The 1131158-nt window shown below is 24.6% G+C and overlaps 117 protein-coding genes, 6 long non-coding RNA genes and 3 other non-coding genes across 217 annotated transcripts in view; 60 read left to right on the top strand and 66 right to left on the bottom strand.

Moving 5' to 3' along the window:
- Positions 1 to 613: 613 nt before the first annotated feature.
- On the bottom strand, positions 614 to 3701 carry LOC122852541 (cytochrome P450 18a1). Its single transcript, XM_044152412.1, has 5 exons — positions 2994 to 3701; positions 2733 to 2854; positions 2193 to 2622; positions 1815 to 2079; positions 614 to 1230 (listed from the first exon to the last, which is right to left on the bottom strand). The coding sequence occupies exons 1-5, from the start codon at positions 3355 to 3357 to the stop codon at positions 813 to 815; spliced, it is 1599 nt and encodes a 532-aa protein (XP_044008347.1). The 5' UTR covers positions 3358 to 3701; the 3' UTR covers positions 614 to 812.
- A 25222-nt stretch (positions 3702 to 28923) lies between these two features.
- LOC122852540 (putative zinc metalloproteinase YIL108W) lies at positions 28924 to 32520 on the top strand. Of its 2 annotated transcripts, none has more exons than XM_044152411.1 (3): positions 28924 to 29170; positions 29975 to 31407; positions 31482 to 32520. In XM_044152411.1, exons 1-3 carry the CDS (start codon positions 29168 to 29170, stop codon positions 31693 to 31695), a joined length of 1650 nt encoding a protein of 549 aa, XP_044008346.1. In that variant the 5' UTR covers positions 28924 to 29167; the 3' UTR covers positions 31696 to 32520. The 2 variants fall into 2 exon arrangements, with proteins under 2 accessions (XP_044008346.1, XP_044008345.1); XM_044152410.1 differs by lacking the exon at positions 28924 to 29170 and adding an exon at positions 29548 to 29910.
- Positions 32521 to 32678: 158 nt separating this feature from the next.
- LOC122852538 lies at positions 32679 to 33852 on the top strand. 2 transcript variants are annotated; one of them, XM_044152406.1, is made up of 5 exons: positions 32679 to 32913; positions 33044 to 33099; positions 33162 to 33286; positions 33356 to 33506; positions 33571 to 33852. In XM_044152406.1, exons 1-5 carry the CDS (start codon positions 32763 to 32765, stop codon positions 33754 to 33756), a joined length of 669 nt encoding a protein of 222 aa, XP_044008341.1. In that variant the 5' UTR covers positions 32679 to 32762; the 3' UTR covers positions 33757 to 33852. The 2 variants fall into 2 exon arrangements, with proteins under 2 accessions (XP_044008341.1, XP_044008343.1); XM_044152408.1 differs by having other exon boundaries at positions 33552 to 33727.
- LOC122852539 (transmembrane protein 17B-like) lies at positions 33740 to 34841 on the bottom strand. The gene is made up of 4 exons (XM_044152409.1): positions 34584 to 34841; positions 34383 to 34486; positions 34176 to 34289; positions 33740 to 34110 (listed from the first exon to the last, which is right to left on the bottom strand). The coding sequence occupies exons 1-4, from the start codon at positions 34672 to 34674 to the stop codon at positions 33859 to 33861; spliced, it is 561 nt and encodes a 186-aa protein (XP_044008344.1). The 5' UTR covers positions 34675 to 34841; the 3' UTR covers positions 33740 to 33858.
- Positions 34842 to 36406: 1565 nt separating this feature from the next.
- On the top strand, positions 36407 to 39788 carry LOC122852537 (protein mini spindles-like). The gene is made up of 3 exons (XM_044152405.1): positions 36407 to 36555; positions 36681 to 36740; positions 36820 to 39788. Exons 2-3 carry the CDS (start codon positions 36687 to 36689, stop codon positions 38593 to 38595), a joined length of 1830 nt encoding a protein of 609 aa, XP_044008340.1. The 5' UTR covers positions 36407 to 36555; positions 36681 to 36686; the 3' UTR covers positions 38596 to 39788.
- A 160-nt stretch (positions 39789 to 39948) lies between these two features.
- Positions 39949 to 42564, top strand: LOC122852536 (mitochondrial potassium channel ATP-binding subunit). The gene is made up of 5 exons (XM_044152404.1): positions 39949 to 40085; positions 40189 to 40498; positions 40576 to 40752; positions 40836 to 42287; positions 42373 to 42564. The coding sequence occupies exons 1-5, from the start codon at positions 40024 to 40026 to the stop codon at positions 42460 to 42462; spliced, it is 2091 nt and encodes a 696-aa protein (XP_044008339.1). The 5' UTR covers positions 39949 to 40023; the 3' UTR covers positions 42463 to 42564.
- A 275-nt stretch (positions 42565 to 42839) lies between these two features.
- Positions 42840 to 44553, top strand: LOC122851009. The gene is made up of 4 exons (XM_044150055.1): positions 42840 to 43029; positions 43117 to 43219; positions 43313 to 43782; positions 43864 to 44553. Exons 1-4 carry the CDS (start codon positions 42919 to 42921, stop codon positions 44551 to 44553), a joined length of 1374 nt encoding a protein of 457 aa, XP_044005990.1. The 5' UTR covers positions 42840 to 42918.
- A 1096-nt stretch (positions 44554 to 45649) lies between these two features.
- LOC122852533 (prohormone-2-like) lies at positions 45650 to 51559 on the bottom strand. Its single transcript, XM_044152401.1, has 9 exons — positions 51387 to 51559; positions 50558 to 50675; positions 50376 to 50480; positions 50155 to 50293; positions 49794 to 50057; positions 48015 to 48119; positions 47810 to 47895; positions 47414 to 47661; positions 45650 to 47323 (listed from the first exon to the last, which is right to left on the bottom strand). Exons 2-9 carry the CDS (start codon positions 50673 to 50675, stop codon positions 47213 to 47215), a joined length of 1176 nt encoding a protein of 391 aa, XP_044008336.1. The 5' UTR covers positions 51387 to 51559; the 3' UTR covers positions 45650 to 47212.
- Positions 51560 to 53447: 1888 nt separating this feature from the next.
- Positions 53448 to 55778, bottom strand: LOC122852534 (coiled-coil domain-containing protein 97). Of its 2 annotated transcripts, none has more exons than XM_044152402.1 (4): positions 55667 to 55778; positions 54681 to 55584; positions 54431 to 54599; positions 53448 to 54343 (listed from the first exon to the last, which is right to left on the bottom strand). In XM_044152402.1, the coding sequence occupies exons 2-4, from the start codon at positions 55541 to 55543 to the stop codon at positions 54320 to 54322; spliced, it is 1056 nt and encodes a 351-aa protein (XP_044008337.1). In that variant the 5' UTR covers positions 55544 to 55584; positions 55667 to 55778; the 3' UTR covers positions 53448 to 54319. The 2 variants fall into 2 exon arrangements, with proteins under 2 accessions (XP_044008337.1, XP_044008338.1); XM_044152403.1 differs by having other exon boundaries at positions 54681 to 55533; positions 55667 to 55745.
- Positions 55610 to 61293, top strand: LOC122852531 (ATP-binding cassette sub-family C member 10). Of its 2 annotated transcripts, XM_044152397.1 has the most exons (4): positions 55610 to 56114; positions 56194 to 56334; positions 56391 to 60919; positions 61098 to 61215. In XM_044152397.1, the coding sequence occupies exons 2-4, from the start codon at positions 56200 to 56202 to the stop codon at positions 61213 to 61215; spliced, it is 4782 nt and encodes a 1593-aa protein (XP_044008332.1). In that variant the 5' UTR covers positions 55610 to 56114; positions 56194 to 56199. The 2 variants fall into 2 exon arrangements, with proteins under 2 accessions (XP_044008332.1, XP_044008333.1); XM_044152398.1 differs by lacking the exon at positions 55610 to 56114 and having other exon boundaries at positions 56227 to 56305; positions 61098 to 61293.
- Positions 61294 to 61303: 10 nt separating this feature from the next.
- On the top strand, positions 61304 to 65017 carry LOC122852532 (calcium permeable stress-gated cation channel 1). The gene is made up of 7 exons (XM_044152400.1): positions 61304 to 61907; positions 62072 to 62174; positions 62259 to 62485; positions 62571 to 63765; positions 63853 to 64128; positions 64471 to 64704; positions 64775 to 65017. The coding sequence occupies exons 1-7, from the start codon at positions 61858 to 61860 to the stop codon at positions 64958 to 64960; spliced, it is 2271 nt and encodes a 756-aa protein (XP_044008335.1). The 5' UTR covers positions 61304 to 61857; the 3' UTR covers positions 64961 to 65017.
- A 422-nt stretch (positions 65018 to 65439) lies between these two features.
- LOC122851008 (histone-lysine N-methyltransferase NSD2) lies at positions 65440 to 70385 on the bottom strand. Its single transcript, XM_044150054.1, is given in 6 exon segments — positions 65440 to 65888; positions 66354 to 66622; positions 66703 to 69678; positions 69785 to 70186; positions 70233 to 70275; positions 70317 to 70385. Coding segments are annotated over 6 exon segments (3942 nt in total). The 3' UTR covers positions 65440 to 65705.
- Positions 70386 to 71165: 780 nt separating this feature from the next.
- On the top strand, positions 71166 to 78997 carry LOC122852530 (mediator of RNA polymerase II transcription subunit 1). The gene is given in 5 exon segments (XM_044152396.1): positions 71166 to 71529; positions 71617 to 71762; positions 71842 to 71984; positions 71986 to 72195; positions 72197 to 78997. Coding segments are annotated over 5 exon segments (6255 nt in total). The 5' UTR covers positions 71166 to 71498; the 3' UTR covers positions 77922 to 78997.
- Positions 78998 to 84422: 5425 nt separating this feature from the next.
- Positions 84423 to 92726, bottom strand: LOC122852528 (probable serine/threonine-protein kinase DDB_G0282963). The gene is made up of 6 exons (XM_044152395.1): positions 92676 to 92726; positions 92337 to 92533; positions 92087 to 92263; positions 85291 to 92018; positions 84957 to 85082; positions 84423 to 84856 (listed from the first exon to the last, which is right to left on the bottom strand). Exons 1-6 carry the CDS (start codon positions 92693 to 92695, stop codon positions 84788 to 84790), a joined length of 7317 nt encoding a protein of 2438 aa, XP_044008330.1. The 5' UTR covers positions 92696 to 92726; the 3' UTR covers positions 84423 to 84787.
- A 742-nt stretch (positions 92727 to 93468) lies between these two features.
- LOC122851007 (suppressor protein SRP40-like) lies at positions 93469 to 94467 on the bottom strand. Its single transcript, XM_044150053.1, has 2 exons — positions 94383 to 94467; positions 93469 to 94292 (listed from the first exon to the last, which is right to left on the bottom strand). The coding sequence occupies exons 1-2, from the start codon at positions 94465 to 94467 to the stop codon at positions 93469 to 93471; spliced, it is 909 nt and encodes a 302-aa protein (XP_044005988.1).
- Positions 94468 to 95926: 1459 nt separating this feature from the next.
- LOC122852527 lies at positions 95927 to 99859 on the top strand. Its single transcript, XR_006373829.1, has 5 exons — positions 95927 to 96039; positions 96126 to 96235; positions 97088 to 97297; positions 99267 to 99425; positions 99516 to 99859. It is a non-coding gene; the product is annotated as an uncharacterized LOC122852527 (long non-coding RNA).
- A 28371-nt stretch (positions 99860 to 128230) lies between these two features.
- LOC122852526 (7SK snRNA methylphosphate capping enzyme-like) lies at positions 128231 to 133094 on the top strand. The gene is made up of 4 exons (XM_044152394.1): positions 128231 to 128300; positions 129023 to 130618; positions 131017 to 131235; positions 131322 to 133094. Exons 2-4 carry the CDS (start codon positions 129029 to 129031, stop codon positions 132090 to 132092), a joined length of 2580 nt encoding a protein of 859 aa, XP_044008329.1. The 5' UTR covers positions 128231 to 128300; positions 129023 to 129028; the 3' UTR covers positions 132093 to 133094.
- A 4937-nt stretch (positions 133095 to 138031) lies between these two features.
- Positions 138032 to 167317, bottom strand: LOC122852524 (echinoderm microtubule-associated protein-like CG42247). 3 transcript variants are annotated; one of them, XM_044152389.1, is made up of 17 exons: positions 167071 to 167317; positions 166388 to 166516; positions 165203 to 166306; positions 153138 to 153918; positions 152861 to 153038; positions 143063 to 143308; positions 142859 to 142975; positions 141156 to 141402; positions 140605 to 141065; positions 140425 to 140520; positions 140213 to 140350; positions 139863 to 140123; positions 139393 to 139650; positions 139142 to 139304; positions 138873 to 139055; positions 138699 to 138794; positions 138032 to 138605 (listed from the first exon to the last, which is right to left on the bottom strand). In XM_044152389.1, the coding sequence occupies exons 4-17, from the start codon at positions 153863 to 153865 to the stop codon at positions 138337 to 138339; spliced, it is 3441 nt and encodes a 1146-aa protein (XP_044008324.1). In that variant the 5' UTR covers positions 153866 to 153918; positions 165203 to 166306; positions 166388 to 166516; positions 167071 to 167317; the 3' UTR covers positions 138032 to 138336. The 3 variants fall into 3 exon arrangements, with proteins under 3 accessions (XP_044008324.1, XP_044008325.1, XP_044008326.1); XM_044152390.1 differs by having other exon boundaries at positions 153138 to 153813; XM_044152391.1 differs by lacking the exons at positions 165203 to 166306; positions 166388 to 166516; positions 167071 to 167317 and adding an exon at positions 154868 to 155029 and having other exon boundaries at positions 153138 to 153813.
- On the bottom strand, positions 161234 to 164317 carry LOC122851006 (28S rRNA (cytosine-C(5))-methyltransferase). Its single transcript, XM_044150052.1, has 7 exons — positions 164225 to 164317; positions 164044 to 164053; positions 163505 to 163729; positions 162729 to 162985; positions 162527 to 162642; positions 162282 to 162454; positions 161234 to 162201 (listed from the first exon to the last, which is right to left on the bottom strand). Exons 3-7 carry the CDS (start codon positions 163662 to 163664, stop codon positions 161234 to 161236), a joined length of 1674 nt encoding a protein of 557 aa, XP_044005987.1. The 5' UTR covers positions 163665 to 163729; positions 164044 to 164053; positions 164225 to 164317.
- A 260-nt stretch (positions 167318 to 167577) lies between the features above and the next one.
- On the bottom strand, positions 167578 to 169842 carry LOC122852525 (mitochondrial 2-oxoglutarate/malate carrier protein-like). Of its 2 annotated transcripts, none has more exons than XM_044152393.1 (7): positions 169737 to 169803; positions 169316 to 169552; positions 168990 to 169205; positions 168776 to 168906; positions 168526 to 168696; positions 168344 to 168443; positions 167578 to 168279 (listed from the first exon to the last, which is right to left on the bottom strand). In XM_044152393.1, exons 2-7 carry the CDS (start codon positions 169381 to 169383, stop codon positions 168078 to 168080), a joined length of 888 nt encoding a protein of 295 aa, XP_044008328.1. In that variant the 5' UTR covers positions 169384 to 169552; positions 169737 to 169803; the 3' UTR covers positions 167578 to 168077. The 2 variants fall into 2 exon arrangements, with proteins under 2 accessions (XP_044008328.1, XP_044008327.1); XM_044152392.1 differs by having other exon boundaries at positions 167587 to 168279; positions 169792 to 169842.
- Positions 169843 to 170874: 1032 nt separating this feature from the next.
- Positions 170875 to 172973, bottom strand: LOC122852523 (ATP-dependent RNA helicase abstrakt). The gene is made up of 2 exons (XM_044152388.1): positions 172892 to 172973; positions 170875 to 172798 (listed from the first exon to the last, which is right to left on the bottom strand). Exon 2 carries the CDS (start codon positions 172756 to 172758, stop codon positions 170875 to 170877), a length of 1884 nt encoding a protein of 627 aa, XP_044008323.1. The 5' UTR covers positions 172759 to 172798; positions 172892 to 172973.
- Positions 172974 to 173251: 278 nt separating this feature from the next.
- On the top strand, positions 173252 to 240679 carry LOC122852522 (pre-rRNA 2'-O-ribose RNA methyltransferase FTSJ3). Of its 2 annotated transcripts, XM_044152385.1 has the most exons (7): positions 173252 to 173461; positions 173563 to 174026; positions 174105 to 176145; positions 190152 to 190222; positions 215863 to 215930; positions 229544 to 229621; positions 240576 to 240679. In XM_044152385.1, exons 1-5 carry the CDS (start codon positions 173395 to 173397, stop codon positions 215869 to 215871), a joined length of 2652 nt encoding a protein of 883 aa, XP_044008320.1. In that variant the 5' UTR covers positions 173252 to 173394; the 3' UTR covers positions 215872 to 215930; positions 229544 to 229621; positions 240576 to 240679. The 2 variants fall into 2 exon arrangements, with proteins under 2 accessions (XP_044008320.1, XP_044008321.1); XM_044152386.1 differs by lacking the exon at positions 240576 to 240679 and having other exon boundaries at positions 229544 to 229622.
- On the top strand, positions 208237 to 208309 carry Trnav-cac. The gene has a single exon. It is a non-coding gene; the product is annotated as a tRNA-Val (tRNA).
- A 32380-nt stretch (positions 240680 to 273059) lies between the features above and the next one.
- Positions 273060 to 371715, bottom strand: LOC122852472 (ecdysone-induced protein 75B-like). 4 transcript variants are annotated; one of them, XM_044152305.1, is made up of 5 exons: positions 370570 to 371715; positions 287824 to 287912; positions 281167 to 281311; positions 277667 to 277908; positions 273060 to 277133 (listed from the first exon to the last, which is right to left on the bottom strand). In XM_044152305.1, the coding sequence occupies exons 1-5, from the start codon at positions 370874 to 370876 to the stop codon at positions 274893 to 274895; spliced, it is 3024 nt and encodes a 1007-aa protein (XP_044008240.1). In that variant the 5' UTR covers positions 370877 to 371715; the 3' UTR covers positions 273060 to 274892. The 4 variants fall into 4 exon arrangements, with proteins under 4 accessions (XP_044008240.1, XP_044008241.1, XP_044008239.1 ...); XM_044152306.1 differs by lacking the exon at positions 370570 to 371715 and adding an exon at positions 323422 to 324001; XM_044152304.1 differs by lacking the exon at positions 370570 to 371715 and adding an exon at positions 288324 to 288760.
- Positions 371716 to 391566: 19851 nt separating this feature from the next.
- On the top strand, positions 391567 to 398038 carry LOC122852489 (coiled-coil domain-containing protein 89-like). Of its 3 annotated transcripts, none has more exons than XM_044152334.1 (8): positions 391567 to 391794; positions 396058 to 396234; positions 396298 to 396492; positions 396552 to 396736; positions 396813 to 396933; positions 397007 to 397543; positions 397604 to 397771; positions 397831 to 398036. In XM_044152334.1, the coding sequence occupies exons 2-8, from the start codon at positions 396205 to 396207 to the stop codon at positions 397975 to 397977; spliced, it is 1383 nt and encodes a 460-aa protein (XP_044008269.1). In that variant the 5' UTR covers positions 391567 to 391794; positions 396058 to 396204; the 3' UTR covers positions 397978 to 398036. The 3 variants fall into 3 exon arrangements, with proteins under 3 accessions (XP_044008269.1, XP_044008270.1, XP_044008268.1); XM_044152335.1 differs by lacking the exon at positions 391567 to 391794 and adding an exon at positions 393521 to 393623; XM_044152333.1 differs by lacking the exon at positions 391567 to 391794 and adding an exon at positions 395787 to 395961 and having other exon boundaries at positions 397831 to 398038.
- An 84-nt stretch (positions 398039 to 398122) lies between these two features.
- On the top strand, positions 398123 to 399392 carry LOC122851005 (mitochondrial 2-oxoglutarate/malate carrier protein-like). The gene is made up of 5 exons (XM_044150051.1): positions 398123 to 398283; positions 398351 to 398563; positions 398635 to 398771; positions 398861 to 399031; positions 399097 to 399392. Exons 1-5 carry the CDS (start codon positions 398186 to 398188, stop codon positions 399390 to 399392), a joined length of 915 nt encoding a protein of 304 aa, XP_044005986.1. The 5' UTR covers positions 398123 to 398185.
- A 4504-nt stretch (positions 399393 to 403896) lies between these two features.
- On the top strand, positions 403897 to 407043 carry LOC122852490 (brahma-associated protein of 60 kDa). Of its 3 annotated transcripts, XM_044152337.1 has the most exons (7): positions 403897 to 403944; positions 404106 to 404259; positions 404666 to 404790; positions 404878 to 405053; positions 405383 to 405728; positions 405810 to 406007; positions 406089 to 407043. In XM_044152337.1, the coding sequence occupies exons 3-7, from the start codon at positions 404680 to 404682 to the stop codon at positions 406752 to 406754; spliced, it is 1497 nt and encodes a 498-aa protein (XP_044008272.1). In that variant the 5' UTR covers positions 403897 to 403944; positions 404106 to 404259; positions 404666 to 404679; the 3' UTR covers positions 406755 to 407043. The 3 variants fall into 3 exon arrangements, with proteins under 3 accessions (XP_044008272.1, XP_044008274.1, XP_044008273.1); XM_044152339.1 differs by lacking the exon at positions 403897 to 403944 and having other exon boundaries at positions 404111 to 404259; positions 405398 to 405728; XM_044152338.1 differs by lacking the exon at positions 403897 to 403944 and having other exon boundaries at positions 404122 to 404559.
- On the bottom strand, positions 406943 to 423167 carry LOC122852515 (dnaJ homolog subfamily C member 16-like). Its single transcript, XM_044152383.1, has 7 exons — positions 422826 to 423167; positions 422297 to 422430; positions 421382 to 421958; positions 417960 to 418007; positions 411250 to 411508; positions 411106 to 411172; positions 406943 to 411030 (listed from the first exon to the last, which is right to left on the bottom strand). Exons 1-7 carry the CDS (start codon positions 422941 to 422943, stop codon positions 408904 to 408906), a joined length of 3330 nt encoding a protein of 1109 aa, XP_044008318.1. The 5' UTR covers positions 422944 to 423167; the 3' UTR covers positions 406943 to 408903.
- On the top strand, positions 412437 to 413169 carry LOC122852513 (MICOS complex subunit Mic10-like). The gene is made up of 3 exons (XM_044152381.1): positions 412437 to 412588; positions 412672 to 412719; positions 412963 to 413169. Exons 1-3 carry the CDS (start codon positions 412513 to 412515, stop codon positions 413106 to 413108), a joined length of 270 nt encoding a protein of 89 aa, XP_044008316.1. The 5' UTR covers positions 412437 to 412512; the 3' UTR covers positions 413109 to 413169.
- LOC122852482 (esterase E4-like) lies at positions 413386 to 416053 on the top strand. The gene is made up of 6 exons (XM_044152321.1): positions 413386 to 413797; positions 413887 to 414163; positions 414223 to 414408; positions 414483 to 414762; positions 414854 to 415335; positions 415423 to 416053. The coding sequence occupies exons 1-6, from the start codon at positions 413537 to 413539 to the stop codon at positions 415929 to 415931; spliced, it is 1995 nt and encodes a 664-aa protein (XP_044008256.1). The 5' UTR covers positions 413386 to 413536; the 3' UTR covers positions 415932 to 416053.
- LOC122852507 (MRG/MORF4L-binding protein) lies at positions 416217 to 417670 on the top strand. Of its 2 annotated transcripts, none has more exons than XM_044152372.1 (4): positions 416217 to 416397; positions 416548 to 416669; positions 416765 to 417143; positions 417236 to 417670. In XM_044152372.1, the coding sequence occupies exons 1-4, from the start codon at positions 416283 to 416285 to the stop codon at positions 417394 to 417396; spliced, it is 777 nt and encodes a 258-aa protein (XP_044008307.1). In that variant the 5' UTR covers positions 416217 to 416282; the 3' UTR covers positions 417397 to 417670. The 2 variants fall into 2 exon arrangements, with proteins under 2 accessions (XP_044008307.1, XP_044008308.1); XM_044152373.1 differs by having other exon boundaries at positions 416777 to 417143; positions 417236 to 417619.
- Positions 418046 to 418417, bottom strand: LOC122852514 (40S ribosomal protein S28). The gene has a single exon (XM_044152382.1). The coding sequence runs from the start codon at positions 418297 to 418299 to the stop codon at positions 418102 to 418104; it is 198 nt and encodes a 65-aa protein (XP_044008317.1). The 5' UTR covers positions 418300 to 418417; the 3' UTR covers positions 418046 to 418101.
- Positions 423168 to 423467: 300 nt separating the features above from the next.
- On the top strand, positions 423468 to 434466 carry LOC122851004. The gene is made up of 16 exons (XM_044150050.1): positions 423468 to 423676; positions 423765 to 424111; positions 424188 to 424245; positions 424296 to 424621; positions 424693 to 424806; positions 424881 to 425099; positions 425165 to 425417; positions 425486 to 425633; positions 425704 to 425986; positions 426058 to 426280; positions 426359 to 426571; positions 426649 to 426771; positions 426833 to 427057; positions 433810 to 433967; positions 434072 to 434251; positions 434353 to 434466. The coding sequence occupies exons 1-16, from the start codon at positions 423613 to 423615 to the stop codon at positions 434464 to 434466; spliced, it is 3048 nt and encodes a 1015-aa protein (XP_044005985.1). The 5' UTR covers positions 423468 to 423612.
- Positions 427430 to 428569, bottom strand: LOC122852511 (iron-sulfur cluster assembly scaffold protein IscU). The gene is made up of 4 exons (XM_044152378.1): positions 428372 to 428569; positions 428010 to 428234; positions 427854 to 427932; positions 427430 to 427769 (listed from the first exon to the last, which is right to left on the bottom strand). The coding sequence occupies exons 1-4, from the start codon at positions 428459 to 428461 to the stop codon at positions 427657 to 427659; spliced, it is 507 nt and encodes a 168-aa protein (XP_044008313.1). The 5' UTR covers positions 428462 to 428569; the 3' UTR covers positions 427430 to 427656.
- A 132-nt stretch (positions 434467 to 434598) lies between the features above and the next one.
- On the bottom strand, positions 434599 to 438663 carry LOC122852471 (fanconi-associated nuclease 1-like). 2 transcript variants are annotated; one of them, XM_044152301.1, is made up of 2 exons: positions 438228 to 438663; positions 434599 to 438156 (listed from the first exon to the last, which is right to left on the bottom strand). In XM_044152301.1, the coding sequence occupies exons 1-2, from the start codon at positions 438381 to 438383 to the stop codon at positions 434950 to 434952; spliced, it is 3363 nt and encodes a 1120-aa protein (XP_044008236.1). In that variant the 5' UTR covers positions 438384 to 438663; the 3' UTR covers positions 434599 to 434949. The 2 variants fall into 2 exon arrangements, with proteins under 2 accessions (XP_044008236.1, XP_044008238.1); XM_044152303.1 differs by having other exon boundaries at positions 434810 to 438174; positions 438228 to 438327.
- Positions 438656 to 439946, bottom strand: LOC122852498 (homocysteine S-methyltransferase 1-like). The gene has a single exon (XM_044152363.1). It carries the CDS (start codon positions 439858 to 439860, stop codon positions 438874 to 438876), a length of 987 nt encoding a protein of 328 aa, XP_044008298.1. The 5' UTR covers positions 439861 to 439946; the 3' UTR covers positions 438656 to 438873.
- Positions 439947 to 440258: 312 nt separating this feature from the next.
- LOC122852487 (leucine repeat adapter protein 25-like) lies at positions 440259 to 447785 on the top strand. 3 transcript variants are annotated; one of them, XR_006373823.1, is made up of 4 exons: positions 440259 to 440722; positions 440892 to 441011; positions 441801 to 441967; positions 445858 to 445967. XR_006373823.1 is itself a non-coding variant. In XM_044152332.1 (3 exons), exons 2-3 carry the CDS (start codon positions 445877 to 445879, stop codon positions 447203 to 447205), a joined length of 507 nt encoding a protein of 168 aa, XP_044008267.1. In that variant the 5' UTR covers positions 441634 to 441967; positions 445858 to 445876; the 3' UTR covers positions 447206 to 447784. The 3 variants fall into 3 exon arrangements, 2 of the variants coding, with proteins under 2 accessions (XP_044008267.1, XP_044008266.1); XM_044152332.1 differs by lacking the exons at positions 440259 to 440722; positions 440892 to 441011 and adding an exon at positions 446927 to 447784 and having other exon boundaries at positions 441634 to 441967; positions 445858 to 446104; XM_044152331.1 differs by lacking the exons at positions 440259 to 440722; positions 440892 to 441011; positions 441801 to 441967 and adding exons at positions 442181 to 445027; positions 446927 to 447785 and having other exon boundaries at positions 445858 to 446104.
- A 64-nt stretch (positions 447786 to 447849) lies between these two features.
- LOC122852483 (nucleolar protein 9) lies at positions 447850 to 449956 on the top strand. Its single transcript, XM_044152322.1, has one exon. It carries the CDS (start codon positions 448025 to 448027, stop codon positions 449858 to 449860), a length of 1836 nt encoding a protein of 611 aa, XP_044008257.1. The 5' UTR covers positions 447850 to 448024; the 3' UTR covers positions 449861 to 449956.
- An 845-nt stretch (positions 449957 to 450801) lies between these two features.
- On the bottom strand, positions 450802 to 479536 carry LOC122852477 (protein CBFA2T1). 2 transcript variants are annotated; one of them, XM_044152313.1, is made up of 8 exons: positions 479431 to 479536; positions 463149 to 463516; positions 457896 to 458320; positions 457245 to 457391; positions 453504 to 453748; positions 451824 to 452461; positions 451448 to 451731; positions 450802 to 451367 (listed from the first exon to the last, which is right to left on the bottom strand). In XM_044152313.1, the coding sequence occupies exons 2-8, from the start codon at positions 463474 to 463476 to the stop codon at positions 451131 to 451133; spliced, it is 2304 nt and encodes a 767-aa protein (XP_044008248.1). In that variant the 5' UTR covers positions 463477 to 463516; positions 479431 to 479536; the 3' UTR covers positions 450802 to 451130. The 2 variants fall into 2 exon arrangements, with proteins under 2 accessions (XP_044008248.1, XP_044008249.1); XM_044152314.1 differs by having other exon boundaries at positions 451017 to 451367; positions 451448 to 451728.
- Positions 473634 to 475521, bottom strand: LOC122852510 (kxDL motif-containing protein CG10681). Of its 2 annotated transcripts, none has more exons than XM_044152376.1 (4): positions 475030 to 475521; positions 474739 to 474938; positions 474501 to 474635; positions 473634 to 473845 (listed from the first exon to the last, which is right to left on the bottom strand). In XM_044152376.1, exons 1-4 carry the CDS (start codon positions 475197 to 475199, stop codon positions 473721 to 473723), a joined length of 630 nt encoding a protein of 209 aa, XP_044008311.1. In that variant the 5' UTR covers positions 475200 to 475521; the 3' UTR covers positions 473634 to 473720. The 2 variants fall into 2 exon arrangements, with proteins under 2 accessions (XP_044008311.1, XP_044008312.1); XM_044152377.1 differs by having other exon boundaries at positions 473736 to 473929.
- On the top strand, positions 475677 to 478509 carry LOC122852491 (putative ATPase N2B). Its single transcript, XM_044152340.1, has 7 exons — positions 475677 to 475941; positions 476152 to 476520; positions 476588 to 476773; positions 476847 to 477257; positions 477346 to 477486; positions 477569 to 477688; positions 477769 to 478509. Exons 2-7 carry the CDS (start codon positions 476155 to 476157, stop codon positions 477889 to 477891), a joined length of 1347 nt encoding a protein of 448 aa, XP_044008275.1. The 5' UTR covers positions 475677 to 475941; positions 476152 to 476154; the 3' UTR covers positions 477892 to 478509.
- Positions 478455 to 479676, top strand: LOC122852502 (deoxyribose-phosphate aldolase). Its single transcript, XM_044152367.1, has 4 exons — positions 478455 to 478705; positions 478779 to 478914; positions 478977 to 479353; positions 479441 to 479676. Exons 1-4 carry the CDS (start codon positions 478484 to 478486, stop codon positions 479612 to 479614), a joined length of 909 nt encoding a protein of 302 aa, XP_044008302.1. The 5' UTR covers positions 478455 to 478483; the 3' UTR covers positions 479615 to 479676.
- Positions 479677 to 480039: 363 nt separating this feature from the next.
- LOC122852506 (40S ribosomal protein S4) lies at positions 480040 to 482093 on the top strand. Its single transcript, XM_044152370.1, has 5 exons — positions 480040 to 480130; positions 480613 to 480871; positions 481167 to 481264; positions 481342 to 481643; positions 481893 to 482093. Exons 1-5 carry the CDS (start codon positions 480128 to 480130, stop codon positions 482014 to 482016), a joined length of 786 nt encoding a protein of 261 aa, XP_044008305.1. The 5' UTR covers positions 480040 to 480127; the 3' UTR covers positions 482017 to 482093.
- Positions 480929 to 481067, top strand: LOC122853597. Its single transcript, XR_006373934.1, has one exon. It is a non-coding gene; the product is annotated as a small nucleolar RNA SNORA16B/SNORA16A family (small nucleolar RNA).
- A 1642-nt stretch (positions 482094 to 483735) lies between the features above and the next one.
- LOC122852516 (probable tubulin polyglutamylase TTLL2) lies at positions 483736 to 486712 on the bottom strand. Its single transcript, XM_044152384.1, has 7 exons — positions 486579 to 486712; positions 485572 to 485804; positions 485364 to 485496; positions 485009 to 485285; positions 484745 to 484947; positions 484096 to 484673; positions 483736 to 484017 (listed from the first exon to the last, which is right to left on the bottom strand). The coding sequence occupies exons 1-7, from the start codon at positions 486666 to 486668 to the stop codon at positions 483897 to 483899; spliced, it is 1635 nt and encodes a 544-aa protein (XP_044008319.1). The 5' UTR covers positions 486669 to 486712; the 3' UTR covers positions 483736 to 483896.
- A 2567-nt stretch (positions 486713 to 489279) lies between these two features.
- On the bottom strand, positions 489280 to 513676 carry LOC122852465 (PDZ and LIM domain protein Zasp). 23 transcript variants are annotated; one of them, XM_044152282.1, is made up of 16 exons: positions 512910 to 513652; positions 503788 to 503939; positions 503543 to 503714; positions 503061 to 503200; positions 502811 to 502911; positions 501746 to 502004; positions 500412 to 500597; positions 500162 to 500288; positions 498901 to 499995; positions 498673 to 498726; positions 498144 to 498291; positions 497747 to 497782; positions 492444 to 492582; positions 491057 to 491364; positions 490807 to 490922; positions 489280 to 490731 (listed from the first exon to the last, which is right to left on the bottom strand). In XM_044152282.1, exons 1-16 carry the CDS (start codon positions 513021 to 513023, stop codon positions 490654 to 490656), a joined length of 3225 nt encoding a protein of 1074 aa, XP_044008217.1. In that variant the 5' UTR covers positions 513024 to 513652; the 3' UTR covers positions 489280 to 490653. The 23 variants fall into 23 exon arrangements, with proteins under 23 accessions (XP_044008217.1, XP_044008205.1, XP_044008209.1 ...); XM_044152270.1 differs by lacking the exon at positions 497747 to 497782 and having other exon boundaries at positions 492444 to 496365; positions 499834 to 499995; positions 512910 to 513666; XM_044152274.1 differs by lacking the exons at positions 497747 to 497782; positions 501746 to 502004 and adding an exon at positions 502339 to 502501 and having other exon boundaries at positions 492444 to 496365; positions 499834 to 499995; positions 512910 to 513664.
- Positions 513677 to 516624: 2948 nt separating this feature from the next.
- LOC122852480 (probable serine/threonine-protein kinase DDB_G0286465) lies at positions 516625 to 524627 on the bottom strand. The gene is made up of 11 exons (XM_044152319.1): positions 524358 to 524627; positions 523669 to 523784; positions 523425 to 523576; positions 522891 to 522957; positions 522548 to 522804; positions 521688 to 522472; positions 521121 to 521453; positions 520898 to 520956; positions 517488 to 517654; positions 517238 to 517400; positions 516625 to 516747 (listed from the first exon to the last, which is right to left on the bottom strand). The coding sequence occupies exons 2-11, from the start codon at positions 523768 to 523770 to the stop codon at positions 516730 to 516732; spliced, it is 2103 nt and encodes a 700-aa protein (XP_044008254.1). The 5' UTR covers positions 523771 to 523784; positions 524358 to 524627; the 3' UTR covers positions 516625 to 516729.
- Positions 524628 to 524946: 319 nt separating this feature from the next.
- Positions 524947 to 526014, bottom strand: LOC122852504 (radial spoke head protein 9 homolog). Its single transcript, XM_044152368.1, has 4 exons — positions 525755 to 526014; positions 525527 to 525692; positions 525161 to 525449; positions 524947 to 525107 (listed from the first exon to the last, which is right to left on the bottom strand). Exons 1-4 carry the CDS (start codon positions 525979 to 525981, stop codon positions 524947 to 524949), a joined length of 843 nt encoding a protein of 280 aa, XP_044008303.1. The 5' UTR covers positions 525982 to 526014.
- A 15535-nt stretch (positions 526015 to 541549) lies between these two features.
- On the top strand, positions 541550 to 542484 carry LOC122852509 (ankyrin repeat domain-containing protein 49-like). The gene is made up of 3 exons (XM_044152375.1): positions 541550 to 541798; positions 541870 to 542030; positions 542092 to 542484. The coding sequence occupies exons 1-3, from the start codon at positions 541654 to 541656 to the stop codon at positions 542425 to 542427; spliced, it is 642 nt and encodes a 213-aa protein (XP_044008310.1). The 5' UTR covers positions 541550 to 541653; the 3' UTR covers positions 542428 to 542484.
- LOC122852462 (lysosomal-trafficking regulator) lies at positions 542423 to 556837 on the bottom strand. 2 transcript variants are annotated; one of them, XM_044152266.1, is made up of 8 exons: positions 556378 to 556837; positions 555989 to 556298; positions 555055 to 555140; positions 551426 to 554142; positions 551271 to 551336; positions 550616 to 550770; positions 550051 to 550489; positions 542423 to 549978 (listed from the first exon to the last, which is right to left on the bottom strand). In XM_044152266.1, exons 1-8 carry the CDS (start codon positions 556398 to 556400, stop codon positions 543137 to 543139), a joined length of 10638 nt encoding a protein of 3545 aa, XP_044008201.1. In that variant the 5' UTR covers positions 556401 to 556837; the 3' UTR covers positions 542423 to 543136. The 2 variants fall into 2 exon arrangements, with proteins under 2 accessions (XP_044008201.1, XP_044008202.1); XM_044152267.1 differs by having other exon boundaries at positions 556699 to 556715.
- Positions 556838 to 558668: 1831 nt separating this feature from the next.
- On the top strand, positions 558669 to 561220 carry LOC122852478 (exocyst complex component 3). The gene has a single exon (XM_044152316.1). It carries the CDS (start codon positions 558868 to 558870, stop codon positions 561115 to 561117), a length of 2250 nt encoding a protein of 749 aa, XP_044008251.1. The 5' UTR covers positions 558669 to 558867; the 3' UTR covers positions 561118 to 561220.
- Positions 561221 to 561506: 286 nt separating this feature from the next.
- Positions 561507 to 632288, top strand: LOC122852501 (probable enoyl-CoA hydratase). Of its 2 annotated transcripts, XR_006373824.1 has the most exons (9): positions 561507 to 561628; positions 561706 to 561956; positions 562023 to 562317; positions 562386 to 562683; positions 574744 to 574832; positions 585741 to 585797; positions 609759 to 609807; positions 630835 to 630907; positions 632180 to 632288. XR_006373824.1 is itself a non-coding variant. In XM_044152366.1 (5 exons), the coding sequence occupies exons 1-4, from the start codon at positions 561511 to 561513 to the stop codon at positions 562661 to 562663; spliced, it is 942 nt and encodes a 313-aa protein (XP_044008301.1). In that variant the 5' UTR covers positions 561507 to 561510; the 3' UTR covers positions 562664 to 562683; positions 574744 to 579695. The 2 variants fall into 2 exon arrangements, 1 of the variants encoding a protein (XP_044008301.1); XM_044152366.1 differs by lacking the exons at positions 585741 to 585797; positions 609759 to 609807; positions 630835 to 630907; positions 632180 to 632288 and having other exon boundaries at positions 574744 to 579695.
- Positions 578064 to 625645, bottom strand: LOC122852484 (terminal nucleotidyltransferase 5C). Of its 4 annotated transcripts, none has more exons than XM_044152325.1 (2): positions 625223 to 625645; positions 578064 to 581592 (listed from the first exon to the last, which is right to left on the bottom strand). In XM_044152325.1, the coding sequence occupies exons 1-2, from the start codon at positions 625391 to 625393 to the stop codon at positions 580039 to 580041; spliced, it is 1725 nt and encodes a 574-aa protein (XP_044008260.1). In that variant the 5' UTR covers positions 625394 to 625645; the 3' UTR covers positions 578064 to 580038. The 4 variants fall into 4 exon arrangements, with proteins under 4 accessions (XP_044008260.1, XP_044008261.1, XP_044008262.1 ...); XM_044152326.1 differs by lacking the exon at positions 625223 to 625645 and adding an exon at positions 600831 to 601637; XM_044152327.1 differs by lacking the exon at positions 625223 to 625645 and adding an exon at positions 582762 to 585407.
- LOC122852493 (2-oxoisovalerate dehydrogenase subunit beta, mitochondrial) lies at positions 630001 to 634271 on the bottom strand. The gene is made up of 8 exons (XM_044152342.1): positions 633971 to 634271; positions 633811 to 633888; positions 633407 to 633609; positions 633129 to 633284; positions 632505 to 632676; positions 632173 to 632318; positions 631115 to 631201; positions 630001 to 630516 (listed from the first exon to the last, which is right to left on the bottom strand). The coding sequence occupies exons 1-8, from the start codon at positions 634128 to 634130 to the stop codon at positions 630376 to 630378; spliced, it is 1143 nt and encodes a 380-aa protein (XP_044008277.1). The 5' UTR covers positions 634131 to 634271; the 3' UTR covers positions 630001 to 630375.
- A 340-nt stretch (positions 634272 to 634611) lies between these two features.
- LOC122851003 (centrosomal protein cep290-like) lies at positions 634612 to 641577 on the top strand. The gene is made up of 11 exons (XM_044150048.1): positions 634612 to 635011; positions 635118 to 635193; positions 635271 to 635401; positions 635481 to 635616; positions 635701 to 635837; positions 635918 to 636483; positions 636550 to 636691; positions 636770 to 637025; positions 637095 to 637260; positions 637336 to 638794; positions 638875 to 641577. The coding sequence occupies exons 1-11, from the start codon at positions 634832 to 634834 to the stop codon at positions 641575 to 641577; spliced, it is 5952 nt and encodes a 1983-aa protein (XP_044005983.1). The 5' UTR covers positions 634612 to 634831.
- Positions 641578 to 644836: 3259 nt separating this feature from the next.
- LOC122852512 (eclosion hormone) lies at positions 644837 to 646135 on the bottom strand. Its single transcript, XM_044152379.1, has 3 exons — positions 645734 to 646135; positions 645391 to 645486; positions 644837 to 645258 (listed from the first exon to the last, which is right to left on the bottom strand). Exons 1-3 carry the CDS (start codon positions 645744 to 645746, stop codon positions 645095 to 645097), a joined length of 273 nt encoding a protein of 90 aa, XP_044008314.1. The 5' UTR covers positions 645747 to 646135; the 3' UTR covers positions 644837 to 645094.
- A 1212-nt stretch (positions 646136 to 647347) lies between these two features.
- LOC122852470 (peroxidase) lies at positions 647348 to 656641 on the bottom strand. 2 transcript variants are annotated; one of them, XM_044152299.1, is made up of 15 exons: positions 656578 to 656641; positions 655412 to 655597; positions 653960 to 654039; positions 653572 to 653857; positions 653034 to 653230; positions 652685 to 652937; positions 651968 to 652113; positions 651279 to 651520; positions 651076 to 651208; positions 650872 to 650999; positions 650569 to 650771; positions 650310 to 650479; positions 650102 to 650210; positions 649926 to 650019; positions 647348 to 648917 (listed from the first exon to the last, which is right to left on the bottom strand). In XM_044152299.1, exons 1-15 carry the CDS (start codon positions 656586 to 656588, stop codon positions 647385 to 647387), a joined length of 3771 nt encoding a protein of 1256 aa, XP_044008234.1. In that variant the 5' UTR covers positions 656589 to 656641; the 3' UTR covers positions 647348 to 647384. The 2 variants fall into 2 exon arrangements, with proteins under 2 accessions (XP_044008234.1, XP_044008235.1); XM_044152300.1 differs by lacking the exon at positions 647348 to 648917 and adding an exon at positions 649087 to 649770.
- A 19937-nt stretch (positions 656642 to 676578) lies between these two features.
- LOC122852476 (proline-, glutamic acid- and leucine-rich protein 1-like) lies at positions 676579 to 679273 on the top strand. The gene is made up of 5 exons (XM_044152312.1): positions 676579 to 676719; positions 676805 to 677550; positions 677621 to 678065; positions 678143 to 678340; positions 678412 to 679273. The coding sequence occupies exons 1-5, from the start codon at positions 676606 to 676608 to the stop codon at positions 679225 to 679227; spliced, it is 2319 nt and encodes a 772-aa protein (XP_044008247.1). The 5' UTR covers positions 676579 to 676605; the 3' UTR covers positions 679228 to 679273.
- A 149-nt stretch (positions 679274 to 679422) lies between these two features.
- On the bottom strand, positions 679423 to 679494 carry Trnam-cau. Its single transcript has one exon. It is a non-coding gene; the product is annotated as a tRNA-Met (tRNA).
- A 155-nt stretch (positions 679495 to 679649) lies between these two features.
- On the bottom strand, positions 679650 to 681948 carry LOC122852485 (venom carboxylesterase-6-like). Its single transcript, XM_044152329.1, has 7 exons — positions 681646 to 681948; positions 681275 to 681575; positions 681003 to 681200; positions 680744 to 680922; positions 680187 to 680682; positions 679950 to 680070; positions 679650 to 679866 (listed from the first exon to the last, which is right to left on the bottom strand). The coding sequence occupies exons 1-7, from the start codon at positions 681844 to 681846 to the stop codon at positions 679689 to 679691; spliced, it is 1674 nt and encodes a 557-aa protein (XP_044008264.1). The 5' UTR covers positions 681847 to 681948; the 3' UTR covers positions 679650 to 679688.
- Positions 681949 to 682421: 473 nt separating this feature from the next.
- On the bottom strand, positions 682422 to 687377 carry LOC122852467 (probable ATP-dependent RNA helicase spindle-E). Its single transcript, XM_044152295.1, has 4 exons — positions 687237 to 687377; positions 686738 to 686941; positions 686385 to 686676; positions 682422 to 686299 (listed from the first exon to the last, which is right to left on the bottom strand). The coding sequence occupies exons 2-4, from the start codon at positions 686930 to 686932 to the stop codon at positions 682458 to 682460; spliced, it is 4329 nt and encodes a 1442-aa protein (XP_044008230.1). The 5' UTR covers positions 686933 to 686941; positions 687237 to 687377; the 3' UTR covers positions 682422 to 682457.
- A 1100-nt stretch (positions 687378 to 688477) lies between these two features.
- On the top strand, positions 688478 to 690283 carry LOC122851002 (alpha-amylase 2-like). Its single transcript, XM_044150047.1, has 4 exons — positions 688478 to 688669; positions 688789 to 689222; positions 689300 to 690155; positions 690246 to 690283. Exons 1-4 carry the CDS (start codon positions 688478 to 688480, stop codon positions 690264 to 690266), a joined length of 1503 nt encoding a protein of 500 aa, XP_044005982.1. The 3' UTR covers positions 690267 to 690283.
- A 7-nt stretch (positions 690284 to 690290) lies between these two features.
- LOC122852496 (acyl-CoA Delta-9 desaturase-like) lies at positions 690291 to 692002 on the bottom strand. Of its 2 annotated transcripts, none has more exons than XM_044152347.1 (5): positions 691668 to 692002; positions 691454 to 691584; positions 691164 to 691369; positions 690892 to 691077; positions 690291 to 690801 (listed from the first exon to the last, which is right to left on the bottom strand). In XM_044152347.1, the coding sequence occupies exons 1-5, from the start codon at positions 691852 to 691854 to the stop codon at positions 690486 to 690488; spliced, it is 1026 nt and encodes a 341-aa protein (XP_044008282.1). In that variant the 5' UTR covers positions 691855 to 692002; the 3' UTR covers positions 690291 to 690485. The 2 variants fall into 2 exon arrangements, with proteins under 2 accessions (XP_044008282.1, XP_044008283.1); XM_044152348.1 differs by having other exon boundaries at positions 690427 to 690801; positions 691454 to 691532; positions 691668 to 691715.
- Positions 692003 to 701697: 9695 nt separating this feature from the next.
- LOC122852473 (RNA-binding protein fusilli) lies at positions 701698 to 723492 on the top strand. 3 transcript variants are annotated; one of them, XM_044152309.1, is made up of 12 exons: positions 701707 to 703143; positions 707417 to 707605; positions 708813 to 709041; positions 712658 to 712747; positions 713662 to 713716; positions 713799 to 713909; positions 714415 to 714685; positions 714962 to 715177; positions 715280 to 715507; positions 715716 to 715914; positions 720845 to 721033; positions 721210 to 723492. In XM_044152309.1, the coding sequence occupies exons 1-12, from the start codon at positions 703000 to 703002 to the stop codon at positions 721326 to 721328; spliced, it is 2040 nt and encodes a 679-aa protein (XP_044008244.1). In that variant the 5' UTR covers positions 701707 to 702999; the 3' UTR covers positions 721329 to 723492. The 3 variants fall into 3 exon arrangements, with proteins under 3 accessions (XP_044008243.1, XP_044008244.1, XP_044008245.1); XM_044152310.1 differs by having other exon boundaries at positions 701719 to 703143; positions 721213 to 723492; XM_044152308.1 differs by lacking the exons at positions 720845 to 721033; positions 721210 to 723492 and having other exon boundaries at positions 701698 to 703143; positions 715716 to 718849.
- A 3406-nt stretch (positions 723493 to 726898) lies between these two features.
- LOC122852464 (protein bark beetle) lies at positions 726899 to 745598 on the bottom strand. 2 transcript variants are annotated; one of them, XM_044152268.1, is made up of 5 exons: positions 744725 to 745598; positions 729770 to 736830; positions 729641 to 729667; positions 728765 to 729497; positions 726899 to 728392 (listed from the first exon to the last, which is right to left on the bottom strand). In XM_044152268.1, the coding sequence occupies exons 1-5, from the start codon at positions 745085 to 745087 to the stop codon at positions 727613 to 727615; spliced, it is 8964 nt and encodes a 2987-aa protein (XP_044008203.1). In that variant the 5' UTR covers positions 745088 to 745598; the 3' UTR covers positions 726899 to 727612. The 2 variants fall into 2 exon arrangements, with proteins under 2 accessions (XP_044008203.1, XP_044008204.1); XM_044152269.1 differs by lacking the exon at positions 729641 to 729667 and having other exon boundaries at positions 744725 to 745167.
- A 2491-nt stretch (positions 745599 to 748089) lies between these two features.
- LOC122852517 lies at positions 748090 to 748670 on the bottom strand. The gene is made up of 2 exons (XR_006373825.1): positions 748431 to 748670; positions 748090 to 748206 (listed from the first exon to the last, which is right to left on the bottom strand). It is a non-coding gene; the product is annotated as an uncharacterized LOC122852517 (long non-coding RNA).
- Positions 748671 to 755520: 6850 nt separating this feature from the next.
- Positions 755521 to 759511, top strand: LOC122852494 (spermine synthase). 4 transcript variants are annotated; one of them, XM_044152344.1, is made up of 8 exons: positions 755521 to 755603; positions 756261 to 756548; positions 757587 to 757698; positions 758215 to 758337; positions 758414 to 758568; positions 758632 to 758721; positions 758778 to 758969; positions 759036 to 759511. In XM_044152344.1, the coding sequence occupies exons 2-8, from the start codon at positions 756267 to 756269 to the stop codon at positions 759180 to 759182; spliced, it is 1101 nt and encodes a 366-aa protein (XP_044008279.1). In that variant the 5' UTR covers positions 755521 to 755603; positions 756261 to 756266; the 3' UTR covers positions 759183 to 759511. The 4 variants fall into 4 exon arrangements, with proteins under 4 accessions (XP_044008279.1, XP_044008281.1, XP_044008278.1 ...); XM_044152346.1 differs by lacking the exon at positions 757587 to 757698 and adding an exon at positions 756842 to 756953; XM_044152343.1 differs by having other exon boundaries at positions 755556 to 755680.
- A 98-nt stretch (positions 759512 to 759609) lies between these two features.
- LOC122852500 (homeobox protein 3-like) lies at positions 759610 to 761835 on the bottom strand. Its single transcript, XM_044152365.1, has 2 exons — positions 761426 to 761835; positions 759610 to 761356 (listed from the first exon to the last, which is right to left on the bottom strand). The coding sequence occupies exons 1-2, from the start codon at positions 761525 to 761527 to the stop codon at positions 760478 to 760480; spliced, it is 981 nt and encodes a 326-aa protein (XP_044008300.1). The 5' UTR covers positions 761528 to 761835; the 3' UTR covers positions 759610 to 760477.
- A 2133-nt stretch (positions 761836 to 763968) lies between these two features.
- Positions 763969 to 765536, bottom strand: LOC122851001 (lactosylceramide 1,3-N-acetyl-beta-D-glucosaminyltransferase-like). The gene is made up of 5 exons (XM_044150046.1): positions 765362 to 765536; positions 765027 to 765289; positions 764594 to 764865; positions 764318 to 764478; positions 763969 to 764003 (listed from the first exon to the last, which is right to left on the bottom strand). Exons 1-5 carry the CDS (start codon positions 765468 to 765470, stop codon positions 763969 to 763971), a joined length of 840 nt encoding a protein of 279 aa, XP_044005981.1. The 5' UTR covers positions 765471 to 765536.
- On the bottom strand, positions 765362 to 767351 carry LOC122852499 (lactosylceramide 4-alpha-galactosyltransferase-like). The gene is made up of 4 exons (XM_044152364.1): positions 767045 to 767351; positions 766566 to 766980; positions 766282 to 766495; positions 765362 to 766220 (listed from the first exon to the last, which is right to left on the bottom strand). Exons 1-4 carry the CDS (start codon positions 767193 to 767195, stop codon positions 765948 to 765950), a joined length of 1053 nt encoding a protein of 350 aa, XP_044008299.1. The 5' UTR covers positions 767196 to 767351; the 3' UTR covers positions 765362 to 765947.
- Positions 767352 to 767604: 253 nt separating this feature from the next.
- On the bottom strand, positions 767605 to 768908 carry LOC122852505 (putative leucine-rich repeat-containing protein DDB_G0290503). Its single transcript, XM_044152369.1, has 6 exons — positions 768616 to 768908; positions 768471 to 768555; positions 768199 to 768400; positions 768039 to 768121; positions 767861 to 767961; positions 767605 to 767794 (listed from the first exon to the last, which is right to left on the bottom strand). The coding sequence occupies exons 1-6, from the start codon at positions 768807 to 768809 to the stop codon at positions 767626 to 767628; spliced, it is 834 nt and encodes a 277-aa protein (XP_044008304.1). The 5' UTR covers positions 768810 to 768908; the 3' UTR covers positions 767605 to 767625.
- Positions 768909 to 781827: 12919 nt separating this feature from the next.
- Positions 781828 to 784195, top strand: LOC122852486. The gene is made up of 2 exons (XM_044152330.1): positions 781828 to 781915; positions 781998 to 784195. The coding sequence occupies exon 2, from the start codon at positions 782208 to 782210 to the stop codon at positions 783840 to 783842; it is 1635 nt and encodes a 544-aa protein (XP_044008265.1). The 5' UTR covers positions 781828 to 781915; positions 781998 to 782207; the 3' UTR covers positions 783843 to 784195.
- LOC122852468 (5-oxoprolinase) lies at positions 783960 to 789160 on the bottom strand. 3 transcript variants are annotated; one of them, XM_044152296.1, is made up of 8 exons: positions 789064 to 789160; positions 788173 to 788341; positions 787687 to 788111; positions 787451 to 787613; positions 787293 to 787378; positions 787021 to 787222; positions 786569 to 786958; positions 783960 to 786482 (listed from the first exon to the last, which is right to left on the bottom strand). In XM_044152296.1, exons 2-8 carry the CDS (start codon positions 788335 to 788337, stop codon positions 784041 to 784043), a joined length of 3873 nt encoding a protein of 1290 aa, XP_044008231.1. In that variant the 5' UTR covers positions 788338 to 788341; positions 789064 to 789160; the 3' UTR covers positions 783960 to 784040. The 3 variants fall into 3 exon arrangements, with proteins under 3 accessions (XP_044008231.1, XP_044008232.1, XP_044008233.1); XM_044152297.1 differs by lacking the exon at positions 789064 to 789160 and adding an exon at positions 788426 to 788821; XM_044152298.1 differs by lacking the exon at positions 789064 to 789160 and having other exon boundaries at positions 788173 to 788866.
- Positions 789161 to 789263: 103 nt separating this feature from the next.
- Positions 789264 to 790008, bottom strand: LOC122851000. The gene is made up of 4 exons (XM_044150045.1): positions 789988 to 790008; positions 789750 to 789900; positions 789561 to 789676; positions 789264 to 789469 (listed from the first exon to the last, which is right to left on the bottom strand). The coding sequence occupies exons 1-4, from the start codon at positions 790006 to 790008 to the stop codon at positions 789338 to 789340; spliced, it is 420 nt and encodes a 139-aa protein (XP_044005980.1). The 3' UTR covers positions 789264 to 789337.
- A 1017-nt stretch (positions 790009 to 791025) lies between these two features.
- LOC122852492 (tetratricopeptide repeat protein 17-like) lies at positions 791026 to 794258 on the top strand. The gene is made up of 5 exons (XM_044152341.1): positions 791026 to 791508; positions 791907 to 792234; positions 792308 to 792568; positions 792644 to 792796; positions 792863 to 794258. Exons 1-5 carry the CDS (start codon positions 791231 to 791233, stop codon positions 793019 to 793021), a joined length of 1179 nt encoding a protein of 392 aa, XP_044008276.1. The 5' UTR covers positions 791026 to 791230; the 3' UTR covers positions 793022 to 794258.
- A 409-nt stretch (positions 794259 to 794667) lies between these two features.
- Positions 794668 to 796227, bottom strand: LOC122852508 (NECAP-like protein CG9132). Its single transcript, XM_044152374.1, has 3 exons — positions 795992 to 796227; positions 795272 to 795668; positions 794668 to 795209 (listed from the first exon to the last, which is right to left on the bottom strand). The coding sequence occupies exons 1-3, from the start codon at positions 796075 to 796077 to the stop codon at positions 794958 to 794960; spliced, it is 735 nt and encodes a 244-aa protein (XP_044008309.1). The 5' UTR covers positions 796078 to 796227; the 3' UTR covers positions 794668 to 794957.
- A 1231-nt stretch (positions 796228 to 797458) lies between these two features.
- LOC122852520 lies at positions 797459 to 798772 on the bottom strand. Its single transcript, XR_006373827.1, has 3 exons — positions 798686 to 798772; positions 798147 to 798273; positions 797459 to 798065 (listed from the first exon to the last, which is right to left on the bottom strand). It is a non-coding gene; the product is annotated as an uncharacterized LOC122852520 (long non-coding RNA).
- A 267-nt stretch (positions 798773 to 799039) lies between these two features.
- LOC122852521 lies at positions 799040 to 800989 on the top strand. Its single transcript, XR_006373828.1, has 3 exons — positions 799040 to 799385; positions 799789 to 799915; positions 800001 to 800989. It is a non-coding gene; the product is annotated as an uncharacterized LOC122852521 (long non-coding RNA).
- Positions 800990 to 801643: 654 nt separating this feature from the next.
- Positions 801644 to 807818, top strand: LOC122852481 (ATP-dependent RNA helicase HAS1). Of its 2 annotated transcripts, XR_006373822.1 has the most exons (9): positions 801644 to 801995; positions 802076 to 802174; positions 802250 to 803143; positions 803220 to 803521; positions 803609 to 803761; positions 803857 to 804024; positions 806793 to 806970; positions 807184 to 807639; positions 807709 to 807818. XR_006373822.1 is itself a non-coding variant. In XM_044152320.1 (8 exons), exons 1-8 carry the CDS (start codon positions 801905 to 801907, stop codon positions 807330 to 807332), a joined length of 2034 nt encoding a protein of 677 aa, XP_044008255.1. In that variant the 5' UTR covers positions 801644 to 801904; the 3' UTR covers positions 807333 to 807818. The 2 variants fall into 2 exon arrangements, 1 of the variants encoding a protein (XP_044008255.1); XM_044152320.1 differs by having other exon boundaries at positions 807184 to 807818.
- A 1018-nt stretch (positions 807819 to 808836) lies between these two features.
- LOC122852518 lies at positions 808837 to 809586 on the top strand. The gene is made up of 3 exons (XR_006373826.1): positions 808837 to 809024; positions 809161 to 809333; positions 809462 to 809586. It is a non-coding gene; the product is annotated as an uncharacterized LOC122852518 (long non-coding RNA).
- Positions 809587 to 810300: 714 nt separating this feature from the next.
- LOC122852497 (protein held out wings-like) lies at positions 810301 to 837954 on the top strand. Of its 12 annotated transcripts, none has more exons than XM_044152351.1 (8): positions 810301 to 811323; positions 822836 to 822969; positions 826584 to 826700; positions 827952 to 828092; positions 828316 to 828418; positions 829096 to 829407; positions 833341 to 833456; positions 836241 to 837954. In XM_044152351.1, exons 1-7 carry the CDS (start codon positions 811197 to 811199, stop codon positions 833421 to 833423), a joined length of 1017 nt encoding a protein of 338 aa, XP_044008286.1. In that variant the 5' UTR covers positions 810301 to 811196; the 3' UTR covers positions 833424 to 833456; positions 836241 to 837954. The 12 variants fall into 12 exon arrangements, with proteins under 12 accessions (XP_044008286.1, XP_044008289.1, XP_044008285.1 ...); XM_044152350.1 differs by having other exon boundaries at positions 810442 to 811323; positions 827952 to 828095; XM_044152358.1 differs by having other exon boundaries at positions 810453 to 811323; positions 828319 to 828418; positions 829111 to 829407.
- A 1575-nt stretch (positions 837955 to 839529) lies between these two features.
- Positions 839530 to 849821, top strand: LOC122852474 (neprilysin-1-like). Its single transcript, XM_044152311.1, has 12 exons — positions 839530 to 840216; positions 840305 to 840515; positions 840592 to 840624; positions 840692 to 840937; positions 841011 to 841219; positions 845229 to 845623; positions 845715 to 845931; positions 846202 to 846384; positions 846441 to 846603; positions 846673 to 846752; positions 846819 to 847055; positions 847130 to 849821. The coding sequence occupies exons 1-12, from the start codon at positions 840115 to 840117 to the stop codon at positions 847400 to 847402; spliced, it is 2349 nt and encodes a 782-aa protein (XP_044008246.1). The 5' UTR covers positions 839530 to 840114; the 3' UTR covers positions 847403 to 849821.
- Positions 849593 to 924006, bottom strand: LOC122852479 (ecdysone receptor-like). 2 transcript variants are annotated; one of them, XM_044152318.1, is made up of 10 exons: positions 923936 to 924006; positions 923359 to 923437; positions 923142 to 923272; positions 922343 to 922506; positions 896994 to 897765; positions 882853 to 884360; positions 856325 to 856692; positions 855993 to 856235; positions 855535 to 855913; positions 849593 to 855436 (listed from the first exon to the last, which is right to left on the bottom strand). In XM_044152318.1, exons 6-10 carry the CDS (start codon positions 883841 to 883843, stop codon positions 855183 to 855185), a joined length of 2235 nt encoding a protein of 744 aa, XP_044008253.1. In that variant the 5' UTR covers positions 883844 to 884360; positions 896994 to 897765; positions 922343 to 922506; positions 923142 to 923272; positions 923359 to 923437; positions 923936 to 924006; the 3' UTR covers positions 849593 to 855182. The 2 variants fall into 2 exon arrangements, with proteins under 2 accessions (XP_044008253.1, XP_044008252.1); XM_044152317.1 differs by lacking the exons at positions 922343 to 922506; positions 923142 to 923272; positions 923359 to 923437; positions 923936 to 924006 and adding an exon at positions 905293 to 906175.
- A 186-nt stretch (positions 924007 to 924192) lies between these two features.
- Positions 924193 to 931791, bottom strand: LOC122852461. 5 transcript variants are annotated; one of them, XM_044152261.1, is made up of 13 exons: positions 931009 to 931789; positions 929818 to 930313; positions 929599 to 929733; positions 929443 to 929469; positions 928894 to 928994; positions 928582 to 928667; positions 927754 to 928141; positions 927162 to 927665; positions 927059 to 927070; positions 926286 to 926960; positions 926074 to 926205; positions 925898 to 925969; positions 924193 to 925784 (listed from the first exon to the last, which is right to left on the bottom strand). In XM_044152261.1, exons 1-13 carry the CDS (start codon positions 931283 to 931285, stop codon positions 924619 to 924621), a joined length of 4071 nt encoding a protein of 1356 aa, XP_044008196.1. In that variant the 5' UTR covers positions 931286 to 931789; the 3' UTR covers positions 924193 to 924618. The 5 variants fall into 5 exon arrangements, with proteins under 5 accessions (XP_044008196.1, XP_044008198.1, XP_044008197.1 ...); XM_044152262.1 differs by having other exon boundaries at positions 924396 to 925784; positions 927763 to 928141; positions 931009 to 931791; XM_044152263.1 differs by lacking the exon at positions 927059 to 927070 and having other exon boundaries at positions 924297 to 925784.
- Positions 931792 to 932343: 552 nt separating this feature from the next.
- Positions 932344 to 933863, top strand: LOC122852460 (60S acidic ribosomal protein P1-like). The gene is made up of 4 exons (XM_044152260.1): positions 932344 to 932576; positions 932735 to 932885; positions 933130 to 933237; positions 933438 to 933863. Exons 1-4 carry the CDS (start codon positions 932505 to 932507, stop codon positions 933449 to 933451), a joined length of 345 nt encoding a protein of 114 aa, XP_044008195.1. The 5' UTR covers positions 932344 to 932504; the 3' UTR covers positions 933452 to 933863.
- LOC122852459 (synaptotagmin-1-like) lies at positions 933696 to 939088 on the bottom strand. 2 transcript variants are annotated; one of them, XM_044152257.1, is made up of 10 exons: positions 939022 to 939053; positions 938648 to 938716; positions 936860 to 936974; positions 936304 to 936457; positions 935935 to 936137; positions 935682 to 935869; positions 935499 to 935606; positions 935303 to 935423; positions 934686 to 935041; positions 933696 to 934604 (listed from the first exon to the last, which is right to left on the bottom strand). In XM_044152257.1, exons 4-10 carry the CDS (start codon positions 936447 to 936449, stop codon positions 934323 to 934325), a joined length of 1404 nt encoding a protein of 467 aa, XP_044008192.1. In that variant the 5' UTR covers positions 936450 to 936457; positions 936860 to 936974; positions 938648 to 938716; positions 939022 to 939053; the 3' UTR covers positions 933696 to 934322. The 2 variants fall into 2 exon arrangements, with proteins under 2 accessions (XP_044008192.1, XP_044008194.1); XM_044152259.1 differs by lacking the exon at positions 938648 to 938716 and having other exon boundaries at positions 939022 to 939088.
- Positions 939089 to 942305: 3217 nt separating this feature from the next.
- LOC122850999 (transmembrane protein 62-like) lies at positions 942306 to 944386 on the top strand. The gene is made up of 6 exons (XM_044150044.1): positions 942306 to 942441; positions 942525 to 942686; positions 942763 to 942927; positions 943002 to 943826; positions 944241 to 944259; positions 944356 to 944386. Exons 1-6 carry the CDS (start codon positions 942306 to 942308, stop codon positions 944384 to 944386), a joined length of 1338 nt encoding a protein of 445 aa, XP_044005979.1.
- Positions 944387 to 944990: 604 nt separating this feature from the next.
- Positions 944991 to 946068, top strand: LOC122850998 (the record flags this gene model as incomplete). Its single annotated transcript, XM_044150043.1, has 3 exons — positions 944991 to 945174; positions 945285 to 945308; positions 945431 to 946068. Coding segments are annotated over exons 1-3 (714 nt in total), but the record flags the coding sequence as incomplete, so codon positions are not given.
- Positions 946069 to 946458: 390 nt separating this feature from the next.
- Positions 946459 to 951307, bottom strand: LOC122850997 (neprilysin-2-like). The gene is made up of 7 exons (XM_044150042.1): positions 951287 to 951307; positions 950795 to 950987; positions 948603 to 948656; positions 947491 to 948528; positions 946848 to 947074; positions 946531 to 946771; positions 946459 to 946472 (listed from the first exon to the last, which is right to left on the bottom strand). The coding sequence occupies exons 1-7, from the start codon at positions 951305 to 951307 to the stop codon at positions 946459 to 946461; spliced, it is 1788 nt and encodes a 595-aa protein (XP_044005977.1).
- A 2598-nt stretch (positions 951308 to 953905) lies between these two features.
- Positions 953906 to 955213, bottom strand: LOC122852458. Its single transcript, XM_044152256.1, has 3 exons — positions 954662 to 955213; positions 954377 to 954599; positions 953906 to 954277 (listed from the first exon to the last, which is right to left on the bottom strand). The coding sequence occupies exons 1-3, from the start codon at positions 954773 to 954775 to the stop codon at positions 954048 to 954050; spliced, it is 567 nt and encodes a 188-aa protein (XP_044008191.1). The 5' UTR covers positions 954776 to 955213; the 3' UTR covers positions 953906 to 954047.
- A 454-nt stretch (positions 955214 to 955667) lies between these two features.
- Positions 955668 to 956485, top strand: LOC122852457. The gene is made up of 3 exons (XM_044152255.1): positions 955668 to 955880; positions 955986 to 956136; positions 956211 to 956485. The coding sequence occupies exons 1-3, from the start codon at positions 955863 to 955865 to the stop codon at positions 956402 to 956404; spliced, it is 363 nt and encodes a 120-aa protein (XP_044008190.1). The 5' UTR covers positions 955668 to 955862; the 3' UTR covers positions 956405 to 956485.
- Positions 956279 to 962251, bottom strand: LOC122852456 (ATPase WRNIP1-like). Its single transcript, XM_044152254.1, has 3 exons — positions 960671 to 962251; positions 960486 to 960590; positions 956279 to 956360 (listed from the first exon to the last, which is right to left on the bottom strand). Exons 1-2 carry the CDS (start codon positions 962175 to 962177, stop codon positions 960502 to 960504), a joined length of 1596 nt encoding a protein of 531 aa, XP_044008189.1. The 5' UTR covers positions 962178 to 962251; the 3' UTR covers positions 956279 to 956360; positions 960486 to 960501.
- On the bottom strand, positions 956543 to 959836 carry LOC122850996 (cytochrome P450 6B1-like). The gene is made up of 4 exons (XM_044150040.1): positions 958307 to 959836; positions 957749 to 957869; positions 957484 to 957613; positions 956543 to 957386 (listed from the first exon to the last, which is right to left on the bottom strand). Exons 1-4 carry the CDS (start codon positions 959827 to 959829, stop codon positions 956677 to 956679), a joined length of 2484 nt encoding a protein of 827 aa, XP_044005975.1. The 5' UTR covers positions 959830 to 959836; the 3' UTR covers positions 956543 to 956676.
- Positions 962252 to 962804: 553 nt separating the features above from the next.
- On the bottom strand, positions 962805 to 964679 carry LOC122850995 (band 7 protein AGAP004871-like). The gene is made up of 9 exons (XM_044150039.1): positions 964574 to 964679; positions 964382 to 964500; positions 964237 to 964309; positions 963939 to 964021; positions 963422 to 963625; positions 963304 to 963359; positions 963157 to 963235; positions 962989 to 963090; positions 962805 to 962906 (listed from the first exon to the last, which is right to left on the bottom strand). The coding sequence occupies exons 1-9, from the start codon at positions 964677 to 964679 to the stop codon at positions 962805 to 962807; spliced, it is 924 nt and encodes a 307-aa protein (XP_044005974.1).
- Positions 964680 to 965340: 661 nt separating this feature from the next.
- Positions 965341 to 967980, bottom strand: LOC122852455 (60S ribosomal protein L15). The gene is made up of 5 exons (XM_044152253.1): positions 967879 to 967980; positions 967395 to 967578; positions 966805 to 966941; positions 966493 to 966603; positions 965341 to 965648 (listed from the first exon to the last, which is right to left on the bottom strand). The coding sequence occupies exons 2-5, from the start codon at positions 967564 to 967566 to the stop codon at positions 965454 to 965456; spliced, it is 615 nt and encodes a 204-aa protein (XP_044008188.1). The 5' UTR covers positions 967567 to 967578; positions 967879 to 967980; the 3' UTR covers positions 965341 to 965453.
- Positions 967981 to 968099: 119 nt separating this feature from the next.
- Positions 968100 to 969310, top strand: LOC122852454 (actin-related protein 2/3 complex subunit 3). Its single transcript, XM_044152252.1, has 4 exons — positions 968100 to 968287; positions 968467 to 968646; positions 968738 to 968933; positions 969022 to 969310. The coding sequence occupies exons 1-4, from the start codon at positions 968282 to 968284 to the stop codon at positions 969174 to 969176; spliced, it is 537 nt and encodes a 178-aa protein (XP_044008187.1). The 5' UTR covers positions 968100 to 968281; the 3' UTR covers positions 969177 to 969310.
- LOC122852453 (anaphase-promoting complex subunit 2) lies at positions 969290 to 971957 on the bottom strand. Its single transcript, XM_044152251.1, has 4 exons — positions 971811 to 971957; positions 971301 to 971745; positions 970996 to 971234; positions 969290 to 970931 (listed from the first exon to the last, which is right to left on the bottom strand). Exons 1-4 carry the CDS (start codon positions 971880 to 971882, stop codon positions 969354 to 969356), a joined length of 2334 nt encoding a protein of 777 aa, XP_044008186.1. The 5' UTR covers positions 971883 to 971957; the 3' UTR covers positions 969290 to 969353.
- Positions 971958 to 972458: 501 nt separating this feature from the next.
- On the top strand, positions 972459 to 986041 carry LOC122852452 (atypical protein kinase C). 2 transcript variants are annotated; one of them, XM_044152249.1, is made up of 10 exons: positions 972459 to 972617; positions 973653 to 973754; positions 974886 to 974970; positions 975518 to 975744; positions 981930 to 981980; positions 982635 to 982720; positions 982819 to 983101; positions 983197 to 984116; positions 984342 to 984457; positions 984558 to 986041. In XM_044152249.1, exons 3-10 carry the CDS (start codon positions 974915 to 974917, stop codon positions 984643 to 984645), a joined length of 1827 nt encoding a protein of 608 aa, XP_044008184.1. In that variant the 5' UTR covers positions 972459 to 972617; positions 973653 to 973754; positions 974886 to 974914; the 3' UTR covers positions 984646 to 986041. The 2 variants fall into 2 exon arrangements, with proteins under 2 accessions (XP_044008184.1, XP_044008183.1); XM_044152248.1 differs by lacking the exons at positions 972459 to 972617; positions 973653 to 973754; positions 974886 to 974970; positions 975518 to 975744 and adding an exon at positions 977186 to 978853.
- Positions 986042 to 986988: 947 nt separating this feature from the next.
- LOC122852449 (magnesium transporter NIPA2) lies at positions 986989 to 988666 on the bottom strand. The gene is made up of 4 exons (XM_044152246.1): positions 988457 to 988666; positions 988260 to 988379; positions 988038 to 988180; positions 986989 to 987949 (listed from the first exon to the last, which is right to left on the bottom strand). The coding sequence occupies exons 1-4, from the start codon at positions 988524 to 988526 to the stop codon at positions 987212 to 987214; spliced, it is 1071 nt and encodes a 356-aa protein (XP_044008181.1). The 5' UTR covers positions 988527 to 988666; the 3' UTR covers positions 986989 to 987211.
- A 563-nt stretch (positions 988667 to 989229) lies between these two features.
- On the top strand, positions 989230 to 993831 carry LOC122852447 (ubiquitin conjugation factor E4 B). Its single transcript, XM_044152244.1, has 3 exons — positions 989230 to 989501; positions 990133 to 993442; positions 993540 to 993831. The coding sequence occupies exons 1-3, from the start codon at positions 989478 to 989480 to the stop codon at positions 993602 to 993604; spliced, it is 3399 nt and encodes a 1132-aa protein (XP_044008179.1). The 5' UTR covers positions 989230 to 989477; the 3' UTR covers positions 993605 to 993831.
- Positions 993832 to 995493: 1662 nt separating this feature from the next.
- Positions 995494 to 999595, top strand: LOC122852448 (ATP-dependent DNA helicase Q5-like). Its single transcript, XM_044152245.1, has 9 exons — positions 995494 to 995926; positions 996036 to 996160; positions 996256 to 996420; positions 996487 to 996663; positions 996736 to 997006; positions 997111 to 997189; positions 997316 to 997348; positions 997433 to 999366; positions 999455 to 999595. Exons 1-9 carry the CDS (start codon positions 995839 to 995841, stop codon positions 999502 to 999504), a joined length of 2922 nt encoding a protein of 973 aa, XP_044008180.1. The 5' UTR covers positions 995494 to 995838; the 3' UTR covers positions 999505 to 999595.
- Positions 999596 to 999634: 39 nt separating this feature from the next.
- On the top strand, positions 999635 to 1001594 carry LOC122852451 (sarcoplasmic calcium-binding protein 1). Its single transcript, XM_044152247.1, has 5 exons — positions 999635 to 1000432; positions 1000576 to 1000742; positions 1000813 to 1000942; positions 1001034 to 1001137; positions 1001230 to 1001594. The coding sequence occupies exons 1-5, from the start codon at positions 1000381 to 1000383 to the stop codon at positions 1001356 to 1001358; spliced, it is 582 nt and encodes a 193-aa protein (XP_044008182.1). The 5' UTR covers positions 999635 to 1000380; the 3' UTR covers positions 1001359 to 1001594.
- Positions 1001595 to 1005805: 4211 nt separating this feature from the next.
- On the top strand, positions 1005806 to 1006502 carry LOC122850994. The gene has a single exon (XM_044150038.1). It carries the CDS (start codon positions 1006005 to 1006007, stop codon positions 1006500 to 1006502), a length of 498 nt encoding a protein of 165 aa, XP_044005973.1. The 5' UTR covers positions 1005806 to 1006004.
- Positions 1006503 to 1012274: 5772 nt separating this feature from the next.
- Positions 1012275 to 1017095, bottom strand: LOC122850993 (NPC intracellular cholesterol transporter 1-like). The gene is made up of 7 exons (XM_044150037.1): positions 1017036 to 1017095; positions 1016282 to 1016920; positions 1015486 to 1015774; positions 1012936 to 1015394; positions 1012676 to 1012864; positions 1012506 to 1012593; positions 1012275 to 1012423 (listed from the first exon to the last, which is right to left on the bottom strand). Exons 1-7 carry the CDS (start codon positions 1017093 to 1017095, stop codon positions 1012275 to 1012277), a joined length of 3873 nt encoding a protein of 1290 aa, XP_044005972.1.
- A 1647-nt stretch (positions 1017096 to 1018742) lies between these two features.
- LOC122852444 (NPC intracellular cholesterol transporter 1) lies at positions 1018743 to 1024974 on the bottom strand. The gene is made up of 8 exons (XM_044152241.1): positions 1024451 to 1024974; positions 1023201 to 1023839; positions 1022736 to 1022928; positions 1022431 to 1022550; positions 1019875 to 1022339; positions 1019616 to 1019804; positions 1019442 to 1019529; positions 1018743 to 1019353 (listed from the first exon to the last, which is right to left on the bottom strand). The coding sequence occupies exons 1-8, from the start codon at positions 1024508 to 1024510 to the stop codon at positions 1019202 to 1019204; spliced, it is 3906 nt and encodes a 1301-aa protein (XP_044008176.1). The 5' UTR covers positions 1024511 to 1024974; the 3' UTR covers positions 1018743 to 1019201.
- A 244-nt stretch (positions 1024975 to 1025218) lies between these two features.
- On the bottom strand, positions 1025219 to 1026921 carry LOC122852445 (nucleoside diphosphate-linked moiety X motif 8). Its single transcript, XM_044152242.1, has 2 exons — positions 1026753 to 1026921; positions 1025219 to 1026509 (listed from the first exon to the last, which is right to left on the bottom strand). The coding sequence occupies exons 1-2, from the start codon at positions 1026810 to 1026812 to the stop codon at positions 1025817 to 1025819; spliced, it is 753 nt and encodes a 250-aa protein (XP_044008177.1). The 5' UTR covers positions 1026813 to 1026921; the 3' UTR covers positions 1025219 to 1025816.
- Positions 1026922 to 1027196: 275 nt separating this feature from the next.
- LOC122852446 (sugar transporter SWEET1-like) lies at positions 1027197 to 1028921 on the top strand. Its single transcript, XM_044152243.1, has 4 exons — positions 1027197 to 1027420; positions 1027914 to 1027991; positions 1028062 to 1028344; positions 1028421 to 1028921. Exons 1-4 carry the CDS (start codon positions 1027344 to 1027346, stop codon positions 1028634 to 1028636), a joined length of 654 nt encoding a protein of 217 aa, XP_044008178.1. The 5' UTR covers positions 1027197 to 1027343; the 3' UTR covers positions 1028637 to 1028921.
- Positions 1028922 to 1029091: 170 nt separating this feature from the next.
- Positions 1029092 to 1042674, top strand: LOC122852443 (vacuolar protein sorting-associated protein 13D). Of its 2 annotated transcripts, XM_044152238.1 has the most exons (5): positions 1029092 to 1029534; positions 1029614 to 1039930; positions 1040073 to 1040099; positions 1040397 to 1040557; positions 1040658 to 1042674. In XM_044152238.1, exons 1-5 carry the CDS (start codon positions 1029438 to 1029440, stop codon positions 1042542 to 1042544), a joined length of 12489 nt encoding a protein of 4162 aa, XP_044008173.1. In that variant the 5' UTR covers positions 1029092 to 1029437; the 3' UTR covers positions 1042545 to 1042674. The 2 variants fall into 2 exon arrangements, with proteins under 2 accessions (XP_044008173.1, XP_044008175.1); XM_044152240.1 differs by lacking the exon at positions 1040073 to 1040099 and having other exon boundaries at positions 1029136 to 1029534.
- A 700-nt stretch (positions 1042675 to 1043374) lies between these two features.
- On the top strand, positions 1043375 to 1046061 carry LOC122852439 (tumor protein p63-regulated gene 1-like protein). 2 transcript variants are annotated; one of them, XM_044152233.1, is made up of 5 exons: positions 1043375 to 1043920; positions 1043991 to 1044192; positions 1044277 to 1044453; positions 1044532 to 1044770; positions 1044853 to 1046061. In XM_044152233.1, exons 1-5 carry the CDS (start codon positions 1043833 to 1043835, stop codon positions 1045035 to 1045037), a joined length of 891 nt encoding a protein of 296 aa, XP_044008168.1. In that variant the 5' UTR covers positions 1043375 to 1043832; the 3' UTR covers positions 1045038 to 1046061. The 2 variants fall into 2 exon arrangements, with proteins under 2 accessions (XP_044008168.1, XP_044008169.1); XM_044152234.1 differs by having other exon boundaries at positions 1043401 to 1043920; positions 1043994 to 1044192; positions 1044853 to 1046056.
- LOC122852440 (ADP-ribosylation factor-like protein 6) lies at positions 1045781 to 1049193 on the top strand. 2 transcript variants are annotated; one of them, XM_044152235.1, is made up of 4 exons: positions 1045781 to 1046127; positions 1046254 to 1046367; positions 1048544 to 1048723; positions 1048806 to 1049193. In XM_044152235.1, exons 1-4 carry the CDS (start codon positions 1046067 to 1046069, stop codon positions 1049018 to 1049020), a joined length of 570 nt encoding a protein of 189 aa, XP_044008170.1. In that variant the 5' UTR covers positions 1045781 to 1046066; the 3' UTR covers positions 1049021 to 1049193. The 2 variants fall into 2 exon arrangements, with proteins under 2 accessions (XP_044008170.1, XP_044008171.1); XM_044152236.1 differs by having other exon boundaries at positions 1046015 to 1046127; positions 1046254 to 1046274.
- On the bottom strand, positions 1046360 to 1048551 carry LOC122852437. Of its 2 annotated transcripts, none has more exons than XM_044152229.1 (4): positions 1048213 to 1048551; positions 1047661 to 1048142; positions 1047236 to 1047580; positions 1046360 to 1047167 (listed from the first exon to the last, which is right to left on the bottom strand). In XM_044152229.1, the coding sequence occupies exons 1-4, from the start codon at positions 1048265 to 1048267 to the stop codon at positions 1046544 to 1046546; spliced, it is 1506 nt and encodes a 501-aa protein (XP_044008164.1). In that variant the 5' UTR covers positions 1048268 to 1048551; the 3' UTR covers positions 1046360 to 1046543. The 2 variants fall into 2 exon arrangements, with proteins under 2 accessions (XP_044008164.1, XP_044008165.1); XM_044152230.1 differs by having other exon boundaries at positions 1047661 to 1048139.
- Positions 1049194 to 1049237: 44 nt separating the features above from the next.
- On the top strand, positions 1049238 to 1051595 carry LOC122852438 (peptidylglycine alpha-hydroxylating monooxygenase). The gene is made up of 3 exons (XM_044152232.1): positions 1049238 to 1049724; positions 1049822 to 1050040; positions 1050114 to 1051595. Exons 1-3 carry the CDS (start codon positions 1049587 to 1049589, stop codon positions 1050786 to 1050788), a joined length of 1032 nt encoding a protein of 343 aa, XP_044008167.1. The 5' UTR covers positions 1049238 to 1049586; the 3' UTR covers positions 1050789 to 1051595.
- Positions 1051596 to 1051615: 20 nt separating this feature from the next.
- Positions 1051616 to 1052664, bottom strand: LOC122852441 (60S acidic ribosomal protein P1-like). The gene is made up of 4 exons (XM_044152237.1): positions 1052584 to 1052664; positions 1052276 to 1052426; positions 1051924 to 1052031; positions 1051616 to 1051726 (listed from the first exon to the last, which is right to left on the bottom strand). The coding sequence occupies exons 1-4, from the start codon at positions 1052653 to 1052655 to the stop codon at positions 1051713 to 1051715; spliced, it is 345 nt and encodes a 114-aa protein (XP_044008172.1). The 5' UTR covers positions 1052656 to 1052664; the 3' UTR covers positions 1051616 to 1051712.
- A 7-nt stretch (positions 1052665 to 1052671) lies between these two features.
- On the top strand, positions 1052672 to 1056197 carry LOC122852442. The gene is made up of 4 exons (XR_006373821.1): positions 1052672 to 1053018; positions 1054525 to 1054644; positions 1055240 to 1055361; positions 1056053 to 1056197. It is a non-coding gene; the product is annotated as an uncharacterized LOC122852442 (long non-coding RNA).
- Positions 1056198 to 1059237: 3040 nt separating this feature from the next.
- LOC122852435 (probable basic-leucine zipper transcription factor L) lies at positions 1059238 to 1066268 on the top strand. Of its 3 annotated transcripts, none has more exons than XM_044152226.1 (3): positions 1059238 to 1059419; positions 1063098 to 1063211; positions 1063938 to 1066268. In XM_044152226.1, exons 2-3 carry the CDS (start codon positions 1063124 to 1063126, stop codon positions 1065731 to 1065733), a joined length of 1884 nt encoding a protein of 627 aa, XP_044008161.1. In that variant the 5' UTR covers positions 1059238 to 1059419; positions 1063098 to 1063123; the 3' UTR covers positions 1065734 to 1066268. The 3 variants fall into 3 exon arrangements, with proteins under 3 accessions (XP_044008161.1, XP_044008163.1, XP_044008162.1); XM_044152228.1 differs by lacking the exon at positions 1059238 to 1059419 and adding an exon at positions 1060734 to 1060755 and having other exon boundaries at positions 1063938 to 1065849; XM_044152227.1 differs by lacking the exon at positions 1059238 to 1059419 and adding an exon at positions 1062804 to 1062985 and having other exon boundaries at positions 1063938 to 1065849.
- Positions 1066269 to 1066338: 70 nt separating this feature from the next.
- Positions 1066339 to 1074131, bottom strand: LOC122852434. Its single transcript, XM_044152225.1, has 4 exons — positions 1073625 to 1074131; positions 1069594 to 1069909; positions 1068645 to 1068860; positions 1066339 to 1068555 (listed from the first exon to the last, which is right to left on the bottom strand). The coding sequence occupies exons 2-4, from the start codon at positions 1069882 to 1069884 to the stop codon at positions 1068208 to 1068210; spliced, it is 855 nt and encodes a 284-aa protein (XP_044008160.1). The 5' UTR covers positions 1069885 to 1069909; positions 1073625 to 1074131; the 3' UTR covers positions 1066339 to 1068207.
- Positions 1074132 to 1074502: 371 nt separating this feature from the next.
- Positions 1074503 to 1076298, bottom strand: LOC122852433 (lisH domain-containing protein C1711.05-like). The gene is made up of 5 exons (XM_044152224.1): positions 1076065 to 1076298; positions 1075515 to 1075952; positions 1075335 to 1075415; positions 1074991 to 1075237; positions 1074503 to 1074860 (listed from the first exon to the last, which is right to left on the bottom strand). Exons 1-4 carry the CDS (start codon positions 1076129 to 1076131, stop codon positions 1075074 to 1075076), a joined length of 750 nt encoding a protein of 249 aa, XP_044008159.1. The 5' UTR covers positions 1076132 to 1076298; the 3' UTR covers positions 1074503 to 1074860; positions 1074991 to 1075073.
- A 2066-nt stretch (positions 1076299 to 1078364) lies between these two features.
- Positions 1078365 to 1083953, bottom strand: LOC122852432 (coiled-coil domain-containing protein 170). Of its 2 annotated transcripts, none has more exons than XM_044152222.1 (11): positions 1083590 to 1083953; positions 1082472 to 1082564; positions 1082233 to 1082364; positions 1081687 to 1082145; positions 1081470 to 1081614; positions 1081033 to 1081406; positions 1080798 to 1080941; positions 1079900 to 1080063; positions 1079661 to 1079769; positions 1078951 to 1079357; positions 1078365 to 1078872 (listed from the first exon to the last, which is right to left on the bottom strand). In XM_044152222.1, exons 1-11 carry the CDS (start codon positions 1083680 to 1083682, stop codon positions 1078725 to 1078727), a joined length of 2268 nt encoding a protein of 755 aa, XP_044008157.1. In that variant the 5' UTR covers positions 1083683 to 1083953; the 3' UTR covers positions 1078365 to 1078724. The 2 variants fall into 2 exon arrangements, with proteins under 2 accessions (XP_044008157.1, XP_044008158.1); XM_044152223.1 differs by having other exon boundaries at positions 1078523 to 1078872; positions 1083842 to 1083946.
- A 402-nt stretch (positions 1083954 to 1084355) lies between these two features.
- Positions 1084356 to 1085134, top strand: LOC122850992 (EF-hand calcium-binding domain-containing protein 1-like; the record flags this gene model as incomplete). The annotated part of the gene is made up of 2 exons (XM_044150036.1): positions 1084356 to 1084546; positions 1084617 to 1085134. Coding segments are annotated over exons 1-2 (645 nt in total), but the record flags the coding sequence as incomplete, so codon positions are not given.
- Positions 1085135 to 1085341: 207 nt separating this feature from the next.
- LOC122852431 (ubiquitin-60S ribosomal protein L40) lies at positions 1085342 to 1086305 on the top strand. Its single transcript, XM_044152221.1, has 3 exons — positions 1085342 to 1085463; positions 1085672 to 1085872; positions 1085981 to 1086305. The coding sequence occupies exons 2-3, from the start codon at positions 1085683 to 1085685 to the stop codon at positions 1086178 to 1086180; spliced, it is 390 nt and encodes a 129-aa protein (XP_044008156.1). The 5' UTR covers positions 1085342 to 1085463; positions 1085672 to 1085682; the 3' UTR covers positions 1086181 to 1086305.
- A 265-nt stretch (positions 1086306 to 1086570) lies between these two features.
- On the bottom strand, positions 1086571 to 1087604 carry LOC122852430. Its single transcript, XM_044152220.1, has 3 exons — positions 1087474 to 1087604; positions 1086902 to 1087048; positions 1086571 to 1086836 (listed from the first exon to the last, which is right to left on the bottom strand). The coding sequence occupies exons 1-3, from the start codon at positions 1087546 to 1087548 to the stop codon at positions 1086696 to 1086698; spliced, it is 363 nt and encodes a 120-aa protein (XP_044008155.1). The 5' UTR covers positions 1087549 to 1087604; the 3' UTR covers positions 1086571 to 1086695.
- Positions 1087605 to 1087662: 58 nt separating this feature from the next.
- Positions 1087663 to 1091177, top strand: LOC122852428 (polyphosphoinositide phosphatase). Of its 2 annotated transcripts, XM_044152217.1 has the most exons (4): positions 1087663 to 1087838; positions 1087935 to 1088103; positions 1088172 to 1088394; positions 1088480 to 1091177. In XM_044152217.1, exons 2-4 carry the CDS (start codon positions 1088020 to 1088022, stop codon positions 1090972 to 1090974), a joined length of 2802 nt encoding a protein of 933 aa, XP_044008152.1. In that variant the 5' UTR covers positions 1087663 to 1087838; positions 1087935 to 1088019; the 3' UTR covers positions 1090975 to 1091177. The 2 variants fall into 2 exon arrangements, with proteins under 2 accessions (XP_044008152.1, XP_044008151.1); XM_044152216.1 differs by lacking the exon at positions 1087663 to 1087838 and having other exon boundaries at positions 1087866 to 1088103; positions 1088480 to 1091162.
- Positions 1091178 to 1091293: 116 nt separating this feature from the next.
- LOC122852429 (probable serine/threonine-protein kinase DDB_G0278845) lies at positions 1091294 to 1105173 on the bottom strand. Its single transcript, XM_044152218.1, has 6 exons — positions 1104000 to 1105173; positions 1098246 to 1098483; positions 1097239 to 1097477; positions 1091777 to 1091958; positions 1091565 to 1091693; positions 1091294 to 1091491 (listed from the first exon to the last, which is right to left on the bottom strand). The coding sequence occupies exons 1-6, from the start codon at positions 1104495 to 1104497 to the stop codon at positions 1091320 to 1091322; spliced, it is 1458 nt and encodes a 485-aa protein (XP_044008153.1). The 5' UTR covers positions 1104498 to 1105173; the 3' UTR covers positions 1091294 to 1091319.
- A 9721-nt stretch (positions 1105174 to 1114894) lies between these two features.
- Positions 1114895 to 1117792, bottom strand: LOC122852427 (protein FAM151B). Its single transcript, XM_044152215.1, has 5 exons — positions 1117621 to 1117792; positions 1115884 to 1116003; positions 1115573 to 1115796; positions 1115336 to 1115493; positions 1114895 to 1115263 (listed from the first exon to the last, which is right to left on the bottom strand). The coding sequence occupies exons 1-5, from the start codon at positions 1117670 to 1117672 to the stop codon at positions 1114900 to 1114902; spliced, it is 918 nt and encodes a 305-aa protein (XP_044008150.1). The 5' UTR covers positions 1117673 to 1117792; the 3' UTR covers positions 1114895 to 1114899.
- A 397-nt stretch (positions 1117793 to 1118189) lies between these two features.
- LOC122852425 (protein croquemort-like) lies at positions 1118190 to 1124181 on the bottom strand. Its single transcript, XM_044152214.1, has 9 exons — positions 1123646 to 1124181; positions 1121999 to 1122304; positions 1121655 to 1121818; positions 1120304 to 1120448; positions 1120009 to 1120218; positions 1119295 to 1119927; positions 1119145 to 1119218; positions 1118852 to 1119065; positions 1118190 to 1118781 (listed from the first exon to the last, which is right to left on the bottom strand). The coding sequence occupies exons 2-9, from the start codon at positions 1122113 to 1122115 to the stop codon at positions 1118662 to 1118664; spliced, it is 1677 nt and encodes a 558-aa protein (XP_044008149.1). The 5' UTR covers positions 1122116 to 1122304; positions 1123646 to 1124181; the 3' UTR covers positions 1118190 to 1118661.
- Positions 1124182 to 1128098: 3917 nt separating this feature from the next.
- LOC122852424 (protein borderless) overlaps positions 1128099 to 1131158 on the bottom strand; it is a 6877-nt gene continuing 3817 nt past the window's right edge. For 3 of the 7 annotated variants that reach the window (XM_044152209.1, XM_044152212.1, XM_044152213.1), the window contains exons 8-13: positions 1130936 to 1131070; positions 1130448 to 1130611; positions 1130244 to 1130339; positions 1129433 to 1129650; positions 1129177 to 1129353; positions 1128099 to 1129091 (exon numbers count right to left, since the gene is read on the bottom strand). In XM_044152209.1, the coding sequence (XP_044008144.1) occupies positions 1128868 to 1129091; positions 1129177 to 1129353; positions 1129433 to 1129650; positions 1130244 to 1130339; positions 1130448 to 1130611; positions 1130936 to 1131070 (1014 nt within the window). In that variant the 3' untranslated portion in view covers positions 1128099 to 1128867. Of the gene's footprint in view, positions 1129092 to 1129176; positions 1129354 to 1129432; positions 1129651 to 1130243; positions 1130340 to 1130447; positions 1130615 to 1130935; positions 1131071 to 1131158 lie in introns of all 7 variants that reach the window. The other 4 variants (XM_044152211.1, XM_044152210.1, XM_044152207.1 and 1 more) reach the window with 2 other exon arrangements.

The following is a 1131158-nucleotide window of genomic DNA, read 5'->3' as shown; positions in this document are numbered from 1 at the left end:
ACAATTGAAAAAAAAAAATAATAATTATAATAGTGAGCATTATGAAAAAAAAAAAAAAAAAATTTCATATTCTGTGGGTTTATCTTTCTCATTATCAGATATGAAAATATTTTATTATGATTTTTCAATTACCTGAATGATAAATTGAGAAAATCACAATGAAAATAAAAAAAATATTATTAAAATCTTATTGATGTCAGTCTTTCTAGTTAATCGTTCGAATTAAAATATTGTACGATAAATTATTCAGCTAAAAAAAAAAAAGAATTAAATTCACTTCAATGCATTTGTCATCTTAAACTAATATTACATTCATCAATGATTTATCATTTAAAAAACGACTGTTTGATAATGAAATTCTTTAAAAAAATTAAAATAAAGTAATGAAATTAATATTGACAGAAAAAAAAATTATTAAAAAAAATGACTAAATGTATATAGTACAAGTAAAACTAATTAATTACCAAACTGCAATAGTTCCTGTTTCATTTTTTTTTTTTTTTTTACCTTACGGAAATAAATAGTATATGGCAATGGCGTTAATCGCGAGCGTGTTACTGTCTAAATTTTGGTTTTTACTTTGTACTATTTTATCTTTTTTTTAAATTCATCAAGTTGTCTTTTTTTGTTGTTTTTTTTTTTTTTTTGAAATATTTTAGACAACACGCTCGATTCATTCACAAAGACTGACTGTATTATTCACTTGACTTGTTGATTAATTAACTATATATAAAATTAAAATGATAAAAATGAAAAATACAACTGTTTGTTTTTTCAAGGGAAAATGTAAAAATAATAGTAGCCATTATAATTTAATGACTACCAATATTTCTGAGTGGACTTGGCAAATCATTTGGGCATAATGTTATATCAAGTTTTCGTTGTAAAAGACATACTTTAAATGAATCTGGTGTTATTGTTATACCTGCATTACCTTTAAGATTTGGTAATTTATCACCATCAGGTAATTTAATATCAAATGTATGCATTATTGAAGAAAAAAATAAAAATAATTCCATTTTAGCAAGTACATCACCAAGACACATTCTTCTACCAACACCAAATGGCATAAAATATTCGGGTCTTGTTACTTTTCCTTCAGCGGATATAAATCGGGCTGGTCTAAAATCATTTGGCTCCGCCCACAATTCTGGATCCATATGAACGGCATGAAGAAGAGGTACAATTTGAGCGCCAGCTGGTATCGTAAAACCATTTAAGCTAACATCACTGAAAAAAATTAATAAAAATTATAAAAATTAATATTTTTTTTATATATTCAAAAATTAAACTATAAACTAATATATAAATAATTTATTCATTTTTTTTTTTTCACGAAATGATACTATAAAATTTAAATTAATAAAAAAAAAATATGTATAAATAAATAACTCAAATTAAATATGTGTCACAAGGTTGAAAGAAGAAAAAAAAAAAAAAAAGAAAAAAAGTCTATTAATAAATATTAATATTGATATATATTAGTTGAGAGATATGCAGTGTTTCCAAACGGATCACCGAGTCGACGACCTCAGAGCTTCGGACAAGGTACCAACCGAAAAAGCGGGACCATTTTGCTTTCACTTTTGCAGACCAAATTGGACGGGATATATACACACTACTAACGCGTTACAGAACTCACGCGACTTGAATAAACGATCGTTTAATTGAAGAAAAAAAAATTAAAAAAAAAGAAAAACTTGTCGATGAATGTACTTGTTTTTTATATATTAAATAATTATATAAATAAATATATATATATTGAAGATGTATATATATATAAAATTATGAAAAATATATATAAGTAAACTTACCGAGTTGTTGCATGAGTTGAACCAAGTGGTACAATACTTGATCTTCTCATAACTTCAAGTATTGTTGATTCAGTTATTGGTAGATATGGTAAATCTTCTAAACTTGGCATTCTTGATCTTCCAACAATTTGATCAAGTTCTTCTTGTACAGCTTTTGCAGCATCTGGATGATGAAGCATCATAACTACACACCATTCCAACGTTGTTTTTACAGTTTCCATGCCAGCCGAAAAAAGATCACCAAGTATTTGTTGCATTTGACGATCTATTAACACAATAAAAAAAAAAAATACAAATATTAATAATCATTCAATAAATGTCGAGTCAATTATAATTTAAATTTTTTTATATTATAAAATAATTGATTGATAAACTTACCATGATTTTTTCCTTGAAATAATTTTGTTTCTCTTCCTTCAGCTTTAGCATTTTTAATTTCAATTAAATATGCATCAACTAAATCACGTACATTATTTTCATCTAATGTTGAACGATGTTTATCAATTGTTTCTTGAAAAAAACATGCCATTTCATCTCTATTTTGTTTTATTTTATTTCTTATTTTTGTCAATCCTGGTAAGTATTTCATAATTGGTATAAAATTAACTAAAACAATACTACCAAATAATCTAAAACCTTCTTCAATAAGTGACATAAAACGTTTAAATTGTTTATCACCATGTGTAAATCTAACACTCATTATTATTGAACATATAACATTACTTATTGACATGCCCAAAGAAAGTGACACATTAGTTGGAGCGCCCCGTTTCAAGGATAAACTACGTATTAGAATATCAACTTCACGCTGAAAAAATTTTTAAAAAATAATTAATTAATTAATTATCTAAATAAAATTTTAAGTATATAATTTAGTTCAAGCAATTGAATTAAGTGAAAAAAAAATTATAAATTTACCATTATTTTAGACTCCATGATTTTTTTTCCGTGACCCATATTTGTCATTCCTAAACTTCTTAATTTTTCATGAAGAAATTTTTTCTGATCTTTCCACAATGCACCCTCAGAATTGACAATTCCTAAAGCAAAAAAAAAAAAAAATGACATTTAATAAATATAAATTTTATTAAACACAAAAATAGATAAATTGTATTTTTTTTTTTTTTTTTTTAAATTATCATGCGTTTAAAATATTTAGAATAGTATAATTAAACTTACCATAACCACCGAGAATATTCATAAATTCAGTATTTGGTCTGCCGGAAAATTCTTCTCGTGTAAATGCATTACGGATAGTTCGATAATCACTTAATACAACAACAAATTGTGTACCAAGTTTAGCACTAAACATTGAGCCATATTTTTTAGCAAGTTTACCAAATTCAATATGTATATCACCTTTGATAAATGGTAGATAGCCAATAATTGGTAAACCCCATGGTCCTGGTGGTAAATTTTTAATTTCTTTATACCACTTAACAATAATAAACACTGTTAAAACCATTACAATTGTCAATATTAAATCACTTCTTGTATTTCTAATGATTTCCCAAATCCACTGTGCGATAAATTTCCAAAACATTTTGGAAAAATTTATTTTTTATTTTATTTTAAAATATAATATTTAAGACAAAAATTTATTGTTTAATTTTTTTTTGTTAATAAATTGTCAATTTATTATTAATGTAAATTTCATTTAATTTATTGTCAAAAATATAAATGTTTTTTTTTTTTAATTTAATATATTAAAAATAAAGAAAAAAATTATTATTAAAATAAGTAGTATATTAATTTAATAATAAAATAATTAAAATTAAAAAAAAAAAAAAAAAAAATTATTATAAGTTTTTCACAATGTTGATGGCAATTTTGCTAAGCGCACCGGATCTGTTCGGTACGTTACCACAAGAAGAATTGAATGTAAACTAACATACACCTTCTTGTCCTTGCTGTCTTATATAGTGACTCATCAGCCCGTGGGGCTGTGTGTGGAGCGGGTGTTCTGACTGTGGTAGTTAGGGTGGGGCGTTATATACGACGACGGCGACGACGACGACGATGATGATGATGACGATGGATGGATGGATGGATGTGCTTGAGGAGCGACACTACACCGGTGGCCCACACTTTTTTTTTCCGCGGGGAACGTATTATCAAATGACACAAGTGTCAAGTTAAACAGTGCTTAATTTTATATAAAAACTAAAACAATTAGGTGGGGGTAAACATTATCACAACAGGGTGATGACAAGATAATTCATCAACAATTGAAGGGTTGTTTTATTTTTTGATAGGCTAGATTAAATTTTTCATTAATTTCTTTTCAATTTTTAACTTGAAAATAATCAACAAAAAAACTGAATAATGTGAGGGGGTCTAATTAACAATTAATTAATACAATAAATAATTTAGAAAATTAAAACTATTTATTGTCAATTTGACAATAAGAAAAGATAGATTAAATAATTTTATTTGTAAAAAATTTTACTATAGAGAGTATTTTTATTTCTATGCAATATGAAATTTATTAAGGGATTTTATGGGGTTTACATCAGACAGTAGTATAAATGATGTCAAGCGAGACATGATTTGTTTTTTATGAAAAAAATTAAAATCAAGCATTAAAATTGTTTTAAAAAAAATTTAATTGAATTATTATTTTTTCTATGATATTTTATTCTTCTAAAATTTCATTTAATTGTTATTAATTAATTATATTTAATGAATTTTCTATAAATAATAATACAAACATTTACTTTTCATTTCTTAAAATTTTTTTTTTCTGTTAATTTTTTTATTAAATATATATATTTAATATTGTCTGCTTCATATAAGTGTCAAGGTTAAAAATTTCAATTACTTGTGATGTTATCTCTGTGCTTTTTGATAATGACATTAATAATTTATTTAGAATATTGATGTATATATTTTTTAAATAAAAATAAAATAAATCAATAATATCTTGCTCTAATTTAAAAACGATTAGATATTTTTTTATTTTTATCAATTTTTTTAAAATATATTTTTTATCAGGATGACATTCAAAAATTGAGACAATTAAAAAATTAATATTAAATAGTATTAAAAAAAAAATATATATATATCTTTGAGGTAGGCCAGTAGTTTTAAACTTGAAAATAAAATTGAAATATAAAATAAGTATATAATATACAAGAAAAAAAAGAGAAATGAAATGAAATGAAATGAAAAAAAAAAAACTAAATAAATAAATAAAAAATGAGATAAGAATATCCGTGATGTAATCATAAAATGGATGATCTGCATTAATCATTCAGTTTATACAGTAGGTTAATGTATGTATTTATTTTTCTTGAAAAAAAAAAAAAAAAAAAAACGAAATGAAAAGTTGACCATGAAAATAGAAAATAGGCAAATGTGAAAATTTCGAAATTTTCATGGACCACAAAATTCAGGTAAATAAAGGTAGAATTAATCCAGATACCTGTAGTTTGTGTCTGTCAACCATGCTGAGAGATAAAGTGTGTGAGAGAGAGAAAGAGAGTGAAAGAAAAAAAAAATAATAAAAAAGAGAGAGTTCAATGAACTCGTACAGTCGTCCCTGCCGACCCAAGGCATACCTGCGTGTGTGTCTTTCTCCCCGTTTCGCACCTGAGTCGCTGGTGCCACTCAATGGGGGGCTGAAACACCGCAGAAGAAATGAAAAAAAAAAAAAGCAGAAAATTTGGTGGGGGAGGTTTTTAAAGTAGAATTATTCATAAAGAAAGGAATATATATTAGTAAAATAAAAATAAAATAAAGAAAAAATTAGTGCGAAAATTGAAATACATATTTTTTTCTTTTTTTCATTAATTTATATTGACTTAATATTATTTTTTTTTTTTGGGTTTGGCAAATTAATGAATTTCCACGAATTTATATGCCCACGCATGACCCATTTCTTTGGATATTTATTTTTAATGATTTCCATATATGGGGGGTGGTAACACGATTTTTTATGCAACAAAATTTTCGTAAATTTCTTTATGTTACATAATTATTTATTTTTTTTTTTATTACTTGTTGTATTTTTCAATTTTTTAAAATAAAAATAAATTACTTTTATTATATATTTGTTTATTTGTTTTATCAAGTTATTTAATTTTAATTTTTCAAGTGTTTTAATAACTTTGTTTATACAGATTGTAGTTGTAATTGATGATAAGATTATTTAAAAATAGTTTAAAAAAATTTGTATTGTAAAAGGAATTTGTTGTATTATTTATGAAAATATTATTGAAATTTTTTAATAACATTAGTAATATAATCTAGAATATTTACTCAATAAAACAATGAGTTTAAATCGATGACAAATCTTGTTTTTATTTGATAACAACTTCCAACAGTCAAGTGATTTAAATCTATACGTGATTCAAATATTACTTGTTGTAATTAGTTTCCGGAAAATTTTTATATATGAATTTAATATTACCTCGATAATTTATTATTAAATAAATAATTCACCAAAAAAAATAATATAATTTAAAAAAAAATAAAACAAATATTTTTGTTGTTATAATATTTCTTCATTTAAAATGTAATTATACTTATCTACTCTGAGGACATTGCTACCTTGTTGTTGTTCTCTCTAATTGTTTTTGTTTTATTTTATTTTTACAATATCTCGTCTACATAAAAATAAACTGTTTTTGTCAGGTCATTCCGGACAGTTTTAAACTTGATAAACGATTAAAAACAAAATTTAATATGTTTTTGATAAAATTTGAAAAATCATGTCATTCTATATAAAACTAATTCAATTTAAATTAATATGGATTAGAAATATATTTAGATAATATTTTTTTATATAACAAAATTAATTTAAAGTATTTTATAAATAGCAAAAAAAAGTTCATTGACTTTATGAAATTAAAAAAAAATTAATTATATATTTTTTTACATTTATAATTCATTGAAAAAATGAAAATTTATTAAACTAATTTTTTTTTCTAATTAAAAATATATATGAAAAATAATAAATACATATGATAACAAACTTTTAAAATCAATAATGATTGAGAAAAATTTATTATTATATTTTATTTTTTGAATGATAAAAAAAAAAGAGATGAAAATCATCTGCGCGTGCGTTTATTGAACTCGGATTCCAATGTTAAAAAAAAATTAAATAAATATACAATAAAATATCTTGCAAGGTTCCTTGACAATGTCAAATTCCAAAATGAGTAAATATTATTCTTAAAATTTCCTGGTCATTATATATTAATCAGCAGACAGTACGTGTGTAAAAATAAATATGAAAAAATATATTTCATTCTAAGAAATCACCGATTTGACCTGTGCTTGATGGTAATTAAAATGTTTAATACAGCCTTGAATAATACACGAGTAACGATGATGATAAGAGGACATGGCACCCATTTAAAATATATACTCTCAAAGTACAATATATAAATCAAATTTAAAACAAAATAACAAATTTATAACACATATTTTTGTCATTACAAATTTATCTTATTGTTTTTTTTTTTTTTTTTATATCAAAATGACTCATTATATTTTTCATTATATTTTAGCATACACACACACATGTTTATTATTTTAAAAAATATTTTTTCATTTTATTTTTTATCACTAGATTATCTGTTTCGAGGAGGAAAATTTTTTTATTCAATCAGTATATGTAAACAACATAGTTTTAAAAATAGAATTTTTTTTTTTTTTTTTTTTTCAACAATTAGAATATAAATGGCTTTAAATTGTGCTATAAATAAATAACAGGTATTGTATTTATAATTTTATATATTTTTAGATTATATTTATAAACTGATAAATCTTTCGATTTTTTTTGAAAATTTATGGAATAAATGCTTCAAATTTGCGCATCCGTTTAATGTCTAATATTATATCTTGCCGAGCTGATAAAATGTAGAGATTCAATTTTGCATATATATATGCTGAGTAATAAAATAATTTGAAGTTACTCTTATACAGTAACACATGTTAATATATTAATTTAAATGTATTAGTGAAAAAAATTTAAAAGGGGCCAAAGAGGATGAGCAAATTGTTTATTTAAAATTGAAGAGATTAATGAGATGATGATGACCCTTATATTATTATTTTCACCGAAATTTTTTTATCTCAAACGCTTGATAATTATTTATTTTTGAAAATTTTAATTTGGAAAAAAAAAAAAAATCATCAATTAGCTTATAAATTTCACATTTACGTAATATAATTTCATTGATAATATAAATATTTAATTTGATGAAAATTAATTTCATCAATAAAACATGTTTAAAAAATTAAATATCAAAAGAAATGAAAACGATTAAGATAAAAATTAAATATATTATTTTTTTTATTTTCATAATTCTATGAATAATAATATATTAAGTTTGAAAAGAAATGATGTGAAAATATTATTCATGAATTAAAGAGATAATGAGAAAGTTATAAAGAAATAATAAAAAAAAAAATACATTTCTCCGATGACGAACTGTATCTTTCGTAATGTTTAATTTATGACAAATATTATGCATGAACTAATTGTTTTATCGATAAGAAATGACCTCGTCATATTTTTTAAGTATTAATTAAATAATGTTAAATTTTATTAATAAATATAGACATTAAATTTTATTAATTATTATATTTTATATATAAGTCATTAAATTTATCCGGTAATTTTTTTTTTTTTTTATCAAGGTTTATTCATGTAAAATTTTACATTTGTAATTGTTAATTGAAAATTAATTAATTAGCTTCATTTTTTTTTTTTGTTGGCTTTATTTAATTAGGTGTTTGATTTCTTTTTTTTGTTTCTTTCTTTTTTCTTAATAATATCTGCAAATTATGATTTTTTTTTTAAATACTGACCAAGACAAATAGTGGGAGTTACGTTTCGGGATTTTATACATGTATATATATTTATCACCATATACAAATCGTGTTAAACATCAAGTCCGTGGGTTACTCGAGCTTTCCAACAGGTTTCGTTTCTAACGGCCAATAACGGTGGCACACTGTTGCCCAGTGGTTTTTGGAACTCCGTTATTTCTTTACCAAGGATTTAACACCGTTCGACATTTGTTAGAAATCGGGTCGTGCCGAAACTGCCCCTCACTCATTTCCTCTTTTTTTTTTTTATTTTGGAATTTTTACAATCCTTTTTTTTCGTACGTTTAGACACTAAGCCCAAAAATAATAAAAGAAAAAAAAAAGAAGAAGAAGAACAAAAAAAAAAAGATTTTTTTATTTTATTTTATTGAGGATGAAAGTTGAGTCGAGACGATCAAATTTCACAATGTTCATAAATCAACAATTGTGTCTTTGTGAATATGTAGACAAAGTAAAAAGTTGTATGCATTACATATTCTATTTGCAAATTCGAAATTTAATAAAATCATTTGACAAATAAATTAACAAAACAAAGAACAAATATTTGCTTTTTTTAATTTTTAAAATTTGAAATATATTGGTTATTTAATAATAATATTAAACAATAGTAATGCAAATAATTATGAGAATGATTTTCTTTTGTGAGATTGGATTATTGAAAAAAAAAATTTTTTTTAATTTAAAAAAAAATATATTTCTTTGGGAAGAGGGACAGATAAAGGAAGAGATGGAGAATGGGTTTGGTTGTACAATGTACAGGCTCTTATTATTTTTTTTTTTTTAATTTTTTTCCCAATGTGGCCCCCTTGGGACGAGCTGGTTCGGTTATACACCCGTTACCATCACTGACCACTGCCAACGGGTCACCGAACTCCTCAGCTTGTTGCAGCCAAAATTTTATTCCTCTCTTTATTGCTAAGTTTTTTTTTTTTTTTCTCAATTCGTTTATTATTATATTTCCCATTTTTTTTTTTCGCTTAAAAATTCAACGTTATTTTACATGTCAAAATAACAATATAATTCTTCAAAAAAATAATAAATAATTTAACAATTGCAAAACAAAAAAAACATCTAGTCAAATTATATACCTGTAAAATTCTGAGAAATAAATTTTAAAATTTCGTAAATCAGAGCATGTATTGACGTAAATAAAAAATTAAACTAAATAAATAAATCAGCAATAATTAAAAAACATAAATAATATGTCAAATTATGTATTAATAACACAGCAATTTTTTAATATTTACAAATAAATAATTTTACAATAATGATTCTTAGAATGCAAATTATATTTATTGCTGAATATATTTTTTAATTTATTTATAAACATTTTATTGACACAATAAACCACAAAATTTATTGATGACTTACCTTGAGGCTGACAATTGTCACACAAATTGAGCACAAAAGTGGTGCATATCCTTTATGATTTTTTTTTTTTCTTTATCAATACAAACTCACTCACAACAAGTACAAAGAAATAAATAAATAAATATATATGGCCAGTCGAACAAGCGATGAGTTCAATGACCGGCAAGCAAAGTCAATGATATATATATATATATATATATATTATAAAGAGAGAGGTCGGCAAAGAGTGCCAGTGTTGGCCTAACTTAAATCCCCTCTTTTAAAAACAAAAAAAAATAAAAAAAATTTCTTCCTCAATCCTCACCCCGAAATGAGTACTCTCTTTCCTCCTTTCTCATCCACAAAATAAAATCAATTTGCAATATCAAGGAAGTGATAAATATCAACATTTATCAATGTACCAATTTACGGTCATTCAACTCAATTTAATAAATAATAATATTATTAATAATAATAATAATTGTAATTAAAATTATAGTATAATTAATTGGGATTAGCAAAAAATATATATATTAATTAATTGATAATAATAATAAAAATTATTTTTATTTGACTAATATATGTACCGCCAAAGACAAGTATATGATTTTTTTTTTATTTTTTTATTTTTTATTATAATGATAAAAACATTAGGACAATTTTTTGTTGTATTATTATTTTGTAGTTACCTACTGTCAATGGTCATTTACGAATAAACAGTTCAATGACCCTTTTGAGCTTTGTCATATTCGCCCGAATATATCACCATTCATCTTATCAATTTACGAATAATAATCAACTCACAAGTGTTTTGAAAAAAAAAAAAAAAAAATTACAATTTTATTTTCGGCTTCTTTTGTAAATTAAAACATCTAGTCAAAAAAATTATTTAATTTTATTATTGTAATTTTTTTATTTTTTTTTTTTTTATCTATTTACTTGAAATTATCATAGAATTTTAGAGACTAAATTTTTATCAAATACACATATAATTATGACGTTATATTTTCAAAGCGATTCTATCACAGGTCAATGACCAGTAAAATAAATAAAAAATGATTCTATGTTTATTTAAAAAATTAATATTTATAAATGAAAAAAAAAAAAAAAAAAAAAAAATGATTTATAAATTTTAGTTAAATGAATAAATAGAAAAAATTAAATTAATATATAAATAGTATATAATGATAAATAATAATATAGAATATTAATGAATGATTGTTTATAATAAAAATTAATACGTGTATATGCGCGAGAGAGGACGGAATTACTTGTGGTTATGTCACTTGAATACAGCACACATATGTGATCATAATAATCTTATTCCTACCTCACTCTTCAGGTGCTCAATTAGGACCGCTTTATAGTCTCGTATAATATAAGTATTGGCACGCGCTTCACGGCCGGTACATATTACCAACATCCATATATATATTCATCTAAAACTATGACACAAACTACGCAGCAATGTCCGCATTTTCAACCGGTTATAACTGATCTTATAATTAATTAATTCATGTCATTTTTACAATTTTTTTTATTTCTATTTTATATTTTTTAAATTCCTTTATGTCAAATTGCTTTTTTTTTAAATTATTTTTCATCAAAAATTCAGTAAGGTTCGTTGATCAATCACTGCGCAATTGTAACGAGATTATATTTATTCGGAAATTTCTATGCAATTGAGAGAGAGAGAGAGAGAGGAATAATTGAATATTAAAAAAAAAAAAAATTAATTTATGATTTAATCAAACATTTACGCATGAATGAATTGCCTTTTTGCCTTGTATTAACTGCGTTGTTATAATATTCCAAGTGCAACATCTTGCATATATATATGCAGAAAAGTTATAAATCCCTCTATATATAATAATTATAAAATCATTTAAATTCGATAATTGAATATTTTACTATATACTTATTGCTTATGAAAATTTAATTATTAATAAATAAATATATATTTATTTATATTTATCATGTTGGGTGATTTAGCACAGGTGTTTATTATTATACTGGCTATGTCACGGCTCGTTTATTGTGTGTACTCTATTTGGGAATGCATCTATTAGGTGGTAATCTCATACCTGTATTTATGTATATGTTGAAAATAAATAAATAAATAAATAAAGTATAATGTAACTCGAGGGAAAGGCAATAAGATATAGTTGACGGTGAAATGGAGACAAATGATATTATATACTTGGGGCCAATGCACCCGTGACAATATTGACAATCGTAATTAAATTTTATAGAAAAATATTTATGTTTTATGATTAGTTTAAAAGTTATTAAAAAATTTTAATTAAAATATTTAATTATATTATTGAAATGTCAGTTTGATTATTTATTTTTTTTTTTTTTTGTATTATCACAAAAATAATTCAGTTCATTGATACTGAAAGGAAAAAATTTTCTGATCAATAAACAAAAATTAAATCATATTCAGACATTGCCACCTTGTTGTGGTTTAATTATTTTTATTAATTTTATTTTTACAATTCAACCTTCAAATAACAAAAATAAAATATTTCCATCAAGCAAGTTCAATATAACTTGATATAATCAATTAAAATTAATTAATTAATTTTAAAAATAAAATTTTTTTTATTATAGACCTTGTTTTTTATAAAACTAAATCAATTTTTAATTCGAAAAATTGTTGATGTCTGTTTAGTTATCATTTTTTTTTTTTTTTTAATATTCTTATCATAAAACTAATTTTAAAAAATTTTATATTTATCGATAACAGTTCATTGACGCTGTCAACGATCTAAAATATAATATATTATATTTAAAAATATATTAAAAATTAAATTATCCATAATTTTTTTATGAAATTTAATTTTTTTTTTTATATAATTATACACACTGTAAGTGTATTATTTATATATTATTTTATATTTTGGCTGTTAATTATCAATTTAATTTTTGAAAAATAAAATAAAGAGGACAAGGGTTAAGAAGGGGAATGATCGAGTAATGTGAGCGGTCAATGCTCGACTGACACCGAGAGCAGTAAAAGTGGTATAAACCACGGTACCCAGAAGAGTCACGGTAAACGTCAGAAATGACGACGACCTGTTTTATTTTTACTATATACAAATAAATGTTTATTTTTTTTTTAATCTTTTTGCAAACGTAGTGTGTAATTAAACATAATTACCTAAAAAAAAAAAAAAAAAAAAAAAAAACTATTAAAAAAAAAGTATTTCGATGTTTTAATTAAAATGTAATTGTTTACTTTCGATTTAAAAAAAAAAAAAAAAACGTATATACATTGCTATTTTAGTAGAAACTAAATATGTCTCATTTATTTTTAAACTGTAAAATATTTATAAGTATAATATTTTTAATTGATAAATGAAATAAATTCAATTAAATCAACAGATAATTTTTAATAATAACTCAAGGATCATTGTATTAAATAAAAAATGAGCATTAAATAATTAATGTAAATTAAAGTACATAATGATTTTATCATAAACGAATTAGTTAACATATATCCTATTCGTTTTATGTTACGTCAACCATCAGCACTGCAGTCATAATGATATTTTTAATTTTTATTTTTTTATCATTTTATTTTTTAATAATACGCAGTTATATGATATTCATTAAAAAAAAAAAATTATATCAAGATCATTGTATGTAAAATTTGTAAATTAATTTTACATAAATAATTTGAATTTAACAATAAAAATTCCCTTAGTAAAAAAAAAAAAAAAAAAAAATAGGAGAATATTTGTTAATAATAAAAAAAAAAACGTAATAATTTGTTTTAAAATTTTTCATTTTTCTATGTTTATTTATGGTATTAATAATTTGTGTAATTATAAGTGAATATAATGATAAAGGTGGGCGTAATTGCGTCACGCATTTGCAGATACGAGATCACTGTCACTTTCAGTTAATATTATAAACACCCATACACAGTATATATATATGTATATTTATAAATACCTATATATATATTTCGTTTTTATTTTTATTCATATACACGGTAGTAAACACGGGTCGTAGCCCTCTTGAAATCCTCCCACTACTTGTTACCTACGTCAAAAGCTCACTCCCTCTTTCACTCATCTAAACCACTCACTAACATCATCAACACTTAATAAAAATCAAAACAACACTTTCAATCTTTAATTTAGATATCAATTGAAATTACATCCCCATTTTTTTAATTTATTAATTAATTATATATTCAATTGATCAAAGAAAAATATATCGAAAATGAGCTTTTATTTTTCTTTTTAAAGATATTTATGTAAAATTGAAAATTGATGGTCAAGGGCAAAACGATTGTTAAAGATAAATAAATAAAAATGATACCGATCATAGTCCAAAAGAAAAAAAATAAGATAATTAAAAGAAAAAATATGCCTACGTGAATATTTGTAACTCAAATATGGATGTTATATTATATGTATATTTCCTTATTTATTTTTGTCAAAATATTTATCCCTTAGTGGAAAATCACGTGTCAATGACAAGAATTTATAAGTGATCGGTACATCATCATAACGACCTTGGGTTATGCGTGTGAAACAAAATACACAAGGTCACGCGTGACTCAGTCAGAGGACGGGAGGAAAGTTTATAATATATTGTAAAAGGGATACACACGCGTACCATCCATGAGACAAGGTCAAAGAACTTTCTGGAGTAAACAACAAATTCATAGCATTAGAGAATATTATAAGGTTCATTGATCAACGCAAGGCCGATTTGGATGAAAAAAAAAGCTTTTTTTTTTTTTTTTTTGAATATGTTTAAAAAAGGACCACCTTTTTATCGCTATTTTTAAAAAAACAAAATTATTTATATAATAATGATAAATTAAAGAAGGAAAAAAAATATATATATTAAAAGGGTATTCACACAGGTAAAATTGATGAAACATGTAAACAACTTTGTCAGGTATGTATTTTTTTAAAAATTATTTTTAAGAGATGATTCAATGGGGAGAGGGGTCAAGGATGTAAAAAAAAATCATCGAAACTTGTAAACAACATGATTATAAATTATCATTATTTATATTATTAAAAATTAATTGTAAATTGTATATAGAGCTTTTTTTTGTTTTGGAAAATATAATCAATGTTTTTAAAAAATTTTATTAATTATTTGATTAAATAATAATTCATTAATTTATTGTTTTAAAAAAAACCCTTGATAATTAATTTATAATAATAAAAATATATGATTTTTTTTTTTTTTGGTAAATTTTATAATCTAATTGTCATTTAATTTATAATGAAAATTTTATTTGTAAAAAACTGTTTTTTCATTTTATTTAATATTGATAATAATGATTTTTAAAAATTATTTTTTTTCCTCAAGACGTAATAATGTGTACGTGACTAAATGATCCTATAAATAACAAATGATAATAAAAAAAAAAAAAAAAAAAGATTAAAAAAAATATCTTGTTTTGACGCGCCGAAGATTCTGGAATTTCGTGCAAAGACCTCGAGAGCGGACAACGACACGACACGCGAACTCTTTCAATTAATCTGACTCGCCATAGAAGCACCTTTTATTTTTCGAAATATAAACCACCTCATTTCCCCACCTCAATAACAATTTTATCATTCTCGCGGTTCTCTTTCAAATTAATATACCCATTCACATAAAGTCAAAGTGTGTATACATAATTATCCTTAAAAAAAATTACGAAAAAAAAATGATCAAAAACATATTTACTCTTAAAAATAAATTGGGCAATTTGTTTATAATTATTTTATTTTTCAATCCTTCAAGGATAATTAGTATTTAAATTATTTAAATGATAATAATGGTATACGTAAATTTATTATTAAATTTTTTGGAAAATTCAATAATATATCTTTAATTTTTTAAATATATTTCATTCAAGTTGTATATGTTTAATAAAAAAATAATGGTTAACCCAATAATTTAGCATTTTTAAATTATAATTTTACAAATAATACTTGAAAATTTAAATCAATTGATTAATGATATGTAATAAGTTAATATGAATATCGTTAAATTATCACATAATCAATTTTTAATAAATTCATATAAGTACACACGGAGAAAAATTTTCACTCAATATTACTATGGTGCCACATTACCATAGAACCATATTATGATTATTAAAAAATTTACTGTCATTTCAACGAAAAAAAACAATTGTAGTCTTGAAAAATTAAAATGTACCATAGCGATTTTGTCATGTTTTTTTAATTCCCCGATGAAAAAATTACAACGCATAAAGAAATTTTTACAAAAACCAAATTTAAAATTTAAAATAATCCAGTCTAAAAATTACATTGCACCATAGCAAAAAATATTTTTTTCTTTTTTTGCTTTGTTTATTTCTAAATTTTACGTTGTTGTTATGGACAGGATTAAAATGATCCTCTGAAAATTTACAATGTACCATAGTAATTTTTCTTATTTCCTGTAGGTGTCACTAACAAATACAAAGCAACATATTTAAAATACAATGGGCCATACAAAATTGATGAAGGACTCAGAAATGTCAACTGCCCCCACTTTTAGTCGACTGCGCAGGCGTGACTTTGCTTATTTTCAAATTGTTAATGTAAAACAAATAATATCTCCAACAGATACGTTGTCGTGGCGCGTGGATAACTCGTAGGATTTGTATCCCGATTATATGGGGTTCAAATCCTAGGCTTTTTACAATATTTTTACGAGCGTTTATAAACATAAATTTGCGTTTGCCATCGCAAACTATGGTACATCGCGAAAGGTCGTACGGCCAATAAGTGGCGTTTTTCAATGAAAATTGCTATGGCCTATCTCAAAATTTAATATGATGCTCTTATGGTTCCAGCTTACTGTAACACAACGCAAAAATTGCTATGGTATTATATTAAAAAAAAATGTAAATTTTTCTCCGTGCATAATACAAAATTCAAAAGAAAATTTAAATTAAAAATATATAATCTGATTTATTCATAATAAAAAAAAAGTATTTTTATAAAATTTTTATATATAAAAAAAATTTGAAATAGGCCTTTTATCTCAGAACCGTTTTAATAAATGTAACTGAAAAATTATTGCACGATATGCTTTTTTGAATAGCTTCCAACTTTCTAAATTTTTCAAACTAAATTTCTCCAAAATACTTGATATTTGCATTTAATTATTTTTTTATTGAATGAAAGTTTTTTTTTTTTTTTTTCATTAAATATATTACGATAATAATAATTTTTTAAATAAACTGTTAAAATTTTATAAGAGTATATATAATTTTTTTTTTTTTTATTCAAGTGTTGCAGCATATTTAACATATGTATTTGGGTTTTCGGGTGGGCCAACCTCGGTTCCATTTTCCATCATTTAATCTTTGTGTGTTAAATGTATTTTTAAAATTTCCAAATAGACCAAAAAATATTTGAATAAATATTTATATACTTTTTGAATTTTATTTGTAAATCAAAAATTTCGTAAATATAATTTTATTCTCTCTTTCTCTTTCTCTCTAACAATAACACTTTTATTTTTTTTAAATATTTAAAAATATAATTCAAGTAAAACAGTTATTTATATATTTTATTTAGAAATTTATTTTGTTTATTTTAGGCCAATTGTTCATGAAATTTCTATTGACATACACGATGTGACATAAAACACGTATTGTATGTATTTTTGGGACTAACCTTGGGCCCGATTTTCTTATGATATACACACGAGACCAGAACCAAAAAAACAATCACCACAATTTACTCCACTTGCGCAATGTCTGGATTTATATAATTTTTATTCTATATATGTGCTTGTGTGTGTGTTCTTTCGTTTTCTTAAGACTTTTTTATTTTCGTTTTTTTTTTTTGGGTTATCTTTTTTTTTTGTGTCTGTCTTCTATACATATACCAACTGTAAATTTTTAAATGAAAAATATTCAAGTCACGTAGTTGTATTAAAATATCGTGCAATAGCTAAAATTAAATTACCCAATATATTCAAGTCACCTTGTATCATAGCTTCCGCGCAAGAATTGAATTTGTGTATGATCATCTTGATTGTTTTTTAAACAATAATAATAATGAAAATTTAATAAAAAAAAAATATACATACACACACACACCCATGTAATATATAAAAAGAGAAATATATGTTGACGACACTGATTATTTGTAAATGCACAGTGTTTTATTTGAAGGACACATATATAGAGAAAGTAAGAGTAAAAGGGTAAAAGTCCAATCGAAAATATTAAGTATCTATATACAAGTTTTTATTATTTATTTTTTCGAAGCCAAGGTCCTTAAGCGGACACCAAGCAACACCGAATTACGGGATAACTGGCGGAATGTTAATGCAGGTCGTGTGTATATATGTATGCATATGTGTCTTTACTCGCAAAACGCCTCCAGCTTTTATCCCATTTTTTTTTATTACACTATTCTTTTTTTTATATCAAATTTATATATTTTTTTTCATTTTATTTCATTCCAATAATAATAATGATATCTTAAATTATTGATATGAATATAGCAACAGATGATGATGATGATATTTTATTATTATAAATAATTGACTTTCATTTTAAATTAAAGAAAAAAAATTTTATGTCAAATAAGCTTTTGGATATAATCAAAATTTTAAATTTTCATAAATTATATTTTTTAAATTAACACGAAATAATGGTGAGTTTTGATTTTTATAAAAATTATATTTATTTATAAATTTAAATAGTTAAATTTATATGTAATTTTATAAATTTAATGTATTTGTTTTTTTTATTTGGTGGGTTTAAATTTGAGGGATACATAACTCGTAATTAATTTAAGTATGAAAAAAATAAGGCAGCATTATTAAGAATAAAAAAAAAAAATATTTAGTCTTGTCAACCAGGTTCAGGATGTCCAATGCGACCATGTCCACCATCAACACGATCAATAAATCATACTTGTCCACCATCATCACCACGTGTTATTTTTATACGTCCACCAATTCAACAAGGACCACGTTGGAAACCATGTTGCATGCAAAAAAATAGCGAACCATGTCCAGCTCATCGACATAAACGTCGTGTATTACATTTCGGTCTCTTTGATATACAATCACAATACTAAAGCACAAAAATAAAAAAGAAAGAAAAAAAGAAATGAATAAAAGAAAGTAAAATAAAGATGAAAATTAAGAAAAAAGCGTGAAAAAAAAATAAGGAAGAATAAAAAAATAGATAAAAGAATAAATATATAGAAGAAAAAGAGAAAAATACTAATGCCCTTTGAAGTCACCCTGTTAAATTCGTAGAATATTTGAAAATAATAGTCGAACCAATATATCATCAATCGCATTTTTCGGGCATTGAACTCTCCGCGTGGGAAAATGAATAAAAATAATAAATAAATTTAAAATCTACATAGACAAAACACAAGTATATTTTTATATAAAAATTTTAAGAGACATGCCAATATAGTATTTATATATATATTTGCATATGTCTATGAAAATAAAAATAAAAAAAATAGTCATACCGGAAGGACCTCGAATAACCGGCTCCTCCATCAACTTGCTAAGCCAGACAGATCTAACAACGAAATATTTTTATTGATTTCATTGACGCGGTTTGTAAATATCCTTAACACACACGTGCCTTTTATATTTTTTTTTTTTATTTTTTTTCAAATCATAGTATTTGACCTCAACACCATATCCTTTCACATTTTGGTCATATACGAATTATTTGAGAATGTACGTCTACGTCTACAAAACTCTTTGAATAATTTATAAATATAATATACAAAAAAAAAAATATATATACATATATATTTTGTTAATTAAAAATCAAAAGATTTCTTTTTTTAATTGTATTGTGATTATATATCATATTCAAAATGACAATTGATAAAATTATAAATATTTTGGAAATTGCACTGAGATTTGCTCTGATATTTAGCCAAAAATATTGTCTTTTATTTATACAATTTTTTTAAAATGAAAAATAAATATAAAATGTTTTAAAAAAATTAATTATTATTGTAAATATTTGTTTAATTAAAATTTCAAGTATAATAATTGATATGGTTTTTATGTAGCTAATTTTTTTGTTATTATTTTTGAAAATTTCACGTTGTAATTTTTACAGTTCAAGGTAATGAGAAATTTTTTTGACACGTGGATACTTTAGACGAAAGATTTATCATGAATATTTGAATGGAACACAGGTCATCGATCTATGGAAACCATGAGAATATATTTTATAACTTTTTAATTTCCGACACTTTCTTTTTGCGCAATTTGGCTCATTTGAAATAATCATAGTAAAAAAATAACAAAATAAAAATCAACATACACACACGTGATACGATAAGAAGAGAGAAAAAAAAAAGGTTCAAATTTTTTCAACTTGGTGGGAAACAATTTTATTTTTTTGTATGACTTTGATAAATTGTTCATCAAGTTTAAAGAAAAATAAGAAACTAAACGGAAGCTATGTGAGATAATGTTTTAAAAATATTAAATTATTAAATTTGATCTTGATGTGCATTTAAAAATGAAACTTGAGTAATTTATCTGGTCAATCTGACTCGTCAAAATTTTTAGCTATGTTTTCTAAAAAAGCTCTGAATTTGTATAGTAACTTAAAGTCTAAAAATGAAATTATTAAGAATAATTTGTTGGTAGAAAAATTTACACATTGTATTTAAAAAAATTCAGAGCTTTTTTATAAAACCATAACTAAAAGTTGAAAGCTTCCCTAAAACTTTGACTAATCTGTTGATCTAGAAAAAAAAATTTAATCTGCGACGTAGAAAATATTTCTCTCTCGGGTCAAAGAACGCAGAATCATTTAATTTTCAAAATGTTTTCGTTTTTTTTTTCCCAGAAACGAAACAATATAAGAAAAAGTAAGAATGATAAAGTAAACGACCATTATAAATACAGACACAGTGAAATTTTTAAACCATTTCCTTTCCTCTTTCAATCTTTCACAATATATATATTTTATATATTCTATAATTTTCAATATTTTACATGTCACCGATATATATTTTATCTCACTTTCTCGCAATATACATTATTTTTTTTCATCTTTATTCAACTTGAAAAATGAGTTCGTTGAACGCTCAAAGGTTAACTTCTATCCGATGCCGAACTACGAAAAACCTTTCCAAGAATTATATCTATTGTACATTTTAAACTGACAAGGATCGATATTTTTTTTTTTCCTCTATTTAACTTAAAAAATAGTAAAATAAGGATATAATAGGAAAAAGATAAACAGGAACCTAGCCTCCATCCATTAAAAAAAAAAAGAAATAAAGAAAAATAACCATTATTGTTGATTTTGTCCTACCCCATTCTGTTGAACGATATTATTATTGTCAAGCTAAATGACATATTGACTTTGAAAATAACAAAATTTATTAAATTATTATAACATTTTTGCTACATATATATATTGAGTATATATTCAATTAAATAAAAATCAATTTGCAAAATAAATTGACATTAAATTTAGTAAAATAATAATTGCTTTTAATAATTTTTAAAAAAATTGAATTGAATATTTTGAGAAACAACCATTGAGCATGAATCTATTGATTTTCATTTGAATTATATTTTTACCCTTGACATTGTCCTTAAATTGATTTTTATATTTTTTATATCAAAAATAAAAGTAAAAGAAAAAAAAATCTATTATTTGAATGACATTGCAGCAGTTGGTTTATTATTTGTTTAATTAAATTGTCAAAATGTCTGTCATATTTTAAACTGTGATATTTGAAGAATTTCGAATTGTATTTGACAGGTGTTTTTAGGGGTGAAAATATTATTATTTCTAGAAATAATATTATGCATTTTTATGATGTAACCTCGAGCAATATTTCAAAGCTTATAGTTTTTCTATGTATATATATATGTTGAAAAACCAACTCTATAAATCTAGTCACGCTCTGAGTTAAAGGGGATGATTTGCTCTGGAACATTGCCATATTATTGTCCAACTCGACAATTTTATAATTCAATAAAATCAGTCAAAAATTATATTTTTTTTTTTTCTACAAATTATTAAATTTATATCTTTATTGACCTTTTTAAATTTTTGTCGACAAAATTTTCTAGAGAATTCTACCAAGAACTGAGAATAAAAAAAAAAAAACGAAAATTTGAATTTATGAATAACAAATTACTTCGCGGAAATTAAAAAATATTTGTATAATTATTTTGATGGTTATTAGATATTAGTTATGTTTCTAAAGTGAATATTTATGTTTTTTTTATTTATTTTTTTTTCGAGTATCAATGAACTCTTGAGAGTAACTTTCACTATAGCAAAAAGATCTCAACAAAATAATTTTATATTTTTTTTATATTGAATTAATTAACAATACAACAATTATCTATTTACAATAATTATTTTATTATTTTAAAAATGACAACTATACTTGTTATCATTGAGGAAATTTTTAGAGGAAAAATTACTTTCAAATATTTAAAAATAAACAATTTCTGGTCAAATTAGCTTGGAGATTATTTTTTCGTTTTCTCTATTTTTTTCAAAGCCGGAAACTATTGAAATATATGTTAAATATTTTTAGTGTATGAAAAGGATTGGAGGACGAAAATCCCGCAGAGTAGGCGTCGAGACGACTGGCGCCTTTCATATCGAATTTCTCGCAATGTGAAACTGTAACTTTGTACCGATGATTGGACATTTTTCAAGTATGCATTTGTACTCTCACATCCTGATCTTTATCGATATTATATTTGCTCTTTTTTTTTCCTTTTTTTCAATACAATCTTTGCATCTATTATTATTTTAATATAAAAACCATTAAAACAAATTTAAAAAAATAAACAAAAAATAATTTCAAATAATGTTATTGACCGATTTTATTTTTTTTCAAGGCTGATCAACATCTTGCAAAATTTTTGTTGATAAAAAAATATTTATCTCAATTTTAAAGCTAATAAATAATAATAATTCATTATTATTATTTTTTTTTTTTCGTCAGTCAGTCGAAATATCTGCCAAAAAAATTTAAAAAAAAATAAAAAAAACTCCAGCATTTTATTTTTTTTCTATAAAGATATCGAGATAAGTTAGTGGGTAATCATGATTTGGACAGTACAAGAGATTTTCATTGACCCGAATAATGTCTGATATGCACAATAATATATCTCGATAAAAAAAAAAAAAATTAATTAATTATTTTTAGTAATTAAAAAAATGTCATATAAATCAAATGTGTAAATAAAAATTGACTTGAATTAAATTAATTATTTTTACGATAATATCACAAGTGTCATAAACAATATTATATCATTGTTTGCAAAAAAAATAAAAAATAAATAAACAAACAAACAAGTCAGTTGGCGATTATATAATTATTTTAATTAAATTTTTAAAGATATAAAAATATGAAAATAAAATATAAATTTTACTTATTTATTTGTTTATTTATTTTCAGAGTTATTTTATGTATTTATATTATGGTTTTTGAAATTTTATTATTGACATTGCGTTATGTCACAAGTGTGTTTTGATAATTTTTTTTTCGCGGAAGTCTACGTATAATTAAACAGGAATTTCTATGATATATGATAAATCAAATATCACCAGGTATCAAATATTGACGTTGTCGATATATACCTGTGATGTTTAATTCCACTTTATTGCGCCATTCCGGTCAAAGTAATGTATTCAAGGCCACGATGTTATTATTCATGCGTCAAGTTTTACTTTCATCCACCATCATAAGCACCAAAATATTTTCCTCATGTTATTATTAGATTTTTTTCACTCTTTTCAATCTTTATTTATTTATATTTATTTATCTAACATAAAATCGAAATTAATTTTCGGGTATAAATATTAAAATCAAAATTATATGTTATTTGATTTAATTAATTTTGTAGCTTGTTAAAATTGAGTATTAATTTTTAAATAATATTTTTAAACTCGAGCTAATTGTTGCTTAAATTAATTATTGTAAAAAAAAAAAAAAACTTTAAGCATCAAGAATATAATATTGATCTTAATCGAAAGAATTAAAAAGTCATTTATGGAAGCATAAAATTATTCTATTATGCATTGTGACAATGAACTAGATAAATTTTATCGTGTCTAGGTTAGTAGTCATTATTTAATTCAATAAAAAAAATTTCATAAAATTATGTATAAATTTAAGGAAAAAAAAAATAGTATATATAAATATTATAAATAATTTTAAAATACCCATTAAGTATACAGCTTGTGTTAAACAATGTCATCAATTGCATATTTTTATTTTAATTTATACACGTTGATGGCATTGATCCACATTAAATCCAAGATCGTAGACAAATATGCATCAAATGTATTAATCACTGACACAATTAAATAAAATAAACTTGTTAATAAATATTATTATTATTTAACCAAAAGATATTTTTAAAAAAAAGAGAAAAAAAAAGATTTTTTTTAAATTAAAATTGTAAATATCTAACGAATTTTAATTTTTGAATATTTATTAGACAGTATAATTAAGCATGAGTTCTAGTTATTTAATTATATTTTACAAATTTATTAAACAAAATATATGTATATATAAATTTTTTTTTTTTCATGATCAAGTTTGTCGAGATACTACCGAGGCTGACACTGGCATTGGCCTACTCTCGCAAACGTGATTCACTTCACTCTCCTGCTTCACAATTTTTTTTTTTTATTAATATTAATTCTCACTATCTGTTGCACACCAACTTCAATCGACTCTCACAACGTGTTTATATTTATTTAATTTTAATCATTCAATTATGTCTCATAAATTTTTTTTTTTTTTTTTTTCTTTAATTTTTTTCTTTATCGTTAGTTTTTTTTTTCCTGAAGCATTTAATGCTCAAGATGAGTCAAATTTAATTTTTCAGATATCTCCAAAATTTAATAACCGCTTTCCTTAGCTTTCACTTTGTAAAAATTTAATATTATTATGACAAAAAAATTACCACCTTTTAAACACATAAATATACTTTTTATTATTATTTCAAAAAAAAAAATCTTTTATTTTGTTAAAAAAAAGATTGTGAATATTTTTATAGATAATAATGATGAAAATGAGTTGAGAAAACTTTGATTAAATGTGAAACACGATTATTAGAAACTTGTTCAAAATATAGTCAAAGCAAATTGTCCTCGTTTTCACACAAAACCACAGTGTATATATTTAATAGTCCAGAAATATGTTTGTATAAAAATATATTTAGACACAAAATTAATTGCAAGATCGATAGTTAAATTAAACTGCAGAAGAAAGCTTCTTCATATTGTCATTTAAATTTTCTTATATTTTTATTTTTAATTTGCAAAGACACAATTCACTTATGTCCTTTCTTAATTTCCTTTCCTCGTTTTTCTGTTATGAAAGTGCTGCAAGTGGAACACAAAATAAACAATTTTTTTATTATTTATTTTATATATATTTAATCATAATCGACCGACTTACTGCAGTAATAAACTAATATATAATTAACAATAATAAAATAAATTTAAATGAGTAAACATTTCACCTTATCAATGATACATTTAATTTTTTTTTCTCTCTATCAAATTTATTTTTTCTACTACTTGTCAATTGATATATACAAAATAAATATGAATAAAAAATTTTGTATTTTTTAATCCCATTAATAATTATTTAAATATTATTTATATTCCAATTTTAATATAGAAATTAAAATGAATTCTTCTTTTGCAAATTTATTTTTCACTCTTTTACAAATGAATGTTAGAAGATAAAAGCGATGAATTAAAAAAAAAAGTTGTAAATAAGTATATCAAGGTAACGAATGTAGACAAAAGTGAAATGCAATGTGGAAAAAGCGAAGAAGAAATAAAAAATAAAAATAGAATAAAAAAAAAAAAAAACAATTTAGAGAGAGAAAAATAAATAGATTGAAGGTATAGAGAAAAAGAGATCAGGAAATTGTGTGTTTATATAGGAATTGCACTTTCCTCACTTGTCTTCTTTTTCACAACATATATGTACGGATAATCAAAAGGTCTATAAATACAAAGAGAGTGAAAATAAGGTTTTAAATTTTCCAAGTAAATTAATTAACCAATATCAATTAATTTATTCTCATTTTTTTTTTCTTTTTTGCCTTGAATAAATAATGAAATTAAAAAAAAAATAAAAAAATATACATAAAAAAAATGAATGATCTAGTTTTTGATGTCTCTTATTCTATGTAAATATTATATATGCATATATTTATACATATATATATGTGTATATAGTGGCAAGCAAATAAAATAAGTAGTTTTTTTTATTTTCTTCCGTGCATCGACCTCACAAATGTAGGCCAATTGTGGGCGCACGCAATCGTCGCAACGATTTTGAAAAAAAAAAAATAAAATAATATATATATATATATATATATATAAATAAATAAATAAATAAAAGAAAAAATAAAATAAAAAATATCCCGTCCCACTTGCAACGAGTACTTTCACGGTCGCTAACCTCGAGATCGTTTCTTCGCAAAGAGTTTAACGTACTACGACCGAGAAAAATCCTCCCATCATCCTGACAACACGTCGTCGTCCATACAAGATGAAATAAATAAATAAATAAAATAATAACTTTATATATACAAATAGATGTATCATCAAAACCATCTGCAACTATCCCTTCAATGAAAAATATTAACCGATATCGCACAATTCAATACATCCCTTTTTTCATTTTCTTTTTCTTATTAAATTGTAGGAATACATTTTCTATTGAATACAAAAAAAAAAAAAAACATACAATGTATATTGAATTGAAAAATTTGTATTAAAAGTTCTTTTATGAAAATTTTATATTAATATTATATTGTCAATATTGTTATGTATTTTTAAAAATTGTTTTGAGCTTTTCCAAATTATTTGCAAAATTTGATTGATAAAAAGTTTTATATATTTATCATAATTAAATAGAAAAATATATATACAAAGTTTAAATATATATGTGTGTCGACCTGTTTAAATATAAATAATAATAAATAAATAATAAAAATATAAATAAATAAATGGTTAATGTATCGAGGACAATCAGTCAGTCAGTTAGTGTGTTATGTCTCGTTATCTTGGATAAGTTTGGCTTCTATAAGTTAGGTAAATTATATTAATGTTAATAAGAAAAAATAAGAAAATGATGCCAATGCAATTTTCAATGTTCGATTTCACTGTTCTCACGATCTAATTTTTTTTTTTTTTTTTTTTTAATAATTTTTTTATTTCTATTAAAAAAATATAAAATAAGAGTCCCCCATAATTTTTATATAATTTCTTTTTTTTTTTTTTATGTGGTTTAAATAATGTAAGATGAAAAAAAAAATTTATTATTCATAATAATTAGTTAATAAATGAAAAATTTTGTATTTTGAATGGTTTATTATATATTACTGCATAAAATAAAAATTTCCCAATGTTAACTTACTTGGGTTTTAACATTACAACAAGATAAAATTGTCATCTTGAAAGTTGGCCTACTATCACTGCAAAATATCGTGATTTCGATTCTTAATTATTTTTTTTTATTTTCATTTACTAATGGTATAATTTATTTGTCAAATGAATTATTATTTATCATTATTTTGATTATTTAAATTTTAAATTTATATTAACGTTTTTTTTTTTAAATTTCTCTTCATCAGTTATTCAATTATAATGGCCCATTATATAAATCCGCGTTAATATTTTAAATATATATATATAAAAAAAATACAAGTTAATAATTATTATCATAATAATAATCAATTTTCTATGTCTCTAGTTTCTGTCAAATTAAGTTATGTGAATTTTTTTTTACAACCACCCTTGTAATTTATTTATTACTCCAAAATAAATTGGTAGTTAATTTTTATTATGAACAAGTTCATAATCGTAATAGAAATAACAAAAAAAGTTAATATTATAAATGTTTAAAAAATTTTTAAAACAAATATATAAATACATTATTATTATAGCCAAGTTGAATCGAAATAAAATATTTCGTACCTAGCTCTGTACCTCCCTCTAAAATGGTAATAAAAAAAGAAAAAAAATTACACAGTAAATTCACGCAACCTATTGACAATTGACCTTGACATCCTTGTAAAAAGAAATAATAAAAAAAAAAAGTTTTAGATTTACAACAACTATAGATAATATATTTATTTTATTTAAAATTTTTAATTTTTTATTTAAAAAAAATTTTAAATAATAAATTAAAGTTATGATTAACATGTTAAAAAAAATTAGTGAAGAATTTAATGATTTGTGTATTTTTTAATATGAAAAATCTAAAAAAATAATTTTAATTATATTAAACGGTCCAACTTGTATTCATCGCCAATGTTGGGTGTTATTGAAGCCGCTGGCAAAAATCCAAATGTCATTAAGGCTAATGCCCATTCAAATATTATTCCCAAACATAATACAAACATTATCTATTATATTACCTCGTCTAATGATCGACATAACGGTGCAAAGCCGAAACAAAAAACATTTGGTAAAGCAAAAAAAAAAATATATATAACAAAAAAAATGATAATAAATAAATAACTCACTGTTAGATTTATATTTATTATATTTTTTTCTATTCAAATAAATTTTTCAAATCTATACCGTTAAAAATTTATACTCCTGACTGTTAAATAATAATTTTAGTTTATCAAAATAATGAAGGAAAAAAATTGCAATGTAAAAATAAAATAATACAAATATTATTTTAAAAAAACTGTTGTTTTTTTTTGTGGATAAAGAATTTGTTTTTTAATCTTGATATTTATCGGGGTAATATCTCGATTTACTGCAGGCAATTTTGCGTTATTTGGTTTATCGATTGAGACTTTGAAAAACGTGATAATAATGTGAATAAGTTTGTAGAAGAGATAAAAAGTAAAAAAGTTCGCTGGCCGATTTGGCATATCGATGAATAAGGACACTTGAAGGTGCAGATAAGTTTTTTTAATATTATGAGGGGTAGTTTTTAACACCCTCATAGTGACTAGGTGCGTCACAAGGTTCCTCATTGCGACCGCATGCGCTTTTCCAACAATTTCATAAAGTACAATGATTTTATTGGAAGCACAGTAACTCCGCATGTTCGAAGCCGGCTGGTGGTGATCAAAACCTTCCATAGTCGTAATTTAATTTGTTTTTTTTTTTTCGTATATCAATCAAAAATACTTGCATCAAAATGGTAAGTCAATATAATTATTATTTTTTCAATTAGACATTTAACACAATTACTAAAATATATTTAAAATTTTTTTTTAAACTATTGACTATATTTTTTTTATCATTTTTCTAAGAATATGTTGCATTTAAAAATAAAAAAGCATAAGGCTGAATTTTAAGTAGTCACAGTTTGTAATGTTCAGACAAAAAAAATAATCAATTATTGGATATTTAAATTATTAAACTAGTTTCGAAGAATAAATTTATTCTACGTGGAAAAGAAAATTAAATATTAATTTATTTACGTTAATTAATAAAGATTGAAATGCTCAAATTTAATTGATATAATGATTATAAAAAATTAAGAAAAATAGGAGTATTTAGACGTGTTTAGTTTTTAGTCTCGACGATAGTTCGAGCCACCTCCCGAACAAATATAATATAGAATATTTCATTTTCTTCAATGGCAAAGGGCAAAGTAGAAAAAGTTTATTTAGTAGTAGTGGAACAATAAATATTCTTGGTTAGACATGAAAAATAAATATTAAAAAATATATTTACAAAGTAATCCCCAAAGTTATAAATTATATGTCAAAATAATAAAGTTAAAAAGTAGAATAAAATAGTGGAGAAAATGTATCTCAACTCTCGAGTGAACAATAAAGTCAAATAAATTATAAATTGACTTCAAGGTCTTCCAAAAATCTCTTGCTATTTTTTTATAAACTAAAAAAAAACATCTCAGGGATAATGAATTTCAAGGTTTATATTTACTATTTTAAAATTAATTTAAAATGCAAAAAAATTAATAATTTAATTTTTATAGGTACTTGCAGATTCAGGATTGAATGACAATCATCGTCGTCATTCAATTTTATCAAATAACAACAACAAAAACAATAATGAAACAATAATAATATCAAATTTAACAGATGGTGAAATAATAAATCACAGTATAGTATTAATACGTGGTAAAGCACCATCTTTATGTTCATATATAAATATACGTGATAAAAAAAATAAACCAACAGAATGGCCAATAATATCTGGTGAATTTCGTATATTAGTTGATTTAATAAAAGGACAAAATAAACTTGAGCTAGAAGCTGGTGGTATTAAACGTCGTTTAACATTAATTCATGAACCACGTATAACACGTCAACGTGTTACACCAGTATATGTTATATGTGCTGGACATGATGGTTATTTTCAAGGACCAAAAAATCAAGATAAATCACCAGAAAGTGCTGCAACAAGAATTGGTATTGGTGCTAGATTATTACAATGTTTAACTGCTGAAAAATTACGTGAATCTGGACATGGTAGAAAAACATTTCAACTTGAACGTGATATTGATGGTCCTGAATGTTTAGTATTACATAGTGTTTTACATGTTGATAAAGCACGTGAAATGAGTCAACGTGAATTATGGGAATTTATTGGACGTGAATTAATGACTGGTCCATTAGCATCACGTGATAGAAAATATATGGCATTTTTATCATGTACAAGATACAAAGGTTCATCAAATCAAAAAACTTATGAATCAACATTATCAAGAACCCAAGGACATGCTGCACTTGGTGGTGGTGGTTTAGCATTATTTGGATCAGCATGTTTACACACATGGCCAACATGTCTTGGTCAAGTTATTGATAAATTTCTTGATACAACAATTATTGATACTGATTATTTAATGGATGATAGTAATTATCGTGGTACACATGGTGGTTGTTTAGCAACAACATTAGGATCAGTATTACATGAACTTGGTCATACATTTGATCTTGGTCATACTAAAGAAGGAATAATGGGACGTGGTTTTGATTATGTTGATAGAGTATTTATTGGTGGTAGTGGTATTGATGCTAATAGAAATCCAATTAAAAGAGATCCACAACATACAACAATATCATTAACACGACCATTAAGTGTTACTGTTACTGTTAAAGCATCATCAAATATTATTGGTAAAAGAGGAAGATTATTATCTGAAACATCAAGATCATTAACTTGTGTTGATAAAAATAGACATAATGAAAGATTATCAGCACCAGCAAGTCCAGAATTAAATAGATCATTTACAAGAAGTTTAACAACCATTGAAAATAATAATAATAATAATAATAATAAAGAATCTGATAGAACATTTTGGGGACCATCTTGTTCAGCAATACTTGCTTATCATCGTTGGTTTAATTGTCGAAATGACAATATACGAATTAGAGATAATCAAGAAATTCAATATGATGGAAAAAGGTAAATTTAATTAGATATTTAATTAATTATTATTGTTCATTTATATAATAATAATAATAATAATAATGATTTAGAAATGTTGTACGTTCACGTTATGGTATACGTGTTATGGAACTTCGTGAATCATCTGGTGGTATGGTTGTTAATTCACGTCAATTTCCTGGTACAAGACCACCATTAGAAGCACTTGTTCCACTTCCACCACAATATTGTCTTGTACCATTGACTATTTTTGCTGAAGATTCAGTAGGAAATATACTTAAACATCCACTTCCAACTGCCTTTTGAAATTAATCAACTTTTATTCATCAATCATTTTAAAGTAAGATATTATTTAATCTATCTCATGATGATGATTGCCTTTGCAAAATATATACACGATTTAAAAAACTATTTTTTTTTTTACAATATATTATACTCGATAAAAAAAAAAAATTTATAAATTCTTTCGCTTTTAAATTGCATTTATGCAGCAAATAATTATTGAAAAAAAAAATTATATAATCAAAAAATAATGATCCAGGAAAATTGATATATTTAGAATATTTTTTTTTTATTTATTTATTTTTCAAAAATATTATATGAATTATTTTTGAAAAAAAAAAATTAGATATATGTACCTGACTTTATTGTCAATAACAGTGAAAAAAACCCCACTGCTTATATTATTATTTAATTAAAAAAAAAAAAAAAAAAACTCAGTGCATCTATTTTTATATAGATAATTATTTATTTAAAAAATTTAATTTTTTTTTTTTATTGTAAGCATGTGTTATTTACTGCACAAATGAAAAAAAAAAAGAAAAAAATACTGGTCAATAATTTAAGAATGCCTAAAACCAAAAAATTATTATTAAAAATAATTAAAATCAAATTAAATAAATGCCGATAAAGTTAAAAATAAATTCTAGCTTTATAAATTATTATTGACGAGTGCTAGTCAATTATTAAAATAAATCATCATATTGACAGCTGATTCAGTATTATTTCACTAAAATTATTTTAATAACATGTAGCATTCCGAATTCTAAATATATTTAAGCTATTATAAAAATATATAAACGACAATACACATGTATCGTAAAAAATAATAAACAATAATAAAATAAAAAAGAAGCTAGTCATTTTAATTTAATAATGAAATTTTTTATCAAGACAGCTAGTGATTTCAAGTGTAAAAAATTACCATGAAATTTATATTTGAAGACAATTGTGAAGACAATTTTATCGTCTTGGAAGTGTTCCAAAATTTTAAGTGTTCCAAAAAAAAAAGCAAACACAATAGCCAACTTCAGCTCATAAAAAGAAAAAAAAAAAACAAAAACCCAATTAAATGTTTAATAATCTTGGGGAAAATGTCAACAGAAGATCATGCCAATATCCAAACATCATTGTATGATGATAACGAATTGTTACCACTTTTAATAACATTTCCTGAAATAACTGATTGTAAAATCAATACTGAACAATTTCTCAATGCATCACGTGCAGCATTAAAAATGATTGGTAAGACATATCGATTAATATAACTTGACAAAAATATTTTAAAAAAAAAAGCTATTCAAACGTTGACATGAAAAATCACGAGATAAAATTTATCTGTACTTCTATTATTATTATTATTTTTTTTTTCTAGACAGATTTGGAAAAGTTTTTACAGCAATAAAATATGATATGCATACTAATATTGAAGTAAGTGATGAGTAAAAAAAAAAAATCTTAACCATAAATTAAAAACAATATTATAATTTCAGAAATTAACATCAAAATTTAAATCTAATGAGGAAAAATATTCAACACTTCAAGATATGATATTAGTAGAAAAAAAAAGTCATAATAAAAATAAATTTGTGATTGAATCAATACTTTGGCTTGCGAGGTTTTTAAAATGAAAAATATTATTTCTTTAAATGAAAAATAATTTTGTTTTTGTTATTTTATCTTTAAGGGAATTACGAATGATTCAATTGATATTTTCAAGAATTGTTGAGGCACATGAAATGGGTGATCCACCAGAAGAATTATTTCCAACAATAAAAGATGCTTACAGGGAATCACTAGAACCATATCATGGTTTTATGGCAACTCAACTCTTCAATGTACTAATTAAAAATTAATTATAAAAAAAGAAATAAATAAAATAGTTTTTTCTTTTTTTAATAGTTATTATCACGAAATGTTCTTCAACGTTCAGAGTTACTTTTACATCTTGCAAATGGTATTGGAGGTAGAGAAGAAACAACACTTATGTTAATGGAAATATATTCTGAAGGAATAAGAAGAATTATATTAAATCTTCATCGTTTTATGAGAACACATAATTTAGGACCAGTATTACACATTCACTAGCAACATCTTGTACTTTAACTTTTAAACGCTTTTTTCACTTTTATAATTATTTACATGAATTTTTTCTACACAATTTTAATAATGAAATTAATTGTATTAATTTTACTGTATCGATTTAAATTTATTGTCAATACCATAAAGCTGAGCCATATAAAATCTTCTTGAATGATGTGTTGCAATATTTTTTAATGCAACTGTACCAGTTATTATTTCAATTGTAACAAGACTTATCATCATTCCAGTTGCCAATCTTTCAAGAAAATATGGTAACATATTACTATCCAAAAATATAAACATTAATAATGGAAATTGTATTAATGTTGATATTAACCAAAAACTTGCTAATTCTGGTATCTAAAAAGAAAGTTTTTTTTATTATAAAATTAAGCATTATTTATTTAACGAATTAATTTTCTTACTTTTTCAGCTAAATTTCCTAAATAGCCAAAATAAAGTCTTATGCATTCTAAAATACTTATTGTCAGGTAGGTTGCAATTATAACAAATTTGTAGACACTAGACAGACTGTAGTACTGTAAAATTATTATTAAAAATTATTTATTTTTAAATAAAAAATAGCCAAGTATTTTATATATATGTATATGTTTTTTTTTTTTAAACAATACCTGTGCATCAATGCCAAGAAGAATGACAGAAAACCAAATTGGAAATAGCCAAACATTAAAATAAAGTGCCATTTGCAGTGGTAGACTAGATTTAATAAGATTACCTGATAAAATTAAGAACAATTAAATTGTAAATTTGGCTCTATTTTATTTTATTTTAATAATAAATTTAATTTTTCATTTAGTTTGTTTAATAATTACCGGTATCCCAAAATTGTTTTTCTCTATCATGATAAACTAAACCTGGAAATATACGATCCGAGGCTGTTATCACTGTTGATTTCCACACCATTATGAATGATTTTTTTTAATTATCAATTCATTTAACGCGAATAATTAAAAACAATTGTTTACATTATTTATATTTTAATTGAAAAATCATTGTTTTAATAAAAACAACAATTTACGTTGACAGATATATTTGTTGTCATCAGTTGTCAATAAAATAACAATAATAATTATATTTTGTAAACATAAACATTCTATAGCATAAACGTGGATCATAAAAATTTACAAGAAGCGCAAACTCGCTGAAAAGTTCATTTACTTTGATTTTCTATAGACAGATGGCGCTGACTGCGATTTTTAGAATTGTCCGTTGGAATTTTTTTTCGAATTCAAAAAATCCGCGCGAATCATACGTTTGTAAATGAAAAAAAAAAAATAAATATTAAATGAAAAAAAATAGCAACAATATTTTTATATTAAAATAAGTATAAAAAATAATTTATGTAAATTATTGTTTATTTAATTAATGAAAGTTTTTTAAAATATTAAAAAAAATGAAAATGCGTTAATAAAAAAAAAATAAAAAAAAAAAATTAAAATTTATTACATTTTTCATTTAATTAATTAATAATCTGAAGCAAGATTAAATTTTATTTTAAAAAAAATGAGTAAATTTGAGTAAAATTTTGTATCATAAATTGCGTCGTCTCGAATTTGTCATAATATTTGTTAATAATCTTTTTTGTTACCGACAGTTATAAATAATTTAAAAAAAATAATTATTGCAAGATGTCCGTAAGGGACGAATAAAAAAAATTATATATAAAATAAATAAAATTGATAAATATAAAAAAAAGAAAAAACTTGACATAAATATCGTGCTAAAAATAAATTTCACAAAATTTTGAACGAAAAACAGTGAAAATTATTGAAAAAAATATTAAAATAATGAAAATAATTTCTTACCTTGAACTTTCGGAGCAAACACCATTATAATTCTTTTGGAGCAATCGCCATTACATGCCAAAATCTCCAATTAGACGCCATTACAATTCAAGTCCAAATTCGCGAAAAATCCAAATGCAAATCCAAGTCTATCAATAAAACTATTCCACATCACTAATAAACAATTAATAATAATGAATCTACTTCACTTTTTATTTATTTATATCACTAAAATTAATGTAAATTTATTAACAATTAAATTAACAATTTTTACTCATTTTTTTTTTTTTTTCAAAACCGACACTATCTTATTTTAACAAATTTAATTACTTAAACTACTTTAATTATTAAAAAAAAAATAAAAACTCATCAAACGATGCGCAAATTTAATATTTTAATTAATATTTATCAAAATAAAATAATATAAAATTGGAGTAAAAAAAAGCTACGACACCGAATACGCACAACCACCGGCCTCCGATTCTCGAACACAACTGGCTTGAGTGGGGCCCCCCCGAGTCATCAAGTGCTATATCGCCGCGCTCTCTCGTTCCCCCAATATTAAAATGGCCGCTTTATATGCTCTATATAACCTAATGAAAAAAAAAATAATAAAATATAAATTTAACATATTACTTTATTATGTATGAAAAAAATATAAACTCCAATAAATCCTAATTAATGTTCCCTAATTATTTTTTATCCTCTACGATTTTTAGTTGCAGTCATGTCAATGCCCTGATTTAAATATAATACCACCGTTATTTGAATAAAAAAAAAAAAAAAACTGATAACAATCATAATCATAATTATATTCATAATCATAATAATTAGTACATATGCCTGTTGCTTTGTGTGTTGTTCTAAATTGTTGAGACAAATGACATATATTAATTATTAAAATTAATCATTGAGTTAATTAATTCTGGTTGAATTTAAATTAATTAATTGTCTTCTTGATCTAGCTAAATATACATTATACACTGAGACAAATTTAAAGGTAATTAACACATGCAATTAAATATTTTCTATTGTTATTAATACTTAACCAATAATATACAATATTAACAATAAAAAAATAATAAAAATAACAATGACAATTTTGTTTTTATTTATAAATTTCAGAATAAAATGGAGATGGAAATTATGGACGTTAAACACATCAAATATTTTTGTCTTTACGAGGTAATTTGTAATATTTATTATATTAATATTTATTTATTTTATTTATTTATTTATTAATGTTTTTTTTTTTAATTTACAGACACATGTTGTTCGTTTTCGTGGATTTATTAATTGCATTAAGCTATTTAATAACATTAATAATGAAGAATCACCAGTTTGGCAAGAATTTATAAATTTAATAAAAAATTTTGTTACTGAAAATCATGAAGCAACCAAGAAAAAAGGCCTAGAAGCTGCTTTGCTCTTTGTAGAAAAAGCATCATGTGCTAAAGAAATTGTCAATGAAGTTGTTCCAGAAGTAATCAAGTGTTTTACAATACCAAATGATGAAATTAAAAATTTATCAATTGAACTTTTATTGTCGTTTATAAAAATTGGACAATATGAAATTGTTGAAAATGAACTTTTAATTGGATCAGAGTCAGATGATCTTCAAATTGTTGCTTGTTGTATCAGTACACTTACAATAGCTCTTCAACAATTTGATACAATAATAATAAACTCAAGTGTCGTGATAGAAAAATTGCCAGAGTTTTTAGAAAATCAAGATGAATCAATTCGTTGGAAAGCTATTGAGTTGACAGTTGAATTGTATCGTTTGTTTGGTTCTGCAGTAATAGACTGTCTGAATATGATGGATAATCATATGATGGTTGAATTGGTTGATGAATTATTAAAATTGGATAATACGGATTATGTTCGTTCATCTCAAAATACAAAATCGAAAAATTCGATAGTACAACATGATAATAATAACAATAATAATGGTGATGATCAAGACTTAATGTATGAAGTTGATGAAGAAGTTGTTGATAAAAATATTCAAAATAATTATGAGAATCATCAGGACATTTTAAACGATGATAATCAAGATAATACAAGTGAAAATAATCAAGATGATACAAGTGAACATAATCAAGATGATACAAGTGAAAATAAACAAGATAATACAAGTGAAAATAAACAAGATAACACAAGTGAAAATAATCAAGATAATAAAGATTCTCAAGTTGACAGTGTTGTCAAGATTCATAATAATATTTCTGATGAAAATAGTCCAGGTACTTCTGTTGAAAATTATAAAGTATCACCTTCTGATAAAAGCTATCAAGAACACACTAAACCTGTTGAAATTGTTGATGTAATTGATCCATATGATTTGATTGATCCAGTCAATATTCTATCGAAGCTACCACCTGATTTTCATATAAAACTGTTAACATATTCATTTCCTATTCAAAAAACTGCCTTGTTATATCTTAAAGATTTAACAGAAAAACATAAAAAATTAGAAAGTGGAGTCTATTTTTATATTATTGGATCTTTAAATAATATAATATCCAATGAAGGTTATAACTACGAACTTATAATTCTTGCTGCAAAATGCGTGATTGGATTGGCAAATGGTTTGAGACAAAGATTTCAAATTCACTCTGCTAATTGCCTTTCGGTTGTTTTTAATAAATTCAGAATGCAAGAACCATGTATTGTTGCTATTTTACGTGAAACAGCTGATGCTATTTATCAATCAATGAATATTGATAGTATTTTGGAAATTGTCGTTATGGCATTGAACAATAATTGGAATGCATCAATAAAAAGTGAAATAGCTGGATTTATTTCAAGATGTTTAACAACAACTCCAGCAACAAGTTTGAATAATAATTTATTGAGAATTTATACTCAATCATTAATAGGTTTATTGGACGATCGTAGAGTTTATGTTAGAAATAGTGGCATTGAAACTTTAGGAAAATTCATGAGTATTGTTGGTGATAAAAAAATCATGCCATTTTTAAGTAACTTACATCAAAAAACAATTGATAATATCATATACTTATCTCAAAGAAACTAATGAGCTATCAAAAATCAAGAAAACTAATCTATTTTTTATTAATATTTTTTATCATTTGTTTATTATTTTTCTTTTACATATGTTAAATTATTAACACAAATAATTTTATCATTTGAATCAGTTAAACAGATGTTATCTGTTGTAAAAAAAACTGAGTAATTTTTTGTTGGATAATTAATTGGAATAAAAATTTCCAAATTGCGTTTCATTATTGTTTAAAAGTATAATATTTGGCACATTTTTATTCATGCATTGATCAAAATATTCAAGTGTGCTATTTAATGATTTATCAAGATTATTATTAATTTCATAAACTGTTGCATTGTAATCATTATAAATTATATTCATAATTTCTTCACACTTGATTGCCTCGAAATCATCGTTATATTTTGGGCCTCGCCAGTTTATCTACAAATTAAAAATTAAACAATTAAATATTTAAATTAGAAAATTGACATAAAAAAAAATACTAACTGAGTCTAAAAATTCAGTAATTTTTATTTTATATTTAACACCACATTTTTCTGCTTCGTCTTTTGATAAATTTAAACAGAAATTTGTATGTCCTTCGTTTTTTCTGCAAGATGCTTTTTTTTTTAATTCCATGATACAATTGTTATTAACTCTATTGTTTATTTCATTCATCAAACAATCTTTATCAAAATCAGTGTCATCAATCTATTGTTAAACAATAATATTAAATGTTTTTATAAATAAAATAATTTATAGTTTAGAAAGTAATTGTTTTATACTTACAAAACGAGATTCAACTTGATTTTTTTCTTTTATAAAAATTAAAGTTATCAAAAATAATAATAAAATAATTTTATTCATTGCTGGATTGAACTTTTAACGATGATGACTTTCACACAAATGAATAAAAAGTGATCAACATTATCTAGAATATATAAATAAAATAGTGTATTTATAAAAATTAATCATAGCTATCATTAGTTGGAAAAATAAAATATTTTTATAACTTGAATAAAAAAAAAAAATAGCCTTGAACGATATAAGGAAATAAATAATTTTTTTATAAACCAAATAATTAATTGTTTATTATTAAATATACAATAATAATAAAATAAAATAATTTTTTTATAAATTAAAAACAACATGTGGATATTTATAAATTTCATTTTTAATATTTTTTTTATGTTTATAATTTTATAATAAACAATTTTCTTTTGAAATTAAGAATTACATTTAATACAAAATTTAAAATAATCTTTAATTAATTAGTGATAATTAGTGATTGAACTTTAATCAATACAATACCAACATTAAAAAGCTAAAAATTTATTATGATTATTTTTTTTTGTGGCTGACAGTTTTTTTAAAACGTTATACATTTTAGGTTACAAAACATGACCTTTTGCAAACAAGTATATAAATAAATATAAATCAATTATTTATTTAATAAAAAAAATGACATTATTAAGGGTATTTGCATCTTCAAGAAATTTATTTAGAAATAATGGCACAACAAGGTAAAACAATAATTTTTTTATTTTTTTATTTTCATTGAAAACAATTGACATTGTTGTTGTTTTTATTTTATGTTTATCAACTAAAAATTATTGTTATTTACAGAGATATACCTTGGCGGCATATTATAAAAAAAAAGGATAATTTATTACAAAAAATAAAACAAGAATTAATAATAAATAAAAATAAATTAATTGAAAATAAACCAATTAAACTAAATAATATATCAATTGGTTTTGGAATAGCAACAAGTTTTTATTTAAAACTTCATTTAAAAAAAGCAAATTGTCAAAGTTTAAATGATCATGATTTAAGTATAATACATGATCATAATAAAAAATTAAATGATTTTCAATGGAGAAAATTAATACAATATATATTGCCAAATATTTGTCACTTGTTAATAGCAATAACTGTAAGTATTCAATTATATTTTTACTTGGAATAATCTTAATTAGTTAATTAATGCAATTTGTTTATTAAATTATTTAGAGTGCATTTATTGTAGCAGTATTAAATATTTGGATACCCCAATGTGTCAGTCACATTGTCAATGTCATAACAAAAGTAAGACAAGATGGAAAAGCAAGTGATGGTGATTTTATGACTAGTATTTTTCAACAACTAGCATTACCAGCATTTAAATTAGCTCGCATGTATGTAATTCAAGTATGTAATCTGATATAATTTTTATTTATTAATTATTTTTCTTTAATTAAAACACATATTCAATTATAATTGTTTCTTTCCAGGCACTCTTTACATTTACTTATGTATACACCCTGTCATGTGTAGGAGAAAGAGTAGCAATGAAATTACGTCAAGATTTATTTAAATCAATATTACATCAAGACATTGAATTTTTTGATAAAAATCGTTCAGGTGAAATAATAAGTCGTTTAACAAGTGACATACAAGAATTTAAAAGTTCATTTAAAACTCTAATATCACAAGGTTTACGTAGTTGTACACAATTAGTTGGTTGTGTTGTATCAATGATAATAATATCACCACAATTAACTGGTCTTATGGTATTATGTATGCCAACTGTTGTTTTTATTGGTAGTATTGTTGGTCGTAGTTTACGTAAATTATCAGCAGAAGCACAAGAACAAATTGGTAAATCAACAGCTGTTTGTGAAGAAGCAATACAAAATATTCGCACAGTACGAGCTTTCGCAGCTGAAAATAATGAAATTGAAAAATATTCAGAAGAAATTGAAAAATCAGCAATGCTTTATGAAAAATTAGGTCTTGGTATTGGATTTTTTCAAGCTGGTACAAATTTATTCTTAAATAGTATACTACTATCAACATTATATTTTGGTGGGCATTTGTTATCAAGTGGACAAGTATCATTTGGTGATCTTATGGCATTTTTAATGGCAACACAAACAATTCAACGTTCATTAACATCAATGTCATTACTTTTTGGTACTTATATTAAAGGTGCTAGTGCTGGTGCAAGAGTATTTGATTATTTAGAAATGAATCCATCACCAATGATGATTTATGGTGAGCCAGTTGTCAATAAATCATTATCAAGTAATATATCATTTGATAATGTTAATTTTAGTTATCCAACAAGACCAGATTATTCTGTTCTTTCAAATTTTAATTTAAATATACCAGCTGGTAAAACTGTTGCAATTGTTGGATCAAGTGGTAATGGTAAATCAACTGTTGCTGCATTATTAGAAAGAATGTATGATGTTACTAGTGGAACAATAAAAATTGATGGTGTTGATATTAAAACAATAAATTCAAGTGATTTAAGAGGTAAACTTATGGGTTATATTGATCAAGAGCCAATTTTATTTTCAACGAGTATTATGGAAAATATTAGATATGGTTGTTTAGATGCTACAGATGAAGAAGTTATTGAAGTTGCTAAAAATGCAAATGCCCATGAATTTATAACAAAATTCCCAGATGGTTATGATACTCTAGTTGGTGAAAGAGGTGCACAATTATCTGGTGGTCAAAAACAACGTGTTGCTATTGCTAGAGCATTATTAAAAAAACCATCTATTTTAATTCTTGATGAAGCAACAAGTGCCTTGGATTATGAGAGTGAAAGAATTGTACAAACAGCACTTGATAATGCAACAAAAGGAAGAACAGTTCTTGTTATTGCTCACAGATTAAGTACCATTAAATCAGCTGATATTATTGTTGTTTTACAACGTGGATCAATTGCTGAAGTGAGTATTATATTATTATATTATTGAATATTATATTATTAATTATAATTTATTGTCTAATTTATTTATTTTTTTGCTTAACCAGATGGGAACACATGATGAACTTATTAAAAAACGTGGTGCATATTTTAATCTAGTTAGTCGAGAAGAAAATGACAAGAAAAACGAACAGTAGGATTTGTGAAAGATGACAAAATTCATTCACAATATAAACAATGTTAAATTGTTGAAATTATTTATTTTAAAAATAAAATAAGTATATAGTAATAAAAATGTTGGGAAGACTTGAAACTTTGTTATTATTATTTTATTAATTATTAATTATATTATTAATAAATTATATTGGTTCTGTCTAAGCCGCACCGTGGCGCTTAGAGCTTTTCAGTACCTGCAGGTAATTTTGGTAAAAACAGGTGAAAAAACAGTCAACGTGCTTTCAAAGTTGTCAGTTGAATGTTGATAGGACAGCTGAACACTGCGTAGGATACATACAGAGGTAATTCAAATTAATTAAGTAGCTTTATAAAAATAAAAAGTGTTTAAGAGTTAAAGTTAAGAGTGTGTTTTAGAATAATATAAAGTGTAGTTTTAGTATTAAACCGAATAGACTTTATCCTTGTTAATTTTTATTATGACTGAGTTTAAAATATTAAGTGATTCAGAGTTGGAAGTAAACTTGAAAAAGACACCTGAAAATGTTACAAATCAAATTTCAAGACATATCTTAAACAAAAAGCATAAGGTAAGTCTAAAAAAAAATTATTATCAACATACTTGTAAATTAAATATTGAATTTTTATTAAACATAAATATTGATTATTCTTTTTAGATCAATTATCAGTATCTTATAATAGATAAACGTTTTAATGATAATTGCCTGGCTGAAATATTCATGTATATTCCAATATATGAAAGACCAAAAATTGCACTAGGTATGATATTTTTTAACACATCAATTATTTAACTAAAAAAATTATTTAGTAATCTACATTATATAATATATTTTTAATTTATTAATTTTTTAGTATGCAAACAATGGTATAGAGCCCTTCATCATACTTGGCGTAAAGTCAAAACAGTTAAATTTTCTCATTGGAAATATCGTAGCTATCAAAATATTTTTGATCGATTCAAAAAAATTAATGGATTAAGTTTTTTAAAATCGCTACTTGATAATTGTGGTCTTTATTTAACAGAATTAGACTTGGTAGGCTATGATAATTCCGACATAGTGCCTTTTGTTAATAAATCTTGTCCAAACGTCGTAAAACTTCGTTTGAGATTTAAATTTATTGAAAATGAGGAATTAAGCAATGCATTTTCACGTATGCCTAAACTAAAAATATTGAAAATGATATTTCAAAATACTCTTGGTATACCTATGACTGTACTCGACTCATTGAAAGACGTTGCAGATACTTTGAGTGAACTTACTCTGGCATATTGGAATGGATCATACAGATCACAATATATACTCCCAGAATCATTCACTGTTGTAAGTTTCATTTAATATATATATATTACATAAATAAAAAATATTATTTTCTTCTTACTTATAAATCAATTTATGTTACAGATAATTTCTCAACTTAAAAATTTACAAAAAATTGAAATTACTGGCATATGTTTAACCAGAAGTTCATTTGAACTTATAAAAAATGCTAAGATAGATCGATTTATCGAAGATTATTCCTCTAATATTTATCTTGCTCAGATCATCGATTTTGAGGATCTAAGGATTCTTTCTTTGTTAGATTACGAAATTACAGATGATGTTTTATACACTTTTGCCAATAGCATGCCACGTTTATATTTAATGAATATAGTATCAACATATGTAACCGATGTTGGTATACAAACAATTACAAGGATGAGATCTTTAAGATATCTCTATCTTCACGGTTCTAACCAGCACATCACCGATTCTTCAATCAAATTACTCAAAAATTTGGAGAAATTACGTTTACCATACAGTAATAAAATTACTAATTCTTCAGTCATAGAAGTACTTAAAAGATCACCTTGGATGATGTGGTTGTCGATTATAAACACAGGTGTAACTCCTAAATTTTTTAAAAAAGCATCGAAAATAACAAAAAAACGTGAAAACTATTTGGTACTATGCGTTAATTTTGATGAAAATATTAGTTCCTCACGAAAATATCAATTACCATACTTGGGAATTCATCACCATGACACAAATATTGAATTAAATATAAATTTTAATGGATGTTGCTCCCAACAACTTGATTTAGCCTATGAATAAAATAATTTATTAATGCCTTTTTTTTATACGTATTATTATTTTTTTTATTTTATAATTGATTATTGAATAAATAAATAATAAAAATAAATAAAATTTGTATTTTTTCAGCTGATAAATATATGGTAAATTTAATATTGAAAATAATCTTGAATTATTAAAGACAGCAAGTTTTGGGACGCAGTCTAGATATGTTTTAGTTTCTAAAAAAATAGAATTACAGTTTGTAAATTAATAAACAAAATTGATTGACGAAAAAAAAAAAAAAAAAAAAACTTAAACATTCAATTATTCATTAATCATTATCTTCTCAAGTATAACATTTATTAATTTTTTTATTGTTTTAGTTTTGAAGTTTAGGAAAATATTTTTTTTTTTTATAATTTCATTTATTGTTTTTATGTTTTTTTTTTTAAGAAAATTAAATTTTCAAACGGTCAATATATTTTTCACCTATTTTCTTTGATCAGTTTTATTTCCATTCACAATAAAATATTATATTTCAATTTTATATTTAAAATAAATAGTTAAAAATTAATTTTTTTTTTCAAGAAAATTATTTAAAAACTTTTATCAATACTTTTTGCAATCAAATAAAATTATGTATACATTTTCTTTTATTTTTTTTTTTTTAAACAGATATTTTATGAATAATTTGATTTTCTCAGTGTAATTTTTCTTTGTCATTACTAACTCATTAGTCATTATCATAATGAAAAATTAAAACATCAAATAATTATCATACATAATACTGTAAATATTTATATATAAATTTAAATTATCCACATTATATAATACATCAACATCAATATTTTTTTTTTTTAAATATAATTACATAATAACACTGATAAAAAAAAAATCTCTTTTTAGCTGATAGTTTTGTTTTTTTTTTTCGTTACGTATACATTATTATTTCCATTCACGAATATTATTTTGTTTAAATAAACAAAAAGCACAAAATTATTGAATTTAAATGTTAAACAAATTGTCCAATAATATTAAATAATTTAATATTTGTTTTTTCAAACTATTAGCAATATATTTCTTTGTTAAAAAAAAAATCATAATGATAATTATAAAATTAATCAAGCACTGTACATATATGGTTTTTTTTTTTTTTTTTTTTTGCGAAACAATAAATATTACGTATAGTTAAAAATCTTACCCGACTTCCATCAGCTGTTTAATTAGCACCTTTTTATTCTTTAATAATAAAATACTATATATATTTTTTTTTTCTTTTTTTTTTCTTTTATATAAATATCTAACGCCAGTAAAATGACTATAACTTATTCATATTAATTTGCCATTATGTTTGTTTTCTGTTGTTTTCTTGTTTTTTACATTTAAAACATTTATTTTAAATATTAAATTAAAATGAAAATAGTGCTGTCTTATGAATAAGTGAGAATACTTGAGCATTGCCAAAAGAAAAATTAAAAAAATTAATACATAAATGACATATTAATACTATATATTTTCTAACAAGAATTTTAATTTTAATTATTTATTGATAAATAAATTATTGTGCAAGAGAAATTTTTATTTTAATCAAGACAATTACTTATGGAAATTTTTTTTTTTTTTCAGTTTATGTAAATTAATGATTTTATTTATTTTATTTATTTAAAGAATTTAAGTATATTGTTGATTTAAAACAGTCTTTGATCACTCCTGAAAATAATTAATTATTTAGCCATGGATTTTAAATTGTCAATTGACAATTTATTTATTTATTTATTTATATTTCCATATGCAAGTCTCATTAAAAAAGGCGCTCAATATTTTTTAATTTAAAAAATAAAACAAGTCTTTTATTAATCGCATTATTTTGTGATTAATTAATTTATAACAAAGCAATTTAATTGACAGCAAAACTCTCTGTAATATGATTTTTATTTAAATCTTTTTTTTATTGTGGAAATCAACTCACTTTTATTGCAAATTGTTGCAAAATTTAAGCAGAGTTTTATTAAAACAGGAAGTAGATACGGTTGTAAAGCTTTATTTTATTTTATTATTATTATTATTTTGTTGATTTGTTTTATCCATTAGCTATTATTTAGAGATTGACAATTATTTACTATCTCGAGATATCATTTATATATATATTTTTTTTTTCTTTCTAACATTTAGGTGATTTTTATCTTTGAAATAAAAAAAAAAAAAAAAAAAACATGACTATTTTCTTTGTTATTTTGAATATAGAAAAAATATTATTTATCAATTATTTATATTACTTTATAATCATTTTTAATAAAAACGTGATATCAATAAATTTAATTAATTTAAATATATTCAAATTAATTATTAATTATAAAAAAAAAAGTTATTATATCAGTCATATTTTTTTTTTTCTTTTTTTTTTTTGCACGATATAGTTTAATATATAGTTATGTATATTTATGAATAAAAAAAATTAAATAATCAATTTCTTTTAAGTAAAATTTAAATTTAAAAAAATTTAAAAATTTAATTACAAGAAATTGTCAATAAAAAAAGAATTTGAATAATTTCGAAATGAGAGATAAAAAAAATAAAAAAAAAAACATTTTATAAATATTTTATATATTTTTCAAGTTATTTTATTCATTCCGAAGACACTTTATGTCCAAATTAGGCAATTTATATATTTCATTTGGATTTTGGTAATTATAATAAATTAATATAACATTCCCTGTGGATAATTACCATATCCCTGTTGTTGTGTATTCATTAATTGTGAATAACCAATGACATCATTTAAATTACGTCCTGAATAATTATCATAGCCCTAAAAGAAAAATTAAAATATTTATTTTTTCCACTTGAACAAATATAGAGTGAAATATAATTGTATTTTGTATTAAAAAATTAAATATACCTGTGAACGTTTACGTGAAATCATAAATCTTTTATCGGGCTGCTGTTGATCATAATTTGAATGTGGATATAAAGAGCCATATTGAGCATTTCCATACTGTGTATTTTCATATGGTGTGTATTGATTATTATATTGTTCATATGAATTAATTGGATGAGTTCTTGGTATTCCAATTTCTGATGGTGTTATATCAGAACCAATACCAAAATGACGAGGTGCATAAACTGGTATATCCACTTGTGCATTACCTAAAATCAATTTATTTACCATATAAATATTAGTTAAATATTCAACTGAGTATTTTAATAACTTAAATTTAAAAATTAACAAAAATAAATATGTATATAAATTAATGTTTGTTATTTAATATTTACAATGAATTTATTAATATTTTACCTCTTGAATCTTCATCTTCAATTACTGGATAACTTCCATCATCTTCAATATTTTCATACTCATCATTTCCCCAGTTTCGCCAGTTTCTATTTAAAATTTAAATCAAATTAAAATCTCTCCAATGTTTTACATATAAATTTATTATGAAGATAATAACTCAATAATTAATTAATTAATTCAATTTTATTTTTTAATTATATTATACCTGTTACGTGGCTGTTGATTTTCCAAGAGAAGAAGCAATGTCAAAAGGTCCTCACGATCAATAAGAGCACGTTTGTATCGTGGCTCTTGATAAACCAATGGCAAACTAAAAAAAAAAAAATATATAAAAACATTAATAAAACATCAATAATTAAAAAAATAATATTCGCAAACTTTTTTACTATATAATACTTAATTAGTATAAATAAATAAATAAATGCAGAAAAAAAAAGGTCAAATAAATTTATTCTTTTATCATCGAAAACTTGATAAAACTCATAATAATTGTCCATTGATCGCAATTCAGTGATAAAAAAAAAAAAAGTTCTACAAAAGCAAAACACATTATTCTCCTTTTTTTTCTATCCCTGAAAATATCAAGTTGACAACAAAATGAAAAAAAAAAAAAAAAATTATCTTGATGATAATATAAAAGGGCAATTTAATAAAAATAAATAAAAAACATTTAACAAGTATTTTCCGTATGATATTTATATATAAATATATAATCATTATTTATTAATTTTATTAATGAAATTTTATTATTCCATATGACAAATAAATGTCAGAGTTAATATAAAAATAATCATTTAATTTTATTATGAAAAAAAAAAAGAAAATGTATATATTCAGTATGTCATAATTTACTATCAGTAATTCCAGGTTAAATTTAATATCGTTATCTTCAGCATAACATCAACTATATTGTTTTGGAAATAATCCAAATATTCTCTCCCTCTTTTACTTGAATATGACCCAGTTTCCCTGGAGCCTCTCCATTCAGCTTTTCTATGCCCACCCACTCAACTCTGCGCTCAACTATCCCTCTACTCCTGTATTTTTGTTTTTTTTTTTTTTTTCTGCTTTTGCGTCACAAATATCGAACGCGAAAATTGCTTCAATCCGCAGTCTACACATACACTTTGATAATGAAAAAAAAAGAAGAAATTATACATCTATGTGTTTAAATTTTATACTGATACAAGTATCCTCCTTCATCTGTATATTCAACAATTTAATATGTACATTGTGTTATATAAATTTACTAAAATATTATCATGCCCTCCAGCTATTATCCAGTATAATCAGATATCCATTGAATTTATATTTTAATTGAATTAAAATATTTTTCAAATTAATAATCCACTTTGATATAAAATAATTGGGCTAATATCATATTAATATATTTATAGGTAAAAAAAATTAAAATTAATTAAATTTTTCTTCTTTTCACTTAGCATTTAAATGAATAAAAAGTGAATTTAATATAAATTATGTCAACTACAATGATCAGTCAGGTGTTGCTAATTGAATTATGTAAATTTAAATTAATTTATCTAGAATAAAATTATCGATGAATATTGTCTTTTTATTTTATTTTTTTCATTTGAAATACTTGGACAATGTGGTATTCAATAAAATAGGTTTTTAAAAAAATAATAAAAACACTGATAATGTCAGTTGACATTGATGATAATTAAAAAAAAAAAATGTACAAGTGTTTTTTATTATTTATTTTGTTTTCCATTAAAATTGTTTGTATTAATCTTTTAATAAAATATCAACAAGAGTTTATTAAAAATAAGAGGGAGAATCAAAACCTTGACCTTTTTTATTTTATATAAAATTTAATTTATCTAATTTAAAGCTCTATCACCCTTTTTATCATGTTATCTATATTTTATATCTTTTTTTTTCTGTATAAAATGTATATTATTAGTTTAGAAATTATTATACTAAGTTTGTAATTTATATTATAATGATTAATTATTTTATTTACCTTCTTTTTGATTGTTGAAGACGAGTGCTTGGTCGCTGGGTACTTGATGTTGATATTTTTTGAGATGGTGATAAAGTTACTGATGGTGATTTTGTTGTTGTTGTTGTTGTTGTTGATTGAGTTGGTGATACTGATGATGGAACACTTGTTTTTTCAGAACGCTTACGACGTTCATCATCGAGGCCAAAATATCTTGGATAGGGTTGTAAATCCCAGACTCTTGGTAATTCATCATTGACCTCGTTCATCATAACTTTGCCATATCTTGTTGAGAAAAAAAAAATTATAATCTTATAATCTTATAATCTTTATATAAAATAAAACTTTTTAAAATTAATTAATATATTTTAATTAAACTTACTCATAGTTTTGTTCACGTTGAGGAATACTTTCACCAAGATGACCCCATGTAATTTGTTGTTTTGGATTTTGATGATTAAATGTTTCACCATCTGCTAGTGCTGCTTTAACATCTTCAAGACCAGATGTTCCAAGTGTTCCTAAATCAATAAAACAAGTCAATGATTATTTTAATATAAATACAAATATATAAACTAATAATTAATTAATAAATTAACCAACGTTTTTCAGCACTTGGTGTTAGATCATCTGTTGCAATTGCTGATGGACTTTCTGGTCTACGATTTTGTTGATTTCCAAACATAAGTAATTCTTGTGCTCTTTTAACTAATAAAAAATTATTTTTTCTTTAAATTATATTTTTTTTTAATTAATTAATTTTTTTTTTTTTAATTATTTATTACCTTTTGGTCGCATGACTTGATCAGCTTTAGTTACATCCTCGAGAAGTCCAATTGCTAGGCCATCAACAACTACCAGAATAATTCCAACGAGGAATACACGTAAACCGATGAAAAACATCTAAAATAAAATAAATATATAATATTTAAAAAATTATCAACAAAAAAATTATCATTAAAAGCGTTAAGTTTTTTTTTTTTATAAATTAAAAAAATTATTTTATTTTGTTAATATATTTAATATAAGTTTGCTTTTTTTTATATGATAATATCATTTGACAGATGGTGTATATAGTTGAGCCTTTAAAGTGGAATGAAAATGAATTTATTAAAATGAAAATATAAAAATAAAAAATAAAAATCAAACACTTGTTGCGGCAGACAAACTCAAAGGCGGTTGGCTAACACACAGCCTACTTCACATCTAAATTTTTATCAATGAATCATTTTTATTTTTTTATTTATATTGATTTACTACAGATTACAGTATGATAAAAGAAAATACCCGATAAATTTATTCTAAGTTTGATAAAGAATTTGTTGAAAAATTAATTTAAACTAAAAAAAAATAAAAAACTAATATTTCGTCTGACTATAATCGAATTTTTCTACTTAAAAATTAAAATTACGAATGAATAAGTATAATTAATTTTTTTTTTTTCATATAAATACAGTATGTTGATGAATAAAATGAAAATTATTTATTTAAATTTGTAGCTTCAGTTATTTTTTTTTTAATTTAAGTAGAACAACTCGATTATAGTCAGACATAATGCAAAGGTTTTTAATTTAGTATTGTATAGCTTTTAGAAATAAATAAAATAAATCTTACCTTAATTAACCACTGATAAACAATGCAAATGTTGTTTTATTTAATTTTATTTTTTTTTTCTTTTCGTTGATTATGAACTTTTGATTAAAAATATCGAGAAGTTGTTTACTGTTTAAGTGGTAACCCCAAAGTGAGCCAACACCTCACTCCAGAACCATGTCCAGGGTAGCAATGGGGATAGAAAATAGTGGGGTTTATTAAGGGGTAGTAAAAGAGGGGTTAAAACGTAAGAGACCAAAAAATACGTAGGCGGTCTCGGTCGATCAACCAACCCTTGTTTTTATTCATCAATTTTTTTTTTCTCTGCTAAAGTTTTCTTAAAAATAATTTTACCTTTTTCAAATTTTATCTTAAAATAGAAAAAAAAAACTATATTTATCTATTTTTTAAAAAATATATAGACATGTACAATAGTAAAGATCTTTTTTTTTCAATTTGGGTCAAATTTCCTGTATAGTATAAAAATAAAGGATTGTTTTTTTTCAATAAAAATCATAAATAAATGAAATAACAAAATACAATATAAACAAAAAAATATACAGTAATAAAAAATAATTTTATTGTATATTGTTTGATAAAAATTGTGTCTTAAAAAATTTCTAAAATATTTTTCTACTATAGTTGATATTAACTAATAAATTAATAATAATTAACAAGTATATATTTTTTTGCTATTTGTTCCACCATCAAATCTCATGATAAATCGACACCCACGTGTCATTTCAACCAGAATTTTCTGGTACCTTACTGTCGCCAGCTAAAACAAAAAAAATAATACAATCTGTCGATATTTTGATTCTAAAAATATATTACAATTTGCATTTCATTATATTTTTTTATTATATTGAATTAATTTATTGTCCATAATCATATAATAAATACAATTATATGATTTATTTATTTATTTATTAAAGTTATCATAAGCCCAACTGGATAGATTTATAATATAATAAAAAAAGCTCCAGGAATATTCATTTATTGATAAAAAAAAATAAATAAATCGTTTGCTTAAAAGACTGCAATAATAATAAATGATGTTAACGAAATGACACGCAATTGCCTAGTGGAAAAGGAGTGGTTGAAAAAAAAAAAAAAAAATCAAGACAGGTAGTAAGCTGAGGGGTTACAGGAAAAGTAAAGTAAAAAAGAAAAAAAAAAAACATCCAGGATCTTCTGATGTTCAGTGATAGGTGGAGGTAAAACAGTGCGTGGGTTTCAAAATAGAAATAAAAGAAAAAGCCTGTTAGGGGAAGCGTATAAAAGAAGGAGAAGTTTATAAACAATGAGGGATGTTTTTAGCAAGAGGGAGAATCTTGAATAGGGTGGTAAAAAGAGGGTTGTCATTGACGTCAGTCATTGCTTGCCGCGTGGCTTGTTGCTGAGCTGAATCAAAAAAATAAAATAAAATATAGTGGTTGTAGAAAAACTTGGAAAATAATATATATATCTTACGTAGATCAAAAAAAAAATATAATGATAATAAGTAGGTAAATAAATGAAAAAAAATATTTCAGAATATTTTCCAATCAACATCCGGAAAAAAATTTATTTCATTTGGAAAAAATATTCTTCTTTTTTTTTATCATGATAAATTAATTTTCTTGTACTTCCTATTCACTGATATAAAAATATAACTCATGTTTTTGGTCATTGTGAAATGTTGATAAAATGTTATCACGTTTTTATTCCCCTTTTTTTATTTTTAGAATAAAATTGAACGGAAAAAAAATCTCTATAAAATTCATATAACTGTTTTACAGTTCTCTGAATAAATAGCTCATATATTTCAATGTAAATTTTAATTATAGAAATATAAACAGTTTATTTTATTATTATAAACAAATAACGTTAAAATAAAAACAAATAAAGTTTATTGAAAATAAATCAAAAATAAATCTAAAAAAAAAAATGAATTTTAATATATTTTTTATGTATAAAAAGAAAAAAATAAAAAATAAAAGGATTCATGAATAAATTGACTAAAATAATATTCAAATATATATTGTGTAAATAATCAAATGATTTTCATATTTATATTATATTTTTTATTCGTTTATTTTGATTCCCCAAGGTTTGTCATGATTTCGTCAAATTTTAATATTATATTTATTTATAATATTCCACACAAATATTGTATGTTTGTCATGAATGTCTTATTTTTTTCATTAGCTAGAAAAATATCCAAGAAATGAGGTAAAGCTCTCCAGGGATTTCGTCGAAATATTCTTAGAATATATAGCAACTAGATCGATTTCAACTGCGTAGTAAAGGCCACCTGTTAATGTAAGCTTTGGTTTCATTCATAAAATACATTTAAAAAAAAAAAAGCCTCTCGTATTTCTTTCCAAAATAATTCTCTTTGACTCATTTTTTACTAATTTCATAAATTAGTAAATTTATTTGAATTAAATCTTTTAAGAAACAAATAAATATTTATCATATTGATTTTACTATGCAATTTTTTTTTTTTTATAATATAAAAATTCTTCAATTTAACAATAATAATAAAATAAAAATTTATCATTTTTCAATTTTATCACAAGCATCAATGTAGAAAAAAAAAAAATTTCTATACAATTTTTTATATTGAATTTTAATACTCCATTTTATTTTAATGGGAACCTTCTTAGTTTATCAAGAAATAATTTTTTTTTTATTGTTGTATTATAATACTAAATAAAGGTATTTTTTAATATTAAAAATTTTCAATAAAAGCATGTATTATTTGCTTTTTAGTCAATTATTTTGAGATTAAAATTCATTATAAAGAGCTTTTTTTCCATAGCTTTGAGGTTTTTATTATTTAAACGATAAAAAGTAATTAACTCATTCATAAATAAGTATTATTTTTTTAATTAAAAATTAATCTGTTTTTTATTTTTTTTATTTGTTTAATTATTATATTTACTTTGAGGATATAATTCATCAGCATTTTAATCCTGGTTCTTCTCTTTTTCCTAGATGAAATAATTAATATTTCTAATTACCATCAATGATAATAAATATTAGTAATAATTAACATCATTTAATTGAAGTTAATTGACCTGTAATGTTTTCATGTATATCTCCAATTCATCATCTGACTCGTTATCATCAATTTTTTGATTTTCCAATTGTGTTGATTCATCTGGAGTTTCTGAATCAAAATATTTTTCCTCTTCATCTTGTTCTCTGATGTCAACATTGTCATACATCTCATTGTCATCAACAGTACTGTAATAAATTAAATAATTATTTTTTATTCTTAAAAATTATATCAAACTCAATATTATAAATTAATTTTAAATATAATACCTATAATCAAAATCTTTATCTTTCCCATCGAGAAAACTTTGATACATATGCGTGATAAATTCTTTTTTTAACATTTGCTGTTCTTCATAATTAATATCAAAACATTGTATGTTTTTTTTACTATTATTATTACTATTTTTATTATGATCTTTTAATTTTTTACCATCACAATTATCCATTTCACCCCATTTTATATTATTTTTTTCTTCATCATCAGATTCATCTGAATCAGAATCAAATTCTTCAAAAACTTCATCCTCATCATCTTGTTGTTTTTTCTTTAAATTTTGAATACCATCACGATCAATTTTTTCCATTAATAAATTAACAAATGTTATATTTTTTGTATCTAAATTATCTCTTGTTTTAATATCATCTTCAGTTAAATATTTACCAATTAAATGATCATATAATAATGGATTTCTTCTCATCATTTCAACTTCACTAAAATAATCTTCTTGTTCAATTAATACTTTTAATGCTTCATATCTACGATTTTTAATATCAATATATCTTGTTTCATTATTAAAATATCTTTTTAATTTTTCAATATAAAATGTTAGCTCATAGTTATTTGTTCCAGTAAAAAAATCTAATAATTTTACATTTAAATATTTGCCAAATTTTGCTAAAAATAATACATGATTTTTGTCTAATAAATCATTTGCTATTTTGTATTTTTCTTCAATTGTTAATTCTGGTTCATCTTTTTTTTGACGTTTAATTATTGCTATTGAATTTGCAACTTGTTCTTCAATTGTTAATTCTGGCTCATCTCTTTTTTGACGTTTAAATATTGCTGATGAATTTGCAACTTTATCCAGAATTTCATTTTTCATTGGTGATTCTGTTTCTTCAAGCATTATTATTAATAATTATTTAATAATTTTTGTTGTTTGTTTATCTAATTTTAGATGATAAAATATTGTAGGTTAGTTTTTTTTTTGTTTACAAAATTCTGTCAATTGCTGTCAATCAATATTTACCTTAATTGTTTATATTCTTTACATAAATATTTATTCAAATAATTAATCAAGTTGCTTAGTTTTCAAAACTATAAATCCTCGTTAATAGTTTTTTAGCTTTTTGTTAATTGACCAGCTGATTGAAATGATAACAGTTTTTTTTAAGTACACAAATAAACACAAATCAAGAATAAAAAAAAAAAAAATGATTAAATATTCGTCACCACTTGTCGGAAGCAGCTGATTTTACACCAGCTCTTAAACTGTCTTAAACCCAACCTCTCTTTGACGTGTAAAAAAAAAAGATAAATAAAAGAAATTATAAAAAAGTACAGTGACAGCTAATCAAATTTCAAATATTATATTTAAATTGATATTTAAATATAAGTAATAACCATGATAAACAAAAGAAATGAAAAGTGAAAAATTATTTTAAACATGTACTAAAGCTAGATGCATCAAAAACACAGTAAGTACAATAAATATATTTCATTTGGTTCCAGCTAAAATTGGCATATTAATCATCTACTTGTATTTGCATTAATTAGAATACAATGGATAAGTGTACATTATTATTAGAACAAAATAAATGGTCATGGAACTGGGAAGATTTTTGTGGTTCCCAAGACAACACTGGATCTCTAAATCCCAATGCAAATGGTCTTTGTTTTCAACAGTTATATCTTCAGGTAAAAAAAATATCATATATTTCCTCAACAAATTAACAATACATGCTTTTTTACAGATGCCAACATTAGCTCTCTTGGCAATAACATCAGCCTATTATTGTGGCAAAAAATTATCATCAAGTCATCATCAAGAAAGATACACTCATTGGGCAATAACCTCGAGATTAATAATAACAATATGCTTGATAATATTACCAATAATTCGTGCATATATAATTTTAGTAAATACAACATTAGTACCAGATTCAAAAAAAAATATATCTTCAATATTAAAATACTCACGTTCTCAATACAATATTTTATTGAAAAATAATTGTACCGAGTATTTTTCAATAAATGATGATAATTATCATTATGATAATCAAGCAACATCAGCAAATCCAATTGATTATATGATAGCAGCAACTGAGGGTCTTGCTTGGGCTGTACATTTTTGTTTTATACTTAGTCTTCAACGAGGATCAAGACTGAGTTTACGTGGTCCTGTTATTATCAGGGCAATTATATTTATGTTAATTGGTACATCAATACTTATATTACGTACTCATATTAAACATCCAAGTACAAATGATGTTATTCCAAATTTATCATTAATATTTAGTATTGCTGTTGTGACATTTATGATATTATATTTTTTAACATTATTACCAAGTGCTGATGATAGAAATAGACAATCAAGAAATTCACGTTATACAGAAATTAATGAAAATACTAGTCTTTTAAATTCACCAGTAACATCATATGTACATTTTATGGAAGAACATGATCCAAATTATCTTGGTACAGCAATGGAAGATTCAACATTTTTATCAAATTTATTATTTCATTGGGTAACACCATTAATGGAAAAAGGTGTTAGAAGTACATTAAAAAATCCTGATGATTTATATGATTTACCAGAACACATAACAACTGGTTATATTAGCTATGAAATTGATAAATTTATTAAAAAAACAACAAGACGACAAATAAATTTATATGTCAATAATGACAACAACAATCAATCATATATTAATAATATTAATAATAATAAAATATCATTATTAAAGCTACTACATAATTGTTTTGGTTGGCAATTTTATGCTGTTGGATTATTAAAATTTATTGCTGATTGTTGTGGTTTTGTTGGACCAATACTTCTTAATAAACTTGTTAGTTTTATTGAAGATAAAGATAAACCAATATCATATGGTTATTTATATGCATTTTTAATGTTTTTATCAACATTAATTGGATCATTTGCAATAACACATTTTAATTTTTGGATGAATATTGTTGGTTTAAAAATACGTAGTACTGTTATAACATTAGTTTATCGTAAAACATTAAATTCATCAAATAATAAATTAAATATTGAATTTACATTTGGTGAAATTGTTAATTTTATGAGTACTGATTGTGATAGAATTGTAAATTCTTGTCCAAGTTTTCATACATTTTGGAGTATACCATTTCAATTAATAGTAACATTATATTTATTATATAAACAAATTGGTATGTCATTTATTGCTGGTATATTATTTACAATAATATTAATACCAATTAATAAATATATAGCTAATAAAATTGGTCAATTAAGTACAAAAATGATGAATTTTAAAGATCAACGTGTACGTTTAATTGGTGAAGTACTACGTGGTTTAACAACAATTAAATTAAATGTTTGGGAAGAACATTTTCTTGATAAAATTATTAAATTACGTAATGGAGAAATTAAATATCTTCAAGGTAGAAAATACTTGGATGCATTGTGTGTTTATTTTTGGGCAACAACACCTGTATTAATATCAATATTAACATTTACAACTTATGTTTTATTTGGTAATCAACTTGATGCACAAACTGTTTTTACAAGTATGGCATTAATGAATATGTTAATTGGTCCATTAAATGCACTACCATGGGTATTAAATGGTTTAACAGAAGCTTGGGTGTCTATTAAAAGAATACAAAGATTATTAAATCTTGATGATCTTGATACATCAACATTTTATACTGATCCACCAGATGGTATTGATGTTATGCTTAAAAATGCTGCATTTACTGTCAATGATAATGCTGATAATTTAGATAATCTTGAAGTATCACCTGATTCAATTATATCAGCACCATCAACATCAGTAACAGCAGCAGCAGCAACAACAACAAAAAAAAATGTATCATTTGAGAGTGATAAAACATTTTTACTTAAAGAACTTAATTTAAATATAAAAAAAGGACAGCTAGTTGGAATAATGGGAAAAATTGGCAGTGGAAAATCATTATTATTAGATGGTTTATTAGCTGAAATAACAAAACTTACTGGCGATGTTGGAATATCAGATTTAGAAAATGGTTTTGGATATGTTAAACAAATACCATGGTTACAACGTGGTACAATACGTGATAATATATTATTTGGTAAAACATATGAATATAATAAATATAAAAATGTTATAAAATGTTGTGCATTAACTGATGATTTATTATCATTACCAAAAAGAGATTTAACTGGTATTGGTGATGCTGGTAATACATTATCTGGTGGACAAAAAACAAGAATATCACTTGCACGTGCTGTTTATGCTGATAAAAAAATATATTTGCTTGATGATATATTTGCAACACTTGATGCAAATGTTGCAAAATATATATTTCAAAATGTTATATTAGGTTTATTAAAAAATAAAACACGTATAATATGTACACATCAAACAAAATATTTAATTCATGCTGATTTAATTGTTGAAATGTCAAATGGTAAAATTATAAAACAAGGTAATCCAACAGATATATTACCTGATTTAGATGATTATTTATTGTCATCAATATCCATTGAAACAAATATGAATTTATTATCAAATAATCAAACATTAAATAATGATAAATTTGAAGATAATGATAATAATGATAACGATACAATGTTGGATGATGAATATATTGAAAAAGGAACAGTTAAATTTGGTGTTTATGGTACATATTTTAATGCAGTTGGTAGATCACTTGTTGTATCAATAATATTATCAATGATATTAATGCAAAGTTCAAAAAATATGACTGATCTTTGGCTATCAATTTGGGTGACACATGTAAATACAACATTTAATAGTTCATCAATATCAAAAGAAGAATATCTTGATATTGATAAAAATACAAATAATTATTATTTAACAATTTATGCTATATTGGCTTTATTAAATACAATATTTACTTTGATTCGTGCATTTTTATTTGCATATGGTGGTATTAATTCAGCAAAAACAATGCATAAAAATTTATTAAAAACAATTATAAATGCAAAATTAAATTTCTTTGATTCACAATCATTGGGAAGAATATTAAATAGATTTTCATCAGATACATATACAGTTGATGATTCATTGCCATTTATATCAAATATATTATTATCACAATTATTTGCTTTAATTGGTACACTAATTATAACATCATATGGATTACCTTGGATATTTTTAATATTTGCTCCACTAGTACCAATATATCATTGGATTCAACATCATTATCGTTTGACATCACGTGAATTAAAGCGTATATCAAGTACATCATTATCACCACTTTATACACATTTTAATGAAACACTACAAGGTTTAAGTTGCATACGGGCATTTAGATCAGTTCCAAGATTTAAACATGACAATGAAATATACCTTGAATTAAATCAAAAAACAATATTTTCATCATTTGCTGCTGGTCAATGGTTAGCACTTAGATTACAATTTATTGGTATTGCATTATTAGCTGGTGTTTGTTTAATGGCTGTATTACAACATCAATTTGACGTTGCTGATCCAGGTTTAATTGGTTTATCAATAACTTATGCATTATCAGTAACAACATTATTATCTGGTGTTGTTAATACATTTACAGAAACAGAACGTGAAATGATATCTGTTGAAAGAATAAAACAATATTTAGAAAATGTACCAGTTGAAAATAATACTGGTGATAATCCACCGTATGCTTGGCCAGGTCAAGGTGTTATTGAATTTAATAATGTTGTATTACGTTATAGAGAACATTATTTACCATCATTAAATTTTGTTACATTTAAAACAAGACCTGCTGAAAAAATTGGTATTGTTGGTAGAACTGGAGCTGGTAAATCATCATTATTTAATACATTATTTAGACTTGTTGAAATTGACAATGGATCAATATTAATTGACAATGTTAATATTAAATCATTAAAATTAAATTCATTAAGATCAAGATTATGTATAATACCACAAAATCCATTTTTATTTTCTGGTAGTATTAGAAATAATATTGATCCACTTGATGAATATCCAGATTATCAAATAAATAAAACAATTGAAAAATGTAAATTAACTGAATTAGTTAATAGACTTGGTGGTCTTGATGGTATTATTGATGAAAATGGTAGTAATTTAAGTGCTGGACAAAAACAATTATTTTGTTTAGTAAGAGCAATATTACATAATGCTAGAATACTATGTATTGATGAAGCAACAGCAAATATTGATTATGAAACTGATCGGGCAATACAAAATACTATTAAATCAGCATTTAGATGTTCAACTGTCATAACAATTGCACATAGGATCAGGACAATAATGCATTGTGATCGGTAAATATCAATCCATTGTTATTTTATTATCTCTACTATCATTTTAAACATATCTTATCAATTATTATACAGATAAAAAAATTAACTAAATAATATTCTCAATAACAATTTATTTAATCAATATTTTTCTTGTCATGTCATTGTTAATAATAAAAAAAAACATTTATTTATTTTACAGAGTATTAGTCATGGGTGATGGAGAAGTTCTTGAATTTGATGAGCCAAATAATCTTTTGGAAAATTCTGATTCACATTTTTATAATTTATCGAGTCAAGAATTTTCTGATCGTGAATAATAATATACTTATAAATAATAATAAAAGATAATAAACAATTATTGTAAATAAATATTTTTAAAAATATATATTTATATCATTTTAGATAAAAAAAATAATAATAATAATAAAAAACAAGTTATTACTCATTCATCATGACAATCAACATTGTAAACTCAATTTATTGTTAAAAAATTTATACTGGTTTTTTTTATAAATAATTAATGACGTATTACCTTTGGCTTTTAATTAAAAAATTTTATTTCAACTAATAAAGTAAATTTTATTTATTATTATAATACGTATTTGTGTGTGTGTAAATAATTCTATACCTATTTATTCTGCGTAGGTGTGTAGAGAGGTGATAAAAATAATAATAAAAAAAAAAGAGTGTGAGAGCAAAAGAGAGAGAGGTTAGACTTGACTAAATTAATAGTACAATAATAAGAGATAAAAAAATTTTTTGGAGTATTTAATCACTGTTGATGTTGTTGTGTCTAGTTGTGTTCCACTAAAATTTTTTACCAATGAAATCATAGTAAACCTAATTAACTAAAAAAAAAAATAAAAGAAACAGTAAGCATACGGAATTACGGATATGTCAAATATTTTATTTGTGAACATGACAATTTTTGAAGTTGAAAAAAAATCTAAATAACAATAATGGATTTTCATAACATTAACAATACAGTTAGCGTATTGTCAATGATGGAGTGAGTAAATTATTAATTAATATTTAATTATACCATTGTATTTATAAGCTAACACATTTTTTTCATTTTCATTGAAACAATTGAAATAATAATAATAGTAATATAGTAAACAATGACGTGTATTATTATAATAATTAATTTTTTATTTTTTTATTAAAACTTAGCAACTTTACATGTCCAACACCATCAAATTTTAATTCAACAATTATACCAGATGTTTTTAATCGTATACCAGCAACATTTCTTATTAATTTAGCTGGTTTTTTTGTAAGTTTTATTAATTATTTATTTATTATTATATATCTATTAATAATATTTATAGCTAATAATTATTATTTTTATTGTCATTAGATACTTGTGATATTATTTATTTTATTGAGAAAAAAAGCTTGGAATTATGGACGACTTGCATTACTACATAAAAATGATAATAGTAGATGGATGGAATTATTTTATGGTGAACATGAAGATGTTGATACAATTGTTGTACCTGCTGGTGAAACATTAACAACAAATGCAAAATTATCTGGTATTGATAATGGTTATTTTACATGGATTAAAACAGCATTTAAAATTACGTAAGTTGATACATAAAAAAACGAAAAAGTAACATACTTACTTATATACTAAATATAAATATTTTTTAATTTAATATATATATAGAGACCGAGAATTATTGAGTAGAGCTGGACCAGATGGACTATTATACATATCATTTCAACGTCATTTAATAATATTAACAACAATGATGTTATTTGTATCATTGTTTATAGGATTACCAATAAATTTAAGTGGTACATTACAAGCTAGTAATTCAGCATTTAGTCATACGACAATGTCAAATCTTGATCCATTATCAGCATGGATGTGGGTACATACAATAATAATATTATCATATTTACCAATTGGTGTATTTTTCATGAGAAAATATATGAAACAAGTACATGAAGTTAGACCAGCTGGTGAAATAGCTGCACGTACATTATTAATAAGTGATATACCAAAAGAATATTGTAATACAAATAGTTTAATGCAATATTTTCTTGAAGCATTTCCAACATTACAAGTTACAGATATAACATTAGCACATGATATACAAAGATTATCAGAACTTGATTCACAACGTGATTGTGCTGAACAAGCACGTTTATATTGTGAAAATTATAATCGTCGTAGAGAATCATTAAAATTATATCCTCATTCATTTGGACAAATAATTGGTTGTTGTTGTAATAATAAAATTGATGCACTTGATTTTTATACACAAGAAGAAATACGTTTAACAGCATTATTTGAAGAAGAAAAAAAAGTATCATTAAGTAAACCACTTGGTGTTGCATTTGTAACATTATCAACATCTGATAATGCTAGAACAATGAGACGTCAATTACGTTCATCAACAAGTAATACATGGGTTGTTGAACAAGCACCATTACCATCAGATATATTATGGGAAAATTTAAGTGTACCAAAACCATGTTGGTATTTTAATGCAGCAATTATTAATTTAGGTTTATTAGTATTTTTATTTTTTGCAACAACACCATCATTTATTGTATCAGTTATACAATCATTAAAAGTATTACCTGATTTTCAAAATTTTCCATTAATATATTCATTTTCAGCAACATTATTACTTGTTAGTGTTGCTGCATTAATGCCAGTATTAGTTGCTAGAAGTGAATCATTAGTAAGACATTGGACAAAAAGTGGTCTTAATCGTGCTGTTATGAAAAAAACATTAATATTTTTATTAGTTATGGTACTTATATTTCCAAGTTTAGGATTAACAACTGCACAAAATTTATTTAACAGTGATTCATCAAGTCGATTAAAATGTGTTTTTCTTGCTGATCAGGTAAACATGATTTATTTTATTTTATTTTACTTTCCTTTTACTTTTTCTAATTAATTGATTTGTTTTTTATTTTTTGTTTAATTTTAGGGTGCATTTTTTGTTAATTATATCATAACATCAGCGCTACTTGGAAGTGCACTAGAATTAGTTAGATTTCCAGAACTTGCATTATATGCAATTAGACTTTGTTTAGCAAGAAGTAGAGCTGAACGTGTACATGTACGAAAAGCAGTTATATGGGATTTTCCATTGGGTGCACATTATGCATGGTTATTACTTGTATTTACAATGACAACAGTATACAGTGTTGCATGTCCTTTAATAACACCATTTGGATTATTATATCTTTTACTAAAACATTTGGTAAGTTTATTTATTTTATAATTATTTATTTAACAATTTAATAAATAATATATTTTTTAAATTTTATTTCTATTTAGTTATTTGTGATTTATATAAAAATAAATTTATTAAATTTTCTTCAAGTATTTTCAACATGAAATTTTTTATCAAATCATCAATTAAATATTTTTAATCTAGTGTCAAAATTAATTAATTAATTCTACTATGATATTTATGATAATATCTTTATTGACTAATTAAAAAAAATAATATTTCTTCAAAAGTATTATTTATTTTATAAAATTAAATATAATATATAAATAAATTTATTTAAATAATATTATGTAATAATTTTTTATTCAGGTTGATCGACATAATTTATGTTTTGCTTATGGACCAAGTGTTGGTGGTGGACAACTTGCTGGTACAGCAACAAAAGCACTTGGTGTTGCTCCAATACTCACACAAGTAGCATTTTTATCATTAGGTCTTGTTAGACGAGGTTTATCACCATTAGCTGGTGTACAATTAATTGGTCTAACAACAAGTATTCTTGGTCTCGTCACGGGTATTATATTACCCCCTTCAAAACCCAAAGTAAGATATAAAAAAAATATCAAGAAAAAAGGGTACAAAGCAGTTTATTTATTTTGTTGTTTTTCTTTAGGAACAAATGCCCAAGAGAGATTTATCAGCTGGTCATTTTGTACCACCAGTATTAAGAAAATCATATCCAACAGTTCCAACTGAAGAAATACAAGGCACATCAAATGACACAACTGAAACAACAACACCAGAAGGAAATTCACAAGGTTCAAATTCATATCAAAATTATACTCTTGATATTTGTTAATGGAATCTCACGAAATTATTAATTAAAATATATTTTTTCATCTAGTGCACAATTGATTGTTCAAAAACACAAATCTTTTTTTTTTTTTTGTTGTTTCATATATTTATTGAATTGTTTTTGCAATATTTTAAATTTATCGAAAAAAAAATTTGCACAATATTTTTATTTGTTATAAAGATATTAAGCTTTACTTTGATTTTAAATAATTTTTTTCTTTTCTTTTTGAACAGAGCGTGTCTTATAAACCAATTAATTAAAATAATAATGATACATGTAAATAAATTATACGATTAAATATTATTATATTAATAATAAAAAATAAAAAAAAAAAAAAAAGAAATTTTTAACAATATATTGAATAAGACTTTCAGACAAACATTAATTTTTTTCTTTTGTTTAATTAATAAATGAAATAATACATGTTTATTAATCAGTATAAAAATTATTATTTCGTGTAATTAATAATTTATTATCCGAAATATTTTTTTGTTTTTCTATTAAGATTATAACTTATAAATTTATTTTTTATTAATACGTAATTTTTTAATTTAATTTTCACATTAAGACAACTCATTTAATACGAAAACACTAAAAGAAATGACTAACAATATAAATTAAAAGCTATTTACATTTTTTAATTTTTTGTTTTTCTATAATTATTATTAACTACTTATTATAGTGTAGATGAAAAAAAAAAAAAAAAGAAAATAGTATTTTAAAGTGATAAAATGAATATTTTTCTGCACTATATTCCACCACCAATGCCAATAATTTCATTCAACTGGTGGGTTGTATAGCCCATTGATTTAATTTTATCATTAACATTAATTAATGAATTATTATCTAATTTATCATCTTTTGCATTATCCAATTTATTATTTTCTTGAGTTACTGAATCATCATCACCTTCTTCACTGCTTATTACAACCTGCAAGACATGTTACTTATTTTTTAATGAATTATTCATATTTCATAAGTATCCAGGACTCACAACACAACAAAAATCATACCATTCAATCAAAAAAAAAATAAAATAAACTATAGCCGTCAATTTAGAAGTATGAAAATGATCAAACAAATGAAGACACAAATTGAAGAATTAACAAAAACAATAATTTTTAATGTAATTAATAATATAATCATATTTTTCAATAAGAAAAAATTATTATTACATAATTTGATATATCTAATTAAATCATAAAAATAAAACATAAAATAAGATAAGAACGATTAGCATTATATCAAGTTAATCATGAAAAATATAGATGATTTAGTTATACATAATAGCAAAATAACAAAAAACATGGGTATTTGAAAAAAAATATATAGGTATATATATGCCATTTCCCATTAACACATTGACGATTGACATAAATTATGTGTCATCGCTTACCTCGATTATCGAGCCTCTAGGTGATAATGGTTCAATTGGACTATCTGAATCAGCAAGTAATGATGCTTTGTCAAAATCATCATCAGATTCTTCAGGTTCTGGATATTCTGGTGACATTTGTTTTCCATAAATAATAACATTATTTAAATTTTGATTATTTTTATTATCAACATTAAAATCTTGATCGTCTTCAAATAGTAGATCTTCATGAATTTTACATAAATATCCACCATTTTCTTTTTGTTCAGTTAAATTTCCCTCTAAATGATCTAAAATATAAATTAAATTAAATTAAATTAAATAAATAAATAGATGAATGAATAAGTAATAATTAAAAATAAATACTCACTTTGACAATATGCAGTACTACAAAATGTACAATGTGATGCAGTTCTATCTGAACATGTAAGACAATGATGCCACGGACAAATAAATTTACTATTATTATCAATAATATTAGCACAATCAGTATGATAACGTTTAAAACAAGATCTTAATTGACATTTTAATAAATTATCTGTATCAATAATACTTTGACCACATTTCCAACATGGATGAATTCTTCGACGACGTTGTTTTTTAACTTTTTCAGCAGTTTCAATTTTAGTTTGTTGTATAACAGTTAATTGTGGTTTTTGTACTTTTAAACCAATATAACCACTACAATTTGATGCACCACATAAACATGGTTTTCTTGTTTCACCATCAGATGCAAGATTATAATTAAATGTTAATTCTTCATTATTTGATATATCACGTAATGCAAATAAACCAATTCTTGTATCACCATTAACTGTCCATTTTTGTGTTTCACAATTTGGTTGACATGAATGATTCATAAATCTGCTTAAATTACCTTTTGGTTCAGCATCAATTAAACGATAATTATCAATTGTTAAAAAATAATAATTTTCATTTCTTAATTCTTTTTTTCTATGTAATCTTCTTTTATATTCAGCTTCATCAATAACTTCACCAACATATTCAATAACAAATTGTCCACTTTTAATATTATCAAGTGTTCTTAAACCCCAACCACGTCCAGCAGTATGAAATGGTTCCATTGCTGGATAAACACGTCTTACAAATGCTTGATTATTACATTTTTCACCAGCTGGACATATATCTGGACTACATTCAATTGATAATATACGATTTAAACAATCAGTATCACTTGAACATGGATTTGACCATTGTGGATTACATTCACAAGCAACAATACTATCAACTTCAACTGGTTTAACATTACCAACTGGTTTATTTATTCTTAATTTAACATATGGTGGTGGTTTTAATCTTTTTGGTATTGTATCATCTTGTGCTGCAATTTTTTCATTTTTTAATTTTTGATAAACATCATTTGCTTCATCAACAGCAATTTTATATGATTCATCAACATTTTTTTTACCAATTGCTGTTACTTTTGCATTTAAATCACCATCTTGATATAAAAAGCAACGTCCACGATGTGCCCAATAATAATTATGTGTACCAAAAAATTCAACACAAAATTCACCATTTGAATGTGTTGCTGTTTCTAAATTTAATGGTATTTCATTTGGATAACATATACGTGATGGCCACCAACGATAATTACCAAGTTTACACCATACAACTTCACCATACAATGGTAATCTACCAGTTTCACAATCTTCACATATAAATGCACCATCTGGTGCATTAATACCAAGACACTCTGGATGAAATGATGTTGGACATGTATCACAACATATTAATGAACCACCACGTGTACATAAGAAACACCATGCTGCATTTAATGGTGGATTTGGTGATATATAATGTTTTGGACATATTATATGTGTACCAGTTAATATTTTTGAACCAGCTGGTAAACATGATGATGCTGCATGATATGCTGATGGACAACGTACACAACGTACAAATCTATCATGTGGTGCACGTGAATGACACTGATAACTTTGTGGATTATCTGATGTACATGTATGACATACATGATATGGACATGCTATTCTACCACCTTGCCAATGACTTTGAGGCCATAATTTAAGACATGATGCATGATAATGTTTTCCACATGTTGACATTGAACATCTTATTCTTTCTTCTTCACGTTCATTACATACAAAACATGCTGGTGCAACACCAGATAAACAATCAATACATTTAAAATTTTCTTCTTCAATTGAATCATATTTTTTTGGTGTTGTTACTGCTACTTCTGTTGATGTTATTGATGATGATGATGACGATGATGATGATGGTGTTGTTGCTTCTACTAGTGCTGTTGTTGTTGATGTTGATGGTGACGGTGATTTGTCAGCTGTTGTTTTATCATCAATTTTATTATTATCATTATCAGCATCATTATTTTCACAATCAGATTCTGATTCACCTGGTTTAACACAATCAAAGGTACGAAATACGCCATGGCCACCAGTTTTTCACAGTTTTTCGGCTTTTGTTCCTTTAAATAAATTCATTGGTTTATTTTTTTTCATTGAATCAGTTGATGATGATGAAGATGATGATACAGATACTTCATCTTTGTCAATTAATTTTTTTTTTTTATTACTATTATTTGTTTTACTAATAATTGATGATGTTGATTTAACTGATTGTTCATCAGCCAATAAATCACAATCAAAATCATTCAATTTTTTAGGCTTATATTTATTTTTAAGATATGTTGCCATACTGTCCCATGTTGTTTTGAGATATGCACGTATATCATCATCTGTTGATTCTGGTGGAAAATTAATTAATTTATGTCGTGTTTCTTCATAATATACTTCAAAATCACCATGTACAATATCTGATTTTTTACGACGTGTTCTTTTTGTTTTACGAATAACTATTGATTCATCTGATGAATCTTTAATACTTGATGGTGGTGTTGGTGGTGTTTCATTCGTTAGATTTATTATATTTTTATCATTATTAACAAAATTATTGTTATTATTTATAACTGTATTATTATCATCATTAAGTTTTTGTTTTTTTTTCATTGGTTCTTCATTTATTGTAGAAGGTGGACGTCCACGTTTTTTAATTTTTGATGCACAAGTTTTTTCAGCAATATCAATTCTATCTTCAATTGACATTAATAACATTTTTTCAGCTTCATCAACAGCAATTTGCCATTTTTTTTGTATTGTTGATTTAACAATAAAACCAGCATATTTTACAAATTTTTTTTTATTTTTTAGTACTTCAACAGCAAGCTTATTAAAATGATCAATACCAGTATATTCCATAATCCAACTTTCACTGACCCATCCATGTCGTCCTTTATCACCAAAATACTGTACATGAATTAATGTGGCTACTTTACGACGTCCAACACCTAAAATAAAAACAAAATGGAAAAACCAAGAGGTTATTTAACATAACTGTCTATTTTAAACCAATGTTTTTTTTTTTTTTTTTGTAATTAAAAAATAAATACTTACTTTTTTCTTTTGTAAAAATATCTGTATTTGGTTCTAGTGTTATAATACAAGGCCAATAAGGATAGTGACTGATATGAGCCCATGTTAATTGTCCAACAGACCATTTAATTGATTTACCAGTAATACTTTTATCATTATTATCAACAACTTCCATTTTTTCTTCTTCAATACAATCATTTGTTGATTTATCATCAACGTCATTAGGACTTTCAGTATTTATCTCTGATACACTGACTGAATTATTATTTTCTATAACATTTTCGTCTTTTTTAATATCAGCATCACTATTAACAACTGCTGTAATTGATTTTATTTTATCATCATTTACAACGCCATTTTCTGTTTTATGATCATGTTCATCTGATTTAGCTATATCACTATTTGAACTTATTTGAATTTTGACTGAAATAATTTTAATATTATATCACTTGTGCACTTTTAATTTTACGTCCATAACGACTTATAACTGGTGTTGTATTTTCTGTTTTAACCTTTCTTTTTTTAATTAATTTTTGTTCGACATTTTCGGTACATTATTATCATCATCAGGTATTGTTGTTGAATTATTGTCAAGAATTGTTGTTGTATCCAATGGTGTCATCGACTCTGTATAAAAACAATTCATTTCATATAATACTTTATTTAATAAACATCATATCCTTAATAATCACACTTAAATTTCAAAAAATATCCAATATGTAATTAATATTTAATTTATAATACAATTCAGGTTAATGTTAATTTTTTTTTTATTGTTTGATGATGATGATGATGATGATGTTCGGTTATCCAAGATTTTTTTTTGACACACAAGCGTGTTGAACTGCTTTTGTTTATAATTTATTTATCTTTCACTATTATTTTTTATATACTGTAATTTATTGATGAATTTATTCACATGATTGATGATGATTATATATTTTAATATTAATATTTATTGGGTAGCAATTAATACACAAAGCTTTGGTCCAAATAGGCAGTCAATAGTCCACAATGGTTGGTGGACAATAGACATGAGCGTTTCCCGCTATTTCATTTTTTTTTTTTTTGTCATAAAGCGACATAACCTGCACTCTCTCTTTCTCTCTCTCTCTCTTTTTTTTTCTCTCTTGTTTTTTGGAGTGTTTTGGAGTTGACAAGAATTAATTTAAATTATTTAATAATTTTATTTATTTATGTTATAATATTAATTAATTAATAATATATATAATTTTAATTATTTTGATTTATTAATAAGCTAAAAAGTAGTAAATAAGTTGGCGACGCTATTGATTCAAAATTGGCGGGGAAAGATGGCCGCTTCTCAGCGACAAAGCTTATTGTAAATGGCACTTAAGGAATTGTTGAAAAGGCGCCTTGAAGGAGAGCAAGAAAAAGAGAGAGATAGAGGAGAGAGAGACAACTAAAATTGCCCTGCATATCGTTTGGATGTTGCAAATGTTTTTCTAACATTTAATATAACAATTATAAAATATCAAAGAATAAAGTGAAAGTTTTATTAAGATTTATCATTATTGAATCAAAAATACGTTTGACAATTTGTGTTCATGATGTGTAAAAGTTAGATGAATTTTAATAGTGTGTTCATGAACAGCAATAAACATGAGAGAAGTCCAGATGTTATTGACATAATGTAGTAAAAAAACATTTATAATTTATTTATCAAATTGTTTAATTGGATAAATAAACATCCGTGATATCCGGAATAGGATACATGGATGTAGCAAATGGCCAGAAACCCCACGGTAAATAAAATATATATTTTTATCAATTATTAACACTAATTAAAAAAATGTATTATTTATAATTTTATTTTTTTTTAATAATTAAAGGTGGACAATTGTCCACTGGAGGAGGTACTGGCTTGGACAAAAATAATGATTGGCAAATGGAGTTGTTGATGGAAAAATTACGCTCCAAGTCATCAGCTTTTAAAAGTCTTGTAGAAACAGCAAAAAATCTTCGAATGGCAATGCTGGTAATTATTAAACAACAATGATAATCTTAATAATATTAATAAAAACCTAAAAATGAATAATTATATTTTTTTAAAATAGGATAAGCGTTTTTCAATTGATAGTGTTGAAAAAGGACAATTACAAAAATGTCTAGACACTGAAATCGCAAGACAACTTAACTCATTACAATCAATGGCGAAGTCATCAACTGGACTTAAATTTATGATGGCATCATCGGAACTATGTTTTTATATCATCAGAGGTACTATTTGAACCATCTGGAATAGTAAAAGATGTTAAAATTCATCATGAAGGAAAAAATGAACAACAAAGCTGTGAAGAACTTGTATCATGTTTATCACGTGGTGATTTTGTTGATTTTACAGCACAACTTGAAGGTCTATCATCGATATATCAGTTAAATGCTGAAAAAAAAATAAAATGTAAAGCATTTTAGGTGGCTGATGGTTGCATTACAAACATTTATTAATGTTCATAAAAGTCCAGTTGGTATATTAGAAAAAAGAAAAGGTGGTCATGCTATGAAATTAACATATTTTGTATCACCATATGATTTAATAAATCAAGATAATCGTAAATGTGATCAATTAAGTTCTGAAGCAGTTATAACACGTAAAATTGGACATTCAGTAACAGTATGTATGGAAGGTTCAACAGCTCATAAATTACCAACATCAAATATAATAACAGTTAATCGTAGTCCAACTGGTAAAAATACACCTTCATATGCATCATTAACTGGTTCAAATTCATCAATGTTACCAGCATGTTTTGTTCTTAAACTTGGTAAAAAAATGCCAATGTGTCTTGAATTAATATATCGTATACAAAAAGTAACTGAACTTGAATGTACAGATGTTACAAAACCACAACCATTATTAAGTTTAATTGTACAACATTCAAGTAATGGACAACTTGATTGTCGTTATAATCGTAGTTTATTTGTAACATTGCCAGATCAACAACATTGTTATTTTATGACAGAAAATAAAAGTATGGAAGGTGTATTAATTGGTAGTATACCATTTACACATCCAGCACATGTACCACAAATACTTGTTTATTTACGTCAACAAGCATTATTTAATACATTATTAACAAGTTGTGTTAGATCAATGTCATGTAATAATATTGAAAATGCAACAATGTTTGAAATAAGTGCATTATCATGGCAACATATGTCTGTTAGTCTTGAGCATCCATTTGAAGAAACAATGGCAACTGTTGAGCTTGATTTAACTGATATATCAGCATTAAAATGTAAATTATATGGTGTATTATTAACAAATACTGAACAAACATCTGATATTATTAGTAAAGTTTTACAAAAGTGCCTTAGTATACCAGTTACAATGAGAGCATTAATTAAAACATGGGAAGGAAAAAATTTAATGCCAATAAGTAATTTTGGAAGTGGTACAAATGGTACAAATGGTGGTAGTGGTGGCGGTGGTGGCAATGGTAATAATAATAATAATAACAATAATAATAATAACAATAATAATAATAATAATAATAATAATGGTAATACAACAAATGGTACAACTAATTATGGTAATAATGAAAGAGATCAAAATGGTCATGATACATCAAATAGTATGACTGATTTTACAAATGGTGATAATAAAATTCAACCAGAAAATGGATTGAATGGTAATGCTATAAACAATAACAATAATAGACTATCAACAGCATTATTACCAACAACATCAATATCATCATCATCAATAACAACAACAAATCAACAGCAGCAGTCTTTTTTAGATGCCGGAACGGAGAATAGTATCGGGTTCCCGTCGTTTTCCGGTCAAGCCGATACATTATTATTATCTTCTTCATTATCATCAACAGCTACAACAGCAACAACACCATCAGCTACACTGAATTCATTTTTTAATCAAGATAAAAATTTACCAAGCAGTAGCACAGTGACAACATCAATAATAACAACAACAACAACAACTCCACCACCAACAACAACAGCAGCAGCAGCAATAACAACAACAATAATATCGTCATCATCACTAACGACGATGACAACAGCAGCAGCAGCAACAACAACAACAACAACAACAACAGCAACAGTTTCTATTGTTGATAGACCAAAAAAAAGAAAAAGAAAAACAGCTGATGGTACATGGCGTAGTCCAAAAAATAAAAATGATGATACTAATGATATATTATTAGAAAGTTCAAGTTCAGATTCTACACCACTTGGTACACCAACAAATAGTAGAGATGCAAATGGTACTAGAACACCAACACCAACATCAATAAATATTATTGGTAATTTAGATATATCAAATATTGATACAAGTGATTTTATATCTGGTGATACAAGAAGTTCAAATGAATATGATATTGATAATGATAATGAAATAATGGAAGTACATGATTTACCAGATGATTACACTGAAATAATAAAACGTGATAAAAAATCACGTAAAAATCGTGATGATAAAAAAAGTCCAAATGTATTTGATGAAAGTAAAAATAATAATTTAATACCACCATCAGTTAGTATAACACCAATAACAAATAGTAATATAACACAAACAACAAATTATAATTCTGTATTAACTGGTATGGGTTTAGAAAGACGTCCGGGTATTGAAATAATACCAATATCATCAACACCACAAACAAATTTACCAAGTTCAATAACAATAACACCAATAACTGGTGCAACAATAAAACCAGTAACATCAGATGAACGTAAAGATAGAAAAAAAACAAATGATGATAAAGGAAGATTAGAAAAAAAACGTAAAAGAAAAAGAGAAGATAGTCCAATGGGTCCACCAGATAAATTACCACCAAAACAACAACAAGATCCATTATCAAAACCCGTATCAGTTAGTATTAAACCAACTGAAACACAAACAAATATAACAACACGTCCATCATCACCAGCAACAACATTGAGAAAATTTAATCCATCACCAACACATACAAGTCCATTGGCACTTGTTGGTAAATCATCAACAACAACAACAATTAAACAATCAATAACAAGTCCAAATACAACAGCAACATCATCATCAACAACATCAACATCAAGTAAATCATTACCAAGTCCAAAACATTCACCAGTATACAATAGTCCAAAACATTCATCAGCAAGTGTTAGTCCAAAGCATGGTACATCATCACCAAAACATGGTGGTTCAACAAGTTCTGGTAAACCAAGTATATCAGCATTAAAATCAGCTGCTAATAATTCACCATCAGCATCATCATCATCGTCGTCGTCATCGTCGTCGTGTAGTAAAACAAGTAGTGAAGTAACTGTATCAAAAACAAAATCATCATCATCATCAAGTAAAGATACAAGTAGCCGTGATAAAGATAAAAAAAATCCATCATCGTCTTCATCGACAACAACAGCAATTACTACTACATCAGCAACAGCAACAACAATCACAACTACAACAACGACAACAACAACTGGCATATTATTTACAAGTGGAAATTCTGGACATCAAAGTCCAAAAACAAAATCATCAAGTAATAAATTAAAACAAATTGAATTATTACCAAGTTGTACTACTGGTGATACAACATCATCATCATTACCAAGTAGTGGTAGTAGTACACCACCATCTGGTAGTACTGATATGTGTAAATCAGCAACAGCACAATTACAAGCAAGAAATCGTAAAGGTTCATTAAGTGCAGTTATTGATAAATTAAAAAATGCCCAACATGTTACTGATGATCCTGGTAATAATGGTGGTAATGGTGGTAATGGTGGTGGTGGTGGTAATGCTGCAAAAACATCACCAACAACAACCACAACGAGTGAAACATGTCAAAAAGAAAAGACATCAAGTACATCAACTAAAACAAGTGGTGATGGTAAAAATAGTGGTAAAAATAGTCCTTCATTAGAATCAAAAAATCCAGCTGAATATATGGTTAAACATAGTTTAGATGGTATGAAAATAACAATTAATAAAACACGTGTTAAAGATTCAAAAACAGGAACAAATACGAAAGCATCAACAAGTAGTAGTAGTAGTAGTAGTACGAGTGGATTAATACCAGTTGATAAAACATCTTCATCATCATCGTCATCATCATCTTCTTCATCATCATCATCCTCGTCGGGAAACGGATCGCCCAAGACTCACACTGGCCTGAAGCCTGGTGTAAATTCTGGACCAGCTTCGAAAAAACCACAATCAACATCATCAATAAAAGTGTTGAGTCAACAGGGCGCATCAACGACATCATCAATGTCAAATAAAATCGGATTATCAGGTCAAAAATTATCATCAACACAAAAATTAACATCAAATATTAATACATCAAATACAAGTGGTATTACAACAAAAAATTCAAGTACAAAAACATCAAGTGGTTCACCAAAAATGTCAAATTCAGGTGCAACTGATTTAAGTAGAAATCGCGATAAACAAAGACAACCAAAATCAATTGATAAAAGTTTATTTGGTACAAAAACAATTGATTCAAGAAAATTAAGTCCATCACCATTACGTGATGATATTGAAAGTGAACGTTCATTTAAACTTTTAACACATTCATCAATGTCAAATATAACAAATTTTTCACCACAATTAGTTGTTGAAGGACTTATTAATAAACAATTAGATACAAATTTTCAAATACCAAAATTATCAGCACGTATTAATGCTGATTCTTCTGATAAAAAATCAACTAATGAAAAAACAACAACAGCATCATCAGTAGCAGCAACGACAACAGCAGCAGCAACAACAATAGCAACAACAACAGCAATAGCATCAACAACAGTAGTATTAACAACAACAACACCTTCACCTACAACAACTCCACCGACACCGCTAGCAATAATAACATCACCTCCACTAGCAGTAACAATTACAACAGCAGTGACAACAACAACAATCACTGCAACAACAACAGCAACAACAACTTTGTCAACAGAACAAAATAAATTAATTGATTCAACAATTAAAATTGAACAATCTAAAAATCAAACTATTCAAAATACAAATTTATCGAGTAATCAAAAATCTATTGACGTTGTTGATGCAAGTTTAGTATCAACAACATCAACAACACCAGATAATTTGTCATTGACTACAATGCCAATTTTAAATTTGAGTAATGCAGCTGATGCTTCAACGAGTCTTCAGTCATCTTCATCTTCCACAACTGTTTCAACAATACCAATAATTTCCGCAAATATTACTACTGCAGCTTCTACTATAACAACAGCGTCTTCATCATCTTCCTTGTTATCATCTATTTCTTCAGATCCAGTTTTAGTATCTGTTGCAACATCTTTAACACCAATATTATCGTCTTCATCGGCAATTTTAACTTCTCATGATACTGATGTGCCCACTAATTTATCAATGCAACCAGACATTGAATCCAAAGATTTAACTGCCAATCAAAGATCCTTATCAACTTCTGCATTTCTTAAAAATGTTTCATCAGTTGATAGTACACATAATAACAATAATAACAATAATAATAACAACAATAATAATGATACTTTAATTAATATTTTATCATCACATGCAAATACAGATACAACAAATGTTGCTGATTTAATTACGTCAAAAATAACTCCAACATTTACATCGTCATCATCATCATCATCATCATCAGCATCATCATCAAGTAATAATCCAAATACAATTGCATTATTATCAGAGAGTTTAAATTTAAGTACAAAACCAGCTGATGCTGCATTAAATAAATACAAAATAACAGATGATAGAAAAATAATTGAAAAAAATCAAAATCCAACAGTAATTCCAAGTGTATCATCAACAACAACAACAATTGATATGCCAGTTAAATCAAAAACACCAGTACCAAATATAATACCAGATGTTGGTGATATGTTGTTAGATTTTTCAACACCAAAAGATGTTAATAAAGTTGCTATTTCAACAATAACAGATAGAGCTATTAGTTTACAAACACCGGTTAGAAGAAATACACCACCACCTTTACCAATAGCACCATTACCAATAACATCACAATTGCCAACATCATCTTTTTCACCCAATCCATCAATCAGTACTATATTAAATACTGTTAAAAGTCCATCAGAATCACCACGATTAATACCATCAGCATCACCGTGTATCACTGATGATGAACTCATGGACGAGGCACTTGTTGGTCTAGGCAAATGAAGATTACTAAATGTCCTGCGTTTTAAATGTTACCCAAAAAAAATAACATTGGTTTCTACGAATTATTGTTATTTTAGTAACCAGTTTATTTTATTTCTATGAAATTTATTTGTAGGTAAATGATCAAGTAAATATTATTTTATTTATTTTTTTTTGTTTACTACACAAGCATGTTAGTGTTACATGTACAAAATTATATAATGGTTTTGTAATTATTAATTTTTATTGGGAACATTTTTACATGTAAAAAATTAAGATCTTTGAAAGAAAAAAAAAATTTTAAAAAACGCAGGCAAAATTAGGAATTTAATTAAAAGTTATATAATACTCGAATTTTTAAAGTTTTTTTTTTAAATACTTTTTATTTTAATTAATTCATGACTCTGTTGATTACACTAAAAAAAAAAATAACATGTAAAAAAGAACAAGAAAATGATTATTAATTTATATATATATTGTTTTTTTTTTCTTTTTTTATTTAACAATTAATATGAGTCAAATTAAAGCTTTTCATCGTGCTTCCTTTGGACAATAATAGATATTTTTATTTACCACAAATTTGTCATGAAAGTAATTGCCTTTATTTTTTTTTCTCTCAATCTTCAATTATTAGAAAAATATTTATAAATCAAAAATATATAAATAAAAAAGACTATATACATGATATTGTTAAAATATCAATTTAAATAATTAGAAAATTAAAACAAAATTCTAGTTCAACAACGCGGGTGTGGAGAAGAGAAATGAAAAACAAATATAGAGCTTGAGCAAGAATTAACATAAATAAAAGAAAGTTCAAATAACAAAGAACAAAATTAAATTAAATTAATTATTAATAATTAAAGTTTGATTTAAAAAAAAATTGTTCAATTGTTACAATTTTTCAAGTAACGACAACAAATTGATTTATAACGAAACAAATATACTTGAATAATTTGTATAGTTAAAATTAAATCAATCAGACAACAATTAATAAATTAAATTGAATAAAAAACTAATAAATGCGAGAACTATATACATGTATATATTCTGTATGCAAATAATCATGTTGTATAATTATCTTTTCTCACAATTGACATATGATTATTTATCTAGAAAAAAAAAACAAAATAAACAAAAAAATTAAACTCGCTAATAAATATATTTCTTTGTTTAAAAAAATAATGTGTGTTTAAATTTCTTTTTTTCTCATTTAAATTCTAAATTTTATTTCAGATTTATTTTGAATAGAAAACTTATTTTAATGTGGTATTTGTAAATACGATAAGTGAGGATCTATTTTCAAAAATATGAAATAACTCTTTGCTCATTCTATGTTCCTGATACTCGAAAATTTTTTTTTTTCTATCAAATTTCGAGAAAAAAGTGGAAAAAATTTTTTCGAGTATCAGGAACATAAAATAAGCAAGGAGGTATTTTCAAAAATATGAAATACCTCTTTGCTCATTCTATGTTCCTGATACTCAAAAATTTTTTTTCCCAAGAATTTTGAAATTTTATAGAAAAAAAAAATTTTCGAGTATCAGGAATATAGAATGAGCAAAGAGGTATTTCATATTTTTGAAAAGACCTCCTCACTAATTCTATGTTCCTGATACTCGAAAATTTTTTTTCTATAAATTTTTTGAAATTTGATAGAAAAAAAAATTTTTGAGTATCAGGAACATAGAATGAGCAAAGAGGTATTCGATATTTTTGAGAAATCAGCGCCACCTATTATTTTTTTTGGGAACTATAATAGGTAAACATTAATATTAGATAGATAGGGGCTGTTTTATCAGTGGTTATAAAAGAAGGTTTTTTGAGTCACACTAAGAAGCGCCATCTAGCGTATTTTCTTGGGACTATATAGTAAAAACATTAAAATATCGGAGATAGAAAAAGGCTGTTTTATCAGGGTTATGGAACAGAAAAAGAGGTATTTTTTGTGCCACACTACGAAGCGCCATCTATTGTTTTTCTTTAGAACTATAAGGGTAACACATTGAAATATCATAGATAGACGAAGGCTGTTTTATCCGGGTTGTAGAACAAGAAAGGAGGTATTTTTTGAGTTAACAAGTTCAGCGCCATCTGGTGTTTTTTTCAAGAACTATAAGAGTAACACATTGAAATATCGTAGATAGGAGAGGGCTGTTTTATCAGGGTTGTAAAACAAGAAAAGAGATATTTTTTGAGTTAACAAGTTCAGCAGCAACTGGAGTAATTATTGAAATATCGTAGATAGAAGAGGGCTGTTTTATCTCTTCTGAACAGAAAAGAGGTTTTGAGCGCCACTCATTGTTTTTCTTTAGAACTATAAGAGTAACACATTGAAATATCGTAGATAGGAGAGGGCTGTTTTATCAGGGTTGTAGAACAAGATAAGAAGTATTTTTTGAATCAACAAGTTCAGCGCCATCTGGTGTTTTTTTCAAGATTTATAGGGGTCACACATTGAAATATCATAGAGAGACGAAGGCTGTTTTATCAGGCTTATAGAACAGGCAAAGTGGTATTTTTTGAGTTAACAAGTTCAGCGCTATGTATTATTTTTCTTAGAAACCGCAGTGTTAGAATATTCCAAAGATATCGAATACCTCTTCGCTCATTCTATGTTCCTGATACTCGAAAAATTTTCCTTCCACAAATTTTTCGAAATTTGATAGAAAAAAAAATTTTTCGAGTATCAGGAACATAGAAAAGCAAAGAGGTATTTTCAAAAATATCAAATACCTCTTTGCTCATTCTATGTTCCTGATACTCGAAAAATTTTTTATTAAATTAATTTTAAAATTTTGTTGAAATTTGATAGAAAAAAAAATTTTGGAGTATCAGGAACATAGAATTAGCTAGGAGGTATTTGAAAAATAAAAACCCTGTAGTTCCTAAGAAAAACAATAGATGGCGCTGAACTTGTCAACTTAAAAAATACCTCTTTTTCTGTTCTACAACCCTGATAAAACAGCCCTTCTCTATCTATGATATTTAAGTGTGTTACCTCTATAGTTCTTGAAAAAAACACGAGACGGCGCTGAACTTGTTAACTCAAATAATACCTCTTTTCATGTTCTACAACCCTGATAAAACAGCCCTCCTCTATCTATGATATTTCAATGTGTTACCCTTATAGTTCTTGAAAAAAACACCAGATGGCGCTGAACTTGTTAACTCAAATAATACTTCTTTTCATGTTCTACAACCCTGATAAAACAGCTCTCTCCTATCTACGATATTTCAATGTGTTACCCTTATAGCTCTTGAAAAAAACACCAGATGGAGCTGAACTTGTTAACTCAAATAATACCTCTTTTCATGTTCTACAACCCTGATAAAACAGCTCTCTCCTATCTACGATATTTCAATGTGTTACCCTTATAGTTCTAAAGAAAAACAATAGATGGCGCTTCGTAGTGTGGCACAAAAAATACCTCTTTTTCTATTCTATAACCCTGATAAAACAGCCTTTTTCTATCTCCGATATTTTAATGTTTTTACTATATAGCTCCAAGAAAATACGCTAGATGGCGCTTCGTAGTGTGACTCAAAAAATACCTCTTCTCGTGTTCTATAATCCTGATAAAACAGCCTTTTTCTATCTATGATATTTTAATGTTTTTACTATATAGTTCCAAGAAAATACGCTAGATGGCGCTCCTTAGTGTGACTCAAAAAATACCTCTTTTCGTGTTCTATAACCCTGATAAAACAGCCCTCTTCTATCTATGATATTCTAATGTTTTTACTATATAGTCCCAAGAAAATACGCTAGATGGCGCTTCGTAGTGTGGCACAAAAAATACCTCTTTTTCTGTTCTATAACCCTGATAAAACAGCCTTTTTCTATCTATGATATTTCAATGTTTTTACTATATAGTCCCAAGAAAATACGATAGATGGCGCTTCGTAGTGTGACTCAAAAAATACCTCTTTTCGTGTTCTATAACCCTGATAAAACAGCCCTCTTCTATCTATGATATTTCAATGTGTTTACCTATTATAGTTCCCAAAAAAAATAATAGATGGCGCTGATTTCTCAAAAATATCGAATACCTCTTTGCTCATTCTATGTTCCTGATACTCAAAAATTTTTTTTTCTATCAAATTTCAAAAAATTTATAGAAAAAAAATTTTCGAGTATCAGGAACATAGAATTAGTGAGGAGGTCTTTTCAAAAATATGAAATACCTCTTTGCTCATTCTATATTCCTGATACTCGAAAATTTTTTTTTTCTATAAAATTTCAAAATTCTGGTGAAAAAAAAATTTTCAAGTATCAGGAACATAGAATGAGCAAAGAGGTATTTTCAAAAATATGAAATACCTCTTTGCTCATTCTATGTTCCTGATACTCAATAATTTTTTTTTATATAAAATTTCAAAATATTTGTGAAAAAAAAAAAATTTGCGAGTATCAGGAACATAGAATGAGCAAAGAGGTAAGTATTTCATATTTTTGAAAATACAATAATGTTTAATGTTCAAAAATAAAATAATGTTTTTTATTAGGATAATAGAATGGGCAAAGAGGTATTTAATGAGCTATGGAAAATAAAAAATGTAATTGATAAAAATTTTAGTAGTGATGAATAAAATGGTTACAATAAAGATATACAAGACTATATGTATACAATCAGTGCGGTTGCTTCTGTACAGTAAAATAATGAACTTTATATTTTCTTGGATTTTATTGATAAATATTTCAAAATTTTTTATATTATTTTTAATCTATAGAATAAATAATAATAATAATCATTTCTTTTTATAATAATATTAATTATATTTCTATATTTAAATCACAGTGATAATAAATTGTCTATCTAACTACTTAAGGTTTTTTCTTTTTCTATTTCAGTATTGATTGATTTACGAAAGCTTAATTAACTGTTTTTAAATAAGAACAATTTAAAATGTTCAAGCTGAAATCACTTATAATTATTTTATTTATATTCTCAAGTTTATTTGCACGACCAATACTATTTGAAAATCGTTGTCGAAGAAGTGATCCACCTGACGGTTATATTTATTGTCGTAAAATATATTTCACTATCGATCCCGAAACCGGAATAACAAATGGATTAATACAACCACAAAAAAAAATAATCGACGCTGTATTTGAAGGTGATTCAATGAGTGTCGGTGAATACTTAAAAATGAATAACTATTCAAATAAAATCAACAACAGCAACGTTTTTATCGGGAAGAATTTTGATTTGCCTGTCAAAATGGATTACAAACAAGCACCAGAAGAAAATTCTACTGCAACAATTACAACTCTCAGCAATAAATCTTTACTTGGTTTATCAAATTGGTGGACAAATGCAATTATTTTATTATTTTCAAAACCCAAAAATTAGCTGCAATTTTAAAAATATAATTTAATTTAAAAATTAGGTTTAAATTATTTATATCTATTTAAAAATGTATATTAATTTTAACCAAATTGCCTATATCAAAATAAAGCAATTAACATAAAGTAATTATAATTTTATTTATAACATCTCATAAATTATAACTAAAATAGAAAATAAGCGTCATCGAATATAATATAAATAAAAATTTCAATGTTATTGACTTAAGCTTAAAAAACAAGAAAAAATACATCTAAATTTTAAATAAACATCAAGGGTAATAAAATGATCAGCAGATAAGAAAAGATTTAAAAAACAAATTTTAAATTATTAAAAAACAATTTTTAAATTATTAAAAAACAAGATGACGTTGAGATAGTATAAAAGAAAAAGCTCAGCAATTGTTTAAATAAATATTTAAACTATGATATAGTTGATCGAATATTTTTCGTACATTATTCATTTGCGTATAATTTAAAAATTTTTTATCTTCTAAGGTCAATAATAATTTTAATAATATATATTTTTAAAAATGACATAGATAACATTAAGTAAATAATATATTAATAAAAATAATATAAAAAAGAGGTCATTAAGATATCAAGTGATATAAAAGAAATAAATAATTTTTTAAAATCGTCATTCTGATAGTTAATACAGTACCAAGTAGATATCAAAAACATTGAATTTTAAGTGATTAAAAGAAACAATAAATCATGTGGAATATTAAAACAATTATTATAATTATTCTTTTATCATCAAGTTCAATTTGTCATCCAATAAATTACGGTCAAATATGTGGAGAAAGTTCTTCGTCAATAGATATTCTTGAGTGTCGAATATTTCATGATGATATTGATCCATCAACAGGCAGACAAAATCGTGGCATTGGACCTGTTTTTCAAATAAATAAAAACGATTTAAATAAAATTGAAAAAACAACAATTAAATATGAAACAATTAAAAAATCAAATAATGATAATGTTTTCATATCACATCCGAGTTGGTGGGCTGATTTTTCACAGGCCATGATTCCATGGTATCCAGTCAAATAAATTCGAAAAAACATTCTTTTTTTATACATTAAACATTGAATGTATTAATAATTATATTAAATTAAATTGTTTGTACAAAGATAATTAATCAGCTGTTAAAAAAATGAAATATAAAATATTATTTGAATTAAAATTCAACGTGTTTATTCATTGTATTTAACATTTTTTATTTATAATAATAATATTAATTTTAATGAATTTTTTAAATTCATTTTATTTTCTAAATATATTGAACAACGTATTTTAAAATACTATATTAACTATTGCCAAGTATTATATTATTAACAATTATTTAAAAAATAATTTTTGTATCGAACATTTTGAGAAAAAAAATTAAATAATTAAAAATGTTTATTGGCAAATTTAAATTTATCTATTAATAATTATTGCAATGATAAATATATGACTTTTTTTAATTAAAAATTTATACTTATAAAATAAAAAATTAATATAATAATTATATACAAAAAAATTATTTAATCTAGACAGCCTTGTAATGAACTGTTGGGGCAGCTGGTAAATCATTCGAAAATTGACTCGTTTCAGGTATCTGTAATTGAAAAATAATTTATAACATCAAATTAAATTTTTCTATTTTATAAAAAGAATCAAAGTAAAATAGATCATCAATTTTTTAAATTAATTTATACCTGGGGAACGTGACCGAGAGTATTGTTTGATGCATAATTAATTCGTTGTGAATAGTTGGTTGATGAATTATTTGAAGATTGTGATAATCCAGGTGGTATGACATTTGGTGGTTTATATCCGGTAACCTGTCATCAATAAAGTATTTAGATAGAATTTATTTAAGCAGAAAATATTCTATTTTTAACGTTGTATTAATTGTTTTTTAATAATTTATTAAATATGTCAAATCAATTTAAAAATCACGAGACAAGCCGGCCACAAAAAAAAACAAACAAAAGCAGAGACGATTTTCAACTTTTAAAATAAATATATATATAATTTTTTTTTACAAACCTTATCATTGATTTCCGGAAATATTGTACTAAGATTAAAATTAGTAAGACTTGTTCCCGATGGATGATGTGCCATAGCAACAGAATTTCCAGATCCAGTAACAATTGGTCCTGATCCAGTTCGTCTATTTGCATTTGTTCCAACAGCACTTGAATGCGAATGATTTTGATAAATTGGATTAGCATGTGATGGCGGTGGTGGAGGTGGTGGTGCTAAAAAAGTAGATGAATGATGATGCAAATGATAATCATCCATTGGTGTTGGTAAACCAGTTATTGAAAAATCTAAATTATTCATTGTCGTATCAATTTTTCTTTTACTACTTTTTTTTGTAACACTTGTATAACTATTACGTTTATCACAATTTTGTTGTTTTCCAACAGCAACAACAGCAGCAGCAGTAGTAGTAGTAGTAGCAGCAGCGACACTACTACTGCTAGTATTATTATAATGTTGATTTTTAGTATTTGTTGAACCACTGACAACAGATGAAGTTGCTCTTGTTGTTGCTGCTGCTGCTGATGAAGATGATGAAGAGGATGATGACGAAGATGATACACTTGATGTTAAAGTATTATTTGTCAATGTTTTTGATGTTGATACAACATTTGGCAATAAAAATGTATTATTTTCAAGATAATCTGTTGGATTATCATGAAGTGGCATCATATAACTACTTGGTGTATTTGATATACCAGATATAAAATTACTTGTTGGATAAATATTTGAATTTGTTGTATATGTATATGATGGATGATTAAAATTTTGATTAATAACTTGTCCATGACTATATCCATTTGGATCATCTGGATTTGATAAATAATTAATTGGTGGCATAACCATATCACTTGTTGTTAAACCACTTGTATATTTATTTTGTGAATAATCTGTTGAAAATTTTATTGCTGCTTGATGTAATTGTTTATCACTATTATTAACATCATGATGATTAATACTTGAATTATTAACTGCAATCAATGCTTCAGCAGTATAATTACTTTTACAATTACGATTTCTCCATGTTGTATCATTTTGATGGTACTTTTGTGTTTGTTGATGATACATTTGATCTGTAAAACCTTTTTGTTCATCTGTATGTTGTTGTTGCTGTTGTTGGTGCTGCTGCTGTTGTTGTTGTTGCTGCTGCTGTTGCTGTTGCTGTTGTTGTTGTTGATGATGTTGTTGATGCTGGTGTTGTTGTTGTTGATGATGATGTTGTTGTTGTTGCTGTTGTTGTTGATGATGATGATGGTGATGATGATGTTGCTGTTGTTGTTGTTGATCATTTGTATTTTTTCTTATATCCATTTGTCTTTTATTATTCGTTCGGGGACTTGTATTACTTTTTCTTTGTTTATTACTTTTTGTTTGTGAAGGGGATGTTTGAATTGCTTGTGGTCCTTGAACTTGATTACTACTATTATGGTGATGTGAATGTTGAGTCTGTTGATGATGTGATTTTTCAGCTTTTTCATGCTCAACTAATTGGCTTACTGATAAAAATGATGTACCTTGACCAGGATGCTGAACACTCTGTGTATTTAACATGGCTTGATAATCTCTATTATTATTATTATTATTATTACTATTAATACTATTATTAGCAGCACTATTACTACTATTACTATTATTACTACCACCACCACTACCACTAGTATTTGTGTCTTTTTCTTTTGTTGTTATTTTTGATATTTCGTTGGAAGATCTTGGTGGCATTTGACCAAATAAGAAACTTTGTTTTTCTGATATATTTGTACCAAGTGCTAAATCACCAACAAGTGTTGGTAATGTTGATGGTACAATATGTTGTTGATGATCAATTGTTTTCATTGTTTGTGTATGATCAGTACTTTGTAATAATGAATTATTTTTTGTTGGTGACCAAGTAAATGGTTGTTGTTGTTCTTCAGTATAAAATGTATCACCAATTCTTCGTGAATCAGTTTGTAATGTTGTTACATTTGAAAATGTATGTGCTGAACTTACTGTTTCATAATTATTATAAAATTGATTTGATGAATTTTGATTATAGCCTGATGTTTGACTAAATATATTATTTTGACAATATTCTAATTCTTTGCCAATTGGTGGAAGTATTAAATCTGACATATTTGTATTATGTTTTATTTCTGGTGTCATCATCCAATTTACTGGTGGTCTTACTGCTTGTTGTATTTGTTGTTTAACAATGGCTTTTGATTTAGTATTTATATTTTGTTGTTGTTGTTGATGTTGCTGCTGATGTTGTTGTTGATGTTGTTGCTGCTGCTGGTGTTGTTGTTGTTGTTGCTGCTGTTGTTGTTGATGCATTAATAAAGATTGATTTGTAATTATTGGTTGATATTTTAATTGTGTATGTTGAGTATCTTTTTCATCAGGATATTTATAATTTTCTCCAGGATATATAATATCAGTTGGACATTTATTTGTTTGTGAATCATTAATATCAAAATTAATTTGATTATCATAACCAGAAATTGAATAATTTGTTTTATCTGTCTTTGTTGCTGGAATAATATGATTTTTTGTTGAATTTGAATGACGTTGTTGCTGTTGTTGCGGTTGTTCTAATGATGCAAATTCAGCTTGTGGATAATTTGAATCAATTGTGTATTTATTTTTATTTTGATTATCATTTGAATATTTAAAATTATTATTTGTTATTGTTGAATTTTGATTTCTACTTGATTTTTGTTGTGTTACATTTTTACTTTTAGTTGTATCATCAAAATTTTGTTTTTCATGTGTTAATTTTGTTTTTGATTTAGTATCAATACTTGTTGATGTTGATGAAGCACTGTTAAAAGATTCAGCTGACATGACAAATGGAATATTATCTTTTTGTAAATGAGTATAATTAAAATTATCACACACTGATTTTGACTCAGTGTCTACAACATGATCTCCACTTGATTCAAATTGACCAATATTATTATTATTTGTAGTTCCAATTGATGAAGAAGTTGTCCATGATGAAATACTAAAATTTGTTGAATTATGACCAATTGATGTTGTGGATTTTGGAAGATTTTCAGTGACATTTGTTTGACCATAATTTGATATTGCAATACATGAAGCTTGACTTTGTTGTTGTTGAATTTGTTGTTGTGTTTGTTGTTGCTGATATCTTGGCAATATTTGACCATGTGATTTTCCAATATTTGATGTATTATCAAATATTTTTTTTTGTTCTCTTGAATAAGTAGATGATGATACATAATTTTGACTATCATTTCTTTTTGTATTATTATTAAATGTATCATTACTATTATTAAAATGATTTGTCGTTATTTTTGTTGTTGGATTTGTTGTTATTTGTGCATCAATTTTTGTTGTTAATTTACCTTTTTGTTGATCACCTGTATTTCTTGAAGATACATAATCACGTTGTAAATTATCATATGTATCAATTGGTGAATTTTGTTTAACTTGACTTGGATAATTTTGTACAATATTTTGATTTGTTAAATCTTTATTTTGTGAATTTTTAATATAATTATTTTGATATGAATTATCTTTAACGTTGTGATTTGATGATTGTACTTCAACACTACGATTACAAGTTGCTGTTGTCGTTGTCGTTGTTGTTGTTGTTGTCGTTGATGTTGTAGTGGATGTTGTTGTTGTTGTTACTGTTGTAGTTGCTGTTAATTGATTTGAATTTGTATCAATTGTTGTTGTATTAGATTTACTCTGACCAATTGTATAATCATGATGATAATTCATTTGACTTTCTTTATTATTAACATACATACCAAGTGAATTGTGATGTAATGAATCATGTGCTCTTTCTTTTTGTTGTTCAACATAAAGACGTTGTGATTCATTTTGAATTGTATAATCTTTTGTTCTTGTTGGATATTTATATTGTAAATTTTGGCTTGTATTTGAATTTATATTTTGTGAATAATCATTGTCAATAATCGTTGTTGATGATTGTTGATTTTTCATTATTGAATTGTCTATTGATTTATTTGTAAATGTTTGATTTAATAATTGATGAGAATCTCTTTGTGTTCCATAAACAGGATAATTACTTTGGCTAACTGTTGATTGTGATGATGAATATGTTATTGGTGAATTAACAGTTGTTATTATTTGTTGATTTTGACTAGAGTTTGTTAAATTTGTATAACTCGGAATAAATTCTGGTAATTGTGGATATCTAATTGAATTATTTGTATTATATTTTTCAATATCATTCATTGATGATGATACAATTGCCATTGTTGATGATACTGACAGTGGTGATGCTGATGTTTGAGTTAATAAATTTGTATCATACATTGAACTTGTAATTGTTGATTTTTCTGAACATTTTATTAATTGTTCATTGTTTATTTTAACTATTGATACTGGTATATTCGATATATTATCCAAAGGATTTTCACTGACTTTTCTTATTTGAGTATCTTGATTATTTGTTGATGTTGTTGATGAAAATGTTGATATTGAATGGGAAATTGGAATATTATTATTCAAAGCTTTAGCTGATGTTGTTGTTGGTGATGTAGTTGTTGTTGTTGTATTTGAAATTGTTGATACAATTGGCTCTGAATATGGTACAATTTTGTACAATCTTTCTTTAATTGTTTCATTATTAATAATTTTAGGTAATACTTTAACTGGTAAAATTTCACTTGATGATTTATTATTAACTGTTTGACATTCATTTATTTTTGATATTTCTTTATCAGAATTACATACTTTATCTTTATTTGTTTTAGCTTTAAAGCTATTTGGTTCAAGTGCACCAATTTGTAGCAACATTGGTGGTGTTTGACTGTGATATTTTAAATCTTCTTTCATATCTTCTTCTAAAACTTCAGTTTTTCCATTCAATGATGATACATAAGGAAATGCCATGAGAAAAGCAACTGTTGGTGATATTGATTCTGGATTATGAGAACTTGATGGTACTCTTAGTGATGCAAATAAATCATTTGATAAATCAGAATGTAATGTATCATTACGATTACCAATTGGTATAAATGTATTAATAGAATTATAAGATAATGTTTTTGGAATAATATCTTTTGTTTTATCATCAATTTTTGTTATTTCTTCAGTAATATTATGTGTTGTGGTTAATATATTTGATGAAGCATGTTGTATTGGTTCAGATGTTGAATAAGATTCACTTTTTAATCTTGTTGTTGTATTTGTATCAAGATTTAATATTATTTTACCACTCTCATTTGTTATTGTATTATCGTCAATTGTATTTGAAACAACTGATGCTGTTGTTGTTGCTGTTGCTGCTGTTGTATTCATTATGTTGTCATATCCTTCATCATTAACACACATTTTTTTTGGCTTTTCAATTGTCATCTCTTCGACAATAACATTATTAACAATACACAATTGAGATGATTCATTTGATGTTGATGGTTTATCATTGATTAATTCTTCCTTTGATTTATTTTCATTACTATCATCAATTTTTGTTTTATTTTCTTCAACTACAATTGGTTCAACTGTAGTTTCATCATTCTTTATATTTTCTTGATTTTTACTTAAATTTTCTATTAATTTATCTGATGAATTTTCTAAATTATTATTTTTACAAATTGGAGACGAAACATTTGTTGTTGTTTTTTCTTTATCATCATCATTATTATCACCAATTTTTTCAACAACTTGTCGAAGATTTTCAATTGAAACACAAGTCTCTGGTAATTTAATTTTTGCTACTTTTTCAATTGGACCGTCATTTTTTTTACAAGCTATTTTACGTTTTTTATTAGTACAATCATCCGTTGTTATTTTTTTATCAATCAATGTATCACATTTGTCAGATGTATCATTAATTTTAGCTTTTTTAGACTTAACTTGTCTCTTGGCTTTATTTTTTCCAGTTATCTTATTATCATTAACATTACTATTATCCACTGATTTATTAATATTATTATTATCTCGATGAATAGCTGGTATTGGAACTTTATATGTCATTGTTGTATTTGTTATGTCTTTTCTTTTTGGTAGTATACATTTTTTTCCACTGATATTATTAGCTTCAACAATTGTTCTAACATTTGATACCCAATCTTGTGAATTAATACCAACATTTGTATGAATATTTGGTAATGTATTTATCGTAACTTTTTGTACAACATCAGTTAAATTTTGATTAGTCATTGGTACAATTGTATTTTGTAATCTATTACCAAGTGGTTGCATGACAATCATTGGATTTGAATGTGTACTACCAATTATTATTGGATTTGTTGATTGATTTTGTGTATTTACTAATATATTTGATGTTAATGGTGTTATCAATGGCATTATTTTACCACCAGATAATATCAATGTTCCAGACATTAAATTACCAATTGATTGACTCTGTGATATGCTTTGTTCAATCACATTATTTTTAATACTATCATCATTATCCTTTTTTTTTCTTTTAATTTTTTTTCTTGTATCTAATTTACATAATTGTTTATCTAATGTTTTATCATTATCTTCAGATATTTCATTTGTTGTTAATGATGCTGAATTACTTTGTATTTCAGATGGATTAATTGTTGTTTCATTATCTTGTGAATCATCATTTTTATTATTATTATTGATTGTACTAGTATTTACATGGTTTTCTTGATCTTCACATGATATATTTACACTTTCTGATGTATCTTTTTTACTTGTTGATTTTTTTGGTGATGATGTTATTGTTGTTTTTTTTTTTACAGCTACTGTTTTATTTTTTCGTTTATCTGTTTTTTTTCCTGAAAATTTAAATAGTAATAATATAATAACATGTGTTATAGAAATGAAATATTAATGATAAATATACCTAAATATTTTTCGTCATCATCAACATTTATTTTGTTTGACCATTTTAAGGGTGATATTTTTTCTAATGCTGGTTCTGATGGTACAGTTATTCCTGCATCTTTTAAAAGTGTTGATAGTAAATCGTTTCTTGAAAATAGTTGTGTTACTAATTTTTTCAAACGAGTTAATTCTTCTTCTAAAAATATTCAAAACAATTTACAATTAAATCGGATAATCGAGTAATTAATTAATTGAAATATAAAACTCACTGTGTGCATCGATAGCATGAGCATGAAAAAGTTCTTCTGTTTGATTTGTCAATTCTTTTATAAATTTTGATGCATGAATTAAAATATCTACTTTGTTTCTTGGACGTCCTTCTTGATGTGGTGGTAATAGATCTGCCAATGTTTTGAAATATGAATTCATACGATTTCTTCTGTCTCGTTCCCATGTTTTGGCATTTCTTTAAAAATATAAATATCAAAATTAATAAACAATTCATTATGATAATTAGAAATTTATAAAAGTACTTAAATATTAGAAAAAAAAAAAAATGAATTTACAATTATGAGGTTAAGTTAATTAGTATTAAAAAAAAAACTTACGTTTTTTCTTTTCGGGGCATAATTTTAATTTATGTCATAGTTTACTTGATGAAATATATTATTATTTCAATGTCACTATTGACAGGAGTGATTTAAAAAAAATATTAAAGCTGTCATTGTTGATTTTTCACTTGACAGTATTATTAATTGATTAAAATTATTTAATTGTCACACTATCAAACATGTCACCTTGATAATACAATTAATAAAATCTAATATTATTACATTATAATTAAATTAATATCAATTACATGGATGATGATATATATTTACATTAATATAAGCTTTATTGTTGGATCATCTGTTTTAGAAGAAACTTTTTTTTTATAAGACTAGAGAAAAAAAAATAAATAAATAAAAAAAACAACAAACTTTTTGACACTGTACACAGTCTCCATCTTGTGTTAAAATTCACAACAACAATCTCTTTTTTTTTTTTTTTTTTTTTTCTCAATTTAATTCAAGGTCAAATATTATTATTATTTTTATAAAAAATGAAATTAATTATGTTACAATTAAGATAATTTAATAGTAAAAAATGGTAATTGTTTATTTAAAAAAATTATTACAAATTATTTAATATATTTAAGCAAAATTATGAAAAAAATTTGCCGCCAGCAGCTAGCATATTTATTAAATAAAAAAAGAATTAGACAAACAATAGATTTTTTTTTTTTTTCTTTTTTAAAAGTAATTGTAATTAATTATATCTAAATTATGTAATTTTAATATTGTTATGCCAATTATGTTTGGTTTTTAATTTTAGCATTGTATGAAAATATAAGATTAAGCTTTAAAAACGTTTATACTCTTTTGAACAAATATAAGTTTGTGAACGAGGATCAAATCCAGCAATAGTATGACTAAATCTTGTTAATTCTTTGTTAATTAAATAAGAATGTCTAGCAATTTCAGCATTGACTAGTCTTATTTCATCAGCTGGTAAATCAGTATCACTTCGTAATTCTGACCATAAAATGCATATTTCATTAAGTGTTTTTCTTTCTTGAAGTGCAACAACTTCATGTAATTTTGCAACATCAATTGCACTCAAAGATAATAATGTTTCCTTTGTATCAGAATGACTTTTTGATTTTATTGAATCTGGAGAAGATTCATTTTCTGATGAAGATGTTGATGGACTTGCAACTTGATATGATTTTTCAGATGCACTTTTTATTGATGATGTTGTTGCTGTTTCAGTTTTGTCTTGTTCAATTGGTACATTTTCAACTTGAGTTGATGATGATTCTGAAGACGAAGATGATGATAATTCTGATTCTGATGAAGATGATGATTCTGAAGATGATTCTGAGGATGATTCTGAAGATGATGATGATGCTATTGGCTTTGTATTTTTTGTTGTTAATTTTTTGGCAACTTGACTCTTTGTAGATGCATTTGAAACAGCTGCTAATTTAACACGTGTATTTTTATTATTTTTCATTGTCAACTTTTTTGTTGATACTCTATTTGGTGGTGAATAATATTTATGACGTGGTATAACACTGGTTTTAAATGTTGGTCTTTGATTTTTATTTTCAGCTTTTTTTTTACGTTCTTTTTCTGCTTTCCACATCAATAATTTTGTCTTTTTGTTGACAACTGTCTCAACATCTAAAACAAAAACAATAATATTTATTGAAACAATTAATAAATTATTTTCATTTATTGATAATAATTAAAATTAATTATAATAATCATCACCTTTAACCTCGATACTGGAAGAATTTTTTTCCTCATGTTCACTTTGTTGTTGTTGTTCTGGTTGATTAATTATTGTAGATGACATTTTAATAGTTATAATAATTTAAACTCAATAATAATTATACTGTTTTAATTTATTGTTAATTACTAAACACTTAAAAATTTTCAATTTAACGTAACCACGTGTATGCTATCTTATTTTTTCTTGTTTGTTCTTGTTTATCTACACATGACCATGCAAGATGTTAGACGACACGTTTTTTTTTTTTTTTTCTCTCTCTTTATTTAACGGACAAATTTAAAAATCTCAGAAATCCCAGTTTTACCAAATATAAAGCTACAAAATTACTACAAATTTTATGGTTATTTATTTTTTAAAATCTAGGATATTTTAATTTTTCCCTTGAAAATTAAAGAAAAATAAATAAAAAATTGTAAAAAATAAACAAACAACACTAAATTCTTTTGCCAAAAGAAAATATTTATATATTTTATATTTTGTTGTAAATAACTTGTTAATAATAGAACAGTAAATTTGTTTGTGTGAATATAAACATTTACTAAATTATTTTTATCTAAAATAAACACACAAAAAAAAAAGATGATAATTTAATGAAAATTTAACAATAATTGCTTGTAACAAAATATTTTAACAAAACATAAATATTACTATTTTTATTAATTTATTGAAATAAAAACAATAATAATTATTTGAATAAATTGATGGGGATTACGAGAGCCATGACTCATCATAGAGCAAAAAAGTGGTCAAGTGCTTTTCAAGGTTTCTTTGAGGAAAAAAAAAAAAAGCGCAGAAGAGTGTGTTGAAGTGTGGATTTTATTAACGATATATGTCAACATGTATCTGGTCGTAATTGTTTTTTAATTATAATTATTAAGAAATTTTAATTTTACTATTTATAAAATTTATGATACTTTATCTATTGTTTATATTACAGATTTTTTCTTGGTGCCAACTGTAAAAAAAGCTGGACAATAATCAAATATAAAATATTGTGCAATCACTAAGATATTTGCTCTAAAAAATTTTACTCACTTGGCTTTGATATTTGTGACTCGACATAAATAAATAAATACCAAACAACTTGAATAAAAAGTTTATGAAAAACACAGCATTTATTTAATATTTTTGAAGAAATAAAAAGAGTATAATAATATGAGATAAATCATGATCTAGGTAACCAAAAAACAATACCAAATAACACAAAAAAAAAAAAAAATGACTACAAATTTTTAGAGGTAAAAATAAATTTGAGAAATAAAAAAACAACATAATAATAATGCAAAACAGAAGAAGATATAAAAATGAATGAAACATGAAAGAGGAGGTACTGAAACATAAAATCAACATGAATGCATTTCACATAACGAATAAATAAAAATCCCATCATGATAAAACTTATTTCGTCAAAATATCACCATCACTATACAAGTTAAAATAAATTTTAAATAACACAAAAAACCATTGAAAATATATGTACACATAATAGCTTGATTATTTTCATGAGTTTAAAGATTATTTACAATAAAATTAGCTACTTTTTGTGTGTTAAATAAAATGTAATACAACTTTAGCATTACAAAAGTTTTTACAACATAAAAATGGTCAAAATAAGACCTTGAAAATACCGACAAGGTTGAGTTTAAATTATCATATACATTTTGTTCATTTTGTCTTTATTATTGATGTGTAAAAAAATTAATTTACTTGTTAAATTTTAGGTCTAAATACAGCCAAGTATTGAATGTTGATCAACAAATAATAATAACATTTGTATGCAAAGAGAATTGTGTTGAGCATCTTCAGCATTGTCATCAGCATCATCATCAGAGTAAGTATCAACATTACCAATTTTATTGAGCCATCATTTTGACCTAGTTCATATTACTTTTGTTTTTTACTCATTCATTGTTATTCATTGTTAATCCACCCATCATATTTCGACCCACAAATTTTTTCTATTTAATCATAAATATATAATTTTTTCATCTAGACAAATTGGAGGACAAATGATCTCATAATTTATTGTTAAATATTCATCACAATATTATTAAAAATTAAAAACAGTAATAATTTATTAATAAACCTTGATTTCCAAGGTTTTATTATAAATTTTCTCTTTGTTTTTTTTTTTTTAAATTAAAATATAAATTATAAAAAATATATCAAGTAAATTAATTCAATGGATTATTATTATTTAAATAATAGTGATGTGTGATAAAAAGAAAAATATCATGCGATTGAGGGATATATTGAATGAACAGTGAGGGTTGTAAAAATATAAAAAAATAGAGAGAGGAATTGAGGGAGCATAAAAACATAGTGATATTGATTATTTACTTCAAGCAAACCACACCCTCATGAAGTTGTGTGTTCGACCCTTTTTTTTTTTACTGGTAAATTCAAAACCAAGATTTTTATTTTTTGGTTTCGTGATACCAAAGAAGTTCAAATTTCATACACTTGAATTATTTTTGTAAAAATAAATATATAACACTTTTTGAGTATAAAAATTGTGGGTGTTTTACTATAACGAAATAAATTTCGATTGGATAGTTTGTGATGCTGCGCAAAACAACCCCTATGGACCAGCCTTTTCATTAGCATTAAAGTCTCTGTAAAATAATCTATATTAATTTTCAATAATGTAAAATATTAATTTAATGTATATTGAATTTTTTAGTATATGAGTAGTGTGGTTCATCAACCTGATTTAAACGACATTGGTGTTTATTTGTAAGCAAGAGACAAGATTCAAAGACGGACAAATATGGTGAGACCGGTCGTGCTCAATCTGTCCCCACTGGAGAATTCTCCAAGTCGACTACTTTGGACACACTTTCAATGACACACCTCTGTTAGTTTTACACAGAAAGACTTGCTTCTCAAATAGGTAAGAAAATATATATAACACAAAAAATCATGAGACTTTAAATGTATTGTATATTCTTTTGAAATTTTTATATTTATTTTACAAGTAAATACACTTTTTTTTAAGTATAATGCTTACAGTTTTATCGATTACTAGAATAATATATTAGATTAAAAAAATGTGATGCAGCTGAAGTTGGATGAAAACAAATAAAAGAAGTTTTTGTATATAAATTTAAATGATCATTGCAGACAAACACGTAACTAAAAATATTCATTTATTTATTTATTATTAATTTATTTAACAATTTAAACTCATTTTATTATTTAGATACTTGTTTGATTATTATTATTGTTGTTTGTATATTTATTATCATATCATTTATCTTTTTTTCAATGATAATAATATATGTAATATTGATGATCTTGATGATTATAAAAAATGCAGCTGTTTATAAAAAAATCATAAACATACAGTTGTTTTTAATATTTAAATAAATAACATATATATATTTCAAGGTTGAAATTTTATAATTATTTATAATAAATATTTATTTTTATTTATGTCAAAATATATATTTATCTAAATGATTATTTATTACAAATATAATTTATTTATATTGATAGATTGAGAATAATATTTAATGAAAATTCCAGAATTTATTACACAGATTAAAAAATAAATAAATAAATAAATTATTAATTATTATATAAGTATATTTATTTATAAATAAAAAAACAACTTGAATTTAATTAACATATTATTTTAAATAAAAAAGTTATTTCTTTTTTTTTTTCTTTCTTTTATTTAAATGAAAAATAGTAATTTGAATTTATCTGAGGATATTATTTGAAGAGATAAATAGATAGTTAAGTTGTTATAAACGATACTTGGCATTTGTAGAGTAATTCATGTTGACATGAAAAAATGACGCCTCTGCTTGTCAAACGTTTCATGTTAAACATTATACATATAATTTTTTTTAAAGCATTTTTTTAGTTAGACATTTGCTGGATAGAAATTATATGCATGTGTAATAACTATTCAGGCATATCGATCGGTGTCTAATGATAGATTATATACAACCCGATTTGTTTCGTTTTTATTTTTTTATACTCTATAGCTAAAATAGCACAGCCTTGATTAAATAGAGAATTTTGAATTTGTACGTTTCCAACAATAAGAAGAATAAATTGAGAGACGGAATAAAAAAGTATATTGAAAAAATAAACATATACATTTATATTGTATATTAAAAAAAAAAAAAAGGATTATCATATGGGCATAATTTAAGCGCATCAATGCCGACGGAAGAGCTTGTTCCCTGATGAATATGGAGGCGTTGGACCTGGTGACCTCACTGGACGCATGCTCGTTGTTCTCATATATATATATACACCTTCTTGTGGGTAGAACTTCCAACAACATTACTTGCTTGTCTTCTATTATGTTGTGATATTTATAGACCGTCTGCAATACTTGAATTTTCTATCTCATTAAATTGTACAATTGTATATCATTACCCACCTATCTAAATATTTCACTAAACTTTTACTTACATAGTGTGTTCTCTTTTTACAATTTATTTTTATAATATTTTAAACTCAATGTTAATAATATTGAGTTTCTTATTAAATAAATGAATAAATAATTTTAGTAGAGTTAATAAGTTAAGTATTTTTATGTCGTTCTATTTAAATTTTTTTTGTGAATAATTACAATGACAATTATTGCCATTTGATTAACCTTTTAGTGCCTTTTAATCCGGATATTTTATACTTGATAATATTGGCATATCATACTGTTAAAAATTCTATTAATTTTTTTTTCCATTCAAATTTTTATTAATATATACATTTTCTTTTTTTAGTTGAATATCATGATAAATTGATTTGTTAAAGATAATTTTTTTTACTATTATTTTTACACCATCAATAATATTTTTACACTGCGTTAAATATTTTATAAATTTTACTAATTTCTGTTACAGCGGCTAAAAGAGAATTACAGGCTTGATCAGAGGTCTCTCAAAAGGTCGTTTTTATGTGAAAAATTTTACTCATGTAGTCGGCTTCAATCTCGTTCCACAAGATTTTCGATATTTTATTTCTATAAAAAATAAATAAAGATTGTACAAAAAATAAAATAAGTAAGGAAAAAAATATATTGATACTGCAAATTAGCATACATTTACAATAATTATAAAAATAATTATTATTTCTATTTATAAATTCTCCAGGTGTTTTTATCATATACAACGACAACAATTATTCAATGATTTATAATATATAACGACGACAATTTAAGAATTCAAAAAATAAAAAAGCAACATATTTTTTATAATATAATTATAAAATTTTTTCATATATTTTATCGAACCTTGAATATAGTTTTATAAAAATCGACGTGATGGTAATTCTTTTGAATGTCCTTATGTCGATGTTGAATATTAAAACTCATCATAGTCATGAATCTACAATTAATCATTTTATTTTTATTTGTACACCAAGGATTTACTTGAAGGCGCCACATTATTATTTTTATTTCTCATAAACGTTTTATAAAATAATTATAATGATTAATAATTACAAGACAAAAATACATATATAATAAATAAAAGAGTTTTAAAAAAGGAAACTATTTAACTAACGTTTTTTTTTTTTTTGAAAAAAAATGACACAGTGAAATATTGATGTTAGTTTTTGATAATAAAATATAAAATGAAACACCTGAAATAATTGTAGTGCTCGACACATTATACTTCGTGGCTCATTTATTCTCAACCAACCAACCGTAAAAATAAATAAAATATATAATTATAATAATCAAATAAAAATGATGATAAAAAAAAAAAAATTATATTTATGATAGAACAACGAATAAAGTATGATAATAAAATTAATCTGGACAATTTAAATCACCATGATTTTAAAATACGAAAAAAAAATAACTTTTTTTTTATTGAATTTCTTATTATTGTAAATAAATTTTTGTTAATTTAATAAAACTAAAATAATAAATTAAATTATGTTTTTCATAAAATTAGATAGTTATTATACAAAAAAAAACAATTAAAAAAAAAAGTAAAATTGATTTTTTTTAAATATACGTAAATAGTAATTTAAAAATAGAAAACCAGTATATTTTTTTAGGGAAGAAATTTATAAAAAATATTGAATGTATGTGTTCATAGACCATGAAACTTGTATATGCTTGATTATATTACATTGAAATAGTATTTGTCATGAGCAAAATGCAGTAGCATGCAATTTTATTTTAAATATTTATAATATATTCTTTGTGTACATATTGAGAGTGTACATGTACACAACAAGTAAATGCACAAATATATATTTATATAAAATTCAAACACGATAATTCGTGACCTTTTCATTCTTCTTTGATTGCAATCGAATTTATAAACACTTATATACACACATACCACATATGGAACAATACAAAATCCAACAAAACTAATTTTGAATTTAAAAAAAAAAAAATCACTGTAACAATTTATATTTAATTGAAAAAATATATATTTTTTTCATTTCAATTATTAATTATTATAAATTAAAATTAATCATTAATACAATTAAAAATAATTATCTAATTTATAATATTTATTTAGAATTTGAAGTAATTATAAAATTCTATTTAAAAGTTAATTTTTATTTTCATCATTTATTAAAAGGTAATATAATGAATTTAATTGTTAAAAGGTATATCTTTTACAATTGAAAAGAGGATTAAAAAAAAGCTTATAAATTATTTATAATTAAAGTAAATATACATAAATAAAAATTGAATAAAAAAATTAATGATACATGTTAATTAAATTAAAGTTATCAATTAAATATAAAAATAATATATAATCAGTAATGAAAAATGTATATAATTATTTAAAATAAAGTATAAAAAAAAAGGGTTTATATTTGATGAGGAATATGAGGAATATTATAGAATATGATCCCATCAAAAAAAAGTTAGATTGAATATATTAAACATATAAATGACAAGGTACATTGAAAATGTTTCACTTGTTGGATGCAAGTGCATGAGTATATTTAATTTTATATTTTTTATATTTATTGAATTGTGTATGTATGTGAGTATTAATATATAAAATAGTACTTATATGTGCTGACCACTTTGTGATCAGTACGTGTTGGTCCATATAATATGACAGGTTTTAACATGGTAAAAATCCTTGCTGGTCATGCGAAAGTTGAGCACGCCACATCAAGCAACAGTTTGAAAGATGAAATATATATAACAAAATATATAAAAACCTTTATAAAAAATATATTGGCATAAGAAAAAATCAAGATTTTATATGCACACAACATCATGGTGTCCATATTAAAAAATATAAATTTATTTATTTTTTTTCATAATGCATTTTAAGCTATAATCCAAAATGGATTTGTCATTTTAATTTTACAACAGTCATATGGATAATATTAATAATAAATATATACATATAATAATAATTTAAATTCAGTATAAATTATGCTATTTGAATTTAAATAGTAAAAAAAATATTAAATTATTAAAATTGTTTGGTCAAGTTCAAGTATAAAAGGTCATTTAATTTATGATATATACGTTAAATTTAATTTTTATTTTGTATATAAATTTATCCAATTACTATTTGTTAGTAAAAAAAATAACAAAGAAATATTAAATTTACTATTCAGTTAATGAGGATCATAAAAACATCAATTTTTGTTTTTTTTTTTTACTTTAATTTTAACTACTTATAGAAGGAAAAAATTATTTCTATAAATAATTTAATTATAAAAATTTAAACACAATATATCATTTTTAAAATTTGCAATCTTTGTGAAATAATTTCAATTGTATTTTATTTTTAAGTTTATTTTTTCCCATTAATTTAATGATATACATAAAATAAAAAATTCACATGCAATGTACATCATGTTGTAAACCGCAAATCGAGCATATTTAACCACAAGATGTACCTGCTATTCAACAGCACTGAAAAATAGATCAAATAACAAACTGATTTTAAATAAAAATAATTATTTTTTATATAAATAATAATAATTTATAGAGATATAAGTAAACTTGATGATGAAAAAATAAAAAAAAAATGAAAATTGAAAATGATATATAAAATAATTAAAAAAATGAAATAGTCAATTAAATATATTATAAAAGTAATTAATATGAATTTATGGACAGCTTCTGATGGGACATTTATTTTATTTTTTTTTTTTTTGCATTGGTTTTCTTGCCAGGGTGAGTTCATTGACTGGATCCAAGTCCGATACGAGCTAAAAGCGAACCAGACCGGTTGGTTTTTCAACTTTCTTGGTTCATCTTTTCCCTTTTTTTTTTTATTTCAAATTTTTTTTTTTATCTTGTATTCGTCTTTCATCCCGCCTCTTTAAGATCTCACCAGCATAAAAAGCCTGATGTCGATTCGTAATCTCTTGAAGCAAAAAGATCTCCAAAATTTAGTCTTTTTTTTTTTTTTTCTTTGTTCATTTTATCGCTCTTATTTTTAGATAGCATCATATTTTCACTCAAAATTCATATTTATCTTATCAAATTCAATATTGTTATCTCAAATTAGTCGAAGAAAAACCTTCAAAAATTCAGACCCTATCATAAATTCTTTTTTTTTTTTTTTAAATATAGTTTTTACAAACATAAAAAAAAATAGAAATAAAAATCCATCATGAGTAAATTTTTTTTATCTAGTTCTAGTTTTAAACGGGAAAAAAAAAAAATATTATCATTGTGTAGAATAATTTATGGTTTTAATCCAAAAAAAAAAAGATAAATATGAGTAAATATTTTTGCATTACATAAAATATTATCTTATCTTAAATGAAGTTTACTGTTGTCCTAAGTAAAAAATCACATTGAAATGTTTATTTAATATTTGTTTCTGTGTGTTTTGTATCTAGAGGCATTTATAATATATACTAACTTCCTAGTTGAGATGAAATTGTGTCATATATTGTTCGCCTATACTTCAATTCAAAGTGCGCTAATTTAACCATGAAAATTAAACTACTTTTCTTATCAATTGTATTAATGATAAGACTTTGATAATGTCAACTAAAATTTATATTTGAGATTCTTGCACGCAATACCATTAAACCATCAACTTTATATATTCACAAATATTTAGACCTTTCGAAGGTTGACTTCAATATACACAAAAGAAAAAATAAAAAAAATTAATGAAAAATATAAAAATGTAAATGCTAAAAATTAAATGTTAAATGTACATTATCAAATATTAAATTAACATTTTTGTTTTATAAATGTTAAACATTTATTTTTACATTTATTTTAATATAGCGCAAAAAATAAATAAATTAAACACTTGCATTTTTAACATATTTTTGATATTTTTAATTCAACCATAAAAAATATATTTAAAAAAGTGAAATTATATTTTTATTATGTCGTACAAAAAAGGTCATTGTTTTTTTAAAAATTTTATATATATTTGTTGTAGCCGTCATTGGCCGTTGATATAAATTGTGGGCAAAAACTAGGTCACACGCGATTTCTTGACAGTCTCCAATTCAACCCCCAACCCTTGTTTTGTGGTCTGGCTTCAACACTGGCGCCCTTATCGTTGCTCAAGCCTTTGACTATCCTATATATATACAACCCTTAACTATAAACATATTTCTTGGTAATTTTTTTTATTCATTTCTTCAAAGCCCTTTCTCTCATTTGGACTTGGACTTTTTTAAATTTACATTTTTTTTCTCTCTCACCACCATCATCCAGTTTATTATTCATTTTTTTATATTTTATTTTTTTTTAGCTTTTGCAAGAAACACGCTATTGCAAAGAAAAAACCCTAATCAAAGCGATAATATACTCATTTTATACATCACTATATATATATCGGATTATAATCTTTTTTATTTTTCATTTAATTTATTTATTTTATCCTTTTTTTTCATTATTATTATATTTATATGGTTTGGAGTTTCTATCATGAAACGCCCATTTTTATTGTGAATTATTGTTTTTATTAATTTATTTCTAATGTGATTAAGATTTTTTCAATAGACAATTTTCTATGGTTTTTATTTCATTTAAAATAAATAGTAATTTGGTTGTTAGAAATATTTTTCTTCTTTTTAATTTACTTGGCTTTTCATTGTTTTTATTTTTTTATATTATACTCATCTTATGACGAATACATCATATATATACTTTTATCGAAATGCATATAGAAATTTCCTACTGAGAATCGAAACATTTATTTTATTTTTTTTACATAAGGTTTTAAATAAAAAAAAAGTAATTGATTTCTACATATGAAAAATGGTCAATTTTATGCTATCAACGTCGATCACCACCCAACTAGACATTTTATTCAAACATATATCTTACTAATACATTATGGAATTTAATGAATGCAGTCTCTTCACATTTATTTTATTTTTTTTTTACATGCATTCAGTGGCTAGCATCATAAGCATCATCCAAAAGATATTATCAAAAAGAAAATAAATGAATAAATAAACAAAATATATAAAAAAAAAAAAAATTAAAATATCCCATAAAAAGTATAGCATTATTTTCACCTATCTATATAACGAATGAAATATAATTTAAATAAAATAAATCCATACGAAATTATTTATTTTTTTTTTTTTGCATTTTAAAATATAAATAAAATTTTATATACGGTTCAAGTTTAAGTTCATGTGTTGGTTGGACAGTTGAGCTATCGTGTTGAGGTCATCTTGAATAATATAAATTTATATGGTTTCTTAAGAATCCTTATCGAAAAAAAAAAAAAAATTAAAAAAAAAAAAGGAAAAAAACGCTTTGGCTAATATTCAACATCAAACATCATTACTAGTATATTATTATTATTTATTGTCAGTAATATAAATTAAATATATTTTATTAAAGAAAAATTTTAACAAAAGATTTCTATAGAAATTTTTAAATCGTTAAGTCAATAAAGTCTTACAGCTTTTATTTTAAATACCGAGTGAATTCAATTTATGTTTTTCATCAATAATTAATAATTATTAATTTTTTTTTTCCCACATGTAGATAGGTATTTTTTTGTATGTTGAAATCAAATAAGGATGATCAATCATCAACTCATCTTTTTTTAAAAAACGCGGTTCTCTTGCTTTCAGCTTTCCTTGCTCGTGTCCACTTCAAACTCAGCTTGATTTACTCGAAACAAGTGTCACGGTAAATTTATATTTAACTGTACAACTGTGAAGTTTTTTTTTTTTTATATATGCAGAAATACTTTATAGGTGTGTTGGTAATTTAATTTTTTTTTTTTAAAGAAAGATATTACACGAAAGAAAATTTATATTAAATTTTTGTAACAATATATTTTATTTCTCGACATATAAAGAAACTTAATTAGAGATATTAATATGTTAAATTTATTTATATTTGTCTTGTATAATTGTCGAATAATTTTGGGAGAAAAAAATGTAAATAAATTGCTATAATATACAAATTTTCGTCATATATCTGAATTATTTGTCTATAAAATATTGTAAAATATATATACAGTTATGTATATTTATAGAAAGTTGAATAAAAAATAGTATTTCCATGACCAATGGCAATTTCATTGAAATAAAAAAATAATATAATACCACATTACAATTTTAACGACTATTCGTGAATTTCTAAAAGATACATATCTTCATTCTTATATATTTTTGGTTAATAAAAAACCAATAAAATTATTTTTTTTAATATTTTTTATTTAATCATTAAGTTCAATAAAATATTAATATTGAATATAATTATTTTTTATTGATTGAAAAAATAAATTTTGTGAACAGGTAAAATTGAATTAATTTAGTCTATTTTTTTCTTTGCTATTGTTCAAGTTTTTTTTATAAAAAAAAATATAATATTTAAGCTTAATCAGTCTTTGATTCGTTGCTGATAATAAAATATTTTCTAGTTTAATTTTCAGTCAACTTTAGCATGTTATTCAGTTGATATTAAAATTTAAAAAAAAATGATATAATATATAATTGTAGCAAGAATGATGAAGGGTAGTTGCTAGGTGAAATAAAAATAAAAAAAAAAATTGCCCTCAAGAGTTTGCCACACCTTGATGAAACGTAAGTTCGTAATTGATTGAACCGCACCCTGAAATAGAGGGTGTTGTTAAGAGTATAGTCTATTTTTTTATTATTATTTATATATACATTATACAAGTTAGATTTTCATCATTCAAAACACGCAAAATCATTTTTCATTTGACTGTTTAAAACCATTGTATATAAAAGTGTAAAATTGCAATGTCAAATGATAAAGAAAATAAAAAATAAATAACAAAAAAAAATTCTAAAATCATTTTAATAAAAAATAAAATATTAAAAAATAAATAACTATCAAGATCTTTTTTTTTTTTTTTTTCATCAATGACCAAATTGTGACCATAAATAAATGGCATGCCCTTGTATGGTTCACATGTGCAAATGGTAATATAATCGAAACGAAAGCCCAAGGCTCATTTTGACTCATAAACCAACAAATATATATATATATTAAATTTTCAAGAAAGTATATAGTATAAAAGTGAGTAATTTTTAAAACTAACGTGTAGAATTAAAATAATTATATTAAAACCAGGTAAAAAAAAAAAACGCATTTACTGTGAAATAAAAATTTATCAATATTATTACTCATAATTAATTATCAAATAAATTATTTATAAAATTTTTTACCAATGATTATTGAGCAAGTAAATTTACTTGTTAAAAAGAAATTAAAATTGAGTATATAATAAAAATACGTATATAGGTTGCAACTTGTCTTTCAAAAAATTTAAGAATAAAACTTGTTGTTTGACCAGCTGCCACAAGTACCCCTCTGCATTTTGTATTTAATTTCGACAAAAACTCATGAATTTTTCTGTTTTATTTCATCAATTTGGTACTTTAATTTGTTATATGTATATCCAGAAAAATATAGATGTCTCATGGGTAATCATCTTGTCTTACATACTGTATATGAACTCAAATACTTTTGTCAGAGAAATTACAATATATTTTCAACTTGGCCAATACAAATATATTTCACACAACTGTATCGACTGGTTTATATTTTTATATTATTATTTATTTTTATTTTACCCACACTGTATTATAAATATATACATATACAAATAATCCCTTTTTATATAATGCCACTTTCTCAGGTGTTACGGATTATCTTTAATATATTTCGTCTAAGGATGAATACTAGGTTTAACTGGTAGAAATTAAAATAAATAACCAAGAAATAATATTTGAAAATAAAATACAACAATTTAGCATTAATTTTAATGAGGCTTCAATATTTTTTATATATACAATTTTTTATGAATAAATTTCATAACAGCTGAATGTAAAATAACATCCTAGATAATATTTATTTAAATAATAAAAATAATATTTTTTTATTTGGTTTATATAAGAATAACTAAACACTGAAGTTTATCAAATATTTATTTTGATTAAAAATTATATTTAGAAATTATTATTTTTGAATAAACTCATTAAGTATATCTTTCGATGTTTTATCAAAATAAAAAAATATAATTTTAAATTAGTTTTTGAATAGAAAAATAAAATATTATTATTATTAAAAAATTAATTAATATATGTAATATAAAAATAAAGTAGTTATATAAAATATATAACAAAATCAAAAAATAGTTTTATTTTCTTGCACGAAATTTGTGCCAAGGTTTCGATTGATTGTGCTATGAGAATTGTGCTAACTTAAAATGGGTTCACAAGTCTTTTTCATGGAGAGAAAATTATTATACTATATGGTCGTTGCTTTATTCTATTTAAAGACGATGAAAAATAGAATAAAAAAAAAATTTGGAATTTGCCACGAGAACGTGTACAAAACCTTGATGTGAAATTTGACTTGGTAACGGATGATGGGTGTAATTAACAAGTGAACATTGTATATCATGATCACAGCTGTTTACACAAACTCTTAAATATATATATAAAATTTAATTTAAAAAGTATAAAATAATTTTTAGAAATTTAATTTTTTCATGGCAATAATATATTATATTTATAAAAAATAAATAAAAATAAAGCGACGACAAATTTTTGCATGAATGAGAACCCTCAAAATTCAAAATTGACAGGAAATATATATAGCCTTTTCTTTTCCCTGTCAGGACACACCATGAAACTTCCGGTTTCTTCATTTTTTTTTTTTTTTGCTGGCTAATGTTGAACCCCCAGAATTAATTCCATGCTCGGTATATAACGATAATATACAACACATTTGCAAGACAGAAGGGCAAGGGATGGGCTGTACTATTGAATAATAAATATGACCATGGTCAATGACCCAATAAAAAACCGGCACTCCATTTCAATGCACTCGCTAAAAATGAATCCAATCACTATCAACAATAAATCGAGTAAATTTATACGAGTTATTTTTTTTCCTTTTAAATTTCTTCAATCACAAATATACAAAACTTGATGATCAAATTATTATAAAACTTGTCATGGAAATTAACTAAAATTTTTCTATTAAATCAATTACATGTAAGAGTAAAAACCTGCCAAAATTAATCAATAATAATAATTAAATAAATAAATAGAAATTGTGGTTTAATTTAATTGCTATTCATTTGATTTTTTATTTATTTTAAATCAAGTCAGTGCTTGATGAATAGTGATTTGGCTAAATAGACTTTGGATGTATACTTTTCACGTCCAACCATTCACGATGATGATCCCCATCATCATCATCATGTTGCCAGGGCTAACGATATCCTCAATTCAAAAAAAAAAAAAATCATTTATATATAGAAAAAATATATTCATCAATATGTTATTACTATTATTGCTGTATTTTTTATTATATATATTTAAAAAATAAAACTTGCCTTATTGAACGTTGCAGAATAAACCGGAAGGGATACAACCAACGTTGTATACATACCACATATATTTTTTTTTATAAATATATATATATGTTGTTACATCTAATCCCTGATCGTGTATACCTGCTATATAAATTTTAACGTACATTTTTATTAATATACGTAAGCCAGACGTGACTCTATTCGACATTTATAGTACTTCCGTTTGAAATACAGTATCTTGATGCTGTGAATATAATTATAAAAAAAAAAATTTATTTTTATATAAATTTTAAAATATATCGATATTATCTGAATTATTATTTTTCAAATTTTTTTTTTTTTTTTTTTCAAGTCAATTATTATGTGTGTATATACTTTTTTTTTAATCTAGATTATTTTGAATATTTTATTAAATGTGTTAAATTATATTTTAAATTTAATTTAAAATAAATTATATACACACCTGATATAAACACTTGTATTTGATTATAGTCGCGACAAATATATACCCTATTTTATATATATGTAAATTATCTTTCACATTTCTAATCATAAAAAATTGTTGTATATTTTTTAATATTTTTTTTTTTTTTTCTCTTTTTTGTGAAAGAGACATGGTCGGCAGTAATTTGAGCAGCTTCTGTTTACTTTAAAAATTTATTTTTTTTTCTTAAACTATTTTATGCTCGTCGAAGAGAAAGAAAGAGAAAAAAAAAAAAAAAAAAAGATAAACTATATACTGCTTCGTCTAAAATTATCCGACCACCGCGATTTTTATATTTTATATTTTATTTTTAGGTATATATATGGCTTGATGTGCAAGGTAAGGCACTACTCGTTATCCTGTTATATAACACATAAATGCTGTTTTAAAAGTGTCGAAATTTCATGGGCCACACGTGGTGCTACTGGTTAAGAAAAAAAAAATTATAGTCGACAGATGTAAGTTGAATTTTCGACAAATAAATTTATTTTATTATAATTTAAATATGTTCAAAGGATAGATATTCATTTGGAGTTAATATTTTAGTATTTATTCACAAAAGCCATCTTGATACATCGAAATTTGAGATTTGAATATTAAAATGACTCAATGATGGTGTGTAGAAAGTGATACACACAAAAAGAGACGAGGCAATCTGTAAATATATATATATATCAATATCAACAGGGAGTGGAATCAAAAATAGTATATGTAATGAAAAATAAAAAAAGTATAACAGGATGATGAGAAAGAGGTGATGGACGCATGATGCCCTTGTTGAGGGAGCGGCTTTAACATCAAATAATCAAACAACAAAACCATCGAGCTACATATCAACTAGCTTATATCGACTCATGTCTCGATACGCTCTGTCTATTGGAAAAAATAAATAAAAAAAAGAAATGAAATTGAATAGGAAGTACTACAACAGTTATTTGAGTAAAAAAAAATAAAATAAAATAATCTCAATGTATATACATTAAAAAATCTGAAATTATCAAATTTTATTTTTTTTATTATTTATTTTTACAATATAAAAATATATATATGAATTTATGTAGCGTCTTGGATGCATTTTGGAGCAAATATATATATGAGGGGTGAGCTGTGGAAAGGTCAAGGGAAAAAATTAAAATAATAAAAAATGGTCATATGAGAAAGAGGGAGATATTTGTGTGGACTCCTGGAGCGAAAACACATGTGTTTTACACGTGTTATATGCCACTCGAATCTTCTATGTAGCCAACCTCAGTAACTGAATTTACAATAAGAAAAAAAAAATTATATAAATAATATTTAAAAAAAAAAAATACATTTATAAGTGAGAGACCCTTTGGTCCTTCCCCTCAATTCAAAACAGTTGGGTATGCCATGTCACCACCGCATGTGCAGACAATGTTCTTTAATTGCAAATTTTAAATCTAAAAAATTTTCAACGGTTAAATTAAGTATATTATTGTATTTTGTTTTAATATTTTTATATAATTTTTTGTTTTTATATTTCGTAAAATATATATTTCTTTTATCTAACAGCTTTTTTTTTTTTTTTTTTGGTAAAACCCTTTTTATTATTATTGTTATTATGAAAAATATTACGTGTTTAATTTTTTTTAATCTCAAAAATGCCTGGAGCAGTAGTTTGATTTTTTTAAAATCTTTTTTTCAACTTTATACAAAATCCTTGCGTGAGTTGTTCACTTGAAGAAACATGAGTTTTAAAACTAAAAATGTGAATCTCGATAAATGAATTTTATTAGTATAGTTTGTGACTGAGATTAAAATCAATTTAAAAATTTTAATTGAGTTAAAAAATAATAATATTTGAATATATAAATTTATATACTGTTTAAATATATTTAAAAAAAATTTAATTTATTTATTTTTCAACAACAAATTATTTTGTTTCGCATCAAAAAATTCATCATCTGATTATTGCAATTTTTTTAATTCATTCTCCATTGTACATACATGTAAATATAATAGTACTTCATAAAATTTAACTCAAAATTGCATGTAATTTGTTAATTATTTATGAACAAAATATTCTCTATAAAAAAAAAAAATTTGACAAGTCAAAAAACAAAAATTACCATAATTTTTATAATAAAATATAAAAATTATTTATCATTAAAATATAATGATAATAATTTAAAGATAAATAATATAAAAATTAATAAATAATGCTTGAGGATAAACATGAAACAGTAAGTCGATGTATAGGGTAGTTGCTTGTGCCAAGTTCACAAAATTGATGCACTACATGAAGTCCATGTAGATTGTACTGCTCGTTACGGGACATTAAATGAAATTGCCAAGGCGTTTAGCCTCGCGGGAATGATATACAAGAAAAAAATAAAATACCACACACATTAATATTACAGCAGATAATGTATCGATACACATACTCTGCATTGCATACCCAAATAAAAATAAATAATAAAAAAAAAAATACATGCGACACATACAATCAAGATAATAATCAAAATGTACTAAATAAAAATAAATAAAATAATAAATACTCGTATATTATTTATATGGTAATTAAAGTAACATCTTTTGTGTTATCTCATTTGATCAAAATAATTTTGATAAATTATATTTAAACTTGAATATCAAAAAATTCATAGAAATTTATTTAATTAACTTTTTAATATATTATTCATTTATTTATTTATAATAATAATAACACATATGGAAAATTAAATTTTTATATTTTAAATTTACTCTTAATAATATTCTTCATAAAATATATACAGTCACATTATTATAAGTATTTAATTTACACACGTGGCATAGATTTGTATTTTAAAAAAATTATTTAAAAATAGCTGAATATATTAATTTTAACACAAGCCATCGGATATTTAAAAATATAAATAAACCTGAACATAAATCCATGTTAAAAAAAAAATAGTAATAATAAATAATTTCAAGATATAAAGGGTGTCAAGTTGAGAAAATTAAAATGATTTTATTTTTATTTTTTTATTCTGGTTTTTATTTTGTTCATTTTGTTGCGGATAATATAATGATGTACTTGATTTTTTTTTATTTTGTATATATATAATATATATATTTATTTAACGTGTACTCTTTGTACTGAATATTCTCACGTGGTGTCTTATATTTTATTTATTTATTTTTTTTATTAAGAAACACACGAGGTGAATCGTGTACATGCTAAAACACCCTCAGGACACTTTCATTTCGTTTCGCCTTTTTTTTTTTTTTTTTTTTTCGCTGTTTGTCATGTTACTTGCTGAGTACATAGTGTATGTAATTTTTTTTTTTTTACTTTGCATGTGTTACAGGGATTCTAGGATGGTGGGGTTGATAGCTGATGGTGTTCAAAGAGTCATGAAGTTCATGAGAGAATTCATGTTTGTCATTTTCACACCCATAGATCATCATCAACTTTAAAAATCATCCTGCACAAGTAACAAACGCTCCATTGAATCAATAAATTATTTTTATTATTCAAAGAAAAAAATGTTTTAAACAAAAAAAAACAAATCGAATCAATAAGCAATTAAATATCGATGTCTAAATTTTTCATTTCTAAATATCAATTGGAAATTAATAATAATATTAATAAACAATATCAATTAATAATTTGCTGTTATAAAATTTATTTATTATTTGTTTTTATAATTTAAAAAAAAAAAGTATACTCAGTAATATATTTGTAAACTATCGAAGTATATAATAAAATGTATATACTCTTGTTAAATGGGCCACCTTCATGAATCGACACGCGATCAAATGTCTGGATAAAAAAATAACACGATCATCATACATACATGTACATGAAAAAATATTTTATATAAATTTGTAATAAAAATGTCGAATATATCGCATGTACACTGTATATATTGCGTGATATTCTTCAATAATCGAATATTTTTTTTTTGGCCAAAGATTGTTGCGAGAAAAAAATTGTTTTAAAAATATATATATCTATATATATTTTATATTTATAAATGGTATATATTTATTAGAGCTCGTGAAAACATGAAAACCAAGGTTAATTAAAGCAACTCGTGTGCGGCCAATCAAAGTGCAATTCGTATTTACCAAAGTATATTATCGCAAGCGTCTACAGGACACATTCAGATCGTTACGCTTTCAAATTACAATTTTTTTTTTTTTATTATCTTTTTCTTTACTTTTTTTATCCACACTTTAATTAGCAATATAAATGATTGTCGAGATATTCTTGATTTTAGATATGCAGCAACAAAACCACTGTCCTCAATTTGTCCATTTTTTTTATTTTTTTTTATTATTTTCATGTCAGATTTAAATTGCAAAAGAATTATATAAAAAAAAGAAAAACTATATTTATAATAAAATTCAATTTACAATAGCTGCTATATTTATTTGATAAATAAAAATACTTGAATAATATTTTTTAGAATTTAATAATGCTATATGGATAAAATTTCAACATTAAGATTTGAATCAGATTTTGTTTATCTATTATGAAGTGTTGGTTTCATTTCGATGTTGACCAAATTTTATTGTGATATATTTCGAAAGAATGTTATGCTCATTTTTTATCATGAAGAAAAAAAATTTTTTAAAATATAATAAACTGATTAAATTGATTAAGATCAAGTAACAATCACAAAATTGTCATCGAAATAATTTAATAATAATAATAAAATTGTACAAGATTATTATAAAGAAAAAAATAAAAATGAAATATTTTTATATATCCCTGGTTATATTTAAATTAAAAAACGCATTAGCATTATTAACCTTTGTTTCAACAAACACTCTATAAATATTTTTACTTTATTTGCAAATAAAAAATTTAAATTATATGCGTTGTTATTTTGTCCTTGTCATGCTATATATAAATATAAACAATTACATTTATTTTTGCATGTTATACCACGTGTACAAAAATTTAATTATAAATTTTACAAATAAATATTTATATTTTGATTTAGCTTTTAATATTACTCAAGGGATCCAACTTGTTTTATTATTTTTTTTTTAAATATATTTTATGCAAAATAACTGGTATTATATATACATTTTTTTTTGATATTATTTGTATAAAAAATAACGTACATTTTGGTGAGTTAAGCAAAGTGCATATGCCTGATGGCAAATCGCATATATAACAAGATAGATGTAGAAAAAAAAAATTTTTGAAATTTGAAAAAAATAATAAAAAATAATAGTGAGAGACGAAATTCTGAACGTTAATGTGTACCTCCTGCTGCAATAAAGATTCCACATCGTTGCTTTTCGTGCATCACGAAGTTGCCGACATAAAATTCGGAGAGTAACGAGGCAGCTGCTGATACAAGGCGGTATATATCGTAGATAAAATGAGAGACTCAAATAAAAATTTAAAAAAGAATCAAGAAATAAATATAATAATAATAAAGACGAAGAAGAAGACGTGTATAAAAAAAAAAAAAAAATGCATGATACAGTAGATACAGCTAGTTTATATTAAAATAAATTTAAAAAAATAAATATATACTCTTTAGTTAGTTGGGATGTTCAATCTTCTTTTTATTTTTTCTCATCGTAACCGCCTACTAAAAACGATTTTTAAAAAATATATATATATAACACTAAAAACGCGACAAATGGCTGACCAAAGTGAATCGACCAATACAAATTTTTTTCAAAAAATAAATTAATTTTCCACCTTGATAATTACAAATTATTGTCGTTAAAAATATTCTTTTATATTATTTATAAATGTACTTAATAAATTATCTATATGCAAGATTGGATAAATTAAATATTTAGTTTGAAATAAATTTTTTATTAACTGGCTCACCTTCGTTAGTTTAAAGATATATACTTGAAAAATAAATTATACTCAGTCATAATGCGTTTGTATAATTTAAAATCACACTCGTTGTGTTTATATATATACACATATATTGCAGCAGAGATAAGATTATAAAAAATAAAATCAAGGTGTGCTACTTGTCGCAACTGTAAATTTCCAACTTGGTCCTACTGTGCATTTCGAAATATTTAAGAAGACATAAATTTTTTTTTTTTTACTGCTCAGATAACCAACACTTGAATACACATATAAAAAAAAAATAAATATTAATAACATCTTATTTTAAATACTTATAAAATATAATATTGAAAAAAAAAAAAATTAAAATAAATCTAAATAAAATTGAAAAAATTGCAAAAATTCTTTCTTATATTTTTGAAGTGAAACTTCTTATTTTTCGAAAGAGATATTTTTTTAAAAAAGTCGTCGACATTAATACATCTGAAATTGCTCAATTATAACCATGTTTTAATTTAGCAATGGTATTGACCAACAAGTGGTTTCGAAGCCAATCGACAATTCGCCCAAGTCGCATCAAAAGGCATCACAAGCAACCCGCAGCGAAACGAATCGTTTGTCGAGCTCATCGAACTCTTTTTCTCGAAGAACGAAGGATCTATTCGTGGCACAACGGGTGGCAAAAAGTTCCTTCAAAATTTTTTTATATAAATTTTTTCTATCTTCAATATTTGTCTTCAATAAATAAAGCTTCACCAATCATTATTTCTACAACAAGTAACATTATAAAATTCTCAGAATTAGTTTGTCTATATAAAAATTCTAATGAGATTCTAGTAAATTAAAAGTGAAAGAGCCATTTGTCTATTATATTAATTAATTCTATCCATGAATTCCCAGTGAATTTCGCACACGAAAACGACACGAGTATAATCATCACAACGGGTTTCATCAAGTGATGCAAATCATCATCTATAGATACACTCTACAATATAATCATATGCATATTCAAGTTTTAGCTGTATGTCTCTGGTTATAGTTGTTTCCCTCCACCATCGCCATAATCATCATCATCATCATCATCATCATAACGTCCCTGAATTTAAAACTTTCAACTTGGCGTTCCCCCCGACATCCGTATCGTACGCGTTACGTTACGCGCCACGAATGTTAATCCTGCTCAAAATTTATTTTTAATTTTTTTATTTTAAATTCAGATACATTCACATGTATCGGAAGATCCGAGAAGAGACAAAATTAAATATTTTATAATAAAAAAAATATATATATTTATAAAAACTGATGCGGTATAAAGAAAGAAAAAAATTGAATAAAATATATAGAAACATGTAATATGGTGCGATGGATATATAATACAACTTCAAGTAATCGAAAAACAACTTTTTCAATAAATAAATTTATCGTCTTCAGATATTGATAAAAAAAAAAAAATTGCATTACAAAAATCAATTTAAAATTGAAAAAAAATATAAGTTGTAAAAGTTGGATAAAAATTTTATACAATATGAGGACAAAATTTTCAAGTTAAAAAATGAATATGGTGCCTTGTGGATTTGATGATATAGCCCTGGTTTAATTATAGACGACCGAGACACACCAGCTATTAACAAGCACAGCGGCAATGACTGCTTTTTTTTTTTCAAATTTTAAATCTTATTCGAGAAAAACTTCCAAGATCATTTTAAAATTAACTCTCAATATAACTCAGCTTTATATTCTCAACTGACTCGTTTTTTTTTTTTATTCATTTTTATCCTGATGGCAATATTACTTTTTTTTTTTTTTTATTTCACCACATGAAGGCTTTATCTCGATTACTTATATTAAATTCAACTTAAATTACGACTCGAAATTATATTGTATTTTAACAAGCAACCCTCATTTCCGGAGATTGATTAATTGATGATGCTTTCATAATTAATTACGATCAATCGATATGGCTTGGATATATTTTTTGATTGAATAAAACATCATGTATATTGTCAAAAAATAATAATAATAATAAAAGCCAATTAATTAATTAAAGAAAATTTATAGAAAAAAATTAATTATAAAATAAAAAAGATAAAAATAATTACAAATTTATTATTATTATAATATTTGTTTTAATTTTATTGGGCAATCAGTTGGTCAATGAAGACACAGTTAATTAATTGACACAAAATAAATACATAACTGACACGAACAATGGTAATAAAACGAAAGAGAAATATAACTATTAACAGCGTGTAACGAAAAGTCGTTAAAATACACTGAAATTATGTGACGAAGCAGCAATATTTTACAAGCACCTTTTGCTCGATATACCATTAATGTATTATTATTATTTTATTTTTTTATTTAACAACATAATATAGCCAAGTGATTTTAGCAGTGTGTCATCATGATGGCTCAATAATTTATCAAATGAAAATACATGAAAAATTATTTTATTTTCGTTATTTTCAGTCAGGGGAAAAATTAAATTAAGAAAAAAATAATAATTCAACAAATATCTCAATGGGAGGGTTTGTTTAAAATAAAAAAAAAAGACTTCCAGACATTGGCAACATGAAGAGTTTGAGAAAGTAAATTTGTTATTTCAGTTGAAGGACAAATCGACGGGAGTAAAATCAAACAGCTCTCCTGCATTTTCAGTTATTCACCTACGCAATGATCACGATTCTTTGAATTTTTTATTTTTTTTTACTTACTGATAAAAAAAAAAAAAAGTACATTTTTTTATATACCATCAGTTTTATTTTTATTCTTGATGCTTTGTACCGCACGTGAATTAATTTTTCGTCACGCGATAATACGATTGAGACTCGTTCTACACGACAATTTAATATATTTTTTTTTCTCTTATGTTTGTATATTTATTCGTTTTTTATATTCACCATGTTTTATATAATTTTTTTTTTTTTTTTACAAGTCGTGTACTTTGGTATTTATCTACTGCAAAATGTGAAACAGATTGACATGACATGTAGTAACTGATAATTTCGTAGAAAAAAAAAAAAAAAAAAATTATGACTCAAAGCGATGAAATATTTACAACAATATTGTCTTGTATAAAATATATTTTTGGCAAGTGTAAAATGACATGAATATTAAGCTTTTTAAATATGACATTTAAAATTAACCAAATGTATAAAATTATTTATTTTTTTTAAATATTAATTGAAATGGCAATAAATTTACTGTATTATAAAAAAATATATTTTTAGTAATTTTGGAGTAACATGTTACTCAAATAAAAAATAAATAAATTAATTTAAAAAAACGTATATATATAAATTGGTGTTATTTTATTTTTTTAAATATCATTTAAAAGATCAGTGTGAAAACTGAGGCGTCAAACATCTTTAAAATTTCGCGTAACACATATAGCACAAGTGAGGCATGTCTGGCGACAATCCAAATTTCATTTGTGCCTCGTGTAACCCCTTTCGAAATGTGCAAAGTATATATTTATATATTTATTTATTATACGATGACTGGTGACTTTGTGTCGTCTTCCGTCCTCACACGTTAAAAACCTCTCCTCTCCTCATCCTCCTCCCAAACGAAATATCTTTATTTTATTTAATTTTTTCTTTATTTTCAACTCAACTTTTTTATTCTCTATTGCCTCCCTCTCCTCCTCCCCCTGCCCACCCAACAATCAACATGACTCATGGAAAAATAAAAAGTCAAAATATCACTTAAATTTTATATTTTTGGAGGAAGTTGCTGAGCAATGCCAAGGCACATTAGTAAATCAGTGACAATATATATAATTATAATAATTTGTATTAAAAATTATACAATTAATTAAATAATAAATTGAAATTAAAAAAAAAAAGTTTTAGTTAATTTTTTTGATTATTATTATTATTAATATAAAATTATAGCATTTCTTTGTGCCTTTATTCATTTTTTTTTTTTTTTTTTTTTGAAGCAGTCATCTGTATATTATTTATCGGGTACCTTCAATCCCCCACTTTTTTTATTAATAAATAAAAAAAAAAAACGACTTCCCCGAATTTGGGTTCTACAAGCGATTCTCGTTGATCATAAAACCCTCCAATTATTTTTCGACAAGGCACACACTATCGTTCGTACATTTTTATTTCTTCTCCTCCTTCTACTTCAATAAAATGTTTTTTTTTAATATATTGATTATACTTGTAATATCCATTTACAGAAGATGAATATAATCCATATATAAATGAGCGTTATAAAATACATAAAATAATTTAATTCATTTTTTTTTTTTTTTTGTTAGCGAGTAGTTTTGTATGTTGAAAAAATTAAAAATATCGATGAAATTATAATAATTATATTATTGATGAAATCGAAACCCTGACGACATCTTTACCTGACAGTATTAGAAAATTCTAACTTAAATCTAATGCTGCCCGGTAAGATGTGAACAGATATTCCGCTCGTTGATTAATTTTCAGCATCCATGTGTGTGTGTTGTTCCAAAGTGCTTCGCGCATTTCATTATTAACCTTTGATTATTTACTTGACCTGTTTATTTTTTTATAAAATTAATATCTATATACCTCACTGAGTTATAATTTTAAAGAACTCAATATAATATCCTGAAAAGAGTATAAAATTTCACAGTAAAGAGAGTTGATGTGTCTAAATTTTTCTCTACATTTTTTTTACCAACAATTTATGAATTGCTTTCGGTTTGGAGTCTAAGTTTATGGAGAAATTATAAAATAAATTAGTGTCTTACAATAGCATAGAAATGTACAAAAGAGTTAGATAAAATATAAACGAAATAATTTAGTTAATGAAATGACAATCTTGATTTTTTGTATGAAGAAAGATTGAGTTTGTTTGTGATTATACATCACATTGAATTTGACAATGTGAATTATAATGATATTAATATTGAATGAACAACGAATAGAGTGGTTTTAATGTACAGTAAAGAGGGATGATGATGATGATGATAATGATGAGAAATGAAAAGAGGGAGAAGATCATCTCAAGCAAGTTTTATGTAATCACCAGTTGACTGTGTGCTGGTATTAATACTGGCAATAAATAAAATGCCGTCATGGGAGACCTCGATCAAAAGGCATTTTTTTTTTTTTTTTTTCTTTTTATATATTCATTTTATATTCCTCTTTCTTCTCACTTTCTTTATATTTTTTATTTAAAAATACTTTTAGTAGATTTTTTTTTTTTATTCATTGTAAAATGTTAGTGTGCGACAAAAATTCTTTTCTACATCATATATATATATATTTATACACTTGTCGAATTTTTAATTTAATTTTTTTTTTTTCTTTTTTTATCTACGAAGACTCTCGAAGATTTTTAAATATTCAAACATCCGAATAATGGCCGCATTTACATGCAGGTGTCGTCATGGGATCAGACTAAAAAACCGAGGCCATTTTACCGATTTTACATCCTTTTTTTGTACGTGTAATTTATTTAAAAAAAAAATTTTATATATTTTAGAAATATTAAAAGTATAATCATCTCTTTACGATAAAATATTATTTTTTATTTTTAAGATAAAGATATTTTTTTAAGGTGGACAAAAAAAATATGATAAAATATTTTAGTGATTAGATAAAATTGAAAAAAAATTATATATATTTTACCTGATTAGAAAATATATTTATTGATTAGATTTGATAAATAAAAAAATTGATATTAATATTATTATAATGATAATAATTTATATATTTTTGATTAGTAAAATTTGATATATGAAGAATAGTTGATCATATTATTGAATTTTGAAGATATTATAATTAATTAAATTTTTAATAGAAAATATGATAAAGAAAATAATAATAATAAATATAATATACAATAAAATATAGTCGAAAAAGATTAAAGATATAAAATAATCAAAAATATAAATTTAAACATTGACTGAATAGCAATGATACAAGATATATTTATAGATGATCAATTGTAAGTTTTCTTAATATTAGTTTAGGAATTTGAAAATATACTTTAAAATGAAATATAATGTAATGAATTTAGAAAATATTAAATAATTTAAAAGATCAATAAAATATTATTGGACTAATTGCTAACAGTTGTATCATATGCAAATGGCCGGAAAATATCCATAATGACATTAATTCACAAAAAATAAAATGGCCGATATGTTGTCTTCAAAAGAATTTTTTAAAAAAAGTTATCTAAAACTCGAAATACTCTAAGCAAAAGATCATGGAAAATTCTTTAGAATTCAACATCATGCTGAATCGGTATAGAAATAATATAAAAAAAAAAAAAATATGGATAAATATTTTCATGGTAATTTAGGGACACAAAGTAAGATTAGATAAAAAAAAATAAAAAAAAAAAAGGACCACGTGGTGTGAGTATTTCGACTTTCTACTCAGGTAAAAAATAATACTAAAAAATACATCCGACCTTGCTCTGACCCTGCAATGTTTTATGACCATTTTATGATAATTTCTCGAAAATTATCCCACAGCTGTGTTCATTCGAATTTACATGATATTTTATGTTTTTTTTTTCTCCAAATACTCTTTTTCACGCATCATTATTTACATTTTTAACAATGAAATATAAAGAAACAATATTTCAATGCTCCAAAAGTTGACCATAAAATCTATTGTGTTTAAAAACAACTAATAATATTGTTGATTATATTTATGCAAATATATCCATCAATAAACCACAAAGTAGTAGCCAACAAAATATTAATTTTCTTGTTAATTTTTTTTTATTTCTCCAGTACTTGCCAGAAACAGTAGGCGGATACCTCTCAATGAGAAGTGTTGGGCGGGAACAGTCGTTATTATCACTACTTTTTTTTTTTCCTTCATTTTCTATCTTGCAAACAGCTTGTGGGGCATCACAAGATACACGTTGGCAAAGTTTTAATATTAAAAAAAAAAATAATTAAATAAAAAATCAAGAAAAAAGGAGCAATCTTCTTTTTTGTTTTTTGCTCAAAAGTAAATTGGCTTTTACTTGCTTGTTGATTGCTTTCCACTCAATTTTATTTCACAAAAAGCCTGATATTAAAATTGCAGTATATAAATAAAATCTAAATTAACACAAATATATATTTAATTTTTTTTTTTTAATAAAAATATAATAAAATAATTTTAATCTTAAATTGACCGCACACAGTAAAAAAAAAAATAAATACTTGCTGACAACTTCAAACCAACCGGAAGTCTCGTGGTTGTTAAACGAGGACAATACTTTACCGCACTTTATTATAATTTATTATTTAAAAAAATTAAAAAACTATTTAATTAAATCGTCAAACTAAAATGTAATATTAATAATTATTATTAAAAAAAAAAAAATATATATTTAAATAAAAATATTTAATGGGGCGTGTCTCAAAATAATGTATGTACGTTTTAAGACAAGTTTTCGACGCTTTCCGAATTATATTTAAGACATGCGGCCTTCTCAACTCGACTCACAAACTGAAAGATTGCTTCAAGCGCAACAGCGCGTGTGTAAGGGCGGTCTACTCCTTCCTCCCTCTTTCCCTCCATTATTATTTTTTTTTTTTTTTACAATCCCGCTCAACTTTCCACGAATTTATCCGGTTCGGGTAGCAACAGGGAGCCCCAAAGCAGATTCCACGTGGAGCATTCAACTTAGCTCAATGTAATACACGCGAGTCATGTAAAAAAAGAGGAAAAATCTGAAGAAACAAGAGAGGAGAGATATAGAGGGGATGTTCAAAGGGCAAGAGGAGAATAAAGATAAAAAAAAAAAATATGGAAGAAAGGGGAGATAAGCTGTAAAGTCCTTGAAATAACGAGTAACATTAGAAACTTTTTTTGGAGAAAAATAAAAAAAAATCAAGTCAAGAAAGAAATGGTGAAATAGAGTAAAAAAAAGTACGTGTAAAATGAACAAAGTAAATATATTTCTGGATCGATGAATTTTAGCGTCATACTTGCGTGACTAATTGAATGAATTAATAATTGAAATGGCACACCAACAAATTGCAATATTATAATTAGTCTTGTTTTTTTTTTATTTACTTACAATAGTATGTCTTCTCAATTAACTGCTTGATGGTGCTTTTTTTTTTCTCTTGGATTTGAAGTTCTTGAAGATGGCTTGGCTTGGTTGATGTTGCAGGTTTCGTAGTTACCGGCGTTCTATTATCTCGTAGCCGATGACCGAGCACGCCGGATGTGAATTTTTTATAACCGAATTTATTTATTATTATATATTAAAATAAATAAATATTAATTTATTTATTATTAAAATTCCATGGACAACGATATAATTATGGTTTTTTTTTATGAAAAAAAAAAAATATATGGAAAATTCGAGAAACTTGAATGCCTAGCCCTCGTTGTATGGTTATAATTAAAAAATTAAAAAAAATATATTTGTCTTGTACCGGCACTACAGACGTCCACGAGCGTAACACTCCGATCCGTTTTTATTTTATTTTTTTAATGATAAACACTTGAAAATTTATTAAAAGACTAGATATATTTGACGAAAAAAAAAAAAACCGAATCAACCGCCATGCGGTCATTAGATTTTCTAACCTCGTGTGCTGCACTCAAGAAAAAAAAAAGAAAAATATGCTCTAAATATACGACGTATGAATTTAATAAAATAATAATAATCACGCAAAAATATTAAACACTAAATTAAAATAATAATATAATTTATAGAAAAACCTGGCACCACCTACGGTGGAGTGCGGGTGGCAAGTGAAAGAATAGATTTAGATTTTAGAAACACCAATGGATCACCGGAAAAATAAAAAAAAAAAACGCCAAAACTATTGCTGAAGGTTGATGGTCGCGGGGGCCGAAGGGAAGCCAACGGTTTGACTAAATTTAAAACGGAGCAAGCGAGTAAAAAAAAAAAAAAACAACCTCACGAATGAAACGAGCGACGCAAACTGAGAGTCAGCCAGTTGACAGTTGTACGAATGGTCTAAACAGGAATTGAGGGGTGATAATGCGCGCGCCGTTGTCGGTTGCCCGTGACCTGACCAACCAGCCAGTGAAAATAAGAAGGGAGAGGAAACTGAAACCACACATATGTATGTACGAATGATGAGGTGGCGGCGGAGTGCGGGTGAGCAAACGGGTCTCTCTATTTTTTTATTTTTTATTCTTTTTTTTTTCATTTTATTTGGTCGTCGGGATGACGAATTCTCTCCCCTCGATATCGTCTTCTTCTTCCGTCGTCATCGTCGTCGTCGTCGTTGTTGCTGCATGCGTGCGCCGATCATCCTTTACCAGTATGTATACATATGTTTTATTAAACATATATGTACATAAGTAATTTGCAATGAGAGGGGCGATAAAACGCTAAAGAATACGCGGGAATAAATAAAACATTAATAAATAGCCAAATTTTGCAACAAAATTATATTTTTAAAAATTATTTTTCAAAAAAATCACACTTGAATTGTTTTGATAGTTTTAATTACGTAAAATTTCGATAAAAAATTCACATGATGATGCAGTTATATTTGAAACAGATACATATTTATGCAAATCAACTGGAAAACATTTTTTTTTTTTTTTTTTTTTACTATCAATTGACCTTATTCGTAACCCCGTGTTTACTCAATTTATTATCAATGCTAAAATATTGTTTAATTTCTTATCAACAAAAATATTTTCGTCAATTTAGTCATTACTTTTTACATATAATAATAATAATAATAATTTTTTTATCATTATAAAATTTCTAATTATAGCAGTGTACTTGATATCACTTTCAAGTTGCATTTAAACTTTGATAAAAAAAAAATTATTAAAAATCAAATTTAACTTTATTATATAATTATTAAAAATGAAATATATACTAAATATTTTATTAGCTTTATAAAAGGGTTTAAAAAAGGTAGAAAAAAAAAAAACAATTATTTTTTTTATATAGTCAATAAAAATTATAAGGAAATAACAGGTTAGAAAATTTTTTTTTTAGATAATATAACAGTGATTGCGTTATGATAAAAATATCTTCGGCTTTCTTTTTCGTATCTCCGGATACGCATTAATCGCTGGCCAGGTTGCAATTAGCTGGGACGTGTCGTTCACGGGGACACGCCTTGCTTATACTGACTCCCGGCGTCGATGCGTCGGGACGAAATTAAAATATGCATATATATAAATAAAAAAAAAAATACATATCATGCATTAAAAAAAAAGGGGATAAAATTACTTTGCGACATAAGCAGCACAACGCCGTTCGTCCTCGTCCTTTCGCTTTTTTTTTTTTTTTATTATTTTATAAAACATATTTATACCCGTTCCTCGATTTACCACCATCAGAAAGCGTCAACTCGTCGCTTTCTCGTTCGTGTGTGCACCACGTTTTAAGTTAACTTCTTTGCACCTGTTCACTATTTATACTAAAAACAGCACGTTTTATATATATCCACCTTTATTGAACATTTTATTTATATTTTTTATAATTCTGTAAATTATTTATTCATTATGTATTTATATTTTTTATTCAAGATAATTTTATATCCAGCTACATTTATTATTTATATAATTAGGCATTATCGGTGATTATTAAAACTATTATATCCATTTTATATATTTATATACTTGGAGTGTATAATTTTTTTAATTTTTAAATAAAATTTATGCTCTATGATCTGTATAAAATATGCGTGTATGATTTTCTAGGCAGAATAATAATTTTTTTTTTGTTCTTAATTTAAAAATATTTCCGTGTAATTGTTGAGAGACTTTTTTAAATTTTACATAACGATTTTGGTTTGAACAAATCATTTTTACCCGGGTAAATTTTATTTAATGCATAAATTATATTGTATATATATGCGATCACATTCATCTCAGCATCCTCTCATAAATCTTACGATGGGTCTTTTCCATCCAGCCAAAAACCAACCGCGTCAAGCGTTAAGTAGACATACATATTTTTGTGACTACGTCATGCCATATAAACCAGTCGAATAATTTGTAGGTGAAGTTCTACAAATAACTGGAGAGAGACTATTAAAATAGAGGCAAAAAAATTACATCAAGAAGAAAAGCCAGATTTTATTTTTACGGATACTTTGTATACGCAATGTGACATTGACCGATCATCTTATTTTCTTTATATATTTTATTTTTAAATTATAAAATTAAAAAAATTTTATTCAACCAACACATTAAAGATTATTATCAATTTACTTAATTTAAAATCCAATTAATTTTTTTCTTCTTTATATATTTTTAAATTTATTTGTAACGAAAAAATCAAATACATAATATCCATTTTTATTACTATTATTATTATCAGATATAAATATGACTTTTAATTTTGATATAAAAATCAATTTTTTATTTTTTTATTGAGGTGACTCATAGTCATCAAATCTTGAACTTGTGGCCACATTGTTGCATAAAAAAATTAAAAGCCAGGAGTGGCATGCAGACAACTTCCTTGTAGTTGCTTTTAACAGGCTTCCATTTAATCAAGCTCACCCTCAACTTAATTTCTCGTATAGCTCATAATGACATATATAAATTTAAAAGTAACATAACCGAGTGTATCTAGATCATCATCATGATGCGCATCACTCGTTTTCTTTATTATAAATATATATACCCACGTTTAGATTTTTTTTCTCCACATGTATATATATAATCCATGTGGTCATCCCCCAACTTCAAACAAACATCAACATCTATATATAATTATATTTACGTGAAAGTATAAAAATGGATATACACATAAATACCTGGTCATTTATTGAGACGTAAACACACCGCGCCCCTTTTTGATAATACTGCTGACATCAATCCAGACAAAAAATATATATATATATTTATTAACTATAAAAAAAAAAAAAAGAATAAAAATTGTTTTAACAACCCTATATTTGATCAAAGCCAATGTACAATGGCCATTCTATTAACGAGCTATTTTGTTATATTTATTTATTACATTTTAGTGACGTAAATAACACACAATATCGATTTATTTATGATCTATTATTAACATAATGTATAAATAATATTTTTTTTTTTATTAATAAAAAATATGTTAATAATAGAAATAAATTTATCTTCCCACATTTTTATGTATATAAATTTCAAGACACTTATTGTCTGTCTGAAAAATCAATGTAAAAACATGCAACCTGATTATCAATTATTATATTTCACACCTTTTATTAGTATACTAAAAAATTGTTTATTTAAAATTTTTTTTTTTTTGTTTAGAAAATATGGGTATTATTATTGTTATTATATTTTTTTTAATTAATGATTTTGCGATTGAAACACTCCTATGTTTGTCGTGTGGACATTTATATCCCGTGGCAGGTTTTTATTATCAATTATTTTCTTTTTTTTTATTATTATGTTTTTGTTTGTATTTAATGTATAAATATATATATGTGTATATGAGTTTGTGAACATTGAGCGTGTCCTCGAGTAAATTTACGGGAACCGGAGGTTCTGTTAATGGACACGATAGGTCATGAATCGAGTTCTCTGACGCGATTGATGACAGTAATACATATATTTCACAGACAAAGTTGTTCAGCTTAAATTTAATATATATTTATAATTTTTATTATACAATTTAATTTTATTTTAAAAAATATATTTTATATATAAATATATACGCATTTGAAATATCATTAATTTATTTTAAATCTCATTACTCTGTTAAATATTTTAATGGTAAATGATTTTTTTCTTTTTTTTTTTTTTATTTCGCTGGTAGTTGCTGCTGTTTAAGATTATTATTTCATGAATAAATTAAAGTAAATGTATGTATGGACAGCTGCGATAAGTGTTACTTGATAGAATAAAAAAAAAATACTGATTTTATTGTTGTTAATTCATTAATAAATTGTGCCAGTTGTCATATATCATCAAGCTGAATTCAATACAAGGTAATTAATATAATAATATATACATATTAAAATGTGATAAATGTTAATTAATAATTGAGCATACAGACCATCCGCTTTCATAGTGCATAAACTAATATGTACGCATGCGCAAACGCGGGAACAATAATTTTTACGTGTTGCGAGAACCCTTCAGTGGTTGGCATACAGTAATTTGATAAAAACAAATTGTCGTATTATGACCCAGTAAATAATTGTCCTATCAATTATTTATTGTATTAATAATATTATTATTATATTATAATAATTTTCTATTATTTATTTTCATTATAATGGCAATTTTATTTTTTTATTTTTCTTAATAATAAATATTATTTTTCACTAAATTCTTTTTTATCAGTTTTCAATTTATTTATATTTTTTTTTTTTTCCTGCAAATAATTAGTTTGATAATTTTTTTTTTCTTATGTCTTGAATAAATTATTGTTGATTTTTTTAAAATTTATTTTGAGTAATTACGTTGTTTTTGTTTGTAAGGTTTTCATGTTGTTGTTGTTGTTATTTTTTTTTTTTACTCAATTCAAGTTGCACGTGTAAACGTTTAAAAACGTTAACTTTGCAGTTAAAATTTTAACACTTTTTTTTTTTCTAAATAATGAGATAGTCATAATTAAAATATAATTTTTTTTAAATTTAAATTTTATTATTGTCAATTTGAAATAATATTAAATGAAATTTTTTTTTTTTGTTTTTAATAATTTTAGGATTCAATGATGTCATCAGCACAAGTTGATCGTCCGACAAAAGTAGGTCATCATCATGTAAATAAAAAAGAATCGGAAAAATCACGTAAAACTTTTACTCAACAATCATCATCACACAATAAAAAACATAATAAACCTGATGAGGGTCGTCATTTTAAATTTGGTCGTAAGCGTACTCAAAGTTTTAGTGGTAATGGTAAATTTTTTGCACCTTATAAAAGACGTAAAAAAGATGGTGTTATAATACCACCAACAAAATTTTTACTTGGTGGTAATATATGTGATCCTCTAAATTTAAACAGTATGCAAGATGAAGAAGTTAATAGAGCAATGAATGCTGTTACACCAAAATCAAGTCCATTACCAACACCAAGACATCGTAAAGAAGTTATTGAAGTTATAATACCACCAAATCTTTGTGATCCATTAAATTTAAATAATCCAATGGCTGATATGGAAGAATATGAAAAACAATTAATATCACCAACTAAAAGAGGCTTAAAAAAACGTCATAGAAAACGTAAACGTGCATCATCTGGATCTGGAAAAGAAGATGTTATTGAACCACAAACAACAGTGCCATCAACAACAGCATCAGCCACAATAACAACATCAACACCAGCAATAATAATAACAACAACAACACCAACAGAAAATGTTGCAGTAGCATCATCATCATCAACAATAACTGCAACAACTGAAACAATAACAACACCAATAATTACATCATCATCATCATCAACAACAGCTGCAGCAGCAGTAGAATCAACAACAACAGTAAATACAAATTTAATTGAACAAAAGACATCTAAAGATACTATTGATATTGATGAAAAGATTTCAGCAAAAGAAGAAAAAATAATAAAACAAGAACAAGACAATAATAATTCAACAACTGATGTTGTACAAATTGTTGATTTACAATTACCAGAAACATCAGTATCATCCAAAGAACAAAAAATTGATAGTCCACAAAAAGATAAAAATAAATTACGTTTAAAAGGACTTGATGATATTAAAGACAAACGTTTAAGAAAAGTTGATATTAAAGATAAAATAGTTAGTCCAGTTATACCACAACCAGGTGCATGGAAACGTTTACCACACAGATCAAATCAAGATAAAAAAAAAAAAGGTACACCACCATTACCAAATTTTCGTAAAAAAGATGAAAGATATCAGTATGGTAATTATGATAAATATTATGGATATAGAAATTTACATCTTGAAATTGATCCAAGATTAACTGTATTTTCACAAAGAAAAGAATTATTTTATGGTAAAGATGTACTTGATATTGGATGTAATATTGGACATATTACATTATCAGTTGCTAGAGATTTGGCTGCACATAGTGTTACTGGTATTGATATTGATCGTAAATTAATTGGTATTGCTAGAGCAAATATTAAACATTATGTTAATTGTGTACGTTCACCAGCTAGTAATCAAGATAATGATGATAATAATAAACGTGAATGTGATACTAGTTTTTTTCCAATGTCGATGCCAATTAATTATGGACCAATTGATGTTCCTGGTTTTACTAAAAATAAAGATCACAAAGGTTTTCCATACAATGTCACATTTGTTCAGGTAATATTATTATTTATTTATTTTTTTAAATTATAATTTTAATACTTTTGTTATCTTATGTTAATTATTATTATTTTTTGCACAATCATTTAACTGATCTTTTTTTAAAAAAAAGACATTAAATTTTATTTGTAAATGAATAATATAATCAGTTGTATTGTCAATATTTAACTTTGTTTTTTCTTCTTGCACGAACAAGTTGATAATTTTTTTTTAATACTAGTACTACTACTAATCAATTGACAACGATAAGAAACTTTTAAAAAAAAATCTAGTGATAGAAAATAATACAACTAATGAATAGAGTCAATAGAGTCTTATTTGCGTTTGCAAGTGTTTTATTTATTTGCTAATTAAATAGTTTAATATTTTCTAATCTTATAATTAATATTTTTCAGGGTAATTATATATTAGAGGATGATTCATTATTGACATCAGAGCAGCCACAATTTGATACAATTTTGTGTCTTTCAATAACAAAATGGTTACATTTAAATTTTGGTGATGCTGGATTGAAACAAGCATTTAAAAGAATGCATGCACAATTACGCCCAGGTGGTGTACTTGTTTTGGAATCTCAACGTTATGATAGCTACAAAAAAAAGAAAAGATTAACAGTAAGTTTATTATATTATTATAATTCTAAAAAAAGAAAAAAATAGATACATACATTATTTAATTGATAATTATTTATTTTTTACAGGAACGAATATACAGGAATTTTCAAAATATTCAATTTTTCCCAGATAAATTTACTCAGTATTTATTGTCATCTGAAGTTGGTTTTACAAAATGTGAAGTTGTATCAATTCCATGTCATCCATCAAAAGGTTTTCAACGTCCAGTTCATTTATTTACTAAAGCTGGTACAAGTCCAGAACGTGCAGTAACATCATTACGTTATATAGCAAGACAAGCTGAAAAAAGAGCATATGAACTTCGTGTATTTGAACGTGATTTATTTCCACATGAAGTTATTAAATTTGGTAATTTATCTAGCCAACGTAGTATTGAATCAGTTGGTCATTATGAACGTTTAGAAAATGTTTATGCACCAAGTACAACACCTTGTTATGATACACCAAGTCATAATAATGATAGTCAATCATTTGAACCAGATAAATCATGTCATGTTTATGCTGATACTAAACAAAATGATACGACAATTAAATTAAATGAAGAGCCAGAAAATTTAAGACTCAAAGAGCTTAGAAAACGTATTACTTGTGAATCACCAATTAGTACAAATGATGATAATACTACAAATGAAGATAATAAAACACAACAAAATCATGAAACAAAAAAAGAACAAAATGAAGATAATAATGATATTCAAGAAGCATCTTCATCATCATTTGTTGAACATGAAAAAACAAATGAAAATCAAGAACAATCTACATCAACTTCAGATGAAATAATATCTAATAATAATTCAGTAAGTACGAGCAAAACATCAGCCACTGATAATACATAACTTAAATTTATTTTAATAATAACAAAAGTAATTTAAAAAACAAACAAACAATAATTAAATAGTAATAATTAACTAGCAAGAATATTTTATTTTATTCTTTATAAATTTTTTTTTCTTGAGGTTTAGAATTTTTTCTTTTTTTTTTGATTTGCTAATAATCAACACAGATAAATTTACAGCTAGTCGAATTTTTATTTTACTTTTGTTTTTTCATATTCTGTATGATAGCAAAAAAATATATTATGAATAAATTAAAAAAAAAAAAAAACAAGGAAAAAGGGAATGTATGATGAAAATTGTGATTGAAATTTTTTGCTTGGAGCTAAATTATTATTAAAATCAATAATAATAAATTTATTATTAGTATTTTTAAATTGATTATATGGTAAAATAAAATATCAAAGAATTTAGATAATAGTTTAAATAATTAATATGGTTTTTTTTTTTTTTTTTTTTTTCTTTTGAAAAATCAATATTATTTTTTTCAAGGTACTTATAAGTGCAAAGTTTTCGAATTACATATGATGAGGGTATAATAATTTTATGGTTTCCAATGAAAAGTGTAAATTGTAAAAAAAAAAAAAATAATTAGAAAGAAAAACATAAACAGAAAAAATTTAAGTTTGTGCCTATATTGTCTTTTTACTGAAGATAAACGAGCTTATGGCTCATTTAAAATAAAATGGTTTAAAGACTGACCTTTTGGCTTTACTAGAAACAAATGCCGAAAAATTAAGATATTAAATTTACAAGACAAAAAGGAAAAAAAAAATAAAAATACCGTCAATTGTATAATTGAATTTGATTTATTTAAAAATTTTTTTTCTTCTTTTTTTCATGCATTAAAAAAAGTGATGATGATAATTGTTATTTATTATTTTATTTATATTTTATATCATCATACGTTAAATTTTTATAGTAACTATTACTTTTGTTAAAATAAACAATATAAAAAATATAATTTCAGATGGAAAAAAAAATTGATAATAGAATGAAAAAAAGGGCATTAGCTTGCATAAATAAAAAAAATAAAAAAACCTTGAAAAAAATATCCGAAATAATTAAAATAATTAAGAGTAATTAAAATATTGATGAAAAAAAATTCTAGATGATAATATGGATACTGTAAATTTATGTATTTTTAAACTCATGAATATATTGTTTCATACTTGTTATTTATTTTTTAACGAATATTCGTAATTTCGTTAGGAGTCGTTAACAGTGCCGAAAATTCATTAAAATAAAAGAAAAAAAAAACAGTAAAAGTATTAAAAATAATACATAATGAACTAAAAACAAAAAAAAAAAATACATTAATTAGTGAGATGATGGTGGCTTATTATTATATTTTATCTAAAATTCAACATTACAATTATCATTGATTACTTTAATTATGAACAATAAAATTAGTTAATAATTAAAACGAAACAAAAAATCTAAATAACAAGTCGATATTTTAAATTTTTCAGTATGAAAGTTAAAAGTAAAACACTAGCCAGAGAAATTGATAATACTCTGTTTAAAAAAAAAAACTTTTCACTCATAGCGTTCCGTTGGTCTTTAAAAGTTTTTTTTAATAAACATAACAGCAATTTAAAATTGATTCAATAACTAAAATAATAATAGAATGAATTTCTCCTTTTTTTTTATTTTTTTTATTTTTCGAAATTATGTATACAGACATATGTATTATTACTATTATTATTATTTCTACTTGAGAAAATATTTTAAAGAAATCGACTCTGAGCGCGATCACTGAATTAAAATGTAATGAAGAAAATAATTTAAAAAAAAAAGATTAGAAATTGATATAAAATAGCAACCAGAAAATGCATACTGTATAAATTGTGGAGAATATTGGAGTGTAATTATTATAATAATAAATAAAAAAATTTAAAATGATTTGTTGTTGATTAAACATTTTTATCAGAAACATAGAATAAACAAAAAGGTATTTAATGCTTCAAAAGGTTTACCTCTTTTTCTTTATATTTCCCCAATAAATTCGATTTTTTCTCTGTATTTTTCACATAAAAAATTCTAATTTGTAACAGAAATATAGAACAAGCAAAAAATTAATTAGATCAATTCATGGTTCACCTCCTGTCCTTCATCTTTTCCTAATATTTTAAAAATAAAATTCATTTCTTTGAAAAAAAAAAACAGAAAACTTAGAAAAAAAATATTTCTTTTTGAAAAAGAATATAGAACTAGCGAAGAGGTATTTGATTTTATTTCTAGTTGACTTCCTGTCCTTTCTGTTTTCCTGATATTTCAAAAATAAATTTTATTTCCTGAAAAACAATATAAAAAAATTAAAAAAAAAAATTTCTATTTGAACAGGAATATAGAAGTAGCAAAGAGGTATTTGATTTTATTTCTAGTTGACCTTCTGTCCTTCCTGTTTTCCTGATATTTTAAAAATAAATTTTATTTCGTAGAAAAAAATAGTATTTGCAAAAATATCGAATACCTCTTTGCTCATTCTATGTTCCTGATACTCGAAAATTTTTTTTTTTAATTATTTTTAAAATTTTTTTGAAATTTGATAGAAAAAAAAAATTTTTGAGTATCAGGAACATAGAATAAGCAAAGAGGTATTTTCAAAAATATCAAATACCTCTTTGCTTATTTTATGTTCCTGATACTCGAAAAAATTTTTTCCACTTTTTTTTCAAAATTTAATAAAAAAAAATTTTTCGAGTATCAGGAACATAGAATGAGCGAAGAGGTATTCGATATTTTTGGAATATTCTAACACTGCAGTTTCTAAAAAAAATAATACATGGCGCTGAACTTGTTAACTCAAAAAATACCTCTTCTTCTGTTCTACAACCCGGATAAAACAGCCCTCTTCTATCTATGATATTTAAGTGTATTACCCCTATAGTTCTTAAAAAAACACCAGATGGCGCTGAACTTGTTAACTCGAAAAATACTTCTTTTTCTGTTCTACAACCCTGATAAAACAGCCCTCGTCTATCTATGATATTTCAATTTGTTACCCTTATAGTTCTTGAAAAAAACACCAGATGGCGCTGAACTTGTTGACTCAAAAAATACCTCTTTTTCTGTTCTACAACCCTGATAAAACAGCCTTTTCCTATCTACGATATTTCAATGTGTTACCTCTATAGTGCTTTAAAAAAACACCAGATGGCGCTGAACTTGTTAACCTAAAAAATACCTCTTTTTCTGTTCTACAACTCGGATAAAACAGCCCTTGTCTATCTATGATATTTAAGTGTGTTACCCTTATAGTTCTTGAAAAAAACACCAGATGGCGCTGAACTTGTTAACTCGAAAAATACCTCTTTTTCTGTTCTACAACCCGGATAAAACAGCCCTCTTCTATCTACGATATTTCAATGTGTTACCCCTATAGTTCTTTAAAAAAACACCAGATGGCGCTGAACTTGTTAACTCAAATAATACCTCTTTTCATGTTTTACAACCTGGATAAAACAGCCCTCGTCTATCTATGATATTTCAATGTGTTACCCTTATAGTTCTAAAGAAAAACAATAGATGGCGCTTCGTAGTGTGACTCAAAAAATACTCCTTTTCCTGTTCTACAACCCGGATAAAACAGCTTTCTTCTATCTTTGATATTTCAATGTGTTACCCTTATAGTTCTTGAAAAAAACACCAGATGGCGCTGAACTTGTTAACTCAAACAATACCTCCTTTCTTGTTCTACAACCCGGATAAAACAGCCCTTTTCTATCTTTAATAATTCAATGTGTTATCTCTATAGTTCTTAAAAAAACACCAGATGGCGCTGAACTTGTTAACTCAAAAAATTCCTCTTTTCCTGTTTTACAACCCTGATAAAACAGCCCTCGTCTATCTACGATATTTCAATGTGTTACCCCTATAGTTATTGAAAAAAACACCAGATGGCGCTGAACTTGTTAACTCAAAAAATACCTCTTTCCATGTTCTACAACCCCAATAAAACAGCTCTCTCCTATCTACGATATTTCAATGTGTTACCCCTATAATTCCTGAAAAAACACCAGATGGCGCTGAACTTGTTAACTCAAATAATACCTCTTTTCATGTTCTACAACCCTGATAAAACAGCCCTCTTCTATCTACGATATTTCAATGTTTTACCATATAGTTCTAAAGAAAAACAATAGATGGCGCTTTATAGTGTGGCACAAAAAATACCTCTTTTTCTGTTCTATAACCCTGATAAAACAGCCTTTTTCTATCTATGATATTTCAATGTTTTTACTATATAGTCCCAAGAAAATACGATAGATGACGCTTCGTAGTGTGACTCAAAAAATACCTCTTTCCGTGTTCTATAACCCTGATGAAACAGCCCTCTTTTATCTATGATATTTCAATGTGTTTACCTATTATAGTTCCCAAAAAAAATAAGAGATGGCGCTGATTTCTCAAAAATATCAAATACCTCTTTGCTCATTCTATGTTCCTGATACTCGAAAAATTTTTTTTCTATCAAATTTCAAAAATTTTTTTTTATATCAAATTTCAAAAAATTTATAGAAAAAAAATTTTTTCGAGTATCAGGAACATAGAATGAGCAAAGAGGTATTTGATATTTTTGAAAATACCTCTTTGCTCATTCTATGTTCCTGATACTCGAAAATTTTTTTTTGAATTATTTTTAAAATTTCTTTGGAATTTGATAGAAAAAAAAATATCTATTTGAACAGGAATATAGAACAGGCAAAGAGGTATTTTTCTATTTCATGATCTTTCCATAATTTCAAATTCTTGAAGAACCATTTTTGAAAAAAGTAAAGATTGGTATTAGGAACATAGGATGAGTAAAGAGGTATTCGACGTTATATTAAGCTTAATTCTAAAATAAATAAACAAAGTAATAAATAACAAGAAATTAGTGTTTGTAAGTTTTTATATTTATTATAAAGCAAAATGTTTATACTGTTACATACTCTTTTAACAGAATATAATCCACGCACAATAATTTTCAAATCTCTAAACAATCTTTTATTGCTTTTAATGTTTCTACTGATTTTAATTATCATATTTCGATATACATGTTATCAATACACTTACGCAAGAAAAAAAAAAAAAAAATGTAATTATTTTTTCCTTAATAAATACATGTCGTCCAGCGACAGTATTTATTTAAATTATTATTTGATTTTTACATTTCATTGTTCTATCAATTTCAAGATGTTCATTGCAATGAAATTTCCAAAAATTTAGACAATTAAATCATGTCTTATAAATGTGGTAAATTAACGACTAAAATTATAATTGTTGAGACAATTTAATTATTAATATAACGATACAATGTGGTGCACGATTTTGTGAATAAAATTTTTAAATAATTTCATTTTTTTTTTTGTTTTTACATTATACTCCAATTAATATATATCTTTGTCAATAGCTTCAATAGGTTTAATGCCAAAATTTATCCGATTATATTAATATTTAAATAATTTTTTTTTTGTTTTTAGCGATAGTGCACAATGTTAAAGATAAATGGAAGTGCAATTTAAACTAATATTTCTTTGATTAAACTGATATATATTAATTTATAATTAAAAACTACTATCAAATGAGGCGCCCGCGCCCCTACACATTATCATTGAATTAATAATTATTTATCTAAATTGTGTTTTACAATAAATTTATAATTATCATTATTTTTACGTTATTAAACGTTACGTAGCATGATTGTTATCGTTGTGATCGAATCGCAGTGTGCGTCATTTGATAATATACGATTATCCATCATTACAAGTTTTTTTCAATTTTTTTTAACATCAATTAACACTGACAATCAACAATTTTTAAATCAATAAAAAATATTAGTTTTATTTTTTGTTTTTTTTTGTTATATATTTCTTATGTTTGTTTAGTCATTAATATTATTTTTTTCTCTTGTTTTTTTTTTTTTTTTTACTATTGTTCCCTGGGAATGACAAAAAAGTCGAAATATTTTTTTTCATTTATTGTAACTATTTGATTGAATTTAAATTAAAATTTTAAAAATATAATCTATACTGATCGGATTACAAATTGAGTCATCAAAATTAAGTTGAAGGCAGTTTTGCTCGACTGGCGTCAATAATTGACTGAACCAGAAGGTTTATTATTGTTTATTTGTTTTTTTTTTTGTTATTATTTAATTCCACGAACGACCGGCGTCAGGAAGTTCTTTAATTGTTTTAATTAGAAAAAAAAGCAATAAATAATAGTTAATATATTTAAAAATAATAAAAATCTATTGTAATTATTCATCGACTAATTCCCAGAGCATAAGTGCTGCATCAGTACCACCAACAGTAACAATATTTTGATCATTATATAGAAAACGTGCACAAGCCAATAATGAACTGTATACTTTTTCTTCAACATATTCAGCTTTTGCACTGGTACAAGGATATCTAAATAGTCTTAAATAACCCTCGGCATCACCACTCACAAGCATGTCATGAGCTGCTGAACGACTAGATGTTGTTAGTACAGTTGTCAATGGATAATAACGATTATTCCACATGCCTATTTTAAAAATAATAATTCATTATCAACTGGCTTATAAAACATTGTTTCTTTCTTTAATTACAAGACGAAATATTGTTTAAAAATATTTACCAGAAACCATGTAACCAACTGTGCAATTGTGAGTATGCCATTTGACATCTTTCATAACTATTGGACTTTTTTCTGATTGCAGTGCTTTAATATCCCCTGTAATAAATAAATAAATATTAGAATTATAATTTTTATATAAAGTTAAAAGTTAAAAAATAAATGTAAAATTCTTACAAAATACAAGATCATAATCTTGAGTAACAGTTTGAAGAAATCTGCTATCTGAACTCCAATCAAGTTGTACAAGTGGCTGTGTACCACGTATTTTATTACTTTTTTTATATGAAAAACCATCTCTTGATACTCGAAAAAGATAAATACTACCATTTTGTGATCCCATTGCAATTATTTCTCCAGCTAAATAAATAAAAATTAAAAAATTTAAATATAATAAATAAAATTAAATAAATTAATACATAAATTATATATTAATAATATATTACTTGGATTATATCCAATACATGAAAGTGAAGAACCACAAACTCTAAGTGTTGCAACAGCTGCTCCAGTATCAGCAGCAAGTACAAGAAGATGTCCTTCTGATGAACCTGCAGCAAGTGCAACTCCAAATGGATGAAATGCAATACAAATACATTCAAATCCAACCTTAATAAACAAAAAAAAAACAATATTATAATTATTATCATGTGTTAATAAAATAAATAAATTTTAATTTAAAAAAATTCAATAAAACCTGTGTTGTCCATAATAATTTATGCCTTCTCCAAAGTGCAATATTTTTATCGTGTCCAGCAGTTGCAAATACTTCATCATCAGGATGTACAGCAAGTCCCCAAAGTTGTCTACCATGACCAAATACAACTTGATTAAATCTACGTTGTAATGAACCCTCAAGTATGTTGTTTCTTGTCGTGCCAACATAAATGTTTCCGTCATTTCTACCTGGTCGTTGAGGATAAATACTGCGCACACCACCTGCCGTTTCAGGTAGCTAAAAGAAACAAAAAAAAACCGATCAATGTATACATTTAGTAGTTACATATACTTATTGAGTTGCTTCACAAAGAAACACACTCAAGGTGCATCAGTTAATTTAATTTATCGATCAATAGATTTTAGCATTAAATACACATATACATGTATATATTTTGATTTTATAAAACTGATACTTTATTTAATATAAATTTATATTTTTTTTGTTACCTTTGTATCTGTAATGCGTTTGTAATTTTGAAGTGAATCCCAAGCAGCAATTTTACGATCTTTTTCACCACCAGATAATAAAGTACCTTCAGAAAGCATTACCAATGAACTTATTCCTTTATTGTGTGCTTCAAATTCCATTCTAACAAAATATGCACCATCAGCATCAACTGAATAAACTGTTATAAAACCATCACTATCTGCTGTTACAACATCACCATCTTGCTCAAATTGTATACTTGTTACATGTGTTCTTGATGGCTTTATAAAAAATAATTAAATTATTATTTTATTTTTATAACATAATGAAAAATATATATTGAATATATATATATTTTTTTTTAATTTACCGGTTTAATAATATCAGTTCTTTCAAAAAATCCATCTTTACGTCGATTCCAAAAGGTCAAATGTCCTCGTCCATGAGTTATCAAAAGATTATCATCAAGTGGATGAAAAGCTGCACCAGTCAAATCTTCTTGGAGTGTCTAATAAATTATAATAATTAAATAGGTACACATATATATGATAATTGATTATTAAATTTAATTTTAATACTCACTGCAACTTTACCAAGAAGATGACCCCATTGCCATTGCCATACAGATAAAATTGCTTCTCTACCAGCATCAACAACCAGCACATAACTTCCACCATTCTTTAGAAAATAAATTTAAAAAAATAGATAAAGATAAAATATATAATTTTATCATTATAATAAAGGATATAAATAAATTCTTACAAGTTGAGAAAATGCAAGTGCTGAAACTCCCATTTGAAATTCAGTCATTCCAAATACATAAAGTGTTAATAATGTTTCTGTTGACCAAATACGAACATGTGGTTGTGCTTTTCTATGTCTACCAGCTTTTTGTCCAGATGCAACTAATTCTCTACTTGGATGTACTTCCATACATGTTATATCCTCAGTATGACCAACATAATGACGTTGTGAATTTTCTTCACGATCAAATAATACAGCAACAGCAGCAACATAATATAATAATTCACCACTTGGTAAAACCCATAAATTTCTTCTTGTATCAGTACCACGATATCCATAAACCCATTCTAATTGTAATTTTTTATCTGGTGGTGAATTATCAACAAGTGGCAAATGTGATGGTGGATAAAATGAACGTCTTAAACCACGTATTGTTACTCTTGCTGGTTCTTCACGTAATACTTCAACTACACTGTAATCTATAACAAAAAATAAATCAACATAATTAATTTCAAATAAAAAAAAAAAACAATATGTCAGGATAAAAATTAAATACTTGATTCAATTACCATTAACTCTAACAACTTCAGAATCAGGTGCATAAAGTGCACGTGGTCTACTTTTACTACGTGCTCTTCTTTGTCTTCCAATATCACCAATAGGATCAGACATTTGTATTGATGGACCACGTGATCTTGATCTTCTTGCTGGTGATGATGTTACCATTGATGCACCCATACCCATTGCAGCACCAGTACCCAAATAAAATGTATCAACATCAGCAAATTCATTTCTCAGCTGAGAAAAACTTCGAACCTATAATTAAAATAATAAATAATTATTAATTTATTATACATTTAAATTAAATTTTATTAAATTAATAATTATTAAATTACATGAAAAATTTAAATTTTATCATTTATAGAAGAGTAAAAAAATGATTTATTTCAAAATTCTCGTGCAAATGGAAATTGGTCAATTTGTAATTCATATTCGGTCGTGACCTGAAAGGTGGATGGATTTTTGACCTTTTTCATCGGCCTTAATTTTTATTTTATATTTTTTTTTTTTATTGGCAAACTATAAATGTAGGTGGGACTTGATAATTTCAAGGGTCTTCTCTGTATCATCAAAACTCTTAAAAACAAATTTAAAAAAAAAATTAAAACTGATGCCGAATTTGCGTGTGGTTTATTTACATAATCCTAAATGTTGATAATAATAGTAAATAAAAATTTCAACATTCAATGGTATATATATTTTTTTTAAATATACACTCATTGATTTTATTTACGTGATGTAACAATCATTATTTTCTTTTCATTATTCCCCTTTCTAAAAAATTTTATAATTTTATTTTTTGATATCTTGATACAATTTAAAATGACTTTTTGATATTTTTTTTTTTTTTTTGTATTTCATTTTTACTCAAATGTATTGATATAAAAAAAAAAATAATAATAATACTTTAATAAATGTATTTTTTTTTTTATATAAAAAACTTTAAAATGAATGATATTTTATATGGATAAAATTATAAACAACAATCACAAGAATTAAATAACATTTTTTGTTATTTAAAAAAAAAATTTTTTCGCCAAGCTACGACCTTATTCCATCTCGACCCCAATCGTCACGCCCAAGTTTTACTTTTAAAATTGCTCTATATACTCTTTGAAACAAAACTCGCACATATTCTAAAGGGCCGACATCACATGCATATTTATGAATAACATTATTCATAAACTGATTTTTATATATATAAGAAAACGATGCCAACTAGTCTATTCACTCTCATTATCATAAATAACTGATAAACTGAAAAAAAAAAAAAACCTCATCAGATAATATTTACCCAAAGAAATAAATATAATTTATATTTTATTGATTTTTGACCTTCAAATAATTTTAAAAAATTTTTCTATTTAATTTCTTAAAATTACCATAAAAATTTAATTATTAAAAATTGATTGAAAAAGCAAAAAATGTTTTATTTTTTTTATTTTTTATATTATATATTGATAGAAATTTTGTAAATTTGTATTTAGGTCATTTGAATGATTTAAAACTGTTTAAAATGTAGAATAATAATTCAAAGACATTGTCTATATCAGTTTAGTGTTTATCGACAAAATATACAACACGATAGTCTGACCAATCATTTACCTTTTCTACTGTGACGTAAAACAATGACTAAATAAAAATTTTATTGTCCTGTTTTATTTAAATAAATGTATATTGAATTAATTTTATTAATTAAACATTAACTGACCTCTTGGCCTGAGACAGTAAACATTCTTTTGGCTCCGTTCATTTTCAAAACCTGACCAAGGTCTTCAAGTACTTCCTCAAATGGTTGTGATGTACGAAGATTTAGCAGTACTCGACACTAAAATTTAAATACAAATTTAAATATAAATATAAATGAAACAATAAATATTAAATATAAAAAAATAATTTTTTTAAGTTAATTAACCTGAACAGTGTGATCTAAATTATTGACAATTCTTATAACACGACCAGATGAAGGTTTTCCACCACCTGGTGGGGGTGCTTCTTCAGTTATTGAAGCTTTTCTGCTAAGACTTGCTACCGCTGCTGGTCTACTTTGCCATCCACCTCCTGCAATACTTCCTCTACTTGCACCAACACCACCACCTCCACCTCCAACACCTCCTGGTGCTGTGTACCAGGTATTATTTTTTTTACCATAGCTCGCCGGCTGAAAAAAAAATAAAATTATTATCATTAAAGCATGTCTGACTATTCTCATGTATTACTACTTAAATTATTTTTATATTTTTTTTAATTTTCAATGATAAATTATTATAATATATATAATCTTTAAAATAAATAAATTGTAAGATGTAAATTTATGACCACCTGAAGCATATCGGCCGGCAGCGATATAACTTCAAAAGAATCACTCATCAACACAACAAAACTATCACTAAAATCGTTCCAGTTAGAACAATTTATAATTGGTCTACTATTTTTTCTACTAGTGTTATTATTTATATTATTATTTATACAATAATCAATCACAGAATCGTTTTCAATTGACTCGGATGTACGCCTCTCCGGGCCAAAGTCCGAACAAAACGAAAAACTTGGCGACTCAATGGTGAACAATTGTAAGGGTCAATGCGCAATGTTAACTCCCTTCTCTTTTTTATTTTATTTTTTTAATCACATTTACAATTATTGCACGCACGCACGTACTGATGCACGCACGCACAATTAAATCTTCTTATTTTTTTTTTTTTCCCAATATTTATATTATTTATTTATTTAAACACCCTTATTATATCATCACATTATCATTAGCAAATTAAACATTTTTATTTTTTAAAAATATTATATTTTTTCATTTTATTTTTTTTTCAATTTATTACGTTATCATTAAATATTTGTAAAATTGATTTGACCTAGAAATAATATGTCACTCACTTTTATTTATTATTTTTTTTGTATTTAATAAAACTTTGATATATTAATTATTTTCGTTGTTAAAATTTTAATATAATCAATAATATTTATAAATTATTGAAAAATAAAAAATCGAAGAATTTATACTAGTTTTTTTTAAAATGTTAATTAATTTGAGAAAAAAAAAAATCATATTTTGTGATGTTTTAAGTTTAAAAGTTGATTGAGAACTGATGGATTTGGTAAGAGCGTAGTAGCACCCTGGTCTGTACTATCAGAAAATTATGAAGGATTCAATCTCCCCACTTTTTAACTATTTGACTATTAACTGGCTAACAAAAACTCCCCTCAAATCACCACTGCAAACCACGCCAAGGCCACGCGCTCGACCCAACAAAGGAGGTTGCCTCAATACACTTAACTGTTGAAGGACCATTTTTGTGGTAAACTATATATTGAAGACGACAAAAAGGGGGTGAAATTGGTAAAACAGTGTAACTGTTAAGAAATCTAGCAAAATAAGGGGTAGAAAAAGGAGAAGGAAGAAAAAAAAATACTCAAGGAGAAAACATTTTTCCCCTTTACTCGCACTTGACACATTAATATTTATTCGTTATAATATATCCGCACGAAATTTATGATAATTTTTTTTGTAATTTATTATCATGGCCTCAATATATTTCCTGGCCCTGGTGTCAATATTCCATTATTATTTTATTTTTCTTTACTCTCTTATTAGTTTTAATTGTTTAACATGATTCTTTCTGTATTTGGTAATTTTTTTCTGTCAATTATTACCATTTATATTGGATAAATGATTGTCGTTTTTTTATTTTTCGTTTTATAGTTGGTAAAAAAAATTGCAGACACACCCTGAAAGTGATGATACAATTTTTTTTAACCATAAATTATTTCAAATCATGCAAAAAACAATTAATTAAATAATCAATTTATATAATTTAAAAGAAAATAAAATTTTATATTTATATAAAATAATGTAAATAATTTAAAAATAATATTTAAATATATTTTAAATAAATCAAAATTTGTTGAAAAATTTTTTATATAAAAAAAAAAAAAAATCAAAAGAAATATATTTTTTAAACACGCACATGAAATTTTATATACCAATTTTATAATTATTTTTAAGAATTGTATTTTTTTCTTTTCTTTTTCAATTTTATTTTTTTTTTTACTTTTTATCGTAAGAGATTATTAAGGTAGTGACCATGAGAAATCGATCGTTATTTTTTTTTTTTTTATTTCCTGAGATTTTCATGTTTGTTCGTGTAAAAAAAAAAAATTTTCCTCAGAATCGACAGACGTATTGTAGAGTTTTTTAGTAATTTAGATTTTTAAATTTTTAACTATTAAAAAGAGGTATATGATAAAGTTTAAAAAATTAATTTGACGATCATTAGCCCTAAACAATGAAAAAAAAAATATATTTAATTTTCAAAATTTTACAAATGTCTAGCTGACCATTCCAATCAGGTATATATGATAATGTAACTATGAATCAACACAGGGTGAAGGTCAACATGACTCCTCCCTCCGATTTTCCACTCCCTGATAAACCCACAATGTTAATTAAACTCTTGATTAAACTACTTTTCAATAGACGAGTCCATTTAAAAAAATAGCAAAATTTAATCAACTCTATTAAATTACAAAAAACAATTTCATCAGTTGAAGAAAATAATAGTAAATAGTTTTACGAATTTTTATCTAGTTAATATCTAAACATAGATTTTTTAATATAAAAATATATTTTGCAATATAAAATTGGTAAATGAAGAAAATGCAAAATTTTTAAGATAAAAAAAATATAAATAATCCTCATAACATGTTCTCCATTAAACAGTTATCGTGCGTGAGGGAAAATAATGAGTTCTGGACACGAGTTAACTCACTTGATAACACAAAAAAACAATGTAAAAAAAAAAAAAATGAAAAGAAAAATCATATACGTGCATAAAAAGTAATTTAGGTCACGATATACTATTTTTTTTTTTTAAATCTCATAATAATTACTCTATAAAAATTACAATATTGTCAAAAAAAAAAACTTTAATGTGCAAAAATAAATATTTAATATTTTTGATTGTTTTAAAATTTGTAAGCTCAAAAAGCTAAGTGCGAATGGACTTGATCCGTTTGTGTATGTTAATTGGGACGAGTCCATTAACTTAAAGTATTGTCCTGAAGACAAGCCAACAATTTAGCAATAAATGTTGAAGATAAAGAAGGAGTCAAGTTGATAATTTACATATTTCATTGGGTGGTGTAAATTGTAAAACTCGATGACGCGCATTAAAGCATGCACCGAGGCCAAGGTCACTTTGCATTTTGCAACAACATATACATTAACAATCATAAATTAAATACACATTTCACCAAGAGTTTGTATACATCCTTTTAAAAATTTAATTTAACAAATTAAACAAGAAATAATAATAACAAAAAAAAAACTTTAATCTATTAATTATACAATCTCAATTGTGACGACAATTTTTTCTGCATTGTTTTTATTTCATTTTATTTTTTCAGTCATTAATTGAGCTTAATTAGTAAATTTTTGTTTATTATTTAAGTTCAATTACGGTATTTAACCCTTGACCTTTTGCCAAAACGCATTTGTCGGTCATGTACCTTAAATTTTCACTAGACTCAGTTGAATTTCCTTCAACACCTTCGTGCTTACTAGCGGCGTCGTTATGTCGAGATAACAATATTTGTCTGACAATGATAATCTGATTTTTTTTTTTTTTTAAATAAGCTTTTGAGCTTTTAAATGATTATTTTATCTTAAATTCTATATACTGCCAAGATATCTTTTTTTATTTTTACAATATTAAACGAACATTATTTTTTAAAAGTCTTTTTATAAATTAAATTTTTTTTATTTTCTAATTTATTTACTAAAAAAATTTGCAAAGACCTATTTGTATGGAAAAAAAAAAAAAAAATTATGATAAGCCGTACGTAATACACGAGCTCGACAAGGAGCTAATTTAAGTCAAATTAATGACTATTTAAATCTGGCTAATTGCATGTTTAGATTTTTTTATAACGAAAAAGAAAACTATATTTATAAAAATAAAACGCAAGGTCTTAAAAAATTGTTTATAATTTTTTGAATATTTTATATTAAATTTTCAAAATGATAACTTCTATTTTATCAACTGCAGGTTGAAAGGTTTTTTTTTTTTTTTTTTTAAATCAATTACATACTGTCAATTAAATTCTACTGTACAAATTAATTAACTAAAAAAATTCTCTTTCAATTTTAAATAATAAAAAAAAAGTATACCATAATTTTTGTATTAAAAAAAAAAAAAAAATATTACATACAACAACACAATTCATTGAAAAGAAAATCAAACAACTTGCTTGTTGATTGTAAATAAAAATGTATATTTTAACGATTAAGTAATAAGTCTTATTCTCGCTGTCACAGCAATGCTGATTTTCTGCAGTTTAAATATTTGCACATTGGAATAACTTATTATGTTGTATATACGACACATTAACCCGGTCACGCCACACCTGTGATTTTCTTAAGATCAAACAATCAAAAAAAAAAAAATAACATTTTAAACAATATATTAAATACATATATTGTACAGTGATTACTCAGAAATTAAATGATCTAAGAAAATGAAAAATTAAATTAATAAAAAATTAATCGAGATAACTATTTAAGCACACATAATATGTAAAATATTTTAAATAATTTAATCAGATATATTATTAATCAAAGTTTAATTAAATTCTACATGTCATTCAAGATTAATTCCAGTTGAAGAAGTCATGATATTAAATGGATAAAGACAAAGTCGTCAGATCCGATAAAATAAAAAATAATGGTTGTATGTTGTTGTTGATTTATTTATTCATTTTTATTTGATAAAGTGCGTGACAAGGATAAATAGGTGTGTTTGACGAACCGTATATATAATAGCGTGATAAATGACACATGAAAAATTTTTTTTCTTTTTTAAATAATTGACTAACGATATGGAAAATCACATATTATATTTTCCAAGTGTTTTATTTGTATATAATTTATATTTTAAACTTTAAAAAAAAGAGGCTAATTACTAAGTACAAAATGATATCTTTGATCACATAAACATAAGTATGTATAAAATTATAAAATAAAAAAATATAAGCTTATTTTTAATAGACTGAGAAAAATATATTGTCATAATGTTTATGATTATTTTGATTTTAGAATATAGCTCAAAATTAAAGCACAAAAATAATAACATTGACTGTAAATTATTCAAATTATTGAGGACAATAGTACGTCGGAAATTTAGATTATTATTTCAAAATAATCAAATTTTTTTAACTAGTAGTTTGTTAAATTAAAAAAAAAAAATAATAATCTGTCGATTTACTGTGTCCTTCTGGGGGTGAATTGTTATTAGTTATTATATGTTTCCGAGGGTTTTAGATTAATATCACCATGTCATTTAAAACTTCAAGAACAATCCAATTAAATTTTCATAATTTTCTTGTTTAAATAATCTGTGATTTTCTAGCACAACACGTGTGTTCCAATTACAATTATTAAAATATTTTAATCAATATAAAAAACATCATATATTTTTTCTTTATACTGTAAAGATTTTATATTCTATTTATTTATTTTTTTCTGTATGTTTATTGTCGATATTAGAATTAATTAACATAATTAGTTTTAAAGAATTTTGTATTTAAAATGATAATAATAATTATTAAATATTAGAAGGTTAATATATTTAAATGAATTTATTTGTTTTTTAATTTTTTTTTCTCATTTGTCGTCGAGACGTAAATTTTCTACGTATTAATAAAGTCTCCGTGACACACGAAAGCATATTAAAAATGTTGTATTTTTACAATTAAATGCAAATACAATATTTAATGCAGTATTGTAAATATATTTTTTTTTATTAATTTTATAATTAATGAATTTAAACGAAACTCTTGTATTAAAAAAATCAAAAGTATTTTGAGTAAATGTATGTTTTTTTTTTGTAATTAATAAGTTTAGCAAAAACTTGTCATTAGGTTTAAAATAAATATATATGAATCAATGTTAACTGGGCCATTGAACTCATTAAAATATTATAAAAACATTAACCAGTTATCAAGAAAGGACCATTGCTTTCTTAACTTTTTTTAAGTCATTAAATTTTCAAGATAAAAAAAACCTCAACCCACTAAAAGATATTCGCCTGATATGCTTAGGAAAAATAATGGGGTATCGTGTTTTATAAAAAAAAATAAAGTCAAGAAAAAAAATATCACATTGAAAATTTCCTATATACTGCTAAATTGAAGTGGCACATGAAAAGGCTACAATTTCCTGTACTTTGATAATATATAAATAAAAATTAAAAAAACAGATTAAAAATAAATGATAAAGAATAGATTTTTCTTGATATAATTTAATTATTAAAAAGATAATTCTATTTTAATTTAGTGAATTTACAAAAAAAACAGAGTGGCTCTATTCCTTTTGCAATTAGCTCAAGATTAAAAAATCTAAAAAAATAATAAATAATTGAAATTAATGTGTAATTATTTTTCTTTTATATGTATCAAGTATTTCCTGTATATTTTCTTTAAAATTCAAATATTAAATAACGAATAGAAAGCCGGAAACAAGGGTTGTCTTGAAAATAAGTAGGGACATCGATGCCAGGTTAACAGTGTCTCATTTATCATTTAAATATCCACTGACAATGCATATTATTGTATCTCAATATACAGCCGCCAATTAGTGTCTGACTCTATCATTTACCCTTTCTACTTTTACATCAAACAATTTATTTAACCCGACATAAACCCTTTGTTTTACCATAATGCAATTAGCACAAGCTACATGATAAATAAAAGATATATACCATCATTGACTTAATAACAAAACATCAAACACCAAATGAAATAAATAATTTAAAAAAAAAAAAAACCTAGATAATGATTTGTATGTTGTATACGTATATATATGTAACAAGTAGTTGTAAATTAAAACATGATGTTGTATATAAATCTCAAGTTTCACTCGAGTTCTTTGACCGTAAATTAAAATTCAAATAAAAATTTTGTAAACAGATACAAATTTATTATGTATAAAGAACAATAATAAGTTGGGGTGATTTTTCATAAAGATATAGTGTATATAGTCATAAAATCAAGAAAATAATTTTAAATTAGAGAAGAATTTATTCATCGAATAAGGGGATAATATAATGGACGATCAACCGATATCAATCATGTTTACTTTGACGGTGATTGATATGCAAAAATATTATATATTTCTTATTTTTAAATAATTTTTACATACTAATGACATTACTTTTCATTAAATATATTAATTATAATTAATAAAAAATGTTATAAAATATAGAGAACTAAAAAAAAAAAAAGGATTAATTTAATTGTAAATTTTATTTTACAATTTTTTTATTAATTATATATTAATATATTGGTGTTTGTGGTAATATGGACTAAGCCATATTGAATTAATTTTATTATTGAATAAGTTTAAGAAAGTTTAGAGTGAGATCGTCCAGCGAGTCAGTGTATTGATCCTCAAAGTGCTGACCGTCGACGAACAATGAGATACAATTTTGCAAAGTGTTTGTGTTTGTCTTGCGCTCTGTGTTATTCACTACAATTAAAGCACCTTCAACAAAACATTTTAAAAACCCCCTTTAACCACCCTTTTAAATGACTCGTTTTTTAACTATCCTTCTCACAATCTTACTCACTTTATACCCTCTTAAATTATCACTACTATTCATGAATATATTTGTGATTCAACTGCGTGCATAATATATTTTTTTTTTTTGTTTTTTCATTTCATTTCTCTTCTTAGCTAAATTATACTCAAAGACATTCATTTTTCAATTCCCATTATTTTTATTCGCTAAAATACATTCATGAGCTAATTTAAAAAATATTTTCTTTTGATGAATATTAACAAGATTTTTTTTGATCATTTATTAATCATATTATATTACCATAACAATATAAAATGAAAAAATAATTATAATATTTTTTAGCTAACGGTTGAATTTATGTTGAAGAAAAAAAAAAAATAATAACAGATTAGAGTTTATCACGTGACTGAAAAATGGAATAAATTTTCTTATATGTAATTGTATTGTTTGCAATTCTACAATATTAATCATAAAATATATAATAAATTTGATATATAAAATAAAATTATTGATGTTAAACTAAGAGGTAGTTAGTTAGATATATTATTATATTTTTTTTTTCAACAGCCATTGTTGCATTAATATAAAAAAATTTATTTTTTTTCGTATATTTAGTGCTAATCAAGTAGTAAGAGTCTGCGCATAGTCAGACAATTTCACCTAGAGTTAAGATACTTGGAAAAAGTGTGGAAGGGTATCGCGTGTCCCCTTCCCCTCTTGTTGGTAAACCACAAAATAACCATTTAAAGCCACGTGCTGCCGGTATATTTGCCATTTAAATTAAATGTATTTAAAAAATTTTTTAAACTTTTTAATAAATAAATGATAAATTTTTGTAAAAAAAAAAAGCAAATAAACTTTTTAAAAATTTATTTTTTAATTTTTTTTTAACCATCATTATTTAAAAAGCTATAAATGAAAATTACTTGATATGAATTATGAGCTGTTTTTGATTTCCTGTATTAACATAATTTTAAATTTAGAGCGATTATCTTGGTCACACCCAAATGGCCAAGATATTAAGCTGCAATGAGGTACAACCCACTGCATGTTTGGCCATGAATCACAATCAATTTAATAACAGCTATATTTTAAATTTAGAGCTTATATTCATCTTGGTCATAAATCGCAATTACAAATGAAAAAAAAAAAAATCAAAATCAGCCCTTTTGTTAATTATTTTAAAAAATTCAATGACTCATATATAAATTTACTATAATATATATATATTTGATAAAGTATATATATAAATTTAAATAATATTGTCTTGAAAAAGCTTTTTAAAATTTTAAGGATAAAAATTGATTTGACAAGGTTACGTGTGTCCTCAATCAACAAAATGATTGTCCAGATATTTTCTTGACCAAACAGAATTGTTGCGTGCAGCTTGTTTAAATTTGATCTAGCCCAGATCAAATTCAAACAAACCAATACTTTGCCATTATCAAAGTGATTTTTTTAGGCCAATTTATTATACGCAGTTTTATTATAATATATATCATATAAATTAATAAGTTATCAACTTGCAAAATTAATTCAAAAATTCAAAATTAATTAAGATATATATTTGTCATTTAAAAAAATATATTCATTTAATAATCAAGTAAAAAATAAACTTGAGCAAATTACCTCATGAATAATAAATAATTAATAAAGCTTAAAAAAAATATAAGAAAAAACATTTAAATTTTTTAACAAGGTGAAGAAAGAATAAGGATTTAATTTCACTGTAATCGTAGATCACAAAGAATATTTACTTAATATTTTTTTATATTTCTTTTTCCTTATTCTTTACTTTACCTTGACAAATTAAATTGCCAAGACGAATAAAAAAAAAAAAAAAGCGACGCCCTCACCTCTATCACCCTCTCATTCATTTAGATTTTGCAAACACGCGCGTGTGTTCCACTTTCTTTATCCGTTATATTTATTTTATATATTTTTTTGATTTGTTTATTTTGTTTAATTAGCTTGGATTTTTCATTGCGTATAAAGAGAATCAATATACATAATTACATACTTACCATTTATTAAAAACAAACAAAGGTATTACATATTTGTTGATTTATTATGTTAAAAATACTGGTAGTTGGCTGTAAAAAAATATAATTTAATATAATTTTTACCTTAAAAGTTTTATAGCTTGACACAACATAAGATGCACCATCTTCCAGTTCATCGAGATTAAGCTTACGATCACCATCCATGGAAAATATATGACGAGCTCCCCGAGGAAGATCCAAACGCAATGATAGACGATCCAAGAGTGCTTCAAGAGAGCCAATATCTCGACCAGGTTTGAATCTAATTAAAAATAAAAATTTTCATATATATAAAAATAATATACATGTATATTTAACAGTTTTTTTATTTTTTTTATCTTAATTAAAAAATAAAACTCACCTAAATTCAACACCCGGAAAATAAGGATCTCCATTTTTATAAAATGTTACACGTCGTGCACGCCAATATCCAAGATTATTGTATCTCGTTGTGGCGTTTGCAATTTGCTCGTGTCGGCTCTTTGGCCTCTGTTCAGTTTGCTCAGGAGGCGGCATGCGGGGACTAGAGGGTCTGCTATGCCTCCAGTAACCGCCCATGCCGCCTCCACCGGTACTCCCACTACTCAATTCCATCGTTCCCATTTCCATTCCAATTTGACTACCACGCGCCGTCTCATTTCCACCCCCACTTGTTAAATTCATTTCAACTACCCTTGCGCCACTACTTCCATTTCCATTTCCACCTACACCACTAATAACACCAACTCCACCAACAACATTATTATTATTATTTATTTTTTCTGAATCCTCTTCCTCTTCTTCTTCATCTTCGTCTTCATTTTCTTCATCGTCATCCTCCGATGCTTCTTCTTCACTGTCATCATCAATTGCGTGACCCTCATTTACATTTGACGTTGTTCCATTCTCTGTTGTACTATTACCACCAACACCAACAACACCACCACCAAGTTGTTTTGTTGTTCCCGCCATTCGAGCTTGTGCTTTCGTGGTATCGTCACGATGTGGCGCCTCTTGCTGATCAACAATTTCTTGACCATTTCCTGACATACCACCACCTGCAGTACCGTTTATATTATTATTATTATTTTGTATTGACACACCATTCATTTTTTTGTACTGGCTTATTTGAGAATTTGCTCTGGATGATGATTGATGATTTGCTGTAATCATTGTTCCTGTAATGTTTTTTTTTTCTTTTCTTTTCTTTTCTTCAAGGTATAAATAAACATTATTGTAGATATTAGATAAAAATTTTTTTTTCAAATAATTTTCAGATGATAGTTATGGCGAGTCAAGACTTGATTTATTTTAACAATAAATAATTGTTTTTTTTTTTAAATCTATACTAGATCATTAGATCATAGATTGAGTGGTATAAAAATTCTAGTAATTATTATCAGCGTGGTGTATATTTTTTTTATTTCTTACCTTGTTGTTAATAAGAAAAAATAAAAACATATAAATTAGATATTCGTGTTTTGAGGTAAAAAAAAAAAATTGAAAAAAAGCTGCGTATGACTTGCAATGCAAATGTGAGTCGCGTGATTGCAGAATAATCTCCTTGGATCGATTGACCATTTGAGAGTGACCAAATAGGGTTGGTTTTGTGTTTCGACCATTTGGCTTTAAGTTTTTCTCAAACATGACGTTGTAACTTTACAACTGCAGTTTTTTTTTTTTTTTTTTTTTTGTTAATACTGCAGTATTAGAAAAAAAACGACCTCGAGAATAAATAGTTAGGACAGACAATCGATTGAAAAAAAAAATATATAATTTTTTTATATTTTATAGCTCAATGCATCATAATTATAAATATTAAAATTCAAGAAAAAAAAAAAAAAGGAGTATATTTTAATTGCATAAATGATTTAATTTTTTTTTTAAATAAAAAGTTATTAAGAAAATTAAGAAGTCAGTCGATGAACCTCGCCCTTCCTTACAATGCACTTAGTGAACTCAGTCCGTTGCCCCCAAGACACGTTGTGAAACACACACTCACACAAGGATACAGGGGTTGAAAAACTTTTTGCCAGGGTCAGTCTTGAGACGCCATAACCCCAACTGATTAAAATTTACAGTAACATTCATAATATTAATTTAAATTAATACCTTTTATTTTTGATTTTATTGAAATCCTTTTTTATTTTGTATCCCCAACAAGTAGAATAAATCAAGATTTAGTCAGACAAGTATTACTTTACACTCTCACTAAGTCACAGTTTCTTATATTCGAAAAAAAATTTTATCACATCTTTGATTTGTTAAATTAAATCATTAGTAAACTCAATTGAAAAAAAATAAAATAAAATAAATAATGATTAAACAATGATAAATTAAAATTCATGCAAAATTTAAATAATTTACTTGTCAATTTTTTTTTTTCTATTTTTTAAATCATTAAATCTCTTTGAAACAACACTCAGTATAATTTTAGATAATTTATCTCAAATTAAAATTAAAAACACTTGCAAAATAATTTTAAAAAAAATCATTTAAAATAATTGAATTAATAATTTTTGCTATTATAAAAAATTAAATTATAATAATTATTAAATTAAAAAAAATTTTGATAATAATTACGAGCTATTTGTTTATTTAAATTATATTTTTAATATGAAAATTATAATCGCGTCTTTCGACTATGGCGTTTGAACGTCGAGTGTTACACTGGCTTCTTGGTGAGTACAATGAGTGCGACTATTTTTTTGCTTTGTTTAACCCTTAGAAGCGCGTCGGCGTCAAAAAAAAATTTTATGTCAGTGAACTTGTTGCTTATTTTTGACTTTACAAAATTCTTCATTTTTTTTTTTTTTTTTTGAACTTGAACATATTTTTACTATATTACATTTGAAGTTATAAACTTCAATTCAACTTTCAACTCTTATTTTACCATAAATTTGTCAAAAGTTGCGAATAAAAATATTATACAATTTTTTTTTTTATTAAAGCTCTCAAGCTTTAGCGTGGATATATTGACGCTGTGATCCAATTGGCTAGAAGCTTTTGTTAAAAGTACAACCCTCTGCATTGTATTGGGCCAACTTCCGGAATGGCCGACAAAAAAGCATCGAAAGCTCAATTGTCTCTAATACAGATTATTAAATTTATTTTCTTTCTTATAAAAAAAAAGTGGCATTTAATACATTTTAAATAACAAAATTTTAAATTTTATTATTTAATTTAATTTTAGTATTTTTATTGAAAACACAAATTAAGAAATAAAATTTTTAATAGTTTATAATTTTATTGTAAATCTATTGTGTATTATTCTGTATTTTCTATTGGAGATACTATTAAAGGTCAAATGACAAAGTAGGTTAAAATTTTTTTTATGATAATATGCAACCCCCATAATGCGAGTTTTTTTTTTTTTCTTTGGATATATTATAAATTTATATTATTATTCTATTATTAATATTATCTCGAGTGAAAAGTTAGGGTAAGATTTTATTTCTTTATACAAAATGATGAGGGGAGATTAAAATCATCATGAGTTTATTCCCTTAGAAATAAATGTAGTCGATTGTTAGACTTATTTCATGTTGACTTTGATGTTAGTAAGATAAGGAAAAAATACCTCTTAGCCATAAAAATAATATATGAATTGATAATAATTTCCTTAAAAATTAATCCAGAAAAATACGTTTAAAAAAAAAAAAAAAAGTAAGCAAATTGGATTGGTAATTTGAAATTGTTATTTTACAATAATTGAAGCTGTTTTATATTTCAAACGATTTTATGATTCTGATTTTGCGAAAGAAAGCGAATTTTTTTTATACTATAATGGCTGACTATTTTTGCTCTTTACTACTTGAAAAATAAGCTTCAAAAAAAAGTAAAAAAAAAATATATTTATGATTAGGTCAAAATTAAATTATATAATTTCACTATACAATAAATAATTCGATATACGTCGTATTTTCAAGTTAATATAAAATTAAATATAAAAAAAAAAAATAAAAATATAAGCTTCGTGTGTCTCTAAAAATACACGGTCGATTTTATCAAACTGATTATTGTGACGCTGAAATATGCAAGTATACGTCAAAAATATTATTCTAATCAATGCTAGCTTTTTTTTTTTTTCTTCTGGGATACCTATATATAATTTTTTTTAATTTCATTTATATTGACTTGTATATATGCTACTCTATGTTTTTAATAAATATATGAAATTTTATTTAGTTTTTATGCGACAAATAATCAACGATTTTTTCAAACTCAATTTTTTTTTTTTTCATTATTGTTATTATTATTATTATTATTATCCGCTTGTTTAATCGTACGTTCAACCTAAAATCTAACGTATAAATAATATGGTAAGTCATACTGACCCTTTCCAGAGTCACGAAGACTCTTCATGCCAACAATTTACACATTCAATGTGAAAAGAGCATTTTCCATGTCCAACTGTGTCCCAGAATTTTTTTTCTCTTATTTTTTTTTTATTTAAGCACGACTAAGAGCTGATATAAGTAACTTGGAATGCAGAATATATTTTTTTTTCTACCAAGCATAATACATGCTTTAAAAAATTTTTGTAAATTAAAAAAAAATTAATTAATTAAACAAAAATTTATCGTTAAATTAATTTTACATTATCAACAGAATATTGTTTTTTTTTTTTTTTAGCTAAGTAATATCATTAATTTAAAAAAATATACATAATAAATGATCTTTTTTATTTTGAACGATTAAAAATAGCCAGATTGAAATGTTAAAAAAAAATAATAAATGCACTTGACGTGTAAAAAATATTGCAAATATATTATTAAACTAAAAAAAAAAAAAAATTAGATTATTTTTTCTTTGATTAATTAATTAAAATTTAACGGAGGTAAATGATAAATAATGACCTTAGTCAAAAAATTTTTACTCTATAAACGCAGTGATGAAATAAAGTGAAAACATAAAAAAGGGCATCAGGTAAAATGATAGACAAGTAGTGGTTCGTTTAATATCAGACAGTGATGCAAACGATTGCGGTATAGTAAGCGTGAGATAACACCTATAATTTCTTGATAAATTTCGTGCTATAAATGTGCTTATCCTAACAGAACTTTCAAGTGGCATAAGAAATTATAGTCAACATTTTTAGTCACGCACCAAATTCTCTAAATAGCTCTCTATCTACAAAAATAATTTAAAAATTATAAAAAATTTAAATTCAATTTATTGATAAGTAAAAAAAAAATCCTTTTTTTATTGTACAAACATAAAATTATGTTGTTTATAAATCTGATAAAAAAAAAATCAAAAAATTATGTTTTCGAAAATGGATCTTTTGTTGGACAATTATGGTCTATCACACAATCTTTAAATTTTTTTTTTTTTCCATCATCATTTTGTATTTTAGTGTTATTTGATTTTAAAATAAATTTATGGGGAGCTTGTTTTTTTTTTTTTTTTTTTTTTTGGGGAGGCTTACAGTCGGCGATGTAATAAAAATTTATTTTTATGTGGATTTTTATTTACATCATGTTGTTTTGACTATATATCCAAATTATTATTATTTTTTTTGTATACTAGGATTATACTGTTACTTGTACTTTTCATAACGCGTGTTAAGTCACCACACATATAGCGTGTCAAGTTGACCGACTCAACGAAAAGGGCATTTTTTGATTTACTGATTTAAAAAATAAAAAAATATATATGTATATTTATTTTTATTCATTATTTTTCTTTAGTATTACCTTTGAAAATAAAAACTACAATGTACAAGCACCGTTAATTGTGTCAGTAGAATAAAATTTTCGTTCATATTTATTAGTAAAATGGTAGGTAATTTGTTGTTGAGAGAACTATTGTTTTTATTAAAATCAATAAATTTGTCCCACAAAAATATAAATTATTGAAATTAATTTTTGTAACTTTTAGAATAATTATTTAATAGTGTAATTGTGTTTCCGGTTTTAGAAATATAAAATCTATTTATTAATCTATTTTGCGATGGTCAAGTGCATGTGACTTAGTCATAAATCTAATGACTTTTGAATTTATTAGAAAATCCTCGGTGGGGATAATAAAAGTGCTATTTTTTTCAAATTTCGCCGGACCAAAATTTAATTTTATTAGGGAATCATATTATAGAAGAGGTAAACTTTATAATTTATATAATAACCTCTTTGCTATTTATATTCTCTTAATTTAAAATGCACGAAAACTCGACGACACAATGACACGACGACACGACCAAAAATTAATTTCATTACGGAAATATATTATAGAAAAGGCAAGCTTTATAATATATAAAACATCTCTTTGCTGCCCTGGTAGAAATATTTCTCCGCCATTACTCCGGCTTTCTTCGGCATTACTCCGTTTTTGGCCCATTTCCGGAGAAATTACTCCGGTATGAGATTGATGTCGGAAAAATTAATCTGCCACTACTTTTATGCCCGAATAATTTCTCCGCCATCAACCTCATGCCGGAGAAATTTCTCCGAAAATAGGCCAAAAACGGAGAAATGCCGGAAAAATGCCAGAGTAATATTTCCACCAGGGTGATTATATTCTCCTAGTAGGAATTCCTTCTACAGTGAAAAATAATTTAATTCCCGTAACATTAGAATTTAATTCTTCACGTGAATGCATTGAATATATTGACGGACTGGATTTCAAATATTATTGGGCTCAATCAAAAAAATCCTGTTGTTTCAAAAAGAATAATCCAAGTATTTTGATCCCAGAGCAGTTTGAATATTATTATATGGTATATTCATATGTAAACGGGGTAAAGGGTAAGCTTATTATTTTATTTTATTTATTACTTTATTATTTTGTTTATTATTTATTATTTCATTTTATTAATTATTTTATTCTATTTATTATTTTATTATTTTTATTATTTTATTTATTAAATTATTATGTATTATATTTTTATTTTAAATTAAGAATTCGCGTAGAGCTATATGCCCGCTCCTACTAACTGCGAAGTTAAACCATGACAAAACAAAATCACTCGTGACCACTTCAGATGTAAAGCATAATCATCAAGCATAAAGCATAAAAAATATAGTAGACGTTATTGAATTAACTGATGACAGTGATGATGAACCAGAATCATTAACTGATCATACTTGCAAAGTTCAAGTAAATATAATTAAATTCGTAACAATTATTCACGAAGTAATTAATAACTTTATAATAAGTATAAGTACAAATTACTTTATAATAATTTTGATTTTATTTACAGATTGTAAACGATAAAATGGATGGTACTCATCATAATGGATATTACGATAAATTGAAAAATGACGTCAATGAATTAACTAAAAAAAATAAAACATTGGAAAAATACAAAAAAGTATGTCAAAAACAAAAAAAAAAAATTGATGAACAAGAAGAAATGATAACAAGTTTACAAGAACAAATGTATTATCGGTAACGCTATTGGCACTCAATACGGGGGAATTTACGGGGACATTTGTACAGGTTACGAGAAAATTTACGGTGAACATAGCCACCGTTGTATGTGTAGGACTGATTACATTGTGTGTGAAACCCGTAAATGTCCCCGTATTTCCCGTAAATTTCCCCGTATGAGTGCCAATAACGATTTCGATGTATTATATGAACCAAAGTATACGTCATTTACATGATACAATGCATCAATTGAAAGGTCATATACGGGTATTTTGCAGAGTACGGCCAAAACTACCCTGGTAGAAATATTTCTTCGGCATTACTCCGTTTTTGGCCCATTACCGGAGAAATTACTCCAGCACGAGAGCGGTGGCGGAAAAATTACTCCGGCATGAGATTAATGCCGGAAAAATTAATCTGCCACTATTTTATGCCGGAATAATTTCTCCGCCATCAACCCCATGCCAGAGTAATTTCTCCGGAAATGGGCCAAAAACGGAGAAATGCCGAAGTAATATTTCCACCAGGGTAACTACAGAAAATGAGCAAAGATCATGCGTAATTAACTACATTGATGAATGTACAATGAAAATTATTTCAACAAATATTATTGAAATTAATCTTTGTAACTTTTAGAATAATTATTTAATAGTGTAATTGTGTTTCCATTTTTAGAAATATGAAATCTATTTATTAATCTATTTTGCGACGGTCAAGTGCATGTGACTTAGTCATAAATCTAATGACTTTTGAATTTATTAGAAGATCCTAGGTGGGGATAATGTAAGGTATCATTTTTAAATAGCTCAGTGATAATAAACTACATGCAATAAGTAAAATTTACTTTTAACATTTTTCATTTCTACAACAGTGCAATTGGATTGCATGATTTTTTAAATTAAATCCAACGAATTATGACAGTTAATGAAATTTTAAATGTTATATATTTTATTTTTATTAATTCATTCAAACTATATGAGTGTCTAGTTGTAATGCAATTTAAATTTTGATATATCTAGTCTAAAAAAAATAAAAAGCCACATACGTAAATTTTTTAACTGAAAATTTTTATTTATAAAAATGATTATTTTGTAAAACAAAAAATTATTATTCAATATCAGATTTAGCTTTCTTTTTTTTCTTATGTTTTTTCTTCGATGTAGAATCTTCATCAACACCTTCTTCAATAATTGTTCCTTCATTAGAATCTTTTTTATTTTTTTTATGCTTTTTTTTCTTTGAAGAAACATTTGATTCTTCAATTTCCATTGAAATTATTTCATTCTCATTATTGATAATTAATTCTTCTTCATTAATTTTATCTTTCTTTTTTTTCTTATGTTTTTTCTTAGATACAATATCCATTTCGTTACTGTTAATATCAATTTCCTGTTCATCAACATTATCACCAGAAGATTTATCAATTTTTTTTTCTTTTTTAATTTTTTTCTTTGATGTAACATCAGCGTTGTCTTCTTCCTTGAGTTTTTCATCAGCAACTTCTTGAGTTATCACTTCATTACATTTGTTTTTATTTTTTTTACGCTTTTTTTTAACTGGTTCATCTGATTCTTCAACTTTGACAGTTAAATTTTTACCATTATCATCAATTTGTACATCATTACTTTGTTCTTCTTTGATGTCAACCTCGTCACAATCATCTTGAGCATTTCTTTTCAAACCCTTGTTTTTATTTCTACCTTCTGGCAATGGTACATCAAAATTACGTTCAAAAACAGCGACAAAAAATCCATTACAATAATCAACTTCAGGTTTAGCATACAAACAATTGTCCTTGCATTTAAATTCATTTGAACTTAAATTAATCCAGCCATCATTTAATAATGTCATAACAGGAACAAGCTTATAAGCATCACCAACATTTGTTAATACTTCATCAACAACCATTTCATTTTCTTCTGGATAAATTGAACAAGTACTATAAACAACTCTTTTAACTTTTGAAAATTTTGTAAGTGCATGACGTAAAAGATGTACTTGAAATGATTGAAGACTTCTTAATCTTCCAGGTGCACACTTTGATTGTTCACCTTCAAAAGTAAATCTTTGCATTCCTAAAATAAACAAATATATATATATTTAATAAATAATCATATTAAATAATTTAAATGACATTTAAAAATTAAAATTATACCTGATCCAGAACAACTGGGATCAACCAAAATATATTCAACATCTGGACATTTATTTTCATTTAAAGTCATTGCATCAACATTCATTGTTTCAACACAATTTGCATGAGTTGTTGATACTTGATTACACAAAATCTCATAACGTCGTTGACATCGTTCAACAGAAAATACTTTTCTAAAAATATATAAGCATTATTATTTTTACATTCTTTTTTAATTATATGACAAAATAAAAAATAATATTTACCCCTTGTTATCAATAATAGCAGCTAAATGAGTAGTTTTCATTCCAGGTGCTGCACACATATCCAAAACATTTGAGCCTGATTCAGGATTAAGCAAATATGCTGGTAGACAACTTGCCTAAAATTATTATTAAATTAAAAATCAAAAATAACAACATAAATCTTATTGAATAATTGATTAATGTAAATCTTCAAATATATTACCTTATCTTGTAAAATAATAGCTCCATTTTTGTATCCAAGATGATCATAAAATGTTGTACCAGATGCAAATACAAGTAACTCTGGAATATGATAATCTTGAGTAAATTTCCATCCATCAAGTGTCGATAAAACATCAAGATATTCATGATAAGTACAGCTACGTGGTATAAATATGTACCCCTCATCTTGGAAATCTTCAATAGCTTCATCAAGTTTTTTTATTAAAGTGTTGATACGTACATAACGAGGCTTTCGTTCTAAATAAAAAAAGAAACAAGAAAAAAATATGGATATCAGGACTTAAAAATGAAAAAAAAAAAACAGTAAACATAATTTTTACAGATTAAATTTATTCATAAACTACAAGTTTATGATGAAGTACGTATTATTTTATAAACATAAAAAATATGTTATACAAATTAAATTGAAAAAAAAAAAAAAGATTTGAAGAATATTATTAATAATGTTTACAAAATAATTGAGTATGAATTTTATACATTTTATGAATAATATCTATTCGGTCTTGGTATGATCAGTTGATAGAGCTGATTTATCAGAATCATCAGTATTATTTTTTTCATTATCTACAGGTTCAAGAAAACCTAGATAAGCATAACCAGCAATAATTAAATTAACAATAACAACTGATGTAAAAACAGATATACAAGTACTTGTAAAATAATCAAATTTATAATCTTTTTTTAATAAATGATCAACTAAAAAAAATGCTAATATTGGCAATGTACACATTGCTGTACTAAACAAAAATAGTGTACCAAGAACTTTAACTTGACTCATTATGATATTATTATTATTAAGCTTTTGATGAATGTTTATTTGTTTTATATTTTGACGAGGAATAACATATGATATTAATCTGTTGACTCTTGTTCTGTTTCTCGAATGAATACGACTATTTTGTTTGATTAAAACCATCAAATTATCCAATAATATTTATTCTTCAGTTTTATCACATCAAAGTTGAAGATACTTTATGCATTCTGTAAAAATAATACAAAATTTTTTTTAATAAAATGTAATAATTAATTACCTGTTGATTTAATTGTTGATTGAGGTTTTTCATGTTGATCAATTGTTTCAAATACTTGACGAATTTTTGTTTCATAATTTAATATTGTATGAAGTGGCTTTGCATCGCCTTTTATTGTTCGTTTACCCCATATTAATTCAGTTATAAGAACACGAGCAAGCCATGGATCAAGGCGTGGTTCATTTATTAATAATTTTGTTTCACGAATTAATTCATTTAAATCTGTTCCATGTTGAAGGGTTGTTGTTGCCAAAGCATAAATACCTTTTAAATTCTGTTTATCATATTTTAATTATTATTATTCAACATCAAAATGATTTTCATTTAAAATATATTATTAATTTATTGTAACATGTATATTAATATTATTATTGTTTAAATTTATTCAATGAACACGTGCTTGTTTTATTTTTTTTTTCTTTTTTTTTTTTAGATCAAAACTTACCGGATGATTTTTTTCGTATATTAATTGTTTAAGACTTGCTCCGTCTTCAGCTACTTTTTTGACAATTGTTGCTGCAGTTTTGTAAAGTCTTGGAACTTTAATTGAATGAACAAAACCCTGGGACATGTTATCTCATATTATTTAAAACAAACAAATTAATTATTATAAATTATCTCAAGCCAAGAATAAATTTTTTAGGTTATGTTGTATATTTTTGATGATTCATTTAGCTTAGTTATCATAAGAGTAATTTTATAAAACGCCATTAGTCGATAATTAAATTCGGAGGGAAAATTCAACTTACCTTAATATTATGAGCTTCCATAAATAAAATAAAATATTTACTTACCCAAAAAATAATATAAATGAATAAAACACTTGCACTGAATCTTCAAATAACACCGTATAAGCTATTTAAAAAGAATAAAATATTGTATTGCACTTTAAGCAGCAAATTTTAATAGTAAAAAAAAAAAAAAACAGAATAAACCATTTGCTCAAGTAATTGTCATCAGCCAGTTCATTAGATATTATTAAAACAAATTATTTAAAATTTCTATCAAGATACAAAAAAGAAAAGTATTTTTATAAATAATTATTTAGTATACTTTTTTTTCATATGGGTAATTAGATTATGTATTATTATTTTTGTTTTTGTTAATATTAAGAATTTTTGATGCAATTGATATTATTAAAATAATATTAACTAGTGCATTTCAAATTAAGAAGTTTAAAAAATAGCAAAATTTGCATGTATATAAGAGCTTGTAATTACTAAAAATATTTTCTCGTATAAAAATAATATGTAATTGAATAAATTTGTATATAACATGTAGCCTAAAAGAGCGAAAGTCAAGGGCAGTTTATATACTTAAAATAATAATGACCTAACGAATGTATGACGAAGTATCATGGAGATTCAAACAAGATCATAAATGCAAATATATCAATACAATTACTAATTAAATAAAATCCTACCTTTTTAGTAGATGTTCATTTTCCCACGATGGTCTTAAAAATGCTCTAATGCCATGTAGTAATTTATGATGATTCTTTTTGATCAGCAATGCCATGTAGTGGTTCATGATGATTCTATCTGATCAGCACAACAGGTTCAATGATCACAGACACATACACTAAACAATAATTACACTTTTCTCTACTTTTTCAAAAACACTTGTCACTATCACTATCACCACTTTTACACCACAGAAGAATTTATGTATAGTTTATGACTTAGTTTAGTTTTCTTTTTTATATCAACTAATTTTTATATTAAATTGTTTTTAATAATTTATTCTTATTTGCTTGATAGTTCACTTTATTATATATTTTTTCAAAATAGTTTATTATTATTATTTGAAAACTATTTATCAATTTGAAAAGAAGATCTCGAGTTGACTGTTGATAGTTTTTTACATTTTTTTGGGTAGAGGCAGGTGGTTCCTGCTACTCGAGACACCAACATGAGCTGATTTGGAGCAACAACCAGTTTACCAAATAATTTTCGTTGAAAATAGATTTAGCTCAACATCAAGTGGTACAAAATGTTTACCAATAGCAACAATAAGTGGTACATTAGAAAAAGCATAAACTATCAATCATCTCAGCACCATGTCATGGTCTTCAAGTGTTGAGATCCATTTAAACCCAATGATTTATAAATCCAGTTGAAGAATTGAAATTCATAATAATTAAAGATTCATTTTTGAATATCAGTCATTGTTGAAGCATAATATCATGTGAATGGTTTTGATGCATTTTGTTGCAGTGGTTCAAGTGTACCAGTTTAACAACCATATCATGATTGTTAAATAATCAAATAGTTTATAAACAATTAATTTAACTTTCGAAGCACTTGATAACAAAAACTAAAGTCAATGTGTCTTGTGACACTTTTAACATTAACATCATTCACTTGGTATTTTTCATGTTATATTTAAGCATAAAAACAGTCTCAGTTGTCCCAAGTGTGTTAAATAGTGCAGTAGCTTTCTTTCCTTCATGATTGAAGCTTTTGTATATTTCATTTCACATAAATTAGCAAAATTAATGTTTTTGCCATGGATGAATTTGATGTAACTGTAACAATAAATTATAAAATTATTATTGGGTAAATTGAAGACTACTTTTATTGTTAAAAAATAATATAAAATAACTCACTGTACTCCAAAATGATTTTTGCTCCAATGACAATTTAATTTAGTCATTTTTTTTTTGGTACCAGTTTCAATATTTATGTTTGATTAATTACATCAACCCACTAGACGTTTTAGCCACACTTTTTGTTATCTGTAAACAATAAAAATATTGAATAAACATTATGTTATAATTTTTTTTCAAACTGGAGTAATTATTGACAACAAAAAAAGAGTGATGTAAGTGATATTATTAAAATTATGGTAAATAAATAAATAAATAATAAATAAACAAATAAATAAATAGTAAATAAACACAAAACAGGTAAATAAATAATAAATAAACAAATTAACAGTAAAAAATTGAGTCTTAAAGTGAATAAATGGATTCTATACACTGACAATGAAAACTGACAAAGGCCTCTAATAAAAGAAAATTAATATTGAAATATTTCACATTTTTTTGATTGTTAATAATAAAAAAACGATTGTTATACAATGAGGATGCTACAACAATGCTATATACAACAAATATTTATAATAATTATTTATGAAAAAATTGATAAATTCATTGTCTTTGTAAAGAATGTCAACATAACCTCAAATAATTTTTTTTATTTGAGCTTAATTATTAAAAAAAATAACGTAATTATGTTTGTTTATGTGTTGAATAATTAAAAACAATAAAAAAAGTTTATGTTTACATACCATTGGTCCATTATTTACGAAATTAAGATTTGCTTTTGTCAGCTCCAACGCTATTGACATATCGATTAATTTTGGACAAAATTCACAAAATTACCCAATAAATTATAGCACATTTTGTTCAGAATAATTTAATTAACCGATTTATTAACAATTTATAATTATTTAACAATTATTTTAGCAAAAATAAGCGTAAAAAGTCACGACACAGGTTTTCTCTCTCACATAGGCGCGGCCATTTTGGATTTGAGACGCCCTCTATTATTTGTCGATAAGTAGAATTTTACTTATATCGACATATTTAATAATTTATAATAATAATAATTCATAATAATAAATAAATAAATTATTAATAATAATAGCTATTCTTAAAAAAAATAAATTAATAATAAAATTAAAAAGAGATTAAATGGCAACAATGCAACTTACTGACAATTATAAATTTCTTGCCAAGTAGATGACGTTCACTTGGAGATGACGTTCACTTCTAATAAAATCAGCCAAATGATATCAATAAAATTATTTTTGATAATTTATTATTAATAAAAAATAATCAAGATATTTAATTACAACAAAATAACTCTTTAGAGTTTTTAATAACTTTAATTCTCGATATTATTGTCTTAGTTTTAATATTTAACATTATTTTTAAATAGATGCTACCGAATTTATTGTTAACAATACAATAATTATTAACAAAAATAATATAGCTAAAGTCGTACCTGACGACCTCGAAATATTTATTTATTCGAATGTTGGAAGAATGTGTCGTTTCAGATAATTAATGTTAAAAAAAAATATATATATACTTATCCAAAATAACATTAGTTATTTTTTAACAAGATTAACATAAATATATTTTTTTTTTTTTTGTTCCTTTGAAAATGCACTATAAACAATTATATTTTATCAAATCAAGTATATCTTTTTTCTCTTTTTCTTGACAAATACTAAATCATAAAAGTAACATATTTCTCTTTTTTTGGACTTTATCTTGATAAAGACAATAATTATGAGTAATATTGCTTGTATGATGATGTCATTTGTTCAAGGAAAATAAAAGTAAGAACAGTGTGTGGTCCTAATCTTGCATAATAAGGAAAGAAACCTTTCCAAAGTGAAAATATTCCTTCATTTTTAATAACTTTTCCCAAAACATCAATAGCACCTTTGTATTCTGGTTTTCCATCAATCATTTTCATATTTTGAATTCTTAAAAAAACAAAAACAATAATTATCTATACAACGAACAAATGATTATTTAATTTAAAATTACCTAGTTTTTGCAATATCAACTGGCATTGAAGCAGCTGTTGTTACTAATCCAGAAATCATTGAGCTAACAAAATGAAGCATAATATTTTCCTGAAAATATCCTGTTGAAAAATTAATAATAAAAAATATTATTTAATAATAAAAAATGATGTAAATATATTGTAATAAATTATGATAATATACCAGTATCAATTAGAGCTTGTTTTGCTTGTGAATATGAAGCTAATTGAGCAGCATTAACAACCATAGCTCTGCCCATTGTTGGTATAGCACCTCGCCACAATGTTAATACTCCTTCTTCTTTGATTATACGAAATAATGCATCAAATACATTTTTATACATTCTTCGTTCAGCTGAAATAATTAATTTTATTTTTAATACATACAAACAATACTTAATTGATTAATTTAATTGTCAAATAATTATAATTACAAATTGGAAGACGTCCATCAGCAGTCATTCTAATCAATGCAACTTCAGCTGGAGTACCAACAAATGCTCCAACTGATCCAGCTGCCATTCCCAAAGCAGCTTTTGTAAAAAAATTTGGTTGTCCATCTTTTCTATATAGTTATTAAGTAATATAAATTATTATTATTTAATTATTGTTTATTATTTAATATTTAATTTATATTATTTAACTAACGATGCAATCTCAAAAAGCCAAGTATAAATTCCTAATCGTGTTGTTGTATATGTTGCTTGTCTCATAAGTCCAGCTGAAAGTCCAGAGTACATTGCTAAAATTCCTTCATTTTTAGCAATTGATGAGACAATTGACATTGTTGATGTTTTGGTACCACTTAATTGCATACGATTTTTAATTAAGTCCAAAGGTTGAACAAAACATGTTGCCATCATTCTGCATAATCAAAAAAAACAATAAATTGTTATTAATAAAAATCTGTATTACTATTAAGTTTTAATATTAAAAATATAAATAATAAAAAAATTAATAAAACTTCAACTTACCCAGATGTTCCACCAATTAAAAATTTAATTGCATTTGGAACTGATAATTCAGGTGTTTTTGTAGTCATAGTGAAGATATTTTTAATTCAACTATTAATTTATGGAATGATGTTGGATTTTTTTTTGATAAATTAATATACACTATTAACAACTTAACTCTTTGGAATGTTGAAAAATGAAATATAAGTCAAGGTGTTGCTTCTAATTTTAATAATTTCAGGAACGTTTTGTCCTTCACTGAAAAAAAAAAATACAACGACTGAATGATGTTGTTGTAACTCAAGATGAAATATGTATTAATTGGTGCTGAATGCTGATGCAATACAATTTTAATTTTAATATGTATAAACATGAACAATAATCGTGGGCTTAAAATTATTTTTATAAATAAATTGGTGTCACGTGATTTTGTTATTCGTACCAACAGATATCATAAACAAAAAATTGAAGTATAATAATAATAAATAAATAAATACCTAAATAAAAATAAATTCTGGTCTTGAAAAAATAATTATTATTGTTATTATAAAATTAAGTCAATAATAATAATAATAATTTTATAATTAATTTATCATAGTGTTAGTAAACAAGATGGCTGACTTACCAGCGGCAAAAAAAAAGACCGTGAACATTATCACCACCAAGTAACTCATTCGCCATCTTTGATTGTGAGAAGCAAAAGTTTTGTCGGTTCGCGTCGCGGCATTTTACCTGATTTTACCTGTATTCAAAACGAGTCAATTGTTAAATTTGTATTAATCGAGTCGAGATAATTTTTCTAAATAGATTGAGTATAAATTTGTCGGTGATTGATCATTATTTTAGCGTAAAAAAGTGAAAATTAAAAATGGCCTGACGACAGAAAAAATTCAACAATTGACGACCATTTTGAGAGGGAAAAACAGTCGAATAATGGTTCGTAAAATAATTATTTTTTACTCTAATTTTTTGTTTTATTGATAATTGAATAAATAATAGCTAATTAATAAATAAAATTTAATGATGAAGAAACAAATTAATTCAGTCATTGAAATTTTATTGATTGTCACAAATGCCGAGTAAATAAATTAATTTTTTTTTTTTTTTTTTACTCCGAGAATTGCAATGGCTATAATTGTCTGAGTAAAAAAATAAATAATATTAATGTTAACATTAAAACAAAGACATTTTTTATTTATCATTATATTAATTATTGTCTTGTTCTTTTGTTTCAGTTGTTGTAAATTTAATCATGTCAAAGAGGTCGTGAAAACATCATCTACATGACTTGGTTGAGGCTGCAAAAGGTAAGATTTTATTTTTGAAAATTTTTCGTTGATTTTCCCAGCAGATGGTTGATCGTTTTCATCGTTGTAATAAATTCGTGATCGGTTTTGTTTAATCAATGATAATTAATCATTAAAAATAAACATTAAATAATGATATATCGTTTCAATGTTAGGTAGATAAATATTATGATAATAAAATTAAATAATCAACAGTTGGTTATAATTTTCAAAATATGAAATTTATTTATAAAGATAAAATTTTATAATTTAAGTAATAATTATAAAAAAAGCTTAATAATCATCAGCATTATTAGCAAGATAATCACGTCGACTTATACTTGAAGCTTCCTTATTTTTATCAGTTTCTAATTTTGGACAATTTGTAATTCTATGACCAAGACCACCACAATAACTACAACCCTTAGAATTCAAGTATTTTTCTTCTGGATATAATTCCAATAAAAATGGTGGTACAACTTGTTTTGATTCAATAAGCAAATGTTTAAGATCAAGTAAAATTGATTCATCATTTGATTTATTAATAAATGTTGTTGCAACACCAGTTTTACCTGATCTACCAGTTCTACCAATTCTATGAACATAATTTTCAATATCTTCTGGCATATCATAATTAATAACATGTTGTACTTCAGCAAAATCTAAACCTTTTGATGCAACATCTGTTGCAACAAGTACATCTTTTTTACCAGCACGAAATGCACCAACAGCATTTGTTCTTTCTTCTTGATCTTTACTTCCATGTATTGCAACAGCTTCAACACCTTTTAATAATAAATATTCATGTATTGCATCAACATCTTTTTTTTTTTCTGAAAATATTAATACTGGTGGTGGTGTTTTTTTTAAACAATCTAATAAATAAACAATTTTAGCTTCTTGTTGTACATATTCAACTTCTTGTATAATATTCATTGATGCTGCACCAGCACGTCCAACATTAATTGTAACTGGTCTAACTAATGCTGTTTGTGCAAAATTTTGTATTTTAGCTGGCATTGTAGCTGAAAATAATAATGTTTGTCTTTGTCCTTCAAAAAATGATAATATTGTTCTAACATCATCAGTAAAACCCATGTCAATCATACGATCAGCTTCATCCATACATAAATAACGACAAACACTTAAATTAACAATTTTAGTATTTAACATATCAATTAATCTACCAGGTGTTGCAACCATAATATGTACACCACGTCTAATAACATCACGTGATTCTGATTTTGGTATACCACCAATAGCAAGACAACAACGTATTTCTGGACAATTATCTTTTCTTAATGAATTTGTATAATGTAAAATAATATCATATATTTGTTTAGCTAATTCACGTGATGGACAAATAATTAAACCATATGGTCCTTCATTTTGTATAAATGGCATTGCTAATTCTTGTTCAAGACAAAACATTATAAGTGGTAATATAAATACAAGTGTTTTACCACTACCAGTAAATGCAATACCAATCATATCACGTCCTGATAATACTGTTGGTATACCTTGTATTTGTATTGGTGTTGGTTTTTTAATACCTTTTTTTTCTAAACCACGTAATATACCACGATGAAATCTCATTAATTTAAATGTTTTTATTGGTGGTGGTACATCATCACCTTCAATTAATATACCTAATTTATGATGTAATTTATCAATATAATCTTTACCTTTTGATAATACTATTTTTGGTACACGCCAACTTGTTTTTATTGGTTCAGTATATTGTATACCTTTAGCTAATTCAGCAACACCCATTAATGCTTTATTTTCTGTAACACTTTCTAATATTTTTTCTTCTTCTTTTAATTGACGTTCAAATGCACTTTCTTTTTTAGCTTCATGTAATTTTTTTAATTCAGTATGTTGATCTAATAATGATATATTTGATTTTCTACCCCATATTTGTTCATCATCATTATCATTAATATCATCACTATCTTTTTCATTTTCACTACCACTCTTGTTGACTGTTGATGGATTATTAAATTTCAATTGACTTATTCTTCCAAGTTTCATTAATTTTTCTTGTTTACGTATTTTAACTGGTATATATGGAACATAACTATCATCTAAATCTGAATTATTTGTGTCATCATCTTCATCATTAATGACTCTTTTTTTAGAATATTTTGAGTTGGAATCTTTATTTTGACGATCCATGATTGTCAACAAATTTTCTGCATTGATTACTGGCTTTAATCTAAAAAAATAACAAAGATAAAATTACAATATTGTTTTTAAAATTAGCATTAATTTACTTATCACTTTGACAAATTAAATAACATTTATTTACCTTGTTTTTGTAATTGTTTATATTTATTTTTTTGTTTGTTGTAAAAATATAAAACGTATGTTAACGTCGACACACAACACACACACGCACATACAATTTACTCGCGCATGCCTAGTTGAGAGAGAAATTTGACTAAAAAATTACTATAAAAGTATAATTTAAATTAACAAACAATTTATACAATAATTAATAAATAAATATAAACAATAAATATAAACAAATAATTAATTAGTCATGTATCATGTAATTTACACGATTAGTGTAAATATTTATCGATAAGTTAGAAATCGTGTCGAAATTTAGGGAAATTTTTTATTTTACGTTTGCGCACACATGAAAATACGCCATTTTAATTTTCATGCTGCTTAATAGCACATGTGTAAAATTTTAAGACTCCAAAAAATAATGTTGGTTATGTGTCGTTGACAAATTAACTAACATTACATTTGTTTCAATAAGTTTTTGTGTTTAATTAATAAAAAAAGTAATAAAACAACAACAAAATGCCGAAAAAAACGAAAACTGGAAAACAGAGGAAAGATAAATTTTATCAATTGGCTAAAGAATCTGGTAAGTAACTTAAAAATATTATAAAAAATTTATTAGGTATAACCTCGTGGTTGATTAATTGCTTATAATTGTTTAATTTTTTTTTTTTTTTTATAATTTAGGTTACAGAGCACGTTCAGCTTTTAAATTAATTCAATTAAATCGTAGATTTGAATTTCTTCAAAAATCACGAGTATGTGTGGATTTGTGTGCAGCACCTGGTGGATGGATGCAGGTTGCAAGACAAAATATGCCTGTATCATCAATTGTTATTGGTGTTGATTTATTTCCAATAAAACCAATTCCTGGATGTATTAGTTTAGTTGAAGATATTACAACAGATAAATGTAGAATTGCAATAACAAAAGAATTACAAACATGGAAAGCAGATGTTGTGTTAAATGATGGTGCACCAAATGTTGGTAAAAATTGGATTCATGATGCTTATCAACAAACTGTATTGTCATTGGCTGCTTTTAAACTTGCAACACAATTTTTACGTCCTGGTGGATGGTTTGTAACTAAAGTATTTAGATCCAAAGATTACCAAGCTTTTCAGTGGGTACTCAAACAACTTTTTAAAAAGGTATGTTGTTGTTGTTGTTTTTTATAAATATATCATTTATCATGATTTTGTTTTATAATTAATATTATTGTTATTTAGGTTCATTCAACAAAACCATCAGCTTCACGTAATGAATCAGCTGAAATATTTGTCATTTGTCAATATTACATTGCTCCTGATAAACTTGATCCAAAATTCTTTGATCCAAAATATGTATTTTCTGAATTAGAAATTGAACCAGCTAGAAAATTAAATATACATCATCCTGAAAAAAATAAAAAAGCCAAGGCTGAAGGTTATCCAGAAAATGATTATACACTTCATCCAATATTAAAAGTATCTGAATTTATTGCATGTGAAGAGCCAATTAAAACATTATCAACAACATCAGAAGTGATATTTGATGATGATAAAATTAAAAATCATGAAAAAACAACAAAAGAAATAATTGAATGTTGTAGAGATATTAAAGTATTGGGTGGTAAAGATTTAAGATTACTTGAAAAATGGCACAAAGCATTGCATACGGAATTTCATGGTAAAAGTGATGTTGCTGAAGATGAAAATGATGATAATATTGAAGATGAAAATAAAGGATTAACTGAAGAAGAAAAAGAAGATAAAGAAAATGCTAAAATTGAAGCTGAAATTGCTGAATTAAAAGCAGCATCAGCTAAAGAAGAAAAACGTAAAAAGAAAAAAGTTATAAAAGAACGTCAAAAATTAAATGAAAGAATAAATTTAAAAATGGTACATAAAGGTGATGAAGGACCAAAACTTGAAGAAGAAGATATTTTTTCAATGAAACAAATTAAAACATATGAACAACTTTCAAGTGTTACTGATCAAAATCCTGATATTGTTGCTCACAGTGATGATGATTCAGATGATGAAAGAAAACCATTACCAAATAAAACAAAATATGAAAAAGAAGATGGTACATATTTAGATAGTTCAGGACGTTATTATAAATCACAAGATGATCCATCTGATAATTCTGAATCTGAAGAAGAATCTGATAGTGATAAATCTGGTTTAGGTTTTAGTGATGATGATGAAGAAAATAAAAATGATAAAAAATCATCTAAAAAAAGAAAAGTAACATTTGATGATGAATCTGAAAATCCTCTTATAACTGATCTTGATGTTAGAGATAAAAAAACTAAAAAAATTCATAAAGCTGAATTATGGTATGAAAAAGATTCATTAAAAGACATAGAAATGGATATTGATGCTGATTATGAGCTTGAAAAAATGGCTCATATATTTAAACAAAAAGGTGGATTAATAATTGGTGATAATGATAAACCAAATGAAGTAGAAAATGCTGAACCTAAACAAACTAAAACTACTAAAAAGAACAAACGTCAATTCAATGATGATGACAGTGATTATGAATCTGATTCAGATTTTGACATGGATGACTTGGAAACATCAAAGAAAAAAAATAAAAAAAATACATCATCAAAAGATAAAGATGGTTTTGAAATTGTATCAAAAGAAGATACAATAAAACAAAGTAAAAAAAAAAGAAAATTAAATGAACAAGATTTAGCACTTGGTTCACTACTTGTTCAAAGTCAAAAATCACGTCGTGATATAACAGATGCTGCATGGAATAGATATGCATTTAATGATGATGCTGGTTTACCATCTTGGTTTATTCAAGATGAAGAAAAACATTTTAGAAAAGAAGCACCAGTATCAAAAGAAGCTGAAGAAGAATATAAAAAAAGAGTTGAAGATTTAAATGCACGTCCAATTAAAAAAGTACTAGAAGCTAAAGGTAGACAAAAACGTCGTGCTATGAAAAAACTTGAAAAAGCAAAGAAAAAAGTTGAATCATTGATGGATAATGTTGATATTAGTGATCGTGAAAAAGCTAAACAAGTTAGAGCTGTTTATAGTAAAGCAACAAAAGAACCTAAAAAAGAATTAACATATGTTGTTGCTAATAAAAGTGGAGCACAAAAAAGAGTTGCAAGACCAGCTGGTGTACAGGGACGCTACAAAGTTGTTGATCCAAGAATGAAAAAAGATTTACGTGCTGCAAAAGCTAAAGAAAAGACAAAGGGTCGTGGTAAAAAAACAAAAGGTGGTAAAGGTGGAAAACCTGGTAAAGGTAGACCAATGCCAAAAGGTAAAAAAGCTAAATAAAATTTTAAAAAATAATTAATTAACAAACTTAATTATTTTTTTTTTTTTAATTCCATCAAATTTCATTTTCATAAAACTACGTTTTATAAATTTATAAATGTAAAATAATATTAATTAAGTTTTTTTATTGTTTAACCAGTAAATAAAATTTTGAAAATTAAAATTACCAAATTTATCTTGTTTTGTTCTAATATTAATATTTATTTACTTTCTATTTTTTTACCTTGAACTTGATTATTATATATATTTAATTGAAACAAATTAAGCTCGTGTATTTTTTTATGATTTGGCAATGTTAATTTAGCATCCGGGTTTAACTGCCAATTTTTTAAACCTACATATTATCAAAAAAATATATAGGTATATTACATTTAAAAAAAAATTTTTTTAACTTAATAAATTTAAAAACTCAATAATAATATGATTATTCAGTTTATGACATGATTATTACCTTGCACTTTGACTCATTTTGTCCAAGTACATATTTCAAGGTTCGAAATTTCAAAGAAGATACAACAAACAACATTATATGTTTATCCAAGAAAAATTTACTTTGTTTCATTTAAACTTTGTTCAATGAAATGAATAAATAAAAAAAAGCAACAAAGAGTTTGCTCATCTTTAAAAGTATTTATTCATATAAATTAAATTTAAAACAATAATAATAATAAATTATTAAATTTATTAAGTTAATCATATTTTCTGATGTCAATTGGTTTTATATGTTTTATATTACGTAGGGGCCGATACACCTATTGGCATGTGGCCTTGATTAAATTTAACCTTGATATTATTTTCAACAAATCCCTCTTATTCGTTTATTACTTGTATAAATGTCTCGGTATTTATGTATATATTCTATATCACATGCATACATACACTAGTTATTGAAACTTGACAGTGGCCTCAGTCAATAATACCTTGAACTCATCATCAACAAGGCTTTATCAATAACCACTGACAATAGTTCATACAAATGATCAATTGTTATTTATTTTTATACTACTAATCATAAATTTTATATTATCAATTATTTAAATTTCAATTATTTCAACAAGTTTTATATATTTATTTAAACAAATTAATTTTACTAGTAGATCGCACAATTTTTTTTCGTCATTCATAAATAATTATTTCTCCATGTTGCATGATTGTTGGTTGGTTGGTTGGTTGATTTTTTTTTTTTTTTTCGTTGAATTAATAATTTACAAGATATCTAATTTTATTCAACTACAATCGATATTGTTTAAAATAACTCAAAGAATATTTACAGTACGTCAGAAATAATAATAAGATATTTTTTTTATAAATATTTTTTATTATTATTTATTTAACATTAAATGAATTGATCATTTTTCATCATGAGAAAATCATTGTTTTTTTTTTGCAGACAGATTATGTTGTTTATTATCATTTAGGTTTTTAAATTAATCGATTAATTATCACTTGGATATTTTTCATTTGGTTGTTGATGTACTTTGTATTTTTATAAATATATTTTTTTAAATTTTCCCTTGGGTATCTACCTATCTTTTCTTGATTATTGTCGGCAATGCCTGATAATTTTACACCCCTTCGGTCTCCTCATCGTCAGACAATATCTGCAACTGCGTAGCATCAGGACGTTGCGGTCGATGTCAAGGCCAAGGTCACCCTCAATCCATTTTATCATCACACTGATGACGGAAAAACTCAACATTTTTCATATTATTATTTTTTTTAATACCGTGATAAAATAATTTAATAATTAAAAATTAAATACATTTACCTACTTTTATGAAAACAAAACATTTAAATTAATTTTCTAAATTTATTGATATTTTATCAATTAAATAAAGTAAATTATTTATTTATTTTATTCATTTATATTTATTTGATATTATTTTAATATTATTATTTTGTTTATGAATATTATTGTTAATTTTTCCACTTGAATTAACATACAATGACACATGATGATGAACTTGATCGTGACATTGAGTATATCACAATGATTCATCAAGATTAATTTAATAAAAAAATAATATAAATTTTTTTTTATTATTAATAAATTTATACATACTTTTTTTTTATTTAAAGAATTTTTATTACGCTGCTTTAAATAGTTTTTCTTATTTGATATAATTATTTTAGTATTTTAGTATAATAAAACTTGATGTTTATTTTTTATTTTATTATTTTGTGGTATATTAATATTTTTTTTAAATTAAAATTTATAGTGCATTATCATGTTATCTTCCTAACACATTACATCGTATTTTTTTATATTTACTTGAGTACTTACGCACGTTGTGTCACTCAAAACTACTCATCATTGACAATGAGAACGAAATAAAAAAATAATATTATAAAGTCAAGGTTGAAAATTAATTGAAAAAAAATATATTAACATTATTAAATAAATAAAAATTAATTAAATGACTTGTTTAGTTGAATTTTTATAGCAAAAAAAAAAAAAAGAGCTATGAAAAACGATAGAAAATAATAAAACAAAAAAAAAAATAAAAATAAAATATTGTTGATGTTTTGGTTTCGAGGTATTTACAATAATTATAAACGATATTATTTTTTTGTAAATAATTTATTATCAGTGACCCCCAAAGAACCTTTAATAAATTATTCCCCCTTTTTTTTTTATTACTAATATAGATTTTTAATTTATTTATAATTATTCTTATGTTTTTTTCTTTTTGTTCAATAACAGTTTAGCAGTTATTGAACAACGTCATTAATAACCTTGATTTTTCATTGTAGATATAAAATCTGAACAACAATATCTGTCTACATGTACTTCCGATATGTGACCAGATATTATTTATTTATTTATTTTATCACATTTTTTAATCCACAGACAAATGAATAAATAAATATAGCTTATCTTTTGATAAACCAAAAAAAAAAAAAAAAAAAACTTTTTTTTATTTAATTTTAAATTAAAAACAAAAAATATTATCCATTTTTTTTGTTCAATGTGTAATTAAGAAATAAAATACGCATGTTTAAATATATTTTAAAAATTTAAAATAAACAATTTTACAGTTTAAATTTTTATTAGAAAATATACTTGTTACTAATAATTAAAATTAATCATGTTAGATGAAATTTGTCAGTTTATAATTAAATCAGAATAATATTGAAAATTAGTGGTTTCAAATTTACCCTCAAGTGCATTACAGTCGACCTTCGACCAGGCCAAGTGCAAATTTTTATACAGCAATATTGAATAATAATACGAGTGCACACTAATATCGTCTCTTTCCTTTATTTTATTTATTGATTTATAAACAAATTTAATTAGTTAACTAATTAATTATCATATTTATCTATTTATTTATTTAATTAATTTTTGTATACCCTTCATCATAAGTAAAGAGCTTTTTTGAATTTTTTTAAATCCATTTTCTCAACTCTCAATTCTTAATTAATTAATTATTATTATTTTCGTATTAAATTTATTTATAAAATATAAAAAATTTATACAAATTACTGAAAATTTTATTTGTGTGATTTTTATTAATTTATAATTGCATCGAATAATAAAATATGCGCGCGTTGTTGGCGCTTGCGTCTCAAAGTTGGACCGAGCCATGGCCAAGGTCTTTCCCGGTCACGGGCAACTTCCCGTACATTCCCCCCCTACTTTAAACTATTGCGCAGGTACTTTTAATTTATCAAAAACAATTTTATTATTTTCATTTAAATTAATTTCTTTTTTTTTCATTTCAATCACAATACATATGTATTAATTAAAATTATATTTTATATATGATCAAAGAAATATTAATTAAATTGAATATTATTTTTATTATTGTTTGTTTTTAATTAAATTAATATAATTATAAATAAAAAAGTATTATTATATTGTTTTTATAGTAAATATAAATTCAAAAAAAAATATATATTTTAAATGGTCAAGTTGATATGGGAATTTATTTATTCTGGTACAAGGGTCACATAAATTGAAGAACAAAGTATACCCCGAGGGAATTTTTGGTGATATAATAGTGAGAAAAAAAAATAGGAAAATTATTCATTTATAAATAGAGGGATATCCCGGAAGATCATAAGGGTTGTTGAAGCCATTTGGGAATTGAAAATGGAGGGTGATGATTAATTCCCAAGGGTAGATAACCGGAAAATTTTTATACCTCCAACTGTTTATACTCTCCGCGTATAAAAGTATTTGAGAGAAATTCTCTACAAGCCATGTGGAAAACTCGGAAAATTTTCCGATAATATACATAACAATTGTCGTTTTATATTATTTTTATTTTTTTTATTTTTGATGATGTTACTTGTCATTAAACTATTTAATAATTAGCACAAGGCTAAAATTTTATTTATTTATTTATAATTTTTTATTGTTTTAAATTTTAACGACAAAAGCATAATATTTATTTTGATTTTATACAAAGTGAGTATATAACTGTCGAAAAGACATACTTGAAAATAAGAGTGCACTTCAGTTTGTACTTGAGTAAATGAATGAGAATGACCTTGCAACATTGTGTGCGTATTTAAAAAGATAATATTTTTTAAAAAATAGTCAACCAAGTTATAACTATAGAGAGAAAATCTATGACGTTCATTTTCACCTTGAGAATATTCAAGTAAATTTTTTTTTCTTTCTTCCGGATTGTTTTTTTTTTTTATTTCTATTTTTTTGTTCTCAAGATATTTTTCTAATCTAATGTTCTATTTATTTTTTTATTTTTTTGTCAATTATTGTCATAATTTAAATGATGATTAATATTAAAAGAAAAAAAAAAAAAACCATCAATAAATCAATGTGTGTTATTGTTAAAAATAAAAATAATTTTTGCCTAGGTCAGTGACGACAAAGTTGGACGTTAAAGAGCCAACTAGATATAGAATTTGTTGTGTGTGTATAGGTTGACATTTTATTTATTTTCTTTTCATAGATTTTTATAAATTCAATTTACGTGTAAATTTAAAAACTTTATTTATTGATGTGATGAATAAATAGAGGAAAAAATATGATACAATGATAAGAGTGACGGAGAAATTTGAGGAGAAATTTAATAAAAGAAAGGGTTGTAAAAAAGCTGGTTTACAATATTATTTTTCTCGCTTAGTTTTTTAAATTTTTGTATGGCTTTATCATTGTTTGCTGATTCAATGCACTTGCAACAGTGCTGTAGAGGAGAGAAACCGAACAAGTTCAAGGCCATTGTAAAAAGCTCCAATATTTTATAGTATACAGTTGAAGAGGTTGTTTCAAAATGAAATATAAACTTTTATATAAATAAATTTATTTAATATTAATACATATAACCTCATGTGTATTAAAATTATTTTCATTAGAAATTCACATTAATTTGACGTATCAATTAAAAAGAAATACTGCGTATAAAAAAATATTTATATCATTGCGAAAATTCATTTGAACAAAAAAGTTTTTTTTTTGTTTTTTTTTTTAATTGATAGTTTTTTATAATAAACAAAACCTTGAGCAATGAAATTTTATTTAATTAAAACATGATGCAGTTTTGACTATACATTTTAACAAATTAAAAACATGCATTTAATTAAATATTTTTTTTTAATTTTTAGAATGATTTTAATGTTGTTAAATTCTTTGAAATATATATTGATAACATCAAAATGAATTACTATATAAACATATGAATCAACGGAATTATATTTTTTATTTTTTTTTGCTGTTGAATGTCAGCCAAATGAATCATTCACTATATGATTATTTGTAATTCTTTGTAATGTCTATAATAATAAAGTAATAAAGTAGTATAAATAATAAAATTAAAAATAAAAAAATAAAAACAATAATGGGTGTCTATTGAGATTATAAACGTCATGAATATAAATACAGCTTTTTTTTTTTTTTTTATAGTTTAAAGCTTTGGTAGACCATCTGTCATAATTTTTTTTTATTCATTGAAACAATCAATGAAATAATAAATAATATATTTCAAAGAATTGATGATGTATCCATAATGGAGTGAACAAATCACATTGATTAATCAAAATAGCTATTTGACCTTTTTACTGACATTATTAATCATTTTTATTTTGGACAAGTATATATTTTCAAACATCCGGAAATGACATTTGAAAAAAAAAATATATATCACGTTTGTTTTTTATTCATTTAAACAAATTATTGTATATTTTATAAAATTAAAAATATCTTTTTTTTTTGTCTCGTCATTCGTTATTATTGATAATTGATAATAATAAAAAATTAATTAATTAATTAATTACAGTAATGATGAAAATATTTTGCACCATTTCATCAGAAATTTTTGACTTTTTTTTGACATTGAAAATTTTTCATATCGTATTTTTAAATTATTAAAAAAATATTGCACAAATTAATGAAAAAAAAAAAAAAAACAACAACAACGAGATTAAAATTTTATCGTATATTTCTTTTATAAATTTAATCTTCTTATTTTATTATTGTATATTAAAATGTTTTTTATTTATTTTTTTTTTTTATTACAATGATGTCGTCAATGGTAAGATTTTCCAAGCTCAAACTTATACTAGAATTTAGTGAGAAAGAGCAAGTATTTGCTTTGATTTTTTTTTTTATTTTTTCTATTTTCCGCGAATGCGTGGGATGTTGCATTCAAGCACACCAACCTTGAACTTCATCTTGCAAACTGACGTCATGAAAATTGTGAACAGATGATGCTACAAAATTTCAGTATTATTTCATCACAAATTTATAATATAAATAATGAATATATGAAAATTGTAAATAACATTTTCTATATACAATAATAATTTAAATTAAAGAAAAAAAACATAAATTTGTTTAAATTATTTCAAGAAAAAATAGTAGAATGAATTTATCATTATTATATAATAACAAAATATTATTTTTCATTTTTTAAAAATAAATTCTGTATACCTCAAAGTAATTTTCATATCATTGATATACACTGTATCAAATATTAACGAGTAATTAACTTGAAAAAAAATTATAAATTAAATTTATAAATTGACTTGGATCTTTGTATATATATTTCCAAGTAAACAATATAATATATGTCTATTCAACTAGACAAACATACAAGTCAGATGGTCGATTTACGTGAACACACTTACCTTGACATTGACGACCTTGTCATTCGTAAATTGCACCTCGTTCCAAAGTCGTTAGATATTATTACAAGAATTACGTGATTCAAGATAAGATATATATTTTATTTCCTGACAAGTTTATATATAAATTTATTTTTCATTCAATCTTGAAAAATCACATGCCAAATTAACTCAACACATTTCAAACGAATGACTTAATAAAACATTTTTTTTTTTTTGTCAAACAAGGTTTATTTTTACATAGAAAAGATATAAAAAAAAAATGTTTCATTCTTTTCTTAACTTAGTTTTTTTTTTAGAAACATTCTAATTCTTCAGATAATTTTTTTTTTTTTTCAAACAACAATACCGGAAATAATTTTAAAAAAATGATGCTACCATGAAGGTCAAATTTTCAAGTTACAAATTTCTACTAGAGAATAGAAAAAAAAAAAAAAAATGTTTACCCCAAGTTTTTTTTTAGGACAAAATTTTCAACAAGATCTTTTGGATTTCTTTTTATTGTTTTGTCTTTTTTTTTTTTTTTATTATTTCGAGGACAACTGTTTTACTGTGGATAGTTTGAGTGACTAAAAAGAATTTTGTCGTAAATCATTGAATGACCAAGATGGTTTTCGACATACAAAACCAAAAATCAAAGCGTTACGAAATTTACTTAATGTCCTTATTGCTTTTGCCCCAAAGCTTTAGTATATAACGGGGTCGTAAATTATACGGTAGCCTTGAAATATTGCTAAACATTTTTATTTCAATGTTTTCTCATTTTTGCTATGATGATATTTTAGTTTTTTTTCATACCTTCATATTTTTAAATTTTTTTCGTAAAGATGCACATAGTCTTTTCAGGTTAAGGATCAATTTTATTGCATAATTTTTTTTTTTTATTCGAAATAACTCAAGGATTCCAAGTCCCAAATTCTATACCGGAAATTATGTAATTTTTAATTTTGTTTATTCATTTAAAATTCATTTTTTATGAGTAACTTCAAATATGATTTTTTTTTTTTTAAATACAGGTTTTAGTATATGATGTTTAATAAATTTATAAAAATAATTAATCTTTTTTACAAATGATCTCATCAGCCACTTATTAATTTTGCCAATTAATTAGAATGTAAAATAATTTTTCTCTATTTATTATCAAGTTTCCAGACATGAAATTATTAGTATAAATTAAAATTAAAATATATATTGAGTGTAATACAAAAAAATATTGTGACTTTCATTGAAAATGTGCAATAAGGAAGTTCAATGTATAATCCTCAAGGTATTTCACTGCCAAAAGTATTGCATAATTTTTCTGTTGACGTTTGCCATAATTTTTAGTTTCACAAAAGTTACATATTCATGAAAATATTAATATCAAAAATAAGAGAGGTTGTATTAAGGTCAAATAAATTAATAATAAATAAATAAACAAATATTAAATAATTTAACAATATAAAAAAAAATTAAAAATAGTATATATTTTTTTAAATTATATAAATCAACAAAATTAAAAAAATTGAAATATAAACAAAATTATATATATATGAAGGTTAAATAAAAGGTTGAACGTTATTCATTGAGTAAATAATCTGTCAAGATGAGAATTATTTCCTGGAGCACCCAGTGTGTGTGTTTACTTTTGATGGGATTTTATATTTTGAAGGTTGCATTTGATCATCATTAATAAACCTTTTTTATATTATAAACATGTGGTTGGTTTTTATTTCTTCTAAATTATCAAATTAATTAACATATTTGAAATATAAATATTAATTTATTTGACACAATTATACTTTACATCTGATATTTTTACAATGTAATTAAATTGAAAATTGGATCTTTTATTTTAATTTAAAAAAATAAAAAATAAATTTAAAATTCAGTTTTATCTTATAAATAAAATAATTTTTATGTTTCTTAATAAATTTAGAGACTCATCATTTCTATTATAAATTAATTAGTTAATTCATCTTTTTGACATTAAAACAAATAAATAAATTTCATTATTCAACTGATTAATTAATACACATGAACTACTTTTGTGTAATATATTTATTGAAGCTGTGTATATATATTACTATTGATATATATGTCGGCACAAAGTGCACAAGTTTTAATGATTAATTATTGCACATACATGTTTAAATGATCAAAGAAAAAAAAAATGGATGAGTGAGTCAGATAAATATATGCGTTGACAATGAGAGGAAACGCCTACATTCTTGTTACAAATGTAAATGAAGTCAAGGGTGTAGATTGATAGAAGTTATGAGTAAAAAAAAAATTATAAAAAATAAAAATAATCGATCTTCAAGGTTAAATGACACTTCTAACAATACAGTTACCTTCATCATTATTAAAATCATTTGTCAGGATAAAAGAGTAAACATTTTTTTAAACTGTCATTTAACAAATCGTTTTTCTTCATGTGATAGAAAAATATTTTTTAGTATTCTAGTCTTGTAATATACAGTAATTATTGTAATCAACAAGTGACCATACATTTTTTTTTCTCTCTATTTTTGTCGGTTATTTTCTCAATGAATCAATAAATTATATTACTATATATATATATTGATGATGATTATTTTATATTTTACTTTTAAAGATTTTAAACTTCTGCACAACAGATGTATATAAACCCACAAACCCATATTGTCATTATTGACCCAAGGGAATTAAAAAAATATCCTTCTCTTTGGGCCACATTTTTTTTTTTTTTTTTTTTGGTAGCTAATGTTTTTTTTTTTTAACAAAAAATCAATTTTTCCGAAAAATATTTTGTCTGTTTTTTAGAACAAGTATAAAAGTTTTTTTTTTTTTTTTTTTTATCATAAAATATGACTAAGCTATTTTCAAAATTAATTGTACGATGGAAAAAAAAAAATATATGTTCCATGACTTGATGAAAAGTTTTTTAAATTAATTTATATATTGTGAGAAAATTTTTTAGAATTTAGAAAATATAAAACATTGAACTTTAGGTACTGTTAATTTTGGAAATTATTATTATTTTTTTAATTTCAAAATTAAGTATTTACAAAGTGAAAAAAGATTTTGAATTTTATAAAAATTATCCCAAGAAAATTTGTCAGGCTCGAACTACTTTAAAAAAAAAGTTTTCATATAAATAAATAAATCTGTTGTTAGTTTGTGATAAATAAAAGTTTCACTTTGATAAAAAAAAAAAAAAATATAAAGCTATTCGCCAAAGATCAAATGGCTCCAATAATATGAAAAGTTCTACGAAATCAGTTGAACAATTTAAATTTCTTTGCGGTAACGAAAAAGTCAAAGTAGAACCCAAGCCAACGGGTGATCAAAAAAAAAAAAAAAACTATATATATGAATTCATCAAGTAGAGGTATAAAAAAAAACTAGTAGTATAAAAAAAAAACAGAAAAAGAATTCCGCAGAAATGCCAAACTATTGTTGGGCCATGAGGTCTTGAGGTTTATCATTTGACCGACAAAAGGAAAGTGGAGGAGTTTTCACCACACCCACAAGTCAATGATGTTAAACAGTAGAACTTATATATATTTTTCTTCAACGAAAGAAAGCCGACCATGTAGGAGGTTGAGAAAATTCAAACATCACTACTACCGACTACCAATTTCACACTCATGTGGTGCCACTCTCTCGCGCCTTCATAGACCAGGCATACAGACAACTTTCTAAAAAAAAAAAAAACACACACACACAAATTTACCCCTGAAAGGGGTTCATGTGTATTGTTCTATTTAGATAAATGTTGAATAATCAATATCAACAGGTAAAATATATATCGTTACAAATTTGTATTTAAATTTTTAGGAAACAGTGAAATTTACGTAAAATAAATGTAATTCAGGGTAAAATTTCAACTTGAAAATAAAAGAAAAAATAAAAACTATATACCTTGAATTTTAAACGCTCCATAAATCTAATTTTGTGTTAATAGAATTCTATTTTGTCTTAAATTCTAAATTTGCACAACTCTTTTATTTAATTTTATTTAATTCTTTGTTTATTATTGTTATTTAAAATGTATACAAATTGATATTTTTGTTCATGCTATTATCTGATTTATTTTATTTTCTCATAATGTCCAAAAATTGTCTTGACAATTGAAACAAATTTTCTTTTAACAATAGAAAATCAGTTACGATAAATGACCATTACAATTTTTTTTTTTTCGTTATTGTTGAAGAACAAGAAATGTAAAAGAAAAAAAAAAAAAAAAATAGAAAGAATTTACAAGGTTATATCATGTTGTTATATTCATGGTCATCAGGAGGTACATTTTTGAAAATAGTCAAAATATAATGTAGAAAGATTTGTACACTGAGCACTAACAAATTTGTGAAGAAAAAAAAAAATAATATATGTAACAATGAAAATAACATTTTTGAAGATAATAGCATAACACGAGTCACATAAGTGTTGTAAATTATTCGGTTGTCGATCATAAAAAACCGTGAATCATGGTGAATGGGAGGGCATCCTAAAGAAATGGAATCTTTTCACTTTCGTTGTGAATATGTGTGTTAAGAGGTCACCAGGCCATTCGGTCTGTGCTACTTTCTCATGTTCTTCCTTTCATTTCAACACATTTCAAAATTCATATGGAATTTATTTATTTAAATGTAAATAATTTTTTTTTTTTTTTTCGGATGGTTTTATTTTGATAACGTATAGTCGTGCTATGATGGAAATTTTTTTTTTTATAAATTAATTAATTATTTAATCAAATTTTATAATATTTTTTTACAAAAATTTAACACATAAAAATAAATAAATAAATAATAATTATTAATTTTTTATTATCAATTGAAATTAACTAATAATTATTTAGAAAAAAAAAATTCAATTTTTCTAATTTATATAAAAGCAATGGGACTGTTACCCCGGAAATTGGCTTTCACTTTTTCTCACTGGTTTACTTTCACCTCGAGACACTTATACACATTTAAAAAAAAAAAAAAAAAAAAAAGAGGTTTCTGGGCCATTTAAGACTATATAGACATAACAAAGATTATATATCTTTTCTCTTTTATTTTTTTTATCTTCTCTTTCTCTCTCTGGATCTTTACTCTATGCATTTTTTTTTTAATTCAATTTTTTGTTTTTTTTTTTATTTTTGCGACCCACGTTATTAATCTTATGGGGGACATACATGTAAAAATAATTTTTTTTTTATTATTTACTTGTATGTAAGAGGCTGCTGCCACCTTTAAACAAGCTTTCTTCGTTTTGTCTTATGAGTTTTTGCGTCTGTCAAATGACTCAAAAAAAAAACATGTTGCAATTGATGCTGCTTTCACTAAAACCTTCATCTCGTGACACACTCATGCTTTCATTTTTAACCTGATAAAATATTATTTACGATGAGTCATAAACAAGAAATAAAATTAAACAAAAAATTATAGAAATTAATATATATATATTAACGTATGTATATCAAAGAGTATTTGTAATTTTTTTAATATAAGACTCAATGGTGTTGAAAATATTTATGTTACAACATAGTTAATGTCATTTGAAAAAAAAAAAAAAATTAAATAACTTTATTGAGACAGTTAAAAATTTATTAATTTGTTCTTGTATTTATTTGTTGGTTTTTAAAATAATATTATTTTGACACAATATATTGTACATGATAAATATAAATCAAAGTGATTTATTATTTTGTTGAAGATGTGTCTGTTATATATACAAATCTTTTGAAGTCTCAGAAATTCTTGTGTTTTTCTGTGTTAATATACAAAGCTGTAAATGACCCCGGACAATATTAAGACCTTGTACTTGTTGGTGTACAAGTGAGACAAACAACAAATTAAAAAAAATATATAAAAATAATATAAATATAGAGACATGCGAGGGACACTATTGGACCTCGTTAAAACGGAAATGCTAACGCCCCCGCGTGTCTGATGGACTCAACAATCTCTTTCTATATATATTTTTTTTAATAATAATTAATTATTGTTTGATTGTTTCGTTCAATGAAACACACGTAATAATATCATTTTTATTGAATATAAAACCTTCACTATATATTTATAAATTAAATTTTTATGTTTTTTTTTTATTGAAAAATAAAATTATTTTTTTTATATTAATTATTATACATTGTTAAATAAAAATAGAGCGTGATAATGAATGACTGATAATTTAGAGAGGTGCGTATGTTCAATGTGTCACGGTCAAAAATACTTGCATATGTATATGAATATGTCTCAAGGTGTAATAAAATTTTGTAGGGCATGTAAAAGAAATAAAAGTAGAACATGACCCGAAAATAAAAACCAATTGATGATACAATATTATTCAGATTATTGCGTGACTATTGTTGCTTGGGTCTAAAGGTCAAAGAAATTTGTTGTCCCACATTTTTACTAGAATAAATATACATTTCTAATAAATAAATATTTATACTCAAAATTTTAATATAATAATTAAAAAAAAAAAATAAATATTTTATTAGAATTTTAATTGATCTTTTTTTTTTTTTTAAATAAAATTTATATTGAGTTATTTGAAAATTAATTTATAAGACAGTTTTAAAGGTATCAAAGTGGGTAATTAGGTCAGAGATAAACCGAGACGATTTTATCCTTGGTTCAATTTCTATATGTGTATTGAAATGTTTGAAAATTTATATTTTATTTCTTCAACTTAAAGCTCAAATTGACATTGAAATAATAAAAAATAATAAATTTACGGGTCAAATTATTTAATGGTAATTAGATCCATGTGTCGATTAATTTTTTTCTTCTTTTATTTTTTTTTTGTTATGTTTTTATTGAGCTAGACAATCTATAATTATTATTTTTTAATGAAGCTTTTATTTTTTTTTACATTTCATATATGTATTAATTTTAAAATAATATATAAATTATTAATTTTTTATTTCAATTATTGTTGCAGATAATGTGAATTTCAAGTGGACAAGCCAACAAGCTGGATCAACTTCAACTCCATCATTGACTGGAATAATGGTAAGCTTAGAAATTTTTTTAAATTTATTTTATTTCAATTTTCAGTTGACCAGTTCGATTACTTTTCTTTCTTGTATTTAAAATATTTATAATATAAATTATATTTTTTAGTTTTCTTATAAAGAAAATATAAAAATTATAATACCCCAGTGAAAACTTTAACTCTCCCGCCTCCATAAAATTGTGACAGTGGATTATTGTGTGATTTAAGATAAACCTATTTTGCGAAAGCAAAGCTGAGTCAATTAGAAATTGTGAATTAGAAACTTGCATACTGGTAAAATGATTGTGGGTGAAATGTCGAGATTAATATGACAATATATAAAAAAATAAACACCTATATATTAATTATATAAAATTAAGGTCAAAGGTCCTGAATAAAATTATTATTTTTTTCTTTTAAGTTGAATATTAATAAAGAAAAAGTTTCTAGATATATTATTACAATCAAAGCAAACTGCATGATGATATTTGCATTAAACCACACAGATGACTTTGAATAGTATATATAATGTGACTTTCACTTTCTCCATGGATCTTGATATATTGTGGCCCAATTCTCGACCCAGAAGATTCATAAACGAGAAAGTCAAATGTTTTCACATTGTATTTCCTCAATAAGTGAAATTTTATTTCTTATAAACTTTCAATTTCTATTTGCAATTTTATTTTTAACTTGATATTATTTTATTTTTTCCAATAATCATGATATTGTTGTCTCAAAAATGATTGTTGACTATTTCAACAATTTGTCTTAATATTTTAACAACTTATTATCGTAAAATAAGTATCTAAATATCCCAGTAAAATTCTTTTACATCTTGAGTAAGTTTAATTCAAGGGCATCGACATAGAGTTGAAAGAAAAAATATATTTAAAAACTTTTAAATTTCTCTTTTTGAAGGTTACGTATATATCTACAAAAAAAAAAAAAAAAAAAGTATATATTTAATTTATTATTTAACAAATTTTTTATAAAATAAATATCGAGTTAAAAAATTTTAAGTATATACTGATTTAAACGAAATGAAATTGAAAGAAAAAAAAAATTTCTAGGGTGACAACAATTTGCGGTGTCCGGTTAGTTGAAATCGATATATATATGTGTGTTTTATAAATTTTTTAATAAAACATTATGGGGAAATAATAAAGTCAGGGTCAACTGACCACGGAATCATACACTGTAGAAATGTGGTATTATATACCCGCACCCATCCTGTATATGCGAGACATAAAGGAAGCATTGGTGCAAGCAACACTAAAAAAAAAAATAAATATATATGTTTACACAAAAAAAATCATAAAATTATAAAAAATACATATATTTATAAAATACAATAATAAAAATAAAATAAATAATAGAAAAGAAAGGTAAATTCCAAATTAAACGGTTTAGGCTTTTTTTAAAAATTAATCAATTACAAAATGATTTTTTTTTTTAATACTAACATCCTGTCTGAGACAATAATTTATTCAATCGACTCTAAATCATTTTTTTTTACTTTGAATAATTATAATTATAATGTCTATATTTATAATTTTTAAACAATTGTTTTTTTTTTCTTTTTATTTCGTTCATAATTATTAGTAAATTAAAATTACTTTCACGTTTATATTTTTGCATTAAAATTAAAGCTTTCTTTTGTTTTTAATTTTACGATGAAAAATAAACATAATAATAGACACTTTATGATTTTTTTTATTGTTTAGAATGATTAAAAAAAAAAAAAATGTCTGTGCTCCATTTACAAATACTAAGATTAGTTTTTTTTTTTTTTTCTTGTTCAACTCATACTTGGATGTTGTATAGAATTTCACCAAGCAACGGCCCAATGATGTCTGTTTTATTTATCAGCTAAAAGAGCCTTGACACCTTAATGTAATAGAAATTTTTTTTTTATTTTTTTTTTATACAAGATCCATATGGATCTCGTATAGAATATTGCACGTGGGTTTTAGTGTTTCACATATCGTCGGGTCGTAAGTCTACAGTTGTTGAGGGATTAGCTTTTAGCTTCACATAATATTTCTATTGTGCGTATATACATCTTACATTTTATTATTTAATATTAAACAATAATAATAATACAATAAAAATCCAAAAGCTTTTAAATTTTCTACCTTACGAATAAACCACAAAATAAAATAGATGCAAAACGTTATAAATTATATTTTAAAAAATTAAAAAACAATGTTTTAAACATTTAAAAAAAAATTTATAACATAAAATTTACCACAAGAGACATTTGTTATAAAGTTATAATTGAAAAATTTTTATGCAATTTAAAATATAATTTACATACAATTAAACCAAGAAAATAAAAATAAATAAAAACAATATGATGATACTGTTTTGTTTGTCAGCGAAGAGTAAGAAAGAAAAAAAAAAAAAATAGGATATAAATATAAAATAATATAATAAATTTTCTAAAATAAAATAAAAAAAAATTTTTATATACTTTTGTTGTCACCTGTTGTATTTATTAACGAAGGCCGTATTACACGTGCGATCAAAAATAACATTACAATTATTATTCGCGTAAAACCAGTTTCCGGAATATTCAAGTTTCTATATAACATATTTATACGTTGCGTAATTTTATGATTGTGTATTTACACATATAAATTTGCGGTGATCCACTGTTCCGTTATTTTCTCACTTTCATATTAATCCTCTGAAAGTTATGCATGTATAGTTTTATAACTACAATTACCATTGTTGATTCTATATAATCTTTAAACAAAAAAAAAAAACAAATATTTTTTCTTACAAATGACCCCGATGTACTTGTTCAACCTTGCACAGCATCAAGGTGTTTAATTACTAATTACAGTAAGCTATAAAAATTAATAACAATGAAAAAAAAGAAGAAAAATTATATACATTTTTTTTTTAAATTAAATGAAAATATTTATATTAAAATTTATTGATCATGACCTTGACTTGAGTTCGTTACAACTTTGTATTAATATAATTGAACGCTTGATTAAATTATAGATTTTTTTTTTAATATTCTTCTTCGTTTTTTAATTTTCATTTTTTTCACGAATGAATTGACACCTTGGATATCATCGATGACCTGACACTGACCACTGAACTGACCCTGTTCCGTTTATTCATTTATCAATATGTGTGTGTTTATTGTCAGTATATAATATAGCTCATGGAAGAATAATAACATTGTCTTTTTAATTCTATGATGTTGTGATTTGACCTTGTTTTATTGATGGTCCTTATATACCTTGTAATCAATAATTATATATATATATTTTTTTGTGACGTTATTCAATATTACTTTACATAGTTTAATACCGTTATCCCTTTCACTCTCAATTAATATACACTTACATCAATTTGTCCTTCGTTAAATTTATAAATTAAATTTTATATATGAACAAGTGTATTTTTATATTTGCAAATCATTAATTAATGCATATAAATAGTATAATATTTATTTTATATTTTTTAATTTTTATATTTATTTATTTCATTTTTGTATTTAAAAATATAAAATAGTTTATATGTATTTTAAATATTATTATTCAATGAATGAACGAGAAAAATATGATTTTTTTTTTTAACTTTTGATTGATTTTTAAGAATGAAAAATGAAATAAAGCTTTTTATTTGTTTGAGCAAGTATATTATATTTTTGATCATATATAATGTATTATTGTGAGACTAGAATAGCTAATTTGACCAATCAGTTTGACAAACAGATGACTCAAGAATATAAAGGTGATCATAATTGTCACAATTTGTATTTAAATGAGATATAGTTTGTCCTTGGTTGTACTTGTCAAGTAATAACATACAATCAAATTGATAACTTGATTCGCATAAGACGATTGAAATGAGAATTTTATTAGTAAAAAAAAAAAAATGATTCATATTTTTGATGATGCTGTGATGATGATGATGACCTTCAAATAATTAATTATCTAATAAAAAATTTAATTCAAAATATTTATTTAAATATCCTATTTTCTTATTTTTAATAAATGATTTATGAAACGGTCGGTATAAATTATATGGGTCTTTTAATAATTTAGATATAAAAATTTTTTAAACACGCATACTTGAGTCACGCAATATGAAGATGCAATTTTTACATGCACAATATGTGTTGAGCTTTTATAATAAAATTAAAATATCAATGAAGTATAATGAAAATGAAAATCGACTTGAAAATATATTTATTTAATAATAATTAAACGTCAAGAAGAAAAAATATTTAGATGTTCGTTTTACTTTTAGCAAGATAATGATTCAAAGAAAAAAAATAATTATCAATTAGCTTTTTTTACTGGGAAATTATCAGAGCTTTTAATTTAATCTATTTTTTTTTTTTTTTTTTTATGAATCAAATTGTCAAGTTTTTAATTTGATTGACACATTTTATAATTATATATGCAGATTGATATTTAATTATAATATTATCATTCAAAATTCGAAAATAAATGGTAGTTATCAATGCACAGTCAGATTTATTTTAAAAAAAAATCTAAAATAGTTTAAATTTTTTATAATAAGAAGGATGATAATTATTACTAAATGTTTTACTTTACAAATGACATCTCAGTGACTCTATAAAAAATTAAATTTTCATGACAGCTTGATTATCATAAATAAATTATAAAAAAATAAAATAATTATGTTTTTCAATATAATAAACGTAATTTTTCCTCCCGGAAATAAAATATCAATATCATTCTGCAAACATCATAAACGTATATACCCACAATTCTCATTTTAATTATTGATAATATATACATTTGTTTTTATTTAAAATATTTTTCATTAAACCACGTCATAGTTTTGAAATTAAACGGATCATATTTTTATAGTATAAAGAGATTTAAAAATAAAATATTTCCAAGAATTATTCTTATTAAATCAACAATAATTTTTTAATTAATTTTTATTATTATGTTGACCTTTTATTACAAATATCAACAATCAATTTAATTTCCTTATTTTATATGATTAATCCTTGGAATTGATATTATTATGTTTTAATATATATATTTTTTTTTATATTGACATATCTTTTTTTTTTTTAAATTTATATTTTCCTTAAACTATATATAGTTCATGGCTTTTGAAGGACATAATTTTCATTTGCGTGTGTTGTCAAGGAGACATGAGAATATATTGATAATAATAATGAGTTTTTTTTTTAAGGTTAAAGATAACAATCGTCATTATGATTAGTTGATTTTCATTACAATAGGTAGCATGCATATTGGTGCTCGATATTTGCCTGTTGATAATTTATAATCGAGGACAAAAAAAATATAAAATATATCAACTTGTATAATTTTTTGTCATAAAATTATTATTATTTTTTATAAGGCCAAGTGATAATAAAATAAAAAATTTAAAAATGCTTTAAATTATTTATTAAATAGTAATTTTTTTAATATTCTTTTTGTCAATATTAATTTGTTAAATTTTTAAAATATATTGATTAATTTTACAATCTAAATAAATGACAATGTTGGTTTTTTTTAAATTAATATTTTATTATCATTTTTAATAGAGTTGTTATTGATGAAGTGTCATTGTTGCAACTTTAATATTAAATATTCAACAATTGTAAATTTTATTAAACTTTTTTTTTCATTTTTATATCTATATACTTGATTTTAATCGTCAACAGATAGTGTCACTGTCACTTTTTTTTTTTTTTTCTTTTTTTTTTTTCATCCTTGAACTTGTAATTACGTAGTCTAGGTTGTTTTCATACAGTTATTTTGTGCCAATGCTCGTTGATAACGGATCGACACACATTGCGCAATTTAACAGAGAATTTTTTTTTATTTTCTTTTTCTTTTTAATCCTGTTTAAACGTAAATACGAGTTAAATAAAATTTAAATTAATCTATAATCAATGAATTATCATTTATTTGAATTAATTAATTTGTATTATTTAAGAAGATTATCAAGACAAAATAATGGATTTGATATAAATTTTGGAGGTTATTAATTAAAGCAATAAAATATTTTAAGCTTCCGGAAATTAGGCAAATTCAAGGCTTTCATAAATTTATTTCTGTCGATTCAAAATATTTGACATTGACATTTTTTTTTTTTTTTGTTTCTTAATTGGTCAGTTATTTTTTGATTTAAAAATAAAATATTTATTGTCCGGATCTTTTTATCTGGAGGACAGCAAGTATTTTTAAAAAGTAAAAAATCAAAAATGAACATTGAGATGAGCTTAATCGGAATTTCGATTAATCTTATTTAGAAAAAAAAAAAAAAAAAAAATATCTATAACCTTCACACAAGTCTTGAATATATATATATTTTTTTTTGTATTCTAAAAATTATTTCATATATATATATTATATATGAAAGTGTCACGCGATATAAATTTTTGTTAACATTTTTTGATTCTTTGAAAAAAAATAAATAATAATAATAATAAAGTCTCAAGGTCATCATAAAAACAAAAAATACAAATATGAAAAAAATTTAACAATAAAAAAAAAAGCTGCGAAATTAAATAACAAAGCTGAATAATTTTAAAAAATTTTTTTCAAAGGTTCATATTGGTTTATTTGGCTATATCATATTTTCAATTTTTTATTACACTTTAGCCAGTCAATGGACACGAAAATAGCTATGTAAAATGTCTTTGAAATTCAATCACTATCATCCACGTTGAGAGAAAAAAAAATTTTTGATGAAAAGCCAAAAGATAATAAAATATTCAAAGCTCGTAATATTCATCCTCTCTTGAGCGAAAAAATTGAAGGGAAAATTTGAATTATTTTCTATTTCATCAAAAAATAATGAAAAAAAAAAATAAATACAATATTTTATATATTATACATCAAATGAAAAATATATTAAAATTATAGTCAAGGCAAAGTAAATTGAATAACATTAAATCTGAAATGAAAAAAAAAAAATGAAAAAAAAGTGATACAAACAGACACGTGTCATCCACTGTAAAATAATATAACTATAGCTACAAGTGGTTAGGATGATAAAAATGTTTGTTGATTGACCTTGACCTGCCATGATACGAGCCATACTAAAATCTCTTTATACCCATTTTCCACACTATAAAACTTGTCTCGTTATTAAAAAATTTAGCGTACAAAAAAAAAAAAAAAAAAAAAAAAAAAGACAATCTCATGGATGAACGACTCTGCAAAGTGAGACCTCAAACACAATCTCAGGGTTTATGTTCCGTATTTTTCTTGACTTTTTTTTTTTTAAAAAAAAGCTTTCTTCTCTTTTTTTTAATCTAAATAGATTAAATACACTGTCTTTCTTTGTAAAATATATATGGTAAAATAAAATAAGATAGAATTAATAAACGTGACAAAAAACACTAAAATGTCAAACTTTTTTTTATCAACTAAAGCAATTTTTCCAACTTGCTTTTCTATATAATAAATATATTTATTTCTTTTCATCTCCGAAAATGCGTAGTCTTTATTTTTTTTTTTTTTTTTGTAACAATAAAACGCACGTACGTAAGTAACCTTCAAACTTTGAAGATCAAATGGAAAAAAAAAAAAACTATATTTATCTCACCGATGAGTTCGAGATGAGAATACAATATTGTGTCTTTGTTTGCATCATTTTTTTTTTTGCTTTAATCAAAATTGCTTTTTTTTTTTATCTAGTGTAATTGTTTTGGTATTTTATCTCGTTATTTTTTGAGCTTGCGCTCTTATATTTAGTAAAAAGAAAAAATAATAATAAAAATAATCGAACTCTTGACTGCGTGACCCTGACCCGTACCATTCCATTTATTTTTTGTCCTTGATAAAACTACTTGAATCTATCTGTCATCCATTTCAATAGCTTCACTTAGTTATCAGTAAAGCACGCATGCAATCGAAGCCAAATTATCATTGCTTTATCTATCTCCTCTTCTTGATACTGCTCGCAGCCTGTCTGACCATACATATGTGGTTTCTACTTGATTAACTCGGTCCTCGATAATTAAATGCGGTGATAAAAAAATAACTGACAAATTAATATCCAAGCTAATAATCTCTTGACAAAACAATTTTTTTTAAATAATAAATTATATTATATTTATTTTAAATTTGACGTAATAATTTTAGTTTGTTTTACCGAGGGGCTATTCATTGCATATTTTTCTTGTTTTTCATTTATTTGTTTAACAACAAACGCAAAGCTGGAAAATTATGAAAATTTGTAAATATATAAAACAAAACTCCCTGAATATTATCCATATTTTAAATTTTCACCCGAAACGTTTGTTGTTAAATAAATAAATACAAAATAGGGCTCTTTTTTTAACAGTAATTTTTTAAATTTAATATAAAATGTTAATCAATTTAATAACTGTTTTTTTGTTATTAAAAAAATTTAACTTTTTATTTATATGTGTGATAAAAAAAGGGTAAACTAAAAACATAAAAAATAATGAAAAAAGTTTTTTTTAATACGAGAGAAAAAAACGAAAAATAAAGAGAATTTTTTCTTTTTTTTTTGCTTTGTTTTATTGATATATATATTTTTTTTTGTGATGATCGGATTAGTGGCTTTTTTTTTTTATGTTGTCGATAAAAAAGTGAGAAAAATTGGTTAAGATTGGATATCAGGGATTGTATAAAAACGCCCACAAATTTCATATATACACATATATCTTGAAAATAAAAATTTTTCGTTTCGTAAAATAACTTATTCTTGTGGATGATTTTGACATGGATAATTTTCCAATAATGGAAATGAATAGATGGAAATTTTATCTCGTAAAAATAATAAATAAAAAAAAATGATGTTTAAATTTTCATAATAATATGTATGAGTTATATTTCAAGGGTGTTGGAATAAAAAAAAAAAAAATTTAAAACGTGATTTTTATTTATTAGAGATTTGTTCCAAGATTTCGTTCTTTTTATTTTTTTCTCAATAAGAATTTTTAATCTGTATATTTTTTAATTCAAAAATAATAGTTTATTTCGTTAAAATAAAAATAAAAAATACATTAAATTAATTCTATCATAATTGAAGACCTAAAACACGTAGTAAACTCTCATGATTATAGTTTATTTTTCTATATTTTTTATTTGAACCTGACCTTCATGAAAATACAAATTGTGAAGCTAAAATAAAATCCAGCATAACCCTTGACCTCTATTTAAAAAAGTAAAACTTTTTATTCACATCTTAAATAATAAAAAGTACAATAAAATTCAAGATTATCATAAAAAATGTAAACGACAAATATTATGTCATAAAATTTATTGATAAATTTATATTTTTATTTCTCAATTGTAGATATTTTATAGATAAAAATATATAAAACGTATAAATTAAAATTAATAAGTAATACATAAAATTTGTTAAGCAAATAAATAATAATATTATTAAGTGATGAGTTGTCTAGTTTACGGGGGCTGCATCGATCCAATATATATATATATATATATATATTTAGTATCGCACGCGGTGCAGCAAACCCACGCACCGACCCCATCGACATTGAAAAGCACTCCTGAGGACACTCTGACCTTTGATGATTTTCATGAGCATAAAATACATTTTCTCACTCACTTCTCCTCTTCTTCTATCTACTATCAACATGTATTATCTCTTTCTACCCTCACTTTAACCTTCCCCATATACACGCGTATATATTATAATGAAAATAAGACTTGTCATTTCCCTGGAGATATCAAAGTTCAAACTATATTATGTCCGTAGTAATAATCAAATTTCCGTTTTTAAAATAAAATATATATCTGGAAAATTTACTTCTTTTTTTTTTTTTATCCAAATATATACGTGATAACAAAATGAATAAATCAAAACATAAATTTGTTTTTATTTTTTTTTAATACATATAATAAAAAATTGTCGTAATTAATTTTATTTATTTTAATAAATTAATTTATATTTTTATCTTTTTTTTTTTAAAAAAAAAAAAATGATATTTTGTAGAATGTCGTTTTGCAAATGACTCAGGGATCAAGTGGAGAAGGTTAACTTTCAATTTCCGGTGAGGAAAAAAAATAAATATAGTTTTGATAAATAAAAAAAAATACATACTTATATGATTAGGATATATCTGTTTAGAAAATAAATTGATATACATGAAGTAGCTTTTTTTTTTAAGATTTGAAGGGTTGAAAAAATAAGATAAGATAGGAAAAAGCATAATTGGTTGTAGGGGGCGTGAGATGAGATATAAATATGGAAAAAAAAAATACATAAGTGATTCATTTGGCTTTTATTCGACGCGACAGAATCGTGAATCAGAATGAATCACTGTGCCATACGGTCAGAATAATAGGATTTTGTTACTTTTAAATTATTAGTCGTCAAAAAAATATTTTTATTAAACATCGAGTTGTTTATAAATTAATACAAACGCGTATATATTTAAATTAAAAAAAAATAAAACTGTCATTTCTAATTTTTAAAATAATATCATTCAAAAATTAATCAGGATTAAAATTTTAAAAACAAAAAAACTTAAAAACCAAATTCTTTAATTTTTAATTTTTCACTTTTTTTTATCAAAATCAATTATTATTTTTTATTATGCAATAATACATTGAATAATATAAACCATAAAATTCATAATACCGTCAAAATTGAAAAATAAAAAATAATCCGAAAAAAAAAAAATTGAAAATAATAAATAATGCTAAGCAAAACCTTGACACAAATTTTTATCAAGGCAAACAGTTTACACATCCAGTAGGGAATAAAGAATGAAAATAAAAGAAAGCGCATAAAAAAATAATAAAAATAAATGAATAAAAAATATAATAAAAAAAAAAAAAAAAAAAAAAAAATCGGGTAATGTCGTTGGTTCATTATTCGCTCCATCGTTGCCCTCGGGATTAATTGACCCTGATAAGCAAAATGCTAAATTAGTCGACAAGGATTCACCATTATTTTTTTTTTTTATTATTTTTTTTATTCATCTCTAGTTTGTACAAAGTTTAATTTTTTATGAACTTGAATTCAAATTAATGAATTGAATAAATAATTAACTTGTTAAAAAATCCAAATGACTGTTGATTGACTTACAATTTTTTTCAAGTAGTTTATATCATCCCCTAGATTTTTTATGTTTTATTCTTTTAATATGATTTTTTTGTTAACTATTCACAATGTCGTTCTCCAGGAAACCTTGAACTTCTTGTCCTTCAGGCACACGTGTATGTGTATGTGTAATGGGATTTGTGAAAAAAAAGTTTTTGATAAACGAGAGTTCAATAAAAATACGAATGCGCATCGAGAATTGATAATATTCTATTTAAAAAAATCAATCGAGTTATTTTACTTGATTTCTTTTTTAAATATTTAATTAAATTTAAAAAAAAAAAAAGTCATTTATCAAAAAAAAAAAAAGCTCCTTCAAGTGCTTGTTATTTTTTTTTTTTTTTCCCAACTAAAATAGAAGCAATAAATGTCCTGACAAATCACCAACAATTTACAACTTACAGCCGGAAATTAAGGATTAAATGACCTGCTATTTATCGTTCATATACCAGTTTAAAAAATAAAAAAGTACAAAATAATAAAAATAACATTCGGGTAGGTGTTTAGCCTTGAACTTTTATTCTTCATCCCCCGACCCTCAATTAACTTAAAAATTCAAATCAAACCTTACATAAAATAAATATTATTTATGATAATTGATATTTAATATTTATAAATTTTTATATGACATTATAATTTTATAAAATAAAAAATAAATAATATATATTATTATTGTTTATTTAAATATAATTTACTTGGATTTTATGAGTCGTTTCTAATATCCATATATATATATTCGCATAAAATATTCATAAACATTAAGTACCATAAAAGCACTAAGTAAAAATGAAAAAAATTTAAAATAAAATGCATAGATGCTTTTAGAATTTTTTTATTCACATCATAAATTTAATAATGTGAATGAGTGCAAGTGTATGAGTTAATTAATTTAATATCACACTTTGGTGTGCTTCTAGTGAAAAGCACTTTTGGCATATGATAAAATGATGATCGATAAAATCAACTGGAACCAAATATAAAAAAATTTTTAGCACTCATAAATAATTAATAAAAAAAAATATATTTTAAAGTTTTAAAATAATTATTCATTAAAGTATATTATTATAAAACTAATTTTATATTAATTTTTTTAAATCATTTTTTTAACTTGAATATAATATAAAACAAGAAAAATTTATATAATTTTCCTTTCAAATTATATAATTTTCAATTGAATTTTTTTTTCTTTAATAAATACTTAACAAATTTTGATTGTATAATTTAAATCATTGTATAAATTAGCAATCTGTTTTAATATAAATAAATTTTTATTTTTAATTTGTATAGAAAGTAGAGGGGTTCTTAAAAAAGGGGTCGCACCTGTTGTGGCACGCTTCAGGTTTTCAAATAAAATATGTAATAATGTAACAAAAGTGCCAATCCATTTTACTGACATTAAAGCAAGTTAGTCCAACAGCTGTCATTATATATATATGTATATTGTAAACATGTATTAATAATAACTCGTTACTCACGTGGCTGAAATATCACGTAAAGCTTTTTTTTTATCCCATTGTGTATTTTAATTTTATTTCAATGATGCAAGCCCGGGTTTTAAGAAGTGAAATTTACATTTAAGCAGATGGAAAAATAATAAATAAATATATTAACGCAATAATATTTGAGGGTCATATAAAATTTTTAACTGAAAAATTTATATATCTTATATTTTTTTTATGAGATAAAGTAATAAGAATTAAAAAAAAAGACAAAAATAAGCAGATGGCATAAATGACATGACGTAGACTCGATTCCACCACCTGCTTGACCCAAAATATTTTTCCCCCATGGTTGTCAAAATTATCCCTGAAGATTTTATTTATCTTTTTATCATAACGGTTTTTAAGAATTATTATTATTCATCTAAACAAAAGCTCACTGAACATAAAAACTTAAAACTTTACCAAATTAATAATTGACGTAATTCAATTGTAAATATTATTGTTGAATTTAAATTTTAAATATTTCATTTAAAATTTAATGAAAATAATAAAAATCTACTTAATGAAAAGTGAATAAAATTGTAAACATGTAAATGATGTTTATCTTTGACAACGAAAAAGATTAAATTTAAAAAAAAATATATATAATTACGTTTAACAGCCCCAAGTGTAATATCACTTGAGTGACCTATATACCTGAGGATAAAAAAAAAAAAATAAATAAACAAATGAATAAATATATATAGGTATATAATAAAAACGACAAAGTTAATATCCAGTCATGTGCCAAGTGGCAATACAACACGGGGTGTCCGTCTGGCGTGACGACCCAGAAAGAAGTCCGTCGTTGTTTCGGTGACCGATTCGCACCTGGCTATCGTCATTGGTCTACAAGACATAATATTTGTATCCATCCATACAGCTTGAACATATATATATATATATATAATTTTATTGCATGTTTGTTGCATTATTTGAACCTTGAATCAAATTGAAGCCAGCCGTAACTGTCTGATGTTCTTGGATTTACTCAGAATTGTCGAACCAGGGCATAACATGAGAAGTGAAGACAGCATACTTTATTTTAAATCTGTAAAATACTTATGCAATGAATTATACAAAAAGGTAACCTGGAGCAGAACAAATGTATATATCTATTCAATACAGAGAATATATATTTTTATTTATACAAAATTTAATGGAGATAGATAAATTGAACAGATGGAAGATACTCATTTGCAACTTTAGATGTGAAAAGTCATTGATCTGTCTCAAACTTGGTTCAATATATTTAAGCAGGTGTCCTCAGTCTCAAGTGGACATTAAAAAATGAAAAAAAAAATACCTAATAATACCAAGAGTCGAGTGATTATTAGCGTGATACTCGAAGCTTCTTGTCTTGTGATATATCAAGTAACTTGATTCACTGTATATATTGGTTCTCATAGAAAGTAAAAGTATTTTTTTTTTTTTTGATAGAAATATATTAACGACCACCCGAAATTGATGATTTGTGCATTCAAGTTGAAGGTAATGTGAAACCATGTGTGTTTAAAATTTATCTATCCCAGCGTCATCATGGGCATCATCATACTGGTACTATGTCGTCCTTAAAAATTTTTTTGTTCCATTTTTTTTTAAACTCTTTTGAAAAAGCTTTGTTGTCTGGAGTAATAAAAGTTGATACGTTTATACAAACACTTTCTCTGTTAGATTGAGAATAAAAAAAAAGAAAAAATTATAAAATAAATTACTAGGAATTATATTATTGTAAAACAAAAAAAAATTTTTTTTTATGTAGTTGATTTAGTTTTGTATTTTAGTGTATAAAACACTTGGTTAAATTTTAAATCAATTTAAAGTTAAAATTAACAATCAATGCCAATTATTGGAAGTGTGCCTCTTCAGAATCACCTTGGACCAAAGTATAAACTGATTGGACATATTGTATACACTCCATTTTATAAATATATATATATTGCATTACAATAAACTCTGTGTGTTGCCTTCAAACATATATACACTTATACACAATAACTTATTTCAATCTATATACACATCTCACTCCACTTTACCAACAAACCATCAACATAAACCTATTTGCGTCATCAACTGACAAAGAACTGTGTATATTTCAATTCAAGGTCAAAATATATTCACATGAAAAAAAAAAAAAAAAAAAAAAAAAGAAATAAAATAATAATAAAATAGTAATAACAAAAAAATTTTAAAATAAATTAAAAAAAATATATATAAAATAAATTGACCTTTATCATTAAAGTGGTCATCATATCGGTTTAATTTTATACATGAGTGTGTATTTTACTGACAGTTAACATAACCTTGGTAAACAATTCCAACAATTATCGATTATAGTCCAAAGCTTTTATAAAAGTGTAAAATATATATCATAAAAAAATAATGGAATGAGAAATTATTTGTGCCTGAATTTTTCCACAAAATAATCAGTATGTACCCTTATGTATTTTTAAAGTTATTTAAAGAAAATCAACAGGTTTTAATGACGCACAATATTTCAAAAGAAAAAAAAAAAAAGGGGTGGTATTTACATGAATATGTTTATAGCAAAAAAAAAAAAAAATTCTATACAAAATTTTAGCCATGAGATTAATTCAATTTTGTTTTTATATTTTGCCAAAATTTACAAATTAATATTGGCATTATTATTTTTATCTTTTGTGTGTGTACTTGCAAGTCAACTTGATAAGAGTTGCTCTGACGTTACAATGACGTAACGTAAAAAAGAAATAAAAATAAAATCACGTGTTTTTATAAATGGAGAGGGTTGAAAATACAAAGAAAAAAAAAAAAAAATTTACAATTGCTGTTGAAAGTCTAGACCCACCCCTAGATTGTGTAGGATTGGTTTTGTCCTAGCTGACATTGACACTGACCCCTTTTTTATAATATTGATTTTATTTTGTTTTTTTCGTTTTTGTATTCTTGCACTCTGACCGTGAAATGACCCTGTGATAAAAATGATTATGAGGTAATAGATATATTTTTTATTCATAGTGTCAATTTTTTTCATCATAAAAATAAATAATTTTTTAATATACAATATCATTGTTAAAAGTATATTTTGGAAAAAAATTTTCGATAGTTATTATTAAATGTGTGTATGTATATGTGAAAAGATAAAATTAGAAGCTTGCAGAAGTAAGGTCATGGTCATAAGACTATTGGGGAAAGTGTGAAAGAGGGAGAAATGTTTTTTTTTTTTTTTTGAGAATAAAGAAGGGATGAAGAGTAATAGAAGGGAGGTTATGTGCAGTTTACAGAAGGTTAAGGTCATTTGTTTGCTGATGAGTTAATATTGAATGCTCAGAGTGCTTACACTCTAGACCGCAAGCTCACATATATAGAGACATAGCGCCTATCTTTGTAGCTTTGAAAATCAAGTGATTTTATGTACATGAATATAGAGCCAAAGTTAATATTGGTATGCATTCATGAACCCATGCAATTTCATTATACAAACTGAACCAAACAAAACCAAACTCAAACAAAATTTATCACAGAAATTTCATCCACCTTAGTCCTTAATTTATTAAATTGTTTTATCAAATTTTTCATGATTAATTTTCGTATACGAGAAACATTTTCTATTGATATTTTTAACAACATATAAATATTTTTAAGGGTTAATATTATACATATATTATTTTGATATTTTAAATTCATATAAATGTCCTTGAAAAAAAGGCCTGCACTTCAAATCAACCGGATATTTATTCTCGACGAATCACATCCGCCCAGTGAATCCCCATAAATTATAATTCGTGTGGTCAGCTTTTGATTTACTTGCTTGAATGTCTGGGTATATTAAAAATAATAATATAAACATCAATGCCATCGTCTCTATTATTATAATTTTATTATGAAAAATTTATTTATTTACATGTGTATGAATATTTGAATACAAAATTTATTCAAAATAAAAAATAATTATTACTGTTGGTATTATCATTAGATAGATGTATATACACGGGTAGATAATTGAAAAAGATTATCAGCAATTTTATAAAAATAAATAACAAAAAAAAAAAGTAGTTTAAATCGGACGTGGTAAATTGCAGTACTTACACGATACTCTTCCATTGTTTTCTCTCTGCAACGTGACTGGAATGTCAATGATTTTATAAATTTACAGAGTAAATATCTATGTTAAAATGTATATATATATTTTTTTTTTTCAACGCTTTAAAATTTAATTAATTCAATGATAAATAATTGTCCGTGACTGACCTTGGCCTTGCATATGTAGACGTCAATGTACGACATATACACAGTGTATAGATATTTTCAGATTATTACTAATGAATTACAAGCTTTTCAATTCATAAAGTAAGTTTTTTTTTTTTCTTCCTTTTTTTAAAAAATTTGTGTATAAATTTAAATTGCCAAAAATGAATGAAAAAAAAAATTTAATTTAATATTTTTCACACTTTAGTTCATACGGTTTTTATAAAAATAAATATAGTAATTTACTGTTGGCGGAAAACATTTTTCATTCACAGTTGAGTAAGTCATTTAATACTGAGTACTGACAAAAATAAATAAAAAAATTAATCATAAATACAACAAAGATAATTGACTAGTTAAATTCCCTAAATTTAATTTTCATATTTTTCTTTTTTTCAATTATTTCGTTATACTTTTTTTTTTGTTAAATAACAAAAATGAAAAAAAAAATGAAATTACTTACCGAATGACTCCAATCATATACGTGCATACAGTGCATAAACTTAATCCAAGGCTATTTGTCAGGAAAATGTTTGTTAAATATGAATGGTTGCCTCGACACAGTTTTTTTCTGAGAAACAAAAGGGTTCCCAATCATATTGGTTACGCGAATTGTTAAACAGCATATATAACGAAATGGAAACAAAACAAAAATAATAAATATATTTGAAAAAAAAAGTGTATGCATTTATACGAGGTCAATTCTTCACGCGACTTAATTCTTTTCAATAATACTGCATACCCGACATACATATTGTACATGTATTTTATGATTTTTCAACATTGTTTTCAATAGTTCCTGGCTTTTTCTTGTACTATGTCAATGAAAGTTTTTATTTTTAGTTTTTATTTTTAACACAAGCTATAACTGAATTTAATGAATATCAATCAAAACAATGCAGAATATGTATTTATACATGCAGAAGTTACTTGCATCACGATTCACTATAAAAAATCATCATTGTTTTTATTATTTTTATAATAAAATTTATCAATTTTTGATGTTATTTTATCTTGTTTTAATTTAAAATATCATTGAGCTTTTGTTTGAACTATGTAGAATTGAACTATGGAATTCATTTTAAGCTATGAAAAACAGGAAGGGTATTTTTTTTTAGACACAAGTTGATTTTATTTTATGTTTATTTTGAAAAAAAATATATTTTAAGTCTATTTCACGTGTGTAATATTGAAATGTTATTTATTTTTAGTTGTCTAGTTGTTGTTTGACATGAAGCTTACCTTCATCACTTGTTTCCGTAGTGTAGTGGTTATCACGTGCGCTTCACACGCGCAAGGTCTCCGGTTCGAACCCGGGCGGAAACAGTTCTTTTTTTAACGATAATACGTAAAAAAACAATATTTTTTTTTTTTATAATTACAAGTAAACTCATATCTATGATTATAAATTTTTTTTATCATCTTGAATGTATTTTTCTTTGATTTTATCTACTTGTTTTAAGTCCATTGTTAAGTAATGGCTTTATAACTCATTAGTTTGACAGTCAATTACAAAATTCACAACACTAAACACTGTACAATACTTAAAGCTTCAAGTTTATATATTAATTTGACTTGTAATTTTAATTTTCATGTCGATGCATTTACTTTACTCAGTAAATACATCAACATTTGTATTAATACATAAATAAAACTTCAAATCGATATATAGTTTTAAAACTACCCTTAATTCTACACATGAAAGCTTATCTTAAATACAGAAATATTTTTAAGACTCTACTATATCTGAGTGTAAAATAAAAAAAAGCTCATCAAATAATGCCTTTGTATATATTATTCATAAAGTTGGATTTAAAATAAATAATCAAATAAATTTACAACTAACAAGTGCAGTAAAAAGAAAAATAAAATACAAAATAAAAAGGCTGATGAACTTATATAAAAAAAAACTCGTCATTGTCGTTGTATTTTTACGTTTGTGAGTGACGTGCAGTCAACTGAGTGCGTTGCCCTAAGTTCATATCACATGTAGGTATGCATATTATATGTATATATATATATATATATAAGAATTGCAGTCAAATAACAAAGGAGGATGCATCACGCAGGGATCAACATATACACAAGCAAAAACACACATATATATGTATCATCTCGAGCGTCGATCTAGCCTTCTTCTTCCAACATGCCATTCATTTTAAAGGACACAATAATGCTACACTATTCAAGATTAAATTATATCAGATTGTTTAATTTTTTTTTTCTTTTATTTTGAGATATAGGTATGTATATGTATTATCTAAAAAATAGATCATTATTTAAAATTATTTTTAAGATGATACTTGAAAAGTTTCGATGAATAAATGATGAAAAAAATATATATATAAATATTTAGTCGGACAAACACTGTAAAAGATTTACCATAAAAATAATTTAGCAAAGAAGATGAGAAACAAAATATATATATGCTTACATATGTATAGGATATTTTTATTGAATGTCTGCAGTCTGGATGCACTGACGGTCGTTCAACTCTCGTGTTTTTGGCCCTCAATATGCGCTCAAGAAAATTAAAAAAAAAAATTATAAAAATAATAAGAAACCATGGACGCATTTTAAAACTGCCATGACTGCCCATTTCGTATACCCTCTAATTCTTTTTTTTTTTTTTTTTTTCAAATTTTTTTTCTCCCTTTCTTTCATTTCCTTTACTTTCTTTGAAACCCCTCTTGCTTTATTTTTTTTTTTTTTAATTTTTGTAAGAGATAGCTCTGACTTTCGTGCATCTTTTAATTCTTGGATAAGGATCATTATCTCTGAAGAATTTTTATATATTTATTTCTTATTATTATTCATAAATATTTGCAAAAAAAAAAAAAAAAAAACTATATCAAGTGAGAAAAATTGAATGAGTTATTTGTTCTTTATCGGTGAAAAATTTTAATCCGACATTTTTGATATATTTATATGACAATATGTTATAAACATCAAAAAAATGTAAAACAATATCACAAGTACATATATTTTGTTTGTTTAAAATAATATAAAATTTTTTAACACAAATTATACATACATTGTGACATAATTGCTGTCATTAATTCCCATTAACATCAAAAATAAAATGTGAAAATTTTCTAAAATATCAAAATATTTAAATAAAATATATTTTTGATGATTTTATTTGTACGCATCTTTGTTGCAATCATGTGGTTAATATATATTTTTAAATTTGGCATAGTTATTTTGTAAAATAGTAATAAATATATTTATTATTTTAAATAATCATGTGACCATGAAGAATAGACCTGGCGCCAATCAATTCTCTACACTTTGGTAGACAAATATGTAAATATAAATTAACAAGTATATATTTAAAAATTATATTAAATAAACAAAAAGTCATATATATGGTGAGTGTGTGGTGAACAGGGATTGACCTTGAAGGGATTTTTGCGTCTACCATCGTACATTAACCTCCATGGTATATATAAACATAAAATTTTTGCAGCACATCAGAGGGCAGTTTTTTTTATTTTTATTTTTGTCTCTTCTCTCAAAGCCCTTTGTCCTCTTCAACCCTTTTTTTTTAAAACTTTATTTTCTTAATTTTTTTTTCTTTCTTATATTTTCAAGTCTGCCTTTTGGCTCGTTTTTTTATTTTTCTTATTTTTCGTTGTGCCAAAAAATTTATAAAAAGTAAATTTTTATCTCGAGTAAATTTGTAGTAAATATTTTAATGTTTATGGAAAAAAAAAAAAAAAAAATACGATTATGGACCCCTTGCCAGGTGGATAATGATAGTTAAAAAAAAATAAAAAAATTGCAATCATAATAAAAAGACAACGATCAAGGGAAACTTGGAAACTTAAAAGTCGTTTAGGATTATTAAATTTTTCTTGGTAATTTTATTTTTTCTTTTTTTAAATTTTTTTTTTATTTATTAGTATACATGCTTTTTTTTTATACATTGAAAATGACCCTGAACCTAAACTAAAAGTGTGTAGGCATATGTATATATAAAAATGTACGTGACAAAATGTACAATACATCATTTATACACCTGGCTATAAATAAAACCGTCATACAATATTTTATAAATTAATAACAATTTTTGCTTTAAAAAATTGACTCTAATAAATATTTAGAAATCACAGTAATGATTTTGAAAAAATAAAACCCCATCACCCACTCGTTACATGAAGTAACCCGTTTTTTTTTTGTGTTTTTAAAAATTAAATTATTATTTAAAAGTATGTAAGTACACCCACTCGCAAAATAATGTATTAGTCGCCCACTATAGCTGTTTTAAAAATAGTTATTTAATATTAATTTCCATATCAACAATCTTGACCACAGATGATTTTCAACATTGCAATTTAGATATACTATACAATCTTCATATGATTTGAACGTTATAAAAAAAAAATCACCACTTGAATATCATCATTCACAAACCGGAAACATAAATATATATTTGAAATAATTATGTTAGTCTTCAAGTACAAAAATCTTCACTGTATGCATACAATATTATATAAATTATTGTTATTTTAAAATATGTTATAACATGATGTATACAATCGTAAAAATATGCATCAAGTTTTTTATAAATAAACTGCCATTTTAGTGATAATATCATGTTCACGTTTTTGAATGCGTATTTATACAAATGGTTCATTTATTCGGTGCGTTGAACCAGCTTGTAACGTATACATATAGTTTGAAGGTTATGAAATAAAGAAAAAAAAATGAATTATTATATAGAAATAATGATGATATATAAAAAGGGAAGTAGTCGGGTAAAAAATAAAAATTAAAACATCAAGTTCAATGGTGTATTGTTGAGAATAAAAATATATAAACAAAGGCGTGAGTGCTGAATGATGATGATGATGAAGGGGTGAAGTGGTGTGACCTCGAAGGGCTGAGTTTACTCGACTATAAAACAACTAGTTTTGTTATATATATTTGTAATTGATTGACCCTGAAATTCGTCAGTCAACTATAAAGTCTACATCATATTTTTAAATCTTTATTACTTGAAGAAAAAAAAAATATTTTCAAATTGAAATAACTTAATTATTTTACATAAGAAATATTAGAGACAAAGCTTTTTAATTTAAAGTTAAAAAATTATAAATTAATTAAGGAGTTTAAAATAACTGCTTGGATTAATTTAAAGTATATATGAATTGTAGAAAAATAAATTTGTAATTTAACTTTTTTTTTAAATAATTAATTAACACGTTGTACAAATTTTATTTGATATTTATTTTCATCACATGTATATCACATGTAAAGCAAACTGATATTTTGCACAAAGAGAAATCTTTCGTTGAGTGTTGAAAAAAAAAAAAAAAATTCAACAAGCAACAACAATATCAGAGAAATCGAGCGTGACTCAATTTATACAGAGTAAAAATAATTCTACGAGAAAAGTTTTGTGAGAGTATATTACAAATATACATCAGAAAGAATTGTCAGTAGGTCAATGTACTTACTACTCATAAATAATCTTCGATTAATATTGTAAAGATGTATTAATTTTATTTAAAAAATTTATTATTAATTATATTCTTTCAAATTATAAACCAAAAATTCAATAAGTTTTTTTTTTTTTTCTTTCTTTGGTTACACATGTTAACGAACGCATGGTTTTCTTTTTGAGGATTAATCAAATTTCTTCGAAAATCATCATTTTAAAATCCATCCATCGATTTTTCATGATTTTCTTTATTTTTTGAATGAAAAAGATAATGTTTCCGGTTGAATCTTCGACCACCCGCTCACACTATGACTCGTCATTTTTAAACATCTTTTTTTTTCCGACTTCATATGGTTAAACTACTATTTTTAAGACACACCCATTAGTTACAAATTAACTTGAAAATTCCCTTGATATTTCATGCCGAAAAAACAAGCTCTCCACGTGACAAAAAAATAAATATATAACACCTCAAATGTCGATTATTTGAAGAAAAGAAAAAATCATTAGAACCAAAGAAAAAGAATTAAATTCTGCAAATAACTGTCCTAATGGTCCATGGTTGAAAGAATTAACCTAGTCACACAGTTCCTTATTCATATAAATTCCCATGAAAAGTATATACGCCTGTTTATATATATTTACTAAATTTTTTATTTTTCTTATTTTTTTTTTTGTCGTCTGGGAAAGTGCTACGTGATATTTCATTGCTTTTATTTTTAAGTAAACCAACTGTTGCCAGTTGTGTGTTACAAAACTGCAAGTATATATCTATAATTTTTCATTTTTTTAAAAGGTTTTATTTAATGCGTTATACTTTCGCACACCAGCCAGTTGTAATAAACAATTTAAAAATTATAGAAAATGAAAAAAACTTTTACTTTTTAAAATAGAGAAAGTAAACAAATTAGTCATTTAATCTAATACAAGTTTACAACTTGACTGCAAATCACATTAAAATGTGTTTTAATTTATTTATTTTTTTTTATTTTAACGATAATTGAACCAATTTATTGACAAAAAAAAATAAATACTTATACATATTTTTATAAGTATATATATTTTAATTTAAAAAAATAACATCAAAAATAAAAATAAATAATTATATATCCAATCGGCACGCGAATATCTGAGGGTCTTTCACCTTTCGTGTTGAAGAGTGACGTCTTAAAATTGCAACAGGTTGTATGACAATGTATATCTATATAATTTTACAAACAACTGGAATATAACATAACGATATTGTACTTTTCCCAATTTACCAAGGAATAACTGATTGACACACTTATTTATACTGTAATCACAGAAAATCATGTAATTCTAAAAACTTTTTATTTCCTGGTTTGAGCAATAATTCGTTTGGCTGATATATTGCATTACTATCTCTACAGAAATTTTTATAAAATTATTACAATCCATCTTTGAAAAAAAGTCAAAATATTTAACTATATATATAATATCATTAACATTTTGTTGCTATCAAAACTTTTTCTATAAGACTAAAAGTATATAAATATAAATTTTTGAATACATTTATAAATGTCCATAAATTTTATGTGTATCTAATTTAATTTCCGGTATGGATTTTATAAGTTGTACATAGATATACAGTGTCAATAACATCTTGGTTAAATTGGAAAGTTACAACTCTTCTTAACTTTGATATAACATAAAACATTAAAATGTGTTAATAAATTTTTAAATGTCCATATATTTTTAAATGCCCATATTAATTATTTGCATATTAATTTTGAACTTGATATGTAAAATTATAGAATAAAAAATAAATATAAATAATGAAAATGAAAAAAAAAATTGACCCAATTAGTTGATGGGTGATGTGGCACCAACTGTAATGGAAAGTAGAGCGAATAAAACTTTCAGTTTCATCAACATCTTTCACTCGTTGTCGTGCGACCTCCATTAAACGCGAACTTTGTTATATACAATTGTAGACATTGTACAATTTTTTTTTTTATATACCTGTTTGCTATTAAACATTTTAGAAATTTACTCTCGTTACGCTGATAAACCAACTTCTTTAATGAATATTATCTACAAATAATTTATGTGCGAATCACAATAAACTGATTGTTATCGATCGTGTCTCTATATATCAATTAATAACTTTAAAAAGTTTTTTAATATATTAAAAATAAGAAAACTTGTATCTCTTTTTTATTATTGTTTTTTTAAATAGCAATTGAGTGAAATTTTTTAAATGATATATATACCTATATATCAATTTGAATCTTTAGAAATTTTATATTTTTTTTAATCTTTGTATTCTGAATTTATGTAACTACTAACTTGTTTTTGAAAGTAATAATAATTGTTTTTTTTTTATTAATATTAAATTCAATTTTAATAATTTTGTAGAAATAATAAAATATAAAATTAGTAAATTGTGGTAAATAAATGTCAAATTGAATCTTAAAAAAAAAAAAACTATTATTATTTGAAAAATTATTATGGCGTAAGTGAAATTTTCTCAGCGTGTCAATGTACTTTAGAAACAATGTAAATATATGATTGTATAAAAAAAAAAAAAAAAAACAACCAGCAATAATGAAGAAATTTAAAAAATAAAAGTCAATCGATGACCCTCTATTATAAAATTTTAAAAAGTAAATAAAAAGTTCATATCAAGTCAAGAAAGAAAGTTCAAATAGTGAAACTATACAAAATATTTATCGTAATTTTTTCAAATAATTATAATCAGCAATTGATCATCAGTATGAAAAATCAATGAATAACATTTTTTTTTAATGACAAGTTATATATTTCATTTCACAAGATAAACTGCATGACAATTATTCAATTTTCAAATTAAAACCCACATTTTTAAACCCCTGTCGTGATTCAATATAATTACAGGTTATTAAAATCATTATTAAAAAAATTAGAGAACATATTTAGTAATATGAAATATTTATTGCAGAATGTTATTTAAATAATCTATATGTAATATATATAATATTTATTTTATTTTATTTGACATTTCACATTATGTGAAAGTGAATTTATTTAATATTTAGTATATCAATTTAATTAGTTTTCATACATTGTCGCATTGAAATACATAATCATGCTCTGATAGATATTGATTCAATTTAATGGGGACACTCTCACTCTTACAAATACTTATTTGTATTACTGATAAAAATATATATTCTTTATAGTAGAAATTTTAAGTCAATTTGTCGTTTATTCAATGTCGGATTCTTAACTTAAATTGACATCGAAAGTCGAGCTCTAATAAAGCTCAAAATGTTACGCTAAAATAGCTCAAAAATAAAAAAAAATTCTACATTATTTTATAGCTTTTGTTGTTTTATTTTTATAAATTTAGTATTATATTAAATATTTACTGTAATATATAAGAGTATTTTTCATTTTATTTATACAATTTTTATTGTAATTATTGTTGCAGATAATATGAAATTCAAAGAGACAATTCAACAAAATCAATCAACTGCAAGCTCATCATCTGCAATAATGGTGAGCCTAGAAATTTTTCTATTTTTTAATTCAAGACATTTGAAATTTCGTTTAGTTAAATGTATAACTAATTAATTTTTTTTTGAACTAAATGTAAATTAAATTGGTTCACGCGTTTTTAAAAATAACCAAGTGATTATATAAAAAAATGATATTATTATTTTAACGATGATAAGCTAATAGACTTAACGACCTTGTTGGTGTCCCAAATTTGATAAGCATTATATAAATTCGCATAATATATTATATTTATATTTTACGTCCTTGAATGTTCTAACACTAATATATAACTTTTTATTTTTTGTATTAAGACATGTCATTATTCATGATAAATTTTAATAATTAAACTTGAAGATTCAAGAAGAAATAATTAATAAAAATTTAAATTTTTTAATATAAAAAAATATATTTGTATATTATTAATTTATTATAAATTATTAATATATTTATATTTATTATTTATTATAAATAATACAAGTAAATACAATAAAAATTGCAACATTTATTGAAATTTATTGAGGACATCAACCCCCAAATAAATGAACTCTCATATTTAAACTGACGTAACAAGTAAGTTTATGTTTTATAAAATACATGTGAGAGATACAGCTACATGTTGTCGATGTCATAGTGCGAGATGATGTAGTATACGTATTGAATTGCGAGGACAATGACACTCGGTGTATACATAATAAACGTCAATGTGTTTGAAGGAAAAAAAAAGGAAAAATTATATATATAAATAAATAAATAAAATGTGAAATGGGAATTTTAGTTGTGAATTGTTGTTGCTATATTGTGAAAGCGTGAGATCACGTGGTGACGATGAACTATTTTGCAAGTCAGAGATATTTCATGAGAGGAAGATTGTATTTTATATATGTACGATTTCATTTTATGCTAATCTATACAGATTATGTTCTATTTTGATCAATTTTATTGATCTATATGGGAAACCTATATATTCAACTTGTTCTAAATGCCAAGGGAAAGTAGCACAGATATACCATTTTTTTTTTTGTTGGTTTTTAAAAATTTCTCAAGCTAAATTACACCAAAAATATATAATTTTTTGTATTATTTATAATTTTAGTTGAAAAAAGAAACAAAACAATATAATGAAAGTATTTTTTTATTATTTAAAATAATTAATAAACACATATGATTATTTGAAAGTATGATTTATTATAATCAGATGAATGTTTTTTTTTTTTTTTCTGTTTCAAATTAAAATGACAAAAATTTATGAGATATTGAAAAAAGATAAAATTTTAATAGCCATTAGTCATTAAGAGTGAAGGTGAAATCAGGGAGATGAGTTTATTTAATATTATTTGAAATTCTGGGACAACTGTTTGAATATAAAAATACGATGAGAAAACTAAAGTATAAAATAACCAGAATATCACCTGAATTGAGATTGTCGACTCTCATTTTATCGTCAACACCTACTTTATTTCGAAAAAAAAAAAAAATATCCATGTCACACACAAGACATCTGTTCAATATAAGAATAAAATTTAAATGTTGAATTTTTTTTTTTAAATAAAAGACAAGCATCACAGAGAAAGTGATGATATTACACTGTTAAACATTCACCATTGTATATATGATATATTATTTGACTTATTGTATTTAATTTTTTTATATATATATTTTTTTAAATTTATTTATTCTTATTACTTTCACTCGATGTAGCCATTCACGTATATAATAATTTGCAGATTAACAACATACAACAGACTCTTCTCTGTTCCAGTTTAAATTTTTAAAATTAAAAAATTTTTTAACGACTTTATTTTTTAGTAAATTACATTTTCATAAGGCATATTATTTCTTGGCAATAATCCAGATAAATAATATTTATTCTAAATAAATTTAAACAAAAAAAAAAAATCCAATTAAAATGAGTAAAAATTTTTTTAAATTGTTGACAGTATTTTTTCGAATTCATTTTATTTTATTTTTGTTTTTATAAACAAAATTGAAAAGGAGATTTCATTTTTGGAAATTTTAGAAAAAAAAGCTCATAAAAGCTGTTGACAAGATTATTTTATTGACCTCTGTTGTTTTTTTTTTTTTCTCGCGGTACTTTTTGGGAGTTTTCATGAGAATTATTTCTAGTCGATCTGTTGCTTTCAAAAGATAAAATAAAATCACAACTTTTATTGTCATTAAATATCCGGTTATCGGTTTTAAAATTTTTTCAAAATAAACAGGACAATTAAATGCACAATTTTATAAGACACTTCAAATGACTTTATTATTATTTTTTTTTGTTTTTAGTTTATCCTATCTTCAGACTGTCTTTATAAATATTTTTTTTATCTTTTTTTTTTCTCATCCTCTTGTTTACCCAATTTTATTACTTTCACTTTCGTTGACGAAAGTCCATTGGTTTTGGGTCGAGAGTATATAATAAATTTAAACTTTATGCTTTTTCTTGTCACAATGATTTTCATTTATTTATTTTTTTACTCACCCTTTTCCATATACACCAAAATACAAATACGTTCTTTATTTTAAATTTGATTTGTCTCATTTTTTTTATTCGTCTATTTGCGAGCCAAAAAAAGTGCGATGAAAAGAAATATATAAGTTTGAGACGAGAAGTTTATTTTGAAGGGCAAACGTGGGTATAAAAATCACGTCAGCATAAGAATTTTATTTTATTACACTGCAAATTTGGCAGTATAACGTAAAGATAAGACAAACGAAAAAAAAAAAAAAAAAAAAAAAAAAAGTCGTTGACCTCGTAAAATAGCAGAAAAATTAAAAATAAATAATTGACATGTGTGGCAGACCTCAATTTAGTTGGTTCTCTGAATTATATTGACGATAACTAAAATCAAACAATATCATTGGGTCTGATTTGATTAACAGAGCCATAAAATGCGATAATTTTCTTATCGTTTCTCATGACTCATTAAGCAATCAATGTAAAAAATATATATTTAAAAATAAAAACGAATATAAATCTTCATTACGCGGAAATTGAAATTCTATATTCTAACGAAATATTTGCAGAAAAAATTTATTTTTAATTTTATTTATAGCCTAGACGTGAAAGTCTGGTTTTTAAAAAGTTTTTTTTTTTTTTTTTTCAACAGTAAGAAGATGTCTTTATAGACATTTCAAAACACACACGAATTATTTAAAAATAATATAAAAAAAGTAGAGCAAAGATGTATTTTATGTCTAGTGTAAATCGGTCCAGTCGCTACTTTTTTTTTTTTTTTTTTGTTATTTGGCTTCTACGCAATTTTTTTTTCACTCTTTTTATTTTCTCAAATATTCAGCGATGCGAAAAAGAAGAATCCTTCAGCCTTGATCCCAATATATATAATTTTTTTTTCGTTTTTTGATATACATCAGAATATCCAGGCCTATCGTTTTTTATATACACAACCATACTTTTTTTTTTATTTTCCCTCATCATTTACTTTACCTAATAAATAATAATTTACTATAAAAAATATCGCAAAAATTAATTTTCTCATTATAATTGTAGCTGACGGAAAAAAAATAATATGATAATTTGATTAGGTATTTTATCAAATGGTTTTCGTTATATTTTATTTTATTTTATATTTTTTTTTTATCAAGAATAATCGACAAATCACACACATACGCATAAAAATAATATAGTCGAATGTTTGCGTGTTTTGGCATTGACGCTCAATATGTAACCGGGTTAATCGACAATTTACATCGTCAATAATTCGATCAGTCATATGCATCATCGAAGCGCATCAATAGAAAAATAAATAAAATTATAAAATGTTTTTTTTTTTTATAAATTAATCTTTGTTAAATATATTAAGTAAAACCTCAAAGATTCCAATAAATAAAAAAAAACATTTTGACTATAAAGCGTGGGTCAAACAAGGCCATGTTATATATTGGTTTTTGTATTTTTTATATTATTTTTTTATTTCACTTCCAACGATTATATATCCTTGAAATTTGTGGTCAAAAGATGTGTTTAACATTATGACCAATCGTCTTGATCCTAGATGCCCAGCAATCACTTAAAAAATAATAATATCCGAATAAAAATCAAGGTGACAATTTTAGCTCAATTTTTATATCAAATTTTAATTTCTTAGATAATCAAAATAATTTATTATACATTGATAATTCAAATAAAATAATATATATACAACAAATAAAATTCTATGATTGATTTTAAATCAAAAATTTATAAATTTAAAAAGTAGCTATATATCAAAGTGACAAGAGGAAAAAGTCTTACGACGATTTAGAGAGACATCGAAAGGTCTTTTATTTTTTCTGGGTCAAGGATATAAATTTAACATTAAACAGTGTCGATTATTTATTATTCACTAAATTTTATTATTATTATTATTATTATCATTTTTATTGCAAAATAACAATATGTATTTAAAATCTTTGACTATTTACACAGTAAATTATTCATATATGAACAATGATTATATATTAAATAAATAAAAATAATTTTATAATAATATTATCGGTTGCATGCGGATGACAAACGTGATTGCTCATTGTTGCTAATGAATGAGGGATAAGGTTAAAATTGAAAGCAAACGATAACGATTTGGTTTATGTAAACTCAACTCTAGTTATATTATATGTGACATAAGGTGTCGAGCATCATCCTCGTCAATATCAAAGCTTATATCGATTCTCTTTGTATTAATAATATTAAGAATACATTATCAAAGATAAAAAAAAATAAATAATAATAATAATTGCAACAATAAAAAAGTCATATGTCACATTAATTTACATTTACTCATCATATTCATTTATAAATTAAATATTCATTAGAAATTAAATCATGATGAATTATTATATAAAATAAATTAAAAAAAAAATATATTAATTTTTTTGCTATACAAAATACAAGATTTTTAAATGAGAAAAAAATAAAATGAGCTATTATATTGAATAATTTGTTATATCATTTGAGGTATAAAAAAGAATAGGATTAAAAAAAAAAAAAAAATGAAAAAATTACAAATGGAATTTCATTAATACAACGAGGAAGTAAAATAGAGAAAAAATTGAATTATAAAAATATATATAATTTAATATATTTAGAGTATATATATGTAGACACAATCAGCGTCAATCGACGATGTGGTTGTCGTACTGACAGATTAAAGTGGAAGCGGAACGACATAATGTCCTTGAATTACGTAATCGATGCCGTCAGGTGGTGGCGAATATTCCAACAAGGTCATATTACCGTGAAATAGCCCATCGCCAATCACACACAACTTTAGTAGATAGCAAGGTCTTCAAATTTATTCTTCAAAAAAAAAAAAAAGAGAATTCTCTTTTTTTTATTCTCTACCTTTCTTGTTTAATTTATTTAATTTTTTTTTTTTTTTTTAACTCTTCATCTTCATTTCTTTCTTATTTCTGTTTTCTCTTTCCTTGAAATAACAAATAATATAAAAACAAAATTTAACCCATTTCGTCATATTTTTTTTTTTTTTTTTTGTATCACTACATAACACAAAATAGAATTTTTTTTTTTTTCATAATTTTTTACCTGTGAAATAGCTTAAATGTGAAAAGAAGAAACAATTTACGTTGGTTTCGTCAAGGTTATACATGTACAGGACACTAGGTCAACAATTCGAAATTTATTTTTTCGTTTTTCGAATTTTATTTATCTTATTTTTTTTTTCATCTTTTGTAATTTGCCGGAAGCGACGATCCTTATGATGATGGCCTCGGTATATCTCATACAAATATATTTTTTTTTTTTTTTTGCAATATTTTAATATGTAATAAAAAATATTTATTATTTTTTTTTTTTTACATATTAAAATGATAATTTGTATAATCGTATTTCATAATATTTATTCAAATGAATATTTTTGGGAAATTTTATGTATTTTATTTTTCCAATAAAAAAAATTTTTTTATATCTATAATATATACAATATTTAGAGTATAGAATATATTTTATTTTTACAAATTTATTTTAAATATTTAGAGGTTATTGTTCTGTTGACCTCAACTCAAGTGGCCACCAAAAAAATAACCTTGAAATTAGTATTATCAAAGCTACGACACGCGCACAGTGATATATATATATTTTTCCTTATCGTCGATTTAGCTTCCGGGTTTGGTTTATTTTTATTTATAATATGTGTCAAAAGTTTAACTCATATTTTCTTATGACTATGTGTTTTTTTAATATTGTCTTATATTTTTCAAACAAAAAAAAATTTATAAAAAATTAAATTTACATTTTACGAAGGGTACAAATTTATAGATATATTTTTTTTTTTTTTTACATTACTAAACACCAGCACGTGTCTATTAATAATATATTGAAATTATTTATTAAACAATATATAAAATAATCAAAAATATTATTAATTTATAAATAAAGATGAATTGAATTTTGTTGGAATTTAAAATATATAAAATACAAAATGCTCGGGGCATTTGTGAGTATTGCAGCTAGTTGCAATGTCAGCTGATGGCCTTGTCCTTGCCCGGAGGAATAATAACCTTGCTGGTAGATCGATGCGACCAGTTGGTGCATCGTTTGTGTATTTTTGCACACTTATACAATAAAATAATAATAATATTAAAACTAAAATGAACATGTATACATTATCACACGTCAAATAATAATCAAAGAAAAAAAAAAAATAGTAATAAATTCATTTATGAAAATCGATAAAATAAAATAACAAATAGCAACAAGTTGTCATCAATAATATTTAAAAAATTATTATTATTTTTTTATCAAATGATAGTTAAATGACGTGTTTGTGGAAGAGAAAAAATTCTTGGTACATATAATCAATTAAAAATTATATAAATAATTATATAATCAATAAATTTATATAATTTTTTTTTTTTTTTTCTTTTATTTAACATAGAGACGTAATTGATACGTTAAATTCAAGGTTAAAATAATATATATTATGATTGTGAAAATATTTACAAATTTATTTATGATGATAATATAAATTTTTTTTTTGCTAATGGATTAGTAATATTTGTGTAGAATTAATTGTGAAATTTAATTTTTTTTAATGTCTGATGATTCGATCAAGTTTAAAACTGTACGGTAACATTACGTCGTTTTATTGTCAATAAAACGTAGGTTTTTTTATAATTATTGAATAGCAATTGCAGGAAAAATTTTGAAATAAATAAAAAACAAAAAAAAACACAATTGTTTTTGTGTTATTTTTGGAAAATTTTAGTCTGTTTTTTCATTAATTAATTTTTAGACGTACGTCAAATAAATCAGCAAATAATAAATACGTAATTTTTTTATTACAAAATAAAACGCAACATTAAAAAAAATAAATAAATAAATAAATAAATTTGAGTCAGTGGAAAATGAAGGTTAAGCTGTTTTTTTTTTTTTAACTTTTCATTTCGACGTAGAAAAATTCAGTAAAGTCGACTGAGGTCAAGTTCAAAGTGTCGATATTACTTATTATTATTGTTATCATTATTTTTTTTTTTTTATTTTATATTATTGTGTATAAAATTATTCGTACATAAGACATCTATATTTATTATTTTTGTGCGTCGTAATTTTAAGCACAAGTGTCACCAATATATATATATCTGTATATAAAAAAATTGAATAAAATTTTGTAAACATGTACATTATGAAAGGACAAGGTCACATGTTCACGGGCAACTAAAAAAAAAACTGTTTCATTAACAAAAAAACATTATTTTAAATAAAAAAATTACCTTTTTTTATTTTTCAGTGATAAAAGTCGTTATGTGATCAGACATTTTTTTTTTGCATAATTTCGCTTAGACTGCCTATAAAATAATAAATTTTTATTGAAAATGATTAATATTTAATATCAACAATGACAATATACTGATCAGCTGTTTTTTTACTTATTTTTTCATTTTTTTTTTTCATAATTATTTAATTTCAAAATATTCATGACTTTGCAAATTTTTTTAAGTTGATAATTTTTTTTATTTTTCTTCGCGACGACGTTTGAATTACACCGTTGAATTATTATCTAATAAATACAAAATTTTACTTGATAATTAACCAAGCTTGTGATACAACAATTTATTTAATTTTTTTTGTTTAAATAATAATATTTAAATGATTTAATTAAATTATTCTATTGATAATATTTAAACGAAATAATCATCAGCTTACTGAACATTGATTACATCACTAATCATCGATTAATTATATCATCAATTCGTAATTGAGAATAAAAATGGAAAAATAAAAAATATAACAAATAAATAAAATGAAAAAAAAAATATTTTTGGGTCAATCTTGAAATAGAAAAAAAAGTAACACGCGCTTATAAATATAAACTTACAAAGAAATTTCAATAAAAACCATCCATTTTTATTTTTAATATACATGTTTTTTTAATTCAAAAATTTACTTACTCTTTTTTAATATTTTGATATTATCAAACGTTCATTGGTTTATCTTGTCATTATATTTTGCGTATGATTTGACTTCCTGTATGACTATTACATAGCCGAGTTTTTTTTTAACAAAAAAAAAATAATGAAAAAAAATTGCTGAAAGTTTTACAAACAAGTAGAATTTCCTTTAACCGTGAGAATTAATGTAATTCTAAATTCAGTTCCGCTTCTCATGTAATACCCTTTCTTTTATTTTAATTTTCAATCGATTCAATTTTTCAAAAAATAAACACAATTTCCTCATTGAATATAATTTTATAAAATTAAAAGGAAATAATTATAATTTTGTTTAAATAGTATTTTTTTTTTTTAAATATTCTTTCTCAATATAATTTAAGATATTGGTAAAGGTCACACAATAATATCAAATTTAATGAATAAATAAAATAATAAAGAGATGTCCTATGCTCAATGGCCAGTGTGTGGCCTTGCGGGATAATTTTAGTTGGATACCAAAGCAGTGGTATACATTTGGAAACCATGAGAGCTTCTTAAACGAGCACGTATACACATTCGATTATATTATTATAAAATGCTTTAGTATATATATATATAAAATATAAATGTTTCTTTTTAATATACAGAAATTTAGTTTTGTCAACGGTTCAGAACCTTGGCCCGCGACGATAACAATTATATTTTTCCATAAATTAACACCTTCAAGGTAAACTATATTAGCATAAAATTTAATAATTTAATTTTTTTTTTTTATTTATCTAGTACGAGAATGATGGCGTGTCTTTGACGTTATTGTAAAACTTGATTATTTAATTGCACGTGCTTTTGATTCGTCTTTGCACAATTCCAGAATTTTTGATAATCACGAGAGTAAAAATATTTTTAAATTTACAAACGTAAATATGTTTTTATATATACTTGTGTATTTGGAGAATATTTATTATTTTTCTCTGTAATTTAAAGGTGACTTGAATAAAATTGGCATGGGTGAAACTTCTTGGATTAATTTATCAAATTCTCATCAATTGGTATGCTTGATAATAGCATAGCAACACATGAGACATTGAGGAAGAGAAGAGAGAAATAAAAATTAAATAAATTATTTTAACCAATGAAAATACTTGATTATTTTCTTGTAATTAAAAAGTATATATTTCATTATTAATTATTAATTAATAAATAAAATTAAAATTTAAAAATTCAACAAAGAAAATTGAAAAATAATAATTTTTATTGATAAATAAATTTTCCAATAATATTTTAAATTGATAAAAATAATATTTATATAATCTAGTTTTATAAAGATTTGATTCTCTATGATATTTATAATTTTTATCTTGTTAGGAAGATAACGCAAATAATTTTAAAGAGGGAAAAATTAAATCACAATTGTAATATTTCATAGCCTATTGAAGCTAGCCTCGGCTTTGTCCGATAACGACTAAGATTATTTTTGAGGACAAGGTCACTTGTGTTTAACACATTTAACATTTTTTTTTTTTATTTTTTTAAATTAATATTTACAATACTGTATACTACTATTATCACGATACAATTTTTTTTTATTCAATTACATTAATTATCAAGTGATATGATTTCTATGACAGTTTATTTTCTTATTTAAAATTATTTTGCTATTTAAATAATTAATTATATAGTTTATTTATTTTTTTCCTAGTTTTTTTTTTACTTATTCATCGTGCTTTTTTTTTTTTTTTTACTTGTTCATCATGCAACTGTTTCGTGTGATTACGCGCGTGTTTCCAAATTTATACTTGATGAGTAAAACTTGAATATCAAGGTTGTCTTTTTATATATACATATATGATTGGCACGTGCTAATATATTTCAAATAAAATCGATTTCCTATGAGTCATAAATTCTTTAAAAAAAAATTATTTAACATTATACTTATTTATTTACTATTTATTTCAAATACTTGAATTATTTTTTAAACTAAAATATTATAAAATAAAAATATATTTATTAGTTTAAAGTATGTAGACTATTAAATTATTTAAAACAATATTTTATTTACATTATAAATATAATGAGTATAATTGTTTTGAATAAGCAATAAAATATAAAAAAAAAAAATATATATGACACATTGAAATGGAATTTTTTTTAAAAATGATTCAGATAGAACTTATCACTTGCTTTATGGGTTGATATATGTCTGGCCATGAGATTTAATTCTTTGAAAAAAAATTAAAAAATAATAAAATAAAATAAAAAAAAAAAATATATTGCAGGATACAACTGTCTTGATAATATTATTTATATAAATTCAAAGAAGAACACACACACATTTATATATACATATATATATATATATAATGAAGCATTTACAATAGTCAAGATCATGAACCCCTGGACTGAAGCAATAGAATATCGTCTGAGACCTCGACCATCAAGGTCGTCCTCTACCCATGAATTTATACATTTCAATTTTAAAAATTCAATCACCATACACACACATGTTGTAGATATACACACTTATCATTAATTCAAGATTCTTTTTTTTAATTCGTTTCATTTACACCACAGCATCATCATGAATCTAAATCAATCGAAATAATTTTCATGATAAATATTAAATCTTATCGATGTTGGTGCTGTTACAAAACACGTGGCTACAATTATCTCAGCAAAAATATAAAAAATATATATATCTATATTCACATGAACATTCTGACAAATGATGAATAACCTTGTGTATATATATTTCCAAAGAACAAGATACCTCTACCAATAAAAAAATACACACGTTTTAGGTACAAAAAAAAAAAAAAAAAAAAATTAGGGATGAGGTAGAAAGTGTGTACATATATAAATATACAAATGAAGATAGAAAAATATATATCTAAAAAAAAATATAGAAATGAAAATAAAAGCATCTTCTGGCACGTGCTGATTTAAATATTTGCCGAGAGTCAAGGACAGTAAATAAATCATTTTTTTTTTTATTTTTGCAAAATTATAAAATAGTCAAAAGAATGATTAAAATATTATAAATAATAATACAAATTAATTTATAATTTAATTTATGCAAAATAGTAAAATTAAATAATGACAAAAGTGTAATTAGATGAAAAGTTTTAATAATTTATTTACATTGTTATTATTATTATTATTATTATTATTCTTTGCCAATTAAATACAGAAAAGATACATAATCAAGTGAAAGAGGTAGTATTTTTTTATTCTTTCATTTGAAGGCTGAGTAAATTTTTGAAAAGTAAGCTTGTGACCATGACCTGAGATATATCCTTGAACCTGAGGGTTAAAAACTTGGTATATATTTATGCTGACTGAGGGGTGAAAAATAAAAGGGTAGAAAAAAATACATAATATTATTACGTAAAAGAAAAATAAACAAATTAAAATATAACATGTACAAAAAATTAAATACGATAAATGTCTTGTACAAGTTTTTTGACAAATTATATTTATTATTTTTGAAAGATTGATTATCCTTTATTAATATTATTTTTTATAAAAACAAGATAATAATAATAATTTCAAGGTTAATATTTCATCAAATATTGTACAAATAATAAAACTTGTTATATATTTTTTAATTTCGTTTATTTAATTTTTATATTTGTCTAACAGTTTTATGATATTTAAAAAATTACTCAACTTGTAATCAAGTTTTTTAAAATTAATAATTTTCAACGTACTTGGCATTATTTTTTTTTTTTTATTTAAAAATCCATTCAAAAAAAAAAAATACAATTTTAACATTTAAATATATACACTTAATTTACATAAATTTAGTTAATAAATAAATATTTAAAAAATTAGGATTTATGAATAAACATACAATTTATATACGACTTAAATTTTATCAAGGTGACAAAATTGAAAAAAATAAAAAGAATAATTCTTATGTAAAATATTTTTTTTTATTTCTCTAGTCATCAAGGTCATGATTAATGAAAGCATTGAATAATGATTAAATAGAAATTAAAAAATAATAATTTAAAACATAAATGCAGACGAAAATTTTTTTTTTTTAAATTAATTTTTTTACTCTGTGTGAGTCACAATTGACTCGAATGTCATTGCAGTTCGTATCACATAACAAATCAAATTTATGTGGATGAGTATTTTTATTATTTTTTTTTTTTTTTTTGAATAACAGGAAATTTGACACATGTCTTATTTATCAAGGCGAGTTGATTTTTTATTATTTTGACACCAATGTCCGGTACGACGTTCATATTACAAAAAAAAAAAAAATTATACATAAATGATAATGAACATCACACCTCAGTTTTCTTTACCTATAAAATTCTATTCAAAAATATTTATTTGTCATGTAAATGTAAAACTGCAGCGCCAGAAAAAAATTAATATAATTTATTAATTAAATTTATCATTAAATACTTTATTTCTTTTTAATATTATTTTATAAATAGTATATTAAACTTCACATTATTTTAAACTACTTTAAATATATGAAATAATTAAATTTATCGTAATATTTAAATAAAAAAAAAAAACAGTATGATAATATTAAAATGAATAAACTATAATATTCTGATTATTTTTTTCAAGGCCAACTACAAAATTATGAATCATAAAATTTAAATTATTTTATGTAATAGTTTGGCACTTGTGGAGGCGTATGTAAAAAACGATAAAACTCAAATTTAACTTTATTTAAAATTTTATATTGATTTTTAATCAAAATTTTAAAACAGAGTAAAATTGATAAATAATAATTATGCTTGCTAATGTAATTATGATAAATTTTTGTATGTAAATTTCAAGTTTATAATTTAGTTTAATTATTTTTAATGATATTTTAATATCGGATAAAACTTGGTATGCATTGAATTCAATGTGTTAGTGTCAATGGCCTATGTTCGATGCATGCATGGAATGAGGAAAATAAAATAAATAAGAATAAATATATTTGCAAATCGGTGATGATGATGGTAATGTGTGTGGGGGCGTATCATGCACTATATGAACGCACACACTGAGGTCGATGTCATTGGCGCCCGAGATCAACTACCTTTTTTTTATATATATTTTTTTTAACTTGATTATTATTTCGTTTATCTTAAATAATTATTATTTTAATGATCTATTTTTTTTTAATATAGAAAGCTCAGTATTATTAAAAATATTGACTCTAATGATATTGTTTATTTTAATTATTCAATTTTATCTTAATTATATTGTTGCAGATTCAATGAGACAAATTCAATGAGACGTCAAGCTGATGAAATTAATCAACCTTAGTTTTATCATCGACTGCAATAATGGTGAGTAATTCTTTTATCTATTTTGATTTTAAAATAATTAAATTTTTTTGTATGAATATTGTTTAAAGTATGTCAAATTTTCAAGTCATTTAAATCTGCTTTTGTGCGAGTGTGGTTATTTAGCTTTTTGTGTTATTAAAAAATTGCGTTATCTATTTTTCAACTGGGCCAAAATTAATTATCAACGTCAACCGAGATTGTAGGTCGACCATGATTCACCCGAGAGAATTTTTAAATATCCCATAATTAAATATAAAAAAATTAAATAAGAAAAATGACAAATTCCACTTTCACTCTGACTTAACTGATATATATTTTAATCGACTATAAATCGTTCGATTATTTATTTATTTTTAATCGTATTTATAATCGTGTTATCTGAGTTTTAAATATAGAAACGCATTAAATGACCTACGATATGTTTTTAATAATAAAAAAAAAACAGGAAAGTCATCTTGTTGAAAAATCATGAAAAAACATGATAACAAAAAAGGAAAAATATATTTTCAGAATTTCAATGAAATGACAACAATCAAAAATAATAAATAACAAAATAAATATTCAACGATTGACAAGATAATAATTAATTTAATTTTTCGTATTTAAATAACAATAATACAATAATACAAAAATAAAAACATTTCTTGTAAATACATAATATCATCATCAAAAATAACTGTTGCGTATAAAAAGAGAAAAATAAAAAGATTAGTTAAAATCTATGCTAAAATCATTTAACATGAGCTTTGTGCAAAGTGCCAGAGAAAAAGAGGTGACTGGCCTCCTATTAGGTCACAATTAATGACGTAGCTTTTTTTATTTTTAATGGGTCAGTTAAACTGCCAACTTATTTCTGTAATAAATATTGATAACTGACCTTCATAAATAACAAAAAAAAAAAATCAATAATTAATAATTAACTCCTGTGTTTATAGACATAGTAATTTTCAACTGATTTTTTTTCATACAAATTATTCCAGCCGTGTAATATTTTCTCCAGTTATAGACTACAAAAAAATTATAATAATCAAGACGGTATAAATAAAATAAATAATAATTAAATTACTGAATATATTAATTATAATTGAGATAGTTTAAATAAAATTAGTCATAATAGTGATAAAATCAAATTATTTAATCGAGATATCTAGATGTCTGATAATCAACTCGGGGAATTTTTAAATGTTTCAATTAGACATTTATAGAGGGGAGAAAATAAAAGGGAAGTTATAAGAAGGACGTATTTGGGGTCAATTTTTGTCTGTATTTCTTAAGTGTGCATATAAACTCAATCAGATTTTGTTTTATTTTGTCTTTTAATATTTTTAATTTAATTTTTTTTTTGGGCAACTAAAGAAGGGTCAAACGAAAATATTTTATGCATGTATATGTTGTATTAGTATGTGCATCAGACACTGTAATATAAAGGGAAGAGTTAAATAAAAAAAAAAAAAAAAAATTAAAATGAGTAAAAAAATTTAAAAGAGGGATAAGAAGGAGGCAACGTGAAAAGAAAACAGGGCGAGATATTCTCTGTGTCCCGAGAGAGGTTCAATGACCGGCTATGTGCGGGTATATAATTCTTTACTTGCTGATTCTTAAGCAAAATGTAACTCTAAGCAAAAGCTTCACGTATATTTTTTTTTTATTTTTATTTTTTATCCAGTTGTATATACGATACCGTACGTGTCTTGTCCTCATATCCCTCTTAATGAAAAAAAAAAAAATATATTCAACTGAAATAATTTTTTTTCCTTTGTATATATACTTATTTACATTCCTCAAAATTTTGAGTATTTTTTTTTAAATTTTTTAACGACATTATATCAAATTTGATATATATACTTTTTTTTGTTTATAAATTTTTGATGTATATATTTTTTTTTAGGATAATAATTATTATTGTAAATATTGAAAATAAATATTCACGTAATGTTTTAATTTTCATCCCGGAAATTGTCGAGTGAATTTTAATTTTATTAAATTGTATAAATAATATGAGTGTATGTATTTATATTAATTTATTTAAAACTAAAATTTCGAAGAAAGCAAAAGGTCAATAACCAACTGATAGATGAATAATCTTTTTAACTAGAACAAATAGTTTCAACGAAATCAAAAAATAATCATTCATTTCTTAAAACTTCTTTTCATTGTATTTTATTATCTGTCTCGCTGACCTATAAATAAAATTTTAAATAGTAAAAAAAAATAGTCCATGCAAGATTAAAAAAAAAAAAAATATACATTGTAAAATATTTTTCTGTTATTTTTGACTCGTTGTGAATATTTATATCGTACCAGATTCAAAATGTTTGACTTTAATTTGTCGAAATTATCTGGCTCATTCCTCCAGTAATTATAGTATAGTTACTTGTTGATTGGAGGAATTTAAGTGATTTTATTTCGTTGCTGGCAAGCTTCCCAAATCACGCAAAAATTTAATAACTGTCATTAAACTGCTTTGCTGATAATTGACACTTGTCAATCGAACAATAAACATAAACTCAAATACCCAAAAAAAAAAAAACCAAAAAGCTTTTTTTAATATTATTATAAATATATATCAGAAAAAAAAATAAACCAACATAATGTCTTCAGTCTGACTCAATGCATTTAAATTGTTTTTTTTTTTTTTAAATTTATTTATTTATTGTAAGAGGGAAATGAACTCTGTGAAAAATAGACTTGTGGAATTCACCGTTATTGATACTTGTGACTCGCGGCTGTTTGCATTTTGTTATATCTATATATAACCTTGAATTAAAAAAAAAATAATTAATTAAAAGCTTATTTAATTTGTAATTTAATCTTACATGTCAAGCTATTTTTTAAATTTATGATTTTCTATGTTTAAATAAAATTACTCTTATATTGTGGTGTAATTTTCAAATGACAATGTTAATTTTTCTTTAGTTTATTAAATTTTATTATCTCGATAAGACAGTTCAAGAACCGTCTGTATAAATGATACTGAAATGTGAAGGTTCCAACAAACGAGAGGGCATTGTTCTTATGTTTATTATATTTTTTTTTCATAAAGATATATACATATATTGTTTGCACATACAGACTTGCATATACACTCTGTTTTCCTATTTAAAAAAACAATTAAATTATATTAAACAACAATACATTAATACGGTTAAATAAATATAAAAATATTTATTATTAAAACAATTTTTGTTGGTTTAAATTTAGAATAAAATTCAATTTGAAAATTAAAAATTTAATTTAAAAATTAATTCATTCGATTGATATATATAAATTTTGTTTGAATTATTTTTCAATGTTTATTTCAAAAGGTTAAAATTGAGGACAAGGTGGTTGAATGAACAATGATTTTACAGAATTTATATATTTACCTTTCGAATGAATTTGGTAAATATATAAATTTTATTTATTTATTCTTCAAATTATTTAATGAATGCAATACACCTGGCTCAAAGCAAGCTGCAATCAAAAAATAATATATATATTTTTTTTCGCGCAACAAGTAATTTATCCTATAATTATTGATACATCAGAAAGAAAAAAAAAAATTACGTGAAAAAGATTTTTTTTAAAATTACAGGTTAACATTATTTCATAATATTTTTAAATAAAAAAATTAAGCTCAATATTTTTTTTTGGAATTTACACTACAAATAAAAAAAAAAAAAAATTTAATAATATATTAACCTTTAAACGCGGATCTCCCTGTTATACATACGTATATATATTATTTTATTTTTCTTATCTCAAAAAAGATTAAATTTGACATTGGAAATGTAAAAAAAAAAAAAAGTTGACTGAACTCAAAATTTGATGACGAACGAGAGAAGAGAAAAAAAAAAAAAAAAATGAAAAATTTAATCAGAATGATATTTTGTAAATATATATTTAATAAATATTTAATTTCAATGAAATGAAGGGTAAAATTTCATTCAGGTCAACAATGATTACTGACGAGTGGTCACTGATATATTTTCCCCTGTTTGATGATAACATTGTGTTATCATAAAAGCCCCATCGGTTTGAAATATAATAATCGACATACAAAGAACTGACGTTGTAACACCACAGGCCATTCACCCATCTTGAACCTTCAGGGTCAATCGTACATTTGTACATACTATATACACATACATAAATGAAAAAAAAAAAAACCACACAAACGTTAACAGAACACTCAGTATTTAATTTAATCTAACACTCAAAACTTGATCAAATAATCTGTGTGTAACTAAATATAAATCAAAATTTATCATCAAACTAATATTAAAAAAAAAAATCTTATAATCAATCAATTATCTCTATCAAAAATAAATAAAAAAGAAAAAAAAATTCAATTAACAAAACAAGATACTCAATAGAACAAAAAAAAAAAAAAAAATAAATAATATTTAGAAACAAAATTAAATACTTGTATAAATAAAGTTAAATTGAAAATTCTAAATGAAAAAATAATATTTATAATTTTATAAAAAAAAAAAAAAAAAACTTAAACGATAACAAATAATTGAAAAAAGAAATATACATATATATATATATATATATATATATTTTAAAATTTACCATAGCAATAGTTCAAGGTTCTTTTTTTGAATTGGAAAAATAAAAAAAAACTAAATATATAAAATAAAACTTTGGATAATTTTATTTAAACTAGTTTTTTATATTGCTAACGGCAATATATATATATTTTTAATAATCTCACCTTCGTCCTAAGTATCTCTGATGATGTCGAGATATATTGAGTGTATATTTATAAATATATACGTACCCTAACGGTTTCATGAGTAATCGGTATATGTTGTGTTATTCGTTGATGCATGACCGGAAAAGAAAAAAAAAAAAAATTAAAAAACAGTAGCTATTGAACTTAACGATCCCTCAGCATCAACTCAATCAGCCATGACTATCATCAAGTTTATCCAAATGTCTGCTTTATTCATTTTGCTACTGTATAAATTTATTATCATTATTATTTTACATAAATAGAATTATATTTAAAATAATCAAACAGACTAAGTATGAATTAATTCATGATATTTATAATTTAATATTCAAATGATGAATAATCATTCATTTATCACATTATATTATCAGCAATGACATTGTCGTATTGAAAAAATAATAATTTTATTAATTTATATTATTCATAATAATATAAATTATTATTGTTATTTGTTGTTGTTGTTGTTATTGATGTTAAATTTATATTAATTTTAATAATATTTTTTTCTTTTAATTTTTGTATTATTACATAAATATTGATTGATAATTGGAAAAATAAAAGGAATAATAATTATTTTATTTAAAGAGGGGATGACCTTGAATCTTGTAATCTCAATTGAAGGTCACTTTCATTGTTATATTAATGTCAAAGAGAATTAAAAATAAAAGAAAAAAGCCAGACATAAAAATGCATTTTATTATATATTATCAATAACTTTTTCTTTTATTTATTGTTATTTTTTATTTATTTGTTTTATATATATACTTTGGATATTATCAGTTTTATTATTTGTTTTTTCATATATACATATTTTGAATACTTTAAAATGATAATTTTTTTTGTATTTTCATAAATAGAAAATATGTTGATTTTAGTATACTAATATTGGATTGTTGATTGATATAGTTTGATAAAGTTACACAACCTTGAAGATTTTTAAACTTGTTATCAATTTATTTATTTTTCATTGTTCTTCATTGAAAATAATATTCATTTTTAAATGTAAAAATAATTTAAAGAAAGCCTATTTTGATATATTAAATTTTTAAATAACCAAGTATATATACAGTCGTTTTTTTTTTTTGTTATTGTCATTCTATTTTTTTTAATATTATTTTATCTTAAAGCTCAATAGATTGACCATGACCTGACAATAATATCTATATTTAAAAAAATTTTTAAAAACAAAAATAAAATAGTTAAAATTTAAAAAAACGATTCATTTTTAGTCATTAAAAAAATGAGAAATAAAAATATCTAATCAATTTGAGAAATAAAAAATATACTGTCAAATAATACTAGCAATAATTTATTGTTAATTATTTATATATTTTTTATTTTATCATTTATTATTGTACATATATTCATGACCTTCCTGGTTTTTTTTAATTATCAGTAGTGTCTTTCAAACTTGACCTGAACGTTTCATTTTGTCGATGGGTCATAAATTGATAAGACGATAATTAGTATTATTTTTTCAAGCAAAATATGCATTGTCAAAGAAAAATATATACTGTTTGTGTATTTTGTCCTTGAGCAATTGACTTCCTTTATACATATTTGTATAATAATTATTATAATTAATAAAAAAACCACTCAACATTAATTATATTTTAGCTTGATCTCAATAATTTATTTATTTTTCTTTCATTGCCATCGACTTGTGTTGGAAAAAAATATTTACAATTAATTTAATTAAGAGTAAACAAATAAATTTATGCATTTTAAAAAAAATAAATTTTATAATCTGTTGATTGTTTATATCATTTGGCTATAAAATTTTAATGAGACATAATTCATATTCAAAATATTAAAAAATAACGAAAAAAAACAACTCAATAAATTAATGAAAATTTAAGTGTCGAAAATATTTTTAGTAGTCTAGGGTCAAAGTTAAGATCATTTATTTTTATATATAAATTCTTTGATATTTTCATTTATTCGCATCACATTTATAATAAAAAAAAAAAACACCAAAAAAAATAATAATTTATATTGTTTATTCACTCACTTATTTATTTATTTATTTACTTTATTTTTGTGATTTTTTTTTTTGCTGTTTTTGCAATATATACATGTTGGATTCGTCATGGTTTAAATATTCGTGTCGAGACAAGACGATAATAGACTGAAAAATGATGCATTTTAAGATACCAAAAGAGAAACGATGAGAAAAATAAAATTATAAAAATGATATAAAAAAAAAAATGCATTTGACATTGTGTTGGGTTATTGTAAATTGATATGTATATATGTAACCTTGCACACCACATGTTGCCGGTGTAAATATACGTACGGATTTCATATATATATATATAATATTATCAGTGTTGTCCGAATGAGTTGAGCCGAAAGTCATCGTTAAGTGACACAAACATCAGTTCGATCATTTTCAATATAACAAAAACAATCCAAGGTGCAAAATAATAAAGTCAAAATAATCATCATACTGTCTCAAGGCCAATTAAAAAATCATTATCAAATTTTCACTGACTGGAAAAGTTTTTTATTATGTTTTTTTATCTAGAAAAATTTCATTTTAATTTCTTATATATATTTTCATAAATGATTTGTGATTCATCTTTTCCTTACTATTATTTTTCTTGAAGAAAAAAAATTATTTCATTAACTTATATTGAAATATTAATCCAAGGATAACTGTCAAGGATAATATACTTACTAAAAAAAAAATTTGTTTATATACTCCACAATCATTCGAATGATTAATTGAATTTGATCATATTTGCACGACCATGGATTATTTCATCTGCTTATTTTTTTTTTTTTTTGTTCAATTGCTTTTTCCACTCGAGTTTTTGTTGAGTAATATATTTTTATACAATGTTATAAAATATTTATTTATCAATATATAACATAAAAAACAAATATTCACCCTTAAAATTATAATTCATAAAAAAAAACAAACATTCAAGTCATAAAATTTGACAAAAAGAAATATTAAAATTGATCCAATTTACAATGATTTGTTGATTTAAATTTTTAAAATATACGAAGGGTAGTTTTTTTTTTTTTTTTCCATTGTATTTTTTTTTTTTTTATTTAAGATATAACAGAACAATAAATGTTTAAGAAAAAAATATTAAAATAATGCTATTTGCCCTTTACAAAATAATACATTAAAAGGGTGAATATTTTGAATGACCACCTACGCGTTCATAGAAGGGCAGATGAAGGTTACATAACTCGTAAATTTATTGCGAGGTATTCTCTGCTGGAAATCGTCGGTATATCTTTGATAAATAAAAGAGAAAAAATAAAATAAAATCAACAAAAGATGCATTTTGTTTCCGGATTAATTTTCCACACAATTAAAACTACTTAAAATGAAATTTATTTTATTTTTATATCTATTATTATAGTGATTATTCTATTTCATAGATAAATATTTTTTTAATATATAAGAAAAAAAAAATAAAGAACTTATCCAAAATAAATTTAGAGATGAGATTGTAGGCTTGTGACCTTGCCACGTGGAGGTTCGTTGGTCTTCACAGTGGGATCGTTGAGGGGTTGACTTAATTTTTTTTTTTTTTTTTTTCGGAAAAACCCTGAGAAAATTATGTTCATCTTAGAGTTCATGGCCATCGGGAAGACTACGCAATACGGAAAGGGAAAACACACTGTTCCCAAGTAATCACCCACACATAAAATAAAAAAAAAACTTTATGTTTATATTTCTCTTTTTTTACTTTATTTATTTATCCAATTTTTTTACTTCAACCTTTTTCGATAAAGAGTGTGGATATTTTTGGTATCTCTGTCTATGACGTGTGTTTGACAATTGAGAAATGACTGGCAGCCTCAATTCAAAATCTCCAGGGGTTTGTTAAGTCACGTAAACATTGTCTTGAGGGCTGAATATTATGATACTTGATAAAAATAGATATAGTGCGTCATTTGATAATATAACTCATCAAATTTTACTTGAACAGGTTTACGAATAGAAATATATATGATATCTTATTATACATATGATAGATATCGTGCGTACATTTGATAGTAATATAAACTTTATTCATTTATTGAAAATATTATAGTCAATATCTATATTTTATTTATTTGATAATTATAATTTATTAACCTATTTGAAATATATTATACAATTTGCATATTTATTAAACATAAGCAATATTAAAATACATTTCTGAATTGCATATTGTAATTAACCATGTTATATCAGTGAATATAATTTCAAGATTAAATTTTACTATATTGTAAATTTTCAGATATTTTAATTTTGTACAGCAACAACGTATTTTACGAATTATATATATATTTTGATATCAATGTAATCTGATTATTAACTTTTAAATTTGAAATTTCTTTATGCATTGAATCAACATAGCATTATATAAATTGCTATACATTTTAATGACTTGTGTTAACATAATAGTAAATATTTGAATCATATCATGATATGCATAGCATTTGATGTATATTTTAAATTATATAAATTACATAAACGATATTTATTGAAACTACAACATCATCAATAATGATTAGTATTATTTATCAAATCATTTTATGAAATATTTGACCTGTATATTATCTGACTTTTGTTGATCATTAGCAACAGGTGTAAATAAAAAAATCTATATTGTTAAATATATTAAAAAAAAAAAAAAAGAAACTAGATTATACATTGTGTATTGGAAGATTGTATTTCGATGTGTCGTGCGATAGTAACGTTGTCGTTATGCAAATTTTGTCCTTCAACAGGATCATATATGTTCACATGACAATGTCCGAAGTTTCGGGTTATAGGACATTGTTATTTTTCTGGTTATGTACACTTAACTACATGTATTATTTATCTTTGTCATGGAAAATAGAAATTACTATATATTCGCACTTACAAATGACCTCGTCGACTTCCCTTTGCCCTTCAATTTTATTCTCTTTTTTTCTCTCTATATATATAATACAATTTTTTTTTTTCTCTTTCATTTTTTATTTTGTCCTTCGGTTTTATCCCTTTCTTTACTTTGTGTTATTCCCTGTGGCTCATCTTGGAATCTATCAACCGAGAATAATCGTTTTACCTCTATTAGTTTAAGTTTTATATCTATTTTGTGATAAAATTTTACTTTAAATTACCAATTAATAATAAAACTATTTGCAAATTTATTATCATTTAAAATATTCAAGGATTTTTTAAATTATTTTTATTAATCAATTGACAATATATATTTGGTTGATATATGGTAATTTTGAGAATCACAATGTCGTCATAAATATGCTTGAGACAACAAAGACCCAACAGGTCTAGTTCTATTTAACACACTAAATAAAACTGGTATTTTGTCCTTCTGTCAACCTTGATTTGCATCTTGTATATTTTTTTTTCTTACTCATCATTTCAAAATTTTATATTTATTAACTATTTTTAATATAATAAAAAATCAATATTTTTATTTTATAATAATTTTAATACTTTAAAAGAAATATATATATATTATTAAATTTATTTAAAAATTAAAAAACATAATTTGCTTATTTCTTGGCTGTATATATTTTTTGAATATAAATTTTTAAAACAGAGTATCTTTCAATGCGTCCAAGAAGACATGTAATTGAGCATGAAGGTCATGAGCAAAACAGTGCTCAGTACAAATGAAGAATAAAAGTGATGAAGATCTTTCATTGAAGAACCAAGTCTCTATATAACCAAGGCCTTTTTTCTTCTTAATATTTTTATAATGTTATTTATTTTTTATTATTATTATTTCTTTTTGAATATCATCAGAGAGGTTGTGCATGTGCTGTGAATTATACTTTTCAATGTCATTACCATTTATACTATGACCATTAGTACTTGACTTGGAAGAAAAAGAGTGTATATGCGGGTTGATATTGCGACCTCGGAACATCGTCTCGTCTATAGTTGATTTTTTAAAAAGTTTGTCTTCGTTGTTCTCGTAAGCCTTGTCTTGTTCATTGTGCCAAACCCATATAATACAAGGGACGCCACGGTCTGCGACCTCGGTTGGACCTTGAACAAGCTCTTAGCCCTCCTCTTTTATTTATTTAATTTTTTTTTTTTTTATTCTTTTCCTCCTCATCCACAAGACATCACACACGTTCTTGGTCTCTCACCATGCGTGCCTCTATATATATATATATATACATATAAAAATATTTAAAAAACAAAAAAAAAAATAATACCAAAGAAACGTGAAAAATAAAAATAATAATTGTACGTGTGTTTGGCAGGAAAGAAGACAGCACAATATCAGAGGGGTGACCACTGTGGAGATCACTGGCCGACGACGACGACCACGATAGAAACCAAATAAAACCAAAAAGATTTTAAAAAATTAGAAATAAATGAAATTAAGAAAAAAAAAAAAAGCTGAGTAAAAAAATAAAAAAAAATACGAGGGCGTCCTGAAGGCTCATTTCAACCTGGTACAAGTCTGAGAATGCTCAGATAATCTCCCCTTATTTCTCCTTTTCATCTGCTCTGTTATGTTTTTTTTTTTTTTTAAATCTTTTTGTTTTTTAAAAATCGTCTGAAACTTAAATGAAAAATTTTTAAACTATTTTTATAATTTAAACCAATCGGCAGAGTATTCACATACTGTCGGGTCAAGATCAAAGTGGGTGGATGTTGATTTTAATCTTTTTTTTTTTTTTCATGTATTATTGAAACAAGAGAAATTTGTGTAGGTGGATGATATAGACAGTTTAAATTGACTCGGTTAATTTTAGCATACTAATAATCTCATTGAAATATTACCTATTTATATGAATATTTTTGTCTGATAATTTTATTTTTTGGAGTACTTTTAATATAGCTAGGATAAATTATCACAATATTAAATTTGAAAAAATGCTAAAAGATTAGAGATGCACACGAGACGAGACGAGACGAGATTTGATCGAGTCTCGTCTCGGTCTCGAAAAATGACCAAAACAACAGTCTCGTCTCGGTATCGTCTCGCCTGAAAAAATCAGAGTCTCGTCTCGGTCTCGTCTCAAGTAAAAAAAATCAGAGTCTCGTCTAGTCTCGGCTGTATAAATATAAAGTGAACAAAAGTAAACTTTTTTTTTTTATTATCAATACAACATTTTTAAATATATACATTCTTGTAATATATGTATATAAAATATTTTTTTTTATTTTTTACTTTTTTATAACGTATGAGTACTTTATATTAGTTTTTTTTTCAATTATTAATTAACAATGAATATTGCATTTATTTTAACTCAAAAAGTATGTATCGATTGTACTGAACAACAAACAAAAAAATATATAAAATGAATATAAATTAATATTAAATAAATTAAGTTTAAATTAAAAAAAAATGCTTATTTATACTTTGATTTAACATATATAATGAAGATGTTCTTTATTTATTTCGCACGTCTAAATCAAAATATAATTTACCATTTTTTTTTTTTTAAATTAAGCTGGATTTCAATTTAATTTTTATTCATTCTATATATTTTTTTGTTTGTTTATGGTTATTATAAAGATGTATAAGAACTTGAAACTAAAAAAGGCACAACAAAAAAAAAAAAAAAAATTAAGAAAACCAAATTTAATATTATTGACGTCACGACGAGACTCTCGCGAGAAGTCTCGGACTAATGCTAGTATCGTCTCGGTCTCGTCTCGCCTGAAAAATTGTCAGTCTCGTCTCGGTCTCGTCTCGAGTTCGCGAGACGAGACGAGAAAGTGCCGAGACTGGTCTCGTCTCGTGTGCATCTCTATAAAAGATGAAAATAAATAAAAAAAACTTTGTTTTATTTTAAATTATTTTTTTGATGGGAATTTGAGGCTTATTAGTGAGTATAATTCGGTAAATTGTGGGTGGGCATTATTAACTCATGAAAATAATTTGAGAGATCATCTTGGAATATTTTTTGTTCTAATTAAGGTAATGAAATTAAATTCAAGATTTTAAAAATACCGAAATTACTATCAACCCAATAAAAACAAAAAAAAGCACAAATAAGAAAACAGAATAGAGGAATATAAATTACATTTGATTAATAATTATGAAGAATTTGATTCAAACATAAATAAAACATTGATAATTAATTAGAGACGAGGCAAATGAAAATCATATTTTGTAGAAATAAAAAAAAAAAAGTAATTGAGATATCAAAGTGAAGAAAAAAAAAAGAAAAAGAATAAAAAATCTCCCAGCAGTAGGCTTGATTATTATGAATGAAAATACGATGAAGCAAGGCCGTTTTCACGAGTCTCATTTATCAATGTTAAAAACCTGGCTGGCACGTTGTCTACATCATCTCACACACACATACATACACAATAAAAATAAAGTCTCTATATCTTATCCTCACCTGACGAATCCCCTCAAGTATCACACACAAACAGAGCAACAACACCACCTCACTCAGATAATCATGACTGTAATAATTTGTATTTAACACATCAAGTATTTAACAATCTAATCCATCAAGCGACTCATGTTTATTAAACATACTTGGAATATTTTTATATAGAATATAGATTTATTGAATTATTGCATCAAGTGTCAGTTTTAGTATCAATGTCAAGGTGTTGAACTCATCTTATACCAGGAAAAAGAACGTATAACTGAAAAAATATATTCAATAATAATTATCAAAGCTTGCGGAAATAATAAAAAAATAAGAACGCCACGAATTCCATCAAATAAAGATAAGATGTCAGTGTAGCAAATAAATTAATGTATGTCTTTTTTTAATGTACTAAAATGACTTCTATGTTCCTGTTAAAATAGCATATTTCTTTCAAGAAAAAAATATAAAATTATTAAATTATTCAGGGAATTATAATTTAGAATAGGTAAGCTCTAAATTATATATAAGACCTCTTTGCTAGTTCTATGTTCCTGTTAAAATAGCATATTTTTTTGAAAAAAAAAAAAAAAAAAAATATTAAATTAATTAGGGAATTATAATATAGAAGAAGTAAGTTATAAAATATATGAAATACCTCTTTGCTAGTTCTATGTTCCTGTTAAAATAGCATATTATTTTCAAAAAAAAAAATAAAAATATTGAATTAATTAGGGAATTATAATATAGAAGAAGTAAGTTATAAATTATATGAGATACCTCCTTGCTAGTTCTATGTTCCTGTTAAAATAGCATATTATTTTCAAAGAAAAAAAATAAAAATATTGAATTAATTAGGGAATTATAATATAGAAGGAGTAAGTTATAAATTATATGAAATACCTCTTTGCTAGTTCTATGTTCCTGTTAAAATAGCATATTTTTTTCAAAAAAAAAAAATGAAAATTTCAAATTAATTAGGGAATTATAATATAGAAGGAGTAAGTTATAAATTATATGAAATACCTCTTTGCTAGTTCTATGTTCCTGTTAAAATAGCATATTTTTTTCAAAAAAAAAAAAATAAAAATTTCAAATTAATTAGGGAATTATAATATAGAATAAGTAAGTTATGAATTATATGAAATACCTCTTTGCTAGTTCTATGTTCCTGTTAAAATAGCATATTTTTTTAAAAAAAAAAAATGAAAATTTTTCAAATTGATTAGGGAATTATAATATAGAAGAAGTAAGTTATGAATTATATGAAATACCTCCTTACTAGTTCTATGTTCCTGTTAAAATAGCATGTTGTTTTCAAAAAAAAAAAAAAAAAATTTCAAATTGATTAGGGAATTATAATATAGAAGAAGTAAGTTATGAATTATATGAAATACCTCCTTGCTAGTTCTATGTTCCTGTTAAAATAGCATATTTTTTTTAAAAAATAAAAATAAAAATTCTGAATTAATTAGGGAATTATAATATAGAAGGAGTAAGTTATAAATTATATAAAATACCTCTTTGCTAGTTCTATGTTCCTGTTAATATAGCATATTTTTTTCAGAAGAAAAAAAATAAAAATATTAAATTAATTAGGGAATTATAATATAGAAGAAGTAAATTATAAAATATATGGAATACCTCTTTGCTAGTTCTATGTTCCTGTTAAAATAGCATATTATTTTCAAAAAAAAAAATAAAAATATTGAATTAATTACTAATTAGGGAATTATAATATAGAAGAAGTAAGTTATAAATTATATGAGATACCTCCTTGCTAGTTCTATGTTCCTGTTAAAATAGCATATTATTTTCAAAAAAAAAAAATAAAAATATTGAATTAATTAGGGAATTATAATATAAAAGAAGTAAATTATAAATTATATGAAATACCTCCTTGCTAGTTCTATGTTCCTGTTAAAATAGCAAATTTTTTTCAAAAAATAAAAATAAAAATTTCAAATTGATTAGGGAATTATAATATAGAAGAAGTAAGTTATGAATTATATGAAATACCTCCTTGCTAGTTCTATGTTCCTGTTAAACTAGCATATTGATTTCAAAAAAAAAAAAATAAAAATATTGAATTAATTAGGGAATTATAATATAGAAGAAGTAAATTGTAAAATATATGGAATACCTCTTTGCTAGTTCTATGTTCCTGTTAAAATAGCATATTATTTTCAAAAAAAAAAATAAAAATATTGAATTAATTAGGGAATTATAATATAGAAGAAGTAAGTTATAAATTATATGAGATACCTCCTTGCTAGTTCTATGTTCCTGTTAAAATAGCATATTATTTTCAAAGAAAAAAAATAAAAATATTGAATTAATTAGGGAATTATAATATAGAAGAAGTAAGTTATGAATTATATGAAATACCTCCTTGCTAGTTCTATGTTCCTGTTAAACTAGCATATTGATTTCAAAAAAAAAAAATAAAAATATTGAATTAATTAGGGAATTATAATAAAGAAGAAGTAAATTGTAAAATATATGGAATACCTCTTTGCTAGTTCTATGTTCCTGTTAAAATAGCATATTTTTTTCAAAAAAAAAAAATGAAAATTTCAAATTAATTAGGGAATTATAATATAGAAGAAGTAAGTTATAAATTATATGAAATACCTCTTTGCTAGTTCTATGTTCCTGTTAAAATAGCATATTTTTTTCAAAAAATAAAAATTTCAAATTAGGGAATTATAATATAGAAGAAGTAAGTTATGAATTATATGAAATACCTCTTTGCTAGTTCTATGTTCCTGTTAAAATAGCATATTTTTTTCAAAAAAAAAAAATAAAAATTTCAAATTGATTAGGGAATTATAATATAGAAGAAGTAAGTTATGAATTATATGAAATACCTCCTTACTAGTTCTATGTTCCTGTTAAAATAGCATGTTTTTTTCAAAAAAAAAAAAAAAAAAATTTCAAATTGATTAGGGAATTATAATATAGAAGAAGTAAGTTATGAATTATATGAAATACCTCCTTGCTAGTTCTATGTTCCTGTTGAAATAGCATATTTTTTTCAAAAAAAAAAAATAAAAATTCTGAATTAATTAGGGAATTATAATATAGAAGGAGTAAATTATAAATTATATAAAATACCTCTTTGCTAGTTCTATGTTCCTGTTAATATAGCATATTTTTTTCAGAAAAAAAAAAATAAAAATATTGAATTAATTAGGGAATTATAATATAGAAGAAGTAAGTTATAAATTATATGAGATACCTCCTTGCTAGTTCTATGTTCCTGTTAAAATAGCATATTGATTTCAAAAAAAAAAAATAAAAATATTGAATTAATTAGGGAATTATAATATAGAAGAAGTAAATTATAAAATATATGGAATACCTCTTTGCTAGTTCTATGTTCCTGTTAAAATAGCATATTTTTTTCAAAAAAAAAAAATAAAAATTTCAAATTAATTAGGGAATTATAATATAGAAGAAGTAAGTTATAAATTATATGAAATACCTCTTTGCTAGTTCTATGTTCCTGTTAAAATAGCATATTTTTTTCAAAAAAAAAAAAAAAAAAAATATTAAATTAATTAGGGAATTATAATATAGAAGAAGTAAGTTATAAAATATATGAAATACCTCTTTGCTAGTTCTATGTTCCTGTTAAAATAGCATATTATTTTCAAAAAAAAAAATAAAAATATTGAATTAATTAGGGAATTATAATATAGAAGAAGTAAGTTATAAATTATATGAGATACCTCCTTGCTAGTTCTATGTTCCTGTTAAAATAGCATATTATTTTCAAAGAAAAAAAATAAAAATATTGAATTAATTAGGGAATTATAATATAGAAGGAGTAAGTTATAAATTATATGAAATACCTCTTTGCTAGTTCTATGTTCCTGTTAAAATAGCATATTTTTTTCAAAAAAAAAAAATGAAAATTTCAAATTAATTAGGGAATTATAATATAGAAGGAGTAAGTTATAAATTATATGAAATACCTCTTTGCTAGTTCTATGTTCCTGTTAAAATAGCATATTTTTTTCAAAAAAAAAAAAATAAAAATTTCAAATTAATTAGGGAATTATAATATAGAAGAAGTAAGTTATGAATTATATGAAATACCTCTTTGCTAGTTCTATGTTCCTGTTAAAATAGCATATTTTTTTCAAAAAAAAAAAATGAAAATTTTTCAAATTGATTAGGGAATTATAATATAGAAGAAGTAAGTTATGAATTATATGAAATACCTCCTTACTAGTTCTATGTTCCTGTTAAAATAGCATGTTGTTTTCAAAAAATTTCAAATTGATTAGGGAATTATAATATAGAAGAAGTAAGTTATGAATTATATGAAATACCTCCTTGCTAGTTCTATGTTCCTGTTAAAATAGCATATTTTTTTCAAAAAATAAAAATAAAAATTCTGAATTAATTAGGGAATTATAATATAGAAGGAGTAAGTTATAAATTATATAAAATACCTCTTTGCTAGTTCTATGTTCCTGTTAATATAGCATATTTTTTTCAGAAGAAAAAAAATAAAAATATTAAATTAATTAGGGAATTATAATATAGAAGAAGTAAATTATAAAATATATGGAATACCTCTTTGCTAGTTCTATGTTCCTGTTAAAATAGCATATTATTTTCAAAAAAAAAAATAAAAATATTGAATTAATTACTAATTAGGGAATTATAATATAGAAGAAGTAAGTTATAAATTATATGAGATACCTCCTTGCTAGTTCTATGTTCCTGTTAAAATAGCATATTATTTTCAAAAAAAAAAAATAAAAATATTGAATTAATTAGGGAATTATAATATAAAAGAAGTAAATTATAAATTATATGAAATACCTCCTTGCTAGGTCTATGTTCCTGTTAAAATAGCAAATTTTTTTCAAAAAATAAAAATAAAAATTTCAAATTGATTAGGGAATTATAATATAGAAGAAGTAAGTTATGAATTATATGAAATACCTCCTTGCTAGTTCTATGTTCCTGTTAAAATAGCATATTTTTTTCAAAAAAAAAAAATAAAAATTAAATAATATAAAATAAATAATATATATATATATTGGGAAGGGAATTATAATATAGAAGAAGTAAATTATGAAATATATGGAATACCTCTTTGCTAGTTCTATGTTCCTGTTAAAATAGTATATTATTTTCAAAAAAAAAAATAAAAATATTGAATTAATTAGGGAATTATAATATAGAAGAAGTAAGTTATAAATTATATGAGATACCTCCTTGCTAGTTCTATGTTCCTGTTAAAATAGCATATTGATTTCAAAAAAAAAAAATAAAAATATTGAATTCATTAGGGAATTATAATATAGAAGGAGTAAGTTATAAATTATATGGAATACCTCTTTGCTAGTTCTATGTTCCTGTTAAAATAGCATATTTTTTTCAAAAAAAATAGAAAATTTCAAATTAATTAGAATTATAATATAGAAGTAAGTTATAAATTATATGAAATACCTCTTTGCTAGTTCTATGTTCCTGTTAAAATAGCATATTTTTTTCAAAAAAAAAAAATAAAAATTTCAAATTGATTAGGGAATTATAATATAGAAGAAGTAAGTTATGAATTATATGAAATACCTCCTTACTAGTTCTATGTTCCTGTTAAAATAGCATATTTTTTTCAAAAAAAAATTTCAAATTGATTAGGGAATTATAATATAGAAGAAGTAAGTTATGAATTATATGAAATACCTCCTTGCTAGTTCTATGTTCCTGTTGAAATAGCATATTTTTTTCAAAAAAAAAAAATAAAAATTCTGAATTAATTAGGGAATTATAATATAGAAGGAGTAAATTATAAATTATATAAAATACCTCTTTGCTAGTTCTATGTTCCTGTTAATATAGCATATTTTTTTCAGAAAAAAAAAAATAAAAATATTGAATTAATTAGGGAATTATAATATAGAAGAAGTAAGTTATAAATTATATGAGATACCTCCTTGCTAGTTCTATGTTCCTGTTAAAATAGCATATTGATTTCAAAAAAAAAAAATAAAAATATTGAATTAATTAGGGAATTATAATATAGAAGAAGTAAATTATAAAATATATGGAATACCTCTTTGCTAGTTCTATGTTCCTGTTAAAATAGCATATTTTTTTCAAAAAAAAAAAATAAAAATTTCAAATTAATTAGGGAATTATAATATAGAAGAAGTAAGTTATAAATTATATGAAATACCTTTTTGCTAGTTCTATGTTCCTGTTAAAATAGCATATTTTTTTCAAAAAAAAAAAATGAAAATTTCAAATTAATTAGGGAATTATAATATAGAAGAAGTAAGTTATAAATTATATGAAATACCTCTTTGCTAGTTCTATGTTCCTGTTAAAATAGCATATTTTTTCAAAAAAAATAAAAATTTCAAATTAATTAGGGAATTATAATATAGAAGAAGTAAGTTATGAATTATATGAAATACCTCTTTGCTAGTTCTATGTTCCTGTTAAAATAGCATATTTTTTTCAAAAAAAAAAAATAAAAATTTCAAATTGATTAGGGAATTATAATATAGAAGAAGTAAGTTATGAATTATATGAAATACCTCCTTGCTAGTTCTATGTTCCTGTTGAAATAGCATATTTTTTTCAAAAAAAAAAAATAAAAATTCTGAATTAATTAGGGAATTATAATATAAAAGGAGGAAATTATAAATTATATAAAATACTTCTTTGCTAGTTTTATGATACTGTTAATATAGCATATTTTTTTCAAAAAATAAAAATATTAAATTAATTAGGGAATTATAATATAGAAGAAGTAAGTTATGAATTATATGGAATACCTCCTTGCTAGTTATATGTTCCTGTTAAAATAGCATATTTTTTTTAAAAAAAAAAAAATAAAAATTCTGAATTAATTAGTCAATTATAATATAGAAGACGTAAGTTATAAAATATATGGAATACCTCTTTGCTAGTTCTATAATCCTGTTAAAATAGCATATTTTTTTCAAAAAAAAAAAATAAAAATATTGAATTAATTAGGGAATTATAATATAGAAGAAGTAAATTATAAATTATATAAAATACCTCCTTGCTAGTTCTATGTTCCTGTTAAAATAGCATATTTTTTTAAAAAAAAAAAAATAAAAATTTCAAATTAATTAGGGAATTATAATATAGAAGAAGTGAGTTATAAATTATATGAGATACCTCCTTGCTAGTTCTATGTTCCTGTTAAAATAGCATATTTTTTTCAAAAAAAAAAATAAAAATTTAGAATTAATTAGGGAATTATAATATAGAAGGAGTAAGTTATAAAATATATAAAATACCTCTTTCCTAGTTATATGTTCCTGTTAAATTACCATATTTTTTTCAGTAAAAAGAAAATAAAAATATTAAATTAATTAGGGAAATTTAATATAGAAGGAGTGAGTTATAAAACATATGAAATACCTATCTTTGCTAGTTCTATGTTCCTGTTAAAATAGGTTATTTTTTCAAAAAAATAAAAATTCTGAATTAATTAGTCAATTATAATATAGAAAAAGTAAATTATAAAATATATGAAATACCTCTTTGCTAGTTCTATGTTCCTGTTAAAATAACATATTGTTTGAAAAAATAAAAATATTGAATTAATTAGGGAATTATAATATAGAAGAGTAAGTTATAAATTATATAAATACCTCTTTGCTAGTTCTATGTTCCTGTTAAAATAGCATATTTTTTTCAAAAAAAAAAAATGAAAATTTCAAATTAATTAGGGAATTATAATATAGAAGAAGTAAGTTATAAATTATATGAAATACCTCTTTGCTAGTTCTATGTTCCTGTTAAAATAGCATATTATTTTCAAAAAAAAAAAAAATACGTATATTGAATTAATTAGGGAATTATAATATAGAGGAAGTAAATTATAAAATATATGAAATACCTCTTTGCTAGTTCTATGTTCCTGTTAAAATAGCATATTTTTTTCAAAAAAAAAAAAATAAAAATATTGAATTAATTAGGGAATTATAATATAGAAGAAGTAAGTTATAAATTATATGAAATACCTCTTTGCTAGTTCTATGTTCCTGTTAAAATAGCATATTTTTTTCAAAAAAAAAAAATGAAAATTTCAAATTGATTAGGGAATTATAATATAGAAGAAGTAAGTTATGAATTATATGAAATACCTCCTTGCTAGTACTATGTTCCTGTTAAAATAGCATATTTTTTTCAAAAAAAAAAAATAAAAATTCTGAATTAATTAGGGAATTATAATATAGAAGGAGTAAGTTATAAATTATATGAAATACCTCTTTGCTAGTTCTATGTTCCTGTTAAAATAGCATATTTTTTTCAAAAAAAAAAAATGAAAATTTCAAATTAATTAGGGAATTATAATATAGAAGAAGTAAGTTATAAATTATATGAAATACCTCTTTGCTAGTTCTATGTTCCTGTTAAAATAGCATATTTTTTTCAAAAAAAAAAAAATAAAAATTTCAAATTAATTAGGGAATTATAATATAGAAGAAGTAAGTTATAAATTATATGAAATACCTCTTTGCTAGTTCTATGTTCCTGTTAAAATAGCATATTTTTTTCAAATAAAAATATTAAATTAATTAGGGAATTATAATATAGAAGAAGTAAGTTATAAAATATATGAAATACCTCTTTGCTAGTTCTATGTTCCTGTTAAAATAGCATATTATTTTCAAAAAAAAAAATAAAAATATTGAATTAATTAGGGAATTATAATATAGAAGAAGTAAGTTATAAATTATATGAGATACCTCCTTGCTAGTTCTATGTTCCTGTTAAAATAGCATATTATTTTCAAAGAAAAAAAATAAAAATATTGAATTAATTAGGGAATTATAATATAGAAGAAGTAAGTTATGAATTATATGAAATACCTCCTTGCTAGTTCTATGTTCCTGTTAAACTAGCATATTGATTTCAAAAAAAAAAAATAAAAATATTGAATTAATTAGGGAATTATAATAAAGAAGAAGTAAATTGTAAAATATATGGAATACCTCTTTGCTAGTTCTATGTTCCTGTTAAAATAGCATATTTTTTTCAAAAAAAAAAAATGAAAATTTCAAATTAATTAGGGAATTATAATATAGAAGAAGTAAGTTATAAATTATATGAAATACCTCTTTGCTAGTTCTATGTTCCTGTTAAAATAGCATATTTTTTTCAAAAAAAAAAAATAAAAATTTCAAATTGATTAGGGAATTATAATATAGAAGAAGTAAGTTATGAATTATATGAAATACCTCCTTACTAGTTCTATGTTCCTGTTAAAATAGCATGTTTTTTTCAAAAAAAAAAAAAAAAAATTTCAAATTGATTAGGGAATTATAATATAGAAGAAGTAAGTTATGAATTATATGAAATACCTCCTTGCTAGTTCTATGTTCCTGTTGAAATAGCATATTTTTTTCAAAAAAAAAAAATTTGAATTAATTAGGAATTATAATATAGAAGGAGTAAATTATAAATTATATAAAATACCCCTTTGCTAGTTCTATGTTCCTGTTAATATAGCATATTTTTTCAGAAAAATAAAAATATTGAATTAATTATTAGGGAATTATAATATAGAAGTAAGTTATAAATTATATGAGATACCTCCTTGCTAGTTCTATGTTCCTGTTAAAATAGCATATTGATTTCAAAAAAAAAATATTAAATTAATTAGGGAATTATAATATAGAAGAAGTAAATTATAAAATATATGGAATACCTCTTTGCTAGTTCTATGTTCCTGTTAAAATAGCATATTTTTTTCAAAAAAAAAAAAATAAAAATATTGAATTAATTAGGGAATTATAATATAGAAGAAGTAAGTTATAAATTATATGAAATACCTCTTTGCTAGTTCTATGTTCCTGTTAAAATAGCATATTTTTTTCAAAAAAAAAAAATGAAAATTTCAAATTAATTAGGGAATTATAATATAGAAGAAGTAAGTTATAAATTATATGAAATACCTCTTTGCTAGTTCTATGTTCCTGTTAAAATAGCATATTTTTTTCAAAAAAATAAAAATTTCAAATTAATTAGGGAATTATAATATAGAAGAAGTAAGTTATGAATTATATGAAATACCTCTTTGCTAGTTCTATGTTCCTGTTAAAATAGCATATTTTTTTCAAAAAAAAAAAATAAAAATTTCAAATTGATTAGGGAATTATAATATAGAAGAAGTAAGTTATGAATTATATGAAATACCTCCTTGCTAGTTCTATGTTCCTGTTGAAATAGCATATTTTTTTCAAAAAAAAAAAATAAAAATTCTGAATTAATTAGGGAATTATAATATAGAAGGAGTAAATTATAAATTATATAAAATACCTCTTTGCTAGTTCTATGTTCCTGTTAATATAGCATATTTTTTTCAAAAAAAAAAAAATAAAAATATTAAATTAATTAGGGAATTATAATATAGAAGGAGTAAGTTATGAATTATATGGAATACCTCCTTGCTAGTTATATGTTCCTGTTAAAATAGCATATTTTTTTTAAAAAAAAAAAAATAAAAATTCTGAATTAATTAGTCAATTATAATATAGAAAAAGTAAATTATAAAATATATGAAATACCTCTTTGCTAGTTCTATGTTCCTGTTGAAATAACATATTGTTTGAAAAAAAAATAAAAATATTGAATCAATTAGGGAATTATAATATAGAAGGAGTAAGTTATAAATTATATAAAACACCTCTTTGCTAGTTCTATGTTCCTGTTAAAATAGCATATTTTTTTCAAAAAAAAAAAATGAAAATTTCAAATTAATTAGGGAATTATAATATAGAAGAAGTAAGTTATAAATTATATGAAATACCTCTTTGCTAGTTCTATGTTCCTGTTAAAATAGCATATTATTTTCAAAAAAAAAAAAATACGTATATTGAATTAATTAGGGAATTATAATATAGAGGAAGTAAATTATAAAATATATGAAATACCTCTTTGCTAGTTCTATGTTCCTGTTAAAATAGCATATTTTTTTCAAAAAAAAAAAATAAAAATATTAAATTAATTAGGGAATTATAATATAGAAGGAGTAAGTTATGAATTATATGGAATACCTCCTTGCTAGTTATATGTTCCTGTTAAAATAGCATATTTTTTTCAAAAAAAAAAAATAAAAATTCTGAATTAATTAGTCAATTATAATATAGAAAAAGTAAATTATAAAATATATGAAATACCTCTTTGCTAGTTCTATGTTCCTGTTGAAATAACATATTGTTTGAAAAAAAAATAAAAATATTGAATCAATTAGGGAATTATAATATAGAAGGAGTAAGTTATAAATTATATAAAACACCTCTTTGCTAGTTCTATGTTCCTGTTAAAATAGCATATTTTTTTCAAAAAAAAAAAATGAAAATTTCAAATTAATTAGGGAATTATAATATAGAAGAAGTAAGTTATAAATTATATGAAATACCTCTTTGCTAGTTCTATGTTCCTGTTAAAATAGCATATTATTTTCAAAAAAAAAAATAAAAATATTGAATTAATTAGGGAATTATAATATAGAGGAAGTAAATTATAAAATATATGAAATACCTCTTTGCTAGTTCTATGTTCCTGTTAAAATAGCATATTTTTTTCAAAAAATAAAAATATTGAATTAATTAGGGAATTATAATATAGAAGAAGTAAGTTATAAATTATATGAAATACCTCTTTGCTAGTTCTATGTTCCTGTTAAAATAGCATATTTTTTTCAAAAAAAAAAAATAAAAATTTAAAATTAATTAGGTTATAATATAGAAGAAGTAAGTTATGAATTATATGAAATACCTCTTTAGTTCTATGTTCCTGTTAAAATAGCATATTTTTTCAAAAAAAAAAATGAAAATTTCAAATTATTAGGGAATTATAATATAGAAGAAGTAAGTTATGAATTATATGAAATACCTCTTGCTAGTTCTATGTTCCTGTTAAAATAGCATATTTTTTCAAAAAAAAATAAAATTAAAATTAATTAGGGAATTATAATATAGAAGAAGTAAGTTATAAATTATATGAAATACCTCTTTGCTAGTTCTATGTTCCTGTTAAAATAGCATATTTTTAAAAAAAAATAAATTAATTAGGGAATTATAATATAGAAGAAGTAAGTTATAAATTATATGAAATACCTCTTTGCTAGTTCTATGTTCCTGTTAAAATAGCATATTTTTTTTTTAAAAAATAAAAATAAAAATTTCAAATTGATTAGGGAATTATAATATAGAAGAAGTAAGTTATAAATTATATGAAATACCTCTTTGCTAGTTCTATGTTGCTGTTAAAATAGCATATTTTTTTCAAAAAAAAAAAATAAAAATTTCAAATTAATTAGGGAATTATAATATAGAAGAAGTAAGTTATGAATTATATGAAATACCTCTTTGCTAGTTCTATGTTCCTGTTAAAATAGCATATTTTTTTCAAAAAAAAAAAATGAAAATTTCAAATTGATTAGGGAATTATAATATAGAAGAAGTAAGTTATGAATTATATGAAATACCTCCTTGCTAGTACTATGTTCCTGTTAAAATAGCATATTTTTTTCAAAAAAAAAAAATATTGAATTAATTAGGGAATTATAATATAGAAGAAGTAAATTATAAATTATATGAAATACCTCCTTGCTAGTTCTATGTTCCTGTTAAAATAGCATATTTTTTTCAAAAAAAAAAATATTGAATTAATTAGGGAATTATAATATAGAAGAAGTGAGTTATAAATTATATGAGATACCTCCTTGCTAGTTCTATGTTCCTGTTAAAATAGCATATTTTTTTCAAAAAAAAAAATAAAAATTTAGAATTAATTAGGGAATTATAATATAGAAGAAGTAAATTATAGAATATATGAAATACCTCTTTGCTAGTTCTATGTTCCTGTTAGAGTAGCATATTATTTTAAAAAAATAAAAATAAAAATATTGAATTAATTAGGGAATTATAATATAGAAGAAGTGAGTTATAAATTATATGAAGTACCTCTTTGCTAGTTTTATGTTCCTGTAAAAATAGCATATTTTTTCAAAAAAATAAAAATTTCAAATTAATTAGGGAATTATAATATAGAAGAAGTAAGTTATAAATTATATAAAATACCTCCTTGCTAGTTCTATGTTCCTGTTAAAATATATATTTTCAAAAAAAATAAAAATTTCAAGTTAATTAGGGAAAGATAATATCGAAGAAGTAAGTTATAAAATATATGAAATACCTCTTTGCTAGTTCTATGTTCCTGTTAAAATAGCATATTTTTTCAAAAAAAAATAAATAAAAATAACAAATTAATTAGGGAATTATAACATAGAAGGAGTAAGTTATAAATTATATGGAATACCTCCTTGCTAGTTATGTTCCTGTTAAAAAAGCATATTTTTCAAAAAAAAAAAATAAAATTTGAATTAATTAGGGAAATATAACATAGAAGAAGTAAGTTATAAAATATATGAAATACCTCTTTGCTAGTTCTATGTTCCTGTTGAAATAGCATATTTGTTTCAAAAAAAAAAAAAAAAAAATAACAAATTAATTAGGGGATTATAATTTAGAAGAGGTAAGCTCTAAAATATATGAAATACCTCTTTGCTAGTTCTATGTTCCTGTTAAAATAGCATATTTTTTTGAAAAAAAGAAAATAAAAATTTCAAATTAATTAGGGAATTATAATATAGAAGAAGTAAGTTATAAATTATATGAAATACCTCTTTGCTAGTTCTATGTTCCTGTTAAAATAGCATATTATTTTCAAAAAAAAAAAAATAAAAATATTGAATTAATTAGGGAATTATAATATAGAAGAAGTAAATTATAAAATATATGAAATACCTCTTTGCTAGTTCTATGTTCCTGTTAAAATAGCATATTTTTTTCAAAAAAAAAAAAAATAAAAATATTGAATTAATTAGGGAATTATAATATAGAAGAAGTAAGTTATAAATTATATGAAATACCTCTTTGCTAGTTCTATGTTCCTGTTAAAATAGCATATTTTTTTCAAAAAAAAAAAATGAAAATTTCAAATTAATTAGGGAATTATAATATAGAAGAAGTAAGTTATAAATTATATGAAATACCTCTTTGCTAGTTCTATGTTCCTGTTAAAATAGCATATTTTTTTAAAAAAAAAAAATAAAAATTCTGAATTAATTAGGGAATTATAATATAGAAGGAGTAAGTTATAAATTATATGAAATACCTCTTTGCTAGTTCTATGTTCCTGTTAAAATAGCATATTTTTTTAAAAAAAAAAAAAATAAAAATTTCAAATTAATTAGGGAATTATAATATAGAAGAAGTAAGTTATAAATTATATGAAATACCTCTTTGCTAGTTCTATGTTCCTGTTAAAATAGCATATTTTTTTCAAAAAAAAAAAATAAAAATTTCAAATTAATTAGGGAATTATAATATAGAAGAAGTAAGTTATAAATTATATGAAATACCTCTTTGCTAGTTCTATGTTCCTGTTAAAATAGCATATTTTTTTCAAAAAAATATTAAATTAATTAGGGAATTATAATATAAGAAGAAGTAAGTTATAAAATATATAAAATACCTCTTTGCTACTTCTATGCTCCTGTTGAAAGAGCTTATTTTTTCAAAGAAAAAAAAAATAATTATTATTTTATTTGGGAATTATAATATAGAAAGAGTAAGTTATAAAATATATGAAATACCTCTTTGCTAGTTCTATGTTCCTGTTAGAATAGCATATTTTATTAAAAAAAAAAAAAAATACGTATATTGAATTAATGAGGGAATTATAATATAGAAGAAGTAAATTATAAATTATATGAAATACCTCCTTGCTAGTTCTATGTTCCTGTTAAAATAGCATATTATTTTCAAAAAAAAATTAAATAAAAATTCTGAATTAATTAGGGAATTATAATATAGAAGTAAATTATAAAATATATGGAATACCTCTTTGCTAGTTCTATGTTCCTGTTAAAATAGCATATTTTTTCAAAAAAAATAAAATTTCAAATTAATTAGGGAATTATAATATAGAAGAAGTAAGTTATAAATTATATGAAATACCTCTTTGCTAGTTCTATGTTCCTGTTAAAATAGCATATTTTTTTCAAAAAAAAAAAAAAAAAAATTTCAAATTAATTAGGGAATTATAATATAGAAGAAGTAAGTTATGAATTATATGAAATACCTCCTTGCTAGTTCTATGTTCCTGTTAAAATAGCATATTTTTTTCAAAAAAAAAAAATAAAAATTTCAAATTAATTAGGGAATTATAATATAGAAGAAGTAAGTTATGAATTATATGAAATACCTCTTTGCTAGTTCTATGTTCCTGTTAAAATAGCATATTTTTTTCAAAAAAATAAAAATTTTAAATTAATTAGGGAATTATAATATAGAAGGAGTAAGTTATAAATTATATGAAATACCTCTTTGCTAGTTCTATGTTCCTGTTAAAATAGCATATTTTTTTCAAAAAAAAAAATAAAAATATTGAATTAATTAGGGAATTAAAATATAAAAAAAGTAAGTTATAAATTATATGAAATACCTCTTTGCTAGTTCTATGTTCCTGTTAAAATAGCATATTTTTTTAAAAAAAAAAAAAATAAAAATATTGAATTAATTAGGGAATTATAATATAGAAGAAGTAAATTATAAAATATATGGAATACCTCTTTGCTAGTTCTATGTTCCTGTTAAAATAGCATATTTTTTTCAAAAAAAAAAAATAAAAATTTCAAATTAATTAGGGAATTATAATATAGAAGAAGTAAGTTATAAATTATATGAAATACCTTTTTGCTAGTTCTATGTTCCTGTTAAAATAGCAAATTTTTTTCAAAAAAATGAAAATTTCAAATTAATTAGGGAATTATAATATAGAAGAAGTAAGTTATAAATTATATGAAATACCTCTTTGCTAGTTCTATGTTCCTGTTAAAATAGCATATTTTTTTCAAAAAAAAAAAAATAAAAATTTCAAATTAATTAGGGAATTATAATATAGAAGAAGTAAGTTATGAATTATATGAAATACCTCTTTGCTAGTTCTATGTTCCTGTTAAAATAGCATATTTTTTTCAAAAAAAAAAAATAAAAATTTCAAATTGATTAGGGAATTATAATATAGAAGAAGTAAGTTATGAATTATATGAAATACCTCCTTGCTAGTTCTATGTTCCTGTTAAAATAGCATATTTTTTTTAAAAAATAAAAATTCTGAATTAATTAGGGAATTATAATATAGAAGGAGTAAATTATAAATTATATAAAATACCTCTTTGCTAGTTCTATGTTCCTGTTAATATAGCATATTTTTTTCAAAAAAAAAAAATAAAAATATTAAATTAATTAGGGAATTATAATATAGAAGGAGTAAGTTATGAATTATATGGAATACCTCCTTGCTAGTTATATGTTCCTGTTAAAATAGCATATTTTTTTTAAAAAAAAAAAAATAAAAATTCTGAATTAATTAGTCAATTATAATATAGAAAAAGTAAATTATAAAATATATGAAATACCTCTTTGTTAGTTATATGTTCCTGTTAAAATAACATATTGTTTTAAAAAAAAATAAAAATATTGAATTAATTAGGGAATTATAATATAGAAGAAGTAAATTATAAATTATATAAAATACCTCCTTGCTAGTTCTATGTTCCTGTTAAAATAGCATATTTTTTTCAAAAAAAAAAAATAAAAATTTCAAATTAATTAGGGAATTATAATATAGAAGAAGTAAGTTATAAATTATATGAGATACCTCCTTGCTAGTTCTATGTTCCTGTTAAAATAGCATATTTTTTTCAAAAAAAAAAAAAATACGTATATTGAATTAATTAGGGAATTATAATATAGAAGAAGTAAATTATAAATTATATGAAATACCTCTTTGCTAGTTCTATGTTCCTGTTAAAATAGCATATTTTTTAAAAAGATAAAAATAAAAATATTGAATTAATTAGGGAATTATAATATAGAAGGAGTAAGTTATAAATTATATGAGATACCTCCTCGCTAGTTTTATGTTTCGTTAAAATAGCATATTATTTTCAAAAAAAAAAAAATTCAAATTAATTAGTCAATTATAATATAGAAAAAGTAAATTATAAAATATATGAAATACCTCTTTGCTAGTTCTATGTTCCTGTTGAAATAACATATTGTTTGAAAAAAAATAAAATATTGAATTAATTAGGGAATTATAATATAAAAGAAGTAAGTTATAAATTATATGAAATACCTCTTTGCTAGTTCTATGTTCCTGTTAAAATAGCATATTTTTTTCAAAAAAAAAAAATGAAAATTTCAAATTAATTAGGGAATTATAATATAGAAGAAGTAAGTTATAAATTATATGAAATACCTCTTTGCTAGTTCTATGTTCCTGTTAAAATAGCATATTTTTTTCAAAAAAAAAAATAAAAATTTCAAATTAATTAGGGAATTATAATATAGAAGAAGTAAATTATAGAATATATGAAATACCTCTTTGCTAGTTCTATGTTCCTGTTAAAATAGCATATTTTTTTCAAAAAAAAAAAAATAAAAATATTGAATTAATTAGGGAATTATAATATAGAAGAAGTAAGTTATAAATTATATGAAATACCTCTTTGCTAGTTCTATGTTCCTGTTAAAATAGCATATTTTTTTCAAAAAAAAAAAATAAAAATTTCAATATAATTAGGGAATTATAATATAGAAGAAGTGAGTTATAAATTATATGAAATACCTCTTTGCTAGTTCTATGTTCCTGTTAAAATAGCATATTTTTTTCAAAAAAAAAAAATGAAAATTTCAAATTGATTAGGGAATTATAATATAGAAGAAGTAAGTTATGAATTATATGAAATACCTCCTTGCTAGTACTATGTTCCTGTTAAAATAGCATATTTTTTTCAAAAAAAATAAAATTTCAATTAATTAGGAATTATAATATAGAAGGAGTAAGTTATAAAATATATGAATTACCTCTTTGCTAGTTCTATGTTCCTGTTAAAATAGCATATTTTTTCGAAAAAAAGAAAATAAAAATTTCAAATTAATTAGGGAATTATAATATAGAAGGAGTAAGTTATAAATTATATGAAATACCTCTTTGCTAGTTCTATGTTCCTGTTAAAATAGCATATTTTTTTCAAAAAAAAAAAAATAAAAATTTCAAATTAATTAGGGAATTATAATATAGAATAAGTAAGTTATGAATTATATGAAATACCTCTTTGCTAGTTCTATGTTCCTGTTAAAATAGCATATTTTTTTAAAAAAAAAAAATGAAAATTTTTCAAATTGATTAGGGAATTATAATATAGAAGAAGTAAGTTATGAATTATATGAAATACCTCCTTACTAGTTCTATGTTCCTGTTAAAATAGCATGTTGTTTTCAAAAAAAAAAAAAAAAAATTTCAAATTGATTAGGGAATTATAATATAGAAGAAGTAAGTTATGAATTATATGAAATACCTCCTTGCTAGTTCTATGTTCCTGTTAAAATAGCATATTTTTTTTAAAAAATAAAAATAAAAATTCTGAATTAATTAGGGAATTATAATATAGAGAGAGGTAAGTTATAAATTATATGAAATACCTCTTTGCTAGTTCTATGTTCCTGTTAAAATAGCATATTTTTTTCAAAAAAAAAAAAATAAAAATATTAAATTAATTAGGGAATTATAATATAGAAGAAGTAAATTATAAAATATATGGAATACCTCTTTGCTAGTTCTATGTTCCTGTTAAAATAGCATATTATTTTCAAAAAAAAAAATAAAAATATTGAATTAATTACTAATTAGGGAATTATAATATAGAAGAAGTAAGTTATAAATTATATGAGATACCTCCTTGCTAGTTCTATGTTCCTGTTAAAATAGCATATTATTTTCAAAAAAAAAAAATAAAAATATTGAATTAATTACTAATTAGGGAATTATAATATAGAAGGAGTAAGTTATAAATTATATGAAATACCTCTTTGCTAGTTCTATGTTCCTGTTAAAATAGCATATTTTTTTCAAAAAAAAAAAATGAAAATTTCAAATTAATTAGGGAATTATAATATAGAAGAAGTAAGTTATAAATTATATGAAATACCTCTTTGCTAGTTCTATGTTCCTGTTAAAATAGCATATTTTTTTCAAAAAAAAAAAAAAAAAAATTTCAAATTAATTAGGGAATTATAATATAGAAGAAGTAAGTTATGAATTATATGAAATACCTCCTTGCTAGTTCTATGTTCCTGTTAAAATAGCATATTTTTTTCAAAAAAAAAAAAATAAAAATATTGAATTAATTAGGGAATTATAATATAGAAGAAGTAAATTATGAAATATATGGAATACCTCTTTGCTAGTTCTATGTTCCTGTTAAAATAGTATATTATTTTCAAAAAAAAAAATAAAAATATTGAATTAATTAGGGAATTATAATATAGAAGGAGTAAGTTATAAATTATATGAAATACCTCTTTGCTAGTTCTATGTTCCTGTTAAAATAGCATATTATTTTCAAAGAAAAAAAATAAAAATATTGAATTAATTAGGGAATTATAATATAGAAGAAGTAAGTTATAAATTATATGAGATACCTCCTTGCTAGTTCTATGTTCCTGTTAAAATAGCATATTATTTTCAAAGAAAAAAAATAAAAATATTGAATTAATTAGGGAATTATAATATAGAAGAAGTAAATTATAAAATATATGGAATACCTCTTTGCTAGTTCTATGTTCCTGTTAAAATAGCATATTTTTTTTTTAAAAAATAAAAATAAAAATTTCAAATTGATTAGGGATTTATAATATAGAAGAAGTAAGATATGAATTATATGAAATACCTCCTTGCTAGTTCTATGTTCCTGTTAAAATAGCATATTTTTTTTTTAAAAAATAAAAATAAAAATTTCAAATTGATTAGGGAATTATAATATAGAAGAAGTAAGTTATAAATTATATGAAATACCTCCTTGCTAGTTCTATGTTCCTGTTAAAATAGCATATTATTTTCAAAGAAAAAAAATAAAAATATTGAATTAATTAGGGAATTATAATATAGAAGGAGTAAGTTATAAATTATATGAAATACCTCTTTGCTAGTTCTATGTTCCTGTTAAAATAGCATATTTTTTTCAAAAAAAAAAAATGAAAATTTCAAATTAATTAGGGAATTATAATATAGAAGAAGTAAGTTATAAATTATATGAAATACCTCTTTGCTAGTTCTATGTTCCTGTTAAAATAGCATATTTTTTTCAAAAAAAAAAAAAAAAAAATTTCAAATTAATTAGGGAATTATAATATAGAAGAAGTAAGTTATGAATTATATGAAATACCTCCTTGCTAGTTCTATGTTCCTGTTAAAATAGCATATTTTTTTCAAAAAAAAAAAATAAAAATTCTGAATTAATTAGGGAATTATAATATAGAAGAAGTAAATTATAAAATATATGGAATACCTCTTTGCTAGTTCTATGTTCCTGTTGAAATAGCATATTATTTTCAAAAAAAAAAATATTAAATTAATTAGGGAATTATAATATAGAAGAAGTAAGTTATGAATTATATGAGATACCTCCTTGCTAGTTCTATGTTCCTGTTAAAATAGCATATTTTTTTCAAAAAAAAAAAAAATACGTATATTGAATTAATTAGGGAATTATAATATAGAAGAAGTAAGTTATAAATTATATGAAATACCTCCTTGCTAGTTCTATGTTCCTGTTAAAATAGCAAATTTTTTTCAAAAAATAAAAATAAAAATTTCAAATTGATTAGGGAATTATAATATAGAAGAAGTAAGTTATGAATTATATGAAATACCTCCTTGCTAGTTCTATGTTCCTGTTAAAATAGCATATTTTTTTCAAAAAAAAAAAATAAAAATATTGAATTAATTAGGGAATTATAATATAGAAGAAGTAAATTATAAAATATATGGAATACCTCTTTGCTAGTTCTATGTTCCTGTTAAAATAGCATATTTTTTTCAAAAAAAAAAAATGAAAATTTCAAATTAATTAGGGAATTATAATATAGAAGAAGTAAGTTATAAATTATATGAAATACCTCTTTGCTAGTTCTATGTTCCTGTTAAAATAGCATATTTTTTTCAAAAAAAAAAAAAATTAGAAAGGGGAATTATAATATAGAAGAAGTAAGTTATGAATTATATGAAATACCTCCTTGCTAGTTCTATGTTCCTGTTAAAATAGCATATTTTTTTCAAAAAAAAAAAATAAAAATTCTGAATTAATTAGGGAATTATAATATAGAAGAAGTAAATTATAAAATATATGGAATACCTCTTTGCTAGTTCTATGTTCCTGTTAAAATAGCATATTATTTTCAAAAAAAAAAATAAAAATATTGAATTAATTAGGGAATTATAATATAGAAGAAGTAAGTTATAAATTATATGAGATACCTCCTTGCTAGTTCTATGTTCCTGTTAAAATAGCATATTATTTTCAAAAAAAAAAAATAAAAATATTGAATTAATTAGGGAATTATAATATAAAAGAAGTAAATTATAAATTATATGAAATACCTCTTTGCTAGTTCTATGTTCCTGTTAAAATAGCATATTTTTTTCAAAAAAAAAAAAAAAAAAATTTCAAATTAATTAGGGAATTATAATATAGAAGAAGTAAGTTATGAATTATATGAAATACCTCCTTGCTAGTTCTATGTTCCTGTTAAAATAGCATATTTTTTTCAAAAAATAAAAATAAAAATTTCAAATTGATTAGGGAATTATAATATAGAAGAAGTAAGTTATGAATTATATGAAATACCTCCTTGCTAGTTCTATGTTCCTGTTAAAATAGCGAATTTTTTTCAAAAAATAAAAATAAAAATTTCAAATTGATTAGGGATTTATAATATAGAAGAAGTAAGATATGAATTATATGAAATACCTCCTTGCTAGTTCTATGTTCCTGTTAAAATAGCATATTATTTTCAAAGAAAAAAATAAAAATAACAAATTAATTAGGGAATTATAATATAGAAGAAGTAAGTTATAAATTATATGAAATACCTCCTTGCTAGTTCTATGTTCCTGTTAAAATAGCATATTATTTTCAAAGAAAAAAAATAAAAATATTGAATTAATTAGGGAATTATAATATAGAAGAAGTAAATTATAAAATATATGGAATACCTCTTTGCTAGTTCTATGTTCCTGTTAAAATAGCATATTTTTTTCAAAAAAAAAAAATAAAAATTTCAAATTAATTAGGGAATTATAATATAGAAGAAGTAAGTTATAAATTATATGAAATACCTCTTTGCTAGTTCTATGTTCCTGTTAAAATAGCATATTTTTTTCAAAAAAAAAAAAAAAAAAATTTCAAATTAATTAGGGAATTATAATATAGAAGAAGTAAGTTATGAATTATATGAAATACCTCCTTGCTAGTTCTATGTTCCTGTTAAAATAGCATATTTTTTTCAAAAAAAAAAAATAAAAATTCTGAATTAATTAGGGAATTATAATATAGAAGAAGTAAATTATAAAATATATGGAATACCTCTTTGCTAGTTCTATGTTCCTGTTAAAATAGCATATTATTTTCAAAAAAAAAAATAAAAATATTGAATTAATTAGGGAATTATAATATAGAAGAAGTAAGTTATAAATTATATGAGATACCTCCTTGCTAGTTCTATGTTCCTGTTAAAATAGCATATTATTTTCAAAAAAAAAAAATAAAAATATTGAATTAATTAGGGAATTATAATATAAAAGAAGTAAATTATAAATTATATGAAATACCTCCTTGCTAGTTCTATGTTCCTGTTAAAATAGCGAATTTTTTTCAAAAAATAAAAATAAAAATTTCAAATTGATTAGGGAATTATAATATAGAAGAAGTAAGTTATGAATTATATGAAATACCTCCTTGCTAGTTCTATGTTCCTGTTAAAATAGCATATTTTTTTCAAAAAATAAAAATAAAAATTTCAAATTGATTAGGGAATTATAATATAGAAGAAGTAAGTTATGAATTATATGAAATACCTCCTTGCTAGTTCTATGTTCCTGTTAAAATAGCATATTTTTTTCAAAAAAAAAAAAATAAAAATATTGAATTAATTAGGGAATTATAATATAGAAGAAGTAAATTATAAAATATATGGAATACCTCTTTGCTAGTTCTATGTTCCTGTTAAAATAGCATATTTTTTTTTTAAAAAATAAAAATAAAAATTTCAAATTGATTAGGGATTTATAATATAGAAGAAGTAAGATATGAATTATATGAAATACCTCCTTGCTAGTTCTATGTTCCTGTTAAAATAGCATATTTTTTTTTTAAAAAATAAAAATAAAAATTTCAAATTGATTAGGGAATTATAATATAGAAGAAGTAAGTTATAAATTATATGAAATACCTCCTTGCTAGTTCTATGTTCCTGTTAAAATAGCATATTTTTTTCAAAAAATGAAAATAAAAATTTCAAATTGATTAAGGAATTATAATATAGAAGAAGTAAGTTATGAATTATATGAAATACCTCCTTGCTAGTTCTATGTTCCTGTTAAACTAGCATATTGATTTCAAAAAAAAAAAAATAAAAATATTGAATTAATTAGGGAATTATAATATAGAAGAAGTAAATTGTAAAATATATGGAATACCTCTTTGCTAGTTCTATGTTCCTGTTAAAATAGCATATTATTTTCAAAAAAAAAAATAAAAATATTGAATTAATTAGGGAATTATAATATAGAAGAAGTAAGTTATAAATTATATGAGATACCTCTTTGCTAGTTCTATGTTCCTGTTAAAATAGCATATTTTTTTCAAAAAAAAAAAAATAAAAATTTCAAATTAATTAGGGAATTATAATATAGAAGAAGTAAGTTATGAATTATATGAAATACCTCTTTGCTAGTTCTATGTTCCTGTTAAAATAGCATATTTTTTTCAAAAAAAAAAAAATAAAAATTTCAAATTAATTAGGGAATTATAATATAGAAGAAGTAAGTTATAAATTATATGAGATACCTCCTTGCTAGTTCTATGTTCCTGTTAAAATAGCATATTTTTTTCAAAAAAAAAAAAATAAAAATTTCAAATTAATTAGGGAATTATAATATAGAAGAAGTAAGTTATAAATTATATGGAATACCTCTTTGCTAGTTCTATGTTCCTGTTAAAATAGCATATTTTTTTCAAAAAAAAAAAAATAAAAATTTCAAATTAATTAGGGAATTATAATATAGAAGAAGTAAGTTATGAATTATATGAAATACCTCTTTGCTAGTTCTATGTTCCTGTTAAAATAGCATATTTTTTTCAAAAAAAAAAAATAAAAATTTCAAATTGATTAGGGAATTATAATATAGAAGAAGTAAGTTATGAATTATATGAAATACCTCCTTACTAGTTCTATGTTCCTGTTAAAATAGCATGTTTTTTTCAAAAAAAATTTCAAATTGATTAGGGAATTATAATATAGAAGAAGTAAGTTATGAATTATATGAAATACCTCCTTGCTAGTTCTATGTTCCTGTTGAAATAGCATATTTTTTTCAAAAAAAAAAATAAAAATTTCAAATTCATTAGGGAATTATAATATAGAAGAAGTAAATTATAAAATATATGAAATACCTCTTTGCTAGTTCTATGTTCCTGTTAAAATAGCATATTTTTTAAAAAAATAAAAATAAAAATATTGAATTAATTAGGGAATTATAATATAGAAGAAGTAAGTTATAAATTATATGAGATACCTCCTTGCTAGTTCTATGTTCCTGTTAAAATAGCATATTGATTTCAAAAAAAAAAAATAAAAATATTGAATTAATTAGGGAATTATAATATAGAAGAAGTAAATTATAAAATATATGGAATACCTCTTTGCTAGTTCTATGTTCCTGTTAAAATAGCATATTTTTTTCAAAAAAAAAAAATAAAAATTTCAAATTAATTAGGGAATTATAATATAGAAGAAGTAAGTTATAAATTATATGAAATACCTCTTTGCTAGTTCTATGTTCCTGTTAAAATAGCATATTTTTTTCAAAAAAAAAAAATGAAAATTTCAAATTAATTAGGGAATTATAATATAGAAGAAGTAAGTTATAAATTATATGAAATACCTCTTTGCTAGTTCTATGTTCCTGTTAAAATAGCATATTTTTTTCAAAAAAAAAAAAATAAAAATTTCAAATTAATTAGGGAATTATAATATAGAAGAAGTAAGTTATGAATTATATGAAATACCTCTTTGCTAGTTCTATGTTCCTGTTAAAATAGCATATTTTTTTCAAAAAAAAAAAATAAAAATTTCAAATTGATTAGGGAATTATAATATAGAAGAAGTAAGTTATGAATTATATGAAATACCTCCTTGCTAGTTCTATGTTCCTGTTGAAATAGCATATTTTTTTCAAAAAAAAAAAATAAAAATTCTGAATTAATTAGGGAATTATAATATAGAAGGAGTAAATTATAAATTATATAAAATACCTCTTTGCTAGTTCTATGTTCCTGTTAATATAGCATATTTTTTTCAGAAAAAAAAAAATAAAAATATTGAATTAATTAGGGAATTATAATATAGAAGAAGTAAGTTATAAATTATATGAGATACCTCCTTGCTAGTTCTATGTTCCTGTTAAAATAGCATATTGATTTCAAAAAAAAAAAATAAAAATATTGAATTAATTAGGGAATTATAATATAGAAGAAGTAAATTATAAAATATATGGAATACCTCTTTGCTAGTTCTATGTTCCTGTTAAAATAGCATATTTTTTTCAAAAAAAAAAAATAAAAATATTAAATTAATTAGGGAATTATAATATAGAAGGAGTAAGTTATGAATTATATGGAATACCTCCTTGCTAGTTATATGTTCCTGTTAAAATAGCTTTTTTTTTTCAAAAAAAAAAAATAAAAATTCTGAATTAATTAGTCAATTATAATATAGAAAAAGTAAATTATAAAATATATGAAATACCTCTTTGCTAGTTCTATGTTCCTGTTGAAATAACATATTGTTTGAAAAAAAAATAAAAATATTGAATCAATTAGGGAATTATAATATAGAAGGAGTAAGTTATAAATTATATAAAACACCTCTTTGCTAGTTCTATGTTCCTGTTAAAATAGCATATTTTTTTCAATAAAAAAAAATGAAAATTTCAAATTAATTAGGGAATTATAATATAGAAGAAGTAAGTTATAAATTATATGAAATACCTCTTTGCTAGTTCTATGTTCCTGTTAAAATAGCATATTATTTTCAAAAAAAAAAAAAATACGTATATTGAATTAATTAGGGAATTATAATATAGAGGAAGTAAATTATAAAATATATGAAATACCTCTTTGCTAGTTCTATGTTCCTGTTAAAATAGCATATTTTTTTCAAAAAAAAAAAAATAAAAATATTGAATTAATTAGGGAATTATAATATAGAAGAAGTAAGTTATAAATTATATGAAATACCTCTTTGCTAGTTCTATGTTCCTGTTAAAATAGCATATTTTTTTCAAAAAAAAAAAATGAAAATTTCAAATTAATTAGGGAATTATAATATAGAAGAAGTAAGTTATAAATTATATGAAATACCTCTTTGCTAGTTCTATGTTGCTGTTAAAATAGCATATTTTTTTCAAAAAAAAAAAATAAAAATTTCAAATTAATTAGGGAATTATAATATAGAAGAAGTAAGTTATGAATTATATGAAATACCTCTTTGCTAGTTCTATGTTCCTGTCAAAATAGCATATTTTTTTCAAAAAAAAAAAATAAAAATTTCAAATTAATTAGGGAATTATAATATAGAAAAAGTAAGTTATGAATTATATGAAATACTTCCTTGCTAGTTCTATGTTCCTGTTAAAATAGCATATTTTTTTCAAAAAAATAAAAATAAAAATATTGAATTAATTAGGGATTTATAATATAGCAGGAGTAAGTTATAAATTATATGAAATACCTCTCTGCTAGTTCTATGTTCCTGTTAAAATAGCATATTTTTTTCAAAAAAAAAAAATAAAAATATTAAATTAATTAGGGAATTATAATATAGAAGGAGTAAGTTCTAAAATATATGAAATACCTCTTTGCTAGTTCTATGTTCCTGTTGAAATAACATATTGTTTGAAAAAAAAATAAAAATATTGAATCAATTAGGGAATTATAATATAGAAGGAGTAAGTTATAAATTATATAAAACACCTCTTTGCTAGTTCTATGTTCCTGTTAAAATAGCATATTTTTTTCAAAAAAAAAAAATGAAAATTTCAAATTAATTAGGGAATTATAATATAGAAGAAGTAAGTTATAAATTATATGAAATACCTCTTTGCTAGTTCTATGTTCCTGTTAAAATAGCATATTATTTTCAAAAAAAAAAAAAATACGTATATTGAATTAATTAGGGAATTATAATATAGAAGGAGTAAGTTATAAATTATATGAAATACCTCTTTGCTAGTTCTATGTTCCTGTTAAAATAGCATATTATTTTAAAAAAATAAAAATAAAAATATTGAATTGGTTAGGGAATTATAATATAGAAGAAGTAAGTTATAAATTATATGAGATACCTCCTTGCTAGTTCTATGTTCCTGTTAAAATAGCATATTATTTTCAAAAAAAAAAAATATAAATTTCAAATTAATTAGGGAATTATAATGTAGAAGGAGTAAGTTATAAATTATATGAAATACCTTTTTGCTAGTTCTATGTTCCTGTTAAAATAGCATATTTTTTTCAAAAAAAAAAAATAAAAATATTAAATTAATTAGGGAATTATAATATAGAAGGAGTAAGTTATGAATTATATGGAATACCTCTTTGCTAGTTTTATGTTCCTGTTGAAACAGAATATTTTTTTTAAAAAAAAAAAAAATAAAAATTTCAAATTAATTAGGAAATTATAATATAGAAGAAGTAAGTTATAAAATATATAAAATACCCCTTCGCTAGTTCTATGTTCCTGTTAAAATAGCATATTATTTTCAAAAAAAAAAAAAATACGTACATTGAATTAATTAGGGAATTATAATATAGAAGAAGTAAGTTATAAATTATATGAGATACCTCCTTGATAGTTCTATGTTCCTGTTAAAATAGCATATTATTTTAAAAAAAAAAAAATAAAAATTTCAAATTAATTAGGGAATTATAATGTAGAAGGAGTAAGTTATAAATTATATGAAATACCTCTTTGCTAGTTCTATGTTCCTGTTAAAATAGCATATTTTTTTCAAAAAAAAAAAATAAAAATTTCAAATTAATTAGGGAATTATAATATAGAAAAAGTAAGTTATGAATTATATGAAATACTTCCTTGCTAGTTCTATGTTCCTGTTAAAATAGCATATTTTTTTCAAAAAAATAAAAATAAAAATATTGAATTAATTAGGGAATTATAATATAGCAGGAGTAAGTTATAAATTATATGAAATACCTCTCTGCTAGTTCTATGTTCCTGTTAAAATAGCATATTTTTTTCAAAAAAAAAAAATAAAAATATTAAATTAATTAGGGAATTATAATATAGAAGGAGTAAGTTCTAAAATATATGAAATACCTCTTCGCTAGTTCTATGTTCCTGTTGAAATAACATATTGTTTGAAAAAAAAATAAAAATATTGAATCAATTAGGGAATTATAATATAGAAGGAGTAAGTTATAAATTATATGAAATACCTCTTTGCTAGTTCTATGTTCCTGTTGAAACAGAATATTTTTTTCAAAAAAAAAAAAATAAAAATTTCAAATTAATTAGGAAATTATAATATAGAAGAAGTAAGTTATAAAATATATGAAATACCTCTTTGCTAGTTCTATGTTCCTGTTAAAATAGCATATTTTTTTCAAAAAAAAAAAATAAAAATATTGAATTAATTAGGGAATTATAATATAGAGGAAGTAAATTATAGAATATATGAAATACCTCCTTGCTAGGTCTATGTTCCTGTTAATATAGCATATTTTTTTAAAAAAAAAAAATCAAAAATTTTAAATTAATTAGGAAATTATAATATAGAAGAAGTAAGTTATGAATTATATGAAATACCTCCTTGCTAGTTATATGTTCCTGTTAAAATAGCATTTTATTTAAAAAAAAAAAAAAAATAAAAATTTCAAATTAATTGGGGAATTATAATATAGAAGAAGTAAGTTATATTTTATGATGAATCTGTACTCCGTTTAAAAACAAGCAAAATAATGAGGTTGGAATGATCAGCAAGGTTTTCAATGATTGGAAAAAATCATCAGTTGACTGCATCTATGTATAAAAACTATTTGAACTTAAATAAAAAACATTATATAAGGTTTAAGGGTATTTTAAATAAATCAAAATTCAAATATTTATGTATAATTCACCAGACAATGTTTATTCAAACCACTTCACAACTCCCAAGCGTACAAAATGACGTGCTCACTGGGCAATATGCAGGGCTATTTTTTATTCATTCGAATAACTTATCAATTTTTTTTATTTTCAAATTGTCATTATATTTTTTGTTCACCAGAAACAACAACTGTTTTTTATTTTCATTATTTAGTATTTTCTTTCTTAATTGATAGAGAAATATATCATACTTTATGTATTGTTTACTATAATAATTCATAATGTGTATTTTATGTTTAACAGTATTACGAATATCAATGCTAGGGTTTTTAAATTTCTTTTCATATACATATATATTTTTTTTTTTGTAAAATTTCCCTTTGCTGAGTACTGTGCATTTATTAAATTTCATTTTCTTATTAGCCTTTTCTTTTTTTTAAATCTATATGTCATTTGTTTTATTATTATTTTCCTCCAATTTAAATTTTTTAATTAATGATATTGGTCAATGTGAATCACCGCAATGTGATTATATAACTCGCGCAATACAATTCCAGCATTTAGTTTCAGCTGCAAGGTATATTATATGAATTTATGATTTTTATTTACCTTGCAATTGAAACTGGTGATTTGACGGCTGGATTAATGGTTTTTTTTTTTTTTTTTATTATAGCAAGGGAAACAACAAAAATATATAAATAAAATAAAACAACAATCAGTGTGCTTTGTGGATGTTTTAACGCGAGTGTAATTTATAATTGGGAATGACTCTGTGGTACAATTATTAATTATACAATTGTAAAGATAATAATTAAATGTTTTTTTTTTTTGTTTTTTTTTAATTACAATTGTTTTGAGACTGGACTGTTGATTTTTAATATTATTTTCGGCGTCAATTGATAATAATTACAAGGAGGAAATTTAAATTTTTATTTGTTTCAGTTGTTCTTTTTATTTTTTTAATGTTTCTCGAATTTAATGATTTTATTTTTATTAGCCAGTTTACTTTTTTTCATAGATCAATCACGCCTACAAATATATACCTACAATCTTAATTTATTAATATTTACAAGTGTCACATTGTTCCATCCAGGGACTCGGTTATTTATTTTTTTATTTTCTGCATTCACACGAACAACAAAACATCATTAACTTCCAATCAATTTGTCAATATTTAAACTCAAAATTCATAATATTTGAGATTAATCATGATTAATTGATTGAATAACTGTTTTCATTGAAAAATTGTTTTATTTTTTTTTACCTTTTTATAAATTCGTCCTCCATTCAACTGTCAGGATACATTGTATAAAGGTACAATAATAATTGCAAACTGGAGGCCACAAAAGACCAATCAGTCTCATTAAAAAAAAAAAAAAAAATCTAAATAAAATAAAATAAATTAATAACAAATAAAATGTTTAAAAAAAATTACAATATTTGTTTTTGTTTTTTTTTTTTTTTATTTTCAGATATTTTTATTTGTTTACTTGTAATATTTTTAATAATATAATTTTTGTTTTTTCATTATAATTTTTATTTTTATAATTTTTTCTCTGATGATTTTTTTTTTAAATATTAATTTTGTGGCTTTCTTGTTCTTTAACTTACACGTTGACATTCAATGTGCCACAAATTTAATTGCCCCGACTCATTTTATTATCATTCACACATATACACAAATTAAACATTAGCATACAACATTCTTATATTTTATATTTCATATTTTTTTTTTCTTTTATTTTCAACGCAATTTGCGTGCGAGGCTCTACGGAATATACAGACACACGAGATGATAACGTTTACGATTATAATTTTTTTTTATTTTTTACCCTTAAATTTAATACAATAATATTAATTAATAATTTTTTTTTTTTTCAATTTTTTTTTTCTTTTATATATTCAATAATAATAATAATGATGATAATAATAATAATAATGATGATAATATTAATAATAATTGTAGAGTAAATGATTGATGAATGAGGTGGAGACTGTACAGGATGCGCGATATCCATGATTATCACATGTAATAGATTAATTATTTTTGCAACATTTAAACATTTTTTAAGGGTTTTTAATTTTTTTTTTCTTTTTCGTACGCTATCCACTATATCATTTATTTTTTTTTGTTTTTTTTAAATTTTTTTTTTTTAATTCTTTACCTATAACACTGACAGTTAGATAGGTAATAATGATATTTAAAATTTTTTAAAATTTTTAAGGTAATATTCAATACATAATTGCATAGAATAATGGGCCACTTTTTTTTAGATAAAAGTGGATTGTTCCCAGTCAGAAGAAGATAGCTCCGATTTACCTCGGTAGACGCACGTTGTGTGTTACATAAAAACACATATCTTTTTTTTTTTTTTTTTTTTAATTATTTTTTTACTTGCAATATTCCCTTTTGTTTAAAATATTTAGTTTTTTTTTTTTTTTTTTACAGCTCTATTTATTTATAAATAGACAAAGAGGGCCAGCGGGGAAAAAGTAGAAGAGAAACAAGTCTCACCGATACTACGATTTATCATAAACATCGCAAAAAGAAAAAAAATATATTTCTCAACAAAACAATTTCCCCAACTTTCGTTACCCTCTAAAACGCGATTCATTATCATTAACTTGCATATGTATTTATTTTATTATTTACTTTTTTTTTTTTTTTTTCATTCTTTTAAATAATAAATTATTTGGTTTGTCACGCGCTCAGAGCGTCCTGGCACTTTTTTTTTTTTATTTTTTAATATTTAAAATTTTTCATTTTTAAATAATCGTCCCAAACGGAAGCGGAATCTCCACGGAACAGTTTAAATATACATATATGATTCCATTCCGAGTTGGAATAGAATGTTTAAGGTGGGCTTAATTAATTATTCTCACACAAAGTTGAGTATATATATAACTTAATTCACACGGCGTTTTAACACTACGCTTCAAGAGACAATGCCTTACATGATCCAACAAGAGGCCTTGGTGATGGGGACGGTGATTTTTTAGATAAATTAAGGGGTTGTTGACTGTCAGCAATGTCAACTTGTAATTCCATCATATTATTTGGACAATTTGATAAAACAAGAGTCGTTGTACTACTTGATGTTGGCCTTGGACTCGTACAACTTGTACTCGTTGCTGCTGCTGATAAATATCTTGGTGATGAAGCAGGTGAATTACCAACAGCATTATAATTGGAAGATGACTGTTGTTGCTGTTGTTGTTGCTGTTGCTGTTGATGATGTCTTGCGCCAGTTGTTGTTGTAATGACTGAGGTTGCTGGCCATCTTGAATAACCGGATGTCGCACATTGTAAAAGACCCTGAGGTGAGCGAGCACTCAATGTCGTCGTTGACGCACATTGTTCAGCAGGTGATGGTGATGAAATTGGTGATCTTGGACTTGCTGTTTCACCTCGCATAATATAATTATGAATAATATCAGTACGTTTTAATTGTTCAGCAGTCATTCTTGGACCTTCCATCAGACTTTTAGCTAAGGTTGAGTGCGTACTACTTAATAAACTTGCGGTTTGTGGACAAGATTGTGCTTGAATAGATGTAGGACTTCTTGAAGGTGGTGATGTTAAGTGTAAATGTAATTGTGACTGTTGTTGTTGTTGTTGTTGCTGTTGCTGTTGTTGATGTTGCTGTTGATGATGTTGTTGTTGCTGATGGTGTTGTTGCTGTTGTTGTTGTTGTTGTTGCTGATGATGATGAATATGATTTTGTTGCTGTTGTTGTTGCTGTTGTTGTGGCTGATTTTGTTGTTGATGTTGTACAATAACTGGTTCAGCTTCAGCACTATCTTTATGTCTAAGTGCTCGGAATTTTTTGTGCGGTTTATAGGCCTCATCCATTAATGAATTTGTATCATATAGTGGTGGTGCTTGTAGTACTCTTTTTAATACAGGCATATCCTCGACTTCCTTATCTTCAGATCTTGGACTCGAGCAAACTGATGTTGGTGCACTACTTGCACTACTACTTGCTGGTTTATCAGGTTTTTCAGTACCCGATTCAATTCCACTATCACTTGGTGAATCTAATTTACGAAAACGTGGACATTGTGGTGGTTGTGGTGTTTTAGATAAACTTGCACGATGTAATTCATCTTCACCAGAACTTGTTGAACCAGAATTAGCACGTCTTCTGTGCGGACATAAACCACCAGCAAGTGTTGCTGCTAATAGTGGTGCACTTGAGGCATGATGACTTGTTGGTGTTGCATGATGATATTCAGTTAATGATGCAACTTCACCAGAACACGTACTTTCTGTACTTGATACACTACCAAGTGGACTTTTGACAGCTTCATCAAGAATTACATCTGATGCGGAACACCATGCTGCTGTTGGATCTTCTTCCATTGGCCAATGTTGAGTATGTTGTTGTTGCTGTTGATGATGATGTTGTTGTTGATGAATATGTTGTTGCTGATTATGTTGTTGTTGTTGTTGTTGATTATGTTGTTGTTGCTGTTGTTGTTGTTGTTGATGATGGTGTTGTTGTTGTTGCTGATGATGTGTTGCAGCAGCAGCAGCAGCTGACGCATGCTGTTGTGCTTGTTGAGCTTGAAGCTGTTGTTGTTGTTCGGTCATTTTAAATGCCAATAGCTTCTCTGAGTGTAATGTATTTAATGTTCTGAGATCAGGTATTTTTTTGAGCAATTCATGCAGTATATCTGGATGCTGCGGATGATTTTGAGCTAACACTGTTTGGAGGGCATTACGAAGTTTATTATTCATACGTTCAACAAGATCTGTATTACGTAAACCAGGTCTATCAGCAGCAATAACAACAACTGAACAAAATAAACCAAGTTCAGCATCTGATAATCTCAATGAATTAACTCTTTCAGCAAAATCAAACATTGAATCCATGAGAAATCTAGCATTACTATTGTGTATTGAATCCCTTTTGAGCACTTGTCCATTTAAACATATCATACTATTTGTTTGTGTATCAAACATGCAAGCTAATCGTACAAGTAGTACTTCAAATACACCAGCTTTTAATAATGTAACCTGATCATCCTGTGCCAGCAGGTTGAAGCCGGGTATCCGTTTGGCAAATTCAACAACACCACGAATTGCTGGTGAAAATCTTTTTGAAAAATCTTGTAATAATTCTTGCTGACCAGTCAAAGGTTGTGGATTAGGATTTAATGGACACGCCTGTAACAATTACAAAACAAACAAAAAATTCAAAAAATTAATAATATTTCATTGTTGTTTTGTTTTTTTTATTTAATATTTAAACGCTAGCCAAAAAATTTTTTGTATCAATATCATTATGTTAATATAAGGCAAAAAAAAAATTTATATAAAATCGAAAGAATTTAAGTAGATGTCCTCGAATAAATACACACGACTTTCAATTTATATACGCTAAAGAATACACATGCATGGTCACAACTTCCTCTTTGAAGAGTCAAACTCGAGGACATCTGGTTGTTGATAAATAATTTCCGCATTATTGAGCCTTCACGTATTTTCAAGGCCCAGGTCATACAGTGGTGATGCCACTTTGATAAACTTTTGTTATATTTTCCGTCTCAATATATATATATTAAATAATAAAAATATTTACGCATAAAATAAAAATTCCATTACTTATTATGACTTGTGAATAATAAACAAAAGTTATGATTGACTATTTTTTTAATATTTTTAAAATAATAAAATAAATATAATAATAAAATACTAACCAAGGTTGGTGGACATGCGGTGTAGTTTGGTGTTTCTCTTGCTCTTACAAGTACTGGAGCAACTTTGTCCCTGGTAAAATCACAAGTATCAAGGTGAGCACGAACTACTGTTGCTAGTAAACGTTGTTCATCTTCTAATTCAGCAGCAACTGCTTTTTCTTGTGAACGACTGTGTGAACTTTGTTGCATTGCAGCAAGAATTCTTGCTTTTTCACGTTTTGGCACACGGCCGAATCTAACCGCTGTAATCATACAAGAAAAAAAATTTATGTTAATAAATTATTTGTTTTATAAAATTATTGATTATTGATGCATATTATAAATTGATGATGAATCATGGGTAAATATTTTAAATTGACAATAAAGAAGAGATAACATAATGCAACGTATTGACCTTCGTCGATGACCATCGGTTATTGCGTGCCAGTATGCTTAGAAATTAATTGTATATGAACAGTAACAGTTTCCGTGACCGAGCAAGGTCAGCCAAACAACAATTCAATATTTTTTTTTTTTTCCTTTTTTAACTTTAATATTTTTGATACAATTGTTTGTATGTAATTAAAATTATTTATTAATAACGCATTTCATTATTATTCTTGTTTTAAAAAATTCAGAGGGAAAGCGAATGTATACATATACAATCACATGAAAAAACTTTCACGATTATGCCCGACAGCAAAGTAAAATTAAAAGACAAAAAAAAAAATAAAAAATATATACACTTTTGTATTGATGAAAGCGCCATGTGGTAGGATAGAAAGTACTCCACAATCGAGACAATTTTAAAGATCTAAATTAATTTGAAAAATTGACGAAACAAAAAACACCTACGTGCATTGTGATAGTTGACAACCCCATTTAGAATCCCTTTGAGGATTGGTAACTCGTCACCCATGATTTGCATTGTATTAGGTATTTTAAATAAAATTGCAATTTTTTTTTTTTACAAATTCTTCAAGTAATCCAAAGTGGTAATTAAATAATAAATATTTATCACAACACTGAATTATTATCCCTCGTTATAAATTAAATATTTCACATATATAATAATAAAATACACTTCACAAATAGAATATATATTCAATAATTATTTTATAATTTAAAAAACAATTTTTTTTTTTTTTTTTTTTTCACATAAAATTGGCTGACACTATAAGTAGTACATAAGTCACTCCAAATTAAATTAGAAAAAAAAAAATTAATTATAAAATAACGTGTAATAATGGCACAATTAAAAAAAAAATATTTGATTGACTTTGTTTATTATTTTAATAATAAAATATATATTTATTATTAAACGTACGGGACGAGACAACGCGTGCAAACGCGAGACAGCATCACCGCCGACTGAATAATGTTCCGCAAGTTGTGTTCAACAGTCTCCCTCCCCATCTCCCTCCCTTTTTATACACATATATATATATATATTTTATTAACCCCCTTGGCCCCTTCTTTATTTACCGCCACCTTGTCTCCCACTTATTCTAACCATCAACGGTTGTGAATCCCCTCTACACGAGCTTTGTGATCGCGCGCGCGGACTTCAATGCGATTGTGTGGCCTTTGCCAAGCATTTGGCCTTGAACTTGCTTTAAACAACAGCCGCATGAGGCGTATATAGCATGTATGTATATCGACGACCCATATATATATATATATCATACATGCACAGTAGTTTATATTAATGACAAAGTACTAAGTTATGTACAAATTAAACAAAGATTTAATGAAAATAATATACACAGATGACTGTATATAAAGCCTTGAGTTTTTTTTTTCTTTTATTGTAAATTTATAATTTTCTTTTTCCCTCTATTAGCCATCCATGTATCAATGATGACAACTAAGGGTAAACTACCCCTGAGCTTTTAACCTTGACCGAGCTCACGATTAAAGTCAACTCAATGATTTGTGAGTAATGCTTCATTTTAAATATTCAATAATCCAATTTCATCGAATTATAAAAATTTGACTCAATTTATTGTTTAATAAATAATAAATATAAATAATCATTAATATTTTTATCATTTTAACTAGTATTAATATCCAACATTAAAGGTATATTAAAACTTTTGAATTAGGCATGATATCAACGCAAAGTTTTATCGCGTTGTGCGGATGTTAAGTAGTAGACATAAGTATTTAGTCAGACCAGCTGAATAAAAATTAACTTAAGGGGGAATAGAGGTTATGTAGTGGGAGTATTAAAATACCAATATAGATATAATAAAGTGTTATGAAGAAGGGGATTAATATGATGGGTGGGAGAAAAGTTTTGAGATAGAAGGTTCGCGAGGTCTCCGTTAAAATTTTAGCGCCACATGACGGCGCACGATATATCTCAAGTATGGAGTACTACATTGTATTATTATTATCATTATTATCATTATTATGATTAAGTCGAGTAGCGGCGCGCGTTCAGTGGACGTTATACAGAGTAAACTCTAGGGGAATTATATAGAATAGGTAGCGTGAGATTGTGCGATTGTCGTGTATATATATATGTATATAAGAGAAGGGGATATTCGCGCACGGGGCATGTATGTATATATTTATATACAAGTGTGAGAGAATGTAGCGGTATTATTTATATAGATATATGGACTCATGCAAGGCGTGAATAGAGACTATTGACCTCGCGCGATTCAACATTATCAAGATGTTATAATTTTTAGATTATGTCAAATGACAATAAAAAAAATTATTTTCGGTTTATATTTAATAGTTAAATTATGTTTTTTGATTTTAGATAAGATTATTTAATGTTTTATTATCAATGCTGGCTTTTTTTTTTAATTTTATTTCTAATTTATTTAATTAAACTGGAAATTAAATTAAAAGGAAAAAACTATTGTTTATTTTTAGGTGAATTATATTGATTGCAGAATGCATTGTTGATAGTTTGATAAATTATTATTAGTTGAACTGCAAGTATTGGGACAAAGTATGTATCCAAGTACTATTGCACCAGGTCAACGACCTCGAGTACCCACGGGTTCGTCCGAGGTCATGCCCGGGCAAAGCCGAGCAATTTTTATATTATTTAATTTATTTTTTTGCTACAATCCATCTTGCCTAATCCCAATGATTTTTATTATATATTTTAAATTTTATTTATAAAATATTTTTCATTTTCTATATTTACTTTTATGAACATTATGATTATGTATTTATTTCTTTTTTTTTACAAAGTGGAAATGACTCTTGTGTGTACTTTCTCGAATCAGCCACTTTCGCCAATTGCAACATCGAGTCAACTCACGGTATGGTGAACGAAAAATTGCGTAAATGGTCAATAACCTGGCAACCCCAATTTCTAGAACCTTCGAATGATTGAAGAAATAATAAAAAAAAAAAAAGAATTCAAACAACATTTGACGCAATGAAATGTGTTACAAATTGTGTAAATAAATATTGACTCATCAAAATGGGGACATGATTCATCAATTACTATACAGCATCATAGGTGAAAAAAATAATATTGTGATAAAACTTACCATCTCGGCTCATTCCAACAGCAATGCACTTCTTCAATCGACAGTATTGACAACGATTTCTGTTGATCCGTAATATACTGCACTGTTGATTTTTAGTACACGGACGATATTGAATCTTCTGCTGGATACTTCTCCGGAAAAAACCCTGTGAATCACCACCAAAACTTCCGTCAGATTGACAATCACTATCAGAAGAAGACCCGGAGGAACATGCGCTCCCCACACTCGGGCTTGTATGATCACATTCGCACAAGCACCCCATGGAATTCTCAGTCAACGTCAAATTAAATTAAATTCAGGATAGAAATTTGAAGAAAAATATTATCCAGTTGATGAAAAAAAAAAGCAAAAGGCAAAAAAAAAAAATAAAGAAACGTTGACTAAAAAAAAAAAAGTAATCACAATCACACTCTCTCGGTTGATAATCGTATTTTCACGTTATTTTTTTTTAAATTTCACTAATTTACTTTGTTTAATAATGAGCTAATTAAAATTGTCACTTAATATTTAAAATATTATGTAAAAAATAAAATAAAATAAAATTATTAATGTTTTTGGCACAAATGAAAAGACAACGATTTATAACTCTTGAGGTTTGAGTGACGACTGGTTCATACTAGCTACAGTAAGCATAGTGCCTCGGCACATTGCCTCTAGCACCAGGCATACAAAAGTGGGGGCCATATGACCCAATTCCCGGACATTCACCCACAGTTCACCGCGTGAAAGTGAGAGTCCCCTGCGCGCACCGCGATTTTTCGTATATCTCACTTGTGCACTCGTAATAATCTCGTATCACGGTCCTACTCTATACCCGCACCATCACGTTCAGCAACCGCTCTACTAACGGGTCTTTCTTTCTCCTCTTTTCTATACATCACCTCTCCTCATTAGCCCCACAATATTTTATTTATTTACTTATTTTTATTTTTTCATTCTCCATCTTTTTTTTTTTTTTTTTTACGTTAAATCCATTATCTTTATACAAATTTTTTTGTCTCACTCATTTTTGTTATATATATACTTTTCCTCATTATTGCCCCACCCCTTCTTCAATTATTCTATAATATTTTTATGTGTACAAATGGATATTTGCAATAATCTTCTTCAGGCACTCGAATGTTCGGTGAACTCGTGTCACCCACAAATACTCTTGTAATTTTATAATAAATTATATTAAAAATTTGCTAAAATAAATATTTTTTTTTGGCAATAAAAAAAGCAAAAATACAAAATTTAAAATAGAAAGATATTTTTAATGATAGATACCAAGAAAATTGATGGAAAAAAAAGAAAAATAAATTGATTAAAATAGCTGTGACATTTGACAGATTAAAGATGAGAAGGGAAGTGTTCCTGATAGTTGGACTTGATCGGTCAGTGACCTCGGGTCGTTGACTAGGGATATAGAAACAGCAAAATAGAGATGGCAACAACATGTATATATATAATTATATATATATTATATTATATGGTGATTGGGGGAGGATAGGCAAGTAAGCTTGGTGGGAGTAGGAAACCACAGTGTGTTACATAAGCTGTGTGTATTATAAAAATATATATACATAATGCTCACACGCGCTGATTTTGGGTGTAAATAAAAATTAAATATAATAAAATATTTAATTAAAGCAAAAAAATAAAAAAACAAGTTGAGCTATGATAAATTATACACACGTGTAATTTATATCTTTGCCATATCACAAGACATTTAAAAGTAATACAAATATTTAATATTAAATTCATAGTAAATATATAATATGGACATTTAAGGATATTATTTATTTATGCAGTAGAGAAGAGCACGTTTGCCCAATAGGTGTATGTGATAATGACGTCAGACGTGCAACCTCACCCACCTACCTCAACATTTGTGAGGGGAAGTACCGTTGCAACTGCAACACACCCGATCAAGCTATCTATTCACTAACTTGTGAACCTTCCAGAATGCAAAAATCGAAAATAATCCAGAAATAAATATATAAACCACCGTTCAATAATTAAATTTTTTTTTTTTTTATCAACTTGGAAACAACAAGTTTATATTATCATATCTACTTGTTATATAAATAATATAATTTGACTGATTTATTATAAGATTAATTTGTTGAAATATTAATGTATATATATTTTTTTTGAATTTAATGAAATTTTAATATACAATTCCCATTTGGATGAGAGCAGTAACCCCAAATGAACCCGGGGCAAAATCTAGGGTGGATCGATCTTTCGAAGTGAGTTGCATTATATGAAGCGGGTCATGGGGTGAACACCTTCGCTGCCACATAAATATATATATACGCAAGCGTCATGTACTTTATTATTATTGTCATTATCAAAAATAAGTTATATAAAAAAAGAAAAAAAAAAAATTAAATATAGATATTCTTCACAAAAAAAAAAATACATGAAGAGAATAAGAGGAGCATGTTTAAATTGTTCATGACAAGTCAAGAAGATTACACGTACAGTGAGTGCATAAGTATATAGAGAGATTTGCAAGCCGATGAGGCCAATGACCGGAGAACGTACCGCGTGTGCGACCGCCACCGAGTCAGAGTACTTGAAATAAGGTAGAAAAAAAAAATAATAATGAAAAAGGTTTTAAAGAGTAAGGAGAGGGTTAAATTGATCATCCAGCAAAAAAAATAAAATAGCACATAGAATAATAAGCACAAGAAGATGGTGATAAAATAAATAATAATAATAAAAAAAAAAACGTTAGAAAATAGTCAACTTTGTTAAATGAAATAACGGTGGCATTGGCGCATGCGCTTTTTCCATATGTCCCAAACATCCATATGCACGCAATATATATATAGCTGTATGGTGCATTTTTTGCTAGGACAATTTTTTCAAATAACCACGAGTTCATTAACCGCAAATTATTTATATAAAAATATAAAATTATTATTATTTTTTTTTATTCCTGTTAATTACAAGATATAATGTTAAATGATATAAAAATATTATCTAACATATTTATATGAATTATAAATTAAATAATAAATCAAATAAAAATTAAATACAATAAAATTTAATGATAATAAGTAATGTTTCTTTTTTTTTTTTTTGATTACACACATAGACACATGAGTGTATAGGCAAATGAATTTGACCCGATTAATGAAAGAGTGTATAATACGAGGTCATTGACCCAACATACAAAAATACACACCAGTGCAATCAAATGAAAATGAGATCACAAGAGTCGTTACGACATCAAAAGTGATCGTGCGCGGGCGCATAAAATATATATAGATATATCAAGAATATACTGACAACTAGTGGAAGTATATAAGTAGGCAAAGTAAAAAAAAAAATATAGATATATATATATATATAACATTAAAGAGAGGGAACACAAAGGGTGGGTGAAAGAGAGAGGGGTGACGTATCTAGTTCGCGAGGTTGATGACCGCGAGTTGAGTGTATATAAATGTGGGAGAAAATAAAAAAAAATAAAAGTGGGAGATGGGAAATTTATTACACCCCTATAGTTGCATTTTACTTTAGTCACACAACCCTCCTAAAGAAAAAGTGCTACGATCAAATATGGATACTGACATTTATTAAATACACTATAGGTTTTGGTATGTGACATATTTTTTTTTTCTTTCCATTTCATTTTCTTTTTTTTTTTTTTTTTTATGTTATCGATTTAAGAATATTCTCGAACATATTTTACACGAGACTCTATATACATTGTCTAAATATAATATGATCTAAAAATACATATTAAAATTTATGTATTATTTTTTTAAAAATATATTTAATATATTATTATTAGAATAATTCAAAATTGGATATTGATATTTTTGTTTTTTTTTTTAAATTATACGATGAGTTTTTGTGCAACAGTAGTACGACCGAGCGACCTAGTCTAGGAAAGCAATTTAATAACAAACTACTCTTCCGCGTTCTATTCCCTTTCTCCAACGAAAAAACAAGAAATATTTACTTATACAATTATAGTCATTGAATTGCATATATGCCTGGGAGTATCTTGAAATTTACCCATGTAAATTTCAAGCTAAGTGCAAAAAGATAATTGATAATTGAAATAGAAAAAAAAAAAAAAAACTATGATGACAATTGATGCCAAAAACCGCTAGGTCAAATTATTTTACCCGTCTTGCGGGCGCCAGCCATAAGTTTCTGACCTAGTCAATGTGGGAACAGCTCTATTCCCCATAACCCTCCACTATCTCTAAAACCTCTTTCGTTATTTAATTTAATTTTTTATTTTTCTGCACGAGTGCACAGGCATATGTGAATTGACATGCTACAAAGAAACTCATATATAATAAACTGGTATGTTCATATTATTCCGGAAGACCCTGTCAAACCTATATTTTTCATTTTTTTTTTCTCTCTCATCTTTCTTTTTTCATCGTTTTTCCTTTCTTTGATCTAAATACACAAAAACTTTTTTTTATTTTTCTACCTGTTCGAAAAAAAAGCCACATGAGAGAAACGATTTCTTTCCCCAATTCTTATTGACTTGAAAAGCAGCCGATATATTTTTCCTTTTTTTTCCCTTTCGGTTTCTCTTATTGTGGCTGGAATGAATGATTTCGCGGACCACTGAGACATATATATATTCAGGTGACTAAAAGCATATCCCGCTGTGTAATTTACAAAGTTAAAAATAACTTATTTTAACTTTGACATAAATGTAGGGTTTTATTTCATTATTATTTTTTTTGCTACAAGTGTATAGTTTGATGGACAAAGATGTGCACAGTTTGAGCGCTAAAATTTATCTGATGAGCAAGTTGTTTTTTTGCTCTGATCCTATAGTGAGTATTGAATGCAGTATACCCACAATGTGCAAGTATATCTTGTTTGCAAGTAAAAGAAGGGGCAAAAGAATAAATAAAAATAAATATATAAATATATATTGTGGGTAGAGTTAGTGGGAGAAAAACGCGCCTGCCTTTTCAATTCTCCTACTATGATTCCATCAAGACCACGAGGACGTTGACTCGATGGCCTTCGGCTTCCCTCGTAATTTCAAATCGGGCAAAAGTAATATCGCGATGTCGCTGAGTAGCCAACCGGTTTAACGAAAGAAAAACTAACTACACCATAGAATTACAAAAAATAAACAAATAAATAAACAAAATAATAATCTGTCTATTATAATATTATTTCCACTTCATCATATATAGTCAATTGAATGTTTGAAAATCTAGGGCAATATAGAAGAATAGATATTTATTCACGCACAAAAAAAAAATAAAAATAAAATGTTGAAAAGAAAATCATAAGGACAAGAATAAGAAAAATAAAAATTGGTCTACCTGAAGAATGAGAAGAATAAAAAAAAAACGAAGATGATCCTTCTCACGCGATTTTGTTTACCTTGGGAAATTTTTTTTTAGCTAAAAAGAACACAAATATATCGTAGAAAAAAAAAAATAAAAAAATGAGGATGTAGGCCGTTTTTTTTTCGTTGTTTTCCGGCTTCTTTACGTAACCTTCCATGACCCATGCCCCTGGTGAGTATTTCCATTGTTAATGTTACGAGGTCGGATAAAATCACACATATTATATTGCTTTTCCAATGTGACTGTTTTTAAGTATTGAGTCTCTGGGCCACCGCGAATTTCCTGTCTCTTTATAGACCTGGCCACACCGAGGCCATCACCGACCCACGGGTGGTACAGGTCACTTGAACGTCTCTAGTTTCTTTTAGCATCCACACACATACACACAACCATTTTACATATACATATAAACTAAACTTAAATATACATATGCAGTTTAAACAACAAAGCGATTTTTATTGTCCTCGAAAAACACATCGACAGACGATCGAACTGAGATACGACGAAACATGGATTATTGAATAGTTGTCGGTACCACTGTGACCTTCAAATGAAATCATTTTGCGGGCGGCGGACTAATGTGTCACAATGGACCATCCAAAACCTTGAAACTTAATTTTTCTTTTTTTCTTTTAAATAAAATAAATAAATATGTGTTTATTATGAGAAACTTCCGGGTTCAAAATTAACGAAATATTACCTTGGACAATGAAATTACATATCTCTTCTAAATACCCTTGACTATTTTATTTTTATTTAACTATCTTATTTATTTCTTAATTTTAATAACGTGACGATTTTTCAACCTCGATGACACACACACACACACATTCTGACAAATATATTTCTTATTATTTCTTGTCAATTCATTTTTAAATATATTCATCAAAATAACGTATAACTAAATAGACTAAAAATATTATTTCTATTTTTTTTTCTGACTGAATATTTATTGAATTGAAAAGAAAAATAATAAGAAAAATGAAAAAAAAAAAAAAAACAAGTACATTATAATCAACCTCTTTCTATTTGAGTTAATAAAACTGATAGTGGTTTTTTTTTTTTTTATAACTCATATAATTTATTATGATTATTGTAAATTAAAAAAGAAAAAATCTATGCAAAATTATGGAAAAGCGTGAATAAATTCAATGCTTTCACCAAGCCGGTTTATTTTTACTTTCCCATAAAGTGATATCGAGCACAACGAAAGCGAAAGAAGTTGTTATTTCAAGAAGTCAATGTACTTTTTTATTTTTTTTTTCTTTCATTTGAAATACGCATAAACATTTATACAAAAAAAAAAATAATAATATTAATTTACCTTGCATCCTTCACAGGAATGTACACCATAATGAAAGCCTGATGCTTTGTCACCACATACTCGGCATAAAACAGTTGTACCATCAAATTCTGTAAAATAAAAAAAAATAAAAATCCATTAAATGATGAAATAATTTGCTAATAATATATTAATAATATAAATAAATAAAATGCGTGATATGTCTGTGCGGTGCACTGAGCAATGAAGGAGAAAGGAAACTAAGAAAAAGAGTTACTTTCTCTGCTAAGTTGTATACTGGAGTTACAGCATCGTTGTATTACAACTTTCTGCTTTCACTAAAAGACTGTCACGCTGTTTGATTCGTTCAACCCCGTTGAATCAATATTGCAATATGTTTTTAATCTATCTTTTTTTATATATATATATATTTTTAATTGGCAAATTAGTAGTTGTTTTTACATTAAAAAATAATTTCATTTTTAAATTTGGAGTAATATGTTAACTATATATTTAGTGAAAAGCTGTTTAATTTATTTTACCAATATTAAGATCAGGTTCAGCTGATGATACTGTTGAATCCATAGTTGGCATATTTGGTACCATGTGTGGAATTTGGGCAATTTGAAAGGGACTAGGTAGACCAGACATGCATGATCGTCCAACACTCGAGGATCTTGGTGATGAGTGTGACGATAAACATGACATTGGTGAGTCTGGTGTTGATGGATGCATCAATGATGAACCATGTAAATTACTACTGTCTGGTGTTAATATCATTGTTTCGCTACTCCACCATGGTTGATATTTTTGATCAACCGAACTATCAACTCGGTGATCAGCTATTAATTTTGGAATCATTGTATTTTTTTTATAATAAAACGTCATTCACAAACGAAATATAAATTAATTAATTAAGCCAACTTTTTCGTCAAACAAAAAAAAACCTCGTTTACATTATTAAATTATGTCCTACGAGGAATTCACTAGCTATCATATTATATAAAAAAAAAATATTAATTTTTTGTTTTTTTCCAATAGAAAAAAAAAAAAAGATAAACCTCACTTTCACAAATTTATTTTAAAAAATCATTAAGTAAAACAATTAACACAATCACTTAATTATATTTTTCCATTCAATCTGGAGTAAATATTTTTGTTCAATATCACACATTCACAATAATATCCATATAAAGTTTGAGCCAATATTTATTATTAATAATAAATAATATATATATCCATTTGGAGTAAAAAAAAAAAAATATATTATAAAACGTAATCACACACGATGATATTATTAAATTTTGTTATAATCACTTGTCTAAAATAAATTTTGCGAATGACTTGTATATAAATACGTACGTTTAAATAGATAAAAATGAGAAAGAGTGAAAGTGTCTTTGCTCGAGGGAGGTTCGCGTTGGTCTGAGTTAAGCTTGAGCCGGCGAGTGTTGCTTTACCTGGCCGTGGGCCGGTTCAGCCCTTACTCGACGAGAAATGAATATATATTGTAGTGGGGGAAATAAGCTAAAGCAAGCTAAAGTGCCTCTGAATTCTCACTGACTGTATCTTGTTTATTTGTATGAGTATTTATATACGTGTGTGTGTTGGCGTAAGTTTTGTCTGCTACAGCAATTGCCTACGCCCCACAATATTCATGTTAATATATATACACACATATACATAAATGTTTTGTTGAATTGTATATGTATGTATAAAGCCACACACCACAAAGTTCATTGTACATATATATATATATTTTATATTATTAATTTTACATTTTATTTTATTTTATTTATTTTTTTTTTTTATTTGTTTCAAATGCTGTGTGGAGGTCACTGACAAGATATGCCCGGGGCCCTCAAGTTATAATGCCGGAATATACGCACAGTGTTTGGGACCAATCGTAAGCAACTTTACGGCCGCGCGCTAGTCCCCTATTGGTTTGAGGACTCTCCCACCAAACCAGGCCCTCCTTCTCCAACCGACAACCAAGTTCATCGGCCGAAACCTTGACTGAATTACCCCACAGCAGCGGCCAAGGCCAGTTTACCCTCTTTCTCGCGTTAATGCGCGCTTCTTGCGCCTTCTTTCTCATTTTATTTTATTTTTTTTTTCTTATTTCTTTTCATCTTGTTCTTAGTCTTCTTGTTCTTCTTCTTCTACTACTTGTTATTCTTTATTTTATTTTTTTTTTTTTTGCAGCTTTTAGCTTGCTTTCTTGCTTTATGTTACCCTTTTTTTTTAACAATTCTTTTCCTCTTTTGCGCATGATGTCGAGTGATTTTTGCACTCATGAGTGCAATAACTTTTAACATGAAAAATCTTGCAATATCCTTTCACTCAAATATCAAACTTGAATTTATTATTATTTTATTTTATTTTTGATGACACTAGTCAATTCTTGCCATTGATTTTTCTGCAATATTTGCAGTTTTATAAACATATATTTTATTTGAAATAAATTATTATCTTGGAAGAATGATATTTAATGAAAAGTTCGGTGAACTTTTAAGTATATATATCTACTGTGCAATTTTATGTGTTATTTGTCAGCAGTCAAAATATTATTTTCACATATATGACACACCTGTTGATGTCAGCAGTTTACATTTGAAATTTGCATTTGAGTATTTGGTGACTTGATATATATCATTTTATTTATTAATATTTTTTTTCTTTGCGGCGATACATATGCATAATAGTTTTTGTATATATATACTGTTTTTGTTTTATTTGTTTGAAATATTCAGTGGACGTACAACCGGACGTTGGCTTGCCATAACGGCAAAGGATCGTCGGTGTCAGAGGCCGCACGAGCCGATCGACGATGGCTATTATAATATGAGTTTGTATATACATATATATATATACCCAATGCCAGGGGATTGAAGCAAAGAGAGATCCTTGAATGGGACACTGAACTGCCAGACATTTTACATATATATATTTTATGTCTGCAAATTATTTTCTATCATAGCGAGACAGACAAATTATAATTTAATACATTTCATTAAATCAATTCTTTTTTAATTTAAAAAAAAATATCAATTCATGGATTTTTAAAAATTTTTACCTGAAAGATAGAAAAAAACCTTTCGAAAATATACGAAATAAAAATATATTTGTTTTTTTTTTTTTTTTTACTTTTTATAAAAGTTGACGAGTTGAAAAGGGAAAAGTGGATGCACCGGAAGTGTGTTTCCCTTTCCAAAAGGATGTACATAATCCTTTCGATCCCGAAATATGATATTTGAAAATAAAAAAAAAATAAATAAATAAAAACACGTGGATATGTACAATTTTTTTGAGGCAACATTTCATTTTTTATTTTCTCGTTTTCTCTTTCTTTTGACTGTTTATATTGACCTGTACTTTTGAGACTTAAAAGTCAAGGGCATATGAGAATGGAGAAGGGTCCGAGCACATAAACCCCTAATGTCCGAAATAATAATCCTATAATGGGCTTGTTAACAAACCTGCACTTTCAATGTCAAGTTTTTTTTTTTTTTTTTTTTTTCTGTCAGTTTAAAAAATAATAAAATTCCAAAGAGTTTTATATTTTTTATCTTGTTTTTAATGTGTTACAAGCAACTTTATAAAATTGACAACTATCACTTGAATCTTAATAATGATTTCCATAAAATATAAGTTTAAGAAAAAAAAATATGAAGACAGTTAATTTTAAAATCATCAGAAAATTCATTATACTCTAATTTTCATATTTAAATATTTATTGAAAAGCATTAAAATTTATTTTTATCATCATATATATATAAAATATGAAAAATTCATCAATTTTTTTATTTATTTATTCGAATGAAAATATAAATTATCTGATAAAATTAAATATAAAATTAAAGTCCTTGAAATCGACTTGAGTGCATTTTAAATGAAGTCCATTCGAATGAATTTTCTATTTTTGATCAAGACAAATTCAAGTGTTTATATTTTTATTTAATTTATTTTTATTCTAAAATACACCGATTGCATTCTATTCTTTTTTCAATCTCTTTAGAAAATAAAAATATTATAATAGGCGCACGTAAACATTTAAATAATTTATCAAATAGAAAAATAGATAAAAAAAAAATATATATACATATACATATGAAGACATAATATCATTAAAACTTCCGGTTTAAAATGACAAAAAAAAAACTATCATTAAATCTATGAGTCACATAAAAACTATTGTCAACATGATTTTTTTTAAATATAAAAAAAAAAGCTGTTAATAAAAATATAAAGATTTAATTTTTTAATTTTTTTAAAAGTATTATATTATGGCATGGTACTTTGACCACAGTCAAATGAATAACTTGTCACAAAGTATATATTTATTCAGGGTCATCAGATAATTAGCATTGAAAATATTTCCATATATAATATTAAAGCAAGGTATACGACAGAAAAAAATATAAATGATGAAAAATAAAAAAATAAATTAAGTGTTAATGTCCGGTACAATGAATTCGAATTTCGAGGACAAGCATACACCTATAAATACTTTTTACATAACATTTACAAGCATATATAAATACTTATTATAATTCTTTAAAATTTTGTTTATTTTATATTTTATTTCAATGACAATTATTGTTTATTTAATGTAGACATTATGTATGCAACAAACGATGTGCATTGTATTAAATTTCTTAGAATATTTATACAAAAAAAAAAAAATCATTATAAGTATGAAAAAATATATAATATAATTATAATAAATAATCAATAAAATCAACAGAACAATTGTCAAGATTTACTGAACAATTGAATGTTTATTATTATTTAAAATAACACATATATATATTTTTTTTTTATTTGATTTTATTTGTCAGCTGGTTGTACTTGCTAGCTGTTGCTTATCGAATGTGCAGCAAATTTTTTTGTATATATATGTACGCGTATATCGATATATGCAATGAGGTAATTCATGTGTGCTTATGCCAAAGAGTACAATATACTTCCGCAGACAAGAGGCATTACACTATGGCTAGGTATGGGCATAACGGTGCGATAAACGCGTCACGCACATGCGTGTGTGATGTCACTGAACCTGCAACGGACGCACTTATGCATGTATATATATATTAACTATTTTTATATGTACCTAATGCTACTGCACTATGTTTGCAAGTTTACATTTGCCTTTATATATAAATACATACTGTAAATAACTTTGACAAACTCCTGGCGCTAAAATCATTATCTTTATCATCATTTCTTTTCTTTTTTATGTGGAATTTTTTTTTTTCTCATACACAAAAATTAATTATCTTTTATGGAAATATATATTTTTCAACTCAGCTTGTAATTTTCTATATGTAAATATTTTTTTTTATATAAAATAATGTAGGAAATTATTTTTTTTTTAAACTTTTTAAATGAGTTATCTAATGACGTGTGACGGCCTAAGTAAGAATGCCTGATATGAACACCTACACTAATGTATATTTTTGTCACTTTTGTTTTTTTTGTTTTTTTTTTTTTCTATTTAAATAAAAAAATATAAAAAAAAACAAGTCATTAATATTGTTATCAGCTAGAGTCAATGACCCGGTCACATTGGGACACTGAACTTTGTTTTGAATTATAAATTTTTATTTTTACTGATTAAAAGAATGAAAAAATATTTTTTTTTTCTTAGTAAAGTTTTTTTTTTTTTTAATTTTATATATTAGTAAAAGGTCATGAACTGTTAGTTCAGGTGTCGTTGATTGGTAATTTAAAATTTTTGGGTTGATAGTTTGAGTGTAGAGTAATGATATGTATATGAGAAAAGGAAATGAAAAATATAAAAAAAAAAAAGTTAACTCATCCAAACGAGCTGACACAGATATTCAGGGCTCATGGTTATTAATGCCGCCGAATGTTACGAGATATGATCGGGGGCACGCGCATTGCATAAAAGAATATTATTATTACGAGAAGCAAGGAGAAGCATCGTGTCAGTGTGTATACAATGTGGATGAAAAAAAAAATTATTTTTTTTATTTTCAAACCAATATGATGCACGCATTGTAATTCAGCACCCACAAAAAAAATAATTTTTTTTTTCTTTCTTTTTTTGTGTTACATTTATTCATGTATATTATTTTTTTTTTTTCTTTAACTTTTTCATCTTGTGACCATGAGACAGCTGCGGTAGAATTTTTTTCTCTACTTTGTCTTTTTTTTTTCCCCTTTCACGTTTTTTTTTTTGATGACGCACCTTTTTTTTTTTTTTTGAATTTTCTCCTGACAGTTTATTATCATTATCATGTCTCGAACAATCAACAAAATTGCAGATATATATTTTTTTTTTGAAAAATAATTATAAGTGTATAGTGTGTAATTACAATTTGCAAACGAATTAGAGATAAATCGATGGTATGCCAAGATATACGAGCTATGAGTTAGTCGCATAGTAATTTCTCTTTTTTATTTTTTTTTTAAAAACATGGAATATTTATACACGCATGTATATTAATATATACTGTAATTTTCAACTCAAATTACTCTGTAGCTAGATTTCAAGTAAATTAAATATTAAAAAGTTAAATACAAACAAGATAGGTATATAAAAAAAAACTAATTATTATTGTGAATTTTTTCTGTTTATTATTAAAATGCAAAATGAGCAAGACTAGTAATTTATAATTAGTTTAGAAAATTTCTATTTTTTTGCCACCACGTGGTGTCCATGAATTTTGCCACGTGACAAGTTACTATATATATTTTTGGCTAAATTTTTTTCCCTGCCTACAGATAAAATAGATGCAAAAATAGTAAAAATAGAAAAAGAAAAAAAAATAACAGCAAAAAAAACGTGGGAAAAACACAAGAAAAACAAGTTATAATAATTTAACAATTTGCCATTAAGAGTGAGAAAGAAAGAAAAATGAGAACGATGATTTTAAATGATGATGAAAAAGGAAAGAGCCTGGAAGAGTTTGTACTACTAGCCGTGGCCTCAAGCTGCCCTGTTCTCTATTGCCACTTTATTTATTTTTTAAAAAATATACAAGTCGATTAAATAACATTGAGTTTATTTTAATATCCCAAATAAATAATAATTAAATAACAAAAAAAAAAAATTTTAAAAATTAAAGCAGCAATTTTAAATTATCAAATTTTTTTCAAAAATATATATTTTAAGTTTTCAAAGTAATATTTCATATTAAATATTATTTTCCGTATGCGTATACTTATTCTTCTCATAATTTTTTTTTTTTTCATTTTGTATAACACATGTTGATAATTTTCTTTTCTCAATTCTTAAAATTCCATTATTGTATTTTATCTTAAAATATGAAGAATCATATGGGGGCTTTTAAATATTTGTAAAAAAAAAAAAAAGACCTGCTAATTATTTAAATTTGTCATTTCTTCTTATTCTTATGATTTTCTTTCACATGTTAATAATATAAGCTATATCCGAGACGAAATACATTCTTTTTAAAATATAACCACTGTCCCACTGAATGTCAACTTTCATGGTTTTTTCAGAATGACAAGTGTAATCCATTCCCCCTGTAGTTTTTCATTCTATTATTCTTTTTTTTTTTTTTTTTTTTTCCACCTCCATTACAAAACAATAAGTAAATCATCAATAGTAAAATTTTCGGTGCCTTTTGATGCACACATTGTCATTTGTGAAGAAATTTTCACTGGGGGACACGGTCATGAAAAATTCTTTCCATTCCAACCTACTGGCAAAACCCCAACAACAGGTTTTAAATATTATTTATTATCCATCATTAATTTTGTTTTGAATTTTCTCTTTTCATTTTTTTTTTTTTTTTTGTGTGTCTATTCTACATTCAAATTTAAAAATTTCAAGTTCACATGGAGTATTTGATGTACATGAAAATATGGTCTCTTTGTTTCTTGACCTTACTTACTACGTTAAAGCGACAATGTATATATAGCACACGAGTATTTACATCGAAAGAAAGGTGTAGTTATATAGTATCAAATAAAATATAGACGCAAAGTCAAACTTTATACTATAAAACTAACTCGAGTTAATTCAAAAGAAAAAATATAAAGCCTTGAATTTTATCAAACAACAAGATATTTTTTGTATTAAAAATTAATCAATATAATTATAATTTAATTATTTAAATTTTATATTTTTTTTGATATGACAGTCACATGTTTAATGTAAAATAAAAAAAACCTTATCCCATATATAAAAAGACTTGTTTAATTCAATTGAAAATTACCCTCGTAATTTTGGCCCTGAAAATTTTTATACACTAACATAAGGCTGCTTCCGTTTATAACTGTATAAAAATCATCCCTTTTTTATTATTTAATTTTTTTATGCAAAAAAATGAATAGAAACAAAAGAACAATTAATTTATAAATAAAAAAAAAATATAACAATGTTTTTTGAGTAAACTAATTTGAGATATATTTTGTTTCACATATACATGTAAAATAATTTTTATTTTCTTTTATTTCAGAGGGCGTAAATACGGAGGGATGTATAGGGGAAATGTTCTGCGAATATTACGGGACTACATTGCGACGTGGGAGTGCAACAACTGCATCCACATATATATGTTTGGTTTAAAACGTGCAGCATGAAGCGCAAACACAGAGAGTATATAGAAGAAAAGAGAGAGAGGGGCAGGGAGAAACTGCCGGGAGTACGCCGACCCCATGCCATCATGCAAACGGTCAAAGACCTCAAACGATATCATTTTTTTATTTTTTTTTCCATACAAATTTAGCATATTTATATGCCTGCAATTTGTAAAAAAAAAAAATACCAATTTTCTTAAATATTATTTTGAATAATCTAATTTTTTTTTTTTAAATAATTGACTTAAAATAAAAATTAAAAAAAAAACAACTTAGATGTTGTAAATTGACATTAAATAAAGTCATTAATTTTTATGATAAATATTGTATAATTTTAAGAGTTTTATTAATAAAGTTATTTTTTTTTAATATAAAGATTATTGAAGATTGGTGATTATGTACATGGTGATTGTAAATCTGCTGACAGAGAGAAAGAGAGAAAGGGGTTTTCCGAAAAGGAACATGACCCACTGCCCCAAAGGCCATTTATTGTACACAAATTCATATAATTTTATTTTTCCTTTCCCTCACAACGACTCATCAATAACTATCTAATTTTTATTTATGTTTAACTAATTATTTTTTAATTTTTTAAATTATTCAATTACCAATTGCTTGATTATTTTTGTTAAATACACTGTGTCAAAGATGGAATGACGATGTTAAAAATAAAATATAAATTGAATAAATTTGAAACAATTTATTTTTTTTTTTTTTATATATTTCAATTTTAATTAAATCAATTATCAAATGATGATGGTTATAATATGTGTTCTGTAATGTCAACGAAATATTATAGTTTAAAAAAAAAAAAAGAAAAAAATTTATTTGATGCAATTAATAGTAAAGAGACAGAAGTGATAAGGAAGTCGATCGATAAAATTGAAGAGAGAATAAAAATAATAAAAATAAAAATTGTGAGAATGGTTGATGTTGGCTGTTGAGGGGGAACGCATCCTTTACCTCGGGGCCGTCCTAACGGTAGGGCGGGTCACTGGACGCGCATACGATGCAACAGTGTTTATATATATAATACATATATATATCTATCTCTCTTTTACTTCTGGCAAAATTCATTTAAACCAGAAAAAGCAACGTTGTTTCAGTATTATATTGCTCTAGGTGTAATGCCTCCTGATGACTCCTGACTGCCCTTATACCATGTACCAAGAAAATTGCTGCACTTACTTATATCCATTGGCTTCTTCCTACAGTCCTTGAACTTTAGAGCAAGTTCATTGTCTTCAATTTCCTTCTATTTTTAATTTTATTATATTTATTTTTAATTTTTTTTTTTAATGCTAAAGATTGCACTTTTGTCATATATAAACAAACAAATTATAAATTTATATATTTTTCATTGGAAATTAATATAATTAAACAATAAAAAAGTTATGAGGAGTCATCATCATGTATATACTTCTGGTGTTAATATATACTTAAACTTAAATAAGTGTCGACGAACCCATATACTGGACATAATATATTATATTAACAATATTTTTTTATTTTATTTTATTTTTTTTTCCCTCATCATGTATATTAATATATAAGAAAAATTTAAAAAACAAATAATGTAGCTAAGGAATAAAAAAAAAAGAAATATATATAACTGTTTAAAAAGTTGAATATTAAAACCAGCAAGTTTTAAAAGAGAGAGGAAAAGTATAAAAAATAAAAGTCTATATTCAATATACATACGCATGTATGTTTGAGAATGAAAAGTTGGAAAGAAAAAAAAATATATATATAAAAAACTTGAGAGAGAAAGACAGAGAGGAGAGAATAAATATAAAAAAAAAAAAAAATAAGAGTCAAGGTGGCCCTCCGAAGGATTTATGTAACTGTACTTTGATAATATTTGAAATGGTGATGTTGTATTATGAATATTATATTATGTATGAGTGTGTGTGAGTTTAGAGAAAGACACACACACATTCGAGAATGTTCAAAAAATAAAAAATTATATAAAAAAACAAATACATGTGATAGTTTAGCTCGATAGATAGGATGTTAGTGTTAAAACACAGTCCATGAATGACATAACAAGCGATGACTATGAGTTGTCATATGGAGAGAACGCGGCCATCGACCCTGTCGTTACTTTTTTTTCTTTATTAAATATACATATATTTTTTTTTTCATTTAATGTGATATGCATTTATATAGGTGTGTAACACATACACTAATACAAACATATATTTTCTTTTGTCACATAAAGTAAACACGTCATGCATATACCTCTACTTATTCAATCAACAAATCGATCAAACACCTCACCGCATCATGAGTCAACTTTTAAACTAAAAAAAAAAAATTATAGAATAACAAAAATAAATATATATATATTTTTAATAATAAAATATAATTTTTCATTATATTTATTTATATTAAATAATTGATAAAATAAAAAAAAAAAAAATAGTTTTATTGTGATAAATCATTGAGATAAGAATAATTTCATGATATTTTTTTTTTTGACCTAAATTTTTTAGCAGGGGTTCATTGACATTATCATTTCAAATGACGTAATTTTATATTTACCAAATATTTAACATAATTTTTTTATTTTTTTATCAATTTTTTTATTTTATTTTTTGTCAGATAAAAAAATTGATTATTAAAAATATATATAGCTAAAAATTAATAGCTTTTTTATTTATTATGAATTTTTTTTTATATAATGACCTGGATAAATTTATTGATAAATATTTAGAAAAATAAAAATAGTGGTTAATGTGTCATGTGATAAGAAAATGTTCTATATATTTATTATTAAGTTGTTTATTTTAAAATATATATCTATTTCTAGATAAAATAATAATTTTAATATTGTTGTTATCAAGCATATATGTGTACTTGATGTTTATATATATATTGTATTATTGCGTGCAGGAGAAATTGCATGGTGAAAGCACTTTCGCGATGAATCAAGCATCAACGACCTCATAAACAACCTAAGCATTTATATAAACAAGATGTGGGATTTTTCATGGTGAAGAAATCCATCGACTGGAAAAGCTATGACGAGTACGTATGTACAAGTGAGCGTGGATTATATTTTAATCAAGTTTTTTTTTATTTTTATATTTTTGTTTTCATTCTCATTACATGCGAATAAATAAATAATTTTAATTTTTATATTTTAAATACTTTAAAAAAAAATCTAAAGATAAAATTAATCTTTTTTAAATTTTAAAAATTAGATTAAAATTTTTTAATAAATTATTTTTATGTTTATATATTTTTTTCAAATTAAAACTCGAGGGCATTGGCATTTAATTTATTAGCCAAACAAGAGGACGATATTGTTTATTACACGTGGCAGCAAAAAAACAAGGATATATTAAGGAAAAAAAAAAAGAGTAAAAGAAGAACTTGAAGAAGAAGAAGAAGAGTATGAAGAGTCAAAAGAGGAAAAAAATTAAACAAGTAATTGAAATGAAAAAAAAAAAAAAAAAAAATTGACTTAGGGAATATATAAAATGTACCATTTTTCATTGGCATTCTGTCTCTTTCTCTCTCCTGTTTTTTTTTTTTTTTTTTTCATTCGCCACTTGATTATTTTACATTTTATTATTTCTTGTATGGGATTGCTGAGATTAGCCAACCTGCGCAGGAAGAAGAGATCCGATGCCAGTGAACTCGGTTGGCCGGTCACTAACCAGGTAACCCACACTAGCGACTGACTACAACGTCAACGTGCTATGCAACGGTTACGCTACGGGCTTTTTCACCGTTTCGCCAGACGATTCGCGTGTATATATATATAATACATATACCAATACATACATACACATATATACTCTATAAAGAATCAAGTAAGTACTTTTTGTCCCCACCAAAAACCTTCATATACTTCATGCTTCAACTGAGGATAATTGCACGACTGGAATTTTCCATTGGCTTCAACTTTATTTCTCTTCTCCATTTTTATCATTTTTTTTTTTTTTTCTTTCAAATATTTCTTTCTGTTGTTTATTTAATTTTTTATTTTTATTTTTTTTCTTGTGCGACAAACAACGAGCTTAACACTCTTCCGGGTGTTTGGAAAAATGGCATGTGAATTTGTTGACGATGAATCAGACCAACATGAGCAATATAAAAAGGTGAACAAATCAAAACATAAGGCCCAATTCGCCGAACTCATGTATCTTTACGTGTGGGCTATAAAATATATTATGTATCTTTGGTTGTTATATATATATATGTGCATGGTACATACTGGCATGTATATTATATATATTGTGAGTGTTATGTATGTTGTACTGATTTAACTGATGTTAAAAGGGCCAACGACCTTTTTTTAACACATCTAAGATATATAAATATTTTTTAAAAAATAATTTACATACGTAATACCTTTAAAAACATATATTTATTAATTATAATTTATTTATAGTTAATTTTTTTAATATCTAGATTATTCGAGAAAGAAAAAAAAGCTCATATATTGATTTACAAATGACTCGATAAAACTTGACTTTAACTAAAGTCACGTTTTTGCCACGTTCGCATATTCATTTATGTATAATTTTATGTGTGTGTGTGTGTTATGTATTTGCAAATATATAATGGTGATGGGTAATGATTTTATGGTGGGGAAAAAATGACTGCAGTTTGTTGCCCGGTGACCGAGTTCATCGTACCTTCTACACGAAATCAAGAATCGAGAAGCTTCGGTTGTCGACACGATCAGCGGGTTCAACGACAGCCTAGAGAAGATCGAAAGTCGTCAATGTCACATCTTCATAACCGGAATAAAAATATTTATATATTGACAATTGTTTATAATATAAATAATTATATATTTTAATTTTTATGCGTCTATTTATTTTGAGTCATAAAAAAAAAGAAACAATCATTATTTAAATTAAAATAATAATTGAATAATTTCAAGTACTGTCTACTTAGTAAATATACAATAGAATAAAATACTAAAGTATAAATTTCTCATTACATAATTATGCATTGTTTAACAAAAGAAAAATAAATACAAAAAAAAAAAAAAAGAGTATTATCAATGCAAAAGTTATTGGGCAATTATGTACTTCCAGGTTAAAGCTACCTTTTACGCGTATAAATCACTTTTTCAATGACCGTGAAAATCACTTCGTTTGTATATAATTGTATTGCAATTTTTAACTTAGCATGTTGTCCCAATGTATATACGCACAAACGATAAAGAAAAAAGAAAAAAAAAAGAAAACAAAATGCAAAGAATTATATGTGACCATTATATTTGCTTTTACATAACCGTGTCAAATTATTTCGTTGAAAGGTTTATAATAATACTTGTTAAATATATTTAAGCTACAATACAAATTGTAGAAAATGTGTTAAACTATAGATTGACGAGAATTGCTGTGAACTCTTTTCTCAAATTATTTGAAAATACGTATTTTCCAAGTATATATGTATATCATATTATTATTTTTTTTTTTTGTTATACGCAATATAAAAGCACATTTGGGGGTATACTGCAGTGTTTTAAATTTAAAAAGGATTTAGACATTGACGAGGGTTTTAAAAAAGATAACAATGTGAACAAGGTCAAGCTTTTTAAATTATTTCAAATAATAGTTTAGTCCTTGGTGTAATGTAAAGGGTATTTGCAAAAACTTATATGTAAAACTAAATTATCATGTCTAATTTTACAAATAAAATACTGATTGAGAACATGAACCCATGGTGTGTCTACATATATTTTTTTTTTCTTTTTTCATTTTGTCAGTTGGTCTGAAACTCTTTTTAAAATAATGTACATTGTGAGAATAATATACAGTCTGGTTATCTTTGTCTGACCAACTGGCCCATCAACAGAATTTGACTGTAATCGTCATCATCTTCTTTTATATAAAATTCATACCGCAAAATATATGTATTTTTTTTTTTTATTTCTTCGTTGGGTCATCGGCATTATTCTCACACATACACAGACGTATGTAAAAATGACACGTGCGTATTACTCCAAGATTTATTCAAAAATACTAAATAATAAAATACAAAAAATTATTCTAGATTTTTCTGTTACACTCGAATGTATACATATGATAATACAGAGGTGTTTTTTTTTTATGTCCGATGAAAATAAAGTGTTCTAAATTTGATGGCCTGAATCAATTGTGCTTGTATTTTCAATCGAGAATGATCTTGGTAAAGGAAGGTATATATAAAATAAAAATTAAATAATAAAAAAAGAGCAAAAAAAAAAGTAAAATAAAGCAGAGTGCTTTGTACAAGTGAACGGTGGGTTTTGTTGGTGCGAGGATGATGATCATGATGATGATGATGATGGTGAGTGTAATGGTGTTTTAGGGGGACAAGAGGGAGAGGATCACGATTGCCAGTGAGTGTATGTAGGGAGGGCACTGAACGCAACTGGACGCCGGTCAGTCACCTCCATTTATTGCTAACCATATTGCGTCACAGAATTTTTTGGTTATTTATCCAGAACAATTTTGTATATTTAATATTTAAAATTATACTTATTTAATATATAATTTTTTTTATTTACAATAAATGATCGGAAAGTTTTATATGATTATATATATTTTTTTTAATGCGTGTAAAGAAAAAAAGTTGGAGAAAATATAAATATATATATATGGAGGATAATAATAAAATAAGGAAAATAAATTACAATAATAAAATCACTGAGAAACAATGAACAATGACGCCTTTTTCCAAGTGAAAGTAATCCATGAGCGAAAGCAGTGCAATTTGTCTTGTTATCATAAAAAAAAAGAGCAAAAAAAAAATGAATTAATAAAAAAATTATTGTCACTTTGCTACCGGTTCAATTGAAAATAAAAAAAAGTCAAGTTTATTTCGCTTAGAATAATATTGCATGTGACTTCTGTATACACGTGGGTGTGAATTAATATTTATTTATAAAAAAAATTAATTAAATTAATTTATTTTTAAATTATCTAAATTCTGAAAAATTAAAAAATAATAAATTAAATATATCTATTTTAATTTTTTTCCTTATTTGATTATTTAAAAAATACAAAAAGCTAATACATGTCAATGACCGTTTGACTCAAAAATAAATAAATAAAAAAGATAACCATATGCATGAAATATTAAAAATAGAAATTATCTTTTAAAAATTTGTCCGGGTTCATTGACTGATAGAAAACAATAATAGAAAAATATACATGTCATGGTCAAGTGAGGTGACTAAAAAAAACTTTATCACTATATGATAACACAAAATTAAAAATTAGAAAAAAAAAAAAAAAAAAAAAAATTCCTGATTTAAAAAATAGATAATAAATAATTTTTTTTAAAAAAAAAAGAAAATAAATCAGACAATTGTGTGTCCTACATAGATAATATTTTTAGGTTTTCAAAATTTATATATACATGTATATTTGTCAATTATATATATTAAGACATAATGTTACTATGAAAACGTGGATACACAGTAGTGTGTATGTATGTGAATATATATATACTAGACCAGGGTGGAGGTAGTTATAGGTTCACTGACCTGGCTAACCCTGCTATCGATGCTAATCCGTGTACGCGACCACGCCAACGCATATACATATACCGGACACTAAAGAATAAAACGATGGGCAACACATACTATTGCATAGATATACTCAAATACATATAAATATACTTGTGGCTAACCACAAGCCCTGTTATCTATGCGACGTGCACGATTTCCGCGTCGGATTCTCGGGCAACTAGCAGTGCCAATAGTCTTAAGAAAATTTCCGGCATTCTCATCACGAATTCCCATATAGCCAAGACAAAATTCAAAAAAAAAAAAAAAATATTAAATAATATTTAATAGAATGTCTGTTTGTACATTAATGCATCTATCTATTTATATATATATTTTTTTAATTTTATATTTTACTAGGTATATAAGTAGCAAACACTTGTAAAATAAAAATAAAAAAAAAATATAATATTAAAATTTATAAAATGCATTGGTATGTTTTCTTTGTGTGTTAAAAAATATTGATTTAGGATTCATGTAGTCGAAGGTTACACTTTTCAGTGTGCCTCAAGGCGTTATTATTATTAGTTGTTTTTTTTTTTTTTTCATTTGTATATTAAAGTTGTTGCTGGATAATATGGATGCACGACCTCCAACTGCTATGCTGGACGCAAAAGGGGAAACATCGACTTAGAGCCAATGGTAAAATACAGTTAGACGATCCAAATTTGCGACAATGAAATGAGGAAGCAAATTGCCATGTTATTATTATCTTGGCCCATTTAATTTTTCTCGCCTTTCAGTATGATATTTTTATCTTCAATTATATTACTCACAAGTTCAACTTTTTTTTTTTTTTTTTTTCATTAATAATATATGATTATTTAATTTTATAATTTTGATAAATTTTTTTTAGAAGTTATAAAAATTTTTTATGAATATTTTGTTTTTTAATTTACTGAAAATTCATTTACATTATTTTTTTTTTTTTTTAGCTTTTAAAGATGAGGTCTTCGAACTGATCGTACAGGCTGCCCTTCGGTCATGGCCAGTCAATGCTTTCCGTTCTCTTATTATTTTTTTTTTTCAACTGACTTATTTATTATTCCATAACTTCAATAATATTATATGAAAAAAAAAAATTATATTTTGTTCTTTTTATAAAGTATCAAATTAAATCAAAAATATATTTTTAAATATAGCGCGCAAATTCAAATATACACTGAGTTCATCACGACAATGACCGCATTCTTTTAAAGCATATATTCAAATACAACCAGGTTTTATTTTTTTTTCTCACATTCACACGAATATGTAAAAAATATTAACTAAATTGTTTTTTTATAATACTGTCAAGAACAAAAAAAATTTAGATTTATAAGTATTTTCAGGGTCAAAAATCGCAATCGATAACCTGAGGAATAAAAAAAAAAACATAAATTATAAATTCTTCCGGAATGGCTTTAGTTATGTGTGTGCGTCAAAGATATACAAATAATATAATTTAAAAAAAAAAAAAATATATTAAAAATATGTAAAATGACCTCGTACCATCGTATCACGCGTGTTGCCCTTGAAATTATAAAATTGATATAAAGCACTTTAATGGTAAACGTGTGTATAAAAAAAAAATATATTATATTTTTTTTGAATCCACGAGTTTTTATTTTTTTGATGGTTGGCCTTGATCGGTCAGTGGCACTATATACATACTTTACTCTTGCTTACGTTTAACCAAGCAAAGAAAAAATATAAATATAAAAAAAAAAAAAAAAAACTATATTATATACACGGACATGACATATTCGACTGAGTGGATTGCTCAATATGCGAGACGACGACTTTTAAATTAACTCAAGTATGTTATCCATCCATGAGGCTGGATTTTTTGAGGTCCCTGACTTTTTTTTATAATACAACTCGCTAAGTCACGGTACGCTAAGTACGATAAATTTAGTCTCTATATATAATATATATACATAAATGTCTACAGAGTGTAGCAATGGCCGAGACATCAAGTGGTCAAGGTCTCAATGTACATATATACAGGAAATTCGAATGGCTACACTTTAAAATGCCGCCACTCAATGGCCTCGTTACTTCCGTTTTTGCGCCAAATTATTATCATCTATGTATAATTACATCTATATACATATTATAAACATCATTAAAAATTCATTCATTCATTTTATTTTTAAAAACTCTTCCTCTTTTTTTTTTCTCTAACAACTTTCTAATGTTTTTTTTTTTTTTATACATATATTCTTTCTCTATATGACTAAAACAAATATTATACAATATTTTAATTTTACTTGTTGAATGGAATTTTATTTTATTTTTTCATATTGTTGGATTATGTTGATTACGTATTTTAAATAAGACACAAAAATAAGAGGTCAATGGGCTCACAATTAAAATTTAAACATTAAATAGTCAACAAGTTCATACAGACATACTTAAAAATGTTATATTTTTATTATTTCCACGTGCAAAATTTCTTCAACGCGTAAAACAAAAAAATTAAAATTAAAAATGCAAATTTACATTAAAATAATCATGGATGATAGTTATCTGTATGGTATAGTGTATATTATAAGTGGAATTGTGGAAGATAAATTTTTTTTTTTTCATTTTTGTAAGAGAAAAAAATAAAAAAAATAAAGGAATGAATATCCTTTTGCTTGAAGGTGTCACTGACTCCAAGTACGTATAGGTGATCGACCTCTATGCGATCCCCACTTTTTCGCTTATTTTATCCCTTCTTCATTGGTTTATTCCTGTCCTCTCTTCATCATCATAATCATTACCATCATCATAATCATCACCATAATCCTTTTTTTTTTATTATTTTTGTTTTTTTCCTTTTCCCCGCCAAGTTGATCACGCCATCAGGCTTCAGCAAACATGAGCCAATGACGTAATGTCGGTTATTCAACCTGGTTGGCCAGTGACGAAATACCACGATCCATGCTTGACTCACCTCTTTTTTTTTTTTTTTTTTTTCAAAAATTTTTTATTTTTGAATACTTTAACGAATGATTTTATTGAATTATCAAATTTTAATTTTTGTCAATTTTATTGGCTTAATTTATTAACTTGTTTTTATCAACTTGTATAATAGAAAAAAAAAAAAAAATATATTTAAATTGTTAATTTTTTGAATTTAAATTTTGGCTTAAATTAAATTTTTTTTTTGTTTTCTTTTTCAAAGGTGATTCTAATGGTAAACATGGAGGGGATTTTAGTAGGTCTATAACCGAAAGTGTTTAGACTGTTTACAAAGTCATGTGTCTGCAATGTTATGTTTATTTATTTATTTTTTATTTCGACTTCAACGACCATGTCCTCAATTTATAGAGTGAATATCGTTAGATAAATTCGGTCAAATATACAATTTCCTGGTTTAATTTCATAATGCCATACTAAACGTTTACTATTACTACTAGTATTTATTTTCATTTTTTTTTTATTTTACTATGTAAAATATATAAATATGTAATTTTTTAAAAAAAATCAAATATAAAACACTGTACTTTTAAGTTAATAAATAATATTCTAAACATATAATTATGAATAATTATATTTGCAATTTTTAAAAATCTAGGTTTACAAGTTTTTTGTTATATAATTTATTATTTATTTTTAGGTCAAGCTGTTGTTTTACGATTTTAAAGATTTTTATATATTTTATTTATAACAAATAAAATATATAAATTATAAATTTTTACATATCAATGTAAATTTTGTTCTTATTTATTATTTATGAATAAATATATATTTTACATAGTATTCCTTTTTTTTTTTTTATTTTAATTTTGTTTTTCTTAAACTTTCGGAAATTCTTGATCAGGGCGATGATCCTGAGAGTTTGTCCACGAGTCCGTTATATCCTTGGCAGTTTGAAGGATACTCGTCGGTGGCAACGATCGTCGTTGCGAAGTATAAATATATGTATTTTTTATTTTTCAAAACGCGCAATACGTGTGTATCATGTGAGAGAAAATTAACATGAACGAGTGTATATACATATAAAATATATAACCTTACACATTCAAATAAATAGAAAGAAAAAAAAAAAAAAAACAACACTTGTATATTTTTTTTATATAAACATTTTATAGACGCGTAGATATATATTATTCAAAGTTAAACGCGCCAAACACGTGGCCTAAGCTTACGACAACGGTGAGTGACCTATGGAATGAATCCCTCTTGCAAATATCTACACATATAAATTTATATACACGTATATGTGTACCTCGTGTCAACGTACTTGCAAACTATATATATCCACTTGCTTCCTCACCTCTTGTATATATATATATATACCAACTCGCTCATATTGCTTTTCGCGTATCTACATACAAAATCATTTATACAACTCATATATTCATAAATATAAAAAAATAAATAAATTTTATATTATCATCTGGGTCAGTTTTACCATCAAGTATTGGTACAAACAATAAGACTTGATTTTAATCTATTTATAATTTATTTATTAGTATAATTTTTTAGTAATATATTGATGTATTTCCTTTTTTGAAAAATTTATATATACACAAGTAGGACGTTAAAGCAATGACCAATTTTATTATGCATTATTTTGACATTTAAATAAATTATTGATTTATAGTTATAAATGTATAAATTATAACATCAAAAAAATAAATATATTTATAAAATGAAGAATTAAAACATGAATAGATTTGTTTTAAGCTATATTTTTTTTTTATTTATTTTTTTATATTCATAATATAGTTGTAAAGGATTTTGATGTATATGTATTTTTTGTTTTTATTATTTTTGGATTAAATAAGTATATGTTTATAACTCTCGATAGTATTTTATCGAGGGAGTTTAGTAAGAACGTGTCTCGGTCCAGTGCAGAAAGCAAGGCCACCAGGTCGTAGGCACGACCCGATTGCAAACCGTCGACATCAGACACTCGTCTTACCATCTATATAATATTTCTTTATATCTCTGTTGCCTTTGGCGCATACCTATATACATATTCTATCTTTTTTTTTTTTTTTTTCTTTTTGCTTTTTTTATCGGTTTCTTTTCAATTCTACTTGGCACATCCTTTTACAGATGCAAACGCCCACGGGTCACGGTTCAACACCTTACACTATCATGTCTAGTCAATCATATAATTGACTGATCATTTAAAAAACCCTGGTCAATTTTTTACAACCATTTTGGCAAAATTAAAAAATAAAAAACACCATTTTACTGTGTTTACAAAACGAATAAGTTTTTTGATCTTTTAATCAAGTTTATTTTTTCAAAAAATATTTCATTCAATAAAATTTAGGGATAATTATTTTTTTATTATTTAAATTGTAATATTTATTTATAACGGAAAAAAGTAACAACCACAAATAAAAGTTGGCCTTGATTGAGGTTGATGGGGTTACTGTCCGTCATTCAAAACACATGATTAACGCTTTTCTTATGATGTCGATTGCCTAATACTCATTTTTTTTTTTTTTTTCAATTAACTATATATATAGTTAAAAGTGTTCTGATTTTTCCATAACATTAATCATGATGAAATTGTTTAAATATATAACCAATTGTTTTTATTTAAAAATCTTAATTTGTAAAATGAAAAATTATATTTGAAAAAAGAAAAATTCCTTATAGTTACATAAGAGAGAGTTAGTGATAGATTGATGATTTTTAAAAAAATATTATATATATATATATATTTATGTAGACAATGATATTGTATAAAATCAAGTTAAAAAAATAAATAAATAATATGTTTATTTATAATACAGTCTGCTTTCTCCAAGTGTTGGCTGACGCTATCGAGAGTAAAAGCTTTCCAAGAGAAAGAGAACCGGAGAAAAGTTACCAGGGCACAAGTGAGATAGTAAGGAAGAAATGGAGAAAGGTGAAAGCACTCTCACCAGTTTCATATTTATTTATTTATTTACTATTATTATTATTTTTAATATGCATTTAAGATTGCGTGAAATTAATAAGATTCAATTTCTATAATAAATATATAAATTTGTTTGAAGAAAAATGCTTTAAATTAATTGTAAATTATATATCAGTAAATTGATCAAAAATTATACACAATTGTAAAAAAAATTTAAAGCTATTTATTATAATTTTTTTTGTTATTTATTTTTTGTTAAAATTGAAAATAGATTTTTAGTTTATGAGACTCATTTTAATGAGCAAAAGATAAGACATTGGAGTGACCTAAGTTAAAGTCAAAATAACAAAAAATAATAATAATAAATAAATAAATAAAATAGTATAACTGTTCTTTTCTTGGATGAGTGAATGCGCGCACCATGACTTGTCTCAGTTAAACAAGGATATACAGTATATATATTTATACAATATATAATACGGATAAATAAAACAGAATAAATAGAATAAAAAGGATTCAGTTGAAGACCTCAATACAGGGCATAGACCCCTCAATGTCTAAATCATAAATGTACAAATATTTTTCATCTCTTTGTGATATACATATACATGTACTCTCATAAAAATAAAATAAAAATATATATACACGCATATATACAAATAAAAATAAATAATAAAATAATAAAAATTAAAACGAGGCCAGTCACCTCGCTTTGATGATGATGATGAAATAATTTCTTTTAAAACTTTCTCGCATTTCAGTATAATATATATTTATAACAACAATAATATAACTTTTTTTTTTTTTTTTCGATTCATATTATTGTTTAATATTGCAAAAATTTAATATAATTACTTAAACAATAGTATAAATATATTTTTATTTAAAAAACAATCAAACTCAAATTTGTATGTTTTTTATATATTTGTTAATTTAATTGTATTAATTTTTGTGTTTAATTTTGATTTACGTAATATATTAAAGAGAAAAAAAAAATGACAAGATACACATTGACTCTCTCTAGCCTCGATAAAGTGTGTTCAACCGATGATGGAGTCACACTATTGCGCCTGGGTTAAACTTGATTTGCGCAATCGCTTTGGATATTTATTTTTTTTCCATTCCTTTTCTTTTTTTCTTTTTTTTTTTTTTGGGGCTCTGATGCACATAACACAACGCATTGGGAAACTTTCAGTAAAATGTGGGCCATCGGGACATTCGCCTCTCTTCGAAATTAAAAAAATATAAAATAAAATAAAAAACACAACTTGTGTTACAAACCATGACGCATTATAAAAGACATAACAATTTGATAAATCATTCTATTAACCATGAAGATATAATCAAATTGGTTATTTAATTATTTAAAAAAAAAAAATCCCCATTAAATTGGTGATATATATAAAATAAAATTAATTAAATATCGTTGAATAAATGTATTATTTTTATATAGATATTCATAAAAATTATTTATGTAAAAAAATAACAAGAGAAATATTAAAATTTAGAAAAAAAAATTACATAAAATATTCAACATCGTTAAAATATTTTATTTTTTTTTGTGCATCAAACGGTTTCGCAAAATTTATGGTTTAAGCATTTTATTTTTGTTGTTGCAGCTATTTTGCTTCTTTTTTTTTTTTTTTTGAATAAGGAAGTATAATATAGTTGCTGTTGTTATATAGAACCTGACCAGGCCTAACCTTATCCCTCCCTATTTTGCCATCAAGGTGATAGACCCCGTGCTACAATCATTGCATCTTTTTCTAGTTTTTCTTTTGGTCCATGTCATCATTGGTGTATAATTCGCAAGTCTTACATCCAAACGATCGTAAAACGTCGTCATAAATTGGCCTGAAAAATCCATCCCCCGTTTTATTTATCCCACGATTTACTAGCCAAGGTATATGAGCTTGAGTACCGCAATGTTCTCACGAGAGGGTTTATAACTTTAGACCCAAGTCACAATAGTGGAATCTATCTCTTCCGGTTGTCTTAACGGGATGAGCAATATTATTATTATTTTTTTTCTTCTTGTTTTCTATTCTTTATGCTATTTGTTATATATATATTTTTAAATTTTTGCATTGTCTCAAACCAACAACAACAACAAGTATTTCATTTTCAAAATGCTCGAATAATCTGTGAGCGAATTTGTAACGACATCTTTCAACAAACTGGCAAAGCTTTAAACGCGCACGCGTATTTTATATTTGCAATTTTGCAATTTGCAATATTCAACATATATATATATTTATTAATAATACTAGTTTGTCACCAGTAGATGGTGCTGTAATGATATTGAGTACTGAGCAATGTCAATGTCAGTGAACACGTGAGTACAGAGCTTTTGAAAAATCGATACTTTCTCAATGCGAAACTCCCCCATTGCCATTATTATTTATATTTTTTTTTCATCAAGTTATTCCCGTACAGTAGGATCAGTCCATCCTGTATTTTATTAATCTAATAATATTATTAACATTAAAATATTTAATGCATAAATCATATTGACTTGAAAAAAATTATGAAAAATTATTATTTCAATGGAAACAATGAACATATGTTTTATATAATGCCATAATACAATAAATTTAATACATCAAATGAACAATGAAAATGATAATTAAATAATAATAATTCAACAGAAAGGGTTGTACACGTTGTAACCGACCTTTCTGATGATGAAGTAAGTGTCGTTGGGACTTGACATTGTTGGGGGAGTCAGTTATAATAATTTTGACCTCACAGATCTCAACTGGATCCAGATGTTTGTTATTGTTCAGCGAAACAATGATGTTATTGTTTTTATCAATTTGAATATTATTATTTATCGTTGAACTACTTGACGACGTAACTTCAACACCTGCCATAATATATGTAATCAAGTATTTTTGTTTGCAAATTTTATCTTATTATTTTTATATTATTATTAAACTTTTATCAACAACAAGCCGGGTTAAACTGTTGGAACTGGATGAGAAAAAAAAATATATATATTTGAGGGTTGATTTTGTGTTCAAGAGGGGATGTCAGGATGCAATATTTTTGCGCAAGCGTCAATTTAATGTACAAGAAAAGCTCCTTGATTGCTTTTTATGCAAATAATAAATAATATATATTACACATATAGAAGAATATTATACAAAAAATTAATCTATAATTAAAAATAAATGTATATCAACTGGAGCAAAAATATTCTAATGTATATTAAATGACTTTTTGTAAAAATAAATTTGTCTAAAAATATTAAACATCCGATGAAGATAAAATGAAAAAAAAAATAAAAATAAAATTCTGATTTTAATAATGGTAACTGAATTAATTAAAAGTGTTGTTTATTTATTGAATTATTTTTTAATTTTATTTTTAGAATTATTTATATTAAGTGGTATACTAATGGGAACATGGATATATTTCTTTGTATTTTTATGTCTTTGCTGAGCGTTTGAACTAAAGCCTATTGCCAGCCCCAAGCACACAATGAAAATTTATTTTTACCAACGATTTAGGTCAATGGACTGACATGAACGAATATATAATTATATGTTTGTCCCAAATAAAAACAATCAAAGCTTGTTATTGGTGATAATAAATAAAAACTATAAATCAAGCTTTATCGATTAAAAGTTAATTAATATTTGTGACAAAAACAAAATATAAAATACAAGGTCAGTTATTTAAAAACGAACAACTGATTGATCTCATCAATAAAATGATAATAAAAATAAATATTTATTTTATAATTTATATGAATTTTATATATTTTTAATATTTAATAATAAAACTTACGTTTTATCAAATTATTTGTATGATATTCGTCGTTATTGACCCAAAAAATTGACTTACCTGAAACAGAAAAAAATTAAAAAATTATTAATAACATATACTTGGAATTTAAATATATAAATAAAAATCATTAATTACTATTTCAAAGAATTTATATATTAATATTAAAAAATTTATAAATAATAATATTATAATGTTTATATTGAGCATCACATCACCACCTCACGAGAATAATATAAACTTATAACACAATTTACTTTGTGATAATGAAGTGCAAAAAATACACAACGCAAATAATATATTTCTGCACCTTGCTTTACCGACTCAACATAAAATCAGAGATCATACTTGGTTTCTATCATTAATATTCTGCAATACCGACTCGCGAATTTTCTCGCGAAAGTACAGTGGCGCCGTGAAACGTTGAATTATTTAATCATAAAATTGGCGGAGAAAAATTGCTATTTCAAAGAAGGGGAAGATGACGATGATAATAGTGATGGTGGTGGTATAAAAGTAGGAAAAATATTGTTAGTGATAAGAAGTTAAAATTTATGGTGGGACAATTTTATATATATATAAATGAATAAGAGAAGGAAAGATATTCATTATAAGAAAGAAAGGAATGAAAAAAAAAAATTCATGCGCATGTATTGAAGGAGACAGGAGAATGTGTTGGTTGTACCTTGGAAATTCACCTCGAGTTAGGCGTATGCGCGGTGGTACCACACAGTTGTTGTCGATTGTCGGGTCGTTGACCAGAAGTAAAGGAAAGTGGGACAATACGAGGCGAACGCAAAGAGCTAATGCACGGAGGCCTTGAGATTAGTAACGCATGCGCACTTTGAACACATAATATATCTTCGTTAAAACCACGCACTTTTACAAATAAATATTTAGAAAATACATATATATGTATCTTGATATTATAACACACATGTTATACAAACGAACTTGTAACTCGTCAACCGTAATATAAAGCCTACATATTTTTTTTTTTTCCTACAACTATTATTGTTTATTATTTTTATCCTTTATGTATGCCCAACTCTTTTATACATGTTCAACCATGTTGCACGTGAATTTTTTTTAATTTGTTAAAGAATTAAACATCTATATCATAAAAAAAATTAAATGAATTTCCCATAAAAGTATTATATTTTAAAAATAACTAGAAACTTTTTTTGTATTTTTAAAAATTCATTTTCTATTTAATTGAAAAAATAAATATATTATATACTATTTGTTATGTAGTAACAGGATGTCACAAAAAGGGAATGTAAGAAATTCGGTCAGGGATCTGTGTCACGTTGATATTTTATATAAAAAAAAAAACGTCGACCCATAATAATTATGTAATCATATATTCGGGGAATATATATAATATAGTGATAATGTTTTTTACGATTTCTTTAACATCTCTGCAGATATATCTATATAAGATATATAGATAAAAATTTACATAAGTTTTTTTATATATATTTTAAAGTTTACATAAAGCTTCAACATATGGGTTTTTGCAATATTTTATTACGTGGTTGTGTCGAGTCTTTCATTAATAGCAAATAAATTGTTTAAAATTTTAATAGCTATATATTAAGAAAGAGTAGAAAAAAAAACCTTTAAAAACAACCGTGAAAATTTTTAGAGAAAGTGATAATGAATAATAATTTTACTGTCATTTAATTGTTCAATTTACGAAAAAAAAAAATATATATATATAATTGAACGAATTATAATATTATTAATAATATATAATAAATGAAAATAATTTTATGATGAATGCGTGTGTGTATAATATATATTCACAGTTTGTTGACCGACGTATATATTAAATGAGAACAACTAGAAAGTTTTGTGAAAGTTATGGTGTGTTGGATGAAACCAAGTGCAATACAAAACTGCATCGTGTATATATATAAATGTTTTATCAAAGTATATATGACTTTACTAAATCGTTTATACATTCATATACAAAAATATTTATAAAAAATAATTTAAACTGCATTTACAAACACGAACGATTCAAAAGTTTGAGAATAGTTGCGTAATAAAGTTGGGATTACAACTTGTATATAATATGTTGTGTTGATTCTTACGTCCGGCTGATGTATATATATAGTACATAACAATCTCCATTATTAAAACATAGTTGATCGTTTTTTTTCCCCTTTTAGATGCTTTGTCAAAAAAAAAAAAAAATCCCTCTTGCGCTTACACCAACCCAAAAAAAGATCTAATAAAAAAATTGTATTCAAAAATCAATTTAAATGATAAAAATTATTGACAGATTGAATTTTGAAATATAAAGTTTTGATGGAAAATTTTAATTATTCAAATCTGGAAAATATTATAATTTTAGTTGAATGTTGACGTATATATCTGTGTCGAGGTTGACCGACTTAAGGGTCGTATGCCCGAGCATTCGAGTGCAATGAACTTTTGCGTTGTCTCCATGCGTACAAGGGTGGTTTATATATATATAGGCCAGGGTATAGAAGCAATGAGAACGGGTGAGGGTGGTTTTTCTCCTACTCTTTACTAAAATCTCTGACGTCAAACTCTCGGGAATTGTATGAGGGGATGAGACCTCATTTTCAAATTTCTATGTATATATATAACTGACAAAACCAATTCAATTTGAAAATTTATTCTGACAAAAATCAAATTAAATTTATGATCATATTTTATTCAACAATTTATTCAAGTATATTATTGAAAATTATATATTTTACTGTTTTTTTTTTGCAAATAATTACTTATGAAAAAATAAAAAAATATATCCTTCAAAATTAAAATTGTTTATGAATATATTGCTGGTGTAATTATTAGCTTGGTTCATCGACACTTAATGAGAATAATCAACGTGTGTGCCCTCGACTTGCATCACTCTATATGCATTTATTATTTTTTTTATAAATTAAAAATAATATTGTTTTTAGCTTTTTAAATAAATATTATCATATATTTAATGGAGTAATTTTAAATAAAATTATTATTACAATGTGTGTATATATAATAAATTTTCTATGTGTAAAAATAAATTAAAATTATAGAAGCCAATTATAATTATAAAGCACACATATACACTTGTGATGAATTGAACGGTTTCTATATGTTGTTTTACTTTTATTTATTGCCTTTTTTTTTTTTTATTAACAAAGTACACTGAGAAATCAATCTTTAATTTATTTTTTCAATTGTTGATTGGATTTTTTAATTAACACAATAATAGTAATCACTTTTTTTTTTTTTTTTAGATACTTGTATTTATTATATGTCAGTTATATATTTGCTTGAATATTACTTTGAACTTTTAAATATTGACTGAATGAAAAGCCAAAAAGTTACGCTGTGCTCATGGCCTGTTTTATAATCTAGTTGGGCAACAATTTAATCGTTTTAATGATGACGAAAATAGTGTGCTACTGCAATAAGCATCTGTGCATATACATTTTGATAAGTTTTACCAGGCTATATATATTTCAAGCTAAATAGAATAACAAGATTTATTCGATTTTTTTCAATTCTTTAATTATATATTTAACTGTGTTTTAATTTTTTTTTAAATTTTTTTTCTGTCTGTCTAATGATGAGTACTTGTAACTACTTTATCTGAAAATTCAATTATACTAAATCAACTGCGATTGATTTTCTTTCACCTTCAATGCACGCTTCAACTGCAGTATTAAAAAATTTTCCAAGAATCTTTTTTTTTGTTGCCTGACATTCTTTTTTTTTTTTTTTTTTTTGAAGAGTTAAATAAATTGTTGGAAAAATATAAAATGTGTAGAAATTTCGCGAACAATACGAAGGGTTAATGGCAACTATACATTCAAAGGTAAAAGGGTTATAATTTTCTTCGGCTCATAACTCTTTTTTATTTTTTAAATATTTACCATGTCGAACGAATCTATTATATGTTTACAGAAAATAAAAAAAAGTTTAACAAAATTTCTTTTTTTTGTTAAACGACAGTAAAAGTTTTCCTGGGGCTTTTTTCGCCGACAAAAAAAAAAAAAAATAGCCAGATATATCAGGGGTTGTATTTTTGTAACTGGAATGTTAAAAGGTATAAAAAAAAAAAGGGTAAAAGCATTAAAAAAAAAAAAAAGGTAAAGGTAGTTAAGTTTATTAGTCAAAAAAGGGTGAGGTCAAGAAGTTAATAGCTAACGGATTTAACCTATTGGCTGATTTTGTATTTTGTTGAGCCCCTAAAACATCATTTTCCTTTTTTTTTTTTTTACCTGTCTCTTCAAAATATTTCAATAACCCCGTCGAGACTTAGTCCATCATAAAAAAATATATATCTACCGAAAGGATGAAAAAAATTGAAAGCTATTTTTTTTTTTTTTTTTGACCATTTATTTATTTTATTTTTTGCTCCATTGTTATAAGTTGTCAACACATTCAACGAATAATAAACTTTACTTAAGGGTAGTGTATTAGGGTTAAAATATCTTTATTCATGAAGAAAAAAAAAAAAATTACAAGGTTAATGCTTGACGTTTATATTTATTTATCTTTTTGCTTGTCAAAAGTTAGGGCGGAACGACCATTTCCAAAATTAACAAGTAGAAAAAAAAAAAAAGAGTTAAAAAAAAAATAAAATTTAGTCACAAGTCAGAGTGTTATTTACTGAGAAAAGAAAAATATAAAAAAGAAAATTTTTAGAATAAATGTGTTCTATGACAATAAACCTAAACAAGCAAGAAAAAAAAAAAAAAATAAAAAGATTTCAAAAAAATACCAACATGGATATATAGAAATTTAATATCAAGTGTTCATGTCCTCCAGGCTCAAAGAGGTTCATTGGAGGGGCTAAAAAAGTAGGGGTAGTTTAGTGAGGAGGGTGTAATATTACAAGGAGGTAATGTTAACCCGGAGAAGGATAAAATAGCTCGAGCCAGGCTGGGGCATGCTTCGAGGTCGCAAGTTCGTCGACCGAACAGGTTGGCAAACCTCAAACTAGGCCAGTTCGACATTTATTTCCCGGGAATACATGTTGAACTAAATTTTCCCTCCATTTTCATATGTCAATAACGAAAGAAAGAATATAAAAAAAAAAACAATTTTCCATAATTTACAGATAAAGAAGTAAAACAAAAAATTAACAAACTAAAAAAAAAAACCAATCAGCTTATAAGTATATGTATTATTATTTTTTGCTGATATATCTATAGTAATATAAATATATATATATACGAAATAATACCTCCTCAAAGTGATAAATCATTTTGGCATAATCACATGATAACGATTATCCGATATCAAAAAAGAAGAGAGACAGAAAAAAAAAACAAAAAAAAGAGGGTCAAAGTTGACTTTGCGTCAGTTGATTGACGAATACAAAATAGTATTATCGAAAACGATGTTTATATTTGGATCCCCAAACGAGGGTGACGAAAAAAAAAAAAATATATATAAAACAAAAAAAAAACGAAAAAAAAAATAGAGGGACGAACATAATTATCCTTATATATATTTATATAATATTATTTCCCTTTTATTTAGAAAAGTTGATTACACATAATAATAATAATAAGTGGCTTACGATATAAAATAGATTGGTGAAATTGATGGATATAATATGTCCTTATGTACCGGACGAGGCTGGGCCGATGGGTCAGAGGTCGTTGTCCTATGTGACCTCCCACTTTATATATTTAGATCTCCCTGAGTGTACTCACTCTTAGTACATACAGTCATTCATTTATACATATATATATATTGTTTAAATTTCCGTCAAATTGCACCAACACACATACACCATCAATCACCCTGATTTAAATTACATATCTAAATTTCAGCTATACAATTTTAAACTTGTCATTTAAATCAAATGAATATTATTTAAAAAAAAAAAGTCACAACTTATTGTCACAATATGTTTTCTTTTTTTCTTTTTTATCGTAATGAAATTCAAAGTATAAGTTGAGTTATGTAAGATAATGAAATAGCTTCAAAGAAAAAGTGGACCAAAGAGAAAGAAAGAAATGAAAAAAAGTATATATACAGTGTCCTAGATTGAGAGGGAAAGTCAATGAAAAGCGAAAATAAATGTTTATTTATTTTTTTTATTTTTCAAGAGGGAGTAGGAAGAAGAGTGAGTACAGTATTTATCATCGTAGAAGATCAAGCAAGACAAGTTTGTGGTGAAAGGTAGCAAGATCATTCATTTGAAATGTATATGTACATACACAAACATGCATATAAATTTTATGATTGTATGTGTATTACCTTTCACCACAAACATCTGGAGATGAAATTCTTTTATAAACAAAAATAAAGGTCTCAGATTCACGGTCTGGACCACTCTCACTTTTATCATGATGGACCATGGATTTTTATATCATAACATTTAAAATCTTAAATTTCATAAAAACATATATTTTTTTGTACCAATAATGGCTTAATCATAATCAAAAAATTTTTTTCTTATTAAAAATATAAATAATTTATATTTAAAATTTATTATCATTAATCTTTCTGTTTATTTGGGCATTTTATACGGTCTTGGCACTTGAAAAAATTTGCCCGATAAGGTATTTATATATTTAATTTTTTTGATAAGAAACCCCCCGACATAAATTGAGGTTATTCACCTTGACGAGTTGAATGTTGAAATGATATTTTATATAATTATTATAGAGGGTAGTTCAAAAAAAAAAAAAAAAGATATAAAAATAAATTAAATGAGAATGATAGATACCTAATATTAAATATATATAAAATAAAAAAATAAGAATTGCTATTGGTTGACGAATTAGTCTAGCGTTATTTTGCAAATTATTGGTGTACAGAGACTGACTCACTTCGTCATATATACATGAAATAGATGTAGGTTTGTTATAGTAAAAAATGAGAGAGTAAGTGAGGAAAAAGTGATGAGGATAATATATATAATACATATATAAAATAAATCGAGGTCAATGGAGGCCGGCATGAGGCTAGGCCATTGCCCGAATGTGACTCTCGGTTTTGAGGTTAGCCAGTCGTCAGCATCAGCACACACAACGCAATTAGAAAATACTCCGAAGAAGAAGAGGACAAACATATATCAAACAGCAAGATGAGTAAAAAAGATAGACATGCCGGAGGCCAGAAATTTATTTCGACATACGATAGGGACATACTAACACAACTTTTCTGACGTAATCATCACTGATTTATTTTTTTTTTTTATTCTCTCAATCTTTTTTTTTTTTTTTTTTTAGGATGAATCTTTCTTACACGTGTGAGATAGTACTTTCTTATGTGTTAAAAAAGAAATGAAAAGTTTAGGCGGCAATAAATGAAAGAAAAAAAAAATAAAAAAGAAATGGAAAATAAAAAGGTTCGGGGAAGGGTCGTATCCGAAAGGGAAAGAAAAAAAAAAAGAAACACAATGAAGTAATAAAAAAAAAAAGTTAGTCTACTAATCCAAAGAGAAAGAGTAAAGAAAAAAAAAAAAAAGGGAAAGGAAAGAAAGAAAAATGAAGGGATAATCCATCAGGTAGAAAATGAAATTGAAAGGGTAGCAAAACGATTGACTTCAATGATGGCTTGTAAATAAAATGATGAAGGGACAACGGATCCCATTGCCAATTGACCCCCTAACGTCCGTTCCTAAACTGTAAAATTCCAAATTAAAAAAAAATATATATATTCTGCTAATCGACCTGAATTTATAATAAAAAAAAAGCTGTCTTCAAAATAACACACAAGTTTATTCTTTTTTTTTTTTTTTTTGCCAACACGTGCCACCACTTTAGCTTGTTTTGCAAATAAAAAAAAAAAAAAGATTGTTCCCAATTTAAAAGATTATATCATATATATGAATTTAAAAGAGATAACGATGTTATATATTTTGTCAGTATACTCTCTCAGGCCGAAATTAATAAGTCAAATAAAGATTAGATGTTTTTTTTTTTTCTTTTAACAAGAAGAGAATTAAAATAAATTAAATGCTCAATTATAAATAATAAAAATATAAGCTTATTAATATATTCATACTAATGATTATTTAATTTTTGAAATTTAAATATTAATAATAATAATTATTCATTCGATAGTAGGTATGTACAGACCATGGCAATGAGGTAGGTCAGTGCACCTCAGCGCATTTGCCTTTGCATCGTGTATGATTAAAGTGCCCCAACAACTTGTATATGATATACATTAAAACATGTATTAGCATAGATGAAAGTAGTCATTGATATTGGTGATATATTGACTACTTGCAAAACCGCAGTAAAAATATAAATATAAAACAATGGCTATATGCGACAAGATGACCAACCGAGAGTGGGATCATGCAACCAAAAACTATTACCTTTTATGTACACGCATATATAAATAATAATATATTTCATCGAAAAAAAAAATAAAAAAATACTACAAACTGGCTATAAATATATATACCAGTTAAAAAATAAAAATATCTATGTTACGTAATAATGGAAATCAATGATAAATTATATTTTTCAAACATAAGAATTATAAATCTATATATATTTTATAATAAAACATATAACATAGAATAATAATTTAAATTAAAAATATTTAATCAACGCATGTAATATAATAATGGTATTCAATTAATCTATGATAATACAGATTACAAAAAAAAAAAAATAATAATAATAATAATATGGAAAAAAAAAAACAAACAAGAAGAGCAAGATGAAAAATAAGAAAAAAAAAAATATATATATATGCAAAACGATAGTAATAGCAACAAGACAGAGTGTGCGGTGTGTGACCTTCGGTGGGGTATAAAGTGGGGAATAATTCGCAATGAGGAGGATATATCAAAGTATATAGTGGGAGGTAGTCCCAGTTGGAGTTTGTTGAACCTCAAGACTCGAGGATTAGCCACGAGAATGATAGTAGTATAAGTAATATCGCACAACTAAACATTATCAGTATGTGTGTGTGTACGTCTATGTTAGTTCAACGAGCAAGTGAGTTAGCAAGTGATATGACATGAGGAAAAAAAAAAAGAGAGAGAGAGAGAAAAAGAGAGTGATAAATATTGAAAAGGAAAGAGAAGATATATAGTGTATCATACAAGAGAGGAAGGCAAAATAAATATAAGCTCACTCGCGCTCGCGCAAATGTTAGAGTGAGAAAATTGGTGGGGAACAAGTCGGTTAATTTCATCTTGCCCCAGTTACAGGTCGAGCAGGGTGAACGAACTAGCCTCGCACCAAGGCCCCGTCGACCCACTTTTCTACCCGCTACCGCTCTCAGTCCAATCGGACGCATGTCGATGTCGTTGAAAGTGGGAGGTAAAGAGGGAGGAGGAGGAGGTTATACTTTAATATCTCTATACATGTTCAATATGTATTTGTGAATCAGGTGGTAATGGTAGTGGTGGGATCATGATACAACTATCTAGGCTAGAAACACTCAGCAAATACATATATACACATGCAAAAAAATTACAAAAAAAAAAAACGGCTCGTGTATATTACTGAGGCGAGCAAAAAAACACAAATTACGATAGTGGGGATGGTAAAAATAAGAAGAAAAAAATAAATAAATAAAAAAAAAAATTTGCCAGCACCGAGTGGAAGGCCGTCGAGGAGCAACGAACTAGCCTCCTCCCAGGTCCCTCGACCTACATTCCAACGCTGGAAAGTGAAACTGCCGCCTCCGCGTACAATGTATCCGTTATGAGACTTTTTTTTTTTTTTTTTGCTTAAATTTTTTCAATTTTTTACATCAATATTTTTTTAAAACTATTATGTAAATGAAAAAAAAAATAAAATAAAATGATATTTTTCAGAATACCCTTAAATTCAAATTTTAAACTCATTCATTGGATCATTTTATGAATTAAGTGTCAATCATTAATTATAAAAAATTCAAATTCCATTATTATTGATTGAATTTGCAATTGAATAAGTTGTTTTTTTTTTGTTGATTATTATAATCTTACCAGCTAAAACTCGACCAAGAAGATTTTCACTGTCTTGAGGTTGACAAACATCCCGATAATTTGTAGATTCTTTTTCATTTTCCAGTGTTTCTTGTTGTGGTGATAATATATCATTACTTGATTGACCATCACTACCACTACTACTACCACCACCTCCACTACTACCCCCTCGGGGTTTATATTCTTGTACTGTCATTGCTTGTACACACCAGTCCTCCACTCGTCTGTCTATCATATCCGTCAATATTCAATAATATCAAAAACTGTCTCTATCTTTTTTATTTTTTATTTATTACTATTTTATAACAATTATATTTTATCAACAGGGTTGCTCACTGATATACTCAATATCACCCTTGTTGTCTTCAGTGTTTTTCTTAATAAATTTTTTCTTTGTTGTCATAACAGGCTGACTATTCAACAAGCATATCACTTAACAATTACAAAAACAAAAAAAAAAAAAAAAAATGAAAAATTACAGGCTACTGTCACGTAGTCACTGAACCCATCACTTTCAATTATTTCTCTATATTTAATTCAATTTAATTTCTAATGTTTTTTATTAATTAATATATTATATTTTTTAAACATTTAATAACTTTTAATTCTATTAAAAACTTTAAACCCGCACAGCACATTATTGGCAATTTATTTAATAATTAATATATATATTTTTTTATATATTATATAATTTTGTACTTTGGCTCATTTGATTTATATATAAATAATAGTATGTCAACAAACAACAAGTAGAAACATACAGATAAAAATTAAAATAATATACTATATTTATATATTCAAATTGACTATTTATATATATCAATTAATTAATTAACAATTATAATAAAAATATATATATTATATTCGCGAGTGTATTATATTGAGCCAAAGAATAACCGCGTGGTCACGCGTGGCGAAGAAAAGAGTGTGGATGGTGGTTGTGTATGGCGTGCAGTGTGGTGCGCGAGTGAGTTTACCGCGTCAGGATATATTCTACAAACTTGCGCTTGCGCGAAAGTATATACTTAAACCCACTGCGCGTCGCTCATCATGATAGAACAAGCAATTTTAATATACATATATATATTTAATAATGTGTGGTCCGTTAACTATTTTGTCTTTCATATAAGCCTATACACAATTCAAACTTTTAAAATAACAAAATGATTGTCATCTTATTTATTTTTGTCTTACCACTAAAAAACAATTATTGTATATATACTTAAAATATATTAGTACTTCAATGTGTTATTCACAAAACTAATAAAATCAATCACAAAAATATATATATATTTTTCAAAATAATGACTATTAATTTTATGATTAGATAATTTGTAACATCCAGCTTGAATATACAAAAAAGACGCAAATAATTATTATCCAAATTAGGTTAATCACTTTGAGGATTGGTTTTTTTTTTTTCTTCTGCTAATCTTCTAATTTTATATGCATGTATGATAGGACAGTTTTAAAAATGTGATATTGTTTATAATGTGGAAGTTTTATTTCATTGCCGTCTGTGCGCCAATTGGCACGGTTGACCCGTCATTAGGATCAAGGATCCGCAAAGACACATAAGACACACATCTCTCACAAAAACATATACATATTGTTATGCATTTTTTTATGTTTTACAATTGACACTGACAATTACCTAAATTATTATTAATGTTTATTTCCATTCTAATTTTTACAAAGAAAAACAATTATTTATTTTCCATCTGTTATTTTCATTCAATTCATTTTCTATATATTTTTTCCTCAACTTATATCAATATACTTTAGCTTGCCAATTTTTTTTTTCAATCATCTGTTGCTATTTGGAGGTATGATATATACTATACTTCTTTATTTGTATATATAGTAGAACTGTTGAATGATAAACACACAGAGAACATTGTGTAATATAATAGAAAAGTGAAAGTACACCTACGCATATATTCATGAGATAGTTGATAGTAATAATGATCATAGTAAAATGTAAATTGTCGCAAAATTTGACAGGTGAATGTAGAATGTCAAATAGACAAAATATCTCATGGCTATAACGGTTTATAGTTGATGGCCTATCTCAACTTGTCTGAGGCGAAGCCATCATATATTTATTTATTTTTTTGCTTTAATAATAACAACTTATAACAAACCACTGTGTCTTTTTTTTTTTATCTAATATACTTTTATTTTATCTTTTATTTCTTATTATTAACTGTTTCTGTTGTCTCGTTTTTATTTATTTTTCATTTTTCAATCATCAGCTTTCGCTTTTATTCAGACCATATCTTTGAGATATTTATACTATACACAAAACTGGTTCCTCAATATGTCTTCATCTTCCGATCGATGTTGTTTTTTTTTTTTTTTTCGAGTATGAAATAACACTTGAAACTTTTTTTTTTATTTAACTCAAGGTTAATATAAATAAATAGTTTCACAAAAGTATTTTATTAAGTAAATTAAATTTTATTATTATTTCACTTCTAAAATTTTTTAAGTTAAAAAATATTTAAAAATCATTTAGCTTTTAGTTAAACTTGTTGAAGATATGATATCACCAACTGTTGCTGATATATAATTTGTGCAACAAAAAAAATAAAAAAATTGAGGCTAAAAATATTTTTAAATAAAAAAATTTTAAGATAACAAGAAGCCAAGATGTCCTCTATATAACCGCAGGTGAAATATATACTATTATTTTTTTTTTTATTCTTTTTTCGTAAGGGTGAATAGAAATCATGTGGGGATGAATTCGACATTTAAGGACGTGTGGTTATTACATAGCCTTTTATACTACACTAACCATTATTTACGAACCAATTGACGTGCATTTTTTATGACCCGTAAATTATCAAAAACAGCAGGAATTTCAAGAGAAAAAAAAAAAAAAAAAAAACAGTTTATGCACACTCAGCTTAAGAGTTTAACTTTGTAAAAATTTTGTCTACTATTTCCTGCTGTGTGCTATTCATCTGTTACCTTTTGGCGGAACTAAAACCTGTAGCATTTTTTTTTTTTTTTTTTTCTATTTTCTATACATCAATTTGTAATTTTTCTTAAAAAGATAAACTTGTTTTTATTTTTTTTTTTATCGATACAGCATTTAAATTGCCAAATGAAAAAGAAAAAATCAATTTATTTTCTAAATTAATATTGTCATCATCATCATCAACAGTGACAGTGAATGTAAAATAAAAAAAAAAAATTAATACTAATGCGCAAGTAAGTGCAGTATAATGCCATTGAGAATTAGTATGTGAAAAGAGTTGGTTAATGGCTAAAACACCTGATTGCAAAATCATCAAACAAGGTGTGAATGTGTGCCAGTGGCTATATAGAAACCCAGTTTTCTTATTCAAAGCTCAATTTTAACAATCAAAAAAAAATCATGAAACAAGTAAATATATATATTATTTCTAAGCAATGTTTCATATTTCTAAGCACCTTTGATATCATAAATCCCATGATGTTTTTGTCCTCAATTTAAATTCATAAAATTTTTATTTAATTTATTTTTCTTTTCTTTTTTTTTTTTTAGTCTATTATTCTTCAAAGATGTCGTTTTGATTTATACATCATTTATCATTATGATTGATTGTTATATAAATTAAGCATATAAAAATTGTGTTTATGAGTTTGAAAAATTTATGAAAAAAAAAAAAATAATGATTATGCAAAAGACACATCGATGGTATAACGAAAGCGAATCATCATCATCCAAGTATTCGTTGACGAAATTTTTGTATTTAAAATAGATGTTGCTCGAGTTCATGCGGCTATATTCGGTCGTTGAACTCAAACAAATTTAGATACTTGAGTTTAAAAAAATATATTTCTTCTTAAGCGTTAAGGTTCTTCGGTCGATGACTCGTTGATTTAATTTAATATTTTATAAATTTTGTTAATTTAGCAGTTAATATGTCTCGTAAAAAATTATAAATAATAATAATATATTATTAATAATTTATTATAAATGCCATTGTGTTTGTTAATATTTTGTTTGACATGATAAATTTATTTATAAATAATATATATTTAGCATAGAGAAATCTATTTGAAGATTTTGCAGATTTATTAACTTGTAAAATTAAGTATGACGGCAATTGAGTATGTCTTGTTATGTTATGCATTGTGTTGTTAAATTGTGTGAACTTTTAAAAAATATTATTTATTTACAAGGTATATAATACCAAGATAGCAATGATCATGCGCACTTTCTCTATATAATATTTTGACCTGTTAACCTCATCCTTTCTGCTAATCTACACTCATTTTTAATGTCTATGAAATAACTTTTTGACATAATTTTTTTTTTTTTTACTTTAAATATCAGTTGTTAATATATTTTTCATTTGTAATGATGAAATAAATTATAAATTCAATAGAAAAAATAGTAACACAAGCTAAACGAAAATAAATTTCAATAAAAAATTTATATATATATTAATAAAACAATTGTGATATTTTCAGGGAACGAGGTCAATGATCGTTGCTATCAATTGAAAAGAGAGAACAACGACTAGCTATTATTATTAATATATAGCTTAAAAATCAAATAAATTAAATGAAAAAATAATGAATGAATTATTTTAAAATACATATAAATTAATTCAATATATACATATTTTTCCTATCATTTTTTGTTATAAATTTTATGTAAAATTGTGCAAATATACACCATGACCAATTAACGATAAAAAAAAAAAATTATAATAAATAACATAGTCAATAATTTGTTCGAGTAAATTATCACGTAAAGATCAATAATCTGGTTTTAGAACAAAATCATTGCTATAAATATTTATTAGTTCATATAATTATAATGTGTTAGACTTTGGCAAATGTTATGCTATCAAATCAAGTCTGTAATTTCTCTCTTTATGTTTTGCAATTGCCGTCTAGTTGTTTTTTATTCATTTTTTTTTTTTTTTTTTTTTTTGCATATGTCATTTGTTGCATCGATTTTACACTGATACAAGATTCTGTGGCGCTTGGAAATAATCCAACAGACACTCATGCAACATATCTTTTTTTTTTTTTAATCATTATTATTTATTTTAGAATCGATCATACGAAGCACGTGGCATTTCTTCAAGATGCTAATCACAAAAGATATTTTTTTCTTTATAATGTATACAGCTAAGTTATTTTATATGTGTACTTATTATTATTTCTATAATTACACAACACATGTAGCTCATTACATGACTGTACTATTCTTACTACGTTAATAAATTTTCTTATAAATATATTTTTTTGTTTACCCTCATACGTTATAAAACTGATATAAAGAAAATTTTTTGATCGCGAAAACAAAAGGAGATATTTATCATGCTACTAATTTTTTTTGTTTCATTGTTACATGACCTGTATTAAACCAAGGATTTTTTTGTTATATTAATTAATTTAGTTACAAGGCTAATAATCTTTACAAAATTAAAATAAATTAAACAAAAAAAAAAAATAATATAATACTAATAATACATTGTAAAAATAAAAAAAAAAACAATAAACGCGCTTTTTTTTTTTTTTATACTTGTAGAAAGTTTCAGTGTATATAATTTTTGGCAAGGCCATGAGATTTTGTCTAATTGTGCAATTATAGCGAGATATATTATGTAAAATTTATGCAAAATTAATTGAGTGATGAATTTCAAATTCATGTTTTTTGGCAAACTTTTATGTTGATATACATTTGGCTGAATTAATTCAATCTTTTATTCACAATTATTTGTATGATTAATTATATTGTGTGTAAATAAATAAGAATAATAAGGAAATTTTATTTTGTGGGTGAATGATTTATCGTTTATAATAAATGGGGGAAAAAAAAAAAAAAAGAAAAGTTAACTCGAAAGTTTGTTACAATTTTTTATTGTTCGTTTATTTCGTTTTTTTTTTTGCGAGGAATTGAGTGTCATTTAGTATTTGTTGCTATAATGATTGTGTCACTAAAATTTTGTTCTTTCCGGCATGTATATACAATGTTGTTTTTTTTTTTAAATTCATAATATATGATAAAATGAATAAATAAAAACCAACTATGGATTATTACAAAATTGAGTGAAATTATACAGACTTCGATATGTTTGCAAAAAAAAATACAGTTAAAATGTGTGAGAACATAACGAGCACAAAAAGAAAGAATACAAAAAAATTCTCACTCTCGATTTGTTGTCTGGTCGATTGAAAAAGAGAATAAAGAACAGACTATAAAAAAGTAAAAAAAAAAAAAAAACTAACCGACACATAAAATTAAAAGTATATATTGAAGTGGATGAGCAAACAATTAGGTCTACAATGTATAAACCAACACGTCCATTCACCTCTAGCTCTATGACTTTCTCAACTTTTTTTTTTTCCGCGTGACAACATAATATACTTTTTCCTCAATTCGTTTATAATTTTTTTTTCTATTTTCTTTTACCTCATTCACTTCATTTTTATATGAAATTATAAAATCACTTTGTATAAGGAAATGAATGTTTTTTTTTTTTTTTATTTCTAACTGACACAGTAACCCACTATAAAGTGACAGAAAATTAATAATAATAGCCTTACTTATTTTCAATGAAACCTTTATTAAGTAAAAACTTTACTATGACACGAAACTTTGCGGAAAACAAGATAACAATTGATTTTTAAAGCAACTAAGTTGCTAACTGTTTGATTTTAATCAAATAAAAAAATTAAAAAAAATAGTTTACAGCAAAATTTTTTAATGAACACAACAAACAAGGACAAATTATTATTACCCACATTTTATACCAAATTACCGTTATAATTTAAAAAAAAAAATTAAAAAAAATTCAAAAATTGTCTGACAAATATTGACCCTATCTACTGTCAAATTTAATTATAAAATTAAATAAACTTATAATTAAATAAAAAAATAATTTAAATTCAAAAACCCAACATTTCCAAGTAAAAATATTTCAAATACTAATTAGAAAATATTTTTAACAAGTAAAAATATAAAATTGTCTGACTAAAACCGAGTATGACTACTATCAAATAAAAAAAAATATCTAAAAATTGAATTTAATTTTATGACAAGTTAAATTCAAATGAACAATGCAAATTAAAATTAAGGTTAATATAAAATAAAGACATAATCTTAATTCAGCATTGAATCATGCGTGTCAAAAAATATATAAAACTTCATTAACCCAAAAGAAAAAAATACTTTTAATAATTACATAATAATAATTGTTTTTTTTTTTTTTTTACGAAAAACACAATTAGTATATATTATTTAAAAAATAAAACATATATGGGGATATGTGTATGATCACATGTATATATACACTTGGTTAAATTGCTGGATTGGCAATATCAAACGGGCCATATTTTTCCCAGCTGCGTGACGACAAGGATTTACGACCCTGTTGGCTACCGTTAATTCCGTACTCATGTATCTCATTTATATATGTGTAAATGTTACGTGTGCAAGTTGACATATTCTTGTAAATACAATATATATATATATATATTTATATAAATTTTATCTATGGAGTTTATAAAATTTAATATATTACCAGGTCACTCTTCGTTTCACTTTTCTACAAATATATATTCACCAACTACCCACGTGTCTACATCCCAAACAAGTCTTGGCCCTATACATACGCAATTATATATAACTATTTTCACTTTAATATTTATTACCATGTTATTTTATTTTCTATAGATTTAAAAAATTGACTGATTGCGATGCAAGATTCATATCAATTGACTGACAATTGTCGCTAAAATTATACAATTTTAAATATAAATAAAAATACTTATAACTGCACGTAGGTTTATTGAGTGTCTAAATGATAATAATAATAATAATATAAATATAATGACTATTTATAATTAATTGTAGCATGAAAAAATTATAATTGAAAATTATTTATTTTTCTAATTGAATTTATTTAACACAAACTGTCATTGTTATTGACACTTTCAAAGTGACTGAGCTTTTAATTGACATATTAATTTAAATATAAATAATTAAAAATTTATATCATAATTTATGTGATTTTTACATTTCCGTATAAAAGAAAATTATTTGTTACGCGTGCGCAAATAATATGTATGTTCATATATGCAGGTCATTCAACTCAAAATTAAATCGATTATGTTTGTCGGTATGAATTACATATAAAATAAATAAATATAAAACCACACGTCTCACATGGGATCAACATTATTTCTACACAAAATAATGATTAGGTACAAGTTGAAAATTGTAAATGGCTTATGTCGTTCATCTCATTCGTTTGTAATTTATTTTTTATATTTTAAAATTATTCTCTTCCGTGTTTTATGATATAACATGCATGTGCTACTGTAAATATACGTAAAAAATTTAAATGATTATAAATATTTTTATTAGCTGTAAGTAGATATAATTTAAACATTATTTTTCTCTCGCAAAATGTGATGGATTATTATATCAAATTTCAGCTAATAATTTATAGATTATATATAAATTTTTTATGAGTATAAATTTTACATAAAAAGAGAACGTGATTGCACAAGATTGGCACTTCTTCTAATGATCCAGCGACAGTATACAGTCTATTGCATGTTGGTCAATTGGTAAATAAAAACGTGCAAAAATTTAGTCGATCACACCTCGAGATGGCATATACTCGACCATCACATTATAACGGCGCCAGAAAACAAAAAAAATAAAATAAAATTCTAACCTGTCAGCATTGTGTCAAATTAATTCTAACGTGGATGCTTATCTCACTTATAATTATTAGCTACTTGAATTGAATTTTCATTATTTTAAAAATACCATTTTTTCATGAATAAATTATTTATCAAATAAAAAAATCATTAATACATATCCGTTCCAAAAATATCAAAAAAACAGACATGCATTGGTTTTTCTTGTGAATAATAAATAAATTTTAATTCAAAAATATAACAATTTAAAATTGAACTATAATCAAATTATCGATAACATACAATTGTAACATACATATTGTGAAAATAGAAATTTAATAATTTTTGTCAATTTTTAAAATAAATCAACAGTAGAAAATATGTCAGAAATATTGCAAAGAGCAAAAATTAGAATCATCGAAAATAGAATTGAGTAAGAGAGTAGCAAAATATGTTTCACGGTGTTAACCACGAATAGTATATTATAAAAATAAAAAAAATCTAATTTTTCATTTTATGCAAGTATATAGAAATATATACTAGAGTTTAACCAGACCAAAAATAAGGGAGATATTATCTGTAACTAAAAGCTCTATGTAAAAAAAAAAATCGTATATATATAAATTTAAATGTGTAAGCATAAGTTTAGCTTTATGTAGCAATCAAAATTTCAAGCACAGATAAAAACTTTTGCCCTCCTAAATCATTCACATATACACATACATGATAATATGTAAATTCATTACATTGGTGACTAGGTCTTTTGAAAATTTGTAGTTGTTAAAAAGTTTTAGGTGAACAAAACGCCCTCGGTTGTCTTCGTTTGATGGTATTCGTTTATTCTCGGTTGTCCTCGGCCCCGTACGGGTGAATGTACGCTCACTGGGACAAACGGTCGCTGCCTCGAAATTGTGTCTAAGTACATCTATACTTATATATATATATTATAAATTTCATGACGTATGACGCTGTCACAAAAAATTTATCAAGTGATAAACAAATTGTTTTCAAATTGAATGAAAAAAAAAAACAATAATTTACAAGTCTAATTTATTGATGGTAAAACATCGATACACATTCATTTAAATTTTTCATCAAGTCATTATACACGTTATTATGTCACATCTGTCATATCTGTATTATTTTAACTCGAAAAATTTTTAAACCGTATATTTATAATAATAATATTGATCAAAAATAAAATTACAATAAATCAATCATATTATATGCGAACTTTTAATTAGAGCTTAATTTGTAAATGTACTATTTTCTTTTTTCAATTTTGATACATGTTATTTTTTTATTGTTAAAAAAATATCATGTAGCTAGTGTATAACGGTATTGTTTGAGTTTTATTCTGGAACATTCGTGCTTCATGTTATTTATTTGGCTCTTGAAATTGTGTGGGTTGTATTACATGCACACGTAATGTCACAGTAAGAAATCCTGACCCTCGCAATGTACAAAATAATAAAAAAAAAAAAAAAAAAACAACACAACACGTATACAAGTTGCTAAAAAATGTGTATATATTGTGTGACAATATATCGATAACATATAAAATATACCTAAGACATATGACCAACACACACACTTTTTATTGAATAAAAAAATTTTAAAAAATTTTTATATAGAAAAACAATACAACTGTCAAATGCTTCAAGAACTTTTGTCATTTTATATTAAAAATTCTAAGCAATATTTATATATCATTTAGAATTATATACTAAATTTCATTTTTTATCATTTGAAAAATCTAATACTGCATATTTGTAAAAATACATAAACAAAAAAAAAACATATGATCATTTAAATCAATGTTTAAATAATAATAGAAAAAAAAAAAAAAAACATTGTCGTCACGACTGTGAATTGTTATTTCCCATCAGTATATATTATAGAAATACATTATTGCTGAGATAAATGAACGATCGAGTGAGCACGCCCCCTGGTGACCTATCAAACAGATGAAACATTCGATTACGAATCAAATGCTGGCGCAATGAGTGTATTGACCGTATTAACATCACGGTGTTGAAACATACGCGGATAGAAACAGTCTCAAGATATTGTATGGCTGATCTGTCTATAAATTATTCTATTATAATAATATTTTGTTTGTTATTCAAAAATAAAAAAAAAAAACAAAATTATCCCATCAACCACCACAAGAATTATTTCTCTAGATGTAATATAGACTCATTAATTTATTACACATGCAGCATGTATATTGTTGGTCCAACCAAACCCATATATATACCCTGCAACACACACACACACTTGTGCTCTAATAATTTTCAATGCTCTATTGTAATAAACTGATGCAATATGTCTGAACTGTATTATACCTCTCTACTCTAATCATGATTAAATAACAACACTAAACTATCATATCATAACCCTTGTCAACATCATACAGCTATATAGATACTTAATCTTTCAACGTTTCAAGTTAAAATTTTTAATAATTCATATATACAATTTATCATATCAACAGCACATGTTAATTTATATATAAATAGCTGAAATTCTAATATAATAAACAAACAAATATAAATATGGAAAACTTTTGTATATTAAAATTATAAATTAATTAATTATTAATACAATTTTCTAATTATTATTGTAAATTATATAAATGATATAATATCCATTTTATTTTTAGAGGATTTTACCAAAACAATAGACCGTATATAAATGAAGGTTTTTATCCATTTACTTACGAAAGTCCTGCTTTGCGAAATAAACATTTATATATTATTCAATATACATTGATACATTTGTGTCCTCGTAATATTCTTGATAAATTCTGTAAAATTTTTATTGTATATAGCTACAATTACATTGCTGTATATATGTATATATGGCAAAGTATTGTGTGGCCAGGGCTGACCGCCTTCATATATGCGTCATAAATAAATTTTTATATTACATACAATATTTTTTATATATTTTATTTGTCTAAGAATTTCATACGAGTATATGTGTACGAGTGTTGGTGGGTATTATATATGTATATATATATTGACTGAGGCAAATGGTATCGTTGCACTTGACGCGAATGACACGCAATAATTCTGTCTAATATGTGTATATATAAATATGTATAGGTTTGCAGTGTAGAAAATAATCACGCGTGTCAGTATATATACCTCAAAGTCTTAGCAAATAATTGTGACTGCAGGCAATGTTCAAGAGTTCATGGCGGTACGTTGTTCCAGTGACAGCAACACAACGAACACAACATGATGATGAACTCGATCCTAGATATGTTCATCACCTCCACACAAATATATCATTTTCCTTATTATTCTCCATTTTTTATTAATTTGTTTTTGTATCTTTAAACGAGCTTTGTGCTTTTTTATTATCATTTATTGATCGAAAAAAAAAGAAAAAAAAAAAAAAAATACTTCAATATAATTATTGAAATATTTTTATATCTGTGTATTGAACTGATTTAATTTTTATTTTTTCAAATAAAAAAAAAAGGTTATTTATACAACTGATAAAAAAATAAAAAAAAGCAATTGGTAAATTTTTTTTTTTTATTTTCTGAAAATTTAATATAACTTTTTTTTTAATTTGAATTTTTTTTTTTTTTATATTGTTCGGAAATGTTTAATAATGTTATTTATTATTGGTATTAAAATTGGAAAATTGAATATAGTTTATATTCAAGTTTTTTTTTTTTTTTTTTGGTTTTGATTTGGTCAAAGTAAAATCTTATATATATTGAGATGAAAATAATAATTGAAAAATATAAAATAAATAATATATTATAAAAAAATAGTAATAAAAATAAATATATATATATATATATTTATATAGAAGGGGAAATATAATCCAAAGCTTTGACCTCGGTAGTTCGTCGGCCCGGTGCACAGTGACCTCCCCCGATGTAGGGCGCTGCAACCGTGTACTCTATGTACGTCATCAGTTTGTGCACTCAGTTTGCGCGCCCAGGCTGATTTTTTATTTTTTTTTGTTAGTCAATATATCTATTTATTAATCTATGAATACAACAAGTTAAATAAACAATACAAAAACCATTACTTTCCCGCCCTTTAAATTGAAAAAAAATTAAAACAATTTTATATTTATTTTTATCGGAAAAAAAAAAACGAAATCTCTTTGTCTTTGTTAATTTACAGGAAGTATTTTAAAATATATATTTTTAATAAAATTTAAATACCCTAATTATATATTTAATAATTATTTTTCATTAATTTAAAAAAAAAACTACAAGTTTAATTTAAATAATAATAATTAATAAAAAAAAAAAAAAATTATTTTCTGCTATGATTTAATAATGAAAAAAAAAATTTAATGACCTGCGAACATTTAATAATTATGTATATTACAAAATAATTGTGTGTGATGTTAATTTTAAAATGAAAAAATATACATTCCATCAAAATTATATTTAGCACTGTACATACACCTACTAATAATTAATAGAACATTAAAAATTGTGCTTTATTTTAAATAAATAATATCACAATGTTAACCAATTTTAAAAAATATTAATGCTTTTAAAAATACAAAAAACAAATGAGCCTAATTATTGTCTAATGCAGAATTTGAAATCTTTTTTTTTTAGTTCAAAATGCAACACTGACTTGCGCCTGGAATAAATAGTCTGATAGGTGGATAGAAACGGCCCAGATACGAAGGACAGGCCGATGAACCAACGAGGACGAAATAAAATTTCTCTATTTATTTATAATAATAATAATTTATTATTTAAAATTTTATTTTTCATCACACAAAATATTTACACATCATTTACAATTCCCCGATAAATAATAACACATATAATATTGTTTAATAATTTTTAATAAATATTAAATTTCAAATTAGGCATTATAATTTGACGTGTGTATGTGTTTTTTTTTTTTCATTATTCATAATTATTTTGGGTATTTTACTGGGGGATGTATTTTTAGTATATTTAGTATACACACAAAGACAATGGAAACAGGACGAGTCACCCTCAACCTCGTCAGTTCAATGTACGTTGAAGACCTTCGAAATTGAGGGCGTTTTTTATGTGCCTTTGTATACATATTTTTTTTTTTGTTGTATTTTTTACTTTGTCCACAAAGAGGGTTATAGGGTCAAGTTATACCAAAAATTATTTGCACAATGACTAACTAATAAATATTATCTATTAATGCTACTTTTAAATATTAAATTTTCGATTCTGTCATGCGTTGACAAAGCCAAGGGCGAGTTTGTATATATAAAATGATAGCAAACAAAAAAATAAATAAGAGCTTTTAATATTTTTTTACATTTTACAACCAAAAAAAAAAATAAAATATATATTTAACGTTAGAAGATTAAATTTTGTAGTTTATAAAATGTATACAAATGTATAAAAAAAAAAAAGGAAAAATATACAAGAGAACTAAAAAAAAAAAATATAAATATATATAGTTGACCTCTTTGAATTGTCAAAGTATATTTTTAAAATGATAAAATTAACGGAGCGTGTGAACGTGTCCTGGGTGTTTGAATAAAGGAATCTTAGATGTGAATTGTATAGGCAAGTATAGAGTAAATAAAATAAAAAAAAAAACAGAGAAAGAATATAATAATGTTGGAAGTGGCAGTTCACCCCGTCCTCGACAGTTCGTTGGCCTCGCGGCCTTCGAAATTGGGGGCGAAATAAAATGCGCGGGCGCACAAAGTAACATAGTATAGCTTTACAGCATCATATGATGAAAAAACTAGAATTAAGCTCATTTTTTAAAACTTGACTTTGGCTTAAATATACATGATGGTATATAAAAAAAATTATCATGATAACAAGTAAATACTTATGGTACTTTTTCTATTTCAAACTACAACAAGATGGTATAGACTATTTAAATAAACTAATAATAAATAAATAAATATAAAAAACTTTAATTTTAAATTCAACACAACATCAAAGATAAAGAAAATAAATTTAATTTTACATAGACCGTGTTTCTATATCAAGTGGAGTCTACTAAGCTCGATGGCTCTCATTTGATTGTCGAACAGGGCGCAATGCACTCGTCGCAAGGCCTTGCACTAAACAGTGATTCTCAAATCAAACTGAGTTAGAATATTTAATACTCAAATAAACAGTATATATACTATGCTAGACAGCTAACATTGATGCAACAGCTTTATTTCTTATAAATTTTATTTTGACACCAAAAAATAAAAAAAAATAAAAAAAATTTCATTTTTATAAATTTATTTACTCAACATAATAAATAAATAAATATATATTTTTTTTGTTGCATTGACAGCATTATATTAAAACTATTTTATTGTAAAAAAAAAAATACTAAAATACAACCAAGTATAATTTAATTAATATTTTTTTGCATCAACAAACTTTTGCAAATAGTTGAGAAATAAAATTCTCGTAAATTTGGAATATATGTATATATATTTAGTGAGTAAGTAAATTTTCTAGTAAACTGGGTCAACCGTAACTTGATGGTGAAAATCGAGGCCAGATAGACCAAGGGGTTGAAATCACTATGATTATTATTTTTAGCTATTTTTTATATTCGAAGGGTCACAGTTGGTGTGATTGACACAAATTTTTAGTATACTAAATAAATCATAAATAAAAGTATGACAAAATATAGATAAAAAAAAGTAAAAAGAAATGAAAAATAATTATTTGAGACAAAGAAATATTAGAGAGTGATTTAAAAATGACCTCGAGATTTGTCGAGGACGAGTTTAGTCTGTGTACAATATTGTATATAGGTTTTAAAAAAAATCGCGTGAGTGAAGAAAAAAAAAAAAATTCATTCAAGTTAAATGATCTTGATGAGACTCCCACACTATCAGTCCAGTCATATACATGTCTTCATCAAATTCACACCACAAAAAAGATTAATCCTTTTTAATTATTATGTAAAAAAAAAAAAATAGAAAAATTACCAAATCAATTCTCACATTCACTTGACTTTTTAATTTATATTTTTTTCTAAATTTAATTTTATATTTTTTACACTATTAAGACCTTTGTATAAAAAGAATTATGAAAAAATCAAAGATGGAGAGTCTCTATTATTGCCCTTGGGTTTATTGGAGAATGTCTGTATAGAAAATATTATAAAAAATTTTCCACACAACTATAGACAATATATAATGTGTATATATTAAACCATAATTATATTGTATTGTAATAATAAACAAGTGTTAACGAAATAAAAATGAAGAATAAACAGCGAGGTTGATAAACTCTCTCGTAATTGACTGCGGTTATTTTTTTTTTCTCTCGTAAAATGTGTATTATAAAATTTTAAATTTAAAATACATACGAATTAAACGATGAAAACGTGTCTATATATATAAACAGTTGCAATTTAACGCGGGGGATAAATATTAGTTTTAAGTATATTGAAAATTTCTTAATATATAATAGTGACTTTACAGTGTGCAAAATAATATTCCAACTATAAATATTTTATAACGTATAATAATTTTCTACCAAAGTATCACGTACAAGTGTAATTTCACTATTCAACAAAATGAAATTATTATTATTTGAATCATGGCATTAAAAGCGAGATCATATATTTATCAAATTAAAATTAAAAATATTTATCAAAATATTAAAAAAAAAAAGAAAAATTAAACTAAATATTTTTTTTTTTTTAAATTCATATATGTTTTAGTACTTTTTTATGATCAAATAAAATCAATAAATGCATGGTAATAAAGATAAAAAGTCACATTATAAATATATGATTTTAATAAAAAAATTTTTTCAAATATGTTTACTTAAAAAATCGAAATGGGTAGTTAAAATTATTTAAGATATAAAAAAAAAGAAAATACTGTAAATACTTTTGTTACTTTTAATACTTGCAATATCTTGTTTATTTGTATATTTATTTGATTTTTTTTTTTTTTTTTTTTATTGAATTGTCTTATTATGTATTATGAAATGGAGAGTTGTTGGTCGACGTACGATGGCGCTTCGCGTTGGAGTTTAAAAGATAGAGGCGCGGCGCGTACAGTCGGTCATCGAACCCGGACTGCTCGCATTATGAAATAAGGAACTTTCAAATTGTAATTTACATTCGCTTTTTAATTCATAAAAAAATGGAAAAAAAAAAAAAACAAATAAAAATTATTAGATGAAAGAGACTCTGTAGATTTATATTTTCAATAAATTAAAACTTATTTTTTTTATCTTCTATTATTTTTAAATTATACAAAATACAATGTCGCTTATTAATTGTTAAAAATAATTAATTGAATCTCATTAAATATGCATTCATAAATAAAAACTATAAAAAGTATTATACCCTCGTTATTTTTATGATAAATGATGACTAGTTATATGAGATAATATTTTTTTTTTAATATCATTCAAGACACTATTTAATTGCCTATTCATAATTTTCAACTTGCTCTTATCATAAATGTATTTATTTATGTATCTTTAAACAAATTAAAAATATAATTATGTAGTTTATGCTTTTTTTTTTTTTTTTAACGTCACATAAAGATCATCGTTTAGAATAAATATTATCAGCTGATCCAAGGATTATTCACCCACAACAAATACATGAAATATATATTATCACAATAATTTTTTTATTGCAAAATATTTTAATTACTTTGAGTGCATTTTATAATCAATAAAGTCACCGTATATATTTAATAAAAATTAATATTTATTTTATTAAATATATTATTTATTCTATATTTTTAATCATAAATTTTTATTTATCGTTAAATTTAATTTGCCAACAAAAGAGTTTATTAACTATAAAAGGTGTACAACATATCAACAATATGACAACATTAAAATTGCACAAAAACCACATTATTAATTTCTCCATACAAAAAAGTCACAGTTGCAATAAAACCTCAATTAAAACTTGTATTATATTTGCCAATATATATTTATTTATTTTCTTCTAATTATTTATAGTGATATTTATTTAACGATCGATAAGTCAATTAAATTATATATACCCTTTTAATTATACAAGCCCAAAGATATTTAAAAATTTTAAATTTTATAATACATTATTATTTTTTATGAAATTTTATTTTTTATTAAGTTTATGGTTTTAACGCGTGTGTTTGACGTTAATGGTGCATTCAATGAGGATATAAAAAATAAATAAATATATAAAAATAAAATATAGCACGTGTTAAAATGTATAGAAAAAATAAGTTAAAAAAAAAAAAAAGACGAAACGAGACACTTGTCATCATGATGATTTTAATTTTTTTGACTTAAAATAATTAGCGTCAGTTAAAAAAAAATACCACTAGGTGTAAACTTATTGTATAAACATATATGTCTTATTTTTTTTACTTGGTTATGTTCATTGAAGAACCAAGGTCGTCACTAAATCATCGCATAATGTAAATATAAAAAAAAAACACATGTTGTTAATGTTAAATATAATTTTTTAATATATTTCTTTCGTCATTATTGGATATATAGAGTTAATTGTATTTTCAGATTTATGTTCTAGTTTCAGTGTGCATGAAATTTCAAACTAAAATTCAATACTAGGTTAGAAGGATACTTCGGGTTATTCCTCTCTTGGTTGATGATGAAAGGGTGAGAGGGAGAAAGAGGTAGTGATGAAAATGATGGGAGTTAAAAAAGGGTGGCAGCTGCTGACTATCGCGCACTCGTCAAAGGACAACGAACCCAGGTCACGAATTGTCCGGGCTAAAATTTATTTTCATCCCCTCTTTATATACACTATATATACTCTAAACATATTTGATCCTTTTTTTATCCCTCTATTTTACTCCCTCCAGTTTACCACTAAATATCTTGCTCTTATTAACTATTTAAAAATTCAAAATCGATTTTAAACAAACTTTTTCACTGTGACCTCATGATATGGTAAAATTAATAAATCTAGTCTATTATTTTTATTCTAAAGAAAAAAAACAATCATCTTTATAATTGAAAATTGAATATAAATAAATTATTATTTTTTTTTTTTATATCAAATTAATATATTGATTAAAATAAAAAATAATTTTAGTTTCTTCATTTTTATATCAATAAAATGACCTAAAAAATTTTGTTTTTTATATGAAAAAGTTATGAAATTGATAAAATATATATATACATATATAAATTTAATAAAAAAAAATATTTAATATTTAAGATAATTAACAACTCCAAAAATATTACTGTGATATTGTAATTTAAAAAAAAAAAAAAAAAACAATATATTCAAAATACTAATTCATCAATTGGCTATAATTAATAAAAAAAAATTTAATAATAATTTATATATATAATGAAAAAATAAAAGGGCTAAAAAAGCTTGAAAAAAAAAGAGAGAAAATAAATGTGGACCGGGGGTTGGGTCAACGACATCGTCGATCTCGGAATAACTGCGTTGGCCCAATTACGGTGAAGATGCCACTTGATGGAACAGTCAGCCCCACTGGTAAATTATTTCAACTGGGAATAAAAGCTAATTGTGATATATAAAGCACAAAGTGAACAAAAATAATATAGAAAAAAAATTAATCATAAAACATAAATAAAAATACTATATATAATATTAATATTTATAAATTTTTATCAACTTTTTATTATTAATTTATTGATTAATTTTTGTTCTAAAATTTTGTTTTCATTAATTAATTAATTTTTTTTAAATTAATTAATTATATGGCTATTTCTACTTGTAATATCATTAAAAATAAATATATAAAAGAATTTTTTTTTCTTTTTAAATGCTTCCATTGAAGAGACATTAAAAATCAATGATTTAATTTTACATGCTGTTAATAGACAACGGAACGCAAACAAGCTCTTGTCAATCGTCAAGAGTGCGTGGACAAATGAGGGCGCAAGCCATTGCAAATCCTTCTAGATCACTCATTCGCGCACTTGATGTTGTTGTTATACTATTACTCATGATGATGATGATGATGATTATGATGAATAATATAGTAATGATTATTTGAGTTAAAATCAGAGTATATATACGCATGCGTCAGAGTAATATAGAAGATTGCACGTATCCCACAGGCTATCCGGTGTGTCTGTGAGTCGGCCTAGATAAATTGTGGGTTCAACACTCGCTATCGAGGTGACTCTCAGTTTTGCTATTGCTACTGCTGCTGGTTGGTTGGTTAGTTCGTTTGCATTTGCTCACTAACTCAATGCAACCAAAATTTTTAAGTCATGCGCGTGTCAGGGATGCTGTGTCCCTTATACACGCTATAACTAAGTCATCAATATAAATATTCTCTCTCCCTGGATTCAAATCAATTCAATGAGCTTTTTTTTTCTTTATTTCTTTCTACCTGACAACTCGAATAATATTAAATTAATATTATTTTTTCATACTCCCAATTGTTGACAGACCTAATAGTTTTTTTTTTTTTTTCTTGCTAAAAATCCTATTTGGGATGGACTCTTTCTTTCTCTATCTCTATATAATTTTAATATACATCAACAAGTAATTGTCATCAATGCGTGGGGTTAATAAAAAAAAATCAAACAAACAAATTTAAATAATTGATAATAAATGAATAAATAATCAAGTGTTAAAAATATTACACAATTTTAAAACTAAGCAATATATACACACTTTTTTTTTATTTATTTATTTACTTATATTTTTATTTATTTATTTATTTTTTTTTGCTGAGGTGCAGCGACCGTTCGAGGACGCGCTTAAAAACATCACTTTACCAACTTTTACTTTTTGTCATATAATAAATGTGTAATATATTTTAACTGTTAATAAATAAATAATTCATATTTGTATCAATTATTTAAAAATAATAATTATATATATATTTTTAAATAATATCATATGAAATATTGATCTAGTATACTTTGATTAATTATCACTATTTTCTTTTTGATATAGAAAATTAACACAAGTGTTTATCTAAAGATGTTTTATTTATTTCAGATTGATTAAACACATGATATTAATATGAGAAAGTTTAATGTATATATCTAAGTCCGAATGAAAGTGAAAAAAAAAAAAAAAAAAAAAGTTACAAATTGAGAGTCACTGATGTATATAGTGTGTAATAGTTTCGATTGAAAGGAGGTTACGGAGTGACTGAACTTTAGGACTGCAATTGTATACGTGCACTATGAGTGTATTTTATTTATATGTATATATTTTATTTTAATGCAAGTGTGCTTGTTTCGATATATTCATGATTGTTGCTGTATTCCAACACGCACCCACGCAGAGATAAATAAATATATACATATATAAAAATATATAAATGTGTATGAGTGTGATACATTGATAGTTTTTGATGAGCATATATGCATCGAGTCGAGTGAGGGACACATAGATCAATACATTGACAGATGGTCCATACATATTAACTTCATGATTGGCTTGTTTGAATACTCAACATCCCAGCACAAAAGCACAAAAGCTATATATTTTTTATTTTTTTTTTTTCATATATACGGGTTATCATATTGACTTATAAAATTATTGTCAAATATAAATTGATCAAATTCTTCGTGATCTTGATTTATTTATTATAATAATACCAGCATGTTGATGATATTATGTCAAAAAAAAATTTTAAATTTTATTTGTCAAAAAAAAAAAAAAAAAGCTAACTCATTGATTGATTAAATGACTAAAAAAAACTTCAACTGTATTAGGTAATTTAAATTTTTCTTTATAAAGATGACTTACAAAGTAATTGATTAGAATATTTTTTTTTTTTATTCATTAATTTATAGATGATTATTATTTACACGATTAAATTACTTTCATTTGATATTGTAATATCAAAAGTGCAACATTGTTTGGTATATTAGAATCAAAGTGAAAACTGCATTTGCACGATTTAGCTTTCACGTTGTTAACTCACATTAATAACACACAATCAACAGTTAGAGATTGTATAAATTGTAAGAGTTTAAAAGAAAGCGAAATCTAGTAAATATGCAATAATAATCAAATTAAATTTATGCATAATATAGCAACATAAATTATATTATTAGTTGTTTTTTTTTTATCTTTAATATTTATCTTTAAACAACAACTAAAACAATTTAAATTTTTTATAAAAATAATATAAATATATCAAATAATATTTGAGTATCTTTTTTTTAAAATTCCAGTTTATATTTTAAGATTAACATTTTTTAAATTATATAACAGTCTGTTGTCTAAATATAAAATACTAAAAAAAAAAAAAAAAATTCATAAAATGATTTAAGATTTTTTCTATCACGTATTTCATATAATAGTTTAAATAATAAAAAAAAAAAAGGTATGAATAATTAATTTACATTGATTACTCGTGTAAATAAATATGCATCAAATACACATGGTAAAAAGTTGCTCAACTAGTAATAGAAGATATACACAGCTGTTGTATTATCAGTCGTTTCTCTGAAGCTAACGTCATTTCTATCAAGTTGAAGAACAAAAAAAATAGATAAAAAAAAGGAAATATAAATTAAACATAAAACAAAAGACAGAATTCTGTACTTGCAATAGCTGCAAGTAGATAACTTCTGTACCGGGTAAGCCACATTTGATAATAAAGTGCAAGTAGTAGGTGGCAGTATTAGTCAGACATGGTCAGACACTGTCAGACACATTCACTATCAATAACAACTAGCGACCTCCCTCGCGATGCTTTAAACTACTGTTAAAAAATACATCAAGTAAATATCGCCGTCTGCTGAGTAATCGTAAAAGCTCAGTGTGAGCTTTTTTTTTTTATTCTAAATCTAACATCAACAGGTCCCACGTGCTATGTCTAAAATATATAACTAAGCTTTTTTATTGTCTTGGAAAAATTCTAAAGAAAAAATCAACCCCCCTATTGTATTTTGGCCTAGTAATCATTACAATATTCAGTAGATAAATTTATATATTATAAATAAATAATAACTTACGAATTTGGTTGGAAAATTTTCGACTATGATCATTAATGAAACTTACCTGAAACATAAAAATTAAAAACATATATATTAGTTTTATTTAATAATAATAATTTATTGTATTTTAATATGTAAAATAAATTAATAATTAGTTAATTTTTATGTATAAAAAATTTAAAAGTGAATGAAGAAGCGATGAATAATTTTTATTTGATCATAAAACAATCATTTTATTTTCAGTAGAGCGTGTGTATTATTGGGTTGTTATATTACAAGGGTTACTGACCGGTCATTTATACCAATTGCATTTATAAATTTATACACTGAAATAAACTACATGTATACATGTAATAAAAATACAGCACATAAGCATATGCAACAAATTGCTATTACTGACGTTAATCTTGTCGTCATTATGACACTCGGATGCAAGCTCTGTATACAGACAATAAAAAAAATATTAATACACTATTCATTTGGTCTATGATCAAATATATACACATAAATTTGAATTAATAATAAAATAATTTGATGGAAAAATTAATTCTATTTTTATATTACTGACAAAAAAAAATCAAGGTCAATTTTATAAAAATATATTTTATATTTTTCCGACGATATATATAATAATTGAAAAAAAATATGACAAATGAAATGATAAAATGCAATACATATATATTAAATTGTTCAATAAGTGAGTTAGTAAAGGTAATTGAATTTAGTCGACTATTGAAATGTACATGTGCGAATATAATAGCCAGGGCTTGGCTCAGTGCTTCAGTAGATATGGTAACCTTCACCTCATCCGCCGGGTCTCTATCAAACAAACTAGATGCTCTCTACCTCGTTGAAGGCTAAACATGTCATACACACACATCCACACACAAATAAAATCATCAACCCTCTGTCAATCGATTCAAAATAAATTTAATTTATCATCAAATAAAATATATACGCGCATAATGAAGAAAAAAATCATTAATTATATGATTACATATACAAACACATACATATATTTATTTCTAAGATAAACATTTTATATATATTTATTTGTATGTTATAACATCAGCAATATCTCTCGGCATGATTTTTGCGGAAGAAACGTCAATTTCCGGTATATTCACTATGAAGAACTTCGTGACCGTAATAAATTTTCTTGAAATACGTTTGTTTGCCCTTGTTGGGTCAAAAAATAAAAAAAAAAAGAATGAAACAAAATGCGGAAGTATAAGCTATATCTTTTACTCTGATGTGTATGTATGTGTGAAGGGTAGAAGAACATTTTAGGAGGGTTCAAAGTAAAAAAAATAAAATAAAATAAAACTACCATAGGAGGATGCTATCACATTTCCTGGTTCTTTCTTTTTTCTACTCGCGGATTGATCTTATATTATATATATTTGTGCTTTTTTTTTTTTTCTGTACGAGTATCAAACACACGAAGCCTCGAAATCAACCCTGAACTACACACCACCATTGAGACCTTCACCTCATTTAGCCTTCACCGAGCTCACCAGATTCCCGGCTCTGTATATATATTCCATTAGTTACCAAAAGAAAAAAAAGAGAGAGAGTTGATGTATATTGAGGGTCAACCGGAAACGCTCAACACTAAAGTGTCCTTGCCATGTCACTGAGACAACATATAAGACAAGTCAAATAGAGTCCTTTTCTCATCATCTTCTTAATCCTAAAACACTGTTCAACATTTATTTTATGCTTTTACTTTTTTTTTTTTCTTTATTCTATTTTATAACTGTTAGCTTACGAAAAATAATTTTTATTTAAACTGTATTATTGATATTTATTATTTTAAATTATCTATATTGTATCCTAACAATTTATCAAAATTAAGTAAATTTGTAGAATAAATAAAATAAAATCCTAAAACATTTGATAATAAAATTAACGCCTTGAAAAAGCTTAACAACTAGAGTCAAAATCATTCTCTATGGATGTTGGTTACAGTTGAGAGAAGATATGCTTTGTATGTAGTGGGCAAAAAAAAAAGACCAAGGGGAATATATTTTGTAGCACGTGCCAAAACAGGGGTTGCTAGGGGATACGACGACCTTGTCCCGCGCAACCAACCCACGGAATCTTGATTTCTCGGTATCAAAATCTCTTCCGGTTAAAACTAAAATTTTAAATTCACATACTATGATGAAAAATATTATTTATCTATTTTAGTATTTAATCAGAGGGGTCGTTGAAAATTAAAACAATTCTATTGATATATATATTCTTTTATATATCACGTGGATTTTTAATAATAAAAAAAACAATACAGATATATATTGAATTCAATATATTTCAAAATAGATTTGAATTTTTCAACTGTCACACGTGGAGCTTTAAAGAATGTATCGTTTTATTTCAAATATTCCAATTTTGAATGTCAAAAGAATAAATATATACAAACAAAAGAAAATAAAGGAAAAAAGCTCTATATATTTCTTCAAACTGAAAAATTGTTAAAAAATTGTTATCCCTTAATTTTCAAATAATCAAAATTTTCTTTGTTCAAATAAAATAATATAATTTCTATTTTAATAATTCAAATAACTTTAAAAAAAAAATAAATTAATACTTGAAATAATCATCAATGCATTCTTGGAAGATGTAAAAAAATAAAATATAAAAAAAGCTTTCGTTTGTACATAGATGAGTCATGCGACAAGAAAATCTTCAAGAGCCACGCCTTTCGTTCACGATCAAGGTCTCTCGGTTACCCTGTTGAAGAATCGAGTTTTCTTATACATAGCTTTTCAACCTTGTGATTATACCAGAGAATGCACCGTAAAAAATAAAAATTGCATATTATATGACCACAGTAAAGGATAGATGTGCAAAGAGTTAATGCTGGTAAAAAAGGCAATATATAAAACAATGATGATAAAAATATAAGAAAAGAAGAATATATATAAAAGCAAAGAAATAAAATGAGAAAATAGATGGAACATTAGACCAACATATATACACACACACTTTGTGAAATGGTTTATGTGCGTTTATGTAGGTGTAGCCATAGTAACCCAACAGAGTCTGGCATACAATCGATAGAGTGCAACATTGAAAACCCTAGATGCGTGCCATGTACATAAAGTAATAAAGCAATTTGCCAATCAAAATAACAAAAAAATAAATAAATTTTAATTTTATTAAATTTATTTAAATTTATAATTTTTAAAAATATATTTATTGTTGTTGTTATTAAAATCAGGCTGGAATTAGCAAATACATTTGAATAAATGTTTTTTTTGTTGTTTTAAATTTTTTTTCTTAATACTTTGTGCATTTGCAAAAATGAGAATTATATAATTTTTTTTCTCTTTTATAAAATCAAGTATATATAATTTAGGGGAATTTGTAATAATGTGTGAATGTGTATTTGTTAAATATATATATAGTCGTAGGTTCTTGTCATGTATAATTCAAAATTTTCCCCCTTCATTGGTGCCCTTCGATTTATGTTCAAGGTCCTTTTTGATAGGGTGCAGTCTATATGTACATTGAGCTGTTGGTGTTGCCATGACGACCGCCGCTAAACTACCCTTGCACCAGAACCAACCCATGTGATATATAGAACTGCGTTCTCAACTTTTTTTTTTTTTTTGTTCATTTGTGTGTTGGCAAACTCACTGTCTGGACTATGAGTTTCAGTCGAATGTTGTATATAATACAAAAATTCATGTAAAAAAAATGAATTTAAAAAAAATATAATGAAAAAACAAAGCTCATCTTGAGTTAAGTATAAAAAATAATGAAAAATTCTGTCATTATTTTTATGAAATTTATATTTTTTTTTCAAGCCAATATTTCAGAAAAAAAAAAAAAAAGAATAAAAAGTTTGTGCAAAATTTATCAAATTTAACCAACAGGCTGAAACCTGATCTGAAAAATAAATATATATATATTTTTTTCTTCTTCATATATATTTTATTTTTAACTTTTTTCATACGATTTTTATTTTATTTTTTGAATATAACGTATACATAAGGATACGATGAAATAAATTTAAAAAATAAGAATTCGTTATCAAATTTGTGCAAATTTATCTCAAGGACAAAACGGCTTTTTTTTTATTTTGTTCTTTTGTCTTTTTAGAAGCATTCAAACCCTTCGAAGAATATTATATGTCTAGCTAATATACAATATAATAGCTATGTTATATCACTTAATTTATTTACATCGGCTGATTATTTGAATTCTCGGAAACGATTTGGAAAATTGAAAACGTGTATTTGAATTATTTTTCATGGTCTACTAATTCATGTCAATAATAAAAATTTATCATATTCAATGACCATTAAAATACATTATATAAATTTCAAATTTACCAGTTTAAAATTAACGCAAAAAAAAAAAACGAAAAGAAATAACTTGAAAAAAAAAATGAAAAGAAACAGGTTAATAATAAAAAAATAAAAAATGCTATGATGATTATTTTTTATTATATATACGAGTAATTTCTTGTCTGGATTATGCGCATCTTGAATGCGCATAAAAATACTTGTATATACGTTCAATTGCTGAGAATTTACACAGATATAGAGGTCCTTCGCCTTCTTCCCGGGATCGACGTCCCGGTCACCGACATTATTTCTCTTACTTGCACTCGTCGTTGTAATAAAGATACACCACAACTATGCCACAATATATATATAAAAAAAAAAAGATCAACTAAATATACCATAATACAACAACTTGCAAGGCATCACGACTCAACAACCATAGGCTTGCTTACTACCAGAGTAATACCACATATATATAATTATATATATTTTCAACCACAAAAATATAAATAACTAAATTTATTTTCAAGGTAAATTTATATATAGGTATATATATACGTCTCAAGTAGTCTTGATATATTTTTCAAGTAAATAAATAGTCAATAATATATATACGTAAATCTGATGGATTCTCCTTATTTTTATTATTATTATCTTAAATATTTCATATACACTCAGGCAAAAGAAAAAAAAAATAAGATAAAAAGAAAATTGAGTTCTTTGCCCGAGTTCTTTGCCCTTTCTTAAGGTCCTCGACCCTCTTTTTGCTCATGCGAACTAACTCAGGCTCATCTCCACCCCTCTCTTGTCATTTTTCTTTTTCGGCTATTTTTTTTTTTTTTATCAAGCCACCTGCTTTTTATGGCCAAACCAGATTCGTATATTCTCGAAAATTGAGATCAATCTATACACCCATCATCATCATAATTATCATACACCCAAAAATCTCACTAGAATAAATATAAATACTTATTAAAATATTGAAACGAAATCAAATTGCAAGTAGTTATTATAAACATTAAATGATGGTGAAGAAAATATAACTTAAAAAATTATTTAGTAATTTAATTTTCAAATGAAAATTATACATCAAGCAGTGTATATAAATATGATAGATGATATATAAATGTATTAATAGGTCAGTGGCATTGAACATGCACTGCAAGTACAACGTTCAAGCATGCGTCTCGTCTCTCATCCGGAGCATTGCACTTTTGTAATTTTCAATCATTGAAACCCTTTATTTATTTTTCCTACACTCAACCTTTGGCTAATTATATCAATTTTATTTCCCTATTATATATTAAACTATTGAAAAAAAAATACTCGCATGTAAACTAATATAAAAATTTTAATTTATGTGAGTTTATATGCTTTTGATATGATTAAATTGATATTTAATTTTACTTTTCATTTGTAATTTGAATTAAATTTTGCCTTCGAATCATTCAAAAAAATATAACGGCGATACGTGTAAATTCTCCAAAGTGGTCCACTTGCAAATAAATATATATAATGCACACATGTTTTCCAATAACTCCATGAGATCAACATATATTTAAAGTCAAAAATACACACATTCATTCTTGGTGGGTGATGAGATAAATTTTTGCTCTTACCAAAGCGACATATACTAATTCGTATCATTCAAAAAGAACATTGACTTTAAGCAAAAAAAAAAAAAGAAACATAAGGTCATAAGTATCTTCACTTGGAATTTTTTCAGTGCACACAAATCGCTTCTTTGAACATCCATTGTTCGTAAAATATCTCACACGTGTTTCAGATTATTTCTACATACATTTAACTAACGGAAAAATCTTTTTCTATTTCCTTATTTTTTTCGTATTTTCTCTAAACAAGTTTTTTTTTTCAAACACATTTTCTCTTTTTTCTTTCTTCTATTCGGTCAGTTCCGCACGAGCATGTCCATCATAAAGATGGCACAGTAGGACCACTTGGTTTTTGTAACTAAGACTAATAAGGGTCAAATTATTCGGACCCAAATAACATAACAACAATGTGCTCTTCTCAATAACATCGATATGAAAAAATACAAAGTAAAAAAAAAAAAAAAAAAAAAACTGCTCACTAATATATGCTCTTGAAAATATCCTTACACTTTCATTTGTGTTTTATAAAAAAATTCAGTATTTTTGCAGCAGGTAGATAATCATTTTTCTTTTTTTCTTTTTACTCCAATTCATATCCAATTTCAAATAGTAAATAAATGATGAAAAAAAAATTTTTTTTTTCACATTTTTCGAAGATGCTTTAATAGTTTATACGCGAAGAATAAATAGAAATGAAAAAAATTCTTGAAAAAATGACAAGATATATGAAGGAAAGAAAAAAAAATATATTTAATCAATGGAAATTCAACCCGTTCTAGTTTCCTCTTTTAAAAATGAAAAAAAATAAATAAAAAATGATTTATCAAAAATATATAAAAACAGGATGAATCGATCTGATGAATCAAAAACCCTCTCTCATGATCAATCGAACAATACAACCCACATTCAACCCTTCGATTTTTTTTTTTCGATTGAATTTCATGGGATATTTAGAAAAAAAAAAAATAAGAATCCGTTTCCGTGAAAGTGGCTAGATGCAGCTGTACATCCTCCAAAAAAAAATGCTATTTTTCTAATAAAAAAATAAATAAATAATATATAAATATAAGGAAAATTATTCCCACGACATATGATCAAACTGTTCGATAAAACGATTCACCTTTTTTATTCAATACACAATTTATTTATAAAGATTTCTTGAATAATGTGTCAGGTCACTTAAATCCTTTACAACTTTTTGGAAAAAAAAAAAAAAAATGAAATACATATAGCAAAGAAGAAAATGAAGGAAAAAAAAATAATAAAATAGAAAAAAAAAAAAGGTCAAAATAATGTAAAGGATCTTCAGCCTTGGTGAATTCAAATGGTCTAAATCGAAAACTTTTCAACGCCTTTGCTCTAGATAAACTGACGTATATTTGGAGCGCTCAGAATAAAGGCAAAAGAAAATGTATATAGATGAAACAAACTGGGAGGTCTTTTGTGTCGCAAAATACTTTCATTTGTTAGTCCCATTTTAGTGGCGTTACTACTAGCCGCATTTGGACCCACAATACACAAGGCTAATAACTTTACTGGTTATTTTTTTTTTTCTTTAGTTTGCAAAAAAGAGTCTATAACTCTTAAATCCTTTTTATTTGTCTCACCACTTTCGTTATGCAAAAGGAAACCCCCCACAATTTTTTCAACGAAATCGAAACCTTTTAGGTACTCGTTTATATATATATATTTACATTTTTATTCTTTTTTTTTTCTGGAACAGTTAAATAATAGTTCGAGTGAAAGTAGAACATAAGAAAAACAAAATAAAAAAAATTAGGTAACTGACAGTGAAGGATTGTTGGTATATTGTACAAATTTTAAGATAATTAATTAAAACGAAATAATTTTTTTTTTTAAATGATAATTTTGTAAATCTTTTTTACGCCAAAATCAATGCAGTATATAAATATAATAAAAAATATTATAATAATATTAAAAAAGTTACTTAGTTTATCATTCCCCAAAAAGGTAAGCTAAATTTGTTTGTCGAAAGATTTCTTGTGATTTCAACGAAAAAATATAAAAAAAAACATTCTCGAGAATTTTTATGTCTTTTGTATTTTTCGTAGGATAAAAAAGATGGAACAAGGAAGTAAAATTGGTGTGGAAAATCAAGGGTGACGGGCAATTTAGTTGTATGTTAGCTTCAAAATGGCGATGGATTTTAGTTGGATATACATTAATGTGGCCAAGGTCGGGACTAGTAAACAGAACGATCGTTACCCTGACAACCGGCCCTATTCTCAGCGATTCCCATTGCAACCTTGGATCTTATTGCCCCTTTTATTTCTTTTTTTTTTTTCTTCTTTTTTTCGAACAAGAACAAAGACTCATATAGAAATCTTCTATTTTTCTTCTTTTTGGATTTATAAATAAATGTACTTGAGTCTTATTTAGTCAACAAAAAAATTAAATTATTATATCGATAAATAATTTTGATTAGATTTGATAAATATACAATATTAATTTAATTCAAGCTATTGTGTATAATAAATTTAATTAGAATAATATATAGTAAATGTAAGTTTCATTATTTTATTAATGGTTTGTTCAAACTATTGACAAGTATGTTGCTAATTTTCATCTCTAATATGGCCTTTATTCACGGTTGAATACCATCAAGTAAAGTTTATATCTTGAGAAACGCGGTTCAATGATCTTCTGCGTTTCACCCTCATTTTCTTACCCTCGTATTTTACCCTCAGCATCCCTTAGGGGTTCACAAGTTTGTGCCTGCCTTACTTCCGCGATTCAATAATACTACTCAAGGTCGATTCCCACTTTCCAACGTTACTTGCGAAAAATAAATGTGTATATATAGGGAAAAATATAAAATACATATATATATAAAAAAACTTGGAAGCAAGCTCGCAAAACCCTCAAGAGAATATTATTATTATTATTATTTATTTTTTCCTTGCTTATATTCGTTTGGTGATTTTTTTTTATCTCTTTTTTTTCGCGAATATAAGGGGTGGCTTATGTACACGCTCTGTGAATCAGTTGGCGTAAATTTTTGTCAGCTTCCGCGAAGAGGGTGGCTCTTGTTCGAGGACATTGTCCGTATATTTCTTTGGAGCTAATCTGAGCACATGCAGTGGTGAAAAAAAAACCACCTCGCTTTGTTATAGAAACAAGCTATATATTGATCAACGAAATATTATTGTATCAGACAAAATGTATTTTAAGAGACAAATTGAACTAAACTCCAATTAACTTTTTGACGTTAAAATTATCTGCAAAATCCACTCCGCAATAATAACGTGATTTGTTTTTTTATTTTCTTATAATATTTTTTGTCTTCAATACGATACAAAGATCTTTATTTTTTCATTTTCTATTTTTATATATAAACGAAAAAAAAATCAAATATAATCAAATACTTTTCCAAGTTCATATAGGTTAACTCGTACATAGGAACTAAAATCGTTTACTCGACATCTACAACATTTTAGTATAAGCCCACCCGAAAAGAGCGTTAAAAAAAAAGAAACGACGATAAAAAAAAGAAGAAAAAAATTTGGCAATTTAGGTTGTCCCCTCAAAAGTTTTCAAAGTATATATATATAAACTTCACGTGTACAAGTTAATACATATGTACAAAGATGAAACAAAGACTAAAAGGGAGTAAAAATATATAGGTTGTTGTGTATTAAATTCATGTATATATATCATTTTGCATGTATATGTTAAAAAGGGTCGTTCTATCTACGATAGTAATAATAAAATATTGTATATATCAGTTGCTTCCTTTAACTACAGGAAGGATCACTCGGAAATTTTTCCCAAAAATAAAATATAAGAAAGGAAAAATAAAAGAAAAAAAAAACCGAAATATGCTTCAACATGAATATTAAGGGAAACGACGATAAAAGAGCACGTGCTTGTACACGATTTTGAATAATTTATTTTCTGTTGAAATTTTGAAAATCAATAAAACCGATTACAAAGATAATACAAGATTAATATAATTAAATTTTTTAGCTATTATTTCAGTAGGGAAATCAAATAAAAAACCAGCCAAAAAAAAAAACGAATATTGATTGTTTAAAAATTGTCAATTTTCAAGTTAAATAAAAGCAGTAAACTCGTTTATTTACAGAAACAAAGGCAGTTAAGTATCAAGGCAAACTAAACGACATTTTCTTTTTCAATTAGCGCGCACAATCTATTGCGCAGAGTCAGCTCAACTTTATCATTTTAAAATGCTATATTGAAGGTATAGTATGAAGAAAATGTTGAAAAAAAAGGCTTGCAAGAGTTTACAAGCCTATAAGTAGATGTATATACGTATAGTGTATGTAGTTGAGTTGAGTATAAGTGTAAAAGAAAAACGACAAATCGGGTCTGTGACCGGAGGAAGATCAACGTACGCCATGGACCTTGACTGAGGCTTCGAAAGCCAACAGCAAATGTTTCATACTATACTCTACTCTCTTCACTTTACTCTCTCATCACTGCAACATCACCCCACTTTTTTTTTTTATCTTGTTCTTATTCATTTTACTTCACCTCATCTTCATTTTTGCCCTTTTTTATTTATTTTTTTTATCATTCTATACTGAATAACTAAAATCCTGTTGGCACATACAACATACTCTTATTCGCCTTACGGCCCTTTGGAATTTGCAGGGCATGAAATAGCCGGCCCGGGTGCAAAAAAAAAGTAAAAAAAAAAAAAATAAGAAATAAATATGTGACAGTAACAAACCAGGACGGGTGTACCGACCTGCAACGCTATCTTTTTCTTTTCTTCGTCTTAAAACATCATGGGAATTTATTTATGAACTTGCAAACGACTCATCACGCGAAAATACAAGTTCTCTTTTCAGTTAGGCCAATGTACCCAGCGATTGCATATATACTTTTATTACTTTTGCTTTTTTTTTTTCTTCTTTTATCTTATTTAATATGGCATAAAGTGTTGAACTCTATAAATAATATCCATGTACTTTTATGTATAAATATTCAATTGAAATAATCAGCTAATTTTTTTTCAATTTGTTTCAAAGTTTTTATGAAATATTTTGAAATAAAAAAAAGTTGTTCATTGATTGACGAATCTATATTTGGATTGAGTGGTCTACCTATAACTCCACACATTTTGTATCTTATTCTCATTGGACAATTTGCAAAAGGCGGAAGTAAAGTTTGAGATTAATAGCTTGACCGGGAGGTCACCTCCTGGGTTTCCTAAACCTCAACTACTCCGAACTCAGGGAGGCATTTATTTTTTCAGTTTTTTTTTTATTCTTTTGCTTATTTGTGTTTTTTTTTTTCGTTTCGTTTCAGAAAGTTATCCCCCCATCTTGTTGTCGACACCCACGTAGAAGATAACGATTATTTTTTATTAAATTCAGCTATTTATTGTTATTTTTCAAGGCCATGAATAATCTAATTGTTTTATGAATTATATTTTCATTATATATGAATAAAAATATAAAGAATTGTTTTATAAACTATAATAGCAAAAGTGATAGATGATAAAAGTTGGTGGTGAATAAATGTCAGCTGCAACAGGTATACCCATTTACTCACTGCACCAAAATCTCACTCGAGTCATTTATTTATTTTGTATTTCTATATACATGAATAAACTTTATATGTAACATGATTTTCCTGAAAATTATAACAGCTGCCTATATTTTACGCAAAACTAAGACGCAAGAATGACCGCACAATTTTATTTATTCAATATAAATACAAAAGACAGATGCATAAAGATTTAAAATTAAAAAATGAAATTTGATTGTATATTACAAACCCTTTCGTGCATCTGTCAAAAATGTAACGATAAAATATATAAAATGTATTTATAAATTTAAATCACGAATGAAAATCACTACGTCATCAAAAAAAAAAAAAAAATGTCAAATTACAAATATTCGATTCGGTAGATCTATTGAAAATAAATGAAATGATCGATATTGGGAAAATTCGGATGAGCTACACCTGTTGATGATAAATCTATATGTCATATATGAAAAGTTGACAGATGGATTTATTTTATTTTTTTTTTCATCTTTGAATGGAATTTGAGAATGTGTTTGAATAGCGCACCTAGGATAAATTCCCTGCGGGGTTGAAAGGGTTGGATAGTTTTACGTAAAAATATTATATCGACAGCAGATGTTATAGAATTTTTAAAATTTGAAAAATTCATTTAAGATTATTGTCAAGGGTCACGGGTGCCACGATTGTGTACTACGCAAAAGGGTTTCATCGAAATACAAAAAAAGAAAATATCATGATTTTGTTGGATAAATGAAATGAATTGCATCGCTCGTGCGTCAGCGTTCATAATAGAACAGATGGAAAATCGAAATTTACCTATTGGAAATTGAACAGGCTCAATCAATAAAATGTTTTTAAAATTTTCAATTTCAAAGAAGGGTTTTTTCTATGTGTTTGATCAAGACGCAGATGTTTAAATTTAAATATTATATGCATATATTAGATGTAATAATTTTGTTACTCACTCAAGGATTGTCCTAACGATTGAAATTGATAAAATGTTCATTGAACTTACCTGAAACAAAAAGATTCAAATTAAAAAAATTAATGACAAATATTAATTTTAATTAAATAAATAAATTTTATGTTTTATTTAATATATTTTTTAAGCAAGATTTATCTTATAAATAGACTCAGTAAATTTTAAAAGCAGGTGCTGATGCCAAAGGTATAGGAGAAAAAAAAGGGACAATAAAAAAATTCTGGCTACTATAGAAACCTGTGTTGCAAGGGCAGGTAAAAACTAATGGCAACGCTCGTGTGCACGTAATAAAAAAGACGCGTGTGCCTTTTAAAATGTGATGATGTTATTGCTGATGATGATGATGAAGTAAATGATGGGATAACCGCAGCTGTATGTACCCTATGACACGCGTCTCCACCCATAGTTATGTAATTTTACTAGAAATATATCTACCCTTCTCTCTAGCATTATATTTATATACCAATATAAAAAAAAATAAAATATTAAAAAATTTATAAGATGATATACAAGATGCTTCTACAGATATAGTTGTGTAACATTTCAATGAATTATGTTGCAATAAAAAATTGTATGGGTGGCAACACGAGCCATGATTGACACACAAATAATATCTCAACTGGTCAATCGATATCCGGTCGTTGTCCGTCTGGATAATTTCCGGTTGTGGTTCAAAAAAAAAAATTTTTAAGATATAAAAAATTCCCCTATAAATACATCTATAGATAAAATGACACTATGTATATGTATATGTAGTAGTATTTACTTAAAATTTATGTTCCGATTAATCTTTATTCTATTATACTTATCAAGAAATTTCAAAAGTTTAATTACGACATAACAATAATTGCGTGAACACGTAATTTGAAAGTTGTAATACAATAAGTCACTTGATAAGTCGTTTTACGATTCGATATATATTTTTTATATATTTTGTGCGTGTTTAATTCGGTGGTTTTTTTAGTCAATGCAAAAGGTCTGTGACCGGATAAATTTATATCGCGACCCGATCTGTATACACATTTACTTAAACTCTGGCCTATTTGAAAAAGCACACATTGCTACGGGTCAAGAGCAAACAAAAAACCTTCCTCAAGCAAATGCCCAACCCTTTTTCAATCAATTTCATTATCATTTTAGGTATATACATATACATTTATATTTTTTTTTCTCTTGGGTATTGAATTTTTTTCTATTTTTGGTATATAAAATAAAAATTCCGGTCTTCCGGTTGTTCGTGGGAAAATGAAAAATAATATTTCCTTTTGAAAATATATATAAGGAATAATATACTATTTCTTTTTTTTACAAAAAGAAAAAAAAACTAATCCATCACTTATTGTTGAATCAATTACGATCATTGTCAAGACAATAGTCAGTAGTGTATATAATATTATAATTTCCGAATAAAATTAATTTAATACTTTCAACAAAGACAATCGTTGGTGGTCAAACTTGGTTTAATTTTATCAGCTCAAGAAATTCAATACAAAGAATTATAAGTATATATAAAGTTTATGTTAAGTTTATACAAAAAAAAAAGAGACATTATTATGCAATGTATCAATCGTTTGAAGAAAATATATAGTTGTGTGTAGATGACAAAGATGATTTTTTAGAAGAAAAAAAAAAAAAATACCGCCCACATTACATGACGATCAAAAGACTTAATACGAGGCGCTTACATGGGTGTTGCATCTGGCGCGTGTGTACTTGGTGTAACGCATTACAAACAGAAAAATATAATGGGGGAATATATCGACACGCGCCCATCGTAACACGAACCTCTTACGGAAAAGTCTTTCACGTAATAATAACGGTTTAATATCAGGCAAGCACGTGGCGATGTTTGTCATCACAAGGTACGAATAGACCGGAAATCACATATATATAAAATAAAAGAATTATATAAAAGAAAATAAAAACTAACGGGATTATGATTTTTTATTTTTTGTATTATTGGCACGTGTGTTTTCATGTATATCGTTAACATAGAGATGATTTTTTAATTTATTATATTCAATAATCAAATTTGTAACTGGGATGACAGGACTCGTGAGTTTTTCAAAATAATTATATTTTTATTTTATAATTATTTTGCAATGTTTTTTTTTTTTAATTAAAGCAATTAACAGATGTGCCAATCAATTGTTGAAACTGAAATTTATCATGAATGTAAAATTATATTTCGATCTATTTTTTTAATTTGTTTTTTATAATTAATTATTTGTAAAAAAACGTAAACTATTTTTTTTATATTTAAATGATAGAATTATTTTTTATCTATTTATTAAAATAGCTTGAAATTGAATTGTTAAAATTATCCGTCTGGGAAAAAAATTATAAATGGGCTTCAAAAAATTGGTAGTGAACTCTGGTGTTAGAGTCGTTAAATTCAGACCCAAAAAATTCAACTCAAAGGTCTACTCAGAGCCATCTAGCATTAAGACCCAGACACTAATAAGGCCCAAAACCTTTGCGCGCTCAATTTAAAAGAAAAAATAATATTTAAAATTCCGAAACCTAATGGAAAAAAAAACAATCTAACAATCTTGTAAAAATTTAAAAAAATCGTATGTTGATGAGTTTTCCATTTTTTCATTACAAAAAAAAATAATAATATTGCTCATTACACATCAACAAAAAAGACAAAAAAAAAAGCCAGACTATATGCATGTAAAAGTGAATGATAAAGTCAAACAACAAAGAGTAAAATAGAAAACTTATCAGAGAAGTATGAAAGAATCCAGGCAGTTGCAAAATAAAAATAATAAGAAAAAGCACCGCATGTATACAAGTTGAGTAAAAGTGTAAAGATAAAGAAGCATCCCTTACATTCGAGCGCAATTTCATATACAAAATACACTATATATGTGTTTGTGTGTTGGAAAGCCAAAAGAATGAGAATATATAAAGAGAAGAGGTAGTTGTGCTGTTGGGTCGGTTGGTTGGTTGGTTGGCTGGTTGGCTGGTTGGCTGGTGATAAAAGAGTATGTTTGTTGGCGTGCAATGCATTTCATCCCCTTGATATTCCCCTTGGTATGTCTGATATGAGGGAGTAAGAAGCAGAAGAATCAAGAGAAAAAGATAAAATGAGGGAAAGAGGATTGGATCGATTCCGGGCGTTGGCGCCGAGGTCACCGGCTTTTTCGTTTTGCTCGGAGTAATGACCCTCACCCAGTGCAGTGCAATAGCATCATCAAAGTTCACTCTCTCTCTCTCTCTCACACTTTTTTCTATATACAAATTTTTATATCTCTTCATCAGTACACGCATACTCACTTTTCTAGTATTTATTGCAAATAAAACACGAGTCTACATATTGGGGTGATATAATTCAACGATATATTCTAAACAAAATTAATTATCAGTTTACAATATAACCCCATTTTTTTTCCACCCGGATGAGGCTTCCATTATCATACAAACTTGGAAACACTTGCTTCAACCTTCAAATTGTAATGCTAATGAACTTTGCACAATTTAGTATTATCAAGAGGGTTTAAAAAAAAAGAAATTTAATTTTACATTGAATATCCAGTGTTAATGTATAATGGAAAAAAAAATCATCTATATCAATTAAGTTTTATTTCATCAAAAATAAGGGTTGTTTTTTTTTTTTACCTATAGCCTATGTAATATCAAGTAATCAATATTATAAATAATCTAAATCAATAATAAATAAATATAGATTCATAAAATTATTAATTTATATTATTTTGCAGTTGTTGAATAACTAAACTATATTGTTCATTTATTTCTTTGAATATTACCCCTCATTTAATTTATTTATATATATAGAATATATAATTTTTATTCCGACAAGTGTATAGAGCTACAAAAATACACGCAAAGTTTTTCTACGTATTGACGTTTTTTTTTTGCTAAACTTTAGGGTTAAAAAAGGTTCTTTTGATCATCAAAATATTATAATTATAAACTCGCAAAATTACATCTTCAACAAAAAAAAAAAAAAAAAAATCATTAATGACATTAATAAATATTATTACACATTTTTAATTCGAACAAAATAAAAAAAAATATAATTTTCTTATTGCAATAAATGTATAGACTTCTTTTAATTAAAAAAAATTTAACACCCTTTTTTAAGTATTTTAAATTTTCTATTTCTATTATATATTTTAAAAAAATGTTTTTATATATGTAAAATGTAGATTTAGTGTTTAAGTGTTTGTACATTTATTTGTATACATGCATGTATACATAAAATAAATATATAAGAGATTTTTATAACTATAATATGCATGTTTAGAAATTTCGAGAAAGATAAAACATAGTATAATATATACAAATATACATGTATAAGTGCAGAGAGTTTATGCATAGGGTATGTACAGTGCTTTAGTATATGTATGCTGTGGTACGCTGATCATGATTGTTCAAAAACAACTAAGACACAATGTGTATGTGATGGGATATATATAAAAAGGCTTCGAGAGGGTTGTGGTGGAGGGACTGGGTCATTCCCCCCTTTATCTTTGCAGTATCGAGTACGCCAACAGGGGTCATTGTGAGACACTGAACCCTTCTCTAAACAATTCTTTTTTTTTTTTTTTTTTCTTTTTTTCTCCCTCAATATTTTATTTTTCTCCTCAACTCCTACAACTATACATAAACAACCCTCTACTTTTTTTTTATATCCTCTACGTGGTTTTTTCTTTTTTTTTTTTTCTATATACACACGACCCTTGAATCTGTTTCATGATCGCCATTTTCATCGACCCCTATATACTAACAGGTAAACGAACGGATATGTTATATAATTTGCTGTTTTTTATATTTATTTTATTTCATCTTTTTTTTTATTAGTGTGTCTTTTAAAATGACTCGTGTCAATCCAATTTTATATGTATTATATAAACAACAACTGGGTAATATAAATTTATGAAAAAACAAAATGAAAAATATTATTTTAACACGTTTGCAAAATTGTAAAGATTGTATTTATTTCTATGTGAAAAATGATGCTTAACTTCCTTTCGTTTTAAATGACGTTTCAAATTTTTTTATTTTTTGAAATTTTTTTGTGCAAGCATTTAAGAATAGATTTTTTTCTTTTTTTTTTTCTTAATTTAATTATAAATTGTTATACAGATAAATTTAATTAGTATTTGTGACAATGAACTTTGATAGATCGTATGAAAAGACATGCTTAACCGAGGGTCAATTAAGATCTCAATTTTATGATGAATCAATTCAACATGATCAAGAAAAAGAATAATATTCTTTAAATTCTTTTACAAAAGCTTCTATTAATATTTATATTTTTATTTATTTATCAATTATTTTATTGTTAATTTACTTTGCTAAACTATAATTTATAAAGAAATATATATATATATTTTTTAATTTTGTATATTATTCAGTCAAAATAATTTATAGTAGTTATTTAATTGAATTAATTTTGTGGCCTCAGAGTCGCGACTCAATGTCTAATTAACTTCAAAATTAAATCTCAACACTTAGTTAGTTTCTTTTTTTTTTTTTTTTTTTCAATTTTAAATTTGTGATAATAATTTTTATTATCACTGTAAAAACTTTGATATTCATTATATATAAATAGAATTTTTATATATAAATTTTTAGTAATTGAATTTGGCGCAAAGAATGACGATCTATTGATTAATCAGTTAGTACTTGTCCAATTCATAAAATCATTTGTCTCCGTCTTTGGCAGAGAAATTGCAATTATATATACTCACTATAAAAATTCATAACAGCAGACTTATACATTCAATCAGTGTTAATTGATAATTAAATTAAATTAATGAATCATCATCGAAAAAATTTCCATCGCATTATTTTTTAGTTTATTATTATTTTCGACATTATAAAAATACAAAAAAAAAAAAATATACTCAAAACGTATTTTTTCGCTGTAATTATTTTAATTGCATGGTCGTGTGTGAAGCCTATCATTTTCAGAAAAAAATGAGTATATCAGAATCAACGGGGGAATATGAAAAAAATAAATAAAAAATAATAAAAGGGAAGTATATAGAAGGACAAGAGAGAAAACGACAATAATGTAGACAGATGAGGACAAAGAGGGAATAAAATTCGCATGTATATATGTATAAAATATAAATAAATAAAAAAAAAAAACTCAAGTAGCAAGTGACTCAGCTAAAAAAAGGGCGGTAAAAAAGAGAGGGTGATAAAGTTGAAAAGAGTTTACAAGGGTGGATTTGTAAGGTCGAAACTGTGAACTCTCTTTTTCAACTAAATTTGTATTTTTCTTGTAATTATTAAAGAATTTATTAATTTTTTTATAATCTATGTGATAAATAATTAATGTCAATTTAAAAAAAAAAAAAACCATTGTACTTTTTTTTTTTTTGTTTGATATTTATTTATTAATAAATTTCTCGTTTGATTTTTATCATTTTAATTCGCAGAAAATGAAAATATTCATGGTAATCAATTTAAAAATAAAAAATTGGATTATTGATAATTTCATAGAAACGAACATCAAAAGAATATATTAGACAACTGATAAATTTATCAAAAAAAAAAAAACAAAGAATTATAAAATTCAAATAAATAAATTTTTTCAAATGAATTATTCAACAAATTTAATTTTATCATAGAAGAAAATTTGAGAAAATAAATAAAAAATATATTTAGTTATTTGTTTTTTTTTTTAAATAAAAATAAAGTAAATATTAATTTCTAGCACCTGAGAATGCAACACTTATCGTCAACATTTTAAGGATATATCATAAGGGTACTGTTTCGTTCAAACAAAAATGCTCGAGACGCATTGAGAGATAAAAGGAAAAAATAAATATAAATAACAAAAAAAAAAAAAAAAATCAACAGTCAAAGAAATGGAACGTTGGTGCGGGTACACATGCATATATATGTTAAAAAAAAAAAAAAAAAAAGCCACACAATATTCATTGAAATACTCGATGAATTTGAAGGGTGTCTGCTCAGCAATGCACACATAAACACACACTCTATACTCATTGCCCTCGAGAACCTCTCAAGTGGGACGACGAGACATATTCAACATCCGACAACTACCACGAGACCTCAATGCCAGACTATAAATTGTCAACTTTACAATAAAATCACATGCATTTTTTCCAACTCCATAATTAATTTTTAAATAAAAATATGCATTATATACCAAAATTAAAAAAATTATAAATAAAACATTATTCTATTCGTCTAAATATGAAAAAAAAAAAAAAAAAAGAAATAATATTTTTTTTATAAATGAAACCTAACACCATAAAAGATTACTCCACGTTCATTGATGCCACAAATACGTGAAAGTGTAAATTGTTTTTTTTTTATCTTTTTTTTTCGCATAAAAATTTAATATGTCTATATAAATACTCAGTCGCGAATTAACCATATTTATAAACTCATTTAAATCCATAAAATTTTCACTCTCATCATGTTATACATTTCAAGAAAATAATTTAACTATAAATCTCCATTTTACTCAATCAACACTATTTTAAATTTATTTCTAATTAATTAAATATTTTATTCTATAGAAACTTTCAAAATAAATATATATGTATTTTATTTTCACAAGTGCATGACTTTGATGTGAGATTAGAAAGTTATATAGATCATATATAATTTTCAATTTAATCAGAAAAAAAAATATATATTTTTTTTTTCATTTGTAATCTGTATTATATTACAATTTTTCAATATTTTTTTTTTTTTTTTTTTTTTGATAAATGATAATGATAATTATTTTAAAAAAAAAAAAAAAGATGACAGTTGACGCATCAAGTAATTAATTTCTTGAAAAAATAAATTTGACACGTAAAATGATACTTTGATCTAAAATTCAGGTCAGGTTATCAAGCCCTGATCATTGCCTGATTTCAAATCAATCTGATATACTATCAACATCAAGATGTAACGCTTTTCGTAAGGTTTATCCAGAATGGATCAGATACCTATCAGGCTGTAGTAAAGATACATGATCCATAATGGATCCAGATACTATCGAATGATCAGGATGTAACGCTTTAATTCATCAGAATATCAGGATACCTGATCATAAAGATACATGATCCATAATATCCAGATTCATCAAAACTATCAGGATACATATTATTCAAAAATTAATGATTTCAAATTTATTTTTTAATTTAATCTAAAAGAATATAAACTTTTATTACAAACTGATTATAATTTACCTAACTAATTATTGCTACGATTCGAACCTTCGACACGGGATTACAACGCTAGTACTTGACTCGGCCATTGAGGCATTCGATAATTCGTACTAACTTTTTGTCCTCATAGTTCTAAAATTGATCAATAGCATCATATTGTATTTATAATAGATAGCTTGATCATTCTGAACAAGACTGGATCAAGAAAAATTATTTGAAAAATAATTCAATAATTTTTCTTGATCAAGATTCGATATGGATCATATTTAAAATACAAATTATATCAATCAGTAACAAAATAAATTTGATATTTTTCTTTATCCATTTTGGATCCATTTATTTCTATAATAGTATATTTGGATCAAATCTTGATAAATTATTTGAAAAAAATAAATTTAATTTTTCTTGATCAAGATTTGATCCAAAATCAAGCTACTATTAAGGATAAAATACAGATAATGACTATCCTGATCAGGCCATTCCTAATCTTTAATAGATTGATCCAGTATCAGACTTGATCAAGATGAAATTATTTAAAATTGAATAAATTTAATACTTTATCTTGATCAAGTATGATATCTAATGTATTGCCTGATCGATATGTGATAGAGTTACTTGAATAGGGATAGCCTTACGATATCCTGATCAGGCCTGGATCAGTGTTCAGGCTATCCTGAACAAGTTTCTACTCGGGTTGAGTATAGGTCAAAATATTGATAGAGTTTTTAAATAGAATAGAAAAGCTTATCGGTTGGTTGACTATATACTTTATCACTTTGTTGTGTCTCAGAGGCCAAGGCCGAATTTACTGACGTATTTTATTTTTACAAAAAAAAGCACAACGGATGCCTATTTATTGCAGACACTGATATTCACTTATCAAAAATATATATATGCATAAAATGACAATGTCACTCTCTGCTGTGTGGTGAATAAAAATTATCGAAAAAAAAAAAAAAAAAACAGTGTCATTGACCGTGTGTCCTGACATCATTTGCCCGAATAATTCCAAAGATTTTTTTATTTTTTTTTTCCTATCAGACACATATACTTGTTCGATATATATATTTTTTTTTTTTGTATATTCATGTATCCTTGAACGTTCAAATCACCTTAAACGCCCCTTCTGTATAAGTGCTATATCACGTATAAATTTCCAAAATAATGCTATTAAATAAAAAAAGAAAAAAAAAACATCTGACAATTTATTGTGGCGCCTAATATCGTTGCCAAAAGCAATTTTGGGTTAAGGAAAAATCCATTTACAATTTCATCTCTTATTTTTCATATATCACAATTGTTTTCTCGCTTATAATTTGTTTTATTTATCAAAAAATATTTTGATAAATTTTGATTTGTTATATATAGTATAAAAAATTATCTGTATTATTTTTTTTTTTTTAATTTATTTTTCAATTATTTGACTTGATGATTTCTATGTAAATATATATAAAACACAATGGCCCAGTGGAATTTTTATTTTTTTTTATTTATTATAACATTTATTGTCTTTGTTTAATAATAAAAAAAAAATACGAGTCACTTATAATGGATTGACCTCTAAAATTTGAAAAATAAAATAAAATATATTTAGTGTATATTTTTATAACGTCACTTGGATGACCATGACCGTGAGGAAATCCGAAAGCTTTCGGGAGAGTGAGTGTGTAACACATCGGAAGGACAAGGTCACCTGGCTAATTTTCACCTCTTTCATTCTTTCAATATAATTTTTGTCGGAATTTACTTATACACACTTGAAATACAAATATCATAAATAAATGAAAAAAAATTTTTTATCAGATGCCAAGAATTGTTTTAAAATAATAAACAAATGCAATAATGATCAAAAAATAATAAATAACTTGTAACAATATGCGATAAATTAATGACGAAAAAAAAAAAAAAATTTAAATATTTTTTATAACAAGTATTTTTGTTTTATTTATTTATTTCTTTTTTTTTTTTTTATATATGCTCGCATTGGAAAGATAACAAACAATTGCATCGTCAACGAAGGAATTTTTCATTATATTATTTTTCTTTAAAATCACAGCGATTGTTGAGTGCATACAGAGTATATTATATATTATATATAGGATGCTCTCGACACATTGACCTTGAAATTTGTTATCGCAGCTCAAATGTCGGTGATTATTACCGATAGCATATGACTTACAAATATCCCAATAATATTAAATTTAATAAAAACAAAAAAAGAAATTTATTCAAGTTCAAAAAAAAAAAAAAAAAAAAAAAAACCGCCAAGTATCAATTAAAATTTTTAATTATATTTATCTTTGTTTTATAAATTAAAAAAATATAAATAGAAAATTTGATAAAATTTAATTGTCATTTAAATTTATAAATCATTCATTATTTATTTTTTCATTTAAAATTTAATTTTAGGAAATATAGTTTTTATAAAATTAACTATATACATATAAAAGCTTTACTCGGTCAATGAAGTCGACACCATTTGGTGTCCTGATACCTATTCAATTTCGATTTATAAAAACACCATACACACATCTATATAAAAATAGTGCTAGTCAAGTAACATATATATATACGAGGTCATCAAAAATTTGCTGAGAAATTTAACGCGCTCCAGTCGGGACAAATTACGTAACGCATCGATGCACTTGAGTCTTTATATATTATTTTTTGCATGTATCATCTATATACATACACATATTTGTATATATACTACATGTTGATATGCATATACATATATATAGAATGCATATTAAACATCTATGTGTAAATACATATGCACACAACACAAACACAAAAAAAAGAAAAAAAAAAAAGTACAGTATATAATTTTATGCGACTCAGAGGAGGCTAAGCAACGTCAACGATATTTGATCGACAACGAATCAAGTAATAATAATAATAATATTAATAAATTGTTCATTTTTATCCTTATTCGAGGTCACGATCACCGTGCGCTTGCCATCCGCTATATAAAATATTAGACTGGCCCGAGAGTAAAATGTCCTTCACCAACGATTGACTCTTTTTTTTTTTTTTATTTATCATTAACGTCGAGTGCTCTAATAGAATAGAATAATTTTCGGTAATGTAATACAACTTTATTTATTTATTTCACTTTGATCATAATATAAATATGAATTCAATGTCACCTTAATAAGAAAAAAAAAAAATTATAATAATATTCTTATTATGAATATAGAAATTTTTTATTCGACCTATTTAATTTTTTTAATTTTTTTTTTCGATAATATGATCTTCATTTCTATATTGTTATTTCATCTTTTCGGCATGCATTTATTTTTCTTTGTTATTCTACCTTGTCGATAAGAAATAAAATGTTTGTGTTAAAAATTCAGACTAGTATATATTCAGTTACTTAAACAACACACACACCACACACACATACTGACAACTGATTATAACAATCCAGGTGTCAGATTCACTTTCTGTCTCATATACTTTTGATTTTTATATTGACTGGCATTTTTTTTTCTTTAATTTTTAATAAACTTTTATCATTAAGTTATTGAGTTATTAATTTTATTGTTTTAAGTTGTATAATTTTTGATCTAAATAACAATAATCAAATTATGAATTAATGAAATTTTAATTTTACTATACTAGCATAGAATATAGTGTTTAATTTTACTTGGAAATTGAAGAAGAAAAAAAAAAAACCACGTGTTTATTTCTAATTAAGAATGAAAAATAAAAAACAGAAATTATTATTATTTAATCAGCTAATATAATTGAACAATCATAAAATTTATTCAAATTTATATGTATATTGATCAAAAAATCATCCTTCAAAAATTCAATAAACAAATAAAAAATTTTTGTTTTTATTTAAACTCTTGTTTTTATAATTCAAAGTTGTTTTTAACCTTTGAAGCTCGATTATATGATCAACTTTCAGGTATTTACATTATTTTTTATTTTTCATAAAAATGCGACAGTCAAACTAAAAATAATTTATCGAAACTATTTCTTAGATTTATATATATTCAAAAAATTATTTTCTTACCAAGATCAGGAATGGAACTTGTTGGTTCCTCATGATGACCTTTACCCTCAACAGTGGGCCTTGCCCTTGGGGGTGGTGGAGGTGGTGGTGGTCTCATGCTTGATGTTGAGCTAACAACAACACTAGTTGCCGATGGTAAAAGTGTCGATGATGAAGATGACGATGATGATGACGATGATGATGGTGGTGGTGGAGGTGGTGGCGGTGGAGGCGGTGGTGGTGGTGGAGTTGCCAATGGTGGTGCCGTTAATGATCCACCAGGTCTATTATTTTGTATTGCACTTCTTGATTGTGTTTGTGGTGCCATTAGAACAGTTTCACCACGCGTATTATGACCAATTGTTGTTTGTTGTGGTCCTCTTGGACACCAACCGTTTAATACCCTAATAGCACTTCGAACTTCCGCCTGCAATTCGGCTGTCCTATCTTTTTCACCCGTATGAGCCACTTTTATTCAATTTAACCCCGATAATATCGGGTCACAAAATCCTTAAAATAAATCCTTATATATCACGTTAATTTTTTTTATCCAACAAACACCCATTCACACTATTATTAATAATAAATTTATTTATATTTTCTTTTATTTTCACTTGAAAAAACTAAAATAAAATAATTAAATTGCTATAATTTCAAGTCACACTTTTAATTAATTAATTAATTTAATTCAATTTTTTTTCTGCTATTTATATTAATCCAGTGACACTATATATTCACAGTTTTTTATTTTTACACATTATATTTATGTGATTTAATTATTACGATTGTTGATAAAGAATATTCATTTATTTTATTTTTTTTCTTTTGAATAATTAACAAAACAATTTATTGAAAGATTTAATAAAAAAAGAAAATAAATAAATAAATTTAACAATTAATAAACACACAAATTTATTGTTGCACTGATAGCACAAGTTGCAAGCGTAGAAGCGATCACCCTGTGAGTGAGAGTTCACCCAAAAACAAACTCGAGTAAGCTAGTCCGTGACACTCAGTCTCGCCTCACTCATACGCACCTCCCACTCTGAGTATTTTTGTTCCTCCCTCCTTTAGACACTTGGATTATACACACTTCTCTGTGCTTAGATATATATATATTTAAACAAATATATATTCACTTGTAATAAAATTGAAAAAAAAAAAACAAATAACTTAATTTTCATTCAATTCATTGTTATCTAATTTTAAATGAAAATATTAATTAATTTAACATTATTTTTACACAATTTTATATTAATATTTATTTTTTTTTTTTTAATTGTTTTAATGACAAATTGATAACTATACTATACTCTTTATAATTTTCGTGTGTGTGTTTTTTTTATTATTTTTTGAATTTAAATAAAAATTCATTCAAGAACGCTAAATTTTGTGCGCACGCGGGATATTTCGTGACGGCGACACTTTTTCAAATGAAGCACCACGCGGCTCTTAACTTTAGTCAAGCTTGCCTCCCTTATTTTCTGTTTTCCCCCACTATATTTTTACTGTTCTTGTCAAGCATGAAACAACCAGAGGAGAAATATAAAAAATATAAAAAAAAAAAAAAACTAACCAACAATCGCGTGAGGATGCGTTATTATTTTTATTTTCTGAGTAGATTTTGTTTTTTCTTTTTTTTTTTTTTGGTTCGTTATTCTTCAATAATATTATTATTATTATTATTATTTTTCTGTAGTTCCATGAATTTTTTGAAAAAATGCATTCACAAATATATTTTAATTTTAATAATTTTCTATAAAAATAATTTTTTTTTACTCCAATTTTAAAATACTATATGACAATGAGCAATATTATATATATAATATGATACAACAGTTGTATATCATTTTCCGTATACAATGATAGAAAAAAAAAAAAAAAAAAAAATTATCATAGGGGTTGAATTAAAAAGGGTAAATAAGAGGGGGGCAATGAGGGTGGATGGTTATTGCACTGTATGTGTCACACGACTGCCGGTGCGGGCGCGACACTTTTGCCGACACAACCGTTGTCGGCGCCGGCGAAAGTGAGAGTGTGGTTTGCTTGTTGGCTTGGTTGTATTGTATATTCAGTGGTGCATAAGCAATTCTTTGCTCAGCTACTACACAACTACACGCGAACATAAATATATATAATACTGTGTATATATTTCAACATTGGCCTATAGTAGTAGTATATTTCGCGAACTTCTCTCTGCGAATCATCGTTTTATCCCTGCTATATACCTTGTGCGACAGATCTCCCCTTTTTTATATATATATTTTACACAAGAATCCCTCCCTTTTTTCTCCACCCACCCCCTTTCGCGCCCTCGACCTACGATACAAACGAGTATATACGACACACGAAACTCAACTATGTACTATGTACATATATCTACGAGCGCAACCCTCTATGTATATGATATTTGAAAATTCGCATATATACATACAAGGTGCTAACATGTATGAAAATATACTTGCGCCTTTGTATTTTATATATAACGCGAAAGGGAAAATTTTTAGAGCATGCGCTTGTGAATAATCATAGATTTAAAAATTATAAAATAAAAAAAAAAAAACTGCAGGGTTAATGTCATTTCAATTTTAAAAAAAAAATCATACAGATGCAAAAAAAAAGAATAATATAATAAATAATAATTGCCTAATTTAATTTTATTTAATTAAATCTTCTATTTATTTTTATTTTGTTTATTAATTTTAATTTGATTTTTTCAATTGCGTTTCTTTGAGAAAGATTAATTAAAATGTATATAAATTGTAATACATATATATAAAGTATGAGGGCACAAAATAATGAAAAGACGTCCCTGATGATGAAAACCAAGAGAGGGACCAACAAATACGGGGTTGTTAAATGCGCTGTAATGATTGCGCGACTGCTATCACATGGCCTTGTCCTTGAACAAGGCTTGTGAACCCAACATCATCACTATTATCGATCAGCCCCCGCATATCCCCTTTTTTAACGCACTCTCGCACTATTACCAACTATCTATTTTAATGCAATGCCATATCATCATCTCATGTTATTCTCAAATATTAATTAAATAATCATCGTATCATGATAATCATAAATTTAATAAATAATAATTAAAATTATTATTTTAATTTAGAACAAAAAAAATGAGTATAAAAACAATAGTTTTGTATATATGCACGTAATATCTTAATGATGCTGCAGATGTTGGACATTGGATATAGGTGTATATATATACATATATAGTAAATAAATTAATTTAAAAATAATAATAATAATTCGTCTGAGACTTTGAGAAGCATATGGTAAAAAGAATAGTATAATAATGAAAATAGGGGTATGGGGTAGCACCAACAACATGTACATATGCGTGTATATATGTATATATACAAAACACAGAAATTTTGTAATATGTGGGGCATTAAATCTTTAGAATTCAGAGCGAAAAAAAAAAAAAAAAAAAAAAAAGGGGGCCCGCTAGACAGTCGATTCTAAGCGGGCGTTGTAGGTCAACCAGTCGAGGTCAAGGTCTCTCTTTCTCTCTCTCTTATTTTATCTCTCTTGAATTAGTCGGTTGGGCCGAAAAAAAACTGCGTCGTATCTGGCCCTCAGACCCCTATTGTCCATGATGCTTCTACACCGGATCTCCACAGCGAGAAACATCATGGTAAGAAATACGAGTAGAAAATATATAAAATCATTGCCAAATGTCTCGACTATATATATATACACACAAATACATATAGCCTTCATTTAATTTTTTTTTAAAAACAAATTAAAATTATTGACTTGTAAATATGATTTTAACATATCAAAAAATAAATATATATAGTGTCTTTTGAAATCCCTGAGTTTTGAAAGAAAAGTATAATGATTTGAAACTTACAAAATTTGCAAAAGCTTTCGTTCTTAGATAATAGATTTTAGCTTTGAAAATACAAAGAACTGTTTGAGACAAAATATAAAACTTTCGTTGTTTTTTATATATAGTAGATTAATTAAAAGCTTGTCGTGTGTGCTTCAAATCTAGATGAACTTGAATAATGCAAACCGGTCTTTTTTTTTTTTTTTTTTTTTTGTGTGTGTGTGTGACGAGTTTAGACCGTGCGCGCACAATATAGGCAAGCCTGATGCTCTGTTGAGTTGTATTAGGTTAGGGACATGTTATAACACGCATGAGTTGAAATAGAGAGTTGTGGTATTTTGTCGAGATAGATAGATGATCGTGTTTATAATAATATATAATGCAACAAGAAAAAAAGAAAACTTAAAATTTAACACGATGCGAGTGATAGAGAAAGATATAAATTTTTATTTTTGGTTTTATACTCATCGAAAAATGAGATGATGTCTGACAAGGCCAACTTCATCTTGAAGGAGGTCTTTTTTTTTTTTTTTCTATTTGGAGAGTATGCATTATCTCTCTTGTCAAAGCAGTTATTTTTAATTTTTTTATTTACTTAACTTTATATATATATTTATTTAATTTCTAGTTTTACTCAAAAATTTACAAAATATTTTTTTTTATCTACTTTATCAGACAGTTATTATTCCACATTTAAATAAATTATGAAAATACATAATTTTTTTAATTATATTATTTGTCAAAAATTATCCTTGAATTGTTTTTTTTTTGAATATATAATGAACAGATTAAATCTATAATAAAAGCTTAAAAAAATTAATTAAGATATTTTTGTTAAAGTTGCATAATAAAAAAAACTATACTTCAAGTCTTTAAAAACAATTTTAAAAAAAGTATTGTTGTTTTTTTAATTTTATTTTTTCATTGACCATAAGCCTGAAGAAACAATAAAAATAAAAAAAAAACATTCATAGGTCCAGGTGAGAATATTGTGGGTATATGATTGTAAAGTGTGTATAAGACTGGTTCAAGTTCAGAATGTCTATATGCTGTGTGTTTGAGAGACTCGAGCAGGAGACCAAGGCCAAAAGTGACGAATAAAAAAGATCAAGAGCTTTCCTTGTTTAGTTGTGCGTTTCGGTCTGGTTTGTTTCATCTTTAAATATACGGACCCTTTTTTTTTTTTTCTACTTGTCAATTTAATATTTTTATATTGACAAAATAAATGGGCCAGGATGAGTGCGGTAGACATCAGACATACACATCCATTAGCAATTTACTGGGTCAAAATAACTTTATATATATATACTCAAAGCAGGTTGTCATTTTATTCAATTTGTCATTGCCAAGTTAGTAAGAAAGGTTATATTATTTCGTTGCAAATTATATCCCACTTTAAAACAATTTTTTTTTCCATTTCAATTGAGTTTAAAATCTTTTTTTTTTGTCATTATAATTATTGTCCTCTTATATGTATATATATCTTCCGGTAGATGAATTTAACTTCCTCGAATTTTGTCAAGAGCTTGCATTCAATTTGTACCAATATATCTATGAACATGCTACAAACAACAACTTGATTATCATTATATTGATGACCTTGAGTAATGCAAAATAGTTTCTTGATGCTACAAAACAGCATGATTTCAAGTTCATCGAACTAACAACATCAAGGTTACCTTGTTTATCCACTTTCTTATATATACATGATATTATTCTTTATATTTTTAAATTAATTATATCGTCAAATAAATTGCATCAGCTTGTTTATTAGAAAATTAATTAATGAATATATTCATTAATTAAAAATGTATAAATTATTCAAGTTAAATATGTTTATACTTTAATAAATATCGTTAAAAAAATTGTGAAAATTATTCAAGTTAAATATGTTTATACTTTAATAAATATCGTTAAAAAAATTGTGAAAATTTTATAGTTATTAGATAAATAAATTGCACTTTTTTTTTTTTAATTCAAAATATATATAAAAACAATAAATTTGTAGAGAGCTATGTATACGAAGAAAGCGAAACCCTCTACAAAACTTGATAATTATAATGTGCCTTCATCGTTTTGACTTTCATTATTAAACTAATTTTTAATATGGCATAAATAAATCATCAAAATGATCAAAATGAAATAGTTATTATAATTAACTCACCATTATTGCAGTCGATGATAAAGTTTCAGTTGATCTATGTTGTTGACTTGTCATATCAAAGTTCATGATATCTGTAACATAAATTTGAAAAAAACATTATAAATATTATATTTTTTATTTTATTACTAAAAAACTAAATACAAAAAGAAAACTACTTGAAAATTCTACAAAATAAAGATGAAACAATTAAAAAAAAACTAAGAATATTAAAAATCCAGAAGAAATAGTTTTTCATATATAAAATCATTTTATTTCTATAAAATTATAAAAATTATATTCTTCTTTATGAAAATAAAATTTTATGCATATATCTAGTTTCAATATTCTTAAAGATATGTCAAGTAGGTAAATGTGTCACAACCGAGTGCTCTCTCGTTCAAATGAATGCCCAACTCGGCCACTTTCATTTCACGAGTTCAGTATCACATAAACAAATAACCCATACATGTAAAAATACATATAATATACATGAACACACGTTATATCTTCATGTACATGTGAGTCGGGGCCTTAAAAAGAAAAGTTAATCTTGATGGCTCTCGTGAACCTCAGCAGAAAGTAAAAGTAGTAAATGTATTTGTCCACTTTCACCTTGGAGTCATCGAAAGTGACAGTAAGAAAGGCTATACCCCTCACACAAACTCACACTTATTTTATTATATTTTTATTGATATATTATTATATTTTTTTAATAGTCAAACTTTGATACAGTCGTGTTGTTTAAATTAACACTGTCGGCATTATTGTTTAAGATAATATGACACAAATAAATATTCTAATATCTAAGTCAGAGTGAACCCTCATGTTCGTATTTATTCATTTTTTTTTTTTTTTTTTGTTTTATCGGCTAAAATATCATTTTAGTATACATATATATTATATAGACATTATAATATATATAGAACAAATATTATTTGTATTTGTGTGAGTGTGCTATTCACTGCTATATGGCGCCATTGGTCTAGTGACCTTCAAACCGGTCTGGGTTTTTTAAGGGCCCATCAAAAACTAAATACGTATGGAATATACAATATATATGTAGGGCCCCGTCTAGACCTTTATATTTTAATGTTTTGCATTTGAAAAATTTACTGCAAATCTAAACACCCGTAAATCCTGTTTTCATTGTTAAATTTAAAGATTTGAAAAAAAAAAAAAAAAAGCTCAACGGTTACAAAACGTTATGAAATTTAATTTATAAATTATATATTTATTTGTTTATGATTTTTTATTTAATCAATTGAAATAATATACACATAAAAATTATTACTATTATTATTATATGCAATTATTTGTAATTTATTTTGTTTTTTTATTTCAGTAAAAGTTTGAAAAAAATTTTTTTCCTTAATAAATGATTTTTTTTTTTTTGTTTTATATAAAAATATATATAAATATAAAGTGGGATATATTCAAAGTCGCGATAAATATTATCATTTTTTGTTTGTTATTTTTTTTATCAAAAAAAATAAAAAAAAAAGATAAAAAACAGCCTTTATTTTTTTGGTTCAGATGCAATGTAAGATTATATTTTGATTTGGAAATAAAAAATGTTGAATAATTAAATTTTTCGGGGTTGTAATAAATTTAGCACGTACTTTTATTTTAAGTATATATGAAAATAAGTTTTTTAATATAAAAATAAATTTTAATAAAAATAAAGACGAAAAAAAATTGATAAGAAATTCTCACACCTGTTGAATCAGTAGCTATAACTTGAAATACTGTATAGGGTTAATAAAAAATATATGATATCATTTTTAAACCTCTTTTTTTTATGCAAATATATATTCGAAATAAAAAAAAAAAAAAACATTTGTAAATACGAGTGCACACGAGAGTCAATCCATGACCTTTCTTAATTAAAATATCATGAGCTTTTATCTAAAGCAAGCAGATAACTTCCAAATAAATTAAAAAAAAAAAAACCAATATTACAATCAAGGTGCTCAATTTCAAAGTCATAAATTTTTAATTACCAACTTTTTAACACTTTAATAATTTGATAAGCATAATTATCAACACACAATAACAAAAAATATAATTAAAATTATATATTTTTATTATTAAATTGTCTCTATTGACTTTTATTTAATATTGTTATTGTTATTTTTTTTTCTGTAATATATTTTTTATAAATTTTTCCTTTACTCAGTGATGTATCAAACATAAATATTCGATTAAATTATATACGAAAATTTTGATTCTTCGTTATATATATATTTTCTTTATCAATATTTAATATTTTTTTCATTTATTTATTTATTTATTTATAAAAAAAATATATATTTTTTTTTTTTCGTTTTATTTTTTCAGTTTACATCGTTGAGCCAAAGAGGATATCACCTGCGATAATTTTATGTCAGTATATGCGTGTATGATGGGTCGGTTGAAGGACATAAGCGCCACTCAGATATACCGTATCTTCAGACATCAATATATGTATTTATAATATTAATGTAACTGTTATTGTAACCTTTGGGCATGCTTTGAAAATTAATTTTTAAATAATAAAAAAACCAGAAGCATAAATAAATGCAAGTTTAATAAATTTATCGATCACTTTTTATAAAGTTTGAATTTTATTATTGATTGACTTGAAATAATTGTAAAAAAATCTAACAAATACTTAATTTATTTATAATAAATATATATCTATATTTGTTAATCAATGTATTAATGCAGTTTAAATTATTTGGCAGTTTTCGATTTAATTTTGTAATATCTATTCTGAATTTTTCAAAATAAATCTCCGGATGTTGTTGAAAGATATAAACGTAATATCATTTCGCACTTGACATTGAACTTGTTATCGTCGAATTATTCAGCACAAGTACACAATATATGTTGCGTTGTATACTTTGTAATTAAACAAAATTTTTTTAATAATTATTTTTTCAAGTTACAATATTATTTATTGATAAAATTTAATTTAACAATCATCAACACCCAGAAAATATTAATTATTATTATTAAAATTGATGTAAATAAGAGAAAAAAAAAGTTAATTATATTTATAAAAAAATACAAATGTATAAACAGATATTTTTAAATGTCATCATTTAAAATTTCTCGAATGTTGAAGAAAAAAAAAAAGCATAAAAATATATTTATTTTTATATATTCATTGAAAAAATATTTTTTAAAAATATAAAAAATATTAAAGAACATCATAATCTTACAAAAAAAAAAAATGAATGCAGTTACTTGGGAGATTACATGCTATCATTGGTTACACAAATATATATTTTTTTTTTTGATATGTGAGTTTATATCAGGAATATATATTATTTCGATTTGTGATTTGGTATTATATATATATAAATTCAATTTGTCTCGTTGGTTAACATTGGCAAAGGGCTAATTCTTCACATGAATAAATCCAAAAAAATAAATCATTCATATGAAGCATGTCAACAATAACTTAATCCCACATCAACTACATAAATCCTAATTTATATTTTTTATTTTTAAATATTTTCATTATAATCCTAAAATGTTTAATTATATTCACTGTAAATTTTGTACAGATAAAAATGAGAATATAAAAATTAAATAATTGATAATATTGAAAATACAATTGTCATGAATCACATGATATATATGCCACAGATGCATGACCCTAAAATATATATATATGCGGTAGGTCGAGGTCCCAAAAATAGAAGGGGCACAGAGCCTATATACACTATTAGCTGTAAAAATGACGTCATTAAAACGGTACAACCAGTGACTCTACATTTTTTTTTTATTTCGTTCTCTTTCTTGCCCATGACCCTGCCATCATTTATTTTCTCATGGCCCCATGACTCTTATTGCTCTAGCTCGTGCCTAAACTACCCAAAAAAAAAAACAATGATCCGACTAGCCTCGTTTTTCAAATATAGAATAATGAATTATAGCTGGCTCATCTCAACTGACATGTGAACTATTAATTGATTCAATTATTATCATCCCTTCTTTTAGACTCACGCGTTAACGTGTTAAAAAATAATGTCTATCATTTTTTTAAATATGTTTTAATGCTTTTTTTAATTCTTCACAATTTTTCGAATATTATTATTATACCAGATATCAATTATCTAAACAATAATTATATTTACATTATTGTCAAATTAGTTTTTATATTTCTAAATCTCAATCAAATGGACAGTTTTTTTTTTTCTGTAATTTAATGACAATTTATGGTATATATTCATTGGGGGTTGACATGACAGAATAAAATGAAAATCAATGTTTTATTAATTTTCCATTTCATTCTCTCTCCCTTCGATAAAATAATAAAATTCAGGTAAAAGATTTAATATGCAACTATCGACGCCAAGTGCGGATGTATATACTGTCTGTCTACTTTGTTTTTTTGTGGTAAGTATATATATGAAGGGGGTGGTAGATAGATATAAATGAATATTGCATGTCAGAAGGGTGCGTCAATATATATATGTTGAAAGAGTTGAATAAACTTTTTTTGCACAGTCATCAGTCTTGAATTGTTTTTCTTTTTATTTTTTGCAATTTCTAGATAAAAAACTTTTAACAAAATAAAATTGTATAAAGTTAGAAAAATAAATATATATAAATTATAATTTACTATATATAATTATAATAAATATAAGTTTTTATTATGATAATAATTACTTGCTGTTGGAAAAAAAAGATAGAAAATTAATAATAGTCTGTTACTTTCATTTTTTTTTTTTTTTTTCTTAAAACTTTCCACGATAGAAAAACTCAACATGCAAGTGTTCAACATATATAGACTGAAGAAAATAAAAGCTTCAGTTTACATTGAAATTCGATCTCTGACATGGCATCATTGGAAATAATCTCAAGTGAAAAGAAATATATATTTTCTGAAGTTAAAAAAAAAAACAGACTATAATACAAAAAAATAATTTTAAAAAAATGGAAAAAATATTTATAGAGAAGAAAAAAAATTTCCTGGAATAACTATTTTTATATATACATATTATAGATTGGATAGGGTAGTAGTATAACCACACTGAAAACTGACAGTCTAGCCTTGACTGCGAGTGGGGGTTGCTATGGTGATATACATGAATCCCGCCCCCGACCCTGCCACATCGGACGACGGTCGTGTTTTTCCACCCTCTGAACAATATACATATATATATCCGCGACTATTTAACTATATGTGTGTATGCAATGTACATGTATATGAGGGTAAAAACGTGACCCCGACCTTTCAGGTGGATGACCTCCACTGCATTTAGATATATATATTTTGCATACTATATGCGCGCGCATTATTTTACAACATTCATGATTTGTTATCACAAACATCCACCACATACATATCATCTTTTTGAGACAGTCAAAACTACCCCTCTATTTCAAACTATTCATCGACATGGCACTCAACCAATTGCCAGGGATATATAATGCAAAAATTTTACCATATACATGTATATACTAAATATAATATTCGCAAATCAATTATTCAAACTTCAAGTATACAATTATATTTATTTAAAAAAAAAAAAAAAATTTAAAATATAAATTCAACTATTTTTTTAATTAAATATAATTAATAAATAAATTTTATAAAAGCTAATAATATATAAATAATTTTTACAATAAAATTTAAATATTTAAATAGTAAAATTTTATTTATTTAATTAAAATAATTTAATTATTATTAATTTAATGTATTTTAAAAAATAATTTAACTATGAAAATTTTTTATTTTTTGATGACCTGATTTTGTAATTTTGGTGTAGGGCAATAGAAGCAAGTAACTACGTGTATGCAGCCAGACAGGGTGGATAAAAAGGGGGGGACAAAAACATGGAGTAACTGCACCCCCTGGATGTCTGCACAAATATACAAGGGTATATAACAACCAAGTGAAACGGAAGCCCGTGTGTCTCTTCTCATCTCATGTCTCGTACATACACGCACACACACACACATTTATACTGAATATATATACGCATTTATGCCCTACTCTTTTGAAGCATGCGATTTTAGTCGCACACTGGAGCAGAAGAGGGATGATAAAAAATAAATTAAAAAAAATAAAATGCGGAGAAGCATGAAGTTCTGGACTTCCCTCCATTTTTATTCTGTATATGTTGAGTTCGTTGGACCCTTTTTATTTATATATATATCCTCTTCTGTTGATGGCATTGTCGAATACCCATATATATTTTATATTTTTTTCTATACAAAGGGTTGAAGTCAAGAAGAGAATATAAATAATAATAAAAATGATGCAACCAAGGGGGTAAAAAAAAAATGTCTTTCAACACTCATTGCATATATATTTACCCTTTATATTTCTTATAGTCACATTTTATGGTTAGTTTTATTTTTAGACGTTGCAGGGTTTCATCGATCCATATAGCTATACAAAATGTACGCACGCGACTTTCGGAAATGACGCTTTTTTTTTTTTTTTGGAGGGGACCTAGACTTATGCAACTCACGACCTGGGTGAACAGAATTATTCTTCAGTTAGGAGTTTAAAAAAAAAATGAAAATGAATTCAATTCAAATTTATATTTAATTTGGATAAAAAATAAAAAAAAATAATTGTTCAGTCATGGCTTAGGGATCATTAATATACTCTGTGTAATCATAAGGGTTAAAATATTGTACAGTCAACCATAAAAGTGTGAATTTAAGTAGACGAAAAATTTATGATTCAATCCGTCTCAATGATTGTGAAGTATGCAATTAGTATGTCTCGGGTATAGGACCACTTTTCATCCCTCAAAAAATACCCAAAAGATGATTTTTTTTATTTTATTTCTTTTCTAAAAAAAAAAAAGCTCTGTTCGTTTTTGTTTTTTTTTCTCATTTAATTCTACTTGATATAAATATAATATGATGATTGATTTTCGTATTTCTATAGAAATACAATTTGCATAAAAAATCATGGGGTAAAATTGAATATATAATATTGGTGTTTTAATGTTGTAAGTACTTGATGGTTGATGAGAGACATTTTGGCGTCACTTTTATAATTCATAATTAATGGTAAATGTCTTTTAGGCGACGTTAAGTCTGAGCCGACTTAATAATCTCATGACTAGGGGTTCAACATTATATATTTTATAGCTTTACATGTTTATTTAAAAACCAACAACACAGGTATATATAAATGTGTACAACATAAATGTATAAAGAGAAAGAGAGAAAAAAAAACATACATTTATGGTATATATAATATTGTGCAGGGGTGACAAGTTGCATTGCGTGTACAAAATTCAAGACTTGGCAATAGTTCCTATTCGCCACAATGTCTGCAGAATAAAAATATATGCAATTGAATTCACCACAAAATATTGATCCTCAATATTTGCAACATTAAAAATATACTCATGATATTCTTCGCTATATATGTTCTCACAGGAAAAAATTATTTTTTTCTACCTAAACTAAAAATATATACATTTGCAATATGCGCGCATATAATCTGTTTCAACTTTTGCTTCTTCTTTTATTTGAAGGGGAAAAAAAAAAATTATTAAATAATAAATATTTAATTATTCTGCCAATATATTGTCTAGTCAGTCGACAGTTGGCATTGATCGTTTTGGTCCTCAGAGAGTTCGTTGTCCGTATATATATCGAGAGGGCGTTAAACCACCTTCAAAATTTTTTACAAAGTCATTGTTCAATCACACGGGCTTTTTATTGTCATATAATCAAAAATTTATATAAAAATTTTGCCAAAAGAAAAAACTAATAAAAAATAATAATAATAATAATGATGATTATTTTTTCATCATTATTAATATTATTAATAATTCTATGATATATCAATAATAAAAATAAATAAATTTTTTAAAAAAATATAATTATGTTGTTGTTGTTGTTGTTGTTATAGTAATTCAAACTACTGGCTTATTTCCTTGAATAAATAGTATCTCGTCTAGTATATATTCTATATAATAAGTTAATACATATGTACTAGACGAAGCCCGATTTTGAGAGAGCGAAAGTTCGTCCCAGTGCCTCCATGGTATATAGCTAGTTTAGCTTGGCTGGTAAATTTCTCCTCATCATTCTCATCCTCTTACTATTTCTCCTCTCAAACTGTCTGGCTTGCAACCCTCTCGTAATCCTAACCCACCCTCTGACACTGCTGCACAACTACCCTTTGTAGTATTACCCTCAAAATGCTCTTTACTCTTTTTTTTTTTTTTTTTTTTTAAAAATCCCTCTCGTTATTAACTCTTTTTATTTCCTTTTTTCCCCTATTTTTTCTTGAATTTTTAAATCGAAAAAAAAATATATAAAAACTTGAATATTTTTTGTTGAATTATTTTTATCACATATTATCTTCAATAATATTATTTTATTTTTAAAATGTATGTATAAAAAATAAATCCTATTTTGTATTCATAAGCTTGTCACAAAAAAAAAAAATAAAAAAATAAAAAAAATAAATCTTTTGATGTGGTAAAAATGAGAAAAATAAAGTTTAAAAATTTATTAATATTATTTGTTTCAAATATTTTTTAAATTGTAATTTCCATAGGTTATTTCGATCATCTTTTTTATTTATTTTTTTTTTTTTTTGATTTTTCATTGAAGCTATATACCCCAACGTGCAGGGTCGGCGTCTTTCTTTCTTCCTACATTTTTTCCTTCCTTCCTTCCTGATTTTATCTATATACTTTATATATATACGCGCATATATGTATAAAAATTCTAGTATATACCCCGCATTTTAACCATCGACTCGCAATTTCTCCCTCTTTTATCTCAATACAACGCCCTCGCGAATGAGGCAAAATTTCACTTGAACATATATAAAGTGCACCACGCGCGCTCACAGTCCAAATCAATACCGGCAGACATCCTAACTCAACTCGAGGTCAATGCCTCGTTCCCGCGGGCCTCGACGACCTCAACCTCCTATTCGTACACCAGACTACCCCACAACCTCTCTACAAACCAGCTCACCCTGTGCCAGAATCCACACAGCTACATAAACCAAGTGCAAGAAGCCAGCTCAAAAGAAGGGGAGAAATTTGCTGCGGATGGATACTGATGGAACTAGTCTTGCTTTTTTTATATTATTCTACTTTTTTCTACTTCGTGTCTCGAGATATTTTTTAATCTTTTTCTCTATAATTTATTTCTCATTTTTTTATATTTTTTTGTTTACCCGTCTCTAATGGAGTTTATAGCATACACATATATATATATATAAATTATTTTCCTGACATTTATTAAATTTATAGTAAATACATTTTTGAGATTTTGACTTAAAAAAAATTCTCATAGGAAAACGTATCAGTAGATATTTTTTTAAATTTGTCAGGCAATTAGAAAAAGGCTCAGACTATTATCAAAAAAATTCCTGACGTGGGCCAAGCATTAGTTATTGATAAAAACAATTCAAAATGAAAAAGAAAGAAAAAAAAAATTACAAGAATCAAGAAGCTAAAAAAAAATGAAATAATAATACACAAAGACATTGACATTCAAAATGATGATGGGGTAAATACACAAGATATAATGCATATATATACATTCAACCCTTCTTTTCATCAGACTAAAGAATAAAAGAAAGTTCAAAGAGAAAGATGCTCATGGGTAGATGTTGAAAAAAAAAGAGCCCTTGTCTGAATTTACAGACAGTAGGGTGTCTCGTGGTATATCTTGAATATTCGCAAACAGCTTTTGATGGTCTGTCTAGTCGGCTTTCATTTGCGAAAAACGACGAGTGTATATATTGATGAACAAGAGAATGAAAAAAAAACTATACTTTTTTTCTTTTTAAAATATATATGTATATAAATATAAAAATAAAAAATGCAAAAGATATAAAAAAAGAAGGGGATTTTCAATTGAAATAAAGAAATGAAAAAGTATATATAATGATGAATGTAAAATGCAAGACATTTGCACTAGACCTAGATGAATGCTGAGGGAAGGTGTAAAATTAGAAAAGAGAGCATTCAACTCAGTGTTTGAACTTGAGCCAAAATATTCTTCTCTTTTCTCATTTATTTTATCTATTTTTTTTTTATTTTTTTATTTTTTTGTCATTTCATCTTGTTTTTACGTCAGTAATATTGATGTCTTACGCATTTTCATCATCAACTCTACTGCTGATGTTTAATGTGTACTTTGTAGATATATGCTTTTAAATAATTTCAAGGAAATTATTATTTTCGTAGAAATATTATATATATAAAATTGTGCAGAATATTAAAGATCTTTTCTTTCTTTTTCTTTTTTTTGCCAGACTGAAAAAAAAATAGGGGTGGCAAGTTTTTTACGGCGCCGAATAAGGGGAAACACAGACATTGCACTTTCCTTTACTTTCCACCCTTCCTATGTACTCTCTCATGTTCAATGCTTCGACCTGGCAACACACGACACCCTCACAACGATACTCCCAACGATCCCACTTGATGCAGTGGTTAACAACTTCTACTATTTTCTCAGAGTCAAGTTCATATTTTTCAAAATCACACTATAATTATTTAATAATAATTTTCTTTATTTAAAAATTATCATTTAATAATTATTGAAAATATATTTTAATAAATATATTATCAAGAAAAAAAAATCAATAAAAAAATCAATTTTCATTAAATTCATATGAGAATAATTTGTTTTTCTTTTCACAGTAAAAATATAAAAATTTTTAACACGATAATTTTACAAATTTCCATAACGTTAATTTGAATTTTTTTGATATATTTTTCAGACAGACAATTTTAGTTTAATTTCAAAGGCGGAACCCATACCGATGGGAGCATTAGCCCTATTATCCAACCCCACTTTTCGTTACGGCCGATCGATAAAGAATGCAGACCATGGTCATGCTATTGGAGATTTGAAGGTGCGGTGTTATATGTTTCATTACACAGAAAAAGAAAGAAAAAAAAAAAAGTATCTTTATATATAATTGTAAATATAATGAAAATAATTTAATTTTTCATAAGTAAATTATAATTTAAAATTTAAATGAATGGAAAAAAAATAAAAATATAAGTAAAGAATTTGTATTTATTGCTCTACTTCCGGAGCATTGTTATTTGTTGTTAACTGTCCTTGATCCCGCGATCATAATCCTCTTTGTCTTGATGTGACAAGACATATTTGAAGGTGAAATATAGCATCGAACTCGAAAAACTCATTTTAATATTTTACTGTATCGACGCATAAACTTTTCATAAGTTAATATTTGTAATATTTTAAATTTATTTATATTTCATTTTTCTTTCAGCTTTTTTTTTTAGAAATATATATATAGAACATATAAACTGAATGAAAATATATCAAATAAAATACGATTGATAAGGTGAAACATTTGAGACCTGGACAAATATATACCATACATACTTTCTGTTTTACTCGACATCCCACACATATGGATCAATAATTTTATTTATATCACCAATTCAAAATAAATAACAAAAAAAAAAAAAAAACACCTTTCATTTCTTTGTCAAAAAAAAAAAAATATATATCTGTCTGATCTAATTATTATATTTATCTCATCATTTAAAACCCTAAATATTTTGACAGAGAAAAATTGTTAGTATGATTTATTTTTCACTGATGCCAAAAGAAATAAAATAATAAAATTTTTCAAGAATTTAAAAAAAAAAAATAAAGCTAAATGAGCAAAATACTTGTTGAGAAAAAATATAAATTATTCAAAATATGGTTGAAAAATAGTATCGTCTCCAAGAGGAAGAGACAATAAAAAAAGATGATATTTTTTTTTTTAAATACCAACAACTGTCAAGTATAGTCCAGGAATAGTTGTAAGGACGTTGTGGTGGCAGTTGTCGAATCAACGCGTTCATCAGTTCAAGGTTACGGTCGTGCAGCAACATGCGTGCAGTCTGCATGTGTATATGCACTAGCCAAAAATACATCCCCCAAATAATTTATATAAATACATACACTATATATTCAAAAGACCACAAGAAATAACATATTTATTTTGTTGCATCCCACTAACCTTGCTTCATCATTGCTTTTACTAGATTTTTTTTCTTTTTTTCTTTCTTTCTAAATAATATTTTTTATTTTGTAACATATTTTATCTATCTATAAATATTATAAAACTTTTCTTTATTATCAAAGGTATATTTAAATGATTTTCAATATAAAAAAATAATCATACTTATTTAAAGGGTCATTTGTCAAGGTCTAATTAAAAAAAAAATTTATTTATATTATCATATATATTTTGTTGTTTTACATTGAATGTAAATAAAATTAATGAAAATATATTTTATATATATATTAAATTGATACTATTGTCGTAGTATATAGAGGTTATTTTACAATAGATTTCATTGACCTTTCACAATGCCTGCATCCCCCTGTTTGAAGTGTATATAGGTGTCTTTGAGACTCTTGTAACTCCATAAAGATATTCCCTTGCAAGAATATATATATATACTAGTGAAGGTGAGATTCTTACTCTTTGTCTTGGCATGTTCGACGAGCCATTGAACTCACATTGCCGAGGACAATAAACTTCAAGACATGCACACCTTTTTTTTATTCTTACGTATATATATATAATATAAACTTCAAAATGATAACAACTATGTTGCCAAGAATATCAATATAATATTTACATAATAAAAAAAATCATCAATATTTAAAATCAATAATAATACAAATTTATTTATATTTATTATTATTTTAATTATTATGGAAAATTACCGACACTGTTCATTGAACTATTTTATCATATATACACACACAAGGTTGTCTGACTAAAGCACGATCATAACTACTTTTTTCATTAGAAGAAAAAAAAAATATGTAATAAAATATCAAGTAGCATACAATTACAAGTGATAATTTAAATTACACTGATTATTAAATATCAAAATGCTACATTGAAAGTTATTTACTCAAATAAAATAATAATAATAATAATAATGATATAAAAATAATTAAACAAAAAAATATTATTAAATTTTCATCTTTCAAAATTCTAAATGATATTTTTTTATCCAGCTCATCAGACAGCCAGTTTATTTCACTTTCATTATAAGTCCTGATGACTTGTAAAAAATTCCAAAGAATATACAACTTAAATATCCTGCATTATTTATACCCCTAAACATACTATATATATATAAATTAACTTGAAATTGCTATTGTCTTTTATACTCAACTATAATATCCGTCCAATTTAAATTTTTTTTCTTTTTAATTTATAATAATAATATATATTGTTAAGTTAAATAAAAAAATATTTTCTTCATAAACATTGTTAAGTCTAATTTAATTAGAATAAAAAAAAAAAAAAAAAAGTATAGATAAATATGTACCAAAAGAAAATGGTATAGTCTTGCGAGTTAAAAATAAAAAGAAATAATTTTTTTTTCTCTTCAAATATAATTATTTCATAAATATTACGATGATATAATATGAAATGAAATTTATTGTTTTTTTTTTTTATTTCTATATATTCCTGATGGATATGTTAATTTGTGAAAAAAAAAAAAATAAAAAATGCGTTTACACACCTATATGAGCGCATGTCGGGTCAAGGCCGTATCCCACAACGTATACACTGGGCTGAGTCACGAGTGCAAAATCGTGTGGTTGCAATCGTGCAAGTGCATCGAACCCAGTGACCGTTGCAGCTGCGTCGCATCACACACACACAAGTAAAAAATTTTTTAGTTCAGTATGATGATGACTACAGTGATGATGTTGATGGTACTCTCATATAAAAACTTTGATTTTATATTACTCTTCCTTTTTTTTCTCAGAACTTTTTTAATATTTCATTTTTATTTTATATGTATTAATTGTTTCGTCAATTATTACTTATGTTTTCTTTTAAAAAATAATTAATATTTAGATAGTTGAGAATATTTATTATTTTTATATTTTTGCTATGTAATATTTTTTTATCTTATGATGGACAAACTGATGCACATCTCTGCAGAGTTTACAGAGTCTCGGTGGCACTCGGCCATCATCGGCTGCATTCCGCGTACGTCAACCTTCTGCATTTGCCCTCGACAGAATGCAACGAGAAAGACAGCAATAATGCAATGTCTAATGCTCAACCAAAATCACTCGCAATTATCAAATAGATCAAGAAATTTGAAAAAAAAAAAACAAACAAAAAATCGAAATAAAATGTTTTAAATTTTTTTTTTTTTTTCATTTAATCAATATGCATTTATCGTTAATAATTAAAAAAAAAAAAAAAAGAAAAACCTCATTCATTAATTCAATTCTTTTAATCTTTCATAAATATAATTAATTATATATTTTATATTCAACTAAATTTTTAATTAATTTTATTGTTTAAAAATAGTTTATAATTAAATGAATCAAAAATAAAATTATAAAAATGTTATATAATAAATAAAATTGAATATAATAATATATTTTTTATTATTTGTTTGTTTTTTTTTCTCAACTTTTTATTATTAATTTTTACTTGATAAAATTTAAAACAAAAGATCTAAACATAATATAATGATAGGGCGTTGAGAATCGCTGAAGGGCCGACGACGCACCAAGCTTTACAGGGTTAACGCACTTTACCATCATTATATTTTACAATATATACATAACACAAACATACACAACATTGAATATTGCATATACATTATACTAAAACCCTACTTGCAAAAAAAAAAAATATATATATATACAATTCAAGTTGGTAGAAACCTGAGCAAACGATTAGCCCATCTACATGTGTATTTCTATGTGTTGTAAATGCGTAAAGAAATTTTAAATGTACGAGACAGTAAAAGAAGATGAAAGTATTGATAAAGATGATGCGACAAGAGAGGAGAAATTTTTCATACATACATATATATAGAAGAGAGAAAAGTTAACGACGATTACATGGACGTTTCGTTTAGCCCCTGCAACAATCTATATACAAAATTGCACACACAATCATACATTCACTGATATATATATACGAGATCGAATTGGCCGGGTTTAACGAGTGGGTCTCATGTCTCAAAGTGGATACCGGACCACATCTGTGTGATTGTTGCTATTGAATACAAACGCATACTCATATATATACTATCCCTTTTTAAAACTTTTTTTTTTGTTTTTTAATACATCTGTGCGTGTGTTTGTGTGTGAATATTTGATGGGTTTGGCAATGTGAAGAGTGCAATTTTAGTCATGGAATACCATGTGCATTAATAAAAGCTAAAAAAAATGCATCAGCAAGGATCATTGTACCCTTCCAAGGCCATGGGGCAACCGCCCCACTGAACCAATTGTATACGTCTATGTGCAAGTTTTGTTTTTATTATATTTTTTTAATTTTTTTTTTTTTTTTATATTACGAATTTTATTGCTCATAAATATAATGGTCTTTGTGGTAGTGTATATATGCTACAAAATAATATGCAATCTCATTATCGCCATCATATTGTCAATTTTAATAAAATTATTACTGTAAACATGGTTTATTTAATTTTTAAATTGTATCTCAATTAATTTACCGAGATTTATTTATATAAATATTCTTTAAGTTTTTTTAATATTAAAATTTAATTTACTAAAATATTTAATATATTTTTCATTGTTTTTTAATTAATCACAACAAAAATATATCATTTCATTTATTTATTTATTTATTATTAATCAAAAAGAAAAAAAAAACACGTCATCTAAATAAAAAAATATTTGAAATATAAAGATTGCAAAGTTTGCAAAGTTTTATTCAAGTACCTCAGGAAATGCGTTTGAAATTGGGAACCCTCTAGACTGGTGGGGTTTGACCCAGACACCCCCTCCAAACAGACAACTTTATTTTATCTCTCACTCTTGTACAATTTATCCCTACCATTTTGCAATTCAGTTGAATTTCCGTTGCTTCTAGAACACCCTATATTACCATGGCGAATATGGGGTGGATAAAAGCAAGTACATATATATATAAACGAAAGAGTGGGATACAATTTGAGGGTACATAGAGAGGGAATACGGATAAACCACTGGCATATCGCAAAAAAACAACCCCTGTATAAAAATACAAAAACTAGATGCATGCTTGTATTTTATAGATTTTTTTTTTTTTGTTTTTATGTATACAATCTCACACAAATATTATTTTGCCTCGAGTGATTTGACTTTACTTCTTTGTCAAGACAACGATTCATTTCTTTTGTTTTTTTTTTCTCTTTATTTTATTTCCACTATCGCTCGATAAAACATTATTCTCCCCTTTATTTTACTAAGAATCTACAAAATATTAATGAGTACTTTGCATACGTAATAAATAATGTTCATTCCAAGGATTTATTTTCATTTTCATTGATGTACAATTAAATTCACATTTTTAAAACCATCATTTCCGATGACATTTATTTAATTTAATTTTTGTTTGTAAAAGCAAATAAAATGAGATTAAATTTAGGGTAGTAAAGCCAAAAATATTATTGCAATAAACAAAAAATAGCCAATGAAAAGAAAAAAAAAAAAAAACATTCGAAACATGTTGTATTTAGAGACACGCATTTTTTAGTTTGTATGAAAAAGGGTTGAGGCAGGATGTTTGTTGGCAAATGTTGTAATTATGTTGGATAACAATTACAAAAAAAAAAAAACATGGGGATAAAAATATATATATATGTATAAAAATATAAAGTAGTAGTGCCATGTTAATAACAATCAAGCATTATATCAGAATGTGGTGACTGGTGAGGGATTAATAATAGTATGATAAGCTGATTGTGTTATCGTCTGCACATACAATTATTTGCGTGTAACATGATATTTTTTTTTTTTTATATTGTTTATGATTTTGCAGTTAAAATAATTATATATCTGTCTATCAATTTTTGTCATTATATTTTTAATAGTTTTGTTAAATTGTATTTTTTTTTTTGTAAATTTAATTAATAATAATTATTAAAACAAAATAAAAATAATAATTACTTATCTTTTTTGTTTCAAGACACCAAAGGACTATTAAAATCAAGTGTAATTTACATGAAATCTTTCGATTATTTTTATTTAATTTGGGTGATACTATATGTGAAGATATATGTAAAATGTGTAAAATAAATTGCAGTGTTACTTAATCTGTTGAAGAGTAAATTCGTAAGTGTTACTGTTAAATTTATGACAAAGAAAAAATGAATCATAAAAAATAAAAGAAAAATTGAAACAAGAGTGATGTTATGGATCATCGTATGTATTTTTTATATATATGTATGCACATGGAATGGGGTAGAGCAAAGTTTTGAGGGTTGATATTAGAATTTTTTTTTTTTTTTTTCGTGTGGGAGCAAGGGCAATTGTGAGATGTTGCTGACCCAACGACCGTTCTATAACCTTGCGTCTCAATATTATCTAAATTATTTTATCACACTTTTGAGAATTTCCATAAATTTTCATCAATAATTCTAAAAGATAAACTTAAAACTTGGTATCTATCCTTGAATAATCCAGAGCTTTTTTTTTTTTTTTCATCTTTTTTTTTCTATTTAAAACTAAAAATGCCAATTACTATTTTATATTTTTATACATTGAGTTTTTTTTTTATTTTTTTTCTAATAATATATTTAATTTAAAAAACTTTGTGGTTTTAGGTTTTTTTTTTTTCTTTTCTTTTCTTTGGTAACAAAGAATTAGAGTTTTCGTTTAAAAATAGATGGATACATGGAAAGTATTCAAACACACAATAAATTTGTTCAATAATTAGTTTTACTATAAAAGATTATTTTACTATCTGGTATATTTCATAATAACATGTACTATGCACATAGTAAAATTTATCCTAGTATAGTTTACAATGTTCCAATTAGAAGATACGATGTATCTTGTTAGTACTATGTTTATAGTCAAGTCTATCTTGAATCTACTATGTTGCATAATGTACATGTTCAATAGTACATTTCATTATATATTTATTTGTATTTTTTATACAGAATTATTTGTTTATTTAAAAATAATTTAAATTATTTATAATAATTATTATATGTTTACATGTTTTTCAATTATATTTCTTGACCTAATATTAATATTTGAAATTTAAATTGCCATTCAGGTATAACATAAGAATGAAAATGATATATATTTATTCTCTTTATTTTCTTCTTTCTTTTAGCATAGTGAAAAACTACAGACCTAATAATTTTAATTTTGTATATAGTAAATACGAGTTGTATAGCACAGTTTAAACATAGTAAGTTCATAAATGTATCATCATGGTGAATTTAAACACACAACATAGTACAAAGTAACAAGTTTATGGTTGTTCGTATCATTGTATAGTGAAGACTATATTGAACAAGTAAGTCTACTAAAACCATAATAAAATATCAGCAGAGTACTTTTACTATGTTACTATCGTGAAATTTAAATGCACATCGTAAAAAATTATAAAATAATATGTTGAACCTTATTTGAAAATCAGTACTATAGTAACATAGTAATATTTACAGTGTAAGACCCTTATATTCATTCAACACACAAAGACTATAAAATTATGTTTCTTTGAAATGATATATTTATACATATAATCAACAGTCATTTCAATGTCAAATATCAATTGATTTAATTAATTTTCACGATAACAGAATGAAAAAAAAAAAAAAAAGAAAAAAATTAACCCTCATAATATTTTGAATAATAATTTTAAAAAAATTAAAATTAAAATATTTATAAAACTTTGATGATCTGTTGACATATGTATCAAGACTACAAGAGATAAATTCAAAGTCACACGTCACAAAGTTCGACGATCTGTAATAATGAGTGATGGTGCATCGTACCATCAAGGCTATATGCAAGTTAATAAATTGCACAATTATCATATTATTATTATGTATACCATATTGAATCAAAAATAATTTACATGTAATTCAATTAATTTTTCTTTGCTTTTTTTTTTTTTTAATTAATATTATTTATTGTATTTAAATTTTATACCTCCCCAATTGTAAAATTATATTAAACTATTGTTTTAAATTAAAATGAAAATATATAGAAACTTCTTTATGCAATTGATGATATAGTAATAATCTACTCTACCTCATATTGAAAAATAAAATTCATTGCTGATAATAAAATTAATAATAATTCATTATGATAAATATATGCAATTTAATTAACATAAAATAAAATGTTTTATCAATATTTAAATTAATTTAATTAATATAAATTATAATTTTGTTAATTTGAAATAAAATATTTATTTATTTTATTTATTTCCATAGATACCACGTCATAGTAACAAACATGTGATTTTTTTTTTTGACTTGTTTATATCAAACATACAAAAAAAATTAGACAAATTAATTGATATTAAAAAGTTTTTAAATATTTAAAAATTTAAACTAAATGAAAAGTAAAAAAACAATCAACAAATTGAATAATAAACAAATATTAATTAAATGAATTCAAATTATTGTGAAATATATTTAAAAATAAAATGGTTAGACATGTTGATTATCTTTGTATGAATTATACTTGAATTATTTTATATGTGAGCTATTTATTTAAATAATTTTAATTTTAATTTTATATTTAGAATAAAATACAAGGAACAAAAGCATTGATTGTTTCAAAAAATGAATTTAATCGATATGTTGATTATACGACTGAGACAGAAAAACTAGCTAATGAAGCTAAAAAAAAAGCTGAAAAATATGCACAACTTAAAAAAGCTTCATATGAAATGACAAAAAATTGGACTGATACTTTTAAGGCAAGTTTTAATATTAAATTTTACATTTTCCAAGTGTTAATATTATATTTTTTTTTGTAACAGAGTAAAAAAGAAAAACACCGAAGAGATATTTTATCAAAAAAAGAAGATTCTGATGAAGCACGTTTACAATTTATAAAAGAACTGACAGCTAAAAATGCAGAAGAAAGAGCTGAGATTGTAAATGAAGCTAGAAAATTATTATTTTATAAAAAACCACACTGTCGTCTTATCAACAGTGCACTTCTAACATCTGAGGTATATCAAAAAATAATCTATCTAAATTTTGAATAATAATAAATAAAATAAATTAACAGTGTTACAGAGAATTAAATGCTCAAATTGAATTCAATAAAAAATTACAAAATGTTGATAAACAACAAGACAAAGAATATGCTGATATATTAAAAAAAGATACAGAAAATTTTATCAATGAAGAAAAACAAAAAATACAAAATCGAATGATAAAAATAAAAACCTATGGAGATGAATTAAAAAAACAGTAAATTATTTATTTATATGATGATTAATTTTTTAATTGCATTGAATTGTTATTAATAATTAATTTATTATTTTAGAATAAATGAAACGAATAATAATTTAAAAGAAATTGAAATGACTGAACTACGTAGTGATCAAGAAGCTTTAATTAATATGAACAAAGAATTACAATTGATTGAACAATGTGAAGCTGAACAGGTTTGTATTTTAAATTAAATAATAAATAATAAATGAAAAGCATTACTAATATAATAATAAAATATAATTACAGATTATTAAAAAGAAAGAAGAAATCAAAAAGCTATTTTTAGATTCATTAGAAGAAAAACGACGTCGAGAAGAAAAAATAAAAGTTGATGAAGATTTAGAAAATCGTGCAATTCAAGCATATAAAAATACAAAATCAAAGCTAAATAAAATAACAAAAGAAAAATTAAAAAAAGAACAAATTGAAAAAATACAACGTACTGAATATTTAGCAAAAAAATGTGCAATTATATATGAATCAAATGATGATGCTGAAGAGGAACGTTTACGTAAAGCTATTGCTGAAAAGGATGAAATTGAAAATAAAAAAATTGAAGCAAAACGTAATTTTGCTGAAAAAATGAAAAATGATATATTAAAATATCATTCTGATATTGAAGAATTAAAAAAAAAAAAAGCTGATGAAGAAAAAAATTTAATTGCATGGGAAACATTACAAAGATACAAGAGAAATGAATTTAATGAAGAAAATAAATTGAAACAATTACAAGAAGAGTGGAAAAAAAAAATTGATATGAGAGAATATTTAAAAAAACAAATGGTAAATTTAATTTAAAAATAACATTGATAATTGAATAATATTTATTTATTTAATTTATAGGAAGAACAAGAAGCTATCAACAATCATGAAAAAGTGATGAATGATGAATCAAAAGAAGTTAAACAAGCTATTGACAAAACAAATAACAAAGTTCTTGCATATGGCCAAGAAGTTTTAGAAGAATCAAAAGGTGTTAGACCTTTATTTCCAATTATCAAAGCAATTGAGGTAATAAATATCATCATAAATTTAATAAACAAAAACTACATTATATATTTTATTTTTAGCAATTTAAAAAAGAAAATAATCTTTTACCACGAAAAACGTTTGAAATAGAAGAAGAAGAAGAAGATTCACCACTAGCAAGAAAAAGAAATATGAAAAAAATTTGTTCAAATCCTTTATCACCTGATAAAATTTTTTATCTAGGATAATATTTTTTTTTTATAATTATTGTATTTTTTTTTTTTAGTAAAGTTTTTTTTTTTCTTCCTATTTTACTATTTTTATTATTATTATATTTAATAATAATAATTCAAAAATTTATATTCAAAACAATTGAAAGAGATAAACGTCAAAGACATAATAATAATTGATAAGGTTATAAATATCTAAATTCTAATATTAATAATTAATTTAATAATGTCAAATAAAAGTAGTGAAACTAGTGATTCATCATCGAATGAAAAAACAAAAGCTCTGCCAACAGTAATTAATTTTATTAATGGTGGTTTATCAGGGTAAATAATGAATGAATCAATTGGTCAATCATTTTTATTTTATGATATATTTGTTGATGAATTTTAGAATGGCAGCAACATGTATTGTTCATCCAATGGATGTTATTAAAAATCAAATGCAAATGAGTCATGGAAAAGCATCAATTGGTACAACAATGTCAAATATTAAAAGTGCTGGTATGTCAAAATTTTATTCTGGTTTATCAGCAGGATTAGTTAGACAAGCAACATACACAACTGGAAGACTTGGTATATACAATCAATTGGGTGACATGTGGAGGTAAAATATTCAAAGAAAAAAAAAAGGATAATTTTTAAACAAAAAAATAAAATTATAAATTAATATTTCAGAAGTAAAAATGAAGGGACACCTGATTTTTTGACACTGGCAATTATGGGAGCTATTGCTGGATCTTGTGGTGCATTTATTGGTACACCAGCTGAAGTTGCATTAATAAGAATGACATCTGATGGACGATTACCACCAGGTTTTTATTATTTTTTTAAACAAAAACTATTATCAAGTTGTTTTATATTTTTTACTAATATATTTGCTGTTGTTGTTACTTTAATTTAGATCAACGTAAAAATTATAAAAATGTATTTAATGCATTTTTAAGGATAATTAAAGAAGAGGGTCCAACAACTTTGTGGCGTGGTAGTATTGCCACCATGGGAAGAGCAACAATTGTCAATATGTCACAACTAGCAACTTACAGTCAAGCGAAAATATTCTTTAACACAAGCGGTATTGTTTGGTTATTAAATTAATAATTTATTTATTTTTTAAAACGATAATTTTTATATTTTTAGGTGGTATTCCTGATGGTATTGGTTTACATTTTTCAGCTTCAATGTTATCAGGTTTTTTAACAGCATTTAATTCAATGCCATTTGATATTGCCAAAACGAGAATACAAAACTCAAGCTCAAGCTCAAAATCACCGACATCTATTTCAATTATCATTAAAATTGCAAAAACTGAAGGTATTACTGCATTATGGAAAGGCTTTTGGCCAACGTATTGTAGAATTGGTCCACACACTGTTATAACATTTATTTTTAACGAACAATTTGCTGAATTTTATCGGAAAATTATCATGAAGTGATTAAATGTTGTTTGCTTTTTTTATTTTTTTTTTTAAATAAAATGAATAATAGACAAATTATTCGTATCGGAAATTAAAATTTAAAAGCGCATTGATTATTATTAAAAATTAAAATTAAAGAAATTAAATTAATAAAATTTAAAAAAATAAAAAATAAGTAGATTAAATAGAGAAAATCATTCAAACAATTGAAATAAAAAAAAAAAAAAAAAAAAAGTAAAATCAAGGGACATGGTAAAAAAAATGAGCATAGAAAAAAACAAGTCACAATTCTTGGAATTGAATAAAAAAAAAAAATCACCAACTTAACGAAGATGGCGGTGGATATGGTAAAAACAATTGAAAAAAAAAAAAAAAAAAAAAACTCACTTTTTTTATAACAATGAGCTCAACATTGCACTACCGAGTGTACGAAATACAATTACTCCAAAATTATTTCACCGAAATTAATCAAATTTATCACGAAACTAAACTTGATTTGTTTATGTTATTAAAAATAAAATTATAAATAAAACTGATAAAGACAGAGAATAATAAATACATACGTAAAAGCAGGATAGAAGATCAGATGAAAATTGCTCACTTACTTACTTAAAAAAAAAAACAATTAATTGACTGAAACTATTCACTTTTCACGAACTAAAACAATGTTTATAAACTAAAGTATCAATTATTTATGTTTTTACAGTGAATTACGCCGATATTTGTTGATTAATAAAAAGATAAATACGGAGTAACTTTATACGCGACCGACCCGTGCTCCGATAATTTTTACAATAATAATAAAATGGCGGTTCAACCGTTAGCTATTTTTTTTTTGTTTTTTTTTTTTTTTCGGTTTCAAATAAAAGCGCGCGAATTTTTAAATATGCAAATTAAATTTTTTTTTCAAAAATAAAAAGAGTTACTACAAAAATAAATAACTAAAATTTAAAAATTAAAATTAAATAAAAGTTAAAAAATATATTGAGTGATTTATTTGAAAAACTTTATAATTTTAAATAATTGTTTATTAAATAATTATTGTTAAGAATAAAAAAAAAAAACCTCAAGTACTTGATGACCAATTTCAATTGAAAAAAAAGTTTTATTTATTGGGGTTTAATTTTTTATATACACTAATTTATTATGTGTAAATAAAAAATATATGCAAATTTAAAGAATTAAAGCAAGATGACGTAGAGAATATATAAGGGATTATCAAGTTTCAAAAAATATAATCATTAATTGTAAAAAAACCAAGACCATATGCAATTAAATAAAATCGTACCTTTGTAGCGGAGGTTCCTCTGTCCATGCTGGTCATCAAAATACACCAAGGCCATGTAGATCATGATGACTCATTTGATCAGCAACAAGTTCAATGATCACACACAAAATAGTCATCACTACTTTTCACCATAAATTTTCTTAAAAACACTTTCACCATCACCACCATCTGTAACAGAAAAAACAAAACATATTATTTTATATATAGTTTATAAAGTAATTCAGTTTTTTTTTTATACTAACTAAAAGATAAATTGTTTATTCTTAATTATTGGCTAAATAATTAACTATTTAATATGCAATTATACATGGGTCTTTCTATACACACAAAGTAATTAACTCACAGTAAAAAAAAAAAGCAAGATGACCTAAAGAATATACTGGAGACTTGTTATGGAGTTCAAAAACATATTAATCAAGACAATATTAATACAGTCAATCATATAAAATCCTACCTTTTCAGCAGATGTTTATCAAAATGCTCCAACGCCAGAAAGATGATGATGATGATCAATGATGATTCTATCACACCACCAGCACCAGCTTGCAATAGGTCTTTACATTATCTTTGATAGAGGCAACTGATTCTTTTTACACCCAAGACTTGAAGTTGATGTGTAAGCAACAAGTACCACCAGCCTACTGAAAAAATTTGATTATAATAGATAAGCTCAACAATATGTAAATGCTCATCAACAGCATCAATAAGTAGCACATTGTCAAGACCATAAACATCAATGCCAACACCATGTGATATTGATTTTTAAATTAAAATAAAATTAAAAATTGCTAATAAAATCTCATCAGACAATTCATAAGGTGTTGAGAGATTTATTTAAACTTGACATTATGTCAATCAAATTAAACTTGAAAATGAAAATAATCAAGTAATGATTTTTCATTATCAGGGATTTATCATTATTGAAGCATAATATCATGTAAATGGTCATGATGGTGTTTTTGTGACTTTGTTGCTGGTTCAAGTGTACCAGTATTTTATGATTATTAAATTAACAAATGGTTTAAAATTAATTTGATTAATTTTTAAACCACTTGATAACATAAACTAAAATTGACGTACCTTTTGACAATTTTAACATTATCATGGCTGTCTTGGTATATTTCATGTTATATTTTAGCACCCAAGCAGCCTCAGTTGTCTCAATTTTTCATCTTGTTCATGATTGAAGCTTTTGTATATTTTATTTTACACATCTTAGCAAAACCAACTAATGCTTTTGCCATGAATAAATTTGATGCAACTGTAACAATTAATATTAAATTATTATTATTAGATAAATTTAAGACTACTTTTATTGTTACAAAATGATGTAAAATAACTTACTGTACTCTCAAAAATAATCTCGTCACCAATGACAAGAGCTATTTGTTCAGTCCCATTGTTGGATTGATTGTATAAAAACATCAGATATTTCAGCCACACTTCTTGTTATTTATCTGTAAACAATAAAAATATTAAATAAACATTATATTGTAAATATTTTTCAAATTGGAGTAATTATTATCAACAAAAAAAGAGTAAATGAAAATGGCGTTATTAAATAAATAAATAAATAAATAAATGACAATCAAACGAATAAATAAATAGCAAGTGTATAAAAAAATAAATAAATAAGCCATAATTAAACAAATAAACGATAAAAAATTGAGTCTACAAGTAAATAAATGGACACTAAACACTGTCAATGAAAACCGACAAAGGCCTCAAACAAAAGAAAATAATTATTAAAATATTTCACATTTTTTTGATTGTTAATAATAAAAAAACAATTATTATACAACAAGGATGCTACAGCAATGCTATAAATAATAACAATTTATAATTATTTATAAATAAATTGACAATCTCTTTGTCTTTGTAAAAAATAACAACTTAACCTCAAACCTATACTTTTATTTTTCAACAATTTATGAAAAAAACTATGTAATTATGTTTGTTTATGCACTAATTAATTAATAACAATGAAAAAACATAATATTTACATGCCATTTGTCCATTATTTAACAGATAAATAGTTGTCTTTGTCAGCTCCAAGAGTCATGACATGTCCATTGATTTTTGACAAAATTCACAAAATTCCCCAATAAATTATAGCACATTTTGTTCAGAATAATTCAATTAACCGATTTATCAACAATTTATAATTAATTAACAATTATTTTAGCAAAAAAAAGTGTAAAAAGTCACGACACAGATTTTCTCTCTCACAAAGGCGCAGCCATTTTGGATTTCAGAATAGACTCTCGAGCGATGCGCCACCTAGTTGACAAATTTTGTATCACAAGTAGATTTTAAACTTATCAACAAATTGTGGACGGTCATTTTTTTTTTTTTTATATAATAATAATAACGATGAAAAAAAAATAGACGCTATATTATTATTATTTTTATATTTATTTATGCAAATATTATATCTACATAAATAAACATAAAAATATCGAAAATTATTACGGAGTATTAATTATTAATTTTTTATTTCGCGAAATAATAAAAAAAAAAAAATTAATTTGAAAAAATAAAATAAAAATTCATCAATGGCCGGCAAACGACTGAAAAAGAAGCGTACATTGTCACGGCGCCCGACAATGGACTCGTTCAACTTTGTCATCAAAATCAATGAAAAATTAAACGACATAACAATAATATAACGGCATAAATAAAAGTAAATTACGGGAGCATAAAATAATAAATTTCAACATGCAAAAAATAATTTTAAAAAAATGAATAAAAATTAATTTTCAACTCATCAATTTGGCGGCCATTTTGAGAGCAAAATAGACGCCGCCGAAAAATATCAGAAAATCGAGTCATGATAGAGCAATAGTAAATAAATAATTAAAAATATAGGTATATCTAATAAGTTGAAAATTAATTTTTTTAATGAATAAAATAATAATATGAATGATGAAATGACACAGTACCATGAAAATCAGGAAAAAAGCAGAAGCCCAAAAAAAAGCTTCCGTCTTGTTTCACGATCACTCGTTAACACAAAAATATAAAGAAAAAATAAAAAAGTGGGGACGACGAGAAAAAATACATGGTTTCACCACAAGTTAAAATGACGAACTGATCAGAACTGATTTCCTTACCCCGCGGAATTTCGTTGCCGGCGCTGTAGCTGGATGGGATAGGTGGGGATGACCAACAGCCTGCAACAACCAATGAGGACATGATTCTCTCATAATTCATGAGTGGTAGGGATGTGTAGGGATGTAGATCGACAACAACGACATCACAACATAGCGGCCAAATGACAAAGTAAGCAAATCAATATCCAATTATTATAAAATATAAACGACAATAATTAATCAATTAATTATTTAAAAAATCTCTACACATTATTCATGAATAATTAATATAAATAAATATAAAAAAATATTGATATGACAACAACAATAACAACTAGATTTTTTTTCTAGGAAATTTTTTTGTCATTCGGTTGGCTATGTTGTTGGCGACCTGGCGTTGAAAGAGAAAAAAAAAAAAAGCATACAAATTGTCAACCTAGTTTACACACACAGTATTTGAAGCATTTTAGGTGACAATTATCCAACAAAGCAACTGATTAAATTGGTAAACAGATTACTCCAAGTATCAAAAATTTATTTACATTTAAAAACAAATACAGTTTTTTTATATTTAATACTCAAATAATAAGTCGGTGTTATCAGTGTTTGGCATATTTTACTCCATCTACGTCTTGTACAGTTTTTTTTTTTTACCTTTATATTCTGAAGTATTATATTGTATCATTGCATATATATGTATACACATATATAAAATAATCCAATAATCAAATGTGATATCAAAATAATATTATACATTTATATTGTAATAAAATTGTTAAATCAAATTAAAAAATATAGTTAAAAAGTGAGAATACTGCTTCAAAACATTCACCTGACAGTATTATGTGTATCAATGTTATTTATAATATCAATACTTGTCAACTAATATGATTGATTTTTTTTAATTCTAGCTATTTGTCAAACAATGGCGCAAAGATTTCCACAAAATCCTGGAAATAATGGACCACCACCTCAGAGATATCCACCACCATCAGTACCACCAAATCTTCGTCAATATCCTGGTCCAAATTTTCCAGTATGTTTACAAATTGTCTAGTTAAATTATTTATTGATTATATATATATGATGTTTTAATATATACATTTTAAACAATGCAAAATAGATGCAACAAAGATCTGGTTTTACACCACCACCACAAATGGGATCAGGTGGTCCAGGACCTGGTGGTATAATGAGACCAAATCAACCATATACAAACATGCGACAAGGACCAATGCCAGCACCACAAGGTGGTAAAAGAAGCAATGATCAACGTATTCCAATTTCACAACAAAAACCGTAAGATTATTAATTTTTTTCATAAATAATATTCCTGATAAGAATTGTATCTTGTTTTTTATGATAATTTTTATTAGTTTATTGTTATTATTTATTGTATTATTTTATGATTTATTATTTAGTATGTTTTTCATTTAGATTTTATTTATTTCAATTTAATTTATTTATTTATTTATATTTATTTTTCAATACTCAAACAATAATACGTAATAATAACAATTTTTATATTGAAAAATCAACACAATATACATATATATAAAACAATATTTCATAATTTATTTTAATTTTTTTTACAAAATATTATTATTTTCTACCAAAAACTCATTTAGGTATTTTTGGAACAGTGATTTTTCACATTCCACATCGAAGAAAAAGAAGAAATTGGCTGATAAAATATTGCCACAAAAAGTACGTGATTTAGTACCAGAATCACAGGCATATATGGATTTACTTGCATTTGAAAGAAAATTAGATGCAACAATAATGCGTAAAAGATTGGATATACAAGAGGCATTAAAACGTCCAATGAAACAAAAAAGAAAATTACGTATATTTATATCAAATACATTTTATCCAGCAAAAGAAGCTGGAGAAGGTGAAGAAGGTTCTGTTGCATCATGGGAACTTAGAGTTGAAGGAAGACTTTTAGATGATACAAAAAATGATCCAAACAAGGTAACTGATAAATCCAATTATAATTATTTTATTTAAATATGTATTACAACTATTATTATCATCATTCTATTTTTAATAAAGGTCAAACGAAAATTTTCATCATTTTTCAAAAGTTTGGTTATTGAATTGGACAAAGATTTATATGGTCCAGATAATCATTTGGTTGAATGGCATCGTACATTGACAACTCAAGAAACTGATGGTTTTCAAGTAAAACGTCCTGGTGATAAAAATGTTCGATGCACAATTCTTTTACTTTTGGATTATCAGCCACTCCAGGTAAATACAAAAAAAATATAATAATATAAATTGAATTAACTTGTACTAGATTAATAATTTGATGTTTTTTCAAATGCTCAGTTTAAATTGGATCCAAGACTGGCTCGTTTGTTGGGTGTTCATACACAAACTCGACCTGTTATAATATCAGCACTTTGGCAATATATAAAAACTCATAAACTACAAGATTGTCATGAACGTGAATTTATAAATTGTGATAAATATTTGGAGCAAATATTTACATGTCCACGTATGAAATTTGCTGAAATTCCACAACGTTTAAATCCATTATTACATCCACCAGATCCAATTGTTATAAATCATGTTATAAGTGTTGAAGGAACAGAAACAAAACAAACAGCTTGTTATGATATTGATGTTGAAGTTGATGATACATTAAAAACTCAAATGAATAATTTCTTATTATCAACGGCAAGCCAACAAGAAATTCAAAGCTTGGATAATAAAATTCATGAAACAGTTGAAACAATAAATCAATTAAAAACAAATCGTGAATTTTTCTTAAGTTTTGCTAAAGATCCACAACAATTTATAAATAAATGGATTATATCACAAACAAGAGATTTAAAAACAATGACTGATGTTGTTGGTAATCCAGAAGAAGAAAGAAGAGCTGAATTTTATTATCAACCTTGGGCACAAGAAGCTGTATGCAGATACTTTTATACAAAAGTACAACAAAAACGTGCTGAATTGGAACAAGCTCTTGGCATTAGAAATTCATAAATAATTTTATTGACTTTTTCTGATGATGATGATAAATGTTTCATGCATAATACGACAGAGTCGTTTTCATATTGAAATTTTTTTATTTATAATTTCTAATTACTATGTTTCTATGAATGTTTCATAAAGACAAAAAAAAAAAAATTATTATCAATAGTTTTTTCTTTTTTTCTATTTTATTATTTGTCAATTGTATTTACATTTTTTTTTTTTTTTCTTTTATAATCTTAATCGCATTATAACTGACGAAGTTTGATGTATGTATACGTAATAATAATTTTTCTTCAAGCCACTATATTAGTCGTCACAATATTGTATAAGCAAATTTGTTTTTTTTAATTTTTTTTTTTTTGCGATCAAGATGTAATAATAAATTTGAATAATAAATTGTGAATGAAAAATTCATCGAACTCGTTATTTTCATTATTTATAATTATTATCATTATAAAAATGTTTATTTAATTTTATGGAGAATTGTCAATTATTAATTTGACTATTTCTTTTTATTTTGATAAAAATTGCATTCAATAAAGTTTGTTTTTTTTCTACGCAATTTTTATTTATTTGTGCGAAATGTATAACAAAAGCCAAATGACCAGTATAAATAGCGTATAATATATTTATCAATTTAATTAATGCATGTAATTATTACTAATTAACTGGAATTATCAGTTTTAATTTTACACTGGTATAAAGTTATTTTTTTATTTTTTTTTTTGTTTCTTTAGGTGGTAATTGTCTACGTATTACAGCTCTTTGAGAGTATATACATACAAAAATGTTTACAATTTTTAATTATTAATTTTTTATTATCTATTTTCAGCAAAAGACCAAGTCATGGTGCAATATTAAATTTGTATAAATCGTGTAAGTGTTGATTTTTTTATTTTAACAATTTTTGACAAGCGTATATCAATTAATTTAATTTAATTATTTATTGTATTTTAAAATCATGGAGATTAATAATTTAAAAGAGGAAAAGAAGACGAAGAAGAAAACAATTAACGACAAGGAATGAGGGGAATCATACTTGATAACAATCAATAATTATTTAGTAATTTTTTTTCTGTTTTTTTTTTAAGTATTTTTTACGTCAATTACTTTGGTAAAGATTGTCAAGTAATATTTGATTCTATAAATTATTTAAAAATTTCCTCCAATTATTATTTATTCTAGTGTAAATAAAATTTATCAATTACACTTTATTAATGTTAAATATAATTTTTCTAACTAAATTATGGTTTTTTTTTTTGTAAACTTTCGTTAAAGATATTTATAATAATTTATAACTTAATTATTAATTATTATTACTAGCAAGTAATTGAAATAAATTTTTTTTTATTGTAGCTATTCCAGTGGTCAATTTTAATTATTATTTTTTTTTTTTAACTTTAAATGCCATTATTTTCAAATGATTAATTTTACTTATTTTTTAAAATAAATTACAAGTATGTACTATTATTATAAGAACTGAACGATAATTAATTTTTTAAAACTGCCAAATAAATTAATATAATTTATGATTACTTTTTTTTTCAAGTGTATACTAAATAGCTATTATTATTATTATTTTTATACCTGCATTTTTATGTTTTTTTTTAAATAAATATTATTTATTTTTAAATTATAACACTTCAATTTTATGCTTTTGTCAAATTAATTATTAATTTGAAAATTTAGTAAACACTTAACACTGACTAGCATAGTTTACAAAAAAAATTGTACACAAAAAAAAAATATAGAATAAATAATAGTATCAATAATACAAGACTGACTAGATGTTTAAAAAAAAAAAAAATGATTTTATTATGAAATCGTCTATCAATCAGTCAAGAAAACTTGCTGTTTATATTTAGTCCTCGGTCAGCTTATACATCAAATGATAAATAATTACGTTTATAAATAATAACAATGTCGTTATTATTTGGAAAAAGAAAATGAAAGAGAAAAAAAAAAAAGCTTTTATCATAAATGTCATCATGTCTTTATGGTGAGTTATATAGACTTGTTGGTATTTTTTAAAAAAATCTCCACACAATTTTTCTTGTATTTTAATGACTAGAGTCAAGATGAGTTTTATATTATTTTTTTTTTTTTTTTGTATTTGAAAGACATACACGTATCATTTACGTTGACATTTAATGTCTTTTTATTTGGCTGTAAAATCAGGCCAATAATTAATATAATAACGTTGTGTCAAACCTTCGAATAATCTGTCAAGCCAATTTGGTAAACCATCAAGAAGTTTATCCTGATATAAAACATCATCATATACTTCTTCTTCTTGTGAAATTTCAGAATCACTGCAACTATCAAAGCCTATAAATGCACCAGCTTCAGCATCATCAGAATATTTACTTAAATGTTTTGTAATTCTTTCCATTCGTCTTGTACCTTTTCCTTTGCTACACTCTGGATGTTTAGCATGATACATACAAAAATATTTACGATGACCATTTAATGCTAATACAGTACCAACACAATTTTTTGGATTAATATTTAATTCTTTTGGTTCTGGTAAACTTAATGACAATATTTTTTTATACCAATCCAAGCCACGTTCAAGTGTTACATGACCAAACATAAGTGTTTTATTTTTTCTATATGGCCATACAGCACGATGAAAAGCAGGCACAAGTTTAAGTCTACTTTGATAATCAACAAGAAGTATAATTGTACGACAACCAGGTTTTAATAATCTAACAAGACCATTATATTTTTCAGCTCTTAATTCATGTAAACGTAATTGTGGCTGTGATTGAATTGGTTTTGTTAAATCTTTATTTTGATTTTTTTTAGTTTGTACACTTATTTCTTCAAGTTTAACTAAATATGACATACCATAACCACCAATACAAATAAGTATTAATGTTGCAATAACAGATACAAGTGGTAATACTTGTTCTTTAGTTAAACTATCAGATATATAATCAACAGCTAATAATGCACGTCCAATTAATTTTCCAACAGTACCTTGTGCATGTTCATCAGCAAGTTCATCAACTTTAGCAGCATATGGTAGTGCTTCATTGACTTTTAATAAACGTTGTATTGTTTGTTCTAAATTTTTTCTTGTTTCATTTAATTTATTTTCATCTTTTGTTGCTTCTGACCAACAATTTGAAAGCCATTCATATTTTAAATGATTAGCATCACGTCGCCAAATAATAACAATATGAAGTAATGGCTCTAATGGACTACCTTCACCAGCTGATAATGCTGATACAAATTCTGGTTGTGTTTCTTTATAAACATATGTATATCTAACTTTATCAGTACTGTATGGTGATTCTAATGCTGCTTGACGAAATTTATTTCTTGCTAAATCATGTACAGCACTATTTTGTGATATTAATATTGCACATAAACGTTTTTGTGGACGTAACCATTCTGGTGGACATACAGAATCTAACATTGCTTGATTTGATAAACGTGGTAATACTAAAAATTTATTATTTGATATAACATTATGCATTGTATCACTTGATATATCTTTCATACTAACTGATGCCATTGGTTTTTCAATATTTTCATTAAATAATAATAATGTATTTAAATCATTTGATAATTTATATTTTGTTGTTATATTATCACTATCAAATTTACCAGTTTGTACAAAACCAAATGCAACACGATCTCTATGATAAAATGCAGTAAGTAAATAACGTAATCTTGGTGTATCTTTTTTTTCAAATATTAAACCACGTATTCTATTATCCATCCATCCTGATAAAAAGTTATCAACATTATCATTATTTATTTTTGGTATTAATTTATATGGAAATTTATTTCTTATATATTCAACAATTCGTTGAACATTAAATAATGATTCTTTGTATATACTTGTACGTCCATCAATTGTTAATGCAAGACATGGTAATGAATGTACACCAACTCTTCTTGCAAATGATGGTTCACGTTCAGCATGTGCTGTTACTAAATTAACACCTAATGGATCTAATTCATCAATTAATCTACGCCACATTGGTTCAACTTGTAAACATGAAAAACACCAATCCGAATAAAATAATATTAAATATGGTTTACGATAACTTTTTGTTATAACAATATTTTCATATGTACGATATGTTATACTCATTTGATGATAAAATGATACATCACGACTTTGATAATGAAATTTAAAATTATTACCAAATAAATCTTCAAGTGGATCTGGCATTTGATAATTATTTTCATATCTTTGTCTTGATGATGAACCCTCATCAGTTATTCCATGATTATCAAATTTTCTTCGTCTTTCAGGATCAGACAATAGCTAAAATTAATCAAATTATTTTCATTAAATAACATCAATAATATTTTTATTATTTCAATTGACTATAAAACCAACCTCATATGCTTTTGTTATTTTAACAAATTTATTTTCAGCATCTGGATGATCAGTTTTATCAGGATGCCTATAAAAATAATTGACAAAATAATAATCAACATTTTTTATTTTTCAACAAATTAATTAGCTAATAAATTAACATACCATTCTTTAACTAAATTTTTATATGCTTTTCTTATATCTTGCAATTTAGCATGTCTTGTTACACCAAGAATTTCATATGGATTACCAAGTGGTTCTGATGCATCAGTAACTGGTAATAACTGAATAATTAAAACTATCATAAATATAAATAATATTAACCTCATAATTGATTTAACACTTGTCATTTTAAATCTAGTATCATTTGATTTTTTAAATATCTCTGTTAGCTTTATTAAAAAATTTATAAACAATATTAATTGTAATTCAATAAATACATAAATATCAAATAATAATAATTCTTTTTTTGATGATAATTTATTATTATTATTCCATGATGATTTATCAGATGATTTTAATAAAATTAATTTTTTATTATTGTTTATTGAATCATCAACTTGAAGGATATCATTGTCATGTCTTATTTTATTATGACAATTTGACATTTTGATAGTGTGTAAACATGTCATAACATATTTCAAAATAATGACAAAATTAATTGGTCAATTCATTTTACAAGACTTTTTAATTATTTATTATCTTTATTATTGATAAATCATTGATAACCAATTATTAGTGTGTTTCATTTGGGTTATTGTATATCACTTCAGTCAGCAGCAGCGTACGAAAATAGAATGGGACTGACACTGTGTATCAATTCAGATTTCTTTACACCTTTTTTTTTTTTTTAATTTCTTTAATATATTTATTATTATTTCCAATTAATATTACTCCATTTTTTTAATTGGTTTATTTATTATTTATGGCTTTTTTTGACGCAATTAGTTTTTATATTTTCATTGGATTATTTATGGTTTATTCACTTGACACATTTATTTTAGAGATAGAAGAATTGTTTTTTAATAACTTCTTGACAATCAGAAATCAATTACATTGGTGTGTGTATATTTGTGTGTTTGCTTGTGTTGAATTTATAAACCGATAAACATGAGATACTTTTTATCAGCAAAATGGTGGTTCCCGCTTGAATTTAAAAATGACTTTTTATTATTGTTAAATTAATATTTTTAATTTACATTTGTTTATTGTAATTTTTTTTCATGATAATGCTCTTGAAAAGTATATAATTTATTTCAAAAATAAAAGCTATTGATATCTGACTATTCTTTGTTGTTTTTGTTGATGAATTTTGTATGAATAAAACTTGAATTATTATTTTGACACAAATATCCATGTGACGTAATAACATTACAAGCGCAGTCGTTTGTATCACTGAAAAGTTTATTAATAATATTATTTATAAAAATGGCTGGAACTTGGAGTGAAGATCAAATTGGTAGAAAATGGGACCATTGTTTTGCTGATGCTGTTATTAAACTTGGTAAATTATTAAATGAGCTATTAGTAATTATATTTTGATTTATATTGTCATTGTTTAATTGATGTTTTGACATTTTTTTTCAGGCGGTGGTATTGTCGTTGGATCTGTTGTATCATTGCTGTTTTTCCGAAGTATGAAAATCATTTTAAATTATTTAATTTACTTTATTATTAATCATTATAAAATATTATTTACATTGATACAATTATTTGTCAAAGTTGATTTTATTTACAAGGTGATAACATAACCTTGAATAAGTGTCTATGATTAATCATGATACTCAAGGTTTTGTAACAACAAATCAATATTGTAAATCGACAACAAATAATTATCATTACATTAGCCAAGTATTTATAAATGTTTTTAACTTTCAGGAAGATGGCCAATAGTTGTCGGTGGTGGTTTTGGTCTTGGTATGGCATTTTCAAATTGTGAAAATGAAATAAATGCAACAGTAAAGCCAGGCAAATTATTAGCTAGAAATTGTGATGATAGCAAAAAACCAACAGCTCCAAAATAACAAACTAAACATTCAATAAATCAACAAGAAAAAAAAAAACAAATAAATAAGCTTATAATGTCACAGCAGGCTAGTTGTTATTTTATTTAATTTTTTAATTATCTGCTGATATAGTTGAATTTGTAAAAATGGCATTATGCTGTTAAAATAATAAAAATTCATACAGTGTAAATATTTAACAATGAGAATTTTTAATTATATTATGAATTAAATTTATCAATTAAAAATAATAGCAAGTTAACATTTTTTCTTTTTGCATAATTTATTTAATTTAATTTCAGAAGAATATTTATCGTCTTTTTTATAATGTACAATTAATTATAGAACTTCATATCCGCTTTGTGCAGCTGATATTAAATTATATCTTCTTTTATTTTATTTTATTTTTATCAACAACCATCCGCAAATATATCATTAACATTTTCATCATGAATCTCATACTGAAAAGAAGTAAATTTATTTTATTTTTAATATTAATAATTTGCGTTTCAAGTAAATATTGTAGGAGAATAAAAAGAATTGTTGGTGGTATAGAAGCTGAAAAGCCACCCGAAGATGATCCAGTTGTTTTTGTTGATGAAAATAATCGTGATTCACGAGTTTATGGTGTTAGAGATCCTGACAAAGGATTTTATGTTTTTAAAGGAATTAGATTTGGTGAAGCACCAGTTGGTCGTCATCGTTTTCAGGTTGATTATTATTTATTTTATATTTAAAAATAATATAGGTGTATACTTATCATAATGAGATGAATAATATTTATTTTTTTTTATCAAAGCGACCAAGAGCTGTACATCTTGATGGAGAATACAATGCAACAACTTGGGGTCCACCATGTCCTCAAGATAGCAATGGACAAACTATTGGATCTGAAGATTGTTTATTTTTAAATGTTTTTACACCAGCTCTCCCTGATTCTGGTGATGGTTATCCTGTATTAATTTGGATTCATGGAGGTGGATTTAGATTTGGAGCAGCATGTCAATATGAAATGAGAAATTTAATTAAAAAAAACATGGTTGTTGTGTCAATTCAATATCGATTGGGTTCTTTAGGTAAATATTAAAATAAAACTTGACTTGATCTATATATTAATTAATTTTTCATTTGATAGGATTCTTAAGTACAGGCACAGGTGATTTACCTGGCAACAATGGAATGTTTGATATGATATTAGCTGTTAACTGGGTGAAAAAATATATTGGATATTTTGGTGGAAATCCAAATAAAATTGTTGCTTTTGGTCATGGAAGTGGTGCAAGTGCTGCATTGATGCTTTCACTTTCAAAATTGACAACTAGTTAAGATATTTATTTTATTTGTTTATTATAAATAATAGTTTATGTATCACTTAGTATTGAATATTTTTTTTAGATTATTTCAGTGGATTAATTGCCATGTCTGGCTCTATGCTGTCAAGTTTTGTCATTGACAAAACTCCAATGATTACAGCTAAATATATTGCTTCAAATCATGATTGTCCAACTGACAATAATCGTGACATGATACGGTGTTTACAAGAATTACCAGTTAGTAGTTTAATTGATGAAGATAGTAAATTTGCAAAATTACAAACAGAAGCTTTAGGATTTGTTTCTGCAATATCTTCTTTGTTAGGTCCAGGACCAGTGATTGAGGGCAGTGATGATTTAAGGTAAAAAAAATAATAAAATAAATTCATTCCTAATTGTTTTATAAGTTGTGTGTTATCATCTTTTTTATCAAGTAATTTTTTTTTTATAAAGATCATTGCCAAATTTCATGACAGATAGTCCAGAAAATTTCCTAAGCCTTGGTAAATTTCCTGAAATTCCTTTACTCACTGGCATCATGAAGGATGAAACTGGTGGTGCAATATCTGGTGATTACAAAGATGAAATAACAAATAATTTAAAAACAATACCAAATTATTTAAATAAAAAATTAATCACATCACTTCAAGATAAAATTTCTAACTTTGGAAATAAATCAAGACAATTTGTTCCTGATGCATTTAATAAATACTTAGGTATTGGAGAAAAAAATAATGCATTAACAAGTTTAAAAAAAATAACTGATACATTAAATGATGCAATTTTTAATACACCTGCATTTTTAACTGCTAATTATTGGAGTAAAAAAGCTGAAACATTTTTTTATAGTTTTGATTATAATAATAATCGTCGTTCATATGGAAAATTATTTTTAAATGGTTTACCAATAGTTGATTCAAGAAGTAATAAAGCTGGTAATTATTTTACATTTATTTTTTATAATAATATACATGAAACTAGATGTAAATTTGAATTAATATATTGTTGTTTATTATTGACAGGTAATTTGGGTCATGGAGATGACTTGGGATATGTATTTCGTGCAAATGATATTTTTGGAAAAAAAATACCTTCAACACGTGAAAGTCCAGATGAAGAAAATGTCATAGAAACTTTTACCAGTATGATTGCACAATTTGCAAGAACAGGAAAACCAAAAATATCAACTAAATTTTCAAATAATGATAATTCTTTTGTCAGTATAACTGACAAAGCAACAACTATGAAAAATTTTCGTTTTTGTGAAATAGGATTATGGATTGGTGCTGTTGATCGTTTAAATTCAGCAAGTTGTAGTGTTTTAAAAGTCACAACTGAGACTGTTGAACGTTTATCAACTGATATTGTTGGCATAGTTTCATCTCCAGTTGATACAATTGAAAATATTGGAGGACAATTTATCCCAAATATTCCAGTTGGAAAAGAAGCAATAAATTCTAGTAATCCAATTGAATCTACAGTCTCAAAAATATTTCCAAAAATACCAAGTTTTGGCTTTTTATCTCCTTAATGTATTTTATAAAAATGATTCACTATTTTCAATGTTTAATCTTTAAATCATAATGATTATATCACTTAATATCGAATATATAAAATTATAAATATCAATTAAATTGTTATTGAGAAATTTAATTATTCCTGTTATTTTTTTTTTACAGTAAGTCTTATTATTCTCTTATTATTATAACATAAACCTAAACGTAAAATAACTGTTCAAATTTTGGCGCTACGCGGCCATCTTTTTTTTGACTATAGCACTATTTTTTTTTTTTTTTTGCAACAAACTATATGTAATACATATGTAAGGTAATGTGTATTTATTTATAAATCTTTCAATTGTTTTCAATATTTTTATATTTTGATGCTTAAAACGATGGCTGTCAAAGAAAAACAAGGTGATTCAACTGAAGAAATTGATTGGAATCCAGAAAATGAACTTCAGTTATTCTACTCAATGAATGGTCACAAACCAGTTGGTAAGAAAAATTAAATTTTTATCTATAAATGAATTGATAATCAATTACAAAAAATACTCCTTGTCGTAGGTTATGTGTCATAATTAATAGTAAAAAAAAATTTAATTTTTAATTATTTATTAATGTTGTTTTATGTTTATTTAATAATAGGAGTCAACAAGTACTTTCACATGGTTTGCATATGGGAGAAATTTCGTGCTGCAGTAAACAAAGATGTTTCATTAAAAGCCATATGGGATCATCTTGAAACAATGTATGACCTTGTAGCCTTGGTATGTCAAAAAATAAATAAATAAACAAAGCTTTAAAAATTAATAATCATTAATATAGATATAATTATTGACATGATGTAATTTAAAAAAAATAGGACTGCTTTCAGGATGACGTTGAGGATTTGCCATTTCCAAGTAGTGAGGTTGATTTTACTCTTCCAGAATCAGAATTTATGGAACTTATGAAAAATAGACAAAAAGAAGATAATGATATTAAACAAAAAGAACAAAAAGATAAAATAAAAGAAATAAAAAAAGAAAAAGATATTAAAGATACACCTAAAAAAGATATTATAACAAGAGAACAAAAAACACCAAAAGAAGCTGAAAAAAAGAAAGAAGAAATTAAAAAAATTATTAAAGAAACAGATATTAAAAAAGAAAAACAAAGAGATGTTAAAGAAATTAAAAAAGATACAAAAACATTAAAAGAAAAAGGAAAAGGAAAAGAAGATCCTGAAGAAATCATTCCAGGTGATTGATTTATTTTAATGATTAATCATTTGTTTTTTTTTTTATATTAAATTGACATTATTAAAATTAATAATATTTTTTATTTATTTTAGCTCTAGCAATAAAAAAAGAACGTAAAGATTCTGAAACAAGCAGAGAACCTCCAAAAAGAATACCACCAAAGAGACCAACAAGACAAAGCATTGATAATGCAACAAGAGCATCAACAAGTCCACGAGATACACCACCACTTCCAAAACGTCGAAGGCTATAGAAACATGAGGATCTTTATCAAAATTGTTTCTTAAAATTCATTAAAAAATCTTATTAATTATTGATACGTCAATGATTTATCAAAAAATTTAAAATATTTTCTAATCAATTCTAGATAAAACTCATGTATTAACTAGTTAATTTAAACTGCCACTTACTTTATCGTAATTAACAAATTATAATTAATAATTTTCACTGCATCTTCATCAAAATTTACAGTATTTTTATGTAGTGTAAATAAAAAAAAAAATATATATTCTCTTTTTAATTTAAAACGTATTTTTACTTACTTTCAAAGACCACAGCAACATTAAATGACTAGGTTAATCTTATACTAATTTAATTACTTAAATAAATTAAGTTATTGTGACATATTTTAAGTGTTTTAATAAATAATAACAGAATTTTTTTTTTTAAGTGATTACCAGTTGATATTTATTGACCAAAATAAAACAGTAATAATTTGATGGTGATTCTTTTTTTCTTTTTTTTAGATAATAAAAAAATACATGATGTCGCCGACAGGATGTAACACGTTTTCAAGTTGGAGGTTATGGTGATGATTAGCCACACAAATGCTCTTGATCCAGTCTCGAAAACGATGATGATGTTGATGTTGATCAAAGATATTCAGACAAGTAATCCACTTATTTTTTTTGTTGTTTTTTTATTTTTAATAGTAGAATGAAGATGACATAGGTAGGATTTACCTAAGTCTTCTTGCTTCACGTTCAGATTCCAACAAGGATAGAATATCGCCTTCACGAACTGGTCCCTTGACGTTCCTGATGATTTGACGATTTTGTTCACCCAAGAACTCAACTTTGACCTGGGTACATTGTCCTTGGGATCCAGTACGTCCCAAAATTTTGATAACACGTGCGGCAACAATTGGCTTGTCCATGGTTAATTAATTAATTAATTAATTTTCACTTGGTTTTTTTATAAACCGAAAATGAATGTTTCGTCTACGAAAGTTGGACGTTAAAGAGGTGGCGACAATGGTGGATAATAGCGACAATAGCGGATTGAGCAGGATTGAGAGAGAAACATGAACGTTGCTGCTATTGGTCGATTTTAATGAATTTTTATTGGTTAAAATATTCTAAATATTATCGCTTTACATGAAAAAAAAAAATTAAGGGAGCCTTTAGGTTTTTAAACCAGGTAAATACAGGTAAATTTCATTAATTAATCAATTACCACAATATTTATTTATTTATTTTATCATATTTATAATAAACAATTTTCTATGAAAAAAAAAAGAATCATTTGTACTTTTAAAAAAACTTTAAATCTTTCGGCGACAATATCGAATGTCATTTTATTTTATTTGTCATTTATTTATATGAACTTTTAAATTATTATTATTTATTTGTATAAAAAAAAAAAGTAAATTCAATACTGTTAAGTTTAAATATCTAATTTAATTTAATTCTTGTGTTACACTAATTTAGTCATAGAGAAAATTTCCTCTACGACTATTGAAAAAAAAAAGAAAAAATTATCTATTATCGTTTTATTACTTAATTAATACTTAAAACATTATCTATGTAATTTATTGTTTTACACTAAAAATGTCATTCTTTATTTATTTAATTCTTTTTTATATTAACAACTGAAAAAAAAATATATCGCATTGAAAAGTCAGCCAAGTGTATCAACAACAGCAATGAGCATTGATAGTAATAAATTTTTGCAATGATAAATCCTTGAAAATAAATTTAAAAAAACATATTTATATAATAATAATAAGTTTCAATTGCCATTGTGATCAAGACTAGTTTGATTGACATAAATAAATTGTAGCATTAATACATCAGATGATTACACAATTTTCAATAACTCTAAAAAGAAAGCAAAAAAAAAAATAATCCATTGAGTTATATTATGTTGTTTGTTTTTTATTTATTATTATTTTTACAATTAGGCATTCAAATGATTTTATAAATCTACATTTAACAGTCGATTTGAGAGAGTAGATAAATTATTTTATTGTCGAGTTGTGGTCCATAAATAAAATTTAATTTTGCAATTTATAAATATTATAAATTGCACTTGTTGTTATGACAAAGATGGACGGTTTACTAAATAATAATTAATGATTTTTGTTTTAATTTTAATAATCAATAACAATAATTGAATTTATCAGTTATTTTTTTTTTTAAATGATAAATTAAACGCTCATCATTTTCATGTCAATTGATAAAACTTTACATGCACACTGTATTCAACTCGACAATTTATTTCTAGAATACAAATAATTCAGCACCACTGATAAATTATTAACTCAACTGATTAACATATTTTTTAATTAACTATATAAATTCGTTGGCTTTACGAAAAAATAAACAAAAAGAAATTTAAAAAAAAAATAAAAGAGAAAACATTTTATTCAACTGATAAAGTGCTTATTGTTTTTTTTTTAATAACTATTTATTTACTGAATTGGTGTTTTGAATGTTTATCAAAATTGATAATATTTGTTTAGGATAATCCAACTGAAACCAGTGATTATCAAATACTTCAATTACGGAATTAATTGCTTAAAAAAAAAAAAAAAAGAAACAAAAATTTATATTTCAAGGCTTGACACTTTTTCTTTTTTCAAACTTTTTTCTTTGCAAATTATATATAATTGCATTTATATTTACAATTGTCAATTATTATTATTTTTTTTTTTCGTAATCATCGTGACTCGATCAATTGTCTTTGATTATTAGATTTTTTTTAAATATATTTTTTTATAATTTATTTCCTCCATGTATTTTCTAGAACATTTCGACAACACAAGTTTCGATTATATTAATTTTTTAAAAATTTATATTATCAATAATTTCTAAAGTTGACAATTTTTATTTTACCATCCGGTAATTTTATTTTCAATTATTTGAACGCGATGTAATTAACGGAGGATAAAAGTAAAAAAAGAAAAAAACCTCGATACGGACAATTAACTTTTATAATTTTTACAGACTGATCTCTTTTTTTTTTTTTTGACACGAGTTTACATTGAAAAATACTAATCAACGATCTATCTTTTACCATCATATAAAGAATAAAATTACTGCCATAAATTGCTCGAAAGTGTTTGCCCAGGGAGTGAAGCAGGTGTTGGCTTTCCAAGTCCACTCAAGGACATCTGGCCCATCTGCTGTGGCAACTATGTAATGCACCATAAAAAGTTAATAACCATTATCATCATACAAGGTTTTTTTTTGTATAAAATATAAATTGATTAAATTGTAGATAAAAAATATTACTTACTTGTGACATAAATGGAGATGATGCTGCCGGTGTTTGAGATGGAAGATTAAAAAAAGGATTGCTACCAGGAGCTGGTTGAATATTTGGATTAGCAATCATACCACTCCATCCATTGTTAGCCATATTATTATTTTGGCCCATTTGTATCATCTGTGAACCAACAGGTGTTACACCATTCTGTGGTCATGCACACACATACACATTGACATCAAAGAAACCAAAAAAAATAATAATAAAATATACAAGTTAAATGATAAAATCAATAATTGAATAAATAATAATTATTCATACCATATGTGTTTGCATTGACATAACATTATTAGCCATTCCATTCATAGAATTAATTCCTCCCAATTGCATAGTATTTCCTAAAGTATTATTTATCAGTCCAATATGACCAGAATTAATTTGTGGATGTTGTGATTGTATATGATTTAATTGTGATGATGGTTGTGATGGTGTTACAAATGCATTTTGTCCTCCAAATCCACCAATTCCTTGTAATGATTGTGGAAATTGTGATACTCCTTGTGTTAATTGTTGTGATTGTTGTTGTTGTTGATTAAATAAACCACCAGTAACACCAAATGGTGTTTGACTTGGTGCTGTTGCATAAAGTGCAAGAATACTATCTTTAGTCATTTTAGTTTTTTCTTGTGTTGATGGTGCTGTTTGATTAAAAAAATTATCTTCATCTGTTTTACTTGCAATATTATTTATTGTTGAATTATCATTGTTTCCATTTAATCCAACAGATGATGATGATGATGATAATGATGCTGTTGATGATACTGATGTTGTTGTTGATGATGATGATAATGATGTTGCTATTGTTGTTATTGGTGGTGCTGATAAAAATGATGAAAATATATCATCACCAGAATTTGAGCAATTTGTTGTTGTTTGATTTGTTGGTACATCAAGACCCAAAAGATCTAATGTTGCTGAATTATTTGTTATTCTTGATGGTTTTGGACTAATTGAACTTTTAGGTTTTGGTAATTGTGGTACAATTTCAGTTTTTTTAATAATTGGTAATTGATTTTGATTTATTGGTAATTTATTACCATCTTTTTTTCTTCTACGTTGTTTTTCACTTTCTTCATCAAGTTCTTTATCCCAATTAACTTTTGGTAATGGTGCTTGTACCCATTCACGTGCAATATATTTTTTATGCTCATATTTTGCACGTATAAAACTTTCTAGACTACAGTCTGTTTGTGGACGACGAAATGAATCTGGTAAATTTGCTTCATAAACAGCACGAGCACGTGAATTTCCCATTTGTTGAAGACTCTGTTATTAAAAATAAAATTTCAACACATTAGTTTTATTTTGTCTGTTGTTATGTTGTGACAAGTTGATAATAATTTTATAATGACTCATGTGATTATTTATTAATAATAAATCACTTAAAAAATATGAGTCAACTGGTTTTTTTTTAAATTTATTTATTTGTTTTCCTTTGGAAATTTTTACTTTTCATACTGATAATGAATTTTGATAAATTGCGTGTAGGTGGAAGCTATAGCTATCTGGCTATTCAATATAGGTATATTTGATATGATAAATTGTGACATGTAGTGTATAAATGCTGTGATAATTAAATATTAAATTAATGATTATATAAATACCACAACTTGTTCAGGCGTCCAAGTATCTAAATTAACTGATTTAACCTTGCTGATGTGAACACCAAGATTTCTGTGTATTCCAGCACATCGAATACACAAAAATATACCCAAGTTCCAGCTAGCCCATCTTGGTCCTGTTGATCCACATCAAAATATCATATTAATAAATTAGAAAACATATTTCATCCATTTTACAGATAAACAGAAATATCATTATTTATGTTTTAAAAACAATACAACAATTGAAATAATAAATCAAATGAAAGTTGTTGATGACGTTTACTTTCAATAGCTGTCATTTACATGTTGCAATTTTTTTTGAAATATAAAAATCTATAAACCCAGCAGAGCAAAAAAACTAGGTCGCTTATAAATCGATAAATTTATGAGACAATGAACTTGGAATTTTCTATTTTTTAATTTAACAAAATATATTATTTAATACTTGATGGATCATCAATATGTTTTGTTGAAAGGATTTCTAAATTGAATTTTTTTTTGTAAATGGAAGATGGATTAAAGCTATTACCTTTTGCATCACAATCGACACAATATTTGTTGTCCTCATCTCTCAACATTTGAGTGAGAAGATCCTGACATTTGTCTTGTATTTGTTTAACACGTTCTTTTTCATGACGAGTAGTCATTTTTTCTTCCAACTTAACGACGCCGATATATGTGATTGAAAATTAATTGAAAAAGATTAAAAAAAAAATACAAACAATAATGTATAAATTATTTGACTAAAACAGTTAACGAATCACAAACTGGCTCTTGAAGACGCTGCTTGTGTTGCCGATGTAGTGGTGATGTTGGTGGTGGGTGGGTGGGTAGGTGGGTGAGTGGGTGGTAGAGCCATGACACAAGAGAAACGTCATGACCACAAAACAACTGTTCTACACAGATGTATGTTTACACACCTGTCATTATAATCACTGTTTTACCAACAATTTTATTTCTCAAAAAAATAGTACATGTTTTGTACAATAGAATGCGCTAGTTGAAAATTTCTATCGTCCATTTTGTTGTTTATCTATTTAAGTTTAAAACAAGAAGACTAGAAATATTTCTAGTATTTCTAGTCTTCTTGGTTTAAAAAAAAAATAATGTTTGACAGTTTTTAAGAAGCATGTGTGTTGTTGACTATTTCTAATAAATTTAGATACAAAATTTTTAGAGATAAGATAACACAAAAAAAAAAATGAAAAAAAAAAATAAACTACAGTCTATTTTAGTATTGATTGTTATGATCATTCACATCGTTGTTGTCCACAGTAGTAAATTTTTTTATTTTATTTATTTATATATTAAATGAAATGGCTTATTTGTTTATTTATTTATACATCCTGGTGATTCAATTATACAGAACAATGTCATACAGTAAGTAGAATATTATCATAAAATTTATCTTGATAGAAAATCAATTTACTTTTTTTTTTTATAAATAAAATGTATATTTTTTTTTCAGCTGAAATACCACCTGTAAACATTGAAGCTGAGCTTGGTGACATTGTTGATATCTCTGTGGAAAAACCACCAGGAATTATTGAAAAATGTGAATTGATTAATTACCAATATGTAAATTTGGAGCTGAAAAAAACAAGCTATATTTTGTATGATAATTTTAGTAGAATCACTTCTGATAAACATATTGAATTAACAACTAGCTTTCAGTCTTGTTCATTTTCATTTAAACCATTAATGGAATATTTTTATGGAAGATGGAATATAAAAACAAAATACTTGTGTTATAAAAATACACCATGTGCATACGGTGAACAAACTCAAAATTATTATATCTCCAAAAAACATATGGTATAAAAAAAAATTACTTTTCTTTTTACTCTATTCGTCAGACAAATCTATTATAAAAATTATTATTTATTTTCAGGTTCAAGGGTATTGTGGATATGATTACTTCAAAGAAACTGGTTCAGTAAAAATAAATGGTAAATATAATATTTAAAATTAACGTTCAATCATTTTTTTATTCAACAAGTTATTTCAGATGAAACAAAACTAGTCAAAATTGGTAGTACAATTACAATTGCACCTAGGATAAATTACAAACTAGAACATTGTCGTGTTAAATGTTCTCTGCATCATTATGAATCCAATAAAACATACGACAATGATTTAGCAATAAACAAAGTATTTTTCACACTGGGAGATAAGTTTAATCGTTTATGTGAATTTACATTTATTGAATTTAAAAAAGAGCACATTGGAAAATGGAAAATTGAATCATATCTTAGTGATAAAAAAATGCAAGAAAAAAAAACGATGATAAAACAAGTGGACAATATTTATTTATTTGAAGAAAAGGTAAAGATTTTGCTTTTTATATAATAGTTATCAATTAAACATTAAAACAATTCATTTTAAAATTTGTTTAGATTAAAATATTTGAGCATAAAATTAATCCAGGATATATTGGTCAATATTTGGTGATGCATATGAATAATCTAGATGATAAATTAAGAAACTGTACAGCCTTTGATGAAATAAGTGTAATTTAAAAATTTATAAACTCAGTAATTTTATTAAATTAATAATGCAATTTAATTGATGTTTTTTGTTGTAGAAAAATACATATAGTATTAATTTGTTGACTAATGACAGTAAGGATATTCAACGATATGGAAATTGTGGTATTCGTATACGTATTAAAAAAATTAAATTTGAAGAATGGTACATAGAAGAATTTTTAAATAATGTAAACAGAAAATATTATTTTTTCCAAAGATTAACAGATGAATTGGATTATAAATTATCGAAAGAAATATACAACAATAATACAAAAGTAATTATAAATATTTTTAATAATTTATAGATAAACTAATGATTATTTTTTTGTTTTTTTTTTAGAAAGAACTTATATCTAAGAAATATAAATTTATAAAAAAAGGATCAACATTTATGTTTGATTTAGGTTTGTGTAAAAAAAGTATTTTTTGTGAACTTGAAAGACCAAATGGTACAATAATATCATTAACAAAGGATAATTTTAATTATAAAATAAATGATGCATCATTCAGTGATGATGGAGTATGGATTGCACGTTACCAAGTTGATGATGAAATTATACTAATTGAAGAAAAATATATAGTATCAATTTGGGGTAATAATAGTAATTAAATTAAAAAAATAAATAAATGATATATTTTTAAATATGATTATCTGTTTTAGATTTCAATCATACAAAAATTTTTATCAAAGCTTCAGAAAAATTTACAAATATAATATTAAATACTCTTGAAAAACCTAAGACGTGTGTACTTGAATTACCAAATGGAACAATTATTACAAGCAAGCCTAAGCTCAGCAATGCTTACAGGTAAAAAATAAATAATCATATAATGATTGATTAATGTATTTTTATTTAAAATAAAATATTTAAATCATAGATATGATATGCTAGATGACAATGATAAAGAGGGTAATGAAAGGTTTGATAAATCAATTGAGCACAGCTTTGGAATATGCAGCTTCAGAATTAATTGGAACAGTCAACATTTAGCTGAACAATTTGGAAAATGGAAGTATACAATGAAATTTTATAAATTTAATGACAACGACATTATTCCTGTTAATCGAAAAATTAAAAATATCAATAATCAGCAGGGAGAGCTACACAACATTCTTGAATACAATTTTTCTACCATTGTTCAGCTAAATGATAGTTTTTTGGTTTATATTTTTTATTATCTCTCAACACCAAGTATTTTTTATTTATAAAAATTAATTAATATTTATTTCAGATTGATTGTTCATACCCTGCAAAATTATATTTTTGTTATATTCAAAATCCAGTTAACGAAGTCACATCAATGACAGATAAAAATGCATTGTACAATGGTACTTGTCAATTGATCATTAAAAATGCTGAGAAAACAGATGACGGTATTTGGTCATGTAAAATTGGAATTGAAGAAGATATAAAAAGCAAAATAATTGTATCAAATTTTCTCATTTCAATCAGAGGTATAGCAGTATAATTTTAAGTATTATATTAAATGTTATTGGCTATTTATTAACTTGTAAATGTTTTTTTTTCCTCAGATGTTTTCTTAACTGGTCAAATTATGACAAACAAAAACGCAGCGAATAAAACTGATAAATATTTGTTTCAATGTGATCTTAAAATATCAATTGATTTATTAGAGGCCTCAGTTATTTGGTGGTGGACTCGTCCAGATGGTTATAACATTTTTCTTAATGACATAAGATATTTTGTTAATTACGATGTCAGAAGTTCAACACTATCTTTCAGCGGTAAATATTATAATTATATTTTATACAATTAATAATTAAATAATTGTTAATAATAGATGTATATTTTTGAATTTTAGAAATACATGAAGAAGATATTGGTACTTGGACATGTCATGCTCAGTTAATTGGAAAATCTCAAAGCAATTTGACTTATACTTTGAACTTTGAACCAGATGTTCCAGACAATACCATATACCGAAGTAATTATGATGTAATTTTTATATTTATAGCTATTTAATTATTTTAAATTTATAATTACAGATTATATCGTGGAAAAAGAAATATTATATCCTGTTGCTACAGATAAAGACAAAGACCTCACAATAAATTGTCATGTTAAACATAAAAGCTATAATTTTCCATCAATTTCTACTTGTTATTGGTTTCGATCAGATGGTACCAAGATAACTGGGATATCAAACATGCCTGGTGCTGAATACTGGGTAGGAATTATCACAAAAACTATCTGCAGAATTAAAATAAGAGGTAAATATTATATAAAATAATATAACAAGTAGTAAACTTTTTTTTTTAATTATGTCTTTGATAGATTGGAAAGATTATATTAATCAGGGTACATGGAGTTGTTGTATGGATATAGAATATAGTAAACAAAATCTTACGTGTGGAATGGTAGATGACCCAACAACAAATTCTAATGGAATTTATATATTTTTTGGAATAATTAGTTTTGTTATTATTGTACTTGTTGGTATTTTAATTTGGGAAAGAAAAATAACTGCTGAGTATGATTCATCAAGACATTCAGCATATAAAAGATCATAATTTGTATAAAATATTATGAAATTTTTATTGGAATTAATGAATATTTAACGTATATTAAAAAAAAGCCATTGATAAATTTATGGTTTTTTAAAAAACTATATTTTAATCAGTTTTTTTAATAGAAATTCATTTTTGAATTATGATTTATTGTTAAACCGTTTGTACAAATTTAAAATATTCATATTAATTTATATATACACACGGTTGTGAATTGAAATCTATATAATGATTTAATTCACGAGAAATATATTTCTTTTAATACATACTAGAATTTTAATGATCCTTTATATAGATATTTATTAGACATCTTTATTTTCTGTAGTTATTTTATCATCTGAATTTTGTTCTTTTGATTTTTGCAATTTCATGCGATAATCCCAGAGTGCTGCCTTGATTGCATCCTCAGCAAGCACTAAAAATTTATAATGTTAATAATATAGTATGTTAATTTATAAAATAAATATTGTTTTTAATTAATATTATAAATTAATCTTACTCGAACAGTGTAGCTTGACAGGTGGTAGGCAGAGTTCTTTTGCAATGTCTGTATTTTTCAAACGTAAAGCTTCATCAATCTGTAAATGAAAAAATATATATAATAAATAAATAATACGTCAACGTGTATTTTAAGATTAAAAATAATTAATATTACAGTTTTTCCAATGACCCATTCAGTTGCCAATGAGCTTGATGCAATTGCTGAACCACATCCAAATGTTTTAAATTTAGCATCAATAATTTTACCATTATCACCAACTTTTATTTGAAGTTTCATAACATCACCACATGCCGGTGCTCCAACAAGTCCAGTACCAACCATTATATCATTTTTATCCAATGATCCAACATTTCTCGGATTTTCATAATGCTCAATAACCTAAAACAATAATAACGTTATAAATTATTTTGAAATATTTGTTAATTTTCTTGTCATTTCATCATATTGCAAAATAATCAATGAATATGTGAATGACGACTGTAATTAATTGTTTAAATCAAGGTTATAATACTTACATTTTCATGATAAGAGGCAATTGGTTGATGTCTAAAAAGACTTGACAATGTTCCCAATAACTTGGGTGGACCCATTCTCCAAACTGACATGTTTATTTATTTAATTATTACAAACTGAATAAAAATGTTACTTGCTTCGTTACTTTATAATAATAAACTACGCGTGTAATGTTTTTTTTTTTTTTGACAAATAAAAAGTTTGGTTGTCTCTTACTCTCTTTATTCTCTCTCTTGGAATGATAAGTCAATTATCTATGCTACCAGCAAAATTGGCCTGTCAAAATTTGAATGTCAAGAAAATGACTCCTAGCATTCTGTATTCCCGATGAATAATGAGTGAAATGTTTAGAAATTACTTCTTTGGTTTTCTGTTAGTCTAATATTTTTAGAGAAAAACATTACCAATCCGTATCAGAAAAATAGAATGACTAAAAAATATTTAGTATTTTTAAAATTATAATAAATTAGTAATTTAATATGTAAATTTATCAGGAAATTATAAGTTAGAACAGGTGAATTTTAAAATATATAAAATACCTCTTTGCTACTTCTATGCTCCTGTTGAAATAGCTTATTTTTTTCAATAAAAATAAAATAATAATATTGAATTGATTAAAGAATTATTATAGAGAAGGAGTAAGATATAAAATATATGAAATACCTCTTTGCTAGTTGTATGTTCCTGTTAAAATAGCATATTTTTTTCAAACGAAAAAAATAAAAATAATTATTTTATTAGAGAATTATAATATAGAAGGAGTAAGTTATAAAATATGTGAAATACTTCTTTGCTTGTTCTATGTTCCTGTTAAAATAACTTATTTTTTCAAAAAAAAAATTATAAATAACAAATTAATTAGGGAGTTATAACATACAAGGAGTGATCTCAAATATATGAAATACCTCCTTGCCTGTTCTATGATCCTGTTCAAACTGCATATTTTTCTTATTATTCTTTCTATTTGTTTTTCTAAAAACAAATTTTATTTTTAAATGGCAGGGAAGGGAAGGACAGGAGGTGGATGATGATTCTATAGGTAGATAAAATACCTCCTTGCCTGTTCTATGATCCTGTTCAAACTGCATATTTTTCTTATTATTTTTTCTATTTGTTTTTTTAAAAACAAATTTCATTTTCGAAATGGCAGGGAAGCAGGACGGTCAGGAGGTGATCTATGAATTTGGTGAAATACCTCCTTGCCTAATCTATGATCCTGTTCAAACTGCATATTTTTTTTATTATTTTTTCTATTTGTTTTTTTAAAAACAAATTTTATTTTTAAAATGGCAGGGAAGCAGGAAAGTCAGGAGGTGATCTATAAATTGGATAAAATACCTCTTCGCCTGTTCTATGATCCTGTTCAAACTGCATATTTTTTAAATTATTTTTTCTATTTGTTTTTTTAAAAACAAATTTTATTTTTAAAATAGCAGGGAAGCAGGAAAAGCAGGAGGTGATCTATGAATTTGATAAAATACCTCCTTGCCTGTTCTATGATCCTGTTCAAACTGCGTATTTTTTTTATTATTTTTCCTATTTGTTTTTTTAAAAACAAATGTTATTTTTAAAATGGCAGGGAAGCAGGAAAGTCGGGAGGTGATCTATAAATTGGATAAAATACCTCCTCGCCTGTTCTATGATCCTGTTCAAACTGCATATTTTTTAAATTATTTTTTCTATTTCTTTTTTTAAAAACCAATTTTATTTTTAAAATAGCAGGGAAGCAGGAAAGGCAGGAGGTGATCTATGAATTTGATAAAATACCTCCTTGCCTGTTCTATGATCCTGTTCAAACTGCATATTTTTGAAATTATTTTTTCTATTTCTTTTTTTAAAAACCAATTTTATTTTTAAAATAGCAGGGAAGCAGGAAAGGCAGGAGGTGATCTATGAATTTGATAAAATACCTCCTTGCCTGTTCTATGATCCTGTTCAAACTGCATATTTTTTTTATTATTTTTTCTATTTGTTTTTTTAAAAACAAATTTTATATTTGAAATGGCAGGGAAGCAGGAAAGTCAAGAGGTGATCTATGAATTGGATAAAATACTTCTTCGCCTGTTCTATGATCCTGTTCAAACTGGATATTTTTTTTATTATTTTTTCTATTTGTTTTTTTAAAAACAAATTTTATTTTTGAAATGGCAGGGAAGCAGGAAGGTCAGGAGGTGATCTATGAATTTGGTAAAATACCTCCTTGCCTGTTCTATGATCCTGTTCAAACTGCATATTTTTTTTATTATTTTTTCTATTTGTTTTTTTAAAAACAAATTTTATTTTTGAAATGGCAGGGAAGCAGGAAGGTCAGGAGGTAATCTATGAATTAAATAAAATACCTCTTCGCCTGTTCTATGATCCTGTTCAAACTGCATATTTTTTAAATTATTTTTTCTATTTGTTTTCTTAAAAACAAATTTTATTATTGAAATGGCAGGGAAGCAGGAAAGTCAGGAGGTAATCTATGAATTGAATAAAATACCTCTTCGCCTGTTCTATGATCCTGTTCAAACTGCATATTTTTTAAATTATTTTTTCTATTTGTTTTTTTTAAAACAAATTTTATTTTTGAAATGGCAGGGGAGCAGGAAGGTCAGGAGGTGATCTATGAATTGAATAAAATACCTCTTCGCCTGTTCTATGATCCTGTTCAAACTGCATATTTTTTTTATTATTTTTTCTATTTGTTTTTTTAAAAACAAATTTTATTTTTAAAATGGCAGGGAAGCAGGAAAGTCAGGAGGTGATCTATAAATTGGATAAAATACCTCTTTGCCTGTTCTATGATCCTGTTCAAACCGCATATTTTTTAAATTATTTTTTCTATTTGTTTTTTTAAAAACAAATTTTATTTTTGAAATGGCAGGGAAGCAGGAAAGTCAGGAGGTGATCTATGAATTGAATAAAATACCTCTTCGCCTGTTCTATGATCCTGTTCAAACTGCATATTTTTTAAATTATTTTTTCTATTTGTTTTTTTAAAAACAAATTTTATTTTTTAAATGGCAGGGAAGCAGGAAAGTCAGGAGGTGATCTATGAATTTGGTAAAATACCTCCTTGCCTGTTCTATGATCCTGTTCAAACTGCATATTTTTCTTATTATTTTTTCTATTTGTTTTTTTAAAAACAAATTTTATTTTTAAAATAGCAGGGAAGCAGGAAAGGCAGGAGGTGATCTATGAATTTGATAAAATACCTCCTTGCCTGTTCTATGATCCTGTTCAAACTGCATATTTTTTAAATTATTTTTTCTATTTGTTTTTTTAAAAACAAATTTTATTATTGAAATGGCAGGGAAGCAGGAAAGTCAGGAGGTGATCTATGAATTGAATAAAATACCTCTTCGCCCGTTCTATGATCCTGTTCAAACTGCATATTTTTTTTATTTTTTTTTCTATTTGTTTTTTTAAAAACAAATTTTATTTTTGAAATGGCAGGGAAGCAGGAAGGTCAGGAGGTGATCTATGAATTAGATAAAATACCTCTTTGCCTGTTCTATGATCCTGTTCAAATGGCATATTTTTTTTATTATTTTTTCTATTTGTTTTCTCAAATACAATTTTTATTTTTTAAATGGCAGGGAAGCAGGGGGCTAAGGAGGTGATCTATAAATTGGATAAAATACCTCTTCGCCTGTTCTATGATCCTGTTCAAACTGCATATTTTTTAAATTATTTTTCCTATTTGTTTTTTCAAAAACAAATTTTATTTTTGAAATGGCAGGGAAGCAGGAAGGTCAGGAGGTGATCTATGAATTTGGAAAAATACCTCCTTGCCTGTTCTATGATCCTGTTCAAACTGCATATTTTTTAAATTATTTTTTCTATTTGTTTTTTTAAAAACAAATTTTATTTTTGAAATGGCAGGGAAGCAGGAAAGTCAGGAGGTGATCTATAAATTGGATAAAATACCTCTTCGCCTGTTCTATGATCCTGTTCAAACTGCATATTTTTCTTATTATTTTTTCTATTTGTTTTTTTAAAAAGAAATTTCATTTTCGAAATGGCAGGGAAGCAGGACGGTCAGGAGGTGATCTATAAATTGGATAAAATACCTCTTCGCCTGTTCTATGATCCTGTTCAAACTGCATATTTTTTTTATTATTTTTTCTATTTGTTTTTTTAAAAACAAATTTTATTTTTGAAATGGCAGGGAAGCAGGAAGGTCAGGAGGTGATCTATGAATTTGGTAAAATACCTCCTTGCCTGTTCTATGATCCTGTTCAAACTGCATATTTTTTTTATTATTTTTTCTATTTCTTTTTTTAAAAACCAATTTTATTTTTAAAATAGCAGGGAAGCAGGAAAAGCAGGAGGTGATCTATGAATTTGATAAAATACCTCCTTGCCTGTTCTATGATCCTGTTCAAACTGCATATTTTTTTTATTATTTTTTCTATTTGTTTTTTTAAAAACAAATTTTATTTTTTAAATTGCAGGGAAGCAGGAAGGACAGGAGGTGATCTATAAAATAGATAAAATACCTCGTTGCCTGTTTTGTGATCCTGTTCAAATAGCATATTTTTTTAGTAAAAGTAAAATAAAAATATAAGTAGGGAATTATAATATAGAAGGAGTAAGTTATCAAATATATGAAATACCTCTTTGCTTGTTCTATGTTCCTGTTAAAATTGCTTATTTTTTCAAGAAAAAAAAATAAAAATAAATATTTTATTAAGGAATTATAATATAGAAGGAGTAAGTTATAAAATATATGAAATACCTCTTCGCTAGTTCTATGTTCCTGTTAAACTAGCTTATTTTTTTCAAGAAAATAAAATAAGAATATTTAATTTACTACGGAATTAACAGGATCGTAGAACAAGCAAAGATGTATTTTATACAATTCACGGTTTACCTTCAGTCATTTCTGTTCTCCTGATATTTCAAAAATAAATTCTATAACTTTAAATAAAAATAGAAGAAATGAAAAAAAAAATATTGTTCCTCAACAGGATTATAGAACAAGCAAAGAAGTATTTTATACAATTTATGGTTCACCTCCAGTTATTGTTTTTCTCCCGATGATTCAAAAATCAATCTATTATCCTATTTTAAAAAGAAAGTTTTGTATTAGGATAATAGAATGAGCTCATAGAGGTATTTAATGAGTAATGAAAAATAAAAAACGCCGGAGGCGCAGGTTTCCTCTTGTCCAGTATAATTTTCATAACGGACTTTGAGCACTGCAAAACCAACTACTTGATTATTTATAACGGTCAATTATAAGTATATTTTTTCATATCGTTTGTTAAACTTTTGACAACCCCCCCGCCCTCTACAATCAACCCCTGAGTCCAGACATTCCAGCGTTTTCCCGCGTACTGCACAGTACACAAGAGAACACACAAGAAGAAGGAACAAGTTACAACAAGTTTCAGATCATTTGCACTTTAAACAATGTCGTACTTAAATTATAAAAAAAACCAATCTTTTTTAGATATTTATGATTCAATGTTCAGAATTAAATATGAAGATGATCTTGAAAATGTCAAGTGTCAATTAGCAGAAGCAAAAGAAAAATTACATCAAACTTGTGAACAACTGGAAAAAGAAAAAAATAAATATCGTGATGTAGTGAATGAAAATATAAAATTGGTATGTTATTAATTTATGTATTGTTTATTTATCATCTGAACTAATAATATAATACATTTTGATATTTTTTTAATATGTAAATAAACGACTTTTTATATTTTCAGAAAAACCAGTTAAATAAAAATATTGAGAACAATAATGTCAATAATTTGTCAGAATCAGTCAACAAGTATCTTAATTTACAAACAGAATTGGAAAAATCAAAAAAAGATTCTTTTTATTCACGTAAACAGATGGATCAAGAGACAAAACAGGATCATCTTCTCAAATCAAGACATCCATTGGTGAGTTATTAAAATATTCAAGCAACAAATATGTTTTTCATTATTTTATTTATAACAATATCGTTTAATGTAATAATTTTTTTTTTCTTTTTTCTTTATAGAAAAAACGAATATTTGACAAAAGAAAATTGAAAAGTCAAGTAACAGCTTTTGTTCAAAACTGTCAAACAGAATGGAACGAGATCAATTCAATTGTCATCCCAAAAATCATCTAAAAAAAAAAAAAAAACAAAGAATATCACTTTCTTTAAAAATTTATATTGTTTTAATGTTTCCATTACTATTTTTTATAAATTTTCATGTTAAAAAATAATTATCAAGATGTTTTTTTAGAAAAGAAAAAACACAATGAAATCAAGTATAAAAAAAAAGTTTATATTAATTTGAAAAAAAAATAGAGAAAAATACATTCTATACAAAGTAAAAAAGCTAATTGTTTTTTCGTTTTAATACTATAAAAAAAATATATATATATACATGAGAATGTTTTATTGTTAATATTAATAATATCTATATAACAATCTGATTATTTCAGATGTATATATTTTTTTACTCGTATAAAAAATAAGTCTTTGATTATTTAATAACAACACGAGTCTACGTTTTCATTATAACTAATAACATATAATTTAAAAACAAAAAAAAAAAAAAAAAAACATTTTTATAAATTTAAAAAGTCTTATTTGTTTTTGTTTCGTTTATGAATACTTGTTGGCAGCTCGAACATGGCAAACATCAACTGGTATATAATTTTTTTGCAAATAATCAATCCATAATTTTTGTTTAACAGATAATATATCACCAGGTCCTTTGACTTCAACAATTTTACAAGTTTTATTATTTCTGTTCCACAAAAATAAATCTGGAAAACCTGATTGCCATACACTCAAATTACTAGCTATCTTCATAGATATTGCAATGACACCTGATTTACCTAATGACTCAACAATTTCTTGAAATTCAATTGGATCATCAGTAATATTTGCAATAAGACAATCATAAACTCTGTATGTAGTATAACAATTAACCATTGTTTGTATAAATTCATCATTACTTAAATTATTTATTTGTTGTATTTTATCATCAATTTTACCATGACGATTATCCATAAATTTTGAACCAAATATATCAAGTGGAGCTGGTTGATATGGACAAACAAATGCACCAGGCACAAATATATCATAAATTTCATTCCAAAAAAGACATGTAAATAGTGTCACAGCTAATGAACCTTCACAATGAATTCCATTTGTAAAATTTTCATATTTAATATAATGTTGAATAGCAACTTTTTCAACATTTGAATAACCAATAGTAACATTATCAATTTTTAATTGCCAAGTACTTTTATTACCAACAAAACCTTCCATCATATATGCTGTAACAATTGTCTCATTTGCATTAAAAACAAAGTTATCAGCATGTAAATCAACTTGTTGCTTCATCAAGATTTTAGTATCAGCTGATATGTTTTTTGATCTTGCTGATAATATTCTAGCTCTATGAATTAATTCATTTTTATCAGAATCAGTAATATTTGGAATTGCTAAAGCTGTCATTATTGTTTCAGCTGACATTTCTAAATCTTTCATACGATTCATTTGAATTTGTGATAATTCAACATACCATTTTATAAATTTACCCTGTATGTGTGAACGATTAGATATTAAAAATTTCAATACATCAATTGCTTTATTATAATTATCAAGTTTTTTATATGCTTCAACACTGCCAAATAATATTTTACCCCAAATATAAATTGGCATAAATCTTTTGACATGTGATGGAACATTACTATTTAATTGATATTCTTCTTCTTCATTTAAATTAGCAAATATATGTTTTAATTTAACAATTGCATTATCACCAATTTTTTCAATTGAATTCCAAACAGTTTCATCTTTATTTTTTTGTAGCATTAAATTTAAAAATACTGTCCATTGATTTTTAGCAACAATAAAATCAATTAAATGTTTACGATTTTTAAATATTGGATATCTTTTTTTTGAATATTTTGGAAATATTTTTTTTCCTGAATGATGTACTTCATGAAATACAAAAAATGCATCAGCTATACTTTTTTCTGGATCTTGAACTGGATAAATAAGTGTTACAAGCATTCTAATAATATTCATTGTTATATCAGCAACTTTAAAACATTCTCCATTAATTGAATCAATTGCTTCTTGTAATGCTTTACGTGGTGTTTTCATACCACTAAATAATGGCTTTTTATTTGATAATTCAATTAATTTTTGTATCATTATTGCTTTTGTTCCTTTAACTGATACTTTCATCATTTTACAAACAAGACTTACTTCATCTCTTGACATCATTTCTAATACAACATCAAGATCAAAATTATCACATTGTGTAATTAATAATTTACGATTAATTAATTCTTTAAGCTGTAAATCAATTGATCCATCAATTTCTTCTTTTTCAAAATCACGTTTTCTTGTCCATCTTATTTTTCTTCTAATCATTCTTGATAAAAGTATTTGTGCACCAATTGATAATGTCATTATTGAATATATCATATCAATTTCATCTTCAGTAAAATAACCAGGATTTATTGGATTTATAAAAACATCAATAATCAACATGAATAATCTTTCAGCATCTTTTTCTTGATAACATTCAGGTCTTGGTATATTTAAATCTTTATAATCAAACATTATTGATGTTTTTGTATCAACTGGACCATATGGCATGATAAATTTTGATGAATATATTTCATCTAAATTAAAATCATTTTCAACAATAACATGTTGTTTAAAAAAATTTAAATTTTCAATTGCATCAGGTATTGATGATTTGTCTTGTGTTTGTTCTGTTAATATTTTTCTTGGACTAAATGAATTTATTCTAGATAATGATTCTTGTGATGATTTAATTGGTGATCTAGGATTCCATAATGATTTTTTAGATGGTGATGAATAACAATCTTCCACGGAATTTAAATCAAGTGAACGTTTTAATGATGTTTTTTCCCACATTAAATATTGTGAACCTTTTATTGGTGTTTGACTTAAATTATCACTTGTATAATTATTAAATTGGCTAGTTGATTGACTGGCTATTTGTGACAATGAATTATCATAAATATTGTTTATGGTATTTACTGATTTAACACGAATAAATGATGTTCTTTGTGATTCATTGATATTTGAAATTTGACATTGTTGTTGAGTATCAATTTCTTGATTTTCAACATTTATATTTTCATCTTGATAATCATTTTTAAATGGATCTTCATTATCATGAAATGAATTTTCTCTTGTTGCTAGTGTTACCACTGTTTCATCAAATGCTGATTTACTTTTAGGAGTAAATACATTTGTTATAATATTTTCAACATTATTAATAGTGTCATTGAAACTTTGATTATTTTCATCATCTTCATAAATTGGTTTTAATTTTGAGCTACTATATACATTATTTGAACAGTTATTATTATCAAAGATATTTTCATTGTCATCTTCAAATAAAATATTATTATTAATGTTCTTTTTCCTTTCACATGACAAAATAGATGTTGATGATGAATCATTAGTTCTTGTTTCAATGGCACTTGGATTTGCATCATGATACAAATTGTCTTGATGTTTATCAAGACTATATTCTCTAGTTACTAGTGTGGCAATCTCCTGGCTGATTGAACTATCATGTAATTGTGTACAAGCTGAAATATCATGAAGAACCTGAGATGTTATGGAAGGCACACGCTCTATTTCAGTACTTGTACTTTGACTTGGTTCTTGTGTTAAATATTGTGTTGATGGTACATCATCCTCATCATCATCACTGATGACAATTACGGCTTTTTCAACGTAACGTGGCTTTTGTGATGATGTCATTTTTTTAGATCTCTTTACACGAGGCTTTACTATTTTTTTACTGACCTAAAAATAAAAATTATTCTTTATTTATATAAATTAATAACCTATGTTTTATTTGTTCTTTAATTACTTACTCTGTTTTTAGTATTCAATTGACTTTTTAATGTTTGTCTTGTTGGTTTTTTTTTATCACATTTCAAGGTTATTGTTTGACTTAAATTATTATTAACTTTTATACTTGATGTTTTCTTAGTAATACTAAAATAATCAGACAATTGCATCTGCTTCATTTTTTAGATGACATTGTTATAATACACCAAAACAACATAGATGCAAATTATTGATAAACATTTTTCGTAGAAAAAATATAAGCATCAAGTATGTAAATAAAATAAAATTTTATAAATGTTCTTGGACTAATGGATATTATTATTTTTTTATTTACTAGTAGCTGTAATTATTTATGATATTAATAATTAATTATTACTTTTCTTTTGACAAAATAAATTTTAATATTTTTTTTGACACAAAATAACAACGCAATTAAGAAAATCTATTATTATTATTATCGGCATGCACTGCGCATTTTTTCTGCGCTTATAATTTTTTTGTTTATGTATCAAAAAGTAAACAATAACAAATTAACAACAAGAGGAATATAGGTATCAAATTGTACATAATAATTAATATTAATTTTTTATTTATATAGGTATTTATAATGATAAAAAACAAGAAGAGTAAATGCCAAAATTATAATGATGAGCCAGTAGTAATCATCAATCAAGATGAAGTCTCTGTATGAACTTGTTGCCATGCTTGGACCTTTTTCTTGATACTGGTAATATCTTCAGCATAAGTTCTGCAACAACTACCAATAAATCTGACACCAAGATCCAGCCATTCATCAACAAAATCATTGATAGATGGTTCATTGCCAGTTTTTTGCCATTGAGTTTCTAGTGTCCAAGTTTCTCCTGAGTTTGGATAAACAATCAATGGTACAAATGATTTATCAGTACCATTGATATCTTTAAAAAATGATGATACAATACTTGGTGCAATACAATTTATACCAACAGCAATAATTTGTCCAGGTATACTACTTTCATAACAATAACATGCAACTGTTTTAAAATTACTTCCATCAACAATAGATTTACCATCAGAGCTACATGAGAAACTTATCCAGGCTTTTGTGTTGGGATAATCTTTGAGTAATTCAACAATTGCTTGTGCTTCAAGTTCACAAGGTATTGTCTCAAAAGCCAATATATCAACACCACCATCAACAAGAGCATCTACTCTACTTTTATGCCAATTTTTTAATAAATCTTTTGATACATTTTTATGATAACTACCAGTATACTCTGATCTATCATGTAGAAAAGCTCCATAAGGACCACAAGAACCTGCTACAAGTGGTTTATATTCATTTGAATCATCTGTTATCAATTTTCGTTCATTGTAAAATAAATTAATAGCTTCTTTTGCAAGATGAACAGCTTTTTTAATTAAATCAAAACTTTCTTCTTCTGTTAATTGCAAATGATCTGTGAATCCTTTTATTGATGCTTGATAGGTATTTGTTTCAATGATCTCTGAACCTGCACGAAGATAATCAAGATGAGTTGCAATAATTACCTCAGGTGATGTTTTTAACAAACGAGCTGTCCACAATGGATCTTTATCAAAATTTGTGTCCATGTGCTTTGACAACTGGGATGAAAATCCACCATCTAAAATTGTTACTTTTTCCTTAGATGTCATCTTTGTATTTTTCTTTTAAATTGTTTGTTTTGTCAATTAGTTTGACAGTTATTAATTATGTAGTGTATGTTTAACAACAATGTTATTTATTTTGATTAAAGTAGTAGTGTAAAAAAATGAGATAAGAATTTATTCTGTTGACTCTTTTAGCTTTGATGATTCCATAAGAAAAAAACTATTATAAATTTTTTTCTTAAAGCTAGAGTATTCAATGATATATTCAATTTTTACTCATTACTCGAATTTTTTTAATTAAAAAAATCTAGATTTATTTCTAATGGAATTTAGAAAAAAAATATTCTATAAATTTGAATTTTAAATTTTACCGGTGGTTGATAAAGCAGAAATACATTGGAGATTAAAACTTTTTACAATAGATGGTGTTGCCTGTTTCCAAAATGGCAGCTTTTATTTTTTTTTTTCTTTGTAACGGTTTTTTTTATTTATTATTAACATTTATTAACAAAATCATTAATTATTCTTTTCCAAGTGTTAAATTTAGTTAAACAAATTGAGTGATTTTAATAGAAAAACAATTGTTACATTAAACATTTGACACTTCTTTATTGATTAATTATAACCACAAAGATTTATATGGCTTGTTATTAATAAAAAATAAATCAATTGGTGTATGTATTAGTCAACAATGATAAACAATTTCAATTAACCTGTGTAATTTTAGTTTTTCGTATTTTATTATTAATTAATCAAAACAACTATACAATTAAAAAGAGGAATATTAAAGTTATCTTGACACTTATAACCTTTGACACTCAAATGATCAAAAAACCATTAGTCAAATGTAATTGTTAGTTTAACAACAATAACGAGGTGTAAAAAAATATGAAAGTCACTGTCAAAAGTAAGTCAACAAATCAACATTAATAAATAATATTTTATTTCATTGAAAAACTTATTAATGTAGTAGTTATACAATCATGTTATAAATATTATTTATCATTGTGTAATATTATTGTAAATAAACTTTTACTTTATTAATAAATAAACTAATAAATGAAATTAAATTACAGGTTGGACAGGTGTTGCTACCTGGAGATGGATTGCAAATGATGATAATTGTGGTATTTGTCGAATGCCATTTGATGCAAGTTGTCCAGATTGCAAAACTCCTGGTGATGATTGTCCACTAGGTATGAAATTAAATAACTATTATGTTTAAAAATATTACTCAACATATAATAACATATTAATTATTTATAATTATATATATTTTTATTTTTATTTTTTAATCTTATAATCTCAACGAGACAATTTTACATCTTGTAATTAAATTTTTATTTCAATTTAAATATATAATATATTTATTTCAACACTATTAAATATAGCAATAAATTATTCAATTAATTTATATTTTTTTCCGGATTGTTGAGATTTGCTTAAATGCATCTGATATGAAAATAGTTACGCCTTCTACTTTCCAATCATAAATACTCAATTAAATGCATTTTTAATTCAATTTTTTTTATTTATTTTCATTTAAATTGAATTTTTGTGTTTACTTTCACAATTAGAATAATTCATGTTGGAAATTTAGTAATATAAAATAATAATTACTTGAATTAAATAAAAATACTATTTGCAATAAATCAAAATGAATGATAATTATTTAAAAAAAAAATAAATATCATAGGAAGTACAAAAATAAAATTTATATTTATTTGTAATGCTAAGAAAAATATATATTTTTTTCTGCATCAAGAAATGTATTGATGACACTGGGCTTGCGCGAGAATAAAATTGAAATATTGATTTGTCATAATGACTCATGTCTCACCCAAGCAGTAGTCTAAATTCTCATGTTAACATCTAACCTAAATAATATTTTTTTCTATTTTGCTTATTCGTTATTACATTGTGTATTTTGGTTTTTATTTAAATATTGTATAATAATTGTAAATGGTTTTTTGTTTTTTTTAAAGTTTGGGGTCAATGTTCTCATTGTTTTCACATTCACTGTATTATGAAGTGGTTGCATTCGCAACAAACAAGTAGCTTGTGTCCCATGTGCCGACAAGAGTGGAAATTCAAGGAATAAATAAAGCCGGTATCATTTTCCTCCAGGTGTCACCACTCAATTCAACATCAGGTAAATAAATAATAAATATATACATGATTACTTTACTTTACTCAAGATTTTATATTCAAGAAATAATCATCATCATCATCATTTTTTTGTGAATTTCTTTGCTCTAAATGCTGCCTTTTACAATTTTAATTACCCTACTTTTTTTTTTTTCTGACAATCTTTATATTTTAAATTGGATAACAGATATTTTATAATTTTCACATACATATTTACAGACAATTTGTTATCACTAAAATAAAAAAACAACTTAGATGCAAATACGTGAAAAATTTTAAGTCAAACATGGTGTACATGTTAAAGGTATAAGTGATTTTATCCTTGTACACCAAATTCAACGTAGCGTAACGAGTTAATCAAGGACTTTTATATTTATTTTTGTGTTGTGCATTCGAAAGGGAAACAAAAATTTAATTGAATATACCATTTATAGATAATATTTTTTTAAAGGACATTTTAAAATTTATTATACTTGGAATAAACAGATAACATTTAAATACCAGTAAAATATATATTATATTATTAACCAGTAAATGAAATAAGCTAATAATTTCTACATTTTATTTCGTTTGATATTTTTTTGTGGATTATTTTGGAAATATATATTCCACGTATCTGAAATTAGCATGATTAAAAAGAAAAAAATATATAAAAACCGGCAAATAAAATGAAAGAACAAGAAGAAGAAGAAGAAATTGAATAAATAATGAAAAAGAAAAAAAAAGAAATTCTCGAAAAGCTGGAGAATAAAGATACCTACAACCTAGTAGCTCTTCTCTTTTTTTTGTTAATGTATATTCAACTCCCTCTCGATATAATCTGTCTTTGTTGATTTTATTTAAACTCAAGTAACCTGGGTCCTTGTCTACAACAACTGGCACCGGATAACTCTCACACGGTATCATGATCACCCACACCACTTGAATCTGTTGCCTCTTGTCACCTCTTTCTCTCTACTATCCAGCAGCATAGCATTCAATACATAAAAAAAAAAAATATACATATTAAAAAAACTTCATCAATGTGGCTACAAAGACATATACATAAGAAAACTACTACCTGGATAAATATAAAGATAGTAGTTGTATACCAAGAGGACAAGGAGAAAAAGGCAAACAAGTCAAACTGAGTGTAATCCCCCACTTTGATATTTTGTGGTAAAAGTCACGTGGTTAATTCTCTTGAACTCAACTCAAAGGATGTAATGTTTGCTGGATCTGCAGAGTTCAGTTGTTGATCGTCTTTTAACCGGTGATCAAATATTTATCATATTTTTATAATAAATAATAAATGAAAAGAAACAGCCAAACAAGTGATATAATAATAGAAACAAATACAATATGAAAAAACATTTATGAAAAGAATAAATAATCTTTAATAATATCAAGAAGAAAAAAAAACACAAGCAACGGGATTTTGGAATAACAAGAATTCCAGATGTGTCGATCAATGATCCTGCTTACCTGGATCATCATCATACAAATAAAATTAAAATACATTGAAATAGTTGAGTAAGCAGGAAGCTTGAAAAAACGCGGATAAAAACGATAAATTAATTTAATAACTGAGGATTACGAAACTGGTATAAGTACAGAGTTTGTATAGGAAGTGAAGAAGATCAATTGAACTGCAATATAATGTAGTTAATATTTAAACACATCCATCGTATAAATTTAAAAAAAAAATAACAATAATAATAAAAGAGATAAAAATAATTTTAAAATTATTTTTGATGTGTGTAAATATCTCAAGTGTGTTAACAATAATGATGATGATGTAATATTTATTCTCGAGTGGAGGTCATACTAGTATTGTTAGAAAAAAAAAAAGAAAAGATAACAAATATTTTCTGACAATAATGAATAGCAACAGTAATCAATATGTTACTCTTGATTTAATTTTATTATTTAATAAAAATATACAATAAATTAGATAAAATATGAAAGAGGCAAATATAATGCAGTTGTCAGCAAGATCACATCCACCACCACCAGTACCACCACGTCCAAGTAGACAAGTGGTTGCTGAAGCATTAAAAAAATCACCAAGACCACCATGTCCAACACGTCAAGCACCACCACCACCAAATACAAAACCATGGACTCCAAATAATAATAACAACAACAAAATAACAACATCAACAATATATAATCCAGGTCGTACAATTGTTTATGAATCATCCAAAAATTTAAATAATCATGATTATAATAATAATAGCAACAAACAATTAAAAAATTGTAATGAAAATAAAAATCTTAGTCAAATTAAAAGTCAAGAATTTCATGACAATAGTGAAAGGATAAAAGTTACTGATAATCATATAAATAATCTACAACAAAAACAACATGTTACACAATCATTAAATAATAATAATGATATTGAAATTAATAAAAATTCAATAAATATAAATAAATTAAATAATATTGATATTGATGTTATGATAAAAACAGATTTTGTTGAAAAAAACCGGAAGGATGTTGTTGTTACAAATGAAAATATCTTGCAGCAATCCGACATAAAAGTTCAAGGTACGAATGATCACACGAGGGAATGTAACATGCAAATAAGTGGGGATAAAGTTGATACTGTTACAGATGGTAGAAACAAAGAAAATATTGATATTTTAAATAATCATGATGTTATAAATAATGATAATAATAATAATATAATTAATAAAAAATTATCATTATCAATAAATTCATTAAATAATGAATTAGAAATAATTAAAAATGAAAAAAATAATAATATTGATAATATTGATAATATTGATAATATAAATAATAAATTAAATATATATGAAACAAATAAATCAATTTTTTTGGCTGATAAATGTGCTACAGTTGTGATAATTGATGAACCAGAGCGTAAAATAATTTTCAATGAGGACAATAACGATAATATACAACATGAAGATTGGCTTGAAGCTGGTGTCCGTTATTCATCGACAAAAATAATGTTGCCTGGTGATGATACTCTTGCTGATCGTACAGATGAAAATATTAATGATCAAAAAAATGATTGTGATAGTTATGTAGAAAATAAATTTGACCTAGATTTTACAAGGTATTATATTACATTAATAAAATAAAAACAACAAAATGTAAAATATATATTTAATGATATTTAAAATATAAATATATATATATATGTAGTATCAAAATGATGCTGATCGCGTGCTGAAAGTGATCGAGAACAAAGGGGAAAATATATTAATGTATATCTTGTCTTGCGCTAGTTCACTCTGTAAATGTAAAATAATATTTTATATACACTTTCAAAGAGTCATCATATGTTTCTCATCATGATTATTCATTATCATATTGACCCTTTGCTCAAAAGATCAGTGAAATGTTTCGATGATATTTTTTTTATTTTACATTATAATTATTTTAATGACTGATGATTAGGCAAATAATTCAATACTTGCGTCAATTTTTATATTTTTTTTATTTATTTGTGACATTAATGTCTATTGTATGGTTTAAATTTATTCATGTGTCTGAATAATCAACTGAAAATTCAAATGAAAAGGTGTTTATAATTCAGTTGACGTGTGAAAATAAAAAATAATATTCGCATTTAATGGTTTTTGTTGTTTTATGATAAATGATGGAAATAAAATGTTTAAAAAAAAAACAAAAATCAAATATAAATTAAATATTAAAATAGGAATTTTAAAATAGGACATGATTAGTATGTTACTGTTGACACGGGCCACTGACACCGATATAATAATTCAGGTTACACAAATGTAACTACTCTGTACTTGAAATCTAGTGGGCGATATTTCGTGTTTGACAAAATAAAAAAAAAAAGAAAGAAATAATAATAAATTGTCAAACTAGTTTGTGATGTTTTTGTTTCTTTTTTTTGAATTTAATTTTTGATTTCAGCATACGAGAAAGAATAGCAATGTCGTCACTTCAAGGATTACCACCATTGCCAAGAAGTTTGAGTGGTTTTAATATTAATGAAGGAAGAAGAGACGTTGGTGAACCACCACCACCACCACCAGCTAGATCATCTAGTAAAACATCAAAAGGAATTAAAACTTTTATGCAATCAAGCTCTAGACCATCACCACCTGGTAGACAACTGACAACTCTTGACACACAGCTGGCTACTTTAAGAAAAGAAATGGTATGTTTATTTTTTTCCTTTATCTTAAAAAATTTTTATGAAAATATTTAAATCAATTTTCTGTATGTTTGACATACGTGACTAGCCATAATATGCATTGCCACGTGAAAGTGGTGAATTATTAAGAAATAATATTAATGCTTTGTTTGAGACAGTATTTTTATTCAGTTAAAAGAATGTTAAACCCAGTGCAATCACTGGTTAAAATACACAACCATCAAGTCTATCCCACGCTACATTTTCCTCAGGCCAACATGAACCACCTCTTTTTTTTTTTTTCCTCCTCATCTACTCCCTCCTCAATCCCTTCTCTTCACTATCAAATTAATTCTTTTTTATTTAACACTATGATTTCTTGAATATTTTTTTTACTCTTTCTTTCTATTTTATTCTCAGCCAACACTTTACCAACATTTTTTTTTAGTCTCATTTAACGCCTTTTCTTGCATCGTTAATGGTTTTTTTCTTTCTTAATTTCATACCTATATACACATGTAAATATTTCCCACGATCTAAGGAAGCTTTGTACTGTTCAGTCTTAAATCATACAACACAGTCTACTTGATTATCACAAAAAACTAGATATTTTTTATTAATGCACAACATCCTGCCATTATTTACAATGTGAATTTAACACAAAAAAAAAAAAAAAACTAAATTAACGTTTTAGTTTAATTTTTATAAATAAACATTAAATAGAAAATGATCATTTATAAATTGTTGATGCAAACAAAAAAAACAAAACAATAAAAAATAAATTACTGTAATAATAATAATAATAATAAATAATATGTTAATGTTTATTTTTTACTTGTTTTACAGTTTGGATTACGACAATTGGATTTATCATTATTATCACAATTATGGTCATTGAATGAATCAATACAAGAATTTCGTCAATTACTGCAAGATCAAGATGATCGTGCACCATCACCAAGCAGTGAAGAAGGTGATGATGGTTCATATGCAGTACATCCACCACCACCACCACGTAGACCAGCACCTTTACTACATCATCATCGTCCACCAAGACCACCAAGACCATTACGTTTACCACTAAGTGATGAGTCACCTTCAAGTGAAGAATATGGAGCTGTTTAATTTGTCACATCATCACCAAAAATAAAAAAACAAAACTAGAATTACATTGAAGTGGTGTTAATACCTCTTTCATAGTGTTGAATTTTATAATTCAAATAAGAAAAAAAAACAAACCTGAATAGCTTTTTTTTTCTTTAAATTCCAATTGACGTAAAGAAAAAAGAAAATTTATTTTACGGTGTCTTTAAAGTTTCTGTCCACATGACAACAGTCCGTCGTAATTAAATAAATTAAAAAAAAAATAACTATTAAAGTAAATAAACAAACTGTTTTTTTTGTTGGATGGAATTTAAATTGTTTTCAAGTGATCTAAAAGTGACTATATATAAAGACTATTAAAGTGATTAATTTATTTGATATAACAATATTGATTCCAAATATAAATAAATAAATAAACTTGATATGAGTGAGTGATTTTAAAATATAAATTAATAATAATGATAAAAAATGTTACTTAAAATTATTGAATTATACAAGCCAAGTTTATTGCCTTTACGAATTTATTTTGTGTATATTTTTTTCATTTAAATTAATTGTTAATTATGTAATATTAATTGATTAATAAAATGATAATAAAATTAATTGTACTATTGTTATGTTTATATTAGAAAAATTCTATATTTCTATATAATAATTATATTAGGTTTTTAGTATCGACTATAGATGGCCTAAACATTTTTTTTTTGGAGTAAAAACGTGGTTGGGTTATTTGAGGCTATGTCGTATTGTGTTTATTGTTAAAGACAGTTCAAAAACGTGACAACAAAGTTGTGTTTAATAATAAAATAAACAAATTTGATAGTTACTTAAATATAAACAATGTCAGAAGTACAAGAGGACAATGAACTACCAAAATCTCAAGGAGTTAAACGTAAAAAAAAGCGTTCAACAAATCAAATGTTAAAAAAATTAACTCGTCGTCGTGGTGATAGAGGTGGTGAACTTGATTCAGAAACTTATCAATACATGTGTCGTATAATGGATGTATTACGTGGAGATTTTGGTAAAACAAGTACAGAAGATAAATTAATATTTGCAAATAATGTACATGAACAAACAATTGGTCATGAAATTGATTTGGCTAAAAATCAAGTTGGTGCAATGGTATTAGACAAGTTAATGAAATACATTAATTTAGTATCAATTGAAAGATTATCATCAGCATTTACTCCATCATTGAGACCACTTTGTAGTGATAGATTTGCCAGTCATGTTATTGAAAGAATAATACAAACATCAGCTGAAAGAGGTAATCGTAAATTGAATGAAATTAAAAATAATGATGATGTTGATGTTGCAGATGATGAAGCATCAAAATATAATGCTGTTGCATTAAAATTATGTCGTTATGTTATTAATAATTTTGAAGAATTTGTATGGGATACATATGCTAATTTTGTTATGAGAACAGCAATTGAATGTTTGGGTGGTCTTGTTGAACGTGATGATCATGAATTAGGAAAAAAAAAACAAGTACCAACATTTGGACCAAGACGTATTGTTGATAAAGAATATACTGATATGTTAAATGATACAATTAATAGATTTTTAAATTGGCCACAATTTAATGAATTTGGTAAAAATGAATTAACATCACCATTATTACAAACATTTTTATATACATTAAAAGACATTGATACAAAATTATGTTCAGCTGTTATTAAAAAAATTAAAAATAATTGTTTTACTGATAATAATGATGATTGTTTATCAAATGTATTTGATGATGTAACATCAATGAGACTTATTGAAGCTTGTTTAACAACATCAAATCAAAAAATGTTTAAAAAATTATATAAAAAATTTTTTGCTGGTAATATTAAAAAAATATTAGATAAAAATAATGCAAATTATTCAGTACAAAGATTATTAGATGCTTGCACAACAAAAGAAGATTTTGAATTAATATTTGATGAAATATCTGTTATTTTATCTGACATATTGAGTAAACAATATACTGGAGTTTTATCATCATTGGCAAATGCATGCCTGAGATTACAATCAAAACAGGGTCCATTTTTAAATATATTATCAGAGTGTCTTGGTTGTGATGGTACTGTTGATAGTTCACAAGATAAATTGGCTCATTTTGTTGATCTTGTTGTTAGATTAATTAATTGGGAACAATATGAATCAGCTAAAAAATGTCAAAGAGTTATTCCACTTCATTTACATGGCAGTTTAATTATTCAGGCAATATTACAATTTAATAAACCAATTAAAGTTGTTAATTCATTGTTAGCTATGAATGGTAGTGATTTGGCTATATTATTTGGTGAACCAAAAGGAAGTAGAATACTTGATGCATTTATGGATAGTAAATTTATTGGTGAAAAAAGTCGTGATAAATTAATAATAAAATTAAAAGGAAATTGGCTTGAGCTTGCACGTGGTACACATGGTTCACGTTGTATTGATAAAGTTTGGCTTTATACTAAAAATAATCAGAAAAATCAAATAATGGAAGAACTTTCTGCTAATTGTTCATTATTAACATCAACAAAAGCTGGTTCAATAATATCAGCAAAATTAAATGTACCATTATTTGCTAGAAATAAAAAAGATTGGGCTGATTCACAAGGAAAAGAAAATAAAACAAAAGCTCTTTTTGCTGACATCATTGGACCAGATACTGAAAAATCCACTGAAACCTAAAAGAAAACAAATTAAATATACATGTATTTTATTTCTTATGTAATATGAATAATAAAAAAAGGTAGAGAAGCTTTCTTTACGTTTTAATTTAAATTATTTATTGGCTAATTATTAAAATCATAATTATTTTTATTTATTTATCTATATGAATAGACACTGGATGGTGCTTCGTAGTTTGACTCATTGAATACTTCTTTTCCTGTTCTATTATCCTGATACAAATCGAATTTTTTTTTCTTTCAAAGTATCAGGCAAATATAGAATCGAGGAGGTGAATTTACAAAAACATCGAATACCTCTTCAGTCATTCTATGTTCCTGATACGAATTAAATTCTTTTTTTTTTCAAATATCAGGCAAATACAAAATCGAGGAGGTAAATTTTCAAAAACATCGAACACCTCTTCAGTTATTCTATGCTCCTGATACAAATTAATTTTTTTTTTTTTTTTTCAAAGTACCAGGCAAATATAGAATCAAGGAGGTAAATTTTAAAAAATCCTAAATACTTCTTCAGTCATTCTATATTCCTGATACGAATCGGTAAAATTTTTCTCTAAAAATAACAGGCTAACAGAAATCCGAAGAAGTAATTTTCAAAGATTTTACTTATTCATAATTTTTCCACAACTGTCTGTCGAAGATTGAAAATTCCTGGGGATGTATAATTACTGAATACTTTTTAATTTTAAAATAATACAATGTTTATTAATTTTCGTCCTATTTTTTATATTTGAGCAAATTTTTTTTAACACAAACATAAAAATTATTTTTCATATTACATTGATCAATACATTATTAATAATAATCAGTAATATTCTTTGTTAATTATTAATGACTAGCACATTGTTTGTTTGTGTGTGTGTATGTGTGGGTGTTTTTAATTTAAAATTGATATTATTCTTTTTCTCTGTATGCTTAAATAATTAATAATTAATTGAATAACTATTTTACAATGTTTATTAATTTTTGTTTGTTTGACTAGTACATATTAAATTATCGTGCATGAAAAATAAAAAATAATAAAATAAATAAATATATAACAAAATGAAAATAATTAATTTAATTATTAATTAATTTTGTTGAATTATGATTTGATAAATATGAATATACTATATTAATATTTAAAAGATTTTTTTCTTGATTAAACATGCATGTTAATATATATTTAGTCATCTATAAATTCTATTAATTAACTAAAAAAACAATAAAATAAAACATTATTCTATATCAACGATTTATAAGCTGTTGTATATTTTTTTTTTGGATGATTACTTTCCCTTTGTTGGTCCACTATCAACATCAGTTGAACTACCTAAAACACTACTACCAATTCTTGGTGGGCTTTGTGATGATGATCTTCGTGTTTCTTGATTTGTATTTGAATGACAATTTGCATGATGTCCACCAGCTTCCCAATCTCTGTGTTGACAAAATGAACCACAGTATCTAGCAATTCCACATCCACCACATGTTTCAAGTGCTGGTCTTCCACAATTCCAGCAATTCTAATTTTTATAATATAATAATATTTTAATTTAAAATTATAAATAATAACAAGTACAAATAATAAACAACAACAACTTACTGAACCAATAACAGGAGTTGTATGTGTATTATCTTTTTCATCATCACATGTTAAACTTGATGTTGCTGCTGATGTTGTTTTAGATGTATTATCATTTTTATTTAAATGATTACCAATACGTATGAATCCTTGTCTAAGTGGTCCATGCCCTCTGTGTGATGTTGGTAAATCAATTAATTGATGAACTCGTAATCTTTCACTTACACGTGATTCAGCTACTGCTGTTGCTATTGCACGTTGTACTTCTATCATTGCAACACGTTTAACATCTTGAACGGCTTCTTCTGAGATGAAAAAAAAAAAAATATAAAATAATAGTTCAATAAGTACAACTACTTTGTCAATTTTTATTTCAATAAAATAATAAAATACTAACCAGCTCGACGTTTAACTTCAGCAGCAACACGATCTTCAGTTGCTCGAATTGTCTGAGCGACAATTTCACCAGATAGTCGTTTAAGATTATTATCTCGATCAGTCGTTATACTTGAATCAATTTGTGAACCATTTGCCGTTGTAATATTATTACTATTGGTATTATTTCCATTTTGGCTACATGATGATTGTGCAGTAGCAGCAGCTGGACTTGAACATCCACGTCTTTGTAAAATAACAAGTGCTCTTTTAGTTTTTTCAACCATTCCCAATATGCAATTTAACATAACGTGAATATTTTTCCATTCATCATCAAGTGTTAATCCATTTTGTCCAGTTTGTCCACTGTGTTGTTGTTGTTGCTGCTGTTGTGGCTGTGACTGTGGTTGTTGTTGAGAAGGTGGTTGTAGTGATGCACCAAACGATGACAATTGATTTATTTGTACAAGATTTGGTGGTACTTGTCCATGAGATTGTGAATGATTTTGAACTGAAGATGATGATGATGAATGAGCTGGTTGATACCAACAATAAAGATCAGATTGTTGATGTTGTTGATGTGCATGATGACTCCAAGAATTATTTGTACGTTTTCCATAAATTGGTGTATCATCTACACCACCATTATTATCATAATATCTAAACAATAAATTATTATTAATTAATTATTTTAATCATCATAGACATATTTTTTTTTAAAGGTGTGAGAGCATAATATTAAAGCATGATTATACAGCGTTGACGAGTGTGCTATAGATGGACATTTTGAAAAGCTATAGGGTTGTAAATTTAGCAAGTTGAAAATTGTGGGAAAGGTATGTGGCCCTGTCGTGATATATTGAAATGTCAGTAACAGAGACATATCGAGAGCAAACGACTGGTATAGCATTTGTAAATTTTACCACTATATATATATAGAAAATTTTGTCGCCTTTCGTGTGGCATTTTGATTTTAATGCTACTTGTCTAATCTGTATTCACTCAAAGGTTGTGTAATTACAACTATACTGAACTATTTTTTTCACATATATATTAAACTTTTACCTAATATTAAATACTTTGTCGAACCACATAACTATCAACAAGCATATACCATAAGTTAGTGGTTTAGTTAATCGTCATTGGCTTTTACACTCGACACTTTGATTTGACACATTCAAAATGACTCGTAATTATTATTATAATTATATTTAAAAATATTTTTACTGTCTGCAATCTATTTATCCAGCTTGATAAATTATAATAATTGAGTAAATAACTATTGCATCATTTTTTTTTTTTTATGTTTACTCATGTGTTTATAAAAATTTAAATAAAATTTAACAATATACTGTTTTTTATTTATTTTAATAGATAAAAATAAATAGAATAAAAGCAATTGAATAAATTTAATTATAGTAGTTTTTTTTTTTTTCTATTTTTTTCCTTTTTGTTATTTTAAATTTTTTATTCATGGATGCAAGGCACTTTGTGGTTTTCTTGTGTCGTGTTGCCGCAGGTGTGTAAATGTCCGTCGGTCTTGTGAATTATTAGATCGATTCAATAAAATTCTATCCCCACTTGATGAAATTTTTATATCGGCTAAATCTATTTGTTTTCATTGCTTGTGGTCACATCAATACATATATACTTTGAGTAAAATAATTAAACGCACGATATACATATGAAAATTTAAACTCACGGTGTATCTGAAATACGACGTTTTGTTGCTAAATTTGTTGCTCCTCCTGAATAATGATGATGAATTGAAGCTGGATTTAAATGTTGAATTGTATTTGTACCACTTCTTGATGCATTATATGCTGATGTATTTGAATTACCATTTGTATTGTGATCACCAAATAGTTCAACTGTTTCACCTGATGGTGCTAAACTCACTGTTTCCAATACTGCTGATTCATTTGAACGTAAAAACTGTACACAAGTCTGAAAATTAACAAATACATAAATTAATAATACATAAACTATTGATTATAATAAAATAATATAAACCTTAAATTATATAAACAATAAAGTATATTTATTTTTTTTTTTTGAAAAACCAGAATTTGTATATTCTAATTAGTTTGATAATTGAAAAAGTGTCGAGTTGCTAAAATAAGGGAATAAAGTTGAAAAAATAAAAATAAAAAATATAAGAAAATCTTTCTGATGAGAAAATTTTGTTTCTTTTTTATTATTTACTTTTTTTTTTCTTTTTGAAAGAGTAAAAGAGAGGATTTAAACCAAGATGCCATTACAATCAGTTTCATTTTTAATATTCGTTCTGAGCTTTCTTTATCGAGGCCCTTTTTTGCCACTTTTCGTACAAACTCTCTTGAAAGCCCCTCTCGATCAGAAAACCCAAGTGTGAGAGAACCAATTTTTTTTATTATTCTTTTTTTTTTATTTTAATGCCAAGTCGACATGGCAACTCACGATTTATCGTTACTAATTCAATATTGCAAAAATAAAAAAGAATAAAGAAATACCACTTTTCTTTTTTTTTTTAACACTAATTTTCAACATCTTCACTTGACGCCTAATTAACAATAATTGTTTTACATTTTTTCTTTATGATAAAAGATATCAAACATATTTCTTTGATGTTTTTTTTAGCTAAATAAATTTTTAAATATAATATTTATATATAATATTTTTATCTTAATATACATAAAATTATTTAATATATATAAATAATGTCAGTTAACATAAATTGCAGTATAAAAAAAAAAAACATTAAAGGCTTGGCAGAATGCAAATATCAAACTATTAATTTGCAATTCGTTATAGTGACATTTGGTGTTTGAAGACGACAGCTGTGGACTCATTTCTAGTTTATATATATATAATAATAATATCAAGATAAAAATCCATCTTATTTATTTCCGTAAAGAAGAACATCTTCTTTACACTCAAAGTCCATAATATGTTCATCTGACAGCAACGAATTACTATAGTTTATAAAGTACTTATCTACAACAACTGCAACTACTTTTTAAATGTCTCTTATTATTTTTTTTTTTAAATAATATAATAATATATTTTTATATTTTACAAATTGCAAGTATTTAAACAATTCAAAATAATTAAGCAACCAAAAGCTTTTGGATAATGTAGGATTACATTTTGTTGTGATGTAAATTTTCCACAAATATAAATCCTCAGTACTTTTTAAATTAAATTAATTTATATAAAATAATAAAAATTAAATATTTTATGAATTATGATATAATATTATTTGCTAATAATCATGTAATACTTTATATATAAAAATTCATTTAAAATTAAAAAGTTGTGAGCTTTTCTTTTAAGAATTTCTTTTCTTGCGTTTTTTTTTTTTTCAATTGAAAATTACAATAAGGTTTTCTATATAGATAGACCAGTTGGTTTATCGATATGTATAAAAGAGAAGGAAAAAGTATATATACACACACCTCGCGCGTTCATCCATCTTCAAGGCATGCAGACTGCCGGGCTCCAACTGTTCCAGCATACAGCAGCCGCGCGCGCGTTTCACAGCATTACCAGTCTGGGAAATTAAAACAAGCTGCCAGCCGGTCGGCCATGCTCTGTTGATTTTGCCTCAGTTCTCTTATACTATATAACCATCTATATGTTTTAGTATATAGTAGCATTTGGTTCCCTTTAAATGCTATATATATATATTTAACCCTCTATCATCTCGGCTCACTGCGAGACCAATACACATGCCGTTCAGACAGACATACAAAAGCTTTTGTAAAAAAATATATTGAAAAAATATGAATAATCATTCATCAAGACAATATATACATATATATTTTTTATAAATAAATCAAGTGTGTTGTTTATCTAATCAACATTCAACACTATATTAATTACATTCAAATTTTTCTTTTTTATTTTAAATTCATAGATGTATATTTCTTGGTATAATTTTTTTTTTTAATTCACATCTTGGTTTTCACCACGTCTCGTACATATCGCAATCGTTTTGAATTTTTCTCATAGCCGGATATCCGGACGTGTGTGTGAGGACACAGATGTTCAAGAATTGGTGCTCGTTTAAAACCGCTAGTCGAATCCAAATAACAGCCCTCTTTTTTTTATACTTTTTTATTTTTTTCTCTTTACTCACAAATGCATCACCCCTTTTTTTCTCTTTCAAATAATAACCCTTTTTTTTATTTATACTCTAATTTTACCGATGTGTAACATATATTGATAAAATAGCCCTCTAAAATTAAAACCAATACTACAGATACAAATATATAATTCTTTGTGTGTACATATACAACTTGATTGATATTTTTTAACTATCAATTATATATGTGTTAAAAAATTTTGATTGTATTTACGCGGGTATTTTGCACGCTGGACCAATGTTTGTTACAACAACAATTGTCCTTGTGTGATTTATTATCGTACTCGTCGGTCTAATAAACCAAACAATGCCAATACCCTTTCGTACTTTACTCGCTTGTATTATTATATATAGAATTGTATTACTTGTCTTGAATATATATTACCAACAACAATTTAAACAATTTGATATTTCTCTCTCTATTTTTATGTATTCATCTCTTTCCATCTGTATATTCAATTGGTAAATTTTCCAATTATAGTGAAACTATTGAATTTTCCATGACATGCATAATCATTAAACATCTGTCGCATTGCTATCAATCTAATAAATAGTTTTTTTTTATTTTAAAACATTTTTTTCTATTTGCATTTATATATATTGTTTTTTTTTTTTCTTTGTAAAAATATTATGCGTAAATTAAAGAAGTTTGTGCAGGTGTTTTTTTTTTAATTTTTCCTTGTTAAACATTATAATTATTTATTAATTATTTTAATATATATTATTTGATATTAAATAAATAAAAAAAAAAAAAAAACACTTGCACAAATCTTTTTAATTTACGCATAATTTTTGTTTTTTTTTTTAATTCAACACTAATATTGAATAAAAAAAAGCACCTGCACAAACATTTGTAATTTACGCATAATTTTTAAAAACTAATAACATCATTAATAATATTTTATATTAAAAATTTTTTTATGCGTTTAAAAGATGATAGTTTTTCTTTTATTTTCATTTTTTATATGATATTTTTAATATATTTAATGTACGAGTTATTTTGGCTTGTAGTCATATGGCATTGAGATTTATTTGGCACTTTGTAATAAAGCATTGACAACCTTATGGGTCAACCTGTGGTGTAATTATTTTTGTAACTTGAGGTTGTACTTGGCAATACCAATTTTATAGATTTATCATACACACAAGTGTATACATGCTTGTTTTCTATTACCATGAAAGTGATAAACCTATATTTTTATATATTTAGATTTTAGAATAACCAACGCAGGTGTCTTTTATGTGCTATTTTTTTTTTTTTCACTTTAAATAAAATATTATTTAAATAATTAAATTTATAAATAGATATTAACTCACTTGATTATTAGCTCGTGCAGCAGCATTTAAATTTCGTTTTAATGATGGAATTGTGTGTCGTAAGTAAGGTAAAACAAAATCTCGAAGTGGAAAATTTGTAGCATCTTGTAATGCTGAGTGAAATTCTTCAGCACTTATACCTCCACTCTGTAATAATTTTTAATAAATAAATAAATTGTTAAAATTAATTTTTTCATTTTGATTTTAAATTTAAAAAAATTTTTTCATAAATTGAATTTTATTTAATCATGTGAGTGTATTTGACGCTGTCAAGTGCAAATACCTGAAAGAAAATTATTTTCACTATAATATTTATTTTTTATATTTATTATTATTTATTAATTTTTTTTTTTTTTTCATACTTTCGCAGTTGGGGTTTTATGTTTGGGGATTTAAGCGGGGTCGAGGCGCCTGGTGGTAGACCCAGGCTGCTGTCACAAAGTACTTAGTGACACGCATATGTGGTTACAAATTCAGGGTTTGCATTTTGTATAGCAAAACTATCATAAACGTTTTTTATTTTTTCATATATAATTAAAGTATTGCACCTGAATCGGTTTTTATATTTTCTCAGGTATTTAAATATTTTTGATTAATTCAATTTACCTGTTATTAAAAAAATGAATGAATAAATAAATAAATAAATCTTACCAATAATCCAAGTACAAGTGTACGAACAGTATCACCAGTTTCAGTTGATATATTATTTGCAAATTGTACAAGTGTACCAAGAAGTCTTTTTAATTTAGCATGTCCAGAAAATACACTTGCAATACACCTGACACTGCCATTTAAAATTAAACTATTTCCTGTTTTTGATTCAGCACTATTTGACAGATGTGATATTGCTGTATCATCTTGTTTACCAACTGAAAATTCATCATTATCATGTTTAATTGAGTGTGATGAACTTGGACTTTCATTTCCTGATGAACCAGATGATGATTGTTGTCCACGTAAATAATCACGTTCATTATTAACACCAATTATTTGTTGTATCTTTATTATTTTTTGTGAATTTGGTGATAATATATTATCTTTATTATCATTATCCAATTGAACCTGGTTTGATACACCTGAAACCAATAACTTTTTTACGTTTTCATGATGACTCATCAAAGTATTTTATTTTATTATTTTAAATTACGAAAAAAATATATTTATAAATTACAAAAGGTTTAATCTCTTTTTTCAATTGAAAACATAATTTAAATAACGTCATCTTGCATTGTTGTACAGAAACAAATGATTACGTAAAAATTTCAACCCTTTCTTACCCTTGTAATTTATAAAAATAATTGATTAATTTTTTTTTAATTGTTTTCATTCATTTGTTAATTATCATATATAGTGATTGATTTAAAAAAAAAAGAAAAACCCAATAAATTTTGTTGTTTATTTATCAATGACCATATGACAAGTGTGCATCACACAATATGATGCTGTTGTCAAAATATATATACCCTTACATGAAAACCCACGTCTCCTAGACCAACATGAAATCTCGTTTGCGCCAGATAACATGCAATTACGGCTTGTGTCATCTACCTTGTCTTGTTCAACGTTCATCTACCCCTACGCATTCCCATTCCAATATAACGGAAATTGCCGCCAGGCTTTTGATAAACATTCAACGTCAAAACAATCAAAAACAAATAGAACCACATACATATATTTTTCAAGTTAAAAAATTAATTTTATTTAATAATATATATACACACACACACACACACCTATATCAGTTTGTTTTCAATTAAATCATCAAAATAGCTAGTTGAATTAAATTTTTATTATTTAAAAAAAATTATACCTATATATTAATTGATGAAAAAATTAAATTTATATAATCAAATATTGTGAATGGTTTAAAAATAAATAAATAAAAAAAAAATATGCTAAGATTTACATTTAGTTTTAATCAAGTTGGGTAAATACTTGAAGTTCATTGAAAGTTAGATGGTTCAGCTGAAAGAGACACTTATCTAAACTTGAGTATATCAAACTAGTACGCATAAATGTGTGTTGATATTATTGAGGAAGAGTAAGAGTCAGTCGATGTCAAAACCATTTGATGCTAAGTAAATTATACATGAAAAAAAGTGTCAAAAACAATGAGAATTATTTAAAATAAAAAAAAAATAATTACAAGCTATGTAAATTGAATTTTTTTTTTTATTCATTGTCTATGTCTTTATCCAGTTTTTGAATAAATACTTTTTTTTTTTTTTTTGTACATTTTATGACCTATTAAAAATCTCCATCATCAACATATGGGTAAATGTTACTGGCCAGCTGTTACCTCTAACTATTTTCAACATATTAATTGCTTTGATCAGAAAAAATTATTAAAAAATATATTGATAATTATTTTAAGAAATCAAGTGTAGCATAAAAAATAATAAAGAAATTTTTCTATATATATATTAATACTATTATTTTTATATTGGAAATAAAAAAAAGGAATGAAAAAGAAAATGATGAATTTGTGTGAACAGGATCCAAGGACCTTTGAGCAAGTAAAATATTAAAGTCACAGTGAATCGATAAGTTGCACGTGTTGCACACAGGCAAATAGCTGAATGTCATCACAGTGTATGTGCTAGAGAAGAAGTAAGTATATGCCAGAAAACTCAGCTGTCGCCTCCTAATTGCCGGGACAATGCAACAGATGTCTTTGATCCCAAATCTAATCCTTTTTCATCTATTTTCATTTAACTTTATTTTATTTTTTTCCTGCTTATAATTTTTTATAAACATTTTACTAATTTTCTCATGTCCATCATCAACATTCACTTTACTGTTTTTTTTTTAATTTATCAAAGCTATTTTTTATCTTAAAATTTTTATTTCCGAGTTTAAAAAAAATATATACATGTTAAATTTTATCAGCAAGCAGCAGGCTCATTATTATCAAAAAAAAAGTCGACATCTTTAAAACAGAAAACTGTGATATGATAAGAAAAATACGAGTAGCCAAAAAAAAAAAAAAAAAAAAAAAACATTAGAATTTAGCAAGGTGAGCAAAGTTGACTGAGGGAGAGAGGAGGGTGTTCTATCGTGTTGAATATATTTGCAGGGATATATATTTTTTTTTTAATTCAAATAAGGGGGGGGGGGGTTAAAGTCAAATAGAGCCAAGGAATTAAAGAGTGTGATGAAGTAAAATGCAGAATAGAAATAGAGAGAGAGAAAATGATGATGATAAAAGTGAAGGGATGAAAATGTCGTGCTATCGTGAAATGCCTGTGCATGCAGCACCAACTCGAGGATGCCGGATATGATATCAGCTGGAAGCCAGAGATTCCCCGGTGGAAGTGTTGGACGTGCCTTATCGCGTCTCGACCAGGCACTCGGTATAGGGCAAAATTCAACAACGACGAACGAGAGTTAACACACGGTTTTCAAACCAAACTCTCGATGCAACGATTAAGCGCTACAGCTAACTTGACAGACTGCTTGCGTTTAAATGCAAATATATATATATATAAATCTATACCTGTATTTTGTTATGATAACAAAAACAATAACAATGATAATAATGTTCATATATGATGTTATGAATAGATGTCCAGTGTCTATATGTTTATTCATTAGTTACATATGTTGGTGGTTAATTTAATTTTTTAAAAAAAACATGTATACTTTATTAATAAATAAATAAATAAATAAAGCAATAAAAATAATATTATAATTGTTCCTAAGAATATTGATTACCCGAGTTTTAATCAATACATGAAAAATATAATTATATTTATATTTTTTATTAATTTTTGTTTGTTTGTTTGTATTTTTATAAGAAGAAGAAGAAGAGACAACTTCTGGAATTTATCTAGGCGAATCAATGTATTTGTTAGTCTAGGTATAATATATATGTATTTATTTAGAGCGAGGACAAGGTGTACAAAACTCGGTAGAGTGTCATCAACATAACGTCGAACTACATTGCCACCTGCTACCCGGTATAAGCAGCATCACGTGCTCAGCACCTCAACCAAAAACCTTGGGGAACTTGGTAATATCATAGTGATTATTTTTTCTTTTATTTTTTCATATAAAAAATAAATATATATGTGTATTACAACATGGCTTGTATATAATGATTTGTGATCCTGATACTTGACTGCGAAAATATGAATTTTTTATTTATATTTTTTTTTTTTTTTGTTGATAGTCTTTGATAACTCACGAATCACCGAAACTTTACTTGAATTTTTTTTTCTATAAATTTTTCGTTAAGCTTTTATTTGCACAGTGCATATTGCTGTTGAAATTATTATTATTTTTTTTTTTAAATCCATACGTATATATAAAAAAATTTAAATAATGAAAGTCATCAAATGTTTTTTTTCTTTTTTCATGTAACCATTGTGTGGTTTATCTCAATAATGACATTTGGTAACTCCGGACTCATCTATTTCATCATTGCGCTTTTCTTCTTGATTTATTTTTCATTCATTGATTTTTATTTTTTATATTTTTTCGGGGTAAATTTTCAAATGAATCAAACCAACCAAAAGCATCAGGGGATAATATATTAAATTCTACATAAAATTCAATCGTATAAAAAAATAAAATACTTTTTTCAAGTTTCAAATAAAATAATAAAAGTTTCAATCAAGATATCCTCCATCAAGTAAAGAAAAAAAAAAATCTATAAATTTTATTTTTAAACTTTTGTAAAATAAAATAAATAATTTCAAAAAATTGAAAGTTAAAAAATAAAAATTATTATCAATTTTTAGATAAATGAAAAATTAAAAAAAATATATAAATTGTATGACATGATAAGGGTTCATCGAGCTTGATTGAAAATAGCCAGAGGAAATGATGAAAAAATAAAATGTGAAATACTAATTAATATATAAAATGTATATTAAAATGGTAGTATTAAACATGATATAAATATATATTTAATACAAGAGTATATGTCGAGGCAGAGAGAAGAGCCTGCGGGCAACTAAATTGTACTAACCTGCGGGCTCAACTCACGTTATATGTACAGATAACTAGATCCATATTAAATGTATATATATATGTGCATATACGCAATTTAAAACTAGCATTTACTAGCATCATACTCTCTATCCTCCCCCCTATTTCTCCTGGCTCTTGTAAGCCATCTAAAATCCCTGGCAAGTAGTATAGATACGGGTACCATCATACAATATTCCACAAACTGACGTACATGGATCCATCGTTCTTCTTACCAAGAGACAATTCTTCAGTACACACTGCATCTTCTTTATAAACTAACCCTCATTTATTTTTTATTTTTTTTTTTAATTTAAAACAAGTTTAAATAGATTTTTTTTTTTGACGAAAAAAAGTTGGTTATTGTCGCTTTTGAATTTTAATTAATTATTATTATTTTTTTTTTTAATTTTAATTTTTTTTTTAGGGTAAATTTATGTTTTTTTATTGTTTTTTAATAGCTTTATATTTATAATGAAAAATTTTCAAGTCTATAGATAGATAAATATGTGTATATTGAAATGAGGTTTTTATTGTCTGGCCATAACTGACCTTAACTACTTGAAATATTTTAAATTTATTTTATAGTTAATTTATAGGGCAATAATATTATACTTTTTTGTTGATTATTTAATTCATTTAAAATTAGTTAATATTTATGTTATTTTGGGTTTTTTAAATTTTATTTAAATTATAAAATTAGCATGAATTAAAATTTTTTCCGGAAATAAGAAATGCTTGTTTTTTATCTAAATTATCACATTTTTTTTTTCGTTTAAAATTTAATTTACTTATCAGTAAAAAAGATAATAAAGTATTACTATTTTAAATTTTAATAAAGCAATTTTTATTAATTTAAAAATCATTTTTAGATTTTTCATTATATCAATTATAATTTATAAAAAAATAGTTATAATTTTTATTTCAACTCACCCTTTTTTTTAATGTCCAAATCAACTGGCTCAATTGAGCTTTCTGATGATGTTGTTGATGTTGAAATTTGACAAATGACACCTGAATTGAGACTGTTAATTGACAATGTTGAATCCTTTGTTATTGTTGAATTTGTTGTTGAAGTTGTTGATGTACTTGTTGGAGATGTGCTTGCTGTGTTTGTTGTTATTGTTAGAGTTGAATGTTCAGTTGTTGTTGTTGTTGTTGATGGTGAACCTTGTTGTTGATAATTACATTCTTTTTTTTCTTCTTTTACTTTGACCTTGTGAAGGACTGTATTAACAATTGATGAACCTTCGGCTTTCATAATAATTTATAATTGTCAATCCTTTTTTCCAATATGATAACTGTAAAATAATAAAAAAAAAATTATATTTTATTTATTTAAATAATTATATAAATGTTGAATAATTTTAAATGAAAATTAGAAATTAATTTATTATTCTTTGATTTGTAGATTGCGTCAGTTGTTATAAAAGTATTGCGCATTGTCGTTTAGTACACGTGCGTTTTTATTAATGTCAAATGTGAACAAAGTGCTTTTTCTTTTCAACAGTGAACAAAAAGAAAAAAAAATATTTTATTTATAAATTTATTTTTGTGTTTTTATTAATTAACAAATTTAATTTGTGCTTTTTTTTTTGAAATTTTTATCCAACAATTGCGCTTTGAGCTTTGCTTTCCAATTTCATCGAGAAATTAAAAATCACTACTGACATATTTTCTTTTGAAAAAAAAAAAAAAAAAAAACACATCTGTTTTGTATTTATATTTTTTTTTAATTTTTAATTTACTTTCTTTGCTGTTTTTGAAGAGAAAAAAAAAATCATAAAGTTGTGAAAAGGAAATCAGTAATATCCTTAATATAATTTTCAAAAATTATTATTATTTTTCATTTATTAAGTGTCAAAAGCATTGCCTGAAAAAATAAAAATGACGATGCAATCAATATTGCAATTTAACGCAATTATACTACGTTGTTGAATGCAATTTTTATTTTCTATCTCTTTGCTATATATAGACAATTAATATTTTGATAATTTTTATATTTTTTTTTAGAAATTTAAAAATAAGCATAATAAAAAAAAATCAGTGATGTCAACATCTGGCAAACCCATGTTTCGTGTCATCCTCACGTAGGCGATTCGTATTATTCGTCCCGGACAGAACTCGACACGTGAACCACAGCTGAGAATTACAATTGCTAACAAATACTGAATATACAGTGCAAAATTGAAACAAAACAAAGAATAACAAAAAAATATTTTATAAAAAAAAAAAAAGAAAAATTAATAATTTTCAAAACATGTTTACTTCGTAAACACAATTCAATTCATCCCCAAACAAAAAAAAAAAAAAGTACAAGTAAATAAAAAAAATTTCAATACGAGGACGTGCAAGGACGTTTACATTGAAAATTCCATGTCTAAGCCCCAGTCTGTCTCTCCCATCACGTATACATTTTTTACTCATAAAATTATGTCTATGTTTATTTTTCAAAAAAACTTTAAAACAAAAAAAAAATAATTTTATCATTAAATTATACATTATGCAGTTGCAAGATTAAACATTAAGTAAAAAAAAAAAAATAAAATAAAACTACAAAAATGCATAATAGATTAGAAGAACAAAGTTAAAAATAATAATTTCAAAAAATAAATAAATATAAATAAAAAAATCAAGTAGTAAGTCCCCATGACTTGTCAGACAACTTAAATCGACTTAATATATATTTTTTTTATTTTATTTCAAATATTACATGATAAACCAACGAATAGCACGTCAAAATTCAACAAACCCGTGGGAAAAAGTTCAGCCTTTTATATATAGAAAGAAATTGGCCAAATAAAATAGCAAAATTGAGAAAAAAAAATAAAAAATACAAGACAGGAAGACGCAAAAAAAAAAAAATAAAGGTGAATAATAATCGTGGATCGATGGCGCATATTGTGGGTGGACACAAGAGGGAGGTATGTAGAAGGCTTATGTTTATACATATGTCTCGCACATGGTGTATACTCTGAGGGTGGAAGGAGAGGGGTAAATAGAGATAGACGCTAAATGAAAAATATATATTTATATATAAACAAGTGAGATAGATAAAAAATAAAAAATGAAGAAAAAAATATTCGTCTTTTGATGTGTACATAAAATTATATATATATATTTTGTTTTTTTGTTTTTTTAAAATGTGTATGTATGCATGTGCACATTGTGGTACCACTGAAATTTCCAATATTAGAACAACCGGTCATAGAGAGACATGCCAGATGTCTACTGTACACCGCGACTAGTACCACGAGAGACTATCGTTTGTCGCGGTTTCATTACAAAAATGTCACGCACAGTCACATCATTTCTGGACTATATATTTTTATATATATATATATAAATATCTATGTAGCATCATAGTAGTTAAATATCATATAGCTTTTTAAAATATACATACATATATATACAGTTACATGTATTAATAAAACGTCTTTCGCGTGCATTTCAATGTGGTTCATGTCAACCCTCCTACAACTTGTACAGTCCGCATATCCAACCTTCACCCTTCACAATGATATCCATTCGAAGAAATGATATCGTGCTTGTCCTCACTATGACGTTGATTCCAATCTTTTTTTTTTTTTTTCCATTATTTTTTATTTACAATTTATTATTTGCTATCGACTGTTTCAATAATTAAGTGACTTTTCATTTATTTCTTTTTGATCAATTCAATTCAATTCTATTTTTTTTTTTTCCATGAAACAATTTAATATATCAAATTTTTAAAAGACAGTGATTTTTAATTTTATAAAATGTCATTTGTTCATTTGTAAAATAGAGCTTTTTTGTCAGTAATTTAATTTGTTTTAATGTTTTTTTTTCTTTATAAATTGTATGATGATTTAAAAGAAAAAAAAAAAAAAAAAATCTTCAAGCAGACTTTGTAAAAAATATAAACATATTTATAAAGAAACACAAAAATAATAAAAAATATAGGGGATGAAAGAGTTTGAGTCGCGAGCAGAACTCTTGATTCTCTTTGAGAGTATACGGAAGCTGCCCACAACACCTGACTGACTCAAGCGGACGCGCATATATGGCAAGTCTGTCCGGTTGTGTGTTTGGTCCATCCCCTGTGGGCCTTTAGAAAATTCTATGTACCACGAACGTGAGGAGGAAAAGATTAATAATATAGAAAGGCCAATGCCAGAGGCTCTCTTCTCATTGCTTCTCTTCTGTTACTAACAGCTAATCGATATAGTACTTCGGTACAACACGCGTATATATTCACAATCAAATATATACCTATATAAAATCATTTTTATTTTTTTAAATATTATTATTTTTCTACCTTTATTCTATATACACTAACATCATATTCTAGTTTTTTTTTTTATATTTAATTTTTCTACCCTCTTTTTCATTTACAATTCATACAAAAAAAAATACGAACAGGTATTTAACTCCAATTACATCAAAAGGGGAATATCTCAATATGCAAAAATAAAAAATAAAAAAACTTCATTTGCAGTATTAAATTTAATTTATACTTAATTTTTAAAATTATATTTATTTTTAATTATTAAAATATTGATTTTATAAAATTAAAAATATATATTTTTTTAATATTTCTAAATAATTAAAAAACCAACTGGATAAAATAGTTTTGTATATTTTTTTTTCCACTATTTTCCAACCGAGAGAAAATATATATATATATATAATCAAAGTATAAATTGAAATTTCAAACAGGTTGTAGATTACAGTGCAGATTGACGAGTAGTTTGAGGCAAACGATTATCACTGAAATATTATGTGAAATCATGCAGCTGACGGTTTTCCAGGTTGAACATATACACACTCACATATACACCTGTATAAATACATACATAAAGAGTTCATTTCTGATGGACTCTCAACATAAAATTCCCCTTCTCTTTCTAACTTTCTTCATTCTGCGGATAAAACTTTTATTTAAAATTATTTCAGTATACATATATAATATTCAATAATAAAAAAAAAAAATAAAATAAAATACATTAATCCTATTCAATTTAAAATTTCATAATGTTTTGCCTGCAGCAAATACATCCCTTATCCAAAAACTTATCACTCAATTTTCATCTCACGACAACCATCAATAAATATATCTATATTTCATTTTGAATCTATTCTTCATTAAACCCACCCTCTTTTGTTGATGACAGTAGTTTCAATATATATATAGATATGTCTGTATTACCCTTCCTTCAACTTGTCACGCATTATTTTACTTAATTTTTTTTTTTATCTAAAAAGAGCAGCAATTTTCTCTATTCGTCGTTGTCATCGTCGTCGTCGTCATGTAACCGCTGCAAAGACAAGACAAACACGTCAACGTTTATACCTGACTTAAATAAATCATATATATATATATACAAACTCTGCACCCTCATAAACATACGCACACACAAACACACTATATATATAATATGTTATGTCAAAAGCTCTTCAACTTTGTGTAAATTGATTTTCGTATTATTCAACAGGATTCTGAAATTCACCACTAGAAATTCACTGACGTGTATGCCATATATTTTATTATATATACATAAATATTTTGTGTATGTGTATGTGCAGTGTGGAGGTATATATTTGATAAATATTTGTTTGTATATTGTTTATGATTATACTGGTTTATATATATATATATATATTTTGCGAGACCACGTTACCAGGATGACGGCCAACCATCCGGGCCTGTCACGTGCACGCGCCTTTTACCTCTTTCCTCGCAAAATTTCTCATTTACCTCATTCCAAACACTCTTTAATCTCCAATCAACACTCGAGAAAATTATTTCAAACAGTCAGCTCCATTCTTCATTGTTCTTATGAAAATTATTAACACTTGAAAAAACAAGTATATTTTGTTTTCCATTGGTGATATATAGAATATATTTTAATAATAATAAAAAAAAAATGAGTTATTTTTTTATTTTAATTTATCTTTAAGATGAATGAATATTTTTTTCTATTTTTTTTTTTTACTAATATTTATTTTAATACTATTGAATGATTTAACTCACCTGTTTTTTTTTTTTTTTTTTTTTCAAGTATGTTGTATTTTGTGTTTTTGAAATATTTTTTTAATTTTTTGCGGTCAGCACAAAATTAATTGTCAAGTCACGTTAAGTGTGTCTGATATTAAATGGGTTTTTTTTTTACTCTGTTTCACACCTGTCACATTTTATTGTCACATAACACATTTTTTTTTTTAAATGTATTTTTATTTTAATCGTAAATTATTTGGTAAAATAACATTATTTCAGTCACAATTTTTAGATGTTATTATTTTAAATAATTTATTTTATTTTTTGGTAAAAATGTCAAATGATTGTTTATTAAATTATTTATTTTATATCATACATAAAATTGAATGATTTATTTGTATGTATTACGTAGTTTATAAAGATGTTTATAATTTTTTTTAAATAATTTTATTTCAAATGGAATTTTATGATAATGCGTTGTGCATGAACGGCTGCCGGTGGCCGACTGAGCATCTAACCGATACGAAGGCCGAATTGAACATTGAACATGGTGATTCTGGTGGTGGTGGTGGACTTGTGGGTGTTTTTCAAATGAAGTGGGGAAGGAAAATAGAGGTGGTGTTTGCGGTATTTTTAAAGGAAGCTTCTCACCCACTTCACTCCCTTCTTTTATATATATACCTCTAATATTTTTATTTTACTTGTGGTAAACCCTAAATGTTTTTTAATCTATCTATCTGTATATATAATATATATATTAATGGATTGTACTTATTAAAAATATACACATTTTATAAAAATCAAAAAAGCTCAATAATCAATTTTTAATAATACAAGAAATATGTATTTTTTTCTTTTAAATTTTACATTTATTTCAATTAATTTCACATGTGGTTAAAATAATTATTGATAAATTAATAACAGCAAATTAATTTAAATAATTTTCTCCTTATTTATTTTTTACGATGGATGATATAAGTTTTGCCATACTAAAATATAAAAAGCATACATATTATATGTATACATATAAATAAAATAACAAATTTTTTTTTAGCATAGTAAAAAAAATATATTTAAACTATTTTGAAAAAAAAAAAAAAGAAAAAATATTTATTTATATCTATTATTGTAAAGTAAATTGTGTAGAGGTGTTTGTCCGTACAGTTATACGAACATTGTAAACGTTATTGTGTGTTTTTGACGCGTCGATATATTTTCATGAAGAAAAGCTCTGCCGATGAAGCTGAGAAATAGCTTCTCGCGTTCAGTCCTCTTTGGTCTTTCTTTCTCTTTCTTATTCTTCTCATTCTCTTTATCATTTTCTACCAACTATTTTCCTCTTCAGCCAACACGTCACACACTGTTGTCACCATTTCGCGCCTTTACTTTGCCACCACCTGCAAATGAAATCTTCAAGCTATGCCCTAATTGCACAAATATATATATATTTAAAATGAAATTCCTTATTATAAACATTGCAAACACATACACATATATATACTTACTTGTTTTTTTATTTATATTTTTTATTTGATGGACAAATCTTGAGCTTTTTTTTTTCGACATATAAAATATAGAAAAAATATAAAAAATAAATAAATAATATATGTTGAAATCGAATTCACACATCCGCGTAATTCAAGAGGTGTAGGTACATGTGGGTGACAGGAGCGTGACAAAGTGCTAATAATACGTGTATAATAGGCACGTTCACTCGCGTCTCTTGTCCCTTTTCAATTTCATATATAGATATCTATATAATAGTTATAAATATATATATTGAGAAACCAACGTGACTCTTGGATAATTCTCACGTTTTTTCTAAATATAAAAAATCTATAAACCAAAGAAAAAGACAATTGTCTAATAATAAATAATAAAATATAAACATTCTTTCAAATTTCATCATAAAAAATATTCAAAATTATCAATAGGTATATAATACTAATAATGTTTTTTTTCAGTATATAATATTCATAAATGAAAAATTGAAAAGTTAAATAAATTTATTATAATTTTTTTTTATTTTTTGTTAAATAAATACACCTGTTATATCTGTTCAAAATTATTTCGATCAATTACACAAGTGAACCCGCATTATGCCAAATAATTGAGGCCAATTGTGTTTGATAATAAAACCATTAAATATTAAATTTTTTTTTTTTTTTAAATAAATTAATAAATAAGATTTTAAGTATATATTTTTAATATATTAATAGTCATTGGACGGGAACATGTCATTATCATGATGTTGATGATGATCATCATTAATCCCGTATTGTTTTCAAAGGTACAGTACACCTGAAGGGAGGACGTATTGTGTACATATAGAAATCAGTTATATAGAGTGAGAAATTTTGTTGTTTGAAAGGGATGAACCACCAGAATCATATCGAACGTCAATTGCACGATACAGAGATCGATTAAATTTTGCGGTGTTAAACGTGTGGTCCCGTGTAATTTACGACTTATAACATCCATATATTAAATATAAATATTAAAAACATACATGTTATTTGTAAATCAAAATATATTTCTATATATTTTCAATTTAATTTTTTTTTTTTTATTTTTTTAAAAATAATTTTTGCACTTGTCGAAAATTATAGGGATGCTTGGAAGTGACGTAGATCGAACTGGTGATCCGGATTTACCGGAGATGATATAAAAGGTTTTTTAAATATATATATATATATTAAGTGCTTAGAGGCATGTCAATAACAGGAAGTGGTGTAGATGCCAATACCATGAAATCACCTTCACCAAAGAGTAGTGTGAGAGAACCAATGAGTGGTAAAAGAAGGGGGTGAATTTAAAATGATATCATTATAGTTATAACATTGAGGGTGCTTATTTGTAAATAAAAAAGAAAAAAAAATGATTTAATTACATTAATTAAATACAAGAGATATATTACAGGAAGTTAATTATCATCTTAAATTTTTTATTTAAGATTTAAATAAAAAATAACGTGTAGAATTTTTGCTTTTATATATATATTTTTTTTCTGCTAAAAATAGAGGGGTTCCATACGAATAACGTGTCAACTTCAGGAATCACTTGTGTTGCCAATTGCATGTGGCCTGACTCTCAGCATCCACACGTCATTTGCACCAAAAACTTTTAGCTCTTATCAAAGGCATTTAATATATAAATTTAAAAATAAAATAATAAATTAGTGGTACAATTTTATTTTATTTTTATAATTATATTGTTAGGCTGATTATTAATTTTATTTTAATGATAGTTTTTCTTGTTTTTTTTTTTTAACTGGTCATTTATTACCGTATGCTATTTATTTTTGAGGATGAATGGAGTTATGTGTGTAGAGGGTGGTCTCTGATTTGCAGCAGCTGGTGACGAAAATTATTCCAGATGAAAGAGGAAGCCAACCAGCTTTAAAATATATACGGAAGTAAATCTATCGTATATATATATATATATCGTGTACCTGAAAATGTCAACAGAAAAGGCATGTGTTTGTGATGGAGAAAAAAAAAGAAAAAACTATTTGTAGAAAAGACAAAAAAGACGACAAAATTATGTGAGGAAGTCTACTCATCGGGTCTTTATAAACTGGTGGCAATGATAAGATGAAACCACAGCTGTTTCCGTGTTTTGTTCATTGTTTATCTTTATGAATTAATTTTTTTTTGTCTTTTATACATGCAAATTTTTTTAATTTTGATTTTAAAAAAAAAGCATGAAAATGTAAAATTAATATAGAAATAATTGATTATTATCGCGTATATATATTTTCATATTTTTTTTATTTCGGAAATTAAAATTTTTCTAGAAAGAAAAAAGCACAGTTGCAGAGCAACTGTTCAAGTTTTTTTTATTTTAAATTTATCTTTTTGCCTCAACGTAATGGACTCTATTATTATATTATTCCAATTTTATCTCCAAACTGAAATAAGCACGACTATTATTTATCAAGATTATTTATTTCTCACCATAAAAAAAATTTAAAAGTGTGACAAAAAATTAAATCTGCGTTTCAATAAATTTAAAATAGCATTTGTGCTTTATATATATATTATGTTTTTTTTTTTTTTTGAAAATAAAAAATCTACTTAATTTTTATATAAAAAAACAGGAAATATATACTAAAAGAATTTTATAAATAAAAATTAATAAATTAAAATGTTAAAAAAATATTTAAATTTATATTAATTAACTAAATTATCTACTTATATTATTGGTATGAAAAAATAAATATTGAACAAAATACAGTGACCCTATCATCAAGAACCAGAGCATGACTGTAAAAATTTCAATACTGCTTTGATTATTTTTTCTCCTCAATAACAGAAGGCCCTTCAAATATGAATCTTATATTTTCTTATTTTTTTATTATAAATTCCAAACCATTTCTACTTATTTTTCTTTCATAAAAATGTTTTTTTTTTTTTTTGTAGAATTCATGAGATAAGATAAATCATTATATTGTATTAATAAAAAAAAAAAAAAAAAGTTTACTGAATGAGTTGAATCAACTCTTTTTTCGTTCTGATGAAGATTGAAAAGATTTTGATTTCAGCCAAGCTACCAACAACTGGACAACATCCCCTTTCAGCAATGAGAGAGGAGAGGCCTGATGTCTGTCTGACTGCTTGCAGCATTAGTAATCTCAAATGAAATAAGCTGGCGGTACCAGCTTGAGTTATATGAGAATAAAAAATATAAAAAAGCCAGCAAAAGCAGCAAAAACAGAAAAAAAAAAAAAAACGAAATCATAAGAAAAGAAACGAAGCAGAAAAAAAAAAAAACTGGATGGATAGAAAACAGCTGAGGCACAGCTGGTTTCTGGCATCGCGACGGCTGGCGTCTTTCTTATGTACTCTATCGCGACTTCCGAGACGTCTTACACATTCAATATGTAACGCACGTGTGTTAATGTATATAAATTTATATATTATATTATATATATAACTACAAAATACGCGCACCAACATTGAGCGCAAGTACACACGTGGCACAGCTGTACTCGATTCGCAATTTTACCTTCTGGCACACGTGATGACGCTTTTTCTAAAACAATTTTATCCCTTTTTATATATTATTTCTTTTTTTTTTTTTTTTTTCTCTTGTCTGCTCTATTACCCCTCTCGACAGATTCATTAGAGCTATTTTTCATTTTATATATATTTTCAAATTTTAGAAAATTGCTAAAATTAGTAACCATATTTTATTCAATTCAATTAAACTATTTTTAAATTTATATATTTTTCACAACATGTGCGTTTTTATTTTTTTTTTACTTGAAATATATATTTTTTTTTTTTTTTATGTGTCGACATATTTTTTTTTAAAAAAACTTTTTTATAAATTTAGGATAAGGATTATTTACATTTATTTATGTAAATTATATTAATAACTAAAATATATATTTTAATTTACTTTTTTTTTTTTAATTTTCATATAAAATAGGCTTATATTATTTTTAGTAACCTTTCTTCTTATTAATAATTTCATTGTCTTAATTTATTATCATTGTTATTGATTGAATTTTAAGACACATGTTAGCCAGTGTCTGATGAAGAATCCACTTCGTTACTATTCTCGACGTTGCTGTCCGTTGATGAACTCTCGCTTTTCTTAATTATTCGTCTACGCAGCTTTTCAAATTGAAACTCCTCGAGTGGAACTGTACATCAACAACATCAATTATTTCTCAAATATTTCTCTTGGATAAATGAATATCAATCATATAATAACAAGCAAAACCAACCTAATAATAATATAGAAAATGAATAAAACAATATTATTGATTAATTATATCATAATATATAAAATAAAGAAAAAATTTGTATTTTTTTATCAGATGCTTATAGCGCGAATAAACAATTGTAATACAATATCGAAAATTTAAATTTAAATTGTTTAAATATTTAAACAATTGATATTATGACTTGTGCATTCAAATCCTGCTAACAATTTAATATTTTACATTTCATCATTCAATCAGCATTATCACAATCAATCAGTACCACAGATAACAATAAATTTATTTTTTACTAATCAAAAATATTCTAGTCATAGACTTTGCAATTAACTTGATAAATATATTTGAAATATTCACTTCCTAATTAGTGCAATTTTTTTTTTGATTAATATGATATTTATATATTTTATTTATAAAAAAAAAAACAAAAACAAAAACGTGATATCTTTTTTTTTGTCTTAAATATTTATATGACAATTTAAAATTTGATATATTATTTATTAATTTAAGATAAATTAATAAATTGAAAATACTAGAATGTGTTAATTAATTAACTATTTGAGGTCTGGTTGATTACCATCAGAGTCTGGGTCATCATTAACACCAGACACAGGTGCATTTGGTAATGGAACAATTTCTGGTTCAAGAGGTTTTGGTCCTTGGTCAATGTCTTCAACCAGTACTTCCTCAGCTAAACTACTCCTAACAGCTTCTATATTTATAAAATAAAAATATATTTAACATTACAAGACAACAATATTATTTATCTCATTTTTACTAATAATACTAAGATTTGTTTTTTTAAATTTACTTACCATTAAAGGCTTGTGGATATTGTTGATTAAGTTTATTTCTAACAATTCTTATTTTTTTAAATATATAATCCAGATCTTTTTTCATATCAATTAATAAAGCTGTGTGTTTTTTAAATTCAGCACCAGCTGATTTTAATCTATTTATTGACAATTGATTACAATTTGTCAACATTTCATTTGTTTTTTCAAATCTTTGTAGCCTAAAATTAAATATATATTTTTGTTATTAATTAATATAAAAAAAGTAAAAATTTGTATTGTTATTTATATATAAATATTGATAATAATTACATTTGTTTTTGTGCTCTAATCATTGATTCAACATCTTGTTGATCAACAATACCAGCAAGTCCTTGAATAAATACTTCTGGTGCAGTATAATTTTGAAAACACTCAAAACTACCAGCATCTGATGATGGTGTTCCTTGCACTTGTGCCATTCTCAAATCCAAGGAACTCATTATTATTTTGTTATTGTTTATTAAATTAATTTAATAAAAACAAAATAACAAAATTGTGTTTTATTTATTTCACTATTATCACTGATTTTTAAATAATTTGTTTATAATTTATCATTTTTATCAATAAATCGACCCTGGATTCAATGATTTATCATGACAATTTGATGATTCGGTTGTTATTATTGATTTTTAAAAATTCACAAATGTTAGTTGACATTTTCCAAGAAGTCACTCACGAACATGACAGATGGGTGAGCAAGACGCATGGGGAAAAGTGAGAGCGAGAGAAAAAATGTCGGCCATTTTGAGTACATCAACTGATAACAACAACAATATTATATATAAATAATTAATAAACAAAAAAAAAAACAAAAAATGGAGGCTGTAGAATCAACCGGTACTGCAGGGTTAAATAAAATTGGCGCGATTTTGTAAACAAAATTGAAAAAATATATAAAATAAACATATAATCACATGACTATACGTCAATAACAATTTAGCAATAAATAAATAATCTCAATGACTAATGATAAACTGTAATCTTATTAAATAATATTTATAAAAATTATTGAAAAAAAATATTATACAGTATTATATAAATGTAGAATGAATTTTAGACAGTGTTGAACTGTGTGTGGAATTACAAGGCATCAAAAATAAATCACCTTGACTTAAAAATAATTTCTAATCAACATTTTCATTTGCTTAAGTTTACACAGGTGTTGGTGTCATTGTTATCGAGGTAAGCATAATAATTTATAACACATATTTTCATTTAAATAATAATATTATTAATTTTTAATTTACTAAAAACACATTGAGTACCATGTGTAAGAGGTATTGATCTAGGAAATTTATTAGGTTAACTCAGCGTTAGAAAAAAATTTTCCAAATATTAAAAATATACTTATTTGTTATTAATATTTTTTATTTCTTTCTTTTAATTCACAAGGTCATGGCATGTTACTTAACAAAAAAATTAATAAATAATTATTTATTAAAAAGATCATTCCAAATAAATTTTATTTCAACATGTGATGCAAATGTTGACATGAAAAATATCAATAGTCCAATTGAAGTGTTAAAAAATAGAATAAAAAATGGACAACTTATTGAGGATGAATATCAAATGCGTGTTGTACAAAATTTACAAAATGTTTATGATGACATTAATGGATATAAACCAGAAAAACCAAGTTTTTTAAATAAATTAATTGGTAAAGAAAAAAAGAAAAAAAAACCACCAAAAGGTTTGTATTTGTATGGTGCTGTTGGTGGTGGAAAAACCATGTTGATGGATCTTTTTTATGATTGTTGTAAGGTAAATTTATTATGATTATTTTAATAATAATATGAATAAATAATTAACTGATATTTTTTGATTACAGATTGAGAAAAAGGAACGTGTACATTTTCATTCATTTATGCTAGATGTACATAGTAAAATTCATCAAGTTAAAAAAACAATAAAACGTGATTATAGTAGTACAAAACTTCAGCCATTTGATCCAATACCACCAGTTGCTGATATGATTATTGAAAAATCATGGCTATTATGTTTTGATGAATTTCAGGCAAGACAAAAATAAATTTATAAAAAAATCATAATGAATTAAAAACATTAAGTTTAATATTTAATAATCACAGGTAACTGATGTTGCTGATGCAATGATATTAAAACGACTATTTACTGAATTATTTAATCGTGGAATTATTGTTGTTGCAACAAGTAATAGAGCTCCTGATGATTTATACAAAAGTGGATTACAAAGAGGAAATTTTATTCCATTTATACAAGTGCTAAAAGATTATTGTTCAGTTGTATCACTTGATTCAGGAATTGATTATAGATTAAAAATTGGACAAGGTAAAAATCGTTGTTATTTTATCAAAGGACAAGATCCAGATGATTCAGTTGATACAATATTTAAATATTTATGTTCAATGGAAAATGATACTATTAGACCAAAAACATTAACAATTAAAGGACGAAATGTATCATTTAATAAAACTTGTGGACAAGTTATTGATGCAACATTTCAAGAACTTTGTGACAGAGTAAGTTATTGATAAATATTATGATAAATCAATTTATTATAAATTTATAAATAATAATTTATCATTTTTTTTTGTTTTTATTATCAAGCCACTTGGTGCAAGTGATTACCTCGAAATGTCACAAGCATTTCATACAATTATTATAAGAGATGTGCCACAACTTAATTTACGATTAAAGTCACAAGCAAGAAGATTCATAACACTTATTGATACATTGTATGATAACAAAGTAAGATATTTTATCATGAAAAATAGACATGTGTTTAATTTTTATAAATAAATATTTCAATTAATTGTTACTTGTTTTTTAGGTAAGAGTTGTTATATCAGCAGTTGGTCCATTCAATAAATTATTTATTGCTGAAGGTGATTCTGAATACACTGATGAAAAAAGAATGCTCATGGATGATTTAGCCATTTGTCATGGTTCAGTTAGTATCACTATATACTTAATATTTTAACCAGCATATTTATATTTATTAAATTAATAATTTAACAAAATATTTTTTAGGATAATCATAATTCCAATATATTCACTGGTGAAGAAGAATTATTTGCATTTGATAGAACTGTTTCACGTCTATCTGAGATGCAAACTAAAGAATATTGGGATCAATGGGAACATCACAGATAATAATTATCAACTTTAGAATGGAAAATTAATTTAAATTAATACATACGTAGTAAAAACCACCTCGAAAGTCTTTTTTTTTTTTTTTTTGGTATTTTTTGTATTTATACAAAAAACGAAAAACAAGATTATAATTTATATTATTTATTTGAAATTGTGATGAAATATTTATCATGATTATTGATGATTTACTTAAATATAATATTTATCACGATTTTTATTTTTTGAGTTAATTATTTACAATATTATTTTGTTTATATTAAATTTATTTCAAGGAAATATTTTATGATATCTATTACTAGTTGCATCACTTTGATTCACTGACAAATTTAATTGACTAACGACGTATTTATTACGTCACATTAATGATACACACTGAGGAGAAAAAAAGAAGGAAAAAAAAAAAAAACTAATTCCATCAATTTATAATGAGCATAAAAATAATTTGAATTTTGTTGTTGTTTATTTTTTATCTTGATTAATAATTATTATTATTAAAAAATAAACTCAACGATATAAAAATACATGTAGCTGTAAAAACAATTTGATAAGTGTGTTAGAGTTGAGATAACAGATAAAAAAAAAAAATTAAAAAATGGAGAAACAAAGTAGAGTTTACAGCCACCCAGAAGTTGATAAAACAATAAAAATAAGTGATGATTTAATAGAAGAAAAAATTAAAATAATTAAAAATAAAGCTAATAAACTTCCGGACAATGAAAGAGAAATTATTTTACGTAAATCGATTGGTCACATTGATTTAACCTCATTGAATCTTGATGATACAACTGAGACTATTGAAAAACTCTGCTCAAAGGTCAATAATAATTAAAATATTTTTAAAAAACTACTTATTTATATAACAGTAATTTAATAAATAATTATTGCAGGCTATTAATCCTTTAAATTTGGAAGAACGATCAGATAATATTCATACAGCAGCTGTTTGTGTTTATCCAGCTCGAGCAACAGATGCTATTAATTTTTTGATAAATAAAAATGCAACTTATCTTCCAGTAGCAAGTGGTAAGTAATTTAAATAAAATAAAATAAAATAAATACTAAAGATGTTTATTATTTTTGGACAGTTGCTGGTGATTTTCCAGCTGGAAAATTGCCGTTTGATGAACGTCTTCAAGAAGTCATTGATGTCGTTGCAATGGGTGTTCAAGAAATTGATATTGTTATTGATAGATCATTAGTTTTAAATGAAGATTGGGATACTTTATTCAAGGAAATATCAGAAATGAAAAAAGCATGTGGCAACAAGTGCCTAAAGACAATATTATCAACAGGTGATTTGCCTAGTTTGGAGCATGTTTATCATGCAGCCATGGTTGCAATGCAAGCTGGTTCTGATTTTATAAAAACTTCAACTGGCAAAGAGACTGTTAATGCAACATTACCAGTTGGTATTGTCATGTCAAGTGCAATTAAAATATACGAAAAAAATACTGGACGCAAGGTAACAACAAGACTTGTTTGTTTAAAAATATTATTAACATTAAACAACAACACATTGATAATAAAAAAATGACTTACCCTTGAACAGGTTGGATTCAAAGCTGCTGGTGGCATCAAAACAGCTAATCAAGTTGTTGAATGGATGATTCTTGTTGAATCAGAGTTAGGTCATGATCATTTGGACAACACCAACTTGTTCAGAGTTGGAGCATCAAGTCTTCTTGATGATATTGTTGAAAATATTTCTCTCAAAAAAATGTAAAACACACACAAAATATTTTCACAACACATTTTATAATGATCACTATTATTTTTCAACATTGTAACACTTTTTAACACTTTTTTTATCACTTTATTATAAACAATAAAAAATTGATTATAAATAAATTAATTTTTATTCATTTTTCTTTCAAATTTAGCGCTTGTTAAATGTGATTGTCGTGGTATTTCATAGATGGACATCAACCGATAACAATATTAATACAATTTTCAATGAACTATTAATAATTTACACTTTATTTAATTAATATTTACTAAAATAAATGTTATTAATATTTGCAATAACAAATTACACTTCAACTTTGTTCTTCGACTTCAATTGTTTTTTTTTTTTTTTTTTTCAGTGGCTTACCATTGGTCGGTTGGTGGAGATTTTAAAATGGCTGCCAAGATGATCGTTAGTTTTTTTTTTTTTCCGTGATTGAGGAGGGGGATACGAGCGAGCTAACCATCATAACTTCGAGTCTTCGATTTTAGACCTCTTTCATTTTCAACCATGGTAAGCGAGATCACAGTTTTTCTTTGAGAAATATCTATTCGAATCAAATAAAAAGGATTATTAATTAGTTAATTGTTTTTGTGAAAATTGATGTGGAATAAATAAAGTGCCCGAAATTACGTGTATTTTGTGATAAATTAATCAAATTGTTTATCAAAAATTTGATTAATCTTAGCGTGTTGTACGCGTTGCGAGCGTGTTTTTGGCATTTATGCAATTGTATTAATAATAACTAATAAAATTATAAAAATAATTATAAACAAGTTTAAACTTTTATAATAATTAATAATTATTTTTATAAAAAACATTAGCTAATTAAATAATAATAATTTTTTTATTAAAATTTCACTTAAAAAGTTATCTCTAAAATATAACCTAAGATTTTTTTTTTTTTCTTTTTTTTTATATTTATTTTCTGGTATTAATTTTCTGTTAATTTATTAAACACGTGTATTGATATTAATTTATTTAATTTTTTACAGGCCCGTGGTCCAAAAAAGCATTTGAAGCGTCTTAATGCTCCCAAAGCATGGATGTTGGACAAATTGGGTGGAGTTTATGCTCCACGTCCATCAACTGGTCCACACAAGCTCCGTGAGTGCTTGCCACTCGTTATCTTCCTTCGTAATAGATTGAAGTATGCTTTGACTAACTGTGAAGTCACCAAGATTGTTATGCAAAGACTTATCAAAGTCGATGGCAAAGTTCGCACAGATCCAAACTATCCAGCTGGATTCATGGGTACGTTATCAATTCCATTATTTTTTTTCTATCATCATCATCATCATCATAATTTATTTATGGCCTTTTCGAAGCTACAACTATGCTAAATTATCCAAATTTTTGTAGTCAAATTTAGGCCAATAATAAAATGTCCATCTTTATGGTCACTGATTGAATTTGTATTCTCTCCGTATTACCCAAGAAGGAAACAAAATTATTATCATTATTATCTTGATATGTTCATGTTATAATTTATTTTTTATTTTTTTCTGTAATTCTTTTATTAATTTAATTTGTTATTTTTTTTATTCAGATGTTGTAAGCATTGAAAAAACTGGTGAAAACTTCCGTTTGGTCTATGATGTTAAAGGTAGATTCACCATTCACCGTATCACCGCTGAAGAAGCTAAGGTAAACTAAATTACAAATAAATAAAACTAATAAAAAACTACAAGATAATGTAAATAATATAAATTTTCTTTTTGCAGTATAAACTCTGCAAGGTCAGACGTGTCCAAACTGGACCAAAAGGTATTCCATTCTTGGTTACCCATGACGGTAAAACTTTGAGATACCCTGATCCAGTTATCAAGGTTAATGACACCATTCAACTTGAAATTGCAACCAATAAAATTTTGGATTCAATCAAATTTGAGCCTGGTAACTTGTGCATGATTACTGGAGGAAGGAATTTGGGACGTGTTGGTTCTATTGTTACACGAGAACGTCATCCAGGATCATTTGACATCTGTCATATCAAAGATTCTCAAGGACACACATTTGCCACCAGGTAACTAAATATTTTCCAAAAGTACATTTGTTTCATTGGCAATTCGAAGCTGGTGTAGATAAATATTAATTTGCATCAGTCAAAAATTAGCCAAAATTAAATATACTCTTCTATAAGGTCACTGATTGACCATGTGGTCTTTACAGTACTACCCAAGAAGCGAACAATTTAATCAATATATAAATATTAATTTTTTTATTACAAACACATTTACTAATACATTGTTTATTTATTTATTTTTTTTTCAAGAATGAACAACGTGTTCATCATTGGTAAAGGTACCAAGGCATACGTCAGTTTACCAAGAGGCAAGGGAGTCAAGCTCTCAATCGCTGAAGAACGTGACAAAAGACTTGCATCAAAAGGAAACTAATTTTTAATATCATCATATAAAAATATTAATAAAAAAAAGAAAAAAAAAACAATAAATTTAATTTGTTGTTAATTTTATATTGTTCATTACTACTTTCATTGCATCCATTATTTCCCAAATATTTTTAGATAATTTTCTAATATATAATTCATATAATATATTCCATTATTTAAATAAAATAATACAAATTAATTTTTTTTGATATAAAAATAATAGTAAATTTGATCAAATCAATTTTTTTTTTTGTTTATTTTTTTGCATTATTATATTGACAATGCTTCAAGCAACAAAGCCAACAATATTTATGTAATTTGATTTATTCAGTGGAATTGTCTTAAATTTTTCTTGGTATTTATTGACTCAACTTTATTCGATTGACGACTTTTATTTAATTATTTAAATAAACAATTTTTTCTTGTAAACATTTTAATGTTTTTTTTTTTATTGGTTAGTTATTGATGTGCAAAGAAAATTCATGAGGACAACAACAATTTTCATTTGACAATTTCAATCATTCATTCATATTTATTCAAAATTATTTATAAAAATATAATATGTCAAATTATTATTAACAATTATTTATTTATAATAATAGTTTTATTATTATTATTATTTCTGTTTTATCATCGAGTTTTTCATGAAAGTTTCTTTACCATCAATAGCGACCTCTGCTGGCAACTTGGTACATCGTCAGTATCTCGGTGAAGATAGAACGAATACGTAGTCTCCGCAGTGCCGCGAATGTTAATTGAATTTTACCTTTATTTTTTATCGAATTTAATTGTAAATTAGTGATATTATTGTTTATTAAACTCGCGGCTATCGATTGATTATAATTTCATTGTCCGGTTTTACTTTTTACTCGAAATATGAGCAAATATTGTCTCGGTAAAAAAAGACGCTCACAAAATGGCCTTGTTCGGTATTGTTTTTTGAAAAAAAAAGAATTTTTGATTGGTTTTATCGGATATAAATGAATAAAAAAAAACGTAAATTATTGTAATTAATGATAAAAAAAGTGTTCGATAATTTTACATTAATTATTATTTTATTTTTACCAAAAAAATACCTCGGAGGGTCGTGAAAATTATCAAAAATTTTAGAGTAAAAATAAACATCAAATAAATAAATAAACAATATAAATAATACTAATATCCATATTGTTAATTTATTTCATTAATTATTCAAAGTTTTCATAGTTTTTTTAAATTAATTTGTTAAATATTTTATATCGGAGTATGTGAAACATTATATATAAATTATTATTTCGCGAAAAAAAAAAAAACAAGACTACATAAAGTTAATTCTTAGAAAATGACGTCATGTGTGCACACGACGCTCGACCAATCACATTGCCGCAGGTCAGCATCCGACCAATAACATTGCCGGAGGTCAGCAACTGCTCGAGGTAAAAAAAAAAACCAAAATTATTTCCAAGAATTTCATTGAAATATTATTGATTTTTTTTTTCTGAGAATTTTTTTTCGTGATTTTTTTATAAAATAATTCACATCTATCTTTTTATATTACTCAATTTTATTTATTCTTGTTTTTTATTATTTTTTTAATTTTCATTTTTTTTATTTTAAACTAATTATTTTTTTTTTTATTATTTATTTATTGTTTTAAATTATTTATTTATTTTTATTATTTATTTTATTTTATTTTTTTTATTATTTATTCAATTAAATATTATTATTTTTATAGCACCCTGATAACAACATCATTGTATTACATTTATAATTAATATTTATTTTTTTATCCAATAATAATTTACAATATTTTAAAAATACTTTATATAAGAGCAATATAAGCCCGCGAACACAAATAATTTTTTTTTTTTCAAGAACACCACAAGGTTTAATGTACAATTATTATCGTCACTTTTCGGGTAGCCATATTTCAGTATTTAATTCTAATTCTTTGGTGAATAATTCGTTACATTTTTCATCTCCGTCTTTACCAAATTTTTGATAAATATCTTTGGCGGCTTTGATGAATCTAAAAATGCAAAAAAAAAAAAAAATGAATTAATCAAGTAATATTCATAAAAAAAATATATAATTTAATAGTCATTACTTTTGTATATCCAAAACACTATTTTTGATTTCTTTTTCAATGGCTTTTGGCTCATCAGAATTCCATCTGTATTCAATTTCAATATTTTCAATAGTTTTTTGTTCAATAAATGGATAAATACGAATCCAACCACCTTCTTTAGTTTTTGGATTATTCCAGTCTCTTCCATTGTCCCAAATAAGTCCACCAGATGATTGATCATGTTTATTATTACCTTTAAAACCTTTACGTATATTTTTTTCAATACACAATGTATCAAATTTTGTATATGACCTAGAGCACAAATTATCTTGTGTTAATTGTGGTACAATTTTATTTGTACAAACATTAACAAATGTTACTGCATCTTGTCCAACTTTATTATGTCGTTTTGATGATCTTGATTGATAATATTTTGATGTACAATAATCATCAACACAATTATCAACAACTGGACTTGATGCTGACCATATTTTAAATAATGAAAGACCAGTATTACAAACAGGAAGACCCAAAAGATCAAATAAATCATGAAGTAATGGTTTTTTAACTTCTATATCAACTTCACAATTATTTCCAAGAGCTGGACTTACATTAACCTGTTGATATTAATTTTTATTTAGCTTATTTTATATATTATATTTTTTATTTATATATACAAAATAAATACCTCAAGTAGCCAAGGTTTAAGATTAGCATCAACTAAAACATCAAAACCAAAAAATTCAAAACAATTTGATGATTTTGGTATTCCAGATATTTGACTTAATATTGTTAAATTTATTAAACTAGCAATACGTTGCCAAAGAAACCAATCATTAAAACCTGATTGATCCATGTATCTTCTGAGTTGACGAAAACTCCATTTTGAACCTGTTGAAATTGATTTTAACAATAAATTATTGTATATTTTTTTTTTATTTAAATTTATTACCTGCTCCAATTCGTTCTTTTTTTTTTGAATAACCAGGTCCAAGTTTATTTAAAGCAAAATTTGTTAAATGACGAAATGGATCATCAATATTATCAAGTGTAAATTTTTCAGTTGCAAATCTAGCAATACCTTCTTTATATAAATAAATAGTTAATGGTCTATATGAAGGAACACAAACATAAAGTCTTAAATCAAATTTGTATCCACCAATTAGTAAAGGTTTTTCAATATATTTTTGTACAACAGCTGCACTGTCATATGTTAAATCACTTAATTTCTATGAAACAATAATTATTTTTTGATAAAAAAAAACTATTCTCGACATTATTATTCAATTGATAAAATTTTAAATTACCCTAAAAAGAAAAATTCCTCGTCCTTGACTTTGTCCAACTGGTTTACATATCCATATCATGTCATCTTTTTCAAATCTACTACAATCAGCAGCAAGTTTTGTATACTCTGATGGTAAATTATAGCCTGGAGGACTTTTATAATTATAAATTAATATTTAAGCTTCCAAGGTAATAAATTCTAGATGATAATAAATGTTTGATTGATACCTGATGTCATAGATAGATCCATAAATTTGACGCATACATTTTAAATGTCTAACGAGATTATCTTTTCTACATATTGAACTTCCTTTTGGTATTCTATTTATAAATTGCCAAGGTAATGAACTTTTGTAATGAGATGTAGGAAATCCACCGGATTTCCACCATAAATTCCAACGATCCTTGAAGGCATTGTTATTATCACCGGTGTATTCTCTCCAGCCTCGCTCTGTACATACCTAAATAAATATATATTAAAATTATTAAACATTCATAAATAATATTCTATTTTTTTTTCAATTTAATGTCCTTGATTATTATCGTGTCATTAGAATGTTAAGCATCTTTAAATAATAATGTTGCTCTAAAAATAACTATATCAATTTTTTTTTTTTTTTTTTTTTGAGACAATGTTTTCATTAGCTATTTAATTAAATCGACAAACTATGTATTGTATTTGCACACGGTAGCCTACTTATTTGTATATATGTGAGGTTGTATTTATCTATACTCCCTTTAATTTATTATTTTTTTTTCTCATATATATTTGGGCAATTTTAACGAGAAATTTAAAACTTAACAACCTTGAGATACAATGCCAAATAATAGACATCTAATTTAATCTTGTATTTTTTTTTTATCGTGTATATATTCAATCAAGTATTTTAAATAACATGAAACAATTTTGTTATCATATTCTATTTTTAGTTAATTGCAATAAAAGCTTGTAGATTTTTTTATTTAGTTGGTTAAAAATTAAATTTTTTTATCTCTATTAATAGTGTCATCAATAGAAATAGCTAGAATTTTTAAAATAATTTTATTTGGCACTTTTAAATATTGAAAAATTTAATTTTATAATTTGTCCCAGCGTTTTAATAATTAAACATGAAAAATCAAACGTGGAAAATTTTCTATTTTTATATAATTAGCAACCCTTCAATAATTTTTTGATTACAATTGCTATTTTTTCATTTCTAAAATTTATAAAATCATAATGTTTATATTTATACCTGAACAAGTAAATGAGGGCCACCACCATTGTCGTTAACTCTGAAGACAAATGGTCCATTGACACAATCATCCATGCTGTATTTATTCATCCATTCAATTTTAAATTTCAGCAACAGCTCGTAAAAAGCTCAGTTAAAAATTAAATTAAACTCCCCTGAAATTTCAAGTCATTTTTAAATTTCAACACAAAATAAAATATAAAAATAAATCACGCTTTTAATTAATGACAAATTGTATTAAAATTATAAATGCACCATGAAGCTAAATTTTATCCTTTTTTAGCTTGTTAAAAATACAATATAATCACGCAAACAATCAACTCAATTAAACACGTATTGATATTTTAATACTCATATATAAATAGAACATATAAATCAAGTTTCAAAGTTCATTAAAACTAAATAACTACAGTTTATTAATTTCAATAATTCAAATATAAAAATACATAAAAATATTATTATAAATAGCAAAACAAAAAAAAAAATAAAAATTGAATTTTAAAAAGTAAAAGTGTAAAGTTTGCGTGACTATTCTCAGTGATTTATTTTCTTTAAAATGCGTGTGAATAAATTTTTTTTTTATCTCCGTAAAATGGACACTTGTAGCTCGTTCAAATAAACAATAAATAAAAATTTTCCAAATATTAATTTTGAATATTTAAAATGATCTTGACTTATAGAAAAAATAAAAATAAATAAATAAAATTTTTTAACTGTATTAAAATATCGATAAACATAAACAATATAAAATACACAAATTTATAAACATATATATATGACTTTGATAAAGCAATAAATGTATTAAAAATATTATTTACAAATAAAAATATATATATTTATATAATCGAGTGTATAAATAAAAGGGATCAATGTCCTTTGTTTTTATATTCGTGCTATTTTCAACTGCCAACCAATAAAGTCGTAAAACCTTTTAAAAACTTTTATATACTCACAAAAAAATTCAATTTTATATTATTACATATTTATAATAATCAATAATTGACTGTATATAAATTTCACTTATACACGAAAATAATAATCAAAATTAACTATCAATATTTTATTTATATTTATTTTCATTTATATTATTTTTTTTAGTTTAAATTAAAGCAACTGAAATTTTAGAATCTTGTACACGCGAAACTAGACATACTCAATATTATAAAAATCCTTCAATTTTATATTGTTACTGAATAGCATAGCTTCATGTTTCTATAGACACGCAATATACAATCCCTCCAACTTAACCACCACAAACTTCAATGCAAAACTACCTTCGATTTTCTCCACATGTTTTTAACTTTTTGTTATAATTTAAATTATATATTTCAATAATAAAATCATCATAGTATATAGCTATTTAATTTTTTATATTTTTAAATTTAAAAAATCATGAAATTTTTGGGAATATATATTTTTTTTATAAATATTAAGTTATTTTTTTAAATTTTGAAATAGCTATTTACGACATTGTGTTGCGCTTTCTTTGATACAAACTGATAGAGAAGGAGAAATTTTTCTTTTTCTTGTTTGTCTAAAAAAAAAAAAAAATGAATGGGTGCTTAACAGACACGAAAGCATTGAGCTTGCATGATCTTCAGCACTTTTTTATTTTTATTTTATTTTTCTAGTTATTCATCATTTTTTTTTTCCATATGGATTCTCTATTTTTTCCTCGATTATCACTTGTAATATATATCGTTTATTTAAATTTTTTTGTTTGCAATTTATTCAGATAAAATCTCGATTTAAAATCAAAGTTGAATCGAAACAATAATATAACGACAGGCGATTTAAAAAAAAAATTGGAATTTTTATCAGAATTAAATGTTCAAATACAGGATTAAAAATTCCTTGATATAAATTAAATTGACAATAATTTTTTTTCTAATAGTTTAAACAATTCTTTGTTGAATGAAAAAAAAATTAAAGATTTCTAGGCTTGGGTTCTTTTTTTCAAGTAAATTTTGATGTTGGAAAAAAAAAAATAAATGACAACACTGTTTACGCAAGGTTACGGTTAAAACTCAACGAAAGAACCGATAATAATTTTTGATAATAAATAGCAATGATAATTTTAAAAATTTACAATGATTATTTATATGCAAAAAAAAAAAAAAAATGCAACGTCTTGCTTCGAATGCAGTGTACGAGATACTGATTTAAATTGTTGACGTTTTACAAACGACTGTCGCGAGTTTTACTGTTCGTGTCTTGTTAAAGACTCAACTGTTACACAAATAAGACTAAACTTTTTACAATACATGTATAAATATTGCATACAATGTATAAAAATCAACATGATGCCATAAAATAATCACAATTGTCTAAAAATTGAGACAGTAAATGGATAAATTATCTCATCAGTTATCAAAAATAATATTATTATTTTTCTACTCTAATTTTATGTATATCATGTTGATTTTTTTTTTTTTGTTATAAAAAAAAATTGTTTCAACAACTCGGTTATTTTAGCTGCAGTGCATAATTATTATTTTTTTTTTGTTGAGGGAAAAAAAAGCTCAAATCAAGTATTTTTTTTATTTTATTTTTGTTAATTTATTTTAACAATACGTCGATAGTTTTTGCTTTTTTTATTTATTCTATTTTATAAATTTATTTATATGTTTTTTCAAGAATATTTTATTTATTTATTTTTTTTTTACAGAATACATATTTTATTTATTTTAGCGTGATTATTATTGACATTCTTTTCTCTTCACTCCTTCTAACTTTTTTTTTTTTTTGATACATTTTTCTTTTTTACTTATTTAATCTTACATAATATAGTCATCAACATTTTCAATTATTTATTTTTTTGAATTAATCGAAACTGTACTGTAGGGTTTTTATTTTTGTTTTTTATTTTTGTTTTAATATTTTTAAATTATGACTGAACCCTGTCATGCACAAAGACGATAAATGGCACAAATTTAAAAAAAAAAAAAAAATTTAAAAATCAAAAGAAAAAATATAATCAAACGTTAAAAATATATTTTAAATACGGTGATACAATATTTATTCAATAATGAATAAAACTGTCGTGATTCATTTTAAATTTATTTATATCTCGTTGATGAAATTTTTTACAAACTGACAAATCAAATTTTGATTAACTATTTTTATTTTTAATTCATCATTCATCAATTATTGAATAAATAAATCCTTCATTTCAAGACCATAAATTTAATTTTATCTTTATGACTAATTATTTAATTGAAATGCATCTTGCAGCAATAATTATTATTTTTTTTTTGGCGCAGTCAAAAGATGACAATGACAAGTTTATTTCCTCCTTGACCTATCACGTGTTTTTTTTTATATTTTTCTCATTTTGACATCAGCTCAATGTTTATCATCACGCGATATATAATTTTTTTTTTTTTCTGAATAATTAAACACAATGTTTTATTTTAATATAATTTTAAAAAATAAATTAATGCATTGTTTTTTTTTATAATTAAAAATTTTAATTTTTTTGAAAATTTTACAAATTTTTTAGCATGACCTTTGCGTGATGCCTAAATGAATAAATTGTTGATAAACTTATTGAGGTAGACAACACACGCCCACTTGAATTAGGACTGAATTTTCTATTAAAACATCAGTGGTATTTACAAAACAACCAGAAACACGACATGTTGAATTTTCAAATTAATTAAAATATAATTTATATTATCCGTATCACCGTATTATTTTTTCCAACTAAGTTTTTTTTTATTTTTTATTAAATTATTTAATAATACACATGTATTATAATTTTTACTTCATTATTAAATTCAATAATAATATTTTAGTAGGACACACAATTGGAAAAGAAAAAAAAATATTAAACATTTATGATTTTACAATAATTTATAATTAATTGTCAATTGAATTGTCCCATAATTATTTATCGTGATATTTTTGTTAGTAAAAATACACAAAAATTATCAAAGAAAAAAAAAACCAAGTAAAACAATGTCCTTTTTTTTTTGACACTGTTAATGATAAAATTGAATTAAAGTTTTCGTCGTTTTTTTTTAAATTTTGTTATTATTAAATTAATAATAATTATTGTTTGATATTTAAATATTTAACGTGCATGATTCTTGCAAAAAGGACGTCCACCTTTGGCATAAAAGCTTTGACCCTCAAGATTTGCTTTGCACGTCTGTAAATATAATATTAATAAAAAATAAATTATCAACAATTTTAATTATATAATAATAAAAAAATATATACTCACTGAGCAATTGAAACACTGGCTATGATAATTATTGTTCAATGCTTCGACCCAACGATCACCAGCTTCTACAGGGAATCCACAAGCATAGCATTTTGTTGTAAACAATTCATTCCAATCTAAAATAACAAAATAAAAAAATTATAAAAAATGTAATATTATTTTATTTATTATTGACAAAACATATTTGCAATATATATCATGTTGAAATAGACATTGATTTATTGATTATGTTTTTTATTATGATGCTTACCGGCTTCACAATATGGCAATCCATCCTCGAGAAAGAAGGGACTGTTGCCAAATAATTTACCGCAGTAGGTACAGCTAAAACATTCAGGATGAAAATGCTTGCCAATCGCTGTTAGACTGTCTCCTTTTATTTTATTATTGCACTTGTTGCATGCTGGTGCAATAAAACGTTCAAAGCAATATTCACAATAAAGTTGTCCTTTTTCTTGAACAAATCCAATATCTTGAAGTGGACGATTACACTGAGAGTTCACGCAGACAAAATGTTCTGGACACCAAATTTGACCAAGTGCTGTGATAAATGGACCCCTATTTTTGTTAATTAAAAAAATATCAATTAATAAGTAACTCAGTAAATTAAAAGTTAAGAAATTATTCATTACCAGTGTTAAAGTAATTTCTGATTTTTTTTTTCTTATTAAATTTAAAAAATATAAAACAAAAATTTGTACAATTTAATTTATTTTTTTCAAACTTGGCTTATTTTTTTTTTTTTACATATGTCATAGTCTACTTTTATTTTTATGAACAATTATAAATTAGCCAAACATTGCTAGTAATAGAAATAAATATATTATATAATTTCGTTCGTTAGCCAAACGGAAAAAAAAGTCGTTGACTTGATAATAAAACCCGTTGTCGAAAGAGGATGGGTTGCCAAAAAGGGTGTCCGTGTTATTTCGTTGTCAGTTGATCCGAATTGAAATTTAAAAAAAAAAATCCATTAACTTTATTTAGGATACTTTAGAAGCAGGGATCTCTGTAAAAATAAAAATTTAATTTTTGATAATTTAAATTGACTGAATGATTTTTAAAACACTTTTTTTTTAAATTTTACTTGTTAATTACTCTTCGGTTTATGACTCATGACGTTATAATGCTCTAAAAAAATATCTATACGATTGATTCTTTTGATAAAATTTATTTTTATGACTGATACATATAAAAAATAAATTAATTAACATTCAAAAAAAATCAGAAATTCCTTTTAAAATAATATAAAAGCACGCTTGTTGTTAAAATTAAAAATTGTTAAATTAAAAAAAGCTGTTTACCTTGTGATTTCTTTACCACAATCACAGCATATTGGTCGTTTGCCATTCAAAATGCTATTATTAAGGTCATCGTTAACTGTCAAAAACAAAAAACAAAAAAAAAACATGCATTACAAAAAACCAAACGTTAGAATTTTATTTTAAAAAAATAACATAAACATAGGCAAATTAAAAATTATAATTATTTTAAAATTAAATAAAATACTCTTAATAAATAAATAAATTGATCATGAAAAACAAATGATTAAATTGGAAAAAATAAAATACATGCAAACGCAAAAAAATATGACACATCAATCAAGACAGGCAAGAATAATTTCCAAGCCTATCTACCTGACGTGTGCGTTGCAGCTAGCGCATAGTGGTTGTCGTCCAGAACTTCCAGCTTGATTAAGAATACCACGTCCTCTTGTTGGTGCTGAATTACCAGCAATTCTTCGGCTTTTTGGACTGGCTCCACCAAGGCCGCAACCTAAATCCGGTTGGGACGACAAATTCGTAGGGGCCGGTAAGTTTTGGACCTTTCGTGTATCGGGTGTATATGAGGGTCGCGATTGATTTGGTGGTGAACGATAGGGTTGTTGTTGTAATTGACAACTTTCACTATCATCACATTTTTGTTGTTGTTGTGATGATTGTGTTTGGGGTTTAAATAATTGAACAACATGCTTATCACGCTTAATTGTCATACGCGTTAGCTGATTGCTTAAATTAGTGCGAGGCTGTTGATTAATTTGCTGAGATGATTGTTCACATTGATTATTTAATGGACAAGAATCGCAAGGATTTGGTTCTGGTGCAGGCGCTTTACCAGGTAATGGGATATGAGGAAAAGGAATTGTTTTTGCTGATGGACATTGTGTTTTAAGTATGGGTTTTGGTGCTTGAACTGGAGCAACACCTGGTACTTTACATGGTGCAACACAAATAGAACCATCTGAACAAGTTCCAACTCGTATACCTGAAGCTGGACAATTTCCAACATCAACTTGATTACCAGCAGAACGTGGATCTTTGTTTGGACCAGAACATCTGGCTGATGATCGTCCATGTTGTGCTGGTGATACACATAAACCTGATCTATCTGGTGTTGGTGTTATACAAATTCCTGATCTTGGACAAGCATCATTGTCTTCTCCTTCACATGGTATAATTACAACACCAGTTCTACTTACACCAGAACTAGTTGTTGTTCTACATGGCATAACAGTTACTCCTGTATTAGCACAATCACTCTCTTGATGACTAGATTTTTGTACATTATAAGTTGACATTGTTCGTTCTTCTTCTGATTGATAAGTTTGACGTTTTTGGCACACTTGAGTTTGTTGAGTTGGTTGAATTTTTGGACATGGTGGTAATACTCTTACTCCTTGTTTTTGTACACGTTCAGAAATTGCTGCTTGTGAATTACTTGATTCATAGTTGCATTGAGATATACATGTTGATTGAGAAATTGATTGACATGGAGTTACTGGTCGAGATGGTGGTGCATTTTTTAATGGACAAGACAAGCTTGGTTGATAATCTGATACTTTATTTATACCACAACCAGAACCATCCCAGTCTCCTAATTGTTGCTTAGATTGTGATGAAACAGATGATTCTTGATATTGCTGTTGTTGTTGTTGCTGTTGTTGGCAAGAATATGACTGAGTATTTCGTTGAGAATTTTCACTGTATGAAGTACGAGTTCCTTGATAATCTCTTGATAGATGTCCTTGAGGAGTGTCTTCTTCTAAATGATATGATATTTTCTCAGTTTGTCCTGGTTGAGTACTAACAGGATTGAATGGTTGACGAGCAGGTGGTGGATCTGCTCGGATCATTGGAGCATGAGCTTTTATATAACAAGCTGGTGCTTGTGGAGGACCTGGAGCTGGTGATTTTGGTCTATGTGGTGTAGGTGTTGGTGTTCTACTTGGTGTGTATGAATTTTCATGCACTGCTTCGCATTCTTCAGCCACAAGATATTTTTGATACGATGGAATTGTACCTGGTTTTTTTAATCCTGCCATTACTCCTTGACGACTTGGAGTTTCTGGTCGAGATAGAGATCTTGTTGGTGATACAGATGCATCACGAAATTTATAATCTGGTGGTGGAGTTGGCAATGGACGAGGTCCTTCAACTTTTCTTAATTTTTTTTCACGTGATCGAGACTGACGTGTTTTTGCATCAGTGTAAAGAATTTCAGCTGGATGACAGTATCCTTCAATTGTTTTATCAGTAGGTGTTCGTGAACGTTTAACACAAATAACAGTATCTTGTTCATGATCACCTCCTAGAGGAGTATAAGGACGTTCAGATGCTGTTGTTAGAGCTTCAGTAAATGGAGATATTGGACGTTCAACGTATGGTGGTGGTTTAACTGGTTGAGGTTTTTGTGCAGGACATGGTCTACAAATTTCTTCATATCGTGTTTTTCTAGTAACTGTAGTCTTTGATTGACACTCATTGTTTTCTTGAACAGAACAACAAGTTGTAGTTGTTTCAAATGGTGAATAAGGTCTATCTGAAACTGTTGTCAATGCATTAACCATCTCAGATCGCCATTCTTTTGGTGTTGAATTTTTAACTGTCGATTGAGGCAAAGGACGAACATTACCACTGTCAGTTTTAGTTACAAATTGAACATGCTTTCGTTGCATTGACTCTTTAGCACGAGCAGCAGCTTCAGCAGCTTGTTTTTCTTCAGCTGATTGAGGTCTAAATCTTTTTTCCAAACGACGCTCTTGAAGAGTACGTCTTTCTGGTTGTTGTTGTTCTCGTAAATTTTTATGTACTTCAACTTGTTCACGTAAATTTTGACAACATTCTTCAGTTTTTGTACTACAAGTTTTTTCTTCACGTACATATTGTTGACTCTCATAAACTTCACTTGGTTGAACACTTTCTTGAACAACACCCTGTGAACGTGAAGCAAAACTAACATGTTTTCCACATCGTTCTTCTTCTTCTTGACGACATACTCTTTCAGTTTCTTTTTTTTGTTGTTGAACACGACGTTGTTTTTCTTCTTTTTCTTGTTGAATTATTCTTAATCTATTTTCTTCACGTATACGACATTCTTCTTTTTCTCGTTGAATTCTTTCTTGTTCAATACGACGTTCTTCTTGAATAGCACGTCGTTGTTCCTCTTCTTCTCTTTTTGCCTCTTCCATCATACGAGATGTTTCAATTGCTGATGATACTACATCAGCTGATTCAGAGTACTGATGTCTACCTGATATACATTCAACTTCACGATCAGCTGATGCAGCTGATGCTCTTCCATTTTCTTCCTCACCTTCAACTGGTGTTCCAGCACGACTTGGTGAAAGTAATTCAACAGTTTTTTCATAAATTGTTGTTTTTTTAATATGCATATTACCCTCATCTTTTTCTGTTGTTTCTGTATACATATTGTGTTGATTTTCAACACCTCTTGGACAAACAGCAACATCAGGAGGAACAACTTTAGCCATATCTACAATTTCATAATTTTCTTCTTCGTATTCTTGCTCTTCTTCTTCTTCTGGTTCAGGCTCTTGGGGTTCTTCATATTCTTCAACTGGAGGTGGTTCTGGTGTACATATTTCACAAACAATTTTACGATATTTATGTTCTTGTTCATGTTCTGGACCTCCTGGACCAGTTGTTCTCTCACAAACAATTTCACAAGTACATACTTTTCGACATACTGGTGGTTCTGGTGGTACTGGAGCTTCTACATGTGAAAAAGTATTTGTTTCACTTGTTACAGTTGCTATCCAGGGTTTAGGTGTTGGTTGATTAATTCTCGTTGGAGTCAATGATCTTCTCATTCCTTCTGCTGAATCAGGACGTGTTGAACTTGATGATCTACACTCTCGTCTTGTCTCAATACATTCTTTTCTATAAAATGGCTTATTACAACTGTTATCCATGATTTCACTATTTCTTGAATAATACACGTCTCTTTGATCGTATTCACGTTCTTCTCTGTTAGATGCTCGACTAACGTTTTGACTTCTATTTTCTTGTATAAATAATCTTTTTTCAGGAACGTTTTGTCTTGGTAAACGACTGAGAATTGGATTTGGATCTACCCAAATTGGACTTGCTGTTGGATAACTTGAATCCTCAAGATTTTTAACTGGTGGCCAAGCCAAACTCTTGCTTCTTACTGAAGAAGGTGGCCTTGGTGGTTCTTCTGTTTTTTGTTTTATTATTTCTTTTGTTTCTTTTATTTCTTTTACTTCTTCGTAATAATCACACTCTTCGTGATAAGATTCTATTGTTTCATTGTTGTTTTAACGTTCAAATTTAGTGTCACAAAGGAAAGGAGTTATAGGTAATTTATTATGTTATTTTAACAAATAACAATTGAATTTATTTATTAATAGTTTTGAGTAGATTATTAGTGTGTATGTAGAGAAAGAAAAAAGCAAAAAAGAAAAAAGTTGTATTAAATAAGCTGCAGTTAGATAAGCAAAGCAATTAATAAATTAAAATAAATAAATTAAAATTATTGCCTATAATAAAGTTAAAATATTAAAAATTAAATATACAAGCTGGAACAATTGGCTGGATACTTTCAACTAAAAAACAAATGTTAAATTCCTACAAAGAAAATGAAAAATTTCAACGCAAATATTAACTTAATAATTAATAAATTCTTAATTTATTTTTTTTTTTTTTTATACTGATTGAATATCAGAGATGATTAAACGTCTCAACCCAAAACTCTTGATCAATCTCACTCAACACTCCAACTTAACAACAACAGCAAGGATAAAAGTTAAAAAAAAAAAAAAAACCCTTGAATTAAAAATAAAACTGTTAAAAGATCAAAGCCAATGTCAATGTCATTGAGATGAATTTAAAATGAGTCATCATCATCCAAGGATGACAAAATCAATTTTAAAACCAATAATAATTTTATCTATTTTTAATTTCTTTTTTTATTAATCTTTTTTTTTTTTTTTTTTGTTTTTTAATTTTTCTTTTTACCAAAAATTTGGTATAATTTTATTAATGACTCGATAATTAAATATATAATATATTTTTTTCACACATTAAATTTTGAAAATAAATAGATTGATAAATAATCATGATATTTTAAAATTATATTTATGAACTTATTGTCATATTATAATATATAAATAAAAGACAATGAGATCACGCGTTGATAGCTGCCTGAATCGCTCATGCGATTGTCAGGGAGAAGGGTCTGGGCTTTGGGTTGAAAGACGGAGCTGCTGAAAAAAAAAAGATAAGAAAAAATTTTGTATACGATGATAACACGTTGTTGCTATGTATTATCATTAAATTTTTTTTAATTGACAAATTTTTTGGAGCCAAAAAAAAAGAAAAAAAAAACGATAAAACAGGGAAAGACAGTATTTGGCTGATGATGGCAGCTAACTACGCCTTTCATTGTCGAAATTGTATCAACAATGATTGAATTTTATTTTATTTTTTTTCAATTTATTTTCTATTCATTTATTTTTGATAATTATTTTTTTCTATTGACAATTTGCTTTTCAATTGATAAACAAATTGATGAATTTAATGAAATAATTTATTGAAAATGAATGGATTAAATGATTGATTGGCTTAAAAGCATCAAACAATCTTTTTATTGATTGTTTATGAGATGTATTATTTCATACCTTCGAGGAGAAACTTTGGCAGGCCAGTGAATCGACCTAATCACACAGAAGCCTATTTAACAACTGGTGACTTTGTCGAGCACGTTCTTGTTTGTTGCGAGATCGTCACTCTGAGAAATGAGATCGTCGTAACAATAGAACTAATCAATTTATAAATCAAATATAATATTGTTTGATTTTTTTAATTTATATATTTTTTTTTTTAATTCTTCAATTTTATCAATAAGAAATAATTGATATTAAAGACAACTCTTTTCATCTGATCTGAGGAACGATCTTGCAACTCCAAACCATCTCGACTTCAAAGAAATTATCATCAACAATATACTTCAATTTATTTTTTTTTTTTTTAATATAAAATTATATATTATTTTAGAATCATTTTTAAAAAACTCACCAGTAACTGTCTGACTCTGTGGACGAATGAAGCTGTTGATTGACGAGCTGTTGTTGTTGTTGTTGTTGTTGTTTGCTGATGAATAATTCAAAGTTGGAGCTAGTCCAGTTGAACCAATGGATTTATTTCCACCACCCAAAGTCGGAGTCTAATGAATTTTCCAAATTAAAAAAAAATTATTATTTATTAATAACAAAAGGTTTTTAATAAAATTATTTCAACTTTTTGATTTGGAATATAATTTACAATTTATTAACAAAATAAAAAACAATAGATTGATTTTTATTGAAATAAATATAAATAAATTATTTTCTCAACCAAAGTTAAAGTATTTTAAATTTAATTCCTCGTCTTGTTTAACAATCAATTAATTTTTAATAAATATATTATTAAATTTAAATTGAATTTCACAAACACTTCCGTTATAATAAAATTACCTTGTTGTTTGTCGCGAGTTACAAACCAACTGATTGTTACGACGAGGAACAAACTTGATAAATGAAAAATTATTTGATAGTAAAATTGTTACCTGAAGTGGACGATAAGTGGGTGTATCGTTGGGCTGATTGCCAAGGTGATTGGTCTGAAATACAACACAATGATCATGCTCATGCAATGCAACAAATAAAAAAATTTTGACACTGAGATTACAACATACAGTACGTTAATTACTCAAATATAATTTTAAAAATAAATAAATAATAGATATATAAAAAAAAAGAAAAGGAATTATTATTTTTCGTATACGTATTCGCACCCAAGATGATGATGTTGTTGTTGATGATGATAGTAGTGGTAGTAGTGGTGGTGGTGGTGGTGGAGGTGACGATGACGACGAGGAGACAGACGAGGATGAAGACGTTGAATTTGGTGGTGTTGGCATACGTGGTGGTGTTCTTTGTGAACAATACAAGGTCTCCGGATGACTTGAACGATTTGCCAAAAGAAAAGCAGCAAGTGAACTTGCAGATGACGTAAAATTTGCCGAGTTTATATAATTTTTAACATTTTTTGCATCTACTTTTATCATTGAATCTTTATTATTATTATTACTATTATTTTTATTATTATTAATAATATTACTATTAAAAAAATTACCATTTATATTTTCAATTTTATCAATTTTTTTTTCAACCCCATTGCCGTTTTTAAATTTTGATTTAACATTAAAACTTCTTCTCAATGAATTGTAATTATTATTATTATTAACTCGATTAAAATAATTTTTAAATGTATCATTTTTGATATTATTGATATTATTATTATTATTACCGAGAGCTGATATAACACCACTAAATTTTTCTTTATGATTATTTAAATAAATATTATAATCTTGTGGATTAAATTGACTACGTGAAAAATCAATTTTATCATTTCCATTGTTATTGACAATTGGTTTTTTAAATGTATGAATTTTATTATTTGTATTATTGTTATTTGACGATATGAAAATTGGGGATTTATTTGTTTGATTAGTTACTTGACACTCTGGTTTAATGTGAAGTTCAACAATAGCCTTATTTTGACTATTTTCTTTACTAACAACTGGAGCACAAATTATTGATGATGATTTATCATTTGATAAATTTTTTATTGTTGGATTAACTTGGCTCATTATGATGAATTTGTTAGTTTGATTTTTATTGTTATCAATACACTCATTTTTATTTTTATCATTATTGATTCCAACCTCATTTCCAGTCTTGATTGTTATTGTACTTGTGTAGATTTTTTCATCACATATTTTTTTATTTTCTTCATTATTATTATCTGTTATATATTCAGCTGGTCTTATATATCCTCGTGGTAAATTTCCCAGATCCGAATTTGGTCGTCGATTATAATTCTGAAGCTGTGATTAGTTGCAAAATAATAACACAAAAAAACACACTCAATTAATATTGCAATAAATGATAATTTCGTTTTTTTTTTATAAGCAGTTTTAATAATTTTTTTTTATTTAATTTAAGCAATAAAACAATTTATTTTTAACTTGTAAATTTCAAAAAGTAACTTACCGCAAAAGGAGCTGTAATGCTGGTTCCATTGAGTGGTTGTGGTGGTGGTGGTGGTGATTTTGGTGAATCAATTCCCAAATTACCAAGAGCAGCTGTTATTGTTCCAACTGGTGCTTTTCCTCCTCCACTAAAACATCATCATAATAATATTAAAATAATGATAAAAAAATAATTCATTTGATTATTAAAAAAAAAGAAGAATAAAAGCACAAATAAAAAACGAAAAAAAATTGGATCTTAATAAATTTACGTTGATACAGTTGTGGGAATTGATCCTTGTGTTGATTGTTGTCTTGCAACTAATTTAGCATGGATATCACAGTAAAGTTTGTTGTTTATATTGTAATATCCAACATTTTTCAATGATGTACCGCATGTTGAACACTTGAAACACTCAACGTGTAGATTCTTCTCCTTGATCCTCACAAAGAGTCCACTATATCAAAAAATAAAATTAGTTACACATGTCAAGCAAATGTTAATGATTCATAAGGAATATTAATAATGATTAAAAAGATAAATAATATATTTATATATTATATTTTTAAATCAATAATGAAGCAACGAACAACGTCTATATCCACTGAAATATTAAATAAAAACATGTGTTTAATTAAATATACAACAACATTGACAAAATGAGGTGGCAAGGCCAGTGACGCATTCCCAAGTGCATTCATAAATTCATGTGTCTATATATTCAAGACACACTGATTAAATAAAATCAAATATGAAAAAGATATATTAATAAATTTGTCTCCATAAATAATACTCTTTTTTGTATTTTGTATTCGTTCAAATTAAAATTCACAAGTAACAAAAAATAAAAAACAAACAACATCAAATAGGATATATATATCAAAACTTATGATAATTATAATGATGATGATGATAATAAAAGTATCAAAGAAATGACAAAGATAAGTCAGAGGTGTGTGAGTCAAGATAGCCTCAGATGCGTAGGAGATAAAAGTCATCCAACAGTCGGAAAATTAAATCAAAAATAAAATAAAACAACAATTATCAAAAATAAAACAAAGGGCAGAGAAGTAAAGTGAAAACAAAGTAATAATTTTTAATATTGTTTCGATAGTAATATATCAAAAACAACATTGAATATTTTGTAAATAGGAAAAAAAAAATATATAAATAAAAGCAAACGACTCCATCGAAAGCATTGCATATGCAATAATAAACGGGAATTTTTAATTGGCATTTTGTACGAGAATATTTACGAAAAATACAAAGATATTTAAAGGGCTTGTTTTAAATATTATTTATGTATTTTTTTTTTTGGGTCTATAAGTATAAATAAATTAATTTTTTTGTTGTTTAGAAAATTAGAATGTTATTAAAATTAATGTTTTATATTTTAATATTAATAATTTAATTTTTATGAATACCCTCGTATTTTTCGTCATGCCAATTAATAAAGATAGAAAAAAAAAAAAAAAATTAAAAAACAACAACAACAACAACAACAACAAAACGAAAGAAAAAAAAAAGAAAAGAGTTTTTTTTTTTTTCGTCATTGAAAGTTGAAATAATTTTGGAGATTTTTTTTTTGAAGATTAAAATATTTACACAATTGGATTGTCGCATCCATGACAAACAGTAATTTCGTAATTGTCATGTCTGTCAGATGTTGTTGATGCTCGAGAAGATTGTTCTTGTCTTAGATGATCGTAGTATTCATCACGTGCTGCATATGATGATGCAGAAGAGGGTGGTTGTTGATATTGACCATGATATGAACGTCCCAATGGTGTTGCTGAACGTGATGATGTTGCACAACCACCAATTGCATGACTTATTGTTCCATAATACTCAGCCCTCGAACAAACTGCGAGATTAACAATTTATTCATCTCTCATTCATCATAAACATTTACCCTTTTTTTTCATTTTATTAATATGATTAATACTACTATTATTATTATTACTATTAATTAACGAGAAATAAAATTACAAATTATTCTTTCATTCAGTTGATCGTTCATTCGGTCGTTCGTTCATGATCTTGCTATAAAATTTACTCCAAATTAACAATGTTGAATGCACTCTGATTTATCCAGATTAATATTTAGTGTGGTTGACGTTGTTCGGTGTCTTTCTTCCTAATTATTTAAATATGCTGAAATAGGTTTCTTAAAAAAAAAGACAGAAATACATTCTTACACGATGAGTCGTTCACAATCAGCACAAATATTTTGACCAGGTGGTAGACCGTTGTTTTGTGGTGTTGTTGGTTGGGGTTTTGTCTCTGGAGCGGACACTGACCTCAATCCAGTCAAAGTGGGCAATGGAGATGACACTACACCTCCATTCACAATTGGCTCTGCTATATATATTTTTTTTTTTATTTTTTAAATAAAATTTTAACATGCAAAAAAATACTTTTTTTTTTATTAAAATGAAACAACTTTTTTCGGAGGTATTTAATTTTTTTTTTTTTCCAAGTATATTTACATTTTTTGGTGGGTGTTATTCATAATTTTTTTTCTCAAAAAAATATAATTTACATATTATATATTTTCATGTAAAACTTTTCGAATAAATTAAAAAAATATAAATATACTTGGAAAAATTTCTACCAAGTTTAAATCTAAGTTGGTATGATTTTCTTGTTTTTTTTTTTTTTTTTACTAACCAGGTTCAGGGGTTTTTGGTTCTTTGTCTGCTTCCTGGACCATTCTAAAGACTTCACTGTTTTGTGCGTCATAATTTTTTTCATTTTTCTTAAAGTTGACCCTGATGAATCATTGAAAAAGAATTCGTTTTTATTATCATAATTTTTTTAAAATAAAAATTTATTATCTTTTTAAAAAGATAAATATTTTCCTTTTTCTTTTTTTTGTTATGTTTATAAATAGTTGTGTGTGTGTTATCAGTTTGCTTACCCAAGAACTCCACCTGCTAAAACTTCAGCTTGAGCTGAAAGTGTTTCAGCAATTGTTTGTTCACTGTAGATACCAACTGGACTGTTGTATTGCTTGTTGACAATTGATTTTATCGGCGCACCATCACTATTTCCATTCGACTATATTTAAATAAATAAAAATTATCATTAATATAATAAAATTATTTTTTAAAATATCCAATACTAAACAAACTTTTTAAAACTAATTTAAATTCATAAAGTACAAAAATAGCTTGAAAAAGAAAAACAAAATTTAAAAAAAAAAAAAAAAAAAAAATCATTATAACTTTGTACCAAGTTATAATTTTAGAAAATAACTGAAAATACATCTTTCAGAGTATATAAAAAAAACAATAAAACAAATATTTAATAGGTTGTTTTAAAACTATAAAAATTTTTGTTTTTTTATTTTTTTATAGTATAAAATTTAAGTACAACTCATAAATAAAATTAATAACTTACAAATGGTTTTGGTGCAAAATTATGTCCACTTCCAATATGTTGTACATCTTGTTTGTTAGCAGCTAATGAAGTTTTTGTTACTGGAGGTATATTATTTACTGGTGCATGTGGTTGAGGTGAAGGAATACTTGGTGTTACTGGTGATACACTTGGTCGCCATGTATTACCACCTCTGTAAAATTAAATTTAAATAATTATAAAAATTAATAAATCATAATATTTAATAGATAATTAATTTAACTGACCTTTGAACAGTTACTTCAAAAGAATTTCCAGCTTTAACAATAACATCCTGTGCATCTTTGTGTTTGAGATTATACGTGTCGGTATTGTTTACTTTGATGACTGCATCGCCGGCTCGCAGACCAGCCGCTTCAGCCGGTGATCCACCGTTTACCTGAAATAATAAAACAAACAAATATTCATTTTATGCGTTAATATATATTATCACATTAATTTCTAATACATTTGTCTGTCTTGCCAAATTATCCTGACAATTAATAGCTATTTTTTTTCTTTTGGTCTTAATTTTGTTTGCCTGATTTTTCACGCTTTCAAGATTCACTTGGCCAACTGCCAAATTGTCCAGAATGTATGAGCATTTTTGCATCGTAAAATACTTCCGTTCGACTTGCTAATATTATTAAATGCATCAATATATTTAGGTTTATCTTTATTATTTTTTTTTTTACCATAAAAAATAATAGCTTTATACTCAATAAATTTTATACACTTTTTTATTGATAATATTTTTTTTGAATTAATAATTAATTTTATAATGTAAAATATAATTTTTAATTTATTGATTCTTTTTTTGCTTCTAGATTTGGAGATTTTTCTTTGATGTCTTTGATGCTGCATAAAGGTAATAAATAATCTCTAGTTTATTATTGAAAATTAAAAATATATTATTGACTCAATGACAGTTGAAATAAAATTTTTAAACACTTGTATATGTTAAAATGTTATGTGAGAAAAATAGACATTGCGTCAATCTCAATTTGATAGTGTTTTGAAGACGACTGCTGGTTGTGTCTATTTTCGTATTACTCTTAACATCGTAACCATAAATAATTTAGTTTTAAAAAAATTTCCATCGTATTTATCAGACATTCAATACCATCAGTCTCTAATTATATTTATATTACTTATTTCTCATATATATATATATATAGTTTTTTCTTATTATTGCAAATTTAAATATACACATTAAACATTAGCAGAAAAAAAAAAAACAAATGATAATAATAAATAATTAAAATGCGGCTTTGAATAATTTTAATAAATTAAATATTATTCAATGTCAATTACAATGATACTGAGAATTCTTAATGTTACTTAATTATTTAGAAAAAAAACAGGTGGTGTTAAAATACAAATTTAGGATGATTGTTTGTTGGCTTGTAGTTCTAATGCAATTCATTTGTGGCTATTTATAAAAATCCTAAAGACGCCTGTCTGTCGTTTGATTTATCTCTTGTTTTTTTTATTTTCTTATTTTTAATTTTTCTATGTGGATATAACCTTATCAAATTATATAGCACCAATATAAATATAGCCATTTAAATTGATGATATAAATTATAAAGCTACGAATACTGTGCATTCATTCATATACAAAGTCAAGTGTTCCAAGTATCCTCAAAATTGTTGAATAATAAATATAATATTAACTTCTTCTTCTTTTTTTTTAATTCGCACGAGAAAAACAATATCAAGTATAACGATGAAGAGATATGACCTGTATACTACTTTATTTATTTTTAATTTTTTTTTCTGTTATTTATATGTAATTTTTTACTCTTTGTTTCGAGAAGAATCTTGGACGCAACCTTGATTCTTTGAGGGAATAATTAATGGGCGTCGACCCAATCGGAGACATAATCGAGCCGGCGGGGGCTGTTTTATTTATAAATATAGCCCTGATTGTTATTATTATTTAATTTTATTATTTTACTGATGAAATCAAAAATTTTTATAATTGATTAAATGATAAGATTATTTCAATAGATTTGACAATAAAATTTTTAAAAAATAATAATTTAATTATTTTTTTTAATCAGTCGATTATTTCAATCACACATCAAAGTTATCAATGTATAATTAAGATCAAATATATAAGTTAAATGCCAAAAAATTTACCAAGAATATAATTAATCTTTTTTTTTAAAACCTGTATAAAATAAAATCTGTAGAAATTTATTTAACGAAAAAAAAATTTAAAGATATTAGGTAGAGAAAAATCTTGAGATTACTCCGGAAACATTTCGTAAAATAACATTTTTTTTTAATCAAAAATATCCGGGGAATAATCATGCAAGATAAAAATACGTGTGAGTCATCATTCTTATTCGTTAAAAGACAAGTATTAATGTAATACCTCACCAAGGTAATATTGTATAATCACGGGCTATGATTAGATCAATGATTATATATATATGAGAATTAATAAACAAAACATGATTAAAAAAAGAAATATATACACGCGATTTTCATGGAGATAATTATAATTAAATCTAGTAAAACAAATATTGATAATGATAAAAATAAACAAGATAATTGATTAAAATTCTTAGAATACCATGACATTATTAATGACATTCTGATAATAATAAAATCCCGCAGTATTGATATGTCAAATAAATATTTATTAATTTATAAATATTTTATTAAAAAAATTCACTTGAAATTTATATAAGTATGTAAGGAAAAAAAAAATACCACAAACTCGTTAACAATTGAATAAAATTACCATTGAAAATAAAAAAGAATTCAGTATATATACGAAAAGAAAAAAAAATAATATTTTGAATGAAAATAAAATATCGTGTTGAGTATAAAAAGATATATTTAAAAAGTGCAAGGTACGAGAGTGCTCCAAAAAGAAAAACATGAAATGAAAAAAAATAAATAAATAAATCGCCAAGAGAGAAATGAAGTTTAAAAAAAAAAAAAAGGGATGTACATGAAATTCTTAAGAACGACCCTAACTAAAAATAGTCTGGGACCAGTCTAAAAATACATTGAATCGGGCCGTTTTCTCCCACCATATATATTTAATGCACTCTCTCAACGTGCAATCGAGTTGCAGCACCAAAGATGCTTTCATGATCATCAAATATATATATATAAACTTTGTGTATTAAAAATATATATACATCGTTTACATATATGCGAGTCTTACAATATACATACACTCAAGATGAGCCTTATTATATTATTATAATTTATAAAATATATACAAGTATATATATATAAAAAAATTATGGTAAAAAAGTAAAGAGGCACACGCATTCCAATGGGCGGGCCATATCACAGATGGATCCATCCCACCATCCAAACCCTGGAATGCATTTTGCCTCAAGCCCTTTCACTCATTCTTTTTTTTTTTCCATCTTTTGGGCCTTATTTTTTTTTACCTTTCTTTGTCAAACTTGCAAGCAATGAAGCGTGCCACCATTCATTATTTTATTTGTTAATAAAATTTTTATTTTTTTTTAAACTTGAATAAGTTAAGAACGTTATTATTATTATTATATATATTTTTTGAATTTTTAAAAATAATTTCTTTTCAGTCACTTTATAATATTATAAAAGTGCGTATGTAGAGAAATTATTTTTGTAACTGATTGTACACGCATTGGCCTTGGATACAAATGCAATTATTTTCGTACGCAGTGGGTAGTGTGTTTTCTTTATTTTCTTTTTTTTTCTTTTTTTTTTTTGCGTAAATGCATTGTTCCGGAGGCTGTGTTGCGTGGCCTTACTACGTAAGGTGAATGCATTGCAATTGAGTAAGGAATACGTTGTAGATCAAGTTGTGTAAATGAATACCGTTCTTCGTATTATAGTAAACATCTTATTTTTATCAATTTTAATTTAGTTTAAATACAATTTAATTTGACGAGTAATTATCAACTCAAACTTTTAAATATATAAGTATATCGACTATACATATTTTTTATAAATGAGAACATAAGCAAAAAAACGAACAATAAATAAACTTTATATAGCTATTTGATGACGTATTTATATATATCGTCAGCAGACGGAATCTAGACGAAGAAAATTCTTGAATAAAAGAAAAATATGTAGACAGAAGATTCATAAATGATTTAAAATAAATTTTTTTACTTTTTATCTTGCACAACTGAGTCATCAGTTTGTTATTATATCAAGTAAATACACAAACGTGGAAAAAAGAAAAATAAATATTAAAAAACTTGGCAACGATGTTTGTTGAAAGAAAAAAAAAAATTATCAACAGGAAAATTATTCACGTGTTTCTTTTATTTTATTTTCAAAATGAAAAAATTAATAGAGTTTGAAATTTATGTGAAATTTAAATTTCATTGGCCAAATGGGATTTGATCTGGTTTTTTTTTTTTCAATTTATAAAATTTAGTTCATGATGTATGTGATCCAGTTAACATTGAGAGAAAATATGTGCGTCATTTTATATTTTTTATTACTATATTAATACTAGAGCCATTGGGATATTTGTAATTTTCTTTTTTTGTGCGTCAGTTAATACTTGGAATTTGTTGGTAATCTGATGAGTCACACCTGCGTATATTGAACCCTGTGAGTTTATTGTATGGAGCTAAACATATTTAAGCTTTTCACCGTGATCGTCAAAGAAAAATGATGATAGGCATTGACATGCGTCAATAGAAACTGACTAAACACCATGAAAAGAAAATAAAAGAATTTTTTTTTCATAAAATTTCAATGATATTATTATTGTTATACTTTCAACTTTTATATAAATATTTTATTAGTCTTTATTAAATCGACATAGATATTTAAATTTGAAACATACAATTAATTTCAAAAACCAGTTGGATCATTAATTCATCATCATGAGTAATTTTATTCATCACTTTTCATATATATATCTCTCGAGTTTTTCTTCATTCTTAAAACTTTCAAAAAAACTAAACGTTCATTCACTGAGACTACTTTGAACACAGTAATTTTTTTAGTCATTATAATAATTTAATAAAATTTTCACATTAAGTTTTTGCGATAACTCTATTAAATTACTCTTAAATTACTCAGCGAATAATAACACAACATTATGAAGTCTTATAAATTTAATTTGTAGAAAAGATAAAAAAAAAAAAATTGTTTAAAATAAAAAATAACGATGAACAATTGGGTGTATCAAATGACTATATATTTAAAAAGAATCATTGTTATATTTCTCACTTTGAGCATGATTCATCTTAAGAGGATGATTATCATCATCATGATGATTCGAGCAGCCTCTGTATGTATATAAAAAATATATAAAGGTATATATAAAAAATGAAAAAAAATTAAAGTCAGAAAAAGAGAAAAGTAAAAGTAAAAAAAATGTAATAATAATAATAAGAAAAAAAAGGAAGATGTCGCGGATACAAGAGGCAAAAGATACGTGCCTTTAGTGAAGGTCGCCGACTAAACCTTGAAAGTAAAAACAAAACCCGCTTGATGGCTATCAAAATGACGTATAAATTGATGGCAATTCAGTCAACAATTTTTATTATTATTATTTCAAAGTTTTTTATAGTTTTTATTTCAAATTTATATTCAAAGAAAATATATATTTATATAAATAAATTTTTTTGTTATATAACTAAACGAAAATGAAATTCATGATGACGATGATGATGATGATAATAATGGGGTCTGGAGGTGGGTCCACATGACTCACTTTTAAAAAAATAAATAAATTTAAGATAGGAAGGAGTAGAAAGTAAAGGATGTCCGGCTTTAAATCCCAGAGACTCATTCATATCCGAGAAATTGCCAATGACACTCATTTAACAATTATCATTATTATAATTTAAAGTCATAATTTTCTTTAAAGTCGTATACAACTCAACTTTATTAAAGTTTATTCGTTTTATCGTTTATAAGTATATACTAAGATTTTGTGACCATGACAAAGTTCAGGGACGCAAATAAATAAATAATAAAAATAAATTATTAATTTAAATAATGATTATTGTATAAATATAAATAATATTTAAAAAATTATAAAATATACTATCTGATTATTTACGTTTTGATTAAAAATATTCACCAAAAAAAAATATCACATTACAAATAAATCAAATATTAAATAGTTATAAATTAAATTATTAAAAAAAACAAAATAAATTAATTAGATAATTTTATAAAATATTTTTTGTTTTTAAAAATACAAATAGTTATAAGAAAAATATTGAAATTAAATTTTTTAAAATCAATTTTAAGTTGAAGGTAAAATAAGAACTTGCAGTATATTTTTATATTTAAGACAAATGTGTATGTGTGTGATATACGCAAGCTGTGGAACCGGGCCTCGGTCTCTATTAATATCCGAGGATAGAAACCCAAGTGAGCTTTTACAATATAGACGAGCAATCTACAGCAGTTTCCACTCTGTAGATTACTCGTCTCAAAAAGAAAAAAAAAATACAGCCGATTCAAAATCCCGTAACCAAGTCCATCAAAATATTCATGTTATATATACCATGTTAAACAAAAATTAAACAACAGGAAGTCATTCAATCGTTTTTTAAATATTTTTATAAATTTTTTTAACGTTTTTTTCTACTTGTTTATTTATCTCTACTGCAGACACCCGTTTAAAACAATATATCTGTCCGAAAAATATGAAAAAAAAAAAATAATTTATTTTGTTAATATGACCGTGACACAGTGATGATGATGATGATAGATGTAGGTGAAAAATACATCATTTGTCTTTTAAAAATTGCATAAACTTTCAAAAATTAAATGTACATTTGATTTAAAAAAAAAATCAAGTTTCAACTCATTTTGAATATATAAAATACTCAAAAAAAAATATGTCATAATATAAATGTGCCGTGTGCACATGAGTTTTTAAATTTGTGTTTATATTTATTACGTGTATTTTATTTTTTAAATTGTTGTTGTATAGTCATCTGTTGCGTTGTCGTTGACTCAAAATCATTGGCGTCACTCCCAGCGAAATTTACCACCCACGCGACAACTTTTATTTTAATTTATTTTTTTTTTAATTTCATTTGATCAACGATGACTCGTTAGGACTGTCACTATCATTGGTAATGTTGGCTATTTAATACATTGTTTCCTTTTTTTTTTTTAATGTTTTTTTATTGTCATATAAAAATATACCCAAGCACATCATAAAAAAAACCCACGTGACAATATTTATTTTTATCAATTATTTGTGTTTACATTTCTTTAAAATATAATAATTTTTTAATTTTTAAATCAACAATATTAAAATTATATGAAAAATATATTCAAAAAAAAATAAATTTAAATTGCAAAATATTATTAATTCATTAATAGTTTATTTAAATTAAAAATTCATTTTTAAACAATAATAGAAATGAATAAAAATGTTTTGGTTTTTTATATTATTTAAATTTTTCATTCAAACAAATATTTTTATTTTTTGATTTGTATAATATGTTAGAGGGGAAAACAAAGGCCACACACGGGGTTGTATGGAAATGTTGAGTATCGCATTGTCGTTAGATAGTGTACATAAAATATCAATGCGATAGTGATCGTAATGTGTGCCTATTCTATATAAACTTTTGTGGTCAAACATGAACACGAATTATCAACAAAACATCCACAAGAAATAACGTTTGATATTTGTTCCGGATTGTTTGGATGGTATCATACAAATATCTTAAAAAATATCCACATGTCCAATATATAAAGTAATCATGTGTCAAGTTAAAAGTACTATACAATCAAATAATGATTAATTTACAAGAGAAAAAAAACCAAAACATATATACACGAGTGATAATATTGATAAGCCAAAAAAATTTTTTTTTAATCTGTTGGATAAAAACAAATAAATAATATATACGTATATGATAAAATAAAAAAATGATTGACAATATATTTTTCAAATAATATAGAGGAAAAAAATTGATATTATAATAAATTTCGTTCGGTAACAAAGACTATAACGATAGTATACAATTTCGTCGTGACAGTGGCAAGTACATAAAAGAAAAAAAAATATATATACTTGCTGTTATCACAACGAGCATTTGAACAATCACATTTTAAGTTAATATTTATGTCGATGAGGCCTTGCCACAACTGATAATAATAATACCAACAATGCTATTAAGTGCACCTATCAATGCACGCTTTTCAACTAAAGACATCATTAGAAAAAAAAATAAAAAAAACACCTCACATAAACATAATAAAATATAATAGATATTGTTAAATAAAAAAAATATATAACGATAAAATTTTCATTTAAAATTTAACCATTGATAAATATTTAATAAAAAAATATTATTTATCAAAATTAATTATAATAATTTGACTTGATAAATACAGTAAAGAGTAAAATAAATTTTATGATAATTAATGTCATTATTATTTTATTTTTTCTTTTTGTTATTATTTTTATACGTTCAAGGGTAATTTAATGGATTAAATAATTTTCTATTTTTCATATAAAATTTTTCAAATGATAGCCTTGTAAATTTGACTAATATTTTTCTAGTTTGTATATTGGAGCATCGAATTAAAATGTTAGTGTTTCGCAAAGGCACCTTCTCGAAATAGAACACCCAAATAATTTGCCTCGAATTACCAGCAACGTCTGCGTCTGTATATTCTCCCATTAAATACGCTTTGCAATTTTTATTGTAAATTTTGACAAATTGTTTATTATACTATTAAATTTTATGTCAAATCGATTTGAATAAATATTCAATAATTCATCGTGATTTCTTAAATCTATTAATTTTTTTTTTTTATTATTCAAAATAGACAAAACATCGTCTGACATAAAAATACATAAAAATAATAGACCAATAAATTTTAAAATTTTGTAAATTGTTTATTTAACAACTCGACCTACTAACACGAATTAATACAAAGATTTTTTTTCCATATTTACATAAATTATTTTCAGATAATGAAAAATAAGATATTTTTTTTTCTTATCAATATTTTATCATATTGGGTTTTTTTTTTAATAAATCATATAAACACATTTGTCAAGATTAAAAAAATAAAAACAATGTATTTTTTTAAATAATAAATATTAAGAAAATATTTTAAAAAATGTTGAATAAATATAAAAACATTTGGAAACAGAAAAAAAATAAAAAACGTAAGACTTCTCAAATTACCATGACGTTTAGTTACGCTGCCAAATTTCATTTCGAACCAAAATTTAAAAGAATTTATTTGGCAAAAATATATCTATCGATGTCACATGAATTTTTGGCTTTCACATTAAAACATTTTACGTAACTTAAATAAAAAAATAAAATAGAAACAACAAAAGCCACTTAAACACCGGTATTGTGAATAAAAAAAAAATATATAATTAAACAAACCTTTTGAACGACAAGTGGTGTGCCAAAATCCTTGCCACCCTGTAGTCGAAATCCCCAGGGTGATCCATCGAATCTCGATAACTTGACGCTTATTAATTGCGCCATATCACTCATTCAAATATTAAAAAATGTAAAAAAAAAAAAAAAAATCTATATTTTTCACCAAAAAGAAAAAAAACTTTCACGAAACTTTATTTAAATAATTTTATATTTTTTTTTTTTAGTTTATTTAATATTTAAATAATATAAATAAATAACTTTTTCAAATTTTAATGTTGTTGTGCACAGTGTAGTTTTGGGTATGAGGTTACAACGTATAAATAAAATATCATATACAAGTATAAATATAGATTATGTGTATATGTATGTGTAACCAAGTGTTATCAGGAATAGAAAATAAAAAAAAAAAAAAATTTAGAATTTTAAGTTAAATGAAAAAACAAAATAATTATAATAATATTAACAACAAAAAAAAATAAATAAATAAATAAAATGACAAGCACGAAATACGATCGTTCTCGTGTAAACGCAAAAACCAAAGTAACAGAGACCGGTCAGTTTGTGAGAAGGAGTAGTGTAGATTTTTTTACACACGATTTAAAAACGAGGCGAACATCACGAAAGAGCGCGTGCGTCTGTTGGTCTGTTTAACCCGGGACATTGGGTGGCGATTTGGACGCTACCACATGCAGCTAAAGTAATACAACAATATGAATCTTGTCTCTCGATGGTGGTGTGTTCTGGTGGTGGTGGCGGAGGAGGTGGTATAGTAGTGGCGGCGGTGGTGATCATCATCATCATCATCGCCGTCGTCGTCGTCGTCATAGTCATAGTCATTGTCGTCATCGTGGTGGTATAGTGGAGGAAGAAGAGTCCCTCGATTTCTGGTGTAGCTAAGATACTGACTATATAGCATTCTCAACATTTCACTCGATCCCTTCTTTTACTTTTTTCTCCTGCTTTTACATGTTTCTCTTCTGCAGCCTCCTATATTCTTTCTCTTCTTTTTCTTCTTCTTTCTCATGATGATGATGATGATGATGATCATCAGCAGCAACAACGGCATCTTCTTCGTTGTTCCTTTTTTTCATTATTTTTTTTTTTCACCTCTTGGTACACAAACAATGTACAAGAAACCTGCAACTTCTTATAGTCGTATCAATGCGGGTCCATTGTCAGACATTCACACTCGTTTTATATAAATATTTATATCAAATTCTTTTAAATACAGAAAATCGTGTATATAATATCCTCACGGATGCTGCTAAAATTATACTCAATATAAAAAAAAAAGTTTTAATACAAATATTGGTACATTATTTAAAAGAAATTTTGAAGATTTTTTTTTAAAATAAATTATGATGGAGAGTATTTTTAAAAATTCAAAGAATAATAATAATTTTTTTTGTTTTTTTTTAAAAACTGTTAAGTGAAAGAAAAAAAATTAATGATTGTTTTTTTTTTTTTTTTTTCATTTTTTCTTGTTGTAATGCAAACAAATTAAAGTACCAAAGTTATTTGTTTCCTTTTCTCTTTTCCCTTTCACTCACTTTCCAATTTACTCATTTGGTTACACTTTGTGTAAAATATATAATACTATCGCAGTCATACTTATGAGAAATCATGAAGAAATTGATTCTCGTGTATACGGTAACTCGGTTACCGGGTGTTTCGACCTCGTCGCAAGGTCTTCAAGATTAAAATGATGATCTTGTTTTATTTTTTTTTCTTATTTTTTCATTATTTTTATACTTACCCATTATTTATTTAATCCTTTTTTAGTTTATTTATTTTTTTTTTTTGTAAAAGCTTGTGTTGTTAACTTGGGCGAGAATTGCTTGTGGATCATGTTTCGTATTTACACGAGAGAACATACACAATCATTATCATTACTCTTGTTTTAAAGATCCACGAGGACTCGAGGAGTGTCGCTTTTTTTATTTAATTTTTTTTGTTGATATCTGTACTCTACCGTGGTACACCAGTTTTTTTTTATTTTTTATTTCCTTCCCTGTTGTTTAATTATCCTTTTGGAATGCATTTACGGGAATAAAAAAAATAAGTAGCGTGAATTATGCAAAACTACGGGTGGGAAATAATGAAAGCCAACACCTGGCATGAAGATACGGAAGCATCGTCATTAAATGAGAAAACACGCCTAAAGGTCTTGCACCATTATACATATATATACAACACACCATGTATACATGTTTGGGCAATAAATTATCTGTTTGTTTATCCATTTGAAATTTATAAAAAAAAAATAAAAACAGAAAATGAAAAATAAATGTTTTTCCCTGATAAAAAAAAATCATATATATATATGTAATTTTTGTGTGGTTTGATTTCAACAGTTACATGAAACACATATAACTTGAGAATTATTAGATGAAAGTGTGACATTTGATATTATGTCGTTGAAATTATTATATTCTTGGCCTTTGAAAAATTAAAATATTAAAAATTTATAGTTGCGTCAATTGTTTCTCTAAATATTCACTATTATATTACCAAAAAAATTTTTTATTATCAACAAATTTATCCTTGAATTAATAATTTTTAAATATAAAAAAAAAAAAAATTATATTTCATCATGATTTTTATTCTTTAAACATTTTATTTATTATTTGTTTTTATTTATTTTTTTTTACACTATTTATATTTGAAAACATAATTTTTTTTTTTATATATATCTATTATTATTTCTAATTTATTGTTGTAAATATATATTATATATACTTTGGCATTTATTTATCAAATCGATCAAAGACAATTTAAAGAGAAAAACAAAAAAATAAATAATCTTTTAATATAAAATCGAAGGTGAAGTATTTTGGGTGCAATATAAAATGCATTATAATGTGCCTGTAGCAGTCACGAATGCGCCAACTAGTTCGTGAATCATGTATAGAATACTTTGCATAAATTGTTTTAAGTCGACGTCACGTTTTTCAGTGTTGCCTATAGCAAGGAAATAGTATAGATGAAAGAATAAATAAATTAAAACAAAAAAAGTAAATGATAAATTGGTGGATCTAGTAAATTTTTAAGTAAATATGTATGTTTAAATGTTTTTTAGATGCAATTATTGTCGCGAGTATAATCAGTGTAAAAATTTGATACATATAGTGTTTATTATTATGAGAGATAAATAACAACACTAAGACCACACAAAATATTCAAATACGAAAACCTCAGTAAGTGTGTGACTCAACAACGTGTGGCTTACGCGGTTGATACATCATCTGGGCCGTGTGACTTGTAGAAAAAAAATAAAATATATATATATTTAACTGTGTGATGATGATGCCCTGGATAACACCTCATTCGTTCTCAATTTACATTATCTTACTATTAAATTATAACACTTTTAAAGAAATAAAATTATTATGTTTTTTTTTTTTTTGTATATATTATATATATTTATCTTTCTTTCGCTTTCTTTATCAAGAAAAATATAATGCTCGTCATGTTGAATTATTTTTAGAGAAGTATTAAATTCATAATCCGATCATTCAAAGTGATGATTTTAATATTTCTTCACTCATAAATACTCGAATTAATTTTAATTTACAATTATATATTATTTTATTTCTTCTCTTATTTTTTTTATTTATTTTTTTTCTTGTTAATTGCATTCCAACGGTTTTTTTTTTTTTTACTTTATTTTATAGCTAAAATTTACGTATAAATAAGATTCATGAAAATTTATTGTCTGTGACGATTTTTTTTTTTTTTTTTTTTCTGCTCAAATTAGTTTATTAGATTTTATATTTGATGATGTGTGGCTTTTTTGTTGATTTTTTTTTTTGTTGAATCTTCAAAATACCGGTGATTTCTGGAAATAAAAATATAATTTTAATAAGTTTTACAATTAGTGTAATTATATACGATCAAAAATAGTTGCACATAAAATTTTATTATTATTAAAGAACTTTATATCATAATTTTAACTTGTATAATTTTTAAATTGAGTAATAAATTTTTAGTTAAATTTTAAAATGTTTTTTGATATGATCAAGTGTGATTAAATTATCATTAAATATTTAAAAAATTAAATTGCAATATTTATACTTTCGCAAAAATAATAAAATTATTATTATCATCATCTTTGGAAAGTTAGTCAATAAAAATTATATTATCTCTACTTACTTTCAAAGATATTTTATTAGTCATAATTTGTCAGTGAAGAAGAAAAAAAATTTAAATAGACCAGTCATTAGTATAATTTGTATATTACTTTTTTTTTTTTAAATATTAAATTACTTGTATTATGTGCAACTATTAATTTTGTTTGTGTATATATTTATATATTAAATTAAACTTACAGCACTTTCAATTACATCTTCAGCAGCAAGTACTTTTGATGGACGTGCTGGAATTCCAGTTTTAGGTTCACGTTCCATTTTATGAAGCATCTTGTAAACACTTGAGCTCATTAAATGATCGTAATTTGGTAGCCATGCTTTTTCATATTTTTTAAAATTAACACTAAATAATAAAATGAAAAAAAATCAATCAATTTGAATGATTTGTAAAATATTATTATAATTATTATATATTAAAAAATTAACTAGCCCAAGTGCTCGACCACGAATGACTTCTGCTTGTCCTGACAATACCTCAGCTATCATCTCATCATTGAAAAAATCATTTGGACACCTCCATCTTCGTCCATAAGTTAGTTCCAGCTGCTTAGCCTGGGGCCAAAGTTCTTTTGAACGCTTTCTTCCTCCTGCTCTGTGCTGCCGGATCGAACGATCGTTTTAATTACTTGTCAATCAAACACATTAAGTCTATGCTGTTCTTTTTTTTTTACTCAACAGAAATCAGCTTGTCAAGACATATTTTTTTTTTTTTTAAATGAAATATGCCACAATCGGTGACAGGATTGAAATAACGTGCTTAAACATTTCATTAATAATTTAACAAAAAAAAAATAAATTAAACAAATGGAATTTATTTATGAAAATTAGAAACGAACATATATATATGAAGAACTTTTTTGTTACTTTTTAAATAACAGGATATATTGTGTGAGGATAAAATATAAAAATAAATATTTTCTTATTTTACACATATATTTTCTTATTTACACGATGATAAATAAAATTATGGTTAAAATTATGTTCAACGATCCGTGGTAAATGTGAAATCATGCTGTAAATTTCAATTGTTGATAATAGAAAATAAGAAGAAAGGATGAAAATTATTTCTCAACAAACAGAAATTATTAAAAAGACAAATTCCTTTGTTTTGTTTTGTTTTTTCGAGAGAAACTGTGACAACCCTGGCAGAACTGGCGTGATCGCTTTTGTCGCCGAAGCCAGAGCAAAACCAGAGCAAAGCCAGAGATAATAAAAACAGAATATTAACGATATCAAACGTAAATTTGGGCTTTATATGGATATATTATTTAAATTAAATTATTATTAAACTTATTTTTAGCGATAATATTGATGTAAAGAGATAAATATAAGTATAACAAGTAATGTAAAAGTTTTGAGGTTGACTTGAATCGGCTAAACACAAAAATCCCTCGCGTAAAGCAATAGCAAATCCAGACTTTTTCCAGAGTGAAGCCAGACTTGTAAAAAAGACATTTATTTATAACAATAGCACTAACTATTAATAAACAATATTAAATTAATCAATTTTAATGACTTTTAGAGACTTTTTTATTGTTAAAATTAATTTTTCGCTTGAAAAAAAAAAAAAAACACATCAATTTCTGGCAATACAAAAGCCAGAGTAAAGCCAGAGTAAAACCAGACAAAAGCCAGAGCAAAGCCAGAGTAAAGCCAGACTTGTAAAAAAGACATTTATTTATAACAAAAACACTAACTATTAGCAAACAATATTAAATTAATCAATTTTAATGACTTTTAGATTCTTCTTTATTATTAAAATTGATTTTTCGCTTGAAAAAAAAAAAAAAAAACACATCAATCTCTGGCAATACAAAAGCCAGAAGAAAGCCAGAATAAAACCAGACAAAAGCCAGAGCAAAGCCAGAGTAAAGCCAGACTTGTAAAAAAGACATTTATTTATAACAATATCACTAATTATTAATAAACAATAATAAATTAGAGAATTTTAATGACTTTTAGAGACTTTTTAATTAATATAATTAATGTTTCGCGTGAAAAAAAAAAAAAAAAACACATCAATCTCTGGCAATACAAAAGCCAGAGTTGAGAGGCCAGTAAACCAGACAAAAGCAGAGTAAAGCCAGACTGTTAAATATTTGCAATAGCATTATTAATAAACAATATTACAATTAATAATTAATGATGAGACTTTTTATTAATATATTAATTTTTGCGTGAAAAACACATCAATCTCTGGCAATACAAAAGCCAGAGTAAAGCCAGACTTGATGTGTTTTTTTTTTTTTACGCGAAAAATTAATTATACTAATAAAAAAGTCTCTAAAAGTCATCAAAATTTATTAATTTAATATTGTTTATTAATAGTTAGTGCTATCGTTATAAATAAATGTCTTTTTTACAAGTCTGGCTCTCCTCTGGCTTTGCTCTGGCTTTTGTCTGGTTTTACTCTGGCTTTACTCTGGCTTTCCTCTGGCTTTTGTATTGCCAGAGATTGATGTGTTTTTTTTTTTTTCACGCGAAAAATTAATTATCCTATTTAAAAAAATCACTTCATTTCAGCTAACTTCACGTTGAAAGGTTTTTATTTTGTTATTATTTTTTTTGTTTATTGTGAAATTAGCTGAAATAGTGTGATTTTTTTATTTTTTTTTTTTAAATTTGTTATTTTTTATTTTCTTAATTGATCAATTTAAATTTATTTCTTGATGATCGTTATTTAGTATTTTATATAAAGCTTTTAAAAATTAGTTTTTTACATTTTTTTAACGTGATAGAATAATATTAGCAATACGTATGGGGCTAAAAAAGTTAAAGCAATACGTATGGGGCTAAAAAAATTTAAAGCAATACGTATGGGGTCAAAAAAAATTGAAGCAATACGTATGGGGCTGAAAAAAAATTAAAGCAATACGTATGGGGTTAAAAAAAATTAAACCAATACGTATGGGGCTGAAAAAAATTAAAGCAATACGTATGGGGCTAAAAAAAATTGAAGTAATACGTATGGGGTCAAAAAAAATTAAAGCAATACATATGAGGCTTACAAAATAATCATTTCTTATTGTTTTCTAAGTAAATCAACATTCTATAAAATTCAGTGACCAAAAAACCTTGGCTCCCAGAGACTTCTTATTCACCTCTGCCTGTATTTAGCTGTCATCAGTAGTTGAATTCACGAGGTAATAGGGTTTTCTTTGAATTCTCTCAATTTATTTAAATATTAACGACTTGAACAAATTATCTGTATTATTATTTTTAGTATTATTTTGACTATAATTTTTGGTTAAATAAAAACTCACGAAAAAAGCGCACGAAGCGCGGGTATGCCCTAGTATTAATAAAAAAGTCTCTACAAGTCATTAAAATTTATTAATTTAATATTGTTTATTAATACTTAGTGCTATTGTTATAAATAAATGTCTTTTTTACAAGTCTGGCTTTTCTCTGGAAAAGGTCTGGATTTACTATTGCTTCACGCTAGGGATTTTTGTGTTTAGCCGATTCAAGTCAACCTCAAAACGTCAAAATCTGTCAACTTTTACATTACTTGTTATACTTATATTTATCTCTTTACATCAATATTATCGCTAAAAATAAGTTCAATAATAATTTAATTTAAATAATATATCCATATAAAGCCCAAATTTACGTTTGATATTGTTAATATTCTGTTTTTATTATCTCTGGCTTTGCTCTGGCTTTGGCGACAAAAGCGATATCGTTTTCTTCTGGCTTAGCTCTCACCATTTCCGCCAGGGAAGGTCGAAAACACTAGCTGTATATATTTTATTTTTTAATTTTAGACACATGAATTTAGATGAAAAAAAAAATAAAATAAAAAAGACAAATAAAAAGTGAGGTGGGGGAAAGGGCTACCTTCAATTCTTGTATAATTTGATCTTTTGCTGGGAGATTTGGATCCACCTCATAACTTCCTAAAATTAATATCAACAAAAAAATATAATGAAAAAAAAAAAAATAGATATTTATATCACAGCTTAGCAATCAAATAAATGTATATTTAAAAAATGAAATTTAAAACTTATAAAAAAAAAGATATAGTGATAATTAATTTTATAAAAAAATAATAATACATTACCATGAGATGGTGCAGGACTTGGTTCACGTGATCTAAAGAGTTTTGTTTCATACGATGCAACACATTTTTTAACATGATGATCCTCATCAGTGATTGTAACTTCAAGTTCATTGGTCTCTGGTGGTCCAACTTGTTCCATTTCAGGCTCAATAATAATTGGTGGTTCACTTGTTACCGTTGCAGGTGAAGATCTATTTTCATTATCTGATTTTTCACTGTGATTATCATTTTTTTCATCATCATCATCATCATTATTATTATTACTATCAGATGATTCTGGCTGATCATTATCATTTTTTTTAATCTCAGAATCTTGTTGTTTTTTTTCATCATCTGAAATATTTTTAAATTACGAAACATTAATCATAGAGTCTGTATATACATATATATATATATTGCTCAATGAATTTCACAATATTAGATTCAAGGGTGACTGTATGCCAAACAGCCATCTATCACATTAGTGGGCGAGTAAATTTATTTATAAAATATAAAACCTTGGCTAAATAAAAATAATTTAAAATAAAAAATAAACAAAATGTATCATATATGAATAGTTATAATAACCTGAAGAACCACGACGTGAACTAGACTGGCTACCATTTTGTACACCACTTAATTCCATTATTTTATATAATTGTTCAGATACTATTCTTAAATGATTTTCAATTTCACTTGGTAATTGTTTCAATGCTAATAATTGATTTTGTACACTTTCCAATTGTTTTTCAAGACTTATTTCAGCTGTAATAAGTTCTTTAACTTTTTCTTTATCAAATATTGGCTTTGGTGGTTCTGCTATTTGAACAGCATCATTTTCATTTTCACTATTATTATTATTATCATCATTACATGGTGTTGGTGATCTTTCTTTACTATCAATATTTTCATTGTTTTTTAATTCATTATCATCAATTTTATTGTTATCATTGTCTTTGATTGTTGATGCTTTTGATTCACGTCCTTCAACTTCAATTGGTATTTCATAGACTCTTGATGCTGCTGATTCTGGTCTTGAGCATTGTGTTGGTTCTGGTGTTATTGATGGTGTATTCATTGTTGGTTCTGGTGTTTTTAATGGCTCTAAACGACCACTTGCTAATAATCTTTCTGTAACTGTTTTTTTTGGTTGTTTTTTAATAATAACTTTATATCCACCAGTATAATCGTTTGCTTGTTTATTATCTTCTTTACTTTTTGGTATTGGTCTTTCTGGTTTTTGTAAAAATGTTGATGTACGTTTTAATTCTTGAATTTTTGGTGCTTCTTCAACAGCTAATTTTTGTAATTCTTCTAAAACTTTTGATTCTTTTAATCCAGGTAAACGTGGTCTTAATTTTTTAAAATTAACACTAAAAAATAAAACAAAATTAATAAAATATTAAAATAAATTTAAAAAATATAATATTTATAAATTTATAACTAACCCAAGAACTCCTTGTTCACCAGCAGGTAATAATTCTTCTTCTTCAAGAATTAATTGTGCAATTTCTTCGTCAGTTATTTCTTTATTTGATTTAACATCACCGTTATCATTAACTGGTGTTGGTTCTTTTTCATTTAATTTTGGTGATAATTCTTTTTTTTCTTGTTTCTCTTCTTCGTCCTGTTCCTCCTCATCAGAATCCGAAAAACTCTCGTCACTTGAATCACTCTCAGGAGTTATTGGCTTTAATTCTTCCAACTTTAAAAATAAATTAATTAAAGTTACTGCTATATTGTTATTATAATAATAATCATTATTATTATTTTTCATTATTCTCAACTCACAGGAATCGTGTAAGGAACAATGTTATCCTCTTGGATTGCATCAACAGCCTGTTGTGCTTCTTGCGTTCTGATCAAAAGATTATAAGAAAAATAAATAAAATTAATTTAACGTGAAATAATGAGAAATTTAAGTATAATCATAGACTTTAGTATCAAATGATTGAAGTCAATAATCAAACTAAAGTGCTTGATCGATTGAGACTTATTAAAAATAATTATTGGCTTGTATTTGATTGGCCTGTTCGACATATCCGGTCAAGGTCGAATATTTCAAGGTACAAAGTAACAAGCTTTTTGTTTTTTTTTTTTTTTTTTTTCATCTTACAGTCTTCATTTTATTCTCCCCCTCTTAAATAACAAATCAAGTATTTTTTTTTTTATTTTTTCACCCACAAATTTATATACAAGGTAAACAGCACACTTATATATATCAAGAGCTATTACATTTCTTTTTAATCGTTTAAATTGCTCAGATTGCCTGGTATTTTATTTATTTATTATTTTATTTTTTTACTATAATAAATAATTATTTACCTGTGCACCGACAAGCTGAAATTATTTCCAGCTATCTTGAGCGCTTCATGAGCCTGACCATGGGTCATACCACTAACAGCAACATCATTGAGTCTAACGACAACATCACCAGGTTTTAGTCCCATACATTCCGCAAGACTTCCTTCAATTATCTATAGAAAAAAAAAAAAAAAAAAAACAACGACAACAACAACATTAATAATAACCTTGAAATATTTTAATAATTAATCATATTTTTACGTACTTTAATAACCGTCAATGGTTGAGGAAAATCACTTCCACCCGCCAGTCGAAAGCCCCATGGTGTATTGTCGAATTTTGAAAATTTTATCTCAATGATAGACATGATGTTTTCTACATCTAAAAAAAAAATAATATATTAAAAAAGTTATTTAAAGAAAAGAAAAGAAAAAAATTATTAAAACAGTTAAATAGTCAATTCAAAAAAGATTTAGACTAGTGATGATGGAATAGCAAGTTAATTACGTAAGTTACCTATTTTTATCTAGACGCCAACACCTATTACATATATATTTTTATATATAAATAAAAATTAAAAAATAAACCCATTATCTAAAGAAAAAAAAAAAAAAAAAGTCATAATAAAATATAAAATATATGCTATTAATTTAAATATAAATTTTATAATTATTTATTGTTCTTTTAAAATTAGATTATGTAATGAGATAATAATATGAGTAGGTGAATAGATAAAAATAATTTTAAAATTAATTAATCTTAGTTGGTCATTGACCGTAAATATTTGGCGACAATTAATTTTTAATTTAATACCGGAAATAATATTTCATCATCATCAACAACATCATCATCAATTCAATGAAATAAATAAAGCAAAATGTTCATTAATAGTTTTGACTATAAAAAAAAAATTCAATGATGAAGTGGTGGCTAACACAAAGAATATATACTTGCCAGTTCAATGTTATTAATCGACATCGAACAAGTTATGTTTATTGTCAATGGCAGTCTGATAACTCAACTCGAGCCAGACGTTATTTGTTTTACCTTAAAATTTTATATTTAATTTTTTTCTTTAAAATATATTATTGCTATTGTTATTATTATTATTTGATTGACAAATTTCTTGTCACACACACCAAACGAAAGGATATTAATGCACTGGGATTGACGACTAAATGGCAATTAAATTATTGTCGTACTTTCAACTGAGCAAGTTAAAAAACGGTGTCACGATAAACTTTGCCAAAGACATCTCTATTCGGTTGATGTTGTCTTTGTTCATCACTTGATCAAAAATATATCATTCTCGTCGTCCATTACCCCGTGAATAAGAAGCTCGATCTATTTACTGATTGATTCTATTTACGATCATGCCTAGATCTCGTTATTCCACACTGATGTGACATCAACGCTATCAAGACTGTACTAAAATCAATCAATCATTTTTTTTTTTTTTTTTGCATCTATTAACTCAGTTTGTTTAATTATTAAATAATAAAATTGAAAATAATTTAATGAACTTTTTATTCAATAATATATTTTAAATCATAAAAGGAACATTTAAATTTTTTATGCCAGAGCCAATGTAGAGTGATCCATAATGTGGTGAATCTACAATATGATAAAATGTCATTCCTGGCCAAAAGAGATTTTGCAAAATTACCAAATGACCAGCAGAGTATACTTGTAAATTCCATGATTCTGAAAGATAAATTTGTATTAATTAAAATTTATATATTAAATTAAATGAATACCTTTTAATGGATCCATTTCAATTGGATCTAAAAAATCCAGAGAATAATTATAGTCATCTCTTGTTAATAAATTTTCAGTCCATTTTTTACGTGGAAGTCTTGCATGAAGATAAGACTTGAGATCAATTGATTCTGTTGAATTTAATCCTGAGTATGATGGATGTTCTGTTATAATTCCATCGGGATTTTTAAAAAAACCTCCACGAGGAATCACAAGAGATTCTTCAGTTATCATTTCAACTGTTGTTGCTAAACGATCTTCTTCTTTCAGCTCATTTGGCATTACACCCTGAAGTTTAATTCATGAAACAAGTCTTGTTAATTTTTTTTTTTTAATATTATAGTAACAAATGTTTATTAAATAACCTCGAAAGCTTCTAATGATTTATCATCTGGAGAAAATGGAATATTATTTTTCAAAACATTTGTAACGATTGAAGGGTTTCCTTCGAATAATGTCATTGCCAATGGTGTCAAATAACGACTGCATTTATTTGATTTTGGCAGTAGCATCCAGTCCAGTCCATCAAGACTAATTTGATAAATTAATTTGAAAATTTATTTAATATAAATTATTTTTAATAAATATTTTACCTGTAAAAAAATATTCTATCTTTTAGACAATCTTTTTTGTAACCATAGGCTATTTGATAGTCAGCTTGAATGCCATTTATTCGCCCCCAATAAAATGTTTTTTTAAAATGATTTTCATTTTGTAAAATCAAGAGTGAGTTTTTTAATATCTGGGATTTTTCTGTACCTATGCAAATACCTGCGTGACCAAATTTATCTACAGTTTCTGATAGTTTACAGTAATCCATGAGTCATCGAGTTTGGTTATTAATTTTTTTTTGGTAAACAGCCAGGTAAATTTATGTAGTCAATTAAAACAAATGAATATCTTTGTTTTTTTTTTTTGCAAACAAAATTTAATTCGAAATTTAAAAAATTATTTAACGTTGTGTTAATTTATTATTATATTTTTATTGCCAATAAATTGGGCACGCGGCTATTTTCCCCACTTCGATTTTTACAAATTTACAATTCGCGACATTTGTAATTCGGAACAAATATAAGTTTATACAATTCGAGCGCTTTGACATTTATTCTAATACAGTTTCGAGCACTTTAAATGTCGATAAAAATCCATTTTTTTTAAAATTGTATCTCTATTAATTATTGATTCTAAATATTTTTTTTTCTAGTTATATAATAAATGAATGAAAAAAATTTGTTTAAATGTGTCTCAGCGAGTGAGAGGCGGTAGTAAACGATTTTTCAATTGCCGAAATGACAATTACAACAACACGCCGAAGAAGTTGACCACTAGACCACAGGGCTTCTTATCTTTTCTAAGTTTCATCAAGTTAACTCCGACGTCCTTCTATGCGTCAATTCATTTTTTGAAAAAAAAAAACCAGAAACTTAGAAAAAATAACGAAGTTCCCCCGCCGGGAATCGAACCCGGGTCTTTTGCTTTCCGGGCAAACGCCTTGACCACTAGACCACAGGGCTTCTTATCTTTTCTAAGTTTCATCAAGTTAACTCCGACGTCCTTCTATGCGTCAATTCATTTTTTGTTCATTTTTTATTTAAATTTAAAACGAAAAATAATTTTCAATAATGTTGCTTAAGACAAAATACCTCTTAAGTTACTTGGGTTTTTAGGTTTTAGGTTTTTTAGGTTTTTTTTTAGGTTTTTTAGGTTTTTCTAGGTTTTTTTTAGTTTTTTTTGAGTTTTTTCATTTTTCATTTTTTCATTTTTCATTTTTTCATTTTTTAGTTTTCATTTTTTCATTTTTCAGCTTTCATTTTTCATTTTTTCATTTTTCATTTTTTCATTTTTTCATTTTTTCATTTTTCATTTTTTAGTTTTCATTTTTTCATTTTTCAGTTTTCATTTTTTCATTTTTCATTTTTCAGTTTTCATTTTTTCATTTTTTCATTTTTCAGTTTTCATTTTTTCATCTTCTTCAAACGCCTTGACCACTAGACCACTACTTCTTCTTATTTTTTCATAGTTTCATCAACTCCGAAAAAATACCTCCTTGCCTATCCTATGTTCCTGTTAATATTTCTGTTAATGTTCCTGTTCATATTCTCTATTTTTTCTATATAAAATTTTAAATTTAAAATTCAAAAGACACCTCCTTGCGTATCCTATATTTTTTTTCTAAATAAAATTCTAAATTTAAAATTTAAAATGTTGCTTAAGACAAAATACCTCTTAAGTTACTTGGGTTTTTAGGTTTTAGGTTTTTTAGGTTTTTTTTTTAGGTTTTTTAGGTTTTTCTACGTTTTTTTAAGTTTTTTTTGAGTTTTTTTTATTATTATTAAGTTTAAAAAAACCAGAGACTTCAGGTTCGAAACCCAAAAACCTCAAAACTATAAAACCTAAAAACCTAAAAAGTTACTTAACCTTAAAACTAAAAAAACTAAAAAAAAACCTAAAAACCTAAAAAACCTAAAACCTAAAAGCCTGAAAAACTAAAAACCTCAAAAACCTTAAACCTTAGAACTTAAAAACACTGAAAAACTAAAAACCTGAAAAACCTAAAACCTTAGAACCTAAAAACACTTTTAAAAAAACCTAAAACCTGAAAAACCTAAAAAACTCAAAAACCTAAAAAAATTAAAAAGTTACTTGGGTGAAATTTTATATGGAAAATTCTGAAAATATTAACAGGAACATAGGAGAGGCAAGGAGTTATTTTGTATTTTGTATTCTAAATTTTAAATTTAAAATTTCATTTTTAATTTTTCATTTTTTATTTTTTCATTTTTTCATTTTTTCATTTTTCAGCTTTCATTTTTCATTTTTTCATTTTTCATTTTTTCATTTTTCATTTTTTAGTTTTCATTTTTTCATTTTTCAGCTTTCATTTTTCATTTTTTCATTTTTCATTTTTTCATTTTTTCATTTTTCATTTTTTAGTTTTCATTTTTTCATTTTTCAGTTTCCATTTTTTCATTTTTCATTTTTCAGTTTTCATTTTTTCATTTTTCAGCTTTCATTTTTTCATTTTTTCATTTTTTCATTTTTTAGTTTTCATTTTTTCATTTTTTAGTTTTCATTTTTTCATTTTTTCATTTTTCATTTTTTCATTTTTTCATTTTTCATTTTTTCATTTTTCATTTTTTAGTTTTCATTTTATCATTTTTTAGTTTTCATTTTTTCATTTTTTCATTTTTTAGTTTTTAGTTTTCATTTTTTCATTTTCTAGTTTTCATTTTTTCATTTTTTAGTTTTCATTTTTTCATTTTTTCATTTTTCATTTTTTCATTTTTTCATTTTTCATTTTTTCATTTTTCATTTTTTAGTTTTCATTTTATCATTTTTTAGTTTTTAGTTTTCATTTTTCAGTTTTCATTTTTTCATTTTTTCATTTTTCATTTTTTCATTTTTTCATTTTTCATTTTTTCATTTTTTAGTTTTTAGTTTTTATTTTTTAGTTTTCATTTTTCATTTTTTAGTTTTCATTTTTTCATTTTTTAGTTTTGATTTTTTTAATTTTCTAATTTTCATTTTTTCATTTTTTAGTTTTCATTTTTTCATTTTTTCATTTTTCATTTTTTCATTTTTTCATTTTTCATTTTTTCATTTTTCATTTTTTAGTTTTCATTTTATCATTTTTTAGTTTTCATTTTTTCATTTTTCATTTTTTCATTTTTCATTTTTTAGTTTTCATTTTTTCATTTTTTAGTTTTCATTCTTTCATTTTCTAGTTTTCATTTTTTCATTTTTTAGTTTTTAGTTTTCATTTTTTCATTTTTTAGTTTTCATTTTTCATTTTTTAGTTTTCATTTTTTCATTTTTTAGTTTTCATTTTTTCATTTTCAGTCTTTCATTTCATCTTTTCATTTTCCATTTCATTTTCATTTTTCATTTTTCCTTAGTTTTCATTTTTCATTTTAGTTTTCATTTTCATTTTTAGTTTTCATTTTTTCATTTTAGTTTTCATTTTTCATTTTCTAGTTTTCATTTTTTCATTTTTTATTTTTTCATTTTTTCATTTTTCATTTTTTCATTTTTTCATTTTTTCTTTTTTTCTTTTTTTTTTTTTTTTTTTTTTTTTTTTTTTTTTTCTTTTTTTTTTTTTTTTTTTTTTTTTTTTCATTTTTTAGTTTTCATTTTTCATTTTTTAGTTTTCATTTTTTCATTTTTTAGTTTTCATTTTTTCATTTTTTAGTTTTCATTTTTCATTTTTTAGTTTTCATTTTTTCATTTTTTAGTTTTCATTTTTTCATTTTTTAGTTTTCATTTTTTCATTTTTTAGTTTTCATTTTTTCATTTTTCATTTTTTCATTTTTTCATTTTTCATTTTTTCATTTTTTCATTTTTCATTTTTTCATTTTTCATTTTTTAGTTTTCATTTTATCATTTTTTAGTTTTTAGTTTTCATTTTTTCATTTTTTAGTTTTCATTTTTCATTTTTTAGTTTTCATTTTTTCATTTTTTAGTTTTCATTTTTTCATTTTTTCATTTTTTCATTTTTTAGTTTTTCATTTTTCATTTTTTAGTTTTTCATTTTTTAGTTTTCATTTTTTCATTTTTTAGTTTTTCATTTTTCATTTTTTAGTTTTTCATTTTTCATTTTTCAGTTTTCATTTTTTCATTTTTCATTTTTCATTTTTTCATTTTTTCATTTTTCATTTTTTCATTTTTCATTTTTTCATTTTTCATTTTTTAGTTTTCATTTTATCATTTTTTAGTTTTCATTTTTTCATTTTTTAGTTTTCATTTTTTCATTTTTCAGTTTTCATTTTTTCATTTTTCATTTTTTCATTTTTTCATTTTTCATTTTTTCATTTTTTAGTTTTTAGTTTTCATTTTTTCATTTTTTAGTTTTCATTCTTCATTTTCTAGTTTTCATTTTTTCATTTTTTAGTTTTCATTTTTCATTTTTTAGTTTTCATTTTTTCATTTTTTAGTTTTCATTTTTTCATTTTTTAGTTTTCATTTTTTCATTTTTTAGTTTTCATTTTTTCATTTTTCATTTTTCAGTTTTCATTTTTTCATTTTTTAGTTTTCATTTTTTCATTTTTTCATTTTTTAGTTTTCATTTTTTCATTTTTTAGTTTTTAGTTTTCATTTTTTCATTTTTTAGTTTTCATTTTTCATTTTTTAGTTTTCATTTTTTCATTTTTTAGTTTTCATTTTTTCATTTTCTAGTTTTCATTTTTTCATTTTTTAGTTTTCATTTTTTCATTTTTCAGTTTTCATTTTTTCATTTTTCATTTTTCAGTTTTCATTTTTTCATTTTTTAGTTTTCATTTTTTCATTTTTTCATTTTTTCATTTTTTAGTTTTCATTTTTTCATTTTTTAGTTTTCATTTTTTCATTTTTTCATTTTTTCATTTTTTCATTTTTCATTTTATCATTTTTTAGTTTTTAGTTTTCATTTTTTCATTTTCTAGTTTTCATTTTTCATTTTTTAGTTTTCATTTTTTCATTTTTTAGTTTTCATTTTTTCATTTTCTAGTTTTCATTTTTTCATTTTTTAGTTTTCATTTTTTCATTTTTTCATTTTTCATTTTTTCATTTTTTCATTTTTTCATTTTTCATTTTTTAGTTTTCATTTTTTCATTTTTTCACTTTTCATTTTTTAGTTTTCATTTTTTCATTTTTTCATTTTTCATTTTTTCATTTTTTCATTTTTCATTTTTTAGTTTTCATTTTTTCATTTTTTAGTTTTCATTTTTTCATTTTTCAGTTTTCATTTTTTCATTTTTTCATTTTTCATTTTTCAGTTTTCATTTTTTCATTTTTCAGTTTTCATTTTTTCATTTTTCAGTTTTCATTTTTCATTTTCATTTTCATTTTTCATTTTCATTTTTCATTTTCATTTTCATTTTAGTTTTCATTTTATCATTTTTAGTTTTTTTCATTTTCATTTTCATTTTTCATTTTCATTTTTAGTTTTCATTTTTCATTTTTAGTTTTCATTTTTCACTTTCTAGTTTTCATTTTCCATTTTTTAGTTTTCATTTTTCCATTTTTCATTTTCTTTTCATCTTTTCATTTTCTAGTTTTCATTTTTTCATTTTTTAGTTTTCATTTTTCATTTTTTCATTTTTGAGTTTTCATTTTTTCATTTTCTAGTTTTCATTTTTTCATTTTTTAGTTTTCATTTTTCATTTTTTTAGTTTTCATTTTTTCATTTTCATTTCATTTTTCATTTTTTTAGTTTTCATTTTTCATTTTTTCATTTTTTCATTTTTCATTTTTTCATTTTTTCATTTTTCATTTTTTCATTTTTTAGTTTTCATTTTTTCATTTTTTAGTTTTCATTTTTCATTTTTTCATTTTTTAGTTTTCATTTTTTCATTTTCTAGTTTTCATTTTTTCATTTTTTCATTTTTTCATTTTTTAGTTTTTAGTTTTCATTTTTTCATTTTTTAGTTTTCATTTTTTCATTTTCTAGTTTTCATTTTTTCATTTTTTAGTTTTCATTTTTTCATTTTTTCATTTTTCATTTTTTCATTTTTTCATTTTTCATTTTTTCATTTTTTCATTTTTCATTTTTTCATTTTTTAGTTTTCATTTTTTCATTTTTTAGTTTTCATTTTTTCATTTTTCATTTTTTCATTTTTCATTTTTTAGTTTTCATTTTATCATTTTTTAGTTTTCATTTTATCATTTTTTAGTTTTCATTTTCTAGTTTTCATTTTTTCATTTTTTCATTTTTCATTTTTTCTTTTTTTCATTTTTCATTTTTTCATTTTTTAGTTTTCATTTTTCATTTTTTAGTTTTCATTTTTTCATTTTTTAGTTTTCATTTTTTCATTTTCTAGTTTTCATTTTTTCATTTTTTAGTTTTCATTTTTCATTTTTTAGTTTTCATTTTTTCATTTTTTAGTTTTCATTTTTTCATTTTCTAGTTTTCTTTTTTTCATTTTTTCATTTTTCATTTTTTCATTTTTTCATTTTTCATTTTTTCATTTTTTAGTTTTCATTTTTTCATTTTTTAGTTTTCATTTTTCATTTTTTCATTTTTTAGTTTTCATTTTTTCATTTTCTAGTTTTCATTTTTTCATTTTTTCATTTTTCCATTTTTTCATTTTTTCATTTTTCATTTTATCATTTTTTAGTTTTTAGTTTTCATTTTTTCATTTTCTAGTTTTTATTTTTCATTTTTTCATTTTTTAGTTTTCATTTTTCATTTTTTAGTTTTCATTTTTCATTTTTTCATTTTTCATTTTTTCATTTTTTCATTTTTCATTTTTTCATTTTTTAGTTTTCATTTTTTCATTTTTTAGTTTTCATTTTTCATTTTTTCATTTTTTAGTTTTCATTTTTTCATTTTCTAGTTTTCATTTTTTCATTTTTTAGTTTTCATTTTTCATTTTTTAGTTTTCATTTTTTCATTTTTTAGTTTTCATTTTTTCATTTTTTAGTTTTCATTTTTTCATTTTTTAGTTTTCATTTTTTCATTTTTCATTTTTCATTTTTTCATTTTTTCATTTTTCATTTTTTCATTTTTTCATTTTTCATTTTTTCATTTTTCATTTTTTCATTTTTTCATTTTTCATTTTTTCATTTTTCATTTTTTAGTTTTCATTTTTTCATTTTTTAGTTTTCATTTTTTCATTTTTTAGTTTTCATTTTTTCATTTTTTCATTTTTCATTTTTTCATTTTTTCATTTTTCAGTTTTCATTTTTTCATTTTTCATTTTTTCATTTTTCATTTTTTAGTTTTCATTTTATCATTTTTTAGTTTTCATTTTTTCATTTTTCATTTTTTCATTTTTCATTTTTTAGTTTTCATTTTATCATTTTTTAGTTTTCATTTTTTCATTTTTTCATTTTTCATTTTTATATTTTTTCATTTTTCATTTTTTCATTTTTCATTTTTTAGTTTTCATTTTATCATTTTTTAGTTTTTATTTTTTCATTTTTTAGTTTTCATTTTTTCATTTTTTAGTTTTCATTTTTTCATTTTTTCATTTTTTCATTTTTTCATTTTTTCATTTTTTCATTTTTTCATTTTTCAGTTTTCATTTTTCATTTTTTAGTTTTCATTTTTTCATTTTTTAGTTTTCATTTTTTCATTTTTTAGTTTTCATTTTTTCATTTTTCAGTTTTCATTTTTTCATTTTTCATTTTTTCATTTTTTCATTTTTCATTTTTTCATTTTTTAGTTTTTAGTTTTCATTTTTTCATTTTTTAGTTTTCATTTTTCATTTTTTAGTTTTCATTTTTTCATTTTTTAGTTTTCATTTTTCATTTTTTAGTTTTCATTTTTTCATTTTTTAGTTTTCATTTTTTCATTTTCTAGTTTTCATTTTTTCATTTTTTAGTTTTCATTTTTTCATTTTTTTTTTTTTTTTTTTTCTTTTTTTCATTTTTTAGTTTTCATTTTTTCATTTTTCATTTTTTAGTTTTCATTTTTTCATTTTTTAGTTTTCATTTTTTCATTTTTCAGTTTTCATTTTTTCATTTTTTCATTTTTTAGTTTTCATTTTTTCATTTTTTAGTTTTCATTTTTTCATTTTTTAGTTTTCATTTTTTCATTTTTTAGTTTTCATTTTTTCATTTTCTAGTTTTCATTTTTTAGTTTTCATTTTTCATTTTTTCATTTTTCATTTTTTAGTTTTCATTTTATCATTTTTTAGTTTTTAGTTTTCATTTTTTCATTTTCTAGTTTTCATTTTTCATTTTCCTTTTCATTTTTCATTTTTAGTTTCATTTTTTTATTTTTCAGTTTTATTTTTCATTTCATTTTAGTTTTCATTTTCATTTTTAGTTTTCATTTTCATCATCTTTTTCATTTTCATTTTTTTTTCATTTTCATTTTCATTTTCATTCATTTTTCATTTTTTCATCATTTCATTTTTTCATCATTTTTCATTTTAACTTTTCATTTTTCATTTTCCATTTTCATTTTCATTTTTAGCATTTTTAGTTTTCATTCATTTTTAGTTTCTTTATTTTTCATTTTTTAGTTTTTCATTTTTCATTTTTTCATTTTTTCATTTTTCATTTTTTCATTTTTCATTTTTTCATTTTTTAGTTTTTAGTTTTCATTTTTTCATTTTTCATTTTTTCATTTTTTAGTTTTTAGTTTTCATTTTTTCATTTTTTAGTTTTCATTTTTCATTTTTTAGTTTTCATTTTTTCATTTTTTAGTTTTCATTTTTTCATTTTCTAGTTTTCATTTTTTCATTTTTTAGTTTTCATTTTTTCATTTTTTCATTTTTCATTTTTTAGTTTTCATTTTTTCATTTTTTAGTTTTCATTTTTTCATTTTCTAGTTTTCATTTTTTCATTTTTTAGTTTTCATTTTTTCATTTTTTCATTTTTCATTTTTTCATTTTTTCATTTTTCATTTTTTCATTTTTCATTTTATCATTTTTTAGTTATCATTTTTTTATTTTTTAGTTTTCATTTTTTCATTTTTTCATTTTTCATTTTTTCATTTTTTAGTTTTTAGTTTTCATTTTTCATTTTTTAGTTTTCATTTTTTCATTTTTTAGTTTTCATTTTTTCATTTTCTAGTTTTCATTTTTTCATTTTCTAGTTTTCATTTTTTCATTTTTTCATTTTTCCATTTTTTCATTTTTTCATTTTTCATTTTATCATTTTTTAGTTTTTAGTTTTCATTTTTTCATTTTCTAGTTTTCATTTTTTCATTTTTTAGTTTTCATTTTTTCATTTTTCATTTTTCAGTTTTCATTTTTTCATTTTTTCATTTTTCATTTTTTAGTTTTCATTTTTTCATTTTTTAGTTTTCATTTTTTCATTTTTTCATTTTTCATTTTTTAGTTTTCATTTTTTCATTTTTTAGTTTTCATTTTTTCATTTTCTAGTTTTCATTTTTTCATTTTTTAGTTTTCATTTTTTCATTTTTTCATTTTTCATTTTTTCATTTTTTCATTTTTTCATTTTTTCATTTTTTCATTTTTTAGTTTTCATTTTTTCATTTTTTAGTTTTTCATTTTTTCATTTTTCATTTTTTCATTTTTTCATTTTTCATTTTTTCATTTTTCATTTTTTCATTTTTTAGTTTTTAGTTTTCATTTTTTCATTTTTTAGTTTTCATTTTTCATTTTTTAGTTTTCATTTTTTCATTTTTTAGTTTTCATTTTTTCATTTTCTAGTTTTCATTTTTTCATTTTTTCATTTTTTCATTTTTTCATTTTTCATTTTTTCATTTTTCATTTTTTAGTTTTCATTTTTTCATTTTTCATTTTTTCATTTTTCATTTTTTAGTTTTCATTTTATCATTTTTTAGTTTTCATTTTTTCATTTTTTAGTTTTCATTTTTTCATTTTTCATTTTTTCATTTTTTAGTTTTTAGTTTTCATTTTAGTTTTATCTTTTTCATTTTAGTTTTCATTTTTCATTTTTAGTTTTCATTTTTCATTTTTCAGTTTTCATTTTTTCATTTTCATTTTCATTTTTCATTTTCATTTTATCATTTTTAGTTTTTAGTTTTCATTTTCATTTTTTAGTTTTCATTTTTCCTTATTTTTATTTTCATTTTTCATTTTTCATTTTTCATTTTCTTTTCATTTTTCATTTTTCATTTTCATTTTTCATTTTCATTTTCATTTTTCCTCATTTTCATTTTATCATTTTTAGTTTTCATTTTTCATTTTTAGTTTTCATTTTCATTTTTTCATTTTCATTTTCATCATTTCAGTTTTTAGTTTTCATTTTTTCATTTTCCAGTTTTCATTTTTCATTTTAGTTTCATTTTTCATTTTCATTTTCATTTTTCTTTTCATTTTCATTTTCATTTTCATTTTTAGTTTTCATTTTTCATTTTTTCATTTTTTCATTTTTCATTTTATCATTTTTTAGTTTTTAGTTTTCATTTTTTCATTTTCTAGTTTTCATTTTTTCATTTTTTAGTTTTCATTTTTTCATTTTTTCATTTTTCATTTTTTCATTTTTTCATTTTTCATTTTTTCATTTTTCATTTTTTCATTTTTTCATTTTTCATTTTTTCATTTTTCATTTTATCATTTTTTAGTTATCATTTTTTTATTTTTTAGTTTTCATTTTTTCATTTTTTCATTTTTTCATTTTTCATTTTTTCATTTTTCAGTTTTCATTTTTTCATTTTTCATTTTTCAGTTTTCATTTTTTCATTTTTCATTTTTTCATTTTTTCATTTTTCATTTTTTCATTTTTCATTTTTTAGTTTTCATTTTATCATTTTTTAGTTTTCATTTTTTCATTTTTCATTTTTTCATTTTTCATTTTTTAGTTTTCATTTTATCATTTTTTAGTTTTCATTTTTTCATTTTCTAGTTTTCATTTTTTCATTTTTTCATTTTTCATTTTTTCATTTTTTAGTTTTTAGTTTTCATTTTTTCATTTTTTAGTTTTCATTTTTCATTTTTTAGTTTTCATTTTTTCATTTTTTAGTTTTCATTTTTTCATTTTTTAGTTTTCATTTTTTCATTTTTTCATTTTTCATTTTTTAGTTTTCATTTTTTCATTTTTTAGTTTTCATTTTTTCATTTTTCAGTTTTCATTTTTTCATTTTTCATTTTTTAGTTTTCATTTTTTCATTTTTCATTTTTTCATTTTTCAGTTTTCATTTTTTCATTTTTTAGTTTTCATTTTTTCATTTTTTAGTTTTCATTTTTTCATTTTCTAGTTTTCATTTTTTCATTTTTTCATTTTTTCATTTTTCATTTTTTCATTTTTCATTTTTTCATTTTTTCATTTTTTCATTTTTTATTTTTTCATTTTTCATTTTTTCATTTTTTAGTTTTCATTTTTTCATTTTTTCATTTTCATTTTTTCATATTTTAGTTTTCATTTTTTCATTTTTTAGTTTTCATTTTTTCATTTTTCAGTTTTCATTTTTTCATTTTTCATTTTTTCATTTTTCATTTTTCATTTTTTCATTTTCATTCTTTCATTTTTCAGTTTTCATTTTTTCATTTTTCATTTTTCAGTTTTCATTTTTTTATTTTTTCAATAATTAGTTTTCATTTTTCATTTTTTCATCTTTCATTTTTTCATTTTTTAGTTTTCATTTTTTTATTTTTTAGTTTTCATTTTTTCATTTTTCATTTTTCAGTTTTTATTTTTTCATTTTTAAGTTTTCATTTTTTCATTTTTCATTTTTCAGTTTCCATTTTTTCATCTTCTTCAAATGCCTTGACCACTAGACCTTCTTCTTATTTTTTCATAGTTTTATCAATTCCGAAAAAATACCTCCTTGCCTATCCTATGTTCCTGTTAATATTTATGTTAATATTCCTGTTTAATGTTCCTAGTATATTTTTTCTATATAAAATTTAAAATTTGAAATTTAAAATAGAATAGGCAAGGAGGTTATTTTGTATTTTGTATTTTAAATTTCAAATTTCAAATGTTCATATTCTTAGATTTTTCCATATAAAATTTTAAATTTAAAATCCAAAAGACAAAATACAAAATACAAAATACAATACCTCCTTGCCTATCCTATCCTATCATAGAAGGACGTCGGACGTCTTTCAACTCCGAAAAAATACCTCCTTGGGTTTTTAGGTTTTTCTAGGTTTTTTTTAGTTTTTTTTGAGTTTTTTTTATTATTATTAAGTTTAAAAAAACCAGAGACTTCAGGTTTGAAACCCAAAAACCTCAAAACTATAAAACCTAAAAACCTAAAAAGTTACTTAACCTTAAAACTAAAAAAACTAAAAAAAAACCTAAAAACCTAAAAAACCTAAAACCTAAAAACCTGAAAAACTAAAAACCTCAAAAACCTTAAACCTTAGAACATAAAAACACTGAAAAACTAAAAACCTAAAAAACCTAAAACCTTAGAACCTAAAAACACTTTTAAAAAAACCTAAAACCTGAAAAACCTAAAAAACTCAAAAACCGAAAAAAATTAAAAAGTTACTTGGGTTTTTAGGTTTTTTTTTTAGGTTTTTTAGGTTTTTCTAGTTTTTTTTCGAGTTTTTTTTCATTAAGTTTAAAAAAACCAGAAACTTCAGGTTTGAAACCCAAAAACCTGAAAACCTGAAGAACCTAAAAACCAAAAAACCCAAAAAACCTTCTCTAAGAAGTTAAAAGTGAAAAAAACTCCTGTTAAATATTCCTGTTAATATTTTTTCTATATAAAATTATGTGTGTGTATTGATTGATGAGTGTGCGATAATTATAACACTAATAATTACTAATAATGAGTAATTTGATAATTAGATAATGCTGAACATCTATTGAAAATTATTTTTCGTTTTAAATTTAAATAAAAAATTTTTTCAAAAAATGAATTGACGCATAGAAATGACGTCGGAGTTAACTTGATGAAACTTATTATCTATTTAAAAAAAACAACAATATTAAAAAGTGAATTATCAAGCTAATTCAATATACAAATTAGAAGTTTACACATAATAAACTCGCGAGTCTAGATGGCTCACAAAATTTTTTATCATATTTTGAATTTATTTACTATAAAATATATATTTGATATGTTTTTTTTTTGTCAAGGGGATGGAAGATGGAGACAAGTTATACGTCGTTGTGCATCAGTTGCAACCCTAGCGAAAATGCCGATAGTCGGATTGTGCACTGATCTCATACAAAAACGACACAAAACCGACACACGACTATAAGAATTTCTAAGTCACAAAAATAAATAGTAAGAAGCATTTAAAAAATAAAATATTATGTCTAAAAATTTCTAAATAATATTCACTTATTTCTAAATAATATTTCATTTTTCATTTTTTCTTCTTTTCATTTTTCATTTTTCCATAAAAACATCAACATGCTGGTATTCAAGAAAAAAAAAACATTTTTTAAGACGCAAAAGACTAAGCAAGACTGAAAAATTTTAACTCCGGATAACATAAAAATTTCCTTTCTTTTTTATTTTTTCATTTTTTCATTTTTCATTTTTTCATTTTTCATTTTTTCATTTTTCTCAAAAGACTTAGCAATATTGGAAAAATTTTGACTCCGGATAACAGAAAAATTTTCTTTATTTTTCATTTTTCATTTTTTCATTTTTCTTTTTTCATTTTTTCATTTTTCATTTTTTATTTTTCATTTTTTCATTTTTCATTTTTTAAGACGCAAAAGACTCAGCAAGACTCAGCAATTGTTAATTAAAACGCAAAAGACTGAAAAATTTTAACTTTTCTTTATTTTTCATTTTTTCATAAGAACATCTGGTATTCAATATTGGAAAAATTTTAACTCCGGATAACAGAAAAAATTTCTTTATTTTTCATATTTCATTTTTTCATAAGAACATCAACATGCTGGTATTCAAAAAAAAAAAAACTCGCGAAAATTATGGCAAATGTTTTTAAGAAAAAGATGACTTTCTAAGGATGTTTCCAAAAAAATAAATTCGCAATTGTTAATTAAGACGCAAAAGACTGAAAAATTTTAACTTTTCTTTATTTTTCATTTTTTCATTTTTCATTTTATCATAAGAACATCTTGTATTCAATATTGGAAAAATTTTAACTCCGGATAACAGAAAAATTTTTTCTATTTTTCATTTTTCATTTTTTCATTTTTCAATTTCCATTTTTTCATTTTTCATTTTTCATTTTTCATTTTTCATTTTTTCATTTTTCTTTTTTTATTTTTTTCAAAAATAAGGAAACACTTCCTAAGGAAATAATTTTCTTTTTTTTTTATTTTTTCATTTTTTCATTTTTCATTTTTCATTTTTTATTTTTAATTTTTTCATTTTTCATTTTTTCATAAGAACATCAACATGCTGGTATTCAAGAAAAAAAAAACTCCAGTCAAAGATTAGTATTTTGACTTACTTTTTTTCTTTCATAATTTCTTATTTTTATTTATTTTTTTTTTTAATTTCATTTGAAAAAAAAATCTTTTCAAGAACATTTTCGCGGTATCTGCAGTTTCTTCGGTTTTTTCCGGGGTTATGCGGTTTTTTCCGGTGTTTAGCAGTTTTCTCCGGTGTTTTGTGGTAAAAAAATAAATTTCGGTAAAAGAAACATAGAATAGGAAAAGAGGTATTTTGTAATTCTTTTGAACGGGCTAAAGTAAAGTTGTATTAAACTATAAAGTTGATTTGTTTCAAACGATATACCTTATATAAGAATCCATTTCTTTATTTCAAAGCTATATTGAGGCATATTTTTAGGAGTTTATTTCTTGCCATAAGTCATCAATCGTTTGAAACAAAAAGTTAGTCTGTAATAAAAATCCTCATACTGTTTGTATCAAACAGCTAGTAGCAAAAATTTAGCAGTTTATTTCTTGTTGCTGTCCCTCTAACGTTTGAAACAAGAGGCTTATCTATTATAACAATCATCAGAGTGTTAGTGTCAAGGAGTAACAATAGTTGACGTTTAGAAGTTTTTTTCTTGACACATACCATCTATCGTTTGTTACAAAACGTTGTCTGATGGATATAAACAAATTTTGTTTAATTCAAGATTTTTTGTTTCTTTTAACAAAACAATTATTATTTTTATTAAATATTTTATTTCTTTTTTCAAAAAGTATTTTGCCAAGAAGTTTATTTCTAAATATCAGAAATAATTTTTCACAGTGCACTAAAGTTTCTCAATTCTATCCCTTTGAATCCTTAGTATTTCCTTGAAAATATATTGGTCATCATTAAAAACATTCTTGAAAAATCCAGATGCTGAAGTCCACATGGTAGAAATAATGAAAATAAAATACGTATATAGGTCTCTCTGTGCTGAGAAAAAAAAAAAAGAAAATTTCGGAGAAATGCAACGAAAATGAATTTTTTTTTACAATATCGTCGATATGACGATACGATACGATACGATATGGTCAATTTTCGATACAATATAGAGACGATATGACCACTTGACGATACGATACGAGACGATATGGCCCTTAAAAAATCCGATACGATACGATATGAGGCCTCATATCGTATCGTATCGTATCGCGGCATCACTATTTTTTCCTATTTCCCTTTTCGCAGAACCTCCACCGTCCATTAATTCAGCAATTAAAAATCCTTTTTTCCTTTTTCCCTTTTTCTCTTTTCGCAGAACCTCCACCGTCCATCAATTCGGCAATTAAAAATCCTTTTTTCCTTTTTCCCTTTTCGCAGAACCTCCACCGTCCATCAATTCAGCAATTAAAAATCCTTTTTTCCTTTTTCCCTTTTCGCAGAACCTCCACCGTCCATCAATTCGGCAATTAAAAATCCTTTTTTCCTTTTTCCCTTTTCGCAGAACCTCCACCGTCCATCAATTCAGCAATTAAAAATCCTTTTTTCCTTTTTCCCTTTTCGCAGAACCTCCACCGTCCATCAATTCAGCAATTAAAAATCCTTTTTTCCTTTTTCCCTTTTTTGCAGAATCTCCACCATACTTTGCATTTTTTTAAATTAAAAAATGTTCCATGTTCCATTTAAACACGTCACGTGATATTTTTGCGTTCCACAATCCAAGTGCGTTTCGATAGACAATTATTTGTTGTGAATTGTGATTTGTGATTGAGTCACAGAGAGAAACGTGATCTAAGTTTTAAGTTTGTTTATATTACAAAAAAAAGTTAAATTATCATGTCATCTGATGAAGAAAATGAAGAAACTCAAGATCTTGAAAAAATTAGTGAACAAATGATGAGAATGCCAATAAGTGAAAGAATGGCAGTAAGTGCTTGGGATGATGACAACGAAGGAATTGATACACATCGAAATCCTAAAGGTTAGGAATACCTATAGTAGTAAACAAAAACAATAAACATATTAAATTTATTATTTATTTTATTTAATTAGATATTGATGCTAATTCAATTTTACTTGCTGCTGAAGATGGAGACAAAGAAAAAATAATTTCATTGTTAAATAAAAATCCAGGTTTAATAAATGTGACAGATGAGGATGGTTACACTCCTTTACATAGAGCTTGTTATGGAAATCATAATGATATTATTGAAGTAAGTTTATTAAAAATATATAATAATAAAAGAAATTAAACTAATAACATATTTGTCACAGCATTTGTTGGAAAAAGGAGCAAATTTAGAAGCAAAAACAATTGATGGATGGGAGCCACTTCATTCAGCATGTTGTTGGAATAATGCCAATTGCATATCAATGCTAATATCAAATGGTGCAAATGTTAATGCTAAAAGTAATGGTGATCAAACTCCATTACATCTTGCATGTGCTAGTTCACATAATTCTCCATCACTTCAACTTCTTCTTCTTCACCCAGATACAATTAAAACAGTTAAAAATACAGCTGGTGATACACCACAAATGATTGCAACTAGATCAGGAAAATATTATCCACTATTTGAAATGACTGAACTATGTTTAAATGAAATTTAAAAATATATTTTTCATCTGTAAATAATAATTATATTTTCATTTAAATTGTTAAATTTCATAAAAAATAAAATATTAATATTTGTTTTACTATAAGTAGAGAAAAAAAAAAAACAATCTTTTATTTATTTTTAATTAATTTTTCATATTGTTTATAAATTTTTTATTTTAATAATATTATTTAATAGTTATATATACTATTAAATAAATATAAAAATATATTAGTCTTTTAAAAATAATTAATAACATCACGAGTATTACAAAAAATAATTTTCAATTCATTATGAAATAATACTATCGTATCTTGATAATTTTTTTTTTTAATCATACAAAATGATTATTACAATTATGAAATTTATTTAAATTTCAATAATCGACCAAGTCTATATAAATTTTATAATAAAAATAAATCAAAGAAAAAAAAAATTTAATTATCAATTTTAAACAACAATAATATTAATAACAAAAAATACTAATGATATATATTTTTTTTTTTTCTTAGTATCAGATTATGATTTACCTATATATTAATGAATCGAATAAAAATAAATGTGACCCTATTTAATTGAATGATTAACATCACAAATGATTAAAATAATTATTCATTGATTATATTAATATTAGAGAGAATGAGAGAGAAAAATAAAGAGAGTACTTTATATTGTTCTGTAAAAATAATAATTTGGTTGTTTGTTCGTTTGTTTGTTTGTTGTTAGAGTGATGTTAAATTAACAAATTTTGGTGTTCCATTGTTGAGTCGTCGCATTCCTTCCCATATGAGTACAGTTGCATCTTCAGTTGCAGCATAAAGATGATGTTGATCAATTGACCATGCAATTGCAATTATTCCACCACAATCTTTACCACCATTAACAATTTCACGTATTAATTTAAGATCCCAACTACTCCATAATCTTATAATACCATTATCCAATCCAGTTGCAATGACATTAACTGATGAACCCTCAGGTGCATTACTATAACATAATGATGTTATTTTTCTTTTTGATGATACTGTTCCAACAGGTCTAGCATTAATTGTAAATACTCTTAATTCAGATCGATTATCATTATTATTTGTATTGTTTTGTTGTCTTGATAAATCACAAGTAACAGCAATATCACCAAGTGTTTCACTTATTGATAATAAACTTATTGAATGACTTTTATGACAATCAATTGATCTAACATATGTTAAAGTATTTAAATCCCAAATAACAACAACACCCTCAATATCACCAGAAACAGCAATACTAAATGCACGTGATAAAACAATAACTTTAACAGTTGATCTATGTGCAAGTAACACAATTGCTGATTCAGGTATAAATTCAATTTTTCCATTTGTTTCAATATTATATGTATAAACAGTTATTATTCCTGATAAATGACCAATCCAAAGTTGTCCACAATCAGCTGATGAACCAATAATTGTTATTGGATCAAAACCAGATGATTTAATAAGTGGTCTTGGTGGTTGTTCTTTTTTTGATTTAAGTCTTGCAATACCATCAGCTACACCCCATGATGCTAAACCAGCACCAAGTACTGATGTATTACTTAACATATTACTACCTTTTTCTTTTGTATAACCAAGTAATAAAGTTGTTAATACTGGTAAACCAAATACATCACCAGTTGTTAATGGTACTAATGATGAAATAATTGAACGATGTTTATGTTTCCAGCATAAAATTGGTTCATTACCAGGTGCACCAACATAATTACCCCATTTAATACCATCAACACCATCAATAACTTGTGGTATACCAATACTACTTGTTGTTGTTGAATTATTATTTGAATTTTGTATTTGTAATGGATGTGCTGAACGAAATAATTGTGCTGGTGTTTGTCCATATGTTTTAATCATTGTTTCCCATGCTTGTCTTTCAACATGATCCTCAATTTGATCAACATTAAAACCATAATATGTTGCTGGATGAAATACATTAATTGCTTCAACAGCTGGTTTACCAGTTTGACGAAAACCAAATACTAAATCAATCCAATATGGTAATACATCACGTACAATATCACTTTCTAATGCTGCTCTATGAGCTAGAATAAATAATCTTGCATCACCACCACACCATAATGGTAATTCAACATCATTAACATTACAGCCATTTTGACGTATACCAAAATTAAAACCTTCAAAATTTAATAAAAATTCAGGTAAATAAAAAAATTCTGGTATTAATTCTTTAACATCTGTTGTTGAATCACAAGATGTTAATCTCCATGTTGTTGCTAAAGCATGAAATGTACGATCAGGTATATCAAAATTATCATCTTGATAACAAAGAAACATACTTGTAAATGGTGGTAATCTAACTAAAAAATGTAATACAGTACCAGAATTACTATAATGTGAACCATAATGAAATGGTTCTTGATTTAATGAAATTAAATTTAAACCTTCAGCTAATGTTTGTTTTAAATAATTATAATTATTAATATAATGTTGTTCATTTTTTTCATCTTGTATTGCCATTGGTTTTTTAAAATTTCTATATATATTTGAATTATTTAAATTAATTTTTTTTGATGTATAATCAGCCAATACAAATGGAAATACTGGATATTGCATTAAATCATTATATGATCTACCAGCTAATTTATTTAAACACATAATATATTCCCAATTTGTTAATGATCCATTTCTCCATAATGCAAGTGCTTCACCTAAATCATCACCTGGTACTCTTCTTGGTAAATTACATGTTGATAATTCAGCAGCAAAATCATCACGTTCTTTTGATGTATTAAATGCCAACAAATATGTTCTACCAGTAACTAAAAAAATTTCAATAGCTCTTTCTTGTAATTGATATCTTCTTCTGTGTAATTCACGTATATCTTCAAGTCTCCATGCTGTACCACCAGCCATTGCAAGATCTAAACCACCAAGTGCAATATCAGTATATTGTAATTGTGGTATATCTGGTGTTTCAGGAATAAAATATAAACAATTTTCACCAATTAATGCTTCACCTAAAAATTCTGAATGAGGTGTTACAACTCTTGCTTGTGACATTTTACGTATTCTTTCACTTGTATGAAGTCTTTCAATAAGTGCTGTTGCATTTGTATCATTACGTACAGTCATAAATAAATATGATAATGGACTATCAACATTTGCTGCATCAATTTTATTTTTATATTCATTTTTAAAAAACCTTTTATCTATTTTTAAATGACATCTTTGCATTCTAATTCTAACTCTTGCTGGACCCTCAGTTGGATCAAGTTCCCAACTTTTTGGATATGATTCTTTAAAATACCATGGTGCACGTTCATGTGTTAATCTTTTAGCTAAATCACGCCATTTAGCCATTAATTGTGCTTCAATTGCACGTGAATGTTTTAGCTTTTCCATTAATATTTTACGTTCACAATTTTGTTCTTCAACAACTGTTCTTGTTATTGTCATTGCACTATCTGTTATTTGTTTACTAAGTATATCAAATTTATTACCAATTCTTTGTATTGCAATTATATTATTATCAAGCCATATATCACGTTCACGCATTAATTCTCTTCGTAATAATAATAATTCTTCACCCCATAAATCTGGTGTTGCTTTTTCAATACCTTTAACTAAATTCCATATACATAATGCTTCTTTTAAATCAATACAAATTCTTGCATCAGCACTTGGCATATCATCTTTTTTTTGTAATAAATCCCAAAAAAAAACTGTAAATTTTTGTTCAATTTGTGGATGTATTTCAAGTAATGATGAAAGTATTTCACGTCCACGTGGTTCTTCCATTAAACATCTTACAGCATATACTCTTGTATTATTACTTTGATGTGGTCCCAATAACCATACTAATATTCTTGCTGTATTTTTTCTTAGTGTTGGTCTTGATGACCAAGAACCACCCCAATAATTTTTTTTATCCAACGGACTTGTTAAGCCATGAAGTAACATTGAAAATAATCTTTTAGTTAATTGTAATTCATTTGTTGATGGTGAATTATCAGCAGTTGTTATAAATTCAACAGCTCTTATTATAATTGATCTAAATCTTTCATTAATTTCACTTTTACCTGGTTCTTTTATTGATAAATTTGAACTATGTAAACTTCCATAACTTGATGAACGTGATTCATGATCACTTTGTTCACTTGATGTTGTCAATACAGATGTTAAATATGATGCTGATGCTAAATATGATGCAGTACTTAATAATCTAAAGCCCGAATGTGTTGTTACTTTTGACATTAATGTATCTAATTCACCATCAAATAGTACAACTTGTGCATCACGTATAACTCCAACACAATGAGTTGATTCACCACATTGTGATCTTTCATTAAGCTCAACATGATTAAGAATTAAATGAATATCAGATATTGCTTGCATATGATGATTACCTGGTGTTTCTAATAGTTTCGTTGCAATTGTAACAAGAATAACATGTATATCATTAAATAATGATATTGAATTACCCTTGTGAGCTCCATTAACAAGTGCTTTTACAAGTATCTCAATTAAACCTTGATCTAATAATATTTTTAATAAATTTGGTTGTTTTGTTATAATACCAGTTACAAATGATACCATTGGTCTTGCAATACTTGGATCAGTTAATGATGATTTTGCTAACATTGCTAATAATGGTGGCATTGCTGATAAATTTGGTCCTTTTGTTGCTAAACTTTCAAGTGCAGCAACAAGTGGTTCACTTGGTGGATAAAGTGATATTTGATTTGCTAAATGTATAAAATATTTTTGTTTTATAAATTTATTAATTTCATCATCACTTGCACGTTGAAAATATGCTTGTACAACTTTAATTAATGCTGTTCTTACTCTTGTATCTGGATTATTACCAAGTACAAGTAATAATTCAGCACGTAATACATGTTTTAATACAGAATCAATTTGACTATCTGGTAATACACGTATTGCATCACGTAATAATAATAATAAACCTTCACAAACAAGACCTTGACATGCACGTTTTTCATCAATCCACATTGTATGTGGATATGTATTAAATTGATTATTTGAACAATCACTTGCTGCAATACCAGAATCTTCACCAGCACTTGTTTCCATATTATTATGATGATGATTATTGTTATTACTATTATTATTATTACGTCTACGTCTTGATACTCTATCACGTTGAATTTGTACATTAACCAATGCTTTATTTAATTTACCTATTTCTAATGTATTAATTGATTCATCTGATGAACTTGCAGTTGTTGTTTTTTCTATTGTCATAGATTGTGTTGTTTTTGTTATTGTTGTTGTTTTACTACCACTGCTACTACTACTGCTACTACTACTACTGCTACCACCACCACTCCTACTACTACCACCGCTAGGTGATTTAATTTTAATTTTAATCTTTTTATTATTTTTTTCAAGTGGTGGTAATAAAAAATAAATATTATGACGTGAATGAGTTACATAAGTTTCTGATGCTTGATGTACAAGTATAAGATAATCTGTTATTGCAACCAGATGTGCAAACTCCGGGGGAGCTCCCATGAGAGCACGTATTAATTCAACAACAGCTGTACCAGTTGTTGAATCAAGTAATGTACCTAATTCTTCATATAAAAAATGTTCTTTACATAATAATAATATTGTTTCAACAATTCTAACACGATTTAATTGTGATGCATTAAATTCTCTTTGTGAATGTTGATCTCTCAATAATACAAGTAATGATTGTAATAATAAATTCATTGAATCAAATTTTGCCCATGTACGCCATGCACTTAATGTTACATTAATTAATTCTGGATCAGTTATAATTGTTTCACAATTTTGTAATATTGTATGATTTCCATTATTAATATCTTTTATTAATATTGAACTATCACATGCTGCATCAAAAATTGTTTTTAATATATATTTACCAGCATGACAACGTGGTGATTCTAGTACACGTAATAATAATGATGCACCACCCTCTGAACGATATTGATTTAATAGCTCAGAATCACTTTTAGCTAAATTAAGAACAATTGATAATGCTAATGCTTGTTCTTCTTCATTTGAATTTAATTCAACAACACGTGCAAATAAATAAAAAAAATTTGGTATACCACCAATTAAACTTGCTGCTGGTATTAAACCTCTGTATTGTTGACATTCAAGTTTTATTGTTGATATTGTTGGTATTGATATTGGTGGTTGTTGTGATACTCTATTATCTGGTGCTGAAATAACACGAAAACCAGGTTGTCCAGGAAATAAATTTCTAACAACAGCATTTGGTGTTGCAATTGCTTGTGGATATAAATGAATAATTGTTGGATTTTGTGCTTCATAACTTAATAATATATTATCTTGTAAATTATTTAAATGTGAATTTGTTGCATCCATAACTGAATCCCAATCAATTTTAGTATCACTTACTTTTGTCTCAACAATATGACGTAAAAATGTACCACCATATGATTTTCTACGATTTAAATCAATTTTACCATTTTCAAATTTTATTTCACGTATACCATTTAAAGCACCAGAACCAAGTAAATATGAAAAATCTGGTTTTACAGAATTTAATATACAATCAGATAAATTTGTATGATTTGGTCCAATACTTGCTAAATATAAAGCTCTTTCTTTTGTAAATACTGGACATCTAAAAATCATTAAATTACCTAAATAACATGCACCATTACCAGTTGCACCAATTTGTCCTAAAAGTATACATGTTGTACTTGGTTTTCTAATTAATAAACCATCAAATGGTAATTGTGCATTTGCCTCACGCCATCCGTCAATCCATATGACAACTTCAACAACAGCACTTTTTTTATTAAGTACTGTATCTTTAAAATTAAGTGCAAGATGATGCCAACGTCCTGATGGTAACATTCCATTAATACATGTTTCAGATATTGTACGATTTGTTTTATCATCTGGTCTTGTTAGACGTAAAATTAATTTATCTGCTCGTAAATCAAGCCAAAGTTCTAGAACCAATGATTCAAAACCAACTGACATTAAATGAATTATTGTTGCTGGTGTTGGTGGTGATGATGATCCAGCAACAACTTCTCTACTCCAATTATCAGATAATAATCCCCATTCAGATAAACTTTCACTATCACTATCCAAGTGTGGAGCAACAGAAACAGTTGTACCTCTATTGCCATTTGATGATCCTCTTTCAACTCTTAACCACATTGATGCTGAACAACCATTTAACCAAACTGGCCATGATAATTCTGGACCAACTGGTAAACAAGTTGCATGAACAGACCATGGACTACATATACCCAAAGCCAAATGTTTTTTACGAAAATTATTAACAAGATTTTCAATTTTTTCAGAATTTTTTAAGCTTTCATTTGCTGGTTTACACATAAAATTTTTATCCAATCGTGTTGGAAATGATAATATAAAATTTGGCTGTGGTTTTGATGTTAAAACTAATCTTGATAATGGCTCAAGTAATGCCAATAATGGTGGTGATTGTACTTTAAATAATGATAAATATGATACTAATTCTGTTGGTGATATTGATTGTGTTGCTAGAAGTGTAAATACTTCTAAAATTGCATGTTGTAAATCTGGAAAAAAATTAAGTAGATTAATGGTAAAAATATATAATCTGCTTTAAAAAAAAAATTAATAATAATTACCTTGATATTGTAAATCTTTACTTATTAAAATATTTTCAAAACCATTTAATAATTTTGCAATAACACCTGATCCTGCAAGTACTGCACAAGTTGATGCACTTTCTCTGCATGTTATTGCTATTTTTCTAAGCCCATTACTAACAATTCCACATCGTTCAACATCAAGTCCTTCTTTACTATAATGAATTAATAAATCAACAGCTAATGAACACAATGCAGGATGTGCATTTGCATGACCTCTTGGTTCAACAATTGGTCCAAGTGAATTACTTTTTTTCATTTGATTATTTTGTGAATATTTTGCTTGAATTTCAACATCAGCCTCGTAACCATCATCAGCAGTTACATTATCACCAATACTACTATCATCACCGCCACCACTTCCACCACCAACAACACCACTACAATCTGGTGATGTATCTAATGCCATTGACGGTAACTACGTCAATTAATAACAAGAAAATAAAATAAATATAATACGATTATATTAATCCACTTGTTGTACTTGTTATTATAATTCATGTATTTTTTTTTTTTTTTTTAAATAATAATTAATATAACTTACTCTTGGTCGTATTGGCTGGGGTACTGTTTCTTCTTGACTCGGTTTAAGCATTGATACACGTAACAATCCTTCGACAATCATTGATATTCCTTTTCCTAATTTTATTTCTTTTGTCATAAGGGTTTTACTAAGTTCGTTTATAACAACTGAATCACCTGAAAAATAAATACGAAATTTTATTAATTGTTTTATTTTATTTTTTCTGTTTCAGAAATACCAATGTATGGCTTCTGGTTGCTGTTGATAGAAAAAAACTAGGTGAGTTAGATTTGAATTAAATTTTATATAATTAAATTTACGAAAAAGAAAATTACTTTAGGTTGTTTATTAGTATTATTATTATTATTGAATTGAATAATTTTTGATGTAACAACTAGATCAAGTTTTCTCTTATGACTGTTTTTAAAGAATATAAAATTTAATTGCTAACAACATTTGACGTTTGTCACTAATCCGCAGATGTCGTTGAGGGTTATCGAGTATATTTAATTTATATTTTACCTCCCTCCAATTGTAAATGATTAATAGTATATTTCAAGGAAAATATTTTTTTATTATTAGTTATAAGTAGATTACTTCTGTATAAATAATTTTCCGATTTTATTTCTCGAAATTTCTTATATTATATATATTTTCAATAACAAGTATTACTTACTTGTTGATGATGTCAAACAACAAGTGATTAGTGCTTCTAAAAGACGATGTGCTGATTTACTAGCATCTAAAATAAAAATAAATAATTTAAAGAATAAACCTTCATTAATAAATATAATAATGTTGATAATTAAAAATGAAAAAAAAAAAAATTACCTTTGATACGATCAGTAGCAAGAAAACTAGCAAGTATTTTAAATAATTTTAATGATTTTTCTGCTATTGGATTTTTTGATATTTCATTACGAAATGTTGGACTACAAAGTGCAACTCCAGCAGCTGCTCTCCATGCTGCACTTGCTTGAAAAAAATTAATTTTTTTCATCTCAATATCATCAGTCTTAATAAATTCATTTGATGATTTATCAATATTTTCATCATGACAAATTGTAGCTAAATACTCATGATTATTATTCGAATTATCTAAATCAGTCTTAATTAATATGCTTTTTTTTTTTTCTTCATCAAAAATTTTATCTATTCTATTATCATTAATAGCTGTTAATTTATCAATGAGTGCAGTTGTTTCATTATTAAGTAAATTAAAAAGTGATATTAATGCTGGTATTCCATTAATTTTTTTATCATCATCATCATCATTAATATCTTCATCATTATTATCATCAATATATTTATTTTCTTCTGTTATATTTTTCCAAATTTCCATTATTACTGTAACCTCAAGTAATGCATAAACACTTTTTGTAAATAATGGATTTTTAATAAGTTTCAATGATTCATCAAGTCCATTAATTTGCATCAATGTATCATACATTTGTGGATTTATAATTAAATTTGATATCATTGATAAACATGATTGTATAAGAAATTCACATGTTGAATCATTACCATTATTATTAATATATTTTTTAACATTAATAAATGTCGGATAAAATACACGAAAAAGCATTTCACGTCTTACATAAAAATTTGAATTTGGTGTTACTTTCATTAAATGTGACATAATAATATAACATAAATTTGAATCATCTGGTATTAATAAATCAGCATAAAGTTCAATAAAATTCCATGAATAATTATTTGGTTTATTACAACAATTACATGTATCATGTCCATTGAATCCACCAAGTTCTTTAAATAAACATCTTTCTAATAAATCAACACACGGTAAATATAATTGTATATATTTTTTTTTAAATATATTAACAATATTTGTTAATAATATTTTTGGTGGAAAACAACAACATGTACCAGCAGCTGTTATAACTTTGAGTAATCTTATTTCAATATCAATTGAAAATGTTTTTAATTCTTTATTTAATGATAATAATGTCATAAATAATGTTGATATACAACATATTTGTTGAGTTATTGTTCCAACAGTTGGTTGTGTATATATTGCACCAAATATATTAAAATGATGATATGAATCAATGGTATTTGTGCATGATTTATGTTTTGATCTATGACATTGTCCCATATGACATAAATCTTGTCTAACACGTTTTAATGCACATATTAATGCACCAATCATATCAATAACTTTAATTGTACGTATTATTGATCTTGATTTATCAATACTTGGTAAATTAATAATTGCTAATATTGTACGTTCAACTAATTTACCATCTTGACTTTCAGTAAATAATTGAAATAATTCAAGAAAATCTTTTAATTTTTCACTAGTACCACGTTGATGTAATAAACAATATAAAAATGTTATAATACCATATGTTGTTGCAAATATAAATTCTTGTAGTAGTGAACCTTCTTCAGGATTTAATACAACAACTGGTTTACTACATGCATCTTCAAGTAATCTTAATGTCATTGGTAATAAACCATTATGTATAACAGCTGTTGTTGGTTCATCAGCACGTAATACACGTTCTAATGCACCAAGCATTAAACGTGCAGCAGCAGCTTTTAATGTTGCTGATTCTGTACCACTTAAATTTATTCCATCAATGCCAAATTGTAATGACCATAATGTATCTAATGCAAATTTTAAAACTTGTACAGCTGGTGTTTGTTCAGCAGGTGTTGTTTCATAATCTCTTAAACCTTGTAATAATTGTATAATTAATAAACTTGTTTCAAAATTACTTAATTTTGAATCAATTACTTTTTTAATACGTTGATCCATAAAATCATGTGGCATTTTACGTATTGGACGTTGCATTGGCTCATAAAGTATTTGTTTTTGTTGATTATCTTCATCATCACTTCTTACAACTTGAGTAAAATATTCAAAATCCATTGGATTAAGACGTATTTTAAGTGTTAATGATCTTGCTTGATCAATAACATCATTATCAATTATTTCTGATTCACTACTAAGTGCATTATTATTATTTATATTATTATTACTGTTATTATTACTATTATTTGGTATTATTTCTTCTTCATCATTATCATCATCATCATCGTTATCAGCAGCATTTGTTTTTTTAAATAAAACTTGTTGTGATATTCTTGATGTACCAGTAGCAATACTGTGTCTTCTTATACGTTTTTTAGTTATTTGTATTTGATCATTCAATGTTGTTGATCGACAACGTTGATTTTTTTTTTTTTTCTTTTTCGTATGTGGAATAATGTCAACTGTATCAACAGTATCATCATTACAATGAAATTTGATGTATGGATTATTGTGTGGTACAGTGTTATTAATTTCATTTGATGATACTGGATATAAGGCAACAAGAAGAGCAACCAGTTCACGACCACATGATAAACCACGAACACCAAGCATATGAAGAACTGATAGGCATCGCCAACCACGTCCCTGTACCAAGTATTTACGAAGTGAAAATAATTCACCACCATCATTTCTAGCTGCACATAATTCATGTACATCAGATAATAATTCACAAGCAACTAAAGTTGATACACCACCACCACCAACTGAACTATAAACAAAAATTAATTATTCAATTATTTAAAATATACATCATATATAAATTTCATCTGATTTTAATGGAGAAGAAGAATTTTTATGTGCCACTTGACTTTAGTTATCTTTATTTTTTTTAAAATAATTTGATATATTATTATTAATGACTTGCTAACAGTACAATGTGAGAATACTTAACAACATTAATCATTTTAAAAAAATTATCATTTGTTATTGGAATTATAAAATATCCATGTGAGAAAATTTTTTCCTATCAAAGTACCGTGGAAAATTACACATATTTTGTATTATCGCATTTAACTGCAAACTAACTTTTCTTATCTTGACGGCTTCATTGGACTAGGACAATGAGCTCTAAATTATTATTAATAATTGTTATTATTATTATTATTATTAACTTGTTGTTTGTATATAAATATTCTTTTTTTTTTCATTAAAAATTTCCATAAAATCACAGTTGAAATGCTACTTTAATGAGTTGTTTTTTTGTTTTATGACGTGATTTGTTTTGTAATGTTAACGTAGGTCGTTAGATTTATTAAATGAAAAAAAATAGAGAGACTAGAAAATTGTTGACAAGCTAGAAATGATATAATTAGCTTAAGCTTTTAATAAACTTTAAATTTTTTTTATAATTTTTAAATTGGTAAAATTCATTGGTATGATAATGTGAAAATGAAAAAAATTGTTTTTCCCTTTATTGTTGACATTACAGTGTGTCAGATAGTACTTTTTTTTAAGCTTTTTTTTCTCTTAAAAAATGCTATATTCAATATAATAAAATTGCCCTTATGACCTAATGAATATATAACTACTTTGTTGCTGCTTGAATGATAAGATATAAAGCTATAAAGCATAAATATTTCAATTAATAAAAAATAACTTTTTCTTTTTTTAAATAACTTACCAAAATGATAAAACTTCTTTTATATCACGTCCTTCATGTACTTGTGCGAGAAATTCAGCCAGAAAAATATCAAGCCAAGATGATTTCTAGAACAAACAATATAAACACTCTTAAAAAAAATATAAAATAATTTTTTATCAACAGAAGATTATATTAATTAAAATATATAAAAGTAGACAATTGATTCTTTTAAGTAAAATTTTTTTTATTCGATATTTATTTGTGACTTAATCTTTGACACACGTGCATCATTAAGATTAATATTTGTGTCGTCAGAGATTCGAGTAATTTGTTGATTGCAAAAAAAAAAATCAAATAAAAAAAATTCAAGATTATTTCATCAATGAAAAACATACATATTTTTTTACATAAATAAAATAAAAGAAGAGACTGTGGATAAATTTGAAATACAATATGAGTCTTTCAGAAATTATTATGTCGCAGGCAATCATGTAAAATAAAACGAGTTATATTTTTCTCAACATGATACTCAACTTTCACGAAATAATATTATCAATTTTTTTAAATAATTTTTTTTTTTTGTGGTCAAAGTTTGTTGTCTGAATAATAATTGATCTCTTTACCCAATCTCATGTATAAGCCATGCTTAAGAAATATTTTTAGAGTATTAATATGACCATTTTTGAGACATCTTAGCATCTTTGCAGTGTCACTCAAAATGTCGTTAAATTTATCTGGTTTTATATGAAGCAACTGTTTGATAAATAACATTTTTTTTTCCTCAACGACTTTATCACAAATAATTCTTGATAGATATAAATATATTTAAGAAAAAAAAAAAAAACTAATATATTTATTTTATTATTTCTGTTAAGCTCAGCATAATATTATCTTAAAAATAAAATTAAAAATATATATAGAAATATAAAAAAATTTCATTATTTAATAATACAATGATATGTATTTTTTTTACCTCATAACTTTGTGGTTCAGCATGAATAAAATTATCCCAAAAAAGTTGTAATCTTGTTGAGGGTGCTGAAGACATTGCCACAAATGTTAAATCACTTATTTCTTCTTGGCTTGTTGCCCTCAAGAAATTATTTCCTTCATCTTCTTGATTGTAACCATCCTGATCACTAGATGCTCTTTCAGTCCAAGTTGTCCACTCTTCTTCCTGATTATTATTATTTATAATAATTTTATCATTAAGTGTTGCAGGATGACTGAGTAAATAGTCAATTTTTTTGGGCGTATTTCCTCCTTGAACAGCCAAACGATCACTGAAATATAAAATCACATAAAAATATTAACAACACAATTCTCTTTTATTGTTGAATTAATTTTTATTTTAAAATTTGCCTCTCTATCAGCTCAATTTTCATTTCTTCTTATACAACGTATAACACCCTCACAAACTTTTTTTTTTTATTTATTCAAATATTCAATCACGAAGCCTCAAAAAATCAGAGAAAAAAAAAACATAAAAATTTTTATGATGACTAACACATTAAAGGGGGATGAAAAAATTGCATGTTTTTTATTTTTAGAACAGAAAATTATTGAATTGAAAGTACTTTGTTATCTTTAGTATTATTTCTTATCAAAAAAAGATAGAATGACAAGAAATTTAATTTTTTATCAATTTAAAGTTTTTATAACAAACACAACAATAATTCTTACATTTTATTTGAAAAAAAAAATTATTAAATTGTTAATTAGTATGTTAGTTTTAATTGTTATTTGTTAGTTAATGTTTATAATTTTCCAAAAAAAAAAAAATATTAAAAAAATTGATCCTTCTCGTAACACGGTTTATAACTGACTGACGTTGGAGGCACACTCTCATCAACACGTCTGACAATTTTTTTAAAATAAAGAAGGGGAAATTAAATTATTAATAATAAATTAAAGAAGGCGTTAGTAACAAAGGGTTTTGAGGTTTAGTGTCATTGTTTATTGACGATAATTTGAGTCAGTTAAATAAATAAAATCAAAAAAGAAAAGAAATAATTAAACAATCGAAATTTTATAATCGAAATTTTCTATTAAAAAATAATTTTTCGAATTCAACAGGTAGTTAAAAATAACAATTAATTGAATATATTATTGATATTTTTTTTTTTTTTTTTTGTTAAAATGATCGATATTTTTTAAATATATATTTAATTTTTCTAGCAGAGGTAGTCATAAAGATCGATATCATAAATATGACTCGTTTCTGATGATTTCTGCACACGGCATGTCGTTTTTTTTATCAATTGAAACTCATGTTTCTTTGTCTATTGATAATAATGATATAAAAAAAAAATTAAAAGTACGGAAAAACAAGAAAATTAATAAAATTAAGTTATCATTGTTAAATATTATTGTTGATTTGTTAATTATTTTTTTTGTCATCAAGTTGAGAATTATTTTTTAAACTTTGAAATTATCTGTTTTTTTTTAAACTAATTTTTAAAATTAGTGTTTTTTTATTTTTAATATTTTTTTTTCTTCAAATCACATTGATATCTAATATTTCCTAAATAAATATTCAACAAAAGATTACCAAAATAGATGAGATTATTATTTTTTTTTATTTATTTATGCTTGAACGAAAAAACCAATAAAAATAATAGATAAGTAGTTTTTAGTACATGTATTTTATATATTTAATTTGACATTAATTATTATTGGTTTTTTTTTTTTTTAGTTGAGACATTTGTCAATTAAAGTGTCGATTTATTATACTGTCTTTAACACTGTTTGACTTTTTCATCATTTATTTTCATCATTATTCCGTACATTTACCCCATATTTTATTTTTTTAAATACAATTATTTTATTCAATACAAGTTTGTTTGTTGGGTGATAAAACAAGTACATACATACAACTTTAATAGATAATAATAAATTCAAATAAATGTATTTTCCTTGATGAAAAATAAAAATGAAAAAAAAAAATCAGGGAGAAAGGGGACCAAGTATTATTACAAGACAATATTTCGATTAGAAAAATTTCTTTTTAATTTTTATTTAAATATTATTTGATGGTATAAGTATATTTGTCATGCAAGCAAAAATTATATGAAAATATTAACAGTAAATTAGTTATAAAATTAAAAAAAATTAAAAGTAACCAAGAGACAAATAATATAGTAAGAAAATTCATGATATCGATGACCTTTGCATCGAAGACATCACTTGGTCTTGTTGAATATAAAATTGTTTATTCAAAGATATATAATAATAATAATAAACACATTATTTTTATTGTTTATCATAACACGTTGCATTTTTTAAAATAAAAATTAAATAATATTACGTAATTTAATCCCGGCATTATTCAAGTATATTAATTTAATAATCAATCAATCAATCAACATGTGGTCGAGGTTAATTTATTAATAAACAACAACAAAATTAATAATAACCCTAAAAACAAATTAAAAAATAAACATACCTTTTAAAGTGATAATTACTCCATAATCCAACGTGAATATTTTATTAACAAATTTGTTTAAATTTTATTTAGCAGAATTATTGTAATTAATAACTTGACATTATTTATTGTTTAAAAAATGCGACATAAATTATATTGTTTTTATTTATTTTTGTGTTATTGTTATTTATTTTTTGCAAATGGAGAGTAGATGTCGCGACCAGCTGATTGTTGTTCTCTCTCTGTGGGTCTCTCTCGCGTGTTGTGATAAATATTGTGTGTGTGTTAGTGTGGAGCTGTCAAAAAATATAACCTAAAAATTATACAATAACATTAAAGTTTGACAGGAGATAAAAGCTACAACAAAGTAAACAAGTAAATAAATAATTAAAATTGTTGAAAATATATAAATATAATTATTAAATATAATGGATGATTTACAAAAACTTGAAGAGGAGGCTAAAGCAACAGCAACAAAACATGTTATAAATATGTTACAACGTCCAGATCAATTGGAAAAAGTTGAACAATATAAACGTAGAATAAGTAGAAAAAAATCATCAGTTGAAACAATGTTAAAAACAGCAATGCAAAGTCAACTTGATGGTGTTAAAGTTGGTTTTGAACAATTAAAAAAATCACTAGAAAGTGTTAAAACAATTGAAGAAGAAATAAATTTAATTGGTAAATCATTTGGTTCAGCTGTTGAATTAAGTATTAAATTACAATCAGTACAAGATGAAAATATGCGTCATTCACAGTATGTTACTGCTAAAGAAAATTTAAAACATATATTTACTGTACCAGAAAGTGTTGAAAAAACAAAACAATGGATTAATGAAGGTAAATTACTACATGCACATCAAAGTTTAATGGATTTAGAAAATTCAAGAGATGATTTATTATATGAATTACATAAATTACCAAATCAGTCATTACCAGATAAAGTTATGTTAAAAGCATACTTTGAAGATGTTGAATTACTATCACAATTAATGGAAAAACAAATTAAACTTGTATTAAGTAGAACATTAAATATTGTTAGAAAAGAACCAACAGTTATTGTAACAGCATTAAGAATTATTGAAAGAGAAGAAAAAGCTGATGAATTTGCTGCTCAACGTTATCGTCAAAGTGGTTTTATGCCACCAGGTAGACCAAAAAAATGGAAAAATATGTCAATGAGTGTATTAGAAAAATCAGTATCACAAAAAATTGAAGGTACACAAGTTGTTGAACGTAATGATAATAAAATGTGGCTTGTAACATATTTAGAATTAACAAGACAATTATTACTTGAAGATTTAAGAGTTGTTAAAACATTATGTGGTCCATGTTTTCCACCAAAATATGATATTGTTAGAAAATTTGTTAAAATGTATCATACTAGTTTATCAGAACATTTAAAAGATATTATTGCAAATGGTCTTGAGGGTAATGAATTTGTAACACTTCTTGGTTGGATTATAAATACATATACTGGTAATGATTTAATGAAACATCCAGAATTAAATATTGATACAACACATCTTGGTCCATTATTGAGTGATGAAAAATTAAATGAATTACAAGAAAAATATTTAATAAATATGTGTAAAAATTATGATGATTGGTTAAAAAATACATTGGAAAGTGAAAAAGTTGATTGGTGGAAAGAACAACCACCTGATGTTGGTAAACAAGATATATATTATCATACATCAGCACCAATTATTATATTTCAAATGATTGATCAAAATTTACAAGTTACTAAAACAATTAGTAATGATTTAACAGCTAAAGCATTAATTGTTGCTATTGAACAAATAACAAAATATGGTTATATGTATAGATCAGCAATACTAGAATTTAAATCAAAACATTTTGATGATAGAAGTCAAGTACCATATTTTACACATCATATGATAACTGTTGTTAATAATTGTTTACAGTATGTTGATTTAGCACAACAAATGAAACAACATTATTGGATAACAAATTCAAGTGGTGATGCTGCTATTAAATTTGAGGCATTACTTGAACATTATCAACAATTAAGAAATAATGCTGCATCAATATTACTTGAAGAATCATTTCTTGATTTAGAGCCACAATTTCAAGATTTATTAACACCAAAATGGCTACAATCACGTATACCTGTTGAAACAATACGTGTTACACTTGAAGATTATTTTCAAGATTATAAACATTTAACACCTAAAAATTTTGAATATATTATAACAGAAGGACAAAATTTAATTGCCAAAAGATATATATCAGCAATGTTATCACGTAAAATATCATTAAAAACATATTCTGAATGTTTAATATGTATTAAAAAAATTATTGATGAAGCTGATGAATTAAAAAATTTTTTTATTAAAATTGCACCAAAAGTTGGTAATTTTGATTCACCATTTGAAATTATTAAAAAACTTGCTGAAGTATTAAAATGTGAAGATGCTGAAATGTTATCACTTGATCTTCATTCATTAGTTGAAAAATATCCTGATATTAGTGAAGATCATTTGGTAAGATTACTTAGTCTCAGAGGTGATATACCAAAAAGTGAAGCCAAGGAAAAAATTGTTTATCTATTGGAATCACAAAAAAATCGTAGAACAACAACACAAACAAATACAAATAGTATATTTAAACATATTATTTTTCAAGATAGCTTTTTAAGTTGGAAGCCTTGAGTTGATTTTAATATTAAATTATAAAAAATAAATATACATATATATTTATCTATTATTATTGTTTTTGTTTCTTAAAAAAAAACAACAACAACATTACCAGAATTTGCCTTATAATAATCATTTGACATTATATAACAATAATCATCAATATAATAAACAAACAAAAATTTTAAACAATTTATTTATTTATACCTGTTTGTGTGGCATCCTGTTTTATCAGCTATTGGTTAAGATTTTTTAAAATCCAATTGAATGATATGATGACAGTTCTCTGGTTGTGTGGTGATTTGTTGTGCAAGAACTATATAAAATTTCATAATTAAATAATTGTTATTTTGCTAAAACCAAAAACAGTTTAATCAATATATAAATAATTAAAAAAACATACATAAAATGCTATCAACAAGTCGTTTAGCATTGTCACTACGTAGACTTTTACAAAATCAATTTTATCGTGGTCTAACCTCAGAAGCTCAACCACACATAGAATCACCAGTTCAATCTGACAAAGGTAATTAAATAAAATCTTAAAAAATTCCTTGTTACAAATTTTCTCGTTAACTAATATAAAAAAAAATTTATTTACAGAAAAAAGTATTGTCATAACAAAATCTGGTCCAATAACATTATTTGGAATAAATAGAACATCAAAAAAAAATTGTCTTGATTCAATAGCAGTTGAAGAATTATCAGATGCTTTAAATACATTTGATGAAAATGATGAAACTGGTATTGGAATAATTCATGGTATTGGTGGTACATTTTGTTCAGGATTTGATTTAGATGAAATTGCTAAATCAAATGGTAATTTTGATAATCTTCCACACTTTAGTTCTTTGGTAAGTAATAAATCATTATCATCATTAAAAACAATAGTAATAATAACAATTAAAATTTTATTATAGTTTTCAAAAAGTGTATTGACAAAAAAACCACTAATTGCATCTATAAGTGGTTATGCAGTTGGTATGGGTTTTGAATTGGCATTAATGTGTGACATAAGAATTGTTGAAGAATCATCAAGATTAGGATTTTTAAATAAACGTTTTGGTATTCCAATAATGTGTGGTGGAACAGTTAGACTACCAGCAATGGTTGGTTATTCAAGAGCAATGGATCTTATATTAAGTGGACGTGAATTAACAAGTGAAGATGCTGTTAATTGGGGAATTGCAACTCGTGCAGTTGCATGTGGTGCAGGTAAATAGCAAACATCATATTTGCTATGTTGATATATTATTTATAAAATAAAATTTATGTTTCTTTAGCTTTAGGACAGTGTATAACATTAGCTCATTCAATTGTTAAATATCCACGTGCTGCTTCTGATGCTGATCGAGCTTCACTTAATTATGCTGTATTTGGCAGTAAACCCATTGAAGATTTATTAGAATTTGAAAAAACTAATGCTACTGATGGACTTCTTGATGAAGGTATCAAAGGGGCACAGAGATTTGTTGATGGTTTTGGTAGACATGGAAAAGCATCAAATATGAATACAACAAATGTTAGAAAATTTAAACAATTGGAAGATGATGTGTTGTGATAAAAAATTAATTTAAAAAGGTAAACAATAATTCCACCTAGTCATAAGTTTATTTTTGTTTTTTTTTTTTAAAATAAACATATGGAAAAATAAATAATTTAAAAATTTTTTTCATTTAGATAAATTAATTTTTGTATTTGAATTTTTCTTTTTATCTCCTTTTGGAGTTTTTGATGTACTTGTATTTTTATTATCTTCTATTTTCATTTCATCATCATTATCTGTTAAAATTAAAAATAAATATTTTTTATAAATTTAACATTTTAATGATGATAATAATAAATAATCTTCAACATACGTTTTCCTTTAACAAGTTGATAGATTTTATTATTTTGAAATATTTGTAAGCCTGATGTTGTTGGCTCAAACGATAATATATTCTTCAATTTACAAGCATCATCATCCCAGAAGTCAATCTCATCTGTTATACAATTTATCATTAAATAATATTTTCTCTCTCAAAGAAAGTTTATTTATATATTTTTTTACCATCAAGGGATGTTAATTCTCGTACGTAATCGATTATCATACCAACTGGACAGTTGATATTGATCAATGTCTCTTTCACCCCGGAAGCAATGTCGTTTAAATAACCACCTTCACTACTGGCGCCATGCTGTGAATTATCTGTAATATTATAATATTAACCATGAATTGTTAACGTCCCATTAAAATCACACAATTTATTCATAAATTATTTATTTTTTTTTTTTTCTTCAATTACTGACTAACCTGAATTATTATTCGAGTATTTTAGTTTAATTATCGTTGTCATGATGTAAATAAAAAAAACAAACAAATACTATAGATGAAAGATAAATAAAAATAAAAAAAAAAATTTAATGTGAAATAAAAATTTACAACTAGCAATTGACTTTGATATTCTTGAGCTGTTGCAAAGTCGTTGAACGTATCATTTGATGAGCTACATATGTGGCCCCAGTGCTCATCAATTTATCTAGATTCAGTGCTCATTAGAACGATACAAATGTAAAGTGTGGGATGTCATGTCGATTTATCTAAAATTACGTAATCATGTTTCTTGTGACGTACTAACTAATCAATGTTCATGTAAATACAAAAAAAGTATTAAACCAATATATTTTTTTGTATAAAATAATACATTGAAGTTGTTTTTAATATTAAAATAAATTTAACTTCAATTTTTTTTTAAACTCCAGCTAGTAAAATATTGATCATTATTACAATTTCTAACTGTCAATTATTTATTTTTCAATTTCTGATGCAATTATATTTCGTAGTAATGATGCTTGGTTTTTTTTTTTTTTATTGACACACTTCACTTTGTATAAATTTTTTTTTAAATTCTCCTCATATTTAATTCAACATGCAAAATAAATGTTGGAATAAACAATGTGCCTCAATAAATTTCAACACTATTATTATTATTGTTTTTGTTTTTTTTTTTTTATAAATAATATTGAAAAGGATAATGGTGAAAAAAAAAAAACACAATTTTGAAGTGAAAACTTTTTAATTTTAATTAATATTTTTTTTAATAAATGTGGTATTATATTTTTATTTAATTGGTGAAAGTAATACGAGTTTAAAAAAGAAAAAAAAAAAAAAACGTACTGTTGCAGGATTCTCGAGTTTATTCGGTTAAATCTTGGTGATGAAATGAATGCAGGTGGCGGTGTGCATTGTTGCACAATTTTAATCCCTCTTCATTCCTTATATTAAACAAACAAAAGAGATACAAAAGAATCTTTCTTACCTTTATTAAAATATATCTCTTTATTTTTTATTTTTTTTTTTTTTGCAGTGGGAAAAACTTTGACGTCACAGTGAATGTCTAAAGACTTGAAGTGTTATATTTATCGTATCAAAATTATTACGATTATGCTTTTTGATATGACTAAAAAAGCTGTTACAGATTTATTTTATCTCACAGTATTTTATTGTCAATGTGGTATTCGTTGAGTGAATCAACGTGAATATTAAATTACAATTTATGCAATTGTTAATTTACACTTAGTTACTCTTCTTTTGAGGCCAAAAATATGTAATACATTTTTTTTTTTTTTTTCTGTTAAAAAAGTCATGTAAAATATTAACATACTTTTTTTTTATTATATACCCTTTTGAATGTTTTTAAAAAAAATTTTTAAATTAACTTTGACACGAGAGTTAAATTTTTCATATATGAAATTAAATAATAAAATTAATTTGGCATGTTTGTTTTAAATAATTAACATCATGTTAAAATATTTAATAGCAAAAATATAATAAAGCATTAAATCGAGTTTTAAATTAAAACAAAATTACTTGGTAAATATTCGCGTGTGATGTCCACGACTTTTAGTGTTTTTTAAAAATATTTTTACATCAGTCTGAATGAATAATAAAGATAGCATATTGCACTTGCTTGTGAATGTTAAATTCAATGATAATCCTGTTTCGTAATTTGTGGTGTTTTTAACTGTTTGATGTTGAAGCTAAGATTGTATTAAATTTCATGATCCACACGTATTTTTTTTATATTTTAAATATTGTATATAATCGACATTGCATACATGGCATTTGAGGTATTAAAAGTTATACATTATACATAAAATGAAGGGAACCCTTTCACGAATAGCCGAAGGCCCCTCAATTTAAAAACCATTGTTCTTGTTGTTAATAAACTTTGTTTGATATTTAATTTAAAAAATTTTATAAAACAGAAATATATTAATAAATATTTTTATTTATTAACACATAAAAAACAATATATTATTTTTCAATAAAATTAAAAATCAAACAAACAAATTGACTTTAATAAAATGCTTAAATCAAATATGATTTTATCAGGGTGAGGCAAAACTATAAAACGTGTACTAGAATTTTCTTTGTATCATATTTTTTTCTATCTGATATATTATGAAAAAATTTTTAATAATAATTAAATTCATTCTTTGTATTCATGAACTATGACGATGCAATTTGTTCATTTTTCTTTGAAAAAAAATTACAATTAAATGACAAGTATTATAAAATATTAATCGAATTTAAAAATCAATTGATCTGTCATTCTCAAATGATTAATATTATAATTTTCTTTTTTTTCTACGCATATCCATTTAAATAATTATTGCAAATGTAATTTTAAAATTACTTTAAACATGAATTACGTTCAAGTAGTAAATTTTATATTTAAAATGATTTAAATATTTATGTCTAAAATGTGTCAGAGAAAATTATTATTAAAATAAGACGTTAAAATTTTTTAATCATACAGTCATTTTATGATTTTTTAAATATAAAATTTAAATTAAATTTCCATATTTATCAAGTGTCCTATACCATTTATATCTTTTAAAATTTTTTTTTCATTTTTATTATCAAATCTGCTTTAAATTTAATTTAATTTTTTTGAATTTCCCGCTGTTTCTTTTTTCAAATCGAAAAATCGATTATGTAAATTAATATATCGACTGCGATAATCGCCATTTTGAGAGTCGAAAAAATAAAGTCGCTTGCATGACGTCATTCAAAATGTCGGTGAATATTATTTTGAGCGGGCGTCTTTAGTTATCGGTTTAGTGAATCTTGTGAAATCCTTTAATTATAAATAAAAGTGCTGTTAATTTATATAAAAAAAAATTCCTGAATGATCAACGAACAAGAAGGTATATATTTTTTTACATATCAATGCTTTTATTTTTCGTTAAAATGATAAAAGAAATGCGACATTTAGACCGGTTAAATTGGCGTCGTTTTGTTTGTTTTTTTTTTTTTTTTACTCCAATTTGTAGTTTTATCAAACAATGAATTAGTTATTATTTAATATGAGGCAAGCCGAAAAATTATATAAATATAATTGTCAATAGAATTAGTGTAGATATTGATTGTTTTTATTAATTATTTTATTTATTTTCTTTGGCGAGTGCATATGACATGAGCCATCAGAGCCAAGACTTAGTGTTGATTGCAAATGACATTATAACTAATTAATTAATCAGCAAAATATTTTAACAATGCAATATTTTAAATACTTTTTAATATTAAAAATAATCAAGATCATTTAAAACGGTATTTATAAATGAAATTGTATTTTATTTTTTTTTATCATTACAGCATGCTTTTTTAGTGTCAACAACATTCAAAGGAAAATATATTTTTTGCTCACATGACATGGTAAAAGAGTAGAAAAATAATATCAAAAAAATCTTAACACATCTATTGACATTGTTTTGATAGAAGATATTTTAATTAATGATGAATTAAACAGTAATAATAGCAGGCTGTATAATTTTGATTTACTTGGAAATTTATAATTGTTGAGATTATCAACACTGTCACCAATAAATCATCATCATCATCATCATCATCATCATATAAAGGAGCTAGGTTATTTTGATAATTTTAATTGTGTTGTTGTCATCATTATTACTCATCTTGTATTGAAGTAATAATTTTTTTATTCAGTTGCGACCCTTTTGTTCTTCAACAACTGTTTTTGTTGTTATTTTTTTGTCATTGCATTCTTTGACATTTATTTTCCAAGTGTATCAAATTAATTTATGATTTATCAATTATCGTTGATAAATCATTTTCCAATCATGTATTTCAAGATAACACATTTGTTGTCTTTGTAATAGTGATGAATCTTCATTCAATATATTTGATATTTTTAGTATTATCATTTGATTCAAAGTTTATAAATTTATTTTACTTATTTGAACAAATAAATAGTGATGATAAAGATTCAAGAAAATTTTCATCATGAATTTTATTAAAATTTATATTGTAACATGTTCATTTACATATTTGAATGTACATTGAACAATCAAACCAACCAACTGATGCACAACTTTCGCTTCAATTTTTCTTCGGCTCTTATGATGTTGTCATTGTTAATTTTTTTTCTATTCAATAAATGATTCCAATACAATTCGTAACATATCTTTTTTAATCAACATATCAATTACTATTTTTGGATAATTCACATGAAAGCAAAACCATGTGAAACATTTACTTGAAACATAAATATAATAAAAGAAAATTTTAGCTTTATTATATCACAATAAAATAATCTTGATATTAAATTATTGTGTTAAATTGCAACATATCGTAGAAAAAAAATAAAAAAAAAATTGAAAATACAGTATGAATGAGAATGGGTAAAATAGACTCGTTACAGAATAACTTATAATACACGACAAAATACCAGGTCAATCGTCACTATAAAAATCGAGTTCAAGGACTCAACGACCATCAAGTTTTTCATATTGTTTAAATTTATATATTTTTCATTAATTTAATTAACTCGAAAATTTAAAATTAAAAAATATTTATTTAAAAAAATTAAAATCAACTATATAAAAATTATTTAATTAAAACATTTTGCTTATAATTATTTATATATCAAATGAGGAATAAAAAATATATATTTTTTTTTCAAGTTTGAGGTGAAAAAAAAAAAAAATAAAAATTATCTGGGCAATAGAAAGGGTCTCTCTCTCTATTTACTTGCAAGGCCATGCAAGTAAAAGTGCAAATGTAGGTTGTAACATGGCTTGAGGCAAGCCTTCTGTTATCCTCTCATGTATTAACTCTCATGCCTTGGCAATAGTTTTTTTCGTGGATTGTAATAAGTGGATGAGACTTCATATTCTCAGTATTTATATATTCTTATTGTACAATATTTTCAACACTTAAATTCCAACATTTTCTCATACATACACATTTTATTATTCAATAAATTTTTTTTTTTTACTTATTTATTTATATCCATCATGAAATATATAAATAAAATAATCTTCATAAATAATAAAATATTTTTTTTATTAAATTTTCAATCAATAATATCATTTAACATTTGAAAAGGTTCATTTTTATTTTTGTAAATCATTTTTCAAATATATATTATCACAAGTTTGTGCTAATAAATTAGAGGTGTTGAAGGAAAAAAAAAAAGAACAATTATTACAGCACAGTGTTTTATGTTCTAGAAAATAAATTTAAAAAAAATATATAATGAGGAAAAAAAGTGGTAATACAGAAATAAATAAAATCTTGATACATTTATGTACAGAAATTTACAAGTCGTAGGTGTTTTGAATTTTCTTGAGAATTATACAGCGGATGTCTTTTTATCATCAGTAGAGTTGTTATTTATTTTATTTATATATTTTTTTTTTTTTTGTATGTTTGTGACGTGAACAAACCTTGATAAACCAGTCTGTACCCTTTGCTTAAGTGACTTGGGTTACGACCAAGCCTCCAACAACAACGATATAAAATCGACGTAAGAAGAAATACCATATAATCTCTTTGGTCATGTTTATGTGTATAAAAGTGCACCAGCCATACACGGAATCCCGGATCTTGTTTTATATATCTCTATGCATATTGATTATTACTTGACTTGGTTGATATTTTACAGCCCTTGTACACTGATGCCCATCAAGTGTTGACCATGAATATATTTCCATTTGTTTTTAATATTACATTTAAAAAATAAAACATTTCACAATATCTATAAATTATTTTATTATTTAAAGATTTATTTTACAATTGTATTTTTGATTTGATGTCAACGTTTAAAATGTTTAATATTTCTTGTGGTTTTTTAATGTACCATTTTTTATTTCGTGATTAATTTACTTGAACAATTTTCTACATAATATATGCTGAAAATAGCTATTTAGAATATATATATTTATAAAATTTCTTTACATACATTAAACTGTAATAAAAGTTTCTTTTATAAATTAAATATTATTGTATAATTTGTATTATTTTTATTATTCATATTTATTCATCTTTGGGTTAGTGTTATTTTAAAGAATATATTACAAGTTTGCTCAAACTTTTTCGTTTATAAATGTTGAAAATTTTGATTTTATTATGATTTGAAATTTTGTGAATTTAATTTTCATGAATGACAACATCAAGTTATTTAAGATTGTCTTTTTTTTTAAATTTATTCGTACAGAATAATTTAAACTAACTCTTGAAATAATTTAATTTTTTTTTTTTTTATAAATGAAATTAATATATAAACACATTGTTTTTATTTTTTTAAAGTTAATAGTCCTTTAAATATCCTTTTGTTTTTTTAAAGAAAAAAACTGTTATTTAACTAGAAACAAAAAAAAAAATTCAAAGTCATGACCTAATTTGATTTTATCATCGGTGTTCATTTATAAAAAAAAAAAAAAATGATCATTCAATAAAGAAAGAAAAGTGTCAAATACATATTTCGTTAAATTGCTGTATAAAATTCCACAGGACACGATAAAATTAATTACATATTTTTATTTATTTATTTATTTATTTATTTATTTTTTCATCAACAATAAATTGTTACATAACAATATTGTAAGAGCAATCGTTTTAGATAGCTGTCCAATTTTCTCATATAAAATGTGACTACGTGCGTCTCAAAATTCCTGGATAAATATCCCGATGCTCCAATAGTTTCAATGTTGACATCTGTCATTTACAGATTAATTCTTATCTCAACAAAATCTATTTATAAAAAATATATATATATTCTATATTAATAATTAACAATGGTCTATTAAAATAAATTTAAAATAAAATCAATAATACGATTTACTTGGGGATAAAAGTTTTTAAATATATCCATCATCTGGAAATATAAAATTCAATTAAAATTATTTTCTTATTATTTGTTTTTTAATTAATAAATAAAATTAAAGTTATTAAATAAAAAAAAATATAAATAAAATATTATTTATCACAGAAGAATTAATTAATTAATCATTTATGCGAGTATGATGCTTGATAAATTAATAGATTATCTAAATATAAATATATAACTACTTTCACGTAATGTTAAGTAAAAGCCTGTTGTAATATATCGAAATATGTTGGATGCCATGTCTCGGGTATCTCAATAAATCTTACAATTCAACTGGGCTCATCATCCACTCGCGATTATCGTTTAACATAAAATATTTTTTATTTATTATTTGTTTTTATTTTATTTTATGAACACATAAATATCTTACCAAGCCATATGAAAGTAGATCTTTATATATATGCATTAGTATTTAGTAGTTGAATAATAATAAAGTATATATACAAGAAAACAAATTATAAGATGAGTGAAAAGTGAAAGAAAATTATTATAGCTATATAGAATCTTGAATTAATCTTGTCTTACACAAAAAAAAAAAAAAAAAAAATTCATTTAAACTATGAAGAAAACTAAGCCAATGATAAATTAATCCATCTTTATAATAAACTTCCGGATCTGTTTAATTTATTTTCTTTATTTTTCTCGATTTATTTATTAATTTTTCCTCAAATTAAAAATTGACTATTCATTAACTTGTCATGTTTTTTTTTATTTTATTTTTCATTATATATTTATAATTTTAATATTTATAAAATAATTATATAGTTTTTTATGTTTTAACGATATATGAAAATAAAATACTATTGGCTAATATTTGAAATGTAATTATATTGTACGACAATTAACAAGTTTATATATGGATTTATGTTTTTTTAAATGGAAATTTTAAACAAGAGACTTTATATGATATTTTAGTCCCAATTGCCTGGAGTTTAGTTTCAATATTCTTACGTCGTTGAGTGATTCAATTGAAAAAATAAAATACATTTTCCGTGGGAAAGATTCTCGTCTTTCACCGATAATACCACATAGCTCCCATTATTATTTATCCTTTAAGTTTTTTTAATTTTATTATTATTATTTATGAAATTTTTTTTTTTAACTCACACATATTTTTTTTCTTTTTATAATATTTCATCGACCTGTTATTATGCAATAATTTTTATGTCGCAAGTATTCATTTTTTTATTATTATTTATGGTATTATATTTATAGATACCAATTGAGAGTTATCACGTGCTCAGAATTTTATCCTCACGTTAGATAATTTTGTGTATCATCATTTCTTTTATGTTTTTCTATTTAAAAACTTTAGTAAATTTTTTTTTTTTATATTTATCAAATAATTTGCGAATCATTATTTTTCTTTTCAAATTGAAGTTTTCGCGAGAATTATTATTTATGACCTGAGGGATAAAAAAAATTTTTCTATGTCATTGAATTTCAAAGTTGTGAGATACTTATTGTTGACAGTTGACCAAGTCCTGAGGGAATTCAATCAATTGAACACATAATGTATATAGTTGAGGGTATAAATAAAATCTCTGGTAAATTTTTTTATTATTTTTTTTATTTTTATTGAAGGTAACTTATTCCCCCTTAGTGAAAGTTCACATTAGAAAATATATATAAACGATTAATTTTTTTGATCTAAACAATTTGTCGTAACTGCACTTTGTGCGCAGTAATATCCTTCTTGATAATTTAAACATTTTTCCCCTTAGGGTCCCCGAATAAAGTCAATTACATTTTTATTTTTTTCAATCTTGAGATATCATCAACTATATACAAATGATTTCATAAAACTCTTAAGAAATATTATTGTATTACATTATAAATATTTTCTTGCTATATTATTTATTTATTTATTTATTTTTTATTTCACATTTTTATTATTACTGTTATTTTCTTTGTTTAATTTTTTTTTTTTTTTTGTTATGAGTGTCAAGCTATTTATGGTACTTATTTATTTAGTTTTTTTACGAAATATCAATTTGCTTGAATGTTTTGTCTTTGTTGAAATAATGAGACTGTTTATTTCAAATGAAATATTTTAAATTGTTTGGGATTGTTTTTAAAACACTCGTTTTATGTGACAAAATTTTTTTAATTTTTATTCTTTACAAATTGACGACTTATACTATATCAGAAATTTTATTGTTTCTATGGAAAAATTAATGTGCAATTAAATAAACAATGAATTATGATAATTAAAAAATTAAATAAATTATCAAATATAATTTTAATTGAAACAAGCAATGTTAATAATTGTATTGATATATTATTTTTTTTTTATATGAGTTATATGGTTTATCATTAAACTATATATACAAATCTAAATGTCGAGTTCATTAAAAATGAGTTTATTAACATGCGTCAGTTAAAACCGCATGTATTTTTTGTTATTTATTTTTCTTGAATTACAAGGTTATTCATTTTTAAATACATAAATTAAAATGTGATACGATTATTCGATGATTATTTTAAACATTTATGATAAACTAATTAGCTTTGCAGTTTGCAATTTAATAAATTTATTGTTTTTTATAAAAAACAAAAAATATTATAAATAAATTTATCAATTTCTGAAGAAAAACAATTTTTTTTTTTCTGTATTCGATTGAAAAATAATTAAATTTAAGCGTGAAAAATATCGATAAATTAAGTTTAATTAAAAACAAGTTTTTTCGGTTAATATATTGTTGATTTAAAAATATCGAACTTCCTGGATGATTTTTTAATTTTTTTCTTGTCATTGAAAAATATTTATAAAACGATAAACAAAGTAATATATATAAATAAACATTAATCACAAACTTTTTAAAATAAAATTCACCCTTTCAATTGCTGCGTAACTTTGAAATCTTAATGTTTGTAATGTTTATTTATTTTTTATATTAAAAATATATATAGTTAAATAAAATTCATGATAATAGATTAAAACTTTCTTTTCTATGTTAACTTAATGTTATTTTACTTGAATGGTCATGTTGCAAATGCGTGTTTTATATTTTTTTTTTTAAACGCATCAACAAAACCAACATAATACTCAGATTGTTCATGTTCGATAATAGCTCTCCCTAACTAAAGCCTTTATAACCAATGAAAAATTTTATTTTATTTAAATAAAAATTCTTGCTTATTTGTTTTTTTTTTCATATTGATTAATGTTTATATCAATATAATAAATCAGGAAGACTATTTTCCATCAATTTTACAAGTCAAAAGTCATTGAAAAATATCCATGAGTTGGTTCATTTTGTGGTAGCTCAATTTATTTACCTATTAAATTAATTATCAAACCAAAAAATACATTAGAAAATAAGATATTAAATTTTTAAATAATAATCATTAAATAGCTATCTAATTTTAATTATATTTTAATCAAAAAATAACTTAAAATATTAAGTCACTTAAATAATTCAAATGCAAATTTGTTTTTTTTTTTTCTTTTCTTATTATTTATTAATTTTTTTTCTTTTTTTAACAGTAATATATAATCGTTACAATAATAAAGATAATAATAAACATTATACAATAAAACTAAAAATATATTTAAATATATATATATTGATTTTTGAAATTATTCATCTACAATATTTTTTATTTTTTAACATACAAGCATCGTTGCCCTCGTGACTACTTTCTCTGCAACAGGTGTCATTGTAATTATGCTAAAAATTTCTTTTTTTACATGTGACAGACTTGTCAATTTGACTAAAAAAAAATAATTAATTATTATAATAACAATAATGATAATAATAATGTCATTATTTTGTCTGTGAATTTTCATTTTTTTTGTTTTTTACCATCAATAATAATTCGTGTGCATATAATTTATAAGTTGAAAGTTAAATATTAGTATTAATTTTAAATCATCGATAATTCAACAAATTTATTGAGATAAAATTTTCTTTGTATTTTATGTTTATATAACTTATTTGAAAATAAGAGAAAAAAAAAAAACTTGCAGTCTCATGTTTTGATTTTTTTATTTTTCTATAATTTACTTTTCTTTTTAAATTTGATAACGTCGAATTATCGGATTTAACAGCCCGATAATAATAAATAGTTGTATATTAAGTATGTATTAATACAGCAAAACCTCACGTGTATATTTTTTAAACTATACGTATTTAAATGAATGAGTAACGTTGTCGTTTCCTGTGCAATTTATTTTTCTAATTATTATATTAGTCAATCATTTTTAAAGAAATAAAAAGAAAATCATTTTCATATATTTTTTCCATTACAAAAAAAAATTTAAATGTAAAGCAAGGTTTTCACTTGTGGCCCCTTCGTCCATCGAAACTTTTTATTAATTAATTTTTTTTAAAATATATATTTCATTTGTTATTAGTATTATTATCATGTTTTTTTATTTTTTCACTCAATTGACTCAATAAATACACCCCTTGAGAAATATTAATAACAAAATGTAATTTATTATTTTTATTGTTTACAGATAACAAGAAGTGTGACCCGAGCATCTAGTAAAAAATGGAACCAATAATAATTACTAAATTGCTTTGTCATTGGAGTCAAAATCATTTAGTGAGTTATTTTATTTTTTTAAAACTAAGATATTTTTCATAGTCTTTTTTAAATTGACAATAATTATATATAATTATAAATCAATATTTGGCATCTGAAGTTTCGGAGGAATGAAGGAACCACTCATGAAACCATCAAAAGTCTAAATTATTTTTCTTTTATACTACTCTCTATTTTAATATAATTTATTATTATTTTTTCATCTATTTTATATCTCACAGCATTGTCATATTTTTTTAATATGACAAAATGATTATTAATATATTCTTTTCCCTCAACTACAGCGATTAATAAATTTTTTTTTGCACAAATAAATTTACTACTCATTACTATTGAAATTTTCGTGTGTCTGTGTGTCGATGTACCTATATGTTTTTTTTTTTCTTTTTATTTTGTTGCTAAATTTTTTTGTTTAACTTTAAAAAATTCGATTATATTTTTAGATAATTATATAAACCATAAAGACGTTACACATATAATAGTTTTTTGTTAGCCAGTGAATTAAATTGTACCATTTAGATTTGAAATAAATTTAAAAATTCTCGTGATGATTTTATTTAAATCACAACATATATAATATGTAAACACGAATATCACAAGTATCTGGGTATGCTAAACAGACATAAAATATAGAGTATAGACTTTTGGATTTTTTTTTTTCTTTCTACTATTTGTTTTTAAATTACGATGAGAAAAGCGTTGATTTATTTAAAGAGCTATACGATAATTATAGAAAGTATTTTTTTGTATTTATATTTTATCAATTTAATTTGTATATTATTGTTGGTATTTTTAAATAAAAAGAAAAAATAAAATACAAAATTATACATAATAGATTTGGTCACTGTGAATAGTTTTTTTTTCAAAATAAAAATTGCAAAACGTGTGATGCGCAGATAAATGACCTGCTATCAATAATCAATTTTTCCTCCAGTTGGATAATGTTTGGTACGTGTGAAACGATACTTATATAAACTATCTATTAATATTTTTTAAAATTTATATATTCCTGAGTTTGACGGAGAATTATCCGTTCATCGAACAAATCCGTTGATAATAAAATTATTTATCAATTTTTTTATTTAAAATTATTAATCAATTCAGTTGATTTCAATCTTTTTTTTTTTTTATTTTTAAATTTTCTATCGCTGATGGGCATCTCCAAAAAAATATTATTCATCAAAATACATGTTTAGCTCAATTTTTTTTGTATATCATATTTTTTTTTTTTTTTATTATTCAGATACCATTACATTTTCTTTTTTTTTTTTAAATTCTATGTTTATTTAATATTTATACATATAGATCTTTTTTTTTTTTTTTTTTTTATATATTAGATATTAAACATGTACGATTGCAATAAAATGCGCGCGCACGTTGAATTAATAATATACTAATTAAATCGGAGGGTGAGGATTCGTCGTTTTAGTCGTGTAATATAAGAAACGCACTCTTGGTATTAAACACAAATATAAACAATTATCAATTATTTACTTTTTTTTTTTTTTAATACTTAGATATTATTATTTTATACATATACATTTACATATTTATAATAAAAATTAAATATATATTTATAATGATAAATTTAATAGTATAGATACATCTATTTTAAAAAGAAAAAACAGCTTTTATTATTATCAACTTTTTTCATTTAACGAAATTTTTTATATACTCAAATTTTCGTCGATGAAATTTAATCATTGTGCAATGCATTTAATAGCTAATTATTTTACAAGCTCATATGCAAAATAATATTGATGGAAGATAATACAAAAAGAAATAAATGGTATTACAATTATACAAATTATTTGATAATATTACAAAATTTTTTTTTTTTTTTATTATTAATTAAATTAATTAATGATTATGATGAGAAATGGCATTTTTATTATGCTGTTAAAATTGATAATTTATTAAAATATGTAGAAATTGATTTGTCTGCGAGTGTTTAAGTAGTAACGACTGTGTTTGTCAGATTATGATGTGTTACTACTTTTACAGGTCAGACAAAAAAAATTAAAAAATTATTTATAATTAATTTAGTAAGCTGGTTATAAAGTGACCAGTTTTTATTTATTTATTTTTTTGTTCAATTTACTGGCACATGATGAGTGTGTGCAAGCTTTTTTTATTATTAAACTTTTTTAAAAATTTTATTCAAATATTATTTAGTACAAATTGCCAAACGCATTTTTACAATAAATAAAAAAATAAGTACAAAATTGATGGCAATAATGTGCGATTGTTAATAAAAAATTCAAGTCATAGAAGAACCCGGGATAATTATAAAAATTGATTTATCAAAAAAAAAAAAATAGATAAATAATAAAATGAAGAAAAAAAAGAAGAAAAGCAGTAAAAATTTGTGGTTTAATAAAAAAAAAAAAAAGAAATATAATATAAAGAGGATTGAATGTGTATACTGTGTAACTATTTTTTTTATTTTTTTTTTTTTTATTTTTATGTTGTGGGTTAGTTAACTAGTGATTTAAAAAAAAGAGGTCACAGAGTAGAGATCGCTATATAGTCTATTCCACAATCTATTCATCTAACATTTTTAAAATAATTTTATTATTTAATTTAAAAATGTGCTGTTATGCGTTTTTAGGTTGCATTATTATTTTCTTTATACAAGCCCTGTTATTAACACAATTTATTTTCGAAAATATTATTATTTTTATATAAAAATTGACATTATGTCTTACTATCAGTTTTCTTTTTTTGTATGAATATCTATCACCAAGGTTTATATTATTTTTTTTTTTAAATATATTATTATTGAACCTGTGTGTAAAGCTATCCGATCGACTTTTGCTTAAAGTATTAAATAATTTTTGTATCTAATAATGAAAGTTATGCAAGCGTTGCTATGAGAGACTAGGTTCTCTATAAATTTACTTTACTGACACACTCAGAGACTAATTTAAAATTGTACTTATACAATATCCCATTTAATTTTCAATTTGCAATTTTATTTTTTTTTCAATATTATTTTAATTATATAAAAAAATGATTTTTACTTTTTTATGGATATGTATTTGCACTATTTCATATCACTTTCTGTTGTGTCATTTATTTTTTTTTTTATTAACGACATAGAATCATCGACGGAAGCGTTCAAACTAGGCAAGGATCAATTAGGCAATTTTTATTTATTTATTTATTTTTTTTATTATTAATTTTTTTTTTAAATATAATATACATATATTTTTATATCATTTTTGGACGTTGAGGGTTTACTAAGATGCAACGTGCGCGCGATTTTTATCTACATCTTACATTGCCGAAAACTGCAACCAGTCAAGAGTTTTTGATATAAGAAAATAATTGAAAAACTCATGTATATATCGAAAAACAAAAAACAAAAATAATAATATATTTATAAAAAGAAAAAAAAAAAAACCATTGATACTATATGCTAAAAACATGAGCGTTATTTATTATTTCAATTATTTATAATAAAATTTGTCTAGTGCTCGTTTTTTTTTTTTTTTTTCTCCTCAATTGAAATTAGTAAACTTTTAATAATTGTTTGTCAAAAGTAATAAAATTTTTTTTTTTTTGTTTTATTTACTTTTTTATTGTTATTATTATTATTATTTTCATCGAAATCTTACAATGTAGGATACCTAAATGAAATGTGATCACAGCCACACATTAATATATTATAATAATTAGATAATAATTTTAATTATAATTTTTTTTTTTTTTTTTTAAATTACAGTTAATTTTTTTATGTAAATAAACTCCCCTGACAGTAGACTTCTATCTCCATTTTTTTCTATCCAATTTTCCCCGTTAATATTTTTTTTTTTTTTATATTTTATCGAAGAAAATTATTTTACTGATATATAATATACAATTTTTTTTTTTTTTTGTTTTTTAATCTTGTTTTTAATTTTTTTTTTTTTTAATTTTTTAATATTTATTTTTAACGATATGCTACAAGAAAAAAAAAATTTTTCTTTTTTATCATCATGGACACAGTACGAATCCTTTTGGTCCGACTATTCAAAATTTTTTCAATTTTACAATATTTTCAATCATCACTTTTATGTAATTTATAAAAAAAAAAAATTTAATAATTGATAATTTTTTTTTTTAAATTTATGCCACTTGATACATGAGCAGTCGAGCCAAACAGATTTAAAAACTGCCCCACGGAATGACTTAAAAAGAAGACTATATCAAATTCTTTTTATATATATATATTTTTTTTTTTCACAATGATTTTGAGAACATACATTGATTAATTTGGAAATTACATCTATCATGGATATTTTGGAATAATAATATACACACTTATAAACCTCATTGAATTTTTACCTTCTTTTTTTTTTGCAAATAATATTACCAATTACTAATTATAAATAATTAATTATATTTTCATTTAAATCATTTACAATGTCAAATATATATATTGAAATTGAAAATATCTCAGAAATTAGGCACAGCACTATTTTAATAATTATTTAAAAAACAATTTTTCCATTTACTATAGATAAAAGTCAATTAACATTTTTTCTCTGAGAAATAAAAAAAAAAAAAAAAAATATAAACAACAAGGCTAAGGGTACATGAAACACGTAATCAAGTTTCCTATACATATAATATACCATTTCTAGATGTATACAATATATATAATAACATTTCATATTTTAAAATTTTTTTTTTAATATTTTTTTTTTTTTTCTTATTAATATATTTTTTTAATTAATTATAATAATATATTTAATCAATTTTTATAAACATATATGCATCCGTCCACATTCAGTCGTTCTCGTAAATAAATCAAAGTTCAGAACGTGCGAGTCAGTAATCAGTATCGTCAACTGGTTATCGAAGTGACATGAGTTTTGTCAAAAATACTTGGACAGCCATTATTGTAGTCTTTGTTTATGTCGTCATTGATAACGACATTTGGTTGATAATTTTCATAATTATGATGAAAGTAATGATGATAGTGATGATGATAAACATGATGTCCAAGTTGATGATGATTATTTTGTGGTTTGTCATTAATTATTCGATGATGACATGTTAATGTATCTTGTGTTTGAATAAGAGAATTATTATTGGTGATGCAATTTGCTTGATTGAGAATAGCATCATTTAAATTATCAATGTTGTTGTTGTTGTTGTTGTTTTTATTATCGTTGTTGTTATTAGTGGTTGTTGTCGTTGTATCGACAATACTTCCACATCACGATGAACATGCCATCCATGATGTACATGAGCATGTATAACATGCTGTTGATATAACTGGTGTATAATAATAACCACCATTTGGTGGATAACCATTTGTATAAACATATGTTGGTGGTGGTCCAGTTTGTGGTTGTTGATTATTTAATTTTTGTTGTTCTTGACAAAGTACTTGAAATGCAAGATTTTCAATTAATGATAATGTTTGTCTTCTTTCATGTCCCATTAAACATACTGTTGATTCTTCAACAACACTATGTAATAACATTAAATATTGATATTTTAATGATTCTTCATCTGGACCAACAAAATGATTCCATAAATAATTTTCCAATTTAGCTTGTTGTTGATTAATATCAGGAAAATCAATGAAAAATCTTGAGCACATATAACGTTCTAAAAATTTTATATAATCTGGTTGTGATGGTTTATACATTTTAACAAGTAAATTACAATATTTAAGTAAACCACCACCACGTATTTCTTCTGGATGTCTTGTTGATATTAATTTTTTATGTAAATGATATAATGCTTCTTGAAAATCACCATATACTGATTCACCAACAACAGTTGGATAAAAATTTTCATTAATTGGTAATTTACTGCATTCATAAAATAATAATAATGAATCAAGTACAATTTGAAATGAATCAACTGAAAATTCAAATTGTCGTCTCATTGTATCAACAAATTTTAATTCAACATTTCTATAACCACGTGAATTACCAAGTGATATTAATGACCATCTATCACCATCATTATTAACTTTAACCATTTTACTAACATATGCTTCTTTAAGACTGCATGTTGTTATACGTTTACGACTAACACCCTCTGGTAATAAATCAAATAATGAACCCAATACAGCTGCTTTAACTTTATCATAATTACGTCCACTACCACCAAGTTCAACAGCAAATATTAAATCTAAATCATTATATGGTTGTGATTCAGTTGCCAATACATGTGATGCTGCACCACCATTTAATCTTATATCTTTAACTCTCATACCAGCACCACCATTACTTGGATCTTCTTCTAATTTACTTCTTACAATTGTTACCAAATCTCTAAGACGTACTTCAATTGTTGGAAAATTACCTCTACCATGAATACTAACAATTTCATTCATTACATCATTTAATCGTCGCACCTGTTCAAAACTTAACACTGCAAGTCTTTGTTGTGGATCATTTGGACAATCTGGATCATTGTGACACTTGCTACTATTGTTAACACCCCCACCACCACCACCACCCCCACCACTACCACCAATTCCACTGTTTACATTACTTTTTATAGTAACACTATTATTTTTATTATTATTTAATTCATTTTCATTATTGCTATTATTATCATTAATAATATTGTTGTTGTTTTTTGTTGTATTATTGATGTTGTTGTTTTCATCTTTATTATTATTATCATGGTTGTTAATTATATTGGTAGAATTGTTGTTTATGGTTGGTGGCTTGGTGCCATTGACCTGGCAAAGGGACTCCATCATAGACACTCGTCTTTGGCGTTCCTCGCCAATCTCCAGGGAGCCACACTGTAACACAAACAAAAAAAAAAAAAATTTCAATTAATAATTATTATTAATACCAGTTTATATATAAAAATTAACAATTATATATTAATTTGAAAATAAAAGAAATAATCACTTTAATTTATTGTCTATTAAAGTTTATTGATTTGTCGTATATTTTTTTCTGTCGTTCATAGTGTCAGATGAGGTCAATTGACAAACAAAAAAAATAAATAAATAAACATTTTATATTTAAATGCTAATAACTACCTGAGATTTTAAGACATTAATCTAAAAAACAACGGGGATTTATAGATTAAAATCTACGGAAACTTATAATTAGTCGGTGCAAGTTGAATGTCGATCAGATTAATAGTTTAAAACTAATTGAAAATAAAAAAAAAAAAAGAGATTTTTCTGAACGTTCATGACATTTACGGCTTTAATAATTATTTAAAAAAAAAAAAAATAATTTAAAACGAGTATTTAGAGGTTTGAAAAAAAAACGCTTTTGGTTTTAGTACATAGTGTTGTCTATGTCTATTATTTTAAAAGCTATATGACACTTTTAATTTTTTTTCTAAAGAATACTTCAAAGTATATACGTAATAGGATTTATTTACGTGAAAAAAAATTAATAAGTTCTTTGTTACTTTGAGATTTTACAAATGATATATTGACTATGACTATATTGCATATTATTCGCAATCAGATTGATGTAATAATGCCAAGAAACGTGTATTATATAGATATAACTTTCACTAGCGATCTAATTTGTAGAAATCGAATGGATCACGAAAAAAATTTCATATTATATTCAACAAAAAAAAAAACAATTAATTTGTTTTTTATTTGTCAATGTTATTTATATCAAAATGTCATTTGTTTATCTGGGTTTAATGAAAAAAAAAAAAAAAAAAAGATTACAACATTTTCGTGAATTTAAATATATATTTGATAAATATTTCACCAGCTGTTTCAACAAATCCCAGCAAAATGAAAATAAAAACTTTTTTTTTATTATTTATTCAATACAATAAAAATTGCTATCGTAAATTTTCTATACTACAATATCACGAAGCAGTGTACTCAACAAGTTAATTTAAAAAATCACATTAAAACTTGATAGAAAAAAAAAGCGTCAATTAATTTATGCAACTTTTTTTATATTTTTTATTTTTCATTAAACCTACCACTATTTATTTTTTCTTTTCTGTGTAAATTCAGTCAAGAGTGTTGAAAGAATAGGTAATAATATGTATTTACAAAAAAATTAGTTTGTAATCACTTTGAAAAAAAAAATTGTGTTTAATTAAAAATTAAAAAAAAATGTGAATAAATATAAATTAAAATAAATAATTGATAAAGTTGAAGACTCTCGAGTATCGGTATAAAACAAGCGTTCAAAGCGTCCAAGTACCGAGTTTGTTGAGTGCCAATGTTGAACTGAATTGCAAGTTGAGTGAAAGGCAAGAACGGAGCAACTCAAAACTCTCTTGGCCACCGGGTTCTCTGTATTACTGCCGTCACTGATGATGAAGGACGTTTGAACGGGGGGAAAAGTGGTGTATGTATGTAATACACAAGCCAAACATGATAGAGAGAGGATATTGACTATATAGAGGGAAATTAAATATATACCTATAACAAAAATAAAAAAATAAAAAAAACATCAGTCGATATAGTATCCCTCAAATGAAAAAAGAAGAAAAAAGAAAAATTTTCCAGTTTCTCATTATCCTTCTACTCCGCAGCATCAAGGAAAATGAGAAAACAAAATAAAATAAAAAATAAGGGAAGATTTTTCAAGTAACACACTGATGTACCATTTGGCTTTTGCGCTCAACTAGAATTTTTTTTTTTTTCTATTTCACCGTTGGTATGTTCAGTGACGTCATGGTTGTTCGATAACGGAAACGTCAGAGTATTTTTTTTTTTTTTTTTATAGGGTGAGAAAATGAGATGAGGGTGAATTGTGTAGGCGTCAAAGTTCTTGAATGAATTGTATTTTAAGGGGTGTGGTTATTTTTGTGTCATTTGCAGAGACAATGAATAACACCAATGAAACAAAAAAATTAATTTTAATTATTTTTTTATTTTAATCTAAAATTCAATTGGTTTATTTTAATTTTTTTTTTTATCTTGAGAGACGAATATATCGTCTTGCATTAAATCGATATAATTTTATTTTCTTTGTGTCGAAGTTTTTATAAATTAAGTGCGACAAGAAAAAAAAAATAATGAGATACTGTCTCGGTGTTATTTAAAATCAGATCTTATCAAATTTTTTTTATTTTTTTTTATTGAAGAATTGATTTTAAAGGATTAAAAAAAAAATGTATATCGTATTGATTAGTATATTTTTTTTAAATTTTATTTTACGGATATAATAATATTTATTTTATTTTTGCTCTTCAAAATCAAGTTTTATTTTTTTATTTTATAAAAATATCATATCTTTTTTCGTCCGTTCTCAACGACAAGATATTATTTGCATAAATGCAAATACTTGAATTTTACGTTGAAGGGTTTTATATTTTTTTGCAGAATTATTTAAAAATAATAATCCATGGGGTTTTTTTTTAAGTTTCATTTGGTTGGGATTTTATTCAAAGAGAAAAAACAAGTCAAGTGGAATTGGTATATATCATGACGTTAATGTAAGGCGCCTCAACGACAAAAACACACATCTCTTTATATATATTTTTTATCTGTTGCGTGTTATATCGCTATGCGAGACTTGACGTTATATTGTTGTATACAGTTCGTTGTATTACGACATCGCAAAAATAGAATCTACGGGAATCCTCACGCTATCCGGTCATAAATATTCATGATGTCTGCAAAATTTTTTCGTTTTTTTTTATATATTTATTTATTATATTGTATTATTAATTATATTTTAATTATTCTTTTTTTATAAATATTATTAATATTGTTTATTGCGTTTATCATTGTTGATTGCGAATACAACCTGTAGCTCGCAATGCAATCAGATATTTTTTGATTTTTTATTATTTTATTTGTTTATTGCATTTCAAACTGACCAATGTGATAATGTACTATAGATGTTGATAATGCAATAACAGATAACTTGATAAATAAATTTTTTTTTCTTGATTTAAATATGATTAATTTTTAAGTAAATAATACAATGTGAATCTATTTTCAGATAATTTTATATATAGCTTAATTAAAAATCTTGATAATTACTTTAAACTATTTTAACATGTTAGTGGAATTTTTCACACGACATTTTCCGTTTTTTTCAACAAGTTATTCAAACAGCCTGCATTCCAAGGAGTATTTTTATTTATTTATTTTAGTGTTTATTAAAGATTATAAACTTAATCGACACTTGGATATATTTAGATTATTATTTTCATTCTCTTTGACCACTGATGAAAATAATAATAAAACATATTAAGCTTTGATTTGTTTTTTTTTTTTTTTGTTTTATTTCTTTTCATTTTGAAAACTGTCTGATGGATGAAGGTTGAATTATTTAACAAGGTCAAATCGATTATGTGTGTAGAATGAAGGTGAAGTTGTTAATTTGAAAAGAAAAAAAAAAAGCGAAACGCTTTTACAAAGCTATTATTAAATATCAATAAAATATGTTAAATTAAATGAAAAAAATAAAATGAAAAACTTTAAACAATATAAAATAGATGTGTATAGCTATATAAAGAAGAGCGTATAGAAATAAATAATTAATTACACAAGTTGACCTATTCTCATGAGCAGGATTGATGGTCGAAGAAATGGCATTGTCATTTGAGAAATACTATAGACAAGTGTATATAACACAAATTACCTTGGCTCTAGATATTTACATACATGTCCTACATCAGTCTACTATAATAGTATTAAACCTACCCTCAACTAGAGAGACATTTTTTAATAATAAAATATCGAATCATTATAAATAATAAATCAGTGAATTTCCGGGTGTTGACAAGAAAAAAGAAAATAAAACTTTAGCTTTATATTTCTTCACAGCAGGAAAGAAAAGTTTAAAAAGAAAAAAAAATTCAATAAAAATAAAAATTGCAAAATCATGAGTATAGAGAAATAAATGTTTTTTTTTTTTTTATCTTTGTAATATTTATTTTATAATACATTTTTTTAAATTAGAAAAATATCATTTATGTATATTTTTTTATTTTCAGAATACCAGTGGGTTCATTCAACCAGCTAAAATCAGAATCTTCTTATCAACGAAAAAGGTCAGTTTAAAATTTTATTTTTAATATTATTCTGTTGGTTTATAAATGGCCTACATTTTATAATTTTTTCCATGCGAAAAATTGAACAAGCAATAAATTCATACAAACAAATAACTTGATTTTTATAAATGCATATTATTATTAAAGTCACTGATCGAAAGAAATTTTTCTATTATTATTTAAACTATTTTTTTCTGTTCTATTTGTATTAAAAACATAAAAAATAAATTAGTTGTACAAATTCTTGTACAATGAGAATTTATTATAATATTGCAGATAATAATTACATGAATATTTATTATTATTTATTGTCTTTCTGACAACGGTAGATAGATTTTTTATTTTTCATAATAATTGTGAGTGTGTTTCTGTGTCTTGTTCGCATTCCAATAAAACTTGCCAATCATGATATAATCTGTCGTTTGATAATTCATTGCTACTGTAAATTTTTCACTATATAATTTTTTTATTCTATTTATTTTTGAATTTATCTAGTATATCGACACGTTTTTTATTTAATTTATAAAATAAAAAAAAATATTATAATAATATTCATAAAAATAAAAAAGAAAATATGTATATTTTTATGATCTAAAGTTTCCGGGAACTTGTACTGATGCTGCTGTCGTGTAAAAATGAAAGAAAAAAAATTTTTAAATCTTTAATGTTTGCTCGTTTATTTTACGAACTGGAAAAACCAGGTTCTTCTTTCTGTTTACTTGCAGTATATATATGTTATTGCTTGGAAAATAAGTGCATTTACACATTGATAATGCCCTCATGAATAAGATAGTATATACAACTTGTATATATTTAAATTACAAAATTATGTATATATTATATTTTATTAAAGAAAATGTATCTACTTTTGAGATGAAATTTATCAGCTGTTTTTCTCAAAGTTAAAATTATATTTATTGATTATCAGTGCGCTGGCAGGCTGGTTTACAAAGACACATAAAAATTCAATTGGTCAATTGCAATTTTTCATACAATTTTTTTTCGATCGTCAAGTGATTATATTGAGTGAAAGGCGGAATGATATTGTACGCAGTGAAATATGAGTCTATGATTGAGGTAAAAAAAATAAGAATAATATTGAAAGACGAATTCAACAAATTTTAAAATGAAAGTAATATAGACGTGAACAAAAGGAATGCAATTTTGTGTTGATTAAAATCCAGAAATTTCGCGAGTTAATGAATAAATAATTTTTTTTTTTTTAAAAAGAAAAAAAAAATAAAACTTGAGATTAAAAAAATTTATTTACAACAGCTTCTTTTTTTTTTTTTTCATGAATTATTTTAATTTCGCAAATAAAATTTAAAAATAAAATAATAAATTTTTTTTTAATTAAATTTACAATAATATTGTTAAACAAATATTTGTTTTAAAAAAAAATTGATCAAATAATTTTAAAAAATTAAAAATATATATACTGTTTTTTAAAATATAATATTTTTTTTTTTTTATATTCTTGTCTCAGTGAATCTTCATCATTGAACGTTAACCTCGTATGATGAAATCATCACCAGACTATCTAAAAAAAAATAAAAATTTGTAACAGATAATATATAAATATTTTTAAATTATTTTTATATAAACCGAATAATAAAATTCAGCAAGTAAGTGTACCCACTTGCATAAAATATTGATCAACAAGTTTTCCACAAGTATATATACTAGACAAAAGACAATTTAAATAATCAATAAAATTTGTATAAAAAAATTTTTATATACAGTATTTTTTTGGTATGACGTAAATAACATCTCACGAGAAAAGAAAGGAGGCTTGCCGTTTTATCCGCGACACCACATAACAGACGTAAAAAATAATACTGCCGGCAGTTAAATGACGGCATTTAAACGACAAGGACGTTATAAATCTAGGTCGAATTTTGTAACTAAAATAAAAAAAATAAATAAATAATAATAAATTAATAAATAACTAAATAACATTGAATATAGAGAAAAAAATTCATAAATAAAATCCATATACATTTATTTATCAAAATATAATGATCATCATCAAAATTACAATTAAAAAATTATTTATTATTACTAAAACCGTAATAGATAAATTGAAAAAATTCAATTTTACAACAATATATAAAAATTATTTTACGGAGAAACAGGAGGTTCAAGGGGGTACTTGTTTAGATAAAATAAAAAATAAAAATATTAATACCGTTATGTATTATTTAAACAATAATAATAATATTATGAATTTTAATTGAATAATATAATAGTGCGAAAAATAAAAATACAAAAGTATGAATTAATTTTGATAATATATATATTATATCAAATATATATACGTGTGGGATGATGACGTAAATGATCAAGAACGTCAGAGAATTCTTTCCAGAGCTCCAGCCGTGATAACGGCGCCATAAGGTCCATCTCATTAATTTAATTCGCATAATCATCATACTTAATGATGCGTCACTTTGACGCTTTTTCTCTATTATCATCATTTATCTATTTACCAACACACAAATAAACATCAATAGTATTGTTTAACAACAAACTATACATCATCATTATTTACCTAGTTTAAATTCATAAACAATATACAAACTGACATATTATTATTGTTGCTATGATATTTTCAAAAAAATAAATATTTATATCTTGATAATTTTTAATTAAAATTAATTATTATTATTTTTAATTATATATTGTAGATATATAAATAAAAATTTTTCAAGTATTGAGGTTTTTTTTTTGCCAAATAATTTGATGATTTTAAAAAATTTTATTTTATGATTAATAAATTAAATTTTAGTCGGTTATTCAAGTGTCAAGATAATAAAATAATATAAAATACGTTACAAAATTACAAAATAGATGTTAACAATTATATATATTGAAGAAAAACAGTTGGCAGCAATTACATGAGACCATAGAAATTATTAATTATATATCACTTCCCACGCAAACGTATTTGAACATTCACGTCATTTGTTGTTTTTGCGAGACTCAAAGTAAAAACGAAAAAAAAAAAACAAAATCTATATATATGTAATAATGTACATATAAAAATATGAAATAAAAATGTATAATATATGATGTCAGTTAGTGTAGGGACAAAGTCAGAGGCGTGAAATTGGAAAGAAGAGATGGGCGTTGACTGGAAATGATAAGAGAACATCATACAATCTATATATAAAATAATAATAAATATTAAGTAAAGAAAAAATATATATATAAAAATCATAATAAGTTTGACGTCCAAGTAAAAGTTATGTTGACAGGTAGAAAATGTTGAGGGTTAATAAAAAAAAAGAAACCCTAAAAAAGCCAAATGTTGTTTAATGTTTGACCTTATACAGTAAACCCTTGCAAAAGATCACGAAATGTCTTAATAAAAATATAATAAAAATCCACCCTTATAAAAATAAGTATAAAAAGTATTATTTAATTAAAAAAAAATATTAATATACAGATCATATAGTTAAACAACATGACATTGTTAATAAATATAAAATTATAAAATTTTCATTATTTTTTGTCATGCAAATTTATTATTATTTATGATTTATTCATAATAAAATTTAAAGTGATAAAATAACAAAATAGTGAAAGGATAGAAAAAAAAAAAGAAAATATAAATTAACTAAATGTTAAAATATTAAAATTAATATATAATTTTTTTTGTTAACATAATTTTATTATCAAATTTAAAAAAAATTCTTGTTTTTTTTTTATTTTAAACATGAGGCTTTATGGGTATTTCCATAAATGATTTGTAACAAGGGTCCAGACAAGAAAACTTTAAGATTAACTTTTTCAACAATTTGATATATATTACACGCAATGAAGCGTGGGTAACTGGACCATGAATCGTGTCGATCATATTATCGGGAAAAAAAAAAAAAAAAAAGGGTCAAAAGTTCTTCTGAATTTTTTCCAATTTCTATTTTTTTTTTTTTTTTACATACTACTCCCTCGATAAAAATAAAATAAAAAATAAAATCTAAATCCTCTTTTATGTATTCATTCCAATTTTACAAATCTCTTGAAATTTTATTGCCAAAAATATTTATATTTAAATTTAAATAAAAAAAAAATTCAGTAAAATAAAATACTCTTTCTAAATTTCATTTTAATTTAACTTGATGTTTTTTAATTATCATTGTTGACATAATTATGATTACAATATAAATATGACATTCATTTATTGTTTACAAAGTGAGAAAATGAAAAAAAAAAAATAATAAGTCTTTAAATATATATAAGCTGTCGAGTCATTGACACGTTAACAGGTGCATTCCAGTGGTTCAATCAACGTGTAAGTTGACGCAATAATGCTTATCAAGGGGAAGAGTTTACACGTGCTCTGTCTCGACATGATTCACCATTTACAATGTATATACTAACATATACATATAAGCATGTATTTTTTATTTATATTCAAGAGTTTTAATGGAATTCTTGATGTAAACGTGTTGCTTATATTTTTTTTTTGTTTTTTAAGGTAATATAAAAATTATGCTTATAGTTTAAACTCGGTCGCAATTAAACACACCTACGGATAATTCAGTGAATCACTAAATCTTGGGCGTTTATAAATTGACAAGATATAAAAAAAAATTGAGACATTTTCGGTTGGTTAATAGATTTTGCAAGAGATTGAAAAATCAATTGCTGAGTCATCGCGTTCGCTAAAATAAAAATATATATATATAATCAAATATGTCTATGAATTTTTTTTTTTTAATTTTTCATTGTTGTAATAATGAAACGACTTTTTTTTTCAACAAAGTAGTCTTTTTGCCTTAAGCCATTTGGTATAATTAACATTCTAACAAAATTAAAAATTGCGAAATTAAATTTTTATTTTTTTTTCCTGATGAAAAAGTTGTATAACTCTATATAGTAACGAAATGTCTTGTTCTTCGACATTAGCCTAGATATCGTGCATTCAAGTCATGCCAATGGCATGCATTTAAAAAATATATTTTATTTTACAAAAAAAAAATTCTAAACAACACCTAAAAATTAATTATTTTCTTATTTTTTTTTAAATAAATATTTTAATTATGTGAATATATTGTTTTTGTTTTTTATTTTTGTCTGATTGATTTTATTTTTTTTATTCAGTTTTATAATTATATGGTAAATTTGTTTTTGAGGCCGAGTTTCCAGTAATCTATTTACCTTCAGACATACTGAACGAAAAAACCTTTGTACCGTAACGTCATTGAACTGCGAATTGAAGAGGTCGTATGATAATATAAATCAATAATTTAATAAAAATGAAAAAAATAATAAATTTTTAATGAAAAAAATTATTTAAGTATATACATTTTAATGAGAAAAAAAAAAATAACAATAATTCAATCAATGTGTAAATGAGTTTTTAGCGAAATACATGTGGGTGATTGTTAAATTAAATTTTCGAAAAAAAAAAAAAGATATTAGCAACTCTGTTGCAGTAATGACCTCGTTATCAATAAAAGGTCAAGTTGTTTTGATTATATTGCCATTACAGTTTGTGATTAAAATAATAAATAACTGTATATATATATATTTTTTTTTTCAACTCAATGCCTTCATAAATTTACAGCAAAATAAATAACAAATTAAACAGTCAAATAAAATTTAATTTGAATTACATAGTACAGTTAATTACAATTACTTTTTTTATTTTCATATTTAAAAATTAAATTGTATAGTTTGATAATTAAATTCTATCAACCCATATTTATTTTATAGTCGATAAATTATCCAAAAGATTTTTTTTTTATTTCATTGGAAATTAATTTTTTAATATTCCCCTAGAAAGTTTTGATAAAAATTAATTATAATGACATATTTTATGTCACAATTACAAGTATATATATAATGCTTGTTTTATTTAAAAAAATAAACATTATAAAACAACAACAAGATTTATAGAAAAAAAAAAGAAAAATTAATTGATGTTCAGTATGTGGGGAAACAGATGTCTAATGTCTCATGTACGACAAGATTAAAATGTCATCAATAAAAAATAAAACACACTCAAAGATACTTTACAAATGCCTTTGTTTTATATTTTTAAATATTTTATAAATACTTGTCGGACTCTTAATCATCATACAATTCACTCAACATCAATAAAATTATCAATAAAAAAAAAAAAAAATATTAATTTACATATGAAGTAACTGACAAAGTTTGATTGATTTTATGAATTTTAATTAGCTTTGCTTTGATAAGAAATATTATGGATTTATTAATTGGTTTTTATTTTTATATTTAATATTTATTTTTATAATAATCATTTAAATATATATATTATACAAAAATGGAGTAGATATAAAATCTATTTTTTTTATTTTTTATTGTTGATGATAAACGATGGGTCGTAAAGTTTGTAAGTCAGTGAGTTATGTTTTAACTCAAATCGATATATTTGGTAGCATAATATATATGTTACGTATAAAGTGTGTTGGATTATTGTCGTATAAGGTACTTCCAAATGGTTATTGATGCCATGGTTTTATGACAAGAGCAATGGAGCTCGAGGGCTTTATCATGATCATATTGAATACATAAAATTCTTATTTTTATTCAATATATTATATTATATTTTTACAATTTTTTGCAAACTCAGTTTTTTTTTTTTTTCTCAAGTTTTTTAATTGGAGTAGTTTATAAATATATATAAAAAAAAAAACCTATTTATTATTCAGTAGATTTTATTACTTTAATAATTTTATTTACGAATTATAATACAAGTGATAAACTTTTTTTTTTTTTAAATGTGTTAAAAATAATAAAGTTAAAATATTAAATTACATTTGTAAACATATATTTAACTTAGTTTTTAAAATTTTCTAATTAAACTTTGTAGTTTTTTAACTGTAATTTAAGTTTAAAAAAATATTGACCAAAAATAAAAAAAAACAAAATGAAAGTAGTATTTATTTTTTAAGAATTAATAATATAATAATTGAGCTTTATGATTAAAATTATATTATTGATTTTTATACTTAAATTGAATCATTAAAATTCATGTCTGTTGATTCGCAAATTTTTTTTATACAACAATAAATAATTCATGAATTTGATAAGTTTAAAAATAAAGTAAAAAATATGGATCAACATAATGTTTACATATTGTTTAAAAATAACGTCTCAATTTATCAGATGTATTTTTTTTTTTTTTTTTTGTCTTTCGGTATTATTCAAGAGAAAAAAAATTATTAGAAATTCAATGATATATTGGAGCATAAAAATATCAGCTTTGAATAATCCTTTTTCTCTTTTTATTTTTTTGACAAGGCGATTATTCATTTATAGTGCTTTTGCATTTTTTTTTAAATTTTTTTATATAAAATATGTAACTTAATTTCGCTCAAGTTTTTTACAGTAATCAATAATTTTTTAACAATATTTTTTATTTATGTACAAAAAGGTTTTAAACTCCGAGTAAAACTTATCCAAGTTTCTAGATTAATTGAGAATTTTAAATATCTACAAAGTCAAACAGTAAATATTCTTGATGATTAATTAGTTTTTTATAATTTCAAGTCGATGGAAAATCCATAAACAATTTTTATAATTAAAAGATTATAAATATTAGATGAATAATAATTTTTATCAGAATAAATTTACAATTTTAAAAATAGTTATATATATTTTTTAAATTAAAAAACACAAGTTTCATAAAGCAAATAAATTTGTCATTTACACGTTATGCATTAATGAACAACTTGAAATATTTACCAATAAACCGATTGATTAACATACAAAAAAAAAATGAAATAAAAATTTATATGAATTTTCGTGTCTTGAATATTTTACCAAGCATTAAAACTTTCGAAAAGAAAAAAAATGATAAAACAAAAAATTATAAATTTCATATAATCAGCATGAGTTTACATAATTTGCAATTTCGTTAGTAGTAAAAAAATAGTGTTGAAAAGTTGATTGGTTTGTAAATATAATTGCAACTTAGTGTAAAATAAAGTGAAATATTTATTTGACCAATTGATTTACTACTACGATCATAAGTTGGAAAGTCGTTTTTAAAAACAAGTTATAACTTATAATATATTCTATATTATCAAAAAAAATATTAAATTACATTGCACAAGTTTATAGATTTTAATATTTGATAACTAATACAACAGCTAAAAAAAAAAATTATCTATAGAAAAAAAAAAATGAAATTTATCACTTGTGTCTGACTATATCTTGACTCATGCTACTTGGTGGTGTCACCATAGTTGAAAATTGTTTTTTTTTTTTTTAAATAACAAATAGAATATTGCAATAATAGTTTAAACAATTCAGTGAATGACCGAGTTGTGATTTACAGTCTCGACCTAGACGATCATCAAACAATTTAGATATAATGTATAGTCATATTGTTGCGACCCCCTTTTAATATGTCGAGTTTTTCGTGCGTCATCATATCTAGGGAACCTAATTTTGTGGACGTGAATGAACGGAACAAAGTCATATGTATCGTATATACGGGTCTTCATCGATGCGACCCGCATATATTGTTACATTATACAGTCTCTCACATAGAATGACATTTCCTTTGATGCCTTATGTCGACACCCACACACACAGAATATACTTTTATTTTTTTATATTTTTCCCTTTTATTTTTTCGTCTTTCATACTGTCCTTTTATTATTTTCATTTAAATGAATTGTCGTTTTTATAAACAAATCACTTCCGGTTAACCACATTGTATTTATTTATTTATTTATTTATTTATTTATTTAACAATAAAAAATTTGTATAGAGAAAAATTAATTGAAAAAAAAAAGTTTATTTTTGATGTTTATCAAAGTGTCACATAGTCTTTTGATGATAATATTTTATTATTCTTAATGTTTCATAAAGCAAATTTATTATTTATTATTTTATATATTTCATATAAATGAATAGTTATTACTAATTATAAACAAAATTTATTCCATTTATTGATATTATATTTTATTTTAATATTTATAATTTATTTAGTTTATATTTTATTTTATTTTTTGAATTTTATTTAATAGTAAATTATTATAATACATTTAAAGTAATTTATTAACATATTTATAAAAATTTATTTTGATTTATGTTTAATCATTGTAATTTAAATGTATATGATAAGATCTGAATTAAATTTTACTATGAATAAATTTTCAATATCATTTTTATTTTGTAGATAAAATTTTATATAGTATATATTTTGATGTTGTTTACAGTGCTTTGATGCATTGATTTTATGTATTATATATATGATTTTTAATCGTATAAAATTTTTTTTTAACATAATAATATTTATATGTTAAATATGATATCAAAAATTTTGATGATAAATAGTTTATGTTTTATTTTTAATAATTTTTATTGCTAAATATACATAAATAATTTATATGTACGCGCATGCATCTTTAGTCAACAGACCGAATCACATATTTAACATGTCGGAGCAAAAATTCAGTGAGTTCGTGCTTGACAGTGCGTAGGTTAATCTACGATGCAGGTCGTTCAAAGATAGTTTTTTTTTTTTTTAAATTTATTTATTATTTTTTTTTTTTATTTGTAACTTTACGGTATTGTGTAATTTTTATGAGAAGAGTACACAATATATGTGTATTGTGTATACATAACATATAGAGTAAGAGTGACATTGATGGCAACAAAAAAAAAAAAAAATGAAAAAATTTCAACTTAATTTTTATTTTTTTCATGTACACTTGTTATTTTATAATTATTTATTATTTTTTATTATTTACTATCGGTTTGTTTATCATTATCATTTATAAGTAAATATACTTTTTATTTGTTTTTTTATTTTTTAAATATATATTTGTCTTTTAAACTTTTCCTCGTTATTGTTAAAGTGACATAACCGTTTATTTTTAGTTATAATATTTTTTTTGTAACTTCCCTCGATGGAATTTTGTTTTGTTTAAAAAACATTTTTTTTTATTATTATTATTTTATTGTGCAAATGAAGCACGTATCTTCATGTATTTTGTGCTGTTTTATCTGCTGATAAGATGAAAAACAAGTGACCTTGAAAGTTTACTATTTTCACAATGGATAAATTTTGCTTTGTGAGAGTTTTAGCTCGTTTATTTTTCTTCTTTTCGATATTGATTTTCTCGTTTTTTAATATTTTCATGGGTTTATAGCCATGTGTAGACATTCGATAAGAGTGTCTTTACATAATGAAATTCAAAGTCTCTTAGAATCACAAATATTATTCAACCTAAAACGACAGGGTTGTAAAAAAAAAGGCTTTACATATCATTTTAAATATTCTCATAGTTTTTCCAAAAAATAAATTGATCATAAAATACATTAAAACATTTTTTTAAATATTAACTAAATATAAAATTATTTCAAAAATATAATAGCAAACTTTTCCAATATTTTCTTTTTATCAATTTCTAAAAAGCTTTTTCTTTTCTCAATGAAAAGAAGATAAATAAAGCCATACTTTTTCTGTATTTATAAAAATTTTTATTCTTTTATTATCAAATAAAAATGGAATAATTTCAAATATATAATTTCATCATATTAAAAGTCAATAGTAATTATAAAAAAAAAAAAAAAAAACTCGATGATAAAATAAAAAACTTCTTTAATATACAAAAAGACAAAGAAGGCAAATAATAATAATAAGGTGAAAATGAAAAAAATATCATTAATAAATTCATGAAATAATTGTACTCTCACGGTTTTGATCTTTTGGATCGTTTCGAGTGCATCAAAGCTGCACATGCACACGTCAGTCTAATTGGCCAGTAGAAATATAAAATTGAGTGCTTTTTTTTTTATTCTATTATCCTTTATATTATCTCTGTATTTTTCCATATTTGGCCAGTGTTCCATTAATTATGCTGATACCATAGACGGTTACTCGAAGCCAGCTGACTTTTATAAATTCAATAGGATGAAAAACATATACGCATACTTTGAATGGTTTCAATAAATGTCGCCTTGTAACAACCTTTTATTTAAAAAATAATAATAATAAAATTCGCAAGCACAATATTAAAAAATTACTCAATAAAATTTTTAATTAATTTATATAAATAAATTGGAAATATTCATGTCAACACTTGTGCCCTTTAAAATTATATATAAATTATATTTATACCAATTATTAAATTCTAAGAGATACAATGCCAATTGAATGTCAACAAGTCAATAAAATTATTGAGTTAAACTAAACAAAATTAGTCACTCATTGACCTGAAATAAAAGAACCGAGATAAACAAGAAAATATATGAAAAAAATAAAATTCTTTAAGTCATTATTTATTTATAACCACAATACAAATATATGCCTGATGATAATAATTATTATCAATGTAACATCCGGTAAGATGTGTCAAAACAACTTCTGATTTTTCACGTGTGTCAAAATAAATGTCACACTATTTTCACCACAATCATTCCGGTATTAACATAACAACTTTTCGTGGTACAATAATTAAAATATATTAATATATTATTATTTAGAATAAATAACACGTTTTTTTATTTCTAAAAATAAAATTATATATTTTAAAAATACCATATTTATGATTTATTCATTCAATGGAACTGAATTATAGTTGTTGTTTTTTTTATTTTATTTATTTTACCTACTTTCACACTAGTATATGTACTCTGACATAATAGTATATTACCGGTAAAAGTATGCATGAATAGCAGGAAATGACTGAGCACCACTCAATGACGATTCACAACTGTAGAATGAACGAGTTCAGTTCCTTCTTACATCGGTAATAGTTTACTTCCTCCAATAAATATTAATTACCGATAAATTTTAATCAATGAAAAATTATTAATTAAAAAATTTATTAAACAATAATTATTTATTTATCAACGGTTATTATTTTTTAAATAACAAAAAATTTATTTCATTATTAAATTTTGTTAGTTTGTTATTTTCGCATTTATATACATAATTACAACATTATCATTTAAATTCATTAAGCAAGTACTAAAATATGATTAAAAAAAAAAAAACATTCATATTTTTAAAATTGTCTGAAATATATAATGATAAAAATATTGTGATAATAAATTAAAATTTAATTTGATTAAAAGATATATAATTTAAAGATGAGTTTTTATTTTTTTTTTTCTCGTATAAATTTGTTATGAAAAATTTAATATCATTTTTAAGGGATCATGTATTTTTTTTTTTCTTTGAATTATGGTTGATGTTGTAAACAAGAGATAAGAGTGATAATAAGAAGCCAAAAATATTTTTAATGCTTTTTTTTTTTTTAAGATAGTAATCTTTAATTTATCAGTCAGTATTGTTTACACTCAGCAAAGGGGATATTTAAAAGCACAAAAATAAAAAATAGATAAAAGCAAAAAATAAATACGTAAAAAAAAAAAATTAAACTGGCTCAATAGTACATATATATTGTACTAATTAGTCAAGTACTTTGTTTTTAAAAAGTCAAGGCATATATTATACAGCACGCGTACAAAATCTAACGTAATCGACAGGGTTATTTAGGTTGACTCGTGGGGACATTGAGAAAATAAAAAATAATTAAATTAGAAAAAAAAAAAAATACATACTTCAAGTTAACTTTGAAATGCCAAGGAGGGACAAAATATATTTATTGTGTTCATCAGTTAATTAAATAATTCCACGCATTTTATCGTGACCTAGACAAAAAAAAAAAAAAGACGCAGTTGTAGAGTCATTGATAGAAATGTCATTGCATGAAAATAATATTTAAAAACAAGAAATTTAATTAAAACTACATCAAAAAAATTACACATTATTTTTTAAAGGTCGAACAAACAACTTGTGACATAATTTTGTAATTTTTTTGTTTATATAAAAATTAAAAAAGTATACAAGTAAATTTATAACACTCTTTGTTTTAAAATTGTTGAGAAAATATTTCAGAGAGATTTTAGTGCAACACGTGAATATAAAAGCAAAAGACATAGGTAAATATTTTAAAAATAAAATACTAATATCCCAAAGAAAATAGAGACATTTATTTTAATTTAACGTATAATACATGCAATATTTTGCAATTTAATTACATGATTGTTTAGAATAATGTATTTTGAATAATTTTACATTTTATAAATTTTTTTTTTTTTAATTTAACTTTATTATTTCTATACAAAGATTGATGGTAATATAATCATAAATTTTTACAACGTAAAAAAAAAAAGGTTAATAATTCTGTTTTAAATTAATTTATATATTCTCTTCGATGAAATTAATATTAATTAATGACATAATCCAGGAGAAGATGAATAAATGAATTTTTTTTTATTTCGAATTTTTCTGTCTAGTAACATTATAAAGTCGGTCATACATGTAAAAGTGAAATATGTTTGTCTCTCAATTATTTTTTTTTTTTACTCACTCACTCTCTACTATGTCAAGTATAAATAAATAATATTTTATTTAATTTTAATTAATATTTTTTGATTTCTTCAGCCTCGATAAAACATCCCGCGCGTAATAAGGTCACACCTTGATATTTTTAAGTTGAGGTCAATTACAAGAAAGTTTAATCGATGGAAAAATCACACCTGAATAACAATGCTCTTTTGCATATCTCATTCAACAATTTTTTTTATTATTTTTTTAATTTCCAATGACTCAAAGAAAATAAATTTAAATATATAAAATAATTGTTTTTGATTTATGTATTTATTTATTTTAATTTTGATTAATAAAAATATGACGTTTGATTTAATTTAGAAATAATATTTATAGTAAATTATAAATAGGTGTTGGTCCTTAATAATTATGGTAAAATCAATAATATTACGTCGTCAAGAGGACCGTAACAAATATAAACGGATATTTGTATTTATAATCCACTGAAAACCAGTTACATATATATAATCCAGCTCGACCTATTAATAACGATCGAGTCAATAAGTAAAAAAGTCAAATAAATTAGTTGACATTGCACATCTTCTCTACTCATTGTCATCATTATATAATTAATGATTGAAAATATATTTTTTAATTATTCAAAGAAAAATCTATAATTATGAATAAATCATAAATGCTATTAATTTTTTTTATTAAAATTAAAATTTGCAATCAAGGATAGATTTTAATATTTTTATTTTTACATGTAATATCTATATTTATTTATTTTTTCATTTATAAAAAATTAAAACAATTATTTTGATATTTAGGTCGAAATAAAATTGAGTATTTAATTGACACTGATAAATAGTTTAATCGAAAAAAAAAAATGAATAAATTACTATACAGTTTTAAATATAAAATTAATATATAATGATTATAGCGAACACATGGTAATATTTCAGTATTCAAAAAGAAAAAAAAAATAAATAAAAAGCTCAGTCACCGATCAATGAATTCACGACGTAATTTCTTGGCACAGTATTGCAAGCATAAGTTTTGTTGCTCTTGGAATTTTGCATATACTTACACAATCGCAAATGACAGTTAAAGACAGTGTATTTATTGAGCTAAGGAAAGGGAAATAGAATAATAGTAATATAGTAGAGTTTGCTTAATGTATAAATATATATATACATGTATATATATTTAATAAGAGCTCGCTACTAGTACAAACAGTATATATACTTGAACACAACTGTGATTGAAACCCTGACTGACATGCGCAGGTACGGCTTCACGGTGTTTCTAGAAACTTCTATGTACACAAAAATATATACAAAATAATTTAGCAATAGTTTATAAAAAATATTCCAGACTATTTGAGTGTCTATGTTAATTAAAAATAACACAAGTTCATTCACATTGTTTGAAAATATTCTTTAAACTTGTTTTTAAATTTAAAAATCAAGTTTTTTTTTTTATTTAAACGATGTTAATTTGTTGATAAATAATTTTTTATTATAAATTATTATAAAATTTTTTATGATAATGTAGAAATTGTTGGTAGTTGTTGTAAATTTTATGGTACACTTTAAGTAACAAGATATTATAGAAAGAAAATAAAGGTCTTTTTTGTAGCATATGGTAAATAATATTATAAATTATTTGCAATCACATAATATAATAAACAAAATACTCACATATCGTTCCGGCTTCCCGGATGTTTTCTGAGTTTCAAATACCCTTGTCCAATCGTTCTGGTTTTCACTGATTTATTTCTTTCAATCCTCAATAAAATATCAGCTTGTTTTTTTTTTATTTAAATTATTTATTTGTTATTCAATTATTATCAGTTTTTCTTTTCTTTATCTTTCAATTTACCAATTTAAATAAGAAGTAAACCAGTAAATCAACTTTTTTTTTTTTCTTTTAAAATAACAAAAAAAAAAAGAAAAAAAATCAAATCAACTGCACAATTATTTTAATATGTCAATATTTCAATTGTTTTAGACACAATAAATAAAAAATAATTGAAAATACAAAAAAAAAAAAAAAACAAAAAAAACAAAAAAAAAAAAAGAAAAATCACAATTTTATAATAATAATAACAAAAACTCTGATGATAGAAATTTCGAGAAGATAAAATATATTTCTCTGAAGCGTTCGAATGTTTGGTTTTTTTTTTTTTTTTCTCTCAAAAAAGCTTTATGTCAATTGAATAACAGTGATAAATTAATAATATATATTTGTTGTATTAATATTTATTTTTTTAAACATCAAATACTTTGATTATTTAAGTTTGTTATAAAATTTCGACCGACGCAACAATCGGCTCTAACGAATCAACTGACACTGAAGAAAAAAAACCGGCTCAGCAACGTGAAACACGCAGTATTGATCCTATTCCCCACTATTTTATCAACCGGTCTCCACTACATAGTTATATATATAAACCGCATATACAAGAAAATATCATCAAAATGTGCTTGTGTATATGTACTGATGATTGTTCCACTTCCACAATGTTAACCCCACTTTTATAACTCAGAGGTTCTCTATACTGTTCCATGACTAAACCACCCACCAACCCACCCACCCACTCACCATCCTTTTACTTGCAATTCTCACTGTTTCAGCATACATGCTCCTTCTTTTACCTTTTTTGTTTTTATCTCACTCACTCAGTAACCACTATATGACTATCATCAGTCTGATCTGTAAATTATATTACACAGCATCACCAAACAACCGCATCTTCAACGGCTCAACAGTCTGATAGTCGGTTAAATAAATAATAAAAATAAATATATAAAATAACTTGTACCCTTATATGTGATCCTTTATTATTTTTTTTTATTTCATTTAAATTTTTTATATTTATAACTTGTTTCTTGGCTTTTTTGTTTGGTTGTTTCTTTTTTTTTCTAACTTGTTTTTTTTTTTTAATTTTAACTTCTCGGTTTCTCTGATGGCCCCTTGGGTGGATCTTCATTTATATATATATAGCGTTATTCATGTATAGCGTTGGAACTACTACGTCAATATTTTCTAGATGAAACTACGTCATTATAAATAGTAATAGAAGAAAAAAGATTCAAGCACTGACCTATCATCATAGAAATTTTTTGATTAGAATTTTTGTTTTGATATTATTTAACTTGTTTTTTTTCTTTTGAATTTTAATTAATATTTTTTTTTTTTATGTTTTACATACGGTGACATTTTAAAATTCAAATTTTCAAATAGAAAGGTTTTTTTTTTATTTTTAGTTTTTGAATTATTATTTATTATTTTGCTCATCTTGGATGTAAAGCTTTCACAAAGATTATCTTTTAAAATAACGGATTTGATATTTATTTATTTTTTTTCTTTTTTTTTTACAAGTCATGATGAATTAGATAACAGTATAGTTATCAAAATGAAATAACAATTATATATATTATTTTAATTTAATTTTTAAGTATATATTTTATTTGTTTCGATAATTAAAATTAATTTATAAATACATTGAATGAAATTAACACATGTTGAATTTAAAATTTTTATCACAAGACAAGGTACAAATACGTCGGTTTATTCTGCAAGATAAGGCTTCTGACGTATATACATACGAAATGGTTGCTTTTATGTCGTAAAAAATATAATGAATTTTCCAGCAATGATACTGATAAAATCACTGACGAGCCTATTAAAAAGTCAAGCTATTTAAAGATATATAAATAATATAATTTGTAGGAATATTTTTCAAAATTTAATCATAATAAAAAATTAGAAAAATAAACACTCATGTGTTTTAAAGTTTGTTAAAGTCATTTGTGATGGTTTTAAAAGTTAACTAAAAAATAAAATAACAATAAGAATAAATATATACCATCTGGATGTTCAATTTACTTTTTTTTTTTTCTTATTATTTTTTGCAACAAAGTATAAGACAAGATCCAATATGTCTCAGTTTCTTCCGGGTACAATCAACAAACTGGTCATTTAATTCAAATAAATAAATCAAATTGATAATATCAATTTTCAAATTTAATAATTCATTTAAATTAAAATTATATAATGGAATTATTATCATTACTATTATGAATTATTATTTTGTTATTTTACTTTTTTAAAATTTTATTAAACATTGATTTCAATTGTTCAAACATTTTTTGGGATTCGTAATTTTAATATTGTTTTGCTGACACTAATCTAAAGATTTTCTGTCATTTATTTTTTAGTTTAATATGAACTGATTATCTTTAAAAAAAAAAAAAATAGAAAAAAAGTTATTTTTAATGATCATTGACCTTTTTGGAAAGGTTTAAAAAAAAATCTATAAAATGAATATCAAAAATAAAATGTTTACTGTAACGAAATTCTATCGAAATTAAAAATATTATATTTCGATAACAACATCGGATGTTTTTCATTATTATTATTATTTTAAATTATTATATCATTTATTGAGTTATCAAGTTGTAATATTGACATTATAAAATCATTTAAAAATTATTTATTTTAATCTAAGCTTTATATTTTTTTAAAAAACTATCTTTTTCAATGTTTTATTTTAGCGAAATAAAATTAAATAATAGTTTTTTTTTTAATAAAAACAAAAGCCGAAGCCATCAAAGAAAATAGAAAAAAAAACAAATCGATGTAACGATTACGGTCCTACATGTTTTATCATCGTGAGCTCATTTTATTCTTATAAATGTGTGCAAAAATAAAATAGAATAAAATTTTGTAAGATATATTTTTTTTTTATCATGAATAAGTATAGTGAATTTTTTATTTATCGTTTTCGTATATTTTTTCTGGCTTGACATGACAGCTAGTTAATGTCATGATGAAATTTCAAAGTTACTTTAAGGTTGAATGTAAATCGCATCGGTGGACGAAGTTTGGGCCCGAGAGGGTGCGCATCTACATATGGTTATAAAAAATATTTTCAGTGCCCCTCTGTCCGAAATATATTCACTATACTGGCAGGTTCTTGGTAGTATGTGTGTATGCAGTCTATCTGGATAGACTCACACATACTACCATAGCCAAAAAACTGCAAAAAACATGAGACAACGCGACGAATAAAAGAAAGAGAATGACCGCTAATGATAGAAAATTTTGATTCTAATAGTTGAATATCTTTTAAAATCCGTTGTAGAAAATGATCATTGAGGGCTTAAAAAATTCGTATTGTAAAGGAGTACAAACTGATAGTAAATTAAGTAAAATCGTATAGAAACTTTTTGAGCTAGATAAGAAAATATGTGTTTAGTCCCTATACCTATGTGTTAAAGTTGTCAACTTTGACATTAATTATCTAAAAAAAAACGTTGTGTAAAATTCTGAAAAAATTCAACAAAATAGATAATTATTCTGGCTTTTATATGGGACCAAAAATTCGAAAATCGTATAGTTAGAAATTCTATTTACATTCAACCTTAACAAAATTACAGTTCATTTTTATTTTTTTTTTTCTCATTGATTTAATCACCTAAAAATATAAAATATAACACGTTTTTTTATCAAATACATTGTTATTGTTTTGTATTTTTTTTTTTTTTTTTTTCTATTTCGGTTGAAAGCTTCCAAATATAAATGAACCCGACATTCAATATTTTTTAGACTATTTTTTAACATGTTTTTCTTTCAGGTCATAAAAAATTGGATTTTTATTAATTTATTTATTTTCTTTTGACATTTTTTATAATTTTTTTTGACATATTCATTTTACAATCTGTATACACAACAAAATTTTAAATATATATAAATTTATCCATGTCCCAAAACACTCAGCGTAATTCGTTATCTATTGGTGGAGATAATTTTTTTTTTTTTTTTCAACAAATGTCATTTACTAGCCAATCGAATTTAATTTTCTACATATAGATAATAATTAAAGTCATTATTTACTAATATAATTTTCATTTTAAATTAAACTCATTTGTGATTTCAAAGTAGAACATATTTTTAAATAAATAATAATTAAGATAAACAATAGAAGAAAAGATTAATAAATAAAAAAATTTATTTCGTAAATGTTGGAAAATAAATTACTGTTGGTTTTATTTGTAAAAAAAAAAAAATAAATTTATTTATTAGGGTATCGCAACAACATATAGAATGATGTCTGAGGTCATCAAGGACGTTCTTCGTCTACCATCTGATCATATGACTAGACAACAACAAAAAATAAATTAGAGACTTTTTCTATTCGTTCCTCAAATGGCCTTGCAATATAATGTCATCAATATTTTTCTCATTTAATTCTATAAACATTTTCCTCTCACCAATCTACCAATTTAATTTTAAACAATTTTTAATTTATAATTTCTTAATTACCCCCATTCTTATTTATAATTTATATAATCCTCATGATACATTAAAATTACCACAGAAAAATATAAGACTAAGTTCTCATGAGGTATATATACTTTTACTTTACGTATAGTGTATAGTAAGTACGGCCTCATACAATTATATTCAACAAGGGGGAAAAAAAGGGGTACAATGTATATCAAGGCCATTCGGCTATCGATCAAAGCTGCGAATAAGTGACTATAATATTTTATATATACATGTGATTATACGCATATAACAAAATAATGTATATACATTTATACATCTTAATATACACACATGTATATATCATTTGTTTTTTTCCTATTAAAATAATCTATGAACTTTTATTATTTATTTATTTACAAAAAAATTTATCAGTATTGCCACCTGTTTTTAATCTATACCTGCAAGTTTTTTTTTTTTATTTAAATATTTACCTGATATTATTTAAATTAAAAACTATAATGCCAAAATTTATTATGCAAAAAGATAGTCATTTTAATTTTATATTCTTGTTTTTTTTTACTTATTTATTTATATCTTTTTTTTTTTTTTTTTTTATTCTTGTATAACAAGACGATAAATTTTTTTTAATTTATTTATTTTCAATTATTATGGACATGATTTCACTTGGCTACTGTGAAATATAAAAATAATTTTTTTTGCATGTGTATTGTTATGAGGATATTCATATATTATATTTATTTGAATAAAAATTTAATAGTTAAAAAAACAATGTGAAGCAATAAATTGATTTAATCAAAAGTACGAAGGCCATTGAGAGAAATTGGTATGTAAATAATTGATTAAAGATAATTGATCGTCTATCTTTTGACCTTGATATTGTTTTTATCAACTCTTTTTTTTTTGACGTATGAAAAAAAGAAAAAAAAATTAATTTCATTAAAATTTTTATAGTCACAAGTGCTTATTAAATATCTGTAAAGTTTTGACGTCAAATAGATTTGCTGATATATATTTTGACATAAAGATTATCTGGGATTTTAGTTGTAAATAAATACTGAGTAAATAAAATCAATAATTTAAACATGACCAATTGATTGTATTTACCATCAATACTTATTTATATTTATAATCATACTCGAAAATAGATTATTGTTTTTTTTTTTTATTTATTTTTTTTGTCATTTTTAATAATGAAATAAATGATTGAAAAATTATATTTATTAATAGATCATATTTAAATTGAAAATAATAAAACGTGATTATATGGCCTTGAGATTTTGAAAGAAAAAAATATCTGTATATTTATTTATTGATATAAATATAAGGTGTTATAAACAAATCAATTCTTTCATCATCATCTGTAGTTCATTGAATGCAAAAATTAATTCAATTGCGTATTATTATATATGAATTGCTCAACTCGATAACTATTTGATTTTGCATTTTTGTAAAAACATTTAAGAAAGCTTCCAGTTTTGACTTTATATACCTCTCGTTTTTGTAATTCAAGGTGCACAAGTGTTTATTATATACTTTGTATATTTTTTTGTATTATTACACTATACACACATAAAACTTTTATTTATAATTTAATGCTTATACATATATATATCTACGACATCCGTACTTGCCTTTGTTTCCATTTTTATCATCGACCCAGAATACAAAAATCTAAATATGTATATAAATTTTTTCTCTTTGTTTATAATAAATTTAAAATGAAATATTTTTTTTTTAATGAATAGCTTATATTCTAAAATTGTCCTAGAAAATTTTTAAATAAAAATCATTCACAGTAAAAAAATAAATAAAAACAAAAACATGATGAATGAACATTCACCATTTTTTTTTTTTTTTTTATAATTTTACTCTCACTCTTGTCATTCAAGGACGAAAAAATAATGAAAAAAATTCCAAAAGACGTCCTCGAAAAATTTCAAGTATATATTGTGTCAAAAAATGATTTCAATCATCATCATCATCTGACATTTTAAAACGCAAACAATTAGTGGCTTTTTTTTTTTTGTTATAATTTATTTTATATTTTTAACGTAGCTATGTTAAAATTATAATTGAATAACGATGTTTCAGATTAAAAGCATTGATTTAAAAATGAAAAAAAAAATTCTTTAAACAAGTTGCGCGGTAGAAAGTTATTCAAAGGGCTAAATTCAAGGATTTCTTTATATATAAAAGACAAAGTAGAAAAATTAAATAAATAGCGTTCTTCGGTATAAGGGTTAACGTGAAATAAAGAATAAAATTTATTTCAACCTGTATGCATACTGTGAAAACAAAATGATAATATTGTTTTGTTGTTAACCTTCACAACCGGATAACTACTTACCTAAAAAAATTAAGCAATCAGAATAATATATTTCCGCTCGTTAAATTATTTATTCGAATCACTTGTCTATTTACACAAGTATTTAATTTTTTTTTTATCAATGATAATTACAATTTTTAACTAACAAATAATGAATTTATTCCACGGGATTTAGTAGAAACAACTTCGAGATATTATATTTATTCAAAATTGAAAAATCACAATTCAAAGAAAAATAAAACATTAAAAAAAAAAAAACAGTCATAATTTACAATTATCATTAGTGAAAAAAAAAAATAATTTTTTATCACTCGTATAAAATAATAATTATGGAAAAATAAAAATCATAGTTGGCAAATATCGTCATAATAATTTCAGTGAATTTTGCGATAGCACAAGTTGTTTACAGTTTCTATCGTTCAATAGCAAGAAAAAGTATATTATCAAGGATAAATAAACGTAATGTATCTATCAAATAACCTTGACAATGACAATAATACAACCATTGTCAAGATGATCATACCAAGTTAATAACAAATTAAGGCCTCAACGAGTTCTTGGTAATTTATTATGCATCATAGACAGACATCTAATTATATAAACAATAGAAAAACAATTATACAATACAATATAAATATTAATTATAGAGCAAATATTTTAATTTTATAATTTAAATAATAATTAATAAAATAATTTAAAAATCTACTTAACAAATCTATTGAATTTTTTGATATTAATTTTTTTAATAACAAGTGTAGGTTGTTTTCATATGAAATATCTAATAAATTATTAATTTATTTAATTAAATTTTTTAAATATCAATAAGCCTTGAATTTAGTAAACTGGTCAAAGTTTAATAGTCTTAATTTTGATATAACTTGAAACCACATGAATCATTAATTTTATATAAAATTGTAGTTCCCTTTTTTTTTTCAAATTCTTTATCAAAAGTTTAATTGATGACCGTGTTAAAACTAATTCAACCATGTCAATTGAAATATTAAAAAACTTATTAAAAATTTTAATTTTAACTTATTAAAACTTGTTGAAAACTTAGTTATCGATTAATAGTTATTACAAGATAATTACAACTTGCAGAATAAAAATAAAAAAAATAAATAATAAAAAACTACCCTCGTTAAATAATATTGAATAAAAAAATTCAATTGAAGGTCAAATTAAATAATATTTAATGCTATAATTAAAAAGATGAACAATTAAAGTATATTTTGTAATAAACATGATAAGTGCAGTCATGTACATGTGACTTTTACAAAGACACTCATCAACTTCTCATCATCATAATAACGATTTTAATCTTTATTTTTTAACTCTTGACGTGCCAATTAAAATATTAAAATTAAAAAAATAAATAAAATATATACAAGTTGATTTAGATATCAATTTAAATAATATAAAATTAATTTTAAATAAATAAATAAAATGTATTTTTTTAATTAAATCATCAATGATAAATTTGATTTTACAGTGTCCTTGACACTAGATATAATTTGCGCCAAGTGACCGCAAGTATATTGTGGGGAAACCCTACAATATTCATGACGTTTGGGATCAATGCAAGTGCATCGTAAATATTTAAAAAAATTTTAAAAATCATAGAAAAAAAAACAAAATTAATTGATAATATAATATAAGGAAAATTTGATTTAAAAATATATTCATTTTGTAATAATAAGAAGAATAACATTGGAATTTTACTTCAAAGTCACGGGGAAATCAAAACAGCTGATATAAATTCAACAAATAGTTTGAGTATTATACATTTAAATATTTTATTTATTTATTTATTTGATAAACATCCAAATTATTTTGGGCAACATATCAAAAATAATAATACACCACAAATTGTTTATAAGATTTGTCGGTTAAAATTAACCGGTAAATATACGTGACAAATAATTTCTTTTTTTAAATTAATTTTATGTGAATAAATTAATTTTAAATTTAAATAGTAATAATATTTATTTTTTATATTTGTTTTCAGATACAATGATTTCATCTTGGGTTATTTAAACTACATGCTGATCATAATGGTGAGTTTATAGTAATTTTTTTATTTTTGTATATTTTATTTTTATTTAGTTTATATAGCAAAAATAGAATATTAAATAAAGTTAATTAACTTTTTAAAATATATATAGACATAGTTGATTATTTTATAAGAAAAGTCAGGGAAAAATTATATAGTAAATTATATTTATTGAGAATAGAAAAAGAAAAATAGAAGTTGTTTTAAAAGAAAAATAATACACCTGAGGTCAAATTGATATTGTGAAGAGTTGAATAATTGAAAGTACAAAATCTCGTGGGATTTATTGTAAAAAAAGTCACCTGCAATGAGTCCATAGTATTATTTTATTTATTTATTTTTACTAGCCTAGGGTTTAGTTGTATAGTGCTCTTGATGACTTACATAAAGTCATGATTTTATAGCATGTCAAGATATTATTCAAGACGAGATAATAGCTATTCAATCGATAGATTCAAAGGTCTTTTTACACCTGGTATTAACTCAATATATTATACTTGTTTTAAAAAATATAATAACAAAAAAAAAAAATGAACAAAATTTAAAGTGCAGCTCGAGAAAGCGTGACCAAGGCGTGAACCAGTGCAATATCGATTAAAAAAAAATTTAAACCCAACAAGTTGTACACAGACTATATACAAAAAAAAAAAAAATATATTTATATGAAAGTCCTTTTTGTTTTCATGAGAATTATGATGATTTAACAAATTTTTTTTTGTTTCTTTTGCTGAGTGGAAAGACCTTTCATTTGACACACTTGACTCATCATTAATTTATTATATACCAAAAAAAAAAAAAAAAAAAAATTATGCAATATCTAATTTTATTTTTATTCTGATATCTATTTTTATTTCAACTGGCATTAAAATTTTTTAAATACTGGATTTATTTATAAATAAATTGATTAATAATTATTACTAAATAATAAACTTGAAATGAATAATTATAATTTTATATTTATTTAAGACCTTTGAGGTTTTTTTTTTTATATTATTTAAAATTATATATTAAATTCATTAATAAATATTTATAAATAAAAAATATATATATTTTTTAAGTCTTTCAAATGAGCCAGATGAAAAGTTGTTAATACTTTTCAAGCAGCTTTTCTCTAGTTGCGTTTTAAAAATACCATATAACTCATAATGTCAAGATCAACTTCTATGACTCATTGGCATATATTGTTGATCAAACTATTTAAAAAAAAAATTTCATGGCTTTACCAAGTATAATCCTCCCACAATATATTTCATGTAATCATCAATTATTGTATAATTACATGAATTTATTATTCTTTAAATTTATATAAAAATTATTGAAAAGGTGTGATAATAATTATTATTCACCTAATAGTAAAATCATTAAGTATATAAAATTTAATTTATTATTGAAATTTATATCTTATAATATGTTGTAATAAATTATTAATTATCATAAAAAAAAAAATTGCAATATCTTTTAAAATATGTACCAGTTTGTGTCTTGAAAAACCTCTGGCCATTTTTATTACGAAATAATTGTTTATAGTAAAAAGAAAAAAAAAATTAACCAACTTGTTTAGCAAAAAATGTAATATCATTTTGTAGAAAGGTGAATAAGTTTCTATTTAATTATTTTAATATATAATATCATAAATTTGATATAAATAATTAATTATTTTTTTTTTACTCGTGTTGATGATGTCTATTTTTCGTGTAAAAAATAATTGCTTATAGTTTTTTTTCGTGTAAGTTTCATTATTTGAAAATTTTAAAAGAAAAATAAATTGGAATTACGTCATATATTTTCTATTTATTTACCCAACGATCTGGGAGAGCATGAAAAAAATTTAATAAAATGGGGAAAATTGAAAATAGGAAGTGTTTTTTATTTTATCAGCTAATAAATTTTTAAGTGTTGTTATTTTTTAATTTTTTTTCAACTTTATTTAACGTGTATTTACTAAATTTATAAAAAAATTTTTTACATCGATTTTAATTCTATTATCTAAATTATTTTACAAAATGTAATTTAAAAAAAAAAAAATATAAAAAATGAGCAAGTCTTGAATGTCAAACACGTGATATTTATTCAGTACACAGAAATTGAATTTATTTATGTATGTCTTTTTTTTTTTTTATTCTTTTTCATTATGCTGAAAAAGCTTTTTGATTGAACTCAACAATAGCGAAAATCTCAACGATAAAAATGAAAAAAAGGGTAAAAAAGTGAATGATAAAATATAGAAGAAATAAAAATAGACAAAATCTAGGTCATTTTATTTTTTAATACACAATTGTTGCTTACTTATTCCCACGCATCCTTTTTTATTTACACACAATATATTGTACTTAGACATACATATATATCCATATCACTTAAATTAAAGTGTGGGCCGTAAATTAATCTAAAATCACGAAAATACAAATGACAAATCGATTTTAATTTAAATGCCAAACAAATTTTATAAATTCCAATAAAAAAAAAATATAAAACTTTTCATTTTATACATTTAAATAATATATTTTTATTACAAATATTTGTCTACTTGGTTTTTTTTTAAATGTTTTTTTATTTTAACTTAAATATTTGTTTAATAAATATATATTATTTGTTTTAGTAAAATAAAAATTTACATATAAATATTATATATTTTTATTTTATATTTAGTAAAAAAACAATATGAAAAAATATATATTTATTTTTATTGTTGTTTACTGTAATGTAAAATACTAAACAATTTTAAAATTAAATTTTGTAATAAAACTATAATCATTTTTATAAATTATTTATTTTAATTTTAAAATAAATTGTTTTAGTATTATTATTGATTTGAAATTATAATTCAATAGTGCACGTTTTTGTATATACGTGACCTTTTCATCGAATAGTAATTACAATGAAATAAAAATAAAAAAAAAAAAATAGATAAATTTATTTTTAATTCGATGCTGGCATGCTTTATTTTTTATTAATTTTTTTTTCGATATTAAAGAATCTCGATTATTTTAATTTTTATATTTATATCGCAATCTTTGTCACAGCTGTTGTTTATTTCAACCCACGCATCTGTTAAGTTGTTATAAAATTTTATATTATTTTTGTGTGCAAATAAATATTATATGTATGCGGGAGTCTTCAACATTGTATTCTAGTTTTAGCTTGAGTCATTTTTTATTTCTTTATTGTAACCATGGATACAAGAAACCTGCATGAACTGTGAGACTCGGTAAAGTCTTGATACTCTCGCCACGTTTTTTTTTTTTTTCCATTTATTCTTCTATCTCTACCCAACGTGATCAAGAATAATTCTTTTAGAATTTATTATTCACGCAAATAAAAAGGATTTCAGAAAAGAATATCATTATATAGAAAAAAAAAATTAAGTAAGATAAAAAAGGAGATATTTTTCTCTTGTATTTTCATCAGATAAATTATGAGAGTTTAAATATTCATTGTTGGCATTTTTTTTAATTGTTTAAAAATTAAATTTGCTTCTAATTTTTTTTTTTAAATGAATATTAAAATATTATTAATTTTATGTCAATTGTTCCGGGTTTAGATGAGGGTATATATTAATGTACCACCCACAATTTAATTTTCTGAGATTGCAATCGTTCATTGACTTTGACTCACGGAAGCAAAAATATACATACTAAATACACTGAAATATCTTAGTGTATACAAAAATGGCAACATAGCAAATAAGATTACTCCACGAGATTTCAAAGGTGATATATACTTTTGTATTGCTACCTATCATTTGAAATAGATATAATACATTTACATGTACATAAACTCAAAGGAAAAATGTTTACTACACTGAGATTTTGATTAAAAAAAAAAAAAACAAACCTATTTATTTTTCTTGCTTTTTTAAATATAAATGGCATCGTGTTATCAATACTCCAAAGAGGTATCATATTTCCTCTGTATGTTTTTCATAAAGCAATGAAAAAATAATTAAAAAAAAATATTTTTCAATATACCAACTGGGTATTTTATTATTTACCATTTATAAAAATGTAAATAACAAAAAAAAATTAATTGCTTTTAGTATGCAAAATATTCACAAACAATATAAAATATAAATATTTTTTCAATGATTTTAATTTAAACAGTTAAATGCATTATAGATAACAGAAAAATATATAAATTATTTCGATGAATTATTGACATTTATTTTTAAATATATAAGAAAAAAAAATAAATATGAATACTAATTATATTTAAAACATCTTCTTTAATAATAAGACAAGAATTAATTTCAAGTTTATATAAGAAAACTAAATATTAATTAGTATTGATTTATATGAATGATGATGACACATCGAATTGGCAATACTGCCACTGACCGTCAGTTTTATTTGCATAAAAAAAAAAAAGGTCAAACAAAAAAAACCACGTGATCATGAGTATTTAACACTCTTGAAAAACAAAAATATAATAATAAATTAGCAAAAAAAAATTTAAATAATATCAAATAAACAAGTTGCCTTCGTCTCAATAATGAAAATATAATCGATTAAATTTTCTTGCATTTTAAAATACGTGTGAATAAAACAAGGTCAGAGGCTCACATTTACAATCAACATTTAAAAATATATATATCTAAGTATACACGTAAATAATAACTGCTTGTCGTCATATGAAAAAAAAAAAAAATTATGAAATTATAATTAATACGTAATTACAAAATTTAAGATGCAACTGATTTCACCTTTTCCATGATAAAATCTATTATAGCAATATACAATATAAATGTAATTTTGCGATGTACATTTAATATGAGTAAATTATTAAATAGAATGTGAGGTTACAACAATAATCTTTTTGTTGAAAGTTTAAATATTTCGTTATAATAATACTTCAGTAATTTAAGTAGGCTATTAATTAATAATAATTATATATTATTATTTATTATAAATCTTTGAGAAATTTAAAAATTATAAAAATCATGGCGTGAGTAAATTATTAATATTATTAATTTATTAATAGTACACAAATATTAACATTCAATTTTAAAAATTAATTTAGCGATCAGAAAAAAATATATACTCCTATTTTGTCAATTGATTTGAAGGAAATATTTTTTTTTTATATTTATAAATTTTCATATAATAATAAAAATAATAATTGATGTAGTATATAGTAATGTTTCACAATTAATTTGAAATTATTGTCTATCAACTTTATTATTATTTATTATATGCTGTTTGTGATATCAAGCATCGCTCAATTTAATCCGAAACTTATAATTGAATAAAAAAAAAATAAATAAAATAAAAAATGAGTGTAATTATACTGATTTTTTATTATTAATATATTGGTTAACAGTCGAGTAAATTTATTGGATATATTATTTATAAATATATAATTATAAATAAACGTAATGAATTTTTATAAAATATATAAAAATTAAAATTTGTTATTTATTTTTATAAAATATTATAATGAAAGTTGTAAAATAAATATAAATACACTTGACAAATTGAAATAATGAATAAATTAAATTCTAACTATAATTATAATAAATAGATATTTACGTGAAATAATAATTTAAAAAAAAAAAAATTACGTTTATTTTACATATTAAATATTTATGATATTATAAATGTCAAATGCAAATCATTTAACTTGATATAATTATTCTAAAAATATATTTGCAATATAATAATTGAAGCATAGTAATTAATTTTATTCTTTTAAAACTATTCGTGTGTAATTAAAGATTTTGACACATCTTAGGAAATATTTTGACATCTATTTGCTTGTAAAAAAAATGGTTCTTAAATATATAATCAGTTTGTCGTTATCAAGTTTAAGCTTCATATATTTCGTAAGAAGTATATAAACTTCTAACTCTACTTGTAGATAATTTAAAAATAATTATATTTGTTTTTGGTTAAACTTGTCTTACTTCTCCCTCATTAACAATTATTATTTACATATCATATTATCATTTTTATCAATTCATTTTTGTTTTTTTGAATATTCAAATTTTACATATAACAACTAATTAGTTGTTAGCACTTTTAAATTATCTTTATTGTTATACCAAAAAAAAAAAAAAAAAAACAAAATACAGTAAATAATTTCTCAATAAAAATATAATAAGAATAAGAAAACAAATATTTATTAACGATATTATTTTTAATGATAAATATACAAGGAAAATATTTTTTAAAAATTCATTATCATTTCAAGTCAAAGAGTCAATGTAAAAATTTATTTTATTTTTCCTCTTTCAAAACTAAAATATACATATGCATGTATTGACAAGTAAATTTATAAATTTTCACTGGTAATCTTCTTTGATGTATTTATGTAAATGTGTGTTTAACATTGAATATTTATTTTACAATATTCATAAAATTTTTTTAAACGTTGAGATATGATATTCATGTGTGTTATCATTATCACGACAAACATACTATGAAAATTTTTAAACTTTATTTTCAATTAAATTTCGTGCATGAATAAATTATTAGGAATATTTATAAAAACATACTTTTTTAATTTTATTATGATGAGAGAAAAAGTGTTGAAAAATTATTAAAAAAATAATCATTTGAAAATTTTGAAATCAGATGATACAAGATTTTTGTTTACATAATATTTAAAAATACTTATACAAATAACACTCGGTATGTCAACGACCTTATTTAATTCAATTTTTTAAAAAAAGGCTACAATCTCCTCTGAAAAATATTTTTAATCAGTGATGTAAGTTTTTCATAAAAATTTATTACACTAAAATTTCAAAAAGAAATGAAAAATAGTGTTAAATTTATATAAAATATAATAATTTAATTTTCATTTTTAAATATTTATTAGATAATTATTGATTTAATTTAAATAAATTTTTTTTTTTTTTTTTTTTTAAATTTTATTTTACATTGCAAGTTATACAGAAAACTAATTATACTAAAATTTATATAATAATCTTTTGATGTTAAAAGTTTCATCCTCAAATGTAGATTATAACTTTGAGTAAAATTATTGATGTCAACAAATCGACTAATCATATATTAAATATAAAGTTAAATTAGAAAAATATTTAAATAAATTAACACACCAATTTATTTTAAATGTAGATTCAAAGTTTTTATACTATATCAACTATATGTATTTTCAAATTTATATTTATCTATAATTTATAACTAACTTTATTATTCAGTTTACTAAAATTTATATTTATTAAATTTTGAAATATTATTGCATGAAAATTTTTACTTTTTGAAATAGAAAAATTAAAATAACCGAATAAATGATTCATCATATTTTTCAGAAGAGTAAATTCGGGCAAATTATTATTTTTTTTTACGTCAAGAACATGAAGATAATATCATTTAAATTTGATAATATTGATATCGATGTTTGTTGACATATGTATGATTATAATATAAACATGTATCATGTATATTTTTTTTTAATCTCGAGCCAATTAGATGCTAACACAACAGCATATTAACTGGAAGTTTGAACAAAGAAAAAAATATATAATTTCCTTATCCCACTCACAACCTGTATGTACAACTTACTGACTATATATTTGAAGTAATAAAAAAAAACTTAGTCAACACTCTTCTCCATCATCATGATCATTATAATAACCATTATATTTTGATAAAACAATTCTCAAGCATAATAATATTTTTATCAAGATACACAACAAACACATGTTACATTTGAAATAAAAAAAAATATGCTTGTTTATTTTTTAATTGTCATGTTCATCAATGCAACCTAAAAACACTTGTTACACTCAATAAAATACTGAGAAATAATTGATAAATAAAATAACAATTACCAGAAAGTAAAAATTCAATTGAAAAACGATTATTAATTTTTTTTTTTTTTTTTTTATATTATTTTTTATTTGATTTAAAAAAAAAAAAAAAAAATTTTGACGTGTAAAGATTTATCGCTTCATCAAGCACGTGTGAATAAAATTGCGTAATCGGTTGGAGACAAGCGGTGTTATTCGGTTCAATGATCAATTTGTCGACAACATTGGTAAACGTTAATAGTATGTATTTTACTGTGTTTTGTCACTGTATCCTTACACGTTTTAAAGACAAATAAATGATAAAAATACAACAATGTAAATATTCTTCAAAATTTAATCAATAAAATTTAAAAAAAGAGCGAAATAAACTGGGTAAAGAAATATATGTATATAAATGAAAAAAAAAAAAGTATATATGTATGACAAAATTTAAATAATATTTTATCGAAATTTTTAATTTATTAATTAGTAATTTTAAATTTTATTATTTATTTAAATATTCTTAAATGCAAATTATTAATAAAAACAGAGTTAATTTTTTTTTATCATTTTTAAAAATGAATAAAGAATAATTATAAAATTTGAATGTATATAATAATTTTTTTGATAAAAAAATAATATTAATAATTGAAAGTGTTGACGTATAAAAAAAAATAAAATATTTTGCAATATTATCGTCTCGGTTTTGATGCCAGGCAAGACTGGATTGCAAGTACTTGGACAGTTAAAACCAGACATGGCCTTATAATCTTGTCAATTCTCGTCATCTCTTTTACACCACACCCAATATAAATGTATCTAGTGTACACGCATATATAAATTAATATAAATTTATATTTTCGTTTCCCCTTACAGTCAAAGATAATATGCTTGTGGCTGATTATACGAAATATCAAGGACTTGCCTTTCTATAATACACCAACTTGTTTGTTGATATCAACACCATATACTTTAATTTTTTTTTTTTTATTTGTTTTTCATTTTTTTTTTTTATACTGCATGAATATTATATTGTCGAAATCATGTATCTGAATAATATTAAAATAACACTTTTTATTTAAAAAAAAAAATATTGTGAATTATTTATTTTCTGATATTTTAAATACTCTCAGTGACAACATAGTATTTATACATTTTTTTTTTCATTTATTTAAAGTTTATAATGTCGAGTCTATTGACGCCACTTTGTCATGCATTACTCCATTAAATTCGTTTCACATTATAAATTTTATTTTTATTAATACATAAAGAATAAAATGAAAACAGAAAATCATTTTAAATAAATATAAATACAGATAATTAAAATTGTCAATCAACAATGTTAAAATAACAAAATAAAAATGATAATAATTTTTTAATTCATAAAATTATAAATTATAATTTAATTAAAATTATTTTATTATAATAATTATTGTTTTTGTTCAATTGAATAATTAATTAATATGATATTTTTTTTTATCTTGTATAAATTTATTTCATTTCAATATTTCACTCTTGCAAATATATCTGAATATTTTTTTTTTTCATTTTATTATTTTGATCTTGAGTTATCAAGATTTTTAAATTGTCATTTAAATTAAACAGATTGGAATTCTGATTGAATTGTTATTTGCTAATAAATTTAAATGAAAAAAAAAATATATATTAAATGACATTAAAATTTAAATATAAAATTTTTTTAAAGGTCTTTTAATTTTTTTTTTTAGTAATAATAGTTTTAAAAAAAAATGTCAATAAATATATTTACAATTAATTAGTAGATCAATAAGAGATATGTGTTTTTATATAGATTGAATGTCGAACGTGCAAATCGTTTAGTTTAGGACCTTGATCTGCAAAAAGCTATACATAAGACATTTTTAAATCCGGCATTTTTTTTTTGTCAATAAATTGTCTTGGTTTTTTTTCTTTGATGCTAATAAATTAAGCAAAGATTTATTTTTATTTATTTTCTTTTTCACTACTTATTATCATATTAAATTAACAACATTATTCTTGAAAACTTTAGCATTTATGATTTAAAAAAAAATCTGTTCTATTTAAGTTTATAAAAGAATAACAACAAAATCTTAGTAAACTTGATAAACTAACCTCGTACATTAGAAGAAAAACAATTAGAAATTTATATATAAGCATAGCATGTTGTTTTTTTATTTATATATTATAACTAAAAAATAAGATATTTATAAACTACTTGCACAATGAAGATGCAAGCAGGAAATTAATATCGAGGTCATATAACGGAGAAAAAATAAACTAAAAAAAAAATACTTCAACAACAATAACAATATAATAATGGTAATAATAATAATATAAAATCAACGAAATGATTAAAAATTCAACATACGGAATAGAGTGTGACTTCCTACAAAATATACATTGAAATTGTTATGTCATATAGCAAATGTCCCTAACAAGACGTCACGGTATTTGTGACGTTTATTGTATACCCACTTACCCAGTGACCAGTAAACATCCTGACCTGGATGTAGCCAGTCAATGGAAATTATAAAAAAAATACATATTCAAGGACAAACTTTCAACTCCTAATCAAAATATTTAAAATACATTTTAGCATCATCGCGATCCAAAGATCAATTAACAAAATGAAACTCTAAAATAACATCCTAACTTATTTAACGATAGTTTAGTTTATATTTAATTTATTTAAAAATAAAATGAACAAAAGTTAAAAATATAAATAAATATACATAAATATATATTTGCAAATTTATTCAAGTTGTTTTTTTTTATTTTGCTTTATATTTATTTCATTAGAAATGATAAGATAAATATTAATTATATATTCAAAAATTTTACAAGAGCATAATATTATGCAATATATTTTGTAATATGTTATTTACAATAATTGAAATGTTTGAAAAAAAAAAAATATATTAATCAATAAATAGAAAAACAAATATCTATATAAATTTTTTTTTTCTTTTTTTAAATTGATGGATTAATAAAATAGATAATTTTTATTATTTTTTAAAAAGAAAATACAATAGATTAACCTTTAAACAAGTTTACATTTTTATATTTGCAATAATTTAGTATTATTATTGTTTAGCTATGATTAGATTTGTTTGGTCACTGGATAAATTTTCCATTAGCTAATTATCTAAAAATTATAATGTTAATTTTTTTAAAAATTAACATAGTGAATATACAATATCATATCACTATTTTAATAAATTTATTTATATTATTTTTTAAATTTAAATTGACCAATCAAATCGACATATTGTGCAATAAACACCCACAACGGTTCAATGACTTTTCATGTATATAAAATTTGCACTTTCTCAGATAATTATTAAATTTCATTAATTCTTGTTCTACCTGTATTTTCAATAAGTATATTATAAATTACATAAATTATTATAATAATCACTGAACAAACAAACAAATGTTAACTCTGCCACGCGCGTTCTCTTTTTTTTTTTTTTTTAAATTAAACATTTTTTTATATTATTCATATTTTTGCAATGTATTTGTCGTATAATATATAAATAATTTATGTCACCGAATATTGGGCATTCATTATGAACCAACCATTGAATTTTTAATTTCATTAATTTTATTAATTTTATTAATTTTATTTTATCATTAATAATTTTAAAGTTAATCTTTTTTATTACAAAATTCATAATATTTTAAAGATAAAAAAAAAAAGAATGAGGTTTTTAAAATGACTAAATAAATAAAATAAAAACATTTGTCAATTATTTGAAGATATGTTTTGCAATGTTGCGGTGAATATATTTAATAGTGTAAAAGTCAATAAGATTTGTTACGATTTGGCTGAATCGATCAGGCCAATATTATTACACTTGGCATCGATTAATCTTAATAATTTATAATCATAGTATATATGTTACCCGGGGGCTAAATCGATTGATCAATGCGACCAACCTAATTCGTTTGAGATAGGTCAATAGGCATAATTTTAATAAATATACAGTAGTCGCAAGTTAAGTAATATCGCAACGGGAGCTGATTAATGGGTGTGGGCTGCAAATTGACCATATCATTTTTTATTTTATTTATTTTTTATTTATATAATAGATATTTCAATTGTTTGTACAATATTATTGACCATGTACCATTCGATATATATAACAAAAATTTGCGACAATATTGAAACAAAAAAAAAAATGATTTTTTTTTTTTTTTTTTTTTTTTTTTTTTTTTTGTAACCTAGATAATTAATTTATATAAAATAAATTTAAAAATATATAATGTTCAATTTATATTTAAATTGAAGTTCAAGAATATATAAATAAATAAAAATTTACAACGAATCAATTCGTATAATGTTACAATCCTGAAGCAGAGCAGAGTGAATGTTCGTTTATATTTATAGACTGCGTTAAAAAATTCTCTGGCGTGTTAAAAAAAAATTAAATTAAAAAAAAAATCACGTAAGATTGACCTTGCATCGTTGAGTCAAAAAAAAAAAAAAAGAGTTAAATATATTCTGTTGAGATCCATGAGATAGTCATCAAGTCAATAGACAAAATTAAAAAAATTTATTCTACAAAAGAAACGAAAAAAATAGGCAAAAAAAAAAAAAAAGAAATTCAACTTTTTTATAGATTTAAAACAAGGATGTAGATGGTCATCCTGGTTAACTATAATTATCCTGATTATTTAATAAATGCAAAATTATTACTACATTTGTTGTATACAGGTAAAAAAATTATTTACAAAAAAAAAAAATTTAATTTATTCCATTTAAATAAACAGTTTTCTTGTTATTTTTTTTTCCTTTTATTTTAGTCAAATAATTAAATAGTGAATATTGATAAAACTTTTTTAATCATCATATAGCAAAAAAGTATTTTTTTAAATTTACATTCAAATTGACATTAAAGTTATTAATAAACATTGAGGAAAAATTTATTTTTCACTTGTGTAAACGTGTTTTTCTTCGTGTACACTTGAAATTAAAAAAAAAATAATAATACAAAACAACAATGTGCGTAGTCTTAACGACAGTTAAAAATATAAATTTATTATTAAAAAAAAAAAATAAAATAAAATAATAATGCAATTTAAATGAGACAATTTAAATAAAGAATTACTATAATATAACAATGATTTATTAATATTTTAACATTGACAAAAGATATATATAATATTGTAGATTTAATATACAACAAACTTACTGACAAACATTTAAATTTACGTCATTGATATTTATTAATGTTACTACTATTATTATGATAAAAAAATAGATATATATCAATAGAAAATAAACAATTTTATACGTTGACATTAGTGATCAATGTCATCTTAAACAAATAAATCTTTTTTCATGTTATTTATGAATATTACATTGGATAATACTAAATAATTTTGTATTACGATGACAATGTAATATCCCGAGGGCTTATTTATATTTTTAATAATTTATATTATTTTCTTTTATTTCGATATATCGTGTTTCGAGGTATTTCAAACCTTGGACTACCGTCGTCGTGAGAGATCAGTGGTTATATATTTTTGATCCACTTGTTTTTCATCACTATAACCAGTCGGTCAAGGCTGAATTTGAAAAAAAAAACTTGAAGCAACAAGTTTCCTGAATAAAAACCCTTCTTACCATATTTTTTTTTTTCTTATTTTCTTTTATTTATCCCATCAAAAATGAAAACCTGTATGCTTATCCCTAGATAGATCATTTTTCCCTTGTTTACGTGATTTTTTATAGAAATCTATCTTTTTTTATTTCATTTTTTTTTCATTTTATATATATTTTTTGAATATTCATTTATTAATTAAATTATTTTAATATATATAAATAAATACGAGTGTAATTGACCATGGAAAAAACAACTCTTGCAATTTAATTTGTATAATCTTAATAGCCTTGCGTATTTGTAAAATATATTTTACCAAGAAAAGAAGCTTTTGTAGAGCTAAAATATTTTTTTTTAATCAATATTTTACAATTTTATTTTTTATTTTAATTATTGTTTATTTCTATTTTTTAATTACTACAAGTTAATATAATTTTTTCGAGCTAACATTTAATAAATAAATTGCGAAAAGGTCAAAGGTGTATTATTATCGCACTTGACAAGTAAAACCGATTGGATTATTATCGTACTAGGTGATAAAAATAACGGGTCATAGCTTTTCTAACTCATCAATCAGCCATATGGACGATATAATAAATAAAAAAATATAATTAACATGTTATTACAATTACAAACAAAGATTGCATAAAAATATTTAAAAAATGACAATGAATTAAAAAATTAAAAACCATTACTATCACAGTTTATATATATTTTTTTTTAATTTAAAATATAATTAAAATAAAAAGATTTATTTAATATTACACTACTTTTATTAATAATTAATATAAAGTTTTTCTTTTTATTAATGGAAAAATTTTATGATCTAATTTATATGAAATTAAAGTGAGAATAAAATTTAACTGTTTGTGGAAGATTAACATTGAGGGTTAAATAAAGTGCTGGTATTAAATGTGTAAGATGAAAATCCACCTACGTAAAATTTTCTAGACATATATATAATATTAATAAATCGATATTATGTGCGCACGAGTTTGCAACTCATGTTTTTAAGTCTAGTTACGTGATTTTGGATATTCATATTTTACACAGTGACAACGGATATATTCAAATATATTCAAATGTAAAATATTCAAAAGGAAATTAATATAATAATAATAGGTAATAATATATATAAAACTAATAATATTACTATTAATCATTCTTGGTTTAATTTTTTTTAATCTAAATAATAACACATCTAGACAAAAAAAAAATAAAATACTATTTATATTTTTTTTGTCTGTGTAAATAATAAAAAATTTACATTTAACAAAATTATAAAAATAACAAAGCTGAAATAATTTATCAGTGATAACGTAGTATTTTTCACGATACAAAAAAAAAAATAATAATAGAAAATGAAAAATAATATCATGTTAATGTAACAAATGTTGATGTAGCTGTTCAATTATTATATCATATAGTTATCATTTAACTAGTGTGTTATTTTTTAATATTAAACTTTGTATCATGATATATTTATTGCTATTCATAATGACTTTTCAAATGGAAAATTTAACACATTCCTCAGGTGCATTTATGTTGACCAACTATGATTATAACCTGTTAAACCAGGATACCTGTTATGCTAATTTAATAAAAATTATTTATTTCATCAAACAAATTTTATTCTGTCAACTTGCATAATTAAAAAAATTCAAGTGCAATAATAATTACTCTTGATACAGAGATTACGCCTATCAGCATGATCAATAAAAAATAAAAATAGAAAAGTTTCTTTCAATCAATCAATCAATCGATATATAATTTTTTTTAAATAATTTATTTTAAAAACTCTATGAAAAATTATACCAATTGTACCAAGTGTATAAACAATATAAATTATTAAAGTTCATGAAAAATATAATGATCATTTCCGCATGACAACTATTCTATTGCTGAATGTTTCGAAATAAAATACGCATGCGCATTTAAAAAAGTCTCCGGTCATCGGCCACCGTGTCGAGTCTATTTAGTTACTTATATAATCAACGTAAAAATATATTCAAAAATATAATATAATAATTATAATAATAATATATAAATTTTTATCTGACCTGCATCAGTTGAATTACTGCAACAGGTTCTTCCAGTTTTTCCATCATTGGACTAACAGCATCTTCTTCATTTTCATTCTTAAAAATATTTTTAGTATTTATATTGATCTTCTGGCATTGATCAGTCAATTCAGAAATCACTTTCTCAACATTGGATTCTTTTTTCTCCATATTATACGTTAATCAATTTACGCACAAAATATCAACTCAATCAATTAAAAAAAAAAAAAAAAAACTACAAATATTATTATAACAATAACAAGTATAATTTAATTTAACAAAAATTAAATTATTAAAAGTTTTTTAATCAGTTAAAGAACAAGATAAAACATAAATAGTAATAATAATAGTTTGATTGAGTAGTCAAGTAGAAGCAATGAGACAAAAGCGCGAACTTGAATCAATCAAGAGTTGCGAACAACTGTCGAAGAAATTGTCCCTCCTTGGTTATTTTATTTTTTTTTTTTTTAGTCTCGTAACAAATCCACGTCTACAAGACAGACACACGACAAAAAAAAAAAATAAGTCACGTGGATGAGCCTCAAGTAAAATACAAGCAATAAAAAAATTCAAAGTAAAGTGTATTTTTGCCAAAGAAAAAAAATAATGTTTGATTTATCAAGTTTACCAAGGTGGCACCACAGTCCACAATTATTATTTTTCAGTCATTATTTTTTCGTATACTAATTTTACTAAATTTAAACTAAAAATATATATGATTAATGATTATACAAGGTTTATAAGTTGAAAATTATTAATTAATTGCTTTTTAATATAAATTTAATAATACTCTATTAAATTTTAAAGATTATTAGAAAAAAAATAATTCATCAATATGTAAACATGCCTAAAATTATTTTTATATTTATCAATATTAAATTTATTTTTTAATTTTTGATTGCTCTTATTATTTTTATTTTATTAATTATTTATTTTTTGTATGTATTGCAATTTATTCATTGCAATTATGAAATAATTTAATTAATTAATTTCAATATAGAAATACCCAGCACAAAGTGTGCATACAAACATGCCAGCAAATGTGAACTGATTAAAATGGCACTCAGGGAGAGAATTGATGTCTTGTTTTTGTTCAATGAGATTGACAAAAAAAAAAAACATCATTAGTTAAAGATAGTATTTGACGGTGTGTATATACAATGTCAGAATAGAAATAAAAAAATTCAACGTTTAAAATAAAATAGTCAACGTGATAAACACTTGGATTTTTTTATTTGCCAATTTCAACATGCTTTTTTTTTATTATAAAAATAAAATGAATTAATATTATTAAACTATTAATTTTTTAATTAATATAAAAAAATATTGTAAATCTTCAAGTCACGTATTATATGCTAAAAACAAAAAAAAAAACAAATATCAAGTTGATTTAACAAACTTTTTAAATTTTTAAACTAAAAAGAAAAAATTTTCTCTTTTGAATTATGCATATACTTGTGTATCATCTCATCAAATGAAATATTAAATTTAAAATTTATATTTTAAATAATACTTAGAAAATTTTTTTTATGAATAAATTTATAATTTTAATTTATTTATTTATTTATTTCTAAATAATTTTTTTCATGGGTTTGAAAATTTATATGAATTAAATTTAATTATATATTAAAAATAAGAAGAAAAAATTGTTGATAATGTGATGATAATAATTGAGTGATCATACAGTGATGAGTCAAAATAATTTTCACTAGATCTAACAATTCATTCAAGTTATTTTTAATCACGTCGAGCCATCGCGGCGCTTCAAGAACTGAAGTCCGAGGGCAAAGGGTATTTTTAGATTTTGTCGTGGCAATTATTGTCCCTCTTTTCAAACATATATAAACACGTTGACAATTTTATTCGTTGTGCCTTTGATGACTAGATGATCGAATTTCACTTTTCCATTTAAACACTTAAATTAAAAATTTTATTATTTAAATAAAAAATAAACAAATAATATTTTATCATCGAAAATATTAACATCTATTTCAATTACACATTATTATTTAGTTTTAATTTTATTTTATAAATTCAAATATAAAAAAATATATTTGATAAATAATTTATCATTTGATTAAACAATTTAATAAATAGAAAAGAAAATATTTTATACACTTATAAATAAACTTTAAATAATCCTTGAATTTGTTTTTTTTTTATTCTCATGTTTTCAATGTTTCTATTTCAATTATTTATAATTATAAATATGCATGACAAAAAAAAAAAAAAAAAAAGTTACTATATAAAATAATAATATTTGTATAGTTTTGTTTTTCATTCATTACGCATTAACATGAATAAATATAATTTTTCATTATTATTTTTATACAGAAAATAATAATGAAAAATAAATATATTCATATAAAGATATATATCATCTTTGTAATGTACAGTTGACCAAACAAAATATCGTCAGACGTATTAATTAACAATAAAAAAAAAAAAATACCTTTTTTCATTGACGTTGTGAATGACATTGATTAATTATAACAATTTAACAATTCACCTGAATAAAAAAATTTAAAAAATTTACTAAATTAAAATCTTGAAATATATATTTTTTTTTCCCAAATTTATTGATCAAATTTATGGATTATAAAACTATAAAACTAAATAGTCTTCTAATATTAGAAAAAAAAAAAATTTATTTATATTTTTGCTATTATTTTATACGAACAAATAAAAATATATAGGTGATCATGCCAATTTATTCTTCCAGAAAATAAAACTGGGTTAATCGGTTTGCGTTAAAAAAAAAACACAATGCTCTAAAAAATGATGAAATTCCCGGAAAAGAATTATTAAAAATTAATTGAATGAAAAATTAAAAATTTGCAAAACAAAATTAATATTCAATTGACGTTAAAACACATGAAAATTTTTCAAAAAAAATAACCAAATCATCGTTTTGATTATTGCTCTTGAAAGTGAATAAATTTAACGTGATTTTTCGAATAATGATTCATCATATATTGTAAATAAAATGATGACATTACCGTGATAATGAATTTCCGTGAATAAATTATGAAATGTTGATTTATGACGTGAATAAAAAAAGAATTAACAGTGACAAAAGTAATTTTTTATTTTTTGAATATATAATTAGCTGATAGTGTATAATAAAAAAAAAAAATGAAATTATACTGTTCATAAAATAGATAAAAATAAACACACATATAAATGACTGGCTAATTAGTGATTGAAAATTACGTTCATCAATCAATGAAAAATCATAACAAGATAAAGTCAAACGATAATTTTGTCATTAGTTATGAAAATTATTATGACGACGTAATTTAATCAGATAAAAATTTATAGTGAAAGGAAAAAATGATAATTATCAATTTTATTTTGATACTATAGACTGCAAGAAAATTATATCAATTTTTAAATTTAATTTTTTTCTCATTAGCAATATTTCATTATTATTTATTCGTTGATGATATAAAAAAAATTTATTGATTTACTGAAATTAACAGTCTAAAAAATATCAAACTCAATGTTAAATATTGAAAGCTTATTAGGAGTTATAGCCAATCCTTAATTGACTTGATTTTTTTATAATATGCCAATAAATAAAATTTTCATTGACACATAAATAAAAATGAAAAAAAATCATTGGTGAAAAAGCTATTAAAATAGAATCGTTATTAATCACATTTATTTGACAAGAAAATAATATTAAAAAATTGAGTGACCATGGTTCAAGTAAATATCCATACACCATATGTTAGGTCAGTCGTTAATCTCACTTGTAAAATTAAAACTTCTTCCTATTACTATTTGTAGAAATAAAATAAACAAGAGTCAATAAAAATAAAAATAAAAAAACACAATAAAAAAAATATATATTTATACTAAACAAAGAATAAAACTCGTCGACCTTCGATATGGTCTATACAAACCTGATCATATAGCAACTTTTGCAAACAAAAAGCCTCGTTTTATTCAAGTAAAAGTGTGAAATACATCGTATCATGTGCTTTTTTTTTTTTTTTTCATTATTTAAATCTCATACAACTGCTGATGTTTATTCATCCACAATTACTCTATGTGTTCGTCTAGAATATAATCTGCAAACTTTCATGCATTATAGTATAAGAATGTCGTTTCCCTTTCAAATTACAAAATAAATAAATTCAAGATACTCATTTTAATATTTAAAAAATTATAATAAATAAACAAAATTATTATTATTTTAATTCTATGAAGCTGTAATTTTTTTCTTTCATTGTTTGACAAATTTTATCAGTATTACTTTTTTTTGCATAACATTTCATTTATGATGTTGCTTTATTTTTTCGATCAAAAAATATCGATATGCCTCAGGCATATGTGAAAATAAATTCTAATAGACAAAAGAAACTTTTTAGATTTTTATTTATATTTTTTTTTAACTATACAAAGTTTTATATTTTTGCTTTTATCGATATAAAGTTTTAAGATGAGATCTGGAAGATCGCAAAATTGACGAATAAAATTTACTATTATTTATTTTCAACATCAATACTTATTTTTATTTTTATTCAAGAATTTTTCCTTTCACTTTAAATAAATATTTCTTATATATACCTTTCTCCTTTTTCAGGTGAATAATGTACCTATCAATTTTGTCTTTTTGATTATATCTGTTTTTCTTTTTTCTTTTAAAAAAACTTAATAAATATTGATTGTTTTTTATTATGATATTCGCATGTTTGTTAATTAGTTATAGATTTTTTTGCAACATGATTGACGTTTGTCAATGATTATACTGATGAGGCATCATCATCTTATTAATTTTTGCAAAAAAAAAAAAAGCTGACAATTCATGTGAAAATGGCCTTTAGTAAATTCGGGCCATGGTCAAAAATTTTATTTTATTTAACGATCCCATATGAATTACAGTAAACATTTTTTTTTGAGGATTATTATATCAAATATATATGTAAGTTTAATAGTATTTTGCCTCAAGCATTTAATCAAACACCTAAAATAAATACTGAAATATCATTGATTTACAAAACACAAATTTCTTTGTCTATTATTTTTTTTTTTTATACAAAATTATTATATATTCTTCAACATAACCAAACGATATTATCAATATTATAATTACAAAATACATTGACAAATTAATGTGCTATTTTATTAAAATATATCAGTTATATTTAGTATTCAAGTAATTTTTTTATCGAATCAAAACATCTCCATTTATCTGGTAAATAAAATGCCTCAAAAACATGTGGAAATGGAGTATCCCAACCCGTGACTCTTTGAACTGGTGCTTCAAGATGTAAAAAACATTCATTCTATAAAAATAAAAATTAAAAAAAATATTATTATAATAAACAAAATTGCATATAAAAAAAAAATTATTATAAATAAATATCCTTGAAGGGAAAATCTTATCCAAGTTCTGATTAATTATTCAAACATTCACTTGGAAACACACCGACAAACATATCCTTAAATCTGTAATTAACATTTTTTTCTTCATAAATATATTCATTTGATTATTTTCATAAAAGAAAAAAAAATTAATATTAAGTTTTATTGAATAATAAAAAAAATCTAAAGAATTAATTTTTTTTCTTCGACTTATGTGTGTTTTTTTTTTTTTGTTGCAGGCGGGAATTTGTACACACGGATACCAATCGTTTATCGAGGTAATCGGATGAAAGGAGATCGGATAAGGAAAATGTGAGTTATCCTCTAAATGTCCTTGATAAAAAAAAAAAAAAAAATTTACAAATTGAGTAACTATATCTCCATACAATTCACACTTTCGATAAAATAATTTTAAAAGAATTTTTTATTGTCAATTGTGTTAAATCATGCATGTTATCTTTTTTTTTTTTTTTTCAATTTAAATACTTTATAATGTCATAGACTATTTGTTATTCTTACTTGTACTGTTGCTGCTATTTCACTGCCAAAACCACTTGTCAATGGTGCCTCATGTGCAATAACAATACGTCCAGTTTTTTTTACAGACTGAAATAAAAATATAAGTATTTTTTAAAATCATTTATAAACTGATAATTGCTAGTCATTATCAATTGTTAATTAATAATAATAAAGGACAGTATTTTAATTTATTTTTTCAATAACATTTCGTTGGTTAAATATTATCATATAATTATTATAAATTTTTTTTTTCAAACTCTCAATAATAGCAAGATAAAATCTTGAATCCCAATCAATAATCATGTTTTAATTTTTTTTTTCTTTGCTGTAATACTTGATAATGAGGCTGTGTTTTAATTTTTTTTTTTTATCCAGATCATTAAACTCTTGCCAATGCATTTTTATTTATTTATTTTTTTTTTCTTTTGATGATAACTTTAGATAGACAAATATGAAACATTTTGTTTATTTTTTCTATTGAAAAATCAGTAATAAAAATGGCAGCGATGGTAATGTTAATGTGCTGGGGGTGAAATCAAGCGTATCATATAGTTACGTGAAACGAGTTTCCAATTACGTAGTTACTTGTACGTCTGTAATATTATATATCGGTTGTGTTTGCCGTTAGATCGGTACTCAATAGTCTTATACCTATTCACGAGATATATATTATCACTAATACCGATTAACGTTAATCAGTGGTATTAAATGTGATGAAAATATGTCGTTCAAATTTATTAGAAAGCATTTTATTCTCTACCAATGATTAAATAATTTTTAAAAAATAATACGTATTTTATATTTTGAAAATTAAAAACGAAAATAATAAATAAATATTATTTTAAAGTTCAATTGTTAATAAAAAATAGCTGACTTAATTCAATGACTTTCATCAATTTGTTGATTCTTTTTTATATAAAATTTCTATTAACATATTTATATTATTCATTACTTGAATGTATTTATGATAATGATAAATTGAAACACGTATAAAATTGACATTTATTATAATATATCTTATTTAGAATGATGATCAATTGTTAATTTTATATTATTACCTTACAGACAGTATCAACATCCCACGGAAGTATTGAAACAAGGTCCACGACCTCACAAGAAGCACCAAGTTTCTTCTGGACAAGATCAGCAACTTCTAGCAAAACATGTACCTGACTACCCCAGCCAACTAGCGTCACAGAATTACCTGCAATAAAATTGAATATATTTAACAAAAAAGAAAAAAAAAATTACTATAATTTGCTTTTATATATGTATTATTTGTCTATTTATATTATTGTATTATGTATTCTGTTATCATTATTATTTTTTTTAAATGTTTTTTCTTTTGAATCTTGTGAATTGATATTTAGGTGAAAGGTAAGAGGTTCACCTTCTCTCAGTATCTCAGCCTTGCCAATTGGTGTTTTAAATTCACCAGTTGGAACATCATCAACTGCTGCACGATAAAGTGCTTTTGGTTCAAATATTATACATGGATCCGGGTCTTCAATGCAACTCAATAACAGACCTTTCGCTTGTATTGGACCTCGTGGTACAACAATCTGTAAGTATTACCTTCAATTTTATTATTTATTTTTTTAATACTTTTATATCATATACATAATCAATACCGTCTTTAAATATATCTCAAAGTCATTAAAATAATCATATTCGTATATTTATATATTCAGATAAATAAATTTTTAAAAACCGTTTAATGCACGTCATTGGGCTTGGTCAGTGATATAATCACGAAACAATAACAATAATAAATTTCACGACCTTAAGCGAACAAAAAAAAAACAAATCAAAATCAATTCTATATATTTTTTGCAATTATTTTTATTAAATTTTCCGTATGTCATTAAAGTCATTTGAAAATATTAACAGCTGTTTGGTTGATTTTAAAATATCGTGCTTCTATCTGAATAATTTTATTTGAAAGTTAATTCAAGATTTCTTAAATACCGATAGCTGGTAGTGAATAATATTATTTTAAATATTTTATTGATACCTTTAGTCCGGGTGTATGCGCAAAATAACCCTCAGGACTTTGAGAATGATATAGAGCACCGTGTCCAACTGCACCACATGGTGCTCTAATTGTTAATTTACCACAATCAAATTGTCCACCACTTCGGTATCTCATTTTGGCTGCCTCATTAACCAACTACCGATCAAAATTTATTTATATAATTTTTTTTTTCGTTATCAAAACACTCATTTATGTTGATATAAATACAAAACAATAAATAATTTATTGTTAAGCAAATTAATAAATTAAATAACAACCTGATCAAATGCTGGAAAAATATAATCGGCAAATTGTATTTCGGCAATCGCAGTTGCACCTTGATTTGCAAGACCAATTCCAAAACCTGCGATACCTTGTTCAGACAAAGGAGTATTAAATACACGATCGGCTCCAAAGCGATCTTTTAAATCCATTGTACAACGAAATACTCCACCAAATGCTACATCCTCTCCAAAAATAACTGTTAATTTTATTTTAATTAAATATATGTTTTTTTAAACACTGCACGGATTATTAAATATTCATACGCTTTTTAAATTAAAAATAAAATTATGTATGCTCGTGTGTGCGTGTCAACCTCATTGACATTGATAAGATAACACGCATTAGCAAAAAATCAAAATACACTAAGAATAGAAATAAATTAATAAATTTTGCTCACCAGCTGACGAATCTTTTTCCAAGGCAATATTAAGGCCATTGTTAATTGCTTGAAACATATTTAGTCTTTCAGTTTTTTCTAAATTTTATTTAAAAAAAAAAATATATATCAGTTAGCTAAAAATTTAAATTAATTTTATTCATAAATAATTTTTAAATACCAGTATTTTGAGATTTTTTATCTGGTACATAGGTAAAATGTAATCCTCTTTTTCCATATTGATATCCAAATGCGAAACTTTTTTGTGACACTTGATTTAATGTCAGCGATAAACGCGAGTAACGCGAAAATGTGCACAACTTGTTGAGATTCATGCTCATCGTATACTGTTGCCGTTGATGACGATAACGTTTAACGATTTATTTTTGTCTTATATTTACATACAATGAATGTTTTAAACGTTTATTGACTCAACTTCTTATCGAAATATATTTTATAATCTATATTCTAACGAGTAGATTAATCAGTAGCGAGGCAATATATAATAATAAATTTATTTTTTTTTTTTTAAATATATAAAAGTAGATAAAACAGAAGTTGATAATGAGTCACAATAAATTTATTGTTATTTAAAATATTACGAGGTAAGTAAAATTATTATTATTTTTTTAAGATAAATAATTTTAATTAACTATAAGACTCTAACTACTGATGAGGATTTTTTTTTAATAATTTTTTTAAATCGATAAATATATATCAGTAATTTTTTATTAAGTAAAATGTGTAAAATGTAAACGGTTACTTTTTTGTAAACTTCATACAACAATTTATGGTGCGTGTATATTTAATAATTTCGGACAATTTAAATTGTAAGGGGGTATCGGCACTAGAGTAGTTTCGAATAAGTCACGTGTATGCAACCCCCTCTGCTTTGTTGTTATTGTTGCTATGGTGATGAAATGTAAATATGCTACCAAAACCAAACACAAGTTAATACATAAACGTCAAAGTATGTATTATTTTTTTACAATTATTATTTGATAATAATTTATCGTAGTGTTTAATTTATTAAATTATAAAAATGGTGGAAATTGATTGGGATCGTATACGTGCTGTCAAAGCCGTATCTTTGGCAGATGAAGAAATTGAAAATTTATTTCCAATTGTAATTAAATGTGATATTGAAACAATTGATGATATTCATGATTTACGTGCTATAATGAAATTATCACAAGAAATGTTACAATATAAAGACAATCAGGTTTGCTATTCATTTAATTGTTGGAATTTTTTTTCATAATTAATAATTGATTATTAATATTCTTAATTTTTTTTATGTCTATTTATTTGTATTTAATTTATGTCAGGTTGAATCATTATTACTTGAGTGTGATGAACTCAAAGAAAAAATAACAACTGTTATTTCTACTTCACCTAAAAAAGGTTGTTTTAATATTTTTATAAAAATGTTGCAAGTGCATTGGGTTTATATTAATTTATTATTCGATATATATCTTTAGATAATTTAGAGGATGAGATTGAAGAAGACAACAATGATAAAGAGGTGAAAGATTCACCTGACATACAATTTCTTGAAGAATCAATTCGTATGAAAAATGATAAAATTAAAACACTGATGCTTGAGTTGGAGGTAGTAAAAAAATTATAGTTTACTATTTGTCAAATAATTTAGTAAATTTAAATGAATGTTTTTTATAATAATTTCCCAGAGTATTGAGAGTGAAAATTTAAATCTTAAAATGAAACTTGAAACTTTAAAAGAAGAAATAGAAGATGCTACTGAAAATATGAATGACATGACCGATGAATTACAAAGTTTACGTAGTAAAAATATTTTAAATACAGGTGATTGTTTTAATGATCATAAATTATGATGAATTGATCGATTTTTTTAGTTAGATTATTTATATATTATTTATTTTGTCTCAGATGAAATAAATCAATTAAAACAGGAAAAAATTGCGCTGCTAGCTCAAACTGATGAATTGGCTAATCAACAAATTGATAGAGATAAAATCATAGACGAATTTGGAGCTGCAATTGATGTGCGAGTTTCAGAATGGCAGGTCTGGAACAAAAAATAATTAATAATTTACATGAAAATAGAAAAAAAAAAAAATGATTTATCAATGATATTAAATTACAGAATATCCTGGAAAATAAAAATGCTGAAATATTACATTTGAAAGAAGAATATTCACGATTACAAATGCATCCGAATTTAAAACTACAAGACAATGATTTTACGACACAAATTGCAAATTTAAATGAAGAAATAGAAACAAGAGATAAAATTATTTTAGAATTTGAATCAAAAATATCAGAAGCAACAATTGAGCTAAATGAAAGTGCAACATTGATAGAACAGCTAAAAGCAGATGCAAAAAAATTAGAAAAAAGTGGTAAACGAAAAGAGCAGAGAGATTTACTGAGAAAAGTACAAGAAGCCAATGAAAAAATTGTCGTATTACAAGATAATTTAAAACAAACTGAGGATAATTTAACAGTAAAAAGTCAACAGCTTTGTGAAGTATTAAATACGTTGAAGAAATATGAAAACAAAGATCAAGGCTTGACTGATACAATTAATGAGGTAAAACATTTAAAAGTTCAACTATCTTCTAAGAATCAACACATTCAAGATCTTGTAAATGTTATAAATAAACTAGAAGCACTCAACTCTCATCAAGACATGCAAATAGCAGCCTTTAGGTATTTTATTTCTGTAAAATAATTAATTAATATTTAAAAAAATACTTGAATGGAATAATTTTTTAGAGAAAAATTGGGAATGACAGACGAAGAAGAAATATCAATTGATGGAGTGTCATCAAAGCATCAAGAAGAGATTCGAATAAAAAATCAACTTCTTTTAAATAATGCATCATTGGAGCAAGAAAATTTAGACTTGAAAGCTGATGTTAGTACAGTGTTATTTGTGCGCGATATATATTTTTATTTATTTTCATTTAGTTTACTGCATACGTTTTTTTTTTAGATACGAACTTTAAGATATAAATTGACTAAACTAGGAGAAAAAGTCATTACTGCAAGAGACAAAACAGACTCTCGAGTAAAACCATATCAATCAGACAGGTCAAATATCAATTGGGTTGCTGAACAAGAAATAATTTCTATGCGTCATAATGCAGAGATAGATGAATTACAAAAAAATGCTCAAATTGTTATAGAAGAAAATGAAGCTCTTCGAAAAGGCATGCATGAAATATTAGACAGTATTCGTGATCAAGATGGTAATAATATTTATAAATTTTTCGAAGCACAATATTCTTTAATTTTACGAGCAATAAATTTATTTTTAGGTAAAAGTATTGTTGATGTTCAGTCTGATACTCTAGAAAAATTACTTGAAGCTCTTGATGTTAGACATTTAGCTGGCTGGTATCATCCAGCTATGAGACTCCAAGGACGCTTGAGTGTTGTCCAAGGCAGCAATAATGAATTAAGATTACAACTCAAGCAAATAAAGTATGACTAATTGATTAAAAAAATATAAAATTGAAATGTTTGATAATATTATAATTTTATATTTTTATTTTATAGAAAAGAAATGCAAAAAAAAGATGATCTTCTTCGACGTGTTGCTTTAAAAAAAGACTCGAAAAATGAAAAAATTAATTCTGAAATTTCTGAATCAGAGAATGAAGATGTGAAGACAATTGTAACAGAAATGCAAAGGATTCAAGCAGTTTATAGAGATGAATTGGCTCAATGGGAACTAGAGCGTGAAACGTTGTCTCATGAAAAAAATAAATTGAACGAAGAAAATGAAAAGCTTCTTGTCCAGTTGAATATTTATGAAAAAGATTTGAAAGCTATTGAGTCCGGTGATGAAGAAACCCAGAAAGCATTGGTTGAACGAAGTAAAGAATGTGCTGAATCAATTGTAAATTTAATTATTGCAACAAGAAAATGTACAGCTGTTGAAGCACTTTTAACACAAGAATCTTCAAAGTATTACAATATTCAAAAAGAGGCAATTGCAGCTGAAAGCACGTACAAAAAAATTATAGCTGACATGGACAAACGAAATAAATTATTAGAAAATAAAAACAGAGCTCTAGAAAGTAATCTTTCTAATTCTATAAGTATTTTAGAGTACAATGAGCTAAAAGAAAAATTTGATGAAGCAAGTATTCGTATTCGATCGTCTTATGAATTAAAATTAGCAGCAACTATCAACGAAGAACTAGAAAAATATGAAGATAAAGAAAATACAAGAAAAAATATTTATGCGACGAATTTAGAATTGCAAAAACAATTAGCTCATGTTCAGAATTATTTCATTCAAAATACGAAACATATGAATGAAAAAAATAATGAAGAAATTAATAATACTGAGCTCTTAGAAGAAATTAAAAAATTAAAAATAGAAAATGAATATTTAACAAAAACTTTGACAATTTCACGAGAAGAAGCTCAAATGTATTATACAACGAATTCTTTGAAAACTCTTGAGCTTGATAATTTGAGGCATCAAGTTCTAGATTTACAAGCTATCAGTGAAGACAAAGAAACAATAGCAAAATTAGGATTTGAATTGAATAATTGTAAAGCAGCTGAAATTGAAATAAATAGAAAAAAAATACAACTTGATAGTGAAATTTTACAATTGCAAAGTGATTTAGATACTGCTAATAAAAAATACGATGAAGCAAAGATACAATTGAAAGAATTCCATCGTCATTGTGATAATCGATTTAAAAATTACGAAGAAGTCATTGAGTTTCTCCAAACACAGTATGCTGGATCTACGTCAATGACATCACTTGAAAGATACGAAAATATGCTTCAAAGTTTGATGACAGATCGAAATGAGATAAGTGCCAATCTGAAGAATGCAAAAAAATCAAGTGAATCTGCAAATATTCAGCAAGAAACTTTGACCAATCGTCTAGAAATAGTTGAACGATTGAAAGATATTTTAGAGCAACAAATTGGAAGTCCAGATGTTCAAAGTATTATGAATCGTTTCTCAGAAAATTCACAAAAAGATCTAAATGTATGTATTATATTTTTCCTCATATTCCAGGCAATTAAAATTTTATTGTTTTTATAAATTGTTAATTTTTATTTTTTCAGGAATATCGATTTAAGAGACGCATAACACAACTAGAAAATGAACTAAAAATTACAGCAAACAAACTAAATGAATACGAATCAACAATATCAGCAATGGAGTATGACATGGTTAATATACAAAAACTTTGGAGAATTAACAAAGAAAATCCTTCACTGCCAATCGTTCAAAAGCAACATGTTGAATCAAAAAAAATAATCAAACCAGATCTAAAATCTGTATTTGTCGAAGCCAGAGTTGAATGCCATTCAGTTGAAGTACAAAGTGATCCGGTAGAATATTTTCCACCTTCAGTTCCTGAAATAGTTCCAGAAAAAATTATTATCACTACATCAAATGGCAGCATTGAACTTGATGAAAAAATAATTTTTCTTCAAGATCAACTAAAACAAGCTCTAATGTTGGCATCTGATCGTTCTTCAAAATTGATAAAATGGGAGTCACTCACTGCAGAATATAAAGCAAAAATTAATGCTCTTGATAAAGTTATTGCCGAAAAAGATACTCAATTAGTTGAGCAAATTAAATTATTGAGTGAACAACAACTGGAAACAAGTGGATCGAGTGAAAAAATGGATGTAGAACGAACTGATAAAGTTGCATTTAAATCCACTATCAACAGCCTTCAAAAATTAATTACTCAAAAAGAAGAAACAATTATGAGATACCAAACTTTGCTAAAAGAAGACAGAGACGAGCATAGTAAAGCAGCAGGTCGTTTTCAAGAAGAAATAAAAAATCTTCGAATTGAAATATCTCTGTTAAAAGATGATTTAGAAAAAAAAAATGCATTGACAAATCAAGTCACTGAAGGTGAGACATCTCGCATGGCAGTAGAAAAAATATTTGATGAAGCCAAAGAAACAAGACGTGTTATGGAAGTTGAAGAAAAATTGACGAGAATGAATGAGCGAGTCTCAACCTTGGAGGCAGATCTAAATATTTCTCAAGAGCTTGGTGAGCGTTGGCGTCGTTTAGCAGAGGAAAGACTTCAGCATATGGATGAAATGAGAGAAAAGCTTGAAGCCCAGCATAAAAATGAACTTGAAAGCTATAGGGCTGAACTTGACAAGTGGCAGTCAGAATCAAGTGCTCTCAGGCAACGTCTTTCTGAAAATCGCATGAAACTTAATAAAGGAAATCTTTCACTATCAAAAGAACTTCAAGAAAGAGATTTAAAAATTGAAGAACTAAGTTTGGCATATCAGCGATTGCAGAATGAATTTGAATTGATGAACTCAATGTCACAATCCCAACAAATACACAGTCACAATCACGAATTTTTAAAAAACCAAGACATGGCAAATTCATTGACTCGTGATCAATCAACTCATCATTCTGCTGAGGTTGATCTGCTTCGACGTCAGCAAAAAAGTTACAGTGACAAAGAAAAATTATACAAAGATCAAATTGCTGATTTAAAACAGCAAATTAGTAGAAGATATATGGCTGAAAAAACTGAAGAAAGAAAAACATCTCAACGTGAATTACAACTTGAAAAAAAATTAAAAAATATGGAAGAAGAACTTAATAAAGCTAGAATTCAACTTGATCATGACTACAAAATTCAAGAAGCAAAAAGAATTAAAACCGCTGAAGAATTATCACTTTGGGAAAAACAAAAAAAGTGGCAACAAACTGCTGAAAAATTAAAAAAAGAATTAAAGGAAAAATGCGAAGATTATAAAAAATTAAATGTAAATCATGAAAAATTAAAAAGCGTTTTGTCTTGTATGGAACGTGAAAAATGGTATTTAAGAAGCAAACTTAAATCAGAATATGGTAGTAGTAGCACGAGTGGTTTATTTCCAAAATCTAATTTTAATTATAAACTTGTTGAAGATCTTCAAGCTGAATGTCAGTCATTGCGTGATCGTGTAAGTGAACTAACAAATCGTCTTGAATCTGAAGATAATCATGAACTAATATTACAAATTGAAAAACAAAAACAGCGTATTGCGGCACTGGAAGCTGTTACTGAAGGTAATAGCTTTGTCGTTGATCAACTAGAAAAATTAGAAGCTATAAAATCTACTCTTGAAAAATCTAATATACATTTAGAAACTGAAAATTTTGAGCTGAGAATGAGAATTGAAAAGTTGAATATTGATACACCTCGATTGAAAGAAAAAGTTCAACACTTGGAGAAGTATATTGAATTATTAAAAATCGAAAAGTCATCGGATTCTTCATCACGTTCATCAGATAAAGAACAGGATAATCATGGATCAAAAAAAACAGTCTTAGAATTAGAAAAAACAATTTTTATACTCAAAAGAATTGTTGAAAAACTTCAAGCTGAAAACAAAAGATTAAGATTGAATTCTAAAAATAATAATCGCTTGTCAAAACCACTGTCATCATCATTATCGAAAACAAATATAAACAATGACAATATAACGTACAAAAAACAATATGAACAAGCAAAAAAACGTGTTGTAGCCCTCGAAACTGATTTACAATTAGCAGAACAACGGATTTTGATGTTGAAAACCACTCCCAGAGAGGATGATGATTCAGATGAGATTAAATTACTGCAACAACAACTTTCACATAAATCAGAACTACTGGACAGGGTCAAACAATTGTTGACACGAGCTGCAATCAATGAAAAAGCCCTTCGACAACAGATTCAACAAATTGAGATAAGACAAACTCTATCGACAATCGCAGAATCAAATCCTCCATCTCCACATAATGAATAATTTTTTTAATATGTAAAACTGATGATAATATCAGAAACAATTTTTTTATTTAAACATAAAGATCATTATTGCAAAAGAATATAAATAAATTTAATATTCATAACTATATTCTATAATTCAGATAAATTTTCAGCAAAGGATTCCTGACAGGAATTTTTTTTATGTTTTTTTAATCATTTCTATTTTTATTTTTTTAATTTTCCGGAAAAAATAAAATTTATAACAGGATAATAGAACGAGTGAAGAGGTATTTATTGTTTTTAAATGTTTACTTTCTTTTTTTGTATGTTTCCTTGATAATTTCTAATTGTTTTTTTAAATTTACAAAAAAAAAAAAAATTGAATGCATAACAGGAGAATAGAATAGGTAAAGAGGTACTTAATGTTTTTAAAAGTATACCTCTTTTTTATTATGTTTCCTTGATAATTTCTATTTTTTCTTAATTTTTTCAAAAAAAAAATAAACTCGTATAGGATATTAGAATGACTAAAGAAGTATCAAAAACCCCTTCGCTTATTATATATTCCTGATACAAAACGTTATTTTTTTTTTTACTTTTTGGGGGTTTTGCTTTTAGTTCCAAGAAAGCGTAATACATGGCGCCCGGTGTTTGACTCATTTGATACCTCTTTGCTTGTTCTATAATCTTGATACAACACCCTGATTTATTCAATTAATTTTAAATGTTTTTTCACTACAGTTCTTAAAAAAAATAATAGATGGCCCCACGTAGTTTTATGCGTTAAATACCTCTTTGCCTGTTCTATAAACCTGATACAACACTCTATTTTTTTCTATTAATTTTAAAAGTATTTACCGTAAAGTTCCTAAAAAACATTATAGGTGGCGCCACATAGTTTGTTCCATTAAATACCTCTTTGCCTGTTCTATAACCCTGATATAGCAGCCGAATTCATTCTGTGAATTTTAAATGTTTTTACTATATAGTTCCTAAAAAAAACAATAGATGGCGCCACGTAGTTTGACCCATTGAATACCTCTTTGCCAGTTCTATAACCCTGATACAACAGCCTAATTTATTCTATGAATTTTAAATGTTTTTACCCTATAGTTCCTTAAAGAAATAATAGATGGCGCTGCGCAAGTTAATGCATAAAATACCTCTTTGCCTGTTCTATAACCCTGATACAACAGCCTATTTGATTCTATGAATTTTAAATGTTTTTACCCTATAGTTCCTTAAAAAAATAATAGATGGCGCCACGTAGTTTGATCCATTGAATACCTCTTTGCCAGTTCTATAACCCTGATACAACAGCCTAATTTATTCTATGAATTTTAAATGTTTTTACCCTATAGTTCCTTAAAGAAATAATAGATGGCGCTGCGCAAGTTAATGCATAAAATACCTCTTTGCCTGTTCTATAACCCTGATACAACGCCTATTTGATTCTATGAATTTTAAATGTTTTTACCCTATAGTTCCTTTAAAAAATAATAGATGGCGCCACGTAGTTTGATCCATTGAATACCTCTTTGCCTGTTCTATAACCCTGATATAGCAGCCGAATTCATTCTGTGAATTTTAAATGTTTTTACTACATAGTTCCTAAAAAAAACAATAGATGGCGCCACGTAGTTTGACCCACTGATTACCTCTTTGCCTGTTCTATAACCCTGATACAACAGCCTATTTGATTCTATGAATTTTAAATGTTTTTACCCTATAGTTCCTTAAAAAAATAATAGATGGCGCTGCGCAAGTTAATGCATAAAATACCTCTTTGCCTGTTCTATAACCCTGATACAACAGCCTATTTGATTCTATGAATTTTAAATGTTTTTACCCTATAGTTCCTTAAAAAAATAATAGATGGCGCCACGTAGTTTGATCCATTGAATACCTCTTTGCCAGTTCTATAACCCTGATACAACAGCCTAATTTATTCTATGAATTTTAAATGTTTTTACCCTATAGTTCCTTGAAAAAATAATAGATGGCGCTGCGCAAGCTAATGCATAAAATACCTCTTTGCCTGTTCTATAACCCTGATACAACAGCCTATTTGATTCTATGAATTTTAAATGTTTTTACCCTATAGTTCCTTAAAAAAATAATAGATGGCGCCACGTAGTGTGATCTATTGAATACCTCTTTGCCTGTTCTATAACCCTATTACAACAGCCTATTTGATTCTATGAAATTTAAATGTTTTTACCCTATAGTTCCTAAGAAAAATAATAGATGGCGCCACGTAGTTTAATCCATTGAATACCTCTTTGCCTGTTCTATAACCCTGATACAACAGCCTATTTGATTCTATGAATTTTAAATGTTTTTACCCTATAGTTCCTTAAAAAAATAATAGATGGCGCCACGTAGTTTGACCCATTGGATACCTCTTTGCTCATTCTATGTTCCTGATACTTGAAAATTTTTTTTTCTATCAAATTTCAAAAATTTCGTAGAAAAAAATAATTTTTGAGTATCAGGAACATAGAATGAGCAAGGAGGTATTTGATATTTTTGAAAATACCTCCTTGCTCATTCTATGTTCCTGATACTCAAAAAATTTTTTTTCCATCAAATTTCAAAAAATTTGTGGAAAAAAAAATTTTCGAGTATCAGGAATATAGAATGAGCAAAGAGGTATTTGGTATTTTTGAAAATACCTCCTCGGTCATTCTATGTTCCTGATACTCAAAAATTTTTTTTTCTATCAAATTTCAAAAAATTTGTGGCAAAAAATAATTTTCGAGTATCAGGAACATAGAATGAGCAAGGAGGTATTTTCAAAAATATCAAATACCTCCTTGCACATTCTATGTTCCTGATACTCGAAATTTTTTTTTTTTTTCAAGTATCAGGCAATTATAAAACCGAGGAGGTAAATTTCTGAAAACATTAAATACCTCTTCGCTTATTCTATTATCCTGTTACTAATATAATTTTTTTTTTTTTTTGAAAATTTAAGAAAAAATTTGAAAAAAGTTGAATTTCTAACAGGAACATAGAATGAGCAAGGAGGTATTTCGTATTTTGGAAAACTTATTTCAAATAGTTTAGAAGATTGAAAGGTAAAATAAAATAAACAAATGGTTAATTCCACTGAGAAAAAAAATGTTTTATTTATTTCTTTGACAACAAATCGAAAAGCATGGATGAACGATGACAACTGTCTTTATTGTTTCAGTAAATTAACATAATTTAATCTGAATAATAAAAATAAACAAAATTAAAAATTAATCAGTCAATCATACAAATTGATGACAATAAAATATGACGAAAAACTTCCTAAAATCATCAACAATAATAAATATATTAAACTTATATATGTAAAAAAAAAAGAAAAGTACTTTTAGAGGACTATTTGACTAGATTAATTCTCTCTAAATGTCCTCCAACATTAAATGAGCAAATTAACATAATAAATGATAATGATTTATAAAATAACATTCATGTCCAATATATTATCATCTTAGTATCATTATTCGTTAAGCAGAATAGTTATTATATTTTTTTTTTTTTAATTAAATTTAGATTCTTTTGTTCATCTAGTTTTCTTCAAGTGCATGAATGTACGATGCAATTGAGTCGGTGTCCTCGCAATCCGGAATTGTTTTACCCTTGAACTTGACGCAGTCATCTGCACACCGTGGTCCACTAAAGTAATCTCCATACATTTTCTTGCACTGTGCACAGTTTCTTATGCAGATACCTGTGTACAAATAATAAATTAATATCAATTAATATCAATAAATAAATAAATAAATAAAAGTAGCAAGTTCAAGGTTCAATTGTGAATCCACAAACATTACTTCTTCCGTCATTTAAAAGGATCTTTACTAACCAACAGTTGGAACACTTGCACTTGTTGTTGTACTCAAGATCACGATGACAAAGGCAGCAATCATCAGCAGAACAAATCGAGTTGATATTCTCATGGCTGTACGTATAATATCGTATTTTACAATTAAATTTAAATATATATAAAGTACAATCACTTTTCTTATTTAAAAATAATAGAATGAAAGTTTTATCTAAACAATAGTAAACAATAATTAATTAATTTTTCACTAAGGTCGATCAATTGATGAAAATTTTCTACTCAATACGACAGATAGCTATTTTTTGTTTTTCTTTTTATCTATTTAGAACACAATATATTATTAATATAAAAATTTGAAATTTACCGATTTCGTACATTTATCCAATGATGTCTTATAATGCAACAATTGATATATCTTTCACAAGTTAATATACAATATTAAATAAATTTTAGCCCTTGTAGAACATCTTTTAATTGATAATTCGTCAATTGAGTTGGTCGACCTGAAGGCTACCTAGCTACTTCACACATCACAATATCAAGAAATGGACAGATATTTTTTTATCCCACGCTTTATAACCGGAATCTTTTTACAATCACTTCCGCGTTCCCCTTAACTGCTATTGTACGTGCGTTAACCATACATATAAATGAGCTTCTTCATGTTCTTTATTTATTTTTATTTAAAAAAAAATAAAAAATATATTCATTTCATTCAGGAAACAGTAATAAACTAAAAGATTCTCTTTTATTTAAATTATTTTGTTTATATAATTATTCATTTATAAAAACAAATAAACTTTTTTTTTTTTTCCTTTATAAACAATTTTTTTAATTTAAATAGTTTACTATAATTTAACGTAAATGAATATGAATTTTTTAAAATTTTTTTTAAATAAAAATATTACATTATATAATTTAATATGTCAATAAACTTTTTTTTTTTTAAATTAATATTTGTTGTTGTAAAAAAAAAAACATATAACTATTTATATTGAGTGTAAATAATTTTGACTAATACTTGTTTTACTTTTTTTGTTTTAAATCAACGTCATTGTCATTGACCAAAATAGTCATGAAGACACGTAATTCATTTGTTGATTTATATTTATTCTATTTACTCGGAATTTTAAATTTTTTTTCTTTTTAATTAATTTAAATTTTTAACTTACTGATAAATTGTCAATTTTTTTTTGAATGAAGAAGACAATGATTCGATGAGATACAAAGGTATCAAGTGATAGGGTTTTGTCTGGTAGACTGGCTTATATACTGATTGATTCTCTCCCTCAACATAAATTTTTCCATGTTCATCTTATTATCGCCAACAAACCATATCATCCATTATTAATTTTATCCAATTTCCAGCACTCTAAATTAGCACTAAATTTCCTCTTTTTCTAAGTAACCAATTAACAATGTTATTCCATCAATTATTATCTACAACAAACCTGTAAAAATAAAGAAAAAATATTAAATAACAAAATCTTTTTTAATTTTTTTAAATGATTATTTTAATACATATATTATTTCTAATTTTTTTATGCTAATATTATATCTCACCTTTGAATAGACGTCAAATAGTTTTGTAATATTTCAAACATCCAACTATTCACAAAGGGTGAAATCTTCAAGAATATAAATTTATAAATTGTATACAAATATACAAATATACTTTACCTTGAAGTAAATAGCCCCTTCAATCTTCCGGGTTTTAAATTTAGTTTAAGAAAAAAAAATTAACATTCATTTGTGATTGATGATAACACTAAAGTGACACGTATAGATATTTAAAAATATTTATCGTCAATATATTACGGTAAATATTTTATATTAATCACGTATATATACAATCAACCTTGAAACAACTATTTTAATACAACTTTTAAATTGATTTTATCTACAAAAAAAAAAAAAAAAAAAAACTACGTTGAATTTTAACATTTATAAAAAATTAATATAGAATATTTTTTGCACTTTGTATTTTGTATTTTTAAATAATTTAAAAATTGATTTTAATTGACAAATGATTCATTTAAATTTTCATCAATATTATCATAATATTCTTGTGATTTTTCTTCAACAGATTCATCATTGAAATAACGGCTTGTTGAATCATCATGATTATCAAATTTTACTCTCTTTTTTTCATCCACTGGTTCATATAATTTTTCATCACTGTAATTATATTCAATTGGTTCAAATTGATCTTCATTTTCATCAGCATATCCTTCACGATCAATCACCTCTTCACTATCACCATTATCATCATCATCGTAATAATAATTATTGTCATTGTTTTTACTTGAATCAGATTCTTTTTGGCTTGTAAATTTATCTCTTTTTTTACTTGATTCATCAGCATTAAATATTTCACTTAAAAATTTATCAAGATTAAATGGTTGTTTATAATCATTAATATTAAAATCAATATTTTTAAAATTATTATCTTGATTAATTTCTTCATTATTATTTTTTTTATAATATCCTTTGTCGTCTACTGTACTTTGAATTTTCTTATTTTCATCATGTCGTTCCTCTTCTGACCTCACATCTTCATTCTTATTTGGAAACTTCCTTTCATTATTGTGTTTATTAATAAACTTGATCAAGGAATTTTTTTTATTTGTATTTATCAAATTGCCATTCTCGTTGTTTCTTATACTTTCACTTTTTGTTTGAGTTTCCGGACGTTTCCCCACTTTTTTTATTAATTGATCAGGGTCAACGGCGTCATTGTCCAGATCATCAACATTTTGGTACTTATCCTTGGTAACTTGTCTATCGTCTTCATCAAGACTTTCCTCACGATTATCACTATAATCTGGTACTTCAACATATGGAATATTATCAGGATTATAAGCTACCACATCAATTGATGGATAATTATTATTTTTTTTTTTTAAAATACCTATATTTATCTGATGATCCTGAAGATTAACATAAACTGGATTATTATTTTCATCATTATTTATATTTTTTTCATTATATGGAATTATTTTTTCATCCAAGTATTCAGCTTTTGATGGTAAAAAACTATTTAAATCATCAATTTCACTTGCTTCAATTGGATTTATTTCATCATAATAATTATATGTATTATTATTATCATCTTGAATAATTTTTGGTAACTGAATTTCTTTTATTTCTGGTATCTGAACATCATAATCATTTGATAAACCTTTTTGTGATTTTTTTATTTGTTCATCTAAATTTTTTATCTCCTCTTCAATACTCAATCTTGATGGTGAATAAATATTATCATTTAATTCATCTAATTTCAGAGGAACATTTCTATTTTCAGTTGATCGTTTTAAACGATTTAGTGAATTTATTGATGAAAATTTATTTGATGGTTTTAAAATTTCTGTTAGTATTGATATTTTATTTTTTTCCATTGATGGATAAAATAAATCATTGTGAATTTTTGTTAGACGATTAGTTGGTTGTGAATTAACCGAGGAATTATTATTCAAATTTAATGATTTTTTTTCCAATAAAAATTCAGAAGAACTTGATTGATTCCTCAATGAATTGCTTTCATTATTCTGAAAAAAAAATATCATCTCATCGAAATAATAAATACAATTCTAATATTCTTACTGTACTAAAAATTGTGCAAATAATTATCTCACAAAAAAAACTCTATAAATACGTGAATATAAAAAAAACTAATTACAATTTTTCAACTTAATAAATGGCACTCATAGAGCCTTATAATTGTTTTACATTATAATTTTATTTACAATAAATTATTTTCGATGATATTATAAAGTGTATTATTTTAATAAAATACAATAATCGAAAACAATTTATTCCAGTTGATAATAAAAATTAGTAAACATATTTTATCAAATATTTTTAATTAAATTCTCTACTACTATTTTGACATTGAATACTTGAATTTTTTATCATTTCTATTTAACCATATTTAAACGAAAAAAACAAAAAAAACTACTGAAAATTTTCATATATACATTCGATTATTTTAATTATAGATAAAAATTGTGATTAGCGCTGTTTTCTTAACGATATACTTAAACAATTAAAATTTATAAAAATTATAAAATTGTAATTTCAGTAGATATTAAAAATATATAAAAAAAATAAAAAACTTATTTTTAAATGCATTATTAACGTGTGAGTGATAAATTTACATTGTAAACAAAAAAAAAAAAATTAATAAAAAAACTTTTGTCTTTTTAAAAATTTGTTTTTTTGATCTATTTGTCATGATTTATCAACTGATTTAAAATAATAATAATTGATGTTTATTTATTTATCAGGATATCCAAAGTAAGATGATACTTTGCCAATACTATCGAAAAATCCATTGAAGGCACCATTGAAATATCCACCTGGTAAATGTATTCTACCCAATGGAAGTTCCTGTGCAGCGTGCTATAGTGCAATAAGTTTTATAAAATAATATTTTCTTTTTTTTTTTTTTTTATATTCAATAAAATTATATATAATTAAAAATGCAGTGATAGTGAAAAAAATTTTTAAATACCATAACTAAATAGCCCATAATTTTTTAAATAAAATTAACTTACATATTGTGAAGCATGACCAGAACTTGGAAACTCAGCCCATTTACTAAAATCAATACTTGGAATAATTCCACTTTTACAAGGTACTCTTGGATTTCTAAAAACAAAAAATAAAAAAACACATTAATTATAAATAATTATTAAAATATAATAAAAAAATAAATAATATGATAATTTACATTTCATGATCAGGAAGAACCATTGGATAAAGTTGTAGTGTATCAATTAAATCAGTATTGTCACAAATAAGTCTGGCTAATCTTGCTTTACGAATTTCATTCAATTGATCTGTTAATAATAATAATAAGTAGTATTAATAATTTTTATAGACATAAGTAGTAATATTTTTAATTATAGTTATTGATAATAATAATAATTAATATTTACCAATTGTAAATGATGATGGTTGATTTGGAAGTTCATACCAAAATCTATCACCACGACGAGATACACTAAATTGTGTAGCAATTACACAAGCAAATGTTGGTCCTAACATACTATCTGGAAGAGGTCTTTCTGATACACCACCAGACCACAAATCAACATCTTCAGGAGTTCTAAATAATACATAATAAAAATCATTTAAAATTATTAAAATTTACTATTAAAAAATTATGAAATATTGTTTAATAAAATTAATTATTACTGGAAAATTGAACGATAACGATTGATAGTTTCATTTGGCATTGTACCAAAAAGTTCTTCAAATGTATGTGCCTCTGGAAGACCACAGTATCTTCTAAATTCCATATAACCTGGTACACCAAATTCTCTTCCTCTTTGCATGTTTAAAGAAACAAGATCCATACCAAATCTAGCACCAACTTTTTTAAATAAATGATTTGTAACCTATTGAATAATGATTTTTTACAATTTATATGTAATTTACAATTAATTATATTTAAACAAAAAATAAATATTTAAAAAAAAAAATTATATTTTAACTTACTTCTTGAGTTATTGAATCATCCATAGCTTGTGCAACTTGATTCATAAGACCCATAAAATATTCATCAAATACACCAGCACGATAAAGATCCCATGGACGTCTTATAAGATCAGATAATCTTTTTGATGCTAATAATAAAAAAAAAAAATATTATAATTTAATTAAATTAATAATTTAACTTTTTATAATTTTAATAATATTTACCAATAAATTTATGAGCTTTACTCCATCTTTCAACAGCTGTAGGAAGTAGTGAATGTCCAAATCTAAATGCAGCAGCTGAAAATGCATCTAATACACCTGGATTAACAGTTTTATCATAACCATCCCAGTAGCTCTGTAATTGACAAAAAAAAAAAAAATATTTATAAATTTCGAAAATATTTATAAAAATATTAATAACTTACATTTTTTTCTAGTATTAATCCAAATTTTTCCATAACACTTTTACCAAGTAAAATTGGTAAAAATTCATTATAAGTAACATGTTGAATTTCAGCAATGACAATACGTCGTGCCTCTTGAAAAAGTGTCTCATCATTCCAATGTGGATTAACTTGTGCCAAAGCTTTTGCTGCTCTATTATGTTCTCTTGCCATTAGTGTATGCATGCAAGTTAATACAAGCTGTTCATTAACTCGTATTTCACCTAATTTAATTGATAAAAAAAAAAATTGTATTAATTACTGAATTTAATTAAAATACCTAGTTGCTTTTTTTTTCTCTTCATAGAAATTTAAAGATAAAAAAAAAACAGTGAATCAAGTATCCTATTTTTCAGTAAAATGTTGTTGACGTAATAAAATTCTAGTTAACGCCCTGGTATTAGATTTATTTGATTCATATACATCTACAAGTGTCGATTTAATTTTTTTTTTTTTTTTTCAGATAAAAAAAATACTTATGAGGATATAGCTCGACAACTCAAGAACGTAGCGAAACTCAATAATTTATCACGTGTCTTCGTAGCGAAGATGTTTAGAAAGTGTCATTCCAAGTGATCAGAATTTTATGTTTAATTATGCTTTGACAAATTATATATAAGAATTTTATGTTTAAGCTTGTAATAATAATAAATTAAAAAAATAAAAATTACCTGCTTCAAAGCAATACATTGATTTATTTGGTCGTGTACATCCTTCATCTGGAATGTCAAGTTTTAGGGGTAACAAATCTTTAAGACCATACTCTGAAAATACTGGATTCATTCGTAGTAAACCAGCATAACCCGATCTAAGTTTACTGAAAAATAAAAAAAAAACAAATTATAAATTATTATTTTAAAATATAAAAAACATTGTTAAAAATAAAATGTAAAATAATTTTTTAACTAAAAATTGTAAAATTTTAATTTGTAAATTATAAAATATTATATACTTGTTAATTAAATATTTTATAATTGACAATTTATTGTCTATAATAAATATTATAACTTGTTGAAATTTGTTAATATATAGTTCATGATTCTCCGTATATTTGTTGAGTAATGTGTGATTAATTTACGATGTAGAAAGTATTGAAGTTTCAATACAAGATAGAAAATTATTCAATGTAAAACTGAGAGGTTTTGACTTATAGTATTACTGATGTAACATAATATATCAATGAAATAAAAAATAAAATAAGTAACATAAATAAAAATAAATGAAAATATACAAGCATCATCATTATAAAAGTACCGTCTTAATATAAAAAAAAATAATGATGAAATTTTCTCACGTATTTAGTACATGTTTATATTTACGTATTATGTTTGTTTAAATTTACCTATAAATAATATTTAATAATAATAAATTTTAATATATTGACTTACTTTGCAAATTCTTCACTAACACCATAAACAGTATTACCATCTAAAACACCAGTTAGCAAATTAAATGGTACACGTGAACCAAGACGACAATTTGGTCTAACTCCTGGAAATGCACGTACAAAATTCATACATTTAACATTAAATAATCTATAAAAATAATCATCATCAGGAATTCTTATTTCATTGCAGTATGGATTTTTTTTTTCTACTGATCTACCACAACATTCTTCAGGATCATTTCTATTCAATGGATCTAAAAGTAAAAATTAAAATTTATTTTATAAACGTTTATTTATTTTTTTTAATTAGAAAAAAAATTCATTATCTAATATTATATAAATATTTTTACCAAGTGGTGTAGCTGTTAAAGTATAGTCATGATCCATAAATTGTCCCCATGCAATAACCATAACTGTTCCAGCATGATCATGTAAACCATCATCAGGATGTATTGTTCTTGATACAACACGTGACAAAGGTAAGTCATCACCAGTTACTGAAATTCTTGGAGAATTTATTCCATCAGCAAATGCTGGGGGCAATAATCTTTACAAAAGAAAAAAAAAAAAATCATTAATTATAACATCAGCAACTAACACGTGTCAACTATTTTTTTTTTTTTTTTTTATTTCTATAAAAAGAAAGTCAGAAGAAAAAAGAAATAAAACAAAAAAATTTCAAGTATTGACAGATATTATGAAATGAAAGGTGACCATGGATTGTCCAAAATTGCAAATAAATTTTGTGCGTCTGTATGCGTAATTTTATCTGGGTCGTTGGGGAAAGTAAGGTCGATTGAAAGATTCATAAAATGAAAATTTAAACTTTTAAAAAAATATTTTCTTGAACTATAACATGCTATTAATGTAAATTAATAATTTATTTACCTTGTAAATGGTGATAATGCTGAACCCCATGTTGGATTTTCTAAATTAGTACATAATCCATCAAAACGTCTATATTTACCTGGACGACATTCTACATTATTTAAAAATGCTGGACAAACTTCATTAATAAGTGTTTTTGATGTATCAATTAGTGGTAAACCTCTGTGAATTTCATCTCTTGATAAACCATACCATCTTGATAATGTTGTTGATATATCAAGTAACAATTCACCAACAGTTGCTAATTCTTCTGGTTTCCAAAATTGTGATTCAGGCTGAGCAATATCTATTAATGAAGAAAAAAAAAAAAATTTATCAATTATAATTTAAATTAATATATATAATTTTTATTATTATTAAATAATTTAAATAAATTTATTAAACTTACTGATGCGTTCTCTTGCTTCAAGATAGGCTCGATTGATAGCATCATAAGTAATGCAATCATGAGAACTTGTTTGTGGTATACTAAAACAAAATAATAATAAAAAATATAGTTGAGGTAAATTGACTTATAAATAATATTGTTTGTTTATTACTTTTAAAAAAAATAGTATTTCTTCATTGCTCTAGACATATTTTGTATTTTTAAGATTTGAATCTTTAATTTATCAGTAAAAATTAAAATACTATCAATTATTTAATTATAATAAATGAACAATTTTAATATTTAAATATATATAAATTTGTAACGCTAAAATATTATATATTATTTTATATAAATTTTCTTTTTCACATAATGATTTTTAAATTATTATTATTATTATTACTTTGATACTTTCATTTGAATTTTTTTTTTTTTCTTTTATTCCACTTATTTTTCACCTTTATTGTGGCTGACTCATTGTTTGATGGAACAAGAGAAAGGGGAACAGTGCGTAACAATTAAATAAAAAATTTATCTAAAAAATTGATAAATCTAAATAAAATATTATTGAAAAATTTAAAAAACTGTGGGAAATTTTTTTCCTATTATTTTATAAAAAATTAGTAATTATGTAAATATATATTTTTTTAAATGAAAAATAATTTTTTTTCTATTTGCTATTATTATAATATATTTACAGTCTTTAATAAATGTTGTTTTTCTAAATGAATTTTCTTAATTTGTTGAAGCTATAATTTTTTAAATGTTAACACAATGATTTATCTTAAATTGGTATTTTACATAAACACTAATTTATCAATGTGAACATAAAAAAAAAAATTATAATTATAATTATACATTAAAAATGATAATTTAAATAATTATATATATATTTTAAATAATAATTATAATATTATTCAAATTTAAATTTTATGACAAGTAAAAAACCACAAAAAAAAAAAATTAAAATCATCGTAATAATAATAAATAAGTGTCTCGAGTAAGTTAAATTCAGTTTAGTGTTACCAGACACTTTCACTACTGTGTCTGTTATAAGAAACTTGATACAAAGTAAAAAAAAAAATGATCACCCGATTTCTTATCAAGAGAAATTTGTATTAGATCTTTTTTAATCTCACTCACAATGTTCATTTAAAAAAAAAAAAAAATCTTCCTATCTTCCTATTTTTTTCTAAAAAACTATTTGCAAAAAACCATTTAATATCGATTGTCTTTTTTATTATTGTATAATCAATATAAATAATCAAGGAAATAAATATAATAAATTGATCACTAAGTTATAATTTAATGAACAATATAAATACTATTTTTTTTTTTTTACCTCATATCCAATAGACCATTAAATAAAAAATAAATGAAAATTATAACTTTCATTGTTGTTCAATTATAAAAACCAAGTTTAAATTATCGTTTAAAAATTTTTTTTATATAATTATTATTATTTAAACTTACGGACTTCCTCGTAGAAGATTGTATGTATAATCATAGGCACTTGTTCTTCTGGCTCCTTGTAGTAACAATGCACAGTCATCTTGATTTGATGACAATTCATTATATTGTTGATATTGAACTCCATTTATTCCACAAAATACAAATAAAAACAGCAGTCCTGCAAACTGTGTTCGTACAATGACAGTTCTAAAATCAAAAAACAAAAAGAAGAATATTAATTATTTTTTTCAAGTCTATAGAAACTTTGTTATAATAAAACAAAACAAACAAAAATGTTTTTGAATAATTCAATTTAAATTTTTTTTTCCGTTTTGTTATACAATGATCATAATCAAACCAACCAACTGATGTTCAATTAAGATAATCTATAAAGTCATTTTTTTTATTTTATATTTTAGTTATAAAAAAAACCAACAAGCATGATACATGAGAAATACAAAAGAAAAAAAATTTTAACCCACTGAGATCAGCTGTTGTAGATATACAAAAAAAATATTTATGAAATTTATATGAAAGCCATGATCTTGAAGTGTCATTCAATGTTAAATAAATGACAATGTCCAGAGGCAATTATTACCTCATAAAATTTTAGAAATATTTCAATAATAACAAAACAATTATTTCACAATTTTTTTTTTTTTTTTTTCATAAAATAATCATTATTAATGATCTTAGGGCAAGTTAAAAATTAACTAAATATTTTTTTTTTTTTCATTTATTAATGTATTAGTTGACCTTGTAAAGAAAAAAATTGTAATAACTTTTACTTATATATATTTTTTTGTAACTTATTTTTCTATATTCTATTTTTATAATGTATTTAAAATTATTATTTGTTAACCCTCTATTGATCTTTTGAAAATATAAATAATAGCTTGCATAATATTTAATATATTATTTTCATTAAATAAAAAGACTAAAATATATAAATCGACAATTATTTTAGCAAATAAATATCGCAAAATAATAATGGTGACGTATACACACTATATACACTAACGAAATATTATGATCTATAGATCATCGCCTAAAGATAATATTAAATTGTCAAACTGAATTTTAAAAATCAATATATATCATAAATTTAAAAAATAAATAAATAAATAAATCCTTTCGCTTTTTATAAATATATAAATTATAAAATATTAAAAAAAAAAAAATCTTACCCGTCAATCATATTTTTTTTTTCGCTTAAAATATCTTTAGCTAATTAATTTGTTTGTATTTTCACTTTAAAAATTAATTAATATATATTAAAATTAACACATCACAATTTTATAAATTGAACACAATGAATACAAATAAATGTTTTTTTTTTATATAAAAAATTCAAAAGAATAAATAAAACTTGTTGAATAAAAAAAAAAAAAAAAAACATTAAAAAGAAACAAGATGATTGTGTACCACCACTGAGTTTGATGGTTGATCCTCGACTTGTGGCAATATTATTTCTAGCGATAGTTTGTATGAAGCTACTTTATCAAGACAGTGTAAACATGTGAATGTTTAAAAAATTTTTTCAGGGTGGGACATACGAAAGCTCCCTAAAATCAACAATCTACCATTTAGGAAGGGAGAAATTATGTGAATGGACCTCTTGTTATAATTTTACCTTCTCTTGAATGTATATATATTTTTGATTCAGATATAACTTTCGCTAAAATCCAGTCACTAATAAAATTTGACCCTCATTAATTTAAAAAAAATTATATATTTCAATTTATAAACTTTCTTAGATCAAAAAAAAATTAAATATATAAATGTAAAATTAATTATAATTACATAAATAAATTTAATTAACAAAAATACTTTTAAATTTTTTATATTTTTGTCTGACAATAAGTCATAAAATTAGACAATATTTTAAGCAATTAAATCCCCTTTATTATTAATTAATTTAAATGTGTTAATTTATGAAAATCATCAGTGATAAATTAAATTATATAATTTTATAATAAAAACATTTATTATTTAAATTTTTTTATATAAAAAAAAAAAAAAATAAAGAAAAACTTGATATTTGTTGAAAGGAAAATGATTCTCTATCAACTACATATATGTATAATTTTTTTTTGCAAATGTATATCATTACATCAGCGTTACTTTATGCTTGACTCGTGATCAATGATTACCTGAGTATATACAAAAAAGAATCAAGAATTATATTTTACACATAAATATATATATATATTTACTTATGTAAAAATAAATAAAAAAATATATTTGAATGATACTCAGTCATCCTTTCTTTCCCTTGGTATAAATATCCCTCAAATCGAGGTCGTACTTTCGATCTACATTCAAATTTAAATTTACAACTTATGTAATTGATTTCGGGAGAATGGAATTTATTTTTTAAATATCAGGAGAACAGGCAAGAGAAGAGGTGAATTAGAAATGAAAAAAAATACCCATTTGCTCATTCTATGATCCTGTGAAAAATTAACATCGCCACTATTTTTTTTCTAATTGATTTGACGAGAATAAATTTTTTTTTTTTTAACTAGTCATTTATTAACGTATGCTATTTATTTTTGAAGATGAATGGAGTTATGTGTAGAGGGTGGTCTTTGATTTGCAGCAGCTGGCACCTCAGCTGGTGAACTGGGAGTTAAATAAAATACCTCTTTGCTCATTCTATGATCTTGTGATATAAAATTAATCAGCCCACTATTTTTTTTCTAATTGATTTTTTAAAAATGAAATTTATTTTCAAAATATCAGGAGAGCAGGTAACTTAAGAGGTGAACTAAGAATTGAATAAAATACCTCTTTGCTCATTCCATTATCCTGTGAAAAAATTAATCTGCCCACTATTTTTTTTCTAATTGATTTTTGAGAAATAAAATTTATTCTTAAAATATTAGGAGAGCAGGTGAAGGAGGAGGTGAAATAGTAATTAAATAAAATACCTCTTTGCTCATTCTATGATCTTGTGAAAAAATTAATCTGCCCCTCGATCTGCCCACTATTTTTTTTCTAATTGATTTTTAAGAAATAAAATTTATTTTTAAAATATTAGGAGAGCAGGTAACTTAAGAGGTGAACTAGGAATTAAATAAAATACCTCTTTGCTCATTCTGACATCTTGTGAAAAAATTCATCTGCCCACTATTTTTTTTCTAATTGATTTTTAAGAAATAAAATTTATTTTTAAAATATTAGGAGAGCAGGTAACTTAAGAGGTGAACTAAGAATCAAATAAAATACCTCTTTCTTTTTTCTATGATCTTGTGAAAAAATTGATCTGCCCACTATTTTTTTTCTAATTGATTTTTAAGAAATAAAATTTATTTTTAAAATATTAGGAGAGCAGGTAACTCAAGAGGTGAACTAAGAATCATATAAAATACCTCTTTGCTCATTCTGACATCTTGTGAAAAAATTAATCTGCCCACTATTTTTTTTCTAATTGATTTTTAAGAAATAAAATTTATTTTGAAAATATTAGGAGAGCAGGTAACTCAAGAGGTGAACTAGGAATTAAATAAAATACCTCTTTGCTCATTCTGACATCTTGTGAAAAAATTCATCTGCCCACTATTTTTTTTCTAATTGATTTTTAAGAAATATAATTTATTTTTTAAATATTAGGAGAGCAGTTAACTTAAGAGGTGAACTAGGAATTCAATAAAATACCTCCTTGCTCATTCTGACATCTTGTGAAAAAATTAATCTGCCCACTATTTTTTTTCTAATTGCTTTTTAAGAAATAAAATTTATTTTTAAAATATTAGGAGAGCAGGTAACTCAAGAGGTGAACTAAGAATTAAATGAAATACCTCTTTGCTCATTCATGTTGCCACTATTTTTTTAATTGATTTGACGAGAATAAAATTTATTTCTTATGAATAACATAATGAAAAAAAAATATAGAATAAATTAAATTATTATTTAAACAATATATTCTGTCAAAATTATTGATGTTAGTTTTTTGTTTATTTTATAGGTATATATAATTTTTTTTTGTTTTTTTTAAATAATTTTACAAGTTAAATAATCATGAAAAATAAATCACTTTTAGTGAGTCATCAAAAAAAAAAGTTCATACTGAGTTGTTGTTGATGATGATGATAATGTACAAAAGAATTTAGCCTCGAGTTATTTTCCGGGATATCAACATGGAAAGTATATAAACGTGTATATATGTGAACCAGATTAAAACATCCCAAGAGACAAAACCATACTTGGAATAATGAATATATACAGTTGTTTTATATTTAAAAAAATAAAAGCTAGACTCGAGATGATTGCATGAAGAGATAGATATAATTCAGGAGGTTGAAAATAAGACAAAATCATATTAAAATCTTGGCTGATGATGAAAATATGTGATATATATATATTTTTTTTCAAATTTAAATAAAAAAAAATGAAGCACTTTTATTAGTCAACACACTGTTATTATAATAAATTCGAAGTCACGTGAAGATAATTTTTTTTTTTTTGTTTAAAGTAAAAGTAAAGTAGCATCACATCATCAGTCACTGTTCAAAGAACCGTATAGTAACAAAACGACTGTTGCAATCATATTGTTTTTCATCTCATGCTTGATTCAATTTTTTCATTTTTTTTTTTTTTTTTTATTTAAATACGGGCAATTTTATGTTGTATAATAAATTATTCAACAATAATGTTAATTAAAATTTTTGATATCAATTGTAAGAAGAACATTCTAAAAACTTCAGATAAGATAACATCGAAAAAAAAAATATTGAGATGAAAGAATCGAAATAAAAAAAAAAATATTACTAATAGATTATTTGTAATAAAAAAAATTAGTTAATACATAATATTTGGTAATTTATATTTTTAAATTTCTGTTGTAATAAATTATTTAATTATAAATATGAATAAATTTAAATAATGCCTATTACATTAGTAATATATTTATACTAATATAATAACTTTTTTCTAAATTAAAATTACAAATATATTTGATATACTTCCACTTTTTTTCTATAACTTCAAATCAATATTTTTCTTAAATAAAATTTAATTTGCAATACTTTTTCTTGTGAAGGACAACAACAAGATCGAGTTCCTCTGTAAACTTTATCAATACATTTTTTTTTTTTAAACCTCTAGGTAACACAATTATAGTGACCCATTTTCTAAGGCTACAATTTTGTATTATTAATATTTAAAAAAAAAAAAAAAACAAATATAAAATTGTACGTTTTCTTTCATTTCTTTTCGTCAAAACTCTGTAGTTTTTTTTGCAAATTAATTTAAGGGTTTTAATAATTATAATTGTGGGTGTTTTTGATTCAAAGCAATACGTGAAGTTTATTTCAAGTAAGTTGCTTGAAAAATTTTAAAGGCATCCAACAAATATCAAATAAAATTAAATGTAATTTTTTTTTTCAACAAGACTATATAATTAATCTTTATTTAATAAGCTCAAATTTTATCAAGTTGATTAAATTTTTTTCTATATAATAGAAATTAATTTACAGACACGCTCGAATCAATAGTAATTTTTTAATTTTATTTTTGCGAAGACGTTCAATGATTTGCTTCACTTTCTAAAATTATCGTTATTTTTTTTTTTTTATTTTTTTAATTTATTTTTACTACTTATCGTATTTTTATTTTATATATTATTTTTATTATATATTCTATATCACTCAGTAAGTGAGAATCTAATACTTTCACCTGAAAAATCATCTGATCTTATATGAAGAGGTCATGTGAATAATGACCACTTACATATAAAATTCAATAATTTATTTTCCATTTACCAATACAACCCTTACCAAGAATTTTAAAAATAAAAAAAAAAAAAATTTATAAACTACTATATAAAATCATTAAATTTTGTTTAAATGAGAAAAAAATATTACAACGAAAAAGTATAAATAAATAAAAAATAATAGCCTAATTAGCTAGAATTTTATATTAATATATAATTGAATTGATTAATGACCACATATGTCATTTAATTTAATATAATAGTTGAAACATTTTAATAAAGATAGTCTCAAATACGTTGCAATTATAACTCTCTTAATCGTAAATTAGCTCAATTTTAAATAACATAAGAAAAAACAAGAAAAAATAAATAAAAAGACAATTTTTAAAATTATTAATTATTAGGTAATGTGGCCTGCAGGTGACATTTCATCATGTGAAAAAATAAAAAATAAAATACACAACGTTCAATAGATAGACGTTAAAATAATTGAGAGTTACGGAATGACATACTCGATAGTCGATATATACACTTATTGATATATATTATATTTTATTTGCTTGTTAAAATTGCCTCGAGTAATTATATTAATATTTTAAAAATTGAAAGAAACTGTTTTTTTTTTTTTTATAATTCTGTGTAAAAATATTATGGACAATTTAAAGTAAATTAATTTAAAGGTCAATCAATAAAGCCTACTTTATTACACAAAATTAATTTTAAAAGTGAAATATTATTCTGCAAATATAACATAAGCAAATATATTTTTTTGTATATTTAAAATTGTTTTTTTTTTTTTCACTTTACGTAATGTAAATGATCGATGGTGCTGTGGTTTTAATGGGCGTTGCCGGACAATCGTTTTATAAAAAATATAAAATTGTCTTCAGTAAAAGAAATGATACTAGCGAAAGTAATTTAACAACCTTGGTATACTCATTTAATTTTGATCCGAAAAAATGAACGTAAATGTCCTTCAAATTAATTTAAAATTAATAAAAAAAAAATTATTTTATTAACAGCTGTTTGTAATAATTTATAACAAATGAATTTTATTTAAAAAAAAAAAAACAAAATTTAATTATAAGACAACTTTAAAAAAAAAAAATAGATCAAACAGTATTACAACTGTTTTTCATTAAAAATAAATTAAATATTTATACTTGAGTGTAAATAAATTATCAATATAAAAAAAAAAAAAAAACAAGTTTATATTTGAAATTAATTAATAATTGAATAAACTTTTAAAAAAAAAAAAAAAATTAAATATAAAAAATGAGTCCAAATCTAATTGAATTAGAGTCATGTGTTTTCTATTTTTCCATCAAGTTTTTTTAGTGTCACTTACAAGAATAACAGGGTGTCTTTCACAAAAATGGATTACGTGACAATTATCTAAATGAATATGATTTTTATACGATCAAATGATAATAGTAGTAGTAGTGAAGCAGTAAAAGTAAGAAAAATAAATTTTTGTTTTTTTTTTTTTTTTTATTACATCAATCTGCAAGTAGTAGTTTTTATAAATTGATATGATTATAATCTTAAGATGTTGTTGTTGTCCTCAAAAAAAAAAACTACATAGAAAAAATAATATGTATAAAAAAAAAAAAATTCAGAATGAAAAAGGGAAACGTTACCAAAAAAAAAAAGAGTCAAGTTTCAACTGGATGGAACAATTGATTTTTTTTATTATTTAAAAATCATTGAATGTTAATTTTTAGATAATAAAACATTGATCAAATCATTGATTGACACAAGGAATTTTTAACAATAAATATATTTCAAAATTAAAAAAAAAATTTAATGAGTTAAAAACGAAGGTAATTACTTTGTTTAATTGAAGATCAATCAAGTTATTTGTGATCTAATCATTAATTAGTTAAGTGACCATGATCACACCATTATTGAATTTAAAAAAAAAAAAATACTTGCAAAAATCAACTTTCGCTGAATCACATGTGTTGTGATTGCAATTCTATCGCACCAAAAAAAAAAAAATTAAGAAATGCTTATCGATAGTTATCATGCTTATTAAATTTACTGTCAAAAAAAACTACATACTACTATTCGAGTATTTAATTGAAAAATAATATTAAAATAGTTAAAATTTTATCAAGTGTTAAATAATATATAATTCATATAATTTTTAACACTTTTATTTGACTCATAACTATATCAATTATCGTAAAAAAAAAATTTTATATATCCAATAATAATCAAAAGAATTAATTTAAAATAATTTATGGGTAATTAAAAAATATATTTAAGCTGTTAATTTATTGATATTTTGAGAAAAACAAACCGGGGAATTTTATAAATGCAAGTTTTACTATCTTATTTTTATCTTTCAACGCAATATTTATCACAAGACAGAATGATTGTTTCTTAGTAACTTTTTACTCGTTTGGTGGATTGAGTTTTACGAATTAGGTCTATGATCCTCGTGACTTGTTTGCTCTCAATTGATTGATAATCATGTGATTCAGTGTTATATATCTCAAATGGTAAAATCATGAAATTACGTAGGGTATTTCTTTATGCAACATATAATATATAACATTTTCATTACACGTTTATTGACCTACTTTGTTAAATAGTTTTTCAACAACGAAAAAACACAATAACAATAATTTAACCCCCTTTCTGTTTATTCATTCAAATTTAAAGAAAAAGAAAATCCTTTTATTTAATTCTTATGTTGTATACATTATATACTTTTGCATTAAGTTAAAAAAAAATATTTAAATTATATAGAATAATATTGAATATTAAATATGTCAATGTATCATTTCAATCATAAAAAAAAACTACTTGTCATTTCGTCAATTTTAATTATTTTTTAGGCTGGCAAGGGTACATCTAAATTATCGTTATCTACAAAATAAGTTATGTGCTACGCGAGTGTCAAGCAGGCGTTTGAATCTCGCGTGATGAGTGACACGCCTACTTTCCACCCTTGTAGCACAAATAACTATTATTTTATTTTTTGATTGAATTGAATGGAAATCATCAATACAATTAACATAGGAAAATGAATATGAAAATTAATTTTCATGTAGAAAAATTTAATTTATCAATATTGTAAAAAAAAAATCAGCGGATTAGCTTTTCTATTCTTGACAAAATCAAACTACTTGAACATCCCGAAAGCTAAAACTTTCTAATCAAATTAAAAATCAATATTAATTCTGTTTTAATCAAGCCACGATTAAACTAAACAATTAACTATCAAATTGACTCCATGATGGTAATGATGACGATGATGATGGTGATGGTGATGGTGATGATGATGATGATGGTGATGGTGATGGTGATGGTGATGGTGATGGTGATGGTGATGGTGATGGTGATGGTGATGATGATGGTGATGATGATGATGATGATGATGATGATGGTGATGATGGTGATGATGATAGTGGTGATGGTGATGGTGATGGTGATGGATTTTTTAACTCTAACCTCAGACCTCATGCCATCAAAAAATCAAGAGATGCATATTGGATACGATGAGCTCAACTCGAAAGGAAAAAAATATATAAATAAAATTCAATTCACAAGCGTAACGAAGCCGATCGACATTGCACCCTCGCACAATATTATTATTATTTTTCTATATAGAAATTTTACTCACAACAAATTAAAATAAATATACAATATAATTTAAAAAAAAAAAAAATATTTTAAATTTGAATTTCGATCAAATACTAGTGCAAATATTATACGTCACGTCACTAAAACTAGTCGTAGTCACGTCACGCCACATCACGCCACGTCAGGCCACATCACGCCACATCAGGCCACATCACGCCACGTCACGCCACGTCGCACCACATCAGGCCACGTCACGCCACGTCGCACCACATCAGGCCACGTCACGCCACATCGCGCCACATCACGCCACGTCGCGCCACATCACGCCACGTCAGGCCACATCACGCCACATCAGGCCACATCACGCCACGTCGCGCCACATCACGCCACGTCACGCCACATCACGCCACATCGCGCCACATCACGCCACGTCAGGCCACATCACGCCACATCACGCCACATCACGCCACATCACGCCACATCACGCCACGTCGCGCCACATCACGCCACATCACGCCACATCGCGCCACGTCACGCCACATCACGCCACGTCGCGCCACGTCACGCCACATCACGCCACATCACGCCACGTCACGCCACATCACGCCACATCACGCCACGTCACGCCACGTCACGCCACATCGCGCCACGTCACGCCACGTCACGCCACATCACGCCACATCACGCCACGTCACGCCACATCGCGCCACGTCACGCCACATCACGCCACATCACGCCACGTCGCGCCACATCACGCCACGTCGCGCCACGTCAGGCCACATCACGCCACATCGCGCCACATCACGCCACGTCAGGCCACATCACGCCACGTCGCGCCACGTCAGGCCACATCACGCCACATCACGCCACATCGCGCCACGTCAGGCCACGTCAGGCCACATCACGCCACATCAGGCCACATCACGCCACGTCAGGCCACATCACGCCACGTCACGCCACGTCACGCCACGTCACGCCACGTCACGCCACATCACGCCACGTCACGCCACATCACGCCACGTCAGGCCACATCACGCCACATCACGCCACATCAGGCCACATCACGCCACGTCAGGCCACATCACGCCACATCAGGCCACATCACGCCACGTCAGGCCACATCACGCCACGTCACGCCACGTCACGCCACATTGCGCCACGTCACGCCACATCGCGCCACATCACGCCACGTCGCGCCACATCACGCCACATCACGCCACGTCGCGCCACGTCACGCCACGTCGCGCCACGTCAGGCCACGTCATTGCACCGACGCACAATATTATTATTATTTTTCTATATAGAAATTTTACTCACAACAAATTAAAATAAATATACAATATAATTTAAAAAAAAAAAAATATTTTAAATTCGAATTTCGATCAAATACTAGTGCAAATATTATACGTCACGTCACTAAAACAGGCCACATCACGCCACGTCACGCCACGTCACGCCACATCACGCCACGTCACGCCACGTCGCGCCACATCACGCCACGTCACGCCACGTCGCGCCACATCACGCCACATCACGCCACATCACGCCACGTCACGCCACATCACGCCACATCACGCCACATCGCGCCACATCACGCCACATCACGCCACGTCAGGCCACATCACGCCACATCACGCCACATCAGGCCACATCACGCCACGTCAGGCCACATCACGCCACATCACGCCACATCACGCCACGTCGCGCCACATCACGCCACGTCAGGCCACATCACGCCACATCACGCCACGTCAGGCCACATCACGCCACGTCACGCCACATCACGCCACATCGCGCCACATCACGCCACGTCGCGCCACGTCAGGCCACATCACGCCACATCGCGCCACATCACGCCACATCACGCCACATCACGCCACATCACGCCACGTCGCGCCACATCACGCCACATCACGCCACATCAGGCCACATCACGCCACGTCGTGCCACATCACGCCACGTCACGCCACATCACGCCACATCACGCCACATCACGCCACGTCAGGCCACATCACGCCACGTCACGCCACGTCACGCCACGTCACGCCACATCGCGCCACGTCACGCCACGTCAGGCCACATCACGCCACATCACGCCACGTCACGCTACATCGCGCCACGTCACGCCACATCGCGCCACATCACGCCACGTCAGGCCACATCACGCCACGTCGCGCCACGTCAGGCCACATCACGCCACATCGCGCCACATCACGCCACGTCAGGCCACATCACGCCACGTCGCGCCACGTCAGGCCACATCACGCCACGTCAGGCCACATCACGCCACATCAGGCCACATCACGCCACGTCGCGCCACATCACGCCACGTCAGGCCACATCACGCCACGTCACGCCACGTCACGCCACATCACGCCACATCAGGCCACATCACGCCACGTCGCGCCACATCACGCCACGTCACGCCACATCACGCCACATCACGCCACGTCACGCCACATCACGCCACGTCGCGCCACGTCAGGCCACGTCATTGCACCGTCGCACAATATTATTATTATTTTTCTATATAGAAATTTTAGTCACAACAAATTGAAATAAATATACAATATAATTTAAAAAAAAAAAAATATTTTAAATTTGAATTTCGATCAAATACTAGTGCAAATATTATACGTCACGCCACATCACGCCACGTCGCGCCACGTCACGCCACATCGCGCCACATCGCGCCACGTCACGCCACATCGCGCCACATCACGCCACGTCACGCCACATCACGCCACGTCAGGCCACATCACGCCACATCACGCCACATCAGGCCACATCACGCCACGTCGCGCCACATCACGCCACGTCAGGCCACGTCACGCCACATCGCGCCACATCGCGCCACGTCAGGCCACATCACGCCACATCGCGCCACATCACGCCACGTCAGGCCACATCACGCCACATCACGCCACGTCGCGCCACATCACGCCACGTCACGCCACATCAGGCCACATCACGCCACGTCGTGCCACATCACGCCACGTCACGCCACATCACGCCACATCACGCCACATCAGGCCACATCACGCCACGTCGCGCCACATCACGCCACGTCAGGCCACGTCACGCCACATCACGCCACGTCACGCCACATCACGCCACGTCGCGCCACGTCAGGCCACGTCATTGCACCGTCGCACAATATTATTATTATTTTTCTATATAGAAATTTTAGTCACAACAAATTGAAATAAATATACAATATAATTTAAAAAAAAAAAAATATTTTAAATTTGAATTTCGATCAAATACTAGTGCAAATATTATACGTCACGCCACATCACGCCACGTCGCGCCACGTCACGCCACATCGCGCCACATCGCGCCACGTCACGCCACATCGCGCCACATCACGCCACATCACGCCACGTCGCGCCACGTCACGCCACATCACGCCACGTCAGGCCACATCGCGCCACACCACGCCACGTCACGCTACATCGCGCCACGTCACGCCACATCACGCCACGTCACGCCACATCACGCCACGTCGCGCCACGTCAGGCCACATCACGCCACGTCGCGCCACGTCAGGCCACATCACGCCACATCGCGCCACATCACGCCACGTCAGGCCACATCACGCCACGTCACGCCACGTCACGCCACATCACGCCACATCACGCCACGTCGCGCCACATCACGCCACGTCAGGCCACGTCACGCCACATCACGCCACATCACGCCACGTCACGCCACATCACGCCACGTCGCGCCACGTCATTGCACCGTCGCACAATATTATTATTATTTTTCTATATAGAAATTTTAGTCACAACAAATTGAAATAAATATACAATATAATTTAAAAAAAAAAAAATATTTTAAATTTGAATTTCGATCAAATACTAGTGCAAATATTATACGTCACGCCACATCACGCCACGTCGCGCCACGTCACGCCACATCGCGCCACATCACGCCACGTCGGGCCACATCACGCCACATCACGCCACGTCGCGCCACGTCACGCCACGTCACGCCACGTCGCACCACATCAGGCCACGTCACGCCACATCACGCCACATCACGCCACGTCGCGCCACATCAGGCCACGTCACGCCACATCACGCCACATCGCGCCACATCACGCCACGTCGTGCCACGTCGCGCCACATCAGGCCACGTCACGCCACATCGCGCCACATCACGCCACATCGCGCCACATCACGCCACGTCGCGCCACATCACGCCACGTCGCGCCACGTCACGCCACGTCAGGCCACGTCATTGCACCGACGCACAATATTATTATTATTTTTCTATATAGAAATTTTATTCACAACAAATTAAAATAAATATACAATATAATTTAAAAAAAAAAAAAATATTTTAAATTCGAATTTCGATCAAATACTAGTGCAAATATTATACGTCACGCCACATCACGCCACGTCGCGCCACGTCAGGCCACGTCACGCCACATCACGCCACGTCAGGCCACATCACGCCACGTCACGCCACATCGCGCCACATCACGCCACGTCACGCCACATCACGCCACATCACGCCACGTCACGCCACGTCACGCCACGTCGCGCCACATCGCGCCACGTCACGCCACATCACGCCACGTCACGCCACATCACGCCACGTCGCGCCACGTCAGGCCACATCACGCCACATCGCGCCACATCACGCCACGTCAGGCCACATCACGCCACATCGCGCCACATCACGCCACGTCACGCCACGTCAGGCCACGTCACGCCAAAAATTGAAAATTCTTTATGGAAAAAATGAAGAAAATTAACAGGAACATAGGACAGGCAAGGAGGTATTTTGTATTTTGTATTTTAAATTTTAAATTTTATATGGAAAAAATAGAGAATATTAACAGGAAAATAAGAGAGGCAAGAAGGTAATTTGTATTTTGTATTTTAAATTTCAAATTCAAAATTTTATATGGAAATAATAAAGAATATTAACGGGACCATAGGACAGGCAAGGAGGTATTTTGTATTTTGTATTTTAATCTTTAGATTCAAAACTTTATATGGAAAAGACTGAGAATATTAACAGGAACATAGGAGAGGCAAGGAGGTATTTTGTATTTGGTATTTTGAATTTGAAATTTAAAATTTTATGTAGAAAAAATAGACAATATTAACAGGAACATAGAAGAGGCAAGAAGGTTTTTTGTATTTTGTATTTTGAATTTTTAGATAAAAATTTTATATGGAAAAAATCAAGAATATTAACAGGAACATAGGAAAGGCAAGGAGGTATTTTGTATTTTCTATTTCAAATTTTAAATCCAAAATTTATATGAAAAAATCTGAAATATTAACAGGAACATAGAACAGGCAAGGAGGTATTTTGAATTTTGAATTTTATATGGAAAAATCTAAGAATATTAACAGGACCATAGAATAGGCAAGGTGGTATATTCCGCAAAACCCCGGAAAAAACCGAAGAAACTGCAGATACCGCGAAAATAGCATATTATATATTCTTGTAAAGATTTTTTTTTCAAATAAAATTTAAAAAAAAATAGATAAAATTAAGAAATTATGAAAGAAAAGAGGTAAGTCAAAATGAAATACAAAATACCTCTTTTCCTATGTTCCTTTTACCAAAATTTATTTTTTTACCACAAAACACCTGAGAAAACCGCAAAAAACCGGAGAAATTCGCAAAACACTGAAAAAAACCGCAAAAAACCGGAAAAAAGATTTGATTTATCAATGAAGTTATGTCAAAAAAATTACAAAATACCTCTTCCTATTCTATGTAAAGTAAGTCAAAATGAAATACAAAATACTTCTTCTTTGAAAAATTTGAAAAAAAAAAATAGTTTCGTTGAATATAATACGTAATACTTTTTTGCCTAATCCTGGAACAGAAATATATCTTATCAATCAAATGCAAAAAAAAAATGATTAAATTTAGGAAATAATTCGAGCAAGATATATGTCATATAATATATAACATTTTCGTTACACGTTTATTGACCTACTTTGTTAAATAGTTTTTCAACAACAGAAAAAAACACAATAACAATAATTTAACCCCCTTTCTGTTTATTTAATTCTTATGTTGTATACATTATACTTTTGCTGTGTTCAGTGAAAAAAAATTATTTAAATTATATAGAATAATATTAAATATTAAATATGTCAATGTATCATTTCAATCGTAAAAAAAACTACTTGTCATTTCGTCAATTTTAATTATTTTTTAGGCTGGCAAGGGAACTACCATTGGTACATCTAAATTATCGTTAGTGGTTTGATCTCGAATATCGATTTCTGGTGAAATTTCTGCTGTTGGCTGAATAGTCGTTGGCAGTTGTGATACAATTGTTAATGAAGATGCTTGTTCAATTGGTGTATTTTCATTAACAATGGTATTACTATCAGTTGGATTAACCACTGTTGTTGTTGTGGATGATGTTGTTGTCGTTGATGTTGTAGGCTGAATAGTTGTTGACGTTTGTGATAAAATTGTAAATAAAGATGCTGGTTCAAATAGTGCAACTTCATTAACAATGGTATCACTATCAGTTGGATTAGTCACTGTTGTTATGGATGATGTTGTAGGCTGAAGAGTTGTTGATGTTTGTGATAAAATTGTAAATAAAGATGCTGGTTCAAATGGTGCAACTTCATTAACAATGGTATCACTATCAGTTGGATTAGTCACTGTTGTTATGGATGATGTTGTAGGCTGAAGAGTTGTTGACGTTTGTGATAAAATTGTAAATAAAGATGATGACTCAAATGGTGAAACTTCATGGACTATGGTATCACTATCAGTTGGATTAGTTGTTATTGTTGTTGTTATTGGTGGTATATTTGTTGTTGTTAACTTAGGACATTTATGAGAACATAATCCAAAATGTCTCTTTAACTGATTACCATTTGTTTTTTTACAAAAAATATTACAAAATGTATTTGTAAAATGAGTTTTAAAATTTAATTTTGTATTTTGTATATTTTCATTAATATTCGTCTAAAATTAAATAAAAATGAATTTATAATTTTATTTAAGTCAATTATTTTACTTCTAGACAGTAAGCAAACCACGATAAGCACAAACTAATATAGTTAGGACTGACACTTTATGCTTTTTTTGTGCTATTTTTGTGTGTGTGTGGAACTCGCGATTTTTGTGCTTTTATATATTTTTTTATATGCAATGTTTTGCCATCTTAAATTTAAGAGTCACTGGAATAAGTTAATTATTAAAGAAGTTGTGTTTAACTTAAATTTAAGATGGCAAAACATTGCATAAAAAAAAATATATAAAAACACAAAAATCGCGAGTTCCACACACAAAAATAGCACAAAAAAAAAGCATAAAATTTCAATTCTAACTATATTAGTTTGTGCCCATTGTGATGTGTTAACTTTCTAGAGGTAATTATTTTGTTATATTAAAAGTTAACAGTACGTACTTGTCCCTTAATGAAAATAAAAACAGAAAAAATGACAATAAAAAATTGAAAAAAATCCATAGTAATGAATTTAAAAAAAAAAAAAAAAAATAGTAAACCAAAATATTTCAACTTCTAGATCAATTTACTTTCAACTAATGTATAAATAATATTTTTTTTCTTACTTTAAATACATTTTTAAGTTCTCATAATATCATAAAACATTTTGAAATATTTTATTTGTTTATTTTCTCTAACTGATTGGAGTATTGTGCAAATAATAAATGTTTTTAATATTTTTTTTTTCTTTAACAACACACTATATATTTTTTAGTACCTCCGGGTACTTTTATTATATGCATATAGCTAAATATATATTGTGATGAAATATTTATTATCTATACATTAAAAAAAAAAAAACAACTGTTGAAAAAAATTATTATTGAAAAATCATATCTTTATTACAATCAATATTAAAAGAAAAAAAAAATTTCAATACTAAATATTATTTTTTTAAGGCTTCAAATTGAAAAAGAAATTAATGATATTTTTTTAAATAATAAATTTAAATTTATTTTATAACTACCACCAGTGTTGACATAAGAATAAAATTGTATTTTTCAAATTATTAATATTAGAGATTTTATTTAAGCCAATTTTTCGAATTATTTATCTCAAATGAAATAGTTTTCATTTCATTGAGATAACGTTTTTAACGATGAGATTATTATTGTTGAAAAAAAAATTTAATTATATTATATCGTGGATTATTTTGTACGTGTTGGAGTTCCTTCTGTTGTTGGTAATGATGAAATAGGACATCTTACAATGTACGAACAAAACATATTTAATGCCCATAGGTCTTGATTATTGCAGTATGTACTACAAAATGTTTCATAAAGATTTGAGATACTGTTTTCAACGTAAGATTTTACAATCTCAAAATCTGTTTGATTATCCGACTATTTAATAAAGAAAAATTTATATTTTATAACTATTTTTTTAAAAAATATATTTAAATTAAATTATTTTATAATACAACTTACTTGAGCGTTAGTTACAGTAGTTATATAAAAAAAAAGAAACAAAATCATTTTAAATTTGATACTCATTATTGAAAATAATGTTAATAATCAAGTATTTAATTAAGAAACAACAAAAAGTAACTAATGCATCGTCAATAATTTCATGAGTTTATATACTCAAATTTTAAAGATAAAGAAACCTAAATTATTTCTTTTTTTTTCAATATTACGTAAAATTACATAAATTATTATTAATAAAAATTAAAATTAATTAGTATTTATCTTTTTTCATGTAAAATTTGAATGAATAATTCATCGCGAGGATGACAATATAGATGATAATAATATTTCAAGAATAATTAAATCAAAAAATTATAATTATGTTGATGATAATTTTTATTTTTTCTTTTAAATTTTATCAATTATCTATGATGTATTAATTATTAATACTGTGTGGCCTAAAAAAATATGTATTCTTTTAATATTTATATGATGCTAAAATGAATTATCTAAGACTTGCATAGTAAATAAAAAAAAAAAAAATGATTAGCAATAATATTCAAAATTTTAAAATATGACGTTATAAAATCATTATAACGAAAATAAAATATAATGTTGCGCTCAATGCAGCAAACTTCAATGGATTTAATAATAATAATAAAAAACTATACTTGGTATTTTTATATACAATGATGTACATGATAACCATAACGATACGCATCATCTAATCAATATCATGGGGATTATCACATATGTAATACATAGATCAAAGTAAAAAAAAAGCAAAATGACTTGAAGAATATATTACGGAGTATCATAGAGTTTAAAGAAGATCATAAATCCAATTATATCAATACAATTATTAATCAAATAAAATCCTACCTTTTTAGTAGATGTTCATCTTTGCATCAACGCCATGTACAGCTAATTCATGATGATCCTTTCTGATCAGCAAGGCCATGTAGTGGTTCATGATGAATTCATCTGATTAGCATTATACAGGTTCTATGATCACACTTTTCTCTGCTTTTCACCACAACATTTTTTAAAAACACTTTTCACTATCACTATCACTAACTATCACCGCAGAAGAATTTTTATTATAGTTTATAAATTAGTTCAGTTTTCTTTTTTTTATATAAAGTAATTTTTATAATAAATTATTTTTAATATTTTGTTCTTATTTGCTTGATAATTCACTTTTCAATATTATTATAATTTCAAAATAATTTATTATTATTTTAAAACTATTTATCAATTTGAAAAGAAGATCTTGAGTCAGCTATTGTGAATTTTTCTTACATTCTTTTCAGTAGAGGCAGTTTTTTCTTGATACTCTAAAGAGATCAACAAGTGGTTCATTTGTGAGCAATGACAGCGGTTTATCAAAGAAAATTTCCATAAACATTGATAAAGCTCAACAACAACAACAAGCAAATGTCCACCAATAACAACAATTAGTGGTACATTAGCAAGAGCATAAATATCAATCATCTCAGCACCATGTCATGGTCTTTAAATGTTGAGATTTATTTAAACCCACTTATTTGTAAATTCAGTTAAAGAGTTGAACTTCACAATAATTAAAGAATAATTTTTCATTATCAGAGATTCATCATTGTTGAAGCATAATATCATAAGAATGGTCTTGATGCATTTTTTTGCAAGTGATTTGAGTGTATCAGTTTAAAATCATTTCATGATTATTGAATAATCAAATAGTTTATAAACAATTCACTTAATTTTTAAAGCACTTGATTACACAAACTAAAGTCAATGTGTCTTGTGACACTTTTAACATTAACATCATTCACTTGGTATTTTTCATATTATATTTAAGCATAAATACAGCCTCAGTTGTCTCAAGTGTGTTAAATAGTGCAGTAGCTTTCTTTTCTTCATCATTGAAGCTTGTATATATTTTATTTCACATGAATTAGCAAAATAAATAATTTTTCCATGGATAAATTTGATGCAACTGTAACAATAAATTACGAAATTATTATCGGATAAATTTAAGACTACTTTTATTGTTAAAAAATGATATAAAATAACTCACTGTACTCCAAAATGATTTTTGCTCCAATGACAATTTAATTTAGTCATTTTTTTTTTTGGTACCAGTTTCAATAATTATGTTTGATTAATTACATCAACACATTGGACGTTTCAGCCACACTTTTTGTCATCTGTAAACAATAAAAATATTGGATAAGTATTATGTTATAAATTTTTTTTTAAACAGAAGTAATAAATGACAAGAAAAAAAATTTAATGAAATTGATATTATTGAGTTTATGGTAAATGAATAAATAAATAAATAATAAATGTATGAAAAATAGATAAATCAATAATAAACTAACAAATAGACGGCAAAAAATTTAGTCCTAAAGTAAATAAATGAGCACTAAACACTGACAAAATAAAAAATGACAAAGACAAAAAAACTGACTCAAACAAAGGAAAATTAATATTAAAACATTTCTCTATTTTTTTAATGTTAATAATAAAAAAAAATAATTGTTATATAATAAGAATTGCATAACAATGTTATGTATAACAATTATTTATAATTATTTATAAATAAATTGATAAGTTCATTGTTTTTGTAAAAAATGAAAACCGAAGCTCAATCTATCAATTTTATTTTGACCTAATTATTTAAAAAAAACCACGTAATTATGTTTGTTTATGCGTTAAATAATTAATTACAATGAAAACACACGATATTTACATACCATTTGTCCTTTGTTTGCCAAATAAAGATTTTCCTTTGTCAGCTTCAACGTCATTGACATGTTCATTAATTTTTGTCAAATTTCACAAAATTCAGAAAAAATTTATAGCACAACCTGTTTGAAACAATTAAATTGATCGATTAAATGATAATTTGCAATTATTTAACAATTATTATTGCTACAATAAATATTTAACTTTTTCTTATAAATGACAACCTAACCTCGAAAATTAATTTTGTTTTTTTGTCAAAATTTATGATAAAATGTGATAAAAAGTACGTAACTATGTTTGTTTAAGCGCTAAATAATTAATAACAATAAAAAAACATGATATTTACATGTTATTTGTCCATTATTTAACAAATTAATAGCTGTCTCAGCCAAAGCTTTGACATGTCCATTAATTTTGGGCAAATTTCACAAAAGTTCACGATAATTTATATCACAATCTGTTCAGAATAATTTAATTAATCGATTTATCAACAATTTATAATTGTTTAACAATTATTATTGCAAATATAAGCGTAAAAAGTCACGACACTGAACGACACAAGTTTTCTCTCTAACAAAGGCGCGGCCATTTTGGATTCGTAGCGCCATCTCGTTGAAAAGTTATCGACTATTATTTTGTGTCGGTAAGTAGAATTTTTTTAATACCTACTTTTTTTTCAAAGCTATTTTTTTTTTTTGTTTAAGAAAGTTGCTAAAAAAACAACACGTGTAGTATAAACAAAATATAGTTAATAACAATGGCAAAAGTAATTAATTTATTGAATTCATTGGATCAAAATAATCAACAGTGTGATATATTTATTAAAAATATATTGACAGTCAATTCTGATTTGCCAATAAAAAAGCAAGAAGTAAGCTAACCTCAATAATCATCACATGTTGCTCCAATAATATATAAACAAATAAATTATTTATTTATTTATTTATCTTTTTCAGATTGACAGCATTTTAAATTCAATAATAAGTTTAATAAACACACGTTTAAATCAATCAGTAACACGTTCACAAGGTTTTACCCTACTCATTAACATTATACCAAAATGTTCAAAGGATATTTTAATAAAATATGCTTCATTATGGATAACAAAAGTTATTCAAGTTCTTGAAAATAGCCAAAGTACTGTTAAAGATATAACTCTTGCTTGTCAAACATTGTCATTATTAATAATACCATGTAAAGAAATTCAAGAAATACAAAAACAAATATCAATGCAAACAGTCAAGCAAGTAATTTTATTAATATCAAATTTAGAAAAAAAAAATGAATGTGGTGCTAGTTTACATTTAATTGCAACAATGTTATATTATTACAAAGAACCAACTGAAAAATTACAATCAACAATTAAAAAAATTATATTACCATTAATTGATTCAGATAAAAAAAATCTTGTTAATGCTGGTGCTAAATGTTATGCATTATTAGCTAGAGCAACTGATAAATCATTTAAACCAGTATCAAATAAAATTAAATATAATTGTTGGGTTTATAATCAAGCATTAATTATAAACAGTATTCATTTAATTATGGATGAATTATTTTCTGGTATTCTTCAACTTGACAGTGTTGATATTTGGGCACATCTTGAGCTATCAGATATATCAAATGACAATGTCATTGATCATTACAATGAGCTTGAAAAAAGATTTGAAAATCTTTGTATTTATTTAGTCACCATGTTACGGTATGTTAGTTTAATTTATAATTTGAAAAAATTGATTTATTAATATCAATTGTTTTTCTATGAATTTTAGTGGATGTGCTGGAAAAAATTCAGTCAGTCCAAATGATGTCTTGAAACTTTTATGTCGTGGTCTAGCAATTAGTCCAGAAAATTTACAAAATGATAGTTCATTTAAAAATCAATTGCTGTTATTGAGTTTGCCCAAGATTCATGTCAACTTAATGATGATTCTTGATGCATTTATTAATGGTTTTCGTCATGAGATTGTTCCTTATGGTGTTAAAATTCTCAAGTTATATCGTCAAACTCTCAAGTGGACTGATAAATTTGATTCTACTCAAGAAACAATTAGTGGTAGTAAGCCATTTAAAAATGTTAGAATTGCTGTTTATAAAAGTTTGTCATGTTGGTTGACAAATTTAGGAACACTCTCTGGTATTGATATTATAGCAGAAGATATATTGCACTTTGTATTTACTGACTTGAAACCAGAAAAATATGAAATATCACTTGTTGTAAGTGTTTTTTAAGTGTCATTTATTAATTCTCATTTAATTTTGAATGTTATTTTAATGTATTAATTTATCAACAGACTCAAAAACAACCAAATGTATCAAAAAGAGTAGCAAGACAATTGCGAAATAGTGAATATGAAAACAGTGCAGCTACTGGTAAAGCACCAACTGATAAAGATATTTTGGCTAATGCTGAATTATCACAAGCAGCTCTTATTACTTTGCAAAATATTTTTAATAATTCTGGCTGTTTATTAAAGCCAATAATTTACAAGGTAAAGTTTTTGTTATTTTTTATTTTGTATATGAATTTAAAAATACTTATGTTTTTATTTATATTTTTTAGGCAACTCAACAATTAATTTGTCCAATTCTTGATGATGTATATACTGGTGTAGATAAACATTCTTGTTATGTTAAAAATGAAACATGCAGATTGAATTTACTCAAGCTTCTTCAAGTGATTTTGTTAAATTCACATCCACTTTCTTCACCTCCAACTCAGTATGCTGTAAAAATATTCAACAAAGCTCTTAATGATAATTCATCAATTATTGTTGAAGCAGCAAAATCAGGTCTTGTTGCATTTGAAAAAATAATTCATCCAAGTGCACCAACACTGAGTCTTCCTTCAGCAGATACTGATGATGACAATGGTGAAAAAAATTTAACTAATAAACGTCCACAACGAGAAACATTGGATAGAGTTAGAGATATTTTAAAAGGAGTTGAAGAACTTGAAGCTCAAAATAAAATGATTGTTAATGATGAAGAGACAACAATAACAGAAAAACAACAAATTGATATTGATAATAATGATAATTCAGATGGACCAACACCATGCAAACAACAAAAGCTAAAAATTGTTGAGACTATTACAATTTCAACTCCAGCTGATGAATCAATTGTCGAGACGAGCTTTGAATCAATTGAAACTGAAAAAAACGTATCTAAAAATGCAGTAGAAGAAACAGTGAACGATCAACTTACTGAAAGTCTAACTGAAGATGAGTCAATGCATTCATGTAAATCAATTAATGAAAATCCTGAAATTGATGAAGCTGAACCAGAAGAATCATCAAATGATGTGGTACACAGTAATGAAGATGAAGAAATGGAGATGATGCTGAAATCATTTGTTGATGAAGTTAAATCAGATTAAATAATTATTTATATTTAATAAATAAATAATGAAAAAAAAAAAAAAACTGTTTATTATTTTGAATCACATTATTTTTATTATTACATTAAGAAAAAACATAAATAATAAAATTTAATTTACATAAAAAACAATTGTTATTTATGTTTAAATAATTATGCATTTTTTTTTCGAAAAAAAAAACAAAAATAAAGAAGATAGCAGAGCGTGGTTTCGATCCACGGACCTGTGGGTTATGGGCCCACCACGCTTCCACTGCGCCACTCTGCTGGTGATAATGTGTGCAAAATAATATTAATATTAGCTCAAAGATAAAAAAAATATTCTCATCGAAATACTTTGAAGATAAATACTTTGTACATTTTGTTTTTATTTTATTTGAATAACAGCTTACTGATTACATTTTTTTTATACACTTGAAAAAATTAATATTAACTAATGTATGTGAAGCATTTTAGAATAATTTATGAAAAATTACTACTAATTTTATTTTCATTAAAATCAATTGATTGCCAAAATTTTCCATCTCCAAGATTTGAATTTTTTTTCATTGTTACGTTATTTGGACCGGCAATTTGAAGATAATCAATAGCATCACTTAATTCATCTACTTTTAACCATTGACTTCCAGCATCAGGAACACTGATTTAAAAAAAAAAAAAAAATGAATTTAAATTATAACACAATTGATGTAAATAATTTTATTAATTATTGTTTTAACTTACCCAGTCGTGGCAAAAGACTCCCAAATATCAAGTAAAACATTTTGTACAATAATATCTGTGGCATTGAATATTTTAGTAGGTGAATAAACTATCAGCATATTGTCATCAGCATGGCTAGCACCTGCAAAATAAAAATGAATAAGTATAATTAATGATTAAAAAAAGAATATTTATTACTATTAACGTTAAATAATTAAGGTTTTTTTAAAAAAATTAAGTGTACACAGAAAAACGCACCAAGATTTTGCTTTGCAGTTGTAAAAAGATCACTCAAACTGTATTGACCTCTATGGCTATACAGATAAAACCAAACTGAATTTGTTTTAGCCATCATTTTAGCAGCTTTAACAGCATCCACAACATACAATCTATCACCAATAAGTTGAATTAATGGTTTAACTGTATCATTGCCAATTTTTTCATCACCCAAATAATGTTTTTTAATTTTATTTGAAACTTCAGACTGTTTAGACTTGGGAATTGTATAATTATAATCAAGTAGATGTGGAGCAATCTCATCCCAATTTTCATTTAACTCTGTCATGAGTTTTTCATGAGTTACAAATTCAGCACCTGGATAAAGGCCCTCTTCTGAAGTAACAGAAGTTAACCATGGTACATTTGCAGCATCACCACTTGCAATTATATCAATTGGTGAACGATCAATAAATGGTTTTGATGAATTTTTTTCAACTACTGGACCAAATGGTGTATAAGGATTGTAAAGCCATGGCTAAAATAATAATATAATATTTATAATAATTATTATAATAATAATATTTTTAATATGTTACCATAAATTTTCTAAGAAGTTGAACGATACTTTTAGCTGGTCTTGTCATTAAACACTTGATCATTCTTTTGGTGTTATGAGTAGGACAGCCCAAAATATCAGCAAGTTTTTTAGTTTTTTCTTCAGAATTTCCAGTTTGTGTCCAACAATCAAGAGCAGTACCACTCAATGATATTCCTCCTGTTAAAAAGTTAATTTTTTAAAATTATTAAACAAAAAAAATGCAATATATTTGAAATAATTAATTGAAATAAAAATACCATGAAATAATCCACGACTTAATGGACTTAAATAATGATAATGAACACTTGCAGCACCAGCACTTAAACCAACAAGAGTAATTTTCTCTGAATCACCACCAAAAAATTTAATATTATCTGATATCCAACGTAATGCTAAATTTTGATCTTTTAAACCCATGTTACCTGGTACCACGTCATCACCAGTACTTAGGAATCCTGTATTATTTATAATTTTCATAATTTAGTCAAGGTAATTTATATATATTTATTTTATTTATTATTTAACTCACCGAGCATTCCTAGACGATAATTAATAGTAACATAAACTACTTTTCTATCCATAAGATACTCTGGACGATTTTCATGACCATTTCCAAATTGAAAAGCACCAGAATGTATGTAAAATAGTACTGGTAATAATTTTGTTGAATTATCATCATCAGTAGGAACATAAATATTCAAGTAGAGACAATCTTCAGAACCATGAACAATGTCTTGGCCAATTTGTATTCTGTGTGAGTGTTGAAGACATTCTGATTCTGGTCGTTCTGCAAGGAGAACACCATCCCATGGTGATACATTTTCTGGAGGCTGTGTAAATATAAAATTTTTTAAAAATTATAATTTATTTTGCATTATTAAGAATTTAATTTATATATACCTGAAAACGAAGAGCTCCAACTGGTGGTTCAGCATATGGAATTCCTTCAAATGATTTAAATTCTCTTCCTTTAAAAGATTTTTGATAATATCCTTTAATTTTTCCAGATAATGTTTTAACAATTGGATTTGTTTTTACAATAAAAAAATTATTGAAAATTCCAAGTAAATATATTATTAAAGTAATATTGATTTTTGCCATTTTTATAACTTCTCCATCCAACTGTTTAATATATGATCTGATACTATGAGGAAGTTTAGAAAATAATTATATAAAGAAAAAATTTGCGGACGCTTCTTTATATATGTTTTACAGTTATGAATATTAATCGTATAATATTTGTATACTGATTAAACGATAAGAAAAAAAAAAACTCATATTTATCAATTTTAAGATAAAAAAAAAAAAAAGTCATGCGAAGTCCTTCTGTCATCGATACATTTGTTATTATCGTTATAAATATTATTTAAAATTGTATACGTTGCGTTATCATCATAATATTTTATAAATAATAATAAATTGTTATTAATATTTTTTTATGGAGCTAATATAATAAAAAATAAAAATCTTATTATATATTTTTAAAAGTTAATAATTAAAAATAAAAAATAAACAATAATTTAAACAAATGAATAATCAATGTAAATTTATTACAGAAAAAAAATACAATAATTATTATTTATTTAATTAATTTTATTAGTTAATAAAAAAAAATATAATGAAAGAAAGAAAGAAAAAAAAAAAAAGAATATTATAAATTTTATAAATTGGTCAAATGAAAAATATAAAAATGAGTAATAATAATATTTAAGTTATTTTTTTTTTAGTTTTGATTCTTTTATCTGATGTTCACCTGAATAAAGATGACTACGTAAAGCTGCAAGACCATAAAGTGAAATATCACAAAGTTTACATTGAAAATCTTTTGTTGGACAATCAGCAGAAGTAAGACCAGCAATTTTTTTAATTTCATCCAAATGTAATAGCAATGATTCACGTTTATTATCTTCAGCATCAAGAAGAAGTGCTTGATGAAATTTAAATATAAGTTTACTATCAATTTCACGTTCTTTAACTTTTGTAAAATTTGATGATTTATAACGATGCCATTGACTGTGTTTAACATCAATTTCACTTGGTACACATTCACGATTAATATCAAAAATTTTTAACAATATATCATGTATATTATTTTGTATTTTAAGTGTAATTTCAGCACGTTCTTTATCATCACAATCTGATTCATTTGTAATAAATATACCTTTACTCATCCAGTATCGTAATTTATTAATATTTTGTAAATCATTAATTGTAATATCAGCATCAAAATCAACATACATATCATGTTCTGGAAATAGACTTTGTTTGGTAGATTTATCATAACCAAGACCACAAAGAACACCAGTATTTCTTGTTCTAAGTGAATTACATCTAAGCTCAATTGTTGGAGCAAACATTAATGATATTAAACCACATAAACCAGGTATACATGGCATAAGAGTTGTGTTTATTAATGTTATATTATTTGAATTAATACTTTGTACTTCATTTGCAGCAACAAGAAGTCTTGAATAATTTTTATCAATACCAGAATCAAGAAGTACCGAATTAACAGATGATTCATGAACATGTATTTTAAATCCCATTGATATATTTGTTAAACCATAAAGTTTAACTTCAAGTGGTGAATATGGTCCACGAAGTTTAACATTATCTGTACAATCTTCAATACTTGGTGGATCAACATATGTATCAGCAAGATAAAGTTGACTATATTGCATTTCTTCACGATTAAATTTTTCTGATTTTGATAAATAATTATTATTCATACGTATTTCATGATTATCTTTTGATAAGAAATTTTCTTCATTAAATTCACCATATCCTTTTTCAATAAATAATTTATTTATATTTATTGCTTCATCATTTTTTGTTGTTATTATTAAATTAACTGACACAATACTATTAACAACTGAATAAATTTCAGCATTAATGCCTTTATTTCCATTAATTAATTTTGTTAATTCTTTTTTTGATTCAATTGACCAATCATCACTTGTCGTATTATTTATTGATAAAGGCTTGATATTTGTTAAACGACATTGAAATACAATTGATGGAATTTTAGATAATTTATGATCATCTGGTAATTTATGTATATCATATATTGACATAGATTTTGTAATACCAAAATCAATGAAAAATAACATTGCTAAAAATGTATTTTTTCCATTTTTTGTTATATTTTGTACAAGTGCACGTTTATATGAATTTTCATTGTCATCTGTATTTAATTGTGCAAGTACAAGTGTACCAATTTTTGGTGCTTTATCATCAAATTTTTCAAGTGTTTTATAATCAATTGTTTTTAAATTAAAATCAACTTCTTCATATAATTTTTGTATTTTATTATCATCAATACATGCCCAAAAAAAACCTGGATTAATAATATTTTTAATTATTATTTTAATTGTAGTTGTATCAATTGATGGAAGTATTGGACGTATATCAATGTATATTGAATTTTTAACTGGCATATTTTCTTTTGGTAAATAAATTGTTTGTGGTTTTTTTTCAATATTTAATTCATCAGCTAATTGATGTGCTTGGCTCAATGGCATAACTGGAATATTAATTGTATCACTAATTGAACGCATTTTAATAGCTTGATAAACAGACATTGGTATATCACCAACAATATTTTTACTTGTTAATTCTTTATTATCATTTGATAAATTAACTTCATAATTATTTTGTATATTACTAAATTCAATGAATACACGACTTGAATGATCAAATTTAACACCAATTTTATTGTTTGTTATACTTTTGCAATTTGAAAATATATCTTGAAATCTTTTTGCATAAAGCATACCAGGTTGTAACACAGGCCAACCAGATAAATATACAGTTTTTGTTGGATCTAAACCACCAGTACATCTTGTATTTTCTTTTTCATCATTATTTGGTTTTGTAATATAATAATGTGGATAAAATGCACCAGCTGTTATTAATTTTAATACAAAATATTTTTTATCTTCAGTCCATATAACTTTATTTGTTCCAACACTTTCTTTAATGCCCAATTTATCAAGTCTATCAGTGAGTTCATGAACAAGTGAATCAATTTCACGTAATACACGTACTTCAAGAAAATTTCTTTTAGCCCAAGCAATTTCTTCAGCATTTGTTTTAATTTGTAAATTTGATTTTTTATGACGCCAAATACGATATGCATTATAAAATGATATTCCATCACATGAACTATTTTGTGACCAAAATAATTTTGCATTATGAGCTGATAATTTTTTTTGAAATTGTGAACTAAACATATTTTTAACAGCCATACTTGCACCCATTATAATAGCCTCAGTTAATATACTAAAACAATTACCAAGAACAATTAATTTTGAAATATTTATGTCAACTGGTAATTCACCCATTATAATACCAAGATCAGTTAATGTACCATCACATGGATCATTATCATTTTCATCAATTAATATACCACCAGTTTCTTTGAGTAATTGTACAGCATAAAAAAGATTTGTTAAATCTGGTGGATCAAGAGCAAGTGCAAGTAATGCTTCTGGTTTATCTAAATCAAGTAATTTTGCTTTTATAAAAATTCTTGTTAATGGTGCTCTTAATATTTCTGGTGTATTTTCATCTTGTATTGTTGTATGATAAAATAATTTTGGTACTAAACGATAAACTCTACCATTCATAACTCTACCAGTACGTCCAGATCTTTGTTGACAATTTGATTTACTTGCCCATACTAATTCAAGTGATTGAAAATTTGTTTGTGAATCAGTTACAAGTTGTTTTGTTAAACAAAAATCGATAACATATTTTACATTTGGTACAGTTATACTACTTTCAGCAATATTTGTCGTTAAAATAACACGACGACAACCTTTTGGTACATTATAAAATATTCTTGATTGTTCTGAATTTGTTATCATTGAATGGAGTACAACTATTTCTAAATTTTTAACATCAATCAATACTCTATGCATTTCTTCAATTTCATATATTCCTGGTAAAAATACAAGTACTGTTGGTCGATTTTCAATTTTATTATCATCAGTTATTTTTGTTTTTTCAATTGTATCAAAATGTAAAATTAAATTTTTACATAAATTCAACATTTTTAATGTTATTGTTGGATTATTTTCAATTATTTCTGGTAGATCACCAAGTTCACGTAAATCAGATAAATAATATTCACGAATTTTAAAATGACTTGATTTAATGACACTTATAACTGGTGCATTTGTTAATTTTTTTCCAACATAAATTGAAAAATATTTAGCAAATTTATCAACATTTATTGTTGCCGACATTAATATTACCTTGACTGAACTTGAATTTGTACGTAATAATTTACGAACAACAAGAAGTAAAAAATCCATGTCTTGATCACGTTCATGAACTTCATCAATGATAATATGAGTAAAACTATTTAAGCTTTTTTCACGAATAAGTCTACAAAGTAATACACCAGTTGTGCAATATGTTAATCTGGTATCTTCTGATAATTGACTTGATAAACCAACTTTGTAACCAACAAGACTTCCCAATTTCCAGTTACGTTCTTCACAAACACGTTTTGCAATACTCATTGCTGCAATTCTTCTTGGTTGTGTTACTGTAATTATGTAAAATATAATTAAAATCAAAATTAATTAATAAATTTATCATTTAATTAATAATCGTGTTTTATTTTATCTTACCAACAATATTACATCCAACTTTATTTATAAAGCTATTTTCTAAAATATACTGAGGTACTTGGGTTGTTTTACCACAACCAGTTGGTCCTTGAATAATCACAACAGGATTTGTATTTATCATGTCAATAATATCTTCTTTAACTGATGATATTGTTAAAGTGTCTTGAGAAAATTTTCCAAATTCATATGTACTAGCAAGACGATCAACTTGTTCACTAGTAACTGTTGTTGTTTTTGAAACAACTGAATCAGTGTCATTGTCTTTACTTGAACGTAAACATGCAAGTGATCTCTGTAAAAATAAAACAGCGATATATATTTACAATTAATTAATTTATTATAATAATAAATACCTGGTAAAGTTTTTGATCTTCAGCTTTGATGTATGCTTCAGCATAATCAGTACCAGATGCAACTGTCCTCATGGATATGAGACTCATGTTGGAGATTGATCCAGAAATACTACCAGCATCATTAAAAGCTCTTCTTGATTTTTGTTGCAATGAACTACGCCTATTTTCAATACCAAAAACCTCTTTTGGATCCATTGTGTTAACCTGCAACAACAATCATTTAATAAGAGTACTATTATTATTATATTGATAAGGAGACAAACAAATTATTTTTAATTATCTAATAATTTATTACGTTTTTAATTATTAAAAAGAAAAGAAATGTGAACATGTATGAATAAAAAAAAAAAAAAATTGCTTCTACGCATTAGTTTGACTTGTTTTATTTTTATTTTGATTAATTAATTTAATATTGTTTAATTTATATTATTATTAACTATCTATTGTTGAATATATTGAGAATTTAATTTAGATTATTAAATTAGATATATATTTTTACCGTTATTGAATGTGATTTTGTTTTTGTTTTTTTATTTATCACCAAGATTAGACTAACGATCTTTTCGTGTGTAATAAGAAGACCACACTTGAAATCCTTTGTGCCTTTGTATGCCCAGATTTAGAGAGAAAGAAAGAGAAATTAAAGAGAGAGACAAAAAAGAGAGACTGAAAAATATGAGAGATTGTAGTGGGGATTACGTGAATTGAGATCAGAGAGAGAGAGAGAACCAATGGGAAATCAAATCCGATTTGGCGCTGAAACTATTTTTAAATTTATCATAATTATTTAAATAACTAATTAATAATTTAAATAAATATTTTTTTAATTAATTAATTAAAAATTTATTATATATTTAAACAATTAATTATCTAATAATAAATTATTAATATTAAAAACTATAAAAAAATATTGGAAAAAAAAAAACAAATAAATTGGACCAATAGGGTTGTTGATGAAAAAAAAAAAAAAACAAAAACAAAAACAATATGGCGCTTGGATGATGTAATAAAAGGGTAAAGACAAACGCAAAAATGAGTAAATATTTTTTGAGTGATGAATTTATCATGAGTGAGTGAAATGAGTGAATAGATTTCAGTGACTCGTCAGAGTGATGTGCAAGTTTAATTGAGTGTAATAAATAAAATAAACAAATGATATTAATTAAAAAAAAAAATAAATAAATCATACACATAAACCAGAGATGCCCAGAAGTGATATAATTGAAATAATCACGCCATTACGTGCAAACAGATGACCTCTCACTAGGTAAGATAAAATTCCAAAAATGTTTTTATTAAATTTAATAAATTGATAAATGATAAACCCACTCAATGACACAGAAATATTGAAAAAAAAAAAAGGCACTTTTATGTAATATCATTTAGTTACATTGGTTGTCTTGTGGTACAAAGTGTAGACATTACGTTCATCAAGATGATCCAAAAACATGATGATAATCTAAATTCCCTGAATTTATTGAAGGTACTTGAAAAATTATTAAGTACTCAAATAAATATTCTATAAATAAACCAACCTGTAAAATAGATTGATAATTTAGTTAATAAAAAATTAAATTAAATTATTAAAAATATAAAATCAATTCTAATAATAGCTGTTATACTAGATTAGATGAATTCCTTAAATAAAATATTTTGATTGATGTGATTGATAATGTTATCAAACAGATTGTGGTATAATATATATAGGTCTTACTTTTAAAATTATATTTAATAAACGATATGGCGTGGTCAGTATTTTCGTTAATTTGCTTTTGCTCTGTGACATCAATTGCATTTGGTGTTGATACATATAAAAATCCTCATTTTTTACCTGAACATGATACAATTGTGCATTTATTTGAATGGAAGTGGAATGATATTGCTGAAGAGTGTGAAAACTTTTTAGGACCAAAAGGCTTTGGTGGTATCCAAGTAAGTTTAATTTACTTAATTGATTAATTTTTTTTCATCAACAAAATATAATAAAATTTAATAAATATTTAAAGATTTATCAATGATATATTTTATGAATGTTAAAATATATTTTTTAGATATCACCTGTTCAAGAGAATGTGATAATTTCAACAAGACCATGGTGGGAACGTTATCAACCAATTTCATATAAATTTATAACTCGTTCAGGAAGTGAAGATGAGCTGAAGAACATGTTGAAAAGATGCAACAAAGCAGGTGTTAGAATATATGTTGATATTATTCTTAATCATATGTGTGCTGATCAAGAAGGTGATGCAATTGGAGTCGGTGGTTCACATGCAGATCCAGCATCAAGAAATTACTATGAAGTACCATTTGATAAATCTGATTTTAACGAATTATGTACTGTTACTGCTTACAATGATCCTGTTCAAGTAAGAAATTGTGAACTTTTTGGATTACATGATTTAAATCAAGGTGTTGAAAATGTGAGATATAAAATTGTTGGTTTTATGAATGCTCTTATTGATATTGGAGTTGCTGGTTTCAGGTAAATACAATATATAAAATACAATTTTTTTAATATTCAAAATAAATAAATAAATGTATTTTTTTTTTTTCTTTTAGAGTTGATGCAGCAAAACACATGTGGCCTGCTGATTTAGAAATAATATATTCACGTCTTGATAATTTAAGTATTGCTCATGGCTTTGAAAAAAATTCAAGACCATTTATTTATCATGAAGTTGTTGATGGAGGAAGTATATCAGTAACAGAATACAATGGTCTTGGAGTAATAACTGAATTTAAATATTCAACAAATCTTTATGATGGAATAAAAGGATTAAATCCACTCAAATGGTTTGCTAATATTGGTGAAGAATGGGGACTGATGAAAAATTCTGATGCATTAGTATTTGTTGATAATCATGATACTCAACGTAGTGGTTACTTGGCAAAATCATTGACACACAAAGAATCTAAACTTTATAAAATGGCTGTGGCATTTATGTTAGCACATACATATGGTCTTCCACAAATTATGAGTTCATTTTCATTTGATTCACCTAATCAAGGTCCACCAGCAGATTCACAAGATAATATTATTTCACCTGTTTTCAAAGAAGATGGTAGTTGTGATGATGGTTGGATATGTGAACATCGCTGGCGTCAAATTTATAACATGGTTAATTTTCGTAATATTGTTAATAACAGCACAATAACAGAATGGTGGGATAATTGGAACAGTCAAGTTGCTTTTTCACGTGGTAATGCTGGTTTTATTGCTATCAATTCTGATTCATATGATCTTAAAACTGATATTCATACACAACTACCAGCTGGTACATACTGTGATATTATATCTGGTTATAAAAAAAATAATACATGTACTGGAAAAACTGTTGTAGTTAATTCAACTGGATGGGCATATGTTGAATTATTATTAAATGATGAAGATGGAGTTCTTGCAATTCACAAAAATGTTAGTTGAATAATTTTTTTTTCAATTTATAAATATTGTTTTAATTTTTTTCTTTTAATTTTTTTAATGATAATTTTTTATGTTATACAGGAAATGCTGAAAATTGATTGAAAATTCCAAAGAGATGATTAAAGAATTTTTTTTTTTCGTTTTATTTATAATGTGTATATTTAATTGTTTATTTATTTATTTTGTTCATATATGAATAATAATGAGAATATTAATAAAAAAAAATAATAATTGTTAGTTTTATTTAATGATGAATGTTGTTGAATATTTAAACAAATTAATGATGAGTTTATTTTTATTAATTTACATGTTTACTTAATTTTATGTATAGAAGGTATTAAAAATTGCCTCTTCAGGTTCTTCTTGTGATTGTTGAATGTCACACCAACCCCATATCTCGTGACTTCCATCACCAGTTTTTAAACAACGTTTTTTTATTGTTTGCTCAGATACACAATTAACATCATATATCCAGCCAATTTTTTCTAATAATTTGATAAATCCAGTTGTCCAATTAGACATGTAATGATAATACTCTGATGTTTTATAATCTGATGGAAATGTATAGTGAAAATTGTTACATTCTCCGCCAAGTATTCCCAAACTTTCTATATAATTTTTGCTGGAATTGATTTGCCTTGAAAAATAAATAAAAATATATTAGCAAAGTGAAAATACTTATAAAAAAAAAAAAAAACAATTTAATTTATGTTTGAAATTAACTTACTTGTCATATGGTCTACCATAATCATTATGAGTCACTAGATTTATAAAAAATGTTTCATATAATCCAATCGTGTAACGTAAAAAAATAGTAATTAAAATAGCATTAATCCATGATTCATTCCAAAAATATACTGGTATTATTGATGGTAAAATAAATGAAACCAATAAAACCAGGATCACATAGTATCTGTCGAAATAATAAAGTTTTTATTTCAAATTAAAAGCAATACCTGAATGTAGTAAATGAATTTTTTTTTTTGGGAAATAACTAACTTTTTTTGAAATATAACAACATTGTCAGTTTCAAGATCTTGTAAATCAATATGTTTTTCAATATTATCAGTATCTTTGTTCTCTTTGAATATTAATAATTTAACATGAGAAAAAAAAAAACCATAAACAGAATTACAAGAATCAGTTTTTGTTTCCATGTACTTGTGATGTGCTCGATGATCTTTAGCCCATTTCCAAATTGAATTCTACAAAATGAAAATTATTTTAAACTATATTTTTGGAATAGCTTTTCATTCTAAATCGTTGGAATTTTTTTTTTTTTTATTTACCTGGTTAGCTAATGTGCTGAAAAACATTAGAATAACACGAAGTAAAAAATTTGCTTTGTATGCATTGTGTGACCACAATCTGTGTGCACCAGCATTTATTCCAAATTTACCAAGTAAAAATAAAATATAAGCTAAATTAATTCAACAAAAAGTATAAATTTATTTTTACATATTTTATTTATTTATAAATTGAAAATAAATATTTAAAACTTACAAAAAATCGTGGTGATAATTTTAGCTGATGTAAAAACAAAATAAAGTCCACTAATAGCAGATAAATGAATAAAAATAAAAACAACAGTCCAGATAATTTGTTTAAAAAATTTTTTTTTAAACTTTTTCATTAACAAATGTTTAGAGTTAATTTTTTCAATTTTGTTTTCGGAAAATTTACTTGACATTTTAAATTTTATCAACACAGCTAAAACAATATATTTTTATTTTTTTAGTTACATAAATCTAACAAAAAAGATATTTATTTATTTGTTAAATTTAATTTCTAGACATAATAATTATCGTATGAACAGATAGAACAATTCAATATCAACTGAAATATAAAATATTACAATTGACTATTACAATGATATACATATATAAATTAAAATTATTCCAAATGAATCATAATTTATTCATTTATTTTTTATGCCACTATTAAACTTGGAAATTAAAATTATTATAATTTTATTTGCATAGTATATTGTCGTTCTTTTAGAAGCGCATTTATCAGCTTACTGAGTTTAAAGTTGTTGAGTTTGGGGTTAATTTATGACCTTAATGACAATATATAAAATAAACAATCATACAATTATTATTATAGAATATATATTTAAATCACAACACAAACATATCTTCAAAGAAAATGAATCAAATAATTCTCTATTTATTCAATGATAAATTATTATTAATTTTAATTAAAAAACTCTATTAAAATAATTCAAAATTATTTCAACAATAAAAACAATTATTGTTATAAATAAACTAGTTATGAGAAAAAAAAATGTCATTTTTAAATCATGAAAATTAAGTTTTTTTAATTCTGAGACATTATCATCTTTTGATATTTTCAAATTTACATGAGTATTTTTTTCCCAATACATTAATAAACCACTTTCCATAATTTTTAAATGATAATCATTAAAACGTTTTGATGGTGGCCAAGTTTTTCTATACAAATATGATTCACTTCTTGTAAATAATGCTTTTTTTGGTAAATGATATTCATTTGCCCATAATTTTGACGATTTTTTTAATCTACGAGCATATGGATCAAGTGTTATACATGCTTCATTATTTTGTGTTATATTTTCATAACAAAATCTATGATTTTTATCTAAAACATGTAAATTATTAATATCATTTAAATCAAGTAATTTAATTAAAAATTTTTCAACATAAATTTTATAATTTAAATTATTAATATCTGATATTTCTTCAATATTATATTGAGTTTTTGCAACAGTTAATGATGATACCAAATCACCCGGATAAATTGTATTCATTATAAAAAAAAATATAATTATAAAAAATAATACAATACGTGTATATAATTTTTTTGGTAAATCAATAAGTGATATACTTAAAATAATTTTTAATATAATTAAAAAATTATTTAATTTTTTGTATTTTATATAATAAATAAATATAAATATCAATCCAAATGATAGAAATATTATATAAAGACGTAATGGTGATTGTAAAATTAATTCAAAATTAGATAAATATTTTATTTTTGATATTGTTGTAAATTTTACTGGTATACGTAAATCAGTTGGTATTAAATTTCCATTTGAAAAAATTGCCATTGATACAATAAATATGTCCCAATAATAAAATGAATCATCATCATTTTTATCAATCGTTTCATTGTTATTGACATCTAATAATTTTATAATCATTGATCGATGAGTTTTAGTTGAATTTATTGTTGCATTCATTTTTAATAATGATAATAAATTTACTTCAGCATCCATTCCTGTAAATGTTATCATGCCATTTATTTTTTTGACAACTAATGAAGGTTCTGATGGAACAAAACTGACATTGACTGGATATTGTCCTAAATCATTTGTTTGATCAAATATCAAACTTTTACAAATTAAATTATTTTCATGACTTTTTTTAACATTGTAATATTGTTTAAACAAAGTCCAAGGATGATTGTGAATACCTGGTATAATTTTATCAATAATCCAAGGTTTTGGAGCTTCATTTGTATATGGATTGTATGAAAATAATTTCAAATTTTTATCTTCAAAACATAAATAAATAACACGAAGTAATTCTAGTTTCCAAGCTGTCAATAAATACTTTTGAGCTTTATCATTGCAATCATCATGTGAATTTTTTATTTCAATTAAATCTGTTATAATTGTCAGTCGATTTGTATTCCAAAGATTTGAATTATATTTTAAATTATTCAAATATCCATAAAGATTTTCCATTGAACTTTTTATGACAAGTAAAGTTTGTGATAAATTTTGTGAATAATAAGGGAAATATATTTTGTTATTAAAAATTTCCCATTTGATATTTTTGTTGATTAATATTATTGAAGGAGACGATATCAATTCTGATGTTAAACTAAATTTTTTAGAGTCTTCAGTTATCATGACAATGGCTTTTGTTTCATTGAAGCAATCATTGACAATATCAATCTGTATATTAAATTTTTTTTTTTTAAATTAAAATATAATGTAAATTCAAAAAATTATACTCACCATGAATTTATCTGAATTCAACAGTGTGATTTTTTTTTCTTGTTGATTTTTGTTGAAAAAAAACCATTGATTATTATTTTGATGATTTATAGCAGGTGGAATCCATTGGATAATAAAAAAACTAATTAAATAATTTGTAAAAATAATATTCATTATTATTTGCAAATTTTTTTTGTCATAAAATGTAATCACGATATTTTATTTTTTTCTTATAAAAAATATAAAGATTATATGAGCACTCTTATAACTGCACAATTTATATTTTATGGAATTTTACGATTTGACCGAACAACAACTGCTGAATTAATAAAACATGCATTTTATAGCTTTTTTCATTAATCATTTTTTTTATTTTTATTATTTTTATTCTTGATAAATATTGGTGATGGTAATCTTGTTGTTAATTTGCTAAAAGCACTGATGAAGATTTCCATGGTGATTATTTTTTTAGATAATACAATTTTTTATATATCAATAAAATATATTATAATAAATTATGTAAATTTAATCATTTTAAATTTTTTTTGATTGATTGTACTTAATTTCATTTGATAAATAAGACTTGGAATATTGTTCGTAAGATGGCAGCTGTATTCAGCTAACAAACTTATACTAAAAAAAAATAAATAATTTCTATATTTTTATTATACATTATACTATTTTTATTTTAAAAAAATTGCATAAAATTAATTTTAAATAAGAAAAATTATTTTTTTTTTTTCTCTTCTTAAAATAGATAAATGAAAATAAACAATAGGACAATAATTGTAATTGTATACATGCACTTTGTAGCGAAGATAATAATTATTTAAAATTAAAAAAATTAAAAATTCCGTTAGAAAAAAATGTTTATAAATATATAAAATATATATAATAAAATAAATTTTTTTTTAAATTTATATAAATAGTAATAATATTATCAATTTAAAATAAGAGATAAAGATTAAAAATATAATGTTGTCACGGCCCTGAATGAATCGAGTTCTTCGAGTAGATGCGCTTGGCTGGCTGGACCTTTCCAAGAGGCAGCACAACTTCAAAGTTTCTTCAGGCCGAACGAAGTTAACTTATGAGTTGAACAACCCCCTGTAATGTTATGTATAATCTATACATATATATAAATAAATATACATAATAATAATGTCCAATCGGTAAATAACATCGTAATATACAAAAATAACTTGATGAAAATCAATATTCAACAATATTTTATCATCATTATCCTTGCATTAATTGGCCCATGTCAAATTAAATAAATAATGAATATATAAAAAAATAAAACTATACACTTTAAAAAGCTTAAAAATAAGAGGAAAAAAAAATATATAAAACTTTAATGATCACGCAAACAAAAATCCGTTATCAAATTTTTTCGCAATAACTTGTATAATAAAAAATAAATAAATCACATTCAAATTATAGCTAGCCAAAAAAATAAAAATAAATAAATATTAAAAATATATTAATAAATAAAATAAGAAGGGGTATAAATTCACTGGATATATTTAATGAAATTAAAACCGGCTCTTCAAGTATATAGAAAATAATTTAATTTGCGAAAAAAAAAATATAATAATTTCCCGGAATTTATTTGCCTAATTGAAGATGTTTAATTATTATTTATTTTTTTTATAAACAAATATAAAAAATATAATAATAAAAAAATATAGACATTGTCACTAGGTAGATGTAGAACTTGAAAAATTTATTAAAACGTGAACATGAAAAATGCCAAGTGAATGAAGAAATCAAAAAGATGGAAAGAAAAAAAAAATTGTCATTTTAAATAAAAATAAACAATAATATATATATTATTATAAAAGGGTGAAAAAATAAAGGACAAAAATTGCAGATGAAAAGTAGATAGTAAAAATAAAAAAATATAAATAATGCCAGAGTAAGACTAAAGCATAGGGTAACTGCGGTAAAACGTGAGGTAAGACCTCGGAGGGGAAGACACTGAGGTTGAATAAAAAAAAAAAAAAAAAGGATTGGATGGGATTGACTTCATGGAGTCAACGTTCCAAACGGGTCAGCGACCACTATCTCTTTACACGCTTATATCTCCTCTCTCTTATTTTTATTTTTCTCTTTTACCTCTGCATATTCTCCTTCTTTTTAACTCTTTTTTTTTTTTTCATTTTTTTTCCACTACAACCACTCAACACCGATCTCCTCCACCGACGACCCTTAAATGCAAAAAATTGCATTTTTAAATTTTCATATACTCTCTTGAATTTTAGCCATTTTCATTATACTCCCTATTATCAATAATTTCCGTTTGAAATAATTTATAATTTTCTTTGAATTTTATAAATTAAACATTCGCTTTATAATTGAGACAAATTTTTAAATATAATAATTGTAAAAGATAAAAAAAATTATTCTTGAATTTATCTGTAAATTTATATTTATCTTTCACTTATCTTTTTTTTTTTTTTTTTTAAGAAAAAGGTTCAGATTGTGAGTTCAGGTGAAATAATATAATTTAAGATATAAACTTATCTTTATTGAGATTGAAATATTTTCCTGTTTTTTTTTTTTTATTATTATTTGTAAATAGTATTTATTAAGGTGGGTTGTATATTCAATACAAAATGGCATGAGTTTTGTTGCCGGGGCCGCAATGGGAACGTGACGTGACAAGGCCGGCTATTGTCGCGAGACCGATGAGGTCGTTTATGGTTGAGCAACTATATTGCGAATTATATATCCGTGATATTATGTATATATTAATAAATAAATTTTCATAGTATAAAAAATAAATAAAGAATTTATCCCCCTGAATTTCGCTTGAAAAAAAAATAAATTATAATATTCTATTAAAATTATTAAATCAATTGATGAATTTCATTTTTTTAAATGTGTTTTAAAATAATTTTAATATATATACTTTTATCATCAGTCATTTGTACATTAAATTTCATTTCAACATATATAGAAATTTAATTTCAAAATATACAAGTTATTTATTCTCAATTATAAACATCCGGATTTCCTTCATAATCTCGATCAATTTATAAATACTAAGAATATATATTTATCATGTACGAATGAAAAAATTAAAGGAAAATTTTTAATACTCTCTGATGGTGTATATAAAATAAGTACATGTACTCAAACAACAACCTGGCTATTACAATGTTTACCTGCATGATTGCAAGTAATCGAAATATACTAAAAATAAAAATACAAAAGTACGTTTAAATGTGTGAAGAATTACATATATTTCATTAAATTAAAAAAAAAAAATTACATATATAGGATATAAAATTTATTTATATATTATTTACACTAATTATTATATGAAACTTGTGCATTTATATTTCCCATAAGTTGATATATTTTTGTAGGGAAAGTTGAAAATTAAATTAGCTTTTTAGTAAATAAACTTGATTCAATTTTTAATTTCACTTAAATCTAGCTAAACAACATAATAATTTTTTTATTTTTTTAAATTGATTTTATATTTATATTATAAAACATCAAAGACTTTGTATTTAATTGTATATTTTTTTTCCTCAATTCATTGATTAAAAAGTCTGTTATAAAAATATAAAAAAAAAAAAAAAAAAAAGTTTTAAATGTAGAAATTACATCAAATTACAAAAATATAAATGAATAAAAAATTATTTACTTTTTTTTTTTTTTTTTAATTTCCAAGTTAAAAGGCTTTTGATGAGTTTGAAAAAAAATAAAATAATAATAATAATAATAAAGATAAAGATAAAAAATGGCTAGACAAAAAAAAAAAAAAAAATTCAAGGGACGATGAGTCGTCGATCGACGTCTATGGCAAGCACCTTACATAACTGTGTGTACAAAGTTGTGAACGATTCCAAAACTGGATATACGAGTCCTGGAATAAACGGCTTTCAGGGCAATATACACAACAACTTGTATTATACATATTAAAAATTTATATATATATATACACCTTGTATGAGACTTATAACTCTCTCTCATCTACTATTATATAAAATTAAAATTTGTTTGTCGTGTTAGGTCCCACCGACAAATTTTTATTCAGCCGGAACACCACCGCCCTATCGAATAATAAAGCTCAGAAATTTCACGGGAAATCCGGTTAAAACCTGTGACTCTGGAAAAATTGCATAGTCACTTAAATATAATAAATTTACTTTTTTTTTTCAAATTTTTTTCAATGTAATTCATCATTTAAGACTATTCCATTTTTTTTTTTTTTTTTTTTCAATTATCAAAATAATAATTAATTTATATCAGTTTACATTAATTTTATAAATCAATGTAAACTTTGACTTTAAAGATTTCACTTTTCACATCAATTTATCATGTTTATTTTATTTTTTTTTTTATGATTGATTTATATTTATTGCAGATAATTTATCAATATTATATGTATGTATATGAATTTACTAAAGAGATTACGTTAATATTTTTTTTTAAATTGATGAATGATTTTTATCATAATCCAAAGAGCTTTTCCTTTTTTTTTTTATTACCCTTCTCTCACATAGCTCTACTTTTCCAAAAGATAAATAAAATGTGGCTGTGGTGTATTTAAAATTGTTTCATATGGTTCACATATATGAAAAAAAAATAAATAAATAAAAAACCAGGTATATAGTAAATTTTTACGAGGGTGCATTTCAAGTTTCATTGTTGTAAAATACTACTTTCAGAACCCCTGATGGATTCCCCTTAATTCTCCAATGGGTGCCCTCAGGTCATTTTTTTTTTGGTCAGGTGAAGAAGCCTTGTTGATGGCAGGTGCATTAACACTTTTATATTTATTTTCATACATATATATTACTCACTGACACAAAAAATAAACTTACATTAAACTTTAATTATTCAAATTTATTTATTTTAATTTATATTATTTCAATTAAAAAATTCATTAATCTATTATTTTAAATTATACTTTTTTTATTATTGTTTTTTTTATTTTTGCAAGAAAGGAAAAATATAATATTGCCATTACTGTTATTTGACTTGTTCCTTGATGAATTTCATAATGTTTTATAAACGTCAGACACCTGTCGTTTGTATGTATATATATTCTCATCTATATACATAAAAAATCATAAAGAAATACATTCAGGTACTATGTCTATGAGGCTGATGTTGAGAAAGAAAAATAAAAAATAAATAAAATACACGAGTGATGATGCGAGACCATGATTCCACTTTTATCCGTATATACATGTCGGGATAGACTACTTCGTGAGGTAACAGAGATTCACGCTTTTAAACATTCAAAAGAAATATATATATATATATGAGGAACTCAAACAACTCAAGTCACCACGAGGAAGAGATGAAGTAAAAAAAATGACAGTAAGATTCCAACACGTATACTTGAATCACTTTTTTTTTTTTTTTATTATTATTAACAAAAAGGAGCATGGTGTGTGATTGTTTGCCATCAAGATCCTTTTATCTTTTTAAAAAAAAATAGATAAAAATTTAATAGTCTTGGAGTAGACTTTTATATATATTCAACAAAAATATCCTTAAAAAAATTTTAATATAAAAAGTTAAATTTTAAAATGAAAAATATTATTAAATTTTTGTTAAATAATTAATGTAAAAAATTTTTATTAATAATTATTTAAATTATTATAAATTGCGCATGCGCCTTTTTTTTTTTTTTTTAAATTTCTCAAGTTACTGATGTTTTATGTGTGCACTTGTTTGATACGCGCTGTTGATTTTAACCAATCCTGGATGGTCGAGCAACAGGTGATCAACCAATCGGTGAATTATACTATGCTTGTAGTGAATTATATATATTTTTATAACTAAAATTAAAACAGCTTAGAACACCTTCTCCGTCTGTTTCTCCATTTTTTTTTATTTCTTATTCAACAATCATTATTATCATTATCATAGAAAAAACTGTTCGAAGTTCAAGTTGATCTGCTTCTTGTTTTTTTTCCCCTTGGACTTTCTATATTTTTATTCTAATTGTTTATTTTATATATTTATGTTTTTTAAAAATGTCTTATTGATTGATCAATCATATCCTTGATTCATAGCTACATATATTTTCAGGTCAAAGTTGATTTGAATCTTGATAACTTTGATTGAAAATAAAAAATAAAAATAACTATATTATTATATAAATAAAAAAATGAAATTTATCATTGTGCAATATATAATATATTATATTGTATATTCACATAATTTTTAAATCATTTTTTTATTATTATTTTTTATATAATTTAATATACAAAGAGATAAAAAAATAGTACATAATTCAATTTTACTTGTCAAGTTGTAAAACCACAATAATCTTTGTTATATACTTGAACCACAAAAATGTTGTTAAATTAAAGAAAAAAAAATTATTTCGTGCTTATAAATTTAAAGAGATTTCTTGATTATTTAAATAAAACAAATACATATTTAGAAAAGATAAATATAGTTTTTTTTTTTCAAGAGGAATGTAAAGAGATATATAATATTGTATTTATATTCACCAAAAGTATATAACGGAAAAAAAAAAAATTATTGCGTATATATAAATTGTTCTCACGGGAATAATATTCAATAATGAATTAAACTGTGAGAATAATAAATTACAAAATTAAATTTTTATAACAAATTAAAAAAAAATTAATATATAATTAAAACATTAAGAAATTTAATTTAAAATAAAAAAGATTATTTTTTTTGAATGAAATTTATCAAGTCAGTATGATTGTAATATTTTTTATTACATTAAAATAATAAAAAGAAAAAACTTTTTATTCATTCAGGTATAGCGTTTCATCAATAACACCGTAGCAATGCATGTTAAAAAAAAAAAAAAAAACATAACAAACCACCAAGTCTTTAAACGGCAAAATATCGAGTACATGTAACTCAAATCCATAAGGTAATCAAGTACAACAATAGAAAACCATATCGTACAATAACCCCAGTACTTGAATTGCCCTGTAATATATATATCGAAACGTTCACATCCTTATCGAACTCGTCATTCAAATTTGAAAAATAAATATTAAAAAATATTTTCTCACAATTATTTTTAATCCATCAGATATTTTACTATTTCATCAATTCAAAAAATTAATCATAATATTTAATGATTAAAACTTTCGATCAACTACTCAATTTATATAATTATAAAAATAAAAATAGGCAAATGATAAATAAAAAGGAAACTTAAGATTTTTTTTTTGGCGTATAATTGGGTTTAGGATTTTTTTTTTTTTTAAATTTAAAAATTAAAAATAGAGGAAAGGTGGATTTTCATTTGAACGAGAGTGGAGGGTATATGACGTAGTTGATAAAAAAAGAGTAATTTAAAAAAAAGGATAAATAATAGTTTGTGAAGATGAGTGAGAGAGAGAAGGGAAAAAAAAAAATAAAACCGGACGAATACAGTGGTTTGTTGAATTGAGAGTCTGCGCATCTAGTTTGCGCAGTTTATACCTTTTTTTTCTTCATTTTTATATGTATATAAAATACATGTATAAATATCAATGTATGTGTACACAACACACCTTGATCCGCCTTTCCCTTCGTTTCTTTTTTACCTGATTCCATCGTCGTCGTTGTCGTGGTCGTCGTCTTCTTCTCTATCTCTTGAACATTAACACCGGTCTCTTCTTCTTCTCCTCTCAATATCTCTAAATATTCTTTCTCCAAAAAGAAAAAAAAAAAAAATTCTAAAAAAAATAATAAACAATATTAATAATTATTTTATTAACATGACAATATATAATGAATCATAAAAATTACACAAAAATTTTATTTATAAAAATAATTGATTTTTAATAATTTAATATCAATAAGAAAAAGACAGATTGTGTTATTTTTATTTTTTTTTCTGGTTAGTGCATGATTGTGAGTGCTGAGTGACAGAGAAAGAAAATAAAAATAAAAAAAAAAAAAATCAGACGAATCGGAATCGGCAAACGACGCCGCAGTCGCCAGGTGAGCCTACGACAGTGCGCGCGCGATCCTATACAATAAATACCTGTGTTAATATTATTATTTTTTTTTTTCAATAATATATTTAAACAAATATATCAATATAATATTTTTAATAATAATGTTATTATTTTATTTTTGTTTTACAATAATTATCAACGTATAAATTTGTAAAATATAATTTACAAAACGAAAAAAAAAAAAACACATCTACCTCAGAATCGAAAAAATAATAAATAAATATAAACATCAGTTGTTGTTTATAATAAAACAAATTAACCAACATAGTGAATGATTAAAAAAAAATATTGTTTATATTTAATTGTTATTAATTATAATAAATATAATTAATAATTGTGTGAATTGTGTTTTTTTTTTTTGTGAAAATTTGCGATAATTCAACTGTGTTTATTCGTCATAACCTCAATATAATAAATTTTTTTTTCTGTTGTATTTACATTAATTCAACAAGTGGTTTTGGAGTAAAAAAAAATTGCTATTGTTATATTGATTAACAATAATAGTATAGTTGAAAATTATAATATGAATTGATTACGAAAAAAATCAAGATAAGTACATGTATAATCAACAATCTAATTGATCACAATTTATTTAATATTGTGATTAGAATTGATTTTTAAAATTTTTTAAATGAATTATATTATACTCTATTGATTCGTAAGACTTGATTAAAATTAATTATTTATGATAAATAAGTGGTGCATATAGTGTTATTTATATTGAAAGTGTTGATGAGGTGAATTTTTTAGACGGGTCAAAGGTGAAAAGAGGGCTCGAGGTCGGCGCTACGTGCGTTCGAAAGAGCTCTATATATATTTATAAAAAAAAATATATATAAACAGTTAAATAATAAAATATTTATTATTATAAATTAATAATAAAATGCAAATGATGGGTGAAAAAGGACCAACTCATCTTGTTGCTCTTTATGTAGCAACTGCTGGACTTCAAGGCAATGTACTTGGTAGTGATGAGGAAGAAATTACTTTACTCGTTTATGTTCTCATTGATGCACTTCAAAATAAGGTAAATTATTTTATTTATTATTTATTCAAAATTATTATCTATTATATTTTATATTTAGATTTTTATCTCAAAAACTAATAATATTTTTAAAAATTAATTAATTTATTTTTTTGACTTTTTTTTATCTTTAATATTATTGTTATCTTGAAAAAAATTTGGTTATTATTTATAAAAATTATTTATCATTTTAATTTTATATTTAATTTTTTTTATTTTTTTATATATGCCGTGGGCTATTTTTTTTTTTTTAATACACTTCAACGATGACGTGAAGTTTGGGGAATTCACATTTGAGATTATCATTTTTTTTTTTTTTTCAATGATCAAAGTCAAATAAATATTTTTAATCATTTGCGACAATAAAATTAAAATCACTTCAAATTATATTATCAATTTTTATCTTATTTCATCAAATATATATATATATTTTTTAATCAAGTTTATTATTTTATAATTATCATTGTTGCTATTTTTTTTTTTTCACCTTTTTCTTTCATTTTTGCTCTGATAAATATTTAAAATATTAAAATTACGTGCTTTTTTAAAATAATATAACAAAATGTGACGTCATGTCATCGTTTAAAACAAGTCAAAAAAAAAAAAAAAATGATTCATTCACTCACTTTTAAAATAAATCTCATCATAAATTATCATAGATTAAATAACTATTTTTTTTTTTATCTGAATTTGCTTGGCTATTTGTCGTTCAAATTCGCTCCTTATATACAGATAAACCGGTGTTAAAAATAATTTTGAATATATTTTTTTTTTTATATTTTGACAAAGAGGCAATATAAAGTACAATTGATCGGTCAAAAGGCCAAACCCGCAACACTCAACCCGTATTATTATACACCTACCGTTAAATATTATAAAGTGTTAATTTGCTATTATAAAAAAAAATCTACTCAAAACAAAATATCAACATTACTTTAAACCTGTTGCTAAAAATTATTTTCAACTTTTATTTATTGTTTTTATATACTTTTTTTTTAACTAATTATTTTTTAACTAAAAAAAATTATATATATTTTTTTCTATCAACAACTAATGGGGGTATTCATAAAAATAAAAAAAAAATATTAAAGTTTTTGAAATTTTGCAAATTCAAAGCTTGAAACAGGAAGAAGCAAAATTTGCCTTTCAAATATTATTGGCCGAGCTAAATCGTTTGTGGAATGCAAAAAACCGTTATGAACGTGGAAAGTTCATCGTGCCCTCGAATTCATGACTGGAAAAATGAATTCTATTTTTCTTAACATAAAAAATTTCTCTTTAAATGATAAATATTTTTTTTTGTAGAATAAACAAAAGTATATATATTTTTTTTTATATTCTATTTTCGTTATTTGATAAAGCGAAAATAATAAATATATATTTACAAAGGAATGAGTGATACAAGTCCATTAGAGTGTTGTATAATTATCTGATAAGATTTGAACTAAACCTGCTTAGGCTTAGAATACAAATATTTAAAAAAAAAAAAAAAAAGTTAAACAAAGAAGTAAAATAGACAAAATTATATAATAAAAAAAAATTTTTTTTTTTATTATTAAAAATTTATTTTGTATTTGAAATTTTTTTTTTTTTTTTTTTTGCAATACAAATGAGTTTATATTCATTATAAAATAGCTGCCATTGTTTCTTAAAATTATCTGGTCGAGTTGCGGAGGCGGAGCGTTGCGCCCTCGGAAGGTCGACCAACTAAATTTTTATGTCTGGCCATTTGTTCGACTTCTCCCCTTTAAAAAATTAACATCTAAAATGATAAAATCATTTTTTTTTTTTCTTCAATTAATCTCAACAATTAATTATAAATTAATATTTTTCTTTCTCAATTTTAATTACATTAGCTAATGCTACTAAAATTTTTCAAATCAAAAATAGAGTTTTTCAATTTTAAAAAGATTTAAAAAAAATAAAAAAAAACTATCTGTTAATTTTTTTTTTTTAATTAAATTCTGAACCATTTTATACTGAATGCTATTAATATTTATCAAGTCAAAAAAAAATTTTTTAAATATTCAAAAAAGGTTTAGCTTGAAAAGGTTTTAAAAAATGAAAAAATTATCTGAAAAAAAAAATCTTGGGAAAATTTTTAGCAGGTAGAAAAAGGGTCTAGCCGTATACCTGTCAATATTAGAATGATTCTCTATTTAAAAAAATAAAAAATATTTATTTATTTGTTAATTGTGTCAACTGTGATTACTTGGTAATTATCAATCTTCATTTCTTAGATAAAATCTTTAAATTATCGATAGTGAATTGCGAATCTCTTGTTCATTATGACTCGACTGTTTCCGTTTGCATTTTTTTTTTGTTCTTTCCTTTATTTTCTGACCTAAAATTCTTATACATAATTATACATTGAACTTTTTATTATTTTTTATTAATTTTTATATTATTAATTATAATATAAAAATTAATTAAAACCTTAACAAGCCATATGTGTGATTGTTGTACATCCTTGAGCATATCAACCGTTTTTAATTTCGTATACATTATATATTATTATCACACTGAATTAATACATAACAATCTCGGTTAAAAAAATTTTTTTTTTTTGTTTATGTATATATATTATTTTTATTTAACTAATATTTTATAATTATGTATTGCAATTTAATGTCAGACCATGTTTCTTGTTTATTCTCACATTTTTTTTTTCTCTTCCCTTTCAATTTACAATATGCTTATTATTATTTTTATAAATCATTATTCAATATTTATTTTTAAAATCAACATTTTTAATTAATAATTAAGTGCAAGTTGTTGTTGTTGTTGTTGTTGTGATTTTTTTTTACATGAGAATTTAAATAAAAACCACAACACTTTCTAAATTACAAATTTCTTTAATAAATGATTTTGATATTTTTTTCTTTTCATTCAATGCAATCAAAGTAGATAATATATTTTATGAAAAAATTTCTTTTGATTATCGTTTATTATCTTGATGAAGATTAAATAAATAAATTCTATTTACTTCTTTTATTAATATTTTTAATTTTATTTTTCAATCAAGTAAAATACAAAAAAATATAATTTTAAAATTTAAATTGTAATTTTTAAAAAATTATTTTTTCAAACTCTATAAATTAAAGACGTAAATATTTAGCAAAGTTCAGAGACTGAATTTTTTGACATTTGCCCTGTTGTCGTTAATAAATCTAAATAAAAAAAAAATCTAAAAAAAAAAAATGTTTGTCAAAAGACTGTGCGTGCAAAGACAAAGGGTATCTGCATTTCCTCAATTAAATCGTAAAAAGTCTCATCGAAAAATGCCACCGTCACTCTACATTAAAAAAAAATAAAAAAATTAAGCAACTCTACTGCTAAATAAAAAAAAAATGAATAATAAAAAATTCTTATATGCATAAAATAAAAAATCTAAACTTAATTATTATTTAAAATAAAAAAAAAAAAAAAAAATCATATGGTGACATACATTTAGTGTCATATATTGCGTGTATATTAATAAACAAGCATTTGTCGTACGAGAATCTTGTCCACCCAGTTATAATTAAATATATACTTATTATTTATACAGGTATTTATAAATAATGAGTCAAACCGTGTATCAATTTTCCTTGTAAAAAAAAGAAACGCATAAAGTTCCAACTGCCTTGATCTGTTAACCCTATCAGTACAATATTTAACCGCATATATTTTATTTATATAAGAGAAGAAAAAAAATATATACACTGGATTTTTATGATTATTTACTTTTTTATGCTGCTGGTACTTGAACATACATATTATATATGACCAAACGGGTACCTTATCGTTATCATTACCCTCCATTTGTCTCCTCAAAATATATTCAAATCAACAACAACTCTCACCTGGCTTTTTTTAAATTTTATTTAGCCTTTTTTTGTTGACGTAATTGTGTCGAGACAAAAACTATATTAATTATTAATTATTAAAATAATTAATAAATATAAAAAATATTTGCGTTTTTGAAAAAATTGACTGGCGGAAATTAGAAATTAAAATATTGCAATTAACACATCTAGCTCATATACGTATAATTATCATATTTTTTTCAATGAAGTTTTGAATATATATTTAATTTATGAATATGCAAAATAATTTATAAAATGAATATTGGAATGATTATAGTTATAAATTACTGTTACATTTTTTTTTTTTTTTTTTTGTATGTATTATTTTGAGGTCTTATCAATAACCTTGTCCATCATGTATATCAAAATTATTAATATTTATTATTTATTAATTTTTATGTTTTTAATATTTATTTATTTATTTTTAGGTGATGGGACATCAACAATACATTGTTAAACCATCGTCAATGGATGAAAAAAAAAAAGCTGAAGATGAAAATTCAGTACCAGCTGGTGCAAGTGGTACTATTGGAGAAGATGCACTAGCTCATGCTCCAGAACTTACTGAAGAAGTTGTCAAAGAAAAAGGAATTCCTCTTCAGCAAGCTATTCAACAGGTAAATATTTTTATAAATTATTCAAATATTCATTAATTAAGTTAATTGATTACTAGTCTTGATTATTTTTTACTCATAAATTTCATTGATCGTTGGTTTTTATTTTATTTTATTTTTTATATATAAAATAATAATCCTCATAATAATATTATTGTTTGAAAAATATAAAATAAAAAAGTAAATAATTTTAAAATAATTATTTACAATTATTTTACCACAATATGTAGGTTTTTTTTTTTTATTATTATTATTTTTATTATTTAACAGTAAATTCAAGTAACTATTTCTGTCACTCGAAGTCTATGTACATCATGATTCTCTTGATAATACCATGTTTGTGTCATCCGTTCATTATTGCGTCACAAAGTACAGTTGAATTTTAGAAGACGCAAAAAAAAAATAATATAAATAATTATAATAAAACAAGACTTGTATGTCGTTTAAATTGGTTTATATAATTGTAATTATTATTCATTATGATAATGTCATTTTTATCATATTGTTTAAAAACTCAAATCAAAATAATTATAAAAATATATTACAATGTTTTTGTTTTTATTTTTTTAGATAAACAATACATTAAAGAACATTTATTGTTTATTTATTTATATTTTTTTTTTAACTATCAATTTTATTTTTCGTGATTCCAAACATGAAACTCACATTCATGTTTATTTTAGGATATTCATACGGGTAACAAGGTGTGTTTCGACTTGTAATAGTTTAAATGCAAAAAAAAAAGAAATATACTTTTAAAATGAATCAATAACTCTGCTTTATATTTTTTTTTATATTTAAAAAAAAATATAAAAAAATAATACATATCTTGAAATAAATATTTAAATAAAAATTTCCATATTGTTTTGGAAATAATAATAATAATAATTTCAAATATAAGCACATGATCAATGTCATTAGATTAACTTTTATTTTTTCTGCTCAAAATTACAAATTTCGAAAAATAAAAAAAAAAACAAGTTTAAAGTCTTGTTAATGTTTAAACATAATATAATAATTTTTCAAAAAATTGAATTACATTTTTTTTGTGAATAAATAGTTGAGTTTCTTTTTATATTACAAAAAAAAAAATAAAAATAAAACAGTTTTTATATGTAAAAAGTAAAAATATTAAATAACCCTTTATATTGTATATACATATTAAAATATGAAACAATGTTTAATGAGTTTTTTTTTTACTTAATTTTAGTTTGAAACTTGGTGGTCATCCCTGTCATGCATATCCGCCGGAAGTTCGCCTCGTTTCGTTGTCGATGGACAAGCTCCCCTCAGACAATGTCTACATCCTGAAACTTACAAAAAGGATCTGGATCTTCCAAAACATTACAATCAATTTCATGATTTACGTAAAGAATTTGCAACTTGTTATTCATCACAAGAAGATCTTGCAACACTCAGCATTCAAGAAATGATACAATGTATCCTTTTTGTTTTTTTTTTTAATTTTATAACATTATTATTTTTCAGTATAAAACGATAAGTATATCAATATTTTCATCATCAACTATTACACAATATATTTTTTTTTTTTTAAATGTAAATTCACATGCTATATAATAATGTGCGTTTTAATAAGAATTTATGCAAAAAACTAATATATTCGCGAATTACGAAGAAATGTGTGCGGGTCAGCAGAGTCTCAGTGTTTCTCAATACCCAGGTTAAAATTCACTTTAATCGAAACATTTTTTAAATTACTTTCCTACTTAATACTTCATAATAATAATGCTATAATTATTATATATTTTTAGTTGTTTATTACAATTTAAAAAAAAAATTTCAATCAGTTTTTTTTTATAATTACTTTTAATTGTTTTTATAGTTGCAAAATAGATAGTTTTTTTTTTATGATTTAAAGTTGATTGTCACTGTCCTAGACACACAGTGATTGGCACAAAGTATATATACATTTACAAAAGTTGTACTTTACTCCTCAATTGACTTAACAATCCTGAAGGAACGGTTCTTTTATATAAAAATTTTGAAAATTATAAAATAAAATTGAAATTATACACGTTCAGGTTCATTTTTATTTAAATTTTTAAAAAAATTTCTAAAGTTGAGGTCATAAGTATCATCTATATAATAACATTTAAATATTATTCTTTATAAATATTTAAATAATTTATTTGATTAAATATTTTTAAAATATTCGCGTTATATTTTAATTGAGGATAACGATGCTGGCGCAATCTTACTGATACGCTTGTAAGTCATATGTTAAATTCAATCTTGATTATCAACACTAGTTTAATTTTTTTTTTTTAAATATATCATATATATAATCTAGATTTTGTATAATCTAGTTTTTATTCCTAGTCACTAGTCAATTTTATGAAAAAAAAAAAAAAGACAAAATAAAAAGAAAAAAAAATATTCTTTTACGCAAGTAGCAAATGTACAAGTAACTTTGCGACCCTGTACCCTGACACGTTTCATGAATAATAAAACAGAATATAAAATCGCGTTCAGAGATACACATGAATTTTTTTTTTATATTATTTTTTCATTTTAGTCTCGTTATTTTGTATTTATTCCAACAAATGTAAAGCAAAAAATCACTTGAAAGATTATCTAAAAGTCCAAGAACCATCAGTGTCAACTTTTAAAACGAGAAAATTTATTTAAAATATAATAATAACAATTTCATTTTAAAAAATATATAAAATGATTTATTATCAAAATTTTATTTATTTCATTGAATAATAATATTTTAATTTAAATTTCATTTGAATAATCCCGCTGTTATTTATTCTGCATAGTGATTCGTTGATTTTATAACGCAAGCACTTAATCAGGCCCAATAAACTTGTGTTAGTTTTTTTTTTTTTCATATATTAATGTGCAATATGATACGAAAAAGCCGGTCAACTTATATCACATGTTAAATACACACAAGTATATATATTTTGAATATATGTATACTTGAAAAGTCAAACACATTTAGAATAAAAAAAATGAAACGTATAAAACATTCACATACTATTGTAAATGTCCATATGTATTTGATTTTAAAAAACGTTTATATCGTCGACAAACACATATTAAAACACGTTGAACAGTTAAGCAGTCGACGGAGTTTAGTCAAGACGTGTTCGTCACAATCCGTCTTGAGAAATCGAGTCGTTCACATCTGTCGAATTCCAGACGCTTTTTTTATTCTGATAACAATATTACTTGCATTATTTATCCATAATTTTATTTAACAAAAAAAAAAAAAAAAAGTTCACAATCTTACCCTATATTTAAATTGATTATATCGTTATAAATAATTTTTTTTTTTCATTGAAATATATTTCAAGTGCTTGTGCTACAAATAAACAAGTGTTATTATCAAATTTTTAATTTGAAATTCATCTTTTTTTTTTTTCTATTTAAAGACACAAACTTATAATAACAACAGGTATGTTTATGTCTCTTGATAATTTATAAAACTATTGATGTCTATATATATTTTTTTTAAATTATAAACATGATAATATAGATAGTGAAAATAAAAAATAAAACGCAGTTAAAAATTTTTTTTGTTGTTGTTGTTGAGTGATGTTTTTATTAACTTGATAAAATAATAATAAATTTATCAACTTTGAAAGTATATAAATAATTAAAAAATTTCATTAAATTTCTATAAAAAATTTAATTTTTTAATTTAAAAAGGAAAAAAATTTTTTATTTCTTCTTAAAAACTTCTCATCTTTCTCAACTACAACGACAACTTTTAACACGTGCATTCCAAAACTTGACCATAGGCCGTTATGGTCAAGTTCAGTTTCTGTTTGTAATGATTATAAAAAATGTGAAAAAAAAAAAAAAATTGTAAAAAAGGTGTATGTGAGTGTGTGTGGTAGCTTGAAACCTCAGGAACTCATTTCTCCTGAGAATCTTGAAACAAGCATTGCTCACATTTGTGTATGCATTTCATTTTGACAACTAAAAAAACATAAACCACCTGTTGCAGGTGATATTGATCGATATTAATTTCATTTTTATACACATTATTATCTAGTTCACTTGTATTTATCTTTATTCTTTAGCCATTTTATTTTAATATTTGCATTTTTTTTTATTTGCCTATATTCTTACCTCCCAAAATAATTTTTTAACTTAATTTTTTTTTTTCGTGATTAATTGAGGCCATTTATGCTTGATGTTATACATATTTACTTTAAATTTTTTTTTAATTTTTTTTCCTGAATAATCACTAAGTTTATACGGTAATTTCATTAAAAAAATTCAATTTATTTTTTTAAAAAAACTGCTCGTGTTATTTTTTCTAAAAAAAAAAAACTTATGTTAAAAATAAATTTACATTATTATGAAATATAGAGACTTGTAATTTTTATTACTACTAATTTTCAATTCATTTATTACAAATTTAATTTACAAAAAAAAAAAAAAAAAAAAAAAAAAAAAAAAATCTACATAAATTTATTAAAGTCGTTAATAAAAAATAAATAATAAAAAAAAAAATGAGAATAAAACACAAGGCTTAACGAAAAAAAATTTTGATTTAAAAAATTTTTTTATTCGTTTTCTTGGGTCAATAGGGATTGACTTGATTGGTCATACTTGCATGGCAACTCAAAGCTGTTTCTTATCAGCGTAACATGGATTAAAGGTCATAAGCACCGCAATAACCAGATATACTATATAATTCAGGTCCAAACGATACGCAGTTTGATCATTCTATTTCTTCATTTCATCATAATATTATTATTGTCCTATTAAAAAAAATAAAAAAAATAAAACAAAATTAAAAGAAAAATGTATTTATATCTTCTTTATAATGATTTATAAATTATTATATTTATAATTTCATTTTCTTTTAATTATATATTAATTGTCATGTAATGATAAAAATGAGTGAAAGTTGTATAAATTATACTTACAAACATTACAACTTCCGGAATTTTCATGTGAAGGTAATTTTTCAATAGCAAAAAATAGAGCAATAATTATTGTAGAAAGTTGATGATGTTAATAATGATTTAATTTGATAAATATATATAAACCTTAATGATAATTTAATAACAGATTTTGGATTAACTGCTGATGTTGAAAATGAATTTCATGTTAAAGAAGTACAAGACATGATTAATGTCATTCAAAAAATGATCAAGGATGGTAAGACAATGCAATTTACAAAGACAATTTAATCTAAATTATTTTTTTCTTTGAATTTCACTGTGACAATATAAAGTTTAATGTATTAAAAAATTTTTTACTGAGTATATACTTTATTTGTATAATTATTAATTCAAAGAAAAAAAGAAAAAAGATTAAACAATTGTGTAGAAAAATATTTTGAATTATCGAACAATGTGTAATCTTGAGTATCATTAATTAATTATATTTTGAATATATTTAATTTTGAATTGCTTTTTTTTTTTTTTTATTTATTTATTTTTTTTGTGAATAATTAATTCTTGATGATTTCTTTTTTCAATGGATGAATAGTGATTTAAAAAAAAAAAGCAAATTATCAACTTAATGACTTTGTATTGTTGAGAGTCATTTTATACATTGTAATTAACACACACGCAATGCATTTTTTTTAATTTTTTGAGTAAAATCATCATATCTGAAATATCATCTTGCTAATAAAAATAAAAAATGATAAACCATGATTTTTATTTTATATTTCTTTCTTAACTTTTATTCAAATAATAATGTCATGAATAATCCATGTATTTTTTAGTCTACTGTCATTCGTGTTTTAAAAATATTTCAACAAAAAAAAAAAAAAAACAAATATTATAATAAAAACCTGCCTGGGTAGATAAATATTTTTTTCTTGAGTTAACAGTATACTGGATTTTATTGCGCGAATGTCCAAAGAGTAGACAATTTCATTATGATTGCAAAAATTTTTTTTGCTTACGAAAGACAGGAAATAAATATAATAGAAATATTTAAGAAATAAGAGACAGGATAAGACTATGGAATTACGAAAAAAAAAAAAAATATATTGAAAACTACAACATTTATTTTATTTAAACCAAAAAATAATAATCATTATTTTTGTATTTTTGTTTCAGGACATATATTTCAAACTCCTGAAGCAATAAATCTTCTTTTAGAACCTGGCATTTGGTAATTTATTATTATTTAAATTATTATTATTATTATTATTTATTTATTTATTTATTTATTTATTTTTTTGTTTATTTATTAGCTCCAAGGATGAAGAAGTAGACAATAATTGTGTTGTACGTGCACGTGGTTTACCTTGGCAATCGTCTGACCAAGACATAGCTAAATTTTTTCGAGGATTGAATGTTGCCAAGTAAGTTTTTAAAAATAATAATAAATTATCAAAAATTAAGAAAAAAAAAAAAAAAACAACAACTTTTTCTTCTTTTTGGAACTTATTTCTGTTTACACTTGATTAACAAGCTTCTTGGAATGATTCAAGAAAGGTAAAGACTCTAAAACTCTGTTAATTTAAAAACCACAAAATTTCAATTATTAATTTTTAATAATTAACAAAAAAAAAAAAAATAGATAAATATAAAGTTTGTCAATATTATTTATTTGTATAATTAATATTATCAAAGTCAGTTGATATATAAATATATTGTAGATGATCCAAACTGACTTTACAATTTGATAATATTTATCAAAGGTCATGGATCATGATTATATTTTGTCATCACAATATTGACGTACAAAATAAATATATATATTTAATCTTTATAAATTAAGAAAAAAAAGAAATATCTCATTAAAATTATTATGCTTTTTGTTTTTTAATATTTTTAAAATTAATAGATTATTATTATTTTAAATAGGGGTGGTGTTGCTTTGTGTTTGAGCGCCCAGGGTAGACGTAACGGTGAAGCACTTGTACGTTTTATTAACAAAGAACACAGAAATATGGCATTAAAAAGACACAAGCATCATATAGGTACAAGATACATTGAGGTGTATAAATCATCAGGTGAAGAATTTGTTAGAGTTGCTGGTGGTGCTAGTGGTGAGGCACATGCATTTCTATCACGGGGTGCACAGGTCATTGTCAGAATGCGAGGATTGCCATATGACTGCGTTGCAAAACAAGTTGTAAGTATATAAAAAATATATATATATATTTATAATAAAATAAAATAAACATAGTAATGAATATTTGTTATTTTTATTTTCTATAACAAACACAAAATATTTTTTTTTTACTTTGTGGTATATAAATTTTTTCTTCTCTATACTTTTATACAAAATAAAATGAATTTAATTATAAAATCATGAATTAAACTGGAAATACAGGTCTTGATAATCTTTTAATACTTTATTATATAAAAAAAAAGATTATTTAAAATATTAATATTATTTTTTATACAGATTGAATTTTTTGCTACTGGTCAAAATCAGTGTCAGGTGCTTGATAATGAAGATGGTGTATTATTTGTAAAGAAACCAGATGGTCGTGCAACTGGTGATGCATTTGTTTTATTTTCAAAAGAAGAAGATGCTGAAAAAGCACTTAGTAAACATCGTGAATGTATTGGAGTTAGATACATTGAACTATTTCGCAGTACAACTGCTGAAGTACAACAGGTGTGTATAATTTTATATATATTTTATATTTTTATTTATGGTTATTGATAATTTAATAATATTGTTAAAAAACAAAAAAAAAAACATTAAAAAAAAAAAAAGGTACTTAATCGAGCAATTGATGCTAAACCACTGGTTGAATTACCACCAATGCTTCCGTTACCTCCACCATTGCTTCCACAATATGTGATAACTTCAGGTACAAGAAAAGATTGTATTAGACTACGAGGATTACCATACGAAGCACTTGTTGAACATATTTTGGAATTTATGGGAGAACATGCTAAGCATATTCTTTATCGTGGTGTTCATATGGTTTACAATTCTCAGGTATGTTATTTTTTTTATTAATATTATTTATCTTGGTCATAAATATTTAATTAGCTATTTATCATTAACAGTATGTATACTATTGTTTAATATTTTTAATATGTAATATTAATTTCAGTTGTTTTTTTTTTATTATAAATTTATTGATATTATTATTATTATTATTATTATGATTTTTAATATGATTTTTTTTTTTTAAATTCAACAGGGTCAACCATCTGGTGAAGCATTTATTCAAATGGACAGTGAAAATTCAGCATTTTCATGTGCAACACAACGTCATCATCGTTTTATGATGTTTGGTAAAAAACATCGTTACATAGAAGTATTTCAATGCAGTGGTGATGACATGAATTTGGTATTGACTGGTGCAGCACCATTACCAGCAAAATCACTACTATCATCCGGTACGTTGAGCACACATACACCCCCAGCAATTGCGGCTCCACCAGCCGCACAACCAACAATCCCTGTACAACAACCACAGCCCCAATTATGGGATATACACGCGTTAGTACAAGCCCAAGCCCAAGCTGCCCAAGCTCAAAATCATGTGCAAGCCCAAGCACAAGCACAAGCAATGCGTAATCAAGATTTTTGGTTAATGGCTATTGCATCACAACAACAACAACAACACCAACACCAACAACACCAACAACAACAATCATCATCACAAACAACAAATACAAATAATACAACATCAAAAGCTATTGCTCTTCCAGCAACAGCACAACATCCTCATTCACTTTCTCATCATTCCCATCCTCATCATCAATTATCAACATTTACAATGTCATCAGCACATGCTGCTGCCGCTGCGGCTGCTGCTGCTGCTGCAATTCATGCACAACAATCACATCCACCTTTATTATTTTTTAATGTACCACAACGTTTTCCAATTTTACGTACACCAACACATAATGGTTTAATGCCACATGGTATTATGCAAACACCACAAATTAATCCAGCTGCATTTATGGGTCTTAAAAGAAGTTGGGAAAGTGCATTTCCAGGTGAAACTGTTGCATCTATGCAAAAACGTCATGCATGGCAAAGTACAGCAGCTTTTCATCCAACAAATCCTGCTGCTTCATCTGGTCTTGCCTATCCTGCTCAATTTTATCCTCAAATTTAATTTAATACTATTTTTTTTTTTTCTTTTTTTTTTTTTGAGATTTTTGATACTTTTTCTTTGGTGATAATAACAATCAACTTTCAAGACAGTAGTAATATAATTTTTTTTATTTAAATTATATTAATGACAAACTTAATCATGATATATACATTTAGAAATTTATTATTTTTGATTTTTAAAAAACATAATTATACAATATATATAATGAATTTTTATTAAATTTACTTAAAGTTAAATTTTTCAATCGTTAATGAAAAAAAAATGAGTACTTAAACTGTTTTAACAATAATAAGTACTTAATAATAATGAAAAAAAAAAAACTTATTAATCATGTTTAATAAATCTTGCAACAAGTGCCTTAAATTTATCATGAAATTTTGTATATAAATAATTTGCTAATACATTTACAAAAAAAAAAAAAAAAAGAATCGTGGTATATATATTTTGATAGTTAGATTTTTATATTGTAGAAATATTTAATTATAAAAAATAATTGATAGATTTAGTGATATTTTTTTTTGTAGAAATAGAAAGTCAATCTGGTTCAGCAAATCAGTTGACATATAGAGCAGCTAAATGTGTTCCTATTTCTTTCTAAATCCATACACTTACATTCCTCGTTTAACTCAAAATAGTATACAATTATTGATTAAACATTCTTCCATTGATAAAACAAAAAAAAAAAAAGACACTATACATTTATATTATAAAACTTTGATGATGATTTTGTTGATGATGTTGTATTTTTTACAAATCTATTCACACAATACATTCCACAATAAATGTGTTAACCCAAAATTTAAATTATTGCCTAAAACACTTGCCTAGTTATTATAATTTAATTAATTTACATGGCAAAACAACATTTATTTTTAATGTAAGCTTTAAAGGCTACGGATTAAATAAACAAATGATTGTTATATATATTTTTTTTTATTTTCATTTTTTTTTTTTTATTAGAAATCGGGATATTTTTTAATGAGTTAAATTAATGTCATTCAATGAATTTTAAATTACGAAAAAGTAATCTCTAAGTTATGTCATTTAAAGCTTATTTTTTTTATTTAAAAATATACTTATAAATTTAAAGATTATATTTTTTTTTTTTTTTGATAATATTAAAATTCATTTGAATGACTTTGTTTTGCATGGAGTGGTATATTTGCGGGTTATTATTATCATTTTTATGTGATAAAAAAAATAAAAGATAAATAAATAAAATAAGTACAATATTTAAGTAGATAAATTAATTGATTTAATAATTAAATTATCAATTTGAGTTTCACGTTATTATGTCTTCACAATTCAGCAAATATTTCTTTTAAAAAATTTATTAATTTTTAAATTAAAAAAAATATTTGCTGACTTGGTATTTATTTATTTATTTATTTTTTATCATTGGGAATTTTAATTATAAAAAATTCTGTTATTTGCCAACTGAATTAAATGTTATTAATATAGAAAAATATTGCAATTCACTGTTGGCTTTTAGCTGGACTCATTATCCAAATGCCAAAAGTCAAAAGAAACAAAAAAAATATATTATATTATAAAACCAACAAGCAATATACCTTTCTTATACTAACTCGTCACTAAATCCTGCCTAAATAATAATTAAGATCAATACAAAAAAAAAAAAAAACAAACAAATAAAATTATATTATAGATTATTTGTGATTATATTGTGATTGGCTAACATGGTGACTGATAGTAACGTTAATTTACACTTATTTTTTTTCCTATTAAATTTTGACTATATATTCAAAATAATCACTACAATATAAGATAAATAAATTATTATTCAACTTATCAAAATTATCTCAAAGAAAAAAAATAAAAGATAAACCATATTATCAAATTTTATTTGAAAAAATAATTGTTTTATCTCAATCCAAAAAAAAAACTAATCAACTTTTTGATTATTTTTTTTTTCAATCCTTTTTTTTCGGTTAAAAATATTTGATAAAAATTTAATAGGATTATTTATTACCGTGTTAGCATATACACAAACATCCACACAAAATGACATAATATTTTCACACAAATTAAATCATTTAAAAAAAAGTAATAATCATTGTTTTTTTTTTTTTCTTTTTGACTGTTGTATACTCTCTGTATATCGAAGATTATATATTAATTAATATTTAAATTTAATAATGTTTAATAAATGTAATCGTGTCTCATGGATATCTTTTGCGCTTGCCGGGTTTTTGGTGGACTCTTATTCCTATTTTTTATATTATTATTATTACCTCGTAGACGTACTTTTACGTTATTTATTTATTTTAATATTTTTTTTTATTATATTTATATTGGGCTTTTCGAAATATAAATTAAGTTATTGTTATTAACTTTTTTTTAAATTCTTCATTGCATGCTCTATCAAATTTTTTAAATAAAAAAGAAAATTTATCATTGGTTTTTTTGATGGTATGACCGGAAAGTTTGACTTTATAATAAAATAATAATAATAATAGTAAAAGTACGTCTAACATTCCTGTCATGTTTTCTAAAACCAAAGAAAAAATGAAAAAAAAATGTGTATTTTTAAAAAATATAATATATGAATAACTTTAATTGGGATTGCAGATATCTTAAGGAGTTTTAAGAAGATTTTGTGTCGTAACATTGTGGTTTATATTTATCTATCTATCATATTTTTATTTATTATTAAATTATCATCAATTAATTATTTCACTTTTACATTATTTTTTTTTTTTTGTCTTTTTTTTTTCTATAATCTTCATTTTAAAAATATAAAATATTATCATCAGCTATCAAAACTTTCTATCTATAAGGTTTTTTTTTTTTTTCACTATTGTTTCAATCATTGTTTTTTTTTATAGCCTCGCAATATTAATTTTTCATGCGTTCCAGTTGGACTCAATGGCACACAATAATTGATGGGATTGTTTTAATTTTATTTAAATTTGTTTTTTTTTTTATATCTGGTGTGGATTTATTATCGTTTTATTTCAAGAAAACAGTGTCATAATAAAAATTGGGATTAAGGATTTGATATATTATTAAAACAATGAACAACATGAGTGGTGTTTTTGTTTTTTTTTTTTTTTTGTATCTGCAGATTCTTTATAAGTATTATTAAAACAAGAAAAAAAAAAAAAAAACAAATAAAGGCTTTCTGTGGTTGTAGAGGGTGTATGATGAACCATCAAGAAAAAAATATCACATTTAAAAAAAAAATATCAATGGGGATATTTAAAAGCTGAATGAGAAAAGATTGAATATTAATTATTTTGAAAGATTGGCTTGTGTGTATGTGATTGCATTTTTAAAAATTATATTTATTATCTCACTGGTGATTTGGCAGTGTCGCAAATGGTGCGATATACCTACATTATTGTCACAATATATGAAATAAATAAAAACAATGATGGTGAAGTGTCAATCGTGGTTTGGTAGCGGGGATCTTCGTACAATACTAACTTCTGTGCTTCCAGGTAGGCCAAGTCCATTCATTATTCCACAAGCAATTTAAAAGTTTAATAATTACTTTGTTTAATTTTCATAAAAATAATAATTATATTTATTAATTATTATATAAACAAAGTAATTATATATCTTGATTGCACTCAGGACATTGTGTAGTTACAGTTTTTTTTTTTTAAATTATTTATTTTTGAAATTAAAAAACTGTTACTGCACGAAGTTCAGCCATGGTGGCTTAGCAAGTAGTATTTATTTAAATATAATTTATTTAATTTTGTTTTTAAATATTTAATATATTTTTGTTTTGTAAATAGAATCATTGGTTAATTTGGCTACATCGGTTAATTTGGTTTTTGGTAATTTCATGTATGCTACATATTATATTTATAAAAATTAAAAAGAAAAAATAAATAAATTTATTTTAATCTATGGGTAATAGTAATTAATTATTTATATTTTTTAATATTTGTTTTATATTAAATTCACAAACTAATTTGGGTGTTTTATTATTATTTAAATTTTTAATTTCTTTTTGGATTTTATTTATTTTTTTATTTCTTTTGCACTTGGATGTAATCAGATTACTCAATTTTCATACTATTTCATGTCATTTTAATGTTTATTTATATTTTTTTAATTGATAATTAACTTATAAATTTAAAAATAGTCAATTTTGTTTTTATAGGTATTATTATTTTAAATGTTTTATTTATTGTATACAGTTATTTCATTAATTTTTTTTTTTTTAACAGATGATATTATGATGCCACCAACATATGCATCAGGACCAATATTTTCACCACAAACGGCAATGTTGCCACAAGGATTGTCACTCTTGGCACCACCACCTTATCAAACACTTGTTTGTTTTCCATATGCATCATTGTCACCTCCAATGGATCCATGGCATCATCGTGTTCATGCTCCAGCTAGCTGCATGGGTAATTTAACAAAAATATTAAAAATCTTAATTATTTATAATTATTTTTTAGTACAGTTTTTATTTTTTTTTCAACTATTAGTTTCTTGAAAAAAAAAAACAGTTATTTAATTTAAAATTTAAAGAATTTCTTTATTTTACTTCCTCAAAGTATAAATCATTTGTAATTTTTTTTAGCAGATTTAGGAATTCATGCATTTAGTATAATGGACAGACCAATGGAATCACCATTAATTAGTCGTGATGATATTGATCATCGTCAACAAATAGCACTTTTACAAGCTGCTAATAATTAGTTTTATTCAAAAAAAAAAAAAACAAATCAACAAAACAAAGCTACTAGTAATTAAAAAATATGAAAAAAAAAAAAAAAACTCCAAAGAATTGAATTTGAAAAATTTTGTTTTTTTTTCTGGAATTTTAATATTTAACTTTAATTGTTCTATTGCAAGTGCTGAATAAGTAAATTTGCTGACAGTTTTCGTCGATGGTACAGCAATTTTTATTTTTATTTTTTTTTCTCGAAAACGTGCTCTTCTAGTCTAGAGACAAACTGTCGCACGTTTTATAAAAATCATCATATTAATTACAACAAATTATACTCTTGTTATTCCAAGAATTTAAACAAACAAATAATTATTTGATTATAATTTTTATTTAATTTCTAAAGCACATGTAACTATCGTTTTTTTTTCGATATAAATAAATGAATATAATTCTGTAAATTGCAATATATATTATTTAAGAAATTTATATGTTTATAAAAATTATAAATTAGCTTTAAACAAAGAAGCTTAATATATTGAAATGTTAATTTGTTTCTTGATTGATCGAAAAAAGAAAATAATAGGCCAATTATTATGAAAATATTAAAAAAGACAAGTAATAATAATATATTTCAGTTTTAATATAATTTTAAAAAACTAGTATATTTAATTTTATAAGATTATATGACAACAAATATCATAAAAAGTCTTCCTTATAATGATCATAAATAAAAAGTTTTTATTAAAACTTCTGTACCTTGTAAAAAAAAAAAAAAAGAAATTCTAAATGTACAGATTTTTATTTTAAACTTTAGTATATTTTTTAATTAAACATTTGTATATACATATTTTAAATGCATGATAATATTGCCATTTGATTGAACAATATTTTAAAATAATTGTTAATTTTGAAATTTTAAAAATTTAATATAACGAGATATTTATAAATTAATTATAAATATAAAAGAAATAGTAAAATAATTTTTACGCTCAAAAAAAAAGAGAAGTAAAGGTAAAAATTTCGTGATTTTTAAGGTTTAAGATAAATAATAATTATTATATTAATTTTGTTTATATAAAACAAATATTATTAAACATATTAATAGTATATTTTTATGTGTTTAAAATTGGTGCAATAAATGATCAATGTACCTTGTGCAATATATATTTTATAAGGTCGGTTTAATGAGTAACAATATTGTTATTATACTCAACGAAATAAACATTATTGTCAAATTTATTATGTTATTGTAAATGCTCAAAAATAGAAAAGAAAAAACGATGGACTTATTAAAATCAATTTCAATTTTTAATCGAGCTTCAGAAAGATGCTGAAATATTTAAAATTTTATTTAGTTTTTGAAAAAACCGACCAATATAATGATGAACAACGAATCTACAATAATTTCTATATGAAAAAGAAATAAATAAGTAAATAAATTAGAAAAAAAATAAAATATAGACAATTTAATATATACGAATATAATAGTTAGCCAAATAAAACTACATTTAATTTTTTAAACATTTAAAAATGTATAAAAAAATTAATTGTTTAACGTTAGATATTTAGGAATAGTCGTTAATATAGTACACAATAATATTCATTAACATATCTATAATATTAAAATGAATAATAATATATTCAAAGAACAAAAATTATTATACTTTAATGATTCAGCAATTTATTGATTATATATTAAAATAATGAGTTATTTATTTACAAATTTTAAATTGTCTTAAATTAATGAACAAAATAAAAAAAAAAATTAATATAATTATTTTAAAGACACATATTATAAAATAAATAATATTAAATGTTTGAAAGATTTTATTTAGAATATATATCAAGACTCGGGTTGATTAATTGTAATGTAATTATATACCGAAAAAATTGTGCAATATAAAAATGAGTATTTGATTGATAAAATTATGACAGAATCATTGCAATATTTTCATGAGTCATTGATACAAATACGAAATACATATAAAAATTGTTAGTAATTATATTATTCAAAGAAATTAAATTATATAAATTTTTTAATTAAACGTATATCTATAATATATGATATAAAAATGAACTTTGTAATCGCTCGGTACACTGAGTCCTCTTTTTATACAAAGAGAACAGTTGTCATCTATTTTCCGGGCATTTAATTGATTGTCAATTGAATAAATAATGAAATTTTCTTCTTAATCAATCTTATATTATTTGTACACCTCATTTATCAAAATACATTCTTTCTCTCTTCTCTGTTTATTATAAAAAGGACACTTGACCGCATTTTATTCGAGATGTCTCTCTCACATGTTGTGTGCTTGCTACGTTTGTTTATTTTTGTCAATTAATTTATTAGAGTTATATAAATGAAAATTAAGAAAAGTAATTGATAAAAATTATAATTATAATAAATAAAAAAGTTATGATAAAGATATACAAGAATATATATATACAAAACCACGAAGATGCAAAGTCGTTCTTTTGTTTAAATAGTTTAAGTTAATGTTTAAGTTTAAGTTAGTATTTGAAAAATTGAATCCTCCTTTAGCATTCTATATTCCTGATGAATAATAGATAAAATCTTTAAAAATTACAATACATGGCGCTGATCATTTGAATACCTCTTTGCTTGTTCTATATTCCTGTTAAAAAATCAATTTTTTTTTTTTCATTTTATTCGATTTTTTTTAAGAATATTAATTTTATTTTGAAGATATTAGGAAAACAAAAAAGACAGGAGGTGAAAAAAAAATGAAATCAAATACCTCTTCGCTCATTCTATATTCCTGTTCAAAAATAAATTTTTTTTTTTTTCATTTTTCATATTTTTTTTTAAAGAAATAATATTTATTTTGAATATATCAGGAAAACAGAAATGACAGGAGGTAAACCATGAATGTTATCAAATACCTCTTTGCTCATTCTATATTCCTGTTCAAAAATAATTTTTTTTTTTTCATTTTTCATATTTTTTTTTAAAGAAATAATATTTATTTTGAATATATCAGGAAAACAGAAATGACAGGAGGTGAAAAAAAAATGAAATCAAATACCTCTTTGCTCATTCTATATTCCTGTTCAAAAATAAATTTTTTTTTTTCATTTTTCATATTTTTTTTTAAAGAAATAATATTTATTTTGAATATATCAGGAAAACAGAAATGACAGGAGGTAAACCATAAATGTAATCAAATACCTCTTCGCTCATTCTATATTCCTGTTGAAAAACTTTGATTATTTCTTTTAATTTTAAATGTTTTTACCCTACAGTTCCTAAGAAAAACAATAGATGGCGCCACGTAGTTTGACCCATTGAATACCTCTTTGCCAGTTCTATAACCCTGATACAACAGCCTAATTTATTCTATAAATTTTAAATGTTTTTACCCTATAGTTCCTTAAAAAAATAATAGATGGCGCCACGTAGTTTGATCCATTAAATACCTCTTTGCCTGTTCTATAACCCTGATACAACAGCCTATTTGATTCTATGAATTTTAAATGTTTTTACCCTATAGTTCCCTGAAAAAATAATAGATGGCGCTGCGCAAGTTAATGCATAAAATACCTCTTTGCCTGTTCTATAACCCTGATACAACAGCCTATTGGATTCTATGAATTTTAAAAGTTTTTACCCTATAGTTTCTAAAAAAAACAATAGATGGCGCCACGTAGTTTGACCCATTGAATACCTCTTTGCCTGTTCTATAACCCTGATACAACAGCCTATTTGATTCTATGAATTTTAAATGTTTTTACCCTATAGTTCCTTAAAAAAATAATAGATGGCGCTGCGCAAGTTAATGCATAAAATACCTCTTTGCCTGTTCTATAACCCTGATACAACAGCCTATTGGATTCTATGAAATTTAAATGTTTTTACCCTATAGTTCCTAAGAAAAACAATAGATGGCACCACGTGGTTTGACCCATTGAATACCTCTTTGACTGTTCTATAACCCTGATACAACAGCTTAATTTATTCTGTGAATTTTAAATGTTTTTACCCTACAGTTCCTAAAAAAAACAATAGATGGCGCCACGTGGTTTGACCCATTGAATACCTCTTTGCCTGTTCTATAACCCTGATACAACAGCTTAATTTATTCTGTGAATTTTAAATGTTTTTACCCTACAGTTCCTAAAAAAAACAATAGATGGCGCCACGTAGTTTGACCGATTGAATACCTCTTTGCCTGTTCTATAACCCTGATACAACAGCCTAATTTATTCTGTGAATTTTAAAAGTTTTTACCATATAGTTCTTTAAAAAAGCAATAGATGGCGCCACGTAGTTTGATCTATTAAATACCTCTTTGCCTGTTCTATAACCCTGATAAAACAGCCTAATTTATTCTGTGAATTTTAAATGTTCTTACCATATAGTTTTTTAAAAAAGCAATAGATGGCGCCACGTAGTTTGTCCCATTGAATACCTCTTTGCCTGTTCTATAACCCTGATACAACAGCCTAATTTATTCTGTGAATTTTAAATGTTTTTACCCTATAGTTCTTTAAAAAAGCAATAGATGGCGCCACGTAGTTTGATCTATTGAATACCTCTTTGCCTGTTCTATAACCCTGATACAACAGCCTATTTGATTCTATGAATTTTAAATGTTTTTACCCTATAGTTCTTAAAAAAAACAATAGATGGCGCCACGTAGTTTGACCGATTGAATACCTCTTTGCTCTTTCTATGTTCCTGATACTTGAAATTTTTTTTTCTATGAATTTAAAATGTTTCGTAGAAAATAATTTTGATGAACATAGAATAGAGGCGAGGTATTTACTGAAAATACCTCTTTGCTCTTTCTATGTTCCTGATACTTGAAATTTTTTTTTTCATCAAATTTCAAAAAATTTGATGGAAAAAAAATTTTCGAGTATCAGGAATATAGAATGAGCAAAGAGGTATTTGATATTTTTGAAAATACCTCCTCGGTCATTCTATGTTCCTGATACTCAAAAATTTTTTTTTCTATCAAATTTCAAAAAATTTGTGGAAAAAAAAATTTTTGAGTATCAGGAATATAGAATGAGCAAAGAGGTATTTGATATTTTTGAAAATACTTCCTCACTCATTCTATGTTCCTGATACTCAAAAATTTTTTTTTTAAAACTATTTTGAAAAATTTGTGGAAAAATCATAGATTTGTATTAGGAACATAGAATGAGCAAAGAGGTATTTCGTATTTTGGAAAACTTATTTCTAGTAATTTAGAAGATTGGAAGGTAAAATAAAATAAACAAATAATTAATTTCACTGAGAATTTTTTAAATTTATTTTCATGACAACAAATCAAAGAGGTAATTAATATAAAAAAACACTAAATACTTTTCAATTTTAATTAATTGTAATTGTTCATTTATTGCAATAAGTACAAATAATTGAATTTATTATCGCGTTAATACACATAATATTTAAGGCAGTGATATCTTCAATGCCTAACTATTAGAAAAAAAAATTATATAATAAAAAAAGTTTATAAATAAAAAAATTAGCAAAAAACTTATAAACTACAAATTCTTTAATTTCTTTTTTTCAGATAAGTATAAAAAAAAATGATCATGATTTTAAAAAATATCCTAAATTAGCTACAAACTAATTGATCGATTATTAAACTTATTCATTAACTTATTTACTAATCAATGCATACACATTTACTCGAGATAATTTGCTATATATTTGTATCAATATCAATCATTCAATTTTCCTAATTAATATTATTTCTATTTAATATCAATTGGACGGAGTTATTATACTTTAAAAAAAGAAATGTAATAGTTTCCAACAAACATGGAAAATAACATTATTTATAAATTATAACACTCAAATTAATTCTCACAATTAATTGATACAATTATGAATATTACCAATTAAACTAATTCTCTATATAATTACGAATCTATATCACAAACAATTCATTTATAAAATCTTTATGAATTCATTCAACTCTCGCTTCCTTTTTCTTTTTTTGTTCTAACGATGATAATAATAAAAAATATGATTGACTTATTCTAACTTGCTATTCTAAACATTGTTAAATATTTACAAAATCAAAGGCACCAATTATTAATTTTAATTAAAATTAATTATTAATAATAAATATATATTGAATAAAAAATTCAATTTTTGCATCTAAATTGAGTATATAAAAATTATTGATATAATATTTAAATTTTAATCATTAATCAATAATTATTATTTTTAAACAATATATATTTATTATAATAATTAATTTAATTAAATTAATAATTTACGTGGATTTTTCGTTATCTTTTTTTTTTTTGTTTTTTTTTTTATGTTTGTACTTTACATTGCTGTTTCAAGAGGTTGACTCTTGCTTCTAGAATTAGCAGATAACTGAGTAAGTTCAGTCGTTTCATTTGGAAAATAAACATCAAAATTTGTCTCTAATAATGCTTCACTTTTTGATCGTAATGGTTTATCTTCATTACAATCTAAATTTGTTTCAAGTAATGTACCACTACGTGGTCGTTCGTCATAATAATAAGGCTGAGGTGGTGATGGAGGAATAAAATATTCTGGTACTGGTTCTGAACCAGGTGTTATTGGTGGTGGACCATATTGTTCATATGAATATGGTGCATTATCAATATCACGTTTTAATTCAGATATTGAATCAGTCATTGCAATACTTGAATTAAGTGGTAATGTTGATGTATTTGTATTTAAATAAGTTGATTCATTTATTTGATCTGTTGGTGTATCATCATGTGCAACTTCACTATTTGCCATTGATGCCCAATTACTATTATTACGTGATGTAAATGTTGAATGATTTCTAAATCCTTCATTACGATATGCCAAATCAAATACTGGATTATCTGCATGAGGAACTTGATATTTTTGATTTGTTTGTTTCGTTGCTGTTGATGATGATGATGTTGCTGTTTTAAAATCACTTGTACTTGGTGAATATTGAGGATTATGAGATTCATATACATCATAACTTCGATTATCTTCTATTGATGAATTCAATTGAGATTTATCCATTGAATCAATACTTCCATTATTCATCATTTTTTTATAATCCATTGATCTGGATGCAAGAGTGTCCGTTGATTTGGTCTAAAAACATAATTAAAAAAAGAAACATATATTAATTTTAAATTGTTTAATTAAATACATCAACAACCAACATGATTAATCAGCCAAAAAAAATTACATTATATTTATCAACAGGTTTCAACAATAAGGACATTAGAAGAATACTATTTTTTTTTTTTTATTGACAAACAACTTAATTTTTTTATTAATCTAACCTGTTTAGGTGGAACCAGTATCACACGTTTTTCCTTTTTTGGCTGTTCGCAGAGGAAATTTAACATTGAATATTGTCATTTTAATTATTCAACAAAATGAAAATTAATCTAAAACTATTTATTGCACATGGGAATGGCTTTATTTTGTAAAAAAAAGGAATTTAAAAATCAAACTTACCGCAAGGGGTTTGCGCCTGTAGGATAATTCTGTAAATCCAGTTGTTGATCCAATTGATCTAAGTGAATGTAGCGATTGTCTTATTGAATTACGTCTTTCTAAACGTTCAACTTTTCTTCTTTTTGATTTTGATATCCAAAAACAAATTGCAATAGCAAGTAAAGCAATAGCAATTGTACATGCACTAAATACACCAAGTGCAACAACATCAGCTTTCCATGAAAGTGGATTAATTCTTATACCAGGATCAATTTCACAAATAAATGGACTTGGTCTATCACAATTATCAATTTCAATATGTTGATATGTAAATGTTGTACATTGATTAATTCTATCTAAATCTTGTATCCATACAAGATCAGAATATGAAAAACGTTCTTGTTGTTTTAATAAAAATTCCCAAAGTGCTGAATATTTACCAGTTGTAAATGGTACTGTTGATGGAACAATAAATGGCATTGATGCATTAGCTTCTTGACAAAATTTACGTGCACTAAAAAAATCCATTGGTGCACCAATATAAATATAACATGTATCACCAACTAAATCCCAACCAGGTGGACATTTATCATTTAATACTGTTTTATTATTCATATGATATGGTATATAATCAACTTGAAGTAGCTCAAGTGAATCTTCACGATCACGTATTCTTCCAGCAACAGCTAATGTTTCATTATAACTCCACCAATTATGTTTAGCATCAACATGAGATCTCCACATTTCTAAATGACTGTAATAATAAATTATACAAAATTTTATTAAATTAAATTACTATTACAAATAAATAAATAAATAAATAAACAATAAAGTCCCAAAGAATAAAGAGAAAAACAAAAAGACTTTTTTATTTTTTAAATGAATAAATAAACTTACTTATCATACAATTCCTTGTTGACAACTCTGATAGATCATGCATTTTATGAAAAAAAAGAAAATAAAGTAAGTATAAAATTAAAAGAAATAATAGAAATAAAAAAAAAAATAATAGATAATTAAACTTACAGTGATCGATTGACAGTCATAATTTCATAATCATTATCTGGATTAAAAAATATATTATCAACATATTGTTGACCAGGTGTACCAGCAACAATGGTACTTCTACCAAATGGATCAACAGCATAATTATTATAAAATCCATTATGTGATGTTGTCTGATAAATTGGTAATCTAACACGTTCAAAACCAGATACTTCAAGTAAATGAAGACCCAAATTAGCACGAAGATAATTGAGTGTCATATTACTAACAACTTGTTTTAATATAATATTATTATCATATGGTGCATTATTTTTCATAAAATAATTTCTAAATATTGTAATTTCTTGATATGGACTACTTTTTCTTCCTTCAATTGATAATACTGGTGCATTATAATTATCAGAAAATAAATTATTATATATCCATCCTTTTAATGATGTTGCTGATCCTCTTGAATCAGATATTATTGATAAACCACCTTGATTATAACGTATTAAATTATTTCTAAAATATAATGATTGTGTATTTTGTATATTCATTGATATTGTTTCTTTACAAGTTGTAAAATTACCATAATATTTTTTACAATTATAAATTATTTGATTTTTTTCAATTGTTACAATAGCATTAACTTCACCAGCATTTGAATATTTAATAGCTCCATCTTGACAATTTGATATTATTGAATTTGATATATTATGTTGTACATCACGATTAAAACCAATTGCTGATATTGGTAATGTAACTATTTCAGCAATAAAACCATAAATACCACTTGCACCATTTGCAAATAATTTAACACTTAAACTTGGTCCATCTGTTTTAAATAATTTTTTTTCATCTTTACTATTAAATTTTAATTGTCCAATTTTTTTAGCAGTTATATTATATATATCACCATCATATAATGTTATTTCATCAGCTCTACCTGGTTTACCAGTTGAATTAAATATATTAAATTGTAATAATCTAAAACCAATTGGTTTTGCTCTATATGTACTACGAAATATTTTAATACAATTAACTGGATTATTATCATATTTATAATATAATAATATTCTTTCTTCAATTTCAATTTCTTTACTTGTATCACAAATATCAACCATACTAAATAAATTATATGGTATATTAATATTTTTTAATGGTGTAAATGAACTTTCATCAGCTTCACGTCCTTCACCAGTTAATGATAATAAATTAATACCATTACCATATGCATTATTTATTTTATTAAAACGTAATTGTAATGTATGTGTTGGTGATATTATATTTATTCCATGATATGCACTATTATTTATATTAACAAATAATATTTCTGGATTTTTCATAACTGTTTGTATTGCTGGTGATTTTTCATTATGTAATATACCAGCTCCTTCAATATTAATATATTTTAATATTGATTCAACTCTTCTTATTGTTTCATGTGTTATTAAATCATGCATTCTATGCTCATAAAAATGATGTTCAAATTCACTATTTGCAATTCTAATACCACCCCAATAATTATAATTATTATTTTTATTATTATAATCATTACCACAATTTATAAATACCCATTTACCATCCCATGGACAATTTAATTTTTTACCATATAATTGTCCATTTAAACGTATTTGACAATTATCTAAATTTTCTTCATTACCAGAACATTGTAATGGTTCAGGCCATGACCATATTCTTGTTAATGAACCAGGATGTAATTCATATCGCTTATCATGTGATACAAATACATTTAATGAATTATATCCTAATTGACGACATGCAACTTGTGCATTTCTTTCACTAAATCTTGAATCACATATTGGTATCCATTGTAATGTTGTTTTATTAAAATATTCAATAAAACCTTCATTTGTTGTTGAATTACATTTACCCTCTTTACATAATCTTATTGTTGGTACATCATTATTACTAGATAATGATGATTTAGTTACATCATTATTATCATCATCATCATTTGTATTTTTTGATTTTACTATTGGTCTCATAATAATTTCATTATCACGTTCACCAATTGCTTTTAATGTACCCAATACAAGTATACCAACATTTGATGCAAATTCCATTTTAACACCAGGTTCAATGATAACTGTTGCTTCAGGCATTATTGTTATATCTGAATTAATAATATATGGTTTATCACGATATTGAATTAATAAATTATTAATAATACGTCCACCTAAATTATCCATATCAATTGATGTTGTTATATCCCATTTTGTTGTTATTAAATCAGCTGTAAATTCATTATTATTTAAATATGGACGATAATTTGCAATAGCATGATTATTCCAATCATCAAAATCAAATATACGTTTTTTAATTTCATTATCATTTGATGTACCCCACCAATTTTCTTCTACATTAACATTATTATTAATTTTAGCTGTTTTAATACCAGCAAGTAATTCATAATTTAATGCATTATCACCAAATATATTACGTTTTATTATTACTTTTTGTATACCACGAAAACAAACAACACATGTTTGTATATTAAACATTTGTTGATGATTTCTATTATCAGTATTTTGATAATATTTATTTGTTATTAAACCATCATAATTTTTACTAACATAATTTTTATTAAATATTGCTGGTATTTCACCAATAATTTCTGATTGACTATCAATTTTAAATTCAATCATAAATGTACCATTATTATTTTCAATATGATTATTATGAATTTTCATTTTTTTTTCCATTCCACGTATTGATATTAAACCATGTTTACATTTATTATCATTAAATTTATTATTTGACATATTTAATGTTGCATAATGTCCATCAATAATAATACCAAAATTATAATTATCACGCCATGTATTATTATCAAAATATAATGAATGAGTAAAATTTTCATTATATTGCCATACATATGGTAATGCAACATTAAAACCACCATCTTTATTTCTTTCAATAGTACTATCTTGTATAATCCAATGAAATAAATTATTTGATTGTCTCATATCATGACTAAATTGATAAATACCACGTCCATTATCTGTTATTAATGTTCTATTAATATGAATTGATATTTCTGATATATTTGATTGATAAATATTCCAGTATGGTGATAATATTTTAATTGCTTCATTTTCATTATTTGATATATCACAATTAATAAAACGTATTGATTCATTTGATTTACGTAAAAAATGATTACCAATTTCATCAAAATTTCTATTATAATATGATGCATATATACCATTTTTATTACGTTTTATAATTGTATTAATTAATGTTAATGTTGGTATTGGTCCTTGTTTAATACGATTTTTAATATTTTGTTGTATTGCTTCAATTGTTGTTAATACTAATACAGCACCACCAATTGCATTATCACCACTTTCATATTCTATAATAAGTGTATATGAACTTGATGATACTGGAAATACAGATAAATCTCTTTTTAAATTCCATATATTACCATTTGAATTTATCCTTTTTGAATCATGTATTATTATTGATTCAGTACTTCTATTTTCAATTGGATTTAATAATTGTATACCAATTATTCTTTCTGGTGAACATTCAATTTCTATATTAATTTTAATATTATTATTATTTTTATTAATTTTAGATGTTACTAAATATATTATACTTGATGAATCTAATTTAATAATATTATTTAAATTATTATTAATAAAATCATCCGGTATTATTGTTGGTTTATATGTTATATCAACTGATGCACTGGTTGATTGCATGAACCATCCAGCAAATTCTCTCTGCTTAACTGCTGAGAGAGCTGGATTATGCCTTATACCAGAAATTTTGTTATTTTCAATTTTTGAATTAAGTATTTTTAAACCAAGTTGTTTAAAACTAATTCCACTACCTCTATTATATGATAAATCACAATTATCAATTGTATTAATAGCATCACCAGAATATATATCTGAATAAATAATACCAATACCATCTTGTAAATTATTTATAATATTTAAATTTTCCAATGAATGACGTGAAAAATCAATTTGTAATGCTGGTTTAAATGCATTTGTTGTATAATCAAGTAATCCAGATTTTTCAATTGTAATATATTTAAGATCAGTTCTTGTTGCAAGTGGACCAAGACGTAAACCTGCCCAAGCTGCTTCTAAACAACGAACACCAACATCATTATCATGTGAACAAGAATTTTCAAACTCATCAAAAAATTCTAATTTACATTTTGTTATGTCAATATCATCATCAGTGCATCTTACATTACTGATAATAATATCTTCATTTTTACCTGCATCAGGAATATCTGATCTTTCAAAATTCCAATCATCTGGATCAAGCACTAAACCAAGTTGATGACAAACAAGTGCTGCATTATTTATTGTCCAACCATAATTACAAACTGTTCCCCATTTTTCACCAATTTTAACTTGTAAACGTCCTTCATAATTTGTTTTATTACCACCAAGTAATCTTATTGGTATATTATTATTGCTATTATCAAATATATTCTTGGTACTATTATTTTTTGTTGATTTAATTTTTGTTTCTTCTTTTAAAGTTAATAATATTTGATTTGTATCAGTACCATGTGCTGTTAGAGTACCAGCAACCATCATACCAACTGCTGGTGGAAATTTTAATGTAACACCAGCTTCAAGTATTAATTTACCACCAGGACGTATATTAATATCACGTTCAACAATATATTCACCATTATATAATGTTAATTGACCATCAATTTCACCACCAATTAAATTTGTTCCTGTTTTTATAAATTGTTGTACATAATATTGATCATCTCTTTTAATATTTGATGCTGGATTATTATCATGTAATAAATATGGTAAATAATCAATTTTAGCTAAATTATAACGATCTTTACGATAAAATAATTTATCAAGTATTTTATTTTCATCACTTGAACCAAGCCAATTTAATGTACAATTAATTATTTTACTTTGATCCTCAAGATGTGAACCAATTTCATAATTTGAATCTGGATTACTAATTATATTTCTAAATATAACAACATTACTTGATGATACAACAATAACAGCTGATACTCTTGATCTTGGTATTAATTTTTTATGATAATTATATAAATCAAATGGTTCACTAATATTATTATCTTTTATAAAATTTCTTGTAAATAATAAATATTGTAAATCACTATATGTTGATAAACCCAATGATACAACATAAATACCTGAATTTATAAAAAAATCATTATATTGAATTAATATATTTGCTGGTAATACATTAAATTCTTCATATAATAATGAATTTTTAATATGTATAACACCAAATTTATGTTTACGAAATTGATTATATTCAATTTTACCAATAATATTTAATGCTGGTGATATATCAATACCAACTTTACTATTATTTATAAATATATTATTACCAATTTGTAATTTAAGTGTTGTTGTTTTATTATCATTTATCCAACTTGTTTGTATTTTAATTGCAATATCACGACAATCATAAAAATTATTACCAGTTATATTAACATATGATAAACCAGTTGAATTACCAATTAATACACCAATATCATTATTATTAAATATATTTGAATATTCAACAACTGTTGTTTGATTAAATGATAAATATTCACTTGATAAACTATCATTTAACCATAATGATAAACCATATCCTTGATTTGATGATATAATACTTTTAGATATATTACGATTACCACCAGTCATTGTAATATTAATACCAGCTGCATTATTATATGATATTCTACTTGATGTTATATTAATATCAGCAGCACCATTCAACACATGAATACCAGCAATATGATTATTTGCTGATACAGATGTACCATGTACATGTAATAATGAACGTAAATTTTCAACTCCAATACCACGTCCATTATTACCTTCAATAATACTATTTGTTATATTTAAATCATATTTTTTTTTATAACCAGATGATATACGTATAAAATTAATAATTTTTGTTTTAGATTGTGCAATAAATTGTATATAAAGTTCTTGTTTTGTTGTTGTTATACTTTGTGGTAATGTATTATTACGTATATTAACATTTGCTATTAATTTATCATGTTCACTTAAACCATCATATATCATAATACTACCAGAATCATTACGATCTGTTTTCATTTGTAAAAATTGTAATGTTAATACATGTCCATAACGTGTAAATATACGTTGTGAACATATTTTATCATTTTGTGAATATTTTGATTGTTCCATTGATATTGTTATTGGAAATGTTTGACTTGTTGTTGATGGAAATGTACATAAATCATATATATTATTTCTATCAAGTTTATCATCTGGTCTTTCATCATAATGAATATATTTAATTCCATCACCATAATTATTAATAATTTCACAATTATTAATATGTGCTAAACCAGTTGAACTATTCATAAATATACCATAACCATTATTATTTTTAATTGTACAATTATTTATAATTATTGGTGAATCTGGTGTTGTTATATTAATACCATTATATGCTGAATTTAATATTATAAGAGAATCAATTTGCGGCGGAACACCCTCTACGTGCAACGCAGACGTGACATTATAATCTCTTCCGGAACCAGCGTACTTTAAAGTAATATGCCGCATTATTGATTTTGATCTTTTAATATAAAATGTATTTTCTTGTATTAATGGTTTTTCATATATTGCATTTTCAAATTTAATACCACGCCAATTTTTTGTATTTTTAGATGAACCATCATGTTTTTGTGTACATGATATTGATATATCTGGATGATAATCACAAACACCAGAACCAAGTTGACGATTTGACCATTGTAAACAATCTTGAAGTGATGATTCAGTACCATGACATTGTGGATCTTCATATAATAAACGTGGTTTTGATGGCCATAATTTATCAATCCAACCTGACCAACGACCACCTTGATAACCCAATTCACGACATGCTGTTTCATATGTTGCTCGCGTCCAATTACGTGAATTTGTACATACTGAACGCCAACTACCACGATGAAATATTTGTAAACGTCCTTCTAATGTTGATGGACCATCAACAAGACGAATTAATCTCGTTTCTGACTGACTTGATGATGATGGTGATGGCTCTTTTGAACTTGTTAATATTATTGGAGCCTCCGGCTCACCCTGAAATCAAATAAAAATTCATTTAAATATTTTTGTTTTGAAATTGTTGTTATTTTTAAATTAAATCATTTAATATTTTAAAATTTATTCTCTAAAGTAAATATTTAGTTAAAATTTTAATCTTCGATTTTTATTTATTTTTCTTTTTTTTTTTTTTTTCTTGCTTGACGACAAATGAATATAAATAAAATTAAATTATTGTAAAAATTAAATATTAATTAAAAGACAATAACGAATAAAAAAAAAATATATATATATTAAACAAATTAATTAGAGCATTGTAAAACCACAAAAAAATTTTACAAAGCACAGTTATCACCGAAAAAAAAAAAAAGAAAAAATTAATTTTATAAAAGATAAAACGATTGTACCTTGCCGGGGCTCCAAACACGACTACTAAATAAAATATTTTTCCGGGTGTTTATAAAGCCTCGTACAATAATAATAATAAAAATTTAATTTTCACAAAATATCACACCTATACAAAGAAAACTCAACTTAAACAACAAAGAAAAATTCTAGAAAGAAAAAAAAAAAAAAAGAAAAATCAAATTTTTCAAACAACCTTCATTCATTCATAATATTTTAAAGATTTAAATTTTCATTAACAATATTAAATTAAATTACAAATAAAAAAGGGCACAAGTTTAAAAATAAAAATAAAAAAAAAATTGACAATTTGCTTGGTCAATAAAAAGGGTTTAATCCAGTTCACAGGTTAAAAGTTTGTCGTTATTCACAAGTACATTAAATTGACCTTTTAACTCTTGTTTTATATATGACGAAGGCGGTGAAGATGAATCATTCATTCATTCATTCATTTATTTAGCTAGAGTGTCTTTTTCCTTTCTAATTATTACTTGACATAAAATTTCTTGAAATAATATTAAGACATTTTTTACTTCCTATTTTAACAAGACAAAAATCATTACTTCATTGCAATAAATTAATTATTTAATTTAAACAATATTTTATAATTTAAATTTATCATCAACAACATGAGATCTAATTAAACCATTTAAAATTAAATCATTAAAATTTTTAAAATTATTATTTCATAATATATTTAATAATGATAATTTATAATATTTAATTCACATTCACTTTTGTCTTCTTTCTTTTTTGTTATTAATTTTATTATTTTTTTTTCTCTTTGTAAACAAGTAATGCCACGTCATTAATGTGTAAAATAAAATGATGAAATAATGACTGTTAAATATTTAGCTTAAAAATATATTTGTGTAAATATATTTTTCATTTTATATGAGTTCTTTGTTGTTGTTGTTTAATTTTTTCTTCTTGTTGTTTTGTGTCTATTGAAGTATGTTGTGTGTTTGGTATTGAATACCGTTATTTAAAAAAATTTAGATGAGAGTAATTAGAGTGTAACGCTGATGATGATGATGATGATGATACTTGACGGTATTGAAAAGTTAACATTATGACATCATTATTTAAAATTGCATAATACATATTTGACGATAATTTTAAACACGCGATCATTTTATATAGAGAATTATAAATTATTATTCAAAAATTTATAAATTTATTTATTTTAATTTTTTAAAAATAAAAAAGACAGATAAGAAAAATAAAAATTTACTTGGATAGAAATTTGATATTGTTGTTTCTTGAAGAAATAAAATTAAAATTAACAATGGCTTCTTATATCCTGTCCAGAAAGCCCCAACATCCTGTATTATTTTATACACCACCAGACAAATTTGATATTGACAAAATTAAAAATATTATTCCCGAAAATATATTTAATAATAATTTTATTTTGTTATTAAATAATTTAATATACTTGGAGTAATAAACTTTAATAAAAAAAAAAATGTTAAAAATCTTTTTTTTCAACATTTTAAATCCGTCAATAGCTTTGATTATTTATTTAATTTTAAAATACTTTTTTTGATTAAAAATAAAAACGTCTCTTTTTTTTAAAAAATCTAATTTTTATTTTTTATCCAGTTTCCGGTATCATGGAGTTTCGGGCCACTGATTTTTCCGCTTGGTACTCCAGAAACCGGGCTCTCATTGTCGACAAACATTTATTTTTTTTGTTTATTTTTTAGTCGTTCATGAATGCACTTTTGTACACGTGTAGTTTCATAGTTTTTTTTTTGCTTTTAAATTAATTAATTATTTATTTTTTAGATAAGATTACAAGACAGTAGTTCAACAACCTTAACGCGATAAACAATCCGGATACCTCTTCACTCATCTCATAGAATTTCATAAGATTTATAAATTACAATTCGAATTTTTTTCGTAATTATTTACTCATTACTCTCGATTCATTTTATAAAAATAATATCTTGCGGGATTCTGTAATTCTCTGGTATAGTTTTAATTACACATAAAATTTCGAAAAATATATATCTACCTATTTTTTTTATTTTGTAATAAAAAAAATTGTGTAATAAATTTATTTTAAATAGCAAAAAAAAATATAGTATATAATTTTCAATAATAATTCTATTTTTATTTCTTTCTTGGTTGGCTTGTTGTTACTGTTGATTTTTTTAAATTTAATATTTATAAAAATATGTGTATTGTTTGATGAAAGACACATTGTTAAAACCACCTGTCTATCAATAAATCTTTATATAACAATACAAGTATAATAATAATATGTATTATTCTCTTTTCAAAAATAACAAGTAATAAATAAAAATAAATTAACCATTTGGTAAGTAAAATATAGCCTTTGTTTTTCAAATAAAACTCTTTAAGCAAAAGCTGGTAATTAATTGCGGTTTAATAATAAAAAAATCCTTAACCGATATGTCTTACAAATGGGTATATAAAATCTAAAAGGAAAAAATGAGGTTCATATAATTATTATAATTAAGTCTTCCGGAACAATGATTTTTCACACCGTTAAACGAAAATCAAAAATTCTTTGAAATTTTATTTTCATATATCTATAATAATAATATATTATTTGTAAATTAATTTTTAATAAAACCTTTAATTAAAAATTAATTAAATTTTGAATTATAAAAAAATTGTGAGATTATTATTTTTGCAAATTTTTTCATGGATGAGAATGATGCTGATTTAACACAGGAAATTTATAAGATATAATTTCATATATAAATACAATAGTGTAATATAAAATTATAAACAAAATACATATGGAAGAATAAAATAAAGAAGAATATAACAACGTGCGAACCAGACCGAGAGTAGTTTTTTTTTTTATAAAAAACAAGTATAACGGCTAACACATTGATGCAGCATACCAGAGTTACGGTAATTAACGCAGCTAAATATTAAGTTGGTCGTTTGCTTGAGTCAATAACTATACACTTCTACCATCATACATGAAATATCACTGAGAAAAACATTTTTCTTAAATTGCGAAAATTAAAAAAAACTTTTTTCAATGTCCAACGAAAAATTAAATGTTTTTTTTATAAACATTTTTTATAAACGAAATTTTTTATAAACATTGAGACAGACATTAAGATATAAACACAGAAAAATTGCGTTTATGGTGGTCTGGCGTAGTGGGAACATTTTTTAAAATTATTTTGTCACGGCTAAGTTTTAGAGAATGATTAGATACATTGATTAGAATTAGTAACCAAGGAAATATAATTTTTTTAGAAGATAATTCTTGGGGAAAACAAGAAAAAACATAGAAAAATTGCGTTTATGGTGGTCTGGCGTAGTGGGTACATTTTTTAAAATTATTTTGTCACGGCTAAGTTTTAGAGAATGATTAGATACATTGATTAGAATTAGTAACCAAGGAAATATAATTTTTTTAGAAGATAATTCGTGGGGAAAACAAGAAAAAACATAGAAAAATCGCGTTTATGGTGGTCTGGCGTAGTGGGTACATTTTTTAAAATTATTTTGTCACGGCTAAGTTTTAGAGAATGATTAAATACATTGATTGAAATTAGTAACCAAGGAAATATAATTTTTTTAGAAGATAATTCGTGGGGAAAACAAGAAAAAACATAGAAAAATCGCGTTTATGGTGGTCTGGCGCAGTGGAAACATTTTTTAGAATTATTTTGTCACGACTAAGTTTTAGAGAGTAATCAAATACATTGATTAGAATTAGTAACCAAGGAAGTCTAAATTTTTTAGAATATAATTCGTGGGGAAAAAAAGAAAAAACATAGAAAAATAGCGTTTATTCAACTTTCCCACCCACTTCCACTTCCAGTATACTGTGCAGGGCACTATGCCCTAATTCTTTCCTGGTTCTACTGCCAGTTTGTCTTCTAATTTCAGCTCCGTAAAATACTTAGTGAATTAATCAATTTTTTATTCACTCTATTATATAAAAAAAAAAAATTTCAATGATAAATATGACATAAATACTTGTTTAATTGATGACCCTGAAGATATATAAAAAAAAAAAAAAAAAATTCATTTTCTATTTAATAAACAACTCAACTCATTTAATTATGAAAATTAAATAAATTTATTTTTGAAAAAAAAATTAAACCAATTGTTAATAAAGCTAAATAATTTGAATTTTTTTTTTTTTTTTAAATATTTTTAATGTTAGTTTTGAGAATAGAATAAACACGTGTAACATGTTTAATGATGGGGAAATAACTTCGTATCTGATCAAATAGAAGAAAAAAAAAAAAAAAAAGTAGGTTATCGAAAAAGTTGATCATTCTCAAACCGTATTTTCAAGTATAAATGTTTAATTTTAATTTCAATATACCGCATCATTTTACTATATACATTTATATAAATGCATTATTATAATAAAAATAAAAAACAAACTTGCACAAACTATAGTAATAAAAGTTTGCAATCATCCAGAGATTTATACGTTGGAAAATAATCATGAGAAAAAAATAATTTATAATCGTAGGTGTTTTGAGACAAAGAGTACAGGTACAATTGTACATAAAAAATTATTATTATTATTACAAATATAAACAGTAGTTAAACTATCATTTAAAAATTACTATGAAAAAAAAAAAATTATAAAAACAAATTATATTTAAAAAATAAATTATTAAAAAATAAAAAAAAAAACAAATTGATGATAAAATTCAGTTTTCGGAATTGGTATTTAAAAATGATTCATCGATGAGGCATATAAATGCAACAAGCATGATTCACAAATCAAGAAACACTCTTATGCATTCGTCAGACTTTTTTTTTTTCTTTTTTACTTTGGCACTATCAACTTGAAATTAAAGATAAGAAAAAATACAATATTCAATCAATGCATGTTGAAAAGTATGGAAAATGTTTTGTTTGATTTTTTTTAAGATAATAATTTAATAATATAAATAATAATAATAATTTTATATTGTTTTTTAATATATAATGATGATGATTGACTTATTTTTTTTTTTAACTCGGTTTCAATTTGAAATTATTTTTAAAATAAAAAAAAAAAACATCAGATAATAATGACATAAATTTATGCAGTTGAGCAATTATTTGACTTTATTATTTATTACTTTGAATTAAATTTACGTCACAAAAAAAAAATGTGATAATAAAAAAAAAATAATACGATTGTCATTAGTTTACTAACAGCAAGTTGGTCAGTTGTATTTTTCCTTATTTCAATAATTTTTTTGTTAAAAATATATAACATAGACAAAATGAAAACTATTGTTATTGGATTATTTATGTTTTCAATTATTGGTAAAATATTATTAATTAAAGTAAGCAAACAAGGAAATTTGTAGTTTTTTAAATATATTTCAAAGTTTTTTAAAAATATTTTGTTGGGTTTTTTTCAGGGTGATGATGCTTTCTCAATGCCATGTGGATTAGAAAATTCAAACTTTAAAGCAAATGAATTAGAGCCAAATGTACTTGAATGTCTTTGTGCACAGCAATGGGATAAATTAAAATATCAAGAAATTAATGTAAATAAATTATCAATAATTATTAAATAATTTTATTTATTATTTTAATATTTTTTTTAGATGATACTTGATGACTGCGAGCGGTTAATCAATTGGGAACTTGATAAAACCAAACAGTAATTTGTTTAAAAATTACCTCTTAATTATTTAATAAAAAATTTATAACTTATTTATCAAAATAATATTTAACGTTTTTTCTTTGTCATTTTAAAAATAAAAAAAATAATATATTTCAATTTTAAGAATCATAAAAAAAAAAATATATAAACTTTCTAAAAATGAATAATAAAAAATAAAATAAAAACTTTCATTCTCTTGTTTAAAAAAAAACTATATACATAAATTAAAGAGTGCAACGACCAAAACTTGAAAAATAAAATAATACAAAAGATCATAAAAATATTGTATATAAATAAATAAATAGTGAGTTGCAAATAAAAAAAAAATATTTTTCTTCTCCAATTATTACTACCGGAAAGATCAAATTTCTATAAAGTGAATCATATTATTTTTATTTTTTTATTTTATCATTGTGACATTGGTGTTAAATACACTTGTTCATTGCAAACTAAATATGGGCCACATATTGTGGATTCCCCCTATCACTGACTAAACAAAAAAAAAAATATTTATATCACACAGCTCGTGCTGATGATAACGATTCAACGATAAGGTAAAAAAAAAAAAAATGATAAAAATATGTTCACACCAAAAAATAGCGAAAAATAAAAAATCCCGTATTAATTTTATGACTAATATATTAATTTTTCTTAATTAATAAATTGATTATTGATAAATAAATGAATGAAAAAAAAGAAAGATAAAATTTTATCAAATTAAAGTATAGATATTTAATTAAAAAATTTAAAAAATATTTATCTATTTTATAATTTATAAACAATATGCTTTAATTGTTTTTAATTTTTATTATAAAAAAAAAATTATTATAAATTTAGTTTCACACGTGAGAAACACTAACAGTATTAAATTATTTTTAAACAAAAAAAAATTTATAATTATTTTACAACTATCATTTAATTAATTTTAATTAATTAAATAGATGTATTAAAAATTATATTGATTCAAGAAATTCTCATAATATACGTAGACTGTTTCTTTATATTTTATTTTATTTTTTTTTGGAGTAAATAAATTTAGAATTGAATGACCTCTTTTTTTTTTTTTCAATGGGAGGGTACCTGAGTCAGGCTTTTCCGGGATGTCAGGTTGTATAGTAAAGGGAATCCCTCTAGTATAATTTATCTTTTTTTTTTTTTTTTATCTGAATAAACATATTTTAAAGGGACCAAAACACCTTGACACAATGGGATACAACTGGCACAGTAAAAAAAAAAATAATAATAATAAAAGTAAAAGATCAACAACCTTTCAAAGACATAAACAATCATGAAGATGCATTTTTATATTGAAAAATATATCAATAAAAAATATATCCCATGGCGAAATTTAATAAAAAAAAAAAAAAAATTACAAAGCTTGATTTCTTCTTGGGAATTTTTCAAATTTCAAAGTAAAAATTACTCACATGATTTTAGTAAATTTTTCTTTAAATTTTCAAGATAAGATGATTATTATCAATGAAAATAAAATAAAAAAAACCAAAAATGACTCATAAATTTTCCGGAAAAATTTTATAATAATTTTCTCTAAAAGTATGATCAAAGTGATGAATCTTTTTTTTTTTTTTTTGCCATATAAATATTATTATTTATAATTATTTATATAATTTTTTTTTTATCTTTTTAAACCACCCACTCTTTATATCTAATAATTTTCCACATCAATGAACAAAGAACATTCTTTAGCTGTACTATTATCCACAACCATTAGTACTAAATCAAGGTACTATTATTTTTTCTATATAGCTCTACGTTTTCCTCTTTTTTATAAATAAATAAAAAACATAGGAAATAAAGAAAAAAATACCATAAAAAGGAACACCAAAAAATACCAGATGCCATCGAAATATTTGAATGTAACAAAAAAAAATTAAATTCTACCTTGGCAGTGAGGATACCACGAACAGTGATGCCTATCATTGGTGCAAACCGGATTTCAACACCAGACTCAACGACAAGTTTACCCTCTCGTTCAATAAAAAGATCTTCTCGCAATAAATATGGACTTTTTGATTTTTCCAATACACGTTTATTACGAACAATATGTCCACCAGGTATTTCAGTAAAACCTTTAGCATCATTATCACCAGAACTTGATGGTTCAGTATAATATATTGATGGTAAATCAGTTGATACTTCATTATTATTATTATCACTATCATCAACATTATCATCATTATCATTATCATCACAATTAACAACAATGAGCAAAACAAAAAACAACCATAACACTCGCATCTTCATCACAACACTCACATATAACTTTTTTTAAATATTTAAAATAATAATATAATTTATTCCAACTTTATTGCACAAATAATAAAATATAAATTCACTTTTATCGATATATCATTGTCAAATTAATTTTTTATTAATAGACACTGATATAAATAAATTAAAAAATTATTTTTGCAAAGCGTCTTTATACTTTTATACACTAACAAATATTTTTATTTTTCATTTCTTTTAAATTGATGTTAAAATAAATTATATGAATTTTTTTTAAATATTGTTTGATGTATTACTGATAACATTCCAATGTAAGATTATTATCACGTTAAATAATAAAAGAAAAAAAATATATATATATCAACATAATCACAAATATATAGATGAATCAGTTACAATGGGTGCGGTTTGACTGAATAGACTTTTTACTTTTTTACCTTCTACAACTTTATGGAGTAGTTGTGTGTGTTGATGTTTGATTATGCCTTCTTAACTCCCTTCCCCACTACTATTTAATTTCTCGTTGTCCACCTCTTTTTTTATTTTTTTTTATAATAAAAACTCCCTCTCCTTTATTTTTTTACCGGACAAAATACTACAACAACAACAATCTACTATATGCAACATCTTTCAAGCATTACACTTTCGTTGGTTGGTTGGTTGGTTCGCCAGGGCTTATATTACCTTTCAAAAAGTGCTATAGTTTGTCACTTTATATGTATATTCCATACCTGCAATGAGTATGTATACTCATCGTTCTCACACACGAAGCTTGTGAAACAGGTGAATTTTTTTTTTTTTTTGTATTATTTAAATAACGTCACTTTCAATTCATAGTGTGTGTATATGTGTTTTAATATGAACAACCGTATGTTCCTTTTTTTTATTATATTATGAATCTACCATCTACGTGGGTATGTTTATAGGGAGGGGTGGGGGCGTTTGAATAACAACACTCTCCACATGGTTACCATGCTTATGTTCAATATAACAACAATGAAAAAAAAAACTATATATTGATTAAATATTTGATGTATACTCATATGAATAATACTCATTTTAAAATTAAATTTAAATGAAATTTTTTTTTCATTATGCTGTTGCTCACTGGGACTGTGAGCAGAAGCAATTTTTTCTCTTTTTATAATCATTTTTGAGATGATAGAAATCAAGTTATATCATAATAAATAGAACAAAGTAAAAAAAAAAAAAACAGAATGACCTAAATAATATATTACGGAGTATCATGAAGTATAAAGAAGATCACAAATGCAATTATATTGATACAATTATTATTTGAATAAAATCTTACCCTTTTAGCAGCTGTTTAACTTTGCATCAATGTCATGAAGTAGTTCATGATGATTTTCTCTGATCAGCAAGGCCATGTAGTGGTTCATGATGATTCTATCTGATCAGCATTACAGGTTCAATGATTATACAAAACACAAGCATTACACCACACACCACAGAAGAATTTATATAGTTTATAAATTAATTATTATTTTGAATATTCTTGTTTGCTTGATAATTCACTTTTTAATATTATTATAATATTTTTAAAATTGCTTGTTAATTATTTGAGAACGATATATCAATTTGAAAAGAGGATCTCGAATTGGTTGTTGAAAATATTTTCAACATTTTTTCTGGTAGGGGCAGTGCTTTCTTGATACACCAACATGTGCTGATTCACGAGCAACAATTTTTGTTGAAAATAGATTTAGCTCAAGATGTTGACCAATAGCAACAATAAGTGGTACATTAGCAAGAGCATAAATATCAATCATCTTAGCACCATGTCATGGTCTTTAAGTGTTGAGATTCATTTAAAACCAATGATTTGTGAATCCAATTGAAGAGTTGAAATTCATAATCATTAAAGAATGATTTTTCATTATCAGAGATTTATCATTGTTAAAGCATAATATCATGGAGATGATCTCGTCACTTTTTTTTTTATGTTGTTGCTGGTTCAAGTGAACTGGCATTTGATGGTTGCTGAATTAATTTTTAAAGCACTTGGTAAGACAAACTAAAGTCAAAGTGCATTATGACACTTTCAACAATATCATCATTTATACTTGGTATGTTTTATGTTATATTTTAGCATACAAATAGCCGTAATTGTCTCAATGATCTCAATGGTTTTAAATTGTGCATTAACTTTCTTTGCACATTCTTCTTTTTTCATTTTCTTCATCATTAAAGCTTTTGTATATTTTGACAAAATTAGTTTATTCATCATGGATAAAATTGATAACAACTGTAACAAGATATTAAATCATTATTAGGTAAATATAAGACTATACTTTTATCGTTAAAAAATAATATAAAATAACTCACTGTACTCCAAAATGATTTTTACTCCTATGACAATTTGATTTAGTCATTTTTTTTGGTACCAGTTTCAATAATTATGCTTGATTAATTACATCAACATATTAGACGTTTCAGCCACACTTTTTGTTATCTGTAAACAATGAAAATATTGAATAAATATTATGTTATAAATTTTTTTTAAACAGGAGTAGTTATTGACAACAAAAAAAGAATGATTAAAGTGATATTATCAAATTTATGGTTAATATATAAATTTAAAAAAATTAAACAAATAAATAGTAAATATATAAATAATAAATAAATCAGCAATAATTAAACAATTTAACAGTATAAAAATGAGTTTTAAAGTGAATAAATGGATTCTAAACAGTGACAATAAAAACTGACAAAGGACTCGAAGAATAGAAAATTGATGTTGAAATATTTCACATTTTTTTGATTGTTAATAATAAAAAAACGATCGTTATACAATGAGGATGCTACAACAATGCTATATACAACAAATATTTAAAATTATTTATAAATAAATTGATAAATTCATTGTTTTTGTAAAAAATGAAAACCAAATCTCAAACTATTAAATTTATTTTGATCTAATTATTAAAAAAAACCACGTAATTATGTTTGTTTATGTGTTAAATAATTAATTACAATGAAAAAACACGATATTTACATACCATTTGTCCTTTGTTTGCCAAATAAAGATTTTCCTTTGTCAGCTTCAACGTCATTGACATGTGCATTAATTTTTGTCAAATTTCACAAAATTCAGAAAAAATTTATAGCACAACCTGTTTGGAACAATTAAATTGATCAATTTAATGATAATTTGTAATTATTTAACAATTATTATTGCTACAATAAATATTTAACTTTTTCTTATAAATGACACCCTAACCTCGAAAATTAATTTTGTTTTTTTGTCAAAATTTATGATAAAATGTGATAAAAAGTACGTAACTATGTTTGTTTAAGCGCTAAATAATTAATAATAATAAAAAAACATGATATTTACATGTTATTTGTCCATTATTTAACAAATTAATAGCTGTCTTTGTCAGCTCCAAGAGCTTTGACATGTCCATTAATTTTGGGCAAATTTCACAAAAGTTCACGATAATTTATATCACAATCTGTTCAGAATAATTTAATTAATCGATTTATCAACAATTTATAATTGTTTAACAATTATTATTGCAAATATAAGCGTAAAAAGTCACGACACTGAACGACACAAGTTTTCTCTCTAACAAAGGCGCGGCCATTTTGGATTTCAGAAAAAAAAATTTCTCGCGCCATCTAGCTGAAAAATTATCGACTATTATTTTATCGACAAGTAAAGTTCTACTTATCGACAAAATAATATAAATGAATAATATATATATAAATATATAATATATATATATTAATATATAAATGAATAATTAATTATAATTATAATAACTAATATCAACTATTTTAATTATAATTAATAATTAATAATAATAATAATATTATCATTAATAATGTAAGAATTGTTATTAATAATAAAATAAGGTAATAATTAACAAAAATTTAAATAATCATTTAAAACAGTGATTTATGATGATTTATGATGATCAGCAGATTTCGCCAGTTCGTCTTTAGTTTATATACGGAATGCGGAGTGAATAGAACTTTAAATTTTTCGGTAATTAGTTTCGTTTTAATAATTTTTAAAGCTTGGTTAGTAGTGCTGCACGTGCAGCCTTATGGTTTTTTCATCATAGAATTTTTCGTCCGGTTAAATAATTTAGAGAGGTCGATTAGAAGTATTTTAAATAAACGCGTTTAAATATACCTCATGTTTTTTCAAGATAAAAAAAAAGAAAGTAAAGTGCAAGTGTTTAATTAATAAATATTTTTTTTTTTCAATTGAATAATGTGAATAAGATTTAATAAATATATGGCCATTCAAGTAAGATATAAATGCAAACGTGTTTAATTATCATTATTTAATTATTTTTTCAATTTTAAATTTATAATAATAATTATGGCAATAATTTATAATTTATACTTTTTTCTCTCGGTAATTTTTAAAATTAATTTATTTAAAAAATATTTAAATATTTTTTTTACACGATTTTTTTTTACCTGGACATCATGCCATGCAAAACATGTGTTACAAATTTTTCTTGCCTGACGACTCATCTGCAGAGGATAGAGCTAGGCAGTGAGTCATAGAAAAAAGTGACCTCTAGTCTCCAGGTATAAGTCAGTCGCACCTGAAAAATTTCGCCAGTTCGTCTTCAGCTCGTGCGGGATGCGGAGTGAATAGCACATTAAAATTTTTCGGTACTTAGTTTCGTTTTAATAATTTTCAAAGTTTGGTTAGTAGTCCTGCACGTGCAGCTCGTGGTTTTTTTTATCATAAAATTTTTGCGTCTGGTTAAATAATTAAAAAAGATTGATTAGAAGTATTTTAAATAAACTCGTTTAAATATACCTCGTGTTTTTTCGAGATAAAAAAAAGAAAGTATAGTGCAAGTGTTTAATTAATATAAATTTTTTTTTTCAATTGAATAATGTGAATAAGATTTCATGAATATGGCCATTCAAGTCTGGTAAATATATGCAAGTGTGTTCAATTATCATTGTTTAATTATTTTTCAATTTTAAATTTATAATAATAATAATTATGGCAATAATTTAGAGTTTATAATTTATATTTTTTTTCTCTTGGTAGTTTTACAATTAGTTCATTAAAAAAATATTTAATAGTTATACTTTTGATAGAAAAAATATTTGAAATTTTTTTTTGTACACGTTTTTGTCACCTGGACATCATGCCATGCAAAACATGTTTCATCCTGCCTGATGACTCATCTGCAGTGAGTTAGGCAGTAAGTCATAGAAGAAAGGTGACCTCTAGTCTCCAGGTATGTAGACACACCTAGAAAATTTCGTCAGTTCGTCTTCAGTTGGTGCGGAACGCGGAGTGAATAGAACTTAACATCTTTCGGTTAGATAATTTTTAAAGTTTGGTTAGTAGTCCTGCACGTGTAGCCTCGTGGTTTTTTTATCATAAGATTTTTATCGATTTATTAATTTTTGCGTCCGGTCAAATAATTTTAAAAGGTTGATTAGAAGTATTTCAAATAAACTCGTGCCGACTACCTCGTGTTTTTTCGGTATAAAAAAAAAAAAAAAAATTGTGCAAGTGTTTAATATAAATTTTTTTTTTTTCAATTGAGTAATGTGGAAATTATAATAAATATTTAAGTGTGATATAGTGATAGTAATTTAATGAATTAACTCAGTGAAAGTGTATAAAATTTCAATAATGCCTGTTGCTGTTTTTGGGAGTTATTATGCATGGATCATTATCTACATGGCTATTTGCTGAGAAAATTAACCGGATTTTATTGGATCATTGAAGACTACCTGGACAACTTCTACAGGATTTTGCAGTTTGCTGTTACCAAGGTAAGTTCCTCTAGATCAAGACTGACTAGTTGTAATCATTAACCTATCCCGGAAAAGTGCTTTAATGTCCCTGAAGTTTTAAAAAATGTATGCTATATTTTTTTGAAGCTTCTTGTCGTTCCAAATTATATATTATTTGATGTGTTGTTTAGATTCATTTTGACTGATTTTTTTCATTAATTAAATTCAGTTTTAATGCCAAATTAAATATGGTGGTAATGTAAAGGTCAAAATGAATCGACCCTGTCTTCCTCAAACAGAGTAGACGGGGGTGATTAGGATTTATTATGCGATCTATCGTGATCATTTATAATATATAAATTATCACCCTTTTTCAATCGCGATATATGCTAGTATGTAAGGTTTTTTTATTTGACTTAAGAGCACTTTTCCAATCAAACATTTTTATTTTACGTTTTGTATTTGAATTGACAATATAATTTGGGGCACGGATTTTTTTTATTGAAATCGAAACAATTAAATAAAAATATAAATTAAATTTTAATGGGAAAAAAATTTATTAGATAATTATTTTATGATATCTGTAAAAGCTAAAATGGGTGATACGTAGATAATTAAAAAATAAAATAAATTTATAATATAAATATAAAATAGATACCTTTAAATTCTTTTTCTCAAGTAATTAATTTAATAAATTTATTTTAATATTATGGCAGCTGTTTATTAAATTCTTGAGTATAAATTATCCTTTGACTTGAATTATATTTGGGGTTGGATTGGGGGTCGCACCAGATAGACAAAAAAAAATTTTTAGTTTCTAAAATCATCCAAAATCGTTCAGTGTGTACGTTGGGATCATTATGGGATGCTAGGACAGACAGGACCTCCACGTGGTGCATCCTGGTTAATGCCAAGAAGTCTGTTAAATATTTTTTTTGGCCAATAGATTGAATGACATAAAGCGTTAATTTTTCTAAGAATATAGTCGGGATAATTTATTTGCGTACGTTTTGGGAGGATCGATTTTCTAATAAAAATGAAATAAATTTAATTTAAATATAGTACAAGTAAATTATGCAGGTGCTCATTGTGATGTATCCTCGGTATAATCTCGGGAAAACTGTACTCTATTTCGTGACTCGTTTTAAAATAATAATGCATATTCGTAGGGGAGAATTTATTTTTTAAAAAACATGATCATACGATATATAATGTTAAAAGTACATGTTAATTATGCAGGTGCTCCATGTGATGCATCCTGGGTAATGTCGGGAAAACTGTACTCTGTGTCACAAATTAAAAAATGTCAACCAATGCATATTTGTACGGGGAATTTTTCAATTCAAGAATAGATAAATTTATATATATAGTTTTACTGAAATCGACATTTGTAATTAGTCTTTTTTTTTTTTTTTTTTTTGATATTTTTCGCGAAAATTTAGCTGGCTACCAGATCCTGGTAGTTTGACGACAACAACTCTTGCAGTTAGCTCTCAAGCCCAGCTAAATTTTTCTTGAGTCTTTAGTCTACCCCTATTTTGTGATAAATGATATACTTGAAGTATTCACCGGGCAGGATGGCGGCAGTTACTCAGACAGATCACTGGACTTCTGAAGTCAACTTGCACCCAAACTCAGCTGAACTATTTCTCGAATTCATAGAAAACTATGCGATATTCATTAGCATGCAGCTGCTACGTTGTGTCAATATGATTATCTGTGGCCTCTGGTCGGAACGCGAGACTGCTGAAGCAATTGTGTACTTATTAAACCAAGTTGATTGTGTCAGTCGCAAATTAAAAAAAATTTGTTGTGAGACTTTAGTCATGAGGAATGAATGGCATTTTTTCAAGGTTTTCTTGCCCTTACTCTTAGCTAAGTGATTTATTTGAAAATATTTACCTGACATACCAATCGCAGACTGGTATGAGTAATCAAATAAACAGAATTCTATTATTCTATGATTCTCGGCTAAATTTTTCTTAAGTCCTTACCGGTCCAGGGTACGGTGAGTTTAATCGAGAAATTCTGCCCCAATCTTAGCTTGATTAATTAAAATTTAGCTGGCTGTCAGATCCTGGCAGATTGACGACGATAACTTTTCGAAGTTATTATACTCTCAAGCCCAGCTAAATTTTTCTTAAGTCATTTATTGGTTCTGGTTGGCGGTGGGTGTCATCCATGCTCATTTCTAATTAACTGGTAAGTTGATCTCTAACGTAAACATACGTAGCGTATCTTAGATCCAATGATTTGTTTCGTTAAGTAATCTGCCCAAGCCAAGCAAGGGTTGCGCCGCAACTGCGTATAGAAGGCATTGCTTCACTGCTTATTCGCATCTTTTTCGTGAAATATCATGGGGGTTTTTTTATTATTTTTTCGTTTTAGAGTTTTGAAAAATGTTCGATGTTAGCTAAACTATATGTATAATATTTATGGGTTTACTTAATAATGGCTTCGAATTTTTGGGTATAGCTAGTGCGGATTTTTGGAAAAAATGTTTAATTTTTAAAAATTTGAATACAGTATATATAATATGAAAAGTATATGTTAATTATGCAGGTGCTCTATGTGAGTATCCTGGGTAGTCTCGGGAACACTGTACTCTATTTGCGTCTCGAACTTGAAAATATGATAAACAATTAAAAGTACATGTTAATTATGCAGGTGCTCTATGTGAGTATCCTAGGTAATCTCGGGAAAACTGTACTCTATTTCGTGACTAGTTTTAAAATGATAAGAAAATTCGTATTCGTAGGGGAGAATTTATTTATTGAAAAACATATGATCACACGATGTTTATTATAAAAAGTACATGTTAATTATGCAGGTGCTTCTTGTGATGTATCCTGGATAATGTCGGGAAAACTGTACTCTATTCGCGTCGCAAAATTGAAAATATCAATCAATCAATACGTATTTGTGGGGGGAATTTATTTATCGAAAAACATATGATCATACGATATTTAACATAAAAGTGCATGTAAATTATGCAAGTGCTCCTTGTGATGCATCCTGGGCAATGTCGGGAAAACTGTGCACATTTTTTGTGCTCTACTTGGCTATTTGCTGAGAAAATTAACCGGATTTCATTGGATTATTGGAATATACCTTGACATTTTCTACATGGCTTTGCTGAGAGGATTTTATATTGAATTATTGGAGACTACCTTATATGACGTTTTCTACATGGCTTTGCTGAGACAAATTTTATTGGATTATTGGGGTCCACCTTGACGATTTCTACATGGCTTAGCTGAGAGGAATTTTATTGGATTATTGGAGTCTACCTTGACGATTTCTACATGGCTTAGCTGAGAGAATTTAATTGGATTATTGGAGACTACCGGGAGACTACCTTTGAGGATTTTGCTGGTTGCTGTAATAAGGTAAGTTCCTCTAGATCGAGACCGACTAGTTGTAATTATTAACCTATCCCAGAAAAGTGCTTTAATATCCTTGAAGTTACAAAAAAATGTATGCTATATTTTTTTTGAAGCTTCTTGTCGTTCCAAATTATATATTATTTGATTTGTTGTTTAGATTTATTTTGACTGATTTTTTTCATAATTTATATTTAATTTATATGTCAAATTAAATGTCATTAGTATGAAAGTCAAAATGAATTGACCCTGTCTTTCTCAAACAGAGTAGACGGGGGTGATTAGGATTTATTATTATCTATCGTGATAATTTATAATAGATAAATTATCACCCTTTTCCAATCGCGATGTATGTTAATATGTAAGGTTTTTTTATTTGATATTTTACGCACTTTTCCAATTAATGTTTTAATAATATTTCAGGATTTTGTTTTTCAGGATGTCAATTGTTTCAAGTTTTTTATGTTTGACACGATTCTAATATTTTGAAGATTTTATTTGTTTCAGGATTTTCAAGACTTCGCCATGATTTGCTGTTTCTTGAGAATTATATTTCGAATACAAGAGGATTACTTATTGAAGATTGCAATAGTAAAATGATGGCATACAGAGAATCAAGCCTATAGAAATGTCTTATCACAATGAGTGATAATGGCATAGTGACTTAAGTGGAATTAATCTTGAAATGTCCTATTACAATAAGTGATAGTGGCATAGTGAATTACATTAAATTAATCTTGAAATGTCCTATCACAGCGAGTGATAGTGGCATAGTGAAATAAATTAAATTAAACCTAAAAATGTCCTATCGCAGCGAGTGATAGTGGCATAGTGAATTAGGCCCACACATATTTTTTTTGTTTTTTTTTTTTACATTTGCGTCGACTGATCAGTACTTGCTGCTATGAGCGCAATCGAAAAATTTAAACCGAAATAATTCTAGCTGCAGCTAGATGACGTGCGAAAAGCGTAATTTTAGTGGACTAGGTCTACTGGAGATACCACTTTAAAAAAAACGAGTCAAGTGTCTTACCTCCTGGGTGACTTGGAAAAGACACTTGAAATTTACACGTAATAATTTTTTAATATTATATTGATTTATATTATCATTGTTTATTTTTTTTTAATTATATTTCAGCTATATACAATTATAAACTTTGCTCCAAATTATTATCTTTAACAATTTTTACGATTTTTAAATGTTTCAAGATTTTCAAATGCTCAAACGCTATTGGCTGAACAGCCTTATCACAAAAGCCAATCCGACTATTATTGGCCAATAAGTAAAATTTTTTACTTATCGACAATACCAGCGCCGCCATTTTTCCAGCTCCATGTATCAAACACACACACTCACATAATCACATAATTTATAATCAGATAAAAAAAAATCCAACGAGGTGAGCAATAAATAGAATCATTACATCCCATTTTCCAGTTTAATATAATTCTCATACGAAAGTTTTAAATAAAATTGGTATGTAAAAATTAAATAAGATAATTTCTTTACTTTCTTATTCATTAACAACAACACTTGATTATTATTGTTTTATTTTTTTTTCTTCTTATCATCAAACATTTAATTCAATAATTCTTCATTGTATTTGGTAAAATTATTTTTCTTTGTATTTTGTTTATTACTATTTCAATTGTTTAACATCAATATTTATTTATTTCCTATTTTTTTTTTCTTTTAAAATCTTTAATTTAATTATAACTAATTGATAAATTTAGTAAATGTGTTTTTTTTTTTTGGCCAATATAATTATTATGTATTTTCAATGAAAAGTTTGTTAAAAATTTTCAATGAAATTTTCATTGATTATGTAAGACCAGCATATTTTTTTACTTAAAATATTAAACAAATAGGCCAATTATTGGCAATTGTTTTAGGAACAAGTGTGTCTTATTGTCGTTAACTAATTTTAACAATCAATTTGTTACCTTTTATTGACAATTCTGGCTATTTTAATAATAATTTTATTTAATTATAATTGTAGTTAAAATGATAGATATTTTTTTGTCAACTTAACCTATGCTAATTTTAATTATTTCAGGTAAAAATGGTGGCTCACACTGTTCTTTTAGATTTTACTGTGTCACCAAATGTCATAATTGATGTTGAAAAACGTTCAAATCTTAAATCATCAATTGTCAATGTATTGAATGATAATTTTGTTGGATTAAAAAAACTAACTGAAACAAGTGTTGATGATGGTTTTATTGTGCTGTATAATGGACCAAAAAATAGTCTTATCACAGTCAGAGGATATCCTCAAGGTCTTGTTACACTAAACATTGAATATTACAAGCAAGAAGACGATGATGCACTCATGACATTTGAGGTAATTTTATTATTAAATTATAATTTTTTAATCTTAGATCCAGTTGATGTATTTCAACTTGATTATTTTATACTCAATCAACAATTTATCATATTTTTGATAAATATAAGAAAAAGATAAAACACAACTGGTTCATACTTGATTGTTGTATTAAACAATCAACATTTTTTAAAATGATATTGTCCCAGTTTATTTGAGTGTCATTGTAATTGTAATGTTTTAATTGAACTAACAATTACAATAATATTTAATAAACAAAAAAAAAACATGCTTTAACTAATAAGATATTGTAGCAATGGCGTTACTTGGAAGCTGATATTGCTATGGTTTTGAATAGTCAACGAAGCAAGCATTTACCACCTGTTAAACGAGGAACCATTTATGATCTCTATTTAACACTATCAGGTAGAATAAAAAATAAAAATGAAAAAAATAATAAACAAGAGACACTGTCATTATATAAAATATAGTTTAAAATTTAATTAATTATTTTATTTTCTTTGAATTTAATATTTGTTTAATAAACTAGTCAATTAATCAATAGGAAGCTTGCCAAGAATGCTGAATGATATATCCCACTCCAGCACCCTTGTTAATTGAATTTAAAAAATATTTTTTTGTTTTTTTGAATGTTTTATATATTTTAAAATTTATTTGCACTAGTTTTTTACGTTTTTTTTCCTTTCAACAAAGACGAAGAAAAAGAGAGGAATTATATATAAAAAATAAAAAAAAAATCATCAAAAAGTTTAAATAATTTAAACCATTTCGAAATTTTTTTTACAAACACTCATTGCCATTAGCTATCATTCAAGTAGACAGCTAATTTTGCTTGTTTATTTATCATACACATGGAAAATAATGATAAAAAAATGAAAAAGAATTTAAAGTCAACAAAAACAAATTTAAATATGTTAATAATTTTTTTACAACATGATATTTGTTAAAGTAGATTTATAGAAAAAAAAAAAAAAAGGAATAGTTAGTTTATTTTATTTGTTCTGTTTATTCATTGGTTGACTTGATGACTAAACTTAGACGACCCGAGATTTGGAGACGGCAATGCAAGCAGCAGCAACAGCTACTCGTTCACATACACTTGCCCCGATTAAAAGAGGTGGTCCATTTGAGAGATACTTTCCTACCGCCGGTGAGTTTATTTATTTATGTTTACGGAAAATCTAAATAACTATGATCATATCTATTAAATAAATAACAATGAAACAAAAAATTCATTCAACTAGGACAAAAAATCAAAATAATTAACAACAAATTTATAAAATTTTGGTAATAAGAATATTAATTGAAAATATATTGACAATATAATGGATCACACAGTGCATATACTTGCTTAAAAATCATCATTTAATTTTATCAATAAAATATTTATTTAAAAGCTAATTAATAATTATAAATTAAAAAGACAAAAAAAATCTGCTTGCTATAATAATAACAACTGCCTAAACACATTAACACATGGTTTTTTATGTTTCTTAAAAATAGTCAGCATGTTTTTTTAATAATTATATAAATTGCTTATCTTTTTCATGATAATATTACTGCACGTTATTATTTTATAAATTTTTTTTCTAAATATAATCCAACGTATACCTATAAATTAATAATTTGAATTTATTAAATTTTTAATTTTCATTTATTTTTAAAGATGAAAGACTTTTGGAATATGATATTGATAAATTGGTATTTGAAGCAAGATCACCATATCAAAAAGTTCAAATTGTACATTCAAAATCACTTGGTAATTTGTTGGTACTTGATGAGTTACAAAGTAAGTAATTAAAACATTTTAAAATTATAAAATTATTATATTATTTATTAATGTTATGTTTTTTTTATTGAGCTAGATATGTCAGAGGCGGATCTTATTTACACTGAAACACTGATGCAACGTGGAAAAGAAAATTATGCTGATAAAGAAATTGTTATATTGGGTGGAGGTGATGGAGGTCTTCTTTGGGAATTACTTAAAGAAAATCCAAAACATGTTACTATGCTGGAAGTAAGTTTACTATCTAATTTATAAATAAAATAATTTGTTATATTTAATTTTTCATAATTTTAGATTGATGATGTTGTAATGAAAGCATGTAGTCAACACTTGAGAAGCATTTGTGGTGATTGTTTGGACAAAAGAAAGGGTGATAATTATGAGGTAATATTTATTTTGTTGTTTTTTTTTTCCAAGTTACTAAATTTTTAATTTTTTAGATTATTGTTGGTGATTGTGTCAAAGCACTTACCCATATGATTGATGAAGGTCGTCAATTTGATTATGTATTTGGTGATTTAACTGATATACCAATTTGTACAACACCACAAAGTGAAGCTTGGGATTTTATTAGATTGATATTGAATTCATCAATGAAAGTCCTCAAACCATCTGGAAAATATATGACACATGTAAGTTAATATTATTTAATTAGTTATTTATTGTTTTTTATTAATAATTATTTTAAATATTCACAGGGTAATGGAACATCTTGTTCAGAGTCATTAAAAACATATGAAAAAGTATTGAATGAATTATCAGTACCAGTTAAATTTGAAAAAGACAATGCTTTTATTCCTTCATTTTTTGAAGATTGGGTTTTTTATCAAGTTATGCATAAATGATTAATTACAAATGGACAGTATACAGTGTCAAGAAATGTAGTAATATTAGATCAAATAATTTTGCCAATTTTATGACCCACACTGTGCTATAAAATTAGTTTAAAAACAATTATTTAATCACTTGATTAAATTATCAAAAAAAAAAAAAAAAAATACAATTCCTTTGCTCATATTAACACATCTAGTTATGTAATACTAATTTTTTTTTTATAACAACAAATTAATTATCTCAAAAATGAGATACAAAAAAAGAAGAAAAAACAAAGATCAAATTTCTCATGTAATTTCCGCTTATAGTATTATTTCATTAGTGTATTTTTGCTTGTTTTTTTACGAATTTATTATATTCACAATAGTAGTCAAACAAATAATATCTAAATAATTAAAAAAAAATGAATAGATTTGTGCATAAAAAAAGTACAAGATCTAGGATTTATGAATTTTCTTTTTTTTTTTTTTGTTTATTAAACAATTTAGAATACGTTTAATATTATGTTGTAAGTACAAATTTTGTGAAACATATTTAAAACTTGTTCCAAAGAAATATGCATTAATCTTAGATGTTAATTAAATAATTTAGTAAAATGTCACAAAGATTAATTATTGATGAAATGAATAAACAAACAAAAAAGTAATCACACATTGTTAAAAAAAAAAAAAACCAAACATTTCAGTTATGACAATATTAAGTCGTGTTATATTCAATAATAAAACAAATTATAATTAATTATTTAGTTAAATATAAATCCATAAAATGTATTCATCTTGACACAATTTAAACTGTTTATGAAAATCTATTTAATGTCTACATTATTATTTAATTAATCACCTTACAACTAGTCATAAATTATCGGCACAAAATGACAATTGTTTTTTCTTTTTTATTCAATTTTTTAATAGATAAGTATATAATCACATTTTTATCTGGCAATTGAATTTGTTTTAAGACGGAATCAGTTGACAAATTAATTTTTTTATTTAAATCATTCTTAATACGATCAACGATTAGAATAAGAAATTTTTTTTTTTTTTTTTTCTATCAAGTTCATCAAGTTTTTATAATTTTATTTTTGAATAAGAAAAAAAAAATTGAATAATCAGACTTTTTGGTTTATTTACTAACGTAAAAAATTTTGGCCTCAGTATTGAAATGTAAAAAACAAAAAAATTAATAAGTTATTTGGCGATAAATAAATAATTTAAGTACTAGAAAAAAAAAAAAAATTTTTAAACAAAAAGGAAAAACTTGTGTTAAACAATAGGGACTTTGATTATTATTTAAAAAAAAATTAAATTTATATTTTAAGTGGAAATTCAAATTCTTTGTATCGAGATTTTGATATATCAGCAAATTGTTGAATCTCATGAATAGCTGGTTCAGTTTCCGTCTCAACTAAAATTTGTTCAAGCCACTGTTGAATTTGTTTTGGATGTTCATCATTATCCTGCTTCTTACAGTCATCATTAACATTAATTTTTTTTAAATCAACATCATGATCATTATCAGCATCTTGTTGAATAGAATTTTCATTATTTTGTTGAATATTTGTTGTTGAATTTTTCGTTTGAGTAGATAATCCATTGACACTTGATGTAGATAAATTATTAATATTATTTGCAACTTGAGAATCGTTTGATGAACACAATGGTAAATAATCATGATCACCAAAAACTCCAATGATATTATTAGATTCAGTATTTAATTGTAAATGTATTTCAGTCTCTGAACTAACATTTAAATTATCATTATTTGAGCAACTTGGTAATTCCATGTTATTATTTTTATATAAATTAATTTTTTTTCCTATACTTGGTGATGGAATATTGATGATAATATTATTGTCATCATCAATTTTAATTGATTTATCAAAACTAACATGATCCTTATTGGCATCTTCATATTCTTCAACTTTATATGGTTCAGTATTTTTAACAACAATTCCATCTTGATTTGGTAATTCTAATTTTCCAAATTTCATTATTGTATCATCAAGTGTTTGCCAATCATCAAGATTAACATTTACTGAAGGTACTGATGGTAATAGTTCTGAGTTCGATTGGACAATTGACAATTGCTGAGTATGAACAGCTTCAAGTTGACGAAGTAATTGTTTTTCTCGTGTTTTTAATGATTTTATTAATTCTTCAAAACAATTTTTTATCTCATTACGTACCTGAAATATTAATAAACATTAATAGATCATTTTTTTTGTCTTTTTAAATAAATAAATAATTAGCCATACCTTTGTTGAATTATCTTCAAGAATTTTTCTTTTATCTGTTATTATTTTAACACGTGAATTATCAACATTTTTGACATTTGTTTGCTCGTTTTTTCCAATCATAATTGTCGTTAATTTCAAATACAATTATGACAAAATAAAATAGCTTTTTTTTTTCTCTAATATTTATATTATTATTAGACTTTTTTTTTTTTTTGTTCACTGACACAGACAATATATTTTTTAGATTGTATTTTTGCTTCAATTTTATTCTAACTTTAGTACGAAATGTTTATTTTTTATTTATTAATTTATATTGGTATTTATAAAATATTCTTGTTATAAAATTAAAGCTGTTACTTTGTTAAATATCATTACTTTGATGACATTTTATTTTTAGCTTTTTATTATAATTTAATCAATTTGCACCTGACATTTTAAGTTCCAAAATACGCCGAGTGAGGTCACTTAATACATAAACATAATAACAATAATAATATCAAAATAATAAACAATAACAACACTTGGTTATATTTACGTTAAAAATTTTCTTTCTCTTCTCTATTAATTATGAAATAAATAAATAAACAAATTTTATTGGTTCTCAAAAGGAATTTTCGTGAAAATGTGTTTTGTAATTTCGACACTGGATGTGTGTGTGTGTGTACATAAAATATAAAAACATTTTCATCATCACCACGTGTAGTATATTTTCGTAGTTGATTGAAAATTGAAAAATAAAATAGTCAATTATATTTAATATAAAAATCATCATGAGTAAAAGGGGTGGTGAAATAATTAAAGACCCAATCAAAAAATTTAAATTAGAAGAAATTAAGGATTTGACAGATATTCGTTCTGTTTGTTATGCAAAAATATTCATGTATCTAAATGTATTTGATAGAATTGCAATTGAAGAAGGTAAATAAAAAGCTGTGTTATTATATTAATATTATAAAAATTAATTTAATGTTAAATTATTTTATTTTTTAGTTTGTCAATCTTGGAAGTTTATATGTAAAAATTCAGCATGGCATGATGTTAAAAAATTTGAATGTCGTCATTCACTTGGTAGATCAATTGATAATCGTAAACTTGAACAAACAGATGTAATAAAATTATTGCCATATTGTGGTGAATATTTACGACATTTAAAGCTTTCAAAAATTTGTGATTCAAGTATTTTACTAAATGTTGGTGTCTACTGTACAAATCTTACTCATCTAGAAATTGAAGTTCCTTTTAATTTCAATTCAATTAATGCAAATTATTATATACATACATTTGTTAAATTAATTAATTTACGAAGTATTAAAATTCAAGATGTTCGTGGTATGAATAAAATATCATATCCAGCATTTCCACTTCAAGTAATTAATTATCTTCCAGAAGGAGTTGATGATATATTTGTTTCATCATTATATTATAAACAACACGAAAAACCAGATTATAATATTTTTTTTCCTGTAAGTATTTTATATATTATAATCAAGTTAATTAATGAAATAATAATTATTATATTTATATTTTTAGACACTTGAAAAATTTAAGAGACTTCGTCGTCTTCATCTCAAGCATTGGATACTCAAAAAAGAAACATTAAAAATAATTGGAACAAAAAAAACATTAGTCCATCTTACTTTACTTGATTGCCAAATAGAAAATGATGATTTACCATTATTAATAACTGAACTTGAAAATTTAGAATATTTAGAAATTTCAGGTAATTGGAATATTGAAAATTCATTAAATGGTATATCAAAAAAATGTAAAAAACTCAAGCAACTAAAGCTACGTAAATATCCTATGTCTTATTCATCTGTTTTTGAAGAAATACTACAATTATATAATTTAGAATGTCTTGTTATTTGTGATGTTGAGAATGTTGATGATAATTATATCATTCAAATTACAAAAAATTTAAAAAAACTAAAAACACTAGAATTTGGTTGTTGTGATAATTTTACAAATGATACATTACAACAACTTGGTCAATTAAAAGAACTTGAACACTTGTTATTATCTTCTGCTCACAATGATGAGAGTATAATTTCAATAACAAATAATTGCAATAAACTCAAGTCTTTACGTTTATTTCATTGTACAGGTACAAGCTCTGCTCTTTGTGAATTAGAAAAACTTAAATATCTTGAAACATTGCATTTATATGATATAGAAAATGTCAATGATGATGTTATCATTTGTATTGCAAATCAATGTAAAAATTTAAAAACTTTAAAGATAAATTTTTCATTAAAATTAACGGAAATTGGCTTAAAAGAAATTGAAAAATTAGAAAATTTAGAATGTCTTGAATTAAAACATATAAAAAATATCACTGATGTTGTATTTAATAAAAAATACAAACTTAAAACATTCAAATGTTTTGATAGTACTAAATTTACTGATCAAGGTTTAAAAAAATTGTTAAAAAATTGTCAAAGTCTTGAGACTTTAATTATTAATTCTGCTGTATTTACTAATCAAGTTTTGTTATGTGCTATTGAAGAAACAAAAAAACGTACAAATAATATTTTACTCACTATTATTGACATGGGAAAATGTCACATTAAAGTGGGATCAAATATTAATTCAACACCTTTATTAGAAATCATACATAAGTTTGTTTAAAAATACTTTTATATTTTTTTTTTGTAAATTTTATTATATGATGGTTATGCAAGATTGCTTGTAATTTTTTAATTTAATTAAAAAAAAAAAAAATGTAAAATACAGTATATTAAATATTTTCAAGTATTTTATTATATTTCCAAATTTTATACATTATATTTGGTGTTACTCGATGAATTGTAATATAATTGTATGACATTGAATAATTATGTAAATCATTAAATGGAATATTAAAACCTTGATAATTAATTTTATTAATATTTGCAATTTTAGCACATATACCATTAAAAAAAACATCTTCAAGATATAAAAATTCAATTGTCAATGCTGTATTCAAAATTTTCTTTGTCGTATTTAAAGTCATTACATAACTACAACCTGATACAAAACTTGGATAACGATCATAATAATAATCACGAGGATACATATATTCAGGCATATACCTAAAATAAAAATCAATTAAATTATAAAATATCCTGTCATTTAAAAATATTATTACTATTTTATTTATAAAGTTTCTATACTCTTTGTTATGATAAATAAAATTAAATGTCATACCATTTTTCACTTGGAATTCTTATTATTGGTGGTTCATATTGTATCTCTCCCAACAAAAAATCACTATTCTTTTGTAATTTTAATTTATCAAGTAACATTGGAATATTTAAAAATATATCATCATCAATTTTCATCACGTACTTTGTATCTTGACAATGATTATTAATCCATTTTAATAACATACCAACTTTTATTGTTAAATTATTATAACTATCATAAAAATTTTCTTGAATAATGTCATTAAATTCACTGCTTTCTCGTTCAATTGATTTCTGAAAAAAATAAATGGTAAAGTTATTATTGTTCACAACAATAAACAATATTAATTTGAGTAAAATTGAATATTTAATTTTATTTTTCACTGGCATTTAATTAAATAAATTTACTATGTAAATTTATTATAGAATTTTTTGAATAACAATAATGTACTTACTTGAATAATTAGACTATTAGTTTGACCAATTAAAAAATGCACTTTAATAAAATAATTTAATAATGTTAATTGTTTTTCATTTGCCCAAGTTTCTCTTATGGAATTTCTTGCTTCTTTATTATTTGGAGCTGTGCAAACAATAATATAAAGATAATTTTTTGATCCACAATAATCATTTGGATGTAATATTGTTGTATTTTTTTGTAGATTAATATATAAACTCAAATTTCTAGGAATATTAGGAGGCCAGCCATCAATATAATCTAAAAAATAATTAAATATTTTTTAAAAATTTTTATTTAAATATTTTTCAATATAGCTTTATAAAAACTTACGTGGTTTTTGGTGATTTAAATATATTTGTGACATTTGATAAATCAGAAAAAAAAATCCAATAAATAAAACATAAAATGTTAATAATAATTGAATTTGTAGAAAATTCATGATTTTTATTAAAATTAATAATTTTTCTTTTTAGTTTTATATATATTATTCAAATTCATGACAGCATCTCGTGATAATTATTAGAGAAGAATGAGGCTTGTTTCATAGTACTAAGTTTAAAATAAATATTTATAATCTTATCTATCATGAATGATATCTTATGGCACATATGTTGGAATAAAAAAATAAACTGTTTGACTGTGAAGATAAATAAATACTCCAACAATAATAATAATTATCGAGAAATTGTTTGATAACCGATAGCCGAGATTATCAAAACATTGATTAATACACATCTGATAGTGTTAAATATAAATGTTATTTTTTATCACCTTGTATCTTTTAATACCTAAATACTTTTTCTAAATTGACAAGTATTTATTTATTCGATTAAATTAAATATACATTTATAAATCTAATGAAATTATTTTCCTCCAATTACTACTAATAAATAATACATTTTTTAAATAATAAAAATTAAAATATATTATTCTCACAATTTTTATAAATAATAGGACAATATTTGCTAGCTACTAAACCATAAGGTGCATTACTACCAACTTTAATTGTTCTATTATTTTTTGAATAACCCCATATACTGATAATTGATGAATTTTTAATTTTATTCATTATTTTATAATTATCATCAATGTCAAAATAAAGATTATCTTCACTATAATGAATTGGATAAAATTTTTCAGTTGGATAAACAGTAAATCCTTTGCATTTTTTTAGTGTCATCTCAGATGTCTAATAAAAAATAAAATTAATAAATACTTTATTAAAATTTAAAATAATTTTTAAAATTTACCTTTTTTGTTTTACATAATTTTTGAAGAATTTTTGTTATCACAGCTGGTCCATTACCAGCCCAGCTATTACCATCAAAATATTTTTCTAAATACTTTAAACATGCTTCAATAAATTTTTTTCCTAATATTCCACAACTTATTCCAATAACACCATTTGCAACCATATTTTCATTTTTTACTTCACCCACAAAATTTGTCATATTATCAAGTGATCTGTAAATTATTTTTATAAAATTATTAACTTCATTTAAATTGATTAATTAATATCATTTAAATTGATTACTTTTGTATAACAACATCTAAATCAGAATAAATTGATCCACAATTTTTCCAAAGTTCAATTAATCTTATTATATCTGACATTTGAACTGCTGGATATTTACTTGTATTATTAAAAATACCACTGGTCCACCAATTATCAAGTGGTGTATCTTTAAAATATTCATTTGCAATTATTGGCTTAAAAAAAATATTTCTATAATGTAAATTTAATATTTTTACATAATTATTTTGTGTAAAATTTATATTATTATTTATTAATATTATTATTGAAATATTCATATTATTATTTAATCTTGCAGCTGATTCAATTGCACATGCTTGACGAGCTGTAAATTTATTTTGATCACCATTTTTTGCTAATGAATTTGTTTGTATGAATATTATATTACTTGAACTAGATTTTTCATTTATCAAATCTGTCGAAAAAAATTATAGAATTATTTTATTTATAAATAGTATAATTATTTTTTTTTTTGTTACCATGTTTATCTGGTAGTTCATCGAAATAATTATCAAGAAATGTATCATCTCTTTGAGCTGGTGTCAATTTAATGAACATAAAAATTAAAAAAATACTTGTCACTATAAAAATAATATAAATTTTTTTTTTCTTTAAAATTAATTTAAACATTTTTTTAAATTAAATTTTTAATAAATACACATTTAAAATAAAACAATTGTAATTTATAAAATTTTATTTTTTACTTGGTTAAATTTTTTGACATATTATTTATTTTTTAATTTAAAAACTTGTTTTTTATTTAATATTAGCAAATTTTGTTATTGTAAAAAGATAGATTAGTAAAGAGACAAGGTTTTGACTCAGTCAGATATGTACTTTTACTGATATGTGCATTTTTTTTTTCACTATTAAGTTTACTGATATGTTATCTTTTCGAAATATTGTCGTTGAAAAATAATACAAATCGAGGTTATCAAAGACAACTGTTTATATTTACTTTTTTATATTTCATGATTTCACTGATATAAATAGATATAATTTGAAATATAAATTTAGCAAAATATTTTATTGATTGTCTATTGAGTCAACGTGATCCAAATTATGATTTTATTGTTAATTTTTTTTCACGATTATCATATTCACACTTTACAAGTTGTACCATGGCTTTTGAAATTTTTAAAAGTGCAACAAAATCATTTTGAGTATTTCCTACTTGTATTCCAATGTCAATTTTATTATTTTCATTATTTTTTATCAACTCAAATTTTCTATAATAAATAATAAAAAAATTAAAATTTTTTAACTAAATAAATTTCTCTAATATTTTATCTTACTTTTTTTCTTTTTCAATAATTTTTTTAAGCTTTATATTTTCATTTTTAACTTCATCAAATGATATACTAAGTTCATCAAGATGACGTTCAAGAACTTCAACCTGTTGAAATATTAAATCATCATTTTATTTTAATTAAAAAAATATATATAAATATTTAAATGAAAATATGTACATACTTTTGATTGTGTTGATTCATTTGATGTATTTTTTAATGATGAAGAATTTGAATCACAATCAAATACTAGTTGAAATTGTAAATCTAAAAAAAAAAAAAAAATAATGAAAATTAAAATACAAAATTTAAATAATTATATATTTTTAAAATAATAATATGACCTCTATTTTGTTGACGAAGTAATTCAACTTCTTGATGTAAAGCTGTTAAATTTAACTTATGTTGATCTTGAAGATATTTTAAATTTTGTTCAAGCTGATTAACTCGATCTTCTTTAACTACTTGTTGTGGTCTTGCTTGAACTAATGATGACGGTGATAAACTTTGTGGTAAATCTGTTAAATTTTTACTTGATTTTCTTCTCTAAATAAACAAAAAAAATATATAAATTATTTAAAGTATAAAAATAAAATATGTTTATCATATGACTTACCTGATAATGAGTTAAATCAACTGATGGAAGTTTAATAAGACATTTTGGAGTAACACTGAATTTATTATTATCCTCCTTTGGTAAACTGTTAAATTATAAAATTTATTTATAAATTAAATAAATAAATAAATTAATAAATACAAACTTTGAAAATTTTTCTGATGAGTAACTTGACCGAGTCGTTTTAGGTCGACGAATTGATTTAAGCTGAATTTTCGATGAAGGTACAATTAGAGGATAAAATGTATCTGTTATATTTGTATCAAAATTTTCACTCTGTTCATCTTTTGGTACACGAGTTGATCCATCTAATCGTGGCAAACGAATTCTTGAAATCATAATTTTTTTTTTATAATTTATTCAAAAATTTATTTAACATTCAATGGTATGATAAAGTTTATATTCAAGGCTTGAATAAAGACTGGATTGCGTGTTTTAACAGCAGTGTTGATGAAGAAAAAAAATGTATGTATACTGTAAAGACTTGCTTTACCCTATTTAACCTGAGTTTGCATATTGATCCAACGAGCTGGTGGAGTTGGTGGGTAAAAATTGCACGCTATAATATTTTTTTTACCCAACAAACTTACATTTATTATTATTTAATCATTTTACAACCATAAAAATTTTCTTGAACAAACAAAATACACAAATAAAAAATAATTTATTTGCTTTATTTATATTTGCACATATTATTATGAAAAAAATTTATTTAAAAATTAAAAAAAACATATAAATGTATGGGGAAAAAAAAATAATAAATTCAAGCCTATATTTTATACTTTATTGATAAAACAACATTTTAAAATATAATTTAATTATATTTGTATGCTGAAAAGAAAGAAATAATATTTATTATTAAATTGCAATATTTAAACAACGAAAAAAAAAGAAAACACTTTATTGTGTTGGTAGTTTTACAATTGTTGTATATATGCTTGATATGTCTCATTATGTTGTTTTTGGAGGATTTTATCTGATGAGATTGTATCATTTATAATTTTTGTGGTCACTGTAGTTGCATTAATAGCATTTAGAAAATCATAAAAATCAAAAAATGATGATAATTTAGAATCAGTATCCTTCAAAAGGTCTATATAAGACCGAGCAATACCTAAGTTTTTTATAAATCTAATTTTCTTTTCATTACTCAGCATATAGTTTAAATAATCACTCAACACTTCATATTTTTTGTTTGTCAAGAATGATGAACCAAAAGACCCGAATGCCCTGTCAATATTAGTTTGATCTTCTGTTGGATTTGATTTTCTGATTTTTGGATTTGATGCAATAAATGCTATTGCTATTAATTTTTTTCTTCTCGGAATTCCTGTTAAGGACCAGCATGTAGGTATCGCTTCCTTATTTAAAATATAATCATATTTTGCTAAAAAATCAGACAGCAACCAAAAATTTGTATGATTTTTTTTACTAAGTAAAATATATTCATTGGATACTATTTCAATTATATGAGTAAGTAGATTTCGAAATGTTTCTTCCTCCATAGAATAATAAGTTGTATCAAAAAAATCCATAAATAAATATCTTCCATGCCATGATTCAACCAGAACATCAAGTATTTCAAGTCTATGGCTAGTAAAAATATTAGAAATTTCAATACCATTCATTTGTCTCATCAAAAATATCAACATATCATCGTAATCTTTTCTGTTTGTCTTAGATAACAAATTAATAATTTCTTGCTGAATGATTTTTATTTTTAAATCGTTGTTGTCAATTGTTTCAAGTAAATATTGAACTGCTTCAATTTGTGATTCATTTATTGAATTTGGAATTGTATTTCCTGTTACTGACACAAGTTCAAAATCATCTTTTATCAATTGTGAATCATTAAGTCTCAAAACCATTGAGCCAGAAGTTCCAAGTTTCCATCTCCAATAAAATAATAAATGTCTCGTTTCAAGTTCATGGGTGCTTAATACAGAATCAGCCATATCATTATATTTCCCATTTAAAACATTATTGACAATATGTTCCTGTGTAGTAGTTGATAATACTAGCCAAGTCCGTGTTACATATTGTTCTAAACAATATTTGCAAGCTTCCAAAAACATATATTCCTCATTAATTGTTTTTGTCACTGACCATATTCCATTAAAAATATTTAAATATGTATTAACTTCATCAATTTTTCCATTTTTTTTCCATTTAATTTTTTCAAAATAATCTTCAACTGATGGATACCAGAGTTTTTTGTCATTGTCAAGGTTGATAAATATTTTTTGTAGAAATTCAATCAATTCTTGTATCAATGAACGTGATAATAATGATACATCGTTTTTTAATGATCTAGGAATTTCCATTGATTGATAAATCTTACCAAAGATATATAATCTCCATTTTTCTTCTAAATCATTATGATTATAAACTGATAGATTACCATTGAAAGATATATTCATGATTTCATGTAATCTCTTCATAATTGATAAACTTTCAAATAAATTAATCGTTACATTCAAGTGTTTCAATGGAGGTGAATCATAATACAAGTTGAGCCTGAAAATAATAAAAGTAAATTTTATTTAATAATAATTAAATATTTTTCGTCATTTAGTATATATGGATTAATGATTTGTATACTCACGCTTTTCGGGGTAATGCTTTATCCTGGTAAAATAAGTCATGTTCAAACGTTTTGGTGTTGTTTTGAGTTTCCCCATTCCCAATAGATGCAGAACTTATTAAAAATATAATCAAACTGAGAGTAGAAATAATCATTGTTCAATAATGATTATAATTTTTAATTTTTTGATTTTTTTAACTGGATATATGTCGGGCTTTTTTTTTAAATATAATATTGTATATCCGGATATTTGTTGACGGCTCTATTTATACTGTTTCGTTGAACAATAAAATTTTTTATTTGAATACCTCACGAGAGATAAGAGAAATAGAAATAAAACACACGGAACAGTTTTAAAAATTTTAAATTGTAAAAAGTTGTTTTTAAAAAAATACTTATATACCGGAAATAAAAAAAAATTGATAAGAATTTTTTTAAAAATGTTGGAATATTTTAACGGTTTGCATATATGGGGCATTCCAGTGAAAATATAATAATAAATCTTTTACTTTTTTTATGAACTATTTGAAAAAATAATTCAATTTAAAAAAAAAAAGAAATAATTTTTACTTTATCATTATTTTTAATGAAATATTTTTTAAATGAAATTCTTTGTTTTTTTTTCTGATTATTTGAAATAAAATTATTTACCACAAACAAGTTGAAATAATTTTGAATAATTTTTATATTTTTATAGGTCAAATTTTTTATTTAATTTTGCCAAATAAATTGTGTTTATTGTATGCATTATTCATTTAAAAAAAAATTATTATTTGCTATTTTTTACAAATAATAAAAATAGGCTTGGAATTTTTATTTTTATTTTTATTTTTATCATTATGGCCTTCATAAGCAGTGAAAATGTTTTGTATGTTGAAGGAAAATTGACAATATTTTAAACAACAAATAAATTAATTTTTTTTTTTTTATAATTATTTCTGTTTGAACACAATATTTTTCAACAATACTTTTATCATGAAAATTCCAGAAACATTATTTATCGCTTCCGCGTGAATATGAAATAAAATTTTCCTTTGAAAAAAAGTATATAAATATAGACGTATATATTTAAAAAAATTCCATATTATAAAGTGTAATCGATTGAAAACACAGGGGAAACAAAATTATTCATTGTCAATTCAAAATGACAATTAATTTTCTTCATTTTTTTATATTTCTGATTGTTTGTTCTATTGTACATTGTGAAAATCACCAATGGTCCAATGGTACTCAAGATCAAATAACTCGTATAAAAAGAACTCTCGAAATAAATCCTGTGTAAGTATATTAAACAATATATATCTATATTTAAACAACAAATTGATATTAAAATTATTTTGTTTCACCCCCTTATTTTTCAGTTTAAACTTTGACTTTGATCTCTCGGTGCTAGGATTGTTTAGAACAGCAATAAATATTTGGGAAACACCATCAATAGAAAAAGAAATAATTAAATTACTAAAAGAATATCATACAAATGAACCAAATTTTGATAATGAACACGAGTTAACAAATGACTGGTCAAAACATATTTTAGATGAGCTTGATAATTTAGAACATATACCATATTCATTGAAAAATCAAATATCATATGTTATAAGACCTCTTGGTGAAGAAATGGTAACATTTTTAAAAAAAACCTACAACAATTTATTAAATACTGAATATAATAAATATCCATCAATTTATGATTACGTTGAAAAAGTTGTGTGGAATTCACATGGAAAAATTGATGAAGAAAAAACATTTTTGAAAATATTTAATAATAGACAAATAGGAAACAAGTCTCTTAATTATGTATTTTTATTTTTAGAAGCATGTAGATATTGTTTAGAACGTCCTATAATAACACTGTGGAATGAATGTCATGCAGCAGATCAACGAAAAATTTTAACAAGTATTAATAATAATTTTATAGTTCGAGGGACTGATGGGGTACGAGAAATACCAAGTTTTTATATTCTTCAAAACCAATATTTATTGTACTACTGGAAATGGTATTTTAAAAATCAAAGTTTACCCATTTTACAATCAGAAGTAGTTGTGCCAGATTTTTATTCAGATACGACAATATTAAGTATGACGCTTGTTAGAGCGATTGATAAAAATAATATTCCAGCAGTTAAATATTTACTTGGTCAAAGTTTTGATGCAAAACAAACTAAGTTTATTTTAAGACACTGCATCAACAGTTTGTTGAGTCAAACAAAGTCATCTTATCTTGATGATATGTTGATATTTTTATTACAAAGAATTCCATCTGACATGTTTAATGAACTTTTTAAAGAACAAGGAATGTATATACTTGATTTATTTATTCGTTCATGGCCTGGAAGATATTTATTTATGAATGTATTAGATGCTGGTCGACATTATATAACACCAAAAAATTATCATGAGTTATTTGGACATCTTGTGAGAAAAATATTTGATGAATATACATTACTTGGAAGAAGTACTCGTACAAGTATTTGGCTGTTGAAAGAATTTTTGGATAATAATTCTCATTTTTTTCGAGATGGTGTTATTGATGCCTGTTGGTCATTACCAATATCAGAAGATAAAAAATTAACAGTTATATCATTTATTTCAACATTTCCTGATTTTGAAAATAGCATTACTCCTGAAACACGAAAAATGATTGTTAGAGGCTTTACAAAAATAGCAAGGCATTTATTTATAAACGAAAAATTTGATGTTATAACTGGATTTGTAAATCATTTTTTTAATGATGGTGAAAGAAATGAATTTTCACAAAAAGTAAATATTGGAGAGATTCATAAAGGTTTGTTGTTAAATTCTGATGATGATGGTGATGATGATGATGATGATTATAAAAAATTTGAAACTTTAATACAATGGAATAAAAATTCAAAAATTACTTTGTCGTCACAATTGTTTAATGAAATGATTAATTCAGATAAAAAATTAAAAAAAAAATATAATGCATTTGTTGAATGGCATAATAAAGAATATCCTCATGACCCAATGATAGTAGCTTCTGAGAAATCAATCTTCAGTAGAATGAAAATCGCTGCCCGTAATTACATGAGAGGATAATATTTAAAATAATTAACTATTTAATAAACATCTTGTAATTTGATAAAAATTGTCAAGCAAATCATTTAAATGTTTAAATTTGTATTGTTTTTTTTTTTTTTAAATATTTAATATTACATTGTTTTAATTAATTAAATTATTTTAATACTTGTAATAATTAAAATATTTGCCTTCAAAAAACATTTATATATAAATAAAAAAAATATAAACTTTGAAAAATTGTGGAATAATTTTTTTTTTAATTTTATTTATTTTTTAGAAACAGGAAATCCTTTTTTATTATTACAATATGACTTTTTTATTTCCAGTCAGACCTTGTGAATTTTTTTACTTTGTCAGTATTTATAAGACACGTGTAATTTTTTTTATAAATTATTTTGACTTTATCAGGTTTGCAGAAAAAAAAAAAACATAAAAAATTTTATATTTCAAATGAATTCATCAAACATTATTTAAAAAAAATATCTTTTCAATTGAAACTCTTCGTTTTTTTTCTCATTATTTAAAAAAGAATTGTTTACTACAAACAAATCAAAATAATTGTAATATTTCTTATATTGTTTTAGGTCAAATTTTTCATTTAATTTTGGCTGATAAACTGTGTTTCTTTTAAAAACTACATAATTACATTTTATTGTATTAATTATTCATTAAAAAAAAAACTATTATTTGCTATTTTTTACTTAAAAATATTTACAAACAATAAAAAAAGGTTTGAAATTTTTATTGTTTTTTTTTTTTATTTTTATCATTACGGCCTTCACAAACAGTGCAAATATTTTGTATGTTGAAGGAAAATTGACAATATTTTAAACAGCAATTAAATTATTATTTTTTTTTTTTATTATTTCTGTTTGAACGCAATATTTGTCAACAATACTTTTACCACAAAAATTCCAGAAACATTATTTATCGGTTCTGCCTGAATAGGAAATAAAATTATCTTTTGAAAAAAATATATAAATATAGACGTATACATTACAAAAAGTTCCATATTATAAAGTGTAATCGATTGAAAACACAGGGGAAACAAAATTATTTATTGTCAATTCAAAATGACAATTAATTTTCTTAATTTTTTTATATTTTTGATTGTTTGTTCCATTGTACACGGTGAAAATCACCAATGGTCCAATGGTACTCAAGATCAAATAACTCGTATAAAAAGAACTCTCGAAATAAATCCTGTGTAAGTATATATTAAACAATATATATATGTATATTTAAACAACAAATTGATATTAAAATTATTTTGTTTCACCCCCTTATTTTTCAGTTTAAACTTTGACTTTGATCTCTCGGTGCTAGGATTGTTTAGAACAGCAATAAATATTTGGGAAACACCATCAATAGAAAAAGAAATAATTAAATTACTAAAAGAATATCATACAAATGAACCAAATTTTGATAATGAACACGAGTTAACAAATGACTGGTCAAAACATATTTTAGATGAGCTTGATAATTTAGAACATATACCATATTCATTGAGAAATCAAATATCATATGTTATAAGACCTATTGGTGAAGAAATGGTAATGTTTTTGAAAAAAACCTATAAAAGTTTATCAAATGCTGGAGATAATTACTATCCATCAATTTATGATTACGTTGAAAAAATTGTGTGGCATTCACATGGAAAAATTAATGAAGAAAAAACATTTATCGAAATTTTTAATAGCAGACAAACAGGAAACAAGCCTCTTAATCATGTATTTTTATTTTTAGAAGCATGTAAGCATTGTTTAGAACAACCTATAAAAACACTGTGGTATGAATGTGATGCAGCAGATCAACGAAAAATTTTAGGAAATATTAATCATAACTTTATGGTTGGAGGTGCTGATGTGGTACCAGAAATACCAAATTTTTATAATCTTGGAAATCAATATCTATTGTACTACTGGAGATGGCATTTTAAAAATGAACATTTATACATTTTACAATCAGAATTAGTTGAGCCAGATTTTTATTCAGACACAACAATATTAAGTACGACACTTGTAAGAGCAATTGAAAGAAAAAATATTCCAGCAGTTAAGTATTTACTTGGTCAAAGTTTAGATTCAAAACAAACTAAGATAGTTTTAAGACAAGGCATCAACAGTTTGTTGAGTCAAACAAAGTCATCTTATCTTGATGATATGTTGATATTTTTACTACAAAGAATTCCATCTGATATGTTTAATGAAATTTTTCAAGAACAAGGAATGCATATACTTGATATATTTATTCATTCATGGCCAGGAAGATATATATTTATAAATGTATTAGATGCTGGTCGACATGATATAACACCAAAAAATTATCACGAGTTATTTGGAAATCTTGTGAGAAAAATATTTGAGGAATATACATTACTTGGAAGAAGTACTCGTACAAGTATTTGGCTATTGAAAGAATTTTTAGATAATTGTTCTCATTATTTTCGAGATGGTGTTATTGATGCCCTTTGGTTATTGCCAATATCAGAAAATAAAAAATTAACAGTTATATCATTTATCGCAAAATTTTCTGATTTTGAAAATAGCATTACTGCTAGAACACGAAAAATGATTGTCAGAGGATTTACAAAAATAGCAAGGCTATTATTTATTGATGAAAAATTTGATGTTATAACTGGATTTGTAAATCATTTTTTTACTGATGATGAAAGAAATGAATTTTCACAAAAAATAAATATTGGTGATATTCATAAAAGTTTGTTGCTAAATTCTGATGATGATGATGATTATAAAAAATTTAAAAATTTAATAGAATGGAATAAACAATCAAAAAGTACATTGTCGTCACAGTTGTTTAATGAAATGATTAAATCAGATAAAAAATTGAAAAAAAAGTATAATGCATTTGTTGAATGGCATAATAAAGAATATCCTCATGACCAAACGATAGTAGCTGCTGAGAAATCAATGTTCGAAAGAATACAAATCACGGCACGTAATTACATGAGAGGATAATATTTAAAATAATTGACTATTTAATGAACATTTTGTAATTTAATAAAAAATGTTAAACAAAGTAATATTAAATATCTTTTGAATGTTAAAATTTGTATTTTTTTTTAAATATATTTAATATTACATTGTTTTAATTAATTAAATTATTTTAATACTTGTATAATAATTAAAATATTTGTCTTCAAAAAACATTTATATATATATAAATAAAAATATTCAAACATTTAAATATTGTAGAATATATTATTTTTTAAATTTTATCTATTGATACACTGAGGAATTTTTCATAAACAGGAAATTTATTTTTATTACAATATAATTTTTTTTATTTCCAGTTAGACCTTGTGAATTTTTTTTACTTTGCCAGTATTTATGAGATACGTGTAATTTTATTTTTTGCAAAAAATTATTTTTATATATGAACATTAATTTGAGTTGTTTTTCATACAGGAAAAATAATTTAAATTAATTGTTTTTCATATTACAATAAATGTTAAAATATAAACTGAACGAAATATCAATTTAAAAAAATTAAAAATGCCGGGAAAAAAAAACAAATACAAATCTAAATACTCTAAATTTTTTACTTTATTGATAAAACAACATTTGAAAATATAATTTAATTATATTTATATGCTGAAAAGAAAGAAATAATATTTATTATTAAACTGAAAATATTTATTCAACAAAAAAAAAAGAAATCACTTTATCGAGTTGGTATAGTGTTACTATATTCTTGATAAGCAGAATCATGTTTTTCTTGGAGAATTTTATTTGATGAGAGGGAATCGTTTATAATTTTTGTTGTTGTTGTAGTTTCACCAATAGCATTTAGCCAATCATAAAAATCAAAAAGTTGTGATGATTCAGAATCATCGGTATACTCCAAAAGGTTTATATAAAACAGATCAATTTCTAAGCTTTTTATAAATTCAATTTTTTTTTCATTATTACTTATCATCATATAATTTAAATAATCACTCAATACGTCATATTTTTTATTTGTCAAGAATGATTTACCAAAAGACTTGAATGTATCGTCAATTGCTTTTTGATTTTGTGATGGATTTGTTTTTTTAATATTGGGAATTGATGCAATAAATGCTATTGCTATTAATTTTGTCTCTTTTGAAAGTACTGGTAATGACCAAACATCAGAGATAGGTTCATCTTCTAGAAAATAACCATATTTTTGCAAAAATTCTGATAATAACCAAAAACTTGTAAGATTTTTTTTACCAATTAAATTATATTCTTTACGAATTGTTTTTAAAATATGAGCAAATAAGCTTCGATATATTTCAGTTGTCATACCATAATCTGCAGCAAACAGATTTAAAAATAAATATTTTCCAGGCCATGATTCAACCAGGGTATCAAGTATTTCGAGTTTATATTTGGCACAAAGTCTAGAAATAGCAAAATTTTCCATTTGTCTCATTAAAAATAACAACATATCATCGTAATATATTGATTGTTTTTCTTTTCGTTTAGATAACCAATAATAAACTTTTGATTCAACAAAGGTATTCTGTATTTCATTCTTCAAATCTGCATCGATTAAATATTGAATTGCTACAACATTTGTTTTCTCTATTGAAGTTGGAATTGTATGAAGTATCACTGATGTTGAATTAAATCCATCATCTACATTCTCATAATCCAAAGAATCAGATTCTGAAATTACATCGAAATCGCGAACTTCAATATTCAATTTCTTGATTGAATCTGGAATTGGTTCCTTTGATTCAGAAGCAAAATCGTATTCACCTGGTAGCAAATTTGACTTTTTTTTTAATCTTAAAACCGTTGAGCTAAAAGTTCCCATTTTCCACCTCCAATAAAATACTAAATGTCTCGTTTCAAGTTCATGGGCGCTTAATACAGAATTAGCCATATAATTGTATTTCCCATTTAAAACATTATTGACAATATGTTCTTGTTTAGTAGTTGATAATTCCATCCAAGTCATGGTTACACTTCCTTCTAAACAATATTTGCAAGCTTCCAAGAACATATATTTATCATTAACTGTTTTTGTCGCTGACCATCTTTCTTTATAAATATTTAAATATGTATTTACTTCATCAATTTTTCCATTTTTTTTCCATTTAATTTTTTCAAAATAATCATCTAGTGATGGATACCATAATTGCTGGTCCTTTTCAAGGTTGATAAATATTTTTTGTAGAAATTCAATCAATTCTTGTATCAATGAACGTGATAATAATGATACATCATTTTTCAATGATCCAGGAATTTCTATTGATTTACGAATCTGATCAAAGATATATAATCTCCAGCTTTCTTCTAAATCATCATCATTATCAAATAATGGATTATCACTGAAATATGTATTCATTAATTTATGTAATTTTCCTCTAATCATTGGTTTTTCAAAAAAATTAATCGTTAAATTCAAGTAATTTAATGGACGTGAATTAAAATCCAAGTCGAGCCTGAAAATGATATACAAATAAAACATTAATAATAATAATAATATATAGATTGTTTCTCGAGTATATAAATTGATTGTCAATATATATGTACTTACGCTTTTCGCGACATTCCATTATCAGTGTTTTCAGCTTCACCATTGGTGATAAAAATAAACAAAAAAAAAATTATAATTATCATTATTTCAATAATGAATATTATTTTTATTTTTTTTACTGTGAATATATGTTATAATATTTGTGATTTTCAACTATTTTACCTGCTCTATTTATACTTTTGGTCAAAGTTTATAACCAAGTATAAAAAATTTTATTTATATTCCTGACCAAATGATAATATGTAAAAATAAATAAAAAAACACGGAACAGTTGCGAAAATTTTAAAATCGTAAAAAAAATTATATATATGAAAAGAAAATTATGCAAAAGTTTAAATGAAAAAAATTGATTATATTCAAGTAGTTAAAACATGAAATACAAGAAATTGTCATTGCTTGAAGGCCATAGTCATAAAACAAATTCCAAGTCAATTTATTATTTTGTTTTTGCTAAAAAAAAATACATATCGATATGAAAAAAATGCAAAAAAATAATGTGAAATTAATATTCCAATAATATGTTTAAAAAAAAAAAATACAAATAAATAAAAAAGCTTTTTTAAATATATTGGTACGTCGAAAATTCCTAAAAACCAATATATTTTATAGTATTTTTGTTTTTAAATATTTTTAATATTACATTGTTTTAATTAATTAAATTATTTTAATACTTGTATAATAATTAAAATATTTGTCTTCAAAAAACATTTATATACCTATATATAAATAAAAAATATTCAAACATTTAAATATTGTAGAATATATTATTTTTTGAATTTTATCTATTGATACACTGAGGAATTTTTCATAAACAGGAAATTCATTTTTATTACAATATATTTTTTTTTATTTCCAGTTAGACCTTGTAAATTTTTTTACTTTGCCAGTATTTATGAGACACGTGTAATTTTATTTTTTTTATTTTTTGCAAAAAATTATTTCTATATATGAACATTAATTTGAGTTATTTTCATACCGGAAAAATAATTTAAATTAATTGTTTTTCATATTACAATAAATGTTAAAATATAAACTGAAACAAATATTATTTTTTTTAAATAGTAAAATTTAAAAATATTCAAAAAAATAAATAATTTTTTTTTATTGATAATGATCTTATAATAAAATTAAAAAATATGTAAACATTTTTTAAATATTTTTATCTATTTATTTATTTCAATTTAATTTTACATGTTTTTTTATTTATTTTTTTAGATACATATTTTTAAAAATTATACAATAATGATTTTTTTAAAAATAAAACATGTATTTTTTTATAAATAAATTTACAAATGTATTAATATATTGGTATCTTCAAAATAATGCTTTCCGGTTAAATTTGAAAATTCTTTATACTCTGATCGGACTCTCCATTCATCAATAAATATTTCAGTAGCATTGTTAATAACCAATGAACAATTACCCCCATCTCCATTGTATGATACACCAGCTACTTCCATTGCTGCTCCATACATTTGTTTGTTATTTTCAATATCATCTATAAATGCAAAATAATATACCATATTTATCGACATACTTTCAGGATCCTTGATATTTTGAAAAAGACATCCACTAAGTGGAACATCCTTCGTTATATCTGGTATATTAATTATTAATGGTTTTCCTATTTTGGCTTGTATTGAAATTTTCTCCTTATCAGCAGCTAAAATAAGAAAAATTTTATTTTAAAATTGTTCATTAAACTATGATAAATTTTACTTACGAAATATTCCAAATGTAAGCGTTAAAATCATTGCCATTATCATAATAATTGAAAAATAATTTTTCTTCATTTTGATGTTTTTTCCTTGGCTAAACAATAAAGCAAGTGTGTGAAAAGTGTTTTTTTTTTTTTTCTTTTTATTACTTATTTAATCTAGTCAATGCTATCTTGACGCACATTTAAATATTATACTTGAAAAATATTTTTAAAAAACATAAACAGAAATATTAAATAAAAATAAAATAACATTTTTTTAAACATTAATATTATTACTTTGTTTTTAACGAAATAAAAATATATTTTTGCATTATAATTTTATTGAAAAATTCCAAAAGGTTGATAAAAACAAAAAAAAAAAGATATAAAAGACCTGAAAAATATTTAAACAAGCACATATTGTAAAGTGCAAACGTCTGAGTAAAAAAAAAAAAAATTTTTAAATATTCAAATAATAAATTGTCATCAAGATGAAAATTATTTTTATATTTTGTTTGATATTTTTCATGGTATTATCCATGATAAATGCTGAAAATCAACATTATAAAAAATACAATAATTCTGAAGGTCAAATATTTATTTTTATTTTTATTGTATTTTATATTATTTTAAAATTTTATAAATATTTTTTTACTTTATTTATTGCCAGGGGAGAATTACAATTCTAAAAAAATTCGAAGTAAAAGAAATGAACTATCCAGAGCATTGGTCAATGAAGCGTAAGAAACCAAACACTTTTATAATTTAATTTTTTAATTTTAATTTTATATGCGTATGCAGGTTTAATTTGGAGCTACTTGATTGTAAAAAATTGTCATTGTTTCAAGTGGCATTAGATATTTGGAAAACACCAGCAGTAATGTCAAAAGTAATTGATATATTAAAAATGTTTCAACGTGAACAACCAACATTTAATCATGAAATTGAATTAGTTGAAGATTGGTCAACCCATCTACTTGGACAAGTTGATCAATTATCAAACATACCTGTTGTACTAAAACAAGATGTATCATATATGATACAACCATGTGGACAAGAATTAGTAAAATTTGTAAAAGAAAGTTATGTAAATTTACAAAGAACATCATCAACATCATCATTATTATATCCAACAATTTATGATTATGTTGAAAAAGTTTACTGGACCCAATTTGGTTCTATAGATAAAGCAAAAACATTTTTGAATATTTACAATGATAGAAAATCAACAAAACAAACTGTTAATAATGTATACATGTTTATGGAAGCTTGTAAACACTGTTTGGAAAAACCAATTGAAATATTATGGTCTGAATGTTCAAATTCAGAAAAAAGAATTCTTCTAGAAAAAATACCAGATGTTTCTTATGACGATATATCTGATGATTTTTTTACAAATGAAGCAGTTCAAACACGTCATTTGTTATTCTATTGGCGATGGTATTTTAACAAGAAACAATCATCAGTTTTGCAATCACCAAATAATAAAAATTTTCAATTAAATGATCGTTTTGATGAAAACTCAATATTTAGAGATACAATTCCAAAATCAATTGCATCACATAATTTTCAAGCTGTTAAATTTTTTCATGATCAATTAACACCAGAAAAACAACAACAAATTATGACTCAAACTGTTAATAATTTATTAACACAAACCGAGGGAGGAAATAGACAAGACAATCTTGATTTATTATTTTTTTATATTAAAAAAATGACAGATCAACAAATTAAAAATTTAATACAAAAATATGGTTTTCCTTTACTTAATAATATGATTATTGCATGGCCTTGGAGATTTTTATTTCCACAATTATTGGAAATTAGTTGGAGTTTTTTAACAGAAGATAATTATAAAAATTTAGTTAAAAATGTTGTTAGAAAAATTTACAAAGAATATGAAGAATTGGGAAGAAAAGCTTGTACAAGTGTATGGTTATTGATTGATTTTTTGGAACATAATCCTGAATATTTAGAAGAGGGTGCTATTACTTTTATTTGGTTATTACCATTACCAGATAAAATGAAATTAACAGCTATATCATTTATTTCAGCTGTATTTAGTACTGAAAAAGTAATAATATCAAAAATTAGAACTGAAATTTGTTATGGACTTCAAAAAGTTGGTCGAGCATTATTAACAGAAGGAAAATATGATATGATAGATGGTTTTTTAAAACATTTTTTAAATGATAATGAAAAAAAACCATTTATTAAATCTTTGGATATTGAAGGAAATTATAAAAATTTATTGAGTGTCGCTGATGAAGAAGAAGAATATCGCAGAATTAAAAAATTAATAAATTGGCAAAATAATATTGGTGATACATTGGCATCAAGATTATCTGATGAAATTATCAAGTCAGATAAACAACTTGAAGCAAAATATAATGCATATTTAGAGTGGAATAATAACAAAGAAAATCCTAGTTCTGGAAAAGTTGTAAAAAAAGAAAACACTGTAAGTTTCTTTAAAAAAATATCATTACCTGCACGCAATGTATTCCGTGGATAATATTATATTCAAAAAAAATATAATGTCACTAAAACTTGTATTGAATTATTGCAATTGTTTTTGTGTTAAAAAAAAATATATTTATTATATTATTCCATTGATAAAATAAAATAAAAATTGATTCTATTATTTATGATTTGTTTTAATTTCTTGCATTAATTTTTTTTTTTTTTTTTAAAGCAACAATATTTTTTGATATCACACTGATTCTTGTGATTTTCGATATTCATATACACTTCCACGTTCATTAAATATATTTTTAATTTTATCTTGAGGTAATGATAATGATGTACCAGGTATACCATATCCACCACCACCAGGTGTTTCCAAAAGAAATGTATCTCCTGTTTCAATTGGAACAGCTGTTTTAGGACCAAGATTAATACACTTGTTATTGGCTTTAATCAATGTATTTCTTCCACGTGCACCTGATAAACCACCATTCATACCAGGTGGATTATGTGAACGTCTTTCAGTTAAAACTGATAGCATCATATTAGTTCTAAATTTAATTTCACGTATAATACCATCACCACCTTGATATTCTCCATCACCACCACTTCCATTACGTAGTTCAAATTTTTTAAGAATAACTGGATAACGTTGTTCTAATATTTCTGGATCTGTTATTCTTGTATTAGTCATATGTGTATGTACACCACTACGACCATTCCAAGTTGGTCCAGCTCCACTTCCACCTCCAACTGTTTCATAATAACCCCATGATTCAGTACCAAATGTTATATTATTCATACAACCTTGTGATGCAGCACAAGTACCAAATGCTGTTAAAATTGTATCAACAACTCTTTGTGATGTTAAAACATTACCACCAACAACTGCAGCTTCTTCTGATGGATCTAATAATGAACCTTTTGGAATTATTATTTTTACTGGTTTTAAACAACCTTGATTTAATGGTATATCTTTTCCAACAATACATCTTAAACAATAAATTATTGCTGATAATGTAACAGCACGTGGAGCATTACAATTACCCCATACTTCATATCCAGTACCAGTAAAATCAAATATAGCTTCTCCTTTATCAATATTAAAATTAACACAAAGTTTTATAACACTTCCATCATCTAAATAATCTTCAGCATACGAGCTTGTTGTTTTATTTAATTCAAGTATTTTTTTACCAACTTGTTTAAGCATATCACGTACAGAAATTTCAGCATTATCTTGTATATGATGCATATATGCTTGTACAACATCTAAACTATAAATATCAATAAGTTCATTGACTAATTGTGCACCTTTATGATTTGCAGCAATTTGAGCTTTTAAATCACTTAAATTATCAGAAATATTACGTGATCCAGAACTTCCTCTTATTTTACCAGGTGCCATAAAAGCATCAATAACTTCATTTTCACAAAATACATTATTTTTAACTAATAAAAAACTTTTAAATGTTGCACCTTCTTGTGATAAAGTTGTTGAATGTGGTGGCATTGATCCTGGTGTAATACCACCAATATCAGCATGATGACCTCTACTAGCAACAAAAAATACTGGCTTTAATTCATCACCATAAAATACTGGTGTTATTACAGTAAGATCTGGAAGATGTGAACCACCAGCAGATGGATGATTAGCAAGTATAACATCACCACGATTAAATATTCCATTATAAAATTTTATTTGATATTGAATTGTTTCTTGCATTGCACCTAAATGTACTGGTATATGTGGAGCATTTGATACAAGACCACCATCAGAACCAAATACAGCACAAGAAAAATCAAGACGTTCTTTTATATTTGTTGAAATTGATGTTCTTTGTAATACTCTACCCATTTGTTCAGCAATACTCATAAATCTATGTGAAAATATACTTAAATGAATTGTATCTAATTCTGTTGTAATATTAGGTTTTATACCTTTACCAATTGTTATTTTAATATCACCACGTGGTGTTATTAATCCAGTACAATTTGGCTCAATTAAAACAGTACTAAGACTGTCCATAATTATTGCTGGTCCATCAATGACATGTCCATTTGTCAATGAGCTCATTTGATATACTTTTGTCTCTTTATAACCACCCTCAAAATATACTTTAACTATTTTTTCAATCCTCGGTGAAGTTGTTGATAATGGCAAATCTTTTTCAATAGATATACTTGACTTGCCAATTCCACGTACACGTATATCATTTACAATGATTTTTCTTCCTGGCATTGTAAAGCCAAATTCAGTTTTATATCTTTCTAAAAATGATGTATAAAAATCACCATGTTTCATTGATAATTTATTGTCATTTGATAATTTTGGATGACACATAATTGCACAATCAGTACCATCATAACGTAAATGTAAATAATATTCAACTATAATTTCATTATCAATAAATCCTTGATTATATAATTTATTACGTATTTTTAATTCCAATTTTTCAAAACGTTCATCAATTCTTTTAAAAGCATCTGTTGTATAAATTTCAACACTTGGCTCTTGAGCTTCTTCAACAACATCAGCAAGTGCCATACCATATGCTGATAAAATACCAGAATATTTATGAACAAACACAACACCCATACCAAGTGAACGAGCAATTGCACAAGCATGTTGTCCACCAGCTCCACCAAAACATGACAATATATGCATTGCTGTATTATGTCCTTTTGCCTAATAAAAATATAATCAAATAATTGTCAAGGATTAATTAATTAATTAACAAATTATAATGTAGGAAAAAAGGAAAGAAAACAAACCTCTGTTAATGCTCGAATTGGACGACACATTGTTTCATTTGCAACTCTAATAAAACCCATTGCAACTTCTTCAATATTCATTTTAATATTTTTACAATTATCTTTATTTAATTCTAAAAATTCATTAATTGAATCAGTCAATTTTTGAAATTCATTAATTGTTATATTTTTATCAATTGGTTCATTTTCATTTGGTCCAAAAATATTTGGAAAATATTCTGGTAATAATCTACCCAATACAAGATTAGCATCTGTTACAGCTAATGGACCACCTTTTTTATAACATGTTGGACCTGGATGAGCACCAGCACTTTCTGGTCCAACTTTAAATAAACCAGATTGAAAAATAAGCATTGAACCACCACCAGCAGCAACTGTATTAATATCAAGCTTAAAAAATGAAAATAACAAATTAATTTTTTTATAATAATTATATCAACAATTAATTTTACCTGAGGAGCTTGAATAGTTACACCAGCAGTTGTACTTTCATAAACATGCTCATAAGATCCACCAAATCTACTGACATCAGTTGATGTTCCACCCATGTCAAAACCAATAATTGGTAAATTTGTTTCTTTATTATATGTTGTCATTGCATAACCAACAACACCACCAGCTGGTCCTGATAAAATTGCTCGTGATCCATTGAAGCTAATTTATTATAAAATATTATTTTATATTATATAATTTTTCTTGTATTTTAAATAATTTAAAATCTTACGAATTCATTGGTGTTAATCCACCATCACTTTGCATAAATAAAACATTAACATTTTTTAAATTATCTTTAAAACCAGATGAAAAACTCTAAAGAAAAAACACATAAATATATTTATATATTTGAGAAAAAATATAATAATTATATATGTTTATAATTACCTGTAAATAATTTTTAATATGAGGTGTTAAATAAGCATCAGCAGATGCTGTAAATCCTCTTGGTACAATTCTTACCATTGGCATTATTTCATGAGACAATGAGACTTGTGAAAAACCTAGCTGTTTAGCAATTTCACCAATTCTACATTCATGTTCAATAAATCTATAAAACAATAAATATATTAATATTAAATGAATAATAATAATAGAAACAATAATTAAAAGATAAAACTAACGTGTAACTGTGTGCCAGTACAACAGCAATACTTTCAATTCCATCATTTTTAATGATATTCAATTGTTTTATTAAATAATTTTCATCAAGTTCTTCAATAACATACAAATCATCATCACAAGAACCCTTAACTTTTCTCCAGTTATTTTTATTTAATTGACATGTATTATCTAATGCTGGTATAACTCTACATTTAACTTCAATAACTTTTTCATATAGAACATCAGGTGTTACAATTTCAAGATCAAATATATTTGGACGTGCTTGATTACCAATAAAAAGTAAATCTTTAAATCCATAATTTATTATTAATGCCATTTTTGCACCTTTACGTTCAAGAAGTGCATTTGTAGCAACAGTTGTACCCATTCTTATCCAATTTATTTTTGATGTATCAACTTTATCATTCATTTTACATCCTGTTTCCTTAAATATGTATTTATTATTTAAATGTTTAATTATTTATATTGATATTTATATGACTCACTTGTTCAAGAATACGACGAATTCCTTCAGTTGGTGCATCTTTATAATTTAATGGATCAACTGATAAAAGTTTCATAACACGAATTTTACCATTTGGACATTTTGCATATACATCAGTAAATGTACCACCACGATCAATGGCAAATCCAAATTTATCATCTTCCATTTTTCTATATAAATAATTATTTTTTAAAAATAATATATAAATTTTTTATCAATCAGATTTCATTATTAAGATTATATTTTTTATTTACTTTGAGGTCTTTTACAAAAAGAATTTATAATTATATTTCATATCTTATCATGAGTAATTATCAATCATACATTTTTTTTATTTGATTATTGTTGTGCAATTTGATGAAAAATAAATCCATCAGTTAAAATTGTCTTTACATAATTTAAAAACAGTGATGATTGAAAAACAATTAATTATATAGTTTTTTAAATATCATAATAGTGACAGCTGACAGCTGACAATGTAAATAATAATATTATTGTTTTGGCACTTATGAAAAACAAGAAAATAATTCAAGTATTTCTTGGTACTTTCAAAATTGATGACAATAAATGGATTAACATTTTAAATAATTAAAATTTTTTTTTTACATTTTTAACAATAAAAAATTATAAATATATAAGTTAACCTCAATAAATAAATTAATATATTATTAATGTTATTATTAATTCAATTACATAACGTTCTTGGTTCATGATAGATAGCTTGTTTATCGACATTATATTGTAATATTCAATTATTATTGTTGTTATATTAAATGACAAAAAAAAATATAAAAATGATGGATTTATTTAATAATTAAATGATAGTTAAAATATTATTAACATAAAAATACAATGTTAATTAAATAAATTAAGATATAATTTTTTTTCTTACTTTTTTTTTTCTTTAACTTTGTAATGTATTGTTGAGATAAAAATTTGATATTAAAATCAACGACTAAAGTCTTACTGATGAGCTTGTATTATGATATCAAATGAAATATAAAATTTATATAATAAAAAAATTTAATGCCACTCCTCTATCCCCTCTTGAAATATAAAAGACCTTGATGTCTTGTTTACTTTGAAATGCATTTAAATGATAAAAATCATTTATATAAAAAAATTATAATTTATTAGCTGAGCAATATAAAACATAATTAAGTAGTTTAATTAGTAATATCGAAACTCATCATACGAACAGGATTTAGTTTAACTGAATGACGATTTTCTGGATCATTTATTGCTACTCCAAAATTGTCGTATGATGAAATGTTGGTTTCAAGAGTATTGATAGTTTCCTAAAATAAAAAATAATATTTAAATTAGATCAAAATTATTATTTAAATTTCTATTTCTATCAATAAAAAATATATGAATCATTTTACTTACAATTGATGAATTATTGCGTTGATTATTTCCATTTGTTAGTCTTAATGTATTTTCCATTTGCTTATTTAATTTTTGACTGTAGTTATAGACGCTGCCAATTAAATAAATCTCCAAAACTAAAAGATAAAAAAAAATCATGCAAATTTATTTCAACACATAACATTTTAAAAATTTGAAAAAAAAAAATACCCCAAATTGAAATTATCTCAAGAAAAGAATTAATTGGAATTGGGCATGAATTAAAAATCATGTATATGAATTTAATTATCACAGTTCCAAAATGTACAAGCATAAAAAATCCTGATAATCCAAGCCATGGATAACAATATATTTTTTTAAGCTAAAAAAAAAAAAACAAAAATAATTAATTTATCAGTCAGAACAAAAATATTTAAATAATAAAAAATATATAAAAATTTAATATTACAAAGCAAACACCATTGATCATTAATATGGTGAATAGAATATAAATTAATGTCATTATAAATTCAGCATGTATTGAAAATATTGCAGGAACAATAAATGAAAATTTATTATCTTGTAAAAATGAGTCATTTGTTGATGGACATTTTATAACGACTCCATGAAAAATTGATCTTTCCTTTTGGTTGAAAATCGATCTATAAACATCTGGTGCAGAATTCAATACTAAAATCTGAAATTTAATTAAATTAATAATATTATTAGTTCAATTTAAATATATTTTTTTTTAAATTTAATATTTACAAGTGAAACGATTGCAATGACAATTACTCCAGTCCGAGGACCAAACGACCAGGTGCCAATTGATCCTGCCTAAAAAAAAGAAAATTAAAATAAAAAATATATTTGACTTGTAAATTTGCAATAGTAATGATTATTATTATCAATTATTAATAATAAAAAACAGGTTGTATAACTTACCATAACACAATATTATTTATCACTCAATTATTTTTTTTTTAAATACAACAAATTATTTTTAAATAATTTTTCTATTGTTAAATTAATTTAGCAATTTATTCTTTTATTTGTTTCACTCAATAACTAAAAACGTGGACAATATTTACAACACACTAAAAATTATTTCGCCACGTAAAATGAAAATAATATATTTTACCTGAAAAAAAAAAACTAGAAGTGACTTCTTATCTAATTTGGAAATTTTTCTATTTTTAAATACTGATAAAAAATACACTTGAAATAAATATTTTAAAATAAAAAATATACTTTTTAGTTATTAGTATTATCATTATATATTATTATTATTATTCAACAAAAAATTAGTTTAAATATATTTTTGTGAATCATTAGTAATGATTCATTACAAACGAAATAGTAAAATATTTTTTTTAAAAAAATAAAAAAAATTATTATTACTGCCATCTTGACGACGTAATATTGTACGAATGATAAAAATAAAAATAAATATTGTCTAGTTTACCATCACATAAAATTGTCTTATCAATGCCTCCCCTTTTTTCACCCACTCACTAAAAATGGTCTAGGTTACGTGCATATATCAAATATCAGTGTGTGTTTTTAAGAAAATTAATATATTATTATCTATCACACAAATAAATATATATCTTAAAAATATTCCACAAAAATATATAATCAAAATAAAATATTAATTTACTATTTAAAATAGTGTTTATATAATTGAAAAAAAAAAAAAAAATTGTAAAGTTATGTGGCGAGATGGTAGAATTGCAATATATGCAATTTGCCTTTTGGTATTTCAGGTACGTTTATCAAATTCACGTACATCCTGGAGATTAAATGCTGATGGTATTGTTAAATCAACACAATTTGCTACGTCAAATGATGATGATCCAATATTTGACATACTTGCAAATACTGTTAATTTTAATAATGGTCCAGGATGGAGTAAAAATGCTGAAGGACAAGATAAATATCATGTTTTTTGCAATGAATATGGAAATATTATTGCTGGAACTCCAGATCGGTTTGTTTATTTAATTTTTTTCAACATGCTTTGTTAATTATATTCATCAACATGTGTTACATAAAATTATATTCATTATTTTTATTAAAAAATATTAATTATTTATGTGTTTATTATAATTATTTTTGTTTTACTAATTTTATAGGTTTTATTCAAAATTATATTATTATTTATTAATTTTTTTTTATCATTCATATGTCATCTAATTGTAGCTTTTGTTTGTTTTTTTTTTTCTGTTTTAAATTTTTGCCCGTAGTTAGTGTTTTTTGTGTGCCTTGCTGTGAATTTCAATCAACTGTGTTGTACTGACAAAAAAAAAAGAAAAAGTTTATGTTTTTTATTTTTTAAAATAAAAAAAAAAAAATTTTATAACATAACGTCCCTGAAAAATTTGGCAGACGATATGTGTCTCATTCGATGCAAGAGCCTTTGAATATTACTGAGACTTTAACAACATCAACATCATCATCAGCAGCATCAGCTTCTTCATCATCATCTGTATCCGATGAATGTACAGCTGGTCAACAGTGTAATGATATTGTATTGGATTGTGGAAAACCAGTTAATCTTACATATTATGATAATTTAGTTGGCATTGCAAATAGAAATAAACATCCACTAGTACCAGAGCCACATGTTGCATTGATGTTTAAAAAAGGAAGTACTAAAATTGAAGATGTTGATATTGATTTGTTGGAACGACGATTAAAAAAAGCTAAATTTGAGGTAAAATTATTATTTAATAATTAAACATGTTGTTGATTTATTAAATATATATTTTTTTTTTGTTTCAATACAGAAACCAAAGTCTGTACAATTGTACAATCAAATTGGTAATTTTTGGAGAATTCGTGGTAATGCACAAAGATCAATTGAATGTTTTCGAAGAGCCCTAGCTGTATCACCTCATAATGCTGAGGTTTTACTTAATTTAGCAAGAGTTTTAATGGTTCTTCAATATCTTGATGATGCAACATATCTAGCTAGACGTTCATTGGAACTTCAACCACCTGATCGTAATGCATGGGAACAATACTTGACCCTTGGACAAATATTTAAAGTAATTAATAATAAACTTGATGTAATAATAATTGAAGAAAAAACTAATTAAATTTATTAATTAATAATGATTTAGGCTTATGGACATCATCAAGAGGCAGCTGTACATCTTCGTCATGCATTAGAATTAAAACCAGATTTACCAGATGCTGCTGAAGCACTGAAAGAAGTTGAATCATCACCAACTGTCGCATTGCAACCATACACTTTGTATATTATTATTGTTCTTGTAAGTAAATAATATAAAATAATTATTACAATGACATAAATTATAACACTTTTGTTTTTGTTTTAGACATTATTTGTGCTTGTTGCTGTGGTACATTTAATTCATACAAATTCAAATACCAATACGTCAATTGATCAAATACAACCATCAACAAATCGTCAATTTAATCGTACATTATCAATGCGTTCACTGCGAATTCATGTACCACGTAATAAACGTTGTTAAATATTTTATAATATCAATTTATCTATTTGATAATCTTCAAAGATATAACACAAATGAACAAAAAGGATTTGAAAAACAATGTGACATCATAAAATAATAATATTAAAAAACCCAAAGAATTGTGATAGAATGTAAAGCAAACATGACTTATTAATTTGCAATTATAATTAATTAATAATTACAAAAGAAAAAAAAAGTGTACTGATAAATAATGGATATTTATTATAATCAACGATTTTAAAAAGAAAAAAAAAAAGTTAATAATAATAATACAGTACATTAGTATGTGATAGTAAAATAAATTCTTCACTACCATCATTATTAATGTTTAATATTTAATAATTATTATAATATATATATAATTTTTTTTTCCTTTCTTTTCATTTGTTTTAATCTTTAAGTATGATACAGTCATTTGGCTGGATCAATGTCACAACAGGTACAAGTAATTTTTGTTTTTTGAATATGTTTTTTTTTTTTCTTTCAATTGTTGGTTTGATTTATTTTTCAAAAAAAAAAAAATATACATAGGAATGATATTGTTAATAATAATTGCATTGCAATTTTAATTTATTATTGTTTTTTCTTTATCATCATTGTTAATATTTTATTTTAATTCCATTTATGTTTTCTGTTTTCGTTCAATAAAATAATTATACATTTTTTTTTTTGTTTTTCGTTTATTATTATATTGATTGTTTATTATTATTCTAGTTTTTAATTAATATATATTTATTAACGCTAACTTATTTATTTTTTACTGATTATTAACATGCTATCGAACTCATGTAAAATTATATTTTTTTTTTCTTTATTATTGCGTGAATAACAAGTTTTATTAGAACGTTTTTTTTTTTTTTTTTCTTTTTAAATCTAAGCTTGGTCATACCAATAATAATGATAAATGTTTTTTTTTTTCTTTCAAAATATACATATTATAAATGCTCTCATCAACAATTGCATTTTTATAATAATATACTAAATTTGCACGAGAAAAAAATGATATAAAATGAAAAAAAAAAAATCGTAAATTGGAAAAAAAAAAAAAACGTATTATTTTTGTTTTATTTTTATTTACAAAGTAATAACGTAATTTTTAATTAATGCAGATATACAAGCCTGTCCTCCGGGTTTCCCATATAAATATAATTTAAAACTATAATAAAATAATATATTTTTTTTACGTGTTAATAAAACATTCTTAGATAATTAAAATACAAAGAAAAAAAAAAAAAAACCATCATTAGTGATAACGTGAGAAAAATAAAAGCTTGTGTCGTAATTTTATTGTTTCTATTTTCGCGAATAATATATTTATTGTTAATTGATATATTTTAGACTTGCAGTATAATGATAATCTTTTTTTTTAAATTAAATATTTATGTACAAAAGCCGGAGGCCAGCTGAGGCCTTTGTTATGATTACTCTGTTTGCTAACGTGTATTTTTTTTTTCAAATAATATTCAAGTACATATACAACAAAATAATAACACCTCAAAAAAATATAAACATACATTTAAATATTCATCAAGAAGATTAAGTTTAAAAAACATTTAATAATAATTTTTTTTAAACAACGTAAATGAATAATCACAAATTTTTTAAAATGATTAGAACGATGTCGGAATAATACTGCTATCGTTATCCTTTTTTTTTTTTCTTTTTACTTAATATTTATTTTTCATTTTTGGTTGAGATTAATATTGGGACAAGCACAATTTATATTTGAGATTATTATTGTGCCCATTACGAATGCAAACAGAGTGCCTTGTTTTTTATTTATTTTTGTTATTTGTTTTAATTTCAGTGTGCAAGTACGCAACTGCGTGTCTAATTTACAGGATAAATATTTCATCAACAAATATATTTAAACAAAGAAAGAAAACCTATTTTTTTTTTCATTTGTTAAATAATATAAATTGTAAATCATGCATATTTAAAATTGTACCCAGCTAGCATTTGTTGCTGCTGATCCAGGTGATGTTGTATTTTGTGTATCTTGTTGATTTTGTGATGCACTTGCAAATTCACCCCATTCAGAACCAGATTGAGTTGGTTTATGAGCTGGTGATGATGTTGGTGTTTTTGGTGGTGGTGGAGCAATTTTAACACCACCTGGAGGTGGTGGTAATCCAAGACCAACTTGTGGACGTTTATTTTTTGATGATACTTCACTACCATCTTTTTTCTAATGATATAAAAATTTTATATTTAATATTTATATATGTATTTTTATTATTGCATACTTACAGTTATTTTCATATTAATCTTAATTGTTTCTCCTTCTTTAAACCTTAAATCAAGTTCTTGTTTTGGTTGTTCTTTTTCTTTTTCAATTTGATCACGATTTTTTAACCATTTAAAATGATCTTGAAGTGAAACATTTAAATCAAAACTATCTGATCTATCAAGAAAACCAACACCAATAAATGCTGAACGACCATTATTATCTTGAATTCGTAAAACAAAATAACGTGATGAATCTGTAACTGGTTCAACAGCAAGACCTGGATACTGTTCAATTGGACATTCAGCAAATAATTCACCTGTTATTTTGTCTTCAAGTTTTAATGATATTGAATCACCTTTTGATACAAGACGCATTCGACCAGTCCATGAAGGCTCTTGAAGATTCCAATCAGCAGCTCTGTTAATTATTTTATATTTTTATATAAATAATACATTAGTCATTCAACATTTTATTATTACTATTATTATTATTAAAAAAGGAAATTAATTATTAATTTTTTATTTTATATAGGTATAGTATTTGTTTTTGTTTCCATGAATTTAATTTTTTTTTTTTATCAAGCATTCGTGTTATGTTTTATCAGCATGTTTTGTTAATATTTTTAATGATAAAAAAATTGGTGAAATCGTGTCGGATGTATGTCTGGTTGTTGTTTGATAACGGTATGTGTTAAAATAAATATTTTTAATTTTATTTTTTAATATAAAATATCCACTTACCGATGTCCTCTATTTGCTGGTCTTGGTGGTATTTTAAATACAAATACTTCTGATTTCACAAGTAATACACTCTCATATGTTTCCATTGTTTATTTATTTTTTTTTGAAACAAATAACAATGAATGAAGATATAAATATGTTACTGTTTTTTATGTTGGATTAAAATGACACGAGTACGATTTGACAAGTCAAGTTCGATGTTACACACACACTATTTATGCTATTTATAAAAAAAAAAATATATGTACACAAATAATCAACGTGATTATGACCAGTTTATCTATATTCACGGTATAAAACGCCCCTCCAACTCAATAAATTTAAAAATTTTTCAATAATTATTTGTGTAATAATTAATTTAACAAATTATAAATCAAATTTTGTTAATTAATAATTACCAATGATTGAATTATTAGAAATAATGACAGATAATAAATTTTCATAAAATATCTTTCATAAAAAATGATAGGTGTAATTTTCGTGTGTTCAAGTTGCCAGCACTGTTTTAATAAAAAAAAATATTAATATTAATTAAAAATTAATAAAATAAATTCTAGAAATTTTTCTTTTGATAAATTGATAATTAGTTGAATATAATTAATTTTTTTATCAATATATAATTATAAATTTTATTTATAAATAACGTTATGACGTCACTAATTTTTAATGTATGTGTGTTGGTACACTTGCAAAAGAAAATATTCAAAATTCAAATAGAGTAAAAACAAAAATCATTAAAGAAAAAAATAATAGAAATGATAAATGAGCATTAGCATAGGTATTGAATTATCACAAACTGAATGAATCATTTGTAAAATATCATTTTAAATCATTTATAAATCAATAAAATATTTATACTTACTGAAAAAAATTAATTAATAAAAAACACTGTATTGTTAGTCGTACACTGCTGAATCTTTGAATGACTCACTATACACTTGTATGAAAAAAAAAAAAAAATAAGAATGCGCTTTAAGCAGCAAGTTTTGATGAATCTCATGATAGACGAGTTGGTATTTTTAAATACTCTGGTGTACACGATACCAATAACGACACGCGACATCTAATCAACAGTTTTAAACAAATATAATCATCAATGAAATTATTAATTAAATAAAATCCTACCTTTTAGGGGGATGTTCATCTTCCCACGCTGGTCATCATTAATACTCTCCAACACCAGGTCATGTAGTAGTTCAAGATGATGCTATTTGATCAGCAGTACAACAGGTTCAATGATCACACACACTCACTAAACACACTTTTCTCTACTTTTCACCACAACATTTTCAAAAACACTTATCACTATCACTATCACCATTTGAACACGACGTTTTTTATATTATTAATAATGATTTTTAATATTTTAGTCTTATTCGCTTGATAATAATTCACTTTTCGATATTATTATATTTTAAAAATATAGCTTATTATTATTTAAAGCAGTTCTTTCTTGATACACCAGCATGTGCTGATTCATGAGCAACATCAATGGTCTACTAAATAATTTTTGTTAAAAACAGATAAAGCTCACCATCAAGTGGTACAGAATGTTTTCCGATAGCAACAATAAGTGTTACATTAGCAAGAGTATAAACATCAATCATATCAGCACCATGTCATGATCTTCAAGTGTTGAGATTCATTTAAACTCAATGATTTTTAAATCCAGTTAAAGAGTTGAAATTTATTATCAGAGACTCATCTTTGTTGAAGCATAATATCATGTGAATGCGGTCTTGATGCATTTTGTTGTTGGTGGTGGTTCAAGTGTACCAGTTGAACAACTATTTCATGATTGTTCAACAATCAAATAGTTTATAAACAATTCACTTAATTTTTGGAGCACTTGGTAACACAAACTAAAGCCAATATGTCTTGTGATACTTTTAACATTAACATCATTCACTTTGTATTTTTCATATTATATTCAAGCATAAAAACAGTCTCAGTTTGTCTCAAGTATGTTAAATGGTGCTGTAGCTTTCTTTTCTTCATCATTGAAGCTTGTGTATATTTTATTCCACATGAATTAGCAAAATTAATGTTTTTGCCATGGATAAACTTGATGAAACTGTAACAATAAATTATGAAATTATTATTGGGTAAATTTGAGACTACTTTTATTATTAAAAAATGATATAAAATAACTAACTGTACTCCAAAATGATTTTTGCTCCAATGACAAATCAATTTAGTCATTTTTTTTAGTTCCAGTTTTAATAATTGTGTTTGTTGAATTACAATAACACATTATATGTTTTAGGCACACTTTTCGTTAACTGTAAACAATATAAAAATATTAAATAAGCATATTGTTTTATAATTTTTTTTTAAATTGGAGTAATTATTGGCAACAAAAAAAGAGTAAATGAAAACGATAGTATTGAATTAATGGTAAATTAATAAAAAATAAATATAAATAAATAATAAATAAATAAATATAGACAGTAAGTGATGGTGATGTTAGACTGACAATAATGAATTGATAAAAAAATAAATTTGCACGGATTTATGAAGCCGCGGCCATTTTATGCATTCACTTTTTGCGACGCAGTTTTTGCAAAAAAAAAAATTCCGAATTACTCAATTTTATTATAATATAATATTAAATAAGCGATCGGACTACATTAAAAATTTATTTAGTAATCAATGAAAAAAATAAAAATAAATTATAATAGAATTAAACTGTACCACAAAAACAGCAAAATTAACAGGAACACCGAAGGGCCACTCGGCAAGAATACAGAGCAACACAAAATACACATCTTCACACTACAAGTAAACAACACTGACTGGCCCCCCCGCAAACGAGCAGCGGGGCACAAGCGTCTCAAGTGTTCGCAAAAACACAAAATCATCGCGGCCATCATGAAACTGTTTCAGCCAATCATCTGATGCCAAGTTTCAGTTACAATTTTTTTTTTTTTTTTATTATGATTATTATTATCAAAAATATAAGAAAAAAAAACAGGACAATCAGTGAAATATTCAAGGCAATTGCTATTAATTGCTACATTAATTTAATCAATTTTTAAATAATAAAATCAAGGAAAGCTAAAATCAAACAAATAATCTTTTATTTTCGGGATTTATTGTAGCAGTTTATATTAAATTTGTGCCAAAAACATTATCAACAACGCATTTTGTACTGCAGACAAAACCAACTGCAGGGCAACAGCTGTTGCAAAAGAAACTCCTGTACAAAATTTGTTAATACACAAGGATCTTGACAGATAAAAATACAAGTGAATGTGTGATCATCATGAAGATATGTTGAGAGCAAAACTGGCACACATGCCATACAAGACAGCCAAGCCAAATTAATTTTATATTAACGAAAAACATCAGCATCAGCGCATCATGATTCATCAACATACATGGGGGAAAAAATGTAAGTGCGAACCAATTAGGTTAAATAAATGCTTTTTATAATATTAATATTATTATTTATTGATATGTAAATCAATAATTTATTTATTTATTTATTTTTATGGTACAAGATAAATGCTAATTATAATTATTAATATTTTTTTCGTTGCTCCAAAATGGACATGAAGCTTATGATTTTATTCTGACATAATAATTTTTATTAATATTTAAATATTAATTTATTATTTTCTAAAATTATGAATATTTTTTTTTGTCTATTTATTTATTTATTATTTATTTGTCTTTTTTTTATTTTTATTTACTATTCATTTAATTGTTTATTTATCAAATTTAGTATTTAGTATTTACTCCAGTAGAAAAAAATTTATAACTCAATGTTCATTTGATATTTTTATTGTTTACAGATAACAAAAGTGTGTCTGAAACGTTGAATTTGTTAATGTAATTCAACAAACACAATAATTAAAAATGAAACAGAAAACAAATGACTAAATTAGTCTGTCATTGGAGAGAAAATCATATTTGAGTACAGTGAGTTAATTTATTTCGTTTTATTTAAATTAAAGTATATAATCTTAAACTTATCTAATAATAATTTAATAATGTAATGTTACAGTTGCATCATCAAATTTATATATGGGAAAAGCATTAGTCTTTGCTTATGTATGTGAAATAAAATATACAAAAGCTTCAATGATGTAGATATTAAAGAAAGAAGAACGTAAAAGCTACTGCTCTATTTTAAAATAATTGAGACAACTGAGCTGGCTGTTTTTATGCTAAAATATAACATAAAGACACCAAGTGAATGATGTTAATATTAAACGTATATCACAAGACATATTGGCTTTAGTTTGTGTTACCAAGTGCTCCAAAAATTAAGTGAATTGTTTATAAACTATTTGATGGTACACTTAAACGACCACCACCAACAACAAAATGCATTAAGATTTAAGACCGCATTCACATGATCTTATGCTTCAACAAAGATGAATCTCTGATAATAAATTTCAACTCTTCAACTGGATTTAAAAATCATTGGGTTTAAATGAATCTCAACACTTGAAGATCATGACATGGTGCTGATATGATTGATGTTTATACTCTTGCTAATGTAACACTTATTGTTGCAATTGGTAAACATTTTGCACCACTTGACGGTGAGCTTTATTTATTTTTAACAAAAATTATTCAGTAGACCGTTGATGTTGCTCATGAATCAGAACATGTTAGTGTATCAAGAAAGAACTGCTTTAAATAATAATAATAATCTATTTTAAAAATACAATAATATTGAAAAGTGAATAAAAATAAAATATTAAAAATCATTTAATAATATAAAAACGTTGTGTTAAATCGGTGATAGTGGTAGTGATAGTGATCAGAGTTTTTGAACATGTTGGTGATAAAAGCAGAGAAAAAAAAGTGTGTCCTGTGATTAGTGTTTAGTGTGTGTGATCATTGAACCTGTTGTGCTGCTGATCAGATAGAATCATCTTGAACTACAAGATGAACATCCGCCTAAAAGGTAGGATTTTATTAAATTAATAATTTTATTGATGATTATATTCGTTGGAAACTCCATGATACTCGTGATAATTTCATCTACCGGTATTGTTATTATTTTTACCAGAGTTTTAAGATTTTCAGTGTACGACTAAGAATACAGTGTTTTATTAATTAATTTTTTTCAGTAAGTATAAATATTTTATTAATTTATAAATGATTTAAAATGATAATTCACAAATGATTTATTTAATTTGTGATAATTCAATACCTATGCTAATGCTTATTTATCATTTCTATTTTTTTTTTCTTTATAATCATTTTTGTTTTTACTCTATTTGAATTTTTGAATATTTTCTTTTGCAAGTATACCAACACACATACATTAAAAATTAGTGACGTCATAACGTTATTTATAAATAAAATTTATAATTATATATTGATCAAAAAATTAATTATATTTAACTAATTATCAATTTATCAAAAGAAAAAGTCCAAGAATTTATTTAACTAATTTTTAATTAATATATATTTAATAAAACAGTGCTGGCAACTTGAACACCTACTACTGTATTATTATTTGCTTATACTTTTATAATGTTTTATATGAAAAATTAGTACAAGTCTTTTATTTATTTACTTACTTATTTTTTTGGAGTAAGTTAATATTTTTTTTTTATCATAATACTCTTACGACATTAGTCATATTCGTAATTAATTTTCAAATAATGTTCAGCCATTTTGGTGCATATGCGTTTATCTGAGCTCCTCAGTCCTCCTCCATTACACACATTGCTCCATCATATACACCAATACACGATACACATTCACACAAGTTCTGTCTTGATCTAAACAAGTCTCAACCAGTCTAAATACTGAATAGCCCCAACACCTTCAGTAAACTCACGTGTTAACAACTGTTAAAAATTATTCAATAATAAATCATTTACATTGTTGATTGATAAAAAATAATATTCTTTAAACGTGTGATTATTGATATAATTTTATTAAAAAATGTCATCGTCCGAGAAAATTTTAAAGAAAAAAATTAAAAAAAAAGAAAAGGTTAAAATTGACAATTTAAAATTAAAAAATGCAGCTTTGGGTAAGTTTATTTATTTTAAGGTTATTATTAAAACAATGTTCACGACAAATTAATAATTATTTATTTTATGTTTATATTAGCCCTCAATAAAAATGATGAATCCGGGGAGTCTTCGGTTAACAAAGTTAACAAGAAAAAAATTAAAAAAACTAACCTAAAAAAAGAGACATCAGTAAAAAGTATGTTTTAAATATTTAATTAATTTTATGTCAATAATTAATCAATAATTATTTTTACATTTATTATTTTTATAGTCAAGCCTAAAAAAGCTTCCAAGAAAACTTCTGTAGTTGAGAAACAATCTGAGCATGAAGATGATCATGATGATGAGGAAGAAGATCAAAAAATGGAAAGCGACGATGCAAGTGATGAACCTATGGAAGAATCAGATGATAATGTTAATAATAATGATGATAATGGTAATGGTAATGGCAAGGGTAATGATGATGATGATGATGATAATAGTAATAATGGCAATGGTAATAAAGATGATGATGATGATGATGATGATGATGATGATGATGATGATGATGATGATGATGATAATGATGACGACGACGACAATGAAATGTTGCCAGGATCATCAGTTGGTCTTGCTGTATCCACAAAACCAGATTTTTCATCTCTAGTAGGTAGTGTTTCTGAAAATACATTAAAAAGTATTGAAGAAATGAAGTTTCCAGAGATGACTGAAATTCAAGCAAAGGCAATACCTCCATTACTTGAAGGAAGAGATGTTGTTGGTGCTGCTAAAACAGGGTCTGGTAAAACACTTGCATTTCTTATACCAGCAGTTGAATTAATATATAAAATAAAATTTATGCCAAGAAATGGTACTGGTTGTATTATAATATCACCAACACGTGAATTAGCAATGCAAACATTTGGTGTATTAAGACAACTTATGAAATATCATTATCATACATATGGTTTGATAATAGGTGGTACTAGTAGACAAACAGAACAACAAAAATTAGCAAAAGGTGTTAATATTGTTGTTGCAACACCTGGAAGATTACTTGATCATTTACAAAATACTCCTGATTTTTTGTATAAAAATTTACAATGTCTTGTTCTTGATGAAGCTGATAGAATTTTGGATATTGGATTTGAAGAAGATCTCAAACAAATTATCAAATTATTACCAAGTAAGAATAAATTTATATCAATTAAATTTATTATTAATTTTTTTTAATAACACATTTATTTTTTATTTTTTAATAGAACGAAGACAAACAATGTTATTTAGTGCAACACAAACTAAAAAAACTGAAGCATTAGCATCACTTGCATTAAAAAAAGAACCTATTTATGTTGGTGTTAATGATGAAGATGAACAAGCAACTGTTGATACTCTTACCCAAGGTTATGCTGTTTGTCCAAGTGACAAAAGACTTTTACTATTATATTCATTTCTTAAAAGAAATCAGAGAAAAAAAATTGTTGTGTTTTTTAGTTCTTGTATGTCTGTTAAATTTCATAGCGAATTATTTAATTACTGTGATATAGAAGTTATGAGTCTTCACGTAAGTAAATCATTAATAAATTATATAATAATATATTTGAAATAATTTTATATTAATTATAAATTTCATGATTATTCTTTTTATCAGGGTAAACAAAAACAAACAAAACGTACAACAACATTTAACCAATTTGAAACTGCAAAGACTGCAATATTATTATGTACTGATGTTGCTGCAAGAGGTCTTGATTTTCCGAATGTTAGTTGGATTGTTCAATATGATCCTCCAGATGATCCAAAGGTAACAAATTTATTTTTAAAACTAAAATGATAATGATTTATCTATGTTTTTCTCTTTTTGGTTATTAATAAATTTTATTTTTATTTTTTTTTTAGGACTATATTCATCGTGTTGGTAGAACAGCACGTGCTGGTACCAGTGGTCATGCACTTTTATTTTTACGACCTGAAGAACTTGGTTTTCTTCGTGAATTACGTTTACAAAAAGTAAACGTTGAGGAATTTCAATTAAATTGGAAGGATATTTCAAATATTCAATCACAGGTATGTACAATTAATTTTTACTTATTTTTTCTCATATAACAATATAATATTTCTTCATTGTCATTGTATGTATTACAATGAAAATCATTCTTCTACATGATGCAATTTTTTTTTTTTATATCTTAATATATTTATTTGATGAATAAGGTTTGCGTGACTTTGATAAATTGTGTGCGCAAATAGTTTATTAAAAAACAAGTTATAAATCATTGCAGATTTTTTTTTTTTATTATCATCAATGATTTACTTGGTATAATTTTGCCTCAAAGTAGAACAAGTATTTTATTATCTCATACGTTGTTGAAAAGTTAATTTAAATTTTTAATTTTTATAATTTATTATTTATATTTCAAATGCATCAAGAAGTTGATTTTTTTTTGTTTAACCATTATTGAATTTAAATGACATATTGATAAATTTTGTAATCAAAATTAATTGAGCCATGATTGGTGAACAATAGGTGTTACGTTCACTTCATAATTCATGAAGCTCTGTTGTCATACGATTATCCTTGAATTATTAACTCAACAATCTTCTTTGTATATCAAAGTAAATTTTAGTTTTTATTTATTCCAAGTATATATTCTTGTTTGAGTAGAAATTGAACTACATACTTTGTTGCATCAATTTAGTATTTAATCGTGGAATTTTTCTTATCGTTAAAATCTTCAACACGAGTATATTTAATGACTTTACATCGATGCACAAATAGAGTCAGGTCTTTGGTTTACATTTATTTTTATTTTTACTATTTTTATTATATTTTTTTTTTCGTCTACTATGTCTTGCTTTATGTTTTTTTTTTTCTTTTTTAAAATTCATCAAAGACGATGATGATGAAAGAAAAGTCCAGTAGCTGTGTAGTTAATTACAGAATTCTTTTTTTTTTCTTTTTTTTTAATGACAGGAAGTATTGTCTGGTTTACTTGTCTCTCATGATCCAACAAAAAAAAAAAGTATTATTTTTTTAGAATATTTCTTTCTCTCTTGAAATTGAAAAAAAAAAAGGTTTTATTTTTACAATATTTAAAAATATTTATAAACAATATAAATAAACTTGCTAGAATTTTATTATTTCAATTATTTTTTAAATTCCAAAAAATAACTAATTAATTTTAATTACGATTGGTATATTTATTACTGGAAAAGTTGATTGACCGCATCAAAAGTTTTTATATAATTGATACAGCAAGGCACTGAAATTACAAGTGTAATAAGTGAATCGATTCTTTCATTAAATTAATATATTAACAGATCTGGCACGTAGGTCAAAATAATAATTATAAATAATTTATAAAAATTATAAGTATAAAAAAAAAAGTTGAGAACAATTTTTTTTTCTTTTAAATAAAATTTGTTCTTCATTAAATTTATTACTCAACTTAACAACTTTGATCAATTCCAAACACATGTCCATTGAGACAAAAAAAAAATATATATTTGTTTATTTTATTATTTTCTTAGACTGATTAAAAAATGTTGAAAAATTTTAATTTTAAAAAAGATTAATTAAAAAAATAAATAAATATTTATATATAAAAAATAAAAGTGAGTGATTTATGGAACAAGTAGACAAGTTGCCAGGCTGTCTGACTTTCAATAGATGATCTCATTCATTTTGAAGCCTTGTGCTTGTTTAAAAAAATGAAAAATAGAAAAAAAAAAAGCCAACTGCATTTGTCAAAGAATCAAACATAAAATGATCAATTATGGTTAAAAAAAAAAGTTGAAAGAACATTTTAAACATAAAAAATAAAATAAACAATTATATATATTTTTAAAAAATTAAACAATGAAAAATAATATCTTTTTCAATTTAAAATAAGGTTAATTTTCTTTTTTATAAATTTAATATAAGAAAAGCGTGAAAAGCATGAATGATTTTATTAACTTGATTATGTATTATGATATGCCACTTGACTAAACTAAATTTTATATGAATTTAACAATCTCGGCGAAAGGCCAATTTTACGATATTCAAGATTCACTGTGATGTGTATTTAATCCAAGATATCTTTACCAAGATATTTATGTATTATTGCTGTAATACATTATGCACTAAAAAAACAAAAAAAAAAGTAAATAAACTACTTAGATATTTCTTGCTTAACTGCTTAATATCATATTTCTTATATATATATTTACAAATAATTATTTTCATCTAAAAAATATGACGTAATTAATTTTTTAAAAATAAATTCATTGATAATTAAAATTTAGATGTTTATAAATCTTTTTGAATACTTTATTTTTTTAATGCATATAAGTGTTAATATATTTTGTCCTTCAAGTATATAATGCCACCCACATAAACAGCTAGATGCACTTTCGCGAATAAAGAAATAAAAAAAAAGATGTTATACTTGATTGTGACACGGGTGTCTAATTGACATAACTAATAATTACAGTGGATAAAATCTTGCTAAAGAATTTTTTTTTTTTTCCATTTTTATTTAAAATATAATAATAATAAAATAATAATGTTGATGGGATGCTCAAGTGAATTTTATTCTCAAACAGACTAACGGATATTCAACACTGATAAAAATTTTTTTAACTTGTAGAATTTATATTTCAAGCATGACTTCTTCATTTTGCTTGACAGCTGCTTGACTATAGACACGCACTTGGACTCTAAATAACTTCCGCATTTAGATTTATCACATACTTTTTTAATGAATTATTGATATTTAAAAAAATATATACATTATTATAAATATTAACAATAAAAAAACAATGAAAATTTTAATTTTTTTTATTTATTACAGGTTGAAAATTTAGTATCAACCAATAAGTTTATGTATGCATCAGCAAAAGAAGCATTTAAATCATATGTACGTGCTTATGAGTCACATCATTTGAAACAAATATTTAATATTGACACACTGGATTTAAAAGAAGTTGCAAAATCATTTGGTTTTGTAGTACCACCTAATATTGCATTACGTATCCTTTTTTTCAAAAAAAAAATTCATCATATACTAATATTAATTATAACAATAATATTAACAATAATAATTTATTTTAAATTTTTTTTTTGATTTTTATTTACGTGGGTTTTATTAAAAATTCATATTTGGATGTGCCATGAACTTGTAAGTGTCTCGTTGATTTTATTTTTTCCTTAACATCTCAATTATTTCAAAAAAAAAAATACAGGAATGGGAGCAAGCAGTTTATCTAGAAATGCACCAAGAGAAAATCATCGAGGTGGATATGGTTATGCAAGAAATTCAAACAACAGTAATAGAGGTCGAAATTTTCGTCAAGGAAGACAAAATAGAGATGCACGTCAATTTTCACGTTAATTATATTAATTCAATATAGAAAAAATATAAAAATTGAATTATCATAATTTTATTTTTAAAAAATCATTTTTTTTTTTAAATCAATAAACAATAATCAAAATAATCTATAATCATTTTTTTTTTTTCAATTTTATTTATTCAGTATAATGTATTATTTATTAAAATAATATTTACTATTGAATATTTTTTTAAATAATACATTCAAGTAAAGAAGCATTAACACCCACAATTTTTTTTAATATTTTTTTTTCATGATTAGAAAGAATGAAAAGAAAGAAAGAAACTTCTACTCATGCTACGAAAAATGGTAAAATATGTTTGAATGTCATTTTATAAAATAGTCATAATTTTTAATGCTCTGGTGTATCGCCCACAGGGTCGTGTGCCAGTCCATCTATGGTCCGAGTAAGTGACGTCAACATAAATAAAAAAATAAAAAAAAAAAAAACTTAAACATTAACCAATATGTGTGTAGGCGAGAAACAGGCATAGAAGGTAACATACCCGTGGGATATCATTGCTAGGCGGTTATTCAAGGATCAACAAGAATCATTTTAGTTAACACACAATCCCACATTGACATATTCAAAGACAAAACACCACCATATTTTTATTATGTTAATTGCACTTTTTTTTTTTTTTGATTATTAATAATTTTTCTTTTTAATAAATATATTAATAATTATTTTAAACAATTAACATTATAATATAATGAAAAAACAACAACACTAACAAATGAAATGTAATTTACATTTTTTTTTTTCTAGCAATTGTCATTGTTATTCAATTTATTATGTTATTAATATTTTTTTTTAATATTTATTGCTTTTTTTTTTAAAGAGAAATAAATTGATGGAATGAAACAACAATAAAATATTTGCTGTGTTGTATTGATCATCCATACCACCAGAAGTATGTTGTTCTCAAATCACCAGCGAAACGAATTTTAAATATTTTACGTTTCGCTTCATTAAATAATCACTCGTTGCAAATAGTAAAGGTAAAATAATTAATAATTACACTGTGTTTGTATGAATATCAAAGCTATAAAATTAATAATAAACTGTATGTTTAAAAAAATGAAAGGAAATATATAATAATAAGGGAGAGATGTGTAATAATGAAAAGTAAAAAAATGTAAAATAAGTGACTGATGATCTCAACAATGCATTAACATAAAGTGTTTTTTTTTTTTTATTATTATTATTTTTTAAATATCATTTTATATTTTCAAATGACTTGTCATTATTATTTATTATTTAATTTTTTTATAATATCATTTAATAAATATTTATTTAATATTTTTTTTTTTATGTTTTAGATGAAATTTTTATTTCAACAATGACAAGGAAAATTATGATAAGGATTACTCATGGATGACAAAAAAATGACACATGATGATAATAATTTATATTTTAAATATTTAAAAATTAAACTAGTTGTATATACAAAAGATTAATATTATTTTAAAATTGATCAATAATATTACTAAAATAATAATAGTTTGTTGATATTTTTCAATTTCTAGATAAATTTTTTTACACATATGGATTGTGAATGTTTGAATGACGTATTAATGTTGAATTTAAAATGAGGCTGATGATGATTTTAGATCTTTGCCTACTTGATGCACCCTCCATTTGAAGCTTGAGTCGATGAGCTGTGCAGCTAAAAACATTTAAACTTAATTGAGTAGGTTGATACATCATGAATAATACATGATTTTTATTTTATTTTTTTTTTAAATTTTATTATTATTCAAGTAATCATATTTTAATAATATAAAATAGTATATTGCCATAAATATATATTTCTTATTATTTTTCAGATAAATATAGACCAAATGATTCGAATATTTAAATTTTATTTTTAATAATGTTGCAAGTATAATGATGAAATGCGGAAGAATTAAATGATTGTAGTGTAAAAATAATGTAATTTTTTTAACGCTTGAATTATGATATTTAATTATAATCGAAACAAGTGGAAAAAAAAACTACAGTGAGTTATTTAAATTTTCATTTATTTAACATAAAAAATAATAATAATATATATGTAATTTGGTCTTTTAATTTTGTTGAATTATGAAATATTTATTAATTTTTTTTTCTATTTCAATTTGATTGTAGAGTTTTAAGAGACTAGGTGTGATTATATGGATGAATATTTATTTGCAAAATATTTAAGTGTTTTTTGATGGAAGATGTAATGGAGTGAATAAGGAAATGGACACACATCGAGAGATTTGGGTCATCCGGAGGTGAGTTTTACTGGTTGTTCTTTTCTTCTTTTGATTTTTTTTTTTTTCGCGTTCGTTTTCTAACGAGCGTAGTACCGGCCACGTTATGCCTCAACAAATATATACAACATCTATATGTATATGCAATTTATTTATTTATTTTTGCATATAAGTGTGTTATTGTGTTTCAACTTTGTAACTATTTGTAATCAAGTTGATATCTTATTTCTGGCATAGTAATTTTTTTTCAACTACGATTCAATATTATGACGCTCCTTGATCAACGTGTTGCTTTTTATCTTACATGAGATTTATCTTTGATTTTTAAATTAAAAAAGTACTTTTTTTTTTTTTTTACAAAGATTTACAAAGTAATTTAATATAAATATGCATAAAAATTGAACAAAAAAAGTAATCAGCATCTTAAAAACAACATAAAGAAAAAAAATCATTTTTATTTTAATATTCATTCAATAGGTATAGATTTCATATAAAATAAAAATACTAAAAATACTAAAAATACTTTCTTTTACTCCAAAATAAAAAAATCAAAATTGGCCCCCCTATGTTTGCCCCCCATATGAGTTGATGCACCGTCACTCTGTACAATATAAAATTCGCCCCTGATCGTAGACACGCGGAGGCCGTATATGGTAGTGGGCGGGAAGGCATCATCTCTCTCGTATATTTTTTCAAGTGTGTATACTTCACATATGTATGTAACACATGCTAGGCGCCCGGCGCATTCGACACACATACACTTCAAAAAATAACGCATGCGCTGTAATGTTAAAAATATATATTTTATACAGTAGTGAGAGGTTAAAAATAACAAGTGGGGGGAATTTTATGGGGCCCGCAACACAGCGCCAAGACAGGTCGGCACGATTCAGCACACGCGGCTCAGTTGTGATTCGATTGTCCGGTTAAGTGCGCGTATTTTTTTTTTCTCAACTAAAAAAAAAAAAAAAAAGATAAAATAATAAGTTGGTTCAACAAAATCGTGAATACTCATAACCAAGAAAAAAAAATTCAGTCTCGTTAAGCGGATATTGTGGAGAATTTGTGTATACTCGTGAATAATAATATAAATCAAGAAAAAAATTAATTAATTAATAATAAATTTGAGGAAAAAAAAAAAAACCACAAGGAGAGGGAAATTTGCCCTCTACAATTTAACATTGCACATCGAAGCTTGAATGAGGATAGACACATAAAATTAAATTAAATTAAACAAAAAAAATATAACTTAAATACGAATCTTTTTTTTTTTTTTTTTTAATTTTTAGTATTATACAAATATATACACAGATACAAAAAAAAAAAAAAAAAAGACAGACGTATTACTCGTGCTTATCCGGACGTATTATTTGCGCACAAAGTGTACACATATATATATTTTTAACACACGCACACACACATATATATCAATCTGTTGATATTAAAATAATAATAATAATCAAGAGACAACGTGAAAATTTTTTTTTTTGTTTTTCATTTATATTTTTATGAGTAATAATATTTTGGAGTATTTCTAATTGTTGTTTGTTTTGATAAAGTATATTGTTGTTGTTTTTAATAATTTTTTTTAATTTAAAATACTTGTTATATAAAAAGTTTTAAATATGTGTGATAATACAAATCCAACGACGCAAAGCATAGCAGATTATCTGTCACAATTGCTTAAGGACAGGAAACAGCTTGCAGCTTTTCCAAATGTATTTATACATGTTGAACGACTATTGGATGAAGGTAAATAATTATTAATTATTTTTAATAATTATCATAATATTTTTTATCATGAATTTTTTTCAATTTCTTAAAAATTATTTTACTCATTTTACTTTATTTTATTTTTTTTTTCTTTCATTGTAATTTGAGATAAAAGATCATCCATCTTTTTTTTTTTTAATTTTTTTTTTTACTACCATTTTTTTTTTTAATTTTATTTCTAAAGTCTTGACAGTCATATGGGTTGTATTAAATGGGGGTCTGGTTGCTCGTTTCTAGCCAAATGTGTTTGCCAGGTTTTTTTTTTTTTTTTATTTTCTCTTATCAAGTAGAGACAAAATAAAAAAAAAAAGTAAAAAGTTTCTATACTTTTTTATAGTGTTTGATATGAAAAGAAAGAAATGAAATTAATTTAAATAATTGTATTTTACTTGGGAGAAATTATTTTTGAAAAATGGAGTATATTTTTGGTTTTTTTTTTTTATTTTTGCGACGCCCAGGATATTGTGAATCATCGTCGAGGCATGTTGATGATATGGCGTCACGTGGTTGCTCCAACTTGGACGCTCATCGGACCTAGTATTTTTTTTCAATTTTGCCGGTAAAATTATGCCATTTTTTTTCAAGACTTTTAATTGACAGATAAATTATTTTTCTTATCAAATATTATTTTTCCAATATTTTGAAATTGTGTGTGATAAGAAAATGGATTTGTCGGTGAAAAAATAATAATTATTCAGTTTGATAAAAAAAAAAAAAAATACATTTTTATTTATGGTAAAAAAAAGAAAGAATTTTTTAATGCTTTTTTTACAAATACCAAGGTTAAAAAAATTATTATTTGCGTATATTATTTGTTAAATAAATATACCAAGTTGAAAAAAAAAAAAAAAAAAAAAAAAGTACTACCTGGCTACTGCAATATTTATTTTTTTAAAATTTCAAATACGAATAACATTAACAAAATTATTTTCTTATTTTTTCAACATTCGTTATATTATTAAATGATTTATCTTGGAGGATAAATTTACGCGATTAATTAAGGTCAAACGGTTCAAAAATTATTTTTAACATTATTTTGATACTGTAGTAATTATAAACAAAAATAATTAGCTTCATTTGAAAAAAAAAAAAAAAAAGCTGCTTATTTTTCTTGATTTTACCAGTTAGAAAGAAGGTTTTTTTTTTTTAAAATTTTTTAGTGACCTTGTCAACGATGGGTTAAGATTTAAGTTGCGATAAAATTTGCTCCTGGTGGGAGTAAAAAAAGTGACGCCATGACTGGAATTTCTTGTAGGCTTAATGAAACTCGATTTTCAACTTGAACAACGAGTTGTAGAATTCTCAAGAATATTTCTTCTTCTTCTTGATATTTTATATTTTTATGAGCAATTTATTTTGATACATACGTCTATACAAAAATTATCGTGCGTAGATTTTTGTCTTGGCTGATTTTTTTCTATGTTATCAACGAAAAATTTATGACTTGAGTAAAATAATAATCGTGAACGATTTTCGGAGTAATCTCAGGATTTTCCTCTGTAATTTTAAAAACTTCTTGGTTGTTTTTTACGTGGGGTAGCTTAGTTCGAATGAATGAAACTTTCACACGAGGTTTTTTTTTAAATAACTATACTTGTATATTAAATTGTTTCTAAATTGTTCAGCCAATGAAAAAAATTAAGTCAGCTTACATAAGACTTCACAACCTTCATTTTTAGCATAATTTATTTTTAACACTCATTTTTAAATTTATATAATGCTTTCTATTATTATTGTATATATTTTATTGAAGTTTATAGCAATCTTGAAGTAATATTTACGACAATTGGCACTTAAACTATTTTATAAATAATTAAATAATTTTTAAAAATAAAAATTCAATGACGAGAAATGAAATTTCACTCGACACGGAATATTAAATAGCCTCTGGCATGGATCCCAAATTCTCCAAGTATATATTTTATTATCATTTTTAAAAATCGCGAATATACAAATATATAAGTGTTACGAGTGCACAACGGTATTTTTAAAAATTTTCTAAATGCAAAATATAACGAAAAAAATATTTCACAAAATTCTTTGATTAATTTTTCACTTGACTTATCAATAATTTCATTATTTCTATTATTTTTTAAAATTTTTAATCAATTTAAAAGTTGATTTTTAAAAAAAACAAAACTTCAAGGTTTTTTTATATATATATTTTAATAATTTATTATTGATAGCCTCTCAAAGTATAAGACATATAACATAAATATTAATTGTAAGAAGAAAAATAAAAAAAATATATAATTTTCTTGTTTTGTTGATTATATATTTGAAATCTCGTTGAACGAGTTTTCTTGGTGACCCAGTGGCGCGAATAGAATTCGCATCGAGTCATGCAAGTGTATAATAATTTGCATTAATTTATATTTTTAAATATAAATATAAAAAACAATAATACAAAAATTAAATTTATAATTGTTTTAAAAATCTATAAATATATTTAAATTATTATCGCATGATCTAATGATATATAAACAAAATAAATTAAATATATATAAACAAATTATATAAAATTTGATTGTATATATCGTCATCAAAACGCAGAAAAAGAGAGTTGGGTCCTCGACCTGCTTCACCCCTTTTCTTTTCTCTCTTTAATTTTATTTTGACTCATTTTATTCTCTCTGATCGTCCCCTTTTAACACAACAAGTACTCTCCTCTCTATATATTTTATTTGCCCTTCTCTTCAGCCGCATTCCTTCTTCTTTATTTTCCCTCATTCTTCCTCACCCTCATTTATTTTTTTCTCTCTTTTTCTTACACATAATGGCATCATAATAAGAGTGAGAAAAAAATAAAAAATTCAACAGCTAAGCAAAAGCTAAAGGCGCGTTGACTATCAAGCGTTGAATAGCTCAACTCTGGGCACTCTCTTGCCCCCCCCCCCTCCCACACACACACAAATACAACCCTCATCATAAAAAAAAAAAAAATTATAATACATATATACATAAAACACGCATACATATTTAATATTTAACACATATAGTCGTAACACACCCAGCTTTTTAAAAAAAAGCTAAAGAAAAAAACTCGTCTCGTTTTATATATATTATAACTCGGTGAACGATACGCACACGCGTGTATTTTTTTATATACTTTTTTATTATTATTGTTATTTTATGTCTCCTGGGCGGTAAACCCGTCTTTATACTCATGTGACTACTACTTGTATATCATTTTTATAATATATTTAAAAACATAGGTGTATTGGTGTATTATCTCAATGAATATATTTCTAAGTTGAAAGATGCTTGATATTGATACTCGGATATCAGTCATTGGATGCTGCGGTAATTTTTTTTTTTTTTTTTGCTCAATGATACATTGCAGAATTATTTTTTCTATTTTCTAATTTAACTTTTTTTTCTATGATGATGATGATGATGATGGGGATGGATTTTCTTTTTCTGATGAGTTTTAATTTTTTTTATTATATTTTTTTTTTTCTGTTGAAATGAGTTGTTTTGATTTAACTGGAAATAATTCTCGTTGAGATACTTTGCTCTGTAAAAGGCAATGACTTGAAGAAAACGCATACAACCAGTTCATGATATTATTTTTATTTTTATTGTATTACGGTTTTTTTTCTTTTTCTTTTTTTTTTTGGAGTTTGTTACTTCCTCTGATTCTCTTTATTTACTTTTTTTTTTGTATGATCATGTGTGTTTTGTACTTTAAGTTGACGGTGTTTTTAACTTGGATTACTAACAATATATGTAGGGTGCAGTTGAATGGACCCGCAAGTAGGCGGTAAAAACCGTTTGGCTCTTGCATGCAGGTTCAATAATTTTATTGTATATGTCGTGGATATTTGTAATATGAGTTGAAAAAAAAAAGCTCATTTTAAAAAATTATATATACTTTTTGTTGAATTAAAATTAAAATTCCTTTTTTAATTTTGATTAACTCTTTATTATTTTTTTTACTCCGAAATTTGCGGCTTATAAATGGTATTTTAAAATTTTAGCGATTTGTGAGTTTACTCCAAAATGTAAAATATAATTTTAATCCTTAAATGAAAAATAAATTCGTAATTAAAAAAAATATTAATAAACAAAAAAAATAATCAACCATGTGAATCACGTTAGTTTTTTAGTCGTGGAAGTCACAGCGAGTCAGTAGAAATGAGTAAGCTCCGTCACTTAATCGGTCAGTAAATAGCTTCTCAATTTTGCGTGTGTAAAAAAAAAAATAATAATTGAAAATTAAAATAAGACAACGTAATCGAGACACTTGGTGTTATTTATAATTCCAACCACGTAGAGAACCGCGTGAGCTCCTTGAACCTCACCGTCGATGAAATTAATATTAACAAGATTCAATGAATATATATATTTTTTCTATCTCAACGATCACTCTCTACTCACACACACACACACACACACACATTTAACAAGTATTAAAAATAATATATATATATTTTTTCCAACTAGCACTTGCATAATTTATTGAAAGGAAAATGTCATTTGTTCAGATAGTTTCATTGCAAAAATGTAGTTAAATAAATGAGAAAAAAAAATAGTTTCACCATAAGAATGTCAATAAAATTATCCACCTGTTTTTTACATATAAATATACAAACAAATAAAAAAAAATTGACATTAGTTGGATAGTTTAAATAATGCACCAATCGTGCTAATTTATCTCAAAAAGTTGTCATTGAAATTACTGGTGCAGCTTGAGATTGGTGTTTGATTGTTGATGTCATTGAATCATGTATCAACTCAAATTAATGACTTATAACTTGTTCAAAGAGATCCGAAATTACCACCCAACAATACAATATAATTCATTCATCAATTTTATATTTACTTCTTATTATTTAAATTAAATAAATTATACAACAAAAAATATACTTTTTATATACAATATAAAGCCTTGTGAAATTACCACAGAATGCAAATACAAAACACAATTTAAGTATTTTTAATAATTTTTTTTAAATTGAAATAAATCAAATGACTTCCTGAATATTATATTATATACATGTTTTGTGTAAAAATGACCACATTTTCCTTTCACTTTTGAGTGAAGAGATCCATTAAGGGTTGACTTGTTTGATCTTTGTTGCTTCGATGTAATGCATTCTTTAAAATAACTTTTCTTCTTTTTTTAAATCACCACATTGCAAATTTTTATTTATTTAAATTATAAATTAACATATGGGTTGTAAATAATATATGTCTATAGAAAAATATTTATTTTTATAATAAGACTTGCCATCTTGGAGCTTTTGTAAATTACACCAGCTCATTTTTTTTTTTGACCAACTTATATTGTTGTAAATTTAAATATAAAACGAACACCATCAATATACCGTTGCAATTTATATTTATTTATTTGAAGTTAACTTCTGTTCACAATTACAAATTAACAGAAAGAAAAAAAAAAATTTATTCTCATTTTACCTAATAGTTTTTCATCAATGAAAAAATTTTTTTTTACACTCCTTTTATTGATAAATAAATTTTATTATTTATTTATAATATTATTTATTTTTTAAAATATTTAATTATGTTAAAATATATATATTTTTTTTTAAATAAAAAAACTTACCAACGACTTCAGTTAATATATAATAAATTAAGTAAAAATAAATTTAAAAAAAAAATATATATATAAAATAAACTTGTCAAGGAAGTTTTGCAATTGTGAAAGTTGATTTTTTTAATTGCAAAAAAAATAAAAAGTAAATAATAAAAATAAAAAAAAAGTATCTATTGATAATCGTGACAGGGATTTTTTTTTTTTTTTGGTGAGGTTTTGTAATACTAATGTATTGTGTCGAGGATAGATCCGGTCGATGTCAGGTACTCCATAATAAAGAATACTTTTATTTTATTACTTTTTTTTTTTCTATATTCATGCGTGTGATGTCTGTTTGTTTCGGTATGTGTGACTATATATATTTTTAAATTTTGTACATCGTGTCTTGGAACGTTTCACCGTCACTTCTAAATAAGGATATACCACGATTCTCAATCGCCAGTGTCCTTCTTCACTTCCTCCAATAAATATTTAATTTTTATTAATTGCCTGATCATTATTAATTTCATTTCTACACACTATTCCAAAAAAAAATTATCATCCTCATATTTAATTACCAAAACTTGAATACTTTATGGTATTTTTTTTTTTTTTCGTTTTTCATTTTGAAAATTCGTGGAATCTCTTACCAAATTATCAGGCAAATAAAAAAGTAAATTTATTTTTTTTACTCTTACGATGTAAAGAGAGAGAGAGAGAGAAAATAAAAAAAGAAAATGAAAAAAAAAAAAAATGAGAAGACGAGGCCCTTTGAGGCCGATGACCGTGATGACCCGCAGAGTCGGCGTCGTAGAGAACTTTAGCTGCTTTTTATTTTTCATCTTCATCTTCATCGTCTTGCTCACTTTTTATTTAGTCCCTCTCTTGACTTCTTCGTATCCCAAGCCCTTTGCATTTTTCATATGGTAGAAATAAAAATTTCTTATACTTTTTTTAAAAATTTTTTTATCGTATCGTTCACTACTGCCTGAATATGGCTGAATATATATTTACATCAACTGTTTTTACGCTGCAATCTGTGTTAGGTAGTTGGCTGACTTGCCTTGGTATTTTTTTTTTTAAATTTTCGGAGCAGAACCTTCGTGTCCCTCTTTATTTTTTTTTTTTTTGCCTTTCCCCTTGAGCCCTGTTTTATATATTTATTTTATCTTTTCACGTTTCTTTTTTGGTTCGCCCTCTTGATGACGACGACCATCATCTTGGGCGCCTATACCCTGGACCGCAATTATTTGAAATTTATTTTTCATAAATATATTGCTGAATCACCTTAAAAATATACCTTTAAATAATTCATTTACTTTTTTAAATAAATTACTATTGTTATTATTTAATAATAATAAATTAAATCAATTTAAAAATAATTATTTTATTTATTTAAATTATTGAATGCAATTTTCTTTTTTAAGAAATTTTTTTTTTTCTCATTGACCTGGGGTAAAGTTAAAAACTTTAGGGGAGTTTTATTGACTCTTGGAATTTGTTGCGTATCTCAACACCCGCAGTGAAGTTTAAAGATGTTCTTGAGTGAAAAAAAAAGGTTTTTAGGTCCCCTTCTATTTTTTTTTTGGAGTCGAAAATAATTTTCTTCGAGTCTATACGTGTCGATGTGTCATGTGGGAAAATGTGTCCCTAAAAAAAAAAAAAGATCCTGTTTTCTAAAAATCATCAGACCATATTGAGCCCTTTATTTATTAATACCGTTAAATATTTTTTGTTTATCTTGCAACTAGATTTATTTCGACCCACAAGAAGCCACGTGTGAGGCGAAAAATAATATCTAAAAAAAAAAATATTAATAGTAAAACACTGGTATTTAGTTTATTTAAGGATTTTTTTTTTTTTCTAAAATTATTTTTATGGTTTTTTATTTTTATATTTAAGGATATAAAGAATTGAAAAATCATGTAGGCGTTAAAAATTATTTGAAATACTTTTAGGGCTCTTTTTTCCTTCGAAGATTTCTTTTTTTTTTTTTTTTTACCTGAAGAAAAAAAGATCTTATCATTAAACAAGGTGTAACAAAGTCAACTTTAAATTATTTATGTTGTTTTTTATTTTAAAACCAATGTTTATTATTATTATTATTAAATTTTTTAAATAACTAAATTAATACTTACTATTTTAAAAGTGTAAAAGAACAAAAGTTGATTATTAATTCAACTATAAATAACGGAAAATAAATTTAATAAAATATTTCATGTTTTATATAAATTTATTCATGACTCGATTAAATCATTTCCGTTTATTTTGCTGATTGAACACTAATAAAAATTTATACTTTATTATTATTTTTTATGTTGCCACTATTTAATTATATTTATAATTATTTTTTATTTTAAATATAACTTCCGTCGATCTGTCATTTCTGTGGTCATCAAACATGCTTTCATACCGGTTTTTTTTTTTTAATTTTTTCAATCGATCAATTTGATAAACAAAACCAGTTGAACAATTATCATAATAAATTATTATTATTTAATAATAAAACATGGTCTTTCTCTATAACTTCCCAACAACAAAAATAATAAGAATAAAATTCCTTTACAATAAATATTACTAATTATACACTTTAATTTATAAATTTGAAATATTTTTATTACATTTTTTTCTTTATTTATAACTAATTATAGTAGTAGAATTTTTTTTATAATTTTATTAAAATTATCACAGTCAATAAAACACCGATAAAAGTCCAATTGAGTGTCATTCAATTAGATGACGTAATTTTAACAAGATGAGTTTGAACATACCATCATCTTGCCAACTGACCCGCAATTGTGAATGCTACCAGCAGATCAAACAATTAGACAATTAAGTGTATTAGAAATTGAAGAAAATATTTTATTTTTTATTTTTACATATGTATTATTAATTTTTCAAACATTTTATTATTATTATTATTTATTTTAATATTTGTCTCCGCGTGGGAAACTCTGGCCCCCTTTTTCCTGTCAGGTACTTTGGTTTTTTTTTTTTTTTGGTTCCTTGAGTAAGAATCGAGGCTCTATAAAATGCAACTGATATATCGCTTAGTATATATATATTGTCGGCATTTTATATTTTTTTTATTTTTTTTTTTTTTGTTGTATTTCCCCCTTGTTCGGCCACTCAACTTCACGCAAGAGTCGCGTGCATTGTTATGTTACCCTATACAAAATAAAAAGGAAAAATGAATGGAACCTGTCGGACGCTCGGGTGTGGCACCTGTAGAATACCCTTAAAATATATTCTATGAAGAATCAAACAACCTGTTGATGAAGATTATCTAACATTTTTTTTTATTTTACTTGAAAAAATTTATTTATAGTAAATCTATTAATATTATTTAAATTTTGCTTTAATCAAATTGACATTAAGATAGGGATTTTTTTTAGAAATATCTGTTCTAAAAATAAAAGACTTAATAACATAATTATTAAGACAAAAAATTGTATTCAAGCTAAGAAGGGAGAAATAAATTAAAGAAATTTTATTAGAAAAATATCTAGAGATAATATTTACGTAAAAAAAAAAGTTGATCGATCAAGTTATTTTTAACATTTCTTGAAAAATAATATAATAGTGTATATAAAATTAATATAAAATTGCGAAATTTTTATTTTTTAGTTTTGTTAATATCCAATTAGATGTGTGATGCAATTTTAACGACACAAAATTTAGCTGTAAATCTTTTCTCAACAGTCATTTGTACAACGATTCGTTATATTATCTCAAATGTACAAACAAAAATTACTAAAGTTGATTTTATTTTTCACACTCGGAAAATCAATTGTGCAGCTGTTCTTTCCGGTTTTTTTATTTGTCTTATGGGATTTTACAAAAATATATTTTCATCCCCCTCGTAATTTAAATATACATTTTTACTCAAGTCCATTGACTTAATTTTTTTTTCTATTTTTATTTTCAACTGCATTTTTAAAATAATATTCTCTTATATATATTTTTTAAAATTAGATGCTTTTCAATTTTTTCAAATTGTTTAAAATTTAAATCTTCCAAGATATTATTATAAAAATAAATACAAAAAAACGAAAGAGAGAAAAAAAAAAAAAAAAAGTGTCGTGTGCATTTTAGTTGAATTATTTTTCTGGCAAAAAATCAGGTGTGTTAAAATTTGACACATTTTTGAATCGTGATATTTCGGAGCCAAGAGCATATACATTTCACTGTTGTAAAATCATGAAAAATTAGAAATAAAAAAATCATCTAAACAAGATAGACACCATAGTCAGCTGATGTCATGCTGCGTCGACTTGTTTTCAGTCTCACGAAGCGCGACGAGTCTGCTAAATGTAGCTATGATGTGTCATATATTCCAACACAAATAACAAATTTAAAATAATCACACTTATACAATTACATACAAACTGTTAAAACATATCATCATTCCATGACGTTCCATGAGACTCAAAGTTACTAGGCCATTGCCTCAAAAACTTGTCATCACAAAATTAATTTTCTCATTTCTTTTTTTTTTTTTTTTTTTCTCAATAATTTTATTATATCAATTTGCAATTTATATTATCAAATAATCATTAAATTTAACTATTGTTTTTAATATCTCAATCAATATGTCAACTACAATATAAATTTACAATAATAATTTTTTCTTAAAAATAATAACAAAAAAAAACTATCAAGAAAGTGGGGCATGATGAGATCATTAACCTTTTGTTATAATCGGTTCTCATGTTCACGACATCATCGATAAACAATGTAAAGGTACAAGCAAAATAAAATCTCATTATAAAAAATTAAAAAAAAAAAAAAAAACTGCAACATGCATGAACATAAACATTGTCTTTAGAAAAAAAAAAAAAAAAAAGTAAATAGATTATGTTTTATTTGAAGAGAGATTTCAATGCATTGGAAAATGATATTTTTTTTTTTTTTCTATAATTTTATATTATGATTATTTTTGCATAATGTATTCTTGGGGAAAAATTTTCACAGTGGTGAGGTGGAATATATGAACCACGCCCAGTCATTAGTTTTGCAAAAGGCCTTGTGCGCAGTCGTGAAGACATGGCATCATCATGAGAGAGAATAAAATATATATAAACCAGTATATATGTATAATGAAATTGAGAATATTATTATTGCAATAATACGCCCTCAGTGAACATACATGCACATATGTTGAAAATATATATCATATATATAAAAAAAATAACATCTTGGCATCGAAAAAAAACACAACGTGTATTTCAATTCGTCACTCGTTATAATTTTCCTTTCAATTTTACAAAGTACCATTTGTTTATGTCTTTGTTTTTTTTATTCATGTGCACTCATCAAGCTATTATTTATTATTAAAATAAAAATTAATTTGATCGTTTATCTGTCTAATAAAATAACATGTTATTGAAAATACTAGACAAATAAATTATATTGACAAAAAAAAAAACACATTGATGGAGATCATGGGGTATAATTGTGGCTCGTATATCAAGGTTTTTAATGACATCATGTCATCATCATTGTCATGCTATGATTGGTAGATGAGGGACTGACAAATGCATTTTATTTTGACTTGTCAAAATATATATTTATAAATTAAACTTGAGTATATATATAAAAAAATAAAAACTAAAATAACTAATTTTTAAAAATACCTGAATATAGTTCATTATTATTTTTATTATTAATGAAATAATTTGTACTTGAATTAATTACACATATATGATTACTCTACTTTGTGTCAAGGACAAAAAAAAAATTTACTCACGTGAGGTAAATTCAATCTTGATACGATGCGTGACGTTAATTTATTGCAACGTGATTATAAAATTTTTTTTTTTTTCTTTTTATTATAATTTATATTTTCTCATTGATGCTAGATATAAAAATTATAAAATATATAAATTTCGTTGTTTAAAAAAATGATTTATTATTTTAATATTAATTTTGTTTTATTGTTTTTAATTACAGAAATTGCAAAAGTACGAGCGAGTCTGTTTCAAATAAGTGGAGTTAAAAAAGAACCATTAACGTTACCAGAAGCTGAGGGAGAAATTACCACATTAACTGAAAAGGTCTATGTACCCGTAAAAGAACATCCAGACGTGAGTATATTTTAACAGATGACATTTTTTTTCTTTATTTTTTTAATTAAAAATATAATAAATAAATAAACTTGTATTAATTTTTGGAGTATTATTTATTTTTTTTTTCTTGAACATTTAAAATTATTACAAGGAAAAAAAAATGAATTAAACTATATATATTATTATTTTTAATATACCAGTTGATGATTATAATTGAAAAAAAAATATATATACATATGCGTAGGTGATGGAGAGTTAGACATCCGCCCACAAATAATCGACTTGATAATTTTTCGACGATAAGCATATACAGACTGAAAAATAATATATAATAAAAAAAAATTAAATTCAAAACTATATATTCATATAATGTTTTTAACAGTCTTTATTAAAAAATTTTGTTTTTTTCTTTTCAAGTCATTAACCCTATTATGGGTAGCTGTTTTAATCATTATATGTATCAATTACAAAATTGATTATCAAAGCTATTTAAAAAAAATTTATTCCTATAATAATATTATATAACATTTATTAATATATTATTTTTCATGAGTAAACTTGATTATTCATTTATTTTTCATGTATATTTTTGATAAATATATTTATCTTGTTAGTGACATTTTAATTATTTTTTTAATGATTTTTAAAAGTCATAATAGTAAAAATTTCGTGAGATATTGTTAGGTTTTTTTTTAACAGATAATAAAATAATATAGTAAGTGTAAATAAAAGAGTTTTAAATAATAAGAAAAAAATTAAATAAAAAAGATCTGTTGCACGATGAAAATGTGTGTACAGCCAAGGAATTTATTTTGGTCTTGTGACGAGAATAGAATGACGAGAATTGCTACTGAAGACGCACCTCCTACTCCGTAACTGAGCCACCACACGACTTCGTAGTTTTAATATCGAGGCTAAATGATTTTTAAAAAAAAAAAAAAATATTTTATTATCATCCTAAAATTATCCCTCTAATTATAATTACAATGTTTATTCTACCCTTGTAAATATATTAATCTGTTCAAATTAATTTTAACAACAATTTAAAAATCATTAAATTTATTTTTTTTGTTTTTCTTTTTTTTTCATAGATGATATATTAAATATTATAAATGATTTTTGTCACGGTGTTTTTGAGATATTTTTTAGACGTCATCTAAATAACTATCCTCGTTGTATATATAATTTTTTTTTCTTTTTTAAATATTATTATATGCGACCCCAATTCAAGAAGCTTCAAAAAAAAAACCTTAAATTTAGCTTATGTTAAAATGCAAAATTGGTTCACTCATTTTTTATGTTTATTTATTTATTTAAATAATATTTATCACATGATTATTTAATTTTTTAAAATACCCAAGTATTTAAATGAGTTTCACATAATTTTAAAATATATTTTATCAAGTTATGAAATAATTTTTATAACAATTAGAACATCCAAGTATTCTTTGTTTGAAAATACAATTTTTTTTTACATTAAAACAATTATGTGAATATTTTTTTTATCATAAAACTACTGGCATTATTATTATAATGTGATTTTTTTTTTTAATTATACATCGCGTTTGCTGCCTTATTTGGAGTTTTTATTAAAAATTTTACATAAAAAAAGCCACTGTATTTAATACAAAAAAAAATTAGAAGATTTTTATGAAAACCAAAGAATAATTGGATAATTTTTTTAATCATTGGATCATCTTTAGAAGACCCTTGCAAGTTTAAAATTTTTATCAGTAAAATATCATGATTTTTTATAGATGCAATTGACTGTTAAAAAATTAAAATAAAAACGCGATTGATAACATCTGGAGTTTAAAGTATGTTAGGCATTTCGGTCGATTAATTTTTCTCTGATTTTTATGCTTCGACAGTGGCACTCCTTATCATTGTCTTCAACCAACTCAGGTCGAGGACAATATTCTTCAGTAATATCATATACCTTTTTTTATTATATATGATTTAAATTAAGATAAATGCTATTTTTCAATATTTAAATTTACAATTATTATATTATATAAATAATAATATTTGATAAATTTAATATTATGCATTTGTGTGTTGGAGAACCAGATAGACTTTGGTAACTTTATTTTTGTTACTCTAAAAAAAGCCGAACTGGATTCCACATGTGATCAAATTTCCTTCGAATACAAGAAACTCTTTTTTTATTTTTTTATTTACACAATTTAAATTTTTTAAATATATCTTTTTTTAATTTTATTATTTCTTGCAAAATTTACATTCTTTATATACGTGTGTGACCTCTTGAATTTTAAGTTATAAATCTTATAGACGATTTTATAAATTTTCCAAAATAAAACAGTTTAAAAAAAAAACCACCACCCACTCACATATAATAACACGTTATCATGAAAAAAAATGAAAAAGAAAATATAATCTATTTTAAAATATAATCAAATTTCATTATTTAAAATGTTATTTTAATATTTCATGGAATTGCAGCAATTGATGGCTGAAGTGTTTGATCCTGGTTATTGTTACAAATTCTAAATATATATTTTATTTATAAAATAAAAAAATATATATATAAATTGAGTGTGTGAGTGGTATATATCCATGATTATTTGCAGACGTGTTTCTCAGCAAAATAATATCTAGAACCACTTAGAAAGTCATCGTCACGATTTGTGTTGTGAGATCGAATCATGCAAACGGTCTTTTGCTAAAGTTGATATTCTCATGTCCAATAGCATCAAATATAAAAAAAAATAATTTTACAATAAAAAGCAATAACAACAATACTAAAAGAAAAAAAATAAAATAAACCACATAAATAATTTTTTCATTACTATTTATTACTAAATTAAAAAGTAATTATAAAATTTTTTTTAATAATTACAACAAATACGACAATATATATCAAGTTTAATTTTTTTTATAAATAATTAAAAACTCGTTTTAATAGTAACTATTAACAAGTTTTTTGATTAAAAACATCTTTTATAATTTTAAATTTATTATTATGTTTTCATTTTATTATGATAAAAATAGAAAAATTAGTTGCATATAAATGAGAAATAATATATTTTTATATTTAACAATTTTAAATATATATTTATCATGCGTAAGTTGATTTATAATCTAGCATAAGACGATTTCTCCATCAGAGACATCAGCGGCACCTATTATAATGACGGGCGCTCCTTAACTTTGTGGTTTTTTAATTTTATTATAAATATTCCCTTGAAGTTAACTATGGCCTCGACAAGTCACTGAGCCTTACTTCATATCCTGAATTCAAACGGGAGCACCAACTATACATAAAGAATTGAAATAAAAAAAAAATTATTACATCTACATTTATAGTTTATATAGTCAACAGTTAAATAATTATTACCTCATATTGTAAATTTTATTAAACAAAAATTGTACTATTTTATCGTCTCATTTGTATCGTGGAATATATAAATTTTCAAATAATAACAACGTTTAATTTTTGATTAAACAATTTACTTGTTTTCTTATCATGATATACACACAATAAATCGACCACCCAGAAATCCATTAAATTTACTATTTTTTTTTTTTTTTTTCTACCAACTATTTATGATAAATAAAAAAAAATTGTAAATTCATATTATTTATAAATATATGTATTTTTTTTATTACAGTTTAATTTTGTTGGGAGGATTCTTGGTCCACGTGGAATGACAGCAAAACAACTGGAACAAGAAACTGGATGCAAAATAATGGTGCGAGGAAAGGGTTCAATGCGAGATAAAAAAAAGGTAAATTATAAAAAAAATTATATATATATATATCCAATAATACATACAGAAAAATAAAAAAATAAAAAAACAACTTTAACTTGTGATTCTCCATAAGTGGATGAATAAAGAAAGTTGCTTTGACATGAAATATAAAAAAAAAAAAAAAAAACTTTTTTTTTTCTTTTTAAATTAATTCAAATAACAAAAAATAAATAAAAGTTTGTAATTTTTGCCAAAATAAGATACTCAAGTTACTTGTAATATTTATTTATCTTGTCATAAATAATTCACAATCATTAAGAATTATATTGCAACAAATGACCAAGCGTGAGATCACATTCACATCTAGATTCTACGATAGGTCTGTTGGATAAAAAAATTTAAAAAACATTTTTATTGGACACAAATAAGACTGTACTGTTTTATGTCCATATTCGGTTTGGAAATCGTTCGAATCGAGGCCTGCATACTCTGTCACAAATACTTATTTGTACGTGTGTGTATAATAATAATGCAAAAAGAAAAAAAAAAAAAAAAAGAGTAATTGTGTACGAGTGTGTATAGCAATCATGATCGGTTTAACACTTGGTTGTTTGTGTCTCACGTACTTAAATCGAAAAATGATCAAGTTGGTAAATAACATAGTATATACCTGTCGTAGGAAAAATCATTACTGGTTATGGTCTTGATATAAGGACGAACAAGGTACTGGTCATCGACTTATTTATACATACGTAACCCTTTTTCTACAAACTTACTCTTTACTCAATATGACATTTCGTACTTTTCCATTTATAAATAAAAAATTTTTTTTTATTTTTCATACAGTTACGTTTAAGTATCGACATTTATTATTATTGTTAAATAAATAAAATTCAATTTTATATTTTGCTTGAAAATATTTTATGTTTAGTTTTGCTTTTGCAAATATTGCTTTAAAGATATTCAAATTTATTGGATCTTTTTTTTTGTTTTAAATAATTTAATAAGGTGTTTATTTTTTTTTTTTTTTAAATTTATTTATAAATGTTTTGTCTATTATTTTAAATATTACTATTTTTAAAAATCATTGTTTTCAAGCTGCGCTTGGCAGTCATGTGAAAGCTATTGTAAGTACTTAAGAAAAAAAAAAAAAAATGTTTAAGCAATGTCTTGTGTGAATTTAAAAATGTTATATTTTTTTAAATGGTATAATTAAAAATTATTTATTAATTGTTTTTTACTTTTAAATATTAAAATTTTTTAATTTTTTTTTTTTCGTATAAATAGGAAGAACAAAATCGAGGCAAGCCAAATTGGGAACATTTGACAGATGAATTGCACGTGTTATTGACAGTTGAAGATACTGAAAATCGTGCAACTTTAAAACTTGCTCGTGCTGTTGAAGAAGTGAAAAAACTACTTGTACCCGTGGTGAGACAGTTCCAGCTGAATTAATCAAATTTATAATTAACAATTACATTTCTTTTTTTTTATCAAAATAAATTTACAAATATATTTTATTTTTTCTATATTTATTACATTAATATTATTAGCAATTTGTCAATCAAAAAGATAATAATAAAATAGAAAAAATAAAATAATAGTGTTATTAAATTTATCAATTTATACTGACGATGAAATAAATTATTAGCAGGCTGATGGTGAGGATGAATTAAAAAAAAGACAACTCATGGAACTTGCTATTATAAATGGAACTTATCGAGACTCAAACACCAAAGTTGCAAATCAAGCAGGTAAATATTAATCATCAATTTATAATATCAAAATAAAATATACAATTTTTTATTTCTTTTTATATTCTAAAAATCACTGTTTTAAAATTCATTAATTTGCACTGATAAATTATTATATACCTCAACAATATCATAACGATGAAAAATCTCTGTTAAAGATATTTATCAATTGCAAGCTGCACGCGATCAACCAACATTATATATACCTTATTTTTTATTTTATATTTTATATATATGCTTTTTTTTTTTTATATTTTTCAATTCTCATGTTCGTAATTGTGATTACACTCACGATAACTTAAAAGACCCCTGGGAACCAGCCTCAAGTATTTTCATAAAAACAATGGCAATTTTTTTTTTTGGTCTTATCTTTTATTTGATTATCTACTCAAGGTGTTTGCAAAGCCTATATCTATATAAATTTAATATTTTTTTAAAAATTATCATGTAAATAAATATATTTAAAACAAAAAATATATTTACCCCTTTTTTTTATGAGAAAATAATCAATCAAGTAATTTTTTTGTTTTTTTAAATTCATCAAATATTGACTATAATTTATTAAATTATTAAAAAACAGTGATTTAAATTTCAAAAGAAAAAAAAAATGTATTTATATAATAAGTATTTAGTACGTCAAATTGGGATAAGAAAAAATATAAAACAATGATATGTAGCTTTTGATATTGCAGTATGTGAGGAAGATTGGAGAAGAGCAGCAGCAGTTGCAGCTGAAACACAACGTTTATTACCAGGTCTTGGTTCACAAATGAGACAACAACAAGCACCACTTGGTGCACCATTGATATTATCACCAAGAATATCAGTACCAACAACAGCAGCATCATTATTAAATGGTTCAGCTCCACCAGGTTCATTATTATCAGCTGGTGATCCACATGGTTTAATTTACTCACCATATGCTGATTATGCCAATTATGCTGCATTGGCTGCATCACCATTACTCACCGAGTATGCTGATCATTCTGGTGGGTTATTTGCTCGTTGACGCTAAAATCATGAGCCCGAATTATTTGCAATTATTTCTTTTTTTTTTTTTTATCTAATACATATTTATTGTTTTTGTTTATTATTTTTTTTTTATACAGATTTTTAATAGCTTTATTATATTTTTTTTTTAAATTGTAATAATAATTACATTATTTTGATAATCAGTCTCGTTTCCGTCCTCTCTAGTTCATTATTTCGGGTGGAATCGGGCTCAAAATGAAAAGAGGAAAGAAGAGACGAAGCAGTACTATTTATAATTTAATATTATCAAATTGAAAAGAAAAAAAAGTAGAAATATATTTATAAAGAGAATATGATCATGATGATGTTTGACATCATGATTAAAATGATATTATTAATTTTAAGATGAGACTTTAATAGTTATTTAAGATTTTAAAAACAGAAAAAAAAAAAAAAAAAAAATAGTTGAAAAAATCAGTCATTTACTAGTCGCGTCGTAATTTTTTTTTTTTAGATGAATGATTTTAATAATCTTTGTGGACAGATTGAAATAAAAAAAAAGAAAAATATATTTTCTTTTTTTTTTTAAACTGGTTATACTTGTGTGACGTGGATTATTATTTTTTATTTTATGCGTTTTTAACACGATTAGGCATTGCTAGTCTCTCAAAGTTATTCGAATAAAAATTTTCCCCATTATTTAAAAAAACGAAATTATATTTACTCGAGCATTATCTCTATATATTTCTTTTTAAAAAAACAATTTTTATATACTTATTTTGCATAATATGCTTAAACTAGCATCGAAAAAAAAAGAACAATTTAGACTATTTAAAAAAAAAATCATGAGAGTTGCTTGGTATTATAAATAAAATATTTAAATAGCAAAAAATTATCGTTAAAGTTAAATTTAAAAATCAGCTTTTAGTAATTAGTAAAATTTTAATTGAGGAATAAAAATTGTATATTTAAATAAATATATATATAAAATAATAAATTGAAGGTGCGAATACTCGACCCCGGGCACACCCCAGACGATAGGTAAAATATTCCGTTAGTTAATGTTTAACAAAATCAACAAGCCCGAAGCATCCGTGCGTCCGCAATATTATACTTACTAACTGTAAGTCAACATTTTATTTTTATTATTATTATTTTTTTTTTACATATACCAAACGGAAATATATTATGTACATGTACACTTTTATAACGGATTATTGTACACATATACAGTATAGAGACACAGATTATATTTAAATGAAAAAAAAAATATATTTAAAAAATAAATAAATTATAGATATATAAATATATGAACGCACATGGGGCGTCCAGTCATGTGGCACATTAACGTGCATTACTCAATGCAATAATAATCAAAGGCCATTCATTTATTTTAGTGTCAATTTATATTTAAAATATGGCAAACAAAAAAAAAAAAAAACATCAACTTTATTTTATTTATATGCTTAAATATATTTTATTTGTATTTATTGAAAAATATTTATAGAAATCTAGTATTAGCATAATAGCTCCTTTTTTTTCGCTTATTATAACCGTGAATTTTTTTAGAATGATTTTATATTTTTTTTTTTTTCCATGACGTGCAACAATTTAACGATTTGCGAGAGACGATTGTAATTAATTCGTTTTTTTTTTAATTATTATTATTTAGCGGTGAGTTATTGGGATTTTTTTTTGTGAATTTAAAATTATAAGATTTTTATTTTTAATAACACGTGCTTTTTTTTTTTTTGTAATTTTATTTGATAGATAATGGGTAATGGTTTATAAACTTTGGTACTTTTTATTTTTTATTAATTAGATATTGTTTTTTTTTTTTTTATATATTTATTTATGTTATTTTTTTTTAATACGCACTTACAAAGTAACACTACAATTTGAGCCTAGAATCTCGAGTTCAATGAGCTCTCAAGGGTTTCGGTTTTTTTTTTAAAATATTTTAATGATTGAAATTAATTGTAAAAAACCAACTTGACTAACTTGATCGGTCCTGTTTTTTTTCGACTAAATCTTTAATTTTTTTTAACATGTCGCTTTAAAAAAATAAAAAAAAAAAACCTCGTTTATTTTTGCTACATAACATTACTCAATTCAACTACCATATAATATTAATTTATCATTTTTTTTTTTTTCATCTCCAGTGGTAATTAAATAAAAAAAATTAATAAACTTTCAAGAAACTAATAAAAATTAATTCACAATAATTTATTATATATATATTTTCGCAACCAAAGTGAAGAAAGATTATTATTATTTTTGTTTTTTTCTAAATGAAAGATATATGTTATAAACGACCGGTGATAGGTAGGCTGTATAAGTAGGTTTTTTTTTATTATTTTTTAAACAGTATAGATGTTTTAGGAAAAGTACCCAGGGACCAAACGAAACAAGTAAATTAATTTAAAAACAAAAAAAAAAAGTATACAAATTATTCAAAAAAATATGGGTGGACTGATGGTTCTAGTGTAAATTTGTAGATGTTAAAAAAAGTGTAATCTATGTTTTTAGAAAAAAATCCCATTATAGGCGAGAGACTTGCAAAGGGGTTGTATAAATATCCAAAATCAAAGTTAATAAATTTAATTATTATTAAAATAATTATATAGAAAGAAAAGGAAAAAAAAATCAGCAGCCCAGTGCTGATGAATTGAAAAATACTCATTTTTGATTTTATTGATTATTAATTATTAAAAGTGTTTGTTCTTATTAAACAACACTATAATTAACAATTGTACATTTTATTTTTTTTATTTTTTTTTTTTTTTGATATTATTTTATACAATTAAATTTTATTTATCTTTATTTTTTATACAAAATACACAATCAAAATGATGAGAAAAAAAAAATATATATCTATTTAAAATACTCACAATAATAATAATTTTTTATTTTATTATTATTTAAATTAATAAAATAAAAATTCAGGATAGAATTTATTTCATTACTTATTCGTAAATGGCTGGTTACATTTTTTTTTTTTTTTTCTTTTACAAGAACAAATTACCTGATATAAATTTTTTTTTTTTATTTTATTATTTTTCATTTTTTTTATTTTACCATTAATTTTATTGAAAAATCAAAATAGATTTATTATAACTTCATTCTTGCATAATAATAATTAAACTATAAGAGCATAAATATAAAAAAAAAAAAAAAATGAAAGAGAAATATATAAAAATAATTATTACAACAGAAAATTGTTTTAAATCTGTTGACTTAATTTAATTTCTAGAATTTTATTATTACATTTTAATTTCAAGGCACATTCAAATGACTGTCGACAGTGGTGATTTAATAAATCATTATGTAATAAATTCATTTTTACAAGAATTAACATATTTCTTGTAAAAAAAATTTTATATATATTGCGAAAATAATAAAATAGCAAACTTCATATCCGGTGATTTCAGAATAAATTTAAATGATTATTATCGCTATATGAAAATTTTTTAAACAAAGTTAAATCATCAGGGTTAAGCCAGTGTGTTCAAAACAAGTCTGTTTATTAAAATTGATAAAAAAAAAAAATTAGAAAACTAGTAAATTAGTAAATACTCATTTAAATTTTTTTATAAATAATTTAATTAATAATTAATTTGAAAAAAAGCTCTCTTTATATTTTATTGAATTTAAATTTTTGTTTTTACAATTTAATAACAGACTTGTTAATGAAATAAATGACAAAAATAAATAAACATATTTATAAATTAATCAAGAGCATAATGACAAAGGATATTTGCGTAAAAAAAAAACATTAAATAAATAAAAACAACCAATGAAGCTGAAATTTGAGTGGAATAAAAAATCATCATATCATCATATCAATTGTGCTTAAAGACTGCAATAATTGAACAAAAAAAAAAAAATATAAACAATAAATAATATTTGAAAAATTGTATTCACGAATAATTATATGTTGGGGTGCACAGGTGCAGCAGCCGCTGCGAAGCAGCGTAGGCACCTTGGTCAAATTCGCGAGCACCCTTATCAAAGGGCTGGCGCTCTGTCGTGAATTCACGGAGAGTTAATCGCCAATGCGGGAAAGGTTAGTTTTGCATAAACCTATGATTTAATTATTTTTATTATTATTTTTTATTAAATAACTGTATTCGCTTAACCAATGTATGAAAAGAGTTGTGCATTTATTTGTCATTGTTTTATCAAAAATAATTATAAAAAAAAAATATATATATAAATTATGATAAAACAATCGTTTAAAAATAAAAGCAAACTCATTATCAGTGTACCTGAAATTAACGTCCATAGATTTGGTACTTGTTTCATAAGAAACAATATTTTTATTAATATTATTATTTTTTTTTTTTTAAATTAAATACAAGCAGTATTGAATTAAAAAAAAAAAATCTTCTAAAAATTATTATTATTATTTTCTTTAATATAACAATATATATCATACATTGGACAAAGCAAAAACAGTAAAAATTTTTTTTAAATATCAAAAGAATATTGAGTGCCATTAGTTGGTCAGTTTAAATAAAAAATTTAGCTTATTTTTTTTGTTGCTATTATTTTTTGTTATAAATTCATGCAACTCCCCGCCCCTAGGTCTAAGCATTAAATGCTATTACCTAATTAATATAGGATGTATGAGAAGAGGTCATTCGATTCTTACGTGTGTCCACCAATAAAATCAAAATATTTAAATTAAATTGAGACAATGTTGTTGGGGAGTATGTGGGTGCGCACCTCCCCACATCGACTAAATAAAATGAAAATATATATTATCTATATTGTTTGAGGATAATAATTATTGTTAATTTTTAATGCCAGCCCAAAAATAAGTTGGTCACAAAAGCAGTGTGGTGTTGGCAAAGGCAAAATATTTAATTTTTATTTTTTCTTTTTTTTTTACATACTTATATAATTTAAAATAATGAAAAAATAAAGAATTATTTTTTTATTATTTTAATAAAATTTTTTAATATTATTTTATTGATCTTCCAGGAAAAATATAAATATTTTGCATTTTTTTTTTTTTTTTTTTTTGTTAATTTGTTTATTTTTATTATTAGTTTTATTTTTATTATTATTATATAAATTTTATTTATATATTATTTTTGAATTTTCTTTTGGCAACTTGTGCCTGTGGAACATTTATTGACCTTCCATTTTTATTTTGTATATATACATATAATTATTATATATATATAAACAAAAAAAAAAATAGATAAAACACAAATTTATATGTCATATATTATTGATTTGAATATTTATATGAAAAAATAAATAAAGAAAATGTGAAAAAAAAAAAAAAAAGAAAATAGAAAATGAAAAAAAAAAGGAAAATTGTTTGAAATTATTGCAGAGGTGGTTACGTGATGCGACGCAAGGTTTTCATATCTCGAATAATCGATGTTGATTAATTATTATTTATTTGATTTTTTTTAAATATAAAAATAATCGTTTATTCGAGATTAAATTCATCAGGCGAGTTCAAAATATCTAATTTTGAAAAATGAAAATCAAAAAACAAAAAATAAGCTGTGAAACTTACGGTCTATACCCAATTTTTCTAATTTTTATATTTTTCACGTTAAACTAACAAAAAATTAAATAAAAAAATTAAAAAAAAAAATTAATAAATTAAAATATAAAGTAATTTTTAACGTAATATATAATGACATCCTATTTTATCATCTCATAGTTACTGCACAAATATTGCACCATCTTAATAAATTAATTTATAATATAAATAAATTTTTTTTAAATTAATTTTCAAATAAATAATTCAAACTAACAATAATGCTCCACATGGTCAAGTTGACACTAACGTTTATTATCATATAAAAATACTTATATTAATACTGTTGATTAATACAATGACAATTCGTTTAATATAGTTTATAAAAAAATCAAAAACAATAGAAAAAAAAAAAATACATACAATGCTTCTAAATATTGCCTGGAAAACATGTATGAATAGTCCTTTTTTTTAAAATTGCTCACGAAAGCCTCTGACACCCGCTTGCTGATGGGATAATAAATTAATAACTTTATTTATTATTTTTGATTTTTTTTTCTGTTAAATTCAAATTTATAATAATTATTGTTAATTTGAATTTAAAAAAAAAATACAACAAATTAACTTTAAATAATTTTATATATAAATAAAATTATTAATTTTCGTTTTTTTTTTATTTTTTTTCAAAATAATAATTGTCACTTGTCAGAGTGTTACTGCTATGTTGGTGGCAGGTGCACACCCATAAAATTACCTCTAAAAAAATTTATCAAAATAATACAACGTAACTACCTTAAAATCATTTATTTATTTATTTTTAATTAATCAATGATCTCATGCATTCCATTTTTTTGTCTGGTTGCATCTCATACTTGAAAAAAAAAATTAAAAAATCCTAAATCTTTTTTTAAAAAAATGACATTTCTTTAAAAATTATAAAAAATAAATCATACTCAATTATAAATAATTCAATAACAAAATTGTAATATAAAAAAAAAAAAAATATCTAGTCTCTTTGACCTGTCCTATGCGCGGGGAGATGAAATAAAATAATAAAAAATTTTCATAACATTTTTTTAAAAATGCTTAAACACTAATAATTATTAAAAAAATGGTATGCAATGCTTCGTATTAAACAATAATAATAATAATAAATAAATAATAAGCAATCATAATATATACATAATGATATCTTTGTTGATATAATTTATGTATTAATTATTAATAATTAAATTTTAAAAATCATAATCAAAATTACTAACAAACTGTTTTGTTTTTTTTTATTTTTTTTTTATTTTTTTTTTTTACTTCTTTCTTGTTAACCCTGGTTGTCCATGGCCAATGTAGGCTTGGAGTGCTAACAATGGAATCCATCCACCCCGTGCTAACACCTGGACTACGGACACAGCATCCGCGTATGAATGAATTCGTCAACCCGCAGCCAAGAGAGAGCCTTCGTCGTACGCGCGTCACCAGACCTCTTCGTCAAGCCTAAATCTATATCCTTCATCCTTTAAATCCTATAAATTTATTTTTAATTATAAAATATATATATTTATATATATAAAAATTAAAAAAAAAAATATATATAAATAATTTACACTAATAATAACACTCAAATAATCATGAACACTAAATGGTTTTTTTAAAAAAACCTACAAATTATAAAAGAAAAAAGAAAAAAATCTATATATTTATCATTCATAGTTGTATACTATTTTTATAAACAAATAAATTTTTTTTTTTTTCTATTATTTACACATACATATTAACACACAGTATGTGTAAACATTAATAATTTACTAATTTTGTTGTTGAAAAAAAAAAATAAACATATATAAATCAGTGTACTTATACCGAGGTGGTAGTAATTACAAAAAAAAAAAAATAGCACCATCGTTAAAAGTGCAGGAGATTTTTAAGAGAATAATTAATTTGTTAAATAGAAAAATATTATATAAAAAAAAAGTGTAATAATGTAATTAGAATAGACGATCATCTGCTGGGACAAGCGAGTCTACGATCTGGCTTAACAAGTGACTCAGTGTGGCTAATTTTCTATTTAATAATTATAAGAGTTAAAAATGAATAGATAAAAATATTAATTACAATTATTAAAAATTTGTATTTTCGTAGATTGGTTTTTGTTGCTTCAATAGTGATATTGATATTGAAAATATAATTATTACAAATGAAAAAAAATTTTAAAGAAATAAATACATAAAGAAAAACATAAATTAAAAAAATAATTTAATCATATTTAATTTGTGATTAAAGTGCAATACATTGTCGAAAAAAAAATAATATATATAAATATAAATTATAAATACAATATAATTGTATTTCATAATGAATAAAATTTTTGGATAATAAATTATAAATTGATTTTAAATATAAAACACAATATAAATTTTCTGTTAATTTTGTAATTATAATGATGATGATGATTATCATGATCTGCCGGGGCAAAGCAACGAGCTAAAAATAATAAATGGATTTATCTATTGTTATCATTTTTATTTGATAATTAAAAGTAATAATTATTTTAAGTTATATAAAAAATAAAAAACTATGTTTAATAAATAATAACATAAAAAAAACAAAAAAAAAAAAAAAAAAATGATAATTTTATTAATCAGATTTGTAAAACAAAATTACGTACAAGTGCAGTTATTAATTTGTGTGTGTTTATATTATTACTTAATTTTAGAGATAATAAAAATCAAAAAAAAAAAAATTATATCAATTGTTAAGAACAATTTAAAAGAGAGTAGAAAAAATCGAAGAAAAATAGTAAAAAAAAAAAAACAATTGCACGCACACAATCTGCCATATATAGTTTAATTTTAAGAATTTATAATTTTAAAGTTGATTTATAACAAATTTATCATGTGTCCATTGTTTACTAAACTGTGGTAATTTTTATTAATATTATATTGACAATTTATAGGGTGAATTATTGTTAACAAAATGGTAGCTCGTCGTTCATGTAAATATAAACATTTTTCGCTGAAAAAAAACAAAGGCAGTAGATTAAAAAAAAAGAAGAAAGAAAAATAAATAAATGGTCCATCAACACTATCATAATGGACGAATGAAAATCAAAGTGATCACCAATCTACTTAACGTTACAAAAATAACATAAATTCACCAGATAAAAAAATCATATTTTTACTGTTTATTATTATTTTACATAAATGTTGACTATGTACTAATGTTCAATATCATTTTTTTTTTATTTATAGTTTATCATAATGTAAATTCAACGAGATATTAAAGTAGTTATTGTTTATTTTATTTTTTTTTTTTAGTCCATGTGGCATTTTATTTGGAAATTGTGCCTTAAATTAGTGCAGGATATATATATTTTTTTGTTTTGTCATTTCTTTGTGAAACAATGATAATGTAATTATGATTTAAAAAAAAAGAAAAAAACATCTGAAAGAAAGATCTGATTTAATGATAATAAGTATTTGGTATTATTTTTAATTAAGATATTGCAGTTTTTTTTAAATGGCAAATAAAACGAATTATATACCTGTGTTTATCAGTAAATATTATTATCATTTAGATCCATTGATGTTGAGTTAAATATTATAAATTTACATAAATATATATTACAGTGTATATGTTGTGTTATTATAAATAGAAAAAAAAAAAAAACAATTAATAAAAAATAAAAACAACATGTTTAAATATATATTTACAATAATAAAATTTTATTAAAAATCAAATGTAATAATAATAAATAATAATACTCTAATTAAATATTGTAATACTTTATTTAAAAAAAAAAAAAAAATACTTATTTACAATGCGTATGTTTTTTAGTTTTAGAAAAAATGAAAAATTAATTTTCCATAAATTAACAAAATCGATTTATTGTTTTATCATTGTATTTTTTTTTTTTTTTAAATTTAATTACTGATATTTCTATTTTAAAAATAAAAATTGTATGACTCATTATATACTAATGTTTGTTTATTTTATTTTTAGATTAACATTTTTTTTTTATATTATAACAGCAAGTTAAATTAACGATTGATAATTAATAATTGGAGTCTGTAATTTACACGTAGAATTAATTGATTTTCTATAAATTTAGGTCATGGAAATTATCTTGGCTCTTTGCAGGGTTTATTTATTACTAATATTCTTTTGTATACTCATGCACTTGATATTCCAACAATATAATAGGTTTGATAATAAAAAATAATGAATACGTTTATCATAAAAAAATGAATACAATACTGAAAAAAAAAAAAACATTAAACTTGTAGAGAATCGAATAACAATAGATGATATTATTATATTTTTTAAATGAATGTATTTACTGGTAGATATCATTCGCATCCACCTGTTTGAAAAGTATATAGTTAAAACTATTCTCCTATAATAAAATAGGCAACTGTCATGTTCAAAAGTAACTATTATCTCTATATTCTATAAATTTTTTCGGAACACTAATCAAGGATAATATTTAATTTTTTTAAAATTTAATAAACTTATATATTAATGTAAAAAATAATATTAAAAAAAAAATAAATATATAATTCAAAGCGCAGTCGCTGTATCGACCAGGTATTATTCAGTTTTTTGTGGTTAATAGTGAAAATAAAAATAAGTAATAAAAAAAATAATATTTATCATTGATATTGTTGTTGAATAAATTTTAATAAACAATATAAACTAATTGAGGAAATATTTACTAAAAAAATAAAGTTTGAATGGTTTTAAAATGAAGCAAGAAGCCAACGATCAAATTGTTTGTCTGTATTATTATTGCACAATAAATGTTTGTAAGTATTAAAGCATCAATGTATTTATACGTTGGATGTTTGTGTACTCTAGTATATACAGGTACATATATAATAAATTTCCCGCCGCTGTTTTTGCTGCTTCTATTCCAACCCATCTCAACCAGTCGGTTCTCGTCGTTCGATTGCGACTGTAATCTCCTTGTCAATCGCAAATTCAAAGATTTTATTCGAAATTTCAGATTAGTATTATTAAAAAATAATATATTTAAATACAAATATAGTTTAAAGTTAAGGTTTCTCATCAGGTTTCATTATTATTTATGTTTTTTAAACTTTAATTTAATAACTTCGATAATCTATAAAAAATTTAAAAAATATATACACAAATTATTACGATATTTCTTTTCATATTACATATTTTTTTTTCGTTTTAAGAAGAGAATATTTAGTGAAACAAAAATATGAAATCTAATAATAATAATGAGTACTTGAAGTCGGCTATTAATGCAGAAGAAAACACTCTACTGGAAGCTGAAATGATACACTCAGCTGCACCATTACAGGTATTTAACACATGATTAAATTTGTAAATGAGTTTTTTATTTTTTTATTCAATATATATATATAATAAAAGTGAATTGATTTAATCAGGTTACTTGTGCAAATGGAGGAACAATAACAAAAATATTAAAATCATCAAATACATCATCAAAATTATCAATAAACAATCGATCAAATTCAGTAACAATGAAAAAACGTCAAAAACTGATTGGTGTTTTTGCGATAATTTTACTTGCTACTTGTCTTTTGACTCTTCTTTTATTGGTCCTAAATCGCAGCCAAAAATGTTCTAATGAAAATAGTAAATGAATTATATATAACATATTCATGAAATGAATTTGAATCAATTAATAATAATTAAATTTTTAATTTTCAAGATGTTTGTTTAACAGAAGAATGCATTAAAACTGGTAAAGTAAATATAAAGATTCGAAATACAACTAGAATATAATTATTATTTATTTATTGTTGATTTAGCTTCTAGTCTTTTATCGGCAATGGATCGTAGTGTATCACCTTGTGTTGATTTTTTTCAATATGCATGTGGTACTTGGAATTTATTTCACACAATACCTGAAGACAGAAGTTCAATAAATCCATTTGAAGTATTGTCTGATCAGCTACAAGTTGTCCTTAAAAAATTATTAGAAGAACCATCAAACCATCAAGACAACAATGCCACTCTTAAAGCTAAAATGTTCTACAAATCATGCATGGATATTCGTAAGGTTTATTGTTTATTAAGTTCACTATAATTCTAGTTAGGTGGTTAGTTTTGTGTTAATATATTTAATAGAGCAAATAAGACGCATTGGAGATAAACCACTTGTTGATGTCTTAAAAGAACTTGGTGGATGGCCAATTATCGAGGGACCATCATGGAAACCACCGAAATTTACAATTGAAGAATTGCTCGGACGTCTTCGAGGTGATTTTAATGAAGGTGTTTTACTTGAACAATGGGTTGGACCTGATGACAAGAATTCATCATCAAACATCATCCAGGTGCGACGACGAAGTATGACTCAGTTTTTTTTGAAATTTCAATTTTCATAAATAATGTTTTTTTTTGATAAAGCTTATAGAACACCGAATACCTCTTCAGTTATTCAGTGGTCCTAATACAAATTTGCATCTTACTGGAAATCTGCCGGTCGAATTTGTAAAATTATTAAAGGAATGTAGAGTAAAAAAAATAAACAAAAATAATTTGATTGAGAAATTATAAAATAGAAAAAAAAAGCTAGGAAATATATAATACCTCTATGCTAGCTTTATGTTCCAATGAGAATACTATATTTTTTTCGAAAAAAAAAATAAAAATAATTATATAATTAGGGAATTATAATATAGAAGAAGTAAGTTATAAAATATATGAAATACCTCTTTGCTAGTTCTATGTTCCTGTTAAAATAGCGTATTTTTTTCAATAAAAAAAAAAATAAATAATTATTTTATTAGGGAATTATAATATAGAAGGAGTAAGTTATAAAATATATGAAATACCTCTTTGCTAGTTCTATGTTCCTGTTAAAATAGCGTATTTTTTTCAATAAAAAAGAAATGAATAATTATTTTATTAGGGAATTATAATATAGGAGGAGTAAGTTATAAAATATATGAAATACCTCTTTGCTAGTTCTATGTTCCTGTTAAAATAGCTTATTTTTTTCAAAAAAAAAAAAATAAAAATAATTATTTTATTAGGGAATTATAATATAGAAGGAGTAAGTTATAAAATATATGAAATACCTCTTTGCTAGTTCTATGTTCCTGTTAAAATAGCGTATTTTTTCCAAGAAATAAAAATAAAAATAATTATTTTATTAGGGAATTATAATATAGAAGGAGTAAGTTATAAAATATATGAAATACCTCTTTGCTAGTTCTATGTTCCTGTTAAAATAGCTAATTTTTTCAAAAAAAAAAAATAAAAATAATTATTTTATTAGGGAATTATAATATAGAAGGAGTAAGTTATAAAATATATGAAATACCTCTTTGCTAGTTCTATGTTCCTGTTAAAATAGCTTGATTTTTTCAAAAAAAAAAAATAAAAATAATTATTTTATTAGGGAATTATAATATAGAAGGAGTAAGTTATAAAATATATGAAATACCTCTTTGCTAGTTCTATGTTCCTGTTAAAATAGCTAATTTTTTAAAAAAAAAAAAATAAAAATAATTATTTTATTAGGGAATTATAATATAGAAGGAGTAAGTTATAAAATATATGAAATACCTCTTTGCTAGTTCTATGTTCCTGTTAAAATAGCTAATTTTTTCAAAAAAAAAAAATAAAAATAATTATTTTATTAGGGAATTATAATATAGAAGGAGTAAGTTATAAAATATATGAAATACCTCTTTGCTAGTTCTATGTTCCTGTTAAAAAAGCTAATTTTAAAAAAAAAATAAAAATAATTATTTTATTAGGGAATTATAATATAGAAGGAGTAAGTTATAAAATATATGAAATACCCCTTTGCTAGTTCTATGTTCCTGTTAAAATAGTTTGATTTTTTCAAAAAAAAAAAATAAATAATTGTTTTATTAGGGAATTATAATATCGAAGGAGTAAGTTATAAAATATATGAAATATCTCTTTGCTAGTTCTATGTTCCTGTTAAAATAGCGTATTTTTTTCAAGAAATGAAAATAAAAATAATTATTTTATTAGGGAATTATAATATAGAAGGAGTAAGTTATAAAATATATGAAATACCTCTTTGCTAGTTCTATGTTCCTGTTAAAATAGGTTATTTAAAACAAAAATAAAAATAAAACTAATTATTTCTTTAGGGAATTATAATATAGAAGGAGTAAGTTATCAAATATATGAAATACCTCTTTGCTTGTTCTATGTTCCTGTTAAAATTGCTTATTTTTTCAAGAAATAAAAATAATTATTTTATTAGGGAATTATAATATAGAAGGAGTAAGTTATAAAATATATGAAATACCTCTTTGCTAGTTCTATGTTCCTGTTAAAATAGCTAATTTTTTCAAAAAAAAAAAATAAAAATAATTATTTTATTAGGGAATTATAATATAGAAGGAGTAAGTTATAAAATATATGAAATACCTCTTTGCTAGTTCTATGTTCCTGTTAAAATAGCGTATTTTTTCCAAGAAATAAAAATAAAGTTCTATGTTCCTGTTAAAATAGCTTGATTTTTTCAAAAAAAAAAAATAAAAATAATGATTGTATTAGGGAATTATAATATAGAAGGAGTAAGTTATAAAATATATGAAATACCTCTTTGCTAGTTCTATGTTCCTGTCAAAATAGTTTGATTTTTTCAAAAAAAAAAAATAAATAATTGTTTTATTAGGGAATTATAATATCGAAGGAGTAAGTCATAAAATATATGAAATACCTCTTTGCTAGTTCTATGTTCCTGTTAAAATAGCTTATTTTTTTCAAAAAAAAAAAAATAAAAATAATTATTTTATTAGGGAATTATAATATAGAAGAAGCAAGTTATAAAATATATGAAATACCTCTTTGCTAGTTCTATGTTCCTGTTAAAATAGCGTATTTTTTTCAAGAAATAAAAATAAAAATAATTATTCTATTAGGGAACTATGATGTAAAAGGATTAAGTTATAACATATATGAAATACCTCTTTGCTAGTTCTATGTTCCTGTTAATATAGCTTATTTTTTTCAAAAAAAAAAAATAAAAATAGGTATTTTATTAGGGAATTATAATATAGAAGAAGTAAGTTATAAAATATATGAAATACCTCTTTGCTAGTTCTATGTTCCTGTTAAAATAGCTTATTTTTTTCAAAAAAAAAAAAATAAAAATAATTATTTTATTAGGGAATTATAATATAGAAGGAGTAAGTTATAAAATATATGAAATACCTCTTTGCTAGTTCTATGTTCCTGTTAAAATAGCTTATTTTTTTCAAAAAAAAAAAAATAAAAATAATTATTTTATTAGGGAATTATAATATAGAAGGAGTAAGTTATAAAATATATGAAATACCTCTTTGCTAGTTCTATGTTCCTGTTAAAATAGCGTATTTTTTTCAAGAAATAAAAATAAAAATAATTATTCTATTAGGGAACTATGATGTAAAAGGATTAAGTTATAACATATATGAAATACCTCTTTGCTAGTTCTATGTTCCTGTTAATATAGCTTATTTTTTTCAAGAAATGAAAATGAAAATAATTATTTTATTAGGGAATTATAATATAGAAGGAGTAAGTTATAAAATATATGAAATACCTCTTTGCTAGTTCTATGTTCCTGTTAAAATAGCTAATTTTTTTCAAAAAAAAAAAATAAAAATAATTATTTTATTGAATTATATATAGTTTATAAAATATATGAAATACCCCTTTGCTAGTTCTATGTTCCTGTTAAAATAGTTTGATTTTTTCAAAAAAAAAAAATAAATAATTGTTTTATTAGGGAATTATAATATCGAAGGAGTAAGTTATAAAATATATGAAATATCTCTTTGCTAGTTCTATGTTCCTGTTAAAATAGCGTATTTTTTTCAAGAAATGAAAATAAAAATAATTATTTTATTAGGGAATTATAATATAGAAGGAGTAAGTTATAAAATATATGAAATACCTCTTTACTAGTTCTATGTTCCTGTTAAAATAGTTTGATTTTTTCAAAAAAAAAAAATAAATAATTGTTTTATTAGGGAATTATAATATAGAAGGAGTAAGTTATAAAATATATGAAATACCTCTTTGCTAGTTCTATGTTCCTGTTAAAATAGCGTATTTTTTTCAAGAAATAAAAATAAAAATAATTATTCTATTAGGGAACTATAATATAAAAGGAGTAAGTTATAAAATATATGAAATACCTTTTTGCCTTTTGCATAATTCTCTACAAAAATATCAATCTTTTTTTTATTTCTTCATCGCTCATTCTATTTTTTCGATACAACTATATATTTATATCTTCAAACTTGATTTACTATATGTAGTTTGTGTGTATATTAACCGCACGAACTAATCTTCTATTTTTTTTTTTAGCTGGATCAAATGCAATTGGCATTACCAAGTAGAGATTATTATTTAGAAATAAATAGTGAAATCGAACTACGTGCCTATCATCGTTACATGACACAAGTATCACTCTTACTTGGTGCTGATTATAAATTAGCTGTCGACGAATTCAAACGTGTTATTGAATTTGAAAGCCAATTAGCAAATGCCTCATTACCTGAAGCTGATCGTCATGATACATCACTTATTTACAAAAAGCTCTCAATTAGACAATTACAGCGTCAAGTACCACAATTTAATTGGCGAATTTACATTCAAGAATTCTTGGGAGAATTAAATGTTTCCGATGATGAACAAGTTGTTGTTTATTCATTGCCTTATTTCATACAAATGGGTCGTATTATTGAAAAGACAGATCAAAGGTAATTTTCAAAATTATTAGTTTCCATTTAAATATTACAGCTCCAAAAGATAATATCATTCAAAACGTTTTATTTTATTGCTTTTAAATAGAACACTCCACAATTATATACTATGGAGATTTGTAATGTCCCTAATGCCCTACATGATTGATGATTATCAGTTGAAACGTATGGAATTTCGTAAAGTATTGTTGGGAATATTGAGTGAAAAAAATCGATGGTCTCAATGTGTTGAATGGACTAATAAAAAACTTGGAATGGCTGTTGGTGCACTTTTCATTCGTGATAATTTTAATCATGAAAGCAAGGTATTTATGTTAATTTACAACTGCACATTGTTTATTTATATTAAAGAGAATGGCAAACATATGTTTATGCATTAAATTCACAATGAAATATAATTTCAATTGGCAACATTAATAAAACCCCTTGCATGAATTAATTGAATTATAAACAACTGCTTTGTTGATATAACACACGACAGTAAAAAATAAAATAGAAACGAAATTCTCAATTAATAAAAAAATGCAATTTAATAAAGTATCATTTATAAATGTATATTAATTTTTTTAATTAAGGAAACTGCGCTAGAAATGATACACACAATAAGAGAAGCTTTTAATGAGTTACTAGTTGAAAATGATTGGATGGATGATGAAACACGTGATGTTGCTAAAAACAAAGCAAATTCAATGAACGAAAGAATTGGTTATCCTGATTTTTTAAATAATCCAGATGAATTAAATAAAGAATATTCAATGGTAATATTAAAAATATAAAAAACCTTATATAATATTCATAACATTTTTTTTTACAGCTTAATATGACAGAGAATGAATTTTTTAAAAATGTTATATTTGTTTTAAAATATGATGCACAATATAATATTCAAAAACTTCGTGAACCTGTTGATAAAGATAAATGGTCAACAGAGCCAGCTGTTGTTAATGCATTTTATAATCCAAATAAAAATGATATTGGTAAAATACTATAATAAAATTTAAATTAAAAACAATTTACTAATTTATTTAAAATTATATTTCTTTTAGTTTTTCCAGCTGGTATATTACAGCCATTATTTTATTCTCAACAATTTCCAAAATCTTTAAATTACGGAGGCATTGGTGTTGTACGTAAAATAATATATAATTTATATTAATCAATTTTAATATTAAATTTTAAATTTATTTGGCAGGTTATTGGACACGAAATAACTCATGGTTTTGATGATAAAGGACGTCAATTTGATAAAGAAGGCAATATGATGCAATGGTGGAATAATGCAACAATAAAAGCATTTCGTGAACGTGCACAGTGTATTGTAGATCAATATTCACGATATAAATTACGTGAAGTTGATCAATACATTGATGGAAGAATGACACAAGGTGAAAATATTGCTGACAATGGTGGATTAAAACAATCATTTCGTGTGAGTTTAATTTAACATAAATAAACAAATATATTATTATTTCTATTAATTTATTTACTGCCTTATATTTATAGGCATATAAAAAATGGGTTGCTGTACATGGAGAAGAGCCACTTTTACCTGGTATTAATTTAACTCATGATCAATTATTTTTTTTAAATTATGCACAAATATGGTGTGGTTCAATGACACCTGAAGATGCTCTAACAAAAATTCGTAGCAGTGTTCATTCACCAGGACCATTTAGAGTACTTGGTGCATTATCAAACAGTGAAGATTTTGCTAAAGCTTATAATTGTTCTTTGGGATCTAAAATGAATCCAACACACAAGTGTAGCGTTTGGTAAATTCATCTAAAAAATAAATACAAATAATTATACTCACCTTTTCTTGTATACAATCAACAATATTATATATATCTTTTAAAAATAAAAATAATTAATATTTATAAATCAAATTGATATAACGTTGACCTGGATTTTTTGAATTTATATATATGTTTTTAAGTATTGTTCGTGTTTTATTATTATTACTATTTTTAATACAAAAATAGAATGAATTTCGTGTTAGTTGATCGCGTGTAATCAAGTAGAATATTAAAGCTTGATTGTTGTTGAGAATTTATTGCTGATTCTAGCCCATTAATTTATATAAATTCATAAAAAAAAAAAATTAAATAAATATCTTTATCTAGTTTATTTATATTGATCTTGATAAATATATAAAAATAAATTAGTTTATTGTTAGATAGATTTGTTCATTGGCTCACTGTTAATAATGATTATTTTAATTACAATTTAGTTTTCTTTTTTTTCGATACTCTGAAATAAATTTAAAATATAATATTCAATATATATTGTTGCTTTTTCACAAATAATCCAGTTTAATTGTGTAACATTTTTCTGTTGAATTTAAAAAAAAAAAAATGGAAATTAGGTTTTTTTTTAAATGACAATAAACACAATAAATAAATGAAGAAAAAAAGCATTTCATGTATTTGTTGAAAGATGCACTCCATACAACATCCATACAACAGCATTTGCTTGTTTTTATTTTTTTTTTTATTTTTTTTATTTTTTCTCGTTTTTTATGTAAAAAAAGGTGAAAATAAAAATAATATACAACAGACAGAGGACTATTCTTCACCTTTCCTTTTTTTTTTTTTTTGTTTTTCTATTTATACGACAGGTATTTCTTTTCAATTGTATTTACTAATTATTTTTTGTTTTATTTTTCGCCAACCTGGGTCCTACATAATATTTCGTTTTTTGTTTTTTTTTTGTTATTCCATATAAAAAGGTAATTTAATCGAAATTTGTACATATTGCACGCTCCAATAATTATCATAATATAATTAATTAATAACAATAAAAATTAATCATATATTTACTAAATTGAAAGCTAATAATCCTTGATTTATGAGGAAGAATAGTAAACTGGGCATTTAATTTTTTTATTTTGAATTTTTTATTATTTTCATTATCACTTTAAATATTTTACTTTAATTATTTCAATTATTTTTCAATGTTTTTTTTTTTTTAGTTATCCTGTTATGCCACTTTTTTTTAAATAATAAATTTTCAAACTAAATATTAATTGTTTTAAAACAATATTTTATATATCATGCATAATCATCATTAATTAATATTAATAGTAATAATACAACTAGAGCAACTTGCTGCTTCTGTACATAATTTATATACGGACTTTTTCTTTTTTATTATTTATTATTATTTCATAATTATTTATTATTAATTAATATTATAATTATTTTTTTTTTTAGTTTTTCTTTTTTTTTAATTTTTCTTTAATTTTTATAACTTGAACGTGTTTTTCATTCGCTTAGGTACTTTCACACTTATTTTTCAACTTTGTATTTTTTTTTTTTTAATTTTGCGCAATGAGCCGCAAGTGTTTTATTATATAATTATACGAACTTTTTTATTTTTGGTTTAATTAAGAAAAAAAGAAAAATTCATTGACTTGATGAAATATTGTTAAATGTTTTCAATAAAATTAAATATAAAGCTTGACATTTAGTGGTGTTAATATTATTTGCACATTATTATATATTTAATCGTTCAAGCCTCAAAGTTTGAATTTATAAATGTTTTTATTTTAGTTATTTGTGAGACGGTTATAGTGACACAGAAAAATTTGAACTATTCAAAAACTACACCCTGATAAACCATTTCGTACCATAATTTTCATATTTGTTTTTTTTCATTTAATTATAAATTTTCTTCTATTTTATATTCAGGATACAACAGTATATTATTATTTTTATCGCATATTCATTTTTGTATTTAATTATTCTCAACTCATTGCTATACCATTCGAAAATATATTAATATATTTTTATCATCTTAAATACAATATTGTACACATTTATTAAAATCTATAGTTTTTTTTGTTTTTTATTATTCATTTATTTATTGAGTACTTTGAGGATTGGTTTTGAACGATTTTAGTTTAAATATATATTTTATTTTTCGTGAGTGTATATACATCGCATGTATTTCAATATCATCTACATCTTTAATTTGTTTTTTTTTTTGTTTTTTTAATTTTTTATTATTATTAAATATTATTATACATTTATTTTTGTTTTCGTAATAATCTTTGTGACGGCCTGCGCGTTTAAGAAAAATACATATGTATTATACAATGCGCATTGTGTATACAACAAACTATAATATAGCTTTAATAATAATAATAATAATGATAAATAAATGTCAATTTTATCTAGTATTTTATTTGAAAACATTTCAAGTGTTTGTTTTTTTTTTCTTTTTTTCTTTTTCATATGGAAATTTTAGGACTGCCGAGGGTGTGGACGCATTTTGTTATGCCAAGTCAAAAGAATAATCTAATAATGAAAAATTTTTAATATAAAAAAAAAGAATCGAATGAATAATTGATAGAAATTTTCGTTTAGTATATTTATGTTTTTTTTTTTTTTTTCTAATAAATTGGAATTAACTTCATTTTCTAATTAATCTTTTTTTTTTTTTACTATGTCACACATGAGCTGCCGAATATTTAAACATTGACCATACGTTTTTTTTAAAATAATTTTTAAATTTTTCTTGCGAGTTTTTTTTTAGACAGTAACAATTATCACGTAAAGTCAATTTAACACCAGACTATAATTTTTTTTTGCACATAACATTTTCATTGTCTAATTAATCAATTGTAAAATTATTAATGTTTTTTTTATCCCTTCATAATTTACAATTATTGCAAGCGTATAATATTTTTATTTTATTAACAAAAAAAATTTATTTCGAAACTGTATCATCAAAACTTTCAAGATTTTTTTTTTTTGTGTATATGTTTATATGTGTATGATAATTGAGATGTGTCATAAGCGCATAATAAATATTTTTTTAAAATAAAATTAATTTTTAAATAACAAATTTTGCTAATTAATCGAAATAATTTAACATCAAAATTTTTTTATATTTTAAAAAATTTCTTTTTGAATAAAACGTGTAACAATAATTCAGTCTAATACATTCCGAAGCACCAATTTATTAAAATTGTTTAAAACATTTATTTATAAATTAATTAAATAAAAGTTTTACACAATTTTTTTTAATTTTTCTAAACAATTTTTTTTTTTATTCTTTGCAACTTTCCCATTTTTTATATTCATCTTAAAAAATTTTACTAATCAAATTAATAATAATAATAATATTTTTTAATAATTAACAAAGTGCACTTTGTAAAAAAAAAATGATATTTTTTAATTATGTGTTGTCAATTGTTGTGTTGTGTTTGAAATGTTTAGTCTTAATTTAAAAACAACAAGTGTAAATGAAAGATTTGACAATAAAATTTTAAAGATTTATAAAAAAAAAAAAAGACAACAATTAATTAATGATCATATGAAGGGCTGTACGAAGAGGGCGGGTCAAATATTTTTCTAATTTAAATAATTAATATTTATTAATTATTATTTGTCATGCAAATAATTTGGCAGACAAACGGATCGTCAGTAAAAACAATCAGGCAGGCAATTTATTTAAAAAATTTGTGTCATTGAAGAGTATTATTATATTGTAAAGTAAACAATTTTTACGTTTATCATACTTTACCAATAATTATTAATTTTTTTTTTTCTTACGTAAGTTGTTGTTTTTAAATTCGAATTTTATTTATTTTTTTTTTAAATCGTAGTTGACACTTGGCAGTATTATGAACAAATTAACCGACACATGAATTAACCAATTGAGTTTATTGATAATAATTTAATAATAATTATTAATAAACAATATCTCATTTGGTAATTTACATGGTGGTTTAAAAAAAAAACAACAACAAGATAATAATAATAATTTAACTGACGTCAACAGTAACGCCTTTTGGCAGTGATCGTATAATTGCATATACAACTAATATTTTTGCACTTAATTATTATTTTTTTTTCTTTTAATTTTCCAAAAAAAAAACCTGCGCATTGACAAATTTTTTAATTTTAAATTCTCCCTTTTTGTGTAAGTATATATGATAATTTTTGTGTTTCATTTCTATTATTTTTTTCCATCAAATAAAACATTAAATAAATAAAAAATATTATTTAAAAATTTATAATAAAATAATAAATTCGACCCGCCGTCTACGTTTTTAATTAAATTGTTTTTTTATCTATTTTTCGTTTTGTAAAAATTGAAAATTACTTTGAGAGTTAAGAAAAAATTTAATCGATCAAAAGTATTTATATTATTTATCAATAATATATTGATTTATCCAAATAAAATTATTTTAAACCTCGCGGCTCAAGCGATTCGAGCTATAAGCAATCACAATGTCATGTTGATATTATTTAAATTTTTTTTTCTAGAGCCAAATGTGTGCGGTTGTATACAATAGCGATTAATCAAGGTCGAGTTATTCATTGTCTTTGTTGTTTAATTTTTAATATATATATTTTTTTTTATTTTCTTTTATCATCTGTTATTATTATTTAATTTAAATTACGTTTCTATAACGATAGATCTAAGTTCCTACGAGTTAATGAGGTACGGCAATGGTGGTAAGAGACTTGATTCATATTTTTATTACTTGTGTTGTTTTTGTGTAATGTGTTTTATGTATTTATATAATATATTTTTTCTTTTATTTTTTTGGTGATGACAATGTCCTCATGCAATTTAAATGAACGTTAATTTGTTTTTTTTTTTTATTTTTAATATTTCAAAAGAAATTTAATTTTTCATGATGGTGTTCTTGCTATAAACTGTTTGTGGCAGTGTCTATTTTTGCGGTTCTACATATGAAATGAATATCGATTTGATGATTATCTATGTCATTCTGAATTCAAATTATTTCGATTTTTTTTTTTTGGAGTTTATACATGATTTTAAGGGTTATTTATTTATTTATTTTTTTGTTGGGACACGAATGTTTAGGTGTATCAAACATGTTATGAAAATTCTCCAAATAATTATTGAAAACAGAATGACAATTGTTATTATTAATTTTTTTTTTCGTTTTAATATATTAATGATTTTAATAATATTATTATTTTTATACTGCCGCTCTTAACTATAACATGACACGTAATTATATTTTTAATTTTATTTCTTATTTCAATTTATGAGATGATATTAATTTCAATGTTTATATTTGATGTTAAATTGATTTTAAAAATAACTGAAGTATTTTATTCATTCGTGCTTAACAGATGCACTTTTTGTTTTTCTTTAAATTTCAATTTTAAAATACGCTTACACACAATTATGACGTTATGAATTTGAATGATTCGACTACGTAATAGCATAGTTACAATTTTACAACATCGAGAATCTTATTGTAACACTTTTTTTATTTTAATTTTCATCGAAATATTAATTTATTTTTATTTTGTCACTGAATAAATTTTATATATTTTTTAATAAAGTTTTACGGTTGTTTTATTTTTTTTAATTTTTGAAATATAATTATAATTGTTTTGTTTTTATAAATTTTGATGCGTATCATGTTACGGCTTTGAAAAAAAAATATATATTTTCATTTAAATACCCGGAGGAAGGAAACATTAGCCATCATTTTTATAAACATTTCTTAATTTTTTTTTTTAAATAATTCATTTATCTTTGCACTTTATTTATCTTCAGTTGTACTGAATCGTCAATCACATTTTATATATACAAACATACCATAATCATTGATTTTTCATCATAACATTATTCCAATTATCATTACTCTTTTTTTAACTAACTTTTACATGATTTAACTCACCATCAATATATCTCACAAACTTCATTTTTCATTTCTCTCTCTCTCGACTAATAATTGTTTCTATCAATCCCGAATTTACAATATTTATAATTTTTGTTTATTTCATTTATTAAAAAATTAAAACGGACGGTTAATTTTATTGTTATTTTTTTTTTTCTTTTCATTTATTTAATTTTTTTTTTGTTGGTTTTTTTTTTTTATTTAAAATTTAATAATTTTTATACTTTTGTCTATACTTGAAAGTTTATTTGTGTTTGCTGGTGAGCCAATGTCCAAAGGCACAAGGCTTTGCACTTTGACACAGTCACCTAAAAAAGCCAAGTTGACTCTGACTAAAGACCTTTTTTTATTTTTTTTGTCTAATCACTCTAGTTTCATTATTTAAAATCTAAATTATTTTTTCTTTTTATTTTTATGGTACATGTGTATGTCTGTCTGTCTGTGTACTTGTGTGTATTTATATGTTTATATTATTTTGCCTACAACTCTCAGATTTTATTTTTATAATATTTTATTATTTTGTGATTGATTGTTTGTTTGTTTGTATTTTTTTTTAACTTTTATTTATATTTGTTAATCAACATATTTGTTATATATGCTTCCCTGCTTTCATGCACGATTAACGTACACGATGGCAATATATTATTATGCTATGTGTTGTGATATAGACTCTATCGTATTATGTATTCATATTATTATTATTATTATTTGTTTATTAAATCTCACATCAAATTTTTTCATTCCACAGGTACTGCTCAACAGTGCCTTCTCCTACTAGCTCTAAAAAAAAAAAAAAAAACCAATGTGTTATATTTAATTTTACTCTTCTACTTTTTTACAATACGCCCGCATTTAATGTATTCAAAGAAAAGAAAAGAAAAAAAACATTTATCCTTTTTTTTTCATGAAGTATTTAACAATTTATTTTTTTAATTTATGAAATCTCTCTTTCATTACCTTTTCTCAATTTTTTTTTTTTTTTCAGTCTCACACCAACGCTGTACAATTCACATTTACAAATCGCATTAATTTTAAATTTTCTTAAAATCTTAATTAATTATATTAATATTATTTATATTTTTTAATATTATTAATTAAATATTGTTATTTTATATTAAAGAATAAAGGGTAGCCGAGGGATAAGAGTTTTTTTTTTATTTTTCAATTATTTATTTCATCGTTTATAATAATAATAATAATAATAATATTAATGTATATTTATATATATATATATATATATGTGAATATATATAAGTGTAGAATAGTTTCGTATATAGTCTCTGTAACTGTCTCTACGTATCACAGCCTGGGTGCCTTCGCCACTGCCTTTATTATTTTTTTATTTTTTTTTCTTTTTCTTTTTTTTTAATATTTCATTTTCATTCTAATATTTTCAATCAACATCACATATTAATCTCTTCTTATCTCCCAACAATTTTTGAAGAAAATAAAAAGAGAAAATAACAAAAAAAAAAAAAACAAGAACATTTTCCTGAATTTTTAACTTTTACATTGCCTGAATTTTTTTTTTTTATCTTCTGTTTTTTCTTTTTTTTTTGAATTTTATCGAGGTATTGTTAGACTATATTTATACAATATATATTTATATACATATATATGTATATAAAAAAAAGAAAAAGAATGAAAAAAAAATAAATAAATAAATAACGAATAATAATAATAAAATTAAGAAAAAAAAAAATTCATGATTTTATGACGACGAGGCAGTGGCATAGTGGTGCACTGGTACAAAAGTGACTCATGCCACACATAACTTCGTCGTTTAAAAATAAAATGCATAATTGCATATACATAATAATAATAATTTTTGAAAAATATTTTTATAATCAACAATATATATTGTTTATTGTTAAAATAAAACTACGGCACCACATCCCAAATTTCAGCAAGGAAAGGAGGTAGCTTTTTGTTTTTGAGCTTCAAACTAATGCACAATTCACTATTCTGATTACCAAGTGTACGTAATTCTGTCAATACTGACAATAATTTTGCATAAGCAACACCAGAATTTATATTAATTACATTTCTACGACTGTCAACATATGCTTTTAATGCATCCAAATATATTTCTTGTATTTTTTCAACTTTCCAACTTTCTATTAAATTTGGTCGTTCTAAAAAACAAACAAAAACAATTATAATATATTAATTAATTAGCTTCACAATTGTTTGATTAAATATTAATAATAATAAAAATAATAAAATTAATTACCTGAGAATATTACAATTGCTGTTAATAGTGCATATTCAGCATTGTTGACTTTTAGGTTGCACATATATCTACAAAAACCAAGTAAATCCTCAATGGTATCACCCATACCAGCTAAACTATAACTGTCTTTAGTATAAGGTTGATTATTTGCAAATACAATACTATCAGTTTTTTCATCATATTTTCTTGCCATTCTAAGCATCATAACTTCACTTGAACATGCTTTAAGTAATGCTATTTGATCTTCACGTAATAATTTATCAAAACCCGATAAATTTTTTGCAAATTCAACAATTAATTGTACTGTTAATATTGTCATTTCTGTAATATGCCTAAATCCAGCATCACTTGGATCATCACCTTCTGATGGTTGATAATACTGTTGAAGCAAAAAAAATTTTTAATTAATTGTTAAGTTTAAAATTTTTTAAAATAATAATAAAAAATTAATAAATTACCGAAATTCTTGCAAGATCCTCATCACTGGGATGTTCAAAAAAATTTTGATAATATACAAGTCTGTGTATGAGTTCTTCTTGTTCAGTTGTTACAGGTCTTGGACTATTTAAAGAACCTGATATCATTGCATTATCACTACCAGATAATTGTAAACATTCAGCTTCAGATGGTTCAACTTTAACTCCAACTCTATCAATACTACGAGGTGAACCATTTGTTGTACTGTTTGGTTTGTCTTTTTCCTAATTTAAAAAAAAAAAAATTAGTTAATAAACAGCAAATAAAAAAAAAAAATATGTAATAATAAAGTGATATATTTTTAATCTCTTACCTTTTGTGCTTTTTTTTCTTTTCGTTTTACAGCACATTGATACTCTGGTACAACACACTCAGACCTCATACCAACATTTAGACATTTTCTTAATCTACACTCCTGACATTTTCGTCTCATATACATATCAATTTCACAACTACCTCCATATTTACATTGATATACAGCACTTTTAGTTATACTACGTCGAAAAAATCCTTTACATCCTTCACAGGTAAGTGCATTATAATGATAACCTGATGCTCGATCACCACAAACAAGACATAATTCTTCTTGTTGTCTTGGTGTTGGTCCTTTTTTCTTTTTTGCATCACAACTATCAGCACTATAGCCATTTAATGAATTTGGCGGTGATAAATCATCCCTTCCTGTAAACAAAAATAAATAAATAAATAAATAACAATGATATTTTATTTTTAAATTTTATATAAATTTATTTGATTATTTTTTCATTGTATAAAATATACAACACAAGCATTCAAAATTTGACCCGAATAAATTGAAATAACTGTAAGTCAAACTGGACCAATGTTGATTTATTAGACTTTTAAATTTTAAATAAAAAAAAATCAATGAGATTTCATATTGCTATTTGAATTTTTTTTTATGTTTAAATTAATTTTATTATTATTAATATAATAATTATAAAAATTGACCTTTTCAATTGATGAATAATCAATAACAAATACATACGTTTGATGAAAAAGAAATAATTATTTTTTTCGGTCTTTGTTATAGTCTATAGAGTCTTATGACCAATGTCTAGTACACCAGTAACCTAAACATCATCATCATTTGTTTTTTTTTTCTATTGTATATTATCTCAGTGGTTTTTTTTATTTACTTATTATTATTTAAAATGTTTTTTTTTTTTTTTAATTTTTAAAAATTGCCGAGTTGGAACGTGTAGAAGTCACGGTCGGTGAAAGTCTCAAGTTGAGCTTGAGTGCCTTTTATGTATACACACTAAAACCATATAAAGAAGATATATGTATTTCGTATTTTAATGCAATGTCCTGTTTGATGCGTATTTTAAATTCTGACATTAAATTGTTGGCCATTGAGTTTTAAAATAATACTATTATCTATCATTGACTGTTTAGTTTCTAATTTTTGTTTTTTTTTGTTCGTTCTGTTGTTCAAAAAATTTAACAAGTTCTAAATAATAAAAATTCATGTCAAATTAATTTATAATATTAAACAATTGAATAATTTTCCTTTTTTTTCACCTTAAGTTTGGTCAGTATTTTAAAGAACCAACGGATTTCATTTAAAAAAAAAATTTTTTTTATCTCTAATTTTGAATCTTAAGTTTTTTAGTGACCTCGACAAAGTCCGTGTGGGATTGGACCTGGTAAAGATTGTTAAGTTTTTGTTTTAAAAAAATTATTTTTAATGCGGAGCAACGACGCGTTTAACGAACGAGGTCTCGCGTAGAGAAAAGGAAGTTCCCTTTCTTTTGTATATGTTGCTCTTCTCCCCTTTTTTATATCACCAAGCGTGACGTAAAAAATATAAAATAAAAATATATAAATTATAATAATCATTTGGATTAAAAATATTATATTATAAATTTAATGAGAAATTGCAAATTTTATGATTAGAACAATTTGTGAATCAACAACCTGTGGGAATTTTTCATTTTATTGTTGAAAATATATTTAAAATAAAAAAAACATTTAAATTTTAAATGTCTTGTTAAAAATTATACAAAACTTTTTACTCATATATGAATATAAATATTTTTTAAACTTATATTCTGAACGGTTTATTTATCAATAGTTTTCAATCTAATATACAATTTATTTTATGTTAAAAATGGTCACGAGTCATTCTCAACCAATTATCATCATCACAGGTAAAAATATGTTGAATAAAAAAGGGCAAACAAAATATTTCTACACAAGTAGGTGTATTTTTCAATTTAATATATTTATAAACACGGATATATACTTTGATATATTATAATTTTAGTGAAAGTCTGCAGACATACCAATTTTGATGAAATATAAAATAAAAATATCTCGTAGCCTTGATATTAAATCACATGTGATTTTTAATTTCCGCAATGATTATAATGAATCATACAAATCATCGAAACTGTTCAAAGAAGATAATTGATAAATATAAAAGCATAAAAAATGCTTAAAATAAAAAAATAAAAAATGTTTAGCTATAAAAGCAATTGGCCTTGATGATAAAATAAAAAATATATATAAAAAAATGATTTTTAAAAATCATTAATATATAAGATGGTCAGTATTTCACTGTATCATGTAGTAGTCGAATGTTTTTAGTTTAGTATCATAGTGGAGAATTGAATGTGTGCAAGAAACTGCGTCAAAAGAGTTGCTTTGAAAAATGTTGCAAAGAGTAAAGAAGTTGGTGGTGGTTTTGGTATAGGTATGTTGGCTGGTAGAGTAGTAAATACATACATATCTTGACCACTAAAAAAATCTACCAACTTTGTATATAGACACACATACAAACCAACAAACGAAAAAAAAAAAAAAAAAAATATATACATACAGATAAAACAGATAAGAGTAAAAGAGAAGAAAGAAATAAAGATTGTAAAGTTGATTTTTTTTTTTTTTTTTGCCGACAAAGAGACCATAAATGCACACATTGTACAAACACACAAACTATAGATATAAAAATTGTTGAGAAAAGGTTTCCATATTGGTTAGTAGCTCACAACTAACTCGGAGCACTGTGCGGCCTTGACTCTGGCTTGCATAGGTGCTCCTTCTATTTAATATCACATATATAATACTATTTCTTCCTTAGGAGTTCGCAGCACCTTCCTCTCTGTAACTCACTGTCAGACTTTGACCTTTTTTTTTCTTTTTTCCTTTATATTTTCCTTTTATTTTTTCAGGCCGACTCATGCACAAACACACTACACCAGGTGATCCTATACCGGAAAATCTTTGGCTTTCTTCATTCCCATGAAACTAACCATCACCAGTATATTTTTCATTTTCCTAGTGAAGGTTTTTTTTTTTATTTTATTATTCTTTTTCTTGTCCCTAAACCATCACACACACACTGTACCCTCTTCGGCTTTCGTTCGATGAATTTGAAAAATTGCGGCAAAAGGGACGACTTGCATTATTTTCTCTTTTTTTAGCATCGTTCTCACTTGCTCTTTAAATTAATCTTTTTATGGTTTTTTTTTTTTTCTTTTTCTAAACTACACCTTATGTTTATTTTTTGATAATTTTTTATACACGTCAAATGATGAAAGAAAAAATATTTAATATGGTTAAAAAATATTTTCAGCTATATACAACTAAATACATATACAAAAAATAAAAAAATATCAAAGTCATGTTCTTGCAATGGAATAAATATACTTGATAAAATCACTTGGTGATTATAATTTTTTTTTAAACAAATTATTTTAATGATCATGTTCCGGTTTTTATATTTTAAACTTTTAATTTTGATAATATATTTATTATTATTATTATTTGTTAAATAAATAATTGTGAGAAAAAAGAATTATATATAATAATAATTTATTACTGGTATTGTAAGTATTAAAATAGCCACTGTGAAAAGTATTGAGTAGTTGAGGTAAAGCTACGGTCAGCCACAATGGCGCAGCGAAAAATCGAACTGGGAATTTTGTACCTAGTAGCATCATAACGAAGCAAATTTGTAACATACTATATAAAAATATTATTTGTTTATATATATAAATATAAATTTATAAAATATAATAATTTTAATAACATTTCAATAGTAAAAAAAATTAATAACTGTTTTTTTTTTTTTTTTACATTAAAAAAACAAAAGGTTAGTTTGCAAAATACAAAAAAAAAATAAAATCAATACAGTGTAACTTGCAATTTGTTTTTTTAATATATAAATATTAAAATTATTTTATATTATGTAGGAAAGGTAGCTTGGTTATTGTCTACAGTGCAATTCGCGATATTCAATGTTGTTGCGCAAGAAAAAATTACAACTCAGCCCTGGCCTTGTCCGCCAGTACCATCAAGCTAGATGCTATATATATATTTATTTATTTATTTATTCTTTTTTTTATTGCCATCTACTTTTTATTCATCTGTGTACTTCCATTACAGAGTCCACAGTTGAGTCGAATAACCAAAGGATCAAAAAACCAAAATAATAAAATGTAAAATATTTTATTACAAATTTAATATTATTATTATCGGTAAAAATAATATTTTTGTTTTGCAAAATTTTTTATACAGGTGTAATAGATAAGAAAATTAAATGAGTATCAATTTATAAATATTAATAATATTTATTTTAAAAATAAATACACAATGACGACTTAAAACAAAAAAAAAGCTTTGTAAAGAAAAAAAAAAAAATTTCCGTGAAATGAAAAAATTCATATCTGATAATAAATATATATCTCATTTATCTTAACTGTTTAAATAAAAAATAAATAATATAATTTATATTTAAAATAATAAAAATAATTATTTATTTATTCACATAATAATAATAAATTAATTTTAAGAAAATAAAATGAAATTCACATAAAAAATAAAAAAAAAAGATGGAAAGGAAACAAGTAACAAATTATATCCGTGTTTAGAATTCTTGGAATTAAAATCACCTTCATTACAAGATACATATTATGTTATTTTATACTATCTCATATTGTATATATCCACCACACCATGCCCTAGAATGGCATTTGATGATGGTATTTTTTGAGAAAACGTTCCGCGTAGGTGACTATAAATGCGTGCGCTCATGATGACCCACTTAATAAAAAAAAAAAAAAATAAATAAATAGAAACAAATTCTATATATAATTTACATATCTATTCAATTTTCCCAATAAACCATAGAAAATGTTAATTCAATTATAAATATAACCAAAAAGCTTTTTAAAAAATTTTATAAATAAACTTTTTATTTTTTTTTTTCAAACAGAGCTTTTTTTATTCTTTAAAAAAAAAAAATCTACTATTGCTTTTAAATAATATATGTAATAATAAAAAAAAAAAAAAGTTTTAAAACTTGTGAAATTTTAATTATCTAGCCATGAGAAAACTAGTACTGTACAAGTATTTGTGTAAGCGTGGTCACGGCACATTGAACTATAGTGTCACCTGTTTAGCCTGCAAGTTCATATAAGCCACGTCATTGACTTAGTCTACATATAGACAATGATAAAATACAATTGCATGTTATTATTGAACATAGAGTCATGTATATATATTTTATGGATATGTTGCAAGCTTATGTACATATATAAAAACCAATGATCAAGATGGTAATAGAGCATGTATATAAAAAATTTACTTAATGTTGATATTATATGTATATATTGCATCAATACATAGATTATGTTGATGATGATAATGATGATGATGATGAGGCGTTTGCAAGAGTCGTGAGTGAGAGTGACCTACTGACCTCACTTATTCCCCACCACCCACAATAAATAAATACATTTCCCCTACTTGAAAGTTTATATGCGCGTGCGTTTCTCTCTCTCTTTCTCTTTCATGTATTTGGATTTTTAAAGGGGCAATATAATTTTTATTTTTCATTTAAATATGTATATGAAATATAATATTACAAAATATAACAATAGCTTTGGGAATTTTTTTTTTTTTTTCAAGTTTATATATTTACTATATAAATATTTTTTTCATATCGTCTGAGTTTGAGATGGATTTATGATTATTTTCTGAATGGCTTACTTTCTTATATTATTATTTTATTATATTACATTTGAGAGTTTAATTTACCGTTAGACTTGTGAAATCACCAACTAATATAATTCAGCTAACGGTTTTGTATGTATAACACCGGATTCAGACACTGGGCATATCAATGACCTACTTTTTTAATTTATTTTTTGACACTCTGTACTATTAGACACGTGTCAATAATCGTTTATTATTATTATTCAATTTAATGAAAATTAAGAGATAAGACATTTTTTTTTTTTTTATTTGATGATTTTTTAAAATAAAGACAAATTTCAATTTAATTTATTTAAGATAGCGAAACTTTAAAAAAACAGAAAATAAAATAAATAATTTTTATAATTTTATTAATGAGCTTTTTTTTTTGTATATTTTTATTTTATTTAATTTATTTAATTCAAGATCATTATTGATTTTTAATTATTTATATCCATGTATTTTTCTATTTTGAATTAGAAAAATAAATGAAATAATATGTGTTTATAGTCAAAGAGATATTGATTTTATAAAAATAAATTTTCTTGGTTTTGTTTTTTGTTTCATAAATTATTGTCACATTCAGTGACCTATTTTTTTTTTATTTCACAATCGATTACGTGATATATATATATACCCGCATGTTTTATTTTTTTCTTATGCACATTTTGAAATATGATCTAGTGCTTTTAGTCGAGATTAACGTCATCTTGGCTCCCTTCCTGTTATAATATTATCCCTAACATCTGTTCATCTATCCTGCAGTCGTAAAATTTGAGAAACAAGTTCCTGCAAATATATTTTTCCCAATAAAAAAAGTTTATATATATACTTTCCAAACTACAGTCATTTTCATTCTTTAATTATCCCCTTAATTCATCGCGTTTAATCATAAAAATAAATAAATAAAAAATGGCAAAAAAAAAAAAAGAAAGCTCAGCTTTTTCAAAATTCATGCAGTCGAAAATATGTGTCTGGATTTGAGAAACATAATGACCTCGCATGCCAACCACATGTTTCAAGTCAAGTTTTTGTATTATTTTTTTAAAAAATTTTTAAACTCCGACAAAAACATCGCAGTATATATTTGCATCAAAATCTCAGTATAAAAACTGCATCATTAAAAAATATACATTATTAAATTTATGAATATATAAACATCAAATAATCAAAAGAAAAAAATAAATAAATAAATGTTAAATAAAGTTCAGCAGCCTCGATCATAGCTAATATACGTCATTGATTTGTGTAAACTTATATGTATATATATCAAGTGAGTTTAATATAGGATCATCAGCCTGATACAAAACCGAATCGGGACACAGTGCATCTCTCGTCTTATATATACAATATATATATCTATATGTTAGTGTTGAAAAAAGATGTTGCTACTTTTATCACAGTGATACTCAACTCGTTTTGCGCACCAATGACTTGACTTGTCCTTCGCATTATTTCCCAGCTATATTTACTTTTTATTTTTATTTATTTTTTTTTACCTTTTAATGACATTACATTTCCCCTTATCCCCTTTCATTATCATTATTATTATTATTTATTTCATATTTTTTTTGTGGTACTTGTGAGCGATATCGAGTCACGAGTTAACGACACTCGCAATTGAAAATACATGTATACAGATAAATACACGGTTAATTAAATTTAAATTACCCGGTTTAAAGTACAGAATATATATTTAAATATAAAAAATAAATATATCTTATGCTGATATAATTAAATATTAAGAAAAACAAATTTAATTTCATTAAATTATATTGTATTATTTTTATGAATAATTAATTGATGAATTTTATTTTGATTTTTGATAGAGTATTTTTAATATTATTTCAAGTTATTTTTAGTTATTATCTTGGTGCATTGTATTGAGTAGAAACTCGCTAAAATGGCGGCTTGGCTTCTCAGACTGCGAGCCATCGCAGTTCTTGACGCTTTCAAGGCCAGGGACAAGTTGTACCGAGAACGTTGATTACGCTTGGTTGAAAAAAAAAAAAAAAAAAACCACGAGATAATAAAAAAAATATCCGGATAAAAAAAGAAAATAAAAATTGCCAAGTGCTGAGAGAGAGAGAGAGAGATTAAGATTGAGAAAGATTGATAGAATGAAAAAAAATAGAGTGACAGTTAAATTTGGAGTAAAATAAATAATAAATAAATTGGATGAGTATCAATTTTATCTACAATAAAGATAATTGACCTACACACAAGTGTTGAAAATATTTATATGAATTTTAGTTGTTAATATTTTTTTGTTTATCAATTATTAAAGAGTATTTTTAATTAAAAAAATATACAAATTGCAAGTGTATATTGATAAATGATGCAATATATTTTAAAATTTTGCTGAATTTCACGTAATTAGTAGAAAGTTTAAAAGTGAAAATAAATTATTTATACAAACAGTGTATAGAATATTTGCATTAACAAATAATTTATTCATTTTAAAACTTAAATAAAAAAAAAAAAAATTTCAGCATATAATTGCGAATAAGTTTTTAAAAAAATAATTTAAAAAACATAATAATTTGTACCTTCGTTGATAATTGGTGTTGATAAATTATTTTGACCAATTGACAGTATTGTATTGGCAGTTGTAATATCACCATTAGTTTGATTTTGTATTGATGGATGTAAATCTAAATCCCATATTTGTAAATCATCTGTATTGCGTATAACAGTATCGGGCGTGGCGGAATGAAAATGTGGTGGTGGTGATAATACACCACTACTGGTAACCTCGGGTGATGATTCTTGAAGGCCGACAATTCTACCACCCCATCGTCTTTTAATGCCGGCCATTGGCACCCTCGGCACCGTTTGTAAAATCATCCCGCCGTGATCCACCTTCCTAACGTCTCCACCTTGACTACTTACAGGCTCCACTTTAACGTATTTAAATTAACTCTTTTTTTTATCACCCAATACATTCCACTTAATACACTATTTTTTTGTTAAATTTTTTTTTACAAATTTATTATCATATAACATTTCACAATAATCATTATCATAATTTGACACAAACACTTTCTTTTTTTTATTGACAGGCTGTCAACAACAACAACAAAAACAAAGACAAAACACAAAATGCACCAAAGGCAAATATAATCTCAGTAATGTTGTTATTATTCAATAAAAATTTAATCACTAAATTCTTTTTTTTTTCCTCATTATATTTATATAAACAATTTGTTGTGTTATTTTTTTATTATTATTAATTTAATTAATTTACGGAATGTAATTGTAAGAATATTAAAATGAGATATTTATAATAGTATATAGAATACGACAACGTGTACTATAACAACTCCTACAATTCTCCCACTTGATGTATATATGTATTAACAACACAAAACTAACTTGGTGGGGTTGATCTCTTATAACACACGTCTAACACTGAGTTATACTAATGGCGCCCGCGTCGACGACTGTTGGTCATCAGAGAAAACGGGGTCACGATCGCGCAAAAGGGAACGCTTTATCCGTTCACGGTTAAATATTACGTTCAGAAATGAGAGTGTCAATGGGTCAACATCAATTATAGAATTCATCTAATTTTATTTTATATTATATATTTTTTTTACTATTTAACAAATATTATTTTTTCGTTAATTAAATCTAATAAATTATTGTAATTAATTTTAATAAATAATAAAAAATAAATATAAAATTTATTTAAGACAATTATACGAAGCACTTTTGTCACATTGAGAAATGAACAGGGTCATACTTTTCCATAGTCAACTTTCTCACTTATTTAGGTCAAAGCTTGCTCATAAATTTTCTCTTGTTTATATTCTCCATGGGCGCATATATTACCCTTGAATAAAACAATTATTATTATTATTATTTTAATCAATCACAAAATCTTTTAATTAATGAAAAATAAACATTTCATTTTTGTGAAATTAATCAAATTGAAATTTTCAAGCACACTGAGTTGTTGCCATCGTCGGTCAATTGATTTCTCTCTCTCCCTCTTTCTTTCTCTTTTTGACGTTTATTAACTTTTTCCAATTTATTATTTATTTATGTTGTTGTTTATTAAATTTATTTTGTCTTATGTTGGAAAATTATATCGTCTAGTTTTTCCAATCATAAACAAAAATAACAACTATTTATTTACTAGATCACGCGCGCGCGCGTCTTTTAGATTTAAATAGTTTCGTTTTTACTTTTCAAAAAAACACTTGGTTTTTCTAAATATTTTATAACACACACACTTAGTAGTTACAATTTATTTTCAAGTATGTAAATTTGTAGAAGATATTTAAACGTCGTTGAATATTTTTATCTATTATTTGAATTATTTATATTTAAAATACGATGTTACCGCGACGACGCTCCGTCACCGACTGAGCACTGGCTCAGCACCAAAGTATCGGCGCCGCGAGCGCTACAAACAGGGACCAGATGAGTGAGATAGATAGAGAGAGCAGTTTTACGTTTTGCTGCGAGAAGATTTCTCCCCAATATCACCAACTATAGACACTATTATGTATGTACCAAATTTTACTGGTATATGTGTATTTTTATATAGAGCAGTTTGTCTTGAATCAAGAAATCATATCAACAATTTTCAATTTTTCCTCTATTTTTTTCTATAAATATATATATATATCTTGATGAGTTATCTTGTTAACTGCAGGCCTTTTATTATTTTTTTATATTATCCTTATTTATAAGCTCTTTATTAATTGAATTAACAACATTAATATATAAATTTTTATCAAAAATATATACTAAACTAGATAAGCTATTTACTATGAAAAATATTAGCAAATTTTATTGATTTTTTTATTTATATTATATTATATTATTTGGAGAAGTTTAATATTGATAATCATTACTTATGCCCACTCAAATGACAAAATAAATAACATACATTAAAATATATTTTAAGGGTAGATAAAAATCGTAAATATCACTTGACCCTTATATTCAAGTCGATATTATATAAAAAAAAAACTCATTAAAATCTTTATCAAACTCGACTAAAAATACTTCCCAAATCATATAATTTCCATCATTTTTTTTTAGTTTATTTGATAAACTAAAAAAATCAAGAAATTGATTATAAATATTTATTTAAAAAAAAAAAAAAAATTATGTCAATGACACAAACAAGATACACACAGTACAAATTGATGGAATGTAGGTTGGGGCTATATGAAGAATAAAGGATAAAAGGAGTTTATAAAAAATATAATTATATGAAAAAAAATAATAAGTAAAATAGGGGGCTAGTTTATACCCCCATTATTGTGACGTCATCCACCTGTTACACGAGAGAGTCAGTGTGTTTTGTATACATTTTGGCCCGGGTTTTATATGCGCGCATGCTAAGAGAGAGAGAACAGGGGAGAATTATTCAGGGGTCGTAAAAAAAAATAAAGGGGGTGGAGATCAGACAGGGGTATTGGTGAATAAATAGAGGAGGAAGGTGGAGTGAGGGCGCCGGGCTCGACGCGACGTTAAGGGGTTGCTTGTGCGCCTTGTTATGTGCAGAGCTCTATGTGTTCGGGTCACGGCCAGGGAATAACCAGGCCAGGCACTCCACCGGGTTTTGCTATTGTGTCATGATTCCAGGTCGGGACTAACTCTTAAATAGGTCACCTATAGTAAATTTCATTTATTATAAATTATTGTTTTTTTTTTTTTTTCGTTCTATGTACACATTTATATTTGTCATTTTTTTTTTTTTTTGTGTTTGTATTTATATATAGTTTAAATTTCAATATACAAATGATTTTTGGAATTGTGTTCTAGTTATGTCAAAAGCACAAAAAAATATACAAATAATGTATATTCTTTGTGACCTATATTAGTTTTTCTTTTTTTACTACTGCGACTGACGCAACTATCAATAGATATAAATATTTTTTTTTCAATTTAAAAGTATTGTTAATTAAAAAAAAATATGAAATAAACAAAAAAAAAAAAAAATAAAAAAAATAGGACTTTATTCAAATCCTAAAAGCTTTTTTTTTAGAAAAAAAAAAAAAAAAAAAGAATCAATTAACGTGTATAATAAAAACGATATTGTTAAAATTACGAGTATGACCTTAATTAGAGTATATAATTTTTTGTTCGAGCATAACATACAAAGAGCAAGCCGCGATCGGTCACCAGGTCGCATCATCTCACACCATATACCATATCACATCTACATCCACATAATATAGAATCACATGTACATATTAACTGCGTCATTTTTATAATGTTATTATAATGTTTGCATCAGAGCTTGTCTATTAATAATAATAAGCCATATACAGTCATCAACTCAAGTGAGATGACAATATATTTAATATTTTTTTCATGACGCAATTAATATTATAATTTTTTTATAAATAATTTTTAAATTTTTTTCTCATGTTTTAATATATTTCCTTCTTTTAATTTAGATATATTATGGTTATCTGAAACTTTAAAAGAACAAAGAATCCTCAAGGATGAGAAAAATTAAACGAAAAAAAAAATAAATAAATAAATAAATAAATAAATTTACACTTGGCTAACTCGTTAGTCGAATTATCGGGTAACGAGGTCTACGCCAAGGTCCTCGATATACATAGAAATACAATAAAAAAAATATATAAAAAAAAAAAAAAAACTGCCGGAAGAGGTGTGCCGCATTTGCATGACGTAATTTTTGTTGTACAAGTTTAATAACACATTGATAATCAAACGACATTATAATATTATGATTTTTTTTTTTTTTTTTTAAATTATTTTATTACCATGATTTATCAATGCGTGTATGTTTTTTAAACTTGATAATTATTTTTCATGAATTTAATGCAATTTTTTGGGTCAGTTAACACGTGGATTTTAACCCTTGATTGAATTTTTTAATTTACCCTTTTAAATTTCTTTTTAAACTAATAAATATATGAGGTTTTTTCTGGTATCTATGATTTCAATGTTATCACTATTTCTAATGAAAGTAAATTATGAGTAAAAAAAGATACCAAATGGATAGAATTAATAATTAAAAAAATATTTTAACGAATTATAAAATATTCCATGGCTAAAATTAATAGCCTTGTAATTGTGAATAAAATAAACCTTCATTTTCCCACGCATGATTGCCATCAAGTGTCACTTAACATGATACTCCATATAAATTATTTCAATAATATACGAGTTATTTAAATAAATATATATATCAACACACATCACATATAATGCAATTTTAATTTTCAATAGTCAAGGTTAAATAATTGGATACTAGATTCGTTGTGTGTGTTTTTTTTTTTTTTTTCTTTTTTAGTCTATCGTTAATTAGGCGTGGTTATCAAGATTTTAATGATAGTGATAAATACATACTGTATGCATTTGCATTAGGTTCAAATGAACAATAAAAGTATTTCAAATGAAATTAAAAAAAAAAATAAAATAATGGCTTCAGTGTTTAGATCGTTACGGCAATATGGAGTTACAGAAAGACACAGAAGACCGGACATGATTACACATTGACGTTGTGAAGCTTCGCTGAGCATCACGAGGACTTGATCACGAACCAAGGCCTCAACTAGCCTTTATCCTCATATTTTCTTTTTTAAATATATTTTATAGTTTTTTTTAAAAAAATAGAAAAATTTTTCATTATCATCAAATTATTTAATTACATATTGTTAATTTTCTTCTTTTTTTTTTTTCAATTAAAATAGATAATTTATATAATAGTCATTCATCATCAATGTAGTCGACCTCACAGTCACATTGGAATGTATTTTATCATTTCCTCGTTGCGTTTTTTTTTTTTTTTTTTTAATTTGAAAAATTATTTTTTCAGCTTTTTTTTTATTGCTTTTTTACACGAATGAGTAATGTTTCTTTTTCTTTTTTAATTTTTTATTTTAATAATACTGAGTGTACTCACCACACGATGATTTATTTATGTCAATAAAATGAGATTTATTTAGTACTCACCTGAAACAATAAAAATAAAAATAATTAATTAAATTTATTTTAAATAAGATATATATATTTTTTTTAGTTAATGTATTTATGTTGTCGTTGTTATGTAAGAGACACGGTTGTCTAGTGTTGATAGACATTAATATCAATGCAATTTGTTGATTCAAATCAGATATCAGTCGAGTATATAATCGCATCCAAATTACGCGTAATTTACATTATTAAAAAAATTATAATAAAAAATAAATAATAATTGAGGTAAAATTAATTTTTCAAAAGAAACAAAAAAATATATTAAAAAAAAAAAAAACAAGTATAATTAAATTTTTTTTCCATTATCTAATTAGTTTAATTGTATCAAAATATTTTATAATAAATTATATTTGTTTCAATATTTTCATTGTTTTAATTTTAATATGAGAAATTTTTTTTTTTTTTTTTTTTAATTCATCAATTCATTGTTAAATATAGTATAAATAAAAAATAAATTTTATAATTGTTTCAAAATGATAATAGAATTAGGTAAATATAAATTTTAAAAAAAATTTAATAGTTAAAAAAAACTTCTATTGGAATAAAAAAATTAAAATTTCATACATTTAAAACAAAATTATTTGCGGTTAACCTATTTTTATAACTCCCCTTTTATTTTATGTCAAAAAATGAATGATTTTATTTTTGAAAACAATAAAAATATATCCACTGTGCAGAAATAATAATAACAATAATATAGTTATCAATATCCTTGTGAAATAAATCCCACGATAGCGTTTTAAAATTCAATATGAAATAATTCATCTATATTTGTCGTTGAGTCTATGAAAATTTAAACGACAAAAATAAAAAATCATAGGAGTTTAAAAAACGAATATATATGGATAATTATGAATTGAAAAATAAATTAACATGACAAAGACAGGATGATTATGGTGATATTTTATTGACCAACGTTTCATTTGGCGACAGTGCCAACGTTAAAACTGTTAAAACAAAAGAGAACATAAATAATACATGTATGTGCAGCATTGAAAATAAACTATTGACTTTTTTCTTTTTTAGTATTTTGAATAATTTAACAACAATCCGTGGGAATGAATAAGATAATATTAACAAACAAGTTGAGAGAATAATTAAAAAAAAATATTATATATCAATTTGTAAAATTATATTTATTCATTTAAGATAAGATTTATTGCATGATAAGGGTAGTTAATTTATTGATGAATTTAAAAATAAAAATAATTAAAAAACTATTTATTCACTTAATATATTTTTAAAATTATGATCAATAAATAATTGTTTTACTGATATTTTAGTGTCATTAAATAATTGAGTATTTCGATTCAGTCAAAAAAAAAAAAATTATAATGATTTTTTTATATAAAATTATCTAATTGATGCAAATCAATAATCATTAGTGTAGATTTTCGTTTTATTTTCTTTCAAATCAGCAATAATAATGAGCGTTTTTTTTCGAAATTTGTTACAAAAATTTCATGTGAAAGATTATTTTTTGTTACTTCTGTGGGGAAGTAACATAATCTGGTTGGAATTTAAGACAGACCACTTGGGTATACTTGGGTCAGGATGATTTCCTTGAAAAAAAAAAATTTCTACATTTAGCCGAGACCCATCAGCAAATATATAACCCACCTTCCAAATGGTCATTTTTTTTTTTTTTCCTTTTTTTTCTTTTTTTACTTAATACACAGAAGCATTTTCTTTATTTTTCTATCGTGATACATCTGCAGCCAACACAAAGAATAAAAGAAAAAAATCAATTATTTTTCAATCATATATGATGAATTAAAAATACAAAATCGATAAATCACGTTTGTGATGTGTGAATTAACAATGCAGGTGACTATAATGGCCACCTGAATGCATAAGTATAAAAATATTATTAACTAAAGAAAAAAAAAAAAAAAATGTCAATATCAATGTGTGGGTTTATTGGAATTTTAAAATCATTTTTTCCACCTGATGCTTGAAACAAAAATAGCTCAGATAACTTGTTTTACACCCACGTACCTTGACCTTCTAATCCAGCAATATTTACAATAAAAAAAAAAAAGAGAATTTAAAAGTTTTTTACTATTTCCATATACCTAGACTTCGAAGAATGAAAAAAATCAAACTTTGGATGATTTTTTTTTTTTTATCTTTTCTTCTATAGAAAATATATAGATTTAGACACATTAGATTTAGCAAGAAAAATTTGTAAAATGCAAACTCTTCTGTATCTTTTCATTGAGTTGAAACTAACCGGTTTTTTTTTTTTATTTAAATCAAAAAAGTGAAAATCCGATCAACACCATAAATGGCCTTTCACACAAGGTGCCCCTAAAAAAACTTTTGTTGTTTTGGTGCCAATGTAGTGTACGCCTTTATACCTGCACCAAAATTCAAGGTATATTTTCAAAAAAAAAAAAAAAAAGAAATCTAACGGCCTACAAGTTCACAAAATCGAACACCTTTCACCCTCCCACCTAATGTACAAATCGACAGTTAAAAAAAAGAAAAAGTACAAAAAGAATTTTTTAAAAAAAAAAAGACGCAAGTATACCTGTATATAAAACCATTGGAATGAGGTATAAATTTTTTTTATTTTTTTTTGCTTCCGTGTGTTAATGACAAGGCCACGTGGTATTATATTATGTCCTGAAAATATTAACATGCTTCAAGCGCAATAGTCGTCTAGCATGACCTCGAAATGATTAGACGCTTCTTGTGAAGAGATGTTGTTGGTGGCATAGAAATTTTATACCTATGTAATAGTAGTAGATTCTACTCTTTCTACTAATTTATTCACAGTTACTGGTTATATTATTATTTTTTTATTTATTTTTTTCTAGTCCAAGTATCATGTGGATTTTTTTGTGTCTAGCCTCGACAACAACCGACCTAACCACCTTGTAAATTTCAAATGTTCAAATTAGATAGAGAAAAGATAGGTCATGGCTAAAACCCGGAAGGCTTTAAAATTCAGGATAAAATTCAAAACAAGTTGAAAATATAGTTTTTTTTTTTTTTTTTTGGAACATGACACACTTGCAAATAGTAATTTATTGAATTATATTTTTTTAAGAAATATATATCATCAATCAAACTATACATACAATACTTTTTTATTTTCTTTAACAATAGCTGTCAATTTTAACTTGGCTGCCAACATGTCTTTTATATAAAAAAAATATTCAAAATTCTAAGAAGAAAAAAATGGCTTTTTTTTGGAATGAACATAGTACGATTAAGGTTGGTGTTGCCCTTTTTATCCATGACGTATTGAACAAGTGAAAGAGTACAAGGTTGTTTATCAAATAACAAAACAAAATAATAATAACATATGGACTGTGATATTATTAATCTTATGATTGATCATCAAACTCCAAGATTTTTATGATTAATTATTATTTTTTTTTATTGTATCAGTCTGTGCTTATCTTGATTAATTTTTTTTACAAATAATCATGCACAAATAGAGGATAATTTTATAGATTAAAATCAAACTAGTGACAAACGGAAATGTAAATCATTGTTGATGCATTGCAAAAAATAATATATCTATTTATATTATCAATTGAAAAAAAAATTAATATTATATTTTAAAACATCATTAGTATAAATTATAATAAATTATTACAATTTTTTATTTCATTTTATTTATTTTTATGAACAGTCATGACCTAGTTTCCCAGTGAATATATGGGGGATGATAGTTGACCTAGTTTTGAGTTTACTCCAAATAATATATATAGTTTGTTTTCACCCTCTTGCTCTCTCTCGAATGAGGGTCATCACTATATAGAGTACCATGGCTGCTGGATAAATTCACTTACTACAAACCCCCAGCGATAAATGGGGTCACCAGCCAGCCAGATATCGATATCTTAAAAGTATATAACTTAAGACCCTCAAGAATATTCATTCTATATGACCGCGATTTAATAAAATAGCTTTAAAAATATTTTAATCATTAAATAGAATTTTATGTTTTTCATAATTTTATATATTCATTGGAGCCTTGAAAGGCCAATAGTTAACAGAAAAAAAAAAATCAACATGAATACATCATAAAATAAGATGATGTCATTCACGGATAAGGGCACTTATAAAAATTAAAATTTTATATATTTTAAAATTATTTAACTATTATATTATCATTTTATATTCAAAATTACAAATTTAAAAAATAAAAACCCAGTGGTTTTTTTTTTTATAGAAAATTATGTAAAATAAAATTTTTTTATTATTTTTAATTGCGTTTGGATATATGATAAAAAAAATTAATTTAATGCAGATGCGTGTATGCAAAAATCGAGTGATATGTGTAAGGTGGGAAAAATAATATTTCAATGTATATATGTATTTTTTTTTTTTCTTAGCATATACTTGAATGCCGTGTGTTAGAAGAAAAGGTTGAGGTCTTGAGGTTCGAGGCCGCGAGCTCCCTCACTTTCCCACACTCTCTGCTGCTTCATATATATACCTCGTCTACTTGAACAACAAAATATATTGGAACAACTTACTTTACTTTAATCCAACAACAAGTATTATTATATATTGTATATCTCGTATATTTATATATATTTTTTTTACTGTGACTTGCGCAAGGCGTTACGCGCGTGCACAACAGGGCACGTCATTCAATATGAACTCTAACATATAAAAAAAATTACTTTAAAACAAAAAAAAACTACTTAATTTATGTATCTAATATTCACAATAATCAGCAACTTATTCTATAATCGTTGAAAATTAATTTTCAATAAAAAAAAAAAATTCAATCATTACATGTTATTTAAATTTTCAAAAATACATGCAATCATCAATTTCTATTTTTGGTATTTAAAAAAAATTCACAAACGACCTCATACGTATATTTTTTTTATTTTTGTTATTTATTTATTGTCATTAAAAATAAAAAAATTTTATAATTTAATATGTGGGCGAAAATATATGACTAATCAAACTCATTTGAATTTTGAATTCTATGATTGGTTATGATAATTAATTTATTAATATGGTTTGTTACTGGAAAATTATTAAAATTAATTCAAATTATTGTAATAATATAATTTTTTTATTAGCATATTATTTATTTAAACCGATGAATAATTATTAAACAATAATTTATTTGTTATTTTTTTTTTTTTATATAATTTAACTTTTAATTGCATGTCATCATAGAAAAATGTTTTTTTTTTTTATTTTTCAAATTAACCCGAGTGGAAATTGAGATCAAGTCTTGATCAAGACTTGATCAGGCAACATTGATTTCAAATCCATTCTTGATCAAGATGCTTGATCAAATCTTGATCAAGAACGTAACGCTAAACGTGATCAATATTTGATCAAGTATTTTGATCAAAACTTGATCAAGTATCTTGATCAAATCTTGATCACGTTTAGCGTTACGTTCTTGATCAAGATTTGATCAAGAGGCTTGATCAAGATTTGATCAAGAGGCTTGATCAAGATTTGATCAAGAGGCTTGATCAAGACTTGATCAAGATACTTGATCAAAACTTGATCAAGATATTTCATCAAAGCTTGATCGAAAAAATGAAAAAAAAAAATTATTTACAAATTATTAATTTTTTTATTATTGTATTATGAAGTGTGATGTCATAGAGAAGAGTTAGATAATTATCGAGCGCAGAAGTTTTTTTTGTTTTTTCTAATACACGGTAACCGGGAATCGAACCGACGAAGTATAGATTGACGTAGTAACGGGTACGCTTTAGACCGCTCGACCACGGAGGGAAACGATGTACCGTGTGATTTTTTGAAGCTTATATATTTAGACCAGTCTTGAGACATTATTAGGCCACGTTTGGCGTTTTTTTTCTCAGTAAAAAAACTTTTATCAATATTTAAAAAAAAAAATCGTAATAATGAACATAATATATAATAAATTAAAAAGTTAATGTTTTCTTGATCCTATCTTGATGAAGAAATATTTAAAAAAAGAACAAGTAACGAGATAAATATTTATTGATCAATTCTTGATCAAGTTTGGATCAAGACGGCCTTATTACAGACAAGTTAAAGTTTTCTTGATCCTATCTTGATCAAGCCGGCCTTAGTCAAGAAGAGTTAAAGTTTTCTTGATCAAGTTTGGATCAAGACGGCCTTATTACAGACAAGTTAAAGTTTTCTTGATCCTATCTTGATCAAGCAGGCCTTAGTCAAGAAGAGTTAAAGTTTTCTTGATCAAGTTTGGATCAAGACGGTCTTATTACAGACAAGTTAAAGTTTTCTTGATCCTATCTTGATCAAGACGGCCTTAGTCAAGAAGAGTTAAAGTTTTCTTGATCAAGTTTGGATCAAGACGGCCGTATCACGGACAAGTTAAAGTTTTCTTGATCAAGTTTGGATCAAGACGGCCGTATCACGGACGTGTTAAAGTTTTCTTGATCCTATCTTGATCAAGCCGGCCTTAGTCAAGAAGAGTTAAAGCTTTCTTGATCAAGTTTGGATCAAGACGGCCGTATCACGGACGTGTTAAAGTTTTCTTGATCCTATCTTGATCAAGACGGCCTTAGTCAAGAAGAGTTAAAGTTTTCTTGATCAAGTTTGGATCAAGACGGTCTTATTACAGACAAGTTAAAGTTTTCTTGATCCTATCTTGATCAAGACGGCCTTAGTCAAGAAGAGTTAAAGTTTTCTTGATCAAGTTTGGATCAAGACGGCCGTATCACGGACAAGTTAAAGTTTTCTTGATCAAGTTTGGATCAAGACGGCCGTATCACGGACGTGTTAAAGTTTTCTTGATCCTATCTTGATCAAGCCGGCCTTAGTCAAGAAGAGTTAAAGCTTTCTTGATCAAGTTTGGATCAAGACGGCCGTATCACGGACGTGTTAAAGTTTTCTTGATCCTATCTTGATCAAGACGGCCTTAGTCAAGAAGAGTTAAAGTTTTCTTGATCAAGTTTGGATCAAGACGGCCGTATCACGGACAAGTTAAAGTTTTCTTGATCAAGTTTGGATCAAGACGGCCGTATCACGGACGTGTTAAAGTTTTCTTGATCCTATCTTGATCAAGCCGGCCTTAGTCAAGAAGAGTTAAAGCTTTCTTGATCAAGTTTGGATCAAGACGGCCGTATCACGGACGTGTTAAAGTTTTCTTGATCCTATCTTGATCAAGACGGCCTTAGTCAAGAAGAGTTAAAGTTTTCTTGATCAAGTTTGGATCAAGACGGCCGTATCACGGACAAGTTAAAGTTTTCTTGATCAAGTTTGGATCAAGACGGCCGTATCACGGACGTGTTAAAGTTTTCTTGATCCTATCTTGATCAAGCCGGCCTTAGTCAAGAAGAGTTAAAGCTTTCTTGATCAAGTTTGGATCAAGACGGCCGTATCACGGACGTGTTAAAGTTTTCTTGATCCTATCTTGATCAAGACGGCCTTAGTCAAGAAGAGTTAAAGTTTTCTTGATCAAGTTTGGATCAAGACGGCCGTATCACGGACAAGTTAAAGTTTTCTTGATCCTATCTTGATCAAGACGGCCTTAGTCAAGAAGAGTTAAAGTTTTCTTGATCAAGTTTGGATCAAGACGGCCGTATCACGGACAAGTTAAAGTTTTCTTGATCCTATCTTGATCAAGACGGCCTTAGTCAAGAAGAGTTAAAGTTTTCTTGATCAAGTTTGGATCAAGACGGCCTTATCACAGACGAGTTAAAGTTTTCTTGATCCTATCTTGAGCAGGTTATCCTTAATCAAGCATCTTGATCAAAACTTGATCAGGTTTCCTGAGTTAAGGCAACCTTGATCAAGTATTGATCAAGATTGGGAGCAAATCAAGCTAGCTTGAACAGATTTCCACTCGGGAATTTATATTCAGATAAAATATATCTTAAAATTGTGTGTACTTAATATCACATTACTTTTTGTTGATGATATTTTATTATGCACCTCGAGGTCATTAGAAATTTAATCTTCTTTTTTTTTTTTTTTTTTCTTTCATTTTACAAGTAGATTTTTTAAATATTTTTATGTTGTTTTTATTCGAGATTGTATTATTGATAAATATCAAGTTTTAAATTTATCATCTCACTCCTATTGTATGGTGCATTTATTTTTAAAATAATAATTATCATAATTATATAATTTTATTTTTTAAAATATAAAAAAATTAATTATTTTTCTGAAAATCAACACTGAGTTGAGAGAAATAATTTAATAAAATACTCGTCAATGTCAGTGATTTAAAAGGTAGCACAATTTTTTCTTTTTAAAAAAAAAAAAATTGTACAAATACGTCAGATTAAAAAGAGAATTTTCGTGCCAATGATCTGGCCAAGGATATCAACTTCAGCTGACTGATCACGAAGACTATACTGGTTTAAATATTAAAATCCAAAAATGGACTCAAAAAAATATAAACAAAGAGCAATGCAATTGTATCAAAAAAAAAATAAATAAATAAAATAAAAAAGAATACTTTAGCTTAGACTTGAAATGATTTAAAATTTTTGATAAAATCATGATTAAAATACAACAACTGTACATTGCAAAAGAAAAAAAAAATTATATATAGATTAAAAATAGATTTAGCAAGCTTTTTATTCTTTCTTTTAGGAAGTTGATAATAATAATGATAATAGAATAGTGTAATTTTTTTTTTTTCTCACAATTTAAAATGTGTTGTTACAATACAAAGACTAAGATCATTAACAACCACATGTGTGATATTAAAAGGACCTTACAAAATTATGATGATCATGGCCTTGGTAACTTCCGTGAATATATTTAATAATATATATACGTGAATAAGCGATTGTTGGCACAGAGTCAAAAATAAAAACATTGTATCCATAGTTTTATGTTTTAAAAACGAATATTACTTGTGTAAATTTATATTATTTAATTTAAACATTGGACCATTGGTAAAGTATACATCAGTGTTGTCAAATATAATATTTAAATATTTTTTAATAATTTTTATATTCATCACTATAACATTGACGAGTTTTTAAATATATTTCTAAATTTTTTTATTTATATTCGAATTCAACAGTTGTTTAACTTTTTAACCATAAAAAAAAAAAAAATAGAAAGGACAAAATATTATATATGAAAAACCATCAATTTTTAAATGTAATAAATTGAATAAATTTTTTTAAAGCTTTAAATATTTTAGGGTCATGAAAATATTTAAATTATTCTGATGAAATTTTCATGATTGCTTATAGAAATTGATATTTTTAAAAGTCAATGGGCGTATTTATTATTTAAAAAAAAAAAATATAGTGAATGTACAATGTGAAATGATGAATGTATATTTTTAAAATCAATTTGATCAGACAATTGAATGAATTATATATTTATAACAAAATAAATTGCATATATTTCTAAACACACGAGTGATTTTTTGAAACATCTTGGACTTTTAATCGGGCGTGATGCGAAAACCGGTTAAAGAATGTTCTTTTATATATATATACAATATTTTCTTGTCTCTTTCGTTGATGCTATACGGTTTGCAATTCTCGCATGACATCGTGGTAAAATGCAATGTAAAAAAAAAAAATTGAAAAAAAAAAAAAAATGATCAAGACGAAACCAAGAGAATGAAGTAAGGCCAACAACAACCTGATTCAACGCTCCACTTGTTTCACCGACATCGATAATAAATGAGCCTATCCCTACTATTTTATCTTCTGTATTTTCAACAAGAAAGAAAACTTGTTGTATTTGCACTTCTTTCACTTTTTTTCCATTGCATTTATACTTATTTTACAATTCTTTTTCATCAATAACATCCGTTTTATCTTTAATGCTCCTTTCGATTTCTTCATTTCACAATAATTTTTTACTTCAATTTTGATATATACTTAGGGCTTTTAGAAAATACCATTGAAATTTATGTATTATATTTTTAAATTTAATATTAAACTGGTTTTACAAGTCTAAACTTTAAATACCGTAATCATACGGGAAAAATTAGATGATATTTTGGTGATTTCATTCATGTCTGTACATAAAATATCAAAGTTTTTCATATGTTGGTATTATTTTGATTTTTTATGACTGTACTTCAGGTGTTTTTCCAAAAGTCAAACGTAGATAAATCAAGTAAATTTTGATCTTTCATGCTTTTTTTTTTAACATAAAAAATTTAAGGACAAGTAGAAAACACATGGCGCCATCTATTGAAAAATTATTAGGTTTTGTTAAGTGTCTTTGAAAGGATCCAACAGGTGGCGATGGTAAAAGGTACATACGACGTTGGTGCTATTTTTAATTTACATATTTGGATCGATTTTTGGAGCAAAATGATAATATTTTAGGGTTTATCTTGAATTATAATTTAATTAGTTAATTAACAAAGACTGTAAATTAATAATTAATAAATTTTGTAATTTAAAAATAAAAAGGCCGATAACTTTTGCATGAATATCTGAAATTTTTAAAAAAATTCAGAATATCAATGAAATGTAATATAATTAATTTTTTATTTTTAAATCTGATTGACCTGGTTATTTCAATTTTCAAAAAATCACACAACCAACGATTCAGCTGATATGCAAATATGTGTAAAAAGTCTCGCGTGATATACTTTATCAAAAAGTCCTTCTATAAAACTACCCATATAAGACTAGCGCCTCAGTAAAACGATAAAGACGAAAAAAAAAAAACGAAAAAAGGAAGCAAAGTTGTAAGCTAAAACAGACGGGTCAACAATGAAAAAAAAATAAAAAAAAAAAAACTTGTACACGCAAAGTGCATACATAAACTACAAAGTCTCCGGTAGAAAAAGGTTTGAAATATTTTCACAAATCAGATAACAATATAATCTCCTAGCTTAATCATCATCAAAAACCAAAAAAAAAAAAAAATGGTGTTGCTAGTTTTGTATACAATGTAATAGCTCTAAAAAATAATGCTGTCAATTTACACCCATATCCATGTATAAATATGATGCACACAATACAACATATGACACATCACACACAAAACATTGCATATAGCCAATAAATGTACTTATTTGCAGCGATAAATGAGAACGCAACTCAGGAAATGACGTCACTCGTTTCAAACGAGGTGGCTCATAGTTTATGCCTAGATTATGTATATATATATTTTTTTTTATTTGTGTCTCATCATTCCGTTCTTAACTTCCGTCAATCATTTGCACTACTGCCATACACTCTTGACAATTCAACTAAATATCATTGCAGCATTTATAAAGATTTAAAAAAAAATAATTTTATCACTTGTATATTTTTTATAAATAAAAATTTATTTATTGATTTTTATATATACTGAAATATATATCGACATTTATTATGCGGGTAAGGGTCCAATATACCCACGCAAAAAAATACCCACATTGGATATCAAAAAGTGATGAGGATACCGCTATATTTATATATGATTACGACCCACATAATAAATAAAAATCAATATCAACAGACTGAATATTTGTTTTTTAATTTTATCATATTAAAAATTAAATAACAAGTATAATTTTTTTATATATAAAAAAATACAAGTTTTAAATTATTAGCCGCAATTTGTTTGGGAAAATATTTGATTGAATAATAATCAGAAAGTCAAGAATTATTTATATTTAATTGCTTTGAAATATTATTTTAAAATGAGGCGTTTTTATTATTATTATATATGCGTGTAAATGTATAGTGGATGTGAGAGAGTCGAGAGTTAAATTACATAAGAGGTGTATATCTGGCCAAAGTTCGATATATACACGACGGATATTTTTTTGTGACTCGTAACGAAATCAACGGCAATACAATATCGTCACACAGGGACACACGTTAACGTTTGTCTAGGTCAGTGTCGTTTCAGATAACAAGCTTGTTTAGATTGTCGACAGTTGCTGAAACCAATGACCTAATCGGTCAGATTAATTTCATTATGTACAAAAAAAAAAAACATAAAATAATAGTGTAAAAATAATACGATGTGGCCTTCTATTTTAAGAGTCTCTCAACGACTTTCGTTTTTTTTTTTTTCCTTATTATAATTTTGTGAATTTAATGTCGTACTAATTTAATGTTATTTTTGTAACTTTAAGAAAAAAATATTTTAGTATTTAAAAATATCAATTTAATTAAATGATAATTATTCAGTTGATTAAAAGTTTATAAAAAAAAAACAAACTACGTTTTGAAAATAAGTTTTTTATAAAATTAAATTTTTTCTTTTTAATATTTTTTTGTATAGTTATTTTTAAAATTTATTTACGTATTTTTATTTTGGCAATTTATATATATGTAACATCAGTGCGATATCAGTTTATTTATTTTACGATTATTTTTTATATTTTAAGTGGTATTATTTTATCTTTAAATTTTTTATTCTTATCAAAATTCTTCATACGCTTATTTTAGTTTCAGTTTGTTGCACAGCTGGATGCGCGTATTTAACTGAGTTTAATTTACTCACGATTTGAAAAGAGCAAAATTGTGTTACGCAATGAATTTCTCAACTATTTTTGTCTTGCGTTTACAGTTGCCTCTTGAAATTTAATATTCTATATTAACTAAATAAAATATTGAGACACCAGTAGTTTTCAATGATAATTATTAAAAAAAAAAAAAAAAATGTGGATGATTTTACCTAAAGTATCACATAGATAAATATGTACATATAAACAACAAGTGTTGATGTAGGTCGAGTATTTTATCAGTTTCTATCGTATTCAAAAGATCAACCTACTTTTGACATTTTTCAAGCATTTTTAAAAACAACTAACAATAGATTTTTTTACTATTCTTTTCAAACAATATTTACAAAACGACCAGGTGTCACGCATTTGTATAATTTTTTAGCTCATGGACAGAATGACTGATTATATTTTTAAAAATTTCAAGAAGAGAAACAACAAAATAAATTATAGATATATAAGTATGTTTATAAAAAACTTACCAATTTTTTCATTTGGGCTGTATAGATCGTAGCTTCCAGCACTCATGGGACTAACATAACCATTACTTGATGGTTGTTGTTGTTGCTGCTGCTGCTGTTGTTGCTGTTGTTGTTGTTGTTGTTGTTGCTGCTGCTGCTGTTGTTGTGGTTGAACAGTATTTATTGTGAGTGTCATGGGTTGTTGCTGTTGCTGCTGCTGCTGTTGCTGTTGTTGTTGTTGTTGTTGCTGCTGCTGCTGTTGTTGTTGTTGTGATAATTGATTTAAATTTTGTTGATTTTGTGAAAATTGTATTTGTTCAAATTGTTGTTGTGGTGTTGTATAAACAAGTGGTTGACTTGGTAATGCTTGTGGTGTTGTTGGACGATTTGGTGCAAGCCAATCATCTGGTCTTGGTCGTTTATTACTACTAGCAATACCAGCAAATAATGCATTACATGGACCAACTGGTAATACAACAGTTGATGCTGCTTTTGGACCAATTGATGTACCAGCCATATGTTCAGGTGTTTCAGCTTTAACTAATGCTAAACCAGATCCACCACCACCACCAACAACCATACTATGTGGTACTTCTGATGTGTCCATACTTGTCGGTGGACTTATCCTGGATGTGGGTGCCAATGCAATGTCACCCGTACCCATTTCGTCGTTATTATGAATTCTTTCACTAGTCCTATTATTGTTGTTATTATTTTCGTTGTCGTTATTGTTGTTATTGTTGTTGTAATAATAATTTTTATTATTACTATTAATTTTATTATAGCTATTGTTAATATTATTAACACAACTATTGTTGTTATTATTAATTTTATTATTATTATTATTACTTGTCGTTCGATTAATAATTTCTTTTGTATCAAACAATTGTTCATTGTACCGCAATGCGGTTGTATTACTACTGTTAACTATATTTGTTACTGTAATACGTTTTTTATTTGGTTTAAAAATTACTGATGATGATGATCCAGAACCACTAGCAACACCTCGCATATTGACATTGAGTGTTACTTTTTAATTTAGTACGATATAATACGTACCCTATATGATGTTTTTATATTTGACATTTATCAATATTTTTTTTTTTTTATTTATTTAAAATTTTATATTTATAGTTCTTGTTTTAAATGTTGATGATTAGTATGAGTATTGGTGGGAGAGCACAAGTTATATAATTTAAACTTGTTAATATTTCCACTTGATTTTTAATCATTATTAAATTATGCATATATCTATGGCATTGTCTACTTGATAAAATTTTTATTTATTTTCCTTTTTTTTTGTTTTGAAAAATAATCAAATGTTGCATGAAAATATTTAATATATATATATATTTTTCTTTCTTATCTTGTCACATAGAGGTCAATCTGGTTACTTGAAAAGAGTATTATTTATATTTTAATAACTCAATTCTACAGAATTTACTTGAAATTTTCAATTCTGTTACTATAAATCTTACTGAAGATATCAATCAATCTTGAATACTGTTACTAGACAATGTCTTGAAAATCTGAAACAAAAAAATAATTTAATTATTAGTTTAATTATATAACAACACCAAATGAATATCTATATATTTTTTAATTATGATAAAAAGAAAGGAAATAAATTTTACTTTGAGATACTTTTAAATATTATTTTTTGTTCATGGCCAATATGTATGAGCACAGTGAGTGTATAACACAGTTGCCAAAAGTTTTAAATGTATCCTCTTTTTTTTTTACTCGTTGACCCCCTTTGTGCCCCAAAGTTAACTGACAACTACGTGAGAGAATTGACTTTCTACTGAACCAAAAACTCAATATATATATATATACATAAATTAATAAAATACACCAACTTGTTTACTTTTTAAATGAAGCTGGAGGAACATTAACAAGTGCCACAGATGGCAGCAGTTATCAGACATGTATACACCCGGATTTATAAATAATTTTTCAAAATTAATATATTACTTTTGTATGTATCTTCAATCAAAAATACAATTTGCATACTAAATGATTTCTAAGTTAGTTTCAAGCTTAGAAAAAAAAAGTCTAAACTTGACCGTTTGCTTGTTCAAATAACACTGACAATAGAAATTTTTTTTTTTTAATTTATCATCATTTTTCGTGTTAACTGATAAACTAATGATATCATTATGACTTTTTCTTTTTTTTAATACTCAATATTATTTTATTTTATTTTTTTTCTATAGCCTACGGATAAACACGATAATGAATTTTAATATTATCTTTCAAAATTTTTAAGTTGGCCAAGGTCGTCTAGTGGGTTTTTTTTTTTTTTTTTTTTATTTATTATTATCTTTTATATACTTTAAATAAAAAAATAAAATAATTTTTTTATTTTTCTTTCAGCAACTAATAATAGAATTTATTTTTTACACATTATAATATTTTTTCAAATAAAATTTTGTGACAATTGGATAACAACAACTAATGACTAATTAGAAAGTTGTTTAAATATAATCTTTTCAAAAAAAATTATAAAACTCGTATTGACAATTTACATATTATTCATCATTAAAATTATTAAAAATAAATAATATTTATTATTCATTTATATAATTTATTTGCTACAATAATCAATTTAAAAAAATTCATAATTTTATTTTAATTCAATTGAATAAAAATAATAATATTTTAAATAAATTCATTGGTCTAATACACATTAAAAATGAAATTATTATTTTTTTTAATAACTCATTAAGCTGAGATAATTTAAAAAAAAAAAAAAAGAATGACTTTTGTTAAAAGACTAAAATATTATGCCGGAAAATTTTACAGAAATGAAATGTGTGTTCGCGTGTACCATGCAAGTTGGTAGAAAAATATACATTTTTTTTTTTGCCTCAGTCCCTCAGTCCCTCAGTGTACATGGAGTGTTTTATGGTATCGATCGTCTTGTATATATATGGTTTTGCTTTCTTCATGTCTTTTATATATACCAGCTTGTATATTTATCACTTTGTCTCTCTTATTATTTTTTGCTCTCTCAATACTCATATCTATATCTCACTCTTGCTCTTGCTTGTTCGTTGAATGGCCAGAGAAAACCTAACCTCCGACACTAACCCTGACCCATCCCACTGAACACCCTCCGCAATTTTTATCTTGCCCTTGTATACTTTTAATTTTAAAATCTACAATAGCGTTTTTCATTTTTTTTTAAATTAGTGTTTTGTCTATTTTTTTTTTCCTTCAATAAATGATACTATAAATTATTTTCTTTTAATATTTTTATAAATAATAAAATAAGTAGTATAAATTTTTAAAAAATATTTATATATTAAGCTGTAAATTATTATCAATTTTATTGATAAAAAATTTTTTTTTATTTTTTCAAGCATCAAGTTATTTACTGTCTGGCGGATTGAATATATAATTTTATATATTTTTATTTTCTATGACTTTGAAAGTAAACTGCCCTTCAGATTCATTCAAGTAAAAATAAAAAAAATAATATATATATAGTAAAATTTTTAAAAAGTTCATCGTTCCGTTACATCAGTCCTTATAGTTATTTTACAATGTCTCCCCGAAGGATCATTTTATTTTCTCGCTATATAATAACGTAACCACTGAGCCACGATATTGTGCCGTTCACCCACGCGAACATGAGCTAATCCAAAGCGTAGACAACACAAGGAGTTTTGCTTGAAATTTTTTATTTTTATAAAAAATTATATTATTTTTTTTTTTATATATATTTTTATGTTGCTGTTGTAAAACAATCAACGACAGTTGTAGTTTTACAACATTCAATATAAACACCCACAAAATAATACTGTAGTTTATTTTCAGCTATTTTTGTATATACTATAAAATATTTTTTATTATACAATTATGTAAAATATATTTTATATATATAATAAATTGAGAATAATCTTTGTTTTTTAAATTTTTAAAATGTGTAATATATATTTTTAATGAGAAAGAAATTTGATTATCATGTTATATAAATAATAAAAAAAAAAATAATTGTAACTTTGTTTATAAATTTAATCAGTTTCAAGGTTTTTTTAAATTTATCAAAAAATAAATTTATAATATTAAGTTAAATATTTTTAAACTAAAAATATAAAAATTTGCTATCATAAATTTAATTTATTTATTTATAATCTTTAAAATAGATTAGTTAGAATTAATTTTAATTTAAAATTAATTGAATTACGGAATTTTTTAAATTTCATAAAAAAAAAAAAACTAATTTTTCTTCAACGTTGTTAATTATAATGAGGTCAGTATTATATTATTTTTTTTCGTATAAAATTTGTTCAAGAGATTAAAAGTCTTAAGGCAAATATGATTACATAATTCATATATATAAATTTGAATTAATTATTTTTTTTTTATTTGTGTTGTAAAGTCAATTGCTTTTTATTTCAGTTATCTTTTTTTTTGTTAAATTTTGATTTTAATAAAAAACTGATAAAATTAATCATTATTTTAAAAATATTTACATATTTTCATTATTATTATTCAACTCTTAAAATATTAAATGGCTTATGTAGAGCGACGCCAAACAGCGGCTGGCTAAACTACATTTTACACAAAAAAAAATATATAAATTGTAGATGCTTATTACGCATGTGCCAATTTAAGCTATATCATAATTTATTTACATTTGAACTGTTAATGACAATAATCCAAAATTTATTACTCAAATGTTTGTCATTTGTGTAAAATAAAAAATCAATGAAAGTCCAATGATAATCAACTGACGAAAAAAAAAAAGTTGACTCTTGATTTAAAAATCTATATTTAAAAAACACGAACCATTTATAAATGTTAAATAATTTTTAAAAAACAACCCTGTTGTAATTATAAAATATAAAAATTTAAATGATGAAAATGTTGATATATTTAAAAAGACAAAATAATACCGCGTAAAATGCAATGTGCAATGTTCATGTGTGCATGAGGAGCAACATCAGCATCAGCAGTAACACCCAGTATGATCGCAGACACGATCAATAAATGAAAGACGGCAACAGCAATATTTTGAGTTTGCTAACGTAGCAGCGACCTCCACTGAGAAGAACCCTCTCCAATGTTCTTGTGATCCTCTGTCGCGTAATAAAGAGAGGAACACTTGGTTATATCCAGCACACACAAGCTTTTGCATCATGAATATTTTGTTGTACATATATACACAACAAAAAGGGGTTTTTTTCTTTTCATACTCATCGAACCAGCTATTCATATATTCATCAAACCATAATGAATTATAATATAGGGTGTGATAAAGTATAAGAATAAAAATTAAATGAAAAAATAAAATAATAAATCATCCCCTATATATTCTAGAAAAAGGATGTAATGGACAATTGTTAGTGTGTTCTAGATTTTCAAGATATGATCAGGGCCAGGGACGAGACCCTGGTGGCTGGATGTGGCTCCTGTATATATATTTATTGGCGTGGCTGGTCTCGAAAGTGTGTCTGTTTTGTTGTCATGGTATGTTTGTCTTTGCTGAGAGGCCATCTAGGTCAATGGCTGCCCTCGTCCCGGGTTTCCCAAGCAACTACCAACCTTCGGATAACCCCCCCCCCCATTTTCCACCTTCTACTTTTTAACATTATATATATGTATGTATGGTGAATCTCACAACTCCCAGGTTCACATCAACATTGTACTGTTTAACTAGGTCATCAAATCGATTTTGTAATATCACAACTAACCACCACTGTATCACATGTTATTTTATTTTTTCTTATTTATTTAATCGTAATATATTTTAAACTCTTTTTTTTCTATTCTCAACTATATTCTTTATCGCATATGGATGTAATCGAAAATTGTGCAATTTTCATCTTTATTATTTTAGTTAATATATACAAAACAAAAAAGCACGATAAAACTACGTCGTCGCACTTTCAAAGCATATTGCTGTATCATGAATTTTATTATATCAAAGTAATCGAAACTTGTATTATCATATTGACAAAGTAGTAAAATTATCGATTTATCTCAAGAATATTTTACAACTTAAAAAAAGCTCAAGTGTAACTTGAGAGAAAATAAAATTTTTATATATATATTCTTTTCCCGTTTTAAATTTATAATGTTGTTTGATGTTTTTTTTTTTTTGAAAATAAAATATTTAGCTATTTATAGAAATTTAAAAAGAATATTGTAAAATTAATTTTTTTATATATTTTATTTATTGAAGATATAATATTACGCAGACATTTTTAAATTTTCAATGTATCGATTATGTTATTTTCGTGAACAACTCATATCATTGACTTTCTCAAGTTTATAAACGCATGCGTATTACAACTGGGCCATACAATTCAGTCTTGATTCTTGTATATTGGCGCAGAAAAATATATACACACACGTAAATTTCCAGACAACAGGGGGTAGCTACCCTCACTGTCAATGCACTGCGACCCAATTAAATAATACAATGTTATATAAAAAAATATATAAAAATAAATCGTTAAATTTATATGTTGTATTTTATATAATTTTTTTTAAATAAACAATTTTCGTTTATATATAAATGAAAATTAACAGCTTGGATGAATTTTTTTTTTTCTTCATTTTTTATGTTATGAAGTTTATGAAAATTGAACTATTGCCAAGTTATTTATTTTAGATATTGCAGATATAGAATTTAAAAATTTGCAAAAAGGAAAAACTAAAACAAGCAGATGCACATAAACATGCCAAAAATATGCGAGGGATAAAAGTGAGACCGTAAAAAATAGAAAACAAAAAATTAAATGGAAAAGAAAAAAAAATATATTCAAAAAAGAAAACAAAATTTTCTATTTTTTTATTTTTTAAATAGCTTAATGTATATATGACTGTTTAAAATTTAAAGCTTGACCTTGTAGTTTTTTTCTTTCGTATGATAAAAAAAAAAAATTAATTAAAAATCCAAAAAGTAATATTTTCAACGTTTGGATATTTAATTAATTAATTTTTTCGAACTCACCCTTCTTTCTTTCAAAAAGTATCACAAACAATCAACACAAATTCAATTAATTAATTGTTTTTTTATAATATAAACTGAGCAACTACAGTTGCTAAGGAAAAAAAAAAATTAAAAAATAAATATAAACCGTTGAATATTCAAAGAAACAAAATAATTTTTTGTTAAAAAATATATGTAAAAAAAAATTATTAAAATTTCACAAACTTTATTCACGATAAAAATAGCACAAGTTAAAATTTTACTTAAATTTATAATGCATTATAAAGATATGTTTATTTTTTAGCTATAGCATCATCGACCAGCAGTTTCTTATTATTCAAAAAAAAATAAAATAAATTTGACTGACATGAAACAGTAGCTAACGACCGCGAACACGATGCATCGAAGCCAAAAGTCTTTGACTCACAGCTGCCCAAACATAAATTATTTCAATTTTTTTTTTCTTTTATTAAAATTATCAGTCATTAACAATATCAAATAAAAAAAAAAACTGATAATAAATTAAGCTTTAGTGTATTAAATTAAATTAACTTTGGTAATTTTGTTGATGAAATTTTGCCTTTTTAATGAGATGAAGCGTCAATAATTTGTGACACGAATGAAATTGTATAATTTATCATGAAATTTTATCTTTATCAGTGTATAATACTCAAAATATCAAAGTATATTTTTATTCAATAATTTATAAATTAAATATCACCGCAAAAATATTATTAAAATAAAAAATTCCACAAGGTTTTTTATTTCAAATGAAATTTTTAATGCGATTTTTTTTATTATTTTTTTTTCAATTTACACTTGTCGATCAACTGTCAAATACTTTTATAAACATTTTGACATGTTAATACTTGTGATTAATTATAATTAACATACATATATTATTCGACACTTTCATTTATATAAGAAAGCTATATTTCGTTTTTTTTTTTAAACCATTTTGGTGGTTGATATATTAAAAATAAAGTGCAGCAAATAAAAATAACATTCAACATGAAATACCTTTTAAATATATTTAAAAAGTAATACATCTGTCATATTCATAAAAAATATATTTATTTTAAAAATAAAAAATAGACGCAATATTTGAAATAAAAATTTCAAGTCAGATTTGTTGATGCGATATAACGCACAAATCGAATTCATCTGGACATCTTACTTGGTTTATTTTTCATCTGGATAAAATAAATTGCAAAAATGTTTGATTATATCAGTGTCTTTTTGTGCGACGGATGATGTTAAATTTTATTCACCAAGAGAAAAGATAACATCCATGAAAAATAAAAGAAATAAATAACTTTTTTTTTTTTCTTTAAATATTAACAACAATAATAATGATGATAAAAAAAAAAAAAAAGGGTCAAAGGGATGAGATAAATATGATTGGTTGTTCGAAGAGAGAATATGACTTTCATTTCTGAGATCAGGCAAAAAAGGAATGGATGAAAAAGGTGAGTGGGTGCGTCGAGAAACATCCCGAAGGAATGTTGTTGACCATGAGATGAGTGAAAGAAGCTTTGCACGCAAAAAAATAAATAATTTAATTTTTTTTTTTTTTTACAATAAAATTAAGAAAATACAAATCAATGAATTAAAAAAGAAGCATATAAATATAAATAAAAAATAAATTTAAAAATATAAATAAATATACAAAAAAAAATTACACATTTAATATAATAATTTTTTTTGGTTTTTCAATTTATTTATATATATTTATAGCAATTAATTTATTTATATATTAATTTATTTGTTTACATGTATACTAAAAAATTATACATTCCTTCCTTTTGATAAATGTAAACATTTATATTAATATATGTTAATACAGTTAAAAATTGAATAAAATGAAATAACAAATTTTAACATACATATATTTTGAATATATATGTATGTGTTTATTTTTTTTTTTTTTATATTTTTTATATTTTAATATTGAAAAAATAAAAAGGTTAAAAATAAAAGAAACAGGATCTAAAGGTGAGTAAGACACTCTGCATTTTACACAGTGTGTATAATGGCAAAGGTCGTAATTTCTCGAAAAGTAAGATTAACCTTGAGACAATGATATATATATGTATACTAGGCCTAGGTTGATTAATGAAGATTCATTGTTGATGTCTAATATTCGCCAGATGAATCTAAAAAGAAGACAAATGTCTTCTCTTTTTTTTTCTTTTTTGATATACAATATTTCTTTTATCATAATAAACAAAAAAATAATTAATCTCTCGTTGAGATGGGGATATAGAAAAAGAATATTTATTATATATAAAAACAATTAAAAAAAATTTTTTATTAATTATTTTTTAACAAATTTAAAGACGAATTTAATCGCGGAAATATAAAATTGACACGTGGAGACATTATGAGGGTATTTACGAGGCCATTTCACGTTGTATATATAAAAAAATTGAAAAAATAAAATAATACATGGATGTTTTAAAAAGAAAAAGCGAAACTTGGTTGATTTTAACTGACAAATTTAAGCCCAAGGCCTTTTTTTTTAATGCTTAAATATACTTATATATATTCCCCTGACTTTCCATTTGACCCACTTACCAAAATGTTCACTACGTGGATGGAGGAACTGATCAGAACCACCATACATTAACACAAAAAAAAAATTCAAAAAAAAAAAGATTGCTATTTATGGTAAAGAAATTTACGCAGTTATAATACTGGTAAAAATATAAAAAATATAATTAATATTATAATTATAATGAAAATATTATATCAAGTTATTAAAAAATATTAATAAGCTATAGATTAAAATTTATTTTTAATAATTAATTATTCAATTTATAAATTGATGAGATAGGTTTTTTAGATTATCATTTTATTTTTTTTACTTATGGTGGAATAAATAATTATCGTTAGTTTAGTTTGTCATAAAATAGTAAAGTAAAGAGCAAATAAACGTGAAGAAAATTAAGGCAAATATTTAAAAGCTTTGTGAATATTTCATTGATTCGTTGTCATGTCACATGGCATAAAGCTGCAGATATAATGATTATTTAATTTTAATTCTCAAAAATATCTACATAAATTCATAGTGCCTAATCTATTATTCTTCATATATTTATTATTCAATAAATAAATTACCGATAAATCCAGTAAAACTCTATTGAATTTTCTATTTTTATAACTTAATTTATATAATATTTTTCAATCAAAATTATTTAGTCTCAAAAGAGTTACATGTCACAATTAATTTGGTTTTTTTTTTTTTTTCACTTAAACTTTCACCAAGATGATTGTGAATGTTTTATAAACATTGTGGGATCTATTACGTTGTGAAATTTATTTTTAAAAAATAAATAAAATGATATTGTTAAATGAAAAAAAAAATTGAAAGTACAATTTTTTTTATAAAATTCAACTGATTGTTTCTACTATTGAAAAATAAATGTTTCTATTATAATCTTTGTTGGATGATCAACAATATTTATGTTTTATATTTTTATTGTTTAAATAAAAAGATGAAATATAACAAAGTCGAGATATCAATGTAATATCAGTGGTAGGCATATATGTGCACAGTGTGATATTGATCGTTAAACAACCATAGAATAAATATATCCTTGAAAAAATAAATATAATCGTGAAAAAAAAAATATATACAAGTTTAAAAATATCATTATAAATAATACTTGTATATATACTCTAATTAACAAAAGTTCAAAAGTTAATTAAGTAACATCAAAAAAGTCTCCCAAAAAAAAAAAAGAAACATTGACTTTAAAAAAAAACCTCAATAATTAATGGTGAGACTAGAAAAAATACAAAAAAAAAATTATAATTAAATGAATATATTAAAAATCTATTTAAAAAATATTACGTCAAGTATATTTATTAATTTTTTTGTTCTTTTGTTTCATAATTAAATTAAAAAAAAATAAAAAATATAAATAAAATTTTAAAAAAAAAAGAAAGGAAGAAATAAATTTATGAGTTTAAATATATTAACATAAAATGATGGTATATAAAAACGACGTAATGACGATGAGATATATATATATTTTTGCAAAAAACAAAGACAACCAAGATAACCACGATGCCACAGGCCACAGTCACTCACTTCAGCTTATTTTATCCCTCAACATGAACGGAGTCTATTTCCGGGCCACGGGTAATTGCGATATTCACCGTGATTTACAAAGACGCACCCGCGACCTGCCCTACACATCAAAAATATATATGTATATATGTTTCATACACAAATACATATATTGCCCCCATTTTTAAATATCTTTATATACCAACACACTAAAATATAATATATCTGTCGTCTGTCTCATGAAATCATTCACACTCAAAAACCATCGAGACAAAAACAAAAATTATAAATAAAAAATCAACTAAAAATATATTATATTAACAAAAACAACAAAATTATTATATAAAATATTCACTTGAAATATTTATATATATAATAAATACATTACTAAATTAATAATAATTATTTGTAATTTTTTTTTTGTATAAATATATGTAAAATAATTTATTTTTTTTCAATTGTTAAATTTGTAATATAAACAATATAATATATAAAAAATAAAAAAAAATTTTATATATATTATTTAAGTTAATGCATGGTAGAACGGATATGTCAGTTGGGCAATGTTGTCTTGGTAAAACAGACAGACAGTGAAGATGTAAATTTACGATTCACTGAGCTAATCAAGCAAGACACACTACTGCTAGTTTACAATAACAATCAACTATATAACTTTGAAAAAAATAATATAATAATAACAACACACTGACATATACTTTTTGCAATATAATCATAAAAAAAAAATAATTATCATCATAATAATCTTGGCATTTATATACTTTTGACATATATAAACAATTTAAAAAATCAAAATAATTGACATTAAAAATTGGTATAAAAATAAAAAAATTAATACTTTATTATTTTTATAACTTTTTTTTTTTAAATATTTAGACTAAGTGCATAAAAAATAATACTTAAAATAGAGTTAAAAAAAAAAAAATAAAATAATATTTTTATTTTCATTACTCAAAAAGCTTTATGCTTTGAATTTTCTTGTTTTTTTACCTTTTTTTTTTTTTCTAGTGTGTATAGAGTGTATGTGATGTAGACACGTATTGATTTCAGAATAGAAATAGCACGGTTTTCCATTATTCAAGATGCAAACTTTTCTACCGCTCTTGCAACAAGCCATCAGCCGGCGTCGCTCACAACATACATATATCATACACGATCACAAAAGATATCATGAATTCAAAAAAAAAAAAATATAATATATAAAAGTATGTATATTATTATGTTACTTTTACATATATATACTGACAAAACATTTTGTATCGACATTTTTTCCCTTATTTTCAACCCCTCTCTTTTTTTTATTTTTTATTTCTACAAAATGTCAGTGCTTTTTATGCACATTTTACTCTAGTATATAGAGACAAGTTAAATACCCCTATTTGCATTCATAAAACTAACCAGAATATTTATATTTTTTTTTTTTTTTTATTCTTTCAATATATATATGTATAGTTGTAAATAAATATATATGTGGATTTCAAGTTGTAAAATAACTCGAGTTACAAACTTCTCAACAAAACTTGAAATAAAAAAAAAAAAAAAATATGTCAACTTTTTCTGTAAATTTTTTTTTCTCTAGATGTAAATTTATTTATTTTTAATTTGTATATATATAAACGTTGTACGAGAGTGTATGGGATAAAAAAAAATTAAATTAATTTTACATTAAAATTATAAATAAAAGGGTTTTATATTTTTTGTGCTTGAATTTATGTGGAAATATAGCAAAATAGTTATTATTATTATTAATAATAGGCTAATGTAAAAAAAAATAGAAATAAAAAAATTAATGATGATTTAAAATAAAAATAAATAAATATTGGATACAAACACGTGTAAGTAGAGTGAGTACGTGGGTATATTATAAGAGAGGAGAGACGCGCAAGAAAGCAAATCCAGGTCACAAAGCAAGTGTCGTAATCATACAACTATTTTCTCAAATAGTATGGGTATGAATAGGTTTATACAACGGTGTATATAACAACGTGCCTTTCGAATCTAAACACAACTGTTAAAATTGCTAAACATCTATATTTATATTTATGATTTATTTAAATTTTTATTTTTAGATAAAAAGACACTGAAGAGAAGATTTTTTTAAAATAATAGTAGCTATTTCAATGCTCAAAATATACTTTGTTTTTTATTTTTATATTTATTGGAGATTTATTGTGAGTGATGTGCTTGTCTTGTAGAGTTGGACTACATGAAACTATGCGAAAGCATTGTCGTTTAGACTTTTAATGTCCTATGTGATGCCAGAACATTTGTTCCCCCATAAATATATTTATACAACATTAATCTACATAGACAAATCTTTAAATTGATTCTACTTGTTTATAAATTTTTATTTAAATTGAGGGTTAATTGATTATTTAATTGACGAAAAAAGTATTAAAACAAAAACTTTTTAGCATGATGAATTTGGCAACTTGAAATTTTAATTGTTGTAAATAATTTTGATCAAATTTCATTGTAAATGAAAGTTAGAAATTTTTTATCAATGATAATTAATTTTTATGAATATTCATAGTTCAAGGCTGAATTAAAGTTTGTTCACCCAATTAGAAATTATTTTTATTAGCTGCTAAATAATTTGAACTTTTTTTTTGTTTGTAGATTTTTTTTTAACGATCAACTATTTTTTGATATGTCTATATCTATTTATATAATTTTTTTCTAATTAAATTGAATGATATTTTGTGTTATTTTTTAAATATTTATAATATTTATTTATTCATTTATTTATTTATTGTTAGTTTCAATGAATGAGGAAGAAATAAAAAATTATAAACGAGTAACTTGTGTAACTGTACTTGTGTTAGATCGCACAAGCAAATCGAATATATATTCAGTATCGTTCTAAGAATTTTTCATTACAATATTAAAATGCAAATAACGTACAAAACGTCAACGTATAGACGACAACGTTCAACCGTTCCAATTCATCACGTATATAACCACCACGATGGCCAACTTGGTTGGCTGCTTCAACATTTTTTTTTAAAATTTATTTCAACTTTTAAATTTCAATTATTTAAATAATATTAAACTTTAGTCTATTTTTGATTATTAACATCAACAAAAAATTAATTTAATTAAAAATAAAATATAAAAACTCACCATTAATGTGATGCTGACAAATGATTTATCCAAAAATCCAATGATACTCGTTCTGGCACAAGATGACTCAATATTTCACTCTTCACAATAATTATTTTTTATTGTTTATTAATAGTTATTCAATCCTCAATTAAATAATTTTCTTTTTCTTCGCAAAAAAAAGTTTATAATTATTATTCACTGTATTCTTTTTATATATTCTCTCAACATATATATGTATTTTTTTTTTTTTTTTGCAGGTACTGTCCCTTTTTTCAAAAAAAATTAACTTTACGTTTTTTCAATTTATAATCAACGTATTAAAGTTTAATTGTGCGTGTATTTGTGAATTTATTATGCTTTTATATTATTATTGATTATTTTTAATATTTTTTTTTTTGTTATTATGAACTCGGTGACCCAGGCACTATTGCGCTGTGTGAAAGGTAGATGTTTGAAGGTACTTGTAGGTACGAGGTATATTATTTGAAGGTAGAAACTATATATTTGTTTATCATATGATTTAAATAAACACGTTATTAATGTGTTGTATTATTATACGTTGTTTTTTTTTATGTTTTGTTTGTTGTTGATTAATATTTATGATGCAGATTATAAATTCACTTGAACAATCGATATTAGTTGGTCGATTAATTAATAATAGGATCCCAACTGTTGGATCCAGACAATTCAAGGTCAGAAGTCGTTATCACCTCCTCGCGTTTCCCCACTGAGCCACATTGCCCTCAGTTATAATATTGTCCTCTTTGTTCACATTCACCTCGACCACCATCTGCAACACATTTAATTAAAAATATAAATATATTTATAAAAATTTATATAGACACACTATTTTACAAATTTAATGAGCGTTTAAACATTCAAGCATTAAATTAATTTTTTTTTTTTTTTTTTTTCTTTTATTTCTTTAAATTATACCGGCATGTTCAGTCAACTTGACTAAAAAAAAAAAAATCAACATTTATGCAATTTTTTAATTAAAAAAAAACAATATTGACATAAAAAATTTTATACGTATTATAAATAATAAACTTTGATTTTTTTTTTTTTAATATTATTATATTTTATTGATGACAATAACGTCAAATCAAAAGATAAGAATTTTATTTTACTATTTTTTTTTTTTTTTTTCTCAAATATCAATAGATAATCCAATAAACTTTTGATTTATTTTAAAAAAAAAATTTGTTAAAAATAGTTTGATTGATGAAAATCAGTAATTAAATAATCCTGAATTTTTTTTCAAAAATAATTTCGTTATAAAATTTGCAAATGTCATTTTCAGAAATAGAAAAAAATATATCTATGATTTATTTTTAAAACATCAATTGATAATAAAAATAATATTTGGCTTTAATTATCAATAAATTATTAATATATAATATATATCTTTGGTAAATTTATTTCTAAAAAAAAAAAATAGAAACAATTTTCGTAATATGCTTCCCTCTTTCCCTTCAGCCCCTTACCAATAATTCTGCTTTTCACTCAACCCTTACCCAAAACCACAACAACAAATTCAACACTAAAGTCATTTTATTATTTTTCCACAATTACATTGAAATTTTAAAAAACCGATGCGGTTGATTTATTATCCTGCGGCCATAATCATTCAACCACCATATTACCTCATTTTTTAATAATTTTTTTTCTTTTTTGTCATTTAAATTTATAGCAAATTCCACGGTATACTATTATTAGATTTTTTAATAGAGATTTCTATTATCGAACAAAAAAAAAAATATAAATATATATATTCAATATTGACGTGTACATTTGTAGCAAGAGAAATTGACTTTGACAGGATGTACTTTATTCCATTTTTTTTTTTTTTTTGGAAAAAAAGAGCAAATAAAAAAAATATATTAAGGGCAATATTCTTTTTTAGTCTGATCCCTCTTTTATAAATATACCCTGATGTGTGTAATATGGGGAAATTTGATCTAGCCTCATTTGTGTGTATCCATCGACGTATAAATCTTAAGCCTCAACGCCTCCACACCATGAACCAATTTTTTTTCTTCTTTTTATATTATATATATAAAAAGAAAAATTAGAGAGTTTTTCGTGTTATTTTTAAGTCAAGGCCTTTAAACCTATTTTTCCCCTCAAAGCTTATAGTATTATTATGCTTTTTATTTTCCTTTTTTTTTCGTGAATTATTTGGGGTGACACGTGCGTGACACAAACACTGTACTTTTAAATAAATCCTTTTTATTTTTTTATTTGCGAAAAAAAATTCTGACCTACGATAATATATATGCCAATAATTTGCAGTAAAAAAAAAATTATAGAAAATAAATTTTTTAAACATAATTTTATGTATTTGCAAAAAAATAAAATAAAAATGAATAAATAAATAAAATAACAATGCGATTTACAACAACATGATACAGATAAATCAAATCGGATATCCATTGTATTGAATAAAATAATAGTATTACAAAAAAAAAAAAATATAACAACAACAGCAGGTAGTCAAATACAATATAATAATCTCAAATGCACAATATAGAAAATTGCAAAAAATAAAAAAGATGTATATTTCCGGGCAGATGTTGGAACGAATATTCAATCAAAACTCATTGACGTGGTGAATTTTAAAAAATATAAAAACTACTGAGTGGCAAATGATTGAGAAAAAAAAAAAGGTAAAATAAAAAAATATTGTATTTATATAAAAGGAAGGTCAATTGGTCAATGATTGTATTGTCTTTGGGTGGTTCAATTTCTAAGATAATAATAGATTATTTGCGTATTGTAATACAATATTTCATTAGCTGAACTTGGGCTACTCATGCATGACCTTGTTTGTCGGCCACAAACACACATATGGTTTATTATTTTTTTTATATATATACAAGTATATTAATGCACGTGCTTTTTGAAAATTATATTTATTCTTTTCTTTATTTATTTTTAATTCATTTTTTTTTTTTTATCAATCGGTTATTAATTTTTGTAACCTTGACCAATGTCATTAGACAATCGAAATTAAGATTATTATTAAAAATAACTGTTATATTGTTATCAAAAAAAAAAAAAAAAAATAGCTGTTTTAAAAGAAAAAAAAATATCATTAGTTTGTGATAACATAAGTGGGTGAACACATGTGCTAATGACCGAGAAAAAAAAAAAATAAATAATCTATTCTCCTTATTATTTTGAATGTTAAAATTTAATATCAGTATTTTATATTTTTAGAAGAACAAAAATAAACCAATATAACGACGTTTCGTCATATGAAAGATATGATAAAATATTTTTTTTCTAGGTATTTTATTATCAATATTATATTTTATAAAAATTAAATTTTTAATAATAAAAATTAATGATTAAAAGGCAAAAAATAATAAACTTGTAAACTTTAACTGACCTATACTAAACGACAATAATTATTTATATAGTGAGCCAAGGCTAACGAGAATTATTTGCTTGATCATGGACGAATAGATTAAGTACTTTAACTCACAAAAAAAAAAAAATTAAAAAAAAACCAGAATAATCAAAAAAAAACCCATGATAACAGCTATTTAAAAAAAATTATATTCATCATTTTTAACCGACAGATTATTCAAAATATATAAAAAATAAATTAATAAACAATTATAAAAAATGAATAAATAAATTATAATTGCATTAATAAAGTTGCAAAGTTATAATCATCATAATCTTTCGAATTAAAAAAAAAAAAAAATATATAAAATAAATAAAACCATCATAAAGTGCACCGACATTATTTACTTGAATATTTATTAATGCTTTCATTCATTAAAATCATTAACCTTATGAAAAAAATAAACCATTAGTTTGCATTAAAACTGTGTCAATTAATTTTAATAATAATAATAATAATCAAAGGAAAAAAAAATACATATTAAAATTCATTTTTAACACTATTTTTTTATCTTTTTTTTTTTATATTTAAAAAATGTATAATTTTTCTATAGTTAGCTCTATATACAAAAGATAATACTTTATCAATACTGGGTCATTCATATATATATATAAAAAAATAATAGAAATAATAATAATAATAATAAATTGATTACAATTTTTTATTTTTTTATTTTTTTATAAACGCAATTGACAAATACGGTCTGTTTTATTTTTTCAACTCCCTCTAACTTTTATAAACTATTTATTTGCTGTTTAAAGATTATTATCATTTTTTATAATATTACATATATATATGTATGATGAATGAATATGCAATTTTAATTTGTGCGCATCACATGAAGAAAATAAAATCATGTTCTTCCTTGTCAGCTATTTTAATATTTTTATTTTTTTCCCTTCACTCTTCCGTATCCCGATGAAAAAAGATATGTTTCCTGTCGGATTTTTTATGTCCTTGTAATATACATATACACATTGTGTATTTTTTTTTATTTTTGATTGTGTTTGTGTTACTTGTGCGTATGTGCAATGAGAAATAAACGAGTAATATATTTTTATATATTCACGCAATGTGACAGTGACATGTCTTAACATTTTCAAAAGTCCATCAAACTAAAATAATAATGTTTCTTTTTTTTTTTTTATTAAAATTAATTGCTAATTGATAAAATTAACGTTTTTTATATATATTATTTTTAGAATGTAATATTTTTTTAGAAATTTATTTTATAAAAGATTGATTGCTTTTGTAAAGTGATATTTCAATATATAGCTACTGTTTTATAACGGTTTATTCTATGAAAAATAGACGAAAGATTTTCAACATGATTTGGTAAATAGGTACATTAATAAACCGACCAGTCTATGATTTCTTTTTCTGACAACACTTGGGGTAACCTGTTAATGCTCACTGGGAAATTTAAAATATATTTATACTCGTTAAATATTTAAAAAATTATAATATACAATTTAACAGTTTAAAATTTTTTTCAAACAAAAGAAAATAAAACTCGACCACCAAAAAATAATTAAATATATTTTAAAACATTAATTTCCGTCTGTTGAAATATTTTTAATCTACAAATGACCCCAATAATATTTTACAGTACTTTATTATAATTCAAAAAAAAAATTCTACTATGTATTCTTAGTTACAAAAATTTACTCACAAATCAAATAAATAACGGATATCATCTTTCGATAAACCTCAAAAAAAAAAAAAATATACAAGTTAAACATAAAACCCTATCCTAATTTAAATAGAAAAAAAAACCATTATGATTAAATAAAACCTCCGCTAGAAAAGAAGAAGAGATATAACAAAAAAAAAAGCTCATTTATACAAAGACTATATATATTTTGTTCTCATTCTGTTAATATATATAAAATTTCCTTTCCCTGTCGACTCGTCTCGCCAGGTCTATTCTTCCTGCAATGTGTATATTCATCAAAATAGTTTATTGCATTTTGACTCAGTATGATTATATATACTCTGGCTTTCTCACTCTTATAAGTAGTAAAAACCGACAATAGTTAGACACAGGCGAAAGTGGATGAGATGGCTAGTAGTACTAGTCAAAAGTGGGGACGACCACTGTTAATACAATCATACTTGCATGCATTGCAACCAACAACGCATCGACGCTTTTAAAATTTTCTACCATCCAACGTAAAAACATCGAAGGCCATTTTTTGTCGTAATATATATATATTTATTTGTGTATGTGGTTGTTGCATATCAGGTCGATTCCCTTCTCCAACTTTATATACACACACACACACACACACACACACACACACATTTATTTTATATTTTATTTTTCAACACAAGTTGTCTTTACTTGCTTGGCTTTTTATATACCCTTCCTTAAATTTTCTATCAACCCTTCTCTACTCAATACTGCGCAATGTTTTCTCCCATCATCAACATCAACAACATCATCATACAGTAAAAACCACAGAAAACTGCAACGCACCGCGACGACTCGGCACTGGGTATATAGGCGCCCCATGTATGTAGGCTAAAAATGATACGGATGACGTCATACAAGACTCATTATCATTATTAATTTATATATCTATTTATTTTTTAATATTATTATTACTTTTTTTCTTTGTTATCTTTCACGTGAGACTAAATTGTGTCAAAAAATATATATAATTTTTTTTTGTCTTGTTACATAATACATATGTATATGTTGAAGAAAAAAAAAAAAAATTAAATAAAGATAATACTAGGTTTAGGAAATAACGACCTTTATATATCTATTATAATTTTTTTTTTTTTTTATTTTATTTTCTTATATTAATTCAATTTAATTTTTTAATGGAAAAAAAAAAAAAAAAGAAAAAGGGAGATGAATTGTTAAATAATGAGAGGAAAAAAAAAGAGTTGAGTATAAAAAAAAATTGATGTAGTTTATTGGGTATAATAGCGAGTCTGCCAGGCAAATAGTTATTGACCTTTATCGCCAGTGACCTCGTATATGTTGGATGCAGACGAAGAATGTGGAACTCATGCGCAGGCGTGTATTGCTACTAGTAAGATATACCTTTACCAATTTTTTTTTATACAATCAAATTTTATTTTTTTGATAATAATCAAGATAATTATTTGTATTTTTAAATAACAAAAAATATATTCATTAAATATAATATCTGCAATGATTATTGATAAAAAAAAACAAAATTAAAAAATAAAAATTCATTTATTTTATTATTATTATTATTTTAATCAATGTTTATGTAATAATAAAATTAATGAAATATTGGTAAATTCATGAATTAATTAATGTTAAAAATATAATTTATCACAAATTTAAATGTTAAAAACATGTGATGATGAAAATAACGCATAATATGTTTTATATCTACGTGGGTGCATCGTACGACAGTTGCATCATGTTTAAAAATTAGTAAAGATGCATAAATAAATGTAAAAATTAAAATAAAAAAAAAAAAAAAAACATTTCTGTTGAGTACTCTGACATCGTCTTGAGTCAAGTGCTTGTATATATATAAAATGACTTGTATATGTCTGGATAACTTCGACCTTGTCTTGACGAGACAAATTGCGGTCAACAACAGTATGATTTTATCAAAAAAAAAAACTCATTTATCATTTATTCAAAATTATCATTACCTTTATTAGCACTTGAAATTGAAAAAAAAAAAAGATAATAAAAAATGAATTTATAACAATATTAATTAATTAAATTGCAAGCTGACCGAGAAAAAAATTTTTTTAAATAATATCATGAGAATTTTTTTCTTGTTTATACGTGTGCTTGTATTATTATTATTTATTATATTTTTTTTTTTTTATTTATTGCGTACAATTCAGGTTGGCCTTGGAATACCAGAACAACTCAAGTATTGAGAATGCACTTTTCTTAGGTATATTATAAATAAAATTCATGGTAGTTGTATATAAAAATATTATTTTCAAAACGTTAAGGGGTCAAATTGGATTTTACTTATATAAAATAATATCGATAATATAGAAATCATTTAATTAATACATCTGTTTCACTCTGATACATGTAAAAATTTACTTGATCGGTAAAACAGTTCAAACAAACATGTCAAAATGTATGGAAAAAAATAAATTAAAAATAAAAACTGTATATTAATACAATTGTGATTAATAATAACCAAAAATAATTTAAATAATGTGCAATCCAGACTTTGTTTTTGTATTTAAATAAGCTGATCAATATATAATGTTTATAATGATTGCAGCAAAGTGTCAAGATTATTAAGTGAGTTCACAGGGTCATCGTCGCCATTAACAACAAATATTTTATTTTTCTTAATGAAAATATAAATAATACAATAATAATAATATTCATTATGTATTATTATTAATAATAATTTTAAAAAATTAATAATATTTGTCTCAATGGAATTAATTTCATTCGTAAATTTTTGTTTTTAAAAATTTATTATACCTAATTATATATTTTTTTTCTAAAAATTAATATCATTTTTTTTTTATGCTTTATTCACTATCGGCATTGCACTCGACATTTGAAGCCATATATAATACTGTGGGTATTAAAAAAAAAGGACAAATATGCGCAAATGCAAGAAAATTTTACTCCATTTTGATAAAAAAAATATTTAACTCTATATCATTAAATTATTAAATATAATAATTAATAATAATAATGATTACAAATAAAAAAGACATTGTATTTAATAATACTAAATACAAATTAATTTTTAAAAAATAATAAGTCTGATAAAATGTAAACAAGAGAGAGTCGCCCTACAACCAGTCAACATGTCCCCTATGTTTTTGTCGTCGTCAGGCTTTTCACCTCCAATTGCCACACTATTACTCAACAACAACAATATATGGAAAAAAAAAAAAAAAGAAAATTTCAATAATACTCACATAACAAACTCCAATTTCACTTTGAATCAAATAATATTCTTCTAATAAATAAATATATATTTATTATTATTATTGTTCAATAAATAAACATGTCAACTTGTAAACAAACACACAACCACTAAAATTAATTATTTTTCATGTGTATTTGTATATCAATGCACTATGTATCAACTAAATAATACACGTCACTTATTAAAAAATTAATTAATTATATTATTTAATGTGAAGAATAATAAAATCAATCGAACTTTAGTGTTCACAAATAAATATAATGTGATAAAATACACACATCACAGACACTCACATGACACACAAACACACACACTTAAATCCACTCTCACACACACACAATAAATATATATTTTTTTTAATATTCAATATATAGGTGGTGATGATGATGATGATGATGATAATAAGGATGTATGCTATCACTTAAGTATCAAAAAAAATCTTCTGTCTCACTTGTTATTTAAATATTTTTTTTTTATTTTTCAGTCAGACGATGGTTTTTATTTTATTTATTTGCAATTTTTCTCCCTACTTTTATTTTTGCACTTGTGACTTGTTATTTTTTCATTATACTATTTTTATTTATTTATGTTGTTTTTTTTTTTTTTTTTTCACACTAATACCTCTTTTTTACCAACCGCGAATCAAAACTTGAGGATTATTTGCAATGTGTTTTACACAATTATACAGTTATTAGACACAATTTAGTTGTATTATTGTTGTTGTTTATTATTTTATTTTAAAATTAATTAAATTTGAGTTTATTATTTTATAGACAAAATAAAAATAACAAACACTCGCGTATGTAATGATTATTTTGGTGCGTAACAAACTCAGCCTCCGCCAACCGCTGAGAGTGCAAGCGCGCGACTGCGGCGCTTCTTTCGCAGCTGCGCCGCCGGCATTTTTAGTATTAAAAAACACCACAATATGTATGCACAGTTTATGGCGCCACTGCTTATACAATAATCAAATTGCTTTCACAAAAATATATATTATTTATTAATTTAAATTTACTCAAAAATAACATTTTTTTTTTTTTTTTTATAAATAATTAATAATTGAATTGAATAATAATTTTATAAATTGAAATTAAATAAATTAAATATTTCATTAATATGAATAAATTTTTTACTCCAAAAAAAATAATTTTTTTCAAATATTTTTAAAAATTCTATTTTTTATCGAGATGAATATATAATTATAGAAAAAAAAATATTCAGCCTTCATTATAATAACTCTAATTTATTTATTTATTTAAAAAATTATAAATATTTGAAGGTCAATTATTTAATTTTAATATGTTGATTTATATTTTCAAAAAAAAAAAAAAGAATATATTAATTCAAAATGCTTTTAAAAAAAAAAAAAAAAAAAAAAAAAAAAAAAATATACTATAAAAATTAACAAATAAAATATCAATTAATTTATTTGATTTATATTTAAATAAATTAAATGATAATTATGAAATTTTATTATTAAAATTTTCAAGATATATATTGTGTATTTGTGTGTTTGGCATTATAAATTTGTGGAAATTTATTGCGTCGTATTTTTTGCCCTGGTCAATAGCCCAAACATTATACTCGTTTCCTTTTTTTTTTTTTTTTTCAATATTATTTTATTATTTTTATGACTTTGTTATTTATTATTTATTATTATTTTTTTGTTTGATGTATATAATATTCCCCTCATTATACTATAATATGAAACTTGATTGTCTTAAAAAATCGATGTGAATCGTGGGTTAATAGAAGCATCGATTGGGTTAGAAAATATATATATATTAAAAAGAGAAAAAAAAATAATAAAATCGTGTTGGTTATAAATGACTGGACGATGACGGTGATGATTCGATGGCCAATAGGGTTGAATGATTGGCGGGAGATCGTTGCGCTCGATGTCGTGTATAAATATATGTACGTGTGAGAAGGACACGTGGACAATGTCGTGCAACACGAGTTATGTGATATATATATATCCTCAATTTATAACTTGTATATGTGTTACATTTATACAGAAAATGTACATCACGAGTTTTATTCAAGTCTTTTATTTCTAGCTCTATTATTGATTTTGTTTGGGTACTTTGCCATCACTATATAACTTTATGAATATTAACATTTAGTTTGATTTTTTTTCCCTTCTTTTTTTTTTATGAATTACATATCATGTTTATCAATAATATATATATATTTCATTCATTATTCATACTTGTTACATGACTATTTCAAACCCGAGAACTAGTGCACAGTTGTATGCTTGAAAAATCATCAAAAGCTTTTCTAGAAAATGTCAATTTAGTATAAGATTTAGCAGTAATTTTCAATTGATTTTTGTTAATTTTTTAGATCATTTATCGAAGTTAGTAAATTGGCATTTTGACTGACTTGTTGTAAAAAAAAATAAACGAAAATGTTTATTTGTCAACTTGAAAGTTCATTTTAAATAGGATATACTGATTGGCATGCGAAATGCAACAACATTTCACAGATCTTGATGGCAAAAATAAAAATATAAATAATTTAAAATTGATAATTGGATTCTCCGATTGACATTTCCAACTGATGGCCATTTATAAGATTAAATTTAAAAATTGATCTTCGAAAAAAATAGCAAAGAAATTAACAAATATCATTGCATTTTATATGAAAATTTTTGCAATTTATAATTTTTAAATTTGCTACATATTTTTATGGCTCGATGCAACAAATAAATTTTACTTTTATTTTGTAAAAATATATAAAAAAAAAAAAAAATTATGTATTATTGAATGCTTTGATTATCTGGCGGTATAGGAGTCATGCATAGGACGAACGGATGAAACCAAAGGAGGCGCGTCCACAAGAGAGGAAAGAAAAAAATTCAAAAAATCAAAGCTAAAGAATCAAAAAAAAAAAAGCAACAAAATGTGAAAAAGGCAGTCAGATACAAGCTGGTGAAACGAAGGTTTCGACTCAATGCAAAAGATGCAAAAAATACAAAAAAAAAAAGTGCATTTTGCCAAGATGGCCGATGTGTTTCACTGATGCTCAAGGTTATTTGTCTCCACTTCCATCTTCAGTGGCTATCTATTCCGCCTTTCTCATATCCTACATCTATTCATAAAAAAAAAAAAATTTTAAAAACAATATTATAAATGGTATATTTTTCAAAGCACAAAATCTACTTCAAATTCACATACAATCGTAAAAATTATAATTAAAAAAAAAACCCAATATAAAATCTCTATTTTAAATGATAAAATTTTGCAATATTGGATGTTTTTTAAATTTTTTTTTTTTTGAATAAAATAAGCTTATCGTAATTTGACTTGATAATACTTGATTGGTAAGATGCATTAAATATATATCATACTTGAATGAGGTCATCAGAGTATATATTAAAAATATATATATAAAATGCGATCAAAACGAGTGCAATAAATATTAAACTCAGCATCAAATAATTATATATAAATGAAGGCATTGAGATGAGAGAGAGAGTCATTGCTCAGAAGTAAAAAAAAAACACGAGTGTAAACATGACGTGAATTTCATGATGTGCTGACACGATGAGTAAAAAAAAAAAAACGTGGGTTGAGAGACCGGTCCCCGGAAGGTGGTTGATACTTATACCAAGAGACAGAGAGATATTAAGACTTAAAAAATATTGAGTGAGAAAAAAAAAGAGAGAGAGGGAGAGAAAAGCAGAATGTTGGTGGTGGTGGTGGTGTGTTTTGCTTCGCCTTTGGGTCACCGGGTAATCGAACGGTCGTATTATATGCGATACACTTGCATACGCAATTGCAATTTTATGTCAATGGACGTTTTTATTTTGTCTCAAGTAACACTCAATAATTATTATCATCATCATCATCATTTCACCTTCATTCTATACTCATATACAACATGCCCTCTTTTCTTTTTTATTCATCATGCATTTAAAAATAAATTAATCAAACTGATATATAGATTTATTTTTACGTATATATATAGTTGTTGAGCTTAATTTTGAATTTGCAAAGCTGGAACAATGCCATTGAATGCTGATCGTCCGATGCACCGCATCATCATCATCATCATCATCAAAATCAACAACAACCAAAAAGGAAGGGAAAGTTATTTTTAATTTTACTGGTGTGCTCGACACTAAGAAAGAATTTATTACATATATATATATCAACATTTTTTCTTTTTTGTTTATTAATTAAACTTTTTATATTTATTTCTTTTAAAAAATAATTATTTATTTATTTATTAAATTAATAAATAAATAAATAATATTTATAATGAAAAATAAATGTAATTTAAATAGTTTTTTTTTGTATTTAAGTATGTTCCGGTTATAAAGACCAAATACCATTGGGGATATCAACATTGAATTGCAACAGAATTGTGCACAGATGTAGTATAAATTTTAAGTTTGTTAAATTGCATGTGTGACTGCATTTGAGCATCGCTGCGTCTCAAGGCCGTATTTTACGAAAGGCCAACACTCATTCGTTCGTTTATTCTTCTCTACATTTAAAATTATTAACAGCCCTGTAATATACAACTAGCCTGAAGCTTAAAAATACAGACATTCATCTATCTCATTTTAATTTTTTTTTTGCATGTGTATGCAATATTTATTATTATTATTTTGAATTTACTTTTATTTTTTTATTTTTTAATTTTTGCATATGTGCTCCAGTGTGCAACTCTTGACGACTTGCATTGTAATTTATTCGACGGGTTATTGTGTTGAATAACAAAAAAAATATACTTCCTTAGTAAAAATTTCTTTGGTCAGTGGTTTCTTTAGTAGTCAACGTCGCTATTCACGTCATGTCAGCAAGGGTCCTGACCATCCACATAAATTTAACAAACTTTTTAATTGCATTTTTTATTCAGTTAATATATAAATATGAATTTAAAAATTAATTTAATGCATTTTATGATTAATTTTTTCATCTAAAATCGATCCTTTAATTTTTAATCATTAAAAAACAAAATTATTAGTTAATATTTATTTAAATATCTAACAATGATTTTAATTTCTTGTTTTATTATGTAAATAAGTTTAGTTTTTAATTTATTTTATAGTCTTGTTTTTTTATTTCATAGACAGGTGAACAGGTTTTTTTATTCAAAGTCAAAATAATAATGCACGCGTATAGACTAGACAAAAATTTGCAACTTTTGACCCTCTAGATTTGTTGTTTATTTTTTTTTATTCTTAAAACATCTGTTCTATGTCAGACAAATTAACCCTGCAAGCACCTTGCAAGCGAGATTCTATTTTTTTTTTTTTAATGCTCAAATCCATCCGGCTAATAAAACTTTTTAAAATAACCCTCGGCTACTTTTAAGAACACGCGTATTTTATATTTTGCTATTTTAACTTTTTAAAAATAATTTTTTTAAATGCTTCATGTTGTATATGTGTAAATTTTATATATATTTTTTTTTTTATAGTTTAGTTAATTATCATTGTTTGTGTATTCCCGTATGTTTATTTTTTTTTTATTTTAATGTTTTTAAACAATTATGACGCACTGATATGTTAAACACCTTTCAAGAATAACGTATTTTTTTTTAAATAGCAAAATCAAGATAAAAATAATTTATATATAAAAAAAAACGATAGAATCAAAAAATATGTGCGTACGCACAATCAATACAGACAAAATATTTATTTCGAATATAGTATATATATCTAAATAAAATATATATAAACTTTCACAAGAATAATTTATAAAATATAAAAAAATTAAGTGAAAAAAAAAAATTTAGTCAGACAGCCAACTGTGGCACCAAAAAAAAAAAAAAAAAAAAAAAACTCAAAGCAATATTTATAATTAAAAAGTAGTAAAATATTTGAATAAACAATATCATCATAATTTTAACATAACATTCCAGGACTCGTTAAATCAACGTGAAATACGTTGCAAACTGGAAACGACTGCGAAAACCAAGCACCCTCTGTAAACGTGTTTCATCCTTTTTTTTTTTTTTCATATTATTTTTAAAAAAATATATATATATGTGTATTTTTTTTTTGCACAAAAAGGGAATCCTGTTTAGGATTCAACACCACCGCAACGATAGGTTATTCCGGTTTTAGGGGGCCCAGTATGCGTCACAAAAATTTATGTTTCTCATGAGGATCCTCATGGCAAAGTTGTTAACTATTATGTACTCTGTATATATCGCAAATACAATGATGAATAAAAATTTTTTTTTTTTTACATTTCTGGGTAAAATGTAAATTATTATATTTATTTTTCATGTCAAAAAAAATAAAATAAAATAACGAATAATTTGGCGGTATATGGTAATAAACTTGCTCGCAATTTCATCAGGGTCACAGAGTTATTTTTTTGCAAAAATATATATTCTCATCAGTTACGTAAAAAAAAAAAAAATTCTATTATCAACAGATGTATAATAATATTTTTTTATTTTATTTATATTGAATGAAAGAAAAAAAAAAAGAAAAAATTGTTATAAAAATAAAGAGTAAAAGCTGGTATAATATTGATCAGGTATTTATAAATGTTGATGCTCCAAGTATCCCGTAGTTTTACGATCTAAAAATCGAGAGAGACTTTACAACTTTACCAGAATAAAAAAAATACCAAACTATCAGGGATGAGTTGTATTACGGTACTCGAGGATAAATTGCAAATTTCAAATTGTATATAGCCACTTGTGTTTTGAAGGATACACACTTATTTATGAATAGCGTATTTTTAAAATATTTGCATTTATTGAAATAAATAAATTATCAATTAAATATAGATGTTACATTTGAATATTAATGACTATTATTATTTATTTCATTTAAATATACAAATAATAATTATTACGTATTGTAATTTTAATTTTTTACTGGTATATTTATATATGCAAAACGTGGGAAATAATATGGGGTTTGTAAAAATTTAGGGTCCTGCAATTATTATATGATATATGTAAATATAATACACATAATTTGTACGACTTGTTTTTTACTTGTGTAAACTATTATTATTATTTTTTTCAAGCACATACAGTATTATTGCAACACGTGGTATTTAATTAGCTTTTTTTCTGTAAATTTAATTCAAGCAATTTTTCATTGTTAAAATATTGTCAATGAAAATAGTATATAAATTAAATTAAAAAACAAAATTTTAATTTATTTGTTATTAATTTTTTGAGTATATTAACATTTGAGCTTATTTTTAAATTTCTTTTTGGCTGATTACATTGTTTGTTTGTTCAGAATGATAGAATACCCCTATATCACTGCCAGACAGTAAAAAATATATTTATCAACAAAGTAAAAAAAATAAATAAATGAAAAAAAAAAACTGTTATTTATATTATTATACGTTAAATTATTATTTATAAATATATTTTTTTTAATTTAAAATATTAATGTATAAGTCTAAGTAATTTTGTGGGTCATAAAACTGGCCTCGTGCTAAAAGAAACACACAATGTCATTGCGATTTAAAAATTTTTTTTTTAATTTATATATATAACCAATATAACGCACATATTTGTTGTTAATATTCTGTGCCAAAAATACGTATGATCAATGTGAATATTATTTTTAAAAAATAATAATATTTTTATATCAAGTTTAATAAAAAAAATTTAAACAACAAATGAAAAAATATATAAAAACTTGAAAAAATAATTTTTATCTTGCTGTGAAATCTAAAAAAGAATATAATTTTTTTATTTTTGATGATTTTTTTTTGTTGTTCGCAGAAATAGTATATAAAATTGTTGTTGACTCAAGATAACTGCATTGTTAAAAAAAAGGAAAAAAAAAAAAAATACATATATTCCGACAGTAAATATAAAAATGAAGAAAAAATAAAAAATAAATGAGGACAAATATGTTATCACACAAAAAATTTAAAGAGGGTTATAAGCAACGTAATTTAAGTATCCAATAAAGTCAAAATGAATTGAGTGTTGAGTTAGATAATCAACGATGCCAAATAATCAGGAAGAAAATAAACAGCTATTTTCACATCATGATTTTTAAAATATACTTAAATTTTCAAATGTCTGGATATATATTGGACAACAGCCAGGTTGACAATATTATCCATCAGATTTATTTATATTATTTTTTTTTTTTCAACTTGTATGAATTATTTTTCATTTGGTTTTTTTATAAATATATTCAAAAACATTTAGTGAAAGACAAAATATATATAGTCTATCGTATTTTACAAATTTAGAAAATGTTTATTAAAAAATAAAATTATCTCTTTGTATATTAAATAGTAGGATTTATTTATTTTTTTATATTTTGCAATTGACTTTATTGAAAAACATAATTAAACCAAAATAAAAGTGTCCTAAAAGTTAATAATTATTAGAATTTTTTATTTTTTGTTTTAATAATTTTTAAGTATAGATTTGTGATGTGTTTTTTTAAAAAAACGCACTTGAAACAAAAAAGAAGATGAAATTTCTGAGGATGAAACTCAGCTTTGGTTTCTATGACAACAGACGTGCAAAAAAGTCCATTGATACTATCAAACTATATACATACATGAATCTCACAAATACACAAGCAAAAAAATACCAAAACTTTTTCATTAAAAAAAAAAATCTTCTTTTTATTTATTTATTCATTTTTTTATTCTCATTTCGGTATATAAAAGAAATTTAAATATTTTTTATTCAAATATATCTTCATGTGGGTGTTAACCCATGCAAAACTCATCATTTTTATCGATGCATCTTCATCTTTTAAAGACATCTTCATATTTATCAAACAAAACGAAAAAAAAAAAAACATTCAAAATTCCAGTGAATGAATTTTTTGGAGCGAATATAAATAATTTTTTAAATGAAAGATCAATTGTAAAATATATTTTTAAAAATCTAATTAATTTTAATGATTTTTTCAATTTAAAAATTTGTCTTTCAAAAGCTAAAAATATATATAAATATAAATTAGAAGATTTTGCTCGTTTTTTTTTTTTTTGTTTTAAACAACTTTGAATGACAGTTTTATTAATAATTATGATTGCTTTTTATTTCGAAGCCACTCACTTAATCAGTTAATATATTATATACAAGTATACTAAATGAATTTAAGAAGATAATAAAAATTATTATTTATACAGTAGAAAAATTTAATTAACAATATATATTTTCTGTCAATGGAAAACTTGTTAATGGTCTTGTCAAAAAATAAAAAACAAATAAAATAAATTAGGAGGTAATAATAGACTATATATATCAAAACCTTGAACTTGTATTTAATTTTTTTTTAAAACTAAATTTGTCTAAATAAATTTGGAGTATTTAATAAAAAAATTTATCAACAAATGTTTTCATCAACTTTAAACTTCACTAATTTCATAATTAAAAAAAAAAACATTAATTTTTTTTCATAAATAAATATAAGCTATACAGATATGTATTTTTTTTTTTCAAGAAATAATTTTTCTTCTTTACGTAACAAGTGAATACAAAACACTGTAACAAAAAAAAAAAATTTGACTCTTGGTATAAACGGCTAATTAGAGGATGCAAAAAAATAAATAAAATAAGCCAATGCTCTTTCCACGAAAAATATAAGAGTTCAATGATAATGAAAAATAAAAAAATTAGGGGCAAATAAAAAAAATTATTTTACACAAGCTCTTTGACTTGCAGAAAAAAAAAAAAATTTCACATATGTGTTTAGTAATGTACACAGCCCACACATGAACCTACAAACAAAGTTCTCAACTTTGTTTACATAAACCATGCTGTTTTGCAATAAAAACAATTTCCAAAAATATTTTTTTTATGAATAATTATAATTCATTGATTTACCCCTTTCAATAATTATCATTTTTATTTTTCTTTCATATTAAATTTTATTATTTAAACAAAGTGATATATTATTTTTTAATTATCGAAAAGGAAAAATAAAAACAAAATAAATAATAAATAATATGTGCGTAGGTGTTTGAATGAGGTGATTGTACTTTTGTTTAAATTAAAATTGATAATAATTATAATATTTATTTTGATGATGATGATGATGATGATAAAATAGTATTTTATTGAAATAATTAATTTGGATAGCTTTGAATATATCTATAGTGATACACATTATTAATATTGAAACATTGAACTGTGAGCTTTTTTAACTTTTTTTTTGTTATTTATTATTTATTTTTTTTTTAGTTTTTGGGGTGGGGCACAGTTAACCAAACGTGTGGAGGAGTGGCGTCTGCGTCTACGACCTTGGTCGGGGTCGTATCAAGGTCGTGATGATGGTCGGGTTTAGCCGACAAACTTCGTACGCAAGTCCCAAGCATGAAAGATCAATGCCAGGGTCAATGCCATACACGCGATATAAATTTCATCAAAATCCATAAATACTATTATAAAATCCATCATCAACATCATCAACATCATCATCATCTTCATCATCAAAAACAACTTATACTTGTCAATATGTATTATCATATATTTTTGTTTTTATAAATTCACGCATGAAAATTTACACCGCCTTTTAATATCAAATTTTGAGCTTTTTTGTTAAGTATGAAAAAAAAATTTCTCTCTCTTATATATATTCCTGGTTATCTGATTTTTTTTTACTATATCATATTCTTTTTTTTTTGGTTAATAAATGTTAAACGCCCTCAATTCTGTTTTATTTTTTTTTTGCTCAAAGGCAAAGCGTACGAAATTGCTGCTGTTTTTATCGGTCATGAAAATCAGAGTTTCGTGGAACTCATGGCATCGACCAGAGCACATACATTGGATTTTTATCTGATAAATAAGTTTGGGCTTTAATATTGCTGGAAGCTTGTAAAACAATATTTTGATTATATTAAATTTTTATATAGAATAAAAAAAAAAATTATATACATCAATATCATAAAACTTATATGATTTTTAAGAATTAACTGAATTTAAGAGTTTATTTTTTTATATAAAATATTCTACAATTATTATTATTATTAATAAATAATAAATGACTTTTTTTTTTTTTAATAATATCATTAGTGAGATAAATTAATAATATTTATAATTAAAATTTTTATCAATATTATTTTGTTTCCTTGTAGTTTTTATCAAAAATATAAAAAAATAAAAAAAATTTGTGAGTTAATTTAATTATTCATGTTTTCATAATTTTATTGTATTTATAACGCAATAAATTTAAAATAAAATTTAAATTACTGTTGCAGTTATAAACACGAGATAAAAAAAATTTTAAAAAAAATAAAAAAAATTGATGTGGCAATGGCACTGCTATCACACATTATGAGGTTATCAGCTTTGATTGTGACCAGTACAAATGATAACCTTGAGTCTCAATTTTTTAATATTCATTAACAACACTAATAGCCAAAAAATCAAATTAATAAAATTATTTTAAATTAACATTATATTAATAAAACGTTAAAGAAAGTTATAAAAATAAATAAAAAAACAAACAAACATTAAAAACAAATTTAAAAAAAAAAAGTATATTTTAAAAATTTTATGTTATATTAATTTCAACGTCGACGACCTGAAAAAATGCTTTTACAAATGTTATCTTATCACGCAAAAATAATAAAAGGATGATTACATTATTAGTAAGGAATTTAATGTATATAAATGAAAAACATCCATGCATCATCATCAAAAATAAATAAATAAAAATATTTAAAATGCATATATGATAATGTCCTTGATTGTTAATTTAAATATTCAACTGAACTTTAACGAACCCTTCTGATAGGTATGAATAAATTATTAATCTTTTTGACATTGTAATTTATTTTTAAAAAGGTCATACAAGTCCCTTAACATTTACACACACACAAACACACATGAAAGTATCTTGACCTACTCCAAGTAACTTCCGTGGGCCAGTCAAACAGGACGCGATTAATTCACTGTACCATTATCGAAAATTTCGTGAGCCATGAAAGTAACAATTTTATTCGTGTAATTAAAAAAAAAATAAAAATAGATAAAATAAATTTTATTTTTATATGCATACACAAAATTAATATGATTAAATTTTTTTTCATTTATTTTATTTTTTTTTATCGTGAATTTAAAGGATAATTTAATTATTTTGTTTTTTATTTTTTTGAGGTGTTAATGCAAGATGTGAATTTACTGAGTTTATGAAAAAAATCAATCGAGCTTATTTCGTTTCTCTTGTTGGTCCCTGGTAAAACGAAAAATATTTTTGACGCAGACTCCAAGTCGTCGCTCTATTATATACTTATATTCTCAAGTGTCTGATAAATGTGCTTTTTGAATTTAATAAAACATGATTATTTATATTAAATATTCACTGATTAATTTTTTTTTTTATTTTGGGTATTATTTTTGTAGCAAATTTTTAGGGTAAAAAAGATAATCAAAAATTTCTCTGTCACGGTCAAATAAAGCCTAGGTCGGGAATAATCATATAATTCCGTTTTTTTTTTTTTTTATTTTTGTTTCAGCGAATTTTTTCCGACAAAATTTATAAATTAAAACTCATTTTTTATTATTTTTATTAATGTAAATTAATTATATTTAGTTAATTTTTTTTTAACATGTTGGTGGGTGATTAATTGAATTTTTTTGTGGGAGTTAAATTGACCCTGAGTTAAAAAATTAAATATGAATTGAAAAGATTTTTTTTAATAATAAGAATAATTGATGGAAAATTTTTATGTTTAAACTGCGCGTGTTATAATAATTTTAATGTTTTGTGCAATTAAGTAAAAAAAAAGTCATTAGTAGATATACAGACGAAATGAAATTATTTGTCAAGGTTGGTGAACACACTGGCACCAAAATATATATTTTTTTTAAATTTCATGTTAATACCATACGAAAAAGAAAGCATTGATTCAATTTATAAAATTATTTAAACAATTAAAATATATAATTAAAACTCATTAAGAAAAAATATTTAAAATTATTTAAAAACAATTTATCATTATACATAAGTACTATATATATCTTTAGAATTTTTATGCAAAATTTATGTAAAATTGTTTTTAGATGATTTGTCAATGACACATGTCAAGCGTCTCATTTCAAATATGCCAGTCTTTCTAGATGATAAAACGACGTCCGGTTCAAGCAAAAAAATATAAAAAAAAAAAAACTTATGACTCGATTCATTATAAGAATAAGACAATTTTAAAAAAAAAAAAACTAAAGAGACAAAATTCAAGTCATATAACCAGTCTTTAGCTATAGATCTTTTTGTCTTTTATTATTTTCCTTCCAAATTATTAATATAATTCTTAAAATATATCTATTATTTATTATAAAAAACAATAGAAAAAAAAGTAGCTTAATTATAAATTTTCAAAAAATAAGCTTGATAAAATAAAAATACAAAAAAAGCTCAAATCAAACTATGAATGTTTTTGAACTTGATTATTTGTTTGATTGTGAATTTGATAAATAAAATTATATACAATATATATTATAAAAATATAACATTGTTGTAAATGATAAATATATATAGAAAGTATAAAATAAAGTTCGCGCGAGGGCAAATTGTTACTGATATATACATATATGTTACCTCAAGTGGCTATAGTTATGTAACGAGGTCAGTTGCGCCTGGTTTTTCTGACGCATTTGCCAGCTTTTGCAGACGTTTTGTGATGCCGCAGCACCAATGACACTATATATATACATCACAACATTGTATGTACAATATAATGAAGAAGAAAATCAAGAAAAGCTATTTGCTAATGCACTAGCATACTTTAAAATTAAAAAATCAACAATATCATGCGGATAAAGTCGTTTAACAATTAACATCAATGAAAATGTTTTATATTATGATTATTATTCATAAAATTTATTAGCTATTTTAACAAATGCAAATAGTGATAAATTAATGGTAAGATTTTTTAGATTTATTGAATGTGTCTTGAATTTTTTTGCATGTTTTTAATGTATATTGTAAATATTTTAAAATTACTAAATTTGTTGGTCAACAACATTCTTGGCTTTGGGATTTTCTTTTTTAATTTTAAAACAGCTATTTATACGAGAAATTATTCACCTGGTGCATGACTTTTTAATGAGTCAACTTAGACATCGTCAGATATCCGTCAAAATTTTAAAAATTCAGGGGAAATTAATTATTGAAATTTATTTTTTGAAGAACACTTATTTATATATATTTAAAAAAAAAAAACAGGGAATTTTGAGACAGTTAATTTACTGTTGGTATGGATTTGAAATTTCTATTGGAAATTTTTTTTTTAAATTTATAGTCCGTATTTTTTAAAACTATATGTTAATTTGTCTCGTAAAAAAAAAATTTTTCAAGTATGAAAATTAATGATTTATTTTTTTTCAACATCATTATTCAACACTTGACAATTTATTTAACCGGAAATTTTTATGATTCATACTTTTCGTTTTTTTTTTTTCGTTGAATAATAATTAATATTTATTGAAACGAAAACACAAAAAAAATTTTCATAACTTTGTTTTAATATTGGAAATATAAAATTTTAAAATACACTATGTATTTTTTACTTATATATTTATTTAACAAAAATATATTGCGACTTAAATTTAAACCGAATATCAAATTTTCAATCTTTTGACGATAATAATTATGTATTAAACTATGTAAAAAAAAGGCATACAGACTAAAAAAAATTAAATATGGTTGACCTCTTGTTTCATATGCATCTATAGCTACTAAGTTTCATTTTGGTGCGATTTACGTAATCGACAACATTACACAGCATTAAAAAAAATAAAAGAACATTTTATTGTCACAAAATTGCAATTGATTTTACGATTTTCATCAAGTATAAAAATAAAAATGAAATTTACTTTTATTTATATTTAAACATTATAAAACTTTAAAAAGTTTCTTTTTAAATATTATTATTATTATTATTTTGATTCAACAAATTTAAACTTGTAAAAAAAGAAAATTTTTATAATTTATCTTTTAAAATATACGTTTGATGATGGAAAAAAAAATATATAAAAAATGAGGTAAAACTTTCACAATAATGTGACTGTATAAATTTTTGATCAGTTAAATAATAACTGTAATGTAAATTAAATTATTTGATATTAATCAGTAATTATAAAAGTTGAATTATCAAGACAAGTTTACGATGTAATGAAACAAGTTGAATTTTTTTTTTTTTTTTTTCGTTTTTTTTCTCACAGTGAAAAGGAATGAAGAAGTTACTGACCTACATATATCAGACAAACATTTTATTAACATCCGTTTATTTATATTTATTATTATTATTTTTATCCTCATTTTTTTTGTTGTAAAACTCATGACCAATTATGTTGACTTTCACCGAGTTTAAATTCACATACACACGTGGTTAAAATATTTTCAATGATTTTTTTTTTAATATAAAATCTACCCTCTCTAAATAATTAATGCATAATTTATAATTTAAAAAAATTTAATAAAAATTATTGAATTATTAAAAAAAATAAAAAATATTTAAATAAAAAATTTCAACAGTCAATGAATAACTTGTTGTTATATTAATCAGCAATAATGTAATTTATGAAAATTCATTCACGTAATGATGATGATGATCGATAAGGTCTTTAGCCTTAGTTATGCATAGTTAATCAATTTTTAAATAATGACATTAGTGGTGTGTCAAGAGGTGAAGGAAAAACCAAAGTAAACACCGATAGAAAATTTAAAAAACAAATTATAAAATAAAAAATCTACACTTAATTATCAAGATTAATTAAAAAATATAAATAATGATTTAATTAAACATAAAAAAAAGAAGAAGACATGTGTGTGTGTGTGTATAGGAGGAGAGACAGAGAGAGAGAAATTTAAAATTGTACTTGTCAAGTTTGTAATGGTGCAACAACAGTTCAAGGCTTATCTTATTTAGCATATGTGTAATTGTATTATACGTATATATATATTCACCGACATAAATATATATACATAAGACAGTGCAGTCACTCTATTTGAAGGCAAATATCAGTGTAGAACAAATTACGTCATCTTGACTAATGCCCGAGTTATATAAACCCCCATACACACATCATAATCATCATCATGTACTAATATAAAAAAAATTGTATATATATATACATATATGTGCCACTGACTCTTCAAGTTTTACCCCTCTCATTTTTTTATCTCTCTCATGTACATATTACTTCAATGTCTCTCCTTATAATCTTTATCGTCTCAACAACTGCATCAATGTACTTTTACATTTATATATATAATATAATGTCTATTGAGTCTATCTATACTAATTCCTTTTTTTTCTTAATACATTTCAATACTTTTAATAATAAATTTTAGTTATTTAATTTTTTCCTTGACTTTGACTTGCAAATTTTATCAATTAAATATTTTTAATTCATTATCTAAATAATTTTCCTTTCACGTAAGAAAACTATTCAGTTTTTTTTTCGTTTAAATAAATGAAATTGTTTGGTTTTTTTTCAAGATAAATATATTATTATGTAATTAATAAGTTGAGTAATAATATGGGGAGGGGGGGATTTTTTTCTTCTTTTTACATTTTATCATATATGAATTTTTAATATTAAAAATACCGGAAGATTTTAGTCTGGGAACAATATATGATTTGAATATAACAAGATACTTCCTGTAATACTTTCCTAACGCCTCGATTGTGATGATACAGAAAAAAGAACAGTTAATTAAACAATACTGCAAGCTGATGACACGTATAATATTTTTAGAATAATAGTATTAATAATGTGGATTTTCATTATTAGTTTATTTATTTTTTTAAATTTTATTTCTTGAATCAATTGAAGCCAGGGTCACTGGTACTTGAGTCGTTAACTCTGGCACGTGAGATTCATTGGCTCTTTTAATGTTAAACGTCAACAATTTTTTATTTTTGGACCCGACAATAAAATAACAAGTTAAATGTATAGGTATGATAAAATTTCCAATAGATAAATAACGAAAATAATATATTGGAAATTATCATGTAGGATTAAAGAATATTATCGCCATAGATTGTTTAAAGTAACAATGTTGATGATGCCTTTTAACCTGAAGAGGTGATTAAATTAATGACCAGAAGGCCTCTTACCTTATATTCAAGCAGATTTATGAAGAAAGGTGTTCAGATGATGCTCTCATTCACTGTCTGAATCATCAATTTTTTATGATTTCATTAGTAGACAAGTGAAATGTTTAAATGCTGCCACTCGTGTCTGTCCATAATGATTCTCGGATGATTTTAATTTGCACAAACTAAAATATAAAAAAATAAAATGATAAAAATTATTATTATTTTTGTTGTTTGAGTATTTATTTATCTCAATTTTAAACTAAGCTCCAAGCTAAAATCTACCAGATAAATTTTGTTTTGCTCATTTTTAATTATTTATTTAACGATATCATTTTAGCAAATCATAAATGTGGACTAATTAGGATTTATTGTTAACAAAAAAATTAGCGAATCAATTAAATTTCATTTAAAATAACAACTGTCTATCCAATTGTTGGATGAAAACATTGTGTCTCATTCAAAAGGATTTTTTTCATCGAATATTTTCTACTCGTGGCAGTTGATTCTGCTTACTCCGGTGCTCAACGATTCATTTTATTAGTATATTTGATTTTATTAATAATAAAATCAGGTGACAAGCTTTAATGAAATTTTTTTTTTTCTAAATAATCGTGAAATATAATGCTATTAATCGATTTATAATTGAACTACTATCACCCTGTAGTTTCTTTACTTTAATTAGGTCAGTATTTAATATAAAATACCATCAATTTTATTTCCTAATTAAACGCGTTTCATGATAAATTACTCAATTGCTTGAAATTGAGATAATCAATTTTCAAACAATTTGTCAATAAAACAACTGAAACTTAGGTACCTTTTATCACCATCAGCAGCAGCATCATTACGTGCTTTCAACAGTGGTTATCTGTTAATTTATGAGCACTTGCTTATTGATCAAAAGCTTAATTGATACTCAGTCTTGATCAGCTTTAAATTACCCAATATCTGTAATTAGTGACACAAAAACATTTTAGCGAAATGTTGAATAAATAAAAAAAATTATTAAATAATAATAAAATGAATATATTTACCACCATTTATTAGAACCGAGATCTTTGCTACTTGTCCAGCCATATTTTTCAAACAATACCAGGTCACACTTCTTGAAATCTGTAAAGATAAAAAAATAAAAATTATAATATCAGCACAATAATTGTTAACAAACAACAAATAACATTATTAACTTAATAAACAACATATTCATAAACAATAATTATTAATTAATACATTATGGAGCACTCAAGTCTCAAACTACATTTTATCTCCAAAATAATTTATCTTATAGGGCCGTAAATGACAACAATTCTGATCCTCAATTAATGACAAATAAAACAATAAATAAACTAATAAATGCACAATAATTGAATAGATAATGAATAAATTGATAAATAATATGAAAATTTGATAGTTTAAACCCGAATGAGTGCAAATTTTTGTAAATATTTATTTACCGGTCTAGAACAACACAAACCTAACCTCAATAATCAATTTATCTAAATATTTTTTTTTTCTGACATTGATTGAAGTTAATTATACAATCCTCGTAAACACGGTCATTTATTTAATAGAAATTAACAAATTATATTATTAATAACAATATTTATTTACCTTTTTTCTATTTTGCATTGTAGAAGTCATCGGAGATTTTTTTCACTTGAGAAAATAAAAATTACGACTGTGCTGCCATTTGGTGGCAACGTGAACTAAAATTAACTGCGCAGTTATTTTTTATAATAATAATAATAATAATAATAAACAAAAGCATTATTATTATTATTGATAATAATAATAATTATTATTGTCAACAATAAAACTATAATAATTTATAAATAAATATTTTTGTATTAAATAAATTATTAAAAATTAATACGATGAATAATTGTCTGTTTTTTTTATTTTTTTGAATAAATAATTTCTGTCAAAAAAAAAAGGATTATCAACAAAAACAAAGATTATCATATAATTATAATTAATTAAAAATGAAATATATATTCATAATTTTTGTTTTATTATACATTTTGTACGTAATACAAAGCTCACGTATTTATTTATGAATAAATTACGACTTTTATAAATAATTTTTAATTTAAACATACAGTAATTTTATTATTGTTGTTTTTTTTTTGTTTTTATTCAACTTTGAAATATTAGTTGAGTATTAAAATACTGAGTTACCATCTACATATTTACATACAATATAATATTACAGAAAGTAAAGACTTACGACAATTATATAATATTAAATTTAAATAAAGCACATAACAATTTAATAATGAAATTAATGGTAATTATTAACACAAGGCAGCAAGTTTTCGTAATGAATTAAGATCTCTCATTAACATTTGAATTGTTTGTTTTGTTTTTGGATCAATATCTGTTTCTTGAGTAGTATCATCAGAGTCCATAGCTTCTAAAGCACAAACTTGAACTTCAACATTTGTTAACAATGCATCAAGATGTTTTTGAAAGTGTTCAACATGTTCAAGTAAACGTAAACGACATTCTGCTGGATTAATTGGTGCTTCTGGTTCTGGTATAAATGGTTGAGCAGGCACCATAGATAACATTGGTTTAATATCAATATTTTCATTATCCAAAAATGTTTTTTTATCAATTAAATCATTATCATTAAAATTAACAAAATCATCAAATTTTTTATCATCACAATTAAATAATTTATCATCTGATTTTAATAATACATCATGAAATATATTTTCTTTAATATCTTCTTTTTTAATAATTGACATTTTTAAATCATCTGACATTGTATTTGTATCTTCTTCAAGTATTTTCATTAACTCACTATCTGATGATATTAATTTATCATCTGAATTTTTTTCAACAATTTTTTGATCATCAATTATTTCTTCTTTTATGGAATTATTATTATTATTTTGTAAATTTATTGATAATTCATTGTCTTCTTGTTTTTTAATTATTTCTAAAATTGGAATTGGATTTGTATCTTTCTCAACAATATCTGATTTATCCCAATTTTTAGACCATAAATATAATTTTGGATGATCTTTATTACGTGCAATATTTATTTTAACTCTAAGACTATGTAGCATTTGTTGAATTTTTAATAATGAACCAACAAGATCATATGAACGTTTTAACATTGCTGTTCTTTTATTAATAGCTGTTTGATCTTTTGTTCGATTTGATAAAATTGGAAGTTTACCTTCTTTAATCCAATCTTGATCATGAATATATTTTTGTGATGGACGTTGACGATACGGATGACGACAAATATAACATATATATTTATCAGGTACATCTTTTTCACGTTCAATTTCATTACAATGGCCATGTTGCCAACATAAACACAAATCACACTGTATCATTAAACCATCTTCTTCACTATAACCACATGTACAATTTATTATTTCTTCTCTTTTTAATTGTTCAACTTTAACCATTTCACCATTAATCATCATCATAACACCCTCACCATCTAGAAATAATCAAACAAGAAAAAAACAATTAGTACATTAGTTTTTTGTATGTTGAATAAAAAAAAAAAACAGTAGATAATTAAAATAAAATATATAAACAATAATTAATAACCTTCTGACATGATTTGATAATTATCATTTGGAGTACACTCTATTTTTTTGTCTGGCGAATCATTTAGCTGACCTACAGTGTGATGAAAAAATAAATAAAATAAAAAGAAATATAAAATCATAAAATAATACTTTTTAAAAAAATATAATGTTTAATGTTTTTTATAATTGACTTACTGCTTTGACTATTATCATCACTTTTTGTATCTGATTTACGTCGACTAAATCTGTAGACTGGTTCAGCTGGACCCTCAGCATCAAGTGCACTGTCATCTAGATCTCCATAGTCATCAGTGAGCTCTAGTATGCCTGATAACACAATGATTTTAATAGTTAAAAAATGAAACAAAATTAAAAAACAACTAATATTTAAATAAAAAATAAAATACCTTGACGTTTTTTACTTTTTGTTGATGCATCAGAACTGTACTCTGATAGCTGTCGTTTTCTATGACCTCTTCCTTTTTCAATATGTGTTTCATCAAGTAATTTTAATTTATCATTTTTAATTACATCAGTAGAAATAATAGATCTCACTGGTAATAATGTTTTAATACCAGTTTGAGTTTTTTCTTCTCTTATTTTCATATCAAATAATGTACCAGGTGACATTGCACAATTTGCCTCATTTCTTTTAACGACATCATCATCATGATCTAAATTTCTTGTTGGTGACATCATTTCAAATTTTTTAATATCATTAACATGACCATTAACTGTATCAGATACAATATTATTATCTGATATAACTGTAGATGCAACAGACACACTTTGACTAGGTGAATTAACAAATGACAATGCTATTGGTTTTTCTTGAAGTGATTTACGTTTTTCTGAAAAACGTGATTTTGGTGTTGCATCAACAACTGGTTCACCAATTGTTCTTGCATATGCAAGATCAGCAACATTTGGTGTTGAGCCTAAATATTTTGCATACTCTGGATGATAATGTTTAACATGCATTTGTAAAAGATTTTCTTTACGGACTGTTTTTGCACAGCCTTCTTTTGGACATTTATATGAATCATCCACCATTTCAATTTTCAACGAACCAATATAGACAGCTATTGGAAAAAAAAAAAACATTAATTTATCATTTTATGAATTTTAATTTTGTTTTATTTTTAATTGTTTTGAATTAACACAACAATTTTATACTTACAATATGTCATTGCTGATGTTAGCAAAAACAAAAAACAAAACCAATTCAGAATATATATAAATATATTTTTTGTTAATTTTAAAAATAGATAAAGATAACTTACATGTGTTGTTAACTGGAGTAGATACTGAAGAAAATGGTGTAGCTGGAGTATTCATTGAACCAGCAGGTGTCAATGAAGAATTATCAATTGATGATGTCAATGATGGTGTTGTTGATGTTGCTGTTAATGTTGATGATGACGTTGACGTTGACGATGAACATGATGATGATGATGATGATTGTGGTAAAAGTAGTTTAGTCTTTGGTAAAAGTGTTTTAATTTTTTTAGTTGGTTCACTTGATAATTCAATTTTTGGCTTAGCAATACTTAAACGTTTTTTTCTATGTATACAAAAATCAAACATTTCTGGATCAAAATCAGTATGTAATTGTGTATGAAAAAATGTTCTAACATCACTTTTTGTACGAAATTTTTTTCCACTTTCTATATGCATAAATAAAACATCCCATTTACCAGCTGAATTACCACTTCGACGTTGTGTAAAATGTCTTTCCCAACCATCTGGTATTCTTTTATCTGCTACAATTATTGATCTTCTTGTTCCTAATAATAACAACAAAGAAATAATAATTAAAATATTGTTTTTATATAAATAAATGTAATAATTTAAATAAATAGTGGTTGATCTCACCATTATTACCATCAACTGTAAATGATTCAACTCCTTTTGGTTCACCATCAACCCACTCAGGACTATCATCATCTTGATCAAGTAAATCATATTTTGGTGATTCTTTTTTAATTTTTGGTATTTTTTGTTTTGTTTGTTTTATAGAATCAAAATTTTTTGATTGTTCAACACCAGAATCATAATATACAGTTGTTTCAGCTTCATTATTATCACCATTAATTGTATCAACAATATCAAGTGTATCTTCTTTTTTAATAATTTGTTTTTCTGGTGTTTCAGATTTTGTTTTTTTACGACTAAATAAATCTATAACTGTATGTTTACGTTTTTTATCTCTACGTTCTTGTTTACTTCCTATATATGTGTCTTGTTCCATTGTTGTTTCTTTCTATAATTAAATTGATTTATCAAACACAACAAAATTAAAATATTGACAGTTGATTTGCTTGTCATATTTTTAATGCTATAATTGAGATTATTTTTAACACTTTCTTAAACTAAATAATTATCCAAAGGTATTAATAAACAATACTTGTAATATTATCAAATTATTAAAGATCCAATCCAAGCAACTTGAAAGCACAAAAAAGAAAGAAAAAAAAAACAAGAAAACTTTATAAAATGGAGTAGTGTAACATAAACCAATTATAGAAAATCAAATGAAATGAAATCAAACTGTCTACTTGTGTTTATGAATTATTGACCAATTCATCAATATAATATATTTTTTAGATCAATGAATCAGAGATGATTAATCAAATATTGTGATTAATGTTTTAGCTTGTCTTTAAATGAATAAAAACATAACCTCACTAACATTAGACCTACCTTGTTTGATGTATCAGCAATTTTAGTCATTTTAGATGATTTCACAACCTTGGCATAACCGTCATCAAACAAAACATCATATCGATCTGTTGAATAAAATTCAACATAATTAGAGCAATATTTAAAAAAAAAAATGAACCAAAATATTTATGTTAAAATGGTATTAGTTTATTTTTAGTGCAAACGTCAAATCTGTCCAAAGATAATAATTATATGTTTGTCTTTGTCATACACTCATTGGAGTATATATCTTTACAGTATGTACATGAAATTGTTAAACAGATGAGGCTAGGTTACAAACACAATACTTACCATTTCCCAAAACAGCACAAACTCTTGCTGGATATTTTCTTCCATCAGCCCATGTTGCTAGAACTCTATCACCAACAATAAATTCTCGCATATTTGTATTTCTGTAATATTTAAAAAACTATTATTCAACTATCCTTTGTTTAAAAAAAATTTTAAAAATAAAACTTTGTTTATAAAATTTGATTTGGCTTTTTTTTTTTTTTTTTGGTTAAAACGACAATGGAAGCACAACGCCACTAAACTCGCGTCAAACTTTCGCATTGATACAACCCCATAAAATTAATTTGAGCGGGCATTTTTTAAATCTCAGGTGTGTATCATGCTTATTTTTGTTACAAAAAAAAAAAAAACTAAAATAAAATAAACTAATAAAAAATTTAATCAATATATAAGTATGGCTCTAATTGAAATTTCGAAAAAAAAAAATTCAACAAAATTAAAGTAGATTGAATAATTTAAACTAATTAAAAAAAAAAATTATTATCATGAACTTTATGTTTAAATTTTCTCGAGATTATTTTACATAATATTAATCTCAAAAAAACTTACGGAGTTGGTGATACCAGCGTCTGCTCGCTGGACGATGGAAAAAAAACAAAAAAAAAATGATAAAAATTATTAAATGAAATAGTATTATTAAAAGATAAAAAAAATTAAACTAAATGATGAATTTAATTGTTAATTAAAGCAACAACAACAACATACCTAGATGGTGGTTGTATTTTTCTAAGTCTTGAACTATCAATAGGGATCCACTCGTCATAACGTGAATTCCATTTATCAAAATGTATAAGAATTTCACGTTCAGTCCAATCAATTTCTACAACTTTAGCTGGAAACCTGTTTAATTAAATAAATAAAAATGTCAATTAAATATACACATATATTAACACTAATAATAAAAATTTATAAAACAATAATTACCATTGATTGTGATAATCTTTAGCTTCTAATCTTGAGCCAATAAAAAATGTTAAACCATTGCATGATACAGCTGGTTGACAATTTTTATCATCATCATTTAAATTATTTAAATTTATATCATCTAATAGTTCATCATTAATAATTTTATCAACTGGATAATGATTAATTGATGTATCAAATGATTCAATTATTGGTAATATTGTATCATCTGTTATATTTTTTTTTTCACCAGCAATTAAATTAATAACATTTAATGTTTCTTCTTCATTATCAACATTTGTTTCTTGTTTGATATCATTATCAATATCATCTGATGATTCTAATTGATGAATTGAACCAGTTGATGATTCTGGACGTGAATTACATGTTTCACCAGAACTATCATTTAAACTTGGTGATTCTGTTCTATTTAAATTTGGTATTATTGATTTATTTTTATCTAAATCTTGTTGATTATATGAGCCATTTAATATTCTTACTGGCATTGTTATTGGATCTGTAATTAATTAATAAATTACATCATCACATTTAAAATAATAATGCTAACTCTAAAAAAAAAATCATTGACATAAAAATAAAAGCATCTTATCAAGTCAGCAACTGAGCAATTAAAAAAAATTGAAAAAAAAATAAATTAACATTTAAATAAACCTTTCAAAATATTGTGCAATAAAAAAAAAATCAACAGGTCTAGAAAAATAACAAATTAAAAAATAATAAAATAAAAGAAAAAAAAAAAAATAATAATTTAAAAGATTGTCACGTAAAGATTATAGAATGTTTTAAAATTTATTTCTTTTTACACACAATCAAATAATTTTTATTTATATTTCATTTAAATAAAAAAAAAAAAAAAAAAAAGATCCTATCGATAAATACAAAGACAAAAATAAATACAATAGTTAAATACACATACACATATACACACGTATAGGCATATACAAGCGGCATAAATACCACACACATGTGCGTCAAAAGAACACGTCGGAGAACGTGCGAATGCCGACAAAAAAAAAAAAAAAAGACATTTTTTTTAATATTACACTAATTTAATATGAATTATTATAAATAATATAAACAAAATGACAATAAATAAATGATATTATATATATTTTATTAATAATTTAAATATTAAAGTAAATAATTTATATTTTAAATAGAAAGTTTAATGACAAGGTCAATAATACTCACCAGGATGTTTGTCATAATCATGAAAAACACTTGGTACGGCGTTTTTTTTAAGTATTAATTCATGTCCTTTGATCGTCTCGTAATCAGTACGTTTAAAGTGACGATTACATATAACTATATTTAATGTTAATTCACAATTATCAATATCACAATTAACAATCCAATTATTTTTAACATCATCACTATTATATGTAAAATTATGAAATTTTATATATTCATTATTATTTATATAATTATCATCAATATCACAATTTTTCACGCAACATTTGCGCGCCATTCTGTTTTAGAGTTATATATTCCGTGTAGTTAGAATATATTTTTTTTTTTAGTAGTATGTATGTGTTGCTTCGACTACTGCTGCTGCTGCTGCTGTACCGTTGTTGCAGCATGCCGACCAATCGTCAATTCGTCGCACGGTTTTATGACAAAAAAAAAAAAAAAACAAGACTTTTTCATTTGACGAAACTATATAATACACACACCTCTTAAATGTATTATCATCATCAAGATATTTTATCATGTAATTATAATGCACAGGTCGAAGTGGCAATTAATATTTTTAATTATTTATTTTTATATTTGCCGCCGCAAAACACATTGTTGTTTTTTTTTTTTCTTATTAATAATTCACTTGTTATAATGATAAAATTAAAATAAATACAAGTCACATACACAATGATGTTATTTACTTTTTAAAATTTTTTTTTTATGAGCTTGTTTGTTCGAGGAGGAGTGTGCGAAATACACTGATGACTGATTGATCTTTTTTTACCGGACACGCTTGTTTTTTAGTACAATCGATATGTATTTTTATGTCGCAATAATGTTCGATATAAAAGTTTTATCTTAAGCTATAAATTGATGTTTGTATTTATTGATTAGATGTTTAATTATATTTTTATGATTTGTATGATGAATTTATTGAGAAATAACGTAATCATGATGATTGTTAATATTTTTAAAGTTTTTTATAATACATTTTTGACTATTTCGATTAATCGAAATGAACTATCGTTATAATTTTTGGTATTATAATAAAATTAATAGTCAAATTTATTTTTTAAGTTTTAAATAAATTAATACATAGTCTTTCTCGAATATTCGTTATTGTTCTTTATATTTATTTACTCGAATATTCATAAATGGAATTTTTGTTTTGTTTTTTTTTTTTTTGGTGGTGTAAAATTACTTTAATAGTGTAAATAAAACTTAATGTCTATCGTCACGGAGTTGTGGAATTGACCAATGAGCGATTAATAATATTCACGTGACCTATTTAGCATTAAACTCATGTAAAAAAACCTTTAATATCAAGAGAGAGAAAAATATGCGCAGCCGCCGTTTCCGTCCTTTCGCTTTGAAGCGTTCTATCAACAAGATCGTTGATCACAGTGTGCTTGTTCTTTTTCCTTTGAGAAAAGCTAAGGCCTAATCGGCGACTTGCATACTTATTTAAATACATCGATTTTTATTTTAAATAAATATCAATTAATAAAATGACTACCACCGCTGAACTTGCTTGCGTTTACTCCGCACTCATCCTTGCTGATGACGATGTTGCTGTTACCGTAAGTTAAAAAAAAAATAATCTCATAACCTTAGAATATGTCACATGGCAGTGCTGTGGAATTTTTTTAATACCAAATTGTTAATAATCAATTAAAAGTTGATAGTTTTTAGATCAATTAATACGTGATTGTTAATATTTTCATTTTATAATTTTTAGGGAGAGAAAATTCAAACAATCTTGAAGGCTGCCAATGTTGATGTTGAGCCATACTGGCCAGGTCTTTTTGCCAAGGCCCTTGAAGGTATCAACATCAAAGATTTGATCAGCAACATTGGTTCAGGAGCTGGTGCTGCTCCAGCAAGTGGTGGTAAGTTTCATTTAATTAATATCCATTTGAAAACACCTCCTTTCATCCACCAGATCAATACGTATTCTTGTTGATTAGGTCAGCGATAGCGAGGAAATTAATTTGTTAGAAGTATGTTGTCGGGTTTAACAATTATCCCAGTTAAAACTAGCTGCTATTTATCAACATTTTAAATTATTGTACTATTATTTGATCAAAGTATCATGAATGATATTCTAATGTTTTTTTTATTAATTTCGTTTAGCTCCAGTTGCTGCTGCTGCTGCTGCCTCAGCAGGTGAAGCTGCCCCAGCTAAAGCAGCTGAAAAGAAAGACGAACCAGAAGAAGAATCTGACGATGATATGGGATTCGGTAAGTTTAATTTAACAATCTCAATAAATAAATTCAATCACATCCTCCAATCTTAATGATTATTATTTTAGCATGTATTAGCTGAAAAATCATATTGATGATTAACTTTAAATGAATAATATCAATGCCATCAATATTCATTAAAACATTAAACAGAATATATTATTAATTATTTTCTTTGTTTTTTTATTGTGTTACAGGTCTCTTTGACTAGATTTACAAATGATTGAGGGTCCAATTCTGTCTATTGTACTTTGCGCAAGTAAAAAATAAAAAAAAATACAAAAAAAAAAACGTAAAAACAATGTCTAATGTATTTTATTTAATACCACAATTCATTTATTAATTTTAAGACTTTATTCGTCCTTGTAAAATTTCTAGTCTTGCCTCGAATAATTATTTATTTATTTTCACAAATTTAATGTGCGTATTAAAAAATAAATTTGTCAGTTATATTATATTATTTCTCAAGGTTTTTTTTTCTGACAGCTCAATGTTATGTGTCCCGGGATAGTATGAAAAATCGATTAACTCAAAAATAAACAAATCCTTTATTTTTTTTTAAATTCAATTATCTTAAAATTCAGTTAAGTTTAAAAAAAAACAAAGTAGTTTATAAACTTGTTCATATATCTCCTGAATTTGATAGAAAAAATAAAAAAAGATTTGTACGTTTATTTTAAAATCAAATAGATCATTTTTATCTTATTTCTTTTTCATGTTAAAAAATAGTAGCAAGTACCAGACATTTGCTTTGATAAAAATAATTAAAATCCATAATAATTAATACATATTTAAACACATAAACAATCTAGTATTTTGATATACAAATATCATCTAATAAATGCGAATATAATCGTTGATACAAATCACTTTTTCACAAAAAAGTTTCCATCATCTCAAATTGTGTACCATCATAGTACCCAACAAAAAAAAAAATAATAATAATTTCTTTAATTTCTCATATTATCAAACAATTCATTTATATTATTTTATGATTTTTCTTTTTTGTTCTCTTTTGATTTTGTTTATCTTCAAGTTTCATCTTACATTTTCCTTGTTAATATTTAAATAATGAAAAATAATTATTCACGTTTATCTGGTCCAGTTAATGGTACCCATTGTACAGATGCACCTTTACCAGCAAGTGCACGTTGAAATAATTCTTTTTGACATTTTTTAGATACTTCACAATGTGCCAATAATTCACCACTTGTTCTTACAACTGAAAATTCCAAATTACAATCTGATAATATATCATCACCAAGATCAAACGTTAATACATCATTCCAAACTGGACTATGAGCATCTCGACATATTGCTGTTCTTTTTTTTTTAAATCCTTTACCATCTTTAAAAATTGTTACCTTTTTTTAAAAAAAACAAATAATAATATTATAAACATTTAAATTTATTAATAATTATTATTTATGTTATTAATATTTTACCTTAACATATGTATCAGAGCTTTGTGTACCAGAATCATCAGCAATAAGTAAATTAATTGCTCTTACAACAATAACAGTTAATTTTGTTGTTGTTATATCATAAAATAATGATACCATTAATTCACCAAGTGGATCACTACGATATACACTTCCTTCAGCACCATATCTATGTATAGGTCTTGTTAATATTATTGGCTCATTACCAATATGATCTGTACCTTGATTTTTAGGTGGTAATGGTAAACGTACATAGCCAAGTGCACGATGTTTTGATACAGGATCAAAATCATACAAAAGTACTTCCAATGTTGTACCAGATAATGATGATGTTTCAAATGTAAATTCTTCATCAAAAACTACAAAATAATAAATTACATATATATTTTGTTTTTAATTAATTAAATTTAAAAGTATAAAAAAAAAAAAAAAAAAGAGATTATTTTTTAAAAGGTAAATGAAAATTTTAATTATTCAAATAGGTCACGTTTTTTCTACAACAGTTGTGTAATATCAAGCTGTAAACCCACGCAACATGTGGCTTTTTAATTTACATGATAAATATTATTTTATGTGTTTTTTTTGTCATTCAAGTTATACATATATATTATTATTATTACCAGGGTTCAAGGTGCGCCTGTGCACTTTTGTTTGCCACGTATTACTTCGATCGGGTAGTAGTCTCATCTTGGCATAAGGATCAGCACTCCCACTCAGTTCTCTTGCTCGCAATTCATGTGCCTTTAAAACATTTTATTGTCAATTTATTATATAACATTTTTTATAATGGGTTTTTTTTTTTTTTGTCATTTCTACCTCAAGAAGTTTAACTGTTAAAATTCCTTTTGATGAATTAAATGCGAGGGATAATTGTAATTCACCTCCAGGCTCATCCAAGGATGATGATGACGACCATGAAGATTGCTTTAAATACATATATAAGATGTAATTAAAATAATATAAATATAATATTAAATATAGAAAAAGGAATAAACAAACTTTTTGAAATACTCCATATTCACTGTCTGCACTGTTGAGTCTAGAACCAGTTGATGTTCTTGGCTGTGGTCTGACAATAATCATACGATCATCCGAGGCAATAACACTACCACCTGGTAGTGATGGTGCAAATGGACTAACTGGTGTTTTTGGTGGTTCATCATCACCCTCAGAAAGACGTTGAATAACTTTTTTTTAAAAAATATAATTTATATAATTTTAGTTAATTTTTTTTTAGCTTTTAATATTTTACCTTCACGTGAATCTAGAATACTAGCATCATAAGGTGGATCTCTTCTTGTCCATTCAACTTCTTCACAAACAACATTGTCATTTAAATCTTGTAGCATTGATAAATCACAATCATTTTTAGCATTTACATTAGCAAGTTCAATAAATTCTTCTTTTGATAATTTTGATGCCTCTTCAGCTCTATCAAGCATATCCTTTTCAAACCTTTAACAATTTTTTTTTATAACAAGTATTTATTTATTTTTAAAATATATCAACTTGTTTTTATATATAACTAAAAGATTTATTTTTATGGAAAAAAAGCGTTGAGTGCTTTTGTAAATATAATATTATTAAATCAATGTTTAATGGATAAAGTATGTTAAATTACCAGTTAAGTGGACCACCCCCAGGTACAAACATTGGATATCGACTTCGTCTAACACACATTGCGTAAACAAAAATAGCCGACAATGCACCAGTTGCTGCACCAACTATTCCTAAGACGGCAATCAATCCTGCACCGTGTGCTTCCATCCTCCAAGCTTTATAAAAAACAATTTTTTATGAAATTAATCTCAAGAAATTACAGCAATAAATCCAGAGATTACTCCGGAATTCTTTCATTAAAATATTTCCGTATAAAACTTTTTTTTTTTTATCGAAATAAGCTGTAGAAAAATGATATAGAAAATAAAACAGCCTTGTCATTATTAAATTAAAACAATAAAATATGAAAAAAAAAATATATATATTTTTTTTTAACTTATTAAATCGACACACAATTTCCGGTATTCATATAAGATATTGACAAATTGATTCTATTATCAAATAATAATTAATTACTATTTATTCTATCATAAGCAATTTTTTTTTTTTTCTTTTTAGCTCATTAATATATAAAAATAATTATGTTAACATGTCAAAAATATAAAAAATTATATTACCAAAGTGGAATGATGTCCTTTATTTCTTTATCTACATAATTATCGTCCTTCAGTGTTGTGTTTTTTTTTTATATCTATTTTTTTTTTGCTATAAAAGCGTCGATAGAATTGTCACCTGTGACACAAAAGCAAAAATAAATTAATTAAAACACACCAATGTAATTAAATTGAAAAACAATTTTGTAACGTTTTTGATTGCTTAATTTAATTAAAAAACTCGTAAATTATTTAAACCACAATACACATAAATAAAAAATTCTATATGTATTTTTTTTTTTTACTTAGATCAATAGAGGGTTATAAAAGTTACGAAAATTTGAACCAGTTGATCCACAAATAAAATTTTCCAATTTTACTGGTTAGCCATCTATCATTTTTTCCTTTTTTTTTTTTTATCAGAATTCAATGTTTGTCCTTGAACTCGCTCTTAAAATCACCCTCTTCCACCTCTATTTCTACCCCTAGGCTGTCGTTCACTTTCTCACCCTCAATCATTTTTTATATACACACTAAACTGCCTCTCTAATACCTAGATATAATTTTTTTATTTTTCCCTTATATATTTTTATTATTGTAAAAAAAAATTATTTTATTAACCATTGAATTTATTAAATTAAATATATTTTAACGAGGATATAATTTTTATAATTTATTTATGATTAAAAAATTCAATTACACTGATGAAAATTAAATGAAAAAATTTTTTAATTATTTAAATTTAATATATAATTTTTATATTTATAAATTTCCTATATAATTTTTAATCAAGATCCATAAAAATTCTTGAAATACGTAAATTCTTAAATTCCCTTGAAATAGAATTTAATTTAAAATATTTTTCTATTCTAAAAAAAAAAACCAGCAATGAATTTAATATAACTTTTTTTATTACTCCATTTAATCAAATATTTATAAGTCTTTTTTTAAAACATTTATTTTCATTTATAATGACATTACTATAATTAAATTTGAGAAAATAAATAAAAAAAAAAAATTATTTTTTTTTATTTATATATAAATGTTATTTATTCAATTTAATTAGATATTGTAATAGCTTCATTGAAAGCATCAAAACTTTTTTATGTAAAAAGCTTTGATTAATAATAACAATACTCAATGTACATTAGTTCAATGGACAACAAAAGTCATTAATCATTCTTGACTGGTTATTAATCATTTACAATGTTGAAGGACAACATGTGCAGCCACAAAGTAACACAAACAATACACATAATATATTACATAAATAAAATAACAATTATATATTTGATAAATATATTTTTTTTTTCTGTATAGTGTTTATTGTTCTATAAAACCCAAAATTTATCAAAACTATTTTTTTTTTCTTTAACAATATATAAATAATAAAAATAATTTAGCAACAATGAAATAGTTTTTTATTTTATTTAAATTTAGTTATTATGATTTTTTTTTTTTTAATTAACATTTCTTAATCCTTTTGTTTATTTATATTTAAATTTTTAATCTCCAGATGCAAATAAGCTCAATTTGAAAACTTAAATTGTTAAATACTCGTTACCATATGGTGATGGAATATAAATATTTTATTTCGATTTATATTTAAATAATTATAAACAATATAATAGCCTTGTTTTTTTTAATTAATTTTTATCTAATATCTCTACGAATAATCAAACTAATTAATTTTTTTTCTACAATAGAATTTATTACTTTGAAAAAAATTAATATATATTTATTAAAAATTGTTTATTTATTTATCTATATTTATCTATTTATATATGTGTATACGTGAGAATTTTAACTTACAGTCAGAGATATAGATATTTTCAAATAAACTTTGTTTGACGTCACTATGACCTTTCTATTTACTGTGCCCTTTTACAAAAAAAATTTTTTTTTTATTAAAAAACTAAAGTAAAATAAATAAACAACACCCACATTAAATTAATTATAAAAAATATTTAATTGCACTTTAATTTATTGCCACATGATAAACAAAAAAAAAAAATCTGCAAATATTTTTAATTAATTTACAAAACACTGTGCGATTTGAAAAGAAAAATTAATTTTAAAATATAAGATTGAGATTTACTGCATAGGTATATTAATTTTGTAATTAAAAATTATTTAGGTATTTATTGAGAGCTTGTAATGTTTTTGTTGATGTATATTGCTATTACCTTTACGGTGATGATATAAATGTTGTCCGTCGTGGACAATATTATACTGACAAGGCAGGGGTTTATCGAAGGACATCGCAACTCTCTCGCCGGGCGTTGTAGATGATGGTGGGGAGTTAAATTGACGAGGATGGGTGGTTGGGTGGATTATGGGGTGAGCAAAAAAAAAAATATAGAAAAATAGATACGCAAGCGCAAATATATAGCTTTTTTGTAATTGTGTTTTTCAAGTTGTAGCCTTCGAGTATATATGTATAAAGTTTTATCTCCATTTTTTTATTCTCTTTTATAATACATCTGAAATACGCAGTACAGGGATGATTTTTTTCTTCAAATTTACATGCTCATTATTGTGATTTTTATGTTTTATTGAAATATATATATTATAATTTTTTAGATTTCATTATTTAAAAATAATTTTATGTACTGGTCATGAATAAAGATAATTCAAAAATTAGTTTATAAAGTTTATCAAGTTATAATTGATAGTTATAAAGTTACTTGATGAATTTTACCACCGTTAAGATAATGAAATTTATAAAGTTTTGACAATTTAAATTGAAAGATATTTGTATCGTTTTGTTTAATTGTCGTGAAAAATAAAAAATACAAAGTTAATAAAATTTTTAATTTATAATTGAATCGAATGTTGTTAAAATACATAAATGTATAAATGTATAAAGGAATACTTAAAATGTACAGTTGTATTGAAAATTCATTATTTTTATCAATACGCATATTTTTTTCTATATACTGAGTTCCTAAAAAGTCTATAAAAATTTGTTGTGAATAATAATAACAATAATAAGAGGAAAAAAAAGTGTAATGGAAACTAGATGGTTTCATCGATCTATATATATTGTAATAAAGAAAAGTAAACAGTCATCAAGAATTGAGTAGAAATTTTATAACGAGTTTTTTTTTCATCGTTGCACGTGGCTGGTTTAATTATAATTCAATTTCAATAGAGTGTGTCACGTGATAACCATGGAGTGATGCATACAGATATTGATAGTCCTCATATAATAGTAATTGTGTGATGCATGTAGTCAACTTGCATGTTTCAATATTAAAGCGGTTAATAAGAATTTTTTGGATTTAATTACGCAATGTAATATAATCACCATAAGATCTCAAATAACTTTTGATTATGCCTTGTAATATAGCGAAAAAAAAAATAAAAGGATATATTCATACACTAATTTAATTGCAATCCGATTATATTTGTTATCTTCGTATAAATTCTAATTAACATAATTGAAACCAAACAAACTAATCTGATCTATTGACGGTATAACAACATTTCATTTCGCTACACGTTTTTTAAGAATTTTTCCCGGGTAAAATTTGTAAAACACGAAATACCTCTATGCTAGTTCTTTGTTCCTGTTGAAAATTATGAATTTTTCAGGGAGAAAAAAATTATAAATATATATTTTATTAAGAAGTTATAAATTAGAGATAGTAAGCTTAAAAATATATATAAAAGACCTCTTTGCTAGTTCTATGTTCCTGTTAGAAATCGTTAATTTTTTAAGAAAAAAAAATTATAATTATATATTTTATCAGGGAATTATAATTTAGAGATGGTAAACATTAAAATATATGGAATACCTCTTTGCTAGTTCTATGTTCCTGTTAAAATACCATATTTTTTCAAGAAAAAAAATATTAAAATAATAATTTTATTAGAGAATTATGACATAGAAGAAGTAAGCTCTAAAATATATGAAATACCTCTTTGCTAGTTCTATGTTCCTGTTAAATAACGTTTTTTTATTAGGGAATTATAGAATTAGAGATAGTAAGCTTCAAATGATATGAAATACCTCTTTCCTAGTTCTATATGTTCTTGTTATAAATCTTCAATTAAAAAAGAAAACTATATATTATAAATATTATAATAAATATAAATAATATCTTTATTAAGGAATTATAACTTTTTATTCTATCTAACTGCTTGAATAAATATTTACTAAGAATATTAATATTAATATTAATATTTGGAATTTATTAACTTTTCTCTTATTTTATTAATTGTCTAGTGTGTAAATATTATATTTATAAAATAAAAACTTATCAAGTTGTCTATTGAACATAAATAACAATTTGCTTTGTCTAACACAGGTATATATATGTTTCTTTTTCCTAAATACATGTTTAGCTTAGGCAAAGCTTAGATAAAATTTGATTGTGACGCGACACCTTATCAACCGCTTGCGGTGAGAGAAAAAATTTTTAAGCTTAGTTTGTCAGCTAACGATCGACCTATCAATATCGTCGTAAACGTGTCAACTGTGTATATTTTATTCTTTCCAATATATTCTTTAGCAATAATTTATTTTATATTTCAAAAATGGTCCACAATATTTGATATTTAATTTCGTTTTTGTCCCAACAAGATAATTTATTTTTAAAATAATATCATGAAGTTTTTTTTAATGAATATTTTCTTTTTTGGATTTTTAATATTTGTTATTTTCGGAGTTGTTAAATCAGTAGTTAATAATGAAATTAATGAGGAAAATAAATTACTCAAAAAATACAATATTAGTACATCAATAAATCACACCATGTGGTTTTTGCAGGTGAGTTATTCTTGTTTTCCTTGTCTATAAATTAAAATAATTTCATACAAAATTCAATTTTATAAAATTATAATTTATGAATTATTTGTATTATTAAGATACAATTTTTACATGCTTATTTTTTTTTTTTATTTTACTTTATTCTATTACAAAAAAAAAAAAAATATTGATTCTAATTATCGACAATCAACACTCGTTTTTTTTTTTTTTTTTTTTCTATTTATAAATTAAATTAGATAAATTTCTATTTAACAATATTAGACGTTATTTTTATTTTAAGACACAATTTTTACTTATTTATATATAAATATTTTTACTTTACAATAGTTTTCTTGATTAATGTTTTCTATTTTTTATTTTAAATAATATTCGGTCTTATGACTCATCAAATGCTCGATCTTAATCACCTTTTTTTTTTTTTTTTGACTGATAAGAAATATAAAATATATAAATATAAAAAAACTTTCTATATATACTAAGTCAGTAATCGTTTTTAAATTTCATTCTATACAAAAAAAAAAAAAAAATAATATAAAAAGATAAAAAATAATACAAAAAATCTATACTTAATTTTTTCAGATTTCAGATATTCATATCAGCATATTTTCCGACCAAGAAAGAGTATTTGAATTAAAAAAATTTTGCAATGTTACTGTTAAAAAAATTAATCCATCAGTCGTTCTTGCAACTGGTGATATGACCGATGGAAAAACTCGAGGTTGGGGAGGCTCTAAACAAAATTTACAAGAATGGAAAAAATACAAAGAGGTTTTAGATGAGTCTGGAATAACTACTGGTGATATCCCCTGGTTGGACATACGAGGAAATCATGGTATGTATTAATAAAAAAATAATCGAAATAAAAATTAACTTATTAAACAAAATAATGTAAATTTTCTTTTTCTATTTATCCAGATAATTTTAATATAATCTCCATCGATTCACCAGAGAATCATTATCTAAATTATTCAATTCAAGGTCAAAAAAAGGCACGTTCTTTTATCCATCAAATGACTGTACGTTCAACGAATTATTCATTTATCGCTGTTGATGCCTGTATGACACCTGGACCAAGACGTAAATACATATTTTAAAACTACATATCTAACATATTTATTTATATTATTAAAATAAACAATTATTAATATTTTAGGACCATTTGATTTTTTTGGACATCTTGATAAAACTGAAATTCAACATATAACTAAATTTATTGAAAAATCTAAACAATCAAAAAGTGATTATAACATTTGGTTTGGTCATTTTCCAACATCTTGTATTATAACTGACGATGAAAAAGACGTTAAACAAATAATAGGTAATAATATAAATATATATTAAAAATTATATTTAAATATTTTAATTAATTATTTCATTATTATTTTATCACAGGAAAAGATGAAAAATCAGTTGCTTATCTTTGTGGTCATCTACATACATTTGCTGGTTTATCACCCAACATGTATACAATACAAAATGAAGGATATCTTGAAATTGAAGTATCTGATTGGAAAGAACATCGTATATTTCGTCTTGGTGTTATTGACAATGGTTTATTTACATTTGTTGATGTTAAACATGATGAATGGCCAATTGGTATAATAACAAATCCAAAAAATGCATTATATCATATGAAAAAAAAAGAAAATATACAATCAATTGTTGATTCAACTCATATTAGAGTTTTAGCATTTTCATTGGATCCAGTTGTTAATGTTTCAATTCAAATAAATAATGGAAAATGGATAAATTGTTATAAAGTTGGTGATGATCCACTTTGGGTTACTGAGTGGAATTCATCATTGTATAAAATTGCTACTAATTCTATACGTGCTAAAATAATTGATAAAATGGGAAGAACAAAAGAAACGGAATTACAATATTTTTCACTTGATGGTACACAACCATCTTTTTCATTTATTTCTACTGTTATTCTTAATACTGAAACAAAAACATTTGTATTAATAACTATTATTTTTTATGCATTTATGAGTATCATAATTATTGTTCCATTGTGTATATGCAAATATCTTCATGGTCTTTGTCAAAAAAAACAAAGGGATAATCCAAGAATACGTAGAAAATGGATACGTTCTTGTGTTAGAAAAATATGGTTATTATCTACACTTGATTTTATATTTTATCCAATTATTATTTATCCAATTTATTTGGCAATTGGTCCATGGATAGCTGGAGAAATTATTGAAGATAAATATGGTGTTATTTATTCATGGGGAATATTTGTTGGACACTCATTTATACCAGCATCATTATCTTATTTTTATGGATTTTTACAATTATTAACATTTTATTTTCCACTTGTGTGGATTCTTGCACATACTGTTGATAAAAGGTAAAAATTTTACTTGATTTATTTGATTTATTATAATTTAAATTAATTTATTTACTTTATTCTTTTTAGATACCAATCACTTCACAAGTTACAGAGAAAAAAACCAAAAATATTATTATTCATTTGGAGGAATTTATTTTTTATAATATTGATGATTTTTCATATGTACTTGATAGTAATACTTTGGATTTCTTATGGTACTGTGGCAACTTTATTGTGTCCTTTTTTGACTTGGTCTACACTTATGGCTGTAATTTTATGGGTTTATGCTCATCAAGTCTCAATAAGTTATATCAAGTTAGTAATTTAAATTGATTATTTTTCCAACTGACAATTAGATTAATCAAATTAAATATGGCTATAATTTATTAACGTTTATTTTATTTTTTCTAGATGTGCTGGATCAGTTTGGACACCATCATAAAATTAGTTATTATATAATTGAATTTTGACATCATAAAGATTTAAATAATTATTGCTCATTTTTAATAATAATTGACTGAAAAAAAATAAATCAAAAAACATATTTTAATTATTTGTAATTTTATAAATTACTAATTGTAAATATTAAAAAAAAGTTGATTAATAAATAATAAACATATCTACATGAGCAAAGGTTTTTTTTTATATTAAATTTAGTTTATTATTTATCATATTTATTATTTGAAAAAACAGAAAGCATGATGCAAGATGAAGAATAATTTTCCTGGATCATGATGACGTATGTCTAAGGTTTAGGAATTCTAATTCAAAACAAAATATAAATGCGGTTTCTTGGTATATTATCTGACGTCATAGTCATACATGAACTGCCGAATTTACTATCTCACCTAAGTCCCCACTATACTATGTTTTTAGAGAGTTTAATACAGAGAGACCACATACTGAAATTTTACAAACTGAGAGAGAAAAAAAAAATGTTTAGGTATGTATTGACCTTTAGTTCTTCCTTTCCTTCTTCTTCCTAATTCTCAATTGCCAGCTTGCCAGCATTGCCAGCAGCCAGATGGGCACATTGAGCACAGCTACAAACCAACAAACACGTTTATAAAATATATACGCCATTTTTTGTGATTAAATATTTATCAAAATATATTAATTTTGTAATTATAAATTAGTATAGTAGTGATTCACTCGTTGTAGCAAAAAAAAAAACAATTATGGAGTTCAAGGTTTTATTTGGAATACTTATTGTTATACTGTTTGTGTCAGGTATGTTGAAATTTACCTACTTGAAAAATAAATAAATAAATTTATTTACCAGCAACGTGCACCTATTTTTAATATTTTATCTTTAATAATTTTTTTTTTTTTTTATTCAGGTACAAAAGGGGGAAAAAATAAAGGTAAAGTACATTTTTGCTATAAAAAAAAAAAAAAATCACACTTGTGTAAATATGATAAGAAAAAACACTGTGTGTTCTTGCTTCATTGAGTTAAATTTAATTTTTTTATTATCTATTTTAAGGTGGTTCAAAATCAGATAAACGTAACTCAAAAACTACATCACGTCCACGAATGACTGAACGACCTGTACAAGCTACAGGTGGTTCTCCAAATAATATTGGTTGGCAAATTCCAAATTCACATCCTCAACAAGCCAAACCAGTTCAAACTCCTTTTGGTGCTCCAGCATCAAATAATGTTATTGTCAATCAAGCACCACCAGCACAACCATCACATCATGTTACTGTTAATCAAGCACCACCAGCACAACCATCACATCATGTTATTGTTAATCAAGCACCACCAGTACAACCACAACATACTGTAATTGTCCATCAAGCACCAGTACAACCACAACATACTGTAATTATCCAACAAGCACCAGTACAACCTATGTTTCCAGTACCTATAATTATTCCATCTTTCCATTCACATGGTGGACATACACATGATAAAATAGAAACACATTCAACAAATGTTAATTCAACTATAATATACAATAATTATTACAATGGTACTGCTCCTGATAACAATTCATCAATTGTTAATGTTACAACACCTGCTAATTCATTACCAGCATCAAATAATAATTCAACAAATACAACTACTGTTGTTACACAAACAGTTATTACTAAAACACATATTATTAAAACTTCAACAAAATCATCTTCATTTAAAATTCAATCAATAATATTTTATCCAATTTTGTCATTGATTTTTGTTTTGAATTATTGATGAAAATATTTAAATAATAAATTATGTTTTTTTCTTTCTTTTAATAATTTTATATAAATAATTAATTTTAAATTTTAATAATCCATTAAAAATTTACATGTTATTTTGATTGTTGTAAATTAATAACAAAAATTTTCAATAAAAAAATAATAATTACTTTGTACTTAATTTATTGTAATTGTTTTTATGTTTTATTTATGTTTTTTTTTTTTATTTACAAAATTACAATAAATTATAATTATTAAAGTTGATAAATTTATTGACATAAAAAAAATCAATAAAATAATTACCACAATGTGCATTTATTTATTGGATTCATTCGTGAACCACTTGGACAATTAAAATCATTAGCAAAATCATCGTTATTTGATAATGCACCCATCACACGATGTTCAGGTAAACTGTGACTGTCGTTATTTTTAATTTTACTTAATATTTCTGGACGTACTTTTGAGCACCATGCATTAGCAGAACTTAGCCAAAACATTTGTTCAGATGTAAATGATTCAAAGCCAGGTAATTTTTGTTCAGGTCCATGTTCTTTTGACAATTCTTTGTATGCCAAGTATGATAATTTAACACCACCAATATCAGCCATATTTTCATCCAAAGTGCCTAATCCATTTGCCTAAAAGATAAAAATAATTAACAATTAAATTAACAATAATAACTAATATATATTATTTTTTCATTATTTAACTAACTTTTTCTTGAATTTCTTCAATTGTATAGTTGTCATATTGTTCAATAAAACATTTGGTTTTATTAACAAACGAATCATCGGTCTTAGAAGTCTCTTGAAAAAGACGATTTGCAATAACAAATCCATGTGTAAATTCATGTGCTATTATAAAACCAACATTACCATAATTAACATAATTTGGATAATCATTGTTGAAAAAAAAATCTCCCAAAATTCCAGCAGGTATATCTGTTAAAAATAAATTAAAATTTAATATATTATAAATTTCTTTTTATAAATAAAAAATTAAAACTTACATATGCTATTCTCAGCTCCTAAATAAAATGCATTGACTTCTCTATAACTTTTTGAAAATGAATTATTAGATGCATATGGATTCATTAACATTTCAATTTGTAATTTACGTTTATATGAATTAACATTCAATGAACTTTGTAAATAATTAGTTTTATTTATTTCAAGATCTTTATATAATTTTTCAATTTTAGTATCATCAATTAATTCATCTGAATATGCAATATTACCACTTACATATTTAATTTGTTTAGCAACAAAATCAATTGTCTTGTTATTAATCCAATCAATATTATAAATAATATTAACCAGTTTATTTTTAATATTATCAGTTATTTTTGTAACATTGCTTTTAATATTTTTATTAAAAATATTTGTAAAATATATTGTATCCATAATTGATGGAAGTTTATTATAAACCATGTTAAAACAATGTGTATCTCTGTAATTATATAAAACATTATTCTCTGTATCAATTCTAATATATTTCGTTGATATTTTACGTATTTCATCAGACAAATATACTATTGATTCTTCAACAACATTCCACATAATATAATTAGCAATTATTCTATTTGATGTTTTATTTAATAACAAACCCAGCTTATCAAAATACATTGGTGTTTCAACAACAACAAATGTTTCATCAGACAGTGTATCATTTGAACCAAATACTAAATTAATATATTCATTCCAATTTATTGGTAATGCTTTATTTTCATTTAGTCCATATATTGACATTAGTATAGAATTTTTACGTGATTTTTTATTTGAAATTTTAACAATTTCATTTGCAAATTCAAGAGTTTGTAACATATCTTTAAATATTGATCGTGGATTTGCACCAAACATAACAGCAACATCATACATAAATTCTACATATTTAAGTGCATCAATATTTGAAACATTTAGCAATTTTGGTTGAGTCAAATGAATTGCGTTGAATTTTGAATTCACGACGGTATTGTCAAGTTCAACACTTATTAAATAATTAGCTGTATATCCAAGTTTGCTTAATTTGTAAGTTGTTTCAACCCAGTCAAATGATGTTTCATTCCATTTATTACCATCAAGTACAGGCCATCCACCAGTATTGTTTATTATTTTTTTTATTTCATCAAGTCCTTGTTTATTAATTGCTGATGTATTTAGACAAGTTTGATAAAAATCTTTTGCAATTCTAAGTGGCTTAGTGTCATTTGGAAAATTTGGCAAATTAATTATACTTCGTAATTCATTCTTTAATTTATGTTCTGATTGAGAATATGAATCTTGAGAATGTACTGAATCTGCTAATTGAGTTGATTTGATAAAATTTCCACAACTATATTTATAAAAATTATCACATGGTGATACTTTACTGTCCATATTATTCAGCATTCTTGATGCTGTAAAATAAATAAATTTAGTTTTTTAATACTGTTTAATTTAAAAGTCATATAGAATAATAAATGATAATTACCAGCGTGAATACATGCTGGTGACAGACAAATATCTTCATTATTTTTTACTGTCTCTGGATGACCAAGTGTCAATTCAATATTTGATAATTGTAAAATTATCAAGCCATAAAAAAAACCTGTAGAAAAAAAATAAAAACAACAAATAATTAATTAGAAAAAATATATAAATTAAAAACGTTAAAATAATTAAATTTTGTCTTTTTTTTTTATTTGTCAAATTAACTGATAATATAAAATAAATAATTATTAAAAATAGCAAAAATTATAATTATTATTTAGCCTAAAAAATAATTAAAAACTTACCGTTAAACATTTTTCAATTAAATGATTTTTTCTAAATAAAATAATAAATTTTTTATTAGCAAATTTTTATGATTTATCAGTTGGTTAAAATATCACGTTGATAAATTAAGACACTAATTTTCACTATCTTGCTGGACCACGTAATTTTTTTTGGCTAGCACAATTTTCTATTCTAGAAACAGGTGCGAATATCAAGGTAAAAAGAAAAAAAAAAAGAAAATGAATAGGTAGAACAAGAGATTATATATTCTCATCCATTTTGCACATTTTTGCACATGGCAAAGTAGAATTTTAGAAATATTCTAAAAATTACATGATTATTCATTTAATGCGGGAAATTTTAAAATTTATTTTTCTCCAGTAAAAAGCTTTTCAATTCAAATAACATTTTTTTACACATTTTAAAATATCCTAAATATTTTTTTAACTTTTTCTTCGACCTGTGTAAATATTACTTTTTAAATTTTTTGTATTCAAAAAAAAATTGGGAATAGTGAATTTTAGGCATGGATCTTAAAATTAATTTGTTTTTTTCCTTGCCATTACCTTGAGGTAATAAATTTTCAGTTGAAGTGCTTGAAACCCTAAATCTTTACAACCACATCTACGAAATTCTTATCATTTGAAACCCCATATTTTTTTTATTTTTTTTTCCAAAACATCGAGGTTCTTGAGGACCAGATCTTTCTTCAGCCTTCATGCAAAATAATTTCAAGAAAAAAAAATAATAAAGAAAATTTGAAGAAAGTAATGTTAAAAAAAAGCATTCCCATGTGGTCCCATGTTGGGTTTAACTTGACCTTGGCCAGGTATGATCCTCACCACAGTGAAGTAAATAAAAATTACAACAACACTACTTATTTTTTATTTTTTTAACGGTTCTTGAATAGCGGAAAATTATTTGGTTTTTCTAAAGATAAAAAAAAGGCAAGTTTTACAATTTCTTAGAAATTATTTAAAACTTTATAAATTCTTAAATAAAAAATTTTTAAATTGTTAATTCTTTGTTGATAAAAATAAATTAAACTAAAATTTAAAATAATAAATATTTAGAAGAAAATAAATCGTCATGTTAATTTGTTTTTAATTATTTAACTAATAATTATTGGTGTTATTAAATTTTTTAAAAATATTATTCAACAAAATTAAATGCCTAAAATAGAATAATAGACTTAGAAAATTATTTTTAGTATTAATTTATAAATAAATATTAAAACAAGTTATATAAATTTCAAACGAACATATATTTAATTAATTACATTACAATATAATTTACTTAAAGACAAGTACAAAATTAATCAGACAACATATATCTTTATCAGTATCAAAATTTATAAAATTTAATCATCTTTTTTATAAAATATATTTGACATTTTCAGAGCTATCAAAGCTCGCAAAAAAAAGAAAGAAATCATAGCTCAAATAAAAAAAAAAAAGAGAAAAAAAAATTAGAAAATGAGCTGTTGAAGCTTTAAAATAACTATTGTCATCTTAAAATAATAAATCTTAATAAAATAATATCAAAAAACACATAAATATAATATTATAATATTCAGGTGTGTTTAACACACTAAATAATTCAATCCTAAACAAGACAAAAAAAAAAAAAAAACTATCAACTATTGGTGAAAAAAAAGAAGAAAAAAAAATATTTGAGTTTAAGCTCGATTGACATGATTTGTGTTAATTTAAAAAACCAAAAAAAAAAAAAACAAAAATTGACGAATAAATGCATTTGTTTAAAAACAAAAAAAGAAAAAACTGAATATTATTAAACATAATTTGATTGTAAAAAGCCATATTTGTGATGTAAAATTAATTATTATTAATATATTTTAATACTTAGTTGGTATTTTAAAATTTTCAGGATCAAAATCAGTCAAGTAACCACGTTGAAAACTTGTTAAATATTGTAATTCAACGGTATTTTGCATTTTAATTTTAACTGGTATATCATTATCAGTTTTATTATTTAAAATATTTGTTATTGTTGATAATGGTTTACCAAAATTACGTTCTCTAACATATTTACGTTTTTTAAATGGAAGTTGATCAAAACAAGTTTGTGGACAAATATTTTCCTTGTTTTCATCATCATTATTTTTAATATTATTATTATTATTGAAACTATCGTCATTATCATTAATATTATTATCATCATCTTCATCATCATCGTCATCATCATCATAAACTCCATAATAATTAACAAAATATTCATTAATATATGACTCACTTTGCTCGTAATTGTTGTTGTTGAAAAAATAACTATTGCTGCTGATATTGTTGTTGATGATGTTGATGTTATTGTTAACAACAGTTTCATTATTGTTCATGTCCTTGCAATCATCAGAAGATTCATTGTGATTTTCCTTGTTGTCACCATCTTTTGAGTAATAACCATTGTCGTCGTCATCATCATCATCATCATCGTCATCATCACAATAATTTTCATCATAAACATAATCATCTTCATTATCATCATCAAACTCATCTTCCATAATAAATGATTGTCTTATATGTTTTGCTGCAATTCGCTTTGATGATCTCACAGCAAAATTTAATTCATTTTTTATTGTCTCGTCCATTTTTTCATCACCATAGTCATCATCATCATTTTCATCAACTTCTATTTTTATATCATTAAAAATGTTATATTTCTTCTTTGAAATATAAGATGGACGTTTATCTGGATGAGCAGATTCACAATGCTTGTACCAGTCTCCTTTTGTCTCAAATATTTCATCTGTAAAATAATTAAAACATTTTATTTAACAACAATGGAAATCTACATTTTATTTAATTAAAAATATTTCCTTGTTATTGAATTTTTAATTGTGATTAATTTTTTAATTATAATTTTATATATATTTTTTATTAAATTGTTTTATTAATATTCAAGTTTTTATTATTATTGATATATATATTTTTATTATAAAAATACTCACCACAACAAAGACGTTGAATTTGAGGAAGATGAATCCTTTTTTGATGACGAGTGACGTTATATTGTCTGCTACTGTTATATTGGCAAGCTTCACAATGATATTTTCCAGTGTTTGGATTTTTTTTAATTTTTCGGTCACGTCTTTATAATAAACAATTTTAAATAAAATTAGTAAAATATTATCAACATGTCAAAAAAATTAATTAAACAAAGCCAACAATAATAAAATTAAAAAAAAAAAAAAAAAAAACCACTCGCGCATCTATTTATCAATAATTAAATTTAATCAACAATACTCCAATTAAAAAAAATAATTTACAATTACTCAATGTTAAAAAAAGTCTCAAATATTTACACATAAATTTATTAATTTTTATATTCATTTTTTAACTGATTTTTAGACACAAAAGAAGACAAAAAAAAACACCAACGTTCCCGCGTTTTTAAAGAAAAAAAAAAAAAAAAACGACGCATTAACAGTAACAAAAGAGCTATAAAATAATTTCATAAACAATAAAAGAATTTACTTGTTAATTAGATTAAAAATTCATGTATAATTATCATGACAAAAATAATGAAAAATATTAATTAAATAAATATATTTTATAAACTCAAGAATATAAACTTACTTTTTTTTTTTCTTAATTAATAAATCAGTTGATAAATTTGAAGTTAATTTTTCATCAATAACACGCATTTTGATTACACTTATAATTTAATATTAAAAAAATCGTTAATTTGTTTATAAAGAAAAAAAAAAAATTAAAAAAAAAAAAAAAAAGTTGAAGAAAAAGAACCACGCAGAACGCTGCCCTGTAACACACTGAAAAAAATCCTCAAGAAATCTTTTCTTTTTTTTATCCAAGTCCTTCGGTGAACCGTTAAAAATAAACTAAAAAAAAAAAAAATATATATATGTATAAGGATTTAAACAAAAAGTATTAGTAAAAAACACTAGTGTCGAATATCAGATAGTTTTGACTTTTGTAAAAAATTGTTGTCTTGTTTATCATCCCTTTGTTTACATTTTAATCGGCGGTTTGAATCAAACATTACACACGTGTCTTTTTTAATAAAATAAAAAAATAATTATAATCAATCATGTTTAATATAATCTCAAAAAAATTGTCTATTTTTTAATAGATAACAATCAATAATCGGCCAATTAAAAATTCAATTTTTATCACTTTTTTTTTACACAAAAAAAAAACAATAAAAAAATTTTATTTTATTTATTTATTGGTTTTACCGGCTATTAATTGTTAAAAAATTTTTTCATGCATTTTTAAAATTGCCAGATGTTGGCTTATGGACAGATATGAATTTTGTTTTAATTTGTTTTTTTTTTTTTTCTCAATAAAGAGAGACAGTTGTCATTGTGTTGACATGGTGATTTTTATTCTTTTTTTTTTTTTTTTCTATACAGTTCAGGTTTCAAAATTGTTTTTTTTTTCTTTAAGTTTCTGTTTATTTTTTATTTAACTCCAGAATATTTAATTGATTTATTTAATTATTTTTGTTGGAGTAAAAATTTTTATTTAATTTTGAAGATAGCGGTGATTAAAAAATACATATAATTTTATTAATTTTTTAATACTTTATTTATCATTATTAATTAAATATTATTTTAATTTTTCATTTGTAAAAAACATACTGCTTGTTGATTGGATGAGTCTACAAAGATACACCGCCTCTTATTTTTTTATAAGTATTTTATCTCTTTTGCTCGCATTCATTCCACGGTTGTTTTTTATTTTTGTTAAATGTTTTTCTGTTTTTATTTTGTGAGAGTATTAAGTGAAGGTTGTTGAAACGGTTGAAACGAAAGGAGAATGGATTTGAAGGGCGGAGCAAAGTTTGTCGATTAGCAACGAATAGAAATGGTAAAAAATGCGACAAAATGCACCTCGAGATATTCTTGAGTCATCACAGCACACTCCAGTCAAGTATATTAACAAAAGAAATATTCAAGAGAGACAAGTTAAGACGGGTCCGTTTCGACGAAACAATTGATCAACTTATTCAAACGGTTTTCAAATTCCCAAATCTCACAAATTTTTTTATATTAATTTTATTTTTATTTATAAATTAACAACAATCATTATAATACAATCATTAAAACAAGCTAAAAAAAAATTCTTTTTAAAATGATAAAAATTATATTTGATAGAAAATTAAATGATAATTATAATGTTAATTAAATTGTAATGCCGTCACAGGTATTGTCGATGTCAAGAATATCATTTCTATCAACATATTTTGCCATTATTGTTTTTAAATTAATTAATATTGTTGGCGGAAGAATTTTTTGACGTGATAAAATAAGAGCAACTTGGCCTTTAGTAATATGTTTTGTGTCTGTTGCACAAACAATTATTGCAATGTATTCATCATGATTTATAGCAACAACTTGATGTTGAAATGGACCTAAAATTAGACCAAAAAGAAACATAGTTTTCTATTTAATAATTAATTATTATTATTTAAAATATGTATGAGAATCAAAAATTAATAATATTTATTTACCAATTGGTTTAGCTGATGTTGAAAGCCTCCATTTAGCCATTAAAATTTTACCATTTTGAAAACCTCTGACATCCCACCAGATACGTTGATTATTTCTATAACTTGTTGATGTAAAATTCATGATAAATTCATTATTTTCACTTTTTTCAATTTCAAAATACAAACATTTTCCAACTTGCCCAGTTACTGGTGTTGCTGCTGTCACGTACCAACCTCCAGATAACTAATTAATTAAAAAATTAAATTATAAACAAAAAAAAAAAAATAGTTTATTAATTTATTTACCTCTTTCAAATTAACATCAACTGTTTCATTAGTAGCTGGACAAATTGCAATTACCATTGACAATAATTTAAAAATAATAATAATTTTTAAAATTATATAATTTATTTTTTTCATAATGACAATTGTTTTTTTAATTTTTTCAACGCAATATTTAGATATTATTCAATGGATAATGTAAACACATGTATAAAATTAATTTATATTTTTCATTTCGAAAATACTATTATTGTATGAATTTATTCTATTTATTATAAAAATTGATACTTATTTATTGAGCATGATCACATGAATAATTAAAATTCACAATTAATCAACAGCTTTTATAGTTCAACGTACAGATATTATATTAACAAAATTAATTTTAAGACTGATGATTTTATTTCAATTGATTCTGTTGGGAATTGACATTCTAAAATAATCTGGTATTCATACTATCATTAATTAAATTATAATCTTGTATATGTTGTGAGTCAATAGCAATCTGTTTTACTTCATTGGAATATTTTACAAATCAAACTAATTTTTAAAAATTAATTAAATACATCTTAATTTACAACTCACAAATGATTGTTTTTTTTTTAACATAAAAAATATTATTTTAAATAAAAATTAATGTTTATAATAATTCTATAATTTCTACGTCAAAATAAATATTGTGATGAAACAGAAAATAAAAAAAAAACAGAACACGCAGTTTATAATTTTATCATTGATGTCAGCATTATATTTATTTTTTATTTTTATTTTTTGCTCAATATGTCTAGTGACGCTATCACAATATTTTATTTATCTAAAATTTTTATTTACCAGTTAATTGCAATTGCTATAATTTTTTATTTACATTTTTTTTTAGTAAAATGTGAATAAAAATAATTATTTTAGTTATTTTTACAATTCATTATTTAATTTATCTATATATTTTTCAGTTGAAAAGTACTTAATGTGTCTTATCAATTAACTTACAATTTATATCATTTTATAATTTTTAGTTATCTTTTTCACTATCAGTTGTTAATGAATATTTTCCGGTAGTATTACTTGGCAATAAAATGTTTTTGTTTTACATGATTATCAGTTGTGATCAACATCATCATTTCCATTATATTCACTCGACTGTCAGGGACAAATTTGTAGTGTGAATTACTTGAAATTTATCAAACATAAAATTGCGAGTAATTTTAAAATTACAATTAATAATAAAATGAATAATACTTATCACGTAAGTGTGAAAAAATTATTGAAGCTCCCAAATGTTACCACAAACAAAGCAATTAATTGTCACTATTAATAATAATTATGTTTAACAAAAAAAAAAAAAAAATAGGTACATCAAGCAAATACAAATAAAGTTAAGTCTGGAGAAGAACCACCGCCTTCATATGATCAGCTTCAATTTTTAGGACGTATAAATTATCCTCAAGATGTTGGAGGCAATATTCAACCAACCATCAGCTCAACTGTTCCAACATCAATTCGTAAATAAATATTTATATTCATTTATTATTTGAATCAAAACAAAAATATGCTAATTGATTTTTAAATTTAATAGAAATAACTGGAGATATAAATCATCATGAAAGTGAAAATACATTGGCTAATCAAACAGCTCTGTGCTTGATAAATTGGGTTGTTGCTGTTTCACTTTGTTTAATTTTCATGATTATCTATGGTGCCTTCAATATGTTCAAGTACATACGTTCTGAAAATTATCATTTACAAAATCAATATGACACATCAAAATAAATTTAATAATAATTTTTTTTTAAATATAAAAGTAATTTATTTAAACAAAAAAAAATATATACCTATATTATTTACTAAAAATTTATTTATTTATTTATATAATTAAGTTAATTATAAAATTATAAATTTGCTATTTTTTCAGACATATTAAAGATAAAATAAAGATAATAGCTTGAATCAAGACAGCTAAATCAATGTTTATATTTGATAAAGAAAAAAAAATAAAAAACAAATTGCAAAATAGATTAGACTTATTGCTATTATATTTTTATCTAATATTTTTCACATTTTATTTTGATCCAATAGCCATCTTTAATTGTTGTTAAAAAATATCTTGGATCAATTTGTATTGGATCAATCATTTTTGAAGAAAGCTCGAGTGTATAATTTTTCAAAATTATTGACATAACTATTTTAATTTGTAGTACTGCAAATCTTTGTCCAGGACACATACGTGGACCTGCACCAAATGGTAAATATGAATAGCGATGTATGTCATTGGTTTTTTCAAATCTTTCTGGAATAAATTCATCAGGATTTTTCCAGTACTCTGGATTTCTATGAATAGCATAAATTGGAATAAGTATTTTGTCACCTTTTTTTAAATTACATACTAAACCATCTTGTCCTTCTAATTTAATAGATTTAGTACAAATTTTTAACATTTTACCAGCTGGTGGAAGTAATCTATGTGACTCTTTTAAAACTTTATCAAAATAATTCATTTCATTGAGTGCTTTATATGTAAATTCTCCATATTTATTAAATACATTATTAATTTCATTTTTAAGTTTCATTTGAATGTCATAATTTTTAGCAATAAAATATGTCATTGCACTCAATGTTAAGCTTGATGTTTCATAAATTTCAATGAAAAATCCAAATGCATATGCAGCTGCTAATTTATCAGGCATATTTTGTTCTTTAATTTGATCAATAATACATTGTAAAATATCATTTTTAATAATCATATTATTTTTTTCTCACCAATATTATGTCGTCGACAATTTTTTGAAATTTTTTATTAACCCAATTTGGAACAAATCCAATGTTAATTATTGATAGAGATTGATTGTTACGAAGTGTACGTAATTTACTTGGAATAAATAATGTATCCATCATTGATTTAAATGAATCTGGTAAATCTTTATCAACAAATAGTTGTCCATCAATACCAAGAATAACACTTGTTGACACACTAGCAGTAAACTTTGAAAATATATTTTTAACTTCAATATCAATACAACTATTATTTATTGATAATTTATCATTTAAATAATTTAATAATTCAATTGATTGATCAATAATTACTGGTAAAAATAATTTAATTTTTTTACTTGTAACTGAATTTGTAAAAATTGAACGATCATTTTTCCAATCTTTATCATTTGAAAAAAATGGATCATAACTTAAAAGTGGATCTAAATTTTTATCAAGTTCACTGTGATCACTTAAATAACTGAAACTATTTTGTAATACAAATTTAATTAAATTAAGATCATTTAAAATAAGTATAGGCTCTTGATATTTATAAACTCCAATCATACTATTATTTTTATGTTCTTTACAAATATCTTCTAATAATAAAATAATATTTTTTTTCATTAATATAACATCTTTAAAATGTCCAAAAAAAATTTTAGATTTTTTTGCTTCTGGAATACCACATTTTTTCCAATAATTTTTATTAATTGTTAAATATTTATAAACAATATAAATAACGACAGCAAATAAATTTAAAAAAATAAACATATCGTATGCAGCCTATTCTTGACTGAGCATTGTACATGCACTTTTGATTTTTTTTATATCAAGACTTGTTTATTTTACCAATGATAAAAGACTTGACCCCATTTTATATTTATAAATATTTCCTTATTGATAAGATTATAAACTTTTATTTAATTATTATTATCATCATCATGATTAAGACGACGTATTTTAATCCAATATCCACCTTTTACTGTTGATAAAAAATGTTTTGGATCCATTTGTATTGGTTCCAACATTTTACTTGATGATTCAAATATATAATTTAATAATAAACTTGCCATAACTGCTTTAATTTGTATAATTGCAAATCTTATACCAGGACACATACGTGGACCTTCACCAAATGGTAAAAATGTATAACGTTTACGTTCTTTATCTTGACTTTTGTCAAATCTTTCTGGATAAAAATTATCTGGATTTTCCCAATGCTCAGGATTTTTATGTAATGCATAAACTGGAATTACAACTTGATCACCTGTATTTAAATGACAAACAAGACCATCTGATCCTTCAAGAGTTACTGGCTCAGTACAATTTTTAATTAATCTTCCACCAGGTGGTACAATTCTCAATGCTTCTTTTGCAATTTGTTCTAAATACGTCATGTCATTTAATGCTTCATATGTTAATTCACCATTATAATTATTTATAATATTATTAATTTCATTTCTAGCTTTATCTTGAATTTCTGGATATTTTGCAAGAAAATATGACATTGTACTTAATGCAATACTTGACGTTTCATATATTTCAACAAAAAAACCAAAACAGTGTGCAGCTGCTGTTTTATCTGATTTTTTTTCCTTATTTAAATTATCAATTATTAATTGTAATATATCATTTCTAGATGTTGAATTATTTTTTCTAAATAATACAATATTATCAACAATTTGTTGAAAACCTTTGTTAATCCAATTTGGCACAAAACCAATGCCAAATAATTTACCAATACCTGGTGCAAAAAATACTAATATTTGTCGGATACTTAATGATTTTGGAAGAAATATACCATCCATCATTGATCTCAATGAATCTGGTGAATCATTATCAACAAATGTTTCAGCATCAATACCAAGAATTGTACTACCTGATACAGCAGCAGTAAATTTTGAAAATAAATTTTTAACTTCAATATCACCACTTGTATTATTTATCGATATTTTTTTATCCATATAATTTATAAATTTTTTACATATATCATTGATAATTGGTACTAGTTCTTTAATTTTTTTACCAGAAAATGCATTTGTAAAAAAACCACGTGATTCTTTCCATTGTTGATTATTTTCAAAAAATGGATCTTTTGAAAATAATGGATCTAATATTTCATCAAGTGTTGGATGTTCACTAAAACTATTAAATCCAGTTTGTAATATAAATTTAATAAGATTTGTATCTCTAATAATTAACACTGGTTGACGAAATTCATAAATTCCAACCATACTTTTATCACGATGTTCTTTATCAATATCTTCAAGAAATGGACCCATATTTTTTTTCATTAATATAACATCTTTAAAATGTCCAAATATTGGAATAGCACCAGTGGCTTCTGGTATACCACGTAATTTCCAATAACCATAATTTTTAGTTAAATATTTATAAAAAATATATAACAAAATTATTAATATAATAATTAAGTACTGACTCATGTTATTCATGATGCACAACTGTGCATTTATTTTAAAATTTATTATGCATCTTATTTTTATGATGAAACTAATTTATTTATGTTAATTTGACCTGACACAGATTGACCCTCTTACTTTATCAAGTTAAAATATACTTATTAAGCATTTAAATGAATTTTATAATTTTATCAAATAAAAATTAAAAATAAATAAAAAAGGTCAAACAAAAGTTAAGATAGAAAAATTGCAATATTATTTCAAATCAATTTGACATTGGAACTAAATTAATATGTCAATTATTTTATATAAATCAAATGATAATAATTAAATCATGCTTAAAAAAATAAATATTATATTATTTAAATTTAATTATTCAAATGATTTGATTTTTTTTTTAAATTGTAAATCAATTATTAATTTATCTTTCGGAATTTGTTTAAGATAATTTATAGCATTGAGCATTTGACAATGACATATTGTTTTTTTTTTCGGTAAGAAAATGTGTCATTGCGTTATACTTAATGTTTTTTAAATTTTATAAATAAATAAATTCTTATCATTTGTCCTTGATGTGCACAAAAACAAAATAATAAAACAAAAGACTTTAAATATGTCATGAAAATATAGCTGCTTAAGTTTATTCCTGAGATTATTTATTTAAATAAAATAAAATTCACCTGAATATTTTAAGGATCAAAAAAAAGAAACATGTTCTAGTCCTTCTGGTAAATACGTCAGCTGAGATACACTGTGATGTTTCATATTATATCCTTTACCGTATCCTTAAATAAACATAAAAAATAAACATACTATTCAGAGTCATTCTTATTTTATTAAAATAATAATTAAAAAATTAATTTACCAAGATCAGACATGAGTTTTGTCGGTGCATTTCTAAGATGTAATGGAACAGAAGGTTGTGGTCCTTTATGTTCAGCAACAAGTCGTTGTGCAGCTCTCAAAGAATCTTCCATTAGTCTTGATTTTGGTGCTCTTGCTAAATAAGTAGCACACTGTGATAAATTAACATCACAATCAGGCATTCCAATCATTTTACATGCTTGCATTGTTTGTACAGCAATACTCAATGCTTTTGGATCTTCTAAGCCAATATCTTCACTTGCCATTCTTACCATACGTCTTGCAATATAAACTGGATCTTCACCACCAGCCATCATTCTTGCTAACCAATATAATGCAGCATTTTCTTCACTAGCTCTTATTGATTTATGAAATGCTGATATTATATCATAATGTTGTTCACCATTTCTGTCATACAACATATGTGTTTTTTTTAAATTATCTTTAACATCTTCAAGTGTTATTGAACTTGCTTCTTGACATGACAATTCATCTTCATGAGGAGTTTTTGATTGTACAGTTAATTCAAGACCACCAAGTGCTATTCTAGCATCACCATCACAAGTTTCAGCAAGAAAATCAATTGTTCTTTCATCAATTATAAATTTTGGTAAATTATCATTATCTAATTTTATGTCTTTAGTATTCAAGCCATTGTTAATTATTCCATTTAATGATGCTACAGCACGAGTTAATATATTTTTCAAATTATTTGTTGTTAATTTTTCTAAAACAATAACTCGACAACGACTTAATAATGCTGAATTTAAACTAAATGATGGATTTTCAGTTGTAGCACCAACTAGTGTTATTGTACCAGCTTCAATATGTGGAAGAAATATATCTTGTTGTGCTTTATTAAAACGATGAATTTCATCCATAAATATCACTGTTTTACGACCAAATTTTAAATCATTAGCTGCAATATTTGCTGATTCTTTAACTTCAGCAACTCCACACATTGCTGCTGATAATTTTACATAACGTAATTTACCAGATGGACATTGCTTGCAGATATTGGCTATTACATTTGCAAGAGAAGTCTTACCACAACCTGGTGGTCCCCAGATAATAATATTTGGAATTTCATATTTCATAAATAACTGAAGAAGCATACTTTCTTTACCAAGAGCATGAACTTGTCCAACATAATTTTCTAAAGTATTTGGTCTCATTCGTTCAGCCAAAGGTACTGTATTTTTTTGAATATTTTTTTGATTATTATCAGCTAATTTTATTGTTTGACTGACACCAGGTTTGTTAATGACATCATTGTTAATGAAATTGTGATTTTTATTTGTTGATGAAGATGAAGCCTTTTGACTTCCTTGAAAAAATGTTTGTTTAGATTTTTTATTAACAGTAGGTGATTGACTGAATTTTTGACTGCTATTGCTACTTGTTGATTCATTGAAAAACAAACATTTAGATGCATGAGTTTCTATGCTTGACTTTGTAAATTCTTTCGAACAAATTGGACATGGGACAAGACCTTTGTCATACTCCATGTTAATTTTATTACTTAATTTTACTTACTTATATATCAAACAATTAAATTTACATTTTCACTATTATGATGTGTTTGTTTGTTTATTTATTTTTTTATTACACATGTGACCCTACGCATGTGTGAATAGATAAAAATGGCTGTCGCACACCCCAAGACTGAGCATGCGTGCGAATTGAATAATAACAATTAACAATAAACAATTAATTTCAACTATAAATATTTTTAATAAATTGTTTTTTAAGCACTGATTAATAATCATGGATTTAATTTATTTTTTAAATAAATAATACAATTTTTAATACAATTAGGTAAATAGATGAATAAAATTTTTTACAGATGCATTAGTTGAATTGAATTTATAAATAATAATTACTTGACAATACAATGAGTTTATGAACAAATTAAAAACAAATGTTAATCAATTTTTACACAAGTTATTCACAATGTGCATCAATAATTTTTTGATGAAATTATAATTTCTTCAAACAGTAAAAATACAAAAACTCTCATCAATCAAATAATCCAGCACAAACATCAAGTTTACAAGATTAAAATAAAAATAATATATTGATTTAATTAACATTCATGACAATATAATTTAAAATATTTAAATTTCTAAATAAAATTATTTACAAGCTTCTTTTGCAGCCATGAAATATGACAATATATCAATGGGTAATGGAAAAATGATAGTTGAATTATTTTCAGTTGAAATTGTACTTAAAGTCTGAAAGATAAAAAAACACATTCAACGTTATTATTGTTTAATATAAAATTTAAATTAATAAATTTAGTTTTATTTAATTTACCTGAAGATAACGTAGCTGTAGAGCAGCTGGTGAATCACCAATAACTTCAGCAGCTTCTCTCAAAGCTCTACTTGCATTATGCTCTCCTTGTGCAGCAATTACCTGATAATTAATATTTAAAATAATAATTATAATAATATTAAAATTTTATTAACATTAAAAATATACCTTTGCTCTAGCTTCACGTGATGCTTCAGCTTCAGCTGCCATGGCTCTTTGCAATTGCACTGGTAGACATACATCCTTACTAAAAAAAATATTTACAACAATTAAAAGACAATTAATTTAAACTATTTAAATTAATAAATTATTTACATTTCAACTCGATCAACTTGGATACCCCAGGTATCTGTCGCTTTGTCCAATATAATCTAACAAAAAAATAATTATTATTTAACTATAATATTTATCATGTTTATTTAATAAATTTTACCTGCATATTTCCTGACATATATCTACGTTCACTTAGTATTTCATGAAGTGGATATTTTCCAATAGTATTTCTCAATGTTGTTTGTGCTAGTAAACGTGTACTATGATGTGCATCTTCAACATTTGTTATTGATGATGTTGCATTTCTAATTCTATAATAAACAACAGCATCAACAGCAACTGTTACACCGTCTTTTGTCAATACCTATGAGTAAAAAAAATAATTATAAATAAATTAATTAATAAATAATAATGAAAAAAGACAAACGAAATGAAATTTCTAATATTAAAACAATTCATATAATTATAGATAATTATTTTTTAATAGCCTCGGGGTAGTTTATTTATAGAAAATTTACTGGTATCATTAGAATTAATAATTCAATGATTTAGATAATTAGAAAAAAAAAAAATTCCCTCTACTTATAAAAGGGATAAAACACGTGTAGAAAAAATGACAAAAAAAAATTTACGATTATTATTACAGAATTAATAATTTATAAAATCGATGAATTTACCTCTTGGGGTGGCACATCGTAGGTACGTGATCGGAGATCGACCTTTGAATACGAGTCGATGCATGGTAATATAAAAAAAATACCTAAAACATAAAAAACATATTTATTTCTATAAAAAAAAATTATAAATTGTATTTTAAAAAAAAATCTTACAACTGATATAATTGTTATATTTTTTTTGAATTAATTTCAATTTTAAATATTGATTCAACTCTTTAATTACTAAATTAATCGTTGTAAAAAAAATGTTTAATCATTAGTTATTGTGATGATTGAAATATTAGTATTTTTATTTTACCTGGACCCTTGGATCCACCTGGAAGCAATCGTCCAAGACGAAATATCACAGCTCTTTCATACTCCTGAACAATCTAATAAAAGTAATATTCAATATTAATTATTTGTTGATTATTGTTAATTGTTTATCCAATAAATATACATACTTTTAAACAAGCAAAAAATGATATTGGCATTGTCAAGATGATGAGAATCCATGATAATAATTCAAATACTGTTGAGCATAATTCATCATCAAAACAATCACGTTCTCTAGTTGCCTCAGCTGGATATATTTAAAAATAAAATTATAAATAATTAGTTCTTGATAATAAGTTGAAAAGATTATTAATTTTTACCTCCAATCATTTTATTAGGTGGACGTTGTATTGGTTCAACAGGACTTTCATCCATTTGAACAACAGCTAAATCATCATTGTCCATATTTTCAATTGTAAGAGACATTGTTTTTATAAATTTTATTTATTAATATTTAAAAAATAATAAAATGGCAATTCAATAATTTATAACAATATAAAATAAAAATAGAGTTGACTATTTTTTTATAATACTTAAAAGTTCAGTGAACACTTTACTACTAAATAAAAATTTCCATTAGAAAGAACGTTCCTCACGTTATCACTGGTCTAGATATTTTGATGATCCAATTTTATACAATAGACACAACTCGCGCATTTTTTTTTTTTTTCCTTTTTATATAAAACATGACGCACGCACATGACAAAACAAATCGTGTTATTTATAAATTAATAATAATCTATTAAATTAATAATTTAAAATACAAAACAAATATTTTATTTAATAGAGTTTTTATTAGCTTCCTGTATTGATATTATTTATTCTATAAAATGTCGATAAATTTTCAAGCTAATAATAAGAAAAAAAAAAGTTGAACTTGAGGTTCTTGATAATAATGAGGTGAATTATCAATAACTCGATGGACTGTTTTCTGTACTTAAATTTAAAATTAGCTCAACAAAGTCTAGTGTCTTTAAAAACTCATTTGTCAATATTTTTCTTTGTAATTATTCAATTCTAATTACCATCTCGTAAAAAAAATATATATAATAATGGTGGATTTAAAGAAAGAAAAAAAATTCAAAAATATCGTATGTAATTTATTATATTTATTTATCATTATGATCTTGACAAATGACAAATGCAATAAGATGAAAAATTTGCCTGGATGTAATGACAATAATGACAAGTTTTTTATGCTTATCGCTTTCTGCGGAGAGAAAGTGAGTTTCTTCGGAGCCATGCTGCTCTGCGTGATCCACCAATTGTCTGTGAGAAACGATGTCCTTTGCCCAAACCACGTGAGCTTTTGCCTGATGATGTGAGTCCACGGAGTTCACGATGTTTGTGGACAGCTTTGCATAACCAATTGATCTTTGGGTCGTTTTGGATAGCCTGAAAAAATTAAATTAAATATTAGTAAACATGAAATTTACAATTTTATTATTAATAATATTAATAATATCACAAGTTTCATTCATCAGAAATACACATAATCATCATTCCGAAGTAAGAGTGGTGCATGGTACATAATCATCATATGAAAAAAAAACTTGAATCAATCAATGATACAAAAAGTTTTTATAAAATAACATCTGGAATAAAAACAATTATTTCTAATGTTTCTGAGTTAATCTAATTTATTTTTTTTTTAAATGGATATTTATTTAGATATTCAACAAGAGCATTTAACAAATACTCTTGTTGAAAAAAAAAAAAAACCACCTTAAACTGTTGGTGGAGAAAAAAAAAAAATGAATAATCTTTTTCAACTCAGATTAATTATTTCAAGTGTTATTGATCAGAAATACACATAATCATCATTCCAAAGTAAGAGTGGTGCATGGTACAAAATCATCATGTCAATTACACCATCAGTGTAATAAAAAAAATGAAAAAGAACATGAAATAAATTGAACATCTAATAACAATTAAATACTGAGAAAAAAATTGATTAAATAATAAACAAACAAAAGATAACTAATAGAAAAGAAAAAGAATTTAACAAGAATAAAAATAGATAATTGTTCAAGATGTTCAAATTACTCCCAATTGTTCATTATTAAATTTTTGTTTTGATTCCAGATTAATGTTATAAAATAATTTAATACATCAGGGTCAAAGTTTCAGACATCCAAGGAAGATATAAAATCATTTGAATCAAATCTAAGCAAATCATCATTAACTTTGATATTCCTTTGTCATGAATAATTATTATTATAATATTGTTGACAATTACCTTGTGTGCTGGGTCAACCAAAATGACTTCAAAGTATTTGTATGATGAATCTTGGGCTACCCAGTAGCTGTTGAGTACTCTCAAACCACCACAACGACGTCCAACACGTTCCTATAAAATAAATTAATCATGAAATTAGAATATTTAATTCAACAATAATTTTAATATTAATTTGATGGTAATAAAATTATTATCAGACATCCAAGGAAGATATACAAATCATGGTTCATCTTAGTATGACGGATTGTTATCATCATATTAATTTTTTAAGCAATATTTAAAATAAATAGTTGGATTGTTATGGTTATTTACCTCAGCAACTGATTGAAGTTTTCTGCTTGGTTTCAATTGGTTGATACCGTGACCTTTTGGTTTACCAAATGTTGCACCTTTTGGTACTGGACGTTTACGTCCACCACGACGTACACGGATTCTGAAGATAACGAAACCTTTAAACAGAAAACATTAATTATTAATTTATATTTAAACAAGTTTTTTTCAAGAAAAGTTATTTATCATTTTTTTTTTTTCATCAGACGGTACATATCTTCATTCCGTAGTAAGAGTGGTGCATGTACGGCTCATCAATTGGGAATTATAAATTGATTAATTTATCATTTAATTATTTCAAGTAAAAAATGATAAATAAAAATTCAAAATTTTTAATATTGACAAATGTTAAGAAGCAAACTTTAGACTTCAAAAATATAACAACAAATTTATAAATAATAACAACTTTGATTAATTAATACTAGCCAAGTTTAATTATCAACAATAAATTAATTGTTTTTTTAAATAAAAAAAAAAAAAAAACACATGGCACTAATTTAAGGGGAAAGGGAAGAGTTGAGGTTAAGCATTATAATAATAATAATTTGATATGAAAAAAATTTTTTTTTTACCTTGTTTAGCTTTGTATCCTAGACGACGAGCTTTGTCTGGACGGGATGGTCTTGGTGCACGATGCATTTTTGTGAGTTGACGATATTGCCAACATCTTACACGCAATAAAAAGCGGAGTACATCACTCTGCTTTTTGCGGTAAAGCTCTTGCATATATTTGTATGCACCCATTTTAAATTAATGCTGAAAAATAAAATAACAATTAATTAATTATAAATAATTATTATATTTTTATATAAATAAATAAAACACTTTGAAAATATAATATCACTATCACACCGCGTGTATAATCCAAAAATATCTTAATTAAATTTGAGGTTAACAACTTTAATTGACTTTTATAATATAAAATTAATAAATAAATGTTAAATTTTTATGTTTAAACAATAGGCTATTGCAAATTAATTATATTTTTCATTAATTTATTGCATTATTTTCAAAGATGTTTAATTAATTTGCAGATATTTGAGTAAGAAAACTCACCACTCTAAGCGTGCAAGAGAAAAGAAAAATAATATCTCTCAGATTCGGTGATCGAGTAAAATCGGCGGGTGGGGAGAAGAGAGAGCAAGAGAGAGAATAAAAATAGAAGGCTCATTTCCACCAATGCTTAAGGCTGTTTCAAATTTCAATAACAATGTATAGATGTCGTTGTGATAAAATTACCCCCTCTCTGCACACCCCCATCAAACATGACGTCAGACATTTAATCTCAAAACAAAAAAAAAAAAAAAAAAACCAAATAAGTTTCACATATAGGATATAGCCCTCCATAAATACAAAAAAAAAAAAAATGTTATTAAACTTGTAAAATAATTATTAAAAATTTATATATACGTAGCTAGTTTAATTGTTAATAATAATAAGAAAACGTTTGGTGTTCACAATGCCGGTAAGAATAAACTTTGAATGTCAAATTTGACAGTATTTTTATTTTTGTAAAATAGTTGACATGTTTTTTAATAATATATAAAAATGTATACTTATTAGTCATCAACTGGGCGTTGTCAATATTAATTTGTTTATATATTTAAATTGTTTATAAAAATATTGTTGTTTATTATTTTACAGGCGTATCATTCTTGCTTTGTTAAAAATACCTCGTCACTTGGTAACATGGCTTTGCTTCCATTGAAGACGAGTTTTCGTGGACCAGCTCCAACTTGTCCACCAGGTACTGAGCAAGATATCATTGATGAAGCTCTTTATTTCTTCAAGGCCAATGTCTTTTTCAGAACCTATGAAATTAAGGTAATTTATTTGGTGTATAATCTTTTTTTTCCATTTAACCAGTCTTGAGTTGAAATATTAATTTTGTTTATTTATTATTTTGATATTATAGAGTAGTGCTGATAGAGTACTTATATATATTACATTGTACATTACTGAATGCTTGAAAAAATTACAAAAATGTGCAAATCAAAATCAAGCAACAACTGAAATGTACTCACTTGCAATATCAAAGTTTGATATACCTGGTGAATCTGGTTTTCCATTGAATTCAGTTTATGCCAAACCAAACAATCCAACTGAAGCTGGTACGTTAAATCTTTCTTTTCTTAATTTTAAATCTTACAATTAATATATCCTCTGAATTAAATTTTGTTTTTTTTTTTTTTTTCAAAGATCAAATGAGACAATATTTGCAACAAATAAGACAAGAAACAGCAGCAAGATTAGTTGAAAAAGTATACAGTGAAAATGGTAAACCAAGTAAATGGTGGTTGTGTTTTGCTAAAAAAAAATTTATGGATAAATCATTATCAGGACCTGGTCAATAATTAATTATTAAAAATAAAAAAATCATAAATATTATTAAAAATAATAGACATTTTTTTTTAAATATAATAATAATATTGTTCAACGTGCAGAAAATAACAGATGAATAAAAAAATTTTAAAAATTCTAAATAAAATGAGATTTTTTTCTTTGTTTTTATATATAATATATAAATTTTATTAAAGTCTTGGTAAACGATATAAACCACCAGAAAATAATAACTGATGTGCACGAACTTTGTTATCCAAAAAATGACGTAATTCAGGTAAACCACACTCAACAGCACCAGGACCACGATTAGCAAACATTTTTAACATTTGATGAATTCTTTCTAATGGCATTGAGTCTAAATTTGTCAGCATACCAACAATATATGACCAAAATACTTGTAATTCTTCTTCACGTTGATCACTAGCAGATGCCATTGCACTTTCATTTTCTTCATCTTCAACAAGTTCAGCAACAGTACGATTTTTAGTAACACTTTCTTCTTGTAATAAAAATACATCTGTATTTATTTCTTTTAATATACCTTGTGATACCCATAATGTAATTTTTCTACGTAATACTGTTGCTGGTACATGAATTTTTTCAGCAAGTTCATCTAAGCTCCATTGTTTTTTATTTTGAAAATTAATAATAATTGTTGCTTGTATTGGTGCACAATGTATATCAATTTTACGATCTTTTAATTCAATTTCAAGATGTACATTACCTAAATGTGGTTTCCAACATAATGTTCTATTACCTTTTAATGTTTCAAATATTTTAACATATTTATTTAAATGTTGTTGTATAAATTTTGGTAATTCAAGTTTCCATTCTTCTTTAAATGGTGGCCAAAATTGAGCTGATAATATTAATGATGATGTTGAAAATGGTATATTATCATTTGTATAAGTATTATTTGTTTGTATTAAACCATCAATTCTTTTTGAATCATATATATCTTTAAGCATAACTTCACAATAATGTAATTGATTTTCACCAAAACGTCTTTTTAATAATTCTAAATGACGTATTTCACGTTCAGTATGATAATTTAATTGTGATAATAAACGATCAGCAAGTAATGTACGATATTCATTGACAAATAAATCTTGACTACCATAAACACTAACTAACATTGATATTATATCAGACATACGTCGTTGAGTTGATTTTGTTGGATCAGCATCAACTGGATCTGGCATCCAATTATCCCAATTTTCATTATCTTCATCAATTGAACCATCATCAAGTTGTAATAATTCACCTTTAACTAATTCATCAGCTAAATCACTTGGATAATCATCAAGTAATCCAGATATAACACAACGTACTGTATCAGTACGACTACGTAAATATGATTTTATTGGTTCAGTAACTGTTTCAAGTAATACACCAGTTGGATCAAGTTGTTTAAGGGCTTTTATTGCTGCAATATATGCTGTTAATATATCTGATGTATTAACACCTGGATGTAATAAACGTGTTTTAAGTGCATCTTGAAGACTATGTACTAATGTTTTACGTAAATCAGTACGTTCTAAACATATACGTAAATCTTCAATTGCTGGTTTTGAATCATCATACTCAATTATAATATTAAATAATTGATCAATACGTATTTTTGTATATGTCTCATATAAATAATGTGATAATTTTTGTTTAAATTTAAATATTGCAATACGAATTTTTTCATCAAGACTCATTGATTTTGATGAACCACCAGAATATATACGAGTTAACCAACTCAATACAACTGTCTCTAGCCACTGAATAAAATTGAAACAAGGATTATTATTTAATTTAATTTATAATACATTAATTGTTACTTACATTTTCAAGTGGTGCCAATTGTGATACATCAAATGATCTATCACAAACTTGTGTAACATGATCTTTTATTCTAATATAAATCAATGATGTTAGTACATTACCAACTAAACGTTCTAAAAGTTCAAGTTCAATAAGTTTACAATTTATTTCATGAAATGTACAAACAATATCTTGACATTTACAACTATTTAATTCTTTATTGCAACCAGCACATTCTGATCCTTCTTGATCACCAGAATCTAGACAATAAATAATATTTTTTATTGATTATTATTAGCCATTTTAATTTAATCATTTTAATTTACCTGTATTGACAGAGTCAGTATTGCAAAAAACATTAAATGCAATTTTATAAAAATGTTCAATAATTATTTCATGTGATAATGGCAATTGACTTAATAATGTTGCTCTGACAATTAATTTAAAATGAGATAATATTTGAGCTTTTCTTTGAATTGTTATATCTCTTGATTGTTCACCAGTACGTGTTAATTCTTCCAATCGTTCTAACAGTGGTACAAATGACCTTACATTATCATAAAGTTCATCAACAGCAATTTTAAATTCATCAAAACCATGTTCTTCATTTGTTGTATTTTTAAATTTTGACCAAAATGAAGGAGATATTTTTTGTCTAATATAACGTTCAATTTCATGATTAATAAGTGTTTCAAATCTTTTTGTTAAATTTGCATTTTTAATTTCTTCAACTATTTTTGTATACTCTTCATCAGTACAAATATTTTTCACCTATTTTAATAAAATTAATAATTAAAGTTATTTTATTTACGAGTAATTATTTATTTGTTTACTACCTTTCCTTCCAATATTGGATATGCATATTTTACTCTTGAAAATATATCAACAATTGAGCTTTGACATGACATTTTATTAATTTAAAAAAACAAAATTTAACTAGAGATAATTAGATTAAGGAAATATAAACAAATTGTAATTGTATCATTTCTTCAATTTTTTTAAATAATACTACTTCATCAAGTACTTTATTTAATCATAAATTTACATATTATTCTTAATAAAATTAATAATTACAAGATTATTATATTATTATAAGTTTGTTACATATTCATTATTTTTTTTTTTATCTTCTATAATTTGACTTTCTTTCCAATATTCAAACATTGGATATGCATATTTATACTTCTTGAAAATTCTAGTATCAACAATTTAGCATTGTGAAATAACATTTTATTAATATTAAAATACAAATCAAATATTAAAATAGAGATAATTAGATTAATTAGATAATAATAATAATAATAACAAACACATAACAAGATGTAATTGTAATTTTATCAAAATTTTAATTTAACATCAATAACAACACAAAACAACAACAAACTCTTTTTGCACCAGGAAGTGGCTCCCTCTCATCATCTCTAATTAGAAATATCTAACAATAGAAAAATAAAAAAAAAAAAAAGGTGTATGGCAGCCATGATTTCATTTTTATGGGTTGGGTTGGGATAAAAAAAAAATAAAAAAATGGCAACCGCCAACAAGTGACAACTGACAACGCGTCTTTAGTGTTTCCAAAATAAATTAAATTGTTTTTTTTTTAATAATACCTTAAAAACATATTATTTAATGGAAATTTATTGGTAATTTATTATTTATAATTTATATCCAAATTTAATCATAACAACCTAACCTAACCTAACTTAATTTTTTTATGTTGATTTTCAACACAAAAGTAAAAAAAAAAAAAACAACAATAGCAGAAAAATTTCTAGCAAAAAAAAGAGTTTAATTTTTTTTTTTACAATAATTAAAGTTTAATTTTAATTAATCACGCTAGCGTATTTGTGTTTATTTTATTTAAAAATTATTTACAATTGATAAAATTTAATATAAACATAACGAGTTTTAAATTTCAACGTAAAATAAAAAATAAAAAAAAAAATACACAAAACGGTTTGTTTGTCTGTCAAAAAAAAAGTAAATATTTATTTTACATGAATTTTTTTGAGTTAGTAATTTAATTATATAATTAATTATATATTTTTAATCATATATTATTTTGTTTTATTAGATGTATTAATAATTTCATGGTAACACGAATAATATGATTGATGTTGATGCATAATGTGCATTTTATAATTTGTAATGATTTGATGTACACAAAGTTGGATGAGTCAAAGGCCCTGTTGGTAACTCCTCCAACAAAACGAGGTTAATTGACATCAAGGGGGGACAATTAATATACAACAGTCATAGAATTCAAGCGACTTTTATTGTCACCAACTTATTCTGACTTTGTCCGGTTCGATTTAGTATTTTGTTCATTTTTTTTATACATATTTTTTCATCATTGTTAAATTGATGTTTCACTCTTTTTTTTTTTTTTTTTTGTTAAATACTCGCTTTGACTAGCTTCAAGTTATTTGTGTTTTATCAGTTCACTTATAAAATTGTCATAAACAGTTGAGTGTTTTTTTTTTTAACGTGTGTTACAAATACGCAAGCGTTTGTGAATTTTCAAATTTTTAAAAATCTTTTTTAATTATTAATTTAAGCTCAATATGATTTGAATTTGTTGTTTGTTTGTTTTTTATAACTGTGAATTAGTTTATTTATAAGACAACTAATTTATATTAATTTGTTATTGTTTTATTGATTAACAAACATGACAACAGGTAGACAATTTGTGCTGATTTTAAAAAAATCAAGAAAAAGTGAGGATATTTTTACAAATCCTTACTTTTATTTGGATTCATCTCTACGTAAATTTTTTGGTGGTAAGTTTAACATTTAAAATTAACATTATTTTTTAAACAACAAAAATAGTATTATTAGTAAGTATTACTGGTAAAACTATTTTTAAATTTTATGGATGAATAAGATTATATTTAAAATGTCCTCAATAAACCGACAAAAATAATAATTTTCAAATAAAAATAAAAACTATTATTAGTTAATAAAGTTAATAAAATTAAATGATTATTTTAATTGCAATTAAGTAAATTTATTTTATCATGCACAAACACTTGAGAAAAAATTAAAAATAATATAAAACAATTAACATTGTAATAATAATATTGAACTTTTTTATAGAAAATTTTATTGTTAAAAAATCTAGATTACAAATTATATTTTAATATTATTATTTGTTATTTTATTTTGTTCATAAAAATATAAATCTAATAATCTTCAAGTATCTAAATTGCTGTTGATGATATCGGTAATTTAATAATCATCAACAATAATATCAAGATCAAGAAAATTAATATTGTCCATGAAATATCTTGGCTTCAATCTACAAGTACAGAATAATAATATAATTGTCATGTAAAAAATATTTGTTAATATTTAAAATTTCATTAATAATCTTAATATTATTTACAAAAAAATAAATAAATTTTTTATTGAATCAAAGATAGATAAGCAAAGGACAATAGTTTTAAAAAAAATTAATAAATATATATTTAGATAAAATGTGCTAGGCTAGCTATCCTTTCTCTGTTAGAGAGTTTAAGTTATTCTGGGTCACGTTAACACGGTAAAAAGACAACGAGTTAAACAAAATTCTGCGGATGTCGTTGCTGTACCCAGGAAAATTTTTGGCACAATCTGCAAATCGCTAATATAAAAAAAAAAAAAACAAAGCATAAAGAAAAAAAAAATTGAAAATGAAATAAATAAAAGTCAAGGATAAAATATCTTTGGTGACTTGATAAAAATCAATATTTTAACTTCCTATTTTACTGATGATAATAATAAAAATTCAAGTTAAATAAAAAAAGAAATAAAAGTTTAAAAATAAAATTATATCAAAATTAATAAAGTTTATTATTTTATGCAAATAATATTAGCATATTTGATTAAAAAATTTATTTGATAATTAATTTTACGTTCTTTTTTTTTTACAGGAAAAACAGTGAGATCTTGGAAAACTAAAATGCCTACACAAACAGCTGAGAACGACGATATTCGTGTTAAAATTATTTATAATGGGTACGTTTAATTATTGTTTATTTGTATGGGATTATTAATTTTTAGAATTTTTTTTATTAGCCTCTTTGAGAATGATTAGTTGACTCTTTAACAGTCAGCAGCACGTGTTTAGAATTTTAATAACTATTGCATGAATTTCATGACGTTTTATTTAATCGGAAATAATTAAGAATGTGTTCATCTAATAAAAAAAAAATATCTCAATTGATACAGTAACAATAATAATAAATTAAAAAAAACACAAAACTATGTTTCATTCAAATTTTAAATCAAAATTTCGTTGATTTTAATTTTTTCTTTTTTGTTTATAATTAGCTTGTTGTTGACAAGTTACTTGAGAGATAATAAAAAATTTTAAAAATAATATTATTAAATAGAAAAATGCAAAGACACGTATGCCACTTGTTTTTGATACTGCAGTAAATTAATTGGAAATATGAATATACTGCAAGTTTAATATTATAATAAAAAAAAATGAAAATATATTTTTTATTATAGATTTATTAAATATTAATGATGATTATTAATATATTTTTTCTATTTATAGACAAGTACAAATAACGTACATAACTGCTGGAATGACAGTTGGTAAATTACGAGAGGAAATGCGGACAATTTGTGGTTTTAGTGCTGCAACTTCATCTGGCAATGATCAATTTACAATGAAATGGGTAGACGATGAGGGTGATCCATGTCGTATTGCATCACAACAAGAACTTGACGAAGCACTTCGTCTTTATGAACTTGAAAAAGACACTGAAATAACAATTCATGGTAAGTTAATAAAAATAATATATCTATTTTTTTATTTTAATATTTAAATAGTTAATTAACTCTTGCTACTTTTTTTTTTTTTTATTTGATCAAACAAATGTCAACTTAATTACGAAATATAAATTAATATATTAAAAATTTATTCAGACAATATTTACTCATGAATAATTAGGTGTTTAATTTAATTGAAAATTTAAATATTTATTGAAACATTTAAATGCTGTGATAATTATTTTAAACAGAAAGGAAATAATTTCTTTTTTTTTTTTTTTTTTAAATAAATATTGAGGGATGAATTGAGATTTGTGGGAGAAAATCGATTTAAATATATCTGTCAATTGTTAAAAGTATTATCGTTATAATAACCATCAACAAAAGCGCAATCGGAAATTTGATACTTCCGAGTTTTTAAACATATAGAAAGGTCACAAATATATATCCAAGTATTGACTATTTTAAATATCAATTTGTAAATGAAATTTCATATAATATTTATCAATTTTTTAATTACTTAATTTAATAATTATATTTATTTCTATTTATATATTCATAAGAGTATATTGATGATTGCTTATGGTTGATAAAGAATGTTTTTTTAAATGACTGCATGTTGCAGCAGGATGTTATACTCGTTTTAGTCTACTGATCACGTTAAATTGGATGATTCAAATGCACGATAGGTGCGTATGTCTCTCATCAATCATGCGATGTCAGTGATGGCCCAAATTATTTTGTGCATAATACATTATACATCATTCAAATCGATCAATAATTTTTCTTCAATTTTTTTTCTCTTTCATATCTATATTATAATTTAACTTGATTAATCAAATTATCATTTTATATATTTTAAATTTTTGCAATTCAAATTGTTTGGATAATAATATACCAGAACAAACTTTTTATACCTCTTTTGGGCAATCATATTTGATGCAAAAGTTGGTGGATAGTTAAGGGTGTGACCACGCCTAGAATTCATCCCCCATGTCTGAGATAATCAAACAGGTATCTCCCTCCAAAAACGAAGAGAAATAAAAATCTACTTCCATTCACTCGAGCAAGCTATTTTTTTTTTCTACCAAAATAATAAGAAAAAAAAAGAAAATTATTATTAAAAAAGGGAAAAGAAAATTAAAAAGAAAAGAAAAAACAAAATGTATGGAAAAAAAAATTAGACAAAAGATTCATAGTTGATCGATTGATTTTTCGATTGTTCAAGGTGTCATGAAATGTAATGTTGAATTACCTATCCTCATTGTCTATTTTTTATTTTTTTTTTTTTGCTTTTTCTTTCACCCACATGCAAACCTTTTTATTTTTAACGTCGACATTTGGTGTTTTTTCTTATTAAGGCATTGCGATTGCGCATTATTATTTGGGTAGAGAGAAAATCCTAGCGTCGTCGCCGATGTATCGTTCCTGGCCACTCGTAAAGTGACGAGTTTCACCGCAGTCGATATCTATCAACCGGTGCGTCAACTGACGTTTTCACCTGAGGGTGAATCAGTCAGGAAGATTCACCTAAATATACAATTTTATTTTTTAATTAAAACATAATTTAATCATCCAATTTTTAATATTTATATATTAATATAAATTTAAAGAAAAAATTGTGATATGTTTATGCAAGACTAGAGATGATAACAACGAGATAAATTGTTTCCATGTGAGCAAAAAAAAAAAAATACTTGAGAAAAATACATATATAAAAGGGTTGATAGATTGATTAAAGAAAAATTTTCTCGGAGGGGGATTAGAAGGTCGTGTGAGACGAGAAAGGACAAATATTGACGAGAAAAATTTGCGCGGTGATTCAAGGAGTGGCCCTGGGATAATTCATTTTGGTCTGTGTTAAATAATATTTATGATAAATATTTATTTAAACATAATAATACGAAAGCTACAAATAAAGATTTTTTAAAAAATCAAAAAAGATTGACCTTGCCCAGCTGTAATCATCAACACTACCATCTGGAATCCAGAAACTCTAATAAAATTTAAATTTATTCAACAGAATAATCTGTAAATATATCCTATTCAAAATTCATTTTTATTAGAGTAAATAATTTTATTAATTCAGTAAAATAACATAATGAAAAATTGTAGATGAAATTTAAGTACAAGGTCATGTCTCAAGTGACTACTACAAATTTTCTAAGCTAAAAAAATATCAATGTGATATTTTAATGTATCAAATTTTATAATATTCAAAGCTTGTATTAAAAAAATAAAAAAAGTAATAAACAAACAAACAAGTAACGAAGATAGGAAAAAAGAAAATTTGTTGTTTCAAATAAAAGATAAATAAAAGTAATAAAAAAAAAAAAAACAAATATGGCTTGGGGCTACTGGAGCGCAACAACAGTGAGTGATCGTGGTCGTTCTCCCCGTCGGGAAAAAGATAAATCTTCAAATTCAACTTATCAAACACCATCAGAAATAACTGGTGTATCAATACCATTATCAGCATCACAACAAATGACTGATCTTGGTGTACTTGATGATGATGAAACAAATCCAATGGAGGGTAATACATTTTATACATATTCAATGGCAGCAAATGCTGCAGCAGCTGTTGGAGCTGGACGACATACACCAATAATTGGTGAAAGTTCATCATCTGGTATTGAACATTATCCAAGAGCAAGTACAAGTACATATCCAGGTTCACCTGGTAGTGATTCAGCTGAATATGAACAACCAAGTTTATCAATGAATTTACATTCAACATATGTACAACAACATGAACCAGATCCAAATCGTACTGAAGTTATTTGTCATTCAATTGGTACATCATCACTTGACAGAAGAACAAAAAGTTTTAAAGGACATCGTCATGATAATATTGGTGATGAAGAAAGTACTGATATTGAAATTGAAGATGAAATTATTATTCCTGAAAGAATTTATGAAAGTCGTAAAGGTAGTTTAGGAGGTTTTGCCTCAAGTATTGTTGCATGTAAACTTCATGGACATGGTTCTGGTATTGATCATGGTGGTTCTGGTGTTGATCATGGTGGTTCTATGGGATCACTTGGATATGAACATTGTCCATCTGGACCTAGACCAGCTTATGCATCTCAGGTCTGGCTCAATGACATCGCCTGGGGTATGTCATTGATTTTTTTTTTTCGTTTCATTTCTTTCATTTAAAAAATACCATATTATAGTAATTATTTCTTAGAAAATATTACAGTTATTCAATTTATTTTTTTTAATATTACATACTCTTTGGTAATTGATTTTTTTTAACGTCTTTTTACCACGCCAGTTTAAATGGTTGAAAAATAAAAAAATTGACTTTATTTTTTTTTCCCTTTTTTTTCTTCATGAACATGATATATTTTTTTTAACTTTTGATGCATTTAAAGAGATATATTGATTTTTGAAAAATATAATTTAAAAATATTTTTATATAGTATTTTTATTATTAATTTTATCTACTTAATTTATAAATAAATTAAATAGACATGAAAAAATAATAATAATAAAATAACGTAACTGATATATCAACTAATAGGATTTTGTTTGATGATTTATTTTATCCATTTACGATGCTGTGGGAATAATAAACCAAAAATGTGGTAATTTTCAGGCAATTTTCTTTCATCTATATTCTAGTTTGTTCGCAAATTTTCTCATAAAACCATTAAAATTTCAAATAACTTTTTTATTCAAAAGTAAACCCTTAATATCATGTTGTTGGCTTGCTTTTTTTTTTTTCTTCTCTTTTGTTATTTTATATAGGTAATTAAATATATATAAACACAAAAAAAGCTTTTAAAAATTTAATTATGACTTTGTGACCTAATTTTTCAAAGTCTCAAACCAACTTGAAGTTATAAAAGTAGCCACATGAAATGAATATACACAAATACAAAAAGAAAAAAAAAGTATATATAGAGTAACTTTCTTATGAAACACTATCATGTTTCATAGAGCAATTTATTCAATTGCATTCCGGTTATTGCATATTTTTTTAATTTCACATAAATAGTCATTTTGATAAAACTCAAGTTATATTTATGAAAATATTTCGTTTATTTATATGAATAATAGAAATGCTTAAGTAGTTGGCTCTTGGTTTTTTTTTTTTGGGTCAAAAACAAATCAATTCCGTCAAGATCACGCGATTCAAAAGTAAACATATTTCGATTAAGCCTGAAAAACCAAAAAATAATATCAAATTTATATTATAATTTTAAAAATAAATAAATACTTTTTTTTTATATTAAAAAAGTTACAAAATATATAAATTGGTTTTATTGAATTTTATGTAGACACTGATGGTTATTGATAGTTTAAATTTTGATAATACAAGTTGATGACACGACCAATATGTTTTCTGGCTGACTGAGTGATAAGCCAACAATTCATATCATGTATACCAATATTGAATATTTCTTGTCAACATGTTTATCCATCAACTATATTCTGTAACTTATTAATTGAATATGTCACAATTTATATAAATATATTGGTCAAAAAAATTATTATCAAAAAAATATATTTTAATTATTTTTAACATCATGTGAATACTCAATTATTATTTATTTTTTTTTTACTTGTAATTAGTTTATGGTTTTAACAAGATAACGAAATGATTAATCTCAATTTTTTAATGCTTTTATTTAGTAAAAAATAACTCAAACAAAAAATTTAAAATTTAAGTAATTAGTTTGTTGCTTAAAAAAAAAAAATAATAGCTTGTATATGAAAAAAAAAAATTCTTTGACAAAAGGTGATTCCAAATAAAATAGAAAAATATTTTTTTAAAAATGAAAAAGTAAACTAGAAAAAATGTGATTGCATCTTCGAGGTCGTCGTGAAAAAATAATATAAAAAAAAAGTCTAGGTCAATTTGATGAAAACTAAAGAACCTCCAAAGTTCAGTTGTTCAAAGAGAAAAACAATAATAATAATTCTAATAATAATAAAAATAGTAGAACAAAATAATAATAATAATAATAATAATAATAATAATAATAATAATAATAATAATAATAATAATGAATAAATAAAACAAAAGTAAATACTGTAGCTCAATAGGACTTTGGCATCAATGAAATCCAAACTAGTGAGTGTTATTTTTTGTTATTTTTGCAGTTTAAATCTTTTGAATATCAGCAAATAAATTGTACAATAGATAATAAATAATAATATATATGTATATTATATTGAAAAAGAATTATTGGAGGTTTTTTTTTCCATTGCTCAAATAATCTATAATTACTATGGTCGATTGAGTAAAGGAAATAGAATTTTAACTGATTTCTAACTCGTGCTATTGTCAATGTTGCAAGGATAGAATACTAAGGTATAAAATAATACAAAAAAAAAAAGCTCACACCTATGGTTTAAAAGCTTTACATTGCTTCGTGATGAAAACTCAAAGTAGAACATTCTAGTCAACATGTATTTATTTCTCCAAAGATACCAGACCAGAATGTATTTCGATTGCTTTTTTTTTTTTTTTTGTTTAATTTTATTTTGCCAACATTGAGAGATGCTTTATTTATTTTTTATTTTTTTTTCATTTATTTTTCGTTTTTATCATTGTATATTGTTTTGTCAACCCTTTTCCAGGGTGAGAAAAAAAAACAATACATTGCTGAATGTTGTTTGGTTTGATGCCAAATATCAGTAGACTGGTTTTGAAATTTTTTTTTTTAATTTATTTATTTACTAGAGAGGTTTTTGTGTATTGAAAAAATGACAATTACATCATGCGCTGTTGAATTTTAGTTTTTTATTATTGGTTATTTAGTAGAATAAAAACAAAAAAAAAACTTTAATATTATTTAAAAATTGTGTTAACTATTATTAGTAACAGTAATAATATTCATTTTTTATTATTCGACTAATTATAACTGACAATATTGTCATATGAATTATTCCAATATTTTTTTAAAACATTTTTTTTTCTCTTTAATCGACAGTTTATATATTGAAAATTATATAAATGATAAAAAATATGTCTTTATTTAAATTGTTAAATGATCCATACATTTACGATAATAAATTTCAATGAAATAGAAAAACAAATTGAAAATAAAAAAGTTTGTTGAGGTAATCATTTAGATACAAATGTAAAGTGTCTAATGATAAATTAGCAGTATTTAACAAGTTCATATTATGTATAAATTTTATACTAACAGTTTGTTTTTTTGTCTTATTTGTTACAGTATTTCCAAATGTTCCAGCAGCACCGGGTATGCCATGCCAGGGTGAAGACAGTGAGTACAAAAAATAATAATAATTCTAAAATATAAAATAAAAATAAATATATTATTTGAATAAATAAATAATAAATTTAAATGAAAATAATATATTAATTTTTATTATTAAATTCATCAAGTGTGTATTATTAAATAAATTATATATTTTGAATAGTCGTGTAAGACTGGCTCAAATCCAAATATGATTGTAGAACAACGTGAATATGCATTTGTCGATAATCCATGTTTCTGAACAACCATTTATTTTCACTGCTTTTACGCCCAAAACTATCAATACCATTTATAGTAGTATATACATGTTAATATTATTTTGAATAAAGTATTTTTGAACTTTGTCTAATCTTGAAAATACACACAAACAAACATATACAAACTAAAATTTTCTATATAATAATAAAATCAATAAATTGTTTTGGTTCGTTAGATTATATTGTTCATCTATTTATTTTTATTAAAATTAATGGTATTTAAAAGTTTAAATATTATTTTGTATAATAAAATAATAATGAATAAAAAAGAATCGCCAAAAAGTTGTAATATATTTGCATGTGGTGTAAAAAATGAATGTATATTAATTAATTTTTTTGATTATAAATTAAAAATATTTTATGTAATTTTTCATTTATATTTATTTTTTTATTTTTTATAAAGGGAGTATTTATAGACGTGGAGCACGAAGATGGAGAAAATTATACAGAGTAAATGGTCATATATTTCAAGCAAAACGTTTCAATCGTGTAAGTTAAAAATATTAAAAATATATTTATGTTATTACTGATTAATATTGAAAAATAAATCAAGTATGTATTTTAAATTATTATTATTATTATTATAGAAAGCATTTTGTGCTTATTGTGGAGATCGTATTTGGGGATTAGGTAGACAAGGTTTCAAGTGTATACAATGTAAGCTTCTTGTTCATAAAAAATGTCACAAAGATGTGAGAAAGCCATGTTCAAATATTCAACAACCACCATCACTTTCAAGTGATTCACAAAATGTTGATAAAAATGGTGATCAAGTATCATCTGACTCACCACCATTTAGTCCAACATCACATATTGATGATGATAATAATGGTGAAACATCAACTGTTGATGAACAACCCCAACGTGGTCGTAAGTTTTTATCTTTTTTATTTATAATTAATTAATTAATTATATTATTTATTTTATATAATAATTATATGTAATTTTAATGTTTAAAATAATAGCAAGTGGTGATAGTGAAGAATCAGCACTTGATCCAATTGCTGGTGCTGATGGTAGTGGTGAAATGCAACGACAACATTCATTAAATGATTTTGAATTAATACGTGTTATTGGACGTGGTTCATATGCTAAAGTATTAATGGTTGAATTAAAACGTACAAAAGATATATATGCAATGAAAGTTATTAAAAAAGCACTTGTTACTGATGATGAAGATATTGATTGGGTACAAACAGAAAAACATGTATTTGAAACAGCATCAAATCATCCATTTTTAGTTGGTTTACATTCATGTTTTCAAACACCATCACGTTTATTTTTTGTTATTGAATTTGTACGTGGTGGTGATTTAATGTTTCATATGCAAAGACAACGTCGTTTACCAGAAGAACATGCACGTTTTTATGCTGCTGAAATAAGTCTTGCATTAAATTTTTTGCATGCTAAAGGAATTATATATCGTGATTTAAAATTAGATAATGTATTACTTGATCATGAAGGACATGTTAAATTAACTGATTATGGAATGTGTAAAGAAGGTGTTAGAGAAGGTGATACAACAGCAACATTTTGTGGTACACCAAATTATATTGCACCAGAAATATTACGTGGTGAAGATTATAGTTTTTCAGTTGATTGGTGGGCACTTGGTGTATTATTATTTGAAATGCTTGCTGGACGTAGTCCATTTGATATTGCTGGTGCATCTGAAAATCCCGATCAAAATACTGAAGATTATTTATTTCAAGTTATATTACAAAAAACAATTCGTATACCACGTTCATTATCAGTTAAAGCAACATCTGTACTCAAAGGTTTTCTATGTAAAGATCCAACTGAACGTCTTGGTTGTGGACATGGTCAAGCTGCTTTTCTTGATATTGTATCTCATCCATTTTTCAAATCAATTGAATGGGAATCGGTAAGTTTAATAATCAAATTTATTCAACTACTTATAAGTAGAAAAAAAAAAAGTTTATAAAAATTTTAAAGTCTTGAAAGAAATTTTCATTTTTTGTAAATAAATTTAATAGTATTTTCAAGTTATATATTTACTTTCAACAAGAACAAAAAAATAAAGAAAAACACAAAATAAATAACTAAATCAATGAATAATATATATATTAATGTTTATTTAATATTTCAGTTGGAAAAAAAACAGGTCACACCACCGTACAAGCCACGCCTTGACTCTGACCGGGATTTGGCAAACTTTCCACCGGAATTTACAGATGAGCCTGTTCATTTAACACCCGATGATCCGTAAGTTAAACAAATATATTTATCAATTATTATTATTATTATTATTATTAATATAATTAATAAAAACATATATTAATTTTTTATAAATATTTGTTTACAGTAAAGTCATTGATAAAATAGACCAGAGTGAATTTGAAGGATTTGAATATGTCAATCCTCTTTTGATGTCACGTGAAGATTGCGTGTGACATGAATCAATTGAAGATTTATACTATCGAGAATTTCTTCATAAACAACAATGTTATATTTATGATTTAGAAAAAAAATTATCCTCATTAACAATTGATTATCCAAGTTTACAAAATTCAAATTCAAGTGATGATGAGTATTTTCATGAGGCTAATTTATATAGAAAAAATAATATTGATAGTAATTTAAGTAATTATCGATTAATACCAACATTACCATATCGATACAATCAAGATAACATGAGCATTGATTATGACAAACAAAAATATAATCTAATGAACAAATTAAATCATGATAATCAAGATAATATTATTGATTATTCACAAAAAAAAATGCAAAAAAAAACATTTTGCTTTCCGTTGTACTGATTTTTACTTATTCAATTTTAATTACGTTAAAGTATTGCAAAATTAATTATTAATCTACTATAAATAAAAACAATTTAATAGTTTAAAGAAAAAAAAAAATCTAAAACGTTATTGCTGATTATAAAAAAATAATTGAGATTTTATTTTTCTCGAGGTTTACAAGTATGTTACTTGAATTATTATTTTCATAAAATTAATAAACCACCGATTAATTAGTTAACCAATGATTATAAACAATTATAGTTTTTTTTTTCTTTTTTTTTTTTTTGTAGAGAAAATTATGGAAAAAAAAAATACATTAACAATTATTGTTAAATTTATAAGTTATTAAAATGTTTTTTTAAAAAAAAAAAAAAATGCAAATCTATCTCACTCACATTCCTTCCAGTTGGTGCTTAAGTCAACTGTAAATATATCTAAAAGACAGTTAAAAAAAAAAAGAATATTAAATATATTATATTAACAAATGAAAATAATAGTTAAAAGAATAAAAGTTGATAAATTAATTTAAAAGAAAAATAAAAAAAATTAAATAAATTTATATTGTAGGATATTAACTGATGGATTAAAAAATTATTTGTTTATAATTGTTTTTGTCAATTATATTATGTTGTAATTTATGTGTAATCAATGTAAAATTAATTTTTAAAATAATTTATATATCATTTTTTGATTAATTAGTTTATCGGAGTTATTGAATTTTGACATTGATGACTGTGTTTTTTTTTTTTCTTTCTTTTCTTTTTAATTATATAATTTAAGCAGCTAAGTTGATGTTACTTAAAAATTATTAATGATAAAATTTCGTGAATAAGCAATCAGATTGTTATTTTTTATTTTAACGTAATAATAAAATATTAATTTGAAATTAAAATGTTATATTGATGGAATAATTGACATTACTTATTTAGTGTTTCCGCATATTTAAATAATATTATTATCTGTGCCGAGTCAGAACATTGTATGATAACAGTTGTGAAGTAAAGTATTATCATAGAATAAATCTGAGATAAACAAAAAAAAAAAATGAATAAAAAAAAAAGTGGAGAAAGTATAAATCTTAATTATTTTTTTTTTTACAGATTCACCGAATTTGAATTTAATATTATTTTTTTTACGTAAAATTATTCAAAGAAAGTAAATAGTAATTAAAAGTATTTTTTTTTCTTGTTAATTTTTTGATAATAAGGTTTATCAAATTTCAAAAAATTACACTATATAAAATATATATTTTGTTTTTGTTGTTTAAACAACATTTTTAATAAGGAGAAAAAAAAAAAAGTGTGGCCTCATTGTATTCGATAAAATGAAATAAATAAAAAATATTTCAAAATTTAATAATAGAAATATTAAAAGTTTATTAGTATTTTTATCAAAAATTAAATTCGAGGTCATATAATACAGCCAACTATTACCAAATTTATTCAAACTAAAAAAAAAAATAGTAAATAAAATTATTTTATCAGCTGCAAACAAAATTTTAAAAAATAAAATGAATAAGTTTCACGATAAATTACAAAAAACAGTATCGAAATAATGGTAGCACAAATAAAAATATATAAAAAATCAGCTAGAAAACAAGATGTAAGTATAATAGAAATTTCAAAAAAAATAAAATATATAAAAAAAATACTTATGATAATTATAATCTAGCTCAAGAAAGTTTAAATAAAATTAATAAAAAAAAAATATTATTGTAAATAACAACAATGGAGTTAATAATAATGAGGCCAAAATTATATGAAATTATAAATAGATATTTAAATAATTAAATAAATAAAAAAGAAAATGATTCTAAATATAAAAAGCAAATAAATTATAAATAAATGTAATTGTATTTTATTTTTTTCACAATGGCCTATATTTATTTCACTGAGAAATTGGGAAATAGTTCTTTAAATAATAACCATAACTTTCATGTATCATTTTTAGAAAATTATTATCTAGATAAATAAAAAAACAAAAAAAAAATTAATTTGAATAATTATTTCTTTAATAAATCAAAAAATTATTTAAATATTTTACACAACAATATAAATTTATTGATTAATTTTTCCTAATGAATTTGAATATACTTAATCACAGCCTCAGTATAAACAATATATTTTTTTTTTTTTCAATTGAAAAAAAGTCTTATTTTCTGGATGTTAAAAATATTCTAAACAACCTGAGTTATAACTTTTTTTCTTTTTTTTTGTCATGTATTTCTAACATTATTAGATGAACTATAATCTTGTTGTTCATCAACAGTAACAAATAATTTATCTTCTTCACCCAAGTAATCTCTTCTTACACAATTATTATTTGAACGTCTATTATCTCTTTTAGGTAATGACAATGATTTTAAATCATTGTAAGATATATCAATATCTTTAAATGCATTGAGCATAAATATTGCTGTTATAACAATTAAAAAACTACATATTGTACCTAATATATCTTGAAAAATCATTGTTTTCCATTCTTGGAATAATATTGTAGATGCAATGATAACAGATGTTGTAAAAAAAACATAATATATTGGTGTTACAATACCAGTATTAAATAAATCTAATGCTTTGTTTAAATAATTCATTTGTATCATGATAAAAGTTATTGTAGAAAATAATAATATCCATATTGTAAAATTTTCCATATGATTTTTTCCATCATAAATCATTTCTCTCAATGCTAAACCAAGTGCTTTACAACACATGACAGTTAGTGAACCAATAATTGAACATAAAAATACATATACAATGACATTTTCTTTGCCATAAACTGGTCCAAAATAAAATACAATAAATAAACAAATTGATAATATTATCATTGTATAAAATATAAAACCACCATTAAATACTCTAGCTATTAATTCATCAAATGTATCATGTTGTTCTATTTTTGGTGCATGTAAAATAAACATTGTTGATCCAATAATACATAAAAAACAACCCATCTATAAAATAACATTTTTTATTAATCTCATTTATTCTTTGTTAGTATTATCAATCAATTTTTAATAATTATTATTTTTAATATTATACCTTGCCAAGTAAGTTGAGCTTTTCATTGAGATATTTTGATGACAACACAGCAGATACAACAATGCTCAAGGCACCAAGAGGTGTTACAATTGAAGCTGGTGCCAATGCATAAGCAATAAAATTAGCAGCTTCACCAATACCCACTGAATAAAATTAATAAATAATTATATAATCATTCTATTATTTTATATAATTTGTTTAATTAAATGTTATGAATCATACTTGATAAAAATCCAGCCCACCACATGCAATCTTTCAAGTATCCATGCCCTCCAGCTCCAGCACGTAAACCATTTTTTTGAAGATTAATTAATGCTTTTTTTTTAATAATAAAACTTGCACCTTGAAAAATAAAAAATTACAATAATTATTAAAGAATTAAATGTCAAAATGATAATAATAAACAATCTTTTTCTAACCAATGAATATATTGGAGATAATGGCAAGTCCAAGACCCGAATAAAATTCTGTAGCTTTAAAATCTTCCATTTAACAATTGTTTATTAACATCCAAGTGTATTTAAAATATCAACAATTTCATGTAAAAAAATATTTACAATGAATTGTTATTTTTTTATTATTGTTTTTTAATTTGAGTCACATTGAATGTTTTGGTGTGGCGGGGGGTGTAGGGGGCATGGTTGTAATCAGGCATGGGTAAAATAAATAAAGCCTCTTTCAAAATATTACACTGTATTTCATTTCCAATATTAATAAATAAAATATTTATTGTTGTGAGTCTATGGGCCGGTTTTTTCGTCCAACATTACAGTTAACTGAGCATTAACTAACTTTAACTAACTAAGGATTAACTACTTATCGATTGATATTTTCAATACTAAAGCATGTAAAAAACGCAGTCGGTAACCAAATCCTTAGTTAGTTAACTAGAGTTTAAACCTTAGTTAACTGTAATGTTGGACGAAAAAACCGGCCCTATTACTATGGTTAAAAAAAGAACAAGAAATATCCAGTTAATGAGTAAACGAATGTGTACTTTTGTATATTATTAAATTAATCTTAATTAATTAACATTTGTTAAATTAATTTTTAACTATCAACGCTTAGGCGGACATAAATTGAACTACTTGAGTAGTAAACTAGTAACTTACCTACCTTAATGACATTTACATTTTAGTACATGCCCAACTCTGCTTGAGTAACACCCAAAAAAAAAAAAAATATATGTATAATGCAAAACAGATGTAGAGTGACTTTGTATTTTCACTGACATATCGCCAGTTGCACATCAGCTTCTCTGTATTGAAGATCAACATCGTGTTCATATATGTTCATATTGTTCATGTAGTGTATAAAGACAAATTGAGAGAAAGAGACAATAAAAAAATAACAAAAAATAAATAATTTTCAAGTAAATTGATAATTAAATATATAACAAAGTGTCAAATAAATACTCCAATATTAAAATCATCATTAAAAATGAGTGAATTAACTCAAGAAGAGGTAAGTTTTCCACATTTTTCCAAGTTTATTACCCCCTTGCCTCGCCACTCCTCTGTTCGTCGTCCAGGTGAAACAAATAGTCAATGATGCTGCCAACACATCGTTTCTCTTTTTTTTTTTTCTTTATCATCATCATCATTATCATATTTTGCGAATCATGATATTAAATTCAATTCATCCTTTATCAAAAATTATTTGTCATATAAAAAATTACATAACCAAATAAAAAAAAAAAAGAGATCAACTAAAATTAAAAAAAAAAAAGAAAAACATGAACTACACACACACACACACACACGCTTGCGATAGATATCAACAAAAAAAATTTCTTTGTTCTTTATTAAAATGAGTCAGTTAAATTGAATATATTTTTGTTGAGCCAATAAAGCATTGACCCTTTTATATTTTATTTTTTTTTTTTTTAACATGTTTATTTTTATAATAATATAAAAATAAATTTCAACAAAAAAAAAAAAGAAAATGGATGTTGGTGTCTTTGTTGCCTTTGTTGACACGTTTTTTTTTTGTTGAATTTAAATTTAGCTTATCATTGATATATTGATGCTTTGGTTAGGTTTAATTTGATGCTGATGATTTTAAAAAGATGTTAAATAATTTTAATGATTTTTAGATTCGTAGACGACGATTGGCTAGATTAGCTGGGTTAGCTGGATCAGAGACAAATAGTCCACCTGTGCCAACAAGTCCAAATGGAATTAATCTCCAACCTCAAAATTCACCTCCAACACCTGGACCCTCAACAACTGCATCAAGCATTGTTACATCTTCACCAATACCAGCAGTTTCATTAAATAAAATTGATTCAGCTGATAAAATATATGAAGCAGCAATGGAAACTGATGAAAGTATAGAAAAACAATTTAATAATTCAGGAATTGATGTTGATTCAGGTATTGAAAATATGGAAGTTGAAGAAATTGATAAAAAAAATGAATCACAAAGATCAAGAACAAGTTCTACTAATGAAATATTACAAGATCATATAACATCAACAATTGTACGTGTATTACGTATTTGTTGGAAAGAATCAATTGCTGGTACAGTTAATCTTCCACAATTATCATCAATATATAATGAAAATAAAACAATTGATTATACTGATATTATTAGTCAAGGATTAATGGAAATGATGTCAATATATAATAAAAATGAAGATCCAATATCAGAAATATCAAGTGAACAATTATCAGATTGTGATGATAGTCCAAATAGTGATACAGAAATAATGTGTACACAATCAGATAGTCATACAACAAATATATTACCAATATTACCATTACCACCTGGTGAAAAATTAACACCACCAAAAAGTTTATTATATTTATTTGATTGTTTTAAACGTGTATCAATTGAAGAAAGTAATCATCCAAAACGTTCAAATGTACCACCAATATCAGATGTATTGGCAAATTTAAGATCACAAATTGTACAATATTCAAGTCTTGTATTACAAAATATAATTGGTATACCAGACAATGATAATAATAATAGTAATAATAATAATATTGATAAAAAATTAAGTCCATTACTTAATCCATTATTATGTCAAACATTACCACGTGGTTATCTTCATGAGCTTGTTACTAAAATTCATACAAATACATTGATATTTAATAGTATATTTATACCATTATTACAAGGTATTTATTTATCAATGCAACAATCAAGTTTAGTTGGTAATACACATAGACGTCCAACAGAAGCACTTGAAGAATTAATTGATATACGTATTGGTACAACTGGTAATATACGTCCAATATGTAAATTAATAACTCAACAAATACAATTTCAACCAGTACTTATGACAACAGCAAATGGACGTGAAATTGCTAAAACATCATATCTTGGTCCATTTTTATCTGTATCAATATTTGCTGAAGATTCACCAAAAGTTGCTGATAAATTTTTTACTGGTAATCCAAGTGAGGATAAATCAATAAATTTAACAATACAACAAGAACTTGATAATACAAGAACATCAGTACATCGTATTATACATTCAATATTAACAACAAGTTCATGTAGAGAAACAACATTATCATATTTATCAAAAATAGTACGTTATAATGAAAAACGTGCACAAATACAAACAGATGATTCAAATTTAGCTGGTGATGGTTTTATGTTAAATTTATTATCAATATTACAAATGTTAAGTGTTAAAATTAAATTAGATACAATTGATACATTGTATCCATTTAATCCATCATGTTTTGTTGATATTAAAAATGAAACAAGATTAAAATTAACATCACAAGAAGCAAATGATTGGTTAGATAAATTAATAAATGAACATGGTAAAGAATGGCCAGATGCAAAATTTTCAACAAAATGTTGGTTTATAACATTACATTGTCATCATATTGCATTAATGCCAGCATTACAAAAATATCAAAAAAAATTACGTGCATTAAGAGAATTACAAAAAATGTTAGATGAATTACAATCAACTGAATCACAATGGAAAGATACAGCATTTGCATTACATAATAAAGAATTAATTCGTAGATGGAAACAACAATTAAAAAGATTAGGTAAATCAAAATCATGTGCTGATGCTGGTTTACTTGATCCAGTATTATTACGACGTTCATTACATTTTTATTCAACAGTTGCTGATGTATTATTGGGTTTATTAACTGATGTTAAACCTGGTAGTGTATTACCAGAACTTCCATTATCACGTCAAATACCAATTAAATTTACAGCATTACCAGAATGGTATGTTGAAGATATTGCTGAATTTTTATTATTTGCATTACAATATAGTCCAACAATTGTTGCTAATAATATGGAAAATTCATTAATAACATGGTTACTTGTTGTAATATGTACACCACATTGTATGAGAAATCCATATTTAATTGCTAAAATAATTGAAGTATTATTTGTTATTAATCCAAGTGTACAAGGTAGAACTGAATCATTACATGATCAAGTTATGTCACATCCAATATCAAAAACATATTTGGCATCATATTTAATGAAATTTTATACTGATATTGAAACAACTGGATCAAGCTCTGAATTTTATGATAAATTTTCAATACGTTATCATATTAGTTTAATATTAAAATCAATGTGGGATAGTCCAGTACATCGTGCATCAATTGTTAATGAATCAAATAATGGTAAACAATTTGTTAAATTTGTTAATATGTTGATGAATGATACAACATTTTTATTAGATGAAAGTTTAGAATCATTAAAAAGAATTCATGAAGTACAAGAATTAATGTCTGATCAAACAGCATGGAGTAAATTACCACAAGAACAACAACAATCAAGATCAAGACAATTATCTGCTGATGAAAGACAAGCAAGATCATATTTAACACTTGCCAAAGAAACAGTATCAATGTTTCATTATTTAACTGTTGATATTAAAGAACCATTTTTAAGACCAGAACTTGTTGGTAGATTAAGTGCTATGTTAAATTTTAATTTACAACAATTATGTGGACCTAAATGTAAAAATTTAAAAGTTAGAAAACCACAAAAATATGGATGGGAACCAAGAACATTACTTGGACAACTTGTTGATATTTATTTACATCTAGATTGTGATAGTTTTGCTGCTGCTTTAGCAAGTGATGAAAGATCATTTTGTAAAGAATTATTTGATGATGCATCAAATCGTTTAGATAGATCAGCAATTAAAACACCAACTGAAATTGCTAGATTTCGTGTACTTGCTGAACGTGCTGCTGTTATTGCACGTGATAATCGTGCACGTGATGAAGATTACAGTGATGCACCTGAAGAATTTCGTGATCCACTTATGGATACATTAATGGAAGATCCAGTTAAATTACCATCTGGTATTATCATGGATAAAGCAATTATTATAAGACATTTATTAAATAGCTCAACAGATCCATTTAGTCGTCAACCACTCAGTGAAGACATGCTAACACCTGGTAATTTTATATTTATTTAAATACTATATAACTATTTTATTTACTTGATTATATTTTCAATTTTATATTATTAATTTTTTTATTATTATTATTACAGCTATTGATCTTAAAGAAAAAATATCAGCATGGAAACAGGAGAAAAAAAAGTCTGCTAATTTGTAAATTTTGTGGTGCCAAACAAAATGTGAGATTTAAAGAATCAATCATTTAAAAAAAAAAATATTTTGCACAATATCGGTTACTGGATAACAAAATATAAAAATTATTAAATTAAAAATAAATTATCAGTGCATTAATAGACCAATAAGCACTCGATTTAGATTAATGTTCTTTTTTTTCTACCAGACAGAAAGAAATAAAAAAAAAAAATTGATAAAAATAAATTAAAACAGTGTAAATTTTTGGACGTTGTCATTATTTTGAGATGAAAATGAAACTAAAAAAAAAAAAGAAAAACGCGAAATTATAATTTTCTTAATCATTTGACTTTGTAAATATGTGTTTATCGTGATGCCTATGAATTAATAAGGCTTTATTAAATAATAATAATAATAAAAGTATTCAAATTTGAATATAAAATTCATTTACATTTACGTGATAGTGATGCAAACATACGTAAAATAATAAACATAAATATAACGTATGATGAATAAATAAATATTCATAAAATATAAAATGTACTCTCTAGCATTTAAAAGTATTGTGAATGGTGGTGAAAAATATAATTTGAATAAGTGTAGTGGTTGATATAAAATATAAAAATAAAAATAAAAAAATCTATCGATATAATTGAAAAAAAAAACGTAACGAAAAGATTCAATAAAAGTAAATATGTTTTTTGAGTGAGTTTTATAAAATTTATCGTAGATTAATTGATCGAAATTTTTTTGAATTATTTTTTTCATTTTGATATTTATACATCATGTTAATTTTTCGTTATTCGAAAATTGAAAAAAAACACTGCCAATATTATCACTGCAATAATTAACTTTTTCAAAATTTTATTCATATACTTTTGCATTCCGAATTCGCATAAAAATTTATATTATTATTATTACTTTCATTGCGAATATAACTCAAAAAAATTATCTTCCAATGTCAAGTATTATCCTTGTCATATTTGCCAGTTTAAATAATTAAAAATTAATATTGAATTGGATGAAGAAAAAAAAATCATGATTGGTGTAAATATAATAAAGAAAAAAATAATTGTCAATAATAATTATCATTAACGAGTTAATACATGCTTTCATTTTTTATTTCTGATTTTATTTGTGATTTATCATTGTCATTGATTATTGACTGTACTAAATTGACTGTACTAAAATGAAACAATATTATTATTAATAATTAATATTAGCAATCAGTCATCTTGTGTTTGTATATATTAGATCTAATAAATTCAATTAATGATTTTTGTTTTTCTTTTTTGAGATATAAAATAGTGATAAGATAATTTTGGCAATCGAAATTCAAATTAATAATATTATCAATGTATAAGATTAAAATAATATAAAACTAATCATTTAATAATAGTTATAATTATAGTAAATATATTTAGAATATATTAAGTGGATAAATTTATCATATGTATTTAATTTATTAACAATTATTTTTTAAGTACAATATAATTGCTATATTAAATTACTGCACAATACTTTTGTTTAAACTATCAAACAAATCATTTGAAAAAATAGTTAAAATAGTTAAATAGTAGTTTGTGATATTTATCTTGAAGATTATCATTGGCTTTACTTTAAAATGGCAAATAAAATTAGAAACATTTAATCAAACATACAAGCCTACAAAATTAATTTAAATTTCAATTATATGTAAATTGTTTCTATCATTCTCTGATTTTAATGGCTTTGAATATTTTAATAATATTCAAATTTACTTTGCATGTAAATTTAAATAATTAAAAATAAATTAAATATACAAATGAATTGTGTAAAATAAAATACAATTTAAATATACATTATAAAAAAATATTGTAACAATTGAAATAAAACATTAACAAAATATTACATTTATATTTATTAAAGAATTCCGTCAAATTTGAATTTAAAAAAAATTCCGGATGTACAAACAGCACCCTCTATCAAAGAAAAAAAAAAGTAAACTTGTGTAGTTGTAGTAGTGAGGATTAATATTCATGTGTGTATGTATTGAATATCAATGTGAATTATTTTTTTTCGCATAAGTTTGTTTGCATTTTTATCTTTGTTAATAACTTAATAACAAATAGTTTTTACCAAGTTATTTTGTTGTTTAATATATTGCGCATTTATGAAGACAATTATAAAATCATTAATTACAAATGTTGTTATAAAACGAGTGCCTTGTGTGTTAGTCCTTTTCACTTGTCTTGAATAACAAATATTTTGATAAACATCATGCTTAAGACAGCATTGAAAAAAACATTTGGATTTGATGATTTTAAGAATGACATTCAGGCTAAAGCTATTGATGCAATATATGCAGGTAATTAATTAAATATACTCCAAAAAAATACAAAAGAAAAAAAAACAATACATAACCTTTAAAATTTATTTCATGATCAATATTTATAACAGCTTTTAAATTGTTACAGGGAAAAATGATGTCTACGTTTGTATGCCAACTGGAGGTGGCAAATCATTATGTTTTCAATTTCCAGCAGTGCTTAAGGAAAATGCAGTTGCCCTTGTTATTTCACCACTATTGGCACTTGTCAAGGTTTGTTTGTTTTTTCTTATAACAATTCAAACACTTGTCGTATTTTGTTTATAAAAAACACATGACTGTAATGATATTTTTTATTTTGTCTCTAGAATCAAGTTGATTATTTAAACTCTAAAAAAATAAAAGCACATACATTAAATGGAAAAACATCAGTTGGACAAAAGACAGAAATTATTAATGATATTACTAGTAAAAAACCAACGACCAAGTTGATATATGTTACACCAGAAATGTGTGCTCAGAATCATTTTCATGTGAGTATTTAATTAATATTATTATATATAAAATTTATTTATTAATTTAATAATATATATTTACAGGAAGTTTTAAGAAAAATGAATAAACTTAAGACAATATCATATATTGTCATTGATGAAGCTCATTGTTTAAGTCAATGGGGTCATGATTTTAGACCAAGTTATAGAAAACTTGGTGAGTTAAGAACTGTCATACCTGGTGTACCAGTTGTTGCTCTAACAGCCACTGCTGCTAAAGAGGTATTATTAAAAAAATTAATATAATCAAAAATTCACTAATAATAATTACCAATTTTTAATTATTGTCATTAGGTTGTTCAGGATATTTTTAAATCTCTTCGAATGGAAAAACCTCAAATATTTTCATCACCAGTATTTCGTGATAATTTATTTTACGATGTTTGGTTTGTTGATTCAATAGCAAAACCCCTGGAACATCTTAAAAATTTTATTCTTGAGTCTTTATCATCAACAGATACTAAAAATAATTGTGGAATAATTTATTGTCGTAAAAAAGAAACAACTGAATTTTTAGCTCAACAATTGACTGATGCTGGAATACCAACACTTGCTTATCATTCTGGTAAGTTATTTATTTTATTTTTTTGATAAATAAAACAAAACGTGTAAATGATTAATGAATTGAATAGTTAATAGAGTAATTTATTATTTGTTTTTTATACTTAGGTCTTAAAGCTTCTGAACGTATTAGCGTTCAAGATCAATGGACATCTGGAACAACGCCAGTTATCGCTGCAACAGTTAGGTTCGATAAATGTCATTTACCACGTGATTTTTAAAATTGAGATCACACTTATAAATATAAATGAAAAAAAGCTGCTTATTTATTTTTATTCTAATTAGTTTGTTTTTGTTTTTTTTTATATTATAGTTTTGGAATGGGGGTAGATCTTGGTCCAATCAGGTAAATAAAACTTGAAAATAAGTAAAATTATTTGGATAAATGAATAATTGATAAGTAACTTGTTTTGAAAAATTTATTTTTTAGATTTGTGGCACATTGGACAGTTCCCCAAAGTATTGCTGCGTATTATCAAGAATCTGGTAGATCAGGACGTGATGGGAAACCTGGTTTTTGTCGTATTTATTTTAGCTCTGAAGAATTTCGAGCAATATCATTTTTAACCAAAGAACTTGATCCAAATCAACCAGCAGAAATAGCAAAATTAAAATATAAAAATTTTGAAAAAATGGTTAATTTTTGTCTTGAGACAAAATGTCGTCATGGTGAATTTTCAAAATATTTTGGTGATAATCCACCAAATTGTAAAGATCGTTGTGATGTTTGTAAAGATTTAAATTCAATTAAAAAACGTATTAGTGAATTTGAAGTACATCAAACACGTCCAAATAAATCAACAAAAATATCACCACTTGATGGTATATCATTGTCAAAGTTTGATAATTATGATGATGAAACAAGTGGTGGTGGTTTTGGTCCATCAATAGAAGAAATACGTGCACAAGATAAAAAAGAAATGGAAGATTTAATACAAAAACAATTTGCATTAAGACGTGGTAGTGATAATTCTAGTCTTAAAAAAATACATAAAACAAATATTGATGATGCTAAAAAAGCACAAGTATATGCTGCTGAAAGTACTGATGTTAAAGTCAAAGGTTTAACTGTTAAAGTACGTGAGCATTGTTTAGCTCAGCTTAAAGAAGCATTAATGGATAATTATAAATTTTTTCATGATGAATTATCAGAACGTATTGAAGAAAATGATATTCATGAAATTGCATGTGTTATGGAATATGGAGTACTTTGTAAAACAAAATTATCAAATAAGTACAAACTTGATTTAAATCAATTAGTTAGTTCAGTCAGAAAATCAACAGCTAGTCGTTGTATTTATGAATCTTTCAATGATTTTAGAGAACCATCGGTTAATGATAACAAAGATGATGATAATAATGATGATAATGATGATGAAATTATTGATTCACATTACGAAGGATTTACTAATTCAACAGAATTAATATCAAAGTCAAAAGATACATCAAGTACTAATGGTAATTTTAAATGTGAAGGTTTTATTAGTTCATCAGAATTATTATTAAAATCTAAAGATATTCCAAGTACTAATGATAATAATTTTGTTAGTTCTTCTGAATTAAAAACAAAAATAAAAGACCCAAATACATATTATGAATTTGGAGGATTTATAAGTTCTTCAGAATTAATATCAAAAATAAAAGAAAATTCTAAAGATGAAGAATCATTAAATATTGGCTTTCGAACAGCTAAAGAAATAAATAAAAATTCTATAAAAGAAAATTCTAAAGATGAAGAATCATTAAATATTGGCTTTCGAACAGCTAAAGAAATTAATAAAAATTCTATAAATACAGATAATAATAAATCATCATCAATAATTGAAAATACAAAAATAAAAAAACCACCAAATGAAGATAAAAAAAATTGTGATAATAAAGGTAAATTAAAATTAAAAAATACTGATTTAAAAGAAAAAGGTTCAATGTTTAAATATTTAGTTAAAAAAATTGATTTAAATGATTCAAGTAGAGAAAATAATAAAGCTAATAATACTGATGAATTAATTAATGGTAATAAAAATATTGACATTGAAAAAAATATAGACACAAAAAAAGATTTAATACAAAATAAAAAACATGAAAATCGTAAACGTTCAGGTGATACAAATAATTGTAATGATAATAATAAAAAAATAAAAATTGATACTCAAAAAAATGATAAAATATTAGATAAAAATGATAAAGGTTTTCAAGTTAAAAAAATATCAAGAAGTAGTGAAAAAACATTAAAATTTGAAACAGCAGCTGTTTTAAAAAATTATCTTATGAAATTTTATCCATCAAAAAGAATACCAGATAAAGAATCATTTACAAAAACTTGCAAAGACATGCATCATAAAATAATGGAAGAAAAAATATATGGTAAATTTTATTTATATTATAATTAAATTTAAGATAATATTAACATCCCAAAACAAGATGATAATAATAATAATTTTTCTGTTTTTAGATGAAGCTAAAATGCAAAAATGGGTAAGACAACAACTTCGTGAAATGTAAGTTTTATTTTTCCATGAAAAAAAGAAAAAAACCGAAAAAAATATTTAATAAATTTTACAAGTTTTTTAATTTGTTTTTTTTTTTTTTGTTTAAAAAATTACAAAAAATAAAAACTTATAATTATTTTCTTATACATAAAATCAATCGTGACATATTAATTTTGTAAATATCAATTAATAAACAATACAAATAAAAATAAACATTAAAATATAAATGTAAATGAGATCTTGCAATTTAGAGTAACAAAAATAAGTGCTTGTTCTGACACCGATTGTTAAATTGAGTTTAAAGTCAGGAAGAAGAATAATGAAGAACAACAAGAGCAATTGAATAAATGTAAAATAAAAAATAAATAACATTCTAGACGACCATGATCATGTAAAATTCGACCTCCATTGGAATTTAAAATAACAAAATTTACTTGACATTTCGAGGTTTTTTATTCAATTAATAGTTAAATAATTGGCAATGATTATTTGATGATAATTTATTATATTTTATTTAAGTATTATATTGCCACAAAAGTATTATTTTGTTTTATTTATTTAAAATAAATTTAACATAAATGTACTGGTTTATATATCAATGTCTCGATACATGACTTCTAAAATTTGTTTCAAGTTTTAAGAGTGGGAAAAACTTTTGTCTTCCGTACCACTACTATTTTTTACATCTAAATATCTAAACTTAGATCACTCCTAAATTGCTTTAAGCTCAGTACACATCAGCTAATATATCTTAAGCGTTTTGTGTCTCTTATTTCATTACAAGAAATTTTTGCAATAATTATCAAATTAATTTCTGTAAATAATTATTATATTTTCGTGATTCAGGTCATCATCTTTATTTTGGTTTTTATTATTTTTTTAATTTAACATGGCATACAGCTGGGACAATCGTGTCAGTTTTATTGTCAGATTTTTATATGGTTTGTAATATTTAAAACTTCCGCAATAAATTAAGTGACTCATTTCATTAAAATTTAATAAACAAAAAAATTCTTTGTGAATTGTTTCTATAATATTAATATGAAATTTGTTGAATTTTATTGATGTTTTAAATATTAAACAGATATTGATAATAATGGTGTACTTGAACAACATGATTTTGAATGTATGGCATTAAAAATGACACTGATTGAGGGTAAAGGTGATTTTAATTGCAATCGTTATCAAGAAAATCTTCATATTATGCTATCACTGTGGGAAGAAATTGCTGAACTTGCTGATTTTAATAAGGTTCATTAAATTATATATTTATTATTGATAACTACTAATAATTATTAATTTTATTTTTTTTTATTTTAAGGATGGAGTTGTTACAGTTGAAGAATTCAAAGCAGCAGTACAAAAAAGTTGTCTAGGTAGAACATATAGAGATTTTCCACAATCAATGAAAATGTTTATTGATAGTCATTTTAAATTAGTTGACATTAACGGTAAGTTTATATGTTAATATTAATTTGATTTGTGTGTTACGAAAAAAACTATTTTTAATATTTAAAAATATATTTATTTATTTTTATCAAGATGATGGAGTTATTGCTGCTGATGAATTTCGTTATAATTGTGTAACTAGAATTCCTGTTGATAGCATTGATGTTCTTAATGAATCATATCAAAATTTATTGACAGTAAGAATTCATAAAAACGAATTAGTTTATTTTAATTAAAACTGGTTTAAAAAAAATCTACTTTAATGATGGATATAATTTTTTTTTTCCAGGATGATGATAGAAAACGAGGAGGCTTGACATTATCACGTTACCAAGAACTCTACGCACAATTTCTTGGCAATCCTGATGAAAATTGTGCTGCTGTTCATCTCTTTGGACCTCTACATGAAATGTGTTAACTAGTATGTCATTTAACATTCAAATATTATTTCATTAATCTCATTTGACCAGGAGAAAAAGAATTTTATTAGACAATCACCGGAATAAATATTTCATGATTTTTTCACGTAATCTTCATTATCAAACTCAGGAGTTGTTCGAATACAATAAGTACAATCATTATCTTCATTAAAAGTTTTAAGGGAAGTTTATTTTAAAAATAAAAAAATTTTATCGTTATTTTTAAACAAATTTACATTTTGATTGTTATTTATTTATACGTGATCTTCCATGGTCAATCTTTGTGTTCTATAATCACCAAGTAATTGTGTTAATGCTGCTCGTTCAATTCTAGCAGATACAACACGAGCTTTTTCTTCAACCATTGCAGCTGTTGCTAATGATACAGAATTAAGACTTCTGTCTGCTATCATTTGTATTACTAATTTTCATGAATATATAAACATTTATTATTAAATAAAAAACGATAATAATGAATATTGATTAACTTACGAAGAATTTGGAAGATGATTTGATGGTGATTTGGAAACAGATTAAGGTTCATGATCTTAATATCTTGAGCTAGATACAACAACTAAACGACTTCTAGTACATAGACGTGGTACCTTACCAATATCTTATTACTGACTCATTGTAATATTTGTCTTTGATACTATTATTTATACAGCTTCATCATGTGTTGCTTCTTCAGAACTTGTACTATTAACTTTGAATATTTGATTTCGAATCTGTAAAAAATTTAATCATCCGTTGAGAATATTAATAAACTATTTTTGGTAATAAGAAATATGTTTTCCTAATTATTTTAAAAAATTAAATAGTACCTCCTATAGCATTCTATATTCCTAATGAATATAGAAACAATGAGTAAAATCTTCAAAGAATACGTCTTCGAATTTCTGTTATCCTAATATATTTAAAAAAAAAATTTTATAGGTATGCCACGAATATTTTGAAATTTAAAAAAAAAAAATTTTTTAGGAAATACTTCCTTGCTCATTCTATGTTCCTGATACTTGAAAATTTTTTTTTCTTATAAATTTCAAAAAAGTTGTAGAAAAAAAAATTTTAGAGTATCAGGAATATAGAATGAGCAAAGAGGTATTTGATATTTTCGGAAATACCTCCTTGCTTATTCTATGTTCCTGATACTCTAAAATTTTTTTTTCTATCAAATTTCAAAAAATTTATAGAAAAAAAAATTTTCGAGTATCAGGAACATAGAATGAGCAAAGAGGTATTTGATATTTTTGAGAAATCAGCGCCATCTAGTGTTTTTTTTGAAAACTATAATAGGTAAACATGTTGAAATATCATAGATAGAAGAGGGCTGTTTTATCAGGGTTATAGAACAGAAAAAGAGGTATTTTTTGTGCCACACTACGAAGCGCCATCTATCGTATTTTCTTAGGACTATATAGTAAAAACATTAAAATATCATAGATAGAAAAAGGCTGTTTTATCAGGGTTATAGAACAGAAAAAGAGGTATTTTTTGTGCCACACTACAAAGCGCCATCTATTGTTTTTCTTTAGAACTATATAGTAACACATTGAAATATCGTAGATAGAGGAGGGCTGTTTTATCAGGGTTGTAGAACAAGAATAGAGGTATTTTTTGAGTTAACTAGTTCAGCGCCATCTATTGTTTTTTTCAGGAACTATAGAGATAACACAATGAAATATCATAGATAGACGAAAGCTGTTTTATCAGGGTTGTAGAACAAGAAAAGAGGTATTTTTTGAGTTAACAAGTTCAGCGCCATCTATTGTTTTTTTCAAGAACTATAGAGATAACACAATGAAATATCATAGATAGAAGAGGGCTGTTTTATCAGGGTTATAGAACAGGAAAAGAGGTATTTTTTAAGTTAACAAGTTCAGCGCCATCTATTGTTTTTTTCAAGAACTATAGAGATATCACAATGAAATATCATAGATAGAAGAAGGCTGTTTTATCAGGGTTATAGAACAGGAAAAGAGGTATTTTTTGAGTTAACAAGTTCAGCGCCATCTATTGTTTTTTCAAGAACTATAGAGATAACACAATGAAATATCATAGATAGAGGAGGGCTGTTTTATCAGGGTTGTAGAACAAAAAAAGAGGTATTTTTTGAGTTAACTAGTTCAGCGCCATCTATTGTTTTTTTCAGGAACTATAGAGATAACACAATGAAATATCATAGATAGAGGAGGGCTGTTTTATCAGGGTTGTAGAACAAGAAAAGAGGTATTTTTTGAGTTAACAAGTTCAGCGCCATCTATTGTTTTTTTCAGGAACTATAGAGATAACACAATGAAATATCGTAGATAGACGAAAGCTGTTTTATCAGGGTTGTAGAACAAGAAAAGAGGTATTTTTTGAGTTAACAAGTTCAGCGCCATCTATTGTTTTTTTCAGGAACTATAGAGATAACACAATGAAATATCATAGATAGAGGAGGGCTGTTTTATCAGGGTTGTAGAACAGGAAAAGAGGTATTTTTTAAGTTAACAAGTTCAGCGCCAACTATTGTTTTTTTCAGGAACTATAATGATAACACAATGAAATATCATAGATAGAAAAAGGCTGTTTTATCAGGGTTATAGAACAGAAAAAGAGGTATTTTTTGAGTTAACAAGTTCAGCGCCATCTATTGTTTTTTCAAGAACTATAGAGATAACACAATGAAATATCATAGATAGAGGAGGGCTGTTTTATCAGGGTTGTAGAACAAGAAAAGAGGTATTTTTTGAGTTAACAAGTTCAGCGCCATCTATTGTTTTTTTCAAGAACTATAGAGATAACACAATGAAATATCGTAGATAGACGAAAGCTGTTTTATCAGGGTTGTAGAACAAGAAAAGAGGTATTTTTTGAGTTAACAAGTTCAGCGCCATCTATTGTTTTTTTCAAGAACTATAGAGATAACACAATGAAATATCATAGATAGAGGAGGGCTGTTTTATCAGGGTTGTAGAACAAGAAAAGAGGTATTTTTTGAGTTAACAAGTTCAGCGCCATCTATTGTTTTTTTCAAGAACTATAGAGATAACACAATGAAATATCATAGATAGAAGAGGGCTGTTTTATCAGGGTTATAGAACAGGAAAAGAGGTATTTTTTAAGTTAACAAGTTCAGCGCCAACTATTATTTTTCTTAGAAACTATAAGATTTTTATTTTCGGAAATACCTCCTTGGTAGTTCTATGTTCCTGATACTCGAAAATTTTTTTTTCTATCAAATTTCAAAAAATTTGTGGAAAAAAATTTTTTCGAGTATCAGGAACATAGAACGAGCAAAGAGGTATTTGATATTTTTGAAAATACCTCCTCACTCATTCTATGTTCCTGATACTCGAAAATTTTTTTTTCTATAAATTTTTTGAAATTTATTAGAAAAAAAAATTTTCGAGTATCAGAAACATAGAATGAGCAAAGAGGTATTTGATATTTTTGAGAAATCAGCGCCATCTAGTGTTTTTTTTGGGAACTATAATAGGTAAACATGTTGAAATATCATAGATAGAAGAGGGCTGTTTTATCAGGGTTATAGAACAGAAAAAGAGGTATTTTTTGTGCCACACTACGAAGCGCCATCTATCGTATTTTCTTGGGACTATATAGTAAAAACATTGAAATATCATAGATAGAAAAAGGCTGTTTTATCAGGGTTATAGAACAGAAAAAGAGGTATTTTTTGTGCCACACTACGAAGCGCCATCTATTGTTTTTCTTTAGAACTATATGGTAACACATTGAAATATCGTAGATAGAGGAGGGCTGTTTTATCAGGGTTGTAGAACAAGAAAAGAGGTATTTTTTGAGTTAACAAGTTCAGCGCCATCTATTGTTTTTTTCAAGAACTATAGAGATAACACAATGAAATATCATAGATAGAGGAGGGCTGTTTCATCAGGGTTGTAAAACAAGAAAAGAGGTATTTTTTGAGTTAACAAGTTCAGCGCCATCTATTGTTTTTTTCAAGAACTATAGAGATAACACAATGAAATATCATAGATAGAGGAGGGCTGTTTTATCAGGGTTGTAGAACAAGAAAAGAGGTATTTTTTGAGTTTATGGCGGTCCATGATAGCGACGCATGCGCAAATAAATAATCTATTTTTTTGAGTATGTAAAACACACTTAAATTGCACAAGGCACTTACAGTGTCATAAAGCATTTATTTAAAATTTAAAATTTAAAATTTAATTTTTCTCTCAATTTATTTTTTCATTATTTTTCTAGAATATTTTTTCTATCATATTTTTCTATTACAAAATTTACTATCTACCTTTTTCTTTGTATAAAATCTTTTGTTTACATTTACTCAACATAATAAATATAAAATTCTAAATAAAATATTTATTATAAAAATAAATCAATATTTTAATTTTCACAAAAGAAAAGAAAATTAAAATAAAATAAAAAAAAAAAGAAAATTTAAAATAAAAATATTTAGTCTTGCTTCGCTCGTATAACGAGCAACATTATTTTGTAAAATAAAAAATAAATTTAACTTTCTAGTATTAAATTATATTCTGGTGAAATTATTTGTGTTTAACCCCACAAATTGGTGACCCCGACGTGATCCAGGGTACATTTAATACGAACAAAAGTTAAATTCAAACAAACAAACAATTTAAAAACAAAAAAACGAAACAAAATGACCATGGAAAATAGGACAAATGAAGGTCACTATGACTTTCTCACGGGTTTTGGGTTCTCAGGACCAGGTGGTACATCATCATCATCAACATCAGGTGCATGTGGGAATCAGAATAATAATAATAACCATAATCAGCATCAAGAACATCCAATGGAACAACAGCAAGAGACAATGGCTGGATTTAATGATGTGCAGAAAGCCATGATTACCAGTATGCTCAACGAGAGTCTTGTAAACACAGTATCAAAACCCCAGGTACCAAATTTTTTAAAAGATCGTCCAGAGTTGTGGTTTATACTCGTCGAAGCTGAGTTTAATGCATTAAAAATTAGAAATGACGAGACTAAATATTACTCAGTCATTCGTGCACTTGACGCTGAAACATTACAACAGGTTACTGATATATTACACAATCCACCAGTAATTGATAAATACAGACGTATAAAAGAAGCTATTATTCAGAGAACTTCAGTCTCTCCGAAAGCAGATACATAAACTTTGAGAGAGATGGATTTAGCAGACAAGAAACCAACACAGCTTCTCAGAGAAATGAAAAGAGCTGGTTGACTCAATGACAGAGGACATGCTCCACCAACTTTGTACAGAACAGGATGCCAAATCAAGTTAAACCCTTGTTGGTAGCATCATCAAACTTGACACTAAATGCTATGGCTGAAGTAGCTAGATAGGTGATGGAAGCCACTAGAAACTCATTCAATGCATGGCTACAGCATGTAATCAGAAAGACACCACACCATCACTACACAGCTTCGTATGGAAAAAAAATAGAAGACCTGCAACAAATGTTACTTGATTGTATGAAAGAAATTAAAGAGTTAAAAGTACAAAGAAATAACTATCAGTCTAGACCAAGATCAAGATCAAGATCAAAGAATGAAAATAACTCTACAAAGACAGCTCTCTTGCTTTTATCATAATCAATTTGGTGACAAAGCAAGACGTTGTACTCCACCTTGTACATTTGTATCACAAGGGACAGGGGAAATTAAAACCTGCCACACTAATTGGAACAGTTGGTGACAGTAACAAAGCTGCATTTAAAATTCATACATACCAAGAATTACGTCTACACGTCTTTACAACACATTACAACAAAAATTCTGGACTCTGGATCCATTGTGTCCATTATACCTGCTTGCAACTTTTAAGAACAAGGTAAAATCTGATTTAAATTTATATGCTGCACCGTTCCATCATTCATACATATGGATCAAAGACTTTAAAATCATTATTTGACGAAATTTCTATGGTCATTTATAATCGCCGATGTACAATCAGCCATCATTGGAGCTGATTTTCTTACTCATTTTGGGCTTTTTATAGACCTGAAAACAAGCAACTAATTGATTCAACAACCAAATTGACAACAAAAGGTCAAATACTCACCACGAACAACTTCAACATCTCAACAGTTAAGTTCTACTACAACACCATATTCCAATCTGCTTCAACAATACATTGTATACTAAGTATCAATAAACCAAACATTAACAAGTCTGGTTGTTCCACAGAAATAATAACAAATTATATGATACAACAAGTTAAGACGTTGTAGAAGTTGGTAGGAGAGAAAAGCAAGCAGTTGCAAGCAAGAATCAAATAAAAAACTTCTGAACTACAAAATACGAAATATCAAGCAGGGTCCATATGCCGTCCTTCATTCATTTGCGCACGAAAAGACCAGGTGAATGGAGACTCTGTGCCATTTGATTACGAAAAATTGAATGCTATAAAACCGATATCCACCACCCTGATACAAGACCTGTTTCCTATACATAAAAATGATATTTTCATCACTGGATCTGCTAAAGCTTATCACCAGATACCAATGGATCCAGAGATATAAGAAAACAGCAATAACACCATGGGGACTCTTCGAGTATGTTGTAGATGCCATTTTGGTCTTCGTAACGCATGCCAGACGTTCCAGAAATTGTAGCTCGGTCTTCAGAGATCTACATATGTTATTTATATCGACGACTATTATTAGCATATCGACTCCAGAAGAAACACAAATCACCTGGAAGAAGTATTTAAAGATTAAAACATCACTCTCTCACAATCAACATAAATAAATGTCAATTTGGTAAAAAACCATTAAATTTCTTCACCATCAACCAAATGGATTCACACCAATGACAGACAACATTAAAATAATTCTAGTTATCAAAGCCCCAGAACATCATGGAGTCAGGAGATTCCCGGGTGTTAAACTACTACGGAAATGCAGTTACTGTACCGCAGAGTATTGCTTTTACCTCAGCGCCATCTATTTTAATGACAGAGGAAAAATAATTGGGAATGATGTTATTCAGAGCAAGCTTTTAGAGGATGAACATTGTCTAGCTAACACACGCTCAATTAGCTTTTCCATCAGCATCATACAGATCATTCATTAAATACTGTGCATCCACCACTATTGGTTCTTCACTAGAACAGCGAGATGACAATAATAACTGGGTTCCAATTGGTTTTCAAGAAATAGAGTGGGCTGAAAAATTATAGCACGTATGTAGAGAGCTTTTAGCAATATTTTCTAGCAAAAACACTTCAAACTTACCAGAACTGTCGATCAGTTCACATCAGGACTGATCACAAACCTCTATCCACATGTTTAACAAAAACTAGAAAAAGCATCTGAACGACAGATAGCGACAGAGATTATATATCTCAATTCACAGCAGACAAGTCCATGTAGAAGGAGAGGACAATGTAGTAGCTGGCTCTGTAACGCAAAACACAATATCAATGCCAACTCAACTGGACACAAACAATACACGAAAACAAAACAAAATGTTGAACTTTGGGATATAATCAGGCTCGACGTCATTAAAACTTCATGAACTGTCAATCGAAAACTTCAAAGCTGTATTTGAGCATATCAAACAGGTTGTTAAGAGACCGTATCTACCAGAAAACACTACGTAAGAATAGCATTCCAGGTGATACATCACATCCTAGCATCGGAACACAGCTAAAACAGGTATAAAAAAATTTGTGTGTTAATAGTTGAACAAAGATACAATAAAATGGGCAAAGAATGTAGATCAAGTGTCTTCAAAGCTAAAGTACAGAGACACAACAAACCTCCACACTTCGGAGGCAGACGATTTTAGCCATATACATATAATCAATGATTACAAACGTCAAAGACTAAATACTGCCTTACAATTATTGATAGATTCACAAGTGGCCTCTGGCAGTGAACTTAAAGGAATAACAGCTGACATATCACAACAGCACTTTTCGACAGCTGGATAACACAATTTGGTACTCCAAGTCCGATCAAGGTACTCAATTTGAATCTGCACTGTTCCAAGCACTAGCCAAATTCATTGGTGCTCTAGAAAGAAAGAACAACATATATCATCCTCAATCTAATGGATTAGTGGAAAGATGGCACAGAACTTTTAAGCTGCACTCATGTGCTCACCAAAACCGGATTGAGATATTATCAACTATAATGCTAGGCCTACGTATGAGCTTCAAAGAGGACTTACAAGCTACACCTGCTGAAATGGTGTATGGCACTGGTCTTAGACTACCAGGTGAATTTTTTATCCACAACATTTTGTCAAATTAATCCACAATTCTTCCTGGAAAAACACAGAGAAATCATGAGAGGACTAAAGCCATCACCAACTGCTCACCACAACAAAAGCAAAATTTTCATCTTAAAAGACCTAGATACATGTACACACGTGTTTGTGAGATCTGATAATGTCAAAGCACCACTGGAATGTCCATATACAGGTCCATTCAAAATAATCCAGCGAGAATCTAACCTGGTCTACAAAATAAACATGAATGGCATACATAAAAACATATCTATACAAAGATTAAAACCAGCTTACATTAGTAAAAACGATACTGACCAAGATTACCACGACATAGTTGATGATAATAAAACACAACAACAACCTGAACATGAATGGAATTCATCAATGGATCGACCCAAACGCACATACACAAGACGAAACGTCACTTTTTCACAAGCTCCAAAGCGACTTAGGAGGGAGTAATATGGCGGTCCATGATAGCGACGCATGCGCAAATAAATAATCTATTTTTTTGAGTATGTAAAACACACTTAAATTGCACAAGGCACTTACAGTGTCATAAAGCATTTATTTAAAATTTAAAATTTAAAATTTAATTTTTCTCTCAATTTATTTTTTCATTATTTTTCTAGAATATTTTTTCTATCATATTTTTCTATTACAAAATTTACTATCTACCTTTTTCTTTGTATAAAATCTTTTGTTTACATTTACTCAACATAATAAATATAAAATTCTAAATAAAATATTTATTATAAAAATAAATCAATATTTTAATTTTCACAAAAGAAAAGAAAATTAAAATAAAATAAAAAAAAAAAGAAAATTTAAAATAAAAATATTTAGTCTTGCTTCGCTCGTATAACGAGCAACATTATTTTGTAAAATAAAAAATAAATTTAACTTTCTAGTATTAAATTATATTCTGGTGAAATTTTTTGTGTTTAACCCCACAAGTTAACAAGTTCAGCGCCATCTATTGTGTTTTTCAAGAACTATAGAGATAACACAATGAAATATCATAGATAGAGGAAGGCTGTTTTATCAGGGTTGTAGAACAAGAAAAGAGGTATTTTTTGAGTTAACTAGTTCAGCGCAATCTATTGTTTTTTTCAAGAACTATAGAGATAACACAATGAAATATCGTAGATAGAGGAAGGCTGTTTTATCAGGGTTGTAGAACAAGAAAAGAGGTATTTTTTGAGTTAACAAGTTCAGCGCCATCTATTGTTTTTTTCAAGAACTATAGAGATAACACAATGAAATATCATAGATAGAGGAGGGCTGTTTTATCAGGGTTGTAGAACAAGAAAAGAGGTATTTTTTGAGTTAACAAGTTCAGCGCCATCTATTGTTTTTTTCAAGAACTATAGAGATAACACAATGAAATATCGTAGATAGACGAAAGCTGTTTTATCAGTGTTGTAGAACAAGAAAAGAGGTATTTTTTGAGTTAACAAGTTCAGCGCCATCTATTGTTTTTTTCAGGAACTATAGAGATAACACAATGAAATATCATAGATAGAGGAGGGCTGTTTTATCAGGGTTGTAGAACAGGAAAAGAGGTATTTTTTAAGTTAACAAGTTCAGCGCCATCTATTGTTTTTTTCAGGAACTATAATGATAACACAATGAAATATCATGGATAGAGGAAGGCTGTTTTATCAGGGTTGTAGAACAAGAAAAGAGGTATTTTTTGAGTTAACAAGTTCAGCGCCACCTATTATTTTTCTTAGAAACTATAAGATTTTTATTTTCGCAAATACCTCCTTGGTAGTTCTATGTTCCTGATACTCGAAAATTTTTTTTTTCTACCAAATTTCAAAAAATTTGTGGAAAAAAATTTGTTCGAGTATCAGGAACATAGAACAAGCAAAGAGGTATTTGATATTTTTGAAAATACCTCCTCACTTATTCTATGTTCCTGATACTCGAAAATTTTTTTTCTATCAATTTCCAAAAAAATTTAAAATATAATTGAAAAAAAAAATTTTTGAGTATCAGGAGCATAGAATAAGCAAAGAGGTATTTGATATTTTTGAAAATACCTTCTCACTCATTCTATGTTCTTGATACTCGAAAAATTTTTCTTTTTTCATTATATTTAAAATTTTTTTAAAATTTGATAGAAAAAAAAATTTTCGAGTATCAGGAACATATAATGAGCAAAGAGGTATTTGATTTTTTTTAGTGTTTTTTTCAAGAACTATAAGGGTAAAACATTCAAATGTAATAGAAAAAAATAAAGTGTTGTATCAGGGTTATAGAACAGACAAAGAGGTATTTTTCGAGTCAACAAGTCCAGCGTCATTATGTATTATTTTTTTCAGGAACTGTTGGGTAAAAATATTTATAATTTATAGAAAACATAAAGTATTGTATCAGGGTAATAAAACAGTTAACGAGGTCTATACGCAATAAGTCAAATATTATTAAGTGTTTTTGGAATTTAAAGTTAAAAACCCTGAAAGTTTAAATGTTTCTTATCAGGATAATAAAACAGACGAAGAGGTATTTGCTTTTTCATAAAGCTCAACTTTTTTGCTTGATGATCTCTCAATTTATTTAAAAATTTGTAAATAAATTCAGGAACATAGAACTTACAACGGAGTTTTTGAAAATTTGTTGTTTTACAGATTGTGCATCACTATTTTTTTTATGTTTTACGATGTTAAAAATCATTCGACTAAATGAAACCATCAAGAACAGCTGTTGACGAAGTAGTTGAACAAAGCCTACTTATAATTGCTGAAGATGAAATCCCATTGTGAAGTTGATTGTCTTGAACCAATGATTTCTGGTGCTCTAATACTTTCTGACGATTTACTTGTGGCCCTGAAAGTTCAAATATATAAAGTTTCATCAGATATATTCTACAAAAAAAATAATAAACTCAAGTCTTGGAGAAAATATTCACCCGTGTAGCTCAATAAAACTGGCAAAAATATGAGACCATGTGCTGCGCCGAATAAAACGATTCCGAAATACATTTTGAAATAAAATACCTGAATATTAAAATATATTTAGCATGGAAAATTGGTCGTTATTGATTTTAAAAAATGAAATACATATTAACAAAGCGGTTACCCGAAAAATTTGATTTTTAGCAAGTCCAAGAACGACAATACCAAAAAACTTTGTCATTGTTATTCCACTGAATACTGAGCCTCCAATATTTCTCAGAGCATCTGCAGCTCGTTCAGTCTTTGTTTTCATAACTGAAATTGCAAATGAGTGGACTATATGACTACAAAATTCCACCGAAATTCCAACAGCCTGAAATTAAATACAATAATAAATACATATTCTCCAGAGAAATTAAAAAAAAACAGTTATTAAATATCTACCATAACAAGATTGACAAGAGAGACAGCATTAAGTTCAATATTCCACCAGTACATGAGACCTCCTATATCAATTAAAATCATTGAAATTGTACCAACAACAATGAACGATGAAAGTACATCAAAGCCCATCAGCAAAAATGTTGTTATAAAAATTGCAAGTATTGATATTCCAATACTTCTAAGAGTATCTGACCAGATCGTTAAATATTGTTCATAGAAAACGTAGAAAATACTGTAAGGAAAAACTTCAGTAGTGCTATTGATATTCATTTTCTTCAAGTTGTCGTTGATCATATCTGTGATGTTATTTGATATTTTCCTAGCAGCCTTCATAGACTCGTAATAATCCTCTGATGTCTTCAATATCGAATGATAGGTCATGAAGTAGGATGCTCCAACATCAGATAAATTGGTAATTTTATCACACCGATAGTTAACACCTTGTCCATAAGCAGCATGCCCAGCTTTAGCACAAGTTGCATCTGGATTATCTTGTAAAAAATATGATATATATTTTTTAAAATCATGTGAACTAGGTCTTCCAAATTTATTAGATCTTATATCGCAAGAGTCACACGTGGAGTCAGAGTGTGGACAAAATGAATCATTGGCGACAAAATATTTACAACAATTCTCAGATTTTGTCCAATCAAAATAATCATCGAGCCAAGAAGATGCGGGCTTTGCAATATATGTCACATTGGTTTGTTTTGATGCAGCATACAATTGCGTTGATAAAGAATCAGGATTGCAATATTGCCCCCCACAAATGAGGCTCTGAGTTTTTCTATCAGAGTAGTCAAGTCCTTCTTTCACAACAAAATATGTAGGTGGTCCCATTAACAAGTATTCATTAAGGAACTTAAAATATTTCAAAACGAAACTGTCTTCTGGCATTGCTAATTCTTTATCCAGACCGATTGATATATTTGGTAAGACACTGACGCTCATGCATAGCCAGCCAAAGAATACCAATATCACTACAGGCCTAACCCACTTGTGTAATAAAAATGGCACAAAGCTAGATTTGATGATTTTGTAAAAGTCTCCATTTGTATTGCTTCTTTCAATGACTTTTGTTGAGCCTCGCATACAGCAGAAAACATCATATTTGTTATTCTTTTGTCTGATGGTATCCAGTGTCAAGAGAGAGATAAAGCACGTGACCTGCATAATGAAATTAATAAGCAGAGCCACAGCAGCATACAGAGCAAAAGTTTTAACAGCTGGCATATCAGACAAGGCTCCCAAGAAAAAACAAAAACTTTCTGAAACAGTTGTCAGCAACATAGAAGGTCCGACTTTCCCCAAAATTCGTCCAATATGTTCAGCAATTGATTCATCTGATTTAATTTCTTCTCTTTGATGCGTTTGAACAAGGATAAATATATTATCAACTCCAACAGCAAGCACCAAAAATGGAATGACTTCGAGGATAATCAAAGTAGCAGAAATTCCAACATATCCAAATATTCCAACTGAACTGGCGACTGATGCTAAGACGATTAGTACTCCTCCAAGTCCAAGTGTGAATTTTGATTCAATGAAAAGTCTCTTAAATGAACACAATCTTCCCAGGACAATTCCAATATAAGAAAACATTGTGAGGTACGAAATCATAATTATTGGAATGTCTGAACGTGTTTGTCGATCTAGTTCATCTTCAATGGATCTTTCCGAAAAAAATGCAACATCCATGTACTGTGGTTTTGCTTTTACAGTCCAATTTTTCATGTAATTAATAAATTCTTCTTCCCATTCCATAGCTGGTTCAAGGTGTGTTTTATTTTGATGATTGTTGATTAAGAAGGTCAGAATGATTGCTGTTGCATTTTCGTAATTCTTTGGAGTTTCACCTGAATTTAAAAAACCTCCAACTGCAATTGCTGGTTCAATTGGTCCACCATACTTTCCAAAACACGATGGATCGTAAGGATTTCCAATGCACTGCATGAAGTAATCAAGATAATTCAATTCAAAACCCTGGCGCATTTTTTTTCTATCGAATCTTTGTTCATTATCTTGCCAATAACCCCATATGCTTTGAATCAAACATTTATTGATATTAACTTTTTTACTAAAGGTATCAGCCAAGGGTGCAAAACAAACGTCTGATAAGCTCACGTTATTCGTGGTTTTTATTGATTTTATTCCTTCCTGCAGTTCCAAGATCTTTTTAAGAAACGTCTTGTTGAAGACTGGACCAAATTCAATCATGCCCTTTTTAGTATTGTGAACAATTTTTGGTAAATCAACCGAGGTAATAATAATTTGTTGTATGCGATAAAATGGCTCAAAGTGGCTGTTGAAGTATTCACGTTCTTGACGAGCACGTGATGTTGGTGATGCCCACAATTCAACAGGATCAGTTGTCATTTTTGTAAATATTATTCCAGTACTTAAAGCTATTATTGCTAGCATTCCAATGCAAAGAACAGTCCAAGGTCTTTTGCCACAAACTGCAAAATTAAATATAAAACTTTATGATATTTTCAATTCTCAATGCAAATCATTTCCTATTTAAAAAAAAATTAATTGTAATAAACATACATGTTCCCCATTTGCAAAAAAATGTTTCCAATGATTGATCAAAAGAATATCCAAGTTTTTCAAGTAATCTAGACTCTTTATCTGGATTTCCAGTTGGTAGATTGAACTGTTGTTGTTTTCCTAAACAACATGTCAGTAATAAAAATAAACTTGATCCAATTATAAAAACAATTGTGACAATAAGAGTAACAATATCGAAACCTCCAACTTGAAATGAAACTGGTAAAGACGATTGTATTATTGGACAACTTTCTTCACAATCAACACAACCACAAGCAGGAGTGTCTTCCTGAAATGAAAATACAATTAGGATTATTGCATAAAAAGCTTTATTAGATATGTAATTCTTTTAAATAATTCCCCTGTTATTTTTATCAAGTTTAATAATTATTGAATCATTTTCTTCTCTAATTAGAAGCTGTTTTTTTTTTTTTTTTTTTAAATTAATTATTTCCCATTTTTTTTCAACAAGTACAATAAATAATGGACAATAATTAATATACAAAAATAAATAGAAAAAATATACATTATCTACTGGAAAAATCTAATGGAAATTGTGATATTTATTTTTTCGACTCTGGCCATCTTTTTTCTATAGGCAACGTTTAAGCATGGGGCTAATATTCTTAAAGCCACGCCCCCAACAGGCACCATGATAACGCCTTAAAAATTCGAGCTGGCAGTAAGTATATTATAATTAAAAAATATTATCTAATGTAATATTATTTTTATTTTTATTATTATTAATTGTCATGCAATATTTATTAAAATAAACCAATATTTATATATGACTTACATTGAGTGCCATAGAGCAAGGTGTTACACTTGGATTTAGTGGTGTAAAGTTACCAGTTTTATCATCACTTATAATAAAAGTAATTTGAAATGGTACATACTTATTGTTGGCACTATCACCCATGAAAAAAAACAACTTGTCAGCAGTACAGCCACCTTCATCTAAACTACCACACATAACATCTACTGCATTTTTTCCAAAACTTGGTGCCAATACATTACGACAAGAATTAAAAGTACCCTCAATAAATTTACGACTTGCATAAAAATCAATCTCATCAACGTACGTATTATTTGGTCCAAATTTTGTGACATTTAAAAATAAACTCTGTCTTGGACTACAGGTCATTTCACAAAATGTTTTTACAAAATTATTCATACAACTTGGACATCTTGCTATAAAACTTTCAGCTAATTTGAGACCTGCAACAAGTGTTTTTAACTGTTCTATATCACAACATGCTTTTGTATTATTTTCAGCATCATCAATTAAATGAGGACAATTTTTTTTTAGCAGTTGATGACTTTCGTTGTCAAGTTGCTTTGCTGGACCAGTGTATGGACAATATTTTGCATTTCCTCTTTCATCTTTGTAACATTGACCATACCAAATGCAATGACCATCTTCACCATTTGTAACCTGATGATTTGAACAATTAATTTAATTATTGCAACGAATTTCTTTATTCATTATTATGTTATAAACAATTAATAATTATTTATCCTTAAAAAAATGATACTAATCTTAAACTTACTGAAAATGTTAATATGAATGATAGTATCATAAAACATGATAATATTCTGGTGAGCACCATTCCAATGGAAAACATCGTATTACCAGTTATTATTTTCCAGTAGGATCAAATATTCTAAACAAGTAATTATAAATATAAAAATCATTTAAAAAAGCCTATTAAAAAAATAATAATAAACAATTTTTGTTTATATAAATTTTAGCTGTATTTCTATGGAAAAAAAAATTGGAGAAAGACACAAACTTATTTGTTTTATTAATAATTAATTATTGGTTAAATCCTGGGTGTTAATAGCATCAAAAAATTTACTATTTTGTCTACTATTTTGTCTACATCATAAGGCAGTCATATGTTTGACCTAGAGACCTCTAAAACATGCTAGCTTTTAAAAATTATTTAAAAAATTAAAATATTATAAAAAAATACTGAATTAACCAAACAAAACTATGACTATATTTTACCTACCTTGGTGTAAATTAATATGCTGTATTTTTGGTTATTTATTTTCTTAATGATAACTCGTTATCAATATATATATTAAAAATACTTGAAACCAATGCGCATACGTTTTCTTTTCTATAAATAAAAATAAATTATTTTAACACGTGTTAGCATCTAAAATTTACAGTGTTACTGTTTAAATAACTCTCATTAGTACGATTTGTCTTTATAATATTAATAAAATACATATTAATTAATGTTAATTAATTTGATACTCACATTTAAATCTATTATACAATGATTTCTTTATTTAGATTAAAACAAAAATCATTGATTCGATAACTCGTTGGATCTAATGAAAATTTTACATAAGGATAAACACTTGTTGAGAAGCTGAAACTAGAATCAAAAAGAGCACACCCATATACATATAAAAAATTTTATCCTCAAAATTTATAAATTCGTAGACAAGTGGGGGAGATTTGTGTTATCATTTTCACACCGATAGTTTTATATATATATAGTTTGAGGCGCATGATTTATTTTAAAACTATACATGCGTATATTAATTTTATTATAACATAAACATGTATAGTGATTTGTGGTTGTAAATATAACTTCTGGATCACGTTATATACTAATACAAAAAGAACACAATTAATTAATAATAGATATTACTGCCAAGAAAAAAAGAAATAAAAAAACTTTATAAAAGTATTAGAAAAGAAGATATAGAACTCATGACACTACTTAAAACAAGAAAAAAAAAACCATTAGTAAAGTCACAATCAAGATAACAACAACTGCATGTGATACTGAAACATAAATAAACGGAGCAAGTGGACAACTTGGTCATCTTGCTACACGTCTAAGTGTTATATTTTTTTAAGTTTCGATATGTTAACTTGTTTGCATAAAGCTTGAATAAGCTTGAATACAATCAGTTAAAAATTATAAAATTGTTATATTCACATATTATTTTTTATTTACAATTACAAATTTATTTTTTTACTTAAAATTTTATCATTATCTGTACAACTTTATTTGCATGACCCTGCATAAATAATTACATAATATAATATTTTTTAAAAATTATTTTCCCTGCCCTCCTTGTCTATATACTATACTATGTATTTTTTAGAAACCCTTTTAAATAAGACTAGTCTTCTAAAAAATTTATTCCTTGAGTAAGGCCATAGTTGATTAATTCTAAAAATTGTTTGACTTTTATCTTCAGTATATACGTATTTTAACTTTCACTATTTCTTGATTGGAGGTTTTTTTTTTTTTCGTTTACCTTGAAAAGTGAGTAATTAAACTAGACATTTAAACAAATAAAATTGTAGATCTTCAAAAGAATATTTAAATATTCATATAAGATTTAAATATTTTGGATATTGTTTTACATTCTATATTTTATAATTTTTTAGTCAATTTAGCAAAAGTTGAGCTAACTGTTTTATTTGATGGACTCGGAAATATTTAATAACATACATGGCTCATTGGTTTTCTAGAACTTTCTTATGCAACTAGTTTGACTTGAACCAATTATAAAAACCAATCGCCAATTAAAAAATTTAAAAGTAGATTTGAGCAAAATTTGTCCTGAGTTTTGTCACCCCAATTTCGAAATTTTTTCGCCAAAACATTAAACACAAATATCGAACAAAAATTGTAACAAGTAGGTATTAATAATTTGTTTGTAATGTTTGAAATAATGCATAACTAAAGAGAAAGATCAGCACCAGTTATTGACGATGTAGCTGAATACATTCCACTTGAATTATTCACTGAAGACGAATCGGGACTCTGAAGATATTCATTTTTTATCAATGATTTTCTATGGTTCAATAATTTTCTACGATTCATCCGTGGCCCTGAAAATTTAAATACATAATATTAAATTATATTTTAATTATTCAAATAGAAAAATTCAGGAATATTTTTCTTTAAAAAAATAAATACCTATATAGCTTAGTAGTACTGGCAAAAATATAAGTCCATGTGCTGCACCGAATAAAACGATTCCTAAATACATTTTAAAATAAAATACCTGAAAATTTAAAATAAAATTATAAAATAATATTTAAAATATAGTAAATAATTTACGTCAAATACATTATTGACAAACAGGATTACCTTGAAAATTTGGCTTTTGGCAAATCCAAGAACAACAATTCCACCAAACTTTGTCAGCGTTATTCCACTGAAAACAGAACTTCCAATATTTATGAGAGCATTAGCAGCACGTTCGGTTTTTGTTTCCATGACTGAGGTTGCAAATGAGTGGACTATATGACTACAAAATTCCACAGAAATTCCAACAGCCTGAAATTAAATACAATATTAAATACATATTCTCCAGAGAAATAAAAAAAAACAGTAATTAAATATTTACCATAACAAGGTTGACAAGAGAGACAGCATTAAGTTCAATATTCCACCAGTACATGAGACCTCCTATATCAATTAAAATCATTGAAATTGTACCAACAACAATGAGTGATGAAAGTACATCAAATCCCATCAGCAAAAATGTTGTTATAAAAATTGCAAGTATTGATATTCCAATACTTCTAAGAGTATCTGACCAGATCGTTAAATATTGTTCATAGAAAACGTAGAAAATACTGTAAGGAAAAACTTCAGTAGTGCTATTGATATTCATTTTCTTCAAGTTGTCATTGATCATATTCGTGATGTTATTTGATATTTTTCTAGCAGCCTTCATAGACTCGTAATAGTCCTCTGATGTCTTCAATATTGAATGATAGGTCATGAAGTAGGATGCTCCAACATCAGACAAATTGGTAATTTTATCAGACCGATAGTTAACACCTTGTCCATAAGCAGCATGCCCAGCTTTAGCACAAGTTGCATCTGGATTATCTTGTAAAAAATATGATATATATTTTTTAAAATCATGTGAACTAGGTCTTCCAAATTTATCAGACTTAATTTCGCAAGATCTACACATGTAGTTAGAGTGAGGACAAAATGAATTATTTGAGGCAAAATATTTGCAGCAATCCTCAGCTTTTGTCCAATCAACGTAATCATCAAGCCAAGATGAAGCTGGTTTGGCAATATACGTGACATTGGTTTGTTGAGATGCAGCAAACAATTGGGTTGATAGAGAATCAGCGTTGCAGTATTGGCCACCACAAATAAGATTTTGTATTTCTTTGTCAGAGTAATTAAGTCCTTCTTTCACTACAAAATATGTTGGTGGTCCAATCAACAGAAATTCATTGAGGAATACAAAGTATTTAAGAACAAAACTGTCTTCTGGCATTGACAATTGTTTATCGAGACCAATTGGTATTTTTGGTAAGACGCTGATACTCATGCAAAGCCAGCCAAAAAATACCAATACCACTCCAGGTCTTACCCACTTTTGTAGTAAAAATGGTACATAGCAATATTTGAAAATTTCGTAAAGAATTCCATTTGTATTTTTTTTTATGTTGATTTTCGTTGCACCTCGAATACAACAGAAAATATCATATTTGTTATCAGTTTGTCTAATGGTATCCAGTGTTAATAGGCTTATAAAGCACGTGATCTGCATGATAAAATCAATAAGCAGAGCTACAGCAGCATAAAGAGCAAATGCTCTAACTGCTGGCATGTCTGATAAGGCTCCCAAGAAAAAACAAAAACTTTCTGAAACACTTGTCAGCAACATAGAAGGCCCAACCTTTCCTAAAATTCGACCAATGTGTTCAGCAATTGATTCATCTGGTTTAATTTCTTCTCTTTGATGTGTTTGAACAAGAATAAATATGTTATCAACTCCAACAGCAAGCACTAAAAATGGAATGACCTCTATGATAATTAAAGTAGCAGGAACTCCAATGTATCCAAACATTCCAACTGAACTGGAGACTGATGCTAAGACGATAACAACTCCCCCAAGTCCAAGTGTAAATTTCGAATCAATAAATAGTCTTTTAAATGAACGTAATCGTCCCAAGGTAATTGCAATATAAGCGAACATGATGATGTATGAAATCATGATTGTAAAAATGTCTGAACGTGACTGTCGATCCAGCTCATCTTCAATAGATCTTTCTGAAAAAAATGCCACATCCATATACTGTGGCTTTGCTTTTTCGGTCCAATTTTTCATGTAATCAATAAATTTTTCTTCCCATTCCAAAGCTGGCTCAAGTTTCGTTTTGTTTTGATAATTATTAATTAAAAACGTTAAAACAATTGCTGTTGCATTTTCGTAAGGAGGATTCTTTAGAGTTTCCCCTGAATTTAAAAAACCTCCAACAGCAATTGCTGGTTCAATCGGTCCACCATATGATCCAAGACACGAAGGATTGTAAGGATTATTAGTGCACTCTTTAAAATGATCTAAATAGTTTATTATAAAACCACTTTCATTTCTCTTATTATCAAATCTAGAAATTTTATCTTCCCAATAGCCCCATATAGATTGAATTAAACATTTGTCAAGATTAATTTTTTTGGTCAACGTATTAGCCAAGGGTGCAAAACAAACGTCTGATAAGCTTACGTTATTTATGGTTTTTATCAATTTAATTTCTTCCTGTAGTTCCAAGATTTTTTTCAGAAATGTTTCGTTAAAGACTGGACCAAATTCAATTATTCCATTTGCTGAATTATGAATAATTTTTGGTAAATCAACCGAGGTAATAATAATTTGTTGTATGCGATAAAATGGCTCAAAGTGGCTGTTAAAATATTCACGTTCTTGACGAGCACGTGATGTTGGTGATGCCCACAATTCAACAGGATCAGTTGTCATTTTTGTAAATATTATTCCAGTGCTTAAAGCTATTATTGCTAGCATTCCAATGCAAAGAATAGTCCAAGGTCTTTTAGCACAAACTGCAAAATTAAATTTCAAACGTTTATTATATTTTTAATTCTCAATTGAAAACCTTTTCATTTACAAATAAATTAAATTTAATATACTTACATGTTCCCCATTTGCAGAAAAAAGTTTCTAATGATTGATCAAAATGAGCTCCAAATTTTTCAAGTAAGCTTGATTCTTCATCTACATTTTGAACTGGTAAGCTAATTGTCAACTTTGTATCTGTAATTATTTAAAAAAAAAAAAAAAAACAGAATAAATATGCAACCAGCACTACAATTAAATAAATTTGCAACATCATTCGAGCAATTATATTTAAAGAGTGTGAATATATAAGTATATATATCTTCTGATTGACTTTTTAATTAAAATAACAACAAAAAAAATAAAAATTAAATTTTACTTACTATTTCTACTATGATTATTAAAGCAACATGTCATTAATAAAAATAAACTCGATCCAATAACAAAAATAATGGTAACAATAAAAGTAACACCATCATAGCCCTCAATTCGAAAAGGTTCAGGTAGAGGTGGTGCTGGAGGTGGTATCGGACAGCTATCTTCACAATCAACACAACTACATGCAGGGAATTTGTCCTACAAAAAACAAAAAAAAAAAAAAAGAAAAGACTTAGAATCATGAATGTTATATAATTTTCATTATATATAATTTCTTTGATTTTTTTTTTTTTTATTATTTGGCATAACATGAGAACTTCCTGTCTCATTTATGTCAACGAAGAAAAACTTGGTATTTTATAAGTAAAATTGTAAACTAAGCAATAATAAAATTATAAATTATAAATTAATAAAATAAAACGAATTTAAAGAATGTTATAAAATAAAATATTTAAATTATATAGACTCACATTAATAGCTTTATTGCAAGGTGTTACACCTGGATTTAGTGGTGTAAAATTACCAGTTTTATCATCATTTATAATATAAGTAATTTGAAATGGCACATACAAATTATTAGCACTATCACCCATATAAAAAAACCATCTATCAGCAGTACATCTACTAGCACCCCATTGACCACACATTATATCTAGTGCATACTGTCCAGTACTTGGCACTGAAACTTTACTACAAGAATTAAAAGTACCCTCAATAAATTGACGACTTGCATAAAAATCAATTTCATCAATATACGTATTATTTGGTCCAAATTTTGTGACATTTAAAAATAAACTCTGTCTTGGACTACAGGCCATTTCACAAAATGTTTTTACCAAATTATTCATACAACTTGGACATCTTGCTAAAAAATTTTCAGCTAATTTTAGATTTGAATCAAGTGTTTCTAATTGTTTAATATCACAACATGCTTTTATGTTATCAGCATCATCAATTAAATGTGGACAATTTTTTTTTAAAAGATGTTGGCTTTCTTCATCGAGTTGCTTGGCTGGACCAGTGTAAGGACAATTTTTTGCACGTTGTAGTTCATCCTCATAACATTGACCATACCAAATACAATGACCATCTTCTTCACCGTTTGTCACCTGATAATTTAAAACAAATTTTAAATTTTTTTAAAGCATTCATATTAGAAATAAATATTTTATTAAATCATAAACATTATGTAAGTAAAAAATATATATCTTTAATTTTTTTATCCGGTAGAAATTGATAGTTACAATACATTATTTAAAATTAAAAATTACTTGGTTTATAAAAAAAATAAAAGAACAATTTTTATTTATGATATAAACGAATGAATAATAAATTATTTGTTATGTCTACCTTTAAACAGGAAAAAATAATTAATAACCTTGAGATGTGATGTTATATCAAAACATGCTCATTGATATGGAATTGAAGAAAAAAATTGTATTAAAAATTTAGCAACAAGTCATGATATATTTTTTTGTTTTTTCTTTCATTTAAAAATATATATAGAATAATTTTATTTTTCAAGTTAAATGAAGTTTTTTGATTAGTTGTCAATCAATTTTTATGATCAGTTGTTTTTTCACGAAATATATCAATCAATTTTTATGATCAGTTATTTTTTTACCAATATAAACAAAAAAAAATAATAAATATTCATATTTACATAAATGTGAATAATGCATATTACAATAAGTATATAAAAACTAAAATAAAAACTCACCGACAATGATAAAATAGTTAGCAGAATCACAAATAATGTTGTTTTTTTTTTAATCAACATTTTTCTACAGAACGTCGTTTTACCAGATGATTAATATTTATCTTTATTGAATTTTAATATGATGCATAAAAAAATTACAAAAAAAAAAAACTTTAAAAATTTCAATAAACCACTTCACAACATGTTCAAAGTTTTAAATCGAAAAAAAAAAAAAGTGTCAATGACATTAAAAAGTAAATTATTAAATATGATAGAAATTTTAAAAAATGATGTGAATGACCTTCGCATCGAATATACTTGCCAATATTATTTTAAATATTAAATAACAAAATTTAAATTAAACAACAGGTATAAATTACTATAAAAGAGACCTTTTTTTAATTTTAAAATTATCAATAAAATGTTAATTAATTTCGATGTATGCGTAATAATTTAAATGTGAAATATAGAAATCTTGAATAGAATAAAGATTTGAGGAACTTAAAAGACCACGAGGATGCTTCTAGAGTAAGCAAACTCAATCTGATGATTCTACGAACATCAGATTCGTATATAATGTTGAAACACTGCTGGAGTGCTGGTGCAGGGAAAGTTATAGTAAGTGGGAATGCTGATCATTCATGTTACACGCATGCGTTGAGGTGTTTTTTTTTTCTTGATTTTTATTAATATTAACTGGTAGGAAAGGATAAGAGTCAAACCAAGTCAAACCGAGACTAAAAGGAAGCAAAATCAAAGGATCTTAAAATGAACAAGACAACAAAATACATATAATAATAATTCTTCAAACGTTTAACAGTGTGTAGCACCAACACATGATAGTTTGGCAACTAGATTTGATTTAGCTAGTGGAACGAATGAAGAAGAATTGAAGAATGGTAGATAATACAGGTAAAAAAAAGATATACAAGTGAATATTTCCTAGAAGGTTTAAAATTTGCTTTGAAATGTTAAGAAAAGAAAATAAAATAGCTTAAATATTTACTCAAAAGATCAATAGAAAAAATAATTGTTTTACAATTAATAGGCCTGTAAAATATATAAATGTATTAATAAAAATTTTAACTTATATATTTTTTAAATAAATAACTTCAGCATTATTCAAGACATGCATAATTATTTATTGGCAACTTCTTCATAAAACCGGTATCAGGCAGAAGCCCTTAAAAGTCATATTGCAGTAGTAAAAAAAAAAAAAATAATAAATATACAGTTGAAAAACAAAAGTGAACATCATCCTCACTGAGGTACTTAAATAATATATAAACTGGATTCTCTTTATAATAAAAAATATATATTACATTTTGATGTAGCTTATGCAAAAATGATAATTAACAAAATTAATAATAAAAATATTATACTTATTTCATGATGGTTTAATTGAATTTTCATTATTTGATAAAAATTGTATTTTATGTTTATAAACATCAGGTACAAGTGCAGTCATAATAATGTGTGTTATAATAGCAGTTAGTCCCCAAATATGATGTTTATGTCCTTCAAAAGTTGGTAATTTATATTGATTATCACCATACAGAGTAAAACCCATATATTTATCATTACATAGTCTATCAAGACTGACAACAAATGCTTCATCAACTTCTTCTTGATTAATATTTAATTTATCAGGTTCAATATTACCAATAAAACCAAAAACAGGTGTTACTATAACATGTTTTCTACATATTGAATTACCCTTTGTCCAAATATCAATATTATTCATTGGAATATTTAATTCTTCCCATGTTTCTCGTAATGCTGTTTCTTCAATATTTTTATCATTATTATCTCTCATACCACCTGGAAATGATACTTGTCCTCCATTTAAACTCAATTTTTTTGATCTAAGTGTATATAATAAGCCCAATTCACCTTTGTAAATACATAATGGCACTAATACAGCAGCTATTTTTGGCTCATTATTTGTTATTGTTTTTATTGATTTAAAATTTTTTAATCTTTCAATAAATTCATTTCTTGTTTTTTCATTTAATATTATATCTGGATGAAGTTTTTTACTTCTATCAATTGAACTTTGATATCTTTTGATATTTTTTATCTGTAAAAAAAATTAAAAGTATTGTTTAATTTTACAATTTTATTTATACACTTCAAATTTTTTGGCGCTATTATTCAGATGGTAAAGTAATTTGGTGTTCTTAATTACCGATGTAAATTTATATCCACAAGTGGATTACACAATAAACAAATGTAACATGCAAATTTATGTATATATTTATTAATCCTTTTTTTATTTCTAATTACTGTTATAATATTATTATTTTTCAATTATTTTACTTACAATTATTTGTTGTTGTTTTAAAAAATTTCTTACAACACAAATCCTTAATTTAATTGACATGTTTTTTGCTGTAACTGTCAATTACATATGTTGTTTATAAATATATAACACTAAATAATATTATTAAATTATTATTATTGATAAACAAACTTGGCAAACTTTGTATTGAACATTAAAATTAATGGCAAAGTTATGCTAATTATTATGACCACAATAAACACAAATACACAAAAAAAAAAATAATTAATTCTATTGAAATTAACTGATATTATGAACTGTTATGAACCATTAATTACACAATTACAAGAGACAATTGTTTGTAATGAAAATAACAGCAGGGGATTGTCACGATCCTGGTGGCGTTACTTGTCAATTAATTTTTCTATATTTATATATCTATATATATTTTTAATGTTTATTTTTATTATTATTATTATTATTATTATTATACTTGATGTCAAAACAGATAACGTTAAAATTGTTGTTGATAATTTTGGCAAACAGAAGTAAGCTTGTAATCACATTTTAACTTGAGATATTTTTATAACATTTATTGTCATTTCAATGTTATAAATGAAATGACGTGCTAATATGGTTCCTGATGCCTTTAAAGATCTTTTGGCCACGTCGGCATCAATATTTACAATTCTTCAATTTTTAGCTGGCACGTGAGTTAATTGTTATTGTTATTATTTTAATATTATTATTAAAAACTATTATTATTATACTTACAAAGTATTTTTTAATTCAAATAATAAATGTATACATTTATTTTTATCATGATCTGTTTGTAAACAATGTATTTGCAAAATTGCTAATTTTTTTTGCCAATTGTCATTTTAGTTTTTATAAATAAAGATTAATGGTTTATTTATATTTTATCAAAAGACTAGAATTTAGTCTTTTTTGTTTGGTAATAATAAATGACCATTGTTATTTTAAAACCATTAATTATTGTTAAAAGATATATTTCCAAAAAAAAAAATACATAAGGTAAATTTTATTTAAAATAAAATTTCAATCTGATATAATTTAAATCTTGTGTTCTAAAAACAGTATCATGTTGAAAATATATTTACAATTTATTCATTTGGTAGCTTTCCTTTACCCTGATTTTAATCTTTGATTTTATTATATTTATCTTGTTTTTTTTGTCTACAGACTGGTGTGTCGTAAATTTGTGACTAATCGAACAACAGGCGAATCGTCTGGTCTAGCATTTATAACATGTCTAATGTCGTAAGTAAATCCAAAGAAAAATAAAAAAACAATACCCCAATTTTATAATGTAAAATTAAATTTATTTTAGATGCAGTTTTTGGCTAAGATATGGACAATTAAAAGACGATTCATATGTAATAATGGTTAATGCATTTGGTACATTTTTACAATTTTGCTACATCATTGTTTTCACATTATACAGTGTTAGAAAAACATTAATATTAAAACAGTTTCTCGTTGCTGTTTTATTTATCATAATAATTTATTCATACAGTATTATAGAAACGGATAAAGAACTTGTAAAAAGACAAATTGGTTTTTTAAGCTGTGGTCTTACAATATTATTTTTTGCTTCACCTTTAACAATGCTGGTAAATATCAATTTTTTTATATCATAAATTTATTTTACATATTTTATAATTCTCTGTTGATTATTATTTGTTACAGCTACATGTTATCCGAGAAAAAAATACTGATTCTCTACCATTTCCTGTGATACTAGCATCATTTACAGTATCATCTCAATGGTTTATTTATGGCACAATTATTGATGATCAATTTATCAAAGTACCAAATTTAATTGGTTGTCTTTTATCATTATTTCAACTGTCATTATTTTTTCGTTATCGTACTAAAACATTATCAGAAACTCATTTGATATAATGTTTAACATTATAAAATTTATATCAATCGTACTTATTATTACTAAAAAAATTATACTGTTGGAAATATACCAATGGAAATGTTGGAAACATTTTTAAATATGTACAAGTACTTACATAATGACAATAATTATTAAAGTACATAAATGGAATTTATTTTTAAAAAAATTACAAGAGTTCTATACTAAAGTTCATTAAATAAACAAAATTAAAATACATATATTATAATTTTTGTAAAGAAAAATATATTTCAATAAAAATTCATTCAGTATTTTAAAACTAAAAATTGTCCAAAGAGTATTTAATTATTATAAATGTTTTTTTCTTTTATATTTTTTCATATAATTAGGCTAATTGGATGTTAAAATAATTAATTAATTGTCGATAAAAACAATATTTACTATCGATAACTTTTTTGTAGATGTGTATGTGTTGTCTGTGAGTTCAAGTTTCGTCATCCAGAAAAAAAAAATACATGTGTGTGTAAAGGCAATGTTTACATCTAATATTAATTCCACAATTTAACCAAATTAAATAATAATAAAAAAACAATAACAGTTTATAACAATTTAAATAAATAATTAAATCTAATAGCAACAATGTATTGTCATTATTAAATTAAATAATTTACGTGTATTTATTTAATTGTGAAAATATGATGAGTGTGTAAGTGTGACAAGACGTGACTTGAAATAGCAAAAATAATTATTGCAAATAATTGCTCAACTATTTAATAAATTAATGTATAAAATTATATCTATGATTCATAAAAAGATTATATGTACATTAAAATTATTTAAAAATGCTTGAGGGACTTGTTGCCTGGGTATTAAATAATTATCTAGGCAAATATGTTGAAAATTTAAATACTGATCAGCTGAGTATTGCTCTATTATCAGGTGAGGTTATTAAAAATATATATAATTATTAAATTTTACATAATTATCAATTTATTAATTTATTTAATTTGTTATTAAGGTGAGGTTGAACTTGAAAATTTACCACTTAAAAAAGAAGCACTAAGACACATTGGATTACCAATTGAAATAAAAGCTGGATTTATTGGTAAAGTTAGACTTCGTGTACCTGTTAGACAAATTAGAACAGCACCATGGGTGATTGTTATCGAACAACTTTATTTAGTGGCTGGACCAATAAAATTAGACGAATACGACAGCGAAGTCGAAGAACAAATAATACAAGAATACAAACACAGTCGTTTAGATACATTAGAAGCAAGTTGGCGAGCAAGTACAGAACGTGATCCAGGTTATTATGCAACGAGTTATAGTTCCTGGTTAAATTATGGAACTTCACTAGTCACAAATATTATTGAAAATCTTCAATTAAATATAAAAGATGTACATTTAAGATTTGAAGATGATTTAATTTTAAGTAATGATACTGGTATTGCTCTTGGTATAACAATAAAAGCATTATCAGCAAAAAGTTGTGATTCAACATGGACACCAGGTTCAACATCATGGAATTTTGATGATGCTTCATTTAAACTTATGGAACTTGATGGTTTATCAATATACTGGAATCATATGACTAAAAATGAAATGTTTAGTCGTTTAAATCTTGGTGATTTAGCTATTGCAATGAGTGAATCACGTAATGTTAAAAATAATTATATATTATCACCAGTAAGTGCTTGTGCACGTATAAAACGTGATCGTTGTGAAAAACCATTAAGATCATTAACACGTCCAAGAATAATTGTTGATTTAAAATTAGATGAAGTACCAATGTCAATAACAGATGAGCAATATGAACAAATTGTTAAATGTATTAAATCATTAGAAGATATTGATCAACAAAGACGTCGTCGTAGATGTCGACCAATTGATACAATTAAAAATCAACCAAAAGAATGGTGGAAATATGCTGTACGTTGTCATCTTGGTAAAAATGCATTAAAAAATAAAATATCATGGAATGATATTATTCAAAGAGGTAAAGATAATGTTATTTATGTTGAAACATATAAAAAATTATTAGATAGTCCAACAATAATTTTATCAGATGATTTAAAAGCTATTAAAGATAAAGTTGAATTTGAAAGAAGTTTTGATGAAATAAGAGTATTACGTGAATTAGCAATGTCCATGGTTAAACCACCAAATAATAAACAAAATGAACAAGATATAACATCACAAAATATAAATAATACATCACCAGCAGCAAGAGGTATGTTAGTACAATGGTTTCCACAATGGTGGGGATGGTATTCAAAAACATCATCAAATAATAGTAATTTACAAACATCAACAAATACATCAACATTTGATGGTGAATTACTTGATGCACTTGCTGAAACAATTGATGATAATACATTATTACGTAGAGATACTGTATTTGGACAATTTAATTTTACATTATCAAAAGGTGCAATATCATTGTGTACAAAAAATAATAATAATAATAATACATCAGATGTAGTAAAAAAAATATTTGAATTACAATTTGAACGTGTTAATTTGAGTTATGAATCAAGACCAAGATCTGGTTCACATAAATTTTCAATAAGTCTTGGTGCACTTTATTTACATGATTTTTTAACAGTAAATTCAATGTTTCCAATTTTAATACAGCCACAAATATCATCAATAAGTTCATTAAAATTAAAAACACAAACAGATAAAATTAATAATCAACAACCACAACAACAACCATTATTTGAATTAATATATGAAAAAAAACCATTTAATAATAATGTTGATCATTCATTACATCTTTATTCAAAATCACTTGATATTATATACAATCAAATGGCAGTTAAATGGCTTATTGAATTTATAAGTAAACCATATAAAGATTCATCAAATCAACGTCTTCAAGCAATGAAACGTAGAACACGTAGACAATTAATAAAAAATTGGGAACAAATATTAGAGAGTGATTTTGTATATCGTTCATCATGGGATTTACAATTTAATATATCAGCACCACAAATATTATTAGTTGAAAATTTTCAAGATGATTCAAGTGCTGTTGTTGTTGTTGATTTTGGTAGATTACATTTAACAAATAATATTGATTTTAAAAAAATAATTATACGTCCTGGTTCACCAAATAGTGATGATGATACAACTGAACGTGATGCTAAAGATTTAAAAATAGATAAAGATGATGGTGGTGGTGGTAATGATGATGATGACGATGATGATGAAAGATTTCAAACACCTTGTTCAACACCACCAGGTTCACAAGAAAATGAATCAATTCAAGATTTTCAAGGAATATCAGAAAGTGCATTACATCATAAATTATATGATAAATATATAATTAATTTATCTGATCTTCAAGTATTAGCAGCAAAAGCTAAAAAAGATAATTGGAAAGGTGCAAGAATACGTGGAATGTCAATATATCATGTATTAGAAAAATTTAATATATCATTACAAATTGAAAGACGTGTTGTATCAACAATTGATCCACAATATCCATCATTAACAATATCTGGTAATTTACCAAGACTTGTTGTTCGTATTAATGAACAAAAAATTGATATACTTAGATCAATGCAACATTTATTAATAACAAATTTTTTAGATAATAATAATACAGATAATACAAAATCATCATCTGTATTATCACCATCATCAAAATATGAACCAGATAGTCCAAAAAAAGAAGAAAATTATGATAAAACAATGAATCGTGCAATAATGGTACAATTTATAATTGATACAATGTCATTTGAATTACAATCACGTGGTAGAAGTGTTGCTGAATTAAAAGTATCTGGTGTTAAAGCAGCAATGAATAAAACACCACAAGATTTAGGTATATCATTATCAGTACATGGATTACTTCTTGTTGATGCAATGCAAGAATTTGGTCCTGATTTTGAGTTACTTGTTGCTAGTCATAAACACGTTGGTATGGATAGTGTATCTGGTAGTTTACGTGATTCTGAACCAACATCACCAGTATCACCATGTTCACCAGGTTCACCAGATTCAACAATAACAAGAAGATTAACATCACCAATTGCATTAACACGTGCATTATCAAGTCTTGCAAATGACACAAAAAATCCATTATCACCAAGAAATAATTCATTTTTAGGACTTGAACAATTTGATAATGAAGCATTAATTGTTGTTGATTTAACAATTATTGAAAATACCGATGAAAATTTAAGAATAGCAAATATACAATTTAATAATTTAGATATTATTGCAAATCAAGAAACAATTGTTGAATTAATGGGTTTTGTTAGAAGAATATTACCATCAAATAAAAAATTAAAAAATAAAAAATCATTACATCAACAAGATTCATCATATTTAAATCAATCATCAATTGAAATACCAGGTAAACAAACAAGAACTGAAATAACATTTGATTTTCATCGTTTAAATGTTTTATTAATGAGAGCTGTTATGCAAGATTCACATTTAATTGGACAAAAAATAGCAACAGCAACAATGTCAAGTGCTAGAATACAAGCAACACTTTCAATAAATACATCAATATCTGGTTCACTTGGTGGTTTACAAATATTAGATCAAACATTAACTGGTAAAACACATCAAAGAATAATAAGTGTTGGAAGAGATCCACTTGTTGATACAATTAATCCACCAGTTGAACATATAACAAGTTTATTAAATCAACCTGATGCATTTAGATTTTCAGCAAGTCGTTTTACAAATACATCAAAAACTCAATCATATCCAGATGATGTTAAAATAACAGTTAAAATTGGTAGTGTATGGTATACACATGCACCACATTTTATATCTGAGCTTAGATCATGTGCTGATGAATTTAAACAATATTTAAGTAATCTTGCAAGGCATATTGGTGCAGCAGCAACTGATATGGCAATGGGTCTTGTACATGCTGATGATTGGACAGTTGGACCACAACGTAAACGTTTACCAAGTTTTTCAAGTGTCGATGGTTATGATGGTAATAATAGTAGTGGTGGTAATAATAGTTTATTACCACTTGAATTAGATGTTATACTTGATAGTCCAGTTCTTGTTATACCAAGATCATCACATAGTAGTCAGGTGTTTGTTGCACATCTTGGTACAATGTTACTTCAACATAAACCATCTGATAATTCAAAACAAACAGTTAGTTTTGAAGTACGTAATATGAATTTATATTCACTTGATGTTGCTACAAAAATAACAGCAACAAATTTACCATTAAGAGCTGATGAAATGTATAATTGTAAAGATTCTGGTAAACCAATATTACATGATACATCATTAAAAATAATGGTTGAAAAAGAATTTATATCATCTGTACATAGTTCAGGTTTTTTTATTGATCAAGATTTTCAAACAAATACTCAACAACAGCCATTTGTTCAAGTACATGGTAGTGTTATAACACCATTAAAAGTATCATTATCACGTGGACAATATGAACAATTATTAGATACTGTACAAGTAATTTTTTCAACTGGACAATCAAATAATTTTAGTAATATTCCACCAGTTGAATGTGTAGATAATAAATTACAAAATTCACAACGATCTTTTCATGTTTCATTAAAAGTTTCATTTGAATTACCAACACTTAGTATTGAATTAAAACAAGATCATTCAGATCAACCACTTGTTATGCTTTCAATGCAAGAATTTATAGCTAAATATGAAAAATTATCAAAAAATGAATCAAAAACTGAAGTTGCATTACGTTCATTAGTAATGGAAGATCTTCTTTGTCCAGTTGGTTCAAAACATAGACTAATGATGCAATCAACAGCACCAACAAGACCAAAAGTACCTCTTGGTGTATCAAGATCTTGTCCTGATTTTGGTTTTAATAGAAAATGGCGAAGTGAAAATAGACGTGGTAGTTTACCTGATCGTCTTGAAACTGCTACACTATATGGACCAGTACCAGCTCATTGGAGAAAAGCAATGTCATTAATTGGTACACCAAATACACCACCACCATCACCAGGTGTTGTAACATGTGAAGAAAATCTTGTTTTAATAAGTATTAAAATGATTGAATCACCACCAAAAGATACAGATATTAATGCACAACCAAAAATTCATAAAACAGTATGTATAGATTTTAATTGTTTAGATTTAATTGTTAGTGTTGAATCATGGATGATTGTACTTGATTTTTTTGGTATTGGAACAAGTGTAGAAACAAATAATTCACAAACATCATTTCAACATATTGAAACTGTATCAACTGCAACAATTGCAACAACAACATCATCAACATCATCATCAACACAAATATCATGTGGTAATTATGATAATAATGATACAAATACATATAAAAATCTTGAATCAGAAACAGATATTGAAATAAGATCATTGACACTTGTATTAACACGTACTGATCGTGAAATTGCAAAAGCAAATATATCAAATGCATCAATGACAATAATAAAAGGTATTGATAAATCAAAAATATCTGGTTCACTTGGTTCAATGTCATTACTTGATTTAACACCACATGGACGTTTTTATCGTGAAAGATTTTTATCATCTGGTAAAAAAGCACTTAATTTTCAATATTCAAGTTATGAAAATTCACAAAAACTATCATATGATGCTAAATTAAAATTACAAATGTCAGCTGTACATTATGTACATACACAAAGATTTGTTGCTGAATTACAAGCATTTTTTCGTCATTTTTCACAATTACGTGCTGTTATGAAAAATTTACGTGCTGGTGATGCAGCAATATTAAATGTTAATGTTGAAAGAGGTATAAGATTATCATTAGATCTTCATGCTGGTGCACCAGTTATACTATTACCAGTATCATCACAATCAGAACAATTAATTATTCTTGATCTTGGTGAATTAACTGCTCATAATTCATTTCATTTTTCAAAAATTAAAGATTCTTGTTTATTAGATGTTATGCATCTTGAATTAGTTAATATGGATGTTTATGCAGCAAAAAGACTTAATAACATTGATTTTGAACGTAATGAAACTGACGATGATGATGATGATACTAATGATACTATTAATAATTTAATGATTGGTGGTTTTTATATTAAAAAACTTGGACCAAGTTTGTTGACTGAAAAATGTCATTTAAGTTTGAGAATTGAAAGAAATTTAGATACTTATTTAAGCAGAGATATTCCAGACTTGAGTGTACATGGAACATTGTCAACAATGAATTGTGCATTAGATCCAGCTCAGTATATGTTAATACGTGGTTTATTGTCTTATAATATTGGTGAAAATCTTGATGATGTACGTTTATTTTTAGATGACATTGGAAATATTGGTGATACAAAAGAATTGTTTAATTCTGAAGAAACATTGGGAACTATTGGTGGTAAAATATGGACACGTTCTTGTATTATTTTAGATATTGTTAATGTTACTGTACAACTTCATCCAAATCATGGAATAGCACCACTTGCTTGTGTTAATTTAATTAAATCAAGATTAACACTTGATTCATTGAGTGATGGTTCACAAGATATTGATTTAGTTTCACAAGAAATACTTATAACTGATACAAGATTTAAAGATGAACCAGTTAATAAAAGATCAAATGTATTTACAAGTATATTACAGCCATTAAAAAAATTTGGTATTGGTACCGGTGATCGTGTACAAGCTGAAATACATTTTAGAAGAAGAAATAATAATTCAGCAACAACAATATTATTACATAGTATGAGATTAACAGCAATATTAGATTGGTGGGAAGCTGTTAGAGATTTTTTAATTTTAAATTCACCACAACCAGATTTAATAATAAATTTACAACAACCACAAACAATAACTGAAACACAAAATCAAACAAATCAACTACCATTTGAATTAAAATTAAATATAACAGATTCAGAACTTGTTATTGTTGAAGATACATCATTATGGGATACAAATGCTGTTATATTAAAATCAACAGCTGTACTTGCATATAAATCATGTCCAATTGAACGTGAAAAACCATTATCATGTAATTTATCACAGTGTGAATTATATTCTTGTATTTTAGGAATTGAAGAAGAAACAGCATTATCAATAATTGATCCAGTTGGTGCAACTTTTGAATTAACACAAGATAAAATATTAGAAATTCATCTTAATCCATTAAATGTTAAATTAAGTTATCATGATGTAACAATGTTTTGTAGAATGTTAAATTCATTACCAAAACAAACATTATGGGCTAAAAAAAGATCATTATCTGGTCCACCAGCAAATGCAATAACAAATCATATTGTTAAATTATCAGCACTTGGTTTTAAAGAAATTGATTGTGAAGCTGCATTAAATAAATGTAATGGACAATTAGATGATGCAGCATTGTGGTTAACACAAAATGCTATACCAAATCCAATTGACAATAATAATAATAATAATTCAAAATTTGGTTTTAATGTTATTCATATTGAAACATCATGTTTAAGAATTTGTGTTATTGATGATTGTCGTGATGCTGATGTACCACTTATTGAATTAGTATTAATGGATTTTTCTTTAAAACAAATACTCAATGGTCCTGGTTTTATGACATCAACATTTGGTGTTGATTATTATAATCGTGTATTATCTGGTTGGGAGCCATTTATTGAACCATGGAAAGCAACAGCACAATGGGAATATTGTCGTGGACAAAATACAACAATAAAAAGATTAAAAATAAATATTGATTCTGATGATTCAGTTAATGTTAATGTAACATCAACACTTGTTGAATTAATAAAACTTGTCAAAGATAATTGGACACAAGATTATTATTTATCTAAAAAACATGATACATTTACAAAAAATTTTGATTCATTAAAAAATCAAGCATGTTATAGACGTAGATCACCATTTGTTCCATTTGCATTAAAAAATGATACTGGATCAAAATTATGGTTTAAAACATTTATTGCTGTTGCTGATGATATTTATTGTGTTGATAAAAATCTTATAAATGATTCATCAAATTTAAAAAAAGATAAAACATGGTCATGTGTATTATCTGGTGAAACAATACCATTTACATTTGAAGAAAGAGGAAAAGTACGTCATCAATCAACACACAGTGTACGTCGTCATCAAGTTATTGTATTAGTTGATGGTTGGCAACCAGTTGATCCAGTTACTGTTGATAGAGTTGGTATTTATTTTCGTTATGCAACAACTGATCAAAAAACAATAAATAATAATATAATGACAAAAGCACGTGTTGTATTTTCAGTTGAACTTGAAGGTTCAGCAAGAAAATTAGTAACAATTAGATCAGCATTACAAATTGTTAATAAAATTGGTTATTCAGTTGATATTAAATTAGAAAAACTTGGTTTAAGTCAATTTAATTATCCAGGTATACCAGGTGTACCAGGTATACCTGGTGTACCATCAGTATTTTCTGGTACATCAACAACAACAAAAATACTTCATGTACCAGCAAATTCATCAATATCAGTTCCTTTGACACATACAAATGTTAAAATGTTTGTTAAACCAGAATATCCAAATATGTTATTTCAATATTGCATGGAGCCAATTGATTGGACATGTGTTAAAAAACCAATGGAAATAATTGAAACAATAACAACATGTAAAACAAATCAAAGTAATATATTTAATATGTGTATATGTATTAGACGTGATAATTATCCAATTGATTTAACACAACAAATATTACCAGCTCATACAATAAGTCTATTACCACCAGTGACATTAACAAATTTATTGCCACATGAATTATTTTATCAAGTACCAACAGCTGAATCTGGTCGTATTGCACCAGGTTGTAATGCTGATTTACATAATCATAATATTGAAGAACAATTAGAAATAACATTTCAATTAGATGGTTATCCTGGTAGTGGAACACTTATTATATCACAATTAACTGGTTCATTTGTATCACGTATGAGATTAACTGATTCATCTGGTAGAATATTATTTCTTCATGCTGCTGTTGTTATTGAAAAAGGTTCTGGTGTACGTATTAATATAACAGCACCATATTGGATTATAAATAAAACTGGTTTACCATTAGTATTTCGTCAAGAGGGAGTTGGTAGTGAAGCTGCTGGACAATTTGAAGAACATGAAAAAGCACGTATGGTTGCACCATTATTATTTTCATTTTCTGATGAAGAAGCAAGTCGTACATTATCTGTACGTGTTGGTATGTATGTACATACAAATGGTGTATCACAATGGTCACAACATTTTCATTTACAACCAGGTGTACAAGTACATCGTTTAAGAATAAGTTTACGTACTGGTAGACCAGATATTGTTTATTTAATTGGTGTATCAACAAGATTTGCACGTGGTAGATATCGTGCAACAACAGTTGTAACATTATCACCACGTTATCAATTACATAATCGTTCATCATGTACTCTTGAACTTGCACAAAAATGTTTTACAACAACAATTAGTCATCCAGATGCACAAGCAACATATATTACAGCAATGCCTGATTGTCATATGCCATTTCATTGGCCAAGACTTGATAAAGATCAATTATTATGTGTACGTATTATTGATGTAGCTAATTGTAATTGGTCTGGTGGTATTATTATTGATGGTAATCATTCATTAACAATAAATATTAGAAATTCATCTGGTAAAATGCATTTTTTAAGAGTTGATGTTGTTTTACAAGAGAGTACATATTTTATTGTATTTACTGATGCAAATACAATGCCACCACCAATTAGAATTGATAATTTTTCAGAAGTACCATTAGCTATTAATCAAGATGGTGTACTTGATTGTCTTCAATGGACAGTAAGACCACATTCATCAGTACCATATGCACTTGATGAACCAACACAAAATGCAAATATAACAGTAACAGCACCTGGTGGTGTTACTGGTGTATATGATTTAAATCATCTTGGTGAAAATCGTGGTTTAACATATGAAAATTTTATTTATATTGCTTTTACTGGTACATTTAAAACTGATGGTGATTTAGGAACTGGTGAAGGAGGATTAGATCCACTTGATGTTGAAACACAAAGATTAGTACTTGAAGCTGGACCTGGTGGTTGGGTTGCACTTAGAAAAAAACAAAATGGTGCAAGAAATCAATTATGGCGAATGACTGGTGAAGGACAATTACAACATGAGGGTTCAAGTCCACCAAGAGATAAACATTCAAGAACACTAGATAATACTGTTCTTGTATTGGATATTGCTGGTACTGCACCACAGCCATTTACATATTGTGCATTGGCATTAAGACGACCTGATACAAGAAGACGATCAACACAAACTTGGCGTTTTACTGATGATGGAAGATTATGTTGTACACATAAAAATATGTGTGTACAATCAAAAGATGGATTTATGGGTCTCTATGAAGGTTATTTAAATTTATTTTTATATTTATTTCATTTATTCATTCATCATTTTTGTATATATACCTATACCTATATTTATTATTTTTTCTTTTCATATTTTATACACTTGCTCTATTGTTTAAATTAAAATAAACCATGTTGCAGGCGGCAGTGTAGCCCGTTGGCAAATGTGTACGTATAGATATATAATAAGAAATACGCTCTCAGCGTTACTTATTATTATGACTATTAGTTTTTATATATTTATATTTACTAATTCATGTTTAAATTCCAATTACCATGCACTATATCCAATTGCTTATTTATTATATTTTTTATTTTATTATTATCATCACAATTCATCATGTATTATTGCTTTAATTATTATTAATTATGTATTGCTTTAGTTAATCAAATTTTGATGTTAATAGTTTATTTAATTTTTTTATAATAATGTTACTTATAAAATTTTAATATTATTATCACTAGGGAGTGAAGCTGTACTGGGACCACAGATACACACAAATCCACCTCCAATTGAACAACAAGTTGGAAGACAACGACTTCGACCTGGTTCTGGATTTTTATCAGTCACAGTTGCAACTGATGGACCAACAAGAGCTCTTCAAATTCTCGATATTAAAGAAAGGGTAATGTAAAAATAAAAAATAAAATTTTAATAATAATGTAAAACATATTTTACGATTAAAATTAATTTTTAAATGTTTTTTTTTTTTAATCTGAATTTAGAAAAAGACATTTGCAATGTTAGAAGAACGTGATTGGTCACACATTGCTGTGACTCAACGTCCAAGTCAACTTGGTGCAGGCTACACATCATCATCAATGACAACTGCAACAACAAGAACATCAACAACATCATCATCATCATCATCATCGTCATCGTCATTGGGATTATCATCCGAGATTCAATTGACAATAAGTTTACCATCTGGTCTAGGACTCTCTTTAATATCTAGAAGACCAGTTGAAGAGCTTGTATTTGCTCGTCTTGCTGGAATAACATTTGAAACTATAAGAACATTAACAAATACAACATTAAACTTTAGCATACTTGATGTTCAAATTGATAATCAATTATTTGAAGCTCAATGTACATCAGTACTTTATATAACACGTCCATCACGTGATCATCATGATGATAGACCAGCAATAAATGTTACAAGTGAAAAATTACCATCAAAAAATCAAAATGCTGAAATATTTAAACATTTAACAGTTGGTATTAAACCATTGTGTATACATCTTGAAGAAAAATTAATATTAAAATTAGCAGCATTTGTTGGTACTGGAAGATCTGATTATGAAGTACCAGTTGATGAAAATGATTTTAAAGCACAAAGATTTATATCTGAAGTATCAGCAGCTCATGCAAAAAGATATTATTTTGGTTTATTAAAACTTGTACCAAGTCAAGTTAAATTAAGTGTTCTAACAACAACAAAATTACCACGTAATTTACAATCAATAAAACGTAAACTTGGATTAACATTAATAAAATTTGAAGATGCAACAATTGAACTTGAGCCATTTATAAAACAGCATCCATTTGAAAGTAGTCAATTTTTAATTCATTCAATAATAAAACATTATAAAGATGAATTAAAATGGCAAGCAGCAGTATTTCTTGGTTCATTTGATTTTTTAGGTAATCCATTAGGTTTTGTAAATGATATATCTGAGGGTGTATCTGGTTTAATATATGATAGAAGTGTATCAACACTTGTTAAAAATGTAACTCATGGTATATCAAATTCAGCAGCAAAAGTAACTGAAACATTATCTGATGGTTTAGGACGTGTTACAATGGATGATGATTATGAAAAAGGTAGACAAAAAATACGTGCAAATATTGCTGGTAGTAGTGATCATCTTGTTGCTGGTTTAAAAGGTTTTAGTTTTGGTATTGTTGGTGGTGTTACAAGTATATTTAAACAAACATATGATGGTGCTGCAAATGAAGGTATATCTGGTTTTTTTACTGGTTTTGGTAAAGGTGTTGTTGGTACAATAACAAAACCAGTTGTTGGTATGCTTGATTTAGCAAGTGAAACAGCAACAGCTGTTAGAGAAACAAGTAGAAGTGCACATAGAACAATACCAAAAAGAGATAGATTACCAAGAGTATTAACTGGTACTGCTGGTTTATTACCACCATATAATTCTGATAAATCAGAAGGACAAGAATTTCTTTATAATATTAATGATCGTGATTATTCAGAATTATTTGTTGCATATGATTGTTTATGTTCAGGTGGTGAAAATTTAAGTATACTTGTATCAGATAAAATTGTACGTGTTATATCTGGTAGTACTAAAATTGTTGTTACTGAAGTTAATTTAGCTGATTTATTACATTGTCAACCAACTAAAAAAATTGAAACAAATGGTACTGTATTATATTACATTGAGCTTACATCAAGAATTGATACAAATAATGGATTAAATAGTGATGGTAATGAGATACTTAGAAGACCAAAAGTACGATGTGACAATCATGATATTGCTAAATGGGTATCACAACAAATTAACTATGCCAAAGGTATGCATCAGGAAAGAAGTTTAACGCTTATGTCATCAGACACAATGATTGACGATATTCAAATTTATAATTGAATATAATTTATTTCTTTTTCATTTATTTTTATTTTTTTTTATTTATAAAGTATAGGTGTAGGTATAGATATTGTAAAGAATATAGATTTTTAAACTAATGGGCTGTGAATAATTTATTATTAAACTTGAGGGCTTATTTTGGTTTTTATTAGTTTTATAATTTTCATTTAAAAAATGGGCAGGATTATTAACAATTTTATTTGTTAGGATAATTTTACTAAACAATGCAAACTTTATTATTTAACTGTTCTGCACAATTTTTAATAATTTAAACTAACAAATAACTTACATTATTTATTGTTTAAGATTTTTTTTTTTGTTTGAGATTTATTTCAATTTATACCGTATTGTGACGATGGTGAAATATTAAAAGCGGTATCAAAGTACATATAAAAATGTACAAAAAAGACTGACATTAATGTTAAACCATTTATTTATTATCATTACTAGGTAAAAAAAAAAAATAAAAAACAACAATAACAATAAATATTAATTATTTGTTATATAAGTTTTTCTTTTTTATTATTACTGTTGAATTTTTCGAAACAAAAAAAAAATAAAATGATAAAGAGAATAAATAGTAAAGATAAAAAGATAACTAAATAGAAAAAACACAAATTATTATATTTTAGAATGTTTGTAAATATGTAACTATTTATTTTTCAGTCACAAATAAATACTAAAAATTAAAATTAATAAATAATATATTCTTTGTTTATTTAAAATTAAATTTCCTTCATTCAGATAATAATAATAATAAATAAGAGGATAAAAAAAAATATTTCAATTTATAATCGACGTAACAATTTTTATTGACGATTTTGCGCAGTTTAATGTTTAACAATTGCGCCTGTTCGTATTTTAATCATTTTTTTCCTTTATTTCTATTACATATATGTACACATATGTTCTATGCAAACTTGACACGTCATATTGGTTCTTTAATTTCAGCTGATAAAATTTTCAAAGGTGTTTTTAATTTAAGATAAACAACAAACACATTGTGCAACATATTTGGCACTTATATTGGTTTAATAATTTAATTTATATCGAATTTGTGATAGAAAAAAAATAAAAAAAATGATGGTGTAATGGTTAACACATCAAACCAAAATATAATAATTAATTCATTAATTATTTCAAAGGACTATATGAAGTTAGCAGCGTAATTAGCCTGACAATCTTGATTTAAATCCAAATAAATATATCACTTCTTTTCATAAGTATACATAATAAATTTGCTGTCAATTAAATTTTTTATTGTGCGTGAAGACGATAAGTTATAATCATGCTTAATCAAATGGACAATGACGAAGGACAACTGGTAAATTTCGATTCAGCTACGTTACAAATTGCCAAAGAAACTGATGAAACAAGTAATAATTAATATTTTTTTACACAGAAAAAGTTATCATAAATATTCTATATCATTATTTTATTTTTTAGCAGTAATACAAGATGAAAATAACATTAGAACAACATCATCATCATCAGCATCACATGTACCAAGTATACCATTTAAACATGTTGATGTTCATTCATTTTTTTCTGATAGACATGAACTTGTAGAAAAAGCTATAAAAGATTGTCAGGATACTCTTGCAACTGATCAAGATGATGAAATTATTGGCACATGGTTATTAACCGAGTAAGAATATTATTTAATATTAATAATATTTAATAATAGTAGCAAACAATATGCTTAATATTTTTATTATTTTTTAATTTTTAGAATCAGTTTGTGGGATACCGAGAAAGAAAGAATAGTTATATTAACTAAAAATTCACTCATCACAGTTAAATATGATTTTATATCATTAAAAATTGTAGAATTCAACAGAATATCATTGATTGATGTTGATACAATATCAGTTGGAGAATTACAATATCCTACAACTTCAATTGCACCGTAAGAAAATATTTATTTATAAGAAAAAACTAAAAAACAAAAAATAGTATTTAATAATAATGTTAATTTTTTTTAAAGACGATTGAATGGTTTTGCTGATGGATTGTCATCAGCAATTCAATGTGCAGTTAGAAAAAGATGGTCATCAATAACTGATCCATCAGATGTTAATTTTGAGCCAAGAACTAGAAATATGATGGGTTTAAGATTGATGTGGAACAAAGGACAACCTGTGTCATTTGAAACAAAGTGGAATCCATTTTCTAAAAAAATTCCATTTATCACATTCACGAGTCATCCCTTATTTTGGTACAAAGGTATTTATAAATTTTTCAATAAACTATTAAACTAAACGGTTCAACTAAAAGACAAACTAAATTTAATTTCTTTTCTATAAAGGTTTAAAAGAAGAAAAGCTACGTTTTGATTGTGATGCTTTTCGTGCTGCGCTTGCATTAATTCTTCCACATGGTGTTTTTATGGAAAGCCCATTGATTGTTGAAAATTATCTTGGTCTAGGTGCTATTATACATAACAGAAATTCTTTAGGATTTTTCAAAGTCCGTGGAAAAGTTAGTTTTTAAAGAACAAACATTTATTTTACATACTGTAAACAATTGTCCTTTTTTTTTTTTTAATTTGTAAATTATAAAATTATTTTAATAATTTATTTTAAAACTCTCAGTCTACCTGCATGTAAAACTTATCATATCTTTAATGTATTTTTAAAAATAATAATATATATAAAAATATAAATATTTAAATACTTTTTTTTTTTTTTATTGTGTGGTTTGAAAGATGTTTGTAAAATTTTATCAGTATATTATTTATAAATAAGTCGTGCTTCATAGAGAGACACAGATCAATTATTACTAATTAATTTTTTTCTCATAAATAATATATTCGAGTAAATAAATAAAAATAGATTTGATGAAAAAAAAAATAATTAAAATCAATAGCTGAAAAATACAATTGAACTTGTCTAAATAATTTATTGAATAAACAATATATTGTAGTTTTAAAATATTACTGTTGTTAATAAAAAATATAGAAATTATTATTTAATTTTGAATAAATTAAAGCTTTATTTTAATTACGCCACAATTAAATCTAAATAAATTTTTATATTTTACTTATTGCTATTGACAAACCCAAGTATTATATTTTATTTTTTTATATTATATATTTATCAACAATTTATAAAAACAATTCAATGTTTATTAACAACTAATTTAAAAAATTTATTTGTGTATTATTATTAGATATCAACATAGAGTATATCGTTATAATAAAACACTAGATATTATAACTATAGTATTTATTGATTAATCAGGTGAAAGCCTAGCAACCTTGTCAGCCCAATGTAGAAATATATAAAGCTGAAAATATTATTACAACATAAATGAGAAACAATTGTATTTACAAACAAAAAGAAAATAAAATTATGTGGAATTGTTGAAAATATTATAAATCTTCGAATAATAATTAATAAAGAAAGAAAAAAAAATGATAAGTTTGTTGTAAGTGTGAATAATTAATTTTGTCAATTAAAATAAAATAAAAAAAAAAAAAAGAAACAATAAATAAATATAAATAAACAAAAGAGTATTACAATGAAATTATTTGATCGTTTAACTAAAATATTAGGAAGGAAAAAAGAAGCAAAAATTATAGGCAAGTTAATTAATAATTAATATATTTAGTATTAAAAAAATATAATGTATATTAAGTACCACCTGTGTTTATGATGATCTACACTTTTTTTTTTTTGATAACTTATTATATATTTATTTTTTCCAGTTGTTGGATTAAACAACAGTGGTAAGTCCACAATTATAAATCATTTCAAACGTGAGGATGATCGTTGCATTGACATTGTTCCCACTGTTGGGTTCAATGTTGAAAAATTTTCATGTAAGTTAGTCAAATCAAAATAAGTCTGTGCCAGGTTTTTAATTTTATCAATATATTGTTCATGCTATTGTTGTAAAAAAAAAAAAAAAAAAAACAATTGTCCGTTAATGCACATACACTTGATATAAAACTTTTAAAACTTATATAATTTTTTTTACTCGCTTTATAACACTAGTTTAAAATTTTTTTTTTTTTTTTGGTACAGCAATTTTTGATTTTTTTGGTAACTCTTTTGATTTATTTGGAGATTTTTTTGTTTTTATTGGTGATTTTTTTGAGTTCTTTGATTCAATCACTGATGTTGTTGGGTTTTTCAAGTTTTTAGTTGATTTATGTGGAGACTTTGAACTCAATATTGGACTTAATTCCATCATAGTAATTGGATTTTTTTTCAATTTATCTAAACCTGTTGGCATTGGTGTACTTGTTATTGTTTTTAATTTTTTTGGAGTAATTGGTACATTTTTAACTGTTGAATCATCAGATCCCATTGGTTCTTCAACTACTGGTATTTTTTTATCTACTGATTCTGTTTGTTTTGTTTTAAAATTTAATAAACTTTGTCTCAATGGTTTATTATTAATTTTATCTTTTGTTGTCAATTGTTTTTTCTTTGTATCAGTTTTTTTAATTTTTTTTGTTCGTTTTAAATCATCTGGTTCATTATTTTCTTGTTGTGAATCATTTATTGTATCAAAATCTTGTGGTACTTTTCTTTTATTTCTTTTAGTTTTTTTCTTTGATTTTTTTACACTCCATGATGATTCTTCTGATTCTGTTTCATCAGAAGTCCAGACAGTCTATGAATAATAATAAAAAAATTAATTAACCAATTTACATTACATTGAATTAAGTTGATTAAATTTACCTTTATGTCAATTGAATTTGTGGTACCACGTTCTTCAGGTTCCCAGAAAAATTGATCATGAGTTGTATCAGTTATATCTTGAAGAGCATCATAGAGAGATTTTTTCTTGAATACTTTAAGAAAACTTTTCATATTTTTTAATTTATCATCTGTTGGTTGTTTTTCAATACTCATATCAATGTTCATCATATGTGGTCTAGCTGAACCATTATTATATGAACAATAAACTGTTATATTAACAAATTCATCAGTATCTTTATCATAAACTTGTTTAAAGTAGATGGTGATCAAGTTAAAGCCCATATCAGCATCAACTTTTATATTTTTTAAATTTAACGTATATTTCTGTAAAACAAAAAAAGAAAACTTATTATTAAAATTGCTTCTGATAATTATATTGATGAATTAATGTAGTGAAAAATTACTTGAAGCTCGTTGTATTGTTTTCTTCGATTTGCAAAACAATCAAGATGTCTTTTACAATTATTTAAAAATGGAATAATACCACTTAATTGATCAATTGGTGTTTCAGCAATAATTAAATCCATTGTGTCAATTGATGGCATAATGTATTTTCCAATTGTTCCTTTACCATCATTTATAAAAAATTGTACAGCAAAAACAGAATCAGAATTTCCACTTGATGATACATCAAAGCAAAAAACATACTCATTGTTTATTGATTTTTGACAATATAAACCAGCAAGTTTATCCAATTCATGATGATAAATATATTGCCAATTTTTAACTTTATATTGTCGTTTGTTTGGTTCTTTATTCAAATCATCATTATCAGTTATCTGATTATCTTTTTCCTTCAAAGACAAAGCATACTCAGTATCAGAAATCAATTCTTTCAATTGTTTTATTTCATCAATCAATTGTTGTTTTTCATTCAAGTCTTCTGCTTTAAAAAATATAAACATTATTGTGAAAATGAAAATTATTTCAGGTTATAATTTAAATAAAATATTTACCTTCATTTTCTTGATCCATTTGAGGAATTAAATTTATTTTCGTATTCTTTGCCATTTTATTATTAATATTTTACCATTAAACTTAATATACTCTTATTAGCTATATGTTTTTATTATTAATATATTATGTCATGCCGCCAAATTATGTAAAAAAAAACAACAACACAGCTGTCATGTATCTCTCTCTAATGCGCAGATGTATTTTGTTATTTTGACTGACTGGACTTATCTCTCTCTCATCAGTCATCACTTCCAATGCCAATATATTTTTTTTTTTTCTTGTATAAACAAATGCAACTAGTTTAATCATATAAAAATTTATATTTTTCAGTTAAAAATGTCAACTTTACAGCATTTGACATGTCAGGACATGACAGATACAGATCATTGTGGGAACATTATTACAAGGACTGTCAAGGAATTATTTTTATCATTGACAGTAGTGATAAGTTGAGACTTGTTGTTTCTAAAGAGGAACTTGACATGTTACTACAACATCCTGATGTTGTTGGTACGACAAATATGATATGCCATTATTTGTACCATTTGTTTGTTAAATTATTTTTCTAATTTTCATTTTCATTCATCAACAGGAAGAAAAGTTCCAATACTTTTTTTGGCTAACAAAATGGATCTTCCTGATTCATTAACATCAGTTAAACTTGTTGCTGCATTGGGACTTGACAGAATTCAAAATAAACCATGGCATATATGTTCAACAAATGCTGTAACTGGTGAAGGTCTTCAGCCAGCAATTGAATGGCTTACTGATCAAATTCGCGATATTTATATTAACAATAGAAAATAATTTTATAATATTATTTATAACTACTGATGATATTGATAAAAAAAAACAAAGTGTGATTTAATGATTTTACTGTAACAAAATTGAAATGATTATTTTTTTTTTTAATTAAGTTTTATTACTTTTTTCTTGTTGAGCAAATTTTAAATGTAATTAAAATAAATTTGGAGTAATTATACAATTTTTTTGTTATTATATTCAATTATATTATTGGAGTACTCTGGTGTCATGGCGCCATTGACGTCATTCAGAAACAATTTATTATTATTATTTCAACACATTCATGTTTTTTTATAGATGAAAAATCCCACTTGTTCCACCCATGATTTAACAAGTGTATCGATTTGTGTATTTTGTTGACGTGACACACTCGTTGATGAACCTGTAGATACAAAATTTGAAATAGTTCTCGTATATTTAGTTCAATTGAGTGCCCATAAACACGTGAATTTACTTAACTTTATTGATATAATTTTTTTTTGATAAAAAATTTTAATATTATCAAAATAAAACAAAATAATAAACAAATAATTATATAATATAATTACAAAACAAGATAAAATTACTTGATGGTAAATATGACAAGAATAATTAATTTAAAAATATTATTTTATTTCATTGGTGTGACCTTGTTACTGGGGTCAATTGTAGAATGTATAGAAGTTGAAAGATATGATCTATTGATGCCAAAAGTAAGACCAAATGTGGTAAGTCAACATGTATCATAAATTTAACAGCAAGTTGTTAATTTTTAAACAATCAAAAAAAAACCATTTCAATGTACAATGATTATTATTATTACAGGAAGAGCTATACTTGTGTACACCAATTAAAATAAATATGACAAGTAGTTATTATATTGTTGGTTTTGAGCCAAATGCATCAATGAATACAGCTCACCATATGCTTGTTTATGGATGTTCATCACCTGGTTCTAAAAAATTTGTTTGGAATTGTGGTGAAATGTCGAATAATGTTGATGATGGACGTGAACATAGTGGACCTTGTCACAAAGATTCTGAAGTAATTTTTAATTCTATTATATATAATAGTTAAATAATAATTATATAAATTAATAAATAATTTTTATAAATAGATAATATATGCATGGGCACGTGATGCACCAAAATTAACATTACCACAAGGTGTTGGTTTTAAAGTTGGTGCTGGAACAACAATAAAATATCTTGTACTTCAAGTACACTATGGACATATTGATAAATTTAAAAATGATAAAAATGCACTTGATGATTCTGGTGTATTTCTTGAATATACACGTAAACAATTAAATAAACAAGCTGGTGTTATAATATTAGGTACAGGTGGTGTTATTGGACCAAAAAGAACTGAATATATGGAAACAGCATGTGTACTTAATGAAGATAAAAAAATAATACCATTTGCATATAGAACACATACACATTCATTGGGTAAAATTGTTTCTGGTTATGTTATTAAAAATAATAATTGGATTGAATTGGGTAAACGTGATCCATTAACACCACAAATGTTTTATCCAATTAATAATCAATTAGAAATTACAAAAAATGATACATTAGCAGCAAGATGTACTATGGTTAGTAATAGAGATACATGGACACATGTTGGATCAACAGCAATGGATGAAATGTGCAATTTTTATTTAATGTATTATGTTGATAATGGTGAACCACTTAAAACAAAATACTGCTTTACAGCAGGACCACCTGGTTTTACATGGCGTAATGCTGGAATTATGAATATACCAGAAATAGAAGCATCATCATTGTAAATTAATTTTTTACTATTTTTCATAGTTTATTTTTAACTAATCTATGAAACAAATAGTATCTTTTTTTTTTTTCTTTTAGTCAAATTGATCTATATTTTAATGATTTTAAATGATAAAAATACTTAATTATATCTGCGATATTTATTTTAGATTTGTTATTATTCAAGAGAGAATTTTACTTTGAAAAAGACAAAAAAAAAAAATTATTTTTAACAATTAAAATATTATTCCAGTCAGTATTTTATACTTCCATAGTAATTAATAAATTTAAAATAATTTATGATGTATTTTTTAATAATTACTTAACAATACATTCCGTTAATTTTTTAAGTTTGTATATAAACAATGAGGCACGTACTTTTTAATAGAATTAGTATGGCACATTTAAATTAATATTTTATTGAATTATAGTCGTTTAAATTTGTAAATTTTATCAGGCAGTTGATGAAAATTAATATTTTATGATTCTCAATCAATTTATTGTTGGTGCTATTAAAACAAAAAAAATAAACAAATCATATCTTGTGCAAACTACGGTAAATTGTATATTATTGTGAAAAGAAAAATATATGGAGATGTGTAACTAAAAAAAGAAAGATTTATAAATCTTGAATATCAATTGTATGTATATATTATAAACAAAGTGATTAAATACGATTGAATATTTAACAAAATATTATGAATAAACGAAAGAAATATAAATAAGTTATATGATATGTTGATGCATTTATTTTTCTTGAAGGAGAAAATTAGATTTTAGATATTAAATAATATTGGACAGCAAACGTAACAGTTGTTTTCCAGAGTGTAGATTAAGATAGAATAAATAGAGCTTGTTTTTTTTTAGTTAAAAATTTTTTTTTATTTTACAACGTTTTAAGGTACAATAAATTTTAAAAAATTGATCCTCACTCACTTGTAAATCTAGTCAAAGAGACCTGTAACAAAAAAAAACAGAGAAAATAATTATTAACATATTCTGTTTAATGTTTTAATGAATATTGATGACATTGATATTATTCATTTAAAGTTAATCATCAATATGATTTTTCAGCTAATACATGCTAAAATAATAATCATTAAGATTGGAGGATGTGATTGAATTTATTTATTGAGATTGTTAAATTTAACTTACCGAATCCCATGTCATCATCAGATTCTTCTTCTGGTTCGTCTTTCTTTTCAGCTGCTTTAGCTGGGGCAGCTTCACCTGCTGAGGCAGCAGCAGCAGCAGCAACTGGAGCTAAACAAAATTAATAAAAAAAACATTAGAATATCATTCATGATACTTTGATTGAATAATAGTACAATAATTTAAAATGTTGATAAATAGCAGCTAGTTTTAACTGGGATAATTGTTAAACCCGACAACATACTTCTAACAAATTAATTTCCTCGCTATCGCTGACCTAATCAACAAGAATACATATTGATCTGGTGGATGAAAGGAGGTGTTTTCAAATGGATATTAATTAAATGAAACTTACCACCACTTGCTGGAGCAGCACCAGCTCCTGAACCAATGTTGCTGATCAAATCTTTGATGTTGATACCTTCAAGGGCCTTGGCAAAAAGACCTGGCCAGTATGGCTCAACATCAACATTGGCAGCCTTCAAGATTGTTTGAATTTTCTCTCCCTAAAAATTATAAAATGAAAATATTAACAATCACGTATTAATTGATCTAAAAACTATCAACTTTTAATTGATTATTAAGAAATTGGTATTAAAACAAGTCCATAGCACTGCCATGTGACATATTCTAAGGTTATGTGATTATTTTTTTTTAACTTACGGTAACAGCAACATCGTCATCAGCAAGGATGAGTGCGGAGTAAACGCAAGCAAGTTCAGCGGTGGTAGTCATTTTGTTAATTGATATTTATTTTGAAGATCTATGTCTTTAATTAATTATGCAAGTCGCCAAATCAGGCCTTAGCTTAGAGAATAGAACAAGCACAATTACCACGTTTCAAACGAAAAGACGGAAGCTCTAACAAAAATAATAATAATAAACTCGAAATTTGAATCAGCGCTGTTCTTGATTTTTTTTTAAAAATTCGCGCATTTGACGCCATGTTGGCAGTAACGACAGCGCTCCACTTGAATTAGCGTTCACTTTGGGTTACTAAAATAAATAAGATAAATTGTGTGACGCCTGAAGCTGCCTGAAGCAGTTGCAAGCAGTTGAACGCCATTTTTGCTTGTCTTGTCTCTTGTGTTTTTTGTGGTTTGTTTCATTAATCATACTTCATTATCATTACTTAAATTATCAAAAAATAAATTTCCAACGTGTTTTTAATAATTGTATAATATAATTTCATCATTCAATTGCATAATTTTATCATTTTTTTGTGTCTTAAAATATTGCCCGAAACGATCCTCGAAAAAGAACGCCGCGTCGATGATGCTTGGAAATTTATTTTTTTTATTTATCGTTTTGTGTGACATAATTTACTTATTCTTTTTTTATTTTTTTTCTATTTTATTATATTCTTAAATTAATTTATTTATTTCGATTTTCGTGACGATAATTATATATTTTTATAAAAGTGGGGGGAGTTTTTTTTTTTCATTTTTTATTGCCGGCGTCTGAATAAAATTAATCGCTTTTGTCTACGTCTATAATCTATTTTTATTATTTAATTTAGTTTATTTTTTTTTCCGAACAAATTAATATAATAATTAACGACTGCTCAATAATAATTGCGTTTTAATTAATTCATTTGCAAATCATTATTTTATAGCACAATAATGGTGGCCATTTTGTCTCATCAGCGTCCCTTTGTCGCAACAATACGTTTATTCATTTTTTTTTTTTTTTTCTTCGCAAAACTATTAATTATTGTATACCTGAGAATAACAATTAATTTTCCGATAAATATTTATGCACGTAAATATTTTTGAATTTTTTTTTTTTTTTTTTTTAATATAGGTAAAATTGATATCGACGTCGGGAAAAACGAGCTCTTCTTTTTTTTTTTTTTTATTCAACATTGTTCAACATCTACGTCGAATGATGAAAATGTTACAAATTCAACCCATTTTATTTTTATCATTCTCCATTGGCGATTTTTCATTACATACTTATTATTTTATTCGTCTACGTCATACTCAGTTGACAATAAAAAAAAAAATCAACTGGATCCATCAGCATATCACCCTAAAAAAAAATAAATAAATGAACCAATGTGACTGAATTTACTGAAAAATAAATGCTAATTAATAGTTTAGCATATACCCTCTGCGACTTTTTTAATGCGTAAAATATAACTTGGTGAAAAAGATCACCAAGTTCATCTTGCGATACGCCCTATGCAACAACACCATTATCAGCATATGTACCCCAGCTTGCAACAATTTTTTTTCAGCTTATGCGACACTGGCTACGTACTTGTTTAATGCCACTAGATCTGTGTCATCTAGAACATCAACAAGTTTCGTTTAATTACTCGTGAATACGTTGAATAATTGTTTTTAATTTCAAACGAAGCTGGTACCATTATAATCCAATGATGCAGCTGGTTTGATTTCATCGTTTCCATCGTCTAGTTTTAAAAAATTATTATTTGGCATTGAACATTTTTTTTTGTTCTTACCCTGACTTGATGAATTGTTTTTGAATTTGTTTTTTTTTTTAAATAATAATTAATTTTGATCTAAAATAAAAAATATATATTTAATTGATAAAATACAAAATAACTAATATTGTTTTATGTTTTGATATGTTTTTTAGTGTATTTTTGAGAGTATAAAAAAATGTTTGTCAATATTTGGAATGACTGGAGTGTACCAGATGATTTGTCTGAACATATTGGAGGTTTTTACTGATACAGCTTGTGATAGCTGATCTAAGGTAAAATTCTCATAATTGTCATCAATATATTTTTTATTTTCTACGTGGTTTTTTTTAATGACAAAATATTTTCAACGTAAGACACTGGACGAGTCATTTTTAAAATAAATATCTTAAAATACCCACTATGCCATCAAAATCCTGTTTGCCCAACTGAAACGTGAACAAGTAACTCATTCGTTTTGTAGTCGTTGGTAACTTGCTTTGGATTTATCACTCTAACATTCGAAAGTAAACGAAACACCTGACAATATATATTCGACAATACTATTCAAAAAATAAAATCAACTAACCAATTTAATTATTAATAGCTGATTTTATTTATACAACTGATGACAATCTTTTTTATTTTTTTAATTTTATAAATACTATGCTATGTATTGCTCTATCTCACCCAGACATAGACTCATCATTGGTAAATGGATAAAAATTATAAATTATAATTTTTTTATTCATTTTTATCATGATGATTTGATGAATTTTGATTCATTAGATTTGTTTAAATAATACTGGTTGATCTAAAAAAAAAATATACATATTTAATTGATGAAAAACAAAATAATTAATATTTTTTATGTATTAATAATTTTTCCAGATAGTTTGTAAGAGTATGAAAGTAATTTGGTGAATATTTGAAATGACTGGAATGTACCTGTTGATTAATCTGAACATATTGAAGATTTTTCCACTGACACAGCTGATGCTAGCTGGTCTAAGGTAAAATTTAAATGATTGTCATCAATATATTTTCTATTTTCTACGTGGTTTTTTTTTATGACAAAATATTCTCAACGTAAGACACTGATAGAGTCTCTTTAAAATACCGACAATGCTATCAAAGCATCACTGAAACGTAAACGTGTAACTGACTGGTTGCTCAGTTGTTGGTAACTCGCGTTGGATTCATCATTTTAACACTTGACAATATATACGACAATACAATATAAAAAATAAAATCAACATAAACTTGACAATTTAATTATTATAATAGTTGTTAAATTTTATTATTGTAATGTTGATTGAAACATTTTTCAACTTTATTTGATTTTTTTTATCAACTTATGTGTGTTTCCTGTTAAACATCTTGGTAATTTATGTTTAGTTTATTAATTAAAGCATTATTAATTGTCAATAAGTTGATGATAATTGTTTAAATAATTCAGGTAAGTATTTTGTTAACGTATTGAGCTCAAAAACTAATTTACAAGACGTAACAAAGACTATTTACTTATGATATAAAAAATAAAATCATAGTCATATTCATTATTAAATTTATTACTGATATAAATAACTCTGGCAATTTTACAAATGAATTATTCGTTTTGATTTTATTAAGTCAATAGAAAATTTAAAAAAAAAAACTATTATTTTATAAATCAATAACTAATATGATTTGTTTTTCTGTTAGGAGGACCATTTAATTTAATAACTGGAGAACCAGTTAATTGAATGATTAAAGGATCATTTGATTAAATAACTGGACGACCATTTAATTAAATAACTGGAAGATCATTTAATTAAATAATTGGAAAATCTACGTTGGATGATGAACAACCGCGAAAAAGGTAGGATTTTATTTAATTAATCATGAGAAAAAGTTGCATGTGATAATAATTTTTCCTACCGGTACAATGTTGTTTCTTGAATTGATGAAAAATTGAAAATTATAAGACTAATCATTTAAAATTTTTATCAGCTTCTTGCTTTTAACGAAGCTTAATAATTAATATTTTTTTTTTTTTTTCGTTTATTTTGTGTTTGCGCTTTGATAAAAAAAAGCTGCTGATAATAAAAGTGTTGTTGTGAATATTCGGTAAATATGAAAAATATATTTTTTAATTATCTTGGTAAGTATATTTTATTTTTAACATTACTTATTATATTATTTAATTATTCAACGAGTCATTTTACAACTAATTGTCATCATGACCTTGTATCTCCCTTGTTGCATCTCTTAATTTAACAACAATCAACAAATTAAATAAATAGGCATTTATAAATTATCAACGACAAAGACACTTTGGTTTTTTTATATAAAAAATATCTATTCAATATAAAATATTGCTGTTGAAAATTTAATCATGAGTAATTTGTTTGTTAGAATTAAAATAAAATATATTACACCTGCGGTCAATCGATAGTATCCTCAAAAAAAAAAATAATAATTTATAAACCGGTTTTTTATATTCAACACGTTTATTTGAATCCATCGCTTCAACAATGCAAATATACACCAACTCATTCTGATTTTTTCACACGGTTTTTTTAATATTTCTTCGAAAAAAAGAAGAAAAAAAAAAAAGAAATAAAAAATATAAACATGTGTATTTATTTAAACTTAAATCATAATTATCATAAATTTCTAGTAAAAAAAAAAAAAAAAAAAAAAAATTTAAATAATTAAAACAAATGGTAATGAAGTGAAGCGAGCAAAATTGGTGGGAATATATTTCTGCTGGACGGCTATCACCGTTGAAAGTAAAATTGGGTTACCGAGACATGTTGGCGACGAAGCTCATTAACCCAACGTAATCCTTTTCTTTTGATTTTTTTTATATCTTATATACTTATATATATATTTTTTATTTACAAATACACGTATTTTCTTTATTATACAAATTTTAAAATTCGACAAGTTTCCGGTCAGGCGAAATAAAAATATCATGAGAACCGTAATTGCAGACATTGATAATAATTTTGCAAAAAATAATATTTTTGAATTTTTAAATTACCGATAAACATATTTTTATTTGTCACATGATTATAATATTATTATTTTTTTTTAAATAATAAAAGCTGCCAATATTTTATAAACAAATTGGAGCTTATAGTTTATTACTAGAGAAAGGTAAATTTTTATTAATACGAAAGATGAAAAATAGTATATCAATGCATCATACTTTCATTTATCAAGAATAAATTATTAACCCAATGTCAACCCCAAAACAATTAACCAGTAAATTTAAAACATACTTAATTTTTAATTTTTATTATACATCAAAACGACCTATATATTTATTTTTATAATTTTTTTTAATTATCGATAATTAAAAATGTTTATCTAAACATTATTTATACTCGGTTTATATTTACCTGTATATAGTTTTAAATTTTTAAAATTTAATTAGAATTTTATTTTTCAATTAAGCTTGATAAAATAATTTTTTAATTTGATTCGGGGTGATTAAATTATCGTTAATACGTTGATTGCTTTTAAATGAAAAAAAAAAAAAAACTAAATCAATTATTGATTGAATAATTTAGTGCTTGGTATTTTTAAAATACAATTATAATAATTTTAAACTATTTCATGCAAAAGCTAAAACAAAATATAAAAATTTTTGTTGATGATAATATTTTGAAATTAAATAAATAAATTCATAAACAGGTCAATGATATTTTTTACAATTAACGATAAAAAGATTGAGTTAAATCCTTAAGGTATTAAATCCCAACACCCCCTTTCTCCATTTTAAAATTGTCAGGAAAACGATAAATGACCAGACACAACTCGAAAGTGAGACCTCGATCACGTTTCATGGCCAACTCTCCCATCCAGGGTTTTAGTCACAAATGAGGCTTGGCCTAAAACTTTATTTGCACCTTCTATTTATTATGTTTAACATTATCATCAACAATCTTTTTTATAAACTCACAGGGTGTCATTGAATTATATTGATAGGGTTGTGCTTAAATAGGACAGGCAATAATAATATAAAAAAATCATTTACTTTTATCAATATAATTAATATATTCAATCAATTAAAATAATTGCTTTCCAAAAAAAAAAAACACGTAACTAAATTCAATAATTTAAAATTAAACCTATATTTATTTATTTATATTTAAATTTTAATTAAAAAAATAATTTATTTAAAATTTCATGGATATTAATCTTGTTAAATATATATGACATATATTTATCTAGATTAATAAAAAATTGAATTTTATTTTTAAAAATTAATAATCAAATTTGATGATGATTATTTATTTTACAAAAATTTAAAATTTTTTAAAATAATTTTTGACGTGCATATTAACAATACTATTTTTATGATAATCAGCGAGGCTTCCTGTTGTGCAAAAATGAATGAATATAAAATTAAAATAATAATTAAATTAAGAAATAAATTGTAATGAAAAAAAATAGAGGTTACAGCCAATTAAAATAATTTTTATTATAACTGGTACAAAGCTGGTGGCTAAGAGGTTTTTGTGGGGGTTGTATTGGAGTAAAAAATATTTTTAGTCAAATTGCATATTAATGGTTTATAAAATTTACAAGATTTTATTTAAATCATTTAATTTCTTAATTAGGTAAAAAATAATACAATAGCATTAGAAATTTAATTTTTTAAAAATAATTATACTTGAAATTTTACGGATGAATCGCGTTTACAAATTCACACTGGCAAATAAAATGTTGATTTAAAGCCAGCTGAGAATCCCCATGAGTATAACATCAAGTAACATTTACTTCTTCTTCTTTTGCGTCTTGTTCATTTGAGTACATGAAGAAGTAAAAGAGCCGGCCGGCCGGTGAACAACGACCACCAAGACTGCTTGGCTGATCAGTTTCTCGTTGCGCTTTGAGCTATAAGCAACATCATTCGCAAACATTTTACCAATAAATAAATTAAATTTTTATTTCAAATAGCATGTCCAAGTGTCAAGGAAATAAAGTATCTTAGTGATTTTTTTTCAAAAAACGTTAATGCAACGTTTTTATTTATTTTTTTTAATTTTTTTTTTTCTATTTGGCCATTCAAGATAAGGTCAGTTTTTCTCTGTCATTTTTTTTTTCCTAATATAACAATAATTTTTCATCTTAAATAATTTAAATTTTCATTAGTATATATTTTTTTTTTTATTAACAATTATTTAAATATAAATAAAACAGCATCATATAAATTTTTAATAAAATCAATTTTAATTGTTGATATTTTCCATGCAAACTGGAAAATTTAAAATTCTATATAATTTGACAAATTAACAGTACGGTTGATTTAAAAAGAAAAAAATTTTTTTTCTCGCATGGAAAAAGAAACTATGTAAAGATTGCTCAAAGATTTCTAATGTATTTGATGTATATTTTTTTTTTTTTTTTTTTTTTGTGTCTTCCATACGAAACAATCCGGTTTTCCGACGAATCGATCCACTTTTTGATATGAACGATAGTGAAACTCAACCGTGATCCTTCAATTTAATTGATCTTGTATAGTGTATATACCTCAAATATTTTTGAAGCAAAAAATATGATAATTTTATTATTTATGAGTACGTTAGATTTTTTAAAAAGATTGATGCATGTCATCCACTGTCCTCTTTATAGAATTATTATTCCTACTTATTGTCTGACTCAAACGTAATTGATTATTTACTCTAACTCAAATCTCAATGTAAACTCATCTCTAAAAAATACATTCACAATTTTCTCTTTCTTTAAATAAATTTTTTTATAATTCAAAAATTTATAATATGTTTGAATCAATAATTTCCAAGTACACAAGCTCATGCATTTATTTGTCGACATTTTTTAAAAATTAGAAATTTCTTTTTCTATTGTAAAATATAAAATTTTTATAACTACCCGAAAGATATAAATATTTTTAATTATATTATCTAGCATATTACGATAAGAAAAAATTTGCATTAATATCTTCTTTTTCAAATCAAAATAATTACATTAAAAAGTGAATTAAAAATCTATTTTTTATTATCCATTTATTCATTCATAAATATTTTAATTTTCAAATATTTTCTTATAATCTTTGACATACTTTGTTGATATTTTATACAATTGATACAGTGATTACTTATCAATTTAAATATATTATCCTGACAAAATGATCGTTTATATATTTTTCATGATGTTTCATTGGCAATTTAACAAAACTACTTGTAATAATATTATTATGATAATTATTTTTAATGATAATGATGGTAATAATGATTTTACGATTGTATGCTTCTATTGAGTATATATATGCTTTGATATTTTTACCATTAAAGCGATTGTAAAGACATTGAAAATTTGTTTGAGAAGTAAAGATGATGATCACGCCCGCAAGCGTCGTCTACCGTTACCACGTGCTTCAATATCATATTTGTGTGAGTTTAATTCAATGTACTTGTTTCTTTTTTTTTTTTTCTCATCTTTCTTTTTACGCAAATCCACGTGTATATTATCTCTCACTTATTCACATATATATACATATAATATATTTACATACGGCACACTTTTAACGTTTAAAAAAAAAAAATTATTTTGTCATTTAATGCATAATAATTATGATGATAATATTTATTACACCTGATATACTTGTATATATATTTTTTTTTACATTAAAAAATTAAAAGTGGATCATAAAAAATGTTGAAAATTTGAAAAAAAAGTAGATTATTCATTTTTTTAAAATTCTTTAAATTTATTTATATATATTTTTTTTTTGGTTTGAAATTGAACAAATATTTTTCAACTTAATTGGTATCAATTAGTTTTTTTTTTCTGTCATTTTTAATTATAATTGTTGAAATGATTCTGTCAAATTAATTTTTTTCTTTTAAATATTTAAATATTTAGTGTGTATATTTAAATACATTGTTGTCTTGTTAAAAAACAATGATACTTTGGCGAAAAACCCACCAAGAATTCTAATGTATTTAACATTTTTTTTTCATTTATTTTTTTCAATTTTTTTGTCGGCCTCGCGATCCGGTTCTCAGTTGACTCGATCCACTTTACGATCTTCAACGATAGTGAAACTCACTCGTCTTCCACTTTAATTAATCACTACCTATAACTCCATATGCATTTATTTTCTATCATCAAAATTATACTACAACTTGTCAAGTATATGTATAAAATTTATATTATAAAAAATGAAAATAATTCTCATGATTTTTTTTTAACAAAATTAAATTTATTACAGCTTTTTAAAATTAAAAATAAATATTTTATCTGCATATTTTAGAGTTTTTTTTATTTCTTTTTTTTCTAAATTTGAAGTTTATAAATATATGTGTCAAGATGTGGGAAAATGACTGTCTGTCGAAATGAAGATGCTTACTTAAAATTTTTATTGCCAATTTTAGTTGAAGAAATTATTAAAAAAAAAAAAAAAATACTAGTAAAAATGAACGAGGTAAATATATACTTAAAAATGTATAATTCTCACATCTATTTGTATAAATAATTTACATGTTAAAAAGAAAGAAAAAAATGTTAATAATTGTTAGTGAGAGATTAACCGGAACTACTGAGTCCAGTCTCGATTTTATTAAGCCATTTTAAGAGTCATTTCACGCGTGATACGACACAAGTGTTATTTTATACACAAAAATAAATAATAAAAATAAATAAACATTTGTCAAAATGAAAATTTCATGTTGAACTGCCATGCATAATAAACAATATACACCGTGAATGAGCTCAAAATTGTTAGCATGGTTTGTGTGTTTTGTCGACTGACCTCTTTACTATATACAAAAAAAAAAAAAAAAATATATATGCATACCCACACATACATGATTTTAATATATTAATTTTCATATTGCATTGTCTAACATAATCATCATCAGAAATTGATGTGAATAAAAAAACAAAAAAATTGAACGCTCATATTGAAAATTAAATTGAAGAGAATCACCGAGTGAAAGTCACTATAGTTTACTTTGCATAATTTATTCATTGATTTATATTTATTATCTTTTTTTTTAGCATACTTTAGTTGTTTTATACTTTCGGATAAAATTATGAGCTACACAATGTGTATTTTTTTTTTTTTTTAATCTTACAAGTGTATTTGATTAAAGTTTAAAAAATTATAAACAAGCAAAAGAGTCAATATAATACATTAGTAAATTTTTTGTATTTGTAAATTGATAATGATGTTAAATGTATTAGGGTTAATTTATTGATAAAATAAAATTATTTGATTAGAATGATAATGAAAAAAATAAAATAAATAAATATCCATGTGAATAAAACGTGTGGTGAAATTGAGCCCCATCGTGAATGGTATAATATGAAATTCATTGGCAAGGACTTTCTCGCCGTTTTAAATCGCGTCTGATAGTCGTTTTGGTTTTGTTACAATGTGACTTGTAGTGTTCGAAAAATAAAAAAAAATAAATTTATTTCTCGATGGGGCATATATACCACCATCGTATATTCGTCTTCGTTGTCGTGAACAATCCATACTAGCACGATCAGTATTGCAAAGTGATGCCTAGGAAACTTGTTTTACTCGTGGTTTATCGTGAAAGTATATATACTGAAACTTTATTTGCAGACGAGTAGCAACGAGAGATACAAGGTCGCGATGACAATCGGAAAATGGTCACTGTGCCAATGACACTTAATAAATACTTTTATCATCATTAATTTTTTTTTTTTTTTTACACATTAAAATATATTTTTTTTTTTTTTTTCTTTTTTATTTATTCTTCAGATTGACGGTGTTTATATTATTTCAATATGTGGATTATTAAAATTATTGGATTATACATGGTACTGGGTGTTGGATGTCAAACAATCACAGATGATACATTTCAAAAAAATAGCGGTGAGTTTATAAAATTTTTTATATCAAAAAAGTTTTTAATAAAATTGGTGAAAAAAATTAAATTTAAATAAAATTGTCTACATGCTGTGTCGTGTTAAACAAGATTGTGTGAGAAAAAAAAATAATTTTTTGTATAAATTTGTGAATTAAGGTAAAAAAAAAAAAACACGATTAACGTTTAAAGTATCAAATTTGATTGATTTGCCATAAAATTGGAGAAATAAAATTTTTTTGAATAAAAAAAAAAAAAAATGAGATGAAGATGCGTGACGCGGCAAGAGAACATCAAAGAATATAGACGAATGTATCTATATATGTATACATATATAGGTATATAAACGCGCATGTTTGTACTCGTCGGGTCAGTAGGTCATACTCCACTTGGTGCTAAGAGCCCTGCTCACTTCTCATATCGTTTTGAACATCTTTTATTTCAAATGCAAAAAAAAGTTCTTCCTCCCCCTTGTATACTAAAAAAAAAAATAATAAATGATTAATAACATAAAGATATAGTAACATAAATAATTTATTGAAATAAAAATTTCGGTATTAGAGTCATTTTATAAAATAAATTTGTCAAAATAAAATTAAAAATTACATTATGAGCAATCAGTATCAGGCTAACAATTTTAATTACATTTTAATTTTTTAAAAAATCAATTACACATTGTAAACAATAATAATAACAATTAAAAACTTAAGCAATTGATTTATAATTAATTTCAGATTCAAATGAAAGTAGCCGTATATTTTCACCACGCATGGATTATGATGAATGGACACCACTTGGTCGAGGTGATCCATTAAAAAATGATCCAACATTTGACTATGTACCACCAGTACTTGAACGTGTACAATATTGGCTTGGTGATACACAATTATCAAGTACTGAATCATCACCAAAAAGAGATGTACTTGTACTTGGTGTAACAGCAAAAAAAACAAGTCAAAAAATTCCAGAAAACTTTCTTAAATTCATGGATTCATCAAAGTACGCCCAGGAGCAAAGCTTAAATCTTCATCATATTGGAACATATAAGAACCGTAATGATTTTACTGGTAGTACTGGTGCTGAATTGCCCAAGGTTATACGTAATACTAAATTTCGAAGTGGACCAACATCATTGGAATATCGTATTATAAATAATAAATATTTAACAAATTCACAATTTAATGATAAAACAAAATCTTATACAATGATGATACCACCATCATTAAATTCTGCAATTAAATTTAATACAATACCAAATTCAAATTCATTATCTAAAAAATCTGAATATCCAATTAGACAAGAATATACATCACCTTCATCAACATCAGTATCATTTGAAAAATCAAATTTAATATATCATAAATCAACACAAGAATCATCTGATTGGTCGGCATCGTCAAATAATAATTACAATAATAATAATAATCCATCAGTATCATTTTCATGGCCAACTGAAACACCAGAAAATGAAAGATTTGATGATGATCATCATCAAGTATCAGCATCAATGAATCATGAGGTTGTTGTTGTTGGTCAAAATACACAAAATGCAAATATCATTGTTGATAATTCAGATGAAATTATGAATACACAAGTTGTTGTTGGTCAAAATAATATTATTGAGCCTCCAATTGAAAATTTTTCATCGACTGAAAAATCTACAATGGAAATTATTATGGCAAATACATCAAATACAATTGATGATAATAAAAATGAAACTGTAACTGTTGTTATGCCAACAAATTATCATTTTGAAACAACAACAATACCACCACCACCATCATCACAACCACCAAGTCAAATTGTTGAAACAACAAGTTCAATTCCATCAGCTACAATGTTAATGATGTCTTCAACAACAATGACACCACCTAGAATGCCACCAATGTGGCTTAAAGAACCACCACCATCTCTTGTTCCACCTCCAGAAATACCAAATATTATGTTTTTACGAAGACCATCATCATCATCATCGTCATCAATTACATCTATGCCACACTCAATGATGCCTTTTAGAATGACAAATCATCATCATCATCATCATCATCATAATTCACCATTAGGTAATATATTAAAAAATAAAGAAATGGTTACAACAATTCCAACACCATCAATAACAATACCACCAATAACAACAACACCAGCATCAATGAAAATAACAGAAACAGCAAAAAAAACAACACCATCATTAACAACTAGTACAACAAATGCTGATGGTTATACAACAGATCCAATATTTTCACATTATAAACAACCATCAATGCCACTTAATGGACCAATGTATCTTATTATTCAAGGACATTCAAAAGTTAAAACATACAAACCAATGGTTACTAAGTATGATATTATAACAAGTACAAGTGAAAGACCAATGACAAAATATGAAAAAATTATAAATGATAATGAAAGAAAAATAACAACTGTTAAAACGACAATTATCGATTCAACAACTAAAAAAATGAAACATTTTAATTTGATGAATCTTGTGGAAAAAGGAGTAAGTGCTTTTACTGTTCCCGATGAATACTAAATATATTTTATACTTTATTTTGTTTCGTTTAATTTATATAGGTATAAATAAAATTTATGGTTGTCTTTTTTAAGGCACCTCATGTTGATATAGATATTTTTTTTTTTTGTTATAAGCCGCTGCTTGTTAAATTGTAAAATTTATATTTTTTATTGAAATAATTTCAATTATAATAATAAAAAATTTTTTTTATTTTTATTTTTATAAATAATATTAATTAATATTTTATTTTAAATTAGTTTTTTAATAGTACTAAAAATTTTTGAAGCTTTATTTAGTTCAATATAATAAGTAGAAATATTCTATACTTGTCAGACTGTATAAATAGTCAGACAAGTATTTTAGCTGGATTAAAATTTTTTAGAAATGATTCATCTATATAATTTTATAAATAGTTAATTTTTTATTATTATAGTGAATATTACAATCTAAAAAAAAAAAAATTAACACTAGTCTTAAACCGTTTTTACCAAACTTATTGATAAATTAATTTATAAAATTTAGAAAAGAAAAAAACAAAAAAATACAAATAATAATTTGTAAAAATACAAAAGGTATTTGTACCTGCAATATAATATTTATTAAATAAATTGTTTTTATTAGTATTTTTTTTTTTTTTGAAATTTTTATTTGGAGTAAAAGAAAAAAAAAAAATTAAATAATAATTAATTTAAGTAGATAAAAAAATATTTTGTTGTTGCAAATAAATATGTGGAACGTAAAGTATGTTTGACGATGAACAAGTCCAGTGTCATTGAAGTAAACTGGAACAAACATCGTAAAAAAATATATATATATGTATATAAAAAAAGCTAACCCAATATTGTTACTTGGCATTTATTTATACAGATATATAGATACTTGGAATTGACATTGTGGACCAAGTTGGAATGAACTTCCTCAACAGCAATTCATTCATTCTTTTTTTATATATATATATGTGATTTTTTTTTGTCTTCCTTGTCACTTGTCGTTCCTTTGTCCGGTTTTGTTGCTACGTGAGTTCCAGAAACACACTGACAACTCTTTTCCCGTGATCGTATTAGAGGACGATCACGGGAACGTCATTCCTCAATAACTATTTCAAACACTTCCTGTCCTCATAATTTATTGTAAAATTTCACCTATATATTGCTAACTATTCATTTATTTATAAATTCATTTAATAAATGTACTCTGAATATAAAACCAAAATTTACAATATATATATTTAACTTTTTTTTATTAAGTGATTTTTATTTATACTCTTTTTTTTGCAAATTTAAATTCCAAATAATGATGAGAGAATATGCCTCACCCGCATTATTGCAGTTAAATAAAATATAAACACACGTCTTGAGCTCTTTGACCTGATGATGGATATCGTCATTGCACAAAGTGAATGTCCATTTAACAAAAAAATAACAATAAAAATTCTGACCGACAATAATCATAAACGCAATGTGAATAATAATCCATCAGTTTTCACATGCTAAATTCATCACTATATAGAAATGTATATTATTAACATTTTTTTTTTTATTTTTAATTTAATATGTAGGTCTTAAAATGTATATGAAAATTTTACAAACAGAGAAAGTGTCTTTGTGGATATCCGGAATTTAAATAATTATATAATTTTATTTTTTATTTGATATTAAATTATTTTTTAATATCAATAGAAATTTTAAATAGAAAATTTTATTATTCTTTTTTTTATTTTAATGAGTTTTTTATTATTATTTATAAATCAAATAAGTTATTTTTCCTTTTTTTAGAAAAATAATTATACAGGCATAAAGTAATAAAAATATAATTATAATAATTATTATTAAATTTAAATTGATGGATATTACCTTGACTTGCAGTTTTTTAAATTTAAAATTTACTTGATCGGTAATGTAGCGTGGCGCTACTTGTTGATCAATCAATCGATCGAACAAAACAGAACAAAATAATTTATTTTTCTAATGGTCACTTCACCAATTAGTTGAATAGAAAACAATTACAATTATAAATAAATTTTTTCAATATTTGCCATTAATCAAGGATGTATTTTTTTTATTTGATAATAATATTATAATGATTTTTTATCGGGAGCGTATAAGCTCAACAATTATACTTAACATTGACAATAATTATTTGATATATATTTATTTGATATTATTATAAACTATGAATATGTCTATCGTTATCACAGTAAAGTTTTAATCTAAAAGAAAATAATATTATTGAAAAATATTAATAACTAAATATTATTTATACTAATTATTTTTATTTTACATCAATTCATAATTTTAGTTATTTTCTAGAAATAAAAATAATCTATGAAGAATTTAAAGAATTGTATTCACCACAGTAAAAATTGAATTACATTAATATTTTTATATAAAAAGAAAAAAAATTAATAGCAAATCTACAAGATCCTATACATTTAAAAATTTTTCAAGTCTTTAAAATTTTTAAAAATCTAATTTTGATTTATTGATAATTTCTTAATAATTAGGTCCAATTGAATTTTCAATTTCATTCAATGATGGTACAAGTGTTTGTAATGAAAAATATCTTGTCTTATCATTAATATCAACACTTGTAACATGTTGAAATTGACATGGTTGACTGATATTACATTTTGCTGGTGGTATAAATTTTTTAATAACTTGTTTTTTATTTTTTTTTTTATTTTTACCTGGTACTGATAAGCTTATATTTTCGGGACAAGATACTAAATTTTCAATATGTTGCCAAAGTTCATTTGCTGCTTTTGAATTATCAAAACTTAAACCAGCAAGTCGTGAATGATCTGATGATAAACACAATGTATGAAATGCAGGACCAGAAACCTATTGAAAAATTAAAATAAAAAGCAAATTAAATTCTCACATTATAATAAATTTAATATTATAGTTTTTAATTTAAATTAATTAATTACCTTGTAGGAAGTTAAATGATCAATTGTTTCACGCCAAAGTGTAAAACATGTGCCTCTTTCAGCTAATAAAATTTGAATTTGTCGTCTTGATCTTGATCTTGTCTCACCAAGATCTAATATAACAACAGGAATACCAGTAAAACGTAGTTCCCATTGTCCTTGTTCCTGTGATGTATTTCCAATATACAAGTTTGCCAATGAATCACAAACATAAACCTGAAAAAGAAAATGAAATTTATTTATCACGTCATAACTTCCGTTTTAAAGTTGTTTTCAATTATTTATTTATAATTATATTATTATTATTGTTTTTCTAATGGTTTAAATTCTTGAAAACTTGTTGAAACAACTGGATGACGATTGTGTGTGTATGTGTGTGTGTGTGTGAGTCATTGGAAAGGGCTTGAATTAAACTTTCTAACAAGTTATACGTTTATTGGCTTGTTCTACATTACCAGTATCAAGTATTGTTTATTTGTTTTTTTTTTCTTTGTTAACGATAAATTGTTTATTATTAATTTAATTTTTTTTTTAAATAAACATCAAATTCTTATTAAGCATGCTGATTAAGTTCAAATGAATCAATTTATCAATTTAATAATATATTTTATCTATATAAATATCTGCAATTTCTATATTTATTTATAATAAAATTAGATAGCATTTTAAAATAAATATTAATTGATAAGAATAAATACTTTCATTATTGATTATTTATTTATTTTTTTTAATTATCAATTTCAAGTTCATTAGTTGATAAATAAAATTGCGACAATGATGATTCATGAAAATTAAATTTACTATACAAATTAAATTACCAAGCTTCTAGCTAAATGATATGAAGATAATTTTTCATTTTTTTTTCCCTCATAAAATAATTAATGAGCATAAAATTCTATAAATAAATATATGTTTAAATAATTAATATTAATTGAAATATAAATTATACCTGTGATTTTAAACCACGAAAAAATGATTCCAATTGTTCACGTTCAGTATGACTAACTGGATCCAATTGATTTTGATCATCACTATTAACTGAACTTCCTTCACTTCCTTCATTACTTGACGTTGTTGATGTATCAGCATCACCAGTCGATGATAATCGTCTACGCCCACGTTTACGTTGTCTTTGACGTCGTTGACTTGTTCCACTACAATCACTATAATGTGATGAACTATGTAGTGATAAATTTGACTCCAATGTTGGACAGGAAGCAGCATAAACTGCACCGTTCATTTTTTATATAATGATTAATTTTTATCTGCAATATAAAAAAAAACCACATTTAAAAAAATATTCATTATATCAATAAGATAATATACTAAAAATAAAATATTATTTTTTTAACTGAATTTATCAGTATTTACAGCTGTAAAAATATAATTTCAGTTGATTTGTAATTACAAATTTTATTTATTTTTTTACAATTTATAAAATAATTATGATATTTTTTTTTTTTTTCGTTTGATTTTTTAATGATAATAAATTTAGTTTTTTTTTTTTGTAACATTAGGGTTATAAAAATAGAAAAAAAAAAAAATAGTTTTGCAAATGAGCTTTATGCAGGCAGTCATCAAATGCATGCTCCGGATCCGCAAACTGGCGGAAGTTGGTATTGTTTTGAAATGAGTCCCTTCTTCTTCACTACTTGTCTCTCGTATAAATTTCATACGCATGTTGAACACGTTCACAATACACATACTCGGAAAAAAAATAACATAAAAATTAAATGTCTAATGTCGGTGTATGCATATGGGTGTACAAGTACAATGTACATCGATCAAGGGATCTTGCTTCTTTTTATTATTTTTTTCTCACACAGCATTTTGAAAAAAATTACAATTATTTCCCACGCTTTATTATTTTTTCTGAAATCTAATTTTTTATTTAAAATTTGTCCTTGTTATTGTATACTATTATATTTTATTTATAAAAATATTAATTTGGTATTTAAAATATCGTTTTTTATTTACTGATTAATATCGATTTTATTTTATAGTTTTTTTTTTTTTTTGCACATTTGCATTATTTAGGTAAATTAGAAAAGCAAATTATTCTCAATGTCCCATTAAGAGCCGGTTATCAGACAGTTAGAATATTTAAATATATTTTTTAAATTTGTTTTTTTTTAGTAGAGAAAATTGATGAATATGATTTTTTTTTTTTTTTTAGAAAGTTTATTTGTTTTTTGAATAATTTAAAAGATATAAAAATAAAAATTTAAGTAAAAAAGTTAAATGATTTTTAAATTATTTACTCTTTTAATTTTCAAGTTTATGTTAAATAAAAAAATATAAATTATAAGCATGAAAAATGAAATATTGTTATCAGATTTTTATAGTCTCCAAAGCGTATGTGTAAACATTAAAAAAAAAAAAAATCATAATAATATTTAAATAAATATTCAAAAACAAATTAAAGTCATATACTCATATTTATTATTATTTTTTTTTTTGAATAATTTATAACGTCTTTTTTAAATAATGTATATTTGTTTGTAATTGACTTTAATCACTGACAGCTTGTAGAAACAATTTTAAAAAATGACGTAATTCATTATGTTGACGTAGATGTCATCTTGTATGAGTGAACAGAATAAAGACTATAAGACTTTATCCCTCACGAAAAAAAGAATTGAAAAAAAAAATAAAAATAATTTTCTTGTTTTATTGCATCGACGTGTCTTTTTGTTAAAAACATTGTACACCAGACACTTTTACTGACGTAATTTAAACATGTCTTATCATACTTGAAAATAATATCTCATTTTGTTAAGTCAAGTATTCCAAGAAAAATTTACTTCAGATGACTAATGTTCATCTTCACTTACACATTCCAATTATTTATTTTTTAATAAATAATACTTGAATATAGTTAAAAATTAATTTATATATATTTTTTTTTTACAAATTTAATTACAGTAATTGATCTTGATTTATTGATGATTAATTTTCAATTTTTTATAAACATAAATAATATTTTAAATTATTCTTTTTTTTTTTTTTAATTATATAATTATACACATGACATTAATTTAATTCAATAAAAAAAAAAAAAAATAATATTCATCATCAATTTAACAAATAAGCAATACGTCAAATAATTTTTCATTTTTTATATATCTCGTCAATAAAAAGCTTTCTAACGATGACATATTTATATAATTTAATAATGCCAGATCATCCTCAATGATTTTTCGATATCGAAAATCGAAAGTTTCAAAGTATTTCAATTTAAAATATATATAGAATAAAAATACACATACACTAAATAAACTTTAAAAAATAATAAATTTAATTATATTATTATCAAAAAAAAAGGGCGATTAAATGAATTCACCACACCTCCATTACCTAGATTTTTTATTTTCTATTATTATTAAAAATAATTTATCATAACTGTTAAATAAAAATTTCCCACAGTTTGGTTTTTTTTTTTTTTCTAAAAATATATTATTTATTTATTTAAACAAAATAAATATTCGTTTTGGTTCATGAAGGACCTGGAATGTGTTTGGCATGCATTGGCATAATATACCTCTTCCATCATAGTCTTATTATCCGGTAAAAATAAAAATAAAAATACTTGCCAGTTGAGAAATAAAAAAATTATAGTCAATATTATTTATATTATTTATGATTAAATTTAAAATTAATAATTTTCATTAAATTAATATATATATTAAATTATTATTATGAATAATACAAGTACACGTATAAAGAAGACGAGTATGTGCCGATTACTGAGGGCAGGAAAAGAGTGCATCAAGGAGAATCGACGGTCAACGAACCAACTCGACGGTCCCCGGACAAACTTCTTCCTTGTGCATGTTTTTTTTTTTTTTTTCACAATGAATATACCTGTACATTAAAAGTTGGTACATAACAAAATAAAAAAATATTAAATTGATCAAACTGCACCTGACCAAACTCAGTAATAAAAATGAAACATTTAATTTTTTATTTTAAATTCATCTCAAGTCAAATTAAATCATTGAATATTTGAAAAAAAAAATATATAGGTATTTTTTTTTTTATTTTAACTTCTGCGAAAGGGTTTAACAAGTGGATAAAATTCCAGTATACTCGTATTGAGGAATTTAATTAATTTTTTTTAATTAAATTAATTGATAACAGATGGGGAAGTTTAGTTTTAAAAAATTATGAGAAAATATATATTATATAAAATTAAAATTAGTATGATGTGGTTTTGTTAATCCATAATGATGGTTTTTTTTTTTTTTTTTATTTTACTATATTTTCGATAATATCGTGTTGGAATTTTTTAAACATATCGTCAATTAAAAAAGATAAAAAAGATTAAACTGGTTTAAAAAAAAAAAAAACTTTCTTTTTTTGTATATTTTTGTTGAAAAAAGGTTTTTTTTTTTTCTTTTAATCTTTTTTGAATTTGATACTTTTCTTATCTTATTATACTTTTAGGAAAGTTGAAATGAGATAATCGATGACACAGTAGTATATAGGTATATCTCGTGACACACTGAACCAATTTTTCATACATTTATTTCTGTTAAGTAGAATGCGCATAATACAATCACGTTTGTTCAAGTGTCCAATTAGACTAAATGACAATAGCGAATATTAATATGATTATATTTAAATTTTTCCATATATGAAATATAATTTTAATACTAGTTGGCAACTAGCGTTATTAAATAGAACAAAAAATAAAATAAACAAACAATAAGTATATGATATTTTTTTATTACTCGGTTCGCGTCATTAAAAAATAAATATTGAAACAATAAAAAAAAAAAACAAATCTTTTTCCTTAGAATGACAATTAAGTGATAAGATTGACAAATAAAATAAAGGCAAACATAGACTGTTATCATTTTAATAATAATATGAGGAAACTTTTTTTTAAAATAGTTATCAAATAAATAATAATATACTCAAAATGAATTTCAATATATAAATTTTATTATATTTATAAAAAATTAAATAAAATCATACCTATAGGATATATTAAACGGTGACGATAGTTATAAAAAATAAACAAAATTAAATGTTTAATTAATAAATCCCCTCGAGTATCTGGATTACTGCATCATTATTTACAACTTATCAGCATCAAACAACACATGACTCACTCTCGTTTGAGATGAGGAAAAAATTGCAATTATTTTTACTCCTTCAATAGTAATATGAATAATTGTTATTATTTTCTATTTCGATTATTATCAAGAATCAATTGTGATGACACAAAAATGAGTAGATATTTTTTTTTTTTTTTTTAATGATCAACAGTGTGTCACTTATTTGTTTTGTTTTTTTTTTTTAGTTATTATAAATGAAAAAGGTGTGGGATTTGAGTAGTTTTATAAAACGCGCAAGTCTTTACACGATGGTGAATGGCGGTATACTGGTGTGTCGGTGGAATCGTGGAATCGTGAACGCGATGGAGCAAACCGTGCGTCACAATTCTCGATGGCGAGGCCAGTGCGCACACTAGCTCTTGTATATTTGCTTGTCCCGGGATCTCCTTGCTCAACTAGACATATATATTTTTTTTTTATATATACCTATATATTTATTCATAAAACGGGTCTTTGATTTTTTTTACTTTATTTTTCTATTGTCCTATTTTTATATTCCTCACAATACAAAAAATTTAAAAAAAAAATTCATTAAAAAAATTTGAACCGTGTATAAACTGTTCATTATTTTGCAATCTTTATTTTACAACTCAAAATATAATGATTCATATAATAGAAGTAATAATAAACTAATTAGTTATACTCCAAAAAAAAAAAAAACATTATTATTTTTAATTTTAACCTTATAATAAATTTTATTTTGCTGAAAATTTATTAGTTTTTGTTTATTTACTGTAGCTTTAAAGATATAAATTAATGCTGGTTAAATTTTATAATAAAAAAATGATACTGTCAAAATGAATTAAGACTTATGAGATACAATTTTAATTACTTTTCTGATTATTATTATTTTTTTTTTTTGTTTTATGACAAGCTTACGAAAAAAGAACATAAAAAAAAAAAACGAGTACTCATGAACAATCAGGTTGACACTCACTCATCAGCTCATTTCTAGATTAACTTGAAAAAATATCTTACTCCATTGTGTAAAAATGAGTCTTGGAAAGGCTTATAATGTTACAATTATACAAATGTCATTTCCATTGAAAATTTTCACTTCAATTATTTTCTAAATTACCATTACTAACAATCTCTATAAAAAAAAAAAAATAAGAAACATTTAATACATTATTTTATTAATAATTTAACTCCATAAAATTTTTTGATTTCTGTTTTTTTTTCTTTAAATAATTATCACAAAAAATTGGTTAAATGAAAATTACCTGTTAATTAAAATTAATTAATAAAAAATATTTGAAAATAATTAACTTTAATTAAATTTTATTACTTATTTATATAAATTTAATTAAAATATGTAGTAAGCAATTGTTAGTGTTAAGATCATTGAAATGAGTGTAAAATTAAGATGAATACTTGGGGCAGGATTGCATTTATCACTTTGGCATAATTCGTATGTTGAATCTTTTGGTGGATCACTATTAATGCAACCTCTTTCAATTACTTTTTCACCTGTAATGTTAAATTATAAAATTCAACATATTTTAATATGTTTGTTATAAATTTGAAATTATTTTTTATATAAATAAATTAATATTAAATATCATACCTTCAACAGATTTAAAACATGACCAAGATTCTTCTCTTGTTGATAAAGCAAAACGTCTTCTTCTTCTTGATTTTACGTTATCTGAAAAAGAAATTATAATTTTTTGTCAGATATTAGATATTTTTTTTGGTTTGGTTTTTCAATTTTATAGATTATAGTTTTTTATTTTTTTTGGTTTACTTCTATATAGCTGTTTAACTGAGTAGTTATTGGTGTCAGAAGCTCCTTGCCCAGGTGCTGTAATTGTTGATGAATCTTCAGCTTCTGTAGTCGTTGATGATGAATCTTCAGCTTCTGTAGTCGTTGATGAATCTTCAGCTTCTGTAGTCGTTGATGATGAATCTTCAGCTTTTATAGTCGTTGATGAATTTTCAGCTTCTGTAGTCGTTGATGAATCTTCAGCTTCTGTAGTTGTTGGTGATGAAGCTTCAGCTTCTGTAGTTGCTGGTGATGAAGCTTCATCTTCTGTAGTCGTTAAAGAATCATTTTCTGTAGTGAGTTTTGTTGTTTCTTCTTCACTCGATTCAGTTGTTGTTACATCAGCTATACATATTTCTGATGGATAGTCTTTCAAACAATCATCTTCCCCATGACAAACATAACATTCAAGCGCATCACCTTTAAATAAACAAATAAACAATAAACAAATAAACAAATAAACAAATAAACAAAAATTTTAACTCATATATTTAAAATTACTATATAAAAATAAAAAATTTAAAGAAAATACCTCGATGAAACGCTGTTAAAATCACCAAATTGAAAATAATCAATCCAAGTTTTAGATGTTTTGACATATTTATTTTTTTATAAGTTTATTAAATTTAATTAAAACTTCACAATTAATTTTTACATATATATATTGACGAAAATTTTTTATCAAATGTGAACTGAACTTACTTATGGATAAAATAAAACTGACCACTGTTGCTCGAATGCTTGTTACATTTAAACAATTATAATCAGTTAGGCAATTATCGATAGCATGTATTTATAAAAAAATTGAATTGATAAAATCCATCCATCTTATAATTTCCGATGTAGATAACAGTGATAAGATAGTCGTTATGTTTTTTTTTCAATTAACCAATTGATTATTATCAGTTTAATAATATTTTTATTATTTATTTATTAGGAAATTTTTTTCTATGATTATTTTATCGAAAAACGAATTCCATTTTTTTATAATCTTCCAATGAAAACAAGTATAAAATAAATTCGTTAATTAAATTTAAAATAAAGTAGATTTGAAACAAGTAATACCGATTATATATTTTTGATTAAATAAATCAATGTTACACAATATTATACAACAAGGTTTGAATATAAAAAATTGACCATAAAATATATTTATTATTTTATAAAATAATTTGAAATTTATTTATTTGTTTTCAATTTCAATGATACAAATCATCATAACAATATAATATTTTTTTCAAATAATATGCTGAAAGTTCAGGTAAAAAGATAATATCTGTAGGCTTCGTGAATAAAATGATTCACAAATAACAAATAATAAAATGATGATCAATAACAATACATAGCCAAAACAATTTTTAAAATTAATTTCAATTCTAAAATCGTGTAATCTTATTTACAATCGGTCAGCAGAATTATTTCATCAGTCTATTGCGTATATAAATAAAGCAACAACAGACAATATTATCTGTGTTATCTTATTTGAAAATAGAATTTTATCATTATTGAGGAGCGAAAAACTCAGTCTCACCCTGACACAAAACTACATTTATTATTTCAACCTCGATAATGGTCATCCTATTATAATAATACTCCAATAAATAAATTTTTTTTTAAATGAGCTTTTTTCTTTTAAAATACTCCGAATTAAAATGAAAAAAAAAATTAATATAATCTATTTATAATTATTGATTTCCACATATTGCAAAATTAGCACATATCAATGTCAAGTTTGCAACATTTCCGTGTTAAATCGATATCATTTTATTACCCGGTTTAATATAATCTACAAAAGATTTAGATTAAAAAAAAATAAAGAATGATATTTACCAAACTGTAAAATTTAAAGAAAAAAAAATTTAATTTTTATTCAACGAAATAATATTTAGAATTTTTAATTAAATTATTTACAAAAAAAAAAGTAAAATAAATATTTTAATTTAAAATTTTAATTGTTATTAATAAATAATTTAAATATTATTTTACTGTTTAAATTAAAGCTATTAAAATTTTAGGTATCATTTAAAATCATTACTAATATTATTTATAAATATTTTTTATTTATTTTTTTTTTTATAATACTTACCAAGAAAAACTTAGTGCCGTGGGATATTTGTGTGTACATCGTGTTGTCTTTATTGTGATGTTTAATCAACACATCTCTTCAAGTATAATTTTTTAAATTTTTTTATGAGAAATAAAATTAAATTAAAAATCAAATAAAAAAAAAAAAAAAACAACAATATATTAAACCTCAAAAGATATAAATAAATGAAAAAAAAAATTTAACTCTTTTTAATCATACAATACAATAAAAAATAATCATTTTTAATTTTTTTTTATTATTATTTATTTTTTATCTAATAAAATACCAATATATGTACATATACTTTGAGTAAATTGCACTATGAGCATAAACGAGTTTAAGACTTTTAAATTTTACTGTAATAAAATAACAAAGAATCATAAGGAGTACTACAGACTTCCGTACACTTCTATTGCTTCTTTTAAAAATTTTTTTTTTTTCAAATTTTTCATCATCATCATTTTATTCATTGCCGAGTGAGTCTCGGATTGTCTGCTTTATGCTACAATCGTGAACGTCTGCCTCGTGGAATGTGGTTGTACAACTCACAAACTAGTGTGTTGTGTGTATGTTTATTTCCATCTCACTTGGTCTGATGTATTATCTTCATATACACACGCATATCCTGTGCAACGCCCAAAAGAAATCGACGATAAAAAAATTTTTAAAAAAAGACAATATTTAAATACTATATACATCAAATTTCAAAAGAAATTATTGATAAAAAACAAAAAAAGCCATTTAATTTTTCATCATTTATTTATTGATGTATAATTTTTTTTTTTCTGTCTATATTGTTATTTTTTTGATGATAATTAAATTTTTGTAAATGACTGACGTTTACTTTTCCATAAACGAATGCTTTACAAGTTAAAAAAATAATTATTAAAAAAACAAATTTCGGTAACTTTGATGATTTGAGTAATGATTTGATGGATGTCATTGTATAAAATATAAGAGGGCTTTCTAAAAAAAAAAATCTCATCATATATATTTTATAAATTCCATGAAATAATACTCGAGGGTATAATGCTTTTTTTTTTTTATTATTTTAAAAAAAAGTCGTATGTGGTCGGTGAGACTTAAAAGGTAAACTTGGCCCGAGGTCAAGGAAGAAGACTGCTACGAACTGGTCTTTTGTAGTCATCATCAATTTCGTGAAGATCAGGAGGATCTGCAAAGCCACTATCATCATATCTTGTGCATCGAGAGCCAGGTGATCTTGGTGGATGAACAGAATGTACTGGATGAATACTGCACAAAAATAATATAACAAATTAATTTTTTTTTTCTTTTAAATTTAACAAGAAAATTTGGTAAAGTCAAAATTACCTCGTACAACGACTCGGACTTGTTTCAAGTGGTTCATCATATCTTCTTGATAACATTGTAAAATCTCTATGAGCTGATACCATTTTTTGTAAACGCGATATTATCTCATAGTCAGGTGTACAAATTGGTTCTGATAATAATTTTGCAACTGATACTCGAAAACTTTGTAATTGAGATTCTCTTCTTGTTATTTCAGCTAAGCTTTGTTTAACTTGTGACAATTCATCTCTTAATAATTGTAGTGAATGATCATTTATTGATCTTTCTTGATCAGCACTCTCAGTTGTTGTACGTATTTGATCCTTAACCATTGTCAACTTTCTACCATAGCGTGTTCTTAACATTTCACTTTCAACAAGTCGTTTTTGTAATTCTTCAATTTTTCTACCTCTTTCCAATGCGGCAATCTATTAATTAGTTTCAACAAAATACATTTTTTTGCTAATAGAAATGGACCATAAACAGTCAGACATAATAATTTTCTTTGTTTTTTTTTCTATCTAAATTATTTAACAACTTTTTCATAGTTTATATAAATAGCTGTTGTTTTTTTTTCTTTAAAGAAATATTTTTCTATTGTTTGTTTGTTTAAAAAAAAAAAACTAACACAAAGGGGAAATTGAAAATGAATAATAAAATTAAGAGTATGTTATTTGAAAAAAAAAAATATATATACATTCATATTAATTATTATTATGATTATGTGTTACCTTGTAATCAGCAGCTTCGGTTAACTGAGCAGATAGTTCTCTATTCCGTGATTTTTCCTCGGCCACTTGAACTTGTAAACGGTCTATTTGCTTCATCGCTTTTTTTGCACTGCGTGATTCCATCGTTTATGTATTCAAAAAAAATAAATTTTTTTATAATACAATAAAAAAAAAAAACTATATCATTATCAACATGACAAAATAATTTGAATAATTTAATAAATTCATGTATATAATACCGTAAATTTGCTTCATCTCGTTCAGCTTGAAGCATTGATTTTATTCTCACGCCATCCTCTTGTAGAGATAATTTTCTTCTCAAAAGATCCAAGTGAAGATCTCGACGTTGAAGTTGTTCACGAAGTGTTCTAACTCTTCGTTGAAGTTGATAAACCACTGAAGTCTTATTTTATTAAAAATATTATCAAAATATTATTATCAAATTATTCATATTATTATTAATATAAATAATAATTATCTAAAATTCTAAACTGCAAGCTAGATAGATATTGAAAGAAGCAAATTGGGAATACAGTGAATGCAATTATTGTATGACTATCTATAAAAAAATTGATTGTATACTTGAGTGAAGCTTATGATTAATGCGATAAATTGTAGTGAATGTTTCAAAAAGAAAAATACAAATGTTTTATTATTTTTTTAACAATATACAATATGTAAATAGTAAAATTATGGTTTTTAAATTTTTTAAATAATTTAAAACTTCACTCAAGGACATTAAAACAATCTAAATAATTTTTTTCTTTTATCATGTCAATGTGATGAAGCCTACGGGCTTACTTCTTTTAGACAAGGAAGCTCAAATGATCGCTCACGTTGAATCCTGGGGAATGTTGTATAGTTGAAGACGAGCTGTGAATTTACACATAAATATATGGGAAAAAAAAATAATATACAAACGCACAAACATTAAAATTTAAAAAACAAGACAAAAAAAAATAAATGATAAATTAACAGCAAGGTCATTAAGCATTATTTCTTTAGCCAGTTTTGATTCCACAACTGTCACTTTTTTTTATCCTCAAACTATTATATTGTCATTGTTTTTTTTATGTAAATTTAATTCGTTTTTTTTTTTTTTTTGGTTATTTATATTATTGTGTAGATGAATATTACCTTGTCAACAAGTTTGTCGGTTTCGAGTCTTGCCAGTTGTTCAGCACGCACCAACAAAGCCTCGGTCTGCAGGTCAAGGCCAATTTCTTGCGATATTTCATCCATTTGCATTGCTTTACCAAGCCGCTCTAGAAATATTGTAAACTAGAAAAAAAAAATATAAAAAAATATATTCTCACGCGTTTATTATATTTTTATTAGTTAATAAAACAAAAAAAAAAAAATGTTTAGTTACAGTTTGTTTATCACGTCTTAATGATTCTTTTGTTAATTCACAATTTGTTAATTCTGTTTCTAATTTATGAATTTTAGCTTCTAAGCATGATTTATCATCTTCTAAATTTCTCATTTTAATAATACTTGTTTCAACTAATTCTGTTTGTCGATTAATTGATTCATTTGCTGAATTTGCTTTTTCTTTCCAATTTTGTAATTTTATATTTTGATCTTTATTTTCAGCTAATATTTCACGTATTCTATCTTTTATTGAATTTTCATGTGATTCAATAAATCTATTTGGTGCACTTAACAAAACAGCCAATGACTCTAAAAAGTGTCGTAATTCATTTTGAATTCTTTGATTTTTTTCATCACGATTTTTTAATTCATCTGTTAAATAAATAAATATATTATTAAAATTATTATAATATTCATTTAATTTAATATTATTACCTCTAAGTTGACAATTAATAACTTCTAAATTTGAAATATTTGAATTTGCAGTTGATAAATTACGATTTGTGTTGACTAATTTGTCACGTAGTTCATTTATTTCTCTCTCAGCAGCTCGGTATTGCATATCAAGACATTCTTTGTCCTAAAAAAAAATAATAAACAAGTACAGCTTTGAATTATTAATTTATAATGATAAAATATTTAAATATTTTACTTGACGAATACGATCTAGTTCAATGTTTTGTGCACTTATTTGTCGTTGTAATTGTTCTTTATCAATATTTACACGTTCCAATGTATCACGAGTAGTTTTTGATTCCATTTCAATAGCTGTCATGTGTGTTTCAATATTTGTACTTTTATTACGTAAACGATTAACTTCTTGAACAAGTTCTTCTGCTTTGTGAATAACAATATCTGGATTATGATTTGTATTATCACAAAATTCACTATTTAATGCATGAGCAAGACGACGAACTAAATCTTGATAATTTAAACGTGTACGATCTTTTAAATCAATTTCTTCACTTAAATTATGCTCAAGTTGACATATTTTTTTTTCATAATCACGTTGTTTATCTTCATGATATTTTATATCACGTTGTAAACTTTGAAGTGTTATTTCATTACGTCCATGTGATGCATAAAGATTTCTTTCACGTTCTTCCAAATCCTAATTTTAATAATATATTCATTAATTTTTTTTTTTTTTTAATTTTATAAAACAACATTATTTTTTTTTTAACGAATTTTTTTTTACTTGAATTCTTTTTTTTAAACTACAAATAATTGAATTTTGTCGAGCAGATTGTTCTCTAAGTTGATCAGCTTCAACCTGAAGCTCCAAAATTCTTTGATCTCTTGATCTCACTGTACTTTTCATTTCTGCAAGCTAAAAAAAAAAATCATATAAAAATGAAAGTTCATTAATCGATTAATTAAAAGTTGTAGTATATATTTTTAATGAATGAAAAAATTATAATAATCAAGGTGACTCACCTCGTTGGTAAGACGATCCCGTTTGTACTCCAATGCAGCCAATTCACTCTTTAAACTTGTCGTGACATCGTGCGACATATCATCAGCTTCAAACTTGAAAATATATATATAAAAATTTTTCAATAAAAAAATAATTGTTTAATCAATATGACCTATATTTTTGATATAAATTTCCAAATCACACAATATAACGTCATCATTAAAATAAATTTTTATTAGAAAAAATTTAATTATTTAAAAATAACGAATAATTAATTTATAAATAAAATTAATTGTTAAAATACAGATTAATTGAAAAGATGATAATCTTTCATCTTATTTATTGTTTATATAATTATTTTAATTTTTTTATTATTGTGTAATATTGCCACATGTGTGGTGCATCATTGAGACTGGTCTATTGTTTATATGAAAATTGCAACAATATAAAGATGACACAGGCGCAGAATAAGTAACCCATTCTTAACGATACAAGTATATATATATATAGACAATGTAAATCGGTTATAGCATAGATTCGTGATAGGGCATTTCGTGATGAAATACTCGGTACTAGACACGAGGTCATACATATAGTACAACCAATATTTTATCAACTTGAACCAATAATCACGTAATTTTAAATATCAAAAATCTATTTTAAGGAAATTTTATCAATAAAAAAAAAAATCTATCATGATTTTATAAATTGTTTTTTTTTGTTTTTTATTTGTTTATTTATTTTATGGTCTTTGTATTCATTTTTTTATTTTTTATTATTGTGATGATGGATATATACACTTGCTTAAGTTCTTGCAGGTGAAAAATCGATTAAGCTCTATGGCAACGAAACCCTGGTCTCTATCAGGTCAATATTCCCTCTTTGAAGCTTAACTAAATATCAAATAATAATTCTAACAAAGAAAAATTATTTTTTTATATAACAATAATTAAAAAAAAATTAAATTGATAATAGTTTTTTTCATTTAACATAAAAAATAAATATTATTATGTGTATTTTGTTTTGATTTTTTTTTTATGTATAAAATATGATGGTGGTTTTATATATTTTTTCGAGTGAAGAATTTATATTGAAGAAAAAAAATCAATAAAGTGCAATTGATGAATATAAAATGAACCTTATCTGGTGATGATATGCACAACGTCTCAAAGATCCGTAGATCTTCATCCGCATTACCAAGTTTATCTTTTGAATCTTCAGAACTCGCCATATCGTATATTTTTTCCTTTTTATTTTTTTGATTATAGTTTGATAATAATTAAATTATTTATTAAATTTTTTTTCAATTTATGTGATAAATCAAACTCTTCTTGATACAGCTATCAAACAAGCCAATATACACTTGTTGATATTGATAAAAAAATAATACCTTATAATGATTATGTATTTGTTCAACATGTTGATTTTATAAATATAATATTCTTAATGAAAATAATTTTAAAACGCGTATTTATCGTATCGTCTCGAGGAAAATAATGAGATTGTAAGTGTTGGCCTCGCTCCCCATTGAATGTCAACATACAAAGCTCAAGGTTGTAGCGACACCATCGAACAAATATAACAACTTGAATTATTATTCCTTTTTTTTTTTTTTAATTATAATTATACACAAAATAATATTGATATATCATCTTAATTGTTTATCTTATTATAAATTTTTCTATTTTTTAAAGTTTCAAATCGTCAGAGTCATGATTTAAACAAACAGCTTATTTTTATCAACAGAAGATATTAAAGCAATCCTTTTTTTTATATTTTTCCACAAGCGGCTGCGCAAAAATAATATACGAAAATTAAAAGAAAGCAAAATAAATTGTTTCTTTATATTTTAAAAGCTTTCGTTTGTTTTATTTTAATTTAGAGAACTCAAAAAAAAAATTTAATCCACTTTCATATTTGTTATACCCAAATTAACAAGTATATATATAAAATTAATTTGAATAAATTATGCCTCGATATTTACCGATTAATTTGCTCAACGATGCATCAGAAGAAATAGTTTATATTAGAAAAAATCGTAAGCTTTTGAATGATTTAACAAAACGTACACATTTTAACATCAATGAAATAGAAGGTTAGATTTTTTTTTCTTGATAAATAAATAATGATTAATTTAAATAATTAATTGATTAATATTAATTTAGCATTGGCACTTGTTCATCGTGCAATTAGAAAAAAATTTGGACCAATTGCTAGAACTACATTTCGTGATGTTGTACATGCTGGTTTAGATTATACCGAAAATATACGTCATTTATTAGTTGACAGAGTATTTTCAGCAATTGATGTAAAAAATGTATTACAATTAAATGCTGATCAATGGATAGAGGGTTTATCAATATTACTATGTGGTAATTTAAATGAAAAAATTAATTTTGCCTACAATGTTTATGATTTAGTGCGAACAAATAAAATTAAAAGAGAACAAATATTTCCAATGTTACGAGGTTGTTTAATTAATCTTGGTCCTGATGAAGATCCAGATGATGCTGTTAGAGATTTTATTGAAATTATGATGAAGACAATTGATGTTGATCGTGATGGTAAAATTACTGAACAAGATTTTACAACAGCTGTTAAACGTGATGGATTACTTTTAGAATGTATGGGACCTGTTTTTCCATCACGTCAAGCTGCTAATACATTTTTAACAACAATAACACAACCACATGATTTTTAAAAAATATAAATTTCGTATTATAATATTTCGTAATTTTCGTATTTCGTAATATATTTTGTTATTTATATATTGATCATAAAATTATTTTTTTTTAAATTCAAATTGGCAATAATTTTTTTTACCAACTGAATTCTTATCTGGAAATTCTAAAAAATTCCACAGTGGCGCTTGTTGTAGAGAACGAAATTCCAACAGGTTATCGTGTCTTTGATGGTGTATAAATGTGGTCATAGCAAGCGGAAACTGGCGGAAACGACATTGATTTTTATTTCTTTTCATAGAGATTTTTGTAACGACACGTTGTTAATACCGTAAGTGGTAATTTATTTATTAATTAAATTATTTAAATAATTTTTTAAACATTAAATAATATTATGATTGATTAATTTAATGTGATTGCTGTATATAAATTAATTTTTTGTAATTATTAATTGAGTGTATTGTGGCTTGTTGGTGTGATAAAAAAAAAATTTGAGGTTAAATAGTGTACTAAACAACGTGGTTTTCTTTTTATTATAGAACGAGCAAAGATGCAGATTTTCGTCAAGACACTTACAGGAAAAACAATCACCCTCGAGGTTGAAGCTTCTGACACAATCGAAAATGTCAAAGCTAAAATTCAAGACAAGGAAGGAATCCCACCAGATCAACAACGTTTGATCTTTGCAGGAAAGCAATTGGAAGATGGACGTACACTTTCAGATTATAACATTCAGAAAGGTAAAAATTACATATTATAAATAAATAATAAATAAACAATTTCTGTTTATCCATTTAATTTTGATGATTATATTCATTTAATAATAATTTTTTGTCAATTATTTTTAGAGTCAACCCTCCATTTGGTACTCCGTCTTCGTGGTGGTGACATTGAGCCAAGTCTTAAACTTCTTGCTCAAAAATTCAACTGCGACAAAATGATCTGTCGTAAATGTTATGCTCGTCTTCATCCAAGAGCAACAAATTGTCGTAAAAAGAAGTGTGGACACACCAACAACATCCGCCCAAAGAAGGTCTTGAAGAAGTAGATAATTTTTTGTCTATCAAACATTATATCACAAAGAAAAAAGCTAGAGTATTTGTTGCTTTTTTGTCAACATCTGAATAATTGTTTGTGACAATTCAAATAACTAATAAATCAAGCTTAAACTTATACTGTAATTTTTTTTTTATTTAAACAAAAACCTACCTTTTAATTTACTTTAAACAATATTTAACTGTTTACTTTGAGCTCAATTAATTCAAGTTGAATTATTGGATCAGACCATTTAAAATTGATTAGGTCTAGTTTTTTTTTATCAACGACGACTTAATTATTAATATTAAACAAAGAAAAAACATCTTAAATATTTTTATTAATTGGATTTTATTATATATTAAATGAAATTGCCAGATATTATTTTAATTAACAATAACAATTAGACTGATCAAATTTATTTATTGATTTTTAAATATTTCCAATCTCTATAATTCATTAATAATAATTCACATTGACTCTACAATTCAACAGAGTGTAATTGTTGTTTTAATATAAATTATTGATTTATTTAATCCACATACGTCTCCAAACAAATTCACCAGCATCAACGAATCCATAAAGCATCAATGCACATGTAATGCCAAAAAGAACCTTGTCTTTACGTCCACCCATCTTCCATACTTCTTTTTCCATGTAATTTGGTGGCTATAAAAATAATTTTTAATTTAATTAATCAATTTATAACATGACATTTTAATTTGTTTATTTACCTGGAATTTTTTCTGATTTGCAAGAACTCTTGGACAACAAGTTGACATGTTAGCTGCTTGTGGACCAGATAAAATTGTAGCTGGTTTAGTTTTTATTGAATCCCAAATCATTTTTGGTGGTTCTGCTTGTTGCAGAGGTACCGGTGCCTGTTGATTAATTTAAAAAATTATTAAAATTTACAATAACAATGTTTTGTTGACATTGAAAATTTTTATAAATTATCCAAAGTCAATATTGTTCATGACATTTTGTCCCAAAATTATAGGTTATGTTTTACTTTTTAATTGACATTAATTATTTAAAGCAAATTATTTTATCGAATTTTCATTATACAAGACCAATTTATTGACAATAATTTTAATGAGTATATATTTTTTATAAATAAATTTGATAATTAAATAACACTGTCCACCATTATGGTTGTGTAACTTTTCTGTTTGGCTAAATTCCCAGACAGAGTCTCATCATAACTCAATAATAATTAAATACTAAATAAATACAAATTGACAATAATTGTATATATTTAATCGACTATCTTACATTAATTAATATGTTTATAAAATTAACTTACAATTGGAGAAAGTGGTTGAAAATTTGTCGAATTTTTTAAACGTCCAGTAAATTTATCAAACTGGTGGGATGGCATTTTGCCTTGATTGTTATTTGTTGCCTTAGCTTCTTGCGCAATTTACCAAAATATCAATTTTCATGCGCATGCTCTTGACAAATATTAGAAAAAAAAAAATATATAAGTGAAATCAAAATATATATTTAAATAAAAAAATAGATACAAAATTTAACTATTTGTTTAGATATGAACAATAATTATTTATTTATTTTTTAAATAATCAGTTTAGTGTTAATTAAATAAATAAAAAAAAAAGTGTTACTCAAATTGTGATAAATTTTCAATTGGCTATTAGACATTGATCACGTGTAAGTATAAACCAATGATAAATTAAATGAAAAAAAAAAATTTGACACACATATGTTGACAAATGTTATGTTGTTGTTGTTGTTGTTGTTTTCAAGTTGGATCCAGCTGCAGCTTATCTCATTGAGATCAACAAAAACATCTTATTAGTTACCTAGTATATTAATTAACAACAACAAAAAAATGGACAACAAAAGCTCGCCAATTATTAATTTTCATCCAATAATATCATCAATTCAGAAAATAGCACTCTATGAAACAAAATCTGTAAGTAATTATTAATTAATATCAATAATTTAATAAAATTAATGTTTTTTACTATTATTATTTATCAGAGATTTTACCTGATGGGATCTAATAACACACTGTCACGATTTCGAGTATTAAAAATTGACAGAATGGAGCCAAAAGATTTAATTGTTGTAGACGACAAAGTAGAATATAATCAGAATGAAATTGCAGAGCTGGTAAATATGATTGATGATGGAAATCGTAATAGAGCACAGAGAAATAAATTCAGTGGTGTTACGAAGATTGTATCAGCATTTGGCATCGTTGGTAACATTAATTCTACTTAAATAATAAAACTGTTTATGTTCATTCTTTATTCGTATTAACATTAATGATTGATATTTTATTACAGGATTTATCAGATTCCTTGAAGGATATTACATAATTTTAGTGACAAAAAGAAGACGTGTTGCTGCAATTGGTCATCATACAATATATAAAATTGAGGATACATCAATGATTTATATACCAAATGATTCAGTTAGAATATTTCATCAAGATGAACAGAGATATGTCAAGATGTTTCAAAGCATTGATTTAAGTAGTAATTTTTATTTTAGTTATTCTTATGATATAACTCATACACTACAAAGTAATCTTGCTCCACCAAAACACATAAAATCAGATTTATTTAAAGACAATAATACTGATGAAAGTGCTGATTTTTTTAACATGTGGTCAACAAGAAAAGATAATCATAAAAATGAATATGGAGAAAAAATAATTGATTATGGAATAAGAAGTAATCCACATCGTCGTTTTGTATGGAATAGTCATTTATTATCACCAGTTGAAAAAGATTTACATCATGATTGGATAATGTATATAACACATGGTTTTATTGGTCAATCAAATGTTAGTATATTTGGTAAATCAATATATATAACATTAATAGCACGTCGTAGTAATCGTTATGCTGGTACAAGATTTTTAAAACGTGGTGCAAATGATGATGGTGATGTTGCAAATGAAGTTGAAACAGAACAAATTGTACATGATTCATGTGTTAGTTCATTACATAATGGTAAATTTAGTTCATTTGTACAAATGCGTGGTTCAGTACCAGGTAATTGGAGTCAAGATATTAGTAAAATGGTACCAAAACCAACAATATCATATGATCTTGCTGATCCATATTTTGAAATTTCAAGTTATCATTTTAATGAACTAATGAAACGTTATGGTACACCAATAATAATATTAAATTTAGTTAAAAAACGTGAAAAAAAAAAACATGAAAGTATATTAAGTGAAGAACTTGATACTGCTGTTGAATATTTAAATCAATTTTTACCAATTGATTATCATATACAATATATTAGTTTTGATATGGCCAGAATGAATAAAGGTAAAACAGCAAATGTCATGGGTAGATTAGGTAATATTGCAAATAATGCTGTTATTAAAACTGGTATATTTCAATCACAATATAAATATCCATGTCAAAGTAATTTTTTTGATAATAATAATAATTTAAAAAAATTAAATAATACATTATTACATAATTATGATGATAATAATCATATTAATAGTAATGATGATAATAATAGTATTGAAATAAAAGGAACATTACAAACTGGTATAATACGTACAAATTGTGTTGATTGTCTTGATAGAACAAATACAGCACAGTTTGCAATTGGTAAATGTGCATTAGGTTATCAATTATGTGCACTTGGTGTACTTGGTCAACCAAAATTAGAATTTGATTCTGATTGTGTTAGAATGCTTGAAGAATTATATGAAGATCATGGTGATACACTTGCATTACAATATGGTGGTTCACAACTTGTTCATAGAATAAAAACATATCGTAAAACAGCACCATGGACAAGTCAAGGTAATGATATTATGCAAACATTAAGTCGTTATTATAGTAATACATTTTCTGATCAAGAAAAACAACATACAATGAATTTATTTTTGGGTTTATTTATACCAAAAGAAGGTAAACCACAAATATGGGAATTATTAACTGATTATTATCTTCATCATAAATCATCAGTAATATATAATAAAAGAAAAAAATTATTAACACAATGGTATGATGATGATTTGCTTAAATGTTTACCATTATCATTATATCAAGTTACAAAATCATGTACAGAAATGATACAAGTACATAATACACAAGAAGAAATGATTGATATTTATTATGATTATTATAGACCATATGAATTAACACCATTATTAGATTTATATGCATATCAAGTTAGTCATTCAATACGTGATTTTATGCCACATTTTACAACAAATTATAGTCCATTTGCTGTTAGAATACGTCCTGGTAGAAGACGTGAAGAAACATCAACAAATAAAATTGTTAATATTAAAAATCCATCAATGACTGGACAAAGTTCAACAAGTTCAACAGCATCAAGTGCAAGTTCATCAATTGATAGTAGTTCTGATGATGATGATAATAATAATCATATGAATTCAATTGATTCACAATCATTATCATGGAGAGAAACAAATGAATACATGACATTTGAAAATTTATTTCCATCAATGAAAGATGTTTATGGTACTGAACCAACAATACCAGGACGTACTGATTTAGTTTTGTATAAAAGATTTGTTATGATTGGTAAAAATGCAATATATCCAAGTGATCATTCAAGTGCAAGATTTCGAATGGTACAGCTTGCAACATTTCCAGATATTGCACCAATTAAAATTCAATTACCGAGAGTTGAAGATTATAGTATTTCTATTTATGAGCAGTATGTTGAGAGAGGAAAAAATGGTGGTTTTCAACCTTCACCAAATGATTTAAAGCTTTATGAAAAATATGAAAATCAACAAAAATTGTCACTGGGTATTGCAAGCAAGGAACCATTTTAATTTAATTTGTTATTCATTGAATTGTTTTTCTTTTTTTATACATAAATAAATATATATATATTTTTTTTCAAGTTAGTTATTTAAGCTAATAAAATACTTGTTTATGATAATTATGTTTAAATATCTAAATAAAAATTTTTATTAAATACATTAATGCAATTTTATTTAGAAAAAAAAAAAAAAAAAAATGACAATACAAAAGTGAGTTACTGATAAATTGAGTAAATTTTTCATTTAAAAAAAAAATTAAGACAATTAAATACTTATATTTTATCATTTTACAAATAAATTATATAATTCGATGGCAATTTTTTTATATCTAAAAAAAAAACTATATATTGTATTTTAATTTTTTAATTTTGAAATATTTAAATTTGATGAATTTTTTGGAAAATTTTTAATTGAAACATTTGCAATTGAACCAAATTTATCTTTTCTCGTTGGACATCTATCTTGGTGTTTGATATATCCTCCAAATGTACAGTTAGGCAATGCACAAGTTTCACTTTGTATACATCTAAAAAAAAATAAATGAATCAACAAATTGACATTATGAAAATAATTAAAATTAAAAAATGCAATTTGCTTACAATTTATCATCTTGTGAAAAATAACCCCTGCCTATACTCAAATCAGCACAAATAGTATTGTTTTTTGGACATTGACATTGACAATCACCATTTTCAATAACTGCTGAAAATTTTGAGGGACATTTACATCTGTTAAAACAAAAAAAAAAAAATTAAATAATCATTATCGAAAATATTTTTTTTAAAAGATAAATCAATTTCAAATTAATTACGGTTTTTTTTTCGGTAATTTTGTTATATTTTGTGGCTGTAAAGTAATCTGTTGCTGATTGTCATTATTTTCATGACTTTCTTCATTTCCATTTAGGGATGTATATTTATTTTTACATTCACAATCAGTATCATTGTAGAATATTAATTTTTCAACACTTCTTTCTCGTCCAATACGATCCGTCTGAAAAATAAATAAATAAAATTCAATTAATTATAATAAATATCCATTCAAAAACGGCTTATAAAAGTTTTCATTTATAAAAAGAAAAAAGAGTCAATTTGTTGAAATTTTTTATTATTTATTTATGACTTATACAAGCTACTGAAAAATTCCGTGAAAGTTACATTCAGTGAGTAGTAAAAAAGAAAAAAAAAAAAAAGGAATAAATAAATAATATCAAGCCCTTTCAAATAAACAACCATTAATAATAATAAATTTTTAAAAAAGTTTCACCATCTCAATTCAAAGTCAAGCTATATTTTTATATATATTTATTTATTTATTGAACAATATAATGATCAACGATCACAACTTGATACATCAGTAAATAAATATCCATGTATACTCAACATACACATATTAATATATAAATAAATATATATATAAAATGTTGCTTGAGGGTCAATCAAGATCGTGATGACAGGTAGCTCTCACATACCCTATGTAATTTAACTTTGGTAGCGATAACTTGATTGCATATAAATCAATGTCAATAATATATTGTATACCTATCGAGCATAAATACTGGGTCAGATCAGGTACAATCACGATTCATTGAAAACACGCAAACAAATAATAATAATAATAATAATATATTTTATATTGTTGAGAAGCCGGTTAACGCCTGTGACAATTTATATCTGACATAAACAACAGTTTGGATAAAATAGCTGTTCACCATCAAGAACTCGCACTGCTTTCTATAAACGAGATAACAACTTGTTTGACTTTTGATATTTGTATAAATTGTCTTAAAATATTAAACCATCAAAATATTATTTATTCCATCGATTATTCATATTTCATAATTCATCTTCAGCTTGTATCGATAAATTATCCACTTTTTTATTTTTGAAATCCTTTCGAATGACACACAATATCAAATATTTTTTTTTCTTCTATTTTATAATTAATAATAATTTAAAATAATTGTTATATCGGTTTTTAAAAATTGCTTGAATAATCATTGATGAAATTGATGACTCATGATGTAATATAAAAGTAAATTGAATTAAAAAAAAAAAATTTTAGATAATAGTTTATTGAGTGAATAGTTTTAAAAACATGATTGAAACAAAATACATGTATTATAGCATCATGGCCTTTGACATGTATATTAAGTACGGTTGAAACACCTTTATTAACCTTTCAATATAAAATAACAATAAAAAATAAATATAAAAAACCAGGAATAAAAAGCAGAGCATGTGTTTGACATGAAACGAAGTGTTAGTCAATTTGTTTGTTTTTTATTATATATTTATTTATTTATTGCAATTTAAAAATGAAAAAAAAAAATAACAATATGTAGTCATCATGATGAGGATGGTCAATATAGTTATATTGGAATAACCGTATAAGGGTTGAGTCATAAATTCATCTGTCTGAGAGTAGTCTGTCTAGTCGGTTAATAGAGGCCATCGATCTTCTGAGAACCGGTCATCTTTTTAGATAATTTTACGTTGTATTTATTTAAAAATATATTATTCTCTGTACTTGCAAAATGACAACAGTTTTTTGCAACAGCCAATCTTGTGTGTTCAAATGTATTTTTTATTTTTTATTTTATTTTTGTAATCAATTGTCTGTATCTCGTTTTTTCATGTTTATTCTTTAGTCAAAAAAAAATATCCTATCACATATTTCCGTTTATTTAAATTCTGATCACTTCCGTGAATTGCGAGCTTTCTTTATCTTGTTTAAAACATTAGTTCCCGTAACTTTGCAATGTTAATTATTTGATGATTTTTATTGTTTTTCTTGTTTATATATTAAAAACCAGTTTTAAACTGTACATTAAAATTCAACAAACTATTTATTCACATAATTTATATATTATAAAAATTGTATTGGTATACAATTGCGTGATAAATTGACTTAATCGATCTATTGTTTATTTTTATATATAAATTTAAATTTTACATAATAGCATGTTTGTTTAATATTAATTAAATAATATATTATTAATTGAGGTATTTGCACATATTGACTTTGTTGAAATTATTTTATTTTTCTTTAAGATTATTACTGTGATATGAGTAATTGAAAATTCCATGAATATTGCCAATTAATTATATAATTTTTTAATTTGATTAATTACATGTACAATAAAGTATTTATTAAGTTATTTTATTTTCTATTTATTTATCAATCAATTAGAATTTTTTAGTAAGTAATTTAGAAAGGTATACGCACATGTAACTAGTTTTGATTAAAAATTATGATTTTACAATCTAATTGGGATGTTTATTTTAACGTGAATTGACAAATTAAGTAGAAAGTTAAATTATTAGTCAGACGAACAATGTAAATGTGTTGTAAATATATATATCTAATGATTTTATTTTATCAATTTTATATTTATTTTTTTTTGTCGAATAAAAGTGCACTTGATATAATAATCAGGTATATATTATTTTATAATTATTTATCAATATATAAAGTAGTGAGACAAGTATAAATATTTGCAATCAAGTGTGTCCGAATAGTTTTGAATTTGAATCTGGATGCAAAAATAGAAACGGGTGTACTTTTATATGATGTAGAGTGTCTGGTATGTTTATATTATGCAGTGTTCATGTTGATATTGCTATTTGTATAGGTAAAGTATATACCTGGCCAACAACGACCTGGGTCAGTGGGCGTGGGCGTTGCATTATTTCTTCTTGAAAATAAATTTAAAAAAAATTTTTTTTTAAGTAAATGCAATTTAAATAAATATATATAAACACCCACGCTAATTTACTATCATCGTAATTTTATTATTTAAAAAAATACATTGTTAAAAACATTTATTTTTTTATTTTTACTGAGGGTGTATGTTTTTCTTTTAATTTTTTTGCTACTGTGTATTTTTAATTAAAAACCAGACAAAATTTTTTTTTTTCTTTTTTCTTAAATTTATTACCAAGATAATTTATTAGTGAATGAATTTTTTTTTTTTTTTTATTGAGGATATACTTGAAAGCTCTTTGACTTAATCAATTTGTTTTTAAATGGTTTTTTTTTTTTCTCAACTGTTGGTTGTAGATGAGATATTGATATGAATATATTGTATATATTTATTAAAAAATCATGTGAGGTGTATATTTTTTAAAGGCTTTTTAAACTAATGAGTATATCGCAACCCTTTTGATGTTCTCACCAAAAATAGAAGTGCGTGGATATTTTTATATATATAATGTATATAATGTCTTAATTCTCATGTCTCGGTGATGCGAGAAAGAGAATTCGTTTGTGTCTGGAATGTACAACTATTACTTTACCAAGAAAACACATCTCAAGTGGCTCAATCTACGCTGATGAATCACGTTTTGTGTTTGAATTTTTTTTTATTTGAATCTCTATGTACAATCGGACAATGGCAAAATCATGCTGCTTTATATCGTTTTTATTTTTTTATATTATTTTTAAAGTTGTCAAGTTATACCCTACGAATGATACGAACATTGCTGCATAATTTCTTTGCCAATTCATCTGGTATTTTAAAATTGTCTACAATTATGCATACATGCAGCTGTTTACCATTATACCATTTTAAATATATTAAAAGCATATTAATTTTTTTTTTTTTTAGTATGTATTTTCAAGTGACTTTTATATATTTTTACGACTCAAGTTAAATATTGTATGTCTCATATCGTTTATAAGACAGATGCCAAATGATCCCATTCAAACTCATTGATAAATTTTTTTTTTAAACCAATAAATTCTATAAAAAAATAAATAAAGAAAATAAAAAAATATACTAGATGATATTTGAAGTGAGATTATTATTTTGATGTCAATCAAAACGACCAATCAGTTGAGTGGTCAACAAAAAAAAATTCTTCAACTTTTGATGGACCGAAAAAATAGGACACCACTTTTAGACATTTTTTTGCGATAAAACTAATGGTCTCACTTGGACTCATCTACCAAATCATAAATCAATTTAATACGATAATAAAAAAAATTTCAAAAGCCACCTGAAGATATTTTTTTTTTTTAATCTTATTTTTAACAGCATCTTGAGCTGTTGTGGTTGCTGCTCTTACCACGAAATGATTAATATTTTTTTTTTAGTTAGTCGTTAAAAAATATAAAAAAATAAAATTTCTACCACATTTTTATTACATAAATATATTTTTTACTTGTCAAACAATTAAAAATTTTATTTATCCAGTTTGACAATTTTTTAAAAATATAGAAATATGATATACGTATACATTAATTTTTGATTTATTTTTAAGTAAAATATATATTTTATAAATTCCAAGAGTAATAACGTAAATCGAAATGACAAAAATGTGTAAGTGTAACCACCATGAATCAGTGACCAGTGTATATTTTTGTACCACGGAACTAGTCTTTATACTGAGTATTTATATAGTCTGACGACTATTCAGAAATGTGTTAGATGTCATCATCAAGATACTATAATACTCCAACTTTCTCAAATATACACCAAGCCAATATTCAAGTAAATTTAAAAACCACAAAAAAAAAAAAAAAAAAGAATAACACAGTTCTTGAAAAAGTATATAAAAATATATTTATTTTTATCATCAATATTTATTTATTCACTATATGATTCTCTCTATTTTTTTCAAAAAAAAAAAAGAAAACATTTCTATCGAGTTAAATTGAATAATATTTATTTTTTTTCTGTTAACACATGATCCATTTATATATGCTCTATAAAAATATTTATATAGCAAGGCGTCATATAAATTCAAGCTTCATGAATTAAATATTTTTAAAACCGGAAGCTTTGATGAGGGGTAAATAAATAAAAAGAAAAATCTGATGGGTTGGGTCGATGGCTTGGCAATTAATTATCGATGATAAATCACAATATAAATATATAATAATACGTGAGTGTGTTTGTGTTTGTGGTGTGATATTTGATTGATGCCATTTGGCACCAATAAACCATTGTTATTCTTTGAAGGTAAAATTCATGATATGATTTTAATGACTAGAACGCGCATCAATTGTAATAATTGTTGATCGTAAATTGACCGTTATCAAATGGCATCCGGTTGTAAAATTATTTTCAATGGTTATTGCTACTTAATATATCGATTGGTTATAAAAAAAATTATTTTTAACTTTTCATAATAAATTAGGATCAATTAGTTTGTACAATAAAACTTATTTATCTGATTTATATTTTATCAGACTAATGAACCGTTGTAAAATATTTTCTTTTTTTTCTTTTTTTTATATATTTGTTTATAATAAAATAAAAATACTTACGTAAAAATAAAATTCAACTGGATGTGAACGAATTGGTGCACATGTTAATTGTTCATTATTGCAACAGCCAGTATCATCAGAACATTTATGAAGTATTACACAGTGTGGTGAATAAGTTGTTGAAGGATTTGGATAAACATTACGAACGGGTATGACACGTGCTTTCGGCCATCGGCAATTACCTTCACGTGATAATTTTCTTATATTTTGAAGAATAACATCATTGTAATCAGCCCCTGCTTTAAAATAAATTATATTATTAATAAATTTTTAATAATTAAAAAAGTACATAGTATATTTTATTTTGATAATGAAAAATTAAAAAATAGAAAATTCATTGAGTGAAAATGTGAAAGTCTGATGGTGCTAAAAAGTTTTGTTTCACTTTGCGCGTTATTTTTTTTTATATACGCATACAAATTGATAGCATGAAAATTAGATAATACTAATTATTAAAATAAATAATATATTGTTTAATAATTTAATAAATTTTCATTATTAAAATTATTAGTTTTTTTTTTATCATTATTTTTATAAAGTAGTTATTTTTAAAATTACAAAGGGCAAGATTATATACAAAAAAAAAAATTATTATGAAAATATTAATGCAAAATTTAAACGTGAGTGTAAATAATTGATTTATTGTTGTAAATATATATTTAAAATATTTATCATGGTTTATAATAATATACTTAAAGTTCAAAAGGGCAAATTGATGAATATTACATCAAAAAAAAATTTAAGACAAACTTATTGTTCACATTGAAGTTAAAAAATTTTCTCATTCTTTTTTTTCATTTTACTTGCAAGAATGTTGTAATGAAAAAGAAAAAATAAATAAATAAAATAACCGTAGCTAATCAGAATATAAAATTGTATACTGAAAAATTTCATCATTTTTTTTTCAAGGTGATTTAAATTTATTGATGTTAATATATTGGTAAAACTGTATGAAATAATTTTTTCACTTTTTTCAAGTGTAAAAAAAATCATAATAATACATTTACCATTTTGTTGAGATTGTGATAATTTTCCATCCTTTGTTTTAAATTTATTAAATGATGCACGATACACTGATGTAATATTTGCTTTTTTTGTTGTTGGTTTTCTTATGGTTTTGGGTGTCATTAACATTGCTGGTGTTACTGTTGCATTTAATTTTTCAATTATTTTCATTGTTGTTGAAGGTGAAATTGTTGTTGTTGGCACTGATGTTTCATATTCATTGTCATTCACCGTATACGCCTCAACAGAAAAGATAAAAAAAAAAAAAATTAAATTTTCATTAGATACATATTGTTAATTATTTAAAAAAATATAAACATATAATTAAAATAGTATTTGTATTATTTATAATATCTAATACTAATAAATTATATTCAACTTTGTCATTGAATATTTTTGCAATAATAATCATAAACTTTCATCATGTTATTTATTTATTTTTGCATAATCGTCAATGAAACATTTCTATGCATGCATTCAATTGAATGTAATTGATTTTTTTTTCTTTTTTACACTGATAGATAATTTTTTTTTAAATACGTAAAAGAAAAAAATATGTATATCAGTCCTTGAAATATTTTATTACAACAATATATTAATTCTATAAATAAATATTAATGAGATGTTTTTTTTTAATTTTTATTTTTGAATCAATAAAATTTTATTATTAAAAAAAATAATAAAAGGATAAAATTCTTATGTATGTTTTTTTATACTATCATCATATGAGGAAATATAAAAATATAAAAAATCAGAAATTAAAATATACATAATACACGATGATGAATTTGTTTGTATAAAAATAATCAACAAAAATGAGAAAAAAAAAAAATTATATATACTTAAAAAAAAAAGTAAAATATTCTATTTGAAAAAGAGACACACATCCGTAATCATCAGACGCATCTGTATCATCAAGTTCTTTGATGATTTGCCGACATAAAATAGTAACAATATTTTGCTCTGGTTGTTGGGGGTTTAATAAAATTTTAAACCGGTCGAGAACTTGTACTATATATTCATATGATACCGGTTGATCCCAAGGCACTCTTTCCACTTGACATCACATATTGTTTTATTATTATTCTGTATATACAATTTTTTTTTTTTTTTCGCTTTTCATTTAAATAATATGTCTAGTGATCACATTTTTTATTTTTTGCTGTATTGCAAATACACTTGTATACAATTGTTTTTGTATATATATGCGTGTTGAATGTCTGCAAGTTCTCGAGTGAATTCAATTTAATCCATGACACTCAAAGACCTTTGCCAGCAAAAAAGTAGCAAAATCCATTTGCCATGCATGCAACAACAATGTGTATAGTCAAGCACAAGGATACATAATAATAAGTAAAATAAAAAAGCAAAAAAAAAAAAAAATAAAAAATAAACATATATTTTACGCGATCTTAACTACCGTTGCTTGAGCATCAGGAGGATCAAGAAACGACATTAGTGCCACATGCCAGAGATCGACCATTAAAAAAAATATATATATTTCAGTGCACTCTTTACTCTTTCTTTTGGACCACCCAAAAATTCATATATATAATAATACATTAAGATATTGACTTGAGACAAAAGTTATGATCAATGTGTAGCGTGTACATTATTCATAAATCAAATAGTATATGTTAATTTATTTAAAAAAAAATTGTATACGTGTATATTGAAACAATAAACGCCTACACGGTGCATTTAGTGCGGGTGGAGTTTTGTCTGGCATGTGAATATTATCAATTAAATTAACAAACGTGCATCAGATATAAATGTGACCAGGTGGATCAGACAATGAAACTATTGGACACAAATTTTCAAAAGAGAGTTTATCTTATATTTAATTTTATTTTTTTTTTAAATTATTTTTTGATTACTTGTGAGACAGGCATTTTGTCGATTACATTCTTGATCGGTTGTCAGAAGTCAAGACCACCCACGATCCTAATGTAACATTTACCTTCACTCTGTTATCATATCCACAAAAAAAAAAAAAATAAATAAATATATATACTTTTATATTTTGCCGGTTAAAGAATAACTAAAGTTTTTTTTTTTTTTTCTTTAATTTTTTAGCTTCTTATTTTGCTTATTATTAAATTAGCAAAAAAAAAAAATTTATAATATTGTTTTTAGTTAATTCATTAAATACCAGTATATAATTAATACAATCTAAATTATATTATAAATTATTTATCCTTGAAATAATTTTGTGAGAGTCATTTAAAATTTTTCTTGGAAATAATTTCGTTTTTTTTAAATTTCGAAATATTTATAAGTTTTTTTTTTTTTAAATTAATATAAATTTATATTCATATATATTTTTTTTATCACTCATAAATTCATAAATTATCATCTAAAGAAAAAAAAACTCGAAAAAAATTAATACAATTGATGTGATAATGCTATTATTTCAATAAATTTTCGATACAATGAAAAAACATAAACAATCTTTTTTTACACATGTTGATTTAAATCATACTAGTCCTTACTTTTAAAAAAAAAATACATCTTGTGATACAAAGAGAACACTGTTCAGATAACTAACGTGTATACATGGTGTTTTTTTTTTTTTTTTTAAATTTTTTTAATCCTCTATATGAACTAATCCATAATAATATTATTTATTTATTCAATAATAACAACAATATGGTAAAAACATAGAGAAGATATATTCAATACATCTGAGATTGCTTTTAAATCTTATCATTTGACTAATAATAAATGATAAAATGAACCAAGCACTACTGATATAATACATAAACTCAAACAAAGTCAAGTTCTTTGACCTTAAAAGATGAGGGCAACATGATATATCAAAGTGTTATATTAATATATAATATAATATATAAATAAAATATATTTATTTATTGAATTATTTGAATGGTATGAATAATGTTATAATAATTTAATGAAAGTAAAATATAAATGATTTAATGAGTTGCTATTTAAAGAATGAAAATGCCAGGCTGTCTGGTGCTGCAAACGACCATGACGTATATACAGTGGCACGCGCAGTAGCAAATAATGGTGTCCATAACCACACCATAGCAAATAAGACATTTACAAATTTTAAATTAACACGACATGACATATTTTAAAATTATATTAAAATATTATTTTTTATTTTTTATCATCATACATTCTTTGTAATTTATTTTAGCATTTTTTTTTTTGTTTTTTTTTTCATCTTTGAGGCTCTTTTTTTTTGGCTTTAATATTTACTTGTGTTTTATTTATTTTAGCATTTTTTTTGAAGATGGGGGATTATTCTTAATTAAATAAGGTCATTTGTGTTTATGAGTACTTAAAAATTTTAATGGATATTAATATGAAGAAAAGGTGCAGCGATTTTATGACATCATCTTTTATTCACGGCTTTTAAAGAATGACACTTTCAATAAATACTTATAAGAAACACTCCTTAGAAAGTATTTAAATAAAAGAAAAAAAAACAAATGTCTTAATTATTTTATAATATAAAATTATTTATTATTAAATTATAAACAAAAAAGTTCTTATTTATTTTCGTGCGGTCGAAGAGATAAAAAAAACTGTAGATTAAAAATTCGTTCCTATATTTAAAAATAAACTATTTTGTGGGTTTTTTATTTTCAATGGGTCAATTAAAATGTCATCTTATTTGTGTGATAAATTTTTCGATAATTAAATTTAAATAACACCACCAAATTAAGAATTGAAATAAAAAAAACATATATCTGTAGACGTAACAAAAAAAAAAAGTCACTTTTTTTTAATTTAATTGTTAATTTTTTGTTGTTATTCTTCAAGTTTAATTATCAAAATTTATATCATTTAAATAAACTGATATTTCAATTGACCTATTGCAAAAAAAATCATCGAAAAAAGTCTATTTTTAAAAGTAGGAACGAATTTTTAATTTACATATTATTTTTTTGCCATCACGGTATGTTAAATGTGGGAATTCCTAGATGACACATGTCCTATTTCATAGATTGTTGTGGTAAAAAAATAAAAATTATAAATTAAATATTTAATCCTACATTCACAATCGCTAGTATTTAATAAAAAAATTAATTTTAACAAACTGTAAATTCATTTCAATTACATTTTATACAAATAATATTATCAATATGAATTTATTGAAACAAAAGTTAGTCTATCACACAAATGACACTTGTTCAAATAAAAAAAATTAAAAAAAACACAAATTCATTTTCTCATTATAAATTTTAATGAATTAAAAACATAATTATACTATTATTTTAACGTTTTTCTTTGTCTTTATAGACACATTATAAATAAAAAAATAAATTATTTTTTATCATCTTTATTTGTCATATTTTATTAGCCGATAAGTCTTTGTTGAATACACAAACAATAGACTGTGATTTCAGCTTCATTGCATGAACACATGGCCCATCAGAATTAATTATTTCATCGAGACAGTTTTTTTTATTTTTTTGAATTTTTTAAAAAATGTTTAACATACTCATGAATGATTCATGTTTGTTAACTGCACACTCGTTTGTCTGTACCATTTATTCTACACCATAACGTAATGATCATGTGCACTGTAATTACTTTCATAAAAATTAAAAGTATGCAATAAGACAGCATTTAAAAATAAATTAAAAAAAAAAAAAAACGAGAGCTTTATGTGAATAAGAGTGACGTGGAATAACAAATACGTTTCATTGTCTGTTCCAAGGATTCGTCATGAATGTCTGATGTGGGTTGATATAGGAAAAGGGATATTTTTCTTTTATGCTAATATAATTTTTTATATTATATATTATATTATTGACAATAGATTGTCATTAATATAATATATACATATGTGTATTCGTCTTTCACCCAGAAAAACAACAAGCGACATATTTACTTGCTATCAAAATAAATAATAAAATAACTTTGTGTGACATTTGCAACATACCAAGATTAATATTAATGAGCTCATTAATATTCAACTTTGTTAATAGATATTTATGGGATTTTTCATTTAATGTAGCACAGTAGTTGTTGTGTATTAACAATATTAATTAATTATTTTATAAAATCTAAAAATATAAAATTTTTTTTTATAATAAAAAATTTCTAAAAATACATTTTATTAATATTAATATCACTTAAATTAATGCTATTTTTATGATGAATAATAATTAATATCAATTTAATAATAAATAATTAATCAAGCTATAGTATTACAAAAAAACAAAAAATTTATTTTACATCCGTTTAATGTTTTTATTATCACGTCGTATTTTCGTGACTAAAATGAAATCATTAAGGATTTGTAGATATAAAATTTAATTTCTAATAATTAAATAAATAAAATATTCAGAATATGAAATTTTTCAATAATTTACTATAGAAATTAAAAAAATTATTATTTTTTTTTTCTAAAATCAGTGACGAGTGCGAGTATATACTTTATTTAACTGGACACTTAAATCTGTCTGTCGGGCTAAATGTCACGTATGATGAGATAAATTCGTGTTGCGATCAAGAGAGAAAAAAATATACTTGTTTATAGCTCGATAAATAATTATTTAGTGACATCGAAGTCCGTTGATGTTTTGTTTTTTAAATAATAATACATATAAATTTGCGATTTTAAATGAATCATTTAACCTATGACAGCACCAGGTCATCAGCACAATAATGATGATGATGATCATCATCATTTTATCATTAAATACCATACCAATTATTTTTTTACTGATAATATTATTATACAAATGTTAACTTAACTATATAAAAAAAAAACTTACCACAATTGTTTTACCATCAGTATAATTATCATCATCATCGTCATCATCATCTATATCATCTTTTTCATAATTATCATCGTTATTATCATTTTTAGTATCAAGACTCTTGGTTATAGCTGGTTGTAATTGTGTTGTTGAATTTAATTTTTTACCATCAAAATTTATTTTTTGACTCAATTGATTATTAATAATATTACGAGTTTTTTTTTTATCTTGATTATCAATAATACTCGTATTATTTAAATTAATTGTTTTATTATTATTACTATTATTATTGCTACTATTAATAATTATTGAATCATTATATAAAATTTCAAGTGTATTATTTTTTTGATATTTTTTATTTTCAATATTACGTGAACCACGTTTAACAGATGTACCTAATTTTGATAAATTCTGATTTTTTGGTTCATTTGATGTTAATACTTTAATTATTTCATCATATGTTTTATATGGTACTTTTTTTTTATACTGATTATTTATTTTTTCATTTTTCATCTCATTATTTTCATCATAATCACCAAGCTCATCTAGCCAACTATCATTATCCTCATTCTCATCATTTTTATTTTCATCCTCTTCGTCATCATAATTTTTATCATTATCATCCAATTGAATATTTTGCCACTGTCGATTAATATTATTTTTTGTTATATTTTTATGTTTTTTATTATTATATTTTAAATCTGATTCTGATGATAAAATTGGTATTGAATGTAAATTTTTTGGACGTGTTTCTTGATAATAAAGTTCCTTGTCACGATTATAAAAAATTTGTTGATGTCGATGTTGATGATGTGGATGTACATGTGGATTTTGATGTCTTTGTTTTTTTAAATTTTCATATTTTTTCGACCAATGTGATGATAATAATAACGGTAACGATGATGATGATTTTTGATAATCTTCAATACTATCCTTAATTAATTTAGGATTTTTTATTATAAAATCATGATAATTATTAACACGATATAATCTTGAATCCAGTCGTCTCCTATAACCCCTTACGATATATAAATCTTTTTCAAAATATAAATTTTTACGTTTTGGATAGTACTGATCATTACTGTATTCCGTATCATCAATTTCATATTCATCATTATTTTTATCATAATCAACATCATCATCATCATAAATATAATCATTGTCATCATCATCATCATTATTATTTATTATTTTATGTTTTATATGTTTTTTATTATTCATATTATTTTCATTAAATATATCATATATTTCTTTGTTGTTTTCATCATCATTATCATCATTGAAAATATCATAATCATCATCATCATTATTATTATCATTATCATTATCAATTATTGTTTTATGATTTTTATTAAATATATCATATGACTCTTTGTTATTTTCATTATTATCATGATCATTAAATTTTGGTTTCATTTCAAATTTATAATTATTTTTTGATATTGAATTTGATAATTTTGATTGTACTTCGTGTCTATGATGTCGATGACGATGACGTGTTGGATATTCTTCAATTTGATGACGAGCCTCTGTTATAAAAATTAATAATGATCCGGCTATCGTCAGCAATGCCACGATTGCAAATCGTCTCGTACTCTTCATTTCGATCTAATAGTTGCCATTAATTGTTTACATTTCAACGATTAATATTATTTCACTTTATTTTTTTTATACTGCATTATTTATTTTTATTTATTATTATTCTAAATAAGTGCCTTTTTTCTTCTTCTATTTTTTCTTTAAATTTTTTATTCACTAATAGTCAAATACTGTATTTCATTCATTGAATTAAATTTATTTTTTTAAACACAATAATATACTTTTTTTTATATATAATTTTTTTTACACAAATAAAAATAATAAATAAGTTTTATTTTTTTTTTTTTTTGAACTTTAAACTTTGGGATAAATTTTTTTTTTATACTATAAATATTATAAATATTATTATTATTATTTTATGTAATAATGAGAAAAATATTTTTAAAATTTATTTATTCTTTTGAGCAAATTTTTTAAATTTAAAATAATTCACATGTGTAAAAAGCTCGTGTCTCAGTATAAAGATATATATTTTTTTTTATTAAAAAAAAAAAAAACTCAATTTCAAGTATGTAATTTAATGATTTAAAAATTTGTTTTTTAAATCAGATAAAATTTTATATATTTTTTTTTAAAATTAATTTCAACTTGTTTTCGGCAAGAGTTGAAAAAAAGCGCGTGGTATGAATATAACAGCCCCAATCGTATCACGGTCTGAATGTCGCGAGCAACTGAGTCTGCGTCGACTTTAATCCAACAAGAGAGAACGCAAAAGACAGGACGCATGCGTGCATCTCATGCTATATGATCATCCCCGCTTCGCTGCAATCATTTAGATTTAAAAAAGAAAAAAAATTATCCATATTTTCAAAAGAAGAAAAATCATTTACAGACTATTAATATTGTTAAAATTTTATTTTTTTATTATTTATTTATTTGCAAAATAATAGATGGGAAAAAAAAATATTAATCTAAAATTGATGAGGTGATAATGCAAAGATTAACAGATTATAAATTGATCTGCCATTAGTGCTTGCAACTTGAGTCGGTTCATTGATGATTCACCGGTATGATATTGTATACTTGAAAAAGACCAGATTCATTCATTCGATATTTTGCCCATTCATTTTTATAAATACATATATACATTTGTACTAAAATAAGATATACAAAGAAAAATTTAAAAAAAAAAAATGCCATGTCTCTGAGGATGTCATGAAAAATCTGTCCCAAAAGATACAATCATAGAAGGGTTATTTTATTTATTTATTTTTTTTTTCTGTTTAACCCATTCCACAAAATATATCACGATGGTTTGCTGTTTGCCATCGAAAAAACTGGTTTCATCATGAACACTATAAAGTATATAGCAACACGGAGAAAAATAAAAGGTAAAATTTACAAAAAAAAAAGTAAAATTTACCTTTTTTGAGATGAAACGAGGGACGCCAAGAGACAAAAGGTAAAAATTTACCAAAAAATTTATTATAAGATTGAAGCTGTAGTTTACCTATGGACAGTGTTAAATTTACATTTAATTTTTTGTTATCGCTTTTCCATTATCCGAAAAGGTAAATTTACCTTTTGCTATGTTAAAGTTGTTTTACATTTTAATTAGTAAAGTTTGTGTTACTCTTAGTAGGTAAAACTTACCACTTTTCAATGTTAAAATGCAAAATAAAAATTGTTATGAACAACAGGATATTTAGTTGTTTTTTGTTCGCAATTATGGCACTGCTGGTATCGAACCCCTGCCTTAAAACGCTACCTAATTCCTACCTAATACTAAAACCGTGCTTTAACCGACTTAACCACGAACGCGAGTTGACATAACGGCAGATTTTTATACTATTTGATTGACTCTATGCTGAGAGCTTACGTATAAGAATTTTATTGTTATCGATTGAAGTTATTGTGGCAAATGGCTTAGTAGTTAATGAAGATTGAAATAAAATTTATTATATCATCATATTTTCTTACACATTTCCCAATAATATTTAAATTTGATATAGCAAATGTGGCTGAGAAAAAAGATAAAACTGAATAAATCGTGTTGTAAATGAATCAGATACTCAGCCACTACCCACAATTATATAAATTTATTTTGCGAACTTTTTACAAGCAGTAGGTAAAGAAAAGATAAAGCTAGAATTAATGTTACAAAAATTATGTTTTAAGGAATTAATGTTGCTTAAAAATAATTTTATAAATATTACTCCTTTATATTACATCTTTTCCTTAGCTACTGCTTTTCTTTGAACATTTTTTATTTATTTTATAAATGAAATACATGTAAATTTATTTTTAAAAAATACAAATGTCCAAGGAAAAGCAGTAGCTAAGGAAAAGATGTAGCTAAGGAATTAATGTGACTATGAATTAATGTTACAAAAATTATGTCTCAAGGAAATAATTCCTGAATATATTACCTTAGTTACATCTTTTTTCCTATACTGCTTTTCCTTGGACATTTTTTATTTTATTTTATAAATAAAATACATGTAAAATTTTTTTTTTTAAAATACAAAATGTCCAAGGAAAAGATGTAGCTAAGAAAAGATGTAGCTATGAAAGATGTAGCTATGAAAAGATGTAGCTATGAATTATGTGACTTGGAATTATTTCCTTGAAACATAATTTTGGCAACATAATTCCTTTAGTCACATTAATTCTTAGTTGCTATCTTTTCCTTACATTGAATTTTTTCAAAATAATATGTGTTTTTATTGTTCAGTGCAAGCAGAAGATAAGATGTTGGTGAATTATAGCTTTCATGAAATAATTCCCGAGTCACATTGATTCCTTAGCTACATCTTTTCCTTATTACTGAAATTTCTTGCAATATTTTATTTTTGAAAAATAAATTTACATGTATTTTATTTTTAAAATAAATAAAAATGTACAAGGAAAAGCAGTAGCTAAGGAAAAGATGTAGCTAAGGAATTAATGTGACTAAGTTATCCAGTAATATTGTCAACTTTTTTAGTCACATTAATTCCTTAGCTACATCTTTTCCTTAGCTACTTCTTTTCTTGGACATTTGTATTTTAAAAAAATTTACATGTATTTTATTTATAAAATAAATAAAATGTCCAAGGAAAAGTAGTAGTTAGAAGATGTAGCTAAGGAATTAATGTGACTAAGGAATTATTTCCTTGAGACATAATTTTTTGGCAACATTAATTCCTTAGTCACATTAATTCCTTAGCTACATCTTTTCCTTAGCTACTGCTTTTCCTTGGACATTTTTTATTTATTTTATAAATAAAATACATGTAAATTTTTTTTTTTAAAATACAAATGTCCAAGGAAAAGCAGTAGCTAAGGAAAAGATGTAGCTAAGGAATTAATGTGGCTAAGGAATTATGTTTCAAGGAAATAATTCCCGAGTCACATTGATTCCTTAGCTACATCTTTTCCTTAGCTACTGCTTTTCCTTGCACATTTTTATTTTTAAAAAATAAATTTACATGTATTTTATTTATAAAATAAATAAAAAAAATGTTCAGGGAGAAGTTGGCGAAAGATGTGCTAAGGAATCAATGTGACAAGGAATAGTTTTGAGACATAATTTTGCTAACATAATTCCTTAGTCACATTAATTCCTTTTAGCTACATCTTTCTTAGCTACTGCTTTCCTGACATTTTTTGATATTTTATAAATAAAAATACATGTAATTTTTTTTAAAAATACAAATGTCCAAGGAAAGCAGTAGCTAAGGAAAGATGTAGCTAATGAATTAATGTGTATATGAATTATGTTTCAAGGAAATACCCCGAGTCACATTGATTCCTTAGCTTTATATCTTTTCCTTAGCTACTGCGTGTTCTTGGACATTTTTATTTTTAAAAATCAATTTACATGTATTTTATTTATAAAATAAATAAAAAATGTCCAAGGGAAAGCAGTAGCTAAGGAAAAGATGTAGCTAAGGAATTAATGTGACTAAGGAATTAATGTTGCCAAAAAATTATGTCTCAAGGAAATAATTCCTTAGTCACATTGATTCCTTAGCTACATCTTTTCCTTAGCTACTGCTTTTCCTTGGACATTTTTTATTTATTTTATAAATAAAATACATGTAAATTTTTTGAATCAAAAAATGTTCAAGGAAGTAGTTATGTAGAGATTAAGGAATCAATGTGACTCAAATTATTTCAAAACATAATTCCTAGCACATTAATTCCTTAGCTACATCTTTCCTTAGCTACTGCTTTTCCTTGGACATTTGTATTTTAAAAAATTTTAACATGTATTTTATTTTATTAAATAAATAAAAAATGTCCATGGGAAAGCAGTAGTTAATGAAAAGATGTAGCTATGGAATTAATGTGACTAAGGAATTAATGTTGCCAAAAATTATGTCTCAAGGAAATACTTCCTAAGTACATTGATTCCTTAGCTATTATCCTTAGTTACCAATTTCTTTTTGACATTTTTATTTATTTATAAATAAAATACATGTAAATTTTTTTTAAAAAATACAAATGTCCAAGGAAAAGCAGTAGCTAAGGAAAAGATGTAGCTATGAATTAATGTGACTAAGGAATTAATGTTGCCAAAAATTATGTCTTCAAGGAAATTCCTTAGTCATATTAATTCCTTAGCTACATTTTTTCCTTATTGTTACTGCCTTCTTTGGACTTTTTTTATTATTTATAAATAAATATGTAATTTATTTTTTAAAATAAAAAAAGTAGTAGTTGTGAAAAGATGTACATGAACTAATGTGACTCGGGAATTATTTCGAAACATAATTCCTTAGCCATATTAATTCTTAGCTACATCTTTCCTTAGCTACTGCTTTTCCTGGACATTTGTATTAAAAAAATTTATATGTATTTTATTTTATAAATAAATGTCCAAGGAAAGCAGTAGCTAAGAAAAGATACTAAATAATTAATGTGACTAAAGAATAATGTTGCCAAAAATTATGTCTCAAGGAAATAATTTAGTCACATCAATTCCTTAGCTACATCTTTCCTTAGCTACTGTTCTTGGGATTATTTTTTATATTTTATAATAAAATACATATAAATTTTTTTATAATATTAAATGTCTCAAGCAGAAAGTTGTATTGGTTATGCTGAATCATGTGACTCGGAATTATTTCTGAAACATGTTCTTTACTACTAATTCCTTAGCTACATCTTTTTCTTTTAGCTACTGCTTTTCCTTGGACATTTGTATTTTAAAAAAAATATACATGTATTTTATTTATAAATAAATAAAAATGTCCATGAAAGTGTAGCTTTTGAAAAGATGTAGCTATGAATTATTATGATTATACTAATACAGTTGTACCATAATAATTCTTAGTCACATCACCTTAGCTACATCTTTCCTTAGCTACTGCTTTTCCTTGACATTTGTATTTTAAAAAATAAATTATACATGTATTTTATTTATAAAATAATAATGTCCAAGGAAGTAGTTGATGAAAAGAGTTATGAATTATGTGACTCGGGAATTATTTGAAACATACTTTTGGCAACACATCCCGAGTCACATTAATTCCTTAGATAGCTACTGCTTTTCCTTGCACATTTTATTTTAAAAAAATAAATTTTACATGTATTTTATTTATAAAAATAAATGTTAAGGAAAGTATATGAAAGATGTAGCTAAGAAATTAATGTGACTCAGGAATTATTCTTGAAACATAATTTTGGCAACCTCAATTCCTTAGCTACATCTTTTCCTTATGTAATGTTTTTCTGTTTTTGTATTTTTAAAAAAATAAATTTCATTTATTTTATCTATAAAATAAATAAAATGTCCAAGGAAAAGTTAGTATAGTTAAAAAGATGTAGCTAGGTTGAAGTTGCCAAAGAATTATATTTTAAGCAACATCATTCCTTAAATTATAATCCTTGGCAGCCTTAATTCCTTTTTTAGCTACATCTTTCCTTAGTCACATCTTTTCCTTTGCTACATCTTTTCCTTAGCTACTGTTTCTCCTTGGACATTCTTATTTTTCAAAATAAAATAAACATTTATTTTATCTATTATTAAAAATCCTGCTGAAAGCAGAAAGGAAAAGATGGAGCTATGAATTGAGGTTGTCAAAGAATTCTGTTTTAGGAAATATATTTGCTTGAAATATTATTCTTTGGCAACCTCAATTCGTCAATTCTTTAGCTACATCTTTTCTTAGCTTTAGCTTATCCTTGGGATTTTTATTTATTAAATAAATCATATGTATTCCGTTTGTTAAATTAATAACTGTCTCAAGTAAACTTCAAGGTTCCTAGATTTCTATTTTTAACAAATAAAATACACGCAATTCATTTTCATTTTCGTTACCAATTTGAGTGGCAACTTTTACCCGAAATAAATGTAAACGTTCAAATACTTCATTAGGTTAAATTTACAATTTTTTGTAAATTCTAAATTTTTTTATAGTAAGTCTTACTTTTTCATTTTGTTAAAAATATATTACAATCTAATCAGGCGAAATTTACCGTTATAAAATGCACAAGTTACCTTTCAAAAATGTAAAACAAAATTCATTATTTTATCAGGTGAAATTCGCATGTCTAGAGGTAAATTTCGCCTGATTAATTTGTCATATATTTTTTACAAAATAAAAGAGTAAGATTTGCTCTTAAAAAATTAAAAATTGACCTCATAATTTGTAAAATTTACCGAATAAAATAGTTTTTTTAGTTTTACCTTTTTTTCGGGTAAAAGTTGCATTTTTTTGCTTGGCGTCCCCCAATCGTACACAAAAAAGGTAAAATCTACCAATTATTTTTCTCCGTGAATGTTTCGTATGTCGCATATTTTTTTTTTTTATCGTCTTCATGCCCGCGGCATACGCGCCAAGGTAAATAAACATACACTGAATTACAAATTTATCTTCTTTTTTTTTTTAACCGTTTAAAATTTAACCCTCATGAATTTAGCATCACTTACCCCCTTCATCTATACCCAAAATAAAATTTTGTATATATTTTTAAATTTTTTGTATAATAATTTTAAAATATTTATTCATAAAAATTGAATATATGATTTATTTATTTATCTTCTTTATATGATCATTTAGAATTAAAAAAAAAAAATAAATTCATATATCAATATAATTAACGTGCAATCATAAATTTTACGCTTTATTTTCATATTTAATATTTTTTATTTTTAGACATGATTAGTCATAATTTATTATAAATGTCATTGTCATTAAGGAAAAATACATTAAAGAAATAGTATTTTGTGTAACAAGGCAGAAAATTGAGAACTGTGGATGTGTGTGTGCGCGCGCACCCACTCATCCACAGCTCTCAATTTTATGCCCAAGTTACACACACTATTTTTTGCCATGAATGTTTCGAAACCGAGATTTTGATGCATGTGACTTTAATAATCAATTAAATTAATAATAATAATTAATTGAATCAATAATAATAATCAATTAAATTAAAAATAAAAATTAATTTAATCAATAATATCAATTAATTTAATAAACAATAATAATCAATTAAATCAATAATATAATTAATTAAATTAATATCAATAATCAATTTAATAAACAATAAAGATCAATTTAATAAATGATAATAATCAATCCAATAAATAATAATAATAATCAATTAAATTAATAATAATAATAATTAATTAAATCAATAATAATAATCAATTTAATAAACAATAATAATCAATTAAATCAATAATAATAATCATATAAATCAAAAATAAAAATTAATTTAATCAAATATCAATTAATTTAATAAACAATAAAAATCAATTTAATAAATAATAATAATCAATCCAATAAATAATAATGATAATCAATTTAATTAATAATACTAATCAGTTCAATAAATAATAATAATTAATTTAGTTTATAATAATATTCAATTGAATTGATCATAATCAATTTAATTAATAATAATAATAATTAATTTAATTTAGCAATATTTAATTGAATTAATAATTATAATCAATTAATAATAACAATTAATTAAATTAAAATTTAATAATGAACATTAATCAATTTGAATTTAATTTAATGTGGTCTATTGACTTAGGACCGCGAACTGCCACGTCAATAAACACATACACGAAATAAAATATCAAGCCAACGTGACTCTTGAATAATGTTAACCCTTTGCTAATCCACCGCCGGGATTGCATAAAAATTTTTGAAGTATATGAAAAATTTTCTACACAGTTATATATCATTTAGAATGTATAAATTTTCGCAGTATCTAAAACTACGCCAATGCAATATAATTTCCGAATATTTTTTTTTTTAGACTGAACGTACATTTAAAATAAATGTGTTTCATAAGGAAAAATACATTAAAGAAAAATATATACTAGAATTATTTAAAAATCTGCATTGACATTATAACGTTAAAATAATTTTCTTTAATTTTATTTAAATATATATAAAATGAAAGTTTATTTTCAAAAAAAAAAAAAAAAATATTTTCTTTTTTTCTATTACCATTGAATTTATTAGATAATAAATTCATTTGATATTTTTCTATACGGATTATTCTTTTGAAAAAATCGATAATCCTTATCCAAAGAAAAAATATATATATTAAAAATTCTTGTGTATATTTTTCATTTGAAATATTTAAATCCATGATTTAATGTTTAATTCCGCATTATTTTCATTTTAAAATTTTACATATTATCTTGAGCAACAATCACAAGACTTTTAAGGTATATCTTTTGTTTACTAATATCTAATGGTATTTTCTTTATTTAATATTTAAAAAATATATATTTTTCATGAGAATAAAAGTTGATGTTTGTAATACCCTTAATGCACATCATCACTTACCTGTCTATGAACATGTAAATTATTTTTATATATGCATTAGCAAAAAGGACAACCTGTTGAGTATATTCACATTAATATGACGCAATCAAAGATGATAAATTGATTTTTTATTACATCAAAATCACCATTCACTCGATTGAGTCATTCATATATTTATTTTTGTATTTTTTTTTTTCATTTCATTGGTATTCCCATGGCATGATATAAAAGCATATCTTGTTTTTTTTTCTGTATCTAAAAGTATTATATTCAACAGACATACTGAAGTGGGAAAGTAGCGATAAAAATAATGTATCAGATTAAATTTAATAATGTATATCAGTTACTATTTATTCTTGGAAAGTCAACAATGTTGTGTCTTTAAACAGTAGATGATATTGTTTTTAATTTATTATTAAATTTTGTTAATTTATATCACTGAAATAAAAATTATTTTATTTTTTAATATTAATTTTAAACTTTTTTTATATAAGAGTATAAAATAATATTTTATGAATATATATTTTAACATATTTATAAAATAAAGAAAATTAAGTGCATTTTTTAAAAATATTGGTTCCTTTTTTTTTTATATAAATTTAAAAAAGTCCATTGATGACTAATAATAGTGTTAATGTAATTCCGATTGTATTTGCTCCAAAACGAATAGCTGATGATTTTGGTTTATCTGTTGGTAAATCAACGTAAACTTTGTCACTACCAATGTCTTTTATTAATTTGTCTAATAATGTTTTATTAAATGTATCATCTTTTGCTGTCCAAATTGTCAATGATGCATTGTTATTTTTTGATTTTTCTATTAAATCTGATAACACTGATATACTATTGACAGCAAGATTTGCTCGTACAGGATAAGTTATCGGTTGAGTTGAAGTTATCATTTTTATTTTTTCCAACATAGCATCAATGTTTTCTTTTGTGTAGCTTTCATTAGCTTTCAAACTGTTATAAATAAATTAAACAATTAATTTTAAAATAATATAATTTTTTTTTATATAAATTTAATGATTTTACCCTTTCATTGTATCTGGTGTTGTCCAACCAATTGATAGAATACTTTTTGGAAGAATTTTTACTGCACTAGTTAAAAATGCATCTGCATCAACTGGAGTTTTTGTTGCATTTAAATGTCCTTTAAGAATATCAGCATTTAAAAATACTGGGAATGTCATCTGCAAAAAAAAAGCATTTTAAAAACCATTCAAATATATAAGCTATAGAAAAATATAAATTTATGAAAAATGAAATTACATTTGGCCCTTGTTTTTGTAGAACTGCATGACTAGCATTAAAAGCTTCAATAGTCTTGAAATCAAGTTTAATACCTTTTTTTGTTTTATTATTACTAATAATAACTGTCTCGATAAATTTTTCCAATGATAAATCACTTTTGTCTTTTGAACTATGTGCCATCATTGGTGTACTATCATTACCATCTATCAACGACACATCAGCTTCTAGCATCATAATTGCATCTGAAATTTTTATCAAATTATTTAATAAATAATATTTTTTATTTATTTATAATATTTATTTATTGTAAATCTATATGTCTGACTTACCATTTGAGAGTGACTCTTGTAATTTTTGTTGACTGTTGACAGCATGCGCCCATGTTATATTTTCTGATTTTTTATTAAAAAAAACTTGTGGATTATCCCATTCGTCTGCCATTGTTGTATCTTGAAAATAAAAAATTTAATTGTTAGAATTGTTGTTATTAAAAACAACAGTAACTTTTTTTTTAAATAACAAAAACAAATTATTAATTTAAATTTTTAATGCTCAACGAATAACGACACAACGATACGACTGATGTCTATTATCGGACTGACCTACTGAAATTGTATGTGTATGCTCGCAAACTAGTTTATATCCATGTCTGTGTATACACGATAAATAAAATAAATAAAAAAAAAATAATACTCTAATTGAATGTTGAAGAAGCCACGTCGTTTCACGCAGCTAAATACACTACCGGTGTTATTTCACAACTTTCCAGTTGGTATATTTCAAAACTCAAACAAAAAACAATAACCAATTGTATTGAAAAAATATTTTAAATATTTATTTTCTCTTTTTATTAATATGTTTTTTTTTTTTATTTATTTTTTTTATTAATTAAAGGAAAAGTTCGTTGCAATTGCCCTCGGTAAAATTGCAATTTAGCTTGCATGTTCAATTAAATTTAAAGGCGACAATTATTTTTGCCCTTTGAGGAAGTTTATTGTTAATTTTTTATTGAAAAAAAACCGGCTTTTTTTATCTGTATACTTGTATAACTATCATTTTTTTTTTTATAAATAAAATATTATTTATATAAATAGCTCTTTTTTCAAATTTGAAACGAGCTAAAAAGTTTGTATATTTTTTACTATATTCATATGTAATTTGTTGAAAAAAAAAGAACTTAAAATTTATATTATATTTTTTAAAAATATATCGAGTACATTACTTATCTCATTATAGGCATATGCTTAATCTAACTTTTATATTATATCAAAAATCACGTAGCAGTGATACGAGAGTTTTTAAAAAGATAAAAAATGTATTCTGAATTTCTGGTATATTTTTTTGTTAGCAACCACACCTAAAATAATGATGCTAGTACAAATAGTCGTAATTATTTCAATAATTTTCACTATCGATAATTGCTACAACGAAATAAAATTGCGTGAAAAAATAACCAGTAAAAAAAAATATTATTATAATGCGGTACAATATAGTAGTTGAATATTTCAATCGCAATTTTCCTTTTAACAGATAACACATATTATCAACCTGTAATTTCTATTTTTAGTTCAAATAAGAATAATAATTTAATATCCTTATGAAAGTTAATTATTTTTTATCGTAAATAAAAAAATTTTACCTGTATAATATTATTACTATTTTTTTTTTTCAAATTACATTTTAAATACAAGTATATTTAGAGTACAAATTAATAGTTAAAATTTTTGAATTGTATTTTAAAAATAATATAATATTTATTTAGTAAAAAAAAAGAAAAAAAAACCGATACAATTTATTCTTTAATAATAAAACATTATAAAAAACATATCTCTGTTAGAAAATTTCGATAGACAATTTTATACTTTCTCAAAAATATAATCTAAAAAAAAAATATTAATTATCAAATAAGCGAAATATTGACAATAAGTATAATTGAAAAAAAAATAAAAGTTAACTCTTCAAGATAAAATTAGTTAAATAAAAAATAAATTACAACGAAAAAAAATAAATTATTAATTAAATAAAATATCAATAATAAATATAATTGATTAAAAAAATTAACTCACGAATAATGGTGAAGATCAAAGTGATGATCGTGATGAAATAAATTTTGGCCATGGTTGAATGAATCACAAGATTTTTATTGTTGGTGTTTATCACGTTGACGAAGTGTTTAATAAGAGCGTCACGAAACGACTGACTTGACTAACTTGGTTCTCGAAAGGACATATAGTATGATCACCAACTCACCAAGACTTTTTGTTTCCATACAATCATTTCACTGTCACACTCAAAGAGAAATATATATTATCATGATTTTGGGTGCGCATTAAATTCTCAATTTATCTGTCTTATCATAATGTCAACAACATCACTATAGGAAAATTTGATGATAAAAATAAAATAAAAAATCATGAGTATGATTTTTATGGATTATTCATATTTATACTTGCTTATGACTCATTTGCAGCGCAAAAACAATTTTTATTTACCAATATTTTTAAATTTTTTCGTGTGTTAAACGAGCTTAAGGTCGTTCAAAATATTATATATATTTTAAACAGTATTATTTTTTTATACTTTATCCTTAACATAATTATTTAAAATAAATTAACTATTTTTTTTGACACCGATATTCATCAAGTATAAATTAATTAAAATAACAAAATTTATTGATTTAATTGACGTTTTATGACAAGGTGCATTGCGAATATAATACGCACCAATTAAAAAACACAAAAATTAAATTTAAAAAATAATTAAAAAGAGCTGATTTTTTATAATTTAAAAAACAATATATATAATTAAATGATTAATTGAGTATTAATATATACATATATCTATTTTTATACAATAATAGCTTTTAAAAAATCTATAGTTTTACTTTCATTTTGATTTTTTTCTAATATGCTGTCATGCTTTTTCTGGACACTTAATCTGACCATATAATTTATATTATAAACACTTTTTGTTCACTTACAATGTATAAAAGACACTTTGAATTTAAATTAATATTTTGTTCATTGTGAGCAAATATTCATTATATCAAAAAAACAAACTTATCTTATTTCGAAAACAAAATGTTTTTAATAGTTTTTTTTTTTAATTTAATTTTTCGAATAAAGCTGACAATCATTTCTTTGATTCTCGTCATTTTTTGCCACAATTTCCATATAAACTTTTTCTGTTTGAACATTACCCTGAATCATATTTAATTTCCTGGTATTCTAAAATAAAAAATTAAATTTATTGATAAAAAAAAATTATAAAAATTTATAATTTAAATTATAATATTACTTGATCATTAATTTGTCTGGATTTTAAGTATTGCATCACTCCTATGATAATAAGCATAAGTCCTCCAATACTTGCTAAAATTGTACTTCCATAAATTCCAATTTTATTCAACCACAAAATTTGACGTAATGATGAAGCTAAATTATCAGTTGTACCACCTCGTAAATCAAACCACATTATTGGTAAATATATTTTTGGTACATTTTTAAATAAACTGTGAACAAATAAAAAATATAAACATTAACATAATTATATTAATAACAACAACAAAATAAAATTAATGATCTACATACTCAATGGTATTTGATGGTTGAAGTAAAATATTAACTTGAAGTCGAGCCGCAACATCCAGAGGTATTCCTGTATTCTAAAAAATTAAATTATTAAAAATTAAAATTAAGCAAAATATATAATTACATCAATTGATTTAAAAATTAACTTACTGGTTCTAGTGTTATATAAAAACTGTGATCTTTATCATTTGGCTGTAAACCATTAACCTGTTGACGCAATACAGGATCACCTTTGTGAAAATGTGGTAAACTTATAAAACCAGGTGCACCATAACGACAAGCCGTAACATTAATAAGTCCCAATGGACTACATTCACCATTACAAAAACATTTACCCATATCAATTGTATCATAATTTAAAGAATTATTAATATTATTATTTTTAATATTTATTATTGAATGTTCAACATTAAAAAAATCTTCAGTTGTTGTTATTTTATCAAAATATTTTGTTTTTTCATGTGTATAATGTCGTAGTGTATGATTAGCCAATGTTTTATCACCCATTTCATATTTATTACCTTCAATACCATGATTTATTGTTTTACCAGTATATTCATATGTTACTGATCTACATAAATCAGCACTAAAAATACTAATATCATTATTGTCTCTTCCAGGTGGCCAAAATTCACCTGTACTACCTTCAACTGCATTACAAGGTAATTTATAATATGATGTTTTATTTTTATAATTCCAATTTTTAGCTTTACCAATATTTTTAATATCATCCTCACCAGTTGCCATATTAAAATTACCCTCAAATAACGTTGAACCGTTTCTCTATAATTAATCATATGTTTTTTCATTAATTTCTAATAATTTAATTTTTTTTCGGATTTTTAATTTGTCTTTTATACTTGCCAAATAAAACCAACCAAATTTATCATATGGTGGCATATTATCAACATTTCCCATAGCCATTTTTCCCATATTTATTATTGAATCATCGTAACCTTTGAAGAGTAATTCATCAACTGTTTTAACAACATGAATTTCAGATAATTTATTTAGTAAATATGACAATGAACTTTGATAAAATGATGACCAGTATCGTACTTTATTTGCAGCTGTCTATTATTTATCAATAAGAATTAAGGATATTTAAATTTTGATTTTTTATAATTGTTGATATTGGCGGTTATAATTATTTACTTACAACAGCGACGACATTTAGATGAAATATTTTATCATTCAATGTTCCATTGCTTTTGCTAGGATTAAAATACCAAAATTTTCGAGTATCATAACTGACTGTATTATTTTCCGGATGAAATATAATATTGACTTTTTCGGTTTTGTGACTGTAAACAGGAAAAAATTAATTATTAAATAAACGTGTGGATTTATTATCGGATCCTGGATCAACTTATCACATGATATTGAATTGAACTTATCAAGGTTAAATGCGTCATATAAATATCATAATTTCTATTTTTAAAAATATATTTAATTGCGTAGTGCAGATGTTGTGTTTTCTAAAAATTAAAAAAAAAAAAATAATATACTACACGTGACGATTTATTATAAATTTATTTTTATTTGTCGCATTTGTTTAAAAAGTAATTAGTTTTATTTTTAAATAAATATAAATTTAGGCTTTTTTTACAATTCCTAATTACTTTGGTTATTAGTTATTATTTTTAATTTCATTCGATGTAATTATTAAATTTTTTTCAATTCATTCAATTAGGTAAATATTTCATTGACTTTTTGCACTTGATCTTTAAAGTGCATGTGCTTCATTGAACCCCGTGAATATAAGTAGAAAAATATGAGTGGTTAATCTAAGAATTTAGATGACTCAAAATGACCCTTAATATATTAATTGTCTTGATAAATTATTATCATTGTAATAATAATAAAAAAAAAAATATATTGCAAATTTAAATGATTCAACTTATAACTCAATAAATCAATCAATGAAAAATCCATAAAAATTATTAAATTTTTTTATTTTCTCATTATTTATTTAATTTATATACGATATGATATGATTTTTCCTTCAACTTTCATTTTGATTGAAGATAAAAAAAGCAAAAAAAAAAAAATACTTTTCGTCGGCATAAAAACGATAAGACAATTATTGGCACATTGTGCATCAGACTTGTGTCCTATTTACAATATGATATTGATAAAATTTAAAAAATTTATTTACCAATAAATAATATTAAATATATAATTAATAAAGTGATTTTTAATTTATATAGCATAAAAGTAATTTACTCGCCCACGCAAATACTGTTAAACACCCTATACAGTATCTTATTAAAATGCTAATATCAAAAGGTTAATTTTTAATCATTGCTTTTATTATTGAGGTCATTTTATATTATTAAAATTACATATTGTCTGCAGGTTATCTTATATATTTTTTTTTTTCATTATTCAGTCCGTCAATAAAGCTTATCATATCGCCAAATAAAGTCTCTCCAAACAAGCAAATAAAAATAATAATAATAATAATATAAAAATAACTTTTTTTTTTTTGTTTTTTTTTAAATACTTACATAAAACTATATGGTCCAACTTGTATTAAATTTGGTTTTTTACCAGGTAATTTTAATTCTTCAGGATTTGTCCAATTGAAAAAATAAAAATCCATATTCATTGATATTTCATTACTACCCTTCCAGATATTAAAAATACGTGAATTATTTCTTAACGTCAGCTCCTAAATAATAAATAATTGAATAAATTAAATTTTCAATTAAAAAAAAAAATATTACTTTTAAAATAGGAACAGTTAATTAATAAACTAACACTAATTAGTTAAATTAAATTAGAGCAATTTATCAATAAATAATAATTACAATTAATTATAAATTTTTTTGAATAAATAAATTAATCTTGCCTTGCTTAAAAGTGATTGAAATATTTTTTGCCAAAAAATATGTATTGTTGAACCAATAAATAATGCAAATAAACCAATTATTGCTAAATAAAAAAAATTACTTGAACAGTGTCTCATGATTAAATTTTTTTTTTTTTTTTGCAATAAATATTTTTTACACTTGAATAATTTTGTTCGTCTTGTATTCAAGTATTTATTATGACTAGTGTCTCAATGAGTTTATAAAAGAGTAACTCTGCCTTCTCAATCCCACTATATAGTATGTACAACCAAACTCAGCTTGCCTCTTTTCTCTTCTTTAATTTTCTGCAACATATATATCGTTGATAAATATTACATTACATTGAGATAATACCATTAACTAGCTTTACATACTACAAAAAAGCATCTATTTTTTTTTTATCAGATAAAGTTTACAATATTGATTACATTGACTCATATATAGCAATAAACCACGTTGTTTTTGTTATTCATCTATTCATTTCATTAATAAAATTATATGTAAATATAGTTTTATATTTTTTTGAATACTAATTTATTAATATTATTTATTAATTTTAATATATCGACCCCTTTTTTTTATTTGTTAAATTATTTTTTTAATCATTTATTTTTAAAATATTATTACACCTTTTGTGTTTGTTTATTATATTCATTGATATTTTTTAAAACAGCTACCAAGTAATTAATGATATTAATAATAAAATTTGTGCAATTAATCTATTTATGACACAAGATTCATGTAATGAAAACTCTTGATTTTTTTTTATTTTTTATTTATTATTTTACTCGGTTAACCACATTTAACCGCATTTTATCAATTATCATGATTATTGCCACAACTCTTGGTAAATGATTGGCTCTAAATTGTATAAAAATTATATGAAATGTGAATTGGTATATTGTGCATGTATTTATTTGACCTTTATATGTTTTAACACCCAACGGTGATATATTTTTTTTTTTTTCTCTCAATAATATACATCGTGGAAATTTTATTATTCCAATCATCATATGATTCATAAATCATAACACACATCAATTTGACATATCAATTTTTTTTTCATGAAAATAAATTTATGTTTAAAAATTAGTCTTTTTGTTTTTAACCTCAGGAAATTTATTTAACAAAAATTAATCTCAATTATTATCTTAACATAAATATTGACATTTTATTTCTGCATTTGCACGTTATCAAAGAAAAATGTTTGATCATTGATAATATAAAATTTTCTGGAGTCTCAAAGAACAGTCATTCCGGTTAAATCATTGTTTATCATTTTTTAAATTTTTTTTGCAATAACATTTGTTAGCTAAAATATTATTTTCACCCATGGAAAAAAGAAAAATTTATTAAATATAAACTTCGAGTTTGATTTGTCAATACTAATATATAAATCTTTCTTTTTAAATTTTTTTTCTACTTATCTATTCATGCAATCAATTTCAAGGTTATTCTAGGTACCTGCTAAAAAAATTTGCTTTTACTTCGAGTGACATAGGATACCCTAAACTATCTATTTTCTAATTTTCCAAGAGTCAAAAATTTTTGACTATACTAAAAGAAAAAAAAATTTAGATAAAAATTCCTGAATATTTGAATAATAATATTTAAAAAAAAGAAAGTTAATTAAAAAAAATACTCACCATTAAAAAAAGTGATGATTATTTAATAATTGAAAACAGTTCAAAGATGATACAATATAATCAAACAAAATAATCCAAATCATAATTACTGTTTTAGAAAATTTAAAATTACTATGTATCATATGTGTTAATCGTGTAACACATGGTCTTTGATTTTTTTTTCAAATACAATCTGCATCCTGAATAAGATAAAAAATAAAAATGAAAGAAAGAAAAAAAAAAAAAAAAAAAACCCGTATGTAGTATGTGAGATTGTTTCGTTACGAGTTACAAGAGATGACTGAGAAATCGTGAGTTAGTTTGTTTCGATCGTAGCGTAAAATGAGGACGTCTTGTGTATCAGTGTGTAGCTAATACATTCATAAATATTGAAGTATTTAACAGTATTTAAAATTACAAGAGTGTATGAGTAAGTAAGCCACTAAAGTTGTCCTCTTTTTTATTTTTGAATAAACACTCAAAAATCAGTATCAATAAAAAAAATAAACAAAAAATATTAATTTTCAAAAAGGTGTTAAGTTATATTTCAATTATTGATACACGACAAATTTTTTCGACTCGATTCATTTAGATAAAATAATTGTTTTTCATATATACGTGATTGAAAAAAAATTTAAAACTGAATAACAAACTTTGATGCAAGTATTTATATATAAATAATCAGCAATTTTATTTAGTCAACTAGAAAATATAATTAAATTACGTATATAAATGTTCTGTGAGCATTTTCGCAGTTTGATTTAATTGAAATAATAGTATTAGATTATTAATTAGATTGATGTCTGGTCGCGTACTAAGTGGATAAATGACACAAAAGCAGAAGCTTACATCTATACGATTTGTTATATTTTCTTTTAATTTTTTTTTTTCACATTTCAACCGTTTATTGATATTTTATTATTATTCAACATTAAATATTAATCTAATTAAGGGTTTTTTTAATTATCCATCGATAAATATAAGTTTTTTAATCCGATTATATTTTTTTTATTGCTTTTAATTTTTAAATGATTTTAAAAATAATCAATGATGTCTAGTTAACTACTGACCCCTGCAGATCTAGTTATCTGTAACATTAGATTTTCGTTAGAGGGTAAAAAAATAAAATGAAATAAATACCCGACTCAGTGAAGCCTGTTCAACAAACAAGATAATCATGTTTTTACTATTGTCTGATGTATTTTAATTTGACAAAAAAAATAAAGTAGAACAAAGTATAGAACAAAATAATTAAAGAAATAAAATTGTTGATAAATTTATTGAACGTTTGTTTTTTTAATTAATTGAATAATAATTTTGTAAATATAAGATTTATAAATTATAATTGTAAAACTAATATAAAGAAGCAACAAAATACCTTGAAAGAATTTCAAAATTTAAAAATTACACAACTATTTAATTAAAAAAAAAAAGAATTGTGATATGTGTAATGAATATTTTCCATATTATAAATTTTCAACCAAAAGCTCTTCTGTTGTTTTATAGCCCTGTTAAAAATCTTACTTTTTTCAAGAAAATTTTATTAAAAATTTAGAGTTATAAGGGAATTTTGAAACAAAAGAAATAATTTTTAAAAAACATCAAATACTTCTTCACTTATTCCATGTTCCTCTTACGAATTTAATTTTTTTTATAAGAAATTTAAGGAAAAATTTTAAAATCAATAGGGAAACATAAAATAAAAAGGCAAACTTCCAAAAACATCAACTACCTCCTAACTTATTTTATGTTTCTGTTACGGATTTATTTTTTTCTTTTTTAAATTAAAAAAAATTTTTAACATAATAAGGAATTAATTATAAATAAAAAATTGTTATTGACTTTTAAAAACATTAAATTCCTTTTGTACGTGATCTATATTCCTGTTACAAAATCTCGGATTTTTAAAAACTGTCCGTTAAATTTTTAAATAAATTAGGAAATCATAAGGAAGAAGAGTTCATACCTCTTTGCTAGTTTTATTTTCCTAGTACGAAGATGCAATTTTAAAAAAAACTGTCCGTCGAAAAGAATCATATAATAGAAACGAATACTTTTTTGAAACATTATATACCTCTTGCCTCATTATATATTTCTGTTGAAGATAAATTTTTTATTTTCATTCTTTATCATATTTTTTTTCAAGATAATAACTTTATTTTAAAAATATTAAAAAAACAAGAAACACAAGAGGTAAACTATTAGTAAAATAAAATACCTTTTTGCTTATTCTATATATTCCTGTTGAAAAATAATTTCTTTTTTTCTTATTTTTTCATAATTTTTAAAAGTTATTAAATTTATTTTGATGATATTAAAAAACGAGAAATAAAGAAGATAAACTATAAATAAAATCAAATACCTCTTCCCTCATTCTATATTCCTGTTCAAAAAGAATTTTTTTTTTTTTATTTTTTCATATTTTTTTCAAAGAAATAAATTTTATTTTTGAAATTACTGAAATATCAGGAGAACAGGAATGACTGGAAGTGGACTATGAATTAGATAAAATACTTTTTGCATTGTTCTATGTTCCTGTTCAAAAAGAAATTTTTTTTTTTTATTTTTTCTATTTTTTTTTTAAAGAAACAAATTTTTTTTTTGAATTTTTTGAAATATCAGGAAAACAGGAGTGACTGGAAGTAGACTATGAATTAGATAAAATACCTCTTGCATTGTTCTATGATCCTGTTCAGAAAGAAATTTTTTTTTTTTTATTTTTTCTATTTTTTTTTAAAGAAATAAATTTTTTTTTTTAATTTTTGAAAAATCAGGAAAACAGGAATGACTGGAGGTGAACTGTAAATAAGATAAAATACTTCTTGCATTGTTCTATGTTCCTGGTCAAAAAGAAATTTTTTTTTTTTATATTTTCTTATTTTTTGTAAGCATACTGAATTTATAAATGTATCTATTATATAGTTCCTCAAAAAAATATAGATGGCGCTGCGTAGTGTGATGCATAAAATACCTCTCTGCCTGTTCTATAACCCTGATACAACAGCCTATTTAATTCTATGAAATTTGAATGTTTTTACCCTGTAGTTCCTAAAAAAAATAATAGATAGTGCTGCGCAGTTTCATGCATTAAATACCTCTTTACCTGTTCTATAACCCTGATACAACAGCCTATTTGATTTTATTAAATTTACATGTATTTACCCTATAGTTCCTAAAAAAACAATAGATGGCGCTGCGCAAGTTGACGCATAAAATACCTCTTTGTCTGTCCTATAACCCTGATACAACAGCCTATTTGATTCTATAAAATTTAATCGTTTTCACCCTATAGTTTCTAAGAAAAATAATAGATGGCGCTGCGCAAGTTGATGCATAGAATACCTCTTTGCCTGTTCTATAACCCTGATACAACAGCCTATTTGATTTTATTAAATTTACATGTATTTACCCTATAGTTCCTAAAAAAAACAATAGATGGCGCTGCGCAAGTTGACGCATAAAATACCTCTTTGCCTGTTCTATAACCCTGATACAACAGCCTATTTAATTCTATGAAATTTAAATGTTTTTTCCCTATAGTTTCTAAGAAAAATAATAGATGGCACTGCGCAAGTTGATGCATAGAATACCTCTTTGCCTGTTCTATAACCCTGATACAACAGCCTATTTGATTTTATTAAATTTACATGTATTTACCCTATAGTTCCTAAAAAAACAATAGATGGCGCTGCGCAAGTTGACGCATAAAATACCTCTTTGTCTGTCCTATAACCCTGATACAACAGCTTATTTGATTCTATAAAATTGAAATGTTTTTACCCTATAGTTTCTAAAAAAAACAATAGATGGCGCTGTGGAGTGTAATGCATAAAATACCTCTTTACATGTTCTATAACCCTGATACAACAGCCTATTTGATTCTGTGAAATTTAAATGTTTTTACCCTATAGTTCCTAAAAAAAACAATAGATGGCGCTGAACTTTTCAATTTCTCGAATACCTCTTTGCCTATTCTATGCTCCTAATACTTGAAAAAAAAATTTTTTTTTTTTTTTTAGAAATATTTTAAAAATATCAAATACCTCTTTGCTCATTCTATGTTCCTGATACTCGAAAATTTTTTTTTCCACAAAATTTTTGAAATTTGATAGAAAAAAAAATTTTCGAGTATCAGGAATATAGAATTAGCAAAGAGGTATTTGATATTTTTGAAAATACCTCCTCGCTCATTCTATGTTCCTGATACTCCAAAATTTTTTTTTCTATTAAATTTCAAAAAATTTATGGAAAAAAATTGAATTTCTAACAGGAACATAGAATGAGCAAGGAGGTATTTGATATTTTTGAAAATACCTCCTCGCTTATTCTATCTTCCTGATACGCAAAAATTTTTTTTTCTATCAAATTTCAAAAAATTTATGGAAAAAAATTGAATTTCTAACAGGAGCATAGAATGAGCAAAGAGGTATTTCGTATTTTATATTAATATTTTCTAAATAAATAAAAGACAATAGTTTATAATAACAAAAATATTTAATTAAATTCCTTTAACTTATAATTAATTACATGTTTTACAGATTGAAGATCAATAATTAAAGATAATAGTACAAGTTTCGAAGAAGCAACACATAATGAAGCTGTACAGATATTAATAACAAATTAAATGAACGAGTTTGGTGATAAGAGAAGTTGGTAAAGTGTTACATCAATTTATAACAAGTCATTCAGTTGTCGTACCTCGCTTAATATAACAAGATTATAAATCTAAATCTAATCTTGAATCACCATTCAATTGTTCTACATGTCTTACGTAAGTTAGTTAATTTTAATTTTTCATTTTACTCTTAATTTATTTCACTTAATACTAAATAATTTTATATTCTAGACTATCAGTAATACAAATGATTGGAGACATAAAAGAAGTGTTAATTCTTTATCATTACCAATGACTGCAATGGTTGAAGTAAAAGCTTATGTCGTACTTGACAAAAGTAAACGAGCAGTATTACTAGGTAATTATAAAACACAAAAATTGACTATCGAACAATTCGTATACTTAAAAACTAGATTATTAAAATAAAATCTTCAATAAAACAATATAATTATAACGTAAAAATATAATTACTATCAAAAAATAAATAGCGCATATGAATTGATCTTTTTTTTTTTTCTTTTTAAAATATTAAAGTTTATATTAAAAGATTTTTTAGAAGATGTAACGTATCGATTGTTCATTAACATTTTTTTCATGATATTAATAATATATATTGTATAAAAATTATCTATTTATTTGATGTAGAACGACAAAATTTTTTTCTCATCCACCAAATGGTCATTAGACCAGCTGCTAAAAATCCCATAATAGCAACAAGACTCATTGATATTGTTCTATTTCTTCGTAATGTTGGTACCTCCAAAGTGAATTGTTCACTTGTTGAAATTTCATCTGTCACAGATATTGCCAATATTTCAAATATATATTTCTTTTCTTCTTCCAAGTTTTTAACTGTAATTAAAATATATTATTTTATAAATATGTTATTAATTATTTTCTTTTTTAATTAAAAAACTAAGTAAAACATTACACATACCCAAGTAAAAAGTATCTGCTGTTTCAATTTTTCCATAAATACTATCTGTTGTTTCACGAAACCATCTAACAACATAATTTTTCAATGAATCTCTTCCTTTTAATGGTGGATCCCATGTTACCAAGTATCCTTCTCCAGTTACTTGAACTCGAATATTTTCTGGTGGTCCTAATCCACCTAGATAAAAAAAATATAAATAAATAAATAAATCATTTAATTAACGAAAAATAAATAAATAAATTATATTATAATTTACCTCGTAATTCAGAAGCTGAATTTTTATTGGTCCCTTCAATTTTTGATTGAGTCAAAACACGTAATGATTTACTGAACATACCATCACCATTTTTATCTTGACTTAAAACCATAAATTCATATTCTTGGCCTGGTATGAGATTTGGAATTGTTGCTTCTGTTATTTTTTTTGATGGAATTTTTATTGTTTTCCATTCTGATGTATCAGTTGGTCTGTACCTAATATCAATTTAAAAATAAAAATTAAATTAAAAAATAGCACAGTACAATAAACGAAATAAATTAGTTGATTTTTAAATTAGTTTTTTAACGTCATCTATAATTACAACTAAAATTAAAAAATACTTCTACAACGATGATAATGATGATGTTATTGATTAGTAGCACCGAGCATTAATATATTTAAAGAAAATAACAAATTAAATATTACGTTTCGAGTAACTGGTACGTGCTAAATGGTGATCTTTATTCTCATCAAACTGTTGTGTGCATAATTACCTTTTTGATAAAGTTTACTATAAAATTTTAGATAATCTCATGGCTCAGCTCAAAATTCAGCTAGTGACCAGTTTAAATAATTTAAAATAAATAAAAATAACTTTAAAAAAATTAAATAAATCAAAATTGAATTTTAAATCGAAACATTTAAAAAATAATAATATTACCGACAAAATATAAATGTAAATTAAAATCCTGAAATAATTTGTTTAACAATTGTCCAAAAGAAAAAAAGAAAAACTATCATAATTAAATAATTATAATTAAAAAATAACAAAGTAATAAATAAATTTTTAATTTTAATTTTATCTTACCAAACTGCATATTCCATTTTTGGTCTGACATATCCAGGTACCCAAGTCAGTGTTATTGAATTTTTACTACTATTTGCCCATAATCCATACGGTGCCCTTTGTAAAAAAAAAAAAAAAAAATTAATTCAATTATTTAACAAAGACTCAATAGAAAATTTGGAATCTAATTTTACGATTTAAATTTCAAAATTAATTAATGTTTACCTTGGTGGATAACTGAGAATTACAAGCTCAGCATCAGCAACAACAGTTGCAGCTCCATTACTTGCTGAACACTGATAAAGTCCTCGATCTTGTTCTTGTACTTTTTCAATCGTCAAATTTCCACCGTTGACTATTGCACGATCCTGTGAAAGTGGAGATCCGTCCTTCTGACCGAAGGCTGTGTTAGTGGTTATCTTATATCGAGTTATTTTATTGATTTTTTTTTCATCAAATCAAATTTTTTTTTTAATTTTAGAAACATCAATTCATTAATGATAATTATTTTATTTCAAGTATGAATACAGATTGGCTTTATTTTGATTTTTTTTTTTTAAATAAATAAAAAAATAAAAATCAAAAAAAATAATGAGGTAATTTGCATTTTTATTTTTTTATTATTATTTATTACTATTTATTTATTATTTTATTATTATTATTATTATTAAATTTTACTCAACAGAAAGAAGTATATTAAACGGAAAACATACTTTAAACCAGACGATTGAAGGTTGCTGTGATTGATCACCATCTTTAGCTTCACATGGAATTTCCAAACTCTCACCAAGTTTTCTCATGTATAAACGTTGTGGTGTTACTGTAAATATTGGTGGTCTTTGAACAACCTAAAGTTAATAAATAATATTTTATTTTTAAATTTATATAAATAATATTTTTAAACATAAATACCAATTTTTAAATGACATTTACCAA

The sequence above is a fragment of the Aphidius gifuensis genome, linkage group LG3 (genome assembly GCF_014905175.1).
Source record: "Aphidius gifuensis isolate YNYX2018 linkage group LG3, ASM1490517v1, whole genome shotgun sequence".
Lineage (NCBI taxonomy): Eukaryota > Metazoa > Arthropoda > Insecta > Hymenoptera > Braconidae > Aphidius > Aphidius gifuensis.
The sequence above is the reverse complement of the archived record's forward strand: the minus strand, read 5'-3'. Positions and strand labels throughout refer to the sequence as shown.

What these genes read in the sequence shown, in the direction of transcription:
- LOC122852541 (XM_044152412.1), bottom strand. Translation starts at nt 3,357, where the DNA reads ATGTTTTGGAAATTTATCGCACAGTGGATTTGGGAAATCATTAGAAAT. An exon ending in ATTTCAAGGAAAAAATCATG is followed by an intron (nt 2,080 to 2,192) that starts GTAAGTTTATCA and finishes TTGTGTTAATAG; the next exon opens with ATCGTCAAATGCAACAAATA. An exon ending in TCAACTCATGCAACAACTCG is followed by an intron (nt 1,231 to 1,814) that starts GTAAGTTTACTT and finishes AATTTTTTTCAG; the next exon opens with TGATGTTAGCTTAAATGGTT.
- LOC122852540 (XM_044152410.1), top strand. An exon ending in ATTCAATATGATGGAAAAAG is followed by an intron (nt 31,408 to 31,481) that starts GTAAATTTAATT and finishes ATAATGATTTAG; the next exon opens with AAATGTTGTACGTTCACGTT.
- LOC122852538 (XM_044152406.1), top strand. Translation starts at nt 32,763, where the DNA reads ATGTCAACAGAAGATCATGCCAATATCCAAACATCATTGTATGATGAT. An exon ending in TGCAGCATTAAAAATGATTG is followed by an intron (nt 32,914 to 33,043) that starts GTAAGACATATC and finishes TTTTTTTTCTAG; the next exon opens with ACAGATTTGGAAAAGTTTTT. An exon ending in TCAATACTTTGGCTTGCGAG is followed by an intron (nt 33,287 to 33,355) that starts GTTTTTAAAATG and finishes TTTATCTTTAAG; the next exon opens with GGAATTACGAATGATTCAAT.
- LOC122852539 (XM_044152409.1), bottom strand. Translation starts at nt 34,674, where the DNA reads ATGGTGTGGAAATCAACAGTGATAACAGCCTCGGATCGTATATTTCCA. An exon ending in TTCTTGGCATTGATGCACAG is followed by an intron (nt 34,290 to 34,382) that starts GTATTGTTTAAA and finishes ATAATTTTACAG; the next exon opens with TACTACAGTCTGTCTAGTGT. An exon ending in TAGGAAATTTAGCTGAAAAA is followed by an intron (nt 34,111 to 34,175) that starts GTAAGAAAATTA and finishes CTTTCTTTTTAG; the next exon opens with ATACCAGAATTAGCAAGTTT.
- LOC122852537 (XM_044152405.1), top strand. Translation starts at nt 36,687, where the DNA reads ATGGAGATGGAAATTATGGACGTTAAACACATCAAATATTTTTGTCTT. An exon ending in AATATTTTTGTCTTTACGAG is followed by an intron (nt 36,741 to 36,819) that starts GTAATTTGTAAT and finishes TTTAATTTACAG; the next exon opens with ACACATGTTGTTCGTTTTCG.
- LOC122852536 (XM_044152404.1), top strand. Translation starts at nt 40,024, where the DNA reads ATGACATTATTAAGGGTATTTGCATCTTCAAGAAATTTATTTAGAAAT. An exon ending in AGAAATAATGGCACAACAAG is followed by an intron (nt 40,086 to 40,188) that starts GTAAAACAATAA and finishes TGTTATTTACAG; the next exon opens with AGATATACCTTGGCGGCATA. An exon ending in ACTTGTTAATAGCAATAACT is followed by an intron (nt 40,499 to 40,575) that starts GTAAGTATTCAA and finishes TAAATTATTTAG; the next exon opens with AGTGCATTTATTGTAGCAGT.
- LOC122851009 (XM_044150055.1), top strand. Translation starts at nt 42,919, where the DNA reads ATGACTGAGTTTAAAATATTAAGTGATTCAGAGTTGGAAGTAAACTTG. An exon ending in TCTTAAACAAAAAGCATAAG is followed by an intron (nt 43,030 to 43,116) that starts GTAAGTCTAAAA and finishes TATTCTTTTTAG; the next exon opens with ATCAATTATCAGTATCTTAT. An exon ending in AAGACCAAAAATTGCACTAG is followed by an intron (nt 43,220 to 43,312) that starts GTATGATATTTT and finishes TTAATTTTTTAG; the next exon opens with TATGCAAACAATGGTATAGA.
- LOC122852533 (XM_044152401.1), bottom strand. Translation starts at nt 50,675, where the DNA reads ATGTTTTTCATCGGTTTACGTGTATTCCTCGTTGGAATTATTCTGGTA. An exon ending in AACACCAAGTGCTGAAAAAC is followed by an intron (nt 50,294 to 50,375) that starts GTTGGTTAATTT and finishes TTATTGATTTAG; the next exon opens with GAACACTTGGAACATCTGGT. An exon ending in TTTCACGTAAACGTTCACAG is followed by an intron (nt 47,324 to 47,413) that starts GTATATTTAATT and finishes TTTTTCTTTTAG; the next exon opens with GGCTATGATAATTATTCAGG.
- LOC122852534 (XM_044152402.1), bottom strand. Translation starts at nt 55,543, where the DNA reads ATGCTTGAAGAAACAGAATCACCAATGAAAAATGAAATTCTGGATAAA. An exon ending in GATAAAGATTTTGATTATAG is followed by an intron (nt 54,600 to 54,680) that starts GTATTATATTTA and finishes AATTTATTACAG; the next exon opens with TACTGTTGATGACAATGAGA. An exon ending in TATACATGAAAACATTACAG is followed by an intron (nt 54,344 to 54,430) that starts GTCAATTAACTT and finishes TATTTCATCTAG; the next exon opens with GAAAAAGAGAAGAACCAGGA.
- LOC122852531 (XM_044152397.1), top strand. Translation starts at nt 56,200, where the DNA reads ATGGATAAGTGTACATTATTATTAGAACAAAATAAATGGTCATGGAAC. An exon ending in TTCAACAGTTATATCTTCAG is followed by an intron (nt 56,335 to 56,390) that starts GTAAAAAAAATA and finishes GCTTTTTTACAG; the next exon opens with ATGCCAACATTAGCTCTCTT. An exon ending in ACAATAATGCATTGTGATCG is followed by an intron (nt 60,920 to 61,097) that starts GTAAATATCAAT and finishes TTTATTTTACAG; the next exon opens with AGTATTAGTCATGGGTGATG.
- LOC122852532 (XM_044152400.1), top strand. Translation starts at nt 61,858, where the DNA reads ATGGATTTTCATAACATTAACAATACAGTTAGCGTATTGTCAATGATG. An exon ending in AAAACAGCATTTAAAATTAC is followed by an intron (nt 62,486 to 62,570) that starts GTAAGTTGATAC and finishes ATATATATATAG; the next exon opens with AGACCGAGAATTATTGAGTA. An exon ending in TACCCCCTTCAAAACCCAAA is followed by an intron (nt 64,705 to 64,774) that starts GTAAGATATAAA and finishes GTTTTTCTTTAG; the next exon opens with GAACAAATGCCCAAGAGAGA.
- LOC122852528 (XM_044152395.1), bottom strand. Translation starts at nt 92,695, where the DNA reads ATGCCCCGAAAAGAAAAAAC. An exon ending in TGATGACGAAAAATATTTAG is followed by an intron (nt 92,019 to 92,086) that starts GTATATTTATCA and finishes TTAAATTTTCAG; the next exon opens with GAAAAAAAACAGATAAACGA. An exon ending in TTCCGGAAATCAATGATAAG is followed by an intron (nt 85,083 to 85,290) that starts GTTTGTAAAAAA and finishes TATTGATGACAG; the next exon opens with GTTACCGGATATAAACCACC.
- LOC122851007 (XM_044150053.1), bottom strand. Translation starts at nt 94,467, where the DNA reads ATGTCATCTACAATAATTAATCAACCAGAACAACAACAACAAAGTGAA. An exon ending in TTCCAGTATCGAGGTTAAAG is followed by an intron (nt 94,293 to 94,382) that starts GTGATGATTATT and finishes TTTTTGTTTTAG; the next exon opens with ATGTTGAGACAGTTGTCAAC.
- LOC122852526 (XM_044152394.1), top strand. Translation starts at nt 129,029, where the DNA reads ATGATGTCATCAGCACAAGTTGATCGTCCGACAAAAGTAGGTCATCAT. An exon ending in ACAATGTCACATTTGTTCAG is followed by an intron (nt 130,619 to 131,016) that starts GTAATATTATTA and finishes AATATTTTTCAG; the next exon opens with GGTAATTATATATTAGAGGA. An exon ending in AAAAAAAGAAAAGATTAACA is followed by an intron (nt 131,236 to 131,321) that starts GTAAGTTTATTA and finishes TATTTTTTACAG; the next exon opens with GAACGAATATACAGGAATTT.
- LOC122852524 (XM_044152389.1), bottom strand. Translation starts at nt 153,865, where the DNA reads ATGAATGGTGTGTCAATACAAAATAATAATAATAATATAAACGGTACT. An exon ending in TTTCCGGGTGTTGAATTTAG is followed by an intron (nt 153,039 to 153,137) that starts GTGAGTTTTATT and finishes ATTTTTAATTAG; the next exon opens with ATTCAAACCTGGTCGAGATA. An exon ending in GAACTGATATTATTAAACCG is followed by an intron (nt 140,124 to 140,212) that starts GTAAATTAAAAA and finishes TTTTTTATAAAG; the next exon opens with CCATCAAGAACACATGTAAC.
- LOC122851006 (XM_044150052.1), bottom strand. Translation starts at nt 163,664, where the DNA reads ATGGTTTTAATCAAACAAAATAGTCGTATTCATTCGAGAAACAGAACA. An exon ending in GAGTCAAGTTAAAGTTCTTG is followed by an intron (nt 162,986 to 163,504) that starts GTACACTATTTT and finishes TTTTTTATTTAG; the next exon opens with AACGAAAGCCTCGTTATGTA. An exon ending in TCCCAGTTGTTCTGGATCAG is followed by an intron (nt 162,202 to 162,281) that starts GTATAATTTTAA and finishes TGTTTATTTTAG; the next exon opens with GAATGCAAAGATTTACTTTT.
- LOC122852525 (XM_044152392.1), bottom strand. Translation starts at nt 169,383, where the DNA reads ATGACTACAAAAACACCTGAATTATCAGTTCCAAATGCAATTAAATTT. An exon ending in TTAATTGGTGGAACATCTGG is followed by an intron (nt 169,206 to 169,315) that starts GTAAGTTGAAGT and finishes TTGATTATGCAG; the next exon opens with AATGATGGCAACATGTTTTG. An exon ending in TGATGGACGTCTTCCAATTT is followed by an intron (nt 168,697 to 168,775) that starts GTAATTATAATT and finishes TAATTATTTCAG; the next exon opens with CTGAACGAAGAATGTATAAA.
- LOC122852523 (XM_044152388.1), bottom strand. Translation starts at nt 172,758, where the DNA reads ATGGATCGTCAAAATAAAGATTCCAACTCAAAATATTCTAAAAAAAGA.
- LOC122852522 (XM_044152385.1), top strand. Translation starts at nt 173,395, where the DNA reads ATGCCGAAAAAAACGAAAACTGGAAAACAGAGGAAAGATAAATTTTAT. An exon ending in TCAATTGGCTAAAGAATCTG is followed by an intron (nt 173,462 to 173,562) that starts GTAAGTAACTTA and finishes TTTATAATTTAG; the next exon opens with GTTACAGAGCACGTTCAGCT. An exon ending in AGGTAGACCAATGCCAAAAG is followed by an intron (nt 176,146 to 190,151) that starts GTAAAAAAGCTA and finishes TTATTGTTGCAG; the next exon opens with ATAATGTGAATTTCAAGTGG.
- LOC122852472 (XM_044152304.1), bottom strand. Translation starts at nt 288,669, where the DNA reads ATGACGTTTTATTATAAAAAAAATACAATGATTCCAAAATTAATAGCT. An exon ending in ATTCCTGTGAAGGATGCAAG is followed by an intron (nt 281,312 to 287,823) that starts GTAAATTAATAT and finishes GGTGATTCACAG; the next exon opens with GGTTTTTTCCGGAGAAGTAT. An exon ending in TGTTGGAATGAGCCGAGATG is followed by an intron (nt 277,909 to 281,166) that starts GTAAGTTTTATC and finishes GTATGATTACAG; the next exon opens with CGGTTAGATTCGGCCGTGTG.
- LOC122852489 (XM_044152333.1), top strand. An exon ending in GGAGATGAATTAAAAAAACA is followed by an intron (nt 396,737 to 396,812) that starts GTAAATTATTTA and finishes TTATTATTTTAG; the next exon opens with AATAAATGAAACGAATAATA. An exon ending in CAATTATCAAAGCAATTGAG is followed by an intron (nt 397,772 to 397,830) that starts GTAATAAATATC and finishes TTTTATTTTTAG; the next exon opens with CAATTTAAAAAAGAAAATAA.
- LOC122851005 (XM_044150051.1), top strand. Translation starts at nt 398,186, where the DNA reads ATGTCAAATAAAAGTAGTGAAACTAGTGATTCATCATCGAATGAAAAA. An exon ending in ATTAATGGTGGTTTATCAGG is followed by an intron (nt 398,284 to 398,350) that starts GTAAATAATGAA and finishes GATGAATTTTAG; the next exon opens with AATGGCAGCAACATGTATTG. An exon ending in TGATGGACGATTACCACCAG is followed by an intron (nt 398,772 to 398,860) that starts GTTTTTATTATT and finishes ACTTTAATTTAG; the next exon opens with ATCAACGTAAAAATTATAAA.
- LOC122852490 (XM_044152337.1), top strand. Translation starts at nt 404,680, where the DNA reads ATGGCGCAAAGATTTCCACAAAATCCTGGAAATAATGGACCACCACCT. An exon ending in ATCCTGGTCCAAATTTTCCA is followed by an intron (nt 404,791 to 404,877) that starts GTATGTTTACAA and finishes AATGCAAAATAG; the next exon opens with ATGCAACAAAGATCTGGTTT. An exon ending in CCAATTTCACAACAAAAACC is followed by an intron (nt 405,054 to 405,382) that starts GTAAGATTATTA and finishes AAACTCATTTAG; the next exon opens with GTATTTTTGGAACAGTGATT.
- LOC122852513 (XM_044152381.1), top strand. Translation starts at nt 412,513, where the DNA reads ATGGCTGGAACTTGGAGTGAAGATCAAATTGGTAGAAAATGGGACCAT. An exon ending in TGATGCTGTTATTAAACTTG is followed by an intron (nt 412,589 to 412,671) that starts GTAAATTATTAA and finishes ATTTTTTTTCAG; the next exon opens with GCGGTGGTATTGTCGTTGGA. An exon ending in ATCATTGCTGTTTTTCCGAA is followed by an intron (nt 412,720 to 412,962) that starts GTATGAAAATCA and finishes TTTAACTTTCAG; the next exon opens with GAAGATGGCCAATAGTTGTC.
- LOC122852482 (XM_044152321.1), top strand. Translation starts at nt 413,537, where the DNA reads ATGAATCTCATACTGAAAAGAAGTAAATTTATTTTATTTTTAATATTA. An exon ending in ATATCGATTGGGTTCTTTAG is followed by an intron (nt 414,164 to 414,222) that starts GTAAATATTAAA and finishes TTCATTTGATAG; the next exon opens with GATTCTTAAGTACAGGCACA. An exon ending in ACTTTCAAAATTGACAACTA is followed by an intron (nt 414,409 to 414,482) that starts GTTAAGATATTT and finishes TATTTTTTTTAG; the next exon opens with ATTATTTCAGTGGATTAATT.
- LOC122852507 (XM_044152372.1), top strand. Translation starts at nt 416,283, where the DNA reads ATGCTTAAAACGATGGCTGTCAAAGAAAAACAAGGTGATTCAACTGAA. An exon ending in GAATGGTCACAAACCAGTTG is followed by an intron (nt 416,398 to 416,547) that starts GTAAGAAAAATT and finishes ATTTAATAATAG; the next exon opens with GAGTCAACAAGTACTTTCAC. An exon ending in TGTATGACCTTGTAGCCTTG is followed by an intron (nt 416,670 to 416,764) that starts GTATGTCAAAAA and finishes TAAAAAAAATAG; the next exon opens with GACTGCTTTCAGGATGACGT.
- LOC122852514 (XM_044152382.1), bottom strand. Translation starts at nt 418,299, where the DNA reads ATGGACAAGCCAATTGTTGCCGCACGTGTTATCAAAATTTTGGGACGT.
- LOC122852515 (XM_044152383.1), bottom strand. Translation starts at nt 422,943, where the DNA reads ATGACTACTCGTCATGAAAAAGAACGTGTTAAACAAATACAAGACAAA. An exon ending in CAAGAGCATTTGTGTGGCTA is followed by an intron (nt 411,509 to 417,959) that starts ATCATCACCATA and finishes TTATTGAATTAC; the next exon opens with AATTAATATTGTTTATAAAT. An exon ending in AAAAATTTAGTTAAAGAATG is followed by an intron (nt 411,173 to 411,249) that starts GTATGTTAATTT and finishes TTATTTTTATAG; the next exon opens with GCATCCTGATAAAACTGATC.
- LOC122851004 (XM_044150050.1), top strand. Translation starts at nt 423,613, where the DNA reads ATGGCTTATTTGTTTATTTATTTATACATCCTGGTGATTCAATTATAC. An exon ending in TGGTTCAGTAAAAATAAATG is followed by an intron (nt 424,246 to 424,295) that starts GTAAATATAATA and finishes TTATTCAACAAG; the next exon opens with TTATTTCAGATGAAACAAAA. An exon ending in AGACAATACCATATACCGAA is followed by an intron (nt 426,772 to 426,832) that starts GTAATTATGATG and finishes TTATAATTACAG; the next exon opens with ATTATATCGTGGAAAAAGAA.
- LOC122852511 (XM_044152378.1), bottom strand. Translation starts at nt 428,461, where the DNA reads ATGTCAGTTTGGAGAATGGGTCCACCCAAGTTATTGGGAACATTGTCA. An exon ending in TTGCCTCTTATCATGAAAAT is followed by an intron (nt 428,235 to 428,371) that starts GTAAGTATTATA and finishes TTATTGTTTTAG; the next exon opens with GTTATTGAGCATTATGAAAA. An exon ending in TGTCAAGCTACACTGTTCGA is followed by an intron (nt 427,770 to 427,853) that starts GTAAGATTAATT and finishes ATAAATTTTTAG; the next exon opens with TGCTTGCTGAGGATGCAATC.
- LOC122852471 (XM_044152301.1), bottom strand. Translation starts at nt 438,383, where the DNA reads ATGAAGCAGATGCAATTGTCTGATTATTTTAGTATTACTAAGAAAACA. An exon ending in AATTGAATACTAAAAACAGA is followed by an intron (nt 438,157 to 438,227) that starts GTAAGTAATTAA and finishes TTTTATTTTTAG; the next exon opens with GTCAGTAAAAAAATAGTAAA.
- LOC122852498 (XM_044152363.1), bottom strand. Translation starts at nt 439,860, where the DNA reads ATGACATCTAAGGAAAAAGTAACAATTTTAGATGGTGGATTTTCATCC.
- LOC122852487 (XM_044152331.1), top strand. Translation starts at nt 443,904, where the DNA reads ATGAAAGAGGCAAATATAATGCAGTTGTCAGCAAGATCACATCCACCA. An exon ending in TTTGACCTAGATTTTACAAG is followed by an intron (nt 445,028 to 445,857) that starts GTATTATATTAC and finishes TTTTGATTTCAG; the next exon opens with CATACGAGAAAGAATAGCAA. An exon ending in CTACTTTAAGAAAAGAAATG is followed by an intron (nt 446,105 to 446,926) that starts GTATGTTTATTT and finishes CTTGTTTTACAG; the next exon opens with TTTGGATTACGACAATTGGA.
- LOC122852483 (XM_044152322.1), top strand. Translation starts at nt 448,025, where the DNA reads ATGTCAGAAGTACAAGAGGACAATGAACTACCAAAATCTCAAGGAGTT.
- LOC122852477 (XM_044152313.1), bottom strand. Translation starts at nt 463,476, where the DNA reads ATGAAAGCCGAAGGTTCATCAATTGTTAATACAGTCCTTCACAAGGTC. An exon ending in TTTGGACATTAAAAAAAAGG is followed by an intron (nt 458,321 to 463,148) that starts GTGAGTTGAAAT and finishes TATTGGTTTCAG; the next exon opens with GTGTATCAAACCAGGTTCAA. An exon ending in TGAAGTTAAACGTCGAGCTG is followed by an intron (nt 451,732 to 451,823) that starts GTTAGTATTTTA and finishes TTTTCATCTCAG; the next exon opens with AAGAAGCCGTTCAAGATGTT.
- LOC122852510 (XM_044152376.1), bottom strand. Translation starts at nt 475,199, where the DNA reads ATGAGTTCCTTGGATTTGAGAATGGCACAAGTGCAAGGAACACCATCA. An exon ending in ATTAGAGCACAAAAACAAAT is followed by an intron (nt 474,939 to 475,029) that starts GTAATTATTATC and finishes ATTTAATTTTAG; the next exon opens with GCTACAAAGATTTGAAAAAA. An exon ending in TGATGACCCAGACTCTGATG is followed by an intron (nt 473,846 to 474,500) that starts GTAATCAACCAG and finishes GTTGATGTACAG; the next exon opens with TTCCACTCGAGGAGTTTCAA.
- LOC122852491 (XM_044152340.1), top strand. Translation starts at nt 476,155, where the DNA reads ATGGCATGTTACTTAACAAAAAAATTAATAAATAATTATTTATTAAAA. An exon ending in ATACATTGTATGATAACAAA is followed by an intron (nt 477,487 to 477,568) that starts GTAAGATATTTT and finishes CTTGTTTTTTAG; the next exon opens with GTAAGAGTTGTTATATCAGC. An exon ending in TAGCCATTTGTCATGGTTCA is followed by an intron (nt 477,689 to 477,768) that starts GTTAGTATCACT and finishes AATATTTTTTAG; the next exon opens with GATAATCATAATTCCAATAT.
- LOC122852502 (XM_044152367.1), top strand. Translation starts at nt 478,484, where the DNA reads ATGGAGAAACAAAGTAGAGTTTACAGCCACCCAGAAGTTGATAAAACA. An exon ending in TTGAAAAACTCTGCTCAAAG is followed by an intron (nt 478,706 to 478,778) that starts GTCAATAATAAT and finishes TAATTATTGCAG; the next exon opens with GCTATTAATCCTTTAAATTT. An exon ending in AAAAAAATACTGGACGCAAG is followed by an intron (nt 479,354 to 479,440) that starts GTAACAACAAGA and finishes ACCCTTGAACAG; the next exon opens with GTTGGATTCAAAGCTGCTGG.
- LOC122852506 (XM_044152370.1), top strand. An exon ending in CTATCCAGCTGGATTCATGG is followed by an intron (nt 480,872 to 481,166) that starts GTACGTTATCAA and finishes TTTTTTATTCAG; the next exon opens with ATGTTGTAAGCATTGAAAAA. An exon ending in TCACCGCTGAAGAAGCTAAG is followed by an intron (nt 481,265 to 481,341) that starts GTAAACTAAATT and finishes TTCTTTTTGCAG; the next exon opens with TATAAACTCTGCAAGGTCAG.
- LOC122852516 (XM_044152384.1), bottom strand. Translation starts at nt 486,668, where the DNA reads ATGAATAAATACAGCATGGATGATTGTGTCAATGGACCATTTGTCTTC. An exon ending in GGATCTATCTATGACATCAG is followed by an intron (nt 485,497 to 485,571) that starts GTATCAATCAAA and finishes TAATTATAAAAG; the next exon opens with TCCTCCAGGCTATAATTTAC. An exon ending in AAAAGAACGAATTGGAGCAG is followed by an intron (nt 484,948 to 485,008) that starts GTAATAAATTTA and finishes CAATTTCAACAG; the next exon opens with GTTCAAAATGGAGTTTTCGT.
- LOC122852465 (XM_044152270.1), bottom strand. Translation starts at nt 513,023, where the DNA reads ATGAGTGATATGGCGCAATTAATAAGCGTCAAGTTATCGAGATTCGAT. An exon ending in CACCACTTGTCGTTCAAAAG is followed by an intron (nt 503,940 to 512,909) that starts GTTTGTTTAATT and finishes TTATTATTTCAG; the next exon opens with GTAAACGGTGGATCACCGGC. An exon ending in TTAGCAGGTGGAGTTCTTGG is followed by an intron (nt 502,912 to 503,060) that starts GTAAGCAAACTG and finishes ATGATTCATCAG; the next exon opens with GGTCAACTTTAAGAAAAATG.
- LOC122852480 (XM_044152319.1), bottom strand. Translation starts at nt 523,770, where the DNA reads ATGTCTATCATTGAGATAAAATTTTCAAAATTCGACAATACACCATGG. An exon ending in TTCACGTCGTGGTTCTTCAG is followed by an intron (nt 521,454 to 521,687) that starts GTTATTATAACT and finishes AAAATATTTCAG; the next exon opens with ATGATGAAAAAAAACAACAA. An exon ending in AAATTATACAAGAATTGAAG is followed by an intron (nt 517,655 to 520,897) that starts GTAGCCCTTTCC and finishes TCGATCCGGCAG; the next exon opens with CACAGAGCAGGAGGAAGAAA.
- LOC122852504 (XM_044152368.1), bottom strand. Translation starts at nt 525,981, where the DNA reads ATGGATTACTGTAAACTATCAGAAACTGTAGATAAATTTGGTCACGCA. An exon ending in AATCATTAGAAGCTTTCGAG is followed by an intron (nt 525,450 to 525,526) that starts GTTATTTAATAA and finishes ATTAAACTTCAG; the next exon opens with GGTGTAATGCCAAATGAGCT. An exon ending in TGAAATGGATCCATTAAAAG is followed by an intron (nt 525,108 to 525,160) that starts GTATTCATTTAA and finishes TTTATCTTTCAG; the next exon opens with AATCATGGAATTTACAAGTA.
- LOC122852509 (XM_044152375.1), top strand. Translation starts at nt 541,654, where the DNA reads ATGTCATCTGATGAAGAAAATGAAGAAACTCAAGATCTTGAAAAAATT. An exon ending in TACACATCGAAATCCTAAAG is followed by an intron (nt 541,799 to 541,869) that starts GTTAGGAATACC and finishes TTATTTAATTAG; the next exon opens with ATATTGATGCTAATTCAATT. An exon ending in ATCATAATGATATTATTGAA is followed by an intron (nt 542,031 to 542,091) that starts GTAAGTTTATTA and finishes TATTTGTCACAG; the next exon opens with CATTTGTTGGAAAAAGGAGC.
- LOC122852462 (XM_044152266.1), bottom strand. Translation starts at nt 556,400, where the DNA reads ATGAAAATTGAGCTGATAGAGAG. An exon ending in AAAATTGAGCTGATAGAGAG is followed by an intron (nt 556,299 to 556,377) that starts GCAAATTTTAAA and finishes TTTATATTTCAG; the next exon opens with TGATCGTTTGGCTGTTCAAG. An exon ending in TTGTTTGACATCATCAACAA is followed by an intron (nt 550,771 to 551,270) that starts GTAAGTAATACT and finishes TTTATTTTTCAG; the next exon opens with GTGATTCAGTTGTTATAAAC.
- LOC122852478 (XM_044152316.1), top strand. Translation starts at nt 558,868, where the DNA reads ATGGATGATTTACAAAAACTTGAAGAGGAGGCTAAAGCAACAGCAACA.
- LOC122852501 (XM_044152366.1), top strand. Translation starts at nt 561,511, where the DNA reads ATGCTATCAACAAGTCGTTTAGCATTGTCACTACGTAGACTTTTACAA. An exon ending in ACCAGTTCAATCTGACAAAG is followed by an intron (nt 561,629 to 561,705) that starts GTAATTAAATAA and finishes ATTTATTTACAG; the next exon opens with AAAAAAGTATTGTCATAACA. An exon ending in TGCAGTTGCATGTGGTGCAG is followed by an intron (nt 562,318 to 562,385) that starts GTAAATAGCAAA and finishes ATGTTTCTTTAG; the next exon opens with CTTTAGGACAGTGTATAACA.
- LOC122852484 (XM_044152325.1), bottom strand. Translation starts at nt 625,393, where the DNA reads ATGGAGAAAAAAGAATCCAATGTTGAGAAAGTGATTTCTGAATTGACT. An exon ending in CAGTAATTCAACTGATGCAG is followed by an intron (nt 581,593 to 625,222) that starts GTCAGATAAAAA and finishes TTTGTGTTACAG; the next exon opens with TGTGGCTCCCTGGAGATTGG.
- LOC122852493 (XM_044152342.1), bottom strand. Translation starts at nt 634,130, where the DNA reads ATGAGCATGAATCTCAACAAGTTGTGCACATTTTCGCGTTACTCGCGT. An exon ending in TTTTTCCAGCATTTGATCAG is followed by an intron (nt 633,285 to 633,406) that starts GTTGTTATTTAA and finishes TTTGATCGGTAG; the next exon opens with TTGGTTAATGAGGCAGCCAA. An exon ending in GGCTGAGATACTGAGAGAAG is followed by an intron (nt 632,319 to 632,504) that starts GTGAACCTCTTA and finishes ATTTTATTGCAG; the next exon opens with GTAATTCTGTGACGCTAGTT.
- LOC122851003 (XM_044150048.1), top strand. Translation starts at nt 634,832, where the DNA reads ATGGTGGAAATTGATTGGGATCGTATACGTGCTGTCAAAGCCGTATCT. An exon ending in ATGCAAATAGCAGCCTTTAG is followed by an intron (nt 636,484 to 636,549) that starts GTATTTTATTTC and finishes ATAATTTTTTAG; the next exon opens with AGAAAAATTGGGAATGACAG. An exon ending in ATTTAGACTTGAAAGCTGAT is followed by an intron (nt 636,692 to 636,769) that starts GTTAGTACAGTG and finishes TTTTTTTTTTAG; the next exon opens with ATACGAACTTTAAGATATAA.
- LOC122852512 (XM_044152379.1), bottom strand. An exon ending in TGCAAGTGTTCCAACTGTTG is followed by an intron (nt 645,259 to 645,390) that starts GTTAGTAAAGAT and finishes ATTTGTACACAG; the next exon opens with GTATCTGCATAAGAAACTGT.
- LOC122852470 (XM_044152299.1), bottom strand. An exon ending in TTTAACAGCTACACCACTTG is followed by an intron (nt 652,938 to 653,033) that starts GTAAAAATATTT and finishes TTTTACTTTTAG; the next exon opens with ATCCATTGAATAGAAATGAT. An exon ending in TAAAGCTCATAAATTTATTG is followed by an intron (nt 651,000 to 651,075) that starts GTAAATATTATT and finishes TTTTATTATTAG; the next exon opens with CATCAAAAAGATTATCTGAT.
- LOC122852476 (XM_044152312.1), top strand. Translation starts at nt 676,606, where the DNA reads ATGGCAAAAGTAATTAATTTATTGAATTCATTGGATCAAAATAATCAA. An exon ending in TATTTAGTCACCATGTTACG is followed by an intron (nt 677,551 to 677,620) that starts GTATGTTAGTTT and finishes TATGAATTTTAG; the next exon opens with TGGATGTGCTGGAAAAAATT. An exon ending in AATATGAAATATCACTTGTT is followed by an intron (nt 678,066 to 678,142) that starts GTAAGTGTTTTT and finishes ATTTATCAACAG; the next exon opens with ACTCAAAAACAACCAAATGT.
- LOC122852485 (XM_044152329.1), bottom strand. Translation starts at nt 681,846, where the DNA reads ATGGCAAAAATCAATATTACTTTAATAATATATTTACTTGGAATTTTC. An exon ending in AAGTCGTGGATTATTTCATG is followed by an intron (nt 680,923 to 681,002) that starts GTATTTTTATTT and finishes ACTTTTTAACAG; the next exon opens with GAGGAATATCATTGAGTGGT. An exon ending in AACTGCAAAGCAAAATCTTG is followed by an intron (nt 680,071 to 680,186) that starts GTGCGTTTTTCT and finishes TTTATTTTGCAG; the next exon opens with GTGCTAGCCATGCTGATGAC.
- LOC122852467 (XM_044152295.1), bottom strand. Translation starts at nt 686,932, where the DNA reads ATGGATCCAAAAGAGGTTTTTGGTATTGAAAATAGGCGTAGTTCATTG. An exon ending in AAGATCAAAAACTTTACCAG is followed by an intron (nt 686,677 to 686,737) that starts GTATTTATTATT and finishes TTATTTTTACAG; the next exon opens with AGATCACTTGCATGTTTACG. An exon ending in AGTTGGATGTAATATTGTTG is followed by an intron (nt 686,300 to 686,384) that starts GTAAGATAAAAT and finishes ACATAATTACAG; the next exon opens with TAACACAACCAAGAAGAATT.
- LOC122851002 (XM_044150047.1), top strand. Translation starts at nt 688,478, where the DNA reads ATGGCGTGGTCAGTATTTTCGTTAATTTGCTTTTGCTCTGTGACATCA. An exon ending in AAGGCTTTGGTGGTATCCAA is followed by an intron (nt 688,670 to 688,788) that starts GTAAGTTTAATT and finishes TATATTTTTTAG; the next exon opens with ATATCACCTGTTCAAGAGAA. An exon ending in TTCTTGCAATTCACAAAAAT is followed by an intron (nt 690,156 to 690,245) that starts GTTAGTTGAATA and finishes TATGTTATACAG; the next exon opens with GAAATGCTGAAAATTGATTG.
- LOC122852496 (XM_044152347.1), bottom strand. Translation starts at nt 691,854, where the DNA reads ATGTCAAGTAAATTTTCCGAAAACAAAATTGAAAAAATTAACTCTAAA. An exon ending in AATTATCACCACGATTTTTT is followed by an intron (nt 691,585 to 691,667) that starts GTAAGTTTTAAA and finishes GAATTAATTTAG; the next exon opens with CTTATATTTTATTTTTACTT. An exon ending in TCAGCACATTAGCTAACCAG is followed by an intron (nt 691,370 to 691,453) that starts GTAAATAAAAAA and finishes TTCATTTTGTAG; the next exon opens with AATTCAATTTGGAAATGGGC.
- LOC122852473 (XM_044152308.1), top strand. Translation starts at nt 703,000, where the DNA reads ATGCAAATGATGGGTGAAAAAGGACCAACTCATCTTGTTGCTCTTTAT. An exon ending in TTCAGCAAGCTATTCAACAG is followed by an intron (nt 707,606 to 708,812) that starts GTAAATATTTTT and finishes ACTTAATTTTAG; the next exon opens with TTTGAAACTTGGTGGTCATC. An exon ending in ACTGCGTTGCAAAACAAGTT is followed by an intron (nt 714,686 to 714,961) that starts GTAAGTATATAA and finishes TTTTTTATACAG; the next exon opens with ATTGAATTTTTTGCTACTGG.
- LOC122852464 (XM_044152268.1), bottom strand. Translation starts at nt 745,087, where the DNA reads ATGAAGATGCGAGTGTTATGGTTGTTTTTTGTTTTGCTCATTGTTGTT. An exon ending in ATGACTGTCAATCGATCACT is followed by an intron (nt 729,668 to 729,769) that starts GTAAGTTTAATT and finishes ATGATCTATCAG; the next exon opens with AGTTGTCAACAAGGAATTGT. An exon ending in AACAAGGAATTGTATGATAA is followed by an intron (nt 729,498 to 729,640) that starts GTAAGTTTATTT and finishes TTATTATTACAG; the next exon opens with TCATTTAGAAATGTGGAGAT.
- LOC122852494 (XM_044152344.1), top strand. Translation starts at nt 756,267, where the DNA reads ATGGTGGCTCACACTGTTCTTTTAGATTTTACTGTGTCACCAAATGTC. An exon ending in AACATGTTACTATGCTGGAA is followed by an intron (nt 758,569 to 758,631) that starts GTAAGTTTACTA and finishes TCATAATTTTAG; the next exon opens with ATTGATGATGTTGTAATGAA. An exon ending in GAAAGGGTGATAATTATGAG is followed by an intron (nt 758,722 to 758,777) that starts GTAATATTTATT and finishes TTAATTTTTTAG; the next exon opens with ATTATTGTTGGTGATTGTGT.
- LOC122852500 (XM_044152365.1), bottom strand. Translation starts at nt 761,527, where the DNA reads ATGATTGGAAAAAACGAGCAAACAAATGTCAAAAATGTTGATAATTCA. An exon ending in TTGAAGATAATTCAACAAAG is followed by an intron (nt 761,357 to 761,425) that starts GTATGGCTAATT and finishes TTAATATTTCAG; the next exon opens with GTACGTAATGAGATAAAAAA.
- LOC122851001 (XM_044150046.1), bottom strand. Translation starts at nt 765,470, where the DNA reads ATGAATTTTCTACAAATTCAATTATTATTAACATTTTATGTTTTATTT. An exon ending in TTTAAATCACCAAAAACCAC is followed by an intron (nt 765,290 to 765,361) that starts GTAAGTTTTTAT and finishes ATTATTTTTTAG; the next exon opens with ATTATATTGATGGCTGGCCT. An exon ending in AGAATTCCAAGTGAAAAATG is followed by an intron (nt 764,479 to 764,593) that starts GTATGACATTTA and finishes TTTTTATTTTAG; the next exon opens with GTATATGCCTGAATATATGT.
- LOC122852499 (XM_044152364.1), bottom strand. Translation starts at nt 767,195, where the DNA reads ATGTTTAAATTAATTTTAAAGAAAAAAAAAATTTATATTATTTTTATA. An exon ending in TGAACTACCAGATAAACATG is followed by an intron (nt 766,981 to 767,044) that starts GTAACAAAAAAA and finishes TTTTTTCGACAG; the next exon opens with ATTTGATAAATGAAAAATCT. An exon ending in TTAGATGTTGTTATACAAAA is followed by an intron (nt 766,496 to 766,565) that starts GTAATCAATTTA and finishes AATAATTTACAG; the next exon opens with ATCACTTGATAATATGACAA.
- LOC122852505 (XM_044152369.1), bottom strand. Translation starts at nt 768,809, where the DNA reads ATGATTTCAAGAATTCGTTTGCCACGATTAGATGGATCAACTCGTGTA. An exon ending in TCATCAGAAAAATTTTCAAA is followed by an intron (nt 768,556 to 768,615) that starts GTTTGTATTTAT and finishes ATAATTTAACAG; the next exon opens with TTTACCAAAGGAGGATAATA. An exon ending in ATGAATCAACACAATCAAAA is followed by an intron (nt 767,962 to 768,038) that starts GTATGTACATAT and finishes ATATTTCAACAG; the next exon opens with GTTGAAGTTCTTGAACGTCA.
- LOC122852486 (XM_044152330.1), top strand. Translation starts at nt 782,208, where the DNA reads ATGTCAAAAGTAATTGATATATTAAAAATGTTTCAACGTGAACAACCA.
- LOC122852468 (XM_044152296.1), bottom strand. Translation starts at nt 788,337, where the DNA reads ATGGAAGATGATAAATTTGGATTTGCCATTGATCGTGGTGGTACATTT. An exon ending in TTCGTCGTATTCTTGAACAA is followed by an intron (nt 788,112 to 788,172) that starts GTGAGTCATATA and finishes TACATATTTAAG; the next exon opens with GAAACAGGATGTAAAATGAA. An exon ending in ATATTAAAAATTATTTACAG is followed by an intron (nt 787,379 to 787,450) that starts GTAATTATAAAC and finishes TTTTTTCTTTAG; the next exon opens with AGTTTTTCATCTGGTTTTAA.
- LOC122851000 (XM_044150045.1), bottom strand. Translation starts at nt 790,008, where the DNA reads ATGATCAATGGTGTTTGCTTT. An exon ending in TGATCAATGGTGTTTGCTTT is followed by an intron (nt 789,901 to 789,987) that starts GTAATATTAAAT and finishes TTTTTTTTTTAG; the next exon opens with CTTAAAAAAATATATTGTTA. An exon ending in AACGCAATAATTCATCAATT is followed by an intron (nt 789,470 to 789,560) that starts GTAAGTAAAATG and finishes TTTTTATTTTAG; the next exon opens with GAAACTATCAATACTCTTGA.
- LOC122852492 (XM_044152341.1), top strand. Translation starts at nt 791,231, where the DNA reads ATGTGGCGAGATGGTAGAATTGCAATATATGCAATTTGCCTTTTGGTA. An exon ending in CCCTTGGACAAATATTTAAA is followed by an intron (nt 792,569 to 792,643) that starts GTAATTAATAAT and finishes ATAATGATTTAG; the next exon opens with GCTTATGGACATCATCAAGA. An exon ending in TGTATATTATTATTGTTCTT is followed by an intron (nt 792,797 to 792,862) that starts GTAAGTAAATAA and finishes TTTTTGTTTTAG; the next exon opens with ACATTATTTGTGCTTGTTGC.
- LOC122852508 (XM_044152374.1), bottom strand. Translation starts at nt 796,077, where the DNA reads ATGGAAACATATGAGAGTGTATTACTTGTGAAATCAGAAGTATTTGTA. An exon ending in CCAGCAAATAGAGGACATCG is followed by an intron (nt 795,669 to 795,991) that starts GTAAGTGGATAT and finishes AATAATTAACAG; the next exon opens with AGCTGCTGATTGGAATCTTC. An exon ending in AGATTAATATGAAAATAACT is followed by an intron (nt 795,210 to 795,271) that starts GTAAGTATGCAA and finishes TTATATCATTAG; the next exon opens with AAAAAAGATGGTAGTGAAGT.
- LOC122852481 (XM_044152320.1), top strand. Translation starts at nt 801,905, where the DNA reads ATGTCATCGTCCGAGAAAATTTTAAAGAAAAAAATTAAAAAAAAAGAA. An exon ending in AAAAGAGACATCAGTAAAAA is followed by an intron (nt 802,175 to 802,249) that starts GTATGTTTTAAA and finishes TTATTTTTATAG; the next exon opens with TCAAGCCTAAAAAAGCTTCC. An exon ending in ATCCTCCAGATGATCCAAAG is followed by an intron (nt 803,762 to 803,856) that starts GTAACAAATTTA and finishes TTTTTTTTTTAG; the next exon opens with GACTATATTCATCGTGTTGG.
- LOC122852497 (XM_044152350.1), top strand. Translation starts at nt 811,197, where the DNA reads ATGTGTGATAATACAAATCCAACGACGCAAAGCATAGCAGATTATCTG. An exon ending in TGAACGACTATTGGATGAAG is followed by an intron (nt 811,324 to 822,835) that starts GTAAATAATTAT and finishes TTTTAATTACAG; the next exon opens with AAATTGCAAAAGTACGAGCG. An exon ending in CGAGTATGCTGATCATTCTG is followed by an intron (nt 829,408 to 833,340) that starts GTGGGTTATTTG and finishes TGGGGTGCACAG; the next exon opens with GTGCAGCAGCCGCTGCGAAG.
- LOC122852474 (XM_044152311.1), top strand. Translation starts at nt 840,115, where the DNA reads ATGAAATCTAATAATAATAATGAGTACTTGAAGTCGGCTATTAATGCA. An exon ending in ATTGAAAAGACAGATCAAAG is followed by an intron (nt 845,624 to 845,714) that starts GTAATTTTCAAA and finishes GCTTTTAAATAG; the next exon opens with AACACTCCACAATTATATAC. An exon ending in TCCAAATAAAAATGATATTG is followed by an intron (nt 846,604 to 846,672) that starts GTAAAATACTAT and finishes TATTTCTTTTAG; the next exon opens with TTTTTCCAGCTGGTATATTA.
- LOC122852479 (XM_044152318.1), bottom strand. Translation starts at nt 883,843, where the DNA reads ATGCGAGGTGTTGCTAGTGGTTCTGGATCATCATCATCAGTAATTTTT. An exon ending in AAGAAAAAAAAGCACAAAAG is followed by an intron (nt 856,236 to 856,324) that starts GTAAGAGATTAA and finishes TTTTTAAATTAG; the next exon opens with GAAAAAGACAAACCAAACAG. An exon ending in AGGATCTTGCAAGAATTTCG is followed by an intron (nt 855,914 to 855,992) that starts GTAATTTATTAA and finishes TTGCTTCAACAG; the next exon opens with TATTATCAACCATCAGAAGG.
- LOC122852461 (XM_044152261.1), bottom strand. Translation starts at nt 931,285, where the DNA reads ATGGCGCGCAAATGTTGCGTGAAAAATTGTGATATTGATGATAATTAT. An exon ending in TTGTGCTGTTTTGGGAAATG is followed by an intron (nt 928,668 to 928,893) that starts GTAAGTATTGTG and finishes TTTATTCAACAG; the next exon opens with ATCGATATGATGTTTTGTTT. An exon ending in AAAAAGTAAAAAACGTCAAG is followed by an intron (nt 926,206 to 926,285) that starts GTATTTTATTTT and finishes TTGTGTTATCAG; the next exon opens with GCATACTAGAGCTCACTGAT.
- LOC122852460 (XM_044152260.1), top strand. Translation starts at nt 932,505, where the DNA reads ATGACTACCACCGCTGAACTTGCTTGCGTTTACTCCGCACTCATCCTT. An exon ending in ATGACGATGTTGCTGTTACC is followed by an intron (nt 932,577 to 932,734) that starts GTAAGTTAAAAA and finishes TATAATTTTTAG; the next exon opens with GGAGAGAAAATTCAAACAAT. An exon ending in TGCTGCTCCAGCAAGTGGTG is followed by an intron (nt 932,886 to 933,129) that starts GTAAGTTTCATT and finishes AATTTCGTTTAG; the next exon opens with CTCCAGTTGCTGCTGCTGCT.
- LOC122852459 (XM_044152259.1), bottom strand. Translation starts at nt 936,449, where the DNA reads ATGGAAGCACACGGTGCAGGATTGATTGCCGTCTTAGGAATAGTTGGT. An exon ending in TATTCTAGATTCACGTGAAG is followed by an intron (nt 935,870 to 935,934) that starts GTAAAATATTAA and finishes TTTAAAAAAAAG; the next exon opens with TTATTCAACGTCTTTCTGAG. An exon ending in CAGGCGCACCTTGAACCCTG is followed by an intron (nt 935,042 to 935,302) that starts GTAATAATAATA and finishes ATTATTTTGTAG; the next exon opens with TTTTTGATGAAGAATTTACA.
- LOC122850999 (XM_044150044.1), top strand. Translation starts at nt 942,306, where the DNA reads ATGACCGATGGAAAAACTCGAGGTTGGGGAGGCTCTAAACAAAATTTA. An exon ending in TATGACACCTGGACCAAGAC is followed by an intron (nt 942,687 to 942,762) that starts GTAAATACATAT and finishes TTAATATTTTAG; the next exon opens with GACCATTTGATTTTTTTGGA. An exon ending in AGACGTTAAACAAATAATAG is followed by an intron (nt 942,928 to 943,001) that starts GTAATAATATAA and finishes ATTTTATCACAG; the next exon opens with GAAAAGATGAAAAATCAGTT.
- LOC122850997 (XM_044150042.1), bottom strand. Translation starts at nt 951,307, where the DNA reads ATGGTTATTACTCAAAAGATG. An exon ending in TTTAACAAGTTTTCAACGTG is followed by an intron (nt 948,657 to 950,794) that starts GTTACTTGACTG and finishes TTGGTCATCCAG; the next exon opens with AGACAGTAAAAAATAATGAA. An exon ending in ACCAGCATGTATTCACGCTG is followed by an intron (nt 948,529 to 948,602) that starts GTAATTATCATT and finishes TTTATTTTACAG; the next exon opens with CATCAAGAATGCTGAATAAT.
- LOC122852458 (XM_044152256.1), bottom strand. Translation starts at nt 954,775, where the DNA reads ATGAAAAAAATAAATTATATAATTTTAAAAATTATTATTATTTTTAAA. An exon ending in TTGATGTTAATTTGAAAGAG is followed by an intron (nt 954,600 to 954,661) that starts GTAAATAAATTA and finishes TTAATTAATTAG; the next exon opens with TTATCTGGAGGTTGGTACGT. An exon ending in AACATCAGCTAAACCAATTG is followed by an intron (nt 954,278 to 954,376) that starts GTAAATAAATAT and finishes GTCTAATTTTAG; the next exon opens with GTCCATTTCAACATCAAGTT.
- LOC122852457 (XM_044152255.1), top strand. An exon ending in AACTGTTCCAACATCAATTC is followed by an intron (nt 956,137 to 956,210) that starts GTAAATAAATAT and finishes TAAATTTAATAG; the next exon opens with AAATAACTGGAGATATAAAT.
- LOC122850996 (XM_044150040.1), bottom strand. Translation starts at nt 959,829, where the DNA reads ATGAGTCAGTACTTAATTATTATATTAATAATTTTGTTATATATTTTT. An exon ending in GTTCAATTTTTACAAATTCA is followed by an intron (nt 957,614 to 957,748) that starts GTTACAAGTAAA and finishes ATATTTTCAAAG; the next exon opens with TTTACTGCTAGTGTGTCAAC. An exon ending in AAGTAAATTACGTACACTTC is followed by an intron (nt 957,387 to 957,483) that starts GTAACAATCAAT and finishes AATATTGGTGAG; the next exon opens with AAAAAAATAATATGATTATT.
- LOC122852456 (XM_044152254.1), bottom strand. Translation starts at nt 962,177, where the DNA reads ATGGAGTATGACAAAGGTCTTGTCCCATGTCCAATTTGTTCGAAAGAA. An exon ending in AAAACTCATGTCTGATCTTG is followed by an intron (nt 960,591 to 960,670) that starts GTAAATTAATTT and finishes TGTTTATTTAAG; the next exon opens with GATACGGTAAAGGATATAAT.
- LOC122850995 (XM_044150039.1), bottom strand. Translation starts at nt 964,679, where the DNA reads ATGTCTCTTACAATTGAAAATATGGACAATGATGATTTAGCTGTTGTT. An exon ending in CATTTTTTGCTTGTTTAAAA is followed by an intron (nt 964,310 to 964,381) that starts GTATGTATATTT and finishes TACTTTTATTAG; the next exon opens with ATTGTTCAGGAGTATGAAAG. An exon ending in ACGATGTGCCACCCCAAGAG is followed by an intron (nt 963,626 to 963,938) that starts GTAAATTCATCG and finishes TTTTACTCATAG; the next exon opens with GTATTGACAAAAGACGGTGT.
- LOC122852455 (XM_044152253.1), bottom strand. Translation starts at nt 967,566, where the DNA reads ATGGGTGCATACAAATATATGCAAGAGCTTTACCGCAAAAAGCAGAGT. An exon ending in AGGATACAAAGCTAAACAAG is followed by an intron (nt 966,942 to 967,394) that starts GTAAAAAAAAAA and finishes TTCTGTTTAAAG; the next exon opens with GTTTCGTTATCTTCAGAATC. An exon ending in AACTTCAATCAGTTGCTGAG is followed by an intron (nt 966,604 to 966,804) that starts GTAAATAACCAT and finishes TTTATTTTATAG; the next exon opens with GAACGTGTTGGACGTCGTTG.
- LOC122852454 (XM_044152252.1), top strand. An exon ending in TCAGAACCTATGAAATTAAG is followed by an intron (nt 968,647 to 968,737) that starts GTAATTTATTTG and finishes TTGATATTATAG; the next exon opens with AGTAGTGCTGATAGAGTACT. An exon ending in AAACAATCCAACTGAAGCTG is followed by an intron (nt 968,934 to 969,021) that starts GTACGTTAAATC and finishes TTTTTTTCAAAG; the next exon opens with ATCAAATGAGACAATATTTG.
- LOC122852453 (XM_044152251.1), bottom strand. Translation starts at nt 971,882, where the DNA reads ATGTCATGTCAAAGCTCAATTGTTGATATATTTTCAAGAGTAAAATAT. An exon ending in TACTGACTCTGTCAATACAG is followed by an intron (nt 971,235 to 971,300) that starts GTAAATTAAAAT and finishes TTTATTGTCTAG; the next exon opens with ATTCTGGTGATCAAGAAGGA. An exon ending in AATTGGCACCACTTGAAAAT is followed by an intron (nt 970,932 to 970,995) that starts GTAAGTAACAAT and finishes AATTTTATTCAG; the next exon opens with TGGCTAGAGACAGTTGTATT.
- LOC122852452 (XM_044152248.1), top strand. Translation starts at nt 978,079, where the DNA reads ATGGCTTGGGGCTACTGGAGCGCAACAACAGTGAGTGATCGTGGTCGT. An exon ending in GCTCAATGACATCGCCTGGG is followed by an intron (nt 978,854 to 981,929) that starts GTATGTCATTGA and finishes TATTTGTTACAG; the next exon opens with TATTTCCAAATGTTCCAGCA. An exon ending in AAGCAAAACGTTTCAATCGT is followed by an intron (nt 982,721 to 982,818) that starts GTAAGTTAAAAA and finishes TTATTATTATAG; the next exon opens with AAAGCATTTTGTGCTTATTG.
- LOC122852449 (XM_044152246.1), bottom strand. Translation starts at nt 988,526, where the DNA reads ATGGAAGATTTTAAAGCTACAGAATTTTATTCGGGTCTTGGACTTGCC. An exon ending in GTGGGCTGGATTTTTATCAA is followed by an intron (nt 988,181 to 988,259) that starts GTATGATTCATA and finishes AATTTTATTCAG; the next exon opens with TGGGTATTGGTGAAGCTGCT. An exon ending in AGCTCAACTTACTTGGCAAG is followed by an intron (nt 987,950 to 988,037) that starts GTATAATATTAA and finishes GTTATTTTATAG; the next exon opens with ATGGGTTGTTTTTTATGTAT.
- LOC122852447 (XM_044152244.1), top strand. Translation starts at nt 989,478, where the DNA reads ATGAGTGAATTAACTCAAGAAGAG. An exon ending in GTGAATTAACTCAAGAAGAG is followed by an intron (nt 989,502 to 990,132) that starts GTAAGTTTTCCA and finishes AATGATTTTTAG; the next exon opens with ATTCGTAGACGACGATTGGC. An exon ending in TGAAGACATGCTAACACCTG is followed by an intron (nt 993,443 to 993,539) that starts GTAATTTTATAT and finishes TTATTATTACAG; the next exon opens with CTATTGATCTTAAAGAAAAA.
- LOC122852448 (XM_044152245.1), top strand. Translation starts at nt 995,839, where the DNA reads ATGCTTAAGACAGCATTGAAAAAAACATTTGGATTTGATGATTTTAAG. An exon ending in TATTGATGCAATATATGCAG is followed by an intron (nt 995,927 to 996,035) that starts GTAATTAATTAA and finishes AAATTGTTACAG; the next exon opens with GGAAAAATGATGTCTACGTT. An exon ending in GTAGATCTTGGTCCAATCAG is followed by an intron (nt 997,349 to 997,432) that starts GTAAATAAAACT and finishes TTTATTTTTTAG; the next exon opens with ATTTGTGGCACATTGGACAG.
- LOC122852451 (XM_044152247.1), top strand. Translation starts at nt 1,000,381, where the DNA reads ATGGCATACAGCTGGGACAATCGTGTCAGTTTTATTGTCAGATTTTTA. An exon ending in TATTGTCAGATTTTTATATG is followed by an intron (nt 1,000,433 to 1,000,575) that starts GTTTGTAATATT and finishes AATATTAAACAG; the next exon opens with ATATTGATAATAATGGTGTA. An exon ending in TAAATTAGTTGACATTAACG is followed by an intron (nt 1,000,943 to 1,001,033) that starts GTAAGTTTATAT and finishes ATTTTTATCAAG; the next exon opens with ATGATGGAGTTATTGCTGCT.
- LOC122850994 (XM_044150038.1), top strand. Translation starts at nt 1,006,005, where the DNA reads ATGACCATGGAAAATAGGACAAATGAAGGTCACTATGACTTTCTCACG.
- LOC122850993 (XM_044150037.1), bottom strand. Translation starts at nt 1,017,095, where the DNA reads ATGGTGCTCACCAGAATATTATCATGTTTTATGATACTATCATTCATA. An exon ending in CTTGCTCTATGGCACTCAAT is followed by an intron (nt 1,015,775 to 1,016,281) that starts GTAAGTCATATA and finishes TTTTCATTTCAG; the next exon opens with GAAGACACTCCTGCTTGTGG. An exon ending in CTCTTGTCAATCTTGTTATG is followed by an intron (nt 1,012,865 to 1,012,935) that starts GTAGATATTTAA and finishes ATTTAATTTCAG; the next exon opens with GCTGTTGGAATTTCGGTGGA.
- LOC122852444 (XM_044152241.1), bottom strand. Translation starts at nt 1,024,510, where the DNA reads ATGTTGATTAAAAAAAAAACAACATTATTTGTGATTCTGCTAACTATT. An exon ending in TAATAATCATAGTAGAAATA is followed by an intron (nt 1,022,551 to 1,022,735) that starts GTAAGTAAAATT and finishes AAATAATTACAG; the next exon opens with ATACAAAGTTGACAATTAGC. An exon ending in CCAAAAGCCAAATTTTCAAG is followed by an intron (nt 1,019,530 to 1,019,615) that starts GTAATCCTGTTT and finishes TTAAATTTTCAG; the next exon opens with GTATTTTATTTTAAAATGTA.
- LOC122852445 (XM_044152242.1), bottom strand. Translation starts at nt 1,026,812, where the DNA reads ATGTCAATTAAATTAAGGATTTGTGTTGTAAGAAATTTTTTAAAACAA. An exon ending in TAAAACAACAACAAATAATT is followed by an intron (nt 1,026,510 to 1,026,752) that starts GTAAGTAAAATA and finishes TTTTTTTTACAG; the next exon opens with ATAAAAAATATCAAAAGATA.
- LOC122852446 (XM_044152243.1), top strand. Translation starts at nt 1,027,344, where the DNA reads ATGGTTCCTGATGCCTTTAAAGATCTTTTGGCCACGTCGGCATCAATA. An exon ending in CTTCAATTTTTAGCTGGCAC is followed by an intron (nt 1,027,421 to 1,027,913) that starts GTGAGTTAATTG and finishes TTTTGTCTACAG; the next exon opens with ACTGGTGTGTCGTAAATTTG. An exon ending in CTTCACCTTTAACAATGCTG is followed by an intron (nt 1,028,345 to 1,028,420) that starts GTAAATATCAAT and finishes TATTTGTTACAG; the next exon opens with CTACATGTTATCCGAGAAAA.
- LOC122852443 (XM_044152238.1), top strand. Translation starts at nt 1,029,438, where the DNA reads ATGCTTGAGGGACTTGTTGCCTGGGTATTAAATAATTATCTAGGCAAA. An exon ending in GAGTATTGCTCTATTATCAG is followed by an intron (nt 1,029,535 to 1,029,613) that starts GTGAGGTTATTA and finishes TTTGTTATTAAG; the next exon opens with GTGAGGTTGAACTTGAAAAT. An exon ending in TGTAGCCCGTTGGCAAATGT is followed by an intron (nt 1,040,100 to 1,040,396) that starts GTACGTATAGAT and finishes TATTATCACTAG; the next exon opens with GGAGTGAAGCTGTACTGGGA.
- LOC122852439 (XM_044152233.1), top strand. Translation starts at nt 1,043,833, where the DNA reads ATGCTTAATCAAATGGACAATGACGAAGGACAACTGGTAAATTTCGAT. An exon ending in GGCACATGGTTATTAACCGA is followed by an intron (nt 1,044,193 to 1,044,276) that starts GTAAGAATATTA and finishes TTTAATTTTTAG; the next exon opens with AATCAGTTTGTGGGATACCG. An exon ending in TCCCTTATTTTGGTACAAAG is followed by an intron (nt 1,044,771 to 1,044,852) that starts GTATTTATAAAT and finishes TTTTCTATAAAG; the next exon opens with GTTTAAAAGAAGAAAAGCTA.
- LOC122852440 (XM_044152235.1), top strand. Translation starts at nt 1,046,067, where the DNA reads ATGAAATTATTTGATCGTTTAACTAAAATATTAGGAAGGAAAAAAGAA. An exon ending in AAAAGAAGCAAAAATTATAG is followed by an intron (nt 1,046,128 to 1,046,253) that starts GCAAGTTAATTA and finishes TATTTTTTCCAG; the next exon opens with TTGTTGGATTAAACAACAGT. An exon ending in ACAACATCCTGATGTTGTTG is followed by an intron (nt 1,048,724 to 1,048,805) that starts GTACGACAAATA and finishes ATTCATCAACAG; the next exon opens with GAAGAAAAGTTCCAATACTT.
- LOC122852437 (XM_044152229.1), bottom strand. Translation starts at nt 1,048,267, where the DNA reads ATGGCAAAGAATACGAAAATAAATTTAATTCCTCAAATGGATCAAGAA. An exon ending in AACAATACAACGAGCTTCAA is followed by an intron (nt 1,047,581 to 1,047,660) that starts GTAATTTTTCAC and finishes TTTGTTTTACAG; the next exon opens with AAATATACGTTAAATTTAAA. An exon ending in CAAATTCAATTGACATAAAG is followed by an intron (nt 1,047,168 to 1,047,235) that starts GTAAATTTAATC and finishes TATTATTCATAG; the next exon opens with ACTGTCTGGACTTCTGATGA.
- LOC122852438 (XM_044152232.1), top strand. Translation starts at nt 1,049,587, where the DNA reads ATGGTAAATATGACAAGAATAATTAATTTAAAAATATTATTTTATTTC. An exon ending in CAAAAGTAAGACCAAATGTG is followed by an intron (nt 1,049,725 to 1,049,821) that starts GTAAGTCAACAT and finishes TTATTATTACAG; the next exon opens with GAAGAGCTATACTTGTGTAC. An exon ending in CTTGTCACAAAGATTCTGAA is followed by an intron (nt 1,050,041 to 1,050,113) that starts GTAATTTTTAAT and finishes TTTTATAAATAG; the next exon opens with ATAATATATGCATGGGCACG.
- LOC122852441 (XM_044152237.1), bottom strand. Translation starts at nt 1,052,655, where the DNA reads ATGACTACCACCGCTGAACTTGCTTGCGTTTACTCCGCACTCATCCTT. An exon ending in ATGACGATGTTGCTGTTACC is followed by an intron (nt 1,052,427 to 1,052,583) that starts GTAAGTTAAAAA and finishes TATAATTTTTAG; the next exon opens with GGAGAGAAAATTCAAACAAT. An exon ending in TGCTGCTCCAGCAAGTGGTG is followed by an intron (nt 1,052,032 to 1,052,275) that starts GTAAGTTTCATT and finishes AATTTTGTTTAG; the next exon opens with CTCCAGTTGCTGCTGCTGCT.
- LOC122852435 (XM_044152226.1), top strand. Translation starts at nt 1,063,124, where the DNA reads ATGTGGATTATTAAAATTATTGGATTATACATGGTACTGGGTGTTGGA. An exon ending in TACATTTCAAAAAAATAGCG is followed by an intron (nt 1,063,212 to 1,063,937) that starts GTGAGTTTATAA and finishes AATTAATTTCAG; the next exon opens with ATTCAAATGAAAGTAGCCGT.
- LOC122852434 (XM_044152225.1), bottom strand. Translation starts at nt 1,069,884, where the DNA reads ATGAACGGTGCAGTTTATGCTGCTTCCTGTCCAACATTGGAGTCAAAT. An exon ending in TTCGTGGTTTAAAATCACAG is followed by an intron (nt 1,068,861 to 1,069,593) that starts GTATAATTTATA and finishes TTTCTTTTTCAG; the next exon opens with GTTTATGTTTGTGATTCATT. An exon ending in ATCATTTAACTTCCTACAAG is followed by an intron (nt 1,068,556 to 1,068,644) that starts GTAATTAATTAA and finishes ATTTTTCAATAG; the next exon opens with GTTTCTGGTCCTGCATTTCA.
- LOC122852433 (XM_044152224.1), bottom strand. Translation starts at nt 1,076,131, where the DNA reads ATGTCAAAACATCTAAAACTTGGATTGATTATTTTCAATTTGGTGATT. An exon ending in TTTAACAGCGTTTCATCGAG is followed by an intron (nt 1,075,953 to 1,076,064) that starts GTATTTTCTTTA and finishes GTTTATTTAAAG; the next exon opens with GTGATGCGCTTGAATGTTAT. An exon ending in AGTTAAACAGCTATATAGAA is followed by an intron (nt 1,075,416 to 1,075,514) that starts GTAAACCAAAAA and finishes TTTCTTTTTCAG; the next exon opens with ATAACGTAAAATCAAGAAGA.
- LOC122852432 (XM_044152222.1), bottom strand. Translation starts at nt 1,083,682, where the DNA reads ATGGCGAGTTCTGAAGATTCAAAAGATAAACTTGGTAATGCGGATGAA. An exon ending in GTTTAAAAAAAAGAATTCAA is followed by an intron (nt 1,082,146 to 1,082,232) that starts GTAAAAAAAAAT and finishes TATTAAAATTAG; the next exon opens with GATTTGGAAGAACGTGAAAG. An exon ending in CGAGATGAAGCAAATTTACG is followed by an intron (nt 1,079,770 to 1,079,899) that starts GTATTATATACA and finishes GGAATCACGCAG; the next exon opens with TGCAAAAAAAGCGATGAAGC.
- LOC122852431 (XM_044152221.1), top strand. Translation starts at nt 1,085,683, where the DNA reads ATGCAGATTTTCGTCAAGACACTTACAGGAAAAACAATCACCCTCGAG. An exon ending in AGATTATAACATTCAGAAAG is followed by an intron (nt 1,085,873 to 1,085,980) that starts GTAAAAATTACA and finishes AATTATTTTTAG; the next exon opens with AGTCAACCCTCCATTTGGTA.
- LOC122852430 (XM_044152220.1), bottom strand. Translation starts at nt 1,087,548, where the DNA reads ATGCCATCCCACCAGTTTGATAAATTTACTGGACGTTTAAAAAATTCG. An exon ending in TTCAACCACTTTCTCCAATT is followed by an intron (nt 1,087,049 to 1,087,473) that starts GTAAGTTAATTT and finishes ATTAATCAACAG; the next exon opens with GCACCGGTACCTCTGCAACA. An exon ending in CAAATCAGAAAAAATTCCAG is followed by an intron (nt 1,086,837 to 1,086,901) that starts GTAAATAAACAA and finishes TTATTTTTATAG; the next exon opens with CCACCAAATTACATGGAAAA.
- LOC122852428 (XM_044152217.1), top strand. Translation starts at nt 1,088,020, where the DNA reads ATGGACAACAAAAGCTCGCCAATTATTAATTTTCATCCAATAATATCA. An exon ending in CACTCTATGAAACAAAATCT is followed by an intron (nt 1,088,104 to 1,088,171) that starts GTAAGTAATTAT and finishes ATTATTTATCAG; the next exon opens with AGATTTTACCTGATGGGATC. An exon ending in ATCAGCATTTGGCATCGTTG is followed by an intron (nt 1,088,395 to 1,088,479) that starts GTAACATTAATT and finishes ATTTTATTACAG; the next exon opens with GATTTATCAGATTCCTTGAA.
- LOC122852429 (XM_044152218.1), bottom strand. Translation starts at nt 1,104,497, where the DNA reads ATGAAAAATGAAAAAATAAATAATCAGTATAAAAAAAAAGTACCATAT. An exon ending in CTGATGGTAAAACAATTGTG is followed by an intron (nt 1,098,484 to 1,103,999) that starts GTAAGTTTTTTT and finishes TTTTCTGTTGAG; the next exon opens with GCGTATACGGTGAATGACAA. An exon ending in AAATTACCGAAAAAAAAACC is followed by an intron (nt 1,091,694 to 1,091,776) that starts GTAATTAATTTG and finishes TTGTTTTAACAG; the next exon opens with ATGTAAATGTCCCTCAAAAT.
- LOC122852427 (XM_044152215.1), bottom strand. Translation starts at nt 1,117,672, where the DNA reads ATGGCCAAAATTTATTTCATCACGATCATCACTTTGATCTTCACCATT. An exon ending in TTTGATCTTCACCATTATTC is followed by an intron (nt 1,116,004 to 1,117,620) that starts GTGAGTTAATTT and finishes TTTATTTTCAAG; the next exon opens with ATACAACAATGGCAGACGAA. An exon ending in ACACCAGATACAATGAAAGG is followed by an intron (nt 1,115,264 to 1,115,335) that starts GTAAAATCATTA and finishes TATTTATAACAG; the next exon opens with TTTGAAAGCTAATGAAAGCT.
- LOC122852425 (XM_044152214.1), bottom strand. Translation starts at nt 1,122,115, where the DNA reads ATGAGACACTGTTCAAGTAATTTTTTTTATTTAGCAATAATTGGTTTA. An exon ending in ATCTAAATGTCGTCGCTGTT is followed by an intron (nt 1,120,219 to 1,120,303) that starts GTAAGTAAATAA and finishes GATAAATAATAG; the next exon opens with ACAGCTGCAAATAAAGTACG. An exon ending in TTTATATAACACTAGAACCA is followed by an intron (nt 1,119,219 to 1,119,294) that starts GTAAGTTAATTT and finishes TTAATTTTTTAG; the next exon opens with AATACAGGAATACCTCTGGA.